We start from the raw sequence: 1,089,041 nt of genomic DNA, 5'->3' as shown, positions 1-1,089,041 counted from the left end.
GTCCCTAATTATATATATTATCTGAAGCCCAAGTAGAATTGGGCAGTCTTTATATCTCAAAATGACATATTTTGCTTTAGTTTCATTAAGAGCTGCAGGAGGAGGGAGGGAGTGTGGTTCAATGAGTCACAGGCCTACCTTCTAATCCTAGGGAACATTTTTACCATGGTCTCCCATCACTGTGCTTTGGAGGAGGGCCAGGAAGGGACCATGAGATGGCCATTCTTCCAAAGCCTGCACACTTCACTGTAAAAAAGCCTTAAACTGGATTTCAAGCATCATAATTCCCTCCTGCTCCTATCCTTCTGAAACTTTGCAGTTTTCTTATCTGGGGGACACCTCTAATTTACCCCAAAACTTACGTGTTTATTTGTTTGCTTGTTTATTAATGGTATTCCTATGCTGCCCCATAACCAAAGTTCTCTGGGCAACATACATTCAAATGGTTAAAAGAAAATATTAACAATAAAGATACAATTAAAGCAGGGGTAGGCAACCTTTCCCCTTCATGGATCACTGCCTTGTTGTGGCGAAGGGGCTTGCGTAACTCAGTGAAGCCATAAGCTATGCCGTGCAGGGCCACCCAAGACGGACAGGTCATGGCAGAGAGTTCTGACAAAATGTGGTCCACTGGAGAAGGAAATGGCAACCCACTCCAGTATTCTTGCCAAGAAAACCCCATGGAACGTATCACAAGGCTAAAAGATATGATGCCGGAAGATGAGCCCCTCAGGTCGGAAGGTGTCCAATATGCTACTGGGGAAGAGCAGAGGGTATTTCCAAGTAGCGCCAGAAAGAGTGAAGCGGCTGGGCCAAAGCCGAAAGGACACTCAGCTGTGGATGTGTGTGGTGGTGAAAAGAAAATCCGATGCTGTAAAGAACAATACTGTTTAGGAACCTGGAATGTCAGATCAATGAATCAAGGTAAGCTGGAGGTGGTCAAACATGAGATGGCAAGATTGAACATCGACATCTTGGGAATCAGCGAACTAAAATGGACAGGCATGGGCGAATTTAATTCAGGTGACCATCATATCTACTATTGTGGGCAAGAATCCCTTAGAAGAAATGGAGTAGCACTCATAGTCAACAAAAGGGTGGGAAAAGCAGTACTGGGGTACAATCTTAAAAATGATAGAATGATCTCAGTACGAATCCAAGGCAAACCATTCAACATCACAGTAATTCAAGTCTATGCCCCAACCACTGAGGCCGAAGAAGCTGAGGTTGATCGGTTCTATGAAGACCTACAACACCTTCTAGAACTAACACCCAAAAAAGATGTCCTCTTCATCATAGGGGATTGGAATGCTAAAGTAGGAAGTCAAGAAATCACGGGGATAACAGGCAGGCATGGCCTTGGTGTACAAAATGAAGCAGGACAAAAGCTAATAGAGTTTTGCCAAGAGAACATGCTGATCATAGCAAACACTCTTTTCCAACAGCACAAGAGGCGACTCTACACGTGGACCTCACCAGATGGTCAGTATCGAAATCAGATTGATTATGTCCTTTGCAGCCAAAGATGGAGAAGCTCCATACAGTCAGTAAAAACAAGACCTGGAGCTGACTGTGGCTCAGATCATGAGCTGCTTCTTGCAAAATTTCGGCTTAAATTGAAGAACGTCGGGAAAACCACTAAACCGTTCAGGTATGACCTAAATCATATCCCTGATGAATATACAGTGGAGGTGAGGAATAGATTTCAGGGATTAGACCTGATAGACAGAGTGCCTGAGGAACTATGGATGGAGGTCCGTAACATTGTTCAGGAGGCAGCAACGAAATCCGTCCCAAAGAAAAAGAAATGCAAGAAAGCCAAGTGGCTGTCTGATGAGGCTTTACAAGTAGCTGAGGAAAGAAGGGAAGCGAAAAGCAAGGGAGAAAGGGGAAGATATACCCAATTGAATGCAGAGTTCCAGAGAATAGCAAGGAGAGACAAGAAGGCCTTCTTAAATGAACAATGCAAAGAAATCGAGGAAAACAACAGAATGGGAAAGACTAGAGATCTCTTCAAGAAAATTGGAGATCTCAAGGGAACGTTTTGTGCAAAGACAGGCATGATAAAGGACAAAGAAGGCAGGGACCTAACAGAAGCAGATGAGATTAAGAAGAGGTGGCAAGAATACACAGAAGAACTATACAGGAAAGATCTGAATGTCCCTGATAGCCATGATAGTGCGGTCACAGAACTTGAGCCGGACATCCTCGAGAGTGAAGTCAAGTGGGCCTTAGGAAGCATTAGTAACAACAAAGCTAGCGGAGATGACAGTATTCCAGCTGAGCTATTTAAAATCCTAAAAGATGATGCTGTTAAAGTGCTGCATTCAATATGCCAACAAATCTGGAACACTCAACAGTGGCCACAAGACTGGAAAAGGTCAGTTTACATTCCAATTCCAAAGAAGGGCAACGCCAAAGAGTGTTCAAACTACCGCACAATTGCGCTCATTTCACATGCCAGCAAGATGATGCTCAAAATCCTACAAGCAAGGCTTCAGCAGTATGCGAACCGAGAATTACTAGAAGTACGAGCTGGGTTTAGAAGAGGCAGAGGAACTAGAGATCAAATCGCCAACATTCGCTGCATCATGGAGAAAGCAAGAGAATTCCAGAAAAACGTCTATTTCTGCTTCATTGACTACGCTAAAGCCTTTGATTGTGTGGATCACAACAAACTGTGGCAAATTCTTAAAGTGATGGGAGTACCAGACCACCTTACCTGTCTCCTGAGAAACCTGTACGAGGGTCAAGAAGCAACAGTTAGAACCAGACATGGAACAACCGATTGGTTCAAAATTGGGAAAGGAGTACGACAAGGCTGCATATTGTCACCCTGCTTATTTAACTTATATGCAGAGTACATCATGAGAAATGCCGGGTTGGATGAATCAGAGATCGGAATTAAGATTGCCGGGAGAATTATCAACAACCTCCGATATGCAGACGATACCACCCTAATGGCAGAAAGCGAAGAGGATCTCAAGAGCCTCTTGTTGAGGGTGAAAGAGGAGAGTGCAAAAGCTGGTTTGAAACTCAACATTAAAAAAACGAAGATCATGTCATCTGGCCCTATCACCTCCTGGCATATAGAAGGGGAAGAAATGGAAGCAGTGACAGATTTTACTTTCTTGGGCTCCAAGATCACCGCAGACGGTGACTGTAGCCATGAAATTAAAAGACGCTTGCTCCTTGGGAGGAAAGCTATGGCCAACCTAGACAGCATAGTAAGAAGCAGAGACATCACCTTGCCGACAAAGGTCCGTCTAATCAAAGCTATGGTTTTCCCAGTAGTAATGTATGGCTGTGAGAGCTGGACTATAAAGAAGGCTGAGCGCCGAAGAATTGATGCTTTCGAACTGTGGTGCTGGAGAAGACTCTTACGAGTGCCCTGGACTGCAAGGAGGTCAAATCAGTCCATCCTAAAGGAAATCAACCCTGAGTGCTCATTGGAAGGACAGATAATAAAGCTGAAGCTCCAATATTTTGGCCACCTAATGCGAAGAGAAAACTCCCTGGAAAAGACCCTGATGCTGGGAAAGACTGAAGGCAAAAGGAGAAGGGGACGGCAGAGGATGAGATGGCTAGATAGCATCACGGATGCAATGAATATGAACTTGAGCACGCTCCGGGAGAGAGTGCAGGACAGGAAGGCCTGGCGTGCTATGGTCCATGGGGTCACGAAGAGTCGGACACGACTGAACGACTGAACAACAACAAGGCAACCTTTTCAGGCCTATAGGCACAGTTGTCATTTTTTCGGGCCCGAGGGTCATTTGGGCCTGTGCCCATTTTTGTCTGCATTCTCTTTTCTCCCCCCACCCCCCACCCATTGCTGACATTGTCTCTTTCTTGCCCCCCTTCTGGGATTCTTTCTTTTCTAGCCCCTTTAATTCTTAAAGTATAAAACACATCACACCACATCACACATAAAACACATCACATAAGCATTATTGCTTATTAAGTAATACAATCAAACACAGATAGGTCTTAAACCTTTAAAAAGACAAAACTTGGAAATCTAATAAAAAGATGTCATTATGTGTAGGGTGACTCATAGTACAAAAGAAAAGAAAGTCTAACCACAAAATAATATTTTTCAAAATTAAAATTAATTTCCCCTTCTGTGGTGTAGGCTCAAAGTAACCCTTTTCCCAGATTTTCAGGAAAAATATGTTTAGGGTGACAGTTTTAGTGTGAAATATAGCATTATTTTTCTTTAAGAGATCTTAACGTATGGGACACAGTTTGCCCACCTAGAAATATACTTTGCCCCTTCTGTGCCCTCCCATAATTTTTTTTTCTGGTGTTCCTCAGACATAGGGCAGAGTGGTATTTTACAACACCCTTTTAGGGCATGGAATGCATAACTAGCTATCTGTAAAGTTCATGAGAAACCACAGCCAGCTTTCCAGAAATAATATTGCAATACCTGCCTGGCTGCAGAGGTTCTGGGCAAGTTCCAGGCTGTGCTGTGAATCATGTCTATGATCGTATCCAAGTGCTTTACCATTATTATTTCATTTATCCTCCCAAGCACCCTATGAGGCAGGCCTGGTCATAGATGTGAATGCCCATGGAGTTGGGATTTTAGCCAAACACCACTGCTGTTCAGTGTGGAGCCTATATCCCTAGGGGAAGCACTAAAACAGAAGAACCAAAGGCATATTAAGCTGATCTGGGACAGGTGATAAGCTCAGTGGATCAAGCTGCATCTGCAGTGTGGCCTTGCCCTGAAGGGGTCACTGTCCTGCAGTGTCCTTTTCTTTCACTCTGGTACTATTATTGATCAGACAAGCTATACAAAGCATAATTGGGTTGGAGGTCCAACTGCTATTCTGTTTGTGCCGTTCTTTCAAATATAACTACTGTAAATATTTCCTTGCCTGTTAATCACACTCTATAATCTTTCCCTCAGCAGGGAAGTGAACGGAGCAACTCCTACTCATACAAAGCTGCAGTGTATGCATGGGAGCTGCTGCTGCTGCTGCCAAACTCTTCCATTCTCCAAACACTCATGCATCTGACCATACCAACTGAGCAGTTTTCTGTGTAGATCAGTTGCTTTGTTTGCAGAATGTTATCTTCTGGTGTCACAGAATCAGGAAGGTGAAAGAGTTTGCAAAGAAAGAACACAGAAGGAGCAGTTCTGCCATTGCCAACCATCGCTCAAATACAAAATCAGTTAGCTTTTTAAATTATTTATGTTGTATCCAGCCTTCCTTAAAAAATGGCAAATAAAGGTTGTCCTGGTTTCCCACCCTTTGTAACAGTATTTATATTTATAAAACTATGTGCCATGACAAAGGAAAATGTTAGAGATTGCATCCAGAGATATGCTAGCAGAAGACATTCTGGAGGTGGCACTGTCCTGTGAGCTGCTACACAAGAGCTAGTGGATGATTTTGTGTAACGTGGACTTCATGCAAGCAAATACCTTGAGAGATTATGCAAGACTGCGAGCAGCAGATTGTGCAATGCCTTGTGTTAACGTAAACACACTGCTAGATTTCAGCTCTCTTTTCTTTTGCAAGGACCTTGAGCTAAGCTGGAAAAAAATGTGCTTCCACATATAGAATGAGAAATGCATTTGTGGGTTAAATTTGTTCAATTTCCTTTGTTGCAAATATGTACTGATAATATTCCTACTTTATAGGTGTGCCAAGGCTTTGGTGAGATTTGGTGCCCTGGTAAACCTGCCAAGTGAAGAGATGCAAGAAACACCTCTCCACATAGCAGCTAAGCATGGCCTTTATGAGCACATGCTCCTGTATTTGAGGTATGGTGCTGCTGTGGACAAGAAGAACAGTCTGAAAGAGACAGCGCTCAGCGTAGCTTGCAGAGAAGCAAAGCAAGTAGAGAACCAAGAGAGCTACTTGCAAGTATGCAAACTGCTGCTTACTTACGGAGCAGAAGTAAACACCGTGGATGAAGAAGTAAAAACCCCACTTCACAAAGCCTGCAGGAATGCTCATCACAGCTTGGTCCAGCTCCTGCTGCAGAGGAAAGCCGATGTCAATGCTATAGATTACAATGGAGCATATCCAATGTCCTGTGTCCTACAGGATGCCGCTTTTAAACAAGAGCTGAGGCCGCATCTCACAGTGCAGACCTTGCTAAACCATGGCTCTCAAAAAATATGGCCTACAGCTTTTGTCAAGGTATTTAAGTTCAGGGGAAGGGAATACTCTTCATTTTATTGACACGCACGACCTGTGCCCCAGCTTTGAAATTCTGTATCTCCACATAAAGCCTTTCAGGAAGCAAAGCAGAGCATCTGCCTCTGCCCTATAACCTTGTCAAAGACTCACCACTGGTCATTCCTAGGCTGGATGGACAGTTGGTCTGACTCATTATAAGATGGCTCCTAATGCATTTGTTTTGTTTTGGTGTGTTGACTAGATGCACACTCTCTCTCTCTCTCTCTCTCTCTCTCTCTCTCTCTCACATACACACACATGTCTGAGAGAGGGACAGAGAGAGAGATGCCCCCAAGAGCTGCTTCCTCTGGTGCCATCCCACATCATTGGGGAGTGAGTATTGTAAAGGCCAGTTGTGTGGGTCTTTCCTACCCAATTGGCACCTTTCCTCCTAGGGTCTGGCTGGGAAAGACCTGCACAATCTGCCCTAACCACATGGTTGCAATATTGACAGGCATCTCAGATTTCCATGGTATTGCACTGAAGAGAATGGCTCCCATGCTGCTGGGGAATATGGGAAAGAAGATTCCAAGCACCTTTGTGTAAAGGGAATTGGGGAATTGATGCAGAACTATTCAAATTTCTAAATTATAATCATCATTGCAATACAAAAATCTGGACCCAAAATGTTTCTAAAGTTTAAAACTTCTAACTGGAAAATTAACTAATTTCAAGCAGAATATCAAAATGAAATTATTTTGTATTTGAAATTAAACTTGTTTATACCATTTCCAAAATGTTGAGTGACTCCTAGTAGTTTATGAGAACAATTCAGTCATTCCAAGAAGTAGCATGTTTAAACCCACGAAACTTACAATAATTGGCATTTTGTCCATCTCCAGCATGTGCACCATGCCCTTTTAATCCCTACCGGAATGATCCAGCCTAATGGGCCCAGCACTGGATGCTCACATTCTTGATCCCTAACTCTGTGACTAATTTTTTTAAATGAGTGAATTAACCCTCCAAGGCCATGAATCCAACACCTTGAAGAGTTGCAATAATAACTGTTTTAATGGTTTGGGAATCCGTGATCCAAAGGAGGTCAGCCCTGCTTGTTAGAGTCTGTATAGGTATTAACTAATACAGGAATAGTCAAGAATCTAGATTTGCCCACTAAGACCTGCTTAAATAACCTTAATTGACTGAGATTCTTCACCTGTGAAGTTTGTCCAAAATTTTGTATCTAGCACAAAAGTAACATTTTATTATGTCCCTTTAGCAAAAAAATCTCCACAACTCACACAAAACAGGATGTATAGTGGCTTGCAAAATAATCTTGTTCGACCAAGGCAGCTACTTCCCGTGAAGTACACACATGTTCTCACACACATAGAGCCAATGTACAAATTTAAAAGAAGCCTCCCCAGGCCCAGGGTTGGCCCACAGTGGTCCTAGTTCTCTCCCCCACACACACACACCTTTCTCTCACACATGCATTATAAAGTAGATGCACAAAGGGAGAGACAGTACCCTAGGATGCCTCCTATGGTCCAGTGCAGATTTAACACTGGCTCCCTATATACCATGGTTTGCAAATTAGCCTCATGAATACATGCTCCCCCTTGCTTCTCCAACAATTCCATCCTCCCTACAATGATTTGGCACTACATCTGCAGTGATGCTAACCATGGTTAATATTGATCAGGGTTCCCATCTTAATCAGGACTTGAAACCTTTCATTAAGAGGGATACTTGAGCTGCATTAGTATGTCTTATGTTATATTGAATACAACATAAGAAATTATATTGTGATTGTTTCATAGAATCATAGAACAGTAGGGTTGGGAGGGACCTATAAGACCACTGAGTCCAACCCCCTGCTCAGTGCAGGAATCCAAGTCAGAGCATCCCTAACAAGTGACTGTCCAGCCTCATCTTGAATGCCTCCAGTGTGGGAGAGCCCACTACCTCCCTAGGAAATTGGTTCCATTGTCATTTGTAGAAAAACAAACTTGGTAAGGACTGTGACACTCACTCAAAGGCTTCTTTGTATTTAGGCTGTGCCTAGTGAATTATATTATTCAGTTTTCTTCAGGGGTTCTATCTCTCTATGCATGATAACATCCTCACAAGTCTATGTATATAATATTTTCGGGACCAAAGGATGATTATCATTACAGTTAGCATAACATTCATGCTTTCTATTTTGAACATTTCTTGCCTTTTTAACCAAAACGGTTTTTAAAAAAATCTTCCCAACACTCAGCAACCATGTTTTTGCCATTATTGTGCTAACTGAACTATACATTCCCACCACTTCTGGCTGTGGGCCAGAATCAAAGAGGGGTTCATATAATCATATATCACAGTCATCCTAGTATACTATGATTCTTCCCTCACCAGGTGCTGAAATCTTGTGCTTCGGTGCCAGAGATCATCGAAATCCTTTACAATTCTTACCCTCATTTGCCCATCTCTGAAAAGTGGGTGGAAGTTATTCCAAAAGAAGAATTTCAGGTGAGAGCTGTATGGGTTGTATCACAACAACCATATAACGTCTTGTACGGTTTTGTGTGGGATAGGGGCAAGGGTAAAGTAGCTTGGGTTCTACTGATAGATCTCCAGGTGATTTGCAGTAGATCAGCAAAGGTTTCCAATTCCCAATAATTTAATAGTAGCAACAACAAAAGCCCTTTTTCCCTCCTAAATTTCTTGAAATCAAGAAAGGTTGTGAGGGGTGATAGAAATAGATTTTTATGTGAGAGCGCCTCCACTGCTCAGAGGCACTTTGTTCCTCAATTCTATGCCATCTTTCTGAGCACGGTCTGGCTGCTGGCTCCAATTGCTGGACCTGGGTGTTATAGTGAAAAACACATTAGATCCTATAAGCCTAAAGCTTGCCCACCCCTGGTCTAGGATGTGTGTGAGTCTGCTATTTTTCTTTCTTGATTTATTAATACATACAAACAATGTATATAATGCCATCCAGCAATGCTTTAAGGCAGTTTACAAAACCATGATAAAATACAAACAACAAAATAAAGCAGAATATATTACAACATATTAAAATAGCCATACATTTAAAATTCCGGGGGAAAAGTTGAACTGTTCTTGCCTGATGCTGAAAAGACAGTAATATTGTTGCATGGCAAACTTCTCTGGGGAGGGACTTCCATAAATGGGTGTTTTTGTTAAGAACTCCAAGGTAAGACCAAACAAACAGGGTGCTGTTTTAAAAGTGAAGGCTGCCCAAGATCATTTTCTCCAGCTGAACTTTAATTAGGAATTTGTATGGTTCTCAGAATCCACTGTGTGAATAAAATCCTTTGTAACTACCTGGACCTTTAATTCTCTGATCATTTTTGGATGGATTCCTCCAGGGCACCAGGACAATAGCTTCCTTGAACTGTCAGTACTTCAATGAGGAGGAATTAAATGATGAGCCAGTTTGCAGAATCACTGCAGCCCACCACACAGGTGGGTTGTGGTGCATGTGGATGGCCATTTTGAATACTCAACTCCCAGTGGGGGTGGTGTGTGTGTGTGTGTGCCAGGGTTTGTTGTGTCATCCAAACCCACACGGCAGGGGTTGTTTGAGAGATAAGCAACCCTCAAATAACCCTACAACAAACCATGTTTGTTTACCTTCAAACAACCCCTAACACCTGGGTTCAGATGATACAAACAGCTGTGGTCATGGCTTGAATAGGCAACCTGGCACCTATGGGCACCATGGTTCATTATGGCTTAAATAAGCCATGGTGGGCTGCAGCGACCATGCAAACCAGGTCAATGTCAGTTTCCTCAAGAGGGCAGAGTCCTGGAGATTTATTTGGGAGTGGCTTGTGTAATATCAGTTTATTTACAAAAATACAACTTGAGCAAGGGGAAGCAGACAAGGCTGAATTAGACAAAGACACAGATGGGTAAAATGCTATTCAAAGATAGTTCTGCTACTGGATCCTGCTGATTTTATTATGTAATTTCTGTGTTGCATTGTTGTTTAGATATTTTATTGACCGCTTGATGTGTACACTGCTTTGAGAACAGCTGTTGAAAAGCAGCATAGATATTCAATCAATCGATCCATCAATAGATAAAATAGTCTTGAAATAGCATCAGTCCTCCAAATGCAACACCCATGCTGGGTATTATCCCATTTTAATCCCGCAGCAGTGCTGTGAAGTAAGTGAGGCAAGCCCATGATCCCAGAAAGCTGGTGACCATCTCACATTGGCATAATGTCAGTATAACTTAGATACTCCTCAAAAGTTGGGGGAAAACACAAGCACTACAAAAAACACAGAATGGAACAACCCCGCCATCCACTCCCCCAGGATTCATGGCGATACTGGCAATTCCCACTAAATATGGCTCTAATCATTTCATCCCACTGTGGAGAGAGCTCATATGTGTAGGACAGCGGGGAAAGAAGCCCCTGATGTCACCCTATTACATGACACCCATGAAGTGCAGTCTGCAGGACACAGAGAAAGCACATTGCTCTCCACTCCATGAACCACTGTGGTGCAGGGAACAAGAACTCAGTAAGTCTTCCGGGTTCCCTTTACACAGGGGTTTGAATCCCCTTATACCATTCACACCCACAGGGTCTGCTAATATCCATCATCACGGCCCCATTTTGGCCCCTCCACCAGCAGAGTTGCTCTGGCAGTAGGGATATGCTGGTGTAGTATTCTGCTTGTGAATCCCTGGTGTCCCACTGGCATATGTTTACTGGGTGGGTGAGAAATCTGTTCCATTAAGATTTCTATATAGGCTTACCAGATTTGCACCTCACAAGCCAATAAGCGAGCCAAGACAGAGTCGCATGCTGAAATCCACACTTTTCCAAGCTTAATGAGGCACTTTGTCAAGAAATAAAGTGCACAAAAATGTGCGTATCAGAAAGTACAAAGTCAAAAGGGATACATTAGAGAAAGTGTGCACAAAAGTGCACACCAGCTCTTGATCAAAATATACAAATGCCTAAAGAGAATACCACTTTGCAAAATCAAAGAACATCTGGGTGTCTCCACCAGCGATATACTCCGAGCCGGCTGCGTATTGAGGTCATTAGGGACAGATGATGTCATGGCCACCCAGCAGCCACCCTAGAGCTTATCAAGGAAAAAACAGATTTCCTGAGACTGCTTAAAGTCCAATTATTTTCCTTACATCAGGTTCTCCCTAATATAGCTGCTTTTTGCCCCAACTGACCTCAGGTATGCCAGTCCTGCCCAGGGGTGTGCCTTTCACCGTGACCAGATCAAGGGGTGTTTCCTGTGTGTTTCCCACCCCTGCACAAACCATTTAGTGCCTCCTCAGAAGTAACTCCCATTGTGCTCAATGAGGCTTGTTCCCTAAATGCCCACATCAGAATTTACAGAGATCCCCTCAATTGAAATGGCACAGTTTAAAGCACATTCCCTAAATTCTCTAAAGCATGATCACGAGGCTCTGATTCTCTGTTGTTTGGCTTATTGCCTTAGGAAGTAACTACTTCACAGCTTTGTTATAGAGATCCTACAAAGTATCGGTTTGGTTAGAAAAGGGGGCTGGTTTCCCATGCCTGTGTTCTCCCCCCCCCTTTCCCAACACAAGCATATGTGTGTCTACTCAGAAGTAACTCCCATTGTGCTCAGTGAGGCTTGCCTTCTGAATGCCCACATCAGAATTTACAGAGATCCCCTCAATTGAAATGGCACAGTTTAAAGCACATTCCCTAAATTCTCTAAAGCATGATCACGAGGCTCTGATTCTCTGTTGTTTGGCTTATTGCCTTAGGAAGTAACTACTTCACAGCTTTGTTATAGAGATCCTACAAAGTATCGGTTTGGTTAGAAAAGGGGGCTGGTTTCCCATGCCTGTGTTCTCCCCCCCCCCTTTCCCAACACAAGCATATGTGTGTCTACTCAGAAGTAACTCCCATTGTGCTCAGTGAGGCTTGCCTTCTGAATGCCCACATCAGAATTTACAAAGATCCCCATGAATTGAAGTTTAAAGCCTGTAAAGTGCTTCACTGAACCTGAAATTCTCCATGTCTTGGTTTATTGCCTTAGGAAGTAACTACTTCACACCTTCCGTATAGAGATCCTGCAGTTAGAAAGGGAGCTGGTTTCCCATCCCTGTATCCCCCCCCACCATCTTTCCCAGCACAAGCATATGTGTCTACTTGGAAGTAACTCCCATTGTTGTCAATGAGGCTTGTGCCTGAAATGCAGGTGCATCTGCACCTTCAGGGGAAAGGAGAAAGGGGGGGAGAGGGGGGAAGCCTCTCTTATTGGTTGAGCAGCCCCTGCCAGTCAGATGATGTTCCCTCCAACCTTCACGCCCTCCAGGAAGTATGTTCTGTGAAGCCATTTTTACTGGTGCAGAGCACTCCCTCATGGAGCCCTGCATGGACCAAAGCACAGCAAAGCTGATTCCTTTTTTTTAAAAAAATGGTACTCCTCCATTCGCTTCTCCTTCTGTTGTTGTGGTGACACAGTCCAGGTCTACAAATGTATAGTCACACTGATAACACTTTCTTCAACCTATACGCTAGCAAAACAACCCCCTTCTCTATGTGCAGGAGTTACACCTATACATTTGTATGACTGAAATTCATGTCACTAAGTTTTTACCTAGCATGTTGTTGGATGTTTCCTTCTCTGCTGCTATTTCTATATGCTGTTTGAGACATTATGTGCATGTCTAGAGAATGTGAGCACACAGCAGTTTACCTCCCATTTTATACATTTCAAAATCCATTGTCAATCTCCACAGCAATGTTGTGATGCATATTTGTGACCAACAGTGGCCCTTAGATCACCTGCATTTTGACATCCTTTGTGAAGCTCTTCAAGAAGCAATACCTTGTTTTATACCCAAATACACATTCTGAAGTTAATACTTTCATTCATTCATTCATTCATTCATTTTCTTTCTTTCAGTTAAGGACCTAGACTTAGCCCCCACTTAAACTTGTGATTGGCAACCTAGACTGCTGACATCAAAGATGGGGTTTCTCTCCCCATTGGTCAAACAATCCATCACCACTAAGGTGCAGACATTTACTGTCCTCAGATTCCACAAATATGTGAGGCTTTGTCTCTTGGGACTATCTAACCAGGAGTCCAAAAATACACTCTCTCAGATCCTTGTTAATTCTGTGGTCTAATCTGAGTTCGAATTTGCATCTTTGCAACCCAGTGAGTCAGAAGATAAAGCATGACCAGTGTAAAATACCATAGACTCAAGATTTTAATTGAAACATATCATTTGGTTATGATGCACAATGCCTGAAAATAATAAGATCTTCATAAAGAAGATAAAATTATTAATGTATTAAAGACATAGTAACAGTATTTAGAAAATATTATTGTCAGAGAAGGTCATAAGAAGCAATCAGCAAAACAACAAAACAATTATAAATTGTTCAAGAATGGCATAAGAATGGTACTGAGGTGTCATTAACTAAAGCAGTTTGAATAGTAATCCTAGGCCAACATCTCCCCCAAATCCATAAACTGATTATTATTAGACTATTCCACTATGATAGGCAAAAATACTTATCTACCAATACAGTGCAGTGGAACGCGAACCCTTCCATCTCCCTCAGAGCTTGTCAGTGCAGTGAGGCCAAGGTTCTTTCCAGTTACCTCCTGTCAAGCCACACTAGGGAGAGAGGAAATGGAAAATATCTCCAAGTATCCCAGAGAAGAAGGGAGAAGTAGCAGCAGAAGTCATTGTATGTGCCCAGAACATCTTTTTCTATTGATCAGAGTCAAGAGCAGATTCCCCCTCCTCATCTTTTATATCAGTTTCCTCACTTACATGGAAATATGCAAGGCGTATCTAGGGGGAAATCTAACTAGATTTTTGCACAGGTCATTTTGACATATGACACGTCAGCACGTATGTACCTTCTTCCAAAAATGTTTATGATTCTGCATTCACTATGAGCCTGTTGTGGCACCTTTTAAGCTATTACCAGTTGAAGTGAGTTATCATGATTTCCCTGTCAACCACAATGCCAAGGTCTAACTTCAGCTGACACTTAAGGTTCAGCAAAACTCCAAGCAGCTTACACAGCTGGATTTTTCCACAGTAGGCATACATCTTAATCCTCCATGGATGCTCTAGAAGCTGCAGAACCCAATGGTCCGTTTAACCTAGCAGGGTCAAAGCAACCTTCTTCTTTGCAAAGAACTTTGCACATGCTCTGAATCCCAAGACTCTGTTTAAGCAGCTAAAATGCATCTAAGATAGATTGACTTTTGGATTTCATTTTGATGCCTTCATTTTCCTTTTTCTTCCTCCCCACCCTGCAGATAAATTTCTTCATATAGATGGCTTCCTTGTTTTTAAAAGGAATTTCCCAGGGATTTCTCAATAAAATCTTCTCCATGGGCTAAGACTGCATAGGTGTTAATCTACCCCTTGTGTTCTTAGGATATCTCACAAGGTTTTGTAAGGTTTGGTGTCCTCTAGGCTTTGGGAAAGTAAATCCCAAACTCCTTACTGTTTAATATTTCTAGAGCTGGGTTTCAGGGAGGAGTCCTGACAGCAGGGCTGAGAAACTTCCCAAGCAGCTGGACAGCCCAAGATGAGTCAAGAGTGGCAGCCTGTCACAATTCCTGTTTTGGGATGTTATATAAAACAGGGTCCGCAAGTAAGGCATGTCCCCCACCCCCCAAGAACTGTTATGCTATTCAGATGTTTTACTTTTCCACAAGAGTTCACAAATAACAAGAAATGTCTTGACTACTAACTCTGGTTAAGCCTCCTCTCAGATTTTCAAACTTTGCAAATTGACTTTCCCTTTTCTTTCAGAGGCATCTGCCTTTCTATGAGTCCTTCCTCAATCAGATGTACACAGTCCGGCATCTGCAACATTTGTGCCGGTGTGCTATCAGGAGACAGTTTGGCAGTAGGTGCCATTATCTCATCCCCTTTCTGCCTGTGCCCAAACCACTACAAAATTACCTGCTGTTAGAACCTGAGGGAGTTCTGCTTTGAAGATGCCACACCAAACCAACAAATCTTACTGTTATATTGTGGTCCCCACTGGTATAAGATAATCAATTTGCTTGCAAATAAAGGGGGGGTTGCTATTTCGGTTATAAATAAGTGCTTTCAGCAGTTTACATTAATGTGAGCATAGATTTTTACAGTGAGTTGAAGCTTTTTCCCCCTAGCATTTCTGTAAGATTTATTTTGTAAATCTTTTAATGCATTTTTGATGTTCATTGCTTCACAGATTTCTTTTTTAGTGATCTGTTAGTGTAATATAAATAGTACAAATCATATATAATGCAGAGGGTTAGGAGCATTTAGGTAAAAAGTGTTTCCTATTGAAATGCTGGACTTTAGCAAAACGTCAGTTCATAAACTAGTCAAAATTTTAAAGAGCTAATAAAGTGTGAATGAACAATATATAATGACAAATGTTTCACGATTTTTTAATTAAAAATGATGTAGATGACATCTCTAATTATTGGTGAGTGTGTGTGTGTTTAAAAATGAAGACATGCAAGTGGCATTCTTGTGCTTTATTCCACCCAACCTTTTGTTGGAGGGACTCGGGCCATGAGTCACTTAACCTGAAGTTGAAGGGTTAGTACCTACCTGAGCCAGGTGGGAGGGGTGTCTGGGAGATCCTATTGCCTTTTCCTTGTCTCCTCCCCCTGCTCTCTATTCTTCTTCCTACTTCCTCCTGCAAGGGATGCTGACCATGAGGCTGACCGCAGCCAACTTCCCTCGAGATGTAAGCCTGTTATATCTCCAGTGAAGTCTGTTCCTAACCCACCACTCGAGTGTGTTTTGTCTGCATCCGTGGCTACTGATGGGGGGCTGATTCGGACTTCAGGTTATGTGGCCCAGCAGCCAATAAAGAAGAAAAAGGTTTTCACAAGGGATCACCCAGAAACCTGTGAGTACTGCCCATCAGATAGACAAGGGAGAAAAATCTAGGAGGATGGAACGATGGCTGAAGAAAATGTACAGGCAGCCATGGAAAAACTAGGCACCGGGAACTACCAGATATGGAAGTTCAAGGTGGAAATGGTGGTTCTGGAATTGGCTCGCCCCACAGAAAGCCACCAAGACTGGGACAAAAGGGACAGAAAAGCAAGGGCAATAATTGCACTATCAGTCCAAAATGTCCAGTTGCTCCACATCAGAAATAAGGAAACAGCCAAGCAAATGTAGGAGGTTCTGCGGATAGCGTACCAGCCTACCAACATAAATGCAAAGCCCTTTTTGAAGAGGAAGCTATTTAAAATGAGGCTCAGGAAAGGAGCCAGCTTGCCAGACCATATGAATGCAGTCTTGCAAGTTTTTGAGCAGCTGTGGGCAACTGGCTCAGAGACCGCAGAGGAGGATGTTGTGGCCATCATTTTGTGCAGCCTGGATGACTCCTATGAACCCCTCATAACAGCCTTGGAAACACACCCTGAAGCAGAACTAAATTTGGACTATGTAAAGGCCAGTCTAATTAGTGAGTGGAATCACAGGATAGAAAACATGGCCAGTACCTCATGTAAGAGTAGGGATGGACGAAAGTCCCTTACCTGATCCCGACGCTTGCTTCGCAGTGGGGAGGAGGCGTTCCGTCCCTCCCCCTGAAATTCTGGGCGGGGGGGGGAGGCGCTCCGTCCCTCCGGCCGCGAAACTGCATCTCCTGCCGGAACGCAAATGGCAGCGGCTATGGACGCATTTGCGTCCCTGCAGTCAGCCGTGATAGGCTACGTAAACATTTACGTAGCCTATCACGGTGTTTTTTAGAAATCTAGCTGTGATAGGCTATGTAAATCTTTACATAGCCTATCACGTTGTTGTTGTTGTTTTTTACTTGGAAATGGCGGTGGCGGCAGCCGGTCAGAAGACCTGCCGCTGCCAAACTGCCGCCAAACCGCCGCCGGAGCCGCCACCGCCAGGAGGATTCGCATAAGGTAAGTCCCGTCCCGGGGGGGGGGAGACCATTTCTCCACCAATTTCGGGGGGCCGAATGCGCTGGCATTCAACCTCCCCGAGATTCGTGGAGAAATTCTCTGACATCCCTATGTAAGAGTACAAAGGCTAGCCAGAAACAAAGGCCAGGAGGGAATCAGAACAAGCCCTTAAGGCAAGGACAAAACAATGCTACAGGTGTGAGGCCAAGACACATTTCTAGAGAGACTGTCCTGAAAATGGCCACAAAAGGGAGCCAAAGAGCGACAAAGGGCAAGACAGAGTAAACTACGAATAAAGGGCCTATGCCAGCTGGTCTGTTTACCTCGGAGTAACCAGAGCTCAGAGGCACAACCTAGTTTGGGTGCTGGACTCAGGGGCTAGCAGCCACATGACTAGCCGGGGGGAGTTCTTCAAGGAACTAGACCACCAAAAGCAGGGTCATGTTTACCTGGCTAATGGGAAACAGAGAAAAGTTGCTGGAATAGGAGAAGGCACCATAGACTGTATTGCACTGCCACATAGTGGGAAAACAAAGCTAAAAGATGTCTTGTTTGTGCCAGACCCGGAAGGGAACTTGCTCTCAGTAAGAAAGCTTACAGCAGATGGATTTGTCTTACTTTTCAAAGGGGATGAATGCCAAATCCCCAGAGAAGGAAGGTTGTGGGGCAATGCCAGGGTAAGAAACTCTATGTTTGAGATTGCTGGCAGCAGAGAAGAGGCCAAGAAGGCAGACCACACATCCCAAGACAGTTGCATCCACCTCTGGCACAGAAGCATGGAGGCAGTGAAAGTGTTGGTGACCAAGAAACACACAGCAGACTTACAGATCCCAGCATGCAGGTCAACCATGAGCTGTGTGTGCTGCATCAAGACCAAGTCCACATGCGCCCCATTGCCCGAGGCAAGTGGGAGCAGAACTAAAGAACCAGTGCAGCTCATCCACTCTGACCTCTGTGGACCAATGGAGGCGATAACCCCTGGAGGGGGTAAGTACTTCCTCACCTTCATTGATTATTATTCCAGGTTCACAACAGTGTACATTATCAAGCATAAAGATCGAGTACTGAGCAAGGTGAAGGAGTTTGTTGCAGCAACCAAGAACAAATTCCGCAAGACACTGGGCACCATTCGTACTGACAGTGGAATCAGTACATCGGAACTACATCGGAAGAGAGATTGAAGCATACCTCAGGGTCCAAGGCATCGTGCACCAAAAGACAGTCAGCTACTTGCCAGAATGGAATGGCGTGGCTGAGAGGCGCAACAGATCACTCCTAGACGTGGTAAGAAGCATGCTATCAGATGCAAATCTACCACTTAAATTCTGGGGAGAAGTGGTGTCTACGGCGGCCTGCACTCAGAACAGGCTGCCAACCAGGGCCACTAGCAAAACACCTTTCAGATTGTGGCATGGAGTCAAGCCAAAGGCGGGCCATCTGAAAGTGTTTGGGTGTAAGGCCTATGCTCATGTCCCAGAACAGAAAAGGAACAAGCTGTCTGACAGAGCCATCACAGGGTTCCTGGTGGGATACAGTCCCCACCATAAAGGCTACAGAATTCTTATTCCCCAAGACTGCAGCATCCTAATCAGCCAAAGTGTGCAGTTGATGAGACTGCGAGGCCTGGGACAATGGAGCTGATAGAGGTGACCCTGAGCACACCTGAGAGGGGAGGAGGGGAGCCCCCAGTGCCCGAGGAAGACAAGAGGGCAGCTGACACACCTAATCCCAACCGTGAGGCCAGTGACACCGGGGGGCCCAAGCTGAACACAGCAGAGCAGCAGGAACCCAGGAGGTCAGAGAGGGCCACCAAAGGTGTGCCGCCAGCCCAGGCACAGGGACTATTATTTTTCAGAAGGAGCACAGCAGATCCAAGAGCCAGTGAGCTGGGAGGACATTGCCTCCTTGCCCAAGGATGAGGCAGGCAGGTGGAAGAAGGCGGCACAGGAAGAGATGTCCATTACACCAAAATGGGACCTGGAGCCCGACTGAACTTCCCCCCAATTGCAAGGTGATTGGCTGCAAGTGGACCTTCAGAGTGAAGCGCAATGCAGATGGTGAAGTTGAACGCTACAAAGCCAGGTTAGTAGCAAAGGGATACTCTCAAAAGTATGGGGAGGACTACGATGAAGCATTTGCCCCAGTGGTAAAGCACACCACCATTAGAGCAATGCTGAGCGTAGCAGCCAGCAGGGAGATGCAAGTTAGGCATCTAGACTTTAAAACCGCATTCCTGTACGGTGAAATAGAGGAAGACCTGTACATGATGCAACCACCAGAGTTTGTAGATCCAGAAGGGGCAAGGAAAGTGCAAACTGCACAAAAGCATTTATGGACTTAAGCAGGCTGCCAGGGCCTGGAACGAGAAAATTAATGGAGTCCTAGTAAATCTGGGCTTCACCAAGGGGAAAGCAGACTCCTGCCTCTATACCAGACAGAAAGGGGGCAGGTGGGCATACATACTGGTGTATGTGGACGATTTGGTCCTGTGCTATGAGCGGGAAAGTGATGACACAGAAATGATGCTCAGACTGAAGCAGAGCTTTGAAATCAAGGACCTGGGTTCAATAGTGCACTATTTGAGTATACAGGTCAAGAAGGGGGATGATGGGAGCTTCCTCTTTAGTCACAGACAGAAGTTCGAGGAGATGCTGCTGGAGTTTGGAATGGCAGAGGTAAAGGAGGTCAAGACTCCCATGACCACAGATCTCCTGAAGGGGTGAGATGACGACGTCCCACTGCCAGATAATCAGCAGTATCAAAGGGCGATTGGTAAGCTGCTATTCATTGCAACAGTTACCAGACTAGACCAGACATAGCTGCAGCCATGGGCATCCTGAGCAGGAAAGTGGCCAAGCCATCTCAACATGACTGGAATGGAGTGAAGCGTGTGATGCGCTACTTGAAAGGTATGACACATACAAAGCTTAAACTGCCCAGCAGCACACATGCAGGGCTGATCGAGTTTGTGGATGCAGACTGGGCGGGTGATGAGTCAGCAAGTCCACATCAGGAAACCTGTTCACATACAATGGCAGGACTATCAGCTGGGCCAGTAAGAAGCAGGCCATTGTGGCCATGCCTTCCACAGAAGCAGAATACATGGCAGCAGCCAGTGCATGTCAGGAAGTGATTTGGGTCCAACAATTATTCACTGACATGGGACTAGAGAACACGCAAGCCACAGTGCTACACGAAGACAATCAGGGGTGCCTAAAGTCAAGTGAGAAACTGAGGCCACGGACGAAGCACATTGAAGTGAGGCACCACCTCATAAGGGACTTAGTAGAGCAAGAGGCAATTGAACTGAAGTATTGCTCGAATGAAGAAATGTGCTGACAAAGATGTGGCAGATGTGCTGACAAAGCCTCTGCCAGGGGAGCTGCACCAGCGCCACCTGATGGGCATGGGATTAGTACAGTGACCCATTGCCCTCAAGAAGGGGTGTTGGAGGGACTCGGGCCATGAGTCACTTCACCTGAAGTTGTCGGGCCATGAGTCACTTCACCTGAAGTTGTCGGGCCATGAGTCACTTCACCTGAAGTTGAAGGGTTAATACGTACCTTAGTCAGGTGGGAGGGAATCTCTGGGAGGCCCCTCTGTCTTTTCCTTGTCTCCTCCCCCTACTTTCTATTCTTCTTCCTATTTCCTCCTGCAAGGGATGCTGACCATGAGGCTGACCGCAGCCAACTTACCTCAAGATGTAAGCCTGTTATATTTCCAGTAAAGTCTGTTCCTAACCCACCACTCGAGTGTGTTTTGTCTGCATCTGTGGCTACTGATGGGGAGCTGATTCGGACTTCACCTTTTTCTTCCAAAGCAGCATGCAGAATCTCACAAGAGAGAAGGAGGACCTGGGAGATTCCCAAGGCATAGCCGCTCCAAGGGTCTTGCACCTACATTTCCATCTCTCTCTCTCTCTCTCTCTCTCTGTCTCTCTCTCACACACACACACACACACACACACACAGTGTCCAACAGCAGCAGAGAAGAAAGGCTACCCAATCACTGAGCAAGAGGAAGCCCTTGGGCCCTACATGCTGAGGACAGGGCATGGAGACCTGCACAAAAAGAGGACAGGCGCCCCAGGGAGCAAGATGTTGAACTACCAGCACTAGAAGCCAGCCAATGAGTACCTTGAGCCCTCCAGCCATGGACAGAGTGTGTGCAAAAGTCTGAGTCAGCCTGAGGGGCCCCAAAGATACAGGGAATGACAGAGATTAGAGAATAAACAAACGGTAACTATTTCAGCACTTTTGCAAAATTATGCATGGAGCAGTGATATTTTTTTTTTAAGTGGCTACTGTAAAAAGGGGCCGCGGTGGCTTAGTGGTTAAGACGCTTAACTGCAGACCAGAAGGTCAGCAGGACAGCAGTTCAAGACTCGAGTGCTGCGTGACGGAGTGAGCTCCCATCTTCAGTCCCAGCTCCTGCCAACCTAGCAGTTCGAAAGCAAGAAATTTCAAGTAGATAAATAGGTACTGCTTCGGCGGGAAAGGTAACAGCGTTCCGTGCACCTCGGTGTTCAGTCATGCTGGCCACATGACCACGGAAGCATCTTCGGACAGCGCTGGCTCTTCAGCTTAGAAATGGGGATGAGCACCACACCCTAGAGGCCAGCCAGGAGATTCCCACCAACACTTGATGCCATTACATCTTGGAGCTGCATAAGCATAATTTCCTGCCTCTGTGTCCTGGAGTGTTCATGCCTCTCTTCTAGGATAGGGTGGTACCACAATGTTAAAAGGCATAATGAAAACCACAGAACTGCAGGCTGCCAGTGGTGGTGGTGGTTAGCTTCAGGGCTTTTCTGTTTCATACGTACTTCAGAAAATCGTTACCAAAGCATTTGCTGTACTGGTCAAGTATATATCTATCCTTCTGTACTTTCATGCCTGCCCTCAGTTATTTTCAACATCCCCAAATTCAGGGAATTTCTGAATACTTCAGGTAGCTTCAGTTTCACTGTTATCTTTCAATGCTTCTAGTTTCTTTTCAGTCTTTTGAAAGGGTTATATACAAGCTTAATTTTGGTGGGCTTCCGGTGTTATTTCTTAGCTTGCCTTCCATTGAAATGTAATTTTTCATTTGATAGAATGCAGTCTTTAAAAGATAGCTATCTTAGCCATTTCACATTACCAAAGTAGTTGATAAAACCTGAATCCCTGTTAATCAATTGGTAGATCCAATCCACCTGGAAGATAATGCAGACATGTATATACATTACACTAAAGTATCTGGAACCTTTCCCTACTTTACACAAGAGGCAAGATGAAGTGACCACCTGGTGGACTGCTGGGTTCCTCTTCTGAATTTTTTCTGGACATTGCTTGGAACCAGACCTAGGGTTTAAGGTAGTGCTTACTTCTTGGTAAAACAATAAAAGATAAAATTTAACATGGCTACGAACATATTCCATCCCTCCACTTCTCCATCCCACCCACCACAGTTTCATGGTGATAACACGCTTTCTGCCCAAAAGCCGACGTGGCTCTGAGCAAGCATGTCAGGAGCAAGCGCCACCCCACTGCCGGCATGTGTCTCCAATGTGATTATCCAGACCCCATTAATTCATACACACACACACACACACACACACACACTTGTGTGGGAATGCTCTAAGTGGCAAGAAAGGGCGGATTTGCGGCTTTTGAGTTGAGTTTGGGGTTTCTTTGAAGGTTTCTTTCTGTTTAGGGCTTTGTTCTCTCTCTGTTTGGGCTGCTGAGTCACCCGGCTGCTACTGTGGTTGCTTTTTCCTAAACTGCTTTCCCCCCCTAAACTGCTTATTTAAGTTGGGGGTGAAGCTTTGACTACTGAATCACTTAACTGCTTTTGAGTTGAGTTTGGGTCTTATTTGAAGGGTCCTTTCCCTCTGTTTTGTGCTTTGTCCTCTCTCTCTTACTCTGCCAAGTCACCTGGCTACTATTGTGGTTGTTGTTTTTTCCAAACTGCCTTTTCCCCCCTTCTAAACTGCTTATTTAAGTTGGGGGTGGAGCTTTGACTGCTGGGTCACCAGATTCAGCCTGCTGCTATAAAGCGTGTGGCTTGTGGGTGAGGCTACAGTCTACAAATGGAGGAAATTAGAGCAGGTCAGCTAAGTAGCAAAGCTGTCTGTTTCCAGGGAGTGAGTGACTGGCCGGAGTGAGTAAACAGAGAAGTTTTCTGTGAAAGTTTAGTGGGAGAGATTGCAGGGGAGTCCATAGAATTGGCAGAGTCATCTGGAATGCCTAGCACTATGGAGACAGAGGGAGTTGTTCCAGTGACATGGGTGTGTGCCATGTTTTTCATCCTGCCTGAGGACAACAGGAACCACACTTGCAGCAAGTACAAGCTAGTAGCTCTCATGAAGGAAAAAGCAGTGAGGCACATCTCTGTACACTTCAACTAATCAGAGAGAGTTAAAGGTTTTTAGATGAGAGACAGGAGACCCTCCTGAAAGAGCAGCAGAAGGGGAAGATCTCCAAAAAAGAAGAAGAAAACAAATGGCAAGAGGAGTGGAAAAATGTGCCACATCGGATCAGGAAATATTATGCACCAGTGCAACTACACAACAGATACTGGGCTCTTACCTTGCCCTCCTGAAGATGGGACAGCACCCTCCACTCCACAGAACACCAGGGAAGATTCTCAGGGCCATGTGGCATCACCAACCTAAGGATGAGCAGACATGTGATAGTGGTTGGAGGTTCCCTACTCATTTCATTATAGATGTCCTGCAGGCTGCAATGGGGGCTGGTTTCTGTCTTTGTGTTTACTGGTCTCTTTCCCACAACAAACCCTTTAGTGTCTCATCAGAAGTAACTCCCATTGTGTTCAATGAGGTCCTGCGGGTTAAAATGGAGGCTGGTTTCCATCTTTGTGTTCTCTTCCCCCACCCCTCTTTCCCAGCATAAGCATATGTGTGTCTACTCAGAAGTAACTCCCATTGTGCTCAATGAGGCTTGCTCCTGAAATGCAGGTGCATCTGGGCTTTCAGGGGAAAGGAGAAGGGGGGGAGGGCAGAAGCCTCTCTTATTGGTTGAGCAGCCCCTGCCAGTCAGATGATGTTCACTCCAACCCCCACCCCCACCAGGAAGTATGTTCTGTGAAGCAATTTTTATTGCAGTGAAGAATCTGCTTGTGGAACTCTGCTCACAGCAAAGCCAATTCCTTTTTTAAAAAAATCCAGTACTTCTCCATTAGTTTCTCCTTCCATTGTCATGGAAACATGGCCCTGGAGTATGTATTCGAGATGTAATGGAGATGCTGCTGAGACTCAACATACCAACTGACCACTATCCTGTCCTGCTGATCCACATGGAAACAAATGATACAGCCAGAAGAAAAACTCAATGGATCTCCAAAGACTATGAGGTTCTGGGTAGGAAAGTAACGGAATTGGGAGGACACGTATTTTCATCAATCCTTCCTCTTGAAGGTCAAGGCATTGGTAGGGAAAGAAGGATACTGAAAGTGAACAGTTGACAACACAGATAGTGTTGTCAGGAAAGGTTTGGTTTCATAGACCATGGCCTGTGATGCCAATATGAAGGGCTCCTTGCAGACTGTGGGCTGCACTTCAACAAGACTGGGAACAATGTTTCTGGCAAGTGCCTCGCAAACCTGATCAAGAGGGCTTTCAACTAATTCAGGGTGGGGGAGGTAAAAGCCCCAAACTAACTACTGAGCCAAGTACAGAGAAGAACACAGAAGAGGAAACAGGACATTGGAGGTGAATCCCAGTAATTTGCAGGTAAATACAGCAGGGAAACTTGGGAGGTGCAACACCCATGGCTTCTAGTGTCTATATACTAATGCACAGAGCATGGGAAACAAATAGGATGAGCTTGATATCCTAATACAAGATAAGAAGTATGATCTGATAGGTATCACTAAAACCTGGTGGGATAAGGGTTCACAGCAATGGAGGTTTAAAAAATAACATATGGTAATGCAGAGCTTGGCTCCACTGTACATGTGCAGTCAAAAGTAGGGGCAAAAGAATAAATTCACAGCGAATGAGGAGGATGGGGGGGGCTGCCTTCAAGCTACTTCAGCCTCCTCTGTGCACGTGCCTTTGGCATGCCAACTGGTGAGGGACACCCCCCAACCCCAATGCCTTCTTCCTTTCTCACTTGCTCTTGCACAGTGGAGCCCAGCAAAACGGGCTCTTGCTGCTCCCCCGCCCCCTTGTCTCTCTCCTTCTCCTTTTGTTTCCTCCTCTTTCCTTGGTAACAACAGCGGCAATGGGCATTTTGCTAGGCAGTGCCATGTGAGAGCAAGTGGAAAAGAAAGAAGGCATTGGGGGTGGATTGTTTCCTGCCCACAAATCCCATTAAAATCAGTGTGAGAAAACAGCATGGAATGAAAAGAGAAGAAGGAAAAAGGGGCTGGAAAAGCTTTAAAGTCACTCCCATTGGTTAGAGTTGTAATACACATGTCTTTGTAGCACATGGAAACTGCAAGCACCAAAAGAAAACCCCCATCATAAAGGTAGTTTAGGAAACAACAGAATACTGAGGGAGCAAAAAACGTGAGGAGGATAGTTTGGTGTGCGCTTCATGCCAGCCAGGCATTACAATGCCGGTAAATTATAAGATGTATAGCCACAGTCCATTTTCCCTCTAACTGGTGCTTTTTAATGAATCAACTCATTAATATAACATGGGTTATTGTAAGTATTTTTTAATACTGCCTTTCAATTATATTCCCAGGAAAGTTTACAAAAATAATAAAATAATTAAAATGCAAATACAAAAGACATAGTATCTTAAAAGTCACAAAATCATAAAAGTGGTACATAGGAGTCAAGAGGCTTAAAACTGTATGTATACAGTTCTGAAAAATAAAAGAGGTATTTGTCTGGTGCCAAAAAGATAATAAGGTCAGTAGGTGAACCTCTCTGGGAAGACAGTGCCACAACTGGGATGCCACCACCAAGCAGGGTCTCTCTCTAGGAGCCACCCACCTCTCCTCAGATGGCAGGGGTAGCTGCAGGAGGCTTTCCACGGAAGATTTTAATGTGCAGGTAGGTGCATATGGAGACAGGTGGCCCTTCAACATTAGCTTTTCTCTCTAACTATATCCAGGGACAGCTATTCCTATTTATATTGAATCCAAAATGGCTTGACTTGACCAGTAACAGCAACAACAGTAACAGTGACAAAGCATAAGAAACAAAATTGAACTATACTTCTTTGACTTAGGTCCAACCCTCTTCAAAGGAGGAAAGAGCACTGCCATAGTGCATCTGAAACAGAAACAGTGTAGCATATGAATGGTGCAGGAGAAATGTTTTCAGACATCGTCAAGCCTCCCCACAAAGCAAGCAAGATAAAACAAAGACAGCTAGTTGCACAAAAACAAGTGCACGTGGGGGGGGGGGGCACCACATGGATTCTCAGCATTATTTAACAGTCCCAAAGGAGACAAGCCAAAAAGGCTTTCTGACCTGCAGACACTGTCAATCAGAGAGGGAAAGGGGTACAGCTGCCCATATCACTGATGAGGGGAAGTAAAAGGACAACTCTTCTTTACCATACTAAACTATACAGAGCCCTATATAGGACCCCCAAAAGCATATGCAAGGTGCATCCACTTTAAGGCATGTAATCCAAAGAAATTTTAATCTGAAAACTCCTTTTCCTCCAATCACTCCTTTAGCGCCACCTACCTCATGCCTTCCTGCAAAAACTGTCACAAGCAGACATTGTTTTAAAAAGGGCAGTACTAAAAGATTTGGAACTGGAAGGGTTCAGGGATTACCTTATATTTCTGGATTTTTAATTTCATTTTACTTTTTCAGACAGTCACAATGTACTTTTTTCAAAAACATGCTTGATCTGAGCACCAGCTGCTGCGATGATGATGACGATGCTGCGGAAGACTCCAGAGGTGCGGGCAAGGGGAATCAAATTTGAATGTATTGTGCTTTTAATAATAATTGAATTGTTATATTGATTACTGCGTATTATAGTGATCATGATTATATTTGTAGAAATTAAAAAATAATTTTTACAAAAAAGGCAATTGACCTAAAAATATCTCAGAGTACTTCTGGTTACTGAGAGCAAAAAAGATAGCATCATTTTTACCACACACAATTCCAGTCTGATGCAAGATTCATGTTCTGTTTCACTCCAGTTAAATGACGTACCCTGAATATTATTCCCATACAAAATGACTTCAAAATTATTTTTGGAGAAACAGATCTGGAAATGCATAATCTACCCTTTCTAGAATGTATCTGGAACCCAGATAGAATCAGTATCCCAGATATTCAGTTCTCATCACTAATAGTGCAATTCTATGCATGGTTACTCAGAAGTAAGTCCTATTGCGTTGAACAGGACATATTCCTGGAAAAGTCTGTGTAGAATTGCAGCCTGATTGTCAGGTTGGAGAAAAGTAGTGCTAAGACCCAAAGTCATCTTCTTCCTAGTAGAGCACTAAATCCCCCTGCCTGTCCCAGCATTATTAACTGTCCAAGAAACAAGTTTGCCTTATTTTCAAAATAGAAAGATGGGCAGCTATATTTCCTTGTTCCATGAAATATAGGTCCCATCCTGCGTGTTATATGTTTGCAAAGCCTGGTAGTCAGAAATCTGATACAACACATCCAATGTGTTGTCCAGCCGCCGCTTCCCACCCTCTGACTTCCCGCGGCTAGACAGACAAAATCAGCTGTCTAGCCGCAAATGCAGGGTGGCTGAAGCACTGAGGGGACGATCCCCTCTGCGCTTCTCCTGCCCTGTATTGGATAGCCGTTGCCTCCGAGTTTGGAGGCAGCCGCCTATCCTAGTAGGATTGCTCCCTTAAGTGATGTTAAGTCTTTAGACGTGTGTGTGTGTTTGTGTGTGTGTGTGTGTGTGTAAAGTGGCACTTTGTAAAAAACAATGTGGATGACATATGCAATATGTAGGGAAAGCTACGAAGGACCTAAGAACAAGATTCTGTAACCACAAATCTGTGATTCTTACCAAAAAGCTGGAGCAGCCTGTTGCAAGATATTCCAACTCACCTTCACATCGTGCCTTGAATTTACAGTTGCTTCCAAGAAAAGAAACAAAAGACCCTGATATTCTTGACAAAAAGGAAAACTTGTTGCAGAACCCAGAGTCAGAGAGACCACGGAGTGAAGGAAAAAGAGATTCTTTATTTAACGCGCGGGCTTAAGGCTGGAATCGTTTCCAAAGAGCCAGAAGCCCCGATTTACATTAGCACATTGTTTTTATAGACATTGTGACACATATGAAACGGCTCCTCCTCCCCCTCCCGCGTGGGGTTGCAGTCCTCAACATTTCTCTTCCTAGCACCATTGTTTATAATACAAGAACTGAGTTATAGGGTAGCCATGATAAGGAGAGAACAGAAGAGAACAGCAGAGAACAAGATATACAATTGTATGACCTTTGACAAGACAAGGAATTCCTGTGTCTCGTCAGCTTACAACAATATATTCAAGGGAGAAAGAGCTCAGCAAGAACATGAAGCATGAGACTGCATGAGGCTACTTAGTCTGACCCCCAATATGGCTGCTACATTCCCCCCTTAAATGCATAATTTCATTACAATTATAGCATTTCTGATAACCATACAAAGGTTTTTGTGACATACATATTACTTAGCTTCTTGTTGGGCTATTAGAGCGTAGAGGGCAGCAGTTTTACTAGCTGAGACATAAAACAGATTGGTTAAACAGCGCACAAGACAAGGAACGCAGAGACATAACAGAACTTTTATGAACAACACTGGTAGAATTAAGATGAACAATGCTTCAAGCCAGCTAAGATCTGGAAGCCAAGGGGTCAACTAATTTAGCTAATTGTTTTGTCTTATTGTTTTGTTAGCTACTATATTGTGCAGCTTGTTGATCTGTTCATCTACAGCATTGCCATTATCAGTTAAGTTAAAACAACAGAGCTTTTGGTGTGTTTCACAACTTAAATGATGAAGAAGGAAGAGGTAATCTATACCAGCTCTATTTTTTAGAACTGCACCTCTTAGATCACGCAACTCTTTATTTAACAATGACAATGCTCGTGAGGTGGCATTTATGCTTTTGGCTAAGCTGCAAGCTAACCGGTTGATCTCCAGACCATCAGCCAAGGCTAAACCTGGAACCCCAACCAGTGACATTGCTAAGGCCAATTTTTCTGAGTCAGAATATAACTGCACATGACTATTACAATTTTTAGTTAGTTGGAGTGCTCGAGGCTGCCGTCGACGGATTTTCTCGGGCCACAGGGGAAGAATTGGCACTAGTTCAATTGGCGGCTGAGGCAACATGGGTGGTTATTAGACAAGTTGGCAGGAATCAATGACCAAGTGCAGGAACCACATGTCTAAAACCATCCATGAGGCAAAAGTATGTGGGCATCATTAAAAGATATGTTTTGAATTTTATTACAGTGGAAGGGGGCCAGGGATAGCTTTATATTTTCTGGAAATTTTTTGACAATTAAGCATTCGTGCACACATAGCATTTGTTTCAGCAATGATGGGGGTGCGTAGAGTGAACTCTGTAGGGGGTAGGATCTTTGCAACCACACCCCAATTAGCATTTTGGGAATAACTTAAACTTACACCATAAACTCTTAACATGGTATCTTTTTGAATTTTCCCAGGATGTCTACAGACAGGTATTAGGCAAGAGCTAATAAGCCTGTTTGCAGGTATATGTCTTGGCAAACAAAAATGTTTTACTCTCGTGATGTTAGCCAGGTGAAGCCAGTAATTATCAGCAAATCACTGGGACAAACTTTCTCTTTCAGGGGCTGGCCCCCTTTTTGCACCTTATTAAGGAGACACAATGCAACACTACTAACACTACAACACGCATGTTTGATCTTCTTTGGGATCTGACCATACGCTGAGCAGCTATTCACCTGGCAAGCTGCAGTAGGGTCTAGTCCCCTTCTTCAATTCTCTAGTTGCAGGTCTGACCGTTCGCAGGGGGACAGTCTCCCGGTGTGTCCACAGTAAGGTCTAGCCTGGGTCTTCTTACTGCTTTTTCAGAATGATTTTTAAAGGATTTTCAGGATTTCTGTTTACAGTCTACTCTCCCCCTCTCTCTCTCTTGACTCGTGTCCAATGTATCCAGGGTTTAACTCCAGCTGCTTTCATAGCTGCGGGGGTGGAAAGTATGACAGTTCTCAGTCCTCTCCATCTGGGAGTCAAAGGGTTATTTTTCCCTCTTTAACTCATACGTTAACTCTTGGTTGGAAAGGATGAACTTCTGTGATGGGAATGGCTTATTTTCTAAGACAAAGCGATGCTGGGCTTGAAGAACTTTGTTCAGTGTTTGGACTTCTTGTTTAAGGCTAACGTTTGCTTGCTTTTGATGCTGCTCCAGTGTCAAATATGAAGTCAATGTCACGGCCCCTCTCAAGCTGTCTCCCTCTTCGCCCATTCTGGCCCCTTTGGTTTTCTCCTTTGTGTATTTGATTTATTTTATTTGGGCATTCATGCCACTAATGTCCATCTTGTCCACACTGGGCACACTGGTTCTTTTTTAAGAATCTTCTGCTTCTGCCGGGTCTTCTTCTTTTCTTCTCATCCACGTCTTCTTGGGCCTCTGGGTTGAGGGAGGGGGGGTATACTGGCGATAGGCATTTGAAAGACGCTCCAAGTATGCTCTGGGGCCTCGGTGGCACCTTGCAGCACTTTAGACACTTTGGTCATATTAACTGACTTCTTCATACCTGCTTTCATGGCTTCTAACAGCAGGGTTTGATACTGGGTGAGGTGCTGTAGCCCTACTTGTGTTTTGGGATTCCAGAGGGGGGGTTTACTTACAAGGAGACTTTATTGGGTAACTTACAGCACACAGGCGTACTTAACGGTTGGATCAGACAGCTTCTCTGAACCACGAGCTATTGGGCTAAATGGGTTTTATACCATACATGTTACCCATGAGGCAGCACAACACTAGCAAGCATTTCCAGCATAGGCTAGAAGTGTTTGGTTCTCAGGCACAGCTTCCTGTAAACAACTTCGCTTCCCAAAGTGCTTGATAACACTTTTATTTATTAGTATGGGAAGATAAATTTTTTTCTCTTTCTTTTGCTTTCTTTTTCTGTGCTGATCTGCCTGTATTGCAGATCATGTTTCAAACTTTTTACATAAAACTTTCTGCTCCATGCACCAGTTTTGTCTCTTTATTTGTCTTTTTCAAGTTAAACTCACTTACTTAAACCTTTCTGCCTTACACTAGTCCCATGACACACATTTGGGATAGGCTCTTCTTCTCCTTCTAGTTACATTTTCTTCATCTTAAAGAACTATTACATTATTGTGGCTACTTTATCCCAGGTAATAAGCTCCAGGCACAATCAGCTGCTTTTAATTTACCCTGGGGGCAACTATGGCAATGCTTCTTTTCTACAAATGTTTTTTCTTTGCCTCTTGCCTTTTCTTTCTTCTTTTTTTTTTCTTCCTTCTCTATCTGTCTGCTACTTTCTCTATTCCTTTTTTTTTTTACTTGCTTTTGTCTTTTCTCTACTTGGCTTTGTCTTTTCTCCTTGTCAGCCATTGGGAACCACACTTAGTATTATTTGGAGTTGCAACTAACACTAATCTGCAAATATCACATATATTTTATGATATTTAAGAAATCATAAAATATATACAACAAACTTTTTCTGCAATTTAACGCAATGAATGGAAAGCACTTTTTGCGTGGTAAGGCATGATGGAGCAGATCCAGCAATTATACTGCTCTTCTGGCTGAAAGCTCAGGGCCCATTAAAATTAAGGGACGGGCATACCCACACACACAAAGAATTCTAGGTGACCATTTTTGCATCGGCAACTCTATGCTGCATGAGTTCTGGCAGAAGGAAATCTAAAAGTCATAGATCAAACTCAGCCTGCTGTACACTGAGCTGACTACAAACACAGACACATGGTCTGCAGCAATGAGAGTTCAAGTTTATCAAAAGCTTCACAGCACTGTCCATGGCAAGTCTTTGACAATTTAAAATTTTAGTTCATGTGCAGAGTGTCTCTAAAAAGCCCAGATGATGATGGAGGCAAACAGAGAAGGCTCTGGGCAATGAAGATGCGATGTTTCCAGCAAAGGCTCTCCACTTCTGCATCAGTTTAAAAAGGGAAAGTGTGGCCCTGCACCCCTTCTGACAGACAAGGGCCTTTAACTTTTTAGCAAGGCCTCTGTCTAAACAGAGCGGCGCAGCTCAGCTCTCTAGCCGTGACGCTTTAACCTGGGCAACTCCTTTGTAAATTCTATTTTACTTCCGTCAGGTTCTCACAGACATTCTAAGAACTTACTTTTTTTTTTTCTTCTAACCTGGTACATGAAAGCACTGAAACACTGAGTGCCGAAACTCAGGACGCTGGGGGGTGATGGGCATCGCTTTATACTTGCATTTTTCAGGCAGCCATTAATCTTCAGGGAGGCGGTGGGGTGATTTGCAGGACTTCAAAGGCAAGCTTCTCAGTTTGTTTGTATTTGTAAATCCCAAGCTCAAAACAGGACATGATGAGGTACAGGGCAGCCAAATTCTTGCTTTGGCACGGGCAACAAATAACTCGGGTCAGCTTTCTTCGCTGGGGTCTCAAACAGGAAAACAGTCTTAATTTAAAGTTGTAACATCACTGACAGCGTCAGCCAGCCAGCTACACAGATCTCATTGTTTTTTAAGACAGTTGCTCCAATATCTTCTTTTCTTCTCAATCAGGTTGGGTCTCTCAGCTTACACAGTTTATTGCAGCTTTCAGGAGCATGGTAGCAGCGTGATTTTGGCTTGGCCAGGAACATGCTGTCTGGTTTCTCGGTCTCTTCAGCACACACACTTAGGCAGTGTAACACTGGACACTTAAATCAGTGAGATTTCTTCATTGCAGGCAATCCCACAGCAAAAGCCTAATGGTTACGCTCTTCAGAAATCATATAGCTGATGGTCAGTAGCTACAGGCTCTATGCAATTCTAACACAGTTCAAAGCTAAACACGGTTACCTTGACAGAGATCTTCAACGTGGTCTTTCCACAGTCTTATGGCACACTTTTCACTCGAAGAGGGGTCTAGCCTGTGCTCTGGGGGCTGATTCTTCACCTTTATTTTCCATTTTGCCTTCATCTTCTGGGTCTTCATTTTCAGTTTCCATTTCTTAGGGATTTTATCTCAATTAGGCGAGGTGATGATGTTGCACAACTCAGAACGTTGTGGGCAATTTTCCTGCCCCCCCTCTCTCAGCGCGCTAGGCTAACAGCTACTTCTTCGGCCTTACACTCTCACGCTCCCACGCTTTGTTAAAAGCCTGACTGTCCTGCAACATTTTTCTAATTAACAGCCTCAGATCTTGTTCTTTTTTTCCTCTCAGCTCGACCTTGAGCTTTTTGCTGTTTTCTCTCTCTATTCTGAATCTTTTTTTAAAAAAAACCTTTTTCCTTCTTTGTTTGACATACATCTCAAGGGGGTGCAAGGTTTGCTTCCCCCACCACCCATAGCCTCCCTCCTAAATTGAAGACAGACACAATTAGGGAATGGGAATTGGTCAGTGAGTAGGGGGTCTCACTGGCCGACACAAGAGGATTTTACACACCACGCACTTTGCTACTGGCCTGGGCACCCGGACGGTCAACGGTATGCGTCAGAAACCGCAGTAGCCACTCACACAATCATCAATCTCTCCACTACATCCATATGTCCCTGCCACCCACTTTTCCCACTTTTTACCAGAGCGGAAAGCGGCTTCCCCAGCTTCCTCAGCTTCCTACTGAGTACTGGTGTGCTGGGTACTGGCGCCCACTCGGGGGTGTGATCAGGCCCCCCTTCTACCTGCAAGGAGTAGGTTCTTTTTGTATACGTATACCACCAACACTGACCTTCTTCATAAGGCGGGGCCCTCTTTTTTTCTGCCCAGTGGCCTTTCTCCCTAAAGGCGGGGCCCTCTTTTTCCCATATACTTGCCTTTCTCCTGAAGGCTTCCAATGTGGGTTTCAACTCAACTGCAGCTGCAATACAGGCAGGGCTCAAGTTCCTTCCTCTGCTTCTCAAGGTTCTCTTGCCGCTCGCTGCCGTTTGGGCGATCCCGGTGCAGGCTTTCTCCCATTCACTCGACAAAAAGGTCGGTGGCGCCAAGAAAGGGAGGCATGCGCCGAGCTCGTCTTCCCGGTGCGGCGATCAAGAGCAGGCAACTGCCACCTGTCTGGCTCAGAGCCTGCCACATCCGAGTCACGGCACCATTTATGTTGCAGAACCGAGAGTCAGGGAGACCACGGAGTGAAGGAAAAAGAGATTCTTTATTTAACGCGCGGGCTTAAGGCTGGAATCATTTCCAAAGAGCCAGAAGCCCCGATTTACATTAGCACATTGTTTTTATAGACACTGTGACACATATGAAACGGCTCCCCCTCCCCCTCCCACATGGGGTTGCAGTCCTCAACATTTCTTCTCTTAGCACTATTGTTTATAATACAAGAACTGGGTTATAGGGTAGCCATGATAAGGAGAGAACAGAAGAGAACAGCAGAGAACACGATATACAATTGTATGACCTTTGACAAGACAAGGAATTCCTGTGTCTCGTCAGCTTACAACGATATATTCAAGGGAGAAAGAGCTCAGCAAGAACATGAAGCATGAGACTGCATGAGGCTACTTAGTCTGACCCCCGATATGGCTGCTACACTGTATCTACAAACTCAGAACTCTTAGTCCAAAAATCCGTAATCTGGAGGACAATTCATAAGCATTACACAAATCATACCTCTGCTTTGTTCTCCTAAGGAACTTTCATCTCCAGGCATCCCAGACTGCCACTCCTGATATCCATTTAACAGCACAGCTACTGATGAGGGTGGAAGCCAAAAAGTTTAGCTTAAAATATTTTTTTGAATACTCTGTTGTTAGACTTTCTATCTTTCATAGATATGGATATAGATGTGTGTCTGTGAGTGTATACATATATACTACATATATACTACACGCGCGCACGCGCACACACACACACACACACACACACACAGTTTTCCTGCCTCCCAGCTGAGCAGAGCAGAGCAGAACAAGCTGCTCCAGCTGCTCCAGGGACTACAGAAGCAGGCAAGCTCCCAGAGAGCGAGCGACCACAGCGCGTGAACAGGGGGAGCAAACAGGAGTTGGCCAGGGGAGTTCGGCAGGGGAGGTCAAGGGGGAGGCCGCTAACATTTTTTTTCCTTTCATTTTTTTCATTTTTTCATTTTATTTTATTTTTTAACTAACTTTTTTTTCATTTATTTGTCTTGTAACACACACTTCCACACCAGTGGGACTCTGCTTTTAACCTCTACTGAGTACAGGAACAGGCACAGGCTAGTCTAGAACAATCACAAAGCTAGACACAAAAAGGGAAAAGAGGCAATGGAAGGACAAGACTCTCCAGTGGTGGTGACCTGCAAGGTGTGTGCAATGTTTGTTTTCTTGCCTGAGAACAACAAGGCCTACACCTGCAACAAGTGCAAGTTGATCACGCTGCTGGAAGAAAAAGTAAGTGGACTGGAGCAGCGACTGTCAACCCTCCGGGGAATAAGAGAACACGAAGAGTTCTTGGACAGAACGGTGGAACTACAGCAGCAAAGGGAAGACCAGAAGCTTGAAGAGCAACAGCAAGCTGAGGCAGAAGAGGAAATGCTGAGGTGAGGAAAAACGGAGTAGAGGATACTCCTTGGAAAAGGGTGACAGGAGAAGAAGAACTAGATGCCACTCCGCACCAGTGGAAACAGTGGACCTGTGGAACCGATTCCAGGTACTTGCAGATGAGACTGGAAGACAGCCTGCAGAGGAAGAATCACAGGGGAACCTACATGAGAGTGAGCAAGAGGCTGAAGGTCAGTCAGACAGAGGCAATGAAACCCAGGCCTACAACAACAAGAAGAGAAGAGTGGTAGTAGTGGGAGACTCCTTGCTGCATGGGATTGAGACCCAAGTATGTCGCGAAGACCCGTGGACTCGCCAGGTATGTTGTCTCCTGGGAGGACGGATTAGAGATGTGACAGAAAGGCTGCCTGCACTCAAAGCCCACTGACAGGTATCCCTTTCTTCTCATCCATGTGGGAACAAATGATACCGCCGAGCGGAGATACGAAGAAATCACGTCAGACTTTGAAGTTTTGGGAAGGAAACTCAAGAACTTTGGGGCCCAGATAGTTTTCTCATCCATCCTTCCAGTAGTTAGAAGAGGGATAGAAAGGGAACGAAAAATACTCCGGGTGAATGACTGGCTATGAAGGTGGTGCCGACGAGAGAGATTTGGATTCTGGGACCATGGGCTATACTTCCTGGAAGATGGGCTGTTCGCAAGGAATGGGTTGCACCTCACAAAGGATGGGAAGAATGTGTTTGGCCACAGCATGAAGAACTTCATCAGGAGGGCTTTAAACTGAATCCTATGGGGAAGGGAGATGTAATGTTGGGGGTAACAATGGACGTGGGTGCATGCACTGCAACAGAGAGAACAGCTTTGATAGTGCCCAATAATAGTCTTCAGACACATGTAGGAAGAAAGCCAGACTATGAAGCACATGGTCTTCAATGTCTATATACTAATGCCCAGAGTATGGGAAACAAACAGAACCAACTTGAACTCTTAATACAAGAGGGAAATTATGACTTGATAGATATAACTGAGACTTAGTGGGATGACTCTCATGAATGGAATACAGCAATTGAAGGATATAACTTGTTCAAAAAGAACAGGAGAAACAGAAAGGGAGGTGGGGTTGCACTGTATGTGAAAAATACATATATCTGCACAGAAATACAGGAGGATGAGCTTGGTAGCCCCATCGAGAGCATCTGGATCAAAATAAATGGAGCAAAGAATAAAAGGAACCTGGTGGTCGGAGTGTACTACCGGCCATCCAATCAAGCAGAAGACGAGGATGAAACCTTTGAAAAGCAAATAGCCAATGTTTTAAGGAAGCATGATGTAGTAGTAATGGGGGACTTCAATTTCTTCAGTATTTGTTGGGAGACAAATTCTGCAAAACATGGCCCCTCCAGGAAATACCTGACTTGTGAGGCAGATAACTTCCTCCTACAGAAAGTATAGGAAGGAACTAGAGGATCGGCTATCCTTGACTTGATCCTAACCAACAGAGATGACTTAGTGGATAAAGTAGCAGTTACAGGAACTCTGGGGGAAAGCGACCATGTTGCACTTGAGTTCTTGGTTCTAAGGGAAGCAAAAGCCGAGTGTAGTCAAATGCGTACCCTGGATTTTAGGAAAGCTGATTTTAATAAACTCAAAACAATGATCAGTAAGGTCCCATGGCAAGCGACGCTAACAAGAAAAGGAGTCCAAGATAGGGATGTCACAGAATTCCACCACGGATCTCGGTGAGGCCGAATGCCAGTGCGGCGGCTCTGGCGGCTCTGGCGGTGGCAGCTGCGGCGGCTAGTCTTCCGACCGGCTGCCACCACTGCCATTTGCAGTCTTGTCTTTTTTTTTTTTAACAGAGACATGATAGGCTACATAAGTTTTTACGTAGCCTATGACGTCTCTGTAAAAAAAAAAAAAAAGACGAAGAAAAATAAGGAACGCAAATGGCGGCGGCCGTAGCCACCGCCATTTGCGTACGCGTGTTGTTGTTTTTTACCCAGACGTGATAGGCTACGTAAGTTTTTACGTAGCCTAAAACATCTGGGTAAAAAAAAAAGGCATACGCAAATGGCGGCGGCTACAGCTGCCGCCATTTTCGTTCCTTATTTTTCTTCGTCTTAGTCTCCGTAAATATTTATGCAGACTAAGATGAAGAAAAATAAGAAACGCAAATGGCAGCGGCCATAGCCGCCGCCATTTGCATATGCATTTTTTTTTCCTTACCCAGAGCCCTCCACGGCTGGAAATCCAGCTGCGGACGGTCCTGGCCTGGGCCTGGCCGGCTGCTCCGCAGACCCACCATGGAGCACAGCCGGCTTTCAAGTATTGCGGGGGGGGAGGACCGGATCGCCTCCCCCCCTGGCGAGGATTCCGGGGGGAGGGACAGAGCGCCTCCCCCCCCCAATGGAACCCGGCGGAGCCAGGTAAGCGGGGTTTTGTACACCCCTAGTCCAAGATGGGTGGGAGCTTTTAAAAAAGGAAATTCTCAAGGCACAATCACAAACAATTCCAACAAGAAGAAAAGGTGGAAGACAACAGAAGAAGCCCATGTGGCTTCACAAAAAGCTTAGGGATGACCTGAAAACAAAAAAGGACACATATAGGAAGTGGAAAGAAGGCCAAGTAACAAAGGAAGAGTACAGGCAGGTAGCACAGAATTGCAGGGATGGTGTCAGGAAGGCTAAAGCTGAGAGCGAGCTGAGGTTAGCGAGGGATGCTAAAAGTAGGGATGGGGGAGAATTTCTCCCCGAAACTTCGGGGGGCCGAGTGCCAACGCATTTGGTCCTCCGAAGGTTGTTCTGGGAGAAATTCTCCGCCCCCCTGCCCCCCCCCCCGGGATGGGACTTACCTTTCACGAATGTCCCTCCTGGCAGCGGGTCCCGGTGGCGGTTCGGGAGGTCTTCGTCAGGGGCGGGGGCGGCAGCCGGTCTTTCGACCGGCTGCCGCTGCCGCCATTACAAGAAAAGTAAAAAAAAAACCAAAAAACCCTGTGATAGGCTACGTAACGATTAACGTAGCCTATCACGGCTAGATTTGCAAAGTCAGCCATGATAGGCTACGTTAATCGTCACGTAGCCTATCACGGGTGACTTTGAAAAAAAAAAGCGCGTACGGCTAATGGCGGCCCCCATAGGGAGCCGCCATTCGCGTTCCTTATTTGGTCGCTGTAGTCTACATAAAGATTTACTTAGACTATGGCGAAAATAAGGACAACGCAAATAGCGTTGCCCTTATTTTCGCCGTAGTCTACGTAAATCTTTACGTAGACTACAGGGGCAAATAAGGAACGCGAATGGCGGCTCCCTATGGGGGCCGCCATTTGCGTACGCGTTTTTTTTTTTTCAAAGTCACCCATGATAGGCTACGTGATGATTAACGTAGCCTATCACGGCTGACTTTGCAGATCTAGCCATGATAGGCTACGTTAATCGTTACGTAGCCTATCACAGGGGCGTTGTTGTTTTTTTTCTTTTGAAGTTCGCGGCCGGGGAGACGGAGCGCTTCTCCCCGGCCTGAATTTCAGCCGGGCGAGGTGGGAAGCCTCCCCCCCGGCCTCAATTTCGGCCGGGCGAGGAGGGAAGCCTCCCCCCCGGCCTGAATTTTGGGGGGAGCAGTGAAGCGCCTCCCCCCCACCGCGAAGCAAGCTGCGAGACCAGGTAAGTGACTTTTGTGCATCCCTAGCTAAAAGCAACAAAAAGGTTTTCTTCAGCTACGTGCATAGTAAAAGCCAGAGGAAGTAAATGGTTGTTCAGCTATTAAATAAGGATGGCAAAACGATAACAGACAACAAAGAAAAGGCAGAGGTGCTCAATTCCTACTTTGGCTCAGTCTTCTCCCCAAAGAGATGACCCCCCTGTGACCCCACTGGCAAAGGTGAAGTACAGGCTGAAGGGGCAGGACTGCAGCTTGAGATCGATAGGCATATGGTCAAGGAACACCTAATTACTTGGAATGAGTTCAAATCTCCAGGGCCAGATGAACTGCATCCTAGAGTTATAAAGGAACTGGCAGAAGAACTCTCAGAACCGCTCTCTATTATCTTTGAGAAATCATGGAGGACGGGTGAAGTGCCAGATGACTGGAGAAGGGCTAATGTTGTCCCTATCTTCAAAAAGGGTAAAAAGGAGAAACCTGGGAACTACAGACCAGTCAGTCTGACATCAGTCCCTGGGAAAATTCTGGAGCAGATGATAAAGCAATCCATCTGGAAGCACCTTGACAACAATGCCGTGATTACTTGAAGCCAACATGGATTTGTCAAAAACAAGTCCTGCCAGATCTCATTTTTTGATCAAGTAACCTCCCTTGTAGACCATGGGAATGCTTTAGACATCATCTACCTCGATTTCAGCAAAGCTTTCGACAAAGTGCCCCATGACATCCTGATAAGCAAACTAGCTTAAAGTGGGCTAGATGAAACAACGATCCGGTGGATCCACAGTTGGCTACAGAATCGGACTCAAAGAGTGCTTATCAATGGGACCTTCTCAAACTGGGGAGAAGTAACGAGTGGGGTACCGCAGGGCTCAGTCCTGGGCCCAGTGCTCTTCAACATTATTAATGACTTGGAGGAGGAGGTGCAGGGAATGCTGATCACATTTGCAGATGACACAAAATTGGGCAGGATAGCTAATAGTTTGGAAGACAGAAAGAAAATTCAAAGTGATCTTGATAGACTGGAGTGCTGGGCAGAAAACAACAGAATGACATTTAATAGGGATAAATGCCGAGTTCTGCACCTAGGAAAAAGAAACCAAATGCACAGTTACAAGATGGGGGATACGTGGCTCAACAAGACTGCAAGCGAGAAGGACCTTGGAATTGTTGTTGATCGCAAGCTGAATGAGAGCCAGCAATGTGATGTGGCTGCAAAAAAGGCCAATGCTCTTTTGGGCTGCATTAATAGAAGCATAGCTTCCAAATCCCGGGAAGTACTAGTTCCCCTCTACTCAGCACTGGTTAGGCCTCATCTGGAGTACTGTGTCCAGTTCTGGGCACCACACTTTAAGAAGGATGCAGACAAGCTGGAGAGGATTCAGAGAAGGGCAACAAAGATGATCAGGGGACTGGAAACAAAGCCCTATGAAGAGAGACTGAAAGAACTGGACATGTTTAGCCTTGAGAAGAGAAGACTGAGGGGAGATATGATAGCGCTCTTCAAGTCCTTGAAAGGTTGTCACAGAGAGGAAGACCAGAATCTCTTCTTGATCATCCCAGAGTCCAGGACACGGAATAATGGGCTTAAGTTACAGGAACCCAGATTCCAGCTGAACATCAGGAAAAACATCCTGACTGCTAGAGCAATACGACAATGGAACCAATGACCTAGGGAGGTGGTGGGCTCTCCCACACTGGAGGCGTTCAAGACGAGGCTGGACAGCCATCTGTCGGGGATGCTCTGACTTGGATTCCTGCATTAAGCAGGGGGTTGGACTCGATGGCCTTGTAGGCCCCTTCCAACCCTACTATTCTATGATTCTATGATATATATGGGCTTGATTATAGACCTGAAGCAAGCATGCTTTAGGGTAGCCTACCTCATAATTGGATCATAGTGGCAATGGGTTACTGTTGTTTTCAATGAATTGGTTTAATTTTGCATGAATTACGATTGCAAAAACATTCTGCAGAGCTTCTCAGTCATCATTTTGTTAAATATACATAGCACCGTAAATAACCCTGACAAGTAGCATAGTGGTTCATTCACATTCTCTTCTCCATATATTTTTGCATTCCACAATTTATCTAGCTGTTCATATTATCAATATCTTATTGTGGCAATAAATTCATTAAAAAGGAATAAATCAACATTACATGGGCTCCACTTAGGAAGATGACCATAGGCTTTAGGCTCAAATTATACTTAAGCATATGCCATATTCTGCACATCATGTTTGTTCAGCTGGTTCATAATAGCCAAGATTGTTTCATTATTTTAATTGTTGCAGATTGGAACATGAATGGTATTTTGGATAGTTTTTTGGCTTTGCAAAATTAAAAGCTCACCTGATCAACACAGTACAACCTGATCCGATACATGTTTACTTGGAAGTAAGCCTACACTATATTCAATGGGGCTTACTTCCAGGTAAGTGTGCATATCATTGCATATCATAGTCATGTTCCAATGAAAACAAGATGTGAGTTTGGACAAACTTGTTTTATGTTTAATATTCTTCATACAACCAACTATCTGTGTGTTGCATTCACAAAGTGCCATATTCTACCAACCATTTTTCTGCTATCACAGACACTCAGTGACAATTTAAAGCTTAGTAATGGATGTGCATTTCAGCACTGAATCCTACAAATGTAAGTGGCATTCTAGTCAATGAGATCATAAACACACCATTTCCTATTGTATGGCCCACATAACGTAGAATGAATGAAGCTTTAGTGCAAGGGAGTCACTTGAGATCTAAAAGAATTGCAGTTCTTTTGAGAATTACATTTATAAAAGGAAGATAACATATGGCCATCCACCTTATACCTCTTGTTAAAATAATGGGGAAAAGTAAGCCAAGATTTTGAGGCAATGCATAATTTATACACATGTGAATACACAGGCACATGTCTTTCCAAGCACTGCACACACTTCCTGGAAGTGCCTGCTAGGGTTTTCCTCCACATACCCCATCACACATGCAAGTCTTTGTTACATGTTGGTGATAACATCCCATGTGGAACATGCAAGGCCAAGGCAGTGTGCCTGGCTTAAGGGTGCTGGGTCAAAGGTGGCTTGGTGAGGTGGGGGAAGTGGTAGCACAGCTGTTCTTGTGTCTGGAGTGGCAGAGCTGTAGGTCAGCAAGGCACCTTTGAAGAGCAGCTGTGAGGCAAGGTCAGTCTTTGAGATCAAGGAGCTAACATGGAAGTCAAGCTGCGAGTCAGACTGCAAGGTACTGAAGAAATTGTGACTTCGGCCACAGAGGTTTCCACAACACTTGGGCTATACACGCACATGTGTCCAAGGGGAATGCTGTGGCACACGCAAAGCACATCTTGCCATTGTGGAGGCCAAAAAGAACTTTCAAGAGAAGTTGTTTTCCCCTTCTGAACATTTCCGCCCTATTCTTCGTACAATCATTTTTATAGCCAGGTTCAGTCCAGGTCACACAGCTATTATTGTAAGGCTTGATAGGTGGCTTAGCCAGTACACCTGTGCAAAGAGAGAGGATGCCTGGCTTGTACCCAGACATTATGTGGGAGGTACACGGGGGGGGGGGAGGGGGGAGTCAGTGAAAAATTGCCGGAATCGAAGTGCAGGGAGCCCAACATGTTTCATGTGACTGAATTATCTCAGCTATCATATAGAAACGAATAAATGCCTCGGATGTGTCCGTTCTCCCAGTGCCTTTGCAGTAGCGGCCAGAAGACTGGAAAGCAGGGCAGCTTTGCTTCCTAGCGAGCAGGCGGGGAGGCCGCTGCTTCCGCCTGTCCCCCTGTATCTCCACCAGGGGTTAGCGGCAGAGGAAGTTCCGAGGCCGGGGCAGGGCCTGTCCTTGCGGGCGCCGCCCCCGGGGGCAGGGCCCCAGCACGGCCGTCCAGCTGGCACGCGGCTGCCAGTCTGGCGGGGCTTCTCCTGAGCGAACGCGCCTGACGCCCGCGCCGGCGCTTCCTTAGCAGTTCCTCGCCACGATCTGCGGGTCGCTTGCTCCCTGCGCCCCCGCGACGCGAGGGACGGCCGCCTTCCCTCGGCTGCGCCTGCCTCTAGGCGAGCTCGCAGAGGAGACCCCCCCACACACTAGCAGCATTGGGTGACTGGCCGAAGGGCGCCGCTTTCCAACCAGAGGGATGGCGCGGAAGGAGACATTCCCTTCCCCCTCCCCACGTCCCCCTCCATTTGACAGCTCCATCCATCGCTCCACGTCCGTCGTTGAAATTCTGCACTGAGAAGACAAGCGGGAGGGGTGTGCGCGGGGGGGGGAGGCTCTAACCGAACCCCCCTTCTCCTGTTGCAAGCCCAAGGCACGGTCCCTCAAAACGACCGCCTTTAAACCTGGGCATCCGGCCTGGCAGGCGGAGGGCCCCTGGCACCCAGCTGGAGAAGCGGCGTTGCTGGGTCGCTGAGACGCCGCCCGGGCTTTGCGTAAGCAAGCATCCCCGCTGAGGGCGAGGGGGAAAGGCGGCGGGCTGTGGGTCTCCTTTGCAGTGCGATTTGCGAGCAATAACCGTGATGGAAACGCGCCGGTCGTGGCGCTGAATGCGGCGGCCTCTTCCTTAGCCCGTCTGGCACCACTTCTGCGCCTAGCAGGATGGCGGCGGCGGCGGCGGCGGCGGCAGCTCCACACCCCGGCTGGTTTTGGTCCCCGCCTCTCGGGCGAGGGCGGGAGAGGACGGAGATGCCCCTTCCCAGGCTTGCTTATGATCCCAGGGCCTTGCTGCGGCGCAGATACTTCGAGAAGGGCTCATTTTTAGAGAAGGGCTCATTTCCCCCCATCAGCAAAAGTCACATTAACTTGCACGGAGACACGCATAAAAATGCGATTATGGCCGCGAAAGAGAACACAGTAGGCTTCTAGTTAACGCAATGAGACTTCCAGGAAGCGATGCATAAATTCTTCCCGAAAGGACACATTTTCCACGTTTCGTTCCAATTAAAGTAGGGAGGCAGCTAACGCGGCAACGAGCACACACTGCATTCGGGTAAAATGAGCGTTTGCTTCGGCTGTTTTTTGTTTCTTGGTTCAGACCTCCCTCTGGCGCTGCTAATGGGTCTCGGGAAACGCAGCTGCAATGGAGCTTGGCCTGAGAAATCGAGAGGCGGCAGCCCCTCTCGCCGCCACGCCGCCCCCTTCGCCCTGCAGTCCGAAGGGGGCGCGGGTAGCCGGCCAGACGGGAGCCTGGGATCACGCCGCGGGGAGCCGCGGCGCCCAGGAGGGAGCGGCAGCGGGAGGCCCTTCCGAAGGAGCGGGCGGGAGAAGGCCGGCCGGAAGGCGCTTCTCGCCAGGTTTCCCTGCCGCGCAGGCCGAGTCAGAGTTGGGCGTCGGTCTGGGAAAAGGCCGCGCTGGGCTCCGAACTGCTGCCCTGCTGGAGGACGCGTCTCCTCGTCGGCGGGAGGAGAGAGACCTCGTGCCTCAGGCGCCGGGCCGGGTTAAGAAGTAGCGCAGGGCCGCGGGCCAAGCCCCGGCCCGCATTGCTTCCGTATCGAGCGCCCCGAGGTGGAGCGCAAGGATCGCGGGGGCGCGCCGTGAGAGCTTGCTAACGGCGTTGCGAACGTGCAGGGGTCCTGCCCTTGGTCTCTCAGAGCCAATCGTGAAATCATTCCCTGGCACGGAAGGTCAGGATCCGGCCCTAACTTTGCACATTGCCTTACGGGGAAGGGCGCTTGACCCTCGTAAGAAGCCCTGGAACTGGGGCCACGAAACAAGCACAGAACTGGGGAACTGCCCGTTATAATGAACTAGCATTTGCTCTCCAAGGCGGACGTGGACGTACACGCGGGCGGCTGGGTGGGCGCCCTCGAACGGCACCGAGGTGGGTGTGAGCCACAAAGCAATCCAAACCAGAAAATGAAGGTCCTTTTTTAAAGTCCTAATGAACTTGATTGCATGAACATTTATAATCCCCCATGGCTTTAAATGAAATCAGAAGATAATCATGAGCTGTGGAGAGAGAGAGAGAGAGAGAGAGAGAATATGAGAGAAAGGAGTGTTTACAGGCTGGGATTGGGGAAGGGCTGCAGTATTAGCAAAGATGCTGCTGCTGCTGCTTCTATTGATGTCTAAAATGATGGATAATGTGAGAATGGCAAATATACTATTTGTCTAATGGCTCTGCAATTAAATTCCCCTGTAAATGACCCATGCCTCATTTCATCCTAATCTATGGAATTTTGATTGAATTCGTCAGCTCTAATTGAAAAATACTGCACTTTAATGTCTGCCTTGCAGATTCCGAACCAGAGTGGTTTTAATGAGACCGCGGCCCTCTGACCTGCGAAGATTTGAGACTTCTAGGCAGATTTTTTAAAGGAGCAGATTTCTTGACTAGATTTCCTGGCTTTTCGTCTGTGTCCCCTATATAGGGTGTGTGTGTGTGTGTGTGTAAAAGTGTAACATGAGAGAGAGAGAGCGCATTTCATAAACAACTCCAACGGACAAGTGAAGACGCAGAATTCAGCTCTTTTGAACATAAGCCCTGTTTTTAATTTCAAGTGCAGTCTGTATCCCCAAATTTGGGTTACTTTAAAAAGGCTTGGTTTCCACCTCTGTGGTTGTCAACCATCTTTCCCCCGCAGCGCCTGAATTCCTATGGTTCCCGTTTTTGTTTATTTAGAAATAAATCCCACTTTGTTCAACGGCCCAGTCAGTGGTGCGTAGGATTCCATCTTTGACTTTTCGACTAATCTTCTAATTATTATTTCTTCCGCTTATGCCTCACTGAGCCCACACACCAGGGATGTTGTTGGGTGGTTTTTTTCGTAAGTGAAACGCTTGAACTCTGTAACCTAGGCAGGAATTTCTAAAACGTTGTTTTGGAGAGAAGTTTCTAAAACGGTGCAGCCTCTTCTCCCCCCAGCGCATGAAGATGCGTATTATTTTCTTAGCGATCGAAGAGAAGAAACAAACCCAGCTGGAGAAAAAAGCGTTCGGCTCCATCTACTGTATCATTTGGTCTCAAGCTTTAAAGGGCACGACCAGGCAAAGAGCTCGCTGGTCCAAGCAGGCAGAGGAGTCCTTATTGTCTCCCTTCCCGCACGAACTGGAGGCCTCGGAAGGGGTCGCAAAGAAAGAAGCCAAAGGGGAAGGCGCCCCAGAGTGGCAGGCTTGGATCGGGTCTCTTGGCTCAGCGGGGTCGCTTTTCGAGGAGATCTCGGTCCTGGATGGGAGGGGGGTTGTGGGGGAGGGGCACGCCCCAGCGGCCTTCTTCCATCATTTCCCCATTTGGGACTGCAAATCTTAAACATCCTTGTCTGAACCATAAGTCCTCTTTGCTCCCCATAGGGCTTACTTCAAGTGTACGTACTTTGCATCGGAGAGTTAGTTTCTGTCAGCTGCATGAAAGCGGCAGGCAGCTTTGTACCTGCTCGATCGATTTAAATTGTAGTATGTCGCATTCTGCCCAAGAAGCGCTCTCTCAACACGCAAAAATCAGCAAAACGATGGCAAGAAAACCATGCTCTCTTCCGATAGCTCGATCAAAGTTAATAGGAATTTTGAGGACCTAAGCAAATTTTATATCTATATCTATATATTCTATATAGAAGCATTTAAATACGCATGTTCTGCTTTTCGATTTTGCAGTCCACAAAGTGGCTCACGAGTATAAAATTCATTAAAATATTACTCACAAAATGACCCTAAAATCTATTAATACAATGTCAAAAATAATTAAAAGTGAAAAGTAGCAGGAGCAGACACAAACCATTAAATACACCAAGCATCATACAAACCAGAAATTAGGTAACAGAATTATGTGCAGCACAAGCCTATGGATGACTATACAGTCATCTTTACTAGGGACTGCAACTTTAGACACACACTTTTAAGGTCTCCGTCACCTTTGTCAGTACTATACGGTTTAGCTGCCTCTGAAACTGACAGCAGTTTGTCACCTCTGTAAACTTTTTTTCTAGGGTGGCCACTCCCTCTCTGACATCAGAGTCTGTTGCCTAAAAAACCTGGGCATGGTATTTAAAAGCCAGGACGCAATAACCTTGCTGAATACAAAGGATGACAGCCAAAACAACAGAGTCTTGTGACACCTTAAAGACTAACAAATGTATTAGGGCATAAACTTTTTTGGATACTGTCCCTTGTCATCAGATTCATGAAGTGTCCATGAAAGCTTATTCCAGAATAAATTTGTTATCTTTAAGGAACCACAAGATTCCTTTTGTTACAACAGACTACCATAGATGCTACCTCTCTGGAAAGTACGACAGGCTGAAGCTGGGATAAGCTTGTGCTAACTATTGATCTTGCACAACCTCTATACCATAAAAGAGGAGAGTACAGCAGGAAAAATTGAGCCAGTGACATTTTTCTCCATCATTGTATCTCAGTGTTGGGAAAGCTCCTGTCAAGGTTCCCTTATGACCTGGACCCCCTGAGCAACTCCTTAAGGATCTCTTGCCTCCTTAAGAGTCCCACCTTCTTTTAAACTTCCCCTTCCCAGTAACATGGGGTTTAGGCTGTAGACTTGGGGTGAATGACACTCTAGACACAGGGCTTAACCACAAAAGTATACTACTGGATTTAAAGCAAATTACAACTAAGGGAGCAGTCCTATGCACGGTTAGAAGGGGAAAAAAGTCCTACAACTCCCAGCATGCCCCAAAGGTACACAAGATAGCTGAGTGATACAAAAGGCCTCAAAAGAAAATAAAAGTTGCAAAATACAAGTTCCTTTACCCTAGCTGTCCTTAGACTTTTCTAGGCTCTTTTTCCTGCTAAGTCTTCAGATTCTGCTCTCACTCTTCAGATTCTGATCTACCTGACTTGCTCTTGCTCTGGCTGCAGCCTGGTCTTTCTCTCTCTTACTGGCTCTCTCTCTTTATATACGCTCCTCCCTTAAAACCAAAAGTACTGCTTCAAACCTGAAGAAATAAAGCTTAAGTAGAAAATTGAAACTGACACTAATCTGAAGAAATGAAACTGCTCCTCTAAGGGTTACCCCCTCCCAACAAAAAAATCCAGGCCTTCAAGCCTGACCATTTTCCCCTTTGCCTCTGTAGGCCTCAAACTTTCATAGCTCCATTTGTGGATTTGCTTCTGTCATGTAGCTGTTAATGACAGAGGAGTCCTAGGGAGAGGAAAAGTTGACAACCGAAAACTGGCATCAGTAAAACCGTATGTTATATTTCTTCTTCACTTGCCAACATATTATTTTATATGTGCTTGAAATAAATACAGTGCAGCCCTATTCATGTTTGCTTGGAAGTCATACTCACTGTGTCCAATGAGGCTTACTCCAGTCAAGCATGTACAGGATTGCAGCCTTATATATTCTTTCAGTATCTAACAAGTTGACCAGATTTAGCAGCTTTAGGGCCGTAAATGCTTTAAAGTGCAGAATGAGAATCCCGAAGGCCTGTGCCTGCCTAGCAGACATTCATGACTCAGAAATCCTGACTCTCTCACCCAAGGAGTGGCAATGGCATATCTGCAGTGGGTGCAGTGCATGTTCCAAGCAGTTTGTCAGTGCTAATGAAATGTGTCTTGCAGGTCAACAGTGCATAGGAAATCCCCAGCTCCAGAGCCAAGATCAGCCTCTGAAACTGATACCAGTCCTCAGACTGGGCTCAGACTGAGCACTGATGCCTCAGTAGTGCAACTTCCCTTTCCACAGTGGTAGAGACCTTTTATGTCTTCATTCAAGAGCTATACCATGTAGCAATTAGAACACACACTTCCCCTTGCTATTCATAGCCCTGTCTATGAAAAAGACTTGAATTAAGCTGAGGTTGATTGGTTCTATGAAGACCTACAACACCTTCTAGAACTAACACCAAAAAAAGATGTCCTCTTCATCACAGGGGATTGGAATGCTAAAGTAGGAAGTCAAGAAATCACTGGGATAACAGGCAAGCATGGCCTTGGTGTACAAAATGAAGCAGGACAAAGGCTAATAGAGTTTTGCCAAGAGAACACGCTGATCATAGCAAACACTCTTTTCCAACAGCACAAGAGGCGGCTCTACAAATGGACATCACCAGATGGTCAATATCGAAACTAGATTGATTATGTATTTTGCAGCCAAAGATGGACAAGCTCTTTACAGTCAGTAAAAACAAGACCTGGAGCTGACTGTGGCTCAGATCATGAGCTGCTTCTTGCAAAATTTCAGCTTAAATTGAAGAACACAGGGAAAACCACTAAACCAGGCAGGTATGACCTAAATCATATCCCTTATGAATATACAGTGGAGGTGAGGAATAGATTTAAGGGATTAGACCTGATAGACAGAGTGCCTGAGGAACTATGGACAGAGGTCCGTAATATTGTTCAGGAGGCAGCAACTCAATCCATCCCAAAGAAAAAGAAATGCAAGAAAGCCAAGTGGCTGTGTGAGGAGGCTTTACAAGTAGCTGAGGAAAGAAGGGAAGCGAAAAGCAAGGGAGAAAGGGGAAGATATATCCAACGGAATGCAGAGTTCCAGAGAATAGCAAGGAGAGACAAGAAGGCCTTCTTAAATGAACAATGCAAAGAAATCGAGGAAAACAACAGAATGGGAAAGACTAGAGATCTCTTCAAGAAAATCGGAGATCTCAAGGGAACGTTTTGTGCAAAGACGGGCATGATAAAGGACAAAGAAGGCAGGGACCTAACAGAAGTAGATGAGATTAAGAAGAGGTGGAAAGAATACACAGAAGAACTATACAGGAAAGATCTGAATGTCCCTGATAGCCATGACAGTGTGGTCACTGAACTTGAGCCGGGCATCCTCGAGAGTGAAGTCAAGTGGGCCTTAGGAAGCATTAGTAACAACAAAGCTAGCGGAGATGACAGTATTCCAGCTGAGCTATTTAAAATCCTAAAAGATGATGCTGTTAAAGTGCTGCACTCAATATGCCAACAAATTTGGTACACTCAACAGTGGCCACAAGACTGGAAAAGGTCAGTTTACATTCCAATTCCAAAGAAGGGCAATGCCAAAGAGTGTTCAAACTACCGTAGAATTGCGCTCATTTCACATGCCAGCAAGGTGATGCTCAAAATCCTACAAGCTAGGCTTCAGCAGTATGTGAACCAAGAACTACCAGAAGTACAAGCAGGGTTTCAAAGAGGCAGAAGAACTAGAGATCAAATCGCCAACATTTGCTGGATCACGGAGAAAGCAAGAGAATTCCAGAAAAATGTCTATTTCTGCTTCATTGACTATGCTAAAGCCTTTGATTGTGTGGATCACAACAAACTGTGGCAAATTCTTAAAGAGATGGGAGTACCAGACCACCTTACCTGTCTCCTGAGAAACCTGTAGGAGGGTCAAGAAGCAACAGTGAGAACCAGACATTGAACAACCGAGTGGTTCCAAAGTGGGAAAGGAGTATGACAAGGCTGTATATTGTCGCCCTGCTTATTTAACTTATATGCAGAGTACATCATGAGAAACGCTGGGTTGGATGAATCACAGGCCAGAATTAAGATTGCCGGGAGAATTCTCAACAACCTCAGATACGCAGACGATACCACCCTAATGGCAGAAAGCGAAGAGGTTCTAAAGAGCCTCTTTCTGAGGGTGAAAGTGCAGAGTGCAAAAGCTGGTTTGAAACTCAACATTAAAAATACGAAGATTGTGTCATCTGGCCCCATCACTTCCTGGCATATGGAAGGGGAAGAAATGGAAGCAGTGACAGATGTTATTTTCTTGGGCTCCAAGATCACCGCAGACGGTGACTGTAGCCATGAAATTAAAAGATGCTTGCTCCTTGGGAGGAAAGCTATGGCAAACCTAGACAGCATAGTCAGAAGCAGAGACATCACCTTGCCGACAAAGGTTCGTATAATCGAAGCTATGGTTTTCCCAGTAGCAACATATGGCTGTGAGAGCTGGACTATAAGGAAGGCTGAGCGCAGGAGAATTGATGCTTTCGAACTGTGGTGCTGGAGAAGACTCTTACGAGTCCCCTGGGCTGCAAGGAGGTCAGATCAGTCTATCCTAAAGGAAATCAACCCTGAGTGCTCATTCGAAGGACAGATACTGAAGCTGAAGCTCAAATATTTTGGCCACCTAATGCGAAGAGAAAACTCTCTGGAAAAGACTCTGATGCTGGGAAGGACTGAAGGCAAAAGGAGAAGGGGTTGGCAGAGGATGAGATGGCTAGATAGCATCACCGCTGCAATGAATATGAACTTGAGCACACTCCGGGAGAGAGCGAAGGACAGGAAGGTCTGGCATGCTATGGTCCATGGGGTCACGAAGAGTCGGACATGACTTAACGACTGAACAACAACAATGAAAAAGACTGTACAGCCATCATGTTTCCCCCTACATGGATCCATACACCGAAACCTTTGGCTATTGGGTGGTATAGAAATGTAATAAATAAATAAAATACACCAGGCACCAGCTCAGTTTGTGCCTCCAGAGTAACTTTTATATCCTGCCATGAATCAGGCATGATCCCCTTCATGATCACTGCCTTGTTGTGGTGAAGGGGCTTGCGTAACTCAGTGAAGCCATAAGCTATGCTGTACAGGGCAACCCAAGATGGATAGGTCATGGCAGAGAGTTCTGACAAAATGTGGTCCACTGGAGAAGGAAATGACAACCCACTCCAGTATTCTTGCCAAGAAAACCCCATGGAACGTATCACAAGGCTAAAAGCGATGACGCCGGAAGATGAACCCCTCAGGTCGGAAGGTGTCCAATATACTACTGGGGAAGAGCAGAGGGTATTTCCAAGTAGCACCAGAAAGAGTGAAGCGGCTGGGCCAAAGCCAAAAGGACACTCAGCTGTGGATGTGTCTGGTGGTGAAAAGAAAATCCGATGCTGTACAGAACAATATTGTTTAGGAACCTGGAATGTCAGATCAATGAATCAAGGTAAGCTGGAGGTGGTCAAACATGAGATGGCAAGATTGAACATCGACATCTTGGGAATCAGCGAACTAAAATGGACAGGCATGGGCGACTTTAATTCAGGTGACCATCATATCTACTACTGTGGGCAAGAATCCCTTAGAAGAAATGGAGTAGCACTCATAGTCAATGAAAGGGTGGGAAAAGCAGTACTGGGGTACAATCTCAAAAACGATAGAATGATCTCAGTACGAATCCAAGGCAAACCATTCAACATCACAGTAATTCAGGTCTATGACCCAACCACTGATGCCGAAGAAGCTGAGGTTGATCGGTTCTATGAAGACCTACAACACCTTCTAGAACTAACACCAAAAAAAGATGTCCTCTTCATCATAGGGGATTGGAATGCTAAAGCAGGAAGTCAAGAAATCACCGGGATAACAGGCAGGCATGGCCTGGGTGTACAAAATGAAGCAGGACAAAAGCTAATAGAGTTTTGCCAAGAGAACACGCTGATCATAGCAAACACTCTTTTCCAACAGCACAAGAGACGACTCTACACATGGACATCACCAGATGGTCAATATCGAAATCAGATTGATTACGTCCTTTGCAGCCAAAGATGGAGAAGCTCTATACAGTCAGTAAAAACAAGACCTGGAGCTGACTGTTACTCAGATCATGCGCTTCTTGTTGCAAAATTTCGGCTTCAATTGAAGAACGTAGGGAAAACCACTAAACCATTCAGGTATGACCTAAATCATTTCCCTTATGAATATACAGTGGAGGTGATGAATAGATTTAAGGGATTAGACCTGATAGACAGAGTGCCTGAGGAACTATGGACGGAGGTCCCTAACATTGTTCAGGAGGCAGCAACGAAATCCATCCCAAAGAAAAAGAAATGCAAGAAAACCAAGTGGCTGTGTGAGGAGGCTTTACAAGTAGCTGAGGAAAGAAGGGAAGCGAAAAGCAAGGGAGAAAGGGGAAGATATATCCAACTGAATGCAGAGTTCCAGAGAATAGCAAGGAGAGACAAGAAGGCCTTCTTAAATGAACAATGCAAAGAAATTGAGGAAAACAACAGAATGGGAAAGACTAGAGATCTCTTCAAGAAAATTGGAGATCTCAAGGGAACGTTTTGTGCAAAGACGGGCATGATAAAGGACAAAGAAGGCAGGGACCTAACAGAAGCAGATGAGGTTAAGAAGAGGTGGAAAGAATACACAGAAGAACTATACAGGAAAGATCTGAATGTCCCTGATAGCCATGACAGTGTGGTCACTGAACTTGAGCCAGACATCCTCGAGAGTGAAGTCAAGTGGGCCTTAGGAAGCATTAGTAACAACAAAGCTAGCGGAGATGACAGTATTCCAGCTGAGCTATTTAAAATTCTAAAAGATGATGATGTTAAAGTGCTGCATTCAATATGCCAACAAATTTGGAACACTCAACAATGGCTGCAAGACTGGAAAAGGTCAGTTTACCTTCTAATTCCAAAGAAGGGCAACGCCAAAGAGTGTTCAAACTCCCGCACAATTGCGCTCATTTCACATGCCAGCAAGGTGATGCTCAAAATCCTACAAGCTAGGCTTCAGCAGTATGCGAACCAAGAACTACCGGAAGTACAAGCTGGGTTTCAAAGAGGCAGAGGAACTAGAGATCAAATCGCCAACTTTCGCTGGATCACGGAGAAAGCAAAAGAACTCCAGAAAAACGTCTACTTCTGCTTCATTGACTACGCTAAAACCTTTGATTGTGTGGATCACAACAAACTGTGGCAAATTCTTAAAGTGATGGGAATACCAGACCACCTTACCTGTCTCCTGAGAAACCTGTACGAGGGTCAAGAAACAACAGTAAGAACCAGACATGGAACAACCGAGTGGTTCCAAATTGGGAAAGGAGTACGACAAGGCTGCATATTGTCACCCTGCTTATTTAACTTATATGCAGAGTACATCATGAGAAACGCCAGGTTGGATGAATCACAGGTTGGAATTAAGATTGCTGGGAGAATGATCAACAACCTCTGATATGCAGACGATACCACCCTAATGGCAGAAAGCGAAGAGGATCTCAAGAGCCTCTTGTTGAGGGTGAAAGTGAAGAGTGCAAAAGCTGGTTTGAAACTCAACATTAAAAAAACTAAGATCATGGCATCTGGCTCCATCACTTCCTGGCATATAGAAGGGGAGGAAATGGAAGCAGTGACAGATTTTACTTTCTTGGGCTCCAAGATCACCGCAGACGGTGACTGTAGCCATGATATTAAAAGACGCTTGCTCCTTTGGAGGAAAGCTATGGCAAACCTAGACAGCATAGTCAGAAGCAGAGACATCACCTTGCCGACAACGGTCCGTCTAATCAAAGCTATGGTTTTCCCAGTAGTAATGTATGGCTGTGAGAACTGGACTATAAGGAAGGCTGAGCGCCGAAGAATTGATGCTTTCGAACTGTGGTGCTGGAGAAGACTCTTACGAGTCCCCTGGACTGCAAGGAGGTCAGATCAGTCTATCCTAAAGGAAATCAACCCTGAGTGCTCATTTGAAGGACAGATACTGAAGCTGAAGCTCAAATATTTTGGCCACCTAATGCGAAGAGAAAACTCTCTGGAAAAGACTCTGATGCTGGGAAGGACTGAAGGCAAAAGGAGAAGGGGACGGCAGAGGATGAGATGTCTAGATAGCATCACCGATGCAATGAATATGAACTTGAGCACACTCCGGGAGAGGGCGCAGGACAGGAAGGCCTGCCATGCTATGGTCCATGGGGTCACGAAGAGTCAGACACGATTGAACGACTGAACAACAACAATGAATCAGGCAAACCTGGGCTGGCACAACTTATTGAAATCAGACAAAGCAAAAAACTGGCTCATGAAATAACCCTTTCACTCATCTGTGATAGATGACTTTGGGCTTTTCCTCAAATCATTACCACACTCTGGTGTCACAGATGCCTTGCCTCTCTAGTAACATCTCCCATATTAAAATGGGCAGATATACACCCATTTTCATAGCATGTAGAGTTTATTTTCAAGACCAGATAAATATCCTCACAGAAAGTCACAAAGCATTGTTTCTCATTAGATGGCTGGTATATCAAATTGCTGTCTAAACTATAAAGAATTCTAATCACTCATTTACTGGAAGATGAATCTAATGAGTTCTTCTTGCACACAAGTGAGCAAGGCAATATGGCAAAGGAATAATAAAAGGGCATATTCAAGGTATAGAGTTGCCCTTTAAAAAAGGTGATTCTAAGAAGGGCCACTCAAGCATATAAGAAGGGCCAGAGCTCCATGGTAGAGCAGAAGGTTCCAGATTCAATCATTGCATATCCTGTTAAAAGGAGCTCAAGTAGCAGAGCTGGGAAAGACCCTTGCATGAGAAGCTGGAGAGCTACAGCCAGTCAGGCTGGTAGACAATAACTGGGATAGATGGACCCCTGGTCTGACTCAGGAGAAGGCATCTTCATATGTTCCTATATCTATCATCTGCCCTGAGACTTTCAGTCAAGCAGAACGAAAACGGAGTGCATTCTGAAAAGCAAGAGTTCTGAGGTGGGCCCTGATAGGAATGTGCAAACTTCTTCTCTCCCTCAACCCTGCCACCCCAGCCCAGTGCTTTGAGCTGGAAGAAGCTCAGAGGGCCTCCATATTCAAGAACACACAATGAACACCTATATTTCCATTCTTTTGCACTGAGTATCATTGACTTGAACTATGTGTTGGGTGTGTCATCCCTATGCTGAAAAGAGTTTCAGTGGGTTGCTTGTTTGTTTTTAGTTCAGAATTGCAGATGTATGGATTCTGATGTAATGATCCAGCTCATCAAGGGAATTCTGAAAATAGTCTACATTATTAAAAATCCATCAAATTCAGACTGTCCATCTTTCCTCATTAAATTGCAGCATATTCAAGTAAAAATGTGACTAAGTTAATGATAACACTTCACAGATTGTCCTGTGATGACATAGCACACTATACTACAGCTGGGCACAGAAAGTCCTTCAACCCAGTTTTCTGTAAAGAAATGACTAAATCTCTGGATAGAAGAACTCTCTCTCCAGAGCTAGATGGGAGGGGCTTCTATTGCTATTCAACATCCAGAAAGTGACCTATCAATCATTTAAAATAACTGATGTGAAGTGTCACTATTGTGTTGTGAAATCAATTGACTTGGTGGATTTTGCCACTGGTATTGGCAAAACACTAAATTCACTTTTACCACTGTCAGTGAATGACTGCTCTGGTTAACTGTCAAGCCCTGTTATGAAAAAAGGCATTGCCTCTGTTCATCTCCCTAGGACAGTCAGCATCCAAATGCCATTTTCCCCCAGTGCAAAATATGTTGACAAACAAGAATAACTGGAGTCTTACTTAGTGGGCTCAGCATAAGATGTCAATAACAGATCCATTGTACAGAATGGCCCTTTTGATGGAAACCATTAAAAATTCATTGTCCTTTGTTTTGCCCTTTGGCTATGCATAATCCCATTTTGTATCAGTTCCTTACACAATTAAGTAGGAATTACATTTCGTTATACTTTTTTTCTGGTTGCACAATGAGATATATAAAAGTTATACTGTAAGCATGCATATCTTCATCCTACAACTTCCAACTTCAATCATACAAAGAACTGAACAGATTCAGAATCAATTAGAAGCCACAGCCACATATCTCATTTGCTCATTCCTGCTACATTTAAAATGGGGAAATCCAGTTTCTGGATTTGTGTGATAGAATGGAATGCCAGCTGAGGAATTACCATGCAGATGATTGCACACTCATACAGAATGGAACAAAAATCAGCTGACATCCAGACATGCATAGCTGAGTCATCCTTTTGCAGATATCAGTGAAAAGGGTTATATGCACACTTCACAAAAAGGATCAGATCATTTCTTTATAGCAGCCCAAAAGGAACTTGAACTCAGTGTGCTGTGATTCATATCTGAACATGCTGACAACTGTTCACATCCATGGGCATGGATCCCAACTTTGAATACCATGTCAGGTGTGGTTGCCCATCTTGGAAGAGATACAGCTGGACAGAGTAAGAGAAAAGAACAAACTGACGAAGCAAATGTAAGACATGCATAGAATCAATGTTGTTTCCATACAATCAGTTTATTGCAAGGTAGATGCATATTTATTTCTCATTTGGTGTGCTCACTTCACACATATTCCTTTCTATCATGGGAAATGCCACATTTTCTCAGCAGTCATTTGGCACCTGGGAAAATATACTTCTTTCTCAGCTAGCACTGTGTCCCATTGCTATTGAGCATCCACAAAGTGGCCTATAAATCATTTAAAACAACTGATTGTGACAGCAAAAAAAAAAAAGTCTTATGTTGTGAAATCAGTTGATTTGGTAAATGTTGCCATTGGTGTTAACAAATCCACTTTTATCACTGTCAGGGAGTGACAGTTCTGGTTACCTGTCAGGCTAACAGGAGACATGGAGCCCTCTTGAATATGGGTGTTGACATGAATTGTGATGAATGACGCAGCTCCTTCCCTATGCTTGCATTGTTTTGTGAATTCGTTGTTATCAGTTCTGTTGTTGTTGTTAGGAATCTGTGTAGTCTCTTGGAGAATTCCAAGGGCCATCTCTGATACAGTCAGCAAAAGGCTATTTTTGCTGACTGTATCAGATTATTTGATACAGTCAGCAAAAGGTCTTGTGACTGTGAATTCCACAAATTCATTACTGTTGTGCCAAAAATTTCTCCCACATTTTTTCAACCATTCTCATTCAATTTGATAGAAAAGAAATTGCTTTCAAAAAGAAATTCAAAGGAGAAGAAAGTTTCACAGAAGTTCTAGTGGGTTGGGTTTGTGGTTCTTGTGCTTTTACCTTACTTAGGAGGTGGCTGAGGAGTGGGTGTGAGCATCCCATCTCTCATTGTACAATCATCTCTCCAGCAGCCTGTAGCCTCCTTGGTTTCCCGCACCTCAGTTAAAGCAGAAGGGAAGATTTCATGAGGTGATTCCTCCCATAGAGCTTTTTCAGATCAGGAAGTGCAGGCAGCCAGGGAAGCTGCAGAGCAATAGAGAGATATGTAATAGAAAGAAAACACACACACAGCACCCTCTGCCTCCTTGCAGTGATTAAGCCCAAAAACACCACCAAAATAAATTCAAAATAAGCTATAAAATGTCTTGAGAATGAGGCAGAAAAATGGAAGCCTATTTAAGAAAAGAAGAACAAATGAGGGAAGAAAACTTAGGACAGATTTTGGCACAGCACTAGCTCCATCTCTTCCCTGGATTGTGGAGGATGCAAAATGGGGGCTATGCTGCCAACACAGCCGATGCTGTTGCCACGTGCAGTGGCAGTGCAAAAAACAAAAACCCTTAGGAAAAAAGAAATAAGTTGTGCTACAACAACCCCTGCCAACAGTGAGCTCTACCTGTGAGACACTGTTGGAGAACTTCTCCCCCTGGAGGAATGCAGTGCAATTGTTCCTCCAATTTCTCTGCCCACAAATAGGGTAGAGAATTTTGAGAGGCAATTTGCGCACAGCTCTAAAATTAATTACAGTGTCCTCCGAAGCATGGCACCGCAGGTCGCAAGCCCAAATAGAGCTCTTTCCCCCTTCTGAATAGCATGTCTTGTGCACAGCCTGAAATTCCATGCGACTGCCATAAGGACAGAAGAGGGAGGAAAAGAAGTGGATTACTCACGATAGATATATATGACATGCAGCAGGGCTCAGATAGAGTCTCATGAGGGGTCGCCAGCTTGTGATGGTGCACGAAGAAGAGTTCGCTGCCCTATTTCTCGACACCACTGCAGTCCATCCTTAACATCCGAAGCAGGACAGCTGCCCGGCCACTGCAGAGAGACCACTCGCTAGGCCACCTGGGCTCCTTGTGATGTGCTGGCCAGTTGGCTCAAGAGGAAACAGGAGGATGAGCAGGGCTTTGCATGTATCCTGGAATGCGGCAGAGAAGACCTTCCCTGCTCTCAACCACCTGTACAGCCCACAGCCCATTTCATTTGTTCCCAGAACAGATGTTCATGGCCGCTCTGCCAGCAAGGCTTGACAAGACAGTTGCGCTGCTCACTGCCTGCCACTAGGTGGGGGATTCATGACATTTATATTAATATAATTTCATGTGTGGAGTTGACAGACTAGGGCTGCAATCTTATACAATGTATACATGCAGACTTTCTTGGCTGGGAGTACACCCTGTTGAACAAAGTGGGATTTACTTCTGCACAAACATGCCTCGGATTGCACAGCATGGCAGAAAAGCGTTGCTTCAGAGTGGATGAAATTATTCCTCCATATGTTTGCAGTGGGTATGATGGGGGTGAGGGGATTGCAGGGGAAACTTGGTGGGTGGTAGAGGGGGTAACCCTTCTCCATCCCACAGATTCTCTCCGACAACTCCATTCCCCTGCTAGGTTTTCCCTCAGCAAGGCTTAATTCCAATCACAGAGCCCTGCTGGTGGAGACAGGTTGTGAGGGGGAATTAATAGGTAGGGTAATGCCCACCAACTGACATAACACAAGAAGAGCTCAATTGGATGAGTGCAAAGGATCAGACCCAAGGTCTGTCTGGTTCAGCATTCTGTTCACACAGTGGCCAACCTATGGGAAGCCCTCAACAGGACATGAGTATAACAGCGCCCTCCCACTCATGTTCCCCAGCAACCATAGGCATACTGCCTCTCATACTGGAGGTAATATGTAGCCATTATGATAGTCTTATCCTCCATGAATTTATCTAATCCCCTTTTAAAGCAATCCAAGTTAGTGGCCATTCCTACATCCTTTGATAGTGCATTCCATAGTTTAGCTATGCACCAAAGCACTTCCTTTTATCTCTTCTGAATCTCCCATCATTCAGCTTCATTGGATGATCCAGGCTCTAGTATTATGAGGGAGGAGAAAAACATCTTACTTTCCCCTTTCTCCACAGCATGCCCAACCTATACACTCTTACTTGCCCTTTTTCTAAACTAGAAAGCCCAAAACGATGTAGTCTTTCCCCATAATGGAGTTGCACTATCCCCTTGATCATTTTGGTTGTTTTTGTCTGCATCTTTTACAGTGCTACAATGTCCCTCTTGAGATGGAGCAACCAGAACTGTACACACCATTCCAAGTGTCCCCATACCATAGTTTGTATAAGGATAGTACAGTACTGGCTGTCGGACTTTCAGACTTATTGCTAATAATCCCCAGCATGGCATTCACCTTTTTCACATCTGCTGCACATCACTGATGTTTGCATTGAGCTGTCCCCCATGACACAGCAAGTATATATGTGAAATTAGAGAGGTTTGCCCAATGTGCTTTGCTTTAAATGTACTTACATTTAATTGCTGTTTTGTAACCCATTCACCCAGTTTGGTGAAATACCTTTGGTGCTCTTTAAAGCTTGCACCATCCTGACCTGAACAGCTGGCAGTTATTCACTAACTTGGCCACCCAGTTGCTCACCCAAACTTCGGATAGTTTATGAACAAGTTTAAAAGCACAGGTCCCAACACAGATCCTTGGGGGAGCCCACTCCCTACTTCTCTCCCTCTGAGAACTGTCCATTTATTCCTGCTCTCTTCTTCCTGTTCTTTAACCAGACTAGTCCTAAGAGGATCCTTCTTTTTATTCCATGACAGCTAAGTTTAATCAGAACTCTTTGGTTAGGGACTTCTTCAAATTCTTTTTGAAACTCCAAGCATATGGTACCTACCAAATCTCTCCTATGCATATGTTTGTTGACCCTCTCAAAGATCTCTAAAAAGGGCAGTGAAGCTAGATTTTCCTTTGCAAAAGCTATGCTGACTTTAATTCAGCAAGGTTAAATATACATGATAATTAATGCTTTCCACCAATTTACCTGGAACAGATGTTAAGCTAACTGGCCTGCAATTTCCAGGATACCCTTTTAAAAACTGTTGTTATACTGGCTGGTGTGGAGGCCAATTTTATGGACAAGTTACATACTTTCTTACAAGATCAGCAATTTCACATTTGAGTTCTTTGAGACTCTCCAGAGGAAGCCATCTGGACCCAGTGATTTTTTAAATTTTAATTTGATAATACATCCTAAAACTTCATCCCCTGTCACCTCTGCTTCACTCAGTTCTTCAGACTCCCTACCAGTGGAGGCTGGTGGTTCAGATTTCAGTGGGGTTGTGAATCCATTATGGGTTCCAGTCAGAACCCAAAAGGAGTATCCATGGTGCTGAATCCATTTGGGGGATAGTGTTCAGCACTGTTGATAGCTCCATCAGAGTTCTGACTTTTTCCGTCAGAAAACTAGAATGAATGTACAGCCCCACCGAAATCTGAGCCACCAGCCTCCACTGCTCCCTACTTTGAAAAAACAAAACAAAAAGTCAGTTCAGGTGCAGGTATCTATTTCCTACATCTTCTGCAATGAAGACAGAGGGAAATAATGCATTCAGCTTCACTGTGATCTATCATCTTTTCGCTCACTTGTTATCTGGCCGGTTTCCTCTTTCTGATGTATTTAAAGACAGTTAAATATTGTCTTTAAATAGTAAAGACAGTTGTAGTGTTGATCTTCATGTTGTGAGTAATATACTTCCCTCAAATTCTTTCTTTAATTTTTATTTGTTTTGCCAGAGCTTATGCTCCTTTGTGTTCTCCCTCATTTGGGCAAGACTTCCATTTTCTGAAGGAAGCCCTCTTCCCTTCTAAATCCTCCTTAACTCTGTTATCCTTGTAGACTTCATAGTGCCTTTCCTCCTCTGTGGGCATCCTTTTATTTGTATCCCACTTTTCCCTCCAAAAGGAAGCCCAAAGCAGCTCACACCATCATACATAAACATACAATAACACAATATGAAACGACACCATATGAAAAATTATTGAACAAGAAAAATAGTACAATAAACCCATAAACAAACTTTACATTCAAGTCTTAAACATAAAGTCAATTAATATAAAATTCAGGAATAATACCATTTATGTACAATATCAAACACATGAGGAGATAATAAAATGGAGCCCATATTGTAACCAAAAATACACACTTATACGCCACTAAGAGTCACTATACCCCCCCCCCAACCCCTCACATCAACCTTCCCTCTCAGTGCAAGTTAATGCAAAGGCAGAAAAGGGGAAGGCTGCTTAGGCTACTCCCTAGCCAAATGTACAAACCACCAGAGGTCATTGTTTCTGGTGGTGCCTGGGACTTTATAGCCCAGGCTGGAGCATGCTCACAAGGTGCCAATGACACACTTCCTCCAGTTGGAGGGCTGACACAATAGCCACCCCCCAGGCATGATGTTCCAGGTAGGTTGACTTGAGAGTCATCTGGTCTCCTCAAGCATAAAGAGAAATGCAGGCAGGTATATGATGACAACACTCCCTCTCCTCACCTTTTTTGCTGCTTCTGCTCTATTATGCTTCTAGCTTCTATTATTGTGGGTTTAAATAGTCAAGATTTTAGATATATTTGACTCCCTGCCTTCTTATTACTATTATTATTATTATATTTTATTATATACCTTTCTCAAAGAAGACTCAATGTGACTTACAATAGAATAAAAAATACAACATTTAAAACAGCTACAAAATGTATCCATTAAAATACAACCACCCCATGAAACAACTAAAACATCAATGACAACCATAAACCATTTGACTGATGCATTTAACAGCCCATAATATGCTATCAAATGCCTGGGAATAGAGGAAAGTCTTAACTTGGCACCACAACTTCCTTTTAATTAGTTCCAGTTTTAGAGGTTTCCTCTTTTGAAGTCAAATATGTTCAGCTTTATTGGCATCTCTCTCTCTCTCTCTCTCTCTCTCTCTCTCTCTCTCTCTCTCTCTCGCGCGCGCGCATTGTGATTCCTAAATGGAGTGACAACATTTACATCTCAGACCAAGTGCTGGGTGCTGCTCAGGATTAAGACCATGGTTGCCTTCCCTCTGATTGGTTCCATGACCAGCTGCTCTAATTCTCTAATTATCTCTTGCAAATACCCCCATGCCCACATCAGCATCACAAGGCAAACAGGAGCTGGGACACACACACACACACACTGCCACCGCCCAAATTCCCATCAAAAATGCCCATAACCATCCCAGCAATCCACCCCACCTCCCAACCCAAAATCTAGTACCTTGCATAAGAAGGCTATCCATCAAAGAGCAGCATCCCTTCAAACACAAATGCCACAGAACATTGTGTAAATGAAGAGACCATTCAAACCTTCATTTCCACATCCATACTTTTGAGTGATTGTGTCAGCACTAAGAGAACAGTCAGTTCCCTGCTGCCCATTCCCAGCTTTCTTTGCACAAAAGAGAGACTCTGAGAACTTTATATTCTTGGACTGTTGCTACCTCTGATGGCAAACTGGTTTTCCTACATGGAAAAGGTGGATTGCATAGGGCAGCAGTGCAGAAGATGAAGAATTTTTTTTCTTTTAAACTTATATTATTTAACTTACATTATTTTGCTTTAAATATATGTCCTCCAGTTTTAGTATCAGATGAAACAATAAACCACCTATACTTGTTGGCTTTTCTTCTAATCAAATACTCTAAGATTATTTGCTCTCTTCTCCAGTGTCTCCTTCCTGAATTCTAATCTGTATAGTGTCTCCGTTTATGACAGCAACAAAGTGTCTTGTCCCACTTTACAGACTAACAGATTTTGGATGCAATCCTATGCATGAAGCTGGCTGGGGGATACTGGGAGATGTAGGACTTATTTCTGTCTAAACATGCATAGGATTGCTCTCTTATTGTGGCATAACCGTTTTGTGGACAAAAGCCTTCTTCATCAAATGCATGAAGTGTTAACCTCAGTGGGCAGATATTTATCTATCACAGATAGACAAAGATAAAAATGTAAACAGTGGTGCCAGAAGGCCATGAAAAGCAAGCAACTGCAGGTAAGAACATACCTATATACTTGCCTACTTAGGTGATGACTTTATGCAGCTGTTGGAGTGGACTCCAAATCCATTAATGCGACAATACATCTCTTTGTATTTAAGGGCCCACAAGTCCCTCTGTTGTTTTTGCTGCAAAATATTAATACAGCTACCTCCTGGAATTTGTATTATTCTCCAAAAAAAATATCCCACGCCTCATCCCATCATGCCTCATCACTGTCAGTTATATGCAAACTTGTCCTTTCTTTTGCCTGGAATGAAGGGGGTGGGGTGGGGGAGCTGAACTTCTGATCTGGATGATCTAGGAAGCTTTGTGGATGCCCTTGGGTCATAAAGCATGGAATATGGCCTGTGATGGGGAACCTAGTAGCTTTGCAGAAACCCAGCTTCCATTTTTAAAACAAGTTTCTAGCCATCATAGTCATGATGGGAAAGCCTGAATATATGTGGCCAGTTTTCAGCTAAAGGCTTAGACGCTTTGGAGAACAAGTGAGCATCTTGCGGTGTCTCCTTCAGCACAGCTTACATATACTCCCAGTGGTCTTCATTCCCTGACTTGCTGCTTTAACAACTGATACTTTTGCTCCACTCCATGTAAATGCTCTGAAGTTAAATATCAGGGAAGCCAAGACAGTTACTCTTTAGGTTAGCAACAGTTTTAGTCTGCTGCCACCATGCCCAGTATTCCGAAGTTCTCCCAATACTGTGACTTCAAGAGGTGGAGGTAGGCAAGGTTTACTGGAAATTTACAACTGCAGTTAATCAAAAAGAGGTGTGTGCTTCTTTGTTGTAAGAAGGTGAAGAAAGAGTTGATGTCATCAAACATTTACCACAGGTTAATATGGGGATCATGAAGTCCCTTGGAGGGAATACATGAGGGGAACAGCTGTAGGCTCAGGTCAAAAACACCAGCTCAAAATCAAAAAGCACTGCAAAAAAAAAAAAAAAAAAGTCAAAAGCACCGCAGATGCTGTGTGAGTAGCCCTGAATCATCACATATATGGCAGCATGTGTAATGAGGGACCAGGGCACATGGAAATGGGCAGCAAAAGCCAGCTCCCTTAAGCACCCCGCACTCACACACCCTCGAAGTTTCAGAATAGATCCCAAACCAGAGGTCTCACTGATTAGGGAACAGTCCTAAGTTTACTCAGGCTGCAGTGCTAAGCGTGCCTCTTTAAAAGCCAGTCTCTTGAACTCCTCAGTGGGTAAACATGTACACTGAGTAAATGTGAGAGAGTCAGGACTGGACTTGGGTGGGCTTTCAAAGGCTCTAGGCTCTAATTGAGATTAATGGCTGGCTCTTTGGGGTCCTTCTAAGTAACAGAAGATCTATCACTGATTGTTACGTTCCATTAGAGGCCCATCTAGTTCCAACCGGTTGCCCCATTCCACAGAGAGGCTAGCCAGAAGCTTCTGGGCCACTGCCCTCCAGGACTGGCGTCCGGGGTCCACAGGTCTGTGCACCTCCGGCCGGCACAGGACGAGCGGCTGGCGTGGCTCAGAGCCGTGGCCAGCCCCTTCCCCCGCGCCCCGGGCCTGCCCGGCCCCCTCTTAAATCCGCGCCAGCGTGGGGGCGCAGTCGGGGCAGGGCCTTGGGGCAGAATTCCGGGGTCCCACTCAGCCGAATGAGCGCGAGGCCCCCCAGATGCCGCTGGAAGGAAGGGAAGAAAGGAGCCGCGGCCATCCGAGGAGCGGGGGCGGAAGGGCGTCCGGCAGGGTCCGGCTACGCCAGCGGCCGTCAAACCGGCCGCCGGTGGCGGCTCCCACGCGCGAGCGATGCGTTGCGCGGGGAGAGGCGTCTTCGGCCAGTCCGTTTCGGGGGGGATCCTAGGTCTCGCCTTGTCGGGGGGCCGGAAGGCGCGGCCCGTTTTTGCGACACACAGGCTCCGTCTATCCGCGTCGTCGTCCGCCCTCAGACGCGCTTCTCCCTCCGCGGAAAAAGAGGGCCCGGGTGGGCGCGAGGGTGGGAGGCAAGCAGGCTGCCCCGCATGGCCCGGGCCGCCAGGCAGGGGTGGAATCCGGTGTTAGCCCTACGTAGAGCAGACCCATTGAAATGAATGGGGCTTCCGTTAGTGGTGACTGGCAAGTTTCATTGCTTTCGATGGGTCTACTCTGCGTAGGACCAACATTGGATTCCACCCCCGATCTCCGCCTGCGCTGGGCCCCGCAGGAATCCGCTCCTCGAGCGGCCCTCCAAGCCCGCGGCTGTTTCGCCGGGAGGGCGGTCTGGAGCCCCGCCGGCCCTGCGGCCCGCCTCGCGTTCCTCCCCTGGGCTTTCGCTGCCCTCCTCGCCTCCCGCGCAGCCTTTGCCCTGGTCAGCCGTTCCCTTCCCGGGAAAGGTTCGCCCCGATTGTGTGTCCATCGCTGCCTCGCCATCCGGACGGGGCTGAGCGAGCTGGGCGATGCCCAGCCGCAGCTTCCTTTGGACAAAGCGCGGCTGGTCCTGCTGCTGCTGCATTTTCTGGAGGGTGACTCTGGGGCGGGGGAGACGCTGCTGGGCTTTCCCGCGAAAGAGCCTCCCGGGCAATGGAGCTGATCGACAGCATGCCTAGTGGGCACTTCGCTCGCGCTCGCTCCCGTTTCTCAAATCGAAGGGGAATCTGAACCGTCTCCTTCCCCCGACTATTCTCGCCTCCAGCTTGATGTTCGCAAGTGCCAGGAGGATAAACGATAAACGTCTTCGTCGAATAAAGAACGGGGGGGGGGGCAGGCTACAGATTTAAGGAGGGGGACGCGGTGCGTTTGATATGCACTCGAGATCGGCGCCTTTCCTTTGCTGATGCGAGGCTGACAGTAAACACCCGCTGCAGCCGCAGAGCCCGGGAAAGGGCCGCTCAGCTCGCCGCAGAAGCCCAGCAGCCGCGCATCCCTCTCAGCCCGCTTCGGAGCAAACCCGTTTTCCTCGGTTCCCCTGCCGCGTGAGAGAAAGAACCCGGCTCGTGGTTCTTTGCTGCCCAAAGTGAATTAAAATGGGGCCCAGAGACGCGCACGGTTGATCCTATGCCGAACAGTAGAAGCGTGGCACATTCGAACAGATCTACAATTGACTGGAAGGCTATGTCCTGATTTTCATGTTTAATTTCAGTCATTTTACTTTTATTCTTTTGTGCGCCGCAGTCACTAATGTGGATTAAGTGCTATTCCCCGCCGGTTTCTGGGGCATTATCGATAACCTAGATTAGAACCAGGGGAGTCTGGTGGCTCCGAGTTTGGTGGGGCTGTGAATTCATTCCCGGTTTCAGTCAGAACCAGCCAGAACTCTGAGGGAGCTGTCCAAGCTGCTGAACCTAGTTCGGTGATAGGCTTCAGCACCTTGGATAGCTCCCATAGAGTTCTGGCTGGTTCTGACTGAAACCCAGAATGGATTCACATCCCCACCGGAATCGGAGCCACCAGCCCCCACTGCTTAGAACCCTCATTTCACTTTCTTCTCTCGGTATCGCCTTCAGAGGGCGTTTGGCGGAGACGCGAGATGGGGCCTTCTCGGTGGCAGCTCCCAGGCTTTGGTGCTCCCTGCCGAGGGAGGCTAGGCTGGCCCCTTCTCTGTTGTCCTTGGGTGGGCAAGCAAAGGCGTTTTTGTTTTGTTCAGGCAGGCGTTTGGCATGTGTGGGGTTGGATACTGTTTTATTCTGTCATTGTTGTGTTTTTAAACTGTGTTTTAAAAGCATTTGCTTTATTGTTGTTTTAACCAAGTTTTTATTTTATCGTAAAAATGCTTTACTTATGATTGTTAGCTGCACTGAGCTTCATTTTCTCGCTTACAAATCAAATCAATAAATCATCAGCATGGACTGGGCAAGTGAATACATCCATTGCCTCTTCGAGACATTTCCACAGCCAAGACAAGTATCCCAGGGATTTTTGCCTCGCTTGCCTCTATGTTCGGAGCTGCCTTGCATGAGACGCCTTCGTAGCGCGGTCTTTCTGGGACCAGGCAACGTCACACACCAGGTTCTTGGGGAAAGACCCTCTTCTTGACAGACTCTCCCCGCTGCCCCCTGTTCCACAACCTGCTTTCACAGCATTGCCCCAAGACAAGACACACATACACCTGGACCCAGCCCATCTGATTCGCTCCTGATTCGCCAGATGTTCGCCAGCACCCTGCGACTCCGCCGCTCGCTACCATAAGCGGAGAAGTGCCACTGGGTTGTTGTGGATTGCGGGGCAGGCGCGGAGAACTCCAAGGGGCAGTGCGGCGAAGCACAGGAGGGTTTCATTCAGAACCAGATCTGTAACGCTTCGCTTTCCAGATTACCTGCAGCCTATTCATCCCACGAAGCACCCCCTTCTTGTGCATATTGGAGAGAGATATTTTTAATGTTTGCGCCTAAATCTTTGAGGTGCTTTATAAATGATCACCACCACCACCACCACCACCATCATCAAACATCAGTCACATATGAGAAGAAAATAAAAAGGGAACGAACCAGTGGGGGAGGGGACAAACCAGGCAGAGTGATCCATTACTCGAAATGGTCACTCCCTATATCTGACAACTCCACCCCAGCCATTAGTGAAATGCCAAAGAGGAAATCCAGGCTCAAATTTAAGAGAAGAGGGGTTGTTGTCAAGGGGTCAGAATCAAAGCCATCGCATAATCTGAATCCCAAATGAGCAACGACAACAACAAAACGACGAAGAAGAGGGAAGGGGAGCGACGGAGTTTCAAAACGCCCCTCATGTGTAGTTTCAGTGCACTCTTAAAGAGGTACTGGCAACACGGAAGTCTTAGAAGACTCACTATATCATTCCAAAGGCTTAAAAGTCGATTTGTAACGCAGAAAGTCTAAAGAAAAGTGCCATAAACAGATCGAATTGGGTACAAAGTGACAAATTCCTAAGCGCAAACGGGGGGGGGGGACAATCCCAACAACACAGCCTCACATCTATTTGAAAAATAAATATTATTTAATGTGTATTTCAAAAAAGAAAAATAATTGATGAAAAAGTTTGTCTTGTTCCGCCAACGGGTCTTTAAAGAAAAGCAATTTGCTATATATGTTCTTCCAAGCTGGCCAGTCCCTCTTTTTTGGTTTTCTTATTCCCCTTTAATAAACCACTTGATATTTGCTTGGGAATCTCGATTAATTGAATGGGTTTGCCTTTTTGCCAGGTCCCTTTATCATTATTTATGGGCTCTAAATTGTTTAAAAGTTCCCTTGACGTTCAATTTACAAGTTTGGACCCCCCCCCTTTTCCCCCCTGTCCTGCCTTTTGTTCTCAAGAAAGACATCGTGTTGGAAGGGCTTTGAAAAGCCAAACATGAGAGGCCTGCCCGTGAAAAGGGAGCAGACTCGATCCCTTTTAATTCTGCCGTGTTAGTGAATGACTCTTTGACATAATTGCAGAAGCCGTTTCAAAGCCGAGCGAGGGGGCTGACTTCACTTAAAGCTGCCCACATAGAGTCTATTTGGGAGACTTTCGGGATTTTCTTTCTTTCTCTTCCCCCCCCCCTCCTTAAAGCGTGAATAAAATAGTTTGCCTTTAAAAGAGAGAGAGAGAGAAAGATGAGGCTTCACTGGCTTTTGCTCTGCGCAAATTGGTGTATCTGATGGGCTTTATACAAGAACCCCTTTGTGAAACTCACCCTGGGCACTTTTAGACAAACTTGGACGGGGAGAAGCTTTCCTCGCCCAGATCCTCAAAAGAACATTTCGCCGAGACCATTGAGCCGGCAGCCAAGAGCTGCCTCAATGATGGAACGATCCGTCCACTCTAAAGAGCCTGACAATTAATGCTAATTAATAATACCAGAGAAGCCGGGCCATCCCCCCCTCCCTCCCTCCCTCTCGCTGGGGAGGCGCGGAGCTGCCTCGCGGGAAGGGCACCATTCACGGGGGTGGGGGTTCCCGGGGAGCCGCGCTGGAGTCCTCGCAACTGCAGCCTCGCCGACGGAGCCGTCCAAGCCCGGCCAGGCGCGCTCCCTTCTCCGAATGGCGCCGCCGGTGCGCGCCGCACTCAGCCGCCCGTTGCACCTGCCTGGTGGTGAGGAGTGGACGGGAGGGCGAAGAAGCCGCGGGCCGCCAGGGCTTCAGGGCCGAGGCCAGGAAAGGTTCGCGCGTCGGGTCTGGCCTCCTGCTCCTGGCTCCAAGCCACGCAGCAAAGCGCGACCAACGAGCCCAATTGACCAGGAAATGGACGCCGGGGCTTCTGAAGACAGGCGGACAAGCCGGGTCCTCCCTCCCTCCCGCTCGGGCCATAAATCTCTCCCCGGAGGGGACGGGGGAACAGGAGAGGGTTTTTATTAGCTGCAGTTCTCCAACGCTGAACGCACTGCAGATAGTTTTTAAGGTGTCTGGGATCGATTTTGGTTAATCATGACAAACCACTGCTGGGATCCTTTTTTACGACAAGCTCGCCGCCGGTCCCCTCGTTTTCTGAGCAGTTAAACCTCGGATGACAAAAGTCCGCGATCCGGCGGCGGGCGGGGGCGGATGGGGGCCTCCCCAGCAGCCTCTTCAAACCAGACTTCGGCGACCCAGGGCCCACCCTCTCCCCACACTGGCAAGTGGCAGAGGCGCAGGCCCCGAGAGCCCCCATCCCAGGCAAGCTAACGACGAGAAGACGACGCCCTCTTCTGAGGGCCAGCAGGAGGGGGTGCGGGTCTCCGAGGTCTCGTCAGTCGTCGCCCGAGAAAATGCCCGTCGCTGAGGAGCTCTTAACTTTGCCATGGAAGATTCTAATCCCGCTGCGAAATCGGGAGGCTGAGTGGAAAGGCGGCAGCTTGGGAGAGGCTCGGGGGACCGCCGCCACCCGGGAGGCCAAGGGCTGGATGGCCCGCCGGCTCTCTGGCCGGCCGAGTGCCCCGCTCTCTCGACCCCCTCGCGCAGACTGGGCCCTCGAGCCATGCGCTTGTTCGGCCCAAGCGAGGCCTCTTTCCTCGCGGCTTGTTTCAACCTGGGATATTTAGATTGCAACGGCTGCTGTCTGGGCGCCCCGGCAGGTGCCGAGGGTGGCATCGAGGAATAGCTTGGTGTGATGGGTGACGGGGGTCCCGAGTTTGGTGAGGACCCTGGTGCTGTGGCAAGGAGAGAGGAGTGCGGGGGGGGGGGCTGGATCTACAAAGGGTTGGGTCGATACATTCATAAATATCGATTGGTCTTTATTTTCCAATTAACTACGCATGTAAAGAAATTCCCATTACCGTGAAACGGCCCCCATTTCTGTCCGATCGTTATCTTGTTAGGGCCTCCAAAAGAGATTCTCTCCCGTTGCGGTCGTTAAATCTGAACAGGGACAGCAGGATCGGGTTCGACGGATCTCTGCTTAGATGCCCCCCTCCCTTCGAGATGGAAACCACTTAGTGCTTAGTTCCTTCACACGTCGTCAAACTTTTTACCTCCGAAAGGCCGTTTACACAGCTTGCTGATCCTTAAATCTTTTCTCTGAATAACCAAAATAAACATACGGTCGAGGGACGGAGAGGCAGGCGGGCAAAGATCAACTAGCGCTTGGGGGGCCTGGTCGGGCCTGGTCCCACAAGCTCCGTCTCCCTGACCGGACCTCCTGTGCGAACCAGCAGGGGAACGTTGCTGCTATGATAGGACCGATGGAGGCTGGGAGGGGGCGGAATTGATGACATACGTGCTTTCGAAATGTGACCGGGGGGGGGGGGGGCGGACGGAGCCGTCATGAAATAATGGAGAGTTTTCGAGGAAGGAACCAGCTGCTGCGTGACAATGGTGGTGAAGCTATCCAGAGTTTGCCCAGCAGGATGTCCTTCGGATGCTTCCCATTGTTTCCAATGGACATTCTTGTCCTCCGTTTGAATACATCCCTTGCCTAGCTATCACCACCGTCACCACCACTCAAGAAATCAAGGGAAAAGAGACGAAAAACGCGCACTCGCCACGAAGGGGGGAGCGGGGGAGGGCGTTATCTGCTACTGGTCAGGACGAGGCCTTACAGAGCTGCCTCGCGGAGTCCAGCAAGATGCTTTGAAGTTGGCAACCTCGGCAGAAACGCAACCCCCCCCCACGCGGTCCCTCCCCTGGTCCCCAGAAGAGACGCCGCTGCCCGGAACGCTGCTCAGCATGTGTCTGGCTCGCAACGCGGGGACCGCGGCGCGGGCGGAGGGAGGATCCTGGCCATGGCCCTCCTGTGCGTGTGCGCGCGCGCGCGGGTGCGTGTGCGTGCGTGCGTGTGCAGGGGCCCGCAGAGAGTTTAGGGGGCCTGGAGCAGATCTGGTGAGGGGGCGCCAGCCGCCGTCCCCCCCTGCCCGGGACCCACGACGCGTGAGGCTCTGCTGAGCAGTGTCACAGGGCCGGGGCCAACGGGCGCACAGGACCCAAAGCGGGGAGGGGGACAAATTGCCCCCGGGGCCCCCAGCCCGGTGCGCGCGGGCGCTTTCCGCCCAGTGCGGCTGAAGAGGCTGCGCCGCGCGACTCCGCCGGAGGGGGGCCATCGCCCCCCTTTCCGCCGGCTTCTGCGCCGCGCGAGGGGGCGGGGCGGGGGGCGGGGCGGGGCCAAGGATTCGATCTCCTGCTTCTTCTCCGAACGCTCCGCCGGCCCCCCCGCCCCCTTCCAGCTCCCCCGCACGCCCCGGCCAATGGCGAGGGAAGAAGGAGCCCACGTGGGCCCGGGAAGGTTCCAAGGCTGGCAAAATGTGAATGAGAAAGAAGAGCGCGATTCAAAGGTACTGCCGGCACCCGGGAGGGAGGGCGAGCGAGCGAGCGAGCGAGAGGCAGGCGGGCGGGCGGGCAAGGAGGCGCGGAGACCTCGGCGCTCGGCGGCACCCGGCGGGGCAGCGAGCGAGGGACGCAGGAAGGCGGCAGGCCCCGCTAGAGGAGCGGATCCGAGCGCCGGGCAGCCCGCCCCGATGTCTCCCGGCCGCGGCCAGGGAGAGCCCGCGCTGCCCGCCCGCCGCCGCCGCCGCCGCCGCGCCCCGGCCGCCCCCCGCGCGCGCTGCTGCCCCGCGCCGCGCCCGGCCCGCGCCCGGCCCTGAGGCTGCCCCGCCGCCCCGTCCAGCTCGTGGTCTTGCGCGCGCCCCCGGCCAGCAGCGCCTCTATGAGTGCAGCTTTCCAGCCATCGCTCATGATGATGCCGCGCCCCTTGGGAAGCAGCACTGCCTTCAGCATAGACTCGCTCATCGGCAGCCCGCCCCAGCCCAGCCCGGGCCACTTCGTCTACACGGGCTACCCCATGTTCATGCCCTACAGGCCGGTGGTGCTGCCGCCGCCGCCGCCGCCGCCGCCCTCCTTGCCCCAGCCGGCGCTGCCGCCCTCGCACCCGCACCACCACCAGATCCCCAGCCTGCCCAGCAGCTTCTGCTCCAGCCTGGCGCAGGGCATGGCGCTCACCTCCACCCTCATGGCCACCCTGCCGGGCACCTTCTCGGCCTCCGCGCAGCACCAGGAGGCGGCCAGAAAGTTCGCCCCGCAGGCTCTCCAGGGCAGCTTCGACAAGGCGGACAGCATCCAGGCGGAGGCCGAAGACGGCAAGGCGTTCCTGGCCAAGGAGGGCTCTCTGCTGGCCTTCTCTGGCTCCGAAGCGGTGCAGGCGTCCCTCGGTGAGTAGACGAGTGGAACGAACACCTCTCCAGCGAAGTTAGCAGGCCGCCGGCCCGCCTGGCCATGAGGCTAGCCCTGGCTGAGGAAGCCCAGGGTGCAGGGAGGAGCTGGTTCCTGATCGGTTGGTGGGCTTCGGGCTTTCAGAGGAGGGGGGATTCCAGCCACAAAGACGCCCCGGAAAGGGAAGGGGCACTCGCTTGTTTGAAGCCTTTCTAACACGCCTTTCCATATCAGTGCCCAAGGCGAGTTTTCGCAGTAGCAACAAACCAAAAAGCTACAGCTAGAAAACGGAAGCCGCCCTTCTGTTCCTTTTCCTCGGTTTATTTAAATTACTTTGGATGCGGCTGGGAACGGTTCTGCAGGCGGCAACGTTGAAGTTTTCTGAGGGGAAAAAACAAACATTCTGGTTAAGATTGTTGTCAGAAATTGGCACCTCTTGCGTAAGTGGCTGTTCACACAAGAGTTGGCCGAGTTGCTGGGCGAGGCGGGGGGGGGGGGGGAGATGTTAGGCAGAAGATCAGTGGGAGGAGGCATCGCCCCTCCTAATCGACTCCTTGCCTGTAATTAGAAGGGGCATGTGAAGAGGCTTGGGTCACGCACAATGAATGACTTACAGTAACCTCTGCAAAGAGGACGGCTCTGACACCCTTTCCGGGCGTTTTGCCCTCTGGAGGCCCATGCTTAAAAAATAAGTAGCAGTTCTTGGGCGAGAAAGGCTGTAGCGCCCGGGAGGATCTGCAGGGCCCCGCTTGCCTGCCATTTTGCATGCTGGAACAGGAGCCTCGCTGCCCGTTTGGCGATCCAAGGGCGCAGACAGGCATCAGAATATCCCGGCACATGACAGTGAATCTCGCGAAAACAAGGAAGCGTCTTGTGGCTTCGTAAAGACTCAGCAAAGTTATTGCTGCGTGCCCTTTTGTGGGACAGAGTCCATTTCAAAGGTCGGACGCGGTGGGCTCTGCCGCGAAAGCGTATGCCACGCATTGAAGCTGTTGGTCCTTACGGTGCCACAAAGCTGAAGGTCCTCGCAGTGCCTTTGGTCTAGGTGCTACACACGAATTCCGAGATCCTCCGAAGGACCCAGTTGCTGTATTGCCCCAGAACGGCTGGGGAAAGCTTCCTGCGCGCCAACAGCTCCCCCGCCCGACCCGCTCCCTCTTCATTCGCTTGCTTGCTTGCTTGCTTGCTTGCAAGTTCCGATTCGATCCCCTCTGCCGGAAACCTCCCCGCAGCCCGTTCGGCCCCGGCCCGGAAAGGCTGGGAGGAGGCGTAAAAACCGTCGCGGCTTCGTGGCGGGCGGAGAAAAGACGCGTGAAAAGTAACGGAAGATGCTCTCTTTGGCTTTCCTTCAGGGGCCGTCCGAGGAGCGTCAGGGAAAGAGGACTCCAAAGCGGACGACGACGCGAAAGGCAAGGAGGAGAGTTTCTCCATGGACAGCGACCTCGACTACAGCTCCGACGACAATCTGCCCAGCCAAGCGGCTCACAAGGAAGACGACTCGAGCAACGGCCTGGAGGAGAGCAGCCAGAGCGCGGCGAGCGCCAACAGCACCACCTCGACGGGGAAAAACCGGCGGCGGCGGACGGCCTTCACCAGCGAGCAGCTGCTGGAGCTCGAGAAGGAGTTTCACTGCAAGAAGTACCTGTCGCTCACCGAGCGCTCCCAGATCGCGCACGCCCTCAAGCTCAGCGAGGTGCAGGTCAAAATCTGGTTCCAGAACAGGCGGGCCAAGTGGAAACGGGTGAAGGCGGGCAACGCCAACTCCAAGACCGGGGAGCCCTCCCGAAACCCCAAGATCGTGGTGCCGATCCCCGTCCACGTCAGCCGGTTCGCCATCAGGAGTCAACATCAGCAGCTGGAACAGGCCAGGCCCTGAGGGGGGCGAGTTCCGCTTTCTGGCCACCCCACCCGCGCGCGAAAGTGTGGAACGACAAGAGAGGAAGGTCCCCCACACAAAGCAGGGCCTGATCGAGATCTCGGCCCGCGGCTGCTCACAGCGTGATGCCGAACTTCCCAAGTAGCAGAGCAAAGCCCGAGTGTGTTCATAAACCATCAGCCAGAAAACGTCTGTCGTGTTCCAGAGCGGGAGTATCAGCAGCCTGGAAGAGACTCTTTACATATTTATTAGACTGTCCGAACTGTGTACATAAAGCGCTGGATCTCAGCTGCAGTATTTTGACTGTGACAGGACCAAATGAGCAGTGACGTGAAGTCTCACATTCCAGAAGTACATCGAATAGTCGAAAACTGCCGCCCATTTCAATCGCCCCCTCCCCCCTCCCCATTCCGTCTTTGGGGGTTTCTTTTTTCCTGTTTCTTTTGAGAGAGAAAAGGAGAAGAAAACTACCAGACCAATTTTTTGCTGCTGCTTCCTTCTTCCTTTTCTTTCCTTCCTCCTCCCTTTTTCCTCCCCCTCCGGGGGTGTGTGGCTGAGTGAAGGAGACATCCTTCAGGTGTGTCCGCCCCCGCCCATCTTTTCCAAAGGCCTGGCCTTCTATTGATTGGGTTGCCTGTTCTAAGCCATGTTTCTTTTTTGTTTTTGTTTTTTAAATGCACGACTTTTTTCCTATTGTGTTGCATTAATTTATTTCCAATGTAGCTTACTTCTTTTCTTAAGTTATGAAAGCGAAACGAAACACAGTAATGTTGTGAATAAAAAACCGAAAAAGAGAAAAAAGAAAAAGTGACCGGAGTGAGGGGCTGTTCTGTGCAAAGCGTGGACGGTCTGGGCTGGCAGTGGTGGGCTCCCGGACGCCCCGAAAGGGCGCAGTCGGGCGTTTGGCGCTCCCGTAAGCGGAGGCAGCGGTTCAGATGGCAGGTAGAGACCCTGAGCGCAGGGCGAAGCCGCGGGCCTCCAGCGGCGAGAGGAGGGGAGGAACCCGGAGAGAGGGCGCGGTTCCTCCGCCTTGCCCAGAGCGAGGCGCCGACAAGCTGGAGCTGCAGACCCAGCTGGCCTCAAAAGGGGGGCGTCCCTCACGCTGGCGGCGGAGAGCAGGCCGCAGGGCGCGGGCCAGGGCTCTGAGCACGGATTGGGAGCCCCCTCAGCAACCCGAGCCCCCTCGGGGGGGGAAGGACGTGTGGGAAGGGGTGTTTCGCCCCGCGCCCTCCGCCGCGGCTGCTGCACGAGGGCCTCGAAGAGCGCGGACGCCGTCGGGGCGAGGGAGCCAGGAGTGGGCGCGCCTCGCTCCGGATCCGCAAGCAGCGCGAGGGCCGCTCTGGTGTGGTCCGCTCCGAGGAGGGGTTCTGGGAAGAGGCGAGGCGACGCGGTCACTGGCACACGGGAACTCTGTCTCCAGTGGGCAGCTCTCTCCCGCGCCGATGCCCTGCCCACCTGGAAGCTCGGAGGACGACTCCACCTCGCCGGCTCCGAGCGCCAAGACGTTGATCGCCCCGATCGAGTGTCGGGCAAGGGGATTGGAAACGACTCCCTCGCTGGCCGCTTGAGATCCAGGCGAAACGAAAGGGGCTTGGCGGGGCGGGGGCGGGGCGGGGGCGGGGGCCCGGCTGGTTTCTCGGGCAAGCGCCAGCGCCAGAAGCACCCGAGACTGGGATCCCGAGCCAATCCAAACGCCCGGCGCAAGGCTGCGCGGACTGCGTGGGGCAAGGGCCGAGCCACAGGTGAGGGCTCCGCGCACAGCGCCGCAAGCAGCCCGGCGGGGCAGCGCCAGCCTCCCGCTCCGGAGTCAGCCGATGTCACCCTCGACAGTACACATTGTTCTCGCTCTCGCTTTATTTCCACACCGCAGCAACATGGAGTCCGGTTCGCTTCCGCCTCCGCAGATGGGCTGAAAAATAGAGCCGGCCCGCTCTTAAGCCGGGGAAGGTGTTTAGTTAATGATCAGGATCGGATGGTATAAATCTTGCGTGTTTTATAGGAGAACAAAAATCCACGTCCCCAAAAACAGAACAAAAAAACACATTATTTTAAAGGGGTGGGGGTCGGGAAGAGACCGAAAGAGTTTCCACGACTTGTCTGCGAACTAAGTACTGTGCAAATCATAACAATCGGCAGGCGATTTAAAAACATTTAAAACCCCACATTAATTCACAAGCTCCAATTACACTTAGCCAAAAATAACTCTAAACTGTGAATATGTGGGTAAATTACGGAGAGATCTAAAGAAGCCGTGCGCCCTGGAGAGAACAGTCAGGGTCGAGTTTAAGCTCCAGCGAGAATACCAAGTGTTGCACGAGGCCAATCCCAATATTGACATAAATTTATCAGTTACACTAAATCATTTTGCAAGGCTCTGAATTGCGTTTGAGAGGTCTGGGGATGCACGCAGCTTCTGGGTAACCAGCAGCATCGCATCGCCTGTGCAGTGCCCATCCCTTACGGTGCCTTTTACGGTGGTAGACGCAGTAGCGGTGGTGGTGATGATGATGATAATAATTAATTATAATAATTAGAAATGCTAAATAAAATGTTCATAGTTTCTAAATAAGTAGTCTGATGCTCCTCGTTTACAAAAATGGCGATTATTTCTGGATTTCTAAGGAACGTTATCTGACAGAAAAGGTCCCAGGTTCCACCTCAGATCTCTGACATGCGTGGCCAGCACAGGCATTGCCACTGGCGGGACTGGAGAGGACTTCGCCTCAAGAGGGGAATAATTTGCTTCCGCCGGGGCGCAGCCCAGCGGGTTGGTCGGCGTTGCTCTGACGAAGCCAATGTGCCGAAGAGACTCGGCGGGCGCCGAGCCAGGCTGGCTTCAGAGGGGCTTGGAGACGTAGCTCCCTTCCTTATCCTGGCATTTCGGACGACCAGATTTCAAGCCGGCTGAGTCTACACGTGTCCATCGCTTCACACAAGCCCAACTCTCTCAGGATGGTTTCTGATTGCACAGAAAGGGACCACTTCAACAGCAAGGGGGAATCCCTAAACTAAGAAGCAAATTTTACGCTGGGGGGAGGGAAAGTGGGGGCTGCCAAGCCCTTAGGGCCGCCTACAGGACCTCGCAGAGGTCAGCGTTAAACGTCATCCCGAAGACTCTGGGTTTTATGGAAAGGAGTAAGCGAGTGTACATTCCGGCGGCGCGCAGGGCGACTAGTCGAATTCCCTCGTCTGTTTCCTCAGCCCTTCTGCGCTGAAGCAGCAGTCCCCAAAGGGCCCCAACGCTGTCTCTTCGCCCCTTTGCAAGAGATATGGGGCCCCGCCCCCCCTCACACACCCACACCTCCAAAGCAAGAAAAGTGTTTCCTTTCCCACCAACATAGAGAGGGTCGAAGAAAATCTGTGTGTGCGTGCGTGTGTGTGGGCGCGCGGGTGGGGCTCTGTCCCCTCCTCAGACAATAATCTGAACGGACGCGGGGGGGCGGGGGGCTGCATCCAGGCAGGGTCAGGAAAAGCCCTGGAGTGGGAGCCACCAAGGCAGAGGCAGGAGCCAAGAAGATAAACAAGCGAGGGGGGTTGATAGCTGTCATCATCACCATCATGGCTTTCATTTGGCTGCCTAATGAGTCAGATCACAGGCAGAGAGAAAAATTGTCAATCGCCCAGGCCCTAATGAATTTTTTTGCAAATTGTAATCAAGCCAGGCCGTCTCAGCTCGCTGATTAATGAGACCCAAGAGGCTTGGCCAGCACCTCCGCTTTTTATTCCGTCCCAGCCTCCCCGCACTAAATTAACAGCAACTTGTCTGCGCTTCAAATTAACTCCCCATGATTAATTCTGATGGGGGGGCCTGAAGAATAGCTCGCGCTAATAGACACTGGCCTCTGATGCTGTTTGAAATTAATACACTTCCCCCCTTTGGCTGCCTGCTTTAATCCGGAGCTGGGTTTTGACATCCCTATATTTGTTGTTACAATAAATTTCACTTACATCTGCACATCAAATCATTACAAAGCCCGCGGCCCCATCCCAGAAAGCCGGGGGCCAAGTTGAAAAACAGCCGGGAAAGTTGGATTGGGAATCGCCCCGTTTTCAGCCAACAAATCCACGCTTGCATTTATAGCCGTCTATTTTACATTTGATTAGAAATACTAGATTAAGAGAGAGAGAAAATTCTATCGCTAATTGTTTGTGCTATTTAACACAGCTCTGCGGCACTAGATAATTCATTTTAATACACAAAGAGCGGATATTCCATTTCCGGGACATGGAGGGGAAAGAAAATCTCGCTTTTTAATAAAGGTTTTAGAACGCATTGAAAACTACAGCCGTGGGAAAAACGGGATGACTCTTGCGAAGGTTATTTACTACACCTATGGGCAAGAAAGAAGGTGGCCAAATGGCACTTATTTTCTTGGTCCTATCAGAAAGTACAAGGAAAGTTCAGTCTACAGAAAGGGAGGGTGTAAAAAAGGAATAATTCTGTTTTCCCCCATGATTAAGAACGAGGTGGGGGGAGGGATTCGCTGTCATTCAAATGGAGTGCCAATTGAGGTCTCCTCGACAAGAGGAATGAATGATTTCTCGAAGGGCCCCCACCCCCCGTTGTCCTCAACTGCCCCATAATCTCCTATCTTCCCAGTTCGCTGGCGGGGAAAAATATTTCAGATCCAGCCACCCACCTATATGGATTTACGGCTCTGATGGCCGTTGTTAAATCACCAGGCTGAGGTCAATTTCCTTCCCTCCCCCGGTGGGTCGCCGGGGAAAACACAGCTGCGGCAGGACAGGAGACCCGGCCACCTCTCTCTCCTCTTCCTCCCCCCCCCCAACTTGTTTCTGTTTGTGTTGACTTAATTGGTTTAATTATTTCAGTTGTGATTGGCAAGCCTCAATCTTTTTAAGCGCCCCCTCGTGCCCCAGGGGTCTGCCAGTGATCTCTTGTCAGAAAGAAGGCAGATTGCTTTGGCAAGCCCACAAGTTTTACAAGAGCCCCTTTGTGGCCAGGAATGGAGAGAAAACCGGGAATGACCCGGCTTGGCCTCCGCTCCGCGGGAGCCCTTTTCGCAAATATATATATATATGTGTGGGATTTTCATTTGAAGCCCAACCAGAAATTGCAGGCCGCAGAAAAATGGCCTCCCGATCGCGAACCGTACGCCCAATTTGGATTCGTGTGGAAAGTACACGACCCTGCCGGTTATACAGCTCTCTGATCCGTGTCGCAATTGAACGGGGTAGCAATGTTAGCTGCGAGGGTCTAAAGACAGACAAAGGTCGGTTCCAAATGCAAACATTTCAAGTCACGTCGTTATATCAAAAGATCAGGGCGAGAAGTGGCCACAAAGCGGTCAGTTTGGAAAGCGGTTCTTTTGGGGTTGATGCAAAGCGATGAATTTGAGGAGGCAGGATTCCTGAAACAAATGCAACGAAGAGTCTTGTGGCACCTTAAAGACTAACACCCTTCGTTGTTTTTGCTGTAATAAGCTAACACGACTACCCCCGGGATATGAAACGGATGGTGTTCCTGCTTGCGTAGGAAAGTGGAGAGAGAGCAAAACGAGACGCAAAGAAAGAACCTCTATTAAATTCCCTCTCCCATCACCTTAGGAACAGGACAGAGAGCATGGCTAAACACGCCTGGCAGGGAGGGCGGGCTGGATTCAAAAAAACTCACCCTAGACCCGATCCTAAATGTTTACTCTCGTGGACGTAATCTCAATGCAAGCGTGTCCTGATTGATCGCGGGGACGGAGAAGTTTCTGCCCCCTGGACTGTTAGCTCTAGTCTTGGAGAAAGCAGCTTACGCCTACTTAGGAGTAAGCCCCACTGGACATCACAGGGCTAACTCTGAGCAAGCATGCATAGCGTCGCGCTGCAGATACGCAAAGCGCTTCGCCGCTGCAACCAACGTCCGTGAGCAGGCTGGTGAGGAGGTGGAGCCGGCCGAGAGAGTCCTTGGCAGCGCGGTCCCAAACCCGGCCGCTCGACGCAGCCCTTGTCCCGCGGCGCGGCCTGCAAGTAGCCGCTCAGAGCACACTCGCCGTGCGCGTCTTTACGGGATGGCAGCGGAAGCTCCCGCGAGCAGCCGCAGCCGGATCAATCTTCATATTCAGCCCTTATGGCGTAAACATGAGAAATGTGAGCGGGGTAACTGAACATGAATGCAAATCAAACTGTCACAGTAATAAAGTACCTGAAACACTGACACACAAAAGCAACACCATATGTATGGAGACAACCTGTATGAATTATAAATCACATCATAAAAATTGATTGCCTATTTTAACCGTTCAGGAACAGACACACAGACACCGAACTGCCGCCGACGGCTCCCGCCCCGCTCTCCCGGAAGGGCCCCCCAGCAGCCTCCCGACCCCGGATTGCTGAGGGTCCCGAGAGCTCCGCGCTGCTGCTGACACGAGCCCCGGCTTCTGCCAGAGCGCGGAGCCTGAGTCGTCCTTCAGGTCTGAAGAGGCGCGGAGGGTCGAGGCTCCCTGACTACACGTGGCGGTTCCCCTCCTCTTTTTATGCCACTCTTCCTCTGGGCTGCTTGGTTTCACTGGCTTGTCTGCACTGGGGGAAGCTGTGGAAGTTCTTGAGCCACACAGGACTCTTCCGCTTGTGCACACGTAGACCCCACAGAGCAACCGCCATCCAGCCCCTGCACCCCCTTTCCACTGTTGCTTATTCTTGGGCCGCGACAGCTGCCCGTACCTCTGAACAGACACACACACAAACAAAAAGGGGTTTGCTAGCTAGACCCGTTTGTTGCCGCCATTTACGATTCGTGCCATACTTTTAATGCACGAACTGCGCATTTTGTTCCTGCTCGGGCGGGTTGCTGTAATTCTGTTGCACGGCTGAGTTTCTCAAGGTGGCCCCTCAAGAGTCCACGGCTGAGCAGGGACTTGAAGCCGTCTGTCCAAAGGCGCCAAGTTGCAAAGAGCTGCCAGAGTCACCCCATCACATCACCCCGACTGGTGCCACTCAGGTAGGTGGGTAAAAATGCAAACCATTTTGTCGACCAGAGAAGAATATGACTAAGTATCACCGTCACTACTTAATTCTTCTATTCAATGAATATTCAGGGCAGTTTACAAGAGTTACCACTGCTTTTCCTTAGACTCTGAATTTCTTGAAACGGGGACTAGCTTTGGCTGCTTACATTGTTACTCTGTTGGTAAAATGATGCTTAAGACTGTCACATCAAGAATGCCCAAGAACGCACCTTGTTGTACCAGAATCAACTTTGATCTGTAAATATGTTTTTGCTTTTGAATTTCCATTCCTCATAATAATAATTTTTAGAATGCAGCTGAAAAACTTGAATATTCCCATACCCCCAGTAACTGTTCTAAGAGAAAACTTTACCAAAATATTTAGCCTTTATATTTTCTGGGACCACAAGGACATCAAGTTGGATCCAGACAGGCAGGTTGGGGGCGTTGGCAGGGGGGAGCAAGGAGGCAGATCTACCACCTCATCTACAGCCCTGTTGGCTCATGCCAGCTGGGGGGGGGGGTCCTCTTCCCATCCTTCTGTGGAATGTGGTGTTTTTTGTTTTTGTTTTTGAAATTCCTCTCCCATTGCTTTCCCCAGGCAGAACACAGCCCTCCACTGTGGCAGAACCCCACCCGCACTGGAGTGTAGCTCCTCCCACTGGCAGAGGCCAGGGTGGGGCAATTCTGCCAGCTCCTGACCCCTTCCAGCAAGGAACATGGTGGGCACGGGAGGGGGAGTTGCACTGTACTTAATTCCCCCTTGAAATCCGGGGGGTTTCACTTTGTCATGATGAGATTTTCACCCTGATTTAAGTGGGACCAAAGCACATCGAGCTTCCTCTGGCTTCAACCCATCATGTGCCCTTCACCTTCCAGAAAGAGGCTTCGTTTGAGCATCATATGGGGCAAAGGGACAGAAATCCATGGACAGAAGGGTGGGATCTCTTGAGGCAAGCGAGTGCCCTGTAGGGGTCACTTCACAAATTAAGGCCTAACTTCTTATTTCCAAATGGAAAAAAGTGGTGATGCTATTTTAAATAAAATAAAACAAATATTACAATCATAAAGTCATTGAAAAATAAAACACATCATAATACCATCTGAGGATAAGGGGCATTTATTTATTCAGAGAGAAAAATAAGTAGCTTCCTTAAACGCTTTCTGCTTAGCCAAACCAGGGTCCTCTCTAGTGTGTTTCAAGTCATGTTACATGTTCTCTAATGTGGCTTGTCTCCCAAAGGGTCCTAACTCTTTCCAGTCCCAGACACCCTAGCAGCATCTAGGAAGTTCCTTATACAACGTTTGGCTTTAGGCCACACACAGTCCTTTAAACGATGTAAAAGAACTACCCCATTGGTTCATAATGCCAACATCTAATCCACAATATATGCAACTCAAACTCAAATTATGTTGCCCCCCAAATGGCTTCATCACAGTGCCACTCCGTAGGAAACAGATGTATCTTCCCCCAAGCCCTACACTACTCACAAACCGTTCCCCAGTGGAACAACAGGGACGGTCCTGTTTGCTTTTCCTGTCAGCACTATGCAAGATGGGGGCACAGCCCTGCTACCCTCTTCCCAGCACCTTCTGAGAAAATGCTAGTCTTTGGGCAGGCAGGGGGAGGGAAATGTAGCCTTTCCTTGGGAAATACTGTAGCACCATGCAAAAGCAAACAGGGCCCTAGAGAATGGAGAACTGCCTACTCTGTGGCTGCTCTTTTTTCCTGCTGTGCCCAGGCCATAGAGAACTCTAATCTATTTATTTCAAGCCACTTCATCCCCTCTCATGCTTTTGTCATGGCTCCAGCCCCTGGCTTTGTGGTATGACCGCCAATCTTTTTTAAAGCCCCTTCCCCTCTCATTTGGGGTCTCTGCGGCTGCCTGTATTACAATGGATAAAACAGGATTACACTGACTTGATCCTATTAAACCCTGCCAGCTGATCTGCATTGACCTCCCCACAGCTCACTCGGCAAACTTACTTAAAACTTTTCTCTGGTCATTTACACACATACAGGCTGGAAAGGATATATAAAGTTGGGATGATGCTGGCACAAAGCCAGCCAAGAGAGTGACAAGGATTTGTTTTTTTAAGGGCTGTGTAAGAAGTGCATATTCCATTCTAAGAGTTTCTGCCAGTCTCTGCATCTTTTCTTTTTCTTTTGCTAGCATATCTAATATCTCATTTCTGTTAAGGTGGTTGGTTAGGGAAAAAGAGAGCAGGCAGCTGTGGATTAAAAACAACCAGACCTAGCTCAATGCAGCATTAGGACTGATTCTGACATTACTTTTCTCGCCAATACATGCTGTCCCAGCTGCCTTCAAGTACTGATGTGCCTGTTCAAATGTCATGTATGAACCAAGCAACCATATTTATGGATCGCATAATATGATTGCGGGGCCATGTGATTGCAGAGTATAGCTGTCAGCATATATTCAGGGAAGTTCACCGCAGATAATGTTCACAAGAAATGTAATGCCTGATATGAGTAGGATGGCCAGATCAAGGTCCTGGGATGGTTGTTGCAGCTTTAGGAGTTGCACAGAGCACACATTTCCCCATTGCAGCCCTGTGTTAATGGGAGCAGTCACAACTGGTGATGTTCTGGCTTCTATGTGCTTCTTAATGGAACATGTGCCTAGTAACCTTTGCTCCCACACCCAGAATAAGCAGCAAGACACATGGTATTGGATTAAAATAGGGCTAGAACTTTGTTGACATCACAACAATGGGATCTGTAACCAAAGAAAACTGAGAGCAGACAAAACGATTGGTGTAAGCTGGACCATCTAGGATACCTCAGCCTCTCCCTAGTTAAGGGTGGGTTTATCCTGGCTTGGAGCCTGAGAATCAACTTCTTGTCTATTTGCTGCAAGGCTGCCATCATCAGGTGCTCATTGGATGAAGAGGCCGATACTGGGAAGGGTATTTTTCTTCTTCTTTTGCAGTATGCTTTCTTTTCCATGTGAAGCTGACATTCCCTTCTTTTGGTCCCATAGCTACACTACTCCTGACAGCAAGACCCCCTTTGACACCCTCAGGCCTGCTGGGTGGGGGGCAGTTTGTCCCAGGCCCCACACAGCAGGGTGGGAGGCCCTAGGCAAGCGTTATTTTATTTTAATAAAATGCAAGCCATTCACATGAACCGAGGCAAGGAGAGTGGGTTTTATTTTTAAATTCGAAAAACATGCTCACACATGCTTAGAATGTTCCTGCTGCTCTAAAGCCTTTTCCTGGACCAGGAAGGCTTTGGAGTCTGCCTGGTGCCCAGCGCCTGGCAGTGCTAGTCCCCTAATTAAGAAGGGAAGCGCCACAAAAAATAGGGTCAGCTTAGGCTGTTAGCCTGAGCTGGCCAATCAAAGGTGACCCCTTCCCTCCACAAAGGAGGGGTACGTTTGGGCGAGGGGGGGGGGTTGCACAGAGGAAGAAGGCTGGTTGATTGACTGGCCAGTAAATGGAGTAGGTGGCTAGCTGGCCAATCAGAGCCACTTGTGGATGTGTTGGGTGGTCCAAGCCCAGTTGAATGGAGCGGGTGGAGTGACTGAGGCACAGTATCTCCTTTATTTCCACTCCCCCATTCTTCACATGCAGAAGGGCGGGGGGAGAAAAAGAGAGAGGAGACCAGACCAGACAATCACTGTTTATTTTTTCATATTTATACCAGCATGTTCTTCATTTAAAAATCTTTCCAGTCTCTGTTTTGGGTGTCTAGAGAAATTCATAGGTGGTGCTGGGTTATAAAATGCAACAAAAATCTTTGTTCCCATCTTGTTTACACCATCTCCCCCACCCCCACCCCCAATGACTGGGGAAAAAATCATTACATGGCCTCTGCTAGAAATTGCTTTCTCTGTGTTGCTATTCTGGATAAATTGAGGTGGGGCTGGACTGAGGTGGTCTGAGCTGGTTCTAAATTGGGGCTTTTTTTTTTTTGTCTTCCATTATATCTGTCTTAAGTAATTAATTGGCCTCCATTTTGTGGTCCTATACAATGCTTCTCAGTCTGTTTTTACCCTTTCCCTTCTTTTGATGGTGCAAAGCAATGCCTTAGAACATATATTTCTGGCTAAATTTCTCCTGTTTTGTATTTGCTTTTTAAAAAAATTATTATTTTAAATCCTGTGATTATGTAACTCAAACTCAGCATTGACTTCAATTGCCTGCTGCCTCAGTTTTGCTGTGTGTGAAATGGGTTCCCCCTCTCCTCCCCTGCTTCCAAACATTGATCCGTGGCCTCTGCCAGAAACTGCTTTCTCTGGATAAATTCTGGATAAATTGGGGTGGGGTGGGGATCTGAACTGATTTTAAACTGGGGGTGTTTTTGTCCTCCCTTATGCTTCCCTTAAGTAATGAATTGAGGCCCATGCCCAGCCTCATTTTGTGGTGCTATACCATGCTTCTCAGTCTGTTTTTTTTTTTTTACCCTTTCCTTCGTTTGGTGGTGGAAAGTAGCATCTTAGAACACATTTCTGGCTAAACTTCTCCTGTTTTCTATTTGCTGGTCAAAATTATTGTTTTAAACCCTGTGATTATATAACCCATACTCAGCATTGACTTCAACTGCCTGCTGCCTCAGTTTTCCTGTGTGTCAAATGGGTTCCCCCCCCTTCAGTCATTGATAAGTTGCCTTAGAACACATATTCCTGACTAAATGCCTCCTTTTTCTGCTTGCTGGGACCCACTTTTTAAAAAGCCTGTGATTATCTATACCAGATATTCAAGGGCAACTTTTCAATCATTCCTTCCTATAAAGGTCACCCATTATAACAGAACTTCTGGTCATAACCCTTACTCCACATTGGCTGGCTATGTGGTGTACCTTGTAGGCCTTCTTTCAATCATATGCATTTTCACTCTGAAGTCATGGTTAGCGTAATGGCTCTTGCACTCTTGACTGTGCATAGCATTACAGTGGTACAGGGCATCGTATTTTATTTCTTGTTTTGAACAGCACTATCAGCTCATGTTGTTTTGTATTCATGCTGTATTCTGTTCCAAGCTTCTGACAAAAAGAAGTTGAGGAAGCAGCTCAGAACTTGGTTCTGGAATACTTCCTAGGCAGTGGTTACTACGCATCTGAAAGCTCTGTGTGTAAGGTTCTTCTAGGAGTAGCGAATCAAGGATAGGGGTGGCTGTAAGGGGAGGAGGAGGCCATACACCTTTTCTCACAGCAATTTTAAGTAAATGAAAAATAGTACATTTTTTACAGTTTTTTTCACCCAAATTTCCTTTTAAAAAATTGTCAATTTGTAAGAGATAAACAACATATTTAAACATGAAAATACTCAGCCCACTTTAGCATTAGGTCTGAAATATTTTTAATTACCTATTGAAGAAAGATTAAATGTCCTAATAATTAGTTATTAGGTACAAATATTTTGATATCTACTTTTTCATTATGTAGGTATTTATATGTATACTATAGTTATTGAAGAAGCTGGGACTTTTTATGGGATTTATGGTCTTCCAATTATATATAATTTCAAAACAATTGTAATGTTTGTGTGTGACCGCCGGCCCCCCAAATTCCATTGCCCCGGGCCCCCAGATTCCTCTGGGCGGCCCTGGACACTCTCAAGTTTGGCTGAGCTATATGTACTTGATCACAAGACTTTGCACGGGGAGCTTCAAAGGACTGTAATAACCACCAGGGGGCCTCACTGACCGAAGCTGGCTTGCGCAGGCCAGGCAGGCCGGTACACTCTTCGCTAAGATTTGTTGGGCCTGACAGGCAGACCTTACGAGGGCACCTTAAAAGGCCTCCAGACAGAGGATGCTTGGGCGTAAGCCACAACCACTTCCCCACTGCAAATAGCGGCCACTAATGGCTGCCCATTACAGGCCTCAAAGTGTCAACTGTGGTGCACTGGGCCCCAAAGCCCAACCCCCTGATCTTGGGGTGCCTGAAAGGGCAAAGCTCAGGGGTGCCTGAGAGGGCAAGGCCCTTTCCCAGGCTGTGTATGTACATGCGTGCAGTTTGCGGGCTTAAAAAGCTCAGGTGGCAGCAATTGCTGTCTAGCGACATCATGTCTTCCTCTGCAGGTGCCTCTGCACTGCCACTGCTCGGTCCAGTGCCCCAGTCTGCTCTTTCCTTGCAGTCTTACCCCACTGCTGCTGAGACTGGAAGAAAATGCAAAGGAAAGGGGTGGGCACAAAGCTTCTGTAGCTCTAGTCTAGACTGCTTCCTTCCCTGGTTGGCCAAGACTGCAATAAGGATGTGCGAACTAACACGTGCTTTGCCCTCCCTGTCGCGGGACACAAAGCTGTCCCACCCTTGCATTCCTTCAGAGGCTGGGAGGTGTGATAGTGTGGAGAAGAGCAGGCCCTCTGCATCCACGGCTAAGCACTTCTTCCTCCAGGCTCCTGCCTTTGAAGGGCCAAAGTCACATCTCCTGATGCCAACTGGACCATGGATACTATGAGAGAACCTCATGCCAGATACAGAGAAAATACTGCCACCACTTTTAGGATAGCCATGTGTGCTTGTAACAACATGAAGTGACATCCCAGAATGACCACAGTTGTTTCCCTACCCACTGTCATGCCCAGAGAGAACATTTGTAAGAAGGGAAGATTAAATAAAACCATAACACACTTTTGTTTAGCACACACTTTAGGATGCATAAATTGGACTCCGTTACAAATCTGAATTGCGAACAAATGGGTGAGTGCAAATGGAGATGAGTAAGCATGATTTCATTAAGAGGTGCATCGCATATGCAATTTCATACGCAATGCCACAATGTACTACTTCCTCCAAATAGTGTTGCTCAAAAGTTTAATTTGGCCCACAACAGAGAGCGTTGACCTAACTTGATATGGTGATTTTCACAATCCTCACCCTACAGCATGTGGAAGCGTCTTTTTAAGGTACCTAGTTGTAAAAGTGCAAAAGCTGGGTTGCAGTTAAACCTCAAAAAAACCAAGATTATGGCAATCAGCATGATTGATCACTGGCAAATAGAGGGAGAAAACGTGGAGGCAGTGACAGACTTTGTCTTTCTAGGCGCAAAGATTACTGCAGACGCTGACTGCAGCCAGGAAATCAGAAGACGTTTACTTCTTGGGAGGACAGCAATGACAAATCTTGATAAAATAGTGAAGAGCAGAGACATCACACTGACAACAAAGGTCCGCATAGTTAAAGCAATGGTATTCCCCATAGTAATTCTCCTTCAGCAAAGGAGATCGTTACCTTCTCATGGTGCTGGAGCTTGAGCACCTCAATGACATCATGAGGTAAATCGTGAAGGGACACCCAAGATGGAAAGGTCATGGCAGAGAGGTCAGACTAAATACGATCCCTGGGGAAGGAAACGGCAACCCTCCCCAGTTTTCTTGCCATGAAAACTAAATGGATCAGTACAACCAGAGATATGTCGGTATACCATCGGAAGATGGGACTCCCAGGTCGGAAGATGGTCAAAATGCTACTGGGGAGGAACAGAGGATAAGTTCAACTAGCTCCAGATGTGATGACGCAGCTAGCTCAAAGCCGAAAGGACGGCTAGCAGCCGATGGTGCTGGTGGTGAACGACGAATCCGATGTTCTAAAGATCAACACACCATAGGAACCTGGAATGTAAGATCTATGAGCCAGGGCAAATGGGATGTGGTTATTGGGGAGATGTCAAGATGAAATATAGACATTTTGGGTATCAGTGAACTGAAATGGACTGGAATGGGCCACTTCACATCAAATGACCACCAGATCTACTACTGTGGACAAGAGGACCACAGAAGAAATGGAGTAGCCTTCATAATTAATAATAAAGTGGCTAAAGCAGTGCTTGGATACAATCCAAAAAATGACAGAATGATCTCAATTCGAATTCAGGGTAAGCCATTTAACATCACAGTGATCCAAATATATGCCCCAACCACAGATGCTGAAGAAGCAGAAGTAGATCAGTTCTATGAGGATCTGTAGCACCTACTGGATAGTACACCAAACAAAGATGTTATTTTCATTACAGGAGACTGGAATGCTAAGGTGAGTAGTCAAACAACACCTGGAATTACAGGCAAACACGGGGAGAACAAAATGAAGCAGGACATAGGCTGATAGAATTTTGCCAAGACAACTCACTGTGCATAACAAACACTCTCTTCCAACAACCTAAGAGACGACTTTATACATGGACTTCACCAGATGGTCGACACCGAAATCAGATTGACTACATCCTTTGTAGCCAAAGGTGGCGGACATCTATGCAGTTGGTAAAAACAAGACCTGGTGTTGATTGTAGTTCAGATCACGAACTTCTTATTGCACAATTTAGAATCAGACTAAAGAGAATAGGGAAGACCCACAGATCAGTTAGATATGAGCTCACTAATATTCCTCATGAATATGCAGTGGAGGTGAAGAATAGATTTAAGGGACTAGATTTAGTAGATAGGGTCCCGGAAGAACTATGGACAGAAGTTCGCAACATTGTTCAGGAGGCAGCAACAAAAAACGTCCCGAAGAAAAAGAAAACCAAGAAGGCAAGATGGCTGTTTGCTGAGACACTGGAAGCAGCCCAAGAAAGAAGGAAAGCAAAAGGCAACAGTGATAGGGGGAGATATGCCCAATTAAATGCAAAATTCCCGAGGTTAGCCAGAAGAGATAAGGAATTATTTTTAAACAAGCAATGCGCGGAAGTGGAAGAAGATAATAGAATAGGAAGGACAAGAGACCTCTTCCAGAAAATTAGAAACATCGGAGGTAAATTCCAGGCAAAAATGGGTATGATCAAAAACAAAGATGGCAAGAACCTAACAAAAGCAGAAGAGATCAAGAAAAGGTGGCAAGAATACACGGAAGATCTGTATAGGAAGGATAATAATATCGGGGATAGATTTGACGGTGTGGTCAGTGAGCTAGAGCCAGACATCCTGAAGAGTGAGGTTGAATGGGCCTTAAGAAGCATTGCTAATAACAAGGCAGCAGGAGATGATGGTATCCCAGCTGAACTGTTTAAAATCTTTCAAGATGATGCTGTCAAGGTGATGCATGCCATATGCCAGCAAATTTGGAAAACACAAGAATGGCCACCAGATTGGAAAAAATCAACCTATATCCCCATACCAAAAAAGGGAAGCACCAAAGAATGTTCAAACTATCGAACAGTGGCACTTATTTCACATGCCAGTAAGGTAATGCTCAAGAGCTTGTAAGGTAGACTTCAGCAATTCATGCAAATGAGAATTGCCAGATGCACAAGCTGGGTTTAGAAAAGGCAGAGGAACTAGAGACCAAATTGCCAATATCCGCTGGATAATGGAGAAAGCCAGGGAGTTTCAGAAAAACATCTATTTCTGTTTTATTGACTATTCTAAAGCCTTTGACTGTGTGGATCATCACAAATTGTGGCAAGTTCTTGGTGGTATGGGGATACCAAGTCATCTTGTCTGCCTCCTGAGGAATCTGTATAACGACCAAGTAGCAACGGTAAGAACAGACCACGGAACAACGGACTGGTTTAAGATTGGGAAAAGAGTACGCTGGGTTGTATACTCTCACCCTACCTATTCAACCTACACGCAGAACTCATCATGCGACGTGCTGGGCTTGATGAAACCAAGGCTGGAGTTAAAATTGTTGGAAGAAACATTAACAGTCTCCGATATGCAGATGATACCACTTTGATGGCTGAAAGCGAGGAGGAGCTGAGGAACCTCATGACGAAGGTGAAAGAAGAAAGTGCAAAAGCTGCGTTGCAGTTTCCAGGGGGAAATCCACACGGAGACACTTTTCAGTACAATTCAGTTTAAAACCGTATTTCGATCAAATTGGATTTGTTCCTCCCATGACACAATTAAAGCGGCGTATACCCCCCAAAAAGAAGGGGGAAAAGAACCACTTTTGTGTGGCAGACAATGGCATTAGGTTCAGGCATATGCGGGTGGAGTCCTGTGGCATCAACAAGCTTTCTTTAAAAAAAAACAAAAAACCCTCATGTGAAGGTGCGGTCCTCTGGATAAACGCCTATTGTTTTAAACCTATTAAAACAATAGGCTTCCCCAGCCCCCTCTCCACTCCATGCTGAGAAAGTGCAGTGGAAGTCAATGGGAATTACTTCTGAGTAGACATGTTTAACAGGCTGCTCTCAGGGCAGAAGGCGAGATTTCAAAAGAACTACGGTCACCCCCAAACAGTGTGCTGACTTCAAGGCTCTTTTGGGGAAAAACAAAGCACCTTTTAAAGTCATTAACCTTATGCAAAGCTCTGTCCCTCCAGATAGGCACAGATTATGAAGCTTTCCTTTCCTCCTGTCAGTGCTGCTCCCCCAAGCCCTTGCCAAAGCCAGAATCACTACTTGAGGTCCCACAGACTCCCAAAGCACACTGAAGCTGGCGCAAAGGGAAAATCCATCACAAAACGACTTTGCAATAATACAGGTTTTATGGCATGAGAACCCATAATTGCTGTGGAGAGGGGAGAACGTCATGTGCCATGACCCTCTGTGAGCAATAGCATCAGAGTAAATCTCCCATGTAAATGAGGCCCAGTTTCTTTAGATCCTCCCCCCTCCCCCGCAGAAATAGGAGCTACCCATAGAAAACAATGGAAATATCTAGAATTTCAGCATAGATGTGATTGGGCAGCAGCATTTCCCCTTCTCCTCCAAAGAAAAGGTAGCAGCAAAAACAGGAGTTCTTGTCTTTGACCTTCAGTGTGAACTAGTAATTTTCTATTCCAGATAATGAGATGAGTTACTCTTAATTCTCTTATCTATCTATCTATCTATCTATCTATCTATCTATCTATCTATCTAACAATATCTATATGTTGCCCACTAACAGAAGTTCTCAGGTTGACTTACAATAAAAGAGAGCAGATACATAAAACATACAACTACAAAGCTATAAAATCCAAACACAGCATAAAATCAGCAACAGAGGATAAAATAGATATAATAACACACCGCATTTCACAAATCTTAAAAAGTCACATGATCTAGAGATACTAAAAGGAATGTAAAATTAAAAATTAAAAGTGAAAAGCCTGGGAAAATGTGGAAGGTCTTCACCTGGCACCACAAGGCGCAGCCTAAGTGCCAGGCAGAGATGGCCCTATATTTGGGATGAATGCCTCTCCCCCATCCACTTGTGGCAGAGAAACTCCCCTGCAACCAGGCACATTTGCCCCAGTGCACTGCAGGCAGCTGCCGATTGCCACGCAACCCGACAGCCTCAGCTGAATATGGACTATCTGCCTGCCTTCCACCCCACCAGCCCTACTGGGCACCAGCTGCCACTGGTGCCAGGTAAGCCTCTTCCCTAACCCCGAAAAGGCCCTCTCCTTAGCCGCTGTCCTTCTCCCTTCATTTAGTGGAGGCCCTCTCAATATTCTGTAAGTCTCAAAGCTCACAGGTTCTTGTGGGGTCTTTTGCTGGGGGTGGGGGACGTTACAATGTCATTTCATTTAATGCACAATCTTATGCACTTTCACATACATAGGGAATCCTCTGTGTATGTAGAAACCACTGTCTTGTTTTCGGGTGACCCCACTTCACTTTTAAAGTGATAAGCATTCAGCCACTTGAGTTCACTGTTGGATGGAATAAGGATTATTCTGTCATTCTAAACTGGCTAGATCTTCACACATGCATGCACCCCCCCCCCATTGCGTATACCTGAAGTGGGGAAAAATAGGGTTGCACCCCTCCAGCCTTGCTATTTCTCTCCCCCCACCTCTTTTGACTAGCCAGGCTCCTACAGCACCCATTATGTGACTAGACACATCCTCCATGGGATTCATTTTGTGCTGGTGCCCACATCAGTTTCTTAGATTCTGTTGAATATGGGAGTCAACAGGAGCTTTGACTACTGCAGGTCAATATATAACTGTTCAGCAAAGGTTATTCTATCTATCTGTTTTAATGTGATTTCAATTTAAGGTGCAACTGTTTTATAATGTGTGTGTGTGTTGACAAAAAACTTTTTAAAAACAAGCTGTGAAAAATAATAGTTCAAGTTGCTACATACGATCTTAGAATCATAGAATAGTAGGATTGGAAGGGGCCTACAAGGCCATCGAGTCCACCCCCCTGCTCAGTGCAGGAATCCAAGTCAGAGCATCCCTGACAGATGGCTGTCCAGCCTCATCTTGAACGCCTCCAGTGTGGGAGAGCCCACCACCTCCCTAGGTCATTGGTTCCATTGTCGTATTGCTTTAACAGTCAGGAATTTTTTCCTGATATTCAGCCAGAATCTGGCTTCCTGTCATTTGAACCCATTATTCCGTGTCCTGCACTCTGGGATGATCGAGAAGAGATCCTGGCCTTCCTCTCTGTGACAACCTTTCAAGGACTTGAAGAGCACTATCATATCTCCCCTCAGTCTTCTCTTCTCAAGGCTAAACATGCCCAGTTCTTTCAGTCTCTCCTCATAGGGCTTTGTTTCCAGTCCCCTGATCATCTTTGTTGCCCTTCTCTGAACCCTCTCCAGCTTGTCTGCATCCTTCTTAAAGTGTGGTGCCCAGAACTGAACACAGTACTCCAGATGAGGCCTAACCAGTGCTGAGTAGAAGGGAACTAGTACTTCCCGGGATTTGGAAGCTATGCTTCTATTAATGCAGCCCAACAGAGCATTGGCCTTTTTTGCAGCCACATCACATTGTTGGCTCATATTCAGCTTGTGATCGACAACAATTCCAAGATCCTTCTCACTTACAGTGTTGTTGAGCCACGTATCCCCCATCTTGTAACTGTGCATTTGGTTTCTTTTTCCTAGGTGCAGAACTCGGCATTTATCCCTATTAAATGTCATTCTGTAGTTTTCTGCCCAGCACTCCAGTCTATCAAGATCACTTTGAATTTTGTTTCTGTCTTCCAAAGTATCAGCTATCCCGCCCAATTTTGTGTCATCTGCAAATGTGATCAGCATTCCCTGCACCTCCTCCTCCAAGTCATTAATAAAAATGTTGAAGAGCACTGGGCCCAGGACTGAGCCCTGCGGTACCCCACTCGTTACCTCTCCCCAGTTTGAGAAGGTCCCATTGATAAGCACTCTTTGAGTCTGATTCTGTAGCCAACTGTGGATCCACTGGATCATTGTTTCATCTAACCCACTTTGAGCTAGTTTGCTCATCAGGATATCATGGGGCACTTTGTCGAAAGCTTTGCTGAAGTCGAGGTATATGATGTCTACAGCATTCCCACGGTCCACAAGGGTGGTGATTTGATCAAAAAATGAGATCAGGTTCGTCTGGCAGGACTTGTTCTTGACAAATCCATGTTGGCTTCGAGAAATCTCTGCATTGTTTTCAAGGTGCTTACAGATGGATTGCTTTATCATCTGCTCCAGAATTCTGCCAGGGATTGATGTCAGACTGACTGGTCTGTAGTTCCCAGGTTCCTCCTTTTTACCCTTTTTGAAGATTTCTTCTGCCAGTTCCTTTATTACTCTAGGGTGCAGTTCATCTGGCCCTGGAGATCTGAACTCATTCGAAGTAATTAGGTGTTCCTTGACCATACGTCTATCGATCCCAAGCTGCAATCCTGCCCCTTCAGCCTGTACTTCGCCTTTGCCGGAGGGGGTCATAGGTCCTCTTTTGGGAGAAGACTGAGCCAAAGTAGGAATTGAGAACCTCTGCCTTTTCTTTGTCATCTGTTATCATTTTGCCAACCTTATTTAATAGCTGAACAACCATTTCTTTCCTCTGCCTTTTACTATGCATGTAGCTGAAGAAAGCCTTTTTGTTTTTAGCATCCCTCGCTAACCTCAGCTCATTCTCAGCTTTAGCCTTCCTGATGCCATCCCTGCAATTCTGTGCTACCTGCCTGTACTCTTCCTTTGTTACTTGGCCTTCTTTCCACTTCCTATATGTGTCCTTTTTTGTTTTCAGGTCATCCCTAAGCTTTTTGTGAAGCCACATTGGCTTCTTCTGTTGTCTTCCACCTTTTCTTCTTGTTAGAATTGTTTGTAATTGTGCCTTGAGAATTTCCTTTTTTAAATGCTCCCACCCATCTTGGACTCCTTTTCTCGTTAGTGTCGCTTGCCATGGGACCTCACTGATCATTGTTCTGAGATTATTAAAATCAGCTTTCCTAAATTCCAGGGTACGCATTTGACTACACTCAGCTTTTGCTTCCCTTAGAACCAAGAACTCAAGTACAACATGGTCGCTTTCCCCCAGAGTTCCTGTAACTGCTACTTTATCCACTAAGTTATCTCTGTTGGTTAGTATCAAGTCAGGGATAGCCAATCCTCTAGTTCCTTCCTCTACCTTCTGTAGGAGAAGTTATCCGCCACACAAGTCAGGAATTTCCTGGAGAGGCCATGTTTTGCTGAATTTATCTCCCAACAAATATTGGGGAAATTGAAGTCCCCCATTACTACTACATCATGCCTCCTTAAAACACTGGCTATTTGCTTTTCAAAAGTTTCATCCTCGTCTTCTTCTTGATTGGGTGGCCGGTAGTAGAGTCCGACCACCAGGTTCCTTTTGTTCTTTGCTCCATTTATTTTGATCCAGATGCTCTCGGTGGGGCTACTAAGCTCATCCTCCTGCTACCATAGATACAAGTTAGTAGCTTGCAGAAGAATCACCTATTGCGCAAAATGTATTTTCACTAGCTTCCCACTAATAATGTGTGGTGGTGGCAGCACCCCAGAATATGGCATCTAGTGAGCAGTTAAACTGTTGTGAGCAGTTAGAATACACTGGAGGAAGGTCTGGAAGGAAGACAAGAGACTGTGGGACTTCCATAAGCACAGATACTAATTCATCCCCATGGCTTCCAACTGCCATTATTATCTGTCTACCTACCTCTTTTTTTAAATACATAAAATGCTGCAGCATACCTAAAAGTAGGCAACTATTTATGGCTAGTGAAAGCAGCAGATGTTAACACGGGGTGGTGGTGGGGAACCTCAGGCCTGGGGTTCCCCAGATGGCCACCCCCTTTCCCCCAAGCACTGATTATTTGGTGGTTTCCCAGTTTTTCTGCAGCAATAAGGTGGTATTTTTTGTTGGTCCTACCCCTTTCGCCTTTGGCCCCACCCACGACTGGAATGTGCCCCCCCCAGTGCACTCCGAAACTGAATTTGGCCCTCGGGCTGAAAATGTTTCCCACCCCTGTGGTAACAGTTAAAGGGGCGGGGCAGGGGGAGGAGGGAAATGTCTATTTTTTGGGCCTTATCCTACTTTAAGTGATCTGTCGTTTCCCAACAAAAGGCTCAACTAATCTCCATCCCCAGTCACCATTTGTAATCCAGTGGCATCCTGCCATGGACAAAGGCATTGAATTTCACACAGGATGCTCATAGAGCTTGGGATTCATATGCAAAGGCCTTAAATGACCTCAGAGCAGTCAGTTGCCTGGGCCAAGATATATCCTGATATGACAGCAGCTAAACTGATGGCTATCAGATGTGCCCTGACGCCCCTGCCAACACAGGCTCACAATGACATAAAAAAGCAGATCAGCCATCAAGAGACAGGGCAAGTAAGAAGATTAAAAAGCCAAGGAAAGGGGAAGCAAAAATGAAGACCCACCAGGAGGAAGGCTGAATGGCACTTACTCATACTGACAGGCCCTTTTCTGTCAGTCCACAAATTAGCAAGGAAAAGAAGTCCTCCTGTTTGGTGCACGTCTACAAACTGAGGGATTTCCCACATGATCTTTGTCATGTGACTTTTCAAGGGCAACATGATACCCCACTTCCATCAGCCAAAATGTTGGACTCTTGTTACTGAATTGTCTTATGACAGGCCTTGCCAGGAGAGGGAAGGGCCTCGGAGCAGATGAGAGAACTGTGCTCTTGAGCTTGAGAAGCCAGGCTAGTTATGCATTCCAATGCAAAGCAGCACACTCGGGCATGGGAGGTGGACATAGCAGTGTCTGTGCTCAGCGTGAAAGTGATGGCCAAAACCAAAGCTCCATTAACTGGTATGGCTGGAGAGTTGCTGGCAGTGGGCCATCGCCCTACGGTCACATGCACGGTAGCACTGCCTTTAGGTGCAGCCATGATGACAGGGTATTAGGTATTTTTAAGGCATACCAGCCCCTTTTACGGAAGGCAATGAGCTCCCTTAAGTTCCACAGCTGCCATTTTTCTCTAGTAATTTTCATGGTTGAATGTTTGCAATGCTGTGATAAGTTACCATGAGAGAAGGATAACAGTGAGGCTCTTGAAGAGAAATTGTTAATCTGAAATTTATAAAGGACTTTCCCTAATGAATAATAGTTGAGATCAATCCATCTTCCTGTCTCATTTTGCAGAGTAACATTTGTAAAGTAAGGTGATCTCAATTAGTCCCTCTAATCACTCTCCCCTTCCAGGAAGAAGCCCACAGAGACTTCCTAGCAAACTGGCTAAACAGCAGCCAGGCCTTTCAACACCTGCAGTGGGGGTGGGGGGCAGGGGGTGGGAAACGAGCATCTCTGGCTAGGTGGCTGGCATTGCAGAAGTATGGGGCAAGAAGGGCAAGCTAGGCTTGGCTGCTAGGGTGCGGAGGGGAGGCAGGACACTCCCAGAGAAGTTGCTGTCAAGGCGCTTTCATGAAGGACATGCCAGGATGTTGGGCAGATGATTACCTTTGTCGCAGACGCAGTTCGCAAGGCAGCAATCAAGCTGTTTTAAAGGGGATAGTTTCTTCTCTCTCCCCCTCTCTTTTTATAGTTTCTTTTCTCTTTAATTCTGCTTCCTTATTTATTTTTTTATTTATTTATTGCATTTATACCCCGCCTTTTTTCCTCTTGCAAGGAACCCAAGGCGGCTTACATTATCCTCCTCCTCTCCATTTTAACCTCACAACAACCACCCTGTGAGGTGGGTTGGGCTGAGAGTCTGTGACTGGCCCAACGTCACCCAGTGAGCTTCCATGGCCAAGCGGGGACTAGAACCCAGATCTCCCAGCTCCCAGTCCAACACTCTCGCCACTACACCACACTGGCTTCCTTCTCTTGGGAAACTCGTTTTTTGTTAGAACGTCTGCATTTCCCCTCCCCTCAGAGTTAACATCAGGTGCTGTTCATGAGTGTTCGAGAAAGAAGGGAGAAAACAATCGAAAGCAACTGAGGTAGAAACAGATGAGCAGCTTCCATTTCCCAGCTAGAGTTCATTTGTTTTCTAATATGTGCTCTGTAACCAAACATGAGTAGGGGAGGAGAAGGTATGTTGACCCTGTTATTGCAATAACAATCTTTGCATTAACATTTTGGATATTGTCATGGGTAGAGAGACTTAGCACACTGGGTGATATCTGACCTCCCCGCCCTTTGTGTGTGTGAAAACCAGTTCATCCATAGCATTTTCCCCTGCATACAGAAGTGTGGTTGGGTTTCATATGTGTACATCATTTGTAAAGGTATAGTAATGAAAATGATGGGACTCAGATATATGCTTGGCAGAAAGTCTTTGTTGGAGCTCTTTTTATTATTTGTGTTATATTAAATTTACAACATTTGTGAACGCACAACAATTGTGTGGGGTAAATTAATGAAATAATAATAATTTAAAAAGTAATTTCCATCCCTTCTCACCCTTTGGGGGACATCTGTATCCAGGCATTATGGCTAACTCATACAGGCTCTGTAGGATGGCCATGTGTCCTACTTTACAGAGGACAGCCTTCCATCTGACGGTTGTCCAGCCCAAGCCCCGCTTAAAGACAAGGAACCATCAGAAGGGAGAGCAGATCAGGGGCCTTGAAGTCACCCATCAGCAGCGAACACCTGGACAAGAGACTGAGCAGGCACACAGGTCACCCACCTGGGAAGCCTTCCCCACAGTGGTGAGATGTGTTGTGTTTCTATTTAAACTAATTAAGGACGCAATCCTCTGCATGTTCAGACAGAAAAAAGTTCTACAATTCCTAGCATGGCTGGCTGGGGGATGCTGGGAGTTGTAGCACCTTTTTCCGTCTAAACATGCAGAGGATTGCGCCCTAAAAGTAATTATGTCTAAATGTCCATCTATGCATATAAATTAACATAAGCAAATGTGTGTCCTCTTGTCCTCCTTTCTTGGTGATGTGTCTCCTCTTTTCTGGCAAGGTGGAAGTGGCCAGCCAGGGCATTGTGCAGCCAACACACAGGGAAGGAGAAAAACTGCTGGCAGAAGGGGACAGATGGCGGCACCCCTGCCTTCCTCAAATACTTGTGCAGACATGGTTTGCCATCGCTGCTGATGCCCTGCCGATTATTGCACATTCTTCCTCCCCCCCACACACAATTTCTGTAAACCACCCAGAGAGCTTTGGTTATGGGGCAGTATAGAAATATAGTAATAGTAATAGTAGTAGTAATAGTAATAATCTGATGGGCAATGTGTGAGCCTGGAGCACCATTTGTGAGCCTGATTCATGTAATCCCTTCCCTCACATTAACGGGTGCAGAGATTATGCAGATCGGGCCTCCATGTGTATAGTTCTAAGCATGCAGCACCCAGCTTAGACAGCGACCGCAGAGCAATGGTCCTCAGCCAGGAGCCAGTGTGGCGCAGTGGCGAGAGTGCGGGACTGGGAGCCGGGAGATCCGGGTTCTAGTCCCCACTCGGCCGTGGAAGCTCACTGGGTGACTTTGGGCCAGCCACTGCCTCTCAGCCCAACCCACCTCACAGGGTTGTTGTTGTGAGGATGAAATGGAGAGGAGGAGGAGTACGTACGCCGCCTCGGGTTCCTTGAAGAGGAAAAAAGGCGGGATATAAATGTAATACATAAATAAATAAAATCAGCCCAATGGCATTGCCTCATCTAAGAAAGCATCTGCTCCAATTAAAGTGAGGATGGGATTTTTTCCCCTGTTGAAATCATGCTTGGAGAGTAAGTTTTACATGTTTTATTAACACAGTTGAGGAAAAACAGTTACACCATAAAAAACAAAAAAACCAGGCTTGGCCTAACAGGCTACAAAAGACATTCATTTCCCAATCGAATGATGATTTCATGATTGGCAACTGGATTCATTTCCACTCTAAAAAAATATATTTTCCCAGCATCAGTGGCACATCCCCTTATGATAAGACCTTTTTCGAACAGTGTTGCCATCAGGGTATCATATGTGTGAATAGTAACAATGAATTAAAACATAAAAAATTAAAACCAATCTATTAAGCATTTAGAATTAACCAACATGACAGTCCTCAGGGGAACACTGGAAGAAAAAGCCTGACTACCGGAGCAAGGGACAAGGGGAAAGAACCCTCAGAATTAGTGAAAGAAAAGTTAAAATAATTCCAATTATCCATAAAAGGAGAAGCAAGCTCACTGTAATCATAACTGGGTGTACAGTGTATCTGTCAGCCTAACCTACCTCACAGGGGTGTTGTGAAGATAAAACAGGGGAGGGGAAGACACTTTTATGCTGCCCTGAGCTCCTTGGAACAAGGTACTAAAATGAATTCATGCCAGTGTGGTGTAACTGATAAGAGTATTGGTCTTGGAGGTGGGGGGGGGGGGCTGAGTTCAAATCCTTGCTCACAGACATGAAGGGCTGCTCAAAATTGGCACCATATACATCACCACTACTCCCATTATTATATTACCTATCCTTTTATGGTCAAGATGTTCCAGTCAAGATATATGATTCAAGGGTGGGGGTGGGGGGAAGACCTACATAGGTTAAGAGATTTGTCCATCAATAAAAAAGGCATTATCTGAATATCAACTGAGAGAGAGAGAAAAAGCAAGACATACCTCTTGATTTGATGTAGATACATCAAATAATATATTTTATATCTAGCAATGCAATGAAGGGAGAAGCAACTAGAACCTTCATGATATAGTGCAAAGAGCAACTTATAATCATAAAAAATAGTTTCAAATATTTACCAAGTTTTGATAGAGCAATCTGCAAGCACTATGGAAGTATTAAAAACTTTATGAAAAAAAAGATATGGGGCAGAAATAAAGAAGGAAAATAGGCAGCAATGAGGCAGAAGAGACCATTACTATCTGTCTTCAACTGTATAATAGAAAATTCACTCAAGATAGTACACAGATTGTATATCACACTACTTAGACTGTCACATATCATGACCACATATCCATCCAATTGTTGGAAAGGCTGTAGACCTAAAGGTTCCTATTACCATATGTGGTGGACATAGGGCTGGCCCTATTATGAAGGAAACTGAGGCACCTGCATCAGGCGGCAGAGCAGGAGGAGCTGTGAACTTCACCCACCCTCCACCCCTCACCAGGAGGGCCCACCACTGCAACTGCCCTGCTACCTCCAGTGGGTGCTCTAGAGAACCCCACCAGTCACTATCACCATGACATTTGCCGCAGCAAGAGAGCAGCTGGCAGGGCTCTCTGGAACATCCACCCTCTGTTTCCTTCATGTCATGCCCCCCCCCCCCTTCGCCTTGGCTTTGCTGCCATCATGGCCATAAGAAGCAGCCATGGGTCTCCAGTTGGCTGAGCTCTCATGAGAGCCCACAACCGGAAGAGCCAACACGGCAGTGGCCAAGGTAATGGGAAGGGGGCGCAATGAGGTGGGAAGGGGCACAAAGCAGCAGAAGTGGTGGCATGTGTTCTCACCTACCTCAGGTGGTGAGACATTGGGCTGGGTGGACACACCTATTGGTGGAGGCATTTTGGGATGAAGTTTTCCAGGAAATCTCAGTTATTAGATTATTATTATGCTCAGTTATTACAGAGCAATGTCTCTCAGAAGATACCAAATTAGCATTGCTTAATATGTTTCATCACCATTGACTTATGTCCATGTATGGAAGGATTAAACAAAACCTAGGAAAATATATAGGCCAGTATCTAGTGGGGCACAACTGCTAACATAATTGACATTTGTTGTTGTTGTTCAGTCGTTCAGTCATGTCCGTGACCCCATGAACCACAGCACGTTAGGCCTTCCTGTCCTGCGCTCTCTCCCGGATTGTGCTCAAGTCCATATTCATTGCATCGGTGATGCTATCTAGGCATCTCATCCTCTGCCATCCCCTTCTCCTTTTGCCATCAATCTTTCCCAGCATCAGGGTCTTTTCCAGTGAGTTTTCTCTTTGCATTAGGTGGCCAAAATATTTGAGCTTCAGCTTCAGTATCTGTCCTTCCAATGAGCAGTCAGGGTTGATTTCCTTTAGAATTGACTGATTTGATCTCCTTGCAGTCCAGGGGACTCGAGTCTTCTCCAGCACCACAGTTCGAAAGCATCAATTCTTTGGCGCTCAGCCTTCCTTATAGTCTAGCTCTCACAGCCATACGTTGCTACTGGGAAAACCATAGCTTTGATTATACGGACCTTTGTCAGCAAAGTGATGTCTCTGCTTCTTACTATGCTGTCTAGGTTGGCCATAGCTTTCCTCCCAAGGAGCAAGCGTCTTTTAATTTCATGGCTACAGTCACTGTCTGCGGTGATCTTGGAGCCCAAGAAAATAAAATCTGTCACCGCTTCCATTTCTTCCCCTTCTATATGCCAGGAAGTGATGGGGCCAGATGCCATGATCTTCGTTTTTTTTAATGTTGAGTTTCAAACCAGCTTTTGCACTCTCCTCTTTCACCCTCAACAAGAGGCTCTTTAGATCCCCTTCGCTTTCTGCCATTAGGGTGGTATCGTCTGCGTATCTGAGGTTGTTGAGAATTCCCCTGGCAATCTTAATTCCGACCTGTGATTCATCCAACCCGGAGTTTCTCATGATGTACTCTGCATATAAGTTAAATAAGCAGGGCGACAATATACAGCCTTGTTGTACTCCTTTCCCAATTTTGAACCACTCGGTTGTTCCATGTCCGGTTCTTACTGTTGCTTCTTGACCCTCGTACAGGTTTCTCAGGAGACAGGTAAGGTGGTCTGGTACTCCCATCACTTTAAGAATTTGCCACAGTTTGTTGTGATCCACACAATCAAAGGCTTTAGCGTAGTCAGTGAAGCAGAAATAGAGGTTTTTCTGGAATTCTCTTGCTTTCTCCATGATCCAGCGAATGTTGGCAATTTGATCTCTAGTTCCTCTGCCACTTCGGAACCCAGCTTGTACTTCCGGTAGTTCTCGGTTCACATGCTGCTGAAGCCTAGCTTGTAGGATTTTGAGCATCACCTTGCTGGCATGTGAAATGAGCGCAATTCTACGGTAGTTTGAACACTCTTTGGCATTGCCCTTCTTTGGAATTGGAATGTAAACTGACCTTTTCCAGTCTTGTGGCCACTGTTGAGTGTTCCAAATTTGTTGGCATATTGAGTGCAGCACTTTAACAGTATCATCTTTTAGGATCTTAAATAGCTCAGCTGGAATACTGTCATCTCCGCTAGCTTTGTTGTTAGCAATGCTTCCTAAGGCCCACTTGACTTCACTCTCGAGGATGTCCGGCTCAAGTTCAGTGACAGCACTATCATGGCTATCAAGGACATTAAGATCTTTCCTGTATAGTTCTTCTGTGTATTCTTTCCACCTCTTCTTAATCTCATCTGCTTCTGTTAGGTCCCTGCCTTCTTTGTCCTTTATCATGCCTGTCTTTGCACAAAACATTCCCTTGAGATCTCCAATTTTCTTGAAGAGATCTCTAGTCTTTCCCATTCTATTGTTTTCCTCAATTTCTTTGCATTGTTCATTTAAGAAGGCCTTCTTGTCTCTCCTTGCTATTCTCTGGAACTCTGCATTCCGTTGGATATATCTTCCCCTTTCTCCCTTGCTTTTCGCTTCCCTTCTTTCCTCAGCTACTTGTAAAGCCTCCTCACACAGCCACTTGGCTTTCTTGCATTTCTTTTTCTTTGGGATGGATTTCGTTGCTGCCTCCTGAACAATGTTACGGACCTCCGTCCATAGTTCCTCAGGTGCTCTGTCTATCAGGTCTAATCCCTTAAATCTATTCCTCACCTCCACTGTATATTCATAAAGGATGTGATTTAGGTCATTCCTGAATGGTTTAGTGGTTTTCCCTACGTTCTTCAATTTAAGCTGAAATTTTGCAACAAGAAGCGCATGATCTGAGCCACAGTCAGCTCCAGGTCCTGTTTTTACTGACTGCATAGAGCTTCTCCATCTTTGGCTGCAAAGTACATAATCAATCTGATTTCAATATTGACCATCTGGTGATGTCCATATGTAGAGTCGCCTCTTGTGCTGTTGGAAACGAGTGTTTGCTATGATCAGCGTGTTCTCTTAACAAAACTCTATTAGCCTTTGTCCTGCTTCATTTTGTACACCAAGGCCATGCTTGCCTGTTATCCCGGTGATTTCTTGATTTCCTACTTTAGCATTCCAATCCCCTGTGATGAAGAGGACATCTTTTTTTGGTGTTAGTTCTAGAAGGTGTTATAGGTCTTATAGGCCTATAAGGTGTTATAGGCCTCAGTGGTTGGGGCATAGACTTGAATTACTGTGATGTTGAATGGTTTGCCTTGGATTCGTACCGAGATCATTCTGTCATTTTTGAGATTGTACCCCAGTACTGCTTTTCCCACCCTTTTGTTGACTATGAGTGCTACTCCATTTGTTCTAAGGGATTCTTGCTCACAGTAGTAGATATAATGGTCACCTGAATTAAATTCGCCCATGCTTGTCGATTTAAACTACTCTAGTGCAACTCTACATAATTACATTTACATTAATGGTTGCAACCCATTTGATACTGCCCTTTAAAGACTATTATTTGGTACATTTATTATTTATTCCATAGAATCATAGAATAGTAGGGTTGGAAGGGGCCTACAAGACCATCGAGTCCAACCCCCTGCTCAGTGCAGGAATCCAAGACAGGGCATCCCTGACAAGTGGCTGTCCAGCCTCATCTTGAAGGCCTCCAGTGTGGAAGAGCCCACCACCTCCCTAGGTAATCGGTTCCATTGTTGCATTGCTCTTAACAGTCAGCAAGTTTTCCTGATGTTCAGCTGGAATCTGGCTTCCTGTAACTTAATTTCATTTACAATACTTGTATACTGCTTAATTTATTAAAACCCCTAACGGTTTTTATTGGAATACAACATAACAAGATAAATACAAGATAAAATAAAAAATAATTAAAAACAGGAACATTTAAAAACATGGAATCATCATAACAATAAAATAGGGTGGTTAACTCTCACTGGTCAGGGAAAGCCTGTGTTAACAGATGTGTTTTCAAGGGGCATTTAAAACTTTCTGCTGTTTCTGCCTCTCAGATCACACGTGGGAGAATGTTCCAAAAGAGAGGTGCCATCACTGAGAAGACCTCCTTTCATACCACTACCTCCTTTCATACCACTGCGCCATGGAATGACCAGTAAGGGCTCCTCAGAAGACCACGGGTCGATTGGGTATATAAATGGGAAGATGGTCAGCTAGGTATCCTGGTCCCAAGTCATTTATTGCTTTGTGTGTCAGCAACAAAACCTTGAACATGGCTCAGTAGCTAAGAGAGGCAGCTAGTGCAGTTCTTTTAACACAGGTGTAGTATGTGTGTGTCTCGGTGCTCCACTGAGCCTCCCAGCTGCTGTGTTCTGCACTAGCTGCAGCTTCCAAACCAGGCACAAGGGCAGCCCCACATAGAGTGCATTACGGTAGCCTAAGGTGTTCACATAAAGTGTGAAATGGTTGTAATTCCTCACAGAGATTTTTCTTAACAATTATGTAACCGTACCTGGAAATAAAAGAAATGAGAGAATTCATATTAGATATCATTGTAATGTTATTTGAGAAACAAATAATTTTAAAAATGAAGGGCTTGTTCAAGTCCCTTTTCCCTCAGCCTAACCTAATTCAGCGTGTTGATGGATGCAAGGATCAAAATGAGCTAACTTGGTGCAAACTGACTTAGACTTCTTTGGGGAAGAGTAAATAACACAAAAATAACTTATGTGATCAAATAGTTTCAAATAGGGTTCCATAAATGATATACATCTTCCTTTATGCTGGCTATTCTGTCATGAGTGGTGCCGTCCAATGGTTAAGAGACGGTAATTGCTCAGCCTCACACACACACCCCACCTGCAATATCTGGACATAAAAATATTGACCTACCATGCAGGGCTGTTGTAAGGATCAGAACAAGATAATGTGTGAAGCACTTTGGACACTGCAAATTGCCACCATCTTTGTTATTATTGACCCTAACAAGCGCTATCCATGGTTCCAGTACAAGGAAAGTAGGCTAAAAATAAAGCAGACAGAACACAGGGTTATGCTCTGCAAGGCACGTAACCGTTTTATTTAAAAAGCAATCAAGGTGTATGCAGAAGGCAAAAACGTGCTACCAGAATTGCAGAGTCTCACAGCGTGATGGTTCGATAATCCAGATCCTGTCAGCATGAGGAGCCTCTTGGTGTTCATCACACAGTCCCTGCTGATCCTCCAGCCACACGGTAGATTGAAGCAGGGAGACTGGCCCTCCTGCCATGGTGGGGGAAGCTGGGCGGAACTTTGCTGCACAGGACGCTGCTGTTTCATCCTGGGCCCGCTCCCTGCCCTGAACCAGGAGCAGAAGATGCTCCTGTGCAGGGATGACCGTGGCGGCCCTTGCTTGCTGTGCCATCCTGCAGTCACACAGGATCGTGGTGTTTGTTTCTATTTGTCTCACATGGGGCCACATTTTGGGAAACCCTGCTTGGACCAAAACCAGCCTGCATACTGCACAGCGATAGTTGGAGAGATTTCTGGACTTCATGTTACTTCTTCCCTTCAGTAAAATGCCGTATACATCTAAAATTACAACATGTAAAACAAATTTAATGAAAGCCTCTTTTTCATCAGTTTCCAAAGCTCTTACCTCACAGCTGGCACCTTTTGCCAGGGGAAGGGAGGCCATTGCCCTTTGTCACTATTGTCTCATGGCCCTTCTCATATCGGCATGAAATCCAGAACATTTCCCTGCACCTCAAGTAGAGGTTTCCACTTCAACAGCTGTGGCTGCCCTTGCTGCAGAACAGAGTAAGATAAACACTGTTAGATTTCGGCACTTGGCTTGTGAACACCCAACTGACTGGGCCAATTTGTTTGTGACTGGCAGCCAGTAAATAAATTGGAACCATCACTAGGCCTGATTGGCTTGCTAACTGAGTCACTGAGAAATATGTAGTGAATCAATGGCATTGCCACCAGCTGGAACGGTGGACTAGACATATGAGACTGATGTGTTGCTAGATTACTAGTCTGGGGATGGTCAGAGCAGGGAATGCTTGGATCCAGACACCACTTCACCTGTTGGTTGTTCAAGACAAACTATTTGGAGGGGGAGGCTGCAGCCTCTCCCCATGTCCTAATGCCACAGAATTGTTTTCCTTTCAATCAGAATTATTGTGTTGCCTTCTTGGCAACAAGGCCATTTTCAGGTATACAAATCCTGAAAAACCAAAGCACAATGTTAAAAAATGTAGCATATTCCAAAGAATAAGCAGCCATTACCAAATGTGCTCCTCTAGAAATGCATACAAAGTTGTGCATGCTGCCAAGGTATACAATTGTTAAGGGACCTTTTAACATTGGCAACAGGGCATCTTGCCAATCACATGCGCGCGCACTCACATGCACTCACACGCGCGCGCACACACACAGAGGCTTCTTCAATGACAGAGGAACGTATTAGACACAAGGATTTAAGATATACAAGCATTTATTGGGGAAATTAACATGGTAGAGTGTTTAGCAATCAAAATTAGCAAAACATATGAAGCACCAAACCTATGCTAAGTGAATGGGGAAATTAGCTCTGCTCTCTCAGTGGCTGAACTGAGGGGTTGCAGTGCGTAAACTAGGCTGCAGACGTGCATGGATAGTCCAGGTGGATCCAGGCTGGGCTTCTTGGTGCACAGGCAGGGAGGAGGTGGGGGTTAATGGAATCAGAGTCTCTGACACTATTGAGAGAGAGAAAAGAAAGGGTTGGATGAGCTTTGAAGAGTGGGGAAGAGATAAAAGATCTATGGAAGTTTGTCCTAACACAGAGTGGTGCCATCAGGCTGATCCAGATGCACAATCATAGTGCATCTGAAATGGCCTGGGGGAAAGGAGGTTACCTAGGCTGAAATATACACACACACACTAATTTCCAGCACTATCCAAATTTCATGCACTATCCAAACTTATTTGCTCCTTTTAATGATGAAACTAGTAGCTACCGTGCATCAAAGCAGTTTCTTTGAAGAACTTGGCTTGATCAGGATGGGGTGATGGGAAAACAAGGAGAACGGCACTCAACAGGAGTCTTGCCACCATCCTTCCTACTAGATGGCCAAGAGAAGGCTGCACAGGAGTGGCTGGGGCTCTAATCAGATATTGTCCCAAATTAGACCACACATGCAAGCAAAAGACAAGAGGGTGTGGAGTAGGAGCCTACAGTTTGTACAAGAACCTCCTGAAAAGTGGATAGAATTGCAAAAATACCTCTCCTTGGGCTTGAGTGACCTGTTCCTGAAGCTGAAGTTTGGGACATGTTGAAATTCCTGAGTCAGTGGGTGAAGGAAAAATGGGTCTGGTTTAAAGGGGTTTGCAGTGGGTCTCTGTCTGTGGTGAGGTGAGAGCCTGAGTGGCCAGATGCGGATGAGCCTGGGCAAAAAGTGGTGGAGGAGTGACAGAGCAGCGGTGTCCTGTGCCCTTTTCGCCAGTTTTCTCTGGGCTCATCCATGGGACTCCAGAATTTGTCACACTCCAAAAAGCAGATGGAATCCTGCCGATAGCAGGTGAGCCAGGAGATGAAGATGGTTTCAGTAGCGTGGACCCAGGATGGTACCAGTCCAACAGGTACGAATGGAACCAAAGTAGTAAGCCGGCACAATGAGGATTTGGAACTCTTATACTGTTAAGACTAAAACTTCAAAGGCAAAGAAGGGTGTTATACCTGACATAACAAAAACACAAAGAAACTGTGGAAGGATTCCCAGCTGGCTTCAATAGCCGTTGTGGCCTGAAAACAATGGGTTTGGGATAACATCTTACCAGAGCCATCTCAAATGTTTAAAAAAGGGCAGTTTTAGAACTGGTGCTCAGTAAAGAGTTTGCTGAGCCTGCGGCTATTCAAAGATTGTGTCCTGTTTGCAACACTGAAAACTTCCTGGTCTTACACCTGGACCGGTTGTTTATTCTTATCTGGGGAGATCACTTCAGGGCTGGCATTTGTGTGCATGGTTAAATTTGTGTTTGCCCAACCCAAGGCTTTCTGAATATGTGCAGTTTTGATTAGATTAGTAATGCCAGATCTGACCTTGTGTACATGACCTGCAGGGCGATTAAGCCAGGTCACTTTGCAGTCACTTTCCCTGCCTTGGGTCAGGAAGAAGGTTCTTGAAGGGATCATGTCCATGGATGCCAACTATCTTGGGAGCCTCCAGTGTCTACCCAACTGCTGAGCAGCCTGCGAACAGAGCCTTTTATTATATCATATTTATTTACTTATTTCTATACCACCCCATAGCAAAGCTCTCTGGGTGGTTCACAGCAATTCATAAGAAATACTAGAATAGGATTATGCAACAATACAACATTATGATAAACATAGTTTTAAAAAAATTAACAAAAATTAAAAAAAATTAAACAGCTAAAAACAATATCAGTAAACAATATCTTTAAGAGACCTGTTCAAACAGCAGACATATATGCCTCATCATATGTTATTAAATGCCTGGGAGAAGAAGGTAGTCTTAACCTGGCGCCAGAAAGATGACAGTGTTGGCGCCAGGCAGGCCTCAGTGGGGACCTCATTCCATAGTTGGGGGTCACCACTGAGAGGGCCCTCCCTTGTTGCCACCTTCTGAGCATCCCTTGGAGGTGGCACTCAGAGGAAAGCGCCAGATGTTGATTGTAGTGGCCAGGTACGTTCAGGTCAGGAGAGGCACTCCATCAGGTACTGCGGTCCTGAGCCATGTAAGGCTTCATAGGTTAAAACCAGCACCTTGAATCAGGCTCAGAAACATACCAATGCAAGCGGGTCAGAATTGGTTTTATATGCTCAGACCTTCTGGTCCCACTTATTAATCTGGCTGCCGCATTTTGCACAAGCTGCAGTTTCTGAATAGTCTTCAAGGGCAGCTCCATGTACAATGCATTGCAGTTATCCAACTAGGAGATTACTAGAGCATAGACAACTGAAGCCAGGTCATCCCTGTCCAGATAGGGGCATAGCTGGGCCACCAACCAAAGCTGGTAGAAGGCACTCCATGCCACTGAGGCCACCTGAGCTTCATGTGACAAAAATGGCTCCAGGAGAACACACAAGCTATGAACCTGCTCCTTCAGGGGAAGTGCAACCCCATCCAGAACAGGTTGAGCACCCTCCATCCGGTCAGAAGAACCACCCACCAGCAGCATCTCAGACTTGTCTGGATTGAGTTTCAGTTTATTAGCCCTCATCCAGTCTCTTGTCGCAGCCAGGCACCGATTTAGCACATCCACAGCCTCCCCTGAAGAAGATGAAAAGGAGAAATAGAGCTGTGTGTCATCAGCATGATGACAACGCACTCCAAAGCTGGATGACCCCACTCAGTGGTTTTATGTAGATGTTAAATGGCATGGGGGACAAAACTAACCCCTGCGCAACCCCATACTGGAGAATCCACGGGGCCGAGTAATATTCTCCAAGCACCACCTTCTGGAGCTGGCCCTCCAAGTAGGAGCAGAGCGGAACCACTGCAATGCAGTTCCCCTGAATTCCCAGCTCAGACAGTTGCACCAGAAGGATACCATGGTCGATGGTATCAAAAGCCACTGACCGATCAAGGAGAATCAACAGGGTCACACTCCCCCTGTCTCTCCCCCGACATAGGTCACCATACAGGGTGACCAAGGCTGTTTCCATGCCAAAACCCAGCCTGAACCCCAACTGAAGTGGATCCAGATAATCGGTCCAGAGAGGATTTCTTCAGGAGTGGTCCCACCATCGCCTCTTTCTGGAGGGCTGGGACCACTCCCTATCGCAAGGAGGCATTAATCACCTCTGGCCCAACTAGCTGTCTCCTCTATTGGCTTTTATAAGCCAAGGGGATGTCTCCATGACAACAGAAGGAGACGCCAATGGTGGCTTACCTGTATCTTTCAAGGAGCTGACCTTGGCCTGCGCAGTGCTCCACGAATGAGTGCACCGCACCATTCTAAGTCCCTTCACAGGAGCATACTTCTGGGTGGTTGGGTGGGGGATCGGAATGAACATCATCAGACTGGCAGGGGCTGATCAACCAATGTGAGAGGCTTCCCCCATCCTTCCTTACAGCTGACAAAGCTGAAGCTTCGAAGTTTTGCATTAATGATTCCAAAGCAAACATTAAAGAACACAGACGCAGCCTTCCTTCTCCCCTGGAGTTCCAGATGCTGCAAATGATAGAAGCGTCAAAGCTTCACATTAATTACTCCCTTACAAGTGAGAAAGCAGCTTCGACATAGCACTTCACAGCCTTTAGGAGAGTTAACCCTCTGAATACAGTGGCTCCGACCAGCTGCCTTTCTAATCCCCTTTCTCCTTTCCGCGGAAGTGCCTGATGCTGCAAAGGATCAGAGCTGCAAATTAATTACTTCCGAAAAGCAAGGAAGCAAACATCAAAGACATGCAGCTTCAACATTAAGGCTCCTAAATGCATTGTTTTGATGCATGGGAATCTCAGTAACCTCTGGAGTGCACATTTCAGGAACAAGCCTCATTGACCAAAATGGGAGTTACTTCTGAGTAGGCACACATATGTTTGTACTGGAAAAGACAGGGACAGGAAACCAGCCCCCTTTCTAACCTGATGCAGCGCATGGTTGAAGGTGTAAATTAGTTACTTCCGAATGGCAATAAACCAAACAACAGAGAATCGCAGCTTCAAGATAGCGCTTTACAGCCTGTAGGGACTTAGTGCTTTAAAATGTGCTATTTTGATTGAGGGAGATCTCTGTAAATTCTGAAGTGCACATTCAGGGGACAAGCTTCATTGATCATAATGGGAGTTACTTCTGAGTAGACACTAATTGGCTTGTGCTGGGAAACACAGGGACAGGAAACACCCCTTGACCAGGGTCATGGCGAAAGGTGCACCCCTGGCAGGGCTAGCATACTCGAAGTAAATGTGGGGGTTGAGGCACACAATTATACCACTTGAGAACCCAACCTGAGGAAAAGAATCGGACTTAAAGTAATCTCAGGAAATCTGCTTTTTCCACAAAAAAACTCCAGGATGGCTGCGGAATGGCCACAATGTCATGTGCCCCAAGCAACCTTGAAACAGAGCCAGCTCGCAGCAAATTGACCATGGCGACACCCCCCAAGAGGGACAAGGATCCAATACAGAAGTGGTTGCACAAACCTGTCCAAGCACCTTGTCCATATCTTCGAGCTGTACCAACTGAAACTCATCCAAGAAAACCGTACTGAATAGAGGCAGTGAAATGTGTTTTGGATCTCTTGTGTTGTCTGCATGGTCCAGAATGGTCCTTGCCACCCTTATGTGGCATTGGTTTATTCCTGGAGGCCTCAGTAACTTGTATTGGAATGCTAAAGTGTTTGCCATCAGTCCAGAATTAAAGTCATACTCAGCAATTGTATTATGTCCTTTGAATTCTTCTAAAGTTTGGAGATGTATTAAGTACTATATGAATGGTATTGTATGGAAAAACATGAAAGCTATCATCATAAACACTGGTACAGAGACCAATCTCTGGGTGCACTCATACCATTCTGCCCCCATTATTAACTTCTGCTGTGTCCAGCATTGTGACCCTCCCCTGCCCCCAAGCCCCCAGGAAAGGGCAAAATTGAAAGCCAAATTACTTTGCTTCCTTCCGCATGGGTTTCAAACTCCAAGTTCAATAGCTATAATCCTGATAGACGGGCTTTGCTCTTTCCTCAGCTCATGCTAAGAACATACACACATATAACTCTAGCTGTAAGCAAAGGAGTTTGATAAAGGGAAGTATTCTCTAGTCTTCAGATCAAACTACCTTAGTGTATAGCAAAATGACTGCCTTGCAATATATCATAGATCCACAAGGAGTATAGATCAAGGTCACCATTTGGAGTGAGGAGATGACCCGGGCTAGTGATATGATCTCTCCCAAACGTCCTCGGCCTAGTTGTAGAACTGTGTCAGCTGCTTGGTATTCTGAGGAGCTGAGGGCAATGAAACAACTGTGTTGACGATTAGAGTGCAAAAGGCAGAAGACTTGGAATTAATATGATAGAACACAGGTAAGAATCCACTTGCAATCTTATTCTGTGGTGGTGATGGAGGCAAAGAAATCCTACTTCTCCACCACCATTGTATCTGTTCAGTGTCATCCAGCAGAGCTCTTTCATGTGGTTAAAGGCCTCTTGAGTGTAGGCCTTGGAACACAAGAACTCGGAACACTCAAAGGCCCACTGTGAACAATTTGCCAGATGCTTTGCAGATAAAATTGCTCAAATTCACACTGACTTGGATAACATTATTTTGACAGAGTCTGATATGGATGAGGCTGGTGCACCATCTAGTCATGTTACGGATACCTTTCAGCTTGTGCAACCTGAGGATGTGGACAAACTGCTTGGAGGACTGAGGCCTACTACTTGCCCTTTAGATCCTTGCCCATCCTGGCTTGTGAAATCTGCCAGAGCTGGGCTGGATATCTGGACCTCAGCGGTGGTAAATGCCTCCTTTGAATGAAGCTGTGGTGAAGCCCTTGCTGAAGAAACCAAATTTTGATCCTTTGGTTCCAGATAATTACCACCCTGTGTCAAATTTGCCATTCTTGGGCCAGGTGCTAGAGTGTGTGGTGGCCTCACAACTCCAAGCAGTTTGGGATGAAACTGATTATTTAGATCCATTTCAATCAGGTTTCAGGCCTGATTATGGGACAGAAACAGTCCTGGTCACCCTGGTTGATGACTTATGCCAGGGAATGGACGGGAGGAGTGCAACCCTGTTGGCTCTTCTGTACCTCTCAGCTTTCGATACCATCAACCATGGTATCTTTCTGGATTGTTTATCTGTTTTGGGCTTGGGAGGCACAGTTTTAAAGTGGCCCTTTCTGGAGGAGCAGTCTCCGAAGGTGGTGCTGGGGGACTTTGGTTCCACCCCATGGCCATTAGCCTGTGGGGTGCCGCAAAGTTCTATCTTGTTCCCCATGCTTTTTAATATCTACATGAAACCGCTGGGGGAAGTCATGAGGAGGTTTGGGCTGAAATGTCATCAGTATGCGGATGATACTCAGCTCTACCTCTCGTTTCCATCTGTACATCCCAGGGAGGCTGTGGAACTCTTGAACCAGTGTCTGGAGGCTGTTTTGGGATGGATGGGGGTGAGCAAGATGAAACTTCATCCAGACAAGACGGAGGTACTGTGGGTTGGGAAACCAGCTACTTCGGATGGAGGTTTACAACTAGTCTTAGATGGGGTTGCACTCCCCTGAAAGACCAAGTGCACAGTCTGGGAGTCCTCCTGGACTCTGAGCTAACTGGGGAAGCCCAGGTGGCTGCAGTGTCCAGGCGTGCTTTTGACCAGCTTAGACTGGTACGCCAACTGCGGCCCTATCTGGAGAGGATGGACCTTGCCTCAGTTATCCACGCACTAGTCATGTCCAGGCTGGGCTACTGTAAAGCTCTATACGTGGGGCTGCCTTTGAAGACGGTTCAGAAACTCCAGCTTGTGCAGAATGTGGCTGCCCAAGTACTGGTGGGGGCAAGGCAATGTGATCATATAATGCCTATACTACGCCAGCTGCACTGGTTACCGGTGCGTTTCCGAGCCCAATTCAAAGTGCTGGTTTTGACCTTTAAAGCCCTAAACAGTTTGGGACCAAGTTACTTGAAGGTTGACCAAGTTACTGCCTACACCCATATCAGCCTGCCTGCACTTTAAGATCAGAAAGGGAGGCCCTTCTCATTTGTCCACCTGTGAGAGCAGTCAGGTGGGTGACCACACGTGAGAGGGCCTTCTCTGCAGTGGCCCCACACCTTTGTAACAAGCCGCCATCGGAGGTCTGCCATGCTCCATCACTGCAGACTTTTAAGAAGGCCTTGAAAGCATATTATTTTTCGGGCTGGCCCAGCCCCCCACCCCGGCACCTCCAGGTCCTTACCTGAGCTGCCTTCTCCTCGCCACCACCTCTGTTGCTGCGCCGCCCCCTGAGGCCCGGACACGTGGCGACTCTTCTTGCAGGGAGTCACCATTTTTAAACTGGCAACCTCCTGGAAGTTCACATGTCCAGGCCGCAGGAGATGGTGGCACTGGCGGTGGCAGCGGCGTCGGAAGTGTGAGCAGCCTGGTGCCACCTGCCACCGCCACCTCCTGAGGCATAGACACGTGAACTTCCAGGAGGTTGCCAGTTTAAAAATGGTGACTCCCTGCAAGAAGAGTCATGCGCATCCAAGCCTCAGGGGGCAGCGGAGGTGGCAGCAGAGGCGGCGAAGACAGCAGCAGCGGGCGGCAGCGAAGATGATGGTGGTGAAGGTGGCGCAACAGAGAAGGCGGCAGCAGCAGAGGAGACGGAGGCCCAGTTAAGGAACTGGGGGGTTGCGTGGGGGCATCGGGGGGGAACCGGCTTCGGGTTTGGGGCCGAGGTGGGTCGGGGCGCCCCCAAATGTGCCTGAGGTGGATCAGGCCCGCCTTGGAAGCCACAAAGCGGCTTCGGAGTTAGATCTGGGGGTCCCTGCCCAGCCCTAATGATTTTACCTGGGCCTTCTATTGATATAACTGCTATTGTTGCTGTTGCTGCTGTTAACATTGTTGTTGGTTTTATTGTTGGCTTTTATTGTTGCTTTTATATTTTTATCACTTTTAATATTTTAATTGTTTTTATGTATCTTATTGTTGTAAGCCACCTTGGGAGGGCTTCTGCCCTGAAAGGCGGCCAAGAAATATTTTAAATAAACATACATACATACATACATAAAATAAGCTGGTGCACAGTTCTGCCAGTCTGGCTGCTCCTGTTCCCTTGCAAACTGTGCTGTTTTACTGAGACATCCAGGTCAGTCGGTGTGCCGGCCTGCCTGCCTGCCTGCCCGCCCTTCTGCCACATTTCTATTAGTTCAGATAGTATGCCTTTTAAAACTGGGAGCCCTGTTTCTGTCTGAAATTTGGCAGGTGTTAGCCCTGGAAGGTGGGCATAGTAGAATGCCTGAACACTGCATGCCAATTGGCTGGGAAACACAATCAATGGGAAATGAAAACAAACGGGGATGATGAAAATGGCTGACATGACAAAACAAATGCCACTGTAACGAATGAACATTTGAATGGATCGAGGTTTTAAGAACAAAAATAAATGGAGTAACAAAACATTTCCCCCCTTGCACATCCCTATTGAGTAGCAGCCATCGTAAGAGAGGTGGTAAGCTCATTCTTGCTGAAGTTGGTTCCCCTTGTTGGGTGATTGTTTGAGACAAGAGACAATGATCTATAATGATGCAGCACATGAGTTCTGATCATAGCTTCACATTCAAGGTATCAGATGTAATGGCAATAATCACCCGAAAGATGGAGCTTTAGGGGATGGTGCAGTGTGATCTCCCAATAAATAAAGCCGTGTTCCCTGTACTTTGAGAGATGATTCACACTTTGTATTTTGGGTGCAGAAAGTTCTGGTGTTTAAATGTCAACACCATCCATTGCAAATCCCACTGAGGCAAGGCCTTCACCTCCTACATGACTTCCTGGGCTATCATAATTATAGTTTGCGGAGTGATCTACCAGAATGCAATGGCCATACTACTCACTCCATATCACACGTTATTCCTGTGTTTCCCAGTCTCCTGGGACCTACGGCCTTTCTGGATAAAAGGAGGAGACATGCTTTATTCTTCCATGATGTCACCTCCCACATACTGGCTGAATGAGGGCATAGAGTGATGGATGCATTAATCTGAGGCGCACTTTGGCCCCTCTTGTGGCACACACTTCAAATCGCTACTGTCTTCCTCCCTCACATTTTGCCTCACTAGCTAAATCCCATTCTTCTCCTAGCACTTGGAAGCTTGTTCTCCTGTGTTGGGTCCTTGAATAACATAGCCTGCTAATAATGGTCACCTTTTCTGGATCCCAGAGTCTGACTCAATTAGCCACAAGATGAGCTCAACATTCCTTGTCTCTTGCAACAATAAAATAAAATAAACATCTGGCCTTGAGAACACAGGCCATGGAAATATGGAGGAAGGACTGGTGGTCCAAAAATGTTTAAATCAGCAAAATTAACTGATTGTTGTTGTTGCTGTTGTTCAGTCGTTAAGTCATGTCCGACTCTTTGTGACCCCATGGACCATAGCACACCAGGCCTTCCTGTCCTCCACTCTCTCCCGGAGTGTGCTTCAAAATGAACTTCATATTCATTGCATCAGTGGTGTTATCTAGCCATCTCATCCTCTGCCATCCCCTTCTCCTTTTGCCTAAATCTTTCCCAGCATCAGGGTCTTTTCCAGTGACTTTTCGCAATAGGTGGCCAAAATATTTGAGTTTCAGCTTCAGTATCTGTCCTTCCAAGGAGCAGTCAGGGTTGATTTCCTTTAGGATGGACTGATTTGACCTCTTTGCAGTCCAGGGGACTCGTAAGAGTCTTCTCCAGCACCACAGTTCGAAAGCATCAATTCTTCGGTGAATTGATTCAGCCTTCCTGATAGTCCAGCTCTCACAGCCATACGTTGCTACTGGGAAAACCATAGCTTTGATTATACGAACCTTCGTCGGCAAGGTGATGTCTCTGCTTCTTACTATGTTGTCTAGATTTGCCATAGCTTTCCTCCCAAGGAGCAAGCGTCTTTTAATTTCATGGCTACAGTCACCGTCTGCGGTGATCTTGGAGCCCAAGAAAATAAAATCTGTCACTGCTTCCATTTCTTCCCCTTCTATATGCCAGGAAGTGATGGGGCCAGATGCCATGATCTTAGTTTTTTTAATGTTGAGTTTCAAACCAACTTTTGCACTCTCCACTTTCACCCTCAACAAGAGGCTCTTTAGATCCCCTTCGCTTTCTGCCATTAGGGTGGTATCATCTGCGTATCTGAGGTTGTTGAGAATTCTCCCGGCAATCTTAATTCCGACCTGTGATTCATCCAACCCGGAGTTTCTCATGATGTACTCTGCATATAAGTTAAATAAGCAGGGTGACAATACACAGCCTTGTCGTACTCCTTTCGCAATTTTGAACCACTCGGTTGTTCCATGTCTGGTTCTTACTGTTGCTTCTTGACCCTTGTACAGGTTTCTCAGGAGACAGGTAAGGTGGTCTGGTACCCCTATCTTTTTCAGAATTTGCCACAGTTTGTTGTGATCCACACAATCAAAAGCTTTAGCATAGTCAATGAAGCAGAAGTAGACGTTTTTCTGGAATTCTCTTGCTTTCTCCATGATCCAGCGAATGTTGGCGATTTGATCTCTAGTTCCTCTGCCTCTTCGAAACCCAGGTTATACTTCCGGTAGTTCTCGGTTCACATGCTGCTGAAGCCTAGCTTGTAGGATTTTGAGCATAACCTTGATTCGCTAACAATCATGTTGGTATTAGCATCCATTCTTAGCAAGTGGGAAGACAGCAGTTTTCAGGTACTGTATTGTAGAGAATAATAAAAAACAAAAAACAAAAAGAACAACCCACCTCTAAAAGAAGTTATTCGTAGCTTGTGCAGTAAATTGATCTGCGAGTGAAATGGATTGTTTTTCTTTAAATCAATGAGCTAGGTTCCCTGTGCTGCTCTTCCAAGGAGGTGAGCAATAAGGATCAGGTTGTGGGCAGTTCTGCATATCCTGTTCTAGCTGCACCTAGTTGTCCTGCCCCTAATTTGGATCTGATGAAAAAAGACAAAAGGTAAATAGTGAAAATGCAGGAAGGGCTCCGAATGGGAGTCAGGAGCAGTGGATTCCTTGAAAGATCAGACCTCTGGCCACTCTATAAGGGAAGAGACTTGCTGAGTGCTTCCCATCAGGGCTCTGCTGTGACTCACTCTTTTGAGGTTCTGGTAGGAAACCTAGTAAGGTTTTATAGCACAGCCAAGAGTCAGGCATAAAAGAGACTTTATCATATCACCCTAAAAACCAGGGGCTCTCCTGTTCCGCGTAGGGAATGTAGCATTGCTTTCCCTCAAAATGTCCTTTTTCTGACTCTGCTGCCTTGTAGCATACCATGTTCTTTTCTTCCTGGGGATCTGTGTGTGCCACCAGCTGAGGATGTTTTCAAGGGTATGCAGAGCTTGGATTTGGGGCAGGGGAGAGATGTTGAAATGAAAGTATCTTGAAATCTGCTACACCTGCCCACAGTAAACAGCTTTTAGAGAGTTTGCAACAAAGGGAGAAGAGAGAGATGAAGGCCTGCAGCTCTCACCCCGATCTGTCACACAGACAAAGATAACAAATGTTTGTGAGACACTGAGAAGAGAACTTGATGGGGTTAACTCCATATTTCCGGCCTTCTCTGTCTGAGCTTAACTTGCCCAAATGAGGATGATGGAAAATAGAGTGCCATCGGAGGTAAGAAAATAACAACAATGTACAATTAGCTATTAGACTAGGTGGCCATTGCCTTTTCAGTGTCCCGAGCTTTAGTTCTTCCTGAAACCTGCACAGGAAGAAGATTGGGGCTAAAAGAACAAGGGAAAGCAGGTGCACAGAGGCTGACCTTGTCAGTGAACATAATACATGAGACTATACAGAAGAATGTAAGAGTCCTCCTGGATCAGACCAAGGGCCCATCCAGTCCGGCATTCTGTTCACACAGTGGTCAACCAGCTGCCCACAGGAAACCCACAAGCAGGACACAAGTGCCACAGCACCCTCCTGCCCATGTCCCCCAGCAAATGGTATTGGGACTAAAAGACAAGGGAAAGTGGGTGCATGGAGGCTGACATTGCCAGTGAACACAATCCGTGAGACGGTAGAATGTGTTCACTGCATACGTGGCGCCAGTGTTAAGTTAGGTGTCTTAACTGACAATTTCGGTGATCCTGGTGCATGAGTTAATTTGTAAACATGTTGACGCTTCTCTCAAACTCTGTGTTGTTCTGATCCTAGAGCTCCCTTGTTGTTTTGAAAAAGAAATTCACTGAATTACCTGCTCGTTCCTCACAGCTTTATAACAGCTAGGAGAGCCTGTGGACCACATGGCCCTGGGCCAGGATGCTGGGGGCCACACACCTAAAGGAGGTGTGTGCCCACCACCTAAAGTAGGTGGAGCACATGGTGTCCTGCCTACTTTCTCTCTCTCTCTCTCTCTCATACACACATGCGAGCACACACACACACTTCAAACAGCCCAGCCTCCCCCAACCTGGCGCCCTCCAGATGTGTTAGACTACAACCCCCATCAGCCACAGCAAGCTTACTTTCTGGGGCTGATGGGACTTGCAGTCCAATACATCTGAATGGCGCCAAGTTGGGGAAGGCTGACATATACAATCACACATACACACACAGCCAATTCACTCACACACATCCTTCTCAGACCCACCCTCTCATTCATGCAGATGGGGGTGGGGGATTTTGCCCCTATTGCTTGGATGCTTGGAGGGGGAGTTAAGCCCAGTGCCCCTTGAGGGGTCTATCCCTACCATGGTACATTGTGGAGGAAGAGCAGGCCATTTCCGCAACTCGGCTGAGTTCTCTTCTGGTCAGAGAAGTCCTGATCTTCATCCCACGTGGCAACTGGGTGGGATGATGATCAGGGGAGGCATAGCAGCTCCTCTCTCCCATATGCACATGCACTAGCATTTCACACGGAAAGAAAAGCAACACCTGCAGTAGCACTACGTGAGCACAGAGATGCAGCAGCTCTCCTTGCCCCACCTGCTGTCTTCCACAGCTGCAGCTTCCTCACTCCAGCAATGGCCATCTTCTTCTGGGAAGCAGGTCCCACTTGGGAACTATCCATCGGGCACTGAGCATGTGCTGAATAATTTTCCCATAGTTAAGTGATAGTTATAATGGGAATTTGAAGCCTGACAACTTTAGGAATACAAATTGATTGTTTCCAAAGCAGTACAATGGAGACCTTGGGAAAAAATCCTTGATGTTTTTACATAATCTAATCTGCCAACATGGGAAACATGGGACACCTACTTCTGAAAGCTATAGATGAAAGTGCTATAATTCAACAGAATTTTCTGACATCTTACCGGCTAACACTCCTCACCAGTTATATTCTCCACACTTAATTTCATGTGGTAGACAAAATAAATTGTCTTGATTTTATGATGAATAGAATTTTCAGGCTTAATAATGATAGAATGCTAGAAAAAAGCCATTGTTCTTAATTGTACAACTGTATATCATGAAAGTAAATAAGTATTTTTGGAGATAACATTCCCTTCATTTGTTGAAGCCTATTTTTAAATTATTATTCATTACTGTTATTCTGACCATCTTTCCCTGCTGTGTTTTTCCTGTTTCCATCAGCTCTCAGCTCCAAATTTCACTGGAGATGCAGATTATTAATGGCTTCTCCTATCTTCAACATGAATGTATCCTCTGGGTACTTTTTGGCATTTATACTTCAAGGAGGGTGGACCAATGGAAGATTCAGTGTGGAGTAGCTAGATGGCTGGAGAGATGGAAGATTTTTGTTTTTAAATCTCCAAAGAAAGTTTAAGGGACCAGGAAATTGAATTCATCACCATCACCAAAACGTATTAGTAAACTGACCATAGAACAAAAAATAGAACAGAAAGAGCCACGATCAGAGTATTAATACAGCTTGGTTTGCCACCATTAGAGATCTGGTGTTAATAGCAATGTTCAATAACTTCGCAACCATTAACGTTACCTTGGCATTAGAGCCATCCAAATAGAAAGCAAGCAGAAATCCATCAGAGCATCCAGTATATAAGTTTAAAAGAGAATACAGCTATCGTTCCCTAGAGACAAGAATACTTGGAATGCCAGTTGCTGGGGAACACGAGTGGGAGGGTGCTGTTGCTGGGGAACATGAGTGGGAGGGTGCTGTTGCACTCACGTCCTGCTTGTGGGCTTCCCATTGGGGCATCTGGTTGGCAATTGTGTGAACAGAATGCTGGACTAGAGAGGCCTTTGTTCTCATCTGGCATCCAGTTCTTATAGAAAAGAAGGCAAAAGATCAGAGGTGGAGGAGCTTCTCATGTAAGTAGAAAGCTATTGTAGTCAGGGTCACGTCATATTTTTTTCTGCTGGACCGGACTGTAAAAGCAACTGAAACTATAGTAAGAGTTTTCTCATGACAGAACAGATCAGTATGGATGAATTAAGATTTCCCAGAGCTATTGTTTTTTAAATATTTATTTATTTACAATATTTATATACCACTCCATATCTGGAACAGATTATGGAGTGGTGAACACATGGAATAAAACAGTAAAGGAATAAAAGATTAAAAACACCACATTAAAATTATACTTGTTTAAAAACACAATGCCAATAAAAATCATAACTGGTCAATTAAGGAATGCCTCCTGGAAGCGTGCTGTTTTCAGGAGGTACCAGAAACAACGCAGTGTTGGTGCCTGCCTGACCTCCAGGGACAGGAAATTCCAAAGAAAGGGGGCCACCACACTGAAGGCTCTTCTCCTGGTGGATTTAAATTGGGCCATGGGTCCATGTGGAACCACCAGGAGCAAGCCCTCTGATGACCTCAGTGACCAGACAGGTTGGTAAGAGATATAAAAATTATAGAGGGATATAAATTATTAACAAAAACAAAATTATACAGGGATCTTTAAGAGGAATAGAATCTTAAGAATAAAGGCAGTTGCTTATTGGAGAGTTGGGACCAGTGGCAGCTGGTGACTCCAGTTCCGGAGGGGTAAGTAAAGTAGAAAAGTAGTAACTAAACTAGAAAAAGTAACTAAACTAGATTTCATTCTGGGTTTTAGTTACCACCAGCCAAATCTCCAAAGGTGCTGATAATAACTTTCCAAAGTGCTGAACCTTATCCCCAAAATGGGTTTAGCACCTTGGATAGCACCTTTAGAGTTTGGGCTGGTGGTAACTAAAACCCAGAATGGAATCACTGCCCCTCTAGAACTGGAGTCACCAGCTGCCACTGGTTGGGACTGAGAACAGATTATCATTTAGAGCTATATGTATTTCCTTATTGTTATAAAATAATAGTTATAAAATGTAACCTTGAATTGTGCAGTTCATCAGTCAAACAACACGTGGTACTAGGAGTGAAATATGGTGCGAATGAAGTATTCTGCTGGAATGTACAATGGAATATTTGAGCATTCCACATCCATTGACTCCCTCACATGATGCTGCTGAGGACTGGAGGAGGTTTAAGCAGGAACTTCAGATATTTTTGTTAGCTGGTCAGTTGGCTGATAAGACAGACATGCAGAAGACAGAGAGGTGATCTTCAAATGCATCATCAGGAAGAACAACAAAAAATATTGATATCTATATATTGGATACTGGGGCACAGGCAAATACAATTACTGTGGCTGTACTTAAATGTTTGAAGTGTGTTCCTGTAAATGTTCTTCTATTACCTAGGTCCCCTTCATGAATATGCTGCAACCAAAGGCTTGTGATCAGCTTTGAATTATGCTTGTAAAAAATTCATGTGTATGTGTACGGACAACGATTTGTGGCAGAAATTGATCACAAACCTCTGGTTATTATTTAAAAAGAAGTTTAGTGGAGATGCCCCCACATTTACAGATGCTGTTCTTTCAATTGCAAAAATATGAATTTCAACTGCATTTTCAGCCTGCAACTAATTTGGTTGTGGCTGATGCACAGTCATTTAATGGGAATAAAGCAGAGGTAGATGGATCAGGTTCATATCAATGGTTTAAGGAAATTAATTCCTGTTTCAGATCAGCTGTGGGAGCAAATTATTCAGGCAACAAAAATAGATACCACTTTGCAGACTGTTATGGAGTCATTGCAGGATGATTATAACTTAGAGAAATGGATTTGGTTGATCATCAGGGCCGTCAGTTATTACTTATCCTTTACTATTTTTCTCACTATTCAGACAATAATTTTATGTCAGATTTTTTTATTATTGAAGGAGTACTTATGAAGAAGAACAGTTATTCCCCACTCTGTGAGATCTAACATGTTGCAATGTATTCATGAGGGGAAATGTAAACACAGGGCTTGAGCTGTTGTTTATTGTCTGGACATGAATAGAGATATAGAAATGTTTGTAAGAGATTGTGCTGTATGTCAGAAATATTGGGATGATCAGATAAAACAGCCCATGACTGTTAATACGGATTATTTGCACTAAGGTTGGAATGGATTTGTTTGATTACAAGAGCCATCAGACTTTACTTGTTCTTGACTATTATTCTCACTATTCAGAGATCTGTGAGCTCAGTAATCCCAGTGCTAGGCATGACATTGGTAAGGTGAACGCTGTTTTTGTTAAACATGGGATTCCACAGACTATTATGACAGATGATGGACCACAATTTAGTTGTCAGGAATTCTGAGAGTTCACTTCCTGTTATGAATTTAGGGTGCAATTCTGTGGCCACTAGTCAGTGGCTAGATGGCCATAGGATTGGTTGGTTCCCAGAGAACTGACCTCCACCGCCTCCTGTGCCACCTCATAGGCAGCGCGGATCAGCCCCATGCTCCATGCTCAGATAAGCAGTTCAGAGAGGGGGAAACGGGGCATTTCCAGGGGTGGACCGGGGTGGGGAGGTCAGAAGTGCTGGGTTTGGAGGCGACTGTCAATCACGATAGGATTGCTCCCACCGACATGTAACTTCTAGTCCAGGATGTTGTCAGGCAAATGAGTTAGTAGAGGATGGGGTGAAGATTATTAAATGATTGTTATACAAGGCTATGTTATAACACAGATGTTTGCTTAACATTGTTAAATTACAAATGAGCCCCTTTGGAACAGGGATTTCCACCTGCAGAGCTGTTGTTTGGTAGGAAGTTATGTACAAGGCTGTCAATGGTTAGTGATATGAGACCTTATGGTCAAGTGAACAAGGAAAAGTTTAAGATGGCCAGTAAGAAGAAAATGTGCTACAATAGAGGAGCTAGGCTGTTGCCTTCATTACATATAAATGATAGGGTAAGAATACATAATGGTAAATGTTGGAGCAGTGAAGCAGCTGGACAGGTTAGACCAGGATACCGTCAGGAAACAACACTCAGGAGGGATGCTAGTATCGGCTGCTTAGCTATTGTTCAATGAACTGCAAGCTATCCTTCAGTGTTTTTAAATTGGGAAACATCCTTCTTTCTAGAGTTCGTTTCTCTGTTCAGTTCTGTTTGCCATTCTTTATCTCACTGGTGGCATTTAAGATTGGCTATGGACTGTCTGAAGATCAAAGGGAGAGGCAGCCCCCCCTCCCCCAGCTCTAGATAAATGAGCAGAAGGTCTGCCTTTCTGGCCTTTCCCCAAGCGAGCTGCCTTGCATCCCTTGACAACAAGAAAAAAATTCACAGGCAAGTCCAGAATTTCTGTACCTTTTAAAAATAGTTTAACTGGGTCAGGAGGATCTCCCTCATTTTTAGGACTCTCTATGTTCTTAGGGAAGCTGAACTGAACAAAGAGAACCCAAGTGAAGATGGGAGAGGAGGAGGAAGAGGAAGAGGAAGTAAGACAACTCTCCAAATATCATCCCATCTTCTACCTCAGTAGACATCATGGACCAATGGCATATACCAAACCATATCCTTCATTGGACACAGTCCTCTCAGAGTCATCCTTGTTTTCCCCACATTACAAGCACACAGTGGGATTGTGCTCAATCCTTCTTCCATCCTACATGGTTGGGGTGGCATTTCCTTGGAAGGTACAAGGCATCAAGTGGCTTGGGAGCTTTCAAAGTAGGATTTCCACAGATGCTGCTAGACCCAGGCACTCCTTAGGCCAGAGATACCTGCACAGCAGGTCCTGGTGCCCCAGGGTCATAAATGGAAGCTAACCATTTAAAAACTGGATGGAAGTCAGAAAAAAAAGTAGCAAGGTGACTTCTGAACTTGTGTTTATTTCAATGAGAACCTGCATATCTTGCCAGATGTTCAAATTCATTTTGTAGTTCCCTCAGCATTGTTCACTAGAGCTGTAATTTGGAGCAAATTAGAGCATCTGCAACTTGAGCCCCAGTTACTGTTTCTGATAAAATTCTTATACCATAATTCTATGATTCTATGATACCACTACTCAGGTGTTTTGCAGCAGGGAGAACCATCTTTCAAATATTATTCTCTCCACAAGAGGGGTTAGACAGGGCTGTGTCCTTGCTCCAGCATTATGTAATCTCTATCTGGGTGATTTACCAGAGGCTTTTGAGTCAACTGACTCTCATTCTCCGAAATTACCTACATGCAAAATTTATACCCTTCTTTACGCAGATGATACACATACCAGGCCTGGGCTGAAATGAGCTCTGGGAGGCTTTGCTGATTACTATAAGTAAAACCAGTTGAGTATTAAATATGACAAATCAGAAGTACTGGTTTTCTCCAGAAAGTAAGTAAAATAGACTTGGCCATGGATGGCCATTCTATGGACAAAGTAACTGAATATAAATATCTGGGCATCTAATTTTATAAATCAGTCAATGGAGACCTATAGGAAAAGGGCCTTGGAAAGAGCCAAATGTGGCTATATAAAACCTTATCTGCTTTTTTTCTTTTTGCCCATACAGCTGTCTAAGTTTGCAAGGCCAAAAGAATCTCCTAAATCTTGTATTGACTTCTAGTGTGAATCATGGGATTCCATTCATCTATTGAAAGATTTCAGTCATCTTTTCTGAGAGCAGTTTTAGGCATCTCGAGATGTGTTGCAGGGAAGGTTTTGCACCGGGAAGTAGGGCTGGGCTCCTTGGAGAGTCTGGCTTGGGAGTGCTCCTTATGCTTCCGGAGCTGGTTATGCTCTAGCAATTCCACTAGTTCTTTTGTCTGTTTAATTTTTATGGATTCATTTATTTCCTTTTGGAAAAAGGCTGTCACTCAAAAAATCTCCAACCTGCAATTCTTTCCTGTCCAGTTACTAATGCTGGGCATGACTGGTGCTAAAATGCTAAGTAAGCAAAGATTCAGGTTGTAAATAGAAGTCGTTTGTTAACTTCATCATGGTGGGTCTTTTCACCCTCAGCTCATGGACTGAGTATCTCTTGTTTGAGCAAATGTGCTCTGTATTTGGGGACTTTAGTGTTTCCAAAATATAGGAGAGCCTTTTTCCAGGCAAGATTCAACGTTTTACCTTTTGTGGTATTGGAAGGATGGTTCTTAGGTATCCCAATCGAACTACAATTATGCCCCTGAAACTGGTAAGAGTGAGACTAGGGGCCTGTCTTCACGGGTGATTTGCTGTGGATTGGGACTGTTTGGAGGTCCTTCATTGGAGATGACATCGTGACCATTCCACAGCCACCCCAGAGTGCAACTCTTGGGAACTCTTGGGAAGTTGCATTTTTGCAGAGTATTTTCAGTCCATTGTTTTTCTTTAATTCAGCTCCCCTGCAGTTCAGCTGCTGTATGCTGATCCCTCTGCTTTAAATTTGGTATGATCGGGGCTTTCCTAGGGGTGTGTCTTTCACCTGGCCATGCCCTCAGTAACCTAGGTAATTAAAGTAATTCGCCTGCCTTTTCAACACATCAAAGCCCTAGAGAACTCTTTCAAGCCTTCAGAGTTACCCTGCACTTCCTTTTTGCCAGTGGGAGTTATTAGCCTCAGTGATTATTTATTTATTTATTTATTTATTTATTTCTATACTGCCCAATAGCCGAAGCTCTCTGGGTGGTTCACAAAAATTAAATCCAAGCAACACACAATAAAACAATTTAAAATATACAGAACATTAAAACCACAATATAACAATACAACCACAATAAAACCTAGCAGCAGTGCAGGAGTTTAAAATACAGATTTAAAACAGCAAAGATAAAAATTTAGAAAGCTAAAATGCTAAAATGCCTGGGAAAATAAAAAGGTCTTCACCTGGCGCTGAAAGGAATACAATGTAGGCGCCAGGCGAACCTCACTAGGGAGCTCATTCCAGAGCCGGGGTGCCACAGCAGAAAAAGCCCTCCTCCTAGTAGCCACCCGCCTCACTTTCTTTGGCAGGGGCTCACGGAGAAGGGCCGCTGATGATGATCTTAAGGTCCGGGCAGGCACATATGGGAGGAGGCGATCCTTCAGGTAACCTGGCCCCAAGCCGTTAAGGGCTTTGAATGTTAATACCAGCACTTTGAATCGGGCCCGGAAATGGACTGGCAGCCAGTGCAGCTGGAAAAGTACTGGCGTAATATGAGCTCGCAGGCCAGTCCCTGTTAACAATCTTGCTGCCCTATTTTGGACCAGCTGAAGTTTCCGGACCGTTTTCAGAGGCAGCCCCACGTATAACGCATTGCAGTAATCCAGACGAGAAGTTATCAGAGCATGGATAACTGTACTTCTGTACTTGATTATGGACTTCTCTGATGTTTGTGTTACTTTGCTTCTCTGATGTTGTGTTAAATCACTTCTCCGATATGATGTAAAGTTGCTTCTCTAATGTGTAAAGTCGCTTCTTTGATGTGTAAGAGCTTTATTGCAGCAGTGATCTGGCGAGGTCTCGGGATCACGGGAGCCTGTCATTGTGAGCAGGGAGAAAGTGCCCAGAGAAGGAGAAAGGGGTGCGTGGAAGCTATAACTCTGCAACAGTTTGCTGGAATGGGGCAAAAGGGAGGGTGCTCTTCAGATTCTGTGCTGGAGAATCGGGGATTTTGGCTTCTTCAGGGAGAAGTGAGCATTTCCCCCAACCCCCCATTTCCCCCTGTTCTCTTTCCATTCGCATTAAACAAATCCACATAAGGGCTTTATCACAGTAGCGATCTACTGCGGTCTCAGGATCCACGAGAGCAGAGAAGCTTGTAATTGTGAGCAGGGACAAGTGGCCAGAGAAAGAGAAAAGGAGGTTGGAGCTAGAACTCCCTGTTTGCTGGAATGGGGCTTATTTGCGCTGGTGGGGAGCTCATGGGGAGCGAGTATCTAGCCTGCCTTTTTAGCGCTGTTTCTAGCCTTCAGAACTGTGAATTAGTTACTCTCCATTCATAATTTAGTGGCAGGGGGGTGGCTGGACAGGAGCAGGAAACAAGGCTCACCTCTCTCATTGGTTGAGCAGCCCCTGCCAAGTTGATGACGTTCAGTTCTACTCCCACCGCAACCTGTAAGTATGTTCCTTTCAAGCGCTGTGTGGCCTGTAGAAAGTAGATTTCTAGGGTACAGTACACGCTGCTTTTCCTGCTTTGTGTGTCCCTGATGGACCAAAGCCGATTCCATGAAAATCCAGATAATACTCCTATGCACTCCTCATTCCATTGTTGTGAAGATCCCCCCATGTCTCTTGTGTTGTTCTACTGCTGTTTCCATAAAGGAGCTAATGAATGACAGCTGCATCCTCTTTTAGTGTTAGTTTGAGGATGCTCTGATGCATTTCTGCTCGCTTTCTGTTCGGATGTCTCTAATGCCAAGGTAACGTTGTTGTTGTTCAGTTGTTCAGTCGGGTCCGACTCTTCATGACCCCATGGACCATAGCACGCCAGGCCTTCCTGTCCTGCGCTCTCTCCCGGAGCGTGCTCAAGTCCATATTCATTGCATCGGTGATGCTATCTAGCCATCTCATCCTCTGCCGTCCCCTTCTCCTTTTGCCTTCAGTCTTTCCCAGCATCAGGGTCTTTTCCAGGGAGTTTTCTCTTCGCGTTAGGTGGCCAAAATATTTCAGCGTCAGCTTCACTATCTGTCCTTCCAATGAGCACTCAGGGTTGATTTCCTTTAGGATGGCCTGATTTGACCTCCCTGCAGTCCAGGGGACTTGTAAGAGTCTTCTCCAGCACCACAGTTCGAAGGCATCAATTCTTCGGCGCTCAGCCTTCCTGATAGTCCAGCTCTCACAGCCACACGTTGCTACTGGGAAGACCATAGCTTTGATGAGACAGATTGCTAACTTGGTGAGCATTGCTATTAACGCTGGATCGCCAATGGTGGCAAACTAAGCTGTGCTCGCACTCTGAACATGGCTCTTTCCTTTTTTCCTGTTAAGGTTGATTGACTAATAAATCTGATGATGATAAATCTGTATAGGTTTGATGATTCACAATGTAATCCTATACATGTCTACTCAGAAGTAAGTTCTATTGCAGGGATGCACAACCTGCACCCTCAAGGCCTTAACTGTGGCCTCCACCTGTGCACTGCCTAATTCCCTCCCACAGTGATCCTGATGCAGCTCACTTTCCTCGCTGCTGCCAGAACAGTCTGTATCAGGATCACTGGGGTGGGCGTGTGTGTGTGTGCATCCCCAGAAGAGCTTCATATCCCCTTGGGTCTGAAAAGATTGTGCACCTGTTTTATTGAGTTCAATCAGACTTACTTCTAGGTAAGTCTGTATAGGATTGGAGCCTTAGGACAGCTTCACATGGCATTGGCAGCCAAGGAACTAGAAGTCTACAAGAATGGGACATGTCTGATACTTAACAGTAGTATGTATTCCTCATTTCTTGAATGGTTTTGGGAAGACTAACTGAAATTGAGTTGCTCTCCATTTTACCCATTTTCTCTTTCATATCATTACATATTATGGTATGTGCACAATTAGAATGTTTTTGCTGGGGCATGGAAAGGGGTAAGAGGGTGGGTGGAGGATATGGTTGGGAAATGGGCTGAAGGAGAGGTCTGCTAAGATTGCAGTTCAATGGCATCCTGTCCATATAGCGAATGTGGAGTCAAACTATTGGATATTACAATATGCAAGTTGAAGAAAAAAACATGCTGATAACCATGTGTGATGGCACCTTAAAAAGAGGGGGCCTTTGGCTGTCATAGACATATGTGGAAAGAAGAAGGAGCCATAGCTTAGTGGTAGAAGACATGCTTTGCATGCACAAGGTCCTGGGTTCCATTCCAGGATGTCCAGTAAAAAAGAATCTCTGGTAGCAGTAGTTGGTAAAAACCGAAGAGCTGTTGATAGTCTAGGTAGACAATACCAGGCTACATGGACCAATATCACTCCACATAAGGTAGCTTCAAATATATCCATGTTCTTTAATGTCTGTTTTTAAGATTGTAGGATTCTCTACATTTAGACACAACATTATCACATATAGAAAAGAAGAAAAAATTATCTCCAGTTACCTTTGTGGCGAGATGTGAAAGAAGAAGCAAGGGAACCAAGCATGTTTCCTTATCTTTATTAGAAAGAGACCTATCCAATATAGCAGTCTCTCTCTGTGCATTACTTTACAACATTTTAAAAACTCAGAATACTGTACAGCTGACACAAAAAATCCAGGGAGGAGAAAGTAAGAGGGAAACATAATACAAATGGACATATTTAATCAAACATGATCATATGAAACAACACGCAAAGTGAAATGTATCAATATTTTTAATGTCAGTACAAACAATATAAATAAGGTGTCATTGAGTCATTGTAAAACAAATTTGTTGAATGAGGTAATAATAAAAAAACTAAAAAAAACTTTTAAAAAAATTTCCACACTGTTGTGTCATCATTTATACATTATTTACAGAAACAAGAAGTCAGCCATTAGCTAGGTATTTGCTGCCTCAATCCATGAATTTCACCTACTCCCTTCCTCCCATGCCAGTAAGAATTACATAACTGAATGAAATGTAAATGGTCTGGGAGAATTGCATCAAATAACTTCTGATGTGCTATCACACTGCCACCACAATTTTTGGACAATGCTCGAGCAATCCTGCAATGGTGCTTGTTCTAATTCTAGTGGAATCAGTCACCAAAACAGTTTCATGATTGTGGGTCTGATGCTAGAGCTAAGTATTGAAACTAGAAAGAATAAACGCTCAATGTGCTCACGTTCCACAGAAGCCAATGAGGACTATGCCAGTGTCAGGAAAGCATGGCCAAGTCTGTCATGTATATGAAGAAAACATAACTACACAGGGAGCTTTGGCAGGAAAACGGAGCGATTTATAAAGCCACCTGTTCATTCATTCAAGATGTCTTACCCTGTTTCTCCTACAATACAGTGTACAAAAAACAAACCCCGAACAGCTGACTCTTCACACAAGGGATCCCTGTACTTCTCTGGCAGTGCTAGGGGACCTCTTTCAGTCTAAGGACCAGATTCAAGTTCTGAGAAGCTCTCGGCGGCCACATTCCAGTGGTGGGCGGGGCTCAATACAAAACATGACAACACATTTTGGCTCACTCTTAGTGACAGTAACGATGTCTCAGGAGAGGCATTTCAACTTTTCAGAATGGGAAAAAACTGCACAGAAGCCAGGGAACCACCAAATGCCTGGAGGCGAGTGTACAAAGTAAGAGAGCGGGGCAGTCTGAGGAACCTTGGAGGTCCAGGCGGGGACCCCAGGAGGGCCAGATGTGGCTCCTGGGCCTGAGGTTCCCCACCCTGTTCTATGGGGAAGAAAAGCAATGTCCCCCAAAGTAGGCTGCCCAATGGTCTCCAGAAGGGCAGGAGAGAGACTAGAGATTTGGGACAGTTGAGAGGAGACCGAAACTGTTCTGTCCTCCTTCAGTACCACAAACCTGGATTAAAGTGTATGGATGGTTCTGTAAATTACAAAACATGGGAGTCAGGGGCTCAACACAGGGCATACATTTCTGAAAACGTGCTTGGCTAAAAACCAACCAACCCATATAACCCTCAAACACAAAAATGGTTGGGATCTCCTGCTTTGGAAGAGAAGAACGCAAGTTTTTGACTATAATCCTTCAGGCACTGGAATAGTGTCATTGGCTTCTATGATTTGTCTTCACTAGTTCTCCAGAATAAAATGAGTTTTGTTCCCTATATGATCTGTTACTGCAGAATCCAACCAGATGCATTTGAATTTCAGACAATGCTGACCAAGCTGTGCTTCGCAATATGTCTTGCTTGACTATGAAGAGCTGGCAACCTTAGTCAACCTTGGTATTTTTTGTGGCTTTCCTCCAGAATCAAACAGATGGCAAAAAGGGAAGCATGTAATTCAACAAGCAACACAAAAAACAATTATTGAGTGCCCTAAACAACCACTTTAGACTAAAACATATAACCCCTCCAACATATTTTTACAACTGAAGAAACAACACATGAAGGAAGAGGTAGGGGAAGTTTTAGGAGAACTATTACCCCAATTAAAATGGTTGAACTTCCTGCTCAGAGTGTGTTCCTCAGCAATCCCTCTATACAAATGCTATACAAATGGCAGTAAAACCTGAAATGTCATTTATTCAAAAAAACCTGACTGCAGAAGAGCAGCTTGCCATTCCCAGAGTTAAAATAAACCATCTGGCTGAAAAGTTGCAATGTTAAAATCAGAGTAGTATCCAACGTGGGCCTTCTGTGGGCGGCCCCAGGTGGTGGCAGACCCTACCACTGGTGGCCACGATGTCGTACTTCCCAAACAAACACTTCCACGTGCTGCAGTGCTTCCCCCCGGAAGTGCCACGCTGCAGCCACCAGTGGTAGGGGCCACGCGCGTGCTGCCACTGCAGCCACCCTAGGCCACCCACGGAAGGCCCGCCTTGGCTACTACTCAGAGCTTTACTTTATAATGAAAAAATCAACTCCTGCCTGGTTAATTCACCTTCCTGGACAAAAGTGCCATACATTGACTCAAAATATATTAAATCACAGTGACCACAGGGCTGGTTATGCCATACACACACACGGCATAACTGGAGCTGTGACATTTTCATTATCAGCGTAGGATGATGATGATGATATATTCATTTATTTTTAAAAAGAGGGAAGCCATGCATTCTCATATATTTTTTAAAAATCCATGTTGCTCAAAGCACCTTGTGTTATTTAGGCCAAACTAGATGCAGTGCAGGAGACATGGAGCATCTTCTGATGACTCTTAATTTTGATTTTAATGCGGCCATGTGGTGTGTGTCCACATTTGGAGCAGTAGCAGTGGGAAGTGGATGTTTAACTCTTTCCCCACCAGACATTTGACTGCTAAAAATCATCCTCCCCTTGCTGCTTACCTACCCTGCAAAAGGAAAGATGCTGTGCTCGCATATCTTTTCCCCTTGCAGGAAGAGAAGCAAATGGGGAGATATTTTTTACTGAGAAAAAGGCTTGTGGGAAAATAGTTAAGTACTCTCTCCCTATAGGAGCTCAATCATATTTGGAGCCCCCCTGCAGCAGCATTATATTAAAAACAAACACCATAGGAGATGTTCCTCGTATCTCCCAAGTCAGATTTAGTTTGGCCTTTATCCTCCTGCTCTTAAGCACAAATTTCTTATATTTATCTGACACTCATATACAGTAGAGTCTTAAGCTTTCTTACTTTATCCATGCAGCACTCACATTTCTGTGGAACTATTTACATTAGTCCATTTATACTTGTAACAACCCACTTCATGTCCTTTCAGATTTGTGCATATAAATTAGGCACATAGATGTTCATTACTGTATATATGAACATCTATCTATGGAGACCTGATTTCTGCTGTAGAATTACATAAGGGCATTTGTGGTATATAAAACTACAGGTGATGAACTGCACCCATCTGTGCAAAAACAACAAAGAATCCTGTGGTGCCTTAAAAGCAAACTACTATATAGTGGCACAAGCTTTCATGGGCCAGAACCACTTCATTGGATGCACCCATCTGTGTGTTATCCTCCAATTATATTCACTGAATATTCTAACTTTTCCAAGCTCCTTTCTCAAGCATGATTAAGGCCCACTGTTCTGTATACCTCTTGGGGTTAAAAAAATGAGCTTGTATTTCTTCAGTTACAAAGAGTTTTTATTTTTAGGCCTGGCCAGTTTTAAAGTCTTAGGGCTGCTTCAGACATTAATTTTTCCTACTTTGCATTTTAAAGATGTGATTATGTCACACTTTCCCTGACATCCATATTTCATAATTTCTCATGAAGCGTCAGATGAGGGTCTGACCTACCATATATGGCTTGTAAGATGAGTGCATGAGTGTGAGAAATATCAGCCTCATACCCTTTGGACATTATGAAGATGCATTTTCACTGAGGTTTTTCCCACCCTAACACTTTTAAAGGGTGAGTAGGAATCAGTAAGATTCAAAGTAGTCCATATTATACATATAACGAGAAACTGAACCTCTTTTGACCTGCACTGATATCATCACCACCTGGCTTTAAGATATAAAGATATCCTATATATTTGTGAAAGGCTGGGGGTGGGGGGGAGAGCCATGTAAAAGAGGAGATACATACAAGCCTGTGTGCAATAAAATCTTAAGTCATTATCAGAGAGACCCCTCACGTGTTACACATTCAGTGAAGGGCCCCCTTGAGCTGGCAGAAGGCCAGGCTGATTTTCCTGCAACAGTATCGCTCGGACCCAATCTCCACTCCCCCCACTCCCATGAAATGTTACAAGCATTGCACTAATGCCAGCATTAATTCTTGGAGGACTTGCTCCCTCAACTTCCTGTGGAACTACCCATGTTGACACTATCACTTTCCAGGTGGGGCAGCTATACTGATCCTTTGATCCATAAAGTGGTCTCCGTGTTAAAAATTACCAGACGAGGGAGCTGTGAGCACTCTGCTAACATGACCACATTTAGCATATGCCTGTGAGAAGGGAATATTAGAACTGCACCGTCTTTTTGCAGTGCAACAGAATGTTGGTATTTTAGGGGAGATGCATATGAAGTAAAGTTGATTAGTATCGCTAAAAAATCTCTGTTTTTAATAACTGGTAATTGGGTACTGAATGTAATCTTCAGGCTTTTTGGGGAACACAGTTTCTACAAACTAGTGTTTTTCAAAGAAATACAAAATAAATATCCTGTCTTTAAAAATATCTATATCTATAAAACAGGGAACACTAAAGTGATCAGAATTCATCCACATTACTGCAACCTGATTAAAGAGAGCCAAGAGCGCCACAAGCGTAGCAAGTTACAGTGAGTGTGCAATGTGCAAAACTAATTTCTGGGGGCAGCCAAGCGCCAGGTCAGCAGGGCAATTACACAGCTATTTGGGAAACCTCCTCCAGGATTCTCAATTTGACCAAATTGAAGAGCATAGGACCATTATGACAACACTAAAATATATCTGAAGTGGTAAGAACACCTATATTCAAGGTCAAACCGTGGTTTTCTCAAATGGAAGCACTTCAGTAGCTCTCCTATAGTTTAATATAAAGTGTATAGTAACATTAATAACAATGACCACAGAGTCACCATTTATTAAAACGTCTTCACCTGGAGTGCTATTCAAGAGAGTAAGAGTTGTAGTTTAAAAGGTAATTATTTCATACAATTGTATGTATCAAAAACATTTTAAACTACACATCTTATTATAATTGTATAATCATACAGTAGTAGAATCCAAAATATACTAGAAATCGTGGACTATGGAAGCAAAAGGGCAGATGATCTCTCCCCATCCTATTTCGGTTGAAAGAAGAAATGGTAGGGAGGTAAAGATATTTAAAGATAAAATTTGGCAAATGGAATTATAGTAGTTTTCTTTCTCAAAAATACTAATGACCAAATGTTTGGTCCTTTACATGTGCATTCTCAAGCACTTACAGCTAAAGCAAATCAACATGGTTCTACAAGATAGTAGTTATAAATCCCACTAGCAAAATCTGTGCTTGACATTTATTATATCCATATTTCATTTTCCTAGTCACTTTAAAATACGCAAAAGCAAGCTTGCCAAAAAATGGAGGTCAATGTAGGCCTCAGACCCCATGCTACATTATGCTGTTGAATATCAGTTTGAAAGAAACATAGCTAAGATCTCATATAAGCAACAGACCCCACAAAATAAGTGATTATGATTAGACGCGTAAAGGATGCTATGAACAGACACAGAATTCTGTTTATCTGGAATGAACACTTAAGGCCAGACCCATGAATGTTGATGGTCATAATGGTTTCATGTAATTTAGTTTGGAACAAAGATGCCCTTTGATTTTCTAGCAGCCTCTGAAGGTGCACAGATCTAGATGTGAATTCATGCTATCATGACAAATAGGGCAGTCAGCTGACCAGATTTCCTGCAGACTGTCTAGGCGGCGGTGGCGGTGGGGGGCCGCATCTGGAGGAGAATGCCAGTCTTCGTGCATAGTAGGCAGGAAGGGGTGTGTGCGCCCGTCTAAGCAGCGCTAGCCTGTGCACAGGAAGTGTGAGTTGGCTGTAGTGCCTGGTGGTGTCGATAGACCTAACCAGGCAAAGAAGCAGCGAGATGACTGCCTGGTTCCCATGGGGCCACTCTGGGTGCTGGCGTTGTGCTTGCACCCCACAGAAGCGCCTGGTGAACTCTGCTATAGCAACTGTAGTGGGGGTGGTAGGGCAGGCAGACAACCAGGAGGAGCGGCACTGGCCATTGTTGCTCCCAGATTGGTGGTGAGTTTGCCACCAGCTCTAGCCAGCCCTTCCTGCTTAACATGAGTCTACCACTACCAGCCCAGCCCAGCCCAGCCCAGCCCCTGCTAGCTCTATTCATTTGTCTACCTGTGATCAGCGAGGTGTGTAACAGCTCTGCAGGGCTATGCTACGTATTGTGCAGGAGCAGGCAGGTTCGTGGCTCGGAATATGGGCACGAGAGAGAAAGAAAAACGTGTCTTGGTCTTGTCCCGCATAGGCATACATGCAATGACAAGACAGAGTGGCTATGGAGTTCTTTACCATGGTTTCACTGATGGTCCTTGACACAAGTTTCAGCCGTAGTGAATTGGGCAAATGTTTTCTGATGTTGAATTCCAATCTGTAAAATGGGTTACTGTTTTTTAAGTGCTTAATGCCATCACCATACAATGTAAGTGTGCAATTTCGCCAGTTGTTTGTTGTTTGGCTCATTTTGTTGCATTATCTGCTCTGTTTGTAGGTTATTTCCTATTTTCTGATTGTTGCACAGTTATGGTCTGGATTTGTGTGTGTGTGTGTGTGTGTATGTGTGTGTGTGCTTCGTATGGTCTGACAGCATGTATGAATGATACTGCCTACTGGCAGGGTGGCTGTAAGCATATGCAATAGCTACACTCCATAGATGAATGGAGTTTTCTCTATAGGTACCATTGACAAGCCCCACCAGGTGCCAGAATGTTTTATTTCAACAGTTGGTAACTCTATTTCCATAGTGCAACAGCAACTAATAATTAGGAAGGACAATTGCTCTGCATTTAATGGTTAAAAGTGGGAAGGTAAGAACCTAATTTAAGTGAAGAATGTTAACGATATTCAGCACAGACTCATTTTCAAGCAAGGAGAAAGATTTCGCTCTCCAGATGATCCCTATTGTGATTTCTTATTGACAATATTTTGCGTCTTAATTTGCACATATACTCATAGGACTCAGTCATTTTAGTGAACAGGCTGTGTTTTGCAAAAGAAGGCAGGTTAGCTAAGAAATGGAAAGGAACAGAAATGGGTGAGTTAAGAAAGAGTGATATAGTTAAACAATTACTTCTTTCTTCTAAAAAATATTTTTCCTTCTTATGCTCTCAGGAGGCATTTCAGTACAGTGCAGATCCATCCCTAAAAGTACTTTTTGTCAAATAATTCTCATTTTTAATTGCAATCAAATTCCTGCTGGACATCTGAGAAATTTGTGAAGCATGAAAACTATTGGAAATATTCGCTAAACACTGAAAACTGTTCTCCATAATCCTGGGGATAAGCGGAACAAGATGTACAGGATTCTTATGTACACAAAATATATTAACACATGTATTTGTAAATTCAGGAAGGAACCTGGAATAATATGCAAGACTATGTTTGATTCAAAGTATGATGACTATTCTAGACCACAAACATACTTGCAGTACTGTGCAAACGCTAGCAAAGACAAGAACTGAGGTTTACACTGGCCTGAGATCACTACTGCTATTGACTCACATCAAAGTTCAAACAACCCTTCCTGCACCTTACAGTTTTAAACCTACTTTGAGCAAACCATACATGTAAATGCTGTGCAGCTGTCTAAGGGGTCAGTAATATTGGAATATACATAATTGGGATTTAATGAAGGTAAGTGTTAATATCTTAAGGTGCACACTCCTAATGGGTGGGGAGGAAGCAAAAAGTGATTATATATATATATATATATATATATATATATATATATAAATGAATGATAAAATCATTACATCCATCAAAGGATTCCTGGGCCTCTACCATCACAGTGGTGCAGACAACACAAAAATGAACTTCTTCTTCTTCTTCTTCTTCAAGCTACAATGTGGGTGGACATCTGAAGGTTCCCTGCAGAGACCCCTTAAGAGATTTGCATTCAGAGAGTGTCAAATTGCCCCACATTCTATTAAAGCATTGCCACTGTCAGTAGGTCAAGGAAAACTGTGCTAGTCCAAACACAATTATACCAGTGCTTTAGTTATAGTGAAAGGTGAACAGCCCGGGCTTTTAAAATTTACCACATTTTTTGTGATACACACTCACTCCCAAAAGATATCACCATCTTTAGAATTCTCCTTCAAACAAGCAAAGCTTTGCAGTGGAAATATGTAAATATGGTGGAATGTAGCTAGCTGATATGTCGCCATTTCATTCAGAACAGGGCTTTGTTGTCCTTACAGCAGCCTTTAGTGGTTCATGCTACAACAGTTCAAAGTGACCATTAAAAGCTGACTGTTATTTAAAAAGTAGTTACGTTTGGAAAAAAAATATTGGAAGACATGCACTGTAGTTGAAATGGTTATCACTGAGAAATCCTTTCAGGTTTGTACCTACTTTTCAAAAGAAGTTATGCAGCAACAACACGGAAGGTGCATTCAATCTGTCGAAACTCAGGACAAGGTGACAGGAGCTATAGTCACCAAGGGAGGTTGTAGCCACTTGACTGAGGTCATGCCTGAGAGCACCCCAAATGAAGTCAGGAGAAGGTAATTACTCTTCCTACCTTTTAAATGCATTTCCTGAAGCCTTACTTTACTAACCTGCCAGGATGAAAAACAGGATATTGCCCCTTGCCCATCAAAGAAGTACTGCACAACAAGTCCCCACAAACAGTGGATATGCTGCTGCCCCAGCTTCTAATGAACGTGTAAACTCAGCTGTTCACGGATGAAAGGAAGACGTGGGCCAGCAGCTAGGGTCAAAAAGAAGTGTTAATGAGGAAGCTATGTTAAAACTAGTATCTGCTTGAATATCTTCAAAGCCACAAATATACATGTGTGCTGTGAAACTGCAATGATAGGGAAAGGGGTCCTTTAAATGCTTGCAGCCAAATACATGACAAGAGAGAACCAAGGGAATAAGGTGGCCAACTAAAGCATCGTAATTTGTGCCGTTGAGGCTTCTCTGACTTCGGGTGGAGTGGCACAATTTTTTCTCAAATTATGAGAGAACATTTAAAAAGTCTTCCTGTCTTCTGGGCATACATTTAATTCCATGCTTTATTTTCTCTATTTATTTTTCTCTAAAGGGAAACATAACAGCCTCAAACAAATAAAACACTGTGGAACTGTTAAAGGCAGGCAAATGTACACTCTCTTATTGGGTATATTTATCTGATTAAAAAAAAATTAAACTCTGTTTCAGCTCATTTTTAAGAAACATCAATCCTCTACAGCATGCCCTTTTTCCTACTCATGCCTTGCAATTCAGAATCACAGACTCAGCGTTCAGTGCTATCAAAAACATTGAAATGGTAATTGCTATCTAAAATTAAGTCTAAAACCCCTCCCAGAAGTCATCCCGTTTCACAAGATCCACCTTGGAGCACAAGAAGCCATAGTCACTTTAAAAAGGAACATCAGGCTAAGTATTGGGGGGCAGGGGTGGAATACCCTGGCTTTTTGATACTCTGCTTATGGTCCCCAGTCATCCTCCACAACAGTGTCATGAAACAATCAATGAAATGTTTGTGCTTCTGGAAGACAATGACCTGTCCTTCCAAACCATATTTCTTTGCACCTTTTCTGTAAACATGTGCCAACACTTTAATCAGATATGTTCTTCATCAAAGGAATAAAAATCTATCTATCTATCTATATATATATATTTATTTTTGCTGGGAATGTTTTCATAATCTATCACTATCTGTGATCCCTTAGATCCTAACTATTTGCACATTATTTCACATCAATTACAGTTTATAAATTAAAAAAAGTGTATTTGCCTTATGAAAAAATCAATGCATACGTATGAATGTTTAAAAACTCCAATAGATTTTTATGTACATATAACCTAAAGACACAATACAAAAGCTATATAACTTAGGCAATGCACCACATAAATGACCAAAACTCAACACATTTACCTTGGTGAAAGGGACCCAATGTATTTTTCATGGCTGGAAAAAAATTAGCCTTTTATGTAGTTATTTTCATAAAATGTACTACTTCAAATATTTTTTCCTTAGCAGTATTCATTATTCCTTTTTGCATTTCTTAGCTATTCTTATTTATTTTTTCCATTTTGTTTTTACACCAAGGAGGCTGCAGTCAAATAATACTCAGCAACTGATTTCCTCTCTTTGGACTGAAAAATTAAACAGATACTAAATTATGACAGTGAATTTAGAAAGGAGGGCTCCAAGGGCTTGAAAGAACATGTCTGAGATAATATGATGCTTCTAAGAATATTGCAATCACATCCAAGCAATCACCGAAGCGTGCCATGTAACTACCTCCTCAGCTAATATGCTTTTTTCTCCGTGATGACTAATCATGTTCTATTAAACAGCAGTAATGCTGGAAGAACTCAACTATACAAGTGTAATGAAGCCAGTATTCTCCCTGGACAGATTAGCTACAACTGATTTGACACATACCATCATAGGAGCTTCAAACCTGACAAACTCTGTGCTTGCCTCTGATTTATGCCGTCAAGCTCTTCAGAAAAGAGAATGAAATCCAAATGTTCGGTTTGGTAGAGGTGAAATGTACTAATGTGCTTAACTGTCAGTTAAGGAAAGTTACAATTTCTTCTCCTCTTCCCCCTGTTGTCTCCCTCCAGTAACTTGCATGCAATGCTTGTAAGAGCCCTGCCTAGAGACACCCAATCAAATGGCTCCATGTCATGTGCTATCATTAGTAAATCCATGACCTCTCTTTGTCTTCCCCTCCCTTTTACAGTTTCATCATTCAAGATCTTTTTATTAAAACAAATGGTTTCTACAGTCCTCTTTTCTCCTTCTTGTCTCTTTACAATATCCGAGCAATTTGTCTCCTGGAGAAAGTGAGGGCTGAGGAGAGAAGGAGAAGGGATATTTTATAGACTCATAGACCTCAGCTGTCAAAGTAATGCATAATATGAGGCTGTAGATGTTAGTAATGCCAGAAAACAAGAACCAAATTCTTCAGATGATGGTGGGCATCCTTGCACTGCTGTTGTTTCTATTAGTGTTCTTCCTGGATAAATTGGGAGTCGCCATAAGAACAAAGCGCTCATCTGGACAACCGTACTGCAGGAGGATGTCAATGCATTCTTGGCTTGCTGCTTGTCTGGCATAGGCCAACGCACTGTTTCCATGAGCATCACGAGCCATAACATCAACCCCATACTGTGGAGAGAATGCACAACATTTCAAGCCCTGTGATTCTTTTTTAATAAAAGCCTAAAAGCAACAGATCTCTGATTAAGCCAAGGAACACTACACAAAGTCCTTACGCTGGGATTTTAAACCTGAGCACCATTTTGTTATGCACCTCGCTACAGAAGCCTCGGTCAGCACTACTGCTTTGTCACACTAGGCATGAGTGAGCTTCCAGCCCAGTGACCCCAGGTGTTCCAAGCTGCAAGCAAGCTTTTCCAGGACATCTACGGTATACATTTTTGCGCTGGTTTCAAGGTGCCAGCATCTATAAGACGTCTGCACCAGGCTGGGCTTGTGAACATGTAAAATCAGTGAAAACATATTTTTGGGATTTGTGTCAGGCCAGACTTGCATATTAAAGAGAAGCATAAGCAATCATATGACTCCAGACTAATCCTCTGTTCAAAGACGCACACAGGATATCACACAACAGCTAAACCACACTGACAATTAAAATCAGGGGTAGGGAATCTTTTTCAGCCCAGGGGTCAAATTCCAATTTGGGAAAGATCTGGGGCCAGGTTCCAGCTATGGGCTGGGCTAATGCCACAAGGCGGGGCCAGAAAGCAAAGTGGGCAGGGCCAGATGTCATTCTTACCAATTTGGATGTTTTCCCACCAAGAATACAAAACGTAGCTCAATTCTATGCATGTCTACTCAGGAGTAAGTCCCAGTGCAGCAACTTGCATGCCTGCAAAGCACAGCTCAGTTCTAGGGAGTGTACTTAAGGGTAGGGTATTTAAAGTCTGAGGGCGCAATCCCATGGCTGCTACTCAGCGGTTAGACGGCCATAGAGTAGGTCGGTTCCCCATACCCTCCCACACCGCCTCATAGGCAGCGCGGGACAGCCCTGCGCTCGGAAGAGGAGCGTGGAGCGGTGAAATTAGGGCGTTGCTGGGAGCATGCTAGGGCGGGGAGGTTGGAAATCCAGTATGACACATCCAACGTGTTGTCCAGCTGCCACTTCCCCCTTTCCGACTTCCGACTTGTGGCTAGACAGCTGAAGCACAGAGGGGGCGATCCCCTCCATGCTTGTCTTGCCCTGCATTGGATGGGCGGCTGCCTCCGAGTTCGGAGGCGGCTGCCTATCCCAGTAGGATTGGTCCCTAAATGACTTCAAATACCGTCTTCTCTCAAAATACTGTTTTGAGGTAACAGCAGAAGAAGCTTGCTGGGCAGCAGAGGTTCCCCACCCCCAAATCCATGCAGCAAATACTTACCCAAATCAAGAGCTGTACCAACACTACATTTCCTTTCCTACAGGCCAGATGTAAGGCTGAACGTCCATCCCCATCTCCACAGGTTTCATTCACTTCTTCTCGGGTCCCATGTGCAAGAAGCAGGATGACAGTTCGCAAATCTTCCTCTGCAGTTGCTCTTAGCAGGTGCTGGCCTAAAGAAAGCTCTAAGCACTGCAGTGAGGCCAGGAAGAGCTTCTGCTCGTATTTTGCCCGGATCCAGTGCTCCTTTTCTTCCCTAGAGAAGCAAACATAAATGTGACTCAACAGCAGCCCATCCATCTCCAATAGGCCCATTCTCATATTGACCCTTTGTAATATGTTTGTAGCTTTGCAGATAATTTGAACAATCTGACACGTGGGCTGGAATGAGAAGGGCAGCAGTTCAAATGTTAGGATTAAACAAACACTTTGAATAATCATGGTTGTTATGATTAGACATGCTACTTTTCACTTGGATATAAGTGGCAGGAGAACAGAGTTGTATACCAGGAAATATGCTGTTTGCCCCACTTTCCAGGATACTGGAGCCACAAGTAGAAAAGATGTCATGGTAACTGTGTACATTTATGGTGAAGATACACCACAGCACTAACATATGCCATGCAATTTAGCAGAGGTCAGCAGAAACTGCCATCTCTGCATAGAAGCAACAACAGCAGGTGTAGTTTCCTGTGTTACACCAGTTCTCCCATAAATCATTCTTCTAGATCAGGGGTAGGCAACCTGGCACCCTCCAAGTGTTTTGGACTACTCTTCCCATAAGCCCCAGCCAGCATGGGCAATGGTTACGGGGAATGTAGTCCAAACCAATGGGAGGGTACCAGGTCACCTACCCCTGTTGAAAATGTAACATGGCAAGATGAACTGTAGGCCGCATCAAACCTTACACAGGAATACTGGGAAGTTCAGCCATCATGGCTTTTATAAGGGTAGTTAGAGAGGACAGGCATCATCCTAGCACTTTGTTTAAAGTTCCTATACTATTCCAGGAGGCTGTTTGAGCAAGAGTCTCAGGGCAGTTAGGAGCAAAAGTTTCTGTAGCTAGTCCAACATATAACTTGCCATGTGCATGGTATGCCTCTGCCAAAGATTCTTATACTTTCATATAGTTTGAGTAAGTGTGTACAAATGTGTGTTTACATAAATGTGTGACTGAAGATAACATGGGAGCATTTAGGTGTAGGAAAAGAGCATGTATATTTTGTTAGGTATATGCTTGTTGGGAAGCAGCAATTTGGCAGCCAGTTGTTCACAACTGTACTTCAGGAAAAATAGACACTTGTGGAATCTTCACAGATGTACATGGTATGCACCATGTACAGATCTCCCCCCACCCCCCGAACGAACATAAGGACATAAGAAGAGCCATGCTAGATCAGACCAGGGGTCCATCTAGTCCACCGTTCTGTTCACACACTGGCCAAACAGCTGTTGATCAGGAAACCACAAGCAGGACATGAGCGCAACAGCACCCTCCCACCCATGTTCCCCAGCAGCTGCTGTACACAGGCATACCGCCACTGGTACTGGAGGTAGAACATAGCCTTCAGGACTAGTAGCCATTGATAGACTTCTCCAGAATTTGCTGAACCCCCTTTTAAAGCCATCCAAGTTGGTGGCCATCACTACATCTTGTGGTAGCGAATTCCATAGTTTAACTATGCGCTGTGTGAAGAAGTGCTTCCTTTTATCTGTCTGGAATCTCCCACCAATCAGCTTCATGGAATGATCCCAGGTTCTAGTATTATGAGACAGAGAGAAAAATGTCTCCCTGTCCACGTTATCCACACCATGCTTAATTTTGTACACCTCTATCATGTCTCCCCTTACCCTCCTTTTTCCCAAACTAAACAATCCCAGCTGTTGTAGCCTTCCCTCATAGGGGGAGATGCTCCAGCCCCTTGATCATTTCAGTTGCCCCTTTGCACTTTTTCCAGCTCTACAATATCTTTTTTTGGGTGCGGTGACCAGAACTAAAAGAGATGATGCCGGAACATGAGCCCTTCAGGTTGGAAGGTGTCCAATATACTACTGGAGAAGAGCAGAGGGTATTTCCAAGTAGCGCCAGAAAGAGTGAAGCGGCTGGGCCAAAGCCGAAAGGACACTCAGCTGTGGATGTGTCTGGTGGTGAAAAGAAAATCCAGTGCTGTAAAGAACAATATTGTTTAGGAACCTGGAATGTCAGATCAATGAATCAAGGTAAGCTGGAGGTGATCAAACATGAGATGGCAAGATTGAACATCGACATCTTGGGAATCAGCGAACTAAAATGGACAAGCATGGGCGAATTTAATTCAGGTGACCATTATATCTACTACTGTGGGCAAGAATCCCTTAGAACAAATGGAGTAGCATTCATAGTCAACAAAAGGGTGGGAAAAGCAGTACTGGGGTACAATCTCAAAAACGATAGAATGATCTCAGTATGAATCCAAGGCAAGCCATTCAACATCACAGTAATTCAAGTCTATGCTCCAACCACTGAGGCTGAAGAAGCTGAGGTTGATCGGTTCTATGAAGACCTATAACACCTTCTAGAACTAACACCAAAAAAAGATGTCCTCTTCATCATAGGAGATTGGAATGCTAAAGTAGGAAGTCAAGAAATCACCGGGATAACAGGCAAGCATGGCCTTGGTGTACAAAATGAAGCAGGACAAAGGCTAACAGAGTTTGGCAAGAGAACACGCTGATCATAGCAAACACTCTTTTCCAACAGCACAAGAGGCGACTCTACACATGGACATCACCAGATGGTCAATATCGAAATCGAATTGATTATGTACTTTGCAGCCAAAGATGGAGAAGCTCTATACAGTCAGTCAGTAAAAAAAAGACCTGAAGCTGACTGTGGCTCAGATTATGAGCTTCTTGTTGCAAAATTTCATCTTAAATTGAAGAACGTAGGGAAAACCACTAAACCATTCAGGTATGACCTAAATCATATCCCTTATAAATATACAGTGGAGGTGAGGAATAGATTTAAGGGATTAGACCTGATAGACAGAGTGCCTGAGGAACTATGGACGGAGGTCTGTAACATTGTTCAGGAGGCAGCAATTAAATCCATCCCAAAGAAAAACAAGTAAAAGAAAGCAAAGTGGCTGTCTGATGAGGCATTACAAGTAGCTGAGGAAAGAAGGGAAGCAAAAAGCAAGGGAGAAAGGGGAAGATATATCCAACGGAATGCAGAGTTCCAGAGAATAGCAAGGAGAGACAAGAAGGCCTTCTTAAATGAACAATGCAAAGAAATTGAGGAAAACAATAGAATGGGAAAGACTAGAGATCTCTTCAAGAAAATTGGAGATCTCAAGGGAACGTTTTGTGCAAAGACGGGCATGATAAAGGACAAAGAAGGCAGGGACCTAACAGAAGCAGATGAGATTAAGAAGAGGTGGAGAGAATACATAGAAGAACTATACAGGAAAGATCTGAATGTCCCTGATAGCCATGATAGTGTGCTCACTGAACTTGAGCCGGACATCCTCGAGAGTGAAGTCAAGTGGGCCTTAGGAAGCATTACTAACAACAAAGCTAGCGGAGATGACAGTATTCCAGCTGAGCTGTTTAAAATCCTAAAAGATGATGCTGTTAAAAGTGCTGCACTCAATATGCCAACAAATTTAGAACACTCAACAGTGGCCACAAGACTGGAAAAGGTCAGTTTACATTCCATTTCCAAAGAAGGGCAATGCCAAAGAGTGTTCAAACTACTGTACAATTGCACTCATTTCACATGCCAGCAAGGTTATGCTCAAAATCCTACAAGCTAGGCTTCAGTAGTAGGTGAACTGAGAACTACCGGAAGTACAAGCAGGGTTTCAAAGAGGCAGAGGAACTAGAGATCAAATTGCCAACATTCGCTGGATCATGGAGAAAGCAAGAGAATTCCAGAAACACGTCTATTTCTGCTTCATTGACTACGCTAAAGCCTTTGATTGTGTGGATCACAACAAACTGTGGCAAATTCTTAAAGAGATGGGAGTACCAGACCACCTTACCTGTCCCCTGAGAAACCTGTACGAGGGTCAAGAAGCAACAGTAAGAACCAGACATGGAACAACCGACTGGTTGAAAATTGGGAAAGGAGCATGACAAGGCTGTATATCGTCGCCCTGCTTATTTAACTTATATGCAGAGTACATCATGAGAAACGCCGGGTTGGATGAATCACAGGTCGGAATTAAGATTGCCGGGAGAATGATCAACAACCTCCGATACGCAGACGATACCACCCTAATGGCAGAAAGCGAAGAGGATCTCAAGAGCCTCTTGCTGAGGGTGAAAGTAGAGAGTGCAAAAGCTGGTTTGAAACTCAACATTAAAACATCTGGCCCCATCACTTCCTGGCATATGGAAGGGGAAGAAATGGAAGCAGTGACAGATTTTATTTTCTTGGGCTCCAAGATCACTGCAGACGGTGACTGTAGCCATGAAATTAAAAGACAAATGCTCCTTGGGAGGAAAGCTATGGCAAACCTAGACAGCATAGTAAGAAGCAGAGACATCACCTTGCCGACAAAGGTCCGTCTAATCAAAGCTATGGTTTTCCCAGTAGTAATGTATGGCTGTGAGAGCTGGACTATAAGGAAGGCTGAGTGCAAGAGAATTGATGCTTTCGAACTGTGGTGCTGGAGAAGACTCTTACAAGTCCCCTGGCCTGCAAGGAGGTCAGATCAGTCAATCCTAAAGGAAATCAACCCTGACTGCTCATTGGAAGGACAGATACTGAAGCTGAAGCTCAAAAATTTTGGCCACCTAATGCGAAAAGTCCCTGGAAAAGACCCTGATGCTGGGAAAGATTGAAGGCAAAAGGAGAAGGGGACGGCAGAGGATGAGATGGCTAGATAGCATCACCGATGCAATGAATATGAACTTGAGCACACTCCGGGAGAGAGCGGAGGACAGGAAGGCCTGGCGTGCTATGGTCCATGGGGTCAAGACTTAACGACTGAACAACAACAACGACCTGAACTGTACACAGTATTGTAAGTGTGGTCGTACCATAGATTTGTTGAAGGGCAGTATGATATTGGCAGTTTTATTTTCAGTTCCTTATTCAGTTCCTTAATTATGCCTAACATGGAGTTTGCCTTTTTCACAGCAGCCACACACTGGGTTGACATCTTCATTGAGCTGTCCACCACAACCCTGAGATCTCTTTCTTGGTTGGTCACCGCTAGCTCAGATCCTATCAGGTTATACTTGAAGCTGGGATTTTTTGCCCCATTGTGCATCACTTTACACTTGCTTATACTGAACTGCATTTGTCTTTGGATGCCCATTCTCTCAGTTTGGAGAGATCGTTTTGGAGCTCTTTGCAATCCCTTTTTGTTTCAACCACCCTAAATAATTTGGTGCCATCTGCAAATTTGCCCGCTTCACTGCTCACTCCTAATTCCACTGTACATCTTTAGAAAGAGAACTTCACATGTGAAGCAACTCTGCTTGAGTTGCAGAAAGAAATTGAAACTGTTGATCTACTTCCGCAAATCTTGTAACTTGTTATATATATTTCTGAAAGTTACACAGAGGAGTGAACTACATGTTTGGGTTTATTTTCCTTTAAAATAACGAATAGCAAGATTCTGATTACATTGACCAACCTCTCCTTGAATTTAAAAGGAGAACGCTTTTCTAAAGAGAAGGTTTTGAAGTCAATGCTTTGTTCTGTAATGTATGATACATGGCAATGATATTGTAAAAGTCTTCTAAGGCATCCTATGCATGTTTAGACAGAAAAAAAGTCCTACAACTCCCAGCATTCCCCAGCCAGGAGAACCCCTTTCTGTCTTGCACCCTAAATGAACGTTGGTGCTTCTAGCCAAATTTCATTTATTCTGTTTGGTATTTGAAATGATCATACATGAAGTGTTAGGACTTAATGAAAGAGGTTACTCAGACTCTCTAGACTCCTCACAGGTTTCCCATATAAATGTATAAAGGACCAAATTATACAATAGTAAACTCAGAAGAATCTCTTAGTGGGATTAACATTTACAGTTCAGCTATGTACCAAGAGCACTGCCCCAAGGTAACAGTATACTTGCAGAGACTGATCCCAAGTAAATTTACTTCTGGAGAGACCCTTGTTCATTGTAGTAATCTCTTTAAACAGAAAGCCACTTCAGCATCAAACAAGGAATTGTGGCAATGCTTTGGGTTTACTTCTTCAAGTACAAAAATAAATGGTCTTTTGAGGTTTTGCAGCAGTGCTTACCCTATTCCTAGTAATGCAGTGCAGGTTAGCTTTAATCTGTTTTCAGATGCTTATGTAAACAGGTCCTTTACAAAGTAAATCTGTATTAGTTTTGCATCACTTCCGGGCAAGCAGAAAATGACCTTACTATAACCTCTCTGCATACTTTCATGAAAACCTTACCACCGCATGCGCTTCCCAAAAGTAACAGACCCCACAACAACATATCTAAACAGGATTTCCCCCCATATAAGTTAAGGAACTGCTGTGAGTGTAATTAGCTTTGAAAATGTTTATTTCAAAGTATTGAAAATAGACTATAAGACTGAGAACCACTTTAGTAAAAACACAAAATTAGATAACAAATGGGTAAACAAAAAGAAAGAACATGCGCAGAGGAACTAAAAAGAACTGTAGCTTAAATATCTTATGTAAATATTCAATGAAATATCTAATGTGTGTGGAATAATTAAATGTAAAAAAGATGGAAACTGATAGATCTTGCAAGCTGAGCATGGAAGGAGTTTTTCAGGGAATTTTGTCATGCAAGCTACCAATATTGGTGTTGTGCTAGAAGTCCCTTATGCTGGCGCAACATAATCTGCATTAGTGCAATGACACAGGAGGATACTGCCCAAGGTTTTACTAAAGCAAAACTTTTCAAGATGGAGAAAGTAATGAAGGGAATCAGTAAAATGGGACCCATTTTATTCAATGTTTGTTGTTTTATTTCTTTAAAAATAAATAATGTTATTTATAAAATAAATATTTTATTTACTTTAAATAAGAACCCCAAATGGTTCACAACAGAATAATAATTACAAACAACACAAAATGCAGTAGACTACCCCCCCAACCCTCCTGGCTCTTGTGTGGTTTTGGCCCCGCCTCCTGTGCCTTTGGCACCACCCACCACTTTGGCCCAAGAGCTTCTCCAACACTGAATTTGGCTCTCAGGCTGAAAGACATTCCCAACCCCTGGTATAGAGGGCTCAGAAAGGGTGGCAGAGCATACAGTTCCCACTGTACAAAGACCAGGAATGCAGAATTGAATTTTCCTTTCCAATACCGGCAAGGTGTATGAGATTCAGCCCATATCTAAACAGTTCTTGACAATGAAAGCCAGCCAGGAGAGGTGCAGTCTCACCTCATAGCGCCAGGACCCAATGAGTGAGAAACATGACCCTGAGCCAAGGTAATTCACCTTTGAAGAGCATGTGCTCCCTTCAGGATCCACACACATTGGCAACAATTTGCCACAGTGGCCATAGGAGCAGACTGAATACAGGGAAAGGCAAAATTTTGCGCTTTGAGGCTGATTTCTTACATAACTGGAATTAAGTACCCCTGGAAAGTTTGCAGGAATGGGACAGGTTCCCCTTATGAAGAGGCCCAAGATGCACTACTGGATAATTGCATGACCTTGCTTTCCTGTAGAGAAGCAAGGATCTAACCGCAGGTGAAACAGTTTGGGAACCATGCCGGGCCAGCAGGGGGGATGCTTTGGAGTCGGAGTCACAGCTGAATGCGGCAGAGAAACAACTTTGCTCAAGGTCAGTCTGCCAATTACACACTCGTGTGAGCAGAGGCAACTTTGCAGAGTGCCTTGCCAAAGGAGGGGGAGTCAGGTGGCGAAGGGGATGGAGCGCCGGCTGCAGCACAATCTGTTGCTAGGCGGACCTCAGGGACAGCGATCACTTGAGAGGAGCAGAGCAGCGGCAGTGTTTCTGGCCACTTTTGCTGTGCTGCTCTGTAGGCGCTCCCCGTAACCCACGCTAACGCAACAGCCAACACACCAACCCATTGCAGGTAAAACAACCCCTAATGCAGACCATGCGTTCTCAGGGTGGGTTGTTTTGGGGAAAACAATCCACGATGAGTGGGAAAAACAGCTCACAGATAGCATGCTAACCCACCATGCGTTGTTCCAGAAAACAACCCATCACGGCTTAGTGTGTTGTGCGAACCCAGGCAGTGAATAAGTCTTTATCTATCTATCCGTCGCACAGGCTGAAATCCTCTGCCCAAACCTACTTGAGACCCCATTGAACTCAGTGGGACTTCCTTCTGAGTAGGCATGTATAGGATTGTGCTGTTAGTCACAACACACATAACAGAGAACACAGACACAGGGTGTAGCCCACCAAATAGTGTTCCAAGCGAATGGATGTTTTCGAAGTCTCATCCAGCTCTGTAATCAGCTTTGCACTTTGTTTGACATTGGTGCTAACTGAGCAGAAAAAATACATTTTTTTCAGAGTCTCAATACAGTTTTTTATCCATAACTCCATAACCTACCCACCTATTTGTCTGATTTTTGGCAGGCTTCGCCCCCACAGGAGGGACTAAATATGCCTTCCAATTTCATCCAATTCTGCCAAACACTAAAAAACATCCTAGGTGTTTGGCAGAGGTCCCCAACCTTTTTGGGTTGGTGGGCACATTTAGCCAAATTTGCTCTTACAAAACACAACAAAATATCAGTTTCACAGAAGGCAAACTGGTGATGCCCACAGAAAGATAAACACACACAGGCAAAATGCCTACCCACTGCCTCCTTGCTACCCACCCGCTGTAGCCCCCCAGAATATTCCCAACCACCCCCAGCTTACCTTTTTCTTTTTTTCTGGGTGGTTGGGCATGCTGAGGTGCAGCCATCCATCATTTTTATTTTTTGAGAATGCGTTTGGAGCCCACATGGGCCCATAGGCATTCTTGGAAATAAAGATGGCGCTGGAGACCAGCACTTCATTTTGCAGCATGACAGCTTCTCAGGTTTTTGTGAAAAAAATATTTTAACTTTAAAAAATTTAAATGAATATTGAAAGGAATCTTTATTCAGGGAACGTCTCATTTGATCAATATATTTGCTAATGATATTCTAATAATCCTCAGCAACCCAAAGGAAGCCATTCCAGAATTGCAAAAGATTCTGAAAAATACTCAAATAGCAGGACTAGAAATTAACTATACTGAATTAGAATTATTTGCCTTAATACTTCCTCAGAGAAGCAAGAACAGCTACAAAGATTTTCAGGGCTACAATTGCAACCAAGCTGTTTCAGGTATCTGTGAGTCACAAACTGAAAGGATCTGAAGCATTTAAAAAAAATAAAGAAATTATGTCCCATTGGTAAGGGAAATCAGGCAGAATCTTTGAACAAGGAGCAAATCAAATTTGTCTTGAGCAGAACTCCTGAAGATGCACTAAAGATGATGGTCTTGCCCAAGTGTTTATTCCTCTTTCAGACTTTTATTTCCATTTCGGACGCCTCCCTCAAAAGGTGGCAAAGGCTGGTTGAAGCTTTTGCGCATGGGGAGGCAAGGTTTAATAAAGTGACATTGTACAGAAATACTGAAAGACAGGGGACGGGGATCCCCCAACTCAAAACTTTATTATCATGCTGCTCCAATCTCCCAACTGCTCAATTTCATCTATAATACCTCAAGTGCCCTCTGGGTGCAAATGGAAAAGACCATGCAGTTCCATCTCTGAGAGGCATGGTATTTCTTCCTTTTCAGAGATCCAATCAGGCAAGTGTAGATAACCCTACATTTTGACCACTCTTCAAATTTGGAAACTATGCATGTGGTGGCTGGTCCCACCTCTCTAAACTTTCCTGCCATTTCTAGATCACCCTCACTTTTGCCAGGGAGACAAGTACAAACAGTATGAGGCATAGGAAGCTAGAGGTCTGTATTGATTGTGAGATCTTATACACAAGGGGCACCTCATATCTGAAACAAAACTGACTGATTTATTAGCAGATGTACATGTAGGATGGTTGCAAAAACTTCAAATTAGAGTGTTTGCTACCACACTGGTCAAGGTTGGAGAGGTGTCTCGACTTCTAACAAAATTTGAATCCTTATGCCTCCAGTCACCAGAAGGTCTAAAGGGAACTATATCCACTATTTATAATTTACTTCTAGATAAAATAAGTGGGGATACAGAAGGGCTAAAAGCAGTCTGGGAAGGTGACCTGAAGGTGGCCAAATAGATAAAGTTAGTTAGGATGAGATGTGGTTCAGGCCACCTTAAATAATTATCTCAGGCAGACTAAAGGAGGTTGCAAGTAAAACTGTGCATTGATGGCATTACACCCTTGTTAAGTCGCAGTGTTAAAACATTTCCCTATCCCTCAACGTTGGATGGGATGTGGAAATGTTGAACATCATTTCATATGTTGCGGGACTGCTCTTTGAGTCTAAACCTGTTGGACAGGTTTTTTAGAATTATATCAGACATGGTCTCTTGCATTATAATTCCAGATTCTCTTTTATCATGTCTCTCCATGACTGAGAGTGTGCAAGGCCATCTGCAAAGAAGAGAAGTAATCACATTCGTGTGAATGGCTGTGCACTTAGAAGTAATGCAGCACTGGAAAGCACATTCTGATTGCACAATACAGGGCACCTGTAGGCTTCAGAAAACGAGGAAAGAGGCTGAGCTGAGGTGGCCCCCTAGCTGAGTCAGCAAGGCACGTTCCAAGGCGAATATTATTTTCTGTGTCTAGCCCTATTATACTTCGTGTGTCACTTTGAACACTTCTCATGAGAGGAAAATGAGACTTAAATTCCGTATGTAAACAAATACAGAATCAGCTGTTCCCATGTTGCCCAGAACAGGACACCCAAAATGGGTATGGGCAGTCTTTGCAGAAGAAACCCTAAGCAAAGCATTTTCAGGAGTGGTACCGTACATGTCAAGTGTTCATATATGCCTGTTTTATAACCTGGAAATGTTACATAGTCAGTATAGAAAAAGCTATTTGGATTAGGATTAAGATGTAGTCCTCAGAACAACTTTTTTGTCATTCAACAGAACATAGTCATAACAAGGCTTGGACACCTCTGGGCAAGGTGACGCGATGGGGAATGCTGAGGAAATAGATTCCAGAAAAATCAGACAAAAGAAATAATCTAAGACATGGCACTAACCTGTTAGTTATTTCTCACAGATCTTTCAAAGGTTGCTAAGGGGAACCAACTGCCAAGCAAAAACGTAGCTATGCTTACACTACTGGGTGTAGTTTTCATGTCATAAGGTTTGGCTGGGCATGCTCAGTTCTCAGCTCTCTGGTTGCATGCAGTCAACTGGAGAACTAGTTGCCCCTGATTGATTATAGCCAAGAGTAATATTGAATCTGACAACCTCCAGGAAAGAATCCTTCTTTCACTGAATGATTTAAGTTGAAATCTTAGGGCCTTTCCAGGAGGATGTCAGATTTAAGGTACCTGGTTCAAACTTGAAATCATGGCATAGACACACAAACTCTAATTGTTTGCCTGATACCACAATCTCACTTCTGGGATCCACAGCTTATCTTGGTTCAGATTTCTTTTTCCCAAAGGAAGGCCAGTCCAAGAGCAGAGTTGTCAGCACTAGATCACTTAACCTCATTTCAATCCCCTCGAGGACCACTGCTCACATACCCTGTTAGCTAATGAGCTAAAAAATGAATTATTAGAGCAGTCTGCAATAAGCAGAAAGGAGGCGGCACAGTGCTTCATTTTAGCCAGTGCTGACATACCTTTAAATAAATCAGCTGTATAAGAGTGAGGGGAAATAAGAGGAAGAGCAACTAATCAGCAAAGAGACACTGAACCTCTTTCTCGAAATGAAAGATATGTGCAACTGAACATCTGCTACTAAATATTTTTCTTTCTTCTATGGACAAATTCACTTTCTCTAATGCCTCTTATTAAAACCACAATTCCTGTAGTCCTAGCAAACAGGACTACAGAACTAATGTATACGTTTACTAATGTATATCCCTAGGGTCATAAGTTCGGTGAAGACTAACACACCAACATGTTAAAATGTTGACAAAATGTTTTGTGAACCACCCAGAGAGCTTTGGCTACTGGGTGGTATAGAAATGTAATAAATTTAAAACATTAAAAACATGAATATTCCTGGATTTCCTTTGCTCTGATACAACCCTGGGAAACATATCTTGCTTTTCCAATTGTAAGACTAAGATTATGTTTCAGGAACATCATTCAAAATACATTTCCAAATGCTGTTCACTTGAAGCAGGAAGTTACTGCTGCTTGAAATAAGTAACCATTAATGCTAACAAGTAGAAAAGCAGTTAATTAGACCAGGCAATACTTTGTAAAAACCAAATCTCTTTTCCTTTCAACCTGTTACTATTAGACATTTAAAGCCTTGTTTATAACAAAGGCCTGATATAACTGGATGCAAATAATCACGCTGCCGCCTCCTCTATGCCAGAGAAGTGATGATGCATTAAAGCCTGACGAAACAGCACCATCAATTTCCTGGCTTTAATATGCATCTCTACCATCAATGAACTCTAAGCATCTTTTAATGCAAATAATGGAAACTGCCCTGTTTCCGATTCTGCATATGGGCTACACAAAAATAGCACAAAAGCCCTTCGTTTATTTAGCTCCTTGAAGATAACATCCAATTACTTAAATTACTCTGCCATTCGCACCATATCACTGTCATCTGAAAACAAATAAACCAGAAAATGTTGGCAGGGGAGAAGTGGAGGGGGAAGAAAAACGGTCAGGAGGCAAACTGCAAATACAGTTCTGACTATCATTTTGCTTCACAAACTTGACTGTGCATTGCCATCACAGCATGGTAGAGCATAAATATTCAGCTATGAGTTCATGTCCTGGACAGCTCAAAACGTATTTCCAATGCGGTATTACATTTTTTTTAAAAGTCAAGATCATACATTACTTCACTTGACATCTATTCAGGTAGATGCTGCTTTGAATTCTTACTGCCTCTTTTACTTTTCCCTTCTGTCCTTTTTGCTTCTCTCCCACATATTTGCTGAACTTTCTCTAGTGATGGAAAACTCACACCGCTTTCACTATACAATGGTGTGATATAGTAATGTTGGAATTGCCAATTAATACACCAACAGCCTTATAGGTATATTGTGACAATCTACTATCCTAGATTTAATATCAATTAACCCTGAGATACTCAAATCCTTATGGACGTTTTGGTTTTTCCACACACCTTCCATACATAACTTTTCCATACATGGTATCTAAATATACTCATAGAAAACAAGCACGGGCCATTTAACACAGTTGTTGTTGTTCAGTCGTGTCCGACTCTTCGTGACCCCATGGACCATAGCACGCCAGGCCTTCCTGTCCTATTTAACACAATAGGCAGATGCAAACCTGGGTTTGTCACTGAATGTACACTCAATTGGGAACTGCAGACGATCACAGCGCCCTGAGAAGTGTACCTCTATGATGTCAGTGTTTAAGAATGTGTGTTGGTTGCATTCCCACTTTACATTTTTTAGGGCAGATATTTTTAGGGCCAAAATGGCACTCCTGCGTTGCATTTTTCTACTCCCCTCTCCTGTCAAATTTAGGAAAACTTTCTATATTGTGGCATCACCACACTATGCTTTTCCCTGATCCTGCCAGTGAAAGATGAGAAGAAGAGGCAGAGAAACACGTGTGAGGATGTCAAAACATAGGTAAGTATTCCCACATGTTAAGGAAGGAGAAAGAGAAACCTTTATGTGGGAATGCCATTATCAGTGGCATCTCTGGGTCATGAGCTAATGTAAGAATGGGCAACATGTGGCCCTCATGTGGCCCATGGCACTCCTGGCAGGCTCCCTACAAGCCTTCCTTGTCCAGGTGGGGAGGGGCAAGATCCCTACTTTCCAAAGCTTTCTCTCTGTTTTGTGGGTACAGAGAGAGCAGGTGGGAGTGAATGAGTGTAAATCCATTTCCTTTAGAATCCTAAGATGTGTTAAGTCAGTAATGCAGCATTCAGGCAATATGTCAATACAAGGTGATATAACACCTGAAAATCCAGAATCTTACCCTTATAAAATACTGCAGACTCTCTTAACAGACGATCTCAAGAAGGTATTTCTAAGATTTCAGTACATTCTCACTATGTTTGGCAGGATTTAAAAAACAGATGACTGGAGAGGAAGGGGCATGTTTGGTTGCATGGGGTACAGCAGGAAGAGGGAAGGTGAGACAAATTCAGTTTTGTAGTAGTGACTGAAATGGACTGGGGTGGGTGGGAAAGAGAACGAAGAAGAGGGAGAGGAAGAGAGAGAAAGGGCTAGCAGCAAGGAATTTCCCAAACTGTCTTCCTGCCTCAAGCAAAGCAGGAACTGGAAGGGAGGCATGGAAGAAGAGCTGGGAACAATATGCTGAGTAAATAGAGGGAGCTTCCTCTCTGCAGGGGAAGCCCCTACCCTTTAGCAAAGTAAGTGCTTAGCAGTTGGCTGCTTCCTTCGCATGCATGCCTTCTTTCTTAGCCAGCGTTGCTAAGGGGAAAAGGAGCACAGGCCCTCTAGGGATACAACTCCCTAGCAAACAGGAGGGATGCAGACAGCAAACAAAGACCAATGGATGCTTATTCCCTAATTATTGAAAGGTTGTAAGAAACTGGCCACTGTAAATCGTGTATGCTGACAAAGGACAAGAATTTATGTGCACTGAGAATGGCAAGATAAGAAATAAATTTCTCTGTGCCTCTTAGTCAATACTATATGTGTTTTCAAACCTGCAAGGGTGTTTTATGAGCCTTAAGAACAGAAAATAATTACTAATTAAATAAAATCAACTTATTAAGCTTATTATTTATTTCAAGTTACAGTTCTCTTCACCTATCAATTCAAGTGAAGTTACACAGAAAGCATGCAGAGAAAATCTCATTTAAATGCATTGCATTGATATTGCAGGAATACAGACCTGTAGGATTATTCCTCTTTGTACAAGTACGTACATGTTTAAATGCTTATTTTGTACACAAAGTCACATGAGGAATTGCATGTACGTTTGTTTGCTACAGCTTTGCCTACTGAGAACATTGTAATTTTCAAAAATAATTACCTGGATGTAAGAAGCTTAATAGGTTGATTTTATTTAGTTAGTTAGCCAGGCTCAGAAGTCATATGACATATAGATGCACTGGGTTGGATCCAGACTTGCACTCAGCTGAATTTGACTCGTGCTGGAGGAAGGGCATAGAGCAGCGATTTCTGCCTATTCCTCCTTTCCTCTGCAGCCCCCTGTGCCCCCCAGCCCCTCTAAAGGGTTGAGGAACCCTCTGGAACAGCATAGGACAGGGCAATGTGGCACCCACAGGCACCAGTGTGCTCCCGGGACACCTTTCTTGGGGCCGCCAAGGTGCCCTACCCCTTCCACTTTAAAAACAAGAACACATTTTCTTACAGGCAGCTGGGGTCGCTTCAAAGCAAAGTCAGAGCCCCCAGCTGCTGCCATCTCTACTTCCTATGAATGCCTCCAGGCTACATGATGGGGCTCAGAGACATTCTTAGGAAATAAAGGTAGGAGGGAGGGGGAGAGAGAGAGAATGGGGGTGTGTGTGGGGGGGAGAGAGAGAGAGAGAGAGAGAGAGCGAGCGAGCATGGTGATGATCCATCTATGGGTGATGACCCAGAGAAAAAGAGATGTGTGTGCATGCGGTGGGGGAATGAACGTCATCTCCTCCAAGCGCTTCCATTTAGGGAACAAAGTAGAGTACACAACTCTAAGAGCATCTCAAGAAGAGTAACTAACAGTTTTATAATCATCTAGACATCATGTTCCATGGGCCAAGTGTAGTAGTAGGAAAGCAAATGTTTTAAAAACAAAGCCAGTAAATTCAAATGGTTGAATTACAACCACAGCTCAAAGTTCACACAATATCTCCCCCACACACACACACTACACAAATCTAGTTCCATATAGAAAAATGGTGTGAGCGTTATCCAGCCAAAGTTAAGCACATTCAAGCCCCATTGATTTCAATAGGAAAGGTTTAAATACATGCCTAACATTCCCATTGAACTCAACAAGACTAAAAAGTCCTTAACTTTAGCTGATTGTGTTTTATGTATTGCACAATGTGGGACAAATGAGCCCATGTATTTGGTACAGGTGGGTGAGCTCTCCCAAGCTCTCCTTGATTTAACAATATTTAGGAATCGATCATATCAGACATTTCTAAGCAAAGTACAAAAAGGTCTTCATACAGAGGGCAAAATTACCTTTCTGGGAATGCCTGGTGGAAAATGCATGTTTTCAGGAGCTGCAGAAAACACAGAAGGACTGGTTTCTAGAGAGTGGGCGCTATGATGCTAAAGGCCCTATTCCAAGCTATAATGGACCAGACCTCTGAAATCTTGGGTACGACTAGGTGGGTATTTTGGGACTGATAGGAGCTCTTTCAAAAGAACACTGGAAGAACTCAAATAATATAATCCAAGGCCTGGAAAAAAAATCAACCTGTTCATTGCCTATGACAGAAGCTGCAAGGCCAAAAAACAAAAATGAGGGAAGCCCATCCACCATGGAGAAACCTCTCACCCCAAGGGTCCTCCATGGGAGCAGACTTCCTCCACATGTTCAATTTTTGCCCTGCATCCTCTTAGCTCTTCCCCTAACCATTCGATTCTAATGGAATGTCTTTAAGGATCCTCTGCAGGGTTTGCACCCCGCACCGCATTTTTGCCACTGCAGCCTCTTCAATCTAATGGAAAGCCATTGCTCCACTTATAGGCCCCTTCCAACCCTACTATTCTATGAATAGGAAGAGAGTTAAGAGACTGGACTGGCAAGAACCAAGGAGGTGGTAGAATCCCCCCACCTACCGAGGACGACCCTTAGGGCAAGAGGGATTTTAATCTGTGCTGGAGAAGAATTTGGGGCTTGTAAAGTTCACCTCTCTTTTGACATGAGGTTTTACGAGCTCCTGAAATTTGTCTCTGAGCTCAGCTTGGAAAAATGTTGCCAGTATCCCTAGTATTTCACAAATTGTAACTTCCACTGTGTATGCACTGTATGGGGAAAGGCTTGTTACGTGGTATGGTTACATACAACAGTACGTGATATTTTCGTACAGAGAACTGAAAAACTGGGAAATTCAAGTTACAATATTTTGGGCTGAGTCACCTCTATTGTATGCCAGAGAAGTTATTCTGCGTTGAGAATGCTTCCAAGTGCCAGAAAGCGTTCAATCCCCAAGTCACATTTCCATAATAAATATCATAGTGACATATCATACTCTCTTATATTGTAGAGGCAGTAGACTCCCCCTTATGTTCAATTCAAACTCAAATATTCAAGACTAACTGGGCCTGAATAATAAAAAATGAGGTTAAACTACAGATTAATAATTTTAAAATGAGTACCTGAAATATCAATTATAACCAAAGCTACCACATATCATTTTCTTGTCTGCATAAATATGTACACAGTAACCTAAGCAGTAGAAAAAAATATGACACCCATATATTTAAACACATAAATCTCAATACATTCTTGCTAGGTGAGTGGCAGACAGAGGTAGTCAAGTGAGCTACTCAGACTCAGTGTAATGTGGCATATAACAGGGATGTACATCAGCAATGTACTTTACAGCAATTCTTTCTGTGATGTAGCTATCACACTGCATTAAGAATACCATAACAGTCGCTGATGTGATCTGCTTTGGAACATATTGCATCATAAACATATGAAAGAAAAGAAATGGAGCTTTTCCTCTGCTCATAATACTATAAAATGGATAAGTATCCCAACTACAATTGCACCAATGCCTTTTAAATAACGAGGCTGAAAATCTAGGTTCCACCCAGGAGCTAATAAACCTTGTGTGAATTATACCTTTGATCTTTTCAGTGAAGGCTGTGGACTAGAAGTTTAGTGGCAGCCAAACAAACATGGTGCATAGCAGTAATTAGGATAAACTGGAATTTAAAGCAAATGCTCCAAGTTTCTGTCTAATATTTCTTCGGTGAGGTATAAGTAAATTTATGGAAGGAGGGAAATAGAAAGAAGTATGGAAGGATGTAGTGTAATGGAGAATTGTCTGGCAACCCATCTTGCTAACCTAAAGACAAAAAGCTAGTTTTAAGTTGTTGTCTTAAAAGCCAGTGAAAGCAAACAGTCCATAGTTTTCATAAAGTGGTAACTGCTTCACAGTTTTGATATCTGACATTAAAGACATCAGTTGTCAGAAGACGGGTGCCCAATATACTCAAGAAAGGGTTTTGACCTCTATGCTAAACATATGTATCTGGAAACAGCTCTTACTGGTTTCCATGGAACTTGCTTCCATTAAAATGTTCTGCCTGAGATGCTGGAAACAATGCATCAATGAAGATAGAGGGAGAAAATAGGATCTTATGTTTTAATTGCCTATAAACTCAAAATGAGCAATAATCTAAAACACACTTAGATTATTTTATACAAACAGAAACTATTCCTAGCCAATGCAAACCAAAGTATAGCAATGACACTTAATCAAGTATTTATGTGAAAGACTTTACAGGAATTTAAACTGTGTTCTGAAGCGGTGATACTTTTCCTCTACAAAAATCTATGACACTTTTGGGGGGTTACTTCCCCTATTGCATAGTCTCTTCAGGGCACCATTTGGAAATCATTTAAAAAGATAAAATACTTCTAATCTGTTACCAATTAGAAGAAACATGTGAATATTATTTTCTAATTTGAGACTCGAGTGCATCCAAAACCACAGAGAAGTAATTGAAATAATTACATCTCCTTCTGAATATTTCTATTATGCTCTTGAAACAAGAGGGTGGGCACTTCTTTGCCTTGATGTGCCTGAGGGCTGAATGTATCAATAAGTACATCAAAGCCCTGCCACATGAACTGGCACAAAATCATAATTCCTACAAAGTGCATATATTGGTTCATGGCAGCTGCAGCCTCAGGGCTGCCAAACTGATTAGCTAGTTCCTAATAGTCTTTATGCAAACTTGTGGGATTGAGCTGGATGGATGGGAGAAAGAAGAAAAAGTAAAATAGATAAACATTCAACTTTTTCATTTGTCCCATGAAAATGACTAGTTTTCAGAGGCCTATTATTGTAAAAATTACAACTCCATTAACTCTATAATAGCACTGTAGGGCCTTCCCTATTTTACCCCACTGACCCAGAGGTACTGTGAATTGAATGACTGGCTTCTGAAAATTGGTAATTTCTCAGGGATTGGCAGGTGAAGACACACCAGTGAAAGAATAGAACATGCTAATAAATTTATAGTGCATTATACATCCATTAGGTTACTTTAATCACTCAAATAACAGCACTGCCAATTAGGTTGTCATAAAGGCACATTTCAGAATCAACCTCATAATTCTGATCTGTAATTAGTTTTCTATTACAACATTTTCATTAATATTGTTCAGAAACTATTGAAGAAGAAAAATGCAATTGTTGACTTTCATATGCAATTGCCACTCCCTCTGCAACGGATTCAGTTTGCCTGGGACTGAGCTTGAAATGGCAAGTAAATTTGACTATCATATTAATTCTGCGTGGAACCAGATTTATTACAGACATCATACTCAGACATTTAACACATGCACAGACCACCAGTGCATTGCTTGGTTAAACTGTTACCAGTAACATGCAAAATTCCATCAATACAATAATTGGCTAGAGTCTTCTTTCAATGCTTTCCTCTTTTCTACAACTGTAGTCTTGGACATTAATTAACTGCTTCTTTCAACATAAACATCTACCTATGAATATGCTGTCTTTTTCAAAACACTGCATATTATAGAAGCTTCTTTAGTACAAATTGTATCGATTTTGCCACCCCTATTTACTACATCACAGCATGCAAAATATTCCACTTTGGAGTAAGATTCAAAGCAATACAATATTCACTTCCAGGCCATAATTTTAAGAATACAAATGGGACATTATTTTGAAGAGTCCCACCTCCAGCTGTCTGATACATTTTGTGTACTTAAAGTCAGAAGCTCTGGTTTTAAGCTGTGATCATTCCATGGAGGTTGGCCCAATACATTTTGCTTCCTGAAACAGAGGAGCAAATGGCACCGCCACGTCAAAGTGCATAGCATCTCTGAACATACACCCCTGACCATAATCTACACTACTATGCCACCTGTCTGCTCTTCCCATAAGGCCAAAGATTTGGGCCCTGAAAGCCCAAAATACTGAGGTGAAGCCAAAGATAAATATTTGCTAGGAGGTATAGTATAGTATGAATTTATGCACAGTATGTATATATGCATGTTTACCCCCCTTTAGTTTTGCTGAATTTATTACTTGATAAATTTATTAGTTTATTTATTACAGAGCTGGCATCAAGGGTAGGCATGGTCAGGCAGTTGCCGAGCGCCCACACCCCAGGGGGTAACTTAAAAGAGTCCCCTGGAGTTTCTCCTCCTCTTCATCATTGCAACCTGGGCCCCATCTACATGAGCCTTTTACTCTGGGGCAGCTGCAAGACAAGGTCCTTTGGGACATATGATGCAGTTGCCACTTTGCAGCCATCCGTGTGTTTCCCCCTGGAAAATGTGGATTTCCAAGGAGGCGTTTTGATGCGATGTTTTTGGTTGCTGTGTGTTTTCTTGCGGTTGCGAGCCATCTATCCCTTCCCCAAACAGATTTCACATTTTGCAGTGGGCGTGTTGTAGGCGTGCGTAGTGCTTGTGTCGCTTTGTGATGCCCCTTTACTCCTCCTGTCCCTTCGCAGCTGCACAGTTACAGAGGCACAGAGAGACGTTTTCATTTATTTAATCACACTTTTGCACATTTTTGCAGCTTTGTATCTTTGCGATGGTTGCTTTTGGGCTCAGTGCCCAAGAGCTGGGGGGGTCTTGGGGGAGGACCAACTTCACTCCGGCCACCATTTGGAAGTGATGGGTAGGCCCATACCGCTCATGCCTTGGCCGAGTGCAATCCATTGCAAGACTCTCAGGCTGGGGAACTGCCAAACAGTTGGTGTGGAAATGAAGATCTTTTCACCCATATTTTGCCTAACAAGGGATGGACAGACAAAACAGAATCCCTAAAATACAAAACAGCCACTGAAATGTCACACCCCCACACTCACGTGCCTGCACAGCTGCGCATTAACATATCATGCCCAAAAAAGGGCACAGCGGAGTCTGTTGGGGAAGCCTGCAGTAATTGTGAGTGTATTGCAGCAGAAGCTAATTCAAAGCTGCAATGCTGCGCAGTAGTGACAGAGTGAAGGGTGAAAGTGGTGCCATGAAGATGGAGCCCTGCTTGTTCACCTGCCTCTTGCTCTGGCCCAGACAATGGTGGTGTTGAAAAGGAGCAGTAGCTGCTCCTGTCTACTCAATGACTGGCTTGCTGCCTGTCAAGCAAGCAACTGGTAGCAATGATGAGATAGAGGAGGAGAAGCAATAGCAGCTGGTGACAATGGTGGTGAGAAGGTAGACTTACTGAGGGAGGCAGGCTATTGAGGGTGACTTATCCAAGGGCCCTCAAAAACCTGGAGCCATCACTGCTTCTGCAGGCTGACTCTACACATGTGGGAGCTGGGGGGGGGAGAATGGGATTGAGGAGGAACAACTGGGAGGGGAGCTGCTGCTGCTGCCACCACCCCAGCATCTGCTGCCTGAGGTGCCTGCCTCATTTTGCCGAATGGTAAGGCCAACATTGACATGGAATATAAAATATGGTCTGTAATGCAGGATCTAGTAACTCATGGGAACTCCGAGGATCTCCAATTTCACTGAAAAATGTAAAAAATCATTTTTCTAGTCCTTATGATTACATGGAAAAGACAGTAAAATATACAAAAGTGCTATGGGTGACAATACTGGGCTCCAAAACTAATTTATTGCTAGGAATGTGCTATCATCCCCCAGACCAGAATGCTTTGGGTGACCTTGAGATGGAAAATGAAATCAGGGAGGCTTCCAAACAAGGAAGTGTTGTAATAACAGGTGACTTCAATTACCTCCACATTGACTGGATGTTCCAGTCACGACAAAGAGGTTAAATTTCTTGATGTCCTAAACAACTGTGCCCAAGAACAGTTGGCCATGGAACTGACCAGAGGGGAGGTGACCTTGGATTTAATCCTAAGTGGTGTTGCCCAGTACCTAGTACAAGACATAAATGTTGTTGAATCAATTGGAAACAGCGACCACAGTGCTATCAGATATATATATGTGGAAAATTGCCTAGGAAATCCAGCACAGTCACATTTGACTTCAAAAGAGGAAACCTCTCTAAAATGAGGGAACTGGTGAAAAGGAAATTGAAAGAGGGAGAGAGGAGGGTTAAATCCCTTCAAAATGCTTGGAGGTTACTCAAAACCACTATAACAGGAGCTCAGCTAAAATGTATACCACAGGTTAGGAAAGGTAGCACCAAGTCCAAGAGGTCACTGGCATGGTTAATGAGCAGCATCAAGGAAGCTTTTAGAAGAAAACGGGCTTCCTTCAGAAAATGGAAGTCTTGCCCAAGGGAGGAAAACAAAAGGCAGCACAAGCTTGCACAAAGGTGATGCCAGCAGACAATAACAGATGCAAAAAAGCATTTTGAAGAGCGTATCGCTAACAATATCAAGGCCAACAAAAAAGAATTCTTTAAATATATTAGAAGCAGGAAACCAGCTAGGGAGACAGTTGGACCGCTGGATGACAATGGAGTTAAAGGAGTACTGAAGGAGGACAAGGAGATCATGGAGAAGCTGAATTCTTCTCCTCCATCTTCACTGCAGAAGATATAGGAGAGATAAATCTGCCTGAATTGATGTTTTCAGGAAGGGAGTCTGAGGAACTGAGGCAAAGAGTGGTGACAAAAGATGAATTTCTCAACCTTATTGATAAATTGAAAGCAAATAAATCACTGGGCCCAGATGGTATCCATCCTAGAGTTCTCAAAGTACTTAGATATGAAATTGCTGATCTTCTAACCAAAATATACAACATGTCCCTAAGATCAGCCTCTGTACCAGAGGACTGGAAGATGGCCAATGTAACACAAATTTTTTAAAAGGGATCCAGCGGGGTTCTAGGAAATTACAGGCTGGTTAGCTTAATGTCTGTTCTGGGTAAATTGGTTGAAAGCATTATTAAAAATAAAATTAGTAAGCATATAGAGGGACAAGCCCTGCTGAAAAAGAATTAACTTGGCTTCCACAAAGGTAGGTCCTGTCTCACTAACTTTTTAGAGTTCTTTGAGAGTGTCAATAGACATGTAGACAGGGGTGATCTGGTAGACATTGTTTACTTGGATTTCCAAAAGGCATTTGACAAAGTCCTTCACCAAAGACTCCTGAGCAAACTCAGCAGTCATGGAATAAGAGGACAGGTCCTCTTATGGATCAGTAACTGGTTAAAGAACAGAAAGCAGAGAGCAGGAATAAATGGTAAATTCTCCCAATGGAGGGAAGTAAATAGTGGAGTCCCACAGGGATCTGTATTGGGACCAATGCTTTTCAACCTGTTCATAAATCTTCTGGAAGTAGGTGTGAGCAGTGAAATAGCCAGGTTTGCTGATGACACCAAACTATTTGGAGTAGTTAAAACAAAAAGGGATTGTGAGGAGCTCCAAAAGGATCTCTCTAGACTAGGAGAATGGGCATCCAAATGGCAAATGCGGTTCAGTGTAAGCAAATGTAAAGTGATGCATGTTGGGGCAAAAAATCCCAACTTCAAGTATAAGCTGATGGGATCTGAGCTAGTGGTGACTGGCCAAGAAAGAGATCTTGGAGTTGGGGTGGACAGCTAAGTGAAGATGTCAACCCAGTGTGCATCTGCTGTAAAAAAAGGCAAACTCCATGTTAGGCATAATGAGAAAAGGAATTGAGAATAAAACTGTAATATCATACTGCCCTTCTACAAATTTATGGTGCTACACTTGGAATACTGTGTACATTTCTGGTCATCACACCTAAAAAAAAATATTGTAGAGCTGGAAAAAGTACAGTAAAGGTCAACTAAAATGCTGGAGCATCTCCCCTATGAGGGAAGGTTACAACAGCTGGGGTTGTTTAGCTTGGAAAAAAGGAGGGTAAGGGGAGACATGATAGATGTCTACAAAATTATGTGTGGTGTGGAGAATGTGGATAGGGAGACTTTTTTCTCCCTCTCACATAAAACTAGAACCCGAGGTCATTCCATGAAACTGATTGGTGGGAGATTAGGGGCAGATAAAAGGAACTACTTCTTCACACAGCACCTAAGGTATGGAATTGGGTATCAAAGGAAATTGTGATGGCCACTAACTTGGATGGCTTTAAAGAGGGGTTAGACAAATTCCTGGAGAAGGCTATCAATGGCTACTAGGCTTGAGGGCTATGTTCTACCTCCAGTACCTGAGGCAGTATGCCTGTATAAACCAGTTGCTGGGGAACATGGGTGGGAGTGTGCTGTTGCATTTGTGTACTGCTTGTGGTTTCCTGGTCAGCAGCTGGTTGGCCACTGTGTGAACAGAATGCTGGACTAGATGGATCCATGGTCTGATCCAGCATGGCTCTTCTTAGGTTCTTATGTTATGTACTAGCAGTTTCCGTTAAACACACAGAAAATGAAGTACAGGTAGGAATTTCAGCAGTTAAGGGCATAATCTGCAACCACCACAGAATTTAGCAAATGCAGTGAAGCTTTGAAAAATTCCAGTGATACAACTGGGATGCAGAGTACCACATTTTATTTATTAAATGTATAATACTGTAGGCTCAGAGCCATTCCACAAAGGTCTGAGCCCATAGTAAAATGCAAAATATATACAACATAAAAATTAAAAAACAAATGAAGGCAATGAATAAAAGACAACATCTCCAGCTAAATTCCCAATTCAATCAAAAGCTGTTTGAAGTAAAAAAAAAAAAAGGGTTTCACCTTTCTAGTAGAGAGCATGCCAAGTGACCCTCCTTAGGTAGGGAGTTCCATATCTGGGGACCTAACAACAAGAAGGCTATAAAGCTTACAATCACCCCGTAACATCCACCAAGGATGTTCAGTGCATCCATAGCCTGGTCAAGACATTTTGCTGCATGAGAAGAACAAGATGGCGCCCTCTCTCATTCCATGTACAAAAGGTGACTGGACTGTTTCTTCAACACTGGCGATGGAACAGCATCCTCCACTGCACCTGAAGGCAGCAGGTTAGCTTAGGGGCACAGGGCAGGCCATGAGGCACTCAGCTCTCTCCTCCAACATCTTACTGCCACCTCCCAGCATCTGCCATCTGAAGCAACTCTGCCTAATAGTAGGGCCAGCCCTGAGAGCATCCCAGCAGCATCCTGTTCCACAGATGGGTTGGTTAGAGGAGGAACAGGATGCTGATGGTGTGGTTTAATGCCAATGTGGTATGAATTATATAAATGAATTATATAAAGGATGAAATTACATCCTTTGGTGATAAGCCATGTACCACAACTGTAGCCTAAGATGTGAATTCAGTGGGCAATACAAGATATATAGTAGAATGCTACCACGCAGAGGTAGATTTATTCTGGCAATGGCCCAGAATGACTACACCTGAAGCTAGGGAAATCAATGAGCTTTGAAGTAGCATTCATTCTCTGGGATTGTCTCTTTGTGATTTCACTGATGAAAGTACCAGATATAACTTAACTACAAAGGGTTTAGCATATTTCTGTTCAAATTGCTCATCATCTGTATGACACGTTAAACACATGTGATCTGATTGAGCTAAATTTTACATGACTTACTCTAGTCAACTCTGCAGCACCATTTTGAGTACAGGCATGTTAATAGCAAGGCACATTGGCAAACTTCTGGCACCACCTGTTCTTGCACTGCCTACAGTTCCACTACTGCAGAGCCTCTGGACATTGTTAGCCAGTCTACTGATCAATTCAAGAAAGTACCAAAATGCTATAATACTTGTACAAAGCAAATACTAGTTAAAACAAACGTGTGTGTGTGTGTGTGTGTGTGGGCAATGTGGTGCATAGGATGAGAGCTGGTGTACAGTGTAAGAAACTGAGGTACTGAATCAAAGAATCCCTTGTTCAAATCTTGCCCCTGCCATGAACTTACTAAATGACCATGTGTTTTGGCTTAGGATCTGGACCCAGGTCCTCCTTGTCCAGGGGTGCTTCCAGACAAGGCTTTTTTCACACTGTTGCCCTACATTATTCATGGAATATTACTAGATGCTGTCATCTCCCATTTGTAACCCTCCTGGGCTTTCCCACCGCTTCTTCTGTCTTTTTCCTTTCCACAAAAACCCTTTAAGAAGGAAAAGATGGCATAGCCACACAATGCCTTTCAACTGGCAGCCCTAGGAGCCCTTCATCTGGAAGGGCCCTAGTTCTAACACTATACTCACTACACCACACTGGTTCTCGAATGAAAGTTATTTTATGGTGCAAACCTGTTCATGTCAACACAGAAGTCCACTGAATGCAATGTAGTTTATTCTCCGTTAAGAGGGTATAGGACTGCAGCCTTAATGTATTTTAATATGCATTTTCATTTTAATATAGAAAGATGACTAGTTGAATGTTTTCCACTAAAAATGATGTATTTACATGTAAATGTTGACTTAAAAAAAAAAGCAAAACAAGAATGTTAAAAGCTGTAAAGTGGACTACTATGCTTTACTGTTAGTTCTTCCTAGCAGCCAAAGATCGCCCTAAAATTCTAAATTAAATCTGTGCTATGTGGTACCAGTAACAGTAGCCTGAGAAGTGAATTCAGGGTTGAATCAACCTCTTACCCTAATGCAGAGAAGTCCAAGGAGGACTGAGAGTCATTAGTGGAGAATGCAAGGAAGCGATCATTTCTCACTGCAGTATGCAGTAGCTGGTCTGCAGGCCCAGGATGTAAGACTGTGACAATGCTTATCTCGATCTTTCACTGACACAGAGTTTGAACACCTACCTGGCTTAAAAAATTAAATCTGAAAAAGCCCTCCGGACTTCCTAACATTTGTAAGATTTTACTCCCCTTGTGATAGACTTAGTTCTTAATTACCATGCCATTTAATTATGTGGAGTCTTAAGTTGACAAAAATACTAACATTAGATGCCTTCAGCTTTAGAGTGGTTACCTGCATTGTATTTTTTTCAAACTTAAACAACAGTGGAATGTACGTTGTCCCCTGATGGGGACCGTAATAAGAACCAACTGTCAATCACAGCTCCATTAGTGTGGACAGACTTTCACTTCCTGAAACAATTTATTAGATTCCCAGAAGCAAATGGGATGTCTCCCTTTTCAGCCTTGTTTTAGGAGAGCTATTCAGGAGGAGGGGGTGTCTCTTCTGTTCCTGCTGGGTGCCTTTGTCTCCTCAGTTTACTCATGAAAACAGTTTCCTGCATTTACCCACTTCTTCTGTCTTGGGTCTGCTTAGTATTTGCCAACACTTTTTCTTTCTCTGCTCAGTTCACCGACACCATACAAAACTTACCAGCTGTTTGCAGTTATTGGCTCACAGAAAAAGTGCAGTTAACCCCTTCTCAAGGATTTTCTAGAATGGAATGTGTTGTATAGCAATTCAGTAGCAGAGTGAGTCGTCTTCTTTTGCATCTAAAAAGAACACTGCTTAGCATTACTCATTTTCAACTTTCTGCCTCAACTTTGCCTTCACACTGCAACTCAATGTTTGAACAACTCAATGAGAACACTTTCAAGCTAAGGGCATATTTCTATACTTGCAGACTCCAGAATGAAGCTGTTTTCATACAGGTAAACTGTTTTTGGTACTTATATAAGGGGTTCCAGAAGATGTCAGAGGTGTGTGTGTATGTGAGCATATATAATTATTTATTCAGCTAAATAAAACTGCACCCCACGAGGAAGACAAAGTGTACTGAATTATGGGCAGCTGGCCTTATCCCTATGCATCCAACTTTAAATCCAGGCCTTAAGAAATTTGGGAATTTTAATCATTTCAAAAATCAGTTCTGTGTAATACAGTTTTATGTTATATACTTTACAACATGAAATAATAATGGTAATTAATACTGAGCACCATTTTTATGGAAAGGTGAGATATAAATAAATAAAGTACAAAAAAAAAAAGGAAGCATAAATATATGCTCATGGTGTCCCAACACAGTTGAGAAACAGGCTTCTACATCTTGAACAGCATCTGAAAAGTTTCCATTGACAGCCCTACACATTTCAATAGTCAGGGTAAAAAATGCATAGCCAATTTTTGCCAAATCCTTATTCCTCAGATATAGTCACATAATTGGCTTCCAGCCTGATTTTGGGACTGAAACTGCAGTGATTCCCTGGTGGATTATCTTTGCCAGAAGATTGACAGGGGAACTGTGCTGATTCTCCTGAAGCTCTTGGCAGCATTTGATACCACCAACCTTCTGGACTGCATAGGACTGTATAGTCAAAATGTGCTGGGAAGAACTAAATTGTGCAGCTGTGGTCCATTCTGATGAGTTGGTCTTATAAGGTGGTTCTAGAAGACTGCATTTCCACCCCAGGCTTTTGGCCTACAGAGTGCCACAAGGATCCATCTTATCTCTCATACTGTTTCACATCAACATTAAGTTGCTGGGGTGAGGTCATTTGAAGATTGGGCCTTGACTGTCATTAGTACATGGATGACACCCATCTCTTCCCCATTCCCTATCTTCTGATCCTAGGGAAGCAATGGAAATTCTAAACCAGTTTGGTGACTAAATCAAGGTAAGATGGTGGTACTGTTGGTTGGAGGTTCTGGCAAACTAGGTGTAGATGTTTAGCCTTTGGAAGGAGTTGCACTCTCTCCAAAGAACCAGGGACAGAGAACTTATATTTTGTACCATCTAAGAGCACAATCCTAAGCATGTTTAGACAGAAAAGAGTCCTATAACTCCCAGCATCCCCCAGCCTGCATGGCTGGCTGGGGAATGCTGGGAGTTGTAGGACTTTTTTTTTCTATCAAAACATGCATAGGATTGCACCCTAAACTGTTTACCAGAAGTGGTGTTAGCTGGAGAGCACACAGGGCAGTGCCCCACTTCCCCCATGGCCCCCCACGAGCCCCTACTGCTTCCTATTACTTGCTGCTGCCATCATCTTCTTTCTACGGTGGCACCATCCCTGCTGCATGCCAAATGCTGCGTGCTTTGATTACATCTCCCTCCAGCTCTGCTCACTCTGCTGCATCTTTAGGCAACTGCTTGACCACCAGTACTTCGATATTCCAACTGTGCATGCACGCTTGGTGTGCACACCTAGATTGCATTTAAAAAGAGGGCCACTTTCCCAGAGGATGCACTGGGGAAACAATCCCCCACAACTTCAAAAGGATTGCAGCCAGCACTCTCTGTTGCATGTAAAGGAGGGGCTTTTCAATGGGTGGCACTGAGGGCGCTCAGGATGCAGCATTTGGGACCATGTGACCTTGCTGTCCAATAGCAGACTTTTAAAAAAGCATGTATAAGCTGGCCCGGAGGGTACTACCAGTTGCATGCCTGCCTGAGTGTGCATGCCAGAACAATAACCTGGGGGCTGGAAAAGCAGAGAAAGAGGAGCTCTGTCATTTTATCTGTACTTGAGTCAATTTGAGAGTCGAGGCAAAGAGGAGCAGCAGAAGCAGCAGAATGCTCTTATTTCACCTCTCCCCATTTTCACCTCCTCCTGATGCGAACTGTTGATTTTTTTATTTTGACTGTTTCAGTTGGAGAAGGGCAGAAGAGTGTGTGTGAGAGAGTGCAGTATGTGCTTTAAAAATGTTTTTAAAAAACACCAAGCAACAAGGACTCAGCTGGTCAGGACCCAGCCAGCCATGCACGATCTGGTATATGTTCATCCTCTTCTGTGAGTGGGATAGATGTTTCCTGCTGTGCTGGTTTAAAAAATTACTTCAATCTCTCTGGCTGCAAGGGGAGGGGGGAGGAAAGAAGAGGGTTGTTTTGGTATGCTATTCTTGTTTTGTTTTAAAAATAATTAATTCCTTCTCTGACTTGGGAAGGCAGTTCCTTTGCTATGCCATACTATGCTGGGTTGTGTTTTTTTTGGTCTTTGGGGGGGTTTGTTTTAAAGAATTAATTCCATCTTTGGGTGTGGGTGATGGTGGAAGCGGGTTGCTTTGCTTATTTGCTATGCTACTTTTTATTTTATTCAGGGTAATCACTGTTAATCAGATTTCTATTGGCTTTGCTCAAAAATGTATGTAGTCTGGTTTAAACAAGAATTTTGTCCACTTTGCTTGTCCAAAGCGTGGCCATGTGGGTTTAAGAAATGACACGGCCTTGCCAACTTTCATGCCTTTCAAAGCTCCTCCACCCTTACTCTGTGTTTTACCATGTAACGTACTGAAAAACTGCTAGGTGTAGTTGGCTCTGACCATGGTGACCTATACTCTCCCCTAAAAGGCACAGTAGCCACTGGCCACCACTGCTGATTACCAATTTGTTTCTGAATTCAATTCCAGTTATATTGCTGGTTTTAGTTGAACTGATGAATTAAATCAATTCAACTACAGAAAGGTGGGATATAAAAGACAGGTAAAGTTTCTGGCCACAGCAACCATTTTACTGGGAAATCAGGAGCAGCCCAGAAGCCAGAAAAACACATAGATAGTATAACTGATCTACCTATGGATTAGATACCACATCTATAGAAAGGCAGTTCTCCCTATCTAGGGAGAACAGATTCCCAATCAGCATAACCTCTGTGTTATCTAGATTCACCTTCAGTTTGTTCCAACAGGCAAGAAACGAAATCACTAGATATAATGTAAAAGAAAAATATAACTGATGACACCTCAAAGCCATCCTTTAGATGATCTCTCCTGATGGCTTTGTTAAAAATTAGAGGTGATGAGGTGGAACTCTGTGTCACCCTGTGGAATAAATTACAGGAGGGCCCAAGGGCATCACCCGAGGGGCAAGAATAAGGGGCAAAGCATCGTATTTTAAAATGTATTTAGAAAGAATGTCTGTATAATCCTTGGTAGAGATAATGAGGGTCCGTTCATCACTTCAAAAACTGTTTATGTATGATAAAGTATTTTATTTTCAGAAAATCCATTTGTCTCAAAGAACTTTAAATGACCAGTTTCTGCTTCAGAACATCCCACTAAGCAAATTAAAGGCAGCTCAAGATTGCATAAAACTATATATTTCTTCTAACACTAGTCTTAAGGAATAAAATATATTGCACTACTGCACTTGAGCATTAACAGTATGCCCTTTTAGTATAAATCAGTTTAACTTTTAGCCTAGAAAGAAAAATCGAAACAAGAGGATAGTTAGGTCGAGCCTGATTCTCAAGTCAATAGTAAATTGGAGGACTCGTTAGTGTCAGAGAGATCCAATCAGGATAAAATTATGCAGTCATGTAAGAAATAATACTTATTAGGCTAATTTAATCAACGAATACTTTACAGATGAATTAGAATGCAGAATCCAATTATTTCAAACATTTGAACTGTCAGCTACTGTGTTTAAAGAGGGGAAAGATACACTGAAGGTGTATAGAAATCTGTGAAACAGAGCACTGCGATAGCAAAGAAACTGATAAAATGGGCCTGCTTTAACCATTTCTCACAGTTAATGCACATCTATATTTTAGACATATAAATATTTGTTTATCAGGCCAGGCTGTTTGATTTGCCAGTTTGGGATCTGAAGACTCTCTCAAACCTATATATTTTCTCCTTGGCACTTAGCCTTTGGAGGTAAATACTACTGTTGGTTGATTGCTTCAGTGGTCAGATGTATACTTTAAGGGCTACTCTCCTCCGGGCTTCCTGATGGTAGATCGTAGTAATATACTAGAAAGAGATGATTTTAGCAGTGGCAAAAGAAAAGGGATATATGGGCAATATTTCTAGTTAAGAACCACAGTTTCGGAATGGAGTCTGTCTAAGTCAAATGGTGCCTCACAAGATAGAATTAAATGGTTTTCACAAAGAGCCTTAATAAAAACTGAAACTGATGTGCAGTGCTAAAATGCTAAATGTTAAAATACTAGTGAGGAGAATAATTAAACATATCTGAACTCCCCACCACCATGGCTTTTAGAGGTTCTGTCCATGTGCCAAGTATTGATAGTGGCCATTATTAAACTTTTTATCCTGTATTGTATTATGTAATCCTATACTTCGCTTTCATATATTTTGGCCAAATCCGAACAGCAAATGGAAGTTAATAACAAATGAATGCCTGAAGTAAGTATGTCCAATGGGACTGGTCAGAAACTGCACAAAGACTGAAGCAAGGTCAGGGATGGTACACAGGTGAAAGAAACACCTGGCTAGGTTTTAAATGTTACAGTACTGTTATAAGTTATAGCAGCACCATGGGAACCACTTTTCCAGGGGCTCATCCTATGGCCGTGCTGTAATTAAATAGCACAACCACATGGATGGAACTAATTTAATAGGTTCTTAATACAAAATCCTCACTTCCTGTTCTCACAAGGGTAACAATGTCCTGGTAATTTTGCCTGCCCACATGGTTGCAGATTTTAAACGTTACAATCATCTGAATAGGATGAAACCATGGAAAAGCAGTTCCACGGCATTACTGCAATGTTTAAAGAGTATCTAGTTGTGTTCAAATGATGTCATCTTGGTAGTATGAAGATCTCTGGCACTTTTTGTTTGCAAGAAAAATTGACTACTAGAGACTGAGGTACTGTGGCCATTATCAAGGACAGGTAACTGTAGCTCTTCAAGTATTCATCTGTGTACTCTATAGCTTCAGCTGTTGGGCCGTATAGAAATGTAATAAATAAATAAATAAATAAATAATCACACATATGGATTCTGCGCCTGTGCAGAGACTTCATCGGAACTTTCTAGTCTTTCTTCTTCATGGTCTCTGTGAATCACACATATGGTTAGCTAGGTGACTAACCACAGGTAGAGGGAACAGGTGGTCAACCCAAGAGAGATGAAAACACTGCTATCCAAAAGAAGCATCCTTCCTTGCCAAAACATCAAGGAAGTAGTGTTTAATGAATGTTGTAGGCTGTGACCAAGTAGCATAAATCCCAAAAAGGAATACCCCTGGAAAACACAACAGGGAAGGCAAGAGCCCAGGCAGAATGAGCCCATACCAAATTGGGTACTGGTAGCCAGGACAGACCATAACAAAGTTTAACGGCATCAGAAACCCAAACCAATAACCACTGTGTTGAAACAGGGAAGCTCTTGTTCTTAGCTCCATAGCAGACACGGAGTTTTGCAGTCCTTCGGAATGATGAAATCCAATGAAGGTAAAAGGCCAAAGTCCTTTGCACTTCTGAAGTGTGAAGGAAGGATTCCAAAGGTGTAGTTGGATTTGGAAAGATGTGTAGAATAATATCCTGGTTCAAATGAAAAGGATTCATTCACACCAGGGATGGTGTGGATGCCAGACTGGGTCTGGGAGTCTGTTGGGCTCCTTTCCACCTGTGCCCCCAGCCCACGCCCATTGAGCCTCTAGCCTTGCTCACCCCCTCCCGGACGTTCCCCACACTCACCTGGACCCATCCATGAGTGCCTGCCATTTTGCTGAGCTTATTCCTACAGGGAAAAAAGGAGGTAATTAAAAATGTGCATATTTTTTGCACATAACATATGCGCAAAATTCGGGCTTGGAAAGGCTGATCTACGCAATATTAGAGGCATAAATGGCCCATTTACGACTTTAATATTGCGTATATCAAGCTTTCCCAGCCCGAATTTGTGCATTTTTAAATATGCACATTTTTAATTACCTCCTTTTTCTGTAAAAATAAGCTCGGCAAAATAGTGGGTGCTCGCAGGCAGGATCCAGGATGAGTGCAGATGGCTCAGCAAGCTTGTAGGGGCTTGAGCATGGGTCTGGGGGGCTTGAGCAGTGGCAGTGCTTCAGCGGGCATCTGCCGATACTGGACAGGGATGGATTCATCCATCCCTAGGAGAAACGACCTTAGGCAGAAAGGTCGGATCTGGTCTGTGTACTGCCTTGTCTTTGTGGAGGACTGTAAATGGGGGGCAGACTAGAGGGCCAACAACTCGCTTGATGTCCAGAGGTTATGGTGATAAAGTAATTTAAAAGTAAGCAACCTGAGATCAGACTAGCAAGTGGTTCAAAGGGTTTTGAACATCAAAGCAGTTAAAACCATGGAAAGGCTCCAGGTAGGGATTGCCCGGGGAACTGGTGGATATAAATTCTATACTCCCTTTAGGAATTTTTCAGCAGTCGGATGGGAGAAAATCATATGCCCTTGAATCCAAGAGTGGCACACAGAGAAAGCTGCAAAGTAAAACTGAAGACACAACAAGGCCTGCCCTTGATCACAAAGTATTAAGAAAAACTGAAGAATATGGTGAAGAGAACAGGAACAGGATCAACTGAAACAGGATCAGCACGCATCTGGAATGCTCACCATTTAAGTGTATAGGATCGGCAGATACTAGGCTTACATGCTGCCTCTAAAACCTGTTTGACATCTGATGGGATAGATGAGGAGGGCAAATTCACGATACTGTCTACTGGAGGAAAGAGAGATGTGGTTGTCGTACTTGACAGTCCTGCTGGGTCAACAAAGAAGGAAAGAGGGGTAACACTTCCCCGACTCCCCTTGATATCAAGGCAAATTATGGTTGGCAGGGCCACCACAGGGCTACTACAATGGCATTTTAGTTGTCTCGCCTGATCTTCGCCAATACCTACATAATCAGGGGCAATGGGGGAAAGGGATACATGAAGATCGTTACATCCCACTGGTACAGAAAAACACCACTAAGGGATTGGCAGGTGAAACCCACTTTGCTGCAGAAATGGTTTCATTGTGAATTCACATTGTTTGCAGAGAGATCTATTTGAGGGATGCCCCACTGTTGGAAAAGGTCATGCATGACTGTATGATCCAGCATCCACGTGTGCAAGGTTACTTCCATTCCACTTAACATGTCAGCCAACGTGTTCTCCACTCCTGCCAGATGGATGGCAAGTAGTTAGATAATGCAAGACACAGCACACTCCAAAAGGTCTGGAGTGAAGCAAAGAGGAGTCCTTCACTGGGTGCCCCCTGTTCTTTTATATAACAAATGTGGAGGTATTGTCTGAAGCAATTGTGCAACCTGGCCCTGGACAACTTCCTTGAAAGCAATCAGCAGCTTCTGTACCACTAGCAATTGATGTGGTACTGTCTTTCCCTTGGACACCATGGAAAACTTCCTGACTGTTAGAGCAATAAGACAATGGAACCAATTCCCTAGGGAGGTGGTGGGCTCTTCCACACTAGAGGCATTCAAGATGAGCCTGGACAGCCATCTGTCAGGAAGATGCTCTGACTTGGATTGATGCTCTGACTTGGATTCCTGCATTGAGCAGGGGTTTGGACTCGATGGCCTTGTAGGCCCCTTCCAACCCTACTATTCTATGATTCTATGGAGCATGAACTTGGTATAGAGCTACAATGTGTCCCCCACCTTAAGCTGGAGGCATCAAGAGTCACTAACAGAGATGTTGTCTTTGTCAGAATGGAAAGCCATGAAGAAGTTGAGAAGGGATTGTCTATTACTGAAGAGAGCAACAGACTAACTTGGGTAATAGGAGTCACATTCAAAGAGAGTTCTGTACAGGGCAGAAAGCAGTTAGAAACCATGCTTGGTGTACCCACATGTGAAGTCAAAGAGATGGGATAACAGAGGTGGTTGTCGCTGTTAGTCCAAGTAGGTGTTGTACAGCAGACACAGACATCGAACTCCAGGATGCAACAGTATGGGCCATGGACAACTCTGTCCATTGAAAGAAAGGCCCTGGCTTTGTCAAGTACCGAGTCCTCCTGGAGTGTTTGTAGTCCAACAAAGATGATCTCCAAGTAAATAGGCTTTATTATGTGAATCACTCAGTTCCACAGTGGTTCAGGTTTGTCATCCTACTTTGTCATCTTACGGCAACCTAGCACTAACATCCCTGATTAAGCTGGCACAATACTAAGTAGACTACCTAAAGATCCCTTTGAGGGATGCACGATGGTTAGGAGAGAAGTTGCTGCAAATCTGGTGCCAGCCTGCAGAACAGAACCTGAAAGGCCTTCCCAATCCTGGCCTCAGGGAGGATCTTTCCCTAGAGACCTCTTGCGATGGGCCAAACTGCCAACCTTATAGAATGCCTTACTTCCAGAAGCTGCATCTCCCTTTTGACCCGACATCTGATCCTTGCATCTGTCACACCCACCTCCTCCCCTTGTGCATTGCTGTGTTCCCACAGGAGAGGCTATGGTTGGGCTTTAATCCAACTGATTAGCCTGCACCTGGACAGATTTTTCTCTGTCTCCCTGAAGCTCTGGTCCCTCCCCCACCAATTCGCACTGTTCCTCATCTGACTCTGAGTCCATTCCCACAGCTTCTGCTGACATACTGGGCCCAATCCTGACAGGCTTGTTCTGAGTCCAGAACACCCCCAATATATTGGATTCAAGGAGTAGGGACAAGATAGGGTTTGAGTACACTGACACAGAGACCTATGTCAGAGGAGGAAAAGATTGTCCTCTGTTGGTAATGGTGGTGAATGACTCCCAAGGAGAGGAAGCTAAGGATGGCACTGATTCCAATTATGACGAATCCGATTGGTACTCCAGGTTGGATTCCAACTGTGTTGATGATTCTACTGGTATTTTTGAAGAAGTTGTAGTTTGAGGGGCAGGCACGGAGACTGAAGTTGTCATGGTCTCCGCATCAGGCACACATGGTTGTGACACCATAGAGGCTGTGTGGCTTGGAAAAGGTTCCCATATAGATGGGATTGATTATGTGGTACATCGAGGATAGCTGGATTGATACCACAGGGGCTGCAGGAGCGCTGCTGTCAGTGTAACTCGTGCCTGTGGTATCAAAGTGTTTGGTTCCTATACCAGAGGCCTGGAAAAAATTTGCCATTATGGAGTGAAACTTCTGTAAGACCACCAATCTATGACATGGTGACCTTTCGAACTTAGGTGAAACCCCTCGGGTCTGATGGGGGGTGGGGTTCACAGTACCATGGTCATTTCCTGTAGTGCTTTGGTGGGGAATCCCTCCTCAGTGACCTTCTGTTCCAGGAGTGGGATGGTAAGCAAGAGTACTGATGTATCTGAGGCTCTCACTAGGATGGTCCCCAGCCTTTGCAGTGGGAGCAGAATCAGTCAGAACACCTGGAATGCTATGAGTCAGGTGAGCCTCTCTGGAGTGTGGGGAACAATGGCATTGAGGGGATAATGCACAATCCTTGACCCATGGGAACTCCTGATGAAGGATGTGTAGAAGCTAGGAGTCTCTTATTTATCCCCCTGACATCGAGTTTGTAATACAGACATCATCAGAGATCACTGGGGATTCACATGCAGGATCCTTCACCATCAGAATTGGTATGAGTAACAACAGTGGAGGTGGTAGAAACTGTGATGGCTTTTGCTGGGAAATAGCCAAATCATCCTGAGGAACAGGAGGTGGCATAGGTGTGGTAGGATACAAATCTCCCTCTGCTGGCTTAGACTCAGTTTTCTTCTTTGAGTCACCAGCTGAATCATTAGCTGAAGAAAGCTCGGACTTGATCTTCTTCAAGATGGAGTGGCCTGGCATCAGTGGAGGGTCTGGTGCTTGACAAGTAGAAACTGGAAGTGGCATCGCTGATGGACCTGAAAATGTCATCAGGGCTGACAGCTGGGACAAACCCAATGATGATGGTACCAAAACCAACGACAATGCCAGGTCCATTGTGAGAGACAGCTTAGAGCTATTTGAGAGGGGGTGCAACCCTGATTGCTCTAATGAGTCTGCTGCCTGTAGGGCACATTCCCAAAGTACCACACGAATGTGAGAAGAAATATTTCACTGTGCTTGTTTGATAAAACTTTGGCAATGGGTGCACTGAAGGAAACCACTGAAGGAAACTGCTAAAACAGCAACACGCTCACCAAAAAAAGGAAATGCTAAAATGCGTTAAAAGAGATGAAAAAAAACAAGATAGAAGAAAGGTGAGAGAAAAATAATACTTTAGTAGACAAAGCTCAGCTCAATTGCCAGAAAAACCCAGTGATTTAGCTGAGGAAAGCTTTCAGTGATGCTGCTGCAGTACTCAAAGAGAAACTGAGGCGGAACTCCGTGGCGGAATGGCCTGCCACCCCCCTGCCCCCCGCGGATCACCCCGGGACGAGACTTACCTGGGGTGGATGTTCTGACCGGCTGCCGCCACCGCCGCCGCCATTTGCAGTCTTTCCCCCCTGCCCCCATTCATGATAGGCTACGAAAAGACTTACATAGCCTATCACGTCTGGGTTAAAAAAAAAAACACTTACGCAAATGGCGGCGGCTAGGGCCGCCACCATTTGCATTCCCTATTTTTGGTTGTCTTAGTCTACGTAAATATTTATGTAAACTAAGACGGCGAAACTAAGGGGGAACACAAATAGCGTAGCGGATGCATTTTTTTTTTTTAACCCAGATGTGATAGGTTACGTAAGTCTTTATGTAGCCTATCATGGCTGAATACAGGGACACAAACGGCGGCGGCTATGACCACCGCCATTTGTGTCCCTGCTAGCCAGCGGCCGGATGTCCAGCTGCTGGTGGAGCCGGCCGGTGGCTCTGCGGAATCCCCGCGGAGAGGAGCCGGCTGGCCAGGATTCTGGGGGGAGGCGCAGAGCGCCTCCCCTCCCCAGCGGAACATGGCGGAGCCAGGTAAAGGGGGTTTCGTACATCCCTATTCCCGCCTAAACATTTCAGCTCTAGAAAATTCTGATGGAGGCTCTGTGCAGAACCCATACATGTGAGGCCCAGATACCACGAAGAGGAATAAGACTTTCACTTATCTTCAGAAGGATCAAATAGTACTAATTTGGTAGAACTTTACTTTCTTTTCTGCCTGGGCAGTACTATTTAGAGGTCTTGCTTTATTTTGTTCTTTGAAAAATATAATTTCTAACTGAATTGCCTTAAATTCTCTCTTAAGTTGTGTTAAAACATTTCCCTCTACTCAGTGGTGGCTGGTGTACACTGGAGCTGGTGGGGAGGAGGGCAGGGTAACCAGAGGCAGAGCAGCCTTTTGAATCCCCAGTAGCCAGCTATCCATACCACAGAAAGGAGAACCAAGGCACATGAACATTAAGTTCATGCACACGTAGGAATGGAAGGAGAATTCACACAGCCACACAAAAGCACTTCTTTGAACCCACACTCTCCTGTTCCATTAACAACTCACAGGGAACAGAGGCTGGGTTTCCCTACAGCTTCCTTAAGAACCTTCTCTCATCAAAGCATTTATCACCTCTTTGCCTTACTTCCTTAACTCTGTAATGGCAATGTAATACGCCATGTCAGAGCACATGTGGTAGGCCTTACCACTCCAAGAATCTCATCCCCATCTTCAGGTTACACAAACTCAAAGGTATCCATAGAAAATTGACTAGTTTGACTACTGGAACCTCATCAATATGGCCTGGGTGTGTGTGATATTAACCTCTTGCCACATTATACAGTATGGCCTGGTGATATCATCCAGAAAGCAGTGGCATCCAGGATCTCTCTCAAATCTGTACTAAAATATAAACTAGTCACGAATAATCATGATAGAGGTGCTCTCAATCCAGTTTGGCACACTTCCTGTTACATATTCTCTTCCTCTGTAAGAGAAATGGTGGCAAACTATATTAGCAGTTTCAGGAGTAATGCTGCTGCTAATACATTGTTTTGAAATAACCTTCCCTCCTAGAGGAAATGTCTTAATGTGCCAAGCATTCAAACCTTGCCTGAATATTTAGAAAAACGCTATTGCTCCCTTAAAGTTCAAGTGGGCAGCAGCCCCTAAACAGGAACTGCTGTATGAGCTACCGCCACATGCCTAATTAATGACCCTGCCGGTCGCAGCTGGAAGAGCTGAGCTGGGGGTGATTAATTAAATTAGCTGGCAGAGGAAATTACAGTGGAAAAGCCAAAGTTTGATTGCTCCATAATTAACCACAGTGCAAATAATATCTGCATCTATAACTTCCAGCAATGAGATCAGAAGCCAATTGAATTTGGCACTGATTGAAGCTGTAAATATCCTGCGGTGAAAAATGATAGGTTTATTCTGAAGGGAAAACTTACAGAAATGGACATCTATGGGATGCAACACAGAGAACACAAGGAGACTTTGCAAGGATCAGGCACTTATTTTAGTGATCTGGTTTCCCCAGCTATTTTGCTCGCAGACTAATTTTTGCATACGTTTTTATGCTGATATGCATACTAATATAAATTCCAAAATAGGATCTGATACCTTATTTGAATAATCTGTTCATAAAATTCCGTTCTAGTGGAACCACTAAATATATAGAAAGAACATTAACTGGACATTAATATGAACCTGAGCACACTCCGGGAGAGTGCGCAGGACAGGAAGGCCTGGTGTGCTATGGTCCATGGGGTCACGAAGAGTCGGACATGACTGAACGACTGAACAACAAATAGTCATCATCATACAACTGTATGATTGTTTTCCAAACATGCTTTTTCTAATGTCTTCAGTACAACTGTTTCCCTTGGTATACTATTTCACAACATGCCAGTCATTAGATATATCATCCAAGTAAAGAACCTAAACAGTCACAGGACAGGTCCTTCCAGAGTTTTAATAAAATCTCTGAGGACCAAAGTAGACAAGATGTTAAATGTACTTTTGTACTGCTGTAGGGAGGAGGGGTGCCAATGAGGGATTTTCCCCCAAGCAAATATTAGCTTCAGAAGAGGGATTTTCCCCAGGATGCAGCAGGGGAGAAAAGGGTTAAATTTCTTCTTCATGCCTGCTCTGATCCTATTAATTATCACCCCCCCACACACAGCTGATGTAATTTGCATTTTAAAAAACCTGCAGAGGCTACCCAAATGAGGTCATCCATAAGGCACATCAAAGAGGCCTTTCCACCTCAGGCAGTGAGATCTCAATAGCTAAAGACAAATAAGAAGTGACACCACTGAGGGACTACTGTAGACAAGTATGTAGTTTAACTTTCAATAGTATGTCCATTTAAAAAAGTACTTTGAAATACTTGTGTATTTTGAGAGATATCGCTTTTTCAGGAAAAGCTGGTTTTTACTTTGAAAAGGACTAGTAATACCAAGATATATTGGTGCAAGTGATACCAGTTTGGAAGGTAGAAGGGGAACAATATCTAGATTTTTGTTACTTGACCTACAGGTCACCATCCCTATGGATACCCTGCATACTGTAAACGTACATAAAATGTCTTTTATTGATCCTAATAATTAATAGGAGTATTGTTTCTGAGATTTTACAACTTGTGCCAGTCAAGGTGTAGTCTGCGTTGTGAAATGTCCATGCAATTTGATGTATGCAGGGATGTTCAAATGTAAGTTGAAGATAAGAACTGAAGAAATTTATAGTATTAAAACAAAAAAAGGAAATGGAATCCTCTTTTGGATTATCTACAGCATTGACATAAAAGTAGGAGACATGCTTTGGGCTGTAGAAGAAGGTGCCTTGATAAAAAGGAAAGGTTTTTTTTTTTTTTTAAAGAAACCACTTTGCATGGAGGCAGTGTAGATTTTTTAAGCTTGGTACTGTGACTTCCAAAGACTTAATGATAACGGTTGATATTCCTCTTCTGAGTTATGTGGTATGCAGTTTTTGTTATCAACACATGTGTATATTTAATTCTGACAATGAAGTTACTCCAGCCCTTAGGGCAGGGGTGCAACACCTTTTTTTGGTTGAGGCCCACATCCCTTCGAGGGTAACCTGTTGGGGATTGCATGCCAGTGGTGGGCAAGCTGAAGCCAGTGGGGTGGAACCACTTCCTTTTCTCTCTCTCTCTCCCTCCCCTGTTCCTCCCCTGTTCCTTTGCCAAGGCCGGAGGCTGCCCATACCTGCCTTAGCGAGTCTGTATTATGGGGCACCAGCATACTTCTAGACCATTAACAATAGTATATTATGTTTCAATTTGATAAATCAAGGAATAGTATATTTCTATCAGTCTGTCTCTTTAATAGTTGAGGCTGGGAAAACGCATTTAACTTTTAGAAACAGCTGAATAAGGGAGAACTTTATATAGTCTTTGAGAGGTTGGTTACATTACAATCTTCCTTTGGTGAGACTGATGAGGTAGTCTTGAGTAGCACTTTAGGAAGTTTTAGAAGGAAGTGAAGCACTAAGTTTTTTTGATTGATGATACTGAATACTTAGGTTTTACCAATTATGTATTAGTGAGTAGAGTTCTTTTAAACAGTATATTTAATGTATACAATATACAGAGTGTTGGACTGGGAGCTGGGAGATCCGGGTTCTAGTCCCCACTCGGCCATGGAAGCTCACTGGGTGACTTTGGGCCAGTCACAGACTCTCAGCCCAACCCACCTCACAGGGTTGTTGTTGTGAGGATGAAATGGAGAGGAGGAGGATAATGTAAGCAGCCTTGGGTTCCTTGCAAGAGGAAAAAAGGCGGGGTATAAATGCAATAATAAATAAATAAATAACATAGTCTGTTATGGTATAAAAAAATTGCTGCTATACAGTTGTGGTTGTCATTCTTTTCAGAATAGGCAAGCCTGGATTTTTTAAAAAGATGTCTTTAGTATGTATTTTCCAGTTTCCCTTGAAAAAGAGACACATCTTGAAATGTGTTGGGAAAAATGTATTGGTGCAGAGGTCTTCTTTTGTTTTAGGATTTCTGTGGAAAATCTGAGTCATTTGAGGGAGAGAGTCTACCATCAAGTAAGTCAAAGCATCAGTGTGCAGGAATTTACACAAATAATTGGATGGGATGATCATCACTGTGGCACAAACCATATGCAATCTGACTGATATTTTGACAGAACGTCTGATACACTTTTCCCTTTTACACACAGCACATAAGAAAAGGTATTTAATAGTGTCATTGCAGTGACTGGGTTAGGGGAGGAGAAACCCCCCCCCCCATAAATTCCTGATGGGGGACTCATACAAGGAAAAGAGCAAATTAAGGTGAAGATAGAGGGAAAAGAGTAATTGGAAGGGGGGGAGTAGAAATACATTTATTTACATAAGCTATATCGTGCACCTTCAACATAAATTTATGTTCCTATGGCAGCTAACAAAGTAATAAGAAACAGTAAAATAATAATAAAAATAGTAAAAATGATAGGAACATGACAACAATAACTTGGGGCTAGAAAATAAAAAGATGGAGCAATGTAGTGTTGGTGCGTGTGCGTGCAAAGAAGGAGGAGCAATGAATTGTATGGGGAGCAGAAGAAATGAACTGGCCAATTTATATGTGGAAGCTGTGATAGAGGAGTGCTGGAATCTGCAGCCCATGGGCTGCAGATTTGATTCTACAGCTGAGGAAGTTTAATCTGTGAAGGTATGCAGGGCACCGTCTGGTCAGATATTGTTGGATGACTTTCAGTTTTTAGGACCAAGGATGTAGACAAGGTGCTTGGCAAAGTTTGACCAACTACCTTGCTTGCCCCTTGTGGCTTAATGCATCTAGTAAGAAGATGATGGACTGGCTGGGTTCGAGATCCCAGCCTCCTTAAAAGAGGAAGTAGTGAGACCACGTCTGAAAAAAACCCCCATTGGACTCAAAAGATGTGAATAATTATAGGCCAGTGGCTAATGTCCCTTCCTGGGCAAGGTGCATGAGCGGGTGGTGGCTGATCAGATCCAGTCACTTCTGGATAAAATGGATTTTCTAGATCCATTTCAGTTAGGGTTTAGGCCTGGTTTTGGCACAGGAACTGCCTTGGTCACCCTGGGGATGACCTTTGTCAGGAGAGAGGGGGATTGCGACCCTGTTGGTTCTCCTGGACCTCTCAGCAGCTTTCAGTACCATTAACGATGGTATTCTTCTGAAGAAACTGAGTTGGGTGTCGGTGGTACAGCTTTGCAGTGGTTCTGTTCATACTTGGATGGCCGTTTCCAGAAGGTGGTGCTGGGGGACTTCTGCTCAACTCCATGGCATTTATGCTTTGGGATCCCGCAAGGTTCAATCTTGCCCCCATGATATTTAACATCTACATGAAAGCAACTGAATGAGGTCATTCAGAGTTTTAAGAGTGTAGTGTCATCAATATGCTGATGATCAGTGTCACAGCATCAGGAGCGTAGTAATGGACTGGATGAGGGTGAATAAACTGAAGGTTAAATCCAGACAAGACAGAGTTGGTTTGGCTGGCTGAGTGAGCAGTGTTCAACCAGTCAGAATAGAAGAGCATAAGAAGAGCCATGCTGGATCAGACCAAAGGTCCATCTAGTCCAACACTCTGTTCACACAGTGGCCAACCAGCCGTTGACCGGGAACCCACAAGCAGGACACAAGTGCAACAGCACCCTTCTGCCCATGTTCCTCAGCAGCTGGTGTACATGGGCATAGTGTCTCTGGTACTGGAGGTAGCACACAGCCATCAGGACTAGTAGCCATTGATAGACTTCTCCTCCAGGAACTTGTCTAAGCCCCTTTTAAAGCCATCCAACTTGATGGCCATCACCAATTTTTCTGTCTGTCTGTCTGTCCGTCCGTCCGTCCATCCATCCATCCATCCATCCATCCATCCCCTTCATCCTTCCCCTTCATGGATCACTGCCTTGCCGTGGCAAAGGGGCTTGCGTAACTCAGTGAAGCCATAAGCTATGCCATGCAGTGCCACCCAAGACGGACAGGTCATGGCGGAGAGTTCTGACAAAATGTGGTCCACTGGAGAAGGAAATGGCAACCCACTCCAGTATTCTTGCCAAGAAAACCCCATGGAACGTATCACAAGGCTAAAAGAGATGACGCCGGAAGATGAGCCCCTCAGGTCGGAAGGTGTCCAATATACTACTGGGGAAGAGCAGAGGGAATTTCCAAGTAGCACCAGAAAGAGTGAAGCAGCTGGGCCAAAGCCAAAAGGACACTCAGCTGTGGATGTGTCTGGTGGTGAAAAGAAAGTCCAATGCTGTAAAGAACAATATTGTTTAGGAACCTGGAATGTAAGATCAATGAACCAAGGTAAGCTGGAGGTGGTCAAAGATGAGATGGCAAGACTGAACATCGACATCTTGGGAATCAGCGAACTAAAATGGACAAGCATGGGCAAATTTAATTCAGGTGACCATTATATCTACTATTGTGGGCAAGAATCCCTTAGGAGAAATGGAGTAGCACTCATAGTCAATAAAAGGGTGGGAAAAGCAGTACTGGGGTACAATCTCAAAAATGACAGAATGATCTCGGTACGAATCCAAGGCAAACCATTCAACATCACAGTAATTCAAGTCTATGCCCCAACCACTGAGGCTGAAGAAGCTGAGGTTGATCGGTTCTATGAAGACCTACAACACCTTCTAGAACTAACACCAAAAAAAAGATGTCCTTTTCATCCTAGGGGATTGGAATGCTAAAGTAGGAAGTCAAGAAATAACCGGGATAACAGGCAAGCATGGCCTTGGTGTACAAAATGAAGGAGGTTAAAGGCTAACAGAGTTTTGCCAAGAGAACACGCTGATCATAGCAAACACTCTTTTCCAACAGCACAAGAGGCGACTCTACACATGGACATCACCAGATGGTCAATATCGAAATCAGATTGATTATTGACTTTGACTTTGCAGCCAAAGATGGAGAAGCTCTATACAGTCAGTAAAAATAAGAGCTGGAGCTGACTGTGGCTCAGATCATGAGCTGCTTCTTGCAAAATTTCAGCTTCAATTGAAGAACGTAGGGAAAACCACGAAACCATTCAGGTATGACCTAAATCATATCCCTGATGAATATACAGTGGAGGTGACAAATAGATTTAAGGGATTAGACCTGATAGACAGAGTGCCTGAGGAACTATGGACAGAGGTCTGTAACATTGTTCAGGAGGAAGCAACGAAATCCATCACAAAGAAAAAGAAATGCAAGAAAGCCAAGTGGCTGTCTGATGAGGCTTTACAAGTAGCTGAGGAAAGAAGGGAAGCGAAAAGCAAGGGAGAAAGATATATCCAACGGAATGCAGAGTTCCAGAGAATAGCAAGGAGAGACAAGAAGGCCTTCTTAAATGAACAATGCAAAGAAATGGAGGAAAACAATAGAATGGGAAAGACTAGAGATCTCTTCAAGAAAATTGGAGATCTCAAGGGAACGTTTTGTGCAAAGACGGGCAAGATAAAGGACAAAGAAGGCAGGGACCTAACACAAGCAGATGAGATTAAGAAGAGGTGGAAAGAATACACAGAAGAACTATACAGGAAAGATCTGAATATCCCTGATAGCCATGATAGTGCGGTCACTGAACTTGAGCCGGACATCCTAGAGAGTGAAGTCAAGTGGGCTTTAGGAAGCATTACTAACAGCAAAGCTAGCGGAGATGACAGTATTCCAGCTGAGCTATTCAAAATCCTAAAAGATGATGCTGTTAAAGTGCTGCACTCAATATGCCAAAAAATTTGGAACACTCAACAGTGGCCACAAGACTGGAAAAGGTCAGTTTACATTCCATTTCCAAAGAAGGGCAATGCCAAAGAGTGTTCAAACTCCCGCACAGTTGCGCTCATTTTACATGCCAGCAAGGTTATGCTCAAAATCCTACAAGTTGGCTTCAGCAGTATGTGAACCGAGAACTACCGGAAGTACAAGCTGGGTTCCGAAGAGGCAGAGGAACTAGAGATCAAATCGCCAACATTTGCTGGACCATGGAGAAAGCAAGAGAATTCCAGAAACACGTCTATTTCTGCTTCATTGACTACGCGAAAGCCTTTGATTGTGTGGATCACAACAAACTGTGACAAATTCTTAAAGAGATGGAAGTACCAGACCACCTTACCCGTCTCCTGAGAAACTTGTACGAGGGTCAAGAAGCAACAGTAAGAACCAGACATGGAACAACCGATTGGTTCAAAATTGGGAAAGGAGTATGACAAGGCTGTATATTGTCGCCCTGCTTATTTAACTTATATGCCGAGTACATCATGAGAAATGCCGGGTTGGTTGAATCACAGGTCGGAATTAAGATTGCTGGGAGAATTCTCAACAACCTCAAATACGCAGATGATACCACCCTAATGGCAGAAAGCGAAGAGGATCTAAAGAGCCTCTTGTTGAGGGTGAAAGTGGAGAGTACAAAAGCTGGTTTGAAACTCAACATTAAAAAAATGAAGATTACGGCATCTGGCCCCATCACTTCCTGGTATATAGAAGGGGAAGAAATGGAAGCAGTGATAGATTTTATTTTCTTGGGCTCCAAGATCATCGTAGACGGTGACTGTAGCCATGAAATTAAAAGACGCTTGCTCCTTGGGAGGAAAGCTATGGCAAACCTAGACAGCATAGTCAGAAGCAGAGACATCACTTTGCCGACAAAGGTCCACATCATCAAAGCTATGGTTTTCCCAGTAGTAACGTATGGCTGTGAGAGCTGGACTATAAGGAAGGCTGAGCGCCGAAGAATTGATACTTTCGAACTGTGGTGCTGGAGAAGTCTCTTACGAGTCCCCTGAACTGCAAGGAGATCAAATCAGTTCATCCTAAAGGAAATCAACCCTGACTGCTCATTGGAAGGACAGATACTGAAGCTGAAGCTCAAATATTTTGGCCACCTAATGCGAAGAGAAAACCCTCTGGAAAAGACCCTGATGCTGGGAAAGATTGAAGGCAAAAGGAGAAGGGGACGGCAGAGGATGAGATGGCTAGATAGCATCACTGATGCAATGAATATGAACTTGAGCACACTCCGGGAGAGAGCGGAGGACAGGAAGGCCTGGCGTGCTATGGTTCATGGGGTCACGAAGAGTCGGACACAACTTAACAACTGAACAACAACAACAACAACAAATATATATATATATATATATATATATATATATATTTTCTCCATCCAATAGCCAGTATTTTATTTATTTCATTTCTACACAGCCCAATAGCCAATGCAATGCAAGTGTGGTCGCACCATCAATTTGTATAAAGGCAGTATGAAATTGGCAGTTTTATTCTCAATTCCTGAAATTGGCAGTTTTATTCTCAATTCCTTTTCTAATTCTGCCTAACTTGGAGCTTGCCTTTTTTACAGTGGCTGCACACTGGGTTGACATTTTCATTGAGCTGTCCACCACAACTCCAAGATCTTTTTCTTGGTCGGTCACTGCTAGTTCAGATCCCATCAGCTTATACTTGAAAGTTGGGATTTTTTGCCCCAATATGCATCACTTTACATTTGCTTACGTTGAACTGCATTTGCCATTTGGATGCCCATTCTTCCAGATCCTTTTGGAGCTCCTCACAATCCCTTTTTGTTTTAACCACCCTAAATAGTTTGGTGTCATCAGCAAACCTGGCTACTTCACTGCTCACTCCTGATTCCAGATCATTTATGAACAGGTTGAAAAGCATTGGTCCCAATACAGATCCCTGTGGGACCCCATTATTTACTTCCCTCCATTGGGAGAATTTACCATTCATTCCTACTCTCTGCTTTCTGTTCTTTAACCAGTTACTGATCCATAAGGGGACCTGTCCTCTTATTCCATGACTGCTATGTTTGCTCAGGAGTTTTTGGTGAGGGACTTTGTCAAATGCCTTTTGGTAATCCAAGTAAAGAACTTTACAAGTTGAGCGAGACAGAACTTACCTTTGCAAAAGCGGTGTTGATTCTTTTTCAGCAGGGCTTGTTCTGGAAGGAGTTGCACTCCCCCTAAAGGATCAAGTTCATAGCGTGGGGGTACTTGTAGATCCAACTTTGTCACAAGTGGCTTGGAGTGCCTTCTACCAGTTTAGGCTGGTATGCCAACTGTGACCCTACCTGGATACTGACAGCCTGGCTTCCATGATCCATACTCTGGTAACCTCCTGTTTGGATTACTGCAATGCATTATCTGTGGGACTGTCCTTGAAGATCGACTGGAAACTTCAGTTAGTGAGAAATATGGCAGCGAGGATACTGAGTGGAACTGGTCATTTTGACCACATTATGCCAGTATTTGTACCATCTTCACTGGCTCTTCACATTTCTGAGCCCAATTCAAGATGCTGATGTTACTCTATAAAGCCCTTCACAGCTTGCTGGCACAGTATCTAAAGGATTGCCTGTTCTGATATGTCCCTGCCTGTGCCCAGAGATAATAACATGAAACCCTGCTCCGAGTGCCCCCACAGACTGAGATTTGGTGGGTGGCTACTTGTGAGTAGGTCTTTTCTGTGGTGGCCCCCAAACTGTGGAATGCCCTCCCTAATGAGGTCTACCTGATGCCTGCTTTATTGACTTTTGTTACCAAGCAAAGATGTTTTTATTTTCGCAGGCCTTTTAAAAGAATTTTTAAACTGTTCCTAGCTTTTAGATACATTTAATGCTACATTTAAAAATAATCTTTCTTCATGTTCATGAACTTTGGAGCCCAGATAGTTTTCTCATCCATCCTTCCAGTAGTTAGAAGAGGGACAGAAAGGGAAAGAAAAATACTCCAGGTGAATGACTGGCTACAAAGGTGGTGCTGACAAGAGAGATTTGGATTCTGAGACCACTGGCTATACTTCCTGGAAGATGGACTGTTGGCAAGGGACAGGTTGCACCTCACAAAGGCTGGGAAGAATGTGTTTGGCCACAGCATGAAGTACTTCATCAGGAGGGCTTTAAACTGAATCCTATGGGGAAGGGAGACGTAGAGTTGGGGGTAACAATGGACGAAGGCTCCTGCACTACAACAGAGAGAACAGCTCTAATAGCGCCCAATAACAGTCTTCACAAACCTTATAGAATCATAGAATAGTAGGGTTGGAAGGGGCCTACAAGGCCATCGAGTCCAACCCCCTGCTCAATGCAGGAATCCAAGTCAGAGCATCCCTGACAGGTGGCTGCCCATGTAGGAAGAAAGCCAGACTATGAAGCACATGGTCTTTGATGTCTATATACTAATGCCCAGAGCATGGGAAACAAACAGAACGAACTTGAACTCTTAATACAGAAGGGAAATTATGACTTGATAGGTGCAACTGAGACTTGGTGGGATGACTCTCATGACTGGAATACAGCAATTGAAGGATATAACTTGTTCAAAAAGAACAGAAAGGGAGGTGGGGTTGCACAGTATGTGAAAAATACATATCTCTGCACAGAAATACAGGAGGATAAGCTTGGTAGCCCCATTGAGAGCCCTTAAATCCAGGAGAAGCAGCATTAGCAGAAAAAAGCAGTCAATGGGCAGAGAGACTATTTGCTGGATATGAATTCCTCACCTTCCAGTACCTGTGAATCAACCTGCCACAGCAAAATTCCTCAATGGGCAAAATTCATCTCTTGATGCTGCTAGATGTTTACTCCTGCTCCTTAAATCCTGCAAGCAAGGTGGAGAGGGGGAAGGCTTTCCACTGAGGTTTGTTTGCCAGATGAGTGCCTCCTGTTTTACAGCATCAAAATGGTTGCATGCAGAAATGTATATGTTTTAAAGAGCAGACTGCATCACAGCTGTCAAACTGCAGCAAGGGTCCTATCACCAGGAGGAGGACTCTCTTCCCCCACCTCGCCCCAGTAACTAAAAGGACACTGCCACTGGGATACAGACTGGCTGGTCTATTATAGTCCACGGTATTATATTCCAATGTGAGAATGAAAATTCTGGCTGCCATTGGCTGAAACCTAGAAAGGAGCAGGGTAGGCAGAACAAAGTAAGAAGTGGAAAGCAGGATTAGACTCCAGGGAGGAGTCTGAGATAGGAAGAACAACTGGGAGATGAGTTGCAAAGGTGAGGAAGACTGATTTGAAACAGCAGCCAAATCTTTGGCCTTTATAGTTGTATGCAAAAACAGCAAATGTGAATTTGTTAGAAATACTGTACCTGGAATAGTGGTCAACCATGAAACACCTATCATAGAATCATAGAATAGTAGGGTTAGGAGGGGCCTACAAGGCCATTGAGTCCAACCGCCTGCTCAATGCAGGAATCCAAGTCAGAGCATCCCTGACAGGTGGCTGCCCAGCCTCGTCTTGATGTCCAGCCTCGTCTTGAGGCTCCTTTAACAGTTAACCACCAATCTACACACTCAGAACCAAGATATGTGGATATCACATTTTGTAGTATATTACCTCTGCCTGTATATGTGGCAGGCTTTGCAAAAATGATTTCATTTGCTTAATTGTGGTCACCTAAGAGTTTTCAAAAAGGTATAAAAGTTTCATGTGAAACCACTCCAGTTTGGGATGCCTGAAATAATTCCTCAAATACAATGTGATATCTGAAAGATTCTGGCTTACTGGAAAGCAAGCAATTGGTTATTATCATAACACTTGCCAATCATTTTAGAAGCGAGCTTGTTCTGATCTGCAGATTTATACATGCAGCTTAATATTTACTAATAAGCAATTAACTGTAATGTGCTCAAAGATGAGTTAATGAGGATAGCTCTGTCATGTGAGAGACTGAATTACAACACTCTATGTGAATTAAGAAGTCTCCTTAACAGAACTTGCTAAAACATCCTATGTAAAAACTGTGTCCCCTAGCAGCTGTTTAGTCCATGGAAGCACAGCTGTCTAAACTTTATTGGCACTAAATGTCACCCTTGCACACAAATTGGATGCCTGGAAAACCCAAAGGCTCATCTTGGTACGTTACTGCTATCATACACAATCATGTTCCCCAATAAGATGTGAAAACTGAAATGGAAAACGTCAACAAACCCTGGCTGCAGCAAGGACCGGGCATGCCCACTGACAAGCGTGCTACGGTGACAAAAATTTACTTTGAGTTGTAATTAGTGACACTGTCATTTTTGGTTGCTCCTGCCAATTAATTTAGCCTGTCAAATAGAAAAACAGCAACATTCACATGATAATTTATATATGGGGAGATGAGTCTAGCAAAGCTGAAGCTGCAGCCAGCAGAATTCCCTTGGAGCACTTAAAAAATAAAATAAAGGGAATGGGGGTGTGCATGGGGGTGGGCGGGAAGAAAGTTAAACTGTCCTTGTTATAATTGTTAACGCTGATCGTTCAAGTAGAAGACGGGCTGATTAAAACTCCAAACGAGCCTCTAGCTCGCTTATATCTCAGAGTCCGGAATGATAGAATCAGAGGAGTTTATTCATACCATTAAACCCCAGAGAACTTAATTGAAAGAAGAGCACAGCCCGGACCTTGACAAGCGGGAGGTCACAGTAATTGCTGCCGGACATATTTAACATTAAGATAATCAGGCCATTAATTACCCTTTGGATCATTAAATCAGCCAGTTGCAAAATGAAATTTCTGCCTCTATTACTCACTTGAGAGACCACAGGGGTGGCTTTTAATTTATCAGTGAGCTTGAGATACAAAGGACCAGGCATGGGGAAGGAGAAAAGGGGGAGAGGGTGGGGGTTTTCTTCAGCAGAGGCAGGAATATCAATCCGCCATGCTTGGTGATTGTGGCAAATTAACTAGGTAAGATAACCTCAGCTTCTAAAGGAAGAAGCTGGGGGTATGTAAATAGATGAGGGCAGACAGGGAGATCAGAAGCTGCACACCACTTAGCAGGATAATAAAGGAAATCATCCTTGATTATCAGTGCTAATTTGGACACTGCCGGTAGCTTGTTATGCGTGTTCTGAGTAGCATTTAATTAATTCAATTGCTTGTTAATGAGGGAAGTGACATGTGGGGAGCAGATGCCACCCAACTACAGATGGGTTCTGGTCAGCCCATCACAATAAAGTTTTTTTTTTTTTAACACCCCCCCCCCCCCCGAAAGGTGTCAAGCATGGAAGAACATTCAAAAGGGGACAGAACACTGACCTCATCAGGCAAAGAGATGGTAAGAAATAATAAAGCCTGAGAACAGCGGATATACAGGTACTAATGTTCCCAGAGGCTATATCTGTAATGGTACTTACATCCCTATGCCAGAAATTCAAGACTAACATGACTACATCATAATTTTATGATCTGAATTAACAAGGCAAAGAAAGGTCACAATGCAACTGTTTACATCTGAGCTAGAAGCATCAGAGACTCTGCAGTTTTGCTAGTGAGTCCCTTGTCACTGTTCTCAATTAGAAGAGGAATAAGTAAATTCCATTCTAGACAGGCCCAGCATCAGTGGCTGGCATGATCTGACATCTGCTGCCCCCAATCCCCCAAATCACTGTTGGACAGTCAGCAGCAGCAAGGAAGGAGGCGGCATGTGAAGCTGAAGATCCTGTGCTGTTCTCAAGCAGAACTTGGCTGTGGTGGTGCTTGAGGTGCGGAGTCCTCTCGCCATCCACCTCACACTCACCTGCCTCACCTGGCTGCTGGCATGGAGCCTGGACTGTAGAGGAGAGTGGCCAGCTTGGCTGTCCATTAATGCTGTGGTGACTGCCGTCTGCCTGCTAGACAATCCCAGCCTGGCTCAGCTTAGTGGCTGCCAGGGAGGCCAGATATGGTTGCCAGACACCCAGAGGGGAGCAGAACCTTATGCATGTATTGTCTGCCCTTGTGGTCAACCTGCCCATCTGGTCTCTCCTAGCCTGCTGAGGAGCTTGAGCCCCTGACTGTCCACTTGATTGTCACAGCCAGTACTTTGTCATCTGCAGTTGCAATGCTACTCACCCAAGCACAAGAATTCAGCTGCTTGCTTCATGGGATCTGACAAGGAAGGAGAGCCTTTCATCTCTACAGCTGCACTGAGGTGCCTGGTCTGCCTAAGCTCTTACAGCATGGTCTGCACCTCCCCCTGACCCTGGTCCCATAGCCAGTCACTATTGTGGACATCAGCAGCTGGGCTCAGTTCCCTTTGCTTCCAGGCGCTCCAACAACACAGGGCCACCCTGCTAGCTGTAATAGTACCCCGCTGTGAAGGCACAATATTTTTCTTTTTAAAATGGCACTGGAGGAGTGAGAAGGAAGAGCAGGAGCAAGAGCTCTGTGTGTGTGTGTGTGTGTGTGTGTGTGGGGGGGGGTCCTTTTGGAGGAGGTCAGTCTCCTTATGTGACCCTCCGCGCGCTCTCTCTCTCTCTCTCTCTCATACACACACAGGATCCTTCTCCATAGCCCAGTTGGCTCTCCCCTACTCCCACCCCAACTTTCTTATTAGCACTGTTTTGGATGTTCTCCAAATGGCCTTGTTCTCTTTTATTTCTGCAAACTTTCCCCCAGATGTTGGTTTGTTCCCCCCCCCTCTCCTATCTGCTTAGTTGTTCACTCAATACAGCCTGTGAGTATTCAAAAAGGAAGAGGTGGAGATGAAGAGGGAAAAAACCACTAGAAGTGAATGAAGGAATCATTTGGAAATCTTTGGTTGCTTATGAAAGATCACTTAACATGGGTCTAGTTACCAGCAGTACATGCGCTGGTAACTTCCAGATTAGACTATTACAATGCACTTCACATGGGGCTGCCCTTGAAGACAAGGGCAGTTGCAGCTAGTGGAAAATGCAGCGGCTAGACTGCTGACCGGATCACGTCATAAAAATTATATAATACCAGTTTTAAAGGAATTGCACTGGCTGCCAATACGCTTCTGGTTGGAATTCAAGGCTTTGGTGATGACAGTTAAAGCCCTAAGCAGCTTGGGACCTCGATATTTGAAGGAGCATCTCTCCCTATATATGCCTGTCGGAGAAATGAGATCTGTTGGGCCCTTCTTTGCATCCCACCAGTACGAGATATATGCTAAGGTGGGATGTGGGAGAGGGCTTTCTCTGCTGTGGCACCCTGGTTGTGGAATGCCCTCCCCTTGGAGGCCCAATTGGCACAGACACTGGTCTTGTTTTGGGACCAAGTAAAAACATGGCTTTTTACCAAAGCCTTTGAGGGCTAAATGCATTCCCTAGCACATTGTTTTAACTGTTTTATTGTTTTAGATTTTAGCTGGTATTAGCAATAAAAATAAATTCTGAATGTTCATAATTAGCATATACAAGAATTAAGTTTAATAGCATATGAATTATTATCAATCATAATGGTTTTGAGTACAAAACAGTGTTTTTGAGATCATGAAACTTGTGGGTTTTCCCTCTGTGCAAGGAAAAAACTAGAATTTCAGATTTGAATATATGAATGTGAAGAGTGAACATTAGCAAAACAATTTGTGGGCTTTATGCAAAAGAAAAAAAATCTGTTTATAGTTTTTTGCACAATTAGTCCAGCAGACAGGTGCAATATTTGGCCAAATTGTGCTTTTGATGATAAAAGCATGAGACTTGAGGCACAGGTAGGACATATTCTCAGGAAGATTTTAGGCTATAGGGCCATTGCAGATTTCCCCCCTAACAGCAATGGTGAACATTTTTCAAAATGGCCTCCTAAGAAACATTTTCAATCTGCCCTGTTCTTTGATGCTCTGTGGGTCAAAATGAATGCGATTTTGCTTGAATTTGGTGTGTCAATACATATGCAAACATCCACCATACACGCAAGCACAGGAGCACACACACATGTGTGCATGCACACGCAAAAATGGAGTTAAGGAGGATAAGTAATAAAACCTTATTTGTAATGTTGTTATAACATTATAAATAATTGTTTATTATTTGTAATGTTTGGTGGGCTCCATATTGAGATGACAGATCTCAAGGTACTTGGAGATCTTCTGGATGAAAGTTGGTGGACTGGAGCACTTGTTCAGGCTGGTGTTACCACAACAGGAAAAGCTGATTCATTTATACAAGCATCCCATGTGACACGCACCCGTAGGGCTCATCAAATCACAGCCAGTAGTCCCTATGTACTTCTCCAGCAGGCCTATAATGAGACAGCCAAGACTTAGAAGACAATGCCCACTTCTTGTCACTGGAAGACTGGTGTAATGAAAGAAGTAATGTATGTCCCCAGTTCTGATTCTGGTACACCATCCTACAGTTGGAGCTTGTCTTGATGACTTATGTGAGAGATATACAAGAGGGAGACTTCCAGCTCTATATTGAGGCCCTGTCCAAGATTGTTCCCTGGCTCTTTGCTTTGGACCATACCCACTATGCAAGATGGATCCCTGTCCACTTATGTCATATGGTTGCACTTAAACAGCACCACTGTAACATCTATGAAGAATTAATGAAAGGGAAATTTGTCACAAAAAAGTCAAAACGTGCCTTCTCTGCTAGTGCCATTGACCAGGCCCACGAGCAGAATAATGCATCTGTAAAAGGTGATGGTGGGGCTGTAGGCCTAGCAGAAAACCCAGCAGCTCTGCGTCGATGGATGGTGGCTGGTCCCGAGATGGCCCGCTTAACTGAAGAATTTGAGAATTCAAGTAATAAGAGATGGGACACAGATGGGCGAAAAAGAAGCCAAAAAGAACTCACAGGTGGCATGTGCAAAATCTGTTAAGTCTCTCACTCAAGCTACAGAAGATATGGGAAATCCATTTAGTGAAAACAGCTGTGATCTTATTGTACTAGACAGCAGCAACATTGTAGATCCAGCAGTGGCAGACACACTACTCAAAACTGAGAAACTTGGAGTTGCCCAATATGAAAAATATGTCAGTGAGAGGCTTGTCAACCAAGGCCAACCTAGCACAGATCCTATCAAATGCAACAACCTCCACATCTTCAGCCATCCTCCAGTCAGAGAAAAGTCAAGTAAACTGCTGCAACTGATATCCCTAAAGAATGAGTGCTCGCTCTTCTCTAGACTTTACATTGCATTCCAAATATGCAACACTGATCTAGATGTCTTCTTTCACCACAAGAATCAAGCCCCAGCACTGTCAAAGATGGGGAGTCTGAGAACAGGAACAAAGTTTGATCTGTTGCACTGTTTGGACGAGCTCACACCTGTGGAAGAAAATTTCTGCAATCCTATAGTGCAGGTGACCATTCTTGATGGTGCTGCCAACGTGAACATGCTGAGACCAGGGCTTGCAAAAACATCCCAGGATTATGCCACTGAAGTTTTCCTTCCCTATATCAAATCACAGCTTCAGTATGTAACAAGATTAGACATCTTCTGGGATGCGTATAGGCCTGAGAGCTTGAAGAGTGACACACGCAGCAAAAGGGGAAAGGTGTTCAGAAACATGTCGAGCTGTCACGTCCAGTCCCAAAAAACTGGCAAGAGTTTCTCTGCATTGATGACACCAAGACTGAGTTGTTCTTCTTGGCAATGATGCTAGCAGGCATTGACACTAACAAACAAGACCAATGTGCTTTGTGTAAATCATCAAGATGTCTTGGGACTGGTTCTGTGCTCACACGAAGAGGCAGACACTCACATCCTACTGCACTTAAGGGATGCTGTGCAGCAATAAAGCCCTACTATGCACTGTTGACACAGACGTTGTAGTTCTGGCCATAACAACAGCACAGCACCTGAATATTAATGAACTATGGGTAGTGTATGGAGTTGGGAAGAACTTCCGGTTCCTTGCTGCTCATGAGTTAGCAAGAGCTCTGGGTCCTGATGGATGTATCATCTTGCCAATGTTTCACACAATTACTGGGTGTGATACTGTGTCCTTTGTTGGAGGCAGGGGCAAAAGGACTGCATAGGACACCTGGAATGCATACGGAGATGTTACCTCAGCATTCTGCATCTTGGCTGATAGGCCAACACAACAGGCAGCAGAAGAATGGCTGAAGCCACTGGAGAGATTTGTAGTTTTGCTATATGACCGCACCAGCAATGAAGAGCATGTTCATGATGCAAGGAAGCAGCTGTTCATGCAGAAAGGTTGAGCAATTGACGGTCTACCTCCTACACAGGATGCGCTCATTCAGCATATCAAAAGGGCTGTCTATCGGGCTGGTTAATGCTGGGCCCAAATGACAATCGCAACACCACAGCTTCCCTTGCCGAGTGATTGGGGGTGGAAGAAGAAGGATGGGGGTGGATGGAAAATATACTGGACAATCCTACCAGAGGCGAACAGGCTTGTACGGAACTTATACAGTGTGGCTACAAGAAAGGCTGTGGAGCACATTGCAAGTGTCAGAAGGCTGCTCTACAGTGTGCTGCTCTTTGTCTTTGTGGCGCCCTTTGTACTGACTAATAAGATGTAGGGGCAGTGTGTGTGTGTGTCCAACAGTATCCAAGTGTATTTGACTTAAAAAAAAAATAACTTAGTGTGGTAGACCTGGTAATGACAACATTGTATTTACATGAAATAAACAGCAATCATTCTGTTGTTTTTAAAGTTATTTTTCCCAATGCCAAGCTTTAAAAACAACAACATAGGTCTATATTCTATCACAGAACCTTAACATTTTTTTTTGTTATTAACTCCCATTTGACTTTCTGTACACTTCTAAAGTTATGATGCATGTAAAACAGCTCTCATAAAACAGCTCCCTAAAATATGCATGATTCTCCAAAAATTGAAGAATCATAACTGCTATTGGTGGCCATATTTCAAAATGGCTGCCAATTTAGTTATGGGGCAAATGTGAGATGTTGTTGTTGTTGTTCAGTCGTTAAATCATGTCCGACTTTTCGTGACCCAATGGACCATAGCACACCAGGCCTTTCTGTTCTCTGCTCTCTCCCGGAGTGTGCTCAAGTTCATATTCATTGCATCGGTTATGCTAACTAGCCATCTCATCCTCTGCCGTCCCCTTCTCCTTTTGCCTTCAATCTTTCCCAGCATCAGGGTCTTTTCCAGGGAGTTTTCTCTTAGCATTAGGTGGCCAAAATATCTGAGCTTCAGCTTCAGTATCTGTCCCTCCAATGAACAGTCAGGGTTGATTTCCTTTAGGATTGACTGATTTGAACTACTTGCAGTCCAGGGGACTCGTAAGAGTCTTCTCCAGCACCACAGTTCGAAGGCATCAATTCTTCGGCGCTCAGCCTTCCTTATAGTCCAGCTCTCACAGCCATACATTACTATTGGGATAACCATAGCTTTGATTATACAGACCTTTGTCGGCAAGGTGATATCTCTGCTTCTTACTATGCTGTCTAGGTTGGCCATAGCTTTCCTCCCAAGGAGCAAGCGTCTTTTAAGTTCATGGCTACAGTCACCGTCTGCGGTGATCTTGGAGCCCAAGAAAATAAAATCTATCACTGCTTCCATTTCTTCCCCTTCTATATGCCAGGAAGTGATGGGACCAGATGCCATAATCTTTGTTTTTTTAATGTTGAGTTTCAAACCAGCTTTTGCACTCTCCACTTTCACCCTCAACAAGAGGTTCCTTAGATTAGGGATGTACGAAAGTCACTTACCTTTTCGTGGATTGTGTTCGTGGGGGGGGGGGAGGCACTCCGTCCCACCCCCTGGAATCCTCGATAAGGGGGGGAGGCGATCCGGTCCTCCCCCCGGAATCCTGCCCGGCTGGCTCCGTTCCGCAGCCAGCCAGGCCCGTCCGCAGCCAGAGTTCCGGCTGTGGACGGGCTGCTGTGGATGCAAATGGTGGCCGTGGTAGCGGCTGCCATTTGCGTCCAGCCAGGCAGCTGTGATAGGCTACGTAAGTATTTAGGCTACGGCTGGGCAAAAAACCACAAAAAACAGCGTACGCAAATGGCAGCGGCTACAGCGGCCGCCATTTGCGTTCCCTATTTTTCGCCGTTTTAGCTTAGGTAAATATTTACGTAGGCTATTACGGTGAAAAAAAAGGGGAATGCAAATAGCGTAGTGGGCGCTATTTGTGTTCCTTTTTTTTCACTGTAATAGCGTACATAAATATTTACGTAGGCTAAAATGGCGGGAAAAAATGGAACGCAAATAGCGTAGTGGGAGCTATTTGCATTCCTTTTTTCCCGCTGTAATAGCCTATGTAAATATTTACGTAGACTAAAACGGCAAAAAATAGGGAACGCAAATGGCGGCTGCTGTAGCCGCCGCCATTTGCGTACACCGTGTGTTTTTTTTGTGCTTGGCTTGCTGTGATAGGCTACATAAATACTTACGTAGCCTATCATGGCAAAGACCTGGATGCAAATGGCGGCTGTGGCGGCTGGTCAAAAGACCAGCCACTGCCGCCGCCCGGAACATGCGCCCCAGGTAAGCTTCGTTCCGCCACAGATTTCGGGGGCTGAACACCAGTGCATTCGGCCTTACTGAAATCCATGGCGGAATTCTCCTCCACCCCTACTTTAGATCGTCTTCTCTTTCTGACATTAGGGTGGTATCGTCTGCGTATCTGAGATTGTTGAGAATTCTCCCGGCAATCTTAATTCCGACCTGTGATTCATCTAACCTGGCGTTTCTCATGATGTACTCTGCATATAAGTTAAATAAGCAGGGCGACAATATGCAGCCTTGTCGTACTCCTTTCCCAATTTTGAACCAATCGGTTGTTCCATGTCCGGTTCTTACTGTTGCTTCTTGACCCTCGTACAGGTTTCTCAGGAGACAGGTAAGGTGGTCTGGTACTCCCATCTCTTTAAGAATTTGCCACAGTTTGTTGTGATCCACACAATCCAAGGCTTTAGCATAGTCGATGAAGCAGAAATAGACGTGTTTCTGGAATTCTCTTGCTTTCTCCATGGTCCAGCGAATGTTAGCGATTTGATCTCTAGTTCCTCTGCCTCTTCGAAACCCCACTTGTACTTCCGGCAGTTCTCGGTTCACATGCTGCTGAAGCCTAGCTTGTAGGACTTTGAGCATAACCTTGCTGGCCTGTGAAATGAAATCTGAGATGGCCCTATAGCAAAAAATACTCAATATGGTATGGTCGAAAAGTATGCCAAATTTCATGCTTTTATTGTCAAAGGCACAATTGTTTCACCTATCTGCTGGACTAAATTAACCCAAATAGTTATGTTTCACAGACGTGCATGTTTAGATTCAAATTTGCATTTGCATTCCAGCATCAAATTTTCAAACCATCAGAACTAGTAGCCATTAATAGCCTTCCCCTCCAGGAATTTGTCCAATCCCCTTTTAAAGCCATCCAAATGGATGGCCATCACTACATCTTGGGGTAGTGAATTCCATAGTTCAACTATGTGCTGCCTGACATGATGGAAATACCAAATACCTTGGCTTGGATCCAAAGGACAGCCTACAAGTGAAATTAGACATTTCAGGATTTTCCTTCCTACAGCAGCACATACAATTCCCAAAGCACATGCTGTTGTACCCTGGTTGCTGAATGAGCTTCCTAGAGAGGCTCACCTGGTGCCTACATTATAGTCTTTTCAGCATCAGGTGAAGACCTCATTTTGCCAGGCATTTTAGCATTTTAGTCTTTTAGCTCTGTTTTAAATCTGCTCTTGTATTTTAAATCTCTGCATTGCTTCTAGGTTTTGTTTTGGTTGTACCTTTATACCACAATAATATTGTACCTTTATGCCACAATAAACTGGGTAGTTTTTAATGTGCCAGATGAGATTTTGTAGTCTTTACATGACAGGCAGAAATTCAATGCATTTCTGAGATGGGAAAACCTGCATCTGTTGGATTTCTGTCTATCATGCAATTGTTAAAGGAAAAAAGCTTTTATATTTCATATTGTATTTTATGCTGTATTTTGTGGTTTTAATTTTTGTGAACTGCCCAAAGAGCTTCGGCTATTGAGTGGCATAGAAATGTAATTAATTAATTAATTAATAAATACTTGTGACAGTCAGAGGCCCTTCTGAAGTGGCAAGAGCTGGCCTCTGATTAGCTAGGGTGAGACTATTGTCTCAGGTGCGGGATGTGGGGGCCATGGCAGCAGACTGGTGCCCGCTGTGCAGCCTCTGGCTACCTCCTCCCAAGCTCCATCTCTCTGGCAAGACTACTCATTCATTGGCTGGACCTGGCTTTCTCAGGCAGTAGGGGTCACTATCATCTTCTGACTCTTCTTCCCTGTCCGTTTGGAACCACACTGCACTGGGCTGCATCAGTGGAAGCACAGGTGGAGTCATCAGAAGCCCCTTACCTCCTGCCACAGAGAGCAAGTGCTACACAAAAGTAGAAACTGGAGGGGAGCTTGCCTTGGAGAAGCAGAGGCTACTCAGGGCAGGCTGGCAACCAGTGGAGGCTGGTGGCTCTGATTTTGGGGGGACTGAGAATCCATTCTGGGTTTCAGTCAGAACCAGGTGGAACTCTAAAGGAGCTATCCAAGGTGCCGAACCTAGTTTGGGGATAGGCTTCAGCACCTTGGGTAGCAACTTTAGAGTTCTGCCAGAAACCCAGAATGGATTCACAGCCCCACTGAAATCGGAGCCACCAGCCTCCACTGCTGGCAACAGAGGGGAAGGGCAGCCAAACAGGCAGGTGCTGAGGTGCAGCATGCCTGTGTGGGCACTGGGCAGCATCCCAAGGAGCCTGGAGAAGCAACCCTGCCACAAACTCCCTGCACTGGGGCTGCTGCTGCGGTCTGCTGAGGTTTACAGCCTATCACTCAATCCTGTTTTAGCCTGCAATCCTAAACACATTTATCTGGGAGAGTAAGCAACTTCTGTCAGAGTAGACGTGGACAGAATAATGCTGTTAAGTAGTGGGGCATCCGATGAATCAGTGTCTTCCCAACAAGAGCTTATGCCACAATGAATTGGGTAGTTTTTAATGTGCCAGATGAGACTTTGTAGTCTTTACATGACAGGCAGAAATTCAATGCATTTCTGAGATGGGAAAACCTGCATCTGTTGGATTTCTGTCTGTCATGCAATTGTTAAAGGAAAAAAGCTACATTGGGAAAAAAGAGTAACTGCATCTCTGCTTTCCACAAGTAATCTCAGCATGGGCATTAGGATTAAAGATATTTTTAAACAGTCTGACAAGCAGCCTAAGTTTAAGTCTACTCTGAAATGTTTGCCTAGAATTGCAGCTTCAGTCTGTCTTTAAGGACTACAACAGCAGTATCCATCTGCTTAATGTTTGTTGTTGTTCAGTCGTTCAGTCGTGTCCGACTCTTCGTGACCCCATGGACCATAGCACGCCAGGCCTTCCTGTCCTGCGCTCTCTCCCGGAGCGTGCTCAAGTTCATATTCATTGCATCCGTGATGCTATCTAGCCATCTCATCCTCTGCCGTCCCCTTCTCCTTTTGCCTTCAGTCTTTCCCAGCATCAGGGTCTTTTCCAGGGAGTTTTCTCTTCGCATTAGGTGGCCAAAATATTGGAGCTTCAGCTTCAGTATCTGTCCTTCCAATGAGCACTCAGGGTTGATTTCCTTTAGGATGGACTGATTTGACCTCCTTGCAGTCCAGGGGACTCGTAAGAGTCTTCTCCAGCACCACAGTTCGAAAGCATCAATTCTTCGGCGCTCAGCCTTCCTTATAGTCCAGCTCTCACAGCCATACATTACTACTGGGAAAACCATAGCTTTGATTAGACGGACCTTTGTCGGCAAGGTGATGTCTCTGCTTCTGACTATGCTGTCTAGGTTGGCCATAGCGTTCCTCCCAAGGAGCAAGCGTCTTTTAATTTCATGGCTACAGTCACCGTCTGCGGTGATCTTGGAGCCCAAGAAAGTAAAATCTGTCACTGCTTCCATTTCTTCCCCTTCTATATGCCAGGAAGTGATGGGGCCAGATGCCATGATCTTCGTTTTTTTAATGTTGAGTTTCAAACCAGCTTTTGCACTCTCCTCTTTCACCCTCAACAAGAGGCTCTTTAGATCCTCTTCGCTTTCTGCCATTAGGGTGGTATCGTCTGCATATCGGAGGTTGTTGATAATTCTCCCAGCAATCTTAATTCCGACCTCTGATTCATCCAACCCGGCATTTCTCATGATGTACTCTGCATATAAGTTAAATAAGCAGGGTGACAATATGCAGCCTTGTCGTACTCCTTTCCCAATTTTGAACCAATCGGTTGTTCCATGTCTGGTTCTTACTGCTGCTTCTTGACCCTCGTACAGGTTTCTCAGGAGACAGGTAAGGTGGTCTGGTGCTCCCATCACTTTAAGAATTTGCCACAGTTTGTTGTGATCCACACAATCAAAGGCTTTCGCGTAGTCAATGAAGCAGAAATAGACGTTTTTCTGGAATTCTCTTGCTTTCTCCATGATCCAGCGAATGTTGGCGATTTGATCTCTAGTTCCTCTGCCTCTTCGAAACCCAGCTTGTACTTCCGGTAGTTCTCGGTTCGCATACTGCTGAAGCCTAGCTTGTAGGATTTTGAGCATCACCTTGCTGGCATGTGAAATGAGTGCAATGGTGCGGTAGTTTGAACACTCTTTGGCATTGTCCTTCTTTGGAATTGGAATGTAAACTGACCTTTTCCAGTCTTGTGGCCACTGTTGAGTGTTCCAGATTTGTTGGCATATTGAATGCAGCACTTTAACAGCATCATCTTTTAGGATTTTAAATAGCTCGGCTGGAATACTGTCATCTCCGCTAGCTTTGTTGTTACTAATGCTTCCTAAGGCCCACTTGACTTCACTCTCTAGGATGTCCGGCTCAAGTTCAGTGACTGCACTATCATGGCTATCAGGGACATTCAGATCTTTCCTGTATAGTTCTTCTGTGTATTCTTTCCACCTCTTCTTAATCTTATCTGCTTCTGTTAGGTCCCTGCCTTCTTTGTCCTTTATCATGCCCATCTTTGCACAAAACGTTCCCTTGAGATCTCCAATTTTCTTGAAGAGATCTCTAGTCTTTCCCATTCTGTTGTTTTCCTCGATTTCTTTGCATTGTTCATTTAAGAAGGCCTTCTTGTCTCTCCTTGCTATTCTCTGGAACTCTGCATTCAGTTGGGTATATCTTCCCCTTTCTCCCTTGCTTTTCGCTTCCCTTCTTTCCTCAGCTACTTGTAAAGCCTCATCAGACAGCCACTTTGCTTTCTTGCATTTCTTTTTCTTTGGGATGGATTTCGTTGCTGCCTCCTGAACAATGTTACGGACCTCCGTCCATAGTTCCTCAGGCACTCTGTCTATCAGGTCTAATCCCTTAAATCTATTTGTCACCTCCACTGTATATTCATCAGGGATATGATTTAGGTCATACCTGAACGGTTTAGTGGTTTTCCCGACGTTCTTCAATTTAAGCCGAAATTTTGCAAGAAGCAGCTCATGATCTGAGCCACAGTCAGCTCCAGGTCTTGTTTTTACTGACTGTATGGAGCTTCTCCATCTTTGGCTGCAAAGGACAGAATCAATCTGATTTCGATATTGACCATCTGGTGACGTCCATGTGTAGAGTCGCCTCTTGTGCTGTTGGAAAAGAGTGTTTGCTATGATCAGCATGTTCTCTTGGCAAAACTCTATTAGCTTTTGTCCTGCTTCATTTTGTACACCAAGGCCATGCTTGCCTGCTATCCCGGTGATTTCTTGACTTCCTACTTTAGCATTCCAATCCCCTATGATGAAGAGGACATCTTTTTTTGGTGTTAGTTCTAGAAGGTGTTGTAGGTCTTCATAGAACCGATCAACCTCAGCTTCTTCGGCCTCAGTGGTTGGGGCATAGACTTGAATTACTGTGATGTTGAATGGTTTGCCTTGGATTCGTACTGAGATCATTCTATCATTTTTAAGATTGTACCCCAGTACTGCTTTTCCCACCCTTTCGTTGACTATGAGTGCTACTCCATTTCTTCTAAGGGATTCTTGCCCACAATAGTAGATATGATGGTCACCTGAATTAAATTCGCCCATGCCTGTCCATTTTAGTTCGCTGATTCCCAAGATGTCGATGTTCAATCTTGCCATCTCATGTTTGACCACCTCCAGCTTACCTTGATTCATTGATCTGACATTCCAGGTTCCTAAACAATATTGTTCTTTACAGCATCGGATTTTCTTTTCACCACCAGACACATCCACAGCTGAGTGTCCTTTCGGCTTTGGCCCAGCCGCTTCACTCTTTCTGGCGCTACTTGGAAATACCCTCTGCTCTTCCCCAGTAGCATATTGGACACCTTCCGACCTGAGGGGCTCATCTTCTGGCATCATATCTTTTAGCCTTGTGATACGTTCCATGGGGTTTTCTTGGCAAGAATACTGGAGTGGGTTGCCATTTCCTTCTCCAGTGGACCACATTTTGTCAGAACTCTCTGCCATGACCTGTCCGTCTTGGGTGGCCCTGCACGGCATAGCTTATGGCTTCACTGAGTTACGCAAGCCCCTTCGCCACAACAAGGCAGTGATCCATGAAGGGGCTTAATGTTTACCAGGGATGTATGCCTTCTTCCTACCCTCTTTATAATTTTGTAATTATTTCCTCTGACTACTCCAGGACCAGGAGGCAGATGAATGAAGGACATGTAAAGCAGTTTGGCTTTCAGCTTTCTTGGGTCTGGCCCCCTGAAGCATGGCAAGCCCTACTATAAAGTGAAGAGGGGGCCACCTCAGGCAACTGTGCAGGATAGGGCAGCAAACTGTTAGGTATTTAACTTATAGTTGTTGTACTTTTACTGCCTGGGGTGGGCGGGGTGGGAGATGTTTGTGGGATTTTCTGGCTCTGGTGACTATATACATTGATTGGCCTTGGATCCTACACACCCTGAATGAGAGGGGGAGGGGGGAGTGCCATTTGTTGCTCCACCTCACGCAGCAAAACCTCTGCTGGAAGTGGCATTTCACAACACAAGGGAACAAAATTATAGTTTGAGTTCGTGACACTTTTGATCCTTAGATCAAGGAAAAATTGGGTAAGTCTACATATGTGTTTGGAAGCATTTTAGGCATCTTTGGATCCTAGCCATTACACAAAGGGAGGGCAACCACAATTGCACGAGGGACTGGATGACCCCCCACCCACCCACACACAGCCCTCCACAGGTGGAATGACATCAGGGGATGTGGCCACGACCCCTGATGTCTTTTGGTCCCTGGCAGGCACATCAGGAGGATGGCGCAGGCGATGCCACCACAGCTGCTCTGGCAGCTGGAGGAGCACTCTTCCAGCCGGTGGCTCAGTCACAGACATTTTGCCCATGAGGTGGCTCCAGCGCCTGCATTCCCCACTGTCATCTCTGATCTGTGATCACAGCTAACTGCAGGGACATTACATCCGACTGGAGATGACAGGGGGAGATGTGCGTGGGTGGGGCTTGGGGGAAGCGAGGAAGGTTCATGGGTCAAATGGGCAGCCTTGACAGGCCACAGGTTGCCCTCCTTTGCATTGTACTGAAGCTTCAACATTCTGCTGACCTCAAAGGGCTCCACAAGGGGGAGATATATTTAGATCACACTCATGTACTGAGGGTGGGCAACCTATGGCCTCTACATGTTGCTGGACTATAACTCCCATCAGCCCTAGCCAGCATAAAATGGCGACGGATGCTGGGAGGTACAGTCCAGCAACATCTGGAGGGCTACAAGGTACTCACCCGTGATGGACGGCTACTATTCTTATGACAGACAACAATCCGGACAGTGCCAAAAATCCAAGCCAGAAATATGTAGGCAACATTTTTGTATGCAGAAAACAACTAATAGGCTAGTTCCAGATCAGCACGAAGAACATGCAACCAAACATTTGACTAATTCCTGTACTGAAGACGGACTTAGCTTTTTTGCTTTCAAAACGTGCTATATTCTTTTATCAAGCAAAACTTGTCCAGTGCAGCTGCTCATCTGACTTGATTTCACTGCCACAGCAGTCAAAATCAATGCTTTAGGTGCCTACTTAAACAGTATCAATAACAACTGCAAAGGGAAAAAATCTTGATTTGAACCCCAATTCATTTAATTGTCATAACATTGATCAGCTCTAATCTGACCCACATTACTGAGGGAGGGTTTAAGGGCAGGTGCCCCCTAGGCATTAAATTTAATATTGAATACACTTGGAAAAAATGTCAGCTGTTGCACAATCCATACTGAAAGATTTTTCTTTTTTCTCCCTTTCCTGGGAGTAATTAAAAGATGCTTTTCTTGACTAATGATCCCCTGTTTAGAAATGGGAAGTCGATATTCCTCCTGCAGCAGTCAGCTTCAATTTGTCACACTGTTCCAGAAGTTTGAGAAGTGGTTCTCAGGGCTGTTTGGTAATTGCTGGAGCCAATTACAAGCTTTTTAAAGCTGACCTAATCAGTGGTCCACTGACAACAAGCAGAAGCCAGCTGGTCTTGTTTCTCCCATAGTTTCACCCCCCACACACTTTTTTGCTACTTTATAAAATGTCAGTAATTCTTTCTTAGTCACAAATCACATGTCAGAAACCACAGATGTTAACTTCCGCAGGATTTTTCTTGGAAATTATATGATACCTGTGTTTAAAGTCCAGTGTGGCTTCCATTTTACTTTTGGATACAATTAGTGGCCAGTTTCTGACATCTAGGCTATAAAGATAGGTTTGATATTACAAATGTTAAGGTCTCCTGAACGTTTGCAGTGACAGTTAAAATTACAAAGGTGAAGTCATATCCCATAAGCTGTCCAATGCTTGGGCTCAGGGGAAAATGAAACCTGACATACCATTTCCCTGAGCACACAACAACCCCCTGATGGGTTCACAGGGTTGGAGCTAAGCTGCTAAAACGAGGAGGTGCTAAATAGCCAATACTTTGGCATCCCACCCTAACCAAGGAGGAAGTTTGCTCTTACAGACATGGTCCTGCCCTATGTTCACCAGGATGAAGAAGCTATGGTGAGAATGTGAGAAGGAAGAGGACGTTGGGAGGGTGAATGTGGAGTGGGCAAAAGAAGCTGGAATTGGTTACAGAGAAATAGCAAGGGAAGAGAGGTTGTGGAGAGGGCATAAAGAGTGGGTATGTGGACAAAGGTTAGGAGAGGTGGCTCAAGTATGGGTGGTGTCAGAGGTGGGAGCAACAGAAGGGTAATGGGAAACCTTGGAATTCCCTCTCCCCAAAACGTCACCTGGACATAGCCATGAAATTTCCACAGGCCTTTAACTTTTATTTAAACTTTGATATACCACATTAATGGGGTCATGAAGAGTCAGACACGACTTAACGACTGAACAACAACAACAACAACAACATACCACATTAAAGGATTTTATTTCAAAGTGATTATATACTAACTAAATATTTTACAGGAGAAAACATACTACACTTTCTCACAACCATTAAAATGATCTACTAGGTAATTTGCTAGTTTAATGGACCCTTCCTTACAGTCTTCAGTATAGATTTACATTTCTTACTTATCCTCTCTGCCTTCCTTACTACCAGCCTTCAAACCATTGCAACATATAGACCTGGTTCAGATAATCATTGTAGGCTAAACAAGCCATGCTGGCTCATTTAAGTCATGGCGCATCCTGGGTGCGATTTGCATAATCACTCACACTCATCCGGATCCAGGGGGAAACAACCCTCAAATAATCCATGGGCTAGTGTACGGTTGTTGGGTTATTGGAGAGTTGTTTTCCCCTCAAACAAGCCATGCTGCCCAGGCTCAGATGACACGACAAGCAAATTATGCAAATCGTGCCTGGCACACACTGTGGCTTAAATTGCCACTATGGTTTGGTTTAGCCTACGATGGTTGTGCAAACCAGCCCAGAGAATGGTCACCTCTACAGCAATTTAATGCTTTCTTTTCCCCACCCAAAGCTTTATAATATGACTGCAGTTGCTGTGATTGCAGAGCATTTTTTGCTCCTCCAAAGATGGCTGGAGAAAATGGCTTACTGCCCAGTGACTTAGCATTGTAGGTTGAAAACCTAGCATGCTTTTTATAAAAAATATTAATTGCTTTTCTGTTGATTGTACCCAAGCCAATAAAAGCAGAAAACAGCTCAATAATATATTAAAATACTCAATTAAAATAAACATACCAATCATTTTAGCTGAGGCTCAATCCAGACAAGACAGAGGCACTGTTAGTCAATAGGAAAACTAATCTAGGATTGGAGGTATCGCCTGTTCTGGATTGGCTTACACTCCCTCTGAACGATCACGCTTGCAGTTTGGGGGTGCTTCTGGACCCAGTATTGCTCTTGGAGGGTCAGGTGGCTGCTGTGGCCCGGAGTGCCTTTGCTCAGCTCTGACTGGTAAACAAGTTGCATCCCTTCCTGGAGAAGGCATATCTAACCATGGTGATCCATGCCTTAAATTTTAACATGCTCTACATGGGGCTGCCCTTGAAAAGTGTTCAGGAACTACAGGTAGTGAAAAATGCAGTGGCCAGGTTGCTTTCTGGTGCAGGCTTTGCTGATCATATTACACCAGCCTTGTATCAACTGCACTGGCTGCCAATCCATTTCCAGGCAAAATTCAAGGTGCCCTATAAAACCCTAAAGGCTTGGAGCTAGGATATCTGAAAGACCGCCTTCTCCCATATGAAACTGTTTAAGATCTTCTTTGGATGCCCTTCTGCATGTCTCACCACCAACAGAGGTTAGTTTGGTGGGAACACGGGACAGGACCTTCTTGGTGGCAGTGGGACACTCTCCTGTGGAACCTGTGGAACACTCTCCCAAAGGAAGTTAGGCAGACCCTTTCTCTGTTCAGTTTTAGACAGCCTGTTAAACCCTTTTTGTTCTGTATGGCTTTTTAGTATTAAGAGAGCAATTCCATGGTCCCTGGGTGACCTTCCCAGGGACCAAAGGATGGCTCAGATTACTCCCTCTTGAGGTTGGAGAAAACTGACCTTGGAGGGGTGGGAAGGAGCATTCCAGTAGGCGGGAAGGGAAGGAAAGGAGACTGGAGGGGCCAGGATACCTCTAGCCTCCTTCCCTCCCCCTCTAAAGCGCCCTCACTAGATGAGCTGAAAAGCTAATCTAGCAAAAAAAGGAAAGATCGGAGGACAGGGAGGCAAAGATCAGCTCTGCTGCTCCTCCCACCCTGCTGGCTTCAGCCGGGCAGTGCACAGGAACCCTGGAAGCCTCAGAGTTTGGGGGACTCTGAGTAGTGAGGGTGCAGTCCTATATCCAGTTACCTGAGAGTAAACCCCACTGAATTCAGTGGGTCTTACTTCTCAGTAGACATGGATAGGATTGCACTGTAACCCTCTTAGCTCCATATTCTGTTTCAAGATTCTCTCCTGCTCTGAGTTTCTATTTTAAATTTTATATGGTTTTAAAGTTTTAAAATTGCTTTGAAGTTTTTTTATTGTTAACGTTTTTAAATTCTTGCAAGTTTTAACTGTAAGATTCATATATTTACAAACAAAAAAAACCAAATAAAGTATTAAACAAGCCTTTGTAAAATAGTTTTAGCACCTGAAACTGTGGAGCAGAGGGGGGCAGCACGTGGCCCATGGGCCGCATGGGGCTTTCCTGTTCTCTGGTGCAGCCCCTGCTGCACCGCTGAAATTTGTGGTGGCAGCAAATCACTACGGAGGGTTAAAAAGGATACATTTAGCATGAAAATAAGCTAAATTTGTTCTTTTAAATCCTCTGTAGCAGTTAGCTGCCGAAATTCAGTGGGGAACCGCCATTTTTTTTGCCACCATTACCAAATTTGGTAGCACTGTGATGGGACTGGGTGTGTGTGTGTCAAAGTTGCTCACCACTGCTGTAGAGAATAGCAAGGTGGGGATGACAGGCCTTCTTTAAGAAGGTTGTTCCATGGCTGTAGTGCAGAGAGCAATAGACTCTGCTCTAGAGAGCTCAAGACCCAACTCTGGAAAAATGTGGAAAAGAAGGCACTCAGAACAAGGCTTCTGCACCAGAACTTGGCAGTTAGGGAGGTTCATGATGGAGAAGGTGCTCGTACAAGTACACTAGATACAAATCATACAGGAGCCTTCCCCAGCCTGGCGCTCTCCAGCTGCTTTGGACTTCAACTCCCATCATCCCTGAATATTAACAATGCTGGCTGGGTTGGGAAAGGCTGATGCAGGGCTTTAAAGGTATTAAAAACTATGCCCAAAAACTAACTGGAAGTCAGTGTAGACAATTAAGTATTGGATTAATATGCTTCTTATAACCACTGCCCATTCACAGACCAACAGCTGGGTTCTGCAGTAGCTCAGGCTTCCATGTCATCATCAGGGGCAACCCCACATGAAGTGCATTAAAATAATCTATCTGTGAGACGTAACATCAGTGCATGAATGACAGTTGCCATGACTACAGTATACAGCAGGGGTGAGCAATGTGTGGTCCTCCAGATGTTGTTGGACTGCAACTCTCACCATCCCTCACCACTGCCTATGCTGGCCAGGGCTGATGGGAGTTGCAGTCCAACAACATCTGGAGGGCAGATTACCCTTATGTAGGGGAGTTGGACATAATGGATTTGGCCCATTTCTACCTATGTTGATTTTGACCTAAAATAATAGGTGTGGAGGGCATGAAATTGAGTAATTATCAGGGATGCAACAAATATCCGTAATTACAGAGTGCTGCTGCAAAACTCACATTTGCAGCTATGGATATATTCTGAATAAAACAAGTTGTTTCTGAATAGTTGCATCCACAAAAATGAAGGGGGAAAAGGACTGTTACTTGCATTGTTCAATTGAACCAGTTTCATAATGGGCAAAAATATACAGTAGCTGCTCTTTTGAGAAACAGTCTGACACCCCCTGCAATTACAACCTGGCCAGCACCTATATGGGGAATGAAGAACATGTAGGGGGACATAGCCATGGAAATAATATGGAAGGTTTTGTGTGTCCTTGGTGCTCATTAGTATCCTTTCTGCTACTGCAGACTTCTTGAAAAATCAAAACCAAGCACTGACAGCGAGAGGGCACATTATTGGCCTGCAAGGACTGTTGGGCTTCTAAAAAGCAGACTGCTGCTCACACAATGGAACTTTCCCCTCCCTTCCTCCCCTATGCAGCCCCCCCGGCACATTTTGGGGACGTGGGGGGCTGCAAAGGGGAAATTGCTCCCTCCCTGTTCTGCTGTCAGAAACCTTCTGTTGATGGAGCAACTTGAATTGGATTTCACCCACACCTTCTAGCCATTAAAAAAGTAATCCTGTAACACTGGACTCTACCTGTGGATTACTTTCATTTGCAGCCTGTAAGTTTCAGTACAGGTAGAAGTACATCAGTATACAATGCTGGAAGCCATACCACTATTTCTGAGCAAATTTTCCAAAAATGCAATCATTCTTGGATTTTTTTTATTTTTTAAGAGATACCTATTCTGGTCGCCAATATGTTTGCCAGAAGAACATGCTACATTTCTGCATTAAGTCTTGCCTTTATCACAAGGGGAGAAACAGAATAGAAATGTTTTTTGCTTTTACTGACCCCTTGTGTTTGAAATTCTAACTTTTTGTAACTTTATTAAAGCAAATATCATGACTTCATGAAAAATAGTAACTTGCTGTTTGAAAAAGCAGGAAATAAGAAGGCAGTTACATTACAAACCAGTAGAAAACTGAATTTAAAAAGCCCAAACTACAGAAAGACACACATCTTGTAACTTTTAAGTGTCTGTTTCATAGAATAAAGACATGCAATATCAGACAACAACACCGCTTAATGAGTAAAAAAAAATATGCTGCAAATTCGTAGTAAAAAAGGTATTCTTTCCAGAGAGGATTATGCACATCTGAGTCCCATGAAATAACAGAGATTTATGACAGTTAAACACACTTGATTTCAATATGGCACATGCAGATCTCTCTGGAGACCTCAAAATAGATCTACCTCAACATACACTTTTTATACCGCTTATGACTATAAAATTCTAAATAAATACATATAATTATGTAATCTCACTATCTAAAGGTTTACTGGTGACTTCATTCTCTAAAAGGTTAAGACTGTCCTTTATTCCAGGTATTTGATGGCAAATGATGGGGCACTTATGTCAGTTGTTTTTATCAGGTCCAGTATCTTATCGTAACTCTTTTAGCTAGGGCTGTGCACCGCTTCAGCCCAAAGCCCGAGTCAAAGCGGGGCTGCTTTGGGTCACTTTGAGCCCCTTCCAAGGCAAAGTGAAGGGGGCATGAAGCAACCTGGAGTGGGTCGGGGGCTCTCCAAAGCGCCTCGATGTGCTTTGGAGCTTCGGCACCCCCTGCCTACCCATGATGGTGCCTCCAAGTCCTTACCTGAGAGTTGTCCATCACGATTGCCACCACCTCCGCTGCCGCCTCCGTTGCTGCCACCTCCACCACTGTCATAGCCGTCGCCGCCACCTCCTCCGCCTCCACCGCCGCCACCATCATCACTGCCACCAGCTCTTGAGGCCTGGATGCATGCCAGCTCTTATTGCAGGGAGCCTCCATTTTTAAAATGTCAGCTTCTTGGAACTTCCAGGAGAAGGTGGCGGCGCCGTTGGAGGAGAAGACAGCGGGGGAGGCGGTGGGGGGGAGGCAGCAGCAAGGTAAGGACCTGGGAGTTTGCGCGGGGGCATCCAGGGCCCCAGGAAGTGGGATTCGTCCATCTGAATCCTGCTTCAGGTTCGGGGCCAAATCAGGTTGAGGGCCCCCTGAATCAGCCCGAGCTGAATCAGGCCTGCCTCCAAAGCCACAAAGCGGCTTCTGAGTCGGATCGGAGGGTCCATGCACAGCCCTAGTTTTAGCTGTTTAAATTATTTTAAATTTTGCATGTTAGAGATTTTATATTATGTTTTTATTATCTTGTATTGTGGTGTGTATTTTTGTATACTGCCCAGAGAGCTTTGGCTATTAGGCAGTATAGAAATGACATTAATTAGAACCCAAGATGGCACTGAAAATTCATTCTTAATGCTAATGAACTAATGTAATAAAGTACTGCTGACATTATGGTAAATATATTAATATATTTATCCCTAATATTAAAGATACATTAGAGATTTGTAGTTATCTTTTTACAGTGTTCTGGAACAGGAAACAAAAAACCATTGAACACATGCAAAAACACACATGTCATCTCTACTGAAAGAAAGCACTCAAGTGCTGAAGCTATACTGCAATGTTGAATGCTCAGGAACTGCTCCTGATATGTAATGAGCTCCAGAAACAAGTACAATGCAACACATCCACTTCTGAAGACAATATTACAGGCTAAAACTAGTCTGTCTCCTAGATCCAGAGGATGAGAAGATGTTCTTCCTATTTATATGTTACTCCTCTGATTGCTGAAACAGGTCGGGCAGTCACCTCTCTCTGCTCCTCCCACCATATAATAGAACTGGAATATGGTTCTATGTTTGTCACTCTGTAACTCTGATCACCTCCTATGACCACCCAAAGATGTGGTGCGCTTTGCAACTCTCCAGGTGACCCTGGTGTTGTGAGCATTTTACCTGAGAGTTTAGCATAGGTTGGCAAGATTTTTACTTGGTTTAAACATAATGCTTTCACATAAACATTATGTTTATCCACTATTTTTGTCTTTATTATATTCCTTAAAAAATATCTTTCAATTTGAACCTAAGGTTTGAGGGTGAGTTTCCAGTGTTTTCAAGAGAGGCTTCTGTCTCCCAACCTGCCTGGCCACTTGACTCACCTACCTGTGGGGAAGTAAGAGGAAAGCAGGCTCCCTGCCCAGAGAAGAGAGGCCTCAATTGGTCACTACCTCATCCCAGGCAGATAACTAGCTCAAAGCTCTGGGGTTCCCCCATGGTGGCAGCATCCTACCAATCAGACGGAAGTGTGAACAACTGGCTCGCTTCACACAGCAGTTGTGGCATAGCGGAAGAATTACAGGGATAATGTGAAATTGGCTTGTGAACAGTTGTTCAGATGATACACTCAAACTGAAGCTATATACATGGTGAAAAGAAAGTATGTTTTGGGCTCACAGATCACCTGCCTTCCTCTTTGCCAACTATACTATGTTAGTGAATAATAAGAGTTATCTGAACACAGACATGAGGCCATTGTAAAAATTTGGCATCTGATTCATATTCCCATATTGTGGGTTATGTGTGATGTTTAGTGTCTGAGAATATCAAGTATGAGCCTGGCAGCAGTTAGAGACCTAAATCATAGCAAAAATTTTTCATATTGTACAAAGCCTCAAATAACTATCAATCCAAAAACATGATTTCATTTCTACCATTGTTCAGTATTTTAAGACCCTGTCCATTTCCTCAACATATGTAGAAAATCATTATAAAGGAACCAGCAGTTTCTGTTCCTGGTTAAAGAAGTTATGGATTTTCCAGGGCGATAAATCACTGTATGGGGCAGTCATTTGGTTAAATGGGAGAAACTAAAGGGGTGCATTAAAGATGCTACCAGGTGAAGACTAGACATGTCTCAGGAGCAGAGCTGGCCCAAGATGTTTTGGTGTTTGAAGTGGAGCAGCAAATGGAGCGTCTCCTCCAAGTCAAGGTGGATAGTACCCAAGGCTGGCCAAGTTATTTTGGCAACTGAGGCAGAAAATCCCACAAGTGTCCTTCCTTGGCAATAAAAAACAATACTAATAAGTTAACTGGACAATAATTTGCTGTCCTTTCATGATACCCCAAATTAGCTGCCTCAGGCAGCTGCTTCGTTGGGCCTAATGGTAGGGCCTTGTGAACTGAGTGCTCTTGACCTTGTGAACCGAAGGGCCTGGAGTGAGAGGGAAGTTCTGTCCCCTCTTAACTCTCTAATTTCCCAAAGAACCGAGCCAGCCCTACCGGCATAGCCTTACTTTTACTCCTGTTTCTAGCCATCAAGTTATAGAGGCTGAGAAGCAAGAGGGGAGGAAATACAGAGTTCAGTCTTTTCCAGCCCTTTTGTACTCCCTCATCCCAAAGCTGACAAGCAGGTCTGACCCCCCCCCCCACTTATGCCATCTGCAGTGGCAATGGGCATAATAAATAATGGGGGGGGGGAAGAGGAAATGTGTGGGCAAATACTTTTTTTTCCACCCACACCCCCATCCATCATTGAGGTAATTGCCTGAGGCGAAGTAATGGGTGAGGACAGATCACATTGGAAGAATGTGACAAAAGAATTTTGGAACTGCTGACAGGTAGATGCTATCTCCCTAATGCAGAACAACTCCAAGGCCCTGCATACATGTATATTACAAAGTTCTAAACCAGTTTGCAAACTAAAAATTTGAAAAAAAAAAACCCAAAATATTACAGTTTTTCAAAATATGTTACCTACCGTTCCCTCCCATCTCTTCCTCTCTGACCTGGTTCGCATGTAACGAGAAGCCCCGTGGGGAAATTCACCCACAGTTGTTTCTCGTTACATGCAACCCTGCCCACTGTCTGACCTCTGCAAGGTTTAAAATTGGGGAGGCAGTTGAAGATGCGGAAAAATGTGAACACTTAAGTCCTTTCCTAATCCATATATAGTCCTAACCAGCCCAACTACCTTTTTTGCTCTTTTATTTGTTGGGAGGTGCAGTTTACCATACAATCTGTGGGAAAGGGAAAACCTGTGGCTACTTAGCATGCATTAGGTGGTACACAGGGGGAGGGGGAAAGGGGAGACTGGTACAGGGGTCAGGCTGAACTTTTCCCTTGTTGCAGCACTATTTGGCAGCTGTACCTAGCAGGACACCCTAGAGCTTCTAAGACTGCCATGGATCCGGGCGCCACAAAAAACCATTAGATGGCAGGAGTCTATCCCCAGTTCTGCAGGGTTGACTTAAAATTGTTTCCCTCTCATGTGACAAGAAAGGCCAATGGCAAAATCCACAAAGGGAGGAATGAGATAAAACCAGAGATTTAGAGGACATATTTCACCTTGGGATTTTGTTGGGAGAGGAATATGCTGCCACTCTGAAGTGGGAGACTCTCTAGCTTTCTAGGACCTAGTACAGCCTAGTGGTGCTAAAGTTTGCATATTTATTTTGTCTATGTATTCATTCCATATCCTTCCCCTACGCCATGTAACCATCCACCAGATGCCTCCTTTGATTCATTATAACTGGACAGAGTGTAGGGTGTGTGATACAGGGCTGAAGGACTGAGGTCAGCTTTGGGATCTTCCCTCTAAATAGATGGTGTTTTTTTTTTCCCCCTGATTCTTCTCATGTACCTTGTGGGACTCTGAATTTGGAGCAGGAACGGCTGAAAGAAACTTGCTTGCAGCCCTTGGACCAGAGGTGGGCTGCCTAAAGTAGGGCAAGAGGAATCTCACCTTGAGGGAGTAACAACACTTGGTTTGACGCAAGATAAGAGAGCATGTTGTGCTAATATATAAAATACTAAAAAGTCTGATAAGTCAGTCATTGACGTGTTCTTGAGGGAAAGCAGATACAGACTGAAGAATCATGATGATACTAACAATCTCGACTACTCCATATTACCAAAGAAGCAGAGATACTGCTTTTGTGACTAGAAAGAAACAAACTCAGTTATGAGTTAGATTCTCAATGGCTGCCTTCACACCTAACCAGAAGCAAAAAATCCTAGCTTAATAAGACAGGATACACACAAGCAGCATGGAGGTATATGCAACCTGTTTGGTTATGCTTTGCTCCTCCCTTCATGCATTCAGAAAAATAAACTAGGATTCAGCACTTAAACATCGCTTAAATGATGGTTAATTGCCTCCAAGCATGGCAGGATCAGAAGCTAGCTACCTTTAAACCAGGGTATGAAACTGGCTTATGGAGCCTGGCTTGTTTGATAGCACCTAATCTTAGTTAGTTCCCAGTTCGCATATATCTGGAAGCTATGCTTGAGTGCTGAATCCTGACTTGTTCTGCTGCTCACATGAAAAGAGGAGTGAAGAGGCAGGAAATGGGCTGCATGTGGGTGCATTTTCCTTTTTCCATATTCTGACCCTTTTGCATATTCCGAATTATTAGCATAATGTGAAAACCAGGTCAGTGTCTTTGTTCTTCCATACATCAAGCAGCAAGAAAGACTGGTACCTGGTCAAACAGTTTTGTAAAGACTCACTGATTTATTTTTAGCCCTTACTTTGGAAATTAGAATCATATGATCAAGATGACATATAGTTTGGGGCTTGGATGTACTGCTACTGGACTTGGATGTGAAATTAAGGATGAGATCCCAACTGAACTGCAAAGATCACTGGGAGGCCTTGGACATATCACTGTCCCCCCAGCTTTTAGGTACCTTTGAAAGATCAACATTTCCAAGCTTACGTATCTGTCTTTAAAGTCTTGGTTAGATTTTTTTTAAATCATAAATCCTTTTAAAATGCCTGAAGCAGATTACCTTGTGGAGTCTGGAGAGGGTTTTGCACGTCCCTGGGTATTTTCTTCCCACACACTATTTGCTAACTCATTCCCAATGGATGACATTACTTTGATGAGTTCTATAGGCCAATCATCCAAGTCAAGTGAGCGGACACGTGACAAGTGTGTGCCAAGGTTTCGGTGTATCCCTGAGCATTCAATGCACATGAGTGCTCCCAGATTTAAGCTTGCCCAGTCAGGATCTATGGAAAGAGAAAACAGACCAACAGAATGAACATATTCTAAAGGGTTTTCCTATTAATTGCTTGATGATGAGCAATGAGATCTAATAAGTCTTATCTGAAATGTTAACACAACACCTGAGCAGTCAATGGTACTGGTGACTCTAAACACCATATCCAGTTCTTAGCCAACTCAGGCAAATTCCACTTTGTAGTTCCTCAGGAATGTATTTGGCTGGGGGGGAAAGTTCACAGTAATTAATCTAGAAAATATTTTGCTACCAACACAAACACCTGGAAGCATGGTATGTAATGAAAACAAGCAACTTAGAGGATTATCCCTATCGACCTAATTCCTCCTACAGACCTCAAGTAATGGAATGAGAAACATAACGTTTGTATATGAAGGAACATATACAATCTCTTTAGCTTTCATGAGGTAAATATGATAGCAAAGTGATATGATGACAGGAAAATATAATTGTTAGACAACTCAGGACAAAGAGATAGCAAGCAAAAAAGGAGCTCTATGAGTCTAAAATAAAAAGGAAAACAAATACAATCCAATATGCACCTATTCCTAACTGTATTTTTAATAAGCATCACTGTCATGATTTCCATATTCACTTTTTAATATTTAACACTATTGCTTATGATGAGGAATGATGTACAATGCACTCCACCTGTCATGCCCCTGTTGGAGGATGACTCCTCCTCCGAGAAGCTAGAGCTCCCAGAGACAGATGATGTCATAGAACCACCCAGGAGACCTAAGAGAGCCTGGGCCCTCAGAGGAGAGGAGCATGGGTTCTTCCCCACAGGAGGGCGGGAATTCTGATTTAGAGACAGAGGCTGAGCAACCCCCCAGTCCCAGAGAGTGTTGTAGCCTGAAGAGGCAAATCAGCAGGGCTTCTTCAAGGAGAAGTATCCGACTCCAAAAAAAGACACCTCAAAGAGGAGGTAACGCCTCAAGAGAAAGGCATGTAATGTACTGCAGCTGAGTCTTGGGTAGGGCTCAGGAGGCTGTGGTAATATAGGCCTGCAATATCATCCTAGCCTTTGCTGAAAACTAACGGAGTTTCTTCAGCTCCTCGTGCTTGGTATCTTGTTTCTCTGACTTTGTCTCGTGTTTGGACTTCTGTGTTATTGACAGTTGGACTTCTGCCTGATGCTGCCTTCTGGACTTTGATTCTGCTTGACTGATATCCTGTGTTTGACCTTGGCTACTCCTCTGACCTCTCTGTGGAAAATGCATGTTTGCCGTGTAAAACTGTGCTTGACTTTTGCTTGCTAGACTTCTCTATTGTAATCAACTCTGTGTTTTGCATAGCAAAGGACTGTAACTAGTTGGAGCAGGAGAATTTGTTTTCAGCCCCTAAATTTTTGGCATACAATGGAGGCTATACTGCAGGAAAACCAGATCCTCAAGGACCAAATGAATCAGCTCAATGGTACAGTGGCTGCCCTGCAGGTTCAGCTGAATCAACTTGCATCTCAGCCACTGCATCTACCTATGCCTACAAAGCACAAATGTCCAGTTGCACACTGTGAGAAATTTGATGGGCCCTGACAAATTTCCAGGTTTTTTTAGCCCAGTGCAATTTGTATATGCAACTCCATGTTGAAGACTTTCCTGATGACCGGATCAGGGTTGGGTTTGTAATCAGTTTGCTTAGTGGCCCTCTGGCTAACTAGGCCACACACTACCTACTACAAGCAAGCCCACTGCTGGTTAATTTCACTGGTTTCCTGGAACAGATGAAAGCTATTTATGTGGACCCCCAAAAGTCAGAGACAGCCAATTGCCACATACGATGCCTCTGGCAAGCAAAATAGACTGTCTTTACCTACACCAGTTCTTTTTGTTTGTTATCTCAAGATTTGTGGTGGAACGAGTCCACGTTAATGGATCAGTTTTAGGAAGGACTGGCTAATGATATCTTGGATGATGAATTGGATGAATTGGCCAGGATGGAAAGACCCGCAATCCTGCAGGACCTGATCCAGTCGAGCTTGAGGATAGATGGGTGATTAGAGAGTCACCACCTGGCACATCAGGCACCTGTACCTCATGGAGCATCTGTTCCAGCTGCCCAACCCCAGATGCCTGCAATGTATGCGAGTCCCCCTCTGTCTGCAGAGAAACCCATGCACCTGGGTGGTGCCTGAACCCAATTGACGGCAGAAGAGAAAGAACAATGTAGATGGGCTTTGTCTGTGTTGCGGGAAGGCTGTTCATTACTCAAATACCTGCCCAGCCAGGGTCCACAGCATCAGGGTTTACAGCATCAGGAAAACAACCTGTGCCAAGCCTAGATGGGGTCATAGGTTTGGGATGGGAAAGTTCTACCAGACCTCAGGTTTCTGTTTGACCTCGTCAGCCACTAGTACTGGCCATGACTTTGCATCCTGTAAACCAACCTTGGTTACAGACTACAGTGATGATAGATTCAGAGACCTCCAGAAATTTCATGGACTTTGAGTTTGCACACAGGCACCAGGTTCTAATACGCTCCCTGGAATCCCCTGTCACTGTGGAGACTGTTGATGGCTGGCTGCTAACCTCTGGACCTGTGACTCAGGAGATTGATGCTTTGACTCTGGAAATCCAGGGACATAGAGAACCACTCCAGTTCTACTTGGCTATGGTTCCACATTTTCTGCTGCTCGTGGGTATGTCATGGCTGATGCTCCACAACCCCTGCATCACTTGTTCCCACGGGGAACTAGTTTTTCCTTCTGACTGTTGTTATGTACACTGCTGGCCTCTGTGAAAGACTCTGGGACACTGGCCATTGCTCAAATTTCAACCAAATACCAAGATTTCAGGGATGCATTTGATAAGGAAGAGACAGGTCAATTGCCCCCACATTGACCCCTATGACTGTGCCACTGACTTGCTATAGGATCTCAAATTCCTGTAGAGTGGATCTACTCATTTTCTGAACTTGGTGCCTTACAAGACTTCCTTGAAAAAAATCTGAAATGTGGATTCATTTGACCCTCTACCTCTCCTGCAGCTGCTCTGGTTCAGACAATACCCCACAGGAATTCCACCTCCCAGTACCAAGTCAACGGTACAGTTGTAGGGTTGATGTGGGGGAAATTGATTTGCTTCTTAAGGAGAAGATACTCTCTGGGACTGGGGGTTGCTTAGGGGTTTATGGTACTATAAGCTTGCAATATCAGTTTAGCCTTTGCTGAAAACAATGTAGTTTCTTCAGCTCCTCGTGCTTGATATCTTGTTTCCTTTACCTTGATTCATGTTCAGACCTACATGTTATCAACCTTTGGACTTCTGCCTGATGCTGCCTTCTGGACTTTGATTCTGCTTGGCTGATAGCCTGTACGTTTGACCTTGGCTACTCCTCTAACTTGTCTGTGGAAAATGCATGTTTGCCCCATAAACCTGTGCTTGACTTTTGCTTGCTTGACTTCTCTATTGTAATCAACTCTGTGTTTTGCATAGCAAAGGACTGTAACTAATTGGAGCAGGACACCACCCAAGATCATATAGCTGAAAAGTAACCAATCAGATTTCTCCAAATTTTGCGGGATTCTGTGTTGCTGTTGGATACTATGCAAATAAGGAGTTGCATTAAAAACCCCATGGTCCAGGTCTTTTTCTACTGAGAGAGTGGAGCACCTATTGTACAACAAAAGCCATAGATTGTACTTCATCTTAGACTGATAATTAGAACATGCCCGTTTCAGAGTAGAGGTGTGAAGGCCCAGGAAAAAAAACAAACAGGGGAAAGTGAAGGGGGCAGGAAAATTCATAACTCCCAGAGTTTCTCCAGTCTTTTCCAAGGACAAAACAAGGTCCATGAAGGAAAAAGAAGTGTTTCGCCCCCCAAATATTTTATGGTTTCTTTCTGGGCTGTCACATTTCTAATCCGGAGCTACCTCTAAATCCTTAAATATGTGTTAAAATACCATTTTTATTTGGTTCATAGGATAGAGATTAAAAAACACTTCTTGTCTGTAGTAGACACTATTTCTAAATCTCAGATTAAGTGTACAGTGTTAAAAATATCTAAATTGGACAAATACTATTTTGCTACATTCTTTTTTCACCTGAGCTTACAAACCGCTTATGAATTGATTTAAATGTTTAGAAAGTCAACTGGATTCCTATAGGCAAAGGGGTCCTTTTTATCTTCTTGAGAAAACAAAAACAGCATCGGAAGCCAGAACAATCCAACACTGCTGCTGGAAAGTATTCTGAGCACTTTTCAAAAGTGGGGTCCATCTGGTCCCTCCTCAGGCAGGAGAGCTTTGAATGTGTGAATGGCTGTTAGCTGGCCGATCTGAACTCAAAGGCTGCTATCCTCCAGTAGGCGGCTGCCCAGTGCTTGGCCTGTGGAGAGCTTTGACAGTGCACGTCAACCCCAAACCACATTTTCAAAGATATTCCTTTGAAAGAGGGGGCACATTTTCAGCATGGTTCTGTGGGCCCAGATGAAATTAAGCAATGGGCTGTATCCAGGCCTCACCCCGCTTAATAAAAGAAAACACCTATAATATTCCAATATCAGTCCTAACATTTTCAAGGTTTTGAAGCACAAAGTCTGTTACATTCCACTGATTCTCATGGTTTATGATTATTACATTAGCAGAAAATCACTCAAAGTCAGAGCATATTTTTAAATCACACTTGGTGAAATGTAAGTTTTATTTTGTTTGTAGACTGTTGCATGATGCCATTTTGGCCTGACAGCACGTAGTGACATTTAGCATGTTAGTTGCTGAACAAATAGCTATAGTTTAGCAAGGACTTCCAGTATGAGACTTTGAATTTGAGGTTTATTCTGTTTGTACTTATGAGACCAAACATGAACCACAGCCAAGGTTGTTTATTCGGTCAGTCGCTTCTGACTCTTCGTGACTTCATGGACCAGCCCACGCTAGAGCTTCCTGTCGGTCGTCGCCTCCCCCAGCTCCCCCAAGGTCGAGTCCGTCACCTCCAGAATATCATCCATCCACCTTGCCCTTGGTCGGCCCCTCTTCCTTTTTCCTTCCACTTTCCCTAGCATCAGCATCTTCTCCAGGGTATCCTGTATTCTCATGATGTGACCAAAGTACTTCAGTTTTGCCTTTAAGATCCTTCCCTCAAGTGAGCAGTCTGGCTTTATTTCCTGGAGTATGGACTGGCTTGATCTTATTGCAGTCCAAGGCACTCTCAGAATTTTCCTCCAGCACCACAGTTCAAAAGCATCTATCTTCCTTCACTCAGCCTTCCTTATGGTCCAGCTCTCACAGCCATAGGTTACTACGGGGAATACCATTGCTTGAACTATACGGACCTTTGTTGTCAGTGTGATGTCTCTGCTCTTCATTATTTTATCAAGATTTGTCATTGCTCTCCTCCCAAGAAGTAAACGTCCTCTGATTTCCTGGCTGCAGTCAGCGTCTGCAGTAATCTTTGCATCTAGAAAGACAAAGTCTGTCACTGCCTCCACGTTTTCTCCCTCTATTTGCCAGTTATCAATCAAGCTGGTTGCCATACTCTTGGTTTTGTTGAGGTTTAACTGCAACCCAGCTTTTGCACTTTCTTCTTTCACCTTCATCATGAGGTTCCTCAGCTCCTCCTCGCTTTCAGCCATCAAAGTGGTATCATCTGCATATCGGAGATTGTTAATGTTTGTTCCAGCAATTTTAACTCCAGCCTTGGCTTCATCAAGCCCAGCATGTCACATGATGTGTTCTGCGTACAGGTTGAATAGGTAGGGTGAGAGTATACAACCCTGCCGTACTCCTTTCCCAATCTTAAACCAGTCCGTTGTTCCGTGGTCTGTTCTTACTTTTGCTACTTGGTCGTTATACAGATTCCTCAGGAGGCAGACAAGATGACTTGGTATCCCCATACCACCAAGAACTTGCCACCATTTGTGATGATCCACACAGTCAAAGGCTTTAGAATAGTCAATGAAACAGAAATAGATGTTTTTCTGAAACTCCCTGGCTTTCTCCATTATCCAGCGGATATTGGCAATTTGGTCTCTAGTTCCTCTGCCTTTTCGAAACCCAGCTTGTACATCTGGCAATTCTCATTGCATGAATTGCTGGAGTCTACCTTGCAAGATCTTGAGCATTACCTTACTGGCATGTGAAATAAGTGCCACTGTTCGATAGTTTGAACATTCTTTGGTGCTTCCCTTTTTTGGTATGGGGATATAGGTTGATTTTTTCCAATCTGTTGGTCATTCTTGTGTTTTCCAAATTTGCTGGCATATGGCATGCATCACCTTGACAGCATCATCTTGAAAGATTTTAAACAGTTCAGCTGGGATACCGTCATCTCCTGCTGCCTTGTTATTAGCAATGCTTCTTAAGGCCCATTCAACCTCACTCTTCAGGATGTCTGGCTCTAGCTCACTGACCACACCATCAAATCTATCCCCGATATTATTATCCTTCCTATACAGATCTTCCGTATATTCTTGCCACCTTTTCTTGATCTTTTCTGCTTCTGTTAGGTCCTTGCCATCTTTGTTTTTGATCATACCCATTTTTGCCTGGAATTTACCTCTGATGTTTCTAATTTTCTGGAAGAGGTCTCTTGTCCTTCCTATTCTATTATCTTCTTCCGCTTCCACGCATTGCTTGTTTAAAAATAATTCCTTATCTCTTCTGGCTAACCTCGGGAATTTTGCATTTAATTGGCATTTCTCCCCCTATCACTGTTGCCTTTTGCTTTCCTTCTTTCTTGTACTGCTTCCAGCGTCTCAGCAGACAGCCATCTTGCCTTCTTGGTTTTCTTTTTCTTTGGGACGTTTTTTGTTGCCGCCTCCTGAACAATGTTGCGAACTTCTGTCCATAGCTCTTCTGGGACCCTATCTACTAAATCTAGTCCCTTAAATCTATTCTTCACCTCCACTGCATATTCATGAGGAATATTAGTGAGCTCATATCTAACTGATCTGTGGGTCTTCCCTATTCTCTTCAGTCTGATTCTAAATTGTGCAATAAGAAGTTCGTGATCTGAACTACAATCAGCGCCAGGTCTTGTTTTTACCAACTGCATAGATGTCCGCCACCTTTGGCTACAAAGGATGTAGTCAATCTGATTTCGGTGTCAACTGTCTGGTGAAGTCCATGTATAAAGTCGTCTCTTAGGTTAAGGTCTGACTACAGAAATTAAAATGTACAGTACTATCAGAGTTTTAAAGAGGTAAGAATGCAAACCTTGAATTTAATATAGGGTAACTGATATAGAATGCAAAGTATCTAAAACAAATATTTCGGAGATATATTTTTCGGAGATATATTTAAACCGAAATATTTCGGTTTAAAATTATTTAAAAGACCACAATCTTTTAAATAAGATTGCGGTCTTTTAAATAATTTTTAAAGCTCAACAGAATGTGGGGTTTTAAATATGCCTTAGCAAATACAGTTACGACTATGGATTAAGCAATAAAGGAGTTTAATCATTTATATTGGTAACATTTTTAGCACCCAATTTAGTGTAACCCTTAGGTTACACTAAACCCTTAGGTTTAAACCTTAGGGGGTTTTAGGGGATTACACTAAATGTAACACTAAATGAGGAAAATTACCTCCCCATTCTGATAGACTGCTAGCTCATTTTTCAAAAAATCATTCAAATACACAACAGGGAAGGGGAAAAAACATAATTAGATTTCTGATAGTGTGTGCTCTCTGACTCCATTATTAAAATGGGAAAAGACGACTTTAAAACCTACTAAAATTTCTAAGACCACTTATTTTTCCTCTCACCAGAGCATATCAGAACATAGTAACAGCATGTTAAGTTGAAAAGGAATGTGAAACTAAAAATACCTTCCTCCTCAAAAGTGTTTCAGGTCAGCACTGACAAAAAGATGAGATCTTAATCTAACTAGCATCATGTGTTAATTAGGATTTAATTGGAATACACCACACAAATCAAATTCCATAATGAACACTAACTAGTAAAAGGAACATGGAATACAATACCAAGAGGGCAAGAATTGGAGCAGGTGTTCATAACACTTAAACAAAGAGATTGTGTAAGCTTTACGAAGCCCAGGATAACGTTCCTTGTGTAAAAAAAATGGTTGTACTTACTTTGTACCTCACAGTCCACACAGCGAGAATTGCCTCTGATGTTTCTTATTGACTGGAGGGCCATGGCCTCATTCTGACTTGTCAGTCGGGACTGTATATATTTAAAGACACACACATACGAGAAATAAGAACCAAAAGAAAAAGCAGACATAACACTGCTGTCAGCTGATGAAAAAGAGTTCAGACCTGGGTTGAATGAACATGATCATGGAATTTGATGTTTTTGGTTAGCTTCTCAGAGAGTTGATCCTTTAGCATCTTTAAGTATTGCAATTCAGTGTCTGACAAGCACAGCTCACTATTTTCACCATGTTTCTGACAGCTCAAGCTTTTATTGAACCACTGGGGCATACAGAGTACAGGATGTCCAGCTGGGGTTGTCAAAGGTAAAGCAAGTTCAAAATTGAAGCCAGCCATTATTACCTAAACTGATCACAGAATAGCCCATTCTTACACAGAGGTTCTGCAAAATTAAAATAATTTCAAAAGGCTGTAACACCTTTGTTTCATAGTTACAGATGGTTAGGAAAATTTGGGAATATCAAGCACTGGCAAACAGAACACTGTATCATGGAAATATCAGATTTAATGGCTTGCATTATAAACCTCTCTCCACAGTGGCCTGCTAGTGACCTACACGAGAGATAATTTCTATAGAAAGAGACTTTCAGCCTCAGTACCAGCTGAGTTCTGATCAAATTCTAACTATATCAGATTATGAACTTCTTGCTAAGGATTTCAGTGGGAGCCACATAACACCTTATGTAACCTGGTTTCTAGATATACCATTATCTGGTTTGCCTATTGATGGTTTCCTCAATCTGCACCCTTCCTTTAGAAATTTTAAGGTGGTGTAGCTGTTCATGTTACTTTATTGTAAGTTATGACTGAATCAGTTATTTATTTCCCCATCTGATTTAATTTAATTTTTGTTATTTAAAATAAAAAACAGCTGTATTGGTTCATGGGAAAAAAATCCAAAACCCATAGTTGGGCAGTACCTTTATTAGGACCAATCAAAATGCCACAAAAATGCGCAAGCTTCAAGTTCTCCAGAACTTGTAATCAGCCTGGAGGACTTGAAAACTTGCACACTTTTGTGGAATTTTGGTTAGCCTAATAAAGGTATTCCCCAACTATGGATTAAAATCATAAGACCTCTAATTTGTTTTACTTATTTATGTAATGTATTGAGTCTTAACAATAAAGAACCACTTAGTTTTCCTTAACCAAGAGCAAATACATAAATTGTGAAAATGTATTTAAAGATATATGCCCTGATCCAGTTAACTTTAATCATGACTAAGTTCTATTGAAACAAACTGAACAAGTTATTTGTGAGTAACTTGTCCCATTGTTTTCAACAGGAAACAGTTATGATTAACTTTAGCTGTATCAGGGCCATAGAAAAATGAACACAATTCTGAGGAAAGCATCATATTAAAATACATGAGGTTTCCAGGTAATGTTGATGAGAAAAAGCTCAAGACTTTTTGTCAGACATTTATTAAAGGCTAAGGGACATCACCAGTGAATAGACAAGATTTTAACAAAAAGCTTTAGCCAAAAAAGAAAAAAAGTGGGGAGGTCTAAAAAAACACTAAGTGGGGATTTTGTGCACAATATTACCCTGAAGAATTCCTTCAGCTCTGAACATAAAGCGGCATACATTTTCCAGCCATATGGAAATACAACAGCTTCCAGAAACCAAAAAGCAAACAAGTAGTTTCATGCCTTTCCCCCCCAGACTTCCAAATATGGAGAATTTTGTATATATAAAACAGAAATCATAATGATTCATCTGAAATGGCTTATTTCAAACATGAAATTACATGGACAATTGAAAAAGCAAAATAAATAAATTACCTTAAAAGCATCAAAGTATAAAACATATACCAGCATAAAACAGGCAAAACATTGCTCTAGACAAAATAATCCTTGCATGGATTTCTCTTTTTAAGTCTTAAGAGAGTTTCTAAAACCTTAGAACAGCAATTCCTTTTAATTGATCACTGCTGTGCATCTAACCTTATTCTTACTGCTCTCACATGACTGCAGGCTGGCCAGGATCTGACTCTCTATAGCTTGGACCCAAGCATCTCTTTCTTCATATGTTGTTGCTTCAAAGTGCCAAGTCTGACCAGTAAGTGACACAATGATAAATTCAAAATTTTCTTCTTGTTCTGAAAAAGAATTGGGAGGAGAGAGGGGTGGAGTGGAGGGGAGGGAGAAAGATTAAGAACTGAAATTTATATTTAAAAGGAACTAGTAGTCAGTTCTTTCTTGGAGAGTATATATATGCCATACAAATATAGCAGATTGAGGGCCAAACTAGACATGACAAGGAGTTCCATGATATTTCCTTTAATTAAAAAAGAAAAGCAGCCTTGGAAAGCTGTGATTAGGGATGGTGGTGGGAGTGGCTTCTTAATTCTCTCCTTTTTTGCAGTTTGTCCTCTAAAAATCCCCCCCACCCCCGGATTTTGTATCTGCAGGATAAGATACAGAGTCTCACTATTTTTTCCTCCTCAGTGAGAAAAGCAGTGCGTGTTGAACGTGGATAGTTGATTTTTAGCAGACAAGTGACAGGAGTGCTAAGGGTTTTTCAATTTCCAGCTCTCCAGGGCTGCTTGTCAATAAAAAATGGGGAAAACAGTCATGAAACCCCTATGATGTCTAGTGTGGCCTTAATTAAAAATAATCAAAATTGATTATTGTAGGATGTTTGTTTCTTTTATGACAATGCCTGTATATTTTTGAAGTTTAATTTCAGCACATAGTTATCACTATTTTCACATATACCCAAAGTAAAAGGGAGTTGTTTGTTTTTTTTAAAAGAAGGCTTTGAGGTCAGGTAAGGGTAACGGTGTATGTATTTTAATTTCCCCCATCCCATAAGAAACAATAAAAGACAACTGTGGTGTTACTAAACAAAAATAAACTACAGACTCCTCCCCAGGCAATGAAATACTTTCCAACATTTAATGGATGAGAATAGCATTCCTGTTCTTGAGTGGGTGGGGTTGGGGGGGGCAGCCCAGCAGCATGACTGACTGGACAACAGTGGGACCAACACAGTCCATACTCAAAAAGTGCCACAACTAGAAAGCCAGAACTAACAGTGAATACAAGCAGATGCCAAATAGTAGGGAGGCAAACTACATACTGCATGGCAAGAAAAATAAACCAAATCTATTGCATTAACACCATTCAGAGGACAGTGGCCACATTTTACAGCTGAGGAATACTGAGGCACAGCAATAAGTGATTAGACCAAGGTTAATCAATTAATTCATAAACAGAAACAACAGTTAATTAACAACAGAGTGTCTCTGAGCATATGGAATACTCCCCACCCCCACTTATAATTAAGAAGCTGGATACAAAGTGACAGGATATCTTCCACACAGATTTAGTGGTTCAGCACTGAGTCCACCTACATTGCCAACAAGCTACAACCTACTTATTTATTTGAAAGATTTATAGGCTGCCTTTTAGGGTAAACCCTCCCAAGGCAGTGTACGACAACATGTAAAACCATGGAACACATATGATCATGTTCTCCTCCACAAAACAATCCACTCACCTGTTTCCCTCCTCCATCAGGAAATGCTGCACAAAAACAGATTGGTTTCCCTTCCTACACGTTCTTGTTATAGGCTTGCCTGTTCACCCTTCCCTTTGACTTGATTTCTACCAAGACCATGTCAGGGCAGCCCAGGAGTCAGTTTTCAGTACAAGGGCTGAGTACTAGGATGTGGGAAGAAAAGTCCCAGTTTAATTTGAAAACAAATTAAACGGTGAGGCTGTCATGCTGTAAAACAAAGTGCCAGCCTCCAGCACCATCTTTATTTCTGGGGGCTGATGAATACTCTAGGGGTCTAGAGGGGCTGGTAGTGAGCAAAGGGGTGTTTTGCCTGTCCTGTCTGTTTTGCCTGGTGTGTGTGGGGGGGTTGGGGGGGGTTGGGTGTGTGTATGTATATAATTTGCTGAACATCACTAGTTTGCCTTCGATGAAATTGATATTTTGCTGTGCTTCGTGGGAGAAAATATGTGACATATGTGACAGAAAACATCTGGGGCTCAGATGCCACCACTGCCTTGCACTCAGTTTCTTGGACAAGATACCTGTCTATGAGCCTCATTAGTTCGCCTTCTGTGAAATGAGTGTTGGAGGAGAAAACTGTAGGTTAAAAAAGTTGTTTTGTGATTTGGAACTCAGCCCCTATCTCGGCCTTCTACTTAGGTTCTTGTGCAATTTATTTTTCTTGTAACATCACCAGTTTGCTTTCTGGGAAATGGGTGCTTTGTGACTGGCCAAGCCCACAATGGTAGCCACTTTATGAATGAGCAACCCCCCATGACAGCCATTTTGTAAGCACCAATGACACACACTCAGAATTTCAAATGTACCCACCAACCCAAAAAGGTTAGGGACCCTGGCCTTGTACAAAGCCATCTTCTCTTCAAACTTTTGTTGCAGCTCTCGGAGAAGTACAGAAAGTACCTAGCCAACAGCATCTGATTTGCTTAACACTGAAGAGAAAAGGTGAAAAGGTAAAGGTGGGAATCAGAAAATGTATTTTAGAGAATGCAAGTTATGCCCATTTCTTTGCTTGCCCAAGACTACATAACTTATACTTTTGTGATCAACAATTGTAGCTTTGGTGTCACTGTATCTAATCAGGTGTCAAAAATACAGGGCTATATTTGACGGGCTGTTCAACTGTGGACTTCAGCTCTGGTTGCTATAAGCATCATGCAGAAGTAAAAAAGGGATGGTAAAAGGGAGAGATCAACATCTGAAGATTGGGACATTTGGAAGATGGGGTTTTTCTAATATCAGAACTTAAAAAATATGGCAGTCATGACTGAAAAGGGACAGTTGGAAAGTAAGTATAAATGTAGTCTTTAACAGACCTAGGCTTAGATTTTGGCAGACTGTGGCTAGAGTGTGAAATGGTGGGTAGCTGCAGCTGAACACCTCTCTCTCTGAGCCTCATCAGATAGATTATGGCAATTATGACATATCATACATGATGAGACTCCAATGGTACATAGGAACAAATTTATTTGGAGCTTAATTTATGTTAAAACCAGCATTTTGAATTTCATCCTGAACAGCAGGAAGCATTGTTGGTTTGTGTCCCCAGGAATTCTTCCCTGTTAGGAGACAGGCCCCTGTGATCAGCTGAAGCTTCTGTACAGTACAAGGCCTGAAGTACAATATATTGCACTAGGAATCAATCAGTTTATTTCAGTCTACAGACCATATCACATTACACTAGGTAACCTTCAAGAATGATAGCTACATTTGTCTGAATCTAAGAGAAAAAGGTGATGCCAAAGAATCATGAACATTCAAAGAAAATTCTGAACACCTTCGACACATGTACTTCGGTGGTATATACTGCCCATCAGTGGTTCACTGTCCCACCTCCCCACAGTCAGTCAGCAAGCAATGGTGAAGAGTAAGGAGTTGTCCTGCTCTAAACTGAGTCCTGGCTCTTTGCTAAGCAAATGAAGGGATATATACAATAGAGAAGTCAACTTAGCAGGAAAAAAGGTCAAGTGCAGTGTAACCAGGCACATGGGGGTTTTCCAGAAAGAGGTCAGAGGTGCAGGCAAGGTCAAAAACTGGGACATCAGTGAAGTAGAAAAACAAGCAGAAAGCAGAGTTAGGTAGGAGTCCAAGGGTCAGTAGCAGAGAGGTCCAAACGCACAGCAAGGTGAGGGAGAAAACAGGATACCAGAGACTGCAGCCATAGATAAGATATTGTTTCCAGCAGCAGATGTCCTCCTCATGTGAAGAGCCAGATTCATGAGGAGTCTTCTTCAGTAAGCAAGCACTCCTTCACCTGGCCACTGTTCTATCATGGATCTTAAGATGCTGGCATTCTCAGGGGCTAGGTGGCCCAGCATCTTCCTCCCCCTCATAAGGTGAGCTCTCTGCCTCTCCAGGAGGCAGATTCGAAGGCATCACCCCTGAGGCTCCTAGACCATCTTGGGTAGTGCCAGGATCTTCTGAGGGGCCAACAGGCTGTGAAGGTTCTGGCTCCTCCTCTGAAGATGATTCCAGTGGGGGCATGACACCTGGGACCATGACAGGAGTGGAACCAATTATCTATCCTATGGCAATTGCAGTAGTATGCTGAGTTCATAACTAGTCTAGCCTCCACTGCAGGGAAGAAAGTCCATAGTCCTGTATAAAGCTGCAGTTCTGTGCATGAAATCCTGATTGTCTGAAAAGCATGCATAGTGACTTCAGCAGGAGGAGAGGACAAACACTTTGGCAATGCCAAAGGAATGAGCTATCCAAGTCTTATTAGACACAACAGATAATGGAAGTAGGAAGTGGTATTCATTTAAATTTAAGTTAGTGAAAACCAAACCACATACACACTGATGGGATCTGAACTTGGTGGGATTACCCTGGAAAGATATAGCATGGTAGGTAGCACAACAAAAACATAAACTTTAAATATGCAGTAGAAAAGGCAAAAGGCAAAAAAATGTTAGGAATTATTACTAAAGGGATGAAAAATAAAAATGCAAATATCATAATGGCTTTATGGAAAGCTATAGTGTAACCACACTTGGAATACTGGGTATGCTTCTGGACTTCCCAATCTCAGTAAAAGTGTCCTTAGGCTAAAAAAAAAGGTATACAAGAACAGTTGGAACATCTCTCCTATAAGGAAAGGATAAAGCAGTAATCAGAGTTTTTAGTTTGGAAGAAATACAACTAAACAGGGTTTATAAACCAAATGAAATGGAATTCAATAGATTTAGAAAAGACCAAAAAAGGGACTATTTTACAGAATGCAGAACATCTTAAGAAACTCACTGCCACAATTTATGGTGATGACACTAGCTTAGATGGATTAAAAAAATTAATTCTATCCAGTCTCCATGAACTTATCTATCAACAGCTCTTCTTGTAATATTATTCCTAGCTCAATGAAACCTCCCTGTTCAGAGGCAGAACACCTCTGAATACCAAATGCTGGGCACAAAGTAATATAGAATACTTCCTTCTTGAGTTTCTCAGAGGCATCTGGATGGCCACAGTTGGAAACAGAATGCTGAACTAGAGGGATCCTTGGTACGAATGTTCCTAACTATAACAAATGTTATAGCTGTAACCGTAAAAAAAGCAACAGATTAGTCCTATCTTCTAAGCCCATAATGATGATGGTGGTGGTGATTAATACTGGACTCCATGATTCTCTATTGGCAATTTAGGAATATAATAGATTCTTCAGAATAACCCAGCAATGGTATCCAGTGTCATGCAGCATAGTCCCAGGCTCTTAGTTACTGATTTACTTAAAGTATATAAAAGGCTCCTGCAGCAGCTTATAATCTATCAGAAAATAAAACAGTCCCTGCCCGCAGGCTTACAATCTAAAAAGACATGACACACAAGGGAAATGGGATGCAGAGGGCAGAGGGGGCACTAAGGAGACTTTCAGCAGGGCTGGTGGAACAGCCCTGCTTACCTCTCATCTCTTGGGGTGGGTGGGTATGGGACACAGTCCAACTGGAGCAAGCCTGGATGTTCCCTTTGCCTGCTTCTGTCTCCTTTCCTCCACCCTCTTTCCCACAAGGCCATTGGTGTCAGTTAGCCATGTGGGTGGCAGTGGGGACAGGGGATGATGACACAGAAACATATGATAGGCATGAGAAATGTTGGTTGCCCTAATACCAATTCTTGTGAGGAAGTACAGTAAACTATTTGCCCTCCAGTGGGCGGGGGGGGGTGGATTAAGACCAGGGGTGCACAACCCACTGCCCAGGAGCCACATGAGGCTGTCCAAGGTCTTACTTGTGGCCCCCACAGGTGCCCTGACCCCCCAATGAATCCCTCCCCCACTGATTGTTCTGCACTTCATTCCCTGTCCCAGAGATCCTCATACAGATTGTTCTTTTCCCACTGCTGCTACCAGCAAGGAAAGAGCAATCTGGATTGCTGGGATACATGAGTTTCTATACGACACTTTCCCTGCAGCATGGGTAAATAATATCCAGACTCCTGTCATGCATGGCTGTTCAGATGAATTTTAGTTACTGCAGCTTGAGAATACAGACAAGGGTGCTTGTAGAGGCTTGGGCTACCATTTGTCTGCTTGGCCCTTGCCCACGATGGCTTATAACTTCTTGGGGAGACAGATCTTCTAGGTTTGTGATCTCTGAGTTTCTGTCCTCTCTGAAGGTGGTGGTTGCTTAGGTCACTGCTAAAGACACCATCTTTGGACCTGAATGATTATTCTACCAGTCAGTCACAAACCTACCCTTTCTTGGGTAAGGTGTTTGAATCAGTGGTAGCAATTCAACTCCAGAGACTCTTGGAGGACCATTGCCTATTTAGATCCATTTCAATCTGGCTTCCAGCAGGCTTTAGAAATGAAAAGACAGGCTGTACTCAAAGTAGTTATTTGAGTGGTCATCTATGCATCAGACGTATGAGCTCTGCAGCTGCACAGAGCCTAGCTTCAGGAAGCTTCTATAGCTGAGGAAGTTTTGGAGGGAACCCTTCTCCTGCCATTGCAGTGCGCATGTCCCTAGTGGGTTCCCGCTTATTCCCTCAGTTCCGTGAGACTGACATTGCAACCCCATAACGGAGAGAAATTTTCACAGAAAAATACCTTTGGTACCCCACATTGAACTCAAATATGGCACCGAAGAGGAGATGGCAGGTGGGCTGTGTGAATACACAGATGATCACTCAAAGACCAAGAGTTACAGGTACCAATCATCACACATATGGTCAAGTAGCAAGCTAACTTACAAGGGAGGTGGGTTGGTGTCCTACTACAATACAGAGAGGACAGCATGACCAAAAGTATAGTCAGATCTAGCCCGAATGTCCAGTCTGTAATGTTTTACAAAGGTGGACGGTGTTGACCAGGTTGCAGCACGGCACTGTTCAGGGATGGCAACACCCCTGTGGAATGTGATGTCGCTACCGCATGACTAGATTGAGCTCAGACTGGGGCAGACAGTTTGAGCCCAGACAGCTCATACAGTCAGGGCCAGAAATATTGGAACAAGGATAACTGTTTTGGCAGTTGGCCTCTGTACGCCACCACATTGAAGTTGAAAGGAAACACACCCAGATGGGAGCGAAGTCAGGACTTTCAGCTGTCATTCAAGGGGTTTGACAAAAGTGGGGCACTAACCATTCAGGAAGGACAGCCAGTGGCATACACACACACCCATCGTTGGTGGCTCATAAGTAATGGAACAAACCAACATCATTTCAAACTTAAGGATCGCCTTTAATACCTGGATGAAAATCCTTTGCAGTCAATGACTGCCTGAAGTCTGGAACTCATGGACATGACCAAATGCTGAGTTTCCTCCCTCGAGATGCTTTGCCAGGCCTTTACCGAAGCTACCTTCAGCTGCTGCTTGTTTGTGGGTCTTTCTGCCTGCAGTCTTGTCTTCAGTAAGTGAAAAGCATGCTCTGTTGGGTTGAGATCAGGTGACTGACTTGGCCATTCAAGAACATCCCACTTCTTTGCCTTTAGAAACTCGGAGGTAGCTTTTGCTGTATGTTTTGAGTCATTATCCATCTGCAATATGAAGTGGCGTCCTATCAGTTTGGCAGCATTCGGCTGAATCTGAGCAGAAAGTATAGCCCTATACACTTCAGAATTCATCCTGCTGCTTTTATCAGCAGTCAGGTCATCAATAAACACCAGTGACCTGGTTCCATTGGCAGCCATACATGCCCATGCCATAACACTGCCTCCACCATGTTTGACAGATGATGTGGTATGCTTTGGATCATGAACTGTTCCTTTCCTTCTCCATACTTTTCTCTTCTCATCATTCTGGTACAAGTTAATCTTGGTTTCATCATTCCAAAGAATCTTATTCCAGAACTGGGCAGGCTTTTTTTAGGAAACACCTAAAACACCTGCCTTTCGGTTCTTGAGTGTTACCAGTGGTTTGCACCTTATTGTGAAGCCTCTGTATTTATGTTCATAAAGCCATCTCTTGACTGTAGATGTTGACAATGACATGCCTACCTCCTTGAGAGCGTTCTTGACCTGGCTAGATGTTGTGAAAGGGTTCCTCTTCATCATGAGCAGAATTTTGCGGTCATCCACTTTAGTTGTCTTCTGTGGTCTTCCAGGCCTTTTGCTGTTGCTGAGCTTGCCAGTTAATTCCTTCTTTTTCAGGATGTTCCAAATTGTTGTATTGGCCACTCCCACTGTTTTTGCTATCTCTCTGATGGGTTTATTTTGTTTCCTCAGCCTAATGATGGCCTCCTTCACTTACATGGACACCTCTTTGGACATCATGTTGGGGGTTCCAGTGAACAGCTACCAAATACAAATGTAACACTCAGAACCACCTCCAGGCCTTTTATCTGCTTGATTGGTCATGGGGTACCCAGGAAACAGGCCACACCTGGCCATGCAGCTGCTTGTCAGCCATTTGTTCCATTACTTATGAGCCACCAATGATGGGTGTGCGTGTATGCCACTGGCTGTACTTCCTGAAGGGTTAGTGCCCCACTTCTGTCAAACCCCTTGAATTACAGCTGAAAGTCCTGACTTCGCTCCCATCTGGGTGTGTTTCCTTTCAACTTCAGTGTGGTGGTGTAAAGAGGCCAACTGCCAAAACAGTTATCCTTGTTCCGATATTTCTGGCCCTGACTGTATGAAAGTTCGATGGTCTTAATGACCCAAGATGTGAAGCGCTGAGTCAAGAGAGGCTGGCCCTTGTGCTTGCCTCCATAGCAGACAAAGAGGCGGGACAAGAGTTGAAACTGTTTAGTCCTTGCCTTATAAAAGGCCAGGGCACAATGAAAGTCGAGCGTATGCAGGGTCAACTCCGAAGTTATAGAAGGAGAAGCAAAGCAAGCAAGCAAGCAAAACTATGTCCTGATTTAAAAGACAGGATTGACACCAGAGAAACCATGTGGAACTTCATGGGCGAGATGAACAGGTACAGCTGTCAAAGGTCCATGATTGGCCGAAGCCCTCCATCCTTCTTCAGTACCATGAAGTACCTTGAGTAGAAAGTATCCCAAAGTTGTGTTCCTAGGACAGGTTCGATTGCCCCTTTATCAAGGAGAGTCTGAACTCTGGTATGGAGGACTGGGGACAGCACAGTCACCAGCACGGTACCGAGAGGAGGGAGGGTATTGAACTCAATCCGGTAGCCCCTCCAGACTATTGCAAGGATCCAGAAGTCCAATCTGATCTTGCACCAAGCAGACAGGCGTGCTCCAAAAATGGGCATTTGGGCCACAAGGCGAGGACGGATGGCAGGAAGCGAGTCAAAGGCACCGCTTGCTTCTGCTATCAGGTTTCCTTTGATAATTGCAGAATTTTGAGGTTGGAAATGATTTCCCTGACTGACTTGCCTGTGACTGTTGTTGCTGATGTTGTCCTGATGTAACTGCTGATGTGGTTGGTACCCAGTGGTGGATGACTGAAACCAGTGGCATTGCCTGGGAAATTGCTTGCGACATAAAACCCATACGATGAGCTGTGGTATAAGCCTTCTGTACCAAGTCAAGCACATCATCGGTTTTTGTGCTGAACAAGCCTTGCCCATCAAAAGGTAAGTCTTCAATAATGGTTTCTGATTTCCTGTGGAAGACAGGTCGACTTCAACCAGGTATGGCAATGCAGGGTTATGGATCCAACTAGTCGCAATCAACTTGGTGGCATGATGTATTTATTTGCTGCCTGGATACCTTCAGTCTCTGATTGGAAGAGGCGACCCAGCTCCTTCTTGTCATCTGGAAGATGCTCAAGAAGATGGCCCACTTTGTCACATAATACTATCTGGTCCCTGACATTGCTGCCTGGTAATTCGATATTTTAAGGCCCATCTCTGTGGAGGAATATAGTCTCCTCCCGAGTAACTCCAGGTGTGATGACCATTGAATTTGGGGCTGAATGTCTGAAGTACTGGATGTACCCAGTATTGGCCTCTTGCTAGATATCAATGGCATGGGGGGGGGGGGGCTTTCCAGGATTGCTGAATGGTTTCCTCTAATGCAGGGAGTAGAGGAGTAGAGGTCTGAAAGACTCTACATTTACGGAATTGAAAACACCCTCTGATGTAGATGTTATTGAAGCGGGTTCTCCCCCTTGCATTGGCATTGGTGGAGCAATGGCAGTCAAAAGAGAACTGAGGGAATAAGTGGGAACCTGCTAGGGACATGCGCACTGGGACGGTGGGGGAAGGGTTCCCTCTTCAACTATGGAAGCTTCCCAAATTAAGGCTCTGTGCAGGCGCAGAGCCCATACGTGTGCTGCATAGAGACCACGAAGAACAGTCTTGATTGTTCTGATGGATGCCTTATGCCAGGAGAAAGAAGGCAGGACAACTGCAAAGTGTAGTCTCCAGACCCTGCCATCTTCATTTCTCATAATGGCTCTGGGACACACGTGGGAAACACTTAGGAAATGAGGATGGGGGTGGCTGCAGCTAAAGCTTTCCTCTGCAGAACATCCACCCACCACAAAAAAGAAGACAAAAAACAAAAGGGACTCTTCCCATTTCCATCTGGTAACTTGGGGGGGGGGGCGGTAAGAAAGCAGTGTGGGAGGGTCAGGGAAGCCAGCAGGAAGCCAATGGGGCTTCAGGAGCCAGCTGAGAGTAACACTTATTTAGTATATTGGGGCTCAGAACCCACTTATGCCTTGTACCGAGGTTTCTTGTCCTTTGTGACTAGCCAAGCCTCCCATGGCAGCCATTTTGTGGTGGTGCTCAGGACAGTTTATCAAATTGCCAAATGTGTCCCTGGGCCCAAAATCATTGCCTGCCCCTGTGCTATAGTGCTCTGCAGGCATTTTGTCTCCCATGCTGTTTAATGTCTACATGAAACCACTGGGGTAGTCACCCAATTCTATCCTCCTGTTTATCTGATGCAGGTGAGACAGAGGAATTTCTAAATGGGTGTGTGAGGTCAGTAATCAGATTGGATGAGGGCTGGTAAATGGAAATTTAATCCAGAGAAGATGGACGTTTGTTGGTAGATGGTTCTCTTCATCAGGGAAGTTGTGTCTATTTTGTCCTTGGTAAGGATGTACTGCTCTTTAAGGATCACATTTGCAGCTTGATGAGCAGAATCATATCTTCCTAAAACAAACAGATTGCTATGTAAAGTACAATATCCTCTCAAGACCCCAAACATAGCAACCTGCTGAATGTGGCCACAATGGACCAAAATCCAAAAGTCACCCAGAGCTAGACAGAAAGAAACCTTGTCCTCCCAACAAGCCCACCCTCCTCCCATTTTTGTCAATCCTGCTTCATTTCATGCAAAACCCAGCTTTTAACCTCTGATGAAGATAATGGAAGTCTGATATCAATTGCATCTCCAAGAAAGATCAGAGCAAGACCGAGCTTAAGTAGGAAGATACTGGTCTTTAGGCTAGATAGTTCCGCCTCTGCACTGACTGAGATTTTGATCATTAAAGGAGCCTGGTCTGTTTCAGCCACCTCAGGCTGCAATGAGACTGGAGTGGTTGTGGCACTAGTGACTTCATGACCCTAGTTCATAGAGTCTGAGGATAATAATGCAACCTCCTCCAGATGCAGAGCAGCCATTCCCTGGGGTTCTTCTGGAACAGTGAGATCTGGGGAGATGGAAGCCTTGTGATGTCCTTCTGTGCCTGAGACTTCTATTGACACCAGAGCCTCTTCTGGGGATGAGAGATTGGAATCCACCAAGGATGACCGTTTAGGGTTCAGCACCTCAAGACTATCCCCCGGGCTTTTGGGGGTCCTGGCCTGGTGGGACATCAGCAATGAAAATTATGCCCAGTCGAGGAGCATGGACATCAGTTGCTAGTTCCCATAACTGCTCCTCTGATCCATAGCCATCAACCTTATATTCTTCCTCCCTGTCTCTTTGGATTGGTGGTGGAGGGGGCATCTGGGAAAGCACCTGGGAGAGCAGGGACAAGTAATGAACAATAGAATATTGGGTGAATCTTCATAGTACGGGACAGGGCAAGAAGGAAAGCTCTGGGGTTGACTGAGACACCTGAAAATGGCCCAGGTATCAGCAGTCCAGTTTTCGGGAGGGACAGGTTGTTCAGTGGTATTTGGTGGATAACCATACTCAGTTGTCCACCTGCAGAGGTTTCCTAAGCTGACTTTTTTTTTGGTCAAGTTGTGTATTATAATAACTGCAGTGGTATTGCCATTCAGAGCTGGAACAACAGGCAGGAGATCCAAAGTTATGGAGGTAAATAACCTCTGCTAGAAATTAGAGTTATGTAGCAAATGTACATAAGTACTAGCAGTAGAAATCCTGTTAAGACCCATCTAGAGCTGTTTCATTTGTTCAACTTGTAGGGCAGATTTGTGAATCATCATCATTATCATCATCATCATCATCATCATCCAAGGGTGGTTGCCCAGTTTACCTGAGCCAGTATCCCTTTACGCAAAAAGGAGACACAGGGTTTCTGCCTTGGAAAATGCAGTGACAGCAGTTGCCAGCCTCAGTTTTACATTAAATGGAGGGGGTAGGGTGGGGTGGGGGAGAGAAAGGCAGACTTATCTGGTAGTGTGCTGGTGGAAGAGGGTAATTAAGGTTTGTAGGTCATCTGTTCACTGGGGGTAATCTGCTACTCACCAGAGGTGAGCAGATAAGTGACATTTTGCCTATCTATAATAGGGCATTTCTTGTATTATCTACCTACAGACTTTGAATCTAGTTGAGACATATGCTGAGGTAGTTATCTCTATGAAGAACAGGACTGAGATACTTATAGACATATACACTCAAATTCTGATATCAGAACTAAATGGTTAACTATTTAACTCAGCTATATTACAAGTTGTGCAGTTTAAATCCCTGTGAGCCCAATCACACATTTTATTAAATAGTTTCTAAGTTTAACTGTTATATATGGAAAGGTCTACTGTAATAGTATTTTAGCAGCATCAACCTGTCAAAATCAACTTGTCCAATTACCTCAAACTGCATTAACAACAGTGAATATTACTCTAATTGTGTCCAGTTTCTATGCAGACAAAGTCCCACATGGCTAATTCTGCATCCTCAGGGACAAGAAACTTGGCCATCAAACTGATTTCACAAAGAATCCTACTCATAATACAGGTCCAGGTTGTCATCATTATTTATTTTATTTCCCCCCGTAAAAGGTTAGTGGGCCAATTAGTCATCAGTTATTTTCTGAAAACTTAGCATACAGAGGGTTAATGGGGTAGAAGTTTTCTGCATTTGAAGGACAGCAGAAAGTATATAACAACCACTCTTTTTAGAATCTGGATACAGAACGGTGGAAGTGACACATACATAATAATGTGAAAGAATCCAGAAAGCAATCAGTGGAGTTATGTTTCCAGTAAAAATATGGATTCAACAACAGTCATAAGTCCGGGTTATTATATTTTTGTTTTATTAATTTTATCCCAAAATGCAGATTACCATTTTTTTCTTTTCAGTAAAAGGGAGAATATCTACATAATACAACCCATACTTCCTCTAAGTCAGAAAAGGATATTTGTAGCATAGCATATATTAAAAATGTCAGAAGTCCAAATTTCTCAGTGTCCCTGAATAATGGCAACAATAATAGCATAAAGCCATCCTTGTGAGTTCTGGGAACTAGTAGGAAGAAAGGAATCAGAGTGTAGCAGTAACAGACAGTGTCCAGAAAATTATAAGATAAATAGTAGAATGCACCAATGATCTATGCTTTCATGTTTTTCTTAGGAGCAAGGGAGACAGAGAGAGAAGCATGTTAGAAGTCAAGTCACTAATCCGCATATAGTGTAAATTATCCAAGACTAGGGCCAATGATTAAAGATCTGGTTCATTATTAGAACCCAATGGGCTGATTTGCATGATCAAACAGCCCACCATAGCTTATTGAAGTCACAGCAAGCTACAGTGCATGCTGGCAATGCCGGTAGCCTTTTTGAATATTCAAGCTGTGGCCACTGCTTGTTGTGTCATCTGAACCCGGGCGACAGGGGTTGTGCAAGAGTTAAACAACTCTCACATAACCCATGGCCTGTTCTAGGGTTATGCAAGGATTGTTTAACCCTCGAACAAACCTCACCTCCCGGGTTCGGATGACATGACAAGGCTTTGGACGACAGAGCTTGAATATTCAAAAACTGCTGGGCATGCACCATGGCTCACTGCGGATTAAACAAGCCACAGTGGGCAGCAGTGATCATCTGAACTGGGATACTATGTGAACTTCAGCACTCTGCCTAGAAGCCTATCCCAGCTCCATTATACTCTTATATCTCCAGTTCTCTTACCACTTTTCAAAACAACAATAGCACAAAGGTCTTTGTCCATATGACCTAAGCAAGGTTCTCTTTCATTGATCCTTCTTTCCATCACCACCTCCTCCACATATTTCCTTCCATTTGGTCCTTACTGTTCACCCATTGCCTACTCTGGACCACCTATCTTCAGCACCCTATTCTGTTCCCTTTTACCACTGTGAAATTATGCCCTATTTGGATTCGTTAAAAGGAAGAAACTTTTGGTCTTTTTGCCATAGTGGGCCAGAGGAGGTTTATTTACACGAAGTACCAGGGTTCCTAGAAAGCAGCTCAGAATTAAAGTCAATCTGCAGGTGGGCACAGCCATCTAGACAAAAACCAGGAATTTATGCTGGATTTTATGCAGCATGAAAATATAAAAAGCCAGTGTGAATGAGGAAGAGATATTGTACCTCAGCCTTCCCCAATCTGGTGCTCTCCAGATGTTTTGGACTACAACTGCCATCAGCCACAGCCAGTATGGTCTATGATCAGTGATAATGGATGTTGTAGTCTAAACCATCTGAATGGCACCAGGCGGAAGGCTGCTGTACATGAACCAAATGGTTCTTTTCCCAGGGAAGTCATGGGAAAGTGGGTTAGATGCATGAGACTCTGACCTGGTCTGTACAGTCATTAAAGCACTGTGGTTTGCAGGTGTCCAAAGGTGCCTGTTCCATAATCCAACCCCTGGTCGTAGCTTGTCATGTCATCTGAACCTGGTGAGGGTGGATTGTTGGCATGATTAATAAACCACCCACAACCCATGGGCTATTTTAGGATTGAATGCGGTTTGTTAACCGTGCCAACAACCCACCCTCGTCAGGTTCAGATGACACTTCAGCACTTTCCAAGCAAAGGGAGTGGGGGAATTGACAAGTTCTTTGACAAGTACAGAATATGGCTCTGCTGGGCTAAATGAAGTTGTGTGTGGAGAGGATGAAACTGACAAGGATATTGACAAGAGGGGAATTGCCCTCTGTGATGCTACATAGTGAACAGGCAGACTTGTGACCGTGTGCACTTGTGCAAGAATGCCAGTAATTTTTTTTTTTAATAACAAAAACATTGCACAAATTTCAAGATTCCCCCTAAATTGTGCAAATTGCTGCCATAAAAAAACGGAATCAGCATATTGGCTCGACTCGCTACAGATTGAGTAGATGCCAGTGGGGAGAAGTGGAACGAAACTTGCAAGGCTGACCTGAAAATATCTGTCGAGTTTTCCCCCTGCAAAGGGAATTGTCATACACCCCTACCCATGGCTGGTGCAGAAGACAGAATCCTGATTTGGGAAGGTTGTACAACAATAAGGATGTTGGAGAAATCCCCAGTGGAACCGAATGAGTTCAGATTTTCATGAATCTGACCTGCGGATTCCGCAGTGGACCTGCTGTTCCCGTCAGGAGGATTCTGTGGGCTGGTTTTCTAACTTCCCCAAATTTTGCACAAATTATGCCATAAAAAAATATGCAAAATAAAAAAAACAGCCAAAAACTCGCATTTCCCCCATAGGTTATTGTGAAAATGTGCATTTGGTGGGAATTCACACATTTTTGCATGTGCAAATTTGCGCAAATGAGCATTTGTACTAATTCAGAAACAGAAAAAATCTGATTCCGTTGATGGGCAGACGATGGAAAGAAAGGTGGCTGAGAATCCATGAAACACGGACGGAATGGATTTTACACAATCCCTACATTACACACACTGGGGCTATATATGAAGTTCACTGGGTGGTTTGGGCAAGTTACTCTCTCAGCCTAACCTACTTTACATGACTGCTGTGAGGGTCAAATGGGACAAACTCTATGCACATTGCCTTGAGCTTATTAGAGGAAAAGTGTGATGCTAATGTGTCAAGTGTTCAAAATAGCAGATGGGTGGGAGTGCTGTAAGTGTCACTTAATTTCCAATGAAATGTCTTCTGGACCTATGATTTTTCTGGATGCATACAAATCAAGGGCATTAAGATTGGGAGGAATCCACCCTGGCAAAATCTTCTGCTCTCATGACCACTTTCTCTGCTAGATGGTAGATAGCCGGAAATCGTCTGTTATGCCCATCCCATTAACAAATACTTAGAACCTGTCTGAAAGAATAATGAGGGACATTGCCGAATGATTCTGATATGCTGGAGCCAAAATATATCAATTTCATTCACAATAGAAGGTTTACAAAGGATGCAACCTTGCTCATCAAGGTACCACAGCAGTATTCTTTAGGATGAAGCCAAATTTAATTATCAGGTCACACAAGGATTCAGCGTTCTCCTGTGAAAACAAGTAACTCTGTTATGTTCATTAGCACAGCCTTGTAGCTTCCAGGTAGGGGAAAAAGTTTATCTTTAATGACACAATAGTGTCATGCACTAAGGTTCTTAAAATGGGGAAACCACCTGAAATTCCTCCTTGGAGAGCCGAGGGTGAAGTTGAGCTCAAGTGCTCCTGCTTACAAAGGCTAGTGGTCACAAAAACTTCAACGGGTTTTCTGTGGCCTCAGAAGGGGGAACTAGCCTATTTCCTGATTCTCATAGGATACTTTGGCTTATCGAAGTTCAGTAAAGATATGTTTTAAATCACTGTTTTTTAAAGACCACCTATGTGTTTAGTAATATTGAGGTCCAGAAGGCTTACCTTCTTCTGGAAACCTGAAAACCTTTTTTTAATGGTGCCCCTTCCAGTGGGAAATGGGAGACTGGCCGTTATCACAGTATACACGGGAAATCCTTATTTCCCAATGGGAGGGGCACCTGGTGGCAGCAGAGGGAGGTGATGGCAACTGTTGCACGGTACTCCCTCTGAAGCTACTAGGCATCTCTCCCATCAGGAAACGGGGGTTCAGAAACCACTCAGCAGATACCTGACCATACTAACCACTGAAGCCAAGTCTGCTGATGACAACTCTTTATAAGCGATATCTATCTATCTATCTATCTATCTATCTATCTATCTATCTATCATCAAGGCTTTTTCTAGTCATCTCCCAAAATTCTTTTCCAATGCTGTCTCCTTTCAGCCAAAGAGGAGAACATATCCAATAAGGATGAGAGAGAACAGATGGACATGTAGTTCTAGCAGGCTTGTTCTTATTACAGATGTCAAGTTGTGTTTCTTACAAGATTGCAGATTATATTTGCAAAAGTTTTGGTCTCTATATCAAGGAAACCTTACTGAAGGCTATGTAATTTTTCAAGTATAGGATGATAGTAGAATTGGGGTATTTGTACAGTGCAATTTTTGAATGTGAATAACAATTATTTGTCTTGTATGCAACATACATGAAAGTAGAATACTGCAAGTTTCATGTCAACTGCAATGATTTACTAGTATAGTACATAGGCTGCAGCATCAATAAGACACAGTCATCTTTTGGTGGCAGACAAGGTTATATAGTTTCAATTTTCAAAATGTTGTCAACTAGTAAAGAATGAAACCTAAGATTATAAAGATACTACCAACCAAACACTATGTAAGATATAACATGTAAAAGACCAAAATAGAGAATATTCAGTGAAGCAATTGCAAAAAAACAGCAGCAAAAACCAAAATTTGTGGCTCTTTTTCAACTGCAAAAAAATCAATATTTATTAATCCTCAGCAACTGATATTTATGTCTAATTCATTCCTAGTTTTTCCTCTAAAAGCCCTTTGAAAGGTAACAAAAAATGGTCGTAGACGTTATAGCTTTGTTATTTTAAAGGTGACAATTTAAACTTGACAATGGGAAATAAACCAACATTATAGTAAAAATTTCCCCTTAACAAGTGGCTGTAAAAAAGCACTTTTGCGTCCCAGATAATTTTATCCGGTGGTGTAACGAAGGCAACTGCCTGAGATACAGTAGTAATTGTGTAAAAAAGGAAACTGAAATAAATCACCAAAGGTTAATGATCAGGATGTGAACACTGGGACTTGTTTACAGAACTAGCATGCAATTTAAAATTTACAAGAGATTTAATACTGTCTCTTCTCAATCACTAAAACCAACAGCCCAGAAAACTGTGACATTAAGGAAAATATTATAGTTATAATAATTCCAAAGTAAGTCAATTAGTGTAAGGGCATGTGCTTGTGATTACTTGACCCATTTGGTTTTCACTTAAGTGAAAAAAAATCCCCCCACTACAAGAAGATTACTGGATTATGACCTATTTTGCATTCAGCATCTTGTACACCATCATCATTTACACACCCTCAGAAATGGTGGCTGAAGATTTTTTTTTCTCCTTACTTGGCTTCCAAGTAATTTTGACCTTTGACATTTGTAAAAAAATAAAAAAGAAGGCAGTTTATAATTGCATTGTTCAAATGAAGGTGAAGGAAAGAAATTCAATCTGCTATTATACAAAAGCCATGATGGCTGTCTTCACTGAAAACAGCAATGTAAGTCAATTTGTGAACTTTGGCACCAGGCGACCTTTAGAAATACAACAATATACAGAATTTACAAGCAAGAGTAGCACATGCAAATGGTTTGGCTCTGTCTCGCTTTTGGATTAGAGCTGCAGAAAGCATTATGGAGAATGCTTTCACAAAACAAATTAAGACTGTTACTTAAATGTCACAGCACACTATTGTATTTGGCTACAGATCATTACACCTGATACCAACACTTTAAAAAACTGTAATAACTTGGGAAATATTACATTGAGTGCCCACATGTATAAAGGGAAAATAAAAAAAATGAAGAAAATGGGTTCTTGAAGTAATTTAAACATCACTACTCCACGACTAGAGGGAAAGGTCAAAATTTAAGTAAACTGAAAGGAACATGAATGGGAAAATAAAACACACAAACAGAAATATGAAAAGACCAAAGGAATGAGTCTGCAAACACAACATGAAAGCACGCATGCTTTGGGCAAATTTTGTTTCTATCCCTTTATTTAGGAAAAGGGAGAGGCAATGAAGATACAGCTTGGAGAGGGAGCAGTAACTCTACAACATGGTGTTTTAATTTTGTTACCTTCAGTGTTGGTGCTGCTGCTGCTGTATATATTTCGCAGGCTACCAACACGGTTTAGTTTCCATGCTTTGCGTTTGGCTGCATCCAGAGAGCAGAAAAGGGAGAGAAAAAAAAGAGAAGAGTAAAAGAAAGAACAGAAAAGAATGGAAAAATGGGGGGGGGGGAGGTTGAAGTAGCATATGTGGCAAAATACAAGAAAAAGCCTATTGGAAACAGCTACAGACAAGTTGCACAGTGTAAAGCTTTAGAAAACTGGTTTTTCCAAGAAGGAGGAAGATTCTCATCAAACGTTCACCACTTCTTCAGAACTTTAAAGCAGAGTTTGAATGTAACTGGATCATCACATATGATAAAAGCCAAGCTATCCACTCCCTTCAAACACAGCACACAACAGTAAGAGCCAAAAGTTAAAATTGTGATTAATTCACAGTAGTCACTGCCATACTAGGATCTACATTTTTCCTGGATTGTGTAAATTGCCAGATATTTTCAACCATACAAACTTTAATTCCCGGCGACAGTAATAATGTAAACAGCCTTAGATAATGCAAACAGCCTCAGATATGTTTTTATTTGACTAGATGTTATTTGCTTAATGATGGGTTTATCTTAAGTAGATATCACCAGTATGCAAATTCTGCTCTTCCTTAGACACATGAAGTATAAATTCTTGTTTAAAGGGCAAGATTTTTAAATTAAAGTGTCACTGTTGATGACTACTCTCCCATTTTGTTTCCCAAAGTATTCTGTCTAGCATTGTTATGGTTAATTGATATTTATTTATTACATATTTAATCTTCCTTCTTTGAAGGAGTTCAGGGCAGGTGACATGTTTAGTTTTTTTTTAAGTTCTGTATACTACCCATCAGTATTGCTACACCTAGGGTAGCTAACTATCAGAAGTACATATGCCCACCACAACCACAATTTGAGGTGGGTTAGGCTGATAGTGTTCTCATTCAGACATAATAATAAACCATGGTTTAGTGCTAGGAAAATAAGTTGCAACAAACCTTTGGCTTGCACACTCCCCCCTTCTCCTCTCCTTCTTTGCTGTGGCCACAAGCAGGAGTTCACAGAAGCATTTGCTTCCTTTAGATAAATTGTAGCTTGTCATGGCGTCCAAACCAGGACCAATCTTAACTATGAGGTTAAGGTTAAGTATGGTTTCTTGAAACAAAAGAACTGCAAGCCATAGTTGACGAAGGTATGTTATTTCAACTAACCATAGTTAAGATTAACCACTAAACTGTGGTTGACTAAAACAGATGTGGAAGCTTCTCATCTCTTCCTCGCAGCCGTGGTAGAAAAAATGGGAGGGAGTGCGTGAGCCTGAGGTTTGTTGTGGCTTGTTCTCATAACGCTAGTGTTATGCCTGAACCAGGCTACTGACTTGCCCAAGGTCACAGCCAAGAAACGTTGTGGCTGAGCAGGGATTTGAACTCAGATCTTCCCAGTCTAAGTCCACACCACCACATTTGTTCTCCAGATGATCAGTTTAAAGTGAGCTCCTATCCCATTTTATTTTGATCTAAAATTTATTCAGTTTTCTCCCTACTTGAGTACATATGAATATAACATAAGAACCCCTGCTGGATCAGACCACAGGGCTACCTAGTCCAGCATATTGTTTCCCATGGTTGCCAACCAGATGGCTATGGGAAGCCATAAGAAGGACATGAAGGCAATAACTCTTTCTAGCTGTTTTTCCCAGAAACTGGCATTCAGAGGCATGCTAGAGCTGATCCTGGACATAGTATCTACTAGCCATCATATAACTAGAACTGTCCATAAATTTGTCTAATCCCCTTCTAAAGCTAACTAAATTGGTGGCCACCAACACATCCTTTGGTAGAATTCCATAGTTTAGCTATGTGCTGTGTGAAGAAGAATTTTCTTTTATCTGTCCTGAATCTCCAACTATTCAGCTTCACTGGATGATCCTGGGTTCAAGTATTATGTGAGAGGGGGAAAACTCCTCTCTATCCACTTTCTTCACACTATACATAATTTTTAAAACCTCTATCGTGTTCTCTCCTACTTGCTTTTTTTCTCTGTAAGGGACATTTGCTCAAAAGTTTGTAAATGAACTGATACTGGTTAGTCTTGAGGCAAAGTTTGGGAGGGCTCAGCAGCAAGTCCACCCCAGTCTCAAGACCAAATCCGATGGCTAAGTCTCAAGACTTACTGAAACTGGCAAAGGCCTTCATATTTATTTAATGTATTTTTATCTTGCTTTTCAAACAATTGTTGTTTCCCAAAGCGGCTGACAAAGGAGAGACTGACCCTGCCACCAGGCATGCCAACTAAAAAGGGAAGACTCACAAGGAAAGGAGAGTGGAAGGGAAAAGGTAGAGGAGGAAGATCAGTTTTTCAAGGCCAGAACAAAGCAGTGACTGGCTATGAGCAGGCAATTATATCCAGTTCAGGCTGGGCTGATCTTTCCTTGCTGGTGTTCTTGCCTGAATAGCAGTGGGTGGCTCTCGTTCCTTTGACAGATGATGGGGTCAGAGTGATCTTTCCCCTTGCTTCTGCAGCCCTTGGGCTACACGCAGTACAACCCGAGTGCTCATTCTGGCAGCTGCTTGTTCTTTGGCAGAGTCATGGGACTAGGTTGGTCTATTCCTTGCCTTGATGGTACTCCTGGGAAGCACGGAGTGCAGTGTCCCAGTTGCCCTAGGTCCCCATGCGAATGGCAGAATACAGAGTGTGAGCAACTACACCAGTTTCTTCACAGGAATAGTTTAAGTATTTACTTAAACTATTTGAAAGGTTGAAAGGTCACAGAGAAGAAGGCCAGGATCTCTTCTTGGTCATCCCAGAGTGCAGGACACGGAATAATGCGCTCAAGTTATAGGAAGCCAGATTCCGGCTGAACATCAGGAAAAACTTCCTGACTGTAAGAGCAATACGACAATGGAACCAATTACCTGGGGAGGTGGTGGGCTCTCCCACACTGGAGGCCTTCAAGACGAGGCTGGACAGCCATTTGTCAGGGATGCTCTGACTTGGATTCCTGCATTGAACAGGGGGTTGGACTCGATGGCCTTGTAGGCCCCTTCCAACCCTACTATTCTATGATTCTATGATTCTAAGTAGTCTTACATACTATCTGATGTAGTAACCTTTCTTCTGAAAGGTACAGCTTTTGTTGCCCCTGCAGAAGAGTATTGTTACTTAAAACATGTGGGCATTTGGTTCTGGAAGGTTGGCTAAGTAAGGGGTTAAGATCAGCCTGGGCAATAAAGCTGTCATTTACACTTGCTTTGAGTCTAACCTAAATAAATAATCTGGAATAAATCCCCTCATATGTAAAACATGGGAACTTCAGAACTGCATCTCCAGAACATGGGAACTGCAAATGTCTCTCTGACTGCTGATTCTAATCAAGCTAGGTAGATTCTGAATTGGCCAATCCATAGCCCTGGTGGGGAAAAATGCTCTATTCATGAAGTGCCACTACTAACAGTAAACACAGTAGGAGTCATTAACAGCCATTAAGAACAGAAACCTCAATTCAATGTTTACACATGGTAATTATTGCAATTTAGAATCCCTACACTGTTTTGGACATGGAACTCTCTAAGCATCAATGACAAGAAAGTTCAGTATCCTAGATTCCCTTTTGCACCCTTTGTTTTGGGAATGATGATCACTCTTCCCAGTTAAAGTTTTAAAACAGATTTGCTTTCCAGGAGAAGAAAACTGAGTTGGTTAGTTTTCGCTCATCCTTCTACCTGTAGTTAGCCTTTCTCCTTTTCCCTCCCACCCACTTCTCCAAGTTTCTCTTCCCTGAATGTGTGTTTGTTATCTTCCTATTGGTCTAGTCAGGACACCTAGGGAATGCACAGTCTTGTGCTTCCCCACCAAGCTTTCCAACAACAAGCGTTAGAACAAGCGAAAATCAAAAGGATCCACAAGAGCCTCACTAGCCCCTGTTTCCTATTGCAGAATCACAGAGGACAACCACTGAACCTGGAACCAAGATGTGCAGCATTCCAAACCTGCTTGTATCCTTCCTCCTCTGAAATAGATAAATATCCACACTCTAATCTCTCCCCCACTTTCATTTCCCAGTGTTTCTCTATCTTCTCTCTGTTCTACCTCTTGTGTTGCCCAGTCCTATCTGTGATGACATCTCTCAACATTTTTTAAAAGCCTTTTAAAAATCTCCTGCAGGGAACCCAAACTGGATCCAGGCAGGTGGGCAGTTAACCCTTCGGATCTGTGCATTGTCCTTGATGCCCACAGCTATTCTCTCACCAGGAGAAAAAGAGGTAACTATATAGCACCTGTCTTTCCCCCCTCCCCCCAAATGGCTAAGCCAGCTTTTGGCGGGGGCGGGGATTTCAACTGTGGAAACAATCGGAAGGGGAGAAGGTCCCCCGCCACTGCCGGAGTCCTGATCCAGTTCAGCATCCATGCAGCTATCTGTAAGTCTTAGAGGTTAGGAGATCTGATCATGGATCTTGCCTGCACTTCCTGAGCAAACAGGTGGTGGTGGAATTGTCAAGTTTTTTGACAAGTACAGAATATGGCTCTGCTGGGCTAAAGGAAGTAGTGTGTGGAGAGGATGAAACTGACAAGGATATTGACAAGAGGGAATAAGCCTCAGCCGGGCTACACAGCAGATAGGCGGACTTGCAATTGCGAGTGCTTGTGCAAGATTGCCAATAAAAAAGATCATAGAATCATAGAATAGTAGGGTTGGAAGGGGCCTACAAGACCATTGAGTCCAACCCCCTGCTCAATACAGGAATCCAAGTCAGATTTTTTTTTTAAAATTATGACACCATTTGCACAAATTTCAAGATACCAAAAAATTTCCACAAATTAGAATTTGTGCAAATGGCAGAACCCCCAGAAATGCATGAAACATTTCTAGAATCAGAAACAAAAAATCTGCTGCAGTCTGCCACCGCTTACTAGAACAGAAACTCTGCAGAATCCCATTGGGCTTAAATGGAATGGAATTTCCAGCGTCGCACGTCCCTGAGTCTGATCAAGCATGACTCTTCTTATGTTGTGATGCCTTCGTGAATGCAGAAATCAGGTCTGATAAGGTGTGGGGGGCGGGGGAGGAGAAATATGGTGCTAAAGCAACTAAAAATCTCTTGAAATAAAATTGAACTCTTTGGCTTAAATTTGCAAAGATATAAATTATGCACAGGCCCCATCCTCCTCCTGACATTTTACTAGGTATTTCTACCCTATTTCTGCAGCATGAAACCTGGGATTATTAGAGTACTGATTCTGCATGTAATGATGCATAGAAATTCCATGCAATTGCAGCACATACATATCCTTACTATATATTACTTTAGATGTGTGCATCTACTAAGATTGATTTAAATAGTGATTATGTAAATTCATTTCTTCCCTGCTGTTTATACTGTTATGACTAGCACAGGGGTGGGCAACTGTGGGAAGTCATTTTTGCTCCATGGACTGCACTGGGGGTAAAATAAAAAGTAAATGTTCTGGTTTCCTGCCAAATTTTGATGGCAAACTACTCCATAGCACTAAAAGGGTCAAATTTAGTTTCTCTAGTTTGTTTGCAAGCTGTACTGGACCTTTTCAGTGCTTTGGAGTAGCTACAGAGCATTAAAATGCACATAAGCTATATTTATCTGTTGTAGTGCTCGGTAGCCACTATGGAGTGCCATTTTATTTTTGTAAGAAATTATGTTGGGATGCGGTCGTGTGTGTGTGTCATGGATATTAGGAAATAGCTGACTTTGCTTTATTAGACACGTTGGGAAGACTAATGAAAAAATGCTAACCCACCTCTCTTAAAACAATATAAGTTATCTTATTATGAAATGCAAACGCTAAGTATTAATGATAGATTATTAAGAATTTGAAAATGTAAATAAGTAAGAAGTACTGTATTAAACTGTATAAGATACAGAGACACAAGTAGGATTAGCAATGAATTTTGGGTAACTGGCATAAAAATAATGGTCAATATGACCTGGATGGTATCCAAAGAAAAAATGCTGATTTAAAGGCCTACCACTTGGGGCAAAACATTATCTGAGTAATGAACAGGTGTGATACTATATAATTTCAGGTCAAAAGTGTACTGAAAGCTTTCGCTTATCAATTAATAAGCAAAAAATATTGTGCAAGGCATACACATCAAAAACCTTGATATATAGATATCTAGAAAAATTTATGTACTCAAATTGAATTGGCAAATTTTGAGTAAGGAATTATATTCTCAAAGGTATAATTCAAAATTGAACTTACCTAGCCTGAAAGGTGCACGTGTAAAACTTTTATGTATGTACCCATTTTTAAAGAATGTTTAATAACAATGAGATAATTAAGACTGTGAGCCCTAATTTATGGGACAGTAGATAATATTAGCAATGAAGTAATAGCTACACAAAAAGGGCATAAATATGTGCTGATTTTAGAATGCGGGAGCTTCTTTTTAGAAGCTCACCAGGCCTGTGTACCTGTCAGCTGAATAGCCTATTCAGTATTGAATGGGGAACTTGGTATGAGATCTCTTTTAGCCTTGTGATACGTTCCATGGGGTTTTCTTGGCAAGAATACTGGAGATAAAATCACCAAAATTCGCTGGATCATGGAGAAAGCAAGAGAATTCCAGAAAAACGTCTATTTCTGCTTCATTGACTACGCTAAAGCCTTTGATTGTGTGGATCACAACAAACTGTGGCAAATTCTTAAAGAGATGGGAGTACCAGACCACCTTACCTGTCTCCTGAGAAACCTGTACGAGGGTCAAGAAGCAACAGTAAGAACCGGACATGGAACAACCGATTGGTTCAAAATTGGGAAAGGAGTACGACAAGGCTGTATATTGTCGCCCTGCTTATTTAATTTATATGCAAAGTACATCATGAGAAACGCCGGGTTGGATGAATCACAAGTCGGAATTAAGATTGCTGGGAGAATTCTCAACAACCTCAGATATGCAGATGATACCACCCTAATGTTAGAAAGCGAAGAGGATCTAAAGAGCCTCTTATTGAGGGTGAAAGTGGAGAGTGCAAAAGTTGGTTTGAAACTCAACATTAAAAAAACTAAGATCATGGCATCTGGCCCCATCACTTCCTGGTATATAGAAGGGGAAGAAATGGAAGCAGTGACAGATTTTATTTTCTTGGGCTCCAAGATCACCACAGACGGAGACTGTAGTCATGAAATTAAAAGACGCTTGCTCCTTGGGAGGAAAGCTATGGCAAACCTAGACAGCATAGTAAGAAGCAGAGACATCACCTTGCCGACAAAGGTTCATATAATCAAAGCTATGGTTTTCCCAGTAGTAAAGTATAGCTGTGAGAGCTGGACTATAAGGAAGGCTGAGCGCCGAAGAATTGATGCTTTCAAACTGTGTTGCTGGAGAAGACTCTTAAGAGTCCTCTGGACTGCAAGGAGGTCAAATCAATCCATCCTAAAGGAAATCAACCCTGGGTGCTCATTGGAAGGACAGATACTGAAGCTGAAGCTCAAATACTTTGGCCACCTAATGCGAAGAGAAAACTCCCTGGAAAAGACCCTGATGCTGGGAAAGATTGAAGACAAAAGGAGAAGGGAACGGCAGAGGATGAGATGGCTAGATAGCATCACCGATGCAATGAATATGAACTTGAGCACACTCCGGGAGAGAGCAGAGGACAGGAAGGCCTGGCGTGCTATGGTCCATGGGGTCATGAAGAGTCGGACACGACTTAACGACTGAACAACAACATGAGATCTCTCCTTTTTAAGATATTAAGACTAGAAGTCTAAGAACAATAAATAGTTAAGAAATTCAGATCTCAGAATCTTTAGCAATGCTGTTGTACAAGAAGAATTTTTTAATGTCATTATATGCAAATTATATTTTGATGTGATATTATAAGCATATTTCTAATAAAAATAAAAAATAAATCAAAAAAGATTTTCCTGTACTCATTCTTGTTAGTACAAAATCTAGATTGCAACCCATGAAACAATCTTAGGTGTTCACTTTGTTTAGAAGTATTTTATCTGCTATAGGTGGTAAATGACGAGCTAAATGCTCCCAAAGTACTGAACTATAGACAGATAGCTCAAACCAAGTCCCTAATCCTCCACAGGGAGGAGTGGGCACCACAGTAGGGGAAGCCGGGCTGCATCTCGCCCACATTTTACCTACTCCTGAACTAGCATAAAATATAACATTATAGTTATAGCAGTTTGCTCATTCAAAAGTTATAGAAGAAAAAGTAGGGACATTCTAGCCTTAATCTGAAGATCTTGTATAAAACTCATCTGGTATAATTGGATCTGCACAATTATTAAATAAGTGCTATATAAATGCAGAAAGATAAATACATACATACTATCTAGCTTGGAATGAAAAGGAGAAGCCCCTGCTATGACTTAGAAGAACTTACCTGAGTAGCCCTTTCCCATTAAATGTTTATTTACCACCATGAGAATCTGCAATCTGTCCTCAATCAATAAAATAGTAATTAACTAGAAAACGAACAGCTATACGATGTATTAATGTGCCGTGACTTCCTTTTATCCAATAATGTGGCATTTTTAATTCCATAATGATAGTGTGGGTGCATACACATGCCAGCCTGAATGCCACACTTGCTCTTCCCACCATCTTTTTTTAAAGAAATGTTGAGTGTTACTAAGAAGGCCGAATGACAGTCTTGCCCATGGATTTAAACTAACACAAACATTTATTCTTAGGAAAGATTCAGGAAGCCTCTGTAAGAGTAAAGCAGAAGAGGGGCTAAATTTTCCAGCTGAAAACTTTTCTTGTTCCAAAGAATTTACATATAAATAGGCAAAGTCTGGTCATAGCAGGCTGCTGCCAAAGGAGAAAATCTCCAGTACATGAAGTCCCTTTCCCAATGTGCTCCATTGTCTATAATTTTTCATGTTTCAATCACATATTAAGGGGCTTATATCAGTATAAAGGAGGAGATCTGCAGACTTGTTTTCTGCTAGTCTATTGATGAAATGGTCAATTTTAATGTGTAAAGCATCATTCCTTTTCTCTTTTTAAACAAATGAACTTTTACTGGCCAATATATGTTTATGACTTCTGCAGCACCACAGTCATTATCTGCAGTGATATGCTCTCTTGACTAACACAAAGTGTTCCCATCAGAAAATTCCCCAAAGCCAAAGGCAGCCTCCAAAATGTTAAATTGTGAGAGTGACATACCTATTTAATAGCCATTTTTTGTGGGGTAACTGAAGTGGTCTTTGCTCAGAAGCTCATGTGGTAATTAGTAGAATGTATTTATTTTGCCCTGATGTTTCCGAGCCAGAACAACTGCAAACTAATGGACGATCTCTATAATTTTTAATGTGATTTGGGGTTGCTATTTATATATCTGAAATATCAAACCAAAATAAAGGTATTTTTCAAGACTTGTAAAACCTAATTGCTGTTTTATAACTAGTTCAATATTAGTTCCATACCTATGAAAAAGACAATAAACAAAAGTTTATATACTACAAGTTCAATTTCTAAACAACAGCACATAAACAAGGGCACATTCCTATGCATGTTTAGACAAAAAAAATTCCTACAACTCCCAGCATTCTTCAGCCAGTCATGCATAGGATTGTGCCTTAAATTAATTAATTCTGGAGGCTGAATTATTTATTTATTTATTTATTTATTGCATTTATACCCCGCCTTTCTCCCTCTCGCAAGGAACTCAAGGCGGCTTACATTATCCTCCTCCTCACCGTTGTATCCTCACAACAACAACCCTGTGAGGTAGGTTGGGCTGAGAGTCTGTGACTGGCCCAAAGTCACTCAGTGAGCTTCCATGGCCAAGTGGGGACTAGAACCCGGATCTCCCGGTTCCCAGTCCGTCACTTACTAACCTTCCAATTAAAAAAAAAAAGTGGGTTCTGACAACCAATCTAGACATGCAGAATACATGAATGGCAGTAAAGTACAGACACAATGAGTGAAGAAGAATTTAGCATAGTTTTTTTTTTTTTTTTACAGTCTTGAGCATGACATTTAGAGAAAGGTAAGACACACAGGAAATCTGCAGCTAGAGGTCTTGCTAGATACCGATGAGTCTCTTTGGCTTCCCTGGCTCATAGTCATTCTACCTGCCTGTACTTCTCCAGCCACCTCAGCTGTCCTCTGTCTCTGCTCCACTGCAGTGTATTTTTACAGCATATAGACACATCTCGTTATATGCTAGGATTATGTAGGATTCTGTGCTCTCAGTTCTCAAAACCACTAGATGAAATGGTAAACCTTCGTTATACCAGTTCAGACTGTAGGGTCCTATATAACTAAATACTCCTCCAAATAAAACAAATTCCCTGCTCATTATAAACTAGCATATCAGGGAAAAGGTTAAGCCGGTGTGGTGTAATGGTTAGAGTGCTGGACTGGGACTGTTAAGACCTGGCTTGGCCATGAAGTTCACTGGCGACTTTGGGCCAGTCAGTGACTCTCAGCCTAACCTACCTCACAGAGTTGTTGTGAGGACAAAATAAATAGGATGATCATATACATCACCTCACACTCCTTGGAGGAAAAGGCAGGATATAAATGTAGCAAATAAATAAATAAATAAATAAATATTAAGCTAAAACCCTTTGCTAGAGATGTGAAGGCCCAGAAAAAAATGGGAAAACCTGAACAATTTTGGATTATGAAATATTTTCTTTTAAAATGATAGATAAAAAAAGACAGGGTGTTCATATATTGATACCCAGCCTTTACTACCCCAAAATGATTTCTAAAAACTATGTAATAAAAAGACCTTTATAAGAAGACTAGCGATGCAAAATCTCTGGAAATGTTGAAGCCATGTTGGGTGTATGTGTATGTTTTTAATCTCTCTTTAAGATGCGCAGCATAGTTATTTCTTCCGTTCCTTATTAAAATTATTAATAAGGAATGGAACTTTACTGATAGACAGTATGCTCCAGCTCTTGTGTAATTTCCCAACATAGGTCTGGTTACTATTGTTTCCGGACTGGGGCAGGTCAGCGGAGCTTCCTTCTGCAAGTGTTTCTGCTTGCTTTTTAAACTGCTAGCTCCCTGTTGTGCTGGCGGTGGTCTCACTGGTGCATGAGCAGACTTGCTTCCCTATACTTATGTCTTATACCTAAACCTCGGGTTTGTGTTCCTAAGACTATCCCCAAGTCCTGCCTACCCTCGATGTAGGCCCTATTGTTAGCGCTAAGCCTCCAGGTTGGCTAGCAACCATTTCTGCTCCTCTCCATTTCCTGCCCGTAGCATACAGAATTACTTAATCTGCAGTATGTTCTCACTGAATGCTACACCTGCAAAACTGCTCTTCTCTCTCTGTATATTTTTAATCATAGCTGCCAAGATTGCATCATTATTTATTGAAAGCATCACATCGCCAGCCTTGACCTTAACTATTTTAAGCAAATAAGTTACCTTAAAATGGCGGCAAACTGCTCATGCTGCCAGCACAAGAAAATATGCTATTCAAATGGGGTGTCAATGTGGCCACAACAATGAAAGTTAGTTATACACATGAATATTGATATGTACATCTATATCCACTGCTAGTTATATAGTGGAACTCATTATTTACTTAGGCAATTTATAGTTTTCTTATTTCATATTGAATTTATGAATTGTTGCCTTTAATGTTTGTACATTTTTGTATCTCAAGAAGAATATTATAGTCTTCTAATAATTACAGTGCGGTACTGGCAAGATTGATATATGTCCCAAATAGTCTTGCTTACGTTATGCATCACCTGCTGCACAGGGAACTGTCTGTAATAAATAGAGCTGCTATTAGGATGATTGTCATTGTCAGCTTTGACAACATACTTCTCACTTGTTTAGGGGATTGGTGCCAGAAACAAGGTAGGCTTCAGTAGCACATATTTTTGGATTGGTGTCAAGGGCTGTGATCCTATGATATTCAAATATATATGCATGCTTGTAGCAGGGGCGTTTGTCTTTTCCAAAACTGTTACACACCCCAATATTAGAAGGAAAAGTTGCTCTTTAAATGTCCTGAGATTAAACCAAACTTGCTTAAGATGCAGTATAAGTATGCATCCATAAAACCTCCTACCCAATAACTGAGGCTAAGATGATAAGCACTCTGCTCCCCACACTTCAGTTGCCTCAACCTTTCTGAACTTAAAAATTTTCTCGGGGCTTGTTGACTGTTCTTTTTCATAACAGATCCACAGCACTGCACAAAGCTACTACGAAATGGATTAAAGAATTGCGTATCATTTCTTTCATTTAAGCCAGGAAACATTTTGCTGACTTCAAACCAGCAAAAAATCCAAAAATGCCCCAAATTTCTATAAACAGTGAAATGAGCTGTGAACCTTTGCATGAGATGAGAAGGGATGAGCCTAGAGATTACCAGAACGGTAACAACAGTGGCCAAGCTATCTCAGTCCAGGAGGGCTCACAGCTGGTATACGAGCTGTAAATGGTAGAAGGTACTTTGTGCTGAATACACCTGGGCTTCCAAAGTTAGGGCTGAATCTAACAGAAATTTGATACTTTAGGAGGAATCTAGAATAAACTAGAAGAGTCTAAAAGAGTTTGACCTCCCAGGGTCTGATGAACCCCTAACAGTACCACCTGTCTTGTCAGGATTCAGCTTCAGTTTATTGGCCCTTATTTAGTCCATTACTGATTCAAGTCACTGTTTCTGCAATTCCACTACTTCACTTGAATCAGATGAAAAGGAGAAATAGAGTGGTGTATCATCAGCATACTGACAACATCTTACTCCAGATCCCTGGATGACCTCGCATAGATTTTAAGCAGCATGGAACACCCTGTTATGGTGCAGGGCAATAGTTTCCATGCACCTTCTTTTGAAAATGGCTACCGAGGCAGGAGCAGAACCATTAAACACAGTGCTCCCAATGCCCATCCTGGGAAGCTGGTCAAAACGGATGACATGGTCAATGGTATAAAGAGCTAATGAGAGGACAAGGGTTGCAGTCCCACTGTTCTGCCAACACTGATCAGGGAGACCAAAGCAGTGCCAGTGCCACACCTGGGTTAGAAACCAGACTGAAATGAATGTGGATAGTCGTGGTCCTCCAAGAACACCACCCACCTGAGTGCTTTAGCACCAAAAGGAAGATTAGTGTCCATCCAAAAGTTACAACAGTTTTCTGGATCTCGGAATGATGAATGGGACCACTCCCTATCGTAAAAAGAAATTAATCAAGTCTTGAACTCAGCCTGACCTCTCTCTCCTGCCAGGTTATGAGCCAGGAGAGGCAACAGTCAAGCAACAGGTGGTGGAACACACTTCTCCACACGCCTTCTCCATATCCTCAAATCTTTTTATTTGTACATATCCTGCCTTTTCTCCAAAGAGCTCAAAGTGGCATTCATGATTCCCCCCTGCCCCAATTTTATCCTCACAACAAATCTGTAAGGTAGGTTAGACTGAGCAAAAATGACTGGTCGAAGGCCACCCAGTAAGAGCTTCATACCTGAATGGGAATTTGAACCTGGGTCTTTCTGGTCCTAGTCCAATGCTCTAACCAGTACACCAGCCTCTCAAGGCTTCAACAACTGAAATTCATCCAATAGAACCAAACTAGATGGATGCATCCAAGTCAAGGCAGTTTAACAAACAACAAGCTTGTGAGAGTTTTATAAAATCATCTCATGGGCTGGATTGGAAGGTCCTCAAGCTCTCAGAAAAGATCTGCAGAATGGCATTGTGAGGACACAGTGGTGGAAAAGGCATCACATCTTCATTACCATCACCATTAGGGGTGGGTGAATCTGTCAATTTTGCTTTTGTTCAGTTTATCTATTTCCAGACCATAAGTTTGTTTTGGTCCATTTCCACATTGGTTTGCAAATTTGGCAAAGCAAGCATGCATTAACTTTTTTATGCATTTGCATGCACATTTGTATAAATATACATATTTTTGTGCACACTTTTGGTAGTGTGCACGCCTTTGTAAGTGATTTCCCCTAATATAATGTATTTTTGTGCAATTCATCATTAATCCCCAAATCACAATGAATAGAAAGTCATGGACCAGGCAGGACTTGCAATCAGGAATTGTGTAGTTAAAGACACAAGTACCTTTAATAGCCCTTGGGCTGTCCACACTGGACAGGCTGATGCTGCAATTAAAAAATCACCACACTTCAGGTCTGAAAATACACAGGAAGTCTTTGATAAGAGGAGCTATAGCAATGCGACTGCAGAAAGCATTGCTATTTTATTTAGATAATTATTTTCTTTAATATAAGGTTAAAGTGTTGAGTAATAGTACATAAAAGCATCAAAACAAACATTCAAGTTAAATATGCAAAGACTATATTGCTTCGAAAAGATTTCAACAACTGTGCAAACTTCTTGTGACTATTTATGTGCTTTCCACTTCTGATTAAGGATTTTCCAGGAGTATCAAGGATGATACTATTTCAGCACTCATGATTAGTATACATGTTTTTCTCCCTCAAGAATCGCAAATCCCCTGCACATTTTCCTGTACTTAAAAAAACGTTCCCCTTACAGTTTGCTAGTTAAATAAAAATATTCTACAATCCTTTATTGTTGTAACAAAACCTAGACTTGTTAGTGTCATCACTGATCTCCATTTGACAGTGTTCTTTGGTGATTAGAAAAATAGTTCTGATACCTGATTAAAAAATGATGTCACTGTTAGGTTGTGTGTGTCTAAGTCTTGTCAGCCACGCTGGATTTAAAGTGTGCATGAATTACATCCCTGGAGTGTACTGAACAGAGCTGATTAATAAAAGGCACACCACAGCCCTCAGCATCAATTATCAGAAATAATAGGATCTTTTCACCTACGCTGGAAAAAAGGGTGATGAATCCAGTGTGCCACTCATATCTGGGAAATATCAGCTAAAAAATAATAATCCCAACCATTCCTAAAAAAATTTTCCCTGAAGATTTTAATGCAATAAGAAAACCCAAGGCCTCAATTTGATAATATATACAAAACCAGACTTGCCTACTTTGCAAGCTACATTTCCATAAATAAAATAAGCTTAATCTAAGCTGTTTTGAAAAAGAATTTAAGCTAACATACTAGCTTAACATACTGTAATACTAACAAGGGCCATCTTTATTAAACTGTCTTTTTGTCTTATAGCATTCGTTATTTACCATGATAATTTCTTAGGAGTCTTATTAACGTATTCTTTTTTTTTTTCTGTGATAAGTATTAGTTTGTCCAAAAATGGGTACAAATAGAATGATAAGAATGCAATTCAGATAATGTTTATACCATTTGAGTTTTCTTCTGTGAAGTTATTTAATACGCTGGTGATTTCCTAAAAAGATGATATGCTACATATCCAAATATCAACCACATATAAAACAAGACACGAGCTGCTCAGACAGATAAATATACAAAAAGGTAGACTTGTTTAATGGATCAGACAATGACGTATGGTCCAAGAACACAGAAAACCTTCTCAATTTCCACAGAGCAGCTATGTACATGTCACAGGTGATCCCATCAATGCAACAGATTTCCAGGTAGCAATTTAGTGGGTTTTCTGGTAGCAAGCTTTTCATAGCTAAAGTATAAGCAGAAAAACTATATATTGGGAAACCCACAGTGCAACCTTACTCTTAGGCAACAGTTTTTAAAAGATGTCAAGAATCAATAGGTGGTACTTGGGCATCTTAATAAAGAAAACTGAGAGGAGAGAATTGTCCCTTATAGCTTACAGTATTCCCTGGCTGGTTCATACCCTGTACAGTACTTATAGGGAGTGAAGCTTTTGTTGCAGGCCTAACCTGTAGTACTCTCTATTTCATACTGATTATCATATTTCTCTAATTTGCGGTGTCCAGGTTTCCCATCTACACACATTTAAAACTGGGGGCGGGGGAAGAGTGAGGAGATAAAAATAATCCTACCTACCTAGACAAGAAGCATTTTAGGCATTATAATCAAGAAGTCTTAGCTTAATTCAATGTATAAACAGTACACATTTGTAGGTTAATATAAAAGGGTCAAAGTGGGCCTACTAAAGACAGAACTATAAAAATATATTTGTCTTGCGATTAAAATGTGGATGTTAAAACCCTTCACAAAACGAAATGTTGATATAAACACACAGTGAGTTACTGAACTGCCAAAACCATCCAGCATCCACTAAAACAATTACAGTGTTAATTGGACTTTTCTTTCCCGTGTTGTCTCTACAGTGGAGCACTACAGATCCTTTATACCTACAGAAAAGTCTTCAGCCATCTAAAATGTCTCTTTATAGTAGCTTTAAATTATACTATCAAATTTCAAAGGCAATGAACAGCTAAAGAAACTAATTAAAGGTATAATTATTTATGATGAGTAGACATGGTATCTAAAAGGGCCATTATTACTTGACTGTGATCACTAGACCACAAGTTTAAAAAACTGAACAATAAGAGCATATTGCATTTGTTCTACAAGTTTCAAAGGTTAGCTCCTCCAAATGGTTTCCCTTGACAAATTTCTTAATCTGTAATGAGTTTATATCATGGGATGGCAAGTGCAGATCTGCAGCCATTAGGGCCTTGTTCAACCTGAATTCAGACTTCTAAGGAACACAACTGTCTCCAAGCTTGTCTTCTTGGGAACAGTTGTTGAGCAAGCAGTTGCATTTCAGCTTAAGGTACACCTGGGCGCCTTCAGCCTTTCAGGGAAAGCCAAGCCTACCCACAACTTTTCCAAGGTGGGCATGGATGCAACCACCACTTTTATCACTGCTGGTCTCTCACATTGGCAAATGGAATGATATAGCTTGTCGGGACCCTTGGGGTATTTTATCTTGGGGTCCCAAGAATCGGGACCCTTGCACTGTCTTTTCAGAAAGGCCCTGATCCTTCTGATCCCACTATGTGTGCATTCTATCTCTACCCCTCCCAAATTTTCAGTGGATCAAACTGAATGTTACTTTAAAAATGCAGCCCGATTGGTTTTCTTTTTTTACTCAAAAGAAGGCTCATGGGTCCACCTATGGATCAGGACCCTAGAGTGGTGGATGGGGGCTTTGACCCTTTGCCATATGTCTGCAGTTTACATTAAAACTGGATACCTTTTTGGCAATGTACCTTAGGAAGTATGGGAGGCCTGATCCAGACTGGGACTATAGCAGGGGACGAGAAGGATTAAAGTCTCTCTACCCCTCCCACCCCCATGCTAGGGTCCCAATCAGTGTAGTAAAATGTAGTCTCACCTTGTGAAGTCACATTCCATAACTTAAGGAATGGGCATTGCGCAGTGAAGCCCTTCGTAATATAATTTTTCTGAAAACCTTGGAGTACTGGCAGCATTCTAAATTCAGAATGAAACTGAGCATGTCTGACATAACTTTGCCAGCAGTTGCTGCCACAGGCTTTTACTGAACAGAAAAACATTAATAACTTTTGAACTGTTGCTCAGAATTTCACCAAACCAGTTAAAGGTGCACCCTCCTCAACAAGCCATGGTAATGTACAGTTTTCAGGAAATGTGAAAGAAATATATGATAGGCTGAGCTACAGCTTAGAGTAGAAAGTACAGATGTGTCAATTTTCAGCACTTTTTAACTTCCTGTACTGGTACATCCCTAACTGAGGCCCCACAACAAAACACTGCAGTGTATCTGGTGTGTGTGCATTACCTGAGCCAGCATCTGAAGAATTGGGTCGGAATTAGAATATAGGATGATGATGTATGAGTGCACAGGGAAAGATCACACAGAAAAATGGAAGTTGACGCCAATGACAACCTTCTATCAGCCAGAGAACCAAGGGCCACTGGGAGGCCATACCTCCTTGCCTCCTAGGATAAACATCACAGCAAGCGGGTGACCAACCTAGTCCCATACATCGGCCAGAGAGAGAGCAGCTGCCAGGAGCTTGTTTCACCCTTCTCTGCCAGAAAGAACACCCATAAGAATGTTGAAACTAAGAACCGGTGCCTTTTTGCTTTTTTCCTCCTCCTTCCCTATCCCTTTTGTGCTGTGTCTTGTAAGTTGGGATGTCACGAGTATCTGCTGGGGTGTGGGGGTGGTGGAGTCTGATGGAATCCCCTGCCCTTGCCCTCTGGGGCTTGCCGAGCACCCAGCAGCTGCCCACCCTTGTTGCGAGATGCCATTTTGCGCAATAATGCGGCTTGGGCTCTTCTGGGATGGGAATGTTGCAGAAATGGTGGCTGTAAAGGGGCCATTTTCGCAACATTACAGGGGTGAATGGAAGCAACGAGAAGCCAAAGCAACGAGAAGCTCGCACAGCACCACGAGCAGGGGCAGGAATGGGTGAGTCCACCCATCCCTACTTGTAAGACAGGGGCTGTCTTATTATTGATCTTTGTAAGCTGTGATGGGAGCCTTTTTTGGCTGAAGAGCAGGGCAAACATGCTGTAAATAAATAAGTAAACCTCTCCTTTTCACCTGGCCTAGGTTCTACGGTCTCAACCCTTTGATGTGTTGGTAAATTGCAAATAGGTGAGCAGACAAGCAAAATCCAGACAACTTTATGTTAGGCAGCAGGCTTTGTTACCTAAGTTGATATGGAAAATAGAAGCTCTAACCACATGGAAAAGACATTATACTGTCAGGGTTGGAACTGAGCCCACAGAGCCCCAAAGCAGCTCTGATTCTGAGGAAGAGCTACAACCTGTAGGAGAGGAGCCTGCTCTTCTCTCAGAGGTGCAGCTGCAGGGAGAGGCCCCGTCTCGCATTCCTGAGAGAGATAGTGACCCTGGCAGTGAAAGAGCGGGAGATCGGTTGTTGCTAGACGCAAGGTGCTGGCGCAGAGAGTGGCGTGAGGTGGAGGGCGCCGAGAGGAGGCGCTCAGCCTGCTTGGCGCTACGGGAACGGCTGCATTCCAATGCCCTACTGTTAAGGGCAGGAGCCTCCCCTCCTAGCCCATAAGTTTCAGAGTTTTCCCGCCCTCCTCCAAACAGGGACCAACTGTGTACATGGAGCTTAGGTTACTCTGCTATGATACACTTTGTAGTTCCTTGCTTAGTTGCTGGCAATTAGCATCTGAAAGAGTCATTAGGTTGTAAAGGAATAAAGCCTTGGAAAGAATCCCTTTTGTCTGCGTCTTGTTTTGGCTACTGGAGGGGACTTTAAGAGGCAGCTAGGGCGCTCCTGACACATACAACAATTATTGATATATTAGTAATATTATTCATAGAACATGGAACACGCCTTCAAACTTACCAGCCAAAGGCTCAGCTTTTTAAAGAACACACAGAAAATGGATTCAAGAATGGAAGAGACTAATGGAAAAAAATAGGGATGAAACTGACATTTTTAGACCAAATACATCAGAAAATCAAGGCCATTTAATTAAATAAGCAAATGTAATGTTCAGCTCCAATACGTGTTATTGTTTACTTACTAATAGTCTGCCTTATGCTTAAGGGTCAAGTATTATTATTTAAATAAAGTTGTTGAACCTTGATCCCATTTTATCAATAACTACTGAGGTAGAAAGATGGTGATTTGCTCAAGGCCAACCAATGAGACTGTGGATGAGGTGGCCTGTTAAATGCAAGTCTAGCCTCGTAGTCTACTGAACTACTTTGGTACCTGATGAAACTATTAAAAACCTCAATAATTCTGGAAGATAAACCAGAATATTTGTATTGAGGCTAAAAAGAAGCATCCCCAGCAATGCCATTTAATATCTGAAGACTGACTAGTTTGTGTTGTTTTAGGGCTAGGACTAAAAGGCAGTTATTCTCATCTTATAGCACGTTCAGGTCCTTAGAAACACACTGTCATGCTACGAACAACCTTATTCCAGTTAACAATAATGGTCTCACATTCAATATGTAGCTCAAACCTAGGCTATGAGAAAAATCATGCTTGTGGCCCCATTTAACTAGTTAGCTTGGTATCCTGTGCATGTGGAATCAGTTGGGTTTTCTGGAGCACAGTAATTATACTATAATTTCTTAAAGTAGTCTTACTTGTAGTAGTAAGTCCTTCCTCTTACTACTGGGGATGTTTCACTTTGAAATTTGAGAATCATAAAATAACATTGCAATGAATTATTCACAATTTCTCTAGTAGCCTCTTTGTGGTAATTATTCCAAGGCCAGGATGTTAATGAAATACTCCTAACATGTGATGGCACAGTAATTCATTCTCATATAATCTCTAATTGTACTGCTGTATACCAGATTAATTACTAAGTTTAGTCCAGTTTATAATGCTAGTTTTCTGCTCTTTAATAGAAAAGCAACTCCACATGGAGATAGAGGGCTGCCTCAAATACAGACAAAATGCTAAAATGTTCTCAGATTTACTAAAAGACGACCTTAAAACAGCATTGCCTATACATTTATCAAAGAATGGCACCTGGTAATACTGTATCTTCCTGGTGAAAATTGTGATAAAGTGGTGTTTGCACGCACACGCGCGTGTGTGTATGTGTAAGGGAGAGAGAGAGAGAGAGAGAGAGAGAGAGAAGAACACGATCTTTGCCGAGGTTTATTATTTTCTGAATGTACAAAAAAGAATCAAGAAAATGACAACATTTTGAAATTAGCTAAATATATTAATTCTCTAGGGCCAACAAAAACTACCCAACATTTGCAGGTTTTAGTGTTATGAAAGCAAAATTAGGTGATCAGTTTAAATTGGTTGAAATTATATAAAACACCCTATTTTATCAAATACCAAATGTCACAAATCATAATATTTGCATAACATAAAGGTTAGTTCCTTGGATTTCTTGTCTGAAACAGCGAACAAACATTAAGTAATTGATTAGCAAGTTTCACTGTACTTCATCTGAAAATCTCCATTTATATCAGAAGCTAGTGTCAAACCACCTCCTTGCTACCAAAAGATGTGAGTTGTTAACTACTAAATGGCTAAATGACAATGGCTGTTACTAATCGCTTATTGAATAATGAAACTGACACAACTGATAAAAGATTTCAATCCTGGAGAAAAATGATTTATAGTATTTCACTCTACTGCCACTGTTATTTGTATGACGAATGATTAGACAGGCGACAGTTAATCTCCCTGCACCTCCAACTCAGATGTGGCAGCTTCTGCCAGAGCATCCAAATAATCAAGAACGGCTAACAATACAGCTATGATGTTGTGAGGGGTTGAATACTGGTATTTTATCAAGCCTGATCCCTAGATCAATTTACACAATGGATTTTTTGGTGGAGGGAGGGAGAATATGGAAAGAAACAGGAGGAATATCATAAAAACTATATGTTGCAGTTTGCAGCATGTTAGCTAAGGCCATGCTCCTTGTAGCACAGAAATGAAATCATCAATACTACCAGGGCATTAATGATTTTAGAAAGCTCAGTATAGTTTATAGATTTCCTTGATGGCAAAATCAGAACTGCAGCATCATACTGACCTGTCAAGGTTATTTGTTATGTTGCTGTGCAATATTACATTTCCTGCCTGTGTGCCACAAATCCCATTTTCCATCAGAAAGAGGGAAGGATGCAGCTTCTTTGAAACATTATAAAATCCGAAAGAAGAAATGAATGATTTAATATGCCCAAACATTTTTGAAGTAAGTCATTTACAAGAAAAAAGCAGTGTGTTAAAGGAGCACTTGCATTTTTCATCAATATTTCCAACTGAAGACTAAAAAATCTATTTCCTCCTTGGGAAAAAACAAACAGAAAGGCTTTTATTCACTTTTGGAAAACCAGTGTGTTTTTGAAAGCAACAGCAAAAATACACCCCTAAACAGCACGGCCCATAAATATCTAAAAGCCTGCCTCTTAACCAGATCCTGTCAATAGTCCAAGAACTGGGCAAGGACACCCTCTTGATTAATCTATATATGTGATAAGTATGTACAATAAGAGCATGAAGAGAAGAATTCTTGCTGGCTACAAATCAGATAGCCAAGTCTCTTCTCCTGAATATCTCTAAGAAGCTTTTTGCAAGTTGGTTTGATGGTTTTCAGTAGGCTTAAGATAGGCAGATGTTGGATGATATGCCTCAGTCCCACCCCCCAAGTTGTTTTACCAAAATATCCTTAGCAGCACTGGGCAGTGCAAGCACTAGTACTTGGCCAGCTAGGACAGGGAATTTGGGAGGATGAAGGGAAGTAAGTGGCCTGACTGCTTCCCTGCAACCTAGCAAAAGCCCCATAGTGACTTTGGGGCTGAAGTGGAGGAAGGAGCTAGCTGAGGCATGAGGGGCAAGCTTATACAGAGCCCTTTGGGCCTCAAAGCCATCCAAGGTGGAATGCCTTATGTTCAAAGCTAGAATGCCATAGACAGGGAGGACACACGGGGAAACATCTCCTTTTTGTCTCTCCTCTCCAGCAATTTCTTCATGAGTCTCCACTTGTATATAATAAGAAGCAACCTTGCCTTTGTTGCCAAAGGGGAGAAAGGTGAGACACCAAGGACAGTGTGTTCATGCTTCAAATGCATTTAGCAAATATGGCCATTTTGATGATGATGGAGGTCATGTACAATGTATGGGCCCAGTGTGTACACCCCCCCCCCCCAAGCATTGTCCACTGCTGTGTCATTGTCAACAGAGATTGGATTATCCAGTTTTGGCACAACAGTATCCCAAAATGCACCACCTTACTTTTTCCCATGCTAGGGATTTGCAGTCATTCACCTATTTTTGATATTTTAAAATGTTGGTGTACAAAGTACAAAGAACAGACAAGGTAAAGGGGTGTACTTGGGGCCCACTGGGTGGCAGACCAACCCAGACACTTTTGTTGCTGATGGAAGAGGCATGGGAGGGGGTAACTCATGACTAGTTCAGGGCACCCTTCTAAATGCTTCCCTTTCTTCAGACAGAACTGCCTCCACAGCTGTGGTAGGAGGCTGGAAGTGGCTTTCCAGAGATAGCAGAACCTGGTGCACTTGACCATCTGCACAGTTCACTCATATTTTTGCTTCAGTGTGTACACACACACACAGCTTAGCTCCATCTATCCATCAAACTCAGTTGGCCGCACATACAGCGATGGTTAGCTTTGGTGATCAGGGCATGGGTGAGTGGAAGAAGCCTGAATTCCCTCCACTTTGCTATTAGCCTGTTTATTAAACCATAATTTGAAGAGCTCCTACAGGTTTGCCCCATCCTGAATGTTATGCCTCCCCTTCCTAGTGTACAATGGTGGAGCCTTGAATCTAGAGATGACTGATCCTCTCAGCCAGGGGTAAGCAACATGAGGCCTCTGTTGGCCTCTGGTGTGGCCCCTGCCACCCCACTGAACTGCGGGGGGGGGGGAGGTACACACACACACACACACACACACACTGGCAAGTAAGCTAAATTTGATCCTTCTGCTGCTATGTAGCAAGTCCGGATGTCATTTCCCCCCCATAATCAGGTCGTACCGCAGAAGGGAAAATGGCCCCTGGGCCTCTTAAAGTTATCATTCCTGAGAGATTAGTAATGAAAAGTGGGAAGATGAAAGGGCAATGGGGAAGGGAAAGTAGGCTTGTTCCACAACTGCTCACTGTTAATTTGAAATCCTTGTCCATGTAGTAAATAATGCTGCAGTACACCATTTTGGTGGGGCTTCCCCTGAAGTAGGAAATACAGTCATTGTTAATGTTAGGCCAGGGATGGCCCCCTTATGAGGCAGGGTGAATCTCCTGCCTCAGATGGCAGCGTGGTGATTCCATACTCTCTGCCCCACTGCCAGGAGGTCCTACTGCAGCCTCCTCGCTCTAGCTCTCCAGAACTGACACCTCCCTGGTGGCACTAGCAGGTGCTCTAGAGCAGTGGTCTCCAAAGTGGGGTGCGCAAGACGATCCACTGGGGTGCACAAGCCACCTGAAAACTGAGCAGCCTCCTGCTGCCCTAACAAACTGCCATTGTGTGCAATGATGGTGGTGGCAGAGGCAGCAGGTTGGGATGAGAGCCGAGAAGGAAGCGCCATAGCATTGCTCTCTTGGCTCCACTCCTATCCTCCCTCTGCTGCGGCCACCAAGAGCAACTGTGCCAGTCTCTGCTAGGCACAACAGAGGAAGGCGCAGTTGCTTGCTCGGCCACGGCACCAGATATTTTTGAAAAAATAAACACACTTAATCTGTCCTTTGGGGTAAAGGTGATGGTATAACAATGAGTGAGAAAGTAACCGCTTTTTGAAAGAAATCTGTGCTATGGAGAGAGCATTTTGAAAATGGTTGTATGGAAATGTTTCCATCGGTATGTGATTTTGTGGCCGGAAATTATGTAACTGTGTCACCTATAAGAACTCTCATATCTGCACACTTAAAAAAGATGGAATCGAAATTTTCTAACCTGTTTAAAAGTCTTCCAAACAAAGAGTTTCAGTGGGTTTTGAACTCATTTGTTAAAAATATAAAAATGCAACACCTTCCAATTAGTTTGCAAGAATAACTGATTGACATCAGGGGAAATGGAAGTTTACTAGCTGAATTTCAACAAAAACCTTTGCATAATTGGTGGATGGGATTGAAAAAATGAGTATCATGATTTAGTATGTGCAGCCAACGATGCACTTCTTCCATTTGGCTCTACATATCTTTGTGAGGTGTCTTTTTCAGCTATGACAGCCATTAAAACCAAGTATTGAAATAAAATGAACTTAGAACCAGAACTTTGAATTGTTGTATCACAAAGATGCTTGCAATAATGCAACAGACCACGTGCCCTCTTGACCCCTGTCCCTCCTGGCTAATAAAAGCAAGCTGAGGGGGTATGACTGAGTCGGTCCAGGGAGTGATAAATGCTTCCCTACGAGAAGGGGTGGTCCCTGTTGTCCTTAAGGAGGCAGTAGTGCAGCCACTCCTGAAGAAGCCCACTCCTGGACCCAACAGTATTAGACAACTAGTCACAAATACCCCTTTTCTAGGGAAGGTACTTGAGAGGGTCGTGACAGACCAACTGCAAGCACTCTTGGAGGATACTGATTGTCTAGACCCATTTCAGTCTGGGTTTCGTCCTGGTTATGGGACTGAATCAGCCTTGGTTGCCCTCATGGATGACTTTATTGAGAGAGGGAGAGTGCAGCCCTGTTAATTCTGCTCGATCTCTCATCAGCTTTTGATACCATTGACCATGGTATCCTCCTGGATCGACTCCGTGGGATGGGTACTGGAGGCACTGTGTTACAGTGGTTCCGGTCCTACCTATGGGCCCGATTTCAGAAAGTAACATTGGGTGACTATTCCTCGGCCCCTTGGCAATTGAGCTATCTTGTCCCCAATGGTGTTTCACATCTATATGAAGCCGCTGGGAGTGGTCATTAGGGGATTTGGAGCTAAATGCCATCAGTATGCTGATGACATGCAGCTCTGTCTCCCTGTGACATCTGAGCCAGGAGAGGCTGTGCAAGTCCTAAATCAGTGCCTAGACTCAGTAATGGGCTGGATGAGGGCCAATAAACTGAAGCTGAATCCTGGCAAGATGGAAGTCCTGTGGGTGACTGGTCCCTGGGTCCGGGAGATAGGCTCATCGCCTCTTCTGGATGGGGCTGCACTCCCTCTGAAAGATCGGGTCCGTAGTCTGGGGGTACTCCTAGATCCATCATTGTTGCTGGAGGTCCAAGTGGTTGCAGAAGCTTGGACTGCCTTTTACCAGCTTCGGCTGGTTCGCCAGCTACGGCCTCTCCTGGCCAGGGCAAGCTTGACCACGGTGGTACAGTCATTAGTAACCTCAAGACTGGATTACTGCAATGCGCTCTATGTGGGGCTGCCCTTAAGGCTGCTCCAGAAGCTGGACCTAGTGCAGAATGCAGCAGCTCGGCTGTTGTTGGGAGCCGCCCCTTTTCAGCATGTAACTCCTCTGCTGAGGGAACTGCACTGGCTGCCTATTTGCTACCGGGCCAGGTTTAAGGTTTACAAAACCCTAAACAACTTGGGACCAGGATACCTGAGAGAGCGCCTCCTTCCTTACCAACCTGCCTGGTCAATGAGGTCATCAGAGGGCATGTTCCTGGTGGATCCACATGGCCCGGTTGGAGTCCACCAGGAAAAGAGCCTTCAGTGTGGTGGCCCCCTTCCTGTGGAATTTCCTGCCTTTAGAGGTCAGGCAGGCACCAACATTGTGTTCCTTCCGGCACCTCCTGAAGACGTTATTTCAAGAGGCCTTCCTTGCACAACCAGCCGTGGTTTGTTAAATTCCACTTTGTTGGGGTTTGTCTTTTTACAAAATGTTTTAAGTCTTTTAACCTGTTGTTTTATTCTTTTATCATGTTGTTCACCGCTCCGAAATCTTCTGATGTGGAGCAGTATATAAATATTGTAAATACAAAAATAATTAATAAATAAAAGTGTTAAACCGAGATTTTAAAAAATAATGAAGCATCTTCAATCACATTGCTCTCACTAAAAATATTATTTTTTAGTGAAAGCAAAAAGCTTTTGTTTTACATTAAATAAAATTTTAAAATATTGTTTATTTCTTTATCTCATCTTTTTAAATTTCCATTTTTGTGTGTATTTTATAATGTACATAATATATTAGTACAGTAGTACATGTATATCATTTATAAATAAATATGCATATATTGGGGGTACGTGCTAAAAAATTTTTATTGATAGGGGTGCGTGATCAAAAAAGTTTGGAGACCACTGCTCTAGGGAGCCCTGCCAGTTCCACACTCCCACAGTGGCAAACATCACAGCTGGAGAGTGGTGGCAGGACTCTCTAGAGCAGCCACCTGCCATCTGGCTTGCGCTATAACTTTTGTCAGAGCGAGCCAATGGGAGGGCTCTATGATGAGCCACATCAGCCAGAAAAGGAGCTGGCGCAGCTCTTCAAAGAGCTGACCAGGCCCAAATGCCTTGCTCTGAGAGGATCCTTCCTCAGAGCTAGATACTGTGGGAGGGGTGCACCTGAAGATTGCCAGCAGTACAGGTAAGGCAGTAGGAGACACGGTGGGGGCAATGAGGGTGGGCGGGCAGGCAAGGAAGGAGTCATGGAAGCAATGGGGCATGTGGTGGCAATGGCAGGCAGTGGCGCATGTCTGCTCTCCCACCTCAGGCAGTGGGGAGCTTGCGCCAGGGCTGTGTCAGACATTGCACTGGAAATAGTCCTTGAAGACTGTCACAGCCCCTCTCATAGTACCTACATCTCACTCTGAAGTTGTGAACAGTATGCAAGATGCTTTTTCATGTGTAAAAATCTTTTTTCAAGCGTCTAGCTCTAGGAAACATATACTGATGTGCACAGTTCTTCAGGCTTGCTAAAATCGTACATTACCAGTTTTCAGTGCTTTCATTTAAATAATACAAGGGAAGTGTATATTATCTAGTTATGTCTTAAAATATTTACAAGTATTCCAATAAAAATAATTTTAAAGTAAAGCTTTGAATTTGTTTAACAATAACACTTGCATTATACTAACTTAACATACCCACCAGGACTTTAAGATTGTCTTCTGAGGCTCTTCTCTAGGTACCCCAACAAATGGAGCACAGTGGGTGACTAACTAAGGAGAAGGCCTCTTCAACGGCGACATCCCAGTTGTGAACGTCCCCGAAGGGGAGGACATCTCCTGGCACAAATGTTATTGTCTTCTTGGTACCAGGTGAAGACATTTTTATTTTCCCAGGGTTTTATTTCTTTATTTATGCTTATATACCACTCCACATCTAAACAGATTTTGGAGTGGTGAATAAAAAGGTGAATAAAATAAAATACCATATTAAAAGTTTTTAAAAACAGAATACTATTAAAATCATAGTAAATTTTAAACTTTATTAAAAGTTTTTAAAAACAGAATACCATTAAAATCATGGTATGGTCAATCAAGGATGTCATCTTCAAATAAAGAAGTCTTCAGCAGGTACTGAAAACAACACAGTGCTGGTGCCTGCCTGACTTCCAGAGGCAGGTAGTTCCACAGAAAGGGAGCCACCCTACTGAAGGCTCTTCTCTGGGTGGATTCCAGTCAGGCCACAGGTCCATGAGGAACCACCAGGAGTATGCCTCAGTGACCAGGCAGGTTGATAAGGGAGAAGGTGCTCTCTCAGGTATCCTGGTCCCAAGTTGTTTAGGGCTTTATACACTAGTACCAAAATCTTAAACCTGACCCGGTAGTGAATAGGCAGCCAGTACAGCTCCCTCCCCCTTCATGGATCACTGCCTTGTTGTGGCGAAGGGGCTTGCGTAACTCAGTGAAGCCATAAGCTATGCCGTGCAGGGCCACCCAAGACGGACAGGTCATGGCAGAGGGTTCTGACAAAATGTGGTCCACTGGAGAAGGAAATGGCAACCCACTCCAGTATTCTTGCCAAGAAAACCCCATGGAACGTATCACAAGGCTAAAAGATATGACGCCGGAAGATGAGCCCCTCAGGTCGGAAGGTGTCCAATAGGAGAAGGGGACGGCAGAGGATGAGATGGCTAGATAGCATCACGGATGCAATGAATATGAACTTGAGCATGCTCCGGGAGAGAGCGCAGGACAGGAAGGCCTGGCGTGCTATGGTCCATGGGGTCACGAAGAGTCGGACACGACTGAACGACTGAACAACAACAACAACAGCTCCCTCAGCAAAGGAGTTGCATGCTGAAAAGGGGGAGATCCTGACAACAGCCAAGCTGCTGCATTCTGCACCAGCCTGAAAGGCAGCCCCACATATAGCGCATTGCAGTAATCAGGTTTTGAGGTTGCTAGCTCCTGTTCCACTGTGGCCATGCTTGCCCTGTCCAGGAGAGGCTGTAGCTGGTGTACCAGTCAAAGCTGGTAAAAGGCACTCTGAGCTACCATGGCAACTTGGGCCTCCAGCGAGAGTGATGGATCTAGGAGTACCCCCAGACTATGAACCTGATCTTCCAGAGGGAGTGCATCCCCATCCAGAACAGGAGGTAAGCCTATCTCCTGGACTTGGGAACCACTCACCCACAGGGCTCCTGTCTTGCCTGAATTCATCTTCAGTTTATTGGCCCTCATCCAGCCCATTACTGAGTTCTGGCACTGGTCCAGGGCTTGCACAGCCTCTCCCGATTCAGATGTCACAGGGATCTGGAGCTTGGTGTCATCAGCATACTGATGGCATTTTGCTCCCAGTCCCCTAATGACCACTCCCAGTGGCTTCATATAGATGTTCAACAACACTGGGCACAAGATGGTTCTCTATGGAGCCTCACAGCTCAATTGCCAAGGGGCCAAGGAATAGTCACACAATGTTACTCTCTGAAATCGACTTTGCAGGTAAAATCTTTTACTGCTTTAAGATCCTTTGTAATACTGTTATTTACTGTTGCTGGTTTTACTCTGTTTTTATGCTGTTGCTGGTTTTATTCTGTTTTAGATTTCATATTTTAATACTTTTAAACATTTAGTGTAAAGTGCCCAGAAAACCTTTATTATTGGGTGGCATATGTAGCAGATAAATAAATATTTATTGAATGTTAGAAAAAAATATTGAATTTAGCCCATTTCAATCAGGCTTCAGGCCTGGGCATGGGACAGAAATGGCCTTGGTCGCCTTGGTGGATGATATGAGGAAGGCTTTGGATAGGGGTGAATGCTCCTTCCTTGTTCTCCTCAACCTCTCAACAGCTTTTGATACCGTTGACCATGGTAACCTCCTGGACCGCCTAGAGAGGATGAGCATTGGAGACACCGTATTACGGTGGTTCCGGTCCTTCCTCTCCGGCAGGTACCAGAGGGTAGCACTGGAAGAGGAGGTTTTGGACCCGTGGCCACTCACTTGTGGGGTGCCACAGGGTTCCATCCTCTCCCCGATGCTATTTAACATCTATGCGAAGCCGCTGGGGGCTATCATAATGAGGTTTGGGGTGCGGTGTCATCAATATGCAGATGACACGCAGCTCTACCTCTCGTTCAAATCTTCACCAAGGTTGGCCGTAGAATCCCTGTCCAAATGTCTGGAGATGGTGAGTGGCTGGATGGGGAGGAATAAGCTGAAGGTGAACCCTGACAAGACCAAGGTACTTTTGGTGGGAGACAAGAGGAGGTTGGGGGATGTTGACCTGGTGTTGAATGGGGTACAGCTACCCTTGAACGACCAGGTCTGCAGCCTGGGGGTCATTTTAGTCCCCCAGCTGTCCATGGAGGCTCAGGTGTCAGCTGTGAGCCAGACAGTGTTGTACCAACTCCATCTGATATGGCGGTTGCGCCCCTACCTTCCCGACCATCTGCTCCCATTGGTAGTACATGCCTTGGTCTCTTCTTGTCTAGACTACTGTAATGCACTCTATGTGGGGTTACCCTTGAACACAGTTCAGAAGCTGCGGCTGGTACAGAAGTTTGCTGGTAGTTTACTCAGGAGTAGGTTCTGGAAAGGGAGCTCTGATTGCTGCAGCTGAGCTCTGCGTGGGGTCTGGCTGGCTTTGGGCTTAAAAGCCTTCACTGGAAACCCACCCAGTGTTGGAATAATTTGGTCCATCCAACCTCTGCTGTGTACCTTGTCTCCTGAATTGTGCCCTGTGACTGATGCTCTGTTTCTGACCTTTGGGACTGCTCAGTGACCTCTTGCTTGTTTTCTTGACTACTCCTGGTGCTGCCTGATCCTTGTTGCCTGCCTGCCTGCCTGTGTTCTGACCTCTGCCTGGATTTTGACCACTCCTGCGTTAGCTTAAACCTCCTTGGACTGAAACCTGTGTGCGTGACCATTTGCTTGCCAACTGGACTACTCTATTGCATTGCTCCCTGTCCTTGCTTGCAAACAGTCAAGACTCGATCTAGAGCAGGGCACAGAGATTGAAACTGATAGTCAATGGAGAAAGGGTGACGTATTCTAGTACAGCTCAGGCTGGTGTTTGATATGAGGGTACTGGTAGGATAAGCCTAATTAATGAACAACCAGGACATGTAATCAAGAGACGTGTTCTCCACATTGTGCATGACTTGGAAAGAAATAGTATTTAAGATACACCAAAATCAGCAGAACTCTTGAGGAAGACATGGACACCAGAGAAGCAGCTAGCATGCTGGCACACCTCCTACTTCTGGGTACATGACCTCAGTTGGCCACCAAGTAGTGTTGCTCCAACACTGGTAACTATTTGAGTGAATGTGGAAAGTGTGAATGGATTGAATTTAACCACATCTTATTAAAATAAAGATGTTCTAGAAATTGCATTTGAGTCTCAGCCTGTATCTCACCCTGTAATCCCAGCAATTTATAACACTGGCGCCCACAATTTGCATTGTTTACCATTAGAAAATAGATTGAGATTTGTTTGATCTAGGGACAAAGAAACATTTTGTGTATTATTTCTTTTACCTATGTATTTCTTTCATATATCTGCAGCAGTAATAATCCTTTCTACAAACCGAAATTACATTCAACTTTCCCAATCACATTTAAGCCTCAAAATGGCTTAGAATCAAACCACCATATAAACTGCAAATCCATCAATAAAACATTTGTTAAGTTTTATGGAAATACCTGTGTAAAAGAAATGCTTTAACTGTATTAATATAGTTAACTATTAGTTTTAGCACTACAGTAGTTTGCAATTATATTCGACCTAATAAGAAGAGTTAAATCTTTCAATGCTGGGAAACAGAATTTATTCAGTATTACATTTTTTTTCTTTTGGCTTATATTTGTTAACTTCATTGAATAGTTGTTTACTAAAAGACCGCCTTGCTGTGTGTTCTACATATTAAGATTGTAATTTATATTTTATTCCTTAGAAATATGCCACATTTCTCTGTAGAATAACAATTTTAGAGAGAGAGAGAGAGAGAGAGAGAGAGAGAGAGAGAAACTATGCAAGAAAAATGTTTATTAACATACAGAGCACTGAGGGGAAAATAATGTGCATGAAAATAGGCAATATAGTGCTCTGCTGGTCCTCCCTGGGGAGAATCTCCCCTTATGTGGCCAATGATATATGGAGCAAGGCTACCTGTGGATCACATCATTGCAGGAGAGATTCTTGAAGATCCCCCCCCCCACCACAGATTTGTAAAGCAATTTTTTCCAGATAGCCTTCAAAAGGCAGCCCCACATCATACTTGGAACTTACTAAAGCACAAATGACAATGACAACTTTCCTGCTCTTCGAGAATGAGAGGACTTCAGATGTCATCGATTTAAAAAGAGTCACAGCCACCACCATTGTTTAGGTGCCCAGGATACGTGCTAGATACAGTACCTCTCTCAAACAGTATATCTGATCTTCCACAGAAATACATTAATATCTTCAGGCTCACCTAGATTCCCTAACCACCACAACTTCAGACTTATGTGGATTCAGTTTATTCATCCTCAATCAGTCTATCATTCCTGATAAGATGCAAAATGGAAAAGCAGAACTGGGTATCATCAATATTGATGATGTCATATTCTTCCAGTAGGTGGGGTGGACACACACACATCTTAATTATAAAATAAAATGAGAGACAAACCAGAGCTCTGGGTCACCCCATGGGACAATTGCCAAGAGCTGGATTGTCCCCCAAACACCAGATTCTGATACTGGCTTAATTAAGGAACAGATTCACTCCAAGGCAGTTTGTTTAAAATCTTTGGTGCTAGGTTTCTTTAATCCTCTATTATTATATTATCTGAGAAAGATGAAAGGCAGGTTTTTTAACAAGAAACTTGTCTTGATGTTTATTGTGGACAACACCAAGGACATAGTATTTATATGACAGAAATCCCACAAGACTATCAGAAAGACTTGAATGCAACAATTTCAAATCCTATTATTATAGGATTAGAAAATTAAGAGGTCATCTCAGCAGATACCAGCAAATCCTCTAGTAACTTAAAAATTATAGTGGATTAGTTTGTTAAACCTAAAAACTGGCACTCTAATGTTCAACTTAGATGTTTGGCAGCAACTGAAAATAAATATTTTAAATATTATTAAACATTACATCATTAAATATAAATTAGACAGAAACAAGGGAAGACTAAAAAAATTGACTAGGAGTTCAGATACTCTAAATGGCTAATATGTCCATTTTTCACCTGAAGCCCTCTCCAATGCAGTTTTGCTATTAAGCAAAAGCTAAAGAAAGGTAATCAATTCCAACTAAAAAGCACTTATCCTGGAATGACTATGCGTAAGGCACTTCAAACTGTTGGCTGGCTGCCAAACCCCAGACAACCGCTATCAATGTTTCTGACTATCACAAGAGCACAAGGGGCCATGCATAATTGACTAGAAGATGGGCTAAAACTGTGCCCAATCAGTATGTGATCAAAAACGCGTGGAATATTCAGCGCCACTTGATTACATGGAGGCACGTCCTTTCACTCTCCTCATGAAATCTCTTCAAGGTCCAGAGTACTGTAATAAGATCATTACTGTCAAGCGGTACGAATCACAGGCAATGAGTCTTGGGATAGGAAGTCATACTTCACAAGCTTCTCTGGTCCCTTTTTTTTTTTTTTACTGCGTATTGAGGCAGCAAGGCGATGAGGTGACAGATAATGATCACATCACTGTGTGACAACTAGAAAGGGACTTTTAAGAAAAAACAGAAATCAGCTTAAGAGAAACTCAATTTCGTTTTGCTTGATTTTTTTAAAAATTAAACAGAATTAAACTGTACTCACTATTTTTATCAACTGATCTTTGCCATTAAATTAATCATTTGATAAGCCTTGCTAAAATAGGAAAAACTATTACCTTAGAGGAAAAAGGTCAATTTTCTATGTACCAAAAATATTTTATTACTTTGTGAAAAGAAGGGAGACTAGTAAACTGAATGGCCAGCTGAAGCTATTTTTTTACGTACTTCATGTATTTTATATATATATGTTGCATCTTACAAACAAGACAAACCTGTGATGGAAAGGTAGAAGAATTGAAATTATATCCTACTAGCATAAATATAAAAGCTAGCTATCCAAGTGTCTCAAAACATGGCAGGAATGGTAGAACACATAGAAGGTATACTGACTGAAGGTTGACTGATTCTAACAACCAGCCAATTTAAATAAAATATTATTAGATTTTAGCAATATACTGATTTTGCAGAAGACTGAATGACTGAAAATATGAAGTAAATAGAGATATGGATTTTCAAAACCTTCTTCTTCATTATAGCATCAAAAGCTGAGGTGCTCATTTCTCCACCTGACAAACTCTTCTCTCAGTAAAGATGGTTACTGTTCCAAGCAGAAGTAGCAAGCACAAACAAGCCGTTATTCTGCTTTGCTAGTTGTCCTTTAATTAAGGAACAAGAATACCAGATAATAAATAAAGATTCCCTTCATATTGAAAATATCCACAACTTTTCTGCAAATTTAGCTTTTCAACTGATTAAACAGAAAATATTTGATTCAGGAAGTTACAAACTCATTACATATCGGATAAGAAATAAAAAAGCCATTATAAAGCCAATTTTCATTAGAAGTAGCACAATGTAGTACCACAACAGAAATAATGTGGGCTCCTATATACAATGTGTGGCACAGAATCTATTACCTGATACAGAATGCATAACTCTACAGCAAATTGTTTCCTTTTAGCTAAACATTTTAATTTTCCCTTCCCAAGTAACACCACTGAAAAATGTGGGCAGTTGACTCTATAGGATTCTGAAAGGATTTCCCTTCTCCCTCTGCAAATGAAAGCTCAAATACACCTTAAGAAGCAAATGAAGTGAATACAAAGGCAGTCTGTGCACAGTGGGAAGCAGAAGCCCTGCTACTGCAGAAGTGGGAGGGAGGGACACATTGTGTCTCTAACATCAGAAACAACCTGGCAGAAGACATCCTGGTGCTGATAGCACTACTGGAACCAGAGGCTACGAGACTGGTGTGTGGTGTAGATCCTACAATTCTGCTGATGTACAACTGAACTTCAACACTGTGTGGCTTGTATGGGTTGCTTGTATTCAGACTGTTACGGAGATTTGTACAGTGGCTGTTTCTCTGTGTGTATTCCCCACCCTCACCACACCTGCCACTCTGCTTTTCCCCAGTAAGTAGCTTATGCACCAAATCCTCAAACTGCTTTGTAGACTTCAGCAGTTCTCTGATGGCAGCTAAAGAGAATTCAAAGGGGAAAAATAGGTTATATATCCCTTTGCGGTCTTGCTGCTAGCATATTAAACTGCTTCAATTCCAAAATGTTTGCACCTAATAGGCAATAAGCAAACAGACAAAATACCTTCAACAACCACTAAAACCCCCCAGGTACCCTTAGCAATATTCTTAGTTGTCATGTCCTTACCCAAGTATTTGAGAACTTGTTGTTATGCTTTCTTACTGTACCAATGAACTACAACACACCTAATAAAATACCAGGTGTGCAACATACTCACTGATTTCCCACAGATTCAAGCAACTTAAACTTTATTCTGTAGTTTTCTGTTTGAGGATTTCCAGTTATGCAGGTGAGTATAATATAAAACAATTCATCCTAGTACTTGCCCTTTCAAGAATCCATTTTCCTGTTGGCTACCATGACACCCTTCCTTCCAACTGGGAAGGCGTAACTTGCAGCCTCTCCTGACCCTGAAGTTAACAAGTATTGAAAGAGCAGAAGAAAGCTTTCAACTTGTTTAGTCTGGAATGAAGTGGCTTAAAACAATAGATGAGTTTCTCCTCCCATATCTTTCACTCCTCAGCATCAACATAACCATCTTTCAACAGCATTCCTTTTATGTCAGATAGACTGTGACAACTGACGCTGAAGGTTCTCAACCAGTGACCTTTGTGCCTTGCTTAAAAGTGAAACTCTGTGAATTCAGTTTAGATTTTATTAATTTCTGCCCTCCTGCTTCTGAAGTGTACTATTATAGTCCACTATTATGTCTCCTATAAGACAGCGAATGAAGTAGCTGATGTTCAGTGGTATTGCAGCTTAACTTCTCTTTTTTTGGGACACTGAATAGGTGGTAACTTTCAGAGAGGCAAAGTATAGATCACAACTACAACTAGAAATATCATAACTACAATTAGATAATTGACTACATCTTTGTGGAGAAATATAAGAGGTTAAGATAGCTAAGTAAAATATTTGCTACTATTTTTTTCAAAATCTTGATTGAGTTACTTTTCAGTATGTTAACTTGTTGATTCATTCAACAGTCTATCTGCTTCAACAGATACTTTTGCTCAGGTGGAGTACAGCAACCAGGTGCACATAACAACAAGTCGAGATGCTTGCACACATAGTCTGCACTCACACAGACCTGGTTCTCACATAATGCTAAGCCATGGTGGGTTGTTATTGTGGGTGGTTGCTGGGTAGCTTAGCGTGACATCTGAACCCCAGAGCAGTTTTTTCATTGTGGATTGTTTTTCACAAACAAGCCACCTTGAGAATCCATGGCTTCTAGTAGGGATGTTTAAGGTTGCTTGTTCTCAGGGTGGTTTGTTGTGATGACTGAACCTGGCAGGGGTTTTTATTGTGGCTTGTCGGGAACAGCTACAAAGCTGCCCAGCAAGAGTGGCAAAACCCCCTGCCACTCCTCACGATCTCGCTAGTGCCACCTCCATTCCCCCTCATCCCTTCTCAGCCCCCCACCCCCGCCTCAGGATGGATTATAAAAAATTGTTTTCATAGAAATCTTGGAGAAAGAACATTTTTAAAATTATTTATTTTCAGTCTTGCACAAATGCAAAGAAGTGAATATTTGCTACTGGCAAACATCATGTTCTGCATAATTTCCCCCTCAGTTTTACTGCTCTGCCTTGACATTTCTGCAATTTTCTTCTCCATTTACTACTCTGCCATGAAATTGCATACTTTTAGCAGACTGTCTCACTTGTCTGCCTTGAAATTTGCATATCTTTACCCACTCAGTCCCTTTTCTGCCTTGAAGTGTGCGTATGTATAGCGACCCCACTCACTGCTCTGTAACCCTTATGTAGATCTGACAGCTAGCAACAGAGACCAGTGGAGGGAAACAACAAGCACGGGGGGGGGGGGAGAGCAGGTGGCGGCTGCAGGAGGGAAGGAGTTTTAGCGGCAGGTGTTACTACTTCAGTAGAATGTGAATGCCTTAGAAAAAAGGTGTTTACTAGCAAGGGAAGCTCTGAAGTGGAGTATGAAATTGGCAAGGACACTGACAAGAGGGGGATATCAGTAAACTTGGCTAAATAGAGAACAAGCGGTCTTGAGCACTTGCACAAGACCCTCCTCCCCCAAATAAATTTACAAATGTGTTTGCATACTCACAAGGGCTCATAAAACTATTTCCTTTTTGCTATCTGATGTGGGAGGTGGGGACTTTTGCTGGGGAAGCATCGAAGTGGAGGATGAAATTGACAAGAGGGGATATTGCTATGCTGGGCTCAGTAGAAGACAGGCAGTTTTGTGGTACCGTGCACTTGTGTAAAACCCTTAAAATAAAATAAAAAATTGTAAATGCGGGAATACACTCATAAGAGCTCAGAAATTTACATCTCTTTGACAATCCGATGTGGGGGAGGGAGTTTCCCGTCGACAGCCAGTAACCCCAGAGGACCTATTGCAGAAAGGGTACTGATGTAGTGAACTAAGAAATGAGGATTTCTGCTGTAAAGGCCCCTGGGAAATGTGCCAGGAGCGGCCTGGGGGACTGAGAGAGACTGAGGGAGAAACAAGCCATGGCAAGCTGCTGAGCAGGTGATTCTCTGTTGGGCGCAATGGACAAGCCACACCCTCACCGTGGTTTATTCTCAGGGTGGCTTACTGTGATGTGTGAAATCGCCCACAGAGAACTGGTTCCCACCACAAGACAACCCACCAGGAGTAATTACCCATGGTAGGCTGTAGTGACATCCGAACCCGGCACCATTTCCACAGGGTGGCTTTTTTTTCCCCACGAATAAGCCATGCTGAGAACCCATGGCTTGTTATCAGGTTGTTCACGTTGGCTTGTTTTCAGGGTGGCTTGTTGTGATGTCCGAACCTGGCAGAGTGGGTTTTGCATGGCTTGTTTGAAAGGGCTACACAGGGGCTCAGCAAGAGCAGCAAAAAACCTGACTGCTCCTTGCAGTGCCCTCTGCTTCGCCTCCTCCAGCTCTGCGCTTCATTTGACAGGACTCTATCCCTTTGTGAGCTGAATTAGCACAGCTATGTAGGTATGCATATCCTTACTCTGGATAAGTGCATGTTCCCAATTTGGGATCATGGCAATTCTGTAAGGGGGTATATAAGCTTTCCCCCCTCCTGTTTTCATGCTGAAATTCCCTCCTGCCCCGCGCCCCCAGAATGGTTTTTAAAAAAGAAAAAGTCTCATTTTTTCTTTTTTTAACCATTCCTCACCTGGGGGAAGGGGATTTTGGCATGAACACAGGAAGGGGACAGCTTAAATCCCCCCTCCAGAATTGCCATGGTCTCAAACTGGGGGGGGAGGGGCATGTGCTTTCCCAGAGGTAAGTCAATCATGTATACATGCATCACTGTGATTGGAAGAGGAACAAGCTGCGACTAGCAGCCAAGAAGGCTTTTTAAAAAGTGTTACAGAAAGAAAATAAACTCTCAGCCACTTCATCCTAAAGAGTAAGGTAAGCCCCCCGCCCTGGAAATATGGCATATGTATGCCCACACAGATGCCTTGCAAGGCAAGGCAGGAAAGGGTAGGGAAAGCATCTCATCACAACACGAATATAGAGGAGTTGTGCCACAAAGGCTCCTGGGATGTGTGCAGGGAGTGGGCGGGAGAAATAAATTGGAAACAAGCTAAGTCATGCCTTGGAGAGGCTGATTGTCTATCAGCACCATCATGGGTTAGCCAACTCATGGTAACTTGTTCTCAGGGTGGCTTATCGTGATGTGCGAGCTAGCTCACTAAGTATGCTGCCAAAAACAAACAAAAACAAAGCTAAAACACACAAGCTCAGAAAATGTGTACTTCCAAGAAATGATCTTGAAAATAGAGACTGGAATTTTTAAAAATACTTTAACATATATTCAATCATCAAAAAAACCTGCTGGTTTAAAAGACCAGACGATAAGGCTATCGCACGTTGGTCCAAACTCCACAAAGCCAGGAAATTGGAAGCTAAGGCGGATGCCTTATCTGACGTTCCCCATGATTAGGCATGATGTTGTGCAATGTCACAAATTGTGCTTGCTTACAACTTACCCTCCATGCACCCACACTTTTCCTGGGTCTTTCAATCCCCCATCCAGATTGGGAGGATGGGACAGGGACCAGCAAAGATGCTCCATGCTGTCCTGGTCCTGTACTGCCTTATGAAGCATCTGATCCTTACTGTATTGCTAGAGGAATCCGACTGTGAGGGATCCATGTGTGTTTGTTGTTTACACCAGTGGCTTGCAGGATGGGTTGAACAGTGAGAGGGAGGCCTCGTCTAGCACCCCCCACCATCCTTACATTATTTTTGTATGTCACTACCAGGTAAGCCTGTATTACATTGTAATTTAATTTTTTTATTCTGGTTTTTCTATTGCACCAACAGGAATGAGACAAAAAAAAAAATCATGCAACACCACACTGAGATTTCCAGAAGTAGGCATGCTGCAGGATTTTGGGGGTTTCTTTCTAATACAAGATGTTTGGTTGTGACAGATTAGGTTTGGAGTCTGAAAGGAAAATACTCATTCTCTACCATATTGAGATTTCCACTAGCACACATACTGCAGGACCTACCCATGGTTGCTTTGGATCTTGAGATGCTTGGTGAAGATAAAACAATGTGGTGGTATGCTGTTGTAGATTAAAACAAGTGATTAGTGGAAGGCTTAAACATCCTCTTCCAACACACTACTTATTTGCTTCAGACATCATCTTCCTAATATCACTTCACCCCAGAAAAGGTGTATGGGCTCAGGTTTGTGAGTTCAATTGTATAACTTCATATTCTATGTAAGTCTCTGTGAGTACCTCTTAGCAGAGAGAAGGCAGTGCTCTACAAACGTACTTCAATTAAATAAATGTAGCAACTGATTTCTCCTCAAAATCATTATGTTCCCCACCTCCATACTACCAAGTTCCACTTTTTCTTGGAGCCTCCTAATAATCTTTGAAACAATTTCCCCTACCCCCCACCCCAACCCGCTTTGACATTTCTCTCCATTACTGGCAACATGACCAGTCATACTGTTGCTAGGAAATACAGCTACATGTCATACACCACTATTAGCAGTAGTAGCGCTCTCAGCCCAGCTACATTAAAGGAGACACCCATCTCTCAGTATAAACTCACCCAGTAAAGACATTGGTTGACACAGAGAATAAAGGTGTGAGTCACCTAACAGTAGGATTCCTCTAGCAATACAGTAAGGCTCAGATTCTTCATAAGGCAATACAGGACCAGGACAGCATGGAGCATCTTTGCTGGTCCCAGGGACTCCATCCTCCCAATCTGGATGTGGGACTGAATGACCCAGGAAAAGTGTGGGCGCATGGAGGGTGAGATGTAAGCAAGCACAATTTGTGACACTGCACAACATCATGACTGCTCACAATAAGGTATCAGCCTTAGCTTCCAATTTCCTGAGTTTGTGGAATTTGGACCAATGTGAGATAGCCTTATCGTCTGGTCTTTTGAACCAGCAGGTTTTTTGATGATTGAGTTTCCGTGGTTTTTGAAAAGCAAATTTGACTCCCCAAGCTGTACACACACACTGCTCTGTCTGTCTGTCTGTCTCTATCTTTCTCTCTGTCTCTGTCTCTCTCTGTCTTTGCAGTCAGAGGTACAGTGTTTCTGAACATTGAGGTCGTATCTCTAATAAGAACATAAGAAGAACCATGCTGGGTAAGACCAAGTGTCTAGCATTCTGTTCACACAGTGGCCAACCAGCTGCCCATGAGGAACTCACAAGCAGGACATGAGTACAACAGCACCCTCCTGCCCATGTTCCCCAGCATCTGGTGTAAATAAGCATACTGACTCTGATACTGGAGATATATAGCCATTATGACTAGTAGCCCTTGATACCCTTATCCTCCATGAATTTCTCCAATGCCCCTTTAAAGCCACCCAAATTAGTGCCCATCACTACATCTTGTGGCAGCAAATTCCATAGTTTAACTATGTGCTGTGTGAAGAAGTACTTCCTTTTACCTGTCCTGAATCTCCCACCAATCAGCTTCATGGGATGACCCTGGGTTCTAGTATTATGAGAGAGAAAGAAAAATGTCTCCCTATCCACTTTCTCCAACAATGCATAATTTTAAACACCACTGTCATACAGTGGAGGTTGGTGGCTAGTCTGAATGGAGGGCAACTCAGCAGAGGCATAGCGGAGGGGTCATGAGAGGCAGAGCCAAGAGCTCATCAGAGACGGAGCCAAGGCGGATCAGTGGATGAGGAGCAGTCTTTGAATCCCCGACCCATACCACGGAAGGAGTAAACTGAGGCACAAATCATACAAGGGGGGGGTGTCACATAACCACCCAAAAGTACTCCTTTGCATCCACATTCTCCTGTTCTAGCAATAACTCCCATTTCACAGAGAGTCAGGTGACTTTAAGATGATGAATGGGAGCAGAGGGTCCACACAGCCATAATAACAATGATAATAATTAAAATAAGATGTGATAATCTCAGAGCCACATAGAAAATCAGCCATTGGAACATAGGAATAAGTTCTGAAAGCCTCCCAACATCCATGCTTTTGTTCTGAAAGCATCCAAAAATTCATCACAAAGCATCCACCAGCACAGGCCTACTCAGAAGCAGCACAGTACAAAATTATTTATTTATTTCTGTACTGCCCAATAGCCAAAGCTCTCCAGATTATGCATATCTTACTTCTAAGAAGTGAGGACGGGACTACTCAGGAGAAAGTATCGGCATCCCTTTGTATGTAATGATGATGATATCCCTTGGAAGCCAGCAGGAACCACCCGCCCTTTACACATACACAAAACCACACCAAACCATAACATTGGTGATAATGATCGTAATTAAAATAACACATGATATTCTCAGAATCACACAGAAAGGCACTTTGGAATACAGGAACAAGTTCACACCCCTGCCTCATCCATCCGTGGTGTACAATTGTTTGCCAACCGTGATTAAAAAATAATAGTACTCTGAGGATGTGTAAATTCACTTAAATTATATCACAACTATGAATGCAGAAATAAAATGGAGCTTGCTTCTGCTGTCTTGATGCTGAATACATTTACTACAGATTCAGCACCATTTTCTTGTAGAAAAAGATAATCTATTTCAAAAATAAAATGTTTATTTTAAAAAATTGTCCATTTGTATAGTTTTGTATTTTTTTTATCCTGTAAGTTTTACCCTTATAAGTTCTATCCTTAAAGGCGGCCTAAACATTCCATTCCAGCAGGCTGTGCTGAGGGAGATGAGAGTGAGAAGCAGCACCATTCCTACCAGAAGGCTGGCTAGGGAATGCTGGGAGTTGTAGAACTTATTTCTGCCTACAGGTGCCTAGGACTGCATCCTATTCCCCCGTGCCCCCTCTGTTCGTTTGTTCTTGTGTGTCATGTCTTTTTAGATTGTAAGCCTACAGGAAGGAACTGTCTTCACTTCTGTTTATTTGAGTTCAACGTGCATGTGGTTTGTTGGGTTGTAAACCTGACTTGTCCAAAGCCTTTATAGCATGTTTGATTTGATGATCCTCCTTTTGCATTGTGTTCTGGTATGCACCATGCAATGTGTAATGAGAAACAGGTACACCACATGGCTTCTCCATCTTGGCTCTGTGTTTCCTCCTCCCTCCCAATCCCCTTTCCTTTTGTGTTATGTCTTTAACAATGTAAGCCTGTGGACAGGGGCTGTCTTATTTCCTATCTTTGTAAGTCACCTCCACTTTGGAGCTAAAAGGCAGAATGAAACGCAATAAATAAATAAATAGGCTTAAATACAATTTCAATCTATATCTCTCACTCAAAAGTGGTTTTGAAAAAGTGACTGGCAGTGTGAAAACTTCTGTGATAAAAATTCATGAAAATTTCTGAGTGCATGATATGGCATACTTCTGATTCTGTTCTACAAAGAACCCTGTGTAACTGGGAAGTTTGCACTTTTCTTTTTGTTTGAATCCGCAGAAATAGCCCTGAGAAGATGTGAAATTACTGTCCTTATACAATATTTGCCTGACTTGAACCAGAAAGTCATGGATGGGGTGGTACACACAACTTTAAGAGTGTGTTGAAACATCAGTGCCTTGCAGCATTTTCCCATCCCCTCAGCCAAGTTGATTCCTTTCCTAATTATGCCTTGGACTACATGGAATGTGCCTTTTTTCATAGCAGCTGCACACTGGGTTGACATTGTCATCAAACTGTCAACCATAAGCCCAAGATCACTATCTTGGTCAGTCACGAGCATACAAGTGAAGTTGGGTTCCCCCCTGCCCCACGTGCATCGCTTTACACGTCCTTACACAGAACTGCATTTGCCATTTTGATGTCCATTTTTCCACTATGGAGTGATCCTTTTGGAGCTCTTCGCGATCCCACTTTGTTTTAACTGGCCCTAAATAATTTGGAGTAATCAGCAAGCTTGGCCACCTTGTTGAGTGCAGCCCAATTAATGCAGCCCAAAAGAGCACTGGCCTTTTTTGCAGCCACATCACATTGTTGGCTCATCTTCAGCTTGTGATCGACAACAATTCCAAGATCCTTCTCGCTTGTAGTGCTGTTGAGCCACGTATCCCCCATCTTGTAACTGTGCATTTGGTTTCTTTTTACTAGGTGCAGGACTTGGCATTTATCCCTATTAAATGTCATTCAGTTGTTTTCTACCCAGCACTCCAGTCTATCAAGATCACTTTGAATTTTGTTTCTGTCTTCCAAAGTATTAGCTATCCCGCCCACTTTTGTGTCATCTGCAAATTGGATCAGCATTCCCTGCACCTCCTCCTCCAAGTCATTAATAAAAATGTTGAAGAGCACTGGGCCCAGGACTGAGCCCTGCGGTACCCCACTCGTTACCTCTCCCCAGTTTGAGAAGGTCCCATTGATAAGCACTCTTTGAGTCCGATTCTGTAGCCAACTGTGGATCCACCGGATGGTTGTTTCATCTAGCCCACTTTGAGCTAGTTTGCTCATCAGGATATCATGGGGCACTTTCTCGAAAGCTTTGCTGAAGTCGAGGTATATGATGTCTACAGCATTCCCACAGTCCACAAGGGAGGGTACTTGATCAAAAAATGAGATTAGATTTGTCTGGCAGGATTTGTTCTTGACAAATCCATGTTGGCTTCCGGTAATCACTGCATTGTTTTCAAGGTGCTTACAGATGGATTGCTTTATCATCTGCTCCAGAATTTTCCCAGGGATGGATGTCAGACTGACTGGTCTGTAGTTCCCAGGTTCCTCCTTTTTACCCTTTTTGAAGATAGGGACAACATTAGCCCTCCTCCAGTCATCTGGCACTTCACCCGTCCTCCATGATTTCTCAAAGATAATAGACAGTGGCTCTGAGAGTTCTTCCGCCAGTTCCTTTATTACTCTAGGATGCAGTTCATCTGGTCCTGGAGATTTGAACTCATTCAAAGTAATTAGGTGTTCCTTGACCATATGCCTATCGATCTCAAGCTGCAATCCTGCCCCTTCAGCCTGTACTTCACCTTTGCCGGGGGCGGGGGGGGGGGCGGGTCATAGATCCTCTTTTGGTAGAAGACTGAGCCAAAGTAGGAACTGAGAACCTCTGCCTTTTCTTTGTCATCTGTTATCATTTTGCCATCCTTATTTAATAGCTGAACAACCATTTCTTTCCTCTGCTTTTTACTATGCACGTAGCTGAAGAAAGCCTTTTTCTTGCTTTTGGCATCCCTCGCTAACCTCAGCTCGTTCTCAGCTTTACCCTTCCTGATGCCATCCCTGCAATTCTGTGCTACCTGTCTGTACTCTTCCTTTGTTACTTGGCCTTCTTTCCACTTCCTATATGTGTCCTTTTTTGTTTTCAGGTCATCCCTAAGCTTTTTGTGAAGCCACATTGGCTTCTTCTGTTGTCTTCCACCTTTTCTTCTTGTTGGAATTATTTGTAATTGTGCCTCAAGAATTTCCTTTTTTAAATGCTCCCACCCATCTTGGACTCCTTTTCTCGTTAGCGTCGCTTGCCATGGGACCTTAGTGATCATTGCTCTGAGTTCATTAAAATCAGCTTTCCTAAAATCCAGGGTACGCGTTTGACTGCACTTGGCTTTTGCTTCCCTTAGAACCAAGAACTCAAGTACAACATGGTCGCTTTCCCCCAGAGCTCCTGTAACTGCTACTTTATCCACTAAGTCATCTCTGTTGGTTAGGATCAAGTCAAGGATAGCTGATCCTCTAGTTCCTTCCTCTACTTTCTGTAGGAGGAAGTTATCTGCCACACAAGTTAGGAATTTCCTGGAGGGGCCATGTTTTGTGTTGCTTTCTTTAATACCCTGACAGCCCTCAATTTGATTTTTGATTGGCTCTTTTCTGTAGTTGCTAACTGGAAAATTTGGTTCTGAATGACATGGGGGGGCGGGCGGGGGGAAACCTGCAGGGACAGTTTCTTATTGTTTTAGGCAGCTGATGTTACTCTAGGCCTTATCAGGGTACATGGGAACACTCCGGACTTGTGGAGCTGCTAGCTGCAGGGAGTAACTAACTTTTCTCATACTGCTCCATTGTTCAGCACAAGTGCTTGCTTCTCATACTCAAAAGCAAAACTTTCTGCCCTCAAGGAAAGACAGGCCTGCTTATGAAGGAAAGTTTCACTCCCATTCCATGCCATAGCTTCCTTCTTAGGCCTCTCTTCCCAGCACTTGAATCGAAAAAGGGACCTTAGTAACACGAACAATTAGGGGGAAAGGGGGGAGCAGAGGAAGAAGGAGAACAGCTGGGAGTGCAGACCAGTAAACAGAAGCAGTGGGGTCTGGTCACACTGAGGGGACTGCTTATCTGCGTAGACACACACAGAGGACCCAGAAAGTCAGCTGCTGCTGCTGCTTTTTCTCTACATGGCAGTTATTCCCCCCCCGCGCCCCACCCAACATTCCAAGTGCCAGCTTATGAAATCTCACAGGGATTCATTATAGCAATTAAAATTATTTTTTAAAAATAAGTAAATTGAATGTTTTAAAAAAGAAATTCCATCCCACCAACTACAATAGAAAGGGAATAGGAAAACATATATGGTTTTCATATATAGCCTCCAGCTTTTTGGCCAATGATGGACACAAATGGTTGCCAACACATGTGTATTTATTTTTTCTGTTAACTACCCTTTCTCCCTCAATCTTTAACCAAACTTCCTGAAATTTTCAGGTTATGTAAAATAGACATTTCTGTCTGGCACGTGCAATTTTCAGGAAGATTGGTGAAACCCTTTCAATTTTATTAAGGTTAGAATAACCCACCACCTGATTTTCATTTAACTTGGTGGAATCCTTTTTTAACTGATCACCTTATCTATTGGAGGCACAATTGTGCCTCCAATAATAATAGAGAGAGGTAAAACACCTGGATATGTGCCATAAAGGAATGAATGTATCCTTACTATTGATCCCTGGACAAAATTCTACCTCTAGGAAAATAGCAAACTTAAAATATTGGTATCAAGTGGGGTTCCCTACAGTGGTTAGAAAGGGTGGGCAGAGGGAAGGAGGAGACATTACATGTATTATAGAGCAGGGTCTAAGTATTAGAGCAGGGTATTTGGGATATATGGGGAGAAGTGGAGGTAAGTGGGCTGGTGGTGAGACTTTTTTTTTCCGGCAAGGGTAGAGTGTTACTACCTAACATGCATCAAATACAGTCCTTGGCTAACTCGTTGGCCAGAAGAGTTTGCTAATGGATTATAGATATAGATTCATTGAACAAGGTTGACCTTATGGTACACACTAAGATACACAACAAGCAGTTAGCACTGAGCTCTCTTGTTGGAGTTCAGGTATACAAAAGAAAAGAAAACAATCCTACAAACAAGGAAAAGGGCAAACAATACAACAATATCACTATAATCCTGGGGTCTCCAATGTGGTGCCCACAGGCACCAATGTGCATGCAGACATCTTTCTTAGCACCCATCAGGCTCCCTGCCCCTCTTGATTTTAATTTTACTTCTTAAGGTTTTTTAAAATTTAAATTGGGTGGCTGGCATGCTGGTGGCTGGCAGAGGAAGTGCTACCCCTCCAGCTCCATCTTTATTTGGGTTCAAAAGAGTAGTTTTGTGTTTTGGGGCTCAGAGTCCACCTCTGTCTTGAACTTTGATTTTTGGGAAAGTTACTTTCCTTTTAAGTGTTGCCAGTTTGCCTTCTGGGAAATGAGTGTTTGTTACCGGCCATTCTGACCATAGCAGCCATTTTATGAATGGGCAAGCCCTCCCATGGCAGCCATTTTATAAGAGCACCCATGATACTCTCTTAAAATTCCACTATGCCCACTGACCCAAAAGGGTTGGGGACTCCTACAATCATGTCACATTGGTTAGAAGATGGAGAGTAAGGCAACAGAATGATTAGCAAAATGGGCATGACTTTCAAAAGGGAAGAAATTAAAGAGGACTGACACAGAGAAAGCAAAGAGATTAAACTGAACCAATTAATGGTTAGCAATGTGTCTATACCAAGTTGGTTAGGGACATGTAGAAAATGTAAACATCTGATTACAGCAATGACAGTTTTCTTGTTTATTTTTTTTTCTGCAGTGGAATCTGATCTCACAGGGGAAAGAGCATATTCAACTGGTGTTATGCTGCCCTCAGGTCCAATTGCAATGGCTTCTCAGTCTTCCCTTTGAAGCCCTTCACAGGCCAAGTTCTTAGAGAATGTTTCTCCCTATACAGCAGCCTCCCCACCCTCCAGACTAAGCTTTCAAGATCTACTCTGTATATGGTTATTCTTTTAGTCCCCTCAATATAAGAGATCAAGACAACCATAATGTGCAGGATCTTCTGCACTGTTGTCCTGAGACTATGAAGAACCTACTCAACTAGAAATATACATTTTTATCAGTATTTAGGATAAGGTAAGACCCATTCATTCCAGCAAGACTTCAAATAACTCTGAGGATGCAGCTGGGGCTTTTATTAATGTAATTATATTACTGTTTTCATTTTATTAGGTTTTGCGACTGTTAATTAAAATGTTTTTAGAGTGCTGGTGCTATGCTTTCCTTGTGTTGGAAGGTGAAGAATGTGAGTTTCCATCACTTAGTTTATTGCTGTGAGTCACCTTAAGCACAGCAAAGAGGCACAGAATAAATTCTGAAGGCTCATATTTTGAATGGATAATGAGAAAGTCACTCGGATTTATACAGACCTCTGGGCAGTGCAGGTACAGCAAGGTTTGCTCTTAAAAACCACTGTAGCCATTAAAGAATATATTTTGAGCCTCATGTCCTATTAAAAAGCATCAGTACCAATTCATTTGCTCAATGGAGATTGCATCCACCAACTTGCAGCTTTAAAATTCACCCACTGCTATCCATGAGCTGAATTCCATCAACAGTGGCAACACTCTGAGTACTAGTAGCTGCACCCTCAACTCAAGGGGCACAACAGTGGTTAAATTACACAAAATACCTGTTCCTATTGACCTCATAAAAATGAATATCCAAGGCATTTATTGACTGATTTGTAGAATGCTGTCAGTTTGTAGTGACACAAATAACACTGACAAAAGAATGCTGAAACTAAAATTACTGTATAGGGGGAAAATGACATGTCGCATATGAGTGGTTAATATCAATATTGCAATCCTGTTATCAGTTGCACCAAGGATCCTAAGGTGGCGTACATGGTCCCCCTCCTCTCCATTTTATCCTCAGTAACCTACCTGTGAGGTAGTTTAGGCTCAGAGTCAGTACCTGGCCCCAAATCATCCAGTGAGCTTCATGGTCAAGTGAGGACTTGAACCCGAGTCTCCCTAGTCCAGCACTCTAACCACTAGATCACACTGGCTCTATCCACTTCATTCATGAGGTACTGAGTGGACTGCAGCCTGAGCTTTTACAGATGAAAGCAGTCAATTATATTTAGAAGGTGGTTTGTCTCTGAAAAATGGTAGAGAATTTTTTAAAAATTGTTCCAGGACATAATACCAAGCCACCAGCAAAACAGTAACAAAAAATCAGATTAAAACCCAAACACAAGCTTACATGAGAACTACTGAGAGTCTTTTGAGACATATCAGCTCAAAGAGTTTGCACCAAGACAATATAAAATAGATACCTTCAGCAGTGCCTGAGATACCATCGGCTTTAAAATTGCTAGTGCTTTTCTTCCTGCGATGTTTTTTTCTGTTTGCATGAGGGGAAGGAGGAGGGTCCAGCTTAGGACTTGTGGTACTAGATATACTTGGGCTGGAACACACAGAATCTCCCAAGCCAGTATCTGTAAATTAAGACAGGAAACAAGACAAACAAGATGTAAGGTACGTTTCTATTCTCCCAATAAAAAGCAGCAAGCGTTCAATTTCAATTTATTCAAAATACTTTAAAATGCACCACATTCTTCAGACAAAAATGCTTAGTGACTACGTTCAGAAGCCTGTAAATGTTCACAGCAAACACTAGTTCCGACAGCTGCTACAGGAATTCCCCCACCACTGCTAGCACTGGCCCGCTCACACTCTGGCGTCACCTTGCAGTAACTACCTTGTTCCGCTCTGCTGCCAGAAAACATCAATTCTATACAGCGGGTAGGCAAATGGCAGTACTCAGAGGGCTGGAAAGGGGTTTCCCATGGGTGTCTGGGACAGCTGTTGAAACCAGTTACTGCTAGAGGCACCTGATAATTCCTGAGCACATGGAAGCTGTTGTGAGAACCTGGCTCTCACTTGCTCAGAAGTTATCCATAGTCAAAGGATTATTTATTTTTTAGTTACATTTATATACCACCTTTCCTCCAAGGAGCCCAAGGTGGCTTACATGATCCTCCTCCTCCTCTCCATTTTATCCTCACAACAATCCTGTGAGTTAAGTTAAGATGAGAGTCAGTGAATGGCCCAAAGTCCCTCCATGACCTTCATGGCTGAGTGGGAACTGGAACTCAGGACTCTCAAAGTCCCAGTCCAATACTCTAACAACTACACCACACTGCTCTCCAGATGAATCCAGAAGAAATTGCTTCAAAATCAACAGGGCTTCAATACACTTAACATTGAACTGGATTGTGGCCAATAGCTGAAGCAGCTTCTGCTGAATAATTTCTATGTGTCACTTTTACTAGGTCCAGTTAACATTTAGGTTCAACTAAAATTGAATAACAACTTTGTATGGAAATAAAAAGTAGGAAAGCAAGCAAAATAGAATTATATGGGCCAGACAGATGACACTTTGTAGAATATGTTCAATCCATATATGCATACATACAGCCAACCAATAAATAATACTTAGATTATCAATCACATGCCTTTTAATGGCCTGAATTTTATACATTCATTTGCACAATATTAATATGCACATTATTGATCTTCATATTATGCATAATATTCCAGCTATTCATCCTCTCACTCTCCATTCAGCATCTCTCTGGGTCTCAGATTCCCCAGGGTCCTTTAATTGCTCCCTCAGCCTCCCATCTCCCTTACCAGCCAACTGACATGAGTATCCAGCCCACTGACCAGGTTGTGTGAAGACAGCAGACCATCCCTCCTGTTAAACGTGTACAGCCAGCATCCCTTCCCAGCTGGCTTGGCTGCTCTAAACACACTGGTTGGTCAGGAAGGGATGTGGGTCACTGGGGGAGCAATGGAGTAGGAGGCTGTGATGCCAGTGACTCTCACCCCGCTCTGATCAGTGTGCTTTTGAACGCAATGAAGCCAGCTGGGAAGGGGCACAGTCTATGAGCTCTAGTAGGAGGGCTGTCTGCTGTCTGAATGGAGCTGGCTCCACCCTCTCCTACAGCACCTTGCCATTGTGCCTTACCAATTTGCTTGGCCTTATTTTTTATAGCTTATTTTACTTTCTCTATATCAGGGCAGCAATTCTTATACATGCTGCCAGTTTTCATGTGGGACTTTACAGTTGAGTAAAGTTATGCTTATTACAATACCTCTGCAGTGCAGCTGCCACTAAAACTGTTTCCATACCATCGGTGCTTTGTGGTGCTGTGCACGTGCCCATCACATGGATCACGCCAGCACTGTGCCTCCACAGAGGCCATTGCGACTGGTGTGGGAAGCACCACCATGCTGTACGGGAAATCCATGCGAGAAACAGTTGCATACATTGCTAGTGATGCATCGAAAAGGAAATAAAGAATCATATCATGCAAAGATGAAGACTAGCATGGGAACCCCACATCAGTTTTACAGCTAATAAAGAACTAGCTCAAGAGCATTCAGAGCAATCTCTCCTTTGGGACAATAATTTATTCTACAAAAGCTATGGTGAAAAAGATTGCCCTGCAATAACAAAATGAAATAAGGCAACTGTAGTCAAAACACAGCAAATGGAAAGCGTTGGAAATCCATTGAGATTTAAACGATTAATACTTCCATTGTTACTATTACTGATACTGTTTCAGATGCTATTTTATTTTCTTAGCTGATTAGGCTAATTTAGTTCTAAATGTCACTAAGGTGGTACACCTGTTTGTGCTCACCCTGGGGAGAGAAAGGTGCTAAAGATACATTTACTTGAATCTCAGGGATAAAATGTCTGAAGTGCATAATACCACGGAGGGGAGATGGGGTTCTTGAGACCACAGGCTATTCTACAGGCCAGGCAGGACAACCTTGCAATCAACCTGGATTGGATTCCCAGGTGGTTAATTGCTTATCCCTAAATGTACACATCTGAATTCTCTCACCAGGAAAGATGGACTTAGGTCATGGTCATTGAAAAGTGTAATAAACCTTTGGCAAGCTTTAGCTGTTGTACCCTTATAGAAAGAATTAAAGTTAAGAGTGACCAGGATTAAGAACACCACTGCAATGGAGTTCTCACTGCAATGGTGAGAAAAAGGTTGTGATCCCTAATGATAATTATGGAAATTCCATAGTTTTACCATGATAGCCTTTAAGAATCAAAACCAGTCCTTTTCTAAATATCCAATAGTGTTTATATTAACCAATTGCGTCTCTTGTGAAATAGAATGATTAGGCAAACAAGGAGTACTTAAGAGTCTGAGTATGTGCGAAAGTAAGTGAACCCCTAGTTGGATCAGCTCAATTAAGGGGAATAATTAGAATCAAGTGTTTAAGTAATCAGATAGATATTCTGGGGGGAATTTGGGAGGCCCCACCCTAAAAAAAGATCAGAAAGTTTGTTAGCTTGGTCTTCACCATACGGTTGTGTGGAAACATGTCATGATATGATCATGAAAAACATGGGGTTAAAATGTTCGGGAAAATGTTTCCAGAAATATGGATACCATTACATTCCCAGCATAGTCAAGGAAAGGAAGAGCCATGGAGAAAATTGGTGTGTGTGAGGGTGTCCACTGCTAGCTCTATGAAAGAGGGATAATAACACTCTTCAGATACTTCATAATACCCAAAGCTGAAATTATACTATTGAACCAAATCCACACCAAAGGATAATAAAAAAGAAAAAGAAAAATGGTTAATCCCAACCTAACACCTGCTGGTTTGCACAGATAACACACACATTTTAAAACAGCCTCAGTCGCACACTACCACCACAGCAATGCAGTACAGTATCTACAGGAAACAGTGACAACTCACTCATTCTTCTAAGTCAAGACTTTCAAAGTTATCTTCAATTGCTACAACCAAGAAGTGTAGCTTAAAACATTGGATGGGGGTGGGAAGATTGAGGGATCTCTAAGTATGCATGCAGTTGGGTTCTATAATTTCATGCCACTCATCTGTATAAATATAGAATGTGTAGATCATAGAATCATACAGTAGTAGGGTTGGAAGGAGCCTACAAGGCCATCGAGTCCAACCCCCTGCTCAATGCAGGAATCCAAGTCAGAGCATCCCTAACAGATGGCTGTCCAGCTTCGTCTTGAACACCTCCAGTGTGGGAGAGCCCACCACCTCCCCAGGTCATTGGTTCCATTGTCGTATTGCTCTAACAGTCAGGAAGTTTTTCCTGATGTTCAGCCGCAATCTGGCATTCTGTCACTTGAGCCCATTATTCTGTGTCCTGCACTCTGGGATGATCAAGAAGAGATCCTGGCCTTCTTCTCTGTGACAACCTTTCAAGTCCTTGAAGAGCGCTATCATATCTCCCCTCTGTCTTCTCTTCTCAAGGCTAAACATGCCCAGTTCTTTCAGTCTCTCTTCATAGGGCTTGGTTTCCAGTCCTCTGATCAATCTTTGTTGCCCTCCTCTGAACCCTCTCATTTGTCTGCATCCTTCTTCAAGTGTGGTGCCCAGAACTGGACACAGTACTCCAGATGAGGCCTAACCAGTGCTGAGTAGAAGGGAACTAGTACTTCCCGGGATTTGGAAGCGATGCTTCTATTAATGCAGCCCAAAACAGCATTGGCCTTTTTTGCAGCCACATCACATTGTTGGCTCGTCTTCAGCTTGTGATCGACAACAATTCCAAGATCTTTCTCGCTTGTAGTGTTGTTGAGCCACGTATCCCCCATCTTGTAACTGTGCATTTGGTTTCTTTTTCCTAGGTGCAGAACTTGGCATTTATCCCTATTAAATGTCATTCTGTTGTTTTCTGCCCAGCGCTCCAGTCTATCCAGATCACTTTGAATTTTGTTTCTATCTTCCAAAGTATTAGCTATCCCGCCCACTTTTGTGTCATCTGCAAATGTGATCAGCATTCCCTGCACCTCCTCCTCCAAGTCATTAATAAAAATATTGAAGAGCACTGGGCCCAGGACTGAGCCCTGTGGTATCCCACTCATTACCTCTCCCCAGTTTGAGAAGGTCCCATTGATAAGCACACTTTGAGTCCGATTCTGTAGCCAACTGTGGATCTACCGGATCGTTGTTTCATCTAGCCCACTTTGAGCTAGTTTGCTCATCAGGATATCATGGGGCACTTTCTCGAAAGCTTTGCTGAAGTCGAGGTATATGATGTCTACAGCATTCCCACAGTCCACAAGGGAGGTTACTTGATCAAAAAATGAGATCAGATTTGTCTGGCAGGACTTGTTTTTGACAAATCCACGTTGGCTTCGAGTAATCACAGCATTGTTTTCAAGGTGATTACAAATGGATTGCTTTATCATCTGCTCCACAATTTTCCCCGGGATTGATGTCAGACTGACTGGTCTGTAGTTCCCAGGTTCCTCTTTTTTACCCTTTTTGAAGATAGGGACAACATTAGCCCTCCTCCAGTCATCTGGCACTTCCCCCGTCCTCCATGATTTCTCAAAGAGAATTGACAGCGGTTCTGAGAGTTCTTCTGCCAGTTCCTTTAGTACTCTAGGATGGAGTTCATCCGGCCTTGGAGATTTGAACTCATTCAAAGTAATTAGGTGTTCCTTGACCATATGCCTATCGATCTCAAGCTGCAATCCTGCCCCTTCAGCCTGCACTTTGCCTTTGCCAGGGGGGTCATAGATCCTCTTTTGGGAGAAGACTGAGCCAAAGTAGGAATTGAGAACCTCTGCCTTTTCTTTGTCATCTGTTATCGTTTTGCCATCCTTATTTAATAGCTAAACAACCATTTCTTTCCTCTGCCTTTTACTATGCATGTAGCTGAAGAAAGCCTTTTTGTTGTTTTTAGCATCCCTTGCTAACCTCAGCTCGTTCTCAGCTTTAGTCTTCCTGATGCCATCCCTGCAATTCTGTGCTACCTGTCTGTACTCTTCCTTTGTTACTTGGCCTTCTTTCCACTTCCTAGATGTGTCCTTTTTTGTTTGCAGGTCATCCCTAAGCTTTTTGTGAAGCCACACTGGCTTCTTCTGTTGTCCTCTACCTTTTCTTCTTGTTGGATTTGGTTGTAATTGTGCCTTGAGAATTTCCTTTTTTAAAAGCTCCCACCCATCTTGGACTCCTTTTCTCGTTAGCGTCGCTTGCCATGGGACCTTACTGATCATTGTTCTGAGTTTATGAAAATCAGCTTTCCTAAAATCCAGGGTACACGTTTGACTACACTTGGCTTTTGCTTCCCTTAGAACCAAGAACTCAAGTGCAACATGGTCGCTTTCCCCCAGAGTTCCTGTAACTGCTACTTTATCCACTAAGTCATCTCTGTGGGTTAGGATCAAATCAAGGATAGCTGATCCTCTAGTTCCTTCCTCTACTTTCTGTAGGAGGAAGTTATCCGCCACACAAGTCAGGAATTTCCTGGAGGGGCCATGTTTTGCAGAATTTGTCTCCCAACAAATATCGGGGAAATTGAAGTCCCCCATTACTACTACATCATGCTTCCTTAAAACATTGGCTATTTGCTTTTCAAAAGTTTCATCCTCGTCTTCTTCTTGATTGGGTGGCCGGTAGTAGACTCCGACCACCAGGTTCCTTTTATTCTTTGCTCCAGTTATTTTGATCCAGATGCTCTTGATGGGGCTACCAAGCTCATCCTACTGTATTTCTGTGCAGAGATATGTATTTTTCACATACAGTGCAACCCCACCTCCCTTTCTGTTCCTCCTGTTCTTTTTGAACAAGTTATATCCTTCAATTGCTGTATTCCAGTCATGAGAGTCATCCCACCAAGTCTCAGTTACACCTATCAAGTCATAATTTCCCTCCTGTATTAAGAGTTCAAGTTCGTTCTGTTTGTTTCCCATACTCTGGGCATTAGTTTATAGACATCGAAGACCATGTGCTTCATAGTCTGGCTTTCTTCCTACATGTGTCTGAAGACTATTATTGGGCGCTATCAGAGCTGTTCTCTCCATTGCAGTGCATGCGCCTACATCCATTGTTACCCCCAACATTACATCTCCCTTCCCCGTAGGATTCAGTTTAAAGCCCTCCTGATGAAGTTCTTCATGCTGTGGCCAAACACATTCTTCCCATCCTTTGTGAGGTGCAACCCGTCCCTTGCCAACAGCCCATCTTCCAGGAAGTATAGCCCGTGGTCCCAGAATCTAAATCTCTCTCGTCGGCACCACCTTCGTAGCCAGTCATTCACCCGGAGTATTTTTCGTTCCTTTTCTATCCCTCTTCTAAGTACTGGAAGGATGGATGAGAAAACTATCTGGGCCCCAAAGTTCTTGAGTTTCCTTCCCAAAGCTTCAAAGTCTGACGTGATTTCTTCGTATCTCCGCTTGGCGGTATCATTTGTTCCCACATGGATGAGAAGGGATACCTGTCAGTGGGCTTTATGAGTGCAGGCAACCTTTCAGTCACGTCTCTAATTCGTCCTCCCGGGAGACAACATACCTGGCGAGTCCACGGGTCTTCGTGACATACTTGGGTCTCGATCCCACGCAGCAAAGAGTCTCCCACTACTAACACTCTTCTCTTCTTGTTGTTGTAGGCCTGGGTTTCATCACCTCTGTTTGACTGACCTTCAGCCTCTTGCTCACTCTCATGCAGGTTCCCCTGTGATTCTTCCTCTGCAGGCTGTCCTCCAGTCTTATCCGCAAGTATCTGGAATCGGTTCCACAGCTCCACTGGTGCAGAGTGGCGTCTAGTTCTTCTTCTCCTGTCACCCTTTTCCAAGGAGTATCGTCTACTCCATTTTTCTTCACCTCAGCATTTCCCACTGCCTCATCTCGCTGTTGCTCTTCAAGCTTCTGGTCTTCCCTTTGCTGCTGTAGTTCCCCCATTCTGTCCAAGAACTCTTTATGTTCTCTTATTCCCCGGAGGGTTGACAGTCGCCGCTCCAGTCCACTTACTTTTTCTTCCAGCAGGGTGATCAACTTGCACTTGTTGCAGGTGTAGGCCATGTTCTCAGGCAAGAAAACAAACATTGCACACACCTTGCAGGTCACCACCATTGGAGAGTCTTGTCCTTCCATAGCCTCTTTTCCCTTTTTGTGTCTAGCTTTGTGATTGTTCTAGACTAGCCTGTGCCTGTTCCTGTACTCAGTAGAGGTTAAAAGCAGAGTCCCACTTGTGTGAAAGTGTGTGTTACAAGACAAATAAATGGAAAAAAGTTAAAAAAGATGTATTCCCCACAATCAATGCACACAAGGTTTTCTACAGGAAACAGCAACCACTCACTTATTCTTCTAAGTCAAGAGTTTTGAAGTTATCTTCAATTGCTACAACCAAGAAGAGAATCTGAATGGAGAACCAAAATTAACCACGGTCCTAAAATATCAATCATCCTTTTTGATAATAGATGGCTAACCCACATTTACAATGTCATCAAAGTCACAAGAATATGGGAAGCTGCAGATCACTGGTCCATCTAATTCAGTATTGCCTACACTACACTGTCTAGCAGGAGCTCTCCAAGGTTTTGGATAGGAGTCTTTCCCAGTACTGTATCAAGATAAAATGAGATCCACCTGGGACCTTCTGTATGAAGATCATGTGCTCTACCAATGTACTATGGCCCTTCCCAAAACTCAGTGCTTTTCCTTCTTTTGCTTCACTCTACAGTATGATTTGTGCACACTTATTTCCTTCTCCTGTTTGGTTACAATTAACTGTAGTTAGACCTTCATTGTTAAACAGTCTTCAGTGCTTAACAGGAGAATGAAACAAGGGTATGGCAGCTTCCACTCTTGTGAAAAAAGGGATCTGTTTTAGGACTGATACAATCCAGAGGAACAATTTTAATTCAAAATGCCTGAGAAAGTGCAGTCTATGAGTACTCATTTTCCAAAAGATGTATGTGGAAGACTCTATATCACACCAAATCAATTCCTTAACTGACGCAAGAGAGGCTAATAGATTCTGATGGATTCCAGAGGGCTCTGGCAGATTTTCCTGCTCATATGGCTGGAGCTCCTGTCGAAGCCCTGGTTACTCTGGGGAATGTAGAGATGACTAGGGCAGTTGACACACTCGTTCTCAAGCGCCCTCTCCCTCCAAGCATGGCCCAGGTAGTTCACTGATACACCCCTCAGCTGAGGGCAACAAAGCAAGTGGGAAGACTCATGCAGAGTCTGACTGAACACAAGTTAGAGCTCCTTATCGTGCCTACTCCATGGCAGTGAGGGTGGCCAGAGGGCATTCTTTCCCACCACTATTGCATCCTATCAATGTTGTCCAGCGGAGCTTTTCCAAGTGGTTCATAGCCTTTTGCAATCTAGGTCAGGGAGAGAGATGGTGGAACCACAGTAGCACACTGTGATGAGTTTGCACGACACTTTGAAGGTCAAATCACTCACATTCATCATGACTTGGACACAACAGTTAATGCAGTTCCATTAGTAGAGGTGTCCAGAGCACCGTCTGGTTCAGTTTTATTGGATAAGTTTCAGTTGTTGAGGCCTGATGATGCAGACAAGGTGCTTGGCCAAGTCTGGTCAACAATCTGTGTTCTTGCCCCTTGCCCCTCATGGCTTATTACATCTAACAGGGAGAGGATGTCTGACTGGGTCCAGGAGGTTGCCAACTCCTCCTTGAGAGAGGGAGTGGTGCCAGCCGCTTTAAAGAATGCAGCTATTAGGCCTCTCTTAAAAAGCCTAACATGGACCTGGATGATACTAACAACTTTAGGCCAGTTGATAATATCCCCTTCCTGGACAAGATGCTTGAGTGGGTGGTTGCTGGCCAACTCGAGGCACTCTTGAATGAAACTGATTAACTAAATCCATTTAAATCTGGCTTCAGGCCTGGTTTTGACCTTTGCTGAGAGAAGGACGGGGGAGTACGACCCTGTTGATTTTCTTGGACCTCTCAGCAGCTGTTGATACCATTGATCATTGTGTCCTTCCCAATAGGCTATTCAGGTTGGGAGCTGGCAGTACTGTGCTGCAGTGGTTCTGCTCCTACTTAGATGGCCAACTCCAGAAGGTGGTGCTGGGGGATTACTGCTCTGTGCCTTGGCAGTTATGCCATGGGGTGACACAGGGCTCTAATTTATCCCCCATGCTATTCAACACTTACATGAAACCGCTGGGGAGGTTATCCAGAGATATGGACTGAGATGTCACTAATATGCAGATGACACCCAGCTCTCCTTTTCATCAAATGAAAGGAGGCAGGGGGTGTTCTGAACCAGTGCCTGGGTGCAGTAATGGGATGGATGAGGGCCAAAAAAACTGAGACTCCATCCAGATAAGACGGAGGTACTGTTAGTGGGTGGTTCTTCTGCATGTATCAGTGATATTCAACCTATTCTGCAGGGGGGTTGCACTCTCCCTAAAGGACCAGATTTGTAATTTGGGGGTGTTCTTAGATCAGCACTGTCATTACACACACAGGTGCCCTCGGTGGCATGGAGCATCTTTTATCAGCTTAGGCTGATATGCCAACTCCGATCCTATCTGGACAGAGATAGCCTACCTAGTTATCCATATTCTGGTAACCTCTCATTTGGGTTACTGCCATCCTGGGCTGCCTTTGAAGATGGTTCAGAAACTTCAGCTGGTCCAAAACAGGGCAGCAAGACGGTTAACCGGGACTGGCAAACATGGTCATATTACACCACTGCTTTATGTTCTGCACTGGCTGCCAGTCCATTTCTGGGCCAAATTCAAAGTGCTGGTATTAACTTACAAAGCCCCAAATGGCCTGCGGACAGGTTACCTGAAGGATCATCTCCTCCCATAAATACCTGTCCAGATGCTAAGATCATCCTCAGAGGCCCTTCTCTGGCTGCCCCTGCCGAATTAGTGGATACCAAGGATCCTGGGGTGCCTTTTCACTAGTGGCACCCCACCTGTGGAATGACCTCCCCAGAGAGGCTCACCTATTGCCTACATTATGGTCTTTTTGGTTCCAGGTGAAGACCTCTTAATTTCTCAGGCTTTTTAGCCATTCAGTTTTTAAAATTGTGTTAGTACATTTTTAGATCTTTGCACTGTTGCTGGCTTTTATCTTGGTTACTACTTTGGTATTATTCTGTTTTAAACTTATGGTTTTATATTATGTTTTACTATGTTATTGTATTTTATGGTTTTAGGTGTTGTCTTGTAAATCGCCCAGAGAGTATCAGCTAATGGATGGTATAGAAATGTAATCAATCAATCAATCAATCAATCAAACAGTATGACTCTTTTATAAGGCATATTTTGGGTTTTTTTTTAAAGTGCTTTGCATTCATAACATTGCTTCTGTTATATTTTGACATTTGTACTTTATAATTTTTAACTGGTGTTTGTGTGTGTATTGAAGGTGCAGCGATACTGAATTCCACGTAAGATACAGTGAACTGAAATGATGCAGAAAACAGCATTATTACATGCTTCTATTGAACACAAAACTCTTCCTGGTATTAAAATGGTAGAGGAGTGCTCTGACATAGGCAGGCATTTGATATTTTCTCCTTTTGATATACCTGTGTTAGCATCGTTTAATTCCTTGACAACTGTTCATGTGGAGGTATCTGTTTAAGCCAAATCAGTCCTTATATCCTACAGCACCAACACAAAATTTCTCTATTGTAGGGCCGATCTGACAAATGAACTTGCTGCCGTAAGTCTTTATGATGTACAATGCTTTTTAGATAATAGTGTGCTGTTCCTGGGTCAAACAGCTCTAAAGTGAAAAGAGCCTGAGGTATTCACTTCCCTCCTCATCTGGAAGAAGAAATGTGAATCTGGGATGCAGAACTAAGCTTTCATTGTTTCTCTATTAACACCCTGTATTCTAGTTGCCACTATTCTATGAATATAGGTTACTTTGCATTTGTCTGCTTTAAAATACGGGCTATGAAAGTGTCCTAGGCTTACATGCACTGTTTTCCCATTTCTGACTACTCTCCTTGCATGACAAGGTATTTATTCTTTAAACCGAAAAGGGGCCTCTTCAAAACTGTAAATGAGTTCTAGCTTCAGCCCACTGCATGCAATTTTATACTCCTGACTGAATACAAGTAACACATTTTATTTGGTATCAATTACTGCATGTGAGAACAGATGACTACTGCTGTTACTATTCAATATAAAAGGCATACCAAATTAAAATGAAACAAGTGCCTCATTACTTCACAGCCTAACCAGCTTTGACAGAAGCACTAGAACTTGTAAGATGTGTTTCACTGAGTCAAGATGGGCTGTTCTGCAGCCATCCTGTACAGTCAATGTCAGCCATTAGTTCTTCCCAATTGGGCATTAATGCCCAGTGCACACCCTCAAAAATATGTAACACTAGTAACAACAACAACAACAACAACAACCTGTGCAATATCCAAGCTTCAACACTTGACGTATGAGTCAAAGAAGCAGTTTCACTTTTCACTCGGGAAGCTGGTGAGCATGACTAGAGGGGGAATAAAATAACATTCAGTTCACATAAATATCAAACAGGCTTCTTGAGACTGATGGGCCAGGAATGTATTCTTAGCCATCATTCTGGCAGACAGGCCCAAGGACACTCATAACTTATTTTACAATCATTTAGTTTCAGCTCAAGTGGAAAACGTGACAACTTATCTCTGCTGACAAGATGCCATATCAAACCTTACAATTAACTTTCCTATGATTATCTGCCCAGCCCATCATTAGCTCAGCAGCTTCTAATGGCAGCTACAGGCAGCTTTTCTGATGATGGTCATCAGTTTCAGGATTTATAGCTACATTATGTTCACTCACCATATATATATAGATATATATATGAAAATCACAGAGCCCGAGTTAAGATTGATCGGGGACCTATATTCCTCAACCCTAAACAAAATTTACATGGAAATGGGAGAGTGAGAACCTCTGGAGAAAAGAAAGAAAACTGCATATTCCTGCTAAAATTGATAATCAATACCATTAAAAAATGTGGTATTGGAAGGATACTGACAGAAAATATCAAATTTTAAGCCTGATAGTTGTGCCTGTCGGTTGTTAATCTCTCAATATGAAGCTAAAAGCCAAAATATAACAAATCCTTAATTGTAGTTGTGCTATTTATTGTACAGCTCGTAACAACTTACTAAGAACTGACTTGTGCACCAAACACAATATTAGGGAATCAAATATGACTGCCACTGCCATGTTTTAGGTAGCCAGGGCAATATGAATTAAAGAGTAGTTTCTCATACAAAGAAGAGAGGCATACATTTCTTCCTTCTATAACTTTAATAAGCTTAGCATCCTAACCAACATGAATTAGTGCAGTCAACTTTTATGGTGCAATATGAAACCTGGCACAATAAGGCTTATTACAAATTATGTCATGGTTTCTTATGAGGATTTCTTTCCTGCACGAAGGAACTTGAGTTGAGTTGAACCTTAACCCTATGATACGCTAGTTTTACGAGGTTACACTATTTAATCTCAAATCATCCCCAAATAATGAATATTCGAATGACACATTTTTAATTTATATAAAAACATTTATGGTCAGATCTATATAGCCAACTGGATATTGCCAAACAGAAGGCACGATTATATAAATATCAGCTCCAGTACATTTAGACAAAGTAGTATTGAAAATGAAGCCATCTCCAATAAAGTGAAATAACTTCAGAATATTCTACTTAAAGTAGAATAATGTCAGGATCCAAGAAAGTGACAATGTAGTTGTAATTTTGGGGCATTTTGCCTAAGACATGTTTACACTTCTAGGACTTTAACATCATGCTAATGTTTTATTATTGATATCTGTTGATGGTTACAGGCTGTTTTTTTTTACTTCTAAAGAAGAGTACCTGAAAACACAGAATTTTTCCTTACCATGAATTTCTGTTCTCCTATGTTCTGCTCTTCTGTCTAAAGAGAAAGGTAGGGCTTGGCACATGGCCAGCATGTGCCGGCTCCATTCTTTGGAGTGGACAGGTGTCATGACCCTTCTGAGGGAGTGCTCTTTGGAGTGTGCCCAGAACCCCCACCCCCACCCCCAAGCCAAGTATCACAGAGGAGCTGTCTGTGTCTGGTGACCTTGAGGCAGATCAGAGGAATCCTGGGCCCTTGGGGGAGACAGCACTCAACCTTAAGCCTCACAACATAATTAGCCACCTCAGACTCAGAGGCTGAGGGACCATCTAGCCCTAGGGAGCACAGGGATCTAGAGATCAAGCCACAACCAGCTGCCAAATGCCGAAGTGCCTGCCTGATGAATAGGGGTCCTCATGAGGAAAGGGATACTCATAAGCAAGGCCCTGCTCATGAGTAGACCTTTCATCAAATGGCGCTAATGGCCTAGAGTTGTGCTCTGAAGGCTTAGGATTAAAAGCCTTCAGTTCTAGACACTAAGTGCTGGAATAATGTCTGAGTACCAGCTCCCTGACTCTTGCCTTTTATTTCCCTGCTATCCCAAGCTCGTCTCTGGATCTCCTTCTGTTTCACCTTGGGCTGTATACTGATCTTGTCTGGATCCCTGGAACTCTGTCCCAGCACTACCAAAAGTGGGACAATAGGCTTAGGGCAAAATGACTGCACAGAAATTTCCTGAGACCTATGGAAAATATAGCTAATTTTTGGTAGGAACGTAGGATCAGGGCAGAGAACTACTTTACACTCATCAAAAATGCACAACTGAAGGTCTGAAGACTGAGCTTTGAGACTCGATGAGCCATGGTGATGGCCATTAAGAAAACTGTCTTCAGGGCAAGTAGCTTCAGGCAATATGTTGCCATGGGTTCAAAAGGTTTCCCCATGAATGCTGTGAAAACCTAACTGAAGTTAAGAAGCAGTGAACTACTGGGGAGCTGAGTAGCGCTATTGACTGGATGAACCACTTTAGGTGAGCATACGAGCATATAGTTGTCTTCACATAGCAGGATACTACTTAAGGATGCAGCTTGCCCTTTTTTTATAGTACTACTAAGTAAGCCCTTGACTGACCCAACTTGAAGGAATCCCAGAACATCCTTAATCTTACTGGGGGAGGGCATCCGTCCTTTTCTAGGCACCATGCAAGAAAGGTTCTCCAAGCTGAGTTGTAGACCCCATTCACAGAAGTCGTTCTGGAAGACCGAACCACAGCAAGTCCTTCTTTGGGGTACCCAATTTTCTCTAGCCAATGCTGCTCAACTTCCAGGCTGTTAGCTGGAAGAGTTCTGGATGAGAGTGAAGCATCAGATATTGGAGGAGTGCGGTCCTTCCTGATGGGCAGCATCCATGGTTCCTGTACTGACATGCACAGTACCTCTGTAAACCATGGGTATCTTGGCCACTGAGGAGCTATAAATATCAGTCTGGCCAAGGTTTTCCTGATTTTTTGAATGACTTTGGGCAGGAGTAGTATTGGTGGGAATGTGTAGAGGACCTTGACTGGCCATGTTTGAAAGTGTTCTGCCAGGGGCCATTGGAGCCTGGTGAAAAACCTGGGAACCTGCATGTTTTCCTAAGTGGCAAACATGCCCATCGAAGGTCACCCAAAACTGTTTGCAACCTGCTGAAAAAACTGAAGGCAGAGTGCCCAGTCTGATTCCTGGAAAGATTCCGATTGACTCAGCCAATCCATCATCAGGTTTGTTACCCCTGCAAGATGTATGACCTTGACTGGCTGAAGGAAACTTTCCACCAGGTTCCTTTGTCAACTTGTTCAGTGACGATGAAAGAGTGCCTCCCTGTTTGTTCATATACACTTTCATAGCTGTTGTTCAACCAGATAAACCACATGGGAATCTACGTTGTCGCTGAATGACAGAAGAGCCAGATGTATAGCTTTAAGTTCCAGCCAGTTGATGCTCTTAAGTTTGTCTGTCTCAGATCAGGTCCCCTGGGCCATATTGTCTCCTTAGGTGGGCTCCCCAGACTGAACAGACTTTCCTTAGAGGTTCCAATAGGGGCACTCCCTCTTCCAGAATCCTCAGTAACAACCATCAATGCAATTCCTTCATGAGCCTCTTTGGAAGGGTGACCATGATGTTTTTTTGTTGGGCTATCTGGGCCCAAAACATGAGCAGCAAATGTTGAGGGATTCAATGTGTAGCTGAGCCCAGAGAACTATCTCCTGGCAGAAAACCATCAGGTTCAAGAGCTAAGCTAGCTGCATTATGTTGATATTCCTTGATGTCATTCTGGTAAATTTCAACTGGCGGATCTTGAGATGCCTCTCCTTCATAAGGTACATCTTGAACTCAGTGGTATCCAAGATCACCCCTAGATGAGTCACAGCTCTGAGAAGGAGTTGGTGGATGGAGCTCTAAAGGCCACAGCTGAGGCTCAAAATGTTTGTGTAAGAAATTTGTCACATTGGTCTTTGTGATCCCCCTCATCTTCAGTTGGAATAACTGCAGTGGAGGAAAGAGCAGCCACTGGCACATTCACGGCCATAACTTTAAATAGGTTCATATTCTTATCCAGGAGAAAGTATGGTCTAAAATCAAGCCTGTGGATTGGCTTGATCTTAGAATTAGGTGGGCTACATACAGACCCTCTTGGCCATTTTTGCGGCCCCCTGCCCCATCGCAAATTTGCTGTAGCACTGACAGCAAAAAATATGAGATTTTGCAAGCATACAAGGTGCACAGGACTTGTTTGCATGGAGAATCACACTCCAAGGACCCTCCTGGGAGCACACGGCAAGCAAGCCATGTGCAAAAATTGCACCTTTGCGATTTGCTTGCAAAATCTTACCTTTTTTGCTGCAGTGGCAATTTTGACAGCAGCAGAGAGGTGGGGTGCAGCCTCCAGTGGTTCCGAGAGGGCAGTGCAACCCTCACTACCACACCCCTGGAGGTTGCTCACTGTCTTAGAAGAATTGGCCTATTCTGACTTCCATACCCCTTTGAAGGATCATGTGAACGGTATTGTGATGAGTTTAGCCAGCCCCTATGGAAAAGCTGGGTTTGCCCCTCTTTGGGCCAGGGTACCATTTTGATCCTTAGACTTGGGTGTGCCTTCTGAGAACTGGAGCATGTGGCATGCCTTAGTTCAAAGGGCAGGGAAGAGGTCTTGGCCGGGGGAAAGCTAACCTTGGCTGGAGGGAGCTTCTATGTCCTCCTCTGATGATTCCGCTTCTTCCACTATGACCCTGTAACTGGAAGTGCAGGATCTGAATCAGACCTGGAAGCCCTGCTTATACTTACGCTTGGCTTGAGTGGGTTTGTGTGTGTCTCCATTATTAGGTACTACAGGTTGACTCAGACCCTGACTGAGCACTTCAGAAAACAGCCTGATTTAGCTCAGACAACATTGGGACTCTGTATGCTTGGACTTGCTATCAAACCTGAGTCGAGGTTCAGAAATCTGAAGCTTTGTGCTTCCCACTGACTATCCTGGGAAATTTTTAAAAATGGCTATTACTCTTTTTCTCTTGTCAGAATTGGAGGATAAGGAGCTATTACACCTGCGATTAGGAGGGCATTACACCTTCCAAGTGTCAGAAAAATAGGTGCAGGGATCTTTGTGCCTTTATATTTAAATTATTAAGAAAGAGAACTGCTGATAACTTTTTTATTTCTTGGCAGAACTACATAAAACTTGCAGAAATAGTTGCCCCTTCTGAAGAGATCAAGCCTGCCAAAGTTCAGGACAATAGCTGCAAGGTGTGTGTGTGTGTGTGAATAAAATCTGCCTTGACATTTTGATAGTCTCCAAAGAGGACATGCTTATTCCCCAATGTTCCTTGTGTACCATTCTTTTGACAATGATAGCCTGCAGGTGTAAGAAATGTGCAAAGTTTCAGAAGGATAGGTGCAGGGGCTAGGGAATTACGATTAAAAAACAGTTAAAGGCTCTTTTTCATAGAGACACCTGGTGGTGTTGGAAGAATGATCATCTCATGGTCCCATCCTTGCTCTTCCCCAAAGCACAGTGATTGGAGCCCCTGGTAAAATGTGCCCTAGGATTATAAGGTGGACCTGTCAGTTATTCAACCACTTCCTCCCTTCCCCTGCTCTTAATCAGCTTTTAGAGGAATGAAACAAAAAGGTACTATTTTCAGAAGACATAAATTCTCTGCATCTCCCTCATCTCCAAAACACAAGCCAGTAATGAAGCCTAATTTGGCTCCAGCTTCATTTCTGTTCACTTCAGAGGGAATCCCAGTTCTCTTGGCTTCAGAGTGAATGCCAGTTCACCTCGGGAAGCAACAGAACTGGACTGAAATGGCCCAGTTCTGCTCGGGCTTCATCCAATCCAATGCATATCCCTATTGGGAACCCTGAGTGACACCTGAATAGGGCTAGCTACTTTCTTTAGTTTACATACAGAAATGTGTATGTATCAACACTTCTTTGTACAAGAAACAAAATGCACTTTTCAACAAGCTCCTCAAAACTTCTGCATTCTGTCTACTCATCCCATCCTCCTTCTCAGCAGTAACTGCTTCTACAAATATATTGCAACCATTCACTAGTCACCTTTTATCCATTACCGATTTCCATAGCCAGCTGCCAGGCAGTGCCTCCCTTAATTCCGCTGCCTCTACAGCCAGGGCTTGATACTTTCTTTCAACTAGTGCTTCCCTTTCCCAACTCCCTCCAAAGAGCTAATGGATGCAGGGCTAATGAATCATCACTGCCAATGGGGTGCCTGTCCATGATGCTTTTTTGATTAATTAGATATTTCATTTAAAAATGTTCTATCCTGCTTTCCTTCCACTATGGGAACTCAAAAGCAACTAACAGCACAGAGATACACATAATCAAGATAAAAATAAAACACTATCATACCCAGCATAACAACGTCCCAACCACAGCAAATAAGTTGGGGTAATATTAAACAAGCAGTCCTTGACATATGTACTGTTGATCACCCATGCTTAATTAATAGTTACTGGCTTAATGCTAGCAAGAAAAAAGGTCTTCCTGGATAACATCTGGTAAAGTGATACTGAAGTTATTTTCTTTTCAAATCTAGGAATAAGACCTGGCTTCTATGTCATTTTTTGAGCGTCAAATTTGCTAGAGGAAGCAAAAGCCAAAAGGATGATAGTTTTAAACATGCTGGAGTTAAAGAATCCCACCCCGCTGCCGCCACCACCCAATCTCTACTCATTTGAAGCATTATAGAATCATAGAACCATAGAATAGTAGGGTTGGAAGGGGCCTACAAGGCCATCGAGTCCAACAAGATTATGTTTCTTGTCATGTGAAATGCAATGAGAAGGGAGGGGTTTCATGGTATTATTTTCTTTTGAATTTTCTGGTTCCTGTACTGCACAATCCCTGCTAAGAGATTAAGGTACAGACTGTGTTATTCCCTGTACCAGCATAGATTGTGGGTAGTAAGGTCATGATTATCAAGTTAAGTATCAATTGCAACAAATTACTGGGTCTGTCTGCTTGACAAGAGATGTTCTTCCATCTGCAAGAAGTCCCCATCTCTGTGCTTCACCTGTGCCATAATAATCAACAGGCTATGAAGGGACCTTGTATCAGATTTAGTACACAGGCCTCTTTCTCCTTTAAGTTTAGCTTTGAAATGTAGCATTCCATAGCTAAGGGATGCATAGTGATCTTGCATCCCAAGCTCTATGATCAAGACTAGACAGTGACCAAAATTGTAGGCAGGCAAACAATAATTCCTCATTATTAATACATGGAAAGGAAGACTCAGTAAGTGAATCAGGAAACAAATGCACGGCTGAGAACATTTTGTATCAAGTTAATTTGCCAATGAATTTTCAAAGAAAACAGTGGCAGTTCAACACATCACATAAGTACAACTAAGACAATTTTAACAACATTTTACCCTTCTTTTCTCAAGCAACTGCCCAAATCATCATGAAAATAACATTTCAGCTGTAGATTAGTACTCAAATTCACAGTCTTCTCATGATACCCAATATATCTTCTTGCACTTCTGCCACCAGCATCATTTACTGTTGACTGCTTTCACAGACACTGCTGTAGGCTACAGGCAATACCCACTGGGCTCTTGGAAGTTCAGATGGAAGTTCTGATGGCTAGTAAGGGAAAGCACCAAGGCAGGGCTCCTACTGAAGCATCTGGTAGATGGGCGGAGCCAGGATGTTTTTCTCCAGCTACAGGGCTGTCACAGTTATGATGCACTTAATATATTGAAGAATGTACATTTTCTATCAGAAGAGTCTGACAAGCAAGTATTACACAAGCAAGCAAACACACTATAGGGCTGAAGGTGAAGCACCCTTCATTAAAATGTAGATGTAAAATGTAGAATTATGAAATGTTTAAATTCTGCTTGCTCAATCCTATAATGCTATAGTAAAAATTCTGATGTAGTTAAATTCTCTCTCTCTCCCTCTCTCTCTCTCTCACACACACACACCCCTATCTCCCTATAAGCCACAACACACCGCTAATTTTTTGTGTGGAACAGGCACTATATATAAGCATTATACCAGGCCTCATTACTGAAATAGGAAGCATTTCTCTAACATCTGAGGAAAATAATTTCTGCTACAACTGAGTGTTAGACCTGCCTAAACTTTGTGTGTGTATGCGTGCGTGCGTGCATGCATGTGTGCGTGTGCTGTTCGCACAAATGCAGTCATGGGAGTAAGTCACACAAGACCCCTTCTTTTCCATGAACTGGAAAATCAGATCTTGCAATTTTTCAGTTTATAGAAGAGAAGCTGTGATCTTGTGTAAATTCATGGTTTTGACATGACACTGCTCACATAAGAACACTGCTCACATGAACATGTAAATAGCTCTTTACATGAGACGATTTTCCACCTTTAGTGAGGAGGTGTCAGGATTGGGCCCAGGGTCCCTGGTTTGGCTTCTAACTCTGATTCAGATTTGGAGGTGGAGCTAGAAGAAGCCTAGGTGAGATGAGGAGTGGAGGAGGAAGCTCGCCAAGACTTTCCAGGATTCAGCGAAGAACCTTCCCAGGGGCTTACTAGCAGGATGGCCAGGCTCAGAAACCATCCTCCCCACTCCTGTGGGAACCCAGCCTCTGCCAGAGGGGGAGGAAGCACTGGAATTGATAGATGTCAGAGCTCACCCCCAAGTTAAATGGGAGGAGCTGAGAGGAGGTGGGAGGCATTCTGCCAGATTGGCTACCCATCAGCAGTTGGGTAGGGAGGATCCTTCCTGAAGGGAGGAGCCCAGGAAAAGCCTGCCGAGCATGACGGGAAACCTGTCCATTACTTGAAAGGCAACTGCCCTGCTTCTAGTAGCTCCCTTAACATAAACCCTATTTAGCCAGTTAGGACAGGGGACAGCTCCCAGCCTTTGTAGTCACTACAGGTGTGACGAGGTGCTATTAACTAAGTGTGTGGATCGCACAAGGAGTCTCTGTTGCCTCACTACTCAGCAGGAGAGCTTAAAAACCCTGGCAGCTTGCCTTTCAACTAATGGGCAGGTTTCCCATCATGCTCAATAGGTTTTTTGGGGCTCCTCCCTTCAGGGAGGATCCTCCCAATCCAACTGCTGACAGGCAACCAATCTGGCGAAACGCCTCCCACTTTCTCTCAGCTCTGCCCGCTTAACTCGGTGGTGGTCTCTGGCATCTGTCAATTCCAGTGCTTCCTGCCCCTCTGACAGAGGCTGGGTTCCCATGGGCAGGGGGGAAGATGGTTTCTGAGCCTGGCCCTCCTGCTCAAGAAGCTCCTGGGAAGGTTATTTGCTGACTCCTAAAGAATCTTGGGGGAACTTCCTCGCCTGCTCCCTGTCTCAGCTGAGCTTCTTCTAGTTCCACCTCTGAGTGTGAATCAGAATCTAAACCAATGAGCTTTGGCCCAATCCTGAAAGGAGGATGGCATTACTATCCGTGGTAGCTGTGTCAACTCAGGCAGAGTCCTTTAACTTTTGATAAATAATCATGTACAAATTGAAAACTGAAAGTATTTTATAACTTTTTATCTATCAAAATGCAACTGAGCTACAAAGAACTATCTTGTAGTTAACGTCAGAGAAGTAGACAATTAAAACAAAAGTTAGACGTTTTCAGATTCTGGAGATAGCAGTGCCAGATATCCACTCACTTTGTAAGTACTAAGTTTTGGTGCTGTTTCAATCAACTACAGGTACAATATATTGCAGCATCAACCTTTCACATGAAAGATCAGAACTCTGGATCTCTCTCAGATGTGATCATGAAGGCCAGAAACAGAGAACATTCATTATCCCAAGACTTAAGAAGCAATAACCCCCTTGGTATGTATGGTATCTCCTGCCCTCAGGAATGCGAAACCTTAAGTTTGGTGAGAATGTTATACTGCACATATTTCTGTGGTCAACCTGGAGAACTAAATAATAAAATGATGTAGGGAGCTGTCTCCAACCTGGTGCCCTCCAGATGTTTTGGACTTCAACTCCCGTCAGCCTCTGCCAGCATGGCCAACAGTCCGGAGTTGTAGTCCAAAGCACCTGAAGGGCAACAAGCTGGGGAAAGCTGATGTTGCGGGACCAATAGCTTTCAGAATTTCTATTCTGTAGCATGCTGTATTTGGATACATAGAGGAGCATAGTCAGGGCATTTGGTACATCACCTACTCCAACTGAATCCACAATGTATTTCGTGTTCCAAACCCCCATATTCAGGGCAAAAAAGGGAAACAATTATTTTTTTGAAAACTGTTTTCCCTCTCTTTAAGATGGCAGTCAGGACGTATGAGGGTCCAAGGCTTGGCAGCACAGTTACACAAATGCCAGTAGGCAAGTGTAGTTACACAAAGGGGTCTTACTCTCTGCCTACTTCTACAGACAATGGTGGAGTGTTCCCTGTGTGCCTGCATGGTGGAAGTAGGGCAAGGTACCAGAGGCAAGCAAGGGAAATATTTCATGCCTTTATACTCCAGGCTCTTGAAGCAGGAGGTGGAGGTAGGAGAAGTGGAGGTGGACACTGGACTTGGTAGCATCGGTTACGGAAGGCTGCCTGTGTGTCGAGCGTTGGACATACACCAGATGTGCTCCTGACCAGGATGGCATGGATGCCGCTGGAAAGGCAGTGTCATGCTTCAGCAGGAGTCAGGGCTGAAAGCTGAGAGGGGGAACCTGGCTATCAGTCCAAGTAGGCCAGATGTGCATCTCCTCATAGAAAAGACAAACTGCACAGTCAAGGAACAATCCCTGAGGCTTCAGATACAAACTTTATATTTATTCATTAAAACAGATTTATGTTGCCTTTCATCCATGAATAGCACTAAGGGTAGTTAACCACAATTTTGAAAAAAAAAAGTTACAACAATCACAAAAGAAGTAGCAAGCAGAAAAACACACAAAACAAAATACGTAACGACAGCACTGAATTGCAGATAAAACAAGTTAGCACAAGCTAAAACAGATTCAGCACTCTGTCAGCCAAACAAACACTTGGGGTGGGAGGAATGAAACAATAAACCTAAACACCAAAAGCCTGGGGTTAAAAAAAAAGCCTTAATTTTGCACTGAAAATAAAATAAAGGCAATGTCAGGTGGATCCCTTGTGCAACCATGTTCCATGGATGATGCCCAGCCACAACAACCCCCCCCCCCCCCGCTACCTGATCTCCACTGGTAGGGAAACCTGTCGAGCCTCCAGTAATGATCATATTATGGTTCATATGCTGGAGCATGGCACTGCATCAAATGTAGGGTCCAATGTTGATTTGGAGGTTTTGTATTTGAGTACAGACTCCACCTCTGCCTTATACTTAGCTTGTAGACCAAGCCCATCAGTTCTGTCCATCTAGTCCAGGGGTGCAGATCCCCCCGTCCCCAGACCTAATCTGATCCGCCAGGCTCCCGAATCCAGCCCACAGAGCCTCCTGGAGGAACCCCTACCTCCAGGGGGAATCCCTGCTGTAATCTCTGATATCAGGCAGAAGACAACAGTGGGGGAGTCCCCTGCATGCCACTCTTCCTCCCACTGGGAGGGGGAGCAATGATCAGGGGAATCACGGTTGTTATCTCCAATCTGAGATCAGAGATAACAGCGGGGATGTGGGTGGTGAGGGCACAGCCACCAGGAAAAGCAGCTGTTATTCCTGTGGGCAGCTGAGTCACTTTGTGTACCACCCCAATGGGACTCACACCAGGAAGAGCACCTCTTCTCCCCAGTACCATCTGAATCCCTTTCTCTGTGCTGAGAGAAGCAGAGAACTCTGTGACTCTCTCTGCACAGAGAATGCTGAAATGGGCAAGGTGATGACATCAGCAGGTGTGGCACCAATGTCATCTAGTCCACGGAAGGCCTGGTGGGGGGCAATCTGTCCCCACCTCATGAAAGTGTTCTGCACCCCTGACCTAGTCCCATGCTTCTAAAAAGCTTAAGGGAAGGGTATCAGGGCAATAGTATTCGATTTGTTGCTCCCAGTACACTACCTCTGAACATGGAGGTTTCATTGAGCTATTATAGCTGAAGAGATGGGCTTCCACGGGTAGAGCTGAGATAGAACAGGTAGGGGGAGCTTTGATTAGGTAAAGCCGGAGAAAGGTGTGATTGGAGTGGCTTGGGAGGGTTGGTGAAACTTTGTATTAATCTGATTTTAAGCATATATGTGTATTTTTGTGGATCCACAGTTGGCTACAGAATCAGAATCAAAGAGTGCTTATCAAAGGGATCTTCTAAAACTGGGGGGAGGTAATGAGTGGGGTACCACAGGGCTCAGTCCTGGGCCCAGTGCTCTTCAACATTTTATTAATGATTTGGAGGAGGAGGTGCAGGGAATGCTGATCACATTTGCAGATGACACAAAATTGGGCGGGATAGCTAATACTTTGGAAGACAGAAACAAAATTCAAAGTGATCTTGATAGACTGGAGTGCTGGGCAGAAAACTACAGAATGACATTTAATAGGGATAAATGCCAAGTTCTGCATCTAGGAAAAAGAAACCAAAAGCACAGTTACAAGATGGGGGATACGTGGCTCAACAACACTACAAGTGAGAAGGATCTCGGAACTGTTGTTGATCACAAGCTGAATATGAGCCAACAATGTGATGTGGCTGCAAAAAAGGCAAATGCTCTTTTGGGCTGCATTAAGAGAAGCATAGCTTCCAAATCTGGGGAAGTACTAGTCCCCCTCTACTCAGCACTGGTTAGGTGTCATCTGGAGTACTGTGTCCAGTTCTGGGCACTGCACTTTAAGAACAATGCAGACAAGCTGGAGAGGGTTCAGAGGAGGGCAACAAAGATGATCAGGGGACTGGAAACAAAGCCCTATGAAGAGAGACTGAAAGAACTAGGCATGTTTAGCCTTGAGAAGACTGAGGGGAGATATGATAGCGCTCTTCAAGGACTTGAAAGGTTGTCACAGAGAGGAAGGCCAGGATCTCTTCTCCATCATCCCAGAATGCAGGACACGGAATAATGGGCTCAAGTGACAGGAAGCTAGATTCTGGCTGAATATCATGAGAAACGTCCTGACTGTTACAGCAATATGACAATGGAACCAATTCCCTAGGGAGGTGGTGGGCTCTCCCACACTGGAGGCGTTCAAGACGAGGCTGGACAGCCATCTGTCAGGGATGCTCTGACTTGGATTCCTGCACTGAGCAGGGGGTTGGACTCAATGGTCTTTTAGGCCCCTTCCAACCCTACTATTCTATGATTCTATGATTTTATATAATACTATAATTTATTTCCAGTCTGCATGGAACAGTGCTTGCACCTACGGAGCCAAAACAGCAATAACCACACAAAATAGCAATAGCCACATATTTCTGAAATACTGAGATATACAAATTTGTAATATGCAAACGTATTGAATTGGTCTACATATCTGATGACTGGTAACTAATGGAGATGCTGACAACTTTACTTCTTACTCTGCTTTTCTAAAACATTGCACCGATTCTCAAACAAGGACCATGCCCCCCCACCCCACCTTGTGGAAGGACTCCCCCACCCACAGCAATTTTTCCAGGTACAACGTGTGACATGATTAGGATGGATATGACTAGAAGGGATGGATGATGGGAGGTTTCTGATCATTCTTTTCAAGTACTTACAAGATTACTGACAAAAAACCATGAGGTTTTGTGAGTAGTTGAAGGAAATGTTCGCCAACCCTTCTCATTGTTTTTAAAGTAAATGAGATGTTCACTCACCTCTATACCCCTCCTCTACAAATGCAAACATTCTGTATGAAACAATAGGATACCACCCTGTTCCAATGAGGTTTAAAATAAGGATGCTACACAGAAATGGGTATTCCTTGGACTAGTGCCATGAGCTCCTGGGGGTGAATGTGTGTGATACGGTTTCTACATTATGAGAGCCCACCATTGGATGTGACCATGTAGAAGTAGCAAGGAAGCAGTTCAGTTAATGTAAAACCTACTCCTTAGAAACATATTGCTACATTCATTGCTCATCTGAGGTAACACATTGAGCTACATCCAATGTCATGCAAACAAACTTCTGGTCAGGCAAGTGAGCATCCTCTTCCTCTCCTTGAAGCCCCCTGTGAGCCACAATTATACTCCAGAGGCTCCCACACCCCTCCAAGGCTGGGGGGAGATGTTCAGCCAGCAGTGTCTATTCGGTTGGCAAATGGACATCGTTGGACATAACCCATTAACTTTATGCACATTGAATGATAAATGTAAGCATGTGAAAAAAAAATTGCCCAGTTGGGGCAGAAGGGCCTAGAAGAAAAAAATAATCAGGAAGAGAAAGAGAGCGAGGGAGAGAGCTATTACAAGGATTACAGTGCCAAATGCCAAGGAGAAGCATGCACTAACAGTCACACTGAAGCAAAAACAACAACAGTAATAAATGGATCTCCAGAGGCCAAGTGACCCTACAATCGCACATGAGTGTGAAGTCAAAGATAAGCTTTGCAGCAAATGATTCAAACAGAACTGCATTCCTGCAAATCAGATACAACAAGACCTATCAGCCAATAGTTATTGCGGAGGTAATTGTTCCAAATCTATCAATAACACCAAGCTGCTTCATCACTGACTACAGAAACCACGTTCTTCCATGAGGGCTTATAAGCCCATATCCATGGTCTCACTGCCACCATTAGAGTGATAAACAGTTTAAACTGCACCAGGGTCTGACATGTAGATCAATTGTGCCCCCATAAAGAATCTACACAAGAGATTCCTGGACAGGGATTTACTACCTCTAGTTTTTATTCTTTTGCTGCTAAAATTACTTCTGTCAAATACTCAGAAGAGATAAGTAAATAGAAAAAGGTATTTTTCATGCTGTATTGTACTTAAACAGTTTAAATAAGAATTCCAAAGCTCAATGTGCTATTGCATTAAGCTATGGTGATCCAGCTGTATGATTTTCTCACTGTCAAACACACAGCAATTTGAAGCAGCCAACGAAACTGTCTAGGTATTCTCTAAGGACAGTCACAGGCTTCATGTTACTGGTGCCAAATTATATTAGACATTTAATTTTAAACTTCTGGTACTTAAATGTAAAACCTTACAACTGTAATAGTCATAAAGCAGTGGGGCATTCCATTTCATAGAATGGATTTTTCTATTTTCCCCCCTTTAATTTAACCAGCACCTCCTGTTTTGTAGCTCTACCCTCTACAAAGTAATTTATCTAATTAGGGAATGTTCACAGTTGCTTAAAAGACAGAAACTGCAGGGAACCAAAGGTCTGGATAGGAAGACTTTGAAAACTTCTCCAGAGCCACACAAAGTATTAATTTAATGTGAAAAAGTGCAGAGAAAAAAATGAATCTCAATATGTTATTTTGTCTACAATAAAACCATGTGTAACAATAAGCAGGCACATTCTCCAGTACATTGGCATTTGAATCCAAAGAAACGCTTAGCTTCTTCCCCATCCCTGCTGCTTTCACAGTATTATCTTTTTTATGACTCTAAAATTCAAAACCTTTTATTGGCGGGTAGGGGAAGAAGCTGAAATTAAAAAGGCTTTTTCATGTGTCAACTGCCAACATAATGGACAGAGTCATGAGCACAGTAAAATACAACATGGATAATAGCAAATCACTGTTTTTTATCAATAGCAACAAGTTAATACTTTTATTGACCAAGTTTATACAAGAATTATTGTTTAATGTTTATGACCTTTCCACCATGTGTAGCCATCCTATAAGCTAGAATTTTATGAAGGTAAAGAGATCCTGGTATTAGGAAATGAGATAAACACACTTAATTAAAAGTAGGGCTCACACAAAGAGCCCTAGAGGAAACTACTAGAGCAAAGCTTCCTTTACTAGTTTTGCATTTGCTCAACCCTAAAAAGAAAACAAAAGGTAATATGATTACAGAAGGAGATGGGGTTGCACGTGGAATTTTAGGTTGCAGTGAGATGGCAGTACCAATTTCCAATTCCTCTGGAAAGGAAGCTGTGACCCTATTTGTCAATTTTGGACTCTGTCTACTTGGGGGAACCCTGAGGTTTGCAAAAGTACAAACTAAAAAAAAACTCCTGGAAGGAAGAAAAAAGGTCCAATAAGGGCTGACAATGCTCAGCAGCCATGGAATGCCGAATGTCAAATGGAAAAGAAAACTGGAAAACCGGGATCAAAGTTCAGATAGAACATTAAAAAAACACAAAAAGGGGAATATAGTTTGCCAGTAGGCAAGATGGAAAAATAAGCTAATAACTCCCAATTCACTGGGCCTGCTTCAACAATACAAATAGCATGCTCCTAATTAAACCCCACTGCAGCTGGGTAATGCAGCACAGAACAACTCTGCAGTGAAAATGGAGCCTTAGGATGCTTTTTTACTGCAAGGTCACTTGATCACTCCAGTGTGCTTGGAACACTGAAGAAAATTCCAACATGGTGTGAGATTCTGCAGAGACCCCAAATGGCACCAAAATGTCAGGGGCCATGACAGTAATGGTGGAGCTTGCAGCGTAAATAAGATAGCTAAGGCAAGATCTAACGGCAGATTGGTCTGCAGCCATGAAATTGATAGGCACTGCCAAGATGGCAAATACCATCTGGATATTCATAATTGCAGCATCATGGAAAGGAGAAAGTTGGAACTATGATAACTTTCCTAACTCAGTTGTTCAATGAGATACTCCCAGATCCATTGATATCACTGAAGCAGTTTTTCAATGAGCACATCACTCTCTGAGACCAGGGCCTCAAAAAGGTGCTCAGCCAAGAGATATAGTGCAGGGGGAGGGGGGAATCTACCTAGCACTCTGCAATTTTCAAGTACTAGGTGAGAGTATACAGCTATTTCAGAAACGTTGCCCAGAGATATTGAGCAGACAAAAGCTTTTAACCTTAGCACAGCAGCTAAGGGAAGTGGGCACTGCCTACAGATTAGGGTTCCCACTCAAAGTGATGGTTACGCACAGTGGAAAAATATTGACAGCAACATGGAAATCTACCGATCTGCTCTCAGACCTGGCCCCAGAAGTTCCACAACTAGCCTCACATATTGATGCTGAAGACTCCACACTGCATGACACCCTTCTTGACTGGGCTTGCAAGCATGAAGAAAAATAAAAAGTCAAAGCTACTGCACCTGGATTCAGAAGACAAATGAAGGCTGCCAGAGCATTCTTCCCCTTTTGTGAAATAATACCTTTGACAACCGCCTGGAATCCCTCCATGGTTAATCTGGATACTGTATCTGTTCATGCTGACTCTGACTCCCTACACATTGGATGCTCTCCAATGTGTTTGTCCTCTTGAGCAAAGCAGAAATAGCTTGCAACTTTGGTACATTGCTATTGATTCATGCTATCCATAATTCCCCCTATAGCAGGGTTACTTATGACAGGTCCTCTGGTGGATCAAGTGATGAAGTCTGAACTCAGTAATATGGCACAGCCCCACCCCTCTTCTTCCCCCGGTTGAGAAGACTGCTATTGCCTGAACGTGAGGCGACCCACAATGGGAATTATCTCCTGGTGACATTAATTTCTTCCTTACAACTAATTTCCAGTCAAATATGTCACAAGCCCTGGTGTGAGATCCATGAAAGCAGTACAAAGGAGGTTCTGAATTCAGGAATCTCAAAAGATGAGAAGCTGCTCAGACAGAATTAAAGACATCCACTATCTACACCACCACCACCCTGCCCCCCAAACCCAGGTAGTACCAAAATGTAGAGAGCATTAATGGAAAATATGCAAGAGTCAAAATTAAGTCAGGTAAGTAAAATTCAAAGGGCAGTAGTTTATTTAAATGAAAACTACTATGAATTTGGTAATAATCCAGGCTGTTAGCCAGGACTTTGAAGTGGAAAAACAGGCTAGAAATTCTGTTTTGCATATTAAATATGACAATGGCAACGTTTACGGTAAAATTTAAGAAATTAATTGGACTTCCACTAAATTGTATGAGAATCTGTATATATTGTGCACCCTGACGTGCACTTCATTGATTCCTATTTAAAATAAAAAATTGATACCACAAAACTAAAACACAGGACTTCCCCTGGTATAGATGGCCTTTGAGAGGAATTTTATAAATATTTCAGCAAATCCCACCAGAGGAACCTATTTAATGACATCTTAGGTGGTGGTATGATTCCAGAGACTTGACCAGCCATGCTTGTTTCTGTTACACCTAAATCCAGTAAGGATCCTATGTCTCTTTGCTCATATTGCCCTATTGCCCTTTTCAGTCAAGATGCCAAACTCTCGATGGAAATACTAGGAAATAGACTCAATGGATTTATCCCTGAATATGTTTGAGGTGACCAGACTTAGTACAGCAGATTTTGAATGTTATTCACTGTAGCAATTCTCACAAAACCCGGATTGCATTGCGCTGTTTGTATATTTGACAGACTGGAATGGCCCTTTTTGCTCATATTGTTGACTAAACTGGCCTTCGGAGAACAAATTATGAACATAATCAAGCACCATTGGGACCTGGGTTCATACATACAGTAGTGGATGAGGGGGAAAGATGCTGACCCCAAACTAGCATGCTGTGCCTCCAGCCCACCAGGACCCTTGTTCCCTGAAATCAGGTGGGGAAAAACCAGTGAGCAGCATATAAAACAAACAAACAAAAAGATTTATTTGGCAAGGAAGGGAAGAGGGGGGAGGAAGCAAAACAAACATCCAATGAATAAATTATTTAAAGCAGACTTCTGCAGCCTGGTGCCCTCCAGAGGTTTTGTACTGCAACTCCCAGAATTCCCAGCCAATGGCCGTGCTGGTTGGACATTATGGGAGCAGATGTCCAACACATCTGGAGGGCACCAGGTTGGGGAATGCTGATTTAAAGGAAATCTCTAAGCAATAAAATGGTGATATGTTCCACAGAGATACGTTATTCCTTGAAACCTGTCTGTAGCTGTGCAGTTAAGGACTCAGAAGTAACTGTAGGACTCAGTTGGTTATGGAACTGCTGCTGTCTGGTAAATGGGGGAAAGGCAGGATGCTGCTGCTGCTGCTCTTTCCAGGTCTTTACTCAGCCTTCTCAGGACCTCTCTTTTCTGTCGCTGTCTTTTTTTCACAATATCTGCAGAACCTCTTTTCCTGATGTCTGTCTCCTTTTCCTACCTTGGAGTTGCCTCAGAATCAATTTTGGGGTTTAAAATACTATCTTCCAAATAGTACTGACTTCTTGAATGCTAATATGATTGATGTGTACTATCCTAAATCGTCCAGGCATTGATTATTGTAGGCATAGCCTTTTCAAAATGCAATTAAACAAAAACCTTTTGGTTTAACATATTGTGTTGAGGGTTTTCAAGGTTTACTCAAGCTCCAAAATGCTGGAAAATTACAGCTATAAAAGGCTATGAACTTATCAGACACATTATTTAGGCAATATACTTATTTATTACATTGCTATACCACCCAATAGCTGAAGCTCTCATGCTATGGTATTCTATGCTCCAACTTCACCATCAACTTGGGCTGGATGGCTGTCAGTGGCAGAGTGTCTATTTAGACCGGCTTGGTTACCGACCAGCGTGTTTTAAACCCAAATAGTCTAGGTTCTTTTTTTTAATCTATTTTTATTTTATTTTATAAATGAAATAAATAATACCAACAACATAATCAGAATCTTCAGTTTCCAACAATACAGTATTCTGGGGGGGGGGGGGAGGATAGCAAAAGAAGGGAGGAAAAAAAGAAAAAGAAAAGAATGGATTATATCTAAAAGCAAACCAAATAGCCAAATATAAATCCAATTACAGATTATACCTATACAGCACTCTTCCAAACATTGCAGGTATTATTAAATCTTCAATCCGCTGCACCACAAATGATGAACCTTATCTTTCAGTGTCGTAACCTCAGTCTTATAACAAAGGAATGGGAGCAAACAATCCATTTCCATTGGCCATATATTACCATTCAATTAACACGTATTAATAAACATTAAAGGTTTAGCCAGCAAGGAATAGTAATAATCATAATCCCATAATGATGTTAGAAATAATAATAATAATAATAATAATAACAGAAATAATTTTTTTAAAGAAAAAGATAAAAAAAAACAAAATAGTCTAGGTTCTGATACTAAACAGCACCAAATAACAGGTAATTCCATTTCTTTAGAGAAAACTAGTGGGAGAAGATCTCCAGATGAAGTTATGAATATTACACTTTTGAAAGGGCCTTTGTGGGATATGTCGAGGGATGTTGCAAAGGGCATAGATTACAGAAGTTAGAACATTTATTTTTATTTACAATATTTATATACCACTCCACATCAAAGATTTCGGAGTGGTGAACAACAAGATAAAAGCGTAAAACCCCATAGTTAAAACACTTTAAAAGAACAGATTCGGAACTTAATAAACTGCAGGTCGTCACTTAGGGAAGGCCTCTCGAAATAGCAATGTCTTCAGGAGGCACGGAAAACAACACAACGTTGCCGCTTGCCTGATCTCCAAAGGCAGGGAATTCTACAGGAAGGGTGCCACCATGCTGAAGGCTCTTTTTCTGGTGGATTCCAACTGGGCCATAGGTCCATGCGGAACCACCAGGAGCAAGCCCTCCAATGACCTCAGTGACTGGGCAGGTTGGTAAAAAAGAAGGCGCTCTCTCGGGTATCCTGGTCCCAAGTTGTTTAGGGCTTTAACCTGGTAGTGAATAGGCAACCACTGCAGTTCCCTGAGCAAAGGAGTTACATGCTGAAAAGGGGCTGACAACAGCTGAGCTACTGCATTCTGCGCTAGCTCCAGCTTCTGGACCAGCCTCTAGGGCAGCCCCACACAGAGCACATGGCAGTAATCCAGTCCTGAGGTTACTAATGCCTGGACCACTGTGCCCAAGCTACCCCTGTCCAGGAGAGGCCATAGTTGGCAAACCAGCTGAAGTGGTAAAAGGCACTCCAAGCCACCATGGCCACTTGGGCCTCCAGCAACAATGATGGATCCATGAGTACCTCCAAACTATGGACCTGATCATTCAGAGGGAGTGAAACCCCATCCAGTACAGGCAATGAGCCTATCTCCCGGACCCAGGGACCAGTCACCCACAGGACTTCCATCTTGCCAGGATTCAGCTTCAGTTGATTGGCCCTCATCCAGCCCATTACTCAGTTCTGGCACTGGTCCAGGACTTGCACAGCCTCTCCTGATTCAGATGCCACAAGGAGATGGAGCTGTGTGTCATCAGCATACTGATGGCACTTGGCTCCAAATCCCCTAATGACCACTCCCAGAGGCTTCATATAGATGTTAAATAACATTGGAAACAAGATGGTACCCTGTGGCACCCCACAGGTCAATTGCTGAGGTGCCGCAGAATAGTCACCCAATGTTACTCTCTGAAATTGGCCCCATTGCTGGGACACAGCGTAACACAGTGCCACAGCACATTCATTTTAAACATATTGACTTTGCCCCATGTACTCATAGGGAGGAGGGTCCTTCATTATAAATAAAAAGATATCTCAGATGTTCACAAGTTCAACTTATTTATTTTTTATTTATTAAATTTCTTAATCGCCCATCTGGCCAGTCACCCGGCCACTCTGGGCGATGTACAACAGTTTAAAACAATAAAATTCCACATTAAAACATCGTATTTCTAAAAATACCCTAACCCACCCCAAATGCCTGCCTAAACAACCACATTTTTAATGCATGGTGGAAGCTCATTAATGAGGGGGCATGGCGGAGTTCCCTAGGGAGGCAGTTCCACAGAGTGGGGGCCACCACAGAGAAGGCCCTCTCCCTCATCAGCCTAGTTGTCCTGGCTGATGGGACAGAGAGAAGGCCATCCGAGGCTGATCTCGTTAAGCAGCCTGTCTGGTGTTGCTGGAGGCACTCCTTGAGATAGGCTGGGCCAGAACCATATAGGGTTTTAAAGGTCAAAACCAACACTTTGAATTGGGCCCAGAAAACAACTGGTAACCAGTGCAACTCCTTCACCACTGGAGTGATGTGATCAAGCCGGTGGCTGTCAGGGTGGAAACTGAGCCGATAGAACCCCAGAGCAGTTCTGATTCTGAGGAGGATCAGCAATCCATGGGAGAGGAGCCAGCTCATCCCTCACAGGCATAGCAGCTGGCAGAGTTTCCTCCTGCTGGCATTCCTGAGATAGATAGTGATCCTAGCAGTGAGAAAGTGTGGGAGGGGGGCTTGCTAGATGCTTGACGCAGACGCAGGGAGCGACGAGTGATGGAGGGCATGGAAAGGAGGCGTAGCGCCCGTTTGGTGCACAAGCAACGGCCGCCTCCCATGGACCCAAGGGAAAGAGGGAGGATCTCTCCCTAGCCCATAAGTTCAGGGTCTTCAAGTGATTCTCCTTCAAACGGGGATCAACTGCCTACTCAGAGCATAGGCTACTCTGCTGTTCATTGCTTAGTTGCTGGTGATTAGCATCTGAAAGAGTCATTAAGTTGTAAAAGGATTAAAGCCTTGAAAAGAATCCTTTTGTCTGTGTCTTCAGTTGGCTATTGGAGTGTACTGAAAAAGGCCGCTAGGGCGCTCCTGACAGTGGCTGCCTTTAATCAGGCGAGCCGCCGTGTTCTGTACCAGCCGCAGCTTCCGAACAGTCTTCAAGGGTAACCCCACATAGAGTGCATTACAGTAGTCTAGACGAGAAGAGACCAGGGCATGTACTACCAATGGGAGCAGATGGTTAGGAAGGTAGGGGCGCAGCCGCTGTATCAGATGGAGTTGGTACAGCGCTGTCTGGCTCATGTCTGACACCTGAGCCTCCATGGACAGCTGGGAGTCTAAAATGACCCCCAGGCTGCAGACCTGGTCTTTCAAGGGTAGCTGTACCCCATTCAACACCAGGTCAACATCCCCCAACCTCCTCTTGTCTCCCACCAAAAGTACCTTTGTCTTGTCAGGGTTCACCTTCAGCTTATTCCTCCCCATCCAGCCACTCACTGTCTCCAGGGATTTAGACAGGGATTCTATGGCCAACCCTGGTGAAGATTTAAACAAGAGGTAGAGCTGTGTGTCATCTGCATATTGATGATACTGCACCCCAAACCTCCTGATGATAGCCCCCAGCGGCTTCACATAGTTGTTAAATAGCATTGGGGAGAGGATGGAACCCTGTGGCACAGTGAGCGGCCATGGGTCCGAAACCTCCTCTCCCAGTGCTACCCTCTGGAGCTGCCAGAGAGGAAGGACCAGAACAACCATAATACAATGTCTCCAATGCCCATCCTCTCCAGGCGGTCCAGGAGGATACTGTGGTTAACGGTATCAAAAGCCACTGAGAGGTCGAGGAGAACAAGGAAGGAGCATTCACCCCTATCCAAAGCCCTCCTCATATCATCCACCAAAGCGACCAAGGCCGTTTCTATCCCATGCCCAGGCCTGGAGCCTGACTGAAATGGATCTAGATAATCGGCTTCTTTCAAGTGTCCCTTCAAATGCATCACCACCACGCGCTCAATGATCTTTCCCAAAAATGGCAGATTCAAGACTGGGTGAGAGTTGTTCAAAACTTGGGAATCCAAGGAGGGCTTCTTTAAGAGCGGTCTTATCACTGCCTCCTTGAGGGCTGATGGCATCACTTCTTCCTTAAGGGAGGCATTCACCACTGCCCTGATCCCCTCACCCAATCTCTCTCTGCAGCTCATAATGAGCCAAGATGGGCAAGGATCAAGTAAGCAGGTGGTCGGCTTTACAGATGAAAGCACCTTGCCCACTTCATCAGAAGGAAGAAGCTGGAACTGATCCCACAAAACCAGTTTGCCACAGGCCACCTCTCGTTCGCTAACTGTATCCACGGCGCACAGAATAACACTCCTGATCCGATTAATTATATCCGCAAAGTGCCTTGCCAAGGCTCACAGGAGGCCTTAGAATGCTCCAGCGGTTCCAGAGCAACTGGACCGACCAGGCTCCAGACCACTTGGAACAGCCTCCTGGGACAGCACTCTGCAGACGCGATAGAGGCAGCATAGTATTCCTTTTTCGCTGCCTTCATCGCCACGTGATAGGCTGAAGATACAGCTCTAGCCCGTGTCTGATCGTCTTCAGAGTGAGACTTCCGCCACCAGCACTCTAGCCGTCTCACCTCCTGTTTCAGGGCTCGTAACCACGGATTGAACCATGGTGCAGTTCGAACCCTGTTCAGAGGGAGAGGGCGTTTTGGAGCCACCTGATCTAATGCCCCAGTGATTGCAGCATTCCAGCCACCCACCAGGGTCTTGACCGCGTGGCCATTCGCGTGCTCCAGAGAATCCCCAAGCGCATTCAGGAATCCATTCGGATCCATAAGACGCCTGGAGCAGACCATTTTAATGGGTCCTCCACCTCTGTGGAGGGGTTGTGGAACCGAGAAGTCCAACATCACCAGATAGTGATCTGACCATGACAGGGTGGTGGTGGATATACTCCCGACTTCCAGATCACTCCCCGCACCTCCAGAAACAAAGGTCTAGTGCATGACCGGCTACATGGGTGGGCCCAGTTGGAATATGGTGCAGCTCCCAGGCAGCCATGGTCTCCATGAAGTTCCAAGGTGCCCCGTGAAGATGGCCTCTGAATGTACACTGAAGTCCCCCAACACCAATAAGTTAGGGGACTGTACACGCACATCAGAGACCACCTCAAGCACCTCGGCCAGGGAGTCAGTCATGCAGTGGGGTGGATGGTACATGAGCAGAATCCCCAGACTGCCCTTCAGGCCCAACCTCCAGTACATGCACTCAGCAACCTTGGTCTCCCAGAGAGGGGGTCTGGTGAAAACCAAGGACTCACGGTAGATAATAGCCATTCCCCCTCCCCGATCCCCAGCCCTCGGCTGCTGTGCATATGAAAATCCAGCTGGGTACATGGCTGCCAGAGTGGAGCAGCTGCCTCAGCCAGCCAGGTCTCCGTAATACATGACCCTGTGAATTTGGCTCCCCGTGTATGTTATAATCTCAGGGAACCAGATAATACCAGATTGAAAATATATTAAATGTTGTGTTCATTCATTGAGACTTTGCTCAATTAATGGTGCATCCAGAAAGGGTTCCAAAGCTATTAATTAGTGTAATCAGCTCTGAAATGGAAGTCGCAGGTTTGTCAACAAATAACAACATGTCATCTCCATATAATATTGTTTTGTACTCAGTGCCCCCATGACAGTGTCCGTGAATTCTATTGTTTTGCCAAATAGCACATACAAGTAGTTCTAAGCAAATGTTAAGTACCTAGGGGAAGAAGGGGAAACCCTTGCCTAGTACCCCTCTCCAAATTAAAGGAGCAAGAGATAATCCTGTCGGTTACTACCTGAGATCTGGGAGAAATAGATAAGATCTTAACCCAATTTAGAAATCAATCTGGGAGGCCAAATTTAATAAGAGTAGTTATAATAAATTGCAAGCAAACTTTGTCAAAAGCTTTTTCAGTGTCTAATGACACTATGGCAGCTGGTTCAGGTTTCTGTTGATTTAAGCTCACTAAGCTCACTAACAGCCAGAGGTTACCAGCTCCTTGATGTCCGCATATAAAACCAACTTGACTAAGCTGTACAAGAGTTGCTACTACCTTCTGAAGTTTCCTAGCTAGAACTGCAGTTAAAAACTTTGCATCTACATTAACGTTTTTCTAATGTTTTATTGTTTTTAATGTTCTTATTTTTATTGTTTTTAAGTTTTATTGTTTTACATTGTTGTACACCACCAAAGCTGCCACATTTTTGAAAGATAAGGTGGTATATAAACATTAATAATACATAAATAACAATGTTGGACTATAGTTGGACCAGTTGGTATGGTCTTCGTAGGTTTAGAATAACTGAAATGTGTGCATCATACCGAGACACTGGTATGGTACCATTTTCCAGGCCATGTTGATATATGTGGACAGGTTTGTGAACAAAATACCTGAATATGTCTTCTATCACTCAATGGGAAATCTTATGCAAGGATGCCAGGGACTCTGATAGCACGGGGAAGAGTAGCCGCTCTTTCTGATGCAGGCGGTCTCTTTCTCCATGCTGAGAGAGGCACCAAATTCTATGCCTCTCTCAACATGGAGAAATACTAAAATGGCCAGGGGCTAGATGACATCTGGCCCACAATGGTCTCGTAGGGGGCAATCTTCCCCCTGCCACGCCACCACCAGAAAAAGGTTCTGCACACCTGCTCTAAGATCATGATCAGTATTACATTCAAGAACAAAATTTATAACTTCTTCAATGCATAAAGGATTGCAAAAAGAAACTTTACCTTCCTTCCTCTTAGGGATGCCCTTGAGGCATCCTTCCCAGACTGCCAAGTGAAGGACATTGTACCACACCCAAGAAAAAGCTATTCTCATTTTGGTATTAGGAAAATCAGCTAAGTACTTTGGAAATATAAGATGGGAAGTAGTTAAAAGCATAGAACATCTTACATGTTCAACATGCAATCACAACTCTGACACTACATCTCAATATCCGTCAGCCATATAACAATATCAAGTTGGCTCTATCATGGCCTCGGCCTATTAAAAAGGATGTAGAAACCCCATATTCAAAATAATCAGAAGGGTCTTTTGCTTCCAAAAATTGGACCCAAGGGCCAATGTTTGAAAATAATCTTCAAAAAATCACAGCTAATTTGAGAGCCTCAGCCTTGGTTGACATGACACCTAATTCAGCATGATCTGAATTAGGATCTGCTCAATCTGGGAAGCTCTGCAACTCCACCTGGGGGCCAGACATAGAAGGCAGCCTGGCTCACAGTATTTGCAGGATGAAGCCCTGGCCCTGCAGGTGCTCCCAGATCCCCTAATGCACACCAGCTGGGAGCCTCAGGGAGCCCTATAAAGACCTTCCTCTTCCTTTCAAATCTTGCCACAGCAACATGAGTCATCATGATGGCAGCATTGTGTTCCAGTTGCTCAATCCTGATCTTTGCTATGCCTTGCCAGTTCTTGACCCCTGCCTGTTTGTGCTCTGCTTCTGCTGCCAACCTGCTGGTAACTGATCCCTGCCTCTTTGGACTCTACTTTCACCTCTGGCCCTGCCACACCTTGCCTGGGTCTGGCCCTTGCCCAGGGAACCTCTGCTCTCCGTCCACCTCCATCCCTCCTGGTCCTAGTGTTCTTGCCAAGAATGCCTGCCGCCCATGCCCTGGACCTGACATTATCTCTAGTTTAACAGAAGCTGGAACTGGAAGGAATCTGCTTAGAAATTTATTCTGGACCCTTTCTAGTGGGTCTAACTTAGCCATGGCCTATGAAAGAGCTACATAAAGTAGTTGTGGCAGAACTCTGACCCAATACAGTTACTAAATTGATTGAACTAGATTACCTACTTCTACACAAGGAAACTTAATCATCTATTCAGCATTCTAAGAAAGCATTTGTTTGCACTTGAGAAGACCATGTATCTGATCCCTGGAAAACAATCCTGAGGTATGACATCAGAATACCACAAGAACTTTGGGGCCCAGATAGTTCTCTCATTCATCCTTCCGATAGTTAGAAGAGGGATAGAAAGGGAAAGAAAAATACTCCGGGTGAATGACTGGCTATGAAGGTGGTGCCAGCACGAGAGATTTGGATTCTGGGACTCCGGGCTACACTTCCTGGAAGATGGGCTGTTGGCAAGGGACGGGTTGCACCTCACAAAGGATGGGAAGAATCTGTTTGGCCACAGCATGAAGAACTTTATCAGGAGGGCTTTAAACTGAATGCTACGGGGAAGGGAGACGTAAAGTTGGGGGGCAACAATGGACAAAGACTCATGCACCGCAATGGAGAGAACAGCTCTAATAGCGCCCAATAATAGTCTTCAGACACATGTAGGAAGAAAGCCAGACCATGAAGCACATGGTCTTCAATGTCTATATGCTAATGCCCACAGTATGAGAAACAAACAAAACGAACTTGAGCTCTTAATACAGGAGGGAAATTATTACTTGATAGGTGTAACTGAGACTTGGTGGGATGATTCCCATGACTGGAATACAGCAATTGAAGGTTATAACTTGTTCAAAAAGAACAGGAGGAACAGAAAGGGAGGTGGGGTTGCACTGTATGTGAAAAATGCATATCTCTGCACAGAAATACAGGAGGATGAGCTTGGTAGCCCCATCGAGAGCATCTGGGTTATAATAAATGGAGCAAAGAATAAAAGGAACCTGGTGGTTGGAGTCTACTACCGGCCACCCAATCAAGGAGAAGATGAAGATGAAACTTTTGAAAAGCAAATAGCCAATGTTTCAAGGAAGCATGATGCAGTAGTAATGGGGGACTTCAATTTCCCCGATATTTGTTGGGAGACAAATTCCGCAAAACATGGCCTCTCCAGGAAATTCTGGACTTCTGTGGCAGATAACTTCCTCCTATAGAAAGTAGAGGAAGGAACTAGAGGATTGGGTATCCTTGACTTGATCCTAACCAACAGAGACTTAGTGGCTAAAGTAGCAGTTACAGGAACTCTGGGAGAAAGCGACCATGATATACTTGAGTTCTTGGTTCTAAAGGAAGCACAAGCCGAGTGTAGCCAAACCTGTACCCTGAATTTTAGGAAAGCTAATTTTAATAAACTCAGAACAATGATAAGTAAGGTCCCATGGCAAGAAACTCTAACGAGGAAAGGAGTCCAAGATAGGGATGTCAGAGAATTTCTCCAAGAATCTCCGGGAGGCCGAATGCAAACGCATTCGGCCCCCAGAAATTGGTTGAGAAACGGTCCGCCACACCCCCGCCACCCCCCGGGATGGGACTTACCTTTGGCGAATGTCCCTCCCGGCGGCGGTGCGGCGGCGGCGGTCGGTCTTCCGACGGGCTGCCACTGCTGCCATTTCCAAGTGAAAACAACAACAACAAATGTGATAGGCTACGTAAAGATTTACGTAGCCTATCATGGCTAGATTTTCAAAAAACACCGTGATAGGTGTCAAGGGCTCCTTGGAGGACTCTCTCAGTCTAATCCAGTAGCCAAGTCCAGACAGAGACACAGGGATTCCTTTCAAAGCTTTATTCTTCTTTTATAACTTAACAACTATACTGTTTGTAACTAGATCTGAGCAGCGCAGTACCTATGCCCTAAGTTGGAACAGTTGGTCCCCGTTTGAAAGGGAATTACTGGCAGACCCCTGAACTTAAGGACTAGGGAGCGTCCCTCCCCTTTTCCCTTGGATCCTCTGGGCGCAGCCATTGTTTGCGCGCCAACCGGGCACTACTCCTCCTTTCCGCGCCCTCCATCTGGCGCCGCTCTCTGCGTCTGTGTCGCGCTTCCACCAAGTCTGCTATCCGCGCTCTGTTACTCCCTGGACTGCTATCTAAGCTAGGAATGTTGGTGGGAGGAATCTTCGTCAACTGTTGGCCCTGGGAAAGAGGAGCGCGCTCCCCTCCCAGGAGCGACTGCTCTTCCTCAGAATCAGAACTACTCTGGGATTCTATGGGCTTAGTGTCCACACTGACAATAGGCTACGTAAATCTTTATGTAACCTATCACGGCTGACTTTGGAAAAAAAAAAAAAAGCGTGTATGCAAATGGCGGCGCCCTTGGGCGCCGCCATTTGCATTCCTTATTTTGGCACGGGTAGTCTATGTAAATATTTACGTAGACTACGGCGAAAATAAGGGCAACGTAAATAGCGGGATCAGGTAAGTGACTTTCGTCCATCCCTAGTCCAAGATGGGTGGGAGCTTTTAAAAAAGGAAATTCTCAAGGCACAATCACAACCAATTCCAACAAGAAGAAAAGGTGGAAGACAACAGAAGAAGCCAATGTGGCTTCACAAAAAGCTTAGAGATGACCTGGAAACAAAAAAGGATACATATAGGAAGTAGAAAGAAGGCCAAGCAGCAAAGGAAGAGTACAGGCAGGTAGCACAGAACTGCAGGAAGGCTAAAGCTGAGAATGAGCTGAGGTTAGCGAGGGATGCCAAAAGCAACCAAAAAGCTTTCTTCAGATATGTGCAAAGTAAAAGGCAGAGGAAAGAAATGGTGGTTCAGCTATTAAATAAGGATGGCAACATGATAACAATGACAAAGAAAAGGCAGAAGTGCTCAATTCCTACTTTGGCTCAGTTTTCTCCCAAAAGAGGGTCTATGACCCCCCTGGCAAAGGCGAAGAACAGGCTGAAGAAGTAGGATTGCAGCTTGAGATAGACAGGCATATGGTCAAGGAACACCTAATTACTTTGAATGAGTTCAAATCTCCAGGGCCAGATTAACTGCACCCTAGAGTAATAAAGAAACTGGCGGAAGAACTCTCAGAACCACTGTCTATTCTCTTTGAGAAATCATGGAGGATGGGTGAAGGGTCAGATGACTGGAGGAGGGCTAATGTTGTCCCTATCTTCAAAAAGGGTAAAAAGGAGGAACCTGGGAACTACAGACCAGTCAGTCTGACATCAATCCCTGGGAAAATTCTGGAGCAGATGATAAAGCAATCCATCTGGAAGCACCTTGAAAACAACACAGTGATTACTTGAAGCCAACATGGATTTGTCAAGAACAAATCCTGCCAGACAAATCTGATCTCAGTTTTTGATCAGGTACTGTAACCTCCCTTGTGGACTTGGTAATGCTGTGGACATAATATACCTCGACTTCAGCAAAGCTTTCGAGAAAGTGCCCCATGATATCCTGATGAGCAAACTAGCTCAAAGTGGGCTAGATGAAACAACCATCCGGTGGATCCACAGTTGGCTACAGAATCGGACTCAAAGGGTGCTTATCAAAGGGATCTTCTCAAACTGGGGAGAGGTAACGAGCGGGGCACCACAGGGCTCAGTCCTGGGCCCAGTGCTCTTCAACATTTTATTAATGACTTGGAGAAGGAGGTGCAGGGAATGCTGATCCAATTTGCAGATGACACAAAAGTGGGCGGGATAGCTAATACTTTGGAAGACAGAAACAAAATTCAAAGTGATCTTGATAGACTGGAGTGCTGGGCAAAAAACAACAGAATGAAATTTAATAGGGATAAATGCCAAGTTCTGCACCTAGGAAAAAGAAACCAAATGCACAGTTACAAGATGGGGGATACGTGGCTCAACAACACTACAAGCGAGAAGGATCTTGGAATTGTTGTCGATCACAAGCTGAATATAAGCTAACAATGGGATGTGGTTGCAAAAAAAGCAAATGCTATTTTAGGCTGCATTAATAGAAGCATAGCTTCCACATCCCGGGAAGTACTAGTTCCGCTCTACTCAGTACTGGTTAGGCCTCATCTGGAGTACTGTGTCCAGTTCTGGGCACCGCACTTTATGAACGATGCAGACAAGCTGGAGAGGGTTCAGAGGAGGGCAACAAAGATGATCAATGGACTGGAAACCAAGCCCTATGAAGAGAGACTGAAAGAACTGGGCATGTTTAGCCTTGAGAAGACTGAGGGGAGATATGATAGCGCTCTTCAAGGACTTGAAAGGTTGTCACAGAGAGGAAGGCCAGGATCTCTGCTTGATCATCCCAGAATGCAGGACACGGAATAATGGGCTCAAGTGACAGGAAGCCAGATTCTGGCTGAACATGAGGAAAAACATCCTGTTTAGAGCAATATGACAATGGAACCAATTCCCTAGGGAGGTGGTGGGCTCTCCCACACTGGAGGCATTCAAGATGAGGCTGGACAGCCATCTGTCAGGGATGCTCTGATTTGGATTCCTGCATTGAGCAGGGGGTTGGACTCAATGGCCTTGTAGGCCCCTTCCAACCTACTATTCCATGATTCTATGATGCTATAAGAAGGATTTAAATCCTATTATGCCCTATCTTAACTGGGAAATGGCCATTGTCTCTTAAGAACACCACTACACCATTCAAAAATAAATTAAAAAGAAGAGGAGCAAGTAGACTTCCTTGTCTCACATCCTTTGCACCTACCACAGTCTTACATAAGTTGTCCATCAGAGCCTACTCTAATTTCTAAACACGTCTCAAAGTATAAACTTGGAGCATTTTTTATAAATATGGACCACAACAGCCAAAGACCTGTTGGAAAGAGAGATACCTGATCTATTAATAAGAGAAAGTAAAGATGCAAATATAGGTACCTACCAATCTGGAGAAGCAGTAAACCATGGTGGTGACTACTTGGCCTTGCTGGTACCTTTCCTGTATGCATTCTAGCTGAACTTTGATTACTGTGGTTTTGAGAAACTATATGCTTGACTTTCTCTTTCAACTTCCATTTTACTAGTCCCCTGCCCCATTTTTTTTTTCAAGTTTTCCCTTTTGAAGTCAAATGTCACTGTTTTGGTTTTCCCTGGCAACCTTCCACTTATATATAAATTACATTTGACAGTCACTGTTTCCAACTGGTTCAACATGAGCATCTTGATTAGGTCCTGGGCACCACTTTGTACTGAGTCCAGAATCACCTTCCCTCAGTTTGTTTCCATGATCTGTTTTAGGGCACAGTCATTCAGGATATCTAGAAATGGTACCTCTTTTTCATAACAAGAACACGCATTTCTTTATCCAGCCCTTGCATGGGTAACTGAAGTTCCTACAACACTTTCTCCTTGAAGTTCCTACAACACTGTCCCTGGATCACCCTGAGCATTTTTGTCAGGGAGACAATAGTACATCCCCAATACTAAATTACATTACATTATTGTCACCCGCTGTGATTGTGTGGAGGACTCTGCTCCTTTCAGGATTCCTAATATCTTGGCTTTCTCCTAAGGATCAGTTTAAAGTGGATCCCATCCTTTTTGGTCCCTTTACTAATATAGGGAGGGATATTTTTTAGTTTTTGGGTTTTGAGGTTTTACTTTTTGGGGTGTTTTACTAATGGATACATATCCTCAGCCTTCTGCTAAAGGGCCTGGATGGGAGTAGAGTTTTTTAGTACAGGAATTCAGAAACCGACCTCCTTCTCGTATTTGTATGTAAAGGTGAATGGATTTCATTAAAAATGAAAGGTGAATGAACTGGTGGGGATGAAAAGAGTCTAATAACCAGGCTGGAGCACAATACATTGATGCAGTTTGCACAACACAGTGGGCCCATTTAACCCCCAATGAGCCTCATTACGTGCCAGGTGCAATTATGAATATGCACCCCCAAGCAGGGCCATCGGGGGTTGGTCGTGTTGTGCAAACCCAGCAACCATGGGTTAAACGATCCTCGCATAACTCTGTTAGTTGTAGGGTTATGCGAGGGTTGTTTAACTCTCGAATAACCCATGGTGGCCAGGTTCACATAACATGGCCAACCCTTGATCGGGGGTTGCATACTCAAAATGGTGCCTGACACATGCCGTGCTCATACCCCCCAATGAGCCTGCTGTGTTGTATGAACCGCGCCAAAGCCTATTCAGTATCTAGATCTTCACTTCTTGCCCAAACTTGTGACCCTGTCGGTGACACCCTCCCCCTGATTTTTTCTGAAATGGTCTTCCAATGCAAAAGTGCTCCCATTCCACACATACTTTACTTCTACATTGCTTTCTTCTTAAGCGTGGAAATGCATCTTCCTTTTTTGTAACTACTGTAAATCAGCCCAAAGTTCCCAAATAAGTTGGTGTGTGTGTTTTAAAAATGCCCCAGTCGTCTGAAACCTTGCCTTGGGGGGAAAACCAACTTGTAACAAGTTATCCATAAATTCTTGTGAATAGAATGTCTTGCCATGACCTCATCTTTCTTTGATCTCTATCCTTAAGTAAGATCAGAACTGTTGAGAGCACTTTAGGAATCTTCATAAACCTGTTAGCTAAAAATAACATAAACAATTCTGTCACTGTCTTACCACTACTGATGCCTGAGTTTGCAACGACTGTCACTTCGCTCCACTGGTCAGCACTGGAGACTGAATAGGAACGCTGATGCATCCCATCAGGTCGACTGTTAAAGGAAACAAGACTGATGCCACTTGTCATCTGAGATACAGATGTACTAGTAGTCACATTTCCTAAAAATAAAAGGAATGAAAGTTATTAAAAGTGAAGAGCAAATTCATATTCAGTACAATATGGAATTATCCAAAGAATTAATCCTCCAATATATTAGGGGGGTTATGACCTGCAGCAATAAATTTGCTTTTCTTATAGAATTTTTGAAATGGTTCAGAATTTTATACTCAACTCCAAGAGCTAGAGTTATGACTAATGGTCTTTTTTCAGCTTTCTTTTCTTTAAGAGAGGTACCAGTCAGGGATGTCCACTTTCTCCTTTGATATTTGGAACCTCTGGCCACTGCCATTAGACAGAATAGTAGTATTCATGGTTTCTGCATGAGAATTAAGAATTTAAAATGATCCTTTATGCTGATTATCTTTTATTGTTTATTTTGGAGCTCTAGTAATCTGTTCTGGTTTTGATGCAGCTGGTTAATACTTCTGCTAATTTGTTTGGCTATTCAATTAATTGGTCAAAATCTGAACTGATGCTGATTGGAGATACTATATCTCGTAGTGTATTCACCGATTGGCAATTTAGATGGTGCCCGGATGTCATTACATCAAGCTTCACAAAGCCAGAAAACTGGAAGCTAAGGCTAATGCCTTAACTGATGTGCCCCATGACAAGTGATGATGTTGTGCAATGTCACAAATTGTGCTTGCTTACAACTTATCCTCCATGCACCCACACTTTTCCTTGGTCAGCAAAGTTGCCTCATGTTGTCCTGCCTTATGATGCATCTAGCCTTACTGCTAGAAGAGGACTTCCTCTCACTGTTTAATCCATCCTGCCAACTACTGGCGTAAGCGACAAACTGGCATGAGTCCACTCACAGGAGGATTCCCCTAGCAATACGTAAGGCTCAGATGCTTCATAAGGCAATACAGGACCCAGACAATGTGGGACATCTTTGCTGGCCCCAGGCACTGGGACCTCCCTATCTGGGTTTGGCCCTGAAAGACTTAGGAGAAGTGCGGGTGCACGGAGAGTAAGTTCTAAGCAGGCACAATTTGTGCCATTGTGCAACATCATCACTGATCACTGGGCAAGTCTGTTCGGGCATCAGCCTTAGCTTCCAATTTCCTGGCTTTGTGAAGCTTGAGCCAACATGTGAAAGCCTTCACTCTGGTCTTAAAACAGCAGGTTTTTTGATCACTGAATTCTTATTACAACAACACAACTGCTGCTTCTATTGCTTATTCAACAAAACATTTCTGCAAAGAACTTCAGCAGGAAGAAAAGTCCCACCCTAACATCCAAGAAGGATTATTAAAACATGATCTGTACATATTTATGCAACACTTATTTCTCTGGTACTGAAATTTTACCAAGAACATAACAGATCGGTCAGCCAGAGCATGAATTCAGTCACTTAATGGGATTTTGCATCTCATGAGAGAGATCTTATTGTAAAGTGGTTCTTGTAAAGCCTTCATGTCAAAATCTTACATGCAAGGGCTAGCAGCACTTTAGCATCTGTCTCACTTTCTCAATTTATTAGAATTAACATAAAATACATGGTCAACTACCTGGTTTATTCAGAGTTCTGAAAGAGTGCCTCTACAAATGCATCATATACGCATCATCTGGTTGCTTTAGTTGATTAGCAGGGGGCAGTTAAATTACTATGCTAATCCATGTATTCTCAGCACTGGTTCCTTGATATGGATATGTGTATATGCTTACTGAGAAGCCTTGATTAGTTCAAGCTTCAGTGTGTCAAAAGCTCCAGATTCTTTCCAAAGAATAATTTTAGCTGTACTTGCATCTCTAAAATGTAGGAGCTGATTTGAATATGTACTTACCTCTACCATATGCTATTTTTCTTTAACAATTTGCATTTCAAAGTGATTATTGCATTTATATATGGATGACTATCAGTATGTTGCCAAAAATGGACTCAAATGAGCAAGGATGATGCTGGTTTTCTATTGAACAAAAATGTTTTTCATCTTCTAAAGTAATATTACAAAGAAAAAACCTCTTGTACAGGGGTCTTTATTACATTTAAAATACTTATCTGATATTATAAAACACATTATTAGGAAAAATTTCCAAACCATTCATCTATAGTTGCAAAGAACAATTACTCTTAAACTGGAATCAACATTAAGCTGGAAAAATTAGGAGAGGACTATATATTATATTAATTAAAGAAAATGAACAAAAATAGATTATGTTATATATATTTTGTATTTATTTAAAAGATTTTATGCCATCTTTTAACAGAGCTTCCAAGGTGGTTAACAAACACCACCTTTCATTTTAAAGATGCAGTTTTCACAACCAAATTACACTCTAGCCATGTGCAACAAAACTTCCTGTACCTTGTCAAAGGCCCTCAAGTGGGACTAATTTGCACTCCAAATATGAGGTACCTCATATTTTCAGTTGTGGAAAAAAGAAGTGGGGATGGCAGACTCTGCACAGGGAAAAGGACTCAGGGAAATGGAATGAGCAATTCCATCCTCTCTCCAACGTTCCACTGAAAACTGTAGCCTCCCACAGCTGTTTTTCTTCAAAAACCACTGGGTGTAGGTAGTAAAAACCTGCAGCATGATCTAGCCCAAATTAAGGGCATTTAAGTCCATTCAATTCAGAGGAAGTGATTGAAATCTCTCCCATTCAAATCAGTGGGTTGCACAACTTCTTAACTTCAACTAGTATGTATTTGGGAGGCCATGTGAAAAAGGGCAATTGGTATATAAAATTTTGGAGGCAGTTCTATTACCTATTTAATATTCTAGACTCCCACCCTACTGGGAAATGTTTTTCTTATTAATATAGTTTCAATGTTCTGCGTAGTACAGGCGCCCACTACAGTAGGATATAAATGTTTTTTTAAACATACATTTGAAAAGTTTCAATAGTAATGTACCCTCACTGGTGGTCTTAAAATTTGATATCTGGCCAATAAGCTTTTAAAACGTGGAGTGGGGGACAAACAGGGGAAGTATGTAGATCTGGGAGTCCCCAAATCGTTCCTCTGTTTGTTCCAACTCTACAAATTGTTTCACTGTTTAAATTGAGACTTAATTCTCTCTCTTCAGGAGTTATTTCTTTATAGTGGGAAGGGTCCAATGGTGTCAGTGCACTGATGCTCTTGACATCATGCTAGCATAAGCCAACACCTGTGCAACATCAATACTGATGATGTGCAAGTTATGGGTTGAGCTAGCGCAATGTCAACAATGGTAGCCCATGGCCACCACTGGCCCTTCCCAAAGTCTGCACATAGTTCAGAACCTCAATAGCTTCAGGACTGCACAGAGTCTAATGGGGCCACCCTATGCTTCTTCCCTCCCCCCTTAACCTCCCCCCTTGAATGATCAAAACAGACACTTTCACACATAAAATATGAATAAAACCTACATATCTTAGTCAGAAAAAAATAAAACGGGGAGAAATATAGGGCAGTATCCAATGGAGCCACTCCACCTCTGCTGGCTCCGTTGCACTTGCGGAACCCACTGCTTGTGCAGTGGGGCTTTGGTGCTTCTAAAAATAACCTCGGAAACGAGTGGAAATGCTCATTTCCACATTAGGACAGGTCAGTGGAGCTCTCTTCTGTGTCCTCTTCCTGGTAGCTACCCACCTCACTTCCTTTGGCAGGGGATCCTGGAGAAGGACCCCTGAAGATGGTCTTAGGGTCCGGGCAGGTACATATGGGAGGAGGCGATCCTTCAGGTAACCTGACCCAAGCTGTTTAGGGCTTTGAATGTTAATACCAGCCATATGCATGCCAGTATCAGCCTTTGCTAATCAGCAGGTCTGGAAAACTGTGGTGACCTCATGTTTATCCTCAGGTAAGTAGTCAAAGAAGAAGGAGGTTTTCTGCCAAAGGAAGAATTGCTGCAGTAGACAAACACTTTTGACTCACAGCATCCTGTTTATGGCCTTCTTGGTCAGTCAGGGCTGTGTGGATCTTGCCTGAAGCCTTGCCCTGGGCTGGTTTCAACTATAACAGAATTTGAGGCTGGGGGCAGGAACAGACATCTTCCTGGAGGTGGTATAGATTTTCTACCTACCTACAAGTGGGTGGCACACATGACGACTTTTGCCAGGGTACCTGAGCTACCTGTAGCAAGGCTGTAGACATTGGAAGTGAACAAAGTGAAGAACTAGGTAGTCAACCAGTGGTAGTGGTTGTTAAACGTCAAGGCTCAGTGATTTGGCCATAAGGAGTATTTGCTCTGTATATGGCCTGCCTCCATAGGTAACGCTAGAGACTAATCTGCTATCACTTGGTCTGACGAAGACAAGGAAAAGTCTGCTGAAGGTGTTCAGGCTAAGTCTTATTACTCTGGTTCCAATCCAGAGAGCTGGATTGCCAGAGGATCTGGCAATGCAGTAGATGCCTCAGAGTCCTTGGGACTTTGGGAAGTTACAGGCTGGGAAGACACAAGGGCAGTAGAAGCAGTTTGACCAGACACAGTAGCTGCTAGGATCAAAGTGGCAGTGGCAAGCACCAATCCAGTCAAGGAATCAAGAGGACAATAGCATAGAACGATTCAGAAACATCAGAGTTTAAGGTGGCAGTGGCCCCGGAACTGTGGATGAAGTCAATACTGACAGCAAGACAGGATCTGTGAATGAAGTCAGCACCAAAGGCAAGACAGTCAGTCCAAAGCAGGGACCAATGTCGGTGCTTCAAGTCTGTGGACAGGCAAGTGTTCTGACAACAGTACTGGAAAGACCATCACTGCCAGAACAGAAGGGTTTAAGTAATGAATAGTAGTGGCAGGCTGGAGGTGAACCACTTGAGTCAGTTCTGCTGGAGGTGGTCTTGACAGTGCCAAAGTGACTTCATGCAGCACTGAAGAAATTCTCCACTGAGGCGGAGGTGGACTATAATGGCGAGGAGGATTTTCCTACTCTCGGCCAGGTTGATCCCATCCTCTCCTGCTGCAGTAGAAACAATAAAGGTACCTGGAGGAACAAGTATCGAGCAAACCTCTGTGAGAACTGGGAGATCTCCCACAAATTGGAGACTAGCATTGTAGCAATACTAAGATGATCTATGAGGCAGGTCATACTTTGAACCAGAGCTTACAAAAGCTTGCAGATCTCTCAGTCCAATGTGGAATCCATTACTTGGACATCACCAGATGGTGGAAAATTCAGACCTTGGCTCATCTTCTCCAAAATCAGGATCAGGGAAGATGGCATAGGAGGAGGTGGTGGGGCAACGAGGCTGTAAGAGCTGGTGTCGAGGGAAACGTTTCATGATTTTGCTCTGATGCCATAGGGCCAGAGGGTGTAGGCAGATCCACCAAATGCATCCTAGGTCGCTTCTTCTTTCTCTGCACTTCTGTCATACTCGCAGAAGAGGGACACCCAAGAGGGACTTTGTCTTTTTCGCACCCTATTGTCAAGAGGCAAACTAAGGCGAGAAAACAAACAAGCGCTAAACTGAAAGAGGATGAAAGAGGCAACAGAGAAGGTCAGGAGAAGGAGAAGAAGAAAACAAACCTCAAAAATAAACAGGAATGCTACTCAGCACACTCTCTCATGCTTGAGAGACAGAGAAGACTCTCAACAATGCTGCTGCTGCTGCAGTGCTCGAAGAGAAACTGAAAAGGAAGGCAGCAGTCACATCCCTTGAACATGTGCAGCAGGGTGAGGCGCGCTTTCTCGCCTACATCTCTCAGCTCACAGAAGCCATGTGTGTGATACACAGAGACTATGGAGAAGAACTTGCTGATGTACTCTCAGAACCTCTGTCCATCACTTTTGAGAAATCCCAGAGACCAGGTGCAATGCCACAGGAATGAAGACAGGTCATCCTCAAAATAGGGCAAAGGGGGGATCTGGGAAACTACAGACCAGTCAGTGTGACTTTGATACCAGAGAAAATACTAGAACACATTATAAAGGAGTTGGGTTGTAAGCATCTTGATAACAATGCAAGGATAACAATGCAAATGCAATCCCTACACCCCCTCCCTACAGTATACAGGGATTTTTTAAGGAGCCTTTTGCATCATCCCCTCATCCCACTCACTATATGGATATAAAATGTTCAGGCTCAGCAGAGGGAGTCAGGGCATGAGAAATTTGTTTCAGTATGGTTTTGACCAGAATTTACCCAGTTTACACCTCCTGTAACCGAACGAGAACCTGAACACAGTCTGTGTTCCAAGTCTGTATGTCTCCAAGCTTGCAATGCGATTTGTGGAACAACAACAAAAGTGTTCTAAATGTATGTAGATGTCCAAACGCGCATGAGAGCATGGATAGTTTTTTTCAAAATCTGAGCAAACATGCCTTAATCAATGGGAAAGAAATGCATATATTTGGAGAAATGTGCATGAAAACACACACAATTGTTGTGCAAAAAGAAAAAAAATCTTGCAACCTGATGCAGGAAAGACAGAGCAAGCTTCAAGGTGGAATTTAGAGAACCCCAAGGAGCTCATGTTGTGCTGATTTACACGTCCCTAGTTCAGGGCTGACAGCCAGCTCCAAACCTGAGCTTTCCAACACTCAGAAGGGGAAGATCTTAGGGAATTGGGGGGTGGGGGTGAAAGGTGGTACTTTTATCTTTCTTTCTTGTGGAGCTCCTCCCCCCACCCCTGAGAGGGCACTCCCAGCTGGCTGGAGCCCTGAATAGGATCACTCCCCTCAGGGAGCGAGGATATCCTGCAATGCTTCATTGCAGGTCTCGCTTATAAATATTCAGCCCACCTACACTTGTAGTAATGGGTGCAGTACAAGATAAGGATGGTACAGGTGCCCCTTAAGTAACTGTTAAATAAAACACATTTCCCTTTAAGTTTTGAGAGTTTTACACAATTCTCAATCTCTTTTTACAAGCCTTCAGCCAAGAAGGAATGTCATCTAACAATCTTTATTTTCCTCAGGCTCTCTTTCAAGCCATGCTGACATGATAATTTTGTAACAGATTAAGAATGGATGTTCTCTCCTCAGGAATCATGCGTCATGCTTCCAAGAATGCACCACAAATGTTTCTAAGGCAACACGAGATGCTCCCTACCTTTTCTTGCCTGGACTATGACCTGCGTAGTCAAGATAGACACTTTACTATATGTGTCTAATTAAAGCAGCATCTAGCAGAACACACTCAGAGTAAATCAATGAGACAAATATAGTCTTGTTACATATCATTAGTAGCAACTGGGATAGGATAGCTCAATAGCTTTATCTTACATTTAAGGGACTGACAATGCTTATTAAAGAGGATTAGAATAAAAATGATGCCTTGGCTGATGTTCTGTAATGTATTCCTTTTCAGACACCTTCAAACTGTCCACCTAACATGTTTTTTCTTCCCAAGACTGTCTGATGACCCTACCTTCTGGCCATTTAACCCAATTAATGAAAATGAAAATAAAGTAAAGGAGAATGGCAGACACTGAAATATTTTCTACCAACGAGGATCAAGTGTCATTAACTTGAAAAAAAATCTTTGCTTTCAAAACAATTTTAACAACAGAACTTATATTTAACAATACAAAAGCAGCAATGCTGAATGAATACTTCATCATAAGAGTATGCATAAATTAAACATCATTGGTGATAAAGGACAAAAGTGGTGTTGGCTTCTAAGCTTACTATCAACATGGGAGACTAGTACTTAACAGACCATGGGTTCAATGCCACAAATATATCAACAATCCCCCACACCCATTCTATGAGATTTTTCTTTAGTAAGTATATTCATTGTTGAATTACGCTAACATCAAACTGGAAACAAATAAATAGACCTTGCAGTTTTTCTAAGAAAATAAACTCCTTGCCTTCTGACCAAGTAATGAAAATATGAAGCATCTATTTGCATTCTAACAGCTAGGGTAGAAAACATGGGAGTTTTCCAATAATGGAAAATTCCTTCCAAAATCCTTTATAAAGTCCACTTTGGGGTTTGGAGATACATGGTTACTAAAGAAGTAAGCAATACATTATTTACTATCTGGGAGTATATGAACAATATCAAGCCACAAAGTGGCAAAAAACCTTGCAAGTTAGAGGAAAATATAGTTATTAAACTATTTCTAGACCATTTAAAACTAAAATGACAAAAAACTTTGAGAGAAGGGAAGGGGGAAGATTTTGATTCTATGTTATTTGTATCATTATTATTATTATTATTATTTTATTTTAAAGCTATTACCTCAGTAACAGCAGCCTAGTAAATGCATGTCTGCAGTGTGAGCAGTTTTGATAAACAGCCTCTGCGGGCCACACAACAGGGATAATGTATCCTTAAGTACTGCCAATGAGCTGCCATTCTGCACAGCCAATTACTTCTGTGCGTCTGTCACTCAAAGGAAAAATGACTGAACCCATTAGATCAAACCTTTGTCACTGTTCCTAATGCACTCTTAGGCCTCATTAATCTGAGGGAGCAGCAACACAGCCGCCGGTGCCTCATTGCCTCCCCCACAACAGGACCACGTGAAGCCTCTCATCTCTCCCCCAAGTGCACCACGTTAATCAAGCTCTCCTTATTACCCCAGTCCCTGTCACGGCGGAGAGCGCTCTCTCTCTTAAATGCTCTCATTATGGCCCATCTTTAGAGCTGGCTGAGTGGAAAAAAGAGAGAGCGAGAAACAGAAGAGGAAAAAGCAAGTCCGATCACATTAATATTCATGACAATAATTAGTATTCTAGGTCACTGAATATTCATGCTATTAGTTTGGATTTTTATGGGTTTGCTGGATGTCCTGATTGCTGGAGTGTGGAGGAAAACAGCATGGTGGGGACTTTAGATGTCAATGGCAGTTCAATACTGAAAATAGGTTTCTGAATCCCCCCCCAGGGGGGGAGGGGGCTAAATCAGCTCTTTCAACTCTCCTGATGGCTTTAGTATTGAAAAATCACTAGAGGGAGGGGGGGAATGAAAGCGCTTGATTTTCCTGAAAAGCTTTTAACATCCAAATGGTTGCTATTACAAAATATAACCACGAGAGCCCAATGTAATAACTTCAGTAGAATAGACTGAATCACTAATTTAAGATACAGGGCACACCAAGAGATGAGACATACAAAACAGACTATAATGAACAAGAGTGAGCTAGATGATAAAGGCACCTAGACTGGGCACCTGAATGTTCAGAACACCTTACAAATGCTTGCCTTGGTGGAGGTCATACCATTCAACCCTTGCTATTATCGGAAGAGCAAAGTAACTCAAAATACTTATAGCACTTATTATCCAATCCAAATCTTAACATATTAAGGTTACAATTTATAAATATTAGTGTGTGTGTGTGTGTGTGTGTGTGTGCGCGCGCGTGCGTGTTTTAAACAAGATGGACAAAAATCTTATCTCATTCAGTCAATAATACTAATAATACTACTAATAATAAATAATAAGTATGAATAAAAAGAAAAGGGTTAAACTACTAATTGCAGGGATTTCTTCTGTTACCTCCCAGTCCAGGAGAGTGAAACAGCATCAAGAATAGGGACAGTGTTTGCAACTGTCAGTAGTAGTTTACTGTTGCTGTGATGCTAAGGGAAAATACTTCAGTGAAATACTGTTTCAAAGTAAATTACAGCACCATGTTTGTCCCAAATTCCCACAGCTTTAGGGCTCAATCCTATGCATGTTTAGATAGAAAAAAAGTCCTACAGCTCCCAGCATTGCCCAGCCAGCATGGTGGCCTAAACTGGCTACCTGTAAAAAAATAGCCTAGATAACTGTTCAAAATGCAGCAGTGGAAGTATCCAAGAAGCCTTCAAAGGAAGTGCAAGGTAACATTGGTCCCCATAGAAGGAGCTGGGTGACAGGGGTGGGGAGAGGGTAGAAGACTGTAGAACCAGAAATCTACCATTGCTTCTATTCAGCTGAAGGAAGAAAGCAATAAGCTGCTTCCTCTTGGCAGTTAGAACAGACAATGTGGGATACAACATGGTAATCATTTCCCCCTTCCTTTGAAGATGATGTGGGAAATCTCTCCTAGAAGTCACAACTCCTAAGCATTGAGTTCCAATACCCCTTTGCTTATCTTTTGTACTGCATGGGATTCTTCAAGGTCTCCACAAATCAACTTGTCAACTAGGGCCCCTGTTCAACCCAATATGACACAAATTCACACTGCTTCTTCCTGCTTAATGTCCACATACATATCCCTGTGAGGGCAGCTGCTCTGCAGGGTGGAGAAAGAAGACAGGCTAGTTAACCTGCCCAAAGAGGTAGGAGAAAGGTGTGCTTTTGCTGGACAAAACAGCAGCAGTTCAGCTGTTGAATCCCATCATGGTAAGAGAGAGTTCAGTCTTCAAGGTGACAAGGTTGGCTTTCTCAGGTCCTACAACAGGAAGGAGGAGGGATGGTCCTATTTAAAGGAGCCTAGGAGTAACAGGCCAAGGGGAAGTAGTGGACTGGTATTTGCAAACGCCTTCCCATCTAGTTGACTTTGGAAGTTGCTGCTTTAGGGTGAAGGATACCGCCTTTTATGAACCTTTGCTGAAGTCACTGTTGGACTTGGGGGAGAGTCAGCGGTGACTACAAATTAAGACTGCCATTTTCCAGGGGTTAGGACAGATGGTGGTAACAGTAGGGGGGACTATTCTCAGGACAAATCCTCTTCCCCTGCCTGCCCCATTTACAGGATGTAAAAATTCAACACACTTAAGAATGTTACTCTCACTTAAATTGTTCCCTTTTAAAAAGCAGTGTCATTACAGCTTAATCTGATTCTAAGCACTTTACCATAAAATAAGCTTACTAATGGCCACTGCATCGCTTTCTTGATGATCAAGATTAATAAGATATGAAATTTTCATTTATGAAACTAAGAACTTCATATTTTTGTAACATGTCTGAAGTGTCACACATAGTTAACATATAATAATGGTTAGATGTGTTAATGGTTGTTAATAATGGTTGTACCATTAACACATATTACGGGATACTCCAATGGTGTTAAATGTAATGAATATACAACCAATGGAGACTTCTGTGCTGTTTGAATCATAACACAACTATAACCTAGCACAGCATACTATGCTTAGACATGAAATTATATGATCCTTTCAGAGGAAGTTAAAAGGTCAAAAAGATTTTGCAATAGCTTTTTCTACTTGATAAGTCATTTTCAGTGATCAACTGCAGTTTGCTCAACACTTGAGTAAGAACTATTAAATAGGAATGGCTGTTGTAAGAGCCCAATGCACAGCACCTGACAACCTACTTTGGTATTATGAGAAGGGCCAGGGCAGGCCCAGGACATTTTGCTACCTAAAGCAAAGGACTAGAGGGCTCCCCCAAACCTGCAATTCACGTACAGAAGCTGACTGAACTGGGTATGACGCTGCATGCTCCACCACACCAGAGGGCAGTACACTAGCGGAACAGGTGCCAGGCAGGCCGTGTGGCACACACAGCTCTGTCCTCCATATCACGTCGTCACTTCCCCTCCTCCAGCATCTGCTGACTGAGATGGCTGCCTCACTCTGCCTAATGGTATGGCTGGCCCCGAGAAGAGAGGGTATTTGGAAGCCAAACATCCATTTCTGTATGTGTCTCCTTATTATGAAAGACTACTAAAAAGTCTAGGCAGTTTTCCCTCTATCCAAATTTAAGCAAGTTAGGATTCTAAGCCAGGCTAACATACAATAAAGTTATGTATGACCAGGGTGGCTGCTACACAATTACAATGGAAGCAGAGTGCGCAACTTAATGAAAATCCCATACTCAAGGACATCCTCCCTCCCTTGTCCAACTTTTGGCAATAAAGCAAATAATAAATGTGGTACATTTCACTATTTACACTTTCAGAGAGTAGCAGAATATCTTTTTTTTAAATGAAAACCTCTACCAAAGATGTATACATTTATTAAAGGATTTGTATACTGTCTTCTGTTTAGATTTAGGAATACCCCAGGTAGGCATTATACAAAATATTAATAAATAATAAATAAACTCTAAGAAATCTGCAATAAAATTAACCAATAATACTAAACCAAAACAAAAAGAGATGCAGACAAAAACCAACAAACACAAAACTGGGGCCGGGGGGCGGGGGAGATCAACCACCAGACAGCTTGAAGACCTGCCAGAATACAGAAGTCTTCAGCTGCTTATGGAAGGTCTTCAGGTGGGTGCGGAAGAACTGCTGGGGGAGGGAGTCCCACCATCTGGATGCTCCAGTGGAGAAGGTGGGGCCACATGTGGCTCATCAACCACATCACAGAAGGTGGCAAGATAAGCAACACTGCCCTCCGCAATTGACCTTAGTGCAGGGTAGGCAACGTGGTACATGTGGGCATCAAATCGCCCCAGACACTTTTCTTGGAGCCTGCCACGATGCTCTCCCCCTCCTCACTTCTTTTTCATAATTAACCCATTTTCTTACTGGCAGCTGGGATTGCTACAAAGCAAAGTGAGGACCTCCAGCTGCGCCATCTTAATTTCCCATGGAGTGAGAGAAAAAGGCATACGAGGGAAAGCATTGGCTGGCAGAGGGGCGAGGGGGAGAAAAAGTTTTATTTGGTGAAATAGGCTTCAGTTGGTGCTAAAAACTGTGGGTTCAAAGGAATTGTTTAGTATGTTGCGGCTTCGCCCCACCTTTGACTTGTACAAAGTTGTTGGGCAGGTTACTTCTCCTTTGTGATTAGCCATACCTCCTGTGGTGGTGTCCACAAAAAGTTTTGTGGTGGTACCCATTTTGTGGCGGTACCCACAAAAGTTTCTCAAATTGCCAAATGTGCTCATGGGCTCAACAGGATTGCCTATGCTACTGGATAGCCAGGATCATGTGGGAGTCAGCAGTCCTTGAAGAATCTTGGCTTTAGGCCACTCAGGGCATTAAAACAGTGGTGGGCAACTTGTGGCCCTCCAAATGTTGTTGGACTCCCAACTCCCATCAGCCCCAGCCAGTATGGCTTCGGGTGGTCATTTGTGCAGTCACACAACCCACTCTCTTAATTTGCATCAGGTGTTTAGGTGCCTGAACTTCTTTCCCTGCCAGATATCCTGCTGTTGTGGTGGTCACTGGGAAATGAGCAGGAATAGCAGGAGCCACTCCCTTTGAGTGGGCATGCTAAAGGTGGGGTGAACTCCCATCAAAGCCTTCTGATCAGCTGTAGAGTGTTCTGAATGAAGCTCTGCACAGGCACATAACACAATGTATGACTCCGCAGATGACCACTTGAAGAACCACAGTTACACATAAGCAACCTGTTCCTCCTCTTCATGGTCCCTGTACATCTCATATGTGGGGGGAGTAGTAAGCTTACTTACTGGAGGCAGGCAGGTGTTTCAGGAAAGTAGGAAGGATAAAACTGCTCACCCCAAAGTTGCATCTGTCTTGTCCTGTAGATTGAGTTGGTAGTGTCAAGCAAAGGTGGAGGAGTGAGACCATGTAGTATCCCTACCAGACAAAGTTCTGGTAGGGATACTCCTCTAAGGCATGCTACAGAGGTTGATGTCATTCTGGTAGAGTGACTTCTGGTTACCTGGAGGAGAGGCAAGTTGCTGTACTCATGAGAGAGCTTGACCACAATACATAGCTAATGCGCAAAGCATTCTAGGGAGTCTGGAAAGCCATACATTGGCCCCCTCATAGCAGATGAATAGTCCATGAGTCCTGTGAAGAGGTGAGAACGGTGTAAAGGATAGTATAGAGACAAAACTATGGCCCTGCAAAGTGAATGCAGGGAGACTTCCAGTGGCATAGTCGGATTAGGAAAGAAAACTGGTAGCACTATGGGCTGATTGAGATGAAACTCAGATACTATCTTAGGGAAAAAGGCACTGTCAGACCAGAGTTTGACTTTGTCCCTAAGTGGTGCTAAATATGGTGGATCTACTCGCAGAGCACAATGTTTGCTTGCATGCCTTGCTGATATCATAGCAACTAGAAATGCCACCTTATGGGATAACAGCCTGAGACTACAGGTTGTGAGAGGCTCGAGGGCTTGGACATAAATTTCCCCAGAACTATAGGCAGCCTCCATATAGGAACAAGTATGTTGACTTGCAGATGGAGGTTTAGGGCATCCTTCATGAATATTCGGATTGTGGAGATGGAGAAGACAGACTGGCCCTCTATAGAGGCATGGAAGGTGGAAATTGCCACTAAGTGGACCTTGATGGAAGAAACTGCAATGCCTTGAGAAGCCAAAGAAACTGCAAGATGTACTGCAGTGGGCAGGTTACTGGGTTAAAACAATACTGGTCTAGAAACACAACAAAACAATTCCATTTAAAGTTATAGGATTGATGGTAGATAGCTCCTGAGAGGCCTAGATTACCTCCTGAATACGTGGTTGTAATGTTATACTGTACTCCACAGGAAACCTCACCCAGCCCAGACATGAAAAGAACTGACAGATTGATAGCTCTTTCTCAGTTCTGTGGGTGGTGGTGCATGGCCATTTTTAGCTGGTGGAGCAAATGCACTGGAGATATCTGCCATGCTGTGGGGGCCAGGACGTCTGGGTGGTGAACTCAGCCATGGCCCTGTGTGATGAGGTCGGGGAGAGGGGTAGGTGCCTGTAAACTCCAGTGGAGAGGTGAAGGAACATGGAGAACCAAGGCTGTTGGGGGCACCACAGTGTTATTAGAATGCCATCTGCCCCATCTCACTGGATCTGGTGATGATGGGAATGGGAGGTAATGCATACAACAGCAGACCAGAACAAGAGCTTCGAAATACTTGTGCCATGTCATTAAACACTGCCGCCCTGTAACCTCAACTTTGAATTGCATCCAGGTGAGACCCAATGAAGTAGATTTCTTGGTAAGGTCATAGGTGGTACTTCTCTAGGTTAATACAAAAGCTGAGGTTGTGGAGGAGAACTACTGTAATGTGTAGGTGCCTGGTAGGCATGTGATGGGTCTGAGCCAGAAGAGTCAGTCATCTATGGTCTACCGTTACGCACCAGCTGTCCCACTGAACAACGGGGAGGATATTGGAAAGTGTTACAATACAGAATTTCGTGCAAACAATGTAAGTGTTGATGTCCCTGAGACTCAATATAGGTTGAAGTCTCCCATTCTTCTTCAGAACTGTAAAATACTGGGAGAAAAAATGGTCAAGCCTGTCCTGTGGGGGACTGCCTCTATCACACTCTTCAAGAGGAGGGAACAAATCTTTTCATCTAGAAGAGAGGATGGTGAGGTGGTATGGAAGATGCTGACTGGTGGATGGGAAGCAAACTCTACAGTGTAACCTGTTCACACCGTGAATCTGGTCTTGCTTAGTTTAAGAACCTGTACCAATTGGGCCCGAGACACCCCAGTGGGTATTCAAGCCAAATCCAAACAGGCAAATATCACTACAGACTCAAAAGTAAAGTGAAATGTATTAATCACTTTATTTGTTTTAATTTCAAAAAATTAAAAAAATTAGCATGGTGGTTACATGAGCATAATTTCGAAGCTTCTTTGTGATTACATTATCAGCAGTTAAATTTAATGTTAACTAAAAGGACTGTACTTGACAAAAGTGGTTCTACAAATGTAGTGAGCAAGACAGCAAATTGTGCTTCTAACACTGTTGTTAGAATAATGTGATTGCAACACTCTCCTGCAGTCCACTTGCATTCCAAAGCTAAAATAAACATCCTAAAATGCTAATCTTGACTTCCTCCTGCACATTACTTGAATGTAAAAAGCTAAGCTAAAGCTTTACTAAGTTCCTCTCGGCATGTGAAGGATTAAACTTATGTAGGTACCTATGTAATTAAATGTAGAAGCTAACACAAAAAACCCAAAGTCTAGAAGTGAAAATTAAGCGCTCTAAATGAAAATGTTTGTGGGACCTAAGGGGTTAATTCTGGTAGTGAAAGTGTTAGAACTGTTGTATCAATTATCAGATTTTAAATTATGCTTTACATTCCATTACAGAACCAAAAATGTAATGGGTTAACCAAATTTGGGATTAAAAAGGATAACCTAGTTTGATTCTAAGAAAGCTTCAACTCTAGAAATGATTCCAAGTTGCAAATTCAGAAAATATTCTAAGATCTAATTCCAGAAAATAAAGGGTTAAAAGTATTTGCAAATTAAAGTATAAAATATAAAGCCTAAGAGCTAAAATGAGCTATAGTTATCCAAATCCTCAAGTCCAGTCTTTCTGCCGCTTCTGTGCCCCCACTGGCGGTCCTGCTCCCCCCCCATCCCCAAGGCAGCGTCTGATTGGTTCAGATCACTGCAACTCAAAACATAAGGTTAAAAAGCAGTTTTGTTTTGAAATGGAGTGGTGTGGGCTTTGCAGGCTCGTCCAGCTGGCTGCTTGGTTTTCCTAGTGTGGCCAACCAGGCTTGGAGGGGGAGGACTGGAATAGGAGAAGAAAGAGAAGCTGCTGCTGCCAGGGAAAAAGGAAGGAGGGAGGGAGGGAGGGAGGGAGGGAGGGAGGAGGGATGGGGGTGGGAGAAGGGGAAGGAACAAGAGAGAGAAGGCTGGCTGGGGTGGGGCAGCTGAGGTGGTGTATAAGTGAGGGGCCCATTGGCAACACTATGCCGAGGGCCCAGTAGAGGCTGATGCTGACCATCCTCGAACTTGACACGTTCTACGCCGGACCTTGCCTATTGAATCTGAACACTTGGCTGTTGATCACCTCACTGTGAATCTGGATGCAGCAGTAGTTATTTATTTTTTCTTTTCCTAATGACTCCCAACATGGTTTATGCCCTTTTCACACCCACTACACACTCGTTTAATCAAGCTATCCACCACAACTCCAACATCCCTTTTCTGGCCAGTTACAGACACCTCAAACACCATTAGCATATATATATGGATTGCCCCCCCCCCCCACGTGCATCCCTTTACAACTTCTTACACTGAACCACATTTGCCCATTCCCACAGATTGGAGAGATCCTTTTGGAGCCTTTTGCTGTCCCTTGATTAGGTGTTGTCAGCAAATGTGGCCATCCCACTGCTCACCACTAACTCCAGATAAACAGTTAAAACGCATCAGTCCCACCAGGGATACAGATCCTAGGAGAACCCCAGTTTAACATACTTACATTACGAGAATTGTCCATTTATTCCTACACTCTGCTCCACATCCCGTCTCTTCTTGTGCAATAGGATAAACAATGTACTGATCATGGATTCAATAGCCAAATCAAGCATTTTAAATTGATACATTCCCATGATGCTCATATTTATTTAATGATGCTCAAATTTATCAATAAAATGTGTCTGACATCCAAATAATGGACACAAGATAGTGATCCAATGCTGCTGCCTCATTTGACCCACAAGTGGATAGCCTTTTTCTCATATAGCAGCTGTGTACACAATTCCTCTAATACTGATTATAATGGGCATGTTCACACACATGGGTGACTGTGCACTGTGGGTGTTCTGCAAACGACCCGCAGCGTGTGGTTAGGGCGCCCACCAGACGATTGGCCAAAGTGTGTGGCTTGTTTGTCCCCTCATGCCCCCTCCTCAGTCCTCTACCCGGCATCCCAGGGACTTGGTGGCAGACCCATCTTGTCTGCCGCCAAGTCCGCCTTCCTGGCTCCGATCACAATCTTGCTTGTGAATGGAGCCCTTAAAAAAAAAAATCCCCAGCCCCATTTGTGCACAAAACCAGGACAAGGAAAAAAAAACTGCACTTCCCCATACCCAAGGAAAGTGCGCAATTTTTTTTCCAAAAAAATTCTTTGGCTTTCTGCTGTTGCGCCATGCGCAACAGTGCGAAACTGAAAGATATAGGCTTGCCCCTCCTGCTCTCCTCTATGTTGCACTTAGCAAACATACAGGGGTACAGGCGAAAATAGCACCCCAGCACCCCTTTTCCGGGTGCCAGACAAACAGTCCCCCTTCCCCCTCAAGCCTCTTGGGTTTTGACAGCTGTCAAGAGAGTTCTTAGGAGGGACATGTTTCTACTTTTATGGGAAGGAGTGGGGAGGACAGGGAGGAGTGGAGTGCAAAATGGGGGACCCCTTAAGGGGCTGGTGCATCCATAAAAGCATGGGAATTCCTGCAGGCTGAGGGGGGGAAGGTTTAAAAGTACCCACTTACCTGAGGGACTCCCATGCTTTTATGGATGGACTATACCTTTGGGGTGGTCCCCCACTTGGTACAACATCTCCCCCCCTTCCCATGAAAGTAAACACACATCCCCACTTTGGGGGTAAGATCACTGAAGCTGCTTGTATTTTGAAAGCTATAAAAATGAAAGCCCTTTCAGTGATCCTTACAGGAAAAGCACCCTATGCTGAAAATAGGCTGGATGGGGGGAAAATCCAACCCCCCACTACAGACCCTTGGGGCAACAGGGTCCTTGGTGGGGTGTTGGATCTTGCCCCCCTCCAGCCGATTTTCCTTTGGTTTACCGCTGTTGACCATGTCTGCAAAAGCAGAAAATCAAAGATTTTTTTTAAAAAAATTGTGTACATTTGTGCTATTGAGGTCTTCCAGACTGTTGGTTTTGGGAGATGTCAACATTCACACTGAGGGCACCTTTTCCAGGGCGGCTCAGCCTTGTCCAGTTTTCTTGGATGAGTTTCAGTTGGTACAACTTGAGGATGTTGACAAGGTGCTTGGACAGGTTCATACAACCACTTCCATATTGGATCCTGGCCCCTCCTGGCCTATAAAAACTGGCACAGAGGTATCAGCCGGCTGGGCCAGGGAAGTGATCAATGTCTCCTTGTGAGAAGGAGTGGACCTGGCCTGCCTGAAAGAGGCTGTGGTTAGACTACGCCTGAAGAAACCCGTCCTGGACCTGGAAATTCTTTATAAGTTTAGGCCGGTTGCAAACGTTCCTTTCCTGGGCAAGGTCCTTGAGCAGGTGGTTGCCAACCAGCTCTAGACGTGCTTGGATGAGACTAATTATCTGGATCATTTCAGCTGGGGTTCAGGATGGGTTTTGGCACAGAAATGGCCTTGGTTGCTCTGTATAATGACCTATGTCAGCAGAAAGACAGGGAGATTGTGACCTTGTTGATTCTCCTTGATCTCTCAGCGTCTTTTGATACCATTGACCATGGTATCAACGGTACAATTATCTGAGTTTGAAGTGGGAGATACTGCATTGCAGTGGTTTCACTCCTACTTGGATGGTCGGCTGTAGAAGGTGGTGCTTGGGGAATATTGCCTGACCACTGTGGGGTTCCACAGAGCTCAGTTTTGTCTCCCATGCTATTTAACATCTACATGAAATCGTTGAGCATGGTCATCCAGAATTTTGGAGTGTGTTACCAGTATGCTGACGACATGCAGCTCTATTTCCACTTTTCATCTTCATCAAGTGAGGCTGTGGATATGCTAGACTGGTGCCTGGCTGCAACAATGGACTGGATGAGGGCTAATAAACTGAAACTCAATCCACACAATACCAAGATACTGTTAGTGGATGGTTCTTCTGACTGGAGGGGGGGGTGCTTAACCTGTTCTGGATGGGGTTGCACTCCCCCTGAAGGAGCAGGTTTGTAGCTTGGGGGTTCTCCTGGAGCCATCTTTGTCACTTGAGACTCAGGTGGCCTCAGTGGCATGGAGTGCCTTCTACCAACTTCAGTTGGTGGCCCAGCTACACTCCAATCTTGGCAGGGATATCCTGGCTTCAGTCATCTATGCTCTGGTAACCTCCAAGTCGGATTACTGCAATGCACTCTACATGGGGCTGCCCTTGAAGACAGTTCAGAAGGTTCAGCTTGTGTAAAATGTGGTGGGCAAATTGATAACAGGGACAAGAAGGTCTGAACATATAACACCAACTCTGGCTTACTTGCACTGGCTGCCCATATGTTTCCAAACCTGATTCAAGGTGCTAGTTTTGACCTATAAAGCTTTACATGGCTCAGGACACTGAAATGATCTCCCTAGCAAGGCCCGCCTGGCACCAACATGGTTATTTTTCAGTGCTAGGTCAAGACTTTCCTCTACTCTCAGGCATTTGGCAGCATATGATAAGGCTTTTAATCCAGGTCCTAGATTTCTTATTGTTGGTTGTTAAAATTGTTTATATATCTATATGTGTATGTGTGTGCGCGCATAGACTGTCTATATGTTTGTATGTAAATGGTTTTATATTATGTAAAATATTGTATTTTTAAGGGTTTTAATCTCTGTAAACTGCCCAGAAAGGTTTGGCTACTGTACAGTATAGAAATGTAATAAATGAAATTAGCTAAATTAGCTCTAATTCAAAAAGTTTTTCATGAAAAATGTTTGTGTTAAGACAATGCACAGGTCAGGGTGCTACATCTGTAACAATCCAATCCCCTTGGAAGTATGTCCATACTTAAGAAAGCAACAAAGTACACCCCTGTATGCCCTGGCTGTGGGCTGCTAAGGTTTGGAGGTGCCAAGATAATGATAAGCCAGAGCCAGGTCAGCACACAGGCGTACCCAATGGTTGGATCTGACAGCTTTTCTGAACCCGGCCACTGGGTACACCTGTGTGCTGTAAGTACTCAATAAAGGCTCCTTGTAAGCAAACCTGGCTCTGGCTTATCATTAAGCCAGAGTAACCAATTACCTAGAGTAACCAATTACCTGGGGAGGTGGTGGGCTCTCCCACAGTGGAGGCATTCAAGACGAGGCTGGACAGCCATCTGTCAGGGATGCTCTGACCTGGATTCCTGCATTGAGCAGGGGGTTGGACTCGATGGCCTTGTAGGCCCCTTCCAACCCCACTATTCTATGATTCTGTGATTACCTCGGTACCTCCAAACCTTAGCAGCCCATGGCCGGGGCATACAACCCCTAAGACAGTTCAGAAGGTACAGACCTGGACCCAAAGTGCTTGGGCTGCCAGAGGTATTCTCCTTGGCTACTGCAGTTTTTATTTCCTCCAAATCCTACCTTACAGGGAATTCATCTTCAGTTTTACTAATAAAGAGAGAAGGGTTTCTATACGGGAGTCTACTCATGGGAAATTTGGGATGAGGAGATTTCTTGCTTCACCTTTTCCCAGTCTGTGTACTCTTCTATTGGCCTTACCCCATCTCTTTGGCCTTACCTCAGGGTGGGTAACCTGTGGCCTTTCAGATGTTTTGGCCTACAACTGCCAGCAGCCCTAGCCAGCACAGCCAGTGGTGAGGGATTATGGGAATTGTAGGTCAAAACGCCTGAAGGGCCACAGGTTGCCCACCCCTGCACTGTAGGGGGATGGGGAAAGAGGTTTTTGCCTTTTAGAGATAAACAAAAGAGAAGGCAGCACTAGCGGATCACTGCCTAATCAGCATCTGTGTCTCCCCGGCTGTAGGCTCTAAACTTGTAATTTAGAAGTGCCAAGATAGTGATACATCAGACTCAAAGGTTTACTTACAAGGAGACTTTATTGGGTAACTTACAGCACACAGGCATACCCAACGGTTGGATCAGACAGCTTCTCGAACCACGAGCCATGGGATACAATGGGTCTTATGCCATACATGTTAGCAATAGGCAGCATAACAGCAGCAAGCGCCCCCTAGCGTGCATTCCCAGCACGGACTAACAGGATTAGGTTCTCAGCACAGCCACCTGTAGCTTTAAGGTAAACAAACTCTGCTTCTCAGGCACATCAGTGATAAGACATTCTCCTCATTAGCAAGGAATGTTCTTAGAAGGCTGCTGTTGGCCTTTGGACTCATCTGCACATGCTCAGAGGCTTACTAGCAAGGGAACTGCAACAATAATGAACTTAAACCAGCATTATGGATCTCTAGGCCCCTGTAACACTACAAATGACTTGGATACGCTCCTGGGGCCAATACATTCCACCCCTAGATGATCAAAGGCCAATAGCAGTCTTGCCCAGAGGGCCGGATCTTCTTTGCCCTGCCGTTTGATTACCAGGGGGTTGACATCTACATCAATGTATACTTTAAATGCGATAGCCATATAAACAAGCACACAAAGCTATAAAGCAGCCAATAACAGTCAGAATTATTGCAACCACTCGCTTCCACCCCCACTCCCATTCCCTTGAAACCAATCTGAAATTGGGTCGAAGAGGGACTCCCCTCTTAGGTGCTGTATTTTCTCACTTTGCACATACAGAGCCTTGACGCTGTGATTTATCACTGTGGATATGTAACAGCTCAAAGGTGGGCTATTACCTCTTCCCCCTGTGTGGGAAGAGAAGTATCTCTCTTTCTCTCTCCCTCTTTCTGACCTGCCTATTCTGCAGGTCATGTTTCAAACTTTCTACATAAAACTCTCTGTGCCATACACCAGCCTTAACCCTTCACTTGTCTTCTCTGCAAATTAGGCTGTTTGCCATTGTCTCAACAGAAACTCACTTACTTAAATCTTTCTGCCTTATACTAGTCTCAATGACACACATTTGCGATAGGCTCTTTTTCGCCTTCTAGAAAACTCTTACATTATTGTGGCTACTCCACCCCCAGGCAATAGGCTCCAGGCATAATCAGCTGCTTCCAATTCACCCTGGGGCAACCATAGCCATGCTTTTTCTCTTCACTGTTCTTTCTCCTTGCCTCCTCCCTCCTCCTCTCTTTGCCTTTCCCCCCTTCTCTGTCTGTCTGCCACTTTCTCTATCTCTCTTCACACTTCCCTTGTCTTTGCTTCTGTCTTTGTCTCGGGTGGCACTAACATCAAACCATTGGGAACCACACTCAGTATCGTTTGGGGTTGCAAGTGATAGTAAAAACGTTTACAAATATCACATAGTTTTAAAAAAATCATAAAATACACACAACAAACTTTCATTGAAATCTAACACCATAACTGGAAAACATTTCTTGCATGGTGAGGCATGATGCAGCAGATCTAGCAATCATACTGCTCCTCCAGGCTGCTTAATCAGGGCCCATCAAAATCAAGGGACGGGCATACCCACACACACAAAAAGTTCCAGGCCACCGCTTTTGCATCAGCAACTCTACACTACATGAGTTCTGGCAGAGAGAAGTCCAAAAGTCATGGATCAAACTCAGCCTGTCGTACACTGAGCTGACTACAAACACAGACACACAATCCACGGCAATGAGAGTTCAAAGCTATGAAAAGCCTCACAGTACTGTCCATGGCAAGTCTTTAACAATCCAAAATTCTAGTCCATATGCAGGGTGTCTCTAAAAAGCCTAGACGATGATGGATCTAAACAGAGAAGGTTTCGGGCAATAAAGACAAGATGTTTCCAACAAAGGCTCCTTGCCTCTGCATCAGTTCAAAGGGGAAGGTGTGACCCTACACCCCTTCCAGATCCCTTGACAGACAAGAGCCTTTAGCCTTTTAGCAAGGCTTCTGACTAAACAGAGTGGCACAGCTCAGCTCTCTAGCTGTGACACTTTAACCTGGGCAACCTCTCTGTAAATCTCACTCTGCTTCTGATGTTCTCACAGACATCTTCCAGCCTCCCTCCCTGCCAAGGCTAGACCAGCGGCGGCTAGGGAGTTGGGTGACTCCCCTGGCTCTGATCTGAGAACACACAGAGATAAACTCACAAAGACTCTGACATTCTAAAAACTGAATAGGCCTAAACTCTCTCAGGCTACTTCTAACTAAATTATGGCTATAACTTACAAGGCTTTACTGCATTACTGAAACTGGGCCTTGACATTACTTTTGCTCTCATAACACTTCTTTACTCTAAAAATTACTCCCCTCCCCTCACACTTTCTTGGCTTGGTTGCTGAGGGGAAGTGACTGTCCAAGCTAGGGAGCTTGTAAAAACATTGCCAGTGCTTCTAAACTTTCAATGGGTTTACTTAGAAATCTCAACTTAAGCTATTTCAAACACATTAAAAACAACAAAACCATATCTTTTGCACAGAAGAAAGGAGAGATTGGCTATGCTCCCCCACCCTTCTGCAAAAGTACACTTAAAGTTACAGGGCAGATTTAAACTGCACAGCTAAGTCAGGGGGAAAACTCTTGGAGCTATCTATCACTGGACAGGTTAGCCAGGGATTCACAACATGACACACATACACTCTTTTTCTTCTCCTTAACCTGGCACACAGCAACAAAGTGCTGAACAGGGCGGTGGGGGTGATTTGCAGGACTTCAAAGTAAAACTTCACAGTTTGCATTTGTAAATCCCAAGTTCGAAACAGGACATGATGAGGTAAATGGCAGCTGGAGAGGCGACAAATGACTCAGGTCAGCTTTTTCTGCTGGGGTCTCAAACAGGAAAACAGTCTTAGTTTGCAACTGTAACATCACTTACAGCATCAGCCAGCCAGTTATGCAGGTCTCTGTGTCTCTGGAGACAGCTACTATGGTATCTTTTTTTTCTCAATCAGGTTGGGTCTCCCAGCTTACACAGTTTGTTGCAGCTTCCAGGAGCATGGTAATAGCATTTTCTCGATCTCTTCAGTGCATATGTTCAGGCAGTCCAACACTGGATACTCAAATCAGTGAGATATCCTCATTGCAGGGAATCCCACAGCAAAAGCTTAATGGTTACACTCTTCAAAAGTCATATAGCTGACGGTCAGTACCTATAGGCTCTATGCAATTCTAGAACAGTTCAAAGCCAAACACGGTTACCTTGACAGAGATCTTCAACATGGTCTCTCCGCTTCATTCTGCCTTGGGACCATCCTCTGGTGCACTTCCCGCTCTAAGAGGGGTCTGGCCCATGCCCTAGGGGCTGATTCTTCAACTTTACTCCGTTCTGCGTCTTCACCTTCTGGGTCTTCATTTTCAGTTTCCACTTCTTAGAGATTTCATCCCAATCAGGCAAGGTGATGAGGTTGCACCCTTCGGGACGCCGTGGGCAATTCTTCTTCTGCACTTGGCGTATCAGTCTAGCGGCTACTCCTTCGGCTTCATGCTCCCACGCCTCGTTAGAGGCCATGCTGTCCTGCAACATTTCTCTAATTAACAGCATCAGATCTTGCTCTTTTCTCAGCTCGTCCTTGGGCTGTTCTGCTGTTTCCTCTCTCCATTCCAACTCCTTCCGCCTGACAGCTCCTAAAGCTGTCAGCAATAACCATGCTAGAGGTCCTGCATGCTGCTTCTCTTTAGCTGACCACTCCAGCTGCAGAGATTCTAATGCAGTTTCCAGGCCCACTGATGTGCAGTCCTCTTCGACCTCTGGCCATGCAATCAGGCCACTCAGGACCGCCAATTGCTTTGCGGCTGGACCCCATAGCTTCAATTGTGGACAGTCTGGGAGTCGGTTTAACACGATCCTCCTTCCCTTTGAATCTCAACTTTGCAGCATTTTTGGCATCCTGCTCACTGCGCCAAATGTATCGCCCCTGCAGCAGACTCTGAACTTCTAATTTAGAAGTGCCAAGATAGTGATACATCAGACTCAAAGGTTTACTTACAAGGAGTACTTTATTGGGTAACTTACAGCACACAGGCATACCCAATGGTTGGATCAGACAGCTTCTCTGAACCACGAGCCATGGGGTACAATGGGTCTTATGTCAGCATGTTATGTTATGTTATTACATGTGAGCAATAGGCAGCATAACAGCAGCAAGCGCCCCCTAGCGTGCATTCCCAGCATGGACTAACAGCACTAGGTTCTCAGCACAGCCCCCTGTCGCTTTAAGGTAAACAAACTCTGCTTCTCAGGCACATCAGTGATAAGACATTCTCCTCATTGGCAAGGAATGTTCTTAGAAGGCTGTTGTCGGCCTTTTGACTCATCTGCACATGTTCAGAGGCTTACTAGCAAGGGAATTGCAACAATAATGAACTCAAGCAAGCATTATGGATCTCTAGGCCCCTCTAACACTACAAATGACATGGCTACACTCCTGGGGCCAGTACAGCATCACAGGAGACCTTTTGTTCCAGAGCTACAAAAACACATACATGGCCAGTTACAGTTATAAAAAGGCTTTGAAATGTTCTGAATGCATTTGTGTATGTGTGATGTTGTATGCAGACACACACACACTGAAACACCCATTATCATGTATCAAAGCCAAATTAAACAGCACTAGACAACATTTTCTTTCTGGTGAAATGCAACTGTACTCCTTTATCACTGTGTGAGGAATAACTAACTTCTTCTACCATTGTGAGAGGCAAAAATCGGACAGATTTTATAGCCTAGGTTGTAACTAGGAATGCTTCAGAGCTCAGCAAGGCCCAAAGACTTGGGCTCCTCTTGGACACATGCAAAGATAAAGTATCCCCCAAAAAGTGTATTTGAAGAGCATTTGTGACTATTCTCTTTTATATTCACAATACCTAGGAGTAGCACAAATGTACATTCATCTTTTTGTAAAGCCTAGAACATAAGCCCATTTAATCGTTGGTAACAGTAGCCATTGTTTAGAACGAGTGAGTTGGTCAGAGGCACAGAAGCATAAATCACATGCACTCAAATAGATTGAGGCAGTGTGATATGCCCCATCTACCCAGCAACTTCATTCCTAGAACGGCAAGACTGGGGACATTTCAGTCAAACCAATGAGTAAGTTGCCAAGGCTCTTAGGTATATTGCCTCCGGTGGTTCTCCATTACCCAGTCCCCCCTGATGTGAGTGATTCAGTATGCAACTCCTCACCTCTGTAGATCCTGGCCCTGTGCAGTTCTCCTCTTTTTCTTCATTTCAGACTTCTTCTCTTCTCTCCATTACCTGGACCAGTCCTTCTCCCATGTCCAAGATTTGTTAAATTCTTGAGATTCAATCCTATGCAACCTCCTCCTGAGTAAGATTAACTTGTCTACCCATTCTTTTTTGAGTTTGTGATATTCATGAAAAAGATATACAGACTGTTTACTATATTCAGCTAGATGTCCTAATTAGTTTGGCTCCAAAGCATCTTTGAGTACATAACAACTAATTCCAGTTCCAGAGCCTCTGAAAGAAGAATATGATGCTGCCAATACCAGTAAACAAGTGGAATCGTAACATCTCTACTTTTAATGCAAAACACTCGTGTACATATTGGACCTTCTGTGTGAAACACAGAATTCTATGTAACTTGTTGTGGTGAACCCAGCCTCCCTCCCGACTTTTCTGGAACTCACTCCGACATTTCTGGAACTCACTGAACAAAGAACATGACGAAGCAGCATAGACACCAACATTTGCATCTCTACATGTTCCAGGCTGACTATTCTCATTCACCTCCCTCCCTGACACATGAGCAGGTCCCCCCAGGGACTGTCAGTTTGAATGTCCCCCTCTGGCACCTCATCAGATCTCCCCACCCCCACCCCCCAGACCACCACCAGAGGAATACCTTTGGCTGTAAAAAAAAAATAAAAAACCTCTGTCTCCAGCTGGCTGGCAGGCAAAGGGTGAAGCCTCATCCCTCCCCCTACTTGAAAACTGTTTTAGTGTGTTATGCTTAGGATCCTGATAAACTCATTTAGCTAATTGTTCTGTTCATTTTATTTCTGAAAAGCAAGTGATTAAATAACTTCTCTTTGCTTGGTTTGAACTTCTCTCTGCTTGTTTCTTTAATACATATACTGCACTGGACATTGCAGTTGATTTAGTTCTTCTTGCCTAGTCACTCATGCACTGGACTGCTTGCATGAAGACTAACCTGGTCATCAAGGAATTTAAAACAGCACTCTGAAAAAGTGTTCTATCCTTCTCTACATATAAGTGGAAACAGCCAGGTTAAGGGATATTAAAAAACACAAGTGATAGTGCTGCTACCTCTGAGGAGTATAGACAAAAGGTGACTTACAGCCTACCCTAGCTCGCAGGGTTGGAAGTGCGTACATACCAGTTTTTCACACTTGTATTTTGAGAAACATTCACAAATGGAACATTTACCTATTAGCCACCCCATCACTGTTTGCTCAAAAGCACATTTGTCATTGTACTGTAAATCAAGCCTTAGCACTGCTGCATTCTGTACCAGTCAGCACACTTTGTGGGCTACCCAATTCTCATTGATGTAATAAAACAGCATCTGGGCTGTACCATTTCAGACTGCAGGTAGGGGCTCACATGATGGAATGCGCCTCCAAACAATCCCCCCACCCTTAAATAGAAAACTAGATGTGTGAGGGATGGCTAGATTAGAACCCTTCTCACTGAATCTAATGGGATTTTCTGTATGGAGTAGTACTTCATCATGGGAGCCTCAAACCTGCAGTCTGAAGTGGTACAGCCCAGACAGACTTATAGCCCAATCCTATGCAGGCCACAGACATAGGTCACACTGAGTTAAATGGAACTTACTCCCAAGTAAGTGTGTGTAGAATTGCAGCTTTACAGAGCAATGCTATGCAGGTCTATTCAGAAGTAAGCCCCAAGTAAGCCCAAGGACTTACTCCCAGGTAAGTATGTATAGATTGCAGCTTAAGTAACTCACTGAAAACTAGGTCAAAGTAGCAATATATTCATTCATGTTACACCTAGAAGAACCTTAATCAGTGGCATGCCAATTTTTTTATCTTTATGGTGTTTCCTCACAAGACAATTACTATACTCACACAGAGGTATATAGTGTGGGAATATATCAAATAGCCTTTTTGGTATTTTAGTTTATTCATTAAAATTAAAAATGGAAGCAATGGTAAAGCCCACTCGGTTCATGCCATTTTAAATGTATTTATCTTACCTGAATTTGGTGAGATATGTAGGCTGCTCATGTCCTTGGACAAGCCATTTGTTTTCGGACTAGAGATGGGTGCACATGCTGATGTGGCTCGAGGTGGCCTCTTCCCCGGAACTTTAACTGTGGTTCTCAGAAGATCAATTTCTTTTCCATGAACATTCTGCATATAGTCCTGCATCAGAAGAACAAAAATATTTTTTCCCCAGGGAGTGTGGAAAAATATAAAAAATACAGTGTCAGAACAGTATGGCTGAGTTCAAAATGGGCCACATGGCTAGTTCCATTTGCCCAAGGGGTCTGTGCCCAAAATGAAATACTCTCAATCATGTAATATATCCCACAATAAAGCACCTTTGTTTAAGGTGATATGGAAAGAGAGGAATATGTATATCCCCATCAATGTGGCAGTCATGCTGAATACAACATGCCTACTTTTCAACAGGCATTATATATAGGGTGTAAAAGCGTACCAGGAATGGAAGAATTAGACCAGAATTAGATCTATAATAAAGGACAAAGCCACTCTGATGAGATATCAATTCATGTTTGTGTATCTAAATTTTTAAAGAACACTGTACTATTAAGCTTGACAATGCAAGTGTTAAGGAAGCTACTTTTGAATGAAAATCATGGTGTGCCTGTATTAATTTTTTAGAAGTTATTATTGGGGGAGAGGAAGGAGATTAGGCACAGTTCAAAAACTAGACTTGATAATCTGATTTCCATGGACATTCTTGCTAAACATCCATGCCTCAACTTGAGCAAAGAGCAAGAGTTTAAGAATTCAAAATGTATTGTTCATGAGCTCCTATAAGCTAAAATCAGTAAATATTAATGAAATATTCAATGTAAATGAAATTAAAGATTTCCAAATAACTATCCTAACTTTTAAACAGTGTATTAGTATCACTTTTTAAAAAATCCCTACTTCTCCCAAGTACAATACAGCATGGCATCTTATTTATTTATTTATTGCATTTATACCCCGCCTTTTTTCCTCTTGCAAGGAACCCAAGGCGGCTTACATGATCCTCCTCCTCTCCATTTTATCCTCACAACAACAACCCTGTGAGGTGGGTTGGGCTGAGTCTGTGACTGGCCCAAAGTCACCCAGTGAGTTTCCATGGCTGAGTGGGGACTAGAACCCGGATCTCCCAGCTCCTAGTCCAGCACTCTCGCCACTACACCACGCTGGCTCTTGTATTGTATATATGTCTTGTATATATGTAATCCATTAACAGAAGGGGGTGGGGGGAGTATGACAATACTGTTTTTCATTGAAATCATGATGAAGTAAAATCATTGTATTAAACATCTGATAAAATGTTTTAATGCCATTTAAGGTAAGAGTCCCTTTCACTGTATATAAAGTAAATAACAGTAACTGTTTCACAAATGAGAAAAACAGTAGAGTGCTGCATTTCCTTCAAGCAACATCTCAATGCTCTCTCATCTCAAATCTTGTTATCCTGGAAAAATAAAAGTGTGCATTACAAAGAAACATAGCTGCTTCAGAACAATGATTTATCTTATGATCACATTAGAAAAAGATGAAGATGACCCTGTCATCTGGAATATGCTATGTTAAAGAGAAGACGGCAAGCCTGATTTTGATATGCAAATGTTACACAGAAAACTCCCCTACTAGATGTTAGCTGTAGAAAATGCTGATCGCAGAAAATTGAGGGTGGGGGTGGGGGGAAGAACCTTTAACAAGACACGAGGGTAATTCAAAGCCAAGTACTTTTAAACAGCACTTAACAAGTCCCCAGAGCCCACTCAACAGTGGCCCACCCCAGAAGTGCTATCTTCTTCCCCTCAACAGCTTGAAAAAGTAGTAATTGCAAATCCATTTACATTTTGCTTCTCAAGTTTTCCATGTTCATAATTCAGTAGCATTAAAAAAAGCACCACAGCAGGGACAGTCCCCTCCCCAAATGTGGCAATATCAAGGTAGCTGAGCATCTGAATTCCCTGCACCCCATGGCTCTCGCACCTTTGCCATCTCTTATTTTTTACATTCCGCTCCTAATTATGTTGCATCTATTGCCATACACTTAATTAGCTGCATTAATGTGATTTCTTTTCACATAGTCAAGCAATTAAGAGCTATGATTGAGTTTCATTCAATTAGTCTCAACAAACATGCTAATTGATGTCCCAGATGCAAATGAGGTGCAATGAGAGAAACCTGCTAGCAATTGAGTACCATGTCAGAAACCCACAGCGCTCAGCTTGCTGACAGAAGCACAGCTTAACACAGCTACCACCTTATGTGGAGCTGTTTTCAAGGGGATTTGGATTGGAGGTAGCATATATATTTCATTAGGGCCTTAGTACACCAGACAGATTCCTTTAGAAATAATAAAATGAAGCCATGGATCTAATCTACTCTGAATATTTGCACAGCAATGGCTGGTAAGCAACACAGGGTGTGGAAAATACATTTTACCCCTGGAAGGTGCACATGCTTCTGTTAAACTGAGATCTGCATGCAGTCTCTTGTGCTGGCAAAATACCACATCCATAATTGCCTACAGTTATCAGTAACTGCCAACTTCATCTTAGTCAGCTGTGGGCAATGTGTACTTGAAGTTAAACTCAAAACACATTAATCTATCAATAAATCCCTAAAATACTCTCACCATATTGATTGCCATTGCTTTTCTTCCTGAGGATACCCATGGCATTTGTGCAAACACAGTGGTGCTGAGGTGATAATTTGACTACACAAGTGACCACTGCCCATAAAACTATAATACATGTTGAAATAACCTTTTGATTATAAATGTGAGAAATACTATTTCAGACCAGAAAATAATTGCCCGATTCAAGTTAGAGACCACAGTCAGAGCCTACAGTTATCTCAATTTGTTTTGTTGAATTTCAAACAAAAGGTTTCTTTTTATAATTTATTAAAATAATTCAATTCAGTTCAGTTCAAACTGGGGGGAAAGAATGCTGTTTGAAACATAGGGATTTGTATATCCAAGAGCAATTATGGAACAAAAAACAGTGATATTGGAAAACATAAGGACAGGTTGCTTACCTGCGACTGTGGTTCTTCTTTGTGGTCTCTGTGTATCACACATATGGGCTCACGCCTGCACAGAGCCTCGATTCAGGAAACTTCTAAAGCTGAGAAAGTTTTGGCGGGAACCCTCCCTGACTGTCCCATCGCACATGTCCGGAGGGGTTCTCACCTATTCCCTCAGTTCGATGAGACCCCATGTGTCCTCGAAACCGAAGAAAACTGAATGAAGCATCATTTTGGTATCAGACAAAGATCACAGCATGAATCTTTCACAGTGGGGACAGTGGGTGGGTTGCGTGAATGCACAGATGACCACTCGAAGAACCACAGTTACAGGTAAGCAACCTGTCCTTCTTCTTCATGGTCTCTGTGCATCACACATACGGGTGAGTAACAAGCTCACCTACTGGAAGTGGGTCAGTGTCCTAACACAATACAGATGAGAGAACAGCACGACCAGAAGAGCAGTTGGCTCGGGACCTCACATCCAAACGATAATGCCATACGAACGTAGATGGGGTTGACCAAGTGGCAGCATGGCACAATTCTGGAATGGAGATGCCCCTATCAAATGCTGTCGATATTGTCATAGCCCTTGTAGAGTGTGTCTTCACTCTACCAAAATCCAGGTTTGCCAGTTCATAGGCAAGGGAAATAGTCTGTGTAACACAGGAGGCTAGTCTTTGAGCTGACAATGGGAGACCCTTTTTTCTTCCCCCATAGCAGACAAAAAGTCTTGGAGATTTGCAAAAAACTTCTGTTCTAGAATTACTGAAAGCCAATGCCCGCCTCACATCCAAAGCATGCAGTCTCGACGCCAGCTCTGAAGTTGGGGATGGAAAAAAGGCAAGCAGAATGATGTCATGGTTGACATGAAACGCTGAAACCACCTTTGGCAAAAATTGCACACCTGGGCAGAGTACAACTTTATCTCTATGGAAGACCATATAAGGATCATCCACCCTAAGAGTCGCTAACTTACTAGCCCGACGGGCTGAAGTGATCGCTACTAAAAAGGCCACCTTCCAAGATAAAAGACGAAGGTCGATTTTAGTGAGAGGCTTTGAACTGTCAAAGCCTGAAGGATTACTGACAAACTCCAACTCAGAATAGGAGTTTTTACCGGAGGTCGGAGATTCCGTACTCCACGGAGAAACCGTTGAACATGAGGGTGTGAGAAAATGGTAAACCTCTGTATAAGAGCATGCAATGCAGAAATAGCCTCCAAGTACACTTTAATAGATGAGAACTTGAGGCCCTTTTCAAATAAGGAGAACAAGAACTGTAAAATATTGGAAACGGAACAAGTAACAGGGTCCAACCCTCTTGAAATCACAAATGCTGAACATTTTCCCCACTTATGGGCATAAGAATGTCTGGTGGCTGGCTTCCTAGCCGCCTCTAAGATTGTCTGGATCGGTTCCGAAATGTGTGAGAGATCCTGCAGGTTTGGAGCCTCCATGCTGTCAGTTTCAGTGTTCGGAGATTGGGATGTTGAATGCAACCATTTCGCTGGGACAGGAGATATGCTTTCATCAAGAGCCGGAGATACTGCCCCCGACAGCAACGGAGCAATGGGGCGAACCATCCCTGTCTCAACCACCACGGTGTAATAATTATGCAGTCTGTGTTGTCATCCAAAATCTTTGACAACACCTGTGTTAGTAGAAGAAATGGTGGAAACAGGAAAAAGTATCCCTGGCTCCATATCAGGAGGAAAGCGTCCCCCAACGAGGCGTGATCTATGCCTGCTCTGCTGCAATAAGTCCAGGATACTTTGTTGTCCTCTGTCACAAACAGATCTATTTAGGGGACTGCCCACTGACTGAATAGAATCTGTAGTACTTCGGAATGGAGTTGCCACTCGTGCGATGCCCGATATGACTGACTGAGCATATCGACCAGAACGTTGTCAGATCCTGCTACGTGTATCCCTATCAGGGAGATTCCCCTCACAATGCACCAATCAAGGAGGTTCAGTGTAAGTCTGACTAAAGGAGGGGATTTCGTTCCCCCTTGCTTGTTCAAATAATAAACCACGGTTGTGTTGTTGGATGTGATCTGTACAACCCTGCCAAAAACATCAACTTTGAAGGCTGTCAGCGCTCTCTGGACTGAGAGCAGCTCAAGATAATTGATATACTTGTCTTTCTCTGATGCAGTCCAAAGGCCCTGCACCTTGAGGGATCTGCAATGTGCACCCCACCCCCGTAGGGAGGCGTCCATTGTGAGCAGCCTGGAAGGTGATGCTCGATGAAAAGGCACTCCTGGGAGGAGATGAGTGAAGGGGATCCACCACCAAATATCCAAACGAAGAATGCTGCCAAGGCCACGAGTGCGTCTGCCCGGTTCCTTGGGAGAAACGTGCGACCTAGACTGGAGTCCAAAACCGCGCCTATGAACTGAATGGTTTGGGTTGGGTTCAGAGAAGACTTCTGAAAATTTATGTAGAGACCAAGGGCAGCTAGGAGATTGCAGGTGAGGGACACAGAATGGAGACGGTTTCGTTGCGAGGGTGCCACTATGAGCCAATCATCGATGTAAGGAAAAAGAGTCACCCCTTGCAATCGAAGGTGAGCGCAAACCACCACCATGCACTTCGTAAAGACTCTCTGTGCTGTGGAGAGGCCAAAGGGGAGGACGCAGAACTGGTATGCTTGTGTCCCGTCGATAAAACAAAGGTAGCATTGACTCAATTTTGTAATCGCAATGTGAAAATACGCTTCTCTGAGGTCGACAGATGCGAACCAGTGTCTGGTCATATGGAATTTCCTTGGTGTAAGGAAGGAATTTATGTCCCGTAGATCCAGAATCGGGCATAGCCCTCTGTCCCTTTTCAGTACTGCAAAATATCAGGAATAAAAACCTTGGAGGCGTTGATGAGGTGATACACGATGGATCACACCCTTCTCCAGTGGCAACGCTACCTCTGCTTCCAAGACATCCGATGGTGGTGTCGACCTGACTGTACCAAAGGGAGGGAGGGTATCAAACTCAATCCTGTATCCTTTGCTGATTATTGGCAGAACCCAAGAATCTGATGTGATTTGCACCCACCGTGAGAGAAACTGAGAGAGACGAATCCCAAATTTTTGAGGAGTGGTCGGTCAATGTGTATTTGATGTGGTTAATGTTGAGACTTTGATGCTAGTCGCCATCCCCTTCCTTCCAGCGTTATTGCAACTGTGAAACAATTGTGGAAGGGCCTAGCATCTATGACACCCACTTCAAAAAGATTGGAAAGCATGTATAGAGTGCTGAAAAAGGATGCTGAATTTCTGTTCACTCATCCGCGCCCTAACTCAGTCATTGTTGAGTTGGCTCAAAGCCATTCACACAAGCAACACTCTGCTCCAGTGGATAAGGAGGGACGCAGATTGGACCTCATGGGCCGCAGGATTTACTCATTGGCAGTGTTAGGCCTCAAATTAGGCCTCAAATGGCAAGGTACCAATTGTTCATGTGGGACAATATGGGATCACTCTGCAACCATTTACCTGATGACCAGAGAGAATTAGCAAGAGTGTTCCAAGCGGAAGCGACTCGTGTGGCAAAACAGCAGATCAACACTGCAGGCCACCAGTCAGATTGCAGAGCTAAGGCCATGATCAGTGCAGTCGCCCTTTGGAGACATAGACACAGAATCATAGGGTTGGAAGGGGCCTACAAGACTATCAAGTCCAACCCCCTGCTCAGTGCAGGATGCCTGATCCCATCCAAGTACTAACCAGGGCTGACCCTTGCTTAGCTTCTGCTTGGCTCAGTTCAGCGGGTTTGCCTCAAGAAGACAGATCACGTATTGAAGATCTTCCATTTGACAGTGCCCATTTATTTACATGCACGGATGATGCTATGGACTTGGTCCAAAAGGCAAAGGCCACGGCCAAGAAAATGGGACTTGCTCAAGCCCCAACTTCATTCAGGCCTCGACGCTGGTTTCGTCAGCCTGCTTTTCAACAACAGAGGCAACAGGGAGATCGGTCCCACAGACAACAACAAATCTCTCTGTCTTGAGGAGACATTATCCACCATCAAAATTGGGCTCCACTCATCAGAAGTCCAATCTGGGCAGCAAGAATAATCTTTGAACTGGGCACAAATTGCCTCCATTCACTGACCACTCCTCAAAAATTTGGGACTCGTCTCTCTCAGTTTCTCTCACGGTGGGCACAAATCACATCAGATTCTTGGGTTCTGTCAATAATCAGCAAAGGATACAGGATTGAGTTCGATACCCTCCTCCCCTTCGGTACGGTCAGGTTGACACCACTATCTCAACATTAACCACCTCAAATACCAGGTCCTTCAGACATTCCACAAGTTGTTGCGTTTCTATCCCTAAGGATTGCGCCATTCTCAAAATTTGTTTGGAGAAATGGCCGAAATCTTCCGAAGGTGAAATTGGGTCCTGCGATCTTACTGCTCCATCCGGAGAAGAAATGGATTGTGCAATAGAGGAGTATGAGGCAGAATCCAACTGATAGTCATTGGTAGCAGAATGTGGTGATGTTCCTGGTCAAGAGGGAACCTCCTCCTTCTGCCTGTCAGAAAGTGCTGAAAGGGCATCCTGTGGGATGGTTGAAAGCTGCACCTGCCTTGGTGGTAATGGCAGCGGCATTTGCTGAAGTGAAGCAGAGACTTCTAAGCGTCGAGCCTGAGGCATTGCTTCTGCTGGGGGATGCAATAAAGTCGCTGTCGGGATGGATCTAGGGCGACAAGCATCCATGTTCATATAGGGATAGAAGTGGTTGTCTTGTCTGTGTCTCCAATCATCTCAGTAATAAGTAGGTCTGGGAGGGAGTGACCACTCCGAGCGTCTCTCCCAATCCGACATTGGTGAACGAGATCGATGACGAGGTACACAACCGAGTCCAGCCTATAATCCCGAGGATAGTATGAACCTCTAGAATCGGGTGAGTCCCAGTGTCGAGGTAAGTAAGGAGGTAAGGTGGTGTCTTGCTGTCTCTCATGTGGTGGAGTGGAATCCCGGATTTCACCCTCATACATCGAGGCTACTTATGCAACATTGACCCTCTGTACTGAACCTGAACGCTTCATATACGACTCCTGAACGCTTCATATTCGACTTTCTCTCGTCTCTCTCCTTTTTCTTCTCTTTCTCTGGCACCATGGTCTTAGGCCTTCGAGCCTTTTTTGACAACTTTGTCACTGTAGATAGCGTTGGAGATCTCCCCAGAGTAAGGGGCTTCTCCATCCTGCCTGTGGTTAGAGCTGGCACAGAGGGAGAAACGGGAGGCTGTGCTTTTTTTGTCACCTTTCCTCTGTGAGACGCTTTCCCCGAGGTGGAGGGTTGCAGCATCATAGTTTTAAGGGTTTCGATAGCAGCCAACGCCCGTTTCCAAAGTTCTGCTTGCAGCCTGTTGGCCCGATTTCTATGGGCTTGTTTAGAAAAACCTTGGCAGAATGAGCAGGTCTCCACGACGTGCCCCTCTCCGAGGCAACCAAGACAGAAGGAGTGCCTATCTGAAGGTGGCAACTTACTCCCACACTGCAAGCACTTCCAAAAGGGTGCTTTCAAGGTCATACGCCCAGAGGCAGATAACGCGCGATCCATGGATCGCTCTCTCCGACAAGAAGAAATTAACACCAAATAAAAATAAAATGTAAAGAATGAAGAACTATAGAAGAAGTTATAGATAGAATAAAACCTCAGCTGGCAAATTTGCCAAAAACGCAGTCCAAAAACGGACGAAAATCACAATGAGGTGCCACAGTTGGTGGTCAAAGAAGAACTGAGGGAATAGGCAGGAACCCCTTCGGACATGCATGATGGGACAGTGGGTGAGGGTTTCCACCAAAACTTTATCAGCTTTAGAAGTTTCCCGAATTGAGTCTCGCCATAGGCGCAGAGCCCATATGTGTGATGCACAGAGACCTCAAAGAAGAACTTATAATTTAAAAAATCAGGCAGGATAGATGGTCTAAGATTTGACAGGTCCTCCTAAATAACTTGAGACCAACTGAAAGGCTAGGACATCTCATGAAAATATTGAATATTCTCCATTCAATGATCTTGAGCTCCCCTTATGTTTACTTGTTTTCTCAAAACATCTATTTTGCAGAAATCATCCTGGTGACTGTATTATTCTCTCTCTGATATGCCACTTCTCCCACGATTCAGCGTATCAAAATAGGCTATCCTCTAAAAGGTCAAAAGTTGGCCTGGAAATGGACTGGGAGCCAGTCAAGATGTCTGACTTCCATTTTTGGTAGCAAATTATCATTTACCATCTTGAGCCCTAAGATCAAGCATAGGCTAGAAATTTTGTAAAAAGCAAAGAATGGCTGTACAGCATCTTCCATTTCTGAATTATCCTATTAAACTGTTTTCGTTACCCTTTAACACATTTGGTTTCCTATGGCCAAAACACAGGTCATATTCAGACAATCCTCCAGAACATGGTTTGGAGAATCTTGACTGAATTTCTGCATTCTTACCTCTCCTTCCTTCCTTCATTTATTTTTATACCACCCAATAGTCGAGGCTCTCTGGGTGGTTCCCAAAATTAAAACCACAAAAATACAACAGAAAATACAATATAAAATATAATAGATTAAAACTACAGAATAAAAATACAACCAGAGTAAAACTAGCAGCAGTACAGATATTTAAAATACAACAGCAGATTTAAGACAACTGAACTGAAATGTTAAAATGCTAAAAATGCATGGGATAATAAAAGGGTCTTCACCTGGTACCAGAAAAGAGTACAACTTCCACAACTGGGGTGCCACAGCAGAAAATGCCCTTTTCCTGGTAGCCACCTGCCTTACCTCTTTTGGCAGGGGCTCCTGGAGAAGAACCCCTGAAAATGATCTTAGGGTCCAGGCAGGTACATATGGGAAGGGGTGATCCTTCAGGTAACCTGGCCCCAAGCCGTTTAGGGCTTTGAATGTTAATACCAGCACTTTGAATCGGGCCTGGAAAGGGACTGGCAGCCAGTGCAGCTGGGGAAGTACTAGCGTAATATGAGCTCGTTGGCCAGTCCTCGTTAACAATCTTGCTGCCCTGTTTTGCACCAGCTGAAGTTTCCGGACCGTTTTCAAAGGCAGCCCCACGTATAATGCATTGCAGTAATCCAGATGAGAGGTTATCAGAGCATGAATAACTGTAGCTAGGCTATTTCTGTCCAGATAAGGGCGTAGTTGGTATATCAGCCTAAACTGCTGAAAAGTGCTCAATGCCACTGAGTTCACCTGTGCCTCAAGTGACAGTTCTAGGTCCAAGAGCACCCCCAAACTATGAACCTGATCCTATAGAGGGAGTGTAATCCCCTCCAGAACAGGTTGAACATCACCTAGTTGGGCAAACAAACCACCCACTAACAGAACCACCCACTAACAGTACCTCCGTCTTGTCTGGATTGAATCTCAGTTTACTGGCCCTCATCTAGTCAATTACTGTGGCCAGGCAGTGATTCAGAACAGCCACTGCCTCACCTGGATTTGATGAAAAAGAGAGGTATAGCTGGGTGTCATCCGCATATTGAAGATACCTCAGCCCACACCTCCGAATGACCTCCCACAGCAGTTTCATGTAGACGTTAAACAGCATGGAGGATAAAATAGAGCCCTGTGGAACCCCATGGCAAAGTTGCCAAGGCACAGAGCAATAATCCCCCAGCACCACCTTCTGGAATCAGCCATCCAAGAAGGAACAGAACCACTGCAGTGCAATGCCTCCAACTCCCAGCTGAGACAACCTATCCAGAAGGATACCATGGTTGATGGTATCAAAAGCTGCTGAGGGTTCTAAGAGAATCAACAGAGTAACACTCCCCTGTCCCTCTCCCAGCAAAGGTCATCCCAGAGGGTGGCCAAGGCAGTTTCCATTCCAAAACCAGGCCTGAAGCCCGATTGAAATAGATCTAGATAATCCGTTTCTTTCAAGAGTGCCTGGAGTTGTCCTGAAACCACCTGTTCAAGTATCTTGCCCAGAAATTGTATGTTAACCACTGGCCTATACCTGTTAACGTCCTCCGGGTCCAGGTTAGGCTTTTCAGGAGTGGCCTCATTACCACCTCTTTTAAAGAGGCCAGCACCACTCCCTCTCTCAAGGAGGAATTTACAACCTCCTGAACCCAGCCAGATATCCCTTCCTTGTTCGATATGATAAGCCACAAAGAGCAAGGGTCGAGCACACAGGTGGTCAACTGGACTTGGCTAAGGACGTTGTCTGTATCTTCAGGCCTCAATAACTGAAACTCATCCTACAAAACTGGACCAGACAGTGCTCTGGATGCCTTTACTAATGGAACTGCATTAATTGTGGTTCCAGTTCGTGATGAATCTGAGTGAATTATTGTCAAAGTGCTGTGCAAAGTAATCACAGCATGCTACTGAGTTCTATCGTTTCTCTCCCTGACCCAGAATGTAGCAGGCCATGAACCACTCAGAAAAGAGTGAACCACTCTGCTGGATGGCACTGAGAAGATGGAATGCTGGTGGAAAAGAACTGTCTCTTTGCCCCCCTCACCACCACAGAGTGGGCTCGATAATGAGTTCTAAACTGTTTGGTCAGACTCACCACCTGTGTTCTAGCTGTCTCCCCCCTTGCTTCACTGTCCTCAGCTTGGGTGTATACCAAAGAGCTGGCTGGGCTCTGCTCAGAGGGAGAGGGTGCTTGTGTCAGGGTGGACACTGAGCCCATAGAATCCCAGAGTAGTTCTGATTCTGAGGAAGAGGAGCCGCTCCTGGGAGAGGAGCACGCTCATCCTTCCCAGGGCCAACAGCTGACAGAGATTCCTCCCACCGGCATTCCTAGCATAGATAGCAGTCCCGGGAGTGAGAGAGCACGGGAAGCAGACTTGCTGGATGTGCAATGCCGATGCAGGGAGCGGCACCAAATGGAGGGCGCGGAAAGGAGGCGTAGTGCCCGGTTGGCATGCCAACAACGGTTGCACCCAGAGGATCCAAGGGAAAAGGGGAGGGACTCTCCCTAGCCCATAAGTTCAGGGTCTGCCAGTGATTCTCCTTCAAACGGGGACCAACTGTTCCAACTTAGGGCATAGGTACTCTGCTGCTCATATCTAGTTGCTAACAGTAGAGTTGTTAAGTTGTAAAAGAGGAATAAAGCTTTGAAAATAATCCCTTTGTCTGTGTCTGGACTTGGCCACTGGATTAGACTGAGAGAGACCCTTGACAGCTTGGGTGCAATCGTGTTGACTACCCGAGTCATCTCTGCATTCCACAGAGCGACCTGGGCTTCGACAGGAGCACCAGCCATACCAGCAGGAAAATCCCCCAGTGCCCTCTGGAATCCATTGGAATCCATTACCCTCTGAGGATGGACCATTTTAATAAGTCCGCCACCCTTGCATAGAGGAAAGGCCGCTGAGAGGAAGTGATCTGACCATGACAAAGGAATAGATGTTCATTCCCCCACTTTCAGATCACCATCCTCCTGTCCAGTCAAGAAAACCAGATCAAGTATGTGACCTTTTACATGCATTGGGCCGATAACATGTTGAGACAGCCCCACAGTTGTCATGGTGGCCATAAAGTCCTGAGCCACCCCAGATACAGCAGCCTCAGCATGGAAGTTGAGATCCCCCAGAACCATAATCCTAGGGGTCCTCAACACCAAATCCGAGACCACCTCCATCAGCTCAGGAAGGGAGTCTGATGGGCAGTGGGTTGGGTGGTATACCAGCAGAATCCCTAATGTGTCCTCGGTACCCAACACAAGGTACTCAAGATCCACACTCAAATGAAGAGGAAGCCTAGAGAGGGAGATTGTACTCCTATAAACCACAGCAATCCATCCTCCCTGACCCTCAAGCTGGTGCTGGTGCTGCACCAAGTACCCAGGAGGGCATAGCTGGGAGAGATTAACCCCTTCCAGTTCCCCCACCCAGGTCTCAGTAATACATACCAGGTCGGCCCTCTCATCCAAAATCAAATGGATGATTGCAAGCAAAGGGAAGAGATCAAAAGCTTCCACTTGCCCTCAAACCATGGCACAATCCTTTTCATTCAGATGAAACAGTCAACAATAAAATCAGAAGTTTCTAATCTCCATCCCTTGTGCATGAGCCCAAGGCTCAATACTGCTCATTCTTATAACAACAAACCATGTTATGAGAATGCTTCCAACTATGGAAGCAGTGGGGATTTTTAAAGTTCTTCTTACAGATTCTGCTACTTGGGGAATAAACACAACGCAAATAAAATCTGAAAGGAAGCTTGCTGCAGCTGAGGTCAGAATGCTGATTTCCATGACAGATCAAGTAGAGACTTGTGAGTTCCAGTTTTGGAAATTGTGAGCATGGGAATGTAGGGGCAGTATGCAATGCAATACAAGAGCTAACATAACTTATGCTGTGCTAATTTAAGAGACCTTTAGCGCACTGCCAATAGCGTTAGCTGTTGCAACAGGCTTTCTGGGGTATCCCATTGCACCAGCTAACACTATTGGACTTGTGGTAGAGGTCTCTTACACTAGTTCAACATAATTTAATTTAGTGTTTGGGTCTCATTTTATACTGCCCTAGGAATATTTGTACAGGCATATAATCTATTTACAAGTTTAGAGCTATTTTACATTAAGCACAGGATCAATACCTTCAGACAGGGTGGTAAAAAACCAAGTTCACAGATACAGAAAAATCTAAACTCAGTAAGTAGTCTCTCATCTAAAGCTAACATACACCCTGAAGCTGGAGTTTCAGTTATGATGGCTATAACAACAATAAAATAACAATAGCAATTATAACAATAATGATGGAACAATCCTAATTCAAGATTCAGAGTTTTTATTCTGCCAGCTCGAGCATCTCTGAGTAGAATTCTAATCAGGATACTCCCAATGACTGAAAGGGGTGGGGTGGGGGAGCAGGCAATATTCACTGATTCCCTCCTCCTTCTGCAGCCCCAAGTGCCACCTCCACTGTTACTGGATCCAATAAAGTAAATAAATTAAGAAAAAGCTTTATTATTAGTGGAAAGCTATAACTTAAAAGCACACACAAATCAGTTCTAATTAAGTTGTAAAGTTAATTGTTCTCTATATACTATCTACATAACCGTATACGCAGCCACAGTGTGGCTACAGCTAAATTATTTCATTGCTACCCATTATTTCATTATTATTTTATTGTTGTTAGTGCCACCATCATAACCGAAACTCAAGCTTCAGAGTATATGCTAGGTTTGGATGAAAGACTACTTACTGAGTTCAGATATTTCAGCATATAACCAAGTTAATAGACCTATGCAGATGAGTTATGGTCATATAAACTGAACAAATGTAAGAGGAGTGTATTCAGCCTGCTAGCTGTAGCCTTCCTCAGTTTAGTAGAGGTTCTTAGTTCAAAACAAGAACCTGGCCCAAGTTCTCCTTCAGGCAGGTAGGATATGTTTACCCTGGAAGTATTTGAATTGTGAGAGTCAGATTCTCCCACCTCTTCTTAGAGTTCTGAATATGAACATACTTGACCATCTTGGATCCATTTTATCTTATACTGGGCAATGCTGTGAGATGTTCAGTGGTGAAATACTCCTAAACATCTATCTTCATTAAGATTTGGATCTAATAAGAAAGAGGCTATGGGAAATGATGATGATGTTAGTGGTGGTGATGATGATGATTGTTATCAGAGTATAAAACAAATTCTCTAGGCATCATTCAATTTAAAAATAGAAGAAAACAGAACAAAATATAAAACTCTAACAATACAATACAATATAAAACCAACACAATAAAATTATAAAGCAGTACAAAGCCAGCATGATAAAAATACTGTAAAAATGAAGAGAAAAAAAACAAGAAACAGGAGTTAAAAACCATCAATATATACAAAGATTCAAATAGTAATGATCTTTGAAGGCCGGGAGAACAAAAAGGTCTTAACTCGGCGATAGAAGGAAAACAATGTTAGTGCCAAGCACATTTTCCCTGGGGACAGTGTTCCATAACTGGAAGGATACTACTGATGAAGCCCTCTTTCTAGTAGCCACCTTCTGAGCTTCAGAATGAGAGGACACGAGGAGAAGGGCCTCTGTAGATGACCTTAGGATATGGGTAGATACATATGGGAAGAGGCATTCCATCAGATACCAAGGTTCCAAGCTGTGAAGATCTTTATAGGATGAAACCAGCCCTTTAAACTGGGCTTGGAAATGAACTGGGAGCCAGTGCAAGAGAGGTAGGAATGACATGATATGTTCAAACTGTCTAGTCCTGGTAAAAACTCTTGCTGCTGTATTTTGCACCAGCTTTAGTTTCTGAACAGTCTTCACAGGGAGCCCCATGTACAATGATTACAGTAGTCCAAACATAAGGTTACCAGAGTTTTCCATTGCCAGAGAGAATCATAGCTGGGATACCAGCCTAAACTGATAAAAGACACTCTACATCACAGAGATTACAGAGACTATGGGAGTATATTATTATTATTATTATTATACTATAAAACAAATTCTCTAGGTTTACAATTTAAAAATAGAATAAAATTCAAAGCCCTAACATAAAATGCAATATAAAATTGACACAATAAAAATATAAAAGCACTATAAAGCCAGCATGATAAAAACTACAGTATAAAGGAAAAAGGAAAGGTCCCTCTTGTGCAAGCACCGAGTCACTACTGACCCCTAGAGGGACGTCGTTTTTCCTTGGCATTTTCCTAGCAGACTGTATAGTGGGGTGGTTTGCCATTGCCTTCCCCAGTCATGACTACCTTTCCCCCAGCAAGCTGGGTCCTCATTTTACCGACCTCAGAAAGATGGAGGGCTGAGTCAACCTGAGCCGGCTACCTGAAAACCAGCTTCCGCTGGGATCGAACTCAGGTTGGGGGGAGAGTTTCGGTTGCAATACTGCCACCTACCACTCTGCGCCAGCCCAATATTTACTTATTTATTCAAAATATTTCTTGGCTGCTTTTCAGGGCAGAAGCCCTCCCAAGGTGGCTTACAGCAATAAAACGCATAGAACCATTACGATATTAAAAGTGATAAAAATACAAACACAATAAAAATGCAATAAAAACCAACAATAAAAGCTTTTATTGTTGGTTTTTATTGCTGTTTTTATTCTGCTAGATCCAAGCCCCTTATGTGAATGGAAAGACTTCCATTTTCAGAAGGGCACCACTGGATCAAACTCATTTTTTTCCTAAAATAAAATATTATCCTATATGTCTTATTATGTATGAGAACTCACAGGATTATACTTGGTCCATCCCACATTCCTTAGCATAAAAAACAGTATCTCTGGATGTATTCATTCAGTTTATTAAATGTCAACTTATTCGGAAAGCAAGGACCCAAGACACAAACTGTCTGAATTAAGCAGTCAAGATTCACAATACCTGTAAAAATAGTGACTGCAGTGCAAAACGTTTTTGCCTTAAAATTGAGCTAAAGAAGAATTTCAACACAAGTAATAAGGACATGTTTTGTAGCTTATGGAGATATCTTTTGAACAAGACTTTACACAGTAAAATAGTTCAAAAAGACATAGAGACCTTTATTCTTTTTGTGACAGTGGCCATCTTGATGACTCTGACACCACAGACTTACAGATTTTATGGTGATTTGATTCTACATTAAATGTCATGATTTCATATTTTATGTTCATTGTGGAAACTGCTTTGGGCTTGGCCCTATAAGGCAGGAAATAATAAATAAATAAATAAGTTTTAGTGCTCTTATCCTAGGGTTCTCTCCAACTGCAAATGCAAGTTAATCAATTAAAGGTTAAACAGAAAAGAGCAGCCCTGCTTTGTCTCAATTATTTTCATAAGGAAAATGTCATTGATCATGAATCTAGCATTGGGACCTGAATAAATCAAGTTTATACATTAAGTAAAAGCTACATTAAAACCAGAGGAGTGTGGGACTTGAAATAAATAGGACCATTCAATTTGATCATAAGCTTTATCAGAATAAATAAGTAACATATTCTCTCCCCTCGCCCCACAAATTAATACAGTCTATAACATAGATCTTATTGCTAATATTGTAAGTCAGATTTGGATTCTGAACAAAACCATGTTGGTCTCCTTGAATTAATGCAAGACACGGTCCAGTCTCCTAGACAATAAAAGTAGCAAAAAAATTGTATCCATAATTCAGGAGCAAGATTGGTTGGTATGAGTAAATTAAAAAGGGAATCTTATAACTATAGTTCTGCTTTCATTCTATGACCTAGGGACATATCCATTAAATGCATTGTTCCATTTAGTAGAGCTATCACAACTTGCACAAATACCTTGCAAAGTTAAAGTGGAAAGCCATCTGGGCCTGGTGATTTTCCAAACTTGGGCCTGTTAACTGCTTCACAGTAAAATCCTATGCATGTCTACTCAGATGACACTGAATTCAATGGAGCTTACTCCCAGGTGTGTATACATTGGATTTCAGCCTTAATCACTTCTGTCTTTTCTATTGGTCTGCCCCACAAAATAGCAGCAACAAAAAGAGCTCATTACTCTTGGACAGCTTAAATTTCTGAAGCAAGGTTACATACATGGTTTGGTTTGTCAGAGAATAGTCCACTGTAATACTTCCTGAATTCTTTCAATAACACTTCTGTGTTGAAAACAACATTGTCCCTCCTTTTTAAAAAAAGGTACTCTTAAGACTATTCCCTTTTCCTGTTTTCTGTTCAGTGTACATGTCAGTAGCTTACCAGGTTTGTTACTCATCTAAAAAGACAACAGCATTGCTTCCTATATAGCAGCCTTCCTTAATATGGTGCCCTCCAGATATTTTTGACTACAGTTCTCAGCATTCCTGACCATTGGCCATGCTGGCTGTAGATAATGAGAGCTCTTTACATCTGGAGGGCACAAGGGTGGGAAAGGATGCTTCTTGGATGTTTCTTTTTGTTTCAACATTTTTCTTGCTACCACTCATTTGATGAAATTTTAATCTCTTCAAAAACTTAATGCATTTGCTCTTATCTCTCTTTCTTTTTAATGTCTTGTATCTACTTAGTTCTTCTCTTTATAAAGGAAAATAGAGATAAATTTCTGTCAAATATATGTTTTACTCATTTCCCAGAATGTTATGTAACTAGTACCATCCAGGAAATTAATTTTGAAAGAATTAGTTAAAGCTCTTTCACAAGTAGTTCTGACTGATTCTTCCTGCACTTAGTAATTATTTTAAAACAAATGAGACTCTAAGCCCTTTCCTAAATTGATAATAAGTGATATTGGATTGTGATCTGCATACAAGCTCCGTCTGTCAAGTTAGATGAAATCACTAATAGACCTGTCCTAGAGTAAGATTCATAATTATTAGAAAATAAATAATCTCTCTTCGGATGCAATCCTATGCATGTTTAAACAAGGCTGGCTGGGGAATGCTGGGAGTTGCAGGACTTTTTTTTTTCCATACACAGGATTATGCTCCTAATCAGATGAATATATCTGCACATGGCTATTAATGAGAAGGTCTGCATCCCCCTCAACTTCTAATGCAGGGGTGGTGAACATGTTCCTCCAGATGTTGTTTGACTGCAACTCCCATCAGCCCTAGCCAGCATAGCTATTGGTGAGGGGTGATGGAAGTTGCAGTCCAACAACATCTGGAGGGCCACTGATTCCCTGTCCCTGTTCTAAAGGAAAGGATCCTGTGTTGGTCTGCCTCTTCTTAGGCCTATAAGTTTTGCTGTTTACCGCACCATTATAATCCCCAGCTATAATTATCTCCCTGCTGAGCTTTTTCTTACAATTTAATACACAGAGATTCTTTGTAGAAGACAGCTTAATTAATTAGAGCTGGGAGCACCAAAATTCCTTTCCCCACCCCAAGAGACTGCCCCCACTAGGAAAAGAGTTCTACCTCCTGAATCTCTTTCTGTTTATAAATATCTAAATTTCTGACATGCGGAGCTACTCCTTTAGTTTCTGGGTTGAATTATCAGAGGCAGAATAGTCACCATCCAGTTTACAACAAATGTGATGGTTTCCAGTAGGTGCAACTCCCATTTAGGGATGGATGGATCAGTCCATTTCTAATCCTGGTCCATTTCATTTCCACATGTATTCACCTGCAAGTCTGTTCCACCCTGTTTCTGCATTGATCTGTGATTTTTAAAAAAAAATCAGTGCAAAAGAAATCAAGTTCTCAAAATATGCATTTTTAGACATACAATATAACCTCTCACAATGCTAATTTTTAAAATGCATTTTCACATGGTTTTTCAGCTGAGAATTGCATTGCATTACATTGAGTTGCAACATCTGGAGAAGTGTGAAATTTGATGTATAGCTACGCTTTGATCCATCTATTAGTCCAGAAGGTACAGATCAGGTCAATTTGTATCGCAAAGATTGAATTCATTAAGCATCCCTATTCCTGCTGCTATAACCAATATGAGAAAACACACATGCTTTCTGCTAAGCATCCTCTCTTATATACCAGGAAAGCTGGAATGGGCCAGATGGAAAGCTACTTGTCCTCATCTGCAGCAACAATACTAAAATCATGGGTTGTATTCATTTGTGTCCCTCCATTCATGGAAGGCCCTTCAATCTAGTGGAGGCTTCTGTGAACATGAGGTGGGAGGAGGTGATTTTCACTTATTTCCCCTTCCCTCTACAGCTCTCTGCCCCCACGTCCCCCACATCTGCTCCGTAGGGTTGGAAGACCCTTTGGAACAATGTGTGAGATGGCATGGGGGGGGAGGGGGCTGCAGGAGAAACAGAATTTGTGAAAATTGCTTCCCTCCCCCCTCTGTTCACAGAAGCCTCTACTGGAGCAAAGAGCCTTCCATGAGTGGAAGGACACAACTGGATACAACCCAGCGAGCTGATGTACATTTTCCCTCCCTTGTGAAGGGAGAGAGATTTCTCTGAGATCCCTGGACAGAAAGGGGAATGAGCCTCTTTTCCCTACAAAAAGGGAAAGGAAAAGCGAATGGGGGAGATAAATGAGAAGGGCAAAATGGAACCAGGAGAAGCCAATAAATGAGAGGTGATGGCAGATGTTGTGGTTGCTTTTCCTTTCAAGCAAGGGAGCACAAGTTATAGCTCTTATTTCTTAATTACACAAGCAAGCATCTTCGCTATTTGCACAGGACAATTTTTAAAGTTTTAGGTTGCTCTCTGTTTATAAATAAAATACTATACTAGTATTTGCTAAGTAAAATAAGTTCATTCTTGTTCTTTTACTAAATACAATAATTTCGTACTCAATCTCTCCTTGTATGGTCACATTTATAATGCTGCAGAATAGAGATAAAACACTAAATTACTGATCTGGCAGAGCTTTACTCAGGCTTTACTAAGGCCCTGTAGTATCAGAGCTGTCAAAGCATGCAAGACTGAACAGTTCAGAAACCACAGAACACGTACATGAATTCTTATGCTTAAATATCTTATGGAACATGCAGAATAGGTTTTCTGGTTTCTAACTAGTTCTGGCATGGGAAGTATTTACCTTGCATTGTTTCATACTGTGCCCTGCTGGACAGTTTTGAAATCACACAGAGCCAAAGATTTCCTCTACTTTTATTTAGTTGGCTTGGTGAAAAACCTCATTTTTTAAGGAGATACAATGACAACAATTCTTTATAATGTGTGTTTCTGTGGGATTGTATAATAACTATAACAACCCCACTCAAGGTCTCCCATCCTGATCTCTTCTATGAATATATCTATCTGGATCTAGTCAGACAGACAAGAGCTCTTACAAATGCACTGTAACTAATAATTTCAATATTTGAAAAAGAAGCCAAAATTGTGGCCTTCTGCCATTTTATTTCATTTTTTTTAACCATCCAAGTCTCTTTATCTCAATCAATTTAAGCAAAACACACAATTCATTGTCTTTTAGTATTCTGATAATTAGCAATATCTATTTCTGCACAAACTAAGTGGTTTAAGTTAAATGCACACTTAATTATTTCTGTCTAATGTGCTCATCATACTTCTATCAGATTAATTATGTATAATGCCTTTGAACAAGAGACGTGTTTTTGGTTTCCTTGTCAATAGTACACTGAAAAAAATATGTTTAATTCATGCAAACAATACATTACAAAATTCAACAAATTACAACTAAAGTCAGTATCTTCTTTCAGAATGCTATTTTATCATTGAGAAAGATTTGATAACACTGAGAAACTGGTTAACCACCTGCAAATAGAACAGTGACTGTAAACGTGTGTGTGTGTGTGTGTGTGTGTGTGTGTAAACCCTATATGTACTGACTGGCAAATGCTGATGCTTCTAGATTTTGTGTATAGAGGGCAGTCAGACATCTTTATTGCAAAATGCCGTCTGGAAAAGATGCAAAATAAAATTGCTAAAATGCAGAAAAAAATGGCGGGGGGGGGGAGAGAAGAGAAAAACAAAGACCCCCTTCCCTTTGCTTATGGAGTTCAAAGGCATAACATGCAGCACCCTGCAGCAAATGGGAAGCTACACTAATTTTAAAGCCATAAAACGCTATAAAGTGCCCTGCAGGGCAGGACTACACTGAAGCTAGTTGCACCTAAATAAGATATGGTTCATTTACTTCGCAGCTTAGCCTAATGTAATCATCAGCGGATTTCTAGCCTAGAGTTGTAACAGGCAAGTAGCCGATACTGCAGAGGCGACACTCCCAGCCATTGAGGAGGCTTCAGCTAGATTGCTGTTGATTAGAAAATTTTTCAGTTTTGACAAGCACTTAATGAACATAAATCGCACCTTGATTGGTTTCCACTGAAGCCACAGGCACACCTGAAAAAAAGAGATTATCTCCTACGAAAGACCTTAGGAAACCTACCATCGTATTATAAGCTTAGCCAAAAACACGTATTTATAAAACATGCTGAATGAAACCATGTAATTACACACTGCCCATACATGCTCCTACATGACAACATAAAATGATACTTCAGACTTAAGTCAGAAAGAATCTGAGTTACTTTACAGATCAGGGAGACAAACTTAAAATAAAATTAAGTATGCATTTGAAATATTCGTAGCAATCTCACAATTCTTTTGCAGCATTGAAATAGTGGCTTTGATCCAGACTTTCCATCTGGATATATTCTTCTGTCTTTTGATCCAGTGAAGGCTTTTGATCCAGTGAAGTATTTACACTGGCAGAACAGTGAAGGTCGCAATTTTTGCCAGCAACCCCTCCCCTTGCAGCCCCGTGCCCTCCCCAAATCTGCTCTGGGGTGTCGGGCAGGGCCAGTGCAAGACCTCTGGTGGGTTAGGCAGGGCCAGTGCCTGCCCTCTCTTCTCTGCTCCACCCCTGCAATGATGGTGGCAACTGCCCCTTCTCCCCTCCCCCTTAGAGTGGTGGCGGCAGCAGCAGCATGATATTTGAGTTGGTTGAATCATCTTCTACCTTAATCCAGACAAGACGAAAGTACTTTGGGTGGTGAAATTTGCTGATCTGGATACAGAGGCATTGGTGGAGTGGTGGCCCTGGAGACTGCCTTTGGTGACAGCACAGGTGATTTCCAGGGTCACCTCCCTGCCAATGCCTTGATCTGCAGAGGGACCCCTCAGAGCTAGACATTTGGACCAGGCTCTCTGGAGAGCCATGCTGGCCGTTCTCTCTTCTGAGCAGTCAGCGGGTCTTCCAAGAGAGACCACCCAACTGATGCTGTTCTCTAACGAGTCCTCAAAGTGAGGCATCGGGCAAGAGGCACTCTGGAGAGTGGTGCCAGCCAATCTCCTGCTGTGGTATGTAACATTTTTGAAAGCTGCATTTATCCACTACTAACCACACAGTGCTCTCATCCAATATTTTTCTCAGTTTAAAGTGCACAGTAAAAAGCAGCATCCTTCAAATTCAACTAAGTTTGAAAGCTGGCAGATTATACCTGATGACCTTGCACCCATGTATTTCTAGGCCAATTCCCACCCTATGTTAAGTAACAAAGCATGAAGTAGTCCCAGCATCTGAAAAGAAAATGCTTCCATGATCAGGAGGAAATGTCTTTCTAATCTTTCTACTTCTAGAAATAGGAATATTCTAATAGAAAGTATACTTGAGTTTGTTGAATCATCTTCTACCTTAATCCAGACAACACAAAAAGTACTTTGGGTGGTGAAATTTGCTGATCTGGATACAGGGATTCAACTGATATTTAATGAGGTTGCACTCCCCCTAAAGAACCAAGTCCATATCTTGGGTGTCCTTCTGGACCCATCACAGAAAGTTGGGGCAGCAGTAGCCAAGTGTGCCTTTTACCAACTTTAGCTGGTACGTCAGCTGTGACCCTATGTAGAGAAAGCTGACCTAGCCTCAGTTATACATGCCATAGTTACATCCACACTTGACTACTATAATGAGCTCTATATGGGGCTGCCTTTGAATACAACCTGGAAACTTCAGCTACTACAGAATAAGGCCGCTCGTGTTCGTGTTGGGGACAGACACTCAGATAATATTATACCAATTCTGTACTAGCTGCACTGGTTGCCAGTGGATTTCTGGACTCAACTGAAAGTGCTGGTGCTGACCTTTAAAGGTCTAAATGGTCCGAGTCCAGGTTGAAGAACTGCCTACACCCATATGAACCTGCCTATCCTTTTAAGATCATCTTAAAAATCCCTATTCATTGGCCCACCACTAGGATTAGTAAGGTTGGCAGGCTTTAGAGAGATGGTCTTTAATTGGTAGCCCTCCTTCCCAAGAGTTATGCACCTCTTTTAAGAGGTGTTTAAAAACATAATTGTTCTCTCTGGCTTTTAATAAAAAGAGGTTTTAAGTATTACTCCTGTTAGACATTTTAAACCATATTTTATTTTAACTGGTTTATTTTAAAGTTGCTCATATTTAAGGTACTTTTATAATTTGTTGGGTATTGTTTTTATTTCATAAGTCGCTTTGTGAGTTTTTATATTGCAAGTTGCTTCCTGTCCATTCCAGTGCCAATCTTGAGTGTTGGGTACCCGAGACAAATTAGGGATTCTGCTGGTGTACCACCCACGCTGCTGCCTGAGCTGATGGAGGTGAATGGATGTGGTGCTGAGGACCCCTAGGATGATGGTTTTAGGGGATCTCAACTTCCATGCCGAGTCCACCAGATCAGTAGCATCTCAGGACCTCATGGTCGCCATGACAACCATGGGGCGGTCTCAACATGTTATCAGCCCCACACATGTTGGAGGATGTATGCTTGATTTAGTTTTCTGGACATGGCAGCTTTTGATACCGTTAACCAGAGTATCCTTCTGGGTAGACTATCTGGCTGGGAGTTGGGGGTACTGTGCTGCAGTGGTTCCACTCCTACTTTTGGATGGCCGATTCCAGAAAGTAGTGCTGGGGGATTATTGCTCTGTTTCTTGACAGTTATGACATGGGGTGATACAGGGAGTTATTTTATCCCCCACACTGCTCAACATTTACATGAAACCACTGGGGGAGGTTATCCAGAGATATGGACTGAGATGTCACCAATATGCAGATGACATCCAGCTCTCCTTTTCATCAAATCCAAGTGAGGCAAGGGGTGTTCTGAACTAATGCCTGGGTGCTGTAATGGGATGGATGAGGGCCAATAAACTGAGACTCCATCCAGATAAGACAGAGGTACTGTTAGTGGGTGGTTCGTTTGCCCAGCTAGGTGATGTTCAACCTGTTCTGGAGGGGATTGCACTCCCCCTATAGGATCAGGTTCATAGTCTGGGGGTGCTGTTGGACCTAGATGAGGGCCAGTAAACTGAGATTCCATCCAGATAAGGCAGAGGTACTGTTAGTGGGTGGTTCTTCTGCATGTATCAGTGATATTCAACCTATTCTGGAGCGGGGCTGCACTCTCCCTAAAGGACCAGATTTGTAATTTGGGGGTGTTCTTAGATCAGCACTGTCATTACACACACAGGTGCACTTTTATCAGCTTAGGCTGATATGCCAACTCCGATCCTATCTGGACAGAGATAGCCTACCTAGTTATCCATATTCTGGTAACCTCTCATTTGGGTTACTGCCATCCTGGGCTGCCTTTGAAGATGGTTCAGAAACTTCAGCTGGTCCAAAATAGTGCAGCAAGACGGTTAACCGGGACTGGCAAACATGGTCATATTACACCACTGCTTTATGTTCTGCACTGGCTGCCAGTCCATTTCTGGGCCAAATTCAAAGTGCTGGTATTAACTTACAAAGCCCCAAATGGCCTGCGGACAGGTTACCTGAAGGATCATCTCCTCCCATAAATACCTGTCCAGATGCTAAGATCATCCTCAGAGGCCCTTCTCTGGCTGCCCCTGCCGAATTAGTGGATACCAAGGATCCTGGGGTGCCTTTTCAGTAGTGGCACCCCACCTGTGGAATGACCTCCCCAGAGAGGCACGCCTGGTGCCTACATTATGGTCTTTTTGGTTCCAGGTGAAGACCTCTTAATTTCTCAGGCTTTTTAGCCATTCAGTTTTTAAAACTGTGTTAGTGCATTTTTAGATCTTTGCACTGTTTCTGGCTTTTATCTTGGTTACTACTTTGGTATTATTCTGTTTTAAACTTATGGTTTTATATTATGTTTTACTGTGTTATTGTATTTTATGGTTTTAAGTGTTGTCTTGTAGGTCACCCAGAGAGCTTCAGCTAATGAACGGTATAGAAATGGAATGAATGAATGAATGAATAAGACTCTTTTATAAGGTATATTTTGTTTTCTTAAAAGTGCTTTGCATTCATAATATTGCTACTGTTATCATTTGACATTTCTACTTCCTGGTATTAAAATGGTAGAGGAGTGCTCTGACATAGGCAGGCATTTGAAATTTTCTCCTTTTGATATACCTGTGTTAGCAGGTGTATCAAAGAGCGGCAGTCACTAGGCCACTTTTCAAGAAGCCTAACCTGGATCCAGAAGATGTTAACAGATATAGAGATAACATCTGGGCAAGGTGCTTGAGTGGGTGGTTGCCGGTCAACTCCAGACATTCTTGAATGAAACTGATTATCTGGATCCATTTCAATCAGGCTTCAGGACTGGGTTTGGAATGGCAACTGCCTTGGTCGCTCTGTGAGATGACTTTTGCCGAGAGGGATGGTGTGTGTGTGTGTGTGTGTGTGTGTGTCATGTGACCCTGTGAACTGCAATGGCTTCTAGTCCACTTCTGGACCCAGCCTATTTCTGATCTGGCATGTATTACTGAGAATTGGGTGGGAGAAGAAGGTGGCACTGACTTGATACTGTTGTGCCCACCTGAGTACTCAGTACAGCACCAACATAGGCCGGAGGGTTCAGGGGTGGGGGTAGTCACTGTGATCCATAGAGATACCATCTCACCAGGAAACTTCTTCCCCCTGGGGCAGGCTATGAGGGCTTGTATCTCCCATTGAGCCAAAGTGTTAGACTAGGGCAGCTGCACACCATGCTGACTAATGGCATCCCTGACTGAACTGGCTGAAGTGGTCTCGAGTGTGGTGTTGGAGAACCCAGGACAATTGTCCTAGGTGACTTCAACATTTATGCCGAGGCCATGGTGAGTTCGTCAGCTCAGGATTTCATGGCTTGCAACCACGGGGCTCTCATAGTTAGTCATGCCACTTCCTGCTGAAGTCTGGTTTTGCAGTGTATATTCCACCCAGCAGGCATGGAGGACCACTCTCAGAGACTTATGGAATCTGATTGGTTCCTGAATGCTTTGGGGGATCTTCCAAGCTCTAGTTTCACTGTGGAATGGCAAAATGCAACAGCTCATTGACATGATTGCTCCCGAGTGCCCTCTCTGACACTGTGGAGCCAGGGTTGCTCTCTAGTTCTCTGGAGAGCTTCAAATGATGACACAGGCTAGAGCTGTGCTGGATAGTACGGGAATATTAACATTTACCCTGACAAATGTGATACTTGGAAGTCTGCTGTGACAATTTTGCAAGGCATTTTGAGGACAGTTTAGGGGTGTGCTTGGGTCCATCACTGTTGTTGGAAGCCCAATTGACCTCTGTGGCTAGCATTGCCTACTGCAAGGTTAGGCTGGTACATCAATTACACCCATTCCTGGACAGGGATAGCCTAGCCACTGTGATCCACAAAAGAGTAACTTCAAGACTGGATTACTGTAATGTGCTCTATATGAGGCTGCTCTTAACAGTGGTTTGGAAGCTGCAGCTAGTGACTAGGTTACACACTGCAGTGTCTTACTGCACACATATTACGCCTGTGCTCAAGCCTCTACACTGGCTGCCAGTCTGCTTCTGATCTGGGTTTAACGTATTTGTATACAAAGCCCTATACAACTCAGGACCAGGTTACCTCCCAGGCCACTACAATTGACTGTGCCACGACCAATGGATTTTCATTTGGCAGGGACATGGTGTGAGGGATCAAGTACATGATGAGTCACTGGTTTTCCCTGTGCATGCCAAAGCTCCCATGGCAGCACAAAGGGCAAGGACAGAGCAGCTGAGGATAGCGACAGTTCAAACCAAGGGCATTGCCAGCCATTGTGCACCTGCAGTTGGCCCCACCATCCAAAATTAGCATCACCTGAAGTGGGGTGGCAGGCAGAAGCGGGGAAAAGAAAAGGAAGACAGGAGAGCAAGGACGGAGATGTCTGAGAGAAAAGAGAGATTGCCCATGAGCAAAGATGGCAGATGAGGAAAGCCAAGACAGACAGACAGAAAGGCAAGAAAGGGGTATAGAGGAAGAAAGAATTTGGCAAAGACAAGGAAAAGGTATATGTGCCGGGGAGGGAAGAGCAACACGCCAAGGAGTTAATGCACAGACGGTTTAGGGCAATGCTGCTCCTTTGGGGGAAAGAGGGGCTTTCAAACCTCCTGTCATTAACCCTGGAGTGGCAGGATGGACAGAGAGACCTAGTGGCTCAACTGTTGGGTGTTGGAGAAGGTGGAGGCAGGAACAGGACGGCATATTAGCAGCAAAGCAACAAGGGGAATTGTCTGAGAAAGAGTGGGTAGCGCTGGGCTTAGCACAGATCCCTTCCTCAGCTACCACTCTGGATGAGGACTGTTTTCCAAGGAGGAGAAGATCCATTCCTTGAATGTCAGAGACTCTTCTGTTATTGCTTATGGAGAGCGAACCCCTTTTGTGTTGTAGATTTATGTGGACTGCCAGTGAGTGTAACTAGGACAGTCCTCAATAAAAGCTATCTTAACACTTACTGACAGTTGCCATTCTGATGGAGACACTGGATCAAGGGGTTTTGATGTTTCCCTTCCCCAAGGCCCCATCTAGTTGGGGCTGTTACTCCAGTTCTACTCCACCCCCAAGCTGATCGTGGCAGATGACGCATGCTGTTCCCCGTAGCTAGCCTGGCACTCCTTGCCCTAAATCTGGGTTTTTTTCGAACTCATTTTGTGACACGTTTTCCCATCACAGTGGCTTCAGTACAGCGTGGGAGTCCGTGTGACCTCAGGTGGCTTTGGTGCGGGCTGGTGGAAGCAGCGCTGATTGGAGGAAGGGAAAGTAGCGTGGGACCGGGGCGGGGGGAGAGCAGAAGAGTAAACATGTCCACCTGGAAGTAAATCATTGCTTTCAGTTCCACATCACCGTCTCTCACTTTAAGTAGTCGAGCTTGGGAGTGGTGGTGAGGGAGCCAGCCCTGCTGTTTTAAAACTGTGCAGCTACAAAGGAGCACAGCTGAGCAACGGTGGATGCCTGTTGATTTGAAGCTGCACAGCTGAGAAAGGGTGGATGCCAGGGTGGATGATCTTCATAAACATGTACTTCATTGAGCCTGTGTTGGGGTGGGTGAAGTTAATATACATCAAGGGCTACGTGCTAGTCGCTGGTGCTAGTCGCTCCCCCTCCTCACCAGCTCCATGCTCTCTGCTCTCAGTGCCTGCTCAGTCTCTGGAGGCAGTGGCTGCCTGCCCGCCTCAGAAATGTGCTTGTGTATGTGGGTTATGCGGGGTGTGTCATGAATGTCTACTTATAAGCAAGTCCTGCATTGCACTTTGTTGAACACACAAGGGAGGGGAGCAAGCCTGTATTGACTGCCTCACACCTATGCCATTGCTGACATTCATTTCTACTTGTGGCGGGACTTGCCCGCCCCACCCCAACTAATGAAGCTTCAGTTCCCATATGCACTTCAAAAGCCGAGGAATACAGCACTGTGTGTACTGTGGAAAGAGCCAATTTGATTCTGTGAAAATGCAGATTTTGCCCAAATCGCTTCACAAAGCAATTCCATTTAGATGGCCCCAAGACCTGCTAATGGACGGTGTTGACACCTGCCCTGTGGAATGATCTCCCCTCTGCTGTGCATCAAGCCTCAACACTGGTATGTTTTAGGCATTTATTGAAGATATATCTGTTTGCTTTGGCTTTCCCCCAACCATGAGCTATCTTTGTAGTAACCTCATGATACTATTCTGTGTATGTGTGAGTGTAGGGTTTTTTTGCTTTACTTTTTTTTTAATTCTTTTGTAAACTGCTTTGGGATTGGTTTCAAATGAGGTGGTATATAAATATTGCGAATAAATACGTAAATTCAAAGTGCTAGTGCTAACTTTTAAAGCCCAAAACAGCTTGGGCCCAGGTTACCTGAAAAATCATCTCCTCCCATATATACCTGTCTGGACTCTAAGATAATCTTCAGAGCCCCTCCTCTGGGTGCTCCCACCAAATGAGTTAAAGCAGATGGCTACTGAGGCTACCTGTTTGGTGGTGGCACCCCGATTGCAGAATGCCCTCCCAAGAGAGACTTGCCTGGAGCCTACATTGTAGTCTTTTTGGTGCCAGGTGAAGATCTTTTTGTTTTACCAGGATTTTTAGTTTTTGGCTTTTAAGTGTGTTATTGTTTTTAAATCTTTCCCTGCTGCTGGTTTTTACCCTGATGTGATTCTGTTTTAAACTTTTAAAGGTTTTATGCTATGTTGTATCATATTGTATTTTAAGGCTTTAATTTCTGTGAACTGCCCAGACAGCTTTGGCTATTAAGTGATATAGAAATGTGATAGATAGATAGATAGATAGATAGATAGATAGATAGATAGATAGATAAGATTATGGTCCTGAAAAGCTAAGACATATATAAATAAAATAAAATGTCAGAGGGAGCAATCCTATGGCCTCTAGTCAGTGGCTAGGCAGCCATAGGATATCTTGTTTTCCAGGAACCAACCTCGTAGCCCACGCTCCAAGGTTGGTTCCTGGAGAACTGACTTTCCGCCCCTTTGTGAAAGGCCAGAGAAGCCCTATGCTCTGCACGGAGCAGCCATAATGAGGTGTTCTGGGGGGTTTTCTGGGGCGGGGAGGACGGAAATGCCTGTACGACACCCTCCCGCTCTGCACTCCCACAGCTAGTCAGTCCCGAAAGCAACTGTCTAGCCAAAAATGCAGGTCACGAGGAGCATGGAGGTAATGATCCCCTCCATGCTTCTCCTGCCCTGCATTGGATAGGCAATTGCCTCCAAGTTTGGAGGAGGCCACCTATCTGCATAGGATTGCACCCTAAATAGAGCAAACTCTACACTCAAAGCTATTTTTGTTAATTTGCCTTTATAGGAAATATTTGTGTATTTATTTCTATAGCACCCAATAGCAGAAGCTCTCTGCGCGGTTCACAAAAATGAAAATCACAGAGTGCAGCAGAAAACAATATAAAATATGAAAGCTTAAAATCACTATATAACAGTACAACCAGAATAAAACCTAGCAGCCTTGCAAAGATTAGGAAGCTGAAATGCTAAAATATTGGGAGAATAAAAAGGTCTTCACCTAGTGGCAGAAGGAGTACCACGAAGGCACCAGGCAAACCTCTCTAGGGAGTTTGCCATATTGAAAGACAAGTGTGTTCTATAACTCATTTCTTTAACAAAGTATTTGTGACATCCTAGAGAACCGCCTTGTGAAGAAATACTACGATTAACATGGCAGTGGAAGGAATTCATCTCCACAGAATACCCTTAGATATGGGAAAAGGCTAACTGATGTGCTCTAGATAAATAGGTGGACACTAAAGTCTTCAGATCACATGTTTGAAAATAAAGTTTTGAACGAATAAAGAGCCTTTCACGAATTAGTGAATGCGTCCTCAACATCTTAACTTCTCTTGTGTTAACAAAAGCCTGTTCAGAAATATCTTCGCTGACTGGTCTGTTTCCCAAAGTGTGGGCTGTAAACCACAACTAGACCACAGCGTTGTTCCAGATGGGCCTCAGCTCTTCCTCAGTCCCTGTTCGCCAACAATTTTCACTGTGTTGCTCTTTCTGGGTTGGGGTGGAGACACTAGCACTATGCAGGAGCGAAGACACAGCAGGGGGAGCCACTAGTCAGTTCAGCATGTGCTTCTGCATGCTCCATCTGAGGCTCTGAGTGTGCCTGTGTTGGAACCAATGTTGACAGTAGTCTGAGAGGAGGACAGAGGACATGCCCGGTTGTGTTTACCCCTTTCCCCTTGCATCAAATAAGTGCTCTTGTTAAGCTCTTCAATGAGTACCTGTCCTATTGTGTTTGTTGCAAGTCAGCTAAGTGTTCCTTTCAGTAAGTAAAGGTAAGAGTTCTGACTAAAGCCCTATGCAGGCGCTCGCCTTCATCATGCATAGGGCTAAACTGGGGACAGAATATGTGCGAGCATGGACACCCTGTCCCTAAGCGTACCATGTGCCAGGCTAGCTCAGAGACCTATGCGCATTGAGCACAAAGATCCGCAAAGGGGCTTGTAAGCACGTTTTGCTGAATGCACTCACAAGGCTCCTGTGATCAGGAACCTTGATGAGGCAAGATTCCTCACTGCAGGAGATAACAGCAGGGATGTGTGCAGTGGGGACTGTTCCCATTGTGGGAGGAACAGTGACTCTTCCCAGTGTCAGCAGAGTAGGGGATGCAAGACAAAGCCAGGGACTTGGCCTGTGCCAGGAAGAGTGGGTACCCTTCCTGGCATGGGCCAAGTCACTTTGCAAACTGCGCAGCACCCATGAGGGCTCTGGGAGGACAGCTGCTCCCCACAGCGCCAGCTACATCCCTTTCTCTGTGCTTTCTCCCAGCAGAGAGAAAAAAAGGGAAGGAAAAAAGCAGGGGCTAGGGCAATGATGTCAGTGAACACAGCCCCGCCCCTTGATGTGATTCCAAGGTGGGTCCACTCCCACTGGTGCCATCTGTCCCATGGTGGGCCCGATGAGGGAAAATTTGGACCCCTGCCTTAAAAAGGTTCTGCACCTCTGCCCTAAATGGTTTGGGACCACATTATCTGAAGGAACCCCTGCACCTATATGAGCCTGTCCAAGCATTAAGATCACCATCAGAGGTGATACTCTCTGGCCCACCAGCAAGAGCCCTTAGGCTGGTGGGTAGTAGGGATAGGGCTTTCTCAGTGGTGGCCCCAGACCTTTGGAATTCTCTCCACAAGGAAATATGTATCAATTCATCACTGCTCCCTTTTTAAAGAACCCTGGACTCATTTATTCCGGCCAGCATTTAGTGCTTAAAAATCAGCTGCTGGTGGTGCTACTGGGTGTGCACACACAGCGTATGCATGTGTGTTTTAACTGTAATTGTATGTTCATGTTTTAGAAATATTGTAACCTGCCTTGTGAGGGTAGAATGACCTGAATAGTGGGTTAAAAATCCCTTCAATGAATATTCAAATAATCAAGTTTTTTGTTTTATGATAAGGATTCTAATATCAGTGGAGTATTATATATATTATTAATGTCTTCTAAAGAGGGAGGAGTGGCCTGGCTTCACAATATATGCATTAGGCATTTATGGCACAAGGCATTTATGGTACCAATTCTGAGACTACCTTTTACACAGTCCCATCCCACCCCAATCTGAGCAATCATCCCCCTACTGGGACAAGTAATGCAAGCATCAGTCCTAACTGGAGCTGCAGTTCCAAAGCGTGCACTTCCATATTTGGGAGGGAGGGAGGGAGGGAGGGAAGGAAGGAAGGAAGGAAGGAAGGAAGGAAGGAAGGAAGGAAGGAAGGCAGGCTTTCCAGTCATAGTGTATTCTTTGTAGACGCAGTTGCTGTCTTCTCCACCTCCTCTAGTTTCTAGATTGTACATTCCACAACTGTACACTCAAAATTAATTTCATAAGAAAAAAAAGTAGTTCCAAAGAATGTTCACTAATTATGCTCTTATTTTCCTTGATAATGAATAGATTTATTACTTATCTGTTGGGTACATTTACAGGTCTTGAATCATCATTTGATAACTGTGAAATGCATGCACACTTACATGTAAACTTGGATGATAAGTCAGTACACCATTATCACAGAGAGTAACGTATTTCTTCTTCCACTCTTTATTTAAGGACTTCCCACTTCGTTTTAGCAGCATACCCTGGGGGGGGGGGGGATAGAACAGTAAAGTGAAACACAGACAAAAACAGTAATTTACAAACTGATCTGGCTCCTTAATCTCCACATATACTAGTGTGCAGAAGAAGTAAAAATGTTTTTATAATACTATCAAGTGCAGCTACTTTGCCCTCTTGAAGCTCACATAATATTTGTGTTGGTGTTAGCACACTTCAGCAGAAGACAGAAATAAGCTGAGCATGGATCATATCCTTTAATTACTTGGAGAATTTACAAAAACAAGATAAACAAATATCAGTCCTTGTTACCTGCTAGTGGAGTAAACAGAATGGCTTGCCCACACATTTCTGAACTGTTCTCATACATGCCCTTTCTACCCTGGAGTCTCATATCTTATATACATTTTAACCAGTTTGGGACAAACTGGAGGAAAGTAACGTGACATATGACCATGGGAGCTATGGCCAGCTCTAGACTAAATGGTGCCCCAGTCAAGGAATTCACCTGTTGAATACTTTATTTTTTACTAGTGAACAGATCTGGCTTTGCACAGTTTGGAAGAGCCCTTAGTTTGATACAACTGTCAGAGTTGGACACATGGTGCCTATCATGTCTGAGTGAAGCTGGCACCCCTAGGCCCAGCCCCTGACCTGGTGTATCCCCACAGCCTCCTGAAGGAGGGGTCTGTCCACTCCACTCCACAACAAGGGGAGGGGGCAGCCATATAACTCTGTCCTTCAGACTACTTCCACCTGGCTTCAGACCGTGTTGATTGTAAAGCTATGTACTGATTAGGGAAGTCTTGGAAAAATGGGGACCATTATGTGAATATGAAAAACAACTGTAGTCTGGGTTCTGTACCACCAAGGGCCACGGTTTTGTTGCTGACGAGCAGTTTTTTGGTGTCTTCTGTTTATTAGCTCTGCCAAGTTTTTTGTTCAGTAGTTATCACCATACAAAAAGGGTGTGTGGGTGTGGGTGTGCGTGCAAATAAGGTTGCTGGAACAGTGAAGGGCCACAACATGGGATCTACACTAAGATGTTGATTTCTACAGCCAGAAATTTATTTTTTTGAAACACATGAAGTCTTATGCATTGAAATCCAGAAGTCAAGGTTTTCTTTCAAATTTTGCCGAAAGTTTAATCTGCATTTAATTTTTGGAGTATGACTGAATGGCAACATTTGACCAATACTAATTTTATAGCTTGCATGAGTGCATTAATAAGAAATCAGCTTTTTTACTTCAATCTGCAAAATGCTATGAGATGATAACTTCCTTTGTTATTGTATTGTATGGCACCTGGTTGGAAGTGTGTCATGGTCCTCACTATTTTAATCAGAAACAACATCAAACTTGTCATCATGAAGAAGCACTTCCAGAAGGTTTTCATTTGGAATGCCACCCTAAGTGTTTGCCTCAGAAGGGTCATTCTAAATTATCATCATGCACCTCCTGCTCCTTCATATCAGTTCTGTTGCTGCAGCCATTACAAGCACAAAACAGACATACTCATCTGCACTCACAGGCATATTCACAGCCTGACTTGCAATTGCAAGCAATAAGATAGAGGTTGTTGGGAACTGTAGCTTATGAAGTTGCTTATAATGTTGGAATGTGTTTCAGTCTACCAACAGCCATATTCCACCCCCATTCTATAGCCAGCAGGTTAACATCACGCCACTGCTAGACCTCATAGAAAACCCTCAGACTTGCCCCTTGCAGAAGGACCTGAGCCACTCTAAAATGGCCTCCAGTTCTCATCCCAGCCAGGCATTCCAGAAGGATACCAGGATTAATTGTATAAAAAGCTGCTAAGTGTTCCAGCAGAACCAACAGGGACACACTCCCCCTGCCCAGTTTGTGGTGTAGAACATCCAGTGTAGCAACCAAAGCAGTCTCTGTCCCACAACAAGGCTTGAAATTATATTGAAATGGATCTAAATTATCTACCTCATCCAGAAACACTTGGCGCTGAGATGCCACTATATGCTCTAACACCTTGTCCAAGAATGTAATACTGCAGACTAGCTGAAAATTATTCAATACTGTGGGGTCTGGGGAGAGTTTTTTAAACAAAGGCCTCACCACTCCTATTTTAGGCATGATGGAATCACACAATGTTGTAAAGAGGCATTCACCACTACCCACTTGGCAAGTTCCCCCTCCTCCAGCCACTTTGACAGGCCAGGAAGGGCAAACATAAAGCACACATGCGCTAGGTCTCACCTCTACAGAGATCCTGTCTACACTCTTGGGCTGTACAAATTGAAAAAAATCAAGTATAACTGGACAAGTAGAGGCCAAAGTTACATCAACTGGACCTGTACCAACTATGGCATCTATATCAGCACAATTTTGAGTGATTTTAATTCCAAAAGCCCTATACACTGGCATTCTAATTCTGAGCATATCAAATGCAAGGAGAGGGAGCATGCTAACCCCACCCCTCATCACACATTTAAGTCACCGTGGAGGGCAACTTTCTGAAGGAGAGAGCCTCTTGTATCTATAGAGGCATTCCATGCAATTAAGAATGCTGACTTTCCAGCTAACAATGGGAATCCCCCCCTCCGCCCCAGTTTAATTGCTTATGGAACTTTCAGGGGTTGGGAGGGAAGGCTAAACACTTCCCTATTTCCTACACCCCCTCTCCCCAGCAATTAAGTTTAGAAAAAAAATCTTCCATTGGTGCCAATGAAAGCCCCCCCGCCCAACTGCATGGGTTGGGGGCAATTGTATCCAGCAAGGAAAGAGAGAGAAGTAGGAAAAGGGACAAAAATGAGTGGAGCAGAAACAGAGAAGAAATGTGTTTATTGTCCTGCTAGAAGCTCAAATAATATGTGTCCTGCTTTACTGGTTCAGATTCTATGCTAGGGAAGTACAGGGTAGGGATGTTAGAGAATTCCACCATGGACTCCAGTGGTGATTCTAAAGAATCCGGCCCCTCGGAGTCCGTGGCGGAACGGAGCAATCCCTCCCGCCACCCCGCAGAATCCCCCCGGGACGGGGCCTACCTTTGTCGGCCGTCCACTGCCCCGCGAATGGCTGCCCTGGCCTGCGGCCACCATTATCATTCCACCTTAGCCGTGATAGGCTACGTAAGTATTTACGTAGCCTATCACGGCTACCGCAGGGACGCCATTTGCATCCCTGTGGTAGTCGTGATTGTTGTTGTTTATTCATTCATTCGCTTCCGACTCTTCATGACTTCATGGACCAGCCCACGCTAGAGCTCCCTGTCGGCCGTCACCACCCTCAGCTCCCCCAAGGTCGAGCCCGTCACCTCCAGAATATCATCCATCCATCTTGCCCTTGGTTGGCCCCTCTTCCTTTGGCCTTCCACTTTCCCTAGCATCAGCATCTTCTCCAGGGTATCCTGTCTTCTCATGACGTGGCCAAAGTACTTCAGTTTTGCCTTTAATATCATTCCCTCAAGTGAGCAGTCTGGCTTGATTTCCTGGAGGATGGACTGGTTTGATCTTCTTGCAGTCCAAGGCACTCTCAGAATTTTCCTCCAGCACCACAGTTCAAAAGCATCTATCTTCCTTCGCTCAGCCTTCCTTATGGTCCAGCTCTCGCAGCCATAGGTTACTATGGGGAATACCATTGCTTTAACTATGCGGACCTTTGTTGTCAGTGTGATGTCTCTGCTCTTCACTATTTTATCAAGATTTGTTATTGCTCTCCTCCCAAGAAGTAAACGTCTTCTGATTTCCTGGCTGCAGTCAGCGTCTGCAGTAATCTTTGCGCCTAGAAAGACAAAGTCTGTCACTGCCTCCATGTTTTCTCCCTCTATTTACCAGTTATCAATCAAGCTGGTTGCCATAATCTTGGTTTTTTTGAGGTTGAGCTGCAACCCAGCTTTTGCACTTTCTTCTTTCACCTTCGTCATGAGGTTCCTCAGCTCCTCCTCGCTTTCAGCCAACAAAGTGGTATCATCTGCATATCGGAGATTGTTAATGTTTCTTCCAGCAATTTTAACTCCAGCCTTGGCTTCATCAAGCCCAGCACATCGCATGATGTGTTCTGCGTACAGGTTGAATAGGTAGAGTGAGAGTATACAACCCTGCCGTACTCCTTTCCCAATCTTAAACCAGTCCATTGTTCTGTGGTCTGTTCTTACCGTTGCTACTTGGTCGTTATACAGATTCCTCAGGAGGCAGACAAGATGACTTGGTATCCCCATACCACCAAGAACTTGTCACCATTTGTGATGATCCACACAGTCAAAGGCTTTAGAATAGTCAATGAAACAGAAATAGATGTTTTTCTGAAACTCTCTGGCTTTCTCCATTATCCAGCGGATATTGGCAATTTGGTCTCTAATTCTTCTGCCTTTTCGAAACCCAGCTTGTACATCTGGCAATTCTCGTTGCATGAATTGCTGGAGTCTACCTTGCAAGATCTTGAGCATTACCTTACTGGCATGTGAAATAAGTGCCACTGTTCGATAGTTTGAACATTCTTTGGTGCTTCCCTTTTTTGGTATGGGGATATAGGTTGATCTTTTCCAATCTGTTGGCCATTCTTGTGTTTTCCAAATTTGCTGGCACGTGGCATGCATCACCTTGACAGCATCTTGCAAGATTTTAAACAGTTCAGCTGGGATACCGTCATCTCCTGCTGCCTTGTTATTAGCAATGCTTCTTAAGGCCCATTCAACCTCACTCTTCAGGATGTCTGGCTCTAGCTCACTGACCACACCGTCAAATCTATCCCCAATATTATTATCCTTCCTATACAGATCTTCCGTGTATTCTTGCAACCTTTTCTTGATCTCTTCTGCTTCTGTTAGGTCCTTGCCATCTTTGTTTTTGATCATACCCATTTTTGCCTGGAATTTACCTCCGATGTTTCTAATTTTCTGGAAGAGGTCTCTTGTCCTTCCTATTCTGTTATCTTCTTCCACTTCCATGCATTGCTTGTTTAAAAAAATACCTTATCTCTTCTGGCTAACCTCGGGAATTTTGCATTTAATTGGGCATATCTCCCCCTATCACTGTTGCCTTTTGCTTTCCTTCTTTCTTGGGCTGCTTCCAGTGTCTCAGCAGACAACCATCTTGCCTTCTTGGTTTTCTTCTTCTTCGGGACGTTTTTTGTTGCCGCCCCCTGAACAATGTTGCGAACTTCTGTCCATAGTTCTTCCGGGACCCTATCTACTAAATCTAGTCCCTTAAATCTATTCTTCACCTCCACTGCATATTCATGAGGAATACTAGTCAGCTCATATCTAACTGATCTGTGGGTCTTCCCTATTCTCTTTAGTCTGATTCTAAATTGTGCAATAAGAAGTTCGTGATCTGAACTACAATCAGCTCCACGTCTTGTTTGTGCCAAATGCATAGATGTGTGCCACCTTTGGCTACAAAGGATGTAGTCAATCTGATTTCGGTGTCGACCGTCTGGTGAAGTCCATGTATAAAGTCGTCTCTTAGGTTGTTGGAAGAGAGTGTTTGTTATGCACAGTGAGTTGTCTTGGCAAAATTCTATCAGCCTATGTCCTGCTTCATTTTGTTCTCCCAGACCGTGCTTGCCTGTAATTCCAGGTGTCGTTTGACTACCCACCTTAGCATTCCAGTCTCCTGTAATGAAAATAACATCTTTGTTTGGCGTACTATCCAGTAGGTGCTGCAGATCCTCATAGAACTGATCTACTTCTGCTTTTTCAGCATCAGTGGTTGGGGCATATATTTGGATCACTGTGATGTTAAATGGCTTACCCTGAATTTGAATTGAGATCATTCTGTCATTTTTTGGATTGTATCCAAGCACTGCTTTAGCCACTTTATTATTAATTATGAAGGCTACTCCATTTCTTCTGTGGTCCTCTTGTCCACAGTAGTAGATCTGGTGGTCATTTGATGTGAAATGGCCCATTCCAGTCCATTTCAGTTCACTGACACCCAAAATGTCTAATCTCCCCAATAACCGCACCCAATTTGCCCTGGCTCATAGATCTTACATTCCAGCTTCCTATGGTGTGTTGATATTTAGAACATCGGATTCGTCGTTCACCACCAGCACCATCAGCTGCTAGCCATCCTTTCGGCTTTGAGCTAGCTGCGTCATCACATCTGGGGCTAGTTGAACTTATCCTCTATTCCTCCCCAGTAGCATTTTGACCATCTTCCGACCTGGGAGTCCCATCTTCCGATGGTATACCGACATATCTCTGGTTGTACTGATCCATTTAGATTTCATGGCAAGAATACTGGGGTGGGTAAATATATACGTAGCCTATCATGGCAAAAGGCGGGAACGCAAATGGCGGCCACTACGCCATTTGTGTCCCTGTGGTAGCCATGATAGGCTACTTATATATTTACGTAGCCTGTCATGGCAAAAGGCAGGGATGCAAATGGCATAGCGGCCGCCATTTGCGTTCCTGCCTTTTACTGTGATAGGCTACGTAAATATATACATAGCCTATCATGGCTACCGCAGGGACTCAAATGGCGGCCGCAACGGCGGCCACCATTTGCAGCTGCAGCCCAGCAGCGTACGGAAGTCCGGATGCAGGTGGCCCCGGCCAGTGGCTCCACGGGCTCCCTGTGGAGCAGAGCTGGCTGGGGAGGATTCCGGGGGAGGGATGGATCGCCTCCCCCCGCTGCGGTTGGCCCCAGCAGAATTGGGTAAGTAATCCGTACACCCCTAGTACAGGGGCAAATCTAATAGGCAAGTCAATTAAGCATGCAAGTTGTCAAGCACAAAGGTTTCAGCCCAGTATGATCAGGCTAAGGCAGGAGTGGTCAAAGCACAGTATAACCAGGCAAGTACATGGTTCCCAGAAGAGACATCTGAGTCAAAGCCAAGATCAAAACATGAGAGAGTATCCAAGCAGAAACAGTCCAAAAAGTAGAATCAGGCAGGAGTCCAAGAGTCTGTAGAACTGAGGTTCAATGGCAAGGTCACAGAAACAGGATACATAGTACTAGACCTAGAAGAACAATGTTCCAGCGTGGCCAGCCAGGAACTGAAGGCTTATATAGCCAGAGCTTCCTGAGCCCCACCCAGGGGTCAGCTGCAGTTTGTTATAGGCCCTCTAGCAACTATTGAAGTTTGTTATAGGCCCTATTGGGGAGGAGGACCTTGCTCCTGAGGCGTTCTTTCCTTTTGAGGAGTCCTCCTTTGTAATCAAGCACTTCTTCTCAAAGGAGCCCTACTGGCCTGCCTCTTGAAGGGATGACGCTCTCAGGGGCTAGGTGGTTGCCCAGCCTCTGCCTCAGAGGTGGAACTTCCCTCCTTCTGTGGGGATGGACCTGTGGTCATCTCCGCTGAGGACCCAGGCTCACCCAGGTCTCCTGACAGCAGTGGCTCCTTAGTGTTGTTCATATTTGGGAGCTCTAGCTCCTCAGAGGAGGAGGCTCCCTCCAGCAGGGCATCACAATATGGGTCGGAAATCCTTCTCCCTCTTGTGTGTATGGTATTGTTCCTCTTCATATTTGTGTGTCTCCCTGCCCTGCATTGTGGCACATGGATTGATGGCACTGTCTGGCTTTGTAGCATGCTCTGGTTGTCTTTCTCAGTGTGTGTGTGTGTGTGTGTGTATTGGGGTAGGGGAAGGGAAGTCACAAGTCTCCACCACATACAGCAAGTGTGGGCAACACGCAAAACAAGCATAATTTAACCATTGTAGCACTCTGCAACGCTGAGTGGTTTGCTGCTGAATTTTGGTGGTTTTGGCAGTGGTGCCCCACAAACCATGGCAGGGGTCAAAAATGGCCCTGGATCTCCAGAAGTTGCCTACCCCTGGCATAGAGAGACAATCCCAGAAACTGCAGTACAGAGAAAGGGAAAGAGTCACTTCTCCAACTCCCCTGCCTTCACCTCCTCTCCCCTTTATCTTTCCAGGCTGCCTCTGCCTCCTCTATGCTGCCCAGCCTTGTTCCATCCTTCCCTTCTTTCTGATCCCTGCCCCCAAACCTGACTGTTCCTCCCTCCCACTCTACTTTCCTTCTTTGCCCCCTTTTCTTCACCTTCTCGGCCCCATTCTCCAGCCCTCAGCCCTCCCACTACCACCTAGCATATTTGAACCCCACCTTGACATGCACCACTTTAGTTTACTTTGATTTTAATTTATAGAAGTAATGATGATCAGGGTAATTAACTGAGGGAGACTGGTTAAATTCTAGAGCAGGGCCTAGGAGAAAATTGAGAAATTAAGTGGAGGTGACCCCTTGATTTGTCTCTGGCTTGCTTTTGCATTAGGGGTGTCAGGTTTTTGAAGCTCTATTTTGGTACAAAATATGGACACTTTTAGTATATTTGTGTGTATATTTGTGTGTGTGTGTGTGTGAGCGTGTGTGTGTGTGTGTGTGTGTGTGTGAGAGAGAGAGAGAGAGCGCACAGCCAGCAAGCTGACAAGCTGAGGCACAGATACCCAGCTCTCATTACCTGATAGAGGGAGGGAGATTCATGAAAAAGACTCAGCCAGTCTGTTTTATGCATATTTTCGCACCTGTCGACAGCCATTGCAAATTAATTGTAACTTAAGAGGAACTACCGACTCAGGATGATCTGGGCATGGGGTACAAATTAACTGAAGAATTTATTTTATTTGGGGTGATTTGGATGGGAAATTAATTGGCTGGCTTTGCCTTCTGTGAAATTTAAACAAACCCTAGTAATTATTTTTAAAATTGCATTTATAGATATGAATTAGCATATGTAAATTTTGTACAGATTTGTGGCCTATGGGTTACAGGTCCAAATCTTTTAAGGCCTAGCAACAGCCTGGGGATGGGGCACCTAGCCTGGGACAAAGAATCACAATAGAGCACTGCAACTCTGCCACATATAGTTAAGTCTTGCCTGCTGCTGCATGGAGAACCCAGGCGAACAAAGCTGGAACAGATTCACCACTATCCAACTCTCAATACAAGCCAGATCGGCATGCTCATTCAGGATAAAGTCCTGGAGGGCTGTCGTTTGCCCATTCACTGACCTAGCATTCAGATGATCGTCGGTCTGTCAAGATGATACAGGCATGGTACGGAGCCATTGGACCACAATTAAATAAGATACGCTTCTTCCATGAGTCCAGTGCTTGTCTTCATTGCCTTTATATGTTCCTATTTAATTGGTCATATCAGTCCATCTTCCTGACCAGAATGTTTCATGCCAATAGTGACCTTCCCTTGCTGTGCATACCTTTCAAACTCTTTTGGAGACATCTTCAATTTAGTTTCTCAGTTTTTTACACATATAGTTGACCTGACTATGTGGTTCAGATGACCTGGTTGTAGACACCAAAATCATGGTACTGGGTGGTGCAGAAACCATAGTACAGTCATTTCCCAGTCACATACATAATGGCTGCCATTTTTCCAAGCTGGTGGTTGTTGCCCAAATGAGATTGGGTAGCAGTCCCATTTCTGGCAATTTCAAGAGAGGCTTTAGTACTTTTAGTATGTTGTCCAGGAGGTCAAGCTGCAATTATGTACCAAATTTCACCTCATTTTAAATTTCTTCTGGATCCATTATCTTTTTGGGGATTAAAGTTCCTGGACTAATTGTTTCTATAGCCAATTTCCACTTTCATGCATTATTTATCTCTGCCATATAAAGTAACAAATGTTATTACTTTATATGACAGTTCTGATCACAATCACACCATATATGCACGCTATATGTTGAATGGGCACAGATACTGTAAAATTTCCCTTGAATACAGAAAAATGTTAACACAACAGTATCCACAAAGGTCAAGGGTTGCCAGCTTTACATGTGAAGATTAACTATTTGCATTATTAGTTTTAGCTGGTAAGTACATAGCTTATGACAAACACCCTCTGAGGCCAGTGCCACCCCAAGCCCAGTGCCCCTTGCAATCACCAACTGCTAAAGCTGACCCTGGTGGGAAGCCAAACCCCATTCGTTAGGAGCATTTGTGATGCTGAGCTTCCCTTCAGTGCCTATTTCTTTAAAGTGACAACCACCTTTGAACTAGGATGCTAGCATCCAGAGCCCACTCAGAATAACACACATCTTTTCCAGGGTTTCCATATCCACAAAACATTGAGCATTTTGATGCAGCCAGTTTGCCAGAGACAGCTAAAGCAATCTCCCTTTTTAATTAGTGCTTTGATAACTTCATAATAGAGAGACAGTTAAAAAAGAGGATTCAGTATTTTCAGAAACTTTACATATCTAGTCTTACAAAGAAGTATTCTATTATGTAGAAATCATTTTGGAGAGTAAAGGCCAGATAGCAGTATATGAACACCTTGTCTTACACCATTAATTCATCATTCTAAAAGAAACATGTCATTGTTCAATTTTTCCAAGTTTGGGGAACAAAAACAGAAAGTTCCTTGAAAACCCCAGAGAAAAAACCCTACTTTTCCTGCAAATTTTCCATTTTTTTTCCTGGGCCTTCACATCTCTACCCACCTCTCAAGGCAGTTGTGACACAGCAAAGCATTACAGCACCTCTATTTAGTCAACTCACTAGTTTGATACACTGGCTGACCACCCTTATAAAAAGAATGATATGGATGGATGTATTATTTATGCCAAGGGTAGACCCCCCTTTTTTTTAAACGAGGGGGTACGTAAAACTATCCAGTGTTATGACCTTGGTATAATTATGAGACAAAAAAGTAATCTCAACAAATGCTCTAAACATTTGTCATTAATTCCAAGTACCCAAGAAAATCTTGCTATAAATCTTGTACCCACCCCTGAAATCTCCCTTACCACCCCCACCCCCATCCGATGCAAAATCCAAAATGGTTATCCTTAGTAGGACATCCTGTCAGCATGCCTTTCTCTGTGTGAGATGTACTGGAAATTGCTACAATTGTATTTTTCTTTTTTCTGATAAGTAGTTTTATAGCAAATGGGGTTATTAAAATTAAAATCTAACTTTACTATTTAATGATAATGTAGCAAAAACAATGCCAGGTAAACTTGGACATTACATTCTGTGTTTTCAGTCTCTGTATTCAAGGTTTCTGAATAATTTATTTGAAAGAGTAAAAAAAAACAAAAACCCAGTTATTAAATGTCACATTTTTGGTAAGCTGTCATTTCATACTTTACCATAGTGAGAACCATTCAGAACAGGAGAGCCTGCTTCCATCTGCACGTGTTGAAGCAGCTACTTTGCAGTCACTCTTTACAAATTATCTGCCAGCATTTATTGCTTTAGAAAACCAGCCAACACAGCCCTTCAACATATTAACAATTGGGTCCATCAAAGCATTTTATATTCTGGAATGAATGGCTGAATCTACACTTACTCATGCTTAGAGTAGACCCACTGACATCAATGGGACTTAATTTAGTCATGGCTAACCTGAACCATTGATTTCAACCATAACTAAGACTATATCCAGCCCTATATTCCAAAAATATTCAGCAGTGAAGTATATTGTGATCTGAAATATTGTAGTTAACAAATGCGACCTAAACATCTGATGTTTAGGATGATCAAATAAAGATTCTGGAGAACAGAGATCAACAAATCAAGTAAGGTTTTGCTACTTAGTCCAACACCAAACCGCACAAGGCACAAAAATAACGTTCACACTCAATGACATCAAACTAGAAATATATGTATATGAACCTTTATTGGAAATTGCATCATGCTCTGAAAGAACTGAAAGCTGAACAGATATATGAAACAGTTATGCAAGCCGTCTAAATTTTGACAAAGACATCCTGTATTTGCTTGGGCAGTTTCCTATGGAGGACCAGAGAGTGTGCTGAAAGTAAAGCAATACTTTTATCTGTACTAAATACTGTTCCTCGTATCTGGTTCTGACAGCCCTGGCTTTTCTTTGGATTATAAACAATCATCTGGTAGGCAACTCACAACATTAACACAGGAATGGGCTAACTAAAGTTTAGGATACAGATGAGGCAACAGAAATGAGGGATCCCAGGGACAGAAAGATGGGGTACGTGGAAAGTAAGATGGTGAGTAGAGAAGAAAATACCAGCTAGAGAAGACAATCACACTGACGACCCACCTTCTTAATGGCCACATATCCATTCATATTCCAATTATTTGTAGACATCATTAGTAACTAACAGTTTTTCATGGCAAGTACACTTTCTGTTATAGGTGTGCAAATCTGTAGTAATGAGAAACTCAGAACTTGATTGATGTTATTAACAGCATGTAAATAGTTTATGTATCACTAGGTGAAAAAGCATTAGGGACAACATAGTCCAAATAATGTAATTAGCCTACTCTGGTGACATATTTTATTTTCTAACATTTTAGAAACTCTGAAAATTGCATTAATATAGCACCTTCACTGGACATGGTGCTTCAACTAAGATAGAACAAATGGCTGAACATAAGACAATGTTCTCTAGCACATGGAAGAAACTAAACACTGCTCCTAATTGTATTATGCTCTAAACTCCTCAATATATTGTTTCCCTTTCATGAAGTATCCCTTTTCTCAGAAATGGTATGGATGAATCACCTATCTCAAAATTAAACCTTTAATTAGTAATGCTTGATTATTCTAAAATAAAGAGCAATAAAACTTGCTACATTTTAGCATTTCCACCCCTTCACTAAAGTGCTCTTAAACTATTTATGGAATAATTTAAAATAACCCAAGTCACCTTCTCCCCATCAAATCTCAGTGGAGACTACAGTAGTCAAATACAGCTGGTAGAACATTTCATCGAGTTATGCTTGCAGAAGCTTGAACAGCTGTTTTCTTGCCTTCGAGCCAGTACAACAAAGCTTGGAAACACAAAAACATTTAGTATCCAAGGTGATGATCTCACATAGAATCTAATGAGTCCAAGCAGACTACTTTTATGAAGGCCACCAAAATTAACTTTAAAATGCAGTAAATGTTTAAAAGCTAAACATTAGTATGAATGAGCAGTAGATTGACAATTCATAGAAGTTTTATTTCTTATGCACTGCTTGGACTAGTAATCATGTAGATGAGTTTAAATGACAGCAAACATACACGAGGCTTCTTATTACCCAGATACCCTCCATTGTTATTTAATTGGCTAAAGTGATGACAACATTCTAGGGTAATGTGACAGCAATTTCATATGCTCAAATAATAGCTACTATTAGCCATGGCTCTCACACAAAACAGCCTTTAACACAATTAGATGTGTTCCTTAATTGACTTAAACATTCATATTGCAACTCATTGCTTAAAAGGGGGGAAAAAATTTCTAGTAAGAGTAAAATACCATCTAACTATGAACAAAATGCCAATAGGAGGCATCAATTAACCACTGAATCTAACCCTCCTGAAAATCAGCTATTCCTGCATTTACCGAATACTGGTAAATCATTCCCAAACACTTGTAAATCCTATATGCATGCATTTGAGCATAGCATAACTGCAATGCAACATCACATTTTGAAATGGCACACTGGCACCTCTCTTCTTTCAATTTGAGGTAGTGCATTTTTTATTTATTTACATTTATATATCACACCGCATCTAAACAGATTCCAGAGCAGTGACCAATAAAAGATAAAAAGAACAAAACACCATATTAAGATTCGTTTTTGTTTGTTTGTTTGTTTTTTAAACAGAATAACAATAAAAACCATAGCTGGTCAATCAAAGAAGGCTTCTTGAAATAAAGATGTTTTCAGCAGGCACAGAAAACAACACAATGTTGGTGCCTGCATGACCTCCAGAGGCAGGGTATTTCACAGAAATGGGATCACCACGCTGAAGGCTTTTCTCCGGGTGGACTCCATTTGGGCCATAGGTCCACGCAGAACCACCAGAAGCGTGACATCTGATGACCTCAGTGATTGGGCAGGTTGATAAAGGAGAAGGCGCTCTCTCATGTATCCTGGTCTCAAGTTGTTTGGCACTATGTACCATAAACACTGTGGCACCAGTACCATAAACCTTAAGCCTGGCCTGACAGCGAATAGGCAGCCAGTGCAGTTCCCTCCTCAGCAAAGGAGTTGCATACTGAAAAGGGACAGCGCCTGACAACAGCTGAGCTGCTGTGTTCTGCACTAGCTCCAGCTTCTGGACCAGTCTTAAGGGCAGCCCCACATAGAGCGCATTGCAGTATTCCAGAGGTTACTAATGCCTGTACCACTGTCACTAAGCTATCTCTGTCCAGGAGAGGCCATAGCTGGGGAACCAGCTGAAGCTGGTAAAAAGCACTCCGAGACGCTGTAGCCACTTGGGCCTCCAGCAACAGAGATGGATCTAGGAGTGCCCCCAGACTACGGATCTGATCTTTCAGAGGGAGTGCAACTCCATCCAGAACAGGAGGTAAGCGTATCTCCTGGACTCAGGAACCACTCACCCACAGGGCTTCTGTCTTTCCAGGATTCCACTTATTGGCCTTCATCCAGTCCATCACTGAGTCTAGGTACTGATTCAGGACTTGCACAGCTTCTCCTGATTCAGATGTCACAGGGAGATAGAGCTGCGTGTCATTAGCATACTGATGACATTTAGCTCCAAATCCCTGAATGACCACTCCCAATGGCTTCATATAGATGTTGAACAACATTGGGGACAAGATGGTGCCCTGTGGAACCCCATAGCTCCGTTGCCAAGGGGCCAAGGAATGGTCACCCAGTATTAGTCTCTGAAATCAGCCCCACAGGTAAGGCAGGAACCAGTGTAACACAGTGCATCCAATGCCCATCCCACAGAGTCAATCCAGGAGGATATCATAGCTGATGGTATCAAAAGCTGATGAGAGATTGAGCAGAATTAGCCGAGTTGCACTCCCCCTGTCCCTCTCTCAATAAAGGTCACCATCAGGGCGACCAAGGTTGATTCAGTCCCATAACCAGGTCAAAACCCAGACTGGAATGTGTCTACATAATCAGTACGCTCCAATAGTCCCTCCAGTTGTTCTGCCATAATCCTCTCCAGTACCTTCCCTAAGAAAGGGGCATTTGCAACTGGGTGGTAGTTGTCTGAATGGGCTTCTTCAGGGGTGGTCACACTACTGCCTCCTTAACCAACAGCAGGCACCATGCCTTCATGCAAAGATGCATTTTCAACTCCCTGAACCCTCTTGGTCATACCGCCTCGGCTAGCTTTTATTAACAAAGAAGGGCGGGGATTTAGAGGGCACATGGTTGGTCACACTGCTGCAAGCACCTTGTCCATGTCATAAGGCTGCAGCAACTGAAACTGATCCCATAAAATCAGGCAGATGTTGGCATCAGACACCTTGACTGGAGCTGTGCTAACCACAGGATCAAGCTAGCTGCGGAGACAACCCACTTTGTCCTCAAAGTGTGATGCAAAAAGCTCACAGCAGGTCATTGAAAGGAACAGGTCTCCATTCATTGGGGACCAGGGCTGCATTCATTGGGTAGGTATTTGACCAAATACCTACCCAATGAAATAAGGGTGATATGGGTAAGTATCCTTTCTGTAATTTTCCTCCAATTTTTTAAAAACAAAAGGCATACATGTCACAAGTCTGATTTGTGAGGTTTTGCTACATCATACAGTTTGCTTCCCCCCCGCCGCCCCCGCCTCTACGGTTGAGTACAGGCACTGCCTCATATTTATGGAAGCTGTGATCTCTTGGACAATCAAGAAAAGGATTGTGTTTTGTTCTTTTTACAAACAATGCATGTGCAATCGTTCTTCCCATCACACATTTAGAATATTATTTAGCATTCATATACATTCCAAGTGTTCAAAGCACTTCATATACATAGGCACTTTGGAATTGAACTATCTCAGAGGAGGCACTGCAGCAGAAAAGGGGGTGGGAAAGCCCTAATGACCAAACAGAATTCAACCCACAGTTCTTTGGATCCAAGCCATTATCTCAGTAATCCTTACAACATTCCAAAAGGTAGACAGGTGTATATTCAATAACTTGTGGGCAAATCATGTTTTGGTTGGTATGGTGCTGTTAAGTGATAAGAGTTCCAAAATTACAGTGTCTGAATTGATGCAATCATACAGTATAGAATTTTGATCATCCACATATAGGGATGTACGGATTGTGTAAAATCCATTCTATCTGCATTTTGTGGATAGTCAGGTGACTTTGTTCCGTAGTCTGCCCATCGATGGAATTGTTTTTGGGGTTTTTTAGTTCCTGAATTTGCACAAATGTGCATTTGCACAATTTTTCCCCAAATGCGCAAAATCCCCCTAAATGTGCATTTTCATGCTTTAGTCTATGGGGAAATGAGCATTTTGGGCTGTGGCTTTTTTGCTGTATTTTTCAATGACAAAATTTTCACAAAATCGGGAAAGTTAGGGAAACAGTCTGCAAATTGGCGGAATCTAACTGACAGGGGGAAACCTGGTCCACTGTAGAATCCACTGGTTGAATTCATCAAAATCCAAACTCATTTGGTTCTGTCTTGCATTTCTCTGACATCCCTATCCACATATGCTGCTAAGCCAACAGTATTTTCCTATTGTACTCAATTATGATGCTGCTCATTAGGCAAAGATATACCCAAGTTAATAAACATACCTGTCAACTAAATTTTAATTCTACTGCTCCTAATATGTAAGTACAGTAATTAATACACACTATCATCATTCCCTGTAATAGAACACGCAGGTACTGAGTGCCAAAAGGATGAGAGCCGAATTGGGGACACTGAAAAACCAGGGGAAGATATCAGCAAGGATTTGCAGAAATGGCATTTTAAAAAATACCCTAACCGAAGGGAACACCCTACCCCTAAAACCATCCAATGAGAACTGAAATGCTCAGTCAACAAGAAATGATAAGTATCTGTTGAGGAAAAACAAGAACCCAGACAACTGGCAATGGGGTGGGAGAAAGGAATTGTGTATCCTGAAGGAGAAAATGGGTAGCTTCTAGAACCCCAAGCAGGAACACCCCCATTAGGTGAAGATAAACTGCATTCTGTCCCTACTGAAAAGAACAGATCAGTAACTGGGTAAAGAACAGAGAGCAAAGAGTAGGAATAAACTGATAGTTCTCACAACAGAGGGGTATAAACAATGGGGTTCCCCAAAGATCTGTATTGAGACCCGTGCCTTTTAACTTCTTCATAAACTACCCGGACCTAGGGGTGAGCAGTGCGGTGGTGACATTTACTGATGATACCAAATTATTTATGGTGGTTAAAACAAAAAGGGACAGGGAAAGATCTCTCCAGACTGGGGGAATGGACATCAAATAACAATAAGGTTCAATGTAAGCAAGTGTAAAGCGATGTATGTTGGGCAAAAAAACCCTGACTTCACATATACGATGGTAGGAGCAGAATGGAGGGTGACTGACCAGGAAAGGGATTTTGGGGTTGCAATGAATAGCTAAAAAAAACCTTATCAACCCAGTATGCAGATGCTGTGAAAAAAGGAAAATTCCACGCTGGGGATCATTGGGAAAGGAACTGAAAATAAAACTGCCAATATTCTAATGCCATTATTAAAATCTATGGTGTGACCACACTTGGAATCACTAAAGAAGACATTGCAGGGCTGGAAAAGGGAAACCAAAATGATTAAGGGACTAAAACAATTCATCTATGAGGGGAGGTTACAACAGTTGCAACTTTTTAGTTTAGAAAAAAAGGTGAGTAAAAGACTAGCGAGAGCCAGTGTGGTGTAGTGGTTAGAGTGTTGGACAGGGACTCGGGAGACCTGGGTTCTAGTCCCCATTTGGCCATGAAGCTCACTGGGTGAACTTGGGTCAGTCACTGGCTCTTAGCCTAACCTACCTCACAGGGTGATTGTGATGATAAAATGGAGAGGAGAACCACCATGTAAGCCACCTTGGGTTCTTTGCAGGAAAAAAAGTGGGATATAAATGTAATGAGTAATTTTTTTAAAATTATAGAGGTTTATAAAATTATGCTTGGTGTGGAGAAAGCAAGATAAAGATACGTTTCCCACACTCTCTCAAAATACTAGAATCTGGGATCATCCAATCAAGCTGAATGGTGGGAGATACAGACAAAAATGTAGTTTTAATAGGGGATTAGGCAAATTTACGGTGGATAAGGCCATTAATGGCTACAACTCATGACAGCTATATAAAACCTCCCATATCAGTGGCAGTATGCTTCTCAATACCAATTGCAAGGGAACACAGGAGCACAGGTTGGGGAGGGGTGCTCTTTTGCTCATGTCCTGCTTGTGGGCTTCCAACGGGCATCTGACTGGCCACATGTGGGAATGGAACGCTGGACTAGATGGGACTTTGGTTTGACCAAGAGTGGCTCTTATTATTATTTACATTTTCATAGCCAAAGATTGCTTGTTCAATTGTGTGTTCAGTATACTAGGTACAGATAGGCAGGAATTATTTCTCTTTCCAAAAATTCTTAATTTGGTTGTAAATAAAGTCTTGCTCCCACAGAAACTTTGGTATACAGGGAATTCAGTTACGCTACAATGCTGTTGAAATAAATCATAATTCCAAGCAAGAACTTCACTCTTAATATAAGAAGACAAGTTTTAAAACATATGTTTCCTTAACCAGGCTTTATCATTTGTTCTGATTATTTAGACGTGTGCATGTAGTTGTGTCATATCTCTACAAATCTGCATACACTGTTTTTTGCTCACTATTCAAGTTACATATTCCAGAAATACACTCTGTATATAAACTGAACAGATGCATAACGGTCGGTCAACTCTTTACTTGTGCTTTCAATGCATTCGTCAGCTGTTATGAACAACACTTCATAATCAAGAGTAGCTTAGTTTCTATCTGATATTTTTACTAGGAATGCATATTTGTGTCTAGTCCCAGGAGATTATTGCAAGCCAAAAGCAATGTTAAGCATACAAGCTTTAAATAACTTACAAAGTTAACATAATGAATGCATGTATTATCTGAAATCCATCACTAAGTGGCTCACTGTAGCCCCAAGCTGTGATAAAACGCCACTCATAAATTTATATTAAAGCTCTATTCAATAGCAATTATTTACCAACAAAGATTTATTGATTCATTTGCTGTTAAAGTCTGAATTCCTAACTGAGCCAATCAGCCTGTGATATTGGCCTTCAAGGCATCAAGTTATGGTACAGGCCACTATCATGTTCAGCTTCCTGATTATACTGGTAACACTAAGCTGTTAATGAGTAGAATCCCACTTGGGATCAATTAAAAATGGTGGGTGGCCAGTCAAGAGACTGATATAGTACTCATATGTGCACTAGTATCTACCATGTATGTTAAGATATCAATAATCCTTTTCCTTGGTAGGGATCATTATCTGTTTCAATGACTCTGACAGACAATCAATGGAAAAATCAAGAAGTACATGGCTAGTTTGGTTAGTGGCCTTACTTTCTTACACCTGAAAGGCTTACGAACTCCAAGAAGCAGCAAAATGAGGGGGGGGGGGAGATTCCAGCATTGGACAGTCTCTCCTTCTTGAACATGACATGAAACTATCTCTTTCCTAAATTAAATCTCCATCTTTGTCATTGGAGGCCCAGGTGGCCTCGATGGCCATTGCCAACTCCAGTTGGTATGCCAACTATGCCTGTTCCTGGATAGGGATAGCCTAGCCACAGTGATCCATGCACTGGTAACCTCACAATTAAAACTACTGCAATGCACTCTATGTGGGGCTACCTTCATGCATGGTTCAGAAGCTGCAGCTAGTGCAGAATGAAGCAACTAGGGTTTTCACTGGGACACCTAGCTATGCTCATATAACACCTGTGTTAAAATACCTGTGTTTACAAATAACACCTGTGTTAAAAGAACTGCACTGGCTGCCTATTAGCTACCGAGCCACGTACAAGGTTATGTTATTATCATATAAAGCCCTAAACAAGTTTGGACCGCCTTCCTTTGTACATACCCACGTGATACTTAAGATCATCCGAGGAGGCCTTGCTGGTCATTCCAAAATAAAAGGAACTGAACTGCCCAGAGAGCTTCGGCTGTTGGGCAATATATAAATGTGGTTTAAAAACCAAAAAAACTTTGCAACCCCTTCAAGTCAGGTCACGCTAGTGCAGCACAACCCAACACTGGTTTCCCTGCTTCCTCCTCCTTATGTTTTCTCCCTAGGAAGCTGGAGGCACTTCCAAGTGAAATGCTGGCTTCCAACCACCTTTATTTCTTAAGAATAAAGATGTTGCTGGGAAATAAAAATGGCAGATGGCTGGAGGCACTTAACTTTGAAGAGCTCCTAGTCACCTGGAAAAACAATTTTGAATTTTAAATCAAATAAAATTAATCACAGGTATTCACCAGGGTATGCAATGAATATGAACTTGAGCACACTCCGGGAGAGAGCGGAGGACAGGAAGGCCTGGCTTGCTATGGTCCATGGGGTCACGAAGAGTCGGACACGACTGAACCACTGAACAACAACAACAACAACATTCAGCAGAGCAGCTGACAAGTGTGGTGGAAGTTGGGCACGGGTGGGGAATCCAGGCCAGCTAACAGCCCCCCAAAACACTCGGTGGCATGCCAGAATCCAAGCAAACCCAGATGGAAAATCATGGAAAATCAGGTCATATAGTAACTGTAAGTGTGGATGTATCACTAATTGAGTTGACTGTGTTGCTTTTGAAATATATGTTTGTATGGCAGTTGGCACTACATTGCTCCTGGTAAATTTCTTCTTTGTCATTGGGGTAGGACACGGAATACAAATTTTTTACGAAGCCCACAAAATCCTTCTTTGTCAATGCAAGCATTTCATTTATTAAAAATACTGCATAACTTATGTTCTAAAATTCTTCAACAGTTATACTACGTTCACTCAGAATACCCAGGCAGTACAGATCCCTCTGTTGCTTCTGTAGTGTTTCTCCTCTGACCCTCAATGAAGACACCATACTGCTACTAAGTAGCAGATTTAATAACCCCCTTGTGGCACTGGCAGATAATTTACCCCTGATTATCGGAGAAAGTACAAAATATAACAGGATGCAAATCATTAATTTAGCACTGGAGCATTTCAACATGGAAGAGATTTACTTAGTGCTGATGAAACCTAATGGTGATGCCAAGATGTCTTCAGTTATAAAAATAAGTTTAAAATATTTTTGGGTGTTGACCCAGTTTAAAATCTTTTTTAACTGTTTAAAACGTTTTTGGTGCTCAGTTTGGTTCTTTGGTGTGCACTAGGAAAACTGAATACAATTAACATTTTCTCTTAATAAAACTATGAAATACAACACATTGGGACGGGGGAGTAGCAATCAATATATTACCTTCTACAGTAAGGTAGAAGGTAATATATTGATTCAGTAAGGTGACAGCATTAAGAGGGGGAAAGTAATCTAATAGATTCAATTTTATTTTCTATAAAAGCATGAAGCAATATTGTTCATAAAATATGAACAAATATTAAATATTAATATCTATCCCCAAAGTCTGAGCTAGGCAATATAACAAACTCAACCCCTCAATCATTTGTCTTGCATCATATTTTCTAGCCAGATATATGAGGTGGAAGAAGCTGATGGATATGGTTGGGGCTGGAAGGGGGAGAATTCCACAACACTTTAAAAACAGAATTAAACTTTCCATCCTGATCGAAACTGTTTCCATAGAAACATCAGGAACACCACTTAACAGAAGCTTCACACACACACACACACACACACACATGTTTGGTTCCATGCCCCCCCCCCACTTTCCCAGACAAGCTATTTCACAAATGGATGCTTTTTGCAGCTTGCTCTGTAGATCCTTCCATGAAGTGGTGAAAAGGAATATAGGATCCTTAACCAGTTCCCTTGTGGCCCCCTCCTTTTTTTGTTGGTAATATTTCTGTCATTCTATCAGGGTGTATGGTACAAAGGGTTACACTTTAATTGAGCTGTCAGCTTCTCCAACAATCCTATAAAATTTCGATTATGCACGGCAGGGTTAGTGACACACTTGTTATTGTAGATGCCCTATTTGCTAAACCTAACCACCACCCCTCACAGGTCACATAACCCAAGCGACCTTCCTGTCATTAGCTGCGTCTATTCCTACCTCACTGCTGTGAAAATCACACAAGTGAAGGCTTCAAAGCCCTTACCAAGACTGAATTCGACCAGAAGCTAATCACCCACAAATCCAGCTCAAATGGCAATAATTGGCTAAACTGCTCACCTCTCCAGAGCTCAGCAGTAATTTGGGATAATAAAGAAAAGAATTATTCAGCTAACTGCCCTGAAATGTATGTTTTGTGACCGACACACTTCACATTTTAATAATGATGGACACAAAATCCAATTTAATATAACATCTACTGAATAACAAAACTTGAACACCGAAAGAAAACGAAGACTTTTTTAAAAAAGCGTTCACACTTCATGTTGTGGACCAAAAAGGGCTTTGTGAGCAATCCTTAAACCCTGAACTATATTGGATTTTTGAAATAACAGAAAGTCCCAAGTTAAAAATAATATATATGTATTCCTCAAGCTTCTGCCAGGTGAATACATTTTTGTGCTTTTAAGGCTCACAAGCAACTTCTTGATTTTTCTAGTGACTCTAGTTTCCCTTATCTTTCTTTCATTTCACCCTGCTCTCCTGTTGAGGAGGTCTGTAACAGACCACCTCCTTTGCATGCCACAGGTGCCAGATTCAATCGTTGGTGACTCAGGTAGCAGACTGTCCATAGCTAAGACCTTGGAGAGCCTCTGCTGGTCAGTGCAGACAATACTGGGCTAGATGGACCAACAGTCACTCAATATAAACTCGTATAAGCTGTCATATGTCGAAGAACTCTTACTTCACCATCAGTGACAACTTTATGTTTGGCTAATGGCCCTTATTCAGACTTCAAAACATCCTGTAGCGCAGGGAAGCACAACACAGATGTCCTGGGACTCGAAGTGTAACGCTCTGTGTATTTGTCTGTTTTTTAAAGGATTTTAATGGAACTTAATTTAAATTTATGCTCTTAATGATTATAAGTTTATCTTTTTAAGAACAACCTGGTTCAAAATGAAATGGAAATACAAACCGTTTAGAGTGTCATGTCACTGCTGGAGGAGTCCTCCTCAGGGGAGGAGCTGGAGCCCCCAGAGACAGGCAACATCAAGAAGCAGCCCATACCAGAAGACCAGGAGGAGCCTGGCCCCTTGGGGGAGATGCCCATGGGCCCATGCTCACAAGAGGAGGAGAATTCTGCTTCTGAGACTTGAGGCTGAGTGATCACCTATGATCCAAGAGTGGTGGCACCTCAAGAGGCAGGCCAGAATGATGCTTGTGGGAGGAGTGCTGGGCTCCTGCAGCATGTCAAGGCTCCTGCAGCATGTCAAGGCTCCTCAGCAAGTGGTATTCAGAGGCATACGGCCTCTCATCCTGGAGGCAATATATAGCCATCACGCAGGGGTAGATTTCCAACTCAAGAAGTTGGGCTCCTGCTCCCCATTTACACCCAGTTCAAGAGGTGAGCTAAAGAAGCATGCGACAAAAAATCTGAGGTGTCCTAGGCCCTGCTGTAGTTATGTAATCATTTTAGTAAAATAAAAAATAAACTTAAAGTTAATTTTCTAAACATTTATTTTGTTTTCCATTAACCTAATACAATCCAAAGGTTAAATGCTGAGACTCTACTACTGAGCAATTACTTTACCCAGCATTCATTTGGGGAGAATAACTGGGCAGTCTGAAGATTGGTACAAAGTCAGAGAGTTTCAGGAGTACTAATAATGCTATGAAACTAGGGCCTAATACTTACAAACAGAAGATGAGGTGATAAACCTGTGTCTGAGTTGTATCTCTTCAGACTTACAGGCTTACTGATGAAATGTTTCTCCATATAAATAAATCCCCTCTACCTAGGAAACTATATGTCGGGGAGATACAGAACTTTTTACCATTAATTCCTGTTTTCTGTATCTTCCATGACCTAGGGATTAGCCCTCCCTCTGGAGGACAGGCAGGGTCCAATCAACTTGATCCTCTCCAGGCCAAGGGGCTACGCTGCCTTCCTAAGACCAGACTGGAAAAGCTAGGAAACCCCTCAGCCCCTAACTCCCAACTAAGAGATCATTAACCCAAATTCATGAAATGCAACAAGAGCTAAACTGTTGGGGAGAAAGCTAAGAAAAAAACAGGTCCACAAAACATGAGATTGAAAGAAACTAGCCAATGGGGCCCCAACTGCCACCTCTATGTGTACAGTGAGGCATAAGCCTCAGAAGAAGATCATTGGTCCGCTGAGACACCCAGGTGTGTGGAATGCCCTCTTGAAGATACAGAAAACAGGAATTCATGATAAGAAACTTCCCTTTCGCCTGTATCTTCTGGAAGGCATTCCATGACTTACAGGATATGAAAAAACAGTGCTATCCCCAGATGGGACTTGGTGGATCAGTTAATGCAAATGAATCCTCTGCAAGACTCTTCTGCCAAAGGCAGAAACGGCAGAAGAAAAGCACAGATCTTGCAGTGCAAGGAAGCCCAGGTAACTGCCCTACAGATCACTTCCATGAAAGCTTTGCACCTAAAACCTGTAGTGGTTGCAGCTCTGAGGGAGTACACCGTGATTCCTGAAAGCTGAGGGGTGGTGGTCTTTCCTAGAGACTGGTAGGCCAAAATGATGTATACTCTCAACCATCTAAAGATAATGGAAGCCGAAATCTTTTTATTCAAGCGTGCTATCCTGGTGTGACACTAACAAGTCCTCCATCTTTCTGAGACCAAGAACAAATCTTGATCTCAATGAAATTTCTTGAGCTGACCACAGGCCCTGGGCTACTTGATCTCTCCCTGTCCCAGACCAGGACTCTGAACCCTTGTCCTCAGAGAATCCCAATCCTTTATCCTCAGAAGAAGAGGCTTCAGAGTTAACGGGAGAGGATTCAGTCATGGAAAGGCACCATGAGGCTTCCATCTCCCCAGGACCCAGTTCTCCAGAAAGACCCCAAGAATTGGCTCCTTTGCATCAAGAGGAGGTTGCATTACCCTCAGACTCCGAGGACTCAGGCCATGTGGACACTAGCATGCCACAGCCACTCCCACATCACCACAGCCTAAGGTTGCCAGAACGGGCCAGGCCTCTTTAAGAGACAGTCCCTCAGTCAATAGGAAGATGGGGCCAATCAGCCCAAAGTCAACTGCACTGTTATTTAAGCCTTGGTTTTGCTCCATCCTTGCAGCAACATACAGACAAGCCCGGCTTCCAGCTCCACTTGGAGCTCTCCATGGTTCTGATCTATTTGTGTTCCCGAAACCTGACCTTGCTGACTGTTCCTGAAACTTGACCTTACTGGAAAAAACAATCTATTGGTGAACCCTGCAGCCAGGACCTAAACAACACTACGCCTTCAGAGGCAGAACAGAACAGGTTCCCACCTCAACAAGCTGGTATCTGCTGTTACTGCCATTCTGACTGGAGCTGCCAGACTGACTCACCTAGAAAGTCTCTGAGGTGCAAGGCACCAGGCCCAAGGGGCTTAAAGTTCCCAGGGAATCATAAGCTGCCAATGTAACTCTAACCAGCTGCCAATCAACTTGTGGAATGGAAGGAGCAACCACTGCAACTACTTGCTGTGCAAGTGAGCTCAGGATACAAGGTCCTCACAGGACACTAGCAAGTTGATTAAGTGTGCCAGGGATTGCAAATTTGCTTCTGGGATGGCTAAAAGAATTGTGTTACTTCTCTTGCTTCAGCAACATCTTGAATTGACAAGGGTCTAGAAAGACACCTTCATGTTCCAGAGTCTCTGACCGAGTTAGTGAACAGCTTTGTTTGTTCACCCATGAACTTCCAGATACTCTAGCATTATTTGGCCATCATCCGACCCTTTTGCCCAGTAAGATTAGATGAGAGAGTAGAGATGGATGCCATTCATCTTCAAATGGGATATCAGGGCCACCAAGAATCATGGTAAATACTGTGGAGGCTGTGATTAAGAAAAATGACATGACTCTGTATTGCAAGTGCCTCCCTTGATAGACCGGTGGCTAGGTCTACTGGAACATGAAGGTAGGCCTCTGAAAGATCCAATGACACTTGGAAGTCTTGTTCTACAAGTACTGGTGTGATGGGTTTTAGTGTCTCCATTTTGAATTGCCTGTGCAGGAGTAAGTTGCTGAGGTATTTTATATCTAAAATGGTCCTCACTTCCCCATTATTTTCAGGAATGGGGGTGGGGGAGAGAATCAAATAGACCCAAGAGAACATCTGGCCTACTGGGACAGGTTATATGGCCCCAATTTTCAATAATTGTTGAATTTCCCCGAACATTACTGTTCCTGGATTTTGGGGATGTGAAGAACTTGTTCCTGGGCCATTCTGAAGACTCTAGAGCATATGTGAAGGAAGTAGTCTCTTGGACCCAAGCATCAGTTGTAGTTTTGGTCTAAGCCCATGTAAAATGTAGAAGACTCTGTTTTCTGGCATGGGTGAATGGCACTGGAACGAAGGAGACTTCTTTGCACTGTTATAAAAATCAGAGGGAGTTGAGGAGTTGGACAAGGATGGACGAGTTCATTAGGAACCTGGAGCTCAGAAGGTGAGTATAGCTTTTTTCTTATCCTTATTCTCCACAAGAATGGTGTCACGAGACTCACCAAAGAACTTGGTCCCTGAGGAGGCAATGCCTCCCAAGCCTATTCTATGACCCAGGATCCCATGTCCTGAGCCACAGGTTCTTTCTGGTGATAATGTTGGCAGCTAGAGCTCAAGATTGCAATTGGAGTGCCCTGTGAGGAATTGGCCAACGGAGCAGCTGAAATAGCAAACTTTCTAAGCCCATCCTTAATGGCAGGGGTACAGAACCTCTTTCAACTCGAAGGCTGAATTCCATTTTCTTGAGGGCTGCATTCCAGTGGTGGGTGGGTGGGACTAAAAGCAAAGGGGGATGACCCAAGAGCCCTGCATGGTATGGTGGGGGAGTGGGGAAGGCCTTGGCTCATGGTCTTTTTGTTGGCTTATGGGGGCTCTCCTGACCCAGGTGGGGTGGTATACCCTCCTGTTTCTTCCCTACACACTCCAGAGGACAGCCTGACCCATTTGAGCAACATGACCTCCTCTAGTCCCTGCATACATGCAAGCGACATACCTAGCCCAGGTAGGCTGCCTCCTGCTCTTCTGCATTGACTGGAGGCCTGCCATACTCAGGTGGGGCAGCACAGCCTCCTACTCCTTCTGCATACTCCAGAGGCCCCACTGAGCCCAGGTAGGGAAGCAGCCTTTCTAACACCCCCCCCCCCGAGTGGCCAGAATCTGGATTGGGGGAATGTGCACAATGAATGCGGGGGAGGGTCTTTCCCCTCAGACAAAAAGGAAGAAATCACCCACACCCACCAAAAAATCAGTTCCTGTCCCTAACTAGAACATGTTGGTTGAGGTTGGGGCAGGGAAGACTAATTACAAAACCTTTCAGCAAGGGAAAAAGGAGCTAATCCCAGACCCGGGTAAACCAACACCAGTCTGGGGAGGCATGGTAGTCCATCTCCCTGGAGAGGATTGACTTAATGAGGCCCTTCCTGTCATACACAGGGAGGAGCCAACCAGTAGGCCATGGAATGCCCTCCAGAAGCTTCTGGACTTACTTTCTCCTGACATGCCAGTTTTCTATATGGAAGGAAGGTTTTATATGTGAACTCCTATGTGTGTCTGATGTGGTACATTCCAGACATAGGTTTACCACTTCATCTTCTAACTATACTTATGCTTTCTGAGACTACATTGAAATGTAGCTCATGAAGAATAAATATCTTAGAACTTGAATGTAGGTAATAGGGAAGAAAAAAGTAAACATATCACACAAACCAGACAAAGCCATTTTCTCTGTACTCATGCTGCATAAAGGCAGATACTTTATTTGTGATTAGACAATGATTGTACCGCAATTCACAGGGTCATCCCATTAAGCTGATTGGTGGGAGATTCAGTACGGACAAAAGGAAGTACTTCTTCACACAGCACATACTTAAACTATGGAATTCACTACCACAAATGTAGTGATGGCCACCAATTTGGATGGCTTTAAAATTTCTAAGGATAAAGCTATCAATGGCTACTAGTCATGAGCATGATATGCTACCTCCTGTATCAGAGGCAGTACGCCTATGTAAACCAATTGCTGGGGAACACGACCGGGAGTTCCCTGGCAAATTCATGTCCTACTTCTGAATTTCCTTCAGACAGGTGGTTGGCAACTATGTGAACCAAAAGCTGGATTAGATGGACCCTTTGTCTGATCTGGTATGGCTCTTATGTTCTGAATTTGCCCTCAAGACTGTTTCACACCTACTCAACTGACCTCTCAGATTTTTCAATACACACACACACACACACACACACACACATTCACCATGCACATCTGAGGCTGCTTATCAAAACTGATTTCAATTATTTCTTGCTTAGTATCTACCTAAGGATGACTAGAATGAAAGTTAGGTGAAAAGGACTGACACACACAAAAAACAAGCAAGGGAAAATATCAGGATGATTAGCTGAGCATGTATTTTATCTTCTGTACCCTGAAATGGTACATCTCATTTGAGCCACCATGAACTAGTGCTAGGGTTGCCACATGGCAAGCATTAAGTTGGCCTGACTGGCTTTTCTGCCTCCCACCTAATTTCTATTTTAAACTCACCCTTGATATTAGGCAATGATGAAATGTTGAATTTGCATACATTAACATGCAAATGAATAATGACCTTTTCTTCCTCTGTGAAAGTTGGCAACTATGAACTACTGTAACTCCAGGAGGAGGATATTCTACTGCATCGAACATGGGTAATCAGGAGAATGTACTCATTTCCCTTGAGTGTAGTCCTTGCAAGTGTCAATTTCATCAATGAGCCTATCACACTATTGCTCTAGTGTACTTCAGGGAAGCAAACTCTTGATTTTTTTTTAAAGTCATGCTGGCAAATGATTATGTGCCATCTTCAAGTCTCAAGGATTCATAATAAAATTCCTATTAGGGTTTGTTTTTAAACTATTTGTTTTTTATGATCTGTGATTAGATAGGAATTCAATAGCATTCTTTTTACAACTGTTACAAAATAGAACCACAGCTTTCCAGATGGCATTCCAAGATATTAGAGCATTTTAGATTAAACATTGTCTGTTAACCACAAACAATTAAAGGTTTGTTGACCTAGGTTTATTTGAATCAAGAAACAGAGGGTTAAAAAGAAAAGGAGAAAACAACCCGCTCCTTTGTCATGGTCCAAGTGTTATTGACTTCAGACTGTAACAATGATCTCATTTTCTCCTCAGGGCAGGGAATCTGTTTCAGTGTTCAGTCTGGATCAGACTGCCCATCCAAAACCTCTTATCAAGTGGAGTTTATTTGAATATTATACCAATTTTATCCAAATTAAAACACGCACAAACCAAAACCATCTCTTGCATCTACATCATCTAAGATTCCAAGGCATTTCGGTGGCAGTTTATCCCAAATGAAATTAATTTCAAGACAGTGTTTAAAATTGTATTCTCTAACAGAAGCAACAACAAAAATGCCTCTTTTTTGCTTCACAAGTCTCACCTGAAATAAATATTTTTATAGTTGATAGTACAATTCTTATTTATATTTGAATGAATCTGAGTTTCTTCACAGATGTAATTCCATGTGTGGAATTACATCTGGAATTACATTTAGCTGGCAGATAAAACAGTTCACAAAAAGCTGTGTGATGGACTCTGATCTCACAGCAACACATATAGGGATGGCGGAGAATTTCTCCACGAATCTCCAGGAGGCCGAATGCCAACGCATTCAGCCCCCCGAAATTGGTGGTGAAATTCTCCACCGGCCCCCCGCCCCCCCCGGGATGGGACTTACCTCGTGCGAATGTCCCTCTCGGCGGCGGGTCCCAGAGGCGGTTCGGCGGGGGGGGGGGGGGCGGTCTTCTGACCGGCTGCTGCTGCCGCCATTGCAAAATAAAAAAGTAAAAAAAACAACAACACACACACACACACCCGTGATAGGCTACGTAACTATTTACGTAGCCTATCACGGCTGGATTTCCAAAGTCAGCCGTGATAGGCTACGTAAATCGTTACGTAGCCTATCACGGGTGTGTGTTGTTGTTTTTTTACTTACTTTTTTTTTCGCGGCCGGGTAGACAGGGCGCTCCTCTGGGAAGGTTATTTGCTGACTCCTGGAGATTCTTGGGGAATTTCCTCCCCTGCTTCCTGCCTCAGCTGGGCTTCTTCTAGTTCCATCTCCAAATCTGTATCAGAGTCAGAAACCAAACCAGAGAGCCTGGGCCCAATCCTGACAGTATCATCCTCTTTCAGCCTGCAATCAGATGGGAAGCCAGGCAAAGCCAGGTTCTCAGGCCCCAAGGTTCCCACAGCTGGCTTGGGTTCTAAATCATTCTGCTTTAAGTCTGAATTAGATTCTGATTCCAAAATCATAGAGCACACAGCAGCACTGGAACTGCCCCTCCCCCCAACACATAAAGATTTCCACAGGAGAGCATAGATTAAGGATGCAATCCTATGCAGAAAAGTCCTCCAACTCCCAGCATGCCTCATCCGGCTTGCACCCTAAGACTTTAAAGCAGCCTTCCCCAACTTGATGCTCTCCACATGTTTTGGACTACAACTTACATCAGTCAGCATGTTCCAGTGATCAGGGATGGTTGGAGTTGTACTCCAAAAATCTGCAAAAAAAATAACACTAAAAGACTGCAAAAATTAAAAGAAAAATGTTGGTTTTAGTGAGTCACATACAAGATATTATACCTCACATCAGCTGTAATGTTCCACTATCCATTTATAAGATGAACTTCTGGGGTTTGAGATCCATTCTCATATCTGACCTCCTGTCAGGGACAGAGCTTAGCTTATAGCACTGAACGCTTTGCCAGCAGCAAACACTATGTAAAGGCAATTTGTACGTGCCAAGGCAAAGACTTTCCCTCCACAGAAAATTTCCTCTGGAATCAAGCCTTCAAAGGAATGCAAGTAATTATAACTATGGAAACAGAATCCTAAAAAACCCTAAAACAGCCCACAGGTGATGGGTGGATTGTTAACCACAGCAACAAGCGACCATCGCTGGGTTCGCATGTCACCGCTGGTATGTGCCACTATTAAGCCACAGTAGGCTGCAGTGATCGTGTATACCAGGCCACTATCTCTGATGGAGGCTACCCTATGGTTTATCCCATCCCATCCCATCCCATCCCATCCCAAGAAGCTGTAGTGCACACTTTTGTGAGGGGGTTCTCAAGAGTTGTATATTGCCAGATCCAAATATAACAGGGATAGGCAAGTTCGGGGGCCAAGGGCCATTTTTGCCCCAGAGCCCACATTCCACTGGGTGCTGCTGCGCATGCTGCAGCTGCTGGAGAAAAAACTGGCAGTTTGCTGCCAAATTCGGTGGCTAACCACTACGGTGTGTTAAAAGGATCAATTTTGGCTTGTTCTCAAGTTAAATTTGACCTTTTAAGAGTTCTGTAGCGCTAAAACCACCACTTTTCCCTCGTAGGGCAGTGGCCAGGGGGAAAGATCTAACAAGGGGCAGTGGGGGCTGCATGCAGTCTGTGGGTCACATGTTGCCCACCCCAGATAAAGGACATAAGGAAATATATGACACTTTCCAGCAGGAAGAAATTTATTTAGATTTGTTTAATAGCAGGTAATAATTAACAAATTATGGTAACACATTGAAATTCCAAGGTCAGGTGCAGGAAATGCGTATGATATCCTTGCCTCTGCCAACGGAATCAGTTTGGTTCATAAAAGTATAACCTTAAAACAGGTCACCTTTTACCCATACAAGTATCACCAACAGTAAGCAGAATACACTGAAGCTTAAGAAGTCTGAAGCTAAATTAGGAAAAGGCAAGAGACCCATGATAAATGCTATTGTTAACCCCCTTACCATTGCAAAGCAAGCAACATTTCTGCTGCAGTCTGTTTGCTTTTAAAGCACCGTCTTCCTTTGGAATTCATAGTATGACTTCTCTGGAGTTCATATTGCTCAGTACAATGATGGGAAAACACTTTTAAATGCTTTTTGAAGCACAATTTAGGCGAAAATATAGTAAAAACATTTCATTTCTCCAGTTTAGTCCTACCGATTCCATATAAACACAAGTAATAATTTCTTCTCCTACAGTGTTCTTAACAAGCAAAAATCACAAGACAAAAACATTGCCTTTTCTCAGCATTGGAAGGCTGTCACAAAGTTAAAAAAAATACCATTCCAGCTTATGTTCCCTCAGCCAAAGCAATTAACAGACACTCATCTCTATGTAGCTTTGCTTGTTCTGATTATTTACCACAGCCTGATAAGAAAAAACTTGGTGAGGAAATCTCTCATCATTACCAAGACTGATATGGATATGCTGTGTCCTATTATTGTAGCAGAAGGAAGTCATAGGCTGAAACAAATGTGTTCGTTATCGTGTACAGCACATTCCTAGCATATTTACTCAGAAGCAAGAGCTACTGTGCACTTTCCACCCATTTTTAAAATTAATTTTCTATACTGTTATAGTAAACAGAGTTATTTATGTCAATATATTTACTCCCATGCAGTATGCACAGGATTGTAGTTTACAAGTTCATAGAAAAAAACTGTCATGGTTTCTGGTCTTAATGTTCTGATAACATTAGTACTTCAAGTACAGATTAGAGCAGAGTAGGTACACAATGACCCAGTTTCCTGACTACATGACCTCCTGGCAAAGCCAAAACTCATACCCGGTCTACAAATAAAATGTGGAAGTATGTTCCACTGCACCCCCATTGTATGCTATTACACAGCCATATGATAACATAGCAGCTAGACACTTACCTATTACCTAGTGATTCTCAGGAGTATGGTTCTCAGCTACCCTTGAGCACACAGGGGACAAGCTCTTGAAAGTCAAAACCTTGTGCATGGGAAACGCACCCCTCTGTTGCTGAAGAATACATCTCTCTACCACAAAACAAAGTGAGCCATCTTGGTTTGAGTTTGGCCAAGGCCAAAGGTTTTACACATAAGGATTTTCATCACCAGTAGTCTTCCTTTCAGTTTATAAAGCCTCTATAACATTATTTGCAACTTAGGATGGGATCTGGGCCATGTGCCACACCAGTCTAAGAATGTATAAAATAGACCAGAAAGACAATTCACTGTGCCATGCAGATAAACAAAAGAAAAGAGCTAAAATATACCGATACAGGAAGGAGGGAGGGGGGAAAAAAGTGCTGCTCACAAGAATACGACGTTGTTGCCTAAAGCCCTTCTGATTCAAAAGTTATTTACGCCTCTCCCATGGCATCTGATCAAAGTGACAGCTAAGTTTGTAATGATGTAGCCACAGTAACTGTCCTCCAATATTCTATTTGTAAGAACATCAGTCCCTAACAGCAGTCACTGTTTCAGGTAACATATAATTAATGATGTTAGTTGTTTCAAAAACTGACAAGTGAAAGAGGCGCAATGCCAGAACTCTTCATTTGCATCATAAATTTATCCTCCATGAAATATATGTCAGTATAAAACAAGCATTTTGCAGATCACACATGAGGCCACAATATGGCGGGGGGGGGGGGATGCTTAAAGAACTATCCCTATCCAAAACGTGTTATATTCCACATTGAGTAACTTTACACTTTTTTAAAAAGTAGGTATCACCATGAAAAAAATAGCGCCTACTCTTTAAACCCCTTCAACTTTTGACACATACGAAGTGTGTTATTCAAGATGTGCATACGTGTGTGCATGTACTATACACACATTGTGTGTATTATACATGCAATGAAAAAAATATCTCCATCCAAGGTACCCAGAGTGTAGCTAATGGGATTTGACGCTGGCTTTAATTTTAATGAAGAAAGTTGCCAGTAGCAACAAAACTGTCAGTAGCAGCCAAGCACCATTAATAAAGGCCCAGACAACATTAGTGGCACGGCAACAGTACAAAAGGTTCCTCCCCGGTTCATGCTGTGCTAAATTGGCTGCCCAATTTTTCTTAAGTGTCCATACTATTTAGAAGACAATTTATTAATTTTTGTCATCCATTGTCAGTTGACAGGCCATCATTTTATATCCCGAACTTTAGACAAAAATTAATTGAAAAGACTGATAGTATTTATGAGGGGTATTATTTGTCAATTATGGTTTCTGTTATTTGATACCACACTAATGTCAGAGCTCCTGCACTTAGATGTGATCAGTAAATCTTGCTTCATTTGACTATTAGTTCTACAAAAAAAACAAAACCCTTTTATATGCATAACACTCAAACAATATTAGCTCTAAAAATGTATGTTAATGCTGTAATAGACAGAAGCATATATGGTCAGTCTTGGATTTTAAAAATCACCAGCCAGGGAAGTGTACATAATTCCTTATTGACAGAAATATCTCAAGTCATTAAAAAATGGCCATTTGTTATTTGCCAAAACATCTAATTACTATGGATAATTACCCACCATGCCCCTCACTCTTCTACTCTTCGATTTAAACACATTTTTTAAAAAGTATGTTCTATGGAGTTAAGTGCTTGCAATTATAACTGTTACTTCTAATTCTTCCTGTACTCTATGCCAAATTAGCAGTCAATATGTTGTGACTGTCAGATCAAACCATACTGAGAGTAATTTATAAGTTAATTGACTCCATCATACCTCCTTTCCTGACTCCACAATCACCCAATACCCATTCAATACTGTGAAGTAATACAAACGTAAGGAGTCTATAGACAACTTAAACCACTTGAGAACCAATGATGAGGGGTGGGAAATTTTCCAGTGCTTAATTTTTCCAAGGAAATGTTTCCATTTGATAAGTCCATACATAACGAATGGATGCCAACTGCAAATAAAATATTAGGCAAGCTTGGCAGTTTTAAATGTTTTTCAGGTAATTCGCCCTAGTAAGTATGTCACTGAAATACATATATGTCTCCATGTGAAATATTATAGAGCGCAGGACAGGAAGGACTGGCGTGCTATGGTCCATGGGGTCACGAAGAGTCGGACACGACTGAACGACTGAACAAGTGACAGCAAAAGTGATGGTGCCCCGACAACCTCAGTGGAAGAGAGCTGAACTCTTGAAATAGATGACTGGTTGTTCTTTTATCAGTGTGTTAACAGTTTTCAATACCTTTGTTTTTTTCTTACAAGTTTAAACAATGTAAGAGAAGTACATGCTATTGCCTTTAAATATGTACAAGTATTCCAATAAAAATTTCTACATAATACAACATTTAAATAACATTAAGTGTGCCTTATCCCCGCCCCCCCCCCCAAATATTTTAGGTCAAATGCTTGTGGTATATTGACACAAAAAATAAATTTGTATTTAGCAAACAAAAAGTAAACATACTAAACTGGATCACTATCTAGAGCATCAGATTTTTTTCTAATGCAAACGGAAAATTTCTAAATGCAAATTACCCTATACATATCAGCCTAATTTGCATTGGAGAAGTGTCAATTCAACATTTTCTGGAAAACCCACATCCCATCACTATTCATCTGTGAGAAAATGAATTGTATTTCCAATCCAAACTTTTCAAGCAATTCATGCCTTTCCCATTCTCACTTTTTAGAAATCTCACACCAAAACTTGAATGGAGGAAGTGAGGGAGACAAACAATAGAAGAAACTTTGACTGCAAACACACGTTCACTCGTAACGTATACAACTTTCCTGGTTCTCAAGATTAAAGACCTGCATCACTGAGAACACATCAGATGTGCAAGCAGAAGACCTACTAGAGAAGCAGAGGGGCCACAGCTCAGTGATAGAGCATCTCCTTTGCATGCAGAAAATCCCAAGTTTGATCCCCAGCACCTCTAGGTAGGACATGAAAAACTCCTGCCTGAAACCCTGGAGAGCTGCTACCAGTCAGTGTTGACAATACTGGCCTAGATAGACCAATAGTCTGACTCAGTATAAGGCAGCTTCCCATGTTCCTATGTAGCAGGTGCAAAGTTTGAACAAGATACATGCTTACAGTTAATATTTTGTATTTCAGCCTCCATAAGCGGAGTGGAGACAAGGAATAAGCCTGGAATTAATGCAAGTATAATACCATTAGCCTTGAAGGAGTTCTTCTATTGGAATAATTTCTGAGAAGTAGCAACACCAGAGACACTTGATGTGAAAAGGACTATACAGGCACTTTCAGACAACTCTTGAAAGCAAACTGCTTTCAAATTCCTTGCTATGCAAACACTATCACTTGTAAGGTTCATAATGCAGAGGTAAAGAGATTTAGTACCAGAACCATACATATCTGCCTAGTAAAAGAAACAATTAAGGCATTTAGAATGCTTAACAGCGCAGAAGATGGAAGAACCAGAAATGATGGTTTTGGTTCCCTTCCAAAATGTACACATTTCCTTCTGCCATGGGCAGGAGTTAGACTGATTTCTCTGCATCTGTTTATGCAGCTCAAAGTCTTCCAGGTGCTCACAGTGACCTTCCCTAAAGCTGGACAAAAACCATGCAACCCTTTTCCAGGTATAAAGGAGGCAAACAGAAGATGTCACCTCCAGATGGCCTTTTCTCCTACCCCAACAGTGACAAACAGGAATCAGAGGCATGGAGGACTGGCCCTATCTGAGGCGCCATATGGCAAACCAGGCTGGGCAGCAGAGCACGTCCCCTATCTCCCACCTTGCATGGCTGCCCGTTACTTCCACCATCAATGTGCCTTCCACCTAGTTAGCTGTCAGGATTGATTCTGAGCGCAGGGAGATAGTTAGCAGCTCAGATTCAGAAGAGGAACAGCCAGAACCGGGGGATGCGTTTCCCCAAGCAGTTCAGATATGGGTAGGCGTGATTCTCAGGTTACTAATGACCAGATGGCAGGGCCAGAAGCCCACCCCCCACCCCCCTCTGTGAGAAGCCGGGAGGAGGAGGAGGGCAGTGGGGGTTGTGACCTAAGAGATGCTGGACTATGGCGCAGAGCTAAGGGGGAAACATCAGGGGCGGAGCTCAGACAGTTGACCTGGTTAGTGATGTGTGAGAGGCGACATAGGGAAGCATCACCGGAAGGGTGGGACATCCCTCCCTAAGTTAGTCTAGCCAGCAAGCCTCACTTCAAACTGCAGGCAATGTGGGTGTTCCCATTTGAATCCCCTGAAGGCATTCCTTTGTAGCCTGAGAGTCTTTGAGGACTTGCATCTGTAACGAACCTGTTGGTAATGAATTAAAGGCCTGAGACTGAAGCCTCTCCATTTGTGTGTGTGAGTGCATCGGGAAAGAGGGGGCCCAAGGGAAACGTGACACTAGCACTGGCTGCTCACCCACCAGCCAGTCATAGAGCACTGCCATCACTTTGCTACTGCTGCAAGCAGGTGGCAGTGCTCCTAGGGGACACTCCAGAGGACCCATGGCTTAGACTGCGGAAGGTGCAATGGCTTGTATCTAAAAAAGCAAGAATTGCACTTCACTTCATTCATGCTATGAAGCTTCCCCATTGTTGTGATCCCGATCCTTCAAGCACACACACTCTGGCAATCTGACATAGGACAGAGAAATCAGTGAGATTTCTTTATTGTAGGAAATCCACAGCAAAAGCTTAGTGGTTACAGTCTTCAGAAATCGTATAGCTGTTTGTCATTATCTATACGCTCTATGTAATTCCAAAAGAGTCAAAAGCTAAAAACTATGGTCATGACAAAGATCTGCACAACAGGTTTTCCATTGAAATCTCTGTGGCTCAAAACACAGGGGAAGGCGCTCAGGATTCCTGGGGCCATCCGTCCCAGGCAATCAAAGACACGACTTTCCAAAAACAGCATATATAACTGGAATGATTCCTGGGGCCATCCTTCCCAGCAATCAAAGACATGAGTTCTAGAAAAGGCCCAAACAAATCCACACAGAGAGAGACTTCATCCAACCTAGAACTTTCGTTGGGATCTCCGCACTAATAGGTTGAGGCCTATTAAGTCCAAGAGTAAACCGACACAAGCAGAAAGTTCAACAACCATAGCTTTCACTTTGGTAACACCATGCTGCATGCGTCCAGGCAGAAAAACATCCAAGAGTCAGGATCAAACCCAGCCTGCCAGCATTCTGGGCTGATGAAAAGGAAGACACACAGTCTACAGCAAACAAGAGTTTAAAGTCTATGAAAAACATCATGGTGTTTTTCATGGCAAGTCCTTAGCAATCCAAAGTTCCAATGAGAAAGTGAGTCCATGTGCAGAGTGCCTCCAGAGGCTCAGACGATGGTAGATCCAAGCAGAGAGGGTTTCAGGTAATGAAGACAAGAATATTGCTAGCAAAAGCTCCTCGCCGTTCCATCAACTTAAAAGGGGAAAACATGACTGTAACTCTGGACCACTTGACCGAAAAGGGCTTTCAGCGTTTCAGAGAGGCCACTGTCCCTTTCAGAGAGGCCCCTGAACCTTCAAACTGGGTGACCCTTCTGCAAACCCCACCCCACTTCTGTGAAGTTCTCATGGAGACCTTCCAGCCTCCCTCCTCACCAAGGCCAAACCAGCAGGTGGACACAGAGCAGGGTGTCTCCCACCGGCTCGGCACTGAGAACACTGACAGAGATAAACTCACACAGATTATGACATTCCACAGGCTGAATAGGCCCAGACCCTTCCAGACTACTTCTGATCAAATCCTAGCTATGAACTACAAGGTCCACTGCAGTGCTGAAGCTGGCCCCTGACACCCAGCACCCCTTCCTGTTTTAGTCCCTTGGGTCTGCCAAAAAGTCACTCCTGATCTTCACCTATAGAAAAACATGTTTCCCTCACAGCAGCAGCCCCCCAGACTTGCTGAAGGAAACTTGCTGAAATAGGAGCATCATTTTCACTCATTCTAGAACTCTGCAAGCCAATGATTATGTGCTGCTTTTGCTAATCCTTACGGATTAGATCACCACTGGTATCCACACTGCAAGTATACTAGAAATAAAAATTACAAATGCATTTAAAGGGCAGTATGTAAGCTTTCTTAAATAAATAAATCTATTATTATACTCTTCCATTATTATATTATATTGCTGTCCCAGGAGGCGTTTCCAAGTGGTCCGGAGCCTGGTCGGTCCTGTGGCTCCGGAACCACTGGAGCATTCTAAGGCCTCCTGTGAGGCCTTGGCAAGACACTTTGCAGATAAAATTGATCAGATTAGGTGTGTTACTCTGCACACTGTGGATACAGTTAGTGAGCAAGAGGCGGCCTGTGGCAAACCGGTTTTGTGGGATCGGTTCCAGCTTCTTCCTCCTGATGAAGTGGACAAGGTGCTTTCATCGGTACGGCTGACCACCTGCTTACTTGATCCTTGCCCATCTTGGCTCATTATGAGCTGCAGAGAGAGACTGGGTGAGGGGATCAAGGAGGTGGTGAACGCCTCCCTTGAGGAGGGAGTGATGCCATCAGCCCTCAAGGAGGCAGTGATAAGACCACTCTTAAAGAAGCCCTCCTTGGATCCTCAAGTTTTGAACAACTTTCGCCCAGTCTCAAATCTGCCATTTTTGGGCAAGGTGATTGAGCGGGTGGTGGCAGTGCAGTTGAAGGCACACTTGGAAGAAACTGATTATCTAGACCCATTTCAGTCAGGCTTCAGGCCTGGGCATGGGACAGAAATGGCCTTGGTCGCCTTGGTAGATGATATGAGGAGGGCTCTGGATAGGAGTGAATGCTCCTTCCTTGTTCTCCTCGACCTCTCAGCAGCTTTCGATACCGTTGACCACGGTATCCTCCTGGACCGCCTGGAGGGGTTGGGCATTGGGGACACCGTATTGCGGTGGTTCCAGTCCTTCCTCTCCGGCAGGTACCAGAGGGTAGCACTGGGAGAGGAGGTTTCGAACCCGTGGCCACTTACTTGTGGGGTGCCACAGGGTTCCATCCTCTCCCCGATGCTATTTAACATCTATGTGAAGCCGCTGGGGGTTATCATCAGGAGGTTTGGGGTGCAGTGACATCAATATGCGGATGACACGCAGCTCTACCTCTCATTCAAATCTTCACCAAGGTTGGCCGTAGAATCCCTGTCCAAATGTCTGGAGATGGTGAGTGGCTGGATGGGGAGGAATAGGCTGAAGCTGAACCCTGACAAGACCGAGGTACTTTTGGTGGGAGACAAGAGGAGGCTGGGGGATGTTGACCTGGTGTTGAATGGGGTACGGCTACCCTTGAAAGACCAGGTCTGCAGCCTGGGGGTCATTTTGGACTCCCAGCTGTCCATGGAGGCTCAGGTGTCAGCTGTGAGCTGGACAGCGCTGTATCAACTCCATCTGATACGGCGGCTGCACCCCTATCTTCCCGACCATCTGCTCCCATCGGTAGTACATGCCCTGGTCTCCTCTCGTTTAGACTACTGTAATGCGCTCTACATGGGGTTACCTTTGAAGACGGTTAGGAAACTGCAGCTAGTACAGAACGCGGCGGCTTGCCTGATTAAAGGCAGCCGCCGGCGAGATCACATCATTCCAGTGCTGAAGGAGTTGCACTGGTTACCAGTTGTTTTCCGGGCCAAATTCAAGGTGTTGGTTTTGACCTTTAAAACCCTATATGTTTCCGGCCCAGCCTATCTTAAGGAGCGCCTCCAGCAGCACCAGACAGGCCGCTTAACAAGATCAGCCTCGGATGGCCTTCTCTCTGTCCCATCAGCCAGGACAGCCAGACTGGTGGGGACGAGGGAGAGGGCCTTTTCTGTGGTGGGCCCCACTCTGTGGAACTCCCTCCCTAGGGAACTCCGTCATGCCCCCTCTTTAATGAGCTTCCGTTATGCATTTAAAACATTGTTGTTCAGGCAGGCATTTGGGGTGGGTTAGGGTATTTTAGAAAATGTTTTTATTGTAGAATTTTATTGTTTTAAACTGTTTTTATTGTATGTTGTACATCGCCCAGAGTGGCTGAGTGACCAGCCAGATGGGCAATTAATAAATTTAATAATAAATAAATAAATAAATAATAAATATTGGGACTGGATTACATCACAGACCGTCGTCTTCCTTTCTTGGCATGTCATACTGGTAAATATTAACATTGTACCTATTAGATTGTCAGGGTTACTTAATTGTATTTTTCAGAAGTTTCAGATTCCTAAATTATATCTTTCCACCTTAACTTTGGCATTTTAGTACTTTAAGACTAAAATAAACTAAAGCAACAACATCATCATCAATGAGCTAGGCAAGAATTATTAGTTCCACTTACAAGTATGGTAAGGTACAGTGAAATATATTACTCTTCAAACTAGCATAAATTTAAGCATAATGGCACTAGGTTTACTCAGATGCCCAAATGTTTTAACTGCAGACAAAGCATGTCAGAAGTACACTGATTCAAATCAGCTGTGATGCATGATGAATCAATCACAGGGAAGATAAGTAATTTTTAACAGTTTGGGTTAGGGAACAATCCTATGGCCATTAGACACTGTCTGGAGGGCCATAGGATTTTTCAGTTGCTGGGAACCGATGTTGCAGCCAGGGCTCTGAACATGGTTGCCAGAAATCATGCTCCCCTCCCTCTCCCCCTCATAGCCAGCACAGTTCTCTCCATGCCAGCTACATCACTGTGCTTGGAAATGGAGCATGGAGACAGGGAAAAGGGGGCAGTCCCAAGGGTGGAGAGGGGAGGAGACTGCTGAAGCCACTTCACACAGCTTCCTATGTACTGTGCGGCCTCCTTACCTCCCCCTCCCTGAAGCCACAGCCAGACAGCTGAAATCAGCCATCTAGACAAAAATGCAGGGCGGCCAGAGCATGGAGGAACGGATCCCCTCCATGCTCTAGCTGCCCCGCATAGGACAGTCGGCAGCCTCCGATTTTGGAGGTTGGTGACTATCTGGATAGGACTGCACCCTTAAATTCACCGTCAGCATATAAATGATCAAATCAGTTAGTGTTAAAAACTCTCAACTGGGGAAATATGGTATGCAATTGGGATTTTATTTTCAATGCACAGAAATGTTCTAGAAAATCTTTCTCTTTAAATAATATTCATATTCAGTTGTACAGACGAGTAGGACCAAAGAGCAATTTTACTGGATTCTGAGTGGCATTATGAAGAGGAAAGAACCACTTAATTCGCTGTATGAGGTGGCCAGCACTGAGGAACCCATGCCATGCTGTCTCATTGTTCTCTATCCCAAAGAATAGAGGTCTTGTGCTATCTGGGGATAGAACAGCATTCTAGAGGCTGCAGTTGCTTAATTTTGTCTTCCCTTTCTCTCCTTTACCATTTGTTTTGACATTGTCAAATTGTTATTGGGAACCCTTTTAAAATCCTAGCTGGAAATAAAGATATGATTTCAAATTGACTCCAGTTTAACATTAAAAAAATGATTTTATTGGTATCACATTCCAAAAAAGCAGAGTACTAAAAAAAACTACTGGGGTATATTGGACTCCACAATGTTAACTTTAAAAACACACACAACACCAATTAAGCAATCCTCATTGAGGTAACAGGAAGCCCTGGGTGAGAAAACAGAAGGGAAAGCGAAATAGAGACCTAAAATATGTAGGTAAAATCCAAGAGACTACTGGAGTCCTTTAAAAAACCTTTTTGTCCACATGGAAATGCATAGATTTTGATTTTTATTCTACAAAAATAGAAAAAAATCAACTCCAGTGTACCTCAAGTAGCATAGCCACACCCCCATACCAGAACATATGATAAGGACAATATGCCAAGTTATTTTTCCTGCCCTGTTCTATTTAGTTATATTTTGAGAAGTTGCTGGAGATAAAATGGTCCCCAGTTAGCTTAGGTGTCAAGTAGTTTCACTTCCCCATTTATTTCAATGGATATAAATATAAATTGGACCCCTGATAGTTTAGTAAACTAAACGTAATTTTCAAAAAATTGAAAAGGGGAGAGAGAAAGAAAGAGCGAGAGCGAGAGAGAGAGGGAGATGAAATACCTCAGGACAACTTACCCTACTATTGTTGAGGAGTTTATGGAGTATGAAATGGCTCCAGTTTTTAAGAACATTTTAGAAATATTTCCAACAGCTACTGAGGTCCACAGGACCCTTCTGGCTTAGGGGGTTACACCAGTGAAAATGAGAATGGTCAAAATCATTACCACTCCCCTCCTTAATCCACCACGCTTTCCTTCCTTGCTCTGCTTCCTTGCTTCTTCTCTTCTTGATCTCTCCCCTTCATTGAGCATCTCTCTGGTTCTTCATCCCCAATCACAACTGCCCTCCATCTGACACTGTTACTCCATTCATATGCTGCAAACTAAAAAAGACTGTGTCTCAATTTCTAATTCTTGAAACCAGGGCCAGCGTACCTGGACAAGCAAACCAGGCAACTGACTGGGGTGCCAAATTTCCTATATCAGCTATGTAAATGTCTTTGAGAAAGTCACTAGCCACATTTTTGGAGATGGTGCACAAAAGTTAGCCTAGCTATCTTGAGCACTAATTTTAGTGGGAAAGTGGGATATAAATTTAATAAATAAATAAATAATAGAAAGGATATACAGTAGATACCTGAGCACTTTGGCTGAGACACATAAACCACAAGCAAAGCTCAGACTCAAATAACCCTTTTTTCCAGCAACTCACTAACCAAATTCTTCTACATTTGCCCTCTCCCAGACAAGATTACCCCCTGAAAAACAGGGCTTACATTCTTTGTACTGAGCCTATTGAGTTCATTATCCTACAGGCCATAGTTGACCTTAATCAGACTAAATCTGCTGACCAATTTATCTGGCTCACGTCTATGCCCAAAGGCAGGAACAAAATCTTTTTAGTTCAGAACCAGAGATTCAGCTATGAGAACTGTTCTAAGGATGGTGTTTTGAACTTGAGTATATAGTACAAAGTACTCAGTACAAAGCGCACACACTTCTATTCTGAAGGGCATGTGCCTTTATAAATAGCTCAATTTTCCTTTAAAATAGAAGAAAGTAGCGGACCAATCCTTGTTGCCATCACCATGTATTTTAAGAAGAAACAGGGAGTGTCCCTGCCTCACACAACTGATAAGGTACGTGTGCAGTTTATACTTCAATGTTTACAATCCAGTACAAATCATCTGGTGAAACCCTTCTCTAAGTTGTGGCACAAGAATGTTTACACCCATAAAACCTGGGGAAAGTTAAGCAACAAACGCACAGCATGGCGAAACCTGCTGGGAGAAACAGAAAATGATCTTAAGTGAGCATATGCTTTAAAAATTATAACCACCTCCCCTGCAAAACTATTCAGTCACAATCATCTACTGTACTGAAATTCTATAAATGTCCAACACCCTCAAGTCTTCATTTCCAAAGCTGTTAGTCTCAAGTGGACACAGATTTTTCTAAAATTAACTGTAAGCACATTAAGTAAGGAAGTTCTAATCTCTCTAAAATCCAGAGTACTTTGATGGAGATGGAACTTAAGTATGCTAAACAGATACTATAATTAGACATCTTGATATTACAAGTTTCAACACACACCCACACACACCCACACACCACTTTGATACTTTGAGAAAACAGCCTATACCACAATGAAGAGGAGATAAGGACCCCCAAAGAAACAGTGTAAAATCCCATTTATTTTGTCTGTATTGTTATAATCAAGCACATGACAGAAGAAATTAAGGGTCCTTTGTAAGTGGCTTAAGTTTCTGGGAAAAGGAAACATTTTTACTACATCTACCTTTTTAACCTCTTTGTTGCAAAGTGTCAGCAGTATATCAGAGCAGGAGAGAGTGACTAACAAACAGAAAATGCTCTACAAGCTATCAGCAGACAAATCTGAAATTCACCTCTATGTTAACTCCTACTGCTAATTCATCATCCAAGCACGAGACAGCTAGGCTGATTGTGAACCACATACTACAATAAGGGCCTCAGCTGACCACTAAAAACAGCAAAAGGGAGGGGGACGGGTTGATGGGCAAAAGCCTAGAAAGGCCTAAGATAAGTGCTGGCTGTCAGAACAAGGACAAAGAAGGGCAGGCCCTGAGGAGAGAAGGAGATAAAAAAATCTCGACAACTGCTTTATCTGATGAGGGTTATGGCTAATTAATTATAAACTCAATTACCTAACCCTTACTTCAGCAGTCTCTATTCATTAAGAGATAAAAACTTGACTGACTGCTAACTTTTGCGTGCTCACACAGCATGCTTATTTGCTCACTTTAGCACACAATTTCTTAAAAAAGATCTCCAAAAGCATTTAGACCTGTCAACTTTTTCCTCACTAGATGGAACATTTCTCTCCCCCCACCCCAATCACCCAAAGCACCCTCTGTTGCACAATGGGAGGGCATTGCTTCCATGCTGTGCACTGGCATTTAAAACCAAAAATCCAGACATTAAACAATAGGCATTAGGTACATCAAAGTACCTTTTTCCAGCGGTGTTTCGGTTTGTCGGGGCTTCTGATCTATTTCACGTTTTAAATTGAACTTTTAATTTTGGGTGCCAGAAGTTGGGCTCTTAGGTCCTTGCAACTCAGCTAAAGTTAAATCAGTTGAACATAAGAAATGAACACACTGAGATTAGCCACCTTTAAATTTGCTAATATTGCAAATTTGGCTTTACATACAACGTCACCTTCTAGTTTATCCCTGATTAATCAAAGTTGTGTAGTATCTGGAATAGCTTGTGTTCTATTACACACACAAAAATGGCTCTTGAAGTTTTGCATGATCAGTCCTTTCACAGGATCCTCAGTCTTTTTCCAAATAGTGCCAAGTAGGTTTCTTTTACCCCTTTGAATAATAGATCTTTACCTTCTTGAATCACTCTGGCTGCAAGGCTATTTGAGGGAGAGGTATAGAACAAGTATCCTCTATGCAATATTGTGACAGATGTTTACAGTGTTTTCCATCCTGATTTATTTAACACATCAGAATTTCCTAGGCGATTGTTTTGCACTGGTTTGAGGAGACTCATCACTACAGCATTATTGAGGTTATCAAATGTATACCCCCTGTCCTTACTTGCACATTTTTTGGTAGGTTCCTTTCACTGGAATAACAATCCAGATAGCCAAAAACACTAATCTAACTACGCAACTTAGGAAACAATCCTATGGCTCCTGGACAGCATCTGAGCAGCCGTAAGATAGTTTGGATTAGTCAGAGACAGTGCTCTGTCCTCGGAGTGGGGAATCCGAGCTCCGACCCCCTATCTCTCCCAGCTGGCGTGGAAAGAACTGTGCCGGCTGCTCTATGAGGACAGGAACTCAACCTCAGAGAAGGGGAGAAGAGGGTGTGTCAGTGGGCAGGAAGGGGAGGAGACTGGAGAGGCCAGGATATGAGCCATCCTGAGGCTTCTCCAGTCTCCTTCCCTCCCCTTCCAAGATGCTTTCACTAGATGGGCAAAAATGCATTGCATAGGATGATGATTAGTCTCCAAGTTCAGAGGCTTATGATCATCGCAATAAGATCGCACTCTTATTAACATAACAGATTGGTCAACCTCATTATCTGAGCTGCATTCACTCCTCCTCATCAACCATTTCTTACATTTCTATCTACAATTTTGACACATACATCCCATTTAGCACACTGACTCTCCTGAAGCTGAAAATGACAGTAGTGGTATTGTAAAGGCTGACTAGCGACAACTTGTAGTAAGATAATCGGAAGAATGGCTCTGCCTCTTCACTCACCTACCCCTGCCCCACTTCTTCCTCTTTGCATCGTTCCTTGAAAATGTCTTGGGACTACTTCTGAGAGTCAGACCAACGGGCCGCAACTCTCAGCCAGCTACTGCTGGGGAGCTCTGAAGCTTCGTGCTTTAATCTGTCAGTGAAGCCAGCCTTTGTAGGGATCTATACACCCCAACTGACTTTCTGATGAACACCCTACCGGATATGCAATTCCCAGAATTCTTTCACAACTCAAGTTTTAAGTAGCCTCAACTGAAGACCTGCAGCAGGTATGGTATTCAGTGTGACAAAGTAAACCAAAACTAATTAGCCCACTTTTTGACCTAAGAAAGTCCTAGAGCAGCATGGAAGCTGGCAGCATCTCCAGGAATCTGCTTGGAATCAGTGGCTGCTGGAGGGGAGATCAGGAGTGAGTGATGGCAGTTGGGGGGAGACTGAAGTGGAAGGGGAGAACTGCTGACAGCAAGAGACATCAGTGATGGCAAATTCAGCAGGGGAAAAAATCTGCAATAAATTTAGGGGCAGGGGGGCAGTGATGGTCATGCACTAAACCCCATGGGGGGGCACATGTGGCACATGCACCCCTGCTTTAGACCATGGCTTCTGTGGTATGCTTTGGGCGGAAACAAGAAGCATGCAGATGTGTAACATACCAGTGGGTTTCTTGGTATAAGGTGCAGTTAAATTATATCAAGTAGTTGCACAGTAGTGTCCAGAAAGTGAATATGCTGCACGGACCGATCTAGGCTCAAGCTGAGGATGGGATGAATGTTGTTGAAGTCCTGATGGAATTTCTCAAGGGCTTCCTGACTGTGTATCCAGATAATGATATCATCAGTGTACCTCAGGTGGACACGGTGTCTTTGGAGACAGGAGGTGAGGAAGTGTTCTAAAACAGCTAAGAATATATGTCTGCATACTGTGGGGCCTCCTCTTCTGCAATACAATGCTGTAAACATGCTTACGGCACAATCCTTTGCAGGTTTGGGCCGTACTGGGAGTTGTAGGACTTTTTTCTGTCTAAATATGCATAGGATTGTGGCCTTAATCATTTATGCAATATCTCCTCACCTTTACCTTCTCCAGTAGACTCTGAAAATCCAACTCTGAATTGCACTACATGCTTACTCATGTTCCTGTTTGTCTTTACAGCATCCCGTTTACCCATTTAGTGAGGACTGTATTTCCATTTGAATCTGTTCTAGCAATCAGTCCAGCTGAAATCAGTTAAGTTTTGGAATCCCTTTAGTTTTTCAATACGAGAATTAATAGTTGCTTCAAAACTTTGACTTAAAAAGTAGAGAGAGGGGCAGGGGGGTCAGCTTGATATTGTTTTCCACATACTGAAGTGCTTCCTTCCTGGCTCTTATAGCATAGAGCTAATACTTATTACACTTATTTAACAGGTATTTATGTATTTATTATATTTATTTATTACATTTATATCCCAACTTTTTCCTTCTCAAGGAACCCAAGGAGGCAAACATAATCTTCCGCCTCTCCATTTTATCCTCACAACAACAACCCTGTGAGGTAGGTTGGGCTGAGAGTCTGTGACTGGCCCAAAGTCACCCAGTGAGCTTCCATGGCCGAGTGGGGACTAGAACCCGACTAGAACCCGGATCTCCCAACTCCCAGTCCAGCACTCTAGCCACTATATACACTAATGTTTAAAATTTTCTAGTATTATCAAAAAAAATCATCATCTCCTCCTCCTCATTTTTAAATAAGCATGCTGGTAAGTATTAGGAACAATGATTTCCCAAAGTGTATTTTTATCCACACACCCCTTTAAAATATGGCAATGTCCTCTGCGCTTCAGCTTTACATCCAGGCATACTACAGTAACTGAAAGTATTACCGACTAGGATAGAGTTCATATCTATTTTAAGTCATCCCCTTGCCATATAAGTAGTGATATGAAAGCGCAGGGAAAAAAACCCAGAAAAATTGGAAACCTGGAATTTTCCCAAGAACCTTTTGGGCGCGTTTCCAAAAAATTGAGAAAATTAAACTATTTTGGATTATGAAATATTCTTTTAAAATGATGAATATGTGTTCATATATTGCTACCTGGCCTTTATTTTCTCAAAATTACTTCTAAAACTATGTAATGGGTAGGAAGAATCATAGAATCATAGAATAGTAGTGTTGGAAGGGGCCTACAAGGCCATCGAGTCCAACCCCCTGCTCAATGCAGGAATCCAAGTCAGAGCATCCCTGACAGATGGCTGTCCAGCCTCGTCTTGAACGCCTCCAGTGTGGGAGAGCCCACCACCTCCCTAGGCCATTGGTTCCATTGTCGTATTGCTCTAACAGTCAGGACGTTTTTCCTGATGTTCAGCCGGAATCTGGCTTCCTGGAACTTGAGCCCATTATTCCGTGTCCTGCACTCTGGGATGATCAAGAAGAGATCCTGGCCTTCCTCTCTGTGACAACCTTTCAAGTCCTTGAAGAGCGCTATCATATCTCCCCTCAGTCTTCTCTTCCCAAGGCTAAACATGCCCATTTCTTTCAGTCTCTCTTCATAGGGCTTTGTTTCCAGTCCCCTGAAAATCTTTGTTGCCCTCCTCTGAACCCTGTCCAGTTTGTCTGCATCCTTCTTAAAGTGTGGTGCCCAGAACTGGACACAGTACTCCAGATGAGGCCTAACCAGTGCGGAGTAGAGGGGAACTAGTACTTCCCGGGATGTGGAAGCTATGCTTCTATTAATGCAGCCCAAAAGAGCATTTGCCTTTTTTGCAGCCACATCACATTGTTGGCTCATATTCAGCTTGCAATCAACAACAATTCCAAGATCTTTCTCGCTTGTAGTGTTGTTGAGCCACGTATCCCCCATCTTGTAACTGTGCATTTTGTTTCTTTTTCCTAGGTGCAGAACTTGGCATTTATCCCTATTAAATGTCATTCTGTTGTTTTCTGCCCAGCGCTTTTATTGAAGACTATTATAGGAAGACTAGATATGTAAAATTTCTGAAAACCTGAAGCCATGGGGTGGGGGGGTTCTTTTAATCCTCTCTGTAAGATTCCCATCATAGTTATTTGTTCCATTCCTTATTAAAATAACTGATCTAATGTATCTTTTACTGATAGTCATTTAGGAGTGCTCCACATCATGGTCAGTTTCCCAACATGTGGGTTATCCCATCTATGGTGTTTGTTTGTTTGTTTGTTTCAATGAGGCTTGGGTCTATGGAACTCATTGCTACAATTTTTAATAAAGTTCCCACTTACACCTCAGCTGTGAAACCTTTATCCACTGCCACCAAAATAAACCTTCTTTACCGAAAAGAAACTCAGGAGCCCAGTTCCTATGGTGTAGGCTACTGGGATTGACACCATCTCTAGAGACAACCTTTCAAAATGAACAAAATGCGGAATTCTTGGAATTAATCAAGAAATATTGGAAATAATTAAATGGAATTATTTACAGAAGTTTATTTACAAATTATTTAAAAATTTCACTCTTAAAATAATAGGTTAAGATTGCTTAAAGCTTCTTAAATTAAATATGCTTGGTTACCATGCCTAATAGGTAAGAGAGTCTTCCCCAGCTAAATAAGCTCTCAAAAGCTTTTCCTTTGGACCAGATTTCCCTAAACTCCAACCCTACCAATTTTTTACAAACAGGAACAGATATTGTATACCACTCTTCCTCTGTTTCCAGCTCTTCCTGCTTCTTCTGGCTTTTAGGATGATTCAGATGTTTCAGCGACTACTTGGTGAAGTTCCTAAAATGTATTATGCATAACTTGGTTTGCTCATAAAATCATCGTGTTTGGTATATTAAATTTTAAAATATAGTATATTCAAGCAATAATTACAAATTTACTGAGTTTACTTTTAAATATTTTAAAATGTAATGCTAACTTTTATGAGTAAACCAAGTTATACACAATACATTGTATGTTCCTAAAGTAATAAAGCTACTTTAGATCTGTAAAGAAAGCTAAAAAAAAAAGTTGCATATTTCCCCCTGAAATTCCATGTTATCCCTGGGGGGGATGTTTTCCCCCCATGGCTTCAAAGAGTCTGGAAATTTTACATCTCTACATGCAAACAATACATTCTTATAACAAACGCAAGTACCGGAGGATAGAAACATTAGATTGATTGTGAAAACCCATTCTTTTCAGACTTCAATGGATGGAGTATACACATGGCATGGGTTATTCTCTCCTATTCCATAAGCAGGACTACACAAGTTAGCTTCAATAGTAAACCCTACAGGTGGGAAGATACCGCCAACCTCCATTTAGGGGATATTATTTAATGATGGAAAAACGAGGACCAGACCTCCACCCCCATGAAACCTTTTTCAAACTTCTATTAAAAATTCTAAACCGTTTTGTGAAAGATCTTCTTAAAAAGAAATATAGAGATGGAAAAGTGACAGATCAGGAAAGGAGTCCATTCCCATGACTCAAGATATACAAAGTGGCCCTGGGAGCAGAAAGAGCCCTCCTAAGTTATCCCTCAACAGTGAGGCAACTTTTATCCTGTGTTGAACTCATAAAGAGAATGAATTTTCACAGTAAGTCCAAAGTTCATTTCTCTTTCAGTGGGGTACCCTGGTGTGGGATGCTGAATGGCAGTATGAATTATCCTGGGTGGATACATCTATAAAAACCAGTGTCTGCGTTTAATTTTTAATTCCTCTCTTCTAATTCCTTTTTCTTTTGTGACGTGTCTTTTAGATTGTAAGCCAAAGGAAAGGGAAAGTTATTTGTAAGAACTTTGGGAGCCTTTTTCAGCTGAAAGGTAGGGTAAAGAATTAACCATGCAGCCATGCTGGATCAGACCAAATGCGTATCGAATACATCATCCTCTTTCCCATAGTGGAGCAAGATGGCTCAGAATCCCACTAGCAAGACATGAGAATAGCCCTACTGTCGTCTCCCAGCAACCAGTAATTCAGAGGCATATTGCCTCTTATCCTGGAGGTCACATATAGCCATCGTGACTAGTAGTTAATGATAACCTTATATGTCCATTAATTCATCTAATCCCCCTTTAAAGCCACTGATGTTACATGGCCATCACCACATCTTGTGGCAGCAAATTACACAATATGCTGAGTGAAGAAGTACTTTCTTCATCTTCCCTGAATCTGAATGAGTTTAACTGGATGACCGCAAGTTCCAATTTTATGAGAGGGAAGAAAACTTCTTTTCCTACTTCTACACACCATGCATAATTGCATAAAACTCACTAATATCCCCCAGCTTATTTGCCTTTTTTTTTCTTTTTTTTTTTTTAGAACAAAGGCCCAAGATTTGTAACCTTTGTTTGTAGAGGAGTTGTTCTACCTCCCTGATCATTTTGGATGCCCATTTCTTCTCCTTTTCTTGCTTTACCATATCCTTTTTGAGATGCAGCAACCAGAACTCTACATAGCACATCACAGATTTACTTACATTGAACCATATGTGTAATTTTGTTGCCCATGCAGACAGTTTGGATAAATCCTTCTGAAGCTCTTCAGGATTCTCTTTGTTTTTAACCACCCTGAATAATTTTATGTCACCAACAAACTTGGCCACCTCACTGCCAGGCCCCAGTGTCAGCCCTCAGCATGGTGGAACAAATGCTGGGGTGCACAAGCCCATTGTTGCTGACACCAGTCACTGGCATTCCTTTTCTTCTTACATTTTTAGGATGGTGACACTCAGCCCAAAGTTATGAAGCAAAAAAGCCAGACAAGGCTGTAGCCACTGCTATCTTCATTTCCCCTGCTATATCCAGGCATGGCCCAAAAATGAAGGTGGCGGTGGTGGAGCTGCAGCCACTTCACCCAGCACTTCTCTTCTCAACCCTGTGCTGAGTGCTGCCACCTGCCCCTGCCTGGTGATCTTACCTGGGGCTTGCTCAGGGCCTCCCCAACCTAGCTCCACCCTTGCTCAGTGTTCATCTTTAACTCCCGATCACATATTTAGCTAGATAGGTAGCTAGGATGTGTGTCATGCGTGTGTAATATATATGAATGATCTTGTGTTAGAGTGAGCAGTGAGTAGGGCTGGCACTTCAGAAAGCCATGGTCAAACTGTCTTCTGCCAACCACTCCCCCAGCACCACCCTAGGCTTCCTCACCTTCTCATAGGAACTTTGCATACTATCTATCCTCCTCTCCCAGAACAGTCTTCACTATAAGATCAATTTTGTAACTTTAAAAATTAGTGCCTAAATTTGCTTGCCTTTCTCTTCCCATTCCTTTGTGTATCATGGCAATTAGACTGTTAGCTTGTTTGTTATCTCTGTACAGCACTTAGAATTTTTTTTTTAATAAAATAACACCACCAACAACAGCCAAGCAAAGAGATCATTGCCAGGATGTCCCTAACCCACATGTTATGACCGGGGATACTTCAGGGTGAAGGCTCTTCTCTTCCTAGTCCAAAACCCCAATGGCTAAGCCAATTTGCCTTGCTGTGATAGCATCCTCTCACACGTTCTGCTGCCAAGGGCAGGAGATGTCTTCCTGTCCAGCTCAGGAGTAAAGTAGTTTCTTGGAACAGAGACATGGATCTCATCCCACTACTGGTGCCTTCACAATATTGTCCGTTCCCCATAGGGACTGTTGGATATATTGCTCACTGCTCAACTGATTCTGTGTTTCACTCAAGAACATCAGCCCCGAGTTACTTGTTTCTTGAAATGGGCTCTCAACCCTTCAAAGTTTGCATCTACTGTCATCTCAACTCAAAAGTAATCAAAAGAGGAGATGGAGTCTCAAATTTGTGCCAAGATCTATGGAAAGCTTTAATGACAAATATAAAAAGCCCAACATGTGTCATATCTGAGAAATCTGACTTCTATAGCCTATGTAGATAAGCTTCTGCAAGATCCATAAATGCTTTTTAGAAATCCCCTTATTGGAAGGCCTCTGAAATCATTCTGAGTGCAATTTCATGTATCATTTGCACAGCTCAAAAACCTATTCAAGAACTTCAGGTCCAAAACGTCTATGTAGTCCTCATTCTTTTCTGACATAATAAAGATGAAATACATGCCAAAGACCTGATCCCTGGCCTGTGTTTCTATAAAATAAAACCTGATAACTCATGGTGTTCCTGAGTGCTTTACTAGGAAGTTCTTCTTCCTTCCTGTCTAAAGGCAATCATGGGAATATCCAAAACAGTCTTGGGAAATTATTTACAGGTAGATCCGAAGCATCCAAATTCCTGCTGAGTACCTGAAAGGTCTCACATCAATGAGTCAATTAAGGAAGTTGGTATGCAAATCTGCCCTGCCCTCAATGGCCAATGTATGGAACTTTTGGGGTTGGAGAGTAATAATTTGACACCCTCCGAATAATATTGTTCTCTTAGTTCCTTAAGGGGGTTTGCAAGCCAACCTGTGTTAGGCTGAGTCGCATCAGATATTCACCATAGGGTAAGGGTAAATTCATACTAGGAGAGGTGCTCCATCAGGTATTATGGTCCTGAGCCATAATATTTTATTTAGTTAAAATTATTTTTAGAACACCTTTAACCAGCCCTTAGATTAAAAACAGCACCTTGAACTGGGCTCAGAAACATATAGGCAGCCAATACATGGGGGCCGGAATCAGCTGTATGCTCAGACCTTCTGGTTCCCATTATCTATTTGACTGCTGCATTTTGCATAAGCTGTAGTTTCTGAAACATCTTTGAAAGACCTATATAGAATGCACTGCAGTAAGTGAACTTGGAGGTTACCAGAGCATAGACGACTGAAGTCAGGTTATCCCTGTCCAGATAGGGTTGGAGCTGGGTCACTAGCTGTAACTGGGAGAACACACTTTATGCCACTGAGATCACCTGAACCTCAAGTGACAAAGAGGTTTCAGGAGGACCCCCAAGCTATGAACCTGTTTCAGGGGGATTGCAACCCTATCCAGTTGTGAACACCCTCTATCCAGTTGTGAACACCCTCCATCCAGTCAGAAGAACCATCCACTGACAGCATCTCAGTCTTGTCTGGATTGAGCTGCAATTTATTAGCTCTCTTCCAGTCCACTGTCACACCAGGCACCCATCTAGCATATCCATAGCCTCACCTGATGATAAGGAGAAATAGAGCTGCATGTCATCAATGTATTGATGACAATGCACTCAAAAACTCTGGACGGCCCCCCTCAACAAAACTGATCACTGCAGAACCCCATACTAGAGAACCCATGGGGCTGAGCAATATCCCCAAGCATCCCTTCTGGAGCCAAACATCCAAATAGGAGCAAAAGCACTGCAATGCAGTAATCCCCCAACACAAACACTCCTAACTCAGATAGCCACCCCAGAAGGATACCATAATCATCATTATCAAAAGCTGCCAAGAGAACAAGGAGAATCAACAGGGTCATAATCCCCGTTTTTCCCCCAACATAGGCAACAACAGGCAACCAGCATCTAGTAGGCCCTGAACTACCCTAAAAAGCTCCACTGGATGTCATAGAGAGGTGGAGGTGTAGAAGTAGAATTTCTTTGCCACCTTCACCATCCCCAAGTAGGCTCTCATATGGGCACTTACCAGTGTTCAGTTGCATTCTTTGGAAGTTCTCCATGTATGCTCAAGCTGTCTCCCACCCTGCTTCATCATTCTTAGCTCCAGGGCATACCACAGAACTCTTCTAAGTCAGTGAAGGCATTCAGGAGGAGGAGCAGGAACAACTAGACAAGAGCCTGAAGAATATGCTGCCACCACATTAAGAGTATCACCAATAAAGACAATCCGGAGAGTGTTCTCTCAAACTATTTTCCCAGCCTAAGTGGAAGGTAATAAGGTAGAAGGAAAAATTGCCTCAGCCTAGTCTCTGAGGCTAAGTTGAAGGCTATGAAATTTTAGCACTGCCAAAGTGTTCTACTAGCCACCTCATCACACATACCTATCCTAGACATTTGGTACCTAAAAAGAAAAAAAGAATCACTTGCTTGGAAAGTGATTTTCTCTGCTTGGAAAAATTCTTACCTCACCACAGGTGACCAGGCAAATGGCTATTGACAAGCATTCTGTTCACCCCTTCCCAGCCATCAACAATTTGGCTGTTTTCAATACCTAACATTATAACTCTTCAGCAAAGGAGATCGTTACCTTGTCATGATGCTGGAGCTTGAGCACCTCAATGATGTCATGAGCTAAACCGTGAAGGGACACCCAAGACGGGAAGGTCATGGCAGAGAGGTCAGACCAAATACGATCCCTGGGGAAGGAAACGGCAACCCACCCCAGTATTCTTGCCATGAAAACTAAATGGATCAGTACAACCAGAGATATGTCGGTATACCATTGGAAGATGGGACTCCCAGGTCGGAAGATGGTCAAAATGCTACTGGGGAGGAACAGAGGATAAGTTCAACTAGCCCCAGATGTGATGACGCAGCTAGCTCAAAGCCGAAAGGATGGCTAGCAGCTGATGGTGCTGGTGGTGAACGACGAATCCGATGTTCTAAAGATCAACACACCATAGGAACCTGGAATGTAAGATCTATGAGCCAGGGCAAATTGGGTGCGGTTATTGGGGAGATGTCAAGATTAAATATAGACATTTTGGGTGTCAGTGAACTGAAATGGACTGGAATGGGCCACTTCACATCAAATGAGCACCAGACCTACTACTGTGGACAAGAGGACCACAGAAGAAATGGAGTAGTCTTTATCATTAATAATGAAGTGGCTAAAGCAGTGATTGGATACAATCCAAAAAATGACAGAATGATCTCAATTCGAATTCAGGGTAAGCCATTTAACATCACAGTGATCCAAATATATGCCCCAACCACAGACGCTGAAGAAGCAGAAGTAGATCAGTTCTATGAGGATCTGCAGCACCTACTGGATAGTACGCCAAACAAAGATGTTATTTTCATTACAGGAGACTGGAATGCTAAGGTGGGTAGTCAAACGACACCTGGAATTACAGGCAAGCACAGTCTGGGAGAACAAAATGAAGCGGGACATAGGCTAATAGAATTTTGACAAGACAACTCACTGTGCATAACAAACACTCTCTTCCAACAACCTAAGAGACGACTTTATACATGGACTTCACCAGACGGTTGACACTGAAATCAGATTGACTACATCCTTTGTAGCCAAATGTGGCACACATCTATGCAGTTGGCACAAACAAGACCTGGAGCTGATTGTAGTTCAGATCACGAACTTCTTATTGCACAATTTAGAATCAGACTAAAGAGAATAGGGAACACCCACAGATCAGTTAGATATGAGCTGACTAGTATTCCTCATGAATATGCAGTGGAGGTGAAGAATAGATTTAAGGGACTAGATTTAGTAGATAGGGTCCCAGAAGAACTATGGACAGAAGTTCACAACACTGTTCAGGAGGCGGCAACAAAAAATGTCCCAAAGGAAAAGAAAACCAAGAAGGCAAGATGGTTGTCTGCTGAGACACTGGAAGCAGCCCAAGAAAGAAGGAAAGCAAAAGGCAACGGTGATAGGGGGAGATATGCCCAATTAAATGCAAAATTCCCGAGGTTAGCCAGAAGAGATAAGGAATTATTTTTAAACAAGCAATGCGCGGAAGTGGAAGAAGATAACAGAATAGGAAGGACAAGAGACCTCTTCCAGAACATTAGAAACATTGGAGGTAAATTCCAGGCAAAAATGGGTATGATCAAAAACAAAGATGGCAAGGACCTAACAGAAGCAGAAGAGATCAAGAAAAGGTGGCAAGAATACACGGAAGATCTGTATAGGAAGGATAATAATATCGGGGATAGATTTGACGGTGTGGTCAGTGAGCTAGAGCCAGACATCCTGAAGAGCGAGGTTGAATGGGCCTTAAGAAGCATTGCTAATAACAAGGCAGCAGGAGATGACGATATCCCAGCTGAACTGTTTAAAATCTTGCAAGATGATGCTGTCAAGGTGATGCATGCCATATGCCAGCAAATTTGGAAAACACAAGAATGGCCACCAGATTGGAAAAAATCAACTTATATCCACATACCAAAAAAGGGAAGCACCAAAGAATATTCAAACTATCGAACAGTGGCACTTCTTTCACATGCCAGTAAGGTAATGCTCAAGAGCTTGTAAGGTAGACTCCAGCAATTCATGCAATGAGAATTGCCAGATGTACAAGCTGGGTTTCGAAAAGGCAGAGGAACTAGAGACTAAATTGCCAATATCCGCTGGATAATGGAGAAAGCCAGGGAGTTTCAGAAAAACATCTATTTCTGTTTCATTGACTATTCTAAAGCCTTTGACTGTGTGGATCATAACAAATTGTGGCAAGTTCTTGGTGGTATGGGGATACCAAGTCATCTTGTCTGCCTCCTGAGGAATCTGTATAACGACCAAGTAGCAACGGTAAGAACAGACCACGGAACAACGGACTGGTTTAAGACTGGGAAAGGAGTACGGCAGGGCTGTATACACTCACCCTACCTATTCAACCTGTACACAGAACACATCATGTGACGAGCTGGGCTTGATGAAGCCAAGGCTGGAGTTAAAATTGCTGGAAGAAACATTAACAATCTCCGATATGCAGATGATACCACTTTGATGGCTGAAAGCGAGGAGGAGCTGAGGAACCTCATGACGAAGGTGAAAGAAGAAAGTGCAAAAGCTGGGTTGCAGCTCAACCTCAAAAAAACCAAGATTATGGCAACCAGCTTGATTGATAACTGGTAAATAGAGGGAGAAAACATGGAGGCAGTGACAGACTTTGTCTTTCTAGGCGCAAAGATTACTGCAGACACTGACTGCAGCCAGGAAATCAGAAGACGTTTACTTCTTGGGAGGAGAGCAATAACAAATCTTGATAAAATAGTGAAGAGCAGAGACATCACACTGACAACAAAGGTCCGCATAGTTCAAGCAATGGTATTCCCCATAGTAACCTATGGCTGCGAGAGCTGGACCATAAGGAAGGCTGAGCGAAGGAAGATAGATGCTTTTGAACTGTGGTGCTGGAGGAAAATTCTGAGAGTGCCTTGGACTGCAAGAAGATCAAACCAGTCCATCCTCCAGGAAATCAAGCCAGACTGCTCACTTGAGGGAATGATATTAAAGGCAAAACTGAAGTACTCTGGCCACATCATGAGAAGACAGGATACCCTGGAGAAGATGCTGATGCTAGGGAAAGTGGAAGGCCAAAGGAAGAGGGGCCGACTAAGGGCAAGATGGATGGATGATATTCTGGAGGTGACGGACTCGACCTTGGGGGAGCTGGGGGTGGCGACGGCCGACAGGAAGCTCTGGCGTGGGCTGGTCCATGAAGTCACGAAGAGTCGGAAGCAACTGACCAAATAAACAACAACATTATAACTTCAATTAATTCTCACAGATACAACCAGAACAGGTTTTTGGTATAAATGGAAAAGATTGCACAGTATGTCTTGATGTCACATCATACTGCAATCACAGCTGATATTGCAGAGTTCAGAACTTTGAGGAAACCTGAACAGATGCCAAATTTGGAAAAAAACACTTTATAGAATCTTATTCCTTAGAAAACTGATGTGTCTCATTTGTGATCTGCCTAGAATTTGGAAGCAAATTTGAACTATTATAATATTTCAGGTTACAAGAATGGTGCCTAATTAAAAGTAACTGTTTTAATGTACTCTCAGCTAAAGCTGGGGTGGGGGGACGGAATTAGCCATTAAAGTTTCAGCAGTTGGAATCTGTCCTTTTTACCCAATAGGAAACAGTTGCAACTTTCCCCAGGAAATTATGGTCTAGTGAGGTGGACCTTGGCCTTTTCTGAGGAAATCTGAAAGCAGTCTTTAGTATTCAGTGGCATAATTAGGGCTGCAGTTAATTTCATTAAATTCTCTTGCTGCTAAATGAAGCAGATTATGAGACATCTTTTATTGCAAGGCGTGAAATTACAGCCTGTCAGCTGCCAATGGTAGAGTAAAACTAATGAATTACAGGGTAAATAACACCAGAATTAACCAGCCAATTTAACATACCACAGAGCAAAGTCATTTTTACTCAGAGCTCTGACAAATAGCATTGCTAGGATACCTGCTCAGTTTAAGTGAAAAATAAGTACTGCAAAAATATTCAACAATTCAAATACTGAGGCACAAGTTGCACTTTTTGAACTTACAGCTGGAAAAATAAGGTTTTTAAAAATATTACAGTATACTTGCATTCTAAAGCCATGAAACAAACTTATCAGATCTTTTCAATCAATGAAAACCACAACTCTCCCCACAAATTCCCATTTTACAGGGATATGTTGTTACAGGCTTCTGCAGTCTTGTATTCTTCAAGAGTGTCTAGTACAACTTCCGTTGGCCTAACTTGATAAAAACAATCCATGGCCAGAGCTGTGTGTGTGTTTAAGCCACTGTCAATAGTATCTGGTTTAAGTAAAATGGTCTTCACAAACGATACAATAAGCACAACTGTAGCGCAACTGCTGGATGGTTTATTTATTTTCATTATTACCATCATCATTATACTTTGTTGTTTCCAAATTATTTATAAGGGAACACAGCATAGGAAAAAAGAACAAGAACAACAAAATACATGCGTAAAAATATTTTGGACATTATAAGGCTAAGGTTGAAATTTCAGAAAATAAAAAGGTTGTGGTTAACAATATTAAGGAGCAATAACCTTCAGAAAGATTTGTGAGATTTAGCATAGTGGAACTGTTTCAAAATGCCCAGAATTACTTGTAAGACCATTTTTCTTGTTGCAAAATGATTCACCTCCCACTTCCTCGGGTAGCTAGAATTGAGGATTAGACATAAGAGGCATTATGAAAAGAAGTTATGGAGAAATAAAGAAAGCCAAAATTATGTGTTTTCAGAAATCTAAATTTTAATAGAAAGGTGTAAGGAAAGGATCAAAAGCTCAGGAGAGGTACCCAAACTGTGTACAACACACATAATGTATGTATGCCTTCCCTTCTCTCTCAGGTTTTCTTTTCTAACGGTGCCATGCAAAATCCTCAACTTGTCTTTTATACTCTCAAAAGAGGAGTTTTAAAAAGCAGTTGGAGGTTCTGCTGGGACAACTTTCGAGAACTTTCCTTAGAACTTTCCTTAATGTGAAGTCATACAACATTGTCTTCTAAATCACAAGCTAAGCCTGTAATCCTAAACACGTTTCTTAGGGAGTAAGCTTCACTGAACATAGTAGGCCTTACTTCTGAGTAAATATGAATGGGATTGTGTTACACATCTCTCAGCTATCCTAAGCAACCAGAACGCTAAAATGTTTTGGTTCAATTTTTTAAAGGAGAGGAGAGTAGCATGTGTATTTAATGAGATCACATTCTAAAATAGTTTTAGACCCTGACAGCCATCTGTCAGGGATGCTCTGACTTGGATTCCTGCATTGAGCAGGGGGTTGGACTTGATGGCCTTGTAGGCCCCTTCCAAACCTACTATTCCATGATTCTATGAGTTCTCTCTTTTCAAACATATTTAAGGTAGTTCAAACTGATATGATTTAAGGCTGGTCAATATAACAATGTATAACATTTGTACAGTCTACCCTAGGTATCTCCTTAGGTTGATGCTAGTAGAACTAATCTGAGAGCTGAATAAGAAATTCTACTAAACCTAAGTGGCTAGATAATTCACATCTAAAAGGACAGAGATATTTAGAGCGCAATCCTATGCATGTTTAGACAGAAAAAAGACCTACAACTCCCAGCATTCCCCAGCCAGCTTAATCAAATTACCTTAAGTAGATTGCAAATGTACTCTGACAAGCACAAAAGCAGCATATTAGTTTTCAGAATGCAAGTGAGGTCAGATTAAAATGAGAAGTCAGCTGCCCAAAGTGCATTGATAATCTTAAAAGAATACATAAACATGAAACTAGGATTACATTTTTAAAAAAAAATATTAAGAACTGACTATCTCAAAATACAGTTGAACTCCAGATCAACTTCTAGGGTCCAGTGCCTCTTAGATATGCATATTATTACAGTGAATGGCTTGACGTAGTCTATAATAAATTATTAAATTGGTTTACACCAATTTATCAGCCATGTATGTTACAAATAATAGCACAAACTGTCTGAAGTATTACTTGTATATATTGTGGGTGGTACTGCAGGTGTGCAAATGTTAGGAAAGAATGGCAAAGCCAGATGGGCAACTGAATCCATGCAGCGAATTGGCCTGATACTAGTGTACTTTTTAAGCTGAGCTTCATTTAATTCTTGTCACTGCTTTTGATCTTTTTTCTCTCTTCTTAATTTCTATACCAATTGACATTTACAGTTCTTCCAAGTGGAATAGAATTCGATTTCATCTGTTTCTATTCATCTACTTGCTCCCTCTCTCAGCATATTACAGTCAAGTTAAATTGCAAATGAACCCCTAGCTGATTTGTTTCAAAAGTAGTTCACTAGCCCTTGCTCACCATTTTTTACAGTGGAATCCTAGACAGAATGTCTACTCAAAAGTAAGCCTCATTGTGTTTAATGGGGCTTACTGCCAGGTTAATATGATTGCAGCCTTAGTTTTCAGTAATCAAGGTATGTTATAACAAAGACATTTGAACACTTTTAATTAAACTATAAGTATTTATTTAATATAGTCTAAAACATATTAGAGATATTGCACACCAACCCACTAATTATGTAATACAAAGAGTTGGATCCTGACTTAGTCATACTTAAAGAAGACCCACTGAAATCAATGTAACTTAAGTTAGTCATGACTAATAAGTCCCATTGATTTCAACAGATCTACTCTAAGCATGACAAAGTCTGGATGCAACCCAATGGGTTGTATCCAGTGTTAGTCCTAACACTGGATACAACCCAATGTTTCATAAACCACAATGTTTATACTTGTTATGCTTAGATACTAATTGAAGCCTTATCACAACCCAGGTACTTTTCATAATACAAAGTATATCCATCCCCCAGGCTCTATGTCATACCCTTATAACACACTAAGTTCAGGTGAGACTCAATGGTCTGCAAAGTAGATCTACTCTTGCTTTTTCTTTGAGTAGCACGTCACTGACTGCAGCTGCTCCAAGGCACAAGCAGGCTTTCATTATCCTGGCGTTTGTTTTCTTGTTAGTGTCAGTAGTGCCTGCTCCAAACCTGAAGATCTTCATGGTGCAGAAGAACAGAAAAAGAATGCAATTGCCACAGAAAATGGAACTGCAACAAGAGTTTCCATCTCATCTAATTTTCCCTCAATTAGCAATGCTTTTAAGTTCAATTATATTAAATCAAAGGCGTATTTATTAGAAATAACAGTTGGATGAGGCCAGAAAGAAGTTTTAGATTAGCAGCTAGAAGTTCACAGTAGAGGTGGAAAGTGAATGTAGACAAATGATATAGAGAGAAGAACCCTAGTAAAACAATGGGGTGGGGGGGAGTTGGGCATTTGTAATAGATATGGGCCAGCTTAGATGACGCTTCAGAAATGCATCTAGCAAGATTCTGGAATTTAGCAATACAAAACTGTTACAACATGCTCAGATAATGCCATGTGAAATCCCCAGCCTATCTTAAGGGAGGGGGGCATTTTGAACGAGCCTTTACAAGTGGAGGAGGTCAAGCATGAGTACATCTTCAAAGGTGCTGCAATCCTTAATAGGAATGCATGAATTGCCACCCATGCTGAGCTACACTCTTCCCCTTTCTAGTCTGCATATGGATAGTCTGGATCATGCCCAATATTTCATACCATCTTGCTTCCAAAACAACGATTTCAATTAGTCACTGGCGCACACATTTATGAAAGCACTTAAGTTGCATGGAAATATTTAGAAAGTCACAAGTTTGCGTTGTTCAAAAGCAAGCTAAAGGGCTTTAAATACTTGCTGTTCAGTTTACTCTTTTGATTGCTTTCCTACTATGTAAATCAATTTGTTAATGTTCCCTACAAAATGCATGAGCCAGTTATACTGACAAACACACAAAGCTCATTCGTAATTAGCTGTTAATTAGTAAGAAGGAACAGATGCTGTTAGAGTTTCAGCAGGCGTACAGGTTCTGTAAACAATGCTTATAAATCTAAATGAATTTATTAGCCACAATGCAAGTGTCAACGTTTAGTTGGCAACCATACAAATATGGCAGAATTCCCTTAACATCTCTGCAACATATTAATAATCCTTGTGTCAACAAAAGTCTATGAAGCAATCTGACTTGCTAACTGTCATCACCATTTTACTTAATCTCATTTTGTAAATCACTTATCTTCCTCCTAATTCCCTCCATACACTATGTGATGAAAGAACTCTGGCATCAACATTTTCAAATTGTACACACTGTCCCTTTTTAATGCCTGAAGCCAAGGAATTTGTGGGGAATTCCCAGATGCATTTGACAAGTACATTGTATTAATTGCCACAGAGCTCACAGGCAATAAATGTGCAACCCTAATCCAAAAGAGGGGGGAGCAACCCCCCCATCTTAAACAATTAACATAATGCTTCCTTAAATTTTTCTATATTTCTAAGGAAGTGAGTATTATAAATATAAATATTTAAAATATGAATCATGTTTAAATCTTTCTTGCACATGGCCAACCAGTGACATCTTTTTTCACATCATAAACATCCTTAAAACTTTTTGTGTATTTGGAATGGTGACATCTAACAGTACTGTATCACTAAACTGAAGTTTGATGGGTGTCCTGTAGGAGGAGGGCCTTCTTAGTGGTGGTGTCAACTTTACAAAATACTCTCCTAGCCCTAACACTATTTGCCTTTGAGCATCAGGGAAAAACTTGATTCTTTAAGAAGACATTTAAGGGCCAAAGGATGCCAGTTTTCTCTTTTGCTGTTAATTTTTGTTTTGGTAATTATTACTGGTTTAATGAGATTTGTTTTTTGCTTTTCACCTGAAGCTATATCTTCTGTGGATTTCCTATATTTTTTACCTCATTTAATTTTTTTTTTGCATTTTGTTGTTTTACTGCTTTTATGACTGCTCCTTTGAATTTATTTTATAGAATATAAAGCATTATAGTTTGAAAGTGTTCAAAATAAATTTCTATAAAACAAGCCATCTGTCAGGGATGTTCTGACTTGGATTCCTGCACTGAGCAGGGGGTTGGACTCGATGGCCTTGTAGGCCCCTTCCAACCCTACTATTCTATGATTCTAAGCACTATCAAACTTACTATGATTTTTCTCTTCCTTCTAGAAAGACTTGATTCTTCTCTCTCTCTCACCACTATACATCTCCCTTTGAGGGAACACTATTCTTCAGTTCTTTTGGTTAAGATACAATTACTGTTGAGAAGTTATTTTAAATCAAGTTGGAAAACAAACATATCCATACAGTCCTCATGTAATGATTCCTCATTTCTAGAGCAGCAGGAATGAAACGAAGTGAAATTGACCTCAGATCTCTTAGTATTGACCAGAGTTTTATCTCATTTTTAATATGACAAATAAAATAACCCCCAAGGAAGTAGTCTGCTGGGAAGTTACTTTGAATCTGGCACACACTGATAAGACCAAGATCATCCAATGTATTAGTTGTGTATCCTTGTTGAATGATGTATGGCAGGAGAATAGAAGGGGCAACTCCCTTTAAAACCAGTCAAGTTTGCTATTTTTTTTTTTTAGAAGGAACAGGAGGTGAAATCGCCTCCATCTTTCTTCTCACCCTGCCTGGTCCTTGCCAGCAGGGCTTTGGACAGATAGAGAACTCTGATCTCAAGTTCTAATATTAGAAGAGTTAATCTTCAAGGTCTCCATCACAAAAAAGGGCAACTACACCAATAATGCAGACCACTACATTTTGATTGAGCCACCACAGCAAATAACTGAAAGACTGGCTTGGCACATTGTTCATATTAACATTGATGATATTAAAAATAGCCTTCATGTGCAAATTAAACATTCTAAGCAAGTACCCATGGCTCTAGCCACTCTTGATGTAAGGGCACATTTGATCTAATTGGAAAAATATTTCAAGAGCTCTGGGAATCGTCAATGTTAACTGAATGCAACAACAAAAAAGGAAAAGAGCATGCATACCCGAGGGGATTACCAAATCAATTAACAACTAATTCAGGAACTAATTTCTGTATTGCCTCTTAGCACAAAAATGTATCTTTAATTTCTCCTGCAATAAGCATCACCATGATAGTCCTAACACACACTGACGCTCTAAATGAGTTTACATGTATCTCTTTTTGATTGGCTATATAACATTATTTCTTCACAGTTCAATGCAACTGTAGCCAAGTCCTCAGAAATATTTAATTATACTAGTAGCTTCCCATTAACAATTTAAATAACTATAGTGAAGACAACACTATAATAATCAGCAATCAAATAATTACCACAGTATTCTTGATACTCCAGTTATTTTAAAAAAAACTTGGGAAATTATTTAGAAAAAATATTTAGCTAAATTATTTTGCTCTTCAAAAAGCATTTGGATATATATTTAGTGTGTGCCGAGATAACAGATTAACATTAAGAAATAAACAGTGCTAGAAGAAATCCTCCCAAGGCCAAATTTGTCATTATATATATTATATACATGTGCGAAATAAAGGAAGAAAGAGAATTCTACAATTATCAACCCCAACAGCTAATAGTCCTTTTATTTTAAAATGCTGAACTTGCACTAAGCCTGGCAAAATACATGTCTTTCCCAGCTCTGCTCTTACTGGCTCTCTTATTCCCTTCACTTTTCTATAAACTAGAAGAAATACTACTTCACAACCTCAGATGCATTCCCATTATCGTTGTTGTTGGTTTAATTTCATATTCTTTTTATTTCTATTGTTTTACCTTTAAGGAGTGTCATGTGACATGTTACCCAGAAAAGCAGACACTCTCAGAACAGCTACTTGGCCTGACACAACATAATTTCCAGAGTTTTTAGGTCACATTTGACACTATTTTAGCACACATACTAGCACCCATAACTGCAAACCCGGAGATGGCATAATGGCCTTTTAAAAAGGCCCAAATGTGTTAAGAACATAAGAAGTTATTGTTCCCACCTCCAAAGATTTGAATATGCCACTGGGTATTTTGGCACCCAACAGACAACTATATTATAACAAAATAGAATGGAAGCAACGCAATGCACATCTTCTCTGAGGAAGAGATTTCTCTAGTGGGAGCTGGGAAAGTCAGGATAGGAGGAGATAGTATGAACTTTGATGTCAAACATCTAGCAAGAGAGATCAATGTTTGTTTAATGCTTTCGGTAGGATTATATAGTAACAGTTTAGGAAGGTAAATATTCCCAGGGCAAGTATTCTAACACATGTACAAAGCCTGATATGTAAAATGTATTTCTTAATAGCAGATGCTCTCAGAGTAAGAGATCTAGGTGAGGGATGCAGCGCTGGTCTAAAAATGTTTTAATCATAAATGCAGAAATTAAATTCAAAATTGGCAAGACAAGCATTTCAATACCTATTTTATGTAAGGCGCAGGCATAAAAAGAATGTGTAATATATTCTTTATATTTTCATGTGTTTATCTTTTACCATCCCAGTTCTATAAAGAGATAACCCTCCATCTTACGAAACCCTATTGACAAAAGGGTGGGATTTCTACTTTTGAAGGATTAAGTGAACCCATGAAACTTTCTGCCACACATGTCTCATTTTCAGTGATCACAGGTTTCAGGTCTGACACTTGCCTGAAGCACTGTGATGCTCTCTTCTCTAAGTGAAGAGGACTAATGAAATCAGTTTGACTTCCTGTAGGTAGAAGTAGCTATCTTTTCAAAACCTATTTCAAATGTAGTTTCACAGAAATATTTTAATAACACTTGTCTGAACCTTGCTGAAGTGTTTTAATAACACTTGTCTAAAGCCAACAAAATATTTTGTTCGAAGGATTATTCCAATTGATAGCAACAGTGATGCTGTTTGCTTCAAAAAATGGCGGACTGAACAAACCTATACATGATTCATCAATTTATACCATAATACTGTGTGTTATTCTTGTAACCACCTTGTTGCTTTCATTTATGTGCCACTTTTCGAATATTCACTCTCAAATCTACATACCACTAATCTAAAACAACAAAAATAAAATTTAAAGCGTGAATCATACAACAAAACAAACAATAAATATATAACAAACCAACAAGGGACAAGGGGCCAGACTAAAATAATTCAAAAGGTCTGATGAAATTAAACATTTTGACTACCTTTCTAAAACAGCCATGAGTAAGGAGCTAATAGAGGGAAATCCACCAAATGGGAGTCACTACTGAAAAGTCACTACTACTTATAGATGCCAACTACACCTCCCTTCACAGGTACACAGTAATTGAACCTCATTACTTGATCTTAACTACTGGCCAGAGAGGAGGGAGGGTTAAATTATATTCCCTCAACTACACCAAAACTCAGCATAAAAAGTATCTAAAAGGCATTTATATGAGGACTTGCTGGAATGGAATGGGGAGAAGAGGTGAGATAAGGAAGTTATTCTAAGGGAGGCACATTTTTGACTTACGAGACTTCTCACCAAATGAACCAACCTTTGATGATTGAAGTATGACGTCTTGTTCAGAGTCTCGTTTCCAGAAGGTGGGGTCAATGGCTATTTGGGGTAGGGTCTTCTCCGAGCAGGCCTCAGACCTCTAAAACCAGCTTTCTATAGTGATCTATCATAGCAGACTTAAAAAATAGTGAAATGCTTTTAGATACGTGTTGTCTGTGTGTGTGCTGTCTGTTTATATGTTTTTATGTAAATGATTTTGCACATTTTATAATGTATTTTTAATGGTTTTTAATCTTTGTGAACCACCTAGAGAGCTTCGGCTATGAGGCAGTATAGAAATATAATAAAAGCAATGAAATATGTTCTACTCCTTCAGGCGCCGGGTAAAAACTTTTTTATTTTCCCAGCATTTTAGCATCTTAGCTTATAGTCTTTTAACTTTCCTGTTTTAAATTTGTTACTGTATTTTAAATCTCAGCTAAGTTTTATTCTGGTTGTTGTTTTTTATACTGTAGTTTTAAGTTTTTATATTTTATACTGTTTTTATTCTGTACTTTGTGGTTTTAGTTTTTGTGAATGGTCCAGAGAGCTTCAGCAATTGGGTGGTATAGAAATATAATTAAAAAAAAAAAAACATTTATAGGAAGGCAATTTAATTACTACTACATGTGATGTGTGGTACAGTTTTTATTTACTGTTTTAGATATTGTGATGGATCAAGAGAAGCATAAAAAAGGGTATGGATTAAGATACCTAAAACAACATTGTGTGTGAATTTTAAAGAGAGCATTTTTCAAGATGATCTATCGGTAGTACCTGATACCCCTGAGGCCGAGTAGAATCTACACCAGCTCAAGTGATGTGTGCTGGAAATGTGGTTCAGAGAAAGCAAAGATGTTTCATTTGTTTTGGTCATGCCAAAGAATCCAAACTTACTGGATATATTATATGTCAGGATATAATATACCATCAGATCCACTGATAGTTCTGTACTGTTATTTTAAGGGCTTGGTATATGAGGATGTTGAAATGGCTGTGCATATGTTAACAGCAGCTTGTATGACCATTGCTTAAATTGGAAGAAAGCTACCCACCCCCCTTGCTTGATGAGGGGATCAATGGGTTATGGAACACGGCACATTTTATCAAATCAACTAATGTAGTTAAGAGTTAGGGAAGGGAGAATAACAGGGAAATATGTTTATTTAAAAATGGAGTCTTTTCATCTCCTTTTGAAATAGTAAGTTCTAGGATAATATTCATCCATATGTACTGCTGGGTAATGTTTACATATCATATTTATAAAGTTCATATTATCAACTTGTACAGTATAACTATTAGAGGTATATTTTTACAGTATTGATATTTATCTATTTATATTTTGGCTGTTTTTACAGCTTGATTGGAGTTGCAGAATGATTTTGATACAGTTTCCTGTAATTATTTGTAGTTTACTTAAAAGTGTATATACGATGTTGTGATATATTTTGATAATTTCTTTTGTTTTATTGTGCAAACTATATAGATATATAATGATTAGGTTACACAGATAATGTTGCATGAAACAAGTTGCAGAGGGTTGCTTCCATACAGGAAATGAAAACGCTCTACTGTTAAAACAGAAAAAAAGAAAGGCATGTGAGTCAAGACCTAAGTGGGAAAAGTTATCATTTTGAAACCATACAAGCAGCTGTGCTGTACGTAAGAAGATAAGGGATGGGTATCTTACCCTAAATGCTGAAGACAGCTAAAAATTATTGTGGCCTGAGTACCATGAGTTGGAACTTTATATATAATAAGTAAAAATATTTGTTTTCAAGAAATGAGAGATACATGAATAAGAAAGAATTTCAAACAGGGCTCCGTAGATTTGTAGAGAGGCAGAGGAAGGGTTCTGAGCCCAAATTCTTACCACTAGGATACCTGCCAGCTCCTGCTTTGTCTGTACTGCTGTTTTTATGTTGATATGCATATGTGTCATTTAAAAATGGCCATCACATACAATTTTGGCTTATCCTAACCATGGACGGTAGTGAAATCCAATAGTCCATCTGTTAGTGTTTGGGCTGGAAATAACTCCTCTGAATTTGGGATGATTTTTCTCTTCTGCTATGTTGGAAACACCATTTCATGAGCAGAAGAGACTTTCTGCTAGCAGAAGAGCACCTTTGGATTCAACCTATAAATATATATTGTTCAGTTTCTCTTTTTATTCCCATTAGATGGAATGACAATCATCACTCAACAGGCATAGGAGAAATTACTGAAGGCTTCTAAAAAACAGTACACTGCAGAAGAAAAAGCAGATCTATTGGGGGGACCCTCTGAAGCAGATTTAGGGGGCACAGAAGGGGGTGCAGGGAGTTGGAAAGGAAGAGGAAGTACACTCATGCAACGTTGGATGTTACCCAAAGCCATACTTTTTAACTCTTCTCATAGGCCCTCGGTAGGCATAATTATGTCCTTCAGTTACAATCATTGCTATAATCATTCAGTTATTATCATTTTCTTCCAACACAACAGGAACATCACCGAGTTCAATCTGAATCTAACCCAAAATCAATACAGAAATATTTCCTGAAGTTTCAAGTTGACTACTATTATTTATCATTTATAAAGTGCTTAAAATTACTAAGTACTATACAAAGATTTTAAAAATAAAGACCCTGCTTGCAGGCATACAATCTAATTAGATACAGCACAAGAAGGAAAAGAGACTGGGAAGAGGAAAATAAATACATTCAGGCACCAATTCTTACTATTCTTAAATTTACTCTCTCCACCAAATAATTAAGAAATAAGCCACTGCTAATGAGTCTGGGAGTGTCGCTTTTAATATATATGGCAAATGGAAATTTGTGGTAAAAGGAAATTTGTTTGATTTATATTGCATTTATCTTTTTTTTTTTTTTTGAGACGTTCCCTCTCTGAAGGTGCTTCCAGAACCATAAAATACATGTTTTAAGATTGGGGGGGGGGTCTTTTTAAAAAGAGGAAACACAGAAGAGCCAGCAGCCTTTCGCCATAATCTGCTTCAGCCATTTGATGGCTTCCTGGCTGCAAGGTCTTGGTGTAAGTGTTCTGATCCAATTAATAAATTGGTATTCTGAATTTCTCCAAAGCATTTAAAATAAAGGGAAGTTGTTTACTAACCATGTTGGGATTCTTTTAATATCTAATCCATAACTTTGGCATCTTATTGAAAACTCTGGTCCTCTTTCTAGATACACTTTTGAGTAAGTTTAAATTAAAGAAACAAGAGAGCAAGACAGGCAGACAAAGGGGACATCAGAGCCTGTTTCAGCTAGACTGTCCTCTTCCACCTGCACAGGGCCATTCATCACCAACTGGAACAAGAGGGATTCCAGGGGTAAAAGCAAGGCAGACAAAGATAACCCCAGGCACCTACTCTAGCTGGGGCCATCTACTCAGTGTCCCCACCCACAGAGCCTGCTGACACCAACTACCTTGTGGGAAGGGTCCTAATGAGTTGTGCTTTAATTTTGTCTTACTGAAATTTTATCAATGCATTGATTTTATTTGGAAGCCACCTTAGAAGGGTTTGTATTCTTAAAAGATGGGATATAAATAATTTGAATAGATTTTGGAAACCTATCATACACATTTAAACATCAGTTTCAGAAATGGCCCTCCCAATGGCAACCTCACCCAGTTCAAATATCTGGTGGTTTGGGTCCCAAAATATATATTAATTAGTTAGTGCCAACAATGACATACTTCCACAGAACATGCCAGTTTTTATCCCACTGAACTCAACTTCTATTAAAACCTTAATCCTTGGAAAGAAAAACCAGAATATCATTCTGTCAGTTCCTCAGCTGTGACAAAGGCTTTGACATGATGAATCTGTGATTTTATTACAAAATGGTTCTACTGACGTAAACAGCTTAGCTAACCATGAAAGGTTTAAACATCGATATACCATATAACAGTCCATACTAAATCACTATCCTACCCATGCTGAGTACTATTCTAGACGGCCTGAAAAGCACACAAATTCCTATGATTACAGGTTGTCTGGGAAGAATGGTATTAGATACCAAGATGTTCAGTTGTCCACATCTAGGTTCTATGGCTTCATTCCTAAATACACAGTAGCACTTACTTCTGAGCAGGGTAGATTGATTTAAATCAAGGCAATTTAAAACAATGATTTAAATCAGTAAGAAAAAGAAATTGATTTAAATCACGGACTTAAATCAAGTTTCCCATTGAAACTTTTTCATATAGTTCATGAAGAATGGTGCAAATCTGACCACTAAGCCATGTTAGCTCACAACTAAATGAAGTATTATTCACACTTTCATTCTTACAAGCAGGCTTTGCATCTCTTTGTCTCACTGTAAATATTTTGTATGCTTACCTTTTTCCCTATAAAGGAAATGTCATTAAAATATCCACAAATTGGCCTGGTTCATGCATAACGAGAAGCCACCATGGACGAATTTCTCCACAGAGTTTTCACTACAGCAACGGTCACCATTCTGAATAGTTGGGCCACGGTGGGGGTGCACCATAGCTTCTCATTATGTGTGAACCCAGCAAAGGGTGGGTTGTTGGCATGGCTGACAAGCCACCCGCAACTCTAAAAGAGCCCATGGGTTCTTGGTGGCTTGTCAACCACCCCAACAACTCACCCTCACTGGGTTTACATGTAATGAGAAGCTGTGGCAGTGGGGGCTTGGACTGCCAACCAGGTGCCCGTGGGCTGCAGTAATTGTGCAAACCAGGTCAATATTTTTCTTATGACCAGCACTCATGACAGTTTGACTTTAACAACATAATCCAATACATGTCTACCCAGTAAGATGCTCCACTGCGTTCAATGGGGCATACTCACAGGCAAGCGGTTATAGCAGTCTTCCCCAACTTGGTGCCCTCAAGATATTATGGACCTCAACTCCCAAGTTGGCAACTCCCTGCCAGCATGGTCAATGGTCAGAAATGCTGGAAGATATATTCCAAAATATCTAGAGGGCACCAGGTTGAGGAAGGCTGGGTTACAGGATTGTTGCCTAAGTATGGGAATGAAGGAAGATGCACACTAGACATGTTTGTCTTCTCTTTTTCTTTCCAATATTGCTCTTTCTGCTTCACTCTATGTTGGCTTAGCCTCACTCTCACAAAAACAAAGTAGCAAACAAAAATGAAATGTCCATGACTGATAGGCCAAGGTTTGATAGTTACTGGGCAGATGTAAATGAAGCACCTATGTTTTATAGGCTGAGTCTAAATATTCATATTTTAAAAATTATCAGATTGGTTCTTGATTTCCACAGAAGAGCCTCTTTTAACTCAATCTAGCTGGTAGAGGTGTTGATTCGGTTTAGAGATTAACTTTATGGCTAACGTGCTTATATCCAGAAAATTTAATGTTAACACAGTTATTATCTAACAGAAATTTAGTATTTGCATTTTTTAAAAAGAATTAAAAATCTAATTTAATTGGGGGGGCACAATCCTATGGGTTGCGTGCTGGGTACTCATAAGCCCCCGAATTTGGAGGCTTACAAATATCCTATGCAGAGAGTGAGGTGAGTGTGGTTCCAATGCTGCATTTTAACAAGACAGGCAATTTAGCCTGTCTAGGGGAGGCTTCAGGAAAGGGGAAAGATGGAGGCTGGGATAGTGATAGGAAAAGGCATAAGCCAGCTGCCCTGGCTTCTTCCCCTCCCCGCCCCTAGGAACGTCTGCTTTCCCCCATCCCTGCACTCCTTTTACTGAACAGGGAGAGGCAGCTGGCGCGGTTCTCTCCACGCTGGCTATGAGGGGGAGGGGAGAGTGGTTTCCTGGCTCCGAGCCCTGTCTTTGAGCGTGGAGCCAAGAATCTGAAGAATCCTATGTCCCCCAGATGCTGTCTACGGGACATAGGATTACTCCCTCCGAATATGGTTTTTCTGATTTTCTTTTTTAAAATCATTATTTTTTAAATCTACCTTACTATATTGTCTTTCTGTCTTAACTAACACTTCTGCCTTGCTTGGACCAGCTCCACCACTACATAAGCACAGAACAACAACAATCTATCCGGCCTGTGTCTTTGCACAGGTGACTTTAGTCAAAGGAACAAAAACTGAAAGCCCTGAACTTTCAAGAAGCAAGAGTCGATACTTAGGCTGGTCAGATCTATTTTCTTGTATTGAAAAAGTGAAATGAGTGCCTGTGCTTGACTGGTAGATAATTCAATGTGTGTGAGTATGACAGAGCCAGTAGTTCATTTTTATGAGCCTATAAGGGTAACTTGAGCAAGTTTATGATGAGATTTACTTGTAACTATGCTATTTTAAAAAATGAGACAAAATTTCATATATTACACACACACACACACACACACACACACAGTCAAACTTAAATTGATTTTCAATCTTTTTTTTAGCCATTTACTTTTATCCACCCTGCTTCTTAGTAAACATACATATGATTGCACACCATCCATAAAATCCAACCTCTGAGCTACTAATTGATAAAAGTGATTCTACTGACCAGGATGAGCAAGCCAAGGGCTTCTCTATGAAACATCTGATGAATAGACAGAACCATTCTCCTCTCACACCAGAATGGGCCCCAGACCAAAGAGAACATCATATGAAGTACAAATGTATACTGAGCTCTCACTTGGTCTGAGGACTTGCACATTCTCTGCTACTCCACTGAGTAGTATAAAGGTACTAGATCCCATAATACGTTACTTGAAATGTGCTGGCCTAGGGTGCAATGCAGCCCATATGTCATGTAGCAGCACAGTAATAATTCTGTTCTATCAACAGGTTATTAATTGAATTAACCTGGTCCTAGGTTACAATTTTTGGCATGTTATTTATTTATTGTTTTAAAATTTAAACTGCCTTTTGACCCTAACAAAAGCTCCCAAAGCAATTTATGACAGTAAAATAGAAAAACCATTAAAAATAGAGACTATTAAAAGCCAGAGTGACACAGTATTATATAATTTAGTATTAGATAATCTGATAGTAATTTAGAGCGCAATTCTATGGCCTCTAGACAGTGGCTAGACGGCCATAGGATTGGTCGGTTTCGGGGAACCACCTCCCCTTTCCCTCCGCCTCGTAGGCGGCATGGATTGTCCTGGGCTCCAGGCTCGGAACAGCAGTGCAGAGAAGGACAAAAGGGTGCATTCCTGGGGGCAGGGAGTGCAGAAGTACCGGTATAATGCTTCCTATGCATTGTCCAGCCTCCTCACCCTGCGCTCTGACGTCCTGTGGCTAGACAGCTGAAATCGGCTGTCTAGCCATGAATGCAGAGCAGCTGGATCGTGGAGGAAAGGAACCCCTCCATGCTCCTCCCACCATGCATTTGATATGTAGTCACCTCCGAGTTCAGAGTGGCCACCTATCCCAATAGGATTGTGCCCTAGGCTCTGACAAAGCATAAGGATGGCCTAATACACCAAACTCATTCTAAAAGGCTCCTAAGGTACATTCAAACTGACGGAACAATATTTTCTAGAGTGTTTTACTCCCTAGGATGACCACAAGAATAAAGGTGGAGAACACAGACTCAGAGGCTAATTTATTTTGTCCCTCATCTCCTTTTCCCCATCATTTTAACTATACTCTGAATTGGCTTGGGAGGGAATATGTTTAGGATTAGTGGCCACTCTGCACCAAGCACAAAAACACACTGAATTGTTTTGTGTATTGCAATATGCTAATAAAAAGTTAACTTGGGATATCTCAGATCTGAAAAAAGGTAAGTATTCAGGCAGGATACCTAACTGACCCTCTTCCCCTATATACACCAAATTGACCCTTGAGATCCTTTGAGGAGGACTTCTTGGTCACCCCAACAGTGTGTCATCAAGTAATGGCACGTAAACAAGCATACTCAGTAGCGGCACCCACCCACTGGAATGTTCTCCCACATGTGGACCAAGAGACAGAAACTGTGGCAAGCTTTAGATGCCTCTTGAAGATCCACCTGTTTACACCAGCTTTCCCTGACTTATAATCACACTACTCAGTTTTACTGTTTTTGCAACATTTTAAAATGAATTTATTGTTTTTATATTGTATTTTATGTATTTTTATGTAAACCACTTAGAGATCTAATGATATCAAGCAGTATATAAGTAGTTTTAATTAATTAATTAATTAAAATTATATATTCCTTTAATTTAATCCATATTCAAGTTCTGAAAAAAATATGGATTATTAAACAAACATCTGAGGCATTTGTTCTAACAGGATCTTGGCGAAATGTCCCATCCTGAAACCTCTGATCTGAAGTTGAAGCATATGACTTGACAGTGAGTAAGTCACTTGCTCTATACATTTTATTTTTTCATACAGACAGCTCTGGTTTATGCTGTTTGCTACATTCAGGCATGCTGTTCACTGACCAGTTACCTTTGGGAATGCTTGTTAGCTTGAACATTTCTGAATGAATTTAGAGAGATTCACATCACAGTCTGTTTTTCATTGCAAGTTCACACTGAGATTGTGAGTTGCTGGTGCCCTCATTAGATCTGTTGTCTAACAAATGATTATTCAGAGTTTTCTGCAAAACTAGAAGGCATTCTGCTGATTACATCATATATGTTTATTGTTTAAATGGCATAATTCTTTAGTACTGATACTGAAGACATAGTGTAAACATCCAATAAGTAAATCCATAAAGCCAAAGCATTAAGGGCCAGTTCTCACTATTTATTTATGCTCCAATTTAGGGGGGGGGGGAGGAAATAGCACACAGCTGCCATCCCAAAAACAGACCTCCCATCTGCCACCCACGGTTTGCATGTCACCTTCTCCAGGCTCATTTGTACTTCATTAACTGCCATTGACTTAACAAGATTTATGCAAATGACACCATAGGAGATTGCTAACTCCCACTGCAATCAAGCGATTATGTACGTACAATTCTCCACAGCAATGAAAAATTAATACACGACAAGCCCACTCACTGCTGAGCTGTGCCTCTTGCTTTTATGTTTCTTGTTGTGCACTTTTATTTTAATATGTCCTATTGACAGACATTTGGCAGAAAGCATAAAACAAAATCAAACCTTACAAACACAATTCTGTCAATCTAAGAAGCATTTTTTTTTTATAATCTAGTATAAAGTATTCCAGATTTTGTGAACTTATACAATGCTGAATCAGAAACTGTATATATATATACACACAACCTATAGGACACAATACATTCAAGTGGGCTGATTTAAATCATTATTTAAATCACCAACAAAAAAAGATTGAACACTGACTTAAATCACATTCCACATTTTGAAATTAATATATTTCCTCAGTAAGAGTACATACCAACTTGTTCCTATAACAATCAAAGCATATTAGTCAGCATTTAAACAGAGATTTTAAAAATCCTAGGAGTATAATGCAATGCCCTTGGTCATGCAGCCCACATGCACTGCTGAATGATGTCTACAGCCAGATTTCTTTGATGCTCTCTGTGCAAATGCAAGGACACTAAGCAAGATCAATGTCTTGAAGGCCAAGGCTATAATTCAATGCACACTTATTTGCAAACAAGTGGGATCGACTTCCAAGTAAACATGGATAAGACTGTAAGTGTCCAGAACATTCCAGAAGCCAGGACTAGTAGTCAGTGGCAAGAAGTAGTGTCTTTCAGTGAGATGGAAAATAAATGGCAGAGTCATAAATGTTCATAATTTGCAAATGAACATACTGCAGACTTCAAGTACTTAGAGAGCATTAAAGAAGGACAAACTGTGTCCACGAGCATTCATGCCACAAGACTCTTTGTCGTTTTTACTGCAATAGACTAACATAGCTACCCCTCTGGAAATTAAAAAAAAAAGGAGTATAAGTTCATGTATATGGTTTCCTGGATGATCTTGGCAAGATATTTTGTGAATCTCAGTTCCGGTAGGAAGTGCTCAGAAATAACACAATAAATGACATTATGCCACCTACACATTTAACCCTGAAAGACAGATCGTTTCCCTCATGATTCTCTGCTTTACATCGAAAACCAGCCTTTACTGCAATATACCTTTCTTTTTTAAAAAAAATCTAGTTTGAAAGGAAATCTACATTTCTGACATGTATAACTTCTAAAAAAAATGCCAAATCCAATTTAAATACAAAAATTATTGCAAATCAGAAAATCAATAAAGAAAAGAAAATCATCCAATTACAGAATGCAAAGAATTCTGCATACCCATCATGGCTTTTTACTTACTTATTGTTGCAAAATTGCATCTCCCCTACCATATGGCAAGTTGTTTTGGAAACTTAGTAGAGTTTCAAAACCAGTGTTTTACAATCTTACATTTGAGGGCTACAGTTCAACAGCCACCAGTCATGTGCCTTTGAAAATTTCCTGAACTGTGGCCATGGAAAAGTAAATATGCACATGCAACCTTGATTTTTCATAGATGCCTTCTAAAGGCCATACGAGCATATTAGAATATCTTGTGGATGTTAAAATTAGATATTTCAGAAAGCTAAAGTTAAAGAATAAAGTAGAATTTCACTGTATCCACTGAAAGGAACTTATCTGATGAGATACATCTGGGCATTTTCAAGTAAGCAAGCAAGCTACAATGCTCATTTTGCATCAGCCCATCTGTACCACTAAAACTAATTTCCTGTGCCTTCATATCAGGGGTGTAAGAGGGTCGAATGCCATTTTGGATGAGTTCTCGGGGGCCACATTCCAGTGGTGGGTGGGGCCAAAGGCAAAAGGTGCACCAAGAGACAGGAAAGCACAACAAATTCATCAGTTCACCTTCTGGGATGCATGAAGAAGCAGAAAGCCAGCGAAGTTACAAGTACATCTAAAACAAATAGTCCAGATGGTTGATAAACATGGCAAATCTGAAGATATCTTCTATGTGTGAATGCCAACTAAAAAAATTTGCACAACCCACAACAACACTGAACAACTCGTATTTTTTAAATTAATTTCTAACCTTCTAACCAATGAATTTAGAACGTGCAGTTTTGAATTAAAAATCATACTTGTGAGGCCATTCCAACAGGCTGCAGAGCAAGTGAGAGAAGAGGAATAGGGTTAATCCATTACCTCTACTGGAAGACCAGCTACCTTTGGCTCAACTGTCACCAAACAGCAGCCATTTCTTCAGGCTAACTGAACTGCTTCCATTCCAGCTGATCATTAGGGGAGGGGCTGTAGCTCAGTGGCAGAGCACTCGCTTTGCATGCAGAAGGTCCCAGATTTGATCCTTGGCTTCTCCAGATAGGGCGAAGAAAGACTCCTGCTTGAAATCCTGGAGAGCTGCTGCCAGTCAGCATGAACAATACTGGGCTAGATGTACCAGTGGTATAAGGGCTAGATGTACTGATGGTATAAAACAGCTTCCTATGTTCCTAACCACAGTTTGCCTCAATGTCCAAATGGTGAGCCTTAAATTTAACTTGCCTGCAAACCATGATTGTTAAGTATGGTTTAGTTTGAGAGTCTGAAGCCTGCCTGTACAAAAAGATGGCTACATCCCAATTGCACTAGACTTCGCTGCAGCATCGAACTCTCCTAATGCTTTTGAAAGAGAAAATGCTACTGGTTTGGGTGAGTGACTGGATAGTAGTGTTTATGTTCTTGTCTGCTGCCCTCTTACTCTAAATCTGTCACATTGACATTAGCGAGTATACTCTGCAGTACATGGGTAGGCTTCTGGAGCCCTGACCCACAAATACATGCCGATGCCTGGGATTTTGAAAGATATGTTTCCAACCCTGGCTATACAAAACTGTTAACATTCTGGTTCTGGGAAGAAGCTACCGTTAATCTACAGTCAAGGTTATGCTATATAACATTACAGTAAGAGTAATTTTGTTCATGAAATTTCATGTACTAGTTGTAACTTACTGAAAAGCATAAGAGCAGTTTTATAGCTGATGATGTTAAATTATTTTTTGTGCATCTGCAACTAGACAGAGGGGTGGAAACAGGGAAAGCAAAGATTCACAACAATTCCAAACAAAGCACATCTTATTTGGCAGCACTGCTACAGGAAAACAGATTTTAGGGATCTTATTTTTTAAGTATGTGCGTATACAAATACTCTTACATTTACCAGTAGTTATATGTGTCTACATGAATGTATGTCAAAAGCTCAATGCCATTCTCCTAATTTTGCATAACAGCATTTGATCTTACATTCACGGCCCTAGTCTGATTAAATCTACCTACCTTCCTGTTTGAATCCTGAGATAAAGGGGAGGAAATGTATGGTTTTAATTGTACGTGAAATGTAAAAAATGTATGGTTTTAATTGTTGTGAACTTCCCATAGATCCTTGCCTGTTCGGCAGTATATAAATGTAGTAAATAAAAATAATAACAATAAATGTAATTTGCTTATTTACACTCATTCAGTTAATTTGTTATTACACACACACACACACACACACACACACCAATTAGGCAGCAAACTTAAAACATTATTTAAAATATATGTACTTACAAAAAGCAGACACTAGCATAATAGAAACCCAATGGTATTTGACAACATCTGCCCAGTTGCAAATATCTATTTCTTGGTGAAGGTACTTGAGAGGGTCATGGTAGCGGGTTGCAAGAATTCTGGAAGATACTGATTATCCAGACCTATTCCAATCTGGGTTCCAGCCTGGTTACGGGACTGAATCAGCCTTGGTCACCCTGACAGATGGCCTTTATCAAGAGGTGGACAGAGGGAGTACGGCCCTGTTAATTCTGCTCAATCTCTCATTGGCTTTCGATACCATCAACAATGGTATCCTCCTGGACCAACTCCATGAGTTGGGCATTGAAAGCACTGTGTTACAGTGTTCCCAGTTTTACCTGCTGGGGTTTGATTTCACAGAGTAACACTGGATGACTATTCCTCAGACTATTGATAATTGAGCTACTGGGCTTTGCAGGGTACCATCTTGTCCCCAATCTTGTTTAACATCTATACGAAGCCACTGGGAACGGTCATTAGAAATTTGGAGCAAAGTGCCATCAGGGCGCTGATGACACACAACTCTATTTCCCTGTCACATTTGAATCAGGTGAGGCTGTGCAAGTCCTAGATCAGTGTCTAGACTCAGTATTGGGTTGGATGCGGGCCAATAAACTGAGGATGAATCCTGGCAAGACAGAAGCCCTGTGGATGAGTGGTTCCCGAGTCTGGGAAATAGGCTTATTATCTGTTCTGGATGGGGTTGCACTCCCTCTGAAAGATCAGGTTCACAGTTTGAGGGCACTCATGGATCCATCGTTGTTGCTGGAGGCCCAAGTGGCTATGGCAGCTCAGAATGCCTTCTACCAGCTTTGACTGGTACACCAGCTACAGCCTCTCCTGGACAGGAATAGCTTGGCCACAGTGGTCCAAGCATTAGTAACCTCAAGATTGGATTACTGCTGTGTGCTCTATGTGGGGCTGCCCTTGAGGCTGGTCCAGAAGCTAGAGCTACTGCAGAATGCAGCAGCTCGGCTGTTGTCAGGAGCTGCCCCTTTTCAGCATGCAACTCCTTTGCTGAGGGAACTGCATTGGCTGCTTATTTGCTACCAGACCAGATTTAAGGTTTTGCTACGAGTGCATAAACCAGTAAAACTTCACACACCATACTGCTATTAAAATGAAAGTAAAGCACTATTAAAAAAGGTAAATGTGTGTGCAGCATAAATAATAGAAATCAAAGGAGAGCAACATTTGAAAGGAGCACATCAGATCAATGTGAAAAAGTTGCAGGACAGCAGTTTTATGAGGAAGTAATGAACACAACACTGTTGAAGTGCATGATGGAAGTAGCAGTTTGTATATTTCTGTATATATATTATCAAAGCTTGCTGAGGAAGGATCAGGATGGCTTTTGCAAGGAGATGTCCTGCTTCACCAGCCTTTCTCCCACCTTGCTCCTTACTGCAATCTCTACTATCACCTTTGGTCTCCTCTGTAGAGAGGAAATACAACCAAGGCAAGACTATTCCCAACTTAACCTCCCGCTCACTAGCTCAAGAGTGCCCCAGGCCCGCCAAAAAGGAAATGAAGTGGGGGTAAGGGCAGTAGGTCTTTGTACCCTGATGCTCATTTCCCCACTAACTTTCAGCGCATGGAAGCAAAAGTGCACAAAATGCGTGTAGGAAACTGGCTTTTTAATATATGGCCCTGTGATCATTAGAAATACTGTAGACTGCTAAACACCCAGGAAAACAAAGTGTATAAAATGTAACGGTACTGCATTTTTGCTTTGTCTGATTTTGCTGAAATGATTTGCTTACTATAGGGGAAACCCCCCCAAAAGTCAAGCATTACAGCCAGTGTAGTGTAGTGGTTAGAATGTTGGACTGGGACTGGGGAAACTAGGGTTCAAACCCCTACTCAACCATGAAGCTCTCTGGGTGACTTTGGGCCAGTTACTGACTCTCAGACTAACCTACCTCACAGGGTTGTTGTGAGGATAAAATGGAGAGGAGGAGGATCATGCATGCCACCTTGGGCTCCTTGGAGGAAAAGGTGGGATATAAATGTAATAAATAAATGAATTAATTAATTTTAAAAAAATTAAAATTGTATCAAATAGCAGTAACAAAAAGCGCTATGTAGAATATAGACTGACTAAACAAATATTTGATAAAGACACACTGTACACAACACTGTACACAAGTAATATATTTTTAAAAACCCTCTTGCTTGAGCTATAAATAGTCAGGGGAAAGACTGCTATTCAATGCATCGTTAGTTAACCAAAAGTACGGCCCTGCAATAAAACTGTTGCAGTGTGGAGTGCCTCTGTTCAGGGTTCTTCCCACTCCATTCCATTCTACCACTGCCCCCACCCTGTCAGTCAACATTGTATTTATTTTATTTATTTATTAACTTTATTAATCGCCCATCTGACTGGTCACCCAGCCACTCTGAGCGATGTACAATATTAGAAACAATTTAAAACAATAAAATTCTACATTAAAAACATCATAGTTCTAAAAATATCCTAACCCATCCCAAATGCCTGCTGTAACAACCACGTTTTTAATGCATGGCAGAAGCTCATTAAAGAGAGGGCATGACGGAGTTCCCTAGGGAGGGAGTTCCACAAAATGGGGGCCACCACAGAGAAGGCCCTCTCCCTTGTCCTCACTAGTCTAGCTGTCCTGGCTGATGGGACAGAGAGAAGGCCATCCAAGGCTGATCTTGTTAAGTGGCCTGTCTGGTGTTGCTGGAGGCGCTCCTTAAGATAGGCTGGGCCAGAACTATATAGAGTTTTAAAGGTCAAAGCCAACACCTTGAATTGGGCCTGGAAAACAACTGGTAACCAGTGCAACTCCTTCAGCACTGGAGTGATGTGATCTCACCGGCGGCTGCCTTTATCAGGTGAGCCGCCGCGTTCTGTACCAGCTGCAGCTTCCGAACCGTCTTCAAGGGTAACCCCACATAGAGCGCATTACAGTAGTCTAGACGAGAGGAGACCAGGGCAGGTACTACCAATGGGAGCAGATGGTTGGGAAGATAGGGGCGCAGCTGCTGTATCAGATGGAGTTGGTGCAACGCTGTCCGGCTCATGGCTGACACCTGAGCCTCCTTGGACAGCTGGGGTCTAAAATGACCCCCACGCTGCGGACCTGGTCTTTCAAGGGTAGCTGTACCCCATTCAACACCAGGTCAGCATCCCCCAACCTCCTTTTGTCTCCCACCAAAAGTACCTTTGTCTTGTCAGGGTTCAGCTTCAGCTTATTCCTCCCCATCCAACCACTCACTGTCTCCAGACATTTGGACAGGGATTCCACGGCCAACCCTGGTGAAAATTTGAACAAGTGGTAGAGCTGTGTGTCATCTGCATATTGATGACACCGCACCCCAAACCTCCTGATGATAGCCCCCAGAGGCTTCACATAGATGTTAAATAGCATTGGGGAGGGGATGGAACCCTGTGGTACCTCACAGGTGAGCAGCAGTGGGTCCGAAACCTCCTCTCCCAGTGCTACCCTCTGGTACCTGCTGGAGAGGAAGGACCAGAACCACCATAATATGGTGCCTCCAATGCCCAACCCCTCCAGGCGGTCCAGGAGGATACTGTGGTCAACGGTATCAAAAGCCACTGAGAGGTCGAGGAGAACAAGGAAGGAGCATTCACCCCTATCCAGAGCCCTCCTCATATCATCCACCAAGGCGACCAAGGCTGTTTCTGTCCCACACTCAGGCCTGAAGCCCGACTGAAATGGATCTAGATAATCGGCTTCTTCCAAGTGTGCCTTCAACTGCATCGCCACCACCCACTCAATCACCTTGCCCCAAAATGGCAGATTCGAGACTGGGCAAAAGTTGTTCAGAACTTGGGGATCCAAGGAGGGCTTCTTTAAGAGTGGTCTTATCACTGCCTCCTTGAGGGCTGATGGCATCACTCCCTCCTCAAGGGAGGCGTTCACTACTGCCCTGATCCCCTCACCCAATCTCTGTCTGCAGCCAAGATGGGCAAGGATCAAGTAAGCAGGTGGCCTGCTTTACAGATGAAAGCATCTTGTCCACTTCAACAGAAGGAAGAAGCTGGAACCTATCCCACAAAACCAGTTTGCCACAGACCACCTCTTGCTCACTAACTGTATCCACAGCGCACGGAATCACACTCCTAATCTGATCAATTTTATCCGCAAAGTGTCTTGCCAAGGCCTCACAGGAGGTCTTAGAAGGCTCCATGTTCTGTCCACATTGGGCTGTTATAGGGCTTTCTCCCTCCATTTTGTTTGTTTTTGTGGGGGATGGGCACAACTGTGACTATGGCCAATCCCAGCAACATTAACATGTCTAAGGGCAATTCTCTCTTCCATCCCCAGTCACATTTAAAAACAGCTTTGCGAACCAGGAAGTAATCCTATCCAGATAATATATCTATGTGTATTTACCCTCCTGTTCTAGCCACTCCATTTTATTCCTCTCTCCCACCTGGTTGTCAGTTTTCCCCTTTTCTCTCACTCTCTCAGCATTCCATGTCACTGAGATTATGGGGGTGTCCCCTTAGGTTTAGTCCTTTAAATACTTTTTAGGTACTTGCAAACCTCAGGATTATCCCAAGTCTGCTGATACTCTCTCTTATGCATAGGTGGGGTGTTTTTGGCTTCAGCTCCAAGAGAACAAGAAGACTTAAATCTGTATTAGTGTGTGTGTGTGTGTGTGTGTGTGTGTGCGTGCGCGCGTGTGCGCGCATAAATAAATAAATAAATAAATGGATAGCAACAGCAGGGCTAATTTTAAAATAAATATTATATTATCTTCAATACTGGCAAAATGACAGATATGTAGTGTGATGTATGTTCAAAATGATTAAAGAATACGACTGCTATATCATGTCGATTTAGCTATGAGAAATTGTTGTAAACCAAATTAACTTTAGGTTTTAAGATCAGTGAAGAGTGAGGAACATACTATTCATATTGTCTCCATATATAAGTCTGTGTCAGGCTTTGAACCCAATATGCTTCATGATCTGAAGGCACATGAGGCGGCCACCTTGCTGAAGCTAAGCAGCTCTGGATCTGGTCAGTATTTGAAGGGAGACCAACTGGGAATCCCATGTACCCACCTTGAGCTCCACAAAGGAAGAAAGGTAGGATATAAATGTAAAAATGAATGAATGAATGAATGAATGAATGAACAAACTATCAGCACAAGTCTCCTTTTGCCAGCTGAACTGTTGCCTAATCTCCTAAAACAAGAAAGCACCAAGTGCTAGAATAAAACGGGAGGAGACAGAGAAAATCATTTATTGCCCAACTCTGATAAAGATTTTTCAAAGAGAAACCAAAATTCTTTTTGATGAGGAAAAAAGGATGTGGTATAGCTCCTCAAACTGGATAGGGAATAAGAAGGAAGGAATGGGAATGGGTATTAGAGATACCTTTCTAAACCCCACACTCCCTAATAAAATGTAAGAGGTTAGCTTGAATAAGGGGTGGGTGCCAATTTATGAGAGAAAAAGTGTAATTCTAAGTGTAATTCCCCAGATATATACTAATGTCCTGCTGCTGTTTTATAATTGTCAGTTTATCTTGTTTATCTTGTGGTTTTATGCTGTTTTTTATGAAATTTTATTCTTTCAACTATTTGAGATCAGCCCAGAGAATATCACATATAACTACAAATAAATAACATTTAAAAATGCACAAACTGCTATGAGTGTAGATAGACAAATATCAGTTTTGCTTCAGATTTTTTCTCAAGTTCTGTCTGTCCCGTTTATGAAGAAATGTTTGTATTTTGGTAAGATCAAAGAACGAACTGAATAAAATTCCCACCTATCAATTGCTGTTAGAGGTTACTGGCTGATAAATGGAATACACTTTTCAGAAATAAATACACTTCTCAGCCCAAACCTTCTAATGCCAGAGATGATGAAAATGACACTTGTATCATGGATAAAAATAAATTACTGTTTTCTAATTTAAAATGAAATTGTAAATACTAAGTTACATGTACAGAATAATTTGGTTAATATCAAATAACCTCGATAGAATCATGTCAGCCCTACATATAAATACCTAATCAATGCCTTCTAACAGATACTTTGTGTAAAAGGCAGTTTTTCAAAGTAAATGAAGAACCAACTTGATTCTTTCTCAAATATGAATGTCTACAGTCTACCTACCAAACATAGGCATTTCATTTTCACCAGATGAAAATAAACTGCTCTAGTCTGCCCAGTAACTGCCAGACTTTAGTTCAGTCTATTAGTCTATTTACTTCAGTCTGTTAGTCTACTAGCAAAACTTTCATTTTTGCTTATTATTTTGTTTTTGTGAGGGTGAGGCTGAGCCAAGACACAGTGAAGCAGAAAGAAGCAACAGTGGAAAGAAGAGAATAAAAAATTATCCATCATGCAGGTTCTTATATTCCCATGCTTAACCTTACAAACATTCATAGCTGCTGGTTGTAAGAAAGGCTCTATATGGAAATATTTAAAGACACTCCCTTTATAGGTTAAAAAAGTGTGCAACAGGTATAGAGTGTAGCAAATCAGTGCAAGGCCTGGTTGAAAAAATGAAACAACAGTGTAAATAATATACTGAGATGTAAATTAACATGATTTAATGGCCGAATTTGTGTATTTTAAGGAAATATATGAAGTCGTATTAATGCGAAATAGTATCTAAATCAATGATTCAATTATCAGTTATTAAAATCTCCCTTTTTTTCTTGTAGATTCAAATAACTGATTTAAGGGCTTGTACCCCTATCCCCAAGTCTTTGGTTTGCCAATAAATTGTCAATCAGAGTAATACAAACAAGAGTCACCCTTGACAAAGAAATGTAGCATGTCGCTACCCATTTGTGGGAGACAATGGTGCTGGTGCTGGATAATCTTGATAGTTCCAAACAGCTAACACAAGAACCACTTTGCTGCCATTTGGACTATTAGCTATTCTCTAGTCAGGCCTGTTAAAACTTACAGCCCCCAAGTCATACTTGGCATTTAAATCATGAAAGACAGCATTGCAAGCCTGGTGCTCAATAAATTTCATTTTGGTGCCTCTAAGGAAACAATAAAAATTGGGAATTACTAAGCATTTATTGGCTTCAATTTAGGGCTGAGCTGTGGGGTAGAGTGTGGGGCTGGGAGTTTCACAGGCTAGCCTCTGTGGCTTAAATGAGATGTTCACCTGTATTCAGAGATATGTCAAGCTTGCTCAGAGAAGTACTGCCTTAGCAGTAATGGTGCCAACAACAGCACTCAATTAGTGATGCCTCAAGAATTAGGGGTGCTCAACTATGCAAGCAACCCTGCTCGCCTCATAATAAGCAGGTCCACCATCTTGAGTCTGCTCATACCCTGCCCTGCTACCCTTTCACTTTCCCCAAGGAAAGAAATTCACACTCATAATCCCTGGTGGGAAAAGACACACAGAACACCATATTCCTGCCAGACAAGAATGTGATGGATGTCTCTCGTCTTTGCTAGAGCCTTACACCACCTGCTCCCCCTTACTTTTACCCAACATGAGGCATTTTTCCCTTGGGAGACAGGGATGGGCAAGGAGGGCTGGCTAGCCATTACGCTCTTCAAGCTTTATAGTCACTTTCAGATAAACCCCTTGAGGGTTTCTGAGCATTTGACAATCATGCTGGAAAGACCTAACTGATTTTTGGGGAGAGCACCTTGATGCTCATGCATCCCTATGCTCAACAGCTAATTTCTACTATTTCATCAGGAGAGGAGGTGGGAAAAAGAAAGTTTGGTTCAGTGTGAACATAGCTCATTTCACTGAAGTAGACTTCACAGGCTCCAATGAAGCTTTAAAACTCTCCCCCAACATGTGTGTTCTTGGGAAACAAATGGTTTTAACCTCTGGCAAATCTTCAAAGATTGGATGTTTTAATTCGGCTCTTTGCCACATGTGTGTGAAAAAAGATGACTCCAGGAAGGTTAATTTTAAAATACCTAAACAACTGTATACTCTGAAATATTTCAGTAATACTTTAAAATAATTATAAATATGCTTAATAAAATGTCTGACAATTTTAAGCAACACTACTAGCGGTCATAAAATCTCAGCATTTCTCTAGTATCAAGATTTACAAATTAACAGGGTCGACCCTACCATTAGGCAGAATGAGGCAACCACCTCAGGTGGCAGATGGTAAGGGGGAGCAGAGGCAGCCTTCTAGTTGTTCTTCATGAATTATCTGGTTGTTTCTCTCTGTTAGAAGAAAGAGCTGTGTATGCCACAGAACTTGTCCTGGATCCCCTAAACTAGCCTGCTGTCTTAGATGTGATAGGAGGACACTACCCCACTGTCAATGTTAAACTAAGACTGAACCGCTTCCAGTCCAGTCAGCTTCTGTATATGGACTGGGGAGAGGGCATCATCTTGTTGTTTGCCTCAGTCAGCAAAATGTTTTGGATGGGCCCTGAAGTTAAACCACCAATTATCAAGCAGACGTAATAAATGTCTATGTGAATCACATAGGGACATTAACCTAATTTCTTTGCCATGGGAAACTTTCCAGGCAAGTTAACTGAGATCAAGCGGGGCTGACTTAAACTGTTTACAATTAGCAATCTAGTTATAAAATGCAAAAATGAAATATGCTTTACATTTCATAACTGTGTTTAAGTGTTGGAAAAATCAGAAATTATGAGCTGTAAGTTTCATATCAGATCCAGATTTTTGCCTTCTGTTGCACAATGCTCTTTACATTAAAAGTGACTTGGGAGAGGGTGTACCTATACAAGTGTACCTAAACTTGTAAAACAAGCCAAACTAAATCCTCAGTTTCAAATCCTGTAGCGTAATAAGGAAGTTTAATTAAGGCTGCATACTACGGCTGTAAATGTTCTCTTATATTACAAGGTCTAAATGAAGTTACAATTCCTTCATTAGCAAATTACAAACAAGAGCGCACAGCTGACACACCAGCTATGATTATCACAACTAATTGCCTCGTTGTTGCAAACCAGCCTGAAACAGTGTTCAGATGTCCTTCTGCAATACCAAATGAGGGCCACATCGGGCTATTTCTGTGATCACAAGGGGCTCTTGTATAGCGATCTGATTTACCCTTGTCGACTGGCAGCAAACGGCCCAATCAAAGCACTCTCTACAAAAGGCAGGCTTTGAAGCCAGCTCAGCCTAGAAACATGCTCCATATGCAGGCCGGCAGACTGCACTTCATTAGGCCTGTTGTCACATTTTCCCTCTTCTTATTCTAATGATCCTATTTTAATACACATAGGAACCTCTCCTAATTGATGTCAAGTGAGTGACTTCAACATTCATCACCAGAGCACATCAAACAAATCTTGGCACACAAGCCCAGCATCATGGTGTTTAAGACCCGAGGTGTGTCTCCAAGTACAGGAAAGCATGCACGCACGCATGCACGCACGCACACACACATACACACACACACAAAGGATATACCTGTTTAATTGGGATTGCACGACCGCTTCCAATGCTATCTGCTCTGCTCTCCAGTCCTTTCTTCTCTTTGTCTGGGTCGCTCCCTTTCCGAGACTGCAGAGTAAAAGCAACGTTAACACTGTTAACACATTGCTTCACATTTTTTTCATATTCACACTTTAAATTTTAGGAATTGTTTTAATACATCAGAAGACGGATCATAATTACATTGGTATATTTTTAAAAAATCACCAGCATTTTAATATTTAAGCTTTTAAATGGCTCAGAATTCACACATACAATACAATACAAATACAAAAAATGCTAACAGGAAAAAACCGTTTGCCTTTCTACACAGGAAACTTCCTATACAAGTGTATATACTTAATTATCATCTGATGAGATTTTAAAAGGCTATTAACTATTCAGCAGTGTAATTTTATGGATTACCTTGATTAGAATTTAATTTAATTTAATTTCCTCTTTTACTACTTTCAGATGATAGCATCAAAGTCAAACCAACAATGCTTAGAAAACCAAGCTGCTTTGACAAAGCGTAAAAGTTTAAAATACTAATCATTTTTATATGCATACCTTTCTCAATATAAAACCACATGGATTAAATATAATAAAGGTATAGGTATTACAGAAGGGCTTTCTTTTAAAAATTAACAATTATTTTATCTTGGGGGATTAAAAAAACACATAAGCAGTGCCTATTAAAAAACATTTCATGGGGCCAAGATAATCCTGCTTGCTTTTTCACAGCTGTGGTACAAATATACACAATCCTATTTAAACAGAATCTCATGTCCTCCTTTATTGTGAGATAAGTAAATCTACATTTGACAGATTTATTTTATTATGAGCAAGATCTAAAAGTCATCCTCCTTAATAACTACACTGACAAGTGACAACTTCACTCCATTACTTTTCAGTGGGAACATTACTCACGCAATATTGAAAATGGGGAAACATTTTCATGTGCTTTTCAAATCATAGATGATATATGAAGTGAACATATCGGTGGTGTCCAGTGCCACAACTGAATGCTAATAAAAACCAAGCTGCTTTTCTTCAGTACATTAGAGAGTTGTCTAAAACATTCAATTTTCGAATACAAAATAAAATAAGAATGCCAATCAAAACTATTTTTTATACCTTAGGGAATGGATAAAGAGAAAAAGAAAACTGACTTTCAAAGAAAACAATACAACCTCATCATCATCAAGAACCATGTTGCATTTCTTTTCTACTTACATAGTTAATGCATAACCTCAACAGGGCTCACTGTGGGCAAATTCTACTTACTAATAGACTCAGGATTACAAAGTAGTATACCAAGGTAGCTACAGAAATCTGAGATAAATCCTGATATTGACTAATGATACCATCCATTTATCTAAACGTTGTGAAAAACGTAATGCTTACAGTGGGGAAATCAGAAGAATTATACAAGCATTTCTAGGAATGAGTTAGTTCACAGTGTTAAGAAACCTTGAAGGGGGCAGCTCACATTTTCCCATCCTCCTGACTCTTCTGTAGGGCTAGCAGGCTAGAACCTCAGCAAGGCAATCGGGTTTACCAAACCCTAAATTATCTGTCAGAACCACCACTTTTCTCAAGTTAGGAGAGAAAGTTAATCTGTTCCCTCCATGCTTTCATGCTTTTGACAGGCTTCCCTCAGCCCTTTGTTATATCCTTTCCCAAATCCACAGCAGCTACAACAGCTTATGTTCAAAGCGGTACAATTTTGACGTAAGGAATTTTCACTGTGAGCAATTCTGAATATTTTAATAAAAAGGTGTCATATAAGAATAAAACAAATGCAGTTCCCAACAGGCCCTAGAACCTGCTTTAGCATGCTGTGGCTTCTCAACTCTACATATTATTTGGCCCACATTCAAGACCTTTTAACACTTATTATAATATCTGAACTAGTAAATACAGTTGTTATGATTCTTTGACAGCAAACAGTTTATCCTTTTAAAAATATATAGCTCACATTCAAGTAATGAACACTAAGACAGGTAGAATAAGGGTATGGCGGTAGATGGATCATTCTCCTTCCAAAGCTTAAAAAAGGAGTATGTAAACTGTTATTCCCTAGTCACCTATGGCCAAGTATCAACTGTCAGCTGGTGATCAAGCAGAATATTTTTATAAACTGGAGGGAATTTGGTCCATTTTTTGCTTTTTTATCGATGTGTCACAAATGACTGACATAGATACGTTTAGGCAAGGTTGTAAAGTTTGTGAGAAAACTTTTCAGGTTTTATTTGCAAGGCTGATTTTACATTTTTTTTATGATCGGATGATTTCGTTACCACATGTAAGTTATACATCAGCTGTAGTTATCAGCAATCATTTTCTTTCATTTTATGTGGGTATGAAATAATTTGTTTTAGGGAATAATTCATTTTCTCTGTCTGCTCAAAATGTGTTGGTTGCAGCAGCATAATCATTTTCCAAGTGAATTTTCTGTAAAGAATGGAGCGTGGAACAATTTTGTTCCCAAATATAACGTATATAAACAACAAAAGGTGAATTCACAATATACACATCTACAGCAGCAGTGAAATAGTTAATACTGGCATCAATCCAGAAGTAGATTTGGCATCATTAATACTTTGTAAAATAAAAACAGGTCTTAGCACAATCTTAATGGACTAGTTCCACAACTTCTGAAATCTAGGACAGAACAGCTATTTTTGCTTGTAACAAGTTTCTCTAAGATCAACCACACCATCCACGTATACGTAGACATAGGAAGCTGTTGTTTAGTGAAGTCAAATTTTCAATAAAATGACTTCAGACGCCATTCAACCTATGCTTTTGTTTTCAAGCAAATAAGCCTTCCCTTGACATTAAAGTGATGTGGAATCCATTTCAGTTCATAGTCAAACAGAAGAACATATTACTTGTCTTTTAAGGGTAATTGAAATCATTATATGGTTTTGTCTACAATGACCCGCCACTGGTTTCTAAATATTTTTTATTACTGCTTTCTGTTACTTTTTGCTGCTGTTTTAATAATGTAATGCTTTATTGTTATATTATAAGGGTTATTTTAAATTAGTAATTTATGGTTTAATTCTTGTTGCTACCTTCCTTGAACTCTCTGGAGGATAAGTAGGGGAATAAACATTTTAAATAAATACATACATGAAATCTATATAAATATGCCTACTTATTTCCAACAAAAGATCTTGGAAAACACTGTACAGTATCAAAAGCTATATACAGAAACAAATTTCCCTCAGAGAAACCACAGTAGTAATTATATGTCACAGTAATATGGGTTATCGGGTATGTTGAGACAAACTGGGAAATGTGTTTAAGAGAATACAATCTCAAGAAGTATGATGAACCCTGCAGACATTAAGACAGAAGCGGCTCTGTATATTTTGTTTTATCCTCCATTCCACAGAGGATAAAGCATTAATGAAGCAATCTTATTTGTTGTTTTTTTGTGGAGCACTTGTAAAACACATTCCCTATGTGGAGAATGTAACCTCCTTATAACACTAACAAACTAAGCTGATATTTATAACCTGTCTACTAAGAAGTTAGTCTCATTTGTTCAATGGGGCTTACCCCCAGATAAGTCGATATAGGATTGCAGCCAAGAAATAAGCTCCATGGATCACAGTGAGGCTTCTAAGTAAACACGCCTAGGACTCCACCTTATATTGCATCTCCCAATAATTTGGGCATCTGGTAAGAAACTTCCTTAATGTTAGAAAGTTTTGTACAGTACAGAAATTCTAAGATTTGCTTGGTGGCCACTACTATCATCATCTTCTCTTCAAGTGGAAAGAGTAAGAGCTATGATAACTTTTTTTAAAAAAATACTAATGTATCAGCGTCCTTGCTGAAATAGTACTGAAAAATCCATTTATATTCTGAAGTTTCTGTCAAATCAGTATTTCTAGTGTATTTGATGTTTTGTTGCAGAGCATTTGTACAACAAATTTTCTATGTGGAGAATGTAACCTCTTTATAACACTAACAAACTAGGCTGGTATTTATAACTCTGTAATTACTGTTTTACGCATTATCCACCAAGATGTGTTTCTTCCCTTCGAGCTACAAAATCCCGTTTTTAATTTAAAAATTATATGCAAAAGTATTACGCCACCAAAATATTTATGCTGCATTACAGGAAATAAACCTGTCTAAAGGAATCCACCTCTGCCAGCCAGTTTTCCTCTTACAGTGAATGAAGCTTTATTAGCAGTATCCCTATGAATCAATTTCAAGATTTTTTTACTCTATGGATATGACTTGTGAAAAGCAATATTTATGTATCTAACCCTTCCATCTTAATCCATTACACTGAACTTCAAAACATACACAACCTCTCCAGGATCCTAAGCAAAGACTGAGTAGAAGGAGAATCTGTAATTTCAGCACACAGATTCAAATGCCCTTTGTCCAGGCCATTTCCAATGCGCTACTTGACTAGTCTACTACTCCACATTCCATTCCCTGACTGACACTGACATCTAGTGGAAGAAGTAGTTAAGGTTACCTAGCAAATCGATACTGCTATACAATGTATCATCCCACATCCCTAGCATTCTTGCATCACCTTTAAATATGTGTAAGTCAGATTCTCTCGGTCAACCCAATATTGTAGTGTAAATTCATTAGGTTTTGTATTACTTATTAAAACCCTTCCTAAGAAGGGCTTTAATAAGTAAAACCAAGCTTTGATCAAACTCCGTATGGTTAATAGCTGTAAGTCCTACAAGCACACAGTGCAATTGAGATAACTCCCTCTACCATCTTCCCACCTATACTGTACAAGGTTATTGCAGTTGTCTCTTTAATTCCTCTTGTATTTGGTTACCACACCGCGCAATGCTCAACACATTTCCTGAAGGAGCTCTTCCTTAAGACAGCATGCAGAACGACTTGAACATTCATTATCAATGCAGGAGGGCAGTCACATGTTCATGTCTTAGGATGCTATGACCTAAATAAGGCATACCTTAATGCCAGAGTATAGTGCACTCATCCTAGCTAAAGAGAAGCACTGGGCACTTTACAGAGACATGTAAAATACTTCAGCCACCTCATTACAAACAAGCCACTTTCCACTAGGGAGTCAGTCACACAGAAGATTGGTATTCATTCCAATTCCAGAATACTACAGCAGGTACTGTCCTGTTTGTCAGAAATATGCATTTTTAAAAGCCCAATACTTAGTCTAGCTTGCTCATATTATTGGCAATCCAGAATGCTCTTTGCAGCAATAAAAAGTAATCAAGAGTTCTATTCAGCAAGAGAGTAAAATTCACTTTTAACACAAGCTGAGAACCATTCAGCGTATTAGTGAGTCTTAAATAATGGCTGCAAATCTAGTATAAGTGGAATGCCAGTTTACAGTATAATTGTCAGGGTTGGATCGGAGCCCATAGAGCCCCAAAGCAGTTTTGATTCTGAGGAAGAGATAGAAACCATGGGAGAGGAACCTGCACACTGTTCAGAGGCACCACCGGAGGGAGAGCCCCTTCCTGCTCACATTCCTGAGAGTGGTAGTGACCCTGGCAGGATCAGGAGGGACAACTGGAGCTTTGGGATGCTAGGTGCAAGCGCAGGGACAAGCAGGAGATGGAGGGCGCCGAGAGGAGGCACTCAGCCCACTTGGCGCAACGTCAACAGCTGCACCCCCATGCCCCACGGGAAAGGGGTGGACTTTCGCCTCCTAGCCCTTACGTTCAGAGGCTCCCCGCCTTTACCCTCCAAACGGAGAGCAACTGATTAACGAAGGCTACAAACCCCTAGTAGGCAGCTGCCTTAAGTGTCCCTCATTAGGCCCATGCAATTAGCATCTGTAAGCGTCATTAGGTTGAATGGAAATAAAGCCTTGGAAAAGAGCCCTATTGTCTGCATGTTGATTTTGGCTACTTGAGGATTTCAGAAGGCAGCAAGGGTGCTCCTGACAATAATTATGTATGCATACTTATTGAAGATCCTTCTTTCTTTAGTACACTGCTTAGAGGAAGTACTAGTTCCCCTCTACTCAGCACTGGTTAGGCCTCATCTGGAGTACTGTGTCCAGTTCTGGACACCACATTTTAAGAAGGATGCAGACAAAGTGGAGAGGGTTCAGAGGAGGGCAACAAAGAAGATCAGGGCACTGGAAACAAAGCCCTATGAAGACAGACTGAAAGAACTGGGCATGTTTAGCCTTCAGAAGAGAAGACTGAGGGGCGATATGATAGCACTCTTCAAGTACTTGAAAGGTTGTCACAGAGAGGAAGGCCAGAATCTCTTCTCCATCATCCCGGAGTGCAGGACACAGAATGGGCTCAAGTTACAGGAAGCCAGATTCCAGCTAAACATCAGGAGAAACTTCCTGACTGTTAGAGCAATACGACAATGGAACCAATTACCTAGGGAGGTGGCGGGCTCTCCCACACTGGAGGCATTCAAGACAAGGTTGAACAGCCATCTCCTGCAGGAGGGGGTTGGACTCGATGGCCTTGTAGGCCCCTTCCAACCCTACTATTCTATGATTCTATGATGCATAAGCTATGTTCACACGTCACACTAAACCTTGGTTGGGTTAACACAACATGCATGAGCAGGAACAAGGTGCAGTGAGCCTCGGGCTCTCACACTGTCCTACTCCCACATGGTGAGGAGGAGTTACGAAACTTTTGTCATGTCATCTGGACTTTCATCCATGGTGTTTGAACTTGTAGTTTTTGAAACTAACCAGAGTTAATGTTAACCAAAGTTCCTGGTTCAGCTGGTATGGGAATGGCCCTGTTCAGACACGCATGGGGGAAGGGTGGTTAGGGTAACTATGGAGGGGAGGATAGCGAAACCACAACACGCGTGCCCATCACATGACTGGATGGCACCACATGGTTCCTGTAACCACCCCCTTCCTTGGCTGTACTGTAACCATCCTCCCGCTGCCACCCTCGGGGACTCCAGCAGCCCTCAGCTACGAAAACGCATGTGCCAACCATTCCATCTGTTGGGATGTGCCGGCAACCAAAGTGAAAGTCCGTGCTGGCAAGAGCATCACCAGAAGTGTGGGATGCTCTAGACTGCCATCTCTATGGTTGTGGCCTGTACACCCAGAGCGTCTTTTAACCACCGGGGAGCAGGATGCACGTAACGGTAAGCCACCCTGGGCTACTAAACCTTGCTGCAGAGGGGTGGTTAGCTGGGGTGGTTTCAGAACAATGGTTAATGGGTTTTTCTCCCCACACACAACACGCTAAGCCTCCATGGTTTGCACAAATTCCCTAACCATCGTGGCTTAGTGTTATGTGTGAACAGGGTCAAGGTGTGGTTAACTAAAACTAAAAGCTTCCAAACTCCTTATCGACTGTGCAAGAGAAAAGGTAGAGAGCATGCAAGCCTGAGGCTTGCTGCAGCTCATTCCTGGTTGTGCACATCATGCTAAAATATGATTTAGTGGGATGTCTGAATTCAAACATGATTTAGAAAAATAATTCAAACTGAGGTCACTTTAGAGATTATGTGGTTAGATTAATATTTTTATTTCTTTATTAGAAACATGTACCCTGCCTTTCCACTTCTCAGTGGAAGTGCTCAAGGTAGCCTACAAACAAAACATCAAATAAAACAATAATAAGAAATAACTCTGCTCCAGATTAATGTGACGTCCATTCAGATATTTGAAGACCACAGCTGTGTGTCTCCTTAATCTTCTCCAAACTTAACACACTCAGCTGTTTCAACCATTCCTCACTGGACTTTGTTTCCAGACACCTCACTATCCTGGCTGCCCTCCTCTGGAGGGCAAAATGGAAGCAGCAACATCCCCCACTCCTCTTTCCAGCATGGCCAGGGGCAGTGAAGCCTTCCTGCAGCCATTGCATGACCTGTGGACTCCTCCTCCCAAACTACACCTGAAAGTGACTGGTCCAAATATGCAGACAGTAACCCGGTTCACATGACCACCGCACCCTAAAATAGGGTTGTGGGTGATTTGTTAATCACACCACAACCCACCCTTGCCAATTTCACACAACACACCAAGTCATGTGTGAATATGCAAAATGGCCACATGCACGTTGTTGTTGTTGTTCAGTCGTTAAGTCGTGTCCGACTCTTCGTGACCCCATGGACCATAGCACATACCTGGTGTGAATTAATCCACAATGGCTTAGTGTGACATGCAAATCGGTCCAATGTGACTGTACCATCTAGTCACCTTTTTCACTTTCCTTCCTCCTCAGTCCCTGCAACCTGCCTTTTTAGCATCTAGTCTGAAGAACAGATGTTTATACAATTGTTTTTATTGGGGGTGGGGGGGTGATGTTTTGGTTGGTCTAATAAAGATACTTGATAATAAGGCAACAAGAATGTTGGGATTTTTCTTCTGGTCAACAAAGCTATCTTTGTTTTTTTCTTTAAATGTGTCACAGAGAACTGGATACAGTAGTCAAAGAGCACATCTATTACTTCCCATGACTTGGGTACTATGCTTCTGTTAATGCAGCCTAAAATTGTAATACTTTTTTTTAGCAGCCACATAGCACTGCTGTGTTACTGAATGTACTCCTTTTTGTGCGGACATGTGTATACTCTTGTTCATGTTCTCACAGACATGCATTTGTTAAACTCAACAGGGACCTTTAGACATTGGTCATAGAGCGTTTATGGCTAAAAGGAGACACACACAAGATCTCAAGATACTTTGCACACTTATTGATTACAGACAAGAATTTGAAATGCACAAGTTGACAAGCATAATAATGATAATGAACTTGCAAGCCTTCCTTGAGAAGTGCACTCCACATGGAGAAATTAGCCACATTCTCAGCAAGGCTGGTTCCTGAAATGCAAAAAAGCTGCAGACAAGCATGAGACGAAGGGGCAGACATGTGCCATGGTATAGGAAAAGAATGGGGGTATGAAGGTGGCGCGGGTTGGAGGGAACTAAGCCAGTGGGGAGGGAGATGTATTCTGGCTACACCTGGCATTCATTCACTGGATGTTACAAGGCTGTGGGTAGAGATCTACCTGCTGCCTGTAGCACTCACACACTCCGATTTTTATGTGCCTGTAGTGGCCCCTTGCCTATAAAACCTCCAAACCAGCTTGCTGCATACTGTTATCCTAACGATACTCACTGGGAATATCTATTCATAATGTTTTGCAACATTCTGGAGAGAAATCACTCTATGTGTGAGAAATGCAGACCTTTCTTAATTTTACTCCCTCCTTTTTTCTTTTGGGCATGTGCACATTTGCAGGTTTGATTAGAATCTGATGATGTCCAATCTAGCTTTGCTTATGCGAGAAAGCCTCTAAGGCTTATCTCTTTGTGTTGTCCTGCCGTGCAGAGGGTGGAGGTGAAGGGGACCAAACTAATTTGTTCCATACCAAGATGGGGTCTGTTTGGTTCACTCCAAAACTAAGCTACTTCATTACAGGTGGCTCATGTTCAGCTTATGATCTACTAAGACACGTAGATCCTTTTCACATGTACTGCTGCAAAGCCAGAAGTCCTTTGATTTTTTGTTACCTAAATGCAGGACTTTACATTTATCTCCACTGAATTTGATTTTGTTCATTTCAGCCAACCTTCCAGCCTGTCAAGATCATTTTGAATCTTGATTCTGTTTTCTATAGCGTTGGCTATCCTTCCTGGCTTTATATCACCTCTAGATTTGATAAGCATTTCCCCTACACCCTCACCCAAGTCATTCATAAGCATGTTGAAAAGCACAGGACCCAGGGCAGAGCCCTGAGGCACTTCACTCAAGATCTCCCTCCAGCTGGACATAGAGCTACTAATGAGCACTCACTGGGTATGGTTGTTCAACTACCTGTGGATCCACCATCATTCTTAATAAGGATTATCACTGGACGCTTTGTCAAATGCTTTCCTTCGATCAACTTTTATTATGTCCATGGTCTGGGGTCTTCACCATGGGGCCTATCAAAGATTCAGGACAGATAAAAGGAAGTACTGCTTCACACAGTGCATAGTTAAACTATGGAAGTCGTAGTGATGGCCACCAATTTGGATGGCTTTAAAAGGGGGTTGGACAAATTTCTGGAGGAAAAGGCTGTCAAGGTCCTGATGGCTATGTGCTACTTCCAGTACCAGAGGCAGTGAGTCTATGTGCACCAGTTGCTGGGGAACATGGGTGGGAGGGTGCTGTTCTGCTCATGCCCTGCTTATGGGTTCCTGGTTGACAGCTGGTTGGCCACCATGTGAACAGAATGCTGGACTAGATGGACTCTTGGTCTGATCCAGCATGGCTCTTCTTATGTTCTTATGGACAACTCTCTTTGTGCCTTCCAGGCTTCCTGTCCCTTCTGATTTTTTATTTTATTAAGATTTTTTAAAATTACAACTTTTTTTAAAAAAACTGGGAAGCTGGTTTACTGCAAAGTGAAGTGCTGCCCTCCAGTGCCATCTTTATTTAGGTGCAAAAGAGTGGTTTTGAGCTCAGACCTTACCCTGCCTTGAACTCTGGTTCTTGGGCAAGTTACTGGTCTTTTAGTCTCACCAGGTTGCTTTCTGGGAAATGAGTGTTTTGTGACCAGCCATGCTCACCAGGCAGCCATTTTATGAATGAGCAAGCCCTCCCATGGCAGCCATTCTGTAAGAATGCTCACAACACTCTCAAAATTCCAACTGTAACCCACCAATCCAAAAAGGTTGAGGAACCCTGTCCATGGCATTCTACCAAACTAGTAGAAAAGGACATAAGATTGTCTGACATAACTAATTCTTGATAAACCCACGCTGAGTCCTACTAATCAATGCATTATTTTCTAGATGCTCATTAACTGACTGCTTAAATAATCTGTTCTAGAATTTTGCCTGGTATTAATGTCAAGGTGACCAGAGTGCAGTTTCTCTGATCTGCCCTTTCCCCCTTTTTGAAGAGAAGGACATTTGCCCATTTCAAGTTTTCGGGCACCTCACCAGTTCTCCAAGAATTCTCAAATTACAGACAGTCTCTCTGGAATAATGTCTGCAAGTTCCTTCAGTACCTTTTGATGTAATTTATCTGGAGACTTGCACTCATTTATATTAGTAAACCACCTCCTTATCTAACCTGGGCTGCAAGTCTTTCCTTGTATCATTTATTTTACTTTCCATCAACCTGGAAAACTGAGTGATTCCACCTTTCTCTTTGTCACCTGTTAACATTTCACTCTCCTCCCCAGGCAGCAGACCTACTCCTTCCTTGTACTTCTTCATGCCCTTTTTGTTGTTTTAAGCATCCCTCACAAGCCTCAGTCACTATGGCCTTTAGCTTTCCTGACACCATCCTGACAGGTTTGGTCTTCTCTATTGCAGTAAACTTTGATCATATGTCCCTCTTTTCATCACCTATACATGTTCTCTTAAAGTCTCAGCTCATCAGAGAGCTTCCTCGGCAGCCATACTAGCTTCTTTAGATGGCTCCCATTTTTCCTTTTCATTGTAATAATTTGCAAATGTTGCCTTCAGTATTTAACTTTTCAAGAGTCTCTCATCCATCTTGAACTCCTTTCTCCTTCAGAATTTCAAGCCACAGGATCCTACCCAGCTTTTCTCTGAGCTATTTGAAATTGGCTTTTCTAAAGTCCAGGATACAGGTCCAGCTATGCTCCGTTTGCACACACCTTGCGATCATGAATTCCAAGATGACATAGTCACTTTCCCTCAGAGTTATCCATCATTTCATGTCATCAACCAAATTTACCCTGTTGGCCAGGATTAAGCCCAGGATAGTAGATCGCTTTATTCCTTTGTCCACCTTCTGAGAGATAATGTTATATTGGATTTTCCATCTTTAGCAGAGTTAAATTTCCAGCAGATGTCAGGATAGCTGAAATATCCCATTGCTACTATGGTTCACCTCTGCAAACATTTTGTAATTGGTTTCAGGAAAGCATCATACATGTCCCCTGGCTGGCTGCAGGGTCTGTCATCTACTGCCACGATATCAATTCTGTTTCTCTTTCCTTCTGTCCTTACCCAGATGCTTTCAACAGAACTTCCATTCTCAAATTCATGGATTTCCATGCAGATATACATTATTTACATATAACACTACTTCCCCTCCTTTTCTGCTGCATCTATTCCTTTTGAATAAGGTATACCCTTTAATTGCTATATTCCAATCATTGGTCTCTTCCCACCAAGTCTCAGTGATACCTATCAAGTTGACTTACCCTCCTGTATTAACAACAAAGAGTTTTATGGCACCTCAAAGACTAACATATTTATCTATTCTGGTATAAGCTTTCATGGATGCTGTCCAGATTTCAAGTTCATCCTGTTTCCCCTACTCCATGCATTAATATATAGACATTGGAGGCCATGACTGTTGCATCTTTCCGATTTCCCTGCTGTATTTACCAGCATTGTCCTGCCTCCTCTTTTGTCACACATGGTCTTGTCCCTAACACTTGGTTCAGTACTTAGCTCTGAGCTTTTGCCTCCCTCTCTGAAGTATTTAGCTTAAAGCCCTCTTGATTAGGTTTGTGAAGCTCCTGCCAAACATGTTCTTCCCAGTCCTTGTGAGGTACACCAGATCTCCTGCCAGGAACCTTTCATTTCAGTAAGAGAGGTCATGATCCAAGAAATCAAACCTTTTCCAATCTGCATAACCAGCTGTTCACTTCCAATATCCTTTTTCTCTACCAACACCCCGAACACCAACAAGAAGGCACAATGAAAAAACCACTACTCGTGCATTTGTGTCCTTCACTTTCCTACCCAGAGCCTCACAGTCTTTCAAGATCCAATCAAGATTCCTTCTAGCTGTATCATTCGCTCCCACATGGATCAGGAGGAATGAGTGACAGTACTAGCAGTTAATGGGTTTGATGAATCTCGGCAACCTCTCTGACACAACTTGAATACATATCCCAAGAAAGCAATACATTTCATGAGATGACATGTCAGATCGTCAACCATCTGCCTCTGACCACCACCATGCATCTAAGTTCCCTCAGGTTGATGGATGGATTTCTCCCATCCCATCAGCTGGTGGTGGAACACTGGTAAAGAGGAAAATAAGCAAACCTCCCAGGACAAGGAGTTCCACATTCTAGGCACCACAAGAGAAAGAGCCCTTTCACATATTGCCACCAAGTATATTTCAGAAGACATGGGATACACAGAAGTGCCTCATTAGATAACTTTAATGAATAGCAAGTATACTGAACATGTGCACTGAGCCAGAAAGAACAGTTATCAGGCCACAAGCCATGGAACATGTGAATGGTGTAAAATTGTTATTGTAGATGCAGAAGAGACAGTGATAGATCCTGCCCGGCAAGAAAGGAGGCAAATAGAAGCAGAGGATAGCAATATTGACACCTTACTTACAGTTGGCACCTTACTTACAGTTTCTTAGGCAGCCAATTACTGAACCAAACATGTCGAAAGTAGCAGTTAGTGTTATGGAAGGGGCAACATTTTAAGAAACCCCTCACTATTTCAGGGGAGTCTAGTGATGCTGAATCCCCACTCCATGAGCTAAGTCCTATACTGCTTTTTACACATGCACACACACACGCACACACCACTGAAGCTGGCCAGCATAGATAGCAGTATTCAAGTAAAGCAAGGAATGTTGATACATTAACGCAAACAACTTTTATCTCCTGGTTCACTCACCGTGAAAAGGTTGGAGCGGCGCTTAGACTGTTTACGAACAGGTGTTGGAGTGTTGGTAGCAGGTGGAACATCAATCCGTAGCTCCTTCTGGCTGGTACTTGGAGTAGATGGGACAGAGGAAGAATAATCACTTAAACTCCCTCCTCCGTTACTGTTCTGCAATGATTAAAATCCATTTTAGCAGAAAGAAAGCCAATTGCTATTTCACAGGTTTAATTTCATCTTCTATAGGCAATGTGGAGTTTTTTTAAAAAAATAAAAATAAAGACTTATAAATTTACCACTCTCTCTCACTAAATTCTATTGAAACTGACAACTGAAGGGATCTTTAATCCAATCTCTTCCATTAGACGAGTATTTTCTATATTTCTCTTGAAGCATAGCAGCATTATACACTCTTAACACATTAGTCATATTGTCCAGGTTATGGGGTACTATGTTCATAGACGGAAGAGGACAGACATTTTTGCATCACAGATATTTAAAGTCACTAGCCATGGTAAACTGGAGATGTGTGGGAGGGGGGAAGATTTCATATTCAACTAAGCAACCCCATCATGAGTTTAGAAAAAAAAATCCAGAAACTGTAGCATTTTCAAAGAATATTTTTCTTAGTCATTTAGCACATCTCTCAGATCTGATCCCTTAAACAACAGAAAAACAAAGTTACAGATGGCCTCTGATGAGGGACCAATCCAAAGATTGCTGAAGCTCTTCCAAAATTTGTTCAGATGTCAGGTTGCGCTTCACTTAGAGTTCCATTCATCTAGAAACAACTTTGATCTCCAAACTAAATTCACAACTAGCATATATCCATTTGTTCTTGTCCCCCTTTAATCTAAAGGTGGCCGAGAAGCTGCCCCACCAAATTCATGACAGAACTGTATCTCCAGTGCCACATGACTTCACAGTGGAAGCTTGGGGTGAGGGGGGGTCTACTGTCCCTAAAGGCTGAAAGGCCGCATTATGGCACTAGGTGTGAAGTCCATGCCATATACTATGTTGGAGGGCTGGCAGAGAGGAAAAGAAGAATCAGATGTCAGAAGAGCAACACTGGTGGACTCAAATGACGATTCCTGCAGGGATTAGTGATGCAGCTTTACAACCACTTTTGAAGGCACAGGAAGAAATCTTGTCTTTCTCTGAGACAAAACTGAGATACTGGTATGTATTTGCAGCATTTACCCACACTATGAACCGGCTGCTTTAAATACAGAAATTGATACTAATACTTTTATTACTAAAAAGCACTCATTTCCTTTAACAATCTTATCAATACTTGCAATAAGAATATTCTTGTAAGATTGAAAGGTCGGGTAGGAATGCCCTAAATAAATAAAAACGTCAGACACCAGTCGAGCAGCTGAATGCACCAGGAGACAGGAGAAAAGCCTTTGTGATAACATTAGTAGTTTTACCTGTTCAAAGGTAAGATGGAATTCAATTATTAGTATGCCTTGACCAGATTATAGTGGAGGGGGGGGGACAGGATGGTTTTCAGTGGAGATTATACAAAGAGTAGATTACAAGAAGATATCCAGTTTCAACCAAAAAAGGGAAAAGGTGAGATCTGATTTTACTGCAAATTCCCATTCTCAGTAGCCAGGGTAGGAAAGGCTTTGGATCAGGGACAGCGCTTCCTCTCAGTTTTGAGGCATGAGCCTCTTGCAAATAACAGTCTAGATAAGGGCTCCACCTCAGCTCTGACTCTGGAAATGACCCTAAACCAACTAAAATAGACTCAAGACTTCCTAGGGCAACTAGTAGGTATAGTGGCTGAGGAGGAAATCCCAGGGTACTACATAAAAATTGAGTAAGCCCTGGATTGAAGAGTAAGAGCTATAATAATATATACTTGAGAACAATGATTTCCAACTCATGCTGACTTATAAAAAAAAGAGTAAGATGGTGTCTGGTTGGGCATATGACCCTTGTTCACAAGTCTGTTGGTGTGGACCTCTCCAAGAAACTTAGGAGCTACATTATACTGAATCTGAACATTTGTCCATCTAGCTCAGTATTGTCTACACCAGCCTTCTCCAACCTGGTGCCCTCCAGATGTTTTGTTCTTCAACTGCCATCAACCACAGGCAGGATGGCCAATGGTCAGAAATGCTGCGAGTTGTAGTCAAGTTGATAGCCCAACCAGCTGAACTATTTTGGGAATCCAACTGTGTTTGTTTTTTTTAAAGATTGTTTTTGTACTTCTGCAAAGCTTAGAGTTTCGCCTCTTGTACGTGGAAGGTGGCATTTTGGCTACATACTCACACTTGGAAATTGAGTTCAGTATTAGTATATAAGCATGGGTGAGCAAACATTTTGCTCTGAAAGACTTCGTGGTGGTGGTGGGCAGGGCCTGGGCTCCCCCTCCTTTCCTCCCTGTCTCTGTCTGTCTGTCTGTCTGTCTGTCTCTCTCTCTCTCTCACACACACACACACACTCCTCCCTCCCAGTGGGTGGAGCCAGAGCTAACACTCACAGAGTCAAGATCACCACTACTCCACACAGTTTCTCTTAAGAATTCAAAAGAGAAACAGTCTAGAATGATCACACACACCTTTTGAAAGCATGGATCCAGCTGTATCTGCCCTTTCTGAGCACTCTTCTCTCTCCGCTTGCATGGGGACAGGACTGCTAACTCCCCACCCAGACAGGGAAAATGTTTGAAAGTGCGGATCCAGTGTGATCCGCGCTTTCAATATGTTTCTCTCCCTGCTCAGGCAGAGAGGGGGCCACTCCCAATTTAGAGAAATATCCTGTAGGAAAGGGCAACCCTGCCCATTATCTTTCACAGATACCTCCTCTAAATTTTTCCTTTTCAAGGTGGGAGACCACATCAGAGTGCTCTGATAAATCTGAGGAATGTCCTGTCAACGAACTATGGAGTCTGTCTGTGAGGAAAGGAGTGGAAGCACCTGAATCCCCCCACCTTAGTTGTTTTCAAGAAAGCCTTTCCTGGTTAAAAACCTACCTGATTAAAAAAAGGTGCCCTTCTTGATCTAAGGACTGCCCCATGCCTGTTCCACTGGAGAAACCCCCCAAATCCTGTTAATGCCAATTTTATTTTTCTTCAGAAACTGAGTAGTAACAGAGCCAGAAAGCAGCAGCTTAACTGGACTCCTGGAGAATCTTTCTTCCAATGGAATGAAAATTAGTGAGGTCTTTTTTCCACTTTTTTCCAATAGGTTTATGAGCTATTGTCTACCCTGAGTGAGAGACAAGGGCTTTGTTAGGGGCTTTGTGTGCTAGAGCTTCTTCTGCTGCTCAGGGTGGGAGCCTGGGGTGGCTAGACGTGGGATTTCCCCTCCCTCCCCCGGGTTTGAGTCAGCGGGGAGAAGTGTTTGCAACACTCCAGGTGAGAGATGGAGTATGAACTAATGGAAGTAGGTGTTAATGGCTAAGAAATGGTGTGTTAATTGTTCCCTAAGTTGTTTGGTGGGTTGGCAATCCTAATGTCCTTTATGCGAACAGTGGCTGGTTATACCCACAAGCTATAATCTGTTATTGTGCTGGTGTGAAGGTTTGAGGCCTATAGAGGTAAAAGGAAAAAAGGTCAGGCTTAGAGGCCTGGAGTCTTCTGTTGGGAGGGGGTAACCCTGAGAAGAGTAGTTTCATTTCTTCAGTTAAGTTTGTTTCAGTTCCCCAGTTAAGTCTCATTTCTTTGGGTTTGAAGCAGTACTTTCTGTTTTGGGGGAGGAGGGAATAAAAAGAGAGAGTCAGAAAGATCAGAGCTGGACCAAAAGCAGAGTTGAGGAGAGCAGAGTCAGAGCAGGAAGGAGCAGCCTGGAGAAGTTGGAGTACAGCTAGGGTAAAGGAACTTGCATTTTACAACTTTTTTCTTTTAAGGCCTTTTGTATCACTCAGCTCTGTTGTGTAAATACCTTTAGTTGTGATTGCTTGCTTTAATTTATCAGTAAACTGTTGTGGTTAAACCCTGTTTCTAGAGTGTCGATCACCCCACAACTACAGCCAAAACCTCATGTTACTGGAAAGGGGAAGGTAAAAGAAGGAAGGTGGGACTCTTAAGGAGGCAAGAGATCCTTAAGGAGTTGCTCAGCGGGTCCAGGTCATGAGGGGAACCCTGACATCCAGGCTAGTTCTGTGTGATTGGTTGAATGAATGGAGTCTGTGAGGTTCTGAGTAGTTGAGGGTATGTTTGAGTTGTGAGTGGGTGCTGAGAGAGTGTAGGAAATTTTTGTGTGGTGAAGACGTGCTTGGAAAACTCTGACATAGGGACCCAGGGAGGTGTTACCCCTATTCCAGTGACTTGGGACAGGAGATATGGCAGAAGGAGGGGGTCAGGACATCAGAGTAGAATGGGTTACAAATGTTTATACACTGTTCCCCTTCTACTCCCCTAGCTTTCATGTACCTGGAGGCTCATCCACTGAGCCCTCCTGTCTTGTGGTGGTGCTATTTAACGTCAGGTTGATCCACAATAACATTGCACTCATTCACAATTTAATCGTGGATGAAAAGTCCGATCTGGCATGTATTACTGAGACCTGGGTAGGTGAGCTGGGTAGGGCTGACCTGACTCAGCTCTGCCTACCTGGGTACTTGGTGCAACAGCAACATAGGCTGGGGGACCAGGGTGGGATGGGGGGAGAATCGCCGTGGTTCACAGAACTTCCATCTTTTTCACCAGAAAACCACTCCACCTTGGAGTGGGCCTTGAGGGGGTGCACCTCGTGTTGGGCCACAGAGACAGATTGGGAATGCTGCTGGTATACAACCCACTCTGCTGCCCAGTGACCTTCCTGACCAAGCTCAGAGAGGTGGTCTCAAGTGTGGTGTTGGAGGAAACCAGGACAATGGTTCTAAGTGGCTTTAATTTCTACGCTAAGGTGGTCTCTGGAGCTCCAGCTCAGGACCTCATCGGGACTTCTCCATGATGGCCATGGGACTGTCTCAGTTTGTCATCGGCTGAACATATAAAGCACAGCGTGCTCTTGATTTGGACTCTGCTCCAAGCTGTGGGATGAATTTGGGTGGGGGGAGGGGTCCAAATAGCTCAGTTATCATGGTCAGAACATTTCCTGGTGAGATTTGAACTCTCAACATTAATTCCCTCCTGCAGGGGTGGGGGACAATTCAAATGGTCTGCCCCAGGAGACTGATGGAATCCAATGGATTTCGGAATGCTCTTGGGGATTTTCCAATGGACAGAGCTGGTGATCCAACCATGGCCCTAACCTCACTGTAGAACAGTGAGATGTGGAGGGCTGTTGACTTGATTGCACTTGAGTGCCTTCTCCAGCCCTGTAGAGCCCACTCTGCTCCTTGGTATACTGGGGAGCTGCAGCCAATGAAACAGGCTGGACGTTGGCTAGAGCACAAATGGCGTAAGGCTCGAAGTGAAGACGACTGAGCATGCTCTAGAGCACATAATCATGCCTATAGTGCAGTAGTACAGGCAGCAAAAAAGGCTCCCTCTTTCGGGTGGTTGGGGGGCTGTTACCACTCACTCTAGCGAATGGGGCCCTGGTCCCCTCAAGGACCTGCTGTGACCTTTTTGCACCACACTCTGAGGACAAATCACTTGTCTCTGCAGTGAACTTGATGCTTATGTTAGTGTAGCTCTGGTTGAGGTGTCTGGTGCCACCATCTGCCCAATTTTGTGGAATCAATTTCAGTTGATGTGGCCTGATGACATGAACTATGTGCTTGCAGCAATGCAACCAACCACGTGCCCTTTCGATCCTTGCCCCTCTTGGGGCAAGCGTTTTCTTGGGCTTTGCAACTTTCATTTAGCACAGAAGAGAGTATTTTGAGTGTGTGTTTTGGGGGGGGGGTTAACATTTTAATGTGCAATGGGGCAAGTAGGGGAGCAAAAGACACACAGATCTACTGTATTAGAAGCTATTTAGATGCAATGTATATTGATACTGATATATATATATATATATATATATATATATATATGTATGTATGTATGTATGTCTTTCCGCTGTGTGAGTCCTTATAGGGAAATAAGGTGACTGGCCAAGGGTTATACAAGGACAGACATTGTGGTTCAGGATTCCCCTGCCTGGGAAAAAGTAGAAGTAAAATGGAGCCATTGACCACAGAAAAGAAGAACTAGGGGTCACCTTGGAGTAAACAACCTGTGTCAGGGATAGGCGGGAACTTTTGAGGAAAAGGATGGACTTTCTGGGAGAAAGGAGGCCCAATGGGTGATGTGGACCAAAGGGTTTAAGAATGTCAGAATATGTAATAAGAAAGAGATCACCAAGTTTAGAAGAGAATTTAAGCTTAAGCATAATGGGACTTGGCATCCCTCCTCCTGACTGTGAGGCCTCGACAGAAGTCCTGTATTGTGAGAAGGTTCTTTTTGCCAGTGAAGGAAGATCTCCTTTTGCTGGTAAAGTACAGGTGTGAATGGTAGGCCTGTAGCAAGATTTGTGAATATATCTTATCTTTGCTTTTCTGAGTGAAGGGTTTGTGTGTTTGTTAAACTTTCTTTATCTACCTTAATAAATTAATTTAGCTTATGTCATTGTTTTAGTCCTTAGTTGTAGAATTTAAGTGAATATGAATAAATGTGAACATTCTAGCTCGAGTCCTTCAAGGAACCTCACCTACAACATGCGGGCCAAACTTGGGCTATTTAAAGAAGGTATGCCCAGGTAACCAATACCAGGGACCCTGACATTTTAGCTTCTAGTTTTTCCCTTATACAGGCTAATAAAATCTAGCCAAGAGGGTATGACAGGGTAGGTCCAGGGAATGGTAACTGCATCTTTATGTGAAGAGGTTGTTCCTACTGTCCTTAAGGAGCCAGTAGTATGACCACTCCTGAGGAAATCCACTCTGCAGCCAATGGAATCTGACAACTACCACCCAGTCACAAATACCCCTTTCTTAGGAAAGGTACTTGAGGGGGTTGTGGCAGAGCAACTACAGGCACTCTTGGGGGATACTGATTATCTAGACCCATTCCAGTCTGGGTTTCAAGCTGGTTACAGGACCAAATCAGCCTTGGTCACCCTGATGGATGACCCTTATTGGGAAAGGGAGAGGGGGAGTGCAATCCTGTTAATTCTGCTCGATCTCTCATTGGCTTTTGATACCATCAACCACAGTATTCTCCTGGATTGACTCCATGGGCTGGGCACTGGAGGCATTGTGTTACAGTGGTTCTAGTCTTACCTGCAGGGTTGATTTCAGAGAGTAGCACTGGGAGTCTATCCCTCAGCCCCTTGGCAATTGAGCTGTGCAGTTTTACAGGGTACCATCTTGTCCCCAATGTTGTTCAACATCTACATGAAGCTACTGGAAGCAGCCTTTCAGGGATTTGGAGCAAAGTGCCACAGGTATCCTGATGACACACAGCACTATCTCCCCATAACATCTGAATCAGCTGAGGCTGTGCAAGTCCTGGATCAGTGCCTAGACTCAGTGATGGGCTGGATGAGGGCCAATAAACTGAAGCTGAATCCTGGCAAGGCAGAGGCCCAGTGGATGAGTGGTTCCCGAATCTGGGAAATAGGCTTATTGCCTGTTCTGGATAGGGTTGCACTCCCCCTGAAAGATCAGGTTCACAGTTTGAGGGTACTCATGGATCCATCATTGTCGCTGGAAGCCCAAGTGGTTATGGCAGCTCGGAATGCCTTTTACCAGTTTCGACTAGTACACCAGCTACAGCCTCTCCTGGACAGGAATAGTTTGGCCACAGTGGTCCAGGCATTAGTAACCTTAAGATTGGATTACTGCATTGCGCTCTATGTGGGGCTGCCCTTAAGGCTGGTCCAGAAGCTGGAGCTAGTGCAGAATGCAGCAGCTCGGCTGTTGTCAGGAGCTGCCCCTTTTCAGCATGCAACTCCTTTGCTGAGGGAACTGACTGGCTGCTTATTTGATACCAGACCAGATTTAAGGTTTTGCTATGAGTGCATAAAGCCCTAAACAACTTGGGACCAAGATAACCCTTACCCCTTACCAACCTGCCCGATAATTGAGTTCATCAGAGGGCATATGCCTGGTGGTTCCACATGGACCTATGGCCCAAATGGAGTCCACCCGGAGAAGAGCCTTCAGTGTTGTAGGCCATTTTCTATGGAACGCCCTGGTTCTGGAGGTCAGGCAGGCACCAGCATTATGTTGTTTTAAACGCCTCCCGAAATTTCAAGGAGCCTTCCTTGACTGACCGTCTATGTTTTTCATTGGTACTTTGTTTTTAAAAACAAAATGTTTTAATATGGTGTTTGATTCCTTTTATCTTTTATTGTTCATTGGTCCAGAATCTGTTTAGATGTGGAACAGTATATAAATGTTGTAAATACAAAAATAAATCTGGGTACCTCCAAGGACTACGTCACACATTACATTTTACAGATGTATGCCAAACAAGTTAAAGCATGTGAACATTATGGTACATAGGAAGCTTCCTTATACCAGGTCAGACCATCTGTCCACCTAGTCCAGTGTTGTCTATTCTAATTGGCAGAAGCTCTCCAGCATCTCAAGCAGAGGTCTTTCACATCACCTACTACCTGACCCTTTTAACTGGATATGCCTGGGATTGAAGCTGGGACCATGAAAAGCATGTGCTCTACCACTGAGCCATGGTATTGTATAACTTGTTTTAAAGCCTCTCAGTTAAGATTTGTCTCTGCTGATTTCAGGAAGCTGCTTATCATGGTTGTCTCTCTGCAGTGGAAACAAAGACTCAAGTACAAAGAGATCTTTTAAACAGTTTGTGCATTTGTATCTCACAAGCAATTGAGCATACAAGTTTATGGAAGACGAACTAACCAATTACTGGCTCACATGCTCCCTGATTCATTCCCACCTTTTAAACCACAGTGGTGCACTCAATAAGAGGGCAAGAGAACTGAAGTTTTGGACAGACAAAATTAAATTACTGGTAGTCAACAAAATGGCAGGCTCATCACTGATGCAATTTAAACTGACTGGTAACGAAGACTCACAGCTTTGGAATATTCCTGAATTTGTCACTGTGCCTGGAATACTTGGGTTGCAGTGATCGTCGAGTGCTTTTCACCAGTTTCAAGCAATCCACTGAGGACCTGGCAACCATCATACAACCCCACATTAACATGCTCTCCAAGAAAGCACTTGAGTTGTTCACCAGTTTTAGGTGAATATGCCAACCCATTCCTAAAAGGGTTGTAATGCAGACTGCATTACACTACTACTTCAGTATGTCATTGGTTTTCTCTTGTCTTTTGGGCATAAATCAAGATGTTGGTTTTTATGTATACAGCCTAAATGGTTTTGAGCCTAATACCCACAAGAGATACCACTCTTCCCCCATGTCCCAATGCAATTTCTAGGATTGATTTTAAGCCTCCTCTAAACAATAGTATCTGTTTGACTAAGCTTAGACAGCAAAGGTCCATAGAAAGAACTGCGGGAACTGCCCCATGGAATTGCTTTTCTGTTGAGCATGGATGGGGAATGTGTGGCCCTTCAGATCTTGTTGGACTCCAACTCCCATCATCCCTCTCCATTGGATATGCTGGCTAGGACTGATGGGAGTTGCAGTCCAACTACATCTAGAAGGCTACACGTTCTCTATCCCTGTCTTAGAGCTTCAAACATATTTTAGAAGCTGTTGCTAGCCTCTTCTATTTAAGCTGCTTTTTGTAAAAGGCAGGGCAAATGAATTTGATTTTTTAAAGCTCTGACTGCATTGTAACTCAATTTTAAGTTTGCTTCATAAGTTGTTACCCATTATGAACCTTCAGAGTAGAGTATATTATAATTCAAATAATGGATGAGTATGGCAGCTCAAAAAAGCTATCCAAAGCAGAACTGAAAATATTCATCTATGTGTAAGGTTTTCAGAATTCCCAGTTCTACTCCTAGGTATTTCAGTGTTTTATACTGTGATAGAGAATCTGAGTCACTTGCAAGAACATACCTGGCTGATATGTACTGCAGAGACTTGGGCTGAACATACAGATGAGTGGCTTGGAGAGTTTGGTAACGATTTACAAGGACCTATCGAAAGCTGCTGTTTTTTCCTTGTTGCAACAATCTTCTGTGCAACTGTAAAGACAAAATTCGAAGAATTTTATTACATGCTCCTCTGTCCACAGGTGGAATTACCATGTTCACATTAAAGAGCAATTTCTTGATTTGACCAACAATGTAAACAGGCAGTCCTATGTCTAATACGAACTAGTCAGGAGAGGAAACTAGTTAGAATAGCACTTGAAGATACTTTGTTGTTATTTGTAATATATAGCTTATTGGTGCAACACAAAGCTCTTGAACATGAGGGGCACAATAAATATGAAGCATGTTTTTAATTCTTTTAAAACAGTCTCATTTCTTCTTGTTTCCACATGAATGGATTTGCAATAAGAACTGTTCAGTAAATCATTTGTTTCAAGAGAAAACTAGACTACTTAAGCTGGGAAGGAAACAGTAAACTGTCATAGCATTAGAGTTATTCTGAATGGAACACAGACTCCATCTCCTGAACCAATCTTTTCCAATGCGGTGCCCTCCAAATGTCTTGGACTACAATGCCCATCAGCCCATCCAACACTGCCAATGGCCAAGGATGATGGAAGTTGTAATTTAAAACATCTGGATGATACCACATTGGGGAAGGCTGTCCTAGGGTGGGTGGTGGGGAATGTTTGTTTCAGTGGGGGATGTAATTCGTTTTTGTAACTTCTCCTAGAGTAGATCTGCACAATATTGTGTTTAAAATTTAGACCAGATATGATAGTAAAATAATGTGCACCTGATAGTTATGAGGATAGTTCAACCTCAGCTAAATAGCTGCTGTCTTGTGGGTGGTAACCATTTTTTATTTACCTACTTACTAAATGTGTACACCACCATTCCCCCAAGAAGGACTTTAAGTTGGTTTACAGAAAAATGAAAATAAATAAATACTGCAAACAAGCATCCTCTTGAAACCTCAGCTACCAGTCTAGAGGGAAGGCAAGCAGTACAAAGCACACGCTTGCGTACACACACAAAGGCAGTGGCAACTTCTACTGGGACAGAAGAAGATGGTGCATACTTATGCACACAGCTGTTGTGGTCCAGGTGCTGTTACCACCCGCAGAAGGACTAGTTGCCACTGCTCTTTGGTGAAAGAGGCTCTGGCTTAGTGCTCTCACAGAAGAACTGAGCCCCTCCAATCTTACACGTCGTACAAAGAAAAAGGAGACACCGATCCAGCTGAAAATGAAGGCACGTCAAAAGAGAAGGATACACAATACATCAGGATGGGTAAGCAACACTGGTTCAGGATTGTCAGAATGAAATGTCGAAAGTGGGGGAAGGGAGAGAGATGGTCTCACTTCAGCATTGTCTGTAATCTGACATCTAGTATGTGGGTATAATTATCTCAAAGAAGGAACAATCCTTGGAAATAAAGCAGCACCACTTAAAATTATGCTCTGAAAATTTCTTACATAGCTTAGAATCACCACGACAACCATACGAATGTAGTGATAGGGTGGGAAACAGTTGCACTAGTTAAATGCATTGCGCACTGAGATTCAGTCTGTAAAACTGAGGTAACAATAACTAGGCCATTATCTTGATTCTTTCACTTGTTTCAGGGATGATCTGAGGGAATGATGCTGCTGTCTGCTTTTGAGACACACTGCAAGGGAACATGACATTGATTGAAAAAGATAAGAGACTGGTTAAACGGCAGAATCTACTTTGGGAAAATCTATCGGGCTTGATTCCCATGTGTAAAAAACAGGAGTAGTGCTCAACAACAGACAGTCAGCATGTGCTCAAAAGCTCTCTGCGTAAAGATCCCTTTCTGGATCTTCATGGACAAACTGATGCTGTATGAGCAGCTCCTTTTACTGGTTACTAGATTAGTGCTACCTTCTACTTCTTGCCCAGTGTGGAACACTGGGCAAGAAGATTGACTAAGAATAACTTCTCGCCCTCACTCTCTCCTAAGTCAATTTCATCTCTGAAACCCTGCACAGAGATCCAAAATAGGGCCTCATCATGGAATATACAGTTTGGAGTATAGCTTTCCACCATCCCAGAGAATCAGAAAAACAGCTATTACAGACATAGGTTTTCATACTGGAAAACCCCACGTTCCTACAGTTCAGAACTATATTATTATTGTGCTTAAACTTGTACCTAAATCACTTGTCTTGTTTATTAAACTTCAGGCCTGTTTTAAGTTACATCATTTTAATACAACCTCAAAGTTCCTAGGCAAATTGTAGAGAAACAGTGGCCATCAACCTTCCTAAATTAGGAAATCATTGGTCTGATCATATTGGCAATTCTTAATTCCCTTCATGGATTGCATGAAAGCTCCCGGATCAATAGAAATAGTGGTACCAAAATTAAAAGGTATTGCTTTGTTCTAAAATAAGATTACATTATGAAGGCCAGTTATGCCTAGGGTCAATATAACATAGGAAAAACAACTGTTTCAGGTTCAAGCTGAAGACAAATAATAAAGCTACCTTAAAGGGAATGAGCCATTATGTTTGTAGCTTCATTAATTTACATAGAAAACAAGAAGCAATGCAGTTACTACTGTTTACTTGGAAAAAAGAGTTGTTTACATGAAGTAGCTAAAAAGTAACCCACTTATTTGTAGAACTACTTTTTCCTATGTCAGTAAAACAAACAACCTCATTACTATTTTCATAGAATACAATTCCACATGTTCATGGCATTTAATGACATATTTCATAGGATCAGTTTGCAAGCTATAATACTATGATTATGCAAATCAATTGTATCCTGGCCACATAACAAGATCCAGATGGATTTCTGAGACCTCTTGGGGGGTTTCGTACAGGTTTAGCCAGTGGTTCTGCTGAGGTCCTGGTCACCGCTTGGAATGAGGGGATGACCTGGCTATCGATATGATCGCTCCCAAACATCTTTGACCCAGTTGTAGAACCATGTCAGCTCCTTATTATTCAGAGGAGCTGAGGGTGATGAAACTACGATGTCCATGATTACAGCACAAATGACGGAAGACTCATAACCAGTACAATTAAACACAAGTAAGAATCCATTTACAGTCTTATTTTGTGGCGGTGATGGTGGCAAAGAGATCTTACTTCTCTGCCACCATTGCATCTGCTCAGTGGTTAAAGGCCTCCTGGGTATAGGCTCTAGAATATGACAGCTCGAGCTCTCAAAGGCCCAACGTGAGCAATTTGCTAGACATTTTGCAGATAAAGTTGCTCATATTTTTGTCAACTTCAATGTCATTGTTTTGTTAGAGTCTGAGATGGATGGGCTTAGTGCACCATCCTAGTCTGTTATGGATACCTTTACCCTTGTCCAATCTGAAGATGTGGACAAAATGCCTGGAGGACTGAGGCCTACTGCTTGCTCTTTAGATCCTTGTCCATCCTGGCTGGTGAAATCTGCCAGTTTGGCTGGGTACTTTGACCTCCGAGGTGTTCAATGCCTCCTTGAGGGATGGTGAGGTTCCCGCAGCTTTGAAAGAAACAGTGGTGAGGCCCTTGTTGAAAAAACCAAAACTAGATCCTATGGTTTGGGATAACTACCACCCTGTGTCAAATTTGCCTTTCTTGGACAAGGTGCAGAATGTGTGGTAGCCTCACAACTCCACGCAGTGTTGGATAATACTGATTATTTAGATCCATTCAAACCAGGTTCCAGACCTGGCCATGGCACAGAAACAGCCTTGGTCACCTTTTTTGATGACTTACACCAGGGAATGTATGGGGGGAGTGCAACACTGTTGGTCATTTTGAACATCTCAGCAGCTTTTGATACCATCAGCCATGGTATCCTTCTGGATCATTTATCTAGGTTGGGCTTAGGAAGCATGGTGTTAAAGCGGGTCCAGTCCTTCCTGGAGCAGTGGTCTCAGAAAGTGGTGCTGAGGGACTTTTGTTCCACCGCATGGCCATTAGCCTGTGGGGTGCTGCAAGGTTCCATCCTGTCCCATGCTTTTTGACAGAAAGTCCTCAGGAGGTTTGGACTGAGGTGTCATCAGTATGTGGATGATACTCACCTCTACCTCTTTGTTTCCATTTACACATCCCAGGGATGCTCTCAGACTCCTGAACCAGTTGCCTAAAGGCTGTTTTGGTGTGGATAAGAATAAACAAATTGAAAGGTTCCATCCTGTCCTCTGATCCAGACACATCAGAGGTACTGTGGCTTGAGAAACCAATACTCTGGACAGAGGTTTACAATTGGTCTTAGATGGGGTTTCACTACTCCTAAAAGACCAAATGCATAGTCCACGAGTCCTGCTAGACTCTGCACTGGCTGGGGAAGCCTAGGTGGCTGCTGTGTCCAGGAGTCTATTTTACCAGCTTAGGCTGGTACGGCAGCTGCAGCCCTATCTGGAGAGGGCAGGCCTTGCCTCAGTTATCCATGAACTTAGTGACATCCAGGCTGGACTACTATAAATGCGCTGTACATGGGCTGCCTTTGAAGACAGTCTGGAAACTCCAGCTGATGTAGGATGCAGCCACCCAAGTGGTGATCGGGATGAGGCAATCAGATCATATAATGCCTATACCACACCTGCTATACTGGTTACCAGTGTGTTTCTGAGCCCAATTTAAAGCGCTGGTTTTGACCTTTAAGGCTTTACAGTTTGGGATTGTACTTGAAGGACTGCCTTCACCCATATCAGCCTGCCCACACACAGCAAGAGAGGCCCTTCTCATTTAACCACCTTTGAGGGCAGTTAGGTGGGCGAGTACATGACAGAGGGACTTTTCTGCAACAGTCTGGAATGAGCTGCCATCAGGAGTCTGCCAGGCCCCATAATTGTAGGTTGTTAGGAAGGCCCTGAAAACTTACTACTTTACTTTGGCCTTCCCCTAATTATGTTTTATCAGACTGTGTTGTAGCTGCAATTGTGTGCTGTAGGCTTTATTTTATGCTGGTGTTTGTTGTTTTTTGGAATATTGCTGTTTTTATTACCACATTGGTTTTTATTACATGAATTCTACTGTTGTATGCCACTTTGGGAGGGCTCCTGCCCTAAAAGGCAGCCAACAAACATTTTAAATAAAGTAAATTAATTAATTAAATAATCTTGCTAATCTCATTATGTAAGTAACCCACAACTTATTAATACTCCTAGAATAGAACAGAACAGAACAGAATAGAGCAGAGCAGAGCAGAGCAGAGCAGAACAATAAAAAATAATTTAAAAATAAGCAAACCATTTGCCTCTCTGGTGAGTTCTACCAACATCTCATTTTCATTTCTGATCTCATGAATGCTGGCCTAAGAGGATGTGAAACTTCCTGGATTGTGATGTTAAACATGATGGATCTGCCTAGGTAAAAGACCAGATTTCCTCTAAGTGTATAAGTGTAACCACCTTAAAACCACGTGCTACTGCATGAACATCAAGGTTTACAAAGTTTTCCTACTTCAAGAGATGAGATATTTTTCAAGTTTATTTTCATTTGTGAGTGGGGAAAACTGAAGAGAAAAACAGAAAATTCAGGAGTAACCATTTACAATGTATTACATAGAAATTAGCACTTAAAAGTATACGCTCTTTAATTTTATAAATACATGTTATAAATCTCTTACCCAGTGGAAGAGATGAAGCTGCAGGTGCACTCTGTAACAAAAGCTGGGTAGGGAAGGAAGGCTATACTATTTGGGCTTAGAAATATAAACTGAAATATCATCATGTAGACACTGAAGAACCTCTTATTTCTGAAAAGAAAGCTCAGAAAATATACATTATAGAAAGTAAAATTCCCATAATGAAATTAGCATGATTTCACAGACAATTCTGAAAGAAAATATATTTTCTCCCAAATACATTTTTCTTCCATATTGTGCCTATCAGGACAAAACACACACTTCTCCAGTGGTTTCCCATCCTTCCTCCTGGCTTTCCATATGTAGTTATCTCCAAGACATGGGCTTGTATACACACAAAACATTCATAAGGTAACTATTAGTTAGAGTCTAACGAGTCCCCTGGACTGCAAGGAGGTCAAATCACTCCATCCTAAAGGAAATCAACCCTGACTGCTCATTGGAAGGACAGATACTGAAGCTCAAATATTTTGACCACCTAATGCGAAGAGAAAAGTCGCTGGAAAAGACCCGGATGCTGGGAAAGATTGAAGGCAAAAGGAGAAGGGGACAGCAGAGGATGAGATGGCTAGATAGCATCACCGATGCAATGAATATGAACCTGAGCACACTCCGGGAGAGGGCGGAGGACAGGAAGGCCTGGCGTGCTGTGGTCCATGGGATCACAAAGAGTCGGACACGACTGAACAACTGAACAACAACAAATTTATATGCCTCTGGCATGACTGCTTTCCACACAGTCCTGCTGATATACTGGCATCTTATTTGTAAGATCTAACCATTCTAAAATATATAAAAGCTTTTTCTAGAGTACAATTAAATGTGCTCAACATTACTTAAGGGTCATTTTCAAGAGAACCCTATTACAAAAGTATGTACGCCCATGTGGAGATGGTAATATCGAAGCACTTACTCATGTACTGCTGTTTTGTAAATTCTATAGAGATTTGCAGAAGGAATTAATTACTCCATTATCAACATCAATCCCAGGGCATTCTTTTGATTGCTATGTGTCTTTTCTCCTTACAGATCTGGACAACTGGTGATAGTAAAGTCAGCCTAATTTTTAGCAGCTGTTATTAAGATAAAACCCTTTACGGTGTTTTGACTCTTAATGCATTATACCTTTTAACTTGGTAATTTTATCTGTATGTTTGTACATATGGATTAGAATGGCTGGTGGGAATATCTATCTATCTATCTATCTATCTATCATAGAGGTAACAGTAATATTTCAAAACTTTTGAAGTAGAGAGCTTAGGTTAATTCCTGTTTGTAAATGTGTCCCAGCCCACACAGACATCATTCTCCCCATTTCTATTGGACGTCTTACGTTTTCAAGTTAACCAGCAATGCATTTTCTTTGTGTAATCCAGTGGAACTGATCTGTTATATCAACAGAGGCTCAGAAAATATATGCAACTATAATATTGCACCAAAAAATATTAAAATAGATCAAACAGCTGACAACAGATAAGCCAAGTGGTAAGCTGCCACATAAACCACTTATAAAATAATACACTCATAACAATGACTTTTCACTTGTGTATCCTGCCCTGCCTCTGAGGAGGTCAAGACAACATACATGGGACATTTTCCCTCCATGTTCTTATTCTTATAACCAACCTATAAAGTACATATATGAGGGGGGGGGGGCAACAAGAGAGTTTTCAAGCTGAAGGAGACATTAAACCCCAGTCAAATTCCAACTATCTAACCACTACATCATATTGGCTTTCCAAACAAAAGAATGACATATTCAGAACATACAACAGCCACATTTCATACATTTCTGCTGGCCATTTCTGTCCTTTCTCCTAAAGCATGTATGTTATCTGCATATCTTTTTGCTGCCATGTTACCCAGACAATAGGCAGCATATTCTCACTGTTTTGTTATTATTGTTTTGCTTTATTTTTGCTTGAGACTCCATTGGGGTGGGCATGTTGGGGCTGAGAAGCAGAATAGAAATAATTACATACATTTTTAAAAAATAAAACACATGCACACAATTGGGGACAGGGACTGAAATGCTGCAAAACAACTGGCCACTTTGATATAGAGGAATACATGGAATATGAAGTGGTGTAAACTAGGGGAAAATTTTATGGAGTGGGTTTTTTACACTGTTTGGGGGTTAATGACTCCAAAAATACAGGAGGCTCAAATACTACTCTTCCAAGAAGCAAAGAAGGCAAGGATTTATTTCACTCAATGAATACTCCTTCTCCTCTTCACTATAGGGTCACACAAGTCTTCCATAAAGTTACTATGTACTTCACACACTGACCAAAAGATGTATGCCTACATGTATTATATAGAACAGGTGTAGACAACCTGGTACCTTTCAGATGTTTTAGACTGCAACCTACCCCTGGTATATGCAGTGCTGACTGGGAACCTATTGAGGCTGCAAAGCCTAGTATACTGAAACTATGAAGGCATTCTAATAGATCTCACAAGGACTCTAAATCAAGAAAGCAAACATGCAGCCTTCTGTCCTCTGTCATCTCTTTTGTGGAATATATCCTGTAAACTGACTGCACATTCACCCATCTGTGCCATATATTAAGACTAGGTCACAAGTCGTTTCAAGTTTCACTTCTGATTATAAAGACTGGAGACTCTGATCTTCACTTATATCAAACTCTTGCTGTATTAAAACAAATTTATCTTCATTTATGTTGCAATTATCTCTTAGGGCAGTTAATTTGATGGGAATTAAACTATTGTTTAATTGCTCCTATTAATCGGGATATTTAAATATCCACAGTAATAAACAGTTACCTTCAGGACAGAAGAAAGTCAAAGCTACTCATGTTGATCCTAAAAAGGTGAAAGAATTCTAGACCACTGAATATGGCAAGAATGCAGCAAAACAGTATGTTAACCGTTGCAAATAATAAAAAAGTTTTCACTTGCTATATTTAAAAGGTTCAAGGCATTTCCACTCTTATCTTCCATGGCCTGATTAAGAATACAATTTTCTTTGCTCTGAAGAGACTGCTATTATGGAGACATTAAGCCCAACTCATATCAAAGATGCCTTATGGGACTATTATGAAATAGTCCCATATTTCATCATAGTCCCCTCTATAGATCTGGATTGTTATTTTCTTGCTTCGAAGTTGAGCTAGCATGACAGTCACATTTACTGCCCCAATCAGTAGTCCTTAATTGTCAAGAACTGAAAGCTTGGTCCTTTTCTACAATTTTAAGAGATTGACTTGGTTCACACATAACACCAATTCATGTGTTGGACAACCCATGATTTGGCAGGGCCCCTCGGGAGTGAGCAAGTGCGTTCCCTCCAACCTGCTTGCCACTTTTGCTTTAAATCAGCTTTCATCAACAAGCCAGGAATGTGCTGTTCCTGTATTGTTTGACATCTGAACCCAGAACTCCTGAGTTGTTAAAGGACAAATAACCCAGAGCTTTAAGGCAACAAGAAACTGTGGGTTCAAACTCTGGTTTGTTTTGTCCCTCAACAACCCTGAGTTCCAGGTTCAAATGTTGCATCAAACAACCCAGGAATGGAACACTCCCATGTTGCTGATGAAAGCGGATCCAAAGTGGAAGTCATGGGTGTGTGAGAGGCAGCACGCTCCCTCATGGCCCTGACAACCCATGGGTTGTAGTTTTGTGCTAACCAGGCCATTGTCAGGAAAGATAAGGTCAAGACTTGGATCTTATCAACAGCTCTTTATCTACTACTCCTAGATTTGGTCTAGCATGATCTGTTCTTATGACATCATACTAAAAGTTAGCAAACCAGTGTGGTGTAGTGGCAAGAGTGTTGGACTAGGAGCTGGGAGATCTGGGTTCTAGTCCCCACTCAGCCATGGAAGCTCACTGGGCGACTTTGGGCCAGTCACAGACTCTCAGCCCAACCCACCTCACAGGGTTGTTGTTGTGAGGATAAAATGGAGAGGAGGAGGATAATGTAAGCCGCCTTGGGTTCCTTGCAAGAGGAAAAAAGGTGGGGTATAAATGCAATAAATAAATAAATAAATAAATAAATAAAATTTGCCTCCAAGTACTTCCAAATCAGTTGTGCAAGTGGGACCTGCCACAAAATGCTTCCTATCTATTCTCTCAAAAAAAGCAAACATGGCTGTGTTGATTCTAAGAAAATTTCCAAAATCCATGTTGCTGTAATACCTTTATTAGGCCAACCAAAAGATCACTGAAAACATTGTGCAAACTTTTGAGATCCCCATATGTCATATCAGCCAAGGTATTTATAAAAGGTGGGCGGGGGGAGGTGGAGAAGTGACTAGATGGTGTCACATTGATGGTGATGGTGTCACAAGTCACATTGTCTGAACGTTCAGATTAGCCCCAAGGTATAGCGTGGGAGGAGGAGTCTGCAGACATTCAAGTCAAGAAGCTTCTGCTGCTCCTGGTTATGTTGGGAAGAAGGTCTTCCATTTTTGGAAATATAAAGTCCAGCTATTATCAGAAATGTTTTCTATACTAGTCGAACCACAAGGACTTCTTTTGCTGGTGGATCACTACCTAATTAGGCAGTCTTTATGTTAACAAAGCAGGAGATAGTTTTATATGCTGTTCTCAGTAATATAAGTCAATTGACGTCAATCCAGTTAGCATTACCTAGTAGTTGGCAGGGATGAATCCTCAGAGGATAAAGTCCCAGCTTCTCATGGTATACAATCCTATATTGTAGAGTCATTCTGTAAAACAGCTCAATACCGTATTTTCCAAGTCTCATCAAAAAACGCAAAGGTAGCCATGTTGACCAAAAAAGCATTTACAAAATCTACGTTGCTGTAATACCTTTACTAGTCGCTGTCATTCATGTCCTCACAAGCTATGGCTGTACTGTCGCATAACACTGCACATGAGGCTAGAACTCATTGTGCTTGAAAGCTGCAGGTGCAAGCAGACCCGAGCCTATTACCACCTTATAAGAGTGAGCCATCAAGCAGCACTTGCATAATGGCTTCAAGGCTTCATTAAAGGCACTAGGCCAGTTCGCATGACATGCCAGCCTATCATGGGTTAATTTACCTGCAAGACGCTGCAGTGCATGCCAGCCACCATTATGAATATGCAAACCCCAGCTGGGTGTTGTGTCATGCGAACCCAACCAGCAGAGGTTATTTGAGGGTTAAATAGAGATTTGCCAATCAGCAAAACTTGATTCTCTGAATTCCAGTTTGAAGCTTGTCCGACTCAAGACCGTATCAGCTTGTGAGCTTTTTTCTTTTCGCATGAAAATCTGCGCACATTTTCGTGCATATTTTCCCAAATGTATGCATCAATAGCGTGCATCTTTGAAATGTACACCTTCTTCTCCCATTCATTAATGCATATTTGTGCACATTTTTCAAAAGTATGCCTTTTTTCCCATGCCCATTTTTCAAATGTGCGCATGCTGTCAAAAGCATTTGCAAGGTGGTCTGCGAATTACATTGTATGCTCGGAAATGTACAGACTTCGACTGCAAATTGTGTCTGAACCCATGTTCCTTCTGGAAGCTATGAACGGGTAAATCCTGATCAAAAACGAACTGAAACAAATTTCTCAAATATCCCTTGAGTTAAACAATGCTCGCATATCCATAAAACTGACTATGGGCTGCTGTGTCGTAAACAGGTCACTGCTTCGGCCTACTTGCCTGAAGGATGGCCTCACCTATTATAACTTAAGGTAAGAGCACTTTTCAATTCCTATTTCTGCAGCAATACAAAATGAGCAAGCAATGAAATGTTCTCAGGGGCTTCACCATATTTACATTGCTGGCTTTAACCTATTTAGTCTAAATCACCAGAGACCTACTTGCCTGAAAAAATGGTCAATTTCTTAAGCAAAATCATAATCTAAAGGATAAAGAGTTCTGCTTGATTCTCATCCATACACCAATCAAAAAAGAGCAGATACAGAGGACTTTTTTGGTAACTTCAGCATACACACTCACCTTACATATCTAAAAATCTAAATCTAAAATTATTTCTAGGTTGCCATTAAGGGTAGAAGAACCCTCTCAAGATGGCATGCAAGATAAAAACCACATGAAGTAGATACAATCTTTTTTAATCCATAAAACATGTTTCAATAAAATCCATACAAATCGATTCCCTCCGCCCCCAACTGTCCCTCTGAAATTGGTCCACCGTTGCTTTTGCCATCCACAGGTTGTGCAACTGTCACACAACTGTCATTCGAGAAAGGGTTAAGCACCTCTTTCCACTGCTTCTTAGCTCCTGATTGCCCCTTCTCAGAGCTATTGATTTAACATAATGTATGGGTAATGTTATATGCATCTGCATGCAATGCCTAGTTTGGCTCAAAGAAGTTACTCTAGGTAACTTTAAATTAAACAAAACATTTAGCCCAGATCACAGTACCAAGTAACATAATAAATGTCCTTACTTCTGAATTACATGTCATTTGAACTTCTGATTTGGTATGTCTACAGATCAATTTACTCAAGCATACTTCTGCTAACAGCTTGATAAATCAGCAATTAGATGAAGGATATGGCTTTCATTAACGTAGCATAGGACAGGGAGTTTTGGGACAGGATGCTACACCTTTTAAAATACAAGCTCTCTTTTGTATTTATAGTCTCCAACAAAACCAAAATGTCATGTCAGAACTTGCCCACATATAATTCAGTCAACCAATAATATATTCTCCATTGTTATTTTGAGTTTTGATCATTGGCTCTCATCAGCAGGCATCAAAAACACTGTCAAACTTTTGATTTTTAAGAAAGCAATAACACAATATACAACAAACTAAGTTTAGTATTATGTAGGCATACTTAGACTGAAGAATGAATTTACCATTTGGATATCACCCTTTGCATGCAAACTGTTTTATATCCCATATCTATTAATCATCCCGCTAAATTGCTAAATATGTGGGCTCAATGAGCCTTTCGTATTTTATGAGAAAATTACTCAACTGATCTACTCTATTAGGAAAGATGAGAGGAACATAGATCCAAGCTGATGTGGAGCTCACTGACATGACTGTCACGTACTGTACTACAACACACACTTCAGCAATTCTGGTTATTTCTGCTACTCCATGGGAATCACTTGGACGTAAATGAAATTTTGCCTGTTTAGAATGAATGTAATTCCTGAAGATAAACCTAAGCATGCCCATCTATGTAGATTATCTGTTAGGATACTTTTGAGTGTTAGGCATTTGTGCAGAAATTGAACTAAAACTTCAGGCTGATGGTAAGAGCCTTTGGGGGCCGGTAGTGGTTGGTTTTTGTGTGTTTTTTAACTGAGAATGAAATTATACACTGACAAATCAATTGTATTCTAAATAGTCTATTCAGACGTAAACCCTACTGAATTCAGTGAGGTTTACTCCCATGTAAGTGGATATAGGGTTGCAACCTGAAACGTGGTAAAATGGCTACCTATGTAAGTATGGGATATATTTATTTTAACATTTATACTCTGCTTTTCTATGAAAAATCGTACTCAGGGTGGCTGACAACAAATTAAAACAACCCTAATATAAACAACAGCAGCATCATAAAAATATACAAGCAGATAGCAAATCAAAAAAAGCACGCCACAGGCTCAGACTAAAAAATGCTCAACAGAATAATACAGTCTTAAGAGCCTGTTTAAAAGTAGGCAAGGGAGAAGCCAGATGAACCTCCAACAGGAAGGCTCTTGCATCGTTTAGGCAGCACAACTGAAGAGTCCCTCTTTCTTGTTGTTGCTAACCATGCTTCTGTCAGTGCTGTGACAAAGAGGAGGGCCTCAGAAACAGAACATAGAGGGAAACTTGCAAATCCCATGCCACACAAAGCGTTTTGTGGGAGGCCTACCTTAACCTGTGATCTCACCATGAATTATATCAATTTCACCCCAAAACAGATTAATCCATGTCCCTTAAAGGCTCACAGTGAAGAATATACAAGGACTTCTGGAAACAAAACTTGAGCAAACCATTAAGTTTAAAGGACTTTAGTATACAGAATGTTCCAGGATCTGAAATGTTTATTAACAAAAATATTATTTGATTACAGAAATTTATATCCCACCCTTCAAAAAGATTCCCAGGGCAGCTCACAATACTAAATAAAAAGTTTAATAAAAGCATTTCAAATCCACTACAAACGAAAGCAAGATCCAAAATAGAAGAAGAGCAGTACAGGAACCTCACAGCAATATAACAGTTATGATTAAAAGGCTTGGGGAAATATAACTATCTTTACTGCACATAATTTATGTGCCAGGCATATCCATGACAGGTTCTCAAGATACTAAAGTGTCATTTCTCAACAGAGGACAAGGCATTCCGAACTTATTCACCAGTGTTCATGAAATGCGTACAGCTTAGCAGTCTTAAGTAGCTCGCTGTGCTCTTACTTTGGAGGCAACCAATCCAAACATGAAGTCAGAGGCATTTGGCAGTGTCCTCTGTTGCAGTTATGTCTGTATATAAACACATTATATACAGTGCCTTGCATAAGTATTCACCCCCTCTGACTTTTCCCTATTTTGTTGTGTTACAACCTGGAATTAAAATAGAGTTAATTGGCATTTTTACCATTTGATTTACGCAACATATGTAACACTTTGAAGGTGCAAAGTATTTTTATTGTGGCATAAAAGTTAATTAACCTAAAACAAACTGGCATTTGTTGGTTGCAAAGGTATTCACCCCCCTGAGTCAATACTTGGTAGAAGCACCTTTGGCAGCAATTACAGCTATGAGTCTTTTTGGGTAAGTCTCTACCAGCTTTGCGCATCTGGATCCCACAACTTTTGCCCATTCTTCTTGGCACAATAGCTCAAGCTCTGTCAGGATGGATGGGGACCGTTGGTGGACAGCAATTTTCAAGTCCTGCCACAGATTCTCAATCGGATTGAGGTCTAGGCTTTGACTGGGCCATTCTAAGACATTCAGGTTCTTGTTTTTAAACCACTCCAGTGTATCTTTGGCTGTGTGTTTACGGTCATTGTCCTGCTGGAAGGCGAACCATTGCCCCAGTCTCTGGTACCTCGCAGACTGAAACAGGTTTTCCTGTTTTGCACTGTATTTGGCTCCGTCCATCTTGCCCTCAGTCCTGACCAGTTTTCCAGTCCCTGCCAATGAAAAGCATCCCCACAACATGATGCTGCCACCACGCTTCACCATGGGGATGGTGTTCTCAGGGCGATGAGCACTGTTGGCTTTTAACCACACAAAGCGTTTTTTGGGAGGCCAACAAGTTCAGTTTTGGTCTCATCAGACCAGAGAACCTTTTCCCACATGTCTGCTGTGTCTCCCATATACCTTTTGGCAAAATCCAAATGGGATTTGATTTTTTTCTCCCAGCAATGGCTTTCTTCTTGCCACTCTTCCACAAAGCCTAGCTTTGTGGAACATCCGGGTGATAGTTGTCCCATGGACGGTTTCTTCCATCTCGGCTGTGGATCACTCTTCAGAGTTACCATTGGCCTCTTGCTTGCTTCTCTGACTAATGCCCTCCTTACCCGGTCACTGAGTTTTGGTGAACAGCCTTCTCTAGGCAGAGTCATGATTGTGACATATTCTTTCTATTTTGTAATAATGGATTTAAGGGTGCTCCAGGGGAGGTTCAGAGTTTGGGATATATATATATGTATACATTTTATAACCCAACCCTGATTGGTGCTTCTCCAGAACTTTATCCCAGACTTATTTTGATAGCTCCTTGGTCTTCATGATGCTGTTTGTTTAGATATGCTCTCCAACAAACTCTGGGGCCTTTCAGAACAGGTGTCTTTAATCTGAGATCATTTGATGCTTGAATTGCGCATAGGTAGACTCTATTTAACTAATTATGTGACTTCTGAAGGTAGTTCGTTGTACCAGAGCTTATTTAGGGGAGTCACAGCAAAGGGGGTGAATACTTATGCAATCCAGACTTTTCAGTTTTTTATTTGTAAATCATTTTGTAAAATACGTAGTTTTTTCCCCAACTTCAACATTATGGACTATTCTGTGCCGATCAGTAACAAGAAATCCTAATTAAATCCATTTTAATTCCAGGTTGCACACAACAACTTGTGGAAAAGCCAAAGGTGGGTGAATACTTATGCAAGGCACTGTATCTACAAGCACGTGTGTCCACATGCACATACAACACAGTAAAAGTAGCAGGTAGTATTTGATAATATAATCCATAAAAATGCTCTTGCCAGTCCAGAAGACATTCCATTAATTTCTATTGATTTCTATTGATTTCGATAGAACTCAGTTCCATTTTAAGAGTGGGTAGGTCAGCAATCCCCTTCATGGATCACTGCCTTGTTGTGGCGAAGAGGCTTGCGTAACTCAGTGAAGCCATAAGCTATGCCGTGCAGGGCCACCCAAGACGGACAGGTCATGGCAGAGAGTTCTGACAAAATGTGGTCCACTGGAGAAGGAAATGGCAACCCACTCCAGGATTCTTGCCAAGAAAACCCCATGGAACATAACACAAGGCTAAAAGAGATGACACCGGAAGATGAGCCCCTCAGGTCGGAAGGTGTCCAATATACTACTGGGGAAGAGCAGAGGGTATTTCCAAGTAGCACCAGAAAGAGTGAAGCGGCTGGGCCAAACCCGAAAGGACACTCAGCTGTGGATGTGTCTGGTGGTGAAAAGAAAATCCGATGCTGTAAAGAACAATATTGTTTAGGAACCTGGAATGTCAGATCAATGAATCAAGGTAAGTTGGAGGTGGTCAAACATGAGATGGCAAGATTGAACATCGACATCTTGGGAATCAGCGAACTAAAATGGACAGGCATGGGCGAATTTAATTCAGGTGACCATCATATCTACTATTGTGGGCAAGAATCCCTTAGAAGAAATGGAGTAGCACTCATAGTCAACAAAAGGGTGGGAAAAGCAGTACTGGGGTACAATCTTAAAAATGATAGAATGATCTCAGTATGAATCCAAGGCAAACCATTCAACATCACAGTAATTCAAGTCTATACCCCAACCACTGATGCAAAAGAAGCTGAGGTTGATCGGTTCTATGAAGACCTACAACACCTTCTAGAACTAACACCAAAAAAAGATGTCCTCTTCATCATAGGGGACTGGAATGCTAAAGTAGGAAGTCAAGAAATCACTGGGATAACAGGCAAGCATGGACTTGGTGTACAAAATGAAGCAGGACAAAGGCTAATAGAGTTTTGCCAAGAGAACACGCTGATCATAGCAAACACTCTTTTCCAACAGCACAAGAGACGACTCTACACATGGACATCACCAGATGGTCAATATCGAAATCAGATTGATTCTGTCCTTTGCAGCCAAAGATGGAGAAGCTCTATACAGTCAGTAAAAACAAGACCTGGAGCTGACTGTGGCTCAGATCATGAGCTGCTTCTTGCAAAATTTCGGCTTAAATTGAAGAACGTAGGGAAAACCACTAAACCATTCAGGCATGACCTAAATCATATCCCTTATGAATACACAGTGGAGGTGAGGAATAGATTTAAGGGATTAGACCTGATAGACAGAGTGCCTGAGGAACTATGGACAGAGGTCCGTAACATTGTTCAGGAGACAGCAACGAAATCCATCCCAAAGAAAAAGAAATGCAAGAAAGCCAAGTGGCTGTCTGATGAGGCTTTACAAGTAGCTGAGCAAAGAAGGGAAGCGAAAAGCAAGGGAGAAAGGGGAAGATATATCCAACTGAATGCAGAGTTCCAGAGAATAGAAAGGAGAGACAAGAAGGCCTTCTTAAATGAACAATGCAAAGAAATCGAGGAAAACAACAGAATGGGAAAGACTAGAGATCTCTTCAAGAAAATCGGAGATCTCAAGGGAACGTTTTGTGCAAAGACGGGCATGATAAAGGACAAAGAAGCCAGGGACCTAACAGAAGCAGATGAGATTAAGAAGAGGTGGAAAGAATACACAGAAGAACTATACAGGAACGATCTGAATGTCCCTGATAGCCATGATAGTGCGGTCACTGAACTTGAGCCGGACATCCTCGAGAGTGAAGTCAAGTGGGCCTTAGGAAGCATTAGTAACAACAAAGCTAGCAGAGATGACAGTATTCCAGCTGAGCTATTTAAAATCCTAAAAGATGATGCTGTTAAAGTGCTGCATTCAATATGCCAGCAAATCTGGAACACTCAGCAGTGGCCACAAGACTGGAAAAGGTCAGTTTACATTCCAATTCCAAAGAAGGGCAACGCCAAAGAGTGTTCAAACTACCGCACAATTGCGCTCATTTCACATGCCGGCAAGGTGATGCTCAAAATCCTACAAGCTAGGCTTCAGCAGTATGCGAACCGAGAACTACCGGAAGTACAAGCGGGGTTTCGAAGAGGCAGAGGAACTAGAGATCAAATCGCCAATGTTCGCTGGATCATGGAGAAAGCAAGAGAATTCCAGAAAAACGTCTATTTCTGCTTCATTGACTATGCTAAGGCCTTTGATTGTGTGGATCACAACAAACTGTGGCAAATTCTTAAAGTGATGGGAGTACCAGACCACCTTACCTGTCTCCTGAGAAACCTGTACGAGGGTCAAGAAGCAACAGTAAGAACCAGACATGGAACAACCGATTGGTTCAAAATTGGGAAAGGAGTATGACAAGGCTGCATATTGTCACCCTGCTTATTTAACTTATATGCAGAGTACATCATGAGAAATGCCGGGTTGGATGAATCACAGGTCGGAATTAAGATTGCCGACAAAGGTCCGTATCATCAAAGCTATGCTTTTCCCAGTAGTAATGTATGGCTGTGAGAGCTGGACTATAAGGAAGGCTGAGCACCGAAGAATTGATGCTTTCGAACTGTGGTGCTGGAGAAGACTCTAACGAGTCCCCTGGACTGCAAGGAGGTCAAATCAGTCCATCCTAAAGGAAATCAACCCGGAGTGCTCATTGGAAGGACAGATACTGAAGCTGAAGCTCAAATATTTTGGCCACCTAATGCAAAGAGAAAACTCTCTGGAAAAGACCCTGATGCTGGGAAAGACTGAAGGCAAAAGGAGAAGGGGACGACAGAGGATGAGATGGCTAGATAGCATCACCGATGCAATGAATATGAACTTGAGCACACTCCGGGAGAGAGCACAGGACAGGAAGGCCTGGTGTGCTATGGTCCATGGGGTCACGAAGAGTCGGACACGACTGAACGACTGAACAACAACATGCATGCTCTTTAAAGAGTTAACAATCTCAGCCCTAGTTCTGTGTACTGCAGATCCAGTAACTTTGCTCACTTTTACTGTGTGTGTCTTACTGCAATTCTAAACGGTCTCTTAGAGCATTTTGTTAGTTTTATTATGCTTACTGAACAGTAAAAAGGGAAGCAGAAGCTTGAGAAAAATTAATACAAGTCTTTGCTGTTGCTGCACTGTCCCCTAGTGGCCACTTGCAAAATTACTACATAGTTAATTCTAAATTTTAAGTAGACCTTTTAGACTTCTGGTGATGTTCCTGGCCAACTTCCATAGGGGTTTTGTTTGTTTTGTTTTGTTTACATACACTTAAACAGAAATAGCCTATTTTAGCAGCCTACAACATATTGTGAACAATGCAGTTCCCAACACAATGTTAGCATTTTAGAATTCATCTAATATGTGCGTAAGGCTACAATCCTATACACAGTTACTGGCAGTAAGTCCAATTGATCTCAGTGCAATTTATAAGTAAACATGCACAGGGTTGCAGAAATACATTTCATTAATTTTCAGTACAGTCCTTTTCTTCAGGGAATGAAATATTAACAGTATACAGAAATTTAATCAAAGCTAACAAAACCCATTCTCTTAATGTTATCAACTTGAACAATTTCCACAGGGGTAGCCATGTTAGTCTGTTGCAGCAAGAACGAGTCTTGTGGCACCTTAAAGACTAACATTCTGGAATAAGCTTTCATGGACACTTTCCACTTCATCAAATGCATATGTTGAACATCACTTGAACAGTAATGCATATGCTTTGCATTTTCAAAAAGTAAGATTTTCTCATACTATCATTGCTTAGCAATGTATCCCATGCGAAGTGAAGTTAGAAACCAAATGCCACATTAATTCCATTTCTACAGAGACGCCCAAACACTGAAAAGTATTCTAATAGCTAATCTATACAGATGGGTGTCTAGTCACAGCGCTACATTAAACCTAAAAACACAGGCAACTAATTTTCCTCTAAGTGAGAGTTGCTTGAATGATTTCCATGGATTTCCATGGCCAACAATTCACTAAATCTATCCCTGCCTTCAAATAGAGTATCCATGAACAAGTTACTAGATTTCTTCGAATGCCTGCTCATGCACCTTTCCTGGAAGCTCCACAAGGATAATATATTCTAACCTTTCCAAGTATTTCTTCTGTAAGAAACATTCCAAAAGCAACAAGAACAAGCCATTACATGAGCCAAAGGCCTTTGTGAGATTTGCATTAAAATGTAGTTGTGATAATAAAGAATAATTTGACCAGCTATGTTCCATGTCTCCGTCTCCAAATGCAAGATAGCTTATTGGGGATCTTATTGGGGAGCTTGGCGGCTGGACTAGGTTAATCATCCCTGGTCTAAACCATTCCTGAAAGTGAGTGCTGTTTAAATCCATTAGAGCAAAGTTTCACAGAATGAAAATTTGGACCATCTAAAAGAGGGAGGTAGAGCTACAGTGGGGGAAGGCATGAAGGCTGGGAACAATGTTGGTGGATAGGCACTGCACAATGGATTCACTGGGGGATGGGTAAAGGGAACATCATTGGGGGCCTGGACTTGGAAGCACTGCAACAGGAATGTACTGTTCATTATTTGGAAGCATAATGTTCCTACTATGTATGTGAAGCTAATTATGTAAGCTGCCCTGGTGAGGATTAGACCTGAAAAGAAGGATACAATTACTTTAAATGTGTATTTAAATTTTAATCATTGCCTTATTTGTTCACATGCAAATTAAATAAACTTGAAAAGACATGCTCTGTAAGTTCCTTACGAACTTTCTATCCTCCACTCCCTATCAATACATACGAGGCACACAGCTCCATGTAGTGCGGTGTGCTTGTAAAGGAAATGATAAGCAGGAGGGCATGGATGAGGGTTGCAACACAGTGCATTTTAAAGACCTCTCTTCTGCAACTGCCTCCTGCTAGCATAATCTCTTTCCCAACCCAACTCCTGATGGTTGATAGATACACTCCAGCTTGGGTCCCAAGTTGCCTATACCCAAATAGCAGGCTCCTTGCATGTATGGAAGGAATTCTGATCCAACAGAAGCTCTCACTGGCAGAGGGGGGAAGGGCAGGGGGGAGAGAGAAGAGGCAATTTTCATTAATTCCCTCTCCCCTTGCAGCCCACACACCATCTTCCACACTGTTTGAGCTGTGGAGCAGATTTACAGGTGGGGTGGGTGAACAGTGCATTGCAGGGGAAGGGGTAGCCGTGAAAATAGCTTCTCCTCTTCTCTCATCCCATGCACAGAATTCTGCTCACAAGATCTATGGATCAAAGCCCCCTTTAAGTTTTAAGATACCCTCCACCCTCAATTCTGCACATCCTCCTCCTACATCACAAATTCCCTCCCAACCCAATCCCAAACACAACAAGGTTGTGCTTTGAGGTTCTTCCTCCTGCCACCACCAGACCTCAGCTAAGTGGCATAAACCTTCCCCAATGACAGTGTATACAGCCTCTGCTTCATGCTGCTGTCCTAACAACCCAAGACCATTGGACATGTCCAACTCTGCATGGATTGGTCTGTAATCCTCACAAAACAGCATCACCTGCCTCACAGCCATTCTTATTCATCAGACTGATGAATAAGAAAAGGTACTCATTGCTGGCAACTGCCTATGTTTCCTGTTTAATATGTGCCAGCTATATGAAGGTGAACAAGTGGATTGTATCCAGCGGTGTCATTCTGCTAGCAAAAGCCTTGTACCAATTGTGGAAATGCTGTTTTCATCCTTGCACAAGTGTTAAATCCATTACTTTGCACAAGCCATTGCAGAAGCACTTTCACAACTCATTACTTCATTACACTAGGTACTGTACTAGCTGTTTTGCTAGCAAAACATGAAATCACAAACGGAAGAATGCCATCTCTTGTACTTTTCCTGTGAGCATTATGTTGCATATAACCTAATGTATTTAACCAAGACTGCAACTATGCTTTTCAATAATGTTACACTGCAAATAGTGTAACAAGCTAATTAGTCAAAACTGGACACAATATACTAAGGAGCAATCAGAGCAACATGTCACTTCAGATTCTTAGTTATAGTCATAACCATTCAACTAAAAAGGACTCAGCTGCACATTAATGAATGAAATGATAGAAACCAGAGGATCTGCACCTCGATATGGCGTGACACTTAAGTGTATATCATATGGTTTCTGCATCCATCATTGAGGAGGTTCTCTTTTTTCCTATCCTAACTAACATAATGACATTTTTCATTAGATGCAAATACAAGATCAAACAAAGAGAAATAAATACAAAATAATAATTCCAAATTAAGTGGTTGACTGAGTGAGTGGTTCCCAAGTCTGGAAGATAGGCTCATTGCCTGTTCTGGTTGGGGTTGCACTCCGTCTGAAAGATCAGGTTCATAGTCTGGACTTACTCCTAGATACATCACTGTTGTGGGAAACCCAAGCGGCTGCAGTGGCTCAGAGTCCCTTTTACGAGCTTCGACTCATTTGCCAGCTAGGGCCTCTCCTGGATAGGGATAGCCTGGCCACAGTAGTACAGGCATTTGCAACCTCGACTGGATTACTGCAATGCACTCTATGTGGGGCTGCCCTTAAGGCTGCTCAGAAGCTGGAGTTAGTGCTGTTAGAGGGAGCTGCCCCTTTTCAGCATGCAACTCCTTTGCTGAGGGAACCGCACTGGCTGCCCATTTGCTACTGGGCCAAGTTTAAGGTCCTAGTACTAGTGTACAAACCCCTAAGCAACTTGGGACCAGGATACCTGAGACAGTGCCTTCTCCCTTACCAACCTGCCCAGTCACTGACGTAAATGAGAGGGTTAGGGTCAGGGGGCATACCCACCAGGAGAAGAGCCTTCAGCGTGGTAGCCCCCTTCCTATGGAATTCCCTGCCTTTGGAGGTCAGGCCAGCGTCAACATTGTGTTGCTTCTGGTGCCTCCTGAAAACATCGTTATTTCAGGAAGCCTTCCTTGAGTGACCAGCCACAGTTTTATCAGAACTCGGTTTATCAGACCTCTGATTCTTTTTTAAAATAGTAATTCTTTTATCAAGGTTTAATTCTTTTATCAAGGTTTAATTCTTTTATCAAGGTTTAATTCTTTTATCAAGGTTTAATTCTTTTATCCTATCTGTTGTTCACTACTCTGAAATCTTTGGGTATGGAGTGGTATACAAATATTGTAAGTAAGTAAGTAAGTAAGTAAGTAAGTAAATAAATAAATAAAGATAGATGATTCAATAAACTAAAGAAATTAATGGTGGACAGTCATATACTGGACTTACATATCAAATTTAACTGCACAACCTAATAAAGCATTTAAAGTTATTCTTCACTGTCCGCTGAGGAACAAATGTTATCATTGTTGAGAGATAAACATAAATGCATCTCAGCAACTTAGGAAAGCAATAATATGCTTACTTTTCTATGGTTTTAAGATGCATCATCGTTTTTGACATAAGAGAGGAGTAGATATCAGACAGCACAAAAATCCTCACCTGGTTTTTCCTTTGAGTGCTCTGTTTTGATGGGTAAGTTTGTCCATTATTAGCTCACTATCAAGTCTACTCTGTGGTGGTGAGGGTGGAAAAGAGACAGTTCTTTTCCACCAGCATTGCATCTTCTCAGCGTCGTCCAGCGGAGATTTTCCGAGTGGTTCGCAGCCTGTTACATTCTGGGCCAGGGAGAGAGATGGTGGAACCCTCAGTAGCACACTGTGGCGAGTCTGCACGGCACTTTGAGGATAAAGTCGCTCAGATTCGTCATGAATTGGACACCACCATTAATGCAGTTCCATTGGTAGAGGCGTTCAGAGCACCGTCTGGTCCAGTTTTATTGGATGAGTTTCAGTTACTGAGGCCTGAGGATGCGGACAAGGTGCTTGGCCAAGTCCGATCGACCACTTGTGTGCTTGACCCTTGCCCTTCATGGCTTATTAAATCAAACAAGGAGGGGATGTCTGGCTGGGTCCAGGAGGTTGTAAATTCCTCCTTGAGAGAGGGAGTGGTGCCTGCTGCTTTAAAAGAGGCGGTAATTAAACCACTCCTGAAAAAGCCTAACCTGGACCCAGGGGATGTTAACAATTATAGGCCAGTGGCCAACATCCCCTTCCTGGGCAAGGTGCTTGAGCCGGTGGTTGTAGGACAGCTCCAGGCACTGTTGAATGAAACGGATTATCTAGATCCATTTCAATCGGGCTTCAGGCCTGGTTTTGGAATGGAAACTGCCTTGGTCGCCCTGTGGGATGACCTCTGCCGGGAGAGGGACAGGGGGAGTGCGACCCTGTTGATTCTCCTGGACCTCTCAGCGGCTTTCGATACCATCGACCATGGTATCCTTCTGGATAGGTTGTCTGGGTTAGGAGTTGGAGGCACTGCACTACAGTGGTTCCGCTCCTATTTGGATGGCCGATTCCAGAAGGTGGTGCTGGGGAATTATTGCTCTGTGCCATGGCAATTGTGCCATGGGGTTCCACAGGGCTCTATTTTATCCCCCATGCTGTTTAACATCTACATGAAACCACTGGGGGAGGTTATCCGGAGGTGTGGGCTGAGGTGCCATCAATATGCAGATGACACCCAGCTCTACCTCTCTTTCTCATCAAACCCAGGTGAGGCAGTGGCTGTTCTGAATCAGTGCCTGGGCATGGTAATGGACTGGATGAGGGCCAAAAAACTGAAACTCAATCCAGACAAGACGGAGGTACTGTTAGTGGGTGGTTCGTCTGCCTGGCCAGGTGATATTCAACCTGTTCTGGAGGGGGTTGCACTCACCCTAAAGGATCACGTTCGTAGTCTGGGGGTGCTCTTGGATCCAGAACTGTCACTTGAGGTACAGGTGAACTCAGTGGCACAGAGCACTTTTTATCAGCTTAGGCTGGTATACCAACTACGCCCTTATCTGGACAGAGATAGCCTAGCTACAGTTATCTATGCTCTGATAACTTCTCGTCTGGATTACTGCAATGCGTTATACATGGGGCTGCCTTTGAAAACAGTCCGGAAACTTCAGCTGGTCCAAAATAGGGCAGCAAGATTGTTAACAGGGACTGGCCTGCGAGCTCATATTACGCCAGTACTTTTCCAGCTGCACTGGCTGCCAGTCCATTTCCGGGCCCAATTCAAAGTGCTGGTGTTAACATTCAAAGCCCTTAACGGCTTGGGGCCAGGTTACCTGAAGGATCGCCTCTTCCCATATGTGCCTGCCCGGACCTTAAGATCATTGTCAGCGGCCCTTCTCTGTGAGCCCCTGCCCAAGGAAGTGAGGCGGGTGACTACTAGGAGGAGGGCTTTTTCTGCTGTGGCACCCCGGCTGTGGAATGAGCTCCCTAGTGTGGTTCGCCTGGCACCTACATTGTATTCTTTTCGGCGCCAGGTAAAGACCTTTTTATTTTCCTAGGCATTTTAGCATTTTAGCTTTCTAAATTTTTAGCTTTGCTGTTTTAAATCTGTATTTTAAACTCCTGCACTGCTGCTAGGTTTTATTGTGGTTGTATTGTTATATTGTGGTTTTAATGTTCTATATATTTTAAATTGTTTTATTATGTGTTGTTTGGGTTTAATTTTTGTGAACCGCCCAGAGAGCTTCAGCTAGTGGGCGGTATAGAAATGAAATGAAATGAAAAAAATGAAAAATATTTTTTTCTTTTTGAATATATCAGTATTAATACAATAAATATTATTCAATCTACCTTTCAAGTACCTTAAATATCCTGTTTATACAGGCCAATCCTATGCATATTTACCCAGAAGTTTCCCACTGTGCTCAATGGGGCTAACTCCCAGGTACGTGTGCATAGTCTCGCAGTCTGAGGTCGTGAGTCAGACCTAGTGATGGTTCCACACATTATGTGATCGTAACTCCGAACACGACTCCAGATGGTGTATAACGTTTGCTTCAATACAAAGTCAACATTACAACCCCACCTTCTTCTCAGGCTCAAAGAAAAACTTAGACCTTCCCTCCATCCCTGCCTCCCACCCATACGCACGCACACACGCACGCACACACACACACACCAGCCCTCTCAACATTTCTGCAGTTCTGGCAGCAAGGAAGGTAAGGAGATCTCTCTTCTCCCCTCCCCAAGGAGCTCTGGTTAATGCAGATTCCCTAGCACTACTGACCCATGTTAGGAGCTCTAGGGAAACTACATTACCCAATACCTGGCACAAAGCCATGGCAGTGTGCTTGATATGTTGGGAGTAAGTGCAGGCACAGAGAGAGGCAGGCAAGTGGGCAGGGGAGCGGGCAAGGGATCTGACCCTGTCATTCTCCTAGTGACATCACTGGAGGTGAAACAGGGTACAGAATAGTCTTGGAATTGGGTTCAAAAGAAATGAATTATTATCAGAGTTTGAGGGGGAACGTTTGGTTTCCAGTTCTAAGCCAGGCTAGACGTAAAATTTCCAGAAATTTTAAGCCATGGGAGAAAAGTGGGTTTGGGGGGGGACGGGGGGGACGACGACGACTGAATTTTGGGGAGATTTCAAAAATACATAATATTTATTTTTTAAACACTATTTATTTTATCATGTGGCGCAGAGTGGTAGGCGGCAGTAATGCAACCGAAACTCTCCCCACTACCTGAGTTCGATCCCAACGGAAGCTGGTTTTCAGGTAGCTGGCTCAGGTCAACTCAGCCCTCCATCCTTCCGAGGACGGTAAAATAAGTACCCAGCTTCCTGGGGGAAGGGTAGTCACAACTGGGGAAGGCAATGGCAAACCACCCCACTATACAGTCTGACAGGAAAACGCCGAGGAAAAACGGCATCCCTCTAGGGGTCAGTAACGACTCGGTGCTTGCACAAGAGGAACCTTTCCTTTCCTTATTTATTTTATTTATTACATTTCTATATCACCCAATAGCCAAAGCTCTCTGGGCGGTTTACAAAGATTAAAAACATTTTAAAATACAATATACAGATTTTAAAAGCCAATTCCATAAAAAAAAAACACGAACAGACAATATACACAAGAACATATATCTAAAACAACTTCAAACAAGAAATCTCAACGCAAACAACCATAACCATAAGCCATTCCAGGATCAATTAAAACTTATCATATACTGCCAAATGCCTGGGAGAAGAGAAAGGTCTTAACCTGGCACCAAAAAGATAACAAACTTTACAGATCTAAAGTCAATTTCTTACTTTAAGAATATAAAATGTATTAGGTGTAACATTTTCTCATAAAATTAGCATTACAATTTAAAATATTTAAAACTAAACTCAGGGAGAAATCCTATGGCCACTAGACAGAGGCTAGATGGCCATAGGATATGGTGTTATCCAGGAACTGACCTCAGAGCCCACACTCCAAGGTATGTTCCAGGAGAACTGACCTCCCCCCACTTCCACTCTGCCTTGGAGGTAGTGCAGAACAGCCCCATCCTCCATGCTCGCAAGAGAAGCGCGGAGTGGCCAAAAAGGGGCGTTCCGGGAGGCGTTCCGGGGTGGGGAGGGTGGAAATGCCTGTATGACACATCCAATGCAGCAGCCTCCTTCCCCACTCCATCTTCCCACAGCTAAACAGCCGCAATTGGCTGTCTAGCTGAAAATGCAGGGCAGGAGAATCACGGAGGGAACAATCCCCTCCGTGCTTCTCCTGCCCTGCTTTGGATAGGCGGCTGCCTCTGAGTCTGGAGGCAGCCGCCTATCTGGACAGGACTGCGCCCTCCGTGAATTTTAAATTACTGTCTGAATAAACTACACTTTTATATTTAACACACCAAACATGATAATGTTATGAGCAAACCAAGTTATACAAAATACATTTGAAGAACCTCAGCAACTAGACCCTGAAACATCTGAATCATCCTAGAAGCCAGCAGAAGCAGGAAGAGCTTATACGGCATCTGTTCCTGTTTGTGAAAAATCGGTAAAGGTGGAGTTTAAGGAAATCTGGTCCAAAGGAAAAGCTTTTGAGAGTTTATGTAGCTGGGGAAGACTCTCTTACCGATTAGGCATGGTAACTAAGCATATTTAATTTAAGAAGCTCTAAGCAGTCTGAACCTATTATTTGGAGAGTGACATTTGTAAATAAACTTTTGTAAATAATTCCATTTCATTAGCACCTTAATTTTTGTTCAGTTTGTAAAAGTTGTCTCTAGCGGTGGTGTCAATCCCATGCCTACACCATAGGACCTGGGCTACTGAGTTTCTTTTAGATAGGGAGGGTTTAATTTGGGGACCGCTCTTAAAGGTTTTATAGCTGAGGCAACATTCCCTAAAGGTGAGGTCTAATTGGGAACTTTAAAAAGCTGTTTATTTAATTTTTTTTATTTCATTTAAAAATTCGGTTTCCTGCCTCCCAGCTGAGCAGAGCAGAGCAGAGCAGAGGAAGCTGCTCCAGCTGGTCCAGGGACTACAGAAGCAAGCAAGCTCCCAGAGAGTGAGCAACCAGAGCGAGCAAACAGGGGGAGCAAAGAGGAGTTGGCCAGGGGAGTTGCAGTGGTAGAAGAGACAAAGGAGACAGAGGCAAAGAGGTAAGTGGGCTGCAGGAAGCCCAGGGGGCTGTCCTTTTTCCTTCTGAGTGGCTGTGAGCTCACCGGGTGCTCCTGAGAGCTCCAACTGAATTGGGTGTGTGGCCTGAGTACTCCCAGCAGCTGTGGGCAGGAAGCTTCAGTCTGTTTCTCGCCTCCCAGCTGAGCAGAGTAGAGCAGATGAAGCTGCTCCAGCTGGTCCAAGGACTACAGAAGCAAGCAAGCTCCCAGAAAACAAGTGACCAGAGCGAGCAAACAGGGGGAGCAAACAGGAGTTGGCCAGGGGAGGTCAAGGGGGAGGCCCCTAACATTTTTTAAATCATTTTTCCTGTAACACACACTTCCAAACCAGTGGGACTCTGCTTTTAACCTCTAGTGAGTAGAGGAGCAGGCACAGGCTAGTCTAGAACAATCAGAAAGCTAGACACAAATAGGGAAAAGAGGCTATGGAAGGACAAGACTCTCCAGTGATGGTGACCTGCAAGGTGTGTGCAAGGTTTGTTTTCTTGCCTGGGAACAACATGGCCTACACCTGCAAGAAGTGCAAGTTGATCACGCTGCTGGAAGAAAAAAATAAGTGGACTGGAGCGGCAACTGTCGACCCTCCGGGGAGTAAGAGAACATGAAGAGTTCTTGGACAGAATGGTGGAACTACAGCAGCAAAGGGAAGACCAGAGGCTTGAAATGCAACAGCAAGATGAGGCAGAAGTGGGAAATGCTGAGGTGAGGAGAAATGAAGTAGAGGATACCCCTTGGAAAAGGGTGACAGGAGAAGAAGAACTAGACGCCACTCTGCACCAGTGGAAGCAGTGGAGCTGTGGAACTGATTCCAGGTACTTGAGGATGAGACTGGAGGACAGCCTGCAGAGGAAGAATCACAGGGGAACCTGCATGAGAGTAAGCAAGAGGCTGAAGGTCAGTCAAGCAGAGGCAATGAAACCCAGGCCTACAATAATAAGAAGAGAAGAGTAGTAGTAGTGGGAGACTCCTTGCTGCATGGGATCGAGACCCAGGCCTACAATAATAAGAAGAGAAGAGTAGTAGTAGTGGGAGACTCCTTGCTGCATGGGATCGAGACCCAAGTATGTCGCGAAGACCCGTGGACTCGCCAGGTATGTTGTCTCCCGGGAGGACGGATTAGAGACGTGACAGAAAGGTTGCCTGCACTCATAAAGCCCACTGACAGATATCCCTTTCTTTTCATCCATGTGGGAACAAATGATACCGCCAAGTGGAGCTACGAAGAAATCACGTCAGATTTGAAGCTTTGGGAAGGAAACTCAAGAACTTTGGGGCCCAGATAGTTTTCTCATCCATCCTTCCAGTACTTAGAAGAGGGATAGAAAAGGGAAGAAAAATACTCCAGGTGAATGTCTGGCTATGAAGCAGGTGCCGGCACGAGAGATTTGGATCTTGGACCACGGGCTACACTTCCTGGAAGAAGGGCTGTTGGTAAGGGACGGGTCGCACCTCACAAAGGCTGGGAAGAATGTGTTTGGCCACAGCATGAAGAACTTCATCAGGAGGGTTTTAAACTGAATCCTACAGGGAAGGGGGATGTAAAGCTAGGGGTAACAATGGACGAAGGTCATGCACCACAACGGAAAGAACAGCTCTAATAGCACCCAATAATAGTCTTCAGACACATGTAGGAAGAAAGCCAGACTATGAAGCACATGGTCTTCGATGTGTATATACTAATGCCCAGAGTATGGGAAACAAACAGAACGAACTTGAACTATTAATACAAGAGGGAAATTATGACATGATAGGTCTAACTGAGACTTGGTGGGATGACTCTCATGACTGTAATACAGCAATTGAAGGATATAACTCGTTCAAAAAGAACAGGAGGAACAGAAAGGGAGGTGGGGTTGCACTATATGTGAAAAATACATATCTCTGCACAGAAATGCACAATTACAAACAATTCCAACAAGAAGAAAAGGTGGAAGACAACAGAAGAAGCCAATGTGGCTTCACAAACAGCTTAGAGATGACCTGAAAACAAAAATGCACAAATATAGGAAGTGGAAGGAAGACCAAGCAACAAAGGAAGAGTGCAGGCAGGTAGCACAGAATTGCAGAGATGGCGTCAGGAAGGCTAAAGCTGAGAACGAGCTGAGGTTAGCGCGGGATGCTAAAAGCAACAAAAAGGCTTTCTTCAGCTATGTGCATAGTAAAAGACAGAGGAAAGAAATGGTGGTTCAGCTATTAAATAAGGATGGCAACATGATAACAGATGACAAAGAAAAGACAGAGGTGCTCAATTCCTACTTTGGCTCAGTCTTCTCCCAAAAGAGGGTCTATGACCCCCCTGGCAAAGGCGAAGTACAGGCTGAAGGGGCAGGATTGCAGCTTGAGATCGATAGGCATATGGTCAAGGAACATCTAATTACTTTGAATGAGTTCAAATCTCCTGGGCCAGATGAGCTGCATCCTAGAGTAATAAAGAAACTGGCAGAAGAACTCTCAGAACCGCTGTCTATTCTCTTTGAGAAATCATGGAGGACGAGTGAAGTGCCAGATGACTGGAGGAGGGCTAATGTTGTCCCTATCTTCAAAAAGGGTAAAAAGGAGGAACCTGGGAACTACAGACCAGTCAGTCTGACATCAATCCCTGGGAAAATTCTGGAGAAGATTATAAAGCAAGCCATCTGTAATCACCTTGAAAACAATGCAGTGATTACTCGAGGCCAACATGGATTTGTCAATAACAAATCCTGCCAGACGAATCTGATCTCAGTTTTTGATCAAGTAACCTCCCTTGTGGATTGTGGGAGTGCTGGAGACATAATATACCTCGGCTTCAGCGAAGCTTTTGACAAAGTGCCCCATGATATCCTGATGAGCAAACTAGCTCAAAGTGGGCTAGATGAAACAACGATCCAGTGGATCCACAGTTGGCTACAGAATCGGACTCAAAGAGTGCTTATCAATGGGATCTTCTCAAACTGGGGAGAGGTAACGAGCGGGGTACCACAGGGCTCAATCCTGGGCCCAGTGCTCTTCAACATTTTTAGTAATGACTTGGAGGAGGAGGTGTAGGGAATGCTGATCAAATTTGCAGATGACACAAAATTGGGCAGGATAGCTAATACTTTGGAAGACAGAAACAAAATTCAAAGTGATCTGGATAGACTGGAGCGCTGGGCAGAAAACAACAGAATGGCATTTAATAGGGACAAATGCCAAGTTCTGTTCCTCGGAAAAAGAAACCAAATGCACAGTTACAAGATGGGGGATACGTTGGTCAACAACACTACAAGCGAAAAGGATCTTGGAATTGTTGTAGATCACAAGCTGAAGATGACCCAACAATGTGATATGGCTGCAAAAAAGGCCAATGCTATTTGGGGCTGCATTAATAGAAGCATAGCTTCCACATCCCGGGAAGTGCTAGTTCCCCTTTACTCAGCACTGGTTAGGTCTCATCTGGAGTACTTTGTCCAGTTCTGGGCACCACACTTGAAGAAGGATGCAGACAAACTGGAGAGGGTTCAGAGGAGGGCAACAAAGATGATCAGGGGACAGGAAACAAAGCCCTGTGAAGAGCGACTGAAAGAACTGGGCATGTTTAGCCTTGAGAAGAGAAGACTGAGGGGAGATATGATAGCACTCTTCAAGTACCAGAAAGGTTGTCACAGAGAGGAAGGCCAGGATCTCTTCTCGATCATCCCAGAGTGCAGGACACAGAATAATGGGCTCAAGTTACAGGAAGCCAGATTCCGGATGAACATCAGGAAAAAATTCCTGACTGTTAGAGCAATACGACAATGGAACCAATTCCCTAGGGAGGTGGTGGGCTCTCCCACACTAGAGGCATTCAAGACGAGGCTGGACAGCCATCTGTCAGGATGTTCTGACGTCGATTCCCTTCCAACCTTACTATTCTATGAAAAGCAATGAGTTCCATACAGCAAGCATTATAGTTTTTAAAAAGAAGAAAACACAGATGGGTTAACCCGCGCATTGTTCCATAGCACGTGGTGGTAGTGGCAGGATAACCTACAGTTTCTCTCATACGTGGGTTTTAGAACTACGTTCAATGACTACTACAGCATTTAACCAGAACAATCCTAGAAACACAGGACTCTATAGAACAAAATCCAGCCTGTCAACAAAACCCAAACTCTCTGTGGCTTTTGATACCACCAATCATGGTATCCTTCTAGATCATTGCTTTGGGTTGGGCATATGAAGCATGGGGTTACAATGGTTCTGGTCCTTCCTTGATGAATGGGCTCAGAAGGCAGTGCTGAGGGACCTCTCCTCCACCCCATGGCCATTGGCCTATGGGTTGTCCAAGGTTCCATTCTGTCCCCTATGCTCTTCAACTTTTACATTTCTATCTTTGTATAAAAGCCTCCCTATTACATCCTTTTTAGAAATCATTTTGGGAGAGTGACGACTGGGTAGTAATATATGAACAGCTCTTAAACATTTTATCCATCATTCCAAAAGAAAATATTTCATAATTCAAAATATCTCATTTTTTCCAATTTTGATGATAAGAACAAAAGAATTCATGGGCGGGGGGGGGGGGGAAGATTTCCAAATTTTTCTGGGCCTTCACATCTCTAAGCTTGACTAGGGGAAATCTACCCATCACTGGACAGAACCTCTAGCTTTCAGCTCTGTTATAAAGCCCACTAACCTACATCTTAATATTTTTCATACACCCTCTGAAATCAGAATGGTCAAGATGCTAAAATAAACTATTTTTGTCACATACTCTGGAGGAACCTATCCTGCATTTCATTCAAATATTTACACTATTGTTCCATCAGTTGTCATTTTAAATTTATCCAGCCACAAAGGCTGCTGCAGACAAATATTGCTGGTCTCTTAAGCACACTTAAAAGATAAGCCATGGGATCACACGCTCCCTCCCCTCCTACTTCTCCCGCATAAATTTATCTTGCTGAGTATAATCAGAATTAGTTATGCAGTTGTGTCCATAGTAATGCTGACTATGGCCAACAAATTAAAATTTGAAACCACAGTTAAGAGATAGGCTGTGTTAGTTCTTGTACTGACTCACATCACAGACCCATAAATGGAGCACATTCAGCAGGCATGAATATTCAAGCACGCCTGGCCACTTTATTTGGTACAGCTATAAAACCTATTGTCCTCTAAATCATCTTCCTTCTGCTTTTCATAGCACATAATCCAAGTTCAGTTTCAGAAGCTTAATTGCTTCACCTCTCATTACTGTGACAGGGCTGTAGACACGCTGCCCTTAGTCATTTGACTAATTAAATTACATCAAAATTCTGCAAGCTGAAGATATGACATGGCAACAATATGGATTACCAAATTCTACTCATTCCTCATTTCACCATTCCTTCATAAAATCAAAACTATGAAATACCAAACTATACTGTCTGGTAATAAATGTTCTTTTATATACATCTTTAACACCCATTTAAATATAGCGCAGCATACAAGTTCATACCCCTTCATGGATCACTGCCTTGTTGTGTCGAAGGGGCTTGCATAACTCAGTGAAGCCATAAGCTATGCCGTGTAGGGCCATCCAAGACAGACAGGTCATGGCAGAGAGTTCTGACAAAATGTGGTCCACTGGAGAAGGAAATGGCAACCCACTCCAGTATTCTTGCCAAGAAAACCCCATGGAACGTATCACAAGGCTAAAAGAGATGACGCTGGAAGATGAGCCCCTCAGGTCGGAAAGTGTCCAATATGAAAATCCGATGCTGTAAAGAACAATATTGTTTAGGAACCTGGAATGTCAGATCAATGAATCAAGGTAAGCTGGAGGTGGTCAAACATGAGATGGCAAGATTGAACATCGACATCTTGGGAATCAGCGAACTAAAATGGACAGGCATGGGCGAATTTAATTCAGGTGACCATCATATCTACTACTGAGGGCAAGAATCCCTTAGAAGAAATGGAGTAGCACTCATAGTCAACGAAAGGGTGGGGAAAGCAGTACTGGGGTACAATCTCAAAAATGATAGAATGATCTCAGTACGAATCCAAGGCAAACCACTCAACATCACAGTAATTCAAGTCTATGCCCCAACCACTGAGGCCGAAGAAGCTGAGGTTGATCGGTTCTATGAAGACCTACAACACCTTCTAGAACTAACACCAAAAAAAGATGTCCTCTTCATCATAGGGGATTGGAATGCTAAAGGAGGAAGTCAAGAAATCACCGGGATAACAAGCAGGCATGGCCTTGGTGTACAAAATGAAGCAGGACAAAGGCTAATAGAGTTTTGCCAAGAGAACACACTGATCATAGCAAACACTCTTTTCCAACAGCACAAGAGATGACTCTACACATGGACATCACCAGATGGTCAATATCGAAATCAGATTGATTCTGTCCTTTGCAGCCAAAGATGGAGAAGCTCTATACAGTCAGTACAAACAAGACCTGGAGCTGACTGTGGCTCAGATCATGAGCTTCTTCTTGCAAAATTTCAGCTTAAATTGAAGAACGTAGGGAAAACCACTAAACCATTCAGATATGACCTAAATCATATCCCTTATGAATATACAGTGGAGGTGAGGAATAGATTTCAGGGATTAGACCTGATAGACAGAGTGCCTGAGGAACTATGGATGGAGGTCCGTAACAATGTTCAGGAGGCAGCAACGGAATCCATCCCAAAGAAAAAGAAGTGCAAGAAAGCCAAGTGGCTGTCTGATGAGGCTTTGCAAGTAGCTGAGGAAAGAAGGGAAGCGAAAAGCAAGGGAGAAAGGGGAAGGTATATTCAACTGAATGCTGAGTTCCAGAGAATAGAAAGGAGAGACAAGAAGGCCTTCTTAAATGAACAATGCAAAGAAATTGAGGAAAACAACAGAATGGGAAAGACTAGAGATCTCTTCAAGAAAATTGGAGATCTCAAGGGAACGTTTTGTGCAAAGACGGGCATGATAAAGGACAAAGAAGCCAGGGACCTAACAGAAGCAGATGAGATTAAGAAGAGGTGGAAAGAATACACAGAAGAACTATACAGGAAAGATCTGAATGTCCCTGATAGCCGTGATAGTGCGGTCACTGAACTTGAGCCAGACATCCTCGAGAATAAAGTCAAGTGGGCCTTATGAAGCATTAGTAACAACAAAGCTAGTGGAGATGACAGTATTCCAGCTGAGCTATTTAAAATCCTAAAAGATGATGCTGTTAAAGTGCTGCACTCAATATGCCAACAAATTTGGAACACTCAACAATGGCCGCAAGACTGGAAAAGATCAGTTTACATTCCAATTCCAAAGAAGGGCAATGCCAAAGAGTGTTCAAACTACCGCACAATTGCGCTCATTTCACATGCCAGCAAGGTGATGCTCAAAATCCTACAAGCTAGGCTTCAGCAGTATGCGAACCGAGAACTACCGGAAGTACAAGCGGGGTTTCGAAGAGGCAGAGGAACTAGAGATCAAATCGCCAACTTCCACTGGATCATGGAGAAAGCAAGAGAATTCCAGAAAAACGTCTATTTCTGCTTCACTGACTATGCTAAAGCCTTTGATTGTGTGGATCACAACAAACTATGGCAAATTCTTAAAGTGATGGGAATACCAGACCATCTTACCTGTCTCCTGAGAAACCTGTACGAGGGTCAAGAAGCAACAGTAAGAACCAGACATGGAACAACCGATTGGTTCAAAATTGGGAAAGGAGTACGACAAGGCTGCATATTGTCATCCTGCTTATTTAACTTATATGCAGAGTACATCATGAGAAACGCCGGGTTGGATGAATCACAGGTCAGAATTAAGATTGCCGGGAGAATTATCAACAACCCCCGATATGCAGATGATACCACCCTAATGGCAGAAAGCGAAGAGGATCTAAAGAGCCTCTTGTTGAGGGTGAAAGAGGAGAGTGCAAAAGCTGGTTTGAAACTCAACATTAAAAAAACGAAGATCATGGCATCTGGCCCCATCACTTCCTGGCATATAGAAGGGGAAGAAATGGAAGCAGTGACAGATTTTACTTTCCTGGGCTCCAAGATCCCCGCAGACGGTGACTGTAGCCATGAAATTAAAAGACGCTTGCTCCTTGGGAGGAAAGCTATGGCAAACCTAGACAGCATAGTAAGAAGCAGAGACATCACCTTGCCAACAAAGGTCCGTCTCATCAAAGCTATGGTTTTCCCAGTAGTAATGTATGGCTGTGAGAGCTGGACTATCAGGAAGGCTGAGCGCCGAAGAATGGATGCTTTTGAACTGTGGTGCTGGAGAAGACTCTAACGAGTCCCCTGGACTGCAAGGAGGTCAAATCAGTCCATCCTAAAGGAAATCAACCCGGAGTGCTCATTGGAAGGACAGATCCTGAAGCTGAAGCTCAAATATTTTGGCCACCTAATGCGAAGAGAAAACTCTCTGGAAAAGACCCTGATGCTGGGAAAGACTGAAGGCAAAAGGAGAAGGGGACGGCAGAGGATGAGATGGCTAGATAGTATCACCGAAGCAATGAATATGAACTTGAGCACACTCCGGGAGAGAGCGCAGGACAGGAAGGCCTGGCGTGCTATGGTCCATGGGGTCACGAAGAGTCGGACACGATTGAACGACTGAACAACAACAACAACAACAAGTTCAAGGCAAGTAACATAACAATATTTGTCTTCAGCAACAAACATGCTGGCAATTACGTGAGGTAGGAATAATATTGGTCACACTGAACAGAAGACAAAACAATATACCATATACACTTTGAATACATGGGGAACAAAGAAAGAACCATTCTTCTATATTAATACCGCACCAAGCTAATTCTGAGATCATTAATGGCATATCCTAGAGCACAGCATAGTAATTACTACAGTGTTCTATCAAAATAATTAGCTCTTTTCTGATATTGTTGGTAAAATCTGTTTTGATAAGCACTCAGCATTACCCAATAGCAGATACCAAAAACACACTCCAGTTCATACTCCAAAAACACACTCCAACTGTCTAGAGAGCTTTAGATATTGGGTGGTATAGCAATGTAATAAATAATAAATAAAAATACTTCCCGTCAGTCTGAGCACCTAACTTCTTGTACACAGTACAGGAAAGTATTTATGCTGTGTGCTTTTAAGTTCTTTGTGATTTCATACTGTATTTTATTATTGTTCTTTTTCAGCGGTGGGCAACACACAGCTTGTGGACCACATGCGCCCTCCCACCTGTTTTGTGGCTCCTGTGACCACCCAAAGTGCTACTGCTGTTGGGCCGCTGCCAAGTTTTGGACGCTCTACAGCAAAAAAAAAAGCTGCATTTGCCCTTTAAAACAAGGTGTGCAGAGAAATCATGCTCTTCCAGGTCTTCTGGGAATGTAATTTGCCTTTAAAACAAGGCGTGAGCTCACCCACAGCCTTGTTTTAAGGGGGAAATGCAGATTTTTTGCTACCATTGCACCACCAAAATTCAGCTGCAGCAATTTCAGCAGTGAGAGGGTGTGGCCCCCCCAGTGGAGTCCAAGGGGCAAAAGTTGGCCCCCGGTCCCTCCAAAGTTGCCCACCCTGGTTCTATTTTATTTTAATGTATGCCACTTAGAAAACAATTATTTGTAAATATTGTTTGAATAAAACAAAAGCATTTCTATTTTTGAATTTCTTCAGTATAACAAGCAGGACAGTTTTATGTATTAACTACATGATGCATTTCATGTTCTTAAAATACCTTTGGGGATGATATGGGTGTACTGCATATATTTCAACTGTTCTCCAAAATTCCCAATGTTTTCTAGGGGGGAAAACTATTTTTTCTCTCATGGCTTCAGAAAATTAAGAAATTTTACATTTCTGCTCTTTAGTACCGCTGTATTATTGGCTTGCCTCCATCATGATTTGTTGCTAAGGTATTTATTACCAAACTGTGGGCAGAATCCAATGGGGCGCTTATGTCCCTGCCAATTCTCTTCTGTCCCACCAATTGTATTGCACACGCAGACCCCACCACTTGTGCAACAGCAATTTAGCACTTCTAGGGGCATTTACTGCTTCCTACGGGAAGCCCCAAAATGAACAGAAATGCTTGTTTCTGGAAGGAGGCAGGTTGGCAGAATTCACATAGGGGGAGTTCTGCTGGCCTGCCTCCTTCCAGAAACAAGGGCTTTTGCTCATTTCAGAGCTTCCCCTAGGAAGCACTAAATCTCCATAAGTGGTGGGTCCTGCTTGTGCAATGGAGTTGGTGGGACCCACTGCTTGTGGAAATAAATTGGTGGGGCAAAAAGGAATCGGCAGGGGCATAAGCGCCCCCTTGGATTCCGCCCTATACTCTGAAAAATTATTCTCCATAACTTTCCATACTGTCCCCCATGCTGTTTAGAATCTACATGAAGCCACCGGTTTAGGTTATCAGCGGGTTCAGAGTTGGATGTCATCAGTTTGCTGATGACACCCAGATCTATTTCTCCCTGTCATCAGAGACAGGTGGGACTGTGCAGGTGCTAGACTGATGTCTGGATCCTATAATGGGCTCGATGAGAACCAATAAACTGAAGCTAAATCCCAAAACCATGGAGGCTCTATGGATGAGGTTTCCGACATCTGGGAATTTGATAAGTGACGTGCCCTGGATGGGGGTGCACTCACCCTAAAGGAGCAAGTATGTAGCCTGGGGGTATTTCTAGTTTCATCCTAGTCATTGGAGGCTCAAAGAGCTTTGGCCAGCTTTGGTTAGCCCACCAGTAACAACCACTTCTGAATAGGGATAACCTGGCTACAATAGTTCATGCACTGGTAATTTCCCAACTAAATTACTGTAATGCTCTCTATGTAGGGCTACCCTTGGGGATACGGAAGCTGCAGCTAGTGCAGAATGCAGCAGCTAGACTGCTCCTGGAAATACCACACTGAAACCATAGTTTTAAAGAAACTGCACTGGCTGCCAATATGCTTTCAGGCTGAGTTCAAGGTGTTAGTGGTGACATTTAAAGCCCCCAACAGCTTGGGAGCACAATATTTGAGGAAGTGCTTCTTCCAGTATACACCTGCCATGATATTAAGATCTGCCCAGGGGGCCCTCCTCTGCATCCCACCTTGGGGAAGGGTACATGGAGAGGCAAGATGGGCCTTCTCAGTTGTGGCATTCCAGAGGCCTGGCTAGTGCCCACTTCATTTCGGTGCAAATCAGGACCTGGTTATTGATCAGGTTGTGATTGTGAATTGGTTCTGACTTGCCATTGCTGATTTTACACTGGATTGTGTTTTTTTCCTGTGGTTTTATGATTTTATGTTAAAATGCTTTTACTGATTGTACCCTACCTTGAATTTTTTTGATATAGGGCAGGTGAGAAATGTTTTAGCAAATAGAATATACCCAGATGGAGCTGCAAGGTGCTGAATATACAAGTATATTTTTGTTTTACAAATTGAGAAAAAGGGGGTAGGGGGAGAGGAGAGAGAATGAAAGCTGAAAATTGGAATGGATATTAAAATACACAAAAGGAAGGGTTTTTTTACTATGTAGGTTCCTGAAACAAAAGCTGGATTATTATGAACTGTCCCTCAGGTGAGTGGAGAGCGAAGCCAACAGGTTAACTTCTCACATTCAAGAAGGCAAGGCCAACAGAAGCCTTATTTCCATGAACCCCCTCCCCCCAGTTGCAGAACTTGCTGACAGATTCAACTGAAAGTACAACCAACATATTAAGAAGCATTTCCCTCAAAACAGAACATGTGTGTACTGGATGAGAAAGGGCCCGGGGAGCCCTATCCAGCTACTAAGGCACTGCATGAACATATTAACCCCTAGAATCTCTCATGCAGAATATTCACCAGAACACCATCGGGGTGGGACTGCTGGGTCCACTCTCTGCTGTCCAGGAGGACTCTCCACGATGACTGGATTTGCATAATCATGGAGAGAGAAATGACCCATAGTGGCTTACTTTCCCCACCATGCATGCCAGTCACGTGCTAGGGGGATCTGCATAATTGCCCTCGCCGGCGCAGCTTGCCATGTCATGCAAACCCAGTGAGGGTGGCTTATTGCTGTGATTAACAAGCCACTAGAAACCATGTAGGATTCCGAGGCAGCTTGTTAACCACAGCAACAAGTCACCATCTCCGGGTTCGCATGACATAGCAAGCTGCGCTGGCGAGGATAATTAGGCAACCACCACCACCCCACGCACCCTGTGGCTTATTTCCCCTCTCTGTGATGGTGCGAACAGGCCCAGTAAGTCTAACTTCCCATTCTTGATCAGCAGAGGAGTGCAACCAACAGGAAAGGATGTCCGACAGCAGTATCTGATATGGGCAGGCAAGGTGACTCACATTATCTGCTCAAGGACCCAACGGATAGGGAACACCTCAACCAGCTCTATTGTGCCAGAGAAAGACAAAGGGATTTGCCCAGGTGGCTGCCCTACAAATGTCTTTCATGGGAGCCTGAGTGGCCAGTGCCAATGAACAGAAGGGTCCATGATTTCCACAGGGCCAGGCATGCTGGATGAATGGTAAGCCAAGGCACTGCATTCTCTAACCCAATGGTCGATACTTTGGCTCCATATGCGCCAAAAAGACTATCCAAAACTCTGGTGTCCTGCACTTGCCTAATGTAATCTAACGTGTGCTGTTACTTCCCCCCGGAATTTGGCCATTTGAAACAATTTTGATAGCACCATGCCCTGAGCATGATGGGACAGGTTTATTTTCAGCTTAAATGCTGGGTCCATGCAAAGAATCACTCTGCTGGGTGAAAGACAACAGAGTTCTTCCCAGATTGACCAAACACGGAGTGCCCCAACCCTCCTAGCAGAGATGACTGCCACAGGGAATCACTACTTTCCATGTCAATTCCTTCACATGAATCAGTGAGAAGAGTTAATGAATACCACCCATTGTTTTATCTTACCGTATTTTAAGTCTTTGTATTGCTGCTAATCATTTCATTTCACATGCCAGCAAGGTTATGCTCAAAATCCTACAAGCTAGGCTTCAGCAGTATGCGAACCGAGAACTACCAGAAGTACAAGCTGGGTTTCGAAGAGGCAGAGGAACTAGAGATCAAATCGCCAATGTTCGCTGGATCATGGAGAAAGCAAGAGAATTCCAGAAAAACGTCTATTTCTGCTTCATTGACTACGCTAAAGCCTTTGATTGTGTGGATCACAACAAACTGTGGCAAATTCTTAAAGTGATGGGAGTACCAGACCACCTTACCTGTCTCCTGAGAAACCTGTACGAGGTCAAGAAGCAACAGTAAGAACCAGACATGGAACAACCGATTGGTTCAAAATTGGGAAAGGAGTACCACAAGGCTGCATATTGTCATCCTGCTTATTTAACTTATATGCAGAGTACATCATGAGAAACGCCGGGTTGGATGAATCACAGGTCGGAATTAAGATTGCCGGGAGAATTATCAAGAACCTCCGATATGCAGACGATACCACCCTAATGGCAGAAAGCGAAGAGGATCTAAAGAGCCTCTTGTTGAGGGTGAAAGAGGAGAGTGCAAAAGCTGGTTTGAAACTCAACATTAAAAAAACGAAGATCATGGCATCTGGCCCCATCACTTCCTGGCATATAGAAGGGGAAGAAATGGAAGCAGTGACAGATTTTACTTTCTTGGGCTCCAAGATCACCGCAGACGGTGACTGTAGCCATGAAATTAAAAGACGCTTGCTCCTTGGGAGGAAAGCTATGGCAAACCTAGACAGCATAGTAAGAAGCAGAGACATCACCTTGCCGACAAAGGTCCGTATCATCAAAGCTATGCTTTTCCCAGTAGTAATGTATGGCTGTGAGAGCTGGACTATAAGGAAGGCTGAGCGCCGAAGAATTGATGCTTTCGAACTGTGGTGCTGGAGAAGACTCTTACGAGTCCCCTGGACTGCAAGGAGGTCAAATCAGTCCATCCTAAAGGAAATCAACCCTGGGTGCTCATTGGAAGGACAGATACTGAAGTTGAAGCTCAAATATTTTGGCCACCTAATGCGAAGAGAAAACTCTCTGGAAAAGACCCTGATGCTGGGAAAGACTGAAGGCAAAAGGAGAAGGGGACGACAGAGGATGAGATGGCTAGATAGCATCACCGATGCAATGAATATGAACTTGAGCACACTCCGGGAGAGAGCGCAGGACAGGAAGGCCTGGCGTGCTATGGTCCATGGGGTCACAAAGAGTCGGACACGGCTGAACGACTGAACAACAACAAATTGCTGCTAGGTTTTATTTTGGCTTTTAGTTCTATTTTATACTGTGGTTTTAAACTTTTATAGTGATCTTATGTTGTATTTTATGATTTTAATTGTTGTGAACTACCCAGAGTGCTTCTGCTATTGGAAGATATAGAAATGTAATAAATATAATAAATAAATAAATTACTAGTATAGGTTTAAAGATTTCAACATTAACACTGTTGCTAATGTGCTGTTTTTCTGATTTATTGAGGTCATTGTTGTTTCAAAGTGTTGGTTTTAATTGTGAGCTGCTCTGGAACCTCTTCTACAGATGGAAGAGCAAGGCATAAATATTTACACGCACACGCATGCACCAGCAGCAAGCTCATAGTCCATAGTAACTGGGGAGAAAAATTAGTTATCCTGTATCCATGTTTATTTATATCACAAATCCGCAGGAGGAACACGGAAGCGAAGGTCATCTCCTCTGCACATCCCACTCTGCTTTGGATGGCCATAAGCCTTTGAGTTCGAAGGTTTATGGCCATTCCCATAGGACTGCACCCTAAATGTGCTTTTATAATTTGTCTAATTTGTTGTTTCATAATTTGTTGTAAACCACTTTGCAATTTTTAAAATGGGAAGCGGTATATAAATATTTTTAAATGAATAAAAAGAAATAAAAGTAGTCACCTGGAGGCATTTTTTACTAAACAGGTGACCTTGAGAAAGTCACTGTCTCATACGAAGGCCTCTTGGTATGACCTTCCTTGCAGGGTTGTCAGAATGAGAATCATTTAAAAATATTTTGCAATTTCAGGTAATGGTAAGCCTCCTACACCTCAGGTAGAGAGGCTGGTCTTTCAACAATTAAAACAATGCAATAAAAGCATCAAATAAAAACTGAGTAAACACTCCTGTCAGAACTGTTGAAGGAGTAATGCTAAGGTTTCAATATGACTGTAAAAAAGTATTTGTATATTATTCTGGTGGCCATGTAACAACCTGGCAAATACTTCAAATGGCAATTGTTCATTGCCCACAAAATGTGGTCATGGCTATCAGCTTTCAAGAGTTGAAAAAAGGTTTAGACAAATTCATAAATGGTAGATCTTAATGGCTATTAACAATAATAGGCTATAAACTATTCTAGCTATAAAGGAGGGAAAAAACCCCATTCAAGTAGTATATTTTTTAGTATCAGATGCCAGGGACAACGTGGGGGTGAAGATGGCCATCTCCTACTGACCCTACTGCAGCCTTCCCCAACACGGTGCTCTCCAGATGTTTTGAACGACAACTTCCACAATCCCTGACCATAGGGAGTTATTGTTCAAAACGTCTTGAAGGTACCAGGTTACCTACCCCTCTATCTGAGTATCAGATGCTTGGGAAAAGCAGGTAGTGGTGGCCATCTGCTGCTTGCACATTCCCTGGAGGCATGTCACTGGTCATAACTACATACAGAGCATTGTATTGCATGGTTCTTTGGCCTGATCTAGCAAGGCAATTCTAATGTGTTTTAAACGTTCTAGCATATGTAGGTAGAGTTAGTCATGACAGCCTGCTTCACTTACTTATTTTACACTGTGGGGTAGTTTGTGAAGCTTCATTCTTGAACTGCAAAGTGTATAGGAAGCCACCATTTTCAACAGTATAGTTGCTTGGTGAAATTACATTAATCTCTCTTTTAAATGACTAAGTAAAGCTTAAGGAGAGCTACTTTATTCAACATAATTGCTCACACTAGTTTAGCAAATAGAATGCTCTTGATCTCATTCACCTAGGCACAACTGCAAGTACCTACATAGCCAACAGAGAATAATACCCTAGATATCCTGGCTGGGTTAATGGCATGTTTCCATTGAAATGTTAGGCATAAAACAAGGTGATTTACAGACAAGAAGCAAGGACTCCAGTGGAAAGAAAATTAGGCCTGCCACGAAGGTTAAGAAAATTAGAATGGAGAAACAAAATCATACTCCCCACAGGAATATGATCAGTAACTGTTTCAGTAACTACAGGTGCAAAGAAATTGTAGATACAACATGCATTTGAGAGGAATTTCCACAAGAGGGAGCCAAAAGAACCATTTCAATCATAAAGCAGTCGTTATGAAACGGTACTATTAACATTTGTTTGCCCTCAAAATATGTACAGGATTGCTGATACTTAAATATGAGGTTGTTATTCCATATTGCAGGGTGCTATTCTGTTCCATCTCCCAACTGTCTGGATCTTTTCTCAGGCCCAAGGTATACATCAACTTTTCAACATGATCGTTGCTACAAAACTGCTCCCCCAAAGTAAGGCCCCATATTGTATCTGTAACATGGAAGATCAGTTGCCTGGATCAGTGACCGAGATGGTGAAGCTATAACAGGGGTGCATGTATTCTACATGTGCTGAATGCTATTTGTGTGCCTAGGGCATACTCCTTCAGCAACCCTTTGCCTTGTTCTTGTGCCTGTGCGTGCTTCTTCCCCCACCCTTCTTCCCCCACCCAGTGAATAACCACAGCCATCCCTGATCCATTTCAGGGATCATGCCTACTAAATCACCATATATGCATTACCCAGGACTTTTCAGGCAGGAAAACACACCTCCAATGAGTGCATTTACCACACTACTAAAGGACCAACCCCAGGGCTCACTATCCCACTTCAGGGATCCTATCTATCAGAACAGCATCTCTATACTGCTGCTTCTGAACAAAGATATTGGAATAATCTCCCCTTTTAGCCCAATGATCTGTTGATAAAAGTTCACAATGTGATATGTGCACTTTTAAGTTACATAAACCTGTTTCCTCAGGGTGCATGTAATTAAAAATGTGGAAAATGTCTATTTCCTAGTGTCTAGCCCGGTCTGCTGTCTGCTTCAGACTTAAGGTGATGGCAGAAAAGTTCTTGTAGACTAATTAAGAATTGTCCCTTTTAAACATTTCTATACATGTTTTTTGTCTAAGGAGCTTTGCAAATACATTTATGTAAAATAAAACAAACACAACATCATAATAAAATGATGTAAAATCTCCTCAGTAATAATTTGAGACTGTTAGCACACAGAGGCTGGACTGAATAATGAGGATGATGGCATGCACGTCTACTCAGAAATAAGCCCCATTAATTTCAGTAGAGCTTAGTCACAGGTAAATATGCACTGAGAATCCCACTCTGGAAATACAAAACCTGCAAATATCAGATTGTGTCTCTAGCATCAGTGTTTTAGCTAACTTACAAATAGGATTTGATCTGAGACACCAAGGATTTGCACCAGAACCTGTTACATAGGCTGTGGCTCAAAAACAGAACTATAATCTCTGAGCAGAGTGCCTCTCTTTGACGAGGCTGGACAGCCATCTGTCAGGGATGCTCTGACTTGGATTCCTGCATTAAGCAGGGGGTTAGACTCGATGGCCTTGTAGGCCCCTTCCAACCCTACTATTCTATGATTCTATGATTCTATGACCACAAGGTAGCTATTAAGACCATATTTAGGGAAAAGTGCTTGGGAATGTGATGGTAAGTCCCACAAGAAACGATACTGGAGTGGGTTCCCAGTTCCTTATTTGCACAAAACTTTGAAAGAGAGCTCAATCAGTAAAGTGAATAGGAACCTAATGTTTAAATTACCCTGCACCCCAAACTAAGCTTAAGGCTATCCCATAGCATCTATCTCCACGATCAGGAGACTGTCCCTTTCAAAATAAACAATTATCTCCAAAAGAGTCATTTTTGCACATACGTTAACCTCTAATGACCCCAAATGACAATGACAAATAACTACAAAACACAAAGGCAGTCATACTGGCCATGAGAAAAATAGATTGGCAACTTGGGGATATACACATTCTCCAACAATGCCTCGCAGATCATTAATTCAACAAAATGAGTTTTCTCCAACCATTTAAATGTGCAGCAGAAAAACTTAACATAAACCTTCCACAATCAACACATTTGTAGTAGGTTAAAAGCTGTTTTTTATTGTTCTTCTCATTGGTAAACGTTTCAGTTGTTAATACACCATTCTCAATACTAGAGCTTCTCCAGCACAGTGTCCATTACAAAATGGCATTGAGTCTTGTCCAGCCTAAAACATTCCATACTTGTAGAGGACATGCCACTGGGAGCTTGGGTGTATGATTTGAGATGGCACAAAGCTTACTGTGAGATGTACAGCTCCAGTTCCTCAATTGTCATCCGGAGCCAGCACAGACTAATACATGTTGCACAAAAATTACTGTTTTGACTGGAGATAATTGTTTGTCTCGCAGACCTTAACTTAGTTTGAGATGCAGGGTGATTTAAAAAGCAGGTACATTCACTTTACTCATGGAGCTCCATTTCAAAGTTCCACTCAAATAAGGAACCAACTTCAGCATCAACACAAGAAAGTGAGGCAGTATGAAGAGGGGTATTGCCCCTCCACACAAAAACACCTACTCAACTGCAACATCCTCCCTCCCCTTCAACTCTCTCTAGAACAGGGCTCCCCAATAGGGCTCCCAAGGGCGCAGGTGTGCCCTCAAGGGCTTTAATTGTGCCCTCATGGTGATGTCTATATATACAAGGCAAGTCTGCTAACTTCCTGGTTTCTCTATAATTTTCAGTCTATGTACCCCAACTTGCTATTTTGACATACCCCTTGCTCTCTGACTGGCCAAGGTAACTGACTGCGATCCAGTGTCCTTACCCCATTCTGTGCCTGCTAGTAGTGGGACCGAGTAGTTGTGTTGGAAGGACAAAGTAAGCATTCCTTTTGAATGTAAACTGGCAGTACGGTGATGGGGGAGACTGGGGTGGAGTCTTTTCCATCTGAGAGGGGAGCACAGGCAAATGGAGGGCATTTCCTGCCTGCTTGCTTACCCTCCTATCTACATTTTGGGGGTGCTTGGTCCCAACCCTTTATTTTTGTGTGTTGGGAGGTGCGGTGCGTGTCCTCTATACCCTTCTGTTTGTTTGTTGGGGGTGGGCAGGTAAAGCAATGGAATTTCCAGCCTGTTCACTCATTTGCCTGCATTGCTTTACCTCCAGGCGTGTTTGGGGAGGTGGTGATGCGGGGGCATTTCCCATTCTCCCCCATGACCACCTGCCTTGTGTTTGCTGTGACACCCTGAATGTTGTTTGGTTCATGTGGGGAGCATGTACAAAGTTAAGGATTTTGCCACATGGTTGCTCACACGCCTGCGCTATTTTTGTTCATTGTACGTGCTAGATTTCTGGACTCACTGGCTGCCCCACCCAGCCCTGTTTGTTTTTTGTGGTGTGCAGCGGTAGAGGCCGTTCATCTGGGAGCGGGGAAGCCAGAGCCTTTCCCTGATGGCTTGCCCACCCAATTCCTTTCTGACCTACCCCCCCCCCCATGGCCATTTTGTGAGTAGCCATGCCCCCTCTCCATGGCAGCTATTTTGTCACTGGTGCCCATGGCACTTTGTCAGGATTCCAAATGCACCCACAGGCTGTAAAAGGTTGTGGACCCCTACTCAAGAACAGGGGAGGGCAACCAGCCCACAAGATTGTCCAATCCGGCCCATGGATGACTGCGCACCATCTGCAGGTCCTGTCCCTTGGCCAAGGGAGAGGAATCCCAACGTTATCGCTGATCTGAGATAAAGGATTTCCCCCCAAACTCAGCAGGGGCTTGCAGCCTGGAGCCTGCAAATCCCAGCCAAGTCCCTTCCCACACAGCTCTCTCCCCGACTGGGATGTGAGCGACGTGGGAAGGAGGCGGCCAGTACTTGCAGGACTTAAGAGCTCCTGCAAGCACCAACTGAGTCACTTTCCCGATGCAGAGAGAGGCACAGAGCTCCATGCCTCTCTCTGCACCAAGGGGTGGGACAGTGGAAAGAATGAGAGGTGGATGGGCTTACAGGCAGGGCCCCATCCCCATGACATCATCCAGCTCCCTGGCTTGGTCTCTCCCTGCTCTAGAAACAACTTCATGCAATTATAGTTAACAGATGCTGACAACATTTTCCCAAGCCAGGCTCAGAAAAAAAAACTTTGGGGGCTCAGAAGAGTCCACCTTAAAAGCAAGGGGACAGACGTACAAGCTGCAATTTTTTTTTTTGCAGCTCTGAAAAAAAACCAGACTGGAAAAGAAATACTGACTTCCCTCTCCATCCTCAAAACACTCTCCCCTCCAGCCCTGCTTTTCCCCAAACACCCTTTCTTTTACTTACCTGGACAATGGAATTGATGGAAGCAGCAGTAGGACACAGGAAAAAGAGAGGAGGGAGGTTTGTGTGTCCCCCCCCTCCCCTCTGTTGCTTCTGCTGCCATCCAGGTAAGTAAAGGGAAGGGAATCCCTTTGTGAGTTCTTGTATTGGCTCAGAAAAGGATCCAAGATCTTTTTTATATTTTTAGAAAGGAGATCTTATATCCCCACAGCTTATATATACACATATTTTCTTTCTACCATGTTTCTTTCCAATTAGACCATGTCAATATCCTGTAAAGTCAAGAGTATCCCTGAAGAACTGAAGAAATTATCTAGACATGTGAGAGGTTTGAACAAAATGGCATTTTGTAATGATTCTTAAGTACTTGACATGTTTGATTCCATATATAGTAATCCAGATTAAATGTGTTTCGTTTCATTCTTGTACTGTGCTTCAGTTGGTAAAGCCTCTGCACCAACAGTAAATACATCATCCAAAAGGAGGGAGGCAGAGAGAGCTTGCATGTGGAGCATGTCTTAACTCTCAGAGGTGGTAACTCTGCATCTGAACTGTACTACTTGAGTCTTTAGGTGGGGGAGGGGCCAGATCACTGAATGCTCCTCCATATAAAAAGACTCCCCTCTACATAGAAAACTAGGTGTCAGAGAGAAGACCTTCTAGCCTAGCCTTCTCCTTCTCATCTAGTTGTTTATGTGCAGGGATTTTGGGGGTGTGAAGGATCATGCCACCATAAAAGCCCACTACCACCTGCCGTCTTGAGCGGTATAGTCCAGACACATTTTACGTGAACTAGGTCTTGGTTACTGTCAATTCTATGTATGTTTAGTTCGAAATGAACCACATTGAACTCAATGTGATTTAACCCCATGTAACTGTGCACAGGACTTTTGCTCACCTTGCACTCTCCCTGAGGAGAATCTGGTGCAGCCCCCCACCTTCTATCAGTCTGTCTGACCCATGGCCAAGACAGCCATCTTTGCAATGAAGCACTTTGTCATTTTGTCCAGCAGCAGTTGTTCTTAAAAGACCGCTCTTGGAGCTTATGACATACAGCTTATTTGCAAAATTGCAGCAGCCAGGAGAGAGGCAGGAGCCAATGGTAGCTTTTTCTCCTTTTCCCTCCTGGGCAGAGCCCATGCATAGTTACAAGAAAGTAAGCTCCACTGAACTTCCACCTGAATCAACATGCACAGGACCAGGCTGTTAATCTCTCATATAGAATACACAGGAGTGGGTGGAAGGCGGGGTGGGGCGGGGGGGTGTCATCAGCCAGAACAGTAGTTGCAGGTCTCTAGTAAATATTATTCAATATATCTGAGTATAACTCAATAAGATGCCTGTTTAATTGCCCCTTACTTCACACATCGAGATAAACTAGTTAAGCTACACAATAAAAGGAGATCAGCAATAGAGGCAAACATTACATGATTCAGATGTATTTTTTTACTGGTTGATTCAATAATGGCACTGTTAAAGATAAACTTTAATTAAGTGTTGTGACATATTGTACAGAAAAGGTTATATTTACCATCCTGAAAAACTCGCTCCACATTCAGTCCATAGGTAGCACAGGTTTCATAGTAGGTGCATCTCTTCAAATCATTTGACAGTTTCCGTGCTCTAGCATCATCAATGACACGAGGGTTATTGGAACTTATAGCATCTATAAAGAAAACAGAAAGGTTAGGGAGTTTTTCCCCCCAGAAAAACTTGCTTAAATCCAAGACATAAAATTCTAAACAGAGCCATTTCCCCCCCAAGAAGATCATTAAAGATTAGCAAATCAAAATCCTTACTGTTCTTTAGAGGCCTCCTGTGTTTCCATTTTAAAATTATCTGTTTGAATTCCTATACTGAGATATAGAAATTAAAGAACTAAATGCACAACAAGCACATAGCATTTAGAATAGTCAGTATCTTTAGTCTCACATACTATAATTTTTAAATGTTTTTATTTGATCTGTAGTAAACAAACAATAAACAGGTAAATACATTAGGCGCCATTAACTTTAACATACTTCATTCGATTGCTGGTCCTATACTGAATGATCCAACTGGGGGGAGCATGTTGTCCAGTGCATGTTGTGTAATGCATTCCAAGCTATTTCAGCCTAAAAGGTCTCTCCAAAGTTGACCATGGGAAGCTGGCGGGTGTAGGGAAGCTGTATTCATATTGGTTGATTCAATAAATGGCTGCCAAAATCGTCTGATGTTGCTTGACCATTTTGGAACTTGAAGTGTTTTGTGATTTTTCCCATAAGAGCGGGGTCCCATATCTTTTGCTTCCATCCAATAATAGATGGCCCTGCATTGGTGCTCCACTTTGCCGCTATTCCTAGCCTGGTCACAGTCCAAATAAAGGCTAACAGTTCCTTATGTTTTAATTTTGCATTTGTCCCAAGGTATAATGATATTAGCCCAGTAGCTGCAGAGAGCTTTATGCTTTGCTGAATCACATCACCAGCTGAATATTTGTTCCCAAAACCTGGGGGGGGGGGGGGGCTTTAGATTCATCACACTGTCAGCAATGAGGGCTCAAGGCATGGTTAATATAGCTTAACTTCAGCAGTGTGACGTGCCATCTATGTCTCATCTTTATAACATTTTCCCTCACCCTGTAAGAACTTGACTTCATAGGTGCTTTAGTGCATAATGACACCATTGCTCCATATTATTGTTTTAATCTCTGCTCATCTATGGCAACTGGTAATGTTTGAAAAGGGAAGGTCAGCTTAGGTAACCGTTTCATTTTAATTGCTATTATTTTTTTCCATCCACCTCATATTTAATTTGGCCCACTGTCCTAATTTTTGCTTAATATATTTGGTAACTGAATGTATGGGCCCCAGGCCTGTAACCAAGTCACCTGTAGTTCTAGAGGGGCTAGAGATCCATAATGCTTTGCTTAAGTTCATTGTTGGTGCAATTTCCTTGCTAATGGGCCTCTGAGCGTGTGAGATGAGTCAAAGGTCAACAGTGCGGCCTCAGCACATTCCATGCTAACAAAGGCTAGTATCTTATCAGGGCCTAGTATGTGCCTGGGAAGTGAGGCTATGTTTATGCCAAACTACAGGTGTCTGTGCTGAGAAAGCTCCAGTGGTTTTCTTTCTGAACAAGCACTTTTAGTCTATGCTGGGAATGAACGCTAATTAACGCTTGCTGTTGTCATGCTGCCTCACTGCTAACATGTATGGTATAAAACCCATTTTACCCCATGGCTCTGGGTTCAGAGAAGCTGTCTGATCCAACCACTGGGTACACCTGTATGCTCTAAGTTACCCAATAAAGTAGTCCTTGTAAGTAAACCTGGATCTGATTTATCACTATCTTGGCACTTCTAAATTAAGAGTTTGAAGCCTACTGCAGGGGCAATACACGGGGTTGTAATTTCATGTTATCAATTTGGACATATCATAGGGATGGTAACTCTCAAATATTTTAGCTCTGAAATACCAGTAGAAATTCCTAAGCTTTCCTCCAAGGCTGTGCATGGGCAACATCCATATTCATGCATAGACTAGTCGATGTCTTATTACTGATCTGCATCCCTGCTGCCCTTCCATATTGCCTCACCAACAGCATTGCCTTTTCTAAACTTGCCATTGTTTTAGCCAATGTCAATACTATATCATCTGCAAACATAGTGATCTTGTTTATTTGTGAATGAACCCTAACACCTTCTACAATTGGGGAATTTCTGATCAAATTGGCCAGGGATTTGACTAAAAGGATAAACAATAAAGGTGGTAATGGGTATCCTTGCTTGGTGCCCCTAGTTTTAGATTGGTGGGGAGTCCAAACCATTTTTTGGGAGCATTATTGATTTAAGCCATTAATAATTTTTTCTCCCAGCAACATATTCTTGCCTAATTTGAGAACAAAACTCCATTCTAACATATCAAAGGACTTGGCAGCATTCAGTGTTATAGGATAATGCTTTTGTTCTTACAGTGATAAATTATATTCAATAATCTCCAAAGTGGATCTGAAATACTGCATCTTCTGATAAAGACAAAATGATCTGAGGTTACATAATAGAGGGCTATGTCACCAAACCTTTCGCCAGAACACTGGTGAATATTTTAAAGTCCTGATTTAATAATGTGACTGGATGGTATGAATCAGCTAATTCAGGGTCCGTTCCAGGTTTCTGTATTACTATGATGTGGGACATTTGCCAGGATTGGGGGATCGCACTTTTATTCATTATAGTATTAAAAAGTTTTTTAAAATGTGCAACTAAATAATCAGCATAAGTTTTACAGAAAGCAGCTGAAAATCCATCTGTCCCTGGAGTTTTTTGTGCTTTGATCTTTTTGAGGACTTTTCATACTTCTTCTATTATGTCCTGATTAAAATGGATTTGGTGTTCCGTAGTTATTTTCCCTACGTTTTCTTGAACCAATATTTGGTCTAAATTTCAGTGTCTGGACGTACACAAATCTTTGTAAAAGGATGCAAAAATTTGGTTTATCACTTTTGAGTCAAAAATCCTTTTCCCATGTTGATTTTTCTAGGTGACTTTCTGTTTCAGTCTATCAGCTAATAATTTAATATTTCTACTGCCAAATTAATAACACTTTTGTTTTTTATATTGGAGATTATGTTATCTTGTTTACTTCTAACAGTCTCAATTCATTTCATTTCTTAAGTAAGGCAAATTTACTGACTTAATTGCCCATACTCTTATATAGGGCCTCCAGTTCTTTAATTTCCACTAGTATACATTCTAATTTTTGAGAATCTAATTTCTTAATACAACTTAATTCACTAAGACATTCACCCCAGATTACTACTTTCATTGTCTCCCACAGTGTCTGTATGCTTATATCTGCTCTGTCATTAAAATAATGCTTTTGTTCTGATCCAACAGCCTCATGCATTTCTTGCCTATACAGAAGAATGGGCTCTAATCTCCAGGCGCAAGTTTTGTGTTGTTTTGAACCTAGGAGAAAGGATGCTGTTACTGAGGCATGGTCTGAAACTGTGATGGACTCTATATTGGCCTCCTTTAAAATCAATCTGGAGTTATGTGAAAATAAAATATAATCTATTCTTGAATAGCTTTTACGACTTGTGAAATAAAATGAAAAATCTTTCTCTTCCATATGTTTGCATCTCCATGCATCTACCATGTTAAAGTTTGTAAGAATGTTTAAGAGAATCGAATGTTTTACACCTGTCCCTGTCTGTGTCCCACCTCTGTTTATTTTCCCTGAAGTGTCCAGAGTAGGGTCAACAATCAAATTCAAATCGCCCCCTATTATTGCTGCCTTTCTCTTAAACTTAAATTTATTTAATAGAGTCAAAGTGCTGTTAAAAGAATTAGCCTGATCCACATTGGGACAGTAAATTGCTTCTAGTGTTAACTTTTCTATCACCAGCAGACCCCTGATAAATAGGTATCTTCCCATAATAGCCTTCTTCACATACAGTTTTTTTAAAGTCCAAGTTTTTATGAAGGATTATTGCAAATTAGAGGAACCCCTGGCCACAAATACCTCCCCGATACCGGGAAAGTGCAATAATTTGTTTGCCTCCTTTTTTATGATGGGTTTCTTGTACAAAAAATATATTGAGTTTATTTTGCATAATTACCCTTTGTACCCACCTCCTTTTGGTAACTGACCCTAGCCCTTTTTCACTGAAAGACATTTCCTTTATTACAGTCATTTCCCAAAGGCATACAGCCTATTCCTTGTTCCCTCCCCTGTGGTCACTGCCTTCTTCCAATTACATGGAACCAGTGGGCTGAATTGCTGTCTAACCAACAAACTCAATTTATAACCTACAACCAAATGTTAAACTTTTCCATCTTTGCGCAACTCCTTTCTTCAAGTAGTCGATCATGGGGATTGATCCAAGACTGCTGAGTGGAATCAAATGTGGGCCTTGATAGCAGCATCCAACCCTTTCACAAAAGCTCCCTCTCCTTCCAACCAGAAGCCTAATAACATGAAATTAAGGACAACAATATGCTACTTCAAAAAATAAAAATAAAACCTGTATGAGTCCTTCAGAAGACAGCTTTGTTAAGTGATCCAGATCCCTGGACACGTAGTTGATATTATCTTCTGGAATTTCCATTCTTCCAGAATCTTTCTTTGCTTTTTTTTTTTTTTTTGCTTTTTTGGGGGGGATGCTCTGAAGGTCCAACTTTGTGTTTTCGGGTCCACTGTGGAATCCATGGTGTTTTCTTCCTCTTCTTCTTCCTGACTAGACAGGAGTTCTTCGCCGGGGTCCATATTCATATGAATTAGAAATTCTTTAGCCTCACTGTGATCTGTGAACACTGTTGTTGTGTTACCCATGTTGACAATGATTTTGAATGGACAGCTGCACCAATACTTTATTCCCGCCTTCAGAAGATGCTTTGTATTTAAATGCTTTGCGCCTCTGCAATGTTCCCGGGCTGATGTCCTGAATGTTATTTCTTGTTGTTCATATAATAATTTCTGTCCACTGCATGCACTAGTCAGAATGGTGTTTTTAACTTCAAGATTTGTCAGTCTCATTAATGTATTCCTTGGTTTAGCTCTGCTTTGCAGCTGTAATCCTGTCACCCTGTAGCCTCCTTCTATGTCTGCTCTGGGAAGTATGAGTTCTAGCAGAGCTTCTGACAACCATGCAATTATGAAACTGACCATGCGTCACACCCGTCTGCTGATTCTGTTAGACCCCTGAGACATAGATTGGGCCTGCGGCTATAATTCTCTAAAGATTATATGTGCTGCTGCAGTTCATCATTAGATTTCAACAGGCTTGTGTTCACTCTCTTATTGAAGAGGCCTAATTCCATCGCTTCATTTGCAGTCTTTCCAATATCATCTAATTTTGCTACAATCCCATCTATTTTGTCCTTCAAAGGCTTTATGGCATTTGCCCATTCCTCTCGGAGACTTTCTAGATGGTGAACTATTGATTGCATAGGTTCCATACCGTCTTTAGATGTTTTGGCCATCTTCTGTGCCATTGCAGGCCTTCCTCCTCTTCTTTGTTGTCCAAGCCCAGAGCTGGAGTAGTGTTTCTTGCCCCCAAATAGGCTGTGAGATCTTTATTTTTCAGCTGTGGTGATCCCTGGGACATCCCTCTCTTTAATCCACCAAGTTTCAGCTTCTGAGGGCTCAATATTTGCTGTCTGATAGGATTTATTTTAGGCCAGGAGAGCTTGGGCCTAGACAGCCATCTTCTTTGCATGCAGGCTCCGCCCCCATACTAGAAATTTTGAAATAGTATTTTGTCTATATTTAACTTAGCAAACTTAAACTATCCCTATGTATCACTTTATATGAACAATTGTCTGTGTCCATCCAAGCTTACTAGTTTTTTCTCTCCAACCCCATGTCTTTCTCATAACTGGACATAATCTAATAATGGTGGTACACAAAGTAAAGCAGCCCTGGGTTACCCCCACACCATTAGGTACAGATGTAGAAGAATTTAGAACTTAAGCCTAACTTGCCAGTGGTTCTCAAAGACTTTTCAAACTTACATCACACACCAAAATCTTGAATGTAAACATTACAGACAGATTACCCAACCAGTCAAGCCCTTTTCATGCATGCTCCAGAATATATGAGGGCTAAAACTGGAGACAGGGCTGCACACCCTGGTCCTGCTCCCAACATACACATTCATGCCAGCCCTGTGCCTTCATATCCTGGCCTTACCCTGTTAAGCAGCAAGGTCGACAGAGAAATCTACCCATATTCATTTGAATGCAAGTACAACTCTGAGCACAACTGGGAACTCTGATGAAGCAGGGTTCCTGATCATATGGAGAGTTTTACACATTTTGAAGCAAATGCAAGAATTTACTTTATTTCTTTATTTAAAATTATTTTTAGGCCGCCTTTAAAGGTAAAACCCTCTCAAGGCAGAGTACAGGATAAAAAAACCATTAAAAAGTATACAAATAGGCAATAAATAAATATAACATAAAATACTATCAAGCACTATAAAAACAGATTATACCAATAAAACCTGCAGCCCACAAATTATTAGAAGGCCATTAAAAATAGGTAGGTCTTCAGAGCCTTCCTGAAGACCTGCAAAGAAGGAGCCTGATGAACCCCTGAGTAGGATACCCCAGGAGACTGTGCTGTTCAACACAGCAAGGCTGGGGATTCAGATAATGCATAAAAAGATCTAAAGTGGAACATCTGATCTGACTTCAAAAGCTCCTTAACAATGAACCCAAGCTGATAAGCAGAGGAAATACAGAGTTAATAGTTTGCTTTATAGTATGGATGGGGATGTGTATGGGTGGGGACAAATAAATCACTCAATTTGGTTTTGTACATTATGGGCAGAAGCCAAAAGAGGCTGTTCCGCATACACATGCTATCCCCAGAAGGAGGAATTTGTCACTCCCATCCTGATGGAAGATGTGTACGCTCCCAACAAAGGGCAGCTCAAGCACCTGCCCTTGCAGGTTACCCAAGAAATACACGAAGCAGTGTGACTCCCTTGTGCTTCCTCTTCCGGGTCTTTGTGGTAATAACCTTAGGTAACAATCCTCTCTCTTCAAATTGCATATCCAAAGGCCACTTTTGCCAGAGAATCAATTGCATGTTTCTTTGGACCATCTTTTAGAAAATCCACAGTCTCCTTTAACATGACCTTAGAAAATATTTCAAGGATTCACACTACCTATAGAAGTCTTCCAAAAGGCCTCAGTTTGGAATCAGCAAATGATACCACTAAAGTAGGGGTGGGCAACTTGGGGTCCTCACCACTGGCTATGCTGACCAGGGCTGATGGGAGTGGCACTAAAGTCTCTCAATAAAACATTGTAATAAAAAGCTTTCATGGGATCTTCACTCAGAAGTAGTATTGCCATTTTGAGAATATAAAAGTTTAGACCAGGGATGGGGCCCTCTAGATGTTGCTGGACTGCAACTCCCATCATCCCTTACCATAGGCAGTATGTATGCTGCCTATCCCCTTCATGGATCACTGCCTTGTTGTGGCGAAGGGGCTTGCGTAACTCAGTGAAGCCATAAGCTATGCCGTGCAGGGCCACCTAAGACGGACAGGTCATGGCAGAGAGTTCTGACAAAATGTGGTCCACTGGAGAAGGAAATGGCAACCCACTCCAGGATTCTTGCCAAAAAAACCCCATGGAACGTATCACAAGGCTAAAAGACATGACGCCGGAAGATGAGCCCCTCAGGTCGGAAGGTGTCCAATATGCTACTGGGGAAGAGCAGAGGGTATTTCCAAGTAGCGCCAGAAAGAGTGAAGCGGCTGGGCCAAACCCGAAAGGACACTCAGCTGTGGATGTGTCTGGTGGTGAAAAGAAAATCCGATGCTGTAAAGAACAATATTGTTTAGGAACCTGGAATGTCAGATCAATGAATCAAGGTAAGCTGGAGGTGGTCAAACATGAGATGGCAAGATTGAACATCGACATCTTGGGAATCAGCGAACTAAAATGGACAGGCATGGGCGAATTTAATTCAGGTGACCATCATATCTACTATTGTGGGCAAGAATCCCTTAGAAGAAATGGAGTAGCACTCATAGTCAACAAAAGGGTGGGAAAAGCAGTACTGGGGTACAATCTTAAAAATGATAGAATGATCTCAGTACGAATCCAAGGCAAACCATTCAACATCACAGTAATTCAAGTCTATGCCCCAACCACTGAGGCCGAAGAAGCTGAGGTTGATCGGTTCTATGAAGACCTACAACACCTTCTAGAACTAACACCAAAAAAAGATGTCCTCTTCATCATAGGGGATTGGAATGCTAAAGTAGGAAGTCAAGAAATCACCGGGATAACAGGCAGGCATGGCCTAGGTGTACAAAATGAAGCAGGACAAAAGCTAATAGAGTTTTGCCAAGAGAACACGCTGATCATAGCAAACACTCTTTTCCAACAGCACAAGAGGCGACTCTACACATGGATGTCACCAGATGGTCAATATCAAAATCAGATTGATTCTGTCCTTTGCAGCCAAAGATGGAGAAGCTCCATACAGTCAGTAAAAACAAGACCTGGAGCTGACTGTGGCTCAGATCATGAGCTGCTTCTTGCAAAATTTCAGCTTAAATTGAAGAACGTCGGGAAAACCACTAAACCGTTCAGGTATGACCTAAATCATATCCCTGATGAATATACAGTGGAGGTGAGGAATAGATTTCAGGGATTAGACCTGATAGACAGAGTGCCTGAGGAACTATGGACGGAGGTCCGTAACATTGTTCAGGAGGCAGCAACTCAATCCATCCCAAAGAAAAAGAAATGCAAGAAAGCCAAGTGGCTGTCTGATGAGGCTTTACAAGTAGCTCACGAAAGAAGGGAAGCGAAAAGCAAGGGAGAAAGGGGAAGATATACCCAACTGAATGCAGAGTTCCAGAGAATAGCAAGGAGAGACAAGAAGGCCTTCTTAAATGAACAATGCAAAGAAATCGAGGAAAACAACAGAATGGGAAAGACGAGAGATCTCTTCAAGAAAATTGGAGATCTCAAGGGAACGTTTTGTGCAAAGACGGGCATGATAAAGGACAAAGAAGCCAGGGACCTAACAGAAGCAGATGAGATTAAGAAGAGGTGGAAAGAATACACAGAAGAACTATACAGGAAAGATCTGAATGTCCCTGATAGCCATGATAGTGCGGTCACTGAACTTGAGCCGGACATCCTCGAGAGTGAAGTCAAGTGGGCCTTAGGAAGCATTAGTAACAACAAAGCTAGCGGAGATGACAGTATTCCAGCCGAGCTATTTAAAATCCTAAAAGATGATGCTGTTAAAGTGCTGCATTCAATATGTCAACAAATTTGGAACACTCAACAGTGGCCACAAGACTGGAAAAGGTCAGTTTACATTCCAATTCCAAAGAAGGGCAACGCCAAAGAGTGTTCAAACTACCGCACAATTGCGCTCATTTCACATGCCAGCAAGGTGATGCTCAAAATCCTACAAGCTAGGCTTCAGCAGTATGCGAACCGAGAACTACCGGAAGTACAAGCTGGGTTTCGAAGAGGCAGAGGAACTAGAGATCAAATCGCCAACATTCGCTGCATCATGGAGAAAGCAAGAGAATTCCAGAAAAACGTCTATTTCTGCTTCACTGACTACGCTAAAGCCTTTGATTGTGTGGATCACAACAAACTATGGCAAATTCTTAAAGTGATGGGAGTACCAGACCACCTTACCTGTCTCCTGAGAAACCTGTACGAGGGTCAAGAAGCAACAGTAAGAACCAGACATGGAACAACCGATTGGTTCAAAATTGGGAAAGGAGTACGACAAGGCTGCATATTGTCACCCTGCTTATTTAACTTATATGCAGAGTACATCATGAGAAACGCCGGGTTGGATGAATCAGAGGTCGGAATTAAGATTGCTGGGAGAATTATCAACAACCTCCGATATGCAGATGATACCACCCTAATGGCAGAAAGCGAAGAGGATCGCAAGAGCCTCTTGTTGAGGGTGAAAGAGGAGAGTGCAAAAGCTGGTTTGAAACTCAACATTAAAAAAACTAAGATCATGGCATCTGGCCCCATCTCTTCCTGGCATATAGAAGGGGAAGAAATGGAAGCAGTGACAGATTTTACTTTCTTGGGCTCCAAGATCACCGCAGACGGTGACTGTAGCCATGAAATTAAAAGACGCTTGCTCCTTGGGAGGAAAGCTATGGCCAACCTAGACAGCATAGTAAGAAGCAGAGACATCACCTTGCCGACAAAGGTCCGTCTAATCAAAGCTATGGTTTTCCCAGTAGTAATGTATGGATGTGAGAGCTGGACTATAAGGAAGGCTGAGCGCCGAAGAATTGATGCTTTCGAACTGTGGTGCTGGAGAAGACTCTTACGAGTCCCCTGGGCTGCAAGGAGGTCAGATCAGTCTATCCTAAAGGAAATCAACCCTGAGTGCTCATTGGAAGGACAGATCCTGAAGCTGAAGCTCCAATATTTTGGCCACCTAATGCGAAGAGAAAACTCCCTGGAAAAGACCCTGATGCTGGGAAAGACTGAAGGCAAAAGGAGAAGGGGACGGCAGAGGATGAGATGGCTAGATAGCATCACGGATGCAATGAATATGAACTTGAGCACGCTCCGGGAGAGAGCGCAGGACAGGAAGGCCTGGCGTGCTATGGTCCATGGGGTCATGAAGAGTCGGACACGACTGAACGACTGAACAACAACAACAACAACAACAACACATGCTGCCTATGGTTGTAGTTCAACAACATCTGGAGGACTATACATTCTCCACACCTGATGTAGATGAGACAAACCCCTGGGGCTGTTCGCACAACACAACAGCCCACCATGGGTTATTTAACCCGCAGTGAGGCTACAGTGCATGCAGTCACCATTTTGAATAGGCAACGCACATCTGGGGTTGTCATGTTGTGAGCATGGGTTATGAGGAAGTTAACATAACCCATGGTCTTTTTTAGGGTAATGCCAGCATTGTTTAACCCTCACATAACCCACTCTCACTGAGTGGGGATTGGATTTGCAACCTGGCACCCACAGGCACCAAGGCTCATCATAGCTTAAATAAATCACTACAGGTGTGCCATCCAAACCAAATACCAGTTTCAGAATAATACAATAAAACAAATCAGTAAATAAAGAGTTAACAAACTGGAGCTACTGCAGCTACTAATAAGACCCCGGCACCCATCTGAAAGCACTCACACAACTAATATTTCAGGGAACAAGCAATCCCTTGCCGCTTCCAGGATTCTTTTGGCCTCTTATTGGGCCAGTTTGCATGATCAAACATGGCTTAAATAAGCCACTGAGGCTTGTTTTAATCGCTGGCACATGCCGACATATGTCAGGCACCATTTCCCTAATTACCCACCCGGGCACAGCTTGTCATATCGTCCAAACCCAGGCAGCATGGCTTGTTTGTGGGGAAAACAACCCTCCAATAACCCTACAACCAGCCATGAGTTATTTAAGGGCTGTTTCCCACACAAACAAGCCATGCCACCTGGGTTCAGACGACATAGCAAGCCGTACCTGGGTGGGTAATTAGGGAAATGGCACCCAGCATATGCCGGGGATTAAAACCAGCCACTGTGGCTTATTTTAGTGGTGGCTGTTTTGATCATGTGAACCAGGTCAACATCTCACTGGATAAAACCATTTACTGTAGGGTGGTCCTTCAATGCATGGGTAGGAGCTAACCTTTACCAAAAACAAGCAGTCCCTCTTAATAGCTCTTCAGCATTTCTCACCCTTCTCTGATCCCAAATTCAACTTGTTTTATTGCCTTTTTTGCATTCCATTAAGATCTCGCCTATACCAAAAACAGTTCTACAAATACAATCAAGAGAATGACTAATCTGTTTTTAATATGACACTATTCAGGATTGTTGATTTCTGCTGAAAGAGGTTTTAGCATATATTTACCTATCTCCAATCTTTAAAATGCAACTGGAAAATTTAATTCAATTTTATTTCACAGATTCCTCCCTATCCTTTCCCTTTCCTTTTAGGACTGAGTATAAGTCATTTACTGAATGAGATTATCTTAGATGATGTGCTCTGAAATAGGAGCCCCATCTGCTGCTGTGTCATAGAGTGTAAGTGTATCACTTGGATGGGCTCGTATTTCCTCAGATAATCTCTCTGCAGGATTTTAGATGTACCTCAAACCCATAGTTGGGAGTGGTCAGGAGCAAACCCCCAATTAGAGAATCCTATTTCAATTTCATCAAGAACAGATTTTCTCATTAACGGTTTATTGAAGATTTTATAACTTCAAGTATTTTGACGAAGTAGAATCATTTATGTAAATATATGGCACAATCATTTTAAACTGAACTGTGATCTACCCTTTATTAATCTAAACTGTTCATGAATGCCTGTTTTACAGGGCCCCATTCAATACTAAAGGAGGCTCTATAAACCAAGAGCCTAAAACCTGAGCATAGTGGTCCACCTCAAGTCCAACACATTTATGCCTCCGGGGACAAACTGCAAAAAACCACAAAGATGAAAGAGCTCTCCAGAATGGCTCACTGTTGCCTTTAGCCTAAGGTCAAATAGATCAAAAGAAAGGGACAAGAACCAAGTTGCACAGAGTCACAGCAATTCTTAGCTGTGGCTCAGTGGTAGACAGCACATGCTCTGCGTGCAGAAGGTCCCTGGTTTAATGTCCAGCATTTCCACGTAGGGACAGAACTCCTGCCTGAAACCCCGGAGAGCCGCTGCCAGTCAGTGGCGACAATGATAGGCTAGATGGACCAATGGCCTGACTCAGTATAAGGCAGCTTCCTACGTTTGTATGAGGTCTAAAGCAGCAAGAAGCACATAAAAACGTAAGGTTTGCCCCCTGTGATCCATGATGCTAATCCATGCATCAAGAAGTTCATACATATTCATTGTTCCTCTACTACTATCATGTTAGTCTTCTTGCACCACTTAGTCCTAAGACTCAATGTGAAAAAATTTGAATAACCACTGCTCATGACTTCATATTTTCTGTGTTAGAATCTTTAAGCATGCCTTGAGAGAGTGGAAAAATTCACGCTGATTGAGAGTATGGGAGAATGAGCACTTGCTGTGAAGAAGAAGGGATGAACATCTCCATTTTGTTCTAGCTGTGAGCTTCCCAGGGATGTATGGCTGGCCACTGTTCCAGATGGAGGATTCAGTAAGGAGATCCCTCTATAGGCCCCTTGTATCTTCAACACAAGATGATTGGAGGACTCTGCAGAGGTTTTGCAAGTATGTTGCAGGGGGACTGCAGATACATGGGGGGAGAAACTGGCAAAAGGAAATTCACAAATGAGCAAAAGTTCTTTCCACTGTCACAGTAGGATCTTTGGATCCAAGGCACTATGATGGAGTATTTCGAACCATGGTCTACTCCAGCACAGGCAGATTTGTGTAAGCTCCTAATGTTTAACTTTGCAGGGAACTTGCAAACCAACTTATTATCATTTTTTAAAAAACTGAGCATAATATCTTAGCAAAGACAGAAGTCACCAGGTCAGAATCAAGACTTTGCTACAAATAAAATCACATCCCAGAGTTTTAGTTAATCGTTATGCAACTGATGAGGGATTTTTATTTCATGCTGCAAAAAAATGCCCAAAACAGTATATATGGATTTGCTGGGGTGACATGGGGTTAAGAAACATGGAACATCTGACGCTGTGGTAAGCACACAATCTGACAGGACTATAGTTCAAAAGTAATATATACAAATATGATTGACAATTTAGAGCTGAAGACTTCTGATTATCCAATGTCCTGCTGGGCTGCTGCCAGCAGGATGGGAGGCACACAGAGGTGATTTTCATCTCTCCATCCTCCTTTTGTTTTATTTTCTTTTAGACAGGCCTCTGAGCCTGTCTTCCCATCTAGACAAATTGAGCTGCCAGAGGCGGGACTGGAGAGGCCACAGGATAGAGTGTATCTTGGCCTCTCCCCCCCCTCCCCCACTGGAAAGCACCCTTTTCCCTCTCTCTGAGGCCACATTTGCAACTGTGGGAAGCAGCCCGCGCAGCTCTTGCTGCGGTGGTTACAAAAGGTCAGGGACCTGGGACTCAGAATCCCCTCCCAGGGTCATAGCAGTTCCTATGAACTTGGGAGGGGATCCTGAAAAATCCCAAGTTTCCTGGAACTCCCTGAAGAGACCATGTTTTATTCTATATATTGTACTGAATTAAATGTTATTAGGAATTTTATCATCTTGAATTTTCATCTATCAAAAATTCAGCTACCTCCTATGTTGATCTCTGATAAACATTTGTTTATTTATTATACTTATATACCACTTATATAATACAATCTCTAAGCAATTCACATATAAATATTAAAAATCACCTTTAAATATACAATTAAAGCAACTTCAACTACAGTAACAATACAAATCACATTTAAAGTGCGCTTTTAAAAACAACTTCAACTACACTAATGATACAAGACAATACAAGGAACAGTAAGATGGAGCAGCATATGATTAGTTGCAATTAATTACAAGCCAGAGAAAGCCTGGGTGAACAAGTGCGTTTTCAGGAGGTGCTTGAAATGTACCACATTTTCTGCCTCTCAAACTGCACGGGGGACGGTGTTCCAGAGGGTGGTGCTGCCACCGGGAAGGCCCACCTTCGAGCTATTACATGGTGACATTCTGTTGGTCCAGGAATGACCAGCAAGGTGTCCTTTAAAGATCTTAAATGTCAGCTGGGTATATATAGGGGAAGGCAGTCTGCAAGGCATCCTGGTCCCAAGTTGTTTAGGGCTTTGTATGTATGTCAACAACATATCTTTCTATGTGTCTCAGCAGCCAATAGGCGGCCAGTGCGGTTCTTTTAACACAGGTGTGATGACAGCATAGCTGGGTGTCCCACTAAGCCCCCTAACTGCTACATTCTGCACTAGCTGCAGCTTCTGAACAAGCCACAAGGGCACCCCACATACAGCACATTACAGTAGTCTAATCATGAGGTTACCAGTACATGGATCACCATAGCTAGGCTGTTCCTGTCCTGAAGCAGGTGTAGTTGGTGCACCAACCGAGTTGGTAATAGGTGCTCCAGGCCACTGAGGTCAGTCGCCTAGGCCCCCAGTGACAATGTTGGATCCAGGAGCACCCCAAACTACATACTTGCTCCTTCAGAGGGAGTTCAACCCCATCCAGAACAGGCAAACGGAACAATTCCTAGACCTAGGAACTGCCCACCCATAAGGTCTCTGTCCTATCAGGATTCAGTTTAGTTTACTAGCCCTCATCCAAATCATAATTACATCCAGGCATCAGTTTAAAATATGCATGGCCTCTGCCAATTCAGATGTCACAGAGAAATAGAGCTAGGTGACATCAGCCTACTGGTGACACCTTGCCCCAAATCTCCTAATGACTGTTCCTGACAGCTTCAAATAGACATTAAATAACATTGGGAACTAGATAGTGCCCTGTGGCCGCCACAGTTCAACTGCCAAGGAGTTGAGGCACAGCCATCCAGCTCTGGAACCACAAGAAAAAGCTGAACTACTATAAAACAGTACTGTCAACTCCCAACTCATGCTAGTCCAGGAGGATATCGTGGTCAATGGTATCAAAAGCCACTGAGGGACCAAGAAGTAACAGGGTCACATTACCCTGTCCCTCTTTCAAAGAAGATTATCCATCTGAGCAACCAAGGCCAATTTGGTCCCAAAACCAGACCTGAACCCAGACTGGAATGGATTCAGATAATCAGTTTCATTCAAGAGCACCTGTAGCTGAGATGCCACCACTCTCTCGAGGACCTTATCCAGGAAAGGAGTATTTGTGACTGGACGTTAGTTGGCATAGATCTCTGGGTCCAGGGAGGGTTTCTTCAGGAGTGGTCATACCACTGCCTCCTTCAAGGTAGTAGGGACCAGAATGATAAGTTCACCGCTCTCCTGATCCATCCGGTCAGTCCCCTGTGGCTAGCTTGAAAAAGCATGAAAGGCAAGGGTTGAGAGAGCATGTGGTGGGTCGTACAGATGCAAGTGTCTTGTCCACATCCTCAGGCTCCAAAAACTGAAACTTTTCACACAAAACAGGATAAAACGATGCATTGGACACCTCAACAGACACTGCATTAATAACGGTGTTCAAAGCATGAAGGTGGGCAATTTTATGTGTCTTGCAAACTCATTACGGTGAGCCTCCGAGGGCTCTAACATTGGATTCACTGGGGTAGATGGCAATAACCCTCTAGCCATGCAGAAAAGCTCAGGCGGATGGCCACTGGGGGACACGATGGAGGTGGTAAAGTAAGCTGTCTTTGCCACCTTTAGCACCACACAGTAGGTGTGATTATATGCATGCTCGATCACCTTCATGGTGAGTCTTATGCCACTTATTCTCCAGCTGTCTTCTGACCTATTTCATATTGTTTTCTTTACACAGACTTGCTGTGGACTAGAGAAAAGAATGCTTAGTCCTCAGATAGAAATTGAACTAGTCAGCCATTCAACAGGTTCTGATTAAGGGCTTTACCAGAAAAAAAAAAACCCGTCTTAAAACATTGTTATTGGAAATATCCGAGGTATATACTCTCAGTAAAAGAATAATAAACACAGGTTTTCTAGACATGTATATAAAAGAAAAATTAATACCAAACAATTAAATAAGATGTTTTTCAAGGGGTTGTATGACACAAGAGGAATCACTTACCCTGAGTTCCCACTAGTACCATTGGGATTTCATTAGTGTTGCGATAGTTGGCCATACGGGTATAGTAGTGGTACACAGTCTGGAAGCTAATTTCATCCTCAAGGCTGAAGACAAATATAACAGCATCCACCCACATAGCAAACTGCAGGAAAAAACATGGATACTCAGTGAGATTAAAAAACAAACAAACCAAGAATGTAGAGAGGAGATCTTAAGCATGCACCACTTAACAAGCCATTGAAACTAAGACCTAAATTGGCATACAGTTATTCCCCAATGGAAGGGTTGACATTTTGCAAGCAAACTGGTAACACTACAAGAATTACATGAAGGTTACTGAAAGGTGATACACAAGCTAAACTCTGAATAAAATCCTAGAATACGAACACAAAGCATGCATTTGACAACCACTGGCAGTTACATAGCCAGAGACATTCCCTGAATATGCAGCACATTTGCACATATTACTCAACGTGCAAGTCAAACAATTCAACATCAATACTTAACCATTTTCAAAGAGCATTGCCCGAAATCTCTGTTTGATATTCAAACAGTCCACAGTTTTGTTTATTTATTGAAAATGTTTTTAACCTGCCCTTCATCTCTGCAAATATTAGGGCAGTAGTAAGAAGCAGAGACATCACCTTGCTGACAAAGGTCCGCATAATCAAAGCTATGGTTTTCCCAGTAGTAATGTATGGCTGTGAGAGCTGGTCTATAAGGAAGGCTGAGCGCCGAAGAATTGATGCTTTCGAACTGTGGTGCTGGAGAAGACTCTTACGAGTCCCCTGGACTGCAAGGAGGTCAAATCAGTCAATCCTAAAGGAAATCAACCCTGAGTGCTCATTGGAAGGACAGATACTGAAGCTGAAGCTCAAATATTTTGGCCACCTAATGCGAAGAGAAAACTCTCTGGAAAAGACCCTGATGCTGGGAAAGACTGAAGGCAAAAGGAGAAGGGGACAACAGAGGATGAGATGGCTAGATAGCATCACTGATGCAATGAATATGGACTTGAGCATGCTCCGGGAGAGAGCGCAGGACAGGAAGGCCTGGCGTACTATGTCTATGGGGTCACGAAGAGTCGGACACGACTGAACGACAACAACAAATACAAGGGTATGATTAAAATGGCAATACAATAAAAACAATAAATCCTAATAAAATCAAAAAGGGTAGCAAATTCAGACAGATTAAATCAACCAATTAAAATGTACTGCAAATGAAACGTATTCACCAGCTTGTCTTTACCAAAGCCAACTCTACCAGAGATAACAGTTATATATAGCCAAGGAACATGATGGTTCATTGTGAAACAATTTCTGAATCTTCATTTTAAAATTTGATGCCATTCATGAGAAAGCCACCTACTAATCACCCAAAGCATTTGTACCATCTGATATCACGTTACTATTGTTGTTTTTTCAGTTCACATGTTCAGCTACAAGTGGCGTTGCTAGCTATGGACACACAGTGCCACAGTCTGAATCTATATGTCCAAGCCTCAGATCTCAGCCAGCTGCTGCAGTGGAGAAAGAAAAAGAGAGCATGCAGTGTGCAGAGCTGGCCACTAGCTCAATGGAGCTCTGTGGGCACAGTGGCTGACCAATGTTGTGGCAGCAGCTTCCTTTTTCCACCCCCTTTGCCCATGCAGGGTGCTGTACTCAGAGCTCTGTTCTCCCTCTCTACTTTCAATAGGCCTGTTATGAGAGGAAGTGGTGGGGTGCTGTTAATGGGTGGCAAAGGAAAGAGCTGAGCCACTCACTTGCCTGACTATGTAAGACAGCATTCCAGGCATGGACAGGAGAGGGGCTGAGGCAAGGATGAGTGTAGGAGGGAATCATAGATGGGAAAGGTGCTGCCTCAGCCTGACTCTAAACTGAGTGCTCCCAACTGACTGCAGCAAATAAGAGAAAGAAAAATTGTTGAGAGAAATCAAGAAGGTTTGGGGGGCAGCAAAACAAGTCCTCGTTCTGCATGTGTTCGTGCACACAGCATGTTGTTGTTGTTCAGTCGTTACAATTCATTCACATGCACCACCAGCCTGGAAACTATGCAGGATATGGACGCCAAAAGAATGGGGAATTGTGCTGCCTGCCTGCCTGGCTCTGGCAAAAATTGGCAGTGGCTACTGCTGCTGTTGCTCTGGTTGCCACTCCTGTTGCACGCACACCAGGCACAGCTTGGCAAGAGTGACGTGCAGCCAGTACATGCCCGCCTGCTCCGTCCTCTTCCCACAGCAAGAGCAGCCACTCTGCAATCCGCTTCTACAGTTGCTCTGAGGCGCTCCCGTTGCTTCTGCTGTTCTGAGTCTGTCCCACTTGGCAACCTGGGCTGGCCCGCCTGCAATTGTCACAATGCACACCAGGAAAGAAGGCTCTGGGGCATGCTGCAGACCACATGGGTCATAAAGGGAGACAGGCGCTTAAGGGTGCAGTTTTGTGTATGTGAAGCCCAGTGTGTGTTTATTTAGTCATTTAAAATTATTTTTAGGCTACCTTTAAGGGTAAAACCCTCTCAAGGCAACATACAGAATGAAAACCATACAAAAATATACAAATAAGCAATACTTATATAATAAAATACTATAAAAACAAATCACACCAATAAAATCTGCAGTTCACAGATTATGGGAAAGCCAGAGAAAACAGGTGGGTCTTCAAAGCCTTCCTGAAGACCTGCAAAGAAGAGCCCTGATGAACTCCAGATGGAAGCTGATTTCAGAGGTGTGGGGCCACCACTTACCATATGATAGCTGAAGTCCCTTAAATAGAATAGAATAGAATAGAATAGAATAGAATAGAATAGAATAGAATAGAATAGAATAGAAGGGTTGGAAGAGGCCTACAAGGCCATCGAGTCCAACCCCCTGCTCAATGCAGGAATCCAGGTCAGAGCATCCCTGACAGATGGCTGTCCAGCCTCGTCTTGAATGCCTCCAGTGTGGGAGAGCCCACCACCTCCCTAGGTAATTGGTTCCATGGTCGAATTGCTCTAACAGTCAGAAGATTCTCCTGATGTTCAGCCGGAATCTGGCTTCCTATCACTTGAGCCCATGATTCCATGTCCTGCACTCTGGGATGATCGAGAAGAGCGAGTAAGCTCTTGAATAAGCATAACACCAAAATGTGAGACTGACCAGCTTTACATCCACAGTGAAACTTTTTTCATTTTCATTACTTATGCATTTTACTATTATATGTGTGCATGCATGCACACATAGATACTTTACACACAAATTTACATGACCAATTTATATTGCTTGTTGTTGTTGTTGAGCCTTTTCTGTCATAGAAATCAGAAGTAGCTTTATTGTGGGAAGACCTTTTACCAAGCTAATCGTGAATTAGTACCAGGTTATTTTACTCATCCATAATCAAAAACAAAGATAGGTCACATACATGTACACACCTATCCAATGCACAAACAGCCAGAAAGAACATAAATATTAGACTAGCCTTAATCTAGACTTCTCAGTGACACAATCACAGCTTCTGCCTCCTGCATTACTTAATTCCAGTGGGATTTGTTCTTATCAACCATCCCCTTCTGGTATGTTCACTGTCTCTACTGCACCTAGCTGTACATTCCAGAATGGACTAGTTCAATTTCTTTGTGTTATATGACCTGCCTTCATCATTCCAGTGAAAAGAAAGCTAGATCAGGCTCTAGCCCACCTTGACGGGTAGTCTCAGTTTAGCACCTCAATGTTACCATTAATTGATTTTAATAAAGGCCTCACCTGTTTGTGAATGTATATGATAAATCTTTTTTTTTTTTTCAAAAATATGCTTAAAACCATCAGTGGCATCCAGTACCTACTGCAATGTGCATTCATCCCAATTCTTTCAGAAGTGTTTAAAATGTTGATAAGGAATTACGAATATGAGGCAAATTTGTGGATATAGCCAGTTCAACAACCAGAAACATCCACAAAGGATTACATTATAAGATGCACATGTCCTCCTGTATCTATTACAGCTTTATTAGTGGTAGCTTTGGACCCAAGTAATATCACAACACAGATCTTAGACTTCCTGTACTTCAGAGGTTCTGTGCCCCTGCCTTATATCAATATGCTTTTTATCATAAGAGTCAAAGAGAGATAATACTAATGGCTTAATATTATACCAATGGAAAGAAAATTCTTAACTGATTGTATCAGCAAGACATCTTCATTCCATGTGCAGCACTAATTTCTGCACTGATTTACTAGTGTACACACAAACATAAATATGTTGGCTTGGATTCAGACTTCATTCTGGTGTGTGTTGTGGAGGTAATTTTTGCCAATTCCCCCTTCTGCCCTCCAAAAATCTGCTCTAGACAGTTGAGGAACCCCCCAGAACAGTGTGGGAGGAACCACTGGGGGCAGTAGAGAGAGGGAGAAACTGGCAAAAGTCATCTCCCTCCACTGGATCAAAAGTGTTCTGTGGACAGAAACAGTTCTTCCATGTATAGAATTTAAAGTTTGGATCCAATCCATTATATTTGTCACAAATTTTCAGTTTTATTAAACACAGTAATTACTAAACTCACCTGTGCCTCTGGAGGGCCCCCTTCATCTCTAATCAGCAGCAAGTAACTTTGTCCATCAACTACTATCTCTTTCTTGAATCTCCCACCTGTCACACAAAACATCTAGTTAGAGAAAAGTTAAAAATCCAAAACAATGAAGGCTTTTCTTGAGGAAAACTACTCTTACATGCTTGAAACAAGTTGTGGTACTGCAGTACTTAAGATTTTGCTGAATATTGTAGATAAGACAATGCAGAAAGCCATATTCCAGTGTGCCTTTATAGTTCAGTCTGGTAAGGAAACACATTTCCTCCCCTTAGCTATTTAACTGCTTGACGTATACAACCCAGCTTTCAGTTCAAATCAAAGCATTTCAAAAATGGGATGATAACTAGTTTTCTAGATTATGAGCAGAACAGTCTGTGTATGCTAACACAGAGCAAAATGTCTTCATAATATCGCTTTCAAAGCATGCAATTGGTTGAGCTTTTGGTTTTCATCAAGAGAAGCTTAGTTCTAGAAAGCAAAACGTACATTATGAAAATGGTATCTCACTATTACAGAAGGATGCCGTAATACTACAACATACGTTAGACAAAAAAAGAACTATTTGCGATAACAGTATCTGTTGTAGGTTTCAGTTAGAAAATTGCGAAGCATATGAATTTTTAATCTGTACCAGGAATTTGTCTTGAAAGGAGTGTATTTAGCAAATTAATAAAAGGGATGGACTCGGGGAACATTCATTGCTATCCTAGAGGTAAAATTCATCATCTATTATTACCTCTCTTAAATCAAATCATACTTCAAGTATGATACTTTTCACTGGGATGCTTTCTCTCTCATAATGCCGAATTATGTTCAGACTACAACTAGATTAACCAACTTGTCCTGCCTAAGATCTCAGAACAGATTTAAGTAATGCAGCTGAAACTGAAGGCACCTGTGTTACACTGGGACAGCCCCATGAAAAATAATGTGATTTGCATGTGCTGAACAAACTGGGATCTAAAGTCCTATTCACTTGTTATTATGCCACATGATTAACACTGCATGGAAAGCGAGGGGGATGCATGCATTCTCCACACCGGTGCTGGCCCTGCTCCCACAGAACTCTAGCTCACACTGACACCCTACGTACATTCAGCATACTTCCCTCCTCAGACATACTCGCAATACATGAACACTGTGAGGGCAGAACAGGATGGATTGGTTAATTTAAATCACTGATTTAAAATTTATGAAACAAAAACATGCTGGTCCATGAGGGGACAAAAATCAAAAATCCAGATTTAAATCAAATTTCCCATTGAAACTTTTTCATCTTTCCTGACAATGGTGCAAATGTGACCACTAAGCCATGTTAATTTACAGCTAGAGTAGTATTTACACTGTTGCGTTCTTACAAGAAGGCTTTGCATCTTTGTCTCACTGTATATATTTAGCATGCTTCCATTTTTACCTACAGAGGAAATGTCTTTAAAATATTCCCATATAGGGTCTTTCTTATGACCAGCATCCAGGACAGTTTGCGGTTAATTCTATACATATCTCCTCATCACTAAGTTCTATTGAATTTATGGGCCTTACTCCCAGGCAAGTGGTTATTGCAGCCTAGGAATACAGGCAGATGCACACTGGACACGTTTGTCTTTTTCTTTCCAGTGTTCTTTCGGCTTCACTCTGTCTTGGCGTAGCCTCACAAAAACGAAGTAGGACACAAAAATGAAATGTATATGACTGATAGGTCAAAGGAAGGTTTGATAGTTATGGGGCAGGCCAGAACAGTTTATTTTCCTCAGGTGAAAATGAAACGCCTATGTTTGGGCAGAGTGTAAATATGCATATCTGAGAAATGATCAGATTTGTTCTTTCTTAGGATAGAAAAGCCTCCTTTAACTCAATGGCTGGGTTCACACATAATGCTAACCCATTAGGGCTGTGAACCGCTTCGGCTCGAGGCCTGAGTTGAAGCGGGCTGCTTCAGGTCACTTCAAGCCCCTTCTGAGGCAAAGTGGATGGGGCACAAAGCGACCTGGAGCAAGTCGGGGACTCTCCAAAGTGTCTCGATTCGGAGCTTCGGCATCCCCAGCCCAACTCTGCTGGCACCTCCAGGTCCTTACCAAGCCCATCACCACCACCACCACCTCCATCATCACTACCGCCTCCACCACAGTGTTGCTGCCAGCTCCTGAGGCCTAGATGTGCGCCTGCTCTTATTGCAGGGAGTCGCCATTTTTAAATGGCAACTTCCTAGAACTCCCTACAATAACAGCCAACGCATGTCCAGGCCTCAGGAGCTGGCGGCAGCAATGGTAGAGGAGGAGGAGGATAAACCATGATTTGCCACCATTACTTGCGAACAGGCCCAATGACCTGGTTTTCACATAATGACAAACCATGGTTTAATTCACCATGAGTTATTATATCATGGGTTAACTATGGGTTAACTAAGCACGGAACAACCCAAGAAGGGAGAGGTTTGTTGTTGGGATGTGAACTGTGGTTTGTTTAAACTATGCGTTGTCATTGCGTGCAAAACCAGAATTGTGGGTTGTTCGTGGATTGTTTCACCAGGCTAGAGATGGCAGGCAAGAATGTTAAAAAAAGAAAAAGCATTAAAAATGGCTGGACTCTCAGTGTGCTGCCACTTGCCTTTTTCCCTTACATGCTGGGATACCCAAGTCTGCCTGGCAACAGCAGCGAGGGCGATCTTCCCACCTCCTCCCTCCTTCAGTTATATATTACTCGTCCCATACTAAGTAACCACCTGCCTCCTACTGCTACTGAATAAGCTATCAGTAAAATGTATATGGTACTCCATGTCTGCTCATTTTACCTAGCTCTATACAAGGGGTCTGTCATCGGTACTGCTTTGCAAAGGCAAAGCAGCAGCCGGGATTGAAAGGGTCAGGGCAAATGGGAATGGGGGAGAGCCAGGACAGGTGAAGGGTCTTTGAGGGTCTATTGGCGGGTGACAGGCACATTGCACCTCTAGTTCAAGAACATCCTGCCTCTCCCCCACCCCTCACCATACTGTGAACAGTAATCCATTACTACCTATATGCAAGGGGTTGGCCACTGAAACTGCTTGCAAAGGGAAGGCAATACCTGGGATTGAAAGCGGGGGAGCAGGAATGAATGCTCAAGAATGAATGGGAAGTAGAGGCTGTGACTAGACAGCCAGGAGGGGTGGAGGGTTTCTAAGGGTGTACTGGCGAATGACAGGTATACTGTACCCCTAACCTGTTGCCCACTTGCCCTATGGGGACGCTTGAAAACTTGCACTGTGTGCACGGTAAAACATTCCTCCCCACCATGTTTATTCTACAATGAAGACTCCACACGACAGGGGCAGGAGCAGGGGCTGCAAGCACGTTTGAGTTGAGCAGCTCTGTCCTGCCCTTCACAAACATAATTGTAGCGGGCAGGAAAGTGGGCGACACAGAGGGGCGAGGAAGGAGAGGGTTTCATCAGGCCAGTACAAGCATTCCCAGAAGAGTATTACATCCCCAGAATGCAGAGCAGACCAATGGTGAAGAGGTAGTTGAGGTAATGAAGCCATGCCAAGAGTTGCCCATACTTCAGTCTCACAAAGACTTCTGGGTTACGGGGTGGGAGCAGGCGAGGAGGGCAGAACCAAACAATCCACAAATTGGGAAAACAAGCCATGATTTGCTCAGTTATCTGGTAGGCGAACTGTGGGTTAACTCTGGGTAAGGCAACAACGCATGGGTTAATTAAACCATGGTTTGTCATTATGTGCAAACTGGTCCAATGTGTAAGAGCCATTAGGCCTGTTCGCATGTAACTGTGCAGATTAATCAATCTATGATTTGCCGTGGCATGTGCTGGGAGTGAGCTTCTGTGGCTTTGCACATCCAACTTAAGATCAGCCCAATTGCTGTGTGACGTGCAAACCCGGACACTTTGGGTTGTTTAACCCAGAAGCTTCTCCTAGGACTACCACCCCCTCCCAGCCCAATTGTGTCATCTTCCTGGGCTGGGGGCATAAAAGCTAGGCTCCTGCGGGGGCAGGACGGCCATCGAAGGGGCAACACCAAAGGGGTTCGCCCCTTTGGGGGAGCCACTTCAGGGGAACACAAGGGCAAAGGCCTGCCCCTTGTCAACAGAGGGGTGGGGGGGTGTTGGGAGGGATGTGCTTCAAAAAAAGAAGGGGAGATGAAGGGACACAGGGAGCAGCCATCACAACTATGCAGGGCAGAGGGAGATATGGTAGGGGGAGACAGTTGCGTGTTCAGGGGAGCAGGGACCATAACAGGGTCCTGGTTGTCCCCAAGAGGTCCCCCAATACAAATAACCTGGATAGCCTTGACAACAGTCCCCCTGGGTTGAAAATACTATTGGTGAATGCCAGGTCAGTGAATGGTAAGACAGCTGCCATCCAAGACTTGATCCTGGATGAGCAAACCGACCTGGCATGTATTACAGGGACCTGGTTGGATGAAGCTGGGGGTGTTAATCTATCTCAGCTTTGTCCCTCAGGGTTTTCTGTAGAACAGGAGGCTAGACCTGGGGGGCAGGGGGGGCAGAGTTGCAGTGGTCTATCGCGATACTATCCCCCTCATCAGGTGCCCTGGCCCACAGTCTACTGGGTTTGAGTGTGTATACTTAAAAGTGGGTGCTCGGGACAGAATATGGATTCTGCTGGTGTACCGCCCACCCCGCTGCCCAACAGTCTCCCTTCCTGAGCTAGCCAGGGTGATCTCGGCGGCGGTGATGGAGTCCCCTTGGCTTCTTGTGCTGGGAGACTTCAACATCCATGCTGAGGCTGCCCTGTCGGGAGTGGCTCAGGACTTCATGTCCTCCATGACAACCATGGGTCTGTCCCAAGTGGTTTCTGGCCCCACTCATACAGCAGGTCACACTCTAGACCTAGTCTTCTATGCTGAGCAGGATGACGGTGATCTGGGTGTGGAGGAACTTTCTGTTGCTCCGTTGTCATGGACAGATCACTACCTGGTGTTTAGACTCACTGGACCTCAGTGCCTCTGCAGGGGTGGGGGACCAATTAAGCTGCTCCGCCCCAGGAAGCTGATGGAACTGGATGGTTTCCTGATGGCTCTCGGGGATTTTCCTGCTGTGCCTCGGCAGGCGATTCTGTCGAAGCCCTGGCTGATCTCTGGAACAGGGAAATGGCTGGGGCGGTGGACACAATCGCTCCTGAGCGTCCCCTCTCATGGAGTGGAGTCAAACCAGCACTCTGGTTCTCTAGGGTACTGGCAGCAATGAAGCGAATGAGATGGAGACTAGAGCAACACTGGTGGAAAACTTGGAATGAGTCTGATCGAACACACGCTAGAGCTTATCTGAAATCCTACTCCATGGCAGTGAGGGCAGCAAAGAAGTCTTTCTTTTCTGCCACCATTGCATCTGCAGGGAACCAGCCAGCGGAGCTGTTTCAAGTGGCCAGGGGCCTTCTACATCCTGGCCCATGTGATAAAAAATTCTGACCACTCAACAGCCTGCTGTGAACAATTTGCTCTGCACTTTGCTGATAAAATCGCTCAGATCCATTCTGACTTGGATGCTGTAGTTGATGCACGTTGATGTCACGTTGGCTCCTGCTTGTTCAGTGTTGGATTCTTTTTGATTTGTGCAGCCCAAGGATGTGGACAGGATCCTTGCAGTGGTGAGAGCCACCACATATATGCTGGATCCTTGCCCCTCCTGGCTTATTAAAGAGGCCAGAGGAGGACTGGCTGAGCTGATAACGGGAGTAGTTAATGCCTCTTTGGAACAAGGTATTGTTCCATTATGCTTAAAAGAGGCGGTTGTGAGACCTCTGTTGAAGAAGCCTTCCCTGAATCCCACCATACTAGATTACTATCACCCAGTCTCTAACGTACCATTTAGGGGCAAGGTATTAGAGCGTGTGGTGACCTCCCAGCTCCAGGGGTTCCTGGATGAAATGGATTATCTTGATCCATTTCAATCTGGTTTCAGGCCTGGGTATGGGACAGAGACAGCTTTGGTCGCCTTGGTGGATGACCTACGCCGGGAACTGGACAGGGGGAGTGTGTCCCTGTTAGTTCTGCTGGACCTCTCAGCGGCATTCGATACCATCGACCATGGTATTCTTCTGGGACACCTCGCTGGGATGGGACTTGGGGGTACTGTTTTACAGTGGCTCCATTCCTTCCTAGGGGGGCAAACTCAGAAGGTGGTGTTGGGGGATGCCTGCTCAACTCCGTGGCTGTTAGCTTGTGGGGTCCCTCAGGGTTCTGTTCTGTCCCCCATACTATTTAATATCTACATGAAACCGCTGGGAGAGGTTGTCTGGAGTTTTGGAGTTTGGTGCCACCAATATGCTGATGACACCCAGCTCTACTACTCCTTTCCCCCAGATTTCAAGGAAGCTGTTTCTGTCCTTAACCAGTGTTTGGCATCAGTAATAGACAGGATGAGGGAGAACAAATTGAAACTTAATCCAGACAAGACAGAGGTGCTCCTGGTCAGTCGAAAGGCAGATCAGGGAATAGGGATTCAGCCTATGTTGGATGGAGCTGCACTCCCCCTGAGGACTCAGGTTCACAGTTTGGGGGTGCTCCTGGATTCAGCCCTAAGCCTGGATGCTCAGGTTTCAGCAGTGGCCAGGAGTGCTTTTGCACAGTTAAAATTAGTGCGCCAACTTTGCCCGTTCCTGGAGATGTCTGATCTGGCCATGGTGACACATGCCTTAGTTACATCCTGTTTGGATTACTGCAATGCGCTGTACGTGGGGCTGCCTATGAAGAGTGTTCGGAAACTGCAGTTGGTTCAAAGAGCTGCTGCCAGACTGGTGACTGGGGCGAGTTACAGGGAGCATACAACTCCCTTGTTCAAACAGCTTCACTGGCTTCCAGTCTGTTTCCAGGCACAATTCAATGTACTAGCTATGACCTATGAATATGAACTTGAGCACACTCCGGGAGAGAGCGCAGGACAGGAAGGCCTGGCGTGCTATGGTCCATGGGGTCACGAAGAGTCGGACACGACTGAACGACTGAACAACAACAACAATAAAGACCTATATAGCTCCGATCCAGGTTATCTGAAAGACCGTATCCTCCCTTATGAACCTGCCTGTGTCCTGAGATCTTCTGGGGAGGCCCTTCTCTCAGTCTCACCACTATCACTGGCACGTTTGGTGGGAACCCTGGAGAAGACCTTCTCGGTGGCTTCCCCACAACTGTGGAACACCCTTCCCAGGGAGGCTAGGATGGCTCCCTCCTTGATGTGTTTCCGGAGGCAGACTAAAACATTCTTGTTCCAGCAGGCCTTTGGGACATAGTTGGAACCTGGAGGTAAGCTGCTAAAATGCTGTTTCAAAATGCTGTTTTAATGTTTTAATATAATTTTAATTGTATTGTTGTTTAATTTATATTTTAACTTTTGTATATTTTCATATGTTTTAATTGTATATTTTAATTTTTGTAAGCCGCCTTGTGTCCAGTACTGGGAAAAAGGCGGGGTGGAATAATAATAATAATAATAATAATAATAATAATAATAGTAATAATACCCACAAACAACCCAAAGTGTCTGGGATCGCACATCATGCAGCAATTTACGATTGCATTGACTGGAGATTGCAAACTGAAATTGGAAGCAGCATGTGCTGCAGCAAATCATAGGTTAATTAACCCACGATTTGCCACTGTTACTTGCAAACTGGGTCATTGATTCAGTTTAGAGATTAAGTATAAGGTTTTTCAACCTTTTAAAAGCTGTTTGAGGAGGTGACCTGCAGAGCCTCCGCAAGATGCTTGCCAGGGCAACATGGCTCCTACCGGAATGTTAACGTATTATTTAATAGAAACTTAGTATTTACATTTTCCCCAAAGAATAATTTTTTTTGATTTAAACTGTTAAAAATCCAATTTTTGTGATTTTTAAACAAAAATAACTGATTTTTATCCACCTTCTTTCTTTCTTTTCATCACCACATAAGCACAGAACAACAGTCCTATCCAGCCCGTGTCTTTGGACATGTGACGTTAGTCAGAGAAATAGAAACTGGAAGCCCAGAACTTTCAAGAAGCAATAACTGGTAGACTGAGCCATTTTCATGAGATGAAGAACTGAAATGAATACCCCTGTTTGACTGGTAGGTAATTTGATGTGTGTGAGTGTGACAGACCCATTAATTCATTTTTATGAGACTGTAAATGTGGGTTTAGTAAGTTTATGAGATTTAACTATACCTATGTTTTTTTTAAAATGAAAGAAAAAATTAGTAACTGGTTTTTTAATCAAAACAATCTGATTTAAAGTTTTTTTAAAATCCAATAAAAACAATTACATATTTTTGTCCACCCTAGGCAGATCATGAGTATGCAGCCCTGCTCTCTTTTTTTACAATATGAAGCAATAATGACTGAATAAGGCTACAGTTAATCAGGGATCAGTAGAACAACTTACAACGCAATCCTAAGCATATTTACTCAGAGGTAACTCTGCCTAACCTCAATGGAATACCAGTTCAGTGTTCATAGGATTGTATCCTTAGCTACACGTTAAATATGTACCGCATTTAAAAAGTCACATAATAACAGATGATTGGGCGGGGGGAGTATTGTTTTACACAGGTATGGTACTTCAACAGAGATATGATTGATCACTGATCAGTGTCACATGGTGTTGGGGTATAATATGCAGAAGACAGGCCACATCTCTGAAATCTAAAACACATTTTCCCCATTTCTGATTTACAGATTTTCCACTGCCTCTTCCGGATATTTTCAGGAATGCTTACATATACTAATACAAAAAAACAGTAGGATCTTTTCTGGTCAGTTTGAGCCCTTTCGGGCAGTAACTGGGCCAAATGTGTGAAACTTTAACCCCAAACTGAGTATTTCATATTTTCCACTTTTTAAAAACACAAACAATTAATGTGTTTTTTCTATGAAATCTACGGATTACTGAAAGCTAATAATGTTACTATCAAACTAAAGCTACCTTGTTTAATAACGCCAGATGTTAATGACCACCCCTTCTGGCCCACAGATTAATATTAATTGCAATGCTTGTATATCAGAATAAATTAATATTTGGGGATAAGATGGAAAGGTTTGTTCCTACAGGCAGAGTCTATAGAAATGAAAGTAAATTAATACAATAAAATTATTTTTGTATTGAACTGTACAAGAAATAACATGTATTGTGCCAATTCTGTTGTGCTTGGCCACCAAATGATTTGCTCTCTGCCTCCTTGCGTAAGCACCTAAAAATGGTCTCTAAATCTTAATGTAAGTTTGAATCCTAATGTTTTAGTCCATGAATGGAAAACACTTCCATTTACAGAAGAAGAGTTACGCTCACAGAAGGGGTCTTTCCATGAGCATAACTCTTTCCATTCATGGAACAAAAAGTTAGGATCAAGCTATAGTATTCAAGCTTAATTTTTATTAACAATCCTGTATGAATTGTGAAAAACTGCAATCTGTAACTTCTTAATGCAATAGTTAGTCCTTTTATATTTTACTGCCTTTTAAATTGTTTTATGATTGTATCCTGTTTTGGATTTTTGTACCTTATGAATTTATTGCCATTTTTGGGTCTCGTTTTGTACATCAACCTATTAACTTTTCATGAAGGGTGGTTTAAAAACCTTTTTAACAGCAACAACTATGAAGTACATATTTCTGCATGAAGTGTGAGAGTTTTAATCAAAGATTAAAGCTTGTATCATAACTTGCATTGAGAAATGAGCTACTGAAAGTCTTATTTCTTCCACTCTACATCCTCTTTTAATTGAGTATATGCCTTATATCCAGAGATGCCTATAAGCAGAAAGGCACTTTTGCTTGTGCCAGACAGCCCGGCCAGATTCTCCTGATTTCCCCATCCCACTATAGCCCCTCAACCCCCAGGAGCAGCTGAGGAAGCACAGGGAGCTGTAGCATGGAGAACAGTGCTGCTGTGCAAGCAGAGTTTTACTTGCTTAATTGCTAGACCCAACTCATAGTATTTACACTGTCAGTATCTAATACCTATTGTAATCTGAGGTTCTCTTGTACAAATATTATCAGATTTAACACAAGAGTTGTGTCCAATTGATTACAAAAAGGAACAGCACAATGAATATGCAGAACCTATTCTGTTCAACCTGTATGACCCTAACAATCTCTTCTTTCACCAAAATGTGCACACCTGTGACAGAAATTCCAGAAATGGACTGAGAGAATAATCTCTATTTTTGTAAGCATAGTCCTATCTCTAACAGAACACTGAATAATTTCTACAACCAAGATACCCATATTCAACCCCATATTCAAATTATTGCTTTTTACTTGTAGGCCAGGAACAGCTCAGACACTCTTTACTTACTAAGAACATAACATTTACATTTTATGGATGCAGCATGAAATCTAGTTGAGATGTTGACTGGGTTCAAACAACACATTTATTTAACTCCTGATGAGCCATGGCACCATGATGAGCCATGGGTGCCAGGTTGCATATGCAACCCCCGCTAGGGGATTGTTAACAAGGGTTAAACAACAGACCATGGGTGATGCCAGAGTTGTTTAATCCTTTCATAACCCATACTCACTGGGTTCACATGACACAACAACCCCTGAGTGAAGGGTGTATGTTCAAAATGGCAGCTGCGCACACCACAGCCTCACGGTACATTAAAGAGCCCACAGTGGGCTGCTGTGTTGTACAAACGGGGCCATTCAGTCATTCCTCAACTAGTGCTGTTGCCACCTATTCCATGCTATAAAACCACAGAAATGTAACTTCAATTTAGACTATTACGAGATACAGTATTTCCCTACTACTAAATTGATACCATGTAACAACAATTAATGGAAAACGTTGTAAATGTAAACAAGACTACAGCATGTGATGATGAGCACATGAGGTGCATTGACTCTGTAGCAAACAATGCATGCATATGTTCAAGTCCTCCAAGCACCAAATTTCTACTACCTTCATTTACTTTTTTAAAAGAACAAAAATAATTTTGAGTCAAGCCATTAAGCTGTGTAAGTAACTAAAATTAAGCCAGGTGGGTACTTTATTATTGCCAATGAACACCCTAGTGAATGCCTGGTAAGGCTGAACTTGTTACCAGATTTTTCAAATGCATTGCAATGTTTTCAGTACAAATTTTTGGAAAAATACTACTGCATCATTTGGAGGTTCAATGACAGCTACTACCAATGAAGAGGAATAGAGCTCTTACCTTGATATGAAGGGTAGCTATAGAATATTGCAAAGCATAAATGATTTTTTTGACCATCCACAGAACTCCAAGCACTCTTGGATAACCCTGTGGCCAGTATTCAATGGGGCCACTGCACTTGCGCAACTGAAGTAGTGCTGGCGCAAGCAACCTCCAACACAATGCCAGTAGTGCAAGCTGGAGCGACAGGTTCTCTGGAGAAGTGCAGACGTCCCACTGGATGCTGCCCTGTTTTTCTAGATCCATTTCAATTAGATGTCAGGCTTGAAAGACAGAAGGCCAAGAGGGTTGTACATCCATGTTAATTCTCCTGCACTTCTTCAAGGCCTTCAGTATAGTGGAGGAGGAGAACCATGAAATACTTCACTTCTGGCAACCAACAAGCCCTTTTATTTTGAGACACTATAACAGTAACAGAAGTCCAATAACCAGAGGACACACATTTTCTCCCACCTGCGCCTGTACTATATACCATGTAAAATCTAAATAGGTAAAATGATTTGTTTGTTTGCTCATTTATTATTTGTGGTATTTATATACCGCTGGATATAATAAAATCTCTCAGTGGTTCACAATATTAAAATGCAGTATCAGAAATACAACATTAAAACACAGCATTAAAACCACTTCCAACCACAGTAAAAAATCAAGGAGAAGTAAAACGGAGCAGAATAATTAATGAACTTACAGGCCAGGGAAAGCCTGGGTGAACAAGTCTGTTTTCAGGAGGTGTTTGAAAGATGTCACGTTTTCTGCCCCCTGAACTGCATGAGGGGGGGCTTTCCAGATGGTGGGTGCTGCTACAGAGAAGGCCCGCCGCCTGGGTACTTCATGGTGACATTCCGTTTGTTTTGGAATGACCAGCAAGGCCTCCTCTGCTGGTTTTAAAGGTCACCTGGGTATGTACAAGGGAAGGTGGTCTGCTAGGTATCCTCGTCCCAAGTTGTTCAGGGCTTTATATGACAATAACGTAACTTGTACGTTGCTCAGTAGTTAATACGCAGCCAGTGTAGTTCTTTTAGCACAGGCATTATGTGAGCATGGCTAGGTGTCCCAGTGAGCACTCCAGCTGCTGCATTCTGCACTAGCTGCAGCTTATGAACCACATACGAGGGCAGCCCCGCATAGAGCGCACTGCAGGGATCTAATCATGAGGTTACCAATACATGGATCAATGTGGTTAGGCTATCCCTATCCAGGAATAGTTGGCATACCAACCAAAACTGGAAATGGGCACTCCGGGCCACCTGGGCCTCCACTGACAAAGATGGATCCAGGAACACTCCCAAACTACGGAGCTGCTGCTTCAGAGGGAGTGCAACCCCATCCGGAACAGGCAAACACTCCAATTCCCAGACCTGGGAACTGCCAACCCTTGGGATCTCTGTCTTATCTGGATTCAGGTTCAGTTTACTGGCCCTCATCCAAGCCATAACTGCATCCAGGCAACAGTTCAGAATGTAAACCAGCGCATGGCACCGGTTCACCTAATTCAGATGTCACCCAATTCTCTACCAGTTCAGATGTCACAGAAAAACAGAGCTGGGTGACGTCAGTATACTGGTGACACCATGCCCCAAATGACCACTGATGACCGCTCCCAACGGCTTCATATAGATATTAAATAACATTGAGGACAGGCTGGTGCCCTGTGGCACCCCACAGTTCAACTGCCATGGGGCTGAGGTACAGTCACTCAGTGCTATTCTCTGCAGCCGACCCTGCAAGTATAAGCTAAACCACTGTAGAACAGTGCCTCCACCTCCCAACTCACAGAACCGGTCCAGGAGGATACCATGGTCAATGGTATCAAAAGCCGCTGAGAGATCGAGAAGAAGTAACAGGGTCACACACACACCCATCCCTCCTCTTAATGAAAATAAATGAATCTGAACCTAATATAACCTTCATGGCATATTCAGCTTAAACTAAAGCAGGTTTCTGTCCTATGATTCTGCACTGGGGAGGCATTTTGAAATGGGGGCACCCCCTTGTAGAATCACTGGCAAACTGGTAATTCCACTGGCAAGAGGAATATTCAATTTTGGTCATGCTGCCCATCCAAGAGCATAATTTAGCTATTTTAGCTTTTTCTCGGTTAATGAAAGAGTGCAATTCAACATGCAAAAACATATTGGACGGAGCAATCCTATGGCCGCTAGACCTCCCCACACTTTGGGGGAAACCAATCCTATGGTTTTCTGGGAACCGACCTCCCCACACTTCCACACAGCCTCTGAGGCAGAATAGCCATGTGCTCCACACTCGCAAGAGGAGCACAGAGCAGCTGAAAAGGGGCGTTCTGGGGGGGGGTTCGGGGGGGGCGGAAATGCCTGTACAACACATCCAGTGTGTAGTACGGCAGCCTCCTCCCACACTCCTTTTTCCATTTTTCTTTTTTCCTTCAAGCAAAAAAGTGTTGCCACCACTGCAAACAGTGAAGGTGCTGCAATCAACAACCCTCAGGCACTTCAGTGTCTTATAGAATGGCCCAATGGGCATGGAAGTACGTCATGAGGTAGCACCATTCCCAAGTGCATAGTTTGGAGAAAGGCTGCCCCAGGTGCTAGACCAGTCAGTCTTGCAATAATGATATAACACAGATCCCACACCCCTCAGGTTTTACTCTTAATTTTCTTACACAGAAATATTCAGAAACACACAAATATAAATATATTTTAATCACTTATATTCAACCACTATATAGCATTTTCTCATTTTTACAATGCATCTGAGACAACTGTAGGAACTTTAAAGGGATCTGAAAGCTAACACAGTTACCTATCCTGCTCTCTCAATACCAATATGGTTAGGTATCTTGATGCCACATTTTTCATACATGGAGATGTTCTCCATATAGGAAAAAAATGTACTGCAAGCCAAAGTGTGTATGTCACATTATGAAGTGTTTGAAATCTGCACGTGGCTTCCCAAACGATGGCTTTGTGCCATACTTCCCTGCTAGGGTACATGTTTCTTACTTTCTTTACCTAAACAGGGGTAATCTCGATGCAGAAAAATGTTATGTGACATATCTCCTCCAGTAATGAGGCTGAGGCAGAGAAGAAACAAAACAGAAATGTCTAAGGCAGGGCATTAGCCAGCGTGGAAGCAATTAATCTTTCACGATGGAGACATCTATATTTGACAAATCTGCTATCTATAGGACTGATGTCATGTGACATTAAATAAGCCCTCAGATAGATCTTCTGTGTAAAGGATTATTAACATTTTTTCGATAGCAGAAAGACTCAAAATCACACGCAACTGGAAATCCAATCAGGAACTCTTGTTCAAGAACTGGAAGGAAAGTCTTTCCGGAATTGGCACTTATGGAAAAACTGACCAAGTATTCAAGACCAGCAAAATCAGCTTACCACAGATTACTTTTATGATGTTTGGAGCAGATCTATAAAATAGAGAATACCTCCAATCTCCCCATACTCATGGAAAATGCAGAAAGAAATTTTAAGAAAATTACATGCATGTTCCTGTATAAACAAACTTTTCAAACTTCAAAAAATATGTAGTGCAAGATATGTCAATTATACCTGCTTAGTTATAACATTCAAATGTAAAACTAGAGTTGTAGCCAATTATGTCATTGGGGACTTCCCGAGCAGATTTGGGGGGGGGGGAACATGGGGTGAAGAGAGGATGGGGAAGTCCCATTGTGCGAGTAGACTTTTGCTCATGCGATGTTGGCTCCAAGTCTGAGTTTTTGTTTTTTGAAAAAGTGTATTTTTAAAAAGGTAAGTCCTCAAATGTATACAATAGTCTTATAAAACATGAACTCCTGATATAACCTTCATGATCCAAGTTGGTTTTTAATCCCTTTATGGTTCATATTATGAGCAAACCAAGGTAATAGTGCTTCAAATCTACTGAAAAAATTGGGGGGCGTGGGGTGCGCGAAATCAGCCCGTTGAAGAAAAAGAGGCAGAAAAGCTGACAAGATCGTTAATAAATATGGGTTTGCCCCTGGATTTCTGCCTTGTTTTCAGACTAATAAAGAAGGAAATAGCACACTTAATACAAAGCTCAAACCTCTGTTGTGGGGATGAAGGTTTATGTCCAATAAGACTCAACATATAAGCTGTATCATGGCTGATCATTTCGTAAAACACCCATAATGCACCATTTAATCTGTTCAGATTTTCTGCCAACAGTGGAAAGCACTATGCCTACCGCCTTGCACACCTACTTTTATCAGCAAGCTTCACCTAAAGTGCTACATATCGTAATCATGTTCTTTAGTATACACTTTTTTGGTGGGGAGAAGGGAAGTGGGGTGTCTACTGCAAACGGAAATTTGCGACACTGTCCAGTTGCAGCAGCTTTGTCAAGGACTATGCCATAGAGCATTGCAGACAGCACAGTGCAAACTTGTCTACCAGTTTTACTCAATGCTTCTCCTATACCCTAATTCCCAAAAGCTCCTCAGAATTCATACATAATGAGGTGCTTTTTCCAGACTGAGCTCATATATCAATACATTTCTCTCACTCAATAGTTTCTAAACACATCACTTTGGGACTTTCATTTCAGAAGGCAAAAAAGAACGGTAAAGAGTGCATATACTGATGTGACCATGGAACAATTATCTAAATAGAAATTTCAGTCCTAACATGAAACAATTAATCAACAGTTATCTATATTTGAACAGGCACACCTAATAAAGGGGTGGCAGCATTACCTTTAAGAGCCTCTAAAATTCCCCATTCTACTGCCAGCTCAGGTCTGCAATGCAGCTCAACTGAGAAGAGGTGCTTGGCTTGAGCAAAGACCTTGAATGTGGAGTACACTACATTCTTCTCTAATATAATCGTAACCTAACTGTTAACATTAGATCCTTTAAAATGTAGTTAAATTGTCAGGGATCTCCTGTTATACTGGATTTGGCCTTGGTTTGAAACCAAATGCTATTTGTGAATTCCCTGAATAACTATTGTTAGCACACAGGATTAGAGAGCACCCTAAGAATAGTTAATTTCAAACAGATGTTGTTACAGACACATGAATCTACACATGACTTGCTAAGAGACATCTACAGCATGTGACAACAGTGAGATGTGTTCTTAACTTAAAAGGCGTACAAAAATGGTACACAAAACAAGGGAGAAACTAGTACAAAAGCTTTGCTTCTTCTCTTCAAAACAAGTGCTGCTATGAAGAGGACATATAGTTACCTGCATCCATATCTGCAAAGAATGGAACAGCCAGTAAGGAAAAGAAGGAACCAGAAATTCAGTGTCTCAGTTGGATTTAAAAATTCATAAGGAGAACAAATAAAAATAATCAGGATATTAATTTTAATGACTGCTACCTTAATTAGATGCTACTGTGATTCATACTCAAATCTATACCCTATTCATTCATCTGAATTTTAACAAAAAATCTTACAAAGCTTTTCAGTTTCACATCAGTGTTTTTACAACATTATTGTTATAACCCTTTCTAAAAATGAGCATAATAATAAAGGAAACAGGTTACATGCAAGTTATCTTCCAGAGGTCTTCAGTTGATATGACACATCAAGGAACAAAAATACGAATACTACAGTGCTTAGGCCTGCAAAAGTGTAATTACAGCTGGTACTGATATTCTTACGAGTAGTCTAGAGGCAAATTCTGCAATCAGATAAAGAATGTTGCATGCATGGGTGAAGAATTCACAAGTAAAACTAGAGTGGTTGGGAGAGGGGTGGGGAAGAAGAAATTGCATTTGGTTAGCTTTTAGACCGCTTGTGGAAAGATGCACTCTTACCAGTTTGCTCCCTTCAAGAATATGTGCAGGTAAGCATTTGCATTTTTACTTTCTATTCACTTCTATCTAACATTATGTCCTGTGTAACTGATTTTGTATGCTAATACTGCACAACTGATTACTGCTAAAAAGCAGCATAAGGTTTAAGAACAGCATGCTTCCAATGGTCCATCAGTCACTGTACCTTCTGGTGACTCCTCCTGGACATATGTCCCAGTCAGATATCGATGTACAAGGGCAGATTTACCGCTAGCTAAATTTCCCACAATTCCCTGTGGAGATAAAAATGAATATTAATTTTTACTTAAGTTTTACATTCTTACAAATAAGAAGTTTATTCTTATTGAATGAAATTGCAAACAGAAATAAATAAAAACCACCCCAGGACAAGCACATTACTTCTAATGTTAGATTAATACTGAATTCAAAGATACTTAAATCAAAACATACAAAAAGAAAAATGAAATTTCTCTTTCAAATACTCTGATCCCAGACAGCTTAAGGCTTTATGGGTCAAAAAGAGAACTTTGCATTGTGACTAGAAGCAAACTGATTGTCAGTGAAGGTCTTTTAAGATTTCTACCATTTCAGAATGCTAGTTCCATCAAGGAAAAATAAAAATATCCAGCCATGCCCTATATGACTGTTTTACTCATTATTTTTATATGCTATTTAATCTCTCACAGTTCAGAGTAACAGTTTGAAATATTAAGAACTTGAGTGTTGAACAGTGCCTGGACAGCTTATAAACAAAAAAGAAATCCACCTCAGTCTGGCATGCCCTCCATCGCCCTTTTACCCTGGTATCCCTACTGACTCAAATTAACAAGAAAATTGGCCCACCTTCTGAAACACTACTTCAGAGTGACTTATTTGTTTTTATTCATCCAATGTATTAGTCTCCCTATGACAAATTGTTTTCAGGTTGAATTACAACTAACCACAAACAAAATCTAATAAGATTCACATACAAAGGATCAAAATAAAAAACACACATCACAATAGAAAAATTAATTTAAAACCAGAGACTAAAATATAGCAGGCAACAAACACTATGAAAATCTTAAAACAGAGTAAAAATTACTTTAAACTACAATCAAGCGGCAAACATATGCAACGATTTTAAAAGGCTGTGAGAATAGAAAGGAAGTACGAAAAGGCATTAGGATAGGTACAAGGCAGACTTCCCCTTTTCGTACATCTCAGCACCTTTAGAGCTTAGGCTAATCATCCAAGCTACTTTAAATCCTCCCTTAACCTCATCTTGTCTTTACTGGCTCACTCACTTAAGTCAAAGGGGATGGAAAAGAAGCTCACCAGAGTGAGGAGAAGCAGTCACTATTGAGTCCTTAGAGACTTTTGTGGAATCCTGCATTTGAGCACTTTTCTCATTCCATACATTGACAAAATGGGTAATCCACTGCTTATTTATTTATCAAAATATGTCTATACTATCTTTCAGCCCTAAACATTTTGCTTAAATGGGGTACGCACACTGAATTTAAAGAAATGCCCACTTCACTGTACTACGCTGAGAAATATTCAGATGCCTTTCTTTTCTATATTCCATAGATCCATATGAAATATACATTCTGGTAGTGGAAGCATCTGATTTTGAGTTGAAGTGTGATTTTGAAGTTTCATACTTATTTCTATCCTTTATATAAAAAGCATCCTCTTTCCACTCCAGTTCTTTCTACTTTCATGGCTGTATATACTCTGCACTGAAGAAATCAACATTCCATATTAGGGGACTCAAATTCTGTACCCACAACAAAATTGGCACCTATTTTGTACTGTTGCATCCCACTTCCACTGGATCTTAATATTTTGTTTCGCTGACAACCCTTTCCCAACCCATTCCCATACACATACAAGGTGCTGGATGTCCATCACTCTTCACTCACTCACCAGGAAATAGGTGAGGGCAGGTTATGCTGGTTTGCTAGGAAAGATGCTACATTTTGCACCACATATTCTCAAGGTTCTCTTCGCAGCACAACTGGCTAAAGAAATAATTATTAATGCTGAGAAGCTCAGTAAGCTAATGTCTGAACCATATTCCAAAGTTTTTCAATACTACAGCAAAAGTATAGATGTGTAAGAAGATACACACACATAGCGACTATAGTTTCCTTTCCATTAATAGGCTACTGCCTATAATTAACTAGACTTACAGATGCTGCAATGGCAGTTATAGTTAGCACTTTCTTCTATTCTTATAGACAGTAGCTCAGGGTGTGGTGCAGACATCTTAAGAGTTCCTTCCTCGAACAGCTATTTCTGGAGTAAAACCCTACAATTAGGCCTAAGATTAACAGAAGAGCCACTAAAAACAGTAACAATGAAGTTACACTCGATATTTGTTTACAAAGACAAGACAGTAGAAATAACCACCTGATAAATCGATTCTAACAACAGATTATACCAAAAAATAAACAGCAATACCTAAGAGAGGACCTTCTCCCTTACCAACCTGTCTGGTCACTGAGGCCATCGGAGGGCTTGTTCCTGGTGGTTCCACATGGACCTATGGCCTGACTGGAGTCCACCAGGAGAAGAGCCTTCAGTGTGGAGGCCCCCTTGCTTTAGAATTCCCTGCCTCTGGAGGTCAGGCAGGCACTAACACTGCGTTGTTTCCGGTGCCTCCTGAAAACAGCTCTTCCAGGAGGCATTGACCAGTTACAGTTTTTATTGGCATTGTGTTTTTAAACAACTATAATTTTAATGTGGTGTTTTATCTTTTTATGCTCTTACTGTTTTATCTTTTGTGTTTACTGCTCCAACATCTGTTCTAGATACAGAGCGGTATATAAACATTGTAAATAAATAAATAAATTAGAAGAGGTCTTTAATGTGAAGAAGTTCAGAAATGTATAGGGTACTTCTTACAAGTAATATCAGAGAGTCAGGAGAAAAGCAAAGTCAAAAAGCCACCATTACTGAACAGTAATATCATATCATATCATAAATTACAGAAGCAAAAAAGGTAAAGGCAGTTCACCAAATGATCAAGCAGCATAAATTCTCACATGAATTTATGGCAACTTGTGAACCAATGCAAGGGCTACAATTAAAACATCTTAGCAGCAGGACAAGGCTGAAGTTGATTCCTAGTTCCACATTCAGCACAGGGCTTGGTGCTTTATTAATACATGCATATATTGGCATGCGGGCAACATGCTTGACAGTGACTTATGCATGCCCAGAGCCTTGGGGTGGACACAATGCCAGGGCCATCTCTAAGACACTGTCTTCTCGTGTATTTTGGTTGGGGTGGCCCAAGGCTTTTATTAAGCCCGAATATGGAAGTGAAGTTAATATTCCCCTGACCCTAAAATAAGCCTTCAAAACCTGAGAAAGAATATTCATATTACATGCTTTTAGGCAAATACAAGAGCCCCTTTACTTTTTTTTAATTAAGAAAAGGATTTTCATGCTGTTCAGCAGTATTTGTTATTATTTAAATTATTTAAAATATTTCTTGGCCACCTTCCAAGGCAGGAGCCCTCCCAAGGTGGCATACAACAATAAAACTCACATAATAAAAACCGATGCAGCAATAAAAACAGGGAAAAAACAATAAAAACAGCAAAAAAACAATAAAAACAGCAAACATTCTAAAAAACATCAACCATCATCATAAAATAAAACTTACAACAGATGATTTCAGGTATAACCCAGTCTGATAACACATAATCAGGAGAAGGCCAGGGTAAATTAGTAAGTTTTTAGGGCCTTCCTAACAGCCTACCGTGATGGGGCCTCACAGGCCTTTGATGGCAATTTATTCCAGAGGTATGGGGCCACTGTATGTGGAAAATGACACCATAAAGTGAAGAGGGCACAATGAATTGTAGTTTTGGGGGGGGGGGAACCTTATTCAGGGCCTGAATCATAAGACTGAAGCCACATTATTTTTATGATTGATAGGAAAATAGTGATGGCAACACATTTAGCTAAAAACGTAAACTGGAGAAAGCAAAATGGTTTGGTTTTTTTAAGAGCTAGTCTGCAGCAATGCACCCCTTCCTTCTTTTCCTCACTTGTATCTGTTTTTCATAAAGCTTATTCCCCTTTGACTCCTACTTTGACTTTAGTGCCTATCATTCCCTTTGCCTGGAACAGACTCAGCCCTCTGTATATACCTCTCAAGACCTATTTTAGCAAAGCCTTGTAAAATTAATTATAGCTTCATCTTACCTTCCTGAGCCCACCACCACTTGGCTCAAATACCCCCAAGCCTCACTACTTGTGGTCAATCCCCAAGCACTTTCCTCACATATTCAACAAACATGGTAAACTTTATGGGTAGGGAGCCTCTCAACTTTAATATTCCATACAGCCCATTGTTTGCAGGACATAAATATTTTAATAGTAAAGAGTCTTGGGGTCAGGAGTCAAAATGCTGTTCCTCTTTGATACCAGGATTAAGCTTTGATACCAGGATTAAATTACTTAGGGCGCAACCCTATTGCCGCTAAACAGTGGCTAGATGGCCATAGGATTTTTTGGTTTTCGGGAACCGACCTCAGAGCCAGTGCTCCAAGGTCAGTTCCCAGAAAACTACCTTCCCGCCACCTCCCCCACCACCTCATAGGCGGCATGGTTCGTCCCCAGCTCCGCACTCATAAGAGCAGTGTGGAGCGGGGGGAAAGGGGGTGTTCCTGGCGGAAGGTTGGGGCTGGTAGAAGGACCAGTACAATGCTTCTTATGAGCCATCCAGCCTCCTCTCTCCCCACCCCCCACACCGACCTTTTCTGGCTAGACAGCCAAAATTGTCCATCTAGCCACAAATGCAGGGTGGCTAGAGCACGGAGAAGAGCCCCTTGCATTGGATAGTCGGTCACCTCCAAGTTCGGAGGCAGCTGACTATCCCCATAGAATTGTGCCCTTAAATCTTTAAGTATCTGGTGGGCCTCTCCAGACTAGCTTGGCAAAATTAAACCCCCATTTTGAAGAGAAAATGATAAAAGACTTGGCTTTCAAGGAAAGTACTAGTAAAGACATGATTTAAAACTGCAGAGACAAACCAAACCTAACCCAAAACTTTTATTTCTTCCCTCAACTTATCCAAATTATTATTTGAAAGCTTTGGAGGCCTCCATAGAACAGAATGATGCAGAATAAAAGTTCAGCTAAAAGTCTGGTTCTGTGGTGCATTCACTGGCTTAGTCCTATGACTTCAGTACTCTGCCATTTTCAAAAGCTAGGGAGCAGGAGGCAGGATTAAGGCCAGCTACTGGACTGTAATCCACAACAGCAGGCTGAAGATGAACAGAATAAAGGATGGGAGAAGAGGACACAATTTTTCCCATACTGCAGTGCTCAGTCACTCTGTAGCCATTTACCTTTCCATTCTAACCTCTGACATAAAGGAAAATTTAGATTTATAGCACATTCCATATTGAAAGCTTGTGATACATACACCCAGTAGCTTGACTCAGCAAGGTCTCTCACAAACAGGTGGGATTTAATGATATTTTAATGGCTGAAAAAAAATAATTTATTCATCTGACGTATTAACATGCATTGAACCAAAGACATAAAAAATGAAAAGTGAGAGGTCACTTACCACTTTGAGTTCTGGAACAGATCGACTTAGTGTCCATTCCTGGCTATTTACAAAGGCATCTGTAAAATTGAACATTTTTTTTTAAAATATAGCATTTAAACAGTACACCATTACAGCACACCAAATTATTGCTACAGGTCACCTGCTAACATGAAAAAATATTATCTCTAGGTTGAATCCAGAGAAGCAAGAGCAGAATTCTGCTGGTATAATGGGGATTTCCCACCTTCTCCTCCCCACCTCATCCCCCTGTGCCTGCCAAAAATATATTTTCAAGGTTTGAGGGGTGGGTCAGAACAGTGTGGGATGAAGCATGGGCAGGGAGGGAATCATCATAACTGAGGAGCAACCCGTGCAAGAGGAAAGGCACTTCCGCTCATGCAAGGCATCTGTGGCTTCAACTCTATGAGTGAAGATGTACAGCAGTCTAATAAATACAATTATATCATGGCTGAATATGTAACAGCTGCAAGAACCTTATACATAAAAAACAAGCAAAGGCTCAGCTACTCAAGAAGACCTGAAGAGGTCTTCACAAAGTGAGAGAATGCTCCTAATGCTGCTACCACCACACTGGACAAAAGGAACTGAGCGGGAACAGCGGGAACCACACTCTTTGAGTGTGCACAGCAGCAATGGGGCAGGTTCCCACCAAATTTTCTTCTGCTCTAGAATGTTCCGAGCGAGGCTCTATGCAGGCGCAGAATCCCACGTGTGAGAGTCACAGAGACCATAAAGATGACTGTCAAGGCACCAAGTAGAACAGGGGCTGAAAAATCTCAGAGACCTAGATATCTGATGTCACACAGTTGTTTGCTGAAGGTGTTAGTGTCTAAGGGCGCAATCCTATGGCCGCTAGTCAGCAGCCAGATGGCCATAGGATAGGTCAGTTCCTGGAGAACTGACCCCGAGCCCTTCCCATGCTGCCTTGTAGGCAGCACGAATCAGCCCTGCGTTCCGCACTTGTAAGAGCAGCGCAGAGCGATGAAAACGGGGCATTCCTGGGGGCAGAGCGGGGAAGTTGGAAATCTGGTACAATATACTCTATGTGTCATCTGGCCACCGCTTCCCACGCTCTGAGGTCCCATGGCTAGAAAGCCGAAATCGGCTGTCTAGCCATGAAAGCAGGACTGGGGGAGCAAGGAGAAGATCTGCTCCTCACCACTCCTCCTGCCCTGCAATGGATAGGCAGTTGCCCATGGGGTCGGAGGCGACAGTCAATCTTGATAAGATTGCTCCCTCCATATTTTTTGTTGATGGCGTTTATAAAATACTCGGGACATGCCCTGAGAGAACCTGCAGGACTCCCACCCCTTGAGAAGTTTAGGAATTAGCTGCCTTTACCTTCTCTGCACTGGCTTCCTAGAGCTTTCTGAGCACGCACCCAATGAAATGGTTTTCATGGAAGCCTTGAAGATTATTTGCCTCCCTATCAGAGATCTGAGCTGGAAAATTTTCCACTTCTAAAAATGCATTGTTTCATAAAACAAATTACCACAATGAATGGACACAATACCAATCAAATTGGATAGATTCAGAGTTGCAATTCATTTTTTCATATGGCATCCTCTGGGAAGTATGCATGCATGTATAATAAATATAAATACATCCTTGCAAATTTAATATTAACAGTTTTCAGTCCCTTTTTTGTTTAAAATTTAAACGAAGTAGGGAAGTCTGTGTTACTGAGTTTTCATGCCTTTGAATATGAAATTCTACACCCACTTACCTGGGAGTAACCCCATTGAGCACAACAGCACTCACATTTGAATATACATATGTGCATAGGATTGTGCTGTTAAGCGGATTTTATTATTATTTTTTCCTAATCAAATGTTTCAGTTCAAGTATTTTTGACTACTGGAAATTCTTGAGATATTTTTACAGCACATAAAGTTAACATACACTTTTTAAGTTTGCTAATATACAAACACAGTACTGTCTGTCAGATACTAATCAATTTAGGGCAGATACTAATCAATTTAGGACACTGGACATTTTTCCAATTCAAACCTGTCCAGAAAGCCCATATCACTGCTCCCTATGCTCACTGATGATCTCTATGGATGGCTCAGGCGTGGTTTCTTGATGGAACCCTTCATACTAAAGTTGGAGTATGAATACTGGGGGTTGGAGGGCATTCCTGATGGCCAATCTCTAATTATGGAGCTACCTCTACCACAGAGATCCTAGAGAGCACTTTCTGGAAGATAACTCAAGATCTGCAAATATTTAGATGCCATAGTTGCAAAGACAATTTTTTGTGCAGAATTTTCAAATATTCTATATTTTACATTTTTTAAGCTTTGTTATAGTTTTTAAATGTTATCTGTCCTGGGCCATCTGGTAAAAGGCAGCTAAGAAGTCTAAATAAAGTTTGCATCAACATGCTAACAACATTTTTGTGCCAGCACTAACATTCCTGTGTATACCATCTGGTACAGTTGCATTATTGCAAACATTACTCTATCCCCTATTTAATTCAGATTGTGACCATAATACTAGTTCAGTTCTTAATCAACTGGCTATTTCAGTACATCTGGCATCTTCTTTGCTGTCGACATGGAACCTTCCTAATATTTTTGTTAAACTCATTTAGTCAACATATTATAACATTAAAGCACACCCTGAAGACAGAAACACTGGTATAGGGTTTTAAGTAGAAAGCTCTCTGATACTAAGCGCAGAATCCTATGGGACACACCCTAGGTACTTGTAAGCCTCCGAACTTGGAGGCTTACATGTATCCAATGCAGAGCAGGAGGTGTGTTGCGCCCCCCGCTCTGCATTTTAGCTTCCGGGAGCTTTCTGACATTTAGCCATTTTTGCCTATCCAGCAGAGGCTTTGGGGAAGGCGAGGGAAAGAGGCTAGGGCAGCCATAGGATATGCTGTATGGCTGCCTCCCCAGTGTCCTCCCCTCCCCTGGGAACTCCCCCTTTTCCCCATCTCCATGCTCTGTTTTCCGAGCACGGAAAGGTAGCCAGTGCAGTTCTCTCCATGCCAGGTACAAGGGGGAGTGGGAGGAGATGGGGAGAATGGTTTCCTGGCTCCTAGCTCAGAGCCCCGTCTCTGAACTCAAAGCCAAAAAACTGAAATATCCTATGTCCCCCAGGCGCTGTCTAGGGGACATAGGATTGCATCCCAATGGTAGCATATAGGCTATACTTCCAAAATATAATAATGTAATTTCTTCCAGTAGGCTTGGCATGCCAGTCAACTGACTTGTCTAATATTGTCAGATATTCCAAAAATGCTACTATGTAGATAGCAGCTTACTTTTTTATTTCATTATAGTGTCATTTGTTAGCAAGGCATGATAGAGGGCAGTTTGCTCTCTAGTTTTACAGTAGTCGGGGGCATAGGAAAGCTTCTTCCACTGTCTACGCGCTATAACATCTCCAAATAGCCATCAGTGGCAAAGTTGGTAGACTGCCACAGTAGACCCGGGGGGGGGGGGAGTAATCACTGAGATCCTCACTCAGCTATAAAGCTCATTAAGTGCCTCTAGGTTAGTGTCTTACCTACCTCAAAAACCTGTTGTGAAGATAAAATGGTGGAAGAATATGTATGTGCCCTGAGCTTCTTGAGGGAAGGTCAGAACAAAAATAAAATAAATAACGTAAAAATAATTGTAATGTATTAACATTACTGTGTCAAAATAACAGCCAATTTGGGTTTTTTAATTACCACAAATATCAAACCTTTTGATGACTATCTTCCTAGATTTTGCAATGTTGATGCGTTAAATACTTGACCATTATTTCACAATATTTCAGCAGTCCATTGATGAACCCTAGCTTCCTCATTTCTTTCCCCACTTCAGGTCTTCCACCTAGGTTTCCCCCTTAGCATGTCCCATCTTTTCCTCAGCACTCTCCCCTCAATCCAGGAATTCATTTCCTCTAGGCAGGTACTGTCATGCACATGTCTACACAAATGTTCACAACAATCATTTACCATTCCTCCATAATACAATGTCATGTAGCTTGTGAATAGGCAGAAGAACCCACCAAAAAAAAAACTCTGAACCACAAGTCACCCCATGGACTCTTCTGCTCCTTCCGCAGCATGCCACAAACCCGCACGCCACATATCATGTATTCTGTTTTTATTTGAGGAATGTATATGCCACCCTTCAGGGCAAAGACCTTCCCAAGGCAGCTTACAAAAAACCGGTTGAAACATAAAAATATAAAGTACATAAAAACACCCCACTTCCAAATATGTACACTTTAAGCACATAATAACTGGTAAACATCTAGTTCTGATGCAATGCTATGTCATCCTCACATGTCTATGTCCTGAATTTTAACAAATGTCTGAAGAAACTTAAGATACAATTAAGCAGTTTAACTTGCAAATCTTAGCTGCCTCCTTCTCCTGCATTTAACTTTGCTGTGGTTAGTTCTGACATCCAGCAATAACCTCTACCACTGCTTGTGCAAAACCTGGTGCAATTGAACCAGACAGTTACTGAAAAAACATTGGTTGCAATTCTGTACACATTTACCTGAAAGTAAGTCTCAATGATGGGACCTACTTCTGGGTAGTCATGCATAGAACAGTCCTGTTAGTGATCTACCTAAATTTAAATGTGTCAATCTAAATGTTTGTTACAGTATATAAATATTACAACACAAGAGGATGCAAAGATCCATCGCCCTTGAAATGAAGTGATGTCAGCACAGATTTTTAAACTTGCAGTTTGTACAGCATCCGCTGCACTTAAAATTCGTAAAGTGAGGACTTTTAGAAAGATGTCTCCTTAAGACAATATCTGGGAGCCGTACACTACAAGCAAATTCCACATACACAGTTGTGAAAGGCAACCTCTGTAAGCAACTGTAAAATGTCATTTATGGGAAAATTTACATGATACAGAAGTAAAAGGTACAGCTCAACTTAAAACTGAATTGGAACTGCATTACATTAGTGTTCCTTTGGACTCTGTAGTGCAGGTTTCTTGAGTTTCCGGCTAAGAGGGGGCTGGGACGTTTAACAGCTGCTTCTCATAACATGCCCATCATCAAAATAGTTCAAGAATTATAGCAAAATGTTTTTCCTCCCCATTGTTTTTATACATACTTTAAAGGATACCCTACTATGAAACAGAAACCCAGCTTTAAATATGTATCAAAATATCTAGTACGAAACTGAGTACTGAACAAGGAGACACAAGTATTCTAAATAGTACCAAAGTTAAAGGATTTGATTTGTTAAGCAGAATTGTCTAATTACCTCTCAGCAGAGTGACACATGCATAATTAGTATTCAACATTATCACTCAAATCCACGCTCTCTCCATGAAGCAAAATGTGAAGGCAGTTGGTTACAGCAATGTTGTGAGTGTGTGGGACAGGGGAAATCAGGAAGAGGCAAAGTTATTTCAGCTCTCTGTATGACTACACATCTTCAACCTATGGTGTATGTAATTATTTGCCTACAAAAGTAACAGAATATACTGTTGGATCTGCATATTCTATACTATATATTAATAGCAAGTTCATTCTCAGAGTGCTGATCATCTGCATCTCAGCATCATCCACACACAAACGGGAGATATCAGCAGGCTTGGGAGAATCCCAAGGTTTGCAGAAGTACAAAAGAACTTTTAAAAAAATCCTAAGGGGGAAGCATGCTCAAGGGCCACAGCGTGCACTGGGGGAGGGGGAGGCAGGGAGGGAGGAGAGAAAGGAAAACCCTGGAGAGTCTACATTACAAAACTGTATCAACTCTGCTATACAGCAGTGCCTCTCTGCACCCAGATTACATTAGGTCATTCCTCCCACATAAATATTCCCATCTTCATAATTACCAGCTGAAATATCTGACAAGCAAAGGGAACTTCACTAGCGCTTCCAGTACGATGGGATGCAGAGAGCATATCCACCAGCATGGTACTGCTGGTCAGTCTACATTAAGTGTTTTCTTACACGGCGCAAAAACATTCCCTGGGACATTTAGGAAGATTCTGCACATTTGTATGGATAGCATTAAGTGTACCCAGCCTGCTTGCCTTTGAGACCAAACATTAACCCTACTCCAACTCATTCATGTATGTGATTTTTAAGAATCTAAAATATTGTTTCAGCTTCAGTTAGAATTGCTCAAACACGGCATATTTGCAGAATCCAATATTTACCATTTCCCTAACCAGCCCTACCAGAAACTGCATTCTTTACTAATGGGACTGGACTCTGTCAACAAAGCAATTACGTAGGATTCCACACAAAACGCATTACTTCGCAAAGATAATCGGGTATGCATGCAATCAGAGGATTCCACTGACCTAGTAACCTATATAAAAAAAGCCAAGAGGCTCGCCGCCGCCGCCGCCGCCTTTATAAACTAAACTAAAGACCCAGCGGCGCTGAGCTTAACAACTAGCAACGACTTCAAGAACGAGAATACACATTTAAGAAGCGGCTTCCCATTCTTCGCATCTTTCTTTGCCAGCGGGAGAATAAGAGGGCAGCAAGCGAAGCGCACCATCCAGGTCTCAGCTCGTGCGAACAGGCAGCGCAGGCGCGGTTGCTACCCGCCAGCAGCGCACCCGCGCGTCCCGGCAACACAGTCGCAGGCCGCCCGAGGCAAACCCCCACGCCCACCCTCTCTTAGAATCAAGGCGGCACCTCTGCTCAGGACTTCGGTGAGGCTCTCGGTGCTGGACTGCGCGTCGATGCCGGCACTTCGCTTGAGGCTACTGCTGCTGCAAGCCCGGTCCCGAGGGGGCCTTCCGAGGGGGCTCCCGAAGGGCGAACAGACGCCACTGAAGAAGCGGCGGAGGCGGCGCTCCTGGGACGAGGCGGCGCTCCCGGTGCGACTCTCCCAGGCCACTAGCCGCTCCGAAGGCATCTGCAGGTCGCTGCTGTGGCTCTTCTGACCGCCGCTCCGCTCTAGCCCTTGGCCCGCTGCCTCCGCAGCCACAGCCGGCGGGTTCCGCCGCCCGACGCTCAGCGAGCTGCCAGCTCCCGGCCGCCCTGCTGCACCGGCAGGCAGAGAAAGGCAACCCGAGCTGCTATGGCGCTTGGTGCGGGCCAAGGCCCGCAGCCGCAGCAGCTCCCCGCCACTCCAGTGCCGGAAACTGCAGCTCCGGCGCAACGGGGCCGGCGGAGGCTGCCTCCCGGGGCTAAGGGGGGTGTCGGCGGCGACCGCCGCCTCCACAAGGCGCGCAATGGGGGAGCGCGCCGGGAGCTCCGCGGCGCCTGTCGCCTCGGAGCCCCGCAGAAGGACAGCTTGCTGCGCCTCGTCCTTCCCTCGCGATTCTGCCGGTGGCCACCTGAAGCGAAGGCCGGCTCGCCTGCACACCTTCAGGCGACCCAAGTCCAGCTGCCCGGTGCTGTGGGCCCGGAAACTGCGGAAAGCCTGCCCAGAAGCACCCGCCGCCGCCGCGCTGTCCTCTTCCCCCTCCTCCTCCTCCTCCAGGAGGAGCCCATCCCGCGGCAAGGTGGCCAAGCCGAGAGCTTCTTTCTTCACCAGGGTCACCGAGATGCGGTAGACGGTTTTCCGCTGGGGGATCTCCCGCTCCATAGTGCCTGGGGAAGAAGGGGCGGAGGGTGGGTCGCTGCTGTCCAGGAGGTACATCTTCCCCGGGCTGGGCACACGGCAGGATTCCGTTCCAATTGGCAGCCACACGCAGAGCAGGGAAACTAACCGAGGCCAGCTCCTTTGTCCCCCCCTCCGACCGGAAAATCCTACACATCAAGCCACTTCGGTAAGCACAGCTGCTGCTGCTGCTGCCGCCGCCGCCCTTCCCTCCTGCTTAGCTGCCTGTGGAGGTAAAGACACAGCTCCGTGCCTACGGCTCCTGCCCATGCAATAGCTGGGTCATGGAACCCTTTCTCTCCTGCCTCCCCCGCCCAAAATCAACGCCAAGGCACTTTAAATGTATGAAGCGAGATAGGTTTCCTCTTGCAGGCCTTTGAATGCACCACATACACCACAGAACCGGGGGGGGGGGGGCGAATTAGAAGAGAAAGAGCAGCCGCCCTCCTCGGTTTTGTTTACAGAGAATTCCCCCTTTGCATGTTGTGTCCTTTTTGCAGAGTAAATCCGATTATATCTCTCCTGCTTAATGTACTAAATGAAGCGCCCGACCAGTAGTATCTTTGCAATCAACCGTCGCCAAAAAGGAAGATTTAAAAAAAAAAAAAAATGCCCGTTGCCGCCAATAGCTGAAGCTCTGAGCGTAATCCGACTCCTAGACAAACACGTTCCTCAGCTGCAATCAGCATACTATAGTCTCCCAGCATCTGAAACAGCAGATATCCCAAAGAGCTCCGTCTCAAGAAACGGGGAAACAGGAAATTCCGGAGTGGATTCCCATTTCTCTGCGGAATGAGTTAGCGTGAGTTACATATGCTCCACCCAGCAGCCCAACAGACCGCTTACAATACACACGGGACTGAGGTTTTAGCTTGCGTTGCCTTAGAAATCCAATTACTCTAAGGTCAGGGTTTCTCCAGCTGGATAGGAGCTTAACAATTTAAGTCTGACAAAACCCAAGTTCTGTAAAACTGAAAAGCTAGCTCACTGCTTGTGAACAATAAAGGTATGATATTATACTACTGATACAGACAAAATCAAAAGAACTCCAACTCTTCAGAATGTTAGGTCTTACATTTGTTTACTGAGATGTAAATTCTGAGTCAAATGGTACTTACTCCCTAGTAAGCACACTTAAGATGCAACCTCAGAATGCTTCTGAAAGATACTCCAACACTCAGTCTTGCCGAAAGACAGTACTAATCTCTGGACCAGGCCAGATTCATTTAGAGTTGAAATTCCAGGCATAGCTGGAACAAACATTGCATTCCTAGAGCTAAGATACTATGATAGAGCCACAAAAGGAATATAGCTATTTTTTCCTCCTTTAAATTGAGTGTATAAATGGAAATAACTTAATCTAGCAAGATGTTTTAAATTGGTATCTACCTTTTTTTTAAAATGTATCTTTTTAAGTAGGTTCAGTGTTATTAAATGCCACTTTGTGCTATTAAAACAGCAAGTTCCTTAAGTGATCTCACTTCTCACTACCAAGGGTGTTGAACCTCAGGCCTGCGGGCCAAATCCGACCCTCTGAAATTTGCCATATGGCCATGTCCCCTTTCCCTGACCCACTGACCATTCAGTTTTTGTGCCATTTGTCCCATTCTAAAAAGGTTGAAATAGCTCCCCTAAACAGTTACTGGAAGTAGGAGCTTTAAGCTGAGATGTGTGATATTTGGGCCCCACCCCCTTTGCCTTTGGCTCCACCCACAACTGGCATGTGGCCCTGGGGGAGTTTCTCCAAAATTCAATCTGGCCCTTGGCCTGAAAGATGTTCAACACCTAAACTCAAATATTGTGTCCAAGTCTGGATACCACCCTTTAGAAAGTATTCCAATAAATTGGAATAAGTTCAGGGAATGGCAACAAAGATCAGGGGACTAGAAATTAAATCCTATAAGGAGAGATTGAAGGACCTGGGCATGTTCATAGAATCATAGAACAGTAGGGTTGGAAGGGACCTACAAGGCCATCGAGTCCAACCCCCTGCTCAATACAGGAATCCAAGTCAGAGCATCCCTGACAAATGGCTGTCCAGCCTCGTCTTGAAGGCCTCCAGTGTGGGAGAGCCCACCACCTCCCCAGGTGTTCAGCCTTGAGAAGGGAAGACTGAGGGGGAATATGATAACACTTTTCAAGTATCCAAAGGGTTGTCATACAGAAGAGGACTGCAACCTGTTCTCTATCATCCAAGACTATAGGACATGAAATAACAGGTTTAAGCTACAGGAAGGCAGATTTTGGTTGAACTTCAGGGAAAACTTCCTAATGGTCAGAGCAATCAGACAATGGAACCAACTTCCTAGCAAGGTGGTGGGCTCTCCATCACTGGAACTATGCAGACAGGGACAGGACAACCATCTGTCAGGGATGCTGTAAACTGGACTCCTGCACTAAGCAGGGGGTTGGACTCGATGGCCTAAATGGCTCCTTCCAACTCTATGATTCTATACCAATAGAACCATAAAAATAACAACAACACCCAACAAAATCACAGCCTTCGAATAACTCAAGGTAATGGGATAAACCGGTTAACTGTGGAGCTCAAGAAACACAGCTATCTACTGTCATAGTTTATTTCATGAGGTTTTGAAATGTACTGATGCTCCAATAATCAACAGAAACCAGATTTGTGAACACAACAGAACTCCTGTTATTTTCACACTTGACTATCTTAACACTGCATTCCTAATTTGATCCATACATTTGCATATGCAAGCAAGAAATCTCAAGTTTATTGCAGCTATATGGTTATCTGTAAATGATGCCTTTCATCTAAATATTGTAATGGTTAAGAATTTAAGGCAATGTGATTTTCCCCCCTATGCAATAATCCATACCACAGTTTCCAGTCTGTAGAACCATGAAAATAGGCTTCTTACTACAGAAGAATCCATTTTCATCAGCTTTTGGTTATTCAATCAGCAGCAGCAACACTTTCAAGTACAAATGCATAGTTCAAAGATTTCAGTCTCTTCAGAGGCATGATTCTTTTCTCCTCCATACACACCCCTGGAGTTACATATTCTTACATTCTGTTCATAAGCCTGCATCTCCCTGCTAAAATGAAGAACACATCTCAACAGAAGATTCATGCTCCTCTTCAGAGAGTTTTTAATTTCACCTCTTGGAACGTGATAACCAATTCTATATTTGGATAGACACCTCCTTCCCATCAACCTGCTTCCTGTGCACTTGCTAAGATCACTTACCTCAAACATCTTACTAGGTATTTATACTTCTTTCCCCAAAAAGGAAGAGAAGTAAGACTGGACCTCTTGCTAAGAAAATACATAAATAAGCTTCTTAGCCCCAATTATCTTTAAGCAACTAAATTAAAAACCAGTCCAGTGTTTAGAGTAATTATAAAGTGTCAGAAGGGAGGCACCTCACATACCCAACTGTTTTATGGCAGCAGTTTATTGCTGGTGGTACATCACCAATATTAACTCCTGAACAATACTCCTCCTGAACACTGCAATATTTTTTAGCAGTCGTTGGAACTGCTATACACTGAGATGTTATGACTAAGGTTAAAAGCACTGTATTAACTAATTAGGGCTGTTGTATAGTTCTGCACAAGCTTGGGGGAAAACACAGAACACATACTCAAAACCATTAGGCAAGTATCTCAGTTGTTATACAAAGAAAAGTACCCTTAATGATTGTAATTTCACTACTCTCCCCTCTATAAATGCCTGTGCTACTAGTAGTTCTTTTAAAAAAAAAGTTGTGCCATTTGGTTATATATATGGAAACTTTAACACTTGCATTTTCATAGTGCACTCTAGCCTTTTGTACCTAGAAGCTTAATAACAGCCATTTAAAGTCCATGATAATGTCAAGTAACCACATCCTTTATTTTTTTCCTCATTCAGAAACAAAAATATTAATTAGGTATCAATGGATATTTCTACTATATTACATCGTCAGGTAGTTGCACGTTATTTTGAGATGGCCTACTTACCATTCACTGTTTGTCAGGACAAGGCAATTCGAATAGGAAGCCTCTGCATGCAGTCTTTGCTCCAGGGTAACAGAAATAAATACTTCTTTATAATACATCACAAAATTTGCCTTAAATCATTTATCTGTGCCTGCCAGAATGCTATAACTAACCCAATTAGAAATGTCTCCATTTTGTCTGCAATAGTAAAAAAAAAAAAGCAAGCAGACAAACCATTCGTTTAGTCCTTATTTTTGCACTTTCTTGCTGTGTTCTCACAGCTTTTCTAAAGTCTTAATTATTACCATAATTTCCCCCCAAATTTCATCCAAAAAAAGAGACATGACCCTTATGAAACACTACACAGTTTGGTTATTTGTAACAAACACCAGTTTAGATACTTAATACTTTAGAGTACAAGCATCCACACTTGATAGTACAGGCACTAATGGAACATGACCTGGGAATTTATGACATGGGAAGGTGATTTATTGAGTCTGGCAACATTTCTCAGTGATGCCTATAAAAATGAACATGCTCTGGAAAGGCCACATCTTTTCAACACACCAAATTAATCATAACTATTATTTAACACCTGCTTTTTATGTTCTGCCTAATCCTAGACTTTTTGTATCAGGCAATTAACAGCTACATTGTTTATTCCACCTGGCTGCAGAGAGAGTGGTGAGACATTAAGGCTTCCCCATGTGGCTAAGACCAACTGCCATTCACCCCTCCTGTCCTGGAAAACAGTCTTCATCAGCAACTATTCTAGCTTGCTCTATCCAGGATGGATTGATTTAAATCAAGGCAATTTAAATCACTGATTTAAATCAAGCTTCCCATTGGAACTTTTTCATCTTTCCTGACAATGGTGCAAATGTGACCACTAAGCCATGTTAATTTACAGCTAGAGTAGTATTTACTGTTGCGTTCTTACAAGAAGGCTTTGCATCTCTTTGTCTCACTGTATATATTTAGCATGCTTCCATTTTTACCTACAGAGGAAATATCTTTAAAATATTCCCATATAGGGTCTTTCTTATGACCAGCATCCAGGACAGTTTGCGGTTAATTCTATACATATCTCCTCATCACTAAGTTCTATTGAATTTATGGGCCTTACTCCCAGTCAAGTGGTTATTGCAGCCTAGGAATACAGGCAGATGCACACTGGACACGTTTGTCTTTTTCTTTCCAGTGTTCTTTCGGCTTCACTCTGTCTTGGCGTAGCCTCACAAAAACGAAGTAGGACAGAAAAATGAAATGTATATGACTGATAGGTCAAAGGAAGGTTTGATAGTTATGGGGCAGGCCAGAGCAGTTTATTTTCCTCAGGTGAAAATGAAACGTCTATGTTTGGCAGAGTGTAAATATTCATATCTGAGAAATGATCAGATTTGTTTTTTCTTAGGATAGAAAAACCTCCTTTAACTTAATGGCTGGGTTCACACATAATGCTAACCCATGGTATGTATTGCTGAATTCTCAGTTGTCATGTTGTGTGAACCCAGCCATGCTAACAAACCATGATTTGTTAACAAAAAACCTAGAGACCTGGTTTGCACTATCAAACACACAGGGAGTGAGCATGCTGTTCCCACCCCCTTCGGCTTTCCTAAACAACCCAGGAATGTTTGCTCCTTGGTTGTCATCATTATGTCCAAACCCAGGAACTCTAAGTTGTTTAGGGGTTAAATAACCCAGAGTTAACCCATGGTTTGTTGTTGTTAGACAGCCCAGAGTCTCTCGGTTCAGATGAGAGCCAGCGTGGTGTAGTGGTGAGAGTGACGGACTGGGAGCTGGGAGAGCCAGGTTCTAGTCCCCACTCGGCCGTGGAAGCTCACTGGGTGACTCTGAGCCAGTCACAGACTCACAGCCCAACCCACCTCACAGGGTTGTTGTTGTGAGGATAAAACGGAGAGGAGGATAATGTAAGCCACCTTGGGTTCCTTGCAAGAGGAAAGAGGTGGGATATAAATGCAATCAATCAATCGATCGATATGTAACGATAACCCAGGAAAGGAGCACTTTGGGTTGTATGGGAAAGTGAAGAGCATGCAGGAGGCAGCTTGCTGCCACACAGCCACAACTAACCATGAGCCAAACAACCCATAGCTAGCCATTACATGTGAACTGGGTCAGAGAGAACCTATGGTTTCTTGTTGGGTTGTGAAATCTGGGTTATTTAAACCATGGATTGTTGTTACACGTAAAACCAGAACCTTGGGTTGTTCATGGGTTGTTTCACCAGGAGATGGTGGGCTGGACTGGTAAACAAACACCCACTCTACATGTGTGTTGCCCTGGCCTTGGGCATTGAACTCTTAGGTTAGAGATGCCAAAATAGTGATAAATCAGGTTTACTTACAAGGAGTACTTTATTGGGTAATTTACAGCACACAGGCATACCCAATGGTTGGATCAGACAGCTTCTCTGAACCATGAGACAGTGAGTCAAATGGGTTTTATACCATATATGTCAGCAATGAGGCAGCAAAACACTAGCAAGCACCCCTAGCGTTCATTCCCAGCATAGGCTAGAAGTGTTGGTTCTCAAGCACAGCTACCTAAGATAAACAAACTTTGCTTCCCAGGCAGATCTTGATATTGGCCTTTTGACTCATCTCAACGTGCTTGGAGATCTACGAGCAAGCGAATTGCAACAATAATGAACTTAAGCAAACATTATGGATCTTTAGGCCCCTCTAACACTACAAATGACTTGGCTACGCTCGAGGGGCCAATATATTATATTAGTATGACAGCACCACAGAGGCATTTGGGATACAAGGAGGAAGGGAGTGAAAGAAGAGGGAAACAAATAACCTAGGAATTGAGAAAACAAACTGAGGTTTGTTCTTTCATCTGCCAGACAAACTCTGGGTAGGGCAACAAGCCATGGGTTAGTGTTTTATTTATTTATTTATTCATTCATTCATTCAAAGCACAGATGTCCCACTGTTCAGTCAAAAGACTACAAGGAACAATAATCAGACAATCTCTGCACTCAAGCTCATGATCTAAAAAGACATGAGACACAAGGAAAGGGATTGGGAGGGAGGTTTTTTAAAAAAACTGGTGACAGCCAATTCAGTTGCGCAGATAATAGGAATATTTAAATTGAACTCAGGTTTGCGCTGTATCTATTGTCCATCTGGGTTGGCCTGTTCCTCTTTTGTTCCTTCTCTTCTGCAGTCTCTCTTCTTTTGAATTCAAGCTTCATCTGTTTCTTCTCCCATCTCCTCAAAGCAAGATGCTCCTCAGAAGCCCCTTGTCAGGCCTAGCCCCAGTGCCACTGTGGGGCTTATGGGTTCTGAGCCAGAGTCTGATTCAGGCTTAGAACAGGATAACTGGGGACACAATCCAATTGTGGGACACTCAAGCCCTGGGAGCCTGGATCTGTTTGGTCTCTCATCTGATTACAGGCCAAAGGACAGCAAGACTCCCCTTTCAGCCACAGCTAAGATAAGATAAGGCTTTGAGTCAAACCTCTAATTTGCAACCTGAGAAATCTTCAGTGGGAAGTGAGCAGAGGAAGGACTCTGCAGGGGAGGGAGCTTTGAGCGGGGAGACCCTCTCCAACGTAATGCCCACTGATGGGCCAGATTTCCCTGTCAGGACAGATCATCAGAAGGGCAGCTTTAGCAATCTCTCCCTTGTATTTAAGCCAGTGTACAGGGTGGAGAGCCTTCTCTGGGAACAACATTGTCTAACTGCCCGAAACACTTTCCTTGAACTCTTGCCCGCCATGAATTGTGTACCTTCATCTTAGATTACCCTGAATGCTTTCTTGCCTGGACTTACCCTGACTCCTGGACTGTTGTCTGCACTGAAACACGTAACATTGAGATCCCAGCATAAAATCTACTGTTGGCTTTGATCTTTGACTGCGTGTAAATTCTAGACTTGGAACAAAGTCTTAACTGCCTGAAAGACGTCCTTGCCTGGACTTACTGTAAATCTTGGACTCTTGTCTGTTTGAACGCTGTACTGTGTAATCCATGATCTGAATGATCTTGCTGAGCTATGATTGTGAACTTTGGACTCCTATCTGATTTGAACCTCATACCATGAGCCAGTGACGAAGCAGATGATCCTTTGATGAGAACATCATCCTTCTTTGCCCGGAAAGCTTTCTTGTTTGGACTTATCATGAACTTTGGACCCTTGTCAGTTTGAATTCTCTATTGTGAAATCCATGATATGAGCTAATTTGTGGGACTTTGGATTCTAACTTAATACTGCATGGATACTACCCTTAGTACTGTTTCTTTAACCAAGCAATGAGCCAATAGCAAATGCGAGAGTGGGGAAAGATGGCGGCCATGCGGTTTGGTGTGTTTCAAAGAGCTCTAGCGTTTCCAGGTTTTAATTTGTTTTAATTTCTCCTAGGACCCTACACATGGTCCTATTTTAATCTGTTTGTAATTTTTAAAAAAAGATTTAACCCCATAGTGCCCAGCTATGTCCTCGGACCTTGCAAGTTGTTTTTCTTTTGGAAGGTGAAAAGTACTGTTATTTGAGAAAATAAAACTAAAGCAGGCCAATTATAGCAGCAGGAGGCCTTGAGCGTTTCCGTGACTGATTGCTTCAACTTCTTATCATGGACTTGAGTTTACGGAGTTGTGTGAGCCGTTTGCTGTGTGCAGCTTGGTGGCTGTTTGAATTTCAGTATCTAGTGAACTGTTTGTAATCTCTTAGCACCCGAGCCTGATTGCTGCAATTGCCTTAATGAAGGGTCTGTAAAGGTAAAGAAAGGACTAAGAAGCTAAACCTCTGAAGATTGTGTGCAATAAGAAGGCGGTTGGCAGTTTTTGGAAGACAGCGAGAAGAGAAGAGAGGATAAAGAAGCTGCCAGTGGTGTAGTACATCACTGGTAATATCCCCAGACACCGCCCAGGCTAGGAGTTCATGGATTGTGGAGACAACCAGACGGTGGTGACAGGGAATTTGGGAACTTACAACCTTATACAATGGGTCCCAGAAAGTGAGCTAGAAACCCTTCAGCCTTTCTCCCATCTCCAGATCCTAAACAACTTAAAACTGATGGCTTTTTTGCTCCGACTAATACTTGCTCAAGCACCAGAGAGTATGCAATACCAGCATCTAATAGTGCTGATTGTCTGAATACAGAAGAGACACCTTTGTATGACCTTGACAGTGATATGCCACTTCTCTCAGGAGGCCTTGCTGGTAAACCTGGATTCTGCCAGCTTGGAAATATTTTGGTTGACCAGTTTTGTTTGCTTTCAAAAACAATTCAGTCAATATACAGTCTCCTCAATGATAGAAATGTTATGTCAGACAATCTTTTGTCTTTTAAGAAAAGTGGTAAGCTTGATAATTGTCTGTTTGATTCTACTCCAGGAAAGGGGCTATCCCAAGAGAAGGTTAAGGGCAAGCAGAATCTCGTTGCCACTCAAATTAGTGGCAACACGGAGACAGGTGTTCTCTCTGGGACCAAGTACCCAACACAAGCCAGGGATCAGCCCCCTAGGAGTTCCTTGGTTTACTCACAAGAGTACAAGGAAGGTCCTTTGAAACACCACAGCTCTTTGGAAAAGGTTTCCTTCCAGCTGATGCTCAAACTCTGTCAGATTAGTTTGGCAGTTTTACCAATTAATAGGTATCATTCTCCTTGGAGCGTAAAATCAAAAGCAACATACTTCTTGCATTCTCTTTTAAAATGCAACCTTAAGTATATTGATTTATTGAGCGTTGACCCTCTATAGACTCTTTCTTTAAAAGATATTTCTTTATCTTTGCTACGCCCGCTACTCCTTCTCTGATTATGAAAAAAGAGAAATTGTTGAAACAGAGCTGGGTAGTCCCCACCCAGGTATTTTGCAATTCCATTTAACTCCCCCTGTTGAACTCTCACAGAAAGCAGGCTTCAGATTCAAATACAACTGTTATAATAAGATTGCCCAGGAAGTTAGACGTTTCCACTCACAACCTAATTAGTGGGGATGAACCTGAAGTAGCACAGCTGCCCAAAAGTTCAGCATTACCAACAGGGTACTTTGAGGACTCTTCAGAGGAAGGTTGATTGTTTGCCGTGCTCCCTGTTATTGAACAAACACCTATCGTAAATAGGCTGAGGACTTTAAGAAGCACCCTCTTCAGTACAAGAAGCTCTAGATTTATCTCTTCAGCTACAGTAGCGTCAAATCTTCATTCAAGTGATGGTCTAGTTTGGTTCCTGTTAAATCAGTCCCAAGCAGTTAATCCTCGTGTTACTCCTGGGGACGCTGATAAATTTTAGATGCCCAAGGAATATAACTTTAAGCAGTTTTCTCATGATGATACACTAGCGCAAGAATGGATAGCCTGACACTTCTTGGAATCTTCTGAGCACAGCACAGAATTACCATGTAAAAGCCCCAGTTCTTTGGTCCCGGTACAACCTTTACTTTCTGGTAATGGGTGCATATATAGTAATCAAGTTATAGATACAATTACACCAGCATGACAATTACATATACTTTCTTGGAATATCATGGGCTGGGGAAACAAGTTCTATGATGCAGACTTTATCTACAAAAAATCAAGAGTCTTTAGTTACACAAAACTTGGGCTCATGAAACTAATTTACCATCCTATCAGGGATTTCATTCATTTTCTGTCCTGGTGTAAAAACTAGTGTAAAAGGTCATGGTAGTGGTGGTCTTACTATACTTATTTCAGTTGATTTGCAAGCTGACATACGACCACTGAATAGCATTTCTCAACAGTACATACAAGTCCTTTTTATTATGAGAAAGTATATAGGCACCTTTATTTGTATAAATGTTTATTTTCCACCTACCCTGTCCAGAGATTTTGGTCCTAATAGCATTTGGAACAGCTTATCTGAAACCCTGACTTTTCTGGAGTTTCAGTATCCCAATATAAGACTTCTGTTATGTGGAAATTTTAATGCTAGAACTAGGGTTGGCCCGTCTAAACAAGTGGATGGCACCAACTATGGAGGATGCCCTCAACATTTACTTACAGGTAGCGTTTCCCAGGATAAACCTATAAATAAGTCAGGCTTGAGGTTCCTAGACGTTTTATTTTTGCATAACCTACAATGCCTGCATGGAACCTGTTATAACAAGACTATGGGCATACCTATTTGACTAACAGAGGTGCCAGTACAATAGATTATATGGCAGTTTCTGTCAACTTATTGCCTCACATATACAGTTTTGAGGTTGACAACAGGGTTGAAAGTGATCACTTCCCCTTGTTGCCAACAACTGATCTCCTAAATCCCTGTCTCCCTCATTCCTTCCAAAACTTGGAAGGAGTTCATTTCGGGGAACGGAGAATACACTGATCAATCAACCTTGGGTCCTCTGTTTTTCAGAAACTGGGGAGCATTATTTTTAAATTGCCTCGCCAAGGAATCCTGGACTGCAATTCCGATGCTTTACATGCTTATCAAACCATTATTCAAAATCTTAGACCTAAGTTGGTCAGTAATAAAGAGTTCAATCCTAATAGATTAGTAATTAATAGATGGTTCGACCAACAATGCAGAGCTGCCAGGAAAATATTAATGAATCACTCTCACCAGGCATTTAGGAATAAAGCAATTATCTCTCCAGACTATTTAATGTCTCTGAGGTAATCTTATATGGCACTTTTAAACACAAAATGAGATATATGCTAAATCACAATGGCAACAGCTAAGCTTGGCTGTAATGGAAAAGAAGGAGTCCCAGTTTGGGGATATTGTTTCCTTTGATATGGGTACAGTTAGATCTTTACTAGTTGGGCAAATATCAGCAAGTGAATGGCATAGTCATTTCAGTATGCTTCATGGACCCACTCTTGTGGGAACTAACTTTCCCACTGCTCTTGAAGCCATTAGATTACCTCACTGAGCCCCTGTTACTGTAACTGAGATAAAGAACCTTATTGCATCTCTAACTCTGGACAAGGAGAGTTAGGAGAAAACATGATGCCTCCAGAAATATACAAGCATTTTCCCAACTGGTCGGCTCCACTATTAGCCAAAGTGTTTATTCAAATTAACGTACAGGTATATTCCCAACTGGTTGGAAACAGAGTTTTGTCGTCCCAATATACAAGAAGGGTGATAAGCAGGATCCTAACAATTATCGACCAATATGTCTTTTGGACATTGACTCTTCAGCTATATTATAACATTTTATTAAACAATCTGGAGGATTAAGAGTCTTCTAACTGTATTACCTATTCTGAACAGCCTGGTTTCAGGAAAGGCCAAAGTACTACTGATTATTGTTGACACTTTATTTTTTAGCCCAACAAGGCATCGCACGACCTATTAAATATCTTCACGTTGCTTTTGTTCACTTAGCTGCAGCCTTCAACTCAATTGATAGAGAGCAGTTGTGGCATAAATTGCCCAACGCTAATATCGACAAACGTCTCTTGTTTTTGATTAAGGAACTCTACTCCAACACAACCACCAGAATAAGAGTGGGGATTTCTGGTTCATTAACTGAACCCATCCCCACCAACAGAGGAGTAAAACAAAGATGACTTTTTGCTCCACTACTTTTTAATTTATATTTGAATGATATCGTCTTAAAATTATCTGTGCCAGAATTTTTTCCTCCTGCAATTTGGTCAAAAAAAGTTTCTATTCTCCTGTATGCTGATGACATGATTTTATTATCACTTAACTTGTATAGGTTTAAGTAGGATGCTGTCTAAGATCAGTGAATATTGTACTAAAGAAAGGTTAAATATTAATTATGCTAAAACAAAGGTGATAGTGTTCGGAAAGAGACATTCCCACTTCCGATGGTCCATTGATGGCCATCAGATTGATCAGTGCCATCTGTCTTCTGTCCGGGTTTTGCCTAAATTATTTTATGAACAGCTGTTAAACTGTAAATTCTGGAGCTCAAGATATTAAAATTTACTACAATCCTATTTCACCTCAGTTGATGTATTTTCTACTCTGAACTCAAAAGACAGTGAGTTGATGTATTTTCTACTCTGAACTCAAAAGACAGTGAATGTATCTTTCACAGTGTTTTCCTGGACACACAGGCTATCAATAATTCAACATTTTCAAAATGGTACAGGCTCCACAAATATGACCACCTATTTGACACAGCTTACTTTCCCAAACCTTAGACAACCTTTCACAGGTCTATGTTTTCAAACTATGCCAACAGCTATGATTGATGGCAGATATTCTCAAATTCCTCTGGCTCAACATTTATGTATTTGTGATGCTCCAGAAACTGAAGATCTGCCATATTATTTGCTGTCCTGCCCTTCATATTCTGAACCAAGGTCTAAATTTCTGGGTTTTATTTTGTCTTACCTGTACTATAAGACTGTTCCAGAGAATATTTTTTATCTTTTGTCTGATATAGGTTTCACCGTAACTCACAAGGTCTCTCTCTCTTTGCTTTGGCAGAGTCGTGCAAAATTTATCTCTGATGATTGTTTTGGGGATGCCTTGTCTTTTAGCTGTCTAAATTCTCACATCATAATTATCCATTTCAATGTGGAAGCAGTATATTCTAAATGAATTTTAAATAATGTACTGTGAATATATTTTAGTTTTAACCATTTTAGATTTTCACCTCATGTTGTATTTGCCCTAATCTGTTTTAGTTGTGTTGTATATGTGAATGGCCTATGGCCCACTACTAAATAAATGACTATCGTAAATGCCTTTACTATACAATTTATGAAGTGTTGTAACCATTAAGTTTTTACGTGGGGTCTAAGAAGTTGTTCTGTGTAACATGATCTACTGCAATAAAAGACTTCACTGATATTTGTGTCTCTGTGTAAGCTTGCCAGTGCAAAGCCAAAAGGCGAGTCCCAACACTCCTCTAGTTGGCCCAGCTCTATCACCACACAATGACAGAAAAACAATCCTATCCACCCTATGTCTTTGCCCATGCGACTAAAGTCATGAGGAACAGAAACCAAAACCTCAGAACTTTCAAGAAGCAAGAGCCTGTAGTTAGGCCAGACAAGAACCATTTTCATTAGATACCAAACTAAAATGCATGCCCATGTTTGACCGAATTTCCTTAAAATATGCATGAGAGTAACAGGGCCATTAAGTCATTTTTAGAAGACTGTAAGTGTAGGTTTAGCATGTTTATGGTGAGAATGTTAGGCATTTTAAATACATTTTTATTATATCCAAGCTAAAGGCTGGAATCCAAAGTATAATGTGCATTAGGGCTTTCAGTTTTCCCCTCCCCTTGTAATAGCAGCCCACCATACATCACTAAAAGCTCTCAAGGTCAGGGCTTTTCAGACCAGTATCCAGTGAGTTGCAGGGGCCTAATGGTGAAATTAGTCCCCTTCCCCACCATGTGCCACTTTCTATAAAAGAGCATTGAGAAGATTAGGAGGAAAGAGGAATTTGCCCTCCTTGTAGCATTTTAGAATTGCCTGAGGAAGAGGCTGTAGGGCAGGGATGGGGAACCTGTGGCCCTCCAGATATTGTACTTCTAAGTCCCACCAGCCCCAGAAAACATGGCCAATGGTCAAAGATGATGAAAGTTGTAGTCCGATATTTGGAGAACCAGAAGTTCCTGATTCCTGCATTCGAATCTCAAAATACACAAGACCTTTAAAAATCCAAAATCCGGGGAGGGGGAGGGGACCAGCAGGCAATATTATTTATTGCCTTTATTTTAGGACCAACGTAATGCCACAAAGGATTGTGCTAGCTTTCAAGTTCTCCAGAACTCTTCATCAGGCTAGTTGGTATAAGAGGCAAGTTGATATAAGAGGGGAAAAGACCAAAAAAGTTCAAAAATTAGGCCAGATCTTGTGGCTATGAGGTCTGCAATGTAGACTCCATTTCAAAGTGAAGACTGAAGACTGAATAGGTCACTGGTGGGACTTATGCAGACCTAGCATTCTGAGACAAAGAAAACATTTCCGAACCTGAGCAGAAAGAGCTGTGTGTTTTGGACAAGACAAAAGACAGATCTGAGTTACAGATGGCCTTTATATTTTCAGAAATGTCAGCCATTGCTTCTTTGTCCCAGAATGCTAGGTGTAATTTGATACCAGCAACACCTACCAGTGATTCATTCATTCAATCTGCATTCTCCATTTTGGGACTGGGTCTAAACTGCAACCCTCACAGCAAAACATCTGGTCTAATTTTTTTTACTTTTCTGGTACTTCCCCTATCCTCTGCCTATTATATCACCTATCTCAATAAAGAGTTCTGGAGAACTCAAACATTTACACAATCTTTTGTGGCATTTTGTTTAGTCCTAATAAAAGTATTGCCTAATTTTGGATTTTGGATGGTTTTTCCTGGATGTCTCTATTTTATTTTATTTATTTATTTCTTAAATTTATTAATGGCCCATCTGGCTGGTCACTCAGCCATTCTGGGTGATGTACAATATTAGAAACTGTTTAAAACAATAAAATTCTACATTAAAAACATCATATTTCTAAAAATACCCTAACCAACCCCAAATGCCTGCCGGAACAACCACATTTTTAATGTGTGGCGGAAGCTCATTAAAGAGGGGGCATGGCGAAGTTCCCTAGGGAGGGAGTTCCACAGAGTGGGGGCCACCACAGAGAAGGCCCTCTCCCTCAACTTCACCAGTCTAGCTGTCCTGGCTGATGGGACAGAGAGAAGGCCATCCAAGGCTGATCTTGTTAAGAAGCCTGTCTGGTGTTGCTGGAGGCGCTCCTTAAGATAGGCTGGGCTGGAACTATATAGGGTTTTAAAGGTCAAAACCAACACCTTGAAGTGGGCCCAGAAAACAACTGGTAACCAATGCAACTCCTTCAGCACCGGAGTGATGTGACCTCGCCAGCAGCTGCCTTTAATCAGGCGAGCCGCCGCGTTCTGTACCAGCTGCAGCTTCCGAACCATCTTCAAGTGTAACCCCACATAGAGCGCATTACAGTAGTCTAGACGAGAGGACCAGGGCATGTACTACCAATGGGAGCAGATGGTCAGGAAGGTAGGGGCGCAGCCGCCGTATCAGATGGAGTTGGTACAGCGCTCTCCGGCTCCCAGCTGACACCTGAGCCTCCATGGACAGCTGAGAGTCTAAAATGACCTCCAGGCTGCGGACCTGGTCTTTCAAGGGTAGCTATACCCCATTCAACACCAGGTCAACATCCCCCAACCTTCTTTTGTCTCCCACCAAAAGTACCTCAGTCTTGTCAAGGTTCAGCTTCAGCTTATTCCTCCCCATCCAGCTACTCACCATCTCCAGGGATTTAGACAGAGATTCTATGGCCAACCTTGGTGAAGATTTGAACGAGAGGTAGAGCTGCGTGTCATCCGCATATTGATGACACCACACCCCAAACCTCCTGATGATAGCCCCCAGCAGCTTCACATAGATGTTAAATAGCATCGGGGAGAGGATGGAACCCTGTGGCACCCCACAAGTGAGCGGTCATGGGTCCAAAACCTCCTCTCCCAGTGCTACCCTCTGGTACCTGCTGGAGAGGAAGGACCAGAACCACCGCAATACGGTGTCTCCAGTGCCCAACCCCTCCAGGCGGTCCAGGACGATACCGTGGTCAATGGTATCAAAAACCGCTGAGAGGTCGAGGAGAACAAGGAAGGAGCATTCGCCCCTATCCAGAGCCCTCCTCATATCATCCACCAAGGCAACCAAGGCCATTTCTGTCCCACGCTCAGGCCTGAAGCCCGACTGAAATGGATCTAGATAATCGGCTTCTTCCAAGTGTGCCTTCAACTGCATCACCACCACCCACTCAATCACCTTGCCCCAAAATGGCAGATTCGAGACTGGGCAAAAGTTGTTCAGAATTTGGGGATCCAAGGAGGGCTTCTTTAAGAGTGGTCTTATCGCTGCCTCCTTGAGGGCTGATGGCATCACTCCCTCCTCAAGGGAGGCGTTCACCACCGCCCTGATCCCCTCACTCAATCTCTGTCTGCAGCCCTTAATGAGCCAAGATGGGCAAGGATCAAGTAAGCAGGTGGCCGGCTTTACAGATGAAAGCATCTTGTCCACTTCATCAGAAGGAAGAAGCTGGAACCTATCCCACAAAACCGGTTTGCCACAGACTGCCTCTTGCTCACTAACTGTATCCACAGCACACGGAATAACATTTTTTTATTCAATTTTATCTGCAAGTGCCTTGCCAAGGCCTCACAGGAGGCCTTAGAATGCTCTAGTGGTTCAAGAACAACTGAACCAGGCTCCAGACCACTTGGAACAGCCTCCTGGGACAGCACTCTACAGATGCAATAGAGGCACCATAATATTCCTTTTTTGCTGCCTTCACCGCCACGTGATAGGCTGAAGATACAGCTCTAGCCCGTGTCTGATCGTCTTTGGAGCGAGACTTCCACCACCGGCGCTCTAGCCGTCTCACCTCCTGTTTCAGAGCTCATAACCGCGGATTGAACCATGGTGCAGGCTGAGCCCTGTTCAGGGGGAGAGGGCATTTTGGAGCCACCCGATCTAATGCCCCAGTGATTGCAGCATTCCAGCCACCCGCCAGGGTCTCGGCCAAGTGGCCGTTGGCGTGCTCCAGAGAATCCCCAAGCATGTTCAGGAATCTATTTGGATCCATAAGACGCCTGGGACGGACCATTTTAATGGGTCCTCCACCCCTGCGGAGGGGTTGTGGAACCGAGAAGTCCAACATCACCAGATAGTGATCTGGCCATGACAAGGGGGTGGTGGATATACCCCCGACTTCCAGATCACTCCCTGCTTCTCCATAAAAAAAATAAGGTCTAGCACATGACTGACTACATGGGTGGGCCCTATTTTACTCATAGACCATGGTGGCTATCTTTATATTTTATGGATATATATGTAGGTGTATAGTGAATTGAATGGTTAGAGGGTTTTTTTTTAATTTAAAAGATTTTTAACCTGCTTTTCAGGGCACAGTGTCCTGAAAAGGTAGCTTACATTACAAAATATGAAGCATACAAATTACAATTAAACACATACACACAGCAGGAACAGCAGCAGCTGATGATTTTTATGCACCAAATGCAGACTAGAATAAATGTATCTTCGGGGATCTTTTAAAAGCCAGCAGTGATGAGGCTTTTATGTATCTTCCTTGGGAGAGAGTTCCAAAGGCGTGAGGCCCCAAATGAGAAAGCCCTATCTCTAATAAGCAAGAGAAAGCAAGAGAATTCCAGAAAAACATCTATTTCTGCTTCATTGACTACGCTAAAGCCTTTGATTGTGTGGATCACAACAAACTGTGGCAAATTCTTAAAGTGATGGGAGTACCAGACCAACTTACCTGTCTCCTGAGAAACCTGTACGAGGGTCAAGAAGCAACAGTCAGAACCAGACATGGAAGAACCGAGTGGTTCAAAATTGGGAAAGGAGTACGACAAGGCTGCATATTGTCACCCTGCTTATTTAACTTATATGCAGAGTACATCATGAGAAATGCCGGGTTGGATGAATCACAGGTCAGAATAAGATTGCTGGGAGAATTATCAACAACCTCAGATACGCAGACAATACCACTCTAATGGCAGAAAGCGAAGAGGATCTAAAGAGCCTCTTGTTGAGGGTGAAAGAGGAGAGTGCAAAAGCTGGTTTGAAACTCAACATTAAAAAAACTAAGATCATGGCATCTGGCCCCATCACTTCCTGGCACATAGAAGGGGAAGAAATGGAAGCAGTGACAGATTTTACTTTCTTGGGCTGCAAGATCACCGCAGACGGTGACTGTAGCCATGAAATTAAAAGACGCTTGCTCCTTGGGAGGAAAGCTATGGCAAACCTAGACAGCATAGTAAGAAGCAGAGACATCACCTTGCCGACAAAGGTCCGTATCATCAAAGCTATGGTTTTCCCAGTAGTAATGTATGGCTGTGAGAGCTGGACTATAAGGAAGGCTGAGCGCCGAAGAATTGATGCTTTCCAACTGTGGTGCTGGAGAAGACTCTTACGAGTCCCCTGGACTGCAAGGAGGTCAAATCAGTCCATCCTAAAGGAAATCAACCCTGAGTGCTCATTGGAAGGACAGATCCTGAAGCTGAAGCTCAAATATTTTGGCCACCTAATGTGAAGAGAAAAGTCACTGGAAAAGACCCTGATGCTGGGAAAGACTGAAGGCAAAAGGAGAAGGGGACGGCAGAGGATGAGATGGCTAGATAGCATCACCGATGCAATGAATATGAACTTGAGCACGCTCCGGGAGAGAGCGCAGGACAGGAAGGCCTGGCGTGCTATGATCCATGGGGTCATGAAGAGTCAGACACGACTGAACGACTGAACAACAACAATCCCTAATACCCATCAGCCTAATGGCTCTTGCTGGGGGGCAGAAAGCTGAGGCTTGGATGCTGATCATAATGCTTGGACAGGCTCATACAGGTGCAGGGGGCCTTCAGAAAACATGGTACCAAACGTTTAGTGTTTTAAAGGCTAAAGCCAGCACCTGAATGAAGCCCAGAAATTAACAGGCAGCTAATGTAAATAATACAGAATAGGAGTAATATGATCTGAACACCTAGCTCTCAAAAGTGTTCTAGCTGGTGCACTCTATACCAGTTGCACCAAACCACAGCCAAGAGTAAAATTCACTTTGAATTAAAACAAAAACAAAAAACAGGGTGCTTATAGATGCTCAAGAATGTTGGCATCACTACTGTTGAGCTCAATTGAACTGTACGATGTTTTTGATAAGGTTTGACAGTTATAGTACTATTTACATGTCTGAGAGTACATTTTAACCCACATTAAGCCTTCAGTGTGGCAAAAGATGACAATACACATCTAAAATCAAGTTTAAAAGACATATTTCCACAGATTCTGGTGAAAATTTCTGGCAGAAGTTGCTCCACATTGCAGAACTATTTTATGAGCCCCAGGGATATGCCACTACTGATACATATTGCAATGTAATTATCCCTGACCTCTAGCCATTGTACTGCTTTAAAAAATAAATACCTTATTAGTTAAAACTGAAACAGCTTTACTGAATGTAGCATACAAGCTCATTTTGTTTGTGTGAAATATGCATCTCTAATTTGCATGATTTTAAACATAGCACATGTATTGTTTTGCAAATAACTTTTATGACTATAAGAACGCCATGGCTTATCTTGCCCAGTTTTACAAAAGGTGCTATTTTTTCAAATAGAAATTTCATTTTAGGGGCCAATCCTATGCATGTTTAGACAGAAAAGGTCCTATAATGCTGGCTGGGGTACGCTGGGAGTTGTACGACTTTTCTCCATCTTCTGAACATGCGCCTTTAAAGTTTCCTTTAAATAAAATCACCTAACTTCAGGTGGGCCTGATTATGATTGATTAAGGCACAACTACAATGACCAGGTTTGCGAGTACTGGCTAATCGTGGGTTAATTAATCCATGATCTGCTGTGCCCAAGCTGGAGTGAGCGAGTCTGCATTCCTGAGTCTGCATTCCTCACTTCCGCTTTTATTCTTCTTGCAACAACAAAAAGCATAGCCCTCAGGTCTTTTGCTTTCTTTGTTTCAGTGTTTAAGAATCAGAAGCCTATGCATTCTTGAAGCTGCATGAAGTTCCACCACCATGCAGGTCCGATATTCGATGACAGCCACAACAAAAACAGAATTTCTCAATTGGCAGTTTGAGGTGATGCAAGGTGGTACGACAGTGCTGGCTGTGTTAAATTACCTGGATAGCTGCTTCACATGTGCAACATGTTGTTGCCATTATCGAGTAGTGAGTGCTATTTCACCTATAGATATTTGCTATTAGTTCAGCTAGTTCTTTCTGTACCTTCTGTCATGTCAAAAGGCATAGATACATTCAACTCAGCCACATATTCATTCACCAGAACACTTACTGTTATGACACTTGAACCTTATAATGGAACTAGGGATGTCAGAGAATTCTGCCATGGATCTCGATGAGGCCGAATGCCAGTGCATTCGGCCCCCCGAACTCCATGGCGGAACGGCCTGCCACCCCCCTGCGGATCCCCCCCGGGACGAGACTTACCTGGGGCGGATCTTCCGGGCGGCAGCAGCTCCGGTGGTGGCCGGTCTTCTGACCGGCTGCCGCCGTCGCCATTTCCAGGCTTGTGTGTAAAAAAAAAAAAAAGACATGATAGGCTACGTAAAGATTTACGTAGCCTATCATGGCTAGGTTTGAAAAAAAAAGAAGTGATAGGCTACGCAAATCTTTACATAGCCTATCATGGTTGGGTGGGTTAAAAAAAAAAACAACCGCGTACGCAAATGGCGGCGGCTACGGCCGCCGCCATTTGTATTCCTTCTTTTTACCGTCTTAATCTACGTAAATATTTATGTAGACTATGACAGCGAAAAGAAAGGGGAACGCAAATAGCGTAACAGGCGCTATTTGCATCCCCTTTTGATTCGCCGTTTTAGCCTACGTAAAGATTTACATAGGCTAAAACGGTGAATGAAAAAGGGACGCAAATAGCGCCAGCTACGCTATTTGTGTTCCCCTTTCTTTTCACTGTCATAGTCTACGTAAATATTTACGTAGATTAAGACGGTAAAAAGAAGGAATGCAACTGGTGGTGGCCGTAGCCGCCGCCATTTGTGTATGCGGTTGGTTGTTGTTGTTGTTTTTACCCAGAGCCCTCCGCGGCCGGAAATCCGGCTGCGGACGGCTCTGGCCTGGCCTGGCCGGCTGCTCCACGGAGCTGCCGCGGAGCACAGCCGGCCATTCAAGGATTCCGGGGGGAGGAACAGAGCACCTCCCCCCCAGCCAGGATTCCGGGGGGAGGGACGGAACGCCTCCCCCCCACCATCAACATAATCCGCTTAAGGTAAGTCACTTTCGTACATCCCTACATGGAACTGCATTGCCACATTTTCCCAAAATAAACCAAAGCAGAGCAGGTTTCCATAACCAGGCTCAGTCTTCAATTGCCACCTCTCTCTTGATCAACGGAATAACATTTTCCTTCTTTTGCAAGTCCAGCTTCATTCAATGCTGGAAAGACATAAGGCAGTACTTGCAATATCATTCTAACCTGAAAGGAAAAATTTGAATTGTTCTAAAGATTAGCAAGATTGAAACATAGTGGAGGGGTGGTCTATTGAACACACTGCACGGATGTGCACGTCCCCAGCAGGATCCCACCTATTCCCTCAGTTCTCTTTCGAACACCGGTGTGTTGACCTCATTTGGGAAATTCTGTGATCAGACTTTGTTCTGACAGTGTTCTTGTTGAAAAAGCTGAGGTTTTTATTCTTTCTTTTTCTCTTTCTATTGCTTTCTGTCTGTTTATCTGAGTTTTTATTATTTCTTTTTTATTTTCACAATCCTGCAATCACCCCTTACAGGTATATGGCTCTTCAGGCCCCATTCAGAAAATGCTCCTGCTGAGGGGCAAAGTTACCACCTTCTGACAGGCATTCTCTCTGCCTGTTTTGCTTTGGGGAAGGACACGTTGTTGAAGCCTGTTCAAATTGTCAGGCTTTTTACAAGCAAGCCCATAAAAATCGCACTTTGGAATCATGCGCTGGAAGCAGTTGACGAACTGAAAGACATGACTTCTAAAACTGCGGCCACTGTGCCTTCACTGGAGTCGCAATCCCCTCAATGCCATACTCCACCGAGTACACAAGATCCTCACACACCAGGAAGATCTTTGGCATTTACGTTGGCTAAAAAGCTTTAAAACAAAGCAAAATCTTCAAAAAAACTGGTTTTTCCTTCCTCTGAAACAAAGAGGAAAAAGAAGAAGTCTGGTCAAAAGTCTACCGCCACATCATGGGATCGAGCAGCCCATCGAGAGTTGGAGAGCATCTCTCCAACTCTTCTGAAGTCAACCTGTTGTAAATTACTCGAGTTGAGCGATAAGCAGCAGCTAGCATTAGTCATTACATAGTCCAAGGTCAAGAAGCCAAGAGTATCAGTCCAAAGCCAAGGAAAATAAAACCAGATATAGGGACATGCTGAAGAATAGTTGGAGTGGTTTTGGGTTTGCGAATAATCAGAGCTGGGTCCAGGAGCTGGCAGAAACGTTTTCTGCTATGCATGAGCATTAACAATTGCTTCCAGCACCTGAACTGGATGTGAAGCTTGTGTTTTATGCAGAAGCTAAGTGAGGCCAGCTGAATCGAGCTGCAGATGTCTTCTACCTGCCCATGTGCTGGGTCCCTCCCCAAACACTCTGAGGCCGAGGCATTCTGTGTCCTCCTCCATTCCAAACAGAGGTGCAACACAACCCATGCTCCTCAGGATCAACAGCAGCCCTCAACTTCAGCAGTGTCTCCCGCAACTCTGACTTGAGATGAGCCGTGACCCTCAAGTCCGACATCTCAAATCGCATCGGTTTCTCAGGATTGACAGTGTTCGTCTATACCAACTCCACCCACTGCTCCGCTAATGTCTCCTGGTCGCCTGTTATCAGCGGTACCAATGACCATTCCATCTGTTCCACTAATGATGCTTTCACCAATTCCTTCGGTGAATCCATCTCAAATAGTAGAGACAATACCAAATGCCTCCAAGTTGAAAGGTGAGATTAGGGATCCATCACTATCCCTTCGTTCACTGAGCCCTTACCAGAGGAATGATTATGTTACAGATTATGATCGACATCAACAATCACTGGAGCCAGTCTATTCTGTTGCCTCATCTTATAGGGGTCGTGCCCCTAGTTTTTACGAGCACACCCAATACCGTGACAGGGCTAGATCCCCTCATTATAGATGGGATGACCATTCATCAAGAGACTTGTGATATAGGAGATCATGAGACTGGATGGAAGAGCATGATGAACACTATGGACATTACTACTTGCCTCACTATCTGAACCAACTTGTAGCAGAGTCAGTCGATACAGATCACAGCCATCGGCTATGATGTCAAGACCCCCTGATCAGGCTCCACAAGAACAGCTGGTACTGCTACAGCCACACTTGCTGCTGCAATCGACAAAATTTTCCCTCTCTGCCTGCCATGCAGCTGCAACCCATCCATCAGCTCATTTTGCAGTTGGGCACCAATGATATGTCTAGTCTGCCACGTAGACAGGTGGAAAAGCAAAACCTGCTACAGGTTCCAACTCAAGAATCTCCTCTCTCTGCTGCAAAGGACTATTGACATGACATCACAGTCCACGTACCCACTTTCAGTTTCATCCCAGATGCATTGGTAGGGTCGAATGAGTGCACCTCTCCTTCTGAGGACTTGGCCAATTTTCCAGCCAGATGCTCAGGATGGTGCAAGCATTAGGTTTGGATACCCAGCAAGTGGCCTCAACTGTACAAGACCCAGTCTAACTCGGTAAATACTTTTTCCATCCTGTGGCCATTCCTTTCCTCCCTGCATTGGAAGAGACAATAAAACAATCTTGGAAGTGTCCCTCCACAAGGCCTCCAATATTCAAACGCTTGGAAAGGATGAATCACTTACAGGAATCACCTGCCAAATACCTCTTTAAACACCCGGCACAGAATTCAATGATCACAGATGCAGCTCAAGGCAAGGCCCACAGGGCCCATTCATCACCCACTGATAAGGAGGGTAGCCTACTGGATCTATTTGGAAGAAGGCTCTATTCATCTGTGGCAATGAGCCTTAAAATATCTAATTACCAGGCAGCGATGTCTGGTTATCAGCTGCTGCTATTGGACAAGGTGGGACATCTCCTGGAACATCTCCCTGAGGAGAAGAAAGAATTGGGACAGCTGTTTGAAGTGGAGGCTTTAAAACTGTTGAGGCAACAAATTAATACGTCACATCACCAGGTCAACTGTGATACGAAAGCACTTGTTGGATCCATCACCCTGCATCAACATGCCTGGCTCCGATTCAGTGGACTCCCACAAAGAATGAGGGCCCGTATCAAGGATTTGCCTTCTGATGGACTCAGCTTATTTAATTCTAAAACCGATGACATGTTAAATTCAGTACAGAAGGCCCAGACCACGGTGCGACATATGGGTTTCTTGCCTCAATACCCTCCAAAACAGAGGCATTGATACCAAAGGCCCTACACCACATACCAGCAACAACAGCCAGCCTCATCACGACAGCACCAATCACAACAATCGGGCTCCCTAGGACCATCCCAACCATCAAAACTGCATAATTACAATCACAAACCAGACTCTAAAAACAAGCGGCACCTTTGACTTGAACACTCTTCTTGCATAGCCCTCCAGTCACCTCCCCATGTTTGGAACTCACCTAACCTCTTTCTTTCCAACTTGGCATCAGATCACAAAGGACTCCTGGATGCTCTCCATTGTTCAGGAGGGCTACAGGATTGAGTCTGATGCCCTCCCACCTCTCGGTACCGTGAAAGTTACAGCCCTGTCTCCCATTCTCCACCAGGAGGTTGAAATGCTGCTTGGTAAGGGAGCTATCATACCTATACTGAGGTCGCATCACTGGGGGCGGTTTCTATTCCAGGTACTTCACAGTACCAAAAAAGGATGGAGGGCTCCAACTGATTCTAGACCTTTGAGAACTCAATCTCTACATGTCACCCAGGAAGTTCCGCATGGTCTCTCCAGCTTCAATTCTACCCCTCCTTGCCCAAGGAGATTGGTTCGCCTCTCTCGACCTTGAGGATGCCTAATTCCACATCACCATAGCAAAACCACATCAGCGCTATCCGCGTTTCGCCATCAGCCCAATGGCGAAACGCAGGCCCAGACTTATCAATTTCACATACTTCCCTTTGGCCTCTCACCAGCTCCAAGGGTATTCACCAAATGCATGGCAGTGGTCTGTTCCCATACCAGACTGCAAGGGGTTGAGATATACCCATATATCAACGACTGGTTTCTAGTGGCATCAACAAGAAAACATCTTCTGTGGTCAACAGCGGTGACCTGTGGTCTTCTTCAAAACTTGGGACTTTATATCAACATTGAAAAGTCTCATCTACAGCCAACCAAGAGTGTGCAGTTTATTGGGGTGCACCTAGACTCCCAGTTGGGGAGAGCATTCCTTCCTCGAGAGTGACTAGAGAGACTGACTTCAATGGAACTAAGCTGTCACACCATCGTCTCAGCATTAAAGGTGCTAGATCTAATGGCCATGACAACACTGGTGGTCCAATATTCCCAGTTGCATATGAGGCCTCTTCAGAACTGGTTTCTACACAACTTCAGTACCAAGCCAGAGTCTCTTCAGACCAAGCTCTATTGCCCAGGCAACCTAAAAGACTCTCTATGGTGGCGGACACTTCCAGGCAACCTGTCAGAATAGATGCCATTCCTGCAGCCCTCACCATCCTGAGTGGTGAGTATGGACGCCTCGCTCTTGGGATGGGGAGCTCACTACTTTGATCTCACAGTCCATGCACAATGGTCAGGAGGCGAAGCACCACATCAACGGGCTGGAGCTCAGAGCAGTATGGAAAGCCCTTCAAACTTTTCAGCTGGATCTAGTGGGCAGACTAGTCCAGACTGCGTCAGACAACTCAACTGTCATTGCCTATTTGAACAAGGAAGGGGGCACGAGATCACTTCCTCTCTTTGCTCTAACGTTGATGATTTTCCATTGGTACCTGCCTCATGGGATCGGTTTAGTGGCAATGCACCTGATTGGCATAGACAATGTCTTAGTAGACCAACTCAGTCGACAACCTCCCATGAGTGGGACTTAGACAGGTCGGTTCTGAGAGCACTGTTCCATGACTGGGGCAAACCACAAGTGGACCTGTTTGCCACTCTGAACAACGCAATCTGTGGCAAGTCTTGCAGCAGAGCAGGCAGGGGTTGAGACTCACTGGGAGACGCCTTTCTCTTTGACTGGACGGAAACATCATTTTACATATTTCCACTATTCTCCCTTATCACCAGGATCCTGGCAAATATCAGAAGGGACAGCACCAAATGCATCCTAATAATACCCTGGTGGCCTCACCAGGCATCGTTTGCTCCACTACTATAAATGGCACTCTGCTTTCCTTCTGGCCCATCCCTTCTCACCAGGGAGAAGGGTCAGATTCGTCACCTGGATCTGTCAACCCTCCGACTGACAGCATGGAGGATCAAGTGACAGGAGCGAAGACTATTCTGACAGTGGTACAGAGGATCCTCGATGCTGCTTGTAAGCCATCAACACAGTGCTTGTATATGACAAAATGGACAGCTTTCACCACCTTTGCTCATACACAGGACTTTCATCCTCGCTGATGCTCTTTCCTACAGATACTGCAGTTTCTTTTCTCATTGTTCGACAAGGGGTTGAAGTTGTCATTACAAATGTATTTGTCTGCTATTTCTGCCTACAACCCTCCTGTTGAGGGTTTTTCGGGTTTTTCACACCCAGTTGCAAAGACGTTCCTCAAAGGAATCAGGAACCTGGCACCACCAATTCGCCCTACGGTATCAACCTGGAGTCTATCAGTCGTGCTTAAACCACTTTCATCTAAGCCCTTTGAGCCAATGGCAACTACAGTTTTACGCCTCCTTTTGTGGAAGCTGGCATTTCTAGTGGCCGTTACATCCACATGCCAGGCTAGTGGCCTCTGTGCTCTTAGGGTAGACCAGCCTTATTTAACTTTCCACAAAAAGAAAGCAGTGCTTAGGCCTGATCCCACCTTTCTACCCAAAATTGTGTCAGATTTTCATTTGAATCAGGACATTGTATTGCCTGCTTTCTTTACATCCCCATCTTCGTCTTTGGAATCGACTCTTCACACATTGGACATCCATCGGGCCATAGCATTTTACAAATCCAGGACTGAGCAATTTAGACTCTCTCCTCAGCTGTTTGTCTCCTCCAATGGCAAGTGCAAGGGCCAGCCTCTCTCAGCTCAGTGCTCTGTATCCTGGGTCGCAAAGACTATTGAACTAGCATATCAGCTGGCTGGGCTTGAACTGTCTGCTCCAATCTGAGCTCATTCCACTCATGCGGTAGCAACATCAGCCGCATTCGACGGAGAGCTGCCATCCCTGAACTGTGCCACACTGCAAACTGGTCAACACCGTCTACCTTCGTGAAACAATGTAGACTGGATGTCAGGGCTAGAGCTGACGGTGCCTCTGGTTGTGCTGTCCTCTCATCTGTTTTGTAGCTGGACACTGGCCCATCTCCATGTAAGTTAGCTTGCTACTCGCCCATATGTGTGATGCATAGAGACCATGAAGAAGAAAGACAGGTTGCTACCTGTAACTGTAGTTCTTCGAGTGGTCATTTCTGCATTCACATAACCCACTCACCGTCCCCTCTTTGGTGTCATACTCAATGTTGGGTACCAAAGATATGGTTTTTCTCTCAGATCCAAGGCCACAATGTTGGTCTCAAGGAGCTGAGGGAATAGGTAGGAACCTGCTGGGGACATGCGCACTGAGATGGTGGGGGAGGGTTCCCACCAAAAACTTCTCAGCTACAGAAGTTTCCTGAATCAAGGCTCCACACAGGTACAGAGCCGATATGCATAAATGCATACGATCACCCTTCTCTACTGAGCAATTTCTCCCTTCACTTCCATTGCCACCATTATATTACACCCCTTTATTTAATATACGCCTTTTCCCCCCTAGGGTAGCTGGTCATTAGGTGTGAGACAAAACATATCAGAGGTACCAGGAAAGTATACAAAAATATGTATATAGTATTTTATTAAAAAGAAAGAAAGCAATACAGTTCATTATTTAAGATTGCTGTTACTACTTTAAAACAGGGTTTCTGTACAGTTACTTTTACCACTAGTCAGGTGTTAAAAGCCCCACTTCCTAACCTTAACCAAACATAAGCCAAAACTCCCCAGGCAAACTCTCCTGACAGATTCCCCTCAGATGCCTCTCCAGTCAGAATGCTCCAGCCAATCAGCTTTGGTGTGGACAACATTCCATCACATCATCTCTGATTAAACATAAGACCAATGGGCTTCTTTAGAACATTCCATTATTCTCCAATCAGATGGTATCAATTTCGATCCTACCTTCCTATATATAAAGTCAGAAACTGGCTGTATTTCCCTCTCAGTGGTAATAGTAACTGCCACTCCACTAGGACACCATATTTACAATGTAACTCTCCTCTGGCAGGAGCCTCTGGTAAACATCAAACTCCCCCCCCCCTTTTACTATTAACCCACTCAGTCCTTCAGACACTGAAACAAAACCTAACAGGTAATGTTTACCTCCGTTTTTACCTCAGATGTAAAAACAAACTGGATGCAAATGGCATATCCAAAGCTGCCCACATCCTAGTGGGATCCACAGCTCGCACAATGGGAAACTAGCGGATCAAGAAGCAACCAGAAACAAAACAAAATGGTCATTTCAGGAACGGGGCAGGTCAGTGGAACTCACAGAAGCTCTGCTCACATATCCTCTCCGGGAAGCAAGTGTTTTCACTCATTCTCAGAAGTACTAGCTTCCCATTTCGCTTGCAGTTGGTCCCATGGGCTCATCAGAATGAAAAGAGGTGCAGCAGCAGTATTAGATAATGCTGCAGCTTGGATAGCTCCTTTAAGAGTTCTGACTGAAACCCAGAGCAGATTCTGACATCGGAGCCACCAGCCTACACTGGATACTGCCCAAATTACACATTTTTCCATTTACCCAGTTATTGTGCAAAGAGTAAGTCCTCCCACACAATTTGAAAACTTACTTATACAAACTAATTTGGAAACCAAAGGACTAGAAATTTTACATAAACTAATAGCAGATATTAAATTTGAATCAACAGAAGATTTAACACGGATATGGGGAAAGGACTTACTGTGCAATCTTATGCACGTCCAATGTCACTAACTATGTTAGTGACTAACATAGTCACTAACATAATGGCATTCAATTTGGCAAGATGGTCCCATGAAATCTATCTCATTGAAAAGTAAAGAAAATACAATTAAAGTTGCCTATAAGTAGTATCTTACACCCTAGAAAAAGAGCTATATTTACAAAACTATCTCACCAAGGTGTTGGAGGGAATGTAACATGACAAGGTCATATCACCAAATGCAGTGATCACACAATGTTATAAAACAACTCCGGCAGGAGGTATTTAAAGAAGCAAGCAATGTAACAGGACTATCAATCTGTCACCAATATTAGGATTGCTATCAGTATGCAATAAGGATGATAACCAACTACAAAACAAAGGCTTATTAACCTCTTTTGGGAGGTAGCTGCCAGAATGGAGATAGCTGCAAGTTAGAAAACTACCCAAGCTTCAATTCTGCATCAATGATAACTCAGGCTATGAACAATCACTCTTGCAGAGAAATTGACAAAAATAAAGAGATCCCGCAGACATGCACAAAGTAAAGATGACTCCTATGAAATCTAGCAGAAATGTATTGATTACATGGTACAACATAAGGATACATTACAGCCTCCACAATCTCATGAACATTACTGGGCTAAAAGAAAATCCAAAAAAGGATGGGACTGACAAATATATAAATAATATTGCTGTGTTTTTCATTGTATTTTTAATGCATTTATTTTAACTTAAGTTCTTACTTTAAATTTTGGTTCCTATCATTGTTAGCTGACTGGAACGCCATTTCCATGATGGGAAGGTGGGGTATAAAACATATAAATAAATAACATTGTTTAATTAATTGTATTTGTCTTGTGTACATTTAAAACCCACTCATCACATCCACCATTCCAAGTTCTTATGTGAGAATGGGCTGGGTAAGAGTTGTGTTATGGCACTGTAGGGCTAAAGAGGTTATTTATAGGTGCCTGGAAAAATCTCTGTTAACTATTAAGAATAAATCAAGGGAAGCACATATGCCACAATGCTTGCATTCTGGAATGAATGTACTTTGTTCCAGGTGCATGTGTCAGGGAAACTCTGTAAATTATCTACTTATTCATGTACCTGAAACAATCAGTATGAAATAGTCATGTATTTAAACCATGGTATAGTGCTACATAAATGAGCAGGAACAAGCACGAGCAAAGCCTTGGGCTCACACACCCTCCCCTTGCTTGTCTGGGAGGCCTTCGCTAGCATTTAATCTAACTTTCAGAGAACCCTGCCTTGTTATGATGTAAAAACTAGAGACAGTTTTTTTTTCTGAACAAGCCACCTTTAAACCATGGGTTATGAAGCTGGCTTGTTTAACGAACCAGTTTTAAACCATGATCTCTGGTTCATAATGTTCTTGAAAGTAAAGTTCAACATATGATGTAGCTCTACAAAAGGAGTAGACGTGAGGGGGAATGCACAAGCTCAAGGCTAAGCTTGGACTCATTCCTGTTTGTGCATGCACCAGCATACCAACCAGCCCAGGCTGTACAATAAGAGAGACAGTTGGTCGTTAATATTGAATAGTAGTATATTTTAGTGGGGTAGGTTTTATATAGAGATGGCTAGATAGCATCAACGACGCAATTAATATGGACTTGAGCACACTCCGGGAGAGAGCGCAGGACAGGAAGGCCTGGCGTGCTATGGTCCATGGGGTCATGAAGAGTCGGACACAACTGAATGACTGAACAACAACAACAAGGTTTTATATGAGGATCCAAGACTGCTCATATGCAAGTTGTTTCATGTAGTAATTATTTAGCTAATCTACAATAAATTAGGTCATGTTATTAGCTATCAGCTATTCAAACCTCTTTCAGGAGAACAGATTTCCACAGCATGTAGAACACAAGTCCAATTCCAGATACAGCAGATGGCCAAGATACATCTCAGACACCACAGAGCTACACCATATGTTATTTACTCTTTATTAGAGGTACTTTCAAAACTCAAAGTTATTGGCGGTAGAATATTTGAATAGCTAGGAAAAAAAACCCTTCTATCTGCATAAAACTTGATATAGGTTGTTTTTTTTAATGAAAAGCTTCATTTGAATTGCCTTGGAAGTCTCATCAACCAACTACAGTGTCCATTTGAACATAAACCATCTATAACTAGAGTTGTATTAATATTTAATAGATGGTGTCCTGACAAAATACCATTTTCATGTTTAGAATGTTTGTAAGTTACTAGTTTCTTAATCAATTTTTGTAACACCCAACCTCATTTTAAAAAATTCATGAAAGCCTGAAGATAAACACAGTACTCATAATACATCTCTGTCCATTGCACCTCACCCTGATCTTTCTACATACACAGTCAATAAACATTAATTCAAACACTGCAGGTAGCTCTCAATCTTCAGGGTTCTTACACATACACAAATATGTGATACAATAAGTCTTTAGGATACCAGAAGCTTCGAGCAGTAAAAACTGGCTAACACCTCTTGAATTCCTCATGTGTGTTTTTACGGAGAGTAGAGAACCACAAGAAACCCCATCATATCAAAATTAATTTATCATCTATGATGGCAGCCAAAAATCTGATTTATTTGGTGTTCCCTATTTGTGCCTAGATTTCCCTTTAAAATCAGAGTTGCAAATTACAACTTACATAGATTCTTTCCCATTTCATTCTTAACAGCTAATGAAATTGTGTCAGTTTTATCCAATAGGCAGCATAAAATGTTACATCTATTTAAACACAACCAGTACTCCAGGTTTGCCCATGAGATCTCATTATAAGCACCAAGACCCCACTGACATGAATTATTTACTGTGATCTTACACTTATAATTATGCACATGCATTAAACACCAAAGGTGCATCTGTGCCCTACTTTAAAATCCATGTGGAATCAAACTACTGAAAATAAGTGAAATGGAACAAGTAATAGGTGTCAGGGACACGAGCAAATTAGCACTCTAAATGCTACCCCTCCTGCCAACCCCAACACAAAAATCAATACTAGCTACTTTCAGATATCCTATTTTCAACACACATACACACAAAATTATGCCTTGGATGGTTGTCTCATTTTGCAGCTCTTAATCAATTTAAAAGGCCTTTCTAAAAACTAAAACATTCCATTTCACTGGGTCTACTTTAGGTATGACTAAATCTGGATCCAACCTATAATAACAATACAAGAGAGGTAGAGAAAAAACTGTAAATACTTCATGTCAAATGGCTATTAAATGCAAAAAACGGTGAACTCTGTGACAATTCTATTGCGCTGTACAACCATTCACAACAGCAGTAATGGACAAAGGATTTTTATCCCACTATATGTGTTCATCAGTTCACCAATCCAAGGATGTCTATGTTGTCAACCAGTAACTGTTGTGTGAATGGCCATTGTTAAGGTAATTATCACCGTCTGTATTTCTGCATTTCATTTCCCTTTTCAATTTCATTTTCATTTCCCAACCGTGTGTGTGTGTGTGTGTGTGTGTGTGCGCGCGCGCGTGTGTGTATTCCTGGCAATCAAAGGTAACACTTCATGTATCTGATGAAGTGGACTCAGTCCACAAAAGCTTATGCCATAATAAATATGCTGTTCTTCAAGGTGTCAGAAGACTGTTCTTACAATCATCCTAGATTTACTGTATTAACTCCTGTAGAGCCAGGGTGGGAAACCTTAGGGGTGGAAGCCCAATCTGCCCTCCTGGGGTCCCCAAACAGCAATGCCCCCTTCTCCTGGCCCCATCCCTTTCCTCTGACGCCGATTTCTCAATTTGTGTGCAGTTTTTTCCCTCATTCTAAAAAGTAGAAATGCCTTTCCTGAGAATTCAGTACTGGCAGTAAGAGCTTTAAGCTACAATATGCTGGTATTTTTTGTATTTTTGGCCCACCCCTTTGTCCCCACCCACCACTAGAATGCAGCCCTCAAAAGCTTCTCCAACCCTGAATTCAGCCCTCAGACTGAAAGAGGTTCTCCACCCATGCTGTATGGTAACAGGAAGGCACTGAGAATGATTAATTGTAGATGACACCCAACTCTTTCCTTCCTTTCCATCAGCCAGGGAGGTAGCTGAAATTGGTATTTGGAGGCTGCAATGGATGAGATGTCGGTGAACACAAAGAGACGTAATTTAAACAAGACAGAGGTTCCTGTGGCCAGTTGTACAACCAATCCAGGAATGTGTATTAAGTCTCTTCTGGATGGAGTAGCTCTCCCTCTGAAAGGTCAGGGCATAGTCTAACAGTCGCCCTCCTTGCTTCTGGAAGAGTTGGTTGGGGCTGTGACTAGGAGTATGTTTGCAAACTGGTGCACTGCTTGCAGCTTCTTCTGGGGAAGGCATATCTGGCCACCACATACACTCTGGATACATTCAGACTGGACTATTGCAATGTGCTTTGTGTAAGGCTGCCTTTGAAGAACGTTCAATAACTACAGTTCATTCAAAATGCTGCTGCTGCCATGCTGTTGATGGGGGCCAGTTAATCAGAGCATGCAATGCCACTGCAGTTCAATCTTCATGCACTCCCATATGCTTCCAAAACCAATTCAAAATGCTTGTTGTTACCTTTGAAACCCTATACCAACCGACTGCTCCCACTTAATTTTACCTGCCTGTTAAGATGGGGGGGGGGTTGCCCTGCATCCTGCCACCATCTAAAGCAGGGGTGCACAACCTAGGTGGGACTAGGGGTGCTAGCAAGGGAAATCCCAGGCAGCACAGCCATGGCTGCAGATGGGCATTACACCCTTAATCTAAGGTGTGATTGGCAAGGACAAGGGGCTTCACATTCTTTTTAGACATGCTTTTAAAGTTCTGCAGCCTGAGCACTGGGAGATCCTCCAGAACACAGTGGGAATTGGCAAAAATCACCTCCCTCCCCACCCTTCCATTAATGGAAGCCTTCACTGGATCAAAGGCCTTTCAGCAAACAGGAGGACTCCTCTGGATCCAGCCCTATTTCTACCAAATCTATTTATATTCATGTACTTTTCTTTTCTTCAGCAGGACCTTCTCTGTGGTGTCCCTAACCTAAAGTGAGGATTACCCAACTCAAAGAATGGTATCCATTTCAGTGTTTACACAGCATTAGTTAACTTTATATTACTTTCGATGCCTGCAGCAATACCATAATCCTAAAGGGGGCAGCATCACCATACATAAATCTGCTTTCCCATCTATGTAGTAAGTAAAATTCAATGAAAAAAAATCTTTCTTCGATTTAGGTTAAGTTGTTGGGTTTTAACCGGTGTAGAAAAAGTGCTTTTCATATCGTAGTGTCAATCTGAATGCAGAAAATCAAGCTATTTTGCACTTAGTGTAACCCTGTTTAAAATTTGTGTTACAGTAATAAAGAGCTACACGTAATTACATAATGGTGATAGCTACCCAGTATCATAATTTAAGCAGTACATCTTGTATTCGTGAATAAAAATCTGAAGCTGTAGCAGATTACAATTTCTCCACATTATGCTGGCAGGACCACTTCATTGCACAATTATCACAATGCTGGAAGAAAAAACATAACTTTTCTGTTGTACAATATTTTTGCAGTTAGAAGTACAAAACTCTCCTTTAAAATGCATCTAAGTCAGACCTATCCAAAGAAAATTAATCCACAAACCCTTGAGAAATAATAAACTAAATCTTGTTGAGTTAAATTAAGTCTAAATGGTATGGGGCAAAAAGGCTATTCATTGATACCTACTAAAAAGAACCAGACATGGAACAACCGAGTGGTTCAAAATTGAGAAAGGAGTACGACAAGGCTGCATATTGTCACCCTGCTTATTTAACTTATATGCAGAGTACATCATGAGAAACGCCGGGTTGGATGAATCACGGGTCGGAATTAAGATTGCTGGGAGAATTATCAATAACCTCCGATATGCAGACGATACCACTCTAATGGCAGAAAGTGAAGAGGATCTAAAGAGCCTCTTGTTGAGGGTGAAAGAGGAGAGTGCAAAAGCTGGTTTGAAACTCAACATTACAAAAACTAAGATTATGGCATCTGGCCCCATCACTTCCTGGCATATAGAAGGGGAAGAAATGGAAGCGGTGACAGATTTTACTTTCTTGGGCTCCAAGATCACCGCAGACGGTGACTGTAGCCATGAAATTAAAAGACGCTTGCTCCTTGGGAGGAAAGCTATGGCAAACCTAGACAGCATAGTAAGAAGCAGAGACATCACCTTGCCGACAAAGGTCCGTATCATCAAAGCTATGGTTTTCCCAGTAGTAATGTATGGCTGTGAGAGCTGGACTATAAGGAAGGCTGAGCGCCAAAGAACTGATGCTTTCGAACTGTGGTGCTGGAGAAGACTCTTACGAGTCCCCTGGACTGCAAGGAGGTCCAATCAGTCAATCCTAAAGGAAATCAACCCTGAGTGCTCATTGGAAGGACAGATCCTGAAGCTGGAGCTCAAATATTTTGGCCACCTAATGCGAAGAGAAAACTCCCTGGAAAAGACCCTGATGCTGGGAAAGACTGAAGGCAAAAGGAGAAGGGGACGACAGAGGATGAGATGGCTAGATAGCATCACCGATGCAATATGAACTTGAGGACAGGAAGGCCTGGCGTGCTATGGTCCATGGGGTCACGAAGAGTCAGACACGACTGAACGACTGAACAACAACAAAAAGCTAGAATAAGAACACTTAATAGTGGGGCAGTTAGGCTTCACCACAATCAATAAGACAAGACTGCTTGTTGTCTGTATAAAGATAAGTTAACTTAGGGTGCAAATCCTATGCATGTTTACACAGAAAGAAGTCCTACGTGGCTAGCTGGGGAATGCTAGCAGTTGTAGGGTTTCTTTCTGTCTAAACAGGTATAGGCTTGCACCATTAAGGAAGTTCATGAAAAGAAAATTCCCTTTCCCTTTCTCCCTCTGCAGCTACCTGCACTCCCTGTAAAGCCTCTCCGAAAGGCTGGGGATGGGTCTCCTAAACAGTGCAAGATGGGGTGCGAGGGGCTTCTGGGGAAAGAGTGAATTGCCCCAAATTTGGCTCCCTAAGCAGCCCCTTGTGCCCCATCCCATTATTTCTTAGAAGCCCCTCCCCCACCCGGATCCTCCTACAAGCGCAGCCCTAGACTAGCTGCCAGCAACAGGCACCCTAGGTGAACCATGCAATTGGTGCCCCCACCCCAAACCTCAAGGGCAGATCTAGGCTGAGTTTTTCGGTAGCCTGGGAAACATTTTGCCCCTATTTTCCATTTAATGAAGAGGCACCCCACCCCACATCTTTGAAAGCAGAAATAGTATCATTTGTAATTAAACGTGCCCAAAATGGTGGTGGTGGTGTTTTTACTAAGTACTGTATCAGCACAGAGGGTCTGATAAAAACAACGAAGGAGACAAGCACAGTTGTCCACTCAGAAAGGGAACAGAAGTCCCATCCACAATGCCCAAGGGAAGTCCTTGGAAGAAGGGTCCCAGTTGCCTCCTTGGGCGACATGGCCAACAAGGCGCTGCCGGCCCATAGGCTCACCCCTCCAAGGGCAAAGGAAGTGGCTGCTCTCAGGGGGGCCTCTCACTCCCTGCCTCCAGGGAGGGCTGTGTCGCCTGAGGGAGGAATGGATCCCAAAGGCAGCCTGGCAGCCTGACTTAGCCCCACCATCCCCACATGGTCCCTCGGTCATTTCCACAGCCTCAGCCATATTCCTGCTTTATGCGCATGAGAATTAAAATAATGACATCTTCATTATTTTATTTGTATTTTTAAAATTTGTATTTTTTAATTCTAGTGCCCCACTTAACTTGGCGCCCTAGGTGACTACCTAGTTTGCCTGTATGACCAGGTTGCCGCTGTCCTCCAAAGAGGCTTTTCAGGAGTCATAGGTAACGGAGTAGGAGGGACGAGGAAACGTTCCTTCCATGAACTTCCTTAAACTTATCTTCGAATCCAAGCCACAACAAAAACTGATTGTACTTTTAAAAACACTTAAAAAAAAAACACCAAGTAAACACTAGAGTTGAGACAATAGTCCTGTGGCATCTTAAAGGCTAACAGACATATTATGGCATAAACTTTGGTGGAGTACAGTCTACTTCATCTGTTGGCAGGTATAAGAAGCTCAGAGCTATTATAAAAAGGAAGATTAGATGGCACAAAATGCACAGTTCTAACACACAGCTCTGATTACGTCACTCTGTCCCATGCGTCACTGGCTAATACTCTAGCCTCCAGCAGATTATAAGTTCAGCCAAAACCCAATGTTGCAATCATATTTACTGAAAACTAAGCAGTGTTGTCAAATTGCACCTTAGAAGAACAAACCTGCATATGGTTTCTGGGCACAAAGCTAAACATTTAGAACCTGTATCTTATGCTACCTGCTGAAGAGAACATATTAAAATAAAATATTAAAATAAAGCTCATACTGGTGCAGCAGAGTACCAAATGTTCCCAAGGTTTTACCCCAATCATAAATATGCTTCAGGCATAACAGAACTTGCACAGGAAGTTGTGTGGACCAGAAACCAAGAATATTTGTACATGCCCTGTACATCTCTCACCTTTAGCTCTGAGTACCTCTTTAATCTGGTTATACTCAAATTTGGTTGTATCCGAATTTGACATCTGAATAAAGAATACAGATGTCACTGCCAAAAGATGCCATGCTATTTGTCAAATATGAACTACCGTCAACAGGCAGTTTTAGAATAACTTCATGTAAAATGGCCTTTTGTAATCAATATTTTATTGAAATATTTTGATGTTCTACATAAGCAATCCACATATCCCCCACCCACGCATTTACCTCATTCCTGCCTGTCACACACCTATATGATTTTTAAAAATAAAAAAATAAAAATAAATTAAAAGGCATGTATCAAAAACATACATCATACAAAACACTGAGTTATTGCTACAAATTCACAGTATTGACATCTCACTCTGACGTGGTCCAGGTGACACGTAGACTATGTACTATTCCAAGAATCCACCCCAAATGCTACCACATTTCCTCACCTCATATATGCAGACTGCTCTGACACTGCTTGTATTCAACCCACCACTCATGGTTTGGTGTGGACTTAAGACTTCCAGTGCCTGAGGATCTGTACAAATTCAACCCAGTTTAGGGTACTCTTCCACCTGTGTTCTCAGGATTACAATCAACAAATAAGGGTTCAGCTTCAATAGCAAAGTCAGGTACAGCGAAGGGAGAGGTCCAGGATGATCAACACGGGGAAGAGTCCAGAAACAAGGTCAGACAAAGCCAGTCAGATACCAGTTAGAGAAATCAAGGAGTCGAGAGCTCTGAGCAGGCCTGGGCTGGAAGCCAGACAAGCTCCGCTTGTACACTGTGTCAACAACTGGCAGATTCAGGGCAGTATCCAACTGAGTCGTTCCACTAGCAGAAACTCGGTTCCAAACTATGCACATGTTCTATGAACTAGCCAACTAATCTTACATTTCAGCATTATGCTTGCTCAGCAGTTTATGCATTACACTTGCAGCTGCTTGCACAACAGATGTGCAGCTGCTTGAGCAACTGAAAGATCTGGCAGAGCTCCACTAGCACTATTTGTGAAATGACACCATTAGATACTGCCCTCAGACTGAGCACTTTGGCTTCCTAGAAGCTGCTTGCTTTTCCTACAGACTCTATGAAGCCTTCTTATTTAAATGGACCATGTTTGCTTTTGAAGTCTTTGGATCTGATGGCATGGAGGCAAAAGAGGTGATAACAGCTTCAGAACAAGAGTTTTAGGAATATGAGGGTGACAATGCGACCTCCTCCAGAAGCAGGGGTAGGCACTAGTCCCAGGGGCTCTTCTGGGGCTGAGGGCCCTGAGTTAAGAGGAGTATCAATGGGTACTTCTGAAACCACATTCTCGTACAGGTCCAAGAAGTCTATACCAGAGGATTCTTCTCCTGGGGGGGCGGGAGAGAGGAATCAGAACCCTGGGTCAAAACAGGACCACACATTTAATAACTAAAAATGCCTCATTAGCTCTGTCTTCTGGATATGCATGTAGGTTCAGTAAGCTGAGGTCCAACCACACATGGCATGGATCCTATGAAATTTATAAAAGGTAAAGGTAAAGGTGTCCCCAACCAGTCGTGTCCAACTCTAAGGTGCGGTGCTCATCCCCATTTCTAAGCCGAAGAGCCAGTGCTGTCCGAAGACGCTTCCGTGGTCATGTGGCCAGCATGACTAAACACCGAGGTGCACGGAACGCTGTTACCTTTCCCACCGAGGCGGTGCCTATTTATCTACTTGTAATTTCTTGCTTTCGAACTGCTAGGTTGGCAGGAGCTGGGACTGAAGACAGGAGCTCACTCCTTCACGCAGCACTCGGGTCTCAAACTGCTGTCCTGCCGACCTTCCAGTCTGCAGTTCAGCATCTTAACCACTAAGCCACCATGGCCCCTAATGAATTGATTGATTGATTGATTGATTGCACTTATATCCCGCCTTTTTTCCTCTTGCAAGGAACCCAAGGCGGCTTACATTATCCTCCTCCTCTCCATTTTATCCTCACAACAACAACCCTGTGAGGTGGGTTGGGCTGAGAGTGTGTGACTGGCCCAAAGTCACCCAGTGAGCTTCCATGGCCGAGTGGGGACTAGAACCCGGATCTCCCAGCTCCTAGTCCAACACTTTTGCCACTATACCACACTGGCTATATAATGAAATTTATAGGAGTACCTTATTAAGTCTGGTGCGAATTTCAGTTCAAAAGAGGGCCACTCTTGGGCAGCCCCATATCAGGTGAGTTAGTTTCAGGCAACTACACCATGATAGTTAGTTCTTCATATGGCTACATATATAGTTTCTCACCTGAAATCTTCAGGTTCTTGAATGTTAGAAGTCTAAGATTGGATTCAGACAATCACAGAGGGGAAAGAAGCCATTGTGGCTGCTCTCCCGCCCCCACCCCTGCACGTGCCGCAACTGCCATTTGCTTTCTTCCCTGCACTGCAGCACAGGTTGGCGTGTCATCTGAACCCAGCATGCACTGTGACAGGGGAGGTGCGTTGCACCCACCCTACAACCCACAACGTGCAGTAGTTGTAGCGTGGACATCCGTGGGGGCAGGGGGAGCAGCCATGGTGGCTTCTTCCCCTGCTGTGATCATCTGAACGTGACCTAAACTTGTATAACACACACAAAATATATGAAGCTAAACCATTCCCTTTACCTCTATACATTATTTTTAATGTCCTCTGTTAAGCTACATAAAGTTTATCTATTAACATTTTCTAAGCCAGGGGGATATCATTGCCACATGTATGGCAGAAAGCCAGGAGTAAGGCAAGCAGCTAGAATTTCTGCAATCATTGTTTCTGAACTCAGCACAGGTGGTGCAAACACTTCATTTGTCAAGGTCAACCAAGACTTACTACTTCCATGCACTTCTAGTCAGGCCTGCTCCCAAGTCGGAGGGGGATATTTTTAGATATTACTAGGAAAACCCAGGATTTACTCAGTTGAACATTATTCAATACAGACTATATTTCCAAACACCTACAGTAACGAAGCGACTGCAGCCTAGCAGTTAAGATGCCACAAGAAGTGGTTTTGTAGATGTACGCTTTACAGGACAACAGATTTTTTGTTTGTTTTAAAAAGACACATTCCTATCTTTCAGCAGAATGAATAAGTATAACTAGCATAACAGAACTAGGCATCTCCCTCCCTGTGGGACAAATGAGGCCTTTGCACAGAGTTTGAAAGAAGGAACTGGTCTCAGTTCCGTTAGCCCTGGAAAGGCATGTAGTTGTTAAATAGCATTATGAAAATCGCAATCAACAACAAATAGAACAAGGTAGTTATTTCTCTTCTTTCAGGAAAAATCAAGAACCACATTACCTTGAAAATGTTTGCAAATTCAGGCACAATAAAGCAACAACCTAAAAATAAACCCTCACAATTTGTGATAAAATTAACTGTATATTTCCTGAACCATTAAAATCTGGGATCTCCAATGACATGCCCATGGGCACCTCTTTTGGTGTCCACTAAGCCCTCTGCCCCTGATTTTTATTTTATTTCTTAAGATTTTTTCAAAAATTTTTGACTTCCGGTCGGAGCCAATGTCGCCTTTGCAGCATGCCGTGGAGCTTCCGCGGGACGCTATCTCAAACAGACTTTTAAAAGGTTGAAAGACCTTTTCATCTCCCCCCTGGAATAAAAAGGGGGGGCAGGAGCAGCTTTGGATCAAGTTTTGGAAGACTAGCTATCTCTGCGTATTAGCAGGGGGGCTGGACTCCGAGGCTAGTCTGCCAGAGCTTAATCATCGCTCAAAGCTGTTTTGAACCTCCTATCTAAATAGGAGAAAATAGGGCTGTCGTGCCCCATTGTAGTTCATGGATTAAGAAACACCAACAACATTTGCGGAATGGATTAAGATATATCAACAATATTCGAGGACCTGCAAGATTTGTTTGAAGAGAAGGATGACTACCTTAAGGCGAAAAAAAGGTTCTCCGCCTACCCCTTACCCCACACCTTCCTTGGCAAAGGTTCCGAGAAGCGATAATACAGAGGAGTTACTTGCTTTGATAAAAACTTTGTTCTTACAATTTGTGGAACAGGCCAAGAGACTGGATACTATTCAAAATTCCATCACCACCCTGCAAGGGGCTGTGGATTTAAACAACACTTCTTGGCAAAAAATAGAGGTGAAGATTAATGAGCAGCAAGATTGGGTGGCAGGGAATGAAACAACATCATAAGCTTTTTTCAACAATTTCTCTGTCAGAATTTCTCAGCCGGAGGCTTCTGTATGCAGGGTATACATATCATTGGTATTAAAATTTATCTACTGATATAAATTTGTCTACTTTTGTAGATAAGTTCCTGCATGAGATACTCCCTGTGCCATCTGATTATTCATCTGATATTGAGCAGGCATTCCATGTGTCAAATGCCAAACAGACTGGTTATACGGTTATAGTCCAATTTGCAAGAATCTCCACAAAAAATTATATCCTGTGTTCAGTAAGAGAGGGTGGAAACTTTTTTTGGAAACAAGATAAAGTTATGCTATTTCCGGATTACACCAAAGAGGTTGCTGATAAAAGAAGGCAATTTACCAAGGTGAAAAATCTGGCAAAATAAATGAATTTACAATATCACTTAAAATATCCTGCTACATTTTGCATTTTTTCTGAAGGCCAGATGAAGAAGTTTCTAAATCATGAAATGACGGAGGCGTGGCTAAATGGAAAATCGCGTGAGAGTTCTGCTCTACCACCATGAACTGGAATCTACAAACATGTTTTGCTAACTGGCTTTGTTTAGTCTGGAAGATTCAAGCTAGGCCAGAGATAATTGCTCATATATATATCCGTTCTTTTTATCTTCTCTTTATTTCTTTCTCTTTTTTCTTTAAATCCTTTTTTAAAATGGATATGATATACTGTACTTAAATTTACTTTCCGAGGGTGTATAGAACTTTGCACACTCATTTATATATCTAGTACAAAATATATTAGTGATTGTTGTAAGGTTGATTTTAAGAATTATTATCATATAATACTATAAATTTTATTAGTGATTTGTTAGTATTATTATTAATCCTTTTAAATCTTTTTTATTATTATTACTATCATTATTGGTTACTAAGATTTTTGGCTGGTTAAATTGTTAAGCTTTAATATTATATATTAGCTGAAGGGCAATATATGGTTACCAGAAATGAATTGTAGGCCTGCTTCCTTGCTATAAGACTGATACGATATTGAAATGTAAGGTTGATTATTTAGACTGTATTGAATTGTAATATCGCCAATGTTATAGCTATAATTTTTAAGTGGAATGGGATTTGAAGTTTCTGCGTAGTGGAGTTTAAATTTAATCCTTTTCTTCTTTCTCTTTTTTTTCCTTTTCCTTCTTTGTTATTGCTGTGCCCTCCTAAGAATACTGTATTGTGGGGAAATTGTAGTTATTGATTAGGTTGTTGGTATTGTTTAGTTCATTTATAAAGATAAAAAATAGAATAAAAAGTATTTTCAAGTAAAAATATTTTTTCAAAATAATTTTAAGCTGGTAGGCTGGCATACAGCAGAGCAAAGGGCTACCCTTCATGTTTATTTGGATTCAAAAGAGTGGTTTTGTGTTTTGAGCTCAGATCCCACTTCTTCCTTGTACTTAGGTTCTTGGGCGCGTTACTTTTCTTTTAGTCTCACCAGGTTGTCTTCCGTGAAACAACTTTTTTTGTGACCAGCCATGCCCATCATGACAGCCATTTTATGAAGGGGCAATCCCCCTGTGGCAGCCATTTTGTGAAAGCACCCACAACACTCTCAAAATTCCAAATGTGCCCACCAACCCAAAAAGGTGGGAGGGGGTCCTGCTCTACAAACTGCAATTCCCCAAAGAGAACCTATTGCTTATGTAATTTATTGATGTGCACAGAAGTTGAATATACTGAAGTGTAGCACTGACAGTAACAGACCTTGTGACAGTAAACGGCAACACCTGCAGCAGTTCACTAGTGCCTAAATCCATTCCCATTAAGATTATTCCCAGCAGCTGCACAGAAAATAGAGATGTAAGCAAAGTTAATCTTTTTAAATACCTCATGTACCAGTATTCTAGAAAGAACTAATTTCAAATTGTCAAAAGTTGCCAATTTTAAAATTCACTAATATAATGTAATACAGCATACCTGAGTGCTTAGCTTAAAAGCAACCTTCCACAAACTGGTGCCCTCCAGACATTTTGGACTTCAGCTCCAGCTAGAATGGCCAATGGTCAGGAATGCTGGGAGGTGTAGTCCAAAACATCAGAAGAGCATCAGGTTGGGGAAGGCTGCTTCTTGGCTGCAGACAGCGAGCCAAATCCTCTAATCTTTGAAATCATCAATATTGCAATATTGCCTGAAAAAAGTATACCAAAGCACACGCTCAGCGGATATGGTAGACTGCAGGGGTGGGCAACTTGAGGCCCTCCAAATATTTTGGCCTACAACTCCCATCAGCCCTAGCCAGCATAGTCAATGGTGACGGATTGTGGGAATTGTAGGCCAAAACATCTGAAGCCCCACAAGTTGCCCACCCCTGTGCTAGAGTAACATCTAGTTGTCATATATACTGTCTTATCACCCAGCCTATTGGAAAGACCTTTGCTACATTTCAGCCCAAATATATTTTCATATTAATGAGAAATTACACCATCAATATTGCCTACCACCAGCAAAAAAAAATTGTGTTCAAGCTGCCTATCCAATATTTATTCTTCTATCATGAGCAAAGGCCTGGATGTGCCTGATCTTGGAAACTAAGCAGGGTCAGCCCTGGTTAGTACTTGGATGGGAGACCACCTGGGAATCAGGCTTCCTGCATCAAGGAGGAGGTTGGACTCGATGGTCTTGTAGGCCCCTTCCAACCCTTATGATTCTATAATCTTCTATAATTCTTTCAGGGCAGTACCCTCCCCCCAGGCAGCTTACATATAACACTTTAAACACAAAAATATAAATATAAAATATAATTAACAATCCAATTACAAAACTAAAAGCAGCGATACACACTTATTTTTCAAATATAGCTTTGGTAGCTATGCAGTTGGGTGTAATCCCCATCAAGGTATACCAAAACAAGGTGCAGGCAGACTACTGACTGGGAGTGGCTAGAGGGAGTGTGCAATTCCCATGTGACAACAGTGTCATTGGCTACCATTTTCAGGCACAATTCAAACTGCTGATTATGATTATGACCCACGAAGCCCAGGTTATCTGAAAGTCCATAGGAGTCTGCCTGGGTTTTAAGATCTTCAGAAGAGGCCTTCCCACCAAAAATCTATGGCGTGTTTGGCAGAATCTCAAGAGAGGCCTTCTTGGTGGCTGCTCCCCGGCTCTGGAACCCCTTGCCAAGGGAAGCCCACCAAGGTCCTTTTCTGCTGGCATGCAAATACATTTTCATTCAGACAAGGCTTTGGCCTCATAAGCTAATTTGGTATGACCACTGTAAACTTTCCAATTTATTCAACTAGCTATTTTTATCACTTTTATTGATTTAATTGATTTTTATCTACCTGTTTTTATGTTTGATTGTTATCTTGAATGTTATTTTATATTTTATTGCTATTAGCTGCTTTGAGCATGATTTGGTGGAAAGATGAGATACAAATTTAACAAATAGTAACTAACACATACAATTGGGAATGAAAGAGTGAGCTGCAAGCTGGGAGGTCAGAGTCCTGCACCTAGTCTACCTCACAGATTTTTTAGCTTACAACTGGAAAAGAAGGGTTGGAAGTTATATTTGATAATTATCACCAAAGAAGTCATAGTCCACTTCTCTCATTGCTTATTATGATGAACAAATCAAGAAGGTATGTGCTGAATGTAGAAATTCAATATAGTGCCCCATTATAGTGCTCCAAAAGATGATCGTCCTGGACTGACTTCACCATTCTTCGGTGCTTCCTGTCATACCTGCACGGTCAGTTTCAGAGAGTAGTATCAGGAGTGTGCTCAGCAGCTCCCTGGCGTTTAGGTGCCACAGGGCACTATTTTGTCCCCAATGCTATTTAACATCTATATGAAGCCCGAGTGAGGTACCAACAGTATGCTAATGATAACCAGCTCTATTTCTCTGTAATAGCTGAATCAGGGATGCAGTGCAGGCCTTGGACCTGTGACTGGATGCAATGGTGGGCTTCATGAGGGCCAATAAATCAAGTCTGTGTATGGCTGAAGCTCTGTGGGTGAGAGGCTCTCGTGTCTGGGAACTGGGTCTATTGCCTACTCTGGACAGGGTTGCACTCCCCCTGAAGAAGCTGATGCGTAGTCTGGAGGTGCCCCTTGATCATCAGCATATTACACCTATACTGAGGGAACTGTACTGGTTGTTTATTTACTATTTGGCCAGGTTTAAGGTTTGGTACTTGCTTACAAAGAGCTGAACAACTCAGGACCTACATACTTCACCTACCTGCCTGTTCTGCTGCTGTGCTCATCAGGAGATACTTTTCTGGGGGTCTAAGATATCAGAGGGCTGGTCCACAAGGAATAGGGCCCTTAGTATCAGAACACCCACTCCCTGGAACTTCCCACCAGTACAGATTAGACAGGCACTGACCTTCCGGAGTTTTCAGCACCTACTGAAAACCTACTTTTTCCAACAAGCTTTCCCAGAACAGTGATCTTGTCTTTTCCTTGCTGTAATGCTATTGTCTCTTCCAAGTTTTATACTGTATTATATTATGGTTTTATACTGCATTATTTGTATGTCACTTAGACTTCTTTTAATGTAAGCAATTCATAAATATTGGTAAATAAATAAATTAAAAGAATACGATGAACTTTGTTGTAGACTATACAAAAGCCAAGGAACCATTACATTTTTGTTGTCAACAACAAGTAAACATAGTTTGTGCTGTGTGTTTGCGCAGTGCTCTTGCACTGCCTAAGCATTAAAGACAAGAGGGGTTAGGGATAGATGGATGGATAAAACACTTGAGATGTATGCAAAAGAGCTTGAGAGTGGTCATCTTAGGCTAGTAGGCAGAACAGACACTGAAACATGGTGGATGGCACAGAGGGCTGCAGGAGGGAAGAGATAGGGAAAAAGTCTAGCCATGCTAGCGGACTTCCACTAGGGCAAGATTAGATTTAACCCACAAGTAGCAACTACCTAAGTATGCAGAAATATAGAGGTTTGTAAATTAAAAGGGAGATTTAAACCAACAACAACAAATGGCCTGACAGGGATCTGTCAATTTACAGAATGTTTGAGGCAGTTGAGCCTAGAGAGACAGGAGGAAAGCTCTAAAAAGGAACCATAACTCAGGCAGACTGTCTGAGTCGATCAATTAAGCCTATGGCCCCATCAGTTGTGGGGGCCGGGGAAGAGAACATGAAGGAGGGAGAGGAAACTGGCCTGGTGAAACCCCTGACAGCTCACAGTAAGCATCTATAGGAAGGGGGGAATACACCATGAGGTTAACCCACCCACCCAACAGAAACCACACCCACTATACAAAGGACAGTTTTCCCTTTCCCATTCTTCAGAACTGAATGCTCCTCACCCTACTATAGAGCTATAAAATTCCCAGGCAGTCTTCTAGCACAGCAGGGGAAAGCAGGGGCAGCGGGAGGTGGGGGGTCCTTTTATTCCTTCCCCACTCCTGATCCCCTATCCGAGAGGCCTGAGCGGCACTGTAAGGCTTCTGCTTCAGGCTGTCTGGAGCCATGAATAAGAGCACTTCTGTTAGTGGGTGGGGATACACTGCAATATTTTGTTACAGGTCCCACTTGTTGTATATAAAGTTACTTAAGTTCTCAAGTACTTTATTAGCATGGCAAATTTTTTTTAGCTGTTTGAGTGAAATCCAAGATTTCCAAAGATACCCAAGAGAACAATCCACAACTCAGATTTGATTTAAGCAAATTTACTTTTACTGAATTAAGTACTGAGCATATTTATCCTGAAGTTCGACCAATTTCAAATGGGACTTCTGAGAAATACGTAATGCAATCCCACGCATGTCTACTTAGTAGCAAGTCCCACTGAATTCAGTGAGAGTTACTGTCAGGTAAGTTTGTATAGGACTGCAGCTATAGTTAGGATCATGTTGTAAATAAGCCTAAATACAAGCATTCAACTTGCTTATAGATCAAACTGCATAGCAATTTAAAGAATCAGCAAATTTACGTATTATGTGATTTAACTGATCAATTGAGCTCTCTGTTAAGCCAAGCCCTCATCTATTCCCCAAAATAAAATACAATTTCAAACTGAAAGTATGAGTGTAACTACTAGCATTCTAAAGTGTTCTCATTACTTCTGTCTCAGGCCTTAATAGTAAATAATGAATGGAATAAGGCAGGGGTGGGGAACCTTTGGCCATAGGTCAATTTGACTTTGGGTCAATTTGACCTGCCAAGCCAGCCCATCAGGCCCACAAGGCCTTGGGCAGAGCCCCTTCCCCCCAGAGTTCCATCCTGTGAAGGCTAGCGAGAAGGGGAATCCCTACTTTTCTCGGGTCACTGATCAGTTCCTGGCCACTGATCAATCCCTGGGCAGGGAAAGCCCAGCTGGAGTGAATGAATGGCATCAGGGAGCATCAACTGGACCATTGAGGGGGGAGCAACCACCCCACCGCCACTCCAATCCTGCCCCCACCCCAGAATAAAGGAAACACCTGCCATATGAAGAAGCTAAATAAAGATTTGTTAAAAGATTGCAGATGCCACCAATCCAAATAAATAAATAAATAAATCATTCAGCTAACGATAATCTACACAACGGTCTCCCTGAAGCCGTCCAACACATTTAAGTTTCTAAAAATTGCTAGTGGTATAACAGTTTGAGACACTAAAAATTTTAATATTTTAGATTATATATGTGATATATCCTAGTTTAAATGGTCATGGATTAGTAACGAACAGGACAAAAGAACTAACCTATACCCTCTACTATTAATTTCCATGAAGAGTATGTAACTAGCCACCATTAGAGAATACAGTGCACTAAACTACATTAGTAGCAGCCAGTAAGTTCCTAATGCCCAAACATTTTTCCCAAGTAAGTCTTCAAAGACCCTTGAACACAACGCACCATGGCCTATCACTGCTACTCAACATACAGAGAACAATGTATCTTTTAGATTAGCTATTTGATTAATTTACAAAGGTTAAAAACAAAACAAAAAACCCTAACTACAGTTCCCTTTAGTCCAATAACAGTTACTATAATGTGTCTCAATCCAATCACATAACTTCCCGCCCACAGGACCCACAAGAAAATGTTCCTTTGCGCAAATTCATACACAAGACATTCAAGTCACTAAGCAAGCAAGAAGATGAAGTGCTACATATTCCTTATAAAAGGGGTGGGGAATCATAGAATAGTGAATCACAGAACAGTAGGGTTGGAAGGGGCGCATAAAACCATTGAGTCCAACCCCAATATGTAAAGGATGGGGAACATGTGGCCCTCCAAATGTTGTTGGATTGCAACTCCCCTCAGCCCTAGCCAGCAGAGTCAATAGTTAGGGAGGATGGAGCTGCAGTTCAATAACATCTGTAGGACCACACATTCCCCATCCCTGCCATATAAGAATGATTGTAACCACATGTACTCTCATCGCAAGCAGCAAATGCAAGCAGCAGACTTGCAATTGTGAAAGTTCAGACTTCCACAAAATTGTACCTATATGTCCCTATCTATGGGCACTTGGATGGAGAGAATTCTATTGTAGTACTCCAGACTGAAGGAGGAATATACCTTTGTTAAAACAAAAACTCATGCACAATTCCCCAAAGGTTTTAGAAGGAACTCTGATATGAAAGGAGAGGCAGCACAATTGGCAACCAAAACTACCTTAAAACATCTAGATATGACTAATCATGGATACTAGTTGGATCTCTTCTTTTACACTCGGATAGTGAAGTCTATGCAAAACAGCCTCAACAAACTCCTTGCTAACATGCATAGATTATGGTATCATTCTCCCCTTTGAGGGTTAAAATAAAAGCACAAAGAGATAATCCATAAGGAAAGTAGTAAATAAAGAAAAATTAAGTCAGGCCAAATAAAATGCATTAAAATGTACAGCCACACTTCAATCTAATCTGCATACCAATCCAGTTAGGACTAATACTATGCTTAATATAAACTGCACCTCAAAAGTGATGCTGCTAAGACTCTGGCACTGAGATGTCAACAAAAAAGAGGAAATTAATTAATCTAAAAATCTTTGATTTAGTTCTGAGATCTCTAATGTGGTGCTCATGGTGTACCCATGGACACCTATCTTAGTGCCCAACAGGCTCCCTGCCCCTTCTGATTTTTTCTTTTATTTCTTAAGAACTTTTTGCAGTTAAGGGTGCAATCCTATGCATGTTTAGATAGAAGTCTACAACTCCCAGCATGTCCCAGCCAGCATTTTTGGGACTTTTTTCTGTCCAGACATACATAGAACTGCACCATAAAGAAACAGCGTTTAAACCGGGAGGCTGGCATACTGCAAAGCAAAGGGCTGCCATCCTGTGCCACCTTCATTTGGGTTCAAATGAATGGTTCTGTGTTTAGGAGCTCAGACCCCACCTCTGTCTTGTACTTAGGTTCTTAGCTAAATTACTTTTCTTTTAGTCTCACCAGTTTGCCTTCTGGGAAATGAGTGTTTTGTGACCAACTATACCCACCATGACAACCATTTTATGAATGGGCAAGCCCCTCCCCATGGCAACCATTTTGTGAAAGCCCCCACAACACCTTAAAAATTCCAACTGTGCTCACTGACCCAAAAAGGTTGAGGGGCCCTGTTAAACTACTTGGCTGTGAGACAGCAGGCACCTATCACCTGCTCAGTTTAGCAGAGTCTAAAAGCCAGTAGGTAAGATTAAGCTTTTCCAGTGTTGATATGCAGGCAACTCTTCAAAACAGAGTTTTGTTTGTTATCTGTTTCTCTCTCCTTACAGAGGGAGAGAGAAACAATAAATATAAAACTGAGGGTGGGAGAGAAGAGAAAGGCCAACTCCCTCCTCTTTTATTTGCCTAAGTAAGACAGACACATACGTGTTAAGAGATTTACATTTCTGATCATGTTCATATTGCAAACAACCAAAGGACTATTTATTTATTACATTTATATCCCGCCTTTTTTCCTCCTTAAGGAACCCAAGGTGGCATACACAGTCCTCCTCCTCCATTTTATCCTCACAACAACAAGGTGGGTTGGGCTGAGAGTCTGTGGCTGGCCCAAAGTCACCCAGTGAGCTTCCATGGCCGAGTGGGGACTAGAACCTGGATCTTCCGCCTCCCAGTCCATCACTCTAGCCATTACATCACACTGGGTCTCTACAGGAAACCTCTGCACATCCATCCTTTCTTGTCATCAAAATATAGGGCTCTTCATATACTGGGCCCCAGAGCTACCAAGTTGTCTTTTTAGCCTCTGCAACCTAATCAGGACCAGAAACATCCTACAGCCGTTTCAGTGCACTGATTCTCTAGACCAGCCTCTCTCAACCTGATACCCACCAGATATTTTGGACTTCACCCATCTTCCCCAGCCGGTATGGCCACTGGGCAGAAATGCTGGAAGTGGTAGTGCAAAACACAGGTTGGGAAAGGTTACTCTAGAGACTCCCTACCCAGGCTGCACATTAAGACAGGCAAGCAACCACCCTCCCTCAAGGGGCAGCAATATGCAGGATATGCAACATCAAAACAACACGTTTGAAGTCTGCACGTTCAAGAGGCAGATACATTTTAAAAGAAGCACTTTAAGTTTGGATTATTCTTTCCTTGACCAAGTCTCCCCCCTGAAAACATTTGGGATGGAGGGGGGTAATGTTCCACATTTGATTAAGCATTTCTTCACATTGTATTTTACAGTTCTCTCAGGAAGAACTGTACAGTTCTGTACATTACATTACAGAGGAATGCTGCATAGCAGTTCAGAACCAAACTAGCTTACCATATCAATATTATATGGACACACAGGAAGACATTTTTACACCAAAAAACTCCATGACATTAAATAAGAGGAAAAACCAAAGTTATAGTGAATAAAGGACTTTTTTCCAGTCACTCACTAAGGAGCATCCAATCCCTTCGCAGGTGTAGTATAAAACCAGCCTAAGAGGTTGTTCACTTAATCAGAAAGTTCCAAGTTCTAATCATGCTTCACAGTGAGCTCACTGGTGGCCTAGGCAAGCCATTCTCTCAGCCTTATCCCTCAATCTAAAACCTTACAGAGATGTAAGAATTACAAAACAATATCTAAAGTACTCTGAATACATTGCAGCACTATACAAACGCTACATATTATTATTGTTGTAGCTACATTAACGCAAAAACGAGAAAAGGACCGACAGGCAAGCGAACAGGAAATATGCTAAGTGATCCAATGAATATTTACTTAGGAATAAGTCCTGCTACACTGAACGGGTCTCGCTCCCCAGTGTGCACAGGACTGCAGCCCAAGCGAAATGGTAAGGAGGGGCGGGCATCTCAGGAGGCTAAACTCCCATACACGATGTCTTGGGGGTAAGCCCTGTGAGCACAGCGAAGCTCGCTACCGAATCGAGGGAGACAGGATGGAAACCCAAACAGATAAACATCCACAACTTCAGCGGCGTCACCTACCTTCGATGGCGATGACGTGCTCCCGTATCTGGTTCTGCAGCGCCGGCTCGTCCACCCGCTCCAGTAGCTCGTAAATAGAGTAGATGTTGGGGTGCACCGACTCGAATCGCTGGATCTCCGCCCGGATGGCCGCCGAGTTGGCCAGCTGCTGCTGCTGCTGCTGCTGGTGCTGGTAGTTCATGGCGGGGGCGGCGGGGAAGCTCCAGCGACCGCCCCCACCAGCACAGCGCCCGACCGACCGACCACCCCCAAGGCGGGCAGGGGGCAGGCAACTGCCCGCCCGCCAGTCAGTCCGCCCGCCCCAAGCCCCGGCGCTGTCAGTCCATCTCCGGTCCAGTACAGGAGGCCAAGAAGAGCAGGAAAGGGCCGGGCACAAAGGCCCACCCCATGGAGAAGGGCCGCACAGGCACCGACGCCGTTCCCGCCCCCCGCGACCGCGACGCGGCCGAGCCTCGGCAGCCGCTACTGTGGCGCGGCCGGCGCAACCGCAGAGCCCCAGCGACAAGCCGGACGCCGAGCAGCCCCGCCCGCCTCGGCAAGCCAGCCAACCCAAAGGCAGGGGCCCAGCCTCCGCTCCTCGGCAGACCCGCCTCCTCTGCGTAACGACGCTAAATCCCCACACACCAGGACGCACAGGGCCTGCGGAGGGCAGGATCGATTGAGGGGAAAGTGCCCGTAGCTTTCTGGGAACTGTAGTTTCCAGGGAATACGCTCATTGCGACAGTTTCCTCCTGCCCTTTCCGCGGCTCTGACGTCACCAACCACAATGCTTCTCATCGGCTTCGCCGCCGCAATCCGTGCGCGGGCCGCGAGCGGGAGGGAAAGACGGGGGGGGGGGGGGCCCGCGCACACGCGCCCCGGCCTCGTTTCGTCGTTCCCGCCGGGGGGTGTGATTCCTGCGGGCTGTGTGCTGGTGCCGCACGCACGGGCTGGCAGCGCCTGTCTTTCATTAGCCTGAAGGGCCGTTGGAGAAGGGGGCGAACATCTAGGTCTTGGCTTTGCTTTCATTATGTGCCCTAATGCATAATGTTAGAATAACACACGTCTTTCCCAGGCCTTGGAGATCCACAAAGCAGGGAGCCTTTTGATGTATCCACTTCGCCAGAGATAGCTAAAGCCACCTCCCCTTTTACTTAACTCCCTGATAGTCCATTGCCTACACCCAAAAGGTGAGAGGACCATCTTCCTGTTGCGCTGCCACTACTGATAAAACTTGCGCGTGCGCCCGCGCGGCCCAGCCAAACATTTAAAAAAATGGGACATGGTTTTTAATTTGTTTGTCACTTGAGCCAAACTAAATGTTCTAATAATCACATGATTGGTTTAGTTATTCTAGAGCAAGCATGCATGTCCCCAACTCAGGTTGGGACGGCAGCACTGCAGGAGGGGGAGTTGAACCTTCCGCCACCCATTTTCATCCCAAAATTCCATCCAACCCCTACAGGGAGGTTAAAAAATGCTTTCATTGATTCCAATGGAGGCAATTTTTTTTTTTAACTAACCGGGGCGGCGGGATTTTGGAATGAAAATTGGTAGAGTGGGAAATTTACCCCTCCTCCTGGAGCATCATGGTCCCGATCTGAATTGGGAATGGATGCGCTTACTGTGGAGTAAATAAACTAATTGTGCATAGCTCAGTTATGCATGATTACAAGAACATCTAGTTTGTCCTTGGTCACTCTGGGCACCTTTCCAGTGACCAACTGAAGATGGTGTGCATGTTGCAACGCTCCAGGTGACCCCTGCGTTGTATTTTTGTTGTTGTTGTTCAGTCGTGTCCGACTCTTCGTGACCCCATGGACCATAGCACACCAGGCCTTCCTGTCCTGTGCTCTCTCCCGGAGTGTGCTCAAGTTCATATTCATTGCATCGGTGATGCTATCTAGCCATCTCATCCTCTGTCGTCCCCTTCTCCTTTTGCCTTCAGTCTTTCCCAGCATCAGGGTCTTTTCCACAGAGTTTTCTCTTCGCATTAGGTGGCCAAAATATTTGAGCTTCAGCATCTGTCCTTCCAATGAGCACTCAGGGTTGATTTCCTTTAGGATTGACTGATTGGACCTCCTTGCAGTTCAGGGGACTCGTAAGAGTCTTCTCCAGCACCACAGTTGGAAAGCATCAATTCTTCGGCGCTCAGCCTTCCTTATAGTCCAGCTCTCACAGCCATACATTACTACTGGGAAAACCATAGCTTTGATTATACGAACCTTTGTCAGCAAGGTGATGTCTCTGCTTCTTACTATGCTGTCTAGGTTTGCCATAGCTTTCCTCCCAAGGAGCAAGCGTCTTTTAATTTCATGGCTACAGTCACCATCTGCGGTGATTTTGGAGCCCAAGAAAGTAAAATCTGAGTTTTGCATAGGTTAGCAAGCTTTCACTTTATTTTCTTATTCCTTTAATAAATTACAATTTGGACCTTACACTGGCAAGAACAGGTTTGTGAACAAATTGTAATTTATTATTGTAATTTATTGTCATTTATTTCCAGCCTAAAATGTTATTAGATCTTAACCTCATAATCCTAGGTAAAGAACAACAGATAACGTGGTTAAACAAATTACACCCAAACATGCTTTTTCAACATTAATCCACAACTACTTCAACATTCAGTATCCATGTGTGAAAAAAATATGTGAACCTTTAGGTCCAGTACCTGGTGGCACCCCCTTAAGCACTGCTGACTAAAAGTAAGCATTTCTTCTGTTGGTCAGTTTCTCACAAGGGTTTTGAGGAATTTTGGCCCATTCCTCCTTACAGAACTGCTTCAACTCAGTGACATTTGAGAGCTTCCCTGCATCAGGTTTTGCCACATTTCGATGGGATTTAGGACCTGGTTTTGACTAGACCATTGTAAAACACGGAATTTCTTCCGCAGCCATTCTTTTGTAGAATGTTTAGGATCATTGTATGTTTAAGATCATTGTCTTTTTGCATGAGCCACTTTTGGTTCAGCTTCAGCTCATGGACAGGTGGCCTGACATTCTCCTCTAGAATCTTCTGATACACTGCAGAATTCATGGTTGTGTCAATGATGGCCAGCCGTCCAGGTCCTGAGGCAGCAAAGCAGGCCCAGACCATCACATTCCACCATCATGCTTGACAGTTGGGATGAGCTTCTTCTGTTTGAACTTACTGTTTGTTGTTCACCAAACATAACATTTCTCATTGAGATCAAAAAGTTCTACCTTTGACTTGTCTGTCCAGAGAACATTGTTCCAGAAGTCCTGGGGATCATCCATGTGATCTTCAGCAAACTTCAGAAGGGCAGCAATGTTCTTTTTAGAGAGCAGTGGTTTCCTCCTGGCTTTGTTGTTGTTCAGTCGTTCAGTCATGTCCGACTCTTCGTGACCCCATGGACCATAGCACGCCAGGCCTTCCTGTCCTGCACTCTCTCCCAGAGTGTGCTCAAGTTCATATTCATTGCATCGGTGATACTATGTAGCCATCTCATCCTCTGCCGTCCCCTTCTCCTTTTGCCTTCAGTCTTTCCCAGCATCAGGGTCTTTTCCAGAGAGTTTTCTCTTCGCATCCTCCTGGCTATCCTCCCATAAATACCTTGACTTCCTGGATGACACGCTGGTTTGTTCTTGGAGAGATTTTGGTACAACAACCACTCCTACGTAGAGTGACTGTGGTCAACGGCTTAGCTGGACTTTCAAGGACCACACTAACACAGTCTGCACTCACAAAAAGCTTTATTCAGGATGGAGTATAGACATCGCAGTGGTTCACCCCAAACATTTGAGTGACACAGAACAGAACTTTCAACCCTCTTTTATGGTTGATAACAACGTACGCTAAACCACATTCCTCCATGCCCTCCCCTTCTGTATTTGCTATTCATCATTGCGGCTTCTCATACAAAGCAATAATGTGTTAAAGCTTAGATGTAAGTTCATAAAGGTCATGATGACAGACAGGAAAACGCTAGCTTGACCACACCCACAAACTGCATCCTGTTATTCTTCACTTTCTGCGTTAAGCTAAGCCTTCACTAAGTATTCTTGCCTTACATTCTTGCCCTAATCTTATTATGGCTGCTAACATAAAATGGAGTCTCTTTGGCCAAAGCGGAATGTCCATTACAGCCATGACATCCTGAGCCTTCTTCATTTGTAGACTACCTGTCTGACAGTGGATTAGTGGGGCCCAAATCCTTAGAAATAGTTTTGTAACCCTTTCTAAACTGATGAGCAGCAATAGCTACTTTTCTGAGATCCTCAGAGATGTCTTTTGATCATTGCATGATGTGTTTCCACACAACCTTATGGTGAAGACCTAACTCACAAAGTTTCTGATCCTTTTATAGGGTGGGGCCTCCCAAGCTCACCCCTGAAGAGCTACCTAATTACTTAAACACCTGATTCTAATTATTCCTTTTAACTAAGCTGATGCAACTAGGGGTTCACTTACTTTTGCACATACTCTGACTCTTGAGTACTCATTGTCTGCCTAATTTATACATTGTTTTAGTTCACAAGACATGGAATTGGTTAATATAAACCCTATTGGATATTAAGAAGAGGACTGGATTTGATTCATGAAGGCTATCATGGTAAAACTATGAAATTTCTGTAATTATCATTAGGGATCACAAACTTTTTCTCACCACTGTAAGATACTTAAGGGTGCAATCCTATGCATGTTTAAACAGAAAAAAGGCCTACAACTCCCAGCATGCTCCAGCCAGCTATGTCAGTCTTTTTTCTGTTTAAACGTTTTCTCACCACTATAGGTTTGAGCATAAGTTTTTAGGGATAGCAAGAGAGGCTTCTCTCCTGACCTGCCTAGCCACTCATGCCCATCTATCTGTGTTTACATATTTGTGCATAAGGGGAAATAAAACGAAAGCAGGCTGCTTGCCTGTAGTAACAGTTCTCAGGTGGTTGCTGCCTATTCCCAGGCAGATAGCTAGCTTGTAACTCTGCAGTCCCCTCATCCAGGCTTAGAGGGAAAAGGAGATGGAGGCAGGATTCTACCAATCAAATAGAATCATGCACAACAGGCCTGCCTCACAAGGCACTTGTGGCACAGGGAATCATTACAGCTCCTATTTCTCTCCCTGCTGCAATATTTTTTTCTGGTGCCATGAACTGAATGCTGTCAATCAAGTTTTTAAAGTAAATGGATAATTGATTGCTATGTCCAAAAAGACCATTTTACTTCTAGGATTGCTTTTTTGTGTGGTTTTAAAAACAGTCTCCTTGATTATACAATAATTTGTAATAAATAAAATACTAATCCTATGGGGATGTGGAGATAAAGGATGCTGAAGATATACTTTACGATTGTTCTGACTTTTCCTGGCATGGGATCAATGAAGCCTTATTTAATCTATGCTGGTGTTTACTTCCTGTGGAACCTCTGGCAGGCAGCCTTCTCTGACAGTTGAACAATTGCTGTCTGTGAAATGATAATGGGCTGGCAGGAGCAGTGGTATGATGCACAAGAGGAAAATATTTTTGCTACAGAGAAAGATTTGTTAATGAATTCACAAGTGTTTAGCTCAGATACCTCTTTGCCAATTTCTCCTCCACAATTAGATATCTAACGCAAAGTGTCATAACTGTCTCTTTGGAAATCCTCCTCCTCCTAGTAAGCCTATATAAAGAATACTAGTTTACAGAGCAGCCCTAATCCCATGGGAAGTAACACTTGGTTTCAGTAAAATAGGTCAGAACGCATTAGAGCTAGAACTGTTAGATTCAGTTGAAATAAAAGGGATTAACTCACACATGAAAATTTAGAAATCCTATCAATATAAGCTTATGCATGTTTGCCACAAGGGCTTTCTTGCCCTGCTCAGGTGCATGAACAAACACCTCTTCACCCTTACTCTGTTGTATCACCTCACCACTGTGAAGGATGGGGAAAAGAGAACTGGAGGCACTGTATTCAATAAGAACTGCAAACTTTTTCTTCACTCTGCTCAGTTGAGTAGGCAAAGATGTTCAATATTATATTGCTTTACTGCTGTGAAAGACATATCTGGCCAAACGTGTGTTTGCTCATTCTACCACACACACACACACACACACAGGTGTCGCTTTATACAATCCCATTCCTGTCATGATGGCAATGCACAACACCAGGAAGAGAACACGGGACCCTGTTACAACAGTGGAACACATGATGTTTCTCCTGTAGAGACACAATAATGAAATTACCATAACAGGAGCACTCAGGATTTTAGTTTGTTGTTGAATTGCAGCAGCATCTGGAACATAAATGGATAAGAAGGTAATGCTTATGTTGTCTCAACAATGTGGGAAGAAATATATAATGCAACAGTTTCTTTGAAGAACTCTATCAAAAATGATGTCCAAATACAAATTGTATATTCTCCTCAATACAACAGCAACTGGAAATTACATGGAAATACACACTAAGAGCCATGTTAGCTTCATTATGCTAACACCCCTGGAAAATGCCATAGTGAGAGGCTGTAGAAGCTGGATTTCATCTGCTACAGCTATGACTGGCTTATTGCTCCAGGAAAGCCTTCTGAAGTATGAGCAGCTTCCCAGGCTCTTGCATGGTATAAAAACATACTAGGTTTATTACAAACCAGTAGACACATGAATGAAAGTTGACATATCATGCCCATTCATACTGAATCTGCAGAAAATTGGCTGCAGTGATTTTTGCAAGGAGTAGCAGAAACTGGCATTTCAGTCAGCAAATCAGTGAAGATTTGCTCCTTTTAAAGATGTATGTCAGTTTATTTCACTATATTCAAAAGCATGATTAGTTTATCAAGGGTGGGCAGAAGGTAGATCAGAATATACTGGTAGATTCTGGGTGATTTACAGTAAATTGGCAAGGGATGTTCTCTCCCAGTTGCCTAAAAATCTCAACAACTAAAAAGATTTTCCCCTAAATAAGGTTTTTGAAAAAGAAGTGGGGGAAAACCAGGAGTGAATTTTTGTGGGAAAGGACTTGGGTGCTTTGTTCTGCTGGTACTGATCACAAATTCCCAGACTAAACACGTGCTCAGAGGCACCCTGATCCTTAATTCTAAGGGTATGTCCCACTTGCCTGTGCCACTCTTTTGCACCTGGGCTCTGGTTAGTGGACCTTGGGGTTCTGGTAAAAAAATAAAGTCCTTGAAGCCTGAGGTTTGCCCACCCTTGGTGTCTGGGAACCCAGCAAATGTATGTCTAATCTAGGCAAAATGCATATATGTACAAAGCATGATGGTACACAGCAAGTAGTGTGGCCTAGGATTTTTCCAATCTCTTAACCTAAAGAAATGTCACAGGTAATATAGAATCCTTGCATCCTACATGAAAAAGAGATAGGTCATTAAATTCAAATCAGTTATATTTCCTGATCTCTATATCTCTACTATGTTTTTTAAAAGCGGTAATGGGAGAGCTCTGCAGGTTTTGGTTAAGGGTGCTTCCAGATGAGGCTTTTATTGTGCAACCACCATGCTTAATTCATGGAAGTTTACAACAGGCCCAGATGATGTTTTCGATTCATAACTCTCCTATGTTTTCCCAATGCTTCTTCTGTTTTTTCCCCCTTTCATACCACAAAAAAACTGTTAAGGAAAGAAAGATGGAATAGCTGCACAAAGCCTTTTGAAGCTCTCCATTTGGAAACTCCCTAAGAGACTGCTGTATGAATGAGGAAGTCCCCAGTTCAAATATCTCTTCTACAGTGAATTCACTACTTTCAGCAATCCCCTCTTTCAGCTTCAGCTCAAATTCAATCAGTCAGTCATCGTCATCCACCTTACACAGTTGTTGTAAGGAGTACAAGATAATGTATGAAGTGCTAGTCTTTAAGGTAGACAGGCATCTAGATCTATCTGTATATGGTAAGGTGATGGCAGCTACTTTGGAGTTAAGTACCTGTATAAAAACCTGGTTGGTTTCATAGTTTTAATTCAAGGTTTTGTGTTAAAGACATCCCAGGGCTGAGTTTGAGTGCTATAATAACTTGCTTTGACTAGATCAGCTTCTGGGGTCAGGACAAGTTCCAATACATCCTTACACCCATCACGCATCAACCATAAGTAGTATTTTAGGTTGAGTGAATGATCCATGGCTGAGCACAGAGTTTCATCAGAGTCCCACCAATTAATCTTTTTCCTTCAGACTCATGTGCACCCCCGAGCCAGAAAAAATGCCTTTGACCCTTCAGGTCACATGGCTGCCAGAATTCACTGTCAGCCTTGCCTGTTGAATCAAACTTCATGGAACGGATGGTCCACTATTTAAATTAGCTCAACCCAGTTCTAAACACATACATCTAGAAATCCCAGAAGTATATACTTTTTAGGTAGGACAGGATCTTCTCAAAGAATGTCTGAACTAATATAGAGGATACAGCACTTTATTGCTCACTATCACACAACATTTATCTGATGGTACAAGTGCTGGCCTAGTGTACTGCACATTTAGGGCAATCCTATGGGAATATTTGGTCACCTCCGAACTCAGAGGTGACCAACTATGCAATGCAGGGCGGGCAGAGAGCGAAGGGGATCTTCTCCTCTGTGCTCCAGCCACCCTGCATTTGCAGCTAGATGGCTGATTTCAGCTGTCTAGCCAGGGCACTGCAGGGTGGGGGGAGGCCAGACAGCACATAGGAAGTGTCGTAATGGCACTTCCGCCATCCCTGCCCCGCCCCTAGGAATGCCCCCTTTCCCCCCACTCTACTCTGCTCTTACAAGCACAGAGCTGGGGATGAACCGCACCGCCTACGAGGTGGCGGGGGGAGGAGAGGGGAGTCAGTTTTCTGGGAACCAACCTCAGAGTGCTGGCTCCAAGGTTGGTTCCCAGAAAATGAAAAATTGTATGACTGTCTAGCTGCTGTCTAGCAGCCATAGTGCCCTTAATGTAATACTAAACTTAGTTCTTCTTAGACTCATTCCTGCTAGGAGTTACAATATTTGTATTTGGTGAAGGGAAAGAAAACATATCACCTGATATTCCTTAGTTAACAATTTTAACTAAGCCTACATTTTTCTGAGTACAAAGTTGTTACACTCTCAGTAATTTATAGCAATCACAGTAATGATGGCTATTGTTAAGGCCAATTAAGTAGAAAAAGGGTCCCACCATGTTAAAGGATAATTCAGGGTGCGGGCTGTTCTAACCTCATAAAATCAGAACTGTTTGACTGATCATTATGAAATTTACAGTTGCCAGAATATATTTTAAAAGCTGTATCTCCTGATATAATTGAGGACATGTCTTATTTATTTGAAGTATTTTTATGCTGCTCCTCAGCCAAAAAGACTCCCAGAGCAGTTTACATGTAATCAATTAAAGAAGATGGTATCTGCAAACTTACAATCTAAAAAGACATGACACACAAGAAAAAGGGATGGGGAGGGAAGAGGGGAAAAATCATTCTTTTAGCAGGACTGACAGAATGGCCCTGCTCTCCCTCTCATCTCCCTCAGTACTGCCTGCTGGAAGAACTGCTGGTGGTGACAGCTGAGAACTCAATGTCCAAGAAGCCTAAAGGAACAAAATATCAAAGAGTCAATTAAAATATAGACAAAATGGCTGGTGGAGGGAAGAATTAAATACTTGTGATTTGACTAGAAAATCTAAGAAATGCATAATGGCCTTTTTCCATCTAAATTTGCTTGTTCTAAGGGGTGATGTAAATAAAAGTAGGGGTTGGAAATGCAAGAGCTTAGTAGTTCAAGTGGTATGTCAACAAGTATGCTTTTCATACCGAGCCTTGTATAAGTATTTCCCCTCTTTGTCTTTCCCACATTTTGTTGTGGAATTAAAATGGATTTAATTAGTAGTTCTTGTCACTGATCTACACAAAATAGTCCATAATGTTGAAGGGGGGGGGGAATCTACATATTTTACAAAATGATTTACAAATAAAAAAACTAAAAAGTCTGGATTGCTTAAGTATTCACCCCCTTTTCTGTGACACCCCTAAATAAGCTCTGGTGCAACCAACTGCCTTCAGAAGCCACATAATTAGTTGAATTGCACACAGGTGGACTCCATTGAAGTGACACACGATCTCAGATTAAATGCACCTGTTTCTGGAAGGCCCCAGAGTTTGTTGGAGAGCATATCTAAATAAACAGCATCATGAAGATGAAGGAGCTATCAAAAGGCCAGGATAAAGTTCTGGAAAAGCACCAGTCAGGGTTGCGTAATAAAATAAAATAAACTCCTAAACTATGAACATCCCCCAGAGCACCATTAAATCCATTATTACAAAATGGAAAGAATATGGTACAACCGTGACTCTGCCTAGAGAAGACTGTCCACTAAAACTCTCTGATCAGGTAAGGAGGGCTTTAGTCAGAGAAGCAACCAAGAGGCCAATGGTAACTCTGAAGGAGCTGGAGAGATCCACAGCTGAGATGGGAGAAACTGTCCATGGGGGAAAACCCCATATCAAATCCCATTTGGATTTTGCTGAAAGGCATGGGGAAGATACAGCAGACATGTGGGAGAAGGTTATCTGGTCTGCTGAGACCAAAACAACTTTTTGGCCTTACCGCAAAACGCTCTGTGTGGCACAAAGACAATAGTACTCATTGCCCTGAGAACACTATCCCCATGGTGAAGCATGGTGGTGGCAGCATCATGTTATGAGGATGCTTTACATTGGGAGGGACTGGGAAACTGGTCAGGATTGAGGGCAAGATGGATGGAGTCAAATACAGGGCAATTCTAGAGGAAAACCTGTTTCAGTCTGCAAGGGATCTGGGATTGGGGCAAAGGTTCACCTTCCAGCAGGACAATGTCTGTAAATATACAGCCAGAGTTACACTAGACTAGTTTAAAAACAAGAACCTTAATGTCTTAGAATGGCCCAGCCAAAACCCAGACCTCAATCCGATTGAGAATCTGTGCCAAGACTTGAAAACTGCTGTCCACCAATGGTCCCCATCCAACTTGAGAGAGCTTGAGCTATTTTGCCAAGAAGAATGGGCAAACACTGCAGGATCCAGATGCACAAATCTGGTAGAGACTTAGAATCATACAATAGTAGGGTTGGAACGGGCCTACAAGACCATGGAGTCCAACCTCCTGCTCAGTGAAGGAATCCAAGTCAGAGCACCCCTGACAGATGGCTGTCCAGCCTCATCTTGAAGGCCTCCAGTGTGGGAGAGCCCACCACCTCCCTAGGTAATTGGTTCTATTGTGAAGAGGGATCACTCTTCAGGACAAGGCATTGATGGAAACAACCAAGTAGGGAGGAGGAGGAGTCAGGCCCTCCCACTTCAGGTGATGTGACATCTGCTGGCCCTGGAGGGACCTCAACTTATAACTATGTGAGTCTAGTAGTTGTTAATATTTTCTAGCAGGCCTAGATCAAAAACATGAAAGCAATGATTCCGCGGAGACACACGCCGGCTCCAGACCACTTCCGATACAGTAATGGTGGCCGCCATTACCGTATTGGAAGTGGTCCGGAGCTGGCATGCCATTCCGGAGGGAATCCTCGGGAGGCGGAGGTAAGGGATCCATTCCGCTGCAGATTCCGGAGGCCGGATTCAAAAGAATCCGGCCTCATTTGGGTCCCCAGCGGAATTCTCTGCCATCCCTAGATCTAACCCATAGTTACCCACGGTGCACCCTCCTCACACATTTGTGTTTATTTTTTTATTGTGAAATTTTAACAGCACAAAACAAAAGAGAAAGAAACAAAATTGTAGCTACATAGATTTGACTATATCAATTTCAATACATGCATATGAAGTGTGTGTGAAAATATGGCTAAGAATTATACATAAACTTCCGCAAAGCAAAGCAAATATCCAAATAAGTATCCATTTGCAGGTGGCATCTATATACCACCCATTCAAATGTTGAAAGTCTCGTAAGGTCTTCAATCTGTTGCAATGTAGGAGGTGAACATTTATCCTTCTATAGTTGTAATATCAATCTTTGTACCTAGAGTTCATGTATTTAAAAAATCAATAAAATACAGAGGTACAGTAAGGTGTTTTGTTTTTTTACCACCACCATCCCCCCCAGCAATATCACTGTATCTTTAAAGCTGACTCAGGAAGATACTGTCATGTTGTCAACTTGAACAGTAAACTGGACTTTTAATACTTCAAAGATGCTGCTATATTTTAAAAAAAGGATTGTTAACTAAGAGAACCCTGCACTACTAACCTCCCAGTGTCTCTGCATTTCTGCACTACACATCACCTGTGTCAGCTAAGCAAGAACTTCATTCTAAAGTGAGTCTAAACAGGGTAGAAGGAAAAGGGAGGAGGACTCGTGGACATGACAGCTTCAGTGAGCACACAACCTGTGCCAAAGTGAGGAAATACTGAGTTTGCATCCAGCAGAAGTGCAAAGTCACCGTTCAGTTAATGTAATGCAAATAATACTTTAAAAAAACTGATAGGGCACATTCTACCAAGATTTTTTAAATGGAAGGGGTGGCATGGGGGTGTCAACACATAATTATGCTGTGCCTATGGAATGACTATAATGCTGCCTGTGGAGATTTTTAAAGCTCCATCCACACTATGAATATTTGTGTATCATTTTGAAAAACTGCACTATGGTTTTCAGCAAGATGTAGTAATAAAGGTTGTTCTTTGGGCATTCTTAATTTCATGATGGCTGTACACTGAAGCTTGGTCCAATGGAGTTTAATTCATGGCTAGTTTTATCATTGGATTGGTGTGTGTGTGTGTGTGTTTGTATTCCAAGAGGAGAGTACAGCAAAAAGTACCAAGTACCACAGCTGCCATTTTCAGTTGTGCCATTTGTGCTGATTCTGCCAGGTCCTGATTTGCCATATGCACTAGTTGGCATCAACGCGGAGTTTGGCCTAGTGTTTCTTACAGGAGTCAAGCTCATTGAAATCATGTGCCTGACACTTTGCACCTTCTGCGGTGTAGTGGCAAGAGTGTTGGACTAGGAGGTGGGAGATCCGGGTTCTAGTCCCCACTCGGCCGTGGAAGCTCACTGGGTGACTTTGAGCCCATCACAAACTCTCAGCCCAACCCACCTCACAGGGTTGTTGTTGTGAGGATAAAATGGAGAGGAGGAGAATTATGTATGCTGCCTTGAGTTCCTTGGAGGAAAAAGGCGGGATATAAATGTAATAAATAAATGTAATAAATAAATAATATAAGCCGCCTTGGGTTCCTTGCAAGAGGAAAAAAGGCGAAGTATAAATGCAATAAATAAATAAATAAATAAATAAATCATTTGTAAACTGGGAGGGGGGAGGGGGGAGAGAGAGAGAGAGAATTGAATTAAAGGGACTGGGAATGTAATTGTGCCATTGTTCACTTGTCACATAATTGCAATTTCTTGGCCTCCCACACAAGACAAAAATGAACTAATGCTTTTAATAGTGTCACAAGCTTTGGCCATAGGCTGAGTGCAGTTGAAAAGGAGGCTTTGATATACTAGATGAATATGGGGAGCGGCTGTGAAAGACAATTGCTTTTCTGTCTTCATGCAAAGTGAGCTTTTAAAGAAGCATGTGCCCCACAGTGTCATTACCATGTAATACTCTGTTAGCTAGTATTAGCTTAAAACACCGCTGAAACGTTTTTGGAAATATTGCTGAAGGTCCCTTCAGTTGTACACCCTCACCCCCCACCGCAGTTTAAGGCTGTTCCCTTCCTTTTCCTTAAGCTTTCATCCTGTTTTTACAATGTAATGCTTGAGGGCAGTCATGGAAATGAATACAACTAGTATTACCCTTTGAGTGTTTGTGCTTTTAGCCTTCTTCCTCAGATAACCTCAGAGGAAGAAGGCTAAAAGGACAAACTTCCTTTTAGCCTTCCTCTGTAAATAAACAACAACAACAAATGCAAAGTGAGCTTTTAAAGAAGCATGTGTCCCATAGTAAATAAAAATATTTACTTAATAAAGCCAAGACTGAGCAACTTGTTAGCCACTGAAGGATGATATGGAGAACTATTAAACTAGAAAGCTGGTTGACAACATAATCCTATAGCCAGGGACAGCCCTACCATTAGACAGAGGGAGGCAACAGTCTGGGTGTTGTTAAGGGAGGCAACAGTCTGGGTGTTGTTAAGGGAGACCCCACCTGGGCACAGGCCCCAGACCTTTTTGAGTAGCCCCAATTGCCATCATCTGCCTTAATACATGTCTGCTTCTTCCGTCTGAGCCCAGTAGCCTCGCAGTTACTAAGGAAGCCTTAGGACTGGTTCCCTTAGAAGACCGATAGGAAGTGTAGTCTGAAAGCACCAGCCCTTTAAACTAAAGGGGAGGCTGTCATCTTTCCTTCCACTCATTGTTTTTTTCTCTTCCCTCTACTCTTCTAGCCTTATATGCCCACTGCTTGCAATTACTTTTTGCTTGCATTGATTTTTTGAAGAGGGAGAAGGAAGAGCTCCATGTGAAATACTGGTATTTCACACAGCATCTGAGCTTACTGCCCCTAACTAGAATCTTTGGCTTCTGCAGAAATTTAGTAGCTTCAGCACAGCAAAAGATTCAATCAGCCTCCACAAATGGCTGTCTCCTCCTTCATTTTAAGTCATTTTAAATAGCTGCAGGCCTCAAGATTATTCCAAAAGGAGGGTTAGGACTGTTATGACATCATGATCAAGGAAGTGCTGGGGCTTTTCAATAGGTTTCACAGTTTTAAAAAGGCAGAAAAAGCCCTCACCCACCTCACCTCATATAGTTAATTTGTGTAATCCTTACAAACCCTCCACAGCCTCCTAAATACCTCTGAAGTGCTACCTCTCTGCAAGGAGACACTTGGCTTGGGGAATTCATTCTCTGTCCCCCCACCCTCCCTTCCATTTCTAATCACCAGTCTTCTTTTCTTCATCTTCTCTCCCCTATCCTGGTCTTTCCATCTCTTCTTTATTCTACCCAGAGCATATCTTGGGGAATTCTCTTTGGTAAGCAAGAGAAGTTCTGAACTGTATTTGACTTCATGCAAATAGACAAGAGTTGTTTTTTCTCCTCATCCAAGTCTTCAAGAAGAGTGGGTTCACATAGGCTTTCTTCACATGGAGCTTTTATCCTGCGATTGAGATTGCTCCTTCACAGAAGTTTGCGAGCTCTTTACATGAAGCTGTGAACCTCCAAGGTGTCTCCTGCACTAAATGCCCTTTGTTCTGTTTTTAAATAGATCACAGATAATGAGCTATCAAATTACCCCGTTGTGTTCTGCTTGAGTTCCCTCAGTGAAAAGAGGAAAAGCAGCAGGAAGAGGAGCGAAATCAATGAAAGATAATGGAAGACTCAGATACAAGGGAGAAGGAAGAGGGTGAAAAAGGGAGTTGTTGTGATCCTGCATTTAAAACGGAAGCAGAAAGCCCCATTTTAAATGCAGGATTTTAGGCTGCTGTAGAGATGCCCATAGTTGTAGAGGAACTTATAGGCCCTTTTCAACCCTACTATTCTATGAGTCTATGAACAAATCTGGGGTTCTTTTGTTTATCAGTTGTCATTAACCAGCAGTTGGAAGGGCTGAAGCTCAGTGGTAGAGCCCCTGCTTGGCATGCAGAAGGTCCAGGGTTCAATCCCCAGCATCTCCAGATAGGGCTAGGGAGGAATCCTGCTGAAACCCTGGAGAGATGGTTCCAGTCAGTGTTGGCAATACTGGGCTAGATGGACCAATGTTCTGACTAAGTATAAGACAGCTTCCTATGTTCCCATGAACAGAAAGCTTTAATAAAAATAGGAAGGGAGGGGATTGGAAGTGGAGGGGAGATATATACTGCTCATACGATCCTATGTATGCCTACTTAGAAGTAACCCCATTATGTTTACTGAGGCTTACCTCAGGAAAGTGTGCATAAGATTCCAGCACAAGTTACTTCTGCAAGGAGGTTTGCAGCCTAATCTGCTGCATGTTTACTCAGAAAAGTCCTGAGTTGTGGACATGGTACTACAGGTTTAATCCACTGCACACCCAATTCCAGTCTAATGAATTGACTACTCTTTGAGCCCAGTCCTATGCATGTTTTGTCATTTGTGCTCTTTGCATTTTGCATGAACTCTAGCTGCAGTGGTGAGGGAAGGCACTTAGTACATGCTCAGAATTTCTCCATAACTTAGCCCTAGTTTTAAAAACAAAGTCCTTAACTGAATCCTGGAGAAGTCTTGGCACAACTGAAGTTGTGGGGAGGACGATACAATGAGAGCTTGTGCATAACAAGGAGGAGGTAGAGGAGAGTTGCACAAAACAAAAAATCCGTTTTTACAAAGAGTTGTTGGAGGATGGTAGAATGAGGAGAGATTGTTGTATGGAGGGGAACGGAATTGGTGGGGGAGAATGTAAGTGCGCAGTGGTGAAAGAAAAGCATTCTGCATATGCTCAGAGGCACTCTATATTTAAGAATATAAGAGCATGCTGCATCAGACCAAGGCCCATCTAGTCCAGCATTCTGTTCACACAGTGGCCAACCATCTGCCCACAGGACAGCCACAAGCAGGACATGAGTGCAAAAGGTGAAATGTAAATAAATTATAGTAATTTTAAATTTGCATCCAGCAAATATATAGTGAGGGAATATTGGTATCACCCCAACAACCCTGCAAAGTAGGACAGGCCCAAGTCAGCCACAAGTTTTCCCAAGATTACCCAGTAGCTCCCCTCCCAGGCCAATAAGCACTGTATTTAGCACTGAAGTTATACAGGACACACCACACCAACTGGAAGTTGGATAAAAGTTTATTAGGGGAAAGGAACACAGAGGAAGGGAAAGGGGAGAGGTGGTAGGTTGTACAGAAAATTACAAGCAAGATTACAATACCCCAAAGCCAGAAACACCGATCACCTGGACACACACTCCCAGGAGCAAAACAATAAAGCTAGCTAGTCTACCTTATACATACCAAAGTATGGGCCTCTTAGGATAGCCATCTAGCAGCAACACACTCTAGTACCATCAGGGCAAAAGAAGAGACACCCACCCCTTTTTGCCCCCCTATTAAGTGCCCAGCCCTAGCAACTCAAGGCAGATGTGAAACACCCAATCATCGCCCAGTCCCAGGACACCCCACTCCACCCTCCAAGAAGGCTGGATCTTCCCACCAGACATGGCTGTTATCACTTTCCCAATTGAAGCCCAAGCAGAACTGGGCAGTCCTTATGCCTCAAAATAACATATTTTGCTTTAGTTTCACAAAGAGCTGCAGGAGGAGAGAGGGAGTGTGGTTCAATGAGTCATAGGTCCACCTTCTAATTCTAGGGCACATTTTACCATGGTCTCCCATCACTGGGCTTTGCAGGGAGGGCGGGGAGGGACCATAAGATGGCCATTCTTCTAATGCCAACACACTTAACTATGAAACACCCTTAAACTGGATTTTAAACATAATTCCCTAGCCCTTGCTTGTATCTTTCTGAAACTTTGCAGGTTTCTTGTCTGGGGGACACCTCTAATGACCTGTATATTTTCATACAAATTTACCCAAAACCTATGGGGCGTGAAGGGAAAGGAAACCAAATCGCTCTCTCCCCCAAACTGAAAAACTTCCCTTCCACATGAACTGCTATACCTATCATTCTGAAACTTTGCTGGTTTCTTACTTAGAGACACCTCTGGCCTGTCTGTAATTTTCAGAACAATAGTCACAAGGAACATAGGGAGATAAGTATGTCCTCTTTTGGAGACCCTCAAAATGTCAAGTTACCCTTGCACACAAAAAACCTGGGGCTATCGTTCTGCAATTTGGCAGACATGATCTCCTCTGATGGACAATGAATCCTGAAATTTTCATCCATTCTTCCAAGGAGTAAAAAAAGTTATTGGTAGTTCTCCTTAAAAGAAAATCAGAATATAAAGACACATGCACAAAAAATCCTGCACCCATTTTTCTGACATTGGGCAGATGTAATTCCCCTGCTAAGGGGCAACTATGCCTGCAACCATCATCCAGTTCTGACCAAGAGAAAAAACGTAAGAGTGTGTGGTTGTTTTTTTTAAATTTTCCATGATAGTCAACAGGAAACAAAGACTTAGTTTTTAGATCCAGAACAACATGTGGCCATATCCCACTTGTCATGTTGATGAGTTTTCCTGGTGAACGGGCTGGCCATTATGGAGATAGAGCGCTTCTTCACACAGAGCTTTTACCTGCTATTGAGATAAGTTACTCACAGAAGTTTGCAGGTCCTTTAGATGATGTTATTAATCTCCAGGGAGTCTGCCACACTAAATGACCTTTATTCCAGTTTTTTTTAAAGATTGGAGATAATGAGCTATCAAATGACAGCACTTGAGTTCCGCTTAACTTCCCTCATGAAAAGAGGAAAACCCGCATTAGGAGGAGCTAGACCAATGAAGCACATGGAAGACTCAGATGTGGGCAGGGGGAGACATGTGTGTAAAGTCTATCATGATCCTGCATTTAAAACAAAAGCAGAAAGCCCCATTTTAAATGCAGGATTTTAGGCTGGTGTAGAGATGCTCAGAGTGTTGATCTAGGAGGACAACACATTTCTTTCCTGTATACATTGGATATAAAAGCACTGCTTTTATACGTTGGTAGTTTGTGCTTTTGTTTTAATTTGTTGTTCCTGTTTTTATATATGCTTTATTGTAATTATTATTACAGTAATAATTACAATTTGCCTGACATTTATATATATGCAAATTTATATGTATAGGTATAAATTTAGAAATAACTACGATTTAAATCGAATACATCTCACCACAGTAGAGAAGAATGACCAGATAGGGATGTACGAAAGTCACTTACCTTTCGCGGATTATGTTGATGGTGGGGGGGAGGTGCTCCGTTCCTCCCCACTGGAATCCTGGCCGGCCGGCTGTGCTCCGCAGGTATTCTGCGGAGCCGCTGGCCGGCTCCGCCAGCAGCCGGACATCTGGCCGCTGGCTAGAGGGACGCAAATGGCGGCGGCCGTAGCCGCCGCCGTTTGCGTCCCTGCAGTCAGCCGTGATAGGCTACGTAAATCTTTACGTAGCCTATCGCATCTTTTTTTTTTAATTGGAAATGGCGGCGGCAGCAGGCGATCGGAAGACCGGCCGCCGCCGAACCGCCGCCGCAGCCGCCGCCAGGAAGATCCGCCCCAGGTAAGTCTCGTCCCGGGGGGGCAGACCATTCCCCAACCGATTTCGGGGGGCTGAATGCGCTGGCATTCGGCCTCCCCGAGATCCGTGGCGGAATTCTCTGACATCCCTATGACCAGGTGACCTGTGTGTCTGCTCTGTCTGCTATCCAGGTGAAAACTGTTGAGGAGGATAAGGAGAAGGAATGCATCAGCATTGCTGGTCTTTATTGTTATTTACAGCTCAGGACATTTTGGAGAATTAATCTCTCCTTCCTCAGAGCAATAATCTAAATGTAAAATAAGACATAATAAGAGACAACAAACAACATTCAGAATTAAAAGTTTAAAATATGACATTCTAAAACAGATACTGCATTATCAAATTTTATTTTCTTGGGCTCCAAGATCACCGCAGACGGTGACTGTAGCCATGAAATTAAAAGACGCTTGCTCCTTGGGAGGAAAGCTATGGCAAACCTAGACAGCATAGTAAGAAGCAGAGACATCACCTTGCCGACAAAGGTCCGTATTATCAAAGCTATGGCTTTTCCAGTAGCAACATATGGCTGTGAGAGCTGGACTGTAAGGAAGGCTGAGCGCCGAAGAATTGATGCTTTCGAACTGTGGTGCTGGAGAAGACTCTTACGAGTCCCCTGGACTGCAAGGAGGTCAAATCAAATCAGTCAATCCTAAAGGAAATCAACCCTGAGTGCTCATTGGAAGGACAGATACTGAAGCTGAAGCTGAAATATTTTGGCCACCTAATGTGAAGAGAAAAGTCACTGGAAAAGACCCTGATGCTGGGAAAGACTGAAGGCAAAAGGAGAAGGGGATGGCAGAGGATGAGATGACTAGATAGCATCACTGATGCAATGAATATGAACTTGAGCACGCTCCGGGAGAGAGCACAGGACAGGAAGGCCTGGCGTGCTATGGTCCATGGGGTCACGAAGAGTCGGACACAACTTAATGACTGAACAACAACAAATTTTACCAGTAGACAAATGTACAGCTCATTAATGAAGAGAAACTCATCTACAGGCACATTCTCATAATAAACTATCTTCTCTTGGTTGGTTTTACAAATAGCCCCAGACCCATCATGTTAACAGTCTCGAGGCTTATGTACTGTGACTAACATTTTAAGCAATATATCACAACCCTGGGAGATCACACGCACACATTTATCAATTTGATTCTCATTTTGCCACCATACACTAATGTGATACCTTTTTACAGAGACCAATAGAGAAAACCTAATGGTAAAACTATTTACCTTCAGCAATGAGATGTCCTTCTATTAACTAGCACACACAAACAACCCTTCCAGCTTTTTCAAACGGACTACAGAGATAAAGTCTTTCCACTATTTATACAAACTTCTTAATTAGACCAGGTCTGCCTGCTGTGTTACATGCCTTGCTAAATGAGCTCTGGCTGGAGCACAAGATCCTAATTCTGAACGCACTTGCATTTAGATATCTATCACCAGGGCTTGTGTTAACATAATAAAACAGTGTTTGGGGCCCTCTGTCCTATGGTTTTTCATATGTATAGTGTTAGCTATATTATGGTCCACCATGTCTTATCCTCAACAAAACAAAACAAAACAAAACAAAAAAGCAGTTATATCTTTACCAGAAAATCTAATTCTTCATTAAGATCCGGGGGACAGTGTCTTCAGTGACAGAATCCAATAGAATTCTCTTCTTGTTAGATGCCTGCACACCGTTGCACACCTCTTCTGTGCCCCCAAACATAATGTCACTGACATTGTGTTTCTTCTCAAGATAGTGCTTTGCTAGGGGAGCTGTTTTTAATAATTTTAATATGGTGTTTTAAAATTTAATCTTTTTTACTATTGTACTTCTTGTGTTCTCTGCTCCGGAATCTGTTTGGATGGGGAGCAGTATACAAAGGTTGCAAATAAATAAAATAAATAAATGAACTTTCTGTTCACACAGTAGCCAGCCAGCTACCTGTGGGAAGCCCACAAGTAGGATATGAGTGCAATAGCATCCTCCTGCTCACGTTCCCCAGCAAGTAATAAACACAGGCATACTGTGTTTGATACTGGAGATAATATATAACCATCATGACTAGTAGCCATTGATAGCCTTATCCTCCATGAATTTATCAAATTCCCCTTTAAAGCCAACCAGATGGGTGAAAATCACTAAATCTTATGGTAGCAAATTCTTTCTACATGAAAATACTATAAACGTTATGCTTGACCTTAAAAACATAAACACCTTGATCCTAACTAGGTTTACTCAGAACTCAATGTAAATGGGATTTACATCCAAGTAAACATATTCAGGATTGCAGCCAAAAGGCTGCATCCAATGGGATCCATCCACCAGTGGAACCAACACTACTGGTGGAACTGATTCCTCCTGCAATTCTGCATGCACACCCCAAATCTGCTCTGGAGAGAGGAGGGTTCCTCTGGAGCAAATTTGCAAGGTGAGTGCAGTGTGTATGTGCAGGTCAAGGAGAGAAAGAAGTCCTGTTGCATGAGCAGAAACCTTTACAGCCTTACCCATTACACTGAATGTAGCCCAAGATGTTAAGGTGAAAACACAGCAATATAGGCTAAAAGATGGCAATGTTAGAAGTACAAAAGACATCTGTAGAGAAGATTAACTTTGTGCCCTCATTATCAAATCCTAATTCTTCTCCTTTAGAACTCTCCCTCCTTGTCTTGGCGTTTAATTATGTGTTTGGAAGGAAGAAGCAAGTAGAGGTTGTTACAGTTGCCAGGAAAACATCCTTTGTCAGGCAGATGGCTTGCTAATAATCCAAAATGATCAGTTTATAGTTCATAAATGCAACTACCTCTGCCCCTTCCTAGGGAAGGTGAATCTGGTAACTTAGACTACTGTAATATACTCTGCATGGATCTGTCCTTGACAAGTGTTCAGGAACTACAACTAGTACAATGTGCAGCAAACAGACTATTGTCTGCCATGTGCTTTAGGGCGCAATCCTATCAAGATAGGCAGCCGCCTCCGAATTTGGAGGCGACAGCCTATCCAGAGGCATTGGGAGGGGGGGGATAGTTCTCTCCTGCCTTGCTATTTTTCACTAGACAGCAGTTTTCAGCTGTCTAGAGGCGGGGTGTGTGTGTGATGGGGAGATGAAGCTGCCATATGACACATTGGATGTGTCTTACATGAGGCTCCACTGTCCCCACCCCAGAACGCCCTCTGAAACACCCCTTTTCAGTCGCTCCATGCTCGTCTTCTGAGCACGGAGGACAGGGCTTCTCTGCACTGCCTCCAAGGCAGCGTGGACAAGGGGGGAGGTCAGTTTTCCAGGAACCGGAAATAAGCATATCCTATGGCCCACTAGACAGCCTCTAGTGGCTGTAGGATTGCTCCCTTAGAGACAATATATCACCAGTCTTGAACAAACTACACTGGCTTCCAATTTGTTTCTGAGCCAATTTCAATGCACTGATTTTGACCTATAAAGCCCTAAGTAGCTTGGGGGGCATGATATCTGAAGACTGTCCCCTCCCATATGAGCCTACCCATAATCTGTGAGGCCCTGTTGTATGTTCCACCACCAAGACAACCTAGGTTGGTGGGTACACAAGACAATGCTTTTTCTGAGGCAACACCCTAATTATGAAACCCACTTCCTGAGTGATGCCAGGCTGGCTCCATCCCTACTGAGTTTTTGATGGGCAGTAAAAACTGTACTGTTTCCCTGGGCCTTTGATGGCGTTTCATCTTGTTCTGGCTTGTTTTAAATAATGTTTTGTTTCTGCTTTTATTCTGTTGTGATTCTATTGTATTATTTCAGATTGTACATTGCTTTGAGTGCTGACAAGTTATTTATAAAGAAATGTTCTATGATCGCTTTTCTCTAGGTTTTGGAATAAGCTACCCAAATTGACACCTTTCAGCTAAGCAGAGGAGTTAGAGAAATAGTTTGAAATTAGTTTGCATTTGGAGAAGAAAGAGCCAATGTCTACCTGGAGTTAGCTAAAATCAAACTGCAGCCTCCAGAAAAGATGAAGCTGCAACAGCTATTGTCTGAGAATCTGAGACAATCAGTGGATTTGCTGCCTGCTGTAGGAGTGCCTGTTTGCATTTAGTATGCTCTGCTTCCATGTTTTTGATAAAACAAATACATTTAAATAAAATAACAGAGATTTCATAAGTCTCTAGTGTTCTTTCATCCAAAGGAAACTAAACCCTGTAGCGTTGTCCCAGGAATTGCTCAGGGACATAGGGAATGCGGAACAATATTATACCAGTAAAAGCACAACACACTTCTTTTATGAAATGCTTTTGACTGTGTACATTGTTATGTTTAATTGATAATGTCTTCTGTAATTCTAAGAGAAGGTATTGATTATATGTAATTATGACTAGATCTTCATCATGACATAAGAGGGAGGGATTTAAATTGTCCCAGTTTATCATCACAAGGTGAGAATATTAGTAACTGAACTGGTTAATTTTACTGGTTTCAGGCAATCCTCAAGTTCATTGTTCCACATGGGATATCATGGATAGAAACAATCTTTGACTAATAATTGGTGCAGGCTATATTAAACAAGGAACACATGACAATCCTTTCCAGTGCATCTTAGTATTTTAATGTTCAATTTTACTTGATATAAATAGATTGTAGGCTACGTCAGATGACCTAAACATAGAATACTGTCTTTCTTATATTCCCAGGACAGCATCTGAATCTCAGAGGACTAGTTTTAATTGTGAAGGAGGCTTTTCCATACAGTTGTTGCTATAGAAACAAACCCCTTGCTTGGCAATCATGTAAACAGTATACTGAAATCACCTTAATTAAAGAATAATATATTGGGCAATCTTTAGTGGCAATAGGCTGAAATGCAGAAACATTATTTAAAACCAAATATTCATTGGCTTATATCACTTATATTGGATTACTTGTCAATAGTTGTATTTAGTAAACCTTATATCGGGCCTGGGTAAATGTTTCCCACAGATGGGAAGAAAGGGTTTAGGAAATATGTCAAGCAAGCAGGCAATTTGGCCTAAGTCTGAAAATCAATAAAGCAGTAGTTCTCAACTAGTGCAGCAGAAGGTGAAATCTTGTTATAATTAGAGCTGGTGTAGCACAATGGCTGAGCTACAAGTCAGGAAATCCCTGGTTCAAGTCTTGCTTGTGATGAACTCACTGGACAGGTCACTGTCAGGCTCAATTCTTCATCTGCAATATAGAGATAGCAAAGCTAATGTCCCATACAGGGTTTTTGTAAAATTATATGTTAATTAATGTATTAGGGGCACTTATACCCTATACTCTCAGGACAGCTTACAATAAAATAATATCACAAACATAGCATCAGCATAGATAAAACAATCAGGTTAAAATAGGAGGAACAAGAACAACAAATTCAGCTAACAGGGGTCCCCAACCATTTGAATCAGTAAGCACATTTGGAATTTTGAGATAGTGTTACTGGTGCTCTCACAAAATGGCTGCCAAGGTGGGGGGCTTGCCCATTCGTAAATGGGTGCCATGGTGGGACATGGTCTAATCAAGTTCTTAGACAGTCCTCTCAGTTAGAGAATGCTGCATTAGCGATAAAACATGTAAGTGCTGCTAACAAAATAAACCCTTTCTACCTTATAGAAATCCGGTAGCATGGTTCTTATGGTTTAGGTATGGAATTTACAAGTTTATAAGATGAACAAAATTAAAATGCTAATTAAGGGAATTATTTGTCTACAGAAATAAAGTGTTGTTTTCAGATGGTAGGATGGGATTGCTTGAGTGTACAATCCTTAAATTAGCCAGTTCCTAATATTTGAGAGAGCCTCCCCTAACTAAACAAGCTCTCAATAGCATAACCCCAGACCACATTCTCCTAATCTTCACCCCAGCCAGTCACTCACAACCAGGAATGGATGCTGTATAGCAGTCTTCTTCTGCCTCAAGCTTGTAGGATGGTTCAGATACTCCCTCGGACTCCTCCGAGGATGAAGGGGAATGGCAGGCTCCAGACCCAGGGGAAGGGACCAGCACAGAAGTAGCCCGAGCCCCCTCACCTCCTGTGGATGTTCCAGGCCCAGCTGCAGCCCCCCCCCAAGGATTCGAAGGGCAAAACGCCACCGACCCCTGCAGAGCGAAGGCAGCTGCATGTAAGGGAGCAGCATAGGCGAGCCTCTGTCCGTTTCAGAGAGACCCTGGACCTGACCCACTGCCTTGCTCGTGTTCCCGTGTGCGTTTCAGACCTGGGTTTGGAAAACAGACTTCCCTTTGCCACACCGCTTTGGATTCGACTGCCCTGGTAAAAGTTCCCCGCTTCAGCTGCCTCTTCCCTCTCACAGCCTTGGACAGGTTCACGACCCCGTTATCAGCCAGAGATTTATCATTGCCAGCTGCGGCAGCTGGCAGGAGTTGACACCCTCTGTGAAGCCCTCTGGTGCCAGGCTCCGCTGCCTGCTTGATGCTTCACTACAACCTCACAACGCAGCTTCTTGCTCTGCTCAGCCTCCAGTCTTCAGGTCTTCTCCCAGCCAGGTGACCTCAGATTAAACGGCCTACTCCTTTCTCATCTCAGCTCCCATCAACCACCCGCTCTGGTCCTTTTCCAACCAACCATCTCCAGCTGACTGACCTTTTAATGCTCTCCTAGCTAGAACTGCTGACAACCATGTTCTTACCCTTGACAGGCCCTTCACATTTTTTCAAGGATCAGTCAGTGATTCTATATATGCCTTCTAACCACCACCCAGAATGTGTTAAGTCTCCCTCTCCCAGAGCTGCTCTTTTTCAGCAGGGGCTCTCTAGCTTTGCCTTGTTGTTTGTTAGTTAAGGTGAGCTTTATGCTACATAGATGACCAAAAAAAAATTGTGATCTTGTGGTTCTTCATGGCTTTTCTAGCATGACCTCAAGTCCATGAGGGGAGATTATAAACTCACAGGTTGTCTTCCTGCCTGCATCTGTAGTTTCCTATAGTTCAGGTTTTTGGTGGGTTTAAAAAAAAAAAAATCATTGTTTTTAGTGAAATGTTCCTCAATACCAGACTGGTAATGAGAATGTACAACACAACAGACTGATTGTTATAACAATCAACACATTGTATGCATTCCATGGCATACACAGTAGCAAAAGTACAGTAATCTCCTACCAGCCACTAACAAGAACAAAATAGATTAACAAAATGAACTGTAGTTAGTGATATACTAACCACAGCCAGCCACACAACTGTTGTATCTCACATACCTCAGCAATATAAACAGATGCATTTGTGCTTGACTGGGCTATTGGTATCCATTATTAATGTAGACCTCAAGAATATGCAATACTCAGAAGTAAGCCCCAATGAGTAAAGGGGGTTACTCCCAGAAAAGTGCATATAAGATTGCAGCCTTGCTGCTTGAACTTCTTCATAATTAAAATGCCCCATACCAGACTTTCTGAACCTCGTACCCTCCAGTTGTTTTGGACTTCAACCCCCGTCAGCCCCAGCCAGCATGGCCAATGGTCAGGAATGCTGGGAGTTGTAGTGCAAGCTATCTGGAGGGCACCAGGTTGGGGAAGGCTGCTCCATACACTCTACAGCTATGGTTTCCTGGTGGGATCTTTCCATAGGCTAGCAAAGCTGATTTTGGCTGCTATGAACAAGCAAGGAAGAAGCATAGTGCTTGATTCTGAAAAATCCTGATGCTCTCTAAATAGCTCAGAAGCATCATATTGGGAGTGGAAATCATTGAAGCCCTCATAATATTGCAGTCCAGAATTGTAGGATCTATAGGCATTGCCATACGAGAAGCATATGTGGAAGCTTCATGGGTTCATCACTTCACTTGTCTTTATGCATACTTCCTGAAATCTCTTTTACAAATATGGGCGTAAATATTAACATTAAAGGAAATAAGAATAACATGGATGCATGACAGAATACCTTACCTTTTAATTGTTCTAAAGAATTTGTTGTTGTTCAGTCATTCAGTCGTGTCCGACTCTTCGTGACCCCATGGATCATAGCACGCCAGGCCTTCCTGTCCTGAGCTCTCTCCTGGAGCGTGCTCAAGTCCATATTCATTGCATCGGTGATGCTACCTAGCCATCTCATCCTCTGCCGTCCCCTTCTCCTTTTGCCTTCAGTCTTTCCCAGCATCAGGGTCTTTTCCAGAGAGTTTTCTCTTCGCATTAGGTGGCCAAAATATTTGAGCTTCAGCTTCAGGATCTGTCCTTCCAATGAGCACTCAGGGTTGATTTCCTTTAGGATGGACTGATTTGACCTCCTTGCAGTCCAGGGGACTCATAAGAGTCTTCTCCAGCACCACAGTTCAAAAGCATCCATTCTTCGGGGCTCAGCCTTCCTTATAGTCCAACTCTCACAGCCATACATTACTACTGGGAAAACCATAGCTTTGATTAGACGGACCTTTGTCGGCAAGGTGATGTCCCTGCTTCTTACTGTGCTGTCTAGGTTTGCCATAGCTTTCCTCCCAAGGAGCAAGCGTCTTTTAATTTCATGGCTACAGTCACCGTCTGTGGTGATCTTGGAGCCCGAGAAAGTAAAATCTGTCACCGCTTCCATTTCTTCCCCTTCTATATGCCAGGAAGTGATAGGGCCAGATGCCATGATCTTAGTTTTTGTAATGTTGAGTTTCAAACCAGCTTTTGCACTCTCCTCTTTCACCCTCAACAAGAGGCTCTTTAGCACGCTCCGGGAGAGAGCGCAGGACAGGAAGGCCTGGCGTGCTATGGTCCATGGGGTCACGAAGAGTCGGACACAACTGAACGACTGAACAACAACAACAACTGCTTTTCCCATCCTTTTGTTGATTATGAGTGCTACTCCATTTCTTCTAAGGGATTCTTGCCCACAATAGTAGATATGATGGTCACCTGAATTAAATTCACCCATGCCTGTCCATTTTAGTTCACTGATTATAAGATGTTGATGTTCAGTCTTGCCATCTCATGTTTGACCACCTCCAGCTTACCTTGATTCATTGATCTAACATTCCAGGTTCCTAAACAATATTGTTCTTTATCTTGCAGTAAATCTCCAAGGATCCCAGGGAACATGCAGCCTCCTTAAGCATTGTGCTTTGTTTATATTTATAAAGTGATGGAGTTGCAGGTACCATTAGAATTATTTGTGATATTTATATCCCTCTAAATATAATGAAATTCTTAAGCGGTTCACGTATAAATATTAAAACCGCATTCAAAACACAATATTAAAAACAATTCCACTTTCAATAAAAACAATAGAAGAAGCAGAATGGGAGGTTAACAGACAGATCCTCTTGTTTAAGAGCTTTTCTACACAAGGCATTTATTGTGAACTTGTGATTCCTTATTCACATTTGTTTAAAGGTTTTTTAGATGACATCATGATCCTCCAGTTTTGCTTTTGTTTTTTTAAGAGCACTTTCCTTTTCTTTAGAGAGAGTGGAGAAAATGGAGTATTATTTCTGAAAGCGAAAGAAAATATATTTTTCTACACATAGTGTGTATTTGCACTATTCCACTACAGCACAGTGCCACCTAGAGGTTATATAGCGGGAAAGCAGGAGGGGAAAAGCCCTTTGTGTAGAGCTCGGTTCTCAATTCTGCTACTGAACCAAAAGTAGTGATTAACAGCCTTGTGGAGAAAAGCTCTGGACCTCTTTCAAAACTTTTTGTCTCTATAGCTGGAAAAAGATCTGCCATTTTGCTTTCCTCCATTTTAAAGGTGTCAGAACAACTTCTAGCTGCAAACTCCATGTAATACTCCATTAATGTTAGAAGTGACATGCCAGAATCAGCAGTTTCTTCATCTTGAGTCATGTTAGCAGTACCTGGTTTCCTTGATAATGGGGTGGGCGAATGGTGCCTCTTGCTAGTGCACACACACACCCCACCACCTATTAGCCTGCACAAGGTGTATCTAAGTACAGGTCACATATGAATTTGACATATACGATTAACATTTCTTGGCTGCACTGTCTGCACTGAAAATTCTAGATGCAATTTCCATAGTCTTTGTTATCTTTCTGAAGCAGTGGAAACAATTTTGGTATGTGGACCCTAAGTATTTCAGTGAGGTTTTAAATTGGAACAGCTCTTGATACAGATGAAACTGTGGTTGCTGATTTCTGACCACCAGGTGTCAGTATTGGCTTGTTCTTGTGAATTGGGAGCAATGCATACTGGGAGATGCTGACTTGCTTTTATATCCCTAAGTTACTGCTGTGCACAGCCCATGGTAGTTTTAAGTTGCCAACTTCTAGTCCTCTTACTATTTTCCAGCCATATGTCCTCTGTCCACTTGCTGGAGATTGAATTTTCAGCTTTTAACACAGATAAGATAAATGAATATTGAATACACAGGGATTTCTTGTGAAATATTATTTCTTCTCTTGTACACTTTTGCAATCTGTATAATATTAATGTTGAAACTGATTCTTATTATGTTTTAATAGGTTTTACATTGCATGTACTTAGAGAATTCATTTTATGAGACCAATAACTATAACAAACAAATAAATGTTTGAGAGCTTTGGCCGATGTCCATAAGCTCTTGGCTAGAACAAATGGAGAAGACAGGTGGATTTCTTGAATTCAAGAAGCAGCCCAAACTATTACCTGGGTCAGCCCTAAACCTGGAACTTTTATGCCTGGACTATGAAAGCTTAAGTGAGGGATGTAGCTGTAAATATATCATTAAGCCCTTATTATTATGTGCCTTCACTGAGCAAGATAACACTAGGGATATTGCAAGAAATTGAATACGGTCATTCATAAAAGCAAGCATCCATGCTGACTCCTCACAAATAGGGGCAAGTCTAGTAGAACCTGCTGGAATTGAATATTGTGCCCAGCTTCCCCCCTCCCCCACGAGGGACAGTAAGGAGACCTTACACACTTGCTGATTCCCCATAAGAGAGAAGGGCAATGCCAGGCTGCTCATGGGAGAAGTCAAATTGTGATGCTGTTGCGAGATTCTCCTGGGATAAATTATATCATATGATGCAAGGTTCTCTAAGAGTCCAGTTCTGGGATAAAAGAGCAAGTGTGATATAGCATATACTTGGAATTGGAGAGACCTAATTATCCATGTTTGCTACACTGAGCTCCTTGAAATGAAGGGGAGGGATAAGGGAGGGCAAAAGGGATGGGGAAAACAGTGTGCTGTAGCGGTTAGAGTGTTGGACTGGGCCTTGGAAAACCCATGTTGTAGCTCCCACTTGGCCATGAAGTTCACTGGGTGACTTTGGTCTAGTCACTGACTCTCAGCATAATCTACCTCACAGGGTCTCTGTGAGGATAAAATGGAGGGGAGGAGGAGGAGGACTAAACTGCCTTGAGCTCCTTGAAGGAAAAGGTGGGTGTGACAAACTATTAAAGATAATGTCTCTCAGAGTTAGTTTAGTCTCTTTAAACTCTTTGAGAAAGCTCAATATTTTCCAACTTGGCCTTAAACAAATTGGCTCATCATACATGCTAACACTTTTCTCAAGATCAGTTAGTCCATCTCTAATTCTCCAAGTCTTTCAAAACAAAACTTGCCTGTCTGTTGTACAGCTCCAGACACAGGATATCTTATCTTCTCCTTCCTCCACCACCACCCTCCTTCTGTATTTGGTCAGTTTATATTTTTCCCATTGCAACTTGGCTCATCAGCTGTACAGGGCAGCCAGCTGTCACCTCCCTCAGGCATGCCGCAATTACTTTCAGGTGGAGTAGTGAGACTAACCAAACTTCCACCCATGCACAGTCTCTACCAGTGAGATATAAATATAATAAATAAGGGATGCCTTGTTGTGGCGAAGGGGCTTGCGTAACTCAGTGAAGCCATAAGCTATGCCATGCAGGGCCACCCAAGACGGACAGGTCATGGCAGAGAGTTCTGACAAAATGTGGTCCACTGGAGAAGGGAATGGCAACCCACTCCAGGATTCTTGCCAAGAAAACCCCATGGAACGTATCACAAGGCTAAAAGAGATGACGCCGGAAGATGAGCCCCTCAGGTCGGAAGGTGTCCAATATACTACTGGGGAAGAGCAGAGGGAATTTCCAAGTAACACCAGAAAGGCCTTAGGAAGCATTACTAACAACAAAGCTAGCAGAGATGACAGTATTCCAGCTGAGCTATTTAAGATCCTAAAAGATGATGCTGTTAAAGTGCTGCACTCAATATGCCAACACATTTGGAACACTCAACAGTGGCCACAAGACTGGAAAAGGTCAGTTTACATTCCAATTCCAAAGAAAGGCAATGCCAAAGAGTGTTCAAACTACCGTACAATTGCACTCATTTCACATGCCAGCAAGGTTATGCTCAAAATCCTACAAGCTAGGCTTCAGCAGTATGTGAACCGAGAACTACTGGATGTACAAGCTGGGTTTCGAAGAGGCAGAGGAACTAGAGATCAAATCGCCAACATTCGCTGCATCATGGAGAAAGCAGGAGAATTCCAGAAAAACGTCTATTTCTGCTTCATTGACTACGCTAAAGCCTTTGATTGTGTGGATCACAACAAACTCTGGCAAATTCTGAAAGAGATGGGGGTACCAGACCACCTTACCTGTCTCCTGAGAAACCTGCATGAGGATCAAGAAGCAACAGTAAGAACCAGACATGGAACAACTAATTGGTTCAAAATTGGGAAAGGAGTATGACAAGGCTGCATATTGTTGCCCTGCTTATTTAACTTATATGCAGAGTACATCATGAGAAACGCCGGGTTGGATGAATCACAGGTCGGAATTAAGATTGCTGAGAGAATTATCAACAACCTCAGATACGCAGACGATACCACCCTAATGGCAGAAAGCGAAGAGGATCTAAAGAGCCTCTTGTTGAGGGTGAAAGTGGAGAGTGCAAAAGTTGGTTTGAAACTCAACATTAAAAAAACGAAGATTACGGCATCTGGCCCCATCACTTCCTGGTATATAGAAGGGGAAGAAATGGAAGCAGTGACAGATTTTACTTTCTTGGGCTCCAAGATCACCGCAGACGGTGACTGTAGCCATGAAATTAAAAGACGCTTGCTCCTTGGGAGGAAAGCTATGGCACACCTAGACAGCATAGTAAGAAGCAGAGACATCACCTTGCCAACAAAGGTTCGTATCATCAAAGCTATGGTTTTCCCAGTAGTAATGTATGGCTGTGAGAGCTGGACTATAAGGAAGGCTGAGCCCCAAAGAATGGATGCTTTTGAACTGTGGTGCTGGAGAAGACTCTTACGAGTCCCCTGGACTGCAAGGAGGTCAAATCAGTCAATCCTAAAGGAAATGAACCCTGACTGCTCATTGGAAGGACAGATATTGAAGCTGAAGCTCCAATATTTTGGCCACCTAATGTGAAGAGAAAACTCTCTGGAAAAGACCTTGATGCTGGGAAAGACTGAAAGCAAAAGGGGAAGGGGACAGCAGAGGATGAGATGGCTAGATAGCATCACCGAGAGAGCGAAGGACAGGAAGGCCTGGCATGCTATGGTCCATGGGGTCACGAAGAGTCAGACACGACTGAACGACTGAACAACAACAAAAAGGCTGCAACACTAGACAAACTGGGCACACGTGTAAAGGGCTCCATCAAAGTCTGAGCGGAACAGTAGTGTAGTGGCAAATCCAGAAGTGCAGGGTCCCTTCGTGACAGTCAAAGCCACGCCCACTTCTAAGATTGTACAACCTTGTAAGATACACAGCCTTCATTGGGATCCAGAAACAGTGCAGCTGAGAGTAAGGCAGTGGCATTTCAATTGGACAGCTAAGGAAAAATGCAGGGGTGTTAATCGTTTATTTATTTATTTATTTATTTTTATTATTGCATTTATATCCCGCCTTTTTTCCTCTTGCAAGGAATCATTTTCACCCACTCACTCAAACACAAACATTTTAGGTTTTCGGAATATGATCCTCTATGGAAGCTTCACCCTCTCCACTCAGCCCTCCTGGACAGATCCCTTCTCATTTAAACAGCCCCCTTGCACACTCCCTGAGCACCCCAACATTACCCATTCGCCTTTCCAAAGCTCCTTCATTGTATCTCTCCCATCCCACAACAGAAACGTCCACACACCCAACTGGATTGAACCACACACCCTGACCTTCTTTCTCTTCTCCCCCCAACTGACTTTTTTCTGTTTCCCTCCCCTCCACCAGGGTTTGTTTGCCCAGATCCATGTCACTTTTGTACCAAAGGTGTAGCTGACAGAGCAGGTTGCATTTGGCAATTCTGCCTACTGTAGAAATTAATGTTCAAGAATTAACAGTGCAATCCAATGGGTCTTTATTTCAAATGAAATGTACAGAGATCTTGGGAAGGCAGCTAAGGCTGCAGTCCTATGCACACTTACCGGGGAAAAAGCCCAATTGGCCACTGAGCATAGTGGGACTGACTTCTGAGTAAACATGCATAGGGTTGTGTGATAAATCCTAAACACTGGCACAAACCAGGCACCTGCCCTGCCCCATAAGTAAATAATGGTGGCAGCGCCCCCCCTCTCCTGCTGCTATGGCCAGCAGCAGCCCCCGCCCTGAATGGGTGGCCAGTGTTGCAGGAGACGAGGGCAGCGCCAGGCGTACAGGCATGGAGCAGGGATGGGTAGAGAAGCCAAGAGCTGAGGAGGAGAAGGGGGGGGCAAGAGCTACAGAGCTCCCTCAGGCTCTTTCTCTCTCTCCCCCCCTTTGTGTGGCCAGCTCTGTGAAGTAGACGAGAGGCAGCCGCCTGCACTCCCTCTGCTCCCTCCTCCTTCTCTAGCAGACTGTGACCTAGCTGGGGGCTGGCTTCAAAAAAAGTGCTGGAGCAAAGCCTCAGCGTGACTCGCCACCACTACACCGCTGGAGCTGAAGGTGAGTTTTGCTTTCCTATCACAATCTTTCTGTTACATGTAGTAACAAATTTTCATAAATAACACACACATTCTGTAGGGTCTGTTTGAGACAACAGACAATGTCAATATATTTTTTTAAACTCGTTTCCCTTGTTTGAAGAGGCACCTGTTTCATCCTCATTTTCTCAGCCAGAAACTTCCTTGCTTAGCTGCAGGACACCACAGTGATATTATATTAGATGCCCAGACTCTTTCCCTGAAACCTCCATATCATACAGTCATGATCAACACTAATGTTTTGTGGTATATCTAAACAAAGAGATACAAACAAATTGGGTTAAGTTACAGAATGCATCATTAATTACCCACAGTTTGTGGATGAAAAAAAACAGGGTAAAGTTAGAAATAGAGCCAAAATAAGACATTGTCCCCCCCCCTTTAATCTGAAGAATAAATGCTCACCTCCTATAATGCAATGGATTGAAGACCTCACAATGCTTTCAGCATGTGAACTGGTGGTATATAGATGCCTTCCCAGGAGCTCTAAATAAAGACACTTGCTTACCAAGTAATGGAGGCCGCAGAAAAGTTTGGTTTATTGCCCGTAAGGAAAATACTGTACTTGATCTAAAGGCTTGGAGTCCCACAGTGGTCCACCTGCCTGCCACAGCAGAGTGGCAATGCTTGCGATTGCAGCATTTGTTGGAATCTAGGTTTGGCCCTGCTGCTTTTACAGCTTCAGAGTCTCCTTCACTATTGGAGGCACTTATTGAGGCCGATCAGTTATATCGACCCATGATCCATGTTTATATATACTTATTATTGGTGAATAAATATGAAACACAGGGTGTTAAACAGGAATGGAACAGGATCGTCCCATTTTGCCTCATCAATGGATCACCACTTTAGCATTTGTATCTGAAGCTTCTATGGATCTCAGGCTACGCCTTATTCAGCAAAAACTCTTGCTCCAGGTCTATTGGATGCCACAAAGTCTCTTTAATAAGAGTTTGTCTAAATTGGTTAATTGCTGGAGGTCTAACACACCTCTTTTTTTAACCATATGATTCGACAATGCCCAATAGTTGCCTCTTTTGGGGAGGAGATTATTACATGGATAAACTTTGTATTGGAACATGCTTTAATATTTACTGATCTATGTGTTCTTTTAAATTATCTACCTGCTTCCTGGAAATTAGCGCATGGTCAGCATAAATTGTTTCTCTGCTCCCTTTTGACAGCTGAAAGACTGATACTACAACATTGGAAGAATAAATGCTTACCTCCTATAATGCAATGGATTGAAGGCCTCACAACGCTTTCAACATGTGAACTGGTGGTATATATAGATGCCACTGGCAGAAAAGCAAAGGGCAAAAGGGTAAAACAAACAAACAAAAAGGATGTTTAATGCAACAAAAGAACTCCGATGTGCTTTGGATCCTCAGCTCCTTCTTCAGGGTATTCTAAAAAGACAATATGTAAAGTTTATTGTCAGGTCCAGGACATAAGCAGCAGGTATCCTTGGCTAGAACGCTGGGACCAGGGGTGATGGAGGTGGGGAGAGAACCAAGGTTCCTCAGTCAAGGGTCAGACACTGGCAAGGCACGGCAGGGTCAGACACTGGCAAGGCACAGTAGGGCCAGAGGCAAGAGCAAGGTCCAGAGCAGGCTAAGGTTAATTATCAGCAAGGTGCTGCAGGGCCAGAGGCAAAGGCATAATCAGGAACAGGCAAGGGTCAAGAATCAGCAAAAGGGTAGCAAGGTCAGGCGCAAGACTGAAGAACAGAATGCGGCCACCACAAAGACTCATGTTCCGTGGCAAAGCTTGGAGGGAGGAGGAAGCTCTTTATAGAGCTTCCTGAGGTTCCCAGCTGGTCTGCATTAGAGGACTCACAAGCACCTGCAGGCCCAGAGCTAGATCCTGCAACTACTGCAGTGTGGACCAGACTGCCTTCTATATCTGGTCACCAGGTGGAGCTGCAGAGCTTCCCAGGTCGACCTGACAGTTTATACATTCAAAGGGCCACCATTGTATATAACATAAATCATACAAATGTGCATCATCATACAGAATTATGAATTTTTAAAAGGTTAATACAGAAAGAATGAGGGGCAAAACATGCAAACACATATTATTCTTTTGATAATACTATTCTATTGCTGGATTTCTTCTGTTTGGGTGACAGTAAAGAGCTTCTGTTTATGCTGTCCACTCTCCTTCTAGTTCTCTGTATCATTCCTTTTGAATAACCCTCTGTACACACGTTTGATATAAATTATCACATTCCCATCTATAATCTGAATCTTTTGTACAATTCCTCTTAATTCTTATGAATTGTCCATATGGGACATTTTCTCTAATATGTCTAGGGTACACGCTATCATCCCCTTCATGGATCACTGCCTTGTTGTGGCAAAGGGGCTTGCGTAACTCAGTGAAGCCATAAGCTATGCCATGCAGGGCCACCCAAGACGGACAGGTCATGGTGGAGAGTTCTGACAAAATGTGGTCCACTGGAGAAGGAAATGGCAACCCACTCCAGTATTCTTGCCAAGAAAACCCCATGGAACGTATCACAAGGCTAAAAGAGATGACGCCGGAAGATGAGCCCCTCAGGTCGGAAGGTGTCCAATATACTACTGGGGAAGAGCAGAGGGAATTTCCAAGTAACACCAGAAAGAGTGAAGCGGCTGGGCCAAAGCCGAAAGGACACTCAGCTGTGGATGTGTCTGGTGGTGAAAGGAAGTCCAATGCTGTAAAGAACAATATTGTTTAGGAACCTGGAATGTAAGATCAATGAATCAAGGTAAGCTGGAGGTGGTCAAACATGAGATGGCAAGATTGAACATCGACATCTTGGGAATCAGCGAACTAAAATGGACAGGCATGGGCGAATTTAATTCAGGCGACCATTATACCTACTACTGAGGGCAAGAATCCCTTAAAAGAAATGGAGTAGCACTCATAGTCAATAAACGGGTGGGAAAAACAGTACTGGGGTACAATCTCAAAAATGATAGAATGATCTCAGTACAAATCCAAGGCAAACCATTCAACATCACAGTAATTCAAGTCTATGCCACAACCACTGAGGCCAAAGAAGCTGAGGTTGATCGGTTCTATGAAGACCTACAACACCTTCTAGAACTAACACCAAAAAAAGATGTCCACTTCATCATAGGGGATTGGAATGCTAAAGTAGGAAGTCAAGAAATCACCGGGATAACAGGCAAGCATGGCCTTGGTGTACAAAATGAAGCAGGACAAGGGCTAATAGAGTTTTGCCAAGAGAACACGCTGATCATAGCAAACACTCTTTTCCAACAGCACAAGAGGCAACTCTACACATGGACATCACCAGATGGTTCATATCGAAATCAGATTGATTCTGTCCTTTGCAGCCAAAGATGGAGAAGCTCTATACAGTCAGTAAAAACAAGACCTGGAGCTGACTGTAGCTCAGATCATGAGCTGCTTCTTGCAAAATTTCGGCTTAAATTGAAGAACGTAGGGAAAACCACTAAACCATTCAGGTATGACCTAAATCATATCCCTTATGAATATACAGTAGAGGTGAGGAATAGATTTAAGGGATTAGACCTGGTAGACAGAGTGCCTGAGGAACTATGGATGGAGGTCCGTAACATTGTTCAGGAGGCAGCAACTAAATCCATCCCAAAGAAAAAGAAATGCAAGAAAGCAAAGTGGCTGTCTGAGGAGGCTTTACAAGTGGCTGAGGAAAGAAGGGAAGCAAAAAGCAAGGGAGAAAGAGGAAGATATATTCAACTGAATGCAGAGTTCCAGAGAATAGCAAGGAGAGACAAGAAGGCCTTCTTAAATGAACAATGCAAGGAAATCAAGGAAAACAACAGAATGGGAAAGACTAGCGATCTCTTCAAGAAAATTGGAGATCTCAAGGGAACGTTTTGTGCAAAGACGGGCATGATAAAGGACAAAGAAGGCAGGGACCTAACAGAAGCAGATGAGATTAAGAAGAGGTGGAAAGAATACACAGAAGAACTATACAGGAAAGATCTTAATGTCCCTGATAGCCATGATAGTGCGGTCACTGAACTTGAGCCGGACATCCTCGAGAGTGAAGTCAAGTGGGCCTTAGGAAGCATTAGTAACAACAAAGCTAGCGGAGATGACAGTATTCCAGCTGAGCTATTTAAAATCCTAAAAGATGATGCTGTTAAAGTACTGCACTCAATATGCCAACAAATTTGGAACACTCAACAGTGGCGACAAGACTGGAAAAGGTCAGTTTACATTCCAATTCCAAAGAAGGGCAATGCCAAAGAGTGTTCAAACTACTGCACAATTGCACTCATTTTAGATGCCAGCAAGGTTATGCTCAAAATCCTACAAGCTAGGCTTCAGCAGCATGTGAACCGAGAACTACTGGAAGTACAAGCGGGGTTTCAAAGAGGCAGCGGAACTAGAGATCAAATCGCCAACATTCGCTGGATCATGGAGAAAGCAAGAGAATTCCAGAAAAATGTCTATTTCTGCTTCATTGACGATGCTAAAGCCTTTGATTGTGTGGATCACAACAAACTGTGGCAAATTCTTAAAGAGATGTGAGTACCAGACCACCTTACCTGTCTCCTGAGAAACCTGTATGAGGGTCAAGAAGCAACAGTAAGAACCGGACATGGAACAACTAATTGGTTCAAAATTGGGAAAGGAGTACGACAAGGCTGTATATTGTCGCCCTGCTTATTTAACTTATATGCAGAGTACATCATGAGAAACGCCGGGTTGGATGAATCACAGGTCGGAATTAAGATTGCTGAGAGAATTATCAACAACCTCAGATACGCAGACGATACCACCCTAATGGCAGAAAGCGAAGAGGATCTAAAGAGCCTCTTGTTGAGGGTGAAAGAGGAGAGTGCAAAAGCTGGTTTGAAACTCAACATTAAAAAAACGAAGATTATGGCATCTGGCCCCATCACTTCCTGGTATATAGAAGGGGAAGAAATGGAAGCAGTGACAGATTTTACTTTCTTGGGCTCCAAGATCACCGCAGACGGTGACTGTAGCCATGAAATTAAAAGACGCTTGCTCCTTGGGAGGAAAGCTATGGCACACCTAGACAGCATAGTAAGAAGCAGAGACATCACCTTGCCAACGAAGGTTCATATCATCAAAGCTATGGTTTTTCCAGTAGTAATGTATGGCTGTGAGAGCTGGACTATAAGGAAGGCTGAGCCCCAAAGAATGGATGCTTTTGAACTGTGGTGCTGGAGAAGACTCTTACGAGTCCCCTGGACTGCAAGGAGGTCCAATCAGTCCATCCTAAAGGAAATCAACCCTGAGTGCTCATTGGAAGGACAGATCCTGAAGCTGAAGCTCCAATATTTTGGCCACCTAATGCGAAGAGAAAACTCCCTGGAAAAGACCCTGATGCTGGGAAAGATTGAAGGCAAAAGGAGAAGGGGATGGCAGAGGCTGAGATGGCTAGATAGCATCACCGATGCAATTAATATGAACTTAAGCACACTCTGGGAGAGAGCACAGGACAGGAAGGCCTGGCGTGCTACTGTCCATGGGGTCACGAAGAGTCAGACACGACTAAACGACTGAACAACAACACGCTGTCATATCTAAAAAATTTATTCTGATCTGTACTCTTTTTATAAAGAGTAGTGTTTAACTCTCCCTCCCCTTTTTTCACAGTAATATCTAGGAAATGAATATTGTGATAATCATGGGTCATATCTCAAATTTGATGTTTTCTGTTCTGATGTTGACCCATTTGTAGAACCCATCCAGTTCATCCATATTTCCTTGCCAAATCAGACATATATAATCTATGTATATATCATCTATCATGCTTGATATGATACCAGATCAAAATGTGATACTCATAGAATGGATTATCAAATGTGTATGTATGTATGTATATATGCGCCTTGAAATTGTTCCATATATAGGCATGCCAATAATGGTGCCACTGGAGAACCCATAGACACTCCATGTGTTTGCCAATAAAATTAGGTATGAAATAAAAAGTAATTTTTATACAAAACCAATTCAGTAAGAACTACAATACAGTGTGTAGGTGGCATCTTTTTTTTTTACTCTACAATCTAACACCTTCTCTATACATAGTAATGCATCTTCTTGTGGTATATTTGTATAGAGAGACATCTAGAGTTACCACTATAATATTCAAATTAATATTACCCAGCTCCATAAGTCTGTAGAGTCTCTTACATATAACTTCAATTGTTCCACAGAGGGAGCCAAAAAGGATCTAACATACTTTGATAAGGGTTCCAGGACTGAATTACTGCTTGAAACTATTGGTCTCCCAGGAGGTGGATATATCTCCTTATGAATTTTTCACAATATATAAAATAGGGGAGTTCTGGACTCCACATTCTGCAAATATCCATATTTTTTCTTAGTTAGATATCCCAGACTTATCCCTTCCTCTAAGAGATAACTAGTCTCTCTCTGTATCTCTTGAATTGGATCTTTGTTACACGGTTTGTAATAGTTTCTATTGCCAAGTTGCTTATAAAAATCCTTTTCATAATCATATCCATTGCATTCTAAGAAGTGAGACAGTTTATCTTTCTGATATGTGAATGTTTGTAAATAGTTTGTTTGCTTGCAGCCTTTCCAATCCAATTTTATTGCTTTTGGCCAATGGCCTTTGCATAAGATATACACACACACCAAGGACAAGGCAAAAAATACCAAGGTTAAAACTATATATAACACATAATGTACAATATTTAAGAATATAAAAATAGGCTGCCATTGGTCCACAAGTAATATGGTATAAATACGCACACCAAGAGAGAAAACCAAAAAATACCAGGGTTACACATAATAAAATTTAAAAACATAAAAATAATCTAATACTGCTTCATAAGTGATATGGTGTAAATCAAATACAGTCATCTCCTTTGCAATTGATGGCTGGCTCTGCTATATATTTCTTTCTGATCTTCTTGGCAGCAATGGCAAAGAAAGCTACACGCCAGGTCACATATTTATCCATATCTACTAGGAGATAGAATATCATATCCAAAGGACTCTGGTAAGAGGAATTTTCAATTAAGGGTACCAAAACTGTTCCCTTGGATCTCTGTATAAGGGACAGCACAAAATATAATGGACAAGATCCTCTGGCTCAGGACAGCCACCAATACAAATACACTCCTTTGCTGGAATACCCCTATGCCTCCCATCTCTATAAGCAGTATCCATCATATTTAATCATAATTCTGTAAAAGCTTTCCAGAGTTGTGCAAATGTCAGCTCAGTAAAATAATCTACACATTCATGGGCCTCTCTAAGTTTAAAATATAATGGTGCGCGTGTAGATATATAAACAGAATTTAAGTCCTTTTTAATAACAACCTCCCTTATAGTTCTCTTAATAATATTTGTCTGTATATCTAATGGGAAGTTTTTAAGCTGTATATCTAATGGGAAGTTTTAAGCTCATACTCTGGTTTCTCTTCAGTTCGTATAAATCTTTTGCTTGGAGCCTTTCATTCTTTATGTGTTATCTTTTTATGAATGTATACTTTATTATGTTACATTCTAACAAGTGAGTCAATTTATCTTTCAGATATATGAAAGTTTGTAAATAGCTTGCATGTTTTGAGCTTTTCATTCTGTATGATTTACCCTTAAAAAAAAATTAATTCTATATGATGATGCACATTTGTATGACTTATGTGATATACAATGGTGGACATTTGAATGTATAAACATTATATATTGACTTTTAAGGGTGCAATCCTATGGCTGCTAGACAGTGGCTAGATGGCCATAGGATTGGTCGGTTCCAGGAGAACCACCTCCCCACCCCCTCCCCTGCTGCTTTATAGGCAGTGTGGATTGTCCCTGTGCTCCATGCTTGGAAGAGCAGTGCAAACGGGGGCATTCCTGGGGGTGGGGCAGGGAGTTCAGAAATGCTGGTACAACACTTCCTATGTGTTGTCCGGCCTCCTCACTCTGTGCTCTGACGTTCAGCAGAGCTGAAATCGGCATCTAGCTGCGAATGGAGGGCGGCTGGAGTGTGGAGGAGATTATCCCCTCCACACTCCTCCTGCCCTGCATTGGATAGGCGGTTGCCTCTGAGTTTGGAGGCGGCCATCTATCTGCATAGGATTGCTCCCCTAGAGTACCCTGAAGAAAGACCTGAAGGTCCAAAACATGTTGGAGTTCTTTTATTGCATTAAACATCCTTTTTTCTACCTGTTTGCCCTTGGCTTTTCTGGCAGTTCTGATGGGGTTTCCTCTTTTTGTTGGTGTATAGATGCCACCTGTAAATGGATACTTATTTGGATATTTGGTCTGCTTTTGCTGAAGTTTATGTAACATTCTTAGAAAGCTGTCATACATCCACACACTTCATATGCATGCATTGAAACTGATATATTCGAATTTATGTAGTTACAATATTTTTCACTCTTTGGTTTTGTTTTGTTGAAATTTCACAATAAAAAATTAATTTGAAAACCTCACAGTGGTCCACTGGTAGGAATCCAAAGCTTTGCCAGGCATCATTGCCTAATGGTAGGCTGGTTCATAAGACTGTGCATGTAATCTTCACCACTACACGCTTTTTATTTATATAACAATTTCAAGTGTTCAAAGTGCTTCACATAATTCTCTTGTTGCAACCCTGCAAGCAACCTGGTCAGCATTATTTTCTCAACATGTTTTTCTCAGCACTATTTTTCTCAGTGTGGGGGCACAGGAAGGAATGGATGGACTGAGGCTCAGCAATAGTATCTTGCCTAGCATGCTAGCTCATGGAAGAGATCATGGCAGAGACGAGATTTCAATCAGGGATTTCCTTAGTCCCTTGTCAGTTTCTTATTCAGTATTCTGCACCAGCTGTATGTGAAGGTTGAAGAACTGAGGCTGAAGAACTGAGGAAAAGCTGCAGCAAAAAGAGACCAAGTGCCTTAGTGAGAAGGGGAGAGGTACTGAATGGAATTGGTGTGGTGGTTGTGGGGAGGGAAAGGACAAATAAAGCTGGAAAGAGTTAAAAGGTACCAGAATCATACCTTTGGACTTCAAATTAATTCAACTAGATTGTCAAAAAACACCTACTGTATATTGGTGTGCAGTAGAATGGCCGGTCCATAACCATGTATGAGTAGAGGGTTATGATTTATTTTTTTGCCACTCATTAACCTTATTAATCAATAAGCTGATGAACGTGTTCTCAGAGAGAACAAATCTGAGACAAGTGGTCTTTATTAATGGGCAAATACTTTATATATTTAAAACATTTATACCAAGGATGGGGAACCAGCCCAAGAAGGTTCTCCATCCAGATCAATGGAGTTTCCTCCAAGTCCTGCCCCCTGGAGGAATCCCTGGTGTTATCTACAATCTGTGTTTGGAAACAGCAGAGTCAGGGAGGGGTTGTGTGAAGCTAGGGACTCAGCCGGCGCTGGGAGGAGCAGCTCCTCCCAGTGCTGGCTGAGTCTTCCATCATGGTGTGTGGAAGAGGCACCCGACTCAGCCAATGCTGGGAGAGGTGGCTCCTCCTGGCATCATTGGAGTCTTCCTTTGCATGCTTCTTGCCACCCCCAGTGGGGACAGCAAAAGGCACACTGAGGAGGTGCCCAACTTGGCCAGAGCTGGGAGGAGTGGCCCCTCTCAGCACCATCCAGGTCTGTTTGCGGACCACTTGCTATCCCCATTAGGGTGATAAGTGGTGTGTGAAGTTGGGGACTTGGCCAAGTCATCTCCTTGTGCCAGCTGAGTCATCTTCTGCATGTCTCTCGCTGTCCCAAGGAAGGTTTGGACACTGCTGGGACTTTGCTTGGCCAAAGGCCGTAAACAATCATTCAATAATACAAGAAAAAGGAGAATATACTGTTCCAAATATAATTAAGACATAACCTAGCATAATCCATTACTATGTCCAGTCCATATCTGGTATCTTATACAATGGTAAAGATTATAACATATTTTGGAAATGACAAACAGAAGAAAAAACACAAAACAATTTAGTGAATATATGAGACCTAAAGGAACAGCTCCTAAAGGAAATCAACCCTGAGTGCTCATTGGAAGGACAGATATTGAAGCTGAAGCTCAAATATTTTGGCCACCTAATGCGAAGAGAAAACCCTCTGGAAAAGTCCCTGATGCTGGGAAAGACTGAAGGCAAAAGGAGAAGAGGACGGCAGAGGATGAGATGGCTAGATAGCATCACTGATGCAATGAATATGGACTTGAGCACGCTCCGGGAGAGAGCGCAGGACAGGAAGGCCTGGAGTGCTATGGTCCATGGGGTCACGAAGAGTCGGACACGACTGAACGACTGAACAGCAACAACAAAGGAACAGCAATATCCAACTGGAATATTACCTAGTGCTAACTTTGAACATACCTGGCTATTTCCATATGAAAACTTAATCCAATAAGCAACCATCCTGCTGTTCACTAAAGATGTCAAATTTTGTAGATTAGCTTTGGCTCATAATAAAGATGACATACCACAGAGAAGCTGAAATATTTATCTAAGTTATTGATTTTGAATAGATTCAGTCCTTTGGAAATCCAAATTAACCCAGATAAGTTATCCACAGAGCAACTGTCCCACTGCTTTTAACTGAAAGACTTTAAGTGCAGATGGAATTAATTGCCCCCCTCTGTCAAAATAAATTAGACCAATCCCTTAATTGTTTGGCCAACATTTTCTCTGGCTGACTCTCCATGTGCTTTAAAAAATCCTGAATTAGTCGAAGTAGGCCCTTGATATTTAAATTGCTGAATTTGGGCAAAGCATAGTCCACCTATGTTTTTTCTGATCTTTCCCAGCAACTATAATCTGTATTTTACAGTAATTAATAGTTAATCATTCAGTCATACAATAACAACAAATGTCTCTAATTATCCACCTCAAACTCTCTTTTGAGGACATGTGGGCAATATCAGCAGCATACAACAAATAAGAGGCTAGCTTATCCCATGGCCATGCCCACTTGCATAATCTAGCCTGCGGCGGCCCAGGAGGAACAATCTGGCCCCCCATCTTAAAGTAGTTCCCTATCTGTGAGTTATACCATGTCTTTTCACCTCTTCTGGGCCCCAAGATACTTTATGAGTTCTTTAAAAGTTTTAAAAGAAATAATTAAAAAAACCCTCAACACAAAGACAAAAGATTTTTTTAAAAAGAAGAACACTTGGAAGACAACAGCTCCTGCAAATAAACGGCCACGGAGGCTCTCGTATTAGGCCTACTGAGCAAAATTCCCAGCCATATAACTGGCTTCCTGTCACCGAGGGATCGTCCACCAAACAAATAAGATGGCTAGAACGCAGGTGGAGGAAAACTTGTGCTGAGTCTGACCGAACACAGGTAAGAGCCCACTATCGAGCCTACTCTGTGGCGGTGAGGGTGGCAAAGAGGCAGTTCTTTTCCACCAGCATTGCATCTTCTCAGTATCGTCCGGCGGAGCTTTTCCGAGTGGTTCGCGGCCTGTTACATTCTGGGCCAGGGAGAGAGACGGTGGAACCCTCAGTAGCACGCTGTGACGAGTTTGCGCGGCACTTTGAGGATAAAGTCACTCAGATTCGTCATGAATTGGACACCACCATTAATGCAGTTCCATTGGTAGAGGCATTCAGAGCACCGTCTGGTCCAGTTTTATTGGATGACTTTCAATTACTGAGGCCTGAGGATGCGGACAAGGTGCTTGGCCAAGTCCGATCGACCACTTGTGTGCTTGACCCTTGCCCTTCATGGCTTATTAAATCAAACAAGGAGGGGTTGTCCGGCTGGGTCCAGGAGGTTGTAAATTCCTCCTTGAGAGAGGGAGTGGTGCCTGCTGCTTTAAAAGAGGCAGTAATTAGACCACTCCTGAAAAAGCCTAACCTGGACCCAGAGGATGTTAACAATTATAGGCCAGTGGCCAACATCCCCTTCCTGGGCAAGGTGCTTGAGCGGGTGGTTGTAGGACAGCTCCAGGCACTCTTGAATGAAACGGATTATCTAGATCTATTTCAATCGGGCTTCAGGCCTGGTTTTGGAACGGAAACTGCCTTGGTCGCCCTGTGGGATTACCTCGGACAGGAGAGGGACAGGGGGAGTGCGACCCTGTTGATTCTCCTGGACCTCTCAGCGGCTTTCGATACCATCGACCATGGTATCTTTCTGGATAGGTTGTCTGGGTTGGGAGTTGGAGGCACTGCACTACAGTGGTTCCGCTCCTACTTGGATGGCCAATTCCAGAAGGTGGTGCTGGGGGATTATTGCTCTGTGCCATGGCAATTGTGCCATGGGGTTCCACAGGGCTCTATTTTATCCCCCATGCTGTTTAACATCTACATGAAACCGCTGGGGGAGGTTATCCGGAGGTGTGGGCTGAGGTGCCATCAATATGCGGATGACACCCAGCTCTACCTCTCTTTCTCATCAAAACCAGGTGAGGCAGTGGCTGTTCTGAACCAGTGCCTGGGCACGGTAATGGACTGGATGAGGGCTAATAAACTGAAACTCAATCCAGACAAGACGGAGGTACTGTTAGTGGGTGGTTCGTCTGCCCGGCTAGGTGATATTCAACCTGTTCTGGAGGGGGTTGCACTCCCCCTAAAGGATCAGGTTCGTAGTTTGGGGGTGCTCTTGGATCCAGAACTGTCACTTGAGGCACAGGTGAACTCAGTGGCACGGAGCACTTTTTATCAGCTTAGGCTGGTATACCAACTATGCCCTTATCTGGACAGAGAAAGCCTTGCTACAGTTATCTATGCTCTGATAACTTCTCGTCTGGATTACTGCAATGCGTTATACGTGGGGCTGCCTTTGAAAACGGTCCGGAAACTTCAGCTGGTCCAAAATAGGGCAGCAAGATTGTTAACAGGGACTGGCCTGCGAGCTCATATTACGCCAGTACTTTTCCAGCTGCACTGGCTGCCAGTCCATTTCCGGGCCCGATTCAAAGTGCTGGTGTTAACATTCAAAGCCCTTAACGGCTTGGGGCCAGGTTACCTGAAGGATCGCCTCCTCCCATATGTGCCTGCCCGGACCTTAAGCCCTTCTCCGTGAGCCCCTGCCAAAGGAAGTGAGGCGGGTGGCTACTAGGAGGAGGGCTTTTTCTGCTGTGGCACCCCGGCTCTGGAATGAGCTCCCTAGTGAGGTTCGCCTGGCGCCTACATTGTACTCCTTTTGGCGCCAGGTGAAGACCTTTTTATTTTCCCAGGCATTTTAGCTTTCTAAATTTTTATCTTTGCTGTTTTAAATCTGTATTTTAAACTCCTCTACTGCTGCTAGGTTTTATTGTGGTTGTATTGTTATATTGTGGTTTTAATGTTCTATATATTTTAAATTGTTTTATTGTGTGTTGTTTGGTTTTAGTTTTTGTGAACCGCCCAGAGAGCTTCGGCTATTGGGCGGTATAGAAATGAAATAAATAAATAAATAAATAAACCGGCTCTCACTTGATGGCAATTTCACTCCCTCTACGCTCATTAGAGGGCAAGTAAATCCACAAGGTAAGCCTTAGACTAAACAAAAGGGAAGCAGGCTGGCTGAGGGTCAAGCTCCTTGTTGGCATAAAGCACAAATGCTTGTGATGGGGGGGGGGGGTAGAAAAAAGGGAACTTGTTTTTCTTCCTGAACTAGTTTCTTCTTGTAACTACTCTTTCATGCAGATTGCAATTTTGCAAACTTTCAGGCTTTTCTTCCTTCTTCATTGATAGTGTTTCTTTTGCGTGAATAGTGCAACTGTAATGGCTGCACTCAACCTTGAGTTCAGAAACTATTTTTCCCCCAGGAGCTATGAACTCCCAATACAATGCTGTTTGCTTTTGAAGTAGCAGTGTGTGTGTGTCTTTTTTTTTTTTTTTTTTGGCATTTGCCTTGCACCAGGTACACACTATAATTTACCAATGAAATATAATTAACACCCCTAAATCTTTCTCTCCTTCACAAAGAGATGACCCCCTTTTGGTGTTGCCCCTTCAGGGTCAACCAACTTCCTATGTTGAGCCCAGAGAATATAGGCCCACCCAGAAGGCACCCTTGTCTTGTACCTTTACTTAATCCTAAATTGGGTGTCACAGTAACATGTATTAAAAATTTTCCCTGCAGATTCATACAAACAGCTTGTATCATATATATATATATATATATATATATATATATACACACACACACACACATACATATATATACACACACACACACATATTCAAAAAGATAATTCCATTCAAGATTATCTAACAGTTTCTTAGTATAAAGCAATAGCGTTATAGTTTCTTCTTTCTTAATATTTGCACAGTCAATTATATTTATTAACTTTCAGATATTTTCTTTCATTTGCCATTGCGGGTGCATAGGGGGGAGAAATGATGAGACAACACAAATAGAGTTGGGATAAAACTGGGCCACATTTATTGACATATTACAATCTGCGAAGGAAGCACCGACGGGCACATAGAAAACAAGTAATCATGACAGGTATAGAGTGAGGCATTCGTCGTCTGAGGCATGGCGTCTACTGTAGCCACCCTGCAGATTGATTCACCCTATTCTGGGCTGGGAGACCTTCCCCTGTCACCACCCCTCGAGCCACGGAACCCGAGTGGGTGAGGAGGGTCAGCCTCAGAGGTAAGCCTTATCTCCCAACTCGGGGCCACAAAACCTGGAGCTGAGAGCCTCGGGCCTTACCAGTCACCTGAAACGGTGCCCACGAATGCTCACCTGTCCTCTCCCCCAGTGGAGTGCCCACCCGGAACCGCCACAGGAGGGCGACAAGCCTCTGCTTAGTCACCCTCCCCCCAACCTACGCAGCAAAACACTCCATGATGCCCCTTCGCAGATACTCCAACAAGAAAACATTTCCTAGGTCAGAGATGACCACCATCTTCAGGGATCCCAACCGTCATTCCATGCCCCTCTCGGCAGCAGGATGGACCCAATGGTGGCAATTCTGGGCCAGCGACACCGAATCAGCTGTAAATCTCAGGCTTGAAGAATCAGGGCCTTGCCCTTCAGCAGGCATAAATCGTTCCCCCCATGTGCAGAACCAGAATCTGCGGGGGAACCTTCACCGGCCCTTGCTGGAAGAACGTGGACAGGAGGCGCACCAACACATGCCACGTCTGCACAACCACTGGATGGTGGCACACCGGCTGAGCCCCAGCTAGGCTCCGCCACTTGAGGAGGCACTCTGACTAGCCCAGAGAATCATGCTGTGCCCCCAGATGAGCACGCCTACCGGTTCCCTCGCACTCCGGACATCTGAAAGAACAAGAGACAAACATGTGAACACCAGCGTCCTCATGTCCGAAAAGGCCCAGCAGGGGCCTTGCAGAGGCCCAATACGCCTTGGAGCTCCACCTGCCGACAGCCTGCACTCTATCTGATGTGAGCCCCAGAGACACGGCGCAAGCCCAACACCTTCAAGGCCACAGAGTTACTACCCAGAATTGATGTTTGGTCAGGGGAGAGGAGTCACAAGGCAGAAGAAAGGGGCTGGGGAGATTCCTCCAGACCTAGAGAAAAGGCCCCCACGGTGATGACCGGATGAAGGCCCAGCACCATGGCTGGGAACAGTGACGTGCTAACCCCACTCCCGACCTGGCCGGTTTTGGACTTCCTCAGTGGAATAAAGACCACCTGCTGGGGAAATTGCACATCACTAAACTGCCAAGCCTCGTGTGGTGAGGTAACCAAAGGCCACAGAGCCCGTAAACCCAGCAATATGTCAGGCAGCAGAAGGGCTCTGGAGTCTGGAGGTGCCAGGGATCCCCGAGACCAACCCTGGAGCACCTGCCTGACCAGGACGTCAGCAGTGTTGTTGGCCACACCCTTCATCTTTAGCCCAGAAGGCCAGTGCAGCAAGCCTGCCCCAATAGTCTGGGCAGTCCCTTTCATGGGCTTTTGAAAATTGATCATAGTCCTGAATCAATTCCAGCTGAACAGGATGCTGAGGCCTTTGCTTGGGAAGAAGCTGAAGCCAAAACTATAGTTACTCTAGCAGGATACCCTATGGGTAGGGTAAGAGAAGAGCAAAAGAGCCTAGACTAGATCTTACTTAAAGGCCAGGACTGGACACATCTCCTGTACTGCCATAGCACTGGGCATAGTAAGACTGTCTCCATTCAAAAGTCACCAGGGGGAGCAACGCGAGGTAAGTTATAAGCCGCACAATGAAACACAAAATGAATATTAGGACCTGCATGTAGCACTCTAAATGTTTGTTAACCATTCTGCTACTTAATGCTGACGCATAGCACAGCAAACCTCTAAGTTTTTTAAAAGAAGCTGGTTGACTTTTATTTTCTGATTAACACACGGGCGTATAAATATCCAATTCAAAGATCAGGGGAAAAAATTAACAACAGGAATTAGCTGCTGGGTACAGCTAAAACTGGAAGACATCAGCTTTTGCCACCCACGAGGTGATGCCACCCTGGCTTCAAACACTGGCACACCAAGTTGGTGTTCTGAGCTTTCCCTGGCCTGTCCACCTTTAAGGTGGACTGAGGGGCCTGTGATTGTTCCAACCCATTGCCCCTGGTCGGCAACCGGTGAGGCAAATTCTGCTAACCACACCCTCCGAAGCTGGCAATGATATAAGTTGGGTTAGCAGCCCATTACCTTCTAGGAGGTGCTCCTAACGCATGCCGCATCTGCCAACCACTGAATGGTGGCATACCGGCTAAGCCCAAGCTGGGATCCACTGCTTGAGGAGGCCCTCCGACGGGCACAGAAAACCATGTTGCGCTCACAGATGAACACCCGCACTGGTTCACACACACTCCGGCCATCTAACCAAGCGCATTCCTCCAGTAAAGTTGAGGAAGCAAGCTGGACTGATGATCATTATAGCTGGCAAATTGTGCTGCATGATCTGGGAAAGGTCCTTGCCTTTCCTACCCACAGGTTGTTCCCTCCTAGATGCAGTACTGGAACCTGCAGGGGAACACGCACCAACCCATAATGGAATGGAATGGGAAGAAAGCACTCTCGCTACAAGCTGCACCGGTCAATCCGCGAACACATGCACCATGCAACAGGCTGCTCTGGGAGCTGCAGCCTGACGTATATGCGCTACGACCAGCATGCTGTGTCCGGACATGAGAACACGTGCGCACGGGTTGATGTCCAATACACTGATCAAAATAAATAAATAAATAACTGTAAGGACAAGAAAAGAGATGCCGAGCAGTAAAGTCCACACTTTAGGAATGGACACAAGACCATAACTGTAAACTACCAGGAGGGCTACAACTGTTGCAGCTGAACGAGAGAGCAACACCCCAGGGCTCCCTATCAACCCAGGTACAGAAGGCCCTTGTCATGTGAGACATGAAGTGCAGCATGGCTTACACTACTTAAATACACAACACTCAACGAGAGCCTCTTAGCGTGGTTTCTGGAATTTCCAGCGTCCGGGTATTAGATGAAACATTGGCACTGGTGCTCAACCTGCCGTTTGTATGCCTCATGAGAAAAACAGGCGTTACACAGGAGGTGTTGCAAATTCAATACTACTACCCGATCCATAAGGATCGGATTGCGGGAGGACTGTGGTTTAATAACCTGAATGGAGGCCTGCCCCTCGCACACAAGAATTTAAGAATGGATGTAAAGCCTTGAATCAGCCTGCATGGGCAATGCTGTGTATAAGAGAATTTTGAAAAACGGGAAATTTCAAGCATTTCAATAGGGCAGCCCTTGGGCGTGGCACTACGCACCAGATGATCGTATACATTGACCCTAACAGGGTAGTGTTTCATACCTCCTGTGTTACTGCACAGTTGTAACCTTAATAAATTTAACCAGTTAGCTGAATTGGCACAGACTCCTGCCACTGACTGTGGAGTAATCAAACAAACAAACAAACAAACAAACGTGGGGGGGCAACCTTGTTTAGTTTCAGCAAAGCAGAAGCTACCTGTTCCTCACGAGCACGCCCTTGGAGTGAATGCTAAAGCCGCTGCCTCGCAATATGAACAAAGAACAACCCTTAATCATCAACCCAGTGAGGCGGGTTATGCAGAGAGCCAGGGATTGGCCTAAAGTCACACAGTGAGCTTTATGGCCAAGTGGGGACTAGAACCCATATCTCCAAGTCCCATTATGGCACTTTAACCACTGCACCAAGCTGGTACTCTAAGCTGCCAGGGAGGTGTGAAAACAGGAGAACCCCAAACCCACATAGCTACCGGTCTCCCCTCACGGGGGTTGGCAATGGCTGTACCAGGGGTGTGAGTCAAGATTCTCACCACGCCCTACCCAGGGAAGCTGGGTATCAAGCCCCAGACTTTGTTAACAATAAGGGGGCTCTGTGAGATGCTCAAAGGCCCGAGTCTGAAACTTAGGCAAAGCGGAGGGCCTTCCCCCTTCCCCCCTGCTCACTTTTCTTCTCATTTCCTTTTGTCCCTTTTCCTCCCCGTCTATGGACCTTGCACTCCGACCTGAAAAATTAAGACCACAATTTGAAGCTGCCTCCCCGCGGAAAGGAGACCTTCTACGTGGGGTGGGAATGGATGGAAACAACCCTTTGAATTGTAGAGGGGGATCTATGTCTTCACCTCCCCACCCAAACACAACCTCCTCTGCAGCAATAGGGCCACATGCACATGTCCCCATTCCTTCCTATGAGGGTGAGAAAGGAAGAAATCTGCTCACAGTGCATAGCCCTGATGCTATGTATTCATTTGGCCAAATAAAAGAAAGCCCTTATCTCTTCTTCCAGAGATCGTCTAAAAGATCTCTCTGGAAGAGAGGGAGAGACTAATAACAAACAAAATACGTGCACTTCCCATGCAGAAAATGATAGCTGAATATCCTAGATATTTTTTCCCTTTCCTTTTTTTTTTTGGTCTCCTCCTCCTCCCATCTAAATACAAAAGACGCTGGGCAGGCAAGGCCATCAAAGATCATAGAATCATAGGGTTGGAAGGGGCCTACAAGACCATTGGGACCAACCCCCTGCTAAATGCGGGAAGCCTGATTCCCAGGCGGTCACCCAGCCAAGTACAAACCAGGGCTGACCCTGCTTAGCTTCTGAGATCAGGCAAGATCAGGCACATCCAGCCCTTTGACTGATTGCTTGGAGGTGTGGGGAAAAAAAAACACTCCACCACATGCTTATTATCATTATTATTATTATTACTGCACTGCAGGCCGTTCAGGAGGCATGGGCGAACCCCCACCCCCACCCCTCTCTGGGCTGGCAAGGCCGCTCTGCTGCCACCCACAGCAAAGGCAATTCAGGCTGCTTCGTAGCACTGAAAACTCCCCTTCCCTCTACAGGGGCAGCAAGGCCACTTAGCTGCTGCCCATTGAAATCCCCAGCCCTAAGGGCCTCACTGGAGGTGCAGGAAGCGCCCGCAGCGCAGCAAGCCCATGCTACTCAGGGGTGATTGCTAGCTGGTAGGCCGACCTGCTATATTGGCCAAACAGGCCACACTATCCGCAAAATGGGAAGAACCCTCAGGGAATGAACCCCCGTTGGCTGTAGCCACTCCAGGGTGCGGGAACACTCTCCCCTACCGCCCTGAGACAGCAAGGCCACGCCACCGCCGCCATCCTCGGCCAAACGGGCCACTCTGGGGAGGAGGAAAATGACCAAGAGGCAATTCAGGCACCGCAAATGACAGCCAAATGGGCCACTGTGGGGCATGGGAAAAATCCCCCCAAGAAAGGCAGCAATACAGGGGCCTCAGTCAGCAGCAAATGGGCTGCTCTGAGGCGCAGGAAAAAGCCCGCGAAAAGGCGGCAATTCGGGCGAGGCGGGAGAAAACTCCCCCCTCCTCCTGTTGGAGCGGGAGGCCGTCGCCGCCACGGAGAAAGGTGGCAATTCCAGGCTGCTCAATTCCAGGCTGCTCGGGGTGAGGGAAAACTCCCTCGTTGGGCAAAATGGGGCTCCACAGAAGGCGCAGGAAGCCCGGAGGGAGCGAGCCTGGTGAAAATCCCACTGCTGGGCCGGCAAGGCAGCGCTGCGGGCGCCCGCTGCAAAGCGCAGCAGAATCCGGGCCGTACGGGCCATGGGAAACTCCCCCCCCCCCCGATAGGCACGGCAGGGCCTGCAGGGTCAGCCGCTGCAGTCAGCGGCCCTGGGGCAAGCGGGGGGGGGATGCAGGGAACTACTCCCTCCCCCCACTCGAGAGTGATGGCCCCACGAGGTCGGGGGGGGGACACAAACGAACAAAAACAAACAAACGAACAAAGAAAAAACAGCCGCCCTGAGAGCGGCTGGCAGCCTCCTGTGGCTCGCTGGAGCCGTCGCTGCCGAGCGCCGGCGCTTCCTCCTCAACCGAGCACCGCCGCCGCCTCCTCGATGCTGCGGCCAGAAAAGCCAGAATGAATGGGGAAAGGGGGCGGGGAGGCCTAATATCGGCCGGCTCAGCCCCCACCCCACCGGGACGTCGGGAGCGAGGGCAAATGGCCTTCGATCTTGTCCCGCCCTTCCCCCCCCCGCCCGCAACATCCCCCCCCCACAGCCAGGCAAGCCGGACACGGGGTGAGGGGACTTCCCTTAAAAATCCAGTTTGATCATAGTTTATATAGTTATATATGATATTTAAATACTTTGCAAGAATGCTGGTAAAGATCTTATAATCAATATTTAGTAATGATATTTGCTTCTTTCCATGATTTTGGCATTTTGTTAATTACCAATATTTCAGTGATTGTTTTCTTTAATGGCGTAATCAATATCAATATAGTATTTTGCTGTTAAACCATGCAGGCCTGGAGCTTTATTTTCTTTTAGCATATTAATAACTTCTGCAACTTCACTTTCAGTAACCTCTGCTTCCAAAGCTTGCTGAACTCTAGCTGCAAATTTTGGTACCTTGACTTTTGACAAGAATTCTTTGATTTATAAATATCAATTTTTCAAACTTTCAACTAAGTTTCTTATTGGCTACTCAATTAAATTTCTGTTGAAAAGGAAACAACAGTCAATAATAAATGTTTCTGCTCACAATGCACAAAATTAATTAAGGAGTTAATTATTCAAGGAGACAGGTGTAGCTCATCCATTCCTTAAAGGGACAGAGTTCAGTCAAGTGGTTTTCTGCTTATCTACTGTTCAGGGAAATGAATATAGACAATTAATTTTCTTTCTTTTGTTATTCTGGTCCTCCAATCCTTATATTTCTTATCCAATATATCTCAGTTTAATGAATTACTGTGTACTTCAACTTTCTCCAACTTGATTAGGTTGACCATTTTTTAAAACCTTCTGTAACAAATCTGGTCAGTCTGTCATCTTTGCTATGGCAATCCCAATTGTTAAAGGCTCCTGGCTCCATGCTGCCTTTGGCTGATTCCTGGAGGTTTACTGGAGAGAGCCTAGAAACCCCTCCTGCCTTGCTTCTTCACCTTGCCTCAGTCCAGCTGCTCCTTAAAGGAACTGCGGACTGTTCCAGCTCTGCAGAGGGTAGATGGACACTCACAGAGTATCCATCTGTGCAAAACGCCACTGTGATCTACCTGCCAAGCCTGCCCTAAGATAAATAGGGCCCTGGGCGAGGAGTGCCTTTGGTGCCCCCTTCCCCAGTCAATACAGTAGCTGAAGTGCTAAGTGCTCGGTAATGTTGCCTCAAAGTAATGCTGTGTTCCACTGATTTTTACCTAGCACAAACGAAACCAAAGTGGAAACTGAAAAAGAAACGTTGTTGTTCAGTCGTGTCCAACTCTTCGTGACCCCATGGACCATAGCACGCCAGGCCTTCCTGTCCTGCGCTCTCTCCCGGAGCGTGCTTAAGCTAACTAAAGGAAGATCATTTTTGTAGATAGAATCCAAACAACCTGGAGAACCTTGAAAAAAAGATTACAGACACTTGCTTTTTGCCACCCTAGCTCACTGCAGATGGTACATTAAAAAAACACAGCCACTAAGCTTAGCTTGGCACCCCTCTCAGCTCAGCTTGGCACCTCCTCCAGCTCAGCGCCCCCCTTCAGCATGGTGTCCCGAGCTATCACCCAGCTCACCCACCCCTAAGGCCGACCCTGTCTGCCTGGCTCCATCTACTTATTGAAAGATTTCTGTGTAACCATTCAGTCTAAATATTTCAGGATGGCTTAAAAATGAGATTATAAAGTATACATTTTTAAAAAAATTAATAAGCAGTACAAAGACTAATCAATACCACACAGTGCCCCAGTTCACAGTTCTGCTCTGAATATAGCTCTGCTTGTACAAAATAATAAATGCACTAAATTAAAAATGTGTGTAGAAGCAGATCCAAAATGTGTTTCAATTTTTGTCTGGAATTTAAACATTAGGCTTCCTAATGTCCCTGATAGTTTCAAAGGACAGTATGCCTGACTTGAGTCCTAAGGTTGTTTAGAACAATGCTTTAATTCCTTTGTGTATTAATCCATTTCAAGCAGATGTGCAGACCTACACAGGTCAGCGGGAAGTGAGGCCGCTAATACACAGAAGGGGATATCAAACAACCGGGAACGTTGTTGATAGCTGGGGAGAATAGTGATATTTATGAAATGAAAGCAGCAAAGCCAGGAAAAGAAAAGAAAAAGATTTACTGAACACTTTAGAAAGGCTTGTATTTGACCTCAGGAGTCCAAAATATATTCTTAGGCTTCTAATCACCTTTCAAGTGATGGAAAATTGCTGGTTTTACATTCTTAGGCTTCTAATCACTTTGTTCTGTTGTAGTGCAAGGTCTTTTTTTTAAAGGTGCTTGGGCTCATTCTTAATGTGTGATAATGGAGATCCAATTTAGAAAATCAATACAAAATGGCATGCTAAAAAAAGAGGGCTAATAGGGAATCTGGCATGAATTGTTTACCATTCATCCAGATTGTAAACTGAAAAACATTTCTCTCAGATTGTGCCTCATTAGAGTTGTGAACTAGGGGATAATGTATTCACATACAACCCTTCCTGCTCAGAGACAAGAGATCTTGTAACTGAAACATCCTTGATAGGCACCTGGCTAACTTTCTCTTGAAAATCTCCAAGGAAGGAGATTCAACAGCTTCAATTGGCAACTTGTTTCAGTGTTCAATTGCAGCTGATACAGATAGAAAGTTCTTCTAATTTTTGATGTAAATCTAAATCTTGTAACTTAAAATGTTGGCTTCTTTCCCAATTCCCAGTGTATAAAATGAACAATTAATTTTTATCCTCCTCTCTGACTTTGTTTGGAAAATTTGATACTGGCTAACTTCAGCCCTGTTCAGGCATTTACCTCAACACATAAGGGCTTAAAGTGGGGAGGGGTGCCATTCTAGCCCCACCCACAACACCTCCACATGGGCAGGCTCCACGTTAGACTGTTGTGCATTTAGTGTGGGGTTTGAAGAGCATTTCTAGGTGTGTTCCTTTGAATGCACTTAGAACCCTCCACATGAACAGGAACCTTGCCTTATCAGGGTTCTGAATCACACTGAATATGCTAAGAAACTGAACACACAAAGGACTAAAGAGGAGCCTATGTGGACAGGGACATTGAGGGCAGGACTTGCATGTGCACCTCTCCCCCTCCCCACTTTAAGCCCTCATGTGTTCAGGCAAAAGCCTGGATAGGGCTTTCCTTACCCTTTACCCAGGCTAAACAAATCCAGTTTGTTAATCTGGCACTGAAAAGGGTTATATAAACTTGCTAACAAAAGACTGAAGAGGCAACTTCACATTGAAGATAGCTAATTTGATTTGGAATGGTGGAATGCTCTGAATGAGGGTTTTGGGGAGAGCTATAAGAACCCCCCAAAGACCCCAGACTCATATTTAGGAAGACCCCGTAATTATATTCTAGACCCCTGACCCAAGGGCAAGAAGACCCTGACATTTTGACTTCATTTATTTATTTATTTGATTTCTATACCGCCCAACTGAGCATGCTCTGGGAGAGAGCGCAGGACAGGAAGGCCTGGCGTGCTATGGTCCATGGGGTCACGAAGAGTCGGACACGACTGAACGACTGAACAACAACAACCGCCCAATAGCTGAACTCTGGGCAGTTCACAAATGCTAATTAATGTTATGGCATTATGCTAATTAATCTTACGGTATTATAATAAAGGTGAAGGTGTCCCCAGCCAGTCGTGTCCGACTCCAGGGTGTGGTGCTCATCTCCATTTCTAAGCCGAAGAGCCAGCGCTGTCCGAAGACGCTTCCGTGGTCATGTGGCCGGCATGACTGAACACCAAGGTGCACGGAACGCTGTTACCTTTCCTGCCGAGGCGGTACCTATTTATCTACTTGCAATTTCTTGCTTTCGAACTGCTAGGTTGGCAAGAGCTGGCACTGAAGATGGGAGCTCACTCTGTCACACGGCACTCAGGTTTCGAACTGCTGTCCTGCCGACCTTCTGGTCTGCAGTTCAGTGTCTTAACCACTAAGCCACCGCAGCCCCTTGTATTATAATACCTCTAACTAAGACTTTGCAGGACTGGCTTCAAAGAAGAGAAAAAAAATGTAGCTGTCTTTGCAAGTGGCTTTGCAGAGCAAGATCTAGGTCATGGTAAACTGTGCTGGCAGAGAAGCAGATATGACCAAAAGAACAGAAGAACCAAGCATGCTCAGACACCCATTAGGTGTCTAGTGGGTGTCTGACATGAGATGTTGAAAAATGACTCTTCAACATCTCATGTTGTACACTTGAACATAAGAAAATGTCCTTTTTGACACTTGTTGGGTGGGGGAAGCCATAGCAATGAGCACGAGCAATGATCAGGAGGAGGTGTTGGGGCCAATATGATCAAAGATGACTGTGAGTTGAAGGAAAGTGTACTGGGGAGAAACATGTCGAGATGACATGCCCAGATGGTGGACCTTTTAGCAGGGGAGGCTGGTGGCTCCTGTTTTGGAGGGGCAGAATTCCATTCTGGGTTTTTGTTACAACCAGCCAGAAGTCTAAAGGAGCTATTCAAGGTGCTAGAACCATTTTGGAGATAGGATTCAGCACCTTGGATAGCTCCTTTAGACTCCTGGTTGGTTGTAACTAAAACACCAGCCTCCCCTGCCTTTTAGCCCCATTTTAGGAAGTTTCAAATTAACCCGTTAGTAGTAATGCCTGAGATGTTCCCCAAACATGCATGAGTATAAAACATGAGATTGTTGGGGGATAGACACCTCACTTCTGATTGGTGAACAGGTGGTCTAACCACTCATACACTCCATTTTTGACTGGAAGGTGGTTGTCTCATCACTCATTGGGGCCCTGCCTCTGTCCAGAACAAGTGTATAAAAGCACAGGTTGTGAGAGCTCTTTTGCTGCTGCTTCACTTCACTCTCTCGCTGCTTTGCCTATCTGGACCCAAGAATTTGGGTAAGTATGAACCTTTTTAGACTCTTAGACTTTAGAACTTGCAGATAATTTTAACTCTTTACTTTCTGAATTTAGGTCTTAGAATATTTTCTGAGCTTATGGAACTTAACTTATTTCTGATTATGGAACTTACTATTATTTCAAAGTCTTTGGTTTTTTCTTTCACTCTAGCTTTAACTAAATTTAACTAAGTTTAATTCTTTAAATTTAATTCTTTAAATTTAATTTAATTTAATTATTTAAATTTAACTAAGCTTAATTCTAAGTTTAATTTCATTTAACTAAGTTTAATTCTTTACATGCCTTGAGGAACTTACTAATGCTTTAGCTTAGCTCTTTATATTCAAGTAATGTGCAGGAGGAAGTAAAAGGGAGAGTTAATTTTTAGCATGCTTTAGTTTGAACTTAGTTTGGTTACCCATTGGGGTGTGTAGAACCCAATTGGTGTAGGTTCTGAAGTTAAACAGGACCAACTTAGCATAGTTCCTTCAAGCTGTTCTCACTGCATTTGCTTTCAAGCCTTGTGTGTTCATTGTCCTCCACTGAATCCTTCCACCTTGCCAATAGTCTTTTTGAACTGCGATGCCCACCACTAAACTCAGTTCTCCAACTGGTCAAATATTGAGCTACAACAATGCTCCTGTGACTACAGACTAAAACTGTGCTGTCTTTTCCCAAGACAGTATTACATAGTATCACAATTGCTGACTCCCATTCTACTTGATAACCACTGAAGCCTATAGAAATTATCAGTCCCCAATAATCCAGACTTCACCAGGAAATTATCTGCCCATGATAAAGGAATCCTAACAGATTCCTCACCTGCAGCTCTCCCTCTTTATGCCCCATACAGAACACCAGCTCTAATGTATGATCAGCAATATGTGTTGGGACAGCTGAATACTGTGATAGACCAATGGTGGTTATGGCAATTATGAACTCCTGAGCTGCATCTGATACATTAGCCTCAGCATGGTTCTTAAAGTCCTCTGAAACCCATAGACTAAATGCCTCCAACATCATCAATGGTTACTAGTTATGATGGCAATATGAAACTTCCCTCACTCACTGGATTGTCACCTTGTTGTGGTAAGTGGGCTTGTATGTTCCAATGAACCCTGTAAGTGAAGCCATTGGGAGTTATGTACTCCCAGCAGGGACACCCATGGTGGTAAGGTCAAGGGGGAGGAACCAGACAAAAAATGATCCAAGAAAGTCCTCAACGGCAGAACAGGCGGAAGATAACAAGATGTATGTTACAATGGCTGTGAAGGCAGCTGAAGGCTGCAACAAATAAAGGACTACCAATCGTCATGTTATTCATGCCATTGGATTAGAGCCTTTTTCTGTGAAGACTGTCTGTTCATCATTGTGCACTGATCTCCATGCATAAAACAAATTCACGCACAGGCATCTTCCAATCCACCTAACCAACCAAAAGTCCCATGGCGATCGGCGAATGGCAACAGGGGCAGGACTGTGAAATCTGGAAGCCCTTAGTCATGGACTGGCACATGGGCGGTGGATACAGATTCAGTCATCCTGACTCAAGGACCGAGGCAGTTGAGTAGTTCAGCAGCTGTATCCACGACTGAGCAGTCCTATTTAGGATCCTCTCTGCTCACCCCATATGGGGAGGGGGCTAGAAAAGGTGCCCTAAACATAGTCTGCCTCACTCCTCCCTGACTGGATTACCGCGTCCAATGGGGTCACCACTTAGCGGTTGCAAAAGACAAATGAACTTTGGAACATGGAATATACGGACACTGCTGGACAATACAGATAGTGAATGCCCTGAACGCAGGACTGCCATCAAGGGAGCTGAGATGTTTTAACATTGATATAGCAGCACTCCAAGAAACCCGAAGAGCAAGATAGGGACAACTGAAGGAAGAAAAAGGAGGTTATACCTTCTTCTGGAAAAGACTGCCTGAACAAGAACGACGAATACATGGAGTAAGCTTTGCTATTAAAAATGATGTTATGAAGCTCTTGTCAGAAGTTCCTACTGGCATTAACAAATGACTCTCAACCCTTCAAATAAAACTCGCCAAAAACCAGCAGGCAACTATTTTAAGTGCCTATGCACCAACATTAGATGCTGATGAAGACATCAAAGAAAAACTTTACTCCCAGCTGGACACCATCGTATCAGAGATACCGAAGGAGGATAAAATTATCCTCCTGGGCGATTTCAATGCAAGAGTTGTGTGTGATTCTGATTTGTGGCCAGGGATCATGGGGAAAGAAGGAGTCGGCAATAGTAACCAGAATGGAATTTTACTTCTGACTAAATGTGCAGAGCATAATCTTGTTAATACCAACACACTCTTTTGCCAGAAAAATAAATTTAAAACGTCATGGAGGCATCCTCGGTCGAAGCACTGGCATCTCTTAGACTATGTAATTGTCCGTGCTAGAGATCGTTGTGATGTACTCCTCACTAGAGCCATGACGAGTGCTGCTGACTGCTGGACAGACCACCGATTAATTCATTCTACGATAGGGATGTCAGAGAATTTCACCACGAATCTTGGGGAGGCCAAATGCCAGCGCATTCGGCCCCCCGAAATCGGTGGTGAAACGGTCTGCCTCCCCGCCCCCCCCCGGGATGGGACTTACCTTGGGCGAATCTCCCTGGCGGCGGCGGCTCCAGCGGCGGCTCAGCGGCAGTGGCGGCCGGTCTTCCGACCGGCTGCCGCCACCATTTCCAGTAAAAAACAAACAAAAAAAAACGTGATAGGCTACGTAAAGATTTACGTAGCCTATCACGGCTAGATTTTTATAAAATACCGTGATAGGCTACGTAAATGTTTATGTAGCCTATTACGGCTGAGTAAAACAAAAAACAAAAAACTGCGCGTACGCAAATGGCGGCGCCCATGGGCGCTGCCATTTGCATTCCTTATTTTGGCACGTCTAGTCTAGGTAAACATTTACGTAGACTACGGTGAAAATAAGGGGAATGCAAATAGTGCAGATGCTACACTATTTGCGTTCCCCTTATTTTCGCTGTAGTCTATGTAAATGTTTACGTAGACTAGACGTGCCAAAATAAGGAACGCAAATGGCGGCGCCCATGAGTGCCGCCATTTGCGTATGCGCAGTTTTGTTTGTTTTTTACTCAGCCGTGATAGGCTATGTAAACATTTATGTAGCCTATCACGGCTGACTGCAAGGACGCAAACGGCGGCGGCTTTGGCCGCCGCCATTTGCAGACCCGGCCGGCCAGGATTCGCGGTGGGAGGGACGGGGCGCCTCCCCCCCAGCCAGAATTTCGGGGGGGAGGGATGGAGCACCTCCCCCCCAGCCAGAATTTCAGGGGGGAGGGATGGAGCACCTCCCCCCCAGCCAGAATTTCGGGGGGAGGGACGGAGCACCTCCCCCCCACTGCGAATCAATTTCGTCACAAGGTAAGTGACTTTCGTACATCCCTATCGATGGCCATTAAGACTGTCCCTCAACATAGGCTCCAAGGAAGAAAACTAAGATGTAAAATCAACACCCAAGCCCTTCAAGATCCCATTAAGTGAGCCTGCTTTCAAACAACTCTCAAGGAACATCTATCTATGGAAACCCCTGAAAATGTCAAGGAACACTGGAATAAACTGAAGACCTCCATTATCACAGCCTGTGAACAAACTATCGGATACCAAACTAAGAAACATCAGGATTCGTTTGATGAGAATGATAGGGAGATTGAATATATTATTGATAAGAAAAGGAAAGCCTTCCAAATATGGCAAAAAGACATCAACTGTGCCGCTAAGAAAAAAATCCACGCCAGTGCAAAGGCTGAGGTCCAAAGAAGAACTAGAGAACTTAAGAACAACTGGTGGGTAAAGAAAGCTCAAGAAATCCAGCATCTTGCAGATGTCCATGATGCACAGGGCTTTTTTTAATGCCACAAAGGCCATCTACGGACCAAAAAATCATGGTACAAACCCCATATGCTCAATAGATGATGCCAAACTTCTAAAGGACAAAGAGTCTATTGCACTGCATTGGAAAGAGCATTATCACAACCTCCTTAACCATAACTCTATTGTGACTGATGAGGTCTTCTTGCAAATTCCACAAAAACAAACCAGAGATGAGCTTGCAGTATCCCCTAGTTCGGAGGAAGTCAGTAAAGCCATCAACCAAATGAAAAATAACAAAGCTAGTGGACCCAATGGGATCCCTGCTGAATTTTTTAAAGAAGGTGGGCCTGAAGCTACACAACAGCTTCACAAGTTCATCGAAAAAATCTGGATGAGGGAGGAGATCCCAGCAGAGTTCAGGGATGCCATAATTATCACCGTCTTCAAAAAGGGCAATAGAACAGATTGTGGAAACTATCGACGCATCTCCCTTCTAGCTACCGCAGGCAAAATCCTGGCAAGGATCCTCGCAGACTGCCTTCTATCTATCTTAGAAGATATCCTCCAGGGGGACAGTGGATATGATCTTCACCACACGACAGCTCCAAGAAAAATGCAGGGAGCAAAACCAACCTTTGTACATGGCGTTTATTGATCTGACTAAGGTCTTCGACACTGTAAACTGAACTGCTGTCTGGACCATCCTTCTGAAAACTGGATGTCCTAATAAATTTGTGAACATCTTGTGGCTCCTCCATGATGGCAACAATTTTGGATAACAATGGCTCTCAAAGTGATCCATTTAAAGTGGGATCAGGCATTAAACAGGGATGCATCATTGCTCCAACCTTATTCGTTATCTTTATCGCTATGATTCTACACCTTGTTGAAGGGAAACTTCCCACTGGTGTAGAAATCATATATTGATTGAACAGATGGAAAACTTTTTAATCTCAGTAGGCTGAAAGCAAAAAGTAAGGTAATTACAACCTCTGTCATAGAACTTCAATATGCTGATGATAACGTAATCTGTGCACATTCAGAGGAAAATCTCCAAACTATCCTAAACATCTTCGCAGAAGCGTATGAAAAGCTCTGCCTCTCACTTATCAAAAAAACCAAAGTGCTTTACCAGCAAGCACAAACCAATTCCGCTATAGCGCCATCAATCCAGCTTAATGGTATGATGCTGGAAAATGTTGATCACTTTTCTTATCTTGGCAGCCATCTCTCCACAAAAGCTGACATCGATGCTGAAATTCAGCATCGCCTGAGCTCTGCAAGTGTAGCATTCTCCCAAATGAAGCGTAGAGTGTTCGAGGATAGGGACATTCGCAGGGAGACTAAAATGCTTGTTTACAAAGCCATTGTATTACCGACCTTGCTGTACGCCTGTGAAACATGGACCATTTATAAACGCCACTTCCAACTTCTCGAAAGATTCCATCAACGCTGCCTCCGAAAAATTCCACAAATTACTTGGGAAGACAGACGGACTAATGTCAGTGTACTGGAAGAAGCAAAGATCACCAGCGTTGAAACAATGATTCTCCAACATCAAGTTCGCTGGACCGGCCATGTTGTTCGAATGCCTGATCATTGTCTCCCAAAGCAGCTACTTTATTCCCAACTTATGAATGGAAAACAGAATACTGGTGAACAGCAAAAGAGATTTAAAGATGCTCTCAAAGCTAATCTAAGAAAATGTAACATAAGCATTGAGAACTGGGAAGCTCTAACCCATGAGCGTTCCAACTGGAGGTCAGCCTATATTAAAGGCTATAGAGCTCAATGGAAGGCATGTCAAGCAAACCCTCACCGTGATCGCCTTCCACCTGGAAACCTATGTCTTCACTGTGGGAGGCTGTGTAGATCCAGAATCGGCCTTTACAGCCACCTGCAGACCCACAATTAAGACTCTACTCTTGGAAAACAATCTTACTCAGTCACGAGTGACCACCATGATGATGAAACTTCCAGGTTCAGAAGCTATATGCCACTGAACCAGTTGCTGGGGAGCAACAGCAAGGGAGGACTATTGGCTTCATACTGTGCTTGTCAGCTTCCCAGAGGCATCTGGTTGGCCACTGTGGGAAACAGGATGTAGACTAGATGGGCCACTGGATGTGGAACTGGTGGGCCAAGAGCAAGGCTCTTCTTGTATTGTTTAAAAAAGCATATCACAGCAAATATAGCACAATACATTTGATTTTTTTATCAGCATATGACAGAGAAAAAATAAGCAAAAAATAATTCTAATACACAATAACACCTATTCAAATAAAAACATTAAAAACTTTGATATCACAACTTTTACTATGTCTGGGCTTACTAAATATTTTAGAGCTTACTTAGTACTTCTTCAGTTCAACACAACTGATTATAATTTAGTCTTACCATAGTACTAGAAAAAAAAAGATCAGGGTGTTTCAGCTATTTATTTATTTCATCCATTTATTTCTTTCTCTCCTCTCTCACCCTTATTCAGTAAGTCAATTTAATATGTTTGATCAAAGGCCAGCTCTTGACTTCTCATTAACCGTTGGCGCCTCTGTTCTTTTCCAATACTGGGCTATAAGGACCCTTGCCACCATTAGTAAATAATAGATTAGCTTAATATCTTCTTCGTATGCTCTGAACACCAAGCTTCAGAGCATGTCTGTTAGTTGAGTCAGGGAATGTGTTAGGCAGTGAGATGGGCAGTACAACAAAAGAATCTCTCTCCTGTCACTAGTATATAACACCAAGCACAGACATTTGACAGGAGTCAAAGGGCATGTGGAACTCATGGTGAAGAGAATGGAATCTGTATGAAGTATGAGCCCCTTGCATACAATGCTGATACTGTGTCAGGTGCCTGGCCAGAAGCAGGCCACCACTTCTAAGCAGGCCTTGGTGACACACAAGGCCGGCACCCTCATTCCGAATCAAATTGTGGATGTAGCTTGCTGCACTGGAAACCAACCTGGAATTAAGCAGCAACAGCTGTAGGGTGGGTGAGTGACTGACAGGCCACCCAGAATATGATGAGCTGGAAAAAGAGCTAGCTCTCTTCCTCTGACCCAGCATTTCCTACACAATTTCCTCGTTAAAGTGCAGATGGAGGTATCCCAGGTCTACCCTAACGATCCAGTTTGTGAAATACATCTTGGAAGCAAAATCTTGCTTTAAATCTGTGCCTTCCCTTCAGTCAGTGGCAGCTGGAGGGGGGGAGGGAAGGGCAGCTAACTGTAGGCAAAGCTGCCTTGATAGGTCACTGTAGCCGAAGCCAACTAGACCTAGTGTTCTCCCCATCATCCTCCCTTGCAAAGACCCTAGGGATATTTAAGCAATGCTTTACAATTACATAGCCTCTAATTAAACTGAATAATGATGTGACTTTAAGATCATGTCTGCAAAGCAGAGTGTTGCGGGGAGGGCAACACAGCAGCACACAAAAGCAGTCTTTTGAATCCACAGCAACAACCCAAGGTACAGAAAAGAGAAACTGAAGAAAATTAACTTTGAAATCATGCCTGCAAAGCACAGTGTTGTGGGGGAAGCGGTCTCTGACCCATAGAACAACACCAAATCATTCCATGGAGCCCACATTTATCTGCTCTACCTGCAAGACATTGCGTAGAAAGGGGAAACTTAGGCAAGCAAGTTTGGTTTAACATCAGGAGTGGAAAGCAGAGGGTTGGGGAGGAGCTCTACACAGCAACACCAAAGCGGTCCTTTGGACTCACTTTTTTTTTTTTTTTTTTGCTGTAGCAGCAACCCCCATTGCACAGAAAAGACAAACTGAGGCAAGTAAGTGTAAGATCATGAATGCAAAGGAGCAGGGGGGTGGGGAAATACATACAGCAACACTCTCCTCCTCTATCACTCACTCCTCCCTCTTACTTTCTTGTGCACACTCCCCCTCTCGGTGCTCCCTCACACACACACCCTCCCTCCCTCCCTCCCTCTCTCTCTCTTACTGTCTCAGGAGTCAGGATCAAACTATACCTTATATTAAATACATAGCCTGTAGCTGATCCTTTCTCTATTTTTACTCTAAAATAAGTACACAAAGCCTAATTTGGATTCAGACCACCATGTGTAGGGGAAGGGATAAATTTAAACCTCCCCACCCATTTGCTTCTCCAAATTCCATCACCCTGCCAGGTGTCAGCCCTTGCTGGTTGACTGCAGCTGCCCAGTAAGCAGCAGCAATAACTCACTGACTGATAAGCTGGGTTGTAAACCTGTCCAAGGCTAGGAAAGAAGGACGCTAGACTGGAGGGCTTTATCAGTTTAACAAATCCAAGATGACGCGGCAGAGAGAAGTTCATTTTCCAGTCCGAGGTCTAAATACAGAGATGCACGAGCAAGGCTGAGGTTCAAGTTTGGGGTCCAGGTGGAGCTGACGAGATCTGACACATGGGAATGATGTTGTTCTCCAGCAGTTTTGTCCCTGCCTGCTTCCTGCTTTTAAGGGCAGCATCCTGGAGCAGCTGCTGGCAATCAGTCCTCTGGCCGCCTCTCTGTCTTAAATGGACAGAGGCTTGCCTTTGTTGCTTTTTTACATGAAGCCGCCTTCGCTCTGCTGGGGACAGTGGAACTTCGCCTTCTGAATCCTCTGGAGAGGCTGCAGCCAGGCATGGCTCCTCCACAGGGGGCTCGGGCCAGTTCTGCGCTAGTCCCTTCCCCCGGGTCTGGAGCCTGCCATTCCCCTTTGTCCTGGAGGAGTCCAAAGGAGGCAGGACAGCAGGGGCTGAAAAGAAAAGAAAGCAAGCCTCCCTCAAAACACAAAAGGCCTCTTTTTAAACTCCCATGGGAAGGGGAGTTGGGAACCAAGTGGCTGGAGGAGAAGGCTTTAACCTTCGTCACCCAACATGTGATGGTCCCGATCTAGATTGGCCCCATGTGCTTACTTTAAGGTAGAATTTTTACTCTCTCTTACTCACTCTCCTCTGCTATGTATGTATCATCTGTTGCTGCTTTCAGTAAAGTAAGAAGGTCCAGGGCTCAGTGTCCACACCACTGCTGGACTCCCTTCCTGGCCTTGATTATGAGAATAAAAAAGAGGCGGACCGACTGGCTTTGTTTAGCTGTGCAAATAAATAGGGGTGGGGAGAACTTAGACAGTGATTGGCTGTGGGTATCTCTGTGGTCACTTTACATGCTAATAGCTGGGTCTTGACTGGTTCAGATGAACTGAATGAAGACCACATTTGGACATGAGGCAGAGTGGTCCTCCTGAATGCCCTGCCTTGCCACTAGCACAGGCACCCACTGCTCTGACAAGATCCATGAGAGCTCTGCCTGCAATACTGAGCATGCACAATTCAGGAAGCAGCCATTGCAGCCAGCTAGAACAATGAGGACCCTGACAAAGGTACTGAGGCACTGGAGAAGAAAACAAGTGGCATAGAGGAGAACAAGTGGCAGCATGTAACTGCAGGTAGCTGCTGGGACACATGTCTCTCTATCACCATGGACAGAGCCAGACAGGTGTGTGTGAGCTGCCATGCCACACAATTAATGGACCACCCTTGCCCTCAGTATTCTACATGATTCTCTGTTAGTTTCAGATTGTTCAAGAATGTGGGCAGACCACTAGACCTGATGATCAGGACATTTTGATATTCTTCTTTATTCTTTAGCCTTGAGAAGAGAAGACTGAGGGGAGATATGATAGCACTCTTCAAGTACTTGAAAGGTTGTTACAGAGAGGAAGGCCAGCATCTCTTCTCGATCATCCCAGAATGGACGACACGGAATAATGGGCTCAAGTGACAGGAAGCCAGATTACAGCTGAACATCAGGAAAAACGTCTTGACTTTTAGAGCAATACGACACTGGAACCAATTACCCAGGAAGGTGGTGGGCTCTCCCACGCTGGAGGCCTTCAAGATGAGGCTGGACAGCCATCTGTCAGGAATGCTCTGACTTGGATTCCTGCACTGAGCAGTGGGTTGGACTCCATGGCCTTGTAGGCCCCTTCCAACCCTACTATTCTATGATTCTATGATTCTATTCCTTTGAATTAGATTTCAGAACAATGCCCTTTCAACTGTTAATTTACAAAATTCTGATGAAGAGTTGTAGGCACACACAGCTCATGTGCATGGGGGAAAGATACACTTCACTGGTTCCCAGAGATCCAGGTGGCCCTGTCCCAGACTTCAAACTGGGGCAAATGAGGGGCAAATGAGGCTAAACTGGAGATCATGCTTTGGGTTCAGGAAATTTATAGAACCTTATTTCCCTGTATCTATGTCCTCTTGTCCAGATCTTGGGGATTTGCTGGAGTCAAGCAGAAACAATGGTAGAACAGAGCAAGCACTGATCCATACGTTGCTGGCTCAGACCTTTCTCTAGAACCTGAAGATTGTGTTTCTGCAGTTAAGGTAGAATTTCTAGTTTGAGAGCATGAATTGTGCTTCCTAATGTGACATGCTCAAGAACTAGCACTCCCAGACTGGTGGGAGAGAAAGCTAGTGGAAGGACTAAGCACCAAAATAAATAGGTACATTGATCCCAGGGATGATAGTATTTATAGGCTCAAAATATATGCAAGTTCACACACTATTTTTCATTGAAATGTGCCCTACCATTTTTTGCACACTGCCAGTGATAGTAACAGAAATGGAAAGAAGTTTCAGCAAGCTAGCGTTCATCAGGCCTTCTAATATGGGACAATACCAATTAAGCTACCAGCTAGTTTGTCTGTGAAGACTGAACTTCGGAGACATATTGACTTTGGGGAGGTAATTCATGATTTTGCATTGAAGAAGGCCAGAAAAATAAAGCTTCAAAGTGAATTGTTCCATTTATAAAATGTTTTCCCATTAGGATAATACTTTAATTAGGCCCAACGAAAAGGTTACAAAATAGTCAAAATGATGCTTGGGCTCTGCAGCCACATATCTACATCTCATCTGGACTACTGTATTTAGCATGTAAAACTCAAGGGCTGACGTCTGGAAAATAGTCTTCTCGTGACCAATATTTGTCACCGTAGGGTTACCTCTACTGTTTATTCAACCAATTTTATTTCTGTATCATTCTGTCACTTGATGAAGAATGTCATATCTCTGTGTAGCAGTATGGCTTGCTATGGGACTGTCATCTCTAGATTCATTAAACCATTTCTTCTTAGTGTCTGTCATCGATTTATGTAATAATTTTCCTTCTGTAACCACAGTAGGCAAATTCTTCCATAAAATTTGGGATGTGTAGTGTAATAATGGGGAATGATGAAATTAAATTTGAAGTATTCACTATATTGAGTTGAAGTGAAAACTTCACCTTCAGACAGTTCTTGTGTTTTACTTTTATTTTCCTGTTCAGCTTTGTTTATAACTTTGGCTTATGGAAAGTGTGTATATTTTGTTTTCTTTAAAAGTGAGGAACTTAACATGTAGGCCATTTCCCCAGTCATTTTTTAATTCCCTACTTATGAATATACAGAATGTAATACCTATAATTGACAAATAGCAGAGAATTAGGCTGACTAGCCTCAGATAATGGCAAAATAAACATTTATTGTTATGTATTTTGCTTTATAAATACAAAATCATGTTATAATGCTTCAGATCCAGGTTACTGACTAGATTACTTGAAATAGAAAAGGGGAACACCCATATTTACCAGCTACGTGTGGTATAACATTCAAGGTACAGGGTGGTGTTACATTGAATATTGTGGTGGTCAGACATTATGAACCTGTGGATGCACCATCTGGGGGAGCAGGTTACATAGGAAAGGGGATAAGGTGATTAGCATGACTGATGAAAAGAATTTGGTGTGAAGAAACATCCCTTTCTGCAACTCACTGTGCCCTCCCCGCACCTGCACCTGAGCACATAGGACAGTAGTGGGCAACTTGTAGCAGTCCAGATGATTTGGACGGCACCTGGAGAGAGTAGGGGTTCTTTCTGGGGACTCCTGCCAAAGGAAGTGAGGCAGGTGGCTGCCAGGAAGAGGGCCTTTTCAGCTGTGGCACCCTGGCTGTAGAATGAGCTCCTTAGAGAGGGTTGCCTGGCACCTACACCTTTTGGCACCAAGTGAAGACCTCTTTCTCCGGGAATGAGTGCAGGACAGGAAGGCCTGGTGTGCTATGGTCCATGGGGTCATGAAGAGTCGGACACGACTGAACAACAACAAGAAGACATCTTTATTTTCCCAGCATTTTAGCACTCTGGTCTTTTAGGTCTGCTGTTTTAAATCTGTATTTTAAATCTCTGCATTGCTGCTAGGTTTTATTCTGGTTGTACTTTCATAGTGTAAGTTTAAGCTTTCATATTTTATATTGCTTTATGTTGTACTTTATGATTTAACTTTTTGTGAACCACCCAGAGAGTTTTGGCTGTTGGGCAGTATAGAAATGAAGCAAACAAACGAACTCCCATAATCCCTCAGCATGGACTATGTTGGCTAGGGATGATGGGAGTTGGAGCCCAACAATATCTGGCAGGCCAGAAGTTGCTCACCCCGGCTGTAGGATCAGACCACTGCTGCTAGGGAGAGTAAATTGGCAAGCCCCCTCCCCCTATACACAAGCCTTAAACTAATTCATGAGGCACTTGGGATCCAAGCCAAGGTGAAAACATGATTGTTCAGTGATTGTTCAATGTTCTTCTGAGGGCCACTGCCCAGCTCCCGGTCACCTCAAGCATGTTCCGCTCTGCAGGAGCTGCTCGTTTTCAGCCGGGGCTCTCTACCTTTGCCTTGTTGTTTGCTGTAACGGTGGGCTGGCTACTGTAATTTGGCCTGCCAGGGGAGACTTTGGAAATGGGGAGTCAGGAGAACTGCTGCTCATCAGCTGCAAGGTGCCTGGTGGCAGGAATGGGGGAGGGGGCACGGGGGGCGGAGAGAGGAGAATGCAGGAGCAATTAGCCAATTAGCTGTGCGAACAGAGTGAAGCCCAAGAGGCCAGGAGCAATGTGATTGGCTAACTGCAGTGGTCACTGTGCAGGTATTGGAGGAGAAATTGAATGTGTGGGAGGCTGGGAGCAACATGGATCTGCACCAGGGGATTTTGCACCGCTGAGTTGAGCAGAGCACTTTCTCAGCGAAGAGAAAAAGATCCATCCCCATTCAAGGACCGAGTGAGCCTGGCAGAATCTGCCTGCCTCATAAGCAGCAGTTCTCCTGACTCCCCATTTCCAAAGTCTTCCCTGGCAGGCCAAATTACAGTAGCCAGCCCACCGTTACAGCAAACAAGGCAAAGGTAGAGAGCCCCTGCTGAAAACGAGCAGCTCCTGCAGAGAGAAACATGCTTGAGGTGACCGGGAGCTGGGCAGTGGCCCTCAGAAGAACATTGAACAATCACTGAACAATCATGTTTTCATCTGAGTGCTGAGGCCTTTCTTGGACAACATGGAAGGAGATGAGGAGGGCAGGCCTGTGAAGGCCTCCGGCTGAGTCCACTGCAAAGCCTGACCAGGGCAGGGGAGGGAAGAAGATGTCTTCCAGAGCCCAGCAAAGCCCCCCAAAGTCGCTCCTGCTTGTAAAATAGTGAATACCACTGCCTTAGAAGAAAACAACTTCAATAACATTAATGGTTACTTTTAGATGTTCATCCATATATATATAACACAAGTGAATGCTTGTGCATGGGTAGGAATAGCCCCTTACATTGATACAGCAAAGGTTGTAAGCAAAGTTGTGCAGTTGTCAGATTACACATTGTGTCACACCCGGTGGCACTGCTAGGCATGGCCCCTGACAGGTGCACCCCTGTAGCCCCTTAAAGGAGGTGTGTGTCCAATCCATTCCCCTGAGGGAGGCAGCTCCACAGTAGGGGGAAGGGGGAAGGCATATAACGGTGTCCCTTTGCCAACTAATCTCTTCTGGCTTCAAACTGTATGGGCTGCAAAGCTATGTGCTGGTTGTTAGGGAAGTCTGCCCCTAGTGACTGAAAGGCTTCAACCAGAGAGACACATTTAAATTAATTAAAATTAATTAATGCATTTTAAAAACAAAATAACCTGGATCTACGCACCTAGGGTCCCCTTAGCATGGTTGGCAAGGTTCAGGTGTCTAGGTTTCATGGTCTTGGCACTAGGGCGTGGATGGACAGACAGACACACACTCATCCTCTTTTATTTTATATATACACACACAGCTTAGATTTAAACTTCTAGAAAATTCTGTCCTTTTTATTGCATGAAATGGGAAATGTAAAATCAGTACTAACCTCTCAACCAATTATTTGTTGCAAAAAACAAAACAAAAAACGAAGTAGCTGCTGGAGTTGCAATTTCCTTGACCTATTACAAAAATAGCTAGCTTCACTTATTAAAAATTTCACAGCTGAGCTAAGCCACATAGCATTCTGAACATAGCAGCTAGCACTTAGCCTAAAAATATCAAGCGTCTGTGCATTTATGACCTGAGATGGTTGAAATGGGTTTAAATTACTTAAGAGGCCATATAATGGATAATCGGTCTCATCGAGAAAGACCCCTGCTGGTGAAGTCAAGGGATGCTCACAGGAATGCACGCAATCACAAAAGAGAGGGTTGCCCATACTGACTCCTAGAACGTTTTTCCATGTTGTCAAATAGCATTTGATTATAATTAGACCAAATAACAAATATCTTCATAATTGAAGTCGCATGACTTTATTCATAGTATATGAAAGCATATCTATGCTATGCAAGGCACTATGATTTGGAGTAATCCAGGACTGGCCCTTCCATGAGGGGGGGTGAATCCTCCACCTCAGGTGGCAGTTCCCAAAGGAGAACTGCACCTCAGGAGAACTGCTGAGGCAAGAATGGCTGCCACAGTTCTCTGGAGCCCTACCCACCTGATGCCTCGTTTTGAGGACCCCTCCGAGTGCAGCATCGAGTGGGCAGACTCTTTGAAAATCCCCACTGGCTGCTGAGAAGAGAGAGCCGTCAGCGCAGCTCTCCAGAGAGCCTGGCGCAAATCCCTCCGTGAGGGATCCTTCCTTAGAGTGAGACCTTGGTGGGAAGGTGGCCATGGAGATCACCTGTGCTGCCATGGCACATGTGATCTCTCTGCTTATGCTTGCTGTAAAGAAGGACCCCTCAACCAAGGCATCAAGGGAGGAGAGGCCTGCCACTGCTGCTGCCGCCATTGGAAGTAGGAGAAGGTAGTGATTGTCAACTAGGAAGGTGGTAGTGGTGGAGGAGGAGGAGGAGGAACCACGTGGGCTGTCATGCCTGGGGGCAGAGAAGAAAGGGCAGTGGCGGGTGGCGGAAGGAGGAGGAGGGCAGGCCGCAACCACCACCATCATCATCGGGGGGAGGGAGGGGGAGGAAGAGCAGGAGGAGGGCAGGTGGCAACTCCTGCCTCCTCTTGCGCCCCATCATTGTCATCGTTGGGGAGGGGTTGAGTGAGTGGCCACCACCGCCATTGTGACTGGGGAGTGGGTAGAGAAGGCAGAAGTGGGGGAAGGAGAAAGTGGAGGAGAAGGAGAAGGTGGCAGGCACTGCCATTATTGTCATCATGGGAGGGGGTGGATGGGCATCACCGGGAGGGTGGGGAGAGAGAAGAGAGGGCAGCGGTGCAACTTCCTGCCTCAAGCCAGCCCTGAGTGTACCTATCGGAGTGAAGGGCAGCCTTCCCCAACCTGGGGCCCTCCAGATATTTTGGGCTGCAACTCCCCATTTTAGAGATATGGTCCAGCAACTTGGATAGCTCATTTAGACTTCTGTTTGTAACTAAAACCCAGAATGTAATCTCTGCCCCCTGAAATTGGATCCACCAGCCTCCCTTGCCTTTCTGCTAACCTTCTTCCTGGTAAATGGAGTTGTACACCCAAGTTATGGGTGGGTCAGTGAAAGGAGAATTCCTCATCTTTTCACACACATTTACATCCCATTCAGAGAGTGACCTACAACGAAGAGTCTGTCTGTCTGTCTGTCTGTCTGTCTTTCTTTCTTTCTTTCTTTCTTTCTTTCTTTCGACTTTTATGCAGCCTTTCAGGGCTAATACTTTCAAGGTGGTTCACATCATAGTAAACAATCCCATACAATTCATCATAATATAACATATAAAGTATTACAGTCCATACGAAAAACTTTTTATATTAAAACATTGACACAGCAGCAGCTTAAAACAATACATAGTACTATATATGCCAATTAAAAGCTGCTTAAAATACTGCATTAGAACAGAATACCATATTGCTTGCCAGGACAATTGCTGACCAAGGCCTAGAAATTAGTTGTATGCATGTTGGTCATGTGCAGAAAACTCAGTTTATAGAGGACAATAGTCCCTATTTCAGCTTAACGGTCTGTGGAAGAAGTGGCAGCAGCTTTTTTTGGTACAAGTATATGGCTTGGGAAGATAAAGCTCCTACAAAATCTACATGTTTTAAATAAGTACTAAGTTGCAGCCAAAATGTCAACGCAATAATCCCCACCTCTGTCACACACACACACACACACGCTCCAGAAAACTAGCCAAAATTCACGGAGGTATTGATATGAGTGATCACTAAATCTGTGATTGATCTTTGTAGAGTACTTGCAAATCATCTCCAAGTACCAAATATACCAAACGTTTATTAAAGAAGGGTTTGTGGAGGATGCTGCTGCAGTTAAATATCAAATTTATTTGAATGGCCTGCTCAGTATTAAGCAGGTAAAGAGCTACTCAGTAGTCCCAGTTAATTTATTTATTTTCCTTAATGAATATTTTATGTTATATTTGTGCAGTTTTAGTGGAAATACCAAATATAAATCATAGCAAGTTTCCAGTTTCTACAGACCACTGAACATAAGCAGAGCAATTTGTTGTCCATTCTTATCAATATTGTTTTTAAATATTCTGCTGCCTTTAGCACTTATTACTGACATGGTTTGTTGTAAACTCCCCCCCCCCCCTTGGACCTCCCACTTTCAAAAGGTGGAATGACACAAATGAAAAGGTGGAGCTTTGGAGATTGGAAGTCTCTCAAAATCCCCCTGTTGCACACATTACTTTTCCAAGACAATTGTTGAAGAGCTTTGGCACAGTACTGTAATAACATAGGTATGTACAATTATTATGTTATTTTGTTCTTCATTAGTTTCTAGCTTGTAAAGATTTGTGGTTGTGACACTGTTCATTGCTGCTAAATTTATTTTCTTTAAGCCTTGCCTCATAAGCTTTTGTAGCCTGTTGTGTATTTACATTTTTGTCAGACATAATGGGCAAACAGTAATAGTCATGGAAATTTAACTAGAATGTTCTATGGCTTCTGGATGCTAAAACATTAAAAAATCTAGTTATTATTGGATTATAATGTTACTTCTGCTGTTACCACTTATGGTATATTTCAGTTCAGAGCTCAAATATTCTGTTCCTTGTATTTCATAAATGACACACGGTATAGCAGGGATAATCTTCGGGGAGCCAAAATAACAATGTATTTGTGTTCAAAATATAGATATTTAAAATATGAAATACATAAACCCAAATTTGAACGTGATGTAATTTAGTTATTAAATACTGGCAATTCAAATATGGTATTAGAGGAAAATATGTGTGTCATGTAGTTTACTAACATAGGGAGTAATGCTAATAATAATTATGTTATTAATGCCCTATAACCTGGCATGTTATAGGGATATAATCCAGCCTTATAAATCCTTGTAAAAAGCTATGACATGGGCTTGGCATTGCTACTCTCCTCATTCACAAAACTTTTTCAGCTCTCTGTAATACATTTGCGCTTTTACATAATTCATGTGTATGGTGAACTCATTTTAATCCTTCAGAGTTTTAAATGAATAATGAATAATGTGCACATTCAACTTAACTGAAGCAATGACCATGGTTTCTTTTGTGGTGTTAAGGCTATTAAATAAACCAGCCCGTGTAGGCAGTAATTCAGTCAGAGATGTGCCAACAAATGATGTATGACTTCCCCATGCAGGGAAGACATCTAGAATAGTAGTTTCATGGACCAACTACTATGGATCATGAGTATATTTTTAAAAATAAAAATTGGAAGCATTTGCCTTCTTGGATGTAAAATATTATGTTAAATCTATCAGTTGTGGTCAGAATTAATTATTGTGTTATATATACAGACACATAAACTGCCTATTTGAATCTTCAACATTTCCAAAATGATATGTAGGTTGGGATTTCATTTAAAATATGGAAGCAATATTACCAATCTCTTTGTTAAATCCAAAAGTGTAAAGAGATCTTAAGTGTATGGGCTCAGACTGCCCCATACTTTTGAAAATTCTGCTCAACTTTCCAGCAGTTCTTCAAAAATTATGTATTTACATAGGCCTTCAACCTGACCATTTTGACACACTATTGGGTCACAGACTGACCTAAGATGGATCACATTGGCAGCACTACCGATCTGCTAAGACATGGGGAATATGTTTGGGGTAAAGATGGTTGCAGATCTGAAAAAGTTGAAGACTACTGACACCCCTTTATTAGAGTTATTTAAGTTGCTTGAGCAAAGAATATTTCTTCCTGTTATACAAAACCATGCATATGCTTACTTCACTGTAATTTGGTCTGCTATGAGGCAATGTCATGTGGGTACTAGCAAAATACCACATATTTCTCCATCTTTTGTAATTCAATAGTTCTTGTAGTTCAGTAGTGTGCATATGAATATATACATAAACATGGTGTATGTGTTTTCTGCTGTTGGATGAGCTCACATTACCCCTGTTTTTTTTCTACCAACAATATTTGAGTTTATTATTGATTTCCTCTTCTTCTCACCTCTCATGCTCAAGTACAGTCTGCCTTTTTAGTTTTTTCAAACACCTTGCAAGTTTATCCAGTTAAATGTTATTCAGTATATTTATTATATATTTTAAGGTCAGTTGAAAAAAACTGTAAAAAATGCTCAAGGAGGTGGCTTCTTCCTATCACAAGGGGGTCAGCCAATCAGCATTGCATGTTTCTGGCTTTTGCTAGAAACTAGCAGATCCAATTTTTCCAGATCAGTCCTGCAGGGAAGATTATATAGTGAATCAAAATGGGGGTGAGTGTGGCTAGTTTCAGAGAGGCTTGACTCCCCTGATGATGTATGTCTGTACATACCTAGTTATAGAACTTAGACATGAAGCAGTGTAAGACAGGAGACACATGTAATTTACACAAGCTTCTAGCAGCTTTAATATACATCTAACAAAAAGCTATGTGAGCAATATGTCCTTCTTAGCATTAATCCCTAGGTGTCCCACCAGTCTAGAATAGTAGAAATAGTCTCTCCCCTTCTGCCTCACTGTGTAAACACTGTTAAGTGTCAAAGCTTCAGTATTACTTCAGAAATAATATTGATGGCACTGCTGTTGCTATGGAAATGCTAATTAGGATCACTTCTGCTATTATCCAGAGTGAAATCCATTATAGACAAAAATGACTTCTGCAGATAAGATATTCTGTAGAACTATTCTACTGGATTTGATGAGTTTTTAATGTTGTAGCTGGATTGGAAATGATAGGTTGCATCAGTGGCAATTTCAGGATGCCAGTGCGAACCAGCTCTCAGAGGAACCTACCTACTGGGCCAAGCTGGCACATAATTACAATAACTTGATTTCTTCTGATGGTGTTGCACTGAAGCAGAAGTAGTGATTCCACAGTGATGGCACTCGGAGGTATTATTTTATGAGCACTAGTAAGTGGTGTTGTGAAGATGCTGGAGACTGATATTAGATTAGACATTTCCGAGGTGTCATTTTTGGGTGTGTACAAATACTTGCAGAGAATGAGAGAGAGAGAGAGAGAGAGATGTTTTTGTGGTTTCTGCTAACAGCTGAAGAGAAAGAAGAGTATTTTTGATGAATCATACAATCAGAGCAGTCTGATGAAGGAGCTATTTGTAAAGAGAGCTGACAATGGAGTGCAAGTTGAAGGGAATGAAGTCACTCCCCAATCCATATTTAATATTTTTAAAATGCCAACTGATCTGATGGCATGCTTTTACAGTATCAAGGGATATGACTGCCTAATGATCGCTGGAGGATTTCTGTGCCTGTCCTTAAAAAGGAAATGAAAATAAAGGAGGGCTGTCATATCTACATATATATAACAACATGGTTATACTTCACAAGTTGGGCCCCACCTAAAAACACAGCTGGCGGGATCTGGCTTCAAAGGTGATGTTCCTCATGTAGATATGCATTCTTTCACACAAGGATACACTCACCCTCATACACACATACTATTATACAATCGGGCACACATGTTCACACATGCTTAGCAGTATCTTTTGCATACTGACATACCCACAAACACATACCATCATATAGCAGTCGAGGAGAGGTTGCAGAAAAAGATGGAAGGAGACATTCCCTCCCTCCCTTTGATTACGCCTCCAACACCCACTCTGAGCACATATTCGCACAGTTACATACAAAGCACACAGCATATTCATATGCATACTTACTCAAATTCGCATACATGATTATGCATGCCTTCATATTCCTTCTTTGCCCACCTTCCCTCCTTCTCTCCCTCTCTCCCTCTCTCACTTTCTCTATCTCTTCTCTCTACAGCATAGGTCATAGGATCATAGGAAGCTGCCTTTTACTGAGTCAGACCCTTGGGCCAACTAGCCCAGTTATTGACACTGACTGGCAGAAATTTTCCCGACCTTGTCTGGAGATGCTGGGGATTGAACCTGGGACCTTGTGCATGCAAAGTATGTGCTCTATCACTGAGCGACATGGGTGAGCAACTCATGGCCCTCCAGAAGTTGTTGGGACTGCAGCTCTCATCATCCCTCACCACTGGCTATGCTGGCTAAAGTTGATGGGAGTTCCTCTGCAGGGCTACAAGTTGCTGGGTGGAGGGGCAGAGCAGACAGAGGAAAGGAAAGTCTCTTTTTATCCCCCTACTTGCCCTCCTCTCTAACAAATCCCTTGGGAGCTGGCTTGCACAGACACTGTGCAATTGTTGCTGCTACCAGTCAGATCAAACTGGGAGCTCCCTCGGCAGTTGGCATTGGTGGCAGGAGGTGGGTGGAGCACTGATCGTCTGCTTGGAGGTTCTGTTGTACTCAGTACATCTGGAAAGGCATTGTCGTTGGTCTCGGTTGAGTATGGAACAGCCTGCCCCACATTTCTCCATAGCTGAATGCAAATCCTTTTATGATGTGGTGCTGAAATAGGTTAGATATTTTTATCGGTTTTTAAAGATATTATGCTGAGCTGAAAGTTGTTTTACTGCTATTGGTTTCTACAGCAATCTTATGGTGATCTTAGTGGTTTTTTGATGTTTGAATGATTATTTTATATGTTGGGAGCTGTATTGCGATAGCTTGGGACTAAAAGGCAGCTTAAATACCATAAAATAATAAATATGATTAAAATCATAGAATAGTAGAGTTGGAAGGGGCCTATAAGGCCATCGAGTCCAACCCTCTGCTCAATGCAGGAATTCAAATCAAAGCATCCCTGGCAGATGGCTGTCCAGCCTCTTCTTGAATGCCTCCTGTGTGAGGGAACCCACCACCTCCCTAGGGAATTGGTTCCATTTTTGTATTGCTCTAACAGCCAGGATGTTTTTCTGACCTTTACTTTGGGATTGGAGTTTAGCTACCGATTTCTGCCCAGAAGGGTTCATTAGGAACTGGATTGGATTTAGGTACCCGCTCCAGAGCCCAGCTGAAGCCACAAATCACTTTGGGGAGCAGATTGTGCTCAGGCAATTTCCAGCCCCACAGATATCATTAGGAGCTTCTATTATGCTGTGGGAAGGACAGTGGCCACTCTATTTTACTCAACTATCATCTCAGCCTATCATTTTCTAAATTAATCATGGAATAATTTCACATGGTAATGCTTTACAGGTGGTCAACAAGGTAAGATTGCTTCTAGTGAATTGTCTTATGGCTGGTTCTTTATGTCTATGAGAGACCTGTTTAGCTGAGCAGGTGAGAACTGTATCAAAAGAAGGAGCCTTCTCTGACCATGATTACATTTATTTCATTAGATAGTTAATAAAGCTAATTGAGAATAGCTGAAATGTGAGTGGAAGCAAAATCCTTTTGTGGTGCTCTGTAAGTGTCATAAAATGTCTGTGGTGGTTTTGAGCAAAATACTCTGTTTTGTGGTGAGCCAGAAAGACTATCAAATACCCCCTGCAAAAGGTATACAACAATGAAGATAGATTTGTTGTGACTATTACTACTTCTACTGTATTGGACTTACACAAATACACACATTTTGTTGTGACTATTACTACTTCTACTGTATTGGACTTACACAAATACACACATTGAGTACAATCCAGAGACAAACCAGAGGGCTAATTTAAATAATGATTTGGGTTTTTTTTAATGAATGAATGGCATATTTATGAAATTGTAAATGTTTCATAAATATAGTTTGTGGTGGCGCTCTAAATCAAGAAAAAGACAGCCACTGCTACCACCTCAGGTCTGCATCAATGGAGCAAAAGTCACTTCAGATGGAAGACAGTCTTCAAAGTGGTCATGTAAACTGGTATTTTCATTAGATGGAAATCAGGCTTGATTCAAATAAGAGGCAGCTCATGACTAGCACGCTTACCCTGTGTAAGGATATCATGTTTAAAAACACGCTCCCCTGATGCACATATCCATATAGTGTTTCCATGCCAGATATCTGTGGAAGAGGCTGTGATTGGTACAGATGTTGGCACATTGGGTAAGGACTTCTTAGACATCATGCCAGTGGTGTGGTGTGCCATCTCAGTGAGATGGTCCTAAACTTGGATCATATCCACATTTACTTTTACATACATATGCATAGCACTGCAGCTTTAAGCACAGAGTTAATCACTCAAGCCCAATATAACTCACTTCAAATTGTAAACCAGAGGTGAAACTGCATTTTAAAGGTTCAAGGGATGCATGGACAGTTAGTGCTGAACCCTTCTCCCACAGGTGGATTTTCTCCCAGAACCTTTCCCCCCAAAGTGCTTTTCTCATACTTTTTCTCATATTCAGTTGCGATTCCAGTATGAGAGGCTGGCGGGGGAAGTGCCTATAGGGACATACCATGAGAGAAAGACCAGCAGACAGGAGAGGGTTCATCAGCCCAGCCCCCACAATCTTTGGCCCTCTAAACTGCACCCCTCTTGCTACATAGAGTCTCCATTTGAAAACATAGGTCTGCTGGTATCATATGTATTTTGAGTCTCAAGCACATGTATCATTAAATGAGAATATTCTTTATCCTTTTCTGCTTCTGGTGGATTCCCAGTGAAAATTATTTTCACATTTTTCAAATTTACAATGATTTATTTATCCGTCAAATATGACAACTGAGACAATTTATTTCAATAACATTCATAACTAAACACTATAGAGGGAATTATCTATCAGAAAAAATGCAAAATGCCCAGATGGCAGACATAAATATAGGAAAAGGAGATAAATCTTTTGAGGTTGTCCTTCTATCCCCATGGGAAGTCATGGGCAGTAAGAAACAGTGGAAATTTTTATTGAAAATAAACAAACATACCATTACACAAGGCAACAACTCAACAAGAAAATCACCTATACTGAGAAAGCAAAAGAGAGGTGGACCAGCAAAAATGGCAATGGAACCCTTAGACCCTGAAGGATGAGGATGTGAGTGGGGAGTCACTGCAGCAGGTGATTTCTGTGTTGATGGCCAGCAGAGGATCCACACCAAAGGGAAAATCTCCAAACCTTTCTCTAAAGCCTGCTATCATGATATGTATATAAAAAACAGGTTAATGACAAATAAAACTAGAGGAGACTAGTGTTAAAAAAAGATAATTTGAATCTCATGATTGCTTTTAAACACCAAGAGTTACTAATTGGCCTCTCTCCTTGGGCAGGTGGTGCTACTTCAGATTTCAGATACCATGAGAAGTCGAAGAAATGGTACCCTGGAGAGCTCAAAAAGTCTTTATTCCAGTATTTCTCGTAGCACGGACCTATCGTACAGCGACAGTGTAAGTGATTACTAAAAGCCAGTTCTACATGACTGATACTGGTAAAATCCTTCCAGGCTTATGAACTGATGCTAAATGTAACTATCATGTGCAGGGAGAAAACCTATAGTTGTTGACTATACAGTGTTGAACCTTCTTGGTCAGATTCTAGGCTTCATAAACCTTCTCTGCTTTTTTTATTGAGTTGTTTACACAGGCTTTTCCTGACTTGTAATGGACTATGACACTGCTCTGTTATACTGTTATTTTTGGTGTAATGTTTTTAAATATTTATTATTTTATATTGAATTATATATGCCTTTTAGCATGAACCACTTCAAGATTTTATTATATTAAGTGGTACAGAAGTATTATAGATTTTTTTAAAAACATACTGGGTAGCAGCAATGTCTAAGGTGTAGCATGTTGGTTTTGCACACTTTGGAAAGTGGGACTGAACCTCTGACTCTTGCACCTACCTTCCTCTGCATGTAGAATCTTCACAGTGAACCTTTGGGGCTTTCTAGTGTAAGCACCATCTAGCATTCATAGACAGGCCTGGTTTACATGGAAGCGTCTATGCACAGTGGGGGAGGTCAAAAGCTCAAGGCTCATTTCAAGGCTTTGTTAGAGCTGTATATAAGACAAACAGTACACTGTTAAAGAGTTGTCTGTATTTAGCTGTATTTATAGACAATTTCTGTCATGTAGGTTTAAAAAGCTCTAAGGATAGAGAGTGGAACTAATTTCAAAATCTGCAGACTTGTTGTAATCCTATGCTGGATGCCCTTTTGTTCTTTTGGAAGTAAAAATAACTCAACCTTGGCCAATTAGCTGTTGGGGAAATATACAAATGGATTTCACTCAAATATTTCAAATCTTGCTCCCAAAGGATTTGGTGCGCTTCATTCAAGAGAACTTCAAGAAGAGAGAGTGTGTCTTTTTCACTAAAGATGCCAAGTCAAAGTAAGCAAATATTTCTGTCTAGCTCTGAAGTTTTGAGTTATGTTCTTTATGTTGAGCCTTAGATCATTTTCACACTTGATACTAAAAAGCATATCTGATCTGTTTGTGTACTGTGTGAATTGTTTTTAATGAACAATAGGACCCAGAAGATTTGCATGATCAACTGATTCATTTGAAATGCAAACTGACTTAAGTTTCATGTGTAAAAACACCCCATGGTGCACCGGAGTGACAGGTCCTGTCAAGCCAAAGATGTTCTTACAATGCTTACACAAGGTCAACTAAACCTCTTATGTAATCTTCCTCCCTGTTATAGCATCATATGAAGTGGTGAAAGTCCTGCTAGATTGCTTTCTCAATTATTGAAGAACCTCAGAGCATGTTAACACTGGGTTACTAATCGGATGTGCTTCTAGTACTATAGAGTTCATACTTCAATCAGTGGCAGTTTTCCCCAGGGTTACTTGAAAAAGACACAAATCGTTCAGAAATGTAACCACATGTTTCCGCTTGGGCAAATATATAAAAGCGTGTCCTTTTCAAAGACAGCACTCACCAAATTCAGTGGAAGGGAGTTTGTGATTGCTGCTACTTTTCTCCTCTCCATGTTGTCAAATCAAAGAGGACTATAACCAGCTTCCTCCCCACTTATCATTATTATTAATTTATCATAAACAAGAATAGTGGGATTGAGCATTGAACATCTTCCACATTTTTAACATAAATATAAGAGCAGATCCCAAAGCTTTGCTCTTGAAAAGCTATACTCCTGCCAGAATAATTTTAAAATTCTGTTTATCTCACCCCACCCACCCCACTGGTATTTATTTTATTTTAATTTATTTCATTTCTATACCGCCCAATAGCCGAAGCGCTCTGGCCGGTTCACAAAAATTCTCAACAAGTACTAAAATAGCTCCAGTTTATAAATCTACACACCACTATTTTATATAAACATCAATAAGAATATAATCCCAGCTAATCCTCATGTCATCAATTAGCTAGTGCCAGAAGCCAGACCCTGCAAAAATTCCTCACAGTGGTTCTAAAAGATGCTGTCATATTTGGCAAGTCTTAGAGTAGGTCTGGGCAACCTGGAGTCCTAGTTCTAATTTCAAAAGCCCTCTGCAAAGATCAGTCCAGACCTCTGGCAAGAGTGATCTGTCCCTCCCCCGGCAGCCCACTGGGCAAAGAGTGAGAGAGACAGAGAAGACGTGTCAAGGGGAGAAAGAGGAAAGTAGGTGGCAGAAAGAGAGAGAAGATAATGGCAAAAAAAAAAAAAAAAAAAGAGCAAGAGAAAGCCCACTGTTGGCTCTGGCCTGGCCCACAGCTGGCTTCATCCCCACCAACTGCAGCATGCAGCCTCTGACAGATTACTTCTGAGGGAATGTGGCGATAGAAGAGTCAGATAGATGAACACGAGACTGAGTCTGGAGAAGAAATACTTTTAAATGGATGTTTGCTTAAAGAACATAACTCATCACAATCATGGCTTTTACTTGTTACAGAGAGAAAAAAATGGGAGAGCTTCTCCTAGCTCCATCATGGAGGAAACATAGAAAAGGAGTGGCCTCCTTCTGGGCAAAGGAAGGAATATACCAATACAAAAAGGCGGCGGGGAGGGGGGGAACTAGTTACTCATTGGTCACTAGGCAATGCCTACTATCTCCTTCCTAGGCAGTGGTGGAGTGGGTCATTCTATTAACTCCTGACCCCCAGAGATATCCCAGAAGGCTTAGAGTGCAAAGTCTAGTGGCATTCGACAGACAAAAGGCACCTGACCAAAAAAAGGTCCCCCACCTCTGCTTTAGAGAGAGGTAATTCTATAATAGTTCAGCAATCCTTGATGACTCATGTGTTCATCACTGAATTATTTTTGAAAGCTGTTCTCCTTGTTATCCCTCCTGGCAAAAAAACAACAACAGCCCCTCATGGTTAATTATTATTTCTTTTCTCATATATGCATGTCTTGATAGTGACAACCTATGTAAATGTGGATACTCAAAGTTGCAACATGTAGAAGAGACTCAGATTAATAACCAAGAGAAATGGAATTATAAGAAACACACTAAAGAACTCCCAACAGATGCCTTTGGAGAAATTGAATTTGAAAATTTGGGCAAGACAGGAAAGGTAAGTCAATTAAATGCCTTTTTCACTTGTGAATGTAGAACAAGATTTTTTCTGCTAACTTTTTCTAAGGTTGAAAAAAAATTGCCAGAACACCTGAAGATTTATTACCTTTTTCTATTTTGATATCTTTAGGGTGCAATCCTATGCATGTTTAGATAGCAAAAAAAGTTCTACAAATCCTAGCATGCCCCAGCCAGGAATTCTAGGACATAGGATTGAGCCTTTAGAGGGATGTTTGGAGCTGTTGTAAAAATGCAATATAAAACTGATAGAACAAAAGTAAGGAAGGTGGAATGGTACAGAGTAGATGTTCAAAAATAATTTAAAAGCTGAGCCAAACTGTTTATTTTCATCCACATTCAGAATATAGAAGCATGAAGGGATAAATATCAACCTCGAATTGGAAGGGCTCTTAGACATCCATTATAAACCACTAACAGGAAGGATAAAGGGCACACGTGGGCTGGTGCATGTATTAAGAACCCTTTAAATGAAATGCTGTACTACACAAAACTCTGCACAGATAAGTGATTTTCATGCAACCAACATCTGATGTAAATCAGCCCTTGGCTGAAGACATTAAAGCAGACATGACAGAAGGAGAGGACTGTATGGGTGCGATGGCATTGATAAAATGAGGCATTTGCCTTTTGACTAAGCGGAATATTTTTCCTGTTGTAAAAATTATTTTCTCTTTTTTAAGTATATCCGCCTGTCATGTGACACAGACTCTGAAACACTCTATGACCTAATGACCCAGCACTGGCACCTGAAAACACCCAACCTCATAATCTCTGTCACAGGTGGAGCAAAAAATTTTGCTTTAAAGCCACGTATGCGTAAGATTGTCAGCAGGCTGATCTACATTGCACAGTCTAAAGGTAAAAGTAGGCCTTCTTTCTGCTCTCGCTTGCTTTGGCATAGGCAAAAAAAAAAGGACTTCAACAGGCTAACAAGGCATGGAGAAAAGGAGGAGGAGGGGTTGAAGCATAACATGTGTAATGTGCTCCCAGCTATGCTTAAGACCCCAGCCTTTAGAAATAAATTGAATTGATTTCATCGTGACCCGTATTTCTACTTACGTGTGCTGACGTTTACTGCCTAAACGTGTATCCCAGGGTCATTCACATCAATAGGAACATTGTTATTTACTTCAATGGGATATGGATTGTAATTTTAACTGTGTTAACTGCCTGCTAGGTTAGAGCGCTGGCTGGTGGGGTGTAGGAGCATTGACCGCCTTCAGGATTTGCCCATGACAGCAAAAGCCACGGGGGAGCCCATTTCGCATGGTGTGTCGTTTTTTTTCAGGAGCAGAGTTGATCGTGTTTGCGTGTGGGAAACAGTTTTCACAGCCATAACCATCTGGATATTGGGAGGAAAATAAAGGGAAGTTCAGTACATACCTGAAAAATGTTCTCAGTTTTATCTTTTCTGTATGCCTTTATTAATGTCTGTTCCTTCACTCCCTTCTCCGCTTTTTCTACATGTCTTATTTGCCATTCCCCCACCCCCTCGCCTGTTCTCATTACCCTTCCCTTTTTGCTGCTCCTTTTTTTGGTGTTCAGACTAGTTCCTCCTCAACAGATTCACACTGTTCACCATCATTCACAACAGAGAGCTTTGGCTATGGGGCAGTATAGAAATATAATAATAAAATGAAATCAATTCACTTCTAATTTTTAACCAATTCTGTGTCCTATCTGATATTTTGGAAACTCACACATTTCCACTGAAAAAGAATGCACTAGCAATGTATAGGATTCAGGGTATGGAAAGCTTCCGGATATGTTTCAGATTGCGTGAAATAATCTGTGTTCAAAATTTACATGTATGATTTGGTTTTGTACTCTCAATCTACAGGGGCCTGGATATTCACCGGGGGAACTCATTATGGATTGATGAAGTATATTGGGGAAGTAGTAAGAGATAACACTATCAGTAGGAGTTCTGAAGAGAATGTGGTTGCTATTGGCATAGCTGCTTGGGGGATGGTTTCTAACCGTGAGAGCCTGATCAGAAGCTGTGATACTGAGGTACTGAACTTGATTAACAATTAACATCCTGGAGTTATGTAAATCCCCACATTACAAATGAAGGGGAAATTTCCTTGCCTAAAGCTACCCATCAGGCTAGTTTGCACAACAGCCCATGGTCTAATTAAGCCACGGTGGGTTGTTTTTACCCATAGCTAAGCCACGATACTGCCACCAGATGATCAAGTGCTGCAAGGCTTGTTTTTGCGAGTTGTGGGTTCCCTCCGCCCTCCTTGCCTGCTCCCAGCATGTATCTCTGGAGCCTTTGTGGCATGGAAGGGTGGGCAACTGCAGGCAAGGCTTCAGTTCTCAGCAACCTGCCATTGGTTCACTCTTGTCTGGGTGTTTATTAATCTCCAGCTGTTCCCGGGAGTGCTTGTACTGTGCCAATGAAACCCTTCCCTCGAAGCCTTGTTTTAGCAGAATAATATTCCACCATTACCACCCCAGGCTGCCGGCTTCCCATTGGAGCCCAGTGTGAGCAGCAAAGCATCCTTGCCACCCTTGGCCTGTGCTAGAAGGAGGCTTGGGACTCGGTCGCTGCACTCTCCTCCTCCTGCGATGCTACCCCCCTCCACCCCCCGCTCCCCTTTTCCACATTTGCGGTGTTGTGCTGGCTGTACAAGGCCCTTCCCTTTTTCCACACACACCCCTGGCATGTTAAAGCACCCACTGCTCTGTTACCTCCCTGTCTTCCAACCTCCTCTCCCTGCCCCCCTGGAGAGGCTTGCAGGCTCCCCTTATCTATTTTAGGCAAAAAACCACAACTGGCATGGATTACAAAACACAGTTTACTAAAAGGTTGATCAGGGTGTATATAGGAGGCAGGCGTTTGGTTGGTGGGAGGGGGTGAGGAAACACCTAACAGCCGTGCGTAGTAACACATAGTACTTCACCATGGATGAAATGTGGATAACGGTCCCAGACAAAGTCCGCTATAACTGCTTGTATTCCTTGCACTCCACAGTGTGATACTGTTTCTGAGCAGGGATTTGGAGGGTGCAGGGCAGGCTACTGGCACTGGGGATCGATGGGGTGGAAAGGGGGAAGAGGAGAAGTGGAGGGAAACATCACTGCAGGAGGAGGAGGGTACACGGGTGAATAAAAGGGGTTTCTCTGGCCTGCACAGTGCTGGAAAAGTGGAGGAGGGAAGCAGGAAGCAGGTGCATTGCCAGGCAAACTTCTGATGGGTGGGAAACAGCTAGTGAGATTGCAAGGCAAGTGGAGTTGTTGGCTTTTTTGCCGCTCTTGCCAAACAACTCTGTAGCCTTTTGGAACCAGCCATGCACAACCCACAGTACTAGCTCATGGCTTAAACTTGTCACAGCCAACAATCCAACGGCAAGCCATGGTATCTCAGCATGGGTTGTTTGTGGCTAACAGCCCTCACTTAAGCCATCATGCTGGGTTTGCATGACACAACAACCCACTATAATAACCCACCACTGTTTGTTTCATTGTGGGTTGTCATGCCTATGAATCAGGTCAGTGAGTTCATGTCTGTGCTACTATTTGAACCAGAGGCTTCTAGCACAAAGTGCTTGCTTACCAATATACTACATTGGCTTACTGTGATTTATTGCTGGTGAACTGATGAAAATGTATTGTAACTAATATGTCATCTACAAAGCAATTTTGTACTACGTGGGATTTTGGGAAACTCACCTATCCTTAGAAGGGAAATGTGGGAATTGATAGGAAAATGGTCTGGGAAAGGACAGAAAAAAACTGTATGTTCACATGAAGTTGGGTCATGCTAGGAAATAGTTTAGCAATGTGAGCAAAAGAGTACTTTATTTTTGAATAATTTTTGATGTAATTTCTAGACATATTATTCAGCACACTACATCATGGATGACCTCAAGAGGGACCCATTGTACTGTTTGGATAATAATCATACTAATCTAATTCTGGTTGATAATGGCACTCATGGATACCCAGCCGTAGAGGCCAAGCTACGAACTCAGTTAGAAAAATATATTTCAGAACGCATTATTCCAGGTCAGTTTCTAGCTGCAGTTAAGGTAATCTTTGGAATTAAGTATTCTGGTTGGTGTCGTATGTTAAAGGAATTCTTGAGGATGAATAAACTTGTATTAATTATGAATTGTTTTAATTTGTTTTTATTGTAAAATGCCTTGGGATATGTTATGCTTGAAAGGCCATCTATAAATATATTAACTAAGCAAAAGAATAAATGAAATATATGAGATAAAATACTTTGTTGATTAGATCACTTAACTCAAAGAATTAATGTTATATAGTTCTTGGATGGAAGTCATGGGAAATATTATTTATTATATATTTATATGGCTCCATTAATATACATGGTGATTTACAGGCCAGCATAAGCAAAAGCATCAGGTTTCTACCCTGAGGAGCTTACAGGCTCTCTTCATACCTGACATTTTATCCCACTACAAACTGGTCCTTTTGATTCCAGATCCTTTCTGGGATTTACACTGGCCCTGTATACAGGCATCTCTCATAGCGCGTCCCTCCGCATTATATCTTTTCATGGCTGGGCCGAGCTGCACGGAACAATCAGGACAGAAGGGGGCTGCTGGCTCCACACCCCCTCCCCTTCCCTGATGGTTGGTTCCTGTAACATGATGGATGGCTCCGCCTGTCCCTCCACTCCTCCACAGCAGGAGGGGAGTCGGAAGCCCTTCTAGTGATCTGGAGAGCAGGCTGTGGGAGCTGGTCCCCTCCTTTCTTTGAGGGAGAGAGAGTCTTCTCGGTGGCTTACCCCGAGGTTGCTGGCGCTGCTAGTCCTTCTCTGCTAAATATGTCAGTGTGTGATGGAATTAAATGCAGGACATTGCTTGCACTACTGAGTTTGAAGGGTATACTGAATACCGGGTTCCCAACTACAGAAGTAAGAAATCCACCAACGGACTTGTATACAGTCAATGCACCAAGCCATCCCTAGCAGCTCCCCCCCCCAAGGTGACCGCTTCACAGGGGACACCTTCATTAGACATGGCTTGCTTCCCTTCCCCACCCACATGTTGTTGCTCTTCCCCCTTATTCTGGCTTCCCAATGACCCTGCAAGTTGGGCTAGAAGAAGAGATAGTGGCTGGCTAGGTAGGAGGGAGTACTATGGAAAAAGCCCATCAAACTGGTGAGCAAAAGGGAGAAGAAGTAGTCGGTGGAGTCATCGGGAGGGGGAGGTTCCAAGTACATGCACTGAAGGGGATGGGAGACCTTAAGACTGCTACTCCAAGTAGACTTACAATGCACTCCTATGCATGCCTACTCAGAAGCCACACATATTTCATGGGGGACAACTTCTTCATTAGACCCGGCTTGCTTCCCTCCCCCCACATGTTGTTGCTCTTCCCCCTTATTCTGCTTCCCAATGACCCTGCAAGGTGGGTTAGGAGAAGAGATAGTGGCTGGCTAGGTGGGAGGGAGTACTATGTAAAACCACCTGTTTAGTCACTGTGTGAGCAGACTGCTGGACTAGACGGACCCTTGGTCTGATCCAGCATGGCTCTTCTTATGTTCTTATGTTAGATAAATTTAGTGGCTTTTAATGTGCCATAAGACTCTTTGTTTTTGTCATGAAATAGTGAGCAAGTTTTCAATTAACCACCAAACTCTTTGGCAGACTGGGTATTAAGTAAAAATCAAAACCAAAGTAAAAGTAAAACAGGAAAAGTGCAGGGAAAGGGAAAAAACTATGCATCATGGAAAAGCCCCAAATTTTGCAGCATATTTAAAATGGCCTGCAGGAGGTTTTCTCTAGACAGTGGCAAAAACATGGTTTTAAGAAAATGCTATGTGTTACAGGCACCTCACATGGTGAAATTGCCATGTCAAAAACGAGCAGTTCAATGCATCGGTGTAGTACATGGCGATGGCATATGGTGAAGCAGCCATATAGTTCTCTACATGCCTGGCTTCACAAATTATTCTTCTTATATGGAAATGGCTTCTGAGTTGAAAATATTTTCATACCCCATTTATTTTCTATTTCCCTAGAAAGACTATGTAGAAAAATTATATGCATCAACAAAACTAATTGAGCAGTGGTATTACAAATGCACATGAGTTGGAAACTCTAATTCTGTTGCCTCTTTCTGTAAATTTCTTCCCATTGCTAATGTGTCTCTTTTGATTAGGTTGATCACACACAACATGAACAAATGACAAAATGCCTCTCTTATAATAATCTACAGTATGTTTTTCCTCATAAAAATCAAGAAAATGGAGTAGAAGTTGTGAATTTAGGTTTCTCCTCTTTAACATTTATCCTAATTTTAGGGCAAGAATGACTAATGCTAAAAGGATACAGCATCAAATACTCTTGCACAGAGCATTAAAAAAAACCCACCATTAATTTTCAGTTTGTAGAAACGTTCTGGAAAACAATTCGTAAAAATTTTGGAATTTGATGAGAACTATCCATTTTAAAATCAGTTAAGGGTGCAATCCTATGCATGTTTTGGCAGAAAAAAGTCCTACAACTCCCAGCATTCCCCAGCCACCATATCTGGTGAGGGAATGCTGGGAGTTGTAGGACTTTTTTTCTGTCTAAACATGGATAGGATTGCGCCTTAAATTAATTTAAATCAATGAAAGTGAAGAGCATATGGACATTTGTTTTCATGTTCCTGTTTATGCGGTGCTCATTAATTACTCATTTATTGGTAATGTTAAATAGTAGTATTAATAAAGGGCATTATAGGAATCAAGGAATAAAATCAGATGAGGCAAAATGTAGTGCTTTTAAAGAGATAATCCTTTAATCATGGAAAAATTCATGGGATGGATGATTGGCAGGTTCTAGAATGGAATACACACAATCTGGGCAAAGGATAAGACTGAGAATTATAAATGATGCAAGGTAAAACAGAGGAAAGATTTTTTAGTGCTCTACAAATCATACATTTGTTCGTTATGGCATTTAAATTTCAGATTCTAATTACGGTGGGAAGATTCCAATCGTGTGTTTTGCCCAAGGAGGAGGAAAAGAAACTCTGAAAGTAAGACACTTTCCCACCCATCTATCCCCTGGTCGCCCCCCCCCATCCCTCCCTCCATCTCCAACCCCTTAGGGCTAGAAAGAATGTTGGCATTTGCAGTTTCATTTTTGTAGAAAGAATGGCTATGAAAAATCCGAATGTTCCTGGAAATGATTTCTCTTTGGGCTTCTCTACACCAGCCTAAAATTCTGCATTTAAAATGGGGCTTTCTGCTTCCATTTTAAATGCAGGATCACAACAACTCCCTTTTTCACCCCCTCCCCTTTCCTCCTCCTCCCCGTATCCGAGTCTTCCATTACCTTCCATTGATCTCGCTTCTCTTCTTGCCGCTTTTCCTCTTTTCATGGAGGAAACTCAAGTGGAACACAATGGGGTTATTTGATAGCTCATTATCTGCAAACTATTTAAAATGGAACAAAGGGCATATAGTGCAGGAGACGTCTTGGAGGTTCACGGCGTCCTGTAAAGAGCCCACAAACTTCCATGAGGCAGCAATCTGAATCGCAGGATAAAAGCTCCGTGTGAAGAAAGCCTTTGAGATCAGGAACCTAACATCTAGGGCAAGGAAGAAGTACTAAAAATAATCCAGGTTCCTCCTGAAAAGAAGTTTCTACGTTCTTGGCAGGAGGAATGAAAAAGCTCTGTTCTAAACTCTTCTTAAAAGTTTACTTGTATCAAACTCCAGAGTAGCAGTGATCATAAACTATTGTTCATAGGCACACACCCTCTGAAACATTTCAGCATTTTTTGTTGACTAGTCCCAACCCTCAGTGTCCTTTTCCATAAAACAGCCTGACTCTTATGATTGTTTCAAATGTATGGTCCACCATCCCTGTAATGATTATTGGTTGGGGGTGGGGGGATTTATTGTGTTTTAAGTTAGCCCAGAGAACAGTACTTTGATCTATAGTAAACTAACTTGATATCATGAATCCCTGGGCATGCATATTTCAGAGCTTGAGTATTAGCAGAATATATAACAGACTTCAGTGCTAGCAATGCTATAACTTCAGTGCCAGCACTTACCTCTGGTGTAGACTATTATTATGAAGCAGGGAAAGCAGTGATTTTTGTTTTATTCAAACACCTTCTGTTTCTGAAGCAAAGACCACAACTTCTCCACTCTTTTGGTATAATGACAAGGCTAAACCCTACTCTTGACTGGACCCATTTATTTGGCAGTAAGCCCCATTGATTTGTATAACATTTACCTCCATGTGAGTGTGCTCAGCATCAGAGATTTGAGATCCTAATCATCTTTAGCACCACTGAACACAGTGACACTTCCTTCGTATTAAATACGCATAGGATGCTGTTGGTCACTCTTGTTGTACTAGACAGAAGTCTGCTGTTTGCTGGCAGAAGCTAGATTGGTAATGCTAATTTTCAGTACTTTAATACCCAATTCATTCTAGAAATTCTCTCAAGTGGATTTATTCCTAATTATGTGTGATTAATTTAATTTGATATAGTTTCAGGATTTCAAATTTGCATTATTATTCTTAATTACTTTGCACAGTCACAGTTATTTAAGAGCTTTAGTATAAAATGTCACTAGTATCATAGTGATACTTAGAACACACTGTTATAAAATGAAGGCACGTTTCTTGATAATTATATTAATAGTAGCTTACGCTACTTCGCTGTCTGGTTTAGATGTCAGTGTTGTTTCTTCTGTATATATTTCATGGCTGATAATACCTTCAACAAAATATTCAAGTTCCATTTGGAGCAATACTATAGTGTAGCAACACTGTAATAGAATATATGCAGCAAGCATTCCCAAGAAATGTCCCTGAAAAATATCCTTGCTTAATAGATCTTAACATTAACATGCAGTAGACCCTTACAGCCCTTCTTTTTCATAAAAGTTTATCATCGATCTATATGATCTCTGTTCATAGAGTAAGCAAGACATTTTTAGTTTCCTTGTATTATATCCCAGTGTGTGGTGTGGTGTTTGCTATTCCTCTTCCTACTAGAGCATTTTTACTCCCATTAGCATGCTGTGGCCTAAAGAGTAATGGACATTTGTGTGGCTTTGAGTCTTGACTACACAGTCAGTTTTTGTTCAAAGAGTACCACTCATTTATATTCAGTTTACTTGTTGATGTTCTACCTACAAAATGGTTAGCGCTGATGGTAAATACATCTAACAGCTTTGGGGAACACGAGTATTTGTCCCATCATCCTAAACTGTTTACAAGACAAGGTTAAAGATAATTACAGTTAATTGCTATGAAAGATATTTTCAAATTCTGATTCTATTGTTCTGACTCTCCATAAGTCACAATCAAAAGCTGTAATTCTGAAGTCATAAACTTACAAGTGGATAAAAAATACAGAATTCTATAAAGAACATCAATATTAAGCAAATCAGTGAAACATTTCCATTATGGATGGTTAATAAAGGGTTGGAACCAGACTTCTTATTCCAGTGGTGGAAGCATCCCTGAGCAGAGTTCCACTCAGAACGTTCCCACTGGCAAAAAGAGGGCAGAAACATTTTCACCAATTTCCCCTCCCTATGCAGCCTCAGAACCATCTCCCGCATTGTTATGGGGGGTCCCCCAACCCCCAAGCAGGTTTTTGGTGGACTGGTAATTGGCAAAGATTGCCTCCTCCATTCAGCCCACAGAAAATCTCCACAAAACTCTTCCGCAGATGGAAGCCTGATTTTCATGCCAATTAATTCTGTTCTGAGGTAAGAAACATCGGGCTTAATGGCCTAAATTCAAAATGAAGCAGAATTTTGCATAAATGTCTGCTCCACCATGCAAAGGGAAGTGTGTCCGTGACCATTTATTCATCCTGATGGTTTCTTCCATAGGCAATTAACACTGCAGTCAAGAGCAAAATTCCTTGTGTGGTGGTGGAAGGTTCTGGTCAGATTGCAGACGTGATTGCAAGCTTAGTGGAGGCAGAAGGCACACTTACCTCCTCATCTGTGAAAGAGAGATTGCTCAGATACTTGCCTCGTACCCTTTCTAGACTTACAGAAGAGGAGACTGAAAACTGGATCAGATGGGTGAGTGAGAGTTACTTATTAGTCCATATGAGCCCTGCACATTCTTTTGTGTAGTAATGCAAAGAAAATCCCACAGTTCACTTGCTGGAATGTGTTGTTGATATTTGTGATTGCTGACATAAGAGAAAGAACCCACATTCTGCTAGAGATGTTTTATTAGAGGTTTTGTTGTGCAATTAGGAAGGATTTTTGTAAGGACACATCTCAAACTAACACCAACCTTCAATAAATGGGTTTTGGAGGCGAGCTCTGAATACAGTTGCTAAACACTGGACATCTTGGCATTCAGAATCTTACCTTTATTAAAATGGAATCATTAGCTTTAATTTGTTCGTTTGTTTCATTAAGGCACTTGATATTTTGCTCTTCAATCCAAAATGATTCCTGGAACAGCTTATAAAATGTATGAAATAACCATAAAAACTAAAAACCACTAAAACCATAATAACGTGTTAAAATTTTTTAAAAGGCCATTTCTCCAAAGGATTGACATAAATTGGCCAGAGCTCTCAAACAGAGTTGTTCTTAGGATGTATTGTTTATGCTCTCTGTTGAAACAAAGCTGCTAATGTCAGCAAAAGAAATTTCATTCAAGCCATCTAGAATGGCATAAGGGCATAGGGAGTGATCTGATAAGCAGTCACACTTGCTGGTGTTGTGGCTTTTATTGCTTACAGCATAACTCAATTTCCCTATGAATTTGACTTCTTTCTTTCCCTCTCAGTAGCATCACTATTGATATAAACTAGATGGAACAGCTTCTAAAACTGCACCCTCTGAATCTATATATATATATTAGTTATTGACAGCTTCCACCTAATAACTACACTAAGGGCGCAATCCTATGGGGATAGGCGGTCGTCTCCAAACTCAGAGGCGACTGCCTATCCAATGCAGGGCAAGAGAAGCACGGAGGGGATCATTCCCTCCGTGCTTCTTCTGCCCTGCATTTGCAGCTAAACAGCCGAAATCAGCTGTCTAGCTGCAGGAGGGTGGAGAGGGGAGGAGGCTGCCGGACAACACATAGGATGTGTCACACTGGCATTTCGGCCTTCCCCATCCCGGAACGCCCCCCCTGGAACGCCCCGTTCTGGCTGCTCCATGCTCCTCTTCCGAGTGCAGAGCGTGAGGCCATTCTGCGCTGCCTGCAGGGCAGTGCGGAAGGCGGGGAAAGGTCAGTTCTCTGGGAACCGACCTCGGAGCATGGGCTTCGAGGTTGGTTCCCAGAAAACCACATATTCTGTAGCCATCTAGCCGCTGACTTGCGGCCATAGGATTGCTGCCTCCGCCTGTAATATTATACACATTCAACTGGGAGTAAGCCCTATTAAACTCAGTGGGACTTCTTTCTGAATAGACATGCAAAGGATTGTCGGTAACGTTCCCCATAGGATTGTATCTAGGTAAAGAACACGAAGCTTGTTCACATCTCTGGACTCATTCAAATATTTGTTTGCATGGTGTAGACTTACAGTCTTCATCTTTGGGCACCATTTAAAGTTTTTGCAAATATTTTTTAAAAGACACACATTGTGAAATACTCTCACATTATATTAGTTTAATTTATGATGCTGTGTATCATCATTCCGAAAGGATGAGGCCCTAAACTGCATATTATTTTTGCAAAATTAGCAGTTATAGTCTCTTGACCCAGTTTGCGTGTCATGCTGCCGGGGATGAGCAAAGTGATAAGTGTGCTGCTTCCCATGCGCTTGTCATTTCTACTTTTATTAACAATTATGTTACAATTGTTTCATGACATGCGAACCCAGAAACTCTGGGTTGCTTATGGGTTAAATAACCCAGAGTTAACCCAATAATTGCCCATGACATGCAATAAACACTCTATGTTTATGCTGAGGAAAGTAGGCTGGCCTTCAGAATTTGCAGAACTCTTGTGTCACTTTCCTAAATAAACTCTCAAGGATCGAACTGGGACAGGGGAGAGGGAAGAACCTTCACCAGAACTGTACAGTAGCTTATGAAAAACTGGAACTGTGTGATTGCCCAGCAAATAAATAAGTGGGAAAGCCCATGAGCTCAGTGGCCAATAAGTTCATTCACCTGTGCTGTACTGGGGAATGAATGAGGGAAATGTAAAGACAAAGGGAGTCAAAACAAGATGGCCAGCTCCCTATAACAGTAGACCTCCTGATTTCTCCGCACGATTTTTAGAAACATGGTTTCGCTCTCTCTTCATTTTAAATTGTTTGAATCATGATTTATTTGTGCGGGCTCATTAGGGTGAGATAATGAAACTTAAATTCAGGCTAACACAAGGCAGTGGTCTTCAATCAAAGATCCATACAGTGGGTTTCCAGCCATAATTTGTGGCTGCCACTGAGCTGGTGTAGCATAGTGGCTTAGAGACTGAGCTACAAATCAGGGAGTCTCTAGTTCAATTCTGTTTTTTATTCTCATTCCTCCATCTGCAGTATGGGGGGACAATAGGAATATAACTTATTAATGCACGTGAAGCACTTTGAACACTTGAAAACGCTATATATAAACGGTGGTGGTTGTTATTCCCCTCCTCCAAGTCACCTGTGTGTGGCAGACAACACGGTAGAGGGGGCAGGGTTCGTCTCATATTGTGTTGGGGCTTGGAGGAGGCAGAAATGCTTCTGCTTGCTCCAAAGCTCAACAGCACAATGGAAAGAAACTCCTTTTCCACTCCCCTGACTAATAGGGTGGATGAGGGGGCTTCAGTTTGGTAGTGTGCAGGGAATCTCACAGAGGGCATTGGTCCCTGGTAAGCTGGGAAGTACAGGCCTGGGTTTGATCATCTCAGGGGTTTTGTTATCTTCATTGCGGTAGGAAAAACTGGATGCATGGAAAATCTGTTTTTAGAATGGCACTAAGTCCCAATGAAGGAGTCATTTAGTTTGAGGAAATGGCTTTCTCATTAATGGCCCAGTGCTTCATCAAATTGTCTCTCTTTTGGTCCATTACCTTTTGACTGTAATAACCTTAGAGGGTAGCAATGGTTTGTCAGAAGTGCTTCGCAGTGCTGCTAATGATGTTCTCTTACATTGTGCTTACAATTTTGATTTGCTACTATGGATTTTTAAAAGCCTTCTTACATCTTGTGCTTTCATGGATAATCTAAGCATTAGACTCACACCCACCAAAATGTTTACCTTAATCTTTTGCAATAGTAATTACTTCCCATTTCCAATTATGGTCTGTTCCTGGAAATGCTATCATTCCTGGAAGGGTCAGTAAGAAGATTATACACAAATGTGGCATCCATAGAGGTTTGCATTTGCAGTATATTTTAGACAGAAAATAGGAAAGTGTGCTCACTTTGAGGTAGTAGCCTGTTGGACTATAGCAATGTGGGACTGGGATTAACTGTGGCTAAAAGCAGGAAATGAGAGCAACGTAACCCTGAATAGGAAAGGAAACAACTTTTCACTGTGACAGCTAATTATCAAGGATAAAGTGGCATATATTCAGTAACTGGAAATATTTTTAGAGAAATAGACCTGGTCTAACAGGCTATGTATAGACAAATATTGGAGACTTGGTGCACTCATTTCTAGCTATTCTGTTGTGTCTGTTAAGCAGCTATACTATGGAAAAGACGTGAGAAACGTTTTGCTTCCCTTATAACTGTTGGGATCCAGAAATCAGACCCACATTATACCATTTCTGAGAAGCAGGAAAAATAAGTGTTTTACAGAATGGGCAGCCTATCCATGTGGTTTAAATTATGTCAATAGGGGTACATGGCCTTTTCTCACAGATTGATATGACTTGTTTGCATCTATCTCTACACAATCTTAATTTTTTTGAGGAAGCAAAGAAAACTAGCTGATACAATGGAACTTTATTCTGTAGTAAAACTGGCTCAGCCATCCAGAGGTCTCCTTTCCCTGAAATGGCTCTACCTGTTTCCCCATGCTGCCCCTGAAGCCTGGAACTGTCCCCTAGAACACCTTAGTGCAAATACCTCCCTTATTTCCTTCAAGTCCCTCCTCAAAACTCAGCTTTTCCATGAAGCCTTTGGGTCCTCTCCTTACTCCTTATACTTTATTGTAACTAAGCCGAAATATGTGTAATTTAAATGATCACATATTCTTACTCCTGATCACCCGTGTCTAGTTCACCCCGCCCCTTCCTCTGTGATTTCCCTGTGTCTACTTCAGACGACAATTCTGTGGGGGAGAGACCTTTCATACCTCTTCTTTGTGATGTGCCATGTACATAGATAAATGTACGCTAAATGTATAGTAAATAAATTAATAAGAATAACAACATGAGTTCCAAACTCAATAATTTTGAGTTCCCAAAGTTAATAGCTTTGAGTTGAATTTAAATTGTACCTCTATTTAAGTGATAGGATATGCTTTAATGAAGGAATAGTATCTTGACAATGAAGTCTCTCAGAATACATTAAACCTTGATTTTCCTTATGCAGATCAAAGAAGTACTTGAAAATCCTCATCTGCTAACTGTGATCAAAATAGAAGAAGCTGGAGATGAAATTGTGAGCAATGCCATTTCATACGCTCTTTATAAAGGTATATTGTTTTTGTTTTGTCACCTAGCACTATTTAATTTCTTATATTCTGTTGTTAATGAATTTTGTAAGCTACCTTGAGCATTTGAGGTAGAAGTTGATAAAATTAATTCAAAACTCACTTCGTTAAAAAAAGAAATCAAAGAAAGAACACCTTCGGAGCATTACTGTTTGATTAGTGCTTTCTGCTTTCTCATTGCCTCAAAAACAATGAATTAACTTTTGAAGGCTGCAATCCTATAGTCACTGGGAGGGTATCCCAGGACCATAGGATTTTTCAGATCTCCCTATGTGTATGGGGGGTGGGGTTTACCCTTAGAGAGGGAGAGCTGATCTAGGAAGCCTCCTTTGAGGCTGTGGGGAGGTCTGTAGCTGGTGGTTCTCTGATGTTGGAGCTCCGACATTGGAGAGGGCAAAAAGGAGGCATTCCAGGGGCATGAAAGAAGAGACTCTGGGTGTTTCTACATTAAACAACCCCCCCCCCCCAACTCCACATCCTTTCCAGAGCTTCCTGCTTTTTTTGGCTTCTTTGCAGGATTAGGAAGGTCTTCTTTACACGGCAGCCACATGGTTTGAAGTGAGGGAGTGCCTCCCTCCCTCCCTGGCATGTGTGCAAAGGGGGGGGGGTCTTGTTTTCATAGCTTAACTTCTGCTGTACTGTTTTCTCACAGCCCCCAGGAAACCTCTGACTTACTTCTGAGTAAATATAAAATGTAAGATTGTGCTGTAAGTCTGCAGCCCTTGGCACACTTATGTGGGAGTAAGCCCCATTGAATTCAATGGGACTTACTTCTGAGTAGATATAAGATCACCCTGTAAGTGTGCAACCCTAGGCACACTTGCTTGGGAGTAAGTCCCATTGAACCTAATAGGGTGCTCTGAAACAACAGAGGACGTTGCTTCTGAGCTCGGTGGGGTGGGGGATCAGATGTGTCTCCCTTCATTGCAGGGAGGCATTTTACCCTCTTCTCCCTCCGAATGAGAAATGCAGAGGAAGGAGATGCAATCGGCAGGTGATTCTTGCCCTTGCGCCTGTCAAATCTCATCCTGACGGTACCCCCAACAACTGAAAACAAACACCCACAGCCAGGCAGACAGAGTGGTTTCTCCCGCTATTGGAGAATTTCACAGGGAGGCCATGGTGCTCCTGTTCTGTGGGCTGGAAAAAATACCACATTTTTTTTGCGTTTGGGGAAAACATGGGATAGGCTGGAGGAAATGGCGAGAGATACCCTGGAGGGTAACAGCATTATCTAAAGAGCCCGCAAACTTCCGAGAGAGAGCCATCTCAACAGCAGGATAAAAGCTCCGTGTGAAGAACCCCTCTGGATCCACAGGATGCAAAGCCCTTCCATTTACCCAACATGCCCCAGAACATGGGGAAATCTATACCAGCCATGAAGCTGGAGTTATTTATTCTCCTCCCACTGGAATCAATGTAAGGGAAACCATATTTTTTTTAAATGCTCCTGAGTGAGGAAACAAAGGGGGAAAAACACCCCCTCACTTCCCCATCCTATGGGAAGGGATAGAGAAAATTGATCTCAGGTTTTTCCCCTCTTTCTCCATTGGATTACTCTGTTAAGGATTTTCAGATCCACATTTGAATTTGGAAGATCTGTATGTGCATTGGGTATTTGTTGTTGAGGTTCAGCAGGCACATCATTCCCCTGAACTGAGCCAGTCATGAAAATAATAGAAAATGCAAGAAATTGTGAGGAGGCACTCTAGTCAAAAGAAGTAGATGGATTCTAGAAAGATTGTAACTCTTCCATTGTTTTCTGCTGTTCTTTGGAGTAGAATCAGAGTGAAATGTTGAGTACAAGTTCAAATATTTAAATGAGTTTGGTATAAAAGCTGTCACAGAATGTGTAGCTATTACAGGAGATATTTTAATCCTTTGCCCTGAACTATCAAAGGAATTCTGATAGTTGTGAGAATATATGATCCTTGTTGACGTAAGGGTGCTTCCAGACAGAGGGCACCCCAAGTGTGACAATAATGAAAACACTTTCCAGAGGTGTAGCCATGTTAATTGTTTGCAGGAAAACCAACCTTTAAAGTATTGTTGCACCTTAAAAGATTTAACAAATGGACTAGAGACCATGTTATCAGATGCATGAACAGTTATTTTCAGCTGGCAGATATAAAAACAGATGGGTATAGAGAAAAAAATGTAAATGGTGAGGTCAAAGAAAAATGAAATGCAAAAATTACAGGTGGTGACATTTACATTAAAGTGTAAATGTAAGTAAAATAAGGTGAGTGACCATTCACAAAGAGTTCCTCATCTAGGATAAACATATGGCAGATGGGGTGAAAACATGATGGATTTTGGTATAACTGCCACAGTTTGGGGGGCAGGATTCTGCACTACCAGGATATAGCAAAAAGTACAGTTTGGGTGGCAGCATTACTTTTCTCTTTAGAGTTAGACAGGTCCATAGAGAGAGGTGGTTCAGGCAACATATGTGGTTTTGCTTAATGGGAAAGGAAATGAGCATCGGAAAATAATCAGAGAGTTATGTTAATATTAGTCAACCAGAGTTTCCTCTCCACTTGTAGCTTTCAGCACAAATGAACAAGATAAAGATAACTGGAATGGGCAACTTAAATTGCTTTTGGAATGGAACCAGCTGGACCTGGCTAGTGAAGAGATTTTTACTAATGATCGACGTTGGGAGGTAGGTAGAGCAGTTTGTGCTGCTTTCATCCTAACAAAACTACCAGGCAAAGTCAAGTCTGACACTGTCATTGGAGGAGGTGTCCAGCTGTTAAAAATGGTTGAAAACCTGGAAGGGCAAGGTTGTACTGGATGTTGTACAGTTGTGATTAGTCAGTATGTTCAATGTTGTGTTTTCTAGCAGAATGGGAATGGTGACATTAGGATGGAGCAAGGTAACTGGGCACAAGATTTCATCAGTCACTTAATACCCTCTAAAATGAGGGGCTGCTCTATACTATGTTGATGTTGCTTGATGATGATGATGATGATGATATACTTTAAGTGGAGGTGATGAAGATGTGCTTTCTCAAGGAAGTTCAGTTCGTGGGTGGGTGTTTGCGTGATGTGCAGCTACTGCCCGGTCTTTGAATAGGCATTTTCTGTTCAATTCAGGAGCAGCAAAGAAACATAACAGACTGCCTACTGCACTTTGTTTTCAAGCAAGGTAAACATTTTGCTATTTCTTGTTCCTTGCCAGTCTGCTGACCTTCAGGATGTCATGTTTACAGCCCTGGTGAAGGACAGGCCAAAATTTGTTCGCCTCTTTCTAGAAAATGGCTTGAATCTGAGGAAGTTTCTCACTAATGATGTACTAACTGAGCTCTACACGAACAACTTCAGCAGTCTGGTGTTTAAGAATCTACAGATTGCTAAGAACTCATACAATGATGCTCTCCTTACATTTGTGTGGAAAATGGTGGAGGATTTCAGAAGAGGTGTAAAAAAAGAGGACAAAAATGGCAAGGATGACATAGAGATACAGCTGCTGGTAAGTAAAGTGCAAGCTCATATAAGCAGATGTAACACTTAGGCTGCAATCCTGTACCTGCCTACCTGGGAGTAAGCCCTGTTGAACAATGGGACATACATTTGAGTAGACACACATAGAAGATTGTACTGTTCGTCCCAAGTAAAACAAAGCAAAGTTTAGAGAGGAGTTAATACCCAATGTTGGCTTTATTGTTGCTTTATATATTTTCAGGATATATCTCTTATTACAAGGCACCCCTTGCAGGCTCTCTTTATTTGGGCAGTCCTTCAAAACAAAAAAGAACTATCCAAAGTGATTTGGGAACAGGTATGTCACATTTCCATTATGAATGACATTTTTAAACTTCCAAGTGAGTTTGTCTAACAGCTTTTCTCAGGTAGAAAATATATAGTTTAATGATACACACTTACCTGGGAGTACATCCCTTTGAACTCAGCAAGATTTTCTTCTATGTATATATGTATAGGATTGAACTATTAGTATATTAATTTTCAAATGTTTATAGGTGTGGAAATTGCTATTTTCCATTTTAAATGCATGAGAGCTGTGACTGGGGAAGTGATGGGCCCCTGCTCCAATGGACTTTTTATTAAGTGGCAATTTGGGGGCATTGATCTCCCCGCTCCCCCCGCATGTATTGTTGTACTTGAATAATTTAATATAATGCAAGAGGCAGGGTGATAGTTCCTGAATATCTCAAGGGAGATGAGAAAGAAGAGAGGAACAATAAGACAAGAATTGGTGGATTTAAACTACAGGTAAGTAAATTTAGGTGAAATCTCAGGAACACTTTCTAAAGCCAACTCAGCAATAAAAACTGCCAAAGAAAAGAAAGTTGTGGAGTCTCATTCCTTGGAGGTTTGTAACAGAAGCTTTTGATGGAGCTTGCGTGCGTGCTCGCCTATGTTGTTGTTGTTTTGGCTGTTCTAATTTATAAATCAAACAGGAAATGTTGGTCACCAACCACGCTTTTTATTCTGCAAGTTTTAGCTTCCAGCTCAAGGAGCTAGACATTTCACACTCCTTTATTTAAGCATTGCAAGATAAAGTAGAAGTGTTGCACCCACATGATTTCTCAGATATGGCTACAGGGAATGGCGCACTTTTAAATTATGCAGTTGCACAGCTGTTTGGGGATATGAACTGACATTACTGGAATGTCATAGTTACAGTAACTCAGAAGTAATGCTGTTTGTAACCTGGCAATTCTGTCTCTTTGCAGACTAGAGGCTGCACTTTGGCAGCATTAGGGGCAAGCAAGCTCCTAAAAAGCTTGGCTAAGGTAAAGAATGATATCAATGCCGCTGGGGAATCGGAGGAGCTGGCAAATGAGTATGAGACAAGAGCTGTGGGTAAGTTTTGACATAAGAGGCTCAAACCCAGGAGTGGAACTAATGCAAATATTAAAAAATAAATGGGAAAGTGGCAAATCAACAACACCTAAATTTCAAATTTAGCTTTGATTTAGTATAATTGAGAAATATCCAATTTCAGTGCATCAGAGACTCTAACTCCAGTATTTGATCTTCCATGGTAGCCCATCAATTCTCATTGCATGTGAAGCTTTGTAAAGACCCCCAAATGAATGTCTGACACAAAGGTAAGACTTTCAGTTGCAGTTTGCAAGAAGAGAAGAGATAAGAGAGGTGCTTCCAGATGGAAGTCTCCTAGTGCTAGAATGGCTGCACAAAAAGACATTGTGCAGCCATTCTGTCTTCACCTTTTCTGTGGTAAGAAAAGATACAGAAGAAATGGTAGGAAAATATGGGAGGATTATGAGAGGAAGACAATGGCTTTCTTCACAATGACCTTTTATCCTGCGATTGAGATTGCTCCTTCATGGAAGTTTGCGGGCTCTTTACATGATGCCGTGTCCCTCCAGGGAGTCTCCTGCACTAAATGCCCTTTGTTCCATTTTTAAATAGATGGCAGATAATGAGCTTTCAAATTACCCTATTGTGTTCCGCTTCGTGAAAAGAGTTAAAGCGGCAAGAAGAGGAGCGAGATCAATGAAAGATAATGGAAAACTCAGATACAGGGGAGAAGGAAGGGGAAGGGGGTGGGGGGAAAGGAAGCACGTGAAAAGGGGAGTCGTGATCCTGCATTTAAAACAGAAGCGGAAAGCCCCATTTTAAATGCATGATTTTAGGTTGGTGTAGAGATGCCCAGTGTCAACTCGACAGCCACCACCCATCAAATTCTGTGCTTGAGACAGGATGATTGCATAATAAAAGCTTTGTCTGGAAGCACTCAAGAAGAGAAGATGAAGAGAGGCTGTAGGACAACTGATATAGTATCATGGCAGTGGGCTTAAAAATTGCTAGGAGCAGAGTCACTCCAAATATATAATACTTGTGTAGCTATATCACTACTTTAAATAGCTAGCTGACTGGAACTGAAAAGCCTAAAAAGTTATTTTTCTCAAGTTAAAGGGAGCAAAATTTAGATAATATACTTAAAGGAAAATATCCTGGTAAAACAGATGATTCATATTTTAGGCATCATTATGGAATTACTTGGGACTCCTTGGGGAGCTTTGAGTAGCTACAGGAACACCTGAATGCTTCTTCCTAAAGCAGAAATTCACATGTCTGAATTTGGAATTTCCCAGTTATAATGTGGTTGGCATGTTTGCTACAACAGTGGTCTGCCTGTTCCCCATTCCCATTTGTCATCAGGCCCCATTCCTCACTAGAGGAAGGACAGCAGGAGGGAAGGTGGGCTCTTTGGATGGATGGATCACAGGGCCTAGTTGTGTTGGAGGAGCAGGAGTGTGTGGGAAACATTTCCAAGTGCTGCACCCGAGGTGTCTGTGGAAACTGGCACAGGCCTCGCCCTCTCAGCATTCCCTCTCTTTCTCCTGACCATAGATTCTCACACTCTCTCCCCTCACTCACTCCTGCTTTCTTTTCCTCCATCCCTTCCCTCCTTCCTTCCTTCCTCCTCCTCTCCTCTTCCTCCCTCTTTTTTTCCTGCTTACTCAAAGTTCTTTGCTTTGCCCTTTTGAGGTGTGTGATGCACAAAGCTGCTTCACAGCCCAGGGGTGGGGGAGGAGGTGACTGCGTGCGCAAGTTTGATTCGCAGGGGTTTCTCAACACATCAGCAACTGTGTCTCCCCACCCCTCAATAACATCCAGTACTAACCATTACCAATAATATCACCTAATGCATTATTAAAACAAATACATTTTTATTTTTGTAAATAATGTGTACGCGTCTATTATCATCATGGCTTTGGCACTGGCTTGAATCATGCACCTGGGGAAATGGCCTTGCTCGCCCCACCCTAGTTCCAGCCCTGCTTCTGCATGCTAAGCAGATTGTCTCCCACTGAGCTGCGGCCCTTCCCTCAAAACTTGGGGATGTTTATTTACAATGTTTTGAACAGTCGTGGAAGCTCGCCGATACAGATCATCATTCCAGGCAGAGTTAAAAGACAGTTGACATGCTTCTCTGTGGATTTTACCATTTTTAGAGTTGTTCACAGAATGTTATAGCAGTGATGAAGATCTGGCTGAACAGCTTCTTATCTATTCCTGCGAAGCTTGGGGTGGAAGCAATTGTCTGGAACTTGCTGTGGAAGCAAAGGACCAACAATTCATTGCCCAGCCAGGAGTCCAGGTAAAATAGCAGAGATTTAGGTAGATGACTTATTGTTAGGTTTTATTCACTGAAGTTAGGTAAGGCCACAATCTTATACTCATTTATATGGGAGTAAGACTTACTGAACCCAGTGGGACACACTTCTGAGTAGACATGTATAGGATTGTGCTGTAAATGTCTTAGCATCTTACTGGTCATTTTATTCCTGGAAAATATTGTATCAAGAAACTTATGCTATGTTTTGGTTGCAGTCCATGGAACTATATCACAGTAGATGATAACATTAATCTTAATGAATGACCCACGCAGTAAGGCCCAAAGTACATATTACGCACAAATATGTGGAATGAGCCCTTTGAGTGTGGAAAAGCCACTTCCAATTGGTGTTGTTGTCGTGGAGTGGAGACTCTTGTCATTTAGCCCAACTTCCTCTGCCTGCCAATCCAAATAGCTTCCCCGCTTGGCTTTTGCCTTGTGGGGTTTAATAGTGGGGAAACATGTTTTTAAAACATGTGTTGGGAAAAGCTGTTTGGGCGGGATTTAGAGCAGGAAAACAAAAGGAAGGGAAAGGACGAAGTGTCCCCTATGCCTCTCCATTCCTGCTCACCTCACAAGAAGTGGCTTTTCCACATTTAAAGAGCCTGTCAGATTACTGTTATATGCAGTTGTGTGTGATGTGTCGTTTAGGCCTAAGAATGCTCCATGCCAGCAGTGTCTGCCTGATTCAAGTAGCAATTCAGAAAAGAATTCAAATGGCTCCAGGAGTAAGCCAAGCTACATGCTCTAGGGAAGGAAGAAAAAACTCATGCATTCTAGTGAGATCCACTGAGGGGAAGGGGCATTGCTTCCAAATATGGCTATCAGTAAGATGAGTACAAAGCAAAATCCATTTGAAATGTCTTGACCTGACCACAAACTATATGGCTAATTGTGGTCGACTCTGCTGCTGCTTTGAAGCTGGGTGATGCTCAGTAGAGTTCACAATAGGCCTTTCCTTCTTCTGTCGCATAAGATGGTGGCTCCTGTTACACATGCATACATCTTCTGAAACAAAAGAAGATGTGCATTATTCTTCAGTGCTATTGTTTTAGTCATATGCAAATCTATGCGGTGTTAATTAAATCCTTTAAAACTTATATTAATCAACTGAGATTTGTTTAATCAGGTGACATTTCTGTGCTCTTCCTTGGAGGAACTAAGAGCTGCTTACTTAGGTTTCCCAGGAGGTCTTCAATCCTGCCACAGTTCCAGTCTGTCTTAGCTCCCACCCACCCACACATCCCCGCATCCCTGCAATTTACGCTTAAAAAGCAATCCAGAGCGTGGAACTGCATCACATACATCCAAGGCATTCTCTGGGCCCGAGTTGTTCTCTGAATAATACTGCTGGGATGGGGAGTTTGACTGGGTCAGACACACCAACCAGAGTCCAAGTGATCTCATATTTCTGTCTTTCAGAATTTTCTTTCAAAACAATGGTATGGGGAGATCTCCAGAGATACCAAGAATTGGAAGATCATTCTGTGCCTTTTCCTTTTCCCTTTAGTATGTTGTGGCTTCATCTCCTTCAGGTAAATTCTTCCAAATAAATATAATCATGGTGTTATTGTTTTTAGAATACTGTATCTTTTGTTGCATGTGAAGACTTATTTACTCCAGATTTTCTTCCATTGCAGAGAAATCTCCAAGTACTCTGATAAGCTGTAGTTGCCTGGAAAATGTAGCTGCTTGGAAAATACTTACGGAGGAATAATCAGTGTTAATGTAATTATCATGTAGAAAATAGTTGTGCAACTGCCATAGGGCCTAGTGCCTACTATTGGATAGATAGATTGATTCAGAAAACATTGCTGATAGTATTGTGTTGGCTACATAATTCTTATTTGATAGTATTACGTTGTTCTTTTTAAAATCTACCCTCCAGCATACTTGTTTTAAGAATGTGTTTTAATCTATTTAAAGCTATTTATTTCTCTTGCACAGGAAAAAGCCCACTGAGAGGAGCAAAAAGCTGTTCTTCTACTATGCATGGTTCTTCACCTCACCATTTGTAGTTTTCTCTTGGACTGTCATCTTCTACATTGCCTTCCTCCTGCTATTTGCCTATGTCCTGCTCATGGATTTCCAGAAGGAGCCCACCATACTAGAGCTGATCCTTTATGTGCTGGTCTTCATCCTGCTTTGTGATGAAGTGAGACAAGTAGGGAGTGCTTGGAAATCAAAAAAAGTTTTATTTCCCAGGGAGTTTTTATTCCAGTTTCAGGCTCTATAGAGTTAAAATCGAATGTTTTTTCCCTTGCATCTTGATTGGTGCAATCAATCAAACCATATGTATGGAAATCAAGTCCCACTAAATTAATTAGAATTATATCTAGATCACCATTACATAGATCATGTGTAGTTTAATTAGATTAGTTAGTTAGTGAGGCTGGAATTTACCACTGCTTCCATGGTGTCCCAGTCCATGAGGCTCTGCAGGGTTTGTAGAGGAGTTCAGATGTGAAAACTCTATCCTAGGGTAAGATCAGTGTCAATAAAATGCTTAACCACATTTATAGGCAGCTTGCGGAGGGCAGGGAGAAATCATGTTAGAAAGGGCTTGTGCTGGGGCACAGCAAGCATGAAATCTTATGGCATGATTTCAATCTGTAACCATTCTTAAGAAATCAAATCCCTTAACCATGGTTTAGGGTGGTGGTCTGTTACATCTACAAAGTCTTTGTGTTGCAATATTCTGAAACTGGCAAAGATCTACATGGGCAAGTGGTATACTACAAATTAGACTCTTCCTTTTATCATGCCATATGGTTTGCCCTGTTGAGATCTAGATTGATATAAAAACCTGAAAGTGTTAATATGCTATCACAGAGATAAGGCTGAAGGCAAAATACCTGGTTTTGCAATGCTTCTAGACAGGCAAGGCAGAAGCAACTTCAGAGCACCCACTTGCTCCCATAGATCTGACTTTGCAAAATCGTGGGACAAGGGTTACATATCTCTAAGCAAAACATCTGTGTTCCTTAAGAAACATTCTAATAATACAGTTGTTGCTATGGTAATGCTAAGTAGTGTGACTTGAAGGGTTCTTGATTCATTAACATCCTACCCTCTGAGTGATTCAAAGCTTGTATTCTTGACAGAACTTTAGTTTCAAATATGCTGATCAACCTAAACCAGGGAATAAACATATGTTCAGTGTATTGGATTATATATATTTTAAAAATGCTTGGCATCAATTTGAGTAATGAGCCTATAGGCCAAATCAGAGAACCAGAAAGCATCTCTGGCTGGCTTTAGTGAAATGGCTGTCTGATTGTTCCATTGCATGGCCAGTTGACTTTCAAGTGCATTAGGAGGAAATTATTTTCAACCCTCCTTATCATGGGCTGAAAATGTGTCTGGTCAGCCAATGGAGCAATCGGCAATCACTTAACCGCAGGGCTGATGTAATGTCCTCTCGACTGTCTGCTTCTCACCCAGATGACTAGACCTTAAGTAGTGTTTGAATACAAAGTAAACATTGACAGAAGATGCAGAAAATGTATCTAAGCCCCAGGAGATATGTCATTTATAGTATTGGTAGAGTTGCTAGATGTAACTTAAACTCTCTTGCAGTTTATTACCTGTTACCTTTGAGAGAAACATTTATTTATTACATTTATTTATTTTACACAACAAATCTCCAAATATTTTTAAAAATAGTATCTAACACCTCCATGGTGTTAAACCTGAAATAGTTGCATGTATATTTTCCCTATCATTTGCCTCTTTCACTTGCCAAGCATACATAATATATTTTAACTTATCATCCGTGTTGCCATATTAAGGCAAATTTATTTTCAATATTTATGAAATAAATTAGCAAGGTATTAAATAATTTGTGTAGACCCCACCATATTTCTTACTTAAAAATTAGTTTATATCCACCTAGATTTTGATTTTAATGGAAGAAACTAATGGGGTTTGCAGCTCAGAGGGGAACTGCTAAGACTGAACCTCTGAAGTATAGCCTCTATAAAAAGGTGAATTTGGTATTTTCCTAAAAGGTTAAGAGAATGTTGAAATATGGTATCTCTGGGATACCGAGGAAAACAAGCTGTAATTGTTTCCATCTGCCAGTAGATGTCACTGCTTCATTATAAAACCTGACTTTGGAATATTTACTAAAGAAAAGCACAAACAAACAATATTTCAGTTCCTACTATATGATGGTATTGATGGGTTAGGTGTGTGTTTACTGCAACAACACATCAATCTGGTGCAAAATTTTGCACTGGTACAGGTTCTATGGGTTTTCATGCACCCAGATCACTGTCATATCTCTGATGGACTGTGTAACTATTTGTATACAACCTGTCATGGGCACATTGGCATTTTAGACCTGCTAATGCTCCCAGTTGACAGCCAGGAAGTCATACTAGTTTAATGACAGAGAAGTTAACTTGGTGGGGAAATAAACCCACAAAATGCTTGTGTGAATTGGTCCTCACATGAAACTGCTTGATTCTGTTAAATAGAATTAAGCAAATGGATGAAAGTTTAATGGTAACTGAAATTTTCGGCCCAGCTCTTGTTGATAATTGGGAGGGGGCAGAATAAAAACTCCTGAAGACCCGGGGGAGTTCAGGAAAAATCTCTGAAGTGTTTGAGATGGGGTCCTGTCCTTACCTTAGTTAAGGTGATGAAGTGAGCAAGGGTTATTATTACCCAAATTTATATAAATCTTTGCACAGTGTCATCAAAGCATGAACATACAACACCACTGCCATCAAAACAATAATAAAAACTAAAAACAATAAATTCTGATCAGCAATAAAACTCCACTCTGCTGTCTACATTCCCCCCACCCTGCACTTTCAAAACAGAGTAGCAGTTCTCCACACCTTCTCGGAACCACGTTGGAACACTGCAGGAAATATGACAGAGCTGGGAAGGCTCTTTTTTAAAATGCAAAAGGGGGGTGGGGGAGTGCAGTGGGCCTGGGAAGCTATGGAGAGCGCTGACTCTTTTTTTTTAAGTGCAGAAAAGGGCGTGCTACTCATTAGTCTAGGAAAAACTGCATCAGAAGCATTTGAAAGAGTTTTCCGCTCTGAAATGATAGCTGATTAACATGTCCCAAATCTGCCAAAATCGAACCACAGGAACACCCTCAAATTTGCACTTCAAAATGGCAGCTGTGTACTAATCTGCAGGTGAGTGTTTCTCTGATATGGTTTCAGCTCCTGAATGACTTGTCCAAGTGATTAGGAGTAACTGCGTAACAGGGTGTTCAATGTTGCACTGTGGATGCAAACAAAATGGCCTGCCTTGTTCAACCACATTTTAGTAATTGCCAAGTCAAGAGATGTGACGGTGGTTTGACATTGGAGTATGAAGTCAGTGATTATGATGAATAGATTCATTGGAACAGCTTTGCCTGGACGAAGTTTCATTACTTAGCTTAGTTGTGTTTTTTATTATTAGTGATAAGTGAACGGACCTGGCTCCACAGAGGTCAGAATAGCCCATCGTTTGATACAGCGAAGCCCTCTAACAAGCTTATGCAGCTGTTGTAGTTGGCCACATCGTGCCTGTTCCATCTGAGTGAAGGCACACCTTCTGGCACCCCTAGGCACAGGTCCCTGCATTGGGGCCCCATAGCCTCCTAAGGGAAGGGGTCTGTGCACTCCATTGCCCTGAAGGGGTATGTGATCCACAGTAGTTGGGGAGGAAGATGCCATATAATGCCATCTCTTGGCCTACTAATCTCCCCTGGCTTCAGACTGTATCAGCTGCAAAACTATGAGGTGGTTAGGGATATTTACCACCTAGTAACTGAAGGCTTCAAACACATGGACACATTTAAATTAATTAAAATTAACTAATGCATTTTAAAAACCAAATAACCATGAAGTGCACACTCCTAGGTTCCCCTTAGTACGCATGCGGATTATTAGGTGTCTAGGTTTCACAGTCTTGGCACTATGGCACTGATAGACAGACACACATCCTCTTCTATTAAATATAATATTTTGTATAATATTATTCATAATAAATGCAATACCATGTTCCTGGCCCTGCATATTTCTTAAATCTTTACAGTTAATTACTAATCATTGGTACATTACAAAAATGAAAAATAAAAGTTTAAGGAGAAATTACAGTCACCATTTTGAGATGCAAATTTGAATGTATATCATGCTTTGATTTTGGCATATTTTGGATATGTTAATCAGTGATAATTTCTAAGTGGAATTCAAATAATTATCCATTAAAATGTAGCACTTATATGCCACCCGTTCTAATATTGAAAACATTGTAAGGTCCTCAATCCATTGCATTATAGGAGGTAAGCATTTTTAATTGTCATAGAGTTTATAGTGTTGTAATATCAGTCTTTTAGCTGTCAAATGAGTGCAGAAAATCCATTTACACTGAGCATTCCTTAATTTCTAAGAAGCAGGTAGATAATTTAAAAGAGCGTGTACACAAGTGAATATTAAAGACAGTTCCAGTACAAAATGTATCCGTATCTAACCTCCCCCCACCCCCCAAAAAGAAGCAACTACTGGACATTGCTGAAATATATACTTAAAAGAAGCATTTGCTGCATTTCACTGCCAGCAATTAGCTGAATTAGAAAAACCCTTATTAAAGAGATGTTGCGGCATCCAGTAGACATGAAACAAATGTTTTTGCTGAATATGATGTAGCCTAAGATCCATAGACATGACAGATACAGATGCCAAAGCAGCAATCCCAAAATGGGACAATCCAGTTCCGTATTCCATTCCTGCTTAGAACCCTATATATCATATTTATTCACCAAGAACAAGTATTTATAGACATGGATAGTGGGTCACTTTGCCTGTTGTTGTTGTTCAGTCGTTCAGTCGTGTCCGACTCTTCGTGACCTCATGGACCATAGCACGCCAGGCCTTCCTGTCCTGTGCTCTCTCCCGGAGCGTGCTCAAGTTCATATTCATTGCATCCGTGATGCTATCCAGCCATCTTATCCTCTGCCGTCCCCTTCTCCTTTTGCCTTCAGTCTTTCCCAGTATCAGGGTCTTTTCCAGGGAGTTTTCTCTTCGCATTAGGTGGCCAAAATATTGGAGCTTCAGCTTCATTATCTGTCCTTCCAATGAGCACTCAGGGTTGATTTCCTTGAGGATGGACTGATTTGACCTCCTTGCAGTCCAGGGGACTCGTAAGAGTCTTCTCCAGCACCACAGTTCGAAGGCATCAATTCTTCGGCGCTCAGCCTTCCTTATAGTCCAGCTCTCACAGCCATACATTACTACTGGGAAAACCATAGCTTTGATTAGACGGACCTTTGTCGGCAAGGTGATGTCTCTGCTTCTTACTATGCTGTCTAGGTTGGCCATAGCTTTCCTCCCAAGGAGCAAGCGTCTTTTAATTTCATGGCTACAGTCACCGTCTGCGGTGATCTTGGAGCCCAAGAAAGTAAAATCTGTCACTGCTTCCATTTCTTCCCCTTCTATATGCCAGGAAGTGATGGGGCCAGATGCCATGATCTTCGTTTTTTAATGTTGAGTTTCAAACCAGCTTTTGCACTCTCCACTTTCACCCTCAACAAGAGGCTCTTTAGATCCTCTTCGCTTTCTGCCATTAGGGTGGTATCGTCTGCATATCTGAGGTTGTTGATAATTCTCCCAGCAATCTTAATTCCGACCTGTGATTCATCCAACCCGGCGTTTCTCATGATGTACTCTGCATATAAGTTAAATAAGCAGGGTGACAATATACAGCCTTGTCGTACTCCTTTCCCAATTTTGAACCAATCGGTTGTTCCATGTCTGGTTCTTACTGTTGCTTCTTGACCCTCGTACAGGTTTCTCAGGAGACAGGTAAGGTGGTCTGGTACTCCCATCACTTTAAGAATTTGCCAGTTTGTTGTGATCCACACAATCAAAGGCTTTAGCGTAGTCAATGAAGCAGAAATAGACTTTTTCTGGAATTCTCTTGCTTTCTCCATGATGCAGCGAATGTTGGCGATTTGATCTCTAGTTCCTCTGCCTCTTCTAAACCCAGCTTGTACTTCCGGTAGTTCTCGGTTCGCATACTGCTGAAGCCTAGCTTGTAGGATTTTGAGCATCACCTTGCTGGCATGTGAAATGAGCGCAATGGTGCGGTAGTTTGAACACTCTTTGGCGTTGCCCTTCTTTGGAATTGGAATGTAAACTGACCTTTTCCAGTCTTGTGGCCACTGTTGAGTGTTCCAGATTTGTTGGCATATTGAATGCAGCACTTTAACAGCATCATCTTTTAGGATTTTAAATAGCTCAGCTGGAATACTGTCATCTCCGCTAGCTTTGTTGTTACTAATGCTTCCTAAGGCCCCCTTGACTTCACTCTCTAGGATGTCCGGCTCAAGTTCAGTAACCGCACTATCATGGCTATCAGGGACATTCAGATCTTTCCTGTATAGTTCTTCTGTGTATTCTTGCCACCTCTTCTTAATCTCATCTGCTTCTGTTAGGTCCCTGCCTTCTTTGTCCTTTATCATGCCCGTCTTTGCACAAAACGTTCCCTTGAGATCTCCAATTTTCTTGAAGAGATCTCTAGTCTTTCCCATTCTGTTGTTTTCCTCGATTTCTTTGCATTGTTCATTTAAGAAGGCCTTCTTGTCTCTCCTTGCTATTCTCTGGAACTCTGCATTCACTTGGGTATATCTTCCCCTTTCTCCCTTGCTTTTCGCTTTCCTTCTTTCCTCAGCTACTTGTAAAGCCTCATCAGACAGCCACTTGGCTTTCTTGCATTTCTTTTTCTTTGGGATGGATTTCGTTGCTGCCTCCTGAACAATGTTACAGACCTCCGACCATAGTTCCTCAGGCACTCTGTCTACCAGGTCTAATCCCTGAAATCTATTCCTCACCTCCACTGTATATTCAGAAGGGATATGATTTAGGTCATACCTGCATGGTTTAGTGGTTTTCCCTACGTTCTTCAATTTAAGCTGAAATTTTGCAAGAAGCAGCTCATGATCTGAGCCACAGTCAGCTCCAGGTCTTGTTTTTACTGACTGTATGGAGCTTCTCCATCTTTGGCTGCAAAGGACAGAATCAATCTGATTTCGATATTGACCATCTGGTGATGTCCATGTGTAGAGTTGCCTCTTGTGCTGTTGGAAAAGAGTGTTTACTATGATCAGCGTGTTCTCTTGGCAAAACTCTATTAGCCTTTGTCCTGCTTCATTTTGTACACCAAGGCCATGCTTGCCTGTTATCCCGGTGATTTCTTGACTTCCTACTTTAGCATTCCAATCTCCTATGATGAAGAGGACATCTTTTTTTGGTGTTAGTTCTAGAAGGTGTTGTAGGTCTTCATAGAACCGATCAACCTCAGCTTCTTCGGCATCAGTGGTTGGGGCATAGACTTGAATTACTGTGATGTTGAATGGTTTGCCTTGGATTCGTACTGAGATCATTCTGTCATTTTTGAGATTGTACCCAGTACTGCTTTTCCCACCCTTTTATTGACTATGAGTGCTACTCCATTACTTCTAAGGGATTCTTGCCCTCAGTAGTAGATATAATGGTCAGCTGAATTAAATTCACCCATGCCTGTCCATTTTAGTTCGCTGATTCCCAAGATGTCGATGTTCAGTCTTGCCATCTGATGTTTGACCACCTCCAGCTTACCTTGATTCATTGATCTTACATTCCAGGTTCCTAAACAATATTGTTCTTTACAGCATCGGACTTTCTTTTCACCACCAGACACATCCACAGCTGAGTGTCCTTTCGGCTTTGGCCCAGCTGCTTCACTCTTTCTGGTGCTACTTGGAAATTCCCTCTGCTCTTCCCCAGTAGTATATTGGACACCTTCTGACCTGAGGGGCTCATCTTCCGGCGTCATCTCTTTTAGCCTTGTGATACGTTCCATGGGGTTTTCTTGGCAAGAATACTGGAGTGGGTTGCCATTTCCTTCTCCAGTGGACCACATTTTGTCAGAACTCTCTGCCATGACCTGTATGCTTTGTGTGGCCCTGCATGGCAATAATAAAAGCTTCACAGGCCTCCCACTCAGTGACACAAGAGGCTGCTGTTCCCTCATTAATTTCAAAATACTCCAGTAACTCAGCAGAGAACTGATTTAAACACCTCATAGTTAAGAAGAGAAACATTAAAGTGCCAAAGCCCGGGGGACTTAGGTGAATCTGAAAGTTGCAACTGCAAGCAGATTGGGGCATGGTCTGAAACTACCAGTGAATCAATGTTACAAGCATTAATTTGACTTAACAAAGGTGAAGAAACCAAAAAAAATAATCTGGCTGAAAACAGTTATGATGAACTGATGAAATAAAAGTGTAGTCTCTCTTGCCAGGATGCAAAATATGACAAGTGTCAGTTAAACCAAATTCAACCATATAGGCCTGAAGTATAGATCTCACCATGGTTTGCATCGTGCAAGCAGGAGTATTCCTGTTGAACAATGGATCTAAAATATCATTAAAGTCCCTGCCCACAATCAAATAATTATTTGGATATCTCGTCCACTTTTGTTGAAGCTTATGGATAATTACTGGAAAGTTGCATGTTCCTATATATACATTTCATATGTATTCATTGATATGGATATATACAGATCTATGTATGTATATAATTTCTCTTTTTTTTTTCCTTCTTTCATTTTATAAGTTTTTTGGTTGAAATTTTGGTTGAAATATAGAGTAAAAATGAATTAAAGTAATAATGTGGAAAACACTTTAAAATGCTTCAGTTACAGTTTTGCCCACATTCAGTGCTTTCCCCCATATCTTTCCTAGACTACATCCATAAACTTAACTGTTGAGGTCAGCACCCCTCCGAAACTTTCAGGAAATTTCTACTGCCTTCCCCCCACCCCCCACAAGCTGCAGAAATTCACTACCCATTTTCATAGGGGATGAATGGAGCAGCAAAACTGGGGAGCAAGTTTTGACTCACCTTTTAGGCTAGGCAATACTGCTAAAAATAAAGAAATATTGCACTAATAGATCTGCGGTGTTCTGAAATAAGGAACATCTAATGTAGTTGGGTCTATGATAGCTTAAGACATGCTTGTTATTTTTAAAAAGGGGTATTTGGTAACCCTAATTGTAAGTACAAGTACCTAAGGGCAACAGCCGTGAGTTAATATTAAAGACAGTGTGGGAAAAACATTCTGAGGTATATGAGAAAATGATGATTGGTTAAGTGGTCTGGGGAAGAATCTTAATTGGTCATTTCCTTATTATTTGGTATCTTAATGTATTACCCTTTATTTGCATTTATTTATTTATACTGCAGTTGAAAGAATTTGGTTGCTAGAATAAACTGAGGAAATGCTTAGAATATTTTCTGCTACAAAAATCCATCTGAAATAACTGATTAGGTGAGCACAGGTACAGATATAACTAAGGCTACAATTTTATACCACTTACAAGAGAATAAGCCCCACTGAACTCAGTGGGACTTCTGAATAGACATGTATAGCATTGTGCTGTAACAATACAATCTTATACATGTCTACTAAGAAATAAGTCCCACTGTGTTCAGTGGGGGTAACTCCTTTGTACATGTTTAAGGTTGTGGCATAAGGCAATGTTCCTTTGCTCACTTACCTGGGAGTAAGCCCCACCTAACACAGTGAGATTTACTTCTGCATAAATATGCATAGGATTAGGCAGTGAGTTCTTCTATTAGGTTTTTGATTCTTTATTTCCTAGCCAGCAATTTTAACTAATATAGTGAAACTATCCAATGTAAGTAGGGCTAAATGAAATTTGGGCTGTGGTATTGTTTACCCTATAGGCTATGACATATGTGATATTGAATCTCTACATTTGTTTGGTGACTTTCTTCTTTTTTCCATTAGTGGTATATGAATGGTAGTAAGTACTTTTCAGACTTGTGGAATATTATGGATACCCTTGGGATTTTTTACTTCATAGCAGGAATTGTGTTCAGGTGAGTTCCAGCAGACCCACTGCCACCACACTGCATGTATTGCCTTGAGCTCAGAGCCAGCAGACCAATCTGTTGTGGTAGTGATGAAAAAATGTTTCACAGGGTCAAACTGTGCTTTATTTCGGGGGGGGGGGGGTTGCCCCACCCTGAAGTCTGAATCAGACAGAAAAGAAGCTGTTCTCCAATTTTAAAATGGGAATTTTAGCTAATCTTTATCTGTTTCTTTGCACAGGCTCCACTCTTCAAATGAAACATCTTGGTATTCTGGCAGAGTAATTTTTTGCCTGGATTACATTATTTTCACTCTAAGGCTGATCCATATTTTCACAGTAAGCAGAAATCTAGGTCCCAAGATAATTATGCTTCAGAGGATGGTAAGATATAACTGATTCAAGATGAATTGCTTGTGTAATTGTTGTTTGTTTCAAATGAGAGTACCCTGGAAATCTCTCTGTGTTAATAAAGGATCAACAAATCATGTGGGCATATAGCTACTGTGTCCTCTTCTTACAGTTTCCATTCTGTTTTATGGGTTGATTGATTCATGATTTCCTCTTCAATGATGCAGGAATTGAGCACTGCCTGACTCTCATATTTCAGTGTCAAATGTTTGCTACGCTAAGAAAAAGAAGCACACAATAGCCCTGAATAAAAAAGAGAGAAAATCCTTTAACTCCATTTACCCTAACAAGGCATACAGATGCTAATGGCTAGAGACTCAGAGAACTACAAAGGAACAGCCATCTAGGGGTTCAAAGGGAAACTACATCAGTTGATCTCCATTTGGGAAAAGGGCGGCAATTCTCTGAACTTAAGGGGTGGGAGGGGAAGATCTCCCCCTCTCCCGGGATGCTTCTGGGCGCAGCTGTTGATGTTGAGCCAATCGGGCTGAGCGCCAAAGCTTAGCCCCTGCAATCTCTCGCTTGTGCCTGTGTCTGTGCCTCGTGTCTAAAAGTTCAGGTTGTCCTTCCCTTTCCACGCCTTGTTCGCTGTCACTCCCAGAGATGTGAGAAGGGGGGGCTCCCCCTCCAGCTGCGCCTCTGAAGTCTGGGAAAGTTCCTCCCCCACGAGTTGCCTCTCTTCCTCAGAAACAGAGCTGCTTTGGGACACTATGGGCTCAACCATGACACTAACATATTTAGCAGAGAAGGACTAGCAGCGCCAGCAACCTCGGGGTAAGCCACCAAGAAGACTCTCTCTCCCTCAGAGGAAGGAGGGGATGAGCTCCCATAGCCTGCTCTCCAGATCACTAGAAGGGAGACTCCCCTCCTGCTGTGGAGGAGGGATGGGCGGAGCCATCCATCATGTTACAGGAACCAGTGATCAGGGGAAGGGAGGGGGCATGGGGCTAGCAGCCCCCTTCTGTCCTGATTGTTCCGTGCAGCTCAGCCCAGCCATGAAAAGATATAATGCAGAGGGATGCCCTATGAGAGATGCCCTGTATACTGGGCCAGTGTAAATCCGGGAAAGGATCTGGAATCAAAAGGACCGGTTTGTAGTGGGATAAAATGCCAGGTGTGAAGAGAGCCAAAGTCCAGTAGGCCACTCATTGATTGGTTTTCGACAATTACGGGGGTTAAAGAAGCCATCGTGATTTTCCTCCTGCCCCTGAGTGTGCTGTGTGCATGACCAGCATTTGCGTAATTACCAGCAATGCAGCAGGGATTGTCATGTCATCCAAAACCATCATGCAGGGCAGTAAGTGTGTCTTCATACCCACCCTACAACCCACGACGTACAGTAGGGGTTATGGGGTGGGTATGAAGCTGTCTCCACCATGCTGTGCACCGGGTTTGGATGACATGGCAACCCCTGCTGCATTGCAGGTAATTATGCAAGTGCTGGTCAGGTGTGTGGCACAATGGTGTCTTTACCCCCATGATTGCACAAACCCGGCCAGTGGCTAAACTATATATTGTCACTGATAACACACATCACATCCAGAATATAAACATGTAGGGCTTATTTAGGCTGACAGACTCCTGGGGTAAACAACATCCTTCTTTGTGTTAGATTCTGCAGCACTTGAATCAGAATTCTGGAAGCAAACAAAATTACCAGCACTGATTATAAAGATAATCTCTGGAACATTGTTCAAATATTAACAACAGCATGGGTGGGTGTGGGTCAAAGTGAGAAACTGGAGGACTATTTGGGTTTGGGATCTTGTTCCTGATAAGGGAACACAGTAGGCGAGTCTTGGATATAAACACTTAATCTCCTTCTTTCTTTCCGTCAGTTTTCCTCCTTGCTTCTCCTCTCCTTCACACTTTCTACTGGGGCCCTCTAGGGATCATTCTCTGAAAAACAAATGGGTGGTGGGGGTGGGGGGGCTTTGATAATGATACAGGACTGGGCTTGCATTAACTTGGCCTAGGCGGTAGCTGGAATAAACATTCTTTTGATTTTATTAAGAACATTATTCTTAGACTGGGCAACTTAAAGAGTGGTTGCATGTTAAGCAATACAATTTATATTACTTTAGAATGGGCAGTATCCAATTGGGCACTAGTGCTATGTGAAATATGTTGTACTAAATTAAAGGATCTCTAGTGCAACGCCAATACTGTTAGCTGGCACGGCAGGTTTTCCTGGGAATCTTGTCTTGCCAGCTAATGCTATTGGCGTTGCACTAGAGGTGACTTAAGCTACCACAGTGTCATTTACATAAGTGCTAGTGTCTGATTGGATACTGCCGAATGTCCATAACATTTGACATACTATCTTACTCAGTATTCTTTACAATGGCTCTGTAAGGTAGACCGCTATTATTATACTATATTGCAGATGAGGGTGAAGCTAAGGGAGAGTAGCGTATGAACATAAGAAGAGCCATGCTGGATCAGACCAAGGTCTGTCTAATCCAACATTGTGCTCACACAGTGGCCAACCAGCTGTCGACTGGGAAACCACAAGCAGGAAATGAGTGCAACAGCACCCTCCGGCCCATGGCTTGTTTAAGGCATTCTAGTGATTTCATGGATAAGCTGAGATTTGACCTGAGAACTCCTGGTACACGTTGCTCTTTGCGACAGGTTTCTTACCATAAGGACTACATGAGATTATTGTTCCCTCACAATTGGAAGGGACCACAATTAGTTTTAGAAAATTTTAGATGAAATTCCCAGAGCAGAATTGTTAAAACACACACATGGAAAGATATTATAACAAAAGGAATGTGATGATTTGCTGAGATAATTGTTCCAATTGTGTCATGGCAAATCTGATACCGAAGAATTAATACATTCTAAAGCATCTGGAAAATAGGTGTGTAATACCTGGGGTGAAATTGTACTGTGATCTTGTACACAAGGAGGCCCATTCACTTTCTTGACCCCTTGTGTTGGCTTTAAATTCTTCAAAGCCAACTGTGGTGGCACAGCTTCAATATTGTTGTTGTTACTTTTAATTAGATACTTATTTTGCATTAGTTCAGCCCATTTTCAATGTGTTCCCTGGATGCCAGTTTGCAAACATTAAATGTGTACGGAATCATGCATTTGTCCTCTGTTGGCATAATGTCCACCATTGACACTGTTGGCATATAAGGGGGAAACTGAGAACAATTTTTCTTACCCTTAAGAAATGCTTTGAGTGGGCTAGCAGAATCCACATCACATCCTCACTTAAAATGTTTTAAATGTTTCCCCTCACAGCTGATAGATGTCTTCTTCTTCCTGTTCCTCTTTGCGGTGTGGATGGTGGCTTTTGGTGTAGCCAGACAAGGGATACTGCGGAAGAATGAACACCGCTGGGAGTGGATATTCCGATCAGTCATTTATGAGCCCTACCTTGCAATGTTTGGCCACTACCCCACTGATATCGATGGTATGTCCATCTTGAGCTGCAACCCTAATGAGCTATGAGTTGGAGTAACAGGGAAATAGGTGTACAGTCCCTAAGGGAACTCAGCGCCTTCATCATCTGCGCTCTGTTTTACTGAGAAAAATATGCTGTAGAGCTTTTAGTGTCAGGCTGAGCACAGAGACTTGCTTTTAAACAGCGTTTTTCATGCTCTTTAGTGCTCCAGGTTGGGCCTGGCAGGGGCGTGTTCCTGTTTCATTGAGTCCCAGAGAGGCTTGCAAAACAGCAAGATCTCTTGTTGTTTATTACATTTCTATACCGCCCAATAGCTGAAGCTCTCTGGGCGGTTTACAAAGATTAAAAACATTAAAAATACAATATACAGAGATTAAAAACCATTTACATTAAAAAAAACATAAACAGACAGTATACACAAAAGAAACATATATCTAAAACAACGTCAAATAAACAATCTCAAAAGCAAACAAGCATAACCATAAGACATTCCAGGATCGATTAAAACTTATCATATGCTGCCAAATGCCTGGGAGAAAAGAAAGATCTTAACCTGGCACGGAAAAGATAACAATGTTGGCGCCAGGCGGGCCTCGTTGGGGAGATAATTCCATAATTTGGGGGCCACCACCAAAAAGGCCCTTTCCCTTGTCACTGTCTTCTGAGCTTCCCTCAGTGTAGGCCGCCAGAGAAGTGCCTTAGATATTGAGCGTAGTATACAGGTAGGTTCGTGTCAGGAGAGGCACTCCATCAGGTATTGTGATCCCAAGCTGTGTAAGGCTTTATTAGGGGTGTACAAACCCCACTCACTGTTCCGGGTAGCGGTGTCTGCTGGGCGGAGAGGAGATCTGTCCCTCACCCCGGAATCCTGCCTGGCCGGCTCCGCTCCACTGCAAGTCCGCAGAGCGCCGCTGGCTGGGCCCATCCGCAGCCGGATTGCCATCCGCTGCCGGGCTGCTGCGGCCACAAATGGCGGCTGGCGTAGCAGCCACCATTTGCGTCCCTGCATTAGCTGTGATAGGCTATGTATATATTTACGTAGCTTATCATGGAAAGAGCAGGGACGCAAATGGCGTAGCACCCGCCATTTGCGTCCCTGCTCTTTGCCGTGATAGGCTACATAAATATTTACGTAGCCAATCATGGCCACAGGCAGGGGCACAAATAGCGGCCGCTACACCGGCCGCCATTTCATTCCGCAGCCCGGCAGCAGATGGAGACAACGACCCGGAGCAACCATCGCCAACAGGTAGGGTCTGTCCTGGGGGGATTTTGGGGGGTGGCGGGGGGTGTAGTCCGTTCCGTCACGGAGTACGGACTCATTGGAGTCCATGGTGGATTTCTCCGCCATCCCTAGGCTTTATAGGTTAGAACCAGCACCTTGAATCAGGCTCAGAAACATACAGGCAGCCAGTGCAAGCGGTCCAGAGTCGGTCTTATATGTTTGGACCTTCTGGTCCCTGTTATCAATCTGGCCACTGCATTTTGCATGAGCTGCAGCTTCTGAACCATCTTCAAAGGCAGTCCCACGTAGAGGGCATTGCAGTAATCTATCTTGGAGATTACCAGAGCATAGACAATGGAAGCCAGGTTGTCCCTGTCCAGATAGGGGCATAGCTGGGCCACCAACCAAAGTTGGTAGAAGGCACTCCATGCCACTGAGGCCACCTGAGTCCCAAGGGCCAAGGATGGTTCTAGCAAAACCCCCAAGCTACAGACCTGCTCCTTCAGGGGGAGTGCAACCCCATCCAGAACAGATTGAGCACCCTCCATCCGGTCAGAAGAACCACCCACCAGCAGCATCTCAGTCTTGTCTGGATTGAGTTTCCATTGTCACAGCCAGGCACCGATTTAGCACATCTACAGCCTCCCCTGAAGAAGATGAAAAGGAGAAATAGAGCTGTGTGTCATCAGCTTACCCAAAACTCCAGATGACTGCACTCAGTGGTTTCATGTAGATGTTAAATAGCATGGGGCAGAGAACTGACTCCTGTGGAACCCCATACTGGAGAATCCATGGGGCCAAGCAATATTCCCCAAGCACCACCTTCTGGAGCCGACCATCCAAGTAGGAGCTAAACCACTGCAATGTAGTGCCTCCCACTCCCAGCTCAGACAATCGTCCCAGAAAGACACCATGGTCAATGGTATCAAAAGCCTCCGAGAGATCAAGGAGAATCAACAAGGTCACACTCCCCCATCTCTTTCCCGACATAGGTCATCATACAGGGCGACCAAGGCTGTTTCCGTGCCAAAACCTGGCCTAAACCCCAACTGAAACGGATCTAGATAATTGGTCTCATCCAAGAGTGTCTGCAGCTGGTTGGCAACCACCCACTCAAGAACCTTGCCCAGGAAAGGAACATTTGCCACTGGCCTAAAATTCCTAAGATTTTCCAGGTCCAGGGAGGGTTTCTTGAGGAGTGGTCTCACTACTGCCTCTTTGAGGCGTCCTGGGACCACTCCCTCTTGGAAGGAGGCATTAATCACCTCCGTGGTCCAGCCAGCTGTTCCTTCCCTGCCAGTTTTTATCAGCCAAGAGGGGCAAGGATCCAGTGCAGAAGTGGTTGCATGAACCTGTCCAAGCACCTTGTCAACATCCTTGAGCTGTACCAAGTGAAACTCATCCAGGAGAACAGGACAAGGCTGTGCTCTGGATACCTCACCAGATTCACCTGTTAAAACACTGGAGACTAAGTCCTGGCGGATGCAAGAGATCTTATCCTGGAAGTGACTAGCAAATGCATTATGGCGGGCCTCAGAGGGATCTACAGTGCCCTTAGGGCTGGCATGTAATAGCCCCCGGATGACTCTGCAAAGCTCTGCTGGGCGGCAGATAGAAGATTCAATAGAGGCAGCAAGATGTGTGTTTTTTTTGCCACCCTCACTGCCCCTGAATATACTTTACCACAGGCACATACCAGCATTTTTTGTTGTTGTTGTTGGTTTGCAAACCTCTCTGACGCTCAGTTCAAGTGGGAAGGATGATTCCCTGCTCCCTTCTCTCAGCCTTCTCTGATTCACATGGAACCCTGGAGATCTGAAAGCAGCAAAATGCTGAACTGCTTTCTGAGCCTCTCCAAAAGTTATGGATATTGCCCCCCCCCCCACATCTACTACTAGAATAATTCTGCAACAGTCAGCAGATATCATGAAAGGCAAAGAAGGAGATGGAATTATTGTTGCATTGTTGGTAGTGCTAAACAAAGCATTGACAGCACATCAATATCAAGCTGATGTCAGAATCTACCAGTCCCTCTGAAGTTTTTATCTCTTCCTTTTATGATAGGTACCACGTATGATTTTGATCATTGTACTTCCATTGGGAATGAATCCAAACCTCTGTGTGTAGAAGTGGATTCTAACAACGCCCCCCGATTCCCAGAGTGGATCACCATTCCATTAGTGTGTATCTACATGCTGTCCACCAATATTCTCCTGGTTAACTTATTAATAGCCATGTTTGGGTACGTATTAGACTGAAGTGCTTCCCTGGTGATTCGTGTGGCTTTCAGCTTTCAGCCTTCGCTGACCTGAATTCTAGTTGTCCATAAATTGGGGAGTGATATCAATATGGTCAGGCACAGAAATGCCAAAATGAAGAAATGCATTATCACTTGACAAAACCCCAACATAATTAGAAGAGGGTAGATAAGCGATCACTATACAAAGTGAGGGGAATAACTATATGTGGCTTTTGCATTTCCCAGTGAAAAGATACTATAGTTTGCACAACCACGTTTGGTGTGCCAGCTGCTACCATTCCTGAATCAGTCTGATCTGGCAACAGTTATTCATGTCTTAGTTACATCACAGTTAGACTATTGTAACACGCACTACATAGCGCTACCCCTTAAGAACATCTGGAAGCTTCTGCTGGTGCAAAATATGGCAGCTAGGCTGCTAACCAGTGCACAGTATCATGATCATGTCACCCCTATATTGAAAGATCTGCACTAGTTGCCAGTAGTTTTCAAGGCTCAGTTCAAGGTGTTGGCCTTAACCTTTAAAGCAGGGGTGGGCAACACACAGCCTGTGAGCCACGTGTACTTCCCCAGCCATTTTTTTTTGGGGGGGGTGTCCCTGCTGCAATGGCAGCAGCAAAAAAAGAAGAAAGAAGGTAGCTATCTTGGAAGAGAACATGGAGCAATGCCTTGTTTGGAAGCAGAATCATGAAGTCAATTCTACTTGTAAACAAGGCAAGCTCTCCCTGCATGACTTGTTTCCTTCTAAAATTGCTGGGTTTTTCGCTGCTGCCACTGCATCGGTGAGACAATTTTGGCAGGGGAAGGATGGAGGTGGATTCTGGGAGCTCCTTCACACCGGGTTTTTATCCCGCTAAGGAGATTGCTTACTCACAGAAGTTTGTAGGACCTGTACACCACACAGCCCTCATCCAGGGAATCTCCTGCTCTTTGTGAGCTCTATTGCTTTGTTTTCCATGACAAAGAAAGTCCGGCATTTTCCCTTCTCTCGCCATGGACTCAACAAAAATGAGAGTGTACAGTTTAAAGTCACTTTTATTACAAATAAAACAACAGCACCTCATAGTGGATTTGTAATGAAACACATAGATCTCATTGAGAAGTTCGCAAATGGCGGTAGCCGCTGAGCGTACGCAAATGGCGGTAGCCGCTGCCATTTGCGTACGCTGGGTTCCCCCCCCCGCCGTGATAGGCTACGTAAATACTTACGTAGCCTATCACGGCCTCCACAGGGACGCAAATGGTGTCCCTGCATTAGCCGTGATAGGCTACTTAAGTATTTATGTAGCCTATCACAGCTGAAGAGGAGCAAATGAATGGCGGCTGCAGGACAGCCGCCATTCGCACAGCAGTGCGGATGGGAGCAGGTAAATGCTCCGTTTCGCGTGCCTTTTGTGGGGTGGGGGCAGTGGGCACTTCGTCCCGCGTGCCTTTCGTGGGTTGGGGGGGCGGGGGCTTCGTTCCGCAATGGGTTTTCATTCCAGATCCGTTGCGGAATTCTCTGACATCCCTAGCAGGAGAGCCCTGTTTGCAAAGGCCCATTTGTCAGGCACATGTCGAAGGACTTTCTCCTGCATTGCCCCCAAATTGTGGAATACTCTCCCTTCAGAGCTAAGATTGGTCTCCACTCTATTGGCTTTTTGGAAATAAATTAAGATGCATCTCCTTAATTTGGCTTTTTAAATTGTGAACAGTGGTTTTAATCTTGTTTGAATATGGTTTTATGGTTTTTTATGATGTTATGTCTTAATGTTTTTATTTGTATTAACATATACTACCTTGGTGACATTTCTGGAAAGGCAGTATATAAATACGATACAATAAATAAATAATATAGGAGAAAAAGGTTTATTTGAATATTGCAGTGCTAATTCCAGTTTTAATAATAGAAGATTATGAAGTAGCACTAGTGCTAACATTGTATAAACTAGGGAATTATAAAATAGCTATTAGATGGGCTGAGTACTTTCATGCAATTAAAGAAAATATATAAAATATTGTTCATCTTGAGAGATGTGAGCCCCAACCTGGAATCTTGACATTTCCATAGTGGATCCATGATCACCTCTCCTTCCTTAAGAGTGAAGTGCTAATTTTGATGCAATAAAAATATAAGAGTTAGTGTTACGGAACTAATAACCCTGTGTGTTTATCTGTCTGTTAGTTATACAGTTGGTTCGGTTCAAGAGAATAATGACCAAGTGTGGAAGTTTCAGCGCTATTTCTTGGTTCAAGAGTACTGCAGCCGCTTAACTATACCATTCCCTTTTGTCATCTTTGCCTATATGTACATGGTGATGAGGAAACTTTTAAAATGCTGTTGTAAAAATGAATGCAAACAACCATCCATTTGCTGTAAGTTACACTGTATCTTGTACTGTAGTTAATTTGAGGGAAGGAGGGAGGGAGGGTAGGTGTTCATAAGGGTAAGAGCCACAGATAGGTATTAAGGCTTCTCAGGTAATTTTTTGTCCAATGCAGTACTTTCATTTTGGGAAGTAAGATGTGAAAGTGTCCCCATGTAAAAAATCATTAAAAAATGCACTTCATGTGAACAATTAAGGGTGCAATCCTATGCATGTTTAGACAGAGAAAACTCCTACAACTCCCAGAGTTCCCCAGCCAGCATGGAGTTGTAGGACTTTTGTCTGTCTAAACATGAATAGGAATGTGCCCTTACAGTGTCAAAGACAAAACTAGCCCCTGTTGAGGTGAACTAGATGTGACAGTGGCAGATACTTGTCCAGAATCAGGTCTCCTCTCTGAATTCCTCTAAAGCAATGGGAGGGGGAGACTTAGGGCTGATCTACATTGCGCCCACCATTGCAATGAATTCAGTGTCCCATCGGGTTAAACGCTCTCGCATTAAAACGTGATTATTCACACTCACCCATTTTCCCTGTTGCAGTGCTTCATCGAATGTGCAAGCTTGGTTCACACTCGAGCGCTGTGCTGTTTTCCTGCTGTTTTCCTGCGCGCGCTTGTCTGATCTCGGATGCTAAGCAGGGTCGGCCCCGGTCAATGCTTGGATGGGAGACCACCTGGGAATCAGGCTTCCTGCACTGAACAGGGGGTTGTTGTATCCCTTCAAATGAGACTAAGTTTTACCCCCTCCTATCCCCCGCTTCGGATTTTTTTTAAAAATTCAGGCGTTATCCTCACAGAATCGGGGCTTCTCCGCGATGTTTTTTTTTTTTCTAATTCAGGCATAATCTTCGAAGATTCGAAGCTGTGAAGCTTCACAACTTAGTAGGGATGTCAGAGAATTCCGCCACAGATCTTGGTGAGACCGAATACCAGTGCATTCGCCCCCCCGAAATCTGTGGCGGAATGGCCTGCCACCCACCGCCCCACCGCGGATCCCCCCCGGGACGAGACTTACCTGGGGCGGATGTTCTGGGTGGCGGCGGCTCCGGCGGCGGCGGCGGCAGCTCCGGCGGCTGGTCTTCCGTCCAGCTGCCACCGCCGCCATTTGCAGTCTGGAGGTTTGTGTTTTGTTTTTACAGGGACGTGATAGGCTACGTAAAGATTTACGTAGCCTATCATGGCTGGGTTAAAAAACAACAACAACGCGTACGCAAATGGCGGCGGCTACAGCCGCCACCATTTGTGTTCCTGGTTTTTGGCCGTCTTAGTCTACGCAAATATTTACGTAGGCTAAAACGGCGAATCAAAAAGGGACGCAAATAGCACCCGCTACACTATTGTTTTCGCCGTAATAGTCTACGTAAATATTTATGTAGACTAAAATGGCCAAAAATAAGGAATGCAAATGGCGGCGGCTGTAGCCGCCGCCATTTACGTACGCGTTGTTGTTGTTTTTTAATGGAAATCCGGCTGCGGACGGCTGTGGCCTGGGCTGGGCCTGGCCAGCTGCTCCGCGGAGCCACCGCGGAGCACAGCCGGCCGTTGAGGATTCCGAGGGGGAGGGATGGAACGCCTCCCCCCCCCATAAACATAATCCGCGGAAAGGTAAGTGACTTTCGTACATCCCTACAACTTAGAAGCTTCAAAGATCATGCCTCAATTAGAAAAAAAAATCACGGAGAAGCCCCTATTCTGCGAGGATAACGCCTGAATTTTTTAAAAAAACATTCAGAGCAGGGGATAGGAGGGGGTAAAACGTAATCTCATTTGAAGGGATACAACAACCCCCTGGTCAGTGCAAGAAGCCTGATTCCCAGGCGGTCTCCCATCCAAGCACTGACGGGGACCGACCCTGCTTAGCTTCCGAGATCAGACAAGCATGCGCACATCCAGCCTTTTGCTTGTTGCTGAGGAAACAGGGGCTGCTGAGGAAGCTATGTGATCGGTAGCCGGAAGAAGACATGGGGCTGTTGAGAGCTGTGATTGGACAGGAGGGAAATACAAACACCGCTGCATTTGGACAGGCGGGGCAGGGGACTACGACTGGATATGGTAGCGAAGGCGAAAAATCAGAGCACATTACGGGGAAATACCGGGATATTAGGGTATTGAAAGTGGGAGCACGGAAGTGGGAAATTCCGGTTCCAATTCGAGGCGGCTACTGCATAGTGTGAAAGGTGGACGGTGAAACCTCATTGGAAGTGAAGAAAGGCAGTAAGTGTAGATCCAGCCTTAAAGCGCAACATGGGTTGGTGGGACAGGGGAGTTCAAACATTTCCCTGCCTGCACTTGCCTCCTACTGCAACATGTTTAAACTGTTTTCTTCTGGTGGGTCTTCAGAATTAACTTCTACCAGGAGAAAAACAGCTAGAAAAATCCATTTGAGGTAGAAAAGCATCAGTGGGGAGGGTTCAGCTACCCCTCCTGCCCCCAGTCTGCATTTTAAATCACCACTCCCCCACCACAGCTCCTTGCTTTATAGGGAATCCACAGGACCTTGGGTCAATCCTACTGAGTCATATCTAGTTGAGCCCTCAGTAAAGATAAGTTTGACTTTCTTTTTCCATAGTATATTGTTAAACCTTTAGGTTTTGTTTGAGAAGATCCTCATGAGAGGAAATGATAAAGTATAGACTGTTGGGCCACTTTAGGTCAAACAGACCTGAACGAATTTCACCGCTTCTCCCTTCTTTCTGACTTAAAAACAAAACACCTTTTCTTTAACTTTGTTCCACCCACACACTGATGTACTAGTCTTGCAATTTTAAACTTATATGGCTTTATATACAGATCTGGGCTAGTTCAGCCTAAACCTCTCATGTAGTTATAGAATCCTGGTGCAAGCATTCTTGAAAGATCTGCCTAACTGTCTGAATATTTATCTAAACTCTAGAGAAATATTCAGGTAGTTAGGAAGATCTGTCTAGATTCTAGAGAGATCAATAATGTGTGATTATGGCTGTCAGTCACTAAGACTTTCTTTAACCTATCAAGGATTTATAGAGAAGAATTACTTGAATAAGCATTCCAAGAAACTGAATGTAGTTCTCTATCCAAATGCTTGTTAAACTGCCATTTTTAACAGTGGACTGTTCCATTTAATTGACTAAATTTGTCCTACATCGTGGTTGCCTGGCTTCTCCTCTGTAAGATAAACTCATTTTTTCCTCACACAAAAACCAAAAACACATACACCACAGGAAATGCTTCCTCTGATGGATACTAAACCCTGTGCACTCTAAGTGACATCTATTATAAAATAAGTTCAGTTTCTAGAACAGAAAGGAAAAAATAATGCAGACATGTACTCCTGCTCACTTGGCTTAGGCCTCATTTAAACATGACACTGGGCGAGCAAGGAGGTCTTACCAATGAGCAGCATTCCACATGCCCAACGTGTCTCATTTAAAGTAGGCCCTCCACTGCTACATATGCAATGTGGAAAAGGCCCTCCTCCAGGTCCCCCACCTCCTCCGTGTGCCCCCACTTAGCAGCAGGTAGCTACTAAGGAGAGGACCTTTACAGATGTGACACCCCTTACTGGGCCACCCCTTCTCAGAGAAGCTCATCAGCCACCTATGCTGTGGTCTTTTCAGTGCCAGGTGAAGTCCTTTTTATTCTCCCAGGCATTTTAGTTCTTCAGTTCGTATTGTTTTAAATCTGTTATTGTATTTTTATCTCTACACTGCTCCTGGTTTGTGCTCCGATTGTATACTGTAGTTTTAAAAGTGTTATATTATGTTTTATCATGTTCCTGTATGTTATGGTTTTAACTGTTGTGAACCACCCAGAGAGCTATTGTTTGGAATAGAAATGTAATAAATAAATACGCATATATTAGTATAGCGGAGTACCTATCTGGGCCCTGGATTCCTGGCATGCTAACGTGGCATGTGTTTATGAGGAGGCCCAATTTAGCTTAGATGCCACACATGCGTAATGCCACACATGCTCGTTTTTCTGTCATGCCTAGCATTATGTTTAAATCGAGCCTTGGTTTCCCACACAGGAGGAAAGAAATCTGGGAGCCATCCATAGCTTCAAATGCTCTCTCAGGGAGGAGTGTGGTTGAAGTTTTGGTGGGCCAGTTTAGCTGCCATGAGAATTGACAGGTTGCAAGCCAAAGAACTGGACCTTTCCTTTAATGCTAATCATGCAGTGGGAGATTCTGTAGCTTCTGCACTTCCAGCCCCTTCCTTCCCCAGTCCTCTTGCTCATTCTTCTCCCGCATGGGCTTAGGACTCAAGTAGGACTCTAATATTGCTCCACAGTAGGTGAGCAAGGAAAGCTGGATTGGAGGGATGGCAATGGCTGAATCTTTCACTGCATCAAAGTGAAATCTGGTTCTCTGGGCTGCTGCCTTATTTACTTATGTAAAATATTTAAATAAATACTTATCTACTTATGTAAAATATTTATATCTTACCACCTAATCAAAACTGAATCTTGTGGTGGTTAACAATAAAGAATCACAATGGTTTAGATCCAGTGCTGTCTGTCTATCAATGGAAAAGATACCTCCTCCCTGCTGCACCAAATCTAGAGCAAATCTAGGGGTGGGCAGGGGGCTTCAAGGGGGAGGAGAGCAAGGGAAATCCCATTGCACAAGTGGAAGTTCGCTCATGTAATGTTGGATTTAACCCATTTAAGAGCGCAATTCTTTTGATTCTGCCCCTGCTAGACAGAAGTCTCTGATCTTGTGGTCTTCTGAAAGTCCTTTGCCCTACTGGGCTGTTGCTTGCAGGGCAGGAGCAGTGGCAGAGGCAATTTACTCTCCTGTTCCCCCTCCAAATAAAAAAACAGCTAGACAGGCCACTGAGCTCATCTAGCTCACTTACCTGCAGTGGGTGGGGATGAGCGATGAAGAGGCCATAGGATTCTTCGAATACTGGCCTTTCCTCTCCCCCTTCCTTCCCTGCCCACCGGAACACCCCCCCTTTTGACCTTTACAAGGTTGTCTGAGGCCGCTGTTGTGACCTTGGAAAGCAGCCGCCATGGTTCTTTCTGAAGTGGGAACTGTGATAGCGCTTTGGCTATTGGGTGGTATAGAAATGTAGTAAATAAAATAAAATGAAATGTCAGATTCCCCCTCCTGAGGTTGTAGCAGTGTCTACGGCCTCAGGAGGGGGAATCTGAAATATCCTATGGTCCCTGGGATGCTCTCCAGAGATCATAGGACTGCGCTGAAAAATAATAACTAAAGCAATATATGACACTGTAAAAACATCAACAGCATTAACACATTTAATACTGATGAAAATAGCATCAATTCATGTCAGAAGCTGAGGAAAATAGAAATGTGAATGTTTTTGCTTGTGTGGTCAAAAGGAGCAATCTTCTCATCCTCAATATGTCTTAAATCCTTGTTGACTTTCTTTGAATGCACTGTATGCTTGCACATAGCATCCTGAAGGAGCTATGTCTAAGTTTCAAAGCTGAGATATTAAGGCTGCAGTCCTAGGCATATTTATGTTGGTTTAAGCCCCATTGAGAACAGTGGGACTTACCTCTGAATAAGCATGCATTGAAGTGGGCTGTTAGAGCGTCACATTTTCTATTTGAAAAAAACTGAGGTTACCTTTTTAGTTGTATTGTACTGATCTGTGTTTACTTTGCCAATAAATATGCCAGTATTGCAATTTGGTGTGGATTTTGTTTCTTAAAGGTTCAAGAAATGAAGATAATGAAACTCTGGCATGGGAAGCTGTCATGAAAGAAAATTATCTAGTCAAAATCAATACCAAGCCTAATGACTCATCAGAAGAGTATGTTGTCTTGCTTTCTTTGTCTTTCACATCTAATCAAACTGCATGCCATATATTTTATTCTGAAACCAGAGCTGGAGAGTGTACAATGTTTTTATCTACAGAAAATAATACTATTAAAGGTTTCCTCAACTGATTCAAATATATTGATTCTTCTTTTAAGAAAGGGAAGAATGAGCAGTTAGTGGATTTGTGGTGCTAATGATAAACAGTATTTCATATTTTAAAAAATAGCATATTGGATTAACACCAAGGTGGAAAGATTGAAGATGATCTTATTTAACAGCAGTAGAATGAGGGTCAGCCTAGATGTGAAAGGGGCAGCCATGGTTTTTATTCATGAGTCTGTCCCAGTTATGTATAGTGTAGAGCTATAACCTAAGTAAGGGAATTTTAATTGATTCATCATACAAGTTTAAGCTGATGGACCTACTGAATAAATTTGCATATAAGTAAAAATAGTTACTAAAAGATATGACGCTGGAAGATGAGCCCCTCAGGTCAGAAGGTGTCCAGTATACTACTGGGGAACAGCAGAGGGTATTTCCAAGTAGTGCCAGAAAGAGTGAAGTGGCTGGGCCAAAGCCGAAAGGACACTCAGCTGTGGATGTGTCTGGTGGTGAAAAGAAAATCTGATGTTGTAAAGAACAATATTGTTTAGGAACCTGGAATGCAAGATCAATGAATCAAGGTAAGCTGGAGGTGGTCAAACACAAGATGGCAAGATTGAACATCGACATCTTGGGAATCAGCGAACTAAAATGGACAAGCGTGGGCGAATTTAATTCAGGTGACCATTATATCTACTACTGTGGGCAAGAATCCCTTAGAAGAAATGGAGTAGCACTCATAGTCAACAAAAGGGTGGGAAAAGCAGTACTGGGGTACAATCTCAAAAATGACAGAATGATCTCAGTACAAATCCAAGGCAAACCATTCAACATCACAGTAATTCAAGTCTATGCCCCAACCACTGAGGCCGAAGAAGCTGAGGTTGATCGGTTCTATGAAGACCTACAACACCTTCTAGAACTAACACCAAAAAAAGATGTCCTCTTCATCATAGGGGATTGGAATGCTAAAGGAGGAAGTCAAGAAATCACCGGGATAACAGGCAAGCATGGCCTTGGTGTACAAAATGAAGCAGGACAAAGGCTAATAGAGTTTTGCCAAGAGAACACGCTGATCATAGCAAACACTCTTTTCCAACAGCACAAGAGGCGACTCTACACATGGACATCACCAGATGGTCAATATCGAAATCAGATTGATTCTGTCCTTTGCAGCCAAAGATGGAGAAGCTCTATACAGTCAGCATACAAGACCTGGAGCTGAGTGTAGCTCAGATCATGAGCTTCTTCTTGCAAAATTTTGGCTTAAATTGAAGAACGTAGGGAAAACCACTAAACCATTCAGGTATGACCTAAATCATATCCCTTATGAATATACAGTGGAGGTGAGGAATAGATTTAAGGGATTAGACCTGATAGACAGAGTGCCTGAGGAACTATGGATGGAGGTCCATAACATTGTTCAGGAGGCAGCAACTAAATCCATCCCAAAGGAAAAGAAATGCAAGAAAGCAAAGTGGCTGTCTGAGGAGGCTTTACAAGTAGCTGAGGAAAGAAGGGAAGCGAAAAGCAAGGGAGAAAGGGGAAGATATATCCAACTGAATGCAGAGTTCCAGAGAATAGCAAGGAGAGACAAGAAGGCCTTCTTAAATGAACAATGCAAAGAAATCGAGGAAAACAACAGAATGGGAAAGACTAGAGATCTCTTCAAGAAAATCGGAGATCTCAAGGGAACGTTTTGTGCAAAGATGGGCATGATAAAGGACCAAGAAGGCAGGGACCTAACAGAAGCAGATGAGATTAAGAAGAGGTGGAAAGAATACACATAAGAACTATACAGGAACGATCTTAATGTCCCTGATAGCCATGATAGTGCGGTCACTGAACTTGAGCCGGACATCCTAGAAAGTGAAGTCAAGTGGGCCTTAGGAAGCATTACTAACAACAAAGCTAGCAGAGATGACAGTATTCCAGCTGAGCTATTTAAAATCCTAAAAGATGATGCTGTTAAAGTGCTGCACTCAATATGCCAACAAATTTGGAACACTCAACAGTGGCCTCAAGACTGGAAAAGGTCAGTTTACATTCCAATTCCAAAGTAGGGCAACGCCAAAGAATGTTCAAACCAACGTACAATTGCACTCATTTCGCATGCCAGCAAGGTTATGCTCAAAATCCTACAAGCTAGGCTTCAGCAGTATGCGAACCAAGAACTTCCGGAAGTACAAGCGGGGTTTTGAAGAGGCAGAGGACCTAGAGATCCAATCCCCAATATTTGCTGGATCATGGAGAAAGCAAGAGAATTCCAGAAAAATGTCTATTTCTGCTTCATTGATTACGCTAAAGCCTTGGATTGTGTGGATCACAACAAACTGTGGCAAATTCTTAAAGAGATGGGAGTACCAGACCACCTTACCTGTTTCCTGAGAAACCTGTATGAGGGTCAAGAAGCAACAGTAAGAACAAGACATCGAACAACCGATTGGTTCAAAATTGGGAAAGGAGTATGACAAGGCTGCATATTGTCACCCTGCTTATTTAACTTATATGCAGAGTACATCATGAGAAATGCTGGGTTGGATGAATCACAGGTTGGAATTAAGATTGCTGGGAGAATTATCAACAACCTCAGATACGCAGATGATACCACCCTAATGGCAGAAAGTGAAGACGATCTAAAGAGCCTCTTGTTGAGGGTGAAAGAGGAGAGTGCAAAAGCTGGTTTGAAACTCAGCATTAAAAAACGAAGATCATGGCATCTGGCCCCATCACTTCCTGGCATATAGAAGGGGAAGAAATGGAAGCAGTGACAGATTTTATTTTCTTGGGCTCCAAGATCACCGCAGACGGTGACTGTAGCCATGAAATTAAAAGACACTTGCTCCTTGGGAGGAAAGCTATGGCAAACCTAGACAGCACAGTAAGAAGCAGAGACATCACCTTGCCGACAAAGGTCCGTCTAATCAAAGCTATGGTTTTCCCAGTAGTAAGGAAGGCTGAGCGCCGAAGAATTGATGCTTTCAAACTGTGGTGCTGGAGAAGACTCTTACGAGTCCCCTGGACTGCAAGGAGGTCAAATCAGTCCATCCTAAAGGAAATCAACCCTGAATGCTCATTGGAAGGACAGATACTGAAGCTGAAGCTCAAATATTTTGGCCACCTAATGTGAAGAGAAAACTGTCTGGAAAAGACCGTGATGCTGGGAAAGACTGAAGGCAAAAGGAGAAGGGGACGGCAGAGGATGAGATGGTTAGATAGCATCACTGATACAATGAATATGGACTTGAGCACGCTCCGGGAGAGAGCGCAGGACAGGAAGGCCTGGCGTGCTATGGTCCATGGGGTCGGACACGACTGAACGACTGAACAACAACAGCAAAAATAGTTCTGAAACAAAAGGCACACTTGCTTTGTTTTTACATATTGCATGTATGTCTCATAGCAGCCATCAGCTTAGAAGAGGCAAACCCTCCTATATGAGGAAAGTGTGGGGGGCGAGGAGGCTGCTTTGAAGGCGGTGCTTGCCATCCACAGTTTTTATAAAGACTTGTATTATTATTATACAATAATAATACCTACATTGTATTCTTTCCGGCACCAGGCGAAGACCTTTTTATTTTCCCAGGCATTTTAGCATTTTATCTTTCTAGACTTTTAGCTTTGCTGTTTTAAATCTGTATTTTAAATTACTGCACTGCTGCTAGGTTTTATTCTGGTTGTATTCTGGTTGTATTGTTATACTGTCGTTTTAATGTTTTATATATTTTGTATTGTTTTATTGTGTGCTCTTTGGTTTTAATTTTTGTGAATCGCCCAGAAAGCTTCGGCTATTAGGCGGTATAGAAATGAAAATAATACTAATACTAATACTAATAATAATAATATGATCTGCCGCTCGATTATTTAGGGGCTCATTTTAGCTAGCTAAAAGTTGTTTTATCCATTAATGTAACCAGTTAGACAACTAAACATTGCTGGATTGCAGCCCTAATACAGTGGAAGGCAAGGAACTAAGTTTGCATCCAGGGGGCTGCACAGGTGAGGGGATCCAAGTCCACCTTCCCCTGCCTCATATGCATATGAAGCTACCTGATACGCTTTGTCGATCTATCCCTATATTGTTTGTGCTGACTGGCTGTGGCCCTCCAGGGTTTCAGAGAGGGAAATGCCAGGAATTGAACCTGGCCCCTTCTGCAGGCAAAGCATATGCTCTGTCGTGAACTGTGGTCCTACCCTTGCCTTACTTTGCCTTGCTGAGCTCCCTCCCTCCTTCCCTCTCTTTCTTCTCTGTTCTGTGTTTATATTTAATTACTTGCACTCTATTGTGGTACATGTGAGGCAATGGTAAAGAACAAGAGCCTCTGAAAATGTGTGGAGTGTCTCTGCTGCACCACCACTGTTTCAGTCATATCCTACATATTGAGAATTATGGGGCAGGACATGATTTCTAGGCAGATTTGAGCACTGGAATTCCTCATTTTGCAAGGAGGGGAGAGAGACTCTGTGTTCACCCTCAGGGCTTGGCTGTTTCCACCTGCCTTGCCGCACCCCCAGCCCTAGGAGCCCTCATAAGGGAGCTGCTGCTACTTCCGCTGTGTGGGGAGGCGTCTGCGGTGTCTTCAGGACAGCTTGAGGGCATCAGCCCAGGAGAGGCTTTTCTCGCCTTGCCTCTCCAAGGGACAGCCAGCAGGGGGGTTGCTGTGGGGATGAGGGGGCCTTCCTAGGCTCAGGGCATGGGGCCCTGGTGAGAGGAGGCTCTCTTTCTGCCACTCGAGGGTGGGCTCTCTGAAGTGCAGGCTTTTTCTTTCCCTTTTTTGCTGTGAGTTTGCTGTTGGATGAGGTGTCTTATTGTTAAGCCCCTCAATACAAACTGATTAACTGTTTAATTGAGTATAATGTTGATATTATTGGTACTGGATATTGATAACTGACCTATTGGTATGTCTTGTGCTCATTTAAATTTTTGCTATGTTTCAAAGGAACTGTAATTGAGTTAATATTGTATTATAATTATGGCTATTGTATTTGTTTTTGTGAATTGCTTTGAGCACAAATGGGGTATACAAATAAATTGACTATGGGTGGGTTCACCATGGTGGTTTATAAGCTACTCACAGTAGCTTTTTTTCCAAATAAGCTACTGTGATCCCTCACATGATTGGATAAATAAGCTACACAGAGTCGTTACCCCGTCCCTACTCCCCCTGTAGTCCTCCCACCTGTCCAGGATGGTATCTCAGATTGCTTTGTGCTGGATACCATTCCCCATCGATGCTCATGCCACAGCTATGTCACGTTCCTCTCTCCGATTGGCTGGCTGCATGCTAGGGGGTGTCTTCATCTGTCACTGCTTTTGTGGTGCCTATTTCACCCCTTCGTCGATCCTTACCCACTTCCCAGCTCCCCCACCACCATCACCACACCACACCACTTCCCACCACCTCAATCCCCAGCTGGATTTCGATGCTTTTTCCCTTCCCCCCTGCACTCCCACTGCCATCACTCCACCCAACCCGCAGTGGTCCCCACCTCTCCTCACACTGCCCTTTCCCCCTGCCCGCCTGCACCAGAAATGGGGTGGCTGCTCTAAACTCCTGGAAGTTTGCAGGAACGGGATAAAATTTTATACACAGGTTCCCATCATGGGGAGGCAGAATTAAAACCCTGTGTAGCTATGCCTCTCTGTGGGAAATATGGGAGTTTGATACTTTGGAAGTTTGCAGAGCACCCCGCCAAGGGAGGGTGAGGGTGGAGATGGGTAGAGAGTGCAATCCGTTGCTAGGCAGATCTCGGAAACAGAGATTGCCCAAGAGAAGCAGAGCAGAGGTAGTGGTTTTGACCACTCTTGCCAGGTGACTCAGTAGGCGATCTGTCTAAACCACTCTGGAGTGCCAGATGACACAATAAGCCATGATAGTTAAAATAAACCTCACTGCAGACCATGGCTTATCAGGGTAGCTTATTTTGGCTAAATAAACCACCGTGGTTGGGGAAAACTGCTCACAGATTTTATTTATTTATCATTTTATTTATTAAATTTATTAATCGCCCATCTGGCTGGTCACCCAGCCACTCTGGGCGATGTACAATAATAAAAACAGTTTAAAACAATAAAATTCTATAGTAAAAACATATTTCTAAAAATACCCTAACCCACCCGAAATGCCTGCCTGAACAACCATGTTTTTAATGCATGGCGGAAGCTCATTAAAGAATAGATGACACAATAAACCATCATGGCTAATTTAGAAAAATAAACCATTGTGGCTTATCGTGTCATGCGAACCTAGCCTATGACTATGAGTTTGAGAACTCACGTAATATATGTAGATATAATTGAACTGCCATGTTAATTATGTTTTCCATATGTCCTTCTCTGCTAAAAAGTTTGGTTGAATGTGTAGAGAAATATCTATTAGAAGTATATCTTGATTTTATAACTTGTGTTGTCAGATTTATGGCCTCAAGTTACATGAGGACATCCATAAATGATCGCCTCCTTTCTGATGGCTATGTTTCTTTCCACAGAATGGCCCAGCAATTTAGACAACTGGATATGAAGGTATTTGGAGTGGGGGTGGGGATGGTTTATGTGTGATTACTTCTGATATAACCATAAGGATCTCGTGTATTTACAAATGCACTACAATCATGTAAAAATTAGGATATTTCAGCTTTCACTTTTTATACCTTCAGGTATAACTCTGGCTTTACTACATGTTTATTACTGGAATGCTTAGTGATCCATTTTTACAATAACATATGTATTGTAACTTTTGTTTTTGATTGGAATAGTTTTGGACAACTTGTTCTTTATTTGCTTATTTTATTTAAAATCTCTTTATCATTATATGATCCAAATAAACTTTTGTGTATTTACAATATCAAAGCATTTTAGGCATGTTTTTCATCCGAACTTTTACATTTTCAGTTTATTTGGTAGCTAAATCTTTTCTTTTGTTGTTTGTGTAATTGCAAATGCATTGCCATCTTGATTGAGGGGGCTTCCAGACAAGGCTTTTATCGTACCATCGCCCTGCCTCATTCATAAAATTTGAGGGTGGGGGGACAGCCGGTGACATCCTCCACTCATAATCCTCTCATGTTTCCCACCAGTTCTTCCATCTTTTTTTCTTACCACAGAAAATCCATTAAGGAGAAAAACTCGGAACTGATACACAGTGGTTTCCAATTGGTAGCTCTAAGAGCCCTCTGTCTGGAAGTACCCAGTGTTATATTCATAATCTTCCTCCTCATTTTCCTTAGAGAGTTTAAAGACCTTTACAAAGCACTAGCTGGATCTTTTAAAAGCCCCTATTCCCTCATCCTTATCCTCCATCTCTAATGTCTGCATTGACACTGATCTACGTTATAGAACCGTTGTAAGACTCACTGAGATAATGCATGTTAAGCAGTTAGAACACTTAATATGCACTGGATAAATACTAAGTACTATTATTATTAAGCCAAGAAGTTGAAAGGATTTAAAAGCAGTCACAGAGATGCTGCTGTTAAAAGGGGGAGCAACTGTGGGGGCAGAAGTGGTGGGAAACAAACAGCAGCATGTCTTGCAGTCTGTCTTCCACTGAAGAAATAGGAGCAAGCTAGTGCACCATCACTCCCATCTTGAATTCGGAGGACAGCCGCAATTAAACTTAGGTTTGTGTGCATTCAGACTCCATGGCCAGCTGAGACTTTATATGGTTCCGTGTAGTTCCTTTTTCTATCAGTCAGGAGAACAGTCCCCTGCCTGTACTGCAACGGTGGCATTTAATCCCATTAAGTTGTTGCATGCTGATAACATACTTTTTTTTTAACTTAAAGCTGAATGATCTGAAATGTCTTCTGAAAGATCTTGCTAACAAACTCAGATGAAAGCAGCTTGGATCCAGGAGGAAGCATCTTCTAGCATATATAACAGAGGAACATCACTGAATAAGTAACAGTTTAAGTGCTAAATCTGGCACATTGGATGGGAAGAAAAATACTTTTTTTACATTCCCCCTTCTATTTTTAACAAGGGAATGGTTCCTACGGTAACTCTTAAGCTCATTTGTTTCAATACACTCTTTCAGTGTAACATATAATTTAAAGATTAACATATAATTTAAAGTATTGAATCTTTCTGAGCCTAGGTGGTGACTTAGACCAGGAATATGCAACACTGTACCCTCCAGATGTTTCAGACTACAATTCCCACAATCCCTTACCATTCGCCATGCTGGCTGGGGCTGATGGGAGTTGTATTCCAGAGCATCTGGAGGGCACCAGGTTGCCTACCCCTGATTTAGACCAACGTTTGCCCTGTGGTGTCTACTTAAACTTACAGATGTTTTAACTACATGGATATCTGGTCATCTGTAGCTTCTAGATATAAGCTGAGGCAACCATTAGCACCACACCACTCCCTGAGTTCCTTGATTTCTGAACAGTTATTAAAGTGTAGTAACAGTAAGAGCTACCGACAACTAACTATCCACACACTTAGTTGTGGTTTGGCACGTGTAAGCAAGCACCCACTGAAGTATTACGCCATCGTAATCACACATAACTTTCAATCCATTTAATATGTTTCATTGCCAGAGTTCCATTCATTCCATTGACCCTGGAACATTTGGAATAAAATGTGTAAGGTACAGAGCTTCACTTACTTCTGAGTAACTACGACTCAGCCACTCCTAATATCTTGGGTTTTGTGGGAAGCTTCAGGGTCTGAGGATGAGGCTTCTAGGCAAGCTTGCGCTCAAAAACTAGGGCTACTAGTAGTGATATTGTTGCGTTTTGGAAATGGGGGCGGGGGTCAGAAACAGCCACACCCAGTTTGGAAATAATGAGCTTGTTATAATCTGAGCTTGTTGTAATTTCCTTTGAATTTTGGCTAGTCTTATAAATAAGCTTGGGTCTTTCCAACTACCCCCACCTTCCCTTCACCCAGAATGTTCCTTCCAGTAATAGTGACAGGTGTTTTTTATGAGTATTTAGGGGAAGGATTCAGAAGCAGTGACAAGAAAAACACCTCTCTGTCATAATATGCTGTAGCTTTTCCTAAACAAAGGCAACAAAAATAACTCATCTGAAAAAAAACAGTCATAGCATATACTACATTCCAACAATATACCTATAACAGTGGGAAATCGTTGCCAATTATTGTGTTCTTTCTTGTATTTCAATACAGTATACAAAGTATTCAGATGAAAAAAAATATCGGTATTGCAAATCCCATGTTGCACTACTATAAGCCATAGCTTGATACACTATTCCCTTGATTTTCTGTAATTTTTGGTATCCTTTCCTATGTGGAAGAGAGAGGGGAAACAGAGGTCTGAAAGGGGGAAAGGAAGAAAGATATGGAGAGGGAAATGAGAAACGGGAGGAACTGATCAAGGACTGAGCAGCAACATATTTTAAGATAGGGACTGTAAGGAAGATTTGAGAGGGAGGGAAGGTGTCTTGAGGAAGGGATTGGGAGATGGCTCCTGAAGTGACACTGGGGGGGGGGGGAGATGGAAGGGGATTTAGCTAATAACATCATAGCTGGTTTTTCAAGAAGGTGGGATGTTTATGGCAATGTTTATGGTGTCTAGAGTTATATTTCATTCTCCTTGGCATATGTGCTTCATTTTGGCTCTGCTTGACAATTGGTGTACCCAGTTCACTAATTATGCATTCATGGTTGAGTGCTGGCTGAAATTCTTACACAAGGTTATTTGTAAGGGATCAACATATTTGTTTCTGTACCTGGCTCTTTCCCAGCTAGCTCATGAATGAACGAGTACTTGACCATGCTGACAGTAGGTGTATATACAGCCATTGTTTCATTCCCCCAAATTTTACTGAACAGACTGAGCTAATTTATATAAAATGGGGTGATGATGGGTCTTGTCCACAGCTGGCCTATAAGGGCTTTGGTTATCTTTTCCAGCCTTGCTACCTGAGTCCATTTAAGAGAAGTTGCTGGAAATCGAGCTTTGGACCTCATAAAGAGTGCCAAGTATGTATTGTCATTCATTAAACTGTGGCCCTTTCCACTTACCAACATTTTTTGTTAACTACCCAGAGGACATTGTTAATTGGGTGGTATACAAATTATGTAGCATACATATGTACATACATGACAAAGTAAACACTTTTTGGTTTTCCTATGTTTGTATCCATAGAAAACGTCTCTAGGGATGCATGAAAGCATGTTTTGATGTTGTCTGTTTGTAAAGGTGCTCTATCACTGTGTTTACTCCCTGGCTGTAGCTATCGGTAATACACTCATTTTAAAAATCAAGTGGATCAGAATGAATTAAACAATCTTAACAACTGCTTTCTGTCATTATTTACAAGTAACTGGAGATAAAACACTTTGCACTTTGATCAACTCTAACCAACCAGGCAGTTTGAAAGATAGTTTCTGATTGTGCATCCTAATGGATCAGGAGCTCCAATTCCCCCCCCCAAAAAAAAATTCCTGCTAGAAAAGTGACATTTACTCTAGTTGCTCTCTAGCATGCAGTAGGGAAACATCTATGTTCTGCAATGAAAATGTGGAAGACCCAATTTTATAGACAATGACAATTTTATAGACAAATAAAATTAAAATAAATGTCACCTCCCATGATAGAAGGTCATCTAGGTCATCCCTAGGCATTTATACCTGGCAATGTATAATGTGTGGTAGGGAACAGATTGTGGCTTATCTGCCCTTCCTCCAGGCCTGCCTGCCATACAACCTCCAGACCAACCACAAATCAATGTATTAGCCATCACATTTAAATGCATAAAGACACGTAGGCCTGATGTCCACAATTTTCACCCTCCCTATGTTTGAACAATGGTTTTTACTTATGCTCGAGGTGGAAGGGATATTTCTGTGTTGTCCATTTCATACCATCCATGTTCCAAACTGGTCATCTTTGCTCAGACCCATATTTAGGAAATTATGATAATGGGTAACTGCAGGCCAGTGCTTTCCTCTGCAATGCATCCCACCAAGAAAAAGAAGGGGTCAAAAAAGAAAAGAAAATGGAACTCTTTCACTTCTGTGTGGTAGGCTGGGATGGACGGTAAAGATTGCAGTGGGGAGGCTAGGAAGGGCAACAGTGAGCCAGTTGGCAATTCAGGGAAGCCAGCAGTGGCTTCCCTGAATTGCCAACTGTTTAGTGCATTGAGGCTTGGACCCTGCCTATGCTTTGTACTCAGACTTTGGGCAAGTTACACACATTCCATGGGAGACATTTTGTGGTGGTGGTCAGGGGCACCATCACACAAGGCTTTTATTGTGCACTCGTGGTGGGTCACTCATGGAAGTTCGTGGGTCCTTTTCATGATGTTGTCAACCTCCAGGGCATATCCAGTTGTATTTCCCGGTTATTCCATGTTAAAAAGATCCGGAGGCAATGAGCTAATAAAATATCCTGGATTTTCCTTACTATGTATAGTTGTTGCTCTTGCACTATTAAAACAGCCACTAGATGGTGGCATTTCATTGAGGTCTATGGAACATTGAAAATGTAAAAACCTCCCCTCTCAGCAATCATGTGGTCACTGTCTGGGAGCCTGCAGTAAATGCGGAAAGGCTCCACAACAGGAGGACTGCGCAGGTTTTCTTTGATGTAGGGATGCCCCAGGACAGTTTTTCAAATTGCTAAATGTGCCCAGAGGCCCAAAAATGTTGCTTACCTGAGTTTAAGTAAAACAACTTGAAGAGAATTGGTGTTTTTGCGTGTTTGGTGTGTACCTATTATTCCTTATCCATATTTATTAATAAGGCTGTCACCTCTGATGAGTTGCTCTGGAGAGAGAAGTTCCAGCTTAATTAGCTACTAATGGCCAAGAGAGGGTGTCATATTCTTATTCCCAGTGCTTAACTAGTTCTCATCCTAGGTGCACCTACAACTTACAGCCTCCATATCCTGCATCTGGACCTTGTTATTCCACTTTGCTTTTGCTTCTTCTTGCCCCTGTTCTGAGTATCCATTGTCTTGAAAACCTGCATCTGTTTTCATGATTCCACTTCTCATTCAGACTTTTACTGACACATTTCCTGTCCTTATCCTGATTATCAAATAGTTGCACCTATGTATATCATCCTCCAGTATATAGCAGCAGTGGATAGAAGCTATATTAGGATCTACTGGTAGATTTGCATGACTGGTAGATCATCAAGAGTTTTTGACATCCAATTATTTAACTATAGTAACAAGAAAAAGGCTCCCCCCACAACACACACAGAGAGTATAGGCTGTTAGAATCCTTGATCTGTACTAATTCATACAGATTTATACTTGCATATTCAGGATTCTCTGTCTATGACTTGGGGTACACTAAGTAATTAGCTGCACCTCCTGAACCACTGCAACTGGCGCCCCCCCTGATTATTTTATATCTGAGTTCCATTGGTGGGTTTTGGGGTTCTAGGAGAAAAAATCCAAAGTAGATCCCAGAAGCCTAACATTTGTCCATGCCTGAGCAACAGCATTAAAATCAGCTTTATTCCATTAGTGAATGTCATACAGTGAGAACAGTGACTCTGATTAGCAAGGGCATAGACATAGGAAGAGCCTTGTGTAAGTGAAGATGCTTCCTTAATTGGGAAAACTTAATAGTTGGTGAAGACTTGCGGTCCTTCACATGGAGCGTTTATCCTGCTATTGAGATTGCTCACTCGTGGAAGTTTGTGGGTCCTTTTCATGACGTTGTCAACCTCCAGGGCACACCCAGAGGTATTTCCTGGTTATTCCATCTAATGAACTATCTTATTAACACAGAATGTTACACAATTAAAACAGTCCCTAGATGGTGTTGTTTCATTGAGTTCTATGGAATCTTGAAAATTAAAAGCTTCCCCTCTCAGCAATCATGTGGTTGCTGTCTGGGAGCCTGCAGTAAACATGGAAAGGCTCCAGAGTGGGAGGACTGCAGGGTTTTTCTTTAGTGTAAAGGCAGCCTTGAGCACAGCATGGATTTGTATCCCATAGAAGCTGTTCAAATTATGGGGGAAATGTAGAGGAGCAATAATGGAATCCATAATCACACCACTTCACCACCACGCCTGCATTTTAGCCAAATCATGCTCCCATAACCTTCTTCTGTAGACCTGTAGCTAAAGGGAGCAAGCACTGCATAGAAAGAGGGCATGCTTATACCTAACTGCCTGGATACATCTATGAAGTACCAAGGACAAATTAAGAGATGCCAGAAGCAGAGGGTAGTAGCAACAGGTGTATTATCCCTTCTATCACACTATTTTACACCAGCTTTGTCACCTGCAAGGTGTGTTTAATAACCAATGTTGCCAAGAATGACTGATATTTGCAAACTGCAAATCGCTCAGTTTTATTACATAACAGCAAAGCAACAAGACAACTGCTGTCACGTCGCTCCTCCTAGCAGCTGTCACGCTTAATTTTCTTTCTGCTTTGCTGTTGAAAGTATGCAAATGTTTGCCAAGAACAGAGTGTAGAAACAATTACCTGAGATATATTCAAAATGTTACCATGTGAATATTGTGATCACCTCCATCTAAACAGAAATGGTTGTTCCAAAGATGGGGAGCAACTGGAAAGCAGGATTTTAACATACAGACTTAAGCTATGTTTATTTTTTCAAATGGAAGATGGTTCTTCTCTAGCATAGTGGCTGGATTCTGTACTTCTTGCAAAATTAATCGAAAGCTTTGTGTTTCCCATCCCTGCTAAAAACCACAAACTACAACAGGCCTTGAATTATTTTGGAAACTAAACATACATAGTGCCTTGCTGGATGGGACCAAGCTCCATCTAGACCAGCATTCTGTTTTCTAGAGTAGCCATCTCTGGGAAGCTCGCAAGCAGGTCATGAAGGTGATGGTCCCCAGGAACTGGAATTTAGAAGTACAGGATGTCCATACCAGGAGGTTCCAGTGAGCCCCAAAGATGAAACCTGCATGATTCAATGGGTAATGCTGCAGTCAACACCATCTATTACAGGCCAAACTAAATGTTCTGTCTAGCATGCATGGTGGAGCCACACCTGCTAATTTTTCTTATCTCTGTGTAAGTGTGCATGGCCGCAATTTGGACCAGGAATATGGTGCTCCAGAAGGGGGGTGGTTAAATGAGTGGGGTTTGTACCCCTACTCATTTTTCCCCCATGAAATTCCACCACCCCTGTGAAGGATGGTTTTTTTAAACAACAACAACAACAAACAAACAAACAAACACTAGTTCCATCTGGGTATGTATAAACCTACCTAACATTAAAATGACAGCAGCAAGATTTTTTAGACCAGGAGGTCACTATTTATTTATTTATTTATTACATTTCTATACCGCCCAATAGCCAAAGCACTAAACCTTCCCAGATGAGTATTATATAAAGGTGTATAAAAGATACCTAACTGTACCCCCGAATTTATTATTGGTTATAACAGAGGGTAGGTTGAGCAAATTTTGAACACCGTACTGCTCAGGAGTGTGGGGTTGGAGTGTTCAAGTTCAGCACTATTTAACACATTTCCAAGAGACAGAAAGGCAAAATGTTGCATGTCAGATATTATTTAAAGTAAGGGTTACAATTTATGGTGGAGATAACAATAAAAATTTATGAGCAGGGGTGGGGGGGAGTCTATATAATCTGACCAGTCTAGGAATAAAACTAATGGTGACCTAATGAACTAACCACTAGGTGGCAGAATTGGCAAGTGAAATTCTAGAAAGCTCTCATTGCTTTTGGAATGAAGTAATAAGCAGTTACAGCATAATCCTGATTTATTGTGCTGTTCATAATAGAACCAGAAAGTGTCCATCATTTCTTTTCTTTTTTAACCATCCATTTTTAACCTAGCCTACATGGCCCCTGAGGAAAGCTTATAAATTACAGCAGAATGGTTTGAAGTCTTCAAGAAACAATAAAATGTAAAGAAACTTGGGTTGGAAATTTAACTTGTATTTAGGCATCAGATTCTGGTTTAGATAACATAGCATAAGAAATATTGGGTGTGCAATAATCTGGAAATTGTTTTAGTCTAGCAGATGATGTGTAATCATAATCTAACAATAATTTTAAATAAATATCAAGAAAATACAGCTGTTATTGATTCAGAATATGTGTTGTATTTTATTTGCTGAAAAGCTCTGAATATGCAATCCTAAGTATGGTTATTCAGAAGTCTGATTCACTGAGTTCAGTGGGACTTACTGGGTTGTAAGTGTGCATTAGACTGCAGCCTAAATACCTTCCATGCTGCTGAATGCCAGGACTGTCTGTCTTGCAAGGGTCTGTGGCAGCAAATCTAGCACAGAAAGAACCAACAGTGAGTCAGCCAACCTTTTGTGCAAGGGTTGGCTTTATATTCGATAACTCAGATTGAGAAACCCTCCTTCCTGACTGTTGACTTGCGGAATGCCTGAGCGAGGAGAAGATACATGCCACCACTTCCCGCCACTGGTGCCATCCCCTCCCCTGCATCTGCCTCCCCTGCCCAGCCCACCTGCAGTGTCTGTCTCCCCTCTACCCGCTGGTGTGCCCACCATGTCTGTCTCCCTTCCTGCCTGCACATCATATCTGCCTCCCTCCCATGCCTCCCTCCTGTCTCCCTCCTCTCCCTCTCTACCCCAGTGCCACCTTCACCATCCTCTCTATACCGTGGGCGAACTGCAGGGATACCCCTCCTCCCACAGTGCCTGGCTCTTAGGAAGGACCCCTCAGAGCCAGGCATTTGGGCCTGGCTGGCTCTCTGAAGAACTGTGCCGGCTGCTTTTCCAGCCAATGCAGGTTTTCAGAGGACTTGGCCACCCACTGCTCGCTCTGAGAGGATCTGCTGAGTGGGTGGCAACAACAGGGTAGGGAGGGGGTGGGAGGTGCAGTGGAGGAAGTGGAAGGAAGTAGGGAGCACAGGTGGGCTGGGAGTAGTAGCAGCAGCAGGTCCTCCTGATGGGGAGAGTGCACAATTCGCCACTCCCTCCACTCTGCCATCTGAGGCAGGGGATTCACTCCACCTTCTGAGAGCGCCAGGCCCTGACATCATGCTTGTAGCTCCTACTTTCCAACACTGCCCCACTGCTGTGACCAAACTGCTATACTGTTTATTGGCACTGTGCTATGCACTAATGGCCAATCCCCAAAATAAACAGAGCGTGGGTGGGGGGAGCTTTTGTTTTGCCAATCTGGGCAGGGTTGGCTCAAGATGTTTTGCCGCTGGAGGCAGAACAGCAAATGCCTCCCTGCACGCCCCCCCCCACCGCTCAAGTTGCATTGTACCCCAAACCAGCCATGTTATTTTGGCACCTGAAGCAGAAAACCTTTCAAGCAGGGACTTGTGCAACCCCTCCCTGTCAGTAAAAATACAATAATACTACATTAAATTATGACAAATTGACGCCCTTTCATGACACTCAAAATCAGCTGCCACTAGTCTGCAACTCAATGACAGATGGGTAGGTGCCAATATAAATGTCAAACACTGCCAACTCATGGACGCAATCGGAGGGTGGTACTGGGTTTATATAGCTCTTTGCTTGCATGTTCTCACTTGGGCTCGTTCATGAATGCAATGTGTGTCCACAAGCTGACATCTGCATGCCTCACTTCCTATTGGGACTGGATGCAACATATACATACACTCACACCAACTCAGTTTGGGGGAAGGATCTGAATTCCTGCAGATATGGAACCCAATGAGCTCCGATTTAATCAGGTCTCCCAGGTGCTTACAGCATTTTCCAAAGGTGTTTAAGGATACCCATCTGTCATTCAAACTTTACACATTTGCTGCAAGGAACACCAGTGTTTCACAAAGCAAACTTGCAGGCCATGTAAATTGTGGAGCTCCTCCTCCTAGTGGAATCCTTTCCCATCTATGTAGCTCATGCTAATAAAATGCAAATTACAAACCTGAAAAGTGTCTGAGACAAACAACTCTGCAATGGGTTCAGCATATCAAAATTATTGAAGCTTGAAAATGTGAGGGTGAGATGGCCTCCAGAAAATGGCTTAATGATCAAATGAACTCAGTCATGGAGACAGAACAATTTAAGCAATAGCACAAATGCTGAAAGACACATATTAGGAGAGTTGTATATTTAAAGTTTATTAAAGATATGCTGCATAAAGCATTATTGATTATGGCAAACAGGAAGCCCTTCTGCTTGTGGAAGAGGCTTCCACTTGCAGAAGGATCCACCCCACTATGCTTAGAAATGGCCATCAAGTGTTTGTTTCTATATAGTATTGTATAATATGCATTTGTTGTCAAAAGTTTTGATCTGCTAAAATTTGCTTGAAAATTTCAATAAAAGTTAAGTTAAAAAAAGGGAAGAAAAAGTTGATAATCAATAATGCTCTTAACCAATCAAAATGGCCATAATCAATAATGCTCTTTATCAATATTGTCCATAATCAATCAATCTCTTGCCCAAGGTCTCACACAGCATCACACAATGTCTTCTGCCAGCTCTTGCACAACAGGTCATAGAACCCCGCCACTGCCAGAGCATCTCCCTCTAGTATGCGTGTGGGCAACCTGGGGCCCATGGGCTGCATGTGGGGGTAGGGAACAGATCACTGTTTTTTCATTCCTAATAGCAGTGGGCATACAGTGAACTGCATCGGGATCTCTGGGGGTTGGGGATGGAAAGATTTAAGCCTCGCCTCCTCCCCAGCAATCCACATATAGATTGCTGTCTCCCTGCTGCTATAGTAACCTGCCTCAGGATCATAATCACTTGGACGACGGTGAGGTCAAAGCCTCTCCCTCCTTCAGCAATCCTGATGCAGGGCTCGGATATGTATCAGGATCATTGGGAGGCTGGGGAAGAGGCTCTCACCTCACCCCCCGTCCCAGGGATCCTGGCCTGAAATACCCTCCCCCTCCCAATATCCCATCCCAGATCTCAGCAGGCTGGCATGTACTGTGTGCTGAGATGAGTGTGCACACACGTGTGCATGTCTGCAGCCCCTACCCAGCATTGCCCGTGGCCCCGTGGGGCCAGAAAGATTTCCCGCCCCTGCGCTAACATGCCTCTGGATCCAACCCAATATTTTTTTTATGCCTAAATAAAGACACATTTGTTTCATTTATGAAGAGCTGGAGTCAACATTTAGACATGAAATCTGATTTCTCGGTGCCCCGCTGATGTTTCCCTCTTTTCTCACTGTCTGAGAAACCCTGTTCAGGTGTGTGCATGGGGTAAGTAGCTGGAGAAAGCTAGCTAAGCTGAAGTGTGTTGCAAAATGCTTTGCTCTGGTCTAGAAAACTCTATATTTGGGCAACTTACAGTGCAATCCTATACGTACCTACTCAGAAGTAAGTCCCATTGAGTTCAATGGGGCATATTCCCATGTAAGAGACTGCAGCCTTAATTTCCTAAAACACTGTTCATAACACTTCAGTAAAGATGGAACTGTCCAAAACAAAAGAATTGAGGCAGGAATGGATACCAGACCTCAGAATAGGAGGCAAGAAAAATCAGCCCTGAAGTCCAAATGCCACAATAGTTTAATATTTTTATTAGGAATAACTAATATGTCACAAAGTAGTGAGCAAGCTTTTGATTTTTCCAGAATCTAGAGTGATTTCCTTAAAGTGAGAGAGGTGACAGGTTTTGGATGCTGGACTGAATGGTGTATTATACTACTACACAAAATTACTGCTTGTGAGGTTTTGGGTTTTTTTTTTACAATTTTTTATAGACAATGTCTATTGCAATGACAGACATTGGTTCATATTAAGCCAGCACAGTAAGGCAGACATTTTCCTGATGCATCCAGGGGTCCCCAACGTGGCACATGCAGACAAATGTTTTTTTTGGGGGGGAGCCCTAGCAGCATTTTAAATGTGTCTAGAGTGTATGGCTAATGTAAAACTTTCTAACAAAGGGTAACATACTGGTTAGAACCTGATATTCTGTGGACTCCTTTGCTTATCTGTGTCTGTTTTCTACATCTCAATGTGGGATTAATCATGCAAAGTCACTTTACAGGAGTAAACATAGTTTTTGGGAAACCCAAACAGCATTTTAAATGCATCTAGGGTGAAGTAGGGATGGCGAAGAAATCCGCCATGGGCTCCAATGAGGCCGGATTCTAAAGAGAGTCCGTGGTGGAATGGACTACCCCCCCTGCCAAATTTTCCCAGGACGGACCCTACCTGCTGCTGGCCAGTCTGGGTCAGTCTGCTGCCGTCCATTGCCCCGGTCTGCGGACGCAAATGGCGTCCACTACGCCAGATGCCATTTGCGGACGCAGGCCGGCAGCGGACGGAAGTCCAGCTGAGGATGGGCCTGGCAGGAGCTATAGCAGGCTCTCCCTTTCTAGTTCTTTTTAAAAGTATGCAGGCATGACTCAGCTTACAGCCTTTCTGGGGTTCAATATTCAAGGGTGCCTGGCCCTGGCGTCTCCATGTTCTCTATGCAGGAAACATGTCTGGACAAGCTAAATGGCTACTTTGATCGAATCTGGCTGCACCTCTTCTGACTGGCTGATGGGGTAGGAAATGTTGTTTTTCTGGGGGTAAAACTGTCCCTATTGGTCAGTGGGGTGGGGCATGACCTTACAGGGCCACGTGGGCCCTCCCGGCCCAATCCGGGGAGGGTTTGGAAATGGCCCTGTGGGCCATTATCTGCACACCCTGCTAGGGCTCTAAAACCTCTTCCTATTGGTCCACAGTGGCATGATGAATTCATAGAGGGGTCACATGACCCCTGTCAGGTGACCCTGAAGGCCATATGACCTGACCAGCTGATCTCTCCTTCTGGGGCAGGACTTCTGAAGCTGGGACTTCCAGCTAGGGCAGAAAGGGGGCACCTGTCATCACTTTTGAAAAAGAGGCATGGTTTAGAGTTTGATGCGGGTACCTCCTTTTCGCTACTCACACTTTTTTTAAGTGAAGAAAAGGTAAAATGGTTTTACTCACAATATTCTTGCATATAAGATGCAGGTACAGCATAGGGTTTCAAAAGGAGTTTGTTCAGCCCATTTCTTTGTGTTCTATAACACCGGCAGGAGAGAGAGAAAGCACATGCACTCCCAGCACTGGTGGAAGGCCAGAGAGAGATCAGTGCCTAAACTGGATCAGTGATCCTGGATCAGTGCCAAGATGCAGTAAAGGGCTGGATGAGGGCCAATAAACTGAAACTGAATCCTGGCAGTTCGGAAGCCCTGTGGATGAGTGGTTCCCAGGTCCAGGAGGTAGGCTCATAGCCTGTTCTGGATGGGGTTGCACTCCTTCTGAAAGATCAGGTCCATAGTCTGGGAGTACTCCTAGATCCATCATTGTGACTGGAGGCCCAAGTGGCTATGGCAGCTCAGAGTGCCTTTTACCAGCTTTGGCTAGTTTACCAACTACAGCCTCTCCTGGACAGGGATAGCTTGGCCGCAGTGGTCCAGGCACTAGTAACCTCAAAACTGGATTACTGCAATGCGTTCTATGTGGGGCTGCCCTTAAGGATGCTCCAGAAGCTGGACCTAGTGCAGAATGCAGCAACTCAGCTGTTAGCGGGAGCCCCTTTTCGGCATGCAACTCCTTTGCTGAGGGAACTGCACTTTGCTGAGGGAGAGCACCTTCTTCCTTTCCAACCTGCCTCATCATTGAGTTTATCAGAAGGCATGCTCCTGGTGGTTCCACATGGACCAATGGCCCAAGTAGAGTCTACCTGGAGAAGAGCCTCCAGTGTGGTGGCCCCCTTCGTTTGGAACTACCTGCCCCTGGAGGTCAGGCAGGTGCCAACACTGTATTGCTTCCAGCACCTCCTGAGAACAGTTCTGTTCCAGGAAGCATTCCTTAAATGACCACCCATGGTTTTTATGGGCATTCTGTTTTTAATAATTTTAATATGGTGTTTTAATCTTTTCTCTTCTTTACTAATGTACCTCTTATGTTCACTGCTCCAGAATCTGTTTTAGATGGGGAATAATATGGAAATGTTGTAAACAAACAAACAAACAAACTGCCATGTGCACTGATGCTGTTATATCAATAACAAATAAAATGCTTTTAATAATTAGTTGTTCAACAAACCTGAGGTGCAACTGGTGGCCTGGTCCCTGTTTAGAGGCCTGATCCCTGTTTAGAGGCCTGGTGGCCTGGTCCCTGTTTAGAGGCCTGGCTCCCCATTGTCAAAGGGAGCCTATGAGAAAGCGGGGCCTTCCAGAACGGGGCGGCTCCCAGGGTATGGAAACCATGCCCACGCCACCCCATTCCCTAGGGAAACTCATTTGGCCTCTTCATGCTAACATTTCAGGAGACACGCCAGTCCTGTTTCACAGAGCTTTTGAGGAGACGAAAAGAGAACAGGATCTGATGGCTGCTCTACGTCTTCTTTTTTCATTCCTATTTGCCATTGTATTGTTCGTTAGTTCTTGTTTCTGCTACTTTGATGTTTTTAATATACTATTTTATATCTTGATTTTATGTCAGCCACTTTATAGATCTTTTTAAATAGAAAGGCAGCATATGCACATTTTAAATAAATACCGTACTCAGCGTACTGGTTTCTTTTTCATATTATTCCTTGCAGAGTCTTGGTCCAAAGTGAAAACTTCTGTTGGAGATCATCTTGGCTAGCTGCTTGGCATCAAATGGAAGATCAAGGCCAGCGACAAAGGTTACCATCCAAATTCAGCAGTTTCCTTCATAGCCTAGGGTGGTTTTTACCTGGTGACACTACTTCCCCAACTTTTTTGGACCCTTGGGCACATTGGGGAATTTGAGACCATGTCGGGGGCACCACCACAAAATGCCTAATCAGGGGATCGCTGATTTGGCATCCACCTGTCGCGGCTATGGATCTTAGGCTGGATCTTAGTCAGCAAAAAGTTTTGTTTTGTGTCTATTCGACACTGCAACTTCTCTTTAATAAGGGATTGTCTAATTTGGCTAATTGCTGTTGCTGCAATACAGTTAATGCTTCTTTTAAATATATGTTTTGGCAGTGTCCAGTAGTTGCTTCTTTTGGGGAGGAGGTTAATACACAGATACATTTTGTACTGGAACAGTGTTTAATATTCACTAATGTACATGCTCATTTAAATTATTTACCTGCTTCATGGAAATTAACAAATGGTCAGTGTAAACAGATTCTCTGCACCCTTTTGACAGCCAGACAACTAATATTACAACACTGGAAGTGTGATCTCCTTTTTATCCTAAGATAGCCTTGTGTGCATGTGGCTAAACGCATGAGGTAAACGCTCATTCTGCTTTGCTTTTTTGTTTTCTGCTAAATTGCCTTTCTAACAGCAGGCGACATTACAAAATAATCCCATCAAATTCTAGGTGTGGAGGCTGAATGTACCTTCCTAATGGGAAAAACTCTGCACGTGCTTAGAGGCACTCCTTCATTATTGTGTTCTAGGACAGACTTGTGGTGCTAAACATCATCTGAGTCTGCATCCTGGTAAGGCTTCATTAAGCTCGGTCTCCAAACTAGGGATTTTCAGTAGCCAAAGTGACAGTGTCAGGATAAGAGATCAGGTAAGGAATCCATGTAGTTCAATGCTTTCATAGCAGTTTATTGTATTTATTTAAAAAAATTCTTGGCCGCCTTTCAAGGGCAGACGCCCCCCCCCCCCCCCGGCTTTAACAGCTCAGTCCTATGTAAGTCTACTCAAAGAAAGTCCCACTGGGTAAATTCCTGGGGCTTGCTCCTAGGTATAGGATTTGCAGCCATTCATTAGTTGTCACTCCCTTAATGGATTCTGCTAATTTGTAATAATTTTATAGCTATCTATATTCTGTTTGTTTATTTTCACTGTGATGAGCTGTGTTTTAAGACATTTTGTGAGCCATCTTAGATACATTTATTAGGCAAAATGCACAATATAATTTTTATAAATTTTATTTTATATAAATAAAAGAAATCTTATGGATGCTTACTCAGAAGTAAGTCCTCTTGAGCTCAACAGGGCTTATGCCCATGGAAGTGTGCAGAGGACTGTAGCCTTAACAGAACCTACCACAGTTGGCAGACTCGTCCAACAACATTAGGATCTATTTCAGTCTCCTAACCTTCCTTTTACTGCATAACAAACCCACATGCCAACAGTGGACGACTTTGTAGATATTATGACTTATTTCCAGCCAAGCTAATAACATTTTAATTATCCAGGACCACTTGCTTATAAATCACCTGAGGCAGTAGCAGATACCTTGGTGACATAATGAGTTCTGAGAGTGAAATAAGGTTGGGAGATTATCATCTTGGGGTAACCAAGATGGTCAAGATCACAGAATGTCAGCTGTCTTCTTAAATGTAAAAGAACCATACAGGTTAGGAAGCAGTTCTTATGTTTTGACTGTGCCTAATAAATTGGGAGAAGAGTCACATATTGCCTGCAGGCACCACATACATTTCCATAGTAAGCTGTGATTACTTGTGCAGATACAAACTTGTTTCTTTCCAGAAAAAATGGCCCTGGAGGTTTGCAGGTTGGGATAAGACTCCTAAACAATGCTGATTATAAGCTTTTAACAAAGGGATGTCAAACTAAACAGAACCTAGATGCAGAGAAACATTGATAAATGTTAAAGAGCTGGTTAAAAATGAAGTTCCTTTTATATTTTAAAAGAGTTATCCGTAATGAAGTTCAAGCAATGCAGTATCATGATCCAGTCTCACAAAATCTCACTGGTTAAAAGTCTGACCCCTTTTTTCTAGATTTAGTCCCGCAATTCATCATTAGTGCTTTTGGGAACTATTGTCATGTTCTGCCATGTGGGACCCTGGTAATTCTTTGGAAGCTGGTGACCCTTTAGAATTTTATTTCCTATGCAAAGACCATCCCTAGGTACTTATCATGCCCCTGCTAGAGGACTCCTCCTCCTCTGAGGAGCTAGAGCTCCTAGAAATAGATGATGCCATTGAACCATCCATATCAGGGAGCTTGGGCCCTCAAGGGAGAGGACCACGTGTCCATCGCTACAGGAAGAGGGGAGCTGAGCAACAGAGATAGAGGTTGAGGAACCCCACAGTCCCAAACTGCAAGAGGCTCCTTTAAGGAGAAGTACTCAACTCCAAAAAAGAATTCTTCAAGAGGAGGGACCATCTCAAGAGCAAGGCTTGTAATGTACTGCAGCTGAGCCTTTGGTGGGGCTCAGGAGGCTCTGGTAATATAAGCCTGCATTATCAGTCTAGCTTTTGCTGAAAACAATACAGTTTCTTTAGCTCCTTGTGCAATACAGTTTCTTGTGCTTGTGCTCCTTGTGCTTCCCTGGCTTTGTCTCGTGTTTGGACTTTTGTGTTATTGACTGTTGGACTTCTACCTGATGCTGCCTTCTGGATTTCATTCTGCTTGACTGATATCCTGTGTCTGACCTTGGCTACTCCACTGACTTCTCCATGGAAAATGCATGTTTGCCCCATAAAACTGTGCCTGACTTTTGCTTGCTTGACTTCTCTATTGTAATCAACTCTGTGTTTTGCATAGCAGAGAATTGTAAATAGTTGGAGCAGGACAGTTTGTTTTCAGTCCCTAAACTTTTGGCATATAATGGAGGCTATACTGCAGGAAAACCAGATCCTCAGGGACCAGGTGAATCAGCTCAATGGTATAGTGGCTGCCCTGCAGGCTCAGCTGAATCAACTTGTATCTCAACCACTGCATCCATCTATGCCCACAAAGCACAAATGTCCAGTTGCACCCCATGATAAATTTTATGGATCCCTGACAATTTTCCACATTTTTTTTAGCCCAATGCAATTTGTATATGCAACTCTATGTTGAAGACTTCCCTGATCAGGGTGGGGTTTGTAATCAGTTTGCTTACTGGCCCTCTGGCTAACTGGGCCACACTCTACCTACTATAAGCAAGCCCACTCCAGGTTAATTTTGCTGGTTTTGTGGAACAGATGAAAGCTTTTTATGCGAGCCCCCAAAAGTCAGAGACCGCCAATCACCACATACGATGCCTCTGGCAAGCAAAAGTGACCATCTTTACCTACACCAGTTCTTTTTGTTTGTTATCTTAAGATTTGTGGTGGAACGAAGCCACATTAATGGATCAATTTTAGGAAGGACTGGCTGATGATATCTTGGATGAATTGGCCAGGACAGAAAGACCCACAATCCTGCAGGACCTGATCCAGTTGAGTTTGAGGATAGATGGGCGATTGGAGATTCACCACCTGGCACATCGGGTGCCTGTACCTCATGGGGCATCTGTTCCAGCTGCCCAACCCCAGATGCCTGTAACTTATGTGAGTCCCCCTCTATCTGCAGAGGAACCCATGCAGCTGGGTGGTGCCTGAACCCAAGTGACAGCAGAAGAGAAAGAACAATGTAGAAGGGCTGGCCTTTGTCTGTGTTGCAGGAAGGCTGTTCATTACTCAAATACCTGCCCAGCCAAGGGTCCACGTGTTATAGCATCAGGAAAACAACCTGTCCCAAGCCTAGATGGGGTCATAGGTTTGGGACAGGAAAGTTCTACCAGACCTCAGGTTTCTGTTTGACCTCCTTGTCAGCCACTAGTACTGGCCATGACTTTGCCTCCTGTAAACCAACCTTGGTTACCGACTACAGTAGTGATAGATTCAGAGATCTCCAGAAATTTCATGGTCTTTGAGTTTGCACACAGGCACCAGGTTCTAATACGCTCCCAGTACTGTGTCCAGTTCTGGACATGGCACTTTAAGAAGGATGCAGACAAACTGGAGAGGGTTCAGAGGAGGGCAACAAAGATGATCAGGGGACTGGAAACAAAGCCCTATGAAGAGAGACTGAAAGAACTGGGCATGTTTAGCCTTGAGAAGAGAAGACTGAGGGGAGATATGATAGCGCTCTTCAAGTACTTGAAGGGTTGTCACAGAGAGGAAGGCCTGGATCACTTCTTGATCATCCCAGAATGCAGGACACAGAATAATGGGCTCATGTTACAGGAAGCCAGATTCCGGCTGAACATCAGGAAAAACTTCCAGACTGTTAGAGCAATACGACAATGGAACCAATTCCCTAGGGAGGTGGTGGGCTCTCCCACACTGGAGGGCCTTCAAGATGAGGCTGGACAGCCATCTGTCAGGGATGCTCTGACTTGGATTCCTGCATTGAGCAGGGGGTTGGACTCGATGGCCTTATAGGCCCCATCCAACCCTACTGTTCTATGATTCTATGAATCCCCTGTCACTGTGGAGACTGTTGATGGCTGGCTGCTAACCTCTGGACCTGTGACTCAAGAGACTGATGCTTTGACTCAGGAAATCCAGGAACATAGAGAACCACTCCGGTTCTACCTGGCTATGGTTCCACATTTTCTGCTGGTCTTGGGTATGTCGTGGCTGACACTCCAGAACCCTTACATCATTTGTTCTCAGGGGGAACTCATTTTTCCTTCTGACTATTGTCATATACACTGCTGGCCTCTGTGAATGACTCTGGGACACTGACTATTGCTCAACTTTCAACCAAATACCAAGATTTAAGGGATGTATTGGATGAGGAAGAGGCAGATCAGTTGCCCCCACATTGCCCCTACAACTGTGCCATTGACTTGCTAGAGGCATCCTAAATTCCTATGGGGTGGATCAACTTGTTGTCTGAACCACAACTTGCTGTCTTACAAGACTGCCTTGAAAAAAAATCTGAAATGTGGATTCATTTGACCCTCTACCTCTCCTGCAGCTGTTCTGACTCAGACAACACCCCACATGAATTCTGCCTCCTGGTACCAAGTCAATGGTACAGTTGTGGGGGAAATTGATTTGCCTCTTAAGGAGAAGATGCTCTCTGGGACTGGGGGGTTGCTCAGGAGGCTCTGGTAACATAAGCCTGCAATATTGGTCTAGCCTTTTCTGAAAACAGTGCAGTTTCTTCAGCTCCTCATGCTTGTTTCCTTGACCTTGACTCGTGTTTGGACTTCATGTTATTTACCTTTTGACATCTGCCTGATGCTGCCTTCTGGACTTTGAGTCTGCCTGACTGATAGCCTGCGCATTTGACCTTGGCTACTCCTCTGACATCTCTCTGGAAAATGCATGCTTGCCCAGTAAAACTGTGCTTGACATTTGCTTGCTTGACTTCTCTATTATAATCAGCTCTGTGTTTTGCATAGCAGAGAACTGGAACTACCAGTAGCAGGTCAGTATGCCATAGGCAGGGATCCCCAACCTTTGTAAGCCAGCGGGCATGTTTTGAATTTTGAAAATGTACCCTGGGGTCCACCACAAATCGGCTGCTGTAGGGATCCAAAACTGTTAGACGCTCCCTCCCCCTTCTGTGTGTGCCTCTGCCTGTGCCCTGTGCACTTCCCACTCTGGCTTCTCTCTCTGGTTCCTATTTACTTTCTGTCTCTCCCCTCACCACCGCCACCCCATCCCCAAGCAAATGCATGGAACAATTTCTCTATTAATTTACGTGGGGCCAGCAGAAGCTAAGAATTGACAGGGAATGGGCTTCTGCTTGCCCCATGTAACTCCCACCAGCCCTTTTTCAGCAGGAGGCTCCCCCACTTCCTATTCAAATGAGTGGAGGAACCCCCCCGCCAAAGACCCTGTGGCCCCATACAAATATCCAGCTATGAATTTCGCTCTTTGCTTCTGCCCCACTCCTCTCTTTTGCTTCATGTCCAGCCTGAGGAAGAGTTCTGGTGAACATGGAAGCTTACTTCCTTAAAAAGGGTTCTCATAAAGATATTGCCCTCTTGTTACTTGCCCATTTTGTTTGTCTAATGAGCTAGCATGGCTACTTCCTCTCTTTTTTTGGTCTGCTTTGGAGAATTACCAAATTTAGCCATCCAGGAGGGAAGTTCTAGAACTGGACGAAGATGGTCTTCTACCACCTAACTTTGTCTATGGGGACTTTGTCTATGGGGGAAACAACTTGTTTCCCAACCACTAGATAGCACTACTCAATTAGGTTTCTATTGACTCTTAACTAGTGAACTCCCTAAAATCAATTTTTGTCTTTGTTAAAATGAGGACAACCACATTTTTCTTTGTCCTGCTCTGTGGCTCACAAGGGACCTGTGCTAGAAACAAGTCTGCATAACTGCATTGGCATTTTCCAAGACAAGAGTCTTTGTTTCTTTCTCCCAATAGCCTTTAATGCAACCAAGGATCTTCTTTGCATGTATTGCAGACAGGACCAGCCCAAACCAATAGGCAGTAATAGGCAGCTGTCATGGGCAGCCGAATTCAATATATGATGGACTAACTGGGAAAACCCTCAAGCAGGTTCAGAACACAATTCTTCCCTGGTCCCAGACCCTTGGCACAACAGGGGTGGGGGTAAGGGGCACCTGTTTCACACCCCACAAGGTTTCTGATTGCAGCCCTTTCACTGAACTCCATTCACTTGTATGCAGCAGACCGTCACCTTTTCAGAAGCACCAGTGTCTACTGTTCTATGGCTGCAATTAGGTTAAACTAAGGGCTTTACGGCCACAAGTGGTGTCCACTACGCCATTTGTGGCTGTATTCATTCCTCAGCAATACGGTAATGGCGGCCGCCATTACCGTATTGCCATTCACCAGTGCGGCTCTGCAGAATCACTGCGGAGAGGAGCTGGCTCCTGAGGATTCTGGGGGGAAGAACGGATCGCCACCCCCCCGTGGGCAGATTCCCCATGGACTGGAAGGTAGGGAATCCGCCCATCTCTATATAATGACCCAGTTCATCAGTCATCATTATCTCCATAAATTATATTCAACACAAAATAAAGGATGCATGATTCCATTTGGGGGTGGATTCAAAATGCTCGATGAGTGGTGGCTAGAGATTGGGGCTGGAGAGTGGGGCAGAAGGGGTAGAGAAAAGGGACAAGGAACAAGAGTAGGGAGGAGAGTAGCAGTAGACCAATTGTCTAGTGGAAGTGTTTTCTCTAAACTTAATTGCCGTGTGTGCGCACGTGTGGGTGTGCGAGATCTTCTGTAGGATGTTGCAGCACTGGGGGGAGGGGGGAGGTAGGATTAATCCTTAATGTGATCTTTCCTGAAAATCTCCCCCCACACTGATGCCAATTAAGCTTAGAAAAACCTTTCACTGGCACCAATGGACACTCAGTGCTCTATGACATAGATCTGGGGCCCTGGGAAAAAGGCTTGGGGTCGGAGCCATACTTTGTTCTCCAACTCTCCACATCCCTGAGTAATGGAGCCAAGGGAGGCCATCTTAGCTCCTGCCACGCACATCCGGACTTTGAAATGATCCTTTGGCTAAAAAACCAAGCAGGGTTTCTGCCTGACTTTGTCAACATAGCACAGCAAAGCCCCATCTACATGAGCCTTTTACTCTGGGGCGGCTGCGAGTCGAGGTCCCTCGGGATAGATGATGTAGTTGCCACTTTGTGGCCATCCATGGTTTTCTTCCAGAAACTGAGGATTTCCGAGGTGGCGTTTTGCTGCGATTTTGGGGGGTTGCTGAGGGTTTCTCTGTTGTGGCGGGCCATCTGTCCCTTCCCTGAACTGACTTCGCATTTTGTGGTGCACATGGTGTAGGTGTGTGTAGTGCTTGTGTCACTCTGTGACGTCCCTTTATTCCCCCCAGCCCTTCACAGCTGTGCAGTTACAGAGGCACAGAGAGACGTTTTCAGTTATTTAATCACACTTTCACACATTTTTGCAGCTTTGTATCTTAGCAACAGTTGCTTTTGGACTCAGTGCCCAAGAGGCAGGGCAGGGGTCTTGCGGGAGGACCATCTTCACTCCAGCCACCATTTCGGAGCGATGGGTAGCCACATGCCGCTCATGCTTGTGAGCGAAAACCATCGTGAGAGTCTCGGGTTGGGGAACTGACAAACAGATGGTGTAGAAATGAAGGAGCACAGAACAACCAATTTTTTACTAACGAGGGAGGGGAAAATGCAACAGAACCCCTAAAATTCAAAACGGCCAATGAAGTGTTGCACCGTGACACTCACAGGACTACACAGCTGCACATTTAAGAATAATGGCAAAAAAAGGGCACTGCGAGTCTGTTAGGGAAGCCTGCAGTAAATCATGAGTGTATCGCAGGGGATGCTAGTTCGAAGCCGCATGGCTGCGCAGTTGCGATGGGGTGGGGGGTGAAAGCGGTGCCATGTAGATGGGGCCCAAGTGTAGCTAGTTAGAACTGGAAATGTATTCTTGTTTTGTTTCTTTCTGAAAGCCAATCATTATTCCCTTTTCTTCTGATCTAAACAACAGCAACAACTGATTTTCCCCATCCCACGTCTGATGGTATGTTGGGTAAAATGGGAGAAATTAAGCCTTGGAGTTACCCAGTGATAGCTGTAAGGTAGAAAATGGGGAAGAGATCTACCGTGGCTGGGCCTGAGGGAGAGAAAGGGAGTGAACGTTTGAACAATTGGCACATTCCGATGCAGATGATGCTTCTCCTCACTTGGCATCCCTGGAGATACTTGATACCCAGGACACTTGCGTCCTTAGCATCTGATGTTTCCAATACACACAGAAATGGCAAAACTTTCCATTAAGTGCAGAATTAAAGGTAGGTTAGATGTTTGTATTTTCCCCCCAGACATGGATTTTCAAAATCCTTTGGAATATCATAAAAACTCTGAACCCATTTAAAATGTAAGTATTGTTGGACTTTTAAAACTACATTAACCACATGCCCACGTTGCCCATCCTGTTCCTTTAGTCTGCCCACATTGACCTGGTTGGCGTGATCAACATAAGCCATGGTGGCTTGTTTAAATCACGGTGCGTGCCCACGGGTTACTGGGCAGTCGTTCCCCCCTCCAAAGGGCCATGCTGCCTGGGTTTGGATGATACAACAAGGCACGCCCAGGTGGTGATGATAGAAATCACGCCTGGCACGTGCTGCAATTTAACTAAGCCATGGTGGCTTATTTTGATTGTATAAACCAGCCTGTTGCCTCTTATTAGGAGATATAATAATTGTCCAAATCTGCATGAACTTCTTGCCTCAAGTCCTCGAAGACAGCATAATAATTATAATCAAGCACTTCTACTCTCTGAATCCCCCGGAGTATCTGTGTGGCGTCCCATTGGTCAAATGATAGGATGTGGCTGTAGCCCTATGTAAATGTGCAAACTCGCTCTTGAGGGGGGCGATTGAGATTGTGCCAGCCTGCCACCTTGATGCAGGCTGGCACAGGTGTCCTGTTTTATAGAGGACAGTCCTCTGTTCAAGGCGTCCTCTATTTGAAGGGCTGCTAGGTCCAAGTCCAGTTCAAAGATGAAGAACCATAAGACCAGAGGGCAGTTGCCCATGAACACTTTGCACCTGGACAGCAGACTGAACCGGTAAACAGGTCACTAGGTCACTATGGTGAGTGCATTTCTATCTAAATTATAGTAATTATTTCTAAACTTGCATCTATATGTATATATTAGCATATGCCATTTTTATGCAGATCTTTGTCCTCCTTTTCAGGGATGTTTTCCTCTTCTTTGGCAACGTGTAAGTAGTCACCCTATTTTGCACATATTAGAGCTAATGTTTGCACAGGGGCCTACATCCGGCTCATGCAAAGGATTCTATGGGGTTGTTTGCATGACACGACAACCCAACATGGGTTATTTAACCCATGGTGAGGCTGCAGCATATCTGGGTTGTGTGCAGCTGCCGGTTTGAATATGCAAGCCCTGCTCTGGGGTTGTCGATATGTAGTGTGAACCCGGCTAGTGTGGGTTATGTGAGGGTCAAACAACTCTCGCATAACCCATGGTCTGTTTTAAATAACCCACAATGAGCCACAGCATGTCATCTGAACCCAGTCCTTATGTGTAGGCCCCAGTAAAAACATTTGCTCCAATGTTCCCGTGGTAGGTGGGGCTGGAGCCTGGCATGCCAAGGGGGTGGGCTGAGCTACCACAATCCAGGGGGGTGTCTCCACAACGGAAGGAGAACCAAATGGTGGCTTACATGGATTTTTCAATGAACCGACTTAGATCCATGCAGGGCTCCATAAACAAGTACACCACACCATCCTAAGTCTCTTCACAGTAACATACTTCTGAGTGGGATGGGGGGATTGGAGTGAATGTTGTCAGACTAGCAGGGGCCTCTCAACCAATAAGAGAGGTTCCTCCCCCACTCCAGGGTCTATCCCTCTTTCTCCTTCTCCTGAAGCTCCCATAATGTGAAGGAGCGAAGCTCTGCATTACTTCCTTACAGCAACAAAGTAAAGAAACTCAGCATCAATATTTAGGGAACAAGCCTCATTGACCACAACAGCGGTTACTTCTGAGGAGGTACCTGCTTCCCCAACCTATGCCTGATTCTGACAAGTTCTAAAAAATTTATTTCCATTTAAAACCGCATTAGCAAGCAGTACCCGCTATCTCACTATCTCAGCATCTCACCATCACGCATTTGCCAACAATTCCGATACCCACTATCTCACTATAATGCAATAGCGCTATTGCATGATAGTGAGATAGTAGGGATAGGAATTGCTGGCAGATGTGAGATAGTGAGATGGGGGTGTGGGTACTGCTATTTCGCTTTAATGCCTTATTTAAAAAAAAAAAAAAAGCTAGGAGGCTGCTCAGAGCACACCTATACTTTGCAGGGATGGCCACCAGAGTTTAGTGGTAGGCAAGGTAAAGTAAATGCAATGAGGTAGCTCAGAACTCTGACAGCCAGCCATGAAATGGTGGAAATATCAGGGAAACACAGGCAGGGAAAACATTGGGGAAACATCCCTTGAGCCAGTCAGTGAGGTCAGGGCCAGGTGAAATACAACCCCTGGGCAGGGCTATCATGCCGGAGTAAATAGGGAGGGTGCTGCACACCACAACAGAAGTGCAGACAAGCAGAATTAAAGGAAACAATCTAAAATAAACTGAGAAGAACCGGTTTTTCAGCATGAAACTCCAGAGTGGCTGCAAGATGGCCATGATGTCACATGCCCCAAACAACCTCCGAATGCAGCAACTTTGCAGTAAATTGCGTATGAAGACAACCCCCAGATTCCCTGCCTTGTGTAAAGTTGGAGCATTTGTACTGGGCTCTGAATGACATTTGTAAAATACTAAAAAATAAAGAAATGCTGAAGTGGATATATAGCTGGGAGGAAACGGCTGCACATGGAGAGATGGAGGAACTAGCTGCAACATATTAGAGACAAGCAGATGGACACAAATTGCTGATAGAATTGGGCATATGGATAAATACCAGGATGCAGGCGGTAGCAGAATGTTCACCAACTAAAAGTTTAATGTTTGTGCATGTGCTTTCTAAAATAATCTTAAAGCCAGGATAATAAGACTTGCTTAAAGTCCCACGTTTCAACTGAAAGAAGGGAAAACATTTTTGACATCAACTCTAATCAAATCATAAAAACTAAATTGTATCCATTTCCCATAAATTAAACTACTTTTGCACTGCTGCATTACTTTCTCCTGCTTTTTGTAAACCTTCTTCTAATGGTGATTACCTGACTGTCTTTTGAAAGCATTAGAATGGACAGGATGTATTTCGCACCTTTTCTTCATCATCGATTGCCATAGACACTGCCTCCATATCAAAACCATGTCCCTCTTGTTTTTATTCATCTACTTCTTGAGTTAGTGAATTGCCTGAGCCAGACTGCAGAAAGGCCTTGTCTGTTTTCCTCTTGGTAGGATTTACAGGCTCAGAATATATGTGAGTAAATGTCTAGTTCACACACACGTGTATAAATGCATATCAGGCGGTCAGAAAAGTAAGTAGAGTAAACAAAGGAAAAAGAAGCTAAAGGATACCAATCAATCCTCACAAGTTTGGAGACAGGGCACCAGGTAGAACAATGTTTTGACAGATAAGATCTGTTATGTTTTTAGGCCACAACTCTGGATCTTTGAAAAAACGTGAATCAGACTGGTAGTTCTTGAGGGAGCATGTCACATCACTCGTATTCCGGGCTTTCCGAAAGTAGTAAAACTTGCCACACGAGCTGGGACAGGGCCGCGCTGAGTGGTCTCACCCCTGACATGGCGCCACAACGCTACCCCACCCAAAGGCATCCACGCAGGGTTCCAATGGTTCGCATGGAAGCCTCTGCACGTACAACGGTTACACATAAAGGCCTCCCCGCTGCCAGTGTTCGTGACTCATGGCCACTTTTGGGTGGAGCTATGTTGTGATGTCACATCAGGGCAGGACTACTTGGTACAGCCTCATCCCAGCTCACTTGGTCTGTTTTATTACTTTCGATAATGCTAGAATAGGGCTATTGAGAAGCATACATTTCTTTCTCAAATTACAAGCCCTAGTTTAACTCAGATTACTAGCCTTAGTTTAACCAAGGTGCCTGAGGTGCAGGACAAGACAGCACACACACACCCCCATTCCATGTGCATAAGCTGACGGGCCTGGCAGCTGAATCTGACTTGAACACTTTGCAGCGGGCCAATGTCTTCCATTGTACCTGAAGGCAGCAGGCTAGGTTAGGGGGCACAGGGCAGGTCACGTGGCCCACCTGCTCGGTCCTCCAGCATCTAGTTGCTGCTGCCCCCATCCCCAGCATCTGCCAACTGAAGTGGCCACCACACTTTGCCCAGTGGTAGTGCTGGCCCTGGTTTAAACTGCGCAAGCACGCATCCTCTGTTCTACACAATGGCCTGAACCAGCAACGCACTATTTGGAATGTCACCTTTTGTTGCTGACAGTGCTACCGGTTCCAGGAAATTGGACAACCGGCACATAGGTACAGGGAAATAGGTTTCCATAAATATTCTCAAGCACAATCTACAATTTAGCTTTAATTCTCTTCTTCATGATAAGGGGGGGGGGTGCCTGGGCTGCCCCCCACCCCAGTCTCCAGGCACTGGTAAAGTGTACACTTCCCCCACCTATATTCGGGCTCTGCTGGGGAGACCAAAGTTCAAGTCCCACTCAGCAATAAAGCTCCCTGTGTGTGACCGTTGGCCAATTACCATCACCTCAGTTTGACCAACCTCACAGGGTTGTTGCAAGGATAAAGGGGGGCATATACATTGCCTTGAGCTCCTTGGAGGAGAAAAGGCAGGATATAAATGCAATGAATAAATAAAAATAAATAATGAAATAATAATAAGCTACTAGCATGATGCTTGATTATAGAGACAATATAGCTTTCTAACATTTAAATGGAGGTACACGAAGAGTCAGACACGACTTAACGACTGAACAACAACAACACATAAGTATAACTACTTATCAATAGGGTTTTTTCATCACAACTATTCATTATAAACTCACTATATTGTATGACAAGTATAGATAGATGGTCGGTTGAGATCTACTGGTAGGTTTCTGGGGTGATTTGCAGTAGATCGGCAAGAGTTTCTGACTCCCAATAGAAACAACAAGATGGCTTTTCCCGCCTAAATTAGGCTGTGGAAATGAAGAAAGCTTGGGGTGGCCAGGAGTGGACTTTCTGAGCTCAGTTCAGTTCTGATACTGAAAACAAATCCTTACAGCCAGAATGGGCTCAGTGGCACCCTGTTTTTTAGTTCTGTATCTTTTGCGCTTGGCTCTGGTTGGTGGGAGCCTCATGTGGCGCAGAGTGGTAGGTGGCAGTATTGCAACCAAAACTCTCCCCATGACCTGAGTTCGATCCCAGCGGAAGCCAGGCCTCGGGTAGCCGGCTCAGGTCGACTCAGCCCTCCATCCTTCCGAGGTTGGTAAAATGAGGACCCAGCTTGCTGGGGGAAAGGTAGTCCGACTGGGGAAGGCAATGGCAAACCACTCCGCTATAGTCTGCCATGAAAACGCCAGCAAAAGCAGCGTCCCTCTAGGGGTCAGTAATGACCCCGTGCTTGCACAGGAGGCACCTTTCCTTCCTTCCTGGTTGGTGGATCTTGGGGTTCTCATAAAAAGGAAAGTAGATCCAAATATTATGAGCTGCAGAAAGTTGCACCGTGAAAGTTTATCTATTAACTGTAAAGTAAGCACACTTTTGCCACATTTAGCAGTAAAAGTCACCTTCATTTAGCAATTGCTAACATTTCCTCCGCTAAGCTTTTTTCACTGCAGCTTTTCCCTACCAGCTGCAGGAGCAAGTAATTATATCGAACAGAGTTTGTCCTTGATTTAAGGCCATGGGGGAAGCAATTAAGTGAGAGATGACAAAAGCTATGACTTCCAAATGAAGATGTGTGGCTCTTGCTTCATAAATTTTATGTTATGTTCATAAGACATTACAGATAACTTTGAATACTGCAGGAGTGGGCATTTTTCACTGCAAAGGTAAACACACACAAAGATTGCACTGACACTGGAATATAATAGATCAAATTTTTGAACTATGCTGAAGCCTTAATTTTCAAAGCAAGCTAATAGTTTAGGATGCATGCCTTGCACCATTGAAAAGGGTCCTGATTGTCAAATTAAGATGGTGAACAGTATGCATTGCAAACAGGGTATTTTCAATATCTATTTGGCGTGGGCTGGTCCATGAAGTCACGAAGAGTCGGAAGCGACTGAACGAATAAACAACAAAACAACAATTTGAACATGTGAAAGTATGTTAATATTCTGGGTGCTGATGGTTGCTATATTATACAGCACATTCCATTATAACAAACATTAAAACTGACACAAACCAGACCAGGTTTGTTGGTGAAGGAAAACTGCAAATCAATATATCATTTTGTTAATAATATGGTCATATCTATTTTTCATAGATTAACTATATTTTCCTTAATTCTTTTTGATGGCTACATAAGCCTTTGATAAATCTACCTTGACTTTCTGTTTTGACATGCCAGTCTGTCAAGTGACTGCTGGGTGAGCGGGTCAGCTGTCAAAGCAAGTAAGGACGATGTCTACTCCATGGTGAAAACCTGTTTCATTTATTCAAGATTAATGTGAGTTGGTCAGGAAGGACCTGTCCTAGGGAATGTATTGTGAGCTGTGGAGTCAACCATCAGGTGACCAGAATTAATTATTCTTTGATCTAATGGGGCAAGAATAAGCTATGTGACTAAAGCATCCCTACTTTCCACATTACAACTGAAGGAATTAAATTCTGCAATGTAGAAGATGCAATTTAAATGGCAGAATTTAGTCAGAGCATCAATTGTTTTTTTGAGTGTCTTGAAGCTGTACAAGTGTGGGCTGCTTCATGCTTCCCATTTTTAAGGTATACATAAGAATGCAAATATGCTTGTTAAAGAGCACACATTGGCTGCAGCTCCCTGCTGAATGTCCACTTGGTGGCAAACGCAAAAATGGTATAACATGTCAAGAAGTCTGATTTCGCTTTGAGTTGTAGCTCTGTTTTATGCAATAACTATCTATTTATTGCATTTATATCCCGCTTTTTTTACTCTTGCAAGGAACCCAAGGTGGCTTACATTATCCTCCTCCTCCTCTCCATTTTATCCTCACAACAACAACCCTGTGAGGTGGGTTGGGCTGAGGGTCTGTGATTGGCCCAAAGTCACCCAGTGAGCTTCCATGGCTGAGTGGGGACCAGAACCTGGATCTCCCAGCTCCTAGTCCAACACTCTTGCCACTACACCACACTGGCTGTCTGATTGCTAAGCACCTGAGCATAACCGCTGAGCTTCTGAAGATACATTATGTATTTTAAAGTGTAATCCTACATGTCTCCTCCAAAGTAAGCCCACTGAATTCAATGGGACTTACTTCCAGGTAACTGTGTATAGGCTTGTAGCCTTAGATGAAAATAATACCTAGTAAGTGGGTCCGCAACAAAGCGAATCTGCATCTCATGACCAACTGTGGTTTGTCTGTTTTTTTGCAACAAATCCTCAATTGAAGCCATAGTTTATTGTTGGCTTATGAATTGTTGGCTGGCATTGTTGTCAATTGTTGTCGCTACATCCAGACCTGGAATCCTAGCTTATCCCTGATTTCTAACTGGTGACACTACCATTACATTGTTGTTGTTTTTTATTTGGCCGACAGGCAGGGTTCTAATTTTTCACTGTGATTGTGATTCACTGTGATTCACTAGACCACTGAAGAAGACCAACTTTTATGGTCAAAACTTATTTAGTGTCTCTTATATATGAGCAATTCTTTTATGTTTATCCACTTGAGAGATGCACTAAGTTGTGTGTAGGTTGTGGGGGGGTTTTGAGCTTATAAAAAGTGTTACTTGCATCTGTAAAGTGTTTGTTGAATTCATTTATTTATTCATTTGATATTATATATCCCAACTTGGTTGTTGATATTTTTTAATGTGTCCCCTCATTGGCCAATGACCTCACATAGCTATCTCTATTTGTGTTGCTGTGTGCTCTCTGCACCTTATCCTCCATTCCCTTCCTCAAAGGCCAATCATTCCTGACCACAGAAGCCAGGCTTGTCTACACTATATGGCGCCCATTTTGTCATAGAAAAAATGAGCATGTGTAACCATGTACATGCCTGCCCCACATGCCCCTGATTATGAAATGTCACTTCTGCATAACTTCGGGGTCCCCCTGAGCATGCTGATATCACCCTCTTATTTCCCGATTGTTAGTACTCATCACTTCAGTTCAGTGTTGGAGAGAGTGATGTTAGGAAACTTCTCGTACAAACGGCATTATTATGCAAGTGCTTTTGGCTGACTGTACATGGATTATGAGACATATTTCAAGGGAGAGTTAGCAAGCATCTTGACAGGCTGTATTACTTTTTAAAGCAGAATTAGCCCCAGCTCACTGTCATCCCCACAGGCTCCTTACCTAGCTGCATAGATTGAGGGCAATGGTGCCGCTAGGACTGGACCTCAGGGCTCCAGGGTTGTGTTTTAAATGTTTATTAAAAATACAAAGACAGCCAAGTCAGCCCTGGGATGCCCATGCTGGCCAGGGGCTGACGTTTGTCCCAGCTCTCATCAAGTTCCACTTTCTGGGTGGTCATTTGGAGGCAAGGGTTATACAAAAAACATAGATACTGCAGTTCCAGTTTAGGAGTCGTTCATGCAAGTTGAAGTAGCCATAGGCATCTGCATCCCAAGATTCACAACAGAGAATATGGGCTAATACTGGACCAAGGAAGAGGAAAGGGGCCTCCAGAACATGTTTCGAAATGAAGCTATTTAAAACTGGCTCATGGAGGTATTTGGGATAGGTAAAAGAAGCTGCAGTTTCTTTGGTCATCTGCAATCCCTGGCTATTTCAACAAACAATGGTTAACATAAAGCCTGGTTTAGTATTATATGTGAACATGGCCAAATTAAATTAATGAGCTTGGTCAACTGATAGGTTCAGGACACAGACAAGGAAGCATGTTTTGATACAAAACGTATTTAATGGATTTGCTGCTTTAAAATGCAGTGATGGACACTGGCTTTAAAAATGAGATTAGACAAATTAATGGAGGAAGAAAGGTCTCTATCAATACTTGTTGGCAGGATAGTTAAATGGAGCCTCAATGTTCAGAGGCAGCCTACCTCTTAACACAAGTTGTTGGGGGGGGGCAACCGGGGAGGGTTATTGCCTTTATGTGGCTGGCTGCTGTTGGAAACAGTAGGCTGAGCTCAATACACCTTCTCTTTTCTCCAGCAGGGCTCTTCTTATGCTTTGATGGTCTGCAGCATAATTCATATTGTGCATAAAGCAAGTTGCTGGCTTTGTGCTTCCATGAAATGTACCTTAGATATGTTTCCTTCCCTATGTTCTACCATAACATTATTTCAGACTCTACATACAAGTTGTACGAAGTTCCAAGGGGCCATCTACACGGCACCACTTTCAACCTTCACTCCATCGTAACTGCACAGCACTGCAGCTGCGAATTAGCTTCTGCTGCGGTACACGCATGACTTACTGAGGACTTCTCCAATGGGAAAATCTGCTGTGCCCTGACACATAGCTGTTAAAGTGAAGTAAACTTCTGCCGTTGCGCTGCCCTTTTTTAAACCATTATATTTAAATGCACAGCTGCGCAGGCACGTGAGGGTGGGGGTGTGATACTTTGGGTTTTAGTGGCTGCTTTGTATTTTAGGGGTTCTTCTGAGTCTGTCCATTCCTCACTAGGTAAAATATTGGTAGTCTGCTCCTTTGTTACCATGCCAACTGTTTGGCAGTTCTCCAGCCCAAGACTCTCGCAATGGTTTGCACATGCCAAGGTGTGTGCCTATGAGAGGTACATGCCTACCCATCATTCCAGAATGGTGGCTGGAGCAAAGTTGGTCCACGGGAAACCCACAGCAAACCAAAAACATCTCAGCAAACCAAAAACATCGCAGCGAAATGCCTCTTTGGAAATATGTGTTTTCCGGGTGAAACTCACAGTTTGGCTGCGAAGGGGCAACTTGGTTGTATGTCCCACAGGACCTCGAATCTCAGCAGCCCTGGAGTAAATGGCTCATGTATATGGGGCCCTGGGCAGTTGTTACAGGGTCAATGTACTTCTAAGGAGATAGTAATGGAAATTTTCGGTATCTTTTAAAGTATCTATTTATTTACAAATGTAAAGGTTTGTGGTGGTGAGTTGGCAGGCCTCCAGATAGGCAGTACTAATCTTTGAAGCAGCATTAACCCCAAACACATCCTTGTGTCCCTATGTCCATGTACTGCCTTTCCACTGCCTGGCTGCACAGGCTGACGTCCAAACTTCATTTTTCATGCAAATATACGTAACAAAGCACCCCAATTACCACTTTCTGTGACGAAAAGCAGCTATGGTAGGGGGGGCAATTCTGAGTGGGGAAGTAGGAAGGAGAGATCCTCAACCCTTTCCCCACAGGTTCTTCTTCTATTCCAAATCACACCCACCCACCACACCAACCCACACCCTTCCCCCTGCTGAGTTCCAGATGCATGTTTGCAGGGGTCAAACATTTTTTCTCCATACTAATCTCTTGCCCATTATGGGACCAATTTTCACTTCACACAGACTCTGATTGTCTGGAACTACCATAAGGGGGAAAGCGGCGGGGGAGTGGGCAATTAGGAGCCAGAAAAAATGCCTGACAGGAAGGTATCCACTCTTCCTACCATTTCTCCAATCAAATTGTTACCTTCTAAAGTTGTTTTTCTTTATAAAAAGTGACTTACAGGGCTTCATTTCATATATGTACATGTAACATGCAGTGAAGCTCCCCATCAGTGGTGCAGCTAGGTCATTTTAGACACTGGATTTAATGGCCTTATTGCCATTAAAATGGGCGGATGCCATGTGCATTACTTCAGTTGTGAAGCAACTAACATTTCTCTTCCTCCCTCCCTCCCACAACCATTTATGCTTTACAACTGCTTCTACAATATGGATAGGTTAGAAAAGAAGGAGAAAAAAAAGCTTATAGCTTAGGCAGATATACTATGGGCTTCATCACACAAGGCTAAAAATCCTGCAATTTAACAGGGCTTCTGCTTCTTTGTGGGATTAGATCAGGTCCTTTTCACGTGGCTTTAAAAAAAAAAAAACTAAACTACTATGTGTTTCATTACAAAGCCACTAGGCAGCGCTGTTGTTTTATTTGCAATAAAAGCGACTTTAAACAATATACCCTTATTTATATCAACTCCATGGTGGGAAGAGGGAAAATGCAGGACTTTTGTTGTCATGGAAAACAATGCAATAGAGCTCACAAAGAGCGGGAGGTCCCCTGGAGGATGGCTGCGTTGTGTACAGGACCCACAAACTTCTGTGAGTGAGCAATCTCCATACTAGGATAAAAGCCCCATGTGATGGAGCCCTATGTCCTTATCGGGACAGAGATAGGCTAACTACAGTTATCCATGTTTTGGTAACCTCTTATCTGGATTACTGCAATGGGTTATATGTGGGGCTAACTTTGAAAACAGCCTGGAAACTTCAGCTGGTCCAAAATAGGGCAGTGAGATTGTTCATAGGGACTGATCCATATGAACATATTATGCCAGTGCTTTGTGATTTGCACCAGCTTCCAGTCCCTTTCTGGACCCAATTAAAACTGCTGGTATTACAGGAGCCACAGTTGTGGTGCCTATGTTAAGGCCCATCAATAATTCACTTTTAAAGTTTAAACGGCTTGAGGCCAGGTTACCTGAAGGATTGCCTCTTCCCTTATATACTTGCCCAAGCCCTAAGATCGTCTTCAGAGGCCCTCCTCTGGGTGTCCCTGCGAAATGAAGTGAGGTAAGTGGCTACTTAGGAGGAGGTCTCTTCAGTTGTGGTGCCTTGGATGTGGAGTGCCCTCTCCAGAGAGGCTCACCTGGCACTTAGGTTGTTGTATTCTGGGTACAAGGTGAAGACATTCTTCCAAGCATTTCAGTTATTCAGTTTTTATTGTTTTAAATCTGTATTCTTTTAAATCTGTTATTGTATTCTTAGATATTTACACTGCTGCTGGTTTTTACTTTGGCTTTATGATGTAGTTTTTAAACTTTTTAGTTTTTTATTGTGTTTTGTCATGTTGTTATATTTTATGGTTCAACTGTTGTGAACTGCCCAGAGAGCTCTAGCTATCAGGCAGTATAGAAACATAATAAATAATTTATTTATTTTTAAAATCAGTTTGCCAGAATGTGCAGTTTCTGAATATGCACAGTTTTGCATTTTAAGCTCACTTAAACCATAGCCATGGTTACAAGTTCTACCAGCCATGTCCAGAGACACACCATTGTCCCAATACGCATCCAGGACACATAAACTGGTGATATGTTCAATTGTGGCCCAGACTCGGAGTTCTAGTATCATGAGAGGGAGAAAAATATCTCATCTCTCACTATGCAACATTTTATAAATCTCTTCCATGCCCTGCCCTACCACTTTTTTCTAAACTAAAAAGCTCCAAACACTTTAGCTTTTCCTTGTTGAGAAGATGCTCTAACCTTTGATCATTTTGTTTTTTCTGGTAAATAGCCCTGCAGCAAAGTGCTGAAGCCCCACATTTTTATGGACAATTTTCCTTTTTTTAAACAAGCGACTCTTTAGTGTAAGAACTTCCTTCATTAAATCTTATATTGCTTCTACAAGTCTGCCTCAATTTCCATTTCCAATTTTGAATGGAGTTGTTTTTTAAGAAAACATCACATCAGACTACATTTAGCACAAGCTAATGACTCCGTGAATACTTTCTGACAGCAAATAATGAGCTTAATGATGCCTGCTGATAAATCCTTGAAGTCTTGTTTAAACCTTTGATTTCTTTATCCAGGTGGTACATATTTCTGTGATGTATATAACTGACTTTGAGCAAGGATGACCTTTTGCAGAAAGTCTGTTTTAAAAAACCTTGTCAGAACTGTGGAAAGAGGAGGTTAGGAATGCCACAATGATCTTCTTGAATCTTATACCAGGCAGTATATGCCACAAACCTATAGCGTCAGTGCACCACACTTATTAATAAACACTGCAATCATATAGGAAGCATGTATTTATTTACAGTATCTATAGATGGCTTTCAAACAGAGAAAGAAGAAAATGCTTAGCAATCTTGGAATCGTTCTCCACAGAAGGATGTTGCCTAGCTTGCAAGTAGTGTGAAGGTCACAAAAACCACTGCAGTTCTAAAACTGTGTGGCTATTTTGTCCCCTCCCTACCCTTGCTCCCAAAGTTGACTTCAAATGTGTCCACTGTAAGGGCTAAATTACATGTTGCACACAGCTGTATCTTTTCTCTGATGTTCTTTTTCTAATTGAAAGCAATCTTCAATATTGCAAATTTCAGTAGAGGAATAGCAAGGATAGTGGGTGGGCTGTTTTGCTGTTCAGAATTGCCCCCAAGCTGCTTTTTGTCCTGCAGGGGAAAGATAATGGACTTGTATCTTTTCCCCTATGGGGAAAAAAGTGATGATTTTGAGCAGATTAAGAATGCAAAGGGAAAGGGTTAAGCACTGCCTCCTCCATAAGACCAGACCATTCCATTCCTTGAACTGCAACAGCACTTTACTCCATTCAGTCTGAGTATTAGAAAAGTGGATTACATTTTTGAGGGAGACAGATTCTCTCAAACATGAAATAAATGATGCATTAAATTAGAGCATATTGAGATGGGAGTGGAGTAAAATCCTGCAACTTCTCTGGAAGCAATTTATTTTTCATGTCCATTTTGTTAGACAACTGATGGAAGAGACTGGAAGTGAGCATTAATGATTTAACACACATCCTAATAGCCATCTATGTCTCACGGAGAAAATTCTGTTGTACTGTGTTGATATACAGCTGGAATGTTGGGTGAACACAGGGCTGGCATCAAGGGTAGGCATGGTTGGGCACCTGCTCAGGGCCCATACCCCAGCAGGGACCCAGTGACAAGAGCCCCTTGGAGCTGTTCCTCCTCTTCACTACTGCAACCTGCTTGTTCATCTGTCTATTGCTCTGGCCCAGACAATGTTGGTGGTAAGACGGAGGAGCAGTAGATGCCACTGCCTACTTGCTCATTGGCTCTCTGCCTGCCAAGCAAGCAAGTAGTAGAAATGATGAGAAAGAGGGTAAGGAGCAATAGCAGCTGGTGACAATAGTGGTGAGAAGGTAGATTCACGGAGAGAGGGGGCCCATTGAGGGTGTGTTGCTCAATGGCCCTCAAAAAGCTGGAATTGGCACAGGGTGAACAGCACCTTCATACTAGTTTTGGTAAACTAATTTTTTTAACTACCAGTTCTCTATCTCTGTCTCTGTCCCTCTCTCTCTGTGTGTGTGTGTGTGTGTGTGTATCAGTGCTATATATCAGCTAGATATCAAAGATGGAGGCCACAAGGAAAGCTCTTGAGAATAGGTTATAATGTGCATTCTGTACAATGACTAGCTGAAGAACTCTGGAATGTAAATTGGTTCCTATTAGTGTGCTTTAGGGTTGAAATGTGTCTCAAATCCAACAGCATGCAAGATAGCATTAGATATATTAGTAAGGTCTATGAAATGTTGACCTGTGCTAATATATCCATTATGCATTGGATAGTGCACTCTAGAGATGGTATAACATTATAGCCTGGATCTGAGATGAAAGCCAACAATCAGAAATTGGGGCATCCTGAAACTCTTTTCTCCCTCATCTGGGCCTGGAAAAAGTGTACGTTGAGGCAGAACACAAGTGAGGTAAGATGAGGGAGGGGGATCACTCAGGTTCCATTACCCATGTGCACATTTTGTTGTAGAAATTAGATACTTTATGTGTGAACAGGGCAGATATGTGAAAAAGAAATGTAGTTTGTCCTTGTCATATTTGTTGTTGTTCTTGTTCAGTCGTTAAGTCATGTCCGACTCTTCGTGACCCCATGGTAGGGATGTACGAAAGCCACACCATTTCGCAGATCTACTTCGTGGTGGCGGGGGGAGATGCTCCCTCCCTCCCCCCAGAATCCTCGACGGGGGGGGAAGCGCTCTGTCCCTCCCCCCAGAATCCTGCCCGGCCAGCTCCGCTCTGCAGGGATTCCGCAGAGCTGCTGGCCGGCTCTGCCTGCAGCTGGACATCTGGCTGCTGGGTAGCAGGGACGCAAATGGCGGTGGCTGTAGCCACCGCCGTTTGCATCCCTGTACTTAACCGTGATAGGCTACATAAATATTTACGTAGCCTATCATGGCAAAGTTTAAAAAAACGCATACGCAAATGGCAGCGGCTATGGTGGCTGCCATTTGCGTTCGCTATTTTTAGCCGTTCTAGCCTACGTAAATATTTACGTAGGCTAGAATGGCTAAAAATAGCGAACGCAAATGGCGGCTGCCGTAGCCACCGTCATTTCCGTACGCTGCGCCCAGCCAGGGGACCAGCTGCCCCCGCCCGGCCACCGCTTCCGCCGCCGCTGCAACTGCTGCCCCCGCCGCCGCACCTTCCGCCGCCCCTGCCGGGAAAGATCTTAATCAGGGACATTAAGATTATACAGGAAAGATCTTAATCAGGGACATTAAGATCTTTCCTGTATAGTTCTTCTGTGTATTCTTTCCACCTCTTCTTAAGCTCATCTGCTTCTGTTAGGTCCCTGCCTTCTTGGTCCGTTATCATGCCCGTCTTTGCACAAAACGTTCCCTTGATATCTCCGATTTTCTTGAAGAGATCTCTAGTCTTTCCCATTCTATTGTTTTCCTCGATTTCTTTGCATTGTTCATTTAAAAAGGCCTTCTTCTCTCTCTTTGTTATTCTCTGGAAATCTGCATTCAGTTGGGTATATCTTCCCCTTTCTCCCTTGCTTTTCGCTTCCTTTCTTTCCTCAGCTACTTGTAAAGCCTCATCAGACAGCCACTTTGCTTTCTTGCATTGCTTTTTCTTTGGGATGGATTGAGTTGCTGCGTCCTGAACAATGTTACGGACCTCCATCCATAGTTCCTCAGGCACTCTGTCTATCAGGTCTAATCCCTTAAATCTATTCCTCACCTCCACTGTATATTCAGAAGGGATATGATTTAGGTCATACCTGAATGGTTTAGTGGTTTTCCCTACATTCTTCAATTTAAGCCGAAATTTTGCAAGAAGAAGCTCATGATCTGAGCCACAGTCAGCTCCAGGTCTTGTTTTTACTGACTATATAGAGCTTCTCCATCTTTGGCTGCAAAGGACAGAATCAATCTGATTTCGATATTGACCATCTGGTGATGTCCATGTGTAGAGTCGCCTCTTGTGCTGTTGGAAAAGAGTGTTTGCTATGATCAGCGTGTTCTCTTGGCAAAACTCTGTTAGCCTTTGTCCTGCTTCATTTTGTACACCAAGGCCATGCTTGCCTGTTATCCCGGTGATTTCTTGACTTCCTACTTTAGCATTCCAATCCCCTATGATGAAGAGGACATCTTTTTTTGGTGTTAGTTCTAGAAGGTGTTGTAGGTCTTCATAGAACCGATCAACCTCAGCTTCTTTGTCCTCAGTGGTTGGGGCATAGACTTGAATTACTGTGATGTTGAATGGTTTGCCTTGGATTCGTACTGAGATCATTCTGTTGTTTTTGAGATTGTACCCCAGTACTGCTTTTCCCACCCTTTTGTTGACTATGAGTGCTACTCCATTTCTTCTAAGGGATTCTTGCCCACAGTAGTAGATATAATGGTCACCTGAATTAAATTCGCCCATGCTTGTACATTTTAGATCACTGATTCCCAAGATGTCGATGTTCAATCTTGCCATCTCATGTTTGACCACCTCCAGCTTACCTTGATTCATTGACCTTACATTCCAGGTTCCTAAACAATATTGTTCTTTACAGCATCGGACTTTCTTTTCACCACCAGACACATCCACAGCTGAGTGTCCTTTCGGTTTTGGCCCAGCCACTTCACTCTTTCTGGTGCTACTTGGAAATACCCTCTGCTCTTCCCCAGTAGTATATTGGACACCTTCCGACCTGAGGGGCTCATCTTCCAGTGTCATATCTTTTAGCCTTGTGATACATTCCATGGGGTTTTCTTGGCAAGAATACTGGAGTGGGTTGCCATTTCCTTCTCCAGTGGACCACATTTTGTCAGAACTCTCCACCATGACCTGTCCGTCTTGGGTGGCCCTGCATGGCATAGCTTATGGCTTCACTGAGTTATGCAAGCCCCTTTGCCACAACAAGGCAGTGATCCATGAAGGGGTTGTCATATTTAGATTGACTTAATTGACGGTAATTAATTGTCTTATTTAGATTGACTTAATTGGCGGTAAAACACAATTGAACCCAACTGTACTACATGGTCACTCTTGAAGAGATTGTATAAGTATAAATCAAGCACGTTTAATCCTTATGGCGTAACTGAGCCTGAATCTCAAAGATAATGTCACAAAGAATTGGGAAGTTAGGGTTAAATTGTAGAAAAATGTATATAAATTCATAAGTTTCAGCTTTTGTTACACCCAGACCCAAAAGTTCCTGCCTGCCTGCCTTCCTGAGGGAGCAACAACACATGTTGACCTTTGTTTCACCCTGACCAATATCCTGAAGTAAGGCTTGCATCAGGCACGTTCCTATAAGTAGAGAACCCAGCCTTTCCAGGGAGGAGTTATCCAGTCTTCAGTTACCTGGCTTCCAATCCTCAGCTGGAGCTAGGGAGCCCTGCTCCCTGAAGTACGTGCTATTCCTCTGCCAGGAAAGAGACACTTTTTGGTTCGACTCAGATATTGCTTCTTGGAATGGATCTTCTGTAGCATGTAAGGAAGAAAGTACCTGCCTACTATGTCACTTAGGACTAGGGTGGCAGCGAAACCTGAAAGTCAGTGTTTTGTTGGTAGAGTCTATTATGTTTGTAATGACCATCTGTGTACTGAGCTTTGATGGTTATCAAATGAACTTTAGTATTTTAGTTATTCCAACTGAGATTGATTACACCTCGATATTTAGGTTCTGCACCTGCGTAGTCTGCATGACTAAAGTATCTGAACTCTGCCATTTCTGCACATATCCTGATGTTGGTTGGTTTAACCCTTTACTTTCTGAGGGAAATGTAAACATCCCATTTACAATGCCCATGCTTGTGGAAGGATGTCACTTCACTCTTTAGTTACTGTTTTCTAAACCAATGAGTGTACAAGTTTGGATGTGAAAATTGAAGAAATAGCCAATGATTAGTATCTACCTTTTGTTCGTTTTTCCCCCCTACTCATGGCTTCATTTCTTTTCTGCATCCAGCTAGTCAACAGAGGCTATTTTTCCCTAATACTGGACAGTATTTTCCTCTTGTTTGGTAAGTAAAAGTGTATTATAGACCTGGGTGCTAGTGGGTAGCATTGTGAGGAGTACTGGAAAGGGAATCCGAAGAGGAGGAGGAGGTCTTCCACAGCTCCTACTCGCACCACAGCTGCTTGAACTGGATCCAGCAGCTCCATATAGATTGTAGGGTAAACAGAAGGGTGTGTGAAAACAGCCAATCAGAGGAGAGCATGATGCCATATTATAGTTCCCAAGATGTACTTTGTTGATGCACACATGCAACAAATCTTAGGAGTTAGAAATAATGACTTAGATACTAAGATATGTAAACATAAGGAAAGTTTGCCATCTCTTGCTTCCTGTTGCAGCTACCTGTGGCCCAAGAAAGGCCTCTCTGAAAGGTCAGGAGCCTTCTGAACAATGTGGGGCATGGCACAGAGGACTGCTGGAAGAAGGAGTGGGAAATTTTCTAGGGATGTATGAAAGTCACTTACCTTTTATGAAATTTGATTCACGGTGGGGGGGAGGCGCTCTGTCCCTCCCCCCGAAATTCTGGCCAGGGGGAAGGCGTCCCTTCCCACCCCCCCAAAATTCTGGCCGGGGGGAGGCACCCCATCCCTCCCCCCGAAATTCTGGCCACGGGGGAGGCGCCCCGTCCCTCCCGCTGCGAATCCTGGCCTGCTGGGTCTGCAAATGGCGGCGGCTGTAGCCGCCGCCATTTGCATCCCTGCAGTCAGCCGTGATAGGCTATGTAAATGTTTACGTAGGCTATCACGGCTAAGTTAAAAAACAAAACAAAACTGCGTGTACACAAATGGCGGCGCCCATGGGCGCCGCCATTTGCGTTCCTTATTTTGGCACGTCTAGTCTACGTAAACATTTACGCAGACTATGGCGAAAATAAGGGGAACGCTACGCTATTTGCGTTCCCCTTATTTTCGCCGTGGTCTACGTAAATGTTTACGTAGACTTGATGTGCCAAAATAAGGAACGCAAATGGCGGCACCCATGGGCCACAGTTTTTTTTTTAACTCAGCCGTGATAGGCTACGTAAACATTTACGTAGCCTATCACGATATTTTTTAAAAATCTAGCCGTGATAGGCTACGTAAATCTTTACGTAGCCTATCACATTTTTTTTTCTTTTTTTTAACTTGGAAATGGTGGCGGCGGCAGCTGGTCGGAAGACCGGCCGCCGCAGCCGCCGCCGCCACCAAACCGCCGCCGGAGCCGCTGCCGCCAGGGAGATTTGCCCAAGGTAAGTCCCGTCCCGGGAGGGGCGGGGGGTGACAGACCGTTTTGCCACTGATTTCGGGGGGCTGAATGTGCTGGCATTCGGCCTCCCTGAGATTCGTGGCGAAATTCTCTGACATCCCTAAAATTCCAGGAATGTTATGTTCCTTTTTTGATTAAGAGAAACTAATCTGTTCTGATCCTTAACCAATATATTTCACACCTCATTGTTGCCTTTGGGTTCCCAACCAAACTACTGAACAGTTATATGTCAACACTTTAGATAGTTGGGTGGGCAGAGGAAGCTGGCAGATTGGTGACTCGGTACCCCAGTCAGGTCTCTTCCCCCTGCATCAAGATACTTGAGTCGTACTGCTCTGTTAATTCTGTAGGTGGTGGCAGCTGTTACTTTGGATGTTTTAGGGTAGATTTAGCCCCTGTGTTAAAGGTGGAAGCAACCCAAAACCTATTTAAATTGGCTTATATAATGATCTCCATGGGGTGCAAGCTTAAAGGAGAGAGGTAAGGACTGGGTTCGCACGACACACTAACCCACAATGGGTTGTTTTCTGAAACAACCCATGATGGGGTAGCATGTTGTTTGTGAGCTGTTTTTCCCACCTATGGTGGTTTGTTTCCCCCAAACAACCCACCCTGGGAACCCATGGTCTGCAGTAGGGCTTGTTTTACCTATGGTGGGTTAGTGTGCCATCTGTTGCACAAGCATGGGTTACGGAGATCGTCAAGGCTGCCACCACTCTGTGGCTGGATCTACACTTTCTGCCTTTTTTAGCTTCCAATGAGGTTTCACTGCCTGCCTTTCACACTACGCAGTAGCCACCTCAAATTGGAACCAGAATTTCCCACTTCTGTGCTCCCGCTTTCAATACTCTAATATCCTGGTATTTCCCCTTAATGTGCTCTGATTTTCCGCCTTCGCTACCATATCTGGTCGTAGTTCCCTCCCCTGCCTGTCCATATGTATTTGTGTTTGTATTTCCCTCCTGTCCAGTCACAGCTCTCGACGGCCCCATGTCTTCTTCCGGCTACTGATTGCATAGCTTCCTCAGCACCCCCCATTTCCTCAGCAACAAGCAAAGGGCTGGATGTGCGCGTGCTTGTCTGATCTTGGAAGCTAAGTGGGGTTGGCCCTGGTCAGTAGTTGGATAGGCGACCGCCTGGGAATCAGGCTTCCTGCACTGAGCAGGGGTTATTCTATCCCTTCAAATGAGATTAAGTTTTACCCCCTCCTATCCCCTGCTCCGGATCTTTTTTTAAAAAATTAAGGCGTTATCCTTGCAGAATCGGGGCTTCTCCGCAATGTTTTTTTTTTTTTTTCTAATTCAGGCATGATCTTCGAAGATTCGAAGTTGTGAAGCTTCACAAAAGAAATCCAGAGCGGGGGACAGGAGGGGGTAAAACTTAATCTCATTTGAAGGGGTAGAACAACCCCCTGCTCAGTGCAGGAAGCCTGATTCCCAGGCAGTCGGACATCCAACTACTGACCGGGGCCAACCCTGCTTAGCATCTGAGATCAGACAAGCGCGCGCAGGAAAACAGCACAGCACTCGAGTGTGAACCGAGCTCACGCATTCGATGAAGCACTGCAACGGGGAAAATGGGTGAGTGTGAATAATCCCTTTTTAATGCAAGAGCGTTTAATGTGACGGGACACCGAATTCATTGCAATGGCGGGCGCAATGTAGATCAGCCCTGCTCCTCTCGAGCAATCTCTGTTCCCAAAATCTGCGTAGCAACAGATTGTGCTGTCACCAGCACTGCATCCCCTTTGCTGCCTGTCTCCTCCCTTCTGTGATGCACTTTGCAAAGCTGGAGTGACCTTGATCACAGTTGTTCTCTTACCACATTCAGCTCCATCTCCAAAGCATCCCCCCCCCATTACACCATTCCCAAACAGTTTCACCTGTGGTTAAATCCTCAATTTTCCTAGGGATGTGCGAAAGTCACTTACCTTTTCAAAGGGGTGATTCATGGGGGGGGGAGGCGCTCTGCACCTCCCCCCGAAATCCTGACCTGGCTGGCTCCGCTCTGCGGCAACTCTGCGGAGCGGAGCCGGCTGGGTGCATTCACAGGGGTGTGGAGCCTGCAGATGCAAATGGCAGCAGCTACGGCAGCCGCCATTTGCGTTCCTGTTTATTTGTTTATTTATTTATTTATTTATTTCATTTCTATACCGCCCAATAGCTGAAGCTCTCTGGGCGGTTCACAAAAATTAAAACCAAACAACACACAATAAAACAATTTAAAATATATAGAACATTAAAACCACAATATAACAATACAACCACAATAAAACCTAGCAGCAGTACAGGAGTTTAAAATACAGATTTAAAACAGCAAAGATGAAAATTTAGAAAGCTAAAATGCTAAAATGCCTGGGAAAACAAAAAGGTCTTCACCTGGCACCGAAAGGAGTACAATGTAGGCGCCAGGCGAACCTCACTAGGGAGCTCATTCCAGAGCCGGGGTGCCACAACAGAAAAAGCCCTCCTCCTAGTAGCCACCTGTCTCACTTCCTTTGGCAGGGGCTCATGGAGAAGGGCCGCTGATGATGATCTTAAGGTCCGGGCAGGCACATATGGGAGGAGGCGATCCTTCAGGTAAATATTTACGTAGCCTATCACGGCAAAAAAACAGGGGCGCAAATGGTGGCGGCTACGGTGGCCGCCATTTGCGTTCCCTTTTTTTGCCGTGATAGGCTACGTAAATATTTACGTAGACTATGACGGCCTCCGCAGGGACGCAAATGGCGTCCCTGCATTAGCCGTGATAGGCTACGTAAGTATTTATGTAGCCTATCACAGCAAAAATGGGGAAGCGAATGGTGGCCGCAGATGCGGCCACCATTCGCAAAGCAGCACAAATGGCACCAGGTAAGCGCTCCGTTTCGTGTGCCTTTCGTGCGGGGGGGCTTCGTTCCACCATGGATTTCGGGGGGCCGAATGCACTGGCATTCAGCCTCATTGAGATCCATGGCGGAATCCTCTGCCATCCCTAAATTTTCCATGGAAAACCAAGGTCATGCAATTATCCCACAGTGCATCTTGTGCCTCCCCATAAGGGGAACCTGTATATTAAATTTCGTCCCATCCCTGCAAACTTTTGATGAGTTGGAGGCCCCCCGCCCCTTTTTGGTGAAACGTTCCCACCATGTAAGCATCCCTCCTTTCCAGTCAGGCCACCCCTTCCCTACTCTGCAGATGCTTCTTCCCCTTCCTATAACCCACAAGACTGCACCTCCGCCTCCAATCTTTTCACTGCCAATGACAGCCCTCAAGCCAAGCCATCCAACATGGCCCCCCCAACCCAGAACTGATGCCAAATAGTACCTCAGTAGCTGCTTTGTACGCCAATACAAATTTTCTTTTTATTCTGGATGTTGGTTTACTGCTGGTGAGGAGGAAGCCATCAAATGCTTGGAAACTGGGGCAGCGGGTAAGAAATAAGGACTGGGGAAGAGAGTGTACAAGTGGAAGGAAGGAAAGCAAATGGGGCAGCAAGTAAGGATCAACATGGGATTGAGAAAGGGTGTGGGGAACCAGCAGAGGCCGAAGAAGGAGTCCCTAGCAGACCTTTCAGAGACAGGCTGCTGATTAGCAGCTGCATGAGGGACAGCAGGATATGTGGGTTCATCACACGGAGCTCTTATCCTGCTATTGAGACAGCTCTCTCTCGGAAGTTTGCGGGCTCTTTAGATGATGCCGTTACCCTCCAGGGTGTCTCCTGTCATTTCCTCCAGCCTGTCTTGTGTTTTCCCCAAACACAAAAAATGTGGCATTTTTTTCCACCCCACAGAACAGGAGCAGCATGACCTCCCTGTGAAATTCTCCAATGGCGGAAGAAACCAGTCTGTCCGCCTGCTGTGGGCGTTTGTTTTTAGATGCTGGGGGTGCCTGCGGTCAGGATGACAAAGGCATTGAGGATGGGAGTGGGGTGTGCAGGAGCAGATTTGACAGGTGCCCATCAATTACCACTCCTGCCTCCACTCAAGTCTTGCTGAGGAAGGACTTTCCTCGATTCCCAGGTATCGGCCATGTAAATGCTTGAGCACATTTCTCAGTTGGAGGGAGAAGAGGGTAAAACACCTCCCTGCAACGAAGGGAGACACATCTGATCCCCCACCCCACCAAGCTCGGAAGCAACATCCTCTATTGTTTCACAGCACCCTATTAAGTTCAGTGGGGCTTACTCCCAAGTAAGTGTGCCCAGGGTTGCAGACTTACAGGGATATCTTATGTGTACTCAGAAGTAAGTCAGAGGTTTCCTGGGGGCTGCAAGAAAAGAGTACAGCAGAAGTTAAGCTACGAAAGGAAGAACCCCCGCCCCCACCCACCCCGTTCCTTTGCACACAGGCCGGGGAGGGAGGAAGGCACTTCCTCAGTTCAAACCACATGGCTGCCATGTAAAGAAGCCCTTCCTAATCCCGCAAAGAAAACGAAAGCAGGAAGCTCTGGAACGGACGTGGTTTTTTGCGGATTTTTTGCTTAATGTAGAAACATCCATGGTTTCCACCACAAAGGAAGCTGGGATACTTGGCAAGCTGGGCCAGGAGGACTACAGGAGGAAGAGGGACAAGGGTAAGGGGAAATAAAACATGCTGCATAGCTTGTGTGCCTGATCGTCTGACAGGAGTACCGTAGATCGTTTGCAAAACAACGTATTCTGTGTAGCTTATTGCACACCATAGGTTATCGTGACATGTGAACAGGCCCAAGGATTCTCTAAAGGACCTCAGGGTATATCACAGATGATATTCCCAAAGAAGGATTCTAAGGCCTAACTAACATTAACTGGCATCCACTGTTTTGTGACTGTTTCTCTGTGTGTATTTATTTTATATTGTAAGACTAAGAGCAGGGACATTGTCTGCATACCCATTACATGGTTCCCTTTTTTATTTAATTGCTTTAATAATAATAATAAAAATAATATAATATAACCATCATTAAGGCCTCTGAATAATGCCCCCAACTTTAAAATAATCTATGCTGTCCAGAACCAGGTAGCTTATAACAATATATGAATAGACTGGAGAATCAAGCATAACTTTTTCACTTAGCAATAGACTGTATTTTACAGCAACCCTGAAGCAGCTATCTGGATAATCACTTTTGTAAATAGTAGTGGGAAATAATCCAATTGTATGGTGTGTCTATATGATGTGAGCCCCAAACTCTTCCCAGCAATCTATATCTATATCTCAATTAAAAGTTTCTGTGTGTGCGCGCGCGTATGTGTGTATGGAAAAAAGCCCTGTAGGTTTGCTTGGGATTTGATTGAAACTGATGAAGCAGAAACAGAATCCTATTGCATTCCATTAAAAGGCCCTGAGCTAGTTATTTACTTAAACACTCCAACACATAGAGAGCATAAGGAAAGGTATAAAATAGCTCAGGTCAGTTCCATTGCCCCTGCAACCTTCTAGGCTAGTATTCCACTTAAACCAAATGACGACACACACAAAGGTTTACTTTTTGAGTGCATTTCTCTGTCAATAGTTCCTCCGATGGAATACTGTTGTGTGGTACTTTTAGTAATCTAAGATTACATTGCTCAGCTGTCAGCCCAAAATGTGGAAGATGCACTTTAATTTGGATGGCTGGACACTGGTATGGAAACAGATATTTGGATTATTTGGGACGTTGTGGTCACATCGTTTTCACAGTTGGGTCATTATCTCCTGAGGACACAGCTACCAGCGCTTTCATGGTCCCATAAGAATGGCATTATCTCTCTGAAGAACATACAGTCATTCTGTTGAAGGGCTTGGTTGAACTATGGAAATGCAAGTTGATGGTAGGCATTGAAATGGTTATTTCCAGGCATCTCATGCTGCTGCTTCATTTCTGGTTTCATTATGGGACACCTGGGTGTGAAAAAAGCAGGAAGAAAGACAATTAGAACATGCATGGTACTTCATGCACCAAACTGTGAGAGCTATTTTCTTCTTCAAAGAACTATGCTGTGGCAGCAGCTATGAAAAAATCCTTCCCTACTGTAAGAGCATCCACAAAGTGGCATTTAGTGGGGATGCCACTAAAAGTATGTATGGTGTGGAGAAAGTGAGAGAGCCATATGTTTTTCTTGTTCTCTCACAGTACTAATAGAATCTGATGTCATCTGATGAATGAAGCTGAATTATGGGAGATTCAGGACAGACAAAAGGAAATGCTTCTTCACACAGTGTACAGTTAAGCTACGGAATTTGCTGCCATAAGATGTGGTGATGGCCATGTAACATCAATGGCTTTAAAAGGGGATTAGTCACATTCATGCTGGATAAGGGTATTGGGCATGATGGCGATATGTGACCTCCAGCTTCGGAGACTGTATTCTTCTCAATATCAGTTGCTGGGAAGCTACAGTGGGAGAGGGCTATTGCTTGTGGGTGTCCCATAGGCATCTGCTGGGCCGTTGTGGGAAACCAGATGCTGGACTAGAGAGGCCGTGGGACTGGTCCAGCAGTGCTCATCTTCTTATGTGCTTGGCTTTCCTCCCTGCCCACTTTTATTCTTCCTGAGATGACAAGATGTCAGTTTAAGGGGAAATTGTTGTATAATTTTGATCATAACTACTTACTGAACCTGTGATACATTACTGGGTACAAAGCTGTGAATACTACTAGTGTCCTTGAGAGCCCTTTCTGTTTTTGCCTTTAACATTCAGTGACAATTTCTTTAATATGGAATTGCCTAAAACCAATGCTCTGAAAAGGATGCAATATATCTACTAAGAAGACTGCTTCCAGATTAAGGAAATGCCTTCATAAATTATATAGTGCAAAGCAGCAATGGAAATGTTCTGTTTTTACAGCTTCCCTTCCACTCCCCAGATCCACAATCACAACTCATGCTGTTCTAGAAAATAATGCCAAGTCAGGAAAGGGAAATGTGCCTTTCTCATTTAATTCACAGCATATAATTGCAGAGTCATTAATCCTGCTTGTAAACTGGCATCTTTTGAATACAGTGGAATGTAGACAAATAAGAGTTGTACTGAGATCCCATGGTTTGGCAATAGATTATTAACCAAACTGGAGGCATTTAGAAGTGTTGTCAACTTTAATTCAAAAGGTTCTTGGCCCATGATACAAGCCTATTTGTGACAGTCTAGGCTCTTCCAATTGACAGTGTAGAAATGTGAATGGACAGCTTCTCTGAGAAAAAAAAATTGCTTCCAAGGATGCAAATGAGAAAATTCTGCTTCTAATCTAATTCTAATTCTGCTAAAACCCAAGTAAATTTCTGTCACTTTATAGCTTATTGCTTGTCAATGATTGCATGACTCAGAGGAGCAAAGCTCTCAGAGTATCCAGAGAAAAAACTAAAACATTTCAAACACCAAATCTAGCTGTTGTAATTAAAACTGTAAACCTCTTCAACGTAAATTGCTACTTTCCTACAGGCTCTTGAGCGTGCTTGTTCCTAACAGAAATCTGAAAGTGCTGGCCCTGCCTGTGAGCTCCTCTGCCATTTGGAGGCATTCTAGAAGCAAAAACGAAAACAAAACAAACCTCCATTTTTAAATACAAAGTTCTACTTGATACAATTCTACTTTAAATACAAACTTCTACTGCTTGACTTACAAAGGAGCAGCCAAGGCAAGCCCCTATATTTTTGGATACCCGCAGCTGTGCTCTTCCACAACTGTGAATAACCAAAATTTAAATAAATAAATAAAGGGCAGCGAAGGCTGGCTCTGATTTTGCTGGGGCTGTAAATCCATTCTGGGTTTCTGTCAGAACCTGCCAGAACTCTAATGGAGCTATCCAAGGTGCTGAACCCATTTTGCAGAAAAGGTTCAGCATGTTGGATAGCTCCTTTAGAGTTCTGGCTGGTTCTGACTGAAACCCAGAATGGATTCACAGCCCCACCGAAATTGGAGCCACCAGCCTCCACTTATAAAGGAATTATTTGCATATCTAAAACTGGACTGAGAAAATGCAAAAAACCCTTTTCCCAGCCCCGTTTTTTGCAGATTTTTTTAAAGGGGTTTCAACCGCAATCAGGATCTGTCAGAGGGGATGGGAGCTGGGGGGACCAGTGGTAGCCCCGTTTGGGCACTTTGAAGGGGCTGGCAGTGGCAAGGGGAAAGGGGCACTGGAAAAAAAAGGCTCCGACTGCAATTGCAGTTGGAGCAGGGACAAGGGGGCTGGCAGCAGGCAAGATGGGTTCTGCCGCCAAGTCCCCTGGGATGCTAGGTGGAGCCAGCTGGAGGACTGAGGGGAAAACAAGCTATGCACTGTGGATGGTGTGCCTGGCCATCTGTCAGGCACACCAGCCATGCACTGGGGATTTTCACAAACCAACCCACGGTGCATAGCTTGTCACTCATCATGGGTTAGCATGTCATGTGAACATGCCCACTGAGAGGATGAAATTATTTTGATTTTCTTCTGCCACAGCTCAGCCATTAATGAGGAAACTGAATCTGCCTCTTTATGCTATATGCTTCTTTTTCCACATTCAGAACATTTTAGATTTTAGTTTTACTGTCCTCTTGCTTACATTTCATGTGCTAGCATGCTTAGGTTTTATTATGTATATGCCCTGATGTGTTCAGTACTGCTCAATCAGAATTGTAATGTTATGCAATACACTTGTTTGCTGTTCGTTGCTATTAAGTAATTCTTTGATGGCTATGTATGGAACAAGGGGGAAATAGGTGGCCCCACCCCCACCCAAGCAACAAGAAGGCTGTCTTGGAAGGTGAAAGAAACTGTACATTGAGCTGTTCAAGGGTGAAGTGGTAGAAAGGCAGTTACCAGAGCCTGATGTGGTGCAAGGTTGAAATGCCTGTCCTAAGGCTTAGTTACTGGCAGTACGAACTTTTAGCTAAAATGTGTGGGTATCTTGGCCCCACCCCCTTTGCCTGCGGCACTGCCCATCACTGTAACGCAGCCCCAAGAACTTCTCCGCAATGGAATTTGGCCTTCAAGCTGAATGAGGTTCTGCACCCCTGGATTAAACATGTGCAGGACACGATCAGGACAGGCACAGAATAGGTGATGGTTCAATGTTTATTTATGTTCTGCATCTATACTGTCTGCATCAATCTCTGTTTGAAAAACAAAAATACTAAGTGTTATATAGCCTCCCAGGCTCAGTACACATACAGGTATTGTAGGCCCCTTCCAACCCTACTATTCTATGATTCTACCAATAAACCACCTAATTTTGAGTTTTGGTGGTATCCCTATTTACAATAAGGCCCTTCTTATACTCATAATCTCTGTCAGGAGTTTGGTCAGCCAGAAGGGATCCTGGCCTTTCCTCCAAATAAACAAAGACCTCTAGATAATGGAAGGAAACACATAACCAGCATTTATTAGCCTTGCCAGGCTAAACTTGTCAATGTTTTTGGAGCAAAAAGCACTAGTATGAGTGAGGTGAATGCTGAGACACTGAAGAATAGCACCACCCTAAAAATATGAAGGCTAGCAGCATAGCTTGCTCAGTGGACCAACGAGCTCCAGCTGACAATTCAGTGGAGCACAATAAGGTCCTGCTTGCTTTCCACCTCCCACCAAGACTTCCAGGGGCTTGGCAGCAGGAGGAATCCTGGGACCATACTATAAGGTCGGGACATCTCTGCCCTCCTACTCCATGACTGGCATTTTAAAAAAGGGATAATAACCGGGGAATCAAAATTAACGCTGACTCATGCATTTGGAGATCAATGCTGATAGAGACAGAGAGGCCTGGTTCAGATGCAACAGGAAACCTTGGTTTCCCACTACATGGGAGAGGCATGGCTAGCTTACACTCTTCCTCCTTTTCTCCCTCCCCCAGAAACTTCCGCTTTCAATTTTGAACAAACCATAGTGTCTGAATTTGGCATGTTCTGGTTAGTAAGAACAAACCAGGATCAAATTGTAGTTTTATGTTCTGCTTTGTTCACTAACTAGAGTTTAAACAAACCACAGTTCCCTGAACTCCAATGCAATAGGGAACTGTTATTGTGGTTTTAATTAGCGGTGGAAACTTCTGATCTTCTTTGGCATGCAAAGGAGAGAAGGGGGAGGGGGGAGTCTGCAAGCTTGAGCCTCAACATCACTTGTTCACATACTGGGAAACCATAGTTACCCATTTTGTCTGAACAAGGCCAGATAATGTTACTAACGCTAGGCTGAAGTATTCAGTCTATACTGTGCAGGTTTATTTTGGGGTGGGGAAGCAGCCAAATAATAGCATTATTATCAGGGGAAGGGTAAAATCTATTCATTTTCAGGGGCAGAGGGGTTACCATTATGAGAGGAAGTGCCAGAGGGTTCCAGTTACTTTCCTTTTACTAAAAAAAAGAGAAGCTTTGCAACTGTTTCTTCCACAGGTGGATCTACAATCAGCGGCCTGACAGTGGTGGCAATCCTCTCTTACCGAATGGCCCAACAGGAATGATATATAGCATTCTTGGGGGTAAAAGATGGCAAACCCCACTAGCCAGTAACTGGAACTCTTTCCACCTCCTCTCATAATGGTAAATTGCTCAAAATGGGTAAATTTTACCCCACCCCCAAATTGGCTGGAAATCGCCCCCCCCCCTTCACTAGGGCCCTGTGTTTGTGTTGTAGTTTAACTGAGTTTGAGATCAAGTGCAAATACTTACATCTCTGCTTTAGAAGAGAAAATTTTAAGTGGATGAAAACAACTGTTTCAGTAAGAATCACGCCATAAGCTAAATGAAGGTGTGTTGTTGCAGAATTTGTGATAGCACTGTCACGGTGTTAAAGCCTTCTCTTCTATGCCAGCTCTTATCCTGATTTTCTCTCAGCAGAGTGACTGCATGATAAATCTCTTAAAATATTAATGCAGAAGTCTGAAATCCTCTACTGAAATGTATAGTACAGCGAGGTCATTTGTCAGTGGATCATTAAGTCAATATGTTGCTAAATCACTCTGCAAATGGAATCACTGGCTGCTGAGAGGAGGAGTGTGGCAGAGTATATACAGTATATCTGAGCAAAACCTAGCTACTATTCAAAGGATATAATGCTAGGGATGTAAGAGAATTTCGCCACGAATCTCGGGGAGGCCGAATGCCAGCGCATTCACCCCCCCGAAATCGGTGGCGAAACGGTCTGCCCCCCCGCCCCCCCTGGGACAGGACCTACCTTGGGTGAATCTCCCTGGCGGCGGCGGCGGTTTAGCGGTGGTGCGGTGGCGGCGGCGGCGGCGGCGGCAGCTGGTCTTCCGACCGGCTGCCACCGCCGCCATTTCCAAGTTAAAAAAAAAGAAAAAAAAGTGATAGGCTACGTAAAGATTTACGTAGCCTATCACGGCTAGATTTTTAAAAAAATACCATGATAGGCTACGTAAATGTTTACATAGCCTATCACGGCTGAGTAAAAAACAAAAACAAAAAAACCGCGTGTACGCAAATGGCGGCGCCCATGGGCGCCGCCATTTGCATTCCTTATTTTGGCACGTCTAGTCTACGTAAACATTTATGTAGACTACGGCGAAAATAAGGGGAACGCAAATAGCGTAGCGTCTACGCTATTTGCGTTCCCCTTATTTTTGCTGTAGTCTACGTAAATGTTTACGTAGACTAGACGTGCCAAAATAAGGAACGCAAATGGCGGCGCCCATGGGCACTGCCATTTGCGTATGCGCAGTTTGTTTGTTTTTAACTCAGCTGTGATAGGCTACGTAAACATTTACGTAGCCTATCATGGCTGATTGCAGGGACGCAAACGGCAGCGGCTACGGCTGCCGCCATTTGCAAACCCATCCGGCCAGGATTCGCAGCGGGAGGGACGGGGCGCCTCCCCCCCGGCCAGAATTTTGGAGGGGAGGGATGGGACACTTCCCTCCCCGGCCAGAATTTCGAGGGGAGGGACGGAGCGCCTCCCCCCCACCGCAAATCAAATTTCGTAAAAGGTAAGTGACTTTCGTACATCCCTATAATGCCAATTTATTGTTAGTTGGCCTCTTATTTGTTTGAAGATTAAGCATTATAGGAGCAGGACATTAAAGGCTATACAGACCTTGATACCATAACTGCCGTATGGACTAAATCCTCTACTGTTTATTCCATCTCCCCCACCCCCCAACAGATTAGATATGTCACTTTGTCAGATGTAGATCCATTTAGTTCACACTGGCTAGAGGACCATCTAGCCCACTCTGTCGCCAACAGTAGCTAACCAGATGCTCCTAGGAATCGCACAAGCAAGGCATGCTGGAGATGGGCATCCCATTTTTTGTTCTCTCAGCATGTGAGAACCAGAACAATACTTCCTCTGTAGATGGAGGGAGAGACGGACAAGCACCATAATAATCAGGAAAAACAACCGTCTTGTAGCACCTTAAAGACTAACCAATGTATTATGCCACTGAAATCCCAGTGACAGTGGGAGTTGTAGATCCAAGAAGAACACCTGTGAGTAAATAAGGGCCACACTGGATGTTCTTTTGCTATAAAGCATGCCCCTGTAATTAAGTAAGGAAAAACCTAATATGTAACTGTATCAAGAGAAGGTCTAGTTACTTAGGCCTATGATGATCTCCAGAATGCATAGAAGAATGACTGGAGGAGGGCTAATGTTGTCCCTATCTTCAAAAAGGGTAAAAAGGAGGAACCTGGGAACTACAGACCAGTCAGTCTGACATCCATCCCTGGGAAAATGCTGGAGCAGACGATAAAGCAATCCAACTGGAAGCACCTTGAAAACAATGCTGTGATTACGCAAAGCCAATGTGGATTTGTCAAGAACAAATCCTGCCAGATGAATCTGATCTCATTTTTTGATCAAGTAACCTCCCTTGTGGACTGTGGGAATGCTGTGGACATAATATACCTCGACTTCAGCAAAGCTTTCGACAAAGTGTCCCATGATCTCCTGATGAGCAAACTAGCTCAAGGTGGGCTAGATGAAACAGCTACCAGGTGGATCCACAGCTGGCTACAGAATCAGATGCAAAGAGTGCTTATCAATGGGATCTTCTCCAACTGGGGAGAGGTAACAAGCAGGGTACCACAGGGCTCAGTCCTGGGCCCAGTGTTCTTCAACATTTTTATTAATGACATGGAGGAGGAGGTGCAGGGAATGCTGATCAGATTTGCAGATGACACAGAATTGGGCGGGATAGCTACTACTATGGAAGACAGGAATAGAATTCAAAGTGATCTTGATAGACTGGAGTGCTGGGTAGAAAACAGCAGAATGAAATTTAATAGGGATAAATGCCAAGTTCTGCACCTAGGAAAAAGAAACCAAATGCACAGTTACAAGATGGGGGATACATAGCTCGACAACACTACAAGCAAGAAGGATCTTGGAATTGTTGTAGATCACAAGCTGAATATGAGCCAACAATGTGATGGGGCTGCAAAAAAGGCCAATGCTGTTTTGGGATGCATTAATAGAAGCATAGCTTCCACATCCTGGGAAGTACTAGTTCCCCACTACTCAGCACTGGCTAGTCCTCATCTGGAGTACTGTGTCCAGTTCTGGGCACCGCACTTTAAGAAGGATGCAGACAAGCAGGAGAGGGTTCAGAGGAGGGCAACGAAGGTGATCAAGGGACTGGAAACAAAGCCCTATGAAGAGAGACTGAAAGAACTGGTCATGTTTAGCCTTGAGAAGAGAAGACTGAGGGGAGATATGATAGCGCTCTTCAAGTACTTGAAAGGTTGTCACAAAGAGGAAGGCATGATCTCTTCTCGATCATCCCAGAATGCAGGCCACAGAATAATGGACTCAAGTTACAGGAAGCCAGATTCTGGCTGAACATCAGGAAAAACTTCCTGATTGTTAGAGCAATGCGACAATGGAACCAATTACCTAGGGAGGTGGTGAGCTCAAGGTCTTCAAGATGAGGCTGGACAGCCGTCTGTCAGGGATGCTCTGACTTGGATTCCTGCATTGAGCAGGGGGTTGGACTTGATGGTCTTGTAGGCCCCTTCCAACCCTACTATTCTATGATTCTATGAAGAAATTACACGATCCCAGAGATAGGAAACTGTTTCTGATGGGCTTTTATCAGTGCACTAGTGTGTAATTAATACATATCCCTGCCATATTGCAGGGGGATACAATCTTTTTGGGGCGTTGGGTGCTATATTGGGGGTTGGGTGCCCTACCAGGGGTGACACAAGAAAAGGGTGTGACCAGAGCCAAAATGGCAGTAAAATATTATTTTAATCATAAGTAATGAGAAGAATTAATGATTCCCTCTAGAAATGTGCTGTTACATTGGTATCCAACATAAGCAATCTCATTTATTTTCATGTTAAATAACATTACTGATCTCATCTGATTTCTAATGTGCATAGCATACTCCCACAGTTTTAATAATTGAAATACATCATTCCATCAACCACCCCAATTAGGCAATTTAACATCATTTTCACAGTTACTTCCTGTTATTTATTTCATCTGATTTCTGCTGTAGATCACTTTCCCCAGTAACACCCCCCACCCCAGTTTTCATAATTAAAGCGCACCACCACATTTTCTTCTTATGCTTAAAAGCTGCGCTTCTCTGTACCTCCTGCCTGCAGCAGCAGCAGCGCTTTCAGTAGCACAGAGCTGTGCAACAGAGATAATCAGGAATCCTCTTTCAGTGGGGTCTATGGTTCTTGTCATAGAGAGGCATGAAAGTGCTATTCCTAAAGTGTCCTTCCAGAAGCTGAAATGGTTGCGAAAATTGTGATTTTTTTCAGTGGGGGCAGTGGGGGTGGGGGACGCACCTGTCATGCCTGGCTGTAAATACAAATCATTAGGTCAGAAATGTAAAGAGCTTAAACAAAAGGACCCAGAAGAAGTTAAAGGGCACCAGTTAATTATATCCCCCCCCCCCACAAAAGAGACAAGGGTGGGAAGGGAGCCAGCTACATAGACTTTGCAGTGGTTGCAGGGGCGTTGCTAGGTTCTTAAAAGATCCAGGGCACAGGCCCATATATTTGAGTCTAAGTGCATGTCTAATACGTGTGTGTGTGTGTGTGTGTGTGTGTGGCATGTGCATGCAGTGTGCTTGCATGTGTGTATAGATTACATACATACAATAAAAAAGAAGTGTGCACTGACCCCCCCACCCCACCCCACTTTGACTCAGACCCCAAGTCAGCATTTTGGAAAACATCTCACTTCTGCTTGAGCCAGTTTGTAGTCGGACCACTTCAGCTCAGCACCAAACCTGAATCAAGGTTTGGAAAAATGAGTCTTTATGCTTCCTGTTGACTACCATGGGAAATTAGAAATTTTTTTTAACTTTTTTCTCTTGGTCAGAACTGGATTATAATTTCAGGCACAGTAGCCCCCTAGAAGGGGATTACACCTGGCCAATGTCAGAAAAATAAGTGCAGGATTTATATTTTCATTTTCTTTTAAAGGGAACTGCCAATAACATAGGGATGGGTGGATTACTTACCCCATTCCGGTCCGGGGCGTCCGTGGTGGTGGGGAGGCGATCCATCCCTCCCCCCAGAATCCTCTTGGGCTGGGTCCGCTCCATGGCGAGTCCGCGGAGCCGCTGGCCGGGGCCGCGGGCAGCCAGACTTCTGTCCGCTGCCGGGCTGCGGCTGCAAATAGTGTCCAGCGTAGCGGGCGCCATTTGCATCCCTGCGTTAGCCATGATAGGCTACATATATATTTACGTAGCCTATCACAGCAAAGAGCAGGGACGCTAATGGCGCCTGCTATGCCATTTGCATCCCTGATCTTTTCGTGATAGGCTACATAAATATATACGTAGCCTATCACGGCTAACGCAGGGACGCAAGTGGCGTAGCGGACACCATTTGTGTCCCTGCTCTTTGCCGTGATAGGCTACATAAATACTTATGTAGCCTATCACGGCTAAATTAGGGAGGCAAATGGTGGCCACAGACCAGGGCAGCCATTTGCGGCCACAGACTGGATCAGTGGATGGACCAGTCTGGCCGACACCAGGTAGGGTCCGTCCCGGGAAAGTTTCATGGGGTGGCGGGGGGGGGGGAGAGTGCTGCGTTCCACCATGGACTCCGCGGGGCTGGATTCTAAAGAATATGGCCTCACTGGAGTCCGTGACAGAATTCTCAAACATCCCTACAATAACATTTTAATTCCTTGGAAGAATTGGATAAAAATTTCATTGCCCCATCAGAGGAGATCGTGTCTGCCAAATTTCAGAATTCTAGCCACAAGGGTTTTTGTGCATGGGTGGCTTTGACATTTTGAGGTCTCCAAAGAGGACATACTTATCTCCCTATGTTCCTTGTGGACCATTGCTCTGAAAGTTACAGACAGCCTAGAGTTGTCCCTAAGTAAGAAACCAGCAAAGTTTCAGAAGGATAGGTGCAGCAGTTCATGTGGAAGGGGAGTTCTCCAATTTGGGGGGAGGGAGTGATTTGCTTTCCCTTCCATTCACCCCTTCCCCAATAGTTTTTGGGTATATGTGTATGAAAATGCACAGGTCATTAGAGGTGTTCCGCACGCAGGAAACCTGCAAGGTTTCGGAAGGATATACATGCATGCAAATTTAGAATGACTAGAATTTATTTACATTTCACCAAAGTTAGCAACAGGGGAACATGGGTGGGAAGGTGCTATTGCACTCATGTCCTGCTTGTGGGTTTCCTATGGGCATCTGGTTGGCCACTGTGTGAACACAATGCTGGACTACATGGACCTTGGTCTGATGCAGCACGGCTCTTCTTGTGTTCTTAAATATAGAGTGCCTCTGAGCATGTGCAGAATGTTTTTCTTTCACCACTGAGCACTTATTCTCCTCCTACCAATTCTATTCCCCTCCATGCAACCCATCCCTCCTCATCCTACCATCCTCCAGCAACTCTTCATCAAAACAGATGTCTTGTTTTGTGCAACTCCTCTCTACCTCCTCCTTGTTATGCACAAGCTCTCATTGTATCTTCCTCCCCATAACTTCATTTGTGCCGAGACTTCACCAGGATTCAGCCAATGAGTCTGTTTTCAAAACTAGGGCTAAGTTATGGAGAAACTCTGAGCGTGTACTAAGTGCCTTTCCCTCACCACTGAAGCTAGAGTTCGTGCAAAAAACAACAATCCCAAAACCCACAAATGACAAAACATGCGTAGGACTGAGCTGAAAGGGTAGTCAGTTCAATAGGTGGAATTAGGTGAGTCAGACCATGGGTCCATCTAGCGCAGTATTGCTGGCACTGACTGGCAGCAGCAGCAGCTCTCCAGAGTTTCAGGCAGGATTCTTTCGTAGCCCTACCTAGAGATGCTGGGGATTGAACCTGGGACCTTCTGCATGCCTAGCATGTGCTCCACCACTGAGCTACAGCCCTTCCTATTGCTGGATAATGGCAACTGACAAACAAAACAGCCCTAGATTTGTTTCTCTGTGACCACGTGAACCCACTCTTCTCAAAGACTTGAGTGAGGAGAATGAGAAAACCCCACCCTCTTGTCTGTGAGTATAAAGTCAAATACAGTTCAGAACTTCTCTTGCCCACCAAAGAGAATTCTCTTTAAGAATTCCCCCAAGATATGCTCTGGGTGGAATAAAGAAGGGAAAGAAAGAACAGGATAGGGGAGGAAGAAGAATAGTGACTGGAAATGCAGGGCGGGGGGTAGAGAGAATTTTCTAAGCCAAGTGGCTCCTTTCAGAGAGGTAGAGCTTCAGAGGAATTTAGGAGGCTGTGGAGGGTTTGTAAGGATTGCATGTACTTAAATGAACTTTATGGGGTGAGGTGGCTGAGGGCTTTTTCTAGCTTTTTAAAACTCTAGAACCTATTTCAAAGCCCCAGCAGTTTCTCGATCATGACACCACATAGTCCTAACCCTCCCTTTGGGATTATTTGAGTCCTACAGCTATTTAGGAGAAATTAAGGTGGAGGGGGAGAAAGAAGGTTGTGGAGGCGGATTGGATCCTTTGCTGTACCGAAGCTACTAAACTTCTGCAGAAACCGAAGGTTCCAGTTTGGGGCAGTAAAATCAGATGCCATGTGAATACCAGTATTTCACATGAAGCTTTTTCTTCCCCTCCTTCTCCCTCTTCAAAATTTCATTGCAGGCAAGCTCCCAACAGTGGGCATGTAAGAGCAGAAAAGAAAAGTAGGGGGAGAGAGGTTTTTTGCACCTCAAAAAACAAAAACAAAAAACCAACCCTACACCAGAGATTAGGGACCTCCTAATGGTCATGTTAAATACCTTCTGATTAGAATCTCTAATCCCCTGGGTGACGTGACAGTTTTTATTTTTTGTTTTAGACTTTGAGAAAAGGAAACTTTACGTATGGCTAGTGCAAAAGCCACTGGACCTAACTGTCTGAAATTTGGTAGGTTCAGTCATCTCTATAGGGGCTGCCAGGTCGCCAAATTCCATGCACACATGTGGAAGCACACAAAAAATATTGCTCTTTGCTTTGACACATTTTCTTGAAAAAATCAAATTTTACCTGTGGCTAGCACAAAAGCCACTAGGCCTAACTGTTTGACATTTGGCACATTCAATTAGCTCCATGGGCGCTACCAAGTCTCCAAATGTCATTTATTTATCTTGCAAACTAAAAACGTTATGTCCGTTTTTGTTTTCCAATGCAAGTCAATGGGAAAATGTAAAAAAATGGCAAATAGGACAGCTCAAAAGATCTGGGGCCCATGCCCAGGTGGCTTTCCTAATGACGCCCCTGACTGGTTGCATGCTGGCAAAATAATTTAAAAATTATTTATTTTATGACATTCATATGCTACCCACAAACACAAATTCTCTGAGCAGCTTACAATAGAATTTAAAAACAAATGGGGAAAATAACACAAGAATATAAAATATTATGTTTGTTTACAACATAAAATAAATCCTGCTTAAAACCAACAGCACAGGATACAACAAATACAAATTTCATTAGCGTACCAGAGATCAGGGCCGCTCTAAGACACTGTACTGCCTGAAATGAAGGACAAGATGGCTAGGGATGTCATGAGTGCCTGGCTTGGTCTGGCAGGCCAGCGAAGGCCCCTGCATCTGGCTGCCCCACGCCCCCATTTGCCAAGCCATGGGTCACTGACAGCAGGCAGCTGGGAGCAGCCTTGGGTTGTTGTCTTTGTGCAAGGGCTTGCATGGAGATGGCAAGAGCAGTGGGGCATGAGCGACGCCTCGTCCTTGTCCTGCCCCCGCTGGCTGTCAAGCGAGCCTTTAACAGCCAGTGGGGCAGGATGAGCCTTCGGCATCGCGCATGCCCCAAGCACTCTAGCTATCTCCTTGCAAGCCCTTGTGAGGCAGCGACAACTGTGGCTGCTCCTGGCCGCTTGCTGTCAGTGCCACCCTCTCCTCGCAAAGAGGAGATGGCTAGAGCACTTAGAGCATATGTGGCGCTTAGGACTCATCCTGCCCCTGCCGGCTGTCAAGCAAGCTGGTTGTTAAGCAATCTGCGAAGCCAGCAGGGGCAGGATGAGGCCTCAGCACTGCACCCCCCAGCAACCGCTTCTGCCATCTCTTCCTTGCGAGGCCGGCAGTCAAGCCCTTGTGTGCATGAAGCCCTCGTGAACACAAGGGCTTGACTGCCAGAGTCCTCAGCGCAGAGAGGAAGGGCAGCTTGCACAGCTCAGCAGGCAGGGTGGGGTGATCAGGGAGGCTCACCAAGCAGGTCTGGGCCATGCGAGCAGGGATGGCAGCTTGTTGAGTTCTCCCATGCCCCAGACAGAGGTGAGTCCGTCCATCCCTAAAGAGGGCTCCCCAATAATTCCTTGTACAGAACAGAACACGACCAGACTGGCAGGTGAATCTTACTTCAACCTTGGTGATAGGACAGCTTCCTCCACAGTACCTAAAGGCAGCAGGCTAGCAGGAATGGGGAGAAAGTAGATCTCCCGATGTTTTGAACTTCCAACTCCCAGCATTCATGACTATTGGCCATGCTGGCAAGGACTTCTGGGAGTTGAAGTACAAAGCATCTGGTGATCTACCTTCAGCCCATGCCTGGCTTAGGGGGTGCAGGGCAGGCTATGTGTCCTCCAACACTTCACTGCCACTTCCTGCCCCCTAGCATCTGCTGCCTAGGGCAGCTGTCTCACTCTACTTAATGGTAGGGCCAGCCCGGCCAGAGATTCACAAACCCTTAAGCTCCACAAATATCCATCAGGCCCATGAATCACTGCAAGGTTTTATGATTAATAAGTCTGGGAAAATTGAAAAGCTTTTCATCTGGCACCAAAAGGACCACGGTATGGGTGTCAGGACACCCTCTTTGGAGTAGGGATGTCAGAGAATTCCGCCACAGATCTCGGTGAGGCCGAATGCCAGTGCATTCAGCCCCCTGAAATCCATGGCAGAACGAAGCCCCCCTGCCCCTCCCCCGAAATGGGCCCGGAACGGAGCACCGACCTGCTGCTGTCCGCACTGACTTGCGAATGGCGGCCGCGTGTGCAGCCGCCATTCGCTTCTTCCATATAGCCGTGATAGGCTACATAAATACTTACGTAGCCTATCATGGCTAATGCAGAGACACCATTTGCGTCCCTGCGGAAGCCGTGATAGGCTACATAAGTATTTATGTAGCCTATCACGGCTTAACTAAGGGAACGCAAATGGCGGCCGCTGTAGCCACCGCCATTTGCGTCCGCTGTTTTTTTCTCTCTTTTTGCCGTGATAGGCTATGTAAATATTTACAGGGACACAAATGGCGGCGGCTACAGCAGCCGCCATTTGCATCCCTGCAGGCTGCCCAGCGGCCGGATGTCCGGCTGCTGGCGGCCCCGGCCGGCGGCTCCGTAGAATGTCCACGGAGCCAGCCGGAGAGAATTTCATGGGGAGGGACGGAGCGCCTCCCCCCCACCGCGAATGTCACCCTTTGAAAAGGTAAGTGACTTTCATACATCCCTACTCTGGAGAGAACATTCCATAACTGGTGTGACACACACTGCTAAAGATGCCCTTGCCCTAGTAGCCACCCGCCATGTCTAATTTGGTGTGGATACCCAGAGAAGGGCTTCAGAAGGCCTGGGAAGGTATGTATGTATTTAAAACATCTATATAGGTAGAATGATGAAAGCCAGATTGTAGTGGGGACTACTTTTAAAATTAAATCTCCATGCATCCTTATGAGATGTCCTTGGTGTGAACTTCAGTAAGATGAGAGATGTGGTGCTTATCATGATGAGATACAGAATGGTGGCTGACAAAACGGGGAAACGTATCAGGGCCTTGTACAGCTGGTTGTTCTCCATATCAATCATTACAAATCCTTTTGAGCTGCAAAGGGAAAATGTTGCAAAGTTAAGACTTGACAACATTTTCGGTCAGGCATTCTGTGTGGGCGTTATAAATGCTGCTGTGAACAGTTAAATGCTGTGATTACAGATGACATATTGCTCCCAGAGGTACAATTGACTTCAGTATACTGAGACCAGTGCAGAAGAAGATCAGAGTCTGTCAGGATCAGTAATTGCAAGAGATTGTAGGAGAAGAGAGAGAGAGAGAAACTAGTGATGTAGAAAATGGAATGGGGAGTGTGTGTGTGTGTGTGTCTGGCGGGGAGGAATGGCTAAAGCATAGCTTCAAATCTACAGTATGGTTCAAACTAATTGGCAATGGAGAAATGAGTGTCCTAATTTCACAAGAATAAGGAGTACATACTCTGCACTTAATGCATGAGCAAATATTGGATTAGTACTCATCAAGTGTGTCTGTATTATTACATTTCTGAGAATACTTCATTGTGATTTATGGCACACACTTCAGCAATTGCACCCATTGAGAATACAAAGACAGGAATATTCTTATCAGTGCACTTCAGGAAGTCAAATCATATTAAACTACTTGCAGATGACCAAAACCTGGGTGTAGAGATGTGTAGTAGGGTGAGCCTTCTGCTTCTGAGAGATCACATTTTATTATACTTCAGGAGCAGCTTTATCCCTTGCCATCTCTGTCATTGTACATGTTGAGTGGCTATTATCGACAATTAAACCTGATGATAACTCCTTCAAAGTGATGTGGTTTTGAAGAAGGAAGGCTGTTTGTGGTGGAGAAAACTGGCTTGTGATGAGATAAGTAGTTCTAATTCCACTTTTGCCTGTGGTAAACAGATTTTAGAGGTTTCTGTATTGTTCCAAAATCTGGAAGAAGAAGAAAACACCTCTTGACCAGAACTGACAGGAGAACATGTATGTACAGCATGAAAAGCAATACCTCTTCCAAATCACTCTTAAGTCTCCTACAGCAAGATCCACTTACTCCTGAAACCTTTGCATCCTCCCAGGTGTCTTGTGCCTGGACCCCCACTCCCTGGCATGTGCCGCAGAGTTTGAGAACCACATCCCTAATGTGGGACTTGGAACACTCTTGCAGAGACAGGCTTTGCTCAGGAAAGGAAATATTTTCACTCAGCTCTGTACTGTTCTTGATTAGCGACAGCACATTTGCATCTATCCTACATTCTGATAAAGGTCTGTAGTATCTCTTGGGGGGGGGGAATACCAAAAAAATGAATTAAAAGGACCCCCCTCACCCACCCACCAAACAGTGCACAGTTGATGTTTGGCATATATCTGCCAAAAGAAATGGCAATGGCTAGCAGTATATTTGGATTCCCAAAAGTCCTAGCTCATGGGAACATCAGTGTCTGTTAACAAGGATGGTCAGAGCCTACCTCATGCTTGTAGTGGATGTCCCAAAACATTAGACAGCTGGAAGTGACTGGAGTGCTCTATTAGCTCTCTCTGCTGTTACACATTTTCTGAAACCATCCAGAACCAGCAGCTGTCAGAGGCAGGATATTGAGATAGATGGTTTGCCTATTTAACCCAGTAATATTTTCTTACGTCCTTTAAATTATGAAGGGAAGGTGGAAAATGAGAAGTAACATCACCTGTAAATAACCACGACAGGATGCACACAGAAACTGCCACTAGAAAAATATGAGGAAAGCTTTTCTTTAGGGGATGTCTTTATTAGCCACCCTTTGTTAGAATTCCTATTGCTTTGTCTGCATCTCTCTCTTATCATATGCATCATGTTTTCAGAGTTTTGTGTGTTGTAACTGGTTTCCTCTTGTTGCTAGTATTAGGGACTGTTCTTTGACATTTTGAGGCATGATTTACTCTCAACCAGATATTTTCTCCTCTTAGAAACTATTTAGGAAACTAGAACACCATCTGAAATATCTGTGGGAATTGCAAAATAATCTGGGGTGTGCAAAGTCAGAGGAAAAAAGCAAGAAAATGAGGTATCCATCAGTGAAAAGGTGGATCTGTGCTTTATCAGATTATTAAACAACCTTTGTCCTCTGGGCTGGAGGCTTGTCTGAGCATCTTCTGGAAACAATGCAAGACCATTTCATCTGAGTTGGCATTTGATGGCCACTAGCAAGCAGGAGTTGAACTAGTTGGGCTTGATGTATAAGCTTTTGCTTATAGTTTTCATTTGATTTAACCTATTCTTACCTGCATCTTCAATTTCAGGTACTGGATGGTTTTTTTATGTACTGCATAGAACTAGCAAATTTTAATGTCATATAACTCAACTTACAGCCCTAGAAACAGAATTACTTGGTTTTTATCACTTCTAAAGTACAAGTGAGAAATGTTCCTAACACGTAAATCCATCTGACTCTTACAGGGTCTCCAGTCGGGGTTTTTTTATTCTGGCACATCAATATTTTGTTATGAATTTCATACAGGATCTTTATCCCCAAAATAATTTTATATAATATTGTACAGTGGTTTCCATTAGCACTCTGCATCACCTCTCTCCTGATCCAGGAGTGGTATGAACAGTGCTGAAATTGGATGAGATGGCCAGTGTATTTGTTCTAAGAAATGTGAAGGGTCCTTCATCAACTACAGTAATGAGATGAAGAGGATAGACTCAGGTGGGGGGCAGGGGAAGAGATGTAATTTCAGCGACTGACACCATTGGATAAAAGAATAAGTGTTACCTGGCTCAGCTTTTATTACTTCCATAAAAGTTATAGCATTGCTTTGTTTTGGCTACAACAAAAGTCATAATAAATGTGATCCCATTCATTGGCTTGCCTGCTGGGATGAGACAAAGTAGTGTTCCTAATTATGTTTAGGTTGTGTGTTTTTCATAACACATTTCCTTATTTGTGTTCTGAAATACTGGGGATGGCTGAAGCAGGACCAACCATCACTGCTGTTTAACAGAATTCTTTAACTGGTGGGTTGTTTGACTTGTGCGTCACAACTGGGTCATGCCCTCCTCTAAGGAGGGGTGTCCCACCAGAAGAACCACCACTGTTTCCTTTTTGCTCACTTAAGTTTGTTTTTAAGAGAAAGAAAGGGAATAGAAGAAGGGAAGAAAGAAATGAGAAGACATAGCAAATGGAGGAAAACAGAAAAAGAGAAGAAGAAAAAAGGAAGATGCAGCAAAAATATTAATATGGGTCCAATGTTTCAGGCTGGGCCTTATTGGTAGGTCTTGGGTCTGAAAGGGGTGGAGATGACCATTTTAGAAAGCAGGAACATGCAGATAAGGAATAATAATGAGCGGAGGGGTGAAAAATAACAATTACAGATGAAAAAACAACCATTTATTTTGGGTTTGGAGGTCAGGAAGTCAGGAAGTGCTCAAAAGACATAATGTTTGCAAGTGATTTCTGCAACCCTATTCAAGGCAGGCTTGAGCCAAAACTTGCCCACAAACCAAACCGCTTAGAGATATTTTTAAATATGGACAGCGGTATATAAATCTATTAACTAACAAATACATACATACACACATACATACAAACAATTGTAAGTGCAAGCGTTGCTAGCAGGTAACTGTCTATGGCAACCTTCTCCAACTTGGTGCCCTCCAGATGTCTTGAACCACAAATCCCAGAATGTCTGACCATTGGCCATGATGACTAGGGCTGATGGGAGTTGAAGTCCAAAATAACTGGAGGCCTGGCCTATGGGGTACAGAGACAAGAGTTGTAATAAGAGATTGAGTCAATACTGTATTTAATGTGGATATCAATGAAATCAAACAGCTGTTCTTACTACTTTTTCTTTAAAAACATTTTTTTGGAGGTGAGAGAAAATTCAGAAAAACAAGCTCTTAATATTTTTTCCTCCAAGGTCCAGATAGAACTGGGATATGTGGAGGAGTTCAGTGTATGATAAACTCTGAGGACTTCTTTTTCAAAGCTGCAAAACAAAAATAATACTTCAAATATGAACCCATTGGAATCCATCACAGGGTGATCAGACAAGCTACTTCTTGGTGGAGAAAATGCCGTCTCCTAACTCTATCCACCCTCAGAAATGGTTAGATCTTTCTCTGACTGGGGCTCCTTCCAGTCCTCTAATGTGGCTGGTGTCATGCTTTGTAAGCAGTTATTGTTATAGCAAATTTCCTCTCTGGGTCAGTATGGAACAGGAAGGATGTGAAGCAAGGGGAAGGGCCACATAATAGCCAGGTACTAGGCAGTTAAGGAGTCAATTTGGCCTAGGAATACATGAGCCTGTTGGGACCCATACACAAGGATTCACTGAGAGGCACGGAGGAGATAAGATGGTCTGGGGATCCTTGCAAATGGTGTTGGCTGGCTGAGCTGTAAGAATGGGCTGTGAGGAAGGAGGCCTACCTGGGACATATGCCATCTGGCTAGGCAGGATGTGTGACAGGAGAAAATGCTAACCATGCTGTCCAGGACTCATGCCAAGTATATGAAGAATGGTTTTAACATCTCTTCTGAGATACCTAAAGCAAGCTGAATACTGAGGTACAGTGAAATATTTATGTAGTTATTTACAAGATTTCTAACTGCTTTCCAGTGACAGCTTCCAAAGCAGTGTGCAAAACAGATAAAACATATTAAAACCACAAACTAAAACTAATATCAAAAGGAAAAAGCAAAAAGTTAATCTACAAACTGAAGAGCAGAACAGCAAGAAAACCCATAGTAGGCCTAATTTCCAAAGGTAGAATGTAACAAGATGGTCTTTCCCTGCTTTCAGAATGCCGTAAGAGAGGGAAACAGATGAGCAATTATTTCTTTATTTGCTTGGTACCCTGCCTTTCTACCAAAAAGTGGCATTCAAGACAGTTTACAATCACTGATAAAAACAACAATAAGCATATACATTAAAACAATTAAAAGCACAACAACAGAAGAACAACAGCATCCATCTCATCCGACCCCCTTGAATAGCACAGGCTTTGCTTGCCAGTGGAAGGACAGCAGAGAGGAAGCCAACCTAGCCTTCCTCAGCAGAGAGTTCCACAGCCAGGGAGCTGCCACCGAGAAGGCCCTTCTTTGTGTCTCCACCAAAGGCACCTCTGTAGGGAGCGGTCTCGAAAGAAGGGCCTCTGCCAAAGATCTTAAGAACAAGGCAGACTTGTATAGGAGAAGTCTTTCAGGTAGCTTGGTCCCAAGCCATATAGGGCTTTATCAGTCATAACAGCGCTCTGAATTCTGCCGGGAAACAGACCGCCAGCCAATTAAGCTGTTGTAACAAGGGAGTTGCGTGCTCCCTGTAACCAGCCCCGGTCAACAGTCTGGCTGCAGCATTCTGGGCCAGCTGAAGTTTCTGAACAGTTTTCGAAGGAAGCTCCATGTAAAGCACATTACAGTAGTCATAAGAACATAAGAAGAGCCATGCTGGATCAGACCAAGGGTCCATCTAGTCCAGCATTCTGTTCACACAGCGGCCAACCAGATGTCGACCGGGAACCCACGAGCAGGGCATGAGTGCAACAGCACCCTTTCACCCATGTTCCCCACCAACTGGTGTACATAGGCTCTAACTCTGGTACTGGAGGTAGCACATAGCCATCAGGACTAGTACCCATTGATAGCCCTTTCCTCCAGGAATTTGTCCAACCCCTTTTAAAGCCGTCCAAATTGGTGGCCATCACTACATCCTGTGGTAGCAAATTCCATAGTTTAACTACTGTATGTGCTGTGTGAAGAAGTACTTCCTTTTATCAGTCCTGAATCTCCCACCAATCAGCTTCATAGAATGACCCTTGGTTCTAATATTTTGATAGAAGGAGAAAAATGTCTCTCTGTCCACATTCTCCACATCATGCATACTTTTGTACACCTCTATCATGTCTCCCCTTACCCTCCTTTTTCCCAAGATAAACAATCCCCGCTGTTGTAACCTTCTCTCATAGGGGAGATACTCCAGCCCCTTGATCATTTTAGTTGCCATATTCTGCACTTTTCCCCCACTCTACAGTACCTTTTTTTTAGGTGTGGTGACCAGAACTGGACACAGTATTCCAAGTGTGGCCACACCATAGATTTTTATAAGGGCAGTATGATGTTGGCAGTTTTATTCTCAATTCCTTTTCTCATTATGCCTAACATGGAGTTTGCCTTTTTTTACAGCAGCCACACACTGGGTTGACATCTTCATTGAGCTGTCCATCACAACCCCAAGATCTCTTTCCTGGTCAGTCACTGCTAGCTCAGATCCCATCAGGTTATACCTGAAGTTGGGATTTTTTGCCCCAACATGCATCACTTTACATTTGCTTACATTGCACTGCATTTGCCATTTAGATGCCCATTCTCCCAGTTTGGAGAGATCTTTTTGGAGCTCTTCACAATCCGTTTTTGTTTTAACCACCCTAAATAATTTGGTGTCATCAGCAAACGGCCACTTCACTGCTCACTCCCAATTCCAGATCATTTATGAACAGGTTGAAAAGCATTGGTCCTAATACAGATCCCTGTGGGACCCCACTATTTACTTCTGTCCATTTGGAGAATTTACCATTTATTCCTACTCTCTGCTTTCTGTTCTGTAACCAGTTACAGATCCATAAGAGGACCTGTCCTCTGATTCCATGACTGCTAAATTTGCTCAAGGGTCTTTGGTGAGGGACTTTGTCAAAAGCCTTTTGGAAGTCCAAGTAAACATGTGTACCAGATCACCCCTGTCTACATGTTTATTGACACTCTCAAAGAACTCTAAAGGGTTAGTGAGACAGGACTTACCTTTGCGGAAGCTGTGTTGATTCCTTTTCAGCAGGTCTTGTCCTTCTATATGCTTACTAATTTTATCTCTAATAATGCCTTCAACCAATTTACCTGGAACAGACATTAAGCTAATTGGCCTGTAATTTCCCAGATCCCCCTGGATTCCTTTGTGAAAATTGGTGTTACAGTTGCCAACTTCCAGTCCTCTGGTATAGAGACTGATCTTAGGGACATTTTGCATATTTTGGTTAGAAGATCAGCAAATTCATATTTGAGTTCTTTGGGAACTCTAGGATGCATACCATCTGGGCCCAATGATTTATTTGCTTTCCATTTATCAATAAGGCTGAGAACTTCATCTTTTGTCACCACTATTTGCCTCAGTTCCTCAGACTCCCTTCCTGAAAACATCAGTTCAGGCACAGGTATCTGTCCTATATCTTCTGCAGTGAAGACGGATGAAAATAATTAATTCAGCTTCTCTGCAATCTCCTTGTCCTCCTTTTGTTGTTGTTCAGTCGTGTCCGACTCTTCGTGACCCCATGGACCATAGCACTCCAGGCCTTCCTGTCCTCCGCTCTCTCCCAGGGTGTGCTCAAGTACTCCTTTAACTCCATTGTCATCCAGTAGTCCAACTGCCTCCTTAGCTGGTTTTCTGCTTCTGGTATATTTAAGGAATTCTTTATTGTTGGCCTTGATATTGTTAGTGATATGCTCTTCAAAATGCTTTTTTGCATCACTTATTGTCTGCTTGCATCACCTTTGTGCAAGCTTGTGCTGTGTTTTGTTTTCCTCAATTGGGCAAGACTTCCATTTTCTGAAGGAAGCTCTCTTTTCTCCAATAGCTCCCTTAACACTGCTTGTTAACCACACTGGTGACCTCTTGGACTTGGTGCTACTTTTCCTAAACTGTGATATACATTTTAGCTGGGCTTGTATTATTTATTTATTTATTTATTTCATTTCTATACCGCCCAATAGCCGAAGCTCTCTGGGCGGTTCACAAAAACTAAAACCAAACAACACACAATAAAACAATTTAAAATATATAGAACATTATTCTACATTATTGTAGTTTTTGAGTAATCTCCAAGAATTTTGAAGGGATTTAATCCTCCTGACTCCCCTTTTTAACTTCCTTTTCACCAGTTCCTTCATTTTAGAGAAGTTCCCTCTTTTGAAGTCAAATGTGACTGTGTTGGACTTCCTGGGCAATTTTCCACTTAAATATATATTAAATCTGATAGCACTGTGGCTGCTGTTTCCAAGTGGTTCAACAACACTTATATCTCGTACTAGGTCCTGGGCGACACCACTTAGGATTAAATCCAAGATCACCTCCCCTGTGGTTAGTTCCATGACCAACTGTTCTTGGGCACAGTTGTTTAGGGCATCGAGAAATTTAACCTCTTTGTCATGGCTGGAACATGCATTTATCCAGTCAATGTGGGAGTAATTGAAGTCACCCATTATTACAACACTTCCTTGTTTGGAGGCCTCCCTGGTTTCATTTTCCATCTCAAGATCACTCTGAGCATTCCAGTCTAGGGGATGATAGCATGTTCCTAGCACTAAATTAGTTTTGGAGCCTGGTTTTGTCACCCACATTGCTTCTGTGGAAGAGTCTACTCCTTTTAGGTGTTCTAGTCTGCTTGACGCTATGACCTCTTTGACATACAGAGCAACACCTCCCCCAGTATGCCCTTCCCTGTCCTTCCTATAGTTTATATCCCGAGATGACCATATCCCACTGGTTCTCTCTGCTCCACCAGGTTTCGCTAATGCCCACTATATCCAGGTTTTCCTTTAAAATCAAGCACTCCAACTCCCCTATTTTGGCTCGGAGGCTTCTAGCATTTGCATAAAAATACCTATACACGGTATCCATCCCCAGATGCCTCTGGCATGTGCATCTTTTGCTATGTGACGTTGGCCCCTTTGATTGGCTATTATGTTCTACCATGCACTCCTGGCCTATTTCCTCCCCTTCTACATTTGGGCAATCAGAAATATTTTCATCTTCATCCCTTTTGGATCATTTAACCCAAACCAGGTGCTTCCCAGATCCTGTTGGCTTTCCCCTAGGGTTCAGTTTAAAAGCTGCTCCGCCATGCTTTTTATATTTAGCGCCAGCAGTCTGGTTCCATTTTGGTTCAAGTGGAGCCTGTCCATCTTGTACAGGCCCAGCTCGTCCCAAAACATTCCCCAGTGCCTAACAAATCTGAACTCCTCCTCCCTGCACCACCGTCTCATCCATGCATTGGGATTCCTCAGCTTCACCTGTCTAGGTGGCCCTACGTGTGGAACAGGTAGCATTTCAGAGAAAGCCACCTTGGTGGTCCTGGATTTCAACCTCCTACCTAGCAACCTAAATTTGGCTTCCACAATTACATTTCCCCACATTGTTGGTAGCAACATGGACCATGACTACTGACTCCACCCCAGCACTATCTACTAGGGTATCTAGATGGCGTGTGATATCTGCAACCTTTGCACCAGGCAGGCAATTCACCATGCAGTCTACATGCCCGTCACAAACCCAGCTGTCTATGTGTCTAATGATCGAATCTCCCACTACCACAACCCCCTCCCCCTGGAGGCACATCCTCAGTGTGAGAGGATATTTTTTCATCTTCTGAGGAATGGGTCCTGTCTAGGGGATCATTTCCCTCTTTTTCAGAATGACGCCCTCCTTCCTCGAGACCTGCATTCTCCATGACAGCTGAGGAGCTGTCACCCCAGGAGTGGGAGACAGCTAATAGGTCCCTGAAGGTCTCATCCACCAACCTCTCTGCCTCTCTTAGCTTCTCCAGGTCAGCAACCTTGGCCTCAAGGGAATGGACTTGTTCTCTGAGAACCAGGAGCTCATTACACTGAATACCCACCCATGACGTCTGTCCAGCAGGCAGATAGTCATACATGTGGCACTCGGTGCAATACACTGGATAGCCCCCACCCCCCTGCTGGCGTTCTACCGTCATAACTTTTTTATTTGGGTGTGTTCTCCCTGGAAAACTTAGTTGTTTACTATGAGAAGGTGGGGAAATTATTTATAGTTATTTATTCACACTTAGTTACTGTGAGTATGGAATAGGGAGGAAAGAGTAGACTGCCCTGGCTTCGTCACTCTGTTGCTAAACTCGCACATTTCCTTAACTCGCTTGTTTGCTGATGCTTTGTCACTGGGGCTGAGATGCTTCATCACTGGAGCTCCTCACACTCAGAGAGTTGGCTCCCTTGCAAGCGTGCCTCCTTATACAGCTAGGCCCAACTGCTGCTGCAGTGGACAGCTGCACTCTACAGCTCCAGGGAGACAATGGAAATAAGTACTTTTTTTAATTGGTGTTTGGGATTTTTAAAAAATCTCTGTATTTGCTAGAATACTTTTCTGGATTCTGGGTATAAATGTGATGTCACGTTCTGCTCTACCGTGATGTTCATATGGAGGGCCCTGCTCGTGCAGCTGGAGATGCAGGAACTGGAAGCCCCATCGAATATAACTATCGAAGCACTACAGAGATTCCTGTTGGTTGCATACATTTCTTCAGACTAAAGCTTTAGTCAAGTAAAAGTTACCTGTAATTAAATTGTGGTAGCATAATGATTATTAGGATGGTTGATCAACATAATCATCCATTTCAAGGTGGCTGTTTGAACTTGCATCATTTCCCTGCCTGTGGCCAGCCAGTCCTGTACATTCCCTGCTACATGCAAGATTAAGCTCTATGTGCACCACAGCTGTGACCAAAAATGTAGCCTTTTATAGCATGGATAAAGCTTAGCCCTCTGCATAGCAATAACTGCTCCAGATTGGCTAGTGACAGCCAGAAAGCCATCGCACCCACTAATTTCAGGCCATCTGTTGCAGCAAAGCTAACATTTACTTTCACCACTGCCTAAGCTCAATGAGAAGATACTGCTGCCACGGGAAACTGACAAGGGAGCACTAAACCAGCAGTATTTGTTCTTAAATCCTTCACTGACTTCGGTATCTGTATCATCTAACAGCTAGGCACAAGGAGTTAGTTATTACCACCTCTAATTGCTGTGGATTCTTTAAAATGTGTGCTTTGATGGTACTGGCCAGGATATCTCCTCAGGCACTGCAGTTCTATATGAACAAGATCTATGAATCTGTAATTCTTCCTAAAACTCCTCCTTGCTGTACACCCAGTTTGGCTGGATGTGCCGGATCTCATCTGATCTCGGAAGCTAAGCAGGGTCAGCCCTGGTTAGTACTTGGATGGGAGACCACCTGGGAATCAGGCTTCCTGCATTGAGCAGGGGGTTGGGCTCGATGGTCTTGTAGTCCCCTTCCAACCTATGATTCCTTAGCCCACATCTGTAGAGTCTCCAATGCAAGCAAGCATGGCCAGGCCACAGCTTCATGCTCTTTCAACTGGGTGCGCTAGCGCACAGCTAAGTGCATGGGAAGCTCTTTTCACCAGTGGAATTAACTCTTCTTCAGAGACACATTCCCTTTTGGAAGATAGATATGTGGCTTGTTCTGTCTCTCTCTGGGATGTGATACTGGAGCAATGCTTCCAGTCCCAAAATAAGGGGCATCTGGGCCCACTTTTTGTATGAGACATTTACATTCTTTCTCAGTTGGAATGTTCAGATTATATAGCAGCATGAGAATAAACAGAGAAATACCACAGGTGCGCATTTTGTGATGAGCTGCAAACATGTACACAATGAATTGACACAAATATCTCTAAGCCCTTCTACTAGTTGTGTAAAGCTATCTGTACAACATTTTAATTTTTTTTATCAGCTTCCTTTATCCTTGTTCCACAGTCTTATTTGAAAATACCAAACTATTCAAAATAGGCACCTTACTTTCTGACATATTATAGCATTTGAATCTTATGAAGCAGACACTCTATGCTTGCTGGTAATATTCTTGCTTAATTGTGTTGATTCCCACCCACATCCTTTCCTCCAGTGCCAAGAATAGAAATGAATCTTTGCAGTTCCCTTCAAAGCTTATTGTAGCACATTTGCTGTTGCTGAAATCAAACATGCAGAAAATGTATGTTCCGGTTAATCTCAAGTGCTAGGTAAAGCACAGAGATTCAAATGCATAGTGGAGATAGCATTCCCTTAGATGCTGCCAAGGTGTACATTAACTCTAAAAGTTGCTTCTCATGTTATGTTTTAAAAGCCTGAGGTGGTTCCCATGAGTCACTCCTGCATCTGCAAAGGCATGCAAAAGTCTGTATGAGTAATACACAGAACCAATCCGAGCCAGACTGCGATCTGTCTAGCTACTGCCAGAGTGTAGTGTTTCTTGGCTGTGTGCAAACTGTGTGTAACAGTAGTTAAGACAAGCCACTTGCATGCTTTTTTCAGACATGAGAGTAGTTCATATGAGTCATATAGTGTCCTTAAAATGTACTGTGAGAAGCAGTCCTAAATTCTTAAATGACTCTTCAGGTAGTGCTGTGGCTAAACTGAGTAGATAAATACAATAGGAGGCTGCAGTATACAGAGTCCAGCCATTGGCCCACTGAGGCCAGTACTGTCCACTCTGACTGAAAGCAGGGGGGTTTCTCCACTACAATGGAAGGAGAAGCGAATGGAGGATTATGCGGATTTTCTCAAGGGATCGGTTTTGGTGCACTTGTTTCTGCTTAGGTTTCCATGAGTGAGTGCACTGCACCAGTATATGTCGCTTCACAGAAGATACTTGGGGGGGGGGGGGCGGAATGTCATCTGACTGTCAGAGGCTGCTCAACCAATAAGAGAGGCTCCCCCCCTGTAGGCTCCCCCCCTTTCTCCTTTGATAAAATCCTGGCAGGTTTCCTCCAGTGTCTTGCCAAAAATCAATCTCCTTCTCCCCCGCATCTCTCTCTCCCCCCATCTCTTTCTCCCCCTGCCCTTCCAAGTACTTCCTTAAACCAACAATCATCACAGGAATACAATGTTCCCCCTGCCTTGAAGCTGCCAAAGCTGTGAACAATCTCCTTCTCTCTCCCCCACCCCCATTACTTACTTACTTAAATAAACAATCATTATAGGAACACAGTGTTCCTATAATGCTGCCCTGCTGCAATCAATCAAAGCTTTGAAGCTTTGATATTAAGGCTCTCTAAATGTGTTATTTTGATTCGTGGGAATCTCAGTAACTTTGGGAGTGTGCGTTTTGGGAACAAGCCTCATTGATCACAATGGGAGTTACTTCTGAGTAGTAATCACACATATGTTTGTGCTGGGAAAGACAAGGAGGGGAAACAAAGGGATGGGAAACCAGCCCTCTTTCTAACCCTATGCTGCACAGGAACAAAGGTGTGAAATTTATTCCCTTCTGAAGGGAATAAACCAAACAGTGGAAAATTGCAGCTTCAGGAAAGTGCTTTACAGCCTTTAGGGAAGTAGTGCTTTAAAATGTGCTATTTCAGTTGGGGGGGGGGATCTCCGTAAGTTCCGATGTGGGCATTCAGGGGACAAGCCTCGTTGACCTCAGTGGGAGTTACTTCTGAGGAGACACTAATTGGTTTGTGCAGGGAAACACAGGGACAGGAAATACCCCTTGACTGGGGTCACGGTGAAAGACACACCCCTGGGCAGAGCTAGCATGCCCAAAGTAAATGTGGGGGTTGGGGCACACAGCAACTATATCACAGAGAACCTGACTTAAGGTAAATAACTGGACTTTAAGCAGTCTCAGGAAATCCGTTTTTTCCCTGATTAGCTCCGGGGCAGCTACTGAATGGCCACAACGTCATGTATCCCTAATGACCTCCAAATGCAGCCGGGTCAGAGTAAATCACTGTTGGAGACACCCCCCAGGACTCCATCAGAGGAGTTTATCTCACCTGAGTTCCTTTTATCTAGAGATACCAAGGATTGAAGTGGGCATCTACTGTGGCACTCTACCGTTGAACATCCAACTACCTTTGGAAATACTTCAGGAATATCACAATAAGTGAAATATTAAAGTCCTTTAATTTCTAGCATAACATCGTATAATAACAAATGAGCAATTAGTGGGCTATGCAGATAATGCCCCCAGTCCAACAAGTTAGTCGTGACTGAGGTCTAGTGCTCACTGAGATGGTACCCTCTGTGGGAAATCCCCACCAAAGAGAAAAACAGCATGTCAGGGAGAAGAAAAATTCTAGGGTGGCCGCCTTATTGACATTCTAGCTGTCTATATAGAGGGAATTAGTTTTACATGGAGGAGCATTCCATGTGACCCCACACCTGCAGGCTGAAGTGTTACAGCTCAGACATAAGAACATAAGAAGAGCCATTCTGGATCAGACCAAGGGTCCATCAGTCCAGCATTCTGTTCACAGAGTGGCCAACCAGCTGCCCATGGGAAACTCACAAGCAGGACATGAGTGCAAGAGCCCCCTTCCTGCCCATGTTCACCAGCAACTGGTGTATATAGGCATACTGCCTCTGATCCTGGATGTAGCATATGGCCATTAGAACAGGTAGTCATTGATAGCCTTATCTTCCATGAATTTCTCCAATTCCCTTTTAAAGCCATCCAAATTGGTGGCCATCCCTATCTCTTGTGGAAGTGAATTCCATCATTTAACCATGCACTGTGTGAAGAAGTACTTTTATCTGTTCTGAATCTCCCACCAATCAGCATCATGGGATGGCCCTGGGTTCCAGTATTATATGAAAGGGAGAAAAATGTCTCCCCATTCATTCATTCATTCATTCATTCATTCATTCCATTTATATCCCATGTTTTTTCCACCTTAAGGAACCCAAGGCAGCATACATAATCCTTCTCCTCCTCCATTCTATCCTCACAACAACCCTGTGAGGTGGGTTGGGCTGAGAGTCTGTGACTGGCCCAAAGTCACCCAGTGAGTTTCCATAGCCAAGTGGGGACTAGAACCCGGATCTCCTGACTCCCAGTCCAACACTGTAGCCACTACACCATACTGGCTCTATCCACATTCTACACACCATGCATAATTTTGTACACCTGTGTCATGTCCCCCCACCTTGCCTTTTTTCTAAGCTAAACAATCCCAGCTGCTGTAACCAGCCCCTTGATAATTTTAGTTGCTTGTTTTCTGCACTTTTTCCAATACTACAATATCCTTTTTTAGATGCGGTGACCAGAACAGTACACAGAATACTGTATACACACCATGGATTTGTATAAGGGGAATATGATCTTGGCAGTTTTATTTTCATTTTTTTCCTAACTATACCTGACATGGAATTTTCCTTTTTCACAGCTGCCGCACACTGGGTTGACATTTTAATCAAGCTGTCCACTACAACTCCAAGATCTCTTTCTTGGTAAGTCTCTGCTAGCTCAGATCATCAGCTTATACTTGATGCTGTGATTGTTTGCTCCAATGTGCATCACTTTACACTTGCTTACATCGAATTGCATTTGCCATTTTGATGCCCATTCTCCAGTTTGGGAGAGTTCCTTTTGGAGCTCCTCAGAATCCTGTTTTGTTTTAACCACCCTAAATAATTTGGTGTCAGCAGCAAACTTGGCCACTTTGCTGCTCACTCCTAATTCCAGATAATTATGAATAAGTTGAAAAGCATTGGTCCCAATACAGTTCCTTGTGGGACCTCACTGTTGACATCCCTTCACTGGAAGAATTTGGGAGACACAGGTTTACCACCTCATTGGACCTAAGTACCAACTGAAACAAATGGAACACATTAATGACAACTAGCTTAAATTGCATTGTTTTCAATGGAGGTTAGCCAGGACTAACTTTAGCCAATATGTTCATTGCTGGTTTAAATATGCTCACAGGTATGCAAGAAACATTAAGAAACAGTAAGATCAAGGAAGGGACTCAAATAATTCTTATCCCCTTTTCTCTTCCTTTGTAGCAGAAAAATGTCATTCTGAATAATGTGTGGTCATCTAGGCCACTGGGGCATTGGGCTGAGATCTGTGGCCAGTGCTGAAGCCTCCCTGTGGCACTTCACTGCTTACCTGACCATCACAAAGGTATAGCTGAAGAGAGTTGTAGTTTGTGGCTGCTTAGCAATTCTTTTACACTATTTTCTCTAGGCAAGGGATGAAGAAAACCATGAGAGAAGTACGGTACAGGAGAGAGCAGAAAAGGGAAAGGAGAAGTTATATCTGCAGAGATAGAAAGGAAGCCAAGCTGAACCCCGAGTCTTGTAAATACGGGGTTCTTGATGCAGAGATGCAGGTGGATGTTTGTCTAATTGCCAAAACCTAATAACATGGAATCAGATGGATCTCACAAGTTTGTAAGATTCCGTCTAGCACGCTATATGAAAACTTCCCCAATACTAAAACTAGTTTGATGTTCTTTCATCGCCTTCATTGTCCCTAACCTGAGCCAGTGCTTGTGGAATAAATAGAAGTTCATAAATGAATTCCTATTATACAGTCAGGGCCAGAAATATTGGAACAAGGATAAGTGTTTTGGCAGTTGGCCTCTGTACACCACCACATTGAAGTTGAAAGGAAACACACCCAGATGGGAGCGAAGTCAGGACTTTCCGCTGTAATTCAAGGGGTTTGACAAAAGTGGGGCACTGACCATTCAGGTAGTACAGCCAGTGGCATACACACACACCCATCGTTGGCGGCTCATAAGTAATGGAATAAACCAACATCATTTCAAACTTAAGGATCGCCTTTAATACCTGGATGACAATCCTTTGCAGTCAATGACTGCCTGAAGTCTGGAACCCATGGACATGACCAAATGCTGAGTTTCCTCCCCTGAGATGCTTTGCCAGGCCTTTACTGCAGCTCCATTCAGCTGCTGCTTGTTTGTGGGTCTTTCTGCCTTCAGTCTTGTCTACAGTAAGTGAAAAGCATGCTCTATTGGGTTGAGATCAGGTGACTGACTTGGCCATTGAAGAACATCCCACTTCTTTGCCTTGAGAAACTCTTGGGTAGCTTTTGCTGTATGTTTTGAGTCATTCTCCATCTGCAATATGAAGCGGCGTCCTATCAGTTTGGCAGTATTCGGCTGAATCTGAGCAGAAAGTATAGCCCTATATACTTCAGAATTCATCCTGCTGCTTTTATCAGCAGTCAGGTCATTAATAAACACCAGTGACCCTGTTCCATTGGCAGCCATACATGTCCATGCCATAACACTGCCTCCACCATGTTTGACAGATGCTATGGTATGCTTTGGATCATGAGCTGTTCCTTTCCTTCTCCAAACTTTTCTCTTCCCATCATTCTGGTACAAGTTAATCTTGGGTTCATCAGTCCAACAAATCTTATTCCAGAACTGGGCAGGCTTTTTTAGGTGTGTGCTGGCAAAGGCTAATCTGGACTGTCTATTCTTGAGCGTTACCAGTGGTTTGCACCTTGTTGTGAAGCCTCTCTGTATTTACATTCATAAAGCCGTCTCTTGACTGTAGATGTTGACACTGACATGCTTACCTCCACAAGAGCGTTCTTGACCTGGCTAGATGTTGTAAAGGGGTTCCTCTTCACCATGAGCAGCATTCTGTGGTCATCCACTTTAGTTGTCATCCACTTTAGTTGTCTTCCGTGGTCTTCCAGGCCTTTTGCTGTTGCTGAGCTTGCCAGTTAATTCCTTCATTTTCAGGATGTTCCAAATGGTTGTATTGGCCACTCCCAATGTTTTTGCTACCTCTCTGATGGGTTTATGTTGTTCCCTCAGCCTAATGATGGCCTCCTTCACTCGCATGAACACCTCTTTGGACCTCATGTTGGGAGTTCCAGTGAACAGCTACCAAATGCAAATATAACACTCAGAACCACCTCCAGGCCTTTTATCTGCTTGATTGGTCATGGGGCACCCAGGAAACAGGCCACACCTGGCCATGCAGCTGCTTGTCAGCCATTCGTTCCATTACTTATGAGCCACCAACGATGGGTGTGTGTGTATGCCACTGGCTGTACTACCTGAATGATTAGTGCCCCACTTTTATCAAACCCCTTGAATTACAGCTGGAAGTCCTGACTTCGCTCCCATCTGGGTGTGTTTCCTTTCAACTTCAATGTGGTGGTGTACAGAGGCCAACTGCCAAAACAGTTATCCTCCTTGTTCTAATATTTCTGGCCCTGACTGTAATTCACTGTAACATTTGGGCTCTGTTGAGCTACTGCTGACTCTTACATTCCATAGTCTTTTGGCCCCATTGCTTTTTTTCCTCTGTTACCCATATGTCTGTGTATATGCATGGTGCATACAGTTGGCATATATATATATATATATATATATATATATATATATACACACACACACACACACACACACACTTATGTGCGATTGCACCATGAGTTTGACACAGTGGGCTCTAGTCCACGAAAGCACACGTCACAATAAATCTCTTAGCCTTGAAGGTGGCACCAGACTCCTTTTGGTTGTTTTCATTATAATCCAGTTAGTTAAAAAGCACATCTCTGTTGTCCACACAACAGAATTTGGAATAATGATTCCCACAAGACAGGCATCTCAATTAAAAGAATTAAAAGAGTATTACTATGATGTCATATCTGTGCAAAAGCAAACCTAAAATTTATTGTGTTGATAAACTAGAGTTAAAGCTGTTGTGCTTTTGGTGGTGAATAAATACAGGGCTTTGGCTTGCACTGTTGCTGACCTGGCACTATTCACAAAAACTAAAAAGAGAGAGAATTACATTTTTAGAAACAGCTGAAATTGCTTGTCCATGAACCAGAAGCTGACTCTTCGTACTGGGCCTCGTCATCTAAACTTGGCTGCATTTTCTGTGTAGCTACTTTGCAATATCTATGTCAATTGCTGAGGTATACACGGCATAATTTTCTTTTAAAGGGTACAGAACAACTTGTGACATATTGCAGTGCAGTTGTTTTGCCCTTTTTTGTTTTGCCTTTCTTGGGTTCATTACCTAGCTCAGCAACCCTCTACCTGCTTACCTGCTTACCTATTGAATTCAGTGGGACTTACTTTCTGAGTAGACATGGATAGGATTGCACTGTAAGTCTCCTTACACAGTGGAGTTACAACTCTTGAGATGGGGTGGAATATAGTATACAGCCACTTCCAATATGTGACAGTTGATACCTCTCCCCATCCTTGCCAGTGTGACTTGAAAGGAAGCATCAGAGATGGAAGAAGCTGAGTCAGCACTGCACAGCCTGCATGCATCAGCAGCTTGGATGGGACACTACTGGCCAGTCAGCAGCCACGCCCTTGCATGGTGCTGACCGTGCCACCCCTTGCCGCCAGTGATCCTCTCGACCCCTGCTGCTGCTGCCACCACTGAGTTCTCTTCACCCCACAACTGTAGTGGTAGCCAAGAATCCTCTGGTGCCCCACTTCAGCAGCCACTTCTCCTGCTGTGTCAGAAGACTAAATGGCAAAATGATTATCTTGGATGGTCAGTCTGGCAGTCTTACCAGACTTAGTAGATAAGCTTAGAACCCTGCTGATGGCCTACTTTTCACCACAGCAAAAGGAGGCATATTGTTGTTTAAAACTGAAGTGTTCCTAATGCCATGCCCATGATAATATATTCACAAGGAATCTATGCTCATGAGTGACCTCGTTTCCTTTTAATCATTAACTAAGTCAGTCAGTCTGTTTGGGTAGATTGGTTTGTTTGGTCTGAGTTAGACTTGACTGTATTCCAGTGAAATTCCTCCTTTGGTTCTCTTGGAGAGCAGGTTTTCTCTAATGTTTTTTGAGCTTGGCACCCTTCTTCTAAACTTACTCCACCCATTCTGCCCCTCTCAACCCAGCACCAACTATCCTAGGATGGATCAGAGAAGGGAAGTAGGAAGTTTCCCCTCCCATTGGTGTTTTAGAGAAACAAAACTGAAAGATGCTATTTTGCAGGAGACATAAAATCTGTGCCTGGGTTCACACAACACACTAAGTCATGGTGGGTAAACAGCCTGAGCTGCCCGTGATGGGCTAGCATGTGGTGGGGGGAAGGCATTTTTCCCACCCATGATGGGTTACTTGCCCTGATTAAGCCACCCTCAGAACCCACGCTCTGCAGTAAGGTGGGTTACCTATGGTGGTTAGCGTGTTGTCTGTCATGCCAGCGTGGGTTATGGAGATCACCTACAGACCTGCTCGGCAAGAGTGGCCAAAAACGCTGCTGCCGTTCTGCTCCTCCCAAGCAATCTAATCCCATTGCAAAGGAAGCTGGGATACCTGCCCAGCTGGGTGGGAGGACTACATGAGGAGGAGGGTGAAATAAAGTATTCTGTGTAGCTTGCTGGCCTGATTGACTGATGGGAGCACTGTAGGTTGTTTGCATAACCACCTACCCAGCATATCTTGGCATCCACCATGGGTTAGCGTGATGTGTGAACAGCCCCTGTGTGTCTCCAAGCATGAATCAGTAACGAAGGCTTGTTCTGGACCAGCTTTGGTTCTGGTGACTTCAGAGGGAAGCCTAATTTGCCTCAGGAAGCACCAGAAACAGTTCGAAGATGCCCTGCTAGGGCTTTGGGCTTCATCCTTATTTGATACACATCCCTAATTTTAACCTCTCTGGTGCTGAACAGTGTCAAGGTGTTTTCACACATGAATTTAGAAGCAGCTCTTGTTTCAATCAGGTTTCTAATGAGAATATAAAATTATGTCAGTCAGAATCCTCCTTTGCATTATACTTCTGTCACCTCCACTTTTTCTCCACATGATCAGCTATTCATAAATAACCTTAGAAAGGCTGAAAAGTGATTTATATCTCACATGTAGAAATGCCTATAATATCACTGAGGATTTAAAACTTGCTGGACCACCTTGCTGATTTTCTGTATATGCAAAATACAGATTATCAGATTACAACTACTTTTGAGTTGATTAGCACAGAGGTTGAGGCTCAAAACAAATCAGGGATCACCAGCTCCAACCTTTACAGCAGAAGAGATTATTTTCATATCTGATTGTTGGACCTAACATTTGTGATCCTAACTTTTATTTACATCACTAAACAGGTACAGTTACTGAAGAAAATTATAGGTAGCGCAGGGAAATATTTCCTCCCTGGTGTGCATGGATGGTCTATAATTTTATCTGCATATTAAAACTTGCATCAGAAAGCCAATATCATTAGTGTTTCCTTTTAGTGGGGAACAGTAATTTTGCTCTTATGGCCAAAGAAGTAGTGAGAGCAAAACAAAGGGAAAAAGAAACCAATTAGGCAAAATGTGCATCTGAGCCTGGTAGCCTGATGTTAGTCTGCCTGTGAGATGTATTTTCCTGAAATGGGTGCTTTCTACTTTGTGGTTTCCTCTCCTCAGGCTTAAAATTATAATGGCCAAAGGGAATGAGCAATAAAACAAGCACATTTGCAAAACAGTAGTTGCTTGTTCTTACAAGGCCGGGAATGAGACAAGGGAGCCTGTCAAGAATGCATGTTGCCTTAAACAAGCCTGAAATTCAAACCTCCAATTACAGATGCCCCAAAGGTTCTGGTTTAGTCTCCCATGCAATTCTGGTTTTTGTAATAAAAGATTCCCTTCTATCTGTTTCTGAGTATACAATGCAGAGCCATGTGGATCTGAGCAATGCAAGGCTTCTAATGATGAATACCGCCACTGGTGCTCTGGGTATGACTCAGGCTAGAGCAATATGAAGCAATCAAGTAACCTTAACCTATACCTATCTAGCATGTTCAGCTGTGCTTCTGAATTCTAAGGTGGTTCAGAACATGCTCTAGCTAGCCCTTTATCACTGCCAGGGCCTTTGGACCAGCAAACTGAATAAGGAATCCTCTACAGAAGGATTTCTTCTGGTGCAGAATGGGGCAGGTACATTGCTGTTAGAAATAGCACACAGAAACCATGTAGAATCATAGAATAGTAGGGTTGGAAGGGGCCTACAAGGCCATCGAGTCCAACCCCCTGCTCAATGCAGGAATCCAAGTCAGAGCATCCCTGACAGATGGCTGTCCAGTTAAAGGAACCACACTGGCTGGTCCAAGTTCAAGGTGTTAATGATTATGCTTAAAGCCCCAAACAGCTTGGGGCCATGATATTTGAGGGGCACCTGTCCAAGATGTGCTGAGGGGGCCCTCCTCTGTGTCCCACCATTGGGATCGGAACATTATGTGGAGATGTGGGAGAGGGCCTTCTCAGCTGTGGCGCTCTGGTTATAGAATGCTCTCCCCTGGATGCCTGGCTGGCACCAATGTTGGCTTCATGTTGGCACCAGTTTAAGGCCTGGCTATTCACCTGGACTTCGGGGTCTTAGTGACCATAGCTTGGTTCTAACTTACCACTGCTGATTTTATACTAGTGTGTGTGTGTGTGTGTGTGTGTGTGTGTGTGTGAGAGAGAGAGAGAGAGAGAGGAGTTGCTGTAGTGTTATGATTTTATGTCAGATTGTTTTAGTTTATTGTATCCCACCCTGAGATATTTGATATAGGGTGGGTTAGAAATATTTTAGTGGATGAACCAATGCATAAAATAAAGCAATTCACATCTATACGTGGGGTCATTCTTAGGTTCTCTGCCAAGTGCAAAGCCTGTACCATGTTCACACTACAAAACCATTGCTGGAAAGTGGAGTTATCAGATTGCTGTTAGGCATCTCTCCTCCCAGCCCAGGGGTCAGCACTGGGAAACTAATCCCTCCAATAATTTTGGACCACAGGATGGGAGGGCAGATGGTTGGCAGTTTTACAAGAGCTTAATTTCAGAACCTGGAGGCTGGTTTCAATGACTCAGCAGTGAAAGACATTCTTCACATGCTCTGTGATGGTCTCGTCATTTATTCCTTGGCAACAAGCTCAGCTGCTATGGACAACTACATGCTTCTTAGGGCATTATCTCCTGTTGCTGCTTTATGTTATCCCATTATTCCTTTGTTTGGAATACCTTTTGATGAAAACAGTATATATTCTGTTGAAAGCATGCCCTTTACAATGACCCTTTTTGATTTAAGTAAATATTGCTGAAGTGATCGCCTGTTTCAGCATCCTTTGCTCTTGACAGTACCTTGGAAAGGAAATCCATTAACAGGAATCGTGTGCTGTCTTGTCAGTGTGGGTAGATGACATTCCTGAAATATTTAACCAGCCTGACCTCTCTTCCATCTTCACTAGGCCATTAAACTCCAGAAGCTAAGAAGCTCAAGGTGCTACATGAAGTACTAATGCTGGTTTCTTTTGCCATATTCTGTTCTTAGTGGAATAACCGCATAGCACTGATATGAAACTCAAATGACACTTTTATTGAAAACTCAGGCCAAATGTATCAACAAATAAAATGACATATAATATAACATACATTTCCCTCATCATAGTTAAAAGGAGAATATCTCTGTTTTTTAAGCTAAGTATTAAAATGCAATTGGATCTTCTTAATGCTTCTCACCCCTTCATGGATCACTGCCTTGTTGTGGCGAAGAGGCTTGCGTAAATCAGGGAAGCCATAAGCTATGCTGTGCAGTGCCACCCAAGATGGACAGGTCATGGTGGAGAGTTCTGACAAAATGTGGTCCACTGGAGAAGGAAATGGCAACCTACTCCAGTATTCTTGCCAAGAAAACCCCATGGAACGTATCACAAGGCTAAAAGAGATGACGCCGGAAGATGAGCCCCTCAGGTCGGAAGGTGTCCAATATACTACTGGGGAAGAGCAGAGGGAATTTCCAAGTAGCACCAGAAAGAGTGAAGCGGCTGGGCCAAAGCCGAAAGGACACTCAGCTGTGGATGTGTCTGGTGGTGAAAAGAAAGTCCGATGCTGTAAAGAACAATATTGTTTAGGAACCTGGAATGTAAGATCAATGAATCAAGGTAAGCTGGAGGTGGTCAAACATGAGATGGCAAGACTGAACATCGACATCTTGGGAATCAGCGAACTAAAATGGACAAGCATGGGCGAATTTAATTCAGGTGACCATTATATCTACTACTGTGGGCAAGAATCCCGTAGAAGAAATGGAGTAGCACTCATAGTCAACAAAAGGGTGGGAAAAGCAGTACTGGGGTACAATCTCAAAAATGATAGAATGATCTCAGTACAAATCCAAGGCAAACCATTCAGCATCACAGTAATTCAAGTCTATGGCCCAACCACTGAGGACAAAGAAGCTGAGGTTGATCAGTTCTATGAAGACCTACAACACCTTCTAGACCTAATACCAAAAAAAGATGTCCTTTTCATCATAGGGGATTGGAATGCTAAAGTAGGAAGTCAAGAAATAACTAGGATAACAGACAAGCATGGCCTTGGTGAACAAAATGAAGCAGGACAAAGGCTAATAGAGTTTTGCCAAGAGAACACGCTGATCATAGCAAACACTCTTTTCCAACAGCACAAGAGGCGACTCTACACATGGACATCACCAGATGGTCAATATCGAAATCAGATTGATTATGTCCTTTGCAGCCAAAGATGGAGAAGCTGTATACAGTCAGTCAGTAAAAACAAGACCTGGAGCTGACTGTGGCTCAGATCATGAGCTGCTTCTTGAAAAATTTCGGCTTAAATTGAAGAACGTAGGGGAAACCACTAAACCATTCAGGTATGAACTACATCATATCCCTTATGAATATACAGTGGAGGTGAGGAATAGATTTCAGGGATTAGACCTGATAGACAGAGTGCCTGAGGAACTATGGACGGAGGTCCGTAACATTGTTCAGGAGGCAGCAACTCAATCCATCCCAAAGAAAAAGAAATGCAAGACAGCAAAGTGGCTGTCTGAGGAGGCTTTACAAGTAGCTGAGGAAAGAAGGGAAACGAAAAGCAAGGGAGAAAGGGGAAGATATACCTAAGTGAATGCAGAATTCCAGAGAATAGCAAGGAGAGATAAGAAGGCCTTCTTAAATGAACAATGCAAAAACAATAGAATGGGAAAGACTAGAGATCTTTTCAAGAAAATCGGAGATCTCAAGGGAACGTTTTGTGCAAAGACGGGCATGATAAAGGACAAAGAAGGCAGGGACCTAACAGAAGCAGATGAGATTAAGAAGAGGTGGAAAGAATACACAGAAGAACTATACAGGAAAGATCTGAATGTCCCTGATAGCCATGATAGTGCGCTCACTGAACTTGAGCCAGACATCCTAGAGAGTGAAGTCAAGTGGGCTTTAGGAAGCATTACTAACAACAAAGCTAGCGGAGATGACAGTATTCCAGCTGAGCTATTTAAGATCCTAAAAGATGATGCTGTTAAAGTGCTGCACTCAATATGCCAACAAATTTGGAACTCAGTGGCCACAAGACTGGAAAAGGTCAGTTTACATTCCAATTCCAAAGAAGAGCAATGCCAAAGAGTGTTCAAACTACCGTACAATTGCACTCATTTCACATGCCAGCAAGGTGATGCTCAAAATCCTACAAGCTAGGCTTCAGCAGCATGTGAACCGAGAACTACTGGAAGTACAAGCTGGGTTTCGAAGAGGCAGAGGAACTAGAGATCAAATCACCAACATTCGCTGGATCATGGAGAAAGCAAGAGAATTCCAGAAAAACGTCTATTTCTGCTTCATTGGCTATGCTAAAGCCTTTGATTGTGTGGATCACAACAAACTGTGGCAAATTCTTAAAGAGATGGGAGTACCAGACCACCTTACCTGTCTCCTGAGAAACCTGTACAAGGGACAAGAAGCAACAGTAAGAACTAGACATGGAACAACCGATTGGTTGAAAATTGGGAAAGGAGTACGACAAGGCTGTATATTGTCGCCCTGCTTATTTAATTTATATGCAGAGTACATCATGAGAAACGCTGGGTTGGATGAATCACAGGTCGGAATTAAGATTGCCGGGAGAATGATCAACAACCTCAGATACGCAGACGATACCACCTAATGGCAGAAAGTGAAGAGGATCTAAAGAGCCTCTTGTTGAGGGTGAAAGTGGAGAGTACAAAAGCTGGTTTGAAACTCAACATTAAAAAAAACTAAGATCATGGCATCTGGCCCCATCGCTTCCTGGCATATAGAAGGGGCAGAAATGGAAGCAGTGACAGATTTTATTTTCTTGGGCTCCAAGATCACCGCAGATGGTGACTGTAGTCATGAAATTAAAAGACGAATGCTCCTTGGGAGGAAAGCTATGGCAAACCTAGACAGCATAGTAAGAAGCAGAGACATCACCTTGCCGACAAAGATTCGTATAATCAAAGCTATGGTTTTCCCAGTAGCAACATATGGCCGTGAGAGCTGGACTAAAAGGAAGGCTGAGCGCCGAAGAATTGAGGCTTTCGAACTGTGGTGCTGGAGAAGGCTCTTACGAGTTCCCTGGACTGCAAGGAGGTCAAATCAGTCCATCCTAAAGGAAATCAACCCTGAGTGCTCATTGGAAGGACAGATACTGAAGCTGAAATATTTTGGCCACCTAATGCGAAGAGAAAACTCCCTGGAAAAGATCCTGATGCTGGGAAAGATTGATGGCAAAAGGAGAAGGGGACAGCAGAGGATGAGATGGCTAGATAGCATCACCGATGCAATGAATATGAATTTGAGCACACACCGGGAGAGAGCGGAGGACAGGAAGGCCTGGCGTGCTATGGTCCATGGGGTCCCGAAGAGTCGGACACGACTTAATGACTGAACAACAAAATGCTTCTCAAATTGCATTTGAATAATTATGTCCCTCCCCCCGAAATTCTGGCCGCGGGGGAGGTGCTCCGTCCCTCCCCCCTGAAATTCTGGCCAGGGGGGAGGCGCTCCGTCCTTCCACCCCCAAATCCTGGCCGGCTGGGCCCGCAAATGGCGGCGGCAGTAGCCGCCGCCGTTTGTGTCCCTGCAGTCAGCTGTGATAGGCTACGTAAATGTTTACGTAGCCTATCGCGGCTGAGTAAAAAAAAAAAGTGCGTACGCAAATGGCAGCGCCGATGGGCGCCGCCATTTGCGTTCCTTATTTTGGCACGTCTTAGTCTACGTAAACATTTACGTAGACTATGGCGAAAATAAGGGGAACGCAAATAGCGTAGACGCTACGCTATTTGCGTTCCCCTTATTTTCGCCGTAGTCTACGTAAATGTTTACGTAGACTAAGACGTGCCAAAATAAGGAACGCAAATGGCGGTGCCCATGGGCGCCGCCATTTGCGTATGCACTTTTTTTTTTTTACTCAGCCGTGATAGGCTACGTAAAGATTTACATAGCCTATCACAGTGTTTTTTAAAATTTAGCCATGATAGGCTACGTAAATCTTTACGTAGCCTATCACTTTTTCTTTTTCTTTTTCAAACTTGGAAATGGCGGCGGTGGCAGCCGGTCGGAAGATTGGCTGCCGCCGCCGCCAGGAAGATTCGCCGAAGGTACGTCCCATCCCGGGGTAGCGGGGGGGGTGGCAGACCATTTCACCACCTATTTCGGGGGGCCGAATGCGCTGGCATTCGGCCTCCCTGAGATTCGTGGCGAAATTCTCTGACATCCCTAATTATAAGATACAAACATTGATGACAGTTTTATTAGTTGGTCTCGTGGACAAGAGGCCCTGATGAAGTTCTATCAGGACTTCTACGGCAGACCATGAAGTCTGGGTAGCTTGTTTGCCATGGCAACAAGCAATCCTGTCCAGGTTCGCATGATATGACAAGCTGCTGCTGGGGTAATTATGCTAATCTTCCATGTGGGGAGGGGAAATAAGCCACCATGACTTATTTCTCTTCCAGGATTGTCCAAACCCTGGTCTGTGACTCACAACTTAAGACTCTAAATCAGGCTGAAGTACAATTCATCAGAGATTCAACTCAATTTCCTGTGGTTTGAACAATGACTAGGGATGTACGAATCCCTTCCTTGTTCCACGTGGGGTCATTCGCGGTGGGGGCGAGGTACGCTGTTCCTCCCCCCAAAATTCTCTGAGGCAACTCCACAGAGCCACCAGCTGGGGCCGCCCACAGATCGGCATCTGGACGCTGGACTGCGCAGGGACGCAAATGGTGGCTGCCATAGCTACTGCCATTTGCGTCCCTGTCTTTTGCCTTGATAGGCTACATATATATTTATGTAGCCTATCATGGCAAAAGACGGGGATGCAAATGGTGGCAGCTACGGTGGCTGCCATTGGCGTTCCTGCCTATTGCCGTGATAGGCTATGTATATATTTACGTAGCCTATCACAGCCTCTGCAGGGACGCAAATGGCATCTCTGCATTAGCCGTGATAGGCTACGTAAATACTTACGTAGCCTATCAAGGCCATTCGATGGAATGCAAATGGCGGCCGCATCTGCGGCCGCCATTCGCAGAGCACCGGATGGCCGACACAAGGTAGGCTCTGTTCCGGGCCCATTTTGCGGGGTGGGGGGGTTGCTTCCTTCCGCCACAGATTCTGGGGGGCTGAATTCACTAGAATTCGGCCTCCCTGGGATCTGTGGCAGAATTCTATGACATCCCTAACAATGACAATGTTTTTTTAACTTACACTTTGGATGTTAATCTGTTTACTATTGCAATAATGTTTGTGAATCGCAACTGAACAACTTTTGTGAATGGCAGCTGTTACAGTAATTGTCACTGTCTGTATTTTTTGCATTTCAATTCCCTCTGGCCACACGGCTTCCATCCCCCACCCCCACCAGTGTATATAAATCTGCTAATTTGAGGTTAATATTTCATGCATCTAATGAAGGAGACAGCATCCACAAAAGTTTATGCCAGAATAAATTTGTTAGTCTTTAAGGTGCCACAAGACTGTTTGTTGTTTTTGCTGCAACAGATTAACATGGTGAACCCTCTGGAAACATTTCCTTGTAATTTTTTTAGTCTGCATCTTGTGTCACATTTCCACAAACATGAGGATTGTAAGACTGATTGTGTATTTAACAAAAGAGCACTACTGAATCAGACCAAGGGTCCGTCTAGTCTATCATCCCAACACTGGCAAGACAGATGCATTGGGGAAGCTCACAAGCTGGGCAAGAAGCCAACAGCCCTCCTCCTCCTCTCGTTTGTACCTTAGCAACTGGCATTCAGAGGTTCACTGCTGCCTTTGAATAATGAGACTAACAGCCATTGGCAGACATTTCTCCCAGGAATTTGTCTAATATCCTTTTAAAGGCATATAAGCCAGTGGCCATCACCACATTTGATGGCTGTAAATTCCATAAGGCAACTATGTATTGTGTGAAGAAGGACTTTCTTTTTTCTGTCCAGATACTGCCCATCAATTTGCTTGGGTGACCCAAATTTCTAGTGTTATTTTATTTATTTATTTAAAATATATCTAGGGCATTTCTCTATATTCACTTTAGAGAATGGTACCAACCCATTTAGGGCTTCTCCACATGGGGCTTTTATCCTGCTGTTGAGATTGGTTACTCACGGATGTTTGTGGGTCCTTTACATGACAGTGTCAACTTCCAGGGCATCTTTTGCACTAAATGACCTTTATCCCATTTTTTTAAAGTTAAGAGATAATGAGCTATCAAATTACAGTGCATTGAGTTTCCTTGTGAAAAGAGGAACTCTCACAATAAGAGGAGCTAGACTACAGCACCACCTAGTGGCTTTATAATGAAACATATAGAACAACACAGATAAGGGAGAAAAGTGAGGTGAGTAGGGAAGCATGTGTAAAAGCATCATGATCCCGCATTTAAAATAGAAGCAGAAAGCCCTGGTAAAGTTGTGGGATTTTAGCCTGGTTTAGTAATGCTCTTAGCATCAGATTGATTTAGGGCTCAATCCTCTGCATGTTTAGACAGAAAAAAGTCCAACAACTCTCAGCATTCCCCAGCCAGCTGGGAAGTGCTGGAGTTGTAGGACTTTTTTTTGTCTAAATATGCATAGGATTGAGTCCTATATGTAGTAAACCACAGTGTTTCTTGCAAAAGGTCTGTATGATGACAACATCTGTTCTGACAACCCTATCCTGTGATCACTGCACCTGGACTTGCACTGATGCAAGGTAGCCAGGGTCCTATGCTCAGAAAACCTTACCTCATAGACCTTGTACGAACATGATCAATGCAGGAGCTGCAAGACATCTGGTACTGGACCCTTCCCACCCAAGTTACTTGGGTGCTGCCCCATCATCTGTGATATTATAGCTGCCTCCATCCACCTTGACTAGGAAAGATCCACTCCACCCCCTCCAGCTGAAGAATCTGGCAGGCTCAAAGGCTTCTGCATTGAAAAGACCCTCCAATTCAGCACTGAAGGGACATCAAAAATAGAGGGATATCTGTACTGCCTTAAGCTGGCTAGCAACCCCTTCCTAAGCAACATTGGTTCAAGAAATGGCATTGGCCAGGCTTCCCCTCCCCCCCCCAAAAAAATATGCAGCAGTTTTTATTGGATTAATATCTACTGGTGTTGGACTATATAAGCTTTCAAGATAGACATCAGCCTGCGCTTCTCTAATGGTGAATGTGTTGCATAGGATGAGCAAGATGTGCTGAAGTCATTATTATGCCACTATAAAACTGAAGCAACTGAAATATTTCTCAGCTTTTTCTCTCTTTCTTGCTGATAATTACCTACATATCTTATCTAGCAGAGGAGCTCTGTATGATCCACAAATGTAAATATTCAGAGCAAAGGGCTGTGCCAGGAAGAAATTTTAGACGGTATACCACAGAGAAAATAAGTTTTGCATTTCTGAGCTCATGCTACATAAAATACTCAAGCTTGTTGTCTTTGGAGAAGACCTTAGTATTTCTTTCCACAGTGCCTCACCAGCCTAGGTGTTAAAGACACATAGGGAAAGTAGTAATGCGATTCTTATGATGATCTGTTTACCCACGAGCACTTAACTAAAGCTTGTAAAATGAGATGAGATAAACTAAGCAAGCCCTTCCCAAGAACTCAGAAACAGAATGGCACTTCAAGCCTCAGTGTCTCCTTAACAGGGCTGCGGTCTCATTCAGTGCATTATTATTATTAACATTTCTATACCACCCCATAGCCAAAGCTCTCTGGACAGTTTACAAAGGTTAAACGTTAAAAATACAAAACATAAAAAATAAAAAAAACACAAGCAGACAGTATACACAAAGACAACATATATCTAAAAACAACTTTGAGCAATCAAGCAAACCATAAACAAATCCAGGATCAATTAAAACTCATTACATGCTGCCAAATGCCTGGGAAAAGAGAAAAAGTCTTGACCTGGCACTGAAAAGATAACAATGTTGGCACCAGGTGGGCCTCATTGGGGAGCTCATTCGACAATTGGGGGGCCACCACCGAGAAGGCCCTCTCCCTTGTTGCTGTCTTCTGAGCCTCCCTTGGAGTAGGCACCTGAAGGAGAACCTTATTTGACAGTTATTAAGGATTTCCCAGGTCTGGTGTCAAGGGTAGGCACCAGCCAGCGGCCTACACCCCAGCAGGGGTCCACTGACTCTGGACTTGTTCCCCCTCTTTATCACTGCAACTTGCTTGTTCACCTCCCTCTTGCTCTAGCCCAGGCTGGATCTACACGACAATGGAATGAGAAGTGCATCAGGGTATTAGCTGGATTTTCATGAAATTGGCTTTGGTCCATCAGGGATGCATGAAGCAAGGAAAGTGGAGTATACAGCATTGTTGTTGTTGTTGTTGTTGTTCAGTCGTTAAGTCATGTCTGACTCTTTGTGACCCCATGGACCATAGCACGCCAGGCCTTCCTGTCCTCCGCTCTCTCCCGGAGTGTGCTCAAGTTCATATTCATTGCATCGGTGATGCTAGTATACAGCATAAAAAAAAACCCAAAACAAAAACACTTTTCCAGTCACATGTGACTTGAAACTTCAGGTTGGGTGGGCAGAGTCTGGGAGGAGAGCTGAATGGCATCAACCTGGGAGGTGCTGCTCTGCGAATAAGAGAGGATTGTTTCCCACTCATATTTCCCCCGGCTCTTATGACTCAGAGAGCAAGTAACACCAGTTCTGTAACTAGCCTGCCTTCATCAGACTGCTATGCCTCCCCATCAGAATGGCGATTTACCTCAGTGGTAAATCTGCCTGCCTTGCTTTGCTCCCTGACCCCACCATCCCCACTGTCTCTCGTTTGCTTGCTCCCTCCCTGGCTCGCAGATTACTCCAGAAAGGGAGGCTGCTTGTTGTTGTGAATGGGTGAAGAGGCTACAGTGGGAAGAGAAGCCTCCAAAAGCCCCTACTGCAAATGGGGGAAAGAGGCATGCCCAGGATTTAATGCAGTGGGGATGGGGCACACAGCAGTGGGACTGCTTGGAAGCTGCTTTAACTTAAAAAAACTGGAGTAAAAGCAGTTTCCAAAAATGCAGCTTTTCAGGATGGAAGCTGCTGGATGGCTGCGGATCAGAGACAACGTCATGTGACCTGAATGACCTCAAAGTGCTCCTGCTCCACACTAAATTGTCCGCAAAGATGACCCCAGACAACAGCGGCGGCAGTGACGAGCAGCAGATGCCACTGCCTGCTCGCACACTAGTTCGCTGCCTGTCAAGCAAGCAGCCGATACCAATGATGAGAAAGAGGACGAGGAGCAGCTGGTGACAATGGCAGTGGGATCTCAGTACAGGCAAACATTCACTGAGGGCCCACTGAAGGTGTCTTGGCTCAGGGCCCTCAAAAACCTGGAGGTGACATTGGGTTTCCTGCTGCGCTACAGCCTATGGCTGGCAAAGTTACGTAGTGCAAACTCAGTTTTATTCTGAAACTGGAATGTGGCCAGTACTCAGTGTTTGCAGAAGGGTTCTATACTGCAGAGGGAATTTAGTGGATTCTATGTGCAATGCGTATTGCTTCTCTTATGGAACCTGACGTCTCGGAATTAAACTACTTGTTACTACATGGATTGGGACCCTAGCATGGGGTGGGGTGATAGAGAACATTACTTTACCCTCTGCTGTTGTCTTGATCCAGATTCCCCCACCCCTCATGCCAGCAATTTACACTGTCAAAAAGTGATCTAGCTGTAATGTAAATTACAGATATGGGAGGGGGTTAAAGCACTTACATTTCAGTAAAAAAGGAGGGGAAAAAGGACACAGCTGGTAGCTACATCTTTGAGGTAAGATGTAGCTTGGCCCTCAGGGATTGCTGGGGGGCATGGAATGCACAACTGGGAAAGGCAGAAGGATTGGGCCTCACACTACCTTTCTGAAAGCAGAGCTGCAGCACAACGGCCCTAATCCCTTGTCTTTTTTTCATGTGATGGAAAAAGGAAACATAGGGATCAGGGTTCTTGAGTTTATTTATTTATTATTAAATGTATTAATCGCCCATCTGGCTGGTCACCCAGCCACTCTGGGCGATGTACAACATACAATAAAAACAATAAAAACATTTTCTAAAATACCCTAACCCACCCCAAACGCCTGCCTGAACAGCCACGTTTTTAATGCATGACAGAAGCTCATTAAAGAGGGGGCATGACGGAGTTCCCTAGGGAGGGAGTTCCACAGAGTGGGGGCCACCACAGAAAAGGCCCTCTCCCTCGTCCCCACCAGTCTAGCTGTCCTGGCTGATGGGACAGAGAGAAGGCCATCCGAGGCTGATCTTGTTAAGCGGCCTGTCTGGTGCTGCTGGAGGCGCTCCTTAAGATAGGCTGGGACGGAACCATATAGGGTTTTAAAGGTCAAAACCAACACCTTGAATTTGGCCCGGAAAACAACTGGTAACCAGTGCAACTCCTTCAGCACTGGAGTGATGTGATCTCGCTGGCGGCTGCCTTTAATCAGGCAAGCCGCCGCATTCTGTACCAGCTGCAGTTTCCGAACCGTCTTCAAGGGTAACCCCACGTAGAGCGCATTACAGTAGTCTAAACGAGAGGAGACCAGGGCATGTACTACCGATGGGAGCAGATGGTCGGGAAGGAAGGGGCGCAGCCGCCGTATCAGATGGAGTTGATACAGCGCTGTCCGGCTCACAGCTGACACCTGAGCCTCCATGGACAGCTGGGAGTCCAAAATGACCCCCAGGCTGCGGACCTGGTCTTTCAAGGGTAGCCGTACCCCATTCAACACCAGGTCAACATCCCCCAGCCTCCTCTTGTCTCCCACCAAAAGTACCTCTGTCTTGTCAGGGTTCAGCTTCAGCCTATTCCTCCCCATCCAGCCACTCACCATCTCCAGACATTTGGACAGGGATTCTACAGCCAACCTTGGTGAAGATTTGAATGAGAGGTAGAGCTGCGTGTCATCCGCATATTGATGACACTGCACCCCAAACCTCCTGATGATAGCCCCCAGCGGCTTCACACAGACGTTAAATAGCACTGGGGAGAGGATGGAACCCTGTGGCACCCCACAAGTAAGTGGCCACGGGTCCAAAACCTCCTCTTCCAGTGCTACCCTCTGGTACCTGCTGGAGAGGAAGGACCGGAACCACCGCAATATGGTGTCTCCAATGCCCAACCCCTCCAGGCGGTCCAGGAGGATACCGTGGACGGTCAACGGTATCAAAAGCCGCTGAGAGGTCGAGGAGAACAAGGAAGGAGCATTCGCCCCTATCCAGAGCCCTCCTCATATCATCTACCAAGGCGACCAAGGCCGTTTCTGTCCCATGCCCAAGCCCGACTGAAATGGGTCTAGATAATCAGTTTCTTCCAAGTGTGCCTTCAACTGCACCGCCACCACCTGCTCAATCACCTTGCCCAGAAATGGCAGATTTGAGACTGGGCGAAAGTTGTTCAGCACTTGAGGATCCAAGGAGGGCTTCTTTAAGAGCGGTCTTATCACTGCCTCCTTGAGAGCTGGTGGCATCACTCCCTCCTCAAGGGAGGCGTTCACCACCGCCCTGATCCCCTCACTCAATCTCTCTCTGCAGCTCATAATGAGCCAAGATGGGCAAGGATCAAGTAAGCAGGTGGTCAGCCTTACAGATGAAAGCACCTTGTCCACTTCATCAGGAGGAAGAAGCTGGAACCGATTCCACAAAACCGGTTTGCCACAGGCCGCCTCTTGCTCACTAACTGTATCCACAGCATGCAGAGTAACACACCTAATCTGGTCAATTTTATCTGCAAAGTGCCTTGCCAAGGCCTCACAGGAGGCCTTAGAATGCTCCAGTGGTTCTGGAGCCACAGGACCGACCAGGCTCCGGACCACTTGGAACAGCCTCCTGGGACAGCACTCTGCAGACGCGATGGAGGCAGCATAATATTCCTTTTTTGCTGCCTTCACCGCCACGTGATAGGCTGAAGATACAGCTCTAGCCCGTGTCTGATCATTTTTGGAGTGAGACTTCCACCACCGGCGCTCTAGCCGTCTCACCTCCTGTTTCAGAGCTCATAACCACGGAATGAACCATGGTGCAGTCCGAGCCCTGTTCAGGGGGAGAGGGCATTTCGGAGCCACCTGATCTAATGCCCCAGTGATTGCGGCATTCTAGCCACCCACCAGGGTCTCGACCGAGTGGCCGTTGGCGTGCTCCAGAGAATCCCCAAGCGCGTTCAGGAATCCATCTGGATCCATAAGACGCCTGGGGCGGACCATTTTAATGGGTCCTCCACCCCTGCGGAGGGGTTGTGGAACCGAGAAGTCCAACGTCACCAGATAGTGATCTGACCATGACAAGGGGGTGGTGGATATACCCCCGACTTCTAGATCACTCCCCGCTTCTCCAGAAACAAACACAAGGTCTAGTGCATGACCGGCTACATGGGTGGGCCCAGTTAGAATATGGTGCAGTTCCCAGGAGGCCATGGTCTCCATGAAGTCCCGAGGTGCTCCTGTGAGGATGGCCTCCGAATGTACGTTGAAGTCCCCCAACACCAATAAGTTAGGGGACTGTACACGCACATCAGAGACCACCTCAAGCACTTCGGCCAGGAAGTCAGTCATGCAGCGGGGTGGACGGTACACGAGCAGAATCCCCAGACTGCCTTTCGGGCCCAGCCTCCAGTACATACACTCAGCAACCTTGGTCTCCCGGAGAGGGGGTCTGGTGAAGACCAAGGACTCTCAGTAGATAACAGCTACTCCCCCTCCCCGATCCCCAGCCCTCAGCTGCTGTGCATACGAAAATCCAGCTGGACACATGGCTGCAAGGGTTGGAGCAGCAGCCTCGGCCAGCCAGGTCTCCGTAATACATGCCAGGTCTGCACCCTCATCCAGAATCATGTCATGGATGAGGGAGGTTTTCTGGGTAACAGACCTGGCGTTGCAGAGCAGCAAACGAAGGCCAGAAGATGGGGTCATGCCTCCCCCAGCCATCCTTCGGCTCTGGACAGGCCCGGAGCAGGGGACAGATACTACACATCTCTCCCTTGTTCCCCTTATCTGGCATGGCCTGCCCCTAGTGCTCCACCAGCGCCTGCCGCCCAGCCTCGGTATGTTCTGGCCCCCAACATTCCTCCCACTGCCTCCATCAGGTGGACACATGCCCCCTTGCTCCTGCCTATCAGGCAGGCTACCCACCCCTAAAAACACAACAAAATCCCCCAGAAAACAAAATGAAACGAAAAAAACAATTAAAAATCCCCTTAAAAATAATGCCAGGCCTGGTCCTGCAGGGACTGGCAGTCTGCCAGGCAGAAGTCTACAGGGAAGGCCTGGTGGTGGTGGTGGTGGTGGTGGCAGCGGCAGCAGGCCCAGCAGCAGGCACACCTCTTCCCCTGTGGTGGTCTCTCCTGCAGGCCCTGGCTCTCCCAGGCCACCTCAGCCAGCCAGCTTATGTAGCCCCTCCAGGGAGGGGCAGGTGGAGCAGCACAGCTGGCTCGGTACCTGGGGGCCTGGTCCTGCAGGGACTGGCGGTCTGCCAGGCAGAAGTCCACAGGGAAGGCCTGGTGGTGGTGGCAGCGGTGGCGGCAGCAGGCCCAGCGGCGGCGGCAGCAGGCCCAGCGGCGGCAAGCACGCCTCTTCCCCGGTGGTGGTGGCTTCTCCTGCAGGCCCTGGCTCTCCCAGGCCACCTCAGCCAGCCAGCTTATGTAGCCCCTCCAGGGAGGGGCAGGTGGAGCAGCACAGCTGGCTCGGTACCTGGGGGCCTGGTCCTGCAGGGACTGGCAGTCTGCCAGGCAGAAGTCCACAGGGAAGGCCTGGTGGTGGTGGTGGTAGCAGCAGGCCCAGCAGCAGCAGGCACGCCTCTTCCCCGGTGGTGGTGGTGGCCTCTCCTGCAGGCCCTGGCTCTCCCCAGAAAGTTGCCTTTCTGAAGGTAGAAATACAGCACAAGAGTCCCAATCTCTGCTATTCTTTTCTGTATGATGGGGAAAGGACTTGCAGGGATCAGGCCTCATGCTAGGGGCATTCACATGTTACACTGTGTAACATGATAAATGAAGGGAGGGGGGAAATCATTCACTATCATGTTGAGATTTTCACCAGAAGCCATGCTGTAAGATGTGTTTTGGAACCTGGGATACTTGCTGGATAAAATGGCTAGGTGGTACAGTGTTGCAGTTCAAAAAAAGGGGTAAGTGGGACATCTTTGCTTCAGATTGCATCCTCCCAACATCATTTCACAACAGAAAAAATGTATGAGCCAAAGTCTGAGAGTTCAATTGTCTGACTTGATATTCTGTATAAGTCCCTTTGAGCACCTTTTAGAGGACAAGAGGCACTGGCCTATGCACTGAAATCTAAATAATTAAGCAACCCATTTATGCTCAAAATCAGTATGTTCCCCACCCCAACACTGCTAAGATGCACCATTTCTTGGTGCCTCTTAAAAATCTATGAAACAGGCAGATTATTTTCAAAACCTGCTTTGACATTTTTCATAACTGGCACCATCATCAATCCAATGGTGCCAGGAAACATGGTTACAAGCACCACACTTCAAATAATTAGTAACAATACCATTCTTAGCCCTACTGCATCAAGGGAGTCCTCCATCTCTCACTGCCCTGGTTCACATGGCACAGCAGTCCACTGTGAGTTGATTTACTTGTGGGGGCTGTCACATGATCATGTCGGGCACCTGCAGGCATCTGGCTTGCCATGGCTTGTCATGTCATGCAAACCCAGGTGGCAGGGTTGTCTGACGGTTATACAACTCTCAAATAAACCTAAAACAAGCCATAGGTTACCAAGCCTAACCCATCCTGCCATCTACTGATACCAGCAACAAACTGGCACAAGATAATTCCTCTAGCAAAACAGTAAGGCTCAGACACTTTATAAGGCAAGACAGGACCAGGACAATATGGAGCAACTTGCTGGTCCCAGGCACACCATCCTCCCCATCTGGATTTGGCCCTGAAAGACCTAGGAAAAGTGCGGGTGCACAGAGGGTAAGTTGTAAGCAGGTACAATTTGTGCCATTGCACAACCTCATCACTGATCACAGAGCACGTCTGTTCAGGCATCGGCCTTAGCTTCAAATTTCTTGGCTTTGTGAAGCTTGAGCCAACATAAATAATTGAATCCACTATTTAGTTTTGTACGTTTATCGTTTGTATTTTCTCTGGAGACCTTATTGCCCTTTCACATTCCAAGAAAAGGATACAGCTCATATTTGATTGGTGTGTGTGTGTGTGTGTGTGTGTGTGTGTAATGGGGTGTCTACAAGTCTTTAGCCTGGTGTCAACACACACACTTAATCAGCCACCATTCCCCATTTCTTCACAGAAGGGTGCCAGAGGATCACAGGGCCTCATACGGTAGAGAAGTACATATTTCATTTAAGAGATTAATCTGACAACAAAGTAGACATGAACCAGCATCAGCCACACTGTAATGAATGGGACTTGTAGCAACAAGCTCAACTCTTTGAGTTTAGTTTTGTTTCTCTGCTCAGCTTTGCTCAAAGTATGCAATCCATCAAAAACTCACAGACTTTTGCCCATAGTAATGACTAGGGCTTTTCTATATTAAAAATGTATATCTTCAGTGAGATCATTAGGTCTTGCCTAAAACATGTTCCCCCACGGTAGTAGTCAATTGCTGGTAATGTTGAAGTTTGTATTTTGTATCTCTCTTGCCTACAATGTTTTGATTTCAAGTCATGCATACTAGTTATGTCCATATTTGAAGGTTGTCTTCATTTCAACTTTCATAGCCCAAATTATTTTCTCTAAGGGCACAATCCTATGAATGTTTAGACAGAAAAATGTTCTACGGCTCCCAACATATCCCAGCCAGCATCCCTCAAGGGAGTTGTAGGCCATTTTTCTGTCTAAATATACAAAGGATTGCACCCCAAAAGTGCAATTCTTTACCTCTCTACTCAGAAAAAAAAAACCCATTAGGTTCAATGGGACTTACTCCAGATATACTATAGACTGCAATCCTACGCAGACTTACCTTGCACACTTTCTCCCCACGGAATGTACAGTTCACCAATATTTCCAGATGAGGAACATCATACTAGAATATGGGGACTCCTTTACTGGCATGCGAAGTTATCAATGTTATTATTAAGACAGCATGATGCCAGAAAATATGCAATATGATATTATTAACCGATGCACTGTGCTTGTGCATCTAGTTTTCTCGTGTTATATCACTCACTCCAAATAAAATTTTGTTGGAGTTCATGATGCCTCTTGTATGAAGCGTGAATATTATACTCTTCTATATTAGTACTGCTGTCAGATTCCATAGTCTGATAATCTTCTGCCACTCTGCATAAACTGCTAAATGTCATGGAATATGACTCTAAGCAACAGAGCATGTGTACACACACAAGGAAAATACGCAGGTGTATTGTAGCAGCCTGCACGACGCATGTGCATTACAATTCCAAGCCACTGTGCAGTTAAAAATGTTCCTTTTAAAAAACCTTGCTCTGTAGCAAGAGGAATTCCTTGGACGTTGGACATTCAGTACGGAAGGCCTTAGGAGATAATCTGCCCTGATCCCTTCGACTCCACCCAAGATTCCGCCCCCATTAGGTGTTCAGGAGTGTGCACGTGTTCATTGCATGTTTTGTCCAAAAACAATCTGCCCAGCAAAATTTCTTGGCCCCCACTAGAAGATGTTTTCTGGATACACTTGTGCTGCCAAGTCAAGGCCAGGCAAGTTATTTTGTTAGCAGAAGCAAACATCCAACAAGTTCCTCTCCCCTTCTCTGGCAGTAAAAATATGAAAGTAATCATTAACAATTTGCTGCCCTTCCATGACACTCAAAATCAGTTGTCCAAGGCGGCTGCCTGACGACTGGTGGGCCAGCTCTAGTGGAATAACTGCTGCCACCATCACAAGAAATCACAGCCATTTATCCATGTATTGCCCAGTAAACACTTTAGTTTTTCTGTGTGATTAAAGTTGAGTGCAAACAGGCCATGTTGATCTCAAGGAAAACATAATGTATTGTATGAAATGGTCCAGAATGGCTGCAAGGTAAAGTTGCCATAGGCCCTTGTTACCCCTCTGATTCAGAATCCCACTTAACACAACACTTTCTGATAGCTGGGTTTCCATGCCGATAGCAGTTTCTTTGCAAGTGAAACAGAGAACAAGCGTTTGAGGGGGAGGGGGACCTTTTTATAGACACAGTCTTTTCTAGAGAAGGTCAGTGGTTGTAGGTCAAAGGGAAATAGTATACAATAGTGTTTTTCATAAGGCCACATATTTAACAGCATAAGACTGGTGTAACACCAGAGGTGTTAATATAAGTCAAGAATATTTACACTATCATACACAACATTCATAAATAATAGTAATAATAACTACTGTGATGCAGGACAGAATTGTCCTGTGACCAAAGCTACTCTTTGATTTCTAGTGGTAAAGAAGTCACACAATATAGCAACCAATAACAGCGTAGTTATAATGGTGGATTTAATTTTCATAAATGTATAGAGAAATTAGTACCCTTTGGTAGAAGAAGACTACTCAGCAAGTTGTCTAGGTACTTACAAATATAATCAATAGAACTTGGCTGTATGTATGGGAATTAATTGTTCCAGAAATCACTAAACCTTTACCCTAGTGCCATGGCATTGAGCTGTGTAGATGTTAAAGGAATACAACATTGGAATCAAACCCTCTAGCTGGAGGAGTACAAGGCAATCCATTCTTACGACAATTTAGGAGTAAAAATTCACAGTGCTGGTAAATGTCAGCTCCTTTCTTTTAAGGCCACATGATGACAGGAGTCTCTTGTTTCTCTGTAGCTAAACCTGATGATGCTTTGTTTCTACTGTAGGTAGGATACATGATTACAAAGGAGACTTCAAGTGACAAGGTACATCTGATGCCATGTCAGTTGGAATACTTGCTTACATTCTCCGCTTGGATAATGAGGAAATCTTAATCTTTCCCTCAGCAAGAGTCTATACTAAGCAAAGCTGGCTGGGGAAGGCTGGGAGTGGTAGGCCTTTTCTCTGTCTAAACATGCATAGGATTGCACCCTTAGTCTGTAAATAGTAGCAAATATTTCCTCTCTTGGCAAGATGCATTCCCTTGCTTACATGTCTATTTCCTCTTGTTTAACAGGGAAGTTACTACAGTGATCAAAAGATCCTTTCACTGCTTCTGATCTTGGTGATACCAAGAAGGAAAAATAAGGAAATACCTTAGAAGCTAGAACTACTGCTACTTATATAGGAAGTGGCCTTATACTTGGTCATACTATCTAGCCCAGTTGTCCTGTTTCAACACAGGCACAGGTGAGATCAGAGCAGTCAAAAGGTTGGCTCACCTGCATCCATTTGCTCAACTGTCAAGGCCAGTCAGGGGGGTGTCTGAAAGCATTGTCCAGATGGATAGCTGAAGGTCAAGGAGTCTGTCAGATCTGATATCCAGGAATACCGAAGCTGATGTTAAGAAGCTATTGTCTGCAGCAGAGAGTTGTATTTATAGCTGGTTGTTAATTAGCACAGCTGGCTAATTAGGTCAGCATGTTGCTTTTAAGGGAGGCCCCACAATGTGACTTCCTTTTGTTCTTTTGCTGTTCACGTCTGGTTCTACACCGTTCAGAGGGATGGATCATCTCAGGTTCTGCTTCCAGCATTTAGGGAAGTTCAGGAACTGCATGAGAGGAGCCTGATTGCTCCTGCAATGTTTCCAGGGGAGGACTGTCAGCCAAGGCCTCCTGTTCCCTGCTTAGCTCTGGCTGGGGCCCATTGTGCTGGCTCTCCCCCTCCTCTTCTTCCTGAGACGAATCCTCCTCCAGGTAGGGTATGACACCAGTACTCACAGCCAGTCCTGCCACTTTAAGCTACTATAGGCTGGTATTTTTGCCCCTGCCCCGTTTGCTTTCAGCCCCACCCACCACTGGAATGTGGTCCCCCAAAGCTTCTCCAAAATTAAATTCAGCCTTTTGTGCTGAAAGAAGTTCTGCACCCCTGAATTAAGCATTCCACAAACACATCAGCAATCAGCTGTGTGCCCTGTTGAGCTGTTTCCACATCAGTGTTGTGTCTAATTTAGTTTCCTAAAGAAAAATAAAATGTGACCAGGTTACACTTTATTTCTTTGTTGCAGAAAACACTAGTGAAAACCAGTGTACACACAGCAGCAGGCACATTTGCTGTGGAAAGCATGGAGATGCTTTAGTAAGGTGATAGACAAGAAATAGTAGGCTGTAGTAGTACAGTGTATCCATCGCCCACCTGTCAAATGATGGCCAGAAATGGGTTGTACCCAGGGGCATTGTTATAACAGGCCCACCAGGGCATGGGTCCTGGATCTTTTTTAAGTTGTGCCCCGGATCTTTTGAGCTGTCCTAATTGCCATTTTCTTTTACATTTTCCCATTGACTTGCATTGGAAAACAAAAACTGCCATAACGTTTTATGTTTGTACGATAAATACATGAAATATGGAGGCTTGGTAGCCCCCATGCAGCTGAGTGAATATACCAAATTTCAGGCAGTTAAGCCCAGTGGGTTTTGTGCTGATAGCAGGTAAATTTTGCTATTTTCAAGAAAATGTGTCAAGGCAAAGAGCTATATTTTTTTTTGTGCTTCCACATACATCCATGGAATTTGGAGACCTGGCAGCCCCTATAGAGGTGACTGAAACTGCCAAATTTCAGACAGTTAGACCTAGTGGCTTTTGTGCTAGCCGCAGGTAAAATTTGCTTTTTCCAAGAAAACCTGTCAAAGTAAACAGCTATAGTTTTTTTGTACTTCCACATAAATTCATGGAATTTGGAGACCTGGCAGGCCCTATGGAGCTGACTGAACCTACCAAATTTCAGACAGTTAGGTCCAGTGGCTTTTGCGCTAGCCATGCGTAAAGTTTCCTTTTCTCAAAGTCTAAAACCAAAAGTAAAAACTGTCAAGTCACCCAGGAGATTAGAGATCCTAATCAGAAGGTGTTTAATGTGACCATTAGGAAGTCACTATCCCTAATCTCTGGTGTAGGGGTTTGTTTGTTTTTTCTTTTTTGAGGTGCAAAAAACCTCTCTCCCCCTACTTTTCTTTTCTGCTCTTACATGCCCACCGTTGGGCGCTTGCCTGCAATGAAATTTTGAAGAGGGAGAAGGAAGGGAAGAAAGAGCTCCATGTGAAATACTGGTATTTCACACGGCATCTGATTTTACTGCCCCAAACTGGAACCTTCGGATTTTGCAGAAGTTTAGTAGCTTCAGTACAGCAAAGGATCCAATCAGCCTCCACAAACTTCTTTCTGTCCACTTTAATTTCTCCTCAATAGCTGTAGGACTCAAATAATCCCAAAGGGAGGGTTAGGACTATGTGGCATCATGATCGAGAAACTGCTGGGGCTTTGAAATAGGTGCTACAGTTTTTAAAAAGCTAGAAAAAGCCCTCAGCCACCTCACCACCCCATAAAGTTCATTTAAGTACATGCAATCCTTACAAACCCTCCACAGCCTCCTAAATTCCTCTGAAGCTCTACTTCTCTGAAAGGAGCCACTTGGCTTAGGGAATTCTCTCTACCCACCCCCACCCCCGCGCACATTTCCAATCACCATTCTTCTTTTATTCTTCCCTCCTCTATCCTGTTCTTTCTTTCTTTCTTTCTTTCTTTCCCTTCTTTATTCCACCCAGAGCATAACTTATCGAATCATAGAATAGTAGGGTTGGAAGGGGCCTACAAGACCATCAAGTCCAACCCCCTGCTCAATGCAGGAATCCAAGTCAGAGCATCCCCGACAGATGGCTGTCCAGCCTCGTCTTGAACGCCTCCAGTGTGGGAGAGCCCACCACCTCCCTAGGGACTTGGTTCCATTGTCATATTGCTCTAACAGTCAGGATGTTTTTCCTGATGTTCAGCTGGAATCTGGCTTCCTGTCACTTGAGCCCATTATTCCATGTCCTGCACTCTGGGATGATCGAGAAGAGATCGTGGCCTTCCTTTCTGTGACAACCTTTCAAGGACTTGAAGGGCGGTATCATATCTCCCCTCAGTCTTCCCAAGGCTAAACATTCCCAGTTCCTTCAGTGTCTCCTCATAGGGCTTTGTTTCCAGTCCCCTGATCATCTTTGTTGCCCTCCTCTGAACCCTCTCCAGTTTGCCTGCATCCTTCTTAAAGTGCGGTGCCCAGAACTGGACACAGTACTCCAGATGAGGCCTAACCAGTGCTGAGTAGAGGGGAACTAGTACTTTCTGGGATTTGGAAGCTATGCTTCTATTAATACAGCCCAAAATAGCATTTGCCTTTTTTGCAGCCCCATCACATTGTTGGCTCATATTCATCTTGTGATCGACAACAATTCCAAGATCCTTCTCGCTTGTAGTGTTGTTGAGCCAAGTATCCCCCATCTTGTAACTGTGCATTTGGTTTCTTTTTCCTAGGCGCAGAACTTGGCATTTTTATCCCTATTAAATGTCATTCTGTTGTTTTCTACCCGGAGCTCCAGTCTATCAAGATCACTTTGAATTTTGTTTCTGTCTTCCATAGTATTAGCTATCCCGCCCACTTTTGTGTCATCTGCAAATCTGATCAGCATTCCCTGCACCTCCTCCTCCAAGTCATTAATAAAAACGTTGAAGAGCACTGGGCCCAAGACTGAGCCTTGTGGTGCCCCACTTGTTACCTCTCCCCAGTTTGAGAAGGTCCATTGATATGCACTCTTTGAGTATGATCCTGTTGCCAACTGTGGATCGTTGTTTCATCTAGCCCACTTTGAGCTAGTTTGCTCATCAGGATATCATGGGGCACTTTGTCGAAAGCTTTGCTGAAGTCGAGGTATATAACTTGAGGAATTCTTAAAGAGAATTCTCTTTGGCGGGCAAGAGAAGTTCTGAACTGTATTTGACTTTATACACACAGACAAGAGGGTGGGGTTTTCTCCTTCTCCTCACTCAAGTCTTTGAGACAAGCGGGTTCACATGGTCACAGAGAAACAAATCTAGGGCTGTTTTGTCTGTCAGTTGCCATTATCCAGCAACAGGAAGGGCTGTAGCTCAGAGGTAGAGCACATGCTGGGCATGCAGAAGGTCCCGGGTTCAATCCCCAGCATCTCCAGGTAGGGCTACGGAAGAATCCTGCCTGAAACCCTGGAGAGCTGCTGCTGCCAGTCAGTGTCGACAATACTGCGCTAAATAGGGATGGTGGAGAAATCCGCCATGGACTCCAATGAGGCCGGATTCTTTAGAATCTGCCCCCCCAGAGTCCATGGCGGAACGGACTACCCCCCCGCCACCCCCTGAATTTCTCCCCGGACAGACCCTACCTGCTGCCAGCCGGTCCGGGTCCGTCCACTTCCATCCGTCCACTGCCCTGGACTGCAGATGCAAATGGCGTCCGGTGTAGCCAATGCCATTTGTGTCCCTGCTCTTTGCCGTGATAGGCTACGTAAATATTTACGTAGCCTATCACCAAAAAGAGCAGGGACGCAAATGGCATCGGCCACGCCGGACACCATTTCCATCCGCAGCCCAGCAGCGGATGGAAGTCCAGCTGCGGACGAGCCCGGCCGGTGGCTCCATGGACTTGCCACAGAGCGGAGCCGGCTGGGGAGGATTCCGGGGGGAAGGACAGATCGCCTCCGCCAACCCCGCAGATGCCCGAACCAGAACCGGGTGAGTATTTCATACACCCCTAGCGCTAGATGGACCCAGGGTCTGACTCTATAAGGCAGCTTCCTATGTTCCTATGAACAGAAAGCTTTCATTAAAAAAACAGGAATTTTTGGTTTGTTTTTTAAGTGGAGGGGAGATAAATATTGCTAATTTATGCAATCCTATGTATGCCTACTGAAAAGTCCCATTATGTTTAATGAGGCTTCCCCTCAGGAAAGTGTGCATAGGATTCCAGTGCAAGTTACTTTTGCAGGGAGGTTTGCACCTTGATGTTCTGCATGTTTACTCAGAAATAAGTCCTGAGTTGTGAGCATGGTACTGCAAGCTTAATACAGTGCCTACCCTATTCCGTCTAATGAACTGACTACCCTTTCAGCTCAGTCCTACACATGTTTTGTCATTTGTGGGGTTTGGGGTTGTTGTTTTTTGCATGAACTCTAGCTTCAGTGGTGAGGGAAAGGCACTTAGTACATGCTCAGAGTTTCTCCATAACTTAGCCCTAGTTTTGAAAACAGACTTATTGGCTGAATCCTGGTGAAGTCTTGGCACAAATGAAGTTATGGGGAGGAAGATACAATGAGAGCTTGCACAAAACAAGGCATCTGTTTTTATGAAGAGTTGCTGGAGGATGGTAGGATGGGGATAGGGATGTCAGAGAATTCCGCGACGGATCTCGGCGAGGCCGAATGCCAGTGCATTTGGCCCCCCGAAATCCATCGTGGAACGAAGCCACCGCCCCCCCCACGAAAGGCACACGGGACAAAGTCCCCGCTGCCCCCACCCCACGAAAGGTGCGTGAAATGGAGCACTTACCTGCTCCCGTCTGCGCTGCTTTGCGAATGGCGGCCGTCCTGCAGCTGCCATTCGCTTCCTCCTCTCAATAACCGTGATAGGCTACGTAAATACTTATGTCGCCTATCACGGCAGGGGAGGAAAAAAACCAGCGTACACAAATGGTGGCAGCTACTGCCATTTGCGTACGCTAGGGTTTTCCCCCCTGCCGTGATAGGCTACGTAAATATTTACGTAGCCTATCATGGCTCAATACTTGGATGCAAATGGCGGCGGCTACGACAGCCGCCATTTGCGTCCCTGCAGGGCTGGCCAGCGGCTGGATGTCTGGCTGCGGGCTGCCGGAGCCGGCCGGCGGCTCCGCGGCTTGGCCGCAGAGCAGAGCTGGCCAGGCAGGTTTCCGGGGGGAAGGACGGAGCACCTCCCCCCCACCCCGGATTGTCCGGCGCAGAGCCAGGTAGGTGTTTCGTACATCCCTGGATGAGGAGGGATGGTTGCATGGAGGGAAATAAAATTGGTAGGGGGAGAATATAAGTTCTCAGTGGTGAAAGAAAAACATTCTGCACATGCTCAGAGGCACTCTATATTTAAGAACATAAGAAGAACCGTGCTGCATCCGACCAAGGTCCATGTAGTCCAGCATTGTGTTCACACAGTGGCCAACCAGATGCCCATAGCAGGACATGAGTGCAATAGCACCTTCCCACCCATGTTCCCCTGCTGCTAACTTTGGTGAAATGTAAATAAATTCTAGTCATTCTAAATTTGCATGCATGTATATCCTTCCGAAACCTTGCAGGTTTCTTGCCTGGGGGACACCTCTAATGACCTGTGCATTTTCATACAAATTTACCCAAAAACTGTTGGGGAAGGGGTGAATGGAAAGGAAAGCAAATCACTCCCTCCCCCAAATTGGAGAGCTTCCCTTCCACATGAACTGCTGCACCTATCCTTCTGAAACTTTGCTAGTTTCTTACTTAGGGACACCTGTAGGCTGTCTGTAATTTTCAGAACAATGGTCCACAAGGAACATAGGGAGATAAGTATGTCCTCTTTTGGAGACCACAAAATGTCAAGTCCATCCTTGCTCAAAACCCCTTGTGGGTTCTGAAATTCTGAAATTTGGCAGACATGATCTCCTTTGATGGGGCAATGAATCCTGAAATTTTTATTGACTTCTTCCAAGTAATAAAAACATTATTGGCAGTTCCCTTTAAAAGAAAATCAAAATATAAACCCTGCACCTTTTTTTTTTTCTGACATTGGGCAGGTGTAATCTCCTTATAGGGGGCTACTATGCCTGAAATTACCATCCAGTTCTGACCAAGAGAAACAAGTTACAGTTCTTTTCTAATTTCCCATGGTGGTCAACAGGAAGCATAAAGACTCATTTTTCCAAACCTTGACTCAGGTTTGGTGCTGAGCTGAAGTGGTCCGACTACAAATTGGCCCCAGCAGAAGCGAGATGTTTTCCAAAACGCTGAATCGGGGTCTGAGTTGAAGTGGGGTGGGGGGTCAGTGCACACTTCTTATGTATGTATGTAATCTGTACACACACGCAAGCACACCGCATGCACACACCACACACACACACACACACATTAGACGTGCGCTTAGACTCGGATATGCACAAATTTTTGTTATGGGGCTGTGCCCTGGAACTTTTAAGAACCTAGCAATGCCCCTGGATGTACCACTTTAACTCACTCACTGGTTCACATGTTCAGTTTGTGTAAGCACCCACGGGCATACAAAGACTGAGCAATGCAAGGGTTATATTTTGTCAAGGAGGAAGACAAGACTATCAGTCCAGAGCAGATACTTCAGACAGGCCCTTCTCTCCTTCCCCCTGTGGGATAGCTTTTTACAGGGATGTTTTAAACCCTCCATGCCCAGAGCCAGGTGGCTGACATTATATGATTTACAGTAACAAAGGACATGAAGTACTGCAGTACTTCCAAAGGATGCAATTCCTATAAATTCTTAGAGCTAAGCCAGCATTTGTGTCTACCTCATTCTTTTCCCTCATGGTTCTGCAGACTACAGAACCATGGATATCTGAATGATCTGATCAGGCTGCTGTCTGAATGGCCTGCCATGGCTCTATCTCAAAGCTGCAATGCAAAGTGAACTCCTTGGAGCAGATGTAACCACTCACCCTGGCATCGGGGGGGAGGGGGGGAACCCCATCAACATCTTTTGACAATGGAAGAGGGAAGGACCAATGGTACATGAGCAAGCTGACGGGAGAAAGAAAACCCCAAATTATCCAGAATATTCATAAAATCATATTAGTCTTCAAGGAAATACCAAAACCACAGAAGCAATTTTAAAAGTGGGTGCCATGAAGTGCTAACGTAATTCTGACAGGTGGATCAAGAATGCTCGTGATCTAGGAGAGATAATTCAACCTGTTCTGGATGGGGCTGCATGCCTCCTAAAGGAGTGGTTGTGCAGTTTGGGGATGCTCCTGGATCTGTCACTTTCCCTGGGTGCAACCATCCACCCTTGTACTGACTCCAGACACCAGAAATCCAACAGGGATAGCTTATCCCAGCATGGGAATGTAGTGGAGGTAGGAAAAGCTTTGCTTAATGGTTTTCTGCATGTCATACAGCTGCCAGGGGGAAAAAGGAGCTATTCCATGCACCACTTCAGCAGAGCTTTTCTGAATGGGAACGTGATAGTGCAATGCCTTTAGCAGCTCTCAGAATGCCAGTAGGCACAGAATGCACGTATCAGAATGAAATAGAACGTATGCACATTTTCTCTCCTTGAGGGATTCAATTATACTTATCTTAGTGTTTGTATGTTGTCACTCTGTTTCTTTCTTGCTTTGTGGTTCTAGTCTATACTGGATGGAGAGCAGGCATTTTAAGGCTCTGTGGATTTTTCACTTGCTACCTATAGGACTATCTCATGCCATCGCCCTAATATCAGATGCTAAATGTATTCGGTCAATCACATTTCTAGCTTCAATCAAATATTGCATGATAGGAAGCCTGACAAATCACAGCACACCGTCTGCCTGTGCTGTTCATTTAACACAGTCTACACGTCCCTGAATCAGTCTTTTTCAGGAAAAAGTTACCCGGCTGAAACAGGCTAGAGAGTGCTTCAGCCTGATAATTAAGCTGACCGCCTAGATGGCTGCCTGTTGTGTTTGTTGAAAGCCTTGGCTTCAGCACATCAAAGGGCAAGGCTCCACAGGGTGTCACAGGCTGAACTACCCTCTTGCTTTGCTGTTCCGTGTTTCTTCAGATCTTTTATTACAGAGCAATCACAGGCAAAAGAAAATGGCCCAAGTGGCTTTGCAGTAAGACCTTGGCTCGACACCAGCTTGCCCCACTTTTTAATTAATGGCATTTTAAAACTAATTGCCAGCTAAGCAGTGTGCTGCAGTTCCATCCCCCAGGGAGATGGATGAGAAGGGACAAATCACATGTGACAAATGTTAGTCCTTTTGCTTAATGCCGCACTACAGAGCTGCTCAGCCTGAGGCACATGAACCCCCAGGGGCTAATGGGCAGATTTCAAGGAGAGTCCTGACAACTCCTCTGCATTCTCACCCCTGCTACTTTGTTCCCCTTTCATTTGAAATTGGCATGTGTAGAACATGGACTCAAAGGTAAACTATGTTTGGTATAAGGAAGTTATTGCAATATTGGCCCCACCCAGAGAGTGAGAGAAACAAAGTAGGTAAAAACGATAGTTTTTCTTGGAAGGGAAGGGGCAAGTTACACGAGATAAATTTTCCATAGTCTTAACATTGCAGAAGTGACTGCAATGAAAGCTATCACACTTCCATCTTTTCCTCATACAGCACTGCCTGCCAGAATGTACTGGTGGCCTAACATAATTGCAAAGCTTTTCTGGTCTATGAATTTCATGGGCACAAATCTGATGTTGGTGATAGGACCTTTAGTTGGATACTTGAGAAGGCTCAGACCATTTAGGGGCCAACTGAACTAAGAATGCTGCCAAATCCTTGCAGCACAGTTGGTTCTGGGGATTCTTTTACTTCAGTTAGAATTAATTTTAAATAATACACAGGGAGAGAAGTAACATAACCAAGTTTCCAGGAATTAATACACAGCATGTTCATGAAGCCTAGTAGCATAAGTAGTGCTCTGCTTTTTTAAAAGGCCAGCCTTTCCTCCTATCTCTGCGATAGCTGGTATTTGCACTCTGGGTAGACAGCAGCTCTTAGTCTGGACAGGGATAAGTCAGACACCTCCATTTGGGCCTGTACTCTTGTCTAAATATTTAGGGGAACGAGGAGATGGTAGATGCCAAAGCACCACCAGTCATGGGCACCCTCCTCCCCTTTATCTTTCAAGCCTGCACTTAGGAAGGCTTAGAGGTGTAGGGAGAAAACAAGCAGTTCATTACATTCCTTTGTGTCTGACTCATCTCAATTTCCTGAGATGGAAATCCCATTTTGACAGGCAGCTATGCACTGATAACCAGCTTAGCCACATTCTCACCTAGAGGCAGAAGCAAGCTGAGAGTTCAAAAAAGGCCTTTGTACTGTGAGCTGCCTTTCAGCCCCAAACTAGCTGTTTCTTCCAGATTCTGTTTCTGGTCTTTGACAGGTAAATTACTGATCATAACTTTCACAACTGGGCCAGTGCGCTAGCATTTCAGATCAGAACCTTCACTCATATTCCTGCAGTGAGACATATTTCTCTCATTATTTTTTTGGTCTACAAACCCTTATGATTAGACTACCATGCTGTTCGCATGACACGATAGCCCTCCGTGGATTATTTAACCCACTGTGAGGCTTCAGTGTGTGGTGTGTGTGTGTGTGGCTGCCATTTTGAATATGCAACCCCTACTCGGGTGTTGTCTTGTCATGTGAACTTGGCAAGCATGGGTTATGCAAGGGTTGTTTAACCCTCACCCATGCTTGTCGAGTTTACACGACACAACAACTCCCCAATTGCATATGCTATTCAGCCCCTGCAGTGCTGCAGCTTTTTGTGGGTTAAATAACCCACACTGAGCCATGGCATGTCTTCCAAACCTGGTCATAGATTTCTGCTCATGCTGATATTGCTAAATCTCTGATAAAGAGCATTCAAAATAGGCCCAATAAGCATTAGATCAATATATTGCAAAATACTGTTTCTTTGATTATTCCAGAACTTGTTAACATTTCCCATGGAAACAGATGCACTGTTACAAATTATGTGGAACACAATTCATGCATAGTAACTCCCGGGCAATGCTATGCATACTAAGACTGGCTCATTGGATGCTTGCAGTCTTCAGATCTGCTTAGTAGCAACATATCTTTCTGGATGCAATTTTCTTGGCTTTTCCAGTTCCAATTGTGGCTCTTTTTCTTGTATTTCCTCTCCCCCCACCCCAACTCTCTGTTTTCTATTTGGTTTCCCTGTATTTCTTGTTATCTAATTTCAGATTGTATCTGGAAAATAATGTAACCCTTTTAAAATAAAAAGATATATTTTAAAAAACATATCTTGCCTCGTGGTGCACTATACTCCACAAACAGATAGAAAAGTTGCAAAAGGACAGAAGATTTTGAAAAGCAGGAGTGAAACTTAATATGTGACACAAGAAAAAGAAGTAGAAAGCTGATTATATTAAAAGATACACGTGTCCACGTTTTCAAAAAGTTTGCTACTAACTGGCATTTCATAGAAAATGTTATGAAGGGGACTGCAATATCTAAAGCTTTGACTCTACAACTGAGGAAGAGGGAAATGATCCCTTTGGAGGCACCCATTCCTCAGAAGATGAGCAAATATCCTCTCATACCAAGGATGTGCCTCCAGGGAGAGGGGGACTTGTGATAGTGGGACATTCGCTCATTAGACACATAGACAGCTGGGTTTGAGATGGGCATGTAGACTGCATGGAGAATTGCCTGCCTGGTGTGAAGGTTGCAGACATCACGCGCTGTCTAGATAGCATAATAGATATGCCAGGGTGGAGTCAGTGGTCGTGGTCCATATTGGTACCAACGATGTGGGGAAAGATAGTTGGGAGGTCCTGGAAGCCAAATTTAGATTGCTGCATAGGAGATTGAAATCCAGGACCACCAAGGTGGCTTTCTCTGAAATGCTACCTGTTCAATGCACAGGGCCAGCTAGACAGGCAAAGCTGAGGAGTCTCAATGTGTGGATGAGACGGTGATGCAGGGAGGAGGAGTTCAGATTTGTTAGGTACTGGGGAACATTTTGGGACAAGCCAGGCCTGTACAAGAGGGACAGGCTCCACCTGAACCAAAGTGGAACCAGATTGCTGGCACTAAACATAAAAAGGTGGCAGAGCAGCTTTTAAACGAAACCCTGAAGGAATGCCAATAGGAGCTGGGAAGAATCTGGTTCAGATTAAATCATCCCAAAGGGATGAAGATGAAAATGTTTTCGATTGCCCAAATGTAGAGGGAGAGGAAATAGGCCAGGAGTGCATGGTAGAACATAATAGCCAATCAAAGAGGCCAAAGTTCCATAGCAAAAGATGCACACGCCAGAGGCATCTGGGGACAAACACCATGTATAGGTGTTTCTATGCAAATGCTAGAAGCCTCAGAGCCAAAATGGGAGAGTTGGAGTGCTCGATTTTAAAGGAGAACCTTGATATAGTAGGCATTACAGAAACCTGGTGGAACAGAAAGAACCAGTGGTATATGGTCAGCTCTGGATATAAACTCTACAGGAAGGACAGGGAAAGGGGTACTGGGGGAGGTGTTGCTCTGTATGTCAAAGAAGGCATCGTGTCAACCAGACTAGAACACCTAAAAGGGGTAGAGTCTTCCACAGAAGCAATGTGGGTGACAATACTGGGCTCCAAAACTAATTTAGTGCTAGGAACATGCTATCATGGTGCTAGGAACATGCTATCAAGGTGTCTCATCTATCTCCCATAATTTCATGTGTTTAGGGAACATATCAGGCACCATTACAAACGTGTTACTTTGAAATGCCCCCAAACATGGCCCAAATTCTGCCATTTGGGCATGTTATCTTGATAGAAGCATTTCTCCCTGGTATATTTTCTTTCAACTCCTGCTGATCTTTGGCCATTTTTGGTCATATCCGCCCGAACACCTCCTCCCAGTTGTTGCTCGTGCTCAGGGCTACAGCTTCCCCTGCCCAACTAGCATCAAGTAAGGACATTATGTTATCAGCAGGTGTACACCATGAGATGTCAAAATGTGCTTTTTCTCCTCTTAGTAAGCATCTGAGCATGCTCAGTTCATGTCACTCGACACTCTGCCAGCACATTGTGACCTTGAACAAGCCCTGTGAAGCAGCTTGTAAAGACAGCTGCATTTTTTCCCCTTTCTTCAAAGACAGTCCTGCAAAATCTTAGAGTCTCAGTTACTGAAATAATATCAATTAGTATAGAATCAAACTTCAAGGTCTTCTCACCCAGGGGTTGAAAGTATCGAATATAAAACTGGTTAAGAGTCTGGGATCTTTTAGGGGCTCTTCTTATAGGTCTCCTCCAAACCCTCACTCAGGTCATTCAACCATTCCAGATCAAATTAGCCATCTTTACTCTTTGTTAACCATTTTAGTACCAGATTAACAGGGGGCATTGCAGCATGTGGGGAGGAGAGGGTTAACCGAGCTACAATCCACCATGAAAATCGCCCTGTGCATGACAATTAAGCTGAGAAAAAAACTTCCCATGGGCATCAATCAATCAATCACTTAGGCCTCTGGGGAATAGAGCTTGGGCCCTGGGAAACAGACAGACTCAGGCCCAGGGCCCCATGAGCTCAGACCTAGTGACACCCCTGCCAGAAGAAGAATTCTAGAGTAGCCCTCTCCTTGATATACTAGCTTGAATGTGCAGCAGGATTTTTTTTCCCTCCCCAAGGAAGCATTTAACCACGTAATCTCCCCCTGCAGTCTGAAGAAGTGCACATTCTGCCACTTCATCTGCTCTTTGTGTGAACTCAGGGCCAAAATGGTTGTTGTTGTTGTTCAGTCATTCAGTCGTGTCCGACTCTTCGTGACCCCATGGACCATAGCACACCAGGCCTTCCTGTCCTCCGCTCTCTCCCAGAGTGTGCTCAAGTCCATATTCATTGCATCAGTGATGCTATCTAGCCATCTTATCCTCTGCCGTCCCCTTCTCCTTTTGCCTTCAATCTTTCCCAGCATCAGGATCTTTTCCAGGGAGTTTCCTCTTCGCATTAGGTGGCCAAAATATCTGAGCTTCAGCTTCAGTATCTGTCCTTCCAATGAGCAGTCAGGGTTGATTTCCTTTAGGATGGACTGATTTGACCTCCTTGCAGTCCAGGGGACTCGTAAGAGCCTTCTCCAGCACCACAGTTCAAAGGCACTCAGTTCAAAGGCAACTCAGTTTGGCGCTCAGCCTTCCTTATAGTCCAGCTCTCACAGCCATATGTTGCTACTGGGAAAACCATAGCTTTGATTAGATGCACCTTTGTCAGCAAGGTGATGTCTCTGCTTCTTACTATGCTGTCTAGGTGGACATTACTTTAAATGTGTGTCTAGCAGCTATGCCTTTTGTTTTCATTTTTACTCTAGAGTAGGCCCTGATCCAGATTGGTCCCCTAGCATGGGGATAGGGGAGCATTCAGGCTATGGCTTGGGGCCTCTGTGCCTACTCTACAGTAAAAATGAAAAGAAGACATAGCTTCTGGACACACATTTAAAGTAATGTTTGTTTTGGCCCTGAGCCCCAAATGATGTGATATTCCATTACAGTCTGTGAAACTCTCCCTGAGGTCAGCCAGTGTCAGTGATGGTGTTCAACCTGTGCCTTGGCTATACCACTTCAGACTGCAGGCTGGGTGGTGGGGGTGATGACTTGACTGAATACTTCCCCATACCAAAACAATCCCTATATATCCTGCAGAAAGCTCTAGGCTAACTTTCTTCCTAATGTGCTAGTTCTCTATGTATAGAAATGTTTCCTCGTGAGGGAGCGATCAGATCATGCGAATGCCTACCAAAGTGGTACAAATGAGGCACAAGTTTACCGCCACAGAACTAGGCTACAGTAACCCAAGTTATGACTGGGCTGCTACTTGTCTTGGAGAAAGCCACTGTGTGAAAGCCCACAGGAACTGGTGATTCTGCCACTATCAATAGCGCTTGGGTGCAATTACAGAAGCTCTGCAAACTTTACTCAAACTTCCTTTAAGGCAGGGGTGGTGAACGTGTGGCCTTCCAGATGTTGGTGGACCACAACTCCCATCTGCCTTAGCCAGCATAGTTAACGGTAAGGGATGATGGCAGCTGCAGTCCAACAACATCTGGAGGGCCACATGTTCACACCAGGGGCCAATCTATATGGGGCTTTTACTCTGTTTCTTCTGTGCCCTTAAGCCGATTGTGTCAGGTTAAACATGGCCCTTTCAGTAGCAGGTGTGCTTTTTCAAGCAGATTTTCTTGTCATAGCAGCTTGAGTGTGGTTTGGGAGTCTGTGTGAACTGAACTGCCCTCAGTGTGGGCTGCTGCGTGTAGCACTGATTGGCGGAAGGGAAAGTTGCACGGTGAGGAGGTGTGGGGAGAGCAGAGGGCTAAACAGGTCTACTTGGATGTAACTTCAATTGCACTTTGCTGAGTATAGGAGCAGAGGAGTTGGGAGAATTCCCTTGCCTGTTGTTTCAAATATTCACTGACCTTGTGAGTGGGGAGGTGGAGAGTAGCTAGCCCTGTTGCTTTGAAACTATGCTGTTGCGAACTTGCACTGGATAAACATGCTTACTCTGAAGTAACCCTCTCCAATTCCACTTCCCTGACAGTAGGATTGGGGAGGGGGAGTGTTAGAGAGAAAGCCTCAAGGCTGTAGTTTGAAAACTACTCATGCCTACTTGGAAGTAACTCATCCTCCATTGCACCTCCCTGAGGGGGGTAGGGGAGTGGCAGAGAAAAAGCCTCAAGCCAGTCTTTTAAAAACTGCTGTTATGCAAGTGCGAAGGTATGTTCTTATGGAGATGTGCGGGGGTACACAGAACTTTACTGTTTTCAAAAACTGACGGCCTCCAAATGACCCCTAATCCCACAGAGAAGGGCTGGAGACAGAGGATTGCTGTCTGTTAAACATGCCTACCTCGAAGTAACTCATACTCCATTGCATCTCACTCAGGGCTGGCCCTAGGGGTGGGTGAGCTGGGCGGTCGCCAGGGGCACCAAGCTGAGGGGGGTCCCAAGCTGAGCTGAGGGGTTGTGTTCTTTTAATATACCATCTGCAGTGAGCAGTTAAAGTCCAATGCTAAGAAGAACAATATTATTTAGGAGCCTGGAATGCAAGATCAATGAATCAAGGTAAGCTGGAGGTGGTCAAACATGAGATGGGACTGAACATCGACATCTTGGGAATCAGCGAACTAAAATGGACAAGCATGGGCAAATTTAATTCAGGTGACCATTATATCTACTACTGTGGGCAAGAATCCCGTAGAAGAAATGGAGTAGCACTCATAGTCAACAAAAGGGTGGGAAAAGCAGTACTGGTACAATCTCAAAAATGACAGAATGATCTCAGTACGAATCCAAGGCAAACCATTCAACATCACAGTAATTCAAGTCTATGCCCCAGCCACTGAGGACAAAGAAGCTGAGGTTGATCGGTTCTATGAAGACCTACAATACCTTCTAGAACTAACACCAAAAAAAGATGTCCTCTTCATCATAGGGGATTGGAATGCTAAAGTAGGAAGTCAAGAAATAACTGGGATAACAGGCAAGCATGGCCTTGGTGTACAAAATGAAGCAGGACAAAGGCTAATAGAGTTTTGCCAAGAGAACACGCTGATCACAGCAAACACTCTTTTCCAACAGCACAAGAGGCGACTCTACACATGGACATCACCGGATGGTCAGTATTGAAAACAGATTGATTCTGTCCTTTGCAGCCAAAGATGGAGAAGCTGTATACAGTCAGTCAGTAAAAACAAGACCTGGAGCTGACTGTGGCTCAGATCATGAGCTTCTTATTGCAAAATTTTGGCTTAAATTGAAGAACGTAGGGAAAACTACTAAACCATTCAGGTATGACTTAAATAATATCCCTTCTGAATATACAGTGGAGGTGAGGAATAGATTTAAGGGATTAGACCTGATAGACAGAGTGCCTGAGGAACTATGGACGGAGGTCTGTAACGTTGTTCAGGAGGCAGCAACTCAATCGATCCCAAAGAAAAAGAAATGCAAGAAAGCAAAGTGGCTGTCTGAGGAGGCATTACAAGTAGCTGAGGAAAGAAGGGAAACGAAAAGCAAGGGAGAACGGGGAAGATATACCCAAGTGAATGCAGATTTCCAGAGAATAGCAGGGAGAGACAAGAAGGCCTTCTTAAATGAACAATGCAAAGAAATCGAGGAAAACAACAGAATGGGAAAGACTAGAGATCTCTTCAAGAAAATCGGAGATCTCAAGGGAACGTTTTGTGCAAAGATGGGCATGATAAAGGACAAAGAAGGCAGGGACCTAACAGAAGCAGATGAGATTAAGAAGAGGTGGAAAGAATACACAGAAGAACTATACAGGAAAGATCTTAATGTCCCTGATAGCCATGATAGTGCGCTCACTGAACTTGAGCCGGACATCCTCGAGAGTGAAGTCAAGTGGGCCTTAGGAAGCATTACTAACAACAAAGCTAGCGGAGATGACAGTATTCCAGCTGAGCTATTTAAGATCCTAAAAGATGATGCTGTTAAAGTGCTGCACTCAATATGCCAACAAATTTGGAACACTGAACAATGGACACAAGACTGGAAAAGGTCAGTTTACATTCCAATTCTAAAGAAGGGCAATGCCAAAGAGTGTTCAAACTACCGTACAATTGCACTCATTTCACATGCCAGCAAGGTTATGCTCAAAATCCTACAAGCTAGGCTTCAGCAGTATGTGAACCAAGAACTACCAGAAGTACAAGCTGGGTTTCGAAGAGGCAGAGGAACTAGAGATCAAATCACCAACATTTGCTGGATCATGGAGAAAGCAAGAGAATTCCAGAAAAACGTCTATTTCTGCTTCATTGACTGTGCTAAAGCCTTGGATTGTGTGGATCACAACAAACTGTGGCAAATTCTTAAAGAGATGGGAGTACCAGACCACCTTACCTGTCTCCTGAGAAACCTGTACAAGGGACAAGAAGCAACAGTACTAACCAGACATGGAACAACTGATTGGTTCAAAATTGGGAAAGGCGTATGACAAGGGTGCATACTGTCACCCTGCTTATTTAATTTATATGCAGAGTACATCATGAGAAACTCCGGGTTGGATGAATCACAGGTCGGAATTAAGATTGCCGGGAGAATTATTAACAACCTCAGATACGCAGACGATACCACCCTAATGGCAGAAAGTGAAGAGGATCTAAAGAGCCTGTTGTTGAGGGTGAAAGTGGAGAGTGCAAAAGCTGGTTTGAAACTCAACATTAAAAAAACTAAGATCATGACATCTGGCCCCATCACTTCCTGGCATATAGAAGGGGCAGAAATGGAAGCAGTGACAGATTTTATTTTCTTGGGCTCCAAGATCACCGCAGACGGTGGCTGTAGCCATGAAATTAAAAGACACTTGCTCCTTGGGAGGAAAGCTATGGCAAACCTAGACAGCATAGTAAGAAGCAGAGACATCACCTTGCCGACAAAGGTTCGTATCATCAAAGCTATGGTTTTCCCAGGAGCAACATATGGCTGTGAGAGCTGGACTATAAGGAAGGCTGAGCGCCGAAGAATCAATACTTTCAAACTGTAGTGCTGGAGAAGACTCTTACAAGTCCCCTGGACTGCAAGGAGGTCAAATCAGTCCATCCTAAAGGAAATCAACCCTGAGTGCTCATTGGAAGGACAGATACTGAAGCTGAAGCTGAAATATTTTGGCCACCTAATGCGAAGAGAAAAGTCGCTGGAAAAGACCCTGATGCTGGGAAAGATTGAAGGCAAAAGAAGGGGACGGCAGAGGATGAGATGGCTAGATAGCATCACCGATGCAATGAATATGGACTTGAGCACACTCTGGGAGAGAGCGGAGGACAGGAAGGCCTGGTGTGCTATGGTCCATGGGGTCACGAAGAGTCGGACACGACTGAATGACTGAACAACTGCAGTGAGCTAGGGTGGCAAAAATAAAGTGTCTGTCACCTTTCTTTCAAGGTTCTACAGGTTGTTTGGGTACTAACTACAAAAATGATCTTCGTTCAATTAGCTTTAAAGTTCCATTTTGAGGCAACATTACTGAGCAGTTAGCACTTCAAATACTGTAAACACTATAAGCACTATATAAATAATAATAAAATAAAGCTGTAATCTATAAAAGCTAGATACCTTTTTTATTTGTAATTTCTCTTTATTATTTTTAAAGATAAAAATAATGGATATTCTAAAATAAAGAATGCTTACCAAAAGATAGGAACTGGTACGGAACAAAAAAAAATTACAAGTAAAACCTGTGGTAGTTCTGCGTAACGCACTGCCACTGCTTGGAATGTGGCTTTTCAAACTTTGCCTTATGCAAACTATAGCACAGTGGCTGAGAGATCAAGGTTTTGAGCAATGTCTTTATCGATGCCATGGGCATCACACCTGCACCAAGCCCTGTAAACCCTCTGGGTGGCTGTAACATCTGCCTGTTTTGTTATGTATGTTTTTATATTGTTAAATTTTACCCAGGTAAAATAGGGTTTATGGTATGCCAGAGAGTGAGTGAAAGGTGGGAGGGGCCTGTGTGTGTGTGAGGATTCTAAGGGATGAGCTGTCAATTAACTTAGTCATATAGGGCCTTGGGAATCCTGGAAGCAACATCTAGTTAGTAAGGTCGGTGTATAGGATTTTAGAAGGGGTAGAGTAGGTAGGGAAGTTAGGACCAAGCAGTAATGAATAATAAAAATATCTCGTGCTAAATAATTTTTTATTTGTTTGTTTCTAAAATCCAAATTCCCACATTTTGTTTGATTTTATGTTACCTTTATTATATGTTTCCTTGTTACTTCTCCTGTAGTGGGTTGAGAGAACCAATTGCACATATTAGGTTTCTCTGGAACCCAGAGAGGGTAAAGGGGCTGAAGCTTGAGGGACAGTGGGTACAGCTGTCCCAAAGGGAAAGGAGGCGTTTCTGAGGTGTGTGGTTCTCAAGTTTCTGAGGAGGAGGCTGGGGAAAGATGGAACCTCGAGTGTAAACATCACAGTAGCCCTGCAAAACTGACTACAGTGGGGTCACCAAAGGCACTCCTCACCCAAGGGCCAGCCCTGATCTCCTAGGACTAGCCCTGATCTCACTGATGGGGTGGAGGAGTGGCAGAAAGCAAGTGTCAAGCCAGTCTTTGTAAAACTACACTGTTACATATGAAACTGCAAAGGTACGCAGTGCCTGATTTTAAAACTGTCACTGAGCGCAGCAGGGGAGGGGGTGGAGAGCAAGCCTCAAGCCTGTTATGTATGGAAGTGAAAACAGCCTGCTAAACAGGGCTACTCAGAAGTCATTTCCATTGACTTGCACTGCACTTACTCTACAAGGAGCCAAGGGGGCTGAGGAAACCTATTGTTTAGAATCTCTGCTTTTCCGGAGGTTCAGAGGAGAGCAGCTTCTGACATAAAGTTACTGAGTTTAACATGCTTTGTTTTCTGCCGCAAATGAGGGTGCACACTGAGATGAGTCTGTTCTTTTGAAACCTCCACTTCTGCCCTGAAAGCAGCCCACTACACATGTCTACTTGGAAGTAATTCCACTGAGTTGCACTGCATTTACTTAGTGCAGAACCCAGAGAGAGGTGGAAAAGCCTCCATTCAGTGTCCCACACCTATGCAGTTGATGACATTCATTTCTACTCATGGGATGCCACCCACCCAACCTTGAACTAATGCAGTTTCAAGGTGCCCTTTGCTCCATGCAAGCGGGTCTTGTTTTAATGTATAAACAACTTTACCAGCTACCATTTGCCCCAGGAAGAGCGAACCCGATTTCATTAAAATCTGGATTTAAATGGAAGTGCCTCAGAAACTGTAGCCGGTAGATTCAGCCCTGCTTTGAGGAGGCAAAACACATCTCAGTTCATTTCTGTGGATTTTTTTTTCATTTTCCAAATCAAAACAATCCTCCCCACACCGCCTTTTCACCTAGGGTAGGAAATGATTCAGGGAAAATACAAGGTGAAAAAGCAGCATAGGAAGGGTGAGATTTAAGCTGAAAAATGATCAGAGGGGAAAAGATTTAGGCAGCCTCTCTCTATCTACCATTCCTTCTCCCCATCCTCACAGCCTACCAAGGCTGATTTTGCAGAGGAAAAAAAATACAGTAGTCCTTTAAGCCTCAGTAAACGGAGATCGTTAATGTTGCCCAACTGCCCAGTAACATGGAGATGTCCTTCCAGAGCAGCAATCCAACATGCAGAAAATCTGAGGTAGTGGAAGTTGTAGAGGCTGTTGGTAGCTGGTGTTTTGCAGACAACTGTTGTCTTCAGTAAGGCCAATATATCAGTAACCAGTCTGAGGGTGTAACTATTCTAGACTGATTATCCCTTTTCAGAGTTGGATATTCAGCAGAATTGATGCAGGATGAGAGGGGGCTAGCAGAAAGGTGACAAGCAACATGCATAAGTGATATGAGGCAACACAAGGCAGAACAGTAAAGCTAAGATCACATGGCATAAATATAAGTGGACGCTTTCTAAAAAGGAAGAGTAATTGCAATCCAAGAAGCTTTTATGTGTGTTCAAAAATGTAACATGCCCACCAATCATCAGGAGTCACATGCAGGGTGTTGATGTGCCTGCTTCCTTTGAAGTTCTTGTCTTCATCCACTCCTTTGTGGTGACAAAAGTTGAGCCAGGATGTTCAAGGGTGCTTCCAGACAAGGGGAAGATCTCCACGGCGATGGGTTTAGTTCGCTCTCCACTTTGTTATGCTTTTTACTGGAGCCGAATCTGCTCCGTGTTGAAAACCGGGATTATCCCAAAGCTAGCCTTGGGCTCTCTGCTATTTACTGCGAATTGTTTGGGTGGATACTGGGTGGAATCTTGTCCATGTCATCATTTAGAGAGCTTGTTCACTCCCTCCCACTCTCACCTTGTTCCTCCCCTTCTGCTTTCTCTGGCCAGTGTGTGTGTTAGCATTCCCCACCCTCCTCATACTATGTTTGACCCTCCCCACCCAATTTTTTAAAACTTATTTTCCCTCTAAGATGACAATAACACAATAATGACAGAACTAAATGTGCAGACCCACTGAGTTCATTTTACTTAGGGTGCTGGAACCATCAGGTGGAGTAGTTCTTTCCTGGGGGACTTTGACCTCTTGTTTCCCCAATGGAAGTAGTTTTTCCCATTCCCATTGAGAAAATCCCCAGGAGTGCAGTAGTGACCCCTCACATTACCACAGTGGTGAGGTCACTCAGTCACTTTAGGTAGCCTGCTTTCAATCTTTAACATATCTCCCTGCCCCTCTGTCTGTGCATGTTTAATCAGAAGAAATAAATCACATAGAATCATAGAATAGTAGGGTTGGAAGGGGCCTACAAGGCCATCGAGTCCAACCCCCTGCTCAATGCAGGAATCCAAGTCAGAGCACACCTGACAGATGGCTGTCCAGACTCGTCTTGGATGTCTCCAGTGATCTCGCTCCCCTGCAGGGAAAGGGTTAAAGGCTAACTGTAGTTGTTGTTGTTCTCTTCATGACCGCATGGACCATACCACGCCAGGCTTTCCTGTCCTCTGCTCTCTCACCCTAAAGCACTCTTTTGCTTCTCCATGCTCTCTCAGATTGCTATTGCAGGTTGTGCTCATTTGATGTTTTGTAGTTTCTCTGTTATGTAAAATCCCTTCTCCGCTTTATCACAGTTCCTTCTCATTGTGAGCAGGGGGAGGGAGAAAGGGAGTGAGGTTGGAAGCAATAGGCAAAAGTGCACACATGGGGAAAAATGGGGTGGAGAGTGATAACTCCACAGCAGATTGCTGGGATGAGGTGAAATTTGGGTCGGGGGAGCTCTCAGGAGCCATATAGGGGGGGGGGGCAGTTAAGATTATGAAGTCCAGTTTAGAATTACCTAATTGTACCACAGTTGAAATGAACGGTTTGGATCAGAGGGGAATGGAGTGAGAAGATGGCTTCCTCCACGCCCAGATAAAGGGAGAGAAGGAGCTTGGTGTCCTGTACCCAACCCCAACCTCCATGCTGCACACTGGCTCTCTCACCCCCTTAGCTTGGGGCAGAACCAAGTGGGGAAATGGTTTACACAGGACAAAGGCTGGAAAAGGACTCGGGACTCCTGGCTTCCAGCCTCCAAGACACCCCCCCCACTCCTCTGTCTGAGTTAGGGATAGTGATAGTTTCTCCCCCCCACCCTGCCTTGCTGCCATGCTCTAAGACAGCAAAGTAGCACCATCTCTGCCAAAAAAGAAAATTGAACCCAGGTATCTAGTATCTCACGCCTTCCCTTCTTGGGATCCCCAGAAGCTGCCAAGAAGACTCACTCCTCTTTTCTGTGTAACCATTAAGTGGCACAATTGCCTTCCAGCAACCCCCAGGACACAGCATTTTGGTGCTAACCACTCTACAGAATTCCCTTTGGCAAGGTGCAGGCAGTACTCCTGGTTCTTGTCAGGACAGGCAGGCATTCAACTTGGGCTGTCCCAAAGCAGAGAAGGGGAGAATGCTATCTTCACCTGCTGAATGTATGCCTGTCCTGCAGCATATAAAGGCCCAGAAGCTCTGCTAAGAGGGGGTGGGTGGATACCCCCGCCCAAGTCAGAGGTATTTATTGGACCCTCAAATATATAAATAAGCAGATGGGATGGGCAGATTTGGGGGGGAAAGATCGGAATGGGGTGGTGGTTATAGAGAAAGATCTACCATAAGGCAAGGTGTGATGTACCTATCAGGGCAGATTTGGGGTGCCATTAGCTCCTCATGGGGTGAGTTCTCCTCCTGTGCAAACCACACTGAAATGAGCAAGAGCTGTCAGCCTCCTCTTCTTCCAGTGACAGCCTGCACATATTGCTATTCTCTGATAGTCCGCTAATGGAAGATGTTCCGTTCTGGAATCCAAACATTTCAACACATTGTTAGCTTTCAAGGGGTTGCAGAGCCCAGGTGTCCAGGCACCCAGACCCTCTTTCCCCCTTTCCTTGAAAGACTGAAAATTTGGGGAGGGGCCCCACCACCATCAAGGGTACTATAGTCCTTACTAGCACCCTTGTATCGGCAATTTGTGCTAGGGTTCCATTTATGGAACATAATGTGATGTTATCTTAAAGAGGAAGGGGTGCCTTTGAACATGTGCAGAGTACCTTTTCCCCACCACCAGAATGTCACCACAACCAGCTCCCCACCTGAGGTTACAAAGATTAGGGCTTGCAAGTCACTGAAAGCCTGGATTGGCAACACTGACATGGCTCCGTGGTTAGAGTCTTGTACTAAAATCAGGAAGACCTGGGTTCAAATCTCCACCCTGCCACGAAGCTCCCTGGCTGAGTCTGAGTTACTCACTATTTAAAAACAGGGATGGAAACAGTGTAAGCTACCTTGAGCTCATTAGAGGAAAGATGTATGTATGTATGTGTGTGTTTGTGTAAGGAATTAAAGCACTGGCTGGCATTCTATGGAATGGGGCCACTGCAGAAAGGAGAGGTGCCTAGCAATAAGAGCGGGTCTTTGGGGTGCCATTAGGAGCCTCATGGGGCCAGTTCCCTCCTCTTCTTTTCGTGAGGGCCTGCCTTTGGTTCTGCACATCTCACTATCGTTCAGTAGTCTGCCAAGAGAGCCAGTGTGATGCAGTGGTTAGAGTGTTGGACTGGGACTCGGGAGACCCAGGTTCTAGTCCACACGCGGCCATAGAATCATAGAATAGTAGGGTTGGAAGGGGCTACAAGACCATTGAGTCCAACCCCCTGCTGAATGTAGGAATGCAAGTCAGAGCATCCCCGACAGATGGCTGTCCAGCCTCGTCTTGAATGCCTCCAGTGTGGGAGAGCCCACCACCTCCCTGGGGAACTGGTTCCATTGTCGTGTTGCTCTAACAGTCAGGAAGTTTTTCCTGATGTTCAGCCAGAATCTGGCTTCCTGTAACACGAGCCCATTCTTCCGTGTCCTGCACTCTGGGATGATCGAGAAGAGATTCTGGTCTTCCTCTCTGTGACAACCTTTCAAGTACTTGAAGAGCGCTATCATATCTCCCCTCAGTCTCCTCTTCTCAAGGCTAAACATGCCCAGTTCTTTCAGGCTCCCTTAACAGGCCTTTGTTTCCAGTCCCCTGATCACCTTTGTTGCCCTACTCTGAACCCTCTCCAGCTTGTCTGCATCCTTCTTTAAGTGTGGTGCCCAGAACTGGACACAGTACTCCAGATGAGGCCTAACCAGTGCTGAGTAGAGGGGAACTAGTACTTCCTGGGATTTGGAAGCTATGCTTCTCTTAATGCAGCCCAAAATAGCATTGGCCTTTTTTGCAGCCACATCACACTTTTGGCTCATATTCAGCTTGTGATCGACAACAATTCCAAGATCCTTCTCGCATGTAGTGTTGTTGAGCCACGTAGTCCCCATCTTGTAACTGTGCATTTGGTTTCTTTTTCCTAGGTGCAGAACTTGGCATTTATCCCTATTAAATTTCATTCTGTTGTTTTCTGCCCAGTGCTCCAGCCTATCAAGATCACTTTGAATCCTATTTCCGTCTTCCACAGTATTAGCTATCCCGCCCAATTTTGTGTCATCTGCAGATCTGATCAGCATTCCCTGCACCTCCTCCTCCAAGTCATTAATAAAAATGTTGAAGAGCACTGGGCCCAGGACTGAGCCCTGCAGTACCCTGCTCATCACCTCTCCCCAGTTTGAGAAGATCCCATTGAGAAGCACTCTTTGAGTCTGATCCTGTAGTCAACTGTGGATTCACCTGATCATTGTTTATCTAGCCCACTTTGAGCTAGTTTGCTCATCAGGATATCATGGGGCACTTTGTCCAAAGCTTTGCTGAAGTCGAGGTATATTATGTCCACAGCATTCCCACAGTCCACAAGGGAGGTTACCTGATCCAAAAATGAGATCAGATTCATCTGGCAGGATTTGTTCTTGACAAATCCATGTTGGCTTCGAGTAATCACTGCATTGTTTTGAAGGTGCTTACAGATGGATTGCTTTATAATTTGCTCCAGGATTTTCCCAGGGATTGATGTCAGACTGACTGGTCTGTTGTTCCCAAGTTCCTCCTTTTTACCCTTTTTGAAGATAGGGGCAACGTTAGCCCTCCTCCAGTCATCTGGCACTTCCCCCGTCCTCCATGATTTCTCAAAGATAATAGACAGTGGTTCTGAGAGGAAGCTCCCTGAGTGACTTTGGGCCAATCACTGATTCTTAGCTTAACCTACCTGCAGGGATGTTGTGAAGATAAAACAGACAGGAGGAGGACCATGTAAGACACCTTGGGTTCCTTGCAAGAGGGGAAAAAGATGGGATATAAATATTATAATAAATGAAATAACAGAAGCTCTGCTCTGCCCTGCTCCTGAGCTGTCTTGTTCCCTCACAGCCTCCATTTGATCCCAGAAGGCCTGAACATTGAGGATGGTATTGCCTGCATGAAAAGAAAAAAGGAGCTTTTAGAATCCTGGGCATGCCTCTTTGACCTGACAGTGTCCTGGGGTGCCCCATTCCCTCTTGTTTCCCCAATGGAAATCGTTTTTCCCATTTCCATTGAGATAATCCCCAGGAGCATTGCCGCGACCCCTCACATTACTGCAGTAGTGGGGACGCTCAGTCACTTTAGTTAGCCTGGTTTCAGTCTTTAACACACACCCCTTTCTGTGCATGTTTAATCAGAAGTAAGAAATAAATCTCACTCCCCTGCAGTGAAAGGTTAAAGGCTAACTGTAGTAACTTGCCCTAAAGTGCTCTTTTGCTTCTCTATGCTCTCTTAGATCACTATTGCAATGTTGTGCTTCTTTGACGTTCTGTGGTTTATTTGTTATATAAAATCCCTTCTCTGCTTTATCACTTTATCACAGCAACTTCTCATTGCGAGTAGGGGGAAGGAGAAAGTGTGTGTGTGTGTGTGTGTACGTTTGGAAGCAATAGGCAAAAGTGCACACATGGGGGGAAATGGGGGGGGGAAATGGGGTGGGAAATAAGCCTCACTCATTGGTCTCCCCACTTTTTTTGCTCTGTGTCCACCCACCCCATACCCCACTTGTAAATAACTCCACTCCCCCACCACCACCCCAAGGCGGCTGTAGTTGGTGAAACTGGAGTGCTTACTTCGGGTTCACGATATAGTGGCAATGTACTATTTTGACGTTGCGCTTTTATGCAGTATCGATTTAAGAGGATATTTTTTAAGGTAGAGGCGGCTGAGCAAAGCACACCTATACTTTCTGGGGTGGCCGCCAGAGGTTAGTGGTAGGCAAGGTGAAGAAAATACCATGAGGTAGCTCAGAACTCCTGAACAGCCAGCTGCAAAATGGTGGAAACATCGGGAAGCACAGGGATGGAAAACATTGGAAGAACAGCCCTTGACTGGGTCAGTGAGGTCACAGCCAAGTGAAAGACACACCCCTGGACAGGGCTATCATGCCAAAGTAAATGTGGGGTTGGAACACACCGCAACAGATACACAGACAAGCTGAATTAAGAAAAAGAATTGGACTAAAAGTAGTGTCAGAAAAAACGGTTTTTCTGTGAAAATCTCCGGAATGGCTACGATGTCATGTGCTCTGAATGACCTCCAAATGTAGCCAACTCACAGCAAATCCCCCATGGAGACACCCCCAAGGCTTGTATTGTGCCATCATACTGCCTTTTATTTTGTGAGACTGTATGTGTATGGACGGAGAGATCCAGATATCATCTTCCATTTTTAACCCTTCCCAACCACTTCTATCTTTTTTCTTTCCACCAACCCCCGCCCCTCCCAATGTTAAGAAGGGAAAAACGGAATAGCTGCACAGTGTTTTTTGATGGGTAGCAGTAGCCATCTGGAAGCACTGCAAGAACCTCAGTGCAGGACTACTTCCCAACTCATTGCAGGGCTAACTCACCGCAGGACTAATTCCCCAACACTTAAAAGGGAGCTGCACTTTTAAAATGGTCTTACTTGGTCAAGTCTGATAGAACATGTTAAATATTTCAAAGAAGTGTTGTTTTTAAAAATCTGAATAGCTATGATACTATAACTGTGCAAACCATTTTATTTTAGAAGGTAATTACAAAGTGTGTCTACAAAGCTCAGCTATATAGCATCTGTAAAAATGATGAAGGAATCTCATTAAGGAATCCTCAATGTAAATTATAAGGCTGCTTTTTCCAGATTACTGCAAATTTAAAGCAATGTCAGATGGCAATTAGTCACTTTGGGATACTAACTGACAAGTAATTATGGTCATAGTCTGACCCTACCATTTCCCTAGAAATCTCTTCTGCTAAAATAGTTTACCTCTGCATAACCTGGCTTTCTTACAAAACCCTGACAACCAAATTGCTTTTGTGGCATGGTCCTTTTGTAGGAGAACTCAACAAGTACCTATATGCCACTAAGGCAGGATGCCCCTGCTCCCACGAGTGTACCGCTACAGCTGCCCAAGCAATGTCCAGTGAGCTACCAGTCCAGGACGAAACCCAGTGGAACTCCACTACTGCTGAAGAAATGCTGACCTGGCTTGGTACAGCTGATTTGCCAACCCCTCTCTAATTAACATGGAGAGGGGGTTGGCTGGAGGGGGTTGGGGCCACATGGAAGAAATTGGAGGGACCCAGCCCTCTCTGCATTTTCTTTCTCCTCAGACAAAGCAAAACTGCCAACTGCAGCAGGGTGAGGGGAAGGGGGGATAGCAAATATCAGCAAACGGCCCTGCAGCTTTCCATGCCTGCCCAACAGCAATATAGAGAGGGGCTGGGAAGACGTTATAGTGTAAGCCTCCCATGGCCTACTGCAACAACTAGAGAAGGGGACAGCCCCAAGGAAGGAAGACAGCCTGGCCCCATCTGCACAAGCCTTTTACTCCAAAGCAGCTGCAAGTTGAGGTCCCTTGGGATAGATGACGTAGTCGCCACTTCGCAGCCATCCGTGTTTTTTTCCTGGAAAATGTGGATTTCCAAGGAGGCGTTTTGCTGCGATGTTTTTCATTTGCTGCGGGTTTCCAACGGTTGTAAGCCATCTGTCCCTTCTCCAAACCAACTTCACATTTTGCGGTGGGCGTGTATAGAGCTTGCGTCACTCTGTGACACCGCTTTACTCCCCCTGTCCCTTCGCAGCTGCACAGTTACAGAGGCACAGAGAGGCGTTTTCATTTATTTAATCACACTTTCACACATTTTTGCAGCTTCGTATCTTCGCAACGGTTGCTTTTGGACTCAGTGTCCAAGGGCTGGGGGAGGGGGTCTTGGGGGAGAACCAACTTCGCTCCGGCCACCATTTTGGAGTGATGGGCAGGCACGTACCACTCACACAAACCATCGCGCGAGTCTCAGGCTGGGGAACTGACAAACAGATGGTGTGGAAATGAAGGGACACAGAACACCCACTTTTTACCTAAGGAGGGGTGGAAAGACACAACAGAACACATAAAATACAAAACAGACACTGCAGTGTCGTACCCCCATGCTCATGGGGCTGCACAGCTGCACATCAAAGTATAATGGCAAAAAAAGGGCACGGAGGAGTCTGTTAGGTGAGTGCACAGTAAATTGTGAGTGTATACCACCAGAACCTAATTCGAAGCTGTGCAGTTCTGACGGGGTGGGGGGTGAAAGCAATGCCATGTAGATGGGACCCCTGTAGCAACAGAACATGGGGTTTACCCCTCCCAGTCTTCTTGTTCCTTTTCTTTACCTTCTTCTTTGCCTGTAATATGCAAGAGCAGAGTTCCCACTTACCTACCCACAGGCATGGCAAAGGCCTCTCTACCTGCACCCTCTCTCACAGACAGGCCCCCAAAGACCTATTTTGCATAGAACAGTAATGCAGATGATCACCCTTTGAGTCCTTACACACCACAGCTGCCCTGCAACACCTACCTTGGCTTTAATACTTTGAAGGCATGTCTTTCTTTTTGTCAGACACTTTCCCATCTAAAAGAGAAGTAGAATTCTCTAGGTGTTTTTTAAAACCATCTTATTCTTAAATATCAGTGTTTCCTACATTTAGTTTGATGTCTGCCACTTAATATACTGTAAAACCAAATATTAGTATAGATGTCAAAACCTCTTGATGTGCCCAACTGAGCAGAAAATTCTCCAACACCTCTGACAGGTTTGCTTGTGGCCCATATCATTTTACTTTCCTCAGTTAGCATGCCTGTGACCTCTGACTAGTTTACACAAAACAGCTTCAATCCCTCCCAGTCAGCAGAGGATGTTTAACCCATTTTATCTGTGTCAGCTGTGGTCAGTGTAGTTCACAGTGTCATCAGTATGTTAGTTGTTTCTGCAAAAGTATCAAGCTCTAAAGATCACCAGGACGGTTTTTATCTAGTACAATGCACAAGAACAATTACCTTTGGTCCATTCATTAATTTTATTTACCAATGTAAGATTCTAGCTATCATTGTTATATGGAGATATATCTGAATATGGGCAGCCAGCATCTGTCGTTGGTCCTGTTCCTTAAGGGACAGAACTGCTGCACCAGTGTCTTCACAACTTCTTTCCCTTCCAGTGGGCTTCCCATTATACGTATATCAACTGTCCATCTTTCAATTACCCAGCTCTCTCCTACTATGGCCATGCCACTCCTTGGCAAAAGATGGCCAGTTTTGCAAAGGTGCAGTTATCAGTTTCTGAAAATGCTTATGTAAAATAACAGGTGTTGTCAAGTTTTGACTAATGCAGTCTATATGGAAGTCAGTATAAATTCAACACACATTATGAACAGCCTTGGGCTGGAGACAGACAACAGTTTATTGAGAAAGTTGAACATAGGATGATGTGTACATTCACGCATGGTGTGCATACTCATGTTACCATCATCTCTATTCACAGGTTTGAAGGGTTTTGGTATTATTGTTATTATTATATTTATTTATACCCTGCCTTTTTCCCAGTGCTGGGACACAAGGCAGCTTACAAAAATTAAAACATGTGCAATTAAAATATATGAAAATATACAAAATTAAAATATAAATTAAACAACAATATAATTAAAATTATTTTAAAACATTAAAACAGCATTTTAAAACAGCATTTTAGCAGCTTGCCCCCAGGTTCCAACTATGTCCCAAAGGCCTGCTGGAACAAAAATGTTTTAGTCTGCATCCGGCAACACATCAAGGAGGGAGCCATTCTAGCCCCTGGGAAGGGTGTTCCACAACTGTGGGGCAGCCACCGAGAAGGCCTTCTCCCGGGTTCCCACCAAACATGCCAGTGACAGTGGTGGGACTGAGAGAAGGGCCTCCCCAGAAGACCTCAGAACATGGGCAGGTTTTGTTGTGTTTTACAAATCCTAAAAACCTGTTTGGCAAAAGAAATTAGTAAGCAACATTGGTCTATCATAGCCTTTTCAACTCTCTTGAAAATTACTGTCTGTCTCTAGACTTGGCCAGGGAGATTTCACTTTCTTTTCCATCCGAAAATTTATTTCTGTACCTCTCAGAAGGTTCAGGAGTTAGTTTACTTCAACAAGGACTTAGCTCTCTGGTTACTCAGCAATACCCCCTTCCTGAGAAGTCTGTTTGAGACACCATAAACCGGAGGCACAACGATGTGTGGAAATGTGAGGAAGGCTTTGGTCACTGGAGATGTCCCAACATCAGAGTTGGGCTCAGGGAACGAGAATTGAATCCTTTCTTCAGCCATTAATTTCCTTTGAGGCGTTACTACCCTGTGCTCATGGGCTGCTGCTGATGTTTAATTTCCCTGCTTGTATTTCAAAGTATTGGGGAAGTGGTCCAAAAATGGGCAAAGATGCCTATCTTTGTAATAATGGAAGGTTCAGAGGCTAGCATGAGATATGACATGTAGAGAGAAGATTCTAGGAACTTTGCCAGTTTTGATTCCAGCTTAATCTAGGGTATGACTGCCATGAAAGTCATTTCAGTCTTATGTGGCAAATGAACACTCTTTCCCCACTTCTTAAAATAACTGCTAAAGAACTGTGCAATTAAGGCCACATTTTAATTTTTCTAAAACTTGCTAGATCTGGGCTGGATGAGCTGGACAGGTAATTTTAACATCATACATGAGAAGACTAATCTAAAGAATTCAGACTTGGAAGGATTATGTGAGGGTTTCATAGCATGCATAATTAATGCCAAACCCCAAGCAGGATTTAAGCACCATACGTTGCATATATAATTTGCTGAAGAAGCCATCAGAGATACAGCAGTTCACAACAGAAGCTGCCAGCTACTGAAATAATCATTAGTTGTGGGGTCCAAAGGAGTTTTTTTTCTGAAGGATTTATTTATTGAGATGGTATTTAACTGGTACCCTAAACTCTGGAAATAATATTAGCATGTTCAAGCAGAGCTTCTCAAGAAGCACATGTTGCATTTACTGCAGGAACAAACGAGACCCTAATAGATATGACAAAGCTTAACTGTGCAAGAAAAGAAATTTTGTGATTTCTAGCTAGGTTAAAAACATAGCTAAATGAACTCTATACACCCACTCTGTTCTTGTTACAATGACAGGATTATCCCAGAAGTCTGGCCCTTTAAACTTGCTACTTGATTTAATCCCGCTTTGTTCTTACAGGCCAACACTGAAGAGACACTGACAACAATTACTTCTGCCATTCATTCTCTCATGGAATTGAATTCTGTAGGTTCTACATGCCACCAGTCACTGAGATTCATATGTATTAAGTATTTTTTTAATTTGAGCTGCTTGGTGATAATGCCAGTCATTTGGTTTCACTGGCAACAGCTAACAGCAGCATTTCACCTGATGTAACACTCTCTGGATGCTCATTACAAAAACAGGACATTTGAGGGGTCTTATAAAGAACTTGTGCAAACTCTCTCACCCAAACAGAAAACAACAAGGTCTCCACAACACACACCTGCAGAGTCCACACTGGAAGCTGGTTCATATTTACAGCAGTCATCATGTGGCTGGGCTCATCCTTTTGGATGAGGCACCATTGGTAAGAAACAGCAGCTTCATGTGGGTGCTACATGTGTGGGTGTGATCTGTGCAATCAGGATTGCTTGAAAAAGGACTGCCACAATTGCACAAATGCCTCTGTAACTACCATGTGGCAATTCTGTAACAAAGTAAAATGGAACCAGAATTCTTGGAGGAGATTTCCTGAAGTTGTCATCAGTTTCATTTGAGACTATCTAGCTAAATTAGATATTCTTTAAGGCAAGCACTCTTATCCACCTCACCTTAAAATGTGACTTAGCTGCCAAGCCAATAACAGAACATTTTATTCATTTGGGAACACCACCATTATTTTAGCCAGCTGATAGTTTAGTCTTTATTCTAAATGAAATTGAACAGCAGAAGCAGAAAGCCTCAGCTCTCTGTCTGGAATTTCATTTATCTAATGTATTGCATTAGCACAATTACAAAATTGTGGGCAGTTTTCCATGGCCTAATATACAGTAATAAGTGAGTCACCAATTATTATTATAAAGGTTATTATAACCTCTCTTGTTTCTTCATCCCTTAAATAAAGTCCAGCTCACAGAAGGATTCACAGAATTTTATTCTGTTGTCTGTGTACTGTGTTGGCTAAGAGACTGAGCTATAAATCATGAAGTCCCTGCTTCATATTTCATCTCTGCTAGGAGTTCAATAGGTGGCCTTAGGCAAGCCACTCAGCCTCTGCCCTTGCCTGCAATATAAGGGTCAATATACTGATCTACTTTACGGGATAGTTGTAAGGATTACAACAAAATAATGTGTGTTAAGTGCTTTGAACACTTGCAAGTTCCATAGAAATGCTAAATATTATTCTTCCAGGCTGAAGCTCCTGTACCAAATTAGGAATATTTTATTTCTGCCCTAGTCATACTCTTTTAGGTTCTGTAACGAGGCAGCAATCCTGCCACTGCCACCACACCATCCTTAAAAGAAGGGACCTAGTCCTTTCCTTGACACAGTGAGAAATTTGACAGAGAACCCCATGTTTGCAGTAAATGCCCTCCCTTGGTGGTATACATGTGTACTCTTTCTTCCAGGTATCTGTATCTGCATGCAAAATACCTTGTGAGAAGCATGCTTAAGATGGACTGAGCAAACAAAGAAACAATCCACCAGATTTGTGCAGACTTTTCCCTCTCAACCACAAATACAGTGACCAATTAGATTTTTATGTGGAAAACAATGATCAGCTGTTGTTTTTTAGTCCCCAAGAAAATATCTGATTTCTTACCACCATTTCAAACGTTTCAATGTCAATTCCAATGTAAGAAAGAAAGAATAACATTCTCAAAGGCAAGTCTGAGATTAAGGGCATTTCTACACCAGCCTAAAATCCTGCATTTAAAATGGGGCTTTCTCCTTCCGTTTTAAATGCAGGATCACCACTGACTCCCTTTACATGCACTTCCTCCCCCCCCCCTCCCCGTATCTGAGTTCTTTTCAGGGAGGAAACTGAAGCGGAACACAAAGGGGTAATTTGTTAGCTCATTATCTGCGATCTATTAAAAAACGGAACAAAGGGCATTTAGTGCAGGAGGGTCACCGCAGGGTCATGGTGTCATGTAAAGAGCCCACAAACTTCCATGAAGGAGCCATCTCAATCGCAGGATAAAAGCTCAGTGTGATGAAGCCCGAAGACTCATCACAGAATATTCTTTAAAAACAACACTAATAAGGTACCCATGACTATTCTAGGAAGACTCAATCCTATTCTCTGACAACTAACTTAATTCACTGGATCCTGGATGCAAAACAGGATTGAAGATGCAAGGCAAGTTCATGGACTAAAATTAGGGCCAATACTTTATTCATTAACATCTGATCTACAATAAGTTATCTTGCTTCACTGTTCCACCGCTCATGTACTGCAGGTGAGAACTTGGAAGGAAGCTTCCTATTGTCATTCCCATTCAGGCAACCCCGCCCTGCCTCAAAGCCTGGAATCATGCCAAAGATGCTCCTGGCAGCATCCTGAGCCCAAGAGGGTACATTCTTGGAGTCCGTGAGGTCACCAGGGCCTAAGGTTGCTCCCCTCCTGATTCCTTTGATAGGCCTTTGAGGGATTGGTTCAGGTAAGCCTCCTTCACCATTACAGCACTCAAGGTGCTTGCAAATTGAATACGCGAGCACCTTGAATATCCCTCCCTGTACCTGCCTTGAATTAATAGGGATGGACGAAAGTCCCTTACCTGGTCCTGCAGCTTGCTTCGCGGTGGGGGGGAGGCACTTCGGTTCTCCCCCCGAAGTTCAGGCCGGGGGGGAGGCACCCTGCCTCGCCCGGCCGAAATTCAGGCCGGGGGGGGGAGGCGCACCGCCTCGTCCGGATGAAATACAGGCCGGGGAGAAGCGCCCCGTCTCCCCGGCCGCGAAATAAAAAAGTAAATGTAAAAAAACCAACAACACACACACGTGATAGGCTACGTAACGATTTACGTAGCCTATCACGGCTAGATTTCCAAAGTCAGCCATGATAGGCTACATAAATCGTTACGTAGCCTACCACGTGTGTGTGTTTGTTTGTTTTTACATTTACTTTGTAATGGCGGCGGTGGCGGCAGCCGGTCAGAAGCCCGCCCCCGCCGAACCGCCGCCAGGACCCGCCGCCGAGAGGGACATTCGAGGGAGGTAAGTCCCATCCCGGAGGGGGGCGGAGAATTTCACCACCAATTTCTGGGGGCCGAATGCGTTGGCATTTGGCCTCCCCGAGATTCGTGGAGAAATTCTCCGCCATCCCTACAATATCCCTCCCTATACCTGCCATGAGAGTGAGCTAGTGTAGCTGAGAACTCATCCCATATCTCCTTTTCTCTCCTGCTCCCGCCTTTCCCCTTTCTAATATAGACGTGGATTTCTATGCTCATCCTTTTTCCTGAAGCAGCTCTTGTTATCTACAAGTTTAAGAGGTCAGGCCTTAAATCTCAGAGGTTGTTTTGTTTTCATTCTTCACTGACATCTGCTCATGGGAAGCTCAGCTGCCTGCCCCAGCAACCAGAAGGGCATTTTAAGAACTAAACCCTCTGGAGGCATTCTGTTAATCTCAGAAATCTTGTTTGCCAGGACGTCAAAGCTGAGATTAACTTTGTTTGCTCAAGAAACAAACCGTTCTATAGCAGAACACCCAGCTTCGTGTTTCTGATGGGATGGTTTGATATCCCTTTTACAAAACAAAACTAACCCATTGCCAGGTTATGCTACATAGTATGCACAATATGCAACATTTAGGTTTTGCTGGGACAGAAATAGACGGCAGAGGTCAACCTTCCTCTTACTTTACTTTTTGCCTTTCACTTTGCCAGCTGTTGCTCTCCCCATCACTGCCTTACCCAGATTATTATACAGTTCCCATTCTCAAGATCCCCTCATAAGAACCTAGGAGCTATGGATTTGAGTAATTTGATTGGTGAGAACTGTCAATAAACTATGATCCCACATAATAATGCATTTCATAGTGTGAACTCCAGCATCAATATAATACAGTACGGCTGCAGTCAATTCACTAACTTTGTAGCACCCCTTCCTCTACAAAATGGGAATGCTAACCTATCTTGGATTCCTGCATTGAGCAGGGGGTTGGACTCGATGGCCTTGTAGGCCCCTTCCAACCCTACTATTCTATGATTCTATTCTATTCTATGATTCTATCTTACAGGGTTGTATCCAATGTTAGTCTTACATAGAGTGGACCCATTGAAACAAATTGGGCTTAAGTTAGTCATGAGCCTTATAAGTTAGTCAGTCCCATTCATTAGTCATGAGTCTTATAAGCTAGTCAGTCCCATGCATTTCAGTGAGTCTACTCTACATAGGAGGACTCACATAGGAGGACTCATTCCAGGGAAAGAGTTAAGCACCTCACTTCCCTACTACTTCGATCAAATTCATAAACCCCACCCCAAGGCTGTATTTCAGTTTTTTTTAAAGTTGGAGCTCTTCATAGATCTCTCATAGCACATCTTATTTGTCCTTTAGTGGCTGTTTTGGTTAGGGTCCCCTCATAGGGGAGATGTTCCAGCCCCTTGATCATTTTAGTTACCCTTTTCTGCACTTTTTTTCCAGCTGTATAATATCCTTTTTTAGGTGTGGTACACACTATTCTAAGTGTGGTCACACCATAGATTTGTATAAGAGCAGTATGGTATTGGCAGTTTTATTCTCATTTCCTTTTCTAATTATGCCTAACATGGAGTTTGCCTTTTCTACAGTGGCCATACACTGGGTTGACATTTCTTCAAGCTGTCTACCACAATCCCAAGATCTCTTTCTTGGTTGGTCACCGCTAGCTCAGATCCCATCAGGTTATACTTGAAGTTGGCATTTTTTTGTCCCAATGCACATCACTTTACACTTGCTTACACGGAATCTCATTTGCCATTTAGATGCCCATTATCCCAGTTTAGAGAGATCATTTTGGAGTTCCTCACAATCACTTTTTGCTTTAACCACCCTAAATAATTTGGTGTCATTGGCAAACTTGGCCACTTCACTGTTCACTCCTAATTCCAGATCATCTTTGACTGTCAGACATCCATTTGAGACTCTGCTTCCAAATGAACAGCTGTGGTTGGCTGAGTAGGATAGCAAACTACTCTTCCTGGGTTTGTAACTTTGCTAGGGATGTCATGAACATTCGTTTCCTGCTTCGTGTTTGACGATCGTCTCTCTGTTCGGCTCTGTTCCCCAAACTGAAGTTTGCAAACCCTCCCTCACCCGACCCTGTTCTGTTCCAGTTGAGAGATTCCTCTGAAGTCTCAGGGGCTATGGTGATCCTGTTCGCCAGTTTTCCCCAGCTCTCGCCGATTGTCTGCTCAGCGAATGGCTTCGGCAGCTATCCAGTTTTGCACATTTGCCCTTCATTTTTTCTTATTTGCCCCCGATGTGCGTATCTGCATATATGCGCATTGGGGGGGAATAGTGCAGCTGCCAGGGCCATTTTGATTTTGCGCATTCAATGAATTGAGAAATGCCATAGCCACAGAGAGATCCAGGTGTTGTGGGGTGTGTGGAGATGTCGAGGAGGGGAACAGAAAAAGATGAGAGCAAGCAACCCCCTTCCCACCTGAATGATGGTTGTTTCATTCAGATTGAAATGGGCCATTGCCCTCAATTTCTGCATAACAATTAGAAAGTACTATTCCTTCACAGTGACAAGCTGAAATAGCTACCCAGCAAGAAGATGTGCTATTATGCTGCAAATCTCTCCTAAAACTTAGAATTTAACTCCAGCATGAGATAATATGTTCACAAGCAGAAAATGCAGAAAGAAAAAGATAGTTCATTCATAAATCAACATATGCACGCATATCTTTGGGCAGTGCTTTTCAATAGGGAAATAAATAATTGTTTTACTGTGTGCTTTTTGGTTGTAATTTCTGTGAATGGCAACCCAGAGAGCTTTGGCTATTGAGCGGAATAGAAATGAAATACATACATACATACATACATACATACATACAACAAGGCAGTGTGGTCTTGGTCTCTTGGTTGTGGTGGCATTTTGTGTTTGTGTTTCGTCTTGGCCGGGGTGAACACTGGGCTGTGAGAGAACCAAAAGGACAGCCCAAGAAATATGCCCATGATGGTGATAGCACTGTCACACTAGCGGGAATTATATACTATAAATATCTGGAGAAATGGGAAGTTCCTTTTCTAGCTGCAGCAGGCATGGTGCTAGCCTTTGCAGCAGGAGCAGACCGACATATCTATGTAATTCTACAAACCTCATTTTACGTATTTCTGCTTCTTGCATTTCTGTGTGTCTGCCGCAGTGTGGAAGCCATCAGAACTGCCCCCCACAAAACAAGGGTCATGATGTCTCATAGGAAACAGCTGGAAGACCTTCATGAGTAGGAAGAATTGCCAGGCAGGGCTGGAGTTTCTTGTGTCCCACAGAATGTGCAGTGCATTTTTAAAAAGCTCTCCTTTTTTCTCATTTTCTCCTTATGATTTAACCTATATGTTCTGAAAAGTATTCTCCTTGCCAATAACAAATAGTCAGATTGCTGCTGGACTGGGTCTTTGGGTCCCATGGCCTCTCACAAACATACACATACCCTCACTGCAGGCTGCCCTCACTCCCATTCCCACCACTGCCCTCCCTCAGCCAGGGAAATCATAGGAGGCCTGGAATGTCTTCCTATCTAGGCTTATGAGGCAGAAAATGGGAAACTTCCCTGAAAGGAAATCAGAATCTGTCATTCCCTGCAGGTGAGAGAGACCATTCCCTTCCCCTTTTTCCTCAGAGAAATAAGCAAGTCCCTCTGCTCTAGCCATGCCTTTGTCTCATTCAGAACCCACTAACTAAAGCGGCTGATACACTTTCTGGCACAGGATAGGCAGTATTCTAGCAGAAAGGAAGCCAGATGATGCAAAAAGGGACAGAGCGCCTGAACTTTCAATGGCTGAGTAGAAGGCGACTTTCAGCAGGTATAGGTGATCATGCAAGTAACACTGCTGAAATTCCCTCTTCCACACAACTATTAAAAGTGCAGGAGCTTTGCTCTGTTTTGCATGTGGCCACGTTACCCAGTAGGGCATCTTCACCAACCTTAGCATTCAACATACTTGTCAAAACTTTGGTACATTTTTATTAATCCACTACAGGTTTGCTAAAAACATTGTAACTACCAAAGTACCTTATAGCGCTTTGAGACAAGGCTTTTCTTATGCAATCACCATTTAGGGAATTTCAGTGGGTACAGACAACATCATCTTCAACTTGGACCCTCCTGTGTTTTCCCACTGCATCTTCTATCTTTTTTTCTTTCCACAAAACGTTAATTAATGAAGAAAAGACAGAATAGCTGCACAATTTCTTTTGACTGGTTGTGCTAGCAGACTTCCATGTGGAAGCATCTCTACATTCTCTTTGTAAGGAACATAGATCGTTTTGCATGGTTAAATAGGTTTCTCTCCTCTGCTTATCATTCCCTCTATTTCCAGTGTTCAGGCTATGAGTATTGTTGCTTATTTCATTTCATGTATTATATTTCTATACCGCCCCATAGCCAAAGCTCTCTGGGCGGTTCACAAATGTAGCCAAAATGTTTTGATGACCAAAGTACCTTGCTCATTCTCTCTGCATGGAAGACATATTGCACTGTTTGCATAGCTAAATAGGTTTTGGTTCCCTACCTATGACTCTTTCTATGATTTGTTCAGGCGGTGAGTAGCAATGTAGCCAAAATTGCATCACCCAGGCACAAAAGGGAGGTACAAGCAGGCTTAAATGGAGGAACCCTGCAGAAGGGACCCTTCTGAGGTTTGCAGAAGTATAGAAAATATTTAGGAAGAAAAAAACTTAACTGGGGGGCACCCCCACCCCAACAGCTCAATGAGGGCTGTACTTGCTCAGTGGCCATGGCATGCTGACTGACTGTTTGTGGGGAGCAGAAAATGGGGGGTAGAATGGGGTGGCTACAATCCTAAAGAGGGAGCATTCCATCCTGCCACTTGTATAGGTAGGATGGATGACAGCACTTAAGAGGTATTTTCCCAAGGAAGCCCAGCTGAGCTGTAGCCCCAGGGGCCTGTCCCTTTCAGGGATATTCTGGGCCCCTCCCTGAATCTTCAGCTTTCGTTTTAAAATGTAAGCCTCTAGCTCTTTTACTTATGGAGATATGTAAGGAGTCATAATTGCATTCAATTATGACTGAATTAATAATATGGCTTAGCTAGAGTTTTAACCTAGCTCTCTATCTAACATTCAGTCATGTTTCTATAGCCTTTTTAGAGTGTAGTGAGAAGACAGGCACCTCAGAACAGCCTTTTAGCTCAGGATGTACAAATACAATCATGATACCAGCATTTTGCCCTCTCTGCCTGAAAAGATTTGTGCAAAATCAGGACTGTGTACAATGCATTCCTGAAAGGAGGAAGAGTACAGGGGACCTATAGCAGTGGTCCAGTTCAGGTTGCATATGCTGGGAAAATGTGTACTTTGCATCAGGGCCAGGACAAGACGTGGTTGCATCCATAACTATTGGGCAAGCAATTACACATAGAATGTACCTGGACTGTTCAAGGTAAGTAGGAGAAGACGAAATGAGTGTTACTTAAGGAATGGGAAGAAGTTTCCAGTGTTCCCACAAAACACTGTTATGATAAGACACTCCTGTATTCGGTTGGTAATACAATAGAGAGAGCAGAGAACACTATACTACTGCAGCTAGAAGCTTTGATCCTGGATTGGGATGCTATGAGGCAGCATGTAACTCTTTGCATGGCATTTTATCTCTCAACATGCTCTGAGAGGCAGTGCTTCCAACTAGCTGTATTTTTACAAGGGGCAATTCCTCCACGTTTACATGAAGAATACACTACACAGTGGAGCGTGTGCATGTGGGGGGCGGGCATGCTACTTAAACACCAGTTTCCCTTGTATGGCTGGCTCTGTGGTGACATCCCAGTGCAGACAGGAAAGATTGCAGGCGTGGGAAGAGAGCCCAGGACAAACCAAGGAGCATAGTTATACTAATACCATTTCCAACCTGGCTCTTATTGCACTGGGATGACTGCAGTGACTTACGCCGTACACCAGTCCCATGAAACCTGTGACAACCACATAAACAGAAATGCATTCAGGCAATAGTCATGACAACAGAGTGTCTCTTTACTTTGCAAGGTCAATTAAAATATATAGAACAGGAATATTTTAATTGTATACAACTTCTCCATTAAGACGACAAGCAATACCATAGCCATAACACAGCCTGCACATATGCTAATTGCAGAATGGGGAAACCAAAAGGGAGTGCAGTTGTGTACAGTTGTGTACCTCAAGCAGAGATATTGCTTGGTAGGAATAGAAGAGGAAAGACACATCTTCCATTCAGACACTGCAGCGTGCATCTAAATAAGTCCCCCTCCCCTCTGCCCTTTCCACAGCCAGGCATGTGAATGAATATCTGACTGACCGTAGTTGCAGCTAAAGAGAATGAATGAGGTACTGAGTCACCTGCCCTGGCCTGTCCTTTACCATGGAAATGCATTCTTAAAACAAGGGAGAGGTGATTTTGCTTATTGCCCTCAGTTAGTAGATGAACAGTATTACTGATTTCTGAACGAGGGGGTCTTCCCACGTTCTACCTAAAAAAACTGTGCTGATTGAGAGAAGTGGTCAAAGCCTCCACAGAAACCTCAGTCTTGCAAGGGGATTTTGGCTCTTTCAAATTCTTCTTTTTATTTATTACAGTGATATGCTGCCTTTTCCCCTCCTTAAAGAACCCAAGGTGGCGTATGTACTCCTCCTCCTCTCCATTTTATCCTCACAACAACAACCCTGTGAGGTCAGTTGGGCTGAGAGTCTGTGACTGGCCCTAAGTCACCCAGTGAGCTTCCATGGCCAAGTGGGGACTAGAAGTTCTAGAACCCGGGTCTCCTGACTCCTAGTCCAACATGGTCATCTCTTTCTCTGCATCTTCCAGAGATCAGCTTTTAATTTCAGCCAGCCTCGTCCTAGCAGCCTTCTTTCCAGGAAACTCATTCTGAGGATGGATGGAGCTACTGCTGCTTTTTCCTCTCTGAGCTCCCTCCAAATGTCCCTGATTTACCAGGGGTTTGCTCCATATAGCCCAGTCCAGTGCCTGTTCCAGTGAAGCCCCCTCCCCCTCCTCAAACACTGTTGGAGAAAGGTTGCCACATCACAATGGCACATTTCCTGAGGTTCACAAAGACTCAAATAAGTTGCCTTCTGGGGGAATTAGCAAATGTAGCCTGAAACCTACACACACACACACACACACGGAAAAGTAGGGGTGGAGAGGAAGCTACAATTTGTAAGAGCATCCTCCCAACAAACAAAAGCAATATATCTTTCTTGGCCAAAGCCCTCTTCTGCAGACAGGAGCTAGTGTGCAAAAATTCCCATGTCTGCTAATCTGCAATAGCACTGAACTGACCAGACCCCTCCCCCCCCCCCAGAATATAATTGTGCATATTCTCAGACCTCAAAAGACTCAAGTGCCCAGCATTAGCAAAGCAAAGGACAGGAGAGGTGAGTGAGTCATCATGCTAATAGCTTACAGAATGAAAAATGGTCGGATTCGTTCACTACACGGAAAGATAATTGTTCAATTGGGAAACAGGGCCGCCTGCCCAACACACATCATCAGCTTCTTCTTTTTGCTTTGGGGATGGGGTGTCTGTGTCAGCAGCAGGGCAGGATGTTAACACATCACAGCAGCAACTCAACACTCCTCAATACTGTATACAAATGTTGCGCAGATGTAGCTGAAAGTGTGCATTTCAGAGATTTAAAAGTGCGCAATTTCGAGGCATTGTGTGCGCACTTCCCTTTTTTGCGCATATGAGTTCCCAAGTTAAAAAAACACAAACGGCGAAGACCGCAAACAGTTCGTGGGACGATCGATGGTGACCACCAATCGCTTGCGTGCTTCAACGAAGGGGAGGAGAGGCGAGCAGCAGGGAGTTCTCACATCCCTAACTTTGGCTTTTCCCTCCACTTGAGTTCTGCTGCTGGGTGTAGCAGAGGGAAAATGTTTTCCTTTTCACAGCCAGGAACTTAATTCCAGAAAAGTAGCTGTGCTACTCTTCTGCAAGGAAAAAAACCCAACAGTGAGCCTTGTGGTACCTTAAATAGTAGCAAATTTATTTCGAAGCAGAAGCTTTGGGCCTAACAATGGATGAATCTGCTTATTTCCAGACTGTGTCACTTCTGCACATTTTTTAACTCGTAATTTAGTTCATCCCATTTCTGCATTAATCTGTGATGTTTTAAATCCTCTCAAAACATGCATTTAAACAATATTTTAATACATATTTAAATCTGCATTTTCTCTCTCTGTATTTAAAGCCATATTTTATCTCAAAATACTATTTAAGGCTGCAATCATATACCCACAAACCTGCAACTAAGCCCCACAGAATTCAATGGGGCTTACTTCTGAGTAGACATGTATATTAAGAATGTACTGTAAAGTTGTGTTTTTGTATATTTAAACTGCCATGAACTGCACTGCAACATTTAGAGAAGGGTGAAATTTTTTTTATAGCTAACTTCCAATCCACACATTAGTCTTAGAGGTGCATATTTTATATAGGAATTTGCAAAGACTGAATTCTTCAAGCAATCATGCCTCTGATGAACTGGACTTTATGCTATAACAAATCTGCTAGTCTTTAAGGTGTCACAAAACTCTTTGTTGTAGTAACTCACTTTTTAACTTCTCTCCTTTTTTCCTCACCAGTGGTCAATACTACTGATTTAGTTTCAAGTTCCTGTACTATTCCATTCAAGAGTAATGAGTGCAATGATCTGAATAAGGAGTTTTGGAGCTTCAGCCTTTTATTCCCTTTCCTCCTAGCTTGCAGCCTACCTTCAGATAAGCACATCCCAAATGCAGTCAAGTTGAAAGTCTTGATGGGTATTACTGATTTGCACGTCAAACTTAAATCTGCTGAAGGAGCATTCTATTGGTGTAGGAGGAAGAACAGACAGGATGCAGGGTTCTTCTTATCCCCTTCTACTCTCCTCAAATAACCCAACAATAGCCAATGGGTTATTTGAGGGTTGCTGCCCTCTCACACAAGCCATGCCACCCGGGTTCGGACAACATGGCAAGCCGCACCAGCGAGGGTATTTAGGAACTCTTGCAAGCATGCATGGCAGTGCTAACAACACACTGTGGCTTGTTACCACCATGATTGTGCAAACTGGATCACTGAGTCACACCACTGGTCCGTCTAGTCCAGTACTGACATTGTGACTGGCAATAGCGATCCAGAGTTTCAGGCAGGAGATTTCCTGCCCTACCTGGATTTTTGGCAGGGACTGAATCTGGGACTTTCTGCATGCAAAGCAGGTGCTCTATCACTGAGCTACAGCCCCTCCCCTACTATTGCATACTGTTGACTTCAAGAAAACTTAGTACATTGCCCAAGTGATCCCACCCCAAGGAGGTGAAGTGTTCCTTCCTAGGGTCTTAGGCTGTTTTCACACAAGAAGCTTAAAGCAGCTCTTGCTTTAATTGGTCTGATCTTGGCCAGAATGCTAATTTACATTACAAATGTCCCTCTTCCACATGAAGAATAATCAGGCAATAATATAAACAGTGGGAGAATGGTTCAAAGGAAATTTAAGTCTCACATGTGAAAAAACTCTTAGTGATGCATGGTATGGGGAGGGGGTATTCTCCAACATATGCACTGCACAAAGGTTCCAGTTCTAATATTTTATAGTCATGTGATATTCCTAATCTCTATTCCCATGTTAAGTCTATTGCTTTAGAGATTCAAATTAAAAAAAAACACAATACCTCCATTTGGGGGATTTTGTACGTGCATTTTCTTCCTTAATTTGTTTTTTCTTGCTCACTGTACAGCCCTGCTCCCCCAAAGTGGAGTTACTCCTCAGTCCCCCACCACAGATTCACACACTTCCTGTACTGAGAAACTGCACTGTAGTATAGATCCTTTAGGATTCATTCCTTCCATCTGACAGAGCTTAGAGCTCAAAGCTCCCTGGGACTTCACTATGAATGAGTCAAGAGTTTCCTGCTATTTCCTCTTTTAAATCTGTTTATTGAGGCTCTCTCCAGTCCTGACACCTTTGTCCATCAGCCATACATTTGTATCTTTTGTCTTTTTGATTTGGCATAAGTTTGGGGGCATACGTTTTTTTGTTTGTTTTTTAGAGGCAGATGAGGAATTCTTTACTTGGTTCAGTTTGGGTTTTGATTTTGAATTTAGTGGTATTGATAAGGCCCAGGCAAAGAAAAATATAAAAGCTACTTTTCTCATATCTTCACACAAATTACTAACATTCTCTGCAAGCTTCTTCTTGTCCTGCACGAACAGATTATGTGCTGTAGCATGATGCATATTTCCTGGCAGAATAAAAATAAAATTGGACAGAAAGGGGATGGTCAGAGCAGGATTTATTGTGACCTAGTGGTAGCCTCACAGCAGCTGGTAATTTTGGTACTGATGATCCAAGCCTGTCCAGTAATCAGAAATCCTTGGATCAAAGACAGCAACAGGAGGAAGAGGAACAAATTGGTTTGGTCCACTAATGTTTCCTGGGGTTTATATAATGGACACTTTAATATAATTGGAATGATCTAGTGGTGGTTGCCAGTCAATTCCAGATACTCCTGAATGAAACTGATCATCTAGATCCATTTCAATCAGACTTCAGGCCTGGTTTTGGAACATAAACTGCCTCAGTCACCCTGTGGGATGACCTTTGCCCAGAGAGGGAGGGATGGGAGTACACAACCCTATTGATTCTCTTGGACCTTGCAGTGGCTTTTGATACCATCGACCATGGTATGCTTCTGGGTCGGCTGTCTGAGCTGGGTGTTGGAGGTACTGCATTGCAGTGGTTCTGCTCCTACTTGGATGGGTGATTCCAGAAGGTGGTGCTGGGGAATTATTGCTCTGGATTATATGCAGTGGGTTATACAGGGCTCTGTTTTATCCCCATCTACATGAAACTGCTGGGGGAGGTTATCTGGAAATGTGGGCTCCAATATGTGGAAGACACCCAGCTCTATCTCTCCTTTACATCAAATCCAGGTTAGGCAGTGGATGTTCTGAATGAGTGCCTGGGTGTGGTAACAGACTGAATGAGGGCCAGTAAACTGAGTCACAATCCAGACAACATGGAAGTACTGTTAATGGGTAGTTCCTGTGCCCGGGCGAGGTGGTGTTCAACCAGTTCTGGAGGGGGTTGCACTCTCCTTAAAAGATCAGGTTCATATTTTGGGGATCCTCTTGGATCCAGCACTGTCATTACAGGCACAGTGGCCTCCATGGCACAGAGCACCTTTCATCAACGTAAGCTGATATACGAATGACAACCCTATAGACAGAAATTGCCTGCATACAGTTATCCATGCTCCGCCTTTAAAAATGGTCCAGAAACTTCAGCTGATCCAAAATTGGGCAGGAAGGTTTTTAATGGGGACTGGTCAATATGATGGTATTACGTCAGTGCTCTGTGATCTGCACTGGCTTGCAATCCATTTCTGAGCTCAATTCAAAGTGCTGGTATTAACTTTTAAAGCCCTAAATGTCTTGGGACCAGGTTACCAGAAGAATAATCTCTCCTAGAGATTTTAGATCTCTATTCTGCTGCTGGTTTTTACTCTATTTTTTACTTTGATTTTATTCTGTTTTAAAAGCTTTGTACCATGTATCATGTTGTATTTTAAGTTTTTAATTTGGGGTGAACCGCTCAGAGAACTTTGACTATTGGGCAGGATAGAAATGTAAGTAAGACATAAAGAAATAAATAAAATGTAGGACAAGGTGCTTTAGCTTAAGGGCACATTAACACAGTAGCTCAAAAGGGGATCATTCAAAGTGCATCCAATCCCTGTAGTCCAGACTACAGAGGCTTCAGTCTATTCTGGCCCTATGCTTGCTTGCCCTCTAGATCTCCCTCAATGGGCCCTGTCTCCCATTTGTATTCTCCTGTCTCCTGTGCACACCTCTTACTACTCTGCTGATTGTAATGCTTCAAGGAATTCTGTTCATAGCTGTAGATTCCAAGATACCCCTATTTGCTGTGATGAAGCTGATAATGATCATTCAGTCATCTTGCCCTGCTGCAACTGACATGTTCCACAGCACTACCTGATACCACTTGGTCATTCTGGGACAGTTCCACACCGACTGCTTCTTCTGCTTCCTCCAAAACCAAATTTAGAGGAGACTCTGTCCTCTGCAAGCACTTTAAAAACACTTTGTGCTAAAGCACGTAATTTTTTTACACTCCTATTGTGAAATGACTTCAATAATATTCAAAAGTAGAAGAATTAAATAAAATTAAAAAACAAAAGGAGTGAGATGAAACAGACTAGAAAAAGACAGCTTGAAAGAAACACATTAAAAATTGTGTGTGTGAATATTTTGATTTTTTTAAAAAAAATGCAATTAAGTGCAAATTAAAAAGATTTATTAAAAAAACACACACAGCTAAAAATGGTGCTGACCAAAAAGCTAATTGTGAAGATGTGTTTTGCGATATAAATGTGTGGCAATAAACTCATCTGCCCGAGACATCATTGCATTCTGTCCAAAGCTGGAAGAGTAGTACTAAGGCTATATACATCTACAGGGACAACTGTTCCATTCTTTCAGAAATTCTGGGTTTTCCTCAGTCTGAAAAAAGATGGAATGAGCCCAGGAAAAACACAGGGGGGCAATGGTTTAATGATAACATCAAATGAATGCCCCATTAAAAGTGAGTGAACAATGCAAGGCTATGTCACAGTAAATGCCGAATGTGGAAGTATTCCTGAGCAATCTGAAAGGTTTTTAACATTTCAGTGCTATTCATTTGGGAAAGTTAAACTAAATATGCTTTATTCATAGCTTATGCAATAGGGGGTTCCTCAGAGATCTTGCTGTTCTCCCCCTCCCCAAATTTGTTTAGTTTCTTATTATTTCCAGCAGTGCATTACACAATGTGCATCATACAACCCTCTCAATTTTCTATGGTGGTGTTGATCTCATACAATGCCTTTTTCTGATTATTGTTCTTCTTAAAGGAAGGGGAAGTCCAGGAATCTTGTGTGGGAGCTGACAGATTCATGGCTTACTTGACCAGCTCCCTTGTGTTGTCAGTACAGTATCCTTGCAAGCTCTTATCTCTCATGCACTCACTCGGTTTTCTCTTTCTATATGGGCACATGCGGATGTATATATAGATTTCGACCTGCTGTGTGTTTTTCTTTCATTGCTCAAGCTCAACTGCCCCATGCCCAAGCAACCAGTTTAACTGACATACTGGCCAATGAGTTAAACATCTGTATACATCCTTTCTCTGTCTAGTTTGCACTTACAAAGGAGCAAAAATTAAATAGACATATAATGATCCAGATCTTCCACAAGTAACCAGGAAGGGATAGTTTTTTGTTTTTACAGATATGCAATAAGCTGTTGTCTTCTCCATCCAGTCTCTGTTTACATATTAAAGCCATTGATCTTGATGGGAGTTAATTGTGACTAACATGACTATCATGTTCACTGGGTTGTGTCAACTGCGTGCTGTGAAAAGGGCATACATGGATTTTAAGTCATTTTACACTCCATCTACATCTGCATTATACATACTGCTCAAGCTTGAGTTAAAAACAGAAAAAAACAGACACAGTAATATCTCATTTATAGGCTTCTGAAGCCAAGACTGATAAATTAATCTGACTCCTAACCTGATTGTGCATCTGAAGCCAATGCATGTACAGTTCTAGCTGTGTAGGCTGTATTTGGATGTTCAGATGAATGTATGGAGGCTGAAAATGAGACAGCAGGCCTTATCCTGATTCCTCCACCCACGATGAATGTAGGTGCTGCACCTGTATGCTTTTCTCTCTGTGGCTAACAGCAGTGGTGGTGCAAGCTCTTGCGCCACCTGAGGCGGGAGAAAAGCTGCTGCTGTTGCAACCCACCACAGCAGCCATTGCCACAGCGCCGCATCTGAGTAGAGCAAGCCAGAGGGCAGGCTCTCTGAAGAGCCTCTTCAGAGAGTCACCCCGTCTGAAATGCCTGGCTCTGGTGGGGTCCTTCCTCAGAGCCAGGCATTCACCCATCTCCCGAGACACCTCTCTTTCAGAGCAGGGCTGCCTAACAGAGGATCGGGTAGATGCTCCAGGGGAGGGGTGTCCCAGGATAGCATCTGTAGCATACTGCTCCTTGGACACTTCTCCAGCCAGGCAATGCCTGGCTTTGAGGAAGAACCCCCTCAATGCCACACATTTGATTCTGGGCGGCTCCCTGGAGAGCCGCACCATCCAGTTTTGTGGCTGACACAGCTCTCCAGAGAGCCCTCCCGCCTGTGAGAGCAAGCCAAAGGGCGGGCAGCTGCTCCAGAGAGCCCTACCACCTGCTCTCCTGCTGCGTCATTTGCTGCAGCAGGCCAGCAAAATGCTGTCTGATCCAGCACAGCTCTTCCCATGTGTCCTACTTTACAGAGGACAGCCCTAATTGAAGGTGTCTTCTGTCTGAAGGGTGGTCAACTCCAAGTCCAGTCTAAAGGTAAAGAACCATAAGAAGGGAGATCAGCAAGGCCCGTGAAGTCCACCAAGAGCTTCTGGGCAGCAGATTGTGCAGCCACACAAGTCACTCTCCACTATGGGGAGGAGTTTTGTATTTCTGTTTAAATTATAGTAATTATTTTTAAACATGCATATAGACATATAAATTAGCATGTACTTCTGGTTAAGATGGCAGCATAGTCTGTTGTGTTTTGGCTTGGTTCTGCATCCTATGCCTCATTATCCTGGTCATTACCTAATTTTCTACCTCTTGCTTCCAAGAAATATTTTTCTCCCTATTTGCCAACTATGTGTTGTTTGTTATTTTGTTATCTTTGGTCAGCCTGATGGCAAAAAAAGAAAAACTGCAAAGGGGAAAGTAGTGCCAACTCTCTCCCCCCGCCCGCCCCACTGCTGGGGCAGTGAAGGCTCTGCTTGAAGAAGTATCTGAGGGAGATGTTACAACATTATTTAAAGCTGTAGCTGGGGATTTAAAGCTGATTAAAACTTCTACAGTGGGGCTACAGGAATCTGTGGACAAAATTAAAGGGGGCTGGATCTTCTGAAAAATAGTTTCATAGCTGGAAGATAAATGTGGGACTTATGAAACTGCATTGTCTGCTTTGCAGAAATCTAAGCTTATTCTGAAGTCTGAGGTTAACAAGCTATAAAGTTAATTTCGTCATTGTAATTTATGAGTCATGGGATAGCTGAATGGATCAACCAACTTTTGTGGATTCTTTTTTGCATGAGTTACTGGACCTGCCTGAGGATTATCATTTAGATATCCAGCAGGCGCACTGAATCCCAGTCGCTCTCTTCTGTATTGAAGAAAGACCTCAGCCTGTCATCGTAACATTTTCAAGGTTTTCTCTCAAAGAGTTTCTTTTAAGAGCTGTGACAAACAAGGGAGAGGGGCTGATTTGGGAAGCTGATAAGAGGTGTATATTCCCAGATTATACAAAAGAGACATCAGAAAAACGCTGTGCTTTCACTAAATCTTGAAAATTGGCCCATGAGTAAGGATGGACGAAAGTCCCTTACCTGGTCCTGCAGCTGTGTTCGGTGGGGGGGGAGGCACTCCGTTTCTCCCCCCGAAATTCAGGCTGGGGGAGGAGGTGCCCTGCCCCTCCCAGCCGAAATTCAGGCTGGGGGGGAGGCACCCCATCCCTCGCCGCCGAAATTCAGGCCAGGGGGGAGCTCCCCATCTCCCCGGCCGTGAAATAAAAAAGTAAATTTAAAAAAAAAAACGTGATAGGCTACGTAACAATTTACGTAGCCTATCACGGCTAGATTTTCAAAGTCAGCCGTGATAGGCTATGTAAATCTTTACGTAGCCTATCACGGCTGACTTTGAAAAAAGAAAAAAAAAGCGCGTACGCAAATGGCGGTGCCCATGGGCGCTGCCATTTGCGTTCCTTATTTGAGCAGGGGTAGTCTACATAAAGATTTACGTAGACTACGGCAAAAATAAGGGCGCCGCCATTTGCGTTCCTTGTTCGGGCAGGGGTAGTCTACGTAAAGATTTACGCAGACTACGGCGAAAATAAGGGCAATGCAAATAGCGTTGCCCTTATTTTTGCCGTAGTCTACGTAAATCTTTACGTAGACTACCCCTGCTCAAATAAGGAACGCAAATGGCAGCGCCCATGGGCGCCGCCATTTGCATACGTGCTTTTTTTTTTTCAAAGTCAGCTGTGATAGGCTACGTAAAGATTTACGTAGCCTATCATTTTTTTTTTTTTAACTTTACTTTGTAATGGCGGTGGCGGCAGCCGGTTGGAAGACCGGCCACCACCGAAACGCCGCCGAAATGCCGCCGGGACCCGCCGCCGAGAGGGACATTCGAAGGAGGTAAGTCCCATCCCGGGGGGGGCGGGGGGGCGGAGAATTTCACCACCAATTTCAGGGGGCTGAATGCATTGGCATTCAGCCTCCCAGAGATTCGTGGAGAAATTTTCCGCCATCCCTACCCATGAGAAGAACCTGCAATAAGTTATTCATTTTCCTGCTGTCTTCAGTTTAAGAATGGAATCTGGTCTGAAAACGTTCAACACACCCGCAGTGGGAGAAGATTATCTTCGTGGCATGAGTCCAACTGCTAGGGTGGAGGAGGAGGGCTGAAGCAGCCCAAGGCTTTAAAGCTTCAAGGTCTTTTTCTGTGCAGGTGTGTCAACATGGAATTCTCTCCCCCCCCCTTTTTTTCTATTACTGATTGGGCTTGAGGTTGAGACATTTGCATTTAAGAACTGGAATGGAATGTTTATGTATGTGTGCATATATATAGGTGTGTATACATATTGGGCATCAGGGATATAATACCATGCTTGGCTTGATCTATAGTTGTTGCATGCAGGGGGAGTGGCAGGGAGGCAGTGCCGGATATGCTGCCATCTGACATGGGGTCACAGTTTTTCTTTTCTTCTTTTTTCTTCTTTTGATGCTTTTTTCTTTTTTTATGGACCCTTTGGTCTATTTCTATTTTTTAGTGGTATTTGTTTTGTTCTTATTGGGAGGTAGGCTGTGGTTAGTTGGATGTTTTTTGGATTATTTTTTTGTTTTCATTTTCTTTTCTTAAAGTAAGACCTATTGATCAGTTTATTTGTCCAGCTTGTTATAAGCATCATAATGGCAGCTTTAGATATTTTGACTATGAAATCATGCAGCTGTTTGTACATGGGTTGGAGATGGAGTGCTTCAGAAATATAAGAGAAGAAACAGTGGGATATCTTCAAATTTATATTTTGTATATGTGTGAGACTTTTGTATGGCTTTGCATATGTTGTAAATGGAATGGCAAGGATGAGATGGTGGGTGTTAAGTGTTTTAGATACATAATTGGTTTTGTTGTATTTTTCTCTTGGCTGTTTCTAATTAGTGTGTTAATATGCCTATGAATATTATTACTTGGAATGTGAGGGAGCTGGGTACCCCCAAACAAACAAAAGCAAGTACTTTCCAACTTAAGAAGCTCAAAACAAATGTTGCTCTGTTATAGGAAACTCTTCTTTTGGTGAAAGATAAAGACAGACTTTGCAAAGATTGGGTAAGTTAAGTTTATGCTAGTGGTAATTCTAAGAAAGCTAAAACAGTGGTCATACTTATACATAAAAAAGGACAAATTTCAGTGCTATAAGCAATAACTGACCCAGAGGGGCATTTTCTTATTTTGGTGGTTAAATATACCAATACAGTAATTGCCGTGGTTAACGTTTATGGCCCTCATTTGGATTGACCTACTGTGTTTCATGAGTGCCTTCATTACTTGCCTACTATTACTAATGATCATTTGATAATTGGTGGGAATTGTAATGAGATTCTGGATAGGAATAACCCCCCTCTCAAGTTTCAATCCGCAATCCATTGCATGTATAAGTATATCTGATTTAGGTTTGATCGACAAGGCTTATGTTACATTCTATGGGGCGGGATTATACTTTTTTTTTTTTTTGCTGTGCATCAAAATTGTTTTAGGTTAGACTATTTTTTGGTCTCTTCTCCACCATTTCAATGTGTGACAGCATGTGTCATTGATACAATTGCTATTTCAGACCACGCTCCAGTCCATTTAGTAATCAAATTGCTTGTTGTTGTTGTTCAGTCGTTCAGTCGTGTCCGACTCCTCGTGACCCCATGGACCACAGCACGCCAGGCCCTCCTGTCCCGCGCTCCCTCCCGGAGCGTGCTCAAGTTCATATTCATTGCATCCGTGATGCTATCTAGCCATCTCATCCTCTGCCGTCCCCTTCTCCTTTTGCCTTCAGTCTTTCCCAGCATCAGGGTCTTTTCCAGGGAGTTTTCTCTTCGCATTAGGTGGCCAAAATATTGGAGCTTCAGCTTCATTATCTGTCCTTCCAATGAGCACTCAGGGTTGATTTCCTTTAGGATGGACTGATTTGACCTCCTTGCAGTCCAGGGGACTCGTAAGAGTCTTCTCCAGCACCACAGTTCGAAAGCAAATCAAATTGCACTACTCTGTTAAATCTTCTGGCATTTGGCACATAACTTTTTCATTGCATAACAATGATTATTTTAAAATACAGGTGGCCTCTGAACTTAATGAATATTTTGAGATTAACAAGGGTACAACTATGTCTTGTGCTCTTGAATGGGAGGCATCGAAGGTTTATATGAGGGGAAAGATTATTGCATATTCTTCTTAAGAAGAAGATTAAGGTTACCCAGGAAGTGGAACTGGATAAAGCAGTAAAGTCCTTATTAAATCAATTTGCAGCTGCCCCTCCCCAGACCTCTGTCAAAGACTACAATGTAGTAAGTCTGAATTGAATAGATTACGTTCATCCAAAGCAGAAGCTGCATTGAGTTGTCCGCATCAAAGATCCTGGGGAAGAGAAAGGCCTTGCAAGATCCTGGCGTTTTGGTTGAAACAACAAATAGCTGGAGTTCTATTCTGTTGATCAAAGATAATCATAATGATGTATATACAACCCCCAAAGGAATACATTTAGAGTTTCAGAAACTTTATTCTGAATTATGAATTCTGAAACTTTATTCTGAATTTGGTAATTTATTTATGGAATTGGCCCTTTTACAACTGGATTCACAGCAAAAGGAGCTGCTTGCAGAACCTTTGTGGAGGGAAGAGGTTGTGTGTATCTAGGGATGTACGAAAGTCACTTACCTTTTCGACGAGGTGATTCGCGGTGGGGGGGAGGCGCTCCGCACCTCCCCCTGAAATCCTAATCCGGCTGGCTCTGCTCCGCGGAGATTCCGCAGAGCCGCCGGCCAGGGCCACCCACAGCCGGACATCTGGCCACTGGGCAGCCTTCTGGGGAAAAAAACATCCCGCGTACGCAAATGGCGGCGGCTACGGCGGCCACCATTTGTGTTCCCTTTTTTTCACTGTTTTAGCCTACGTAAATATTTACGTAAGCTATTACGGCGGGAAAAAAAGTGAACGCAAATAGCGTAGTGGGCGCTATTTGCGTTCCTTCCCCCTGCCATTTTAGTCTACGTAAATATTTATGTAGGCTAAAACAGTGAAAAAAAGGGAATGCAAATGGCAGCCGCTGTAGCCTCCGCCATTTGTGTACGCATTTTTTTTTTTTTTGCTTGCTGTGTTAGGCTACGTAAATACTTACGTAGCCTATCAAGGCAGCCATTTGAGTCTGCAGCAGCTGGTCAAGAGACCAGCTGCTGCTGCCGCCGCCGCCGCTGGAGCCACTGCTGCCAGAACATCCGCCCCAGGTAAGCTTCGTCCCAGGGGGGTTTCTGTGGGGGGGCGGGGGGTGGGAGGACGTTCTGCCATGAGTTTCGGGGGGCCAAATGCCAGTGCATTCGGCCTCACTGAAATCCGTGGCGGAATTCTCCACCATCCCTATGTGTTTCACTGAGAATATGAGGAGCGGGAAAGCTCTGGGGCCCGATGGTTGCATTTAGATTTTTTGATTCCTGAACTGTTTTGTCTTTATTGCAAGGCTTTTGAATTAGGAGCTTTACCTCTTCCTTTACATGATGCCTATATGTCAGTTATCCCTAAACCTGGCAAAGATCATACCAACTGTGCAAATTATAGGCCAATTGATTAATGTGGATGCTAAAATATTAATGACAATTTTGGCTAATAGTCTTCAGTGAGTGATACTCACATTCGTTCATCTTGATCAAGTGGGATTTATTCACCAGAGACAAGGAGCAGATAATTTAAGGCTTGCAGTAAATCTGATTGCTTTGAATGCTAAAAGAATGGATTCAGGAGCAGTTATTTCACTTGATTTTGAGAAAGCATCTGGCAAAATATACTGGCAGTTTATGTTTGTGACCTTGGAAAAAACTGGATTTCCATAGGAACTTTTAAAATGGATTAATATTTTATCTCTCTCCCCTATGTTTTGAATACTGATAAATGGAATTCTTTCAAGGTTTTTTAGGTTGGAATGGGGTACAAGGCAGGGTTGTCCTCTATTTCCTTTGATATTTGAATTGTGTTTGGAAACCCTTGGTATGTACAATTAGGCAGAACGAGATATTTTTGGTTTTGTGCATGAGCAGGCTGAGTATAAAATGGCTTCATAGGCAGATGATTTGTTGTTATTCATTAGTAGGTTGGAGTCTTCTACACCAAAATTACTAAGATTAATTGATACATTTGGTACACTTTGGGGTTACACCATTAATTGGCAAAATCTGAATTAATGCCTGTAGGTAGTTTCAAGTTATCCAAAGTAGTTACTAATTGACAATTTCATTGGTACCCGGAATTGATGAAGTATCTTGGTATATTGGTGCCTAGAGATATTTTGCAAATGGTAAAATTGGATATAAGCACATTACTGGCAAAAAATATCACTTGACTTGGAAAGGTGGGCATCACTTAATTTAAGCACTTGGGGTAAGGTTAATATACTTAAGATGAATATCTTGCCATGGATAATTTATGGATTACATAGTATTCTTTATATATTCCTCAAACTTGGAATGTAATGGCTTGCCAGCTGCAGTTTGATCCATATTCTCATGCTAGACTAATCTTATGAGAGAATCCAGTTTTGAAAATAGAGACATGACTTTTTATGTGGAGATGGTGGGCTGACAATGGAATTTATACTTTAGATCAGCTAACAGGTTTGGACAAGGAAGTCCTACCATTTTCAGTATTGTGGATTAGATGTCATTTATTATCTAGTACTAGTTGGCAGTATATTCAGCTTCAGCATTTGTTGGAGTTTATGGGCTTTCCTATATGAGGCATTTATCATGCATTCATCCTTCCCTACTCACAGTTGTATATGGGTTCTTCAGATGATGTCATGACCCTTCAGTTTTGCTTCTGGGTCTAACCAGCACTTCCAGTGAGATTTTTTAGAGCAGGTGAAATGCGGCATTTAATTGTGAAAATGAAAGAAAGTACAATATCCGCTTGTGTATTTGTGTTATTCCATTATACCACAGTGCCACCTAGAGGTTATGTAGCAGAAAAGCAGAAAAAGAAGCGCTCCTCATGTAGTGCTTGGAACTGAAAGTAGAGAAGTGGATTAACAGCTAATTAACAGCCTTGTGTAGAAAAGCTCTAAATGCAGCCCATCAGCTTCAGCCCTTCCTGCACTGTTGGAGGCGTGGGTGTATTTCTGGTTTGGGGAGGGGGGGAATAACCAGTATAGCAACTGTAATGGCTAAAATGGAGCACAGAAACAATAAACTGAAGGCCCCACCACCGCTTTCCAGAGATGCCAGTATTTATCAAGACACAGCAGTCTGGTTTTCTTGGGCTTCCTGACCTTAGGAAGCTGCGCCTGCAGTGCTTCCTCTGGCACTCTTAAAGCTGTCATAATAAGCATTCTTTAACTGGAACTGAGCAAGCCTTCTTTCCTATTGTGCTCAGGTCCAGGCGCATCACTGCCAGATGAAATGATGACAGTAGGAATTAATAAACAGTTTTACTTCCCCAAATTAATTGCTGGATTTACTGAGTTGCCATGGACAGGCAAACATTTATCCGGAACACTCTGCAGTTATGAATCATCAAAAAGATGTTTCAGTCCAATGCAGCCTAAACACATTCTTTCCGCACAACCCTCAGGATTATAAAAAGAAACTTTGCAGCAAAGGGGGGAGATAGGACAGACACTCAGCTGCCAAAAATTAATGTTATAAGGTGCTGCTTACACTGCAAAAAGCAGGGTACTAAATTTAGCATAATCTGGAAATGAAGCACTAATCAAGACAGGACACAAGACACAATTGGTGTGGCATTTACTGGAGCAGATCAAGGCAAAAGTAGCTGGTGTGGAAATATCTTATGTGCAGACTTTAAAAAGCCATCCAAAATCAGCTTCTTGAAGCTTTTCTAATTGTTGAAATGCTCTTCATGATGCACAACCAGCAGTCTTTTGGAAGCAGCTTTTTCACAGGGAATAATCAGCATTAGGAACATAGGAAGAAGCATAGGAAGCTGCCTTATACGGAGTCAGAGCATTGGTCCATCTAGTCCAGTATTGTCAACACTGACTGGCAGCAACTCTCCAGGGTTTCAGGCAGGAGTTTTTCCAGCCCTACCTGGAGGATTGAACCTGGGATCTTCTGCATGCAAAGCAGGTGCACTGCCACCGAGCTGCAGCACTTCCCACATTGCATCATCAGCATATTTGATGCTCCACTTGAGCGAAGATGGTGCATTACAATCTACCTTGTTTTGTAACCTGTTATTTATAAATGTCACTGTGGGACATGCACTGCAATAGGAATATACCACAGAAGCCTGCACTGCCATTAAAGCATATGGAAGCATGGTTTTTGGTTTTTTAATCTTCCAGGTCTACAGCACACTGCAAATCCAAAGCATCTCCTAAAGGAAGGATTTTGTGTTTTGGTTTGTGCCACTGTTTGTACTTGCCTGCTTACTTATAATACGATGGTTAAATTCCTGTTCCCTCAGGGTACTACTGGCTCATTGCTTAAGACAGAAAAGGCAACCTGCCAAAAATGGCCTCAGCTACCAAATCTGAATGAACATGAGCAAACCTGTAATGGCTACTTAATAGCATCTAGGAAGCAGGTATGAATCAGACCACATTCCATTATTCACACATCTTGTGAATTGCTTTTGCATGATCCTTGGCATTGAAATTATATCAGCCAGGAATCTGGTACGTTGGCTTTTTGCTAATCGACAAAACAGTGAAGGCAAATAAAAAAGGTGGCATGATCTCAACTCCAGAAAATACAATGAAAAATCCAACCTTTATCGTTGGAGCCCAGATTGAAGTCTTCAAGGATCAGGAGCTTTCTTGGTTGGGGTACCCATGCTGTGGAACTCTCTTCCTAGTGTTTGTTACATCACTGATGTGTTTGTTACATCATTTTATTTTCAGAACTTTTGCAGATGGCCAACTGAGCCATTCTCTTTAGTCTTTTCATGATTTTATTCTATTTTATTCTATTCTATCATTTTTATGTTGTGGTAATAATTGCTGGTTGTTTTATTTTCATTTTCCTTTTGTTTTAATTGTAGCATTTTAACAATATTGTTACTTGGGGTTGGTCTAAATGATCTTTTGGGTGATTGCAAAGAAATTCAGGATCCTTTCTAAGTCTTGACTCTGAGATTTTTATAAGTAGAGCTATCAATGTGGATGCCTTGAGGCAATACCTCTTAAGACCTGATAAATGACAGTTGATAGTGGGTTACATTCTGGTGATGTGTTCCAACAGGAGTTATCATGGTACAAGAAGGCATAGGTGATGGATGGGGTTGACTCATCTTTCTTTACCCACTACTAAGCAAGGAGAGGTGAGTGAGGGGGGGGGGGTGTGGCAGGAAGTCAGTCTGTGCTGGTATTGGATCTGGAAAGGAAGCAGAGCTGACTCACCTCTCTTTAGGAAATCCTATGGCACTATGAGTTCCCCTGGAAATCTGATGGGGAACAGGAGTCTGTTGAAGTGTTAATGCTATGAGCCCCTGTCTTGCAGTCAGCCTGTATATATGTGTAAATAAATCTAGTATCCTGGAAACACCGTAAGTCTCCAGTGACTGCCTTCTGAGGCAAGGGTGCACAATGTTTCAGCACTGAGGGCTGCAGCCAGTGTCTGCTGGGGGGGCAGGGGCTGCCCATGTGCCACTAGCAGGGTGTGTCATTCCTCTGCCACCACTAGCAGAGTGGGGAACTATTTTTACTCATGAGTAAGCAGGAGGGATCACTCAACAGCACTTTCAAATGGCATCCTAAATACCAAGCCGCTGCATGCGCTGAGGAGCTTTTCCCTGCCAGGAGAGGACATGAGGCCTGGAGGAGTAGCTGGTGGGAAGACAGGTAGCATGCTAGGGTAAGGCTTGCAAGCAGAGGTGGAGGGCTGTGGGTTGTGCACGCCGGTCCTAAGGAAACTGAGGCCTGGGTACTTTCAGGGGCTGGAGCCCCTGAAACGTCTCACCACTTAAAAGTGGGGTGCGCATGCTTAACAATATTTTCTTGTAAGCTGTCTTCAGAGCCCTCTTGGTTCAACAGGCACCCCAATAAATAAATAAGTAATAATACTTAGCATTTATATAGCACTTTCAAATGTTCAAAGTGCTTCACAGACATTACCTTGTTTTATCTTACAACAACCTGGGAAGGTAGGCCAGTATGATTACCGCCATACTGCAAGTGGAAGACTAAGGGTGAGAGGAAGTGGCTTGTTTAAGGCCAACTTATGAGTTCACAGCAGAGGCAAAATTCAAATGGGAGACTTCCTGATGTCTCTTAACCACTACACCAAACCAGCATTCACTTTGGTTGCCATCCTATATGCACTTCCCTGGAAGTAATCCCCTTTGAATCTAGTTGGACTTGATTCTGAGTAGACACTTTATAGGGATGTGCTGTTATTCACTAACATATGTAATTTGTGCGAAATTCTACTTTGAGATAGCAACAAAGCGTAAGAATTTTGTTAATCCTCTAAAGCAGGCCTGCACAACTGGTGACCCACTAAGCCAGATGCAGCCCACCAGCTGCCAGATGTTTCACAACCCCTGCCCCAAGCAGCAAAAAACAGGGTTATCAAGGTGGGTTGCTATCCATGGTGGGGTGAGCAGCATTCAGTGTGGAGGATCATGACGTGTACAGGCCTGATGTATTTTTGGGTGGGTGGCTGAGGAGTATAAACTGAGACACAAGTTAATCAGTACATGCTATAATTTTTTAATTATTATTATTATTTTGCTGGAAACAGAGGTCTATCAAGGAAATGTTGTTCCCTGAAGTCCAACAACTTAAGTAAAATGAACACATTAAACTCTGTTTCATTAGGCAGTCCTCACCCTTGGTACACACTGCCATGCTAAAGAAGACCAAGAGATTGCTAGGTCTTAAAAGCAAAATGTAATTTCCTTTTAAAGTGTAAGAGATTGTGAAATACAGGGTGGGGCTGAATGCTTGTTTAAAGGATAACTCGTGCAAAAATCCTCCTTTACTGTTCTGTTCACTATAAACTGGTTTATGTTATCCTTTTGTGAGGAAACTTGAATGTAAACTTGGCCAACATTTCATTGATAAAGTTGAAATCAGCCATTCTTAAGTTTGGAGAGGAAACATGAGTTGGTTCCTTGTTCCTTATCCAGTGCAGAGGTCAAAATATGCCAGTGGATTTGAACAGCTGGGTACCCAAAACTAAACCTTCCCCACTATTACTCAGGCTAGTGGGAGACTGTGCATTGTGCTCTGTGAAGCGCCCCTTGGAGCATGTTCAGCCCAAAGGTTTGTTTGGGCAAAAGGAGCTTGTATACAGGTTGCCCCCAGAAATCCCATGCATAAATGAACCCTGGATGAGGACCTGGATTCTGCATCCAAAAAGAAGCGTTCTGCTATTCCTCCCCTGATGTCTTGAACACACTGCCCCTTTTGATTTATCCAACAATTCCCCATATCCCTTTTCAGTTCCTTATCAAAACTGGGGCTACACCATTTAGTTGATCAGATCAGCTGATTAAAAACCTTTAGTTTGACTAAAATGGTGCCCCTGATATATTTGGGAGCAGTATTTTTAAAATATTTTAAATTATTTTTAGTACAAGTAATGATACCAACTGACCAAAATTACAAGTACTTATAAAAGTGGCAGGCAACAGCTGAAAAGGAACAGTCAGCCTCCTCTCTGTAATGATGCCTCCTCTAAGATGGCTGCAGTGTGTGTGTGTATGCGTGTGTGTGTGTGAGAGTGAGAGAGAGAGAGAGACAGACAGACAGACAGACAGACAGACAAAGAATTATTTAAAAGCAAGGGCAGTATGCTTTTTTTTCTTCAAAGCTACTGTTTTATTCATATGCAGATTTAATCAGCTAATCCATCAATTAAAACTCATCCTGCTAATAAACTAAGGGAGCAATCCTATGGCCACTAGCCAGCGGCTAGACAGCCATAGGATATGTGGATTTCCAGGAACCGAGGTCAGTTCCTGGAGAACCAACCTTCCCCGCCTTCTGAGCTGCCTCATAGGCAGCTCTGAACAGCCCCGTGCTCTGCACTTGGAAGAGGAGCACAGAGCAGCCAAAACAGGGTGTTCTGGGAGGCGTTCCGGGGTGGGGAAGGCAGAAATGCCGGTATGACACATCCAACGTGTCATCCGGCAGCCGCCTCCCCTGCTCCGCCTTCCCATGGCTAGATATCCGAAATCGGCTGTCTAGCCGCAAATGCAGGGGGGCTGAAACGCGGCGGGGATGATGCCCTCTGTGCTTCTCCTGCCCTGCATTGGATAGATGGTCACCTCTTAGTTCGGAGGTGGCCACCTATCCCCATAGGATTGTGCCCTAAGAGTTCTTAATCAAGACCCAGCTTTAGCAAACCTTTTCTTGCCAACTCGATCACGCCTACAGTCTCTACCCACTGACAGTCCCCGACATCTCCTTTTCCTGTCTTTTCTTCTGTAGTTTGCCAGCTGGGCATCAATGCTCTGTAAAGTACCTAGCACAATTCTAGCAATGTGTAGATATTTACTAGTAGTAGTAGACTACAAATATGCAGGTTGCTACACTGACTTCTGAGTATCAGAGATACAGAGAGGGCATGGCCTGCTCGTTGACCAGGAGTGTGCAGGCTTTTGAGTTACACTGAATGCTCATTTGGGCAGGCTGGACTACTAGCTAACAGTTATATTCTTTCCTGAGTAGTGGGTCTATTCAGGGCACCCAAAGACAGATGGGGAGAGAGAGCACACTGGTGTGTTTGGTGAAGCTGCTTAGTTTAATCATGTGCAAACTGAGAGAGGGATGATGGAGAGCAGGTGTCTTTGCAGTTCAGACAGTGCCCAGCATCCCACCAGCAGCTGTTCTCTGCTTGAAACCAGCTAGTCCTTCTGTCGGCCTTTCCTGGCCCCTCCACAATTGGTTTCTAGAACATGATATACTTCATGCTTGTCCAAGTAGCGAAACTGGTTTGGAGGGTTGCTTGCTTGGGTACCATGTCAGTTGGCTTCAGTTATCCCCATTAATTAGTTGGTCCCTCCCTGAATAGCTTGGGGCTCCAAATGAATGCTGCTGTATGCCTTGCAATCACTTAACTGGATCTGTGATATAGAGATGGATCTCTGGGGGCCATTTCTTCTGACTCCCTCCCTGAGGCAGGAGGCCCTGTGCTGAACATGTCCCTGTCCATTGTTTCATTGAACTCTCCCTGGGCAGCTTGATCTATTGCTAAACCGTTCACACAGTTAGAACATTTTTTTAAAAAAATTGATTCAACCCTATATCTTGTCATATCTCCAGTGTGCAGGAACACTCGTTCCTTTCTGACATCCTAAAGATTCGAAAACTGTTCACATGTTCTGTACTGATATGCACAGCTCTTTCAAAATTTCCCTCGTATGACTTCTCCTCTGGCCCTTTTTAAATCTTATTTGTAGATTCCATCCTTTTATTGAAATGGCTCCACTTGAAATGGGACACAAACCTAAAGGAGATTTTACCAGTTTTGCTGGCTAAAGTGGTTCTTTACTTTCTGATTTGTCCTACGATGCTTATTTCTGCATTCTTTTGTTGGAATCCAACTAGTTTACCTCCACAAACATTGGGCTCCCCATCTGCATAAGGAGTCGTCAGGGAGGAGGGAGAATCACTGAAAATGGCACCTTTCCCATTCTGCTGATGGAAGCCTTCTGTCGGTGGAGGGAAACTAGTTTGATTCTGCCCCCATATTCTGGAAGGCTTGATGCCTTGAGCAACAACTCTTTCAGTGGCTCACCAGTGAGCCAGACAATGAACAAAGAACAACTGTTTCATGTGTTTGCCTATCCAATTTATAATTAACTAGTGTTGACCTTAAAAATTGGCATCATCTTGTGTTGATACTGAAACTGGCTTATTTGGTATCAAGATCATAAGGCTGACAGGTCTTTTGAGGTTCATCTGCTCCTGTGGGGCCTGGAAACTAAAGGGCGCTACTTCCAGGGTTGAAGCCTGGTGAGATGGACCAGAGCTGGGTGGTAGTGGGGGAGAGGTGACAGTTTCTGGCAGCCAAGAGAAAGAGCCTGTTTTGCCTGGTGCCTCAGATCATGAAGCATAATGGACAATGAAAAGGGCTCTCAAGAAGCCAAGCAGAAAAATTTCTTTCCCCTTTGATTTTGGCCCATCACTCTGATATTTTAGTCTTTCCCCTTGAGGCCTTGAGAGAGAGGAAGCTGAAACCTGAAACTCAAAATCCTGAGTCTTGGGAACCTTAACATGATGGTCATGCTGGCTTCGTTTAATAGGATGCACACAAACATCAAGAATTTAAATGATTAGACATGTGTTAAGTGTTCTATAAATGTAGCGCTTAATACCATAGCCAAGGTATAAAGTCTGAAGATAAAGTTTTACTTTATAGAGAATGGTCTGAAGACACACGACACAACCTTGTTACTGAAGCAAAGCAGGTTCGATCTTACAGGCTGCCTAGATGGGACACTTTCTGATAACTGTGCATAATAAAATACTGTGAGCATCTCCATACCAGCCTAAAATCCCACATTTAAAACAGGGCTTTCTACTTCCATTTTAAATGCAGGATCACGACGGGACTATCTTTACATGCGCTTCCCCCCACACCTTTCCCCCTTAACTGAGTCTTCCATATGTTTCATTATACAGCTGCTAGATGACGCTGTGGTCTAGCTCCTCTTATTGTGAGTTTTCCTCTTTCCATGGAGGGAACTCAAGCGGAACTCAAGTGCAGTAATTTTATAGCTCATTATCTCCAATCTTTTTAACAATGGAATAAAGGTCAATTAGTGCAGGAGGCATCCTGGAGGTCTACGGCATCATCTAAAGGACCTGCAAATGTCTGTGAGTAACCAATCTCAATAGCAAGATAAATGCTCCGTGTGAAGAAGCCCTACATTTGTTGTTTTTTTAAAAAAATCCCCTCCCATATGTGAGATGGTTTTAGTCCTTATCATACGGATCTCTCTTGTTCACACAATATTTCTGTGAAATATACCTGTTAATCCAATTGTACAGAAAACTGAGACAACGATATGCTTTCCCCTGGAACAATTTTGATCTTAGTGAAGGCTTGAAGTTCTTGAGAAAAGTTTCTAAAGAACAGCTGACTAAGCACTCTTTGGGCGCAATCCTATGCAGATAGGCGGCTGCCTCTGAACTCGGAGGCGACCGCCTAGCCAATGCAGGGCAGGAGAAGCACGGGGGGGATCATTCCCTCTGTGCTTCTCCTGCCCTGCATTTTTGGCTAAACAGATGGTTTCTGCTGTCTAGCTACAGGGGGACAGAGCGGGGGAGGAGGCTACCATACGACACATAGGATGTGTCGTACCAGCATTTCCACCCTCCTCATCCTGGAACACCCCTGGGAATGTCCCATTTTGGCCGCTCTGCACTCCTCTTGTGAGCGCAGAGCACGAGGCTGTTCTGTGCTGCCTGCAAGGCAGCGTGGAAGTGGGGGAAGGTCAGTTCCCAGAAAACCAGATATCCTATGGCTGTCTAGCCACTGACTAGTGGCTGTAGGATGGCTCCCTTAGCTCATGTTGTGCAGTGGCTAACAGATGGAGCTACCAATCAGGAAGTCTGTGGTTCAGCTTTTGCCTCTGCCATGAATTCACAGTAGCCTGAGGCAAGCCACCCTCAACCTCATTCCCCCCATCTGCAGTATGGGAAATAATAGCACCATAACTTACAGGGTTTTTGCAAGGATTGCAAGAAGATAATGTATGTGAAGCATTTTGTAACTATTAATATACATTATAAATGCTAACTAATAATATATAAATACTAAAGATTTATAAATGCTATTATCTGATGCAGCTTCCTTGGCTCAACAGCTTTTTCATGAACACATAACTTGGTGCTGCTGTGTATCACCAGATACATTGTCTTTGACCATGATTGTGCCCAGGAATTGTCTATTTTGTAGCTACACATCCAGGTTTTTTTGGATATCTCGACATTTGAAAATCATGCTTGAGGAACAGCCACTATTGGGAGTGGCTGGGAATTCTTTGGGGAGTATAGATAGTATCTGGGAAAGACTGAGGTGTTGAAAGTTAACAGGAATATTGTATGTGTAAAAGTGATCGTACAAAAATACAAGTATGGGCCTCTGTTCTCCTTTTGAAGCAATCAAAGCTAATCAGAGGTGGGGTTGCTATGGTCTACTTTCCACCCTGTCTCCACTGGCTGTGAAACAGAAACAAAATACTCCTTGACAGCCACCGGGGATATGAGCAAGTGTCCCTGAACCCTAAATTTCTAACTGTGTGGCCTCAAAAATGCATCTTGCTACTCATGATTAGTAAGTTGCCATTTCAATCCCTTGAAATAGGCTTGGGATACAGGCTTGTTTATCACAGGACAGGAAGGAATGGAAATAGATTAAACTCTTAATTGATCTGCAATATCTCCAAAGAAAATATCTATATTTTGATGTAGGCATGACAGGGATCTCTGGTCAATTTTGTACAACCTTTGAAGAGAAGTAGATATTCCATTCACAATGTTTATGATACAAACATGTGTGAACAGAAGTAGTGAAACTGCATTGCAAGTGTGTTCTGTTTTCTTCACAAAAGCTTATCAAGAGGGCTCATTTCTGGTTAGTATCTTCATGGTATTTGGGTGTGTGTGTGTGTGTATGTGTGTGGGGAAGGAGGGAGGGAGGGAGTATTGTGCAATTAAATTTGTCAGAAACACAGTATTTCAGTATGACAGGGTACACATTTATTCCTCTTTTAAGATGGAGTCAAATATAAAATTCTTTTATAGTTGGTTATAGGAAGAGATAGTGTGTTGTCAAAAGTTATATGATAAATAGCATTTCAAAACTTTTAACTGTAGATATAGACACTAGGTTGAACTATTTTTTTAAGGTCAGATTAGAAAGTGGAGTGGATGGCCAAGCCCACATGAGAAAATCTGACAGGGATGATGTTTAAAATGGTTTGGGTATGATTATTGCCACAGTAGAAAATCATTGATAACTGCTGAAGTATAAACTAATCTAGACAGTCAAAAATGACATCTGACAAAGTGATCAGAATAAATAGAGCCTGTTCCAATCATCCAGATTTTAACGATTTCCACCCTCTACTACTCCACAGCAGCAGGGGAGTCAGAAGCCCTTCTAGTGAGCGGGATAGTGGGCTATGGGAGCTCGTTCCCTGCTCCCCTTCCTCCTCTGACTTTGTGGTGAGGGAGAGAGAGTCTTCTTGGTGACTTACCTGGAGGTTGCTGGAATTAAATGTAGTATATTGCTTGCACTACTGAGTTTGAAGGGTATATCGATTTCCGGGTTCCCAACTACAGAAGTAAGAAATCCACAAATAGATCCACCTCTATGCTGGATGCCATTTGCATCCGCAGCCCGGCAGCAGATGGCTGCGGACTGAAGAGGATGGGCCCGGCCAGCAGCAGGTAGGGTCCGTCCCGACAGAACTTTGTGGGGTGTTGGTGGTGGGGAGTAGTCCGTTCTGTCATGGACTCCAGGGGGCCAGATTCTAAAGAATTGGAGTCCGTGGTGGATTTCTCCACCATCCCTATCAGTGACCTGCCCCCACCCTCCCACTGATTTGTTGTCATGACAGTGTTATTCATCACTGCCCAGCAACACCCTCTAGCACATGCCCACACAAAGTGGGACAAAGCGCTAAAGGGGAAAGATGGGGGAAATGGCAATTTCAGTCGCAAGCACAGAAAATGCCAGGTTTTCCCCATTCTGAGGTTCTCTTCACACCTTGGCTTTTTAGCAGGATCATTCTTCTTTAATCACTGGTTTTTCGTGCCGCTGCTCTCCTGCTGCTATCTCACAACATCCTCTCCCTCTTTCCGTGTTATCCGAGAACAGGGAAAACCCAGCATCTTCTGTGCTTGTGATTGAAATTGCCATCCCCACCCCGTGTATTTCCCCTTTAGCGTTTTGTCCTGCTTTGTGTGGGCGTGTGCCAGGGGGTATTGCTGGGCGGTGTTGAGTAGCATTGTCATGACAGTAAATCAGTGGAAAGGGGGGCAGGTCACTGACTGCACATCGGGTGACCGTTTCCGCCTCTCTCCCATTCCACTGTGGGCACTGCACATGCATCGCTATTTACTCCAGAGGTGCACTGTATCTGTGCTTCCCCCCTCCCCAGCTTCGCCAATGGCTGAGATTGTGCTGATGGCTGCTGCTGCATCACCTCCTCCAAACAACCGCAATGGCAGGGGCATCTTCTGGTGATTCCAGAAAACTCTCAACCTGCTGGAAATCTGGGGGGAAAGCAAAATTCAGGAGCAGCTGTGGAGCAGCCACCCAGGGGGAGAAAGCCAGCCACTATCTCCTCTCCTAGCCCACCTTACATTTTTGTTGGTAAGACAAAATATGGGGGAAGAGCAACAACATTGCAACACCAGCATGCAGAGCAGGGGGAGACAGCCACTTTCTCTTCACCTAGCCCACCTTACAGAGTTGTTGGGTAGCCAGAATAAGAGGGGGAAAGCAACAACAGTGCATGGGGGGGGAAGCAAGCCAGTTGATGGGAAGGCAGAATAAGGGGGGAGAGCAGCCACTGCTGACAAAGGAGGGGATGCAGGAAGGCAGGAGGGACGGGCGGAGCATCAATCATGTTACAAGAACCAATGATCAGCGGCAGCGGGAGGGGCCAGCAGCCTTCTTCTGTCCCGGTTTTTCCATGCAGCTCTGCCCAGCTGTGAAAAGGAATACAGTGGAGGGAAGTGCTATGAGAGATGCCTGTACACAGGGTCAGTCTAAATCCTGGAAGGGATCAGGAATCAAAAGGAATGGTTTGTAGTGGAATAAAATGCCAGGTGTGAAGAGAGACTCAAATAACATGGGAAGAGGGAGGGGAAGTTGTGAGATAGCAGCAGGAGAGCAGCGGCAGGACAACCAGTGATTAAAGAAGAATGATGGTGCTAAAAATCCAAGGTGTGAAGAGAGCCCTAATGTGTTACAGCTTGGTGCATGAAGAATCTTATTCTATGTGGAATATATATGAGCACTGTGGTCTCCCACTCCCAACTATATGGAATCTGGGTATTAGCTGGATGATCCATTTAAACAGGATGCTTTCTTGAGAACAAAATCTCATTTAAAAATGCAAGAAGGATTTAGCTTAGTCAGAAAGCAAAGATAAAAAGGGCATTATGTTTGCTCAAGCCACCCCCCACTGAAAGGCTGACATGGAATTCAGGTCAAACAGTGAGCACACAAAGTAGGCACGAGGCTTTTTCTTCCCTTTAAGAAGGTGAGAGGAAATGAAGAATAACATTTGCCCCACTTTTAGATATTGTGTCATCGCAAAAGACACAACCCAAAACCATGCAACAGCTTCAAAGGATTCACAATAGCACTTCGGGCTCCTTTGAATTTTCTTTGCATTCCTCGTTTAAAAACCACCACCACCCAGTGTTGCAGTTTTCAAGCTTTCCTCCACCGTCACAAGACTTCATTTTTTCTATGAAGTTTGGGGTCTGACAGAATGTTTTCTGCAAGCAAAGCTTTATGATCTGCCTTACTGTCATGTGAAATCATTGTAACATTCTGTGCCTCAGTTTTTGTTTTTGTTTTAAAGATTTTATGCGTTTGCTAGAATTCTGTTCATAAGAGCACAAAGACTGCTGCTCTTTAGATGGAAGGCTCCAGTCATCGAATCTGTGGACCCTGCTCTGCACAGAACTGGATTTTTGACACACTCCTCATGAGAGTGCCAACAATTACCTTTAAAATGTAACATTAAACAGGGGCACAACATTAATGTAACAGAAAGCAGGGGCAGGAAAATCAGACTGGGATTATGGAGCAGGCAGATAGGCAAATATTCCAACTACCTATAGTTGTGATACAGAACATAGTGTTTAGTGGGTTGGGAACTACTAAATTTGATAAAAGTGTCAGCCTATCAGAAGTCCAACACTAAATATAAGAAAATTGTAGATAATTGGAAACCTGTAATTAATTCTCTCTCTCTCTGTATATGTGTGTGTGTACTAGAAAGATAGATATCTACATCTGCTTGTTCACATATTGGTTTAGGTTATTTAAATTTAATTTAAAGCATTGCATCATCTGTGTTAATATTCTATATATTAGTTATGCCATTTCACTTTTATTTCTGAATATATGTTCTGCTTTTGATACTGTTTTAATCTAGGCTTTATTTTCTTGTTTGGTCTTCTGCTGTTCTGTTGTACTTTTATTGATTTGATTATTTTTCAGTGTATGTAAACCACTATGAGAAGCTTCAGCTTGAAAGGTGTCATATTCAAATAAATAAACAAAGGTCAATAGACTGCCCAAGAAGACTTTGTACCACTGGGATACCAAGATTCAACTTCCCACTGAGCCCTGAAGCTCACTGGGTGGCCTTGTGGAAGTCACTTTCTCTCAGTTTAGCCTACCTCACAGGCTTGTTATAAAGATAAAATAGGATAACACCATATATGTTGCACTGAGTGCCTTGAAGAAAAGATTGGATACAATTGCGAAAAAAAATAGACATGTTAATTTTCAGCATACATAGGCAAACTGGGATGTCTAGAGGCAGAAGGTTAGAAACTGGGAGCCCAGGGGGGCAAGGAAGGGTAGTTTGAATTTTTACCATGCAGTTATAAAGGCGGAAGGAACAAATGATTGAGCTTAACCCCTGGTTCTGTTTTAGGAAGTTAGATACTGGAAGCAATGTCAAACTTAGCTGAAAAGAGCAGGATACAAATTGGCTGCTGTTAGATATCTGAACTTGTATTTTAACTGACATTTTGAAATTATTTAAATTAAAAATGCTTTTATAATTTGATTCTGAATGTTACTGTTTTATATTGTAAGCTGCCTTGGGAAGACTACAGGCAGCTAAGGGATATATTAAATAAATAAGGGAACAATCCTATGTCCCACTATACAGCACTGGGGGGGGGGGTATAGGATTGTTTGGTTTACTGGCTCCGAGGTTGGAGACAGGGCTTTGACCTTGGAGCCCCTAAACTGCACTCCCCTCCCCCCATAGCCAGTATAGAGAGAACAGCATGAGCTACCTCTCCACACTTGGAAACCTGAGCATGGAGATGGGGAAAAGGGGGTGGTCCTGGGGGCGGCGAGGGGAGCAGATCGGGGAAGCTGCCCTAGGCAGCTTCCTATGCTTATCCCAGTCTCCTTCCCTCCTGTTCCAAAGCTCCGTGGCTAGATGGGTGAAATCACCTGTCTAGCAAAAATGCAGGCAGCTGGAGCACAGAGGTAAGGATTGCCTCTGTGCTCCGGGCACCCTACATTAGAATATTTGGCAGCCTCCGACTTCAGAGGCTGCCAACTATGAACATAGGATTGTGCCCGAAATAAATTAAAAGAATAAATGGTAACAGTAACAATAAGTGGAACCTGCAACAAAATATTACAGTGTCTCCTCCATCCTAAAAGGAGTCCTCCTGCTCAGGGTTTCAACCAGCCTTTCTATGCAAGTAGGGCATACTACTCCTTCACCTATGTGCTCCATTTTTCTTTTCTGTCACTCTGCATTCTATGGCTGTTGAGCGTGCTTGGTCCTTGTTAGGCGTTTTGGGTTTGTCTGGGTTTTTTTGCCCCCTTAGGATCTTTTTTTGGGGGGGGTACTTCTACAAACCTCAAGAGTTCTGCCAAAAATGCTGATTCTTCCATCTTCTCTCTTAGTGTCACTGTTTGGCTACAATCCTGGCAGCACTCACCACCAGAATTTGCCATTAGAAGGAATGATAAATAATTAGGCAAATACTGAGTTTGTATTGAACCAAAAGTTCAATACAATTTCTATCCTCTGACTTCTATCCAGATATAGGCATATACTATTAGTGTTGATAGCCACTTTAAATACATATAGGTCCAGAATACACTATAAAGAAGAAATAATGGAATGAAAATGAGTCAGTATACAGCACTGGTAGGAATTGCACTGGTAATGAGGGAAGAAGAGGGGAGGGGGAAATCACAGTTGTCTTGCCAGTTAGTTTATGGTACCCATCATATGGTGCCCAGACTTAAGAAGGGCTGGAAGGAATCAGAAGCTAGGCTATAGACAGCACTTCAATTTCTAAAATCAGAGATTCTGGAGTTCAAGGCTAACAGCATGTCATAACCTATCATTTTATTATTCCCAGATCTGTGGGAACGAATTTCAATTACTTAACGGAAAGGTATGCTCTGAGCTCAATGGGAGTTCCCCCTGGCCCATCATTTTGTCTTGACATGATTCAGCCGTAATTAGTACCAGCCATTGAAAATGAGCTAAGCTCTAGTGAACTTCATGGACTTTGAAGGAGGTGGCAGAAAATGAAGTACCAAAAGTAAAGGACAACTGATAAAACAAAACAACTCTGGAGAACACACAGGTAGACTGATATGAAACTGCAATTGACCGAGTGTATTTGCTTTGACTCTAGGTTCTCAGAAAACATTTGTTCATTGTTAATGTCAGACACAGCAATAACAAATTCCACATTTGTATATGTCACTGTTTATGGCTTCTGTGCTGGGAAATGTGTGTACATGCATTTCATACGCTGGAAGTTCCCTTAGGTCCATATGTTCCATCACGATCTGTGGTGAGCTAAAGTAGAAATAGTAACAGAAATTGTGAAGCCACATACCGCCCTATTATCATCTTGTTGATTTAGAGTTGACCTTAAACTGACATCCATTTCATCAGCCAAATCCATGTGGCAGAATGGGATTTCTATGGCCAAGCCCCATTTATTATAGATGTATATCAACTGTCAGGTGAAGTTCAAAACGGTCCAGCCCATGCCTCAGAACCAAATGCTGTGTTCTCACAAGTTGCCAGTTTTTCAATTAGACCATACAAGTAGCAAGTCATTTTGGGAGGTGTGTCTAAAAGTGCAGATGGTCCCCCACCAGGGCTGCATCAGCCTCCACCTTCCACCCTCCGCTCTCTTCTACTGCAGGCAGCAGAATGCCCCACTCTGCTATGCAGCAAGCAGATAGGCTTTGGCAGGCAGGCAGCTGGTGGGGCACACAGCTCTTAGCGAGGGGAAACCCCACTTTTGCAGACATCTGTATCCTGCAGTTCCTTTTTTAAAAACGTCTCCAGATTGAGATTAAACAAGAGCTATTTGCTTTGCTTATACTATGTAAAAATTTTGACATTATTTTTCTCCCATAGTTTTTCTGACACAGCAATCCTGTCTATTTGATGACCAAAAAAGTCTGGGATGTTTAAATGATGTCTCCTTGCTGATCCTTTCTGGTCATTCACAGGTCACTATCTTTCTGGCAAACAGAGTTCTCCACCCACTACTGCATACCAGAGATAACTGTTCACCCTTTGTTTACATAGTCATTTAGCAGGGATGAAAGGGAGGTGTGTTCAGATACCCTCATTTTTATCAGAGGGTACTTTATTCATGTTACTTTCATCATGGACTCATCCCATCACAAAATCAGAAATTAGGATAAGTGCTCTTGGTAAAAAGAATTCAGAGGCATAAACATAAATGTGACAAATGTGCATCTTAAACTTCACAGCAGGAAAACTGTTTGGGGATATGATTTTAAGTAGAAAAATGGTAGGCAGGGAAAGGGCCAAGTACTCTTATCTCCCTTGCCACTTCTTTGTCTGCAACTGTCCCCTCCCAAGTTTTCTTCTTTCAAAAACCGACATCAAAACTCCATTACGCATGTAAAGTGCAATTAACTCCTCAGTATACCATATTTGAGACAGAACCAGTGCCTGTCTTGAAAAACCTTGTTCCCTCACAGCACAAAGGAAGAAACTCTTCAAGAAAGAAACTGAGACCTACTTTTCAATTACAAAATATACATCCATGTAGGAATTAAAATGCAACCTCCACATCAGCCATGGAATTGCCTCTTGTGCAGAAATGTTCTAATGTGTCAAGTGGCCTTGAAGTAAGTGTACAATCATCTATCAAAAGGACTATCTGAAATTTCTGCAAACTATTTCAGTACAGCAATTTTGAAAGCTGAGTTGCCAAACATACACCAGCAGCCTGCAGTTGAGTCTACCCGCTGCACCCCCGCTGTCTTTAGAACTCCTAGAGCCAGGCTTAAGCCAAAAGCCTTCCATTATGAGGATTCCTCCCCCCTCCTTTCCTCCCCCCCCCCCGTAGTCTTCATTGCGTAATTTCACTCTGCAGCCTCATGTCCGTATCATGAAAACAAACAAAATAGAATAGGACCAGACAGGACAATGTGAAATGAAAACGTAACAGTAGTCTGAGAAGTGTTTTGCTAGAATACTTTAATTGGCGCATTGTGAAGAAAACAGCTGAAATGTGACTGGCATCTTGTAACATGTTAAAAATCTTCAAACAGTTATTACCTGGAAGTCAAACAAAATACCTGGAAGTGGGAAGAATCAAAGGATCAAAGAATCGGTAGTCAAAGGGGGGTCATATATAAAGCTTCAGTGCCAACATTTGTAGCTATCTTATTTCTCCAGGCCTTCTCCTTTGGTTATCCATCATCAGTGGATGAAGATGCTGGCCAGGACTGCTTTTGGACAGAATAAAGACTGTACGTTGGCAATTAATCACAAAAAGATTGGCTGTAAAATGCAATCTACATGGTAGTGGTACTGATCTGGCATTCAACCCCCATTTACTTATTTCCAGTCTTGCCTGATGAAGAGCTTTGCACAACTCAAAAGCTTTAAGTTGGTCCACTGGAGAGACAGGCATTGTGCAACAGGGGCCAGTAAGGACCTAATCTCCAGTCACTTAGCACCTGTGCAACTTGGTCTGCAGGAGCCGAGTAGGTGATCAGTCAATTTAACAATTGTCTCTCATGTTTGCAAGAAACCAGTTTATGTCGATGACAAAATAATCCAAACACACATTAACTTTATGGCCTAACATAGTTTGATCAGAACAGTATTTTCTAAGTCCTACACAGTATTTAAAAAATTACAGCATTTGGCTTTAATATTGTGTCAAAATAAATATATTCTCTCTTTCTCTCTCAGTTATGAGGTAACAAATGTGCTTGAGAGAGCCATGGGTGGAAGAAAATAATAATTAAAAAACAGTTCTATGGTGTTTTAAAACAATGGGACCAGCCCGCTCTGTAGATCAATGAAAAAGTCTCCATTCATGTAAACAGAATTCTCCAGGCATGTAAATAATACTTGGTTGCAGAGGATGCCAATTTAATGGTAGGGCTCCTGTGCCTTTAACAGCTGCATGGCAGGCAAATCATTCGGTAGGCAACCTTTTTTTTCTAATATGGAAACGCAGCAATGTGGGGGATGGGAGACCTTGTTTTCTGAATATTTTACCGGAGATTCAGGGGCCCTGCTAGAAAAAAAAGTCCTGGCAATGTTTCCTGATGGTTATAGGAGGGATTCCGCAAACATCTATTGGAAAAGCTCATTGCAGAATCAATTATCTTCAATTTGTTGTCTCCCTCTCCTCTCCCTTGGTTATCTTAGGCTTCTGTTGCTGTTAGTGGCAACAGAATTTTTTGAACAAATCTTTTAAGCAGGAAGTGGATAATCCAAGCTCCAAAAATGAGCTAAGTGAGCTAAGATCAGTGAGCCATAAATGTAATTCTTTCATGTGGGATATATACCTTTACAGCAGAATTTTTAATTAAGACCTTGTCCATCAAAGCCTTATATATGCATTCTAGTAAAGGTTCGCAATCTCCCCCCCCCCCACGGCCCTTTTTTCTTTTGTGAAATCACATTCCTTGGTGCCCTTACTATACCTACAGAATTGAATCCAGGCTTAGTCAAGCTTAGAGTAGACCCACTGAAATCTACAGGACTTAGGTTAGTCATGGCTTACTTGCCTCACTGATTTCAATGGGTTTACTCTAAGCACAACTAAGTCTGTATCCACCCCATATTCTTTATTATTAGTAGTATCATTTATTGATTACATTTGTATCCTAAGTCTGTATCCACCCCATATTCTTTATTATTAGTAGTATCATTTATTGATTACATTTGTATCCTGCCTTTCCTTCCAAGAGCTCAATATTATTTTTGACTGTGTAGGATCCTATGCACGATCACTCAGAACTAAGTTCACGTTCAGTGGGACTTGCTCCCAAGTAACTGTGCACAGGATTTCAGCCATATATCCTGATCCTATGCATGTTTACTAAATACCACTGAATTAAGTGAAGCTTGCATCTATGTAATTATGTAGACTGCACCCTTATAGTGCAATCCTATACATGCCTACTCAGAAGTTCCATTAAATCCCATGAGGCTTACTCTCAGGTAAGTGTGCACTGGGTTAGAGCCTCAGGCTGCAATTCTACAGCTGCAATCCTATACACTTTTCCCTGAGAGTAAATCCACTTAATTCAAGGGGGCTTACTACTGAGTAGACACACAGGATTGCCACTGTTAGTATTGCAGGATCATGACCTTTCTAAACAATAGCAGATTTCTCCTGCACTACCAAAATCAAGGGGTTTTCAGGGTGCAGGTTACAGCTGCCTTTTTCTTTACTCTTGTCAGCCACAACTCTGAATCATGATAAAAAAGAAGTCTACTTGTCAGTTTAAAGAGGATTTTAAAAAAATAAACAGAATATTTGTTCAGTTCAGAGTATCTGTTTGGTAGTTCTCCATCCTCCTCTATACTTAATGTATAAGAGCAGCCAAAGTCTGGGCTTTCCCTCCATTGCTTTCTCATTGCTGCAGTGAGCTGGGCCTTAACGAACGCTATCAGAACAATACAGTAATCCATTGAAGTGTGATTGGAATTCAGTGTTAAGAAATGAAGCCTGCTTGCAGTTAAATGTTATAATAAGGAGGTATAACTAAAATGTTTTCCTGGTTATTGCTACAGTGTGTAGACCGATTATGAAAAGATAACAAAATCTTATTCTAGCGTAATGCTTAGAACGTAGCACCAGGCAGCAGCTGCTGGTTTCAAATGATCCGGGCAGCTCGGATTTTACAATTCAAGTGCCTCAATACACTATCAACATACAGAGGTCTTTTTTAGTATAGGAATACATGGGGGTGCCACACTGAGGCTGCCCAAAGGGCCCATCCTCTCTGCTCCACTTTTTGAAGCTCCTCCGAAGGCAGTACTGTAGAAGAGCAAAGGTCCAGCTCCACTTTCTGGCACCACTACTGGGAGAGATCTCACTGTACATCCTCACACCCAACTGAAATGACAGGGGACACTTTCCTCCAAACACACAAATCACTCCTGGAAGTAGTATTCCATCCTTTGTTCATCGATTTCTTACATTTTGTTGATCTTGGTAATAATAACCCTGCACGATGCCAGACCATAAATGCCTTGGAGAGGTCTGTTGTAAGACTGAGAAACAGTTTCCACAAAGGCTGGCTTCAAAGAGCCATTGTTAAGCAATATACATTGAAGTTGTATTTTTATATGCATCAGTTCACCCCCCACATCACAGCATCTTTTCCCCCCATCAAGCAATATTTCTTAAGTCTAGTTCTTCATGCACACATCACCTTGTACCAAGATCCTGAGATGGGAGCACAAACTTTAATCCAAATGAAACAGGGTCCTGCCCTGTAATCTCAAGCTTTATGACTTTCATCTCCCAACATAGTTTCTTCCCATATATGAAATGAAACCTTCCAGAGGAATGAAAAAAAGTCTAATGATAAGCCTCTTGTGAATAAGTAGTCCACAGGGACAGAAGCAGCTGGTAAAATCATGTTGTACTTGCCCATCTTCTAGTCCTGCTAGAATGTTACAAAGTCGAGGCTTTATCCTATTATTCTGGCTCATGGTGCCTTCACTGGCATGGGGCAATGGCAGGGGTGGGTGGGGGGGGGGTAGAGGGACAGCTGACATGCACGGATCTGACCTGCATCCCAAGTGCCAGTCAGCAGAGTATTATACCTGATCACTTAAAGGATAAGCAAATTGAAGGGGTCTGGAACATCATGGAAAGGTATATGAACACAGGCATTTGTCCGATGCTTCTTAAGTGATGTTTCAAGCCAGCAAATCAAACTCTGAATTTGTCTAATGGAATCACAGTTCCCTTTGGTGCCTTTCCTACCGTTTCTTCTTCTGCTTTAAGGCCTTTCTGCGCTTGAGGATCATCTCATAGAGTTTGTCCATGCCTTCGGTGAGCCCCTCACCAATGATGGCACAAGCTGGTTGAATGTGGTACGTCGTGGACGGGGTCAGCTCATGCAGAGCCAGCTGCTTCTCTATTTCTGTCACGGGCAGTGATTTGGGCAGGTCCTGCTTGTTGGCAATCACCAGCAAGGGAGTGCCTTGGTTCTCTGCAAACTTGGTGACTTTGTGCAGCTCCGTCTTGGCCTCTTCCAGCCTGTCCACGTCAACAGAGTCCACCACGTAAATGATACCATCGGTGCAGCGGCTGTAGGACTTCCATAGGGGCCGCAGCTTCTCCTGGCCCCCTACATCCCAGAAGTGGCAGCTGATGCCCTTCGCAGTGCCATTGCTCAGCTTGATTTTCTCCGTGTTGAAGCCAATGGTGGGCACCGTGTTGACAAACTCGTTGAATTTGAGCCGGTAGAGTACCGTGGTTTTGCCGGCAGAGTCCAAGCCTAGCATGACTATGTGCAGCGACTGAAAGGCGGAGATGTTGGAAGAGATATTCCCCATGGTTTTGACGGATGGCTCAGCCCAGCAATAGCCGCAGAAAGATGCTCGCCTGGTTTCGCTTACGCCCTCTCCCCTCGGGCTGCTCTTACACCATCCCCGCCGGAGGCTGGGCCGGGCTGCAATTAAAATGCAAGCTCACTACTAGCCATCCCTGATGCGCCGCGGGAGATCGGGAGCGATCCGGTCTGGGGAAGCCGAGTTGGCAATTACACGGGGGCGCGGGGGGAGACGGAGATCATGGCAAGCAGCCCGCAGTCACCACGCGCCCAGGGTCCAAGCGGCGGCTGATCGTGTCGCCATGAACCATTATTCAGCAGCAGCCTGAAGAGCAGCCCCGAGGCGCGGCCAGGCTGTGAAGAAAAGCCAGAGAACAAAGCCGGATCGGCTCGCGAACCTTATGCCCGGCGAGACACGGGACCTCTTCGGGATCCACGACTCAGACCGGCAAGCCGAGAGCGGAGCCGCATCCTCCTCCCTCCTGCGCGGGCTCATTCATTCTCCAGGCGGGAAGCGGCGGCGGAGGCGTCCTCTCCCTCTCCCGCTGCCCGCCTTCTTGGGGTGAGGGGGAGCCTCCCTTCCCCGACGATCCGCCTGGGAGGAAGCGCCGGTCGCGCCTTCTCCAAACGGCTTCTTGAGCCTCCAGCTAAGCAACTGCAGTTCAATCCATCAAACCCCTCCTCCCCTTCGAGAGCGCGCAGTCACACGCCCAGCCGGAGACCGGAGGAGGGAGGGCCGTTAAAAGGGCAACAGGGAGGGCGTCGTCCGCCGCTCTTCCCCCGCGTTGATTTTTCGCCTTTCCGCCTCCAGCGTCCCGCTCCTCCCGCTCAGCCCTCTCCCGCCCCTTCAGCCCTTGCCGTGCAGGTTCAGTTAACTCCAGAAAAGGTCTGTCGAGAAGAAGACGCGCGCGCGCAACCCCTCTCTCCTCCGGATCAGGGGTTGGAAGGTTTTGGCCTGGTTCTCACGAAGGTGGGCGGCCTGTGTCTGGACTGTGTGCTCCTCCATATCATAAATAAAAGGAAGACTGCCTAGCATATTAGAGCGTATGCCAGAGAGAAGGCTAGGCTAGAACACTTCTTGACATCTGGTTTACTAAGCGTAGGCAGGGGTGGGGGGAGAAGATTTCTGTCAGGGGAGCCCTCAGTTGCAATCTGAAGTGAAGTGGCACGGTCCAGACACATGTTTCCCACCTCGGCGAGAATATTCGTCAGGGTATCAAGGACTGGCCACCTGCCAAGGGTCCACACTCAAGTAGGGGTCCTACTGTCAACCTGCTCCTTCTTTTCACCATTGTGGCCTGCTTGCTTGTACACCCCTCTTGCTTTGGATTGGCCCAGACAAAGGTGGGTGGTGTGAAGAAGGCACAGTAGCTACCAATGCCTGTTTAAGGGGTTCAAAAAGTGTGGCATGCCTGGTGGACCCCAAGACCCCCAACATCTGTCACCACCAAAAAAAACAAGGGAAGGGGGGGGGAAATGTTCTAGAAACAGGCCCTATGGTTCCTATCATAGAAACCTCCTTCTAAGAGTATCCAGGAAGCAGTGCTCAAAGGCTCCTGTCCACTTCCTAGGATGTTCTCAGGATGCTCTAGGAAGGAGGCTTCTCTGGCAAGAACCGTGGAGCCCTCAGCTTGAGCATTTTTCTTTTTTTGGTGGCAGGCTGGCAGTGGAGGGAAGAGACGGAGGTGAATAGGGGGGAGTGACTGAGTGAGCAGACGGGTGGGCGGGAGAAGTGAGTGGCAGCCGTTTGTGTGAGAAGGCAGCATGAGGGGACCCCAGCCCCTGACATATTACGCCCAAGGGAATGCCCCACAAGTTGTTTGGAGTCGTTTACTCTGCTTCTCAACCGACAAATCCAGAGAGAGAGAGAGCACGCGTGCGCGGCCCAAATAGACATAGAATTCTTTACATCCAGAAGATACTTGGTTTCAGGCAAGCAAAAACATCAATAATTGGAGGCTGCTGTCACACCTATAAAGTACAAACACGTTTGCTATTGTCCAGCCTTATTTATTATGTATTTATTTAGTCTTAGATATTGTAGTTCTCTGGTCAATGGCCTGGTGTTGTCTGCTGTCACACAATACTCTCTTCTCCTTCCCCCTTTATTTCCCAAACCTGCCATCACATCTCCTGCTGCTTCACAGTAGAGGTGGTAAGGGATTGTGCCTTGAGTTTGTCTAACAACAAAGTCTTCCTTCTCACTGTAGATTTTGCAACAGCAGAGCTGAAAATACCCTTGAGTTTAGGTGGCTGACACTGGCTGTTTTGTACCCCAGTGGCTCTCAAATATATTTGCTCATTGTTCCAGCCCTGGACATACAGCCTCTGCAACTGCAGTAAATGAGAAGGGTGGCAGATTAGCATTCTGTCCAGATGAGGAGCCCATATACAAATGGGTCTGGGATAAGTGAGAAAGGAACTAATGCTTGTTGGAAAAGGATAGGAGATATTCTCTTATGCTCTAAAATCCTAAGCTGCCTAAGTTATGAAAAACAGATACACAAACAGGTATACACAAACAGAAACTTCACAAGCAAGATAAAGCTTGGTAACTCCAGAGAGTTACATTGCAGAGAAAAACAATGCCTATCTCCCCATATTTCTAAAACCCCATATTTCCCCATATTTCTAATATATGCTGGTTTGGAGTCAGGACTACATGATCCAAGTTTCAGGTTACATATTAAAATTATATAGGTGAGCTTGTAGGAAATAAAAAACTAGTTTAGTAAACAAAGATTAGGATATACTTCTGATTGGCTAGAACATTCTTGAGCAAGAAATGTACATACTCATGTTGGCCAAACCACTTTTAAATGGCATAGTACAAAAGTTGAGGACAACATTTTTCATAAGAATCCTAATTAATCATATCAGCAGAAACCTCTAAGTTCAGTAGTTTCCCAGACAATTTCAGATGTGAATCAAATGCTGACTCAGGCACAGTCTTGTCCTTCTCTCCCAGCTTCCCCCCTCTCCACAAGTGCTGTCCACCTTTATTATTTTTTAAAGCATTGCACGAATGTTCATCCATCCATCCATTGCCTTATTATTTTTTAAAGGAAAAAATATTAAGTATGAAACTGCTTCATGGATTGGGGGAGAGGTTTCTTGGTGATATCACAGGGGCCAACCAATCAGTGCCATAGGCAGCCAGCTTCTGCTTAAAGATTGTACAGCCCTTAAAAAAAGAACCTATGAAGATGAACTGGTATATTTGAACTCAGCATGGTGAAGGTGCTCTAGAGCAGCCTCCTTGCTCTGAAAAATATGTGGGTTTTTATTCAAAGAGGCAGACGCCTGTCATCTCCAGGCAGGTGGTAAGTGAGCTGTTGCCATGTATTCCTACCACATGCTTCTCCAGATTTCCAGATAGGTACTTGAGGGGTGGTAATGATGTACTTACCATGTGACTGGAGGCTATAATTGCCTCTCCATGTGATTACAGCTACTACATACTGGCTGAGTTCACACGTTCGAACAGCCCACTGCAGTGTATTTGTGCCTGAAAGGCTGGGCTACAGTGTAAGCAGGCAGCCATTTTGAGTATGCTTGTTGTGCAAACCCAGGGACCATGGATTATGTAAGGGTTAAACAGCCCTCGCATAACCCACATTCTTTTTTGGGGTTATGAGAAAGTTGTTTAACCTTCATATAACCCAGGTTTGCACAATACGACAAGCCACACCCAGGTGATGAATTTTGAAAATGGCCACCTGCAAGTGCCATAGCCCACTGTTAAATAAGCCACGGTGGGCTGTTCGAGCATGTGAACCAGGTCAATGTGAAAATCCTAGCAACATACTGACACCATGACCTGCTAATGTTGTTGGTGCTCCAGAACTTGCCTTGCATCTTAGGTTTCAGCCTTCATACATAATAGCTCATAATTATTCAACAGAGGGCTGCAACATAATAGCACAATTCCATCATTGTTGTCCCACCACTAGACTCTCTTTTACCTCAGAGCTTTTTGGTGTGAAGTTCTTCACAATCCATGCCAGTCTGAAGAAATACCTTACATTTGCTCTTGCAGTAGTGGAGTGGAAATTGTGTCTGTTTCAATCTCTTTTCTATAATAGGTAGCTGAATTCAGGGTAGAGCATTTTGCCATTTTGCAGTAACACCACCTAACAGCTCAGTGGGTGACATTCTATGGCTCATGAAACACTGAATAGTTCTTTTTGCCCATAAACCTCACAGGATTTTTCATTGCATATGTTATCCAAAACAACAACGATTTCCTTGTCTTAGTCTTAGATTTATTCATGTACAGGTTAATCATAAAGCAAATGGAAACCAAGGTAAAAGCCCTGGGCCTGTTAGGGTCCCTCAACCATTAGAGCATGCTGACGTAGCTGGAATTCATTGATTCACATAGCCAGAGACAGACTCAGCCAAGAATGTGGGAAGGGCTTGTGGTGAACAGGGAATCCCAAGATGAGGTTATGTGAACAAGGATAACTGAATTAGGGTAAAAGTCTGAAATAACTGTGTGCCCTGTTATGAAAGCAAGCCTATTCATAACTAACTTTAGATGGCAGTCAAAACTCCAGGGCTTTTCCAGCGGTGGTAATGCATTCAAACCTATCAGGAATATCTCCACTATCAAAGACCCACAGAAAACCATTGTGGTTCATAGCAAGTTATTTGCACAATCCAGGGCATTGACAGAGATGTGTTTGGAATTTAAGAGAATTACATTTTTGCCAGAGTTCTTAACACTGCTAAAATTAATCCTGTAATTTTAGATTAGCTATGAACACTCAAAAATAAGGCAGGCCTACTTGATATTTGCTGGGGAAAGCACTGTATGTGTGTGGATCTGGATTTGTATCACTTTTCCTTTCATGTTATATCTGATATGAAACCACCTGAGTTCAGTCTGACCTACAGAAGTAGTGGTCTATATTATTATCAATCTTTGCTATGTAACTGTTTGTTAAATAGGGATTATCCTATGACTTCCAGGAGCCCTCTTGTCTTGGCTACAGATGGTGAAACCACTGGTTGAGCAAATGAGACATTCCAAAGCTAGGATGAAGCCAGCAGGCTCTGTATGCATGACGAGGGACCCTGCTTTTGGCAGGATCTACGATATTGTATGGAGACTACAGCACTTTTTACTCATTAGGGCTCTTCTCCGTGTGTATAATGGACATGTGGATGGCAGAAAGTGCCATTCCAACTGTCCGCATGTTGCACAGTGTGCACCCACGCATACAAGTGTATACGTGGAGCCCTTCCTGTGCCTTTATTTATGCTTCCATGTGTGGATGCCTGTTACAGACATGTGTTTCAGCATGAGGTTAGCAGGGGCTGGTTTGTTGTACAGTTGGAGAAGAGCCCGAAAGGATTAATGTGCATGCAGTTTGAACATTAGTAGGCTCTTTTGCAAATTAAGTCAGGCTTGTGGGAGGGGCCAGTGGGAATGAGTGAAAATGATGTTGTTCCCCCTTCTATGTGTGTGGACTGTACTGAAGAGTAAGATGCTTACAGTCCTAAGATATGATAGGCTGTATTTCTAAGATGAGTATTATGCATATAAAACAGGTGAATTAAAAAAACACACAGAATTGGAACCTCGAGGTTAAGAAGATTCCATTATGTGTCATACATTCGGGACCAGATTCCTGATGAATACAGAATAGTTGATCGTTTATGTATGGCGCGCAAAAGTATGAACTGTGGCTTTTGGCTATACCTGCCCAACAAACATGAGAAGCAGCTTGGTAATAAATGAAGATGTACATGTGTTTCATACTTAGAAACATGTTTCTGAGTAGATTCCACTGATGGATGCTCTGCATTTTTGTCTGATGGTTAAAGTTTAGAAATTTAATTGAATGAATGAATGAATGAATATGAGTGAGTGTTTAAATCTGTCAGTGCTATTTATATTTCTAGGTTGTATTTTGTGACTAATTTTTTAAAAAATTATTGTAAGCTACTGTGAAATGCTAGCAGGGACATTAAGATCTTAATTAAGATCTTAATGGCCCTGATAGCCATGATAGTGCGGTCACTTAACTTGAGCCGGACATCCTAGAGAGTGAAGTCAAGTGGGCCTTAGGAAGCATTACTAACAACAAAGCTAGCAGAGATGACAGTATTCCAGCTGACCTATTTAAAATCCTAAAAGATAATGCTGTTAACGTGCTGCACTCAATATGTCAACAAATTGGGAACACTCAGCAGTGGCCACAAGACTGGAAAAGTTCAGTTTACATTCCAATGCCAAAGGAGGGCAATGCCAAAGAGCGTTCAAACTACCATACAATTGCGCTCATTTCACATGCCAGCAAGGTTATGCTCAAAATCCTACAAGCTAGGCTTCAGCAGTATGTGAACCGAAAACTACCAGAAGTACAAGCTGGGTTTCGAAGAGGCAGAGGAACTAGAGATCAAATCGCCAATATTCACTGGATCATGGAGAAAGCAAGAGAATTCCAGAAAAACGTCTATTTCTGCTTTATTGACTGTGCTAAAGCCTTTGATTGTGTGGATCACAACAAACTCTGGCAAATTCTGAAAGAGATGGGAGTACCAGACCACCTTACCTGTCTCCTGAGAAACCTGTACGAGGGTCAAGAAGCAACAGTAAGAACCGGACATGGAACAACAGATTGGTTCAGAATTGGGAAAGAGTACGACAAGGCTGCATATTGTCACCCTGCTTATTTAACTTATATGCAGAGTACATTATGAGAAACGCCGGGTTGGATGAATCACAGGTCGGAATTAAGATTGCCAGGATAATTATCAACAACCTCAGATATGCAGACGACACCACCCTAATGGCAGAAAGCGAAGAGGATCTAAAGAGCCTCTTGTTGAGGGTGAAAGTGGAGAGTGCAAAAGCTGGTTTGAAACTCAACATTAAAAAAACTAAGATCATGGCATCTGGCCCCATCACTTCCTGGCATATAGAAGGGGAAGAAATGGAAGCAGTGACAGATTTTACTTTCTTGGGCTCCAAGATCACCGCAGATGGTGACTGTAGCCATGAAATTAAAAGACGCTTGCTCCTTGGGAGGAAAGCTGTGGCAAACCCAGACAGCATAGTAAGAAGCAGAGACATCACCTTGCCGACAGAGGTTCGTATAATCAAAGCTATGGTTTTCCCCGTGGTAATGTATGGCTGTGAGAGCTGGACTATAAGGAAGGCTGAGCACTGAAGAATTGATGCTTTCGAACTGTGGTGCTGGAGAAGACTCTTACGAGTCCCCTGGACTGCAAGGAGGTCAGATCAGTCAATCCTAAAGGAAATGAACCCTGATTGCTCATTGGAAGGACAGATACTGAGGCTGAAGGTCAAATATTTTGGCCACCTAATGTGAAGAGAAAACTCCCTGGAAAAGACCCTGATGCTGGGAAAGATGGAAGGCAAAAGGAGAAGGAGACAGCAGAGGATGAGATGGCTAGTTAGCATCACCGATGCAATGAATATGAACTTGAGCATTCTCCAGGAGAGAGCGGAGGACAGGAAGTGCTATGGTCCATGGGGTCACGAAGAGTCGGACACGACTTAGTGACTGAACAACAACAACAACTGTGAAATGTAGAGAGATGGAGTAAATATTTTAAATCTGTTTCGGAGTAATTCTGACCCCATCAGATGGTTGTCCGTGAGGGGTTAGGAGCAGGCAGATACACCCTTCCGATGGTGGACAGGACTGCCCTGGGGGTGTGGACATCCAGTCCTTAGGTTCCAGTTGAATGCACCACAGGCATAACTCTGCTGGCAGTAGGCACCATTAGGCCCCCAAACAAGGCATTCCAGGGGGCATTCTGGATCCATTGGATCCAAATCCCTTCTGTTTCCACAAGGGGCCCCAGGATCAGGTCCCTTTCCTTCCTGTATGGGAGGGAAACACCCCCACTCTGCCTGCTCTGGCTGGCACAAGGTGGCAGAACTTTGGAAGTGGCAGAGGGTCCACCACTGCGGCCCACCACCATTGCTTAGCTAACATTAAGTTAAAGCACCCTTTCCAAACCTGGGGCCCTCCAGATGTTTTGGACTCCATCTCCCATCAACCCCAGCCAGCATGGCTAATGGTCAGGGATGCTGGGAGTTGTAGTCAAAATATCTGGAGGGCACCACATCTGGAGAGGCACTTCGACATGTTTTTATACTGTGGGAGTCTTACATGCTGGCTCTCAGAACATCTTTACTCAAAGATTACTGAAAACACAGTAGTAGACTGAAAATACAGTACCAATATGTATGCAGATACACCAGAGGGGATCTAGTGTTTACAAAGAAAGGTCCTGCCCAGTGATAACCTCATCACTAGGCAACTATATACATTTACAGAATGAAAGGATTTGGCAGGCAGTTTGGGCCAATATCAGAGTTACACCAGAGTGCCATCTACTGAGGGTCAGATGTAAGCAACAGGAACTCCGGCTGTCTATAGAAAATCCTTATTTTAACTTTCTCTCCCTAAAAGAAAAGCTGAATACTAGGCTCAAAGAGATGGGTGGTAGGAATTTTTAACACAGTCATGTTGTTGAGCAGGAAAACATGGCCCTGCAATCAGATTAGAATGGGGAACTCCATTAGGCGAAGGGGCTTGCGTAACTCAGTGAAGCCATAAGCTATGCCGTGCAGGGCCACCCAAGACGGACAGGTCATGGCAGAGAGTTCTGACAAAATGTGGTCCACTGGAGAAGGAAATGGCAACCCACTCCAGTATTCTTGCCAAGAAAACCCCATGGAACGTGTCACAAGGCTAAAAGATATGACGCCGGAAGATGAGCCCCTCAGGTCGGAAGGTGTCCAATATGCTACTGGGGAAGAGCAGAGGGTATTTCCAAGTAGCGTCAGAAAGAGTGAAGCGGCTGGGCCAAACCCGAAAGGACACTCAGCTGTGGATGTGTCTGGCGGTGAAAAGAAAATCCGATGCTGTAAAGAACAATATTGTTTAGGAACCTGGAATGTCAGATCAATGAATCAAGGTAAGCTGGAGGTGGTCAAACATGAGATGGCAAGATTGAACATCGACATCTTGGGAATCAGCGAACTAAAATGGACAGGCATGGGCGAATTTAATTCAGGTGACCATCATATCTACTACTGTGGGCAAGAATCCCTTAGAAGAAATGGAGTAGCACTCATAGTCAACAAAAGGGTGGGAAAAGCAGTACTGGGGTACAATCTTAAAAATGATAGAATGATCTCAGTACGAATCCAAGGCAAACCATTCAACATCACAGTAATTCAAGTCTATGCCCCAACCACTGAGGCCGAAGAAGCTGAGGTTGATCGGTTCTATGAAGACCTACAACACCTTCTAGAACTAACACCAAAAAAAGATGTCCTCTTCATCATAGGGGATTGGAATGCTAAAGTAGGAAGTCAAGAAATCACCGGGATAACAGGCAGGCATGGCCTTGGTGTACAAAATGAAGCAGGACAAAAGCTAATAGAGTTTTGCCAAGAGAACATGCTGATCATAGCAAACACTCTTTTCCAACAGCACAAGAGGCGACTCTACACATGGACGTCACCAGATGGTCAATATCGAAATCAGATTGATTATGTCCTTTGCAGCCAAAGATGGAGAAGCTCCATACAGTCAGTAAAAACAAGACCTGGAGCTGACTGTGGCTCAGATCATGAGCTTCTTGTTGCAAAATTTCGGCTTAAATTGAAGAACATAGGGAAAACCACTAAACCGTTCAGGTATGACCTAAATCATATCCCTGATGAATATACAGTGGAGGTGAGGAATAGATTTCAGGGATTAGACCTGATAGACAGAGTGCCTGAGGAACTATGGACGGAGGTCCGTAACATTGTTCAGGAGGCAGCAACGAAATCCATCCCAAAGAAAAAGAAATGCAAGAAAGCAAAGTGGCTGTCTGATGAGGCTTTACAAGTAGCTGAGGAAAGAAGGGAAGCGAAAAGCAAAGGAGAAAGGGGAAGATATAGCCAACTGAATGCAGAGTTCCAGAGAATAGCAAGGAGAGACAAGAAGGCCTTCTTAAATGAACAATGCAAAGAAATCGAGGAAAACAACAGAATGGGAAAGACTAGAGATCTCTTCAAGAAAATTGGAGATCTCAAGGGAACGTTTTGTGCAAAGACGGGCATGATAAAGGACAAAGAAGGCAGGGACCTAACAGAAGCAGATGAGATTAAGAAGAGGTGGCAAGAATACACAGAAGAACTATACAGGAAAGATCTGAATGTCCCTGATAGCCATGATAGTGCGGTCACTGAACTTGAGCCGGACATCCTCGAGAGTGAAGTCAAGTGGGCCTTAGGAAGCATTAGTAACAACAAAGCTAGCGGAGATGACAGTATTCCAGCCGAGCTATTTAAAATCCTAAAAGGTGATGCTGTTAAAGTGCTGCATTCAATATGCCAACAAATCTGGAACACTCAACAGTGGCCACAAGACTGGAAAAGGTCAGTTTACATTCCAATTCCAAAGAAGGGCAACGCCAAAGAGTGTTCAAACTACCGCACAATTGCGCTCATTTCACATGCCAGCAAGGTGATGCTCAAAATCCTACAAGCTAGGCTTCAGCAGTATGCGAACCGAGAACTACCGGAAGTACAAGCTGGGTTTCGAAGAGGCAGAGGAACTAGAGATCAAATCGCCAACATTCGCTGCATCATGGAGAAAGCAAGAGAATTCCAGAAAAACGTCTATTTCTGCTTCATTGACTACGCTAAAGCCTTTGATTGTGTGGATCACAACAAACTGTGGCAAATTCTTCAAGTGATGGGAGTACCAGACCACCTTACCTGTCTCCTGAGAAACCTGTACGAGGGTCAAGAAGCAACAGTAAGAACCAGACATGGAACAACCGAGTGGTTCAAAATTGGGAAAGGAGTACGACAAGGCTGCATATTGTCACCCTGCTTATTTAACTTATATGCAGAGTACATCATGAGAAATGCCGGGTTGGATGAATCAGAGGTCGGAATTAAGATTGCTGGGAGAATTATCAACAACCTCCGATATGCAGACGATACCACCCTAATGGCAGAAAGCGAAGAGGATCTCAAGAGCCTCTTGTTGAGGGTGAAAGAGGAGAGTGCAAAAGCTGGTTTGAAACTCAACATTAAAAAAACTAAGATCATGGCATCTGGCCCCATCACTTCCTGGCATATAGAAGGGGAAGAAATGGAAGCAGTGACAGATTTTACTTTCTTGGGCTCCAAGATCACCGCAGACGGTGACTGTAGCCATGAAATTAAAAGACGCTTGCTCCTTGGGAGGAAAGCTATGGCAAACCTAGACAGCATAGTAAGAAGCAGAGACATCACCTTGCCGACAAAGGTCCGTCTAATCAAAGCTATGGTTTTCCCAGTAGTAATGTATGGCTGTGAGAGCTGGACTATAAGGAAGGCTGAGCGCCGAAGAATTGATGCTTTCGAACTGTGGTGCTGGAGAAGACTCTTACGAGTCCCCTGGACTGCAAGGAGGTCAAATCAGTCCATCCTAAAGGAAATCAACCCTGAGTGCTCATTGGAAGGACAGATAATGAAGCTGAAGCTCCAATATTTTGGCCACCTAATGCGAAGAGAAAACTCCCTGGAAAAGACCCTGATGCTGGGAAAGACTGAAGGCAAAAGGAGAAGGGGACGGCAGAGGATGAGATGGCTAGATAGCATCACGGATGCAATGAATATGAACTTGAGCACGCTCCGGGAGAGAGTGCAGGACAGGAAGGCCTGGCGTGCTATGGTCCATGGGGTCACGAAGAGTCGGACACGACTGAACGACTGAACAACAACAGTGTTGAAACACCTCCTGCTAGGTAATTGAAGAGCCAAAGAGGTATGAAGGAACATTGTGCAGTTCCTTTTCCCATTTGTGTTTCAGAAACTATTGTTCTTCAAATTAGTAAAACAATTCATGACATCCAGAAGAATACCTATCCTTACTGATCTGTAAGGAACAAATGGTTGAAATACAGTACCTCTTTCACCAGTGAAACAGTAACGGGGAACCAAAAATAAAATAACAGAGCTGGAAGGAAACGCAGGGTTAATAGGACCTCATTATAGCAGAAATACAATCATTAGATGATAATGGGAGTTTAAATCACTATTTATTTATTTATTTATTTATAATTATCTTTAGGCCACTTTTAAGGATAGAACCCTCTCAAGGCAGTGTACAAGATAAGAACAATGAAAATAAGAAAAATCACATATATTGATTAGAATGTCCATTTACAGCAGCAGCGGGCAACTTTGGGGGGCTCTAGGAGCTATCACCCTTTCCCCCCTGTAGGCTGCATTCCTGCCACCACCACTGAATTTGGCAGTAGCACCCACCCCAGCAATTTGCTGGCAAACTACAGAAGACTAGATTTAAAACAATCTAAATTTGGCAATTTTTAGCCTTCCATAGCAGTTTGTTGCTGAAATTCAGTTGCAAACCAGCAATTTATGCTGCCACCACAAGTTTGAGTGGCACAGGGGTGGCAGGCTGTGTGTTGCCCACCCCTGCTTCACAGTACAACCCTATACATGTCTACTTAGAGGTATGTTCCACTGAATTCAGTGGGCCTTACTCCTAGGTAAATGGGCATAGGATGCATTCTTAGGGAGGTGAGATGGTAGGGAGAAGAAACAAATCCTTTTCTGATTGAGGAACCTTAGTAAGGCAGGTAGTAATAATTACTACTACTAATGCTCAAAACATTTAGGGATGGTACAAGGATAAAATTGACAATACCCTGCTTATAGGCTTAAAATCTCTCATTGAACTAGTGTCAAGTTGCTGTTTTATTAGCAATAGCCAGACATTGTTTTGGGACATGTATAAGTCTTGTAATTGATGGAAGACCCAAATATTTATTTATTTACAATATTTGTATACCATTCCATATTTAGAACAGATTTTGGTGCAGCTAACACAAGAGACAGAATGGTAAAAGGATAAAAAGATTAAAACACCAGATTAAAATTATGCTATTTTTAAAAACAGAATACCAATAGAAACTGTGACTGGTCAGTTAAGGAATGCCTCCTGGAACAGGGCTGTTTTCACGAGGCACCGGAAACAGCACAGTGTTCATGCTGTATAAATATGTTTCAAATTTCAGTTCTAGTCCTTATATATCTCCACTTCATGGATCACTGCCTTGTTGTGGCAAAGGGGCTTGCGTAACTCAATGAAGCCATAAGCTATGCCATGCAGGGCCACCCAAGACAGACAGATCATGGCAGAGAGTTCTGACAAAATGTGGTCCACTGGAGAAGGAAATGGCAACCCACTCCAGTATTCTTGCCAAGAAAACCCCATGGAACGTATCACAAGGCTAAAAGAGATGACGCTGGAAGATGAGCCCCTCAGGTCGGAAGGTGTCCAATATACTACTGGGGAAGAGCAGAGGGTATTTCCAAGTAGCGCCAGAAAGAGTGAAGCGGCTGGGCCAAAGCCGAAAGGACACTCAGCTGTGGATGTGTCTGGTGGTGAAAAGAAAGTCCGATGCTGTAAAGAACAATATTGTTTAGGAACCTGGAATGTAAGATCAATGAATCAAGGTAAGCTGGAGGTGGTCAAACATGAGATGGCAAGATTGAACATCGACATCTTGGGAATCAGCGAACTAAAATGGACAAGCATGGACGAATTTAATTCAGGTGACCGTTATATCTACTACTCTGGGCAAGAATCCCTTAGAAGAAATGGAGTAGCACTCATAGTCAACAAAAGGGTGGGAAAAGCAGTGCTGGGGTACAATCTCAAAAACGATAGAATGATCTCAGTACGAATCCAAGGCAAACCATTCAACATCATAGTAATTCAAGTCTATGCCCCAACCACTGATGCCGAAGAAGCTGAGGTTGATGGGTTCTATGAAGACCTACAACACCTTCTAGAACTAACACCAAAAAAAGATGTCCTCTTCATCATAGGGGATTGGAATGCTAAAGTAGGAAGTCAAGAAATCACCGGGATAACAGGCAAGCATGGCCTTGGTGTACAAAATGAAGCAGGCCAAAGGCTAACAGAGTTTTGCCAAGAGAACACGCTGATCATAGCAAACAGTCTTTTCCAACAGCACAAGAGGCGACTCTACACATGGACATCAGCAGATGGTCAATATCGAAATCAGATGGATTACGTCCTTTGCAGCCAAAGATGGAGAAGCTCTATATAGTCAGTAAAAACAAGACCTGGAGCTGACTGTGGCTCAGATCATGAGCTTCTTGTTGCAAAATTTCAGCTTAAATTGAAGAACGTAGGGAAAACTACTAAACCGTTCAGGTATGACCTAAATCATATCCCTTCTGAATATACAGTGGAGGTGAGGAGTAGATTTAAGGGATTAGACCTGATAGACAGAGTGCCTGAGGAACTATGGACGGAGGTCCGTAACATTGTTCAGGAGGCAGCAACTCAATCCATCCCAAAGAAAAAGAAATGCAAGAAAGCCAAGTGGCTGTCTGAGGAAGCTTTACAAGTAGCTGAGGAAAGAAGGGAAGCGAAAAGCAAGGGAGAAAGGGGAAGATATATCCAACTGAATGCAGAGTTCCAGAGAATAGCAAGGAGAGACAAGAAGGCCTTTTTAAATGAACAATGCAAAGAAATAGAAGAAAACAACAGAATGGGAAAGACTAGAGATCTCTTCAAGAAAATCGGAGAAATCAAGGGAACGTTTTGTGCAAAGACGGGCATGATAAAGGACAAAGAAGGCAGGAACCTAACAGAAGCAGATGAGATTAAGAAGAGGTGGAAAGAATACACAGAAGAACTATACAGGAAAGATCTGAATGTCCCTGATAGCCATGAGAGTGCTGTCTAGGGATGTACAAAAGTCACTTACCTTTCGTGGATTATGTTGATGGGGGGGGGAGGTGCTCCGTCTCTCCCCCCAGAATCCTGGATGGGGAGGGAGGCGCTCCGTTCCTCCCCCCCCAGAATCCTGGCTGGACGGCTGTGCTCCGCAGGGATTCTGCGGAGCCACCGGCCGGCTCCGCCAGCAGCCGGACATCTGGCCGCTGGCTAGCAGGGACACAAATGGCGGCAGCCGTAGCCGCTGCCGCCGTTTGCGTCCCTGCAGTCAGCCGTGATAGGCTACGTAAATGTTTACGTAGCCTATGACGGCTGACTTAAAAACAACAACAACAACGTGCGTACGCAAATGGTGGTGGCCATGGCCGCCGCCATTTGCGTTCCTTATTTTGGCACGTCTTAGTCTATGTCAAGATTTACGTAGACTAAGACAGCGAAAATAAGGGGAACACAAATAGCTTAGCGGACGCAAACATTTACGTAGCCTATCACCGTTTTTTTTTTAAACCTAGCCGTGATAGGCTACGTAAATCTTTACGTAGCCTATCATGTCTTTTTTTTTTTTTAACTGGAAATGGTGGCGGTGGCAGCCGGTCGGAAGACCGGCCTCCGCCACCAAGCCGCCGCCGCCGCCAGGAAGATGCGCCCCAGGTAAGTCTCGTCCTGGGGGGGGCAGGGGGGCAGACCATTCCGCCACCAATTTCGGGGGGCTGAATGCGCTGGCATTTGGCCTCCCCGAGATCAGTGGCGGAATTCTCTGACATCCCTAGTGCTGTCACTGAACTTGAGCCGGACATCCTAGAGAATGAAGTCAAGTGGGCCTTAGGAAGCATTACTAACAACAAAGCTAGCGGAAATGACAGTATTCCAGCTGAGCTATTTAAAATCCTAAAAGATGCTGCTGCTAAAGTGCTGCACTCAATATACCAACAAATTTGGAACACTCAACAGTGGCCACAAGACTGGAAAAGGTCAGTTTACATTCCAATTCCAAAGAAGGGCAATGCCAAAGAGTGTTTAAACTACCGTACAATTGCGCTCATTTCACATGCCAGCAAGGTTATGCTCAAAATCCTACAAGCTAGGCTTCAGCAGTATGCGAACCGAGAACTACCGGAAGTACAAGCTGGGTTTTGAAGAGGCAGGTCCATGGGGTCACGAAGAGTCGGACACGACTGAACGACTGAACAACAGCAACCTTATATATCTTGGCAGAAGTAAGTCTTTGTTAGAAGCCAATGCATCTCACAATGGGGGCAGCATATGGGTTCTAGTTTGGAGTTAACAGTACAAACAGGTGCAAAGAACAGGAAGTGAAGACACCCATGCTCCGTATTACCAGAAAGATGTAATATCTGAGGACCAAATAACATGCATCAAGTGAGATCTATGCTCAGATTTCCTGATGTCTGGATTTCAAAGCTGCTGCTGCTGGCTTCTAATTTGAACAGAGAATTGGTGTTGGGAATGGGAGTGTTAGTCCTTTGCCTCCATACTGTTTCCCCAATTTATATCATCCTCCAGAGACTGCCATTAACCCTTCTGTGGAAAAAAGCCCAGGCACAAAGCAGGTACCTGTATTTTTTCACCAGTGGGGCTAACAGCAGCCTTGGGTTGTGTGTGATTTAGATCTGGGAAACAGAACAGAAGAAAGGATTACACCCTCCCCTCTCCCAGGATCACTTCCCTGATCAAATTAGCAGCCCCCTCCAGCTCCTCTGAAGTTAAAAGAAGATCCAATCTTATATCTCCTTGATCACATATAGTTCCCCCCCCCCATTACTGTTTTTAATTTACCCAGATACATTTTCATCTTTCTGGAAGTAAAACCTGCAAATGAAATGAATTCTCAATAGTTGACTCTCAAATAAAAATTTGGATGTGGTGATCTCCCCAGGTAATCATGGATTTTTGCTATACCTAGAGTGTCCTCACTAATCTCTTCGTGACATCTGGAGAGGTAGACTGAGATAAACCACTTCATGCACAGAGCTGATGTACTATAGTTGCTAAGATCAGGGGCTACAAGCCAGATGTTCCCCGTTCAGATCATAGTTTGTTCAACTCTAATAGGGGGAATATAATGCTGCTCTCTTAGGATGAGAAGGGTTTAGCATGGGGTGGCAGCTTCTATTCCTCTTTCCTCTCTCATAGAATTTTAGAGTTGGAAGGTACTTTGGAGGTCATCTAGTCCAACCCACTGCTTAATACAAGATCTACAGTGCAGAAGTACAGACCATGGCAAATGTGAACCAGACCAGGAAGCCTCTTTGCTCCACCCCCTCCCCAATTGGCTGTGGGTTTAAGGGATTGTACTCCCTTCATCAGGACTACAAAACAGATGAGAACTCAAATACACATGTTCCCTCATTGGGCAGTCATCATATGGATCGGCTCTGAATTATTAACAGAGTCATATTTCATAATGAGTTCTACAGAAAATGTTCAGCAGGCCAGGTGGCCTGTTTTAAAGTGGAGCTCCTGGTGCCTTCAACCGCTTCTGACTGGTAATGCCATACATTATTTATTGTATAAGATAGCAGTTTAGGGATTGTACTGTTTTAAAGAAGAGCTAAATATTCTGAATCTCAATTGAGCAATGCCTTTAGTGAAATGATTGAGCTTTGCTTAGTCTTGGCAGGTGGTGCAATGGTCATATTGATGACAAAGAATCCATTGCACTCCTAGAATGGAATGGGCAGTTTCATTTACCTCTTCTAAGTAATTACCTGTTCTAAGTAAGTTTTACTAAATGATGTGAGCACTGTTACAAGTTTTGTGCCAGGAACTCTGTCCCACAGAGAGAGTAAACATAGACAAGTGCTTTGCTTTCAGTGTCTTTGTAACTGATGAGACAGTTTAACAGCACTGAGGCATATGTTACTCCCACAAGCCTTGAGGAATAACAGTCTTTACAGGAAAGAAAAACAATAATTCACGAAACAAGATTCCAAAATTCATATTGGTCTAATACCTTAATTAGGCCAACCAAAAGATCACAAAAAAGTTTCTAGACCTCCAGATCTCTTAAACAGGCAAGATGCTACAAAAACATGAAACAAGATAAGCTTTCTTCAGCGTCTATCCAAATAAGCTAGACTCCACACTCTCTCCATTTGTAACTGGAACTTGAAGGAGGCATTCAGGAGGGAATGGACCCCACCAGAGAAGAATTCCTAGACAGGTAACTCTGCTTCTGGCTAGCCTTTGTTAATCCTTTGGCTCTGCTCATGGGCTGTTGTGGGCTAAAGCAAAGCACACTCTGGCTTTAGCCCTTTTCCTGCCTTCTCGTCCTGCTGGCAAAGGGCCTGTTTATCTACCTGGAGCCAGAAGCGCTGCTGTGCTGCCTCACCCCACTCGCCTTCTCCTGCTGCCAACAAATGCTGCTGTTTTTCACCAGGCCAGCTGTGCAGTCTGACTTTTGTGGGACTGAATGAAGCTTGACTCAGCTCAGAAGCTTGCTGTTCTAAAGGTAAAGAGTCACAAATGGCAGCAGGAAAGAGGCAGCCCTGCTTTTCCCTACTACAAATATAATAGCAACACCAGACAGGCCGGTCAACAAGATCAGCTTCAGATGGCCTTCTCTCTGTCCCATCAGCCAGGACAGCTAGGCTGGTGAAGACGAAGGAGAGGGCCTTCTCTGTGGTGGCCCCCACTCTGTGGAACTCCCTCCCTAGGGAACTCCGCCATGCCCCCTCTTTAATGAGCTTCTGCCATGCATTAAAAACGTGGTTGCTCAGGCAGGCATTTGGGGTGGGTTAGGGTATTTTTAGAAATACGATGTTTTAGTGTGGAATTTTATTGTTTTAAACTGTTGTATTATTGTATATCGCCCAGAGTGGCCGGGTGACTGGCCAGATGGGCAATTAAGAAATTTAAATAAATAAATAAATAAAACTTTACAAGTACTAGTTTGTATAAAATCAGCTTCACAAGATGCATAGATGTATAGAGGAATGACATAGCTGCCTCCTGCTTTATGGAGCTTTCAGTACCATGTATGACATAAGCAGTCAGCACACCAATTCTGACCATCTTCTCATATATGTTTGAACTTTTCGGGGGAGTATAACCCCATTCAGCAGAGACTGACATCCTATCCCTGGACTGGTAGGCTTTCTAATCAAGAGTACCTCTGCCTTGTTTGAATTTCATTTCAGTTTTCTTTCCCTCGTATGATCCATCACCAGTTCCAAATACCAGTTCAGAACCTTCCCAGAATATGATGGAAAGGAGATACAGAGTTGTGTATTATCAGCATACTTATGAAAATTCACTCCCCAATCCTGGATGATCTCTCCCAACAGTGATTTCATGTAAATGTTAAAAAGCATAGTGGACAAAATCAAACCCTGTGGAACCCCAAACACCAAAGGGTCTAGCTCTTTGACTTCCTTCCTATCTGCAAGGAAGGACTGGAGCCACCACAAAACAGTCCTCCAGCCCAGCAAAGTGGTGCAGAAGGATAACATGGTTGATAGTATCGAAAGCTGCTGAGAGGTCCAGCAGAACCAACAGGGAAGCTCTCCCCCTGTCTAGCTCCTAGGGATGTTGGAGAATTCCGCCACGGACTCAAATGAGGCCTGATTCTTTGGACCTCCAGAAACTGCGGCAGAATGGCTCCACTTACCTCCACATCTGGAGGATTTCCTGCAGAACGGCACTCTGGCTCCGTAGCGCAGGCGATACGGTAATGGCGGCTGGGAAAAATACAGCCACAAATGGCGTAGTGGACGCCATTTGTGGCTGTAAAGCGCTGTTTTTTACCTAAATAGAGCTGTAAACGGCTGCAATTAGGTTAAACTCAGAGCTTTATGGCTGCAAGTGGCATCCAATATGCCATTTGCATATGTGTTTTTCCCTGCGATAGGCTAGTGTATCGCAGGAAAAAACACAGATGCAAATGGCGTATTGGACGCCACTTGCAGCCGTAAAGCCCTGAGTTTAACCTAATTGCAGCCGTTTATGGCTCTACTTAGGTAAAAATCAGCACTTTACGGCCGCAAGTGGCATCCTCTACGACATTTGTTGCTGTGTTTCTCCCAGCAATATGGTAATGGCAGCCGCCATTACTGTATCACCTGTGCTATGGAGCCAGAGTGCCGTTCTGCGGGAAATCTTCCGGATGCGGAGCCTAGGGATGTACGAAATTGCCCTTACCTGTCTCCGCTGGGTTCTGCTGGGGGGGGGGGAGGCACTCCGTCCCTCCCCCTGGAATCCTGGCTGGCCAGCTCCGCTCCGCGGGGATTCCGCAGAGCTGCCGGCCGGCTCCGCCAGCAGCCGGACATCCGGCCGCTGGCTAGCAGGGACGCAAATGGCGGCTGTTTGCGTTCCCCCTTATTTTGGCCGTCTTAGTCTACGTAAATATTTACGTAGACTAAGACAGGCCAAAATAAGGAACGCAAATGGCAGCGGCCGTAGCCGCCGCCATTTGCGTACTCGCGTGGTTTTTTTTTTTAAGTCAGATGTGATAGGCTACGTAAAGATTTATGTAGCCTATCACTTTTTTTCTTTAACCTAGCCATGATAGGCTACGTAAATCTTTACGTAGCCTATCACGTCTTCTTCTTTTTTTTTTTTTAACACTGGAAATGGCGGCAGCGGCAGCTGGTCGGAGGACCGGCCGCCGAAGCCACCACCGGAGCCGCTGCCGCCCGGAAGATCCGCCCCAGGTAAGTCTCGTCCCGGGGGGATCCGCAGGGGGGCGGGGGGGGTGGCAGGCTGTTCCGACACAGAGTTCGGGGGGCCGAATGCACTGGCATTCAGCGTCACCGAGATCCGTGGCGGAATGCTCTGCCATCTCTAGCGGAGCTGCTCTGGAGGATTCCGGGGGGGAGGAACAGATCGCCTCCCCACCTGTGGATACCACGATGGAACGGACAGTAAGCAATCCGTCCGTCCCTACTAGCTCCTGGCAGCACTCATTTAGTAAGGTGATGAAAGTTTCCATCCCAAAACCAGACTCAAAGCCAAGCTGAAATTGATCTAGATAATCAGTTTCATCCAGTAAAGAGTTTCTACCACCAGTCAGCTAGTCAGCTTCTGCCTGCCTTTACAAGTCAGAATGAGCAAGGGTCAAGTGTGCACATGTCATTGATCCAGGAATACTGTCTGCATCCTTAGGTAGCACAAGCTGAAAAGAATCCCTAATAACTGGATAAGCAGCTATAGAAGGTACATTTTTAGAGTCTAAGGGCCGATCTACATTGCGCCCACCATCACAATGAATTCGGTGTCCTGTCGGGTTAAACGCTCTCACATTAAAACGTGATTATTCACGCTCACCCATTTTCCCCGTTGCAGTGCTTCATCGAATGCGCAAGCTCGGTTCACACTCGAGCGCTGTGCTGTTTTCCTGCATGCGCTTGTCTGATCTCGGATGCTAAGCGGACTTGGCCCCGGTCAGTAGCTGGATGGGCGACTGCCTGGGAATCAGGCTTCCCGCATTGAGCAGGGGGTTGTTGTATCCCCTCAAATGAGACTAAGTTTTACCCCCTCCTATCCCCCACTCCAGTTGTTTTTTAAAAAAATTCAGGCGTTATCCTCGCAGAATCGGGGCTTCTCCGCAATGTTTTTTTTTCTAATTCAGGCATGATCTTCGAAGCTTCAAAGTTGTGGAGCTTCACAACTTCGAAGCTTTGAAGATCATGCCTCAATTAGAAAAAAAAACATTGCGGAGAAGCCCCGATTCTGCGAGGATAACGCCTGAATTTTTTAAAAAATCCGGAGCGGGGGATAGGAGGGGGTAAAACTTAGTCTCATTTGAAGGGATACAACAACCCCCTGCTCAGTGCAGGAAGCCTGATTCCCAGGCGGTCTCCCATCCAAGCACTGATGGGGACCGACCCTGCTTTGCTTCTGACTGAGATCAGACAACCGCATGCACATCCAGCCCTTTGCTTGTTGCTAAGAAGACAGGGGCTGCTGAGGAAGCTATGCGATGGGTGGCCAGAAGAAGACATGGGGCCGTCAAGAGCTGTGATTGGACAGGAGGGAAATACAAACACCGCCACATATGGACAGGCGGGGGAGGGCCTACGACTGGATATTGTAGCGAAGGCGGAAAATCAGAGCACATTAAGGGGAAATACCGGGATATTAGGGTATCCTTGCAAGTTTAAGACCCCCAGTAAGTGTAAACTTTGTGAAAAGAATTGAAAAGCAGTCCAGTTATACAAACAGACAAACATACACACACTGCTAGACTTTCAAAGGGTTAAAAGTAGCCATGGCTCAATTGCACAAGGTTATTTATTTAAATATCTGCATTTTTCAAATTGGTCCACTGACTAACCTGGAAGGTGATTAAAAATAAGAGCAACAGTGCAGTCAAGCACCATCCCTAGGCATATTTTCCACTTATATATGTTTACAAGTGATTTTAGACATCTTATGAAGTGTCTGTTTCTGCACAGCCCATCATGGATTATTTAAGCCATAGTGGATTGTGGTGTGTGCTGGCAGCAATTTTGAATATTCAAGCTGTGCTGGGCAGTCACCACGGCTTATTGTATTGTGCAAACCCAGCAAGGGTGGCTTATGCCAGGGTTAAGCAGCCCTCACATAACCCTAAAACAGGCCATGGGTTATGTGGGGGTTGTTTAACCCTCATTTAAGCCACCCTCACCGGGTTCACATGACATGAAAAGCTATGGCGCCCACCTGGTCGCTGTGGCTTGAATATTCAAAAGGGCGGGTGGCACATGCCACAACCCACCATGGCTTAAATAACTACTGTGGGCTGCAGTGACTGCTTATTTGTGGGTGACCTAGAATCTTAACAAAAGAAAAATATATTGGAACCTCAAGGAAACAAATGGACACATCAAGCCTTTTGATGGCAAAAGTAAATGTCTCTCATCTATAAATGATTGATACTGAGTAATAAACACAGAAATAGCCTTCAGGTTTAGCTACAATGAGGAATTTGGCGAAACCCAGCTACAGATTTATGGAGACAAGTAATCCTTTTCTGAAGCTCGATCCTTCTGCTGTTTCAAGGTTATGCAGAGAAGGCTGAACTGCACATTAGCATTTAAATGTGTATGTGTGTGCATGAATCTAGCAGACACTTTGTCTGTAACATGTAAAACATAGAGGCAAGAAGAATGCTGCCATAGTAACAGCATGTTGACATCATTCCCCCCCCCCCATTAGTCTTGCACTCTGAAATACATTTCTTTTTCCTGGTGAAATGCAAAATTACAGTAAATGTGCATGCAACAGATGCATATAAGATTGGTTGCAGTCAGAATTGCTTTCTAGCCTCTGCTTTTTTATTCCAATTACATTTAATGGTGACACTTAATCTGCATTCAATTAACACCTTTTTTTAATAGGAAATAAGCATTTGGAAAGCAGTTTTCTAACAGAAGGAATATTTTGAGAGACATTTAAGGAACAAAATTGCCTATATTTAGACTGAATAGACGTCCACTTTATCCCTACCTGCCTGCTCCTGTCCATTATGTTTAATTGCATAATTTTTAAAAAGAAAAACCAGTGCTTCCTTTGAGCGAAGGGTCACCAAGGCTTAGTCCTTTATCCAGTTTCAGAACCAAAGTATAACCATAGAAGATATGAAATACTATAACTAAAAGGAGACTGTCTTTCTTACACCACTGTGGAATCACCACTAGCCCTCTCCCACATATCTGGTTTAGAGAAAGGCTTCCAGGGCAGAGGGAATGGCTTCCAAACAAGCTTAAACACAAGAACCTCTCATTTTAAGAATTAAACCCATTTTTAGTCTTTAGGTCTTTGTTTCCTAATTGATTACTGTGAAGCTGAATGTAATTATGTGCCAGCTGTGTCTCCTGCGGACTGCTCTTTGGAATTTAATAACCTTTATATTCTAATAATGCCCTGTGAAACAACCAGCTTCAAGAGAGGAAGGAGCTTTAGTTCTTCAATAAAGTGAATGTCTGAGATTTGTCTAGCTAGAATCTGTGTTTAGATGAGGATTGGATGGCTTGACTATACCATATTGGCCCTCCTGGCTTGCAGTACCAGGAAATGCCTGAGAGCTTCTCTACATTAAGGAAAAATCCTGCAAACTTACTGGGGCTTCATCTTCTGGAGTGTTTGTGGGTTTACAATAGGTACAATATACTTCCCCCCCCCCCCCGTTTTTCCTGATCCCTTTGTGGGCACATTTCATATATTTCATTTATTCAACCAGTAGATGCCACTGCAAGATTTCTAAAATATTGTGTGATTCTTGAATTACACCACCTCTTCGATGCGTGTTTTTGAGCATGGGGGGGAGGTTGTTGGCCATTTTTAAAATCGCAGAATAAACCTAAAAAACAATGAGAGAGGCACCGGAGGTTGATGATGTCATGAAAAAGGCCTGCAAACCTCCGTGAGTGAACAATAACAAGCACACGATAAATGCCTCATGGAAAAATGCCCCTAGTCAGCCCTCAGGTACTGTCTGTTCTTACACTGCCATCCACAGTCTGTTGTATAGCCTATACTCTGTCAGCCTCTTCTTATTAAAGTGTTGTTTGGGCACCCTCAGTGTGGCCTTCCCTTCATGATACTCAGCACTGACAACCTGGCTTAAGAGATAATGGATGCTAGACTAGATGGAGCTTTGGCCTGATCCAGCCTTGTTCTTCTTATGTTTTATGTTCATGGCACAATCTACAGTCATGGTTTTTACACTTCCAATGAGTCTTCGTTTCCCTCGTTTCATATGATGCTCTCGCTGTTTCATTTTGAAACCGCAATTTCCCGCTGCCCTGTTACCGCTTTCATTACCCTGATATTCCGTGATTACTGAGTAGATTTCATTCGTGTGCTCTGCTTTTCCACTTTTGTTACCATATGTGGGCATGGAATTCTCCTCCCATGCCTGTCTATGTATGGCTGTGTTTGTATTTCCCTCCTGTCCAATCACAGCTCCCAATGCTCCCATGCAGTCTTCTGGCTACAGATAGCATAGCTTCCTCGGCACGCAAAGTTTTATTGCCAACAAGCAAAGGGCTGTATGTGCCTGCTCTTGTCTGATCTCGGAAGTGCAGCAGGGTCAGCCCTGGATAGTACTTGGATGGGAGGCCACCTGGGTATCAGGCTTCCTGCACTGAGCAGGGGGTTGTTCTATCCCTTCAAATGACACTAACTTTTACCTCCTTCTATCCCCTGCTTTGGCTTAAAAAAAAGAAATTAAGGAATTATCTTCAAATCTTTGAAGAATCATAGCTTTTCCAGCCCAATTTCTCTGCACACTTGCCTGGGCAAGCCCTGGCAACCATAATTTTTTTTCATAGTCCCCTCCATGCTCACAGCACGCTGTCCTGAACGGAAAGACATACACACACATCCAGGCAGACAGTTATCACTATTCACGGACTAACATCAATAAAGCTGTGGACAAAAACAGGGCAGTCTTCGAAGCTTCGAAGCTTCAAAGACACAAGCAGACACACACACACACACCCCCAGCCTGAGCGCTGGGGTGCCGCTGCTACCCCTCTTTCTCGCATTGGCTGTCAAGGGCTGGTGTGGGGAAAAGCTCCTTGGCAGGCAACCCTAGCCTCTCGCCCTGGCCTCCAGCAGGTGAGGGGGGGAGGGGATAGGTGCTTCCTTCTTCCCTCCACCCCCATCTGCTACAGCGGCAGTGGCAGTGGCAAGGCACAAGGTGGTTGTTTTCCGTAAGGCCAGGAAAACTTATGGAAAATGACCAGCCTCTCCTGCACCACTGCTGCTGTACCAATGATGGGGGGAGGACGAGAGGCGCTGCCTTCTTCCCCTCTTCTTGCTGAGGGAACTGGTGTCCAGGGGTCTGACCTGGCAACTTCTCGTCAGGCTTCAAGCCCCAACAGGACGCTCACACCATCCCTACACATGCACAGGGATAGAGGAAGAGAGGGATGGTGGGCGGGGAATCAGCAGAAACAACAAGAGTTACTGCCCCTCCAATGGAAGCTGCCTTCTTTAAAAGCAGGAAAAGAGCACAGAGCTACAGTGTGAGCCATGCTTGCGCATTCGATGAAGTACTGGAACGGGGAAACAGAGTGAGTGTGAATAATCGCGTTTTAATACGATTGTATTTAACACAACAGTCTACTGACTTCGTTGCGATAGCAAACACAATGTAGATTGGCCCTTAATCTCAATAAACATGGCAAGGATGCATTAACGTATGTTGCCTTGTATTAGGTAGGTCAGTGTTATTATCCTGTATTGTAAATGGTGGACTGAGGGCAAGAGAGTGATGGTGTTCTCAAGTCTACTGTGAGTTCACAGTAGAAGCAGGATCTGAACCAATTTGAGGATGCATAGCTTTGCCTTTTTGACATTAATCTATGCTAATTTAGCTATTTTTATCTCTGATCACTCTGCTGTACTCACAATTAAAGTGGTGGGAGAATGGTAATCCCACCTCCCATTTCTTTGGGTGAAGTGGGGATTCTAATTTACATTCATAATTGTGGCTGGGAGCCACGAGGGTGGTAATTAGTGTGGTTGATATGGAGTACAAAGGCATGATTCTGTATATCCAGCACTTGAAACCCCAGTAGCTCAATCACTGGATTTGCTTAACTCTGAGACAGAAAAGTACATGGACCTTTTCTTTCTTCTGAATCCATTTGTTGTGGGAATGTGCATGTATCATCTACATTCATCAGTTCAATCATACAAGCTGTGAACCATTTTATGGGAATTCCTCTAATGCCATTGACCTCTGCCTCCATTAATAGGGATATAAGTAACCACATTTTGGACATACCACATATTTGAAATCCTTGGTGCCATTTCTCAGCCTCACACTGTCTCTCTATGGAACTAACTCCCAAGGCCTCGCACTGCATGCAGCCATGCTTTTCCTGTGTTGCTATAGCAACATCAAGGCTTAGAAAATGGGCAGGCAGATTTCATAGCACAACAGGGATTTTGCACTTTAGAGAGTCATATGGTGAAATATTATTTAATTGCAGAATGTGGAAAGAATAAGGATTATTACAGAGGTTTGTGGTTTTTTGGGATATGCCAGAATATGTGATATTTGCCTTTGTCTTATCTGTCCTCCTCAGAATGGTCTTATTGTACAGCATTCTGAGTGGGATTAGGTGAAAACCAGGAGTCTTTAGCTTGTGGATAATGCAACTGCTTGGCTGTGTTTTTACTTTTCTGTCTGTGTTGCCTCTAGTTTTCTTCTCCTAGCTACAGTTCAAAGCATTGAGTTTCATGGATGGAGCTCTCTTTTTGTAACTTTGGGCATCCCATATCTCCTTCTTCAGACCTGGCTCAAGATAATTTGCTGCTTGAGGCTAAGGATGTACAGATTTTCTAAAATCCATTCTGTCTGCATTTTGTGGATTATCAGTGGATTTTGTGGATTTTCATTCCATCATGTACTCATTGACAGAATTGGATTTTTTTTCAATTTTCTGAATTTGCACAAATTCGCATCCATGCAAATTTGCATTTGTGCAAATTTGTGCTTGTGAAAATGCACAACCTTCCAAAATGCGCAATCCCTCCCAAATGCACAGATCCCCCCCATGTGCATTTTCATGCTTTAGCCTATCGGGTAAATTCACATTTTTGGCTGATGTTTTTACAATTTTATGCATTTTTCAGTGACTTACATTTGCGTAAAATTCCAGAAAGTAAAAAATTTCTCAGGCATCCCTACTTGAGGCAAAGGACAAGATGGTGCCCCTCCCATTTCCACACACAGAGGCCAACCAGACTGGCAATTACATCTTATCTCAACCCTGGCAATAGGACTGCATCTGAGCACAGCAGGCAGGACAGAGTCCTGCCCTTTGACATCTTGCTGCCACTCCCCACCCCTCAGCATCTGCTACCTGAGGCAGCTGCTTCATTCTGCCTTATGACAGGCCCTGACCTTCTGGTTATCTTAGGCAGAACTAGATGTGATAGGCAGGTACAGACATATTTGCTCACATCTAAAATGTGGGGGTTGCATCCAGGGGTGCACTACCAAAAGAAATTCCGGCAGTGGCACCATTCCATGAATGGCTGTGGAAGAGCAGAAAGTATGATGTGAAGTTCTGCAATCTTGTCAGTGCAGGAGACCTGGCCCCCTCCCCCACAGGCACAGAAAGAACTGTGCTGGCTGGCCTCCAAGGTCGGAAAAGCAACCTTGGAGAGGGGGAAAAGGGGTGCTTCGGTGGGCAGGGAGGGGAGGAAACCAGAGAGGCCAGGATATGAGCTATCCTGAGCCTCTTCCAGCCTCCTTCCCTTTCCCTTTGAACTGCCATAGCTAGATAGGCAAAAAAGTCCATCTAGCAAAAAATGCAGGGTGGGAGAACATGGAGGCGAAGATTGCCTCTGCTGCTTCTCCCACCCTGCATTGGATGATCGGAAGCCTCCACGTTCAGGGGCTTCCAATCATCAATGTTACAATCGATAGGATTGGGCCCTTAGTCCAATATTTTGTCTTCATTGCTACTGAAATCCACATATCTTAACAACAGAGAGCAATCATTGTACGCTACTGAGCAGATAGTATATCTTCAGCCCTCTCTTCAGACAAATGAGAACCCACTGCTGTTCATGCATCCTCCTACCTACTTGAAAACTAAATTTGCTGTACGAAATCATAAAAGTCTGCAATGACAATTAGGCATGAGTGACCTGCTTTTAATCTTGAATTTAGTATTAAAATAATTATGGGACTCATTACCAGCAATTATACTGTGCTGGAAGAGCGTCCTGTAATATTCTTCTCGTTTTATCCCACTGAAATAGTAATGGGAGAATAATGACTTTGTTACAAAGTGGGAGTAAAAATTCTACTGTATTGTTCAAAAGACCCAGAAGATGGCAGTAAACACAGCAGCAACAGAGCTTTATGTTGAACATGTTTTCAACATAAACATGTTTTGCCTGTTCCCCCAAATATATCAACAAATACCTGTGTTGCACACTGGGGACAATTTACATCATTAATTGAGTTGGCTGCAGCAAAGTGATAAACTTGAACAATTTCAAACATTTGTTCTGAAAGTAAGCTCCAACTTGGGGTGGGCAGTGGGCCTATACCTGAGGAATGTCTGCGTCCACCACTGCATAAATGACATTACATAAGAGGTAGATGTTTACATGGTATTTCCATGGACAACGGTATGTATGGATTGCCCAGTTCCTGTGGTTCTTCCCCTGCCCCAAAGGGCAGGAGGATCACTGAAAGAGGATAAATTCTACATGCCTTGGGCTTGGCATATATGAATACTTGGCTCATCATATATGGCAAATTTGTGTTTCCAAGGCCCAGGCCCACACTCCACCATACACAGAAGCTCTGGCAACACAGAATGGCCAAAACAGCCCTTCGTATATCTTATAGTCTGAACATGTCCAGGCCCAAACTCCGCACCTTATGTGTTTGTATTTATTTGCAAATAAGTATATTTAAGTATATGCATATGCTTGTATTTAAATTCTGACAGCTTTTTAGACTCATAAAATAGTAGGGTTCGAAGGGGCCTACAAGACCATCGAGTCCAACCCTCTGCTCAATGCAGGAATCCAAGTCAGAGCATCCCTGACAGATGGCTGTCCAGCCTCATCTTGAAGGCCTGCAGTGTGGGAGAGCTCACCACCTCCCTAGGTAATTGGTTCCATTGTCGTGTTGCTCTTACAGTCAGGAAGTTTTTCCTGATGTTCAGCCGGAATCTGGCTTCCTGTCTCTTGAGCCCATTATTCCATGTCCTGCACTCTGGGATGATCAAGAAGAGATCCTGGCCTTCCTCTCTGTGACAACCTTTCAAGTACTTGAAGAGTGCTATCATATCTCCCCTCAGTCTTCTCTTCTCAAGGCTAAACATGCCCAGTTCTTTCAGTCTCTCTTCATAGGACTTTGTTTCCAGTCCCCTGATCATCTTTGTTGCCCTCCTCTGAACCCTCTCCAGCTTATCTGCATCCTTCTTAAATCTGGTGCTCAGAACTGGACACAGTACTCCAGATGAGGCCTAATCAGTGCTGAGTAGAGGGGAACTAGTACTTCCCGGGATTTGGAAGCTATGCTTCTATTAATGCAGCCCAAAATAGCATTTGCCTTTTTTGCAGCCACATCACATTGTGGCTGCAAAATATTCAGCTTGTGATCTGCAATTCCAAGATCCGTCTCGTTTGTAGTGTTGTTGAGCCACATGTCCCCCATCTTGTAACTGTGCATTTGGTTTCTTTTTCCTAGGTGCAGAACTTGGCATTTATCCCTATTAAATGTCATTCTGTTGTTTTCTGCCCAGCGCTCCAGTCTATCAAGATCACTTTGAATTTTGTTTCTGTCTTCCAAAGTATTAGCTGTCCTGCCCAATTTTGTGTCATCTGCAAATCTGATCAGCATTCCCTGCACCTCCTCCTCCAAGTCATTAATAAAAATGTTGAAGAGCACTGGGCCCAGGACTGAGCCCTGCAGTACCCTGCTCATTACCTCTCCCCAGTTGGAGAAGATCCCATTGATAAGCACTCTTTGAGTCTGATTCTGTAGCCAACTGTGGATCTACCGGATCGTTGTTTCATCTAGCCCACTTTGAGCTAGTTTGCTCATCAGGATATCATGGGGCACTTTGTCGAAAGCTTTGCTGAAGTCGAGGTATATTATGTGCGCAGCATTCCCACAGTCCACAAGGGAGGTTACCTGATCAAAAAATGAGATCAGATTCGCCTGGCAGGATTTGTTCTTGACAAATCCATGTTGGCTTCGAGTAATCACGGCATTGTTTTCAAGGTGCTTCCAGATGGATTGCTTTATCATCTGCTCCAGAATTTTCCCAGGGATTGATGTCGGACAGACTGGTCTGTAGTTCCCAGGGTCCTCCTTTTTACCCTTTTTGAAGATAGGGACAACATTAGCCCTCCTCCAGTCATCTGGCATTTCACCCATCCTCCATGATTTCTCAAAAATAACAGACGGTGGTTCTGAAAGTTCTTCTGCCAGTTCCTTTATTACTCTAGGGTCAGTTTATCTGGCCCTGGAGATTTGAACTCATTCAAAGTAATTAGGTGTTCCTTGACCACATGCCTATCAATCTCAAGCTGCAATCCTGCCCCTTCAGCCTGTACTTTGCCTTTGCCAGGGGGGTCATAGACCCTCTTTTGGGAGAAGACTGAGCCAAGGTAGAAATTGAGCACTTCTGCCTTTTCTTTGTCATCTGTTATCATTTTGCCATCCTTATTTAATAGCTGAACCACCATTTCTTTCCTCTGTCTTTTACTATGCATGTAGCTGAAGAAAGACTTTTTGTTGCTTTTGGCATCCCTCGCTAAACTCAGCTCGTTCTCAGCTTTAGCCTTCGTGATGCCATCCCGGCAATTCTGCTGATTCAAGAAGGGGCAATTTTAGAGAAGTGGCAGGAGGAAAGCTCTTCCCCTTCTCTGCCCTTCCCCCGTCTGCTGCATGCTCCTTTCCCCTCTGCAGGGCTATCTTTACTTTGGCTTATGACTTTCAGCAGAAAACGTGAACTGGCACTGATTTCCTTTGCCTTGGCTTGTATAGATCTTTTACAGCTAGTGCAATTGTATACATGTCTACTGAGAAGTGGGTTCAGTGGTGCTTACTCCCAGGTAAGGGGATTGCAGCCTTAATCTACAAATGGAGTAATAGATGCATCTTGTTTGTCACTAGTGCACATGTATGTAAATGTATGCATACAGTAAGCAACTATTCAATGCTCAGCTGGTCATTTTACATGCTAAGGAAGCTTATTTTGAACTTGTAAGACAATGATTTTATATATTATTTATTTAGTACATTTATATGCCACCTTTTCTCCAGGAGCCAAAAATGTATACATGATCTCCCCAGTTTTATGGTCACAATAACCCTGGGAGGTAGGGCCTGGCCCAAGGTCACTCAGTGAGCTTCATGGCTGAGTGGGGATTTCAATCTGAGTCTCCCCCATCTGGCATTAACCACAGCACCACCCTGGTGACAGGACAAACAACTTCTTAAGCTTTAAAGGAGCAATTCTATGCAGAGTGATGGTTGCCTCCGAGTCCGGGGGCAACCGCCTATCCAGTGCAAGGCGGGAGGAGTGGTGAGGAACGGATCTCCTCCTCGCTCCCCCTGCCCTGCTTTCACAGCTAGATAGCTGATTTCGGCTGTCTAGTTGCAGGACCTCGAAGAGCGGGAAGTGGCGGCCAGACGACACATAGGATGTGTCGTGTCAGCACTTCCGACCTCCCCACCCTGGCCCGTCCTGGAACGCCCTGTTTCCCCTCTTCCACGCTGCTCTTCTGAGCACCAAGCGGGGGCTGATCAGCGCTGCCTGGGAGGCGGCACGGCAGGGGGAGGGATCAGTTCTCCAGGAACTGACCTCAGAGCACAGGCTCCGAGGTTGGTTCCCAGGAATCCCATGGCCATCTAGCTGCTGACTAGTGGCCATAGGATTGTGCCCTAAAAAACTGTGTTTAAAGCAAATGCTATACAGCAGGTGGAGTGATGTGTAATAGTAAGAGCATTGGGGTGTGTGGAGGGAGTTTTACAAGCATGTCCTTATCTTCAACTGCGAGGTGTTGGACAAATGCAGGAGCAATCACAGACATTACTACCTTTGAATTTTGGATCTAAGAGCTTTGCAGCAATGTAATCAGCTACAACATTTTTGGTTGGAAAATGCTCTGCTCTGGAGTGCACTGTTTAACCTCCAGCAACAATTACCTGTCCGGGGCAAACTGTGCACCTTGCCCTGGGAGCGTGGGCTCCATTTGTTGCCCCATTTTCGGAAGCAAAACATGTTGGGGCAGTCTTGCTGCACACTCACTTTGCTATCATGCAAACCTGGCATTTGGCTGAGTAGCTGGATGAACTGGCCCTAAGAATGTGGGTTAAGGTATTAGGGATACTGATGTACCTTATCTTTTAACCTTTTAATCTTTTAAATTATTTACCTGCTTCATGGAAATTAACAAATGGTCAGCGTAAATGGATTCTCTGCAGTCTTTTGACAGCTAAAAGCCTGATATTACAACATTGGGAGGATAAACACTCACCTCCTATAATGCACTGGATTAAGGACCTATCAATATTTTCAGTATTTGAATGGGTGGCATATAGACGTCACCTTCAAATGGATACTTATTTGGATATTTGGTCCACTTTTGTTGTAGCCCATGTATAATTGCTAGAAATCTGTATGCATTTCATTCAAATCCATGTATGTATATTTAAAAATGCAAAAAAAATGTAAAAATATATTTTGGGAAGCCTGCAGGTGCCGTGTTGGGGACCCTTGCCTTCAAGGCATACACAAAATTCACTCTAAGCTTACTTACTTAAAGCCATTGCCATAGTTCACAAGTCTGTCCCTGTACCATTTCCTCTGTACCATTCACACTAGGCTTCAATTTCTCAGTGTACATAGTCTCTCTAATCTTGCTCTTGTGTGAATTTGATTCATTTGCCAAAGTAAACATATTATTTTGCACGCATTTTTTTTTTGCATGCAGCACCCATGGTATTCTTCTACTGCTGTTATCTGCTAGATGTCCTTTACCCAGAGTATGAGTGGTCTGCCCATCTCTCCCACATAACATGCCAAGCATTCCCCACACTCCATCTTATACACTGTGTCATTATCCCCACACACTGGACATTCTTTGGTCACGCGTTTTGAATCATACAATTGTGATCCAACTAATACCTGTTTTAAAGTTGAAGGGAAAAGCATAGTCACTATATTGGCATTTGTCTTACAGGCCACACAGATCGTTTTAACATCCCTCGAAAACCTGTTGATAATAAAAGGAATTTTGTAAACTGGAACACCCGCTCTATATTTATTGTTGCATGACCCAATTCCCATCACTGGAAGATCATGCCCATTCCTATGCACTAGATTTTCAGCTCTTCATTTAGATGTTTCAGCGTGTTCTTAGGTAGAGACACTTGTGGCTCTAGTCATTACACTCTGTGCCACTTGATTTTTCACATTCCATGGCTTACTGGCTGTGCAACATGATGTCTTTCTTAACAGTTTTTCTAAGTCATCATATTTCAAGGACCCTTTGTCCCATCTGGACCTCTTTATCCAAATTGGTAAGATATAACTGACGGCAAGAACAATCAAAATAACTTTTAACTTATCACAGATGTGTTGATTATGGAAGGTTTGAGCTCAGTCTTTTACTGCACATTTGAATGGTCAGAGAAAATTCATTTTGATGGATAAATGATCTACATGGCTCTGTTTTTATTTTATTTATATACTGCCCTATAACAAAAGGTTCTCAGGGTGGCTCACACAGTAATACAGGTTAAAAACAAGTACATTAATAAAAATCTAAATTGTCTAAAATGCTTGGGAGAAGAGAAATGTTTTTACCTGGTGCTGAAAAGTTAGTGGGGTGGTGTATATATAGATATATATTAACATATGCAGATTTGTGTTCTATTGGCAGCGCAATGCCCAACGTTGTAAACCTTAACCCAGCAAATGTAGAATAGCAAATCCTATGCACAACCTCAGTGCAACGTCCGATACTGATCTAAGTGCATTTTCATATGTCAGGATTAAATAATCTTTAAATATGATTAATGTTCACATCTTATCATTGTTCACATAGAACAAAAAGCAGGGTGAAGAACTTCTGATGTGAGCATTCAGGTTTTAGATGTGAAATTGCTGATCTTCTAACAAAAATATGAAACATGTCCCTAAGATTGGCTTATGTATCATAGGACTGGAACATAGACACTGACTGGGTTTGGACGTCATGTTAACCCATGATGGGTTAAATAAACCATTGTGGTTTATTTAAACCATCGTGAGTTATCATGACATCTGTCGAGAATTTTTAAATCCACAATGGCTTACTTGGCTGAAATAACCCACTCTGACAACCCACGGTCTGCAGTAAGGGTTATTTAACCCACCGTGGCGTGTCATCTGGCGGTCACCATGGCTTATTCTGATGGCCTACAGAGTCGGCTGGCAAGAGCAACCAACACCTCTGTGACTGTTCTGCTCCAGCCTGCAGAGCCGTTTTCCAAGATCAGACAAGCAACCCAGGGACAACTGCAGCCAAATAAGCAGTGCCTTCCCTGATACCACGCTACAGTTACAAAATGACAGCTTTTCTCTAGTACAAAGAGAGCCATGCGCTATCGCGCTACTCCACTACAGCAAACTTACACAATGACAGGCTTCTCTGATCAGTACTCTGAAAATGCACAACTTGGGAAATAGGGGAAAACATGGAACAACCGAGTGGTTCAAAATTGGGAAAGGAGTACGACAAGGCTGTATATTGTCGCCCTGCTTATTTAATTTATATGCAGAGCACATCATGAGAAACGCCGGGTTGGATGAATCACAGGTCGGAATTAAGATTGCCGGGAGAATTATCAAAAACCTCAGATACGCAGATGATACCACCCTAATGGCAGAAAGCGAAGAGGAACTAAAGAGCCTCTTGTTGAGGGTGAAAGAGGAGAGTGCAAAAGCTGGTTTGAAACCCAACATTAAAAAAACTAAGATCATGGCATCTGACCCCGTCACTTCCTGGCATATAGAAGGGGAAGAAATGGAAGCAATGACAGATTTTATTTTCTTGAGCTCCAAGATCACCGCAGACGGTGACTGTAGCCATGAAATTAAAAGACTCTTGCTGCTTGGGAGGAAAGCTATGGCAAACCTAGACAGCATAGTAAGAAGCAGAGACATCACCTTGCCGACAAAGGTCCGCCTAATCAAAGCTATGGTTTTCCCAGTAGTAATGTGTGGCTGTGAGAGCTGGACTGTAAGGAAGGCTGAGTGCCGAAGAATTGATGCTTTCAAACTGTGGTGCTGGAGAAGACTCTTATGAGTCCCCTGGACTTCAAGGAGGTCAAATCAGTAAGTCCTAAAGGAAATGAACCCTGACTGCTCATTGGAAGGACAGATACTGAAGCTGAAGCTCAAATATTTTGGCCACCTAATGCGAAGAGAAAACTCCCTGGAAAAGGCCCTGATGCTGGGAAAGATGGAAGGCAAAAGGAGAAGGGGACGGCAGAGGATGAGATGGCTAGATAGCATCACCGATGCAATGAATATGAACTTGAGCATGCTCCGGGAGAGCGGAGGACAGGAAGGCCTGGTGTGCTATGGTCCATGGGGTCACGAAGAGTCGGACACGACTGAACGACTGAACAACAACAAAAGGGGAATAGGGAAAGAATCGCACACTTTTCCATGAAGAAGCACCGTTCTGTCATTATCCACTGCAGCAGCTGGAGGCTCCCTGTGAGTTTCACCCTGTTGCAGCAAACTGCCAAGGAGCTAGAGCTCCCACCCACTCCCTTTTTCCTTTTCTGGCCAGCCTTCTCTGATTGCACGTTCTCGCATCTTTGAAGTAACACAATGACAGCCTCCTATGCTGAGAACACCAGCCCTCCCAGATCCCATGATCCCACTACAGCAAAGTTTCACCATCACAGACCTCCGTGATTGCTGCTGTGAAAATGAGCATTTGCACATTTGTGTAAAAGAAAAAGTAACAAGGAAAAGATCCCTGTTCACAACTCTTAAGATGCACACATTCAGAAATGTGCAAAAGTGCAAATGAAAAGTTAAAAAAAAAGAAAAAAAAGAGGAATAGAGGCAACCGCAGAATAGGGGAAAATGGAGGAATAGGAGAAAAAGCATGCTCGTTTTTCCATGAAATAGCAAAGCTGTGCTGTAATCCACAACAGCATTTGGAGAATCTCATGAGGGCACCCCCACGACTGCAATTTCACCCCATTCCATCTAACTGTCAAGGAGTTATAGTATGGCTCCCACTCCCTTTTTCCTTTGCTGCATACTTTTCCCCAAGGAGGCAAAATTACAGTTATCCAGTACAGCTTTTGGAGGCTCCCCATAGGGCACCCCACCTGTGTAATTTTGCCCCATTCCAGCAAACTGCCAAGGAATTATAGTCCCACCCCCTTTCCCCTTTTTTGGCTACTTCTCCATGAATAAGGAAAGTCAGGCAGTTCCGCTCTGCTGAGTGTCAAGTTTTGTCCTGATCCTGCAAAGTTCCAAGAGTTTACAGACTCCACCCCCTTTATGGCACCTGGGATTTTTGCCTTTAAAGCCATTGACAATACTGCAGTAGCACTAACTCACTCTATCGCTATATTGCAGCTGCGTATTTAAACCCATGGGTGGTACTGTGGTAGTCCTTTAAATGTGCAACTGCAATATAGCAACAGACAGCTTTAGTGTTATTGAGAACAGAAACAGCCCTGCCAGCAATGTGTGGGTTGGGGGGGAGAATGCACAATTCCACTTCTGTGCTAAAGCGATTTTGAGAGCACTGAAGGCGCTGATGCCAGCAATGGCTATGGGGGGAAATGCCCAAATGAGGGTTTTGAGGGTGCATTGGGTGCCTCCTGGCTAGGAGAGGCTTCCTATGAATTTTTGTCCCAATCCTGCAACCCCCCAAGGGTTTATTTGTGCCACCCTCTTTTTGGTGCACATGGGATTTTCCCTCCCCTGGGGGTAATTGTGGAGGGTTTTGATGGTACATCCAGTGCCCCCTGACTAGGAGAGGCTGTGTGTGAAATTTGGTCCAGATCCTGCAAACATCCAAGGGTTTATTTGTGTCACCCAAATTTTTGTGCACACTGGGATTTCTCTCCTTGCAGCCCCTGCTGTGATGTAATGAATGGGTGAAACAGTGGCACTGCTTGGGCAGGAGGACTGCAGTGGGGCAGGGGGATGGGTCAGACTAGGCACAGTATCTTAATAAGCTACACACAGTAGCTTATTAGCCTGCTCGTGTGGCGGGGCATCATGGACTATTTCAAAACTAAGCTACTGTGAGTAGCTTATTAAGCCACCATGGCCAATATAAATGGCCAATATAACACCAGTTTTTCAAAAGAGATCTAGGACTGGTCCCAAGAAATTACAGGCTGGATAGTTTACTGTTCTGGGTAAACAAGTGGAAAGCATTGTTAAAGATAAAATTATCAAGTATATAGAAGGACAAGGCTTGCTGAAAAAGAATCAACATGCCTTCTGCAAAGGTAAGTCCTGTCTCACTATACTAATGTTTTAGAGTTTTTTGTGAGCATCAACAAACATGTGAATAGGGGTGGTCCAGTAGACATAGTTTACTTACACTAAAATCCTATACATGACTACTCAGAAGTAAGTCCAACTGAATTCACTGCGACTTACTCCCAGGTAAGTGCATATAGGATTGTAACCTATGACTTTCAAAAGGCTTTTTGACAAAGTCCCTCACCAAAGACTGCCAGTATCATGATTCTGGGGTGGGAAAATTATGACCCTCCTAGCCAGCATAGCTCACAGTGAGAGATTATGGGAGCTGTAAGCCAAAGACACCTGGAAGGCCACAAGTTACCCATGCCTGCTTTACACAAATCTATGACTTGAAAAAGAAAGGAAAGGTTCCTCCTGTGCAAGCACCGAGTCATTGCTGACTCCTAGAGGGACGCCGTTTTCGCTGGCGTTTTCATGGCAGACTATAGCGGGGTGGTTTGCCATTGTCTTCCCCAGTCGTGACCATCTTTCCCCCAGCAAGCTGGGTACTCATTTTACCGACCTCGGAAGGATGGAAGGCTGAGTCGACCTGAGCCGGCTGCCTGGGACCCAGCTTCCGCTGGGATTGAACTCAGGTCGTGGGGAGAGTTTCAGTTGCAATACTGCTGCAATACAAGGCTCTATCTATGACTTGATATCTATCTATTTCTGTGCCACACAAGGCTCTATCTATGACTTGACCATGCTTGAAATACTGTGTACAGTTCTGGTCATCACACCTCAAAAAGGGTACTGTAGAGATGGAAAATGTATAGAAAAGGGAAACCAAAATGATTAAGGGGCTGGAGCAATTTCCCGTGAGGAATGGTTACATTTGGGTTCTTTAGCTCAGAAAAAGGGCACGTTAGGAGGGACTTGATAGGGGCATATAAAATTATGCCTGGTGCGGAGAAAGCAGATGGGGAGAGATTTTTCTCCCTCTCTCATAATATTGGAACCTGGGGTCATTGTGGGAATTCAGAGCAGATAAAATGAAGTACTTCACACAGCGCTTAGTTAAAATGTGGAATTCGCCACCAGAAGATGTAATGTCGGCCACCAGCTTCGATGGCTTTAAAAGAGGGTTAGTTCAATTCATGGAGGATTATGGCTACTAGTCATGATGGCTATTCATTACCTACAGCATCAGAGGCAATATGCTAGGGAACACACGTGGGAAGGTGCTATTGCGCTCATATCTTGTTTGTAGACTTCCCATGGCCATCTGGTTGGCCACTGTGCAACAGAATACTGGGTTATATATGCCTTTGGTCTGATCCAGCACAGCTCCTCTTACGCTCTTACATTGTCCCCTCCCCCAGAATCACTGATCAAAATCAGAGCCACCTATATCTGCTTTGTAATATGTTCTTTTAAAAAAAAAAACATTGAAAGATCCAGTTGCATGTATATTTCAGCCCTAGGCCTCCTGTTTGAAAATATATTTAGAGGTAAAGCCCACCTCACATGTGAAGACCATTAGAGCTGAAACTGGCTTGTTCATGGACTTAATGGCAACGCCTACAGTCTTCAGTCACCAGTACTTTTGTGAGGAGGTGTTGTAGATATTAACGCTTCCTTGTCACAATGGCCCTTTCCCCCAAGCCTGATAAAGTGACGGTAGTAGTGGTAGTGGTGTGTGTGTGCGCGCGCACGCATGTGTGAAGTAAATCCATATCCTTCACTTTTATACTGATGCTTCTGTTTCAAGGGTCTCAGTTTACTCCAGAAGGGACAGTAACTTTCCCATTCCACCATGGCCACATTACACCACCAACAGCAAAAGTAAGAATGGAAGAGTGAGTGCCGTTTCCTGCTGTGCCAAAAAGAAGGAGGGGAAACTAATGAAAACAAATGTGTACTTAATGGAGCTCTGCTTCTTCATTTGGGAATGTTAGAAAATGTATTGCTTGCAGAACTGATTGAGACAAACAACGGCATGTCTCTCTTCGTGCCCTGATGCTCAAGGCACAGGCAGCATGTCAGGCACCATTAATCTTCCGAAGGTGATGTTGTGACAATCAGGACAGCGTAAGAGTGGAAGAGGCTGAGTTTCTTACCAAAGCTGGATCATTTGATTCCTTCTTGGACGTTTCATTGTACAAGGCTTTGAGTTAAACCAGTAGACATGACAACAGCAACCACATTTGTATAATCATGCCCCTGCTAAATATAATGGGGTGGTTTTTTGGGGGGGGGTGTCTGGTGTTAACATCAAAATGGCCAAAGGGTGCTAAATTGCTCCCCATCTTACCAGTCCAAGGTCAGTTGCCTAAACTCCTTTTCCTCTCCAACTAATCTCCAACACCAGAAGTGACCTGGATGGGAAGAAGGGTTCCTGGGCCATTGAGAGGTAAGGTGTGGGAGGATGCAGGGTCCTGCTTCCTTCACCCAGGCATTCCTTCTGATTTTAAAAACAGATCCTCACATTCCCCATAGGAATAGATGGGGGAAACTGAGGCTTGCTTTAGGCCAATTTGGGATTTGACCCAGACCTAGGATTATTATGTGTGGCAGAATATCTATAAGGCTGCACTGGCAGTTAAGCTTTATTGTGCTAACTGGGAACAATGGCAACTGCAATCCCACATATCTGGAGGGTCCAGAAGTCTCAAAAGATTCATATCAAAGTACCAACAAGGTCAAATGATCACATAGATCAAGGCTTCAAGCTGGTATAAAAGAGATGAATTGTTATTATATAAGGTGGTTTCTTCACATTTAAGATGACTTGGGCCCAATCTACATGGAAACGGAATGAGAAGCACTTTCTGCAGTGCACCGAAGCACTTTGGAGAGCCCTAGACCCACTCCAGGTTGCTTTGTGCCCCCTCCGCTTCGCCTCAGAAGAAGCTTGAAGTGAGCTAAAGCAGCCCACTCTGACTCGGGCTTCGGGCCTTGGGCGGAAGCAGTGCACAGCACTACTACATTTTCTATCTTTTCACATCTTTTCGCCTCCTCTCTTTTTTGTGTGTTGTTATTTAAAATAAGGAATAAACTTCTGTGAACAAAGTTTACATATTCATGCTATATCCAGCATATAAAAACAAAAAAATCCCAAGTATATGATTTGACAGATGAATACAATACAGCATTTGTCTAACTGCTTATCTTTACAGCACAACGTGGCAAGGAAATATCTGTATGAGTTCACCCTTCTACCAATGCACAAACGAACCAAATAACTTTTGTCATTTGGTTCATATACAACAGAGTCTTGTGGCACTAACAAAGACTAACAAAGGTATTATGGCATAAACTTATATGGACACTCCACTTCATCAGATGCACAAGTACCATACCCTAGGTTATGTATGTATGTATGTATGTATTTATTTATTACATCTCTATACCGCCCAATAGCCAAAGCTTTATGGGCAGTTCTCAACAATTAAAACCAAAGTAATTTTCAGTATTGTATGGAATGACCATCTCTGAATGTCACAAGGTGAATTACAGCTGGAAGGCACAATTCTTAACTGAGGAGAAAAAGGGCCAAAGTAGACATGACAGGACAGTCATGTTAGCCTCAAGTTGGCAGATTTATATACACGTTTGTGGGTAGGGAGAGAGATGAAAACTGTGTTGTCAGAGGATTTAAATGCAAAAAGTACAGACAGTGATGATTACCTTAACAATTTAGGGATGTACGAAAGTGACTTACCTTTTCACGGATTCTGTTCATGGGGGGGGCGATCCGGTCCTCCCCCCCCGGAATCCTCGATGGCCAGCTGTGCTCCGCGCCGGCTCCGCAGAGCAGCTGGCCAGGCCCAGGCCAGGGCCGCCCATAGCCGGATTTCCGGCCGTGGAGGGCTCTGGGTAACAAACAAACAAAAAACGCGTACGCAAATGGCGGTGGCTACAGCCGCCGCCATTTGTGTTCCTTATTTTTCGCCGTCTTAGTCTACGTCAATATTTACGTTGACTAAGACAAAGAAAAGAAAGGGGAACGCAAATAGCATAGTGGGCGCTATTTGTGTTCCCCTTTCTTTTTTTCATCTTAGTCTATGTAAATATTGATGTAGGCTAAGACGGCGAAAAATAAGGAACGCTAATGGCGGTGGCCGTAGCCACCGCCATTTGCATACGCGTTTGTTTGTTTTTTTAACCCCGACATGATAGGCTACGTAAGTCTTTACATAGCCTATCATGTCTATGGGGGGGGGGGAAAGACACAGACTGCAAATGGCGGCCGCAGTTCGGAAGACCAGCCGCCACCGCTGAAGCCGCTGCTGGAGCCACCGCCATCCGGAACATCCGCCCCAGGTAAGTCTCGTCCTGGGGGGGATCCGCAGGGGGCAGGGGAGTGGCAGGCCGTTCCGCAATGGATTTCGGGGGGCAGAATGCACTGGCATTCGGCCTCACCAAGATCCGTCACGGAATTCTCTGACATCCCTATAACAATTGCCATTCACAAACATTGTTAGGTGATAACACAGACATCATTGCACTGGTGAACAGGTTATCATTTTGCTGTAACAAACTAACTACCCCTTTGGAAATTGGTTCATATACTACCTTCAAACTGGTTTTAATTGCAAACACAAAACATTCAGGTTCTCTGGGCTCCTCCTGGCCAAATAGTATAAGACAAGTTCTCTCAGACTATCCTTATAGCCTATTGCATTGATAAACTGTTCCATCCTGGAGCCAACCTCCATGGCCGATTTAATGTGGAAGGAGAGCTCATCAGGGTTGTTCATGACAGATGTCACCAATCTGCAGCCACCCCACAGCTTCCCTCTGGAAAAGGCGCATTTTTGGAAAGTTGTTTGTTTTCCTTAAACACAGCTCCGGAACAGTTCCACTGCAGTGTGCCCCATCCCCTGTATTAAAACCAGGGCATGCCTATTTCTGTAAACTGGCTGTGACCTGGCAGTGACTTGGTTGAGGGGTGGGGCTGCCCCTTCCCCCTCTTCCCCCCCCCCCTCCATTCCCTCTTTTTGGACACAGGCTTCTTCCCACTTTGCACTACTTCCCATTCACAAGCATTTACCCACTGAGAATCTATAGCATCTTTTTCCCATTGAGAAAATCAGAGCTGCGCCATTTCAAGCCTTCACAGTAGCGCACTAGCTATCTAGCCTCTTTTCCTATTCACAATAGAGCAGTTTCATTCACAGAGGGGAAGGAGAAGGGCGGCCAGTAGCGGGAGCTTGCAGAGGGGGCAGCCGGCAGGAGCATGGACAGGGCGGGGAACAGACCTCCCTCATTCACTGAACAGTTAATGATGTTCACTTCAACTGGCAGGACCCCACCCAACCCCCAAGTAAGACAGTTTAAAGTGGCCTTGTGCGACTTGTGAAAGCGGGTTTTGCAGTGGTGTGCACTCTGCTTTTCTTGCTTCGTGTGCTGTTGATGGACCAAAGCTGATTCCGTGGAAATCCGGATAAAGCCAGAAAGCGCTTCTCATTCCGTTTCCATGTAGATTGGGCCCAAGTCATCTTAAGTGTGAAGAAACTACGTTATATAATAACAATTCATCTCTTTTATACCAGCTTGAAGCCTTGATCTATGTGATCATTTGACCTAGTTGCCGCCTCCTCCTCCTCCATCACTGCCAGGCTGCTGCCACTGCTGTCGCCATCATTGCCGCCACCAGCCCCTGAGGCCTGGATGTGCACCGGCTCTTATTGCAGGAAGTTGCCATTTTAAAAATGGCGACTCCCTGCAATAACAGCTGCCACACATCCAGGCCTCGGGAGCAGGTGGCGGCAATGACAGCGGAGGCGGTAGTGATGGAGGAGGAGGTGGTGGCAGCAGCACCAGAAGAGGAGGAGGGCAAGGTAAGGAGCTGGGGGTTTGCATGGGGCGTCAGAGGGGGCAAAGTGGGATTCAGCCATCCGAATGCTGTTTTGGGTTCGGGGCTGAGTTGGGTCACACACACACCAGAATCAGCCCGAGCCGAATCGGGCCCATCTCTGAAGCCGTGAAGTGGCATCTGAGTTGGATCGGGGGGTCCCTGCACAGCCCTAAAATGTAGTATTGTCTTCTTCAGGAGCAAGAAGATATTATTTCACCATCATGTGTTGCTGTCATGTAATAGAATTCACTCAGAGCGTGTTATTTTAAACTCATTCCTCAAATCTCCTTTTCAGTGCAAATGTCAACGTGACAATAGCAGCTATGAACCACATTTGCTGTTCATATGTCTGACCTTCTTGCATATAAAGTGTGCATGTGGGCGGGGGAGCTTTTCTATACCAGGCTTCTATTGTGTGCTCGTGATTGGTCACTCATGGAAGTTTGTGGGAACTCATGGAAGATCAGGGAAAGTGCGGGCTGTGTGAACTTCCACAATTGCACTATACCACAGCATCATCTAGTGGCTGTATAATGAAACATATTGAACTTGCAGAGAACGCCCCCCTCCTGAAAAACAGCCCCTGTCAGCCTGTGTAAAGGAGCTGAGCTTAATCCCACAAAGAATCTGGAAGCAGAAGCCCCAGTAAAGCTGCAGGATAAAACCTTGAGTAGAGAAGCCAAGACAGAGTCTAATTTTAACTCCCAAAATACATGCAGGTGAGAGCTGAACCTATACCCTGCTTTACCTCCCTGTGCAGGCACTTTTCTCCCAGCCTGGCTCTGATAACAGAAGTGAGCTGGATTACGGAAAAGAGTGCCTGTACCAACAGAGAGTGGCGAGGTGAAGCAGAGAAGTGACAAATGTTCAGCTCCCCTCACCTGCCCATACTCCCAGTCCCTACTTTATACATAAATGGAGCAGTCATATGAACGAACATGGCTGTTGGGTCATGTCTACTTGGGCCCTTTTTCTCCTCAGTTAAGAGTTGTGCCTTTCAGCTGTAATTTACCTTGTGACATCCAGTGATGGACATTCCATACAATACTGAGAGCTACTTAGGGTATGATACTCAGAGAAGTCACTGACCAGGTTGATTATTTGGAAGCCAAGATATATGTGTGTGCATAGCAAACTCCTCTGCAACTCCTGCTAAGGTCAGCGGAGTGAGCCTAGCATAGGCAGCATCCCATGCCCTGACAAATCCAGTTCCCTTCCAGTTGAAGAGACTCATGCTACTGAAGTACGTGCCCGTGCCCAACGCATAGGCAGCATGTTTGCAAACTGACTGCACTGTGTAACAACAGATTCTTTCAGCAGTGAAAACTGACAACTGGCTTCTCTATGAACCGCCAACACTTTAAAGAATTCCAAACCCACAATACTAAAGGAGGAAGTTAGTAAATTACAGAATAAGCCTAAGTAAGTACCACTCCTTTTAACTGTGGAAACATAGCAACCCTATAGAGCTAATGTAGTGCACATTAGGTCAAATGGTAAAGAAGGTGGTTTCTGGCTGAGCCTGTTAGTCGAATGAACAGCCTCCTTGAAGCTAACAAGAGGCTGTCGTGCTTAACTAGACCAACAACATTCTGGGTTGGAAAGGGAACAGGAGGGAGCTCAAATATGATGCCCTCCAAACATAAAATCTGTTATGAAGACCACCTCTTCATGGCTTATGGCTAGGAATTCTCCTCCAAATTTTGACAGGCTTATGTATTCTGTTTTATTGCTGTTGCAAAGCTATAGAGTGATAATTGAAGATACCCCATTCTCAAAATGGAGATCGCAGACTGAATGAATGAATCACTTGTAGGTGTTGCAGACATTAGATTACTTCTAGCATTTTGGGATGCAATGAAGCAATGGCTGACCCCCATTTCTGAAAACTTGAAGGCCAGCTGTAACTCATATTTGTTTCTTGCTCTGGGTGAAACACCCAGGTTTCTGGGTAGGCAGGAAAGGAAAGGTTCCTCCTGTGCAAGCAGGAGATTATGGGAGTTGTAAGCCAAAGACACCTGGAAGGCCACAAGTTACCCATGCCTGCTTTACACAAATCTATGACTTGAAAAAGAAAGGAAAGGTTCCTCCTGTGCAAGCACCGAGTCATTGCTGACTCCTAGAGGGACGCCGCTTTTGCTGGCGTTTTCATGGCAGACTATAGCGGGGTGGTTTGTCATTGCCTTCCCCAGTTGTGACTACCTTTCCCCCAGCAAGCTGGGTACTCATTTTACCGACCTCAGAAGGATGGAGGGCTGAGTCGACCTGAGCTGGCTTCCCGAGACCTGGCTTCCGCTGGGATCGAACTCAGGTCATGGGGAGAGTTTCGGTTGCAATACTGCTGCCTACCACTCTGCGCCACATGAAGCTCTTGGGGTAGGCAGAGAGCAGAAAAAAAAAGAGAAACACAAGTGTCTTTATTTTAGCAAAGCCAGAGTTTAATTTTAGATAGTGTGCTAAGTAAAATGTCAGCTGAAGCCAAATTGTGTGGTATTCACCTAGAGGTTGGAGGGACTAGAACCTTCAGAATGCAAAGTTGCTCTTCAGGTGATAGAAAATCAGATTCTACCCTAAACAGGTAATCATGGTATTTTCCAAGGCACGTATAAAGCAAAGATAACAGTGCTGGCCCATGAAAAAAAAAAAATCCAGAATCCACAGAGGGGACCATTTTTTCTTTGTCCCAGAATGCTAGGAGCAATCTTATACCTGCCACACCTACCTGTGGTTAATCCATTTAGGGCACAATCCTATGCATGTTTAGACAGAAAAAAAGTCCTATAACACCTAGCAATCCCCAGCTAGCGTGGCTGGCCTGGGAATGCTGGGAGTTGTACGGTGTTTTTCTGTCCAAACCTGCATAGGATTGTGCTGCAAATCTCATGGTCACAACATCTGGTGTAATCTTTGTATATTTTTGATCTCCCCCACCCCCGTTTGCATCATCTAGCCTGATGAAGAGAACCTGAACCTCTGGAGAACCTGAAAGCTTGCACAGTCTTTTGGTTGGTCCTAATAAAGGTATTACTAAGAGAGGTATTATTATTATTATTATTATTATTATTATTATTAATATTAAGGTATTATTAAGATGAGATTAAGAAGAGGTGGAAAAAATACACAGAAGAACTATACAGGAAAGATCTGAATGTCCCTGATAGCCATGATAGTGCGCTCACTGAACTTGAGCCAGACATCCTAGAGAGTGAAGTCAAGTGGGCCTTAGGAAGCATTACTAACAACAAAGCTAGCGGAGATGACAGTATTCCAGCTGAGCTATTTAAGATCCTAAAAGATAATGCTGTTAAAGTGCTGCACTCAATATGCCAACAAATTTGGAAAACTCAACAGTGGTCGCAAGACTGGAAAAGTTCAGGTTGCATTCCAATACCAAAGAAGGGCAATGCCAAAGAGCATTCAAACTACCGTACGATTGCGCTCCGTTCCAAAAAAAGTCTATTTCTGCTTCATTGACTATGCTAAAGCCTTGGACTGTGTGGATCACAACAAACTGTGGCAAATTCTTAAAGAGATGGGAGTACCAGACCACCTTACCTGTCTCCTGAGAAACCTGTACGAGGGCCAAGAAGCAACAATAAGAACCAGCCATGGAACAACTGATTGGTTCAAAATTGGGAAAGGAGTACGACAAGGCTGCATATTGTCGCCCTGCTTATTTAATTTATATGCAGAGTACATCATGAGAAATGCCGGGTTGGATAAATCACAGGTCGGAATTAAGATTGCCAGGAGAATTATCAAAAACCTCAGATATGCAGACGACACCACCCTAATGGCAGAAATCAAAGAAGATCTAAAGAGCCTCTTGTTGAGGGTGAAAGTGGAGAGTGCAAAAGCTGGTTTGAAACTCAACATTATAAAAAACTAAGATCATGGCATCTGGCTCCATCACTTCCTGGCATATAGAAGGGGAAGAAATGGAAGCAGTGACAGATTTTATTTTCTTGGGCTCCAAGATCACCGCAGACGGTGACTGTAGCCATGAAATTAAAAGACGCTTGCTTCTTGGGAGGAAAGCTATGGCAAACCTAGACAGCATAGTCAGAAGCAGAGACATCACCTTGCCGACAAAGGTCCCAGTAGTTTTCCCAGTAGTAACAAATGGCTATGAGAGCTGGACTATAAGGAAGGCTGAGCGCCAAAGAATTGATGCTTTTGAACTGTGGTGCTGGAGAAGACTCTTACGAGTCCCCTGGACTGCAAGGAGGTCAAATCAGTCCATCCTAAAGGAAATCAACCCTGACTGCTCCTTGGAAGGACAGATACCGAAGCTGAAGCTCAAATATTTTGGCCACCTAATGCGAAGAGAAAAGTCACTGGAAAAGTCACTGATGCTGGGAAAGACTGAAAGCAAAAGGAGAAGGGGACGGCAGAGGATGAGATGGCTAGATAGCATCACGGATGCAATGAATATGAACTTGAGCACACTCCAGGAGAGAGCAGAGGACAGGAAGGCCTGGCGTGTTATGGTCCATGGGGTCACGAAGAGTCGGAAATGACCTAACGACTGAACAACAACAATAAAGGTATTGCCCAGTGGTGGATTTTGGATTTCCCCCCCTCACGGACAAGCTTAACTATATTTGTTTTTTACCTGTGTGAATAGGTACTTCCTTTTGTCTGTCTGAAATCTCCCACCATTCTGCTTCACTGGATGACCCTGGGTTCTAGTATTACTTGACTTGCTTTCCTCTAAGCTAAAATGCCCCAAATGTTGTAACCTTTCCTTGGAGGGGTCTTGCCCAACCGCTTGATCATTTAGGTTGTTCTTTTTCATCTCTAAAATATACTTTTTGAGATACAGTGATTCCAAGTGTGATTGCAACGTAGACTTGTAAAAGTATATTATTGGCAGTTTTATTTGTTATCCCTTTTCTAATGATCCCTACCATGTGGTTTGTATTTTTTTCAGAGTTGCTGCAAACTAAGGCTGTGGACCACTTCTGTACCGGATCCAAATTCCACAACTCCAAGATCTTATTCCTGGGCTGGATCTACATGGGACTTTTATGCTGGTTCTACAGCACCCCAAAGTTGTTGGTGTTAGATGACACATGCCCTTCTCTGTAGCCAGCGCACTGTTTCTAGCACTAAAATCCAGTGTTTCTGAAACTGCTTTTCTGATGGATTATCCCATCACTTCGCTTTCACAACACTTTTGGGGTCTGTGCAAGCTGAGCTGCCCTTGCTGCACGCTGTTGGAGCAGCGCTGATTGTCTGAAGGGAAACTGGCAAGGGGTGGGAGGGTGCCGGGAGAACAGATTATAGGAGGGATATAGTAGGTAAGGAAGTTAGGACCAAGCATTAATGACTAATAACTCTTCTTGTGTTAAATAACTTTTTGTTTGTTTTTAAAATCCAAATTCCCATATGTTGATTGTTGATGTTGATGATATCTGTTTCCTTGTTACTTCTCCTGTAGTGGGTTGAGAGAACCAATTGCGCATATTGAGTTTCTCTGGAACCCAGAGAGGGTAAAGGGGCTGAAGCTTGAGGGACAGTGGATATAGCTGCCCCAAAGGGAAAGCAGGCGTTCCTGAGGGGTTTGGATCTCAGCTTCAGAGGTGCAGGCTAGAGAAAGGTGGAATCTCACACAGAGCTTTACTGATTTTAAGAGCTGATTGCCCCCAAATGACCTATAATCCCACTAGGGCCATTACCATCATCACCACCACTGCTGCTGCTACTCAATATCGCTCTTCCGGATAAGCGTTGTTGCGCACCTCTGCATTATTTCCCTGGGGCTTAGGTGCGCCACCCCACTACTGGAGGGAGAGAGGGGCAGGCGGGAGGATGTTTGCCTGTCTACTCAGAAGTAACTTGTCCATTGCAAGCAAGCAAGGGAGAAACCTGTTGATTCAAAGCTGGGGGGGGAGCAGAGGGCTAAAAATTGGAGATGCGCAGGTTAGGGACGTCGGAGAATTTCTCCACGAATCTCTGGGGGACCGAATGCCAATGCATTTGGCACCCCAAAATTGGTGGAGAAACGGTCCACCCCCCCACCCCCCCTCCCGGGATGGGACTTACCTTCGGCGAATGTCCCTCGCGGCGGCGGGTCCCGGCGGCGGTTCGGCGGCAGCCAGTCTTCCGACCGGCTGCCTCCGCCGCCATTTCCAAGTGAAAAAAAAAACACCAACAAATATGATAGGCTACGTAAAGATTCACGTAGCCTACCACGGCTAGATTTTCAAAAAACACCGTGATAGGCTACGTAAATCCTTACGTAGCCTACCACGGCTGACTTTGGGGGAAAAAAAAGTGTGTACGCAAATGGCGGCACCCATGGGCGCCGCCATTTTCATACACGTTTTATTTCCCCCCCAAAGTCAGCCGTGGTAGGCTACGTAAGGATTTACGTAGCCTATCACGGTGTTTTTTGAAAATCTAGCCGTGATAGGCTACGTGAATCTTTACATAGCCTATCACTTTTTTTTTACTTTACTTTTTTCTTTCGCAGCCGGAGAGGCGGGGCGCTCCCCCCCGGCCAGAATTTCAGGTGGAGAAACGGAGTGCCTCCCCCCCCCGAAAAAAGCTGCGGGACCAGGTAAGGGACTTTCGTCCATCCCTAGCGCAGGTATGCAGAGCTGTATTGATTTTAAGGGCTGATGGTTCAAATGTGCACATATACGAGCTCAAAAAGCAATCATCCCCCAACCCACCTCCCTTCTTGTCCATGTCACTTGACTGAGGATGGAAAGGAGAACAGGGGCAGAAGTAACTCAATGTCTCCTATTGACTTAACAAAGCATGGGAGTGCGGAGAGCAGCGGCGGGGGGGCAAACTGTCTGTCCACTCATCTGCAGCAATTTAATTCAAGTTCTTTCATTCACCCCGACTTCGCCTGAGAGGGGGAGCACACCAGGGGAGGTGTTTGCTAAATGTGCCTCCTCAGAAGTAAGTCATGCACGTCCATTGCACTTGCCTGAGCAGTTCCATTCATAGCGGGCGGGGGGGCAGTAGTGGGAGCATGGACAGGGAAGGGAACAAGGGGCTCTCATTCACTGAGCAGCATCTCTGCAGTTGCTGATGTTCACTTCAGCTGGTGGGATTCCACCCAACCCCCAAATAAGGCGGTTTACAGTGCTTTTGTGTGACCTGTGGAAGTGGGTTGTGAGGTGGTGTATACTCTGCTTTTCTTGCTTCATGTGCCGCTGATGGACCAAAGTTGATTTCATGAAAATCTGGATAAAACCAGAAAGCACTTCTCATTCAGAGGATGGAAGCAAAACCCTATGAGGGCAAAGCCCTATGACCAGTCCCCTGACCCCAAAGATCAGGGGACTGGAAACAAAGCCCTATGAGGAGAGGCTGAAAGAACTGGGAATGGTTAACCTTGAGAAGAGAAGACTGAGGGGAGATATGATAGCGCTCTTCAAGTACTTGAAAGCCTGTCACAGACGGGAAGGCCAGGATCTCTTCTCGATCATCCCAGAGTGCAGGACACGGAATAATGGGCTCAAGTTACAGGAAGCCAGATTCCGGCTGAACATCAGGAAAAACTTCCTGACTGTTAGAGCAACACGACAATGGAACCAATTCCCTAGGGAGGTGGTGGGCTCTCCAACACTGGAGGCGTTCAAGACGAGGCTGGACAGCCATCTGTCAGGGATGCTTTGACTTGGATTCCTGCATTGAGCAGGGCATTGGACTCGATGGTCTTATAGGCCCCTTCCAACCCCACTATTCTATGATTCACAGATTCTGTTATTCCATTTCCATGTAGATTGGAAATGGTCAGCTACCATCAACTCAGACCCCTTCAGGATATATTTGAAGTTTGGATTTTTTGCATCCCTTTACACTTGCTTACATTGACCCACATTTGCCATTTTAATGCCCATTCATCATATTTGGAGAGATCCTTTGGAGCTCTTCACAATCACTTTTTTAATTTTACACCTTGAATAATTTGGTGTCATCTGCAAACTTGGCTACCTCACTGCTGCTCAGCTCTAGTCCATTTATAAACAAGTAAAAATGCACCAGTCTCAGTGCAGATCCTTGGGGGATCCCACTTCTTGCATTCCTCCACTGTGAACTGTCCATTTATTCCTACCCTCTTGCTTTGAATGAAAAATTAAAGGACATTTCATGTAATTAGTGTATTCAGGTTGTTCATATAAAACAACATTCAGCTGCAAACTGATAATTTATCTCCCAGGGTGACTTATTTCTAAGCAATTAGTACTTTCACAGAGAAACCTGAGTATCTTTTAGAGCACATTCATAAATAAGGCTATGAATGCTTTTTCATCTCAGATGCATCACTTGTGAATATTATAAAAAAACAATAGAGGTTCATTTTTAATTCAGTTACAGCCTTTTCACTCTACTTAGAGATACTGGAATTGTGTTTTTTGCTGTTTTAAAAGAGGTTCTTTGCTTCAGTTGTGAAAATACCAAGTGAAACAGGCTTGGGAGCCCTGAGGCCAGCAACCTGTCAAATGTGATTCTACTTCAATTTTAACAAGTTGTTGCACACAGGAGAAATTCATCACTGTGTTTAATCAGGACTGTCTCAGCTGTCAGTGTTTTGATGAGAATTCTCACTTCCTGCCTCCAGTCTCTGCAGTTCATCTCTTGAATGCTAGAAGCTGTAAAGACAACCATGACCTTTGGAATGGAGGAAACAAAGAAAGACAGGATTAAAACTAATTATTATCAGTGGATAAACCATCTTGTCTTTTCAGCAGGCAAGGAAAATGTGTTCATTTTTACTTCATTTCCTATTTCTTATGTAGTTCGAAAGAATTCCTCTAAGAGCATCTCTACACCAGCCTAAGATCCCGTATTTAAAATGCGGCTTTCTGCTTTCATTTTAAATGCAGGATCACCACAGATTCGCTTTACATGCGCTTCCTTCCCCCCTCCTTTCCCCCCTCCTTTCCCCCCTTATCTGAGTCTTCCATATGTTTCATTATACAGCTGCTAGATGGCACTGTGGTCTAGCTCCTCTTATTGTGGGTTTTCCTCTTTTCATGGAGGGAACTCAAGAGGAACTCAAGCACTGTAATTCGATAGCTCATTATCTCCGATCTTTTAAAAAATTGAATAAAGGTGATTTAGTGTGGGAGGTGCTCTGGAGGTTGATGATGTCATTTAAAGGGCCTGCAAACTTCCATGAGTAACCAATCTGAATAGCAGGATAAAAGCACCATGTGAAGAAGCCCTAAGTCTGCCTAAAACAAATTCCTCTTTATTCCGGCCAGTCTGTTGAGAGTTGGATGATGTTAGGGAAAACGTTTTATGTCCTGATTCTAAGTGGATACAAACTATAAGTCTGAGTGGGCCATTTCCCTCTTTTTCTCCCTAAATTTGCCTTCTCAACATTCTGTGGTTCAACTGTTTTCAACATCTTGTAAGTACTGGAAGCTCACAGGTCCTTGTTGGGTCATTTGGATATTTTTAAAATCCTTTCTTTTTAATATACCAATGAATATTTCTGCAGACCAAGCCCCTGCCCTCCAAAGCTTGTAGAAAACACCACCGGGGGGGGGGGGGCATTTTGCTGCTAGACTGATAGGCTCTTGACCTCCAAAATTCACTTAGAAAGAATTATAATTTAACTTTTTCTACAAAATATTCAATGAAGCAAAATTTATTTTCAACTAATTATTATTAAAACAAATTGTTATATTTGTTTAATTCTCCTGCATTTAGGTTGGCCAATTTTAAAAGAGGGTGCATTCCTATTTAGCTGTGTAGAAGATAAGAGTTTGGGTAGGTGCAAGCTACAACACTAACATGACAAAATGAACTTGACTGAATTTCCTCTTCTGTTCATTTCTGGAGCCCTGCACTCTCGCATCTGGTCACTTTATCAATATTTTCAACCCCTTGTGTTCTTCTAAGCTGGGGCTCATGACGTTTTGTATAGCAATGCACAGGAAACCAAATTTTCAGTGCCAGATTAACAGATGGTACCCTGTGGAACTCCATAGCTCAGTTGCCAAAGGGCCAAGGAATAGTCACCCAATGTTACTTTCTGAAATCAACCCTGCAAGTAAGATCAGAACCACTGTAACACAGAGCCTCTAATGCCCAGCCCACATAGTCCATCCAGGAGGATACCATGGTTGATGATATCAAAAGCTGATGAGAGACTGAGCAGAATTAAGAGGGTTGCACTCCCTTTGCCCTCTCTATAAAGGTCATCCCTCAGGACAACCAAGGCTGATTCAGTCCCATAACCAAGTCAAAAACGAGATTGGAATAGATCTAGAGAATCAGTTTATTACAAAATAAACACTGCCCCATTGACTTCACCAATACTGGTGAAAGGATACACAGTTTCCAGGCACTGTGTCTTCTGGGACTGTGTCTTCTGCTAGCTTTCAGCCACAGACTGAAAGCTAGCAGGGAGAAGTTCACCCCTCATCCCCTGGAGGCCAGGAGGTGCCACCTTAGAGAGAACTGGTTCATATTTCAGGAGTAACTTAACTGAGGGACTTATTAGTAAATGAAGAAGCTGAATTCTGCATTTGGTGATGATTTGGGAATAGTGATGACTATTACTGTTATTTCGAATCACTGTCTCTTTCTGGCACTGGAGGGAGCCATTGGCATATTATTTAGATGAGACATTCAATGAATGTAGCAATGCAACAAATCGTATAATATTTTATATTTGGAATTCATTACTGCTTGAGATTTGCCACATTCAAGAGCATGGCCTGCTTAAATGAGCTGTAAAGACCTATCTTATAAAAGCAAGTTTGTACCTCCAAATGTTTAGTTGAATGTATATTTTATTCCTTGCAGTTAAGATAATGCTGTTGATTTAGTTATATTTTTTCCCTTAGATGTATTAATGTATATTGCATCTTTTTATTTTAATATTGTTGTCTACTTTGAGAACTCATCTGAGCTGAAAAATGGTTTATAAATTCTCAAATAAATAAATAAATGACTTTCTGTACATTCAGACACCACCATTGAGGGCCAAACAATACATTACATGTAGTCATATCTCTTTTCTGACATTTTAAAAGCAAAAACAGCCTTTGAAGCTGGAGAAACAGCTGGGGAGGAACTACTTAATCCTTTCATTTCCCTACTTCTGGCAGTTTTGCCATTCAAAATCCTCCCACTCCCAGGGAAAAGTTATGGGAACTCATACTGGAATCTCAGCATTGGAACTGTAGGCCGGAAGTAGTTCTTAAGAGGAAATACAAATATCAAGAACCTAAGAAGAGCCCTGCTAAATCAAACCAAAGGTCCATGTTATCTAGCATCTAGTTTCCCACAGTGGACAACCAGATGGCTCCAGGCAGTCCAAGCAGGGAGGACCACTAATAGTTTCGAGGGCCTATTTTTTGTTTCTGTTACGGTTAAACATATGAGCATGTTTATGAGAACAATAAGAAGTAATGCTTGTATTGCTTCTGGAGTGTGTCATGCTATCATCTGCTTGAGCAGCTCTGCTCTACATACTCTGAGAGCATGGATTTCTTTCCATAGAGATTTTTCCTTAGATGTGTCAGTGCATGTTTTTGTTAGAATATTGTTGCCTGCTTTGAGAACTCATTTTGAGTTGAAAAATGGTTTAGTGTACAATCCTATCGCTTGCACCCTTGATGATCAGAAGCCCCTAAATATCCAATCATCCATTGTAGTGGAAGAGAAGTAGCGGAGGCAATCTTTGCCTCTCCGTCCTCCTGGCCTGCATTTTTTGCTAGATGGGCTTTTCAGCCCATCTAGCTGGAGCACTTAGGAGGGGGAGGGAAGGAGGCTGGAGGAGCCTCAGGATAGCTTGTATCCTGGCCTTTCCGGTCTCCTCCCCTCTTCACCCACCAGAATGCCCCCTTTCCTCCTCCTCCAAGGTCACTTTTCCAACCTTGGAGGGCAGCCAGTGTGGTTCTTTCCACACCGGCTGGGAGGGGGAGAGGGAGGGGGAGGGGGTTTGGATCTCTGACTTCTCCGTCCGAGGCCAGAGCACTGTCTCCAGCCTCAGAAGGGGGAATCCGAATGATCCTATGGCCCCTCAGATGATGTCTAGGGACCATAGGATTGCTCCCTTTTAAAACCTCAATAAATAAATCACTTTCTGTACATTCAGACACCACAAAGTGAGTGCCAAAAAATTGCTTGCAGAAGGCCACGTGAAATTAGGCAAAGAGTTGAACTGGAGGTTGCACACTCCAGGTGTAATGCTTCAAATGAGAGAGGTTGCAATGGTACAGATTTCTAGTTTAGCTTGCCAGAGGGGCACATGGTGAGCAACAATATTAACAATCATATCTAAAATATCAAATGAAAACACAAACCACTCAACAAGTGCCTCTCCCCACCACATATGAAACCCAAAGCAAGGCAGGAATAGAAATTAGGGCCTATTTGCAGTTTCCTTATGAACACTGTAAAGTCTGAGGGGGAAATGTGAGTATGCAAAATATATGGTGGACATGTGCTAGGAAGCCATGACTAGTTGCAGTTTGTTTAGATGTCACAGTTATATACCGCCCAATAGCCGAAGCTATTTGCTACATATGTGTGTGCTCACATAAGGAGCAAATCCATTTCCTCTTCACATGCTATAGTGTTCATGATGTCAGTTGCCAGTGTGCATGCAGCAAATGCACCTCTTCTAGGTAAATGAAGTGCATATTAGCCCTCTGGGCAAAGTGCACTAGCTGACCCAGCTTCATGAAGAAACCAAGTGCTCCTGTGCTTATATTATCCTGTGCTGTTCTGTGCATGGTGATATGCTACAGAGGCCTGGAATTCCTGGACTTCCTCCCTGGGAGGACTGTTAAACTCTAATCCTGAATGTCTGTTAGTGTTAACTGAGGCATGTAACGAGTTCCTGCTCCCAAATTTAATGTGTTTAGTTCACAGGATTAGCTCAACCCATGTGCTCCCTATTGAGTGCCCTTGTTATAGTCCAAGAAATTACATCTTATTAGCTGTGTTAATTCAGGGCTGTCTGTCAATGATGGTTGAAAACACAGGAACACTTAGGTTTGTGTGTTCAAAGACAGTATGATTGGCTTCCTGGTAAACAAGGGCCCCTTTTTCTATGGCACTGCCATCATAACCAGGGCAGTGAAGTGGGGCCATTTGCCTAATTCTCAAGAGGTCTGGAAAAGGAAGACAAAGCCGGCATATCCTGGGTGAACTTTTACTGTATGTATGTATGTACTTATGTATTTGCAGCCCATCTTTTATGGTAAAACCCTCCTGAGCGCTTACCTGTCTGAGCATACATATATCAAACAACAAAGCATTAAAACAAGACCAACAATTAAAAATGAAATCCAGCATGAAACCATCAGTCAAATGCCAGACAGAACAAAGGTTTTAAAAATTTGCTTAAAAGTAATAATATGCTTCTCAGTATGGTGTTTTGCTGGTTTCCCTTTGAAAATATTGTTATGACTGTGGTATATGTCCGCCATAAGTGTGAAATGAAGTTGGATGGGACCACTAACCATGGTTGGAGTAGTTGAGATTGCCTGAAGGCAGCCAGGGAGATCTGGGCTCTTCACACCTGGCATTTTATCCCACTACAAACCAGTCCTTTTGATTCCAGATCCTTTCCAGGATTTACACTGCCCTGTATACAGGCATCTGTCATAGCTCATCCCTCCGCATTACATCTTTTCATGGCTGGGCAGAGCTGCACGGAACCATCAGGACAGAAGGGGGCTGCTGGCTCCATATCCCTCCCCTCCCCTGAACATTGTAACATGATTGATGGCTCTGCCCATTCCTCCACTCCTCCACAGCAGGAGGGGAGTCGGAAGCCCTTCTAGTGATCTGGAGAGCAGGATATGGGAGCTCGTCCCCTCCTTCCTCTGAGGGAGAGAGAGTCTTCTCGGTGGCTTACCTCAAGGTTGCTGGCGCTGCTAGTCCTTCTCTGCTAAATATATCAGTGTGTGATGGAATTAAATGCAGTACATTGCTTGTACTACTGAGTTTGAAGGGTATACCGATTTCCAGGTTCCCAACTACAGAAGTAAGGACTCCACAAATGGACTTGTATACAGTCAATGCACCAAGCTATCCCTAGCAGCCCCTGCCCCCCTCCCGGCAACCGCTTCATGAGGGACACCTTCTTCATTAGACCCGGCTTGCTCCCCCCGCCCCATGCTGTTGTTGCTCTTCCCCCTTATTCTACTTCCCAAAGACCCTGTAAGGTGAGCTAGGAGAAGAGATAGTGGCTGGCTAGGTGGGAGGGAGTACTATGGAAAACCACCTCAGCGTTACTGCCCTATCTAAAACAACTCCACACACAAAAAGGAAACTAGTGACCATTCCAAGCTCTGCATGATGAATTTATTCAGGGGAGGAGAAAAGGCACTTTTAATACCCATTGAAATCCTAACTGTCAGGCCTTTCTCCTGCGTAGCTGAAAAGGGGAACTCCACCATCCACCCTGGGATGAAAAAAGCCGATCAAACTGGTGAGCAAAAGGGAGAAGAAACAGTCAGTGAAGTCAATGGGAGGGGGAGGTTCAAAGTACATGCACTGAAGGGGATGGGAGACCTTAAGACTGCTACTTCAAGTAGACTTACAATGCACTCCTACGCATGCCTACTCAGAAGCAAGCCACATAGATTTCAATGGCACATACTCCCAGGAAGGGAAAGCCTTACAGCCAATGGGTTTACTCAGAAGTAAGCATTGCTGTGTTCAAGGGGATCTTGGAGCCCATAGTGGAATGGGAGAGAGGCAGAAACAGTCACTGGAAGTGCAGTCAGTGACCTGCCCCCCCTTCCCACTAATTTGTTGTCATGACAATGTTAGTCAACACCGCCCAGCAACACCCCCGGCACATGCCCACACAAAGCGGGACAAAGCGCTAAAGGGGAAATACACAGCAGAGAGGAAATGGTGATTTCAGTTGCAAGCACAGAAAATATTGGGGTTTCCCCTTTCTCAAATAACATGGAAAGAGGGAGGGGAAGTTGGGAGATAGCAGCAGGAGACCAGCAGCAGCAGCAGCATCTAACGCTTCTGTGAAAACCAGTGATTAAAGAAGATCCTGCTAAAAAAAAACCTCAGGTGTGAAGAGAGCCCTGAAGGGAAGATAGGAAAAGGACATGGCGAATAGAGGTAAGGAGGCTGAGGAATGGTGGGATGTGGGGGGACTGAGAGAAAGAGGAGTGGACGGAACAGGGACTAAGGAAAAAGAAGGAGTGGCCCAGAGCTCACAGATGAGCAGCAATTACTCCTTTAAGACTGCAATACAGTTATCTGGGAGTAAGCCCTAGTCAACTCACTTGGGCTTACTTCTGAGTAGATATGCATAAACATATAAAGGGTGGTGGGCTCCCCCACACTGGAGGCCTTCAAGACGAGGCTGGACAGCCATCTGTCAGGGATGCTCTGACTTGGATTCCTGCATTGAGCAGGGGGTTGGACTCGATGGCCTTGTAGGCCCCTTCCAACCCTGCTATTCTATGATTCTATGATTCTATGATTCTATGAACAAGGTAAGGCTTGTTAATGTTTAATTTCCTATTCTTTAGCCCTGGGGTGGGTAACTTGTGACCCTCCAGACTTTTGACCTGCAATTCCCATCATCCTTCGCCACTGGCTATGCTGGCCATCCAGGGGTTTTGGCCTGCAAGTTATCTACCTCATACTGTGCATTAGGGCCGAACTACACATAAACACATCACTTCAAAGAGCTACAAGAGTTTAAAAATAGTAGGCATGGGGAAGAGATTTTAATCAGAAAGTACCTCGGCATGTGGGGGGATTTGACTCTTTCCACCCCAGCCATGATCCCAATGGGAGATTTTTTCCCCCAAGGCTCACAGCAGTGCAAGGGGGGGGGCTCTCCACACCCACCATTGTGGAGTTTGGCTCTCTGTTTTCTAAACATCCTGTCTAAACCTCCACTGGGACAATGCCTGTGTCTTCTTGTTCTAATGGGTCTGTGACCACATAATAAAATGAACTGAACTGACTGAGTCTTCTAGATTATGCTCTCCAGTGTTCCTGCCCCCCCCCCTTTTCTTGCTTTCCCTTTTCTGTCTTGCTGGAGACAACAGTATAGCAGCGATCATGGCAGTGGTGCCTAATTTCCCTATCCTAAAACAATCTTGGTTTTTAAGCCTTATGTAAATGACTATTGGGGTTCAAAACATCCAAAGATAATTTTACCTCATTTACAGCTCAGTCCTATGCATTGCATCCCCGATGATCAGAGGCTCCCGAACTCAGAGGCTTTCAATCATCCAATGCAGACTCAGAGTGGGAGGAGCAGTGGAGGCAAAACTCACCTCCCCACCCTCCTGCCCTGCATATTTTGCTAGACGAGCTTTTTAGCCCATCTGGTGATTGTGCTTCAGAGGGGGATGGAAGGAGTCTGGCAGAGGCTCAGGATAACTCGTATCCTGGCCTCTCTGGTCCCCTCCCCACCCACTGGAGCACCCCCTTTCCCCCCTCCCTGAGGTTGATTTTCTGACCTCAAAGGCCAGCCGGCGCAGTTTTTTCCACACTGGCTGCAGGGGAGCAGGGGAAGGGGGTTTGATCTCCAACTCCCCCTTCTGAGGTCAGACCTCTGTCTCCGAGCTCAGAAGGGGGGAATCCCCAGGACCCTATGGCCCCTTAGACAATGTCCAGGGGCCATAGGATTTCTCTCTAAGGGTTGTAACACATCAGCTCTTTTGGACACCTCCCATCCCTGCCCCCAGTGAAAGGTTGATATCTGGTAAGGGAGACAGTTCAGTTTTTCACTCAAACATGAGAACTCTAATTCACATTTATTTATTCTAAAATGTTTCTATACCATCCTTTAAGCATTGCCAGGGCTGTTTTACAATAGCTCATAAATTGAGCTATTCCCATCCCCTAAAAGCAGCATATAAATATTGATACATATAAAATAAATATCATCTGGACAGAATTAAATAAAATAGTGTGCAATCCTATGGAGATAGTTGTCAGCCTCTGAACTCGGAGGCTGACAACTATCTCATGCAGGGTGGCTGGAGCATGGAGGCGATCCTCGCCTCCATGCTCTGGCCACCCTGCATTTTTGGCTAGACTAGCCAGGGAGCTTTGGAGTGGAGGGCGATGAGCAGTGCATAGGAAGTTGCCTAACATGGCTTCTGTGGTCACCTCCCCTCCCCGCTCCCAGGACCACCCCCTTTTCGCCGTCTCCACGCCGTTTCCAAGAGCAGAGACGTAGCCAGTGTGGAGATAATTGCTACGAGGGTGCGGGGGAGGGGAAGGTGGCTTCTGGGCTCAGATCCCAGAAACCGAAAAATGCTATGTCCCCCAGACGCTGTCTAGGGGACACAGGATTGCTCCCTTAGTTAAAATACTGCTTCGTATTTCTTTTGATATTGTAATATTATACTTCCCTAGATAAATGCAATGTTGCACTATTTTATTTTTCACTACACATTGTTCAAAGCTCTTGCTATCCACATGCCTCACTTCAATTAAGCCTCACTTAAATGCTGGGGAAACTGTACAGTTTGTATAATACAGAGGAAAGATGAAATTAGAAATCCACCTGTATATAGTAAGGAAGGTGAGTATAGATGCACATCATCTAGCTCCTGACTGCAGATACCCAGCAATGCTTATCTACTTGGGTATACAGAAGGAAGCAGAGGAGTAGCAGATATGGTAGGTAAATCTCAGAGTAAACTCTAGTTGGTCTAGACTCCTTTGAGAGTATTTAAACTTAACAAGGGTACAAGCTCTAACAGTGGTAAGTGTGTGGGATAAGTCAGAGTAGTCTTTGTACCATGACAGCTGTTTAAAATAGATATAAAATGAAATTATCCTCCTTAGTTGTCCCTGCTTCCAAATGTGAGAATCACTGAATTAACCAGTTTAGTCCACATTTCAAAAGCTGTCTTTGACTAATTCTCTGTACAGTAAATGGGCTATTCAGTAGATCTAGAAATATGAATGGATACTTAAATCAGATTTATTTCTGGTAGAGAAAGTGGATTTAGGACCACACAAAATCACAAGAGATGTGGAGGTCATGCTGGTAGATTTTTTAATATTAACTTCACCAGTCATCATTATTATATTATACAATGAAACAAAGATGTTTCATTGGTCCCATAAAAGATACTGACTCTCACATGCTGTCTATCTGATAGGCCCTTTAAATGTATTTTAGAACTCCACTTCACAAGAGAAAAAAGCAAGGGAATTGGTGCTCAAGCAATAAGGAATTATAATGGCAACAGATAACCAGCTTTTTAGTAAATTCATTACCTTTCTCCAATCCCTGCAAATATATGAGGTATATAAATGGTGAGAAGTTGCTACTAGAAATTTGATCTATAGTACATTAAAACATGATACAGGTTTAATGTTGTAGAAGATCTTAATATTAAATCTGTATAATGTTCTGTTGTTGTTCGTTGTTGTTCAGTCGCGCAGTCAGGCTTTGTGGTCTGGCTGTGACTGGAGGTGCCAGTTGGCCACCCCTGCCTTAGGTAACTCTTCTGTTTCATTGCCTGCTCCTGACCTACAAATGTACATATAAAGATTCTGCTCAGGGAGAATGTTTTATGACTGAACCTGAAAAGCAGGAAGTGAAGCATATAATAGAGCATGACAGACTTGCATCCTAGCATTGCCAACAAGTCATCCTGGAAGTGGGGAACAAGCTTTATTATCATTAAAATCTCACATGCCTGTCCTCCACCATTTAAAAAGGTAATGTTATCTCTGTTAAAGGGCCTTCCGTCATTATGATAATGAAGCTCTGTTTCAGTAAGGCCAGGCAGCCAGAGTGACATTTTCGTTAACAAAGTTGGTCTTTTTCCAATTACATTTCCAAATGTCACACTCTGACAACACAGGTTTATCATGAAAAAAGTATGAACCCTTCAGTTTGCCACTTTCCAGGAGACTGAAAAATTTTCATGGATTTTTTTTAATCTCTCCTGAATTGTAGCTAGTTGATACTAAGCAGAAGTGACTTTTAGTGCTACATTCTGTAGCATATTTTGTATTAGAGAAAGTTCTTTTAACCACAGCTGTTCCTGCATGTATCAGGACATAATTTTTAAAGACCTCCCCAGACAACCTTGCAAAGTGCACACTTTTCCTGTTTGCGTGTTCTGCGTGTTGCTTTATCCGGTCCCCAGGTCGGGAATGGGAATGCCTCTGTTAGTTTCACTGGTGCTATTGAAAGCAGCGAAATGAATTGGATAAGATTCTCCTCCTCTTCCCCACCCACCCCCCTTCTTCCTCGTTTGCATACAGAGGAGACCTGTGCTGGAGTAAGGCAGCCATAAAACATTATTTTTAAAATAATTAAAACTAGAAAAAAGGCATTGCTGCAAAAGGAGGAGAAAGTTATGCCCTTCTTTATTTTTCAATATTCTGTTTTGTTTGTTTCAATGTTTATACAAGTGTCCATACACACATTTTGTCAGCTTCTAAAAACTGACACCCCCCCTAAAAAAACATAGAGAGGCAAATGGAATAATGCTGGTATGGAAAACAAGGCCTGGGGGGTTTTTTAGGCTGATACCTAAAAAAAAAGAAAAGAAAGAAAAGAAAAAAGATGGAAGTGTGACAGGCGTATGTGTGTGTGCACGTACCTGTTGGTTTGGTATAAAAGTGGCTATGTTTCCCACTTTTAGTTTTCCCTAACCAGCAACATCTTCTGAGGTCCAAGGTGTAGAAGCTAGGGATGTCAGAGGATTCCGCCACGGATCTCAGTGAGGCTGAATGCCAGTGCATTCGGCCCCCCGAAATCCGTGGCGGAACAAAGCCTCCCCGCCCCGCGAAAGGCACGCGAAACAGAGCACTTACCTGGTGCCGTTCACGCTGCTTTGCAAATGGCAGCCGCATCTGTGGCTGCCATTTGCTTCCCCATTTTTGCCATGATGGGCTATGTAAATACTTACATAGCCTATCACGGCTAATGCAGGGACACCATTTGCGTCCCTGCGGAGGCCGTGATAGGCTACGTAAAGATTTACATAGCCTATCATGGCAAAAAAAGGGAATGCAAATGGTGGCCGCTGTAGCTGTTGCCATTTGCATCCCTGTTTTTTTGCCGTGATAGGCTATGTAAATATTTACATAGCATATCACGGCAAGAAAACAGGAACGCAAATGGCAGCCGCCATAGCCGCCGCCATTTGCGTCTGCAGGCTCCGCACGCCTGCGAATGCACCCGGCTGGCAGGTCCACGGAGTTGCCACAGAGCAGAGCCGGCCGGGTTAGGATTTCAGGGGGAGGTGCAGAGCGCCCCCCCCCCACGAATCACCCCTTCTAAAAGGTAAGTGACTTTTGCACATCCCTAGTAGAAGCTCGGTCTTTTGGAGATTTGCACAAGGACATAGTATATGTACAAGAAGTAACAGGAGCTGTTCACACAATACACTAATCCACACTCAGTGGTTGAGTGTGGGTTGCTGTTTAATCATGCTCGTGTAAATGTTATATAGAATGGGGGATAGAATTGACCCCTGAGGAACCCCATGATGTAGAATCCATGGGGCCGAGCAGTATTCCCCAAGCACCACCTTCTGGAGCTGGCTATCCAAGTAAGAGCAGAACCACTATAGTGCAGTATTTTATTATTTCCTTCCTTCCTTCCTTCCTTCCTTCCTTCCTTCCTTCCTTACAATATTTATATACCGCACCACATCAAAGCTTTCAGAGAGGTGAACAACAAGATAAAAGAATAAAACATCATATTAAAACAATTAAAACATTTTAAACATTTTAAAAGAAACAGATTTTCCCACTCCCAGCACAGACAGTTGCCCCAGAAGGATACCATGGTTGATGGTATTGAAAGCTGCTGAGAGATCCAAGAGTCACACTCCCCCTGTCTCTCTCCCGACATAGGTCATTATACAGGGTGATGAAGGCTGTTTCTGTGCCAAAACCTGGTCTGAAGCCCAACTGAAATGGATCCAGATAACTGGTCTCATCCAAGACTGTCTGGAGCTGGTTGGCCACCACCCGCTCAAGGAACTTGCCAAGGAAAGGAACATTTGCCACCAGCCTAAAGTTGTTAAGATCAGAAGGGGTCTCACCACCACCTCTTTCAGTCAGCTTGGGATCACTCCCTCTTGTTGTTGTTGTTGTTCAGTCATTAAGTTGTGTCCGACTCTTCATGACCCCATGGACCATAGCACGCCAGGCCTTCCTGTCCTCTGCTCTCTCCCGGAGTGTGCTCAAGTCCATATTCATTGTATCGGTGATACTATCTAGCCATCTCATCCTCTGCCGTCCCCTTCTCCTTTTGCCTTCAATCTTTCCCAGCATCAGGGTCTTTTCCAGGGAGTTTTCTCTTCGCATTAGGTAGTCAAAATATTTGAGCTTCAGCTTCAGTATCTGTCCTTCCAAGGAGCAGTCAGGGTTGATTTCCTTTAGGATGGACTGATTTGACCTCCTTGCAGTCCAGGGGACTCGTAAGAGTCTTCTCCAGCACCACAATTCGAAGGCATCAATCTTTCGGCGCTCAGCCTTCCAGCTTAGGTCCAGCTCTCACAGCCATACATTGCCACGGGGAAAACCATAGCTTTGATTATACGAATCTTTGTCGGCAAGGTGATGTCTCTGCTTCTTACTATGCTGTCTAGGTTTGCCATAGCTTTCCTCCCAAGGAGCAAGCGTCTTTTAATTTCATGGCTGCAGTCACCGTCTGCGGTGATCTTGGAGCCCAAGAAAATAAAATCTGTCACTGCTTCCATTTCTTCCCCTTCTATATGCCAGGATGCCTCTTCTATATGCCTCAGGATGCCCAGGAAGTGATGGGGCCAGATGCCATGAACTTCATTTTTTAATGTTGAGTTTCAAACCAGCTTTTGCACTCTCCACTTTCACCCTCAACAAGAGGCTCTTTAGATCCTCTTCACTTTCTGCCATTAGGGTGGTTTCGTCTGCGTATCTGAGGTTGCTGATAATTCTCCCGGCAATCTTAATTCCGACCTGTGATTCATCCAACCCGGCGTTTCTCATGATGTACTCTGCATATAAGTTAAATAAGCAGGGCGGCAATATATAGTCTTGTCGTACTCCTTTCCCAATTTCGAACCAATCGGTTGTTCCACGTCTGGTTCTTACTGTTGCTTGACCCTCGTACTGGTTTCTCAGGAGACAGGTAAGGTGGTCTGGTACTCCCATCTCTTTCAGAATTTGCCACAGTTTGTTGTGATCTACACAATCCAAGGCTTTAGCGTAGTCAATGAAGCAGAAATAGACATTTTTCTGGAATTCTCTTGCTTTCTCCATGATCCAGCAAAAGTTGGCGATTTGATCTCTAGTTCCTCTGCCTCTTCGAAACCCAGCTTGTACTTCTAGTAGTTCTCGGTTCGCATACTACTGAAGCCTAGCTTGTAGGATTTTGAGCATCACCTTGCTGGCATGTGAAATGAGCGCAATTGTACAGTAGTTTGAACGCTCTTTGGCGTTGCCCTTCTTTGGAATTGGAATGTAAACTGACCTTTTCCAGTCTTGTGGCCATTGCTGAGTGTTCCAAATTTGTTGGCATATTGAGCGCAGCACTTTAACAGCATCATCTTTTAGGATCTTAAATAGCTCAGCTGGAATACTGTCATCTCCACCAGCTTTGTTGTTAGTAATGCTTCCTAAGGCCCACTTGACTTCACTCTCGAGGATGTCCGGCTCAAGTTCAGTGACCGCACCATCATGGCTATCAGGGACATTAAGATCTTTCCTGTATAGTTCTTCTGGGTATTCTTTCCACCTCTTCTTAATCTCATCTGCTTCTGTGAGGCATTAATCACCTTCCTGGCCCAGCCAGCTGTTCCTGCCCTGCTGGTTTTTATCAGCCAAGAGGGGCAAGGATCCAGTACAGAAGTGGTTGCATGAACCTGTCCAAGCACCTTATCAGTGTCCTCAAGCTGTACCTGAAACTCATCCAAGAAAACTGGACAAGGCTGTGCTCTGCATACCTCACCTGATTCACCTGCTGTATCACTGGAGTTGATACAGTGCAACCTGGTGGATGCAAGAGATTTTATCCTGGAAGTGCCTAGTGTATTACAGTCAGTCTCAGATGGATCCACAGTATCCTTAGGGCCAGCATGTAATAGGCCCCGGACGACTCTAAAAAGCTCCACTGGGTGGCTGGTAGAGGATTCAACAGATGCAGTGAGATGTTGTTTCTTTGCCGCCCTCACTGCCCCTGAGTATACCTGACCATAGGCACACACCTGTGTTAGACTGCGTCCACTAGGAGTTTTTCTCCATCTGTACTTAAGCTGTCCCCTATTTTGTTTCATCGTTCTCAGCTCAAGGATATACCATGGAGCTGTACAAGTTCTACTGCAGCCAGGGGGCTCAGGAGCAATTGGCTCAACTGCCTGGGTCATTTTTGCATTCTACAAATCAACTGGGGTTTCGACAACAGCGCCAACAATATCAGCTGAAAAGACCCCTACACGCCTCTGGAAATGATCTGGATCTGTTAGCCTCCAGGGGTGGACTAGACTAGATCTAGTCTTGCCCTTTGGGGCAGCAGAGAACAAGACTTTGCCCTCTTGTGCATGACAGCCCTTCAGCTATTTAAAGAGAGCTATCATGCCTCCCCCCCATCCCCCACCCCCAGTCTTGTTTTCACCAGGCAAAATATACCCAGTTTCTTCAACCTGTCCTCATAAGACTTCCCCCCCCCCCCAGTTCTGTGGTGCCCAGAAGTTGGGGCAATTTACACAGAGACACTTCCCAATGTGATTCCGTTTAAATCTGTGTTTTTATCAATTCAGATTTGCTCCTGCCATGGCATGTGCAGCAAAGTAAAGCGGCGCATACACACACAAAAAGAACTGCTTTCATGTGGCAGACTGAACGAGAAACTGTATTAGTTCAGGCATACATGGGTGGAGTCTCACGGCATCAACAAGTTTCCTTTAAAAAAAAGAAGAAGCCATTAACCTTATGCGCAGGTCCGCTCCTCTCGATAAGTAGAGATTTAAAACAAAAGGCAAAGCAGTTCCCAACTCCCCACCCCTCTATCTGCTCCTGTGCTGAGCGAAGTTGAAGACAACGTGAATTACTTCTGAGTAGACATGTTTAGCCAACTCCTCTCCTCATGTCCACCCTTTGATGATGCAACTTTCCCTTCCACCTATCAGCGCTGCTCCCCCCAGCTGGCGTAGAAGCCAATATCACTAGTTGAGGTCACACAGACTCCCAAACCACACTGAAGCTGGTGCAACAGGAAAAATCCATCACAAAACAACTTTGCAAAAATGTGCGTTTTATGGTATGAAAATCCACACTTGCTGCAGAGAGGGGACAATGTCTTGTACTATGACTGTGTTTAAGGTGCAGTAGCACAGGAGGAATTCCCTCCATAGATCCACCCCTGGACACAGGATTCTCGATGAGGTCAGACTACTGCAGAATAAAGTAGAACTATTACTTCTTATGACTTGGAAACTAGGGTTCAATTAATGAAGCCTAAAACTGCATTCACCCTTTTTTTTTTATAGCCACATCACACTGCTAACTCACGTTCGGCTTGTAATCAACTACAATCCTGAGACCTTTTTCACACGTTAAAAGGATTGTTAAAAGGATTACTGAGGCAAAATTACGTGTTACCTTGATGAAATATGTGTTCCCAAACCCCACATTTGCAAGACACACAAAAGCGGGGGCAGAGAGGGGGCAGGGAGAAGGATGGGTTCTTCCTCTCCCATGCCCGTTGAGTCTTCCCAGCAAATTTCCCTCCTTCATCTTTTTTCTCTCAGACCAGCTTATGTCTGGTTTTGGAATCCATCTGGAAGGAAAAACCTTTTAAAAATGCCTGGAGTCATCTGCAGGGGTAACCACGCTGTGTTGTTTGGCAAAGTGAGAAGCAGTCGGGAGGCAGCACGCTTGCTCGCTCCTGCATAGGCATGACTACCTATGGTTTAAACAACCCATGGGTAGTCATTACATGCAAACCGAGTCGAACTGTGGCTTAAACAACATTAGCTTCCCTCTATGGTCTACATTTGCAGAAAAATAGAAAAGCTGGTTGCTGTTGTTATTATTTCCTGCCTTTTTACTCTTGCGATGAACCCAAGGTGGCTCACATGGTCCTCCTCCACTCCATGACCTCACACCAGCCCTGTGAGGTAAGTTAAGCTGAGAGTCTGTGACCGGCCCAAAGTCACCAGTGAGCTTCATCGCTGAGTGGGGACGAGAACCTGAATCTCCCCAGTCCCGGTCCAACACTCTAACCAGTGCACCACACTGGCCTATTAGTAGTAGTAGTAGTAGTATTTGTATCAGATTATATTCCATACTGTGTTTCTCCACCCTTTAGAAGATATTTACAGATGCAATCAATGGCATGCCAAGCCCAATAACAATTAATATATGTTCATGCTTAATTTATAAAATGGAATGCCATGAGGTGGAAAGGTAGGGGACGGGAGAGTTCAGCTACCCACTCTGCTTTTTATGCAAAAATTGGACCTGCACACACTAGGTCCACCAATGGGGCAGACACAGGAGTAAAATAAATAAATAAAAATAGCCAACCCCATCATGCTCTGTTTGGCCTCATCTCTCTGTGTCATGTAAACCAAAACTAGAGCTCTGTTCCAAAGCAAAGAATGGGGTGAGTGGTCATCAATTTGACTTTTTGTTTTCAGGCATGATGCCAAGATTCAAGCCTGTCTAGAATTCACATTGTCTGTCCTGAAATCCCTTATTCAGCTTCCCCTAATCCCAGATGTGTGTGGGGCAGTTGTAGTAAAAATTAATATTTCCCATTAATTCCTTTCTGCTGTTTTTGGAGATGCAAACAATAATCACTAGATTAGTGCATGTCTGCGAACAATAATGTATTCTAATAGGATGGAGAAAAGGAAATATTTTAGCTACTAGCGTGAGCCAAGCCAGCTTTGATACATTTTAACTGTTGCCTTTGAGGAGAATCCCAGCAGGTCTCTTTTGTCGTGTTAATATCCTGTGGAAAATAATGCCAAGAAATCGCTTGCATTCCGTCCAGAAGAACCAAAGCAGAAGAGCCGCCCTCCCGAAGCACCGACCCCCCTGGTCTCTGTTGGATGGAGAGGATTTATTTGTGCCGCTTTGGCTCTGTTATCTTTGAACTTGCTTCTAGTGCTCAGCTAAAATTAACCTAGCAGCTGAACTAATACTTGTTTCCTTTGTTTATTTCAATACCAGACTGGCTCTGCATGTTTCCCCAGCTTCTCTGCTTGTGCACCTCTTGCTAAAATGCAGGAAGTCTTGCCTTGAAGGGCTCTGAGCTTATTTTATTGCTTGAGTAATGAGAAACAATCAGGCTACAAATCTAGCCTCCTAGTATAGGGTACATGAGCCTTTGCCCCACCACTTTCAAGCTGTTCATGTCTGTGTGGGAAAACCTCCTATATGTTAAGATGGTCAAAAGGTAATCACCACCTGGATTGATAATCCTTCAAGGAACTATAATAGGAACTCAAGACCTCTTCAGTTGTCCCTTTATAAACAATCCCTGAATGTCAAACAAACAAACTTGCCTCCATCCTGGATTTGTTTGCCTGATCATCGGATAAATCAGAGACTGAAGCTAGTTTCAAGCAAGTTTCAAACAAAGGGTGTTTCTACATTAAGCAAAAAACCCGCAAAAAACCCACATCCGTTCGGGAGCTTCCTGCTTTCGGTTTCTTTGTGGGATTAGGGCTTCTTTACATGGCAGCCGCATGGCTTGAACTGAGGGAGTGCCTTCCTCCCTCCCCAGCATGTGTGCAAAGGAGCAGGGTGGTGGTGGGGGTGTTCTTGTTTTCGTAGCTCAACTTCTGCTGTACTGTTTTCTCGCAGGCCCCAGGAAACCTCTGACTTACTTCTGAGTAGACATAAACTGTAAGATTGTGCTGTAAGTCTGCAGCCCTTGGCACACTTATGTGGGAGTAAGCCCCATTGAACTCAATGGGACTTACTTCTGAGTTGACATAAGATCGCCCTGTAAGTGAGCAACCCTAGGCACACTTGCTTGGGAGTAAGTCCCATTGAACCTAATAGGGTGCTCTGAAACAACAGAGGACGTTGCTTCTGAGCTTGGTGGGGTGGGGGATCAGATGTGTCTCCCTTTTTACCCTCTTCTCCCACCAACTGAGAAATGCAGAGGCAGGAGACATAATCAGCAGGCGATTCTTGCCCTCATGCCTGTCAAATCTCATCCTGACCACGCTCCCAGCAACTGAAAACAAACACCCACAGCAGGCAGACAGAGCATTTTCTTCTGCTAATGGAGAATTTCACAGGGAGGCCATGGTTCTCCTGTTCTGTGGCTTGGAAAAATACCACTTTTTGTGTGTGTTTGGGGAAAACATGAGATAGGCTGAAGGAAATGGCGGGAGACACCCTGGAGTAACGGCATCATCTAAAGAGCCCACAAACTTCGGAGAGAGAGCCATGACCATCTCAATAGCAGGATAAAAGCTCCATGTGATGAACCCCAAAGGAATTGCTCCATGGCTGAAGCGTCTTTTCCTTTCCTTGCTTTCGCCCTGCCAACCTCATAAAAGTATCACAAGTGTCTTTGGAGATGAGCTGCACTTGCTCTTCCATCACTAGTTGTTCCAGGTTTCCAAAGCTGAGCTTATGCGTAACATTGCCCACCACCCCAGAATGGGGATGATGCGTGAGTCCCCTAAGCAAAGACAGCAAATAAATTATTCCTTCCCTCATATTGTAAGGGAGCGGATATATCTGTGGTGAATTGTGAACTTTCCACAGCTCCACCTACCAGAGGTACATTCAAAACAAGTGTGTGGGGAAGGTGGGGAAGAAAGCACACTTCATCTCCATTTGCTGTCCCTGTCCTTGCTCTGAATGTTCAAAGCAAGAGAAAACCTTTGGTAAGTGGAGCTGTGGAAACTGCATAAGTACACCGGGATATATTTATTTACAATATTTAAGACCCCTTCTTTCAGTCCCAAAGAACCTCACAGCAGCTTACAGTTTCTAAAAATAATACAAATACTGAACAGTACAAACCACAGCAATAAGAAAAAAGACAACCACCACATTAAAAATATATTGCTGGGCCCAATTTACATGGCGGATTTAGTGCAGAGCAAGAGCACATCGGGGTTGTTCTTGAGAGATGATGCTGTCCGTAGCCACCCCTCAGCTTCCCACTGGAAAAGGTGCATTTTCAGAAAGTCCTTCCAGTCCATCTTTTTTCCTTAAGCGCAGCTCCTGCGCAGTTCAGCTACAGTGTGCCCCGCCCCCGCATTAAATCCTGGGTGCACCTATTTCTGTGACCTGGCTGTGACCTAGTCAAGAGGTGGGGTCACCCCCTCCCCACCATTTCCTCTGTTTACCCATTCACAGTAGGGCTGATTTCTCATTCCCAGAATGCAGCCTGTTTTCCCTTCCAATCATTCAGAATACCACAGCAGCAGCTTTACTTTTTCACAGAACGCAGTCTGTTTTCCCCATTCATATAAGTGCTTCTCCATTCCCTCAACCAATGTACTCTGTTGGACTCGATTTGCAAGTGTGGGGTTTCCTTTTTAAAAAGCCCTTCAGCCTGCTTCTCCTCCCTTCCTCCTCCTCCTCTGTCCCCCACCACCCAAGTGATCCTGCTGCCCGTTATTGATGGTGCTCTGTCAAAAAAAAAAATGAATCGGGCATTCGGGGGTCTCCCACCACTTGGGGGCTTTTGTTGCTCCTTCTTTTTCCCTCATCAGCTGCTGGGAAGGTGTAGGCAAGAGTGAGAGAAAGAATGGAAGAGTGGTGGTGGCTGCCTGCCCCAGTAATCCAAAGGGGGGTAAGCTGAAGCAGAAAGCCTGAGCATAACACATGGAGCCAAGGCAGTAGGAGGGGAGGAGGAGGAGAAGCTGGAGTTGCTGCTCAGTGCCTTGGGCAGGAGCATGTGCTGCAGTTGTAGTGGAAGGAAGCAATACACACGCACACACACGCCTCTCCATCAGGACTTCCAGAGCAGCCTGTTTTTCTCGTTCATAAAAGCGCAGTTTCGCTGTTCCACTCAGTCAGAATACCGCAGTAGCGGCTTTAGTCCTGCAACATATTTTTCCCATTCATAAAAGCGTAGTTATGTTGTTTCAATCAGTCAGAATACCGCAGTAGTGGATTTACCAATTCACAGACTGCAGCCTGTTTTTTCAATTCAGATAAGCACAGTTTTAATCTTTCAAATATCGCAGTGGTGGATAAGAGGGGAGAGGTATGGGGTAAACTACAGGGGCTTAATTCAGGGCTTCCAGTAAACTTCTTTGAGCAGGAGAGTGAGGACAGGGGAGAGGAACAAGCCTCTCTCATTCACTAAGCAGCACCTACGGGGTTGATGATGTTCAGTTCTCCTCGCTGGGCTCCGCCCACCCAACGCTGAAGTACGGCCGCTTTCAAGTGCTGTGTGACCCATGAAAGTGGGTTTTTAGGTAGCATATACTCCGCTTTTCTTGCTTCATCTGCCTCTGACAGACCAAAGCCAATTTCATGCAAATCTGGATAAAACCAGAAAGCACTTCTCGTTCCATTTCCATGTAGATCTGGCCCAGGTCTAGTAGCAGGAAGCTGCTTGATACCAGGTCAGATTGTCTGTCTAGTCTAGTATTGTTTGCTCCAAGATCTCAGGCAGAGATCTTTTTTTTACATCACTTGCTACCCAATTCTTTAAACTGGAAATGCTGGGGATCGAGCCTGGGACATTCTGCATGCAAAGTAGGCACTCTACCACTGAGCTATGGCCATTACCCCAAAGATCTTCCTGAAGAACTACATTTTTAGTTCTACATTTCAAAAACTGAGCAGTGACTGAACCAGGCAGGCCCTCCCTTGGGAAAGCATGCCAAAACTGTGTGGTCCTGTGTGGCACCACAACTGAAAAGACCTTCTCCCACGTGCTTACCCACCTTACTTTGGATGGCAAGGAAACAAGTGTTTGAATGCCTCAAAAGTTAACCTGAGCACACATGTGGGATGAAGATGCCCTTCAGTAGCAGTAGAAAAATACTTTTATTTGGAACAACAGAGTCACAAACTACTGAGCTTTTGCGTTTCGTAGAATTGTTCCTTAGCATGGATCTTGAACAAAAAGGGAGTGGGGGGAAGTAAAAGGTGTTTCTGATACTACAGAGTGTGGTGGTATGGATCCATTTGCAATACGTGATAGTCTTACAATGGTAATTCAAGAAGATCTTGCAGACTAATTAAGTTAGCTTGGGCCAAGTGCAAAAGATTTCAGGTTGCACCACAGCGTGCTGGCACAAAGAAGGATGGCCACTCTCCCTTTTGGAAATCTGAAGGTCAGTTTTATTTGGATCTGTCTCTAGCACTAATTAGAACTCACAGGTTTGGAACAAGCCAGATTGCAATGCTGGTAGTTGATTTATGACCATTTTTAATGTGGAAAAACATCACAAGGTGATTTTTCTCTTCAATATCCTTGCGATGAAAAGAACATTCAGCCCACACACCAATATGGCATGTGTATCCACTGTTTACCAGGGCATGGTAATCAGCTTTTTTCGTTTGCCCTTCAAAGCCCTGAATATATTTGTTGGAATTGCTTGGAGCATGAGAAGGAGTCAGCTCAGGGCAGGTTGAACACGTGGATTTCTTCGACTTCTGCTGAAAGCAGGTTAGATGGTCATTCTGCCAGAATGCTAGGAATACTGCCAGATGCTTAATTGCCAGACCACTAATGTCTAGAGCTGTTAAATTATTTTCCAGTTATGAAATATGAGAGTTATTTTGTATTTAACTAAGAAGCTCTTAGTTAAATAATCAAGGTGGATTAGGGGTTCAGTTGAGACATTGCCAGAGGGTGTGATCAAGACTATGCCAGGCCGCTGAGAAAGAAGCTCTCTCACTGAGGTCTGTGTCTGAGCTCACATGCTTGAATGTTCCTCATGCAACCACCCCTTGCACATAGAAAATTAGCATGTCAGGGAAAAGGATAGGTTAGAACCTTTCCCCTGATATCTAGTTTTCTATGTACAAGGATGTAATTATTTTTTGATAGCCTGGACCAGGGGTCCCTGAGCTTTTTGGGTCAGTGGACACATTTGGAATTTTCAGAGAGTGTCACAGGGGCTCACACAAAATGGCTGCTATGGGGCTTGGCCATTCATAAAATGGCTGTCATAGTGGCATGGCTGGTCACATAACCCTCATTTCCCAGAAGCCAAACTAGTGAGACTAAAAGAAAAGTAACTTGTCCAAGAACCTAAGTACAAGGCAAAGGTGTCTGAGCTCCAAAACACAAAGCATTCTTTTGAACCTAAATAAAGATGGCAATGGAGGGCAGCCCTTTGCTTTGCAGCATGCCAGCCTCTCAGTTAAAAAATAGTTTTCGTTTTCAAAAAATCTTAAGAAGTAAAATAAAAATCAGGGGAGACAGGGGGCCTGGCAGGTTCCAAGAAAGGTGGCTGCATGTACATAGGTGCCCATGGGCTCCACATTGGAAACCCAAGATCCTGACACTCCAAGCAGCTCAGTGAGAATTAGGCCTACATGTATATATATATATATATATATATATATACATATAAAGTGGCAGTCCTGTAACAACAAAGGATGTCATACTGCTGGTTGGCTATTTTTGTTTTAAAAAGCAAAACATTCCTGTTATCACATCTCGCATGATGTGTCACTCGGCCTTTACATGGATTGCAATATAGTGGAACATAAATCAGTAATAAATGTTGAGGACTAACGAACCCATGGAAGGCACTTTCACCCACATAGAGCTGCTCACCAATTTCTCCCCAAGGGCAGCCCCCTAATATTCTCTAAAAAGCCACTCTGGAGGGTTTGAGGGCTTCAGATGGGGGAAAACTGGGGAGGGGGGAATCTACATGGCAATGGTTTCTGAAGTGTTTTGTGGTTATATCCAGACTTTCATGAAATCACTTTGGTCCATCAGCGGCACACAAAGCAAGAAAAGCAGAGGTTACACCACCTAAAAAACCTGCTTTCATGGGTGGCATGGTACTTGAGACCGCCATACTTCAGGGTTGGGTGGGCTGAGCCCAGGAAGTAGAACTGAACGTTATCAACCCCATAGGTGCTGCTCAGCCAATGAGAGAGGCTTGTTCCCCACCCATGTCCCCTGCTCTTGGAAATTTAATGGAAGTGCTGAATTAAGCCCCTGTAGTTTACCCCACACGACCATTGGGATATTGTGAATGGGAAAACAGCGCTACTGCAGTATGGTGAATGGTTAAAAAAGTACAGCTACAGATTGTGAATGGGTAAAGCAGACTACTGCAATATTGTGAATGGCAAAACAGCCCTACTGCAAAGTAGTAGAGAAAGGAAGCCTGTGGCCAAAAGCACCCTACTATGAATGGGGAAAAAGAGGGAATGGGGGGGCTCCACCCCTTGACCATTACTGCCAGGTAACAAAAACACCCCTAGGCATGCCCAGGATTTAATGTGGGGGGGGGGGATGGGGCACACTGCAGTGGAACCACATGGGAGCCATGTTTAAGGAAAACAACGCACCAGAATGACTCTGCGAAAATGTGCCATTTCCAGAGGGAAGCTGCGGGGTGGCGTCATCTGTCACAAATGACCCCAAGGTGCCCTCACTCTGCACTAAATCGGCCATGTAGATTGGGCCCTCGTGACCATGGGAGCAAAAGTGTCTTGTGCAATGGGATCTTTGGATTCAAGCCAATGAAAATGCAAAAGGACACATCTGGATATCAGGGGTGTGAAACAAAAATGCAAATACATAATCGGAAGAGAATATTTTTTCCATTTGCTAAAGTCTATCGAAGCCATATGACATTGGCAACAAAATATAAAGTGAAAGTCTTACTTTAGTATATTCTGTCACGTTAGTTTCTAAGCTAACATTTAGACTTAAAGTCTGTTGTTGAAGGTAGCTTTGTCCCATCAGTTAAAATCTTCAAATGGAAAATCTTCACTAAGGGCACAATCCTATGGCTGCTGGTCAGCAGCTAGACAGCCATAGGATAGGTCAGTTCCTGGAGAACCGACCCCCACCTCCTCCCGCGCTGCCTTGTAAGCAGCACGGATCAGCCCCACGCTCCGCACTCAGAAGAACAATGCGGTGTGGCGAAAAAGGGATGTTCCCAAGGGCGGGGCGGGGAGGTGGGAAATGCCGGTACGACACATCCTATGTGTTGTCCAGCCACCACTTCCTGCGCTCCAAGGTCCCGTGGCTAGACAGTCGAAATTGGCTGTCTAGCCGTGTAAGCAGAGCAGGGGAGCGAGGCGGAGATCCACTCCTCACCACTCTTCCTGCCCTGCACTGGATAGGAGGTCGCCCCTGGGCTCAGAGGCGACCGTCGATCCAGATAGGATCGCTCCCTAAGAGATGCATTTTCACTTGTATTTATTTTTTCCTTTCAGAACAGGTTATTTTTGCTAAAGACACTGAAGCAGGTTCATAAAGAATCATTCTCCACATCAGCACTGCCCTCTAACTACAGGATTTCTGTAGTCCTTGCAGTCCTTGAAAAACTAAAATCTTAACAGACAGATCCTTACTTCGTAGTTGTTTGGGTGGCTACATGCTTAACTGCACTTTACCGTAAGTGCACTAACAGTTACATCTCCCCATATAGAACATGTATCTGTCCTCCCCTGCCCACTTTTTGTGATATTACTTTTCTTGGAGCAGAATAGATATTGCTTCATATACAGATGGGAATTTTATTACATTTTGCCGCTCCCTAAGTAGATCATGTTGAAATGGATATTTTAAATTTCAGTTTCAAAAGCAGAGTTCGAGAAACATGTAAGCAGCTTATTATAGCAGTAGTATTGTGCGTAAGTTGTCAGCATTTACAGGGTAGAAAAACTGAACCGTGACAGCTTCTTAACAGGCTACAGTGGGGCACGCTGCTCATTTTAAGGACAGTAGGGGCTCAGACAGTCTGCCGAACAGGTTGTAAAATAATAACACATAACAAAAAGACTGTGGAAGCCAGAAGAGAAGTGAACATGGGGAGTAGGAAATGGCTGGGGAAGAGATGAAGGGGAAACAAAGATAACCCCTTCCTTAGTGCTCTTCAGTGGCATGGACTGCTCCTGATACATGCCAAAGAGGAAAGGTTGGCACTTGTTGTCTTGCAAGAGGGGCAGGCTGAAATGCCACACAGGGCTTTGCTGATTTTAGTTAATTTAGTTATTTGCATGCTCCCATCAGGATAGGGAATATAACATATTTTATTGCTCCTGCTACTACCTTAATAGAGTAAGAGGCATGGTGGTCTCTTGGTGCGCAGAGCCTGAAGGGAGATGGGTTTATAGTGAACCTGCTATGATTTGCACTCGTTGTGAGCCAATCCCATTTATGCAGCCTTTGGGATTTTGCTCTTTGAAGCTTAGCCTTCTCACTATGGAACAGTAAATAAGATTGGTTTCATTTTTAAAGATACAGTGACAGAAAGGGATTAACTCTTTCTTTCTTTCTTTCTTTCTTTCTTTCTTTCTTTCTCTCTCTCTCTCTCTCTCTCTTTCTTTCTTTCCTGTTCAGAGAAAGCACTACCAAATGTGACAGTAGCAAGCCTTAATTTGACGCAAAATTTTACTGACAGAGTAAACATTTTTACACTTCAAAAGTAGCTATAGATGAACTTATTCTTAGATGATTGATTACATATGTGGCCCAAAATAGAGTAAGATGCTGTTTGTTTGTTTGTTTGTTTGTTTGTTTGTTTTTAAAGCAGTGTACATCTAAAGGACAAAACCATAAAAATTATAATGGTTTCTAATATTTCTGGAAGCACTGAGGATGGTGTTGACCTTTCAGAACACAGACAGCGTCGTTTGTTCACCAAAGCCATGGAATACAAGAAGCGAAGGACCTAGTGGTTTCTGTCAAAGAGTGAAATGGACCTCTTGTCTAAGGATGTAAAGACTCTGTACCTTTCTTATGGCTCCAAGTGTGTATTCTGACGAGCCAGGAGATAGAGTGTGATTGCTTCCTTTCTTTGTGTTATCATCAGTGCTGATTTCAAGTTTTACTTCCTTGAGCATTTTTCCTTTGCAGCCAGATCATTGGCATGTTTACTGGGAAGTAAGTCCCACTGACTTCAGCAGGATAAATTCATGCCACAGAGGACTCTCAGTAGCTATTAGATGCAATAGCTAAATGGAACCTCCATGTTCAGAGACAGTAAACCTCTAGAGTCTAAATACTAGTTACTCAGAAGTGAACAGCAGGGAAGGACTCTTGCCTTCTTGCGCTGCCTGTGCTGGGCTTCCCAGAAGCATCTGGCTGGCCAGTGTGGGAAAGGGGTGCTGCACTAGATGGACCCTTGATCTGGTCTTCTCTTCTTATTACTCACTCCACAAGAACGTGCACATGGGATTGCGGCCTTGGCTGTGCCTGGAGACAGGGTGGGCACATTTGGGTTTTACTTCAACACTAGTGGCAAGATGGTCCTCTTTGCTGCACCTGAGGGTAGCAGGCAGGCCATGTAGCACACACAACTCTGCCCTCCAGCACCTTGCCATCACTCCCAGCTCCGCAGCATCTGCTACCTGAGGCAGCCACCTCACTCTGCCTAATGGAAGGGCTGGCCCTTACCAGTGTGCCTGCTGCTTCTGCCATGCACCGCCCTTTCCCTGCATGCTTCCCAAGTGGCTTCCTGCCGGGGAGAGCTAATAGGTTGGATATAGGTTTCTCTTCAAAATGCTTCCCTTCATAAGCTCAACTTTCATTCCATCAGGTTCAAAACACTGGAAACATCTTGGATTCAAATCATTCTGTGTTATCCTACTGTCTTAATAAATGGGTCAAAGTTAGTGGTACATGAATATCACCCAAGGTGGCTTACATGGTCCTCCTCTCCATTTTATCCTCACAGTAACCTTGTGAGGTAGGTTAGGCTGAGAGTCAGTGACCAGCTCAAAGTCACCCAGTGAGCTTCATGACCAAGTGGTTACTAGAACCCTGATCTCCCAAGTCCCAGTCCAACATTCTAACCACTACACCACACTGGCTCTCTCAGGCTTCATTTTCTTTGAGATACCTACCACCACCACCCCTCACTCAAGCCAATGCTACTGGGTATCCCGATACTCAAAGAAAGAACTTGATCTTTCAGTAGCCTTGTTGCTTCCATTTGAAAGCTTTCCAAGTCCAAACATGAGACTGATGTATACACCTCTATGCTGTACTGCCCCGGCTGCCTATTAGCTAGCGAGCCATGTACAAGGTTATGTTATTGTCATACAATGCCTAAAGTAACCTGGGACCAGGATACCTGGCAGACCGCCTTCCCTTGTACATACCCAGGCGACCTTTAAGACCAGCAGAGGAGGCCTTGCTGGTCATTCCAAAACAAACGGAATGTCGCCATGAGGTACCCAGGCGGCGGGCCTTCTCTGTAGCGGCACCCACCATCTGGAAAGCCCCCCCTCATGCAGTTCAGGGGGCAGAAAACATGACAACTTTCAAACACCTCCTGAAAACACTTGTTCACCAGGCTGTCCCTGGCCTGTAAGTAAGTTAATTATGCTGCTCCGTTTTACTGCTCCTTGGTGTTTTTTTTTACTGCAGTTGGAAGTGTTTTTAATGTTGTATTTTAATATTGTGAAGCGCTGAGAGATTTTATTATATTCAGCAATATGTAAATGCCATAGATAAATAAAGAAAATATAATATAATATAATATAATCCAGCAGGGCCAGAGGCTTGGCATTTATCAGTAGACAAATTCTGGAGTAATTATGTAGGAATCTAATTGAACACATGAAACTGCCTTATGCTGAGCCAGAACATTGGTCCATCTGTCTGTGTGGATACTGTCATTATATATTTTCATTACTTGGCGGTCCACTGGACTTAGTTGTATCTGAGTGGAGACAAGAGTTTCCTGTTGCTGTTCTGTTCCTGTTGGAGAGAGACAATAAAGCTCTGCTGATAGGAAGCTAGGATGGCTAGATATCCTACTTTACAGAGGACAGTCCTCTATTTGTAGATCAGTCAGAGGATGTTCCTCTATGTGAAGGTGTCCACTATTTGTTGGGCTCCCCAGTTCAAACCTGGTTTAAAGTCGAAGAACCATGAGATGGGAGAGCAGGGCCTTAATGTTAGCTATCAAGAACTGGCACCTGGACAGCAGAATGAGCTGAGTGAGGAAGACTGACCAAGTGGCCTATGTGGCTACACAGGCCACTTGGTCAGCCTTCCTCACGATGATGAGATGTATTATATTTCTATTTAAATTATAGTAATCATTATGTATATATAAATTAGCATGCATATATAAATTATCATATGCAAATGTTATACAAATTGGTATCCTCTTTTGTCCTCTTTTTTTGGTGATGCATTTCCTCTATTTGGTGATGTACAAGTGGTGATACAAAACTGCCTTATACTGAGACCCTTCTTCCATCTAGCCCACTATTGTTGACACTGACGAGCAGCAAAGGCTCTCCAGGATTCAAGGCAGGATATTTTCCTGCCCTACCTGGAGATGCCAGGGGTCAAACCTGGGATATTCTGAATCCAACACATTTGCTTTACTACTGAGCTACAGCCCTTCCCCACGAATCCCTTTGCCTCACTTCTTGACTGGTGTATACCATAAACCTTTAATGACACTAGCCCTCGTATTATCTACTCTGACTGAAAGCAGTTCTCCCACATCTCTCAGGCCACATGCTTTCTGAGCCCTGCTGTCTGAACTCCTTCAGCGGGTGGTCCCAGGGATTAAGGACCTTTTGTGGGCAAAGAGAGCGCTGCTCTACCACTGAAGCAATATGGCCTTCTGAGCCAATGCCTTGAAAGGACTCTGGGCAGCTCATGTCCTCTCTTCATGGTTGTCTCACATGTCAGTAAATGGAGATAATGAAATGTTTCTTTCATGAGGTCTTCTAATATTTGCAGAGGAAATTTGCAACAGTTGATCTATTGTTCATAAATAAAGCGTATGAGGTACTAGGCACCTCAGGCAAAACAACTGCCTTCAAGAAATGGCATCTGCTATATTTGCTCAACTGACTTGTATAGAATGCTGCTGACTCCAGTGGACTAAAGCTGCTTTACACATAAAGAAAGATGAAGAGCTGGATATAATTTTTATATATATGTAGTCTTAATTCTTGCCTTTCGTATACTGCGCAATGTACTTTCATATAAATACCATGAATACTGATTTGCAAGAAAATCCCTGATTGAATAATTCTTTAACCCATTCTGAGAAGTAGGGGTGTTTCTACATTAAGCAAAACCCATGCAAAACTCACATCCTTTCCGGAGCTTCCTGCTTTCAGTTTCTTTGCAGGATTAGGAAGGGCTCCTTTACATGTCAGCCATGTGGTTTGAACTGAGGGAGTGTCTTCCTCCCTCCCTGGTGTGTGTGCAAAGGAGCAGGAGGGAGTCTTGTTTTCGTAGCTTAGCTTCTGCTGTATTGTTTTCTCGCAGCCCCAGGAAACCTCTGACTTACTTCTGAATAGAGATAATGCCACGGTATAAGTCTGCAATCCTGGGCACACTTCCTTGGGAGTAAGCTGCATTGAACTTAATAGGGTGCTCTGAAACAACAGAGGTTGTTGCTTCTGAGCTTGGGTGGGTGGGGGGATCAGATGTGTCTCCCTTCATCACAGGGAGGCGTTTTACCCTCTTCTCCCTCCAGCTGAGAAATGCAGAGGCAGGAGACACAATAGGCAGGAGATTCTTGCCTCACGCCTGTCAAATCTGCTTGGGTCTCCTCCCCTGCAACCCCGCTCCCATCCTCAACGCCTTCGTCATGACTGCGCCCCCAGTGACCAAAAACAAACGCCCACAGCAGGCAGAGTGGTTTCTTCTGCTATTAGAGAATTTCACGGGGAGGTTATGGCGCTCCTGTTCCATGGGCTGGAAAAAATACCACATTTTTTGAGTTTGGGGAAAACACAAGATAGGCTGGCGGAAACTGCGGGAGGTGCCTTGGATGTTAGCAGCATCATGTAAAGAGCCCGCAAACTTCCAAGAGAGAGCCATCTCAATAGCAGGATAAAAGCTCCGTGTGATGAACCTCTAGGTCTTCGTAGAAACAAAATATTCATTTCCCTTTCCTACTTCATCATGACATATCTTTCATTTTTCCTTTCTTTATCTCAAAAGATTTGAGATCTTTGGGGACTGGTGAAGCCAACCATATGAAGTATTTAATAAGTAAAAAAAAATGGGATTTAGTTTTCTTAACAGCGTGAATTCCTTTTAGGAAATGTAATGTGTTCCAGTTCAACAAGGCACTGAAATGTACGTTTAACTCTTATGTTATGTGTCTTATATTAAGTCAGTTACCTATGTCCCTAATTCAGCTTACTGAATGAATGCTGTGTTTTTTCAATATTGGAATCAGATAATAAGTACATACAAATTATTGCTAAACACTGACATTTGACAGGCTATTATTGAGCTGTCCAACACCCAAAGAGAGGGTTGTTGTCAGGGCTGGCTTTGTCATGAGGCAAACTAAGGCAGATGCACATCAAGCAGCAGAGCAGTGAATTGTGCCGCTCGCCCGCCCCCACCAGGAAGTCACTGAGGTGCTTAGCTTATGTCAGGACCTGGGGTTTCCAATGTTTGTTTGTTTTAAAAAGTTTCTAGACCTCATGGTTACAAACTGGAAAATGGAAACATGTTGGTAGTTTTAAAGGCTTGCAGATCCTATGCATGTATATTAAGAAATACTGCCTCCAGTCCTTTGCCTTTATATGGCATGTGATAGATACTCATATTGGTTATATACCATGCTGTCAGGCTCAGATACAGACAGGCAGTAAAATCAGGCTTTTCTCTTCCCCGCTTGAGAGAGTGAGGACAAGTGCAGAGGACCTGAGACATATGCAGGTAGGAGAACCAATAACAATTGGGGCTTGCTCCTAGCCAGCTAAGTGTGCATAGGGTGGCAGCCCTAGAAACCAAGAAGATGCTATATGAGGGTTTCAAGGATAGATTCTGAACCCTCTTTTTTTCAGTTTCCAGGTATTTCTTGCAGCTAGTTCTGCATGGCTACCAGCTTAGCTTTGCAGGTATCCTCTTTCTTCCCCTGTTCATTTTTCTGTGACAAAAATACCTTTCTCTAGATCCTATTAATTCCCCTTTCCATAACCAGTCAGAGCAAAGTTAAAAGATATTGCTTCTTCTGCATCATAAAGGATTTAATGGAGGACATATTAAAGGCCTTTGCATTTTGTTATATTCCTCCCTGGCTACAACATGCCTTCAGTTTATCCTAGGTGATCTTGGGCTGAGTGATACCCAAGTTCACCTAGTGAGCTTTTTGGCTTAGGATGGATCTGAACCTGGGTCTCCACGCCCAACACTCTTAGGGATCTGAAAAAGGCAAGCTATAGTCCAAATCAGGAGCTATAGAACTTATAGATGCCCATAGTCCATATCAGATTTTGAGAGTTCTGTGTTTTGCAGAATGACAGAGCATGTGTGCCTAGCAGCCGCTAGGAAACCACCATGGGCAATGAAACAGATTTAGGACTCCTTTACACTGAGCGTTTATCCTGAGATTGAGATGGCTCTTTCACAGAAGTTTGAGGGCTCTTTACATGACGCCGTGTCCCTCCAGGGTGTCTCCTGCACTAAATGCCCTTTGTTCCGTTTTTACATAGATCACAGATAATGAGCTATCAAATTACCCTGTTGTGTTCCGCTTGAGTTCCCTCCGTGAAAAGAGGAAAAGCAGCAAGAAGAGGAGCGAGATCAATGAAAGATAATGGAAGACTCAGATACAGGGAGAAGGAGGGGGAAAGGGGAGGGGGTAAAGGATGCATGTGAAAAAGGGAGTCATTGTGATCCTGCATTTAAAACGGAAGCAGAAAGCCCAGTTTTAAATGCAGGATTTTAGGCTGGTGTAGAGATGCCCTAAAGGGCACAACTACCCTGTGGCCAGTGTAGTAAACAGGAAGTCAGCAATCTGGAGGGAGTCCTTGGTCCCAGTGGATATTTTTTATGTTGTGTAAAGATTCTCAAAGTAGAATTTTGGATGGAGAGTGCAAACCCAGTGGTAGTTTTTATTGCAGATTAATTAAGGTAAAAGTTTTGTTCTCCTGTACTTACAACTGGTTTTTGTGGATTCCACTGGATTTAATTGCCCACTGTCTCCTCTTTATCCACTATACTTCACAGGCTTTCAAATGTCAATGCTCCTGGCTTACTTTTGAGAAAGGAAATGTGAGTCAAATTCCCTTTGGATCAAATGCATGCACTTTGAATTAACAAGAACCAGGAGGGCAAGTTGAAGATATTTTCTAACCAAGCAGAACAAAGAGGAGAGAGTGGGACTCTCGTGTGTCATCGTGTGCTCTGTATCCTGCAGACCACAGCCTGTTTCAGAATTGTCTAGGGCCCAACCAGCCTGGAGCTCTCAAGAGTGTCAGAAGGGCCCTACCTCAGTGATAGTGCATATGTTTTGTACGCAGAAAGTCCCAGGTTCAGATCCTGGAAACTCCAGTTAGCACAATCTCTGGTAGAGGGAAAGAGGCACAGCCAGAGACAATGCTAGGCTTGATTGATCAAGTGCCTAACACAACTTACAGCAATTTCCTACATTTCTATGGGAAGAACTGGCAGACATTAGGGAATTACTGCCTATTGCCACAGAGCAATCCTTCTGACACTGAACTTCACCTGCCCCACTCCCACCAGCTCCAAAGAAGTATTTGTGAATAGGCTTTGAGTAAAGAAACATGTAACAATTGCGGGGGGGGGGGCACTCTGTTTGCAACTCAAGAGTGTGTCTTTGAAGTTCATTAAAGCTCCTTGCAGTGCATTGTGGGTACCAATTATGGGGTATTTTGTGTATAGACCCTTCAGCTATAAGATGCAGAGAACAGTGATTCATTTCAAGAAAACTAAATGACATCACATGCAAGTTCATGTGTTTTGTTGGAACTGTTTGATTTTCAGCTTGTAATTAAGATCTTACTTTGTTGCTTTTTAATTAAACTTTACATCATAAAACTGTATACGTATACTAAATCATTATTAAGTGCTGCTCTCATGATGATATTGACCTTGAGGCTTAATTAGCTATCATTAGCTATCATTGAAAAGGGACACTGGAGAAGGAAAGGTTGAACTCTGGCCTCCTGAGAAAGAATCATATATGCAACCCCTGTTTTATTAAGTTCTCAGATGCGCTTTTCAAAAACAGTTATTTTGTCTTCCCCTTCAGTACAGTCTTAAATGCTCATAATATATCTCAGTCCTCCTTCTTCATGAGGATTCACTAACTGCTTATCAAAGTATCTTTTTGCGTCTATGAAAACATCCACTAAATGTACATGGTTTGAAGGCTTTATCTGTTTAACGTTGGAGAATCTACACAGATGCTTGAGTAAGTTTCACTGGGTGCTCCTCAGTGCTTCTTTGTGGATTAGGAAACTGTATGTGAGAGAAGAGGGGTGGAGTTCAGAATATGTAGGGCACTGTCTTTCACACTGTGTTCAATTGCCTTTGTGTATCAGCTTCCCAGAGTATCTGTCATGCTTACAGCTCCCCCTTCCCGCCCCCACAACATTTTCTCATGCATTTCCTTACAGAGCCTTTAAACACCCGAGTCATGGATGCAGCATTATGCATTTTGGCATAATAGAGATTGGCCATGTGGGTTATGTTTGTTTGCAGCGGAATTCGATCCTTGGGGAAACAAAACTGGCAGAGCCTCATCCTTAGTCCTTGACCACTGATCGGGAATTCCAGGGCAAAGTATAAAGGGAAAGCAATTGGGAAAGTGGGGGAGGGAAAGCCATGATACTATCCTATTAGATACGCAAAGTTGTCATAGCAACTACTGCATAATTAAAGGCTCTTTCTCTGCTCTTGTATGCTTCAGTTGCGCTGCTGATGGCTGGCATCATTTGAGCTTGTAAAGCAAAAGGCAACCATTTCTTTTTGCAAAAACAAGCAGTATCAGCACTCATGTGTATCAATTGGAAGCCGAAAACATTACAGACAGTATTTTTTTAAAGAACACTCTCAGCAAAATGGTTCACTTCCTTTTAGCACAATTTTTCAAATGAAAAAAGAAGAAAAATTAGCCAGGAAAGTTCTAATATAATTTCTCTGGCTAATTCTAAGAGATTTTGGTATCTGTGGCAGCCAGCCTCCACAGCAAAAGAGCAATCCCAAGTAAGGGAAGGGGAACAAAATGGTGGTTAACTTTCTGCTTCCAAAGCCCTGCTGGCTTGTGGGGGGGGGGGGAAATACCACAAATAGGCCTGGTAGATCTCCATTTTTTCAAAATTCCACCCACTGAATTCAACCTTCCACCCACTAAAAATAATTTATGGGCCTGATCATGGGACAAAGGCTGCCTGTGACAAACCCTTATGTTTTTGATGTAGCTCAACACTGCCCCCTAGAGCATCTGGTAATTTGGGACCCTACCGGGAGGGTTGGATAAGCACACACCTTGGTCCTTATCTCTGAAGTTAATCTCTTTCTCATAATAAGCCATGTGGTTGGAATAGGCCAGCACTTTTGACATGCACGTTCAGACTTGTTAAGTTCAGACCTAGACCCTACATACTTTTCTGATTGGCTGGCTAGGCCACTGGCATCAGAAATAGAGCTTATCAGCCATTTGGGAAAAACAACAGTCTGTCTCCACCAAAGGCTGGGTTTTACTGATCTCAGATTCTCATAAATATGTGACATTTTGCTCTCAGTCTGGAGCTAGATCTACACTACTACTTTATAGCATATTGAAGTGCACTGATAACTGTTGGGCACATTGCACATTCTATATAGTGCTATCATAGTGTGATTTCCTGCTTTGTATTCCACAATATCCAAAATACCACAACAAATGTCATTGTGTGTCCTATGAGGTATAAATGCACAAGAGGGACATAGCGTTACCATGATGGGATCATAATGATATGGCACAAGGTGTAGATCTGGCCAGTGTCTTCCTAGCAACATCTAATCAAGAGGCAAAAGATACTCTTTCAGACTATCCTCTCTGCAGGAAACTCTGCAGGGAACTCTGAAACCCACAACTTTGCTCAAGTAGGTAACAAGTAACTAGCTAAGTTAGATTAACTTTATTAGTTCATTGGGAATTCTGTGTGTATGATTGTTGCCTTTCCTTGTTATTCTCCTCCCCTCTGCTTTCCCCAAATAAACTTTATATATTTGAACATTTGGTTGTATTGTTTTAAAAGATCATTTGTCATTAAAACCTTCCATGCATGCAAGGCTGTAATCTATCCTGTGTTTTCTTAGAATATTCTTGGTGGTTAAGTTCTGTGTTTTCTAGACTTTGGACAAGAAAAACTAAAGCACTTTCTTTTTTATTGTGTTAAAATTCTAATTTACAAAGCAATCCTATGCAGAAGGAAATCCCATTCAGTTCAATGGGACTTTCTCTCAAGACTGCAGCATAAAGACCCTGTTTTTAATGTAATCATAGGCTCTCTTCATACCTGGCATTTTATCCCACTACAAACTGATTCTTTTGATGGCCCTGTATACAGGCATCTCTCATACTGCTTCCCTCCACTCTATACCTTTTCATGGCTGCACAGAAAAATCAAGACAGAAGGCTGATCATTGGTTCCTGTAACATGATTGATGGCTCCGCCCATCCCTCCACTCCTCCGCAGCAGGAGGGAAGTCAGAAGCCCTTCTAGTGAATTTAAAGGTAGAAGGAATCAAAGGAGCTCCTCCCTTCCTGGCATGTGTGCAAAGAAGTGGGCGGGGGGAGTCTTGTTTTCATCTCTTAACTTGTGCTGTACTGTTTCCTTGCAATCCCCGGGAAAGCTACGACTTACGTCTGAGTAGACATAAGATTGTGCTGTAAGTCTGCAACCCTTGGCACACTTACTTGGAAGTAAGCCCCATTGAACTTAATGGGATGCTCTGAATCAACAGAGGATGTTGATTCTGAGCTTGATGGGGTGGGGGATCAGATGTGTCCCCCTTCGTCGCAGGGAGGCATTTTACCCTCTTCTCCCTCCAATCAAGAAATGTGCTCAAGTATTTACATGGCAGGCATGGAGAGAGCACAGCAGCAGACACAGCGGTTTCTTC

At 43.6% G+C, this 1,089,041-nt stretch overlaps 5 protein-coding genes and 2 pseudogenes across 8 annotated transcripts in view; 4 read left to right on the top strand and 3 right to left on the bottom strand.

Annotated features, from left to right (window-relative positions):
* The window catches only part of ASB18 (ankyrin repeat and SOCS box containing 18), a 42,428-nt gene extending 26,817 nt beyond the window's left edge, over positions 1 to 15,611 (top strand). The window contains exons 3-5 of the mRNA XM_084830188.1: positions 5,657 to 6,161; positions 8,547 to 8,660; positions 14,961 to 15,611. Of these exons, the coding sequence (XP_084686314.1) occupies positions 5,657 to 6,161; positions 8,547 to 8,660; positions 14,961 to 15,146 (805 nt within the window). The 3' untranslated portion in view covers positions 15,147 to 15,611. The remainder of the gene's footprint in view (positions 1 to 5,656; positions 6,162 to 8,546; positions 8,661 to 14,960) is intronic.
* A 57,038-nt stretch (positions 15,612 to 72,649) lies between these two features.
* Positions 72,650 to 75,425, top strand: GBX2 (gastrulation brain homeobox 2). Its single transcript, XM_084830178.1, has 2 exons — positions 72,650 to 73,548; positions 74,902 to 75,425. The coding sequence occupies exons 1-2, from the start codon at positions 73,047 to 73,049 to the stop codon at positions 75,423 to 75,425; spliced, it is 1,026 nt and encodes a 341-aa protein (XP_084686304.1). The 5' UTR covers positions 72,650 to 73,046.
* A 56,850-nt stretch (positions 75,426 to 132,275) lies between these two features.
* Positions 132,276 to 676,638, bottom strand: AGAP1 (ArfGAP with GTPase domain, ankyrin repeat and PH domain 1). Of its 3 annotated transcripts, XM_084820167.1 has the most exons (19): positions 622,594 to 644,551; positions 615,961 to 616,019; positions 610,570 to 610,657; positions 593,441 to 593,526; positions 588,902 to 589,043; positions 572,296 to 572,430; positions 522,188 to 522,315; positions 512,302 to 512,457; positions 498,693 to 498,785; positions 408,961 to 409,065; positions 375,855 to 376,023; positions 347,319 to 347,480; positions 301,812 to 301,973; positions 252,897 to 252,974; positions 233,664 to 233,818; positions 231,636 to 231,726; positions 223,361 to 223,583; positions 144,825 to 145,080; positions 132,276 to 143,571 (listed from the first exon to the last, which is right to left on the bottom strand). In XM_084820167.1, the coding sequence occupies exons 1-19, from the start codon at positions 623,543 to 623,545 to the stop codon at positions 143,368 to 143,370; spliced, it is 3,444 nt and encodes a 1,147-aa protein (XP_084676293.1). In that variant the 5' UTR covers positions 623,546 to 644,551; the 3' UTR covers positions 132,276 to 143,367. The 3 variants fall into 3 exon arrangements, with proteins under 3 accessions (XP_084676293.1, XP_084676274.1, XP_084676284.1); XM_084820148.1 differs by lacking the exons at positions 252,897 to 252,974; positions 622,594 to 644,551 and adding an exon at positions 676,156 to 676,638; XM_084820158.1 differs by lacking the exons at positions 252,897 to 252,974; positions 408,961 to 409,065; positions 622,594 to 644,551 and adding an exon at positions 676,156 to 676,638.
* Positions 376,030 to 381,841, bottom strand: LOC146358792 (uncharacterized; annotated as a pseudogene).
* LOC146358791 (uncharacterized) lies at positions 633,958 to 635,073 on the top strand (annotated as a pseudogene).
* An 82,208-nt stretch (positions 676,639 to 758,846) lies between the features above and the next one.
* On the top strand, positions 758,847 to 821,441 carry TRPM8 (transient receptor potential cation channel subfamily M member 8). 2 transcript variants are annotated; one of them, XM_084830167.1, is made up of 24 exons: positions 758,847 to 758,936; positions 759,808 to 759,881; positions 761,858 to 762,014; positions 762,718 to 762,895; positions 763,878 to 764,050; positions 765,877 to 766,051; positions 768,975 to 769,042; positions 771,873 to 772,070; positions 776,494 to 776,596; positions 779,161 to 779,279; positions 779,799 to 780,089; positions 780,303 to 780,398; positions 781,315 to 781,444; positions 783,568 to 783,713; positions 785,154 to 785,266; positions 785,679 to 785,886; positions 795,534 to 795,625; positions 795,858 to 795,999; positions 799,282 to 799,453; positions 802,734 to 802,911; positions 805,094 to 805,284; positions 810,962 to 811,061; positions 817,661 to 817,694; positions 818,957 to 821,441. In XM_084830167.1, the coding sequence occupies exons 1-24, from the start codon at positions 758,847 to 758,849 to the stop codon at positions 819,005 to 819,007; spliced, it is 3,279 nt and encodes a 1,092-aa protein (XP_084686293.1). In that variant the 3' UTR covers positions 819,008 to 821,441. The 2 variants fall into 2 exon arrangements, with proteins under 2 accessions (XP_084686293.1, XP_084686287.1); XM_084830161.1 differs by having other exon boundaries at positions 785,679 to 785,895.
* A 173,664-nt stretch (positions 821,442 to 995,105) lies between these two features.
* Positions 995,106 to 1,002,515, bottom strand: ARL4C (ARF like GTPase 4C). Its single transcript, XM_084820137.1, has one exon. It carries the CDS (start codon positions 1,000,531 to 1,000,533, stop codon positions 999,955 to 999,957), a length of 579 nt encoding a protein of 192 aa, XP_084676263.1. The 5' UTR covers positions 1,000,534 to 1,002,515; the 3' UTR covers positions 995,106 to 999,954.
* Between the last annotated feature and the right edge of the window lie 86,526 nt (positions 1,002,516 to 1,089,041).

This window comes from Heloderma suspectum, chromosome 1 (genome assembly GCF_057233095.1).
Source record: "Heloderma suspectum isolate Gila_16-S chromosome 1, 16-S_ref, whole genome shotgun sequence".
Lineage (NCBI taxonomy): Eukaryota > Metazoa > Chordata > Lepidosauria > Squamata > Helodermatidae > Heloderma > Heloderma suspectum.
Note: the sequence above shows the minus strand (reverse complement) of the source record. Positions and strands in the feature narration are given on the sequence as shown.

Coding starts and splice junctions, on each gene's coding strand:
- GBX2 (XM_084830178.1), top strand. CDS start 73,047: ATGAGTGCAGCTTTCCAGCCATCGCTCATGATGATGCCGCGCCCCTTG. Junction 73,549..74,901: donor AGCGGTGCAGGCGTCCCTCG/GTGAGTAGACGA, acceptor GCTTTCCTTCAG/GGGCCGTCCGAGGAGCGTCA.
- AGAP1 (XM_084820167.1), bottom strand. CDS start 623,545: ATGTACCTCCTGGACAGCAGCGACCCACCCTCCGCCCCTTCTTCCCCA. Junction 589,044..593,440: donor GGGGCCCTCCAGAGGCACAG/GTGAGTTTAGTA, acceptor TTTTTCCTGCAG/TTTGCTATGTGGGTGGATGC. Junction 223,584..231,635: donor TGTGGACTGTGAGGTACAAA/GTAAGTACAACC, acceptor CTCTTTCCATAG/ATCCTGACTGGGCAAGCTTA.
- TRPM8 (XM_084830161.1), top strand. CDS start 758,847: ATGAGAAGTCGAAGAAATGGTACCCTGGAGAGCTCAAAAAGTCTTTAT. Junction 785,896..795,533: donor TTTGTGATGAAGTGAGACAA/GTAGGGAGTGCT, acceptor TTTTTCCATTAG/TGGTATATGAATGGTAGTAA. Junction 811,062..817,660: donor CCTAATGACTCATCAGAAGA/GTATGTTGTCTT, acceptor TTCTTTCCACAG/AATGGCCCAGCAATTTAGAC.
- ARL4C (XM_084820137.1), bottom strand. CDS start 1,000,533: ATGGGGAATATCTCTTCCAACATCTCCGCCTTTCAGTCGCTGCACATA.